The following is a 1141714-nucleotide window of genomic DNA, read 5'->3' as shown; positions in this document are numbered from 1 at the left end:
TTGGGCCATTCCAAAGGAAAGGAAAGAGACTAAAGGGACACCTTTTTTCTCACTTTGCTTTCTACATGGGTAACAGACCATCTTCAGCCTGCACTCCTCTGAAACTCTGCTTTTGCAGAAGGATATAGCCTTCTTACTAGACTTTTGCAAGCATGACACAATCTACCCAGCTCTTTTAGCAGTCATAGTAGGCAGGCCCATAGGCAATGATTCCACAAAATTAGAGAAGCAACTTCTGGGGGAACTATCTGAGGCAGCTATTGAGTGTCCAGGCCCTTCTTGTCCCCCTTATTTGGGCCCCCTCCAACTGTGCCATCAGCTCCTCCAGTTCCACCATCTCCAAAACTCTCCACCCTCCCAGCTTCGCTCTTAAACCTACAGGAAATGCCCAACGGAGGTGATGCCACTAGGATTCATGTTCCCTTCTCATCACAAATAAATGAAATATGCAAATAAAGGGAGACTTAAGCTGATTTTCTGACAACCCTGATAGGTATATAGAAGCTTTCTAAAATTTAACTCAGGTGTTTGACCTCTCATGGATGGATGTTATGCTGCTCCTAAGCCAAACCCTAACTGCAGCTGAAAAACAGCCAGCTCTGTAGGCAGCAGAGAGGTTTGGAGAGAAGAAATATGTCTCCTATAGTAAGCCAAAAAGGAAAAGAGAACATAGGCAAGGTGAAGAAATAGGGAAACCATTAATCCCAATAGGAAGAGAGGCAGTACCTCTTGACAACCCTGAATGGAACCCCAGTGACTTCACAGATGAATGGAAAAGGAAACACTTTTTAAAAAATTATTATACGTCAAGGTCTAGGGTACATGTGCACAACACACAGGTTTGATACATTGGTATACATGTGCCATGTTGGTTTGTTGCACCCATCAACTCGTCATTTACATTAGGTATTTCTCCTAATGCTATCCATCCCCCAGCCCCCCACCCCCTAACAGGCCCCAGTGTGTGATGTTCCCCACCCTGTGTCCAAGTGATCTCATTGTTCAATTCCCACCTATGAGTGAGAACATGCGGTGTTTGGTTTTCTGTCCTTGTGATAGTTTGCTAAGAATGATGGTTTCTAGCTTCATCCATGTCCCTGCAAAGGACATGAACTCATCCGGAAAAGGAAACATTTTTTAATGTGCATATTGGAGACCTATGAAGAACTAGGGCCAAACCTCTTAATTACACTAAACTATCTGTGATAGACCAAAAGCCAGATGTGAATTCTACATCCTTTATGGAAAGGCTGACAGAGGCACTAATAAAAATACCTCCTTATCCCCGATTCAGTCAAGAAACAGCTAATTGTAAAGGAAAAGTTTATTGCACAGGCAGCTCCCAATATTAGGAGGAAACTGCAGAAGCAGGCTATAGGGCCAGATAGCACCTTGGAAAACCTCCTAAGGGTAGCCACCTCAGTCTTTCATAAGAGAGACCAGGAGGAGGCCCAAGAGAAAGATAGAAAACACAAGAGAAGGATTGAGGCTCTAGTAACTGCTTTGTAGGCTTGCAAAGTCCAGGATCCCTGAGGTGCGTCCACTAGTTGCTACTAGTGTGGCAAGTCCGGGCACTTTAAGAAGGAGTGCCCAGGCAGCAAGAGGAAGCCACCTCAACTCTGTCCAGCCTGTGGCAGGACCACTGGAGATCAGACTGCCCCCAGAGATGGAGGTCACTGGGTTCAAAACCAGTCTCACAGATGGTCCAACAGGACTGATGCTCTCAGGGCTCAAACCCTTAGCTCCAGCACCTCAACCTGCTGTCACTGCACAGGAGCCCTGGGTAATTCTGGAAATTGAAGGAAGGAGGGTGGACTTCCTTCTGGACACTGGAGCCAGCCTCTCTCTTCTCTCTGATCCAGACCTCCCCTCTTCCCATAGCACAACCATAATGCACATCTCGGGAAAGGTTCTAACCTGAAATTTTTCTTAACCCCTTAGTTGTAGTTGGGGGGGACCCATTATTTACACATGCCTTCTTAATCATGCCAGAAAATCTCACTCCTTTATTAGGTAGAGATATTTTAGCTCGCATGGGGGCCAGCATCCTGCTAGCCCCAAGACACTCTTTGTCTCCCCCTGGTGGAAGTTAATATTAATCCAGAAGTATGGGCAACTCAAGGAAGAATAGGTCGAGCTATAACCGCTAGGCCAGTCCAGATCCATCTTAAGGATCACACTTCTTTTCCTAACCAGTCAATATCCCCTAAAGCCAGAGGCTAGGAAAGGGCTAGAAGCCATTATTAATAAGCTGAAGATGCAGGGCCTCCTCAACCCTGTAACAGCTTCTGCAACACCCCAATATTAGGAGTGCAAAAACCCAATGGGGAATGAAGACTAGTTCAGGACCTCCATCTCATTAATGAGGCCATAGTCTCAATTCATCTGGCGGTCTCTAATCCCTATACCTTGCTAACTCAAATACCTGAGGGAGCTAAATCGTTCACAGTCCTAGATCTAAAGGATGCCTTTTTCTGTATACTGTTACATCCTGACTCTCAATACTTGTTTTCCTTCAAATATCCCTCCAGCCAAACCACCCAGTTAACATGGATGGTGCTGCCTCAGGGATTTTGAGACAGTCCTCACTTGTTTGGACAGGCAGTGTCAAAGGACCTTTCCAAGTTTTCCCATCCTCAGGTCAGGGTCTTGCAATATATAGATGACATATTGGTCTGTGCCTCAGTTGAGGAAGCCTCTCAGGAAGGCACTGAAGCTCTTCTTAATTTCTTAGCCAACAGAGGATGTAAGGTTTCAAAATCTAAGGCCCAGTTTGGCCAAACCTCAGTGAAGTACCTGGGTTTAGTGTTGACAGAAGGGACCAGAAGACTAGGGGAAGAAAGGATTATTTCCTCCTTTCCCCTCCCTAAAACCCTCAAGCAACTAAGAGGATTTTGGGACATTATGGGATTTTGCAGACTATGGATACCTGGGTACGGCGAGATAGCACTTCCCTTATGTCACCTCATAACAGAAACTCAAGCAGCTAAAACTTATTTCCTAACCTGGGAACCTGAAGCTCAAAAGGCCTTTAACCAGTTAAAACAAGCCTTACTTAAGGCACCAGCCCTCAGCCTTCCCATAGGGAGGGCCTTCAATCTTTATGTATCAGAAAGGAAGGAAATGGCCTTGGGAGTTTTAACACAGGCCCAAGGACCAGCTCAACAGCCACTGAACTACCTGAGTAAGGAACTTATTTTGGTGGCTAAAGGATGGCCAGCATGCCTCCAAGCAGTTGTCACAGTGACCTGACTGGTACCAGAGGCCGCCAAATTGACCCTGGGAAATGGCTTAACTATTTAGGCCCCACATAATATAGCAAGATTGCTGTCTTCCAGGGAAAGCCTTTGGCTAACAGCCAGCCAGCTCCTTAAATATCAGGATTTGCTGTTAGAAGTGTCTACAATCCAATTGAAAACTTGTTCTTGCCTAAATCTGGCCACTTTCCTCCCTGAGAAAACTGAACATAACTGTGAACAAGTTATGGTACAGACGTATGAAGCCAGGGAGGATATCAGGCAAACTCCCCTAGAAAATCCAGACTGGACCCTCTTTATGGATGGAAATAACTTTGTAGAGCAAGGAGTTCATAAGGCAGGGTATGCAGTAGTCGCTCTGAATACCACCAGGAAATTAACAGCTTATTATCCTCAGTTTTTCTTCCACAAGAGATAGCAGTGATGCATTGTAAGGGACATCAGAAGGGAACAGCCAAAGGAAACAATCTAGCTGATCAGGCAGCCAAGTCAGCAGCAATGAAGCCTCAGGGTATCAACACACTTGAAGCCCCTCTAATCTGGGAAGGCTCCATAAGAGAAATTAAGCCTCAGCACTCCCCTGTAGAGATAGAATGGGCCATCTCTCGAGGGTACACTTTCCAGCCCTTAGGATGGCTACAGTCAGAGGAGGTTAAACTCCACTTGCCAGCCTCCAGCCTGTGGAAAGTCCTTAAAATCCTTCACCAAGCTTTTCACTTGATAAAGGATAAGTTTATCAGTGTGCCCAGAGATTGTTTTCAGAAGAGAACTTATTAAAAACAGTCAAATAGGTTGTTAATGCTTGTGAAGTCTGTCTTAAAAATAATCCCCTCAATAGGTGGCTCCTTCCTCCTCAAACCCAAAGTATGGGAAGCTATCCAGGGGAGGACTGTCAGGTAGACTTTACCCATATGCCAAAGATGAAGGGCATCCAATACCTCCAGGTATGGGTAGATGCTTTCACTAACTGGGTAGAAGCATTTCTATGCTGTACAGAAAAGGCCTCTGAGGTAATAAAAGTGTTAGTTAATGAAATAACTCCCCACTTTGTCCTACCAAAATACCTCAAAAGTGACAAAGGCCCCTCATTTAAGGCAGCCATCACACAGGGGGTTTCAAAGGCACTAGACGTACAATATCTTCTCCATTGTGCTTGGAGACCCCAGTCCTCAGGAAAGGTAGAGAAAACAAATGATGTTATCAAAAGACATCTCAGAAAACTAGCCCAAGAAACTCACCTTCCTTGGGTCACTCTTCTTCACATGGCTTTACTGTGGGTGAGAAATACCCTTTTAAAGTTAGGTCTAAGCCCTTTCAAAATGCTGTATGGACAGCTTTTCCTTACCAATGACTTTCTATTAGACCAGGAAACCTCTCAAATGGTTAAGCATGTAACCTCTCTGGCTCACTTCCAGTAGGAATTAATACAACTAGCAGAAGCCCAACCCCAAGAAATAAGACCACGTTTATTTAACCCAGGAGATCCGGTATTGGTGAAAGCTCTCCCTTCTTGCTCTCCTTTCCTAAGCCCAAGCTGGGAAGGACTCTACACTGTTCTTTCAACCCACTCGACAGTAAAAGCTACAGGTATGGATTCCTGGATAAATTACACTTGAGTCAAAGCTGAAAAGCTGGGACAGCTGGAAAGCCCCAGACAGCCCAGAGGAACGTCCTGGATGTCAATGCGAAGAAATAGGAGATCTTAAGCTGAAAATCATAAAAGATAAGTAAATGAGTAAGGGCTATGCATCCTACTCAGTCCCACTCCTACCTTCTCTATTTTTAGTCATTTCTACTTTTCCTCTCAAGATTTGCTGTCAGATATTAGAACTCCTGTTTGACCCTTAAAGGGAAATTCTATATCTTGGTGAGTAAAATTTTAAATGGAAATTATTTATTTTGCCACACTTGTAGGATTACTATATTCACTGTACTATTTGCATTAGGACTATTGCACAGGTGCCACTGTGGCACCTGCAAAGTGGAATTCTGGATGGAAAATTATAATTGCTGTAATATTCTGCCTAGTTATCATCTTTATAACAGGATTGATAATTACAGGAAAGATTTAGCCAAAGTTAACACTAAAATTACTCTGGCCACCCAATCCAATGCCACTTTTCCTGAAAGAAAAAAATGTTGCTTCTATATTAATGCTTCTGGTAAAGTACAGTGAAATCTGGTGGAGTCAAACCAGTATTACAACCCATCAAAATGACTAAGAGGTGTCAAACAAACTCTACTGTCATGGTTATGGCCTATAATACCCGCACTAATAGTGGTAATCCTTTTTTTTTTTGAGACAAAGTCTCACTCTGTCGTGCAGTGGTGTGATCTCAACTCACTGCAACCTCCACCTTATGGGTTCAAGTGATTCTCCTGCCTCAGCCTCCTGAGTAGCTGGGATTACAGGCGCCTGCCACCATGCCTGGCTAATTTTTGTATTGTTAGTAGAGACAGGGTTTTGCCATGTTCGCAGGCTGATCTTGAACTCCTGACCCCAGGTGATCTGCCCACCATGGTCTCCAAAAGTGCTGGGATTACGGGTGTGAGCCACCACGACTGGCCAAATAGTGGTAATTGTAATACTCATATTAAAACCCTATATTGAACATATATATATATATATATACTATACCTAATACTCATGTTCTTAATATGAGTATTACACCTAATACTCATATTCTTAATATGAGTATTACACCTAATACTCATATGAAAACCCTATATTGAACATATATATATACTATACCTAATACTCATATTCTTAATGTGAGTATTACACCTAATACTCATATTCAAACCCTATATTGAACATATACTTACAACAAGCCTTCTTGTAAAATTTATCTCTTCTCACCTAGAAGCTATTAAGCTTCAAACAGTGCTGTGATGAAACCATGCATGGACACATCATTCTTCTGAGGGTCCTTAGATTGACCCCAGGAGGAGCCTTAACTGCTGTTCCCCACACAATGCCCCTTTTCAGCAGGAAGTAGCCAGAAAGAGTCATCGTCCAACACCCCCTAATAGCAGTTAGGGTTACCACTCCTGAGGGGGGATTATGATACAGGATCTAGAAAGAAATTATTTAGGCAGATAGTAGGGACGACAGAGTCCTCAGCAGAATTTTCCTTTTAGCAAAAAAAGCAGCCTCAAAACCATTCCTTTTCTAACAAAGAGCAGCCTGAAAAATCAAGCTGCTGACATAGATAAGCAAGCTACTTATAATCTAAGACAAGCTGATAATCTAAGACATAGATTATCAAACTGGAAGCTTGCACAGGGGAATGCTGGCAGCTGTGCCAATAGAAGAGGGCTACCTGGGGGCCAGGTATATTCAACATGGAGGCTCCATCTTCCCTTTTCTTTGTCACCATGTGTACAGTAAAGAGGCAGGCAACGTGGTGCCGGCCAGGCAGAGAATCCATCTGCATAGTAAAAGATTAGGGTGGGGGTGGCCAGATTTTTGCACTTAATGCAAATGGCACACCTAGCCCTAACCAGATTTTCACACCTTATGCAAATGGCACACCTGGTCCAACCAATATTTTTTGCCCTATGTAAATCAGACACCACCTCCTCAAGCTCATCTATAAAACCCTTTGCATTTCGCTGTGGACCGGAAAACCCACTCGGGACCCCTCTCTGCAGGAGAGAGCTCTTCTCTTTCTTTCACCTATTAAAATTCTGCTCTGAACTTCACCTTTTGTGTATCTCTGTCCTAGTTTTCTGTGGCCATGAGACAACAAATCTTAGGTATTTACCCCAGACAATGATGCTGCTTTGAAAGGATGGTCTATCCAATAAATATGTTGGAACAATTGAATATTCATATTTTTTTTTAAAAACTTCACAGCATGCATAAACATCAACACCAAATGAACCACAGACCTAAAAGTAAAATCTAAAAGTATAATGGCATTTAGAAGAAAACATAGAATATCTTTGTGACCTTGGGTTAGTCAAAGATTCCTTAGATTCAAGGATCCATAAAAGAACATATTGATAAGGTGAACCACCAAAATCTAAAACTTACACTCTTCAAAAAACCAATATTGATGGGCACAGTGGCTCATGCCTGTTATCCCAGCACTTTGGTGCCAAAGTGGGCAGATACCTTAGGTCAAGAGTTTGAGACCAGCCTGGCCAACATGGCAAAACTCTGTCTCTACTGAAAATACAAAAACTAGCCAGGTGTGGTGGTGTGCACCTGTAGTCCCAGCTACTGGGGAGGCTGAGGCAGGAGAATCACTTGAACCCAGGAGGTGGAGGTTACAGCAAGCCAAGATTGTGCCACTGCACTCCAGCCTGAGTGAAAAAGTGAGACTCTGTCTAAAAAAAAACCCACAATATTAAGACAACAAAAATATAAGCCACAGACTGGGAGAAAATATTAATAAATTATATATCTAATAAGGAACTTGTATCTAGAATATATAAAAATTTCTCAAAACTCAATAAGAAGAAAACAACCCAATGAAGAAAAAAAAGAGACAAAGAATTTGAACGTGTATTCCACCACTGTTTGACATGCGGATACCAAATAAGCACAAGAAATGATTTTCAAAATCATTAGTTATTAGATAAACAGAAATTTAAACCACAATGAAATGCCACTATCCTCCTATTGGAATGGTTAAAATGTAAAAGATCAACCATACTAAATGTTGTTAAGTATACTCATATCATAGGGCTCCCCTAACAAATTTCCACAAACTAGGTGGCTTGAACAATGTAAATGTATAGTCTCACAGTACTGGAGGCCACACATTTGAGATCAAGATGTTGACAGGGTGGGTTCCTTCCGGGAGCCGTGAGGGAGAATCTGCGCCAGGCCTGTCTCCTAGCTTCTGGTGTTTTGCTGGCAGTCTTTGGCTCTCCTAGGCTTGTAGATGCCTACCCCAACCTCTGTCTTCATATTCACATGGTGTTCTCTTCGGCTGTATGTCTGTGCCTATGTCCAAATTTCCTCTTTTTATAAGGACACCAGGCATATTGGATTATGGCTCACCCTAATGACCTCATCTTAACTTGATCATCTGCAAAGACCGAATTTCTAAATAAGGTCACATTTACAGGTACTGGGGGTTAGGACTTCAGCATCTTTTGAGGGGACACAGTTCAGTCCATAACAGCAAGGATGTGGAGGAACTAGAACTCACACACTACAGGTGAGAATGTAAAATGTTAAAGTATAACTTCTGTATGATCCACTCATTCCACTTGCAGGTATTTACACAAGAAAAATAAAATGTCATGTCCATACAAGGATTTATACATGAATGTTCGTATCGGCTGTATGTGTAATAGGCCCAAATTGGAAACAACCCAAATATCCATCAACAGATGATGGGTAAACAAATTTTGGTACATTCATACCATGAACTACAACTCAGCAATACAAAAGATTGAACTACTGATGAGTGTAACATGGGTGTAACTCAAAATATGCTGAGTGAAAGAAGTCAGACCAAAAAAAAAAGGGAGTATGCACCGTATGATTTCACTTATATAAAATTCTGGAAATTGCAAACGAATCTATAGTGACAGAAAGCAGCTCAATAATTGACTGGGAGCTGGGGTGGGAAAGGGTACAACAGATGACTTACCAAAGAACACAGGAAGCTTGCAGGAATGGTAGGTGTGACCACTACCTCGATTATGGTAATACTTTCATGGGTGTAAAAGTATGTCAAAAACTCTCAGACTGTATATTTTAAATGTGTACAGTCCATTATTTGTCATTTATACCCCATTAAAGCTATAACAATGGGCTTATATAATTTTATAATTCACTGGATTCACTAGGAATATTAAAATTTTATGTAATCTATCAATTCTAGTATCAAAAGCTGAGGTTTCTGGCCCTATATTAATAACTTGCTTTTTTCTAGCATCAAATGTAAATGAAGCCATTATGCAGGAACAAAACTATATATTAATTGATAGACATAATGCACGAAAAAAATTAAGTTATAGTCATGGATTCCTGGTCACTTGTCCATCCACATCGTCCTCTTTTAAAAAATTTGCATGTGGCAACATTGTAATTCCTGTTTTAACCCAGAAAAAATGTTAAGCTAAGGAAAAACCATACAGCATGCCTCAAATGATTCTTAAGAGAGCTAAGCAATATAAAACAGGCTTGCCAATTTCTTAGTGCTCAATTCACTTAGCTTTGTAAATCTTCTTCTCAGAAAGCCACAATGAGCTTTAATAGTTAACCAGTTTTACTAGGAAAGTTAGGTGAAGACCTTTGTCCACAAGTTTCTTTTCACAGTCCCGTGATCATCTCATGCCAAATCCCTATTATCTCCACTACCCTGAGCTTTAGCATTTTGAATTGCCTAGAAATAAAGCTTGACAAAGTATCCAACCCTCCAAGCAAGCAAGGTAAGTATGACCATGCAGGCTCACTGTCCCTGATCCTTTAGGACCAGGCTCCTTCCCTCAGAGTGGCTGTGGCTGTACTTCTGGGGGACCTGCTTGTGCCAGGTGTTTGGCTCGCTTCATTTCTCATCTTACAATAACCTTGCAAGACAGGTTTTCATTGTCCTGCATATAGAGTAAGAAACAGCAAGATTATGTAATTTGACCCAGGTAACATAGCTAAGAAATAATGGAAGAAGGCGTTTTCATCCACCTATTCCAACCTGCTGTCTGTCTGACTCCTTTTTCTCCCCTTACCTCTTCCTTCCAGATGTGAATACATTCACAGACTCTGCTTCCGTTCATTGGTGGGTACTTTGGATGAAACCAAAAGATGCCAGACCTTATATTTTGTTATTTTTATTTATAAGGAACATTGGTAATTATAAAAGCTTTTATACACTTTTCTGAATCTTGACCAATATAGAATATTTAAATTCCTAGGAAATGATTAATAGATGTTAAATAAATATTAGTTTAACTCTCCAGCCTTTCCCCTTAAGTTCTAGGAAGGTTATAGAGTCCAAAGGATGTTAACTAGAGATGCAATGCCTGGGAAGACGCTTCAGTAGCTTTGGTTCCCAAACTGGGGTTCCCAGAGTCAGGCAGCAACATACTCCCACAACAGCCATATGTCTGCTGTGGCTTCCTGTGCCTTGCTCCCCATTCTGTTTGTAATTACAACACAGCCAGTTGGAAATTGTATTCTAAAACCAGCCTTCTCTCCCCCAACTGAGCAGCTTATTGTTGATTTCCCTTTCTTTCAATGTCCTGAGCATTACCTCCTGCCCTTTTCTATTCAGAACCCAGCATGGGTTCTGTGCACAGACCCAGCCCTTCTCCACTCTAGCTGCATATTAGAATCAATCACTTTAGGAGCTTTTCAAAAAATACTGTTGCCTAGTCCTACCCCAGACCAACTGAAGCAGAATCTCTGAGGGGCTGAGAGCCTGAGTAATGGCTGATTTTTAAAGCTCCCAGGTGACTCTGGCCACAGTGAGGGCTGAGCACTACTGGGCCTGCGTAGGTTTCAGAAACATATGCTGCAGGTGCACATTCTCTCCAGGGGGTTTGCCTCTTTCTTTTAACAATGCGTGCCCCTTTGCCTGCTTCCTCTGCATAGCCTCAACAAGGTTATATACAGGAAGCAGAAGGGAAGGCGTGAGCATGCAGAAATTAGGCTTAGCTCACTGACAGGGGAAGAAAGAGACCCTGTGCAAGCCCAATAAAGACAGAAGCTCAAATGGAACTTCAGAGTAAGTGAAACTTTCTTTCTGGCTAAGAACCACACACTGGGAAAGCCATTTATTGAATTAAATTGATATAAATTGCTGCTTACACTAAGGTGAACAGCTAGTTCATTAATTCACTACTGAAATTGGCCCATAGCCCAGTAAATTTTCACTTCTTTTCACCTCTTGGTACTCAAGCCTCTGTGGATGTTATTAGTTAAAATATCCTGGTTCTGCAAAATCGCAACATAAAACAATATTTTGAACACATCCAGAAGTGTTTAATAAGTAGCTGGGAGATAGCTGCTAAATATACATATTAAATAGGTTAGAAAACTCTTGTCTTATATAAACCAATGTTCTCTTTTATCTGTAGTACAGTTGCCTCTTAATGAAATAGCTTATTACATGTAGTTAATGAATAGCTCAGGATAGGGATTTAACAATGTGTCACTTAACTTCTTGCCTTGTCCTTATCAGTATCTAATGATTTTAAAAATACAAACTTCCTGGTGCAGCTGTTGTCGTATTATCTAACAACCCTAGCTACATTTCGCGAGCACTCATTATTTGCCAGGTTATGAGTGCTGTCCATGTATTACGTTATGGAGTGGATACTCTACTACCCTAATTTACACAAAAGAAACTGAGGCTGGGCAAAGTGCCATGACTTAGCATAGGTCCCAGAGAAGATTCCAATCTAGGCAGTATGACCTTTTAACCACTGCACTGTGAGCACAATGCATAAAGCCTGGCACATACCAACCTCTCAATAAATGGCAGCTATTAGGAAGGAAAAAGGACAATGTCATATGGCTTTTCTCTCCCCCTGGCAAGAAGACAAATAACTACTTATTCTTTATTTGCCTGCAGGATATTTTTATTTGTTTTAAGTAATAACAATTAATAATAAAAGCTACCTTTGTTGAGTATTTACTACGTGTCACTGTTCTAAGCACTTCTCAAATATTAATTCATTTATTCTCCAAAACAAGCTAATGAGATAGGCACTATTGTTGTTACTATTATTATTATTATCATTATTTTGAGACTGAGTTTCACTCTTGTTGCCCAAGCTGGAGTGCAATGGTGCAATCTCGGCTCACTGCAACCTCCGCCTCCCAGGTTCAAGTGATTCTCCTGCCTCAGCCTCCTGAGTAGCTGGGATTATAGGCACCCACCACCACACCCAGCTAATTACTGTATTTTTAGTAGAGACAGGATTTCACCATGTTGGCCAGGCTGGTCTCAAACTCCTGACCTCAGGTGATCCACCTGCCTCGGCCTTCCAAAGTCCTGGGATTGTAGGCGTGAGCCACCACGCCTAGCCAGCACTATCATTATTATTCCAATTTTGCAGATGAGGTAACTAAGGCACATGAAGGTCAAGCCCAAGTCACGCAACTGATGAGTGACAAAACCAGGATCTGAACCTGGCAGTCTGGCCCCAGAGCCCTCTCTGCCTGCCACCACCTGTCCATCTGTGGTCATGGAGCTGAGTCTAATGAGATTCCCACCAAGATCAACAACCTTTCCCTTGCCAATATCCTCAACTCTTTTGCATGTAACATCCTAATTAGGCAACATCAGCACGGAAGAAGCCCAGTGTCCACCTTCTTCCTGCCGACACCTGCGCTGCTGAATATTATTAAGAAAACACGTGAGTCATCATACATTTGTTGGTCCTGGACCGCATTTGGGCCCCTGGTGATTTCCAGATGTCCAATCTCCCCAGCAGCTCTCTCTGCTGTTTTTATTGAAGCCAGCCTCACCCACTCTCTCCAACTCCACCTCTCCCTTCATTCTCAGCTGATGAACTCCTCTGCCACTTCTCAGGGAAATTAGAAGCTAGCAGATGATAGAACCCTCAACTCTACCCACAGCTTACAGTCTTACCTCAGTCTACACTATTATTTCCTGCATTTCAACTATATGAGAGGTTCCACCTTCCTTTCTAAAGTGAATCCACTTAGTTTTGCTTCTGGAAACTTCAGTCTTCTCAAGGGCCTTACTCTATAAATTCTCTCAGAGTAAGCATTTTTGACTTGTCCCTCCCTAGTACAGTCTTTCCATCAGGGTTCAGACATGTTAAATCTCTCATCTAACAATGTAATAATGACAACAATAACAACAACATTCTATGCTCCCAGACAGTTTCTGACTTTGATACCCATATATGCAACTGCCCTGGGACTTTCTCCTTCCTTCCCAATCATATACCCACAGACTATATAGCCATTTCTTCTTCTCCCTGCAACTACAAACTGCTTGAAAGAGCTGTCTATCCTTGTCTCTGCTCCTAGTCATTCTCAAACCACCAATGTGTATCCTGTCTCCAACCCTTAAGAGCACTCTTCCAAAAGTCAGCATTTACCTCCCTCTCCCAAAATTCAGCACATGTGTCTATCCTTAAATCCTTTGACCTCACCAGAGCATATGAAGCTGTTTTCATTATCTCCTTGAAATACTCTCCCCAGCTTCCAGAACACCACACTTTCTACCTACCCTCTCCTGCCTCTCTAACTCCATCTCAGTGTGCTTCCCTAGCTGTCCTTATATGTTGTTATTCCCTATGATTCTTTCAGGTCTCTCCTCTTCCTTCTCAACCTATACTCCCTAGGCAATTGCACATGCTTCCATGGCTTTAATTATTAACCACAGATAACCCCCAAATCTATGCTCCCAGACTGTTTCTGACTTTGATACCCATAATATGCAACTGCCCTCTGGATATCTCCACCTGGATGTCCCATCAGACTTTCAGCATATCCCAAAGTGAAATCCTCCACCTTCTCCAAACCTGTTTCTCAGTGTATGAAGCAATTAGGTTGGCCATAAAATGGGAAATCATTCTTGACAACTTCCCCTCTTACTCCCCAACACACTCAGTCAAAACTACGTCTTGATGATCCTTCCTCTTAAATAACTCAAAATATATGTTCGGATTTCTTTACCTTCCACTGTCTCCTTCCTAGTCAAGACAACTGCCCTCTCTCTAGGCGCCTGCAGCAGCCTCCTAAGCCTTATGAATTACTCAACCCCATCCATTCTCTATGCTACAGCAGAAACATTCTTTCTAAAATGTAAAACAAATCTGGTCGCAATGAAACCACTTAATGACTTCTTCTTGGCTTTAGCATAAAGTTCTTAAAGCGATCTTGGACCTAGCACCAGCTTTTCTATTTAGTCTCAATGCTCCTAGAACCTCCCAACACAGTCCTCAACCTGTCTGCTACAAGAGTCTCTGAAGCACATTTTACGTGCACTCTCACCTCTATTCAGTCTGTCTGGAGTATTTGTGCGTTCCTTCTTGACTCAGCTAAGTCTCTGTCCATGCTAGCCCTTCATTCCCATTCCCAGGCAACCACTGATCTGTTTTTCTGTCACTACATATCAGTTTACATTTTCCAGAATTTTCTATAAATGCAGTCATAAAGCATATACTCTTATTTGTCTAGCTTCTTTCACTCAGCAGAATTATTTGGAGATACAGTCATGTTGCATGCATCAATAGTTCATTCCTTTGATGTACTTGACTTTGGACTCCTGGTCTATAAAACAGAGAGAATGAATTCCCATTGTTTTAAGCCACCCAGTTTGTGGTACTTTGTTATGGCAGCCCTAGAAAACAAATATAGTAGTTGTATGTTTATTGCTTTTTAAAATTTATTTTTATTGTATGTATTTAAGGTATACAACATAATGTTTTGACATATATATACACATAGTGAAATGATTAAAAGCCAAAAAATTAACACTTCCATCACCTTCCATAGTTGCCTTTATGTATGTGTACTAGTATCACCTAAAATCTACTCTTTTTGCAACTTTTCAGTATACAATACAATATCATTAGCTAGAATCCTCATGATATACATTAGATCTCCAGACTTACTCATCCTACATAACTGCAAATTTGTATCCTTGACTTTCTTCCATTTCCTCCCCCTGGTAACCACTGTTCTACTCTGTTCCTATTTATTCAACTTTATTTTTTAAGATTCTGCAAATAAATGAGATCATACAATATTTTTCTTTCTATCATCCTCCACTCTGCTCTGTACTCTGGGAAGCTGGCTTCTGTGGACTTCTTTGCCCACTGAATTCCAGCTGGGTTCTGCCAACGGGAAGAGGTCAGAAAGCAGGAGAAGACAGACAGGGTATTTACTGTCTTAGCTTCCTCCCCACCAGGCTTCAGTTGGTAGTAGTTGCTGTTCTCTTGTCCTAGCAGATGTCCTCTGTCCCAAGGGCACAGCTTTCATTAGGCCCCTGTAACTGCTCCCTGCCTCTGTGTTCCTTCAGGTCTACCTGTGGTAAAGACAGCTTCATTCTTGCCAGAAGCTGGGTGCTTCATCATCCTGTTTTGGTTCCCTTCATTCTGCCCATACATTTGTAAATAGTCCTGTGAAAGGGAAATATCTTGGGCCCCCAAAATCACTAAGCTAAAGGGAAAAGTCCCACTGGGAACTGCTTAGAGGAAGCCTACCTCCCATTCTATTCAAAGTCACCGCTCTGCTCACTGAGATAAATGTATATCTAATTGTCTCCTTTGGAGAGACTAATCAGAAACTCAAAAGAATGCACTCATTTGTCTCTTATCTACCTATGACCTGGAAGCCCCCTCCTCCACTTCGAGTTGTCCTGTCTTTACAGACCAAACGAATGTTCATCGTACATATGTTGATTGATGTCTCATGTCTCCCTAAAATGTATAAAACCAAACTGTGCTCTGAGCACTTTGGGCACATGTCACCAGGACATCCTGAGTCTGTGTCATGGGCATGCATCCTCAAACTTGGCAAAATAAACTTTCTAAATTAACTGAGACCTGTCATAAATTTTCAGTGTTCATATTTTGGTAACCATGAAGGGATTCTGAGTGGAGGTGTCCCTAACCTTTGACAAATCTCCTTTCAGTGCTTGGTACCAGCATGAGCTAACTTTATGGCTCAAACCAATAGGACAATTTATGGAAGTCTGGGAGCACCCCCTCCAGAGAATCCCTGATCTCCCAAAATTTGGTCAAGATCTTAAGTTTATTTTGCTGCAACTCCCTTTTTTTTTTTTTTTTTTTTCCTGGAGTTTTACTTGCTTCCAACAAGGAAGGCAAGTTTTTCTGCTTCCATGACAATGGAAGGCAGGTAACCCCTTCATGGAGTTTGAGCTCATTTCCAACAGGGAAGATAAGTTATTATTTTTTTTCCTGCTTCTAGGATGGTGGAGATACATTTTCAGCATGAGACACACCCTTAGGTAAGTAAACTGGGGTTTTGTCTTGGCAAAAGTTAACAACCAACTGGTCTTAATTTCTCTTTACTGTTAGAGCACTCAGTAATCACATAAGTTGTACAATGGTTTGTTTTGCTTAACTGTTTTTTTGGGGGGGTGGGTTGTTTGGTTCTGTTTTCATTGTTGGGTCTTTTTCCCACTGGGTTTGATCAACTCTATCTGACTTGATCAAATCCAATGAAAGTTCCAAATTATGGGGAACAAGGCTTCTGAAGTGGCTAAATTCCCACAAATATAAAAAAAGGTGGTGTGGTAGAGGGGAGAAAAATGATCAGCAAAGGGGAAAAAAAGAGGGAAGATTTTCGATTTTGACTACTAAGTGGCTTTACTTACATAACAAGACCACTTATTTGCTAGCCAGGCCAAACTGAAACAGCAATAGCGATACTCTGAAATTGCAGCAATTTGTTCTAGCTGAAATATGGTAATGGGACTTAAAAAGATTTTTTTTAAAGAAGCTCAATGGTTAAAAGTCAGCTTAATTGAAAGCTAACATCCAAGGTGTGTGTGTGTGTGTGTGTGCATATGTGTGTGTTTGTATTTAAAATGCCTTCACGTTTTTCTTCTTGTTTTTCTCCTAGGACTTTGTCTGTTTTTGAGCAAAAGTTTTTTCTTCTCAGTTGCCTGAATTCTGTTTTCTTCATTTACTTCTGTTGTCTCTCCTTTCTTTTGCACTCTCTGCTGTATGGGGGACCTAAAATAGTTTATAGCAGTGCGGGGCTCCATAAAGAAAATAGAGAAGGTAGCAGGCTCCCTTTACGGGAGAAACCTGTTTTGCCTTATGGAATCACAAGAATGAAAACAGACAAGTTTGTCTCAGCTCTTAAACTGCTTACTTTTGTATTGTGTTTCCTGTTTGTTTGTTTGTTTGTTTGGGTTGTTTTGTGTGTGTGTGTGTGTTTTGCCTAAAATAGTTGTTGCAGCAGAGGTTACTTTTGGTTTTTTAAGGAAGAGTGTGGTTTGTTTAGACACTTGGAAATGTCTTTATTTAAAAAAAAAATTTTTTTAAGTGCACTGTAAAAGCATCACATGGTCTAAACTCATAATAATTCTTCCTTTTTGGAGACCCAGGATTCACTGTGAGCTTTGCCCAGAGCTCAGAGATCCTGTTAAAAGATAGGTAGTCCCTATGTAGACAAAATTGGTCCTCTTATACAATCCTGTGATAGATTTCTATAATTTTTTGTCTGATTTGGCATCCATCTTTAATATCCCTCTAGGACCAACAGATATTTTCTCTCTGTACCTTATGACATAAATTTTGCTATTTGGTTTTCACCTGGGTTGTTTCCTTTAAATGCAAATTTAAGGCTATTTAGCTGACAACTGCCTAGGGCTATGAAACAGTTTATCTAGAATCTGAAAGTGTAAGATAGAAAAAAAAAGGTTTTTATGAATCCATAAGATGTATTTCTATCAGCATGCCTAATATGTCTTTGTATTTATTTGTTGTGTACACAATGTTTCACTACTGAAAATATATAAAAAACCTCTAATTAATTGGATTAAGAAAATAAAAGCACTTGAATCAAATACTTTATCAGGATAAAAGAAAAGACTAGTCAAATGCTTTTTCAAGCTTATGTAACTTAAGTAAAATCTTTAATAAGTTAGCTTTAAAATTATTGGTAAAGTATTGTTAGAAATGTCTTAAGAATTGCCAGCATACGTTTTTGTTTGCATTTATAAATCAGGCAATTTCATATTTTTCCCTGCCAAATACTATAAGTTGTCAAAAATTGGCATAGGGGTTATAAAACTATAAACCCAGCCCAAATCAGAAAGACCTTTGCTTGAGTAATCTTTAATAAGATATTGATATTGGTTTAATAAAAAATTCTACATCTTGAATTTAGTATGATTACCATATCTTCTAATCTTGTGGCTTTAGGTGGTCCATTCTACAGGCAGTAAGGTTTGTTTTGGGAAAGGACTGTCACAGTCTTTGTTTTAAAGCTAAACTATAAACTAAGTTCCTCCCAAAGTTAGTTTGACCTATGCCCAGGAATGAACAGAACAGTTTGGAGGTTAGAAGTAAGATGGAGTCAGTCAGGTCAAATCTTTTCCACTCTCTCAGTTACAATTTTGCAATGGTGGTTCTGTAACTTTAAATAATGACAATCACAGTTTTTGTAAATAATCTAAGTAAATGACAAAAAAATTATTAGGTAAATATAATAGGATAAATACTTGTAGACAAGCTCATCATAATTTAGAATCTAAAGTTATATCAAATTAAATCACATATATTTTATTATTTGGGTATTTTCCAATAAAAATATATTTGTAGGAAAACATTCAAAACAAATGTGTCCTTTAAAAAAAAAAGGTGAACAATTTTTATCTAATTCAAAGCTTATTTAAAGGTCATGTATAAAACAAGGTAAAAGGAACCAGGAAATAAAAGAGATGTACAGAAAGTTATTAAAATAAAGAGGGGTTTTTTTGTGAGAAAGTGTAAAGGGAAATAATTTCATATGAGAAAGAATCTCGTATGGTAAATTTAGTCCTAGAGTAAAATGACTAGTTGCTTAAGAAAGAGGGATGTTCAAAACAAACCAGAAAGTACAAGCATGTCATGAATGGTCTGTGTAAGTCACAATAAGAGGATTGATTTATTTATTTATTTATTTATTTATTTATTTATTTTTGGGTCTGTAGACTGTTTATTAAGGTGTGTTAAGGGGGCAGCCACTTCCCTCCGTGATTACAGCCCCCAGTGTGGGTGGACCTGTGTGGGTCCGTCTTGGGGTTCCCTCATTGAACATGCTGTCAAACCAGGACACTGGCTCCAGCTTGTGTTTCTGCTCTTGGCCATCGTCTGGGAGTGGACATGCAGGCTATGGGGGTGGGGGGCACTTAGAAGGAAAAAGGCCTAAAACTGGAATCTCTTGTCCCTGAGGCTGGCTCGGGTCTTTGTCTCTCTCCCAGTCCTTCCCTTTCCTCCCCCTGGCATGGTTGGTGTGGCTGGCTAGCTGCTAACAATGGCTTGGGTCTCAGGGCAACCCAGGTCCCCATGGTGCCTTTAAGCAGCAGGCTGGGCCAAGTTCTCAGCCAGGGTCTCAGGATCTGGGAGACAGGACAGCACAGGAACTGCCAAGCACAAGCCCCAAAAGGAGCCCACAGTGAGTGGGACCCATCCCAGGGAGGGGCGGGAAAAAGAGGCAGCAACCAGGCAGACTCCCAAATCTCTTTTATTGGGGGAAATGGGCCTCTTGGGGGTCCTCACTGCACAGCTTGTTCATTGGCACTGCTTCCCGAGTCCTGGGGCTTCATCACATCGGGCAGCTCTGGCGGGCTGGAAAACGGCTCGATGCACAGGGCCTCAAAGGTGTCATCTGCCCGGAAGGCCAGCCCCACTGTGGCTGGGGCCTGTGGCCGTGCTGTTTGACTGGTGAAGCCACACTCGCCCAGTGTCTTGCCATCATCCAAGAGTTGGTCATCCTTGTACAGCCGCTGCTCGTCAGGAGGCCGCTTGAGGATGCCCTCGACCATGCGCTTCAGTTTGAACACCGTGCTGGACTCCTTGGCGTCCATGAAGATGGTGGTCTTGTGGCGCCGGATCATGAGGAACACGTCCTGGGGGCGGCGGGCCGACGTGAGCACAAAGCCCGGGCCCCCCGCGCGTCCCAGCCGCCCCCCGCCGCCCCCGGCCCGGCCCGGCCGCCCCTCCCCGAGGATTTATTTTTTTAAAAACCAAAAACTTTTATATGATCAAGTTGTCATATTATTATTTAAGTTTTGGGTTGCTTAGGAAAAAAAACTGAGATTAAAATTTTTTAATTAAGGTTATTACATCCATCTATCTTTCATCTCTCCGTATGCACTTTTAACATACTTGTGACACTGAGTTACAGGGCTTTGACCCCTGGGTCTAAAAAGGACAACAACTCCTACTACATTTTAAACACTGACAGCAGTTAAAGCCCCATTTTCAGGCCCTGTAGGAGATGCCAATCAAAATAAACTGCATTCCTAAGACACAGGGCCAGAAATTAAAGCTATTTCAACTCAAGGCCCAGGAACTATCATGGAAAAGGTGGGCATGTGAGATTCTAAGGGCTGATTTTGAAAGATAAAATAAGTTCAGTTTCTCTAAAAAGTAATCATTAATGTTAAAGGCACAGTGATGCAAGACTAGCATATTGGCCCCTGTGTCAAATTAACAAGGTTTTCTTGAAGCATTAACTGACTCCTCAATAAAGGTTATAAAAGGCTTATGGAAGTTGTATCTTATGGTCAAGATTAAAATTTTATAGATCATTTATAAAATTTCAAAAAACAAATTTAATTGGCTTCATGCTGTTTTTATTAGAGCTTATTGTTTGGAACGTCAAGTCTCCTTTCTCAAAGAATGAAGGTTTTTGCCATTTTAAATCCTTGAGTTATCACTTTGGTTAAATGAATGATCTTATTTTGTGATATCAAGAGCTTTAAACCTTTGATATTTGATGAACTTTCCAAAATCAAATTATAAATTATGTCTTTTTCTAACCTAATCAATCCTTTAAGATATTAAGTTCCTTAAAGTTCAAAGATGACATAGTTTGGTTTGTCTGGTATAAATATTATACAGGAAACACTGTCAAAGATGAAATGGTGTTTGGTTTTCTTTAGGCTGTATTTATATAAATATATGGTATCTGTTCCAAAATCATGGGAACTCCTATAATTCTGATATGACTTACTGTACATTATCAGTAATACTTATAATTGTTATGTTAAATTATTGTGTGCCACAGATGTAACAAATTTCCTTGTCAATTGTGTCTTTGACCATGGCTGCCCTAAAATTTTTTGTCATCCACAGACAATTGTTGTCTTGTTTTGGTCCTCTTTAGGAGGTGGTTTTATAATCTGCTATAAAAGTCTAACAGGTGTTCTTAAATGCCGGTTTCTGATAACTTTGGAGATTGTGACATTAGAATAGAGGAAAAACTTTCAGGACTCTCATGGAGAGCTGAAATGTTCATGAAAATCAAGCAGAACAGGAGTTAACTATGTAAACTGAACTGATAGAAGACTAATCTTTTTGATTTTTGCTTTAAATGTTGCTGATCCTTTGTTCTGCTTTTTTCAGAGTCAAGGAAACTTTTCTTTTGAGCTATTGACAGCTTTAACAATTTAGTATACTCCTATGAACACAATTTGGAGCATATCTGTTTCCCTCTACCTGATTTCTCCAGAATTTGGAAACTATCTGTGAGTATTCTTAACTTATGGCAATACAGTTATTTGCATAACTGCAATAAGAATCTGTTTTCATTTTGCAACAGGACGCAATTGGAGACATTGGTTATTTTACCAAGGCTTTAATGGTGTGCTTTCCTTTAAGGAATCAAACTTGACTTACGGAGTCAATAAAAGCCCTTGGGGAAACTGGTCTCATACCTTCCCTGTACCGGGTTCCTGACCTGTGGTAAGTAAAGAATGTTACTTTCTGACAGGCCCGGGAGCTCCAAGTTTATCTTGGAACCTCAAGAGGAAAGGATCACCCAACTCATAGGTATTAGGTGGCACAAATTCACGGCTGGGCTCGGCTTTAAAAAAGTCTTATCTGAGATTCCTTCTATGGAATAAAGTCCCACCAAAGACAATTTAAAAGCCTATGTAAAAAAATAATTATTCTTGCTGCACAGTATGCAAATAATTAGGACAAGTATAATAAAGCAAATCAGTCCTACCATGATTTGTCTTTAAAAATGGGAAACTGGGCCGGGCGCGGTGGCTCACGCCTGTAATCCCAGCACTTTGGGAGGCCGAGGCGGGCGGATCACGAGGTCAGGAGATCGAGACCATCCTGGCTAACACGGTGAAACCCCGTCTCTACTAAAAATACAAAAAATTAGCCGGGCGTGGTAGCGGGCGCCTGTAGTCCCAGCTACTCGGGAGGCTGAGGCAGGAGAATGGCGTGAACCCGGGAGGCGGAGCTTGCAGTGAGCCGAGATCGCGCCACTGCACTCCAGCCTGGGCGACAGAGCGAGACTCCGTCTCAAAAAAAAAAAAAAAAGGGAAACTGGAGAGAGAAAAAGTATGTTTCAAAAACTGTAGTACACCTGTTGTTAGATTCTAGTCTTGTCTGATGTTTTTCAGTTTTATTATTTTCTACAGTTTGGACTGAATTCTAATTTTTTTTGGCTATAAGTTTTCAAAATAATGTTTTTAATTTTTTTTCCTTTTCCCCCCATTTTTCCTAATTTGGAGTCACTGAAAACAAAGCTGTGCTTTTGTAAAGCTCTGCAAACTGAAACTAGACAACTTGAACTTCAGAAGAAAATAACAGCAACCTATTTACATACATAAGCCACTTTCATACCTGCCTACGGATGTATGGACTTCAGAGTAATGTGGTCTACATTGATTTTCCAAAATGTTTCTTTTGTTTATTGTTGTTGTTCTCCCTTCCTCCCCCTATTTTCTCTTCATAGGACATGAGACTTCACAACCTTCTAAAAATGAGCTTTCCTAATAACTCAGGACCTACCTGTCTAGGAATAAATCATCCTAGCCATGAGATATCAGATAAAAGACTAAACCTGGAACCAGAGACTAATTTGCTCCAAACGATTTTTTTTTGAGACAGAGAATGCACCTATCATGCAGGCTGGAGTGCAGTGGCATGATCTCAGCTCACTGCAATCTCTGCCTCTCAGGTTCAAGCGATTCTCTTGCCTCGGCCTCCTGAGTAGCTAGGATTACAGGCGTGCACCACCACACCCAGCTAATTTTTGTATCTTTAGTAGAGACGAGGTTTCACCATGTTAGCTAGGTTGGTCTTGAACTCCTGACCTCAGGTGATTCACGTGCCTCAGGCTCCCTTAATGCTGTGATTACAGGTGTGAGCCACCATGCTCGGCCTTCAAAAGATTTTTCAAAAGAAAAGGGGGGAAATGCGAAAGAAAAATATCTTGGGCCCCCCAAATCATTAAGCTAAAGGGAAAAGTCAAACTGGGAACTGCTTATAGCAAACCTGCCTCCCATTCTATTCAAAGTCTTCTCACCAAGATAAACGCATATCTGATTGCCTGCTTTGGAGAGGCTAATCAGAAACTTGAAAGAATGCAACCACTTGTCACTTATCTACCTATGACCTGGAAGCCCCGCTCTCCACTTCAAGTTGTCCCGCCTTTCCAGACCAAACCAATGTTCATCATACATACATTGATTGATGTCTCATGTCTCCCTAAAATGTATAAAACCAAACTGTGCTCTGAACACCTTGGGCACAGGTCATCAGGACCTCCTGAGGCTGTGTCACGGGTGTGTGTCCTCAACCTTGGCAAAATAAACCTTCTAAATTAACTGAGGCCCATCTCAAATTTTGGGGGTTCACAGTCCCTTGGGTAAACATTCAACAAACCAGGACCTCACCCTTTCTTGCTGATACCCTGATTCATACAGTGCTCAGAAAGTTTTGTTAATTTTGACAAACCGCAACCTATACATTGAGTTTTAAATCCCATTTTCTTTACTGTCAATACCATTCAAAGTTTTAATATTTTTCTCAAGTTTCAAATCACTCCACACACTGTACAGTAAGTCTTCACTTAACACCACGGACAGGTTCTTGGAAACTGCAATTTTATGTGAAATGACATACAGCAGGTCCTCAAATAACATTATTTCCTTCACTGTGATTTCATTATGACATTGATGAGAAAAAGAAAATTGGTTTCATTATATGCCATTTTGCTTAAAATCATAGTCTCTAAGAACCTATAGATGACGTTAACTGAAGACTGACTTCATTTCTTTCAACCTCTTTCTTTTCCTCCCTCATTCCTTCGCTCATTCAGCAGAGACTGAGAGATGACTAAGTGCCAGGAAGTGTGCTGCCCTGGAACTCACATTCAGGTGAGAGATATAAATAATGAATTCCAACTCCAAAGGAGAAGGGAAGCAATGGGAAGCTGTACAAAGGCCAGCAGGCACTGAGCCCTCCCTGCTGTGTTCCCCAGCTGAAGTCCAGAGCCATAATTACCACTAGCACAGTGCTCTGTAGCATGGCTTCTGAGCTCTCCTTTGCTCTTGCTCTCTGCTCCTCACTCCCTCCCCACACACCCACAGCTCCCAGAGGTGAACTTTACAGTGTGTTAGCACTGTGCTAGCACTCTGCATACATTAGCTCATTTAATGCAACCACACAATGAAGCAAACATTATTATCTCCATTTTACACAGAAGGAAACTGAGGCTGGGGCAAACTAAGTGGTGTGCTGGTAAGTGGCAGAGCTGCCTCATTTAACCATGACCCTACACTGCCTCATGAACCTGAAACACACGTGAGCCCAGGATATGGGTGGTGGTCATTTTCTTGAAGGTTAAAAAGCCCTTTACCACAGATTTCCATTTCAAAGCTGCAGTGTTTCAGGAAGAGATTTTTTTAAAAAAAAGAAAAAGTAGCTCTTTTCTGAGCGTTCTAATGGTTGAATAGAAAATACGGGGTTGGTAGGCCAGGAAGCTGTCATCACCTCTCTTCATTATACTAATTGCTCTGAAGATGAAATAAGGTTTGTTTCTCCCTTCTTATCCTACTCACAGACCTAGCTCTGCTACTTCAGAATAGCATCTGCTATGGGTCAAGGGAGGCTTTTTCCCCCCTCATTATACAGAGACTAAAACAGGACCATAGCACGTGAATAACTCACCCTGGTCCACAGCCAGTGAGAGGTAGCCCAATGTCCCAGCAACTGTCCTCATTCGTCAGGGTGCCCCAGTGGTTGCCTTTATTTCAGCCAGGCATGCCTCACTCTCTCCCATACAAGCCGTTCTCACTCCAACCTTTGTATAATTTTTTTTTTCACAATTTCTTCCCATCCTAGAACAGCCTCTTCCTCCCAATACCCACCATACTATCTGAACATAGTTAGGCCTCTATGCTCACTCCAGCCTAGTCTCTCTCCCCTTTACTCTCACTGCCCTGGACCTCACCAGAGATTAGCATCAGTGTCCTGTTTTATGACCTAATTATGTCATGTGCATTGCACTTGCCTGCTGCAATACATGCCAGCCTGCTCGGGCAGGGCCAAATCTTCTATCATAATACTACGGGGATATTCCCATAGCAATGTAGTTCTGAGGCCATAGGAGAGACGGATACATAGTTTGTGGCTGAAGTCTGTGTAATCTACTAGGCTTAAAGCATCTCTTTTCTGCATGTTTTCAAGCAGGGATGCTGAATTCTACATGTAATGATATGTTATAGACTCTACACACATTGGAACCTCTCACATCCTCTCAACCCACCTCTTATTCCAGCCCCCTCTGCAGCCTGTTTCCCCCAGCTGTCCCCCACCCCCAACCCTCTGAGAAACAACCTGACAGCGCCTCACCTTTTGCCATGCTATGCACCCAGGGCTTCTAAGAGACAAGGTATGGGACCATGCCTGAAACTCACCACTGCTGTAGAACAGTGCAGAGGAGTTAATAACCCTAGGATCTCCCTTACCAACAGGGAAGGATAAAGTCCATGGATAAACGCTTGCCCCTTTTGTCCTCGACAGACAGTTCTGAGGCTCTCTGAGGTTCCTGCAGGACTGAGCACCTTTTGTTAAGGCCGTGGCCAAGGCGACCACTTTCCCTTCTTCCCCATTTGGCTCTGACCTTCAATCTTGCTCCCTGCTAGACATTTCCTTCCAGGCTCTGCTTTCTGCCCCTCCCCTCCCCCTGTCTTATGTTTTAATGACTAATGTCAAGGTCCCGCTGAGGAAAGGTCTTATATGAGCCTGTTCTCAGAATATTAAACGCTTCCAGTGTTCTGCTGGTTATTTGAAGGAGGACAGTTAGAATGACTACATTCTAGCCAGGGCTGTCCTACTTGCTAGAGAGTAACTTTTGCTGGATTAGGAAGTAACCTAGAGCAAAGCACTTCGACTTTCTGGGCAGGGTTTCTCAGCTGTAAAAATGGGATAATAGGGACCCCGGCTACTTTGCGGGGCTTGGGGGATCAAAGGAGTTGGAAAGAGGAGGTTATTTCAAAACCGAAGGAGCTGAATAGAAGAATCTTCGGGTTACTCTGGGGCAAGGAAGGTGGAGACCACGGCGTGGCCCCTCAGGTGTCTCCAGTGCTCCACAAGTCAAAGGAGTCCAGGGCCCTCCCAAAGCGCCTGCGTCGCGGAGCAGCTGGGTTCACTCTAGGCTGCCCGCTGCAAATCCGCGGTGTTTACCAGAATCCAGGTGGTTTGCAAACCCGGATGTCAGGCTCCTTGTCCCGGAGATTCTCAAATCGCTCACCCACAACTCCTCTTCGGCCTCCCCCAGAAAGGAGAGAGCAGGGCTGCAAGCTGGAGGAGCGGAGAGTGTGACCCGAGCAGCCTCACTCCGCCTGTCCCCACCCCAAAGGCAGGAATTTCTGGGATGGGCGGATGGCCCACCCCTCCTCCTCCTCCTTCCCCAAGCCGCAGTGGGTGGGGCGAGGAAAACCTCTGCGACTTTCCCGCATCCCAGCCCAGAGCCCCGAGTGTCGGTTCACTGTGGAGACAGCGGTGGCGGAGTGGGTCTCCAGGGCTCCGGGCTGGCAAGGCCCCCGGAGGGGTGGGGCGCGGAGGAGGCTACGGATCCGCTTCCGCGCGGCGGGGCCGGGTGCTTGGGACGCGGCTCCGGGCTCCCGGGACAAGGGGCTCCCGGCGAGCCCAGTGGTTAGCGATGCTGCTGTCGCCGTCGCTGCTGCTGCTGCTGCTGCTGCTGCTGCTGCTGGGGGCGCCGCGGGGCTGCGCCGAGGGTGTGGCGGCGGCGCTTACCCCCGAGCGGCTCCTGGAGTGGCAGGGTGAGTCTCCCAGGGTCGGGGACTGGATCGGTACGTTGGGGAGGGGGGTCGGGGTGGTCGAAGGAGAGGAAGAAGGGGCGAAGCTAGGGGCCAAGCTGGCGGGCAAGGGCGGCCGCGTTTGTAGGGGTTCGTGTGTCAGCAGTCCTGAGCATGGGGGGAGCGGGTGGTGTCCTGCAGCCTCTTGTCTAGGCCCAGCACCCCACTCGCGCGGCCCGGCACCCTCCTGGCTCCTGCGGGGGTCGGGCGGCGGGGGCGGGGGGGCTTGGTCTCGCAGGTAACTCCTCTCGGCTCTGGCGCCCGGAGCCAGCCCGGGATAGGAGTGTCGGAGAAGTTTCAAAACGGAAACTTTCTGAGAGCTGCTTATTTGGGACAGATAAATGATAGCAAAAAGATGGCTCAGTTCGTCCCCTTGCAAAGCAAGCGCTCAGGGTCTGCGTCGCCACCTGGAGAGTGACCCCCAAGCCAGGCCTCCCCAGTCCATCCCTTCCTTAAGGAAAACTTTTTTTGTTTGTTTGTTTTTTGAGACAGGGTCTTGCTCTGTCGCCCAGGCTGTAGTGTAATGGCGGGATCTTGGCTCACTGCAGCCTCCGCCTCCCGGCGTCAAGCGATCCTCCCACCTCAGCCTCCCGAGTAGCTGGGACCACAGGTGTGCGCCCGCACGCCCAGCAAAATTTTTTTATTTTTGGTGGAGACGGAGTTTCACCATGTTGCCCAGGCTGGTCTCGAACTCCTGGGCCCAAGTGATCCGCCCACCTCGGCCTCCCAAAGTTCTGGGATTACAGGCCTGACCCACCGCACCCCGCCTGAAAACATCAGGCCAGGTGAGGGAGAGAAGCCCCAGTGGCCCCATGAACTGCGTGATCTGAAGCCTTTATGCCTTAGTCTCTCTCAGTGGAAAAACGGGGTTCAATTCAGCAAACACTTATTGAGCACCTACTACACATGAGACTCAGAAGGTTGTGTAAAGAGAGGGAGGAGAGATTTCTGGCCTGCAGGGGCCCGCATTTGAGAATGGGCCACCTCAGGCAGAGAAGCCTGCGCCTAAGTGCAGAAGTCCATATATGCAAGTAGGAGGGGGACAGGAGGGAGTTAAATATGCCAGGAGGAGCCTCCAGACAGCCTCCATCCTCTCTGCCTTTGGAGATAAGTTTGGAGAGAAGGGGTAACACAAGATGTGATCAATATCTGCGTTCACATTTTTTCCTCCACAGTAGAATATGTCTACATTTTTGAGGTAGTCTTTTCTAGACTGTGTTTCCTAAGCTCCCTGGAGGCTTAATCAGGGGCAGGTAGAACAAGACCATTCTTATTCTAAAGTGACCAAAGTCAGAGATGCTCTTACCTTCTTGGTCAATTCAGAAAATTGCTCCTGTGGATGCACATCTGATCCTGTAGTATGTATGATTCCTTCCCACTAAGTTTACCATGCAGTGGTTATTCCTTTGCATTTTAAAATGTGGGTTTTGCCTGGACTAGGTGGTAGAACAGGGCAGCAGCCCACAGGACAGAAGTTGGACTGGGCCACACAGAGAGTATGTGCTGGTGATCCTCCGAGTGAAGGGCTAATCCCTTCTATATGTAGCAGAACCAAATACTGGCCTGAGACAAATTCTCGTCAGTGCCTTCTTTTTAGTAGTCAAGGGCACTCTGAAATTAGAGCCATCTGCTAGCCCTTGTACCTACTAGGTGCAATTTGCACATCTGAAAAGGTTGACATAGTTGGCATAGAGATTCTTCAGATATGAAAATGCTGCTGCTGATTTTCCAAGGAGCACGGAGGTTATGTACCATTCCTCGCACAGGCTCCCTCCCTGACTCTAGTCACCTGCATGAGTAGAATTTCAAGTGTAAGCTGGACAGGTTTGAAGTCAAGTTTTTACTGTCAATACAAAATGGAAAAACAAAATCTTAACATTGAAAAGAACCTGAGACATTGTCTACTCTAGCCCTCTATTCTTCAGATGTGGAAGTTGAGGTATGGCTACCATGTAGTTAGCCATGCTTTGGGGTGCCTCAGTTTACCGCTGTGTTCACTGTACCACATTGACTCACTTTAGCCACGATTGACATCCACAGAGCAACTGAGAGAAAAATGCACACTCATTTTCATTTCCAATCCACTAATAATGGCTATGTAATAATGCACAGCAGATTATACATACAGCATTTTTAATCTGAATTGTTTGATATGTATTATTTGTAGATCTGATATGTATTACAAGCATGCCAGCCTTGGGAGGCAGATGATGGATTGTACTGTGATGATTTTCCGATGATTTATCAATAATTCTTGATATGGTTTGGCTATGCCCCCACCCAAATCTCAACTTGAATTGTATCTCCCAGAATTCCCACATGTTGTGGGGAGGTAATTGAATTATGGGAGCCAATCTTTCCCATGCTATTCTCGTGATAGTGAATAAGTCTCACAACCTCTGATGGGTTTATTAGGGGTTTCTGCTTTTGCTTCTTCCTTATCTTTCTCTTGCCGCTGCCATGTAAGAAGTGTCTTTCGCCTCCCACCATGATTCTGAGGACTCCCCAGCCATGTTGAACTGTGAGTCCAACTAAACCTCTTTTTCTTCCCAGTCTTGGGTATGTCTTTTTCAGCAGTGTGAAAATGGACTAATACAATTCTGTATTCAAAAGTCAGTAGATACAGTATTATATAGTAGTTAAGTTCTCGGGCTTCAGAGCTAGACGATCTGAGTTCAAATCCTGACTATGCCATTTACCATCCGTGTGACCCTGGACAGGTATTTTGCCAGTTAGTAGCTCACTTTCCTCATCTGTAAAATGGAGCTAGTAATAGTACACATCTAAGTGTTGTCCTTTTGCTGCTCTCTCACCATGGCACCCTCTTCCTCTGGCCAATCCAGACATTTTGACAGGTTGACAGCCCCATAACAATTACTTACTACGGTGCACAGCACTGTACTTGGCAGGTCTGAAACTCATCTCCTCCTACCTCTAGTTCAGGCATCCCCAACCTCCAGACCACCTACCAGTTTGTGGCCTGTTAGGAACTGGGCCACACAACAGAAGGTGAGCAACAGTGAACAAAAGAGGCTTCATCTGTATTTACAGCTGCTCCCCTTCCCTCACATTACTGTCTGAGCTCCACCTCCTGTCAGACCAGTGGTGGCATTAGATTCTCAAAGGAGCATAAACCCTATTGTGAACTGTGCACGTGAGAGATCTAGGTTGCGAGCTCCTTATGATAATCTAATGCCTGATGATCTGTCACTGTCTCCCATCACCCCAGATGGGACCGTCTAGTTGCAGGAAAACAGACTCAGGGCTCCCACTGATTCTACATTATGGTGAGCTGTATAATTACTTCATTATATATTACAATGTAATAATAATAGAAGTAAAGTGCACAATAAATGTAATGCACTTGAGTCATCCCAAAACCATCCCCCACCCCACCATCCCATTGGCCTGTGGAAAATTTGTCTTCTGTGAAACCAGTGCCTGGGGCAGAAAAGGTGGGGGACCTTTGCTCTAGCTGGTTATTCCAAGGAGCCTGATTTTAGTTTGTTTTCCCTGATCAGAATCTGAGCCCTTCTTCTAGCAAGTGCTAAGACACACTAACTTCACTCACTCAAGTACTCCAGATACAAAGTGGACAGGGGGGAGAAAGAAGAAGGGGGTGGAGCATCCTGGTGAAAACTGGGCATAGTCATTGCTAAAGGAAATGATCAGGGGGCAAGTAAAAGGGTTTTGAAGCTTTGTTGAGGGTTGAAAAATGATGAATGTGAAATGGTCCCCCACTAATATATCGTAGGAGAGTTTCCTTCTGTAGTGCTCAGCTTCCCAGAGCAGGAGTGGAAAGAACCTAAGTCTGTGTCAGTGCCTGGGGCCACTCAGGGGAGGCTCTTCTAAATGACCAGTGATCAAAGGAGGTGAGGGTGCAGATGAGTGTGTGGTCAGTGTGCTTGCCATCAGGTCCTATCTGGGGAGAAGAAAGTGAAACAGGGTTGGGTGTACGGGGTGTCTCTCGACATGCTGCGCCGACGGAAAGAGGGGTAGGGGCTGATGGCCTCAGTTGTTCATTATCTGTCAGGCAATATGTGCTTTATCTACCGGTTTTAGTTGGGTTCATCCAAAAGCAATTCCTGAGACATGTTTTCCTTAGGGTGCAAGTAGTTTTTTTTTTTTTTGGAGGTGATTCTAGAAAGCATGGTAAGGGAGTGAGGACATGAGACCAGAGAGGGAAGAAAGCCACCATAGGCCACTGGGGCTCAGTTTCACAAAGGACCCTTTGAGGAACTGTATAGAACTCAGTGGACCCACCAACGGGCAGGAAGCTGAAGTATTTATCCACCAACTCCCGCCTCTTATTGACTAAGGTCACTCCTGGGGCATTCACCCCCTGGTGCTCCTGGTCTCTTCCAGGCAGAGAGCCACAGAAAGTCAGTGGGAGTGCACGAGGACTGTCTGCAGGTGAGTGAGCTCCAGGTTAGAGGGTGTGAGAAGGAAACCAACAGAATCTGCTACCCACCTCCAGATTGGGGAGGTAAAAACATGAGTAGGATGTGACACTGGCCCCAAGAGGCTGAGAGTCCAGGGACAGATACAGAAACATAAACAATTACAAAACAGTGAGAGAGGTCTTATGATAACCAGGGATGAGCAAAGTGCTGAAGGCATGCAGAGGAGGCACTGGCCTGGGGAGCTGGAGGCTCATAAAAAGACATTTGTTTTCCTAAAGGATAAGTGGGCAGTTACCATATAGGAAAAAGGAGACTGAGCATTCCTGGGAACATGTATTTCATGTGCAAAGGCACAGGATCACGTGTCAGGCAACAGTAAAAGTTCAGTGAGCTGAAAGTTCCCTTCTGAGCTCTTTTGGATTCAAGGAAAGAGGCCCACTGAAGGTCACTCAGGCAAACGTGGAGTTGGTTGTAATGGTCCCAGGATCTCAAGGGGGACCCAGGACAGGTTCTTCAGGGCAGCCAGGCCTCCTGGGAAACAGGCACTGGCCACTGACATGAAGCATTACTTTATCTGTTTCTCTCTGTCTCTGGGGCTCTATGGTGGTTCCTGCTTGGTTGTTCTTTCTGTTGACTGTTTCTTTGGCTTTGACTAGCAGGACTTTCCTCTGTAGCTCCCTTAGCTTCCTGGAAAGAGTCCCTTAATTTCCTAGGAGAGGGGTCTGGTTACATTCTTCACAGCATGCTAGCCAGTTCCTGTGCTCTGCCCTCAAGTCGAAGGCCTTCCCCTGGCTAATTGGCCATGGTAGAGGCAGGAGGTGGACACAGGGATGGATGCTGCTTCATCCAGGGCTGTGGATGGTATAGACCACCAGAGTAGGGTCCCAGGCAAAACAAGAAGCAGTGACATGTCTATAGTTGGAAGCATGAGAGAGATGAGGAAGAGTTTGGTTGGAGGCACCCTGCTTCTGGAAAAAGTCTGGCTGAGTGAATTGGGTACTGCTGAGAAGGGCCCTGTGGGTTTGCACAAAGGGGAACCAGATTGCATGTTTAAGTTTAGAAGTGCCATGTTCAGTCTGGGACTTGAAGAGGGTCTCCTGTCACCTTGAAGAGGGTAATTCTGGAGGGCAGCAAAGAAACCGTCTGGATAGTTAAAGCTGAGCTAAGTCAGTCCCAATAGGAAGATTGAGGAGCAGAAAGTTTGGGTTCAAGAAACAGGGTTTAAAAAGAGGAAAATATATATTTTAAAACAACAACAAAAGAAAACAGTTAGTGAAAGTTAGATGAGGGAAGATTGCAGAATAGGAGAGGTAGTGGTTATAGAGTGCAAAATCCAAGTTTTGGAGATGGACCTATTCTTGGTAGTGACCAGATCCAAGCTGTGTTTGTGGGAGTGGTCACCAAAGTGAAGAAGAGGCAAAAGAAGGTCCTCACAGCAGAGGAGGTCAGGGAGCCCAATGTCCAGAGCAAAGCTAAAGTCGAGTAGAGTTTGGGACTCTTTTGTCAGCAAGCCACAATAAGAAATACATTTTACATCACAACCCACAGCATATAGGTCTACATATGTATAACTGAAACAATGTTTCATTTTTTAAAAAATACCCTTACCTAATATGACATGCTGCTACATTTCCCCCTGTTCCATTCTGTTTCATTTTGTCTCGCTGGTCATAACACATTCAGTTGATTTCAAGACCATAAATGGGCCACAACCTGCAGTGGGGAAAGCATCGAGTCAGAGTGTTGGGTCATCTGTATGGAAGCTAAAGTGGCTTTGGGGTGTGGAGAATAGCGGGGAGTCTGCTGGTATCAAAGCCATGGTGAATGGGGGGAAGAGTGGTTCAGGGCAGAGGGCCCCAGTGGCGAGGAAGGGGGGTAGCTGCCACCTTCTGAAAGAGGGCGATGAGAGCCACTACCTGGAGGCGGCAGTGGGGAGAAGCTGTAGCCCTGAGATTTCCTGCATAGCCTCTGTTTCTAATACAAAGGTAAAAATGCCCCTCTACTGCTTCTAGTATTTTCTAACAGCTGGGGAGTCGTTACTCTTTGTTGTTTTATTTACATCGACACATTGTCTCCTCACCAAAACAGGTAGGCAACATTAATACATACCCTTCTTTTACAGATGAAGAAGGGTTAAGTAACTTGTGCCCACAGGAGCTTGCAGCATGGGGATTCGAACCAAGCACTCTGCACTAATGCAAAGGATCCCTGAATAGCCTTGTGACCCCATGGTATGGTTCATTCTGTATCCTGCTGCATGACAGAAGCATGCGATTTGGTTTCACAGCAGGAAGAATAGGAGGCCAGCCTCTTGTTCTCTGCAACTCCTCCTTTTCCAAACCCCTCCTTCCACATGTGGGAGTGATATTTTCCTAAAGCAGAAATGTGCAAAGCTACTGATTTATGTATTGTTCTAGGCAATTCTGATGTCCCTAGGCAATGAGCCATTCTACTAATCTGGAAACGGAATTTCAGTAAAAGCGTGATCGGATAGTGGTTTAGCTGCCCTTCCTGGCCCTGAATCATGCCAGCCTTCTTGACTCCATTTCTCCCATTTCTGTTTGTCATCCCTCGCATTTCTTCCCCTTCATACTTTTCTCATCCTACCTTCTCTGCCTGGCTCCTTTCCTGGCAAGCCTTTGTGAGTCAGCATAGATGTCCAGTTTTCCTGGTCCTATTTACTCTTTCTTGTTAAGCCTCTAACTCTTTTCCTATTGTTGGTTGTCACAGTAACTGATGCCACACAATGCAGGTTCCAAGCCCATCACAGGAAAGATGGGGCCACACAGATAGCTTAGTTGTCCCTGCAGCTCCCCTTCTTTGACCTAACAATCTGCTTATTTATATCAAGTTTTCTGAAGAAACGGTCCCCTTGTGTTGCCTCTTCTGAACTCAATCCTAATGCTGCAAATCCTCATGTAATCTATCAAAGTAATAGATTTAAGATATTTATAAACCCTTTCCTCCATTTTTTTTTTTAGAAATTATCCTTGAGAGCCTTTTGGAGATGTTCCAACACATAGCTAGGAGCATAAATTATATTTTGAATTGATCAAAGCAAAAAGAAATATTATTGTTCATAAAATAAACAAAAGAACACCATATAAACACTATATTAAGTCATTTAGGGAAAAACATTTTATAAAGCCACTCAAGAAAATTAGAAAATTATGATTAGAATATCTGTAACTTGGGTTCTGTGACACAGAGCTAAACAAGACAGAAAAGTCATAGCCACTTGGCTTTTTAATTTATGATACTTTTTAGACAACTACAGTTCCAAAGAAATATGGAAATAAAATAGTGTTACCACTTCTAGCTTTTGGTATTCTGCTCTTGAGAACTTTTCAATTATGAAAATATAAACAGGAAACTCAAAGTAATTATTTAAGTATACACATTTTTTCATTTTGCTGCTCTTTGGCACCATTCATATTCAAAGTTAAGATTGGCTTTTATTTTTATTAATATTTATAAAGTGATCATCATGACTGAGATAATCCCTATCAAGGCCTTGTGAGGCCAGCACTATTATTTTTTTCTTTTTATTATAAAATTTAAACTTTTTGTAAAGAAGGGGTCTTGCTATGTTGCCCAGGCTGGTCTCAAACTCCTGGTCTCTAGCTGTCCTCCAGCCCCGGCCTCCCAAAGTGCTGGGATTACAGGTGTGAACTACACACCCAGCCCCAGCATTACTATTAAACCCATTGTGCAGATGGGAAAACCAAGGCAGATACTCTTCTGGTTTTAAGCAGTTCTGCCCTGAAAGAAGTGCTCGGTAGTTTGCCAAGGTCTTTTTTACATAATGTTAATCTTGTTCAAATGCAAACAAGGAGAGCTTCATGGGGATGTAACCAGTGCAGTTGCACAGGGCCCTATACTCAGAAGGGCCTTCCTTCCACTTAGGGTTTAAAGCTCCATGGTTTGGGGTCTTGGGATTCATAATCATTTCTATCTTTGAATTTGTGTGCTGCGCGTGATGTCCAATGGAACAATGGAACTCGAGCCAGAGGTTTGGAGCCTCTGTTCAATTCTGCCTGGTGTCCCCTGTCTACCTCCCAGGATGGGTTCTCAGCTGCCTCCTCCCAACTCCTGCCCCACAATTGATGCTGCCTGCTGCACACAGTGGCAACCAGGTTGCATTGAAGTTGGGGGACTGGAGGCCTGGGCCCTGGGAGTGGATGCCTTGTAGCATTTCGGGGCAGTGCAAGGCAGTATTTGTCACCACTGGACTGATATCACTTCTGTGGGTTCTGCGAGGGCTGAGTGGGAACCTCTCACATATCCTCAATCCAGGTACTGTATTCTAAGCACGTTATAGCTCAGAGGTTGCAATCTCCTGTGGGCCTGAGGGAAAGGGACATTGACTTGACTTCCCCATGTCCAGCCAAAACCACGTATTTTCATTGCACCCTGGACCCTGCAAATGATGTAGACAGCCTGAATAAGAATGATAGGGATGGTTATGATCTGAATTGTTTCCCCCCCAACCAAATTCGTATAAAAATGAGACTTTACTTGGAGATAGGGTCTTCACAGAGGTAAACAAGTTAAAATGAGGCAGTTAGGGTAGCCCTAGTCTATTATGACTGGTATACTCATAAGAAGGGGAAACTTGGACACAGATATATGCATAGAGAGATGATGTGAAGGGACACAGGGAGAAGATGGTCCTCTAGGGGCCAAGGAGAGAATCCAGGAATCCATCCTTCCCTCATAGCCCTTGGAAGGAACCATCCCTGCCACACCTTGATCTCACGCTTCCAGCCTCCAGAATTATGAGAAAAGAAATTTCTGTCATTGAAGCCACTCAGTTTGTGGTATTTTGTTATGGCAACTCTAGTAGCAAACCGATACAGGGACTAACACTCTATCTACCACTAAAAGTTGTTTTTTTGTTTGTTTGTTTGTTTGTTTGTTTGTTTGTTTTTTAACATTTCTACCTTGCACTTTAGTAAATGATTTTTCTTTTAATGGGCATACTCCCAAGGCAGCTAAGATGGATAGCTCATTGTAAGCACTTTTGTTTTCAGTAATGCCATATCATTTCCGGAGTTGTTTTGGTTGATGATGGAGTTGTTTTCTGGTTTTGTTGGTTTTTGTGACCCAGTCTTTGAATCATTTCCCCCGGGCTTTAATATGCAGGCATTTCTGAGGGCATCTTAACAGTGTTCTGTCTTTTTGTCCTTGCCCTAACTTGCACTTTGTAATGAGGCGCCCTTTTGACTGAGGTGGTATATTTTCAACAGAGTCAATAAGATAATCACAGAGCTGTTGTGAATAATGATTTTTATACCAGCAATGTTTGTTAAGTACTTTCCAGTTAAATAAAGGCAAAACAATGGGAGAATAGACTAAAAGCTAAAAGGAAGAAAAATGTTTTCAACTCAGTTTTAAAATTCATTGGTAAGATACAGAGGTCTAGCAAAGAATCACGGAAGAGAGATTTTCTGCCAGGGTCAGCAACTGCTAAATGAGGACAGAGCAGGAGGACAGAGGAGGGAATGAGAATGGCCAGGGAGTGGCAAGGACAGTCTGAAAGGGTTAACCCCTCCTGGCACAGGGGTTGGTAACAGGCAATTTGAAGCCTCACAGAACTGCAGTCCGGTGGCACTGATTATGCTGGGTTTCATTTTTCCCACATGTGAGAAAGACTATTGTGTGCCTCATGAAACTTGGAGAGGCAATTTGGTGAGATTAGAGAGAAAATGGAAGAGAACATGTAAAAAGATTTAGCAAGAGCGGTCCACGGCCCTGTGGAGATGGTGATTATCTAGGTTCAGAAGCTGTAGGAGAATAAAGAAGGCTAAGAGTTAAGGACAATGCTAGGACAGGGAAAGAGAAGAAAGTTCTGAGACAGGACAAAGAGGTTTTTTAAAAAATGTACTTGGGTAACTTTTTAGTTGATTAATAGAAGGCAACTGACAGGAACTCAAAAGTTTCAGAATAAGAGACACATGAAAACTCAGATGATTTCAGATAAAATGCACATTTCCATGCAGAGAGAGGTAGGAAGGGCTGGCCCACTTTTCACTTTGTTCTGTGGATCTCTTCTTTGAAGAACCATGCACATGCTGCCTGCTGCAAGCATGAGAAATTCCTCACTTATTGCTTTGAAAGGTCATATTAAGAATCCAGATTTTCTGCATCACTCGGCCATGAATAGGACTTGATTCAGCAGCTTACAGTATTCCTTCCTGCTACAGAGTAATCTTAGGAACGTAATCAGCTCTGAATCCATTGTTCACTAGATGGAACAGATAAAGACAAACCCAAATTTGTGAAGCTGGAAAAGGTCAGTACATCTCAAGAGAGAAGCTGCTCACCTTCAGATTGGTTACAGAGGAGAGATGCCCTCCCCATTTCCTTCTGGACTGCATCCCTGCTGAAACCTAATAATGTCAGAACAGCAAGGAAATGGACAGAGTCAAGACAGGCTGCCGGGCAGGAAGGGCATGAGCCCAGCACTAGCTCTGTGGGTAGATGGAGCAGAAGCAATTTCAAACCTATGGACTGGGGTAGGAGATTGAAATTGGGTTGCAGCCTGCATGCTGTGGCTTTCTAATAGCTTGTCTTAAGCATTGCACTTGATGTGAACCATGCACTGGAACTTTTCCTTCCAGTTCCCTTAATGGAGCAGCACAGAGACTGACTTTATGTGTATAGTTGGATTAGGTGAACACCTTCATGGTGTAATTTATTGAATACCAGAAAGTCCTTTGTTTGCCTAAAATGCCACCATTAAAATTGTTGTTTTGTTGTTTCTTTAAAGTGTTTTTTGTTAAAAATGCGGAAACTTCACAAAGGCTTAACAGTACAAATCTTATCTTACTCACTTTAACACTTCAAACCTTCACTCAGCTAGTTCTAAGAGAAGAGCTGTCTAAAGCTAAAGGGAACACTAAAGGCAAGTAGAGGTGATCAGAAGGGGTGCAGATGGTCAAGTGCAGAGGCCTCAGGAGAAACTTCCTCTAGGTACCTCCAGTCTGCTGTTCACACAGACAGATCAAACTGTAATAATGGCCCCAGGCTTTAGACTCCAACCTCATGGCACCCCCTTTTGCTTATATCTCCTATGTCAAAATATATTTTGGCATTAGGGTATAATTTCTTTCTGTGCATTTCAGGGATTCCCAGGGAGAATGTGACTTCCTTGCAGGCAAACACTATGACATATATATCCTTCTGTCTGCAGGGTTCCTAAACCATGCCACATCAAGCAGTTGATAGATCTTTGTTGTCTGAAATTTCAAGTCACCTACTTCAAAATGTTTGGCAACAATCTATAGCAGTTTATTTTCTTCTAAGTTATAAATGAATGCATGTAAATAAAGCTACACCTGGACTGAATATAGTAGATAGATATAAAACTTCTAAGACAAAAATGGATTTGGAAAAAAAAAAATGAAAGAGTGGTTCAGTTAAATAATCTTTACAGTTCCATCCAGCTCTGAAGTTCACGGTTCAGGGTTTATGGGTGAAGTGAGTCTCCTCTGCCACACCCGTCTTCCTTCCAGCACTGCCCTGCTTTGTCCTCCCTAGAAAGTGGGCAAGTACATGTGTGTGCACACTCCCCGCTCAGAGTCTGGTGACACTGAGGGGTCTTGTCCACCTCACATGTGACATCAGTTGAAGAGCCAGTTCAGGGTCTTAAATTTGGGTTTATTTTCTTTCTCTTATTTGTTATCACTTGGTTTTTTAAATCTTTTAAAATAATTGTTTATTTTATTTTGTTTTAAGTTCTGGGATGCACGTGCAGGATGTGCAGGTTTGTTGCACAGGGAAATGTGTGCCATGGTGGTTTCCTGCACCTATCATCCCATCATCTAGGTATTAAGCCTGCATGCATTAGCTCTTTATCCTGATGCTTTCCCTTCCCCTGCCCCTGCCACAGGCCTCAGTGTGTGTTGTTTCCCTCCCTGTGTCCATGTGTTCTCATTGTTCACCTCCCACTTGTAAGTGTTATCACTTGTTTTTAAGAACTTATTTTATTTATTTGTTGTTTTTTGTTTGTTTGTTTTGAGACACAATCTCGCTCTGTCCCCCAGGCTGGAGTGCACTGGCACGATCTTGGCTCACTGCAGCCTCCACCTCCTGGGTTCAAGTGATTCTTGTGCCTCAGCTTCCCGAGTAGCTGGGAATACAGGCACGCACCACCACGCCCAGCTAATTTTTGTATTCTTAGTAGAGACCTCAAGTGATTCTCCTGCCTTAGCCTACCAGAGTGCTGGGATTACAGGTGTGAGCCACCATTAAGGGCTTATTTTAAATGCAATTATAATGTTTTCTTTGGAACTGATGGAACTCCCTTCTTTTCATTAGCTAGGCAAATTCCCATGATTCCAGAACAAATATATACAGTTTCAAAGAACAGATATTTAGGCAAATAATTTCTCTCTATCTCTAGCATCTTACCCAGTGTCTATGAAGTAGCTGGCATCCAATGAAAGCTAGTTGAATGAATGAATGTTCCATATGCAGTCATAAAGGTAATAACCTAAACTTCGGTTTAAAAGTTGATCAATGAAACATTCTCTTCCCACTCCTTAGAAGAGTACACGTTATCTTATGGGGCCAAAGAGTGGATCTGAAATGATCTCCTCCTAAAGGAACTCAGAAGTAGAAAGTAGAACCACTGTCTTCCATGGATTTTATTTAAAAAAAAAAAAAAAAGGATAGAAATTAGCTTATAAGTTTCTTCTAATAAATGAATCCATTTTCTCCTCCTAAACTTATAATTATGAAGGGAAGTATAATAACATTTTCCTGCAAAGAGATTTAGTAATTCTGGCAGTACTTCATTAATCACTTAATCAGTGTTCAAGCAGAACTGATGTCCTTGACATGTATAATCAATCTTGATTCCTCCCACATTTGATTTTCATCTTTTAAAAAATCCAACAACTATGCACACTAAGGATTGGTGGCTTATTTTCACATTATAGTTTTGTTAGAGACATTATGTGCATATAATAACAATCAGAATATTGATACCTATATTAAGTCTCCTCACAGTCTATTTGAAAGTAATTCTTTTCAGTGAATTTATGGAGATTAACAGTGCTAGGATCATATTCTATTATAACTTAATGGAAAAATGGGCTCAAGTCATTTTTTAACTTAGTATATTTGGAGGCAGCATGTTGATTATTATTGGTGAACCAGAGCTACTTGCCTATGGCACATTCTGAAGAACTTTTCTAAAGCTATTTCCTAAAGGCAGCTGGTGTGGAAATATAAGTAGCACCCCAAAATTAAGCAGCAATGGATTAGGTGTGTCTAATATGTTCTGCTTTGGAAAGGTATTTTTATGATTGCTGGTGTGACTACAGAAGTTCCAATTTCTGCCACTCTTTTTCTCTTAACATTTATTAATTTGGAAGTTTAAAAGCATTATTGGCCAGGCATGGTGGCTCACACCTGTAGTCCCAGCACTTTGGGAGGCCAAGGTGGGAGGATTGCTTGAGCCCAGGAGTTTGAGACCATCCTGGGCAATATATTGAGATCCTGTCTCTACCAAAAACAGACAAACAAACAATTAGCCAGGCATGGTGGTACACACCTGTAATCCCAGCTACTCAGGAGGCTGAGATGGGAGGATCAGTTGAGCCTGGGAGGCCGAGGCCTCAGTGAGCCATGACAGTGCCACTGCACTCCAGCCTGGGTGACAGAGCAAGACCTTGTTTCAAACTCACCGCCCCGCAGAATATTTATTCACCCCAAATGTTAGGTTTGTAATTTTCATGTCTATTTATTCACAGACCAGCCATTCCCGCATCTACACACTGCTTGTCAACACCATGTATTTTTCTCTTTCGTATTAAAAAACCTACAGTGTAGACTTTACAGGTGGGTAATGCAGAAAATCAACAGATGAAGGCTCTTAATTCATCATTGCACACATATTTGAACAAAGGAGGCAAATATTTTGTTATCTGGTTGTTTGGAGAGTATTTTTCCTCCATAAAAGATGATAGCGTGGTGTCTCAGGATTGTTTAAAACTAAAATGTCTGCACCCACTGTGTGCTGCAGAAACTGCAGTAAAAATAAGCTTTTGTGCTAACAGTGTAAGAAGAGAAGCCTTTGAGGGATGATGAGATTAGCACTCTGTAGGTTCAACCAGGTCTGCAGCTGGATCTATAGACCAAGAATCAGGAAGTCAGAGGAATAAAGTAATAATGATAGCTCCCATTTCCTAAGGCTTTTCATGGTAGTATGTGGTGTGCTTTTCATGGGTTACTCAATGGAATATCCTTAACATCCCTAAGAGGTCAGTACCATACATATTCCCAGTTCAAGGAGGAAAGATGAGGCTCACTGAGATGGAGCAATCTGCCCAAAGTTACACAGCGGGTCCGTGACAGCTCCACATGACTCCAGAGCTCTCAACCACTAGCCAGGTCGTCTACACACCTATCTGAGGTGTATAAACTGAGGCACAGTCAGTACGTTGCAGAGCTTGTAATACATTTGAACATATATATTAGGTAGAAGCTGAACTACAAAACCATTATAGTAAAATAATTATCCTTTAATGAAAAATTAATGAACTCTAGGTTAGCTAGAAAGTGGTTAGTAGGTTACAACAGAAATTAAGGTAAACATTCTACCCAGGCATGAAAAGGTGAAAAGGAGAGTTGGACAGAAGGTTAATTATCGGACTCCATATCACATTGACGAGAGGTGGATTTGATTTTGAATCACTGTTACTAATAACCATGCAGACAAGGCCCTCATTAGGAAAACAAATTTCCTGATCTAAATGAAATCTCCCTAAAACCATTCATTTTCCCCACCCCACCCCCTCTCTTTTGCTCTTATGTATGGTGATCAAAGCAATTCTCTGACAACTAATTCAACTCCTCAAATCTATGGCTATAGGTAAGGTCATCAACTATTAGATGAGGTATACCATTTATTAATACATTGACAATCTTTTTGAAACAGTATCTTAAGTGATTTTGGTTACTGTAAATCAGTTCTCCTCAGGCTGATTAACTTTGGAGAAACCAAAAGAACGTTTACCAGAATGAAGCATTGTTCCCTCGTGGATCCGTGAGGAGGCCGGTCCTGCACTGTCCCAAACCTCTCCAAAGCCTCTGCCTGTACCTGTTCTCCCCTCCATGACATGACCCGCCCTAAACCCCAGACATTGGAGGGAACCCTATCTTGTCCCTTCAGAGTTTTGAAGAATAGACAGGAAGTAAAATAGAAGAGGGGAACCTAGCTACTGGGAGAACAAAAGAGCACCTGGGCCTGACCAGACGTGAACTGAGGTGACTTAAGCAGCCAAAGGCTGAAGCAGCAGCCGCCGGTGTGTTTCATCAACAGCAAGCACTGCCTGAATTTCCACCATGTACCCAGCACACTCCATGCTTAGACCAAAGAAATGAGACTTGGTTTCCATCTTCAAAAAGCCTGTGAGAAAACAAGTTCATAACTGTTGAGTACTAGGTGCCTTCCAGGCCTGCAACTTGGGTTAAGTCAGGTAGCAGGCTGGCAGCTAACATGTATTCCCCAGCTGGGTCCCACAGCTTCTCCACGGGAAACTCACCCAAATCCCTCCTTCCATCTCCAGGGAGGAGAGCTTAGGGGCATATCACAAAACACCTGCTTTCTCCGCCTGTCCATGTGGCCTCTGGTTTCTGCCACCGTAATGGTGGTCCGTCACCTCTCGTGTTTCAAGGTGTGGTGCCATAGCTAGTGGCCTGGGCATCTACCTGCTTCTGCCTGGCCCACCCAGCAAGCCGTCTCCTACTAAGAGTCTATCCCCATAGCAAGAGGTCCCCACCTCCACCCTTGTACTCCTGAGAAACATTGTATTCTGACCAGTATTGAATCCCGTATCAGATCACAAAGCAGCATTTCACTGATAGCCTTTCGGTTTTCTATAGGAACTTGATGGTAGAGAGTTTCATTCAGTGGCTCTTGATTCAGCAGCTGTGTTCCTAACATTCAGGCACTTGTCTGAGAAAGACAGTGTTGTCATATCCATTGGCACCCAGTGTCCCTCCCCGGGAGCCCTGAGTATTATTACCAATCCCTCTCTCTAACCAATTGTGTGAGCACACCTTCTCTGTCAGTAACAGACCTGAGTGGATTGGCAGGTAACCCTTGTTCCCATATGGCCAATGAGGTCTTAGATCAGAGCTCTCCCATTAGCTCCAGTAAGACCTTTTATGCTTCCCAAGAAACTCCTCTGTTTTATGCAAATACAGCCCTTCAGGTGGACCCTGCCCAACAACTCCAGATCTGTGGGAAATGGCTGGCAACTGTCGCATATCGCACTTAGATATGCACACTGAGATCCTCATGACGCTAGTTAATTATATATGAAAATTTCATGCCACGTCTTTGATTTTTGTTTCAGATAAAGGAATATTTGTTATCCAAAGTGAGAGTCTCAAGAAATGCATTCAAGCAGGTAAATCGGTTCTGACCCTGGAGAACTGCAAGCAAGCAAACAAGCACATGCTGTGGAAATGGGTTTCAAACCATGGCCTCTTTAACATAGGAGGCAGCGGTTGCCTGGGCCTGAATTTCTCTGCCCCAGAGCAGCCGTTAAGCTTATATGAATGTGACTCCACCCTCGTTTCCTTACGGTGGCGCTGTAACAGGAAGATGATCACAGGCCCGCTGCAGTACTCTGTCCAGGTGGCGCATGACAACACAGTGGTGGCCTCACGGAAGTATTTTCATAAGTGGATTTCTTATGGGTCAGGTGGTGGAGACATTTGTGAATATCTACACAAAGGTAAAAATAATTTAAAGAAGCACTCAGGGAATGGTGTTTTTTGAAGGTTTGCCTATAGGTAAAGATTTGTAAAGCATTACGTGAAAGAAGTACACGAAGCCTGGACCCTCAAGGGACTTCTGCTAAATACATTTTAGTTGCTTCCTTGCTTATGGTAAAAGGGTTATGAGAGCCTCAGAATGGACATACTACATTCTGCTACAGAAGCAGAACTTCTCAGAATTTAAAGGTATTGGGAGGAAAAACATTTAACTGACTCTGGGAATCAATGGAAAGGAGCAGAAAGAATAAGCAGACAGGAGGGAGAGAGAAAAGGAAGGTGGAAGGAAAAGATCTTTGAAGACTTTTGTCATGACAAATATAATAACCTCTCCTCCCCTGCCGCCATTTCTCTTATTGTAAAAACTCATCCCCACCTATGGAGGTATGTGTCCAGGACACCTCCAATGCCGCCTGATGCTGGCTGGCATTCATGTGATTAATCATGTTGCAAGTCACTTGAAGAGAAATGACAGACTATTGTCAGGGGTTATTTGGTGTGTGCCAAGCATGGTTGGTGGGGAAGCATGGTTTAGAGGGGAATTTCATTTTCTATGGTTATTTTTGTCATTTCTAAACAGAAAAAAAAAGAAAGTTACATAGTTAAATTCTAAAATCTCAAACCTGTCCCTCAGCGTTTGTTTGGTAGCTCACTCTATCCATCCATCCATCCATCTATCCATCCATCCATCCATCCATCCATCCATTCATTCTGCATTTTTATACAGCACTGCTAACAAATCCACCCCACATTCATCAGGCACTGGACTAAGCACCTGGTTTACAAAGGTCCGCAGGACAGGCGGAGCCCCTCCCCTCGTGCTGCTCTGTAGAATTATGCTTTCACAAGAGCATATCCTCCTAAGAATTTTGTAGGGTCCTGGGAAGCAGAGCAAGGAACTCCTAAAGAAGAAATGATTAAAAAGAGACAGAGCCAAGGGCCAGGCATTTTCAGGACTCACAAAAATAAAGCAAGTGCTGCAAACCAGCACTCTGAATAATCTACAGTTCTGAAGAGGAACTTGATATTTTGCTTTATGTTAACTTTTTAGCCACATACCCACACTCATGGTGCATGCAGGGGAAGATTCTGGGGAACATATGCTTCGGAGTAGAAGGAAGGGGACTGAAAGAAAAGGGCATGTCCTGAAATACCTACGGTTCCTAAGTAGCCCTAACTGCTAAGGCTGGTGACTGGTGACATGTCATGAGCTCAGGTCAGCCCCTGCCAATTGTGGGAAAGAGGTGGGGCTCTCCACTGCTGGTCCTTTTGCCCCAGGACATACCATTGGCAGCCCCAGTTGAGTCACGAAAAGTTTTTGTTGATTCCTGATTAAGGCCAAGAATGGCCGACTATTGCAATACCTTGAGAAGGCAGCCAGCAGGCCACGTCTGCGTGGTCAACTTGCTCTAGACCGCTGAGAAGCCACCCAGCCAGCTGTCTCGCTTCACCCTCTCCCTATGTCAGCTGTTTGCCCCTTTGCAAACAGGGCATCAGTGGTTCTTTAAAAATGTAAATCTGATCCTGTCACTTTCCCATTCAAAACCTGCAAGAGACTTGCCCCCACCCTCAGGGTAGAGGCCAAAGCCCGCAGTATGGCAGGGAGACAGCTCTATGTGCACTGACACTCTAGTACGTCCCTGGCTCCCCTACCCAGAGGGCCTCCTTCCTCTTCTTCATTCACCCCCTCACCTGTTCTTGTCTCAGGTTCTTTTTACTTGCTGTTCCTTCTGCTGGATCACCTCTTTTCTAAAGACCTGCACTCTCAGGTCACCCAGTTCCTATTCAGAGAGGTCTTTCGCTGCCCATCCTGTCCAAAGTAGTGCCCTGCGCCCCTCCACCCCATCTCTCCCTCTCTCTCACTTTCTCTCTCTCTCTCCGTCTGTCTATCTCACACATACACACACACACACACACGCACACACACACCCCACTCTGTCTTCTCATCCTATTTACTTTTCATCATGGCACTGCTACCTGCAATGATACTGTATGTTTACTTGTATATTTGCTTTCTCTTTCTCTCTCCTTGATAGAATAGAAGTTCCACATAAAGGAACTTTTGCTGGTTTGTTCACTGTTGTATCCCCAGTACTGAGTACATTAAATGTTCAATAAATATTTATTGAATGAATAAATTAATAAATGCCTATGAATCTATTGAGCTTTAGATGCTAATGGCTGATGTATTTGGCGACTGGAAGGTATTATGAAGTTAAATCTCCATTAAAGTTTCTTTCTCATCCATCCATAAATATGAATGTTACTGTGACAGCTCACCATAGTAAGTAAACAAGTAGATAAATGCATAAGCAAACCATGTATCAGCACTTCCTCTGAGCCCAGCACTCGGTCTCACACCTCTACTGACAGGAGACAGTGAGGACCTGAGGGCTCACTCTGCTGTAGTGAGTATCTGCCCCTAAGAGGGTTTCAGTCCATAAAAAATGCTTTCGATATATAGCAGTTTCCAAAGATAAAGCTGACATCATACTTATCTGACTTTGTACATTTCTTTCTCCTAGATTTGCATACAATCAAAGGGAACACCCACGGGATGCCGTGTATGTTTCCCTTCCAGTATAACCATCAGTGGCATCATGAATGTACCCGTGAAGGTCGGGAAGATGACTTACTGTGGTGTGCCACGACAAGCCGTTATGAAAGAGATGAAAAGTGGGGATTTTGCCCTGATCCCAGTAAGAATAAATTTTGTCTTCTCTATATGTCATGAATGAATCGAAGATGATTAGAAAGTTATCTGTATCTAAACAAAAGCACTGGGATTGATATATTGAAGTCTGAATAAGAACCCTGATGCTATTAATACAGATTTTGATTGGGGTTTGTTTTTGCCTTGAAAAGACAATTCTAATATATATTCTTTTCGCCGTACATTCAAGAGATGTTAATTAGCCATTCTTCATTAAGCTCAGTGCATAATGATGTTTTAACCAGAATCAAATTATAAATACTCTGCGATCTCATTGATCCCAGCTTCTTGGTTGGATACTTCAAAACAAACCTGATTGCACATAAAGCCCAGTTAGCCTTTCAATCCACTATCTCTTATGAGCTGCTTTAATTTCTCCACATCCAGGCTGCTTGTCTCGCCCTTTGTCAAGCCCAGGCACCAGCTGGCCCCTTGATCTTTCTAAAATCGCAATTGCCCTCGTTATTTCTTGACAGTGGATTCTCATCTTGACTCCCTTTCCTACTATTTACCTTCTGGCTGTAACCTCATTTTTTTTTCTTTTCTTAACTTGATTTTCAAAGTTCAATGGCAGTGGCAGTGTTCTAACTTCTTTTTTTCAGTTAGTGCCTTATTATTTCATTTTATTTTTATTTAGCTAAAAAGGTTCCAGTTGTTCCCAAGTATTAGAGAATGTTTATATATGCCTCCTACTTTCTATATTCAATTTTCTTTTCCTTGGTTTCTGTGAGTCAGAGTACAGCTTTTACAGTCTTCATCTCCCATGCCTGCCTCCCCGCCACATATATAAAATGCAACAAATAAATTTGAAGCAAAAGCAAGTTGAAGAGATTAACCCCAAAGAATCTGACTTATAAAGTATCTGTAGAATTGTTTTCTAATCCAAGAGCTAGTATGGCTTAGCAAATAAGAAACAGTATAAGCTTTGAAATAATCACACAGGCCAAGATTGGAGTCCTGCTTCCTCCCAACAATGAAATTTTGGGAAGCTCTCTCCATCTATCTGAGTCTCAGTTTCCTCAGACATAAAATGTAGATAATAGCAGTACCTATTAGGATTATTGTGCAATTCAATTAGATGAGGCATTCAAGGCACTTTTCATAATATCTGGCACACAGTAAGTACTCACAATGGTTAACCATTGCAGCCAGAAGCAGCAGCAACAATAGCAGCAGCAGCATCAAACCCAATTTATATTTTCAGCATACACTTCTGAATCCATGATTTCTCCTCTCTGCTGTAAGTCAACAAGCACTAAGCTATGCATAGTGGTGAATGCCAAGAGTTTTAGGACTTAGGATCCTCCCTTTAAGGAACTTGGCATCTAGAGAGAAGACAGGTTTGCTGTATGCCAGAAAATGCAGGCTGTATTTGAGACAACACCCTAGAATCACCTGGGAGATAGTTTAAATGCATATCCTGGCCCATCTTCCAGAGATGCAGTGGGTGCAGTATGTAAAACTCAACCATCTGCATTTTTGAAAAGTGCCCCAGGTGACCCTGGTGCAGATAATTCATCATCAAGCAATAATATGGAGATAATTCTATGCAATATACATCTATATACAGGGATAATATCAATACATTTAACAGCCAATATGGTATGGGCTATTGGTCAATCGCAATGGAGACCTTTAGTGTGGGGGTTGGGAATTCCAGAGGCTCTCTGCTGATATTAACCCCTTAGCTGCTACAATGTGGGGGTGGGGTGCAGGGAAGCCTGGGTAGTGGGGGTAATAGAGAAGCTCAGAACAGTGGCTATTCACCAACCAGAATGAAAGCATTTTACTATTTTATAACTGTCAGATCACCAGCCTTCTCTATTTGAATCTAAATGTATGCATGTAGGTGTGTATGCATGTAATCTCTACACTCCTTGGACTCCTGAAACAGATGTCATATTATTTTTATTATTGTCATATTATTTGCATCATCTCTTCTCTTTCCTTTTCCATCCCCAATAAAGGTCATTATTAAAACCAAATAAATGAACCAATACTAATAAAGTTAACACATACTTCACATGGCTCTAATACTAGGGACTTAAAAAAAAAAAAAAAAACTACAATATTCTTCTTAAGGTTCTGAAACCTTAAGAAGTTTCCACTGGGAAACTTCCAATGACAGTTTCCCAGTGGAAGCCTGGGTTCAGTGGTGCTCCAGGCTTTTCATTCCCCAGACCATCTATTTGTTCAGCCTTCTATAGCTCAGAAGCTTCCTCTGCTTGACAGCCTGCCAGATTCCAGCCCTCCTGACCTTTACCACAACCAGCAGAGAGCATGTTTATTTGTTCAGTGCCAGTTTTCTTCCTTTCTTGTTACTTTTGGCTCCCGGTAGCCAATATAACTCAAAATGACGTGTCAGAGATTGAAACCTGAGCAAGCTGATAGCTCTTTCCATGGGGTCAACAAGTGGATAGGACAGAGAAGAGTGAGTGGAATAAAGTAAAGGTCTGTACTGCTGTATCTCATCCTTCTTATGTGGGAAATTTTTTTAAATATCTCAATGTAAAATGATGCTACATTTAAAAAAAAAAGTTGATTGTAAATGAGCAAAATTTAAATGTAGTATTCATAAACACACACAAATATACTAGCGGTGAAGGATGTAATAAAACACCTTCAGCAATAAGGATGACACACAGGAATCTCTCTGGGTTTGTTTAGAGGCAATTATGGGCCATTCTGGTCTCTCTTGGTTGTGTGCCTTACAGAGCTGCAGAATCACACTTAGTTAATTTGAGATATTTTTACGATACCAACCTGTGAAATGATATGATTGCCCTTGAACCTTATTTTTATATAATTCTGATCAGTTGCTCGAGTGATATAATAAAGCAGATTTAGGCTGGGCACAGTGGCTCACACCTGTAATCCCAGCACTTTGGGAGGCTGAAGCAGGCAGATCACTTGAGGTCAGGAGTTTGAGATCAGCATGGCCAACATGGTGAAATCCCATCTCTACTAAAAATACAAAATTAGCTGGGTGTGGTGGTGGGCACCTGTAATCCCAGCTACTTAGGAGGCTAAGGCAGAAGAATCGCTTGAACCCAGGAGGTAGAGGTTGCAGTGAGCCAAGATTGCGCCACTGCACTACAGCCTGGTGACAGAGCAAGACTCTGTCGCCGCCCGCCTGCCCCCGCCCTCCACAAAAAAGACAAACAAGCAGACTGATACAACAAAGGTATGGCTGCTCTCTCCTGAGCCTTCAACATGGATCGGCAATGCTATATGTTTCTGTCATGCAGTTCTCGCACCCCACAATGACCCTGCCAACCTCTCTATTCTCCTCTAACTTCTAACCCTACCTTCCAATCTCCTTTCTGATTCTCATTATTTGACCTCAGTTCCTACCTCATAATGGCAAAAAGATCCATCAGACAGACAGTTTGGCAACTTCCTGCTCTCTCACCTTTAAGCCTACCTGCATCTGTGCCCATCTTTATTTCCTCCCTTCTATGCGCGAGGATGATGTTCCTCCTCCTACATGGGCCAAGTCTCCCCACCTGGGCTCTGGAGCGCCCCATCCAACCTTCTCCAACCTGTATCTCAGTTGTTCTCAATGTGTGGTCCCCGTTCCAGCAGCATTGGAATTCCCTGGGAGCTTGCTAGAAACGCAAAGTAGCAGTCACACCCTAGACCATCATATCAGAAATTCTAGAAGTGCAGCCCAGCAATCTGTGTTTTAACAAACTTCTAGGTGATTCCAGTGCACACCCCTGGGTGCTTCTTTGCTGGGCCCTTTTCCTTAGCAGTTAGACCCGTGTGAGTCTTAAAATGACATCTTAAAAATACTGCAATTCTTTCATCCCTATTTCTGCCTCCTGAAAACACCTCTCTCTCTCATCCTCTAAATAGAATTCGCAAAAGAATTGTCTATACCTTCTTCAGGGCACTGTCTCCTCTTGACTTCTACAACAATGCATGCCTAACCTTGACCTCCATTTCCACAGACCATTCATCCATTTATTCATTTAACAAATATGTATTGAATACCTACTATGTGCCAGGGACTTCTCTGGCTCCTGGGGTTATAACCGTGAATGTGAAATGTGAAAGTCATAGTGCCTGCCCTGATGAAATTCACATTCAAGTATAATACCCAAATTAATACATAATTACAGTTTGTCATAAGTTCTACCTTAAGAAAATACAGTATTACAAGTGAGAAACCGAAGTTAAAATTGGGAGTCATGGAAGGTTTTCCTGAGGAAGTTGTATTTGAACTGTAGCCCAAGAGATGAGTAGAAGTTGTCAAAATGGAAAGTGGGGAAATGAGATATTCACACGGAGATGCATGATGCAGACATGTGCAAAGGAAGGGGAGAGGGAGTGGTCAGCATGGGATGCAGGCAATAAAGAGGGTATATGGTTTAAATAGAACTAAAAAATAATAATAAAACCAAGTAAAAGACAGCATGCTTTTGAGTCACCAGGCACACGCTCTAACAATTCCAAACAATGTCAGTGATAAAATACGCTTACCTGTCCAGGCTGACTGCTCCTCCACCCCCAGCCCTCAGCATGTCACTGGCCAGATATCTGAAGGTTTTGAGGGGGGAAAGAGGTTATTGCCATCTAAGAAAGACAATGTGGCAAGAGTACAGTGATTGAAGAAGAGAGAAACAAGACACTCTGAAAGGGCAGACAGAGTCCATGAGTGTCATAAAGGTAAGGACTTACCTAATTCTAAGTGCAAAAGAAAGCTATCAAAGGGTTTTAAGCAGGGGAGTGATGATTTTAAAAATATATATTTAAGAATTACTCTGGCTCTATTATACTGAATGGCTTGGAAGGGAGCAATAGGCAAATCCTGGAGACCAGGTAGAAGGCTAGAGCAATAGTCTGGGCCAGGAGTAGTGGTGGCTTCAGTTAGGTGGCAGCAAGGGGATTGGAAAAATGTGGGATGTATTGAAGATCTAACTTGTAGATAAACTGAACAGGACCTGGTTGTCAGGAGCTTAGCTGGGCTGGAGACAGCAGAGCTGTCAGGTGTTGGAGTAGCTGATTAAAGCAACAAGCCAAAAATGAAGGTGTTAAGCTGTTGATGACTCACTACAATGGTATAACAAAGAGACTAAAAGAAGAATTCGCCACCTCCCCCTGTTCCATTTTTCCCCAGGGAACAGCACAGCCATCGAGGGTCAGTGGATCAGCACAGATGTGGAGTTCAGCTCAGCTCACCATTGAGAGAACACTAAACAACAACAAAGGCTTTTCAGTTGTATAGATTCTGGGTTGGGGTAAGGTGAGGGGAAGAGCTAGGAGTTGAAAAGTACTGAGCACTGAATCAGGGTGGGGAAAAAGTGTCTTCAAGATTCCCCTCCTTCCCACTCCATCCCAGCCTCAGCAGAGGCACCTGAAGAGGACCTTGGCCCAAGGCCTCACATAGAAAGAGACCTAGGAATGGAAGGCACCTGCACCAGAAATGCAAATAACACAGAGCACGATGGGCTTGAGGGGCCTGAACCGTTAACTATGACTCTCTTTAGAAACTGCAGTGTGCCAGCTCAGCACCAAGTCTGGGGTAGGGGCAGCTTTCCCCCATGAGGCCTACCAGGTAAAGCCTTTGTAACTGCCTGTGGTCAGGCCTCAAGAATCACATATAGGTTTTTAACCAGGAGTAGGACTTCTCACTCCTAAGAACTTGGAGGCTAGGAGAAAAAGTGAGACATTAATTCAGACTCCATGTTTCTGACATGCATAGCTAAGTTTATGGAGATATACATTTGGAAAAGAAAATTAAATACTATTCAGGTTTGCACATGTTACATGTGAGTCAGTTATGTAGAGATGTGGACTAGGTAGGTAGATGTAATGGTCTCTATGTATTTGGAAGTTATAGGAAATGGACCCATGAGAACAGGTTAGATAGCCATGTGTAGAAAGAATGTATAGAATAGAAAGGAAGGGGGCTCAGGGCCAAGTCTTAAGGCCTCCAACATTTAATTTGAGTAGAGAAGAATAAATCAGCAAGGGAGACTGAAAGGGGGCAGCCAGGGAGGTATAAGGGTAGCTACGCATGGGAAGTCAAGAAGAGAGAGTAAATCAGCACGGAGAGGGAACTCAGCCTGCCAAGTGCTGATGAAGGGCCTTGTTTGATAAAGTCTCAAACTAACAGTTGCTGAATTTGGCAACACAGGGGTCATTGATGACCTTAAACAAGCTATACATTAATGGCTAGATTCAGTGGATGAGACTAAGTGGGAAATTAGAAGAGGATGAAACACTTCCCAAGTCATTCTACGTATGCACTTCACTTCATTAAAAAAGAGGTGTAGTTTAGGAGGGAAAAATCACCTATTTATAACACCATGAAAAAGATTCTGGTAATCTCTCATCACGTAATAGGAGACTCAAAGTTATATATGACACAATTGCTTCCCTGGAGCTCATAATTTAGCAAGAGAAGAGATGATATAAACACAATCAAAGATGTAAAGAATATAACAATAGGATTTTAGCCCTTAGATTAGAATTTTTCAAGAATAATAAACATACCTGAGACACCAGCCTTTGATTTTCAGAGTTCTCAAGCTGGGGTGACCCTTCAGAGTTGCCCCTTGTTGGGATACAGGGGCTAAGTATACCACTACATTGACCAGTCATGGTGTCAGCTGCCCTTGGGAAGGGAGAGTGAAAGGGCAAAGAGACTCTTCTGCCAAAGCAGTCCTTAGAGAGCAGCACATCACAGTGTCTACGACAACATTTTCATTCCATTTGTTACTTACAACTTACAAATGAGATTCCTGGAGGGACATGCAGCCTATCCTAGAGAAGCAGAGAAAGGACTTGTGTCTGCCAGTACAGAAGTACAAATTCTTATACAGGCTGAGTATCGCTTATCCAAAATTCTTGGGCCCAAAAGTGTTTTAGATTTCTGATTTTAGGATATTTGCATATACATAATAAGGTTTCTTGGGCACAGGACCCAAGTGTAAACACAGACTTCATTTATGTTTCATATATACATTATACCCATAGCCTGAAGGTAATTTTATACAATATTTAAAATAATTTTGTGCATGAAACAAAGTATTGACCAAAACCCATCACATGAGGTCAGGTGTCGAATTTTCTACTTGTGGTGTCATGTCAGCACTAAAAAAATTTTCACCATGTTGCACAGGCTGGTCTTGAACTCCTGGGCTCAAGCAATCCACCCGCCTCAGCTTCCCAAAGGGCTGGGATTACAGGCATGAGACACCATACCCGGCATCTTTCTTTCTCTTTTTGTAGTGATAGGGTCTTGCTTTGTTGACCAGGCTGGTCTCGAACTCCTGACTTCAAGTGATCCTCCCGCTTCAATTCAAAGTGCTAGAATTACAGGCATGAGCCACTGTGACTGTCCTAAATGATTCTTATGCATGCCAAAACTATGAACACACCCCCGCTCCCCCATCATGGTCTCAGCTGTCATGGTGGATGAGTATGGCTGAACTAGTGTCTCGTAACACGTGGTAGTATATTGTCCTTCTCAGGGAAGGCCTAGGATTTTAACTGAAAACAATCTTTAAGGATTCCATCTCAATGGGGAAATTTCAGCCACCTGGGCAAAATGGTTACTGAAAATTTCCCTTCTCTTTTTCCTTTCTTTCTTTTCCTTCCCTTCAGTGTTACTTGGTGATAGCCTTGTCTTCTGCCTTCCTTTAATCTTGGATCCTTCTATAAACACATGTATCAGTCAGGAAACTCTATAGACAACCTTAGATTTATATGTGATTTAAAACCTCTGGAATGTGTGTTGCAACCAGACATGAAAATAAATTTTCCACATTTCCCAAGGGGACCATCTAACTGCTATGAGGGAGGAAAAAAAAACAAACAAAAAAGATTTTATTGTCAAATAAGTTTGAAGTACACTAAATTAACAGTAAGCATGTTTCTTTACTACAAAACTTCTCAGAGCCTTGAATATGCTAATGTTCATTGTGAATTTCCCAGAGAACGCTATGTATGCATTGTGTCCAGATTTTCTTGGGGAGCCTCTTAAAGTTGTCTTACTTTGGGAATCACACTTTGGGAAAGGCCATCCTAGACTTCAGCTGGTTGTCTGTCAGTCATTTTCAGTCATGCTGCAGTATGGCTCACATTCTCTGTATTCTGACATTCTCTGTCTGAGTTTGGTTTCCGGTCATTATTGTGGCTACTTAGTTCACCTTGGAGTTTGATTTTAAATGTTAGCAAAAGCACCCAAACTCAGTCTTAATTTTCTGTTATTTCAAAAAAAAACTTCAGACTTCAGCTCCACATTTCATACTTTATTAAATTTCCTTTTGAGCACACTATGCAATCTTCGGCCAGTGTCTTACAAGTGGATCTTGCTTCTATTCCTCTTGGCTGAAAGAACTTTCTTAAACTATATGTCAGTGTTCCTGTGCTTGATGTTTATTTGAAAACTTGTGTTTACTATTGACTCATATTCCTACTGTATCCTTTTATTTTAGCATTTTGTATTTAGGGAGAAATGCCTTTGAAATAACATTTGTATCTACTAAAATGAACATTTAAAGTTACAAGTTTTCAATATAAAGTTCTAAATGACAAAAGAACTTAGATCTTATTTTCACAAATACTTTGCTTCTACTTCCTTCTCTTAAAATTGGTTCCTATTATTACTCTGGAAAGGATCATAGCTTCTTCATTGGTGATTTCTTACATTTCTTTAGGTAAATCATGAAAGAGTTTAACCATATCTTAGCAATGGAATAACAATGCAGATTTTATCATAAAGACCTAATCAAGAATAGATAAGGCACTGAAATTTTAGAGATTGCAAGATGGAATAATTCCATTGAGACTTACCTTAGAAATATGTTGCTGTATAGATAAAATAAGACTTGGTTGTTTTTAATGGCCATTGTTTCCAGCCTCTGCAGAAGTAGGTTGTGATACTATTTGGGAGAAGGACCTCAATTCACACATTTGCTACCAGTTCAACCTGCTTTCATCTCTCTCTTGGAGTGAGGCACATTCTTCATGCCAGATGCAAGGAGGTGCGCTGTTAAGTATTACAGATGAAACTGAAGAAAATTTCATAAGGGGTAAGTAGGTGGATGATGCACATTGATATTGATACAATAAAAGATGGTTGTTAACTGTTTTCACATATACAAAAATATATTCTGACAAAAAGTTCTTAAAAAATATTTTTCTTTCCTTAATATGGCCCAAAACTCTCACCCAAAATTTTTCCATGAGCCTTGAGTGATTCCATTTGGCATCCAGTGATGTCTTTCTTATTTTCTCCTCCTTGGAGAAGAGAATTTGAGGCCACAGCAAGGGACCCAGGAGAGCTGCAGTTCTAACAAGTGGATCAGGAAGATTTCTAAATTTAAGGGCTATTTTCTTGCTCTTCTGGAGATCTTAGCCATTCCATTTCCATTAATAAATCATTAAGCATTTTATTAATTAAACAAAATCTTACATATCTTTCACCATGTGCAGGTACATCATAGGCCTTCTGGTGGGTCCCAAAAACAAAACCTTAAAATTTAGTGGGAAAAGCAAAAGCACATATATGTTAACAGTATAGACAATAATATGTTAAAAGAATTGTGCCGATAAACTAAGACTTATGTTTCGCTCATTGCCTAAACTCTCCTCTTACTTCTTCTTTATAGATTAAATGTATTTGTATGTGTGTACATTCACCTCTTTAAAAACTTGTGGAAACATTAGAAAATATCACAAAATTAGTCACTTTCATTAACAGTTTTTGATGCCAGTTTTTTTCAAATTTTATTGCATATGTAGTCCATGTTTATTTTAGAATAATTTGTAAAATTCAGGTATATAGAAAGAAAAACCAATAAAAAAGTTCCCATAGTTCTGTAATCCAGACAACTGTGTTTCTCTGCAAAAACATATAAATGCATGTGTACATACACAGTATATATAAAAAATGGTATTATATAAAAACATGGCAGCAGCCAGGTGCAGTGGCTCACGCCAGTAATCCCAGCACTTTGGGAGGCCAAGGCAGGTGGATCAATTGAGGCCAAGAGTTCAAGACCAGCCTGGCCAACATGGCGAAATCCTCTCTCTACTAAAAATACAAAAATTTGCCGGACGTGGTGGCATGCACCCGTAGTCCCAGCTACTAAGGAGACTGAGGCAGGAGAATCACTTGAACCTGGGAGGTGGAGGATGCAGTGAGCCAAGATCATGCCATTGCACTCCAGCCTGGGTGGCAGAATGAGACTTCATATCAAAATACATAAATAAAAAATAAATAAAAACATGGCAGCTATTGCACAGTGATACAAGCAAGTGATTTAACCACCTGCTCAGGTTAGGAGCAGGGAGCCACCTGCCTGGGTTTGAATCCTGCCTCTACCACTTAAGTAGCAGGATTACTCAAGCAAGTGATTTAACCGCTCTGTGCCTCAATTTCCCCTTCTACCAAGTGGAAATAATAACAGTGCAAATTCCTGGTGTGGATTACATATTTTAATACAGGTGAAATCATAGAAAAGTGCCTGGCACACATAACAAACACTCAGTGTGTGTTAACCATTTAACAACAACTACGTACACAGTTTGGTAATCTGGTTATTTTATTTACCTGCATTTAATGAACATTTGCCCGTATCTGTAAATATAGATCTACATCATAATTTGTAATGGTTACATAGTAGTATAAGTTAGTGGTAATATATTAGAGATATTGATAAAACTACTTGTTTTGTTATGTATTTATTAGTTGATATTATAAACCATCCCTGCACAAACCTTTGTGCATACATCCCCAATTATTTCTCTATAAGTTTGCAGAAGTGGGTTCACTGGATGGAAAAGTAAGCGCACTTTAAAGCTTTTGTAAGTCGTTAATATCTTCCAGAAGGATTGTAAGAAATGAATGAGCAATGCGTGCCTGCCCTAAAAGTCAGAAATTATTATTGAATTTGATTTGAGTAAGTCATAGTGCAGGAAAACATCAATTTTCAAAATCATTTTAAGCCTGAAATGGTTTTTATATAAAAGTTTACATGCCATTTATGAATTACAATTATCTATCTTAACTGCCAGGATTTCTCATGAGAAGGTCTGGACTTATTCATCAAATTTGAATAACCATTTAAAAAAATAAGACATGTCAGGGACTTTGATTTAACTACCTCAGTTCTATAATTAGTCTTTGGGAATTGTTTGGAAAAACAGAAGTCTGTTCATAAAGACAGAAACCTGTTCCAACCAAGGTATTTTTTAATGATGAAAATAGTCTAATGTTTCTTGCTAATTCTGGTGAACATATACTATGGTACAAGGAATTATCTAAGCTGTCATGAATGCCGAGAAATATCCAAAGGAATTTAAATTTGAGTTTCTTATTACAGTATCGTGGGCCAGCTTAGTCCTAAAGGTAAATAGATGGTTTTTTGTGCCTTCAGACACAGATTATAAATTGCACAATGATTTTTTATCTGCATTATTAAAACAATTGCACAATGGGTATTCAAAAAAAATTCTAAGATAAGAATAATTAACGTTTTAATATTTTAACTAGATTTTAAAATATCACTTGGCACTTGCCTGGATGTGAAACGTGAAAATTTCTCCCTGCCCTGTCAATCCATTTCACTTCTTATCATCATAAGACCTGCTAAACGATTCAATCGAATGGTGCTATTGAAAGGAATAATCAAATGGACATTAGAAAGAGATTCCATATGAATGCCACAGAAACTTGGAAGGGTGAAACCCGTGTATAGTATGCTGTTTCTGTTTATTGATTTCTGGGAGTCTCAAAATTATAAAGCACCTTTTTCTCTTTTCTTAAATGGGTTAGGTTCTTTGAGTTTTTCACAATTGTATTGAAATATCTAGTCACTGAGGATGCTGCAGCCTTGTTATATGACTACAATGACCTTCACAACCTGGGTAATCATACAATCTATCATCCAAACTGAGATTCTTTTGATAGTAAAAGGGACTGTGATTAATAATTATTCTGGAAATACCAGCATGAACCATGAGTTTTCCAGGAAAATGGGGGCATACGGTCACCCTGTTTATAACCCTTATCCGTCAGGGTCTTAATCTTAGGCAGGACCCCTGCGTCTGACTAAAAATAAATTGGGCTCTGAATCAGGTGAATTGTAAGCGAACAATGCTCTCCTTTATAGATTAAACGAGTAAATGGCAACATTTCAAAGCATCACAAAATTGCCACTTTCATTATGTTTCTGACACTGGGTCTTGGTTTTTTTCCCCCCGAAATTTTGCTCCATAAGTAGTACCTATTTGTTCTGGAATAATGTTTAAAATTTAGGTGCACAAAAAGAAAAACTGAGGAAAAATTCCCATAATTCTATAATTTTGATAACTGTTTTTCTGCATGTCAATGCATGTTTTTATTCATAGTATCTATAACAAAAATGGTATTGCATTAAACTGCAAGTTGTAGTGGACTGGTTAAGAGGAGGGGCCACAGAGCCAGCCTGCCATTAAACTTCTCCCACCTCAAGCTGTGGAAGCAGCCTCCAGTTTGCACTGCACACAGCCTTAGGTCCCAACCTGCTAGGGATCCCCCGAGACACTCTGGTCCCTCCTGTTGAGCGGACATCTCCTGGTGGCTGTCACACTCTACACCCCTTCCTGATCTACTTCAGCACACCTTTTTACCTTTGAAGATGTGCCTCTGTTCACTTTCTGGGACTGACCCTGCACACCTCTTCCTCCACCCTATTAAACCTTTAAGTTCATGAGCTCACTCAAGTAAGATGGCCTCAAGTATGCAACCATGCACCCTTGTCTAGATTGACAACCCTGAAAGGCAACCTTTCTGGGTACTTGCATGAAGCATTCACAGTTGAAAAACAGCCGTCAGTGAGCCTGCTCTGTTTCTCAAGATGGTGGGAGCCTGCTTTATCACTCAGAAGCACCACGTGCATTCTGTGCACCTTTCCCGTCATTGAGTGGAATTAGTTTCTGACTCCATGATCCAGGAATAGGAGAACAAGAAAGATGTGTAACACTGGATTTTTTTTTGAAGCTCCATAATTTTCATTTCAGAGCACATGAGCAGTAAAACAGTGGAGGTGTGGATGGGCCTCAATCAGCTGGATGAACACGCTGGCTGGCAGTGGTCTGATGGAACGCCGCTCAACTATCTGAATTGGAGCCCAGGTACCCGCAGTGTTTTCTTTGCCTTCGTCACGTGGCATCATCTTGCAGCCTTACACAGCAGCATTTCCCATGCACATAGGACATGCTTTTTTGAGAGTAGTTTATAAACATTTTTTAGCCTGACTGAATTCCTTTAAGGCAAGCTTTTCCAAACCAGAAAATAGGGACCAGGAAGATAAGCTTTTTAGCCAAAGTTGCAGGAGGATTTGGGTGTAAGCCAAGATTCCAGTCTGCTGTTTTAAAAATAGCTACAAATTGCAAAATATCTCTCTACTTTAAGATAATAAAAGTGGGTCTTTTGGAATCTTTGGGAAATCATTTAATTGACATGCCTGGACTGTAACTGCAAAATCATAGATAACATCTTATAGGATATAACATCTTATAGGATTTACTATATATGACAAATAGAAACGCTGTCCCCCGATGCTGAAAACCACATTTCAATATATATTAAACTAACTGCTTTTGCTTCTAATATTAAAGACACTCATTGTATTTTCAGAGGTAAATTTTGAGCCATTTGTTGAAGATCACTGTGGAACATTTAGTTCATTTATGCCAAGTGCCTGGAGGAGTCGGGATTGTGAGTCCACCTTGCCATATATATGTAAAAAATATCTAAACCACATTGATCATGAAATAGTTGGTAAGTGTTTTTATTTTAAGTTGTTCTTAGGTGTTGTTTACTTGTCCTCTCAATATATGTAAATTTCTCTATTTTTTGCTAATAATTCGTAATGTAAACTTAGCTAAATCTAGTTTATATTTATATGAAAAGATGTGTAACTAGACAATATCTGTTATGTCAAAGGGACTGTGATTTTAACAAATGCATTTAGGTTTATACTAAAAACTGAAATAATCTGAGCATAGCAAACATTTTCTCTTTTAAAAAATTTGCACGCTTAGTCATTCTGTATTAGAGAAATAAGATACGTTTCTTTTTCTATTCTAGTTTTGAGTTTATTGTTCCCCTAGAAATTAAACATAATTTAGAAAACAATTTTATATAATTATTTACTTCATTGATTTTCTGCCACACTCTGAATCTCTTATTAGTAACACACCTTCCTCCCTGAAATTACATGCAGAACTTTTAGATGGAGTTAATACTTAAATAATATCTAATCACAATCTAGTACCAGAAGTCCAATTATTTCTGTTTTTCAGGTCTATAACCTCTTTTTAGTTTCTCTGAGAATTAATGTCTTAGCTCCAAATGTAGAGATAAAAGTATAACCATTTTTTAAAGAATCATTACAAAAATAATTAGAAAAAACTCTAGATTTAAAATAATAAGCTGAATTATCATTTTTAAATATTGTCTCTTAGAATTGGGTTTTAACTTTCATTTTCCTTTAAATAGCTAAGCCTAGAAGTTTTGTAGAATATGGGGTACAAGCTGGGGAAAGAAGAAGCATCTTGTCATTTTTTTATGTAGAGATTTTTCCATTATTTCAGGAATTTGCTGAAATTGCTACCACCTGTTATTGTCCTTTTCCCTCCCTCTCTTCCTTCTTTCATATTCCTTTCTCCGTTCCTTCTCTTTTCATTTTTTCTTTCTTTCTTTCTTATGCCATCTTGCATTCCCTCCTGCCACCCTTCTTTCCTTCTGTTATATTTATCCTTCTATCTGCTAATTGAGGTCAGAAGACCAGAAATGGAGTAGTTAAGTTAGCTTATTTGGATTATTTGCTTTGCTTCAAGTTCAACACATTCTTCTGTGGATTGATTGAAGTCTTGCTTTTGTGGCCCAGGCTGGAGTGCAATGGCACGATCTTGGCTCACTGCAACCTCCGCCTCCTGGGTTCAAGCAATTCTGCCTAAGCCTCTCGAGTAGCTGGGATTACAGGCGCCTGCCACCACGCCCAGCTAATTTTTGTATTTTTATAGAGACGGGGTTTCACCATGTTGGCCAGGCTGGTCTCGAATTCCTGACCTGAGGCAATCCGCCCACCTCAGCCTCCCAAAGTGCTGGGATTACGGCGTGAGCCACCACGCGCAGCCTAAAATTCCAAGTTCAAAAAGGATTTCATGAGTGCTTTTTTAGGCTGAAAACCATTGGGGTCAATGATATACAAAGTTCTGACACTCTTTGGCCATGATTCTAATTGCTGTCAGAGTCCTAGAAACAATTTTAAAAGAATGTTTTGTTTCCCAAATAGCAGTGAAATCATATTTAGTTTAACTAAATTCGTTCTTAATGGAGGCACCTCGTTGTGGTTAATAAAATAAGGTAAAAATGCCATCATCAGATTGGGGACAGTCTCGTGAGAAAGGAAAGCCAAAATAAGCATGTGCATCACCACTGCCCTCCAATGTCCAAAACATCATGGCACTGTGTTCCTGAAAGCCCCACCTGGGGTTCATATCAGCCCAGAGGAACATCGTGGACACTCAAGACTTATTTTCAAAGTGAAACCTATTTGTCATCCCCATTTTAAAGGAAGTCATCAGAGTTTTAGGCTCTTTTCAGCTGGGGATAAATATCTACCTCACCCACATACTATGTATAAAATCCTTGGAATACCATTTAAATTGTATTCCATAATACTTCTTTTAAATTTAAAAAGGTTTCAAAAATGAGCAGCTCTGTTAAATTTTATATCTAGCCCCAACACTCTGCTTTCATTGTATGTCCTCTGTCAAGTCTCTTTACTTCTTTGGTTTTGTTGTTGTTGTTTTACTTTTTTACTATTTTTTAAAATAAAATTGACTGTGTATGTTCAGAGTATACAACATGATGTCATAGGATACATATATAGATAGTAAAATGGTTATCTTAGTGAAACAAATTAACACATCCATCATCTTACTTAGTTACCCATTTCCCCCACTGTGACAAGAGCAACTATAATCTACTCATTTATCAAAAATCCTGAATACACTACATTAACTATAGTCCTCATGCTGTACAGTAGACCTTCAGACTTGTTCATCCTACATATCTGCTACTTGTATCCCTTTTCCTACCTCTGCTCATTTTCTCTTGTTGACTCCTAGTAACCTTTTATCCATTCAGCCATTCTGTGTTTTGATTAGATAATTTAATCCATTTGCATTCCGAGTAATTACTGATAGGTAAAGACTTACTACTGCCATTTTGTTCATTGTTCTCTGCTTGTTTTATAGATTCTTTGTTTCTTCCTTCCTCTCTTATTGTTTACCTTTGTGATTTGGTGATTTTTGTGTGTGTGTGGTGCTAAATTTCAATTCCTTTCTCTTTATCAGTTGTGTATCTGCTATAGTTTTGTTTTTTTTTTTTTTGCTTTATGGTTATCATGTGGCTTACATAAAACATAGTTATAATGGACTGTTTTACACTGATAACTGCTTAACTTTAGTTGCATACAATCACTCTAGATTTTTACCCTACCCTCAATAGTTAAAATTTTGATGTCGCTATTTACATCTTTTAATATCGTGCATTTCTTAATTTATTGTAGCTATAGTTATGTTTTACCATCTTGGTTATTTATTTATTTACTTATTTATTTATGCTTTAGAGACGGGGTCTTGCTCTGTTGCCCAGGCTGGAATATGGTGGCATGATCATAGCTTGACCTCCTGGGTTCAAGTCATCCTCCCACCTCAGCCTCCCAAAGTGCTGGGATTACAGCCATGAGCCACTGTGCCCAATCTATTTTTGACAATTTTGACTTTAGTCTTCATAGTAGAGATATAAATGATTTACAGACCACCATTACAGTATTTGAACATTCTGAATTTGGCTATATATTTACCTCCAAGGAAGAAGGGGTACTCTGGAGGTTTGGCTCCAGGGAACAGGGCACGGCTGTAATTTGGGAACCAGAACCAGTATGGTACAGTGGCAACTCAAGCTCTAGGGGATGAAGCACCAGGCAGTGGTGACTCCAGACCGTGGGATGGTGGGACACAGCAGTATCTCAGACTCTGCGAGGTCAGGTTCAGTAGCAGCAAGGACCCAGGAATGGTGGCATATACCTGTGGTTTGTTTCCTGGGGGGCAAGGAGCAGCAAAATGATGACTCCTCTCCCTAGGAAGGTGGGGTGCCTCAGCAGTTCAGGCTTTGTGGGACTAGTCCAGTTCCAGGAAAGCAGGGTACTACAGCTGTTTGTGTTGGAGGGCAGGATGTCCCAGCCTTGCCAATGCAGTTTCCCTTGGATGCAGGGTACCATATCAGCCAAGCCCTACAAGGCACAGCTGCTCAGCTCAGCCAAGGCACCCATTCCCCCATGAGATGGGGCTGCTTCAGCTTAGGTGCTGGGGGGTATGACTGCTTTGGGCAGCTAAAGCACTGTTTCCCCTGGATTTGGGAGCCACTTCAGCTCAGGTGCCAGGGGTGTGACTGTTCTGGGCAGCCAGGGTAGGGATTTCCTGGGAGGCAGAGTGCCACTTCAGCACACACACTGGGGAACATGACTGCTCTGGGAGGCCAAGGCACCATTTCTTTGGAGGCAGGGTGATAAGCCAGCTCAGGCTCTGAGGGGCACAGCACAGCAACAACCAGGAAGGGTAGATGGAGCAGCTTGTGGCAACTTGGCCACACCAGGTAGAGTGAGAGCCCCACAGCAGCTTGGCATGGGGATGGTGGGCCACGAGGTGGAAGTGGTGCAGTGTTTACAAAGACTCAAGGATGGAGGGGTGCTGTGGCTACTCACTACTGGAGCAGAATGTGACATTCTAGCAGTGGTTCTTTTTTCAACATTGTGCAGCGCAGTAGACCCATAGTCCACAGAGGGACAGGGTGCAGCATCAGGACTTTCTCTGAGGCAAGCATAGTCCTGTAGACTCCAGGCAGCCCCCTCAACTGGGCTTAGTGCCTGTGAGGGCTGCAGGGGTCCCCAGTGGCAAGAACTGTAGGTGACCCTGGAGGCTGCTAGGGTCCTCTTGCTCATCCTTTCCTTACAGAGAGAAGTCTCTCCTGGCTCTAAGCTGCTTATAACGGGGGTTGGGGGAGATGGTGGGGGTGGGGGCAGCAAGGGTTTCTGTGCTCCATGTTGTTTCTGCTACTCCCTTGATGTGCTCCAGCACTCTCCTTCAGCTGCCTTCGTGAAAGTGTAGTCATTTATTCATTGCTTTGGCTGTTCCTGTGGCAGGGACGAGATCCCAGGTGTTACCAGAAAGGGGTCCTGATCCAAACCCCAAGAAAGAATTGGAGGCGAATCCATAAAAGGAAAGCAAGTTTATTAGGAAAGTAAAGGAATAAAGAATGGCTACTCCATAGGCAGAGCAGCAGCTTGGGCTGCTCAGCTGATTACACTTACAGTTCTTTCTCGATTATATGCTAAACAAGGGGTAGATTATTCATGAGTTTTCTGGGAACGGGGTATACAATTTCCGGAACTGAGGGTTCCTCCCCCTTTTAGACCATGTAGGGTAACTTCCTGATGTTGCCATGGCTTGTAAACTGTCATGGCACTGGTGGGAGTGTCTTTTAGCATACTAATACATTATAATTAGCATATAATGAGCAGCGAGGATGACCAGAGATCACCTTCCTCACCGTCTTGGTTTTGATGGGTTTTGGCCAGCTTCTTTACTGCAGCTTGTTTTATTAGCAAGCTTTCTTGATGAGACTTTCTGTCTCATCCTGTAACTTAGAATGCCTGACCTCCTGGAAATGCAGCTCAGTAGGTCTCAGCCTTATTTTACCCAGCTCCTAAACAAGATGGAGTTGCTGTTGTTCAAAGGCCTCTGACACAGGTGTCTCTATCGGCCATCTTGCTGCCATCCCTCCTCTCCTTACTTCTTTGTACCTTCACTAGCTCATCCGGAAAATGAAATACTGAGGTTCATTTGATCCTAGATCTAAATCTAGATCATAGATTAGACCCTTCTCAACTCTGAAGATCTAGAATTCCATGATATATGTCATTTTGTATATTTCTGTTTTTCACATTTTTAAAGTAATCATATTAATGGCAATTTACATAAGCTGTAATAAGTAATGTTAAAATAATTGTGGAAAATGACATTGTTTTTTGTTGATTTAAAAAGAAAAAGATGCTTGGAAATATTATGCTACCCACTGTGAGCCTGGCTGGAATCCCTACAATCGTAATTGCTACAAACTTCAGAAAGAAGAAAAGACCTGGCATGAGGCTCTGCGTTCTTGTCAGGCTGATAACAGTGCATTAATAGACATAACCTCATTAGCAGAGGTGGAGTTTCTTGTAACCCTCCTTGGAGATGGTGAGTCCCAGCTGCCTTTGGTTTAAAAGGCATAAAATATAATGTAGTAACTACTTTTATTAGTGGAGTTGAAAAGAAATTTAAGCTATTTAAAAGTGGTTATTCATTGCACGTATATTTAAAGTTTCTAAATGTTATTCAGGAGTTCAAATTTATTGGATTTTTACAAAATACATGTTCAGAAACTTTGTAACATCTTCATATATGTCACATATATTAGATGATTTTTAACCTTTTTGTAAAGTAGGAAAGTTCATTTCCTAAAACTTCTAACGAAAAACCTAAACCTGTAATTTAGCTTTATGGCCACTAGATAGCAGTAGTGTGTTGTTAACATGTAATCCACATAATAAAGGGAACCCCTTAGGCAAATAATTAGATTTAAACAATTTTAGCCAGTGAACATGGGTAATTTATTTGGTGAGGTGATGTTCAGATTGTTCCCCATGTATAGGAATTTTAGGCTCCTGGCTTCCACACAGCCTGAGTCCATCCGAGTTGGCCTGCTCTTCACTGTGTCATGTATTTGACATAGACTTATGCTGAAAAATACTGAAATTATTTATTTCATTTTTCAGTTTTTAAAAATACAAAAAAAATGTCCAGGATCTCCTTTGATGACCTTTTCAATTGTTACATTTTAGTTTGGAGTAAAAACATGCATCCTTCTCTGTTATTTTTCCTAATCATTTGCATTTGGGATTAAAGAACCCTGTGGGCTGCTTATCTCAACAAGGGCACTTACACATCTCTTTCAGCCACATAGGGTCCTTTCCTACCTAGGCTGTCAAGTTTTAATTACTTTTCCAGCAACTCCATTTCAATGCCTTTAAGAGGTTTTGCTCCTTTTTTCCTATGGCAGAAAAAAGAAAAAGGAAAAAAATACTTTAAAAAATAGGTTTAAGAGGTACAAGTGAGTATTTCTTACATGCATATATTGCAGTGGTGAAGTCTGGCCTCTTAGTGGCCCCATCACCTAGATGGTGAACATTGTACCCAACAGGTGATTTTTCAACCCTCAGCCTCACCTCTGCTACCTTTTGGAATCTCCAGTGTTTATTATCCTGCTCTGTATCTCCATGTGTCCCCATTGTTTAGCTCCCACTTATAAGTGAGAACACGCAGTATTTGACATTCTGAGTTATTTCACTTAGCAGAATAGCCTCAAGTGCTACCTGTGTGCAAAAGATATGATTTCATTCTTTTCTATGGCTGAGTAGTATTCCATGGTGTGTGTATGTGTATATATATATATACCATATTTTCTTTATCCAACCCTCCTCTGATGGATACTTACATGATTCCATCTTTGCTATTGTGAATAATGCTGTGATAAACATATGAGTACAGGTGTCTTTTTGATATAATGATTTTTTTCCCTGTGGGTATATACCCAGTAGTGGGATTGCTGGATTGAAAGGTAGTTCTATTTTTAGTTCTTTGAGTAATCCCCGTACTGTTTTCCATAAATGTTGTACTAATTTACATTCCCACCAATAGTGTATAAGTGTTCCTTTTTTTGCATCCTCACCAACATCTGTTGGGAAAAAAAAAACTCCTATCTTTAAGCTAGACTATCATTAAAAGTTTGTTTGTTTCATGCCCTTTTCATATTCCAGTGGGCCTTCCTATTTTTCCTTTCTCTAGGCAGAAGCAAAACCAGATTTTTCAGATCTACTTAACATACATACATGGTTCTAGCAGAAACCAGAGCCCCAGGAATCCAACTTGCTTAGGCTTTGTTGTTGCATTGGCTTTAGCTCACATTCTGCCTCACTTATAAGGCCTATATCAAGCAGATCTGGATATTATGGGGAAGTCTTAGTCCATTTACTATTGATTATAGTAGAATACAAAGAAACTGAGTAATTTATAAGTAAAAGAAATTTATTTCCTACAGTTATGGAGGCTGGGAAGTTCAAGGTCAAAGGGCCACATCTGGAGAGGGTCTCCTTGCTGGTGGGGATTCTCTGCAGAGTCCCATGGTGGCACAGGGCATCACATGGAGAGGGGGCTGAGTATGCTATCTCAGCTCTCTCTTCCTCTTCTTATAAAGCCACCAGTACCATTCTCATGAGAACTAGTTAATCCATTAACCCATTAATCCATTCATCAGGGCAGAGCCTTCATGACCCACTCACCCCTTAGAGGCCTCCTTCTCAATACTACCACACTGGGGATTAAGTTTCAACCTGAATTTTGGAGGGGACAAACATTCAAACCATAGCAGGGAAGGGAAAATGTTTAAACAGACATTTTATACCAAGACTTAAACAGATTTCATCATGCAAAGAAATAAAGAAGAAATCACATGTGAAGTGGTATATTTTAGTAATAACTCCAGGGTGTTATCTCCTTTGCAAATAATAGGATCTCATAAGTAATTTACATTTATCTCTTACAGAAAATGCATCAGAAACATGGATTGGTTTGAGCAGCAATAAAATTCCAGTTTCCTTTGAATGGTCTAATGACTCTTCAGTCATCTTTACTAATTGGCACACACTTGAGCCCCACATTTTTCCAAATAGAAGCCAGCTGTGTGTCTCAGCAGAGCAGTCTGTAAGTTGATTCATTTGTTCAGTGCTCACTTTGCTGGTCTTGTACTGAAGGCCACCTGTGTTGGAGCTTTGGGCTGTGGCAGAGACCAAGACAGGTGCAGTCCCTGTTCCTCATGGGCCTTCCATGTTAGAGAGCAAACAAGTACACACAGAAAAAACATGGTAATTATAGTTGTAATGATTGCTCCAAGGAACTATGTGACATGATAGTGAAAAGCTTGGGTTGGGGCAGGACAGGACAGCCACAGAAAGCATTTCTGAAAAGTTAATATTTAAGCGTGGACTTAAAAAAAAGCTCTCAGAGAGAAGGGGGAAGAATATTCTAAGCAGAACATGCAGAGGGTAGCAAGTGCAAAGGCCCAAAGGCAGACCAAGACTTGCCATGTTGAATGATCAAAAAGGAGACCAGTGGTGAGGAGGTCGTAAGAGATGGGCAGTAGGAATTCTAAAATGCCAGGTTTCTAGACTGTGGTATAGGAACCAATAAAGTACTTCAAGGAAACAAAGGGCATGATCTGATTTACATTTTACAATTAACTGTGGCTGCTACACAGAGAATGGTTAGGAGAGGAATAAAATGGAAGCAGAAAAGCCAGTTTGGAGGCTACACCAGAGTTGACTTAGGGTAGTGACTGTGAAGAGAAGTGGACAGATCCAAGTGTGCTTTGGAGAACAGAAGGTGTTGCTAAGTTAGATGTGGGGGTGAGAGAGAGGTCGGCTTTTGGCTTGAGCAACCATGGTTTTGGTGGATGGTGGTGCCATTGACTGCTGTGAAGAAGATGAGGGGAAGAACTGAGGGATGGAAGATTACTCTGGAGAGTGATGGTTTTTAAGCTCCATTATGTTATTCACATAAAAGGATTTAAACAGTATGTGTAACCTCTTTGAAAATTGTGGATCAGTGGCAAATCTTGCTTTTTTTCCTCACGTGGATGGAGTGGTCCCAGTAGCCTGAACATCACATTCATCCCTATGTTCTAGTCTCTCATTTATCTAAAGCATCTGATTATACAGAATTAGCTTAATCCCAAGCCATTTGAACAGTTTATTATGCCTAAAACAGACTTAATCTCTTTGATCAAGATAGCTGCTGAATACACTGGCTGAGTTTTAGGGGGTTGTTGGGATTTGGTAGATGTCCTTGTTCTTCTAACCACCAGGATACTCTGTCAGGTTCTCCGAAGAGGCAGTTTATTAAATGTTACTGATGTGGCTTGACAAAGTAATTATGCCAGCAAAACAGGAAGCATTTCTAAGCACTTAACTTTTGTGACATGTTTCATGGTTTCATCTTTTAGTGCTAGCACAATTACAATTGTACAGTGCCGTAACAATTATACATGCTAAGGCAGTGTCTCTCAGCCCCATATAAAGGAGAAACAATACCTCTAAATGTCTGTCCTGGGTCTAGCTCTGCTGAAATCCACCACAATGTTTGTTTGTTTGTTTGTTTGTTTGTTTGTTTGTTTGTTTTTGAGACAGAGTCTCACTTTGTCACCCAGGCTGGAGTGCAGTGGTGCAATCTCAGCTTACTGCAACCTCTGCCTCCTGGATTCAAGAGATTCTCATGCCTCAGCCTCCCAAGTAGCTGGGATTATAGGCTTGCACCACCATGCCTGGCTAATTTTTGTATTTTTAGTAGACATGGGGTTTCATGTTGCCCATGCTGGTCTCAGACTCCTGGACTTTACCATCCTTGGCCTCCCAAAGTGTTGTGATTACTGGCATGGGCAACCGCGCCTGGCCCACCACAGTTTATTCTACAGTATCTGCTGATTTATTGGTTCATTAGTTTTGATATAATTTAGGTGATCATTTCTTATTGACAGGCATGGGTATGTTGCTCTGCAAGTTTACAGAACAGGAGCCAATACTTGGACAGAGATTTTTTTTTAAGAGATTGAGGATAGGTATTAATAGTATTGGATATGTCAGGACAATGCTGCCGTAAGTGTAATATTTTATGGCCCCTTTTCTGGAAGCTCAGAAGCTCCTTAAATAGTAGATGTGTAAAAATTAACATTTATTTCCATGGAGTAGAACTTAGTATGAATATAATTATTATAATTAACAAGTTCCCCAATCACAGTTGACACAAATTTGAATATGAGAGCCTAGGAAACAATTCATTTGTTCTTCCATTCATCTAACAGTTCTTAACTACAGTATGCCTGACACTATCCTGTAACTGGATTGTTTGCTGGAAGACTCCATGGGGGAGCGATGCAGGGCTCCCCTTACAGATGAAGGTATCAGCCCTGGACGTTGTATTTTTCTAAGGGTCATGGAAGGGCTCCACATTCCCCTAAAATTCTAGATGTGTGAAATACCACCTGGAATTTGAATTGTGTAACTTTAGCCTAAGGTTCTGATTTGTGTTATTAAAAAATCCTATGGGAGGATAAAATTTTAATATGTTAGCAGTTATTATATCATTATTAATGAAAGATCTGAGAGTAGCCTTCAATAGGATTAGAGAAAGACATGAAAGTATCTGCCTAGCATATAAAGAGGAGATGGGGTGGTGCTGTTCGAATTCCTGATGGAGGGATCATTGAAGGGTGAACATGAGTTTCAGCTATGCCAATATTACCTAGGGTGTTTCACGGTAGCTTCCAGGAATTTCCCCAGCATCAGGTAGAGACATGAAAGCAGCAAAGCATTTAATGTAACACTTAGAAGTGGTTGAAGAGAGGCGTCAGCACTCTCACTTGGTCAGGAGGATGGCTTCATCCCAGTGGTTCTCACAGTGTGACCCCCAGACCAGCAGCATTAACATCACCTGAAAACTTGTTAGGAATGCCAATTCTCAAGTCCCACCAGACCTACCAAATGAGACACTGGTCGTGCAGCCCAGTCATCTAGGTTTCAGTTAGCCCTCCAGGTGCTTCTGGAGCACACTCGAGATTGAGAACCATGGCTCTATCCCATCTTTTCATAGAAAAATTGAGAACAGCTTAATGGAAAGCCAGGCTGACCTTGGTATCAATCCTAGCTCCAATTTTTACTGACTCTAGGACCATGTAAAATGCTAACTCTAACCTTTAAAATGGGAATAATAATCCCTACCTCACTGGAACATTGAGATAATATATGAAAATCGCCCTGCATTAAGCCTAGCACATGGCAGCTATCAAGAAGCACCAGTTGTTAATAGTTGCTCCCTCTCTCCTGCCCACCCAGTTACAGATTGCACACCTTGGAACTCGTGCTGGAGAGAGGGGCCTTTCCCTAGACAAAGTGTCAACCCTTTCCGTGACAAAGCAGGGTGCCGCCTGAAACATTATCCCATGCGGGAGCACATTATTCATCATATTTTTTTTATAAGAATTGCTATTGCCCATCGGCATCAGCACAGAGTGTATTCATTCTCTTGTAACATTTTTCTCCGTAGGAGGGACACTGGAAAGTCAAAAATTGTGAAGAAAGACTTTTTTACATTTGTAAAAAAGCAGGCCATGTCCTCTCTGATGCTGAATCAGGATGTCAAGAGGTAAGTGCTGTTAACATTGCAATTTAGGTACAGGGACTTCATAGCTAGAATATCAATTCCACCATCAATTTGAAGTGAATTTCTCTATCTTTCTCCTCTCTCTCTCTCTCTCCTCTCTTTCATCTCTCTCTCTCTCCTCGCCCCCCCCCCCCCCGCCTCTTTCCTTTCCTCTTTTTTTTCCTGTCCTGAGAAACGTTGTCTTGCTATCTTCTACACAGGATTACTTTTCTTTTGAGATTAAAAATGTAAATGGTCCTGATACAGCATCTGTACAGTGACTATCCTGTGATGTGTGATGCCCTGTCTCACACTTGGTTTTCCTAGTCTTTCTTTCTTTTCTTTTTTTTTTTTTTTTTGAGACAGAGTCTTGCTTTGTCACCCAGGCTGGAGTGCAGTGGCGCAGTCTCAGCTCACTGCAACCTCCACCTCCCAGGCTCAAGCAATTCACATGCCTCAGCCTCCCGAGTAGCTGGGATTACAGGCGTGCGCCACTACGCCTGGCTAATTTTTGTATTTTTAGTAGAGACGGGATTTTGCCATGTTGGCCAGACTTGTCTCGAACTCCTGACCTCAAGTGATCTACTGCCTCGGCCTCCCAAAGTACCGGGATTACAGGCTTCAGCCACTGTGCCTGACCTATGGTTTTCCTAGTTTTCAAGTGAGATGTCATAAAACAATTGTGTTCCTCTGAGTCAGAGTGAACTATGCTTTATCAGTCTCAACAGTTTTCCAGACCTGGTCTTTATGCAACTATGCTTTAATTATTTTCTCTTCTAATCCAGTTATTTGTATTGCAATTGAACAATGACCCATCCCCTTAGAATCTTCATTTTATTCATTAATCAATGTGTAAACATGTGAACTTCATACTCTAGTTGGATAGTAGATGTGCCATAGCTGACATGTCACCATTTTATCTAATGATTATAATCTCTGAATTAGTTATAGCTGATCTCTGATTAATCTCTACCTGATATGAAATATTGAAGACGGGGCAGGGGCGAGGGTGGGGGGATTTGTCTTACTGTGGCTTTCTGGGAAACTCAATGTGTTTTATTTTTGTTGAAAGGACAATTAACTTTTTACACTGCAAATACAAAACTGATGTTCTATTCAAACTTTTGTTCATGGCTTCCCTTTTCCAGCCAGCATTACCAGTATTTAAAGTTTCTGAGTTCATAGCCAATTCTCTAGCTTTGTGAGGAAATTTCCAGTAATTTTATTATGCATCAGTCTATGAATATGGTTTTGAAAGTTTTCTCTTTTTTAGAAAGTTGCTTCAATGCAATTCTCTAAACAGTCTGCACTTGAAAAATCAATTTGTAAAATCAATCTTGATAATTTCAAAGCAAAAGAAGTGATTTGTTTTTCCTTCTGAGTCACTTTTTTGGGATTGGACAATATGAGCAATTCCTTCAGTTTTGTCACCACCATCCTTTCATTTAAAAATGAAATGGCACCTAGTGTACAAAGGGTTAACTGATATAATCAGTTATCCTTCCTGTATTCATTGTGTGGACAAAGCCTTGAAGTAACAAGTCTGTGTTTCTGATTATTCTATGCCAGATCTTTTTTTCCCTCCCTTTTCTTGAGCTGGTTCAGTTATTGGATTTTTTTGTTTGTTTGTTTTGCTAAGCAGCCTATGATCTAAAAACTGCTAATGAAGAAGAATACATTATCGGAAAGGTCAAATTGCCAGCCTCCCTCTCCCTGTCCTTCCAAGTACAGGAGCAGTCTAATATCCCTGCTCCTACCCTGGAGGGATGCATGAAGGAGCTGTATGGAGCTGTCAGTTACTCACAGAGAGAAGATTGGGAATAGAAGTGAAGGGGAGTGAGTTCAGAGCAGATCCTAGATGGCTGGATGTGGGAGCTCCTGTGCTTCCTACCTCAGTTAATGATATGTTTGAACTAACACAGCTGATCTCTAAATTAAGGTTTTCTTTAATTTACTGCAAGACCAACATCTTTTCCAAGAAATTTATGAGAAATCATTTTATAACTGATCAAAAGCTGGCAAGAATTGGCATAGCATAAAATGAAGAGTGTTTTAAAACTGGTGAATAAATTAAAATAGATAAAAATGATGTGATTTAATAATATTGGGGAAAAAAGAACTAAAATAGCTCAGTTTAAATATAGAGGACTAATGAATGTATGTCTTACCATACTGTGTGATTTCAGATGAGATCAGGCACGTTCAGGGTGGTGTGGCCATAGACTGTACTGCATGATTTCAAAGAAAGAGCCACCCTTCATTGTTCCCAGGGCTAAAACATAGACCTACATGTTTCTCATTTTTGTCTGAGTGCCAAAGCTTACTTTCTTCCCCTCCAAAAGGCCAGCCAGTTAATTTAGGAATAATCTTTACAAAAAAAAAAAAAGAAAGAAAAAGAAAAAATACATATATTGGCCATTCTCTATTTGGAAGCATTATGCTCCAAACAAGACCATCCTGGACTGTTCCAGAATTGGGTTTCAGGCCCAACTGATCCACTAGTTTGACTTTATCCAAGTCCCTAATCTCAATGAATCTCAGAGGGATAACATGAAATAATCAATATGAAAGTTGAAAAAAATCTCTAATATTATCTAGATACATATATTCTCTTTGTTCATGTTCTCTTTCCCCTCTGTTCAATTCTAAAATCTCTGTCTGCATTGTCCTTCTCTGATTCTCAGAACAGCTCCATAAATACTATTATTATCCTCATCGTATAGATGAAAAAACTATGATATTAAACAAGGTTGCACAGTAGTGGAGCCAGAATTCAAACCCATGCATCCTGACCCTAGAGCCAACACTTAATTTCTACCCTCCTGTCGGGGCCATTTATATGAAATTCTGTAAGTCAGAGAGAGAGAGAGAGACACACACACACACACACACACACACACACACACACACACACACACAGAGAGAGAGAGAGAGAAAGAGAGAGAGAGAAAGAGAGAGAGAGAGAAAGAGAGAGGTAGAGATCTTGAATGAATGCCCTTTATTTTCATTTACTTTTAAGGTTTTACGTTTTAAGTTAATTAAAAATTTTAGGTTTTAAGATAATAAATTAAATAAATGTAGAAGTGGGTGTAGTTAATGGCATTACCGGATAGAATAAATATAAAAATATCAAGACAAAAATTCAAGGAGTTTTAAAGGAGTAAGAGAAGAAAGTTATGTAGGTGGTAAAAGAGTATGCGAAAATATCTCTTGGTATTTAACTAAATGAGATTGTGTCCTTAATTTCCCTTTTATTCTTTTTAAGGGATGGGAGAGACATGGTGGATTCTGTTACAAAATTGACACAGTCCTTCGAAGCTTTGACCAAGCTTCCAGTGGTTATTACTGTCCTCCTGCACTTGTAACCATTACAAACAGGTAAATTAAACTTTTTTTAACAGAAACAAGACGGCTTTCACATGAGGACTCTTGGAATGATAAAATCTAGCTACAACCATAACTGTTCAAATCTAAATCGTGCTATACATCAAAGTACTAAATTATTTAAGTTATTTATTGAGATGAATTTAAATTATACTATGTTATTCCAGAATTGATTTTTGAGTAATAAATAATAAAATGTAAGGTGACCTTTACTATCCATAAAGATTTATTAATTATCCAGCTTTTCTAATATATTCAGATGTTTTTAGATTTTATCTTCTAACTGCTTATATGGGAAATGAAACACATTATTTATTTTTTATTCTATTTTTTTTCATTTTTTTGAGACAGAATCTTGCTCTGTTGCCCAGGCTGGAGCGCAGTGGTGCAGTCTCAGCTCACTGCAACCTCCACCTCCCAGGTTCAAGCAATTATCTTGCCTCAGCCCCATGAGTAGCTGGGATTACAGGCACCTGCCACCACGCCCTGGTAATTTTTGTATTTTTAGTAGAGACGGGGTTTCACCATGTTGGCCAGGCTGGTCTGAACTCCTGACCTCAAGTGATCCACCTGCCTCAGCCTCCCAAAGTGCCGGGATTACAGGTATGAGCCACCGCGCCCAGCCAAAACACATTATTTAACAAGTATTTTTTTGATGTAATGTATGTGAGTTGTATGGGGGTGTTTTTAGCAGAAAAGCTATAAAATGTGGAGGATATTCAAATCCTTCACCATCACTTCTTCCATCTATTTTATTTAGATTGAGACTTCTCTGTGCACATATGCCTTCCTGATGCTGGCACAAAGACTGTGCCCTTTTTACACTCCATACAATCTGCCCCATGGTACCGATGCATAATACCTGTAGGGGATAAAAATACCAAGAGCAAAGGTGACCTCATATCAGTATCGATGCCAGGAGGACAGTGGGGGCTGGAACACCTGGGAGACCCACTCCTCCTGGGGAAGACAGAAGCGGGGTAGAACTCCAGTGGTGCCACAGGAAACTACACCTGCAAAGCAAGTCACTTGCATATTTACCTGGGCCATTGCCTTTAAAAATATTCACTGAATACCAGCAAATAGGACAACTGGTTTTACCTAGAGACCCTTCCCATATAAGCCTAATTTGTAGAGGAATTCCTGTATGATTTCTCTGCTCCTCCCACAATGGAAGTCAACATCCAAAGCTGCCAGTATGTCCTTCCTCCTCTTACCCTCTTTCTTGCCTTCTTACCCAGCTTCTGTTCCAAACAATGCACGGGAATGCACACACACACACACAAACAGACACACGCACACACACACACACTCAAATGGATTGATAGCATTTGGCAGACTAAGTCACCTGGCGAAACATTTTACTTTCAGGAGATCCTCCCGTCGAAATATAGCACTACCTTTGATGTATCTCAGCATTGTTTTTAGTTCTACCTTTCTCCTCCCAGGTTTGGCTAACAGGCAGAAGAAAGCCTTTATCAATTTGTTAACTCACCCAAAAGGTTCCAAGAGCACCTTGGGTTGGAAGTCCCCTAGTCAGTGAGTCAACACTGGACTTTACAGGAGGCTGACCAATGAAGCTATATGCTCTTTTGTTAATTACAATTTAATTATGTTTTTTTACCAAAGAAAATAAGTCCAATTGTTTCACCTGTTTTTTATGTCTTATTCTTTATTTTTTTGTTTAATGTTCATTGAGTGCCTGTCACATACCTGGCACTGTGTTAATTATTTTTCATATGTTATCTGACCACACAAAAAATTAATAGCCAAGAGTTTATTAGAAAATTTTTTTGAATACCTGTTTTGTGAGAGTCCCCATATTAAACACTGACATGCTATCCACAAGAAATAAAAGGCATGCTATTATTGTCCAGTGCTTTCTGAAACCCAGCAGCTGAAGAGATCGAACATAGACACAAGAAATAAGTGAAGAAGGTAGAATAGCACAATAAATGGATAAACTCACAGTGACATTACAGATAACCCATAGTGCCACAGTGACCCTAGCTAAGGCAGAAATCTGTTAGAACAAATGCTTCATATTCCATGAACCCTTTGGGGACCTCATACAAATGACAGAAAGTATCTGGGAAAAAAAATCTGTTTCATTTTCCCCAAAACTGGATACAAGACTATGTTGTGAATACTTTCAATGTTTTCTCTGGTAAACTGTATTCAGTAGCCAGCGCTCATGCCTGGTCCATCTGTAAAGCAGAACTATGGCATAGAGAAGTTTGTTTTTATCCCAGTCTTGGCCTCCTACGCCTGTCCAGATTGCCCTGTGCTGGTGTGCTGCCTGGTCACCCGCCAAGCCCTGAGGGAGTACAGATGAGCAGGATGTGTCATCTGTCCAAGTCAGTTAACATATACTTATGCTACCCCCAAAACATGTCTACATTCAAAGCAGCAACTCCAACACAGGACTCATGAGTTGAAGAAAGAAAGGGCCAATGCTCTTGGTTTTTAATCATTCAGAGTCCATCAGGGAAGAAACAAGGGTCCACACTGTACTGCTTTTGATTCACCATACACGTTGGAATTTTTGCAAACAGCATCTTTTGTCTGAGAAGGTTGGGCAGTAGATGGAAAGTGTCTCAGATCCAGGAGTGTCCACTAGTGGCCATGGTAATCATTTTCTTCCATTACTGCTTTCCTGTTTAAGACACTCCTGTCACTCTTCAGTACCCAAGCTTGTAGTTGCTAATTGATTTTCCACTCTTCTGCACAATGGAATGACAGGTTTGATGGGCACAATTAGAACCACCTGCTACAAATTACTTATTTCTTTTGTGATCAGGCAACTGCTCCTGGTCTAAGACTTTTAACACTTTGTGGAATAGAGAGGGGAAGAAAAACAGATCCTTATTGTTGAGTAACAAATTTTTGTTTGCTTGCTGATTGTTACAAAATTTTTTCAGGCCTGGCCACTTTGCTTCCAGACAAAGCATGAATGCAAAAGTTGAGTTCCAAAATTATAATGGATAATTGGCTAAATCCATGTATGTCTAAATTTTGAATCAATCAGCCATAGAATATTGGTACAAAATAATCCAAATGGCATTCAATTTTGTGAATTTTGCCAAAAGTGAGAAATTCTGCAATATCTCATTTTCTCCTAAGTTTATTTTACTTTCATTTATTTTTGAGACAGTGTCTTACTCTGTTGCCCAGGCTGGAGTGTAGTGGTGCCTTCATGACTCACTGCAGCTTTGACCTCCTGGGCTCAAGTAATCCTCCTGCCTCAGCCCCCCAAGTAGATGGGACTACAGGCATGTACCACCATGCCTGGCTAATTTTTAAAAATTTTTTACAGAGACAGGTTCTTGCCATGTTGCCATGGCTGGTCTTGAACTCCTGGGCTCAAGCAATCCTCCTGCCTCGGCCTCTCAAAGTGCTGGGATTATAGGTGTGAGCCACTATACCCCTCCTAAGCTTAAATGTGCATTATTTTAAAGCATTTTTACAGCTCTACCGTTTTCCTGCAACTGTCATATCTCCCCAAAACACTTTTGCAGTTAATATTTTTTTTATTGTGGTAAAATATACGTAAAACACACATAAACATAAAATTCACCATGTTAGTCATTTTTAAGTGTGCAGTTCAGTGTCATTAACTGCATTCAGATTGTTGTTCACCCACTACCATCATCCATCTCCAGAACTTTTTTCATCTTCCCAAACTGAAACTCTGTACCCATTAAACAATAGCTGCCTATTCTCCCCTCCTCCCAGACCCTGGCAACTACTATTCTATTTTCTGTCTCTGTGAGTTTAACTACTCTACATGTCTCATATAAGTGGAATTATGTTTTTCTGTGTCTGGTTTATTTCATTTAGCATGTTGTAGTGTCAGAATTTCGTTTCTGGAAATTCTGTTTTAAGGCTAATTCATATTCCATTGTATGTATATACACATATTGTTTATCCATTCATCCATTAATGGACATTTGGGTTGCTCCCACCATTTGGTTATTGTGACTAATGCTACCATGAACATGAATGTACAAATACCCTTCGAGTCCCTGCTTTCAATTCTTTGGCATGTATGCCTATAAGTGAAATTGCTGGATCATATGATAATTTGATTTTAAATTTTTTGAGGAACCACTGTACTCTTTTCCATAATGGCTGCACCATTTTCCATTCCCACCAGTAGTGCATAAAGGTTCCAGTTTCTCCACATCCTAGCCAATGCTTACTATTATCTGGTTGTTTTGTTTTGATAATAGCCATCCTATTGGGTGTGCAGTGGTATTTCACTGTGGTTTTGATCTGCATTTCACTGGTGATTGATGATGTTGAACATCTTTTCACGTGCTTATTGGCTATCTGTGTATCTTCTTTGGAGAAATGTCTATTCAAGTCCTTTGTCCATTTTTTAATTGGGATGTTTGTCTTCTCTATTGTTTAGTTATAGGAATTTTTAATATATTCTGGATATTAATCCCTTATCTGATGTACAACTTGCAAATACTTTCTCCCATTTTGTGGGTTGCCTTTTCATTCTGTTGATAGTGTCCTTTGATGCGCAAAGTTTTTAATTTTTATAAAGTCTAATTTATTAATTTCTTATTCTGTTGCCTGTGCTTTTGGTATCATATACAAGAAATCATTGCCAAATACAATGTTATGAAGTCTTTTTCCTGTGTTTCCTTTTAAGAGTTTTATAGTTTTAGCTCTTATGTTTAGGTCTTTAATCTACTTTGAGTTCATTTTTGTGCATAGTATAAGGTAAGGGTCTAACTTCATTCTGTTGCAAGTGGTTGTCTAGTTTTCCCTACACAGTTTATTGAGAAGACTGTCCTTTCTGCACTGAAGTCTTGGCACCATTCTTGACAATCATTTGACATATATGCAAGGGTTTATTCCTAGTCTATTCCACTGGCCTATGTGTTAGTGTTTATGCTAGTACCACACTGGTTTTTTGTTTTGTTTTTGTTGTTTTTGAGACAGGGTCTCACTCTATCACCCAGGCTGGAGTACAGTGGTTCAGTCATAGCTCACTGCAGCCTTGACCTCCTGGGCTCAAGCCATCCTCCCGCCTCGACCTCCCGAGTAGCTGGGACTACAGGCATCTCACACCACCACCCACAGCAAATGTTTTTTATGTTTTGTAGTGACAGGATCTCACTATGTTTCCCAGGCTGGTGTTGAGCTCCTGGGCTCAAGCAAGCTGCCTGCCTCAGTCTCCCAAAGTGCTGAGATTACAGGCATGAGCCAATATGCCCAGCCCACACTGTCTTGATTACTGTAGCTTTGTAGTAAGTTTGGAAATCAAAAAGTGTCAGACCTCTAACTTGGTTTCTTTTCACGATTATATTGGCTATTCAGGGTTCCTTGAATTTCCATATGGATTTTAGGATGAACTTTTCTATTTTTGAAAAAGATATCATTGGGATTTTGATAGGGATTGCATTGAATGTATACATCACTTTAGGTAGTATGAGCATCTTAACAATATTAAGTCTTCCAAGGCATGAACACGGGATTTATTTCCATTTCTTTGTGCCTTCTTTAATTTCCTTCAGCACCATTTTGCAGTTTTCAGTATACAAGTCTTTCACCTTTCAGTATACAAGTTTTCAGTATACAAGTCTTTGTGTAGTTTATTCCCATGTATTTTGGGGGCACTATTGTAAGTGGAGTTATTTTCTTAACTTTCTTCTGGCCAAACTCCACATCGTTCTTCCTGTCAACGGCCTGCCGACATCTGCCAGTGCCTGTCGGTGTGCTCTTCCACCGGTGTGTTCCTCTGGATGTCCAGCCGCTTGTCTGTCTTCCGGCTAGGGTCTCGGGGGATTTTACAAGCACAGGATGGGGGTGTGGCAAGCCAGGGTGGTCTTGGGAAATGCAACATTTGGGCATGAAAACAGAAATGCTTGTCCTCACCTAGGTCTGGGGGCAGAGGCTGGGGGTGGAGCCCTAACCAGGGACCCCGCCCTTCTCCTCCCAGCACTTCCCTGACCCGGTATTACTACTCTGCCTCAGAGGAGATAGAGAAAAGCAGATCGTATATTATTGAGAGCATGAACCAACAGAAGTGTAAGGAAAATTACAACACCATGTAGGCAATATTTAGTCTTCTATACGTTCCTTTTGAAGCACATTTATATAAGGTTCTGCCAGTATGATCTGGATTAAAAAAAGAACTTTTCTTGTTTCAAATGTGTGCTATTTAGGTTATTAATAGAGTATCTGCAGAAAATATTTACTAAAGTATGACGAAAATCTATATCCCCTGCAAAGATGAGTACCATAAATATCTAAGATCTCTAAATGTTGCTAATAATATCTGTAAGGCACTTAAAATTTTTACTTTTTATTCTTTTCTCTTTTTATCTCCTATTTCCTTTGAGACTCTTCTATTCATAAATGACCTCATTGCTTTTGCTTCCCTTAGCAAGTTAAGGATGCACAGTAATGAAAAAAGCCACCAAAATTGAATGAAAAGGTCTAATTTGCTTTCTCCTTAGGTTTCCTGGGTAATGGCTTCAGCCTTTCCTTTTCCATTGACTCAGCAGGTCTTCCCAGAAGTCACCACTGTTTCAAATGTGCTTCTTCTAACTTTGTATGTTCTAAAAATAGCTTTCTCAAGATAGTTTCAACTTAGCTGAAAGGTTCAATGCTAGTTAAATTTTAATAGTCATGTTTTTCTTAGTAGGTGTGCATGTGGAAGCATGTATGTGAGTCTTCTATATTCTGCTTTTGATGCATTCATACTGGAAAGGGGGCACTGCCACCAATCATTGAACAGTAATTCATTCAGCTGTTTGGGAAGTATATTAGTGGATGTACGGCCTTAGATTAGTTCCTAGGCTTTCACATTTTTCTTCAGTGAACACGCAGATTTAAACACATTTGAATAAGCTGAGACCTACCTCTGCCAATGAACACACTGATTTGGGAGACATAAAATTGCTACTTTAATTTCTGTTTCTTTCTCACCAGGCAAGTGTGGTAGGTGGGTGTGTGTGAACTCTGTATTAGTAAATGCTCATTCAGAAAAGCATAATATCTTTCCTCCTCCCTCCTGCCCACCTTTACCCTGTGCATATTGTGGCATGGTGTGTGTGGTGTGTGGCCTAATTACAAAATAGGCCACATCGTACTCCAAGAAATGCATTGCTGGCCATGTGAACTTTACCACCTATGCTTTGAAACTGGAGCTGGACTCTCTATTCTGTGCAAGAATTAAGCCCCATATGCAAGAGTCAGATTCTGCTCACTCATATAGTTCTGGGAATTGCACTGACATTCGGCATTTATTAGTAATGTTCAGGGTCTTTGGGTGTTTTCCTGTTCCATGTTCTAAAGAATTAATGAGAAATGCTTAGTCTGGGGCCATTCTGTGCACTTCATTATGCTTTAATGACATTTTTTTATTGCCCAGAAACTTAATATAACCACTTCTTTTTTCCCCTTTTAAGGTTTGAACAGGCTTTTATTACCAGTTTGATCAGTAGTGTGGTAAAAATGAAGGACAGTTATTTTTGGATAGCTCTTCAGGACCAAAATGATACGGGAGAATACACTTGGAAGCCAGTAGGGCAGAAACCCGAGCCGGTGCAGTACACACACTGGAACGCACACCAGCCGCGTGAGTAGAGTGTGCTGCATCACCAACCCTCCCTCACCTCTGGTTCCTGTTTTCTTTACTCCAAATTCCTTCCACCCCTTGGTCCACCTCCTTTGATTCTTTCTTAATGTTTTCTTAATGCCTAAATCAATTACAAGGATCAACACAGGTTAACAGGGGGTGACATATGGCTGATCTTTGTTTTTATTTATTTTATTTATTTGTTTGTTTGTTTGTTTTGAGACGAGGTCTCGCTCTGTCACCCAGCCTGGAGTGCGGTGGTGCAATCTCGGTTCACTGCAGCCTTGACCTCCTGGGCTCAAGTGATTCTCCCACCTCAGCCTCCCCAGTAGCTGGGACCACAGGCATGCGCCACCACACCCAGCTAATTTTTGTATTTTCTGTAGAGACAGACTGATATTGAACTCCTGGGCTCAAGCAATCCTCCCACCTTGGCCTCCCAAAGTGCTGGGATTATAGACATGAGCCAAATTGCCTGGCCCAATGGTCATTTTTAAAAGTATAATCCGTATGAGTCATTTGACATGTTAAAGGTATAAATTCATCGCTCAAGACCACCACTGCCTTTATTAGCAGCAAGTCCAGTTTCTCCCTCCTAATGTCTTTCTCCCCACCTGCACCCCCCACTGTCTAAGAATCTCAAGCGCTTACTCAGTTCAGAATGGTCAGTTAAACTTCAAAGTACGGTGGATGGGCACATATGGGTACATCCAATCAGTTCACAGTCACTGCCTGGGGTACCTTAGCCAGGATTCCAGCGTTAACAGCTCTACTAGTTCATCCTCAGGTGTTCAGCTCTGAATCCCAAGGCATGAAACTGTGCCAGGTTGGTCAGTACCAGAGAAGCTGATGTCTTCCGCCACAGCCTACACTAGAACCAGTCTCTGTGGAACAAGCTTCAGGCCCTTGTATTAAGCTGAGGTTGACAGCCTAGACCCAACAGCCCCTCTACTTCAGGGTGAGTTCTTGCTTGCCTGTATCTCCATCAGGGCTGTGCCAGAGACAACAGCAAAGAGTTACCAAGTTTGTATCTAGAGGAAATGGCTTAGGGGCCCCAGGCTCTTCCCTCCCTGAAGGCCCGGAGCTCTTTATACAAATTGGTCTATTCCATCCTCAGAGCTCTATATACCAAGGTAAGGAAAGTGTTTGCTAAGCCACAGGGGGAGGTATATCTCCCCTTTAGTGTGGCCTCACACTAAAATATAAAAGTGGCCACACAAGCCTTGTTTCTCATAATTACAAAAGTCCAGTCCAAGGTGGTTTGCTAATCCCAACTCTAGACAGTGGTTGGCAAAGCTCCACCGATTTTTAAAATTCAACAATGAAATCATGAATATATTCTTACTATAGATAATGTGACCATATACCTCATTTGCCCAGAACAGTTCTAATTTATGTCTGGTGTCCCAGAGCAATTAACAGCAGGTATTTTTACTCCAAATTTTTCTGGCTTGGATGGTAAATTATGTAGATGCTCTAATTATAGAGAAGTGTGCTAAGTAAAATGTGGAAGTACTCCGTTACATCTTTCTCTTCACCTTCCCAACATCAATACATTTCCCTTTTCAGAAACAACCACTGTTAACTGTTTGGTATGATCCTGCTGGTGTTTGTCTATGCATTGCATTTAAATACATTTATGCATATGTACTTTTTAAATGGATATAAGGATTGCATGTTTCCGTTATTTGATTTTTTTCACTTAGCAATCTGTCTTGGAGAACTTTCCACATCAATATTTATTAGTCGACGTTTGAAACAGCTACGTAGAATTTCATAGTATGTAGGACTCATAATTTGCTTTGCCATGACCCTGTTGAAGGACATTGGGTGAAATTCATTTTCATTTCTGCTACAAAAGTGTTACAACAAATATCTCTATGTTAATGTCGCTGTGCATAACTATGAGCATGTTGGCCTAAAAGTGTACATCTTACTGAGGCATTATCAGTTTACAAGTTCATCTAACAAAATTTGAGAGTGGCAGCTTTCCCACATTTTTGTCAATACTGAATGTAACAACCTTTTACATTTTTGCCAATTTGATAGAATAAAAAAAGTTTTACTATTCTTTTAATTTCTACCTTTTCATTTAGTTATTTGAGCAATTTTTCATATTTGTTCTATACATTTTGTTTTGTTTTTCAACTACATGGTCACATAATTTGATCACTTTCTATTTTTATTTTGGACACTTTCTATTTTCTCATTACTTAGTGGAAATTTCATTATATTCTAAATATAAACTCTACATGTTTGCTATTTGCCTTTTAATTTTTCTATAGTATGTTTTGTCACACATAAATGTTAAACTTTTTGTAGTAAAAATGTTTATATTTTTCATTTTAGCTTTGTAGATTTTTATATTTTCTAAAGGCTTTGCTCAACCAAAGATTATATAAATATAACCTTATATTTTTATAGTTTGGCTTTTTAAATGTATAATTTTGATTGATCTGAGATTTTAAAAGTATGTTCTAGGAGATAGCTCATTTTAATTTTTCTAAATAGTAACCAATTTCAACACTATATAGTAAGTTCACCCTTTCATCTACTGATTCGAAATACCATAATAAACATAACCTACATTCTCATTTTCTGTTTCCCTGCCAATATGGCACTAACATAATTCAAGCAGTGTGGTATTGAAAAAGAAATAGAAAAAATAGAATCAATGTAGCTGAAAAGAGAGCAGTAATACAAGAATATAATTTCTATTATTCTTAGTTTTCTTGGAGCTCTTTTTTAAAATTATTAACAGATTTTAAATTTTACTCAACACTCTGAATCTACTAAGACAATCCTAAGGTTTTCTCCTTTACTCTCTTAATATGACAAATTGCTTTACAGTAGTAAACCAGCTTTGTACTGTTGGGTAAACTTAACTTAGTGATATGTATTTTAATACATCTCTGGATTTAGTTTGCTAGTACAAAGCTTCACCTACTATAATGTACATAAGAATATCCTGTAGATTTTGATGAAGTTAAAATTCTGATTCAGTAGATCTGGGATAAAGTCCAAGAATCCGCATTTTTTAAAAAGCTCCTAGGTGCTGTCTATGTTGCAGGTACACAAACTAACCTTTGAGTGGTAGGTTTATGATTTTAGCAACCTTTTTCCATAGGGAAAACTAGTCCACATTTCTTCATTTGTATACAGCTTTGGTTTCATGATTATGCTAAGTTTCATAGAATGAATTGGAGAGTGTTCACTTTTATTCTCTACAGAACTATATATACAGTAAACATTTATTAGAATTTGCCTTATGTTTTATATAGGAAATTTAAAAACCACTAATTCAATTTCTGTAATGCTTATAAGACTACTGAGGCTTCCTACTTCCTTCCAAGTGCTGCTTGAGTTGTATTTCACAAGATTTAGTAGAGTTTTATAATTTTTCAATTTAGAATACATTCCAATTTCCAATATGAATATGATTTCAACCCATAAATTATTTAGAAGATTTTTTTTAATTTCCCAAAATACAGGTGTTTCTAGTTCCTTTTGTTGTCAATACCTTATTTAATTGCACTGTGGTCAAGAAATACGGTTTGTTTGGTGCCTGTCCTTTCAAATACAAAGTTGGTATTATGGCCTTGCATGTGTTCTTTTTATATATATATATCCCATATGTACTTGAAAAGATTGTATATTCTGCTTTTGCTACCTGAAATGCTTCATCTATGTCAACAGATTATGTTAAATGTGTTGTTCAGATCATCTATAGCCTCAATATTTTTTGCCCACGTGATCAATCAATTATTGAGAGTGTTTGATACCTCCCACTATGATGGTAGATGTGTAAACTTCTCCCTGTAGTTCTGTCGAATTTTTGTATTACATACTTTTTAGGCTGTTTTATTAGGAACATACAAGTTTAGAATTGTGATATCCCACCTGTGGTGTCAAAATCGGTATAGTAGTATCCCAAGTGATCCTCTTGTTCTCTCAAAATTATTTTCTCCTTAGAGTTAATTTGTCCATGAATGTAGCTACAGTAACTTTTTAAAAATTAGTGTTGGCCTAGTACATTTTTAAAATTTTTTTTCTAACTTTGAATGTTTTTGTGTTCTTAGAGTTAATGTATCACTTATAAACAGCATATAACTAAATTTTTAAAACTCTATTCACACATTCTTTGTCCTTAACTGTACAGTTTGGTTTACTTATATTTTTTGTGATTATGTATAGAATTGGATTTATTTCTTCCATTTTATTATGTCCTTTCCATTTATCCTGCATTTTTTAGTCATGTTTTCTCTTCTTTCTTGCCATCTTTTGAATGTATCTTTTTCTTCTTTTCTCATTTCATTCTGTCCCCTTTACTTATCTGAAAATTGTATTATCTAAATCTATTTTTTATTTGTTACACTAGCTATTCAACATGCATTCTTAACAAAATCAACAATATCAAAGTTATTCATCTTTAAAAGGATTATAATTTGCTGTTGCTGTCTAGTTTTGAAAATTCTGAACTGCTTCATTTCTGTTAGCCATGATTTTGTTGTTGTTATCTTTGCAATGAATATTTGTTTAGATGTATTCATATACTAGTGTACCATTCCTTCTGTGATCTGGGACACCTTCAGTTTCATATCCTTTTCATTAGACTCCCGCAACCTGAAGATGGTTGGTTTTACACAACTCTGGAAATTTTTCAAGCATTATCTCTTCAAATACTGCCTCTCCCCATTCATTCTAATATTTCCTTTTATCATTCCAATTACTCAGCCTCTCCTCCATGTTTGTTAATATTTTTAAAATATTTTCTACCTCTGTGTCTCTCAAGGATGCATTTTAAATAAAGTCATGAATTATTTCAATTCATTGATTCTCTCTTCAGCCAGATCTAATTAAATTTTATTTTTTAGTTTTCAGTGTTAGATACTATATTTATTTCATTTCTAGAAAGTCTATTTCTGTTTTAAATTTGGTTTGTGGTTCTTTGTAGTCACTTGTTTCCTACTCATATTTTAAAGATTCTCTTTCATTTCCTTAAACATATCCCAGTTATTTTATATTTGGTTTCTAATAATCTCATACCTGAAGTTGTATGGCTCTGTTTCTGGATCTCATCTCTTTCACTTTGTGGGTTTTGCCTAGAACTACTGATTTTTCTTTGTACTTTATTTATGGGAGTTCTCTCACCCCCAGGTTGAAGTTGGGCTCCTCCAGTGAAAATTAGCATTTGTTTCCACCACTCAGTCTGAGGCACTGCCAACTAAGGACTGCTTTAAAAGCTCTGACTGAGGTTTTCTTGAACACATAGGTAGCATGAATTCGATGACTAACCTGCATGAAGTTTGGGTTGTGGTTATAAATTCTCTAGAAAGTTATTTCTTTTCTTATTATTCACTGCCAAGATTGACAGAGACAAGTTTCCTTAGAAACAGCTGAGTGAATATATTCTCATGTACGCTTACCAAAAGTGGCCATTTGGGATTCTATTTTATGCAGGTTTCTTCTGTTAGACTTTTCATTTTGTATATCTCTTAGGCTTCATCTCCTTTCCCTTAAAATCTCCATGCAACTATCAAAGCAGATGCTCAAGGTCTCCAGAATTGGAAAGAAACCTTTAGGGTAAATCCCACTAGGAAGGTAGTTTGGCTACCATGGTTCATACTTTTACTTCATTTGCAAGCTCTACAGATTTGTTTATTTTATGCCAGCTCAGCCATACATTTATAAAGATGTTTTCAAAATGTTTTATCCAGCATTTCAACTAGTTTGACCAAAAGAATCTTTAAGGGTACCTAATCTGCTGGTTATTTCTCATAGCACCATTTATTTTAACACATGAGATTTTAGGATAGAGAAGAGATAAACATATGTATTCAGTCTACTGCTCAATCTTTGAGATGTCTCCCTCTGTGTTTTTAAAAAATTTTTTCTTTCTATAACCCTATTGCATAATTAAAGCCATTCATTTAATGAACTTTTATAAGGCATTTGTATGACAAGGGACATTTAGAAATTATGTAATGTGCATGCCTTCATGTTGCTATAATCTGGGAGTGGTGATAGCAAATACAATAAATAACTCATATATAGATTCTTAGTCATTCCTGTTACTATAACAAAATATCACATATTGGGTAATTTATAAATAACAGAAATTTATTTCTCACAGTTCTAGAGGCTGGGAAGTCCAAGATTAAGGTGCTGGCAGATTCAGTGTCTGCTGAAGGCCTTCTTGCAGCGCCCTCACATGGTGGAAAGGCAAAAGAGCAAAACAAGACTAGTACACTCCCTCAGCCTCTTTTATAAAAGCACCAATCCCATTCATGAGGATGGAGCACTCATGACTTTATTACTTCCCAGAAGGCCCTGCCTCTTAATACTATCACATATGCATTTTGGAGGGATATATTACATTCAAACCATGGCAACAGGAAAATGTGTGGTGAGTGTTGTAAGAAGTATAAAATAAAGAACTCTAACAGTTAAGAAGGGAGGATTAATTCCCATTGAAGTTATCATAAAAGTTCAAGAGGAAGTGGCCTTTCACCTGGGATTGAAAATGTCTGAAATATAGTAGGATTTAGTGGTTAAAGAAGTAAAAAGAATTTTCTCAGCAGGAGGAAATATATGGGGCAACTTTGAGAAATTTTAGGAGCACTGTGTAATTAGAGATTAAGATACATGCAAAAGAGTTGTAAAAGATAAGGCCAGAGTAGGATATTGAAACTACAGCTTAATATTACAAGCTAAAGAGTTTTCACTTCTTCTCTAGGTATAGGAAGTCACTAGAGGTTTTGGATCGAAAAATATTAGGATCGGAAGTGTTCTTCATTGAGGGTATTAAGTAGGGTGATACAAACAGATATAAGAGACTGCACTGCAGGATAACATATGCATAAAGACCACCTACCCACTACTGAGTTGAACTAAAGTTCAAATTCCAGCTCTATGATCAGGGAAGTTATTTAATCTCTTCATATCTCAGTTTCCTCTTCTTTAAAATAAAGACAGTAATAGTATCTACCTCACAGGATTGTTGTGAGGATTAAAAGAAATATTACATAGTTGCTACTGCATTGTAAATACTTAATAAATATTAGACTTTCTTATTGCAGAGAAATAATTTGAAGGATTTTACCTAAAGCTACAGATAGTGACATTGCTAACCTATTAGGGTTCCTCACCCATACATTCTAAGATGCAGGACCTATTCTGTGCTGGACCAGCCACCAATGTGAGCACCCTGGGAAACCACAGAGTTTTAAAGGAAGGTATGATTGTGGCCTATACACATACATTTCCCCAACACTTATGAGCTAGTGTTAAATGTTTTTTAAAAAATTCCTTTAGACCTCCTGATATTAGAAAAACAAAAAAAGAGAGAGATCAAAGAAAGTCAGTTTACATTCTCTCTGTTAAATACATGGTTTAAAACCCTGTACTTTTGAAGACTTCCAGTTCCCAGACGAGCATATAAGAAGTTTAGAATTTACACCATCCTAATGAGTAAAGAGCTGAACAAACTGAAAAATCAACAACTCTTCTTAGATCCATCACAAGGCAAACCACTGCTGCCCCAAACTGGAGAAATAAAAAGATACAGAGAATCACAGCTTCCTGGATCAGAAACCCATGAGCAGAAATCTCCAGAGGAACCAGTGCTGGGAGAGGAACATCTGAACTGTCATTGATAAAACTGCTGGAGGCTCAACACAGACAACTCTAAGGGTTAAAAACTGTAGGGGACTCAGTCATAAGGGACCCCCACACTTTTGTGAGTTCTAGCTCCAGGTGATCTATCAGGTTATCACAGTGAAATATCAGAGAAAAATTGCCTAATGCTTCCAGCAGAGGGAGAGGAAAAATAACCATTTTGAAATATAGCAAAGCATTCTGTTCTTAACAAGGCCCCACCTCAGGAAAGGCTATTTTACCAGAGACTGCTACTGGAGTTTTATCAGAGCCTAACTTATCTGGAGGAAGGGAAATCTGCAACTCCAGCCAGCTCTATCCTTTCACGTGATGGAAAGGAAATACCCCGCTCCAGCTCTCTAGCCATCCTGTCCCACCAAGCAGGGAAAAATAACTGAGAAGCATTCACTGGTCAAGGGCGCAGTCCAGGAACACAGGCTCACCAAAAGGCTGAGACCTAATGGTAAAATTGTAGAACACTTCCCCTCCTCTCACACCTTACCATTCCATCACAAAGGCCCGTTTACTGCAGTTTCTTTTACCCAATATATTACATCCACTTTTCAACAAAAATATTACAAGACGTACTAAAAGGCAAGAAACACAGTTTGAAGAGACAGAACAAGCATCAGAGCCCATCAGCTATGACAGGAATGTTGAAATTACCAGACAAGCAATTCTTTTAAACTATGATTAATATGCTAAGGGCTTTAATGGAAAAAGTAGACAACATGCAAGAACAGCTGGATCCTGTAAGCAAAGAGGTGGAGAGTCTAAGAAAAAAACAAAAAGAAATGCTACAGATCAAAAACACCATAACAGAAATGGAGAATGCTTTTGCTGACCTTATAGTAGACTGGACACAGATGAGAAAAGAATCTCTGAGCTTGAGTATATGATAATAAAAACTTCCAAAACTGAAAAACAAAGATGAAAAAGACTGAAACAGAACAGAATATTCAAGAACTGTGGGACAACTTCAAACTGTGTAATGGGAATATCAGAAGGAAAAGAAAGAAATAAAGGAAAAGAAGCAATATTTGAAGCAATAATAACTGAGAATTTCCCCCACGTTAATATCAGACACCAAACCACAGATCCAGGAAACTCTGAGAACACCAACCAAGATGAACGCACGAAAAACTACACATAGACATATTGTATCCGAACTTCAGAAAATAAAAGATAAAGACGAAATCTTGAAAGAAGCCAGAGGGAAAAACACCTTATCTTTAGAGGAGCAAAGATTAGAATTATATCTGACTGCTCTTCAGAAGTCATCCAAGCAAGAAGAAAGTAGCATGAAATATTTAAAGTGTTAAGAGAAAAAAGCCCTCCAACCTAGGATTCTATACTCTGTGAAAGTATCCTTTAAAAATGAAGGAGAATTTTTATCAGATTTTATCTGATTTTTATCAAACAAAAATTCAGGAAATTTGTTGTTAGTAGACCTACCTTGCAAGAAATATTCAAAGAAGTTCTTCAGAGAGAAGGAAAATGATATAAAAGCTCAGATCTATATAAAGAAAGAAGGAGCATCAGAGAATAAATGAAGGTAAAATAAAAACTTCTATTTTTCTTAGTCTTAATTGATCCAACAAATAACAGTATGTTTAAAATAATAGCAGCAATATATTCAGACATAGGTGAGATAGATAGATAGATGACAGATAGATGATAGATTTGCTTTTATACAAGTGAAATGAGTGACAGGGATGACGCAAGGGATAAGAGGGACTTTGGGTGACTGTGATGTGTCCTTGTAGGTTCATCAGTGGTAATAAATGTACCACTGTGGTGTAGGATGTCTATAGTGAAGGAGATTGGAGGGCAGTGGTGTTAGAGGGGAACTCTCTGATTTTGCGCTCAATTTTGCTGTCAACCTAAAACTCTCTGTTACTAATTTTTAAAATTATACTTTTGAAAGATGCATGCAAAGTGAAATGAAGACAAATTAGATTTTTTGTGTATAAACATCAGCTTAGGAAATTTGTATGGAAACTGGTGACTTTCCATAGCTCCAAACAAGTAACATCACAATTTGCTCAACAGAACAACCTTGTTCTACAAATCTATGAATATTATTAAAATAAAGAGAGTAATAAACTTCCATGTCACACTATACTGCAAAAAAATAAAAGTTTAGGTATCATTTCTATATACTTTGGAATTTTGTTAGGAATGTCTGTAACTGTCAAAATAAATTAATACATTTTGAGTAGAGAAAATCTTTGGTTTTTAATATTAAGTTTCTTGGGGCATATTTAGATGTCGAAAATCTGGGATTGAAGCAGAGTTCCGTGTCATTCATAAGTTTCTGCTGTAATTTATTTGAGTGACACTACTCTTTTTCTCTTTTCCCTAAAGAAAAAATAATGCCATGATGTTCAGTTTGGCTGCTCAAGCTGATTGACGCTGAGTAAATTGTCTCTGAATAAGATGAAAATGTAAATCTTTTTGAAGAAAATAGCAATATAAAAGCTCCTGTGTTTCCCTTTTTCTTTTAAATTGCAGCTTGCAGAGACACTACCTAAATCACATTTTCTTTCCTGCCTGTCACAAAAGAATCCATTAGCTTGGTCCCCACATCAGAATCTTAATCCAGCAAAGACTAACTACATGAATTGACCACTGAACAGGAAGCCTACAGCTTTTTATAAACTCAGCCAGGACTCTGTCTTCATGTCATACCAGCAAAATATTCACCCACCCCACATCCCACACCACAGTCGTACATTTGCTACAATTGACGAACCTACATGAACACATCAGAACCACCCAAAGTCCCTCTCATCCCTCCTATCATTCCTGTCACGCATTTCACTAGCATAAAAGCAAATCAGAAGGGAATCACCTTTCCGCCATTTTTTTTTCAACTTAGTATTAAGTTTACCAAATAGTATTACCACCAGATGGTATCTACCAGTAGTAGAACCACTGTGGTACATCACCAAGCATCAGCAATTATCATTTCATGACCAATCTTCTTTCATCTGTATCCTCACCCCTTTCCCATATTTTTTCATAGCAAATCCTCAACATCATATTGTTTCATCCATAAACATTTCAGCATTATTTCCAAAAAATAAAGACTCCTTTTTAAAAGACATAATAATACAATTATCACCCCTTAAAGTAATTAACTATAATTGCCTATCATTATAAATCTTCAGTTAATGCTCAGATTTCTAAATGGCTCATAAATATTACATAATGTATTTTACAGTTAGTTTGAATCAAGATCCAAAGAAGGTTCACACATTGTAATTGGTTGATAGATCTCCTAAAGTCTGTTTTCATCTCTGTGTTTCCCGCCCCTCCCCAATTTCCACCCCTGCCTTTATTTGTTAATGCAAATGTGTTTTGTCTTATAAATTTTCCTACAGTCTGGGCTTTGTTGATTGTATTCACATCACATTGTTTAATGTGTTACTCTATTTTCTTTTTCATAAAATGGGCATTTTTATTTTTAAAAAGAATGAAAGGATTGATCAAATTCAGATTTTATTTTTTTTTTGAAAGATCATTTCCTAGGTAGTTGTGTGCTCTGTCTGGAGGCACATAATGTCCCATTTTTTTTCTCTTTTTGTGACATTAGCAGCCTTTGATGGTCAATTCTTAGATCCATTGACTCATTAGGGGTTTCTTCATTTATAGCTGGGATAGTCCTATAAAAAGCTAATTCCTTTTAATCAATTTTTGTTACCCCGTGGTACAATTTTTGTAGGAAACACAGAACAAACGCTTAGTTCTTTCCCTTTACTAGCTTTCAAAATGATTATTTTTGCATTAGCATCCTTCATCTGTGACCCATTAGAGGTGTTTTTCTTTTTTTAGCATTACTATGGAGTAAGGGTTTTAAACATATTTGATATGTTTTAGTCCGTTGCAATTATCCTTTTTAATGCTCAAATTGCCCCAGCCTTGTGATGGGAATCTCTTCAAGGAATATCTTCTGAATCCTTCTGATGTGATCCTAGTAGTCTTTGATAGTGTCCTTGCTATCTGGTATGACAAGATATAAATTTCTGCTGCAGACCTAGAAGCGTCCATTGCATCAAGGAACCCTGGTTTCTTTTGATGGGAAATGATATTATTTCAGCATCACAGTCTGGGCTTAAGGGTGCTTGTCGTTTGTGGTTTGTTGTTGTTTCTAGGCCATTTCAATGGACAGATCTAGGAAGTGTGTGTGTGTAAATTAAACACTTTTTGAGTTCAAATTCATATTTACAATTTGAATTCAGGACTACAAGGTTAATTAACCTATATTTTAACTGGATTTCCTTTCTTTCATGCCAAATTTCCCATTCTCAAAACACCAGAAAATCCTGTTATTTTTAGTAAAAAGCAACAACAAAGGGACTCTCTGACACTTGGTATTTCAAGAGAAATGAAATATTCAGGTGAAACAGGAAAAATGGTTTTCATCCATACTAATTATTGCCACTGATTAAATGGAAAGATGATAAATTAGCTTCTCATTCAAGGAGAAGCTAATGCTTAGAAACTAAAATGTACTTTGTACCCCTAGATTAAAGATTCAATATAAGTGGAGGTTGCTGTATGGTGAAAGAGAATAGATGAGTCTGTACTTGTTAAGACATTCGAAAACACTTTTCCAAGTTATATTAGAGGCTCATAGGTGTCTGTATTGAGAAAAATAAACACTTTCAATCACTCCTTTGCAGCCCTCCATAACTCAGGCTCTGTGAAAAATGTTTTGTTTCTAGACCTAGATACCCCTGGCGTGTTTCATTCGTATGGGATGACTCCGGGGCATGTTAAACCCAATTGTTCCAAACCCTTGGAAATCTGCAAGTGACAAAGAAAATAAGATCCCAGTAGAGTAAGTCAGGTTTATTTTCTTGAAAGTGCCCTGTAGTATAGTTTGAAGTCAGGTAGTGTGATGCCTCCAGCTTTGTTCTTAGGATTGACTTGGCGATGCAGGCTCTTTTTTGGTTCCATATGAACTTTACAGTAGTTTTTTCCAGTTCTGTGAAGAAAGGCATTGGTAGCTTGATGGGGATGGCATTGAATCTGTAAATTACCTTGGGCAGTATGGCCATTTTCACGATATTGATTCTTCCTACCCATGAGCATGGAATGTTCTTCCATTTGTTTGTATCCTCTTTTATTTCCTTGAGCAGTGGTTTGTAGTTCTCCTTGAAGAGGTCCTTCACATCCCTTGTAAGTTGGATTCCTAAGTATTTTATTATCTTTGAAGCAATTGTGAATGGGAGTTCACTCATGATTTGGCTCTCTGTTTGTCTGTTGGTGGTGTATAAGAATGCTTGTGATTTTTGTACATTGATTTTTTATCCTGAGACTTTGCTGAAGTTGCTTAGTGGGCGAAGGACATGAACAGACACTTCTCAAAAGAAGACATTTATGCAGCCAAAAAACACATGAAAAAATGCTCATCATCACTGGCCATCAGAGAAATGCAAATCAAAACCACAATGAGATACCATCTCACACAAGTTAGAATGGCAATCATTAAAAAGTCAGGAAACAACAGGTGCTGGAGAGGATGTGGAGAAATAGGAACACTTTTACACTGTTGGTGGGACTGTAAACTAGTTCAACCATTGTGGAAGTCAGTGTGGCGATTCCTCAGGGATCTAGAACTAGAAATACCATTTGACCCAGCCATCCCATTACTGGGTATATACCCAAAGAACTATAAATCATGCTGCTATAAAGACACATGCACACGTATGTTTATTGCGGCATTATTCACAATAGCAAAGACTTGGAACCAACCCAAATGTCCAACAATGATAGACTGGATTAAGAAAATGTGGCACATATACACCATGGAATACTATGCAGCCATAAAAATGATGAGTTCATGTCCTCTGTAGGGACATGGATGAAATTGGAAATCATCATTCTTAGTAAACTATCGCAAGAACAAAAAACCAAACACCGAATATTCTCACTCATACGTGGGAATTGAACAATGAGATCACATGGACACAGGAAGGGGAACATCACACACTAGGGCCTGTCATGGGGTGGGGGGAGGGGGGAGGGATAGCATTGGGAGATATACCTAATGCTAGATGACAAGTTAGTGGGTGCAGCGCACCAGCTTGGCACATGTATACATATGTAACTAACCTGCACAATGTGCACATGTACCCTAAAACTTAAAGTATAATAATAAAAGAAAGAAAAACTTAAAAAAAAAAAGAAAAAGAAAGTGCCCTGCACTTTCAGCCTGTCCCATCAGTAGACACTAGAGAGGCCAATCCATTTTAAGGCTCATCAGAGCTCTGAAACGAGCCACCATATAAATAAGGATAAACCCAGTCTCATTTCTGAGAGCCCTTAGAACATTTCCATATCTCCTCATAATCATATAAGTAACTGTCATGCAAAGTAAAAATGTGACAGTAGATCTTCAAGGAAATGCTGTGGCCACACATAGGAGAGAAACAGGATCAGAGGGATGCAAGAGAGCTCCATGGAACAGGAGCATAATTTTAGGGGAACTCATTCATTCGTTTATTCAACTGCTTATTGAATGCCCACCCACTCACTCTGTACCTTGATACTGTCTCACAGACCCAAATACATCTGGTTTCAAATCCTGGAGCAAGCCTACTACGTTTGTGGCCTTTGGCAAGTTACTAAGCCTCTGTGCCCTAATTTTTCCATCTGCACAATCAGGCACTAATGCCTGTCTCAAAGAGTTTCTGAAGTTAAATAGGGAAAAGACCATATAAATTGCCTAGCACAGTGCCTGTCTCACAGTAGACCCAAATAAATCTGGTTTCAAATCCTGGAGCAAGCCCACTACGTTTGTGGCCTTTGGCAAGTTACTAAGCCTCTGTGCCCTAATTTTTCCAACTGCATAATCAGGCACTAATGCCTGTCTCGAAGAGTTTCTGGAGTTAAATAGGGAAAAGACCATAGAAATTGCCTAGCACAGTGCCTGGCAGATACACAGCATTGCAGGAAACTTGCCTTGCCTACCCAAAGAGCTTCACTTTTCTCTGTTAGAGGAGAGAAGAAGGAGAGAGAGAGGGAAGGTGAGAGGGTAGAGGACTTGAGAGATGAGGATGTAAAGGGTTGTTGCAGGGAACCAGAAAATAAGCAGGCAGACTCAAGTGAAATAATTGTCTAGAGGCACTGAAAAGCCAGCACAAAAAGTTTTGGTCAATGGGTTTGTTTTTAGGTATTTGAACAGGGAGGTGGACAGTGGAGGTTTTCCCAGCTCACTTAATTTTGCATAGATAACTTGGTGAATCAGAATTTCTTAATTGACAGAAAGTCTCCCCATTCGTGTTTGCAGGAGAGAGTGAGTGGGGTGGGGGTAAGGCAGGTAAGGAGAATCTGTTAAAATGTGAGATTCACCTCTGAGAATAATCATTTTTCTTCTCCAGTGGGAAGTGAGTTATCAAATTTAAGAACAACTTCTCTGAAAGAAAATTCGCCTCTGCTCTTTCCCACACCCTTACCCTTATTATTTGGCTTTGCAAGCATCCCCACGATATAGGCTTATAAATTTAGTTTATCTCTCCCTTAGCCTGGTCTCCCTTTATTATACTGCTTTACTGCTTCTTTGGGGCTGAGACTCTTAAAATTTGGGTCAAATGTTCCATTAAGTTAACCACTTTAGAATACCAATAACACTTATGCAGCACTTTTCATCTTCATAGTGGTTCACAAACATCTCCTTCTTCACTAATGAAGATGAGTCGAATATCTTATAGCATCTAAAACCAAAGCTATTTAATCATTGTCTGATGTGGGAAAGTGAGACAAAATGCAAGACCAACAAAAAAGTATATTACATTTCAAACTTGCTGATTCAAACTTTTGAAAAATTCTTTGAACATGCAGGCAGAACTTATGCCACAAAACCCTAGTTTTTGTAGTGAAAATGGCCATAAGCATAATAGCAACATTGCAGGGGTATTTTTAGCTCTTCATATTTTATAGAGTGCTTTTCAATTCATTATTTCATTTGATCTTCATGAAAACCCATGAGAAGAAAAGGAATTATTATTCACATATTTTAGACAAGGCCTATTGTGATTAATTCACATCCTCAAGTTTCCAGTTACTAAAGATTTGTGCTGAGACTAGAACCCCAAACTTCACGCTCCAAGTCCGAAGTTCTTTCCATGAGGTTTCCTGCCTGTGCTGTGCAGTAACTGGAGGTTCCACTGGGGCCCCTCAAAGGACGGGGGAATGGAGCAGGATGTGTGTGTTCCCTTCTCTTTCAACTAGAGCAGCTCCACAAGTATATTGCATTTGGGGCTTCCACATGGATTTCTCCAGTTCAGTTTTATTGTACAGAGCATGCAGCATCTCTTGTACTGTTCATGATCCAGCTGGACTGTGAGCTGCATTCTGAAATTATTCAACAGGCCTGCAAAGCTCCATTAATGGCAGGGGCAGTTGCATACTATAATCTCTCCCCCTTGCCTGCCCACAACCTTGCATCTTTAACACCAGCTAGCTGTTCTGGGCCAGTAGAGCCATCCGATGGCCTTTGGATGCACCAACTCTTCCTTGACTTTCTTTTCTTCTATGTGAGACATAGCGTGTTTCCTCTTTTACCACTGGACATTTTTACCTTTGAGGGTCTCTGATTCATCACAGAGGCCCAGGGGGTTCTTCCAGATCAGAACCATCTTGCCATGGCGATGCTGGTGCCTAACACACTTGTGCAGCCAGCGCTGTTGAAGACACAAACACTCATACACTCATTCTTTAGCAAATTATTCCATTCCTAAAGAGATGCTCTATGTCTTCCTTTGTCTTCTTTCTTCTCCTTTGCACTCTTCATTTTCCCTCTCTTGTGTCTTTCCATGAGCATAAAACAATCAGAACATAGATGACAAGCACAATGCCAGGTACTCAGTATCTGAAAAAATTGAAGCCATTACTTCTGAAGGGAAATTAAGCAAGATAAATATCAAGTAGCAAGTGACGACATTTTTTAAAGAGCCTTCAGGTACAGAATCATCGCAAGTCGTCAGTCATCTATAATCACTCTCTTTTTACAAGCATGCCTTGAAAACTCATTTCTCCTTTTCATCCTTCAAAATTCAGCTCAATTGTCACTTCCTGCAAATGTTTTACTGACATCTCTGGACAGGCTCCATCACCCCTTCTGATGTCTCCTCCAGAACTTTGAACACACCTTTTACTGTAGCACTTTACACATTATATTTATTAGAATTGCTTATTTATGTGTCTGTGTCTTACACTAAAGTAAGAATTGGTTTTTGGTTTGCTTTGCTTCATCCTTTTTTTCAAGCAGTTAATATACAGCCTAGCTGAGCACATTGCGGATGTACAATTTTTTATTGTTGTTGATGAATGTGAATTTAGTTAACTAAATGATCACCCAGGATTCAAGAAAAAACAAGCTCATTCTTACTCATTTTAATTCTATTTTTGGAATAGAATTGCTTTCTACTGTTCTTCACTGAAATTTGAAGTGTATTTTTTTTTTTGCTGTCATATGAGTTGTATAGATTTTGCTGACAAACTTAAGAATCTTAATTTATAAATTGTTTCTGTGGAAAAATACATTTTACCTTCTAAAATGTTCAAGCATACACAAAGAAAAAAGTGGAGTTTTGTCCATAACTAGTATATCACATTTTCCAATATCTCACATATACTATGAAGGTGGGAGGGAAAATCTCAGTACTTTGCTTTTCATATAAAAGCCTCTCGCTCTCTCTAATTCTGTCTTCCTTTTCCCTGATGTCTGCCTTGTCCCTGCCCCCAGATCTTTACCTCATTTAGAGAATTCATCTCATTCTCTTCATTCTTCCAAGGTTTACAGTTTGGTTTTCTGTTGTATACTTTGTGGTCTACCTTGAATCTGTTATTCACATATTTTCCCCTGTTGAATCCAGTTGTTAGAGGATGAGCACTATGCACCTTTCATTGTTGATTTTTCACAATGGGATTTTGAAGTACAATATTGAAATATGGGGGATATTTTGGTTCCAGATAGGAATAGCTACTAGTTCCTCATCATTTGCCATCTGAGCACAAAGCAGACAAGGTCCAAATTTCAGCCTTCACACTCTCTTTTCTCTCTTTCCCATCTTGCATTCTTTTCTCCAGAGATGAAGAGAAATGACATAATCAGGTCAATAAGACATTCGTTTTCATCTTGATTGCTCTTGTCTGGGTGCTTAATTATGAGATGTCAATTATTCAACACTCTAAAGAGCAGTCTTCTGAGCACAAAACGTTTTAGTCATCTGGTATTAAAAATGCTTGTTTTCTGCTTTTAGGCTACAGTGGTGGCTGTGTTGCCATGCGAGGAAGGCATCCACTTGGTCGCTGGGAAGTGAAGCACTGTCGGCACTTTAAGGCAATGTCCTTGTGCAAGCAGCCAGTTGAAAATCAGGAAAAAGCAGAGTATGAAGAGAGATGGCCCTTTCACCCCTGCTATTTGGACTGGGAGTCAGAGCCTGGTCTGGCCAGTTGCTTCAAGGTGATACCAAGGTTACATGGACATTCTTAACAGGACCAACACTATTTTAATTTGATCCATGTATCCCAAATTCCTTTATTCCGGGGCCCTTTTTTTTTCCAGAACAGTGCCTGACAGACAGCAGGTGCTTAATCAACATTTGTTGCCTGTCTCTATCCTTTCAATCATATTCCAAATAATTTTTAAGTAAAAAAAATTGACACATCCTGGTGATATTGAAGGCTTCCTCATGAAGATTGATATCTGTTAAGCAGAAATACCATGCACAGGGCCAGGCACAGTGACTCACGCCTGTAATCCCAGCACTTTGGGAGGCCAAGGCAGGCAGATCACTTGAAGTCAGGAGTTCCAGACCAGCCTGGCCAACATGGTGAAATCCCATCTCTACTAAAAATACAAAAAGTAGCCAGGCATGGTGGCATGGACCTGTAGTCCCAGCTACTTAGGAGGCTGAGACAGGAGAATGGCTCGAACCCGGGAGGCAGAGGTTGCAGTGAGCCGAGACTGCGCCATAGCACTCCATCCTGGGTCACACAGCGAGTCTCTATATCAAAAAAAAAAAAAAAAAAGGAAAGAAAAGAAATAGCATGCGCTAATATTAATACCTGGAAGGAGGGCACCATGCTCTGGTTATCACTCCTGGGGGAGGACTCTAAACACCTAACCAGTTTCTGCGTAAGTTCCTAGCTCTGACAGGAGGTTTTGCACAAACTTGGCTGCCAGAGTATGAATCTGGTGAGACAGAATTCCCACACAACAAGATGGGCAAAGTAACTTTATTACAGGTTGAGTACTCCTTTTCTGAAATGCTTGGAACCAGAAGTGCTTTAGATTTCAGATTTTTTTTTTAATATTTGCATTGCACTTACCAGTTGAGCACCCCAAATCTGAAAATTCAAACTCCAAAATGCTCTAATGAGCATTTCCTTTGAGCATCTTGTCACCGCTCAAAAAGTTTTGGATTTTGGAGCATTTTGGAGTTTGGATTTTTGGATTTGGGATGCTCAACTTGTATTCACAGATAGGCAGCAAGAAGCAACCGAAGCCTAGGATCCATGGTGAGCCATTCCCCCAAGGCTCAGGAAAGCACCCCCAGGAAGATGGAATCTTGTCTGCACATGCCCCACTTTGCATGACAGCTGAGGGCTCCCCAAAGCGCTTCTCTCGGGGTTTTATATCCCAGGTGCCACCTGAATCACTGAGCAAAAGTATTACAAGACATCCTATTCTAGGAGGGATAAGGACAGTTCCTCCTTATCTCAGGACGTTGCACTCTTGGTACACTCTGCCTGAGAATTGCCAAGAAAAAGAGGAAGAGCTGGGTCAGCAAGGGTCATCTGGGGACCTGTCCTCCTGCAATATTGAGGCCCCAGTCAATATTGTTCATACACTAAGTGAAGGAGGTAGACACTCAGAGGGTGTTAAATGGTATAATTTCAAATTGTTTGTAAACCAACAAATAAAGTTTTTATTATTGAATGATACAATATTACTAATAAGGATAGCTTTTGCAGCTTGCCAGACACGTGAAGATCAAACAAATTAATGCGTACGGTTGATTTGTATGTGTATATATGTGTGTGTGTATGTATGTGTGTGTATATATAAGTGAAGACATTTCTATTTTTAAAATCAGCTTTAGATCCTACATTTAAATTAGTTCCTACAATCTTGTCAGAAACACATTTTTTGAAATATGATTTTTAAAAATGTTTGGTGGTTTTGTCTTGGTTTATTTTACAAATAGGGGTTCACTAAATCTTGGGAAAAAGTTCCCCAGCATCTCTGCACAGGCAGAGCAGAATGAAGACAGACTCTATCTCTGGAACTGTTGTAGCTTGTAGATGGCATGAAGCAGCTGTGAATGTGCTCGATTTAAATTGTACACATGTATAATCCTACATTACATTCATAGAATAATAGGCCCAAAAGTGGCCTCGCCCATTAATAAGTTAAACCTTAGAGATGAGTAAACTGGGGACTGTGAAATGTAGTAATTTGCCCAAGATCACGATTATTTATTGACAGAGTTGGAATAAATGCCTGGTTTAGGACTTCTGGTCTGGTGCCTTTTCTACTATATATCACCCTGATATGTCAACAAATGCATGGTGTGTGTGATAGGCATGGTGGTAGGATTTATGAGCTTATAGTGATTCGGGAAGAGGTTCCCAGAGGAGGCAAGTTTTGACATATAATTTAAAAGACGGAAAGGTTGTGCTGTGGTCCACAGGACTTGGAAAGCTATTCATTCTGGTCTCAGCAAGTAAGAGCCTGGTGAGGGCTGGCCACAGGGTGTACCTGTCTGGCATCAGAGGCTCAGGCTTAGTGCCAGGCAGTTAAAAATAAGAAGGGTAAGAGGACTGGGATTGCAAGCTCTGGGTCTTCAGTTCCTTTCCCCGATCTTAAATAAAGCCAACAGAAGACCTTCCATTCATCTGGCTTCTTCCTGCCACCATGAAGACAGCTGAGAAGCAGCAGAGATTTTAGGCACAGCTGAACCACTGCACTGCCAGTTCAACTAAGATCCAAAGACTCTAGAAATAGAGCTACCCTAGGTCCCAGGTCTAATTTCTCATTTCTTGCCCTGGGTCAGCCAGAGTAATGATCAATCTGCTAATTCTAATCTGTCAGAAGGCAATCTGGTGGGATGGAAGTTTATGGACTCTGGAAGCAAGGTATTGTAGGTCTAATTCTAGCTCTGCCAGTTTATAGCTGTGTGACCTAAAATTCTTAACCTCTCTTGGCCTGACTTTATTTATCTCTTGACAAATATTTACTGAGGGACAAGTACATGCCAGTCACAGAAGATTTAGGGTGAAAAAAAATTCTTCAAAAAGCTCATTTATAAAACTGAGTTTATTATATTCTCCTCAGAAATTTGTTATGAGGATAAAAGGAACTAATAGTTTTGTGATGACTAGGCACATTCTAATTCAGTAAATATTACTTCCTCCCACTAGATCAAGCTCTTTATAAATAATAATGATGATTATGTTAATATTACTGTTACTTTCTTGAACAGAGTTTAACAACCTGACTTTATCTATAACAATGTTAATTTATTTTCTTTTACTATACAGGTATTTCATAGTGAAAAAGTTCTGATGAAAAGAACATGGAGAGAAGCTGAAGCATTTTGCGAAGAATTTGGAGCTCATCTTGCAAGCTTTGCCCATATTGAGGAAGAGAATTTTGTGAATGAGCTCTTACATTCAAAATTTAATTGGTAAATACTTGTTAATTATGAAAAATTACAGTCAAATATTCTATCTCCCAGTAATGGCTTCTGAGGGGTGAGTATCCCAAGTAGTTGTTTAAAATTCCCATATTTGTATTATGCCCAAAGCCAAGAAAAATAAATATACATATAGTTTTATGTTTATCTTGTACCAGGTTCTCATTTCATAAAACAAAGAACAAAGTGACAATTGTTTAGATATTTGAAATCTTTTCTTTGTGCCTCAAGTCAGAACTGTAGAGCTTTCCTGCCAAACTCAGGAATTATCTACCCCAATGGTTTTCAAAGTGTTGTGGAAGGATCCCAAGAATCCTGGAACCCCAGGAGTATGAGAGGGCCACGTAGGCAGAGCTCCTAGTTCCTTCCACGCCTCACCAGAGCGGCTCCGACCAGCTCCACTGCTAATTATTTTGTATATAATTGGAGCCTATGTAAGATTTTGTTTGGAAAAAAAAAAAAAAAAAAGAGTCCCAGTAATTTTTTTTTAATTCCAACCCAACCTCCTAAGTTTTCATTTGAGGAAACAAGCTTTCCCTTATCTGTATCCATCTTGCAAGTTTACAGAACCTTGAATTCAGTGGAGTTAGAAACTCAAGCTTAAATTGTAAGAACTCTAAACAGTCTTGTGCTACCTCCCACCACATACCGTGGTCATCTGCTGTCTGCATAATTCCTTCCAGTTTCAGAATGCTTCTTATTTGGGAGAAAGCCCATTCCATTGCAGAAGGCTGGTTTCAAAGAGCAGTTTTCTAATAAGCCAGAAATCTGCCTCCCCTCAGTTTGAGCTAGAGCAAATACAGATCAAATCTACTCTATTTTCAAATATTTGAAGACAGTCATCTTGTCTCCTTCCTGTGAGCCCCCCACCCCCGACTTTGGCCTCTCACTTTGGAATGTTCTTGTCAGTCAGCCTGCATTGTGAGAGTATCTTCTGTGGAAGGGGCACAGTTACATGCATAGCTGGTTGGATAATTCAATAGACATGACAAACAAGATCCTGCCTCTGAGGATGTTGTGATCAGCACACCTCCATGACTCTGTATATTTATTTAATGAAAACAACCATAATAATAGGTACTCTGCTTCAAGCTCTGGAAATCTAGAGTCTCAATGAAACACTGGCCTGAATCCCAGAGAAAAGTCCTGTACTATTTTTTCAGGAAAATTCTGGCCTTTCCCACAAGTTTCCTTGTAGGACATTCCCATAAAAAGATTAACATGCAACATCTATCAAATTATTCATCTTCCACATCTACAGCAATGACCTTAAAGCTGGGAGTTTTTCACATCTCTCCATGTGAGTCTTGTGCAGCATTCTGCAGGGGAGGAAGGAGATTTTATGGTCAAATATGTTTGCAAAACAATGTACAATCTTGGAGATTTGCCATGTACATTAGCATCGTAAAGGGTTCTAGAAGGAAGCACTTTCTTTGACCACAATTCCCTTTTTTAAGAACACTTATTGACATCCCACAGAACTGCTAGTCCCTACGGGAAATGCTGACATGAGGCCATGACTCAGGAACCTGGCTGCTCATCACACTTGGTCGGGACACCTTTTAATACAGAGCTTTCTGGCCTCACACCAGAGCTGCTGAGTCAGACTCTCTGAGTCTGAAGAAAAGTTTAAGAAGCTTTCTGGCTAATTGGATTATCAGCCAGGTGTGAGGCCGCAAATCCAAGGGATAGGTGATAGTCTCCATTGTTCAAAGTTACATTTTGCTTCATTACTTTAGCTTCCTTTAAAACATATTTGCATATTCTGTCCTTGCATTTTAGTGAGGTTTGCCATATGACAACCACACACACACTGCTTCCCAGTTTGCTTTAAGATCAAATGTCACTGTCATTTCTGTTTATGTAAGTTCTCATGCTTGAAATGTCTAGCAGAATTTAGTCCCAAGCTAAATCATGGATCTTCAATATCTGATCACAAAAGTCATATAATATGAGCCAGGCACAGTGGGTCACAGCACTTCGGGACACCAAGGTGGGAGGAACACTTAAGGCCAGGAATTCAAGATCAGCCTAGGCAGCATAGTGAGACTCAGTTTCTACAAAAAAATTTTTCAAAATTAGCTGGGTGTGGTGGCCACACCTGTAGTCCCAGCAAAACCTAGTTCAAAGTTACAGTGAGGTATGATTGTGCCACTGCACTCCAGCCTGGGCAACAGAGCGAGAACCGTCTTTAAAGAAAATATTTAAAAATTCTTGACTGGGTGCAGTGACCCACGCCTGTAATCCCAGCACTTTGAGAGGCCAAGGCAGATTGCTTGAGCCCAGGAGTTAGAGAACAGCCTGGGCAACATGGTGAAACCCCATCTCTACCAAAAAATACAAAAAAATTAGCCAGGTCTAGTGGCACACATCTGTAGTCCCAGCTACTCAGGAGACTGAGGTGGGAGTATCAATTGAGCCTGGGAAGAGGAGGTTGCAGTGAGCCAAGATTGTGTGCTACTATACTCCAACCTGGGCGACAGTGTGACCCTGTCTCAAAAAAATTATCAATAACTGTGTATGTTTCAGTTTATTCCCAGACTACCAGAGAATTCAGTCAAATCTGATGCTTAATTATAGCAAACATACCAGATCTCATAGTTAGCAGGTATAGCAGGTATGCTGCTTTTCCTTCCTATGGCACTGCTTTTCTATTTCTATTTTCTTAATCAGACACACACACACACACACACACGTATGCACATACATGTGTGTTTATTAAATATTATACAATTTCAGGAAACTGATGAAGAGAAAGTAAATACCATTTCATCTCCCAGGAGCCAGTATATAGCAGGAAAGACATAGAACTCTGAATTCAGTGAGGAAAGAAAAAGGTCACAACACCGGGAGAGTGACATGGATTTTCAGCCTATGCCATTGAGATTAATGTGCTTGGCTTAAACTGAAGGTGGCCATTCTCACCTTCTCCCAGCCTTAAATGAAAGTATCATCATGACAATGACCAACCGGGCACCAGTGATCTCTTGGATTTCTAAGCTGAATTTGAATTTAATTTGTGAAATCCAGGCAGAGTAGCTGACATATCCGAGAAGGAATTCCTTGCTTCTCTGCACGAAGGAAAATAAAGTATCTGTCCTGACATCTGAATATTTTAAATCTTTGATTCTTCAAAATTATTCTCAGAAAATTATCTTAGTGAGATGGTTCATTGCACAGGTAGGCTTTATTACTCGATTTATTGAGTATTCTGTGGACACATTTGTACTCTGCCTCATAGAAGGGAAGGTGATTCTCTGTGGAGCTTCTCACCAAGTATAAACCAGTGGTGACAACTGAAGTTAATGAACCATGGATCAGGGTGACTGGCTTTAGAATTATTTATGTTGATATCTGAAAAAAACCCAAAACCTACTGTGTACCTTTTATTCAGTGAAGATGATGGTGGTTGACTTTCAGAGAATACATGAACGTTTAACAAAAGAACAACAAATCAAAGCATAGTAAAGTAGAATAAATAGTATAGTGAAGTAGCAAACACACAGTAAAGTAGTGAAAGGTCCTCTTGGCTAGAGATGTTCCAAAGTTTCTTACCAATTTTCTTTTCATGTGTTCTTGTCCTGACTGAAAGGCTTTGCTATTCCTCATGAGAAACTCATGTTCTCAATAAAAGCTGACTTTTACCCACCTGTATATCACCTGTGAGCAAACCACACAAACCAAGAGTAATAGAATGTGAGGCTTATTCTTCTCTCAGTTCATGTCACAGCACAGGGTTTTGCACATTTAAAATGTTCAATGCTTGTTGACTTGATCAATCCTGCCAGTAGCATCAGCTGTTTCCTGCATACATAAATATTTTAAAATATTTTTTTCTTTTATTATTATTATACTTTAAGTTTTAGGGTACATGTGCACAATATGCAGGTTAGTTACATGTGTATACATGTGCCATGCTGGTATTTTTTGAACCTTTCACATAATGCTGTAAATTTGATGGGAGAGGCAAACCTTTTGTTTCTTCTCTTCACAGGACAGAAGAAAGGCAGTTCTGGATTGGATTTAATAAAAGAAACCCACTGAATGCCGGCTCATGGGAGTGGTCTGATAGAACTCCTGTAAGTCTTTTCAAATTGGAGAAAAGGGATGGATTCAAAACAAGTGGGCCTGGGACCACTTGGTAAACCAACCAAGAGAACCTAGAAATGATGGCCAGAGCTCCCATGACAAAACTGCACCAGACCTTAGTACCAGGAGAATTATTTGGCAAGGTCCTGGGAAATCTTTGCTAGCCATATTGTTCTGAGGCCATTGTACAATTTCAGCCTGAAAAAGTATCAAAAACCTCCAAAAAGTACCCCCAAACCATCTCCCATATGAAGTCTCTCTGGCAGAGAAGCAGCTATTCTTTAAAATAACACAAGACTCCCTTTACCCTATACCTCCCTATCCTGCATATCACCTGATTATCTGAGTATGGGAACCTTGTCCATGACATAATGAAATGAAGATTATTTTGGAGAATGATTTTTCATTTATCTCACTCTGAAAGGACAGTAATGCAAGTTTTAGAAATATCACCTTCTAGAGCAAGTTATTCCAGAAGGAAAAAAAAAGTCTTGGTTTTCATTCATTCCCATACTTGCAAACCTCTATGAAGGACACAGAGAACTCACTATTGCATTTTTTTCCAGTTGCAAAGGGCAATTCTCACATTTTTCTCAAAATGACAGGGAAAAAACTGAAGTAGTATCCTAGATTGAAGTGGGATCCATCCTACGGCACATGAAAAATCACATTATTCACTTTCACCTGTGAAATGGGGAGACTCCTAAGAGCCTGCAGTGAGAATTTAATGCAACTGCTGTTTATTGAGTCCTTATACTGTTCCAAGCGCTGAGCTGAATGCACTCCTACATGATCTCATTTCATCCTTACAATAACTCAGTGCCATGGGTATTAGAATGATTAAGTGGCTTGCCTAAAATATATAGGAGAGCCAGGATTTGCACACAGGTTGTCTGACTCCAAAGTCACAATGTTATAATATCTCATGGTTGGCAAAATATCAGTAGCCAAACTTTGAAGTAGTAAAGAACAATAGAGAAAGCCCCGTACCAAGATGGTTTTCAAATTTATGTCAAGGAAGAGGTTTATAGAAAAGAGTAGGAAGAGATTTTAAAGGTCATTCAGCCCCACTAATCCATTTTTCTGATAAAGAAACCAAGGCTCAGAAAACAGAAAAGGCATAGCAGGGTCAACTTACTCCATAAATGGCAGCCACTACATGGGACAGCTGGGTGGTTCAAGTCAATGTAGCACTCGAAAAAGAAATGTGATACATAGAAGTTGAGAACACTTTCTTTTGTTTTAGTATAACAAACTCATTAGTAATAGGAGAGGAACAGACAATCTGGGTCAGAATAAATTAGATAAGGCCATGAAGCAGTGGCCGAGCTTCTCACTAATATCTGCTGGACAAAATGAATTCAAATCACACCATTTTCTGAACCTGAGGCTATATATATTTTAGATAGATGAATTATTACGTGACAGTGTACATGTTTGAGGAGGAATATAAAGGATTTTAAAACATCCTTTTTTTCCCCAAATTTTTACCCCAATTTTACTTGTGGTACATCCATTCTTCTGTGAGATAGTCATTAAATAATTGAGAAGGTTGATTCTTTAATACCCCCGTAATGTGAATTATATGAGTTATGTGATCACTCATGGAAAGTGACCTGATAGATTCCTGATTAAAGCTAGCTATAGCTTAGAATTTAGTTATTACAGACAAAAAACTTAGCATATGTTCAAAGTAATCAAAATCAAAGTTAATACCAAGATCTGGCACACCCTTGAGTCCCTAAGTTTACCCAGGATTCCAAGGCTAGAAAATTTTCCCAGTTAGAAAAATGTGCAAATTCAGACCAAAGCTTGCATTTGATTTGTTCCTTCTGGAGAAAGGAATAGCATACCTTTTTTTAATTTTTATTTTATTTATTTATTTTTTTTGAGACGGAGTCTTGCTCTGTCACCCAGGCTGGAGTGCAGTGGTGCGATTTCGGCTCACTGCAAGCTCTGCTTCCTGGGTTCACGCCATTCTCCCGAGTAGCTGGGACTACAGGTGCCCACCACCACAACCAGCTAATTTTTTGTTTTTGTATTTTTAGTAGAGGTGGGGTTTCACCGTGTTAGCCAGGATGGTCTCAATCTCCTGAGCTTGTGATCTGCCCACCTCGGCCTCCCAAAGTGCTGGGATTACAGGCATGAGCCACCGTGCCTGGCCTTTTGTTTTCTTGTTTTTGTTTTTGTTTTTTAAAAAGGCATCTTTAAGAAAAAAATGCTAAATATTGATTAGCTTGTTCTTCACAAATGTGAAACAACCTTCAACTAGAATGACATCCAGACATTTCTGAAGCTTCCTGGAGAAGCCTATAATGCTTATGTACAGGGATGCCCTTTTTGATCTTTTGAAACTTTGTGGGGGGATCATCATTAAGGAATAATGAACTTCATCTGCTGCAGGTTGTCTCTTCGTTTTTAGACAACAATTATTTTGGAGAAGATGCAAGAAACTGTGCTGTTTATAAGGCAAACAAAACATTGCTGCCCTTACACTGTGGTTCCAAACGTGAATGGATATGCAAAATCCCAAGAGGTAAAAATAGTAGTAAGATCTTTGCTATATGTTTGATTTCTAATAATCTCTAGTACTTTCCCAATTTAAACACCCCAAACCACAATATCAACAAATTGCATGATAAAACAAATTACACTACTTTAGCAAAAAATGTTTCTATAGGAAATGGGAAAAGGCGACACCAATGCAGGATGCCAAGTTAGTTCATTGGGAACTAAGGTAACCAGCTAATATTGCAGAATATTTATAGTGCAAGTATAGTCGGGGAAAAATGTCACTTTGACATTACAGAGCAAATGGAATTACTTGTACAATGAGTAAGTGGAAGCACCTGGGACAGTGTGTGGCACACAGTGGCCTCAGCAAGTGCTCATGTCCTTCCTTCTTTAATTAGAAGCCTCTCTGGAGCTTCCTCTTCAAGTGTGAGAACTCACCATATATTCCAAACAGCACAATGTACCTGTTTTAAAGTGATGTTTTAAAAGATGAAGGACAAAATAGTGTGTTTAGAGCTGAAGTAATTCACAGACAATGCACTTGAGAAGCAAGATCAGTCAAAGTGATTTGCTTTCACTTTGCAGATGTGAAACCCAAGATTCCGTTCTGGTACCAGTACGGTAAGAACGACTCTGGCAGCTCTTGAATTTCTAATTATTAATATATACCATATAAGTGCTATTATATACCATTAATGTGTTGTTACATTTCTCAAATCGAGCCTCTCTTTTCTTGTGTCAACCTAGAGCTAATTTGTTCAAATTAATAATTAATAAATGTAGTCATTTAATATGATTAAGGACTAGTATCATCAATCATTTTCATGACATGCGATTTTAGAATATGTACCTATCCCCGACCTTTTAATACTAGTGAAGGTATCTTGTAAGAGATAGACCAAAGAAAAAAAGCAAGTTATGTATCTATTTATGTGCATATGTGTCTGTGTGTGTGTGTTCAAATTCCTGTGTGTGTGTATACAATTATTTTTAATGTTGAGTGACCAAATCTCAAATTTGGGGTCAATCCTAGCATACCTATTTATCATTTCAGCATTATTTTCACTGTTTCTTTTTCTTTCAGATGTACCCTGGCTCTTTTATCAGGATGCAGAATACCTTTTTCATACCTTTGCCTCAGAATGGTTGAACTTTGAGTTTGTCTGTAGCTGGCTGCACAGTGATCTTCTCACAATTCATTCTGCACATGAGCAAGAATTCATCCACAGCAAAATAAAAGCGGTACTTGAACATAACTCACCATGAAAAATTCAGAGTTTAGCACCTTCTTTTGCCCTTGGGAGGGAGGGAGGGATAGTTTTTTCGATTTGACTTCGGATATTTATTTAAACTTCAGTAAAAGCCATAGATTTCAGTAAAGCCATAGATTTTTGAGAATTTTTTTTTCCTATTATAGAGATTAAGAGAAAATAATGGAGGTACAGGTTTACTGTATTGCTCAGTCATTTCCCTTCTCTTCATTCTTTGTTAGCAACAATGGTGAGCACGTCGAGATTGTTTCATGAGGTTCATTCGATCATTTAATCACCGGTAGAACTGGGGTTTTACTAGTGATTAAAAAAGACCCAAATTCCTATCTTCATGGAGTTTATATTCTCGTCTGGGAAGAAAGACCATAATCAATACGAGTAAATAGAATTATATAATATATTAGAAAAAATAAGTGGATAAATGCCACAGAGGAAAATTAAGCTCAAATGAGGGATGAGGAATACCTGGGGGGTGCCTGGCAGTTTTAAACTTTCAAATCTTACAAGAGTACATTATTTTTAAGTTTGTAAAGACTAATATACAGAAAATAGTAAGGAGTAGTTTTCTATTTCAACTTAAAGTAGAGAAAGGCTACTTAATTCCTTGCAGAACTAAGCTAGTAAGAAAGAAACATGCAAGACCTATTAAATAATAAAATAAACTGGCAAAGAATAGTGTACTTTTTCAGTGTGTTCCTTCAATAAGCATTCATTATCAAATATGTGCCAGGCACTGGGATATTTGTCAAAGATGCAAAAATGTATGAGATACAGTCTCTGTTTTTAAAAAGGCTAGATATATATACTTTAAAACATCATGTTGTATACAATAAATACATACAATTTTATTTGTCAATTTTTAAAACATAAATTTAAAAACTAAAGCTGGAAGTGATATGATGTAGTAAATAGAAAGGGCACAGAAAGTGCAAATTACAATGGGGGCACGAAGGCGGGAAATCCTCACTCCCCTTTCCCTTGGAAGCTTTGAAAGCAAGAAAAAGCCATTTTCTTTTCCTGTAATTTAATCATATTTCATGATCTTCAGGAATCCTTTCTAACTCTATCATCTTTTTATATCTCTGTAAGTTGACTATAAAATGAGGCCCTGTATTAAAGCATCCTAGGCTTGAGAAAGAAATGTCTTTCCTCACAGTTCATGGGGATTTACTGTCTCTGTATCTTGTCTGTTGCACATACAGCCCATGAGGTACAAGCAGGTCAGGACTCCTGCTACATTCTGATGAAGAAGCCGAGAAAAAGAGAAGTTAGATGACAATCACATGGTCCCACAGACACTCAGTTGCAGAACAACCACTAGATGTGGAATTTTCCCCATCAGAAATTTGTACACTATTTTGTCAACCTTCCACTCTTACGAATGGAACACTCAAGCCAAAACCATAATGTTCAATATGAGCATGTTCAATTCTATACCATGATGTCGGAAAATACACATTTCTTTAGCCAGACACCATACTCTTCACCTCAGAGGGCAATAACAAGAGACCAGATGAATGGCTGAAAACTAATCCATACGCATGCAAAGTATACAACCCAAAAAGAGCTGATATTTGGCTATACTTACCATAACTGTTTCAGGTACTATGATAAGTACTAAAATGTAATCTTCCCAAGAACCCCCTGTGGGAAGCCTATTATTAGTACATTTTTACAGGTGAGGAGGCTAAGACTTCAAAGAGGTTAAGCAACTTGGTTACACAGCAGCTAAGTGGTGGAATTTGGAAAGAAACCCAGGCCATCTTACTTATCCAGTCATTTAAAAACCCTACACGGTGCTGCCTGTGACAGTGGAACAGCAGTGTCAGGGCATGTAAGAGCACAACGTCTTCATTACATCAAACGCTAGTTCCAAAATCCTCCACAAAACATGGCTGCCAGCTTCGTCTCAGACATGAACAATGAAGGGCTTCTTTAATCTTTCCAACAGAGCTTAGCTCTGCTGGGAACTTCTGTAGATCTTCTGTCTTCACCTTTCCTCTTAATTCATCTCCTAATCTTTGGAAGTTGGGAAGCCAATGGGGATGGCGTAGATAATGCCTCCCATAGAAGGGAAGGGCGAAACCCCACAGGCTGAGCAGTTGGAGTCATCATAGCCACTGCCATGATCTAGTTGAGGATTCTGATCTCAAATCAGACAAACTTTATGGTGCCTTATATGGCAAAATTGTCACCTGGCCTATGACCATGTTGATGTAGAATGCCCCATCAGTTTCATGGGTAAGGTGCTAACTAATCTCCCCACTGTGCTACAAAAGAAAATTATGGGAAGGTATAGGATTTGAATACTGAGAACAGGGCCAGGGGACTGTCCTAGTCTTTTCAGGCTGCTATAACAAAACACTATAGACTACGCAGCTTACAAACAACAGAAAATTATTGCTCACAGTCCTGGAGGCTGGAAACTCAAGATCTAGGCATTGGCAGATTTGATGTCTGGTGAATGCCCACTTCCTGGTTCATATGTATCCTTACATAGTGGAAGAGGCAAAGGAGCTCTCCAAGGTCCCCTTTTAAGGGCACTAATCCCATTCATGAGACACCCCCACCCCCCACCCTCATGACCTTATCATCTGCCATCTGCCTTGTAATATATCACCTTGAGAGTTAGGATTTCAACAATGTAAATTTTAGGGGGACACAAACATTTAGTCTGTAGTGGGGTCCAAGGGGAAAGGATATCAAATTAGAAAGAAGAAAGCTGTTGCTTTCCAAAAAATTCTTATTTCTGCATAATTTGTGCCTACCTTGGGCACTTGTTGTTGGTGGTGGTGATAGTGGTGTTCACATTTTGTAAGAAAGAAACCCCATACCTAAGAACGTCCTGCTGGAATGGGTCAATCCAGAAGTTACTTCATTCCAGGATGAGGAGCAAGATGTGTAGAGGTGATTCCACTCACTTCTGTCTCACATTTATCTTATAAATGTAGGAAGAGTACAAATAAGTAATTAAATATTTTTAAAATTACGTATGTGCTTTGTGTAGCTTCCCTAAGAAGAGCAGTGATTAGAATTGTGAAAAACAAAAATAACAGTTAGTTGCAGTGTCAAAAAAATTAATTATGAACAAGCAAGCTAAATACAGTTTAAAAATCTGAAGCAAATAAAAATTTTAATAAAATGTTTCCATCTTGGAAAAAGAATGTCAATATTTTCTCTCCCACTCTTTGAGTAACAGAAGACCATAAAGCATGATTAGAGTGAATTTATTTTTTGAGCCATCTTGATAATCACATTAATGCTGAAAAAACGCTGCAAGCACTTTAGGAGTTGTTTGACACAAACTACTAGCTAATTAGTCTACTTATCTGACATTTTTACACTGTTATGCAGTATTGTCATTTTGAAACGGCAATTTACCATTATTATTAAATTTTTATTTCTAAATGCTTCTCAAAATACATATCAAATCTATTAGTCCTCCTCCAAAATATCATTTGTCATCCTTGATGGGAACATTTTAAAAGATGACAGGTTGTTCTTCCTTATATTGCTTTATGGATTAATGTAGTGACTGTCACTGTGGAGTTTTGTTTGTTTTTGGTAAATCCTGTTTCCATATGATGCTAACTATAATGGCTGTTTGTAAATACCAAAACATAGTTGATGTTATAAAATGCATGTTCATATGACATTTTTTAAGCCCTGAGCTTACTTCTCTATCACATTTCTTTATGCAAACACATGTTAATAAGTCTTCTATTGTTGTGGCCTTCTTAAGCTAAAATTTCAAACATCCATTTTCACATTGGATGTTCCATTCTGGGTATCTTCTAGCATCTCCTATGAAGTTCAGTTCTGTGCCATATCACAACAGGTTGTGATGTGCCATGTGGAGGTTACCACGCCATAATTGAGGTGGTAATAAATATGCCACTTAGGATGCAGCAGTTATAATTTCTCTTTAGAGGTCCTTAATTGGGGCAGTGAACAATCCAGGCCATGATTTCCAGTCCCGTGGCACATGAAACCTCTTTAGATTGAATGAAATTGTTGTGGTTCCCCCACTGAGTTCACAGCCAGTCTCAGTGGACCCATTCCAACGTCTGACAATGGGAATCTGAATTCAGCCTGTAAGAACATGTCCACGAAACAACACCTCAGGGATACAAAATTACAGTTGTTCCATCTTGCATTATTCTCAAATTGCTGATATGACAAATAGCCATGCTGTTTACAGAATAAAAATACCTGTTTATAAATTAGATTGTTAGAGGGCTATTGGGTTCTGTTGTATGGAGAGCTGAAATTCCTATGGAAAAATAATATATCTTAAAATTTCTTCTGAAGTCTTTACAGAAGAAATGAGAGTACAATTTAAATATATAATGCCTTCAAATTAACAGGATTTTAGCATATAAAAATTAACTTACAGTTCAGCACACAACACACACACACACACCCCCATTAAGTATACTGATTTACAGGTCTTAGAAAAACCCTTACTTCCTCTTCCTCTAATAGTTAAAGAGGGAATTTCAATTTCCTGGGTCATAAGTCAGTACATCTGCCCTAATGTGTGTGTGTGTGTATGTGTGTGTGCGTGCGCGCGCACACACGTGTGCACATGCATGCACATAGTGCTTTAATTTTATACTTTATTGTACTTAGGTCCAAGTGATTAATAGTGGTATAAAATTAGTAAAATGTAAAAGGATAATTTTCTTTTTGTTGTTGTTGTTCAAGTCTTCTATTTCCTTACTAATTTTTACTACCTTTATTCTGAACACTACAACATTACTAATACAATCTTAGATTAAGTCGTTTTTTTATTGGTGATAACTATATCACTCTGTTAACATAGAATTTATAATCTACTAAAATTCCAATTTTTTGTTATACAGTTTAATTTTATATTAAAAAGTACATATTTTGAAATGTGTCCATGTTGACACATATAAATCTGGTTCCTTTTTTTATTATTATACTTTAAGTTCTGGGATACATGTGCAGAACATGCAGGTTTGTTACATAGGTATACATATGCCATGGTAGTTTGCTGCACCCATCAACCTGTCATCTACGTTAGGTATTTCCGCTAATGCTATCCCTCCCCCAGCCCCCCACCCCCCGACAGGCCCCAGTGTGTGATGTTCCCCTCCCTGTGTCCATGTGTTCTCATTGTTCAGCTCCCACTTATGAGTGAGAACATGCGGTGTTTGGTTTTCTGTTCATGTGTTAGTTTGCTGAGAATGATGGTTTCCAGCTTCATCCATGTCCCTGCAAAGGACATGAACTCATCAAAAGGATAATTTTCTAGTTGTCAAACACTGGGCACTCTGTAGTATTCTTTTGTCCTATATTGTGTCTCTCTATTTGAATGGGAAGGAAAGCTTATACTGCTTAAAGCTTAACAATCAGACTAATACCTAAAATCAGTATCTTTATACTAATGATGCCTTGATACCTTGAATTGTTTTTCAAATACATGTGACATATGCAATGAATTATAAATCACTGAGAGGGTAAATAACTGAGAGGATGAGCCAATAATTTTTTGTCAGAAAATGAATTCATTTTCTAATATTACTTTTTAAAACCTTCTTAGAGAGTTAGAAACATTACTTTTCAAGTTGTATGAAACTAAAATTATTTTCCATGTTTGATTCCAGTTTTTCTTCGTAATGGGGGGAATATTTTAGAATAATGAAGTTTCAGGTTTTCTCAAGATGCTAGGCCTTAGTATATTCTTCCTTAGATAATTGGGTAAAATACTGAAGAATAGAAAGCTATTAGCAGCAACCCCATTACTCTTAATAGTGAAAAAGGAAAACAAGTAGAATAAATGCTGACTTTTTTTTCTTTCAATAGCTATCAAAGTATGGTGCAAGTTGGTGGATTGGACTTCAAGAAGAAAGAGCCAATGATGAATTTCGGTATGAACCTAGATTCATTTGCATTTAATTTTGTTTGACAGGTTTTATTTGCAGAATGATTAGATTCAATTTTAGTGATCAATTTGTTGAATACCCTTCAAACATTAACTTATAAATTTTGACTTCTCTAACCAAAGACATGAGTGTTTTTTAAAGAATATGCTTATGAAACCATCCCGACAATCTAGCCATAAACATATCCATCACCTCCAAAAGCTTTCTTTCCTGCTCTATTCATTTATTTATTTATTCACTAATTCATTCATTTTTGTGATGAGAACACTTAACATAAAATCTACCCTCTTAGCTGGTCGCGGTGGTTCACACCTGTAATCCCAGTACTTTGGGAGGCCAAGGAGGGCGGATCGCCTGAGGTCAGGAGTTCAAGACCAGCCTGGCCAACATGGAGAAACTCTCTCTCTACTAAAAATACAAAAATTAGCTGGGCGTGGTGGTGCGCACCTGTAGACCCAGCTACTTGTGGGGGCTAAGGTAGGAGAATCACTTGAACCCGTGAGGCAGAGGCTGCCGTGAGCCGAGATCATGCCACTGTACTCAGCCTGGGTGATAGAGAGAGACTCCATCTCAAAAAAAATCTACCCCCTTAGAAAAATTTTAAGTATATGATACAATATTGTTAACTATAGGTACTATGCTACATATGAGTATATTTTTTAAATTTAATAGAATATTATATCTTCAATCCCTACCTCAGAACTCTAAGAATGATGTTGGAGACTGGACATGCAGAATGAGAGAAGACCTTAACATTTTTAATCTTCCCACAGCTGGAGAGATGGAACACCAGTGATATACCAGAACTGGGACACAGGAAGAGAAAGAACTGTGAATAATCAGAGCCAGAGATGTGGCTTTATTTCTTCTATAACAGGTTATTTTACTTACCCATTTTTGGGTTTATAATACAAACTGATAATTTTCAGGAGGCTTAAAGTCTTTTCCTTGCATCATTTCCATGAGAAGTTTCTGTTTATTTCTCTTTTCAGTTGACGTGTTCAGTTTTGTCTGCCATAAGGCTTAAGGATGGCCATTTTTTTCTGTTCAATCCATGCATTCATGTTCTTGGAAATAATTTACATCTGAATAAGTCCTTCCTCATAAATCAAGACAGCACCAGAAATGGGCCCAGTGAAACTTTAAAGAAATATATGCCTGACAAATACTTTTTTCTGTGGTATTTCAATGGAAGCACTTTTTAAAAAAATCTGTTCCTATATCCAATTTATAATGGGCCAGAACTTTAACCTCTGTGAAATTTACTTCCATTTTCCTATTTAATAAATGTTTTGATTCAAGTCAGTATTCTTTTTTCTTTTACTACCTGTCATCAATTGCTGCTTGCTTTAGAATGGCAACTGTTTGCAAGTTGGATTTAGAAGCACATTTAGGTTGAAGATTGGTTTTTTAAATTCTCTTCATCAGTGCAGTGTAGTTAGGTTGATTGTCCACTCATTCCCCTTCTTTCTAACCAATAAAAGATAATGATACCCGTTACTCTAACAGATTCATAACTAACCTGTGCCCCAGGCCAGGAGAGGGATAAACACAGAAAATAATTTTGGGTGTGAGGGCCTCTGCAGAGAGTTAGGAAAGGAAAATCCGTGTGGTTAATCAGCCTGCTTTTACCAGCAGGTGTCACAACAGCCTACAGAAAGGACTGTTTTGAGAGTCTGGGAGAATAGCAGCTAATCTGCATTGAAAATAGCATTCCAGCCCTTCCTTCAAAATGCCAACATCTTTTGGGCTCATATTGCTGATCTAGAAAACTGAGCCTGCCCTTGCAATTGGCATGCATTCTGCCCTGTTCTGGAATTTATGACTTGGATGCCAATAAAATGCATTCTATAATCCTTATTCTGAAAATATAGCTCTTCTAAATTAAAAAAAAAAAAAAGCAGTTAGTTTGTCGGAGGCTAAGGATTTGAGGATATTTCTTACTGAAGACATGTCTATATGTGAGTCTGGTTTACTTAAGGATCAGTATTAAATGCTGTTTTCTTGGAAGTTCTTGAGTTAATTTTTCTAAATTATTATATTTTCTAAAGAATTATAAAGTAGAAATTATCTACTGTTTTAGAATCTTTTTCCCCTCTGTACATTGAAATTGAACATTTTAAAATGAAATTGTTACCCTACAAAGTATTCTTTTGCTACACAAGTCAAATATTCTTAAGATTTTAATCAGTTCTATGATTCAAATTGCAGTATTTATTTAGATTTTTTTAATTTGCAAAATTTTTACATTCTTAAATTAAAATTACTGAGTTGGCCTTGCCCAGTTAGCTGTTGTCCCTAGAGAAATCTAAGATCAGTAGTTTAGTTCAGTTTCTAGGTTTTAAAAAATAAATTATGAAAAACCGTAGCCTCATAAAAATAGTGATCAATAGAGAATGCCTTCAAAGAATCGCCATTGTTCCTAAGCCATTTCTAACCCATTTTCTCCTCCAGGACTCTGGGGTAGTGAAGAGTGTTCAGTTTCTATGCCTAGTATCTGTAAGCGAAAAAAGGTTTGGCTCATAGAGAAAAAGAAAGATACACCAAAACAACATGGAACGTGTCCCAAAGGATGGCTATATTTTAACTATAAGGTAAGCTTGTTTTTCAAAAGTTGCCTTTGTTTCTCTTTTGTAGACACTAATTTTGGAAAGTGTTCAAAAAGTGAAAGTGGCTTTTGAAAGCTGTGAGTTGTTCATAGGACCTGGAATTTTTTTGTCACAACTTTCAAGAAATTTGAGTTTTCCGTTTAGTAACAAATCTTTTGGAACAAAAGATTTTTGTCAAAAACAGCCTGGACACTGCCCCTCGTTTCTATACTCAGTTTTACTGTTGGCATAGTCATTTATTGTGCTGTATGAATGTTTCATTAGGTGTAACATATGTATGTATATGTATGTATGCATGTGTGTGTGCATATGCATGTGTGTGTGTGCTCATGTGCGTGCGTGTGTGTGCACGTGTATGTATGTGCCTGCATGCCTGTGTGTCTAGGTTCTGCTCCCAAATAAGCTGTAAATTTCAGAGGACCCAGACTCCATCTCCTACTCTTGTGTTTTCCCTGCCTGGAGCCGGCATAGAGCTCTGCCCACTAGTGAATTGAGGGACTAATAACTTAGCTTGGTCAATGTCATCTTAAGCCTCATAAAGCTGGTGCTTCCATGCAGATTTGAATTAAGAAAAAAAAAATTGCCAGTGGGGATATTTTAAACCAGATTTATTATTTCTGATGCTGCCTTCAATTAAGGCCTAGTCTCCCTCCACTCTTCATATTTTATAATAAAATAACTTTATAGGCCTTAGGTGGAAGTAATTAAAATGCATCCCAAATTATAATTGTTTAACTCTTAGAAAATTAAAAAACCCAAACTGTGTCATCATTTCATATGCTAATATGAAATTCCTCTTCAATTGTGGACAGCCAATTTTTAATCTAAGTGTTCAGTTATATTGGCAGGGCTTTCTCTCCTTTGTGATCTTCCTCCCATTGTTAATTTGAGAAATGAGGCCACTTGGATTTTTCACACATTCATTGAGTACCCACCAGACATTTGGCACTGACTTTTAAATTTTTTTAATATCTGGTAAATACACACAATATAGAATTCACCATTCTAGCCATTTTTGTTTACTGTTTACTAGTGTTAAGTATCACTCACACTGTCATTCAACAAATCTCCAGACCTTGAAACTGTACCCATTAAACGACTCCCTGTTCTTCCTACTCTGAACCCCTTGGCAACTGCTGTTCTACTTTCTGTGTCTTTGAAATTGACTACTTTAGATACCTCATGTAAGTGGAATCAGACAGTATTTGCCTTTTTGTGACTGGCTTATTTCAGTTAGCATAATGTCCTCAACGTTCACCCACACTGGCATGCGACAGGACTTCCTTTTGACGGTTGGACAATATTCCATTGTATGGATATACTACATTTTGTTTATCCAGTCATCCATTGGTGGACATTTGAGTTATGTCCCCTCTTAGCTAATTGATTGTATGTTTATTTCTTATATCACTGAATTTTAAAAATATATAGAATTACTATCCTCATTTTACATATGAGAAGACAGATGCTAACAAAATTGTGTGACTTTTCTGAAACTTCACAGTGAATACGCATCAGGCCAAGACGCACTTTTTGTTTTCTGACCCTGAGTCTGGTGGTCTTGCCCCTTTCCTATGCCTGCCACTTCACGTTGGCACTTAAGGACTGCCACTCCAGAAATGCAAATTAAAACAACAATGAGTGATTTGCCACTGCACAGCTACTAGAACGGCCCAAATCCAGAGCACTGACAACACTACATGCTGGCAAGGAGGCCGAACAACAGGAGCTCTCATTCACTCCTGGTGGGAATGCAGAATGGTATGGCCACTGTGGGAGACAGTTTGGCAGTTTCTTACAAAACTAAACATACTTTTACCATTTGATCCAGCAATCACACTCCTTGGTATTTACCCAAAGGAGTTGAAAACTTATGTATACGTAAAAACCTGTCCATGAATATTTATAACATCTTTATTCTTAATTGCCAAAACTTGGAAGCAATCAAGATGTCCCTAGTAGGTGAATAAATAAACTGGTACAACCACACAATGGAATATTACTCAGTACTAAAAAGAAATTAGCTATCAAGCCTTTAAAACACATGGAGGAAACTTAAATTCATATTACTAAGTGAAAGAAGCCAATCTGAAAAGCCTACAATACTGTATGATTCCAACTATATGACATTCTGGAAAAGACAAAACTAGAGAGACAGTAAAAAGATCAGTGGTTGCCAGGTGTTGCAGGGAGGGAAGGATGAAGTTGTGGAAGATTCTTAGGGCAGTGAAAATTCTCTGTATGATAGCACAATGGTGGATGCATGTCACTAGACATTTGTACAAACTCATAGAATGTACAACACAAAGAGTGAACCCTAATGTAAACTATGGACTTTGGGTGGTTATGATGTGTTAATGCAGGTTCATCGATTGTAACAGATGTACCATTCTGGGGTGATGGGGCATGTGATAATGGGGGAGGCTGTGTATGTGTGGATCAGGTGGGAAATCTCTGTACCTTCCTGGTTTTTTTTGAGATGGATTCTCAGTCTGTCACTCAGGCTGAAGTGCAGTGACATGATCTCCCCTCACTGCAACCTTTATCTCCCAGGTTCAAGTGATTCTCTTGCCTCAGCCTCCCAGGTAGCTGGGGTTACAGGTGCCTGCCACCACGCCCAACTAATTTTTGTATTTTTAGTAGAAACGGGGTTTCATCATGCCAGGCTGGTCTCAAACTCCTGACCTCAGGTGATCCGCCCGCCTTGGTCTCCCAAAGTTGTACCTTCCTCTTAACTTTGCTGTGAACCTAAAACTGCTCTTTAAAAAATGAAGTATTTAATAATTTTTTTTAAAAAAAAAAGGGTTGCCATGTCAGCTTAGCCCTATGACACAGTGAGCTCAGTGACACCATGAGATATTTTCTAGAATAGTGTAATTTACTCTAAAACTTTACTATAGTAATGAGGTACACTATTTTTTAATCATTGATACTTTCTGTATACTTCCTATTTTCTCAAACTATAAAATCTTTCTACCAGGTATAAATTATTTTCACATTTTAGTATGAGAAACTTGTAGCTAATATTCAATAAGACACTGAGTGTTACTAAGTCTTTTTTTTTTTTTTTTTTTTTTTTTTTTGAGACGGAGTCTTGCTCTGTCGCCCAGGCTGGAGTGCAGTGGCGCGATCTCGGCTCACTGCAAGCTCCGCCTCCCGGGTTCACGCCATTCTCCTGCCTCAGCCTCCCGAGTAGCTGGGACTACAGGCGCCCGCTACCACGCCCGGCTAATTTTTTGTATTTTTAGTAGAGACGGGGTTTCACCGTGTTAGCCAGGATGGTCTCGATCTCCTGACCTCGTGATCCGCCCGCCTCGGCCTCCCAAAGTGCTGGGATTACAGGCGTGAGCCACCGCGCCCGGCCTACTAAGTCTTTTATTAAAACCTTTGGCAATTAGTTTTTTAAAGCATCTTTATGGTCATAAATAATGTAACATAACATTTGCCATTTTAACCATTATTGAGTGTACAATTCAATGGCATTAATTACATGCACAATGTTATACAACCATCATCTCTATTTCCAAAACATTCTCACTATCCCAAACAGAAACTCTGTAACCATTAAGCACTAACTTCCTGTTCCCCATCCCCTGGTAACCTCTAATCTATTCTCTATCCCTGTGAATGTGCCTGTTCTAGATATTTCATATTAGCGAACTCATACAATATTCGTCCTTGTGTCTGGCCTATTCGCATGATGTTTTCAAGGTTCATTTGTGCTTTAGCATATATCAAAATTGCATTCCTTCTTGTGGCTGCATAATATTCCTGTGTGGCACGGGCATGTGTGTGTGTGTGTGAATATTGCATATTTTGTTTATTCATTCATCTGTTGATGCGCACTTGGGTTGTTTTCACCTTTTGACTATTGTGAATAATGCTTCAATGAACATTGGTGTGTAAGTCTCTGTTTGAGTCCCTATTTTCAATTCTTTTGAATGTATACCTACAAATAGAATTGCTGGGTCATATGGTAACTCAGTAGTTAGCTTTTTGAGGAACTGACAAATGTTCTTCCACAGCGACCAAACCATTTTACAATCCTGCTAGCCGTGTGTGAGGGTTTCAATTTCTCCACATCTTTGCCAACTCTGGCTATTATATAGCCATCCTAGAGCACGTTAGGTGTTATTTCATTGTGATTTCGATTTGCATTTCTCTATTATCTGATGAAGTTGAGCATCGTTTCATGTGCTTGTTAGCCATTTGTTTATCTTCTTTGGAAAAATGTCTATTAAAGTCCTTTGTCCATTTTTAAATTGGATCATTTGCCTTTTTATTGTTGAGTTATAGGAATTCCTTATATATTCTAAATATTAAACCCCATCCAATATATGATTTATAAATATTTTCTGTCATTCTGTAGGTTGTCTTTTAACTTTCTTGATAATGTCCTTTGATGCACAAAAGTTTTTAATTTTGATGAAACCCAGTTATCTACTTTTTGTTCCGTCACTTGTGCTTTTGGTATCATACTTAAGAATTCACTGCCAAATCCAAGGTAATAAAGATTTGCCCCTGTGTGTTCGTCTAAGAGCTTCATGGTTTTAGCGTTTATATTTAGGTTGTTGATCCATGTTGAATTCACTCCAGTATGTGACAATTAGTTTTTCACAACTGTTAGAACAAGTTTATCCTGGCATGGTCTCTAGGGAACAGGCATAAAGGAATGCCTAGCTAATCTCCAAATCACATTTCTGGTACAGATAGTGAACAACCCAAAAGCATGAATACAACTGTCCTAGTTACTAACTCATGCCTCCTCTCATGTGTAAAAGAGGATTTTTTTATATACTTTAAGTTCTGGGGTACATGTGTAGAACATGCAATTTTGTTACATAGATATACACGTGCCATGGTGGTTTGCTGCACCCATCAACCCGTCACCTACATTAGGTATTGCTCCTAATGTTATCCCTCCCCTAGGCCCCCAGTCCCCAACAGGCCCTGGTGTGTGATGTTCCCCTCCCTATGTCCATGTGTTCTCATTGTTAGCTCCCACTTATGAGTGAGAACATGTGGTGTTTGGTTTTCTGTTCCTGTGTTAGTTTGCTGAGAATGATGGTTTCCAGCTTCATCCATGTCCCTGCAAAGGACATGAACTCATCCTTTTTATGGCTGCATAGTATTCCATGGTGTTTATGTGCCACATTTTCTTTATCCAGTCTATCATTGATGGACATTTGGGTCGGTTCCAAGTCTTTGCTATTGTGAATAGTGCTGCAATAAACAAATGTGTGCATGTGTCTTTATAGCAGCATGATTTATAATCCTTTGGGTATATACCCAGTAATGGGATTGCTGGGTCAAATGGTATTTCTAGTTCTAGATCCTTGGGGAATCACCACACTGTGTTCCACAATGGTTTAACTAATTTACACTCCCACCAACAGTGTAAAGGTGTTCATATTTCTCCACATACTCTCCAGCATCTGTTGTTTCCTGACTTTTTAATGATCACCATTCTAACTGGCCTGACGTGGTATCTCATTGTGGTTTTGATTTGCATTTCTCTAATGACAAGTGATGATGAGTATTTTTTCATATTTCTGTTGACTGCATAATGTCTTCTTTTGAGAAGTGTCTGTTCATCTCCTTGGCCCACTTTTTGATGGGGTTGTTTGTTTTTTTCTTGTAAATTTGTTTAAGTTCTTTGTAGATTCTGGATATTAGACCTTTGTCAGATGGATAGATTGCAAAAATTTTCTCCCATTCTGTAGGTTGCCTGTTTATTCTGATGATAGTTTCTTTTGCTGTGCAGAAGCTCTTTAGTTTAATTAGATCCCATTTGTCTATTTTGGCTTTTGTTGCCATTGCTTTTGGTGTTTTAGGCATGAAGTCTTTGCTCATGTCTATGTCCTGAATGGTATTGCCCAGGTTTTGTTCTAGGATTAAAAGAGGATATTTTAAGGAAATTAATGACAAGTCAAATCCTTAGCATTTGATAAATAATTCTTAGAAACCTGGAATAGTTGTTTCTGGTTCAGCCTTTTGCTATTATCCTTCCCCCAAACTTGATTTTTACCCACACAGTTCAGCTCCATCCCATGTGTCCTCCTGTACACACGTAGAGAGTGTGTATCTATGGGAATGGTGGCAGTGATGGTGGAGCAGACCCAGGGCAAAAGAGCAAGTGAATGCTTCCCATGAAAGGAATAGAGAGGGGAATAAATATGTGCATGAGAATGGCGGGGAGGGGAGGCGCCTTCTGAAGCTAGCCCTGGGGCATGATTAAAACACCCTCATGTAGCTCAGAGTTATAAAAAAAAATTATTGATAACTAACAGCTAGATCAGTAGTTTTCAGCCCTGGTCAAATATTTAGAATCAGCAGGTGAGCTTTTTAAAAACATCACAGTGCAGGAGACGTCCTGAAGATTCTGATTTAGCTGATCTGCATGGGATCCAGGCATCCGTATTTTTTTAAAGCTCCCTCAGTTATTCTAATGTGTGGCCAATATTTACCCAGCAATTCAACAGTCATAGTTCCACAACTCTTTCTTCAAGGCATTAGGAGCATTTGATTACAAAGGATATCATCACAGCAGGCTTCATAAGTAGGTGGCAATTCACCTGGCACAATGTCAGAGTCACCATGCATGTCTCCCCACCCACAGTGCCTTCTCCTGCGCATTAATGCCTAAAATTCCACCACTGGAGTTTCTCTCCTTTGTCTCAACACTTTCCTTTATTTTTAAAAGGGAAATATTTTTGAGATTGCCTCATCTGTCATCAACATCTTGAAACAAGTAAGTTTATCAGATTATTAGAAAAACTGTTAATAGGAGAGTTGATAGCTGAGAGCGGTGGGATGGTTTTTCCCTATTAACAAATAAAGCTACAGAAGGAAAACTGGGAGATAACGATGATGGACCTTCTTTACTTCACAATTCTGAAATGAGTTCCAATATATTATGTCCCATTAAACTTTGCTTATTGTTTGTGAATTTCCTAGGACTAATTTTTATTGGTTATTTCTAAGGAAAAAAATCCCACTTTATTGGCAAATTAAGTGGGTTTTAAAAGCGGGTTTTAAAACTGAGATACACAGAAATTAAGCATCTTTTCTAATGTCTCATAAATAGTTTTCTCTGTGTTTGACAATGTAACAGAGGTTTGACCAGGGGTTTACCCAGGAAGAATGAGTCATCTAAGATACTTGTCCCAGCAGATCTGTGGGAGGAAGAAATTCTAAGTGTGTGTGTGTGATTAACTCTTGTGCTTCTACTTACATATTTTTATTCAAGACCTGGATTGAGTGGTAATGGCTGCTTTGCACCGTCTAGTTTGGGATTAGTCAATATTTGATTTTGTGCATAACATAGTTTTTTCTTAAAAATACTCTCACCTCTTTTTGGAATTTATTCAAATTGGAGCACTTCATTCATTCATTCATTTACTATCTCGATGTCGGGAATTCAGTGGTGAGGAAAAACAGACACAGCCCCTTCTCTTTTGGTGCTTACACACTAGAGGGAGAACAAACATTAGTAAATCGATCAGGAAAATGGCTGTGTAATTTAAAACTGTGGTGTACGTGATGAAGGAAAGCTATGTGGTTCTAGAAAAGTGTATAGCCAGAGGACCTGACTCAAGTGGTCAGAAAGGCAGGGAACATTAAAAATAGGGGGAGCTGCATGTGCTAAGGTCCTGCAGCAAGGTGGGAGTATGATATTTAAGAAACTAAAGGAAGCATAGAGAACTAGAGTGGCCAAAGGTGAGACAAAAGAAGTGGAAAGGGTGATACCGTGTTGGACTTCTGGCCTCTATCCTAAGAGCAGTGGGAAACCCTTGACGGGTTTAAAACTAAAGAAGGACGTGACCAGGACCAAATTTTAAAAAGTTACTCTAGATGTAGTGCCAAGGATATATGGAAGAAGGGCAAGGGTGAGAAAGGTAAGGGCAGTTAGGAAGCTATTGCTGTAGTGCAGGCAAGAGATTAGTAGGTTGGGCTAAGATAGTGGTGGCAGAGACCATGAGGCAGTGGGAATGGGGATGGGTGAGGGGGCTTTTTGGGAAATGAGATGTCCAAATGGTATGGCTGTTGGGGAGATGGAGTGGGAAGGTAAGGATGCCTCTGAGGTTTCAGGCTTATTGTATGTGTATAAGTGCATGCAGACCGTGCCATTCATTGTGAGTAGGAACACTGGGAAAGGACCAAGTTTGGAGGGAACTGAATTTCATTTTCAAATATTGAGCTAGAAATGATTTTGAGACAAAAAAGAATTTTATATTGAAAACCCATTTAGAATACAGTAGGACCCCATTAATTCATAGTAATAATCAGAGATGCATTAAACTTGATCACATTTTGCAAATTAGTAAGTAAACAATTTTAAATTAAGGATGCTGTACTTCATCTTGCTGCTTTGCCTTAATTATTAATGACACAATTTCGGAGTGTGTTAGTAAATATGTTATATTTTTAGAAACAATGAAGTCGTGGTAATGGCAGGCCACACTTCCGTAGTCAAGCTAGTAAATCCTGGCTGAGGCAAACATAGAGGAAGCAGAGGAAATGTTTTTCTGGAGAGATTTATTGAGCTAACTGAACCAATGAGGTTCATTGGTATTTATGAATGGTTCATTAGTGTAACTATCTGAACACAAGGTGAATTCACATTAAATGATAAGACTTCCCAATAATTAATATGTGCCAGTCTTTAGAATTTGTAATTAGAGGAAAGAGGCAAAATGAAAGGAAATAGATAAAAGGATAGTTGTTATAAAATTAAACTCCTTGAAAGCCAATTCAGTTTATTTGTGAAGCAAACAAGACAAAAAGGACCAGAAGAATTGAAAATGTATTTTCTCTCTTAGTTGGCAACTCAACCTCAAGCTAGTTCAGTGTTTCTGGTTTTTATCCTAAGAGTAGTGGAAAATTCCGGAAGGGTTTAAACTAAAGGGTGACATGATCAGGACTGAGTTTTAAAAAGAATTACCTTACACTATTGACATTTGGGGTCAGATAATTCTTTCTTTTGAAAGACTGACCTGACCTGTGCTTTGCAAATGGTTAGCAGCATCCTTGTCTCTACCCATTAGTTGCCAATAGCAATCCCCTCCCCAACTGTAACAGTGAAAAATATCTGCAGGCATTATCAAAATATACCCTGAGGGGCAAAATTGTCCTGTTGGAGAACCACTGAGCTAAATTTAGAATGACTGACAATGTCATTTGACAACCATTTTAGGGGCTTTTATTTTGCTTAATAAATGTTTACTAGGGGCCTTCTCTGGTGTGATGTTCAAAGAGGAGTAAGACTTAGTCTCTCTGCTTTTAAGGGGTGTATGATGGTGGGGAAGGGGTGGAGAACTGAAAAATTTGGAAATTAAAGAATGATGGGGAAAGATATTGTATTAGACCAGTCTTGCATTTCTATAAAGGAATACCTGAGACTGGGTAACTGATGAAGAAAATAGGTTTATTTTGACTTACAGTTCTGCAGGCTGTACAAGAAGCATGGTGCCGGCACCTGCTACTGGTGAGGGCCTCAGGGAGCTTACAATCATGGCAGAAGATAACAGGGAACCAGCATGTCACATGGCAAGAGCAAGCGCAAGAGGGTGAAGTGAGAGGAGGTTCCAGACTTTTAAACAATCAGATCTCGCATGAACTGAGAACTCATTGATCACCTAGGGGATGGTCCTAAGCCTTCAAGAGGGATCTGCCCCATGATCCAATCACCTCCCACCAGGCCTCACCTTCAACACTGGGAATTACATTTCAACATGAGAGTTGGAGGGAACAGACATCCAAACTATATCAGATATCATTTCAAAATAAGGTAGGAAAGGATGCTTTTTCAAGTGTAGGTTTCCACGCTAACCTAGAATTATCCTGTAGTGGCGAGATCTTAGGATCTGATCTATCAATGACTAGGGTTATCTGTGTTCATTGATGAGAGAATTGATTATGAGAGAAGAATCCCCAGCAAGTTCCAGATGAAACATCCGTTGCATAAAGTTTCTCCTGACCTCTCTGGAATTTTGCCTGATCCATTATAACCTTTCTCTTCTATCTTTTCCTCTCACCAAACTCCATCTGTTCCTACCAACATTCTTAAATTTCATCGAACTTTCGGGGAAAAACAAACAAACTTATCTTCAACCCTGCCTGTCCTGCCAAGTATGTATCATTCCATTTCTCATCCCATAAGAAAGAAACCTCTGTGGCAGGGAGCAGTGGCTCACACCTGTAATCCCAACTCTTTGGGAGGCCAAGGCAGATGGATCACAAGGTCAAGAGATCAAGACCATCCTGGCCAACATGGTGAAACCCCATCTCTACTAAAAATACAAAAATTAGCCAGGCATGGTGGTGCGCACCTGTAGTCCCAGTTACTCAGGAGGCTGAGGTAGGAGAATCACTTGAACCCAGGAGGCAGAGGTTGCAGTGAGCTGAGATCTCACCACTGCACTCCAGCCTGGGCAACAGAGCAAGACTCCATCTCAAAAAAAATTTAAAAAGAAAAGAAAAGAAACCTCTGCCATGATGCAGACATGATTCTCTCTTGCATAACACTCAACTTTTATTACCAAATTCCACAACCTTTTCTGTGTTCCCTCTAACATTGATGGCCAACCTTCCCCTTCATTTCTACTTCTTCCCAGGTTTCTTTGGTCATACCCTTGCTTTCTGTCCCACTGGGATCATTTATTTTTCTTCTCTGGCTCTTCCCAACAGACTTAGTGACCAAATGGCTGACTCAAGTATTTAGTGAATTTAAATACCTGATGTGTTTGACTCCCCATTATTTCTCTCTCACTTAAAGTAAGGAAGTGTGTTTGTAAATAAAATTGAACTAAGCTGTTCATTGCCACCCCCAGAATGTTTTTGTTTTTGTTTTTTTTTAGATTAAATGTGCCCATGTAAACTTTGCAATCAGAGTGGCTCCTTTTTAGGAAGAATACTACTTTTCATTGTGCTGAAGGCACTGTTCTGACATTTCACAAGACAAAACGCATCCCTGCTTCTGTTCCTGCCTGCTGCAAATGCAGGCAAGTCATTAACTCACCCTGAAAGCTGCTCCTCTTTGTTTTACTGTAACACCTTTGGAGGAGTTGAAAGAAAAATGAGTTCTTTCTGCCCAAGAAAATTATAAAGAATTTTCAAAGCTGATATTCAGTGTCTTTGGGAAATTTTTAATTCACTTAGAAAGATACAGAAATGAATGTTTTGTTTTGACATTTTTTGATAGTGCCTTCTGCTGAATATCCCCAAAGACCCAAGCAGTTGGAAGAACTGGACGCATGCTCAACATTTCTGTGCTGAAGAAGGGGGCACCCTGGTCGCCATTGAAAGTGAGGTGGAGCAAGGTAGAGTACTCAAGATCCAACCAGGCCAAGATAACCATTTTTATTCAAGTATTTATTAAAATATCCCCCCCACCTATACTAACATTCCCAAATCAACATTTAAAATACTGTGTTGCTGATGATACATGAGTTTTCAGTTTGACCCATAGGTTTTATTTCATGATATCTGTAAAAGTTAGTGTACTGCATTGCTTATAAACTGCTGGGTATTGGAGCCTTGTCTCTCACCAGTAGCAGTGGAAAGAATAAGGACATATTCATGGCCTATATTTCAAAATGGCTAAAAAGTATGATCTACATGTAATTGCATGGTATGATTTTTAGATCCCTTTACATTTACCTACATGCTTTTATTTGATATTTAATCAATTATATACTTTAGTTTAAATATAGCAGATAAATCCTCTTTTGTTTAGAAAGGTAATTAATGAACACTGGAAATTGTTTTGTTAATGATATGATGAAATCTCAGGTTATCCAGCTGATTTCTGTCAATTGAAACTAAAACAAAAGTGAAAGAAACTGCATTACCTTAACAAGGATAAAGTAACAAATTCCTATAAATGATTCATAATTATGTTTTGCTGGCATTTAAATATAATCATAGCTATAAATAGGATGCAGTGATTACCCAAATGCTTTCTGCAGTATTAAATTAGATAATGTATTCCTGTTTTTCAGCTTTCATTACTATGAATCTTTTTGACCAGACCACCAGTGTGTGGATAGGTTTACAAAATGATGATTATGAAACATGGCTAAATGGAAAGCCTGTGGTATATTCTAACTGGTCTCCATTTGATATAATAAATGTAAGTTTTAAGATTTATTTTTTGGAGATCACTTTGGCAAGATATTTTATTCAAGACTTGTTTACTAAAGCTTTTTTTATTTCCTATATTTTGTAGGTATAAATTTATATTAGTTTTTTATTAATATATTAATTTTTAATGTAATTGTATGTGTTCCATTAATATAATTACTTTACTCATCACAATAATTGTTTATTTTGTAGGTTATGAAATGACTTGTGAATAAGTTTATTAAATGCGAATAAAGGAATAATGGTGTCTTAATTTTAAAAATAATGTCAATAAAAATTTTAATGTTATAATAATGCTATATGTTATCATACTTTTGATAACGTGTATTATTTTAAAGATTCCAAGTCACAATACCACTGAAGTTCAGAAACACATTCCTCTCTGTGCCTTACTCTCAAGTAATCCTAATTTTCATTTCACTGGAAAATGGTATTTTGAAGACTGTGGAAAGGAAGGCTATGGGTTTGTTTGTGAAAAAATGCAAGGTAAGAAATATTTGGGTTTTTATTCCTTTCATTTCCAAAGTCCATCCTTCTCTTTCATGTTGGTTTTACACAGCTGTGTAGCTAAGTTTCCTGGCTAACAGTGTCAGGCACTTCTTCTTTGGCTTTACATAAGTTTAGTTATTTAATCTCCTCTACCCTAGGCTTATGCCCTTTAGTGGGATTCTAAGGACTGCCGAGGCCACTTGAGTGATGACCAAATTTATGTATCTATCTTAGTCATATTAAATGGCTTTACTGCTTCATTCTGGGATTATGTATCTGTTCAGGTAATTTTTAAAGGTCACTGAGAAAATGTTGGGAAAGAATCAGGGAAATAAACCAACTCATATTTGCTCCTTTTTTGGAACCCTGAAAATGGTCTCTGTGGCTAAATGTGGCATGCAGCAAGCTTCTAGATCTGATGGGCAGAACCCCCAAATGGTTTCTGTGTGAAATGCCAAAGCCACACTATTACAAATAGCCAACAGGGTCAATGAATAGTGTGAATGCACTATAACTGACCTTGAGTACTATAAATAAAAACAACAACAGCTCATGCTTTTACTGAATGCTGGGTATCCCTGTCCACACCACCCAAGAAAGCCATAGTTGGTGTCTAGAGCTGTATGGAACTCTGGGCAGCCTAGCATATATTTATATATTTATATATATATATATATATACATATATATATATACTTATTTGGAATAGGAATTTTACTTCTTAATGTGGCATACGTGTGAAGTCTCTAATGTTACTATCAACTCATCCTCAAAAAAGCAGTGCCAGAGAAGCTCCATTTCTGGTTCTCAGTTACCACTTAAACATTATAGTGGTCAGGAACTGAAAAAATGATACTAGATCTGTAACAGCAAGAGTAATATGGGTACAGCAGAGCCTTGTAGGGAAAGAAATAATATGAGCATGCCAGGTACTTACACACTTATGATGTACCTGACCCTGTGCCTTGAGTGTATGTGCGGTATGCCACAAAATCCTCAAGACAGTTCTATGAAGTAGGTAAAAGTCTCCCATTTTACAGATGAGGAACTTGAGGCTTAAAAACATAAGTCATACTTGCTAGGCACGGTGGCTCACGCCAGTAATCCTAGCCTTTGGGGGACCAAGGCGGGTGGATTGACTGAGCTCAGGAGTTCAAGACCAGCCTGAGCAACATGGTGAAACCCCGTCTCTACTAAAATACAAAAAATTAGCCGGGCGTGGTGGCAGGTGCCTGTAGTCCTAGTTACTAGGGAGGCTGAGGCATGAGAATCGCTTGAACCCGGGAGGCGGAGGTTGCAGTGAGCCGAGATCGCACCACTGCATTCCAGCCTGGGCTACAGAGTGAGACTCTGTCTCCAGGAAAACAAAACAAAACAAAACAAAAATAACACACTCAAGGTGTCTCAGTTAAACACAATGATTCTATTCCACTACCTTGATGTTGATTTATTCTTGGAATGTGCCCTCTGATCACTTTCTCTCTTTGGTATTTTTGGGACTAACAGTGTAGATTTTCCTTTAGAGATAGTACAGAATAGTGGTGATTGAGAGCATAGGCACTGGAGTGCCTACCACACATGGGTTCCCACCCTTCTTTGTAGATAAGCTTCAGTCAAGGTTACTTATCTTCTGTGATCATGATTTCTGCATCTGCAAAATGTGGTAATAGCCATCTCACACACTCTATGTATGTATAACACTTAGCATACTTCTAGCATATATTTAACAAACGATATAGTTTTTTCTATTATTTCCAGAAAGTATTGTTCAACTACACTAGTTATTGTAGCCAACAATAAATATTCAAGTTCTGCTCCTCTTCTCTGTTTGTCAGATACATATGTGCTTACATTGGGCTTGAGCCCAAAGTCTTTTATCTGCCAAAAAAATTAAGAAACTGAATAAGAAGAGACACAAGGGCAAAGCAAGACTCCCCAGTTTAGAACTTGGTTTCCAATAGATCTTTCTTTTTCAGGGCAATGGGTGGCAAAACCATGCTGCTCAAAATCACTTGTTTTGAAACTTAACGGAATCAATTACATACGGAGAAATTTATATATGTAAAAATACAGACATATAACTCAGTGGGGAAAAAACAGTCAAATTGGCATTTGGGTAACATATACAAAGAATGTCATTTAATGTTATGAATTGTTAGCATTTTAAAATAGCTACTTTGATATTATTTTGATTTTGTATGAATAACCATTACACTGGGCACGTAGGCTGGGCACAGACTAATAGCAAAGAATAAAAATATGATAAAAGTGTGATCCATCACAATTTACAGAAATTAAAGAGATTCATTTTACTTTGGTTTTTCCATATGTACAGCTGCTGTATTGAGGTAATGGTTTCAGATAAAGGTCAGTTTCCCACTTTGCCATTTTTACTGGGGGGAGTATGACCGGAGGAGGAGAGTGGAGCAAGAAGCAACATTCATAGGATGCTTTCTGTGTCTCCATACAATAGTGTGTGCCTTGTGTGGATATCTCGTTCAATTCCATCCACACCCCTCCAAGGGAGACCCTCATCATCTCTTGTAGACCATAAATTTGAGGTTTAGAAAGGTTAATTTGCCCAAGAGCTCTTAGCCAGTTAGGGCCAGGAATAGGATTAAGTCCCAGCCTCATGACCTATCCACACCTCACATGCTTCTTTCCAACACCAAATGTAGTAAAACCAGTACACAGAAATTCAAGTCACTTTGGATCAGAAGGTACAAAAACTCTTACCTTGTTTTTGTCCTTTAGGTTTTCTAAACCTTTAGTCTATCCTAGTACATAACATACAGAACATATGTTCTATACATATCCTAACATATGTTCTATACATATCCTAGTACATAACATATAGAACATATGTTCTATGTAAACAGAAAGGCAAATGCACATATTAGCGAGGAAACACGTGTTCATAAACACAGGCTTGGTTTTCACATGATCACAGCCACTCACAGATGCTCAAGCACCAATGCTTGACAACGTGTGGGAAAACCTTGCCTTTTAATTTATAAACTTTGACTCTGACAGGTGACATATTAATAGTAACTGTTTATAAGAACAGTGTGTATTTCTAAGAATTTATTAACTTTATTTTTCAAAAATTCCTTTTAGAATTTATACATGCAAACATTAAGCATAATAGTGACTATCAGTCTCAAAAGTGTAATCGAGTATTTTACCTGATAATATGCACCTGTAATATTAGGTTTGCAATGCAATATATGACTATGTAACATGTGCCTCTCTGCTATTAATAAGCATTAAGTTCTGCCACAGCAGTGTGGATTAAGCCAAGTGTAGTTAGTGGAGTGAAACCCACCTAAGAAGATCACCATCAGTTCCACCAAAAAGCAGTCAATTTGATATAGGATGGTCAAAACTGGGAAATCTTCTAGAAATGGTTCAATCTATGTTTATGTTTTTGAAAAACAATTCATTAAATTTCCTGAGTGTTCTCATTTTTTCGCATCACTTACACTTTCAGATAGTGTTTTTGTTTTGAAACAGTCAATTCCAGAAGAAAGCACTCTGATCAACATGGATCATAGTGACAAGGATCTATGCTAAGCTTTGCCTCTTCCTTTGTCATCCAGATGCTGCAAATGACTTTTGTTGCTGTTCTTGTTCTAGATACTTCTGGACATGGTGTAAATACATCTGATATGTATCCAATGCCCAATACCTTAGAATATGGAAACAGAACTTACAAAATAATTAATGCAAATATGACTTGGTATGCAGCAATAAAAACCTGCCTGATGCACAAAGCACAACTGGTCAGCATCACAGACCAGTATCACCAGTCCTTCCTCACTGTTGTCCTCAACCGGCTAGGATATGCCCACTGGATTGGACTGTTCACCACAGATGTAGGTATCCTAACTCCCTTGAGATATCCTTGAATAATTAAGTTTAGCATCTACCTCCTTCATGATCTGGCCACTGAAATTAGCACTGAAAAAAAGATCCCAAAAATAATAATAAATATAACACTTAAATAATTGGTTTATGCAATTACCTGACCAACCTTATGAACAGCCTATGACTACAAAATAAGAGTGCACACCTCTTTAGGGTAAACATCCACTTGCCTAATGTCTGGAAATTAATACCATTCAAAGGTTCTCTGAAAATTTCCAAGTACCCCGATACTGCCTTGCATGTGCACTGGAACACAGCTGAAACTCAAGCACTGCATTTGGGAATTTGCGGCATTTAATGAATCCCCAAGAAAAAACGAATCATGCTTCTTGTCTAGAAATGTGATTATTAATTAGTTTAGTACCCCTTGTAATTAAGCACTTGAGGTTTCATTTTCCTCTAGGGATGTGTTTTAGAGAATACGTTATTTTCGTTTTTTTAAATAAAATATTGTACACTCAAAGTAGTGAAAAGTAAACTAGTCTATCCTGACCCCTAGTTCTACTCCCTAATGTTAGTAATTGTGAACACTGTCTTGTGTGCCATCTAGAAATTTTCCATGTATACACATATATATTCATGTAATGGAAGAATATGTACATTGTTTTTCAAGCACAAATGAGATCCTATTCTACATGCTGTCTTTAAACTTGCTTTTTAATTTAATATATCTTTAACAACTTCACATGTCAGCACATAAAAATCTCATGAATTCTTTAGAACGCAGCATGTAAGGATATACCACAACTTATTAAACCATTCTCCTGTGAATAGACATTTGGGTTCTTCTCAGTTTTTCACAGTTATAAACAATGCACAACAAATATCCTTGTGTCAGTAGGATAATTTTTTAGAAGTAAAATTGCTGCGTACACTTAAAATTTTGACAAGTACTACCAAATTGCCCTCCAAGAGTTTGCACCAATTTACATGCCAACAACAGTATGTGATAATGTCTAGTTTTTTCACATCCTTGTCAACACCAGGTATTCTCAAAATTCTAATCCTTGCCAGTGGGAGAGATAAATGAATGATATTTCATGATTATTTATTGCATCATGTAGTACAGAATGTTTTAACTTTATGTAGTCAGTTTTGCTTTATAGCCTCTGGATTTTCTATGACTTGGAAAGGTTTTCCCCACACCAACAGTATAAAAAAATTTAACCAGGTTTTCTTTAACATGTTTATGTTTTCAATTTTATGTTTGAATATTTGATCAATCTGAAATGTATTTCACTGTAAAAGACAAGGTACTGGTCCAATTTCACGCCGATTGCTCACTAGAAAATCATTGTGGCAGGGAGCCAAGAATTCCTAAAAATCAAAAAAGATCTCATTTGTGGCAGATATTCCTGTTTGTCAAGCTGTATTCACAGATGTCCTAGCCCCTCTTTAAAAAGGTGTGCAGAAATAGCAATCGATATGGGAATTGTAGCATGCTCAGATAACACTGGGTGATGCTGCCAGCAGTCGTGGCAAGGAAATGACGGCTCAGTTTTCCTCCACAGAATGGTCTTAATTTTGACTGGTCTGATGGCACCAAATCTTCTTTCACTTTTTGGAAAGATGAGGAGTCCTCCCTCCTTGGTGACTGCGTTTTTGCCGACAGCAACGGACGCTGGCATAGCACAGCCTGCGAGTCATTTCTGCAAGGTGCCATTTGTCATGTGCCCCCTGGTAGGTTCAATTCTATTCAACTCAAAAATATACCTTATGTAACTACTGTATGCAAGACACTGTGCTAAGCAAAGGATATGAGGATGAGTATAGTAAGAAGTCTCTCTTCAAGAAGCCTCTGGTCTGGTTGGTGATGTAAAGAATAACAGAACTACAAAATGATATAAGAGAGGTAGCAAATGTTATGGGGGTTATCAAGAAAAAGAATGCATTGTATTCATTTGGAGAAAGGTAGAAAGGCTTCTTGAAGGACATGGCAGTGCAGATGGGCCTTGATAAATAGGTGGGTGTAGATGGGTAATAATGGGACATGGAAAGGCATTCTGAGGAGAAAAGCTGGATGAAAATGGGGAAGGAAGACAGGACGAGGCTTATGTAAGACAAAGCCGATGTTGGGATTTGCCTGAATGCAGGTTAGGCGTAAGGGAGGGGTGGGAAATTAGATGAGAAACATGGGCTTCAAGCATGTGTGGAGGACTTTGAGGATTCATGTTTAAATCAAAGATTGATAGGATTCCAGAGCTACAATAATGATGATGGTGATATTGTTTGGATATTTACTAGATATCTGGCTCTGCACTTTACATAATATCTCATTTACACTTAAAGTTCACCTGGCCTAACCCCTTTATTAAAAATGAAATGTAAACTCAGAGCATTAAATAGTTTCCTAAGTGTCTCACAGCTGTCCATCACCAGTACCAAGAGTAGAAATCAAGTTTCCTGCATAGAATTCACTAACACAAGCTGGCCTCCTTTTAAATCTCTCATTTAGTAAAAGTGCATGTATTTACTTACATTCTGGGTACTGTATCAAATAACATACAAATTATATATTTTTAGATCAAAACAATTCAGGATTAAATGTAAATGATAGCCACATATATCTTGGAAAAGCTAATTCTGCTTCTAAAACACCATAAAAGCTGTCCTTCCCTTTTTTCCTTTTTTTTTTTTTTTTTTTTTGTTAGCACTTGCCTTTTCTTGGAATCTTGTCCTTTCAGTAACAATGCATTTATTGAATGCTTAAGAAGTGTCAGGCTCTAACTCATTGAAACTTCTCAACTTGTAAGGAAGGTGGCTGTGTGGCTCACACCAGTAATCCCAGCACTTTGGGAGGCAGAAGCAGGAGGACCTCTTCAGGCCAGGAGTTTGAGACCAGCTTGGTTAACACAGTGAGACTCGTTAAAAAAAAAAAAAAAATTCAATTATCTGGGCTTGGTGGTACGTGCCTGTAGTCCTAGCTACTTGGGAGGCTGAGGCTGGAGGATCACTTGAGCCCAGGAGTTTGAGGCTGCAGTGAGCTGTGATTGTGCCACTGCACTTCAGCCTAGGTGACAGAGTGAGACTTTGTCTTTTAAAAAGTTTTTTGTAATTAAAAAAAATATTTTTAAAGGTTTTGTTGTTAGCTCTCTTTTATAGATAAAGAAACCAAGTGCAAGGTAACATGCCCATGGTCACGCAGCTAGTAAGTGGTGGAGCCGGGATCTCAGCATGGATGTGTCTAACTCTCATGCTTGCTCTCTGAAATAAAGTCCCCCTGGAGTTCCCTTATTTATTTTATGTTATGCTATGTTATGATACTTTATTGAATGCATTATTTTCTTTCACAGGTCTATTAGTGGGTAAGGACTTTTCAAATCTGTGATACACAGCACTGCATGAAATGCATACATTTGGAAATCTCTTTTACCAGCATCAGTCAGCTGCCACTCTCTCTGGGAGTCATAGCCCCTGCTTGTTCCAACCTTTAGGATGCTAATTGTAAACATGAAAGAGCCACCCTCACCCAGGCAGCACCCAAACTAAGCCTACAAAGCTGTGCCTTAACATATCTTGTTATGTTTAGGTAAAGATTATTTCTGTCAGAAATGCTATAAACTGGTCCTAGTTTTATAATCATTTACATGAAACCCAATCTTTCAGAGTATTACCATGAAAATCTTGTTACATATATTTATCTTGATCTTTTATAGAATGTAATGTAATATTTATCTCAATAAATAAACCCAGTCACCACCCTGAAATCATAACTGGCTTTTCTTCACAGAAACAAGACAATCTGAACACCCAGAGTTGTGCTCAGAAACATCTATTCCCTGGATAAAATTTAAAAGTAATTGCTACAGTTTTTCTACAGTCCTAGACAGTATGAGTTTTGAGGCTGCTCATGAATTTTGCAAAAAGAAAGGTAATTGTTTTTGTGATGGTAAAAATGCTTTCATGTGCTCCTTCTTGCCATTTCAGTAAACAATGTGGATTTCTTTATTCATCCCATTATTTAGTGACTTTAGGAGCAACAAAAACTAAACTATTGAAAAAATAAATACTATTGAAATTGCTTGTTTGGAGGACAGCTACTATATGAAACAATGTCCAGTGTAGAATTTGGAAACCTAAGATGATGTCTCAGCATACTGCACTTTCTGAAGAAAACGTTCCTTTTGCATGCATTTGCATTATGAATTTTGAATGTTCCCTAAAATTAATATTCTATGCCTTAACTTCTGACGTGCAAGCTTGTATCTTTTAAAAAATGTGGTTTTACTTTTTTAATTTAAAGTCTCTTCTTTATAATGGAAATTTTCACTTTTCAAAACCTGAGCTTTACAATTAATAGTATAGGAAACATTTTTTAAAGTATATTTATGTGTAAACACAAATATTCCTTTGCTACTTGTCTCTCTTATAGGTTCTAATCTTTTAACAATCAAGGATGAGGCTGAAAATGCATTTCTCCTAGAAGAGTTGTTTGCTTTTGGTTCTTCTGTCCAGATGGTTTGGTTGAATGCTCAATTTGATGGTAACAGTAAGTGATTTGGGTAGAGGAGAGGACATAAATAAATACATGGTTGTTAAAGCTGATGATAATGGCATCTGTGAGCCAGAAAACTCTCCTTGGATACGTTTTCTGAGAAAAAATAGCATGAAGCCTAAAGCCATTTCTTCCAAAAACAACATTGCAACCCTTTTCTTTACCCTTTTGTCTTTTAAAATAATCCCAGAACACCAAAAATAAAAACAAACAATAACATGTTTATCTTTACCCTTAGCAGGAAGATGCTTGGCTGGAACTTTGTGTTCACAGACTTAGTCATTGCATACCAAAACCATATTTACTGGAAAATATCCCAGGTTTCTAAATGTTATAAAAGCACAATAGAGTTATGGAAATGTTTCCATGATGAACTGTGCTGTTAGGATTCTTATTTGCTACTCATAAAAACCAGAGTTTGTAATAAAATGGAAGCATAGTATTCTTTTCTTTATGTAATTGATGGTTATTGAAAGGTACTTGTGAAGAAAATTATTTTAATTGGTATGGAGAGCTTGTTACAGTGGTGTACCAAGGTTGGGGGTGAGCCTACCCTTTCGAGGAGGAGTATTTTAATCACCAACATTGTTTAGAATTTCAAGCAGATGGTGATAATAAAAAGCAGACCAACTTTTAGTTAGCTATATTGTTAGTTTTAAATTATTTTCAGACAATACACTATTGCCCACACATGGGATGGACTCTCCTACCGCCCCTACCCCCTTGGTACATGGCTGGCTTGGTATTAAAGAAATTCACTGTAAAATCTTTTTAGAAAGTGAGCCATTTTGTAATGATGAAGATGTTAGGACTTCAAAGGATTTTTCTTTACTCGATTAGTTTTGTTTATCAAATGATTTCTTTAAATCGATTATATATATATATGGAATATTTCAAAATTCAAACTGTCACATTAAGAAACATGATAACCTAAATGACCTAAATAAGAACACTGTACCTAAAATAAAGAGGCAACTTTATTAATGCCTACCTTTTGATGTTGAGTACATCACTGTATTTACTGAGTTGAATGTATTAGTTCAAGAGTCTCATTAAATTCAGGGGCTGCCATCCCATTACTGGGTATATACCCAAAGGACTATAAATCATGCTGCTATAAAGACACATGCACACGTATGTTTATTGCGGCACTATTCACAATAGCAAAGACTTGGAACCAACCCAAATGTCCAACAATGATAGACTGGATTAAGAAAATGTGGCACATATACACCATGGAATACTATGCAGCCATAAAAAATGATGAGTTCATGTCCTTTGTAGGGACATGGATAAAATTGCAAATCATCATTCTCAGTAATTATCGCAAGAACAAAAAACCAAACACTGCATATTCTCACTCATAGGTGGGAATTGAACAATGAGAACACATGGACACAGGAAGGGGAACATCACACTCTGGGGACTGTTGGGGGGAGGGGGGAGGGATAGCATTGGGAGATATACCTAATGCTAGATGACGAGTTAGTGGGTGCAGCGCACCAGCATGTCACATGTATACATATGTAACTAACCTGCACATTGTGCACATGTACCCTAAAACTTAAAGTATAATAATAAAAAAAATAAATAAAAAAATAAAAAAATTCAGGGGCTGCTTTTTATGGTTAATTCCAGTCTTAGTATGTTTGATAACCATGCACATAATTCATAATGAGTCAGCAATTTTCTCACAGATGAAACCATAAAGTGGTTTGATGGAACTCCCACAGACCAGTCAAACTGGGGCATTCGGAAGTCAGACACAGACTACTTCAAGCCCCATCATTGTGTTGCCTTGAGGATCCCTGAAGGATTATGGCAGCTATCCCCGTGTCAAGAAAAAAAAGGCTTTATATGTAAAATGGAGGCAGGTAGGTAAAGTCAGAGAGTAATTCTTCATTTTGATTCTACCTTAACTAATGTTGACTGACTTCTTTAGCATTTAAAGGTTTTAAAATCCAAGTTGAGAGAGTATTCAGATAGATTCTGACATTATTGTTGTGTTCTGCACCAAACAAGTCAGAGAATAGTTCAGCTCCTTCTTTCTCTGATATGAGAAAAAAAATCATTATAAGTCAACTCAAAGACTATGATTTTTCTTGTGTCACCCAGGTTGATCACCTAATGGGCAAAAAATCATTTTCCCTCAAGCAAATAGAACTAGGAATGTAAACCAGCAACCTTCATTCTGGTGACTGCTACTCGGAATTTTTAAGGTTTATGTTTGGCCTCAGGAAATATAATCTAGGCTTATGTATATTTGCTGTAGACAAGAAGATGTGATTCCCTGTTGCAAGCATAATGTGTCATAAAAGTCACATTTTAACTTAATCATCAGTAACATACTTAGTGTTTAGTAATTTAAAAAAACAATAATTTTAGAAATCTAAGCTAGAAAATTCTAGTCACTGATGGTGGGAAAATGTCTATAATAATTACAGCAATTTCTAGATGTCAGTATTATAAAGGAGGGATTGCTGTGGCCTGGACTGCTAGAGAAGGCTTCAGACATGAGGTTTTAGGATCCCAAAGGATGAAGAGAATTATAGAAGCTGGAACAGAAGAGGAAAAGGCCCAGCCTGATTAAAGGCAGCAACTAAGAATGTGTTTCAATTAGAGCAAAGGGCTCACGTCAGGGGGTGATGGGAATAAAATTGGACGGTAATGTAGGATCCTTTCACAGAGAGTGCCAGGCTAAAGAGCTGAACTTTGTGGTGGAAGAGACAGACCCCCTATGTGCTCTGTAGACACCTGTGATGAAGTAGAATTCATGAGAATATGAAGAGAAACATTTGTAATTTGAGTGATTAAACTAGGAACGAAAGAGGAGGGGAGAAATAGGAAGAGAGAATCACCGGCCCTGTTGACTGATTTGAGCTGGGAATGAAGAAGAAAACACTGCAGGTGTGGGCACCAATGTTTGAAACCCCCACAGTGTGAGTCTCAACTCTGTGTGAGAGAAAAAAAAAAAAAAGAAAAACATGGCTAAGCCTGATAAATAATGTGCCCAAGTTATCACTAGCTTTTAAATATCAAGAACAAATCAGAAACACCTCATGTCTTACAGGACTTTAAAGTTTCCTATAATGCAGATGACACCTGTTTCATCCTTCGCAGCAGCTTTCCAAGGTAGTGGAGCAATTTAAATATCCCCATTTTACAGACGGGAAAAGTGCCTGTGCAAACTGAGGCTACATCGAGGACTACAGAGAAAACTCTAAGTTTTCTAAGTGCTCCTTCCATGCCGCCCACTGCTTCTATCCTGAGAACAAACACTCTTAACCGTCTTTCTTAAAGATGTATCTTTATGTTTAAAGTGATGGTTATCCCAAGTACACTATACAAATTATATGACTATATTCAATTATCACTTGTATTCTGAAAATTTGTGCATCTGATATGCATCAATTTAAAAGAAGTGTCTTCATAAAAACACAATAATACATATTTTCGACAGTTTAATGCAATGTTAAATGGCATTGTTTTTATATTAAAAGAACAAGTCTGGGCCAGGGGTGGTGGCTCACGCCTGTAATCCCAGCACTTTGGGAGGCAGAGGCAGCTGGATCACTTGAGGTCAGGAGTTCGAGACCAGCCTGGCCAACATGGCAAAACTCCATCTCTACTAAAAATACAAAAATTAGCCAGGTGTGGTGGCACACACCCGTAATCCCAGATACTAAGGAAGCTGAGGCAAGAGAATTGCTTGAACCCAGGGCAGAGGTTGCAGTGAGCCGAGATCACGCCATTGTACTCTGGCCCGGGCAACAGAGTGAGACTTCATCTCAAAAAAAAAAAAAAAAAAAAAAAAGAACAAGTCTGGTTTTTAAAAGTATGGTTTTGCTATTAGTAACAGTGTTGTGATTTTTTTCATGTCTATCAGAGTGAATGAGCATCAGTAGGACATCAAGGCAGTTCTTTTACTCACAAATCCATTTCTTCATCTTCCTCTGGTTCATTCTCTATACCTTTCTCTGGATCTTTACCTAGATCAAAAATAGAAGAGTTCACATTTTGATATAACATCTACTTAAAAGATGTGTTTTTACAGTAGAAAGTTTTAAAACAGAAACTCTCTAACTTTTTGGATGGAGAAGCTGTTGCTCATTCCCCAAGACCCATGAGATCACAAAGGTGAGAAGATGCTGATTTAAAAATCCTTACAAAGAGTCAGGCAGATTATCATTGCTGGACAAACTCCATATAAGATCCCAACAAAACTGTGAGTTCCTTGTATGCAGGGTTTATATTTTACTCTATGTTTATTGCAGCACAGTGCTGGGACTGAATAGAAACTTCTTGGCTTAAAAAAAAACAAGCAGGGTGTATGTTTGTGAGCACTAATAACGATGATTACAATAAATCAAAGGTCAGCAAACTTTTTCTGTAAAGGGCCAGCTAGTAAACATTTTAGGCTTTGGGAGCCATATGGTCTCTGTCACATGCCATTGTAGCAGGAAAGCAGCTGTAACAATACATCAATGAATGAGTGTGGCTAAGTTCCAGTAAAACATTTTTTATAAAAACAGGGTCATGGGCCATAGTTTGCTGATCCCTGAGTAAGTAATGACATATTTTTGCTGAATTAAAAGAAAAACCTCATTTTAATTTTTGTATTTGATTTTAGATATTCGCACTGCAGAGTCGCTGCCAGAAAAAGGTACGTTTGAAACCATACAGAACATTTTGATTTTTCTTAGAAATAATAAGATAGAAAGCAGCTGTATGACAGTATCTATATTACTTCATCACCACTGAAGTTTTTCTTTTTTAAAAAAAAATATCTTCTTTCAGGACCAAGTCACAGCATCATTCCTCTTGCGGTTGTACTGACACTGATAGTCATTGTGGCCATTTGCACACTTTCCTTCTGCATATACAAGCATAACGGTGGCTTCTTCAGGAGACTTGCAGGGTTTCGGAATCCTTACTATCCTGCAACCAACTTTAGTACAGTACATTTAGAAGAAAATATTCTCATTTCTGATCTTGAGAAAAGTGACCAATAATAATGAGGTCAGAGAATGCCACAGACACCAGGGTAAGTAAAGAAGACTAAACAGGAGTCTCATCTGTCTTTCCCTTTACAGCACAGATGCCATTAGAATGTGAATTGGGTCACTATTTTAATTATTCTTGAAGTGATTACTGGTTTTGAATTTTAACCAAATCAGATGGGTTTTGATTTATTCATTTCCCTAAACTGTGATCCATTCTTAAAAGGGGTAAATTATGCATTGGTTATTTTTCAGAAAGACAAGAATTATTAGAAGAAACTCCCTATTGAAAACTCTGAAATCAATGCGAATAATAGTTTTTGCGTTAATGTATCTCTACTAAAATTTGGGGGAATTTTAAAACTAATCTGGTATCTATTCAGACATTTACCTGCACTCGTACCATTAAGAAAGACAGAAAGAAGCAAAAAAAAATTAATCTTGTATATGAGAGGAAAAGGAAAGGGCTTCTGAGAGGATGCTTAGTTGTTTCTTTTGAATTCACTTTTAATAGCAGGATTTGGAAAATACTAATTTCTGTGCTTAAGGGTCACAGGTTCTGGGCTCTCAACTGATATTTAAGGTGACATTCATTTTTATTAGGTCTAACATCTCAAGCTAAAGGAGAAAGAAAAATACCTTCTTTTAAATGGCAAAGACCTTCATTAGCAGCACACTTTTATAAACAACCATATAGTTAAAATGTGGCCTTAAACTTTCAATTACTAAATGATGATTAAGTTGGATATTTTAAAATGTCTTATAGATAAGCTTAAAGTAATATATTGAAACTTTAACAGTTGTACTGTTAAAACTCATGGACTTTCTGAAAAACTAAATATATAAAATAATATGTAACACTCTTAACAACTGGAAGATATAAAATGTAACTTGGATTTAAAGGAGAAGAGCTAAAGATCTGAATTATAGTCTCATTAGAACCAGACAGATGTTGTTGAGAAGTACTAAATAAATTAGTAATCTAGATATCTTTATTATGTAAATGAGTTTAGGTGTTCTATTTAATAAACTATTTTCTGGGAACGATCTCCTTTTATATTAGTCTAGTTAGTGTAGATGGTAAATAATGATTATGATACTGTCTGTAAATAAAAAAGTACAGATTTTATTTTCCTTTATTAGTTCCTTATAAAGAAAACAGCTTCATAATCAATATCTAAAAATTTACTCATTACATAACTGTTTATTGAATTTTATCAAGAAAAAAGTGTACTGAGCATGGTGGCACGCACCTGTAGTCCCAGCTACTTAGGAGGCTGAGGGAAGAGGATCAACTGAGCCCAGAAGTTGAAGGCTGCAGTGAGCTATGGTTGCGCCACTGCACTCCTACCTGGGCAACTGAATGAGACCCCAACTCAAAAAAGTGCTGTTCTAGAAACAGAGGTACTAAGGTGAGCAACTTGGGGTAAGGGCTATCTTTTCATGCCACTTATTTTCTAATGAGGGAAAATTGACAGTAACTCAGTAAAGAAATGCATATGCATAAAATAGCAAGTGGTTATGAAAATGAAGTAAGGTTCCATGATAGAGAGAAACTGGGGGACTCTCAGGGCCTCCCTGAGAGTATGCATTTTAATTATTACAACCAACTGCCTCAAAACCAGTGGCCACTAGTCACAAGGGGGAGCTCTGAGAGAAAGTATGAATGAATTTCTAAGAGGCAAACCATCATCATTAGAAATACAATTTGAAGAGCATACCACTAAGAATGGAATCCTTGTGGCCTGCAACAGTTAATCCAGCTTCCAAAAGCAGCTCTTTGCTACTGTTATAATAATTTACACACTGGGACAGTCTACCTCCATAATTTTTTTAAGTATTGGGACTTCATTTTTTAAAAGATATTATATTATGTGGCAGTTGCATATTTATGACTCAAAAAATAATTGGCTTGAACTCACCAGATGGTATAAAAGCCCAATTTAACCATCTTTTGAGTGGAATTAAAGTTCTGTTCTTTTCAATGGACTTGGTAAAAACTGCTAATCAACCAGCCTTCCAGTCAAGGTATATAGTCACACATAATAATTTGACAAAATACACCATTAGGAAAGTGATTTTGCAGAAAGAAGCTGTATTGCTTGTCAGTGCTCCATACTTTGATGTTTAGTATTGAACAACATCTCCAGATAATCTGGACCCATGGACAGATCACACACTTCTTGCCATTACTGAATTTGCAGAAATAGTACTGAAGTATTCTGCTACATTTTTATATTTGCATTTTTTTTGAAACTCTTTTTCATTTTTTTTTTTTTTTGGAGATGGAGTCTTGCTCTGTTGCCAGGCAGGAGTACAGTGGCATGATCTCAGCTCACTGCAACCTTCGACTGCCTGGTTCGAGCAAGTTTCCTGCCTCAGCCTCCCGAGTAGCTGTGATTACAGGCACATGCCACCATGCCCAGCTAATTTTTGTATTTTTAGTAGAGACAGGGTTTCACCATGTTGTCCAGGATGGTCTCGATCTCCTGACCTCGTGATCCACCCGCCCCAGCCTCCCAAAGTGCTAAGATTACAGGCATGAGCCACCACACCTGGCCTCATCTGTATTTTTAATGTGAACTAGATTTTATAGCTATAATTCGAAAAGAAAAAAAAGTAGCAGGTAATGGCTATATTATACACTATTTGCGTGATGGTTATACCAGACTTTACCACTACATACTGTATTTATGTAACAAAATTACACTTGTACTCCTTACATTTATGCCAAAAAAGCGGCAGGATCACAAATTCACACATAGTTAATGTGCCCCTCCAACAGTCAATTATGTTCTATGACTAACCTGAGGATCTTTATAGACTCTGAGTAATGGAAATGCCTGGGTTTTTCCATTTAACAATATATTGGGCTCTTACAGTTACAACAGTCTTCTTTCGGGTTAAATATTTCTTCTCTTGAAGGGTCCACTCCTTATTAAAGATAAGATTAAACTGAATGTTTACTTAAACATTCAGTCTTTTGGAGTTTCTTTACTCTTCTCAAAATGGTGGTTGGATATATAAGAACTTGCTGTGTCCTGGTAGTGTTGAGGGGAGAAGGTGATAACTTACTGTGGATGTATGTTAGCTGGTGTCCACTGAGAATAGCTGTCTGGCCTCACTCCTGGGAATTCTGCTGGCATCTGCTGTGAAGTCTGCAGTTGCTTTAATCTGTAGTCTGTTCTCTTTGATTTGGCCTCATTCTGGCTGTCCCTGGTGCTGTCTTATCTCTTGAGAACTGGCTGTGTCTCCTGTTGAATTCCCTATCCGAACACTGCAGTTCTTGGCTACAAGGCAGTCACTTCACCCCTGCAGTGGTGAGATCCCATTAGCTACCATTAGCTACTCTTTTCGTCCAGAAAGGCGAAATGCCATAGCAAACAATCCCACAGTCTTGGTGGATTAACACAGCAAAGGTTTATTTCTCACCCACACCTGCATGGGCTGGCAAGAGGACTTTGCTCTGTTCAGTCATTCATGGGTCCATGCTTCTCCTATATAGCCAGCCCTCTGTCTCCTAAGGCCTGGAGTCCTCCATGGGCCTCCAATCTGTGGCTGACAGAGGATGTTGACTTGAGACCCATCTTTGATTCATTATGGAGCTTCCACAGGCTGTTGAAATCCTCTAAGTCAAAAGTCCTCAAACTGGGGACACATGCCTAAGGAATACAGGAGCATGGGTATTTAAGAAACTTAATTTCCAGAATCTTCATGTATATTTTTTCTTAAAACTGATTTACCTGAGAGCACCCCTGGTTCTTCTTTCCCACCTCTCTTTACACAGATGCCTTTCTCTACCTTTAAAAAGAAAAAGAAAAAGAAATGGCTTTCATTTCAGATCTTACTATGGGAAAATCCTCCATGGCTCCAAAGAAAAATATTCAAAGTATTGATGTCAGCGAAGCTTCTTTTAATAAAGAAATTGTAAACTCATTCTGTAGATCCTCACGTCTTTCTCTGTGTTAGGACATTTTTCTGTTAAAGTTGAAGCGATGACTTAGAAATGAGTTATTTTGCCCCATGTCGTATTCTGAATTAATATGTATTATACAGTGGAACAGCTGGAGTGCTACTTTCATTTGAAAATTTATATCATCTACTGCCTGACTATTGTCAGAGAACAAGCTGTAGAAAAAGTCTGGTGAAAGCAAAGTGAAGCATGTGTTGCCAAGAACCTAACATCTTATGTTATCCAGAAGAAAGTCCCAAGGCTTGATTTATCTTAGATTTCTATGTGAGTTGTGAGGATGAGTATTAACAAGTTTATTTGAACTGAAAAATGAATTCAGACCTTTTCTGAACTTTTTTTTATTTGGCTCATTGGTTTGACAACAAGGATTGACTTTACCCATTAAGTTTTATGATGAACATTTTGTATTAATTGAATGAACTAAATCTGCTGCTCTTGTGTTCTGATTAAAGCTTGTAATAGGATAAAGGCATTTTAATAGAAAAATAGTATTGACCGAACTATAATGAAGTGATATTTTACTTTTCCCAGGCTTCATTTGTATATCAGGTAAAGCAAGGTGCCTGTAAGTGAAAGAGTAACAGGCATAATGAACAGTTATTTGAAGAGTCTTAGTAAAGCCTTTTAATTTTACTTGTAGGAAATTGACATGAATCATTCTAATGACTGGGTAACAAATCACTTTGCAAGTAGGGTGTTTCCACTTCTATGCTTTAAAAAAAACTGAAGGAGAACATAATCAAGCAGTTGGTTGATATAGAAAATAATTTTTAATGTAGAATCACTGATTTTTTGGCACCTATGAGAAAGGAATTTAAGTAATAGAGGGATATTGTTATAACAAACCTTTTATTCCCATCTACTTATTTATATGAACAAAGTTTCTATGTTAAGATAAGTTAGAGTGTGCTGTGGAAACAAACCCTGTAATACTAGTGGTTAAAAACAAAACTCAGAAGTTAATTTATTGATCATGCAAAGCCTGCTATGGTCAGGACACTTGCCTCCAAGCAGTAACTCACAGATCCAGGCTGTGTCCTACCTCCAGAACATGGGGCTTCCAGTGCTGCTATGGCACTAGAGAACTGTTAAGTTCCCAGGTTTAGGAAGAAACACGTGGCACTTCCACTCGCGTGTCATTGGCTGGAACTACTCACATGACCTAACCTAACTGAAAGGAAGTCCAGGAAGTCCTCTGCTTTGTGTGCTCAGGAAAGAGAGGATAAGGGACTACAGACAGCACCAGCAATTGCTACCAGAGTTTCTCAACATGTATAGCTACAAAAAAAGAAGAGAGAGAACAGAATTGATGCTGAACCTTGATTTATACTAGCAGTTTTTAATACTAATTAATTTTTATCTATGATATATCCATTTCATTAACAGATCCATTTGCTATCATTTTAGTTTGACATATACTATCTTAATCTTTGTAACATATTTATTTTGTTCTGATCAATTGTATACTAACAATAATTGAAATGACAACTCAATATAGAAGAAAATGTGTAATACTTAGAGCCTATGTTCACAGGGACTTCTTAAAACATAATTTTAGGCTGGGCGCGGTGGCTCACGCGTGTAATCCCAGCAACTTTGGGAGGCCGAGGCGGGTGGATCACGAGGTGAGGAGATCGAGACCATCCTGGCTAACAAGGTGAAACCCCGTCTCTACTAAAAATACAAAAAAATTAGCTGTGTGTTGTGGCGGGTGCCTGTATTCCCAGCTACTCGGGAGGCTGAGGCAAGAGAATGGCATGAACCCGGAAGTCGGAGCTTACAGTGAGCCGAGATGGCGCCACTGCACTCCAGCCTGGGCGACAGAGCGAGACTCTCTCTCAAAAAAAAAAAAAAAAAAAAAAAAAAAAAAATTAATTTATATACATATTTTTACTGCAGGAAAATATGACAAGGTAATGAATAAAATATTTCACAAATTAAAGTATATCTCATTAGGATAAAATTCTGTGGGGGAGTTGGAATGGAAATACAAGATTGAAAGAAAGTAATATCTCTGACTGCTAAAGAGGTTATTTGTGTGTATTTCTATTTTTAAATAGATTATGATAGAATTCAAATTGTTGTAGTATCTCCAGTCAAAGGAACTTAGGCTTCTTGAGAAAGTGGTTGATTGCAGGTCTAAGGCAGGAAAATACAAGATGAAACTGGAATATCTTGTGATGGCAGAAAATAAGGAGGTGCTCACAAAAAGATGGCACATGTCCGAAGGCTACAGGAACCAACCTGAAGGAGCTCTCCAGTGGAAATGCTGGAACAATTTGAGCAAACAATAAAAAATTATAATATTGGATTATAACCCACACAATAAATATCTGTGTGTCCATACTGATGTAAACAATTGAATGAGTGAATGAATGAATGAAAAGAAGAAACAGTTCTTCTCCCCAGTAAATTCCAATTGATAAATGTAGAAGAAATGGGAGAAACAAAAATCACTATCAGGAAAACACAACAGTAATAATTGTTGGCAAGACCTACCAGTTGGTGCGAAAGTTAGTGGGTGAATGTTTGAGGAAAAACAGAATATTTGCATAACCTTAGAGTATTTTCCCCAAAATAATCACTAATTACAAAGGGAAAGTAATAACTTTACAGTAGAGAAACTTCTTTAATCAAGGGATCAAGGTTAACAGAAGCAGTAATAAGCCACATCAGCATCATGTACCCCCTGGTATGGCATTGAGAAAGGCACATGACTTCTTTGGTATCCTCCCCAAAATGCATAATCTCAATCATGAAAAAACATTAGACAAATCCAAGTTGAGGGACATTCCACAAGATAAATGATCACTTCAAAAGTGTCCTGGTCATGAAAGATAAGGAAAGATTGAGGAAATGTCAAGGATTGGAGGACAGTAAAGAGACATGACAACTACGTGCAAGTTGAAATCCTCAAATGGATCATGGAACAGAAAATGGTCATTATGGGAAAATGGGAAAGTAAAATAAAGTCTATGGTTTAATTAATAGTATTGTACCAGTATTAGTTTCTTTGTTTTGATGATTATACCATGGTTTTATGAGATGTACCATTAGAATAAGCTGAAGGAGGCTGTACAGGAACTCTCTGGACTAAGTTGGCAATTTTTCTGTAAACCTAAAATCATTTCAATATAAAAAGTTAACATTTTGCTATGATATTAGACACCACTGGATATATTAAAAGGGTGATAAGGCACTTTTATTTTTACATGTCGTTATTTATAATATTCTGAAAATTGCATCCTAATTATAAAAAATTTTGGCTGTCAACTTAGAAATTCGTGAAGCAATATGCCTTCTTTCACGATTCTTTTAACAATTTTGTATGCTAGCCAAAAAGTTTGAGGACCACTGCTATATGACATTTTTTCTCTCATGTCTCAGATGAGAAGCAGGGCAAAACCCTGTGTGTCTCCAACTTACCTAACACACCATCCACTGTAGGATTAGGACCCAGACACGTCTTGCTGCAGGCCATGCTCACTTCCATCTGCTCTCTTTTCCCTGCATTCTTCTTTCGTGTCACTTCCCTGTCTTGTCAGTACTTCTAATTCTCATAGTCCTGCTATCCCCTACAACCTCGTGCCTTAGTATTAATAGGGTACAGCAGGGAAAAACTCACTTAGTTTCCATTTTGTTCTTGGAGAAGAAAAATTTGGAGACATTTCCAAAATGGCATATACATCATAATTCTTATTGCCAACATTTATAAGAAACTTTGACTGTAGTGATTATCAAGATACATGCTTGGAATATTTATTCCCTCTTTCCCCACCTTTCAAAATAAGGATTTAGAACAGGAGTTGGCAGGGCCAAATCCAGCCTGCAGCCTATTTTGGAAATAAAGTTATTGGGATGCTGCCCTCCCCATTCACTCACATACTGTGCATGACTGCTTTCATGCTTCCATGACAGAGCTGAGTGGTTGCAACAGAGACCGAATGGCCTGCAAAGCCTAAAATATTTACTTTCTGGACCTTTACAGGAAGTTTGCCAACCCCTGATTTAGAAAGTGAAAACCTAAATGGGGAAGTCTTACATACTTTAACGTATCTTAGCAAGCACTGTTATGTTAACGTATATGGATAGCACTTAAAATATATCAATAAACAATTCTGATCAGTAAACATTTATTTAGAGCCTATTGTGGCCCAGAGAGTGTCCTGTGCTCAGAGGCTATAAATACCAATAACACCCCATCTCTCCCCTCATGGAACTCAGTCTCGGGGGAGAGGAATATGTAAATGATAAGTGCAATGCAATGTGACATAAATAATATCAAGAGGAAGAGAATCAGAAAAAAAAAGGAGAGGGGACTGGTTAATTCTGTCAGAAGTAGAGAAAGGCTTAACAAGATAAGTGATATGTATTAAATTGTAGGAAATGTTAGATAAACAGCTTTCTTTAGTATTTTTTGAGTTAGAAAGCAAGTTTTTAGCTTGGGGTCAGAATATTTTTAGAGAAAAAGTTTAAAATATGCCTAAATCTGAAATTCTGGATTTAAAAAAGTGAAAATCTGCATGTTCCTCTAATACCTAATGACGAATTCTAATTGCAGAAGGATGCCAATAACTAAAACCACAAAATGAACCCTATGTATACCGGTGACCTTCTTTACTCAGAATTAATTAACACAAGCACTTGTTTCTTGCAGAGCACTTTGCTGTAATTTAGAACAAATTAAGGGAAAAAATCATTCAAGTGCTGTTTTCTTCACACCATGAAGTAAGCATGATGGACCAAAGTTAACTCATTTAAAATATTATCATCCATTTCTTGTAATTATGAATAGCAATACCATCTTTTTTCTTCAAAAAAAAAAGACATCATGATCTATGCTATTTTCAACTTGTTTCCTGTGCTTCTATTAATGGAAATTGATTTTTCAAGATTAATGTAAAATGTGTTTCTGTTTCTCCCATTAAGTCTCTTATTTATATTAGATCCAATGTATATGTTCCTGGATATTTTTCAAATAAATATATTTTTAATATAATACAGCAAATTGCAAATTGTTAAAAGACCATTTGTAATGTTTTCTCCTGGCCCTCCCTAGCCCTGAAACTGTGGTTTTATTATTGTCTTCACACTGTTGTTTGTGAATTAACTTGAGCTCCTTGAGTTCCTACTTCTAAGAGATTATTTAAACTTTACTTTTTACCTTCTTAGTATACAGAGCTTGGTAGGAGCTGGAAACCCGACTCACAGATTTAGGAAACAGTGGGTTCTTGTCCCTGTGGACATCAGAACTTGGGGGAGGGAGAGATAGAGAACCAGAAGGCAGAACAAGGAAAACTCAAAGAAAGGAATGGGGAGGAATGGAAACGTAACAGGACATGTTGCCTCAGTGAGTCACCAAGGGCTTTGGAGTTCCTAGCCCAAAATGTGGTTCTGTGGAGGCTGAGGACAAACTTCAGGACAGAGCATGCCTTAATCGATGTGCTAAGCCACTGGCTCGGGCAGTCCTTAAGCAAGGGCTCCTCCGATCAGACAAGGAATTGTTTCCTTCCCTTTTACTCCAGATGACACCTAAAGGTGCAAAAGAAAACCATCTCTGCACACTACCAAACAGACAGTGCGTGAACGAAGCAGACCCTCCTGACCACAGGCAAGGACTGGAGAGCTTGGTGAAACTGGTGCTTAAGGTAGAAATTCCCTGCAATTGCTACTGCAACTTATACTAAACGCCCCAAGCGAAGTGAAGGGAGAAAAAAGAGATATTAAGCAAGAAGGCCCACTTGTTTATGCATTGCTTTAGAAGATAATCTGTAATTGCATATTAATAAGTAAAGTTAACGTTACACTTAAATAATAACCTATATTTGTTACTGCATTTGAATCACTCTTATCTGACTTAGTTGGTCAGGAAATCAAAAAAGTCAGTTAAAGGAAGGAATCATAAGAATTGTTTTAACATTAGTTTAAACATTTTATTTTCTATTAGAACACATAAATGTACATTTATCCACTAATCTTTTGGTGTAGGGACAATGTCATTCCTTTTAATATTCCTTCCTGTTGGTTTTATGCATAAAGCATATCTATAAGGTGTTGTTCACAATCTCTGGCTTTTCGTAAATGAAAATGAAACCCTGTCTCTGAAAAAAATACAAAAAAGTTAGTAGAGTGTGGTGGTGCATGCCTGTAGTACAGCTACTTGGGAGGCTGAGCCCGGGGAGACTGAGATTGCAGTGAGCTGTGATCGCACCACTGCACTCCAGCCTGGGCAACAGAGTGAGACCCTGTCTCAAAAATAAAGATAGCTGTAGAACAATTTGAGTGCAAGCCCTAAATGTGTATAATTTTCCTCAATATCTGTAGTTGTCTTGCTCAATAATAGCTCACTGCAATGTCAAACTCCTGGACTCTAGCAAGCTTTCTCCCTCAGCCTCCTGAGTAGCTGGGCCCGCAGGCACATACCACCATGCCCACCTTATTATTTAAAAAAACTTTTGTAGAGACGGGGTCTCGCTCTGTTGCCCAGGCTGGTCTCAAACTCCTGACCTCAAGTAGTCCTCCCTCCTCACCCTGTCAAAGTGCTAGGATTGTAGGCATGAACCATTGCACCTGGCCCTATTTTATGTTTTACAAACTGTATAATTACAATGTCTAGTACAATTGGCATTAACGGATTTCGGAACAAACACAACCAACTGGTGCTAAGCATATGAGGGAACCCATGGGTGGAGCAGCCTGGACCGCCTTATTTCACAGGTAGCTTGGCTGGTCCCACAGCACAGGTAAGTGGTAAGCTGCGGCTTCAGCTGTTCGTGTTTGAGACTTATTCCACGTACAGAAAGTTAGACTTTCCCTCAGAACTGAACTCTGGAATCCACACAGAATAGATCTGAGCATAAATAAGCAAGAAAGAAAGAGAATAGCTCCCCAGGCCACCTGTCAGATTGGAACTTGATTTAACTTGTCTGAAAAAGGAAATCACGGAGGTGCTGAGGAAGGAGTGGGAAGAGAAACAGTCCCCTATGGAAGCAGGCTCAGAGACAGGTGTCCTCAGCAGTTTTGGGAGAAGGGACTTGCACTTCCGAAGCCAAGGCTCCTAGGGATATGGCTAAATGATTTTAGGATTCCAAGGACATCCCTGTGATGAGGTGGATACATCATTAGGATCTGCTGTAAGCACAACTTCCTTCATTTCATTTCCATGTTCACCAAAAATCTCTAGCTAGGATTTAAGTCCTCCGTGTAGGCGTGTCTGGCACTGAGAGAAAGTCTGACTCCGACTTTGAGTATATTAGACCCCTAGGAGGATCTAATAATTTCCAAGGGGTTTGGGGGGAACAGGTGGTGTTTGGTTACATGAGTAAGTTTCTTAGTGGTGATTTCTGAGATTTTTGGTGCACCCATCATGCAAGCAGTGTACGCTGTAACCAATGTGTAGTCTTTTTTTTTTTTTTTGAGACGGAGTCTCGCTCTGTCTCCCAGGCTGGAGTGTAATGGCACAATCCCTGCTCACTGCAAGCTCTGCCTCCCGGGTTCATGCCATTCTCCTGCCTCAGCCTGCCAAGTAGCTGGGACTACAGGTGCGCGCCACCATGCCTGGCTAATTTTTTGTATTTTTAGTAGAGACGGGGTTTCACCGTGTTAGCCAGGATGGCCTCGATCTCCTGACCTCGTGATCCACCCGCCTTGGCCTCCCAAAGTGCTGGGATTACAGGCGTGAGCCACCGCGCCTGGCCACCAATGTGTAGTCTTTTATCCCTCATCTCTCTCCCACCCTTCCCCCTGAGTCCCCAAAGTCCATCATATCATTCTTATGCCTTTGGGTCCTCATAGCTTAGCTCCCACTTATGAGTGAGAACATACGACGTTTGGTTTTCCATTCCTGAGTGACTTCACTTAGAATAATTGTCTCCAATTCCATCCAGGTCACTGTGAATGCCATTATTTCATTCCTTTTTATGGCTGATTAGTATTCATATATATATACACACACACACACACACAAATATATAATACATATACATGCACATATATATACATATAGATATATACATATACATATACAATTTCTTTATCCACTCATTGATGACGGGCATTTGGGCTGGTCCCACATTTTTGCAATTGCGAATTGTGCTGCTATGAACATGCGTGTACAAGTTATCTTTTTTGTATAATGTCAACTTTTCCTCTGGGTAGACAGCCAGTAGTGGGATTGCTGGATCGAATGGTAGTTCTACCTTTAGTTCTTGAAGGAATCTCCACACTGTTTTCCATAGTGGTTGTACTAGTTTACATTCCCACCAGCAGTGTAAAAGTGTTCCCTTTTCACCACATCCACACCAACATCTATTTTTTTATATTTTTTTGGTTATGGCCATTCTTGCAGGAGTAAAGTGGTATCACATTATGGTTTCAATTTGCATTTCCCCTGATCATCAGTGATGTCGAGCATTTTTTCATATGTTTGTTGGCCATTTGTGTATCTTCTTTTGAAAATTGTGTATTCATGTCCTTAGTCCACTTTTTGGTGGGATTGTTTTTTCCTTGCTAATTTGTTTGAGTTCCATGTCGATTCTGGATGTTAGTCCTTTGTCAGATGTATATATTGTGAAGATTTTCTCCCACTCTGTAGGTTGTCTGTGTACTCTGCTGATTGTTTCTTTTGCTGTGCAGAAGCTCTTTAGTTTAATTAAGTCTTGTCTATTTATCTTTGTTTTTGTTGCATTTGCTTTTGGGTTCTTGGTCATGAAGTCTTTGCCTAAGCCAATGTCTAGAAGGGTTTTTCCAATGTTATCTTCTAGAATGTTTATGGTTTCAAGTCTTAGATGTAAGTCCTTGATTCATCTTGAGTTGATTTTTGTATAAGGTGAGAGATGAGGATCCAGTTTCATTCTTCTACATGTGGCTTGCCAATTATCCCTGAATCATTTGTTGAGTGGAGTGTCCTTTCCCCACTTTATGTTTTTGTTTGCTTTGTTGAAGATCAGTTGGCTGTAAGTATTTGGCTTTATTTCTGAGATCTCTATTCTGTTCCATTGGTCTATGTGACTATTTTTATACCAGTACCATGCTGTTTTGGTGACTATGGCCTTATAGTTTGAAGTCAGATAATGTGATGCTTCCAGATTTGTTCTTTTTGCTTAGTCTTGCTTTGGCTATGTGGGTTCTTTTTTGGTTCCATATGAATTTTAGGATTTTTTTTCTAGTTCTGTGAAGAATGATGGCAGTATTTTGATGGGAAATGCATTGAATTTGTAGATTGCTTTTGGCAGTATGGTCATTTTCACAATATTGATTCTACCTATCCATGAACATGGTATGTGTTCCCATTCGTTTGTGTCATGTATGCTTTCTTTCAGCAGTGTTTTAGAGCTTTCCTTGTAGAGGTCTTTCACCTCCTTGGTTAAGTATATTCCTAAACATTTTATTTCTCCTTGTAAATTAATAAACTGACATTGTGATGTCCTCCTCAGTCTCATGTATGATTTTGTTTGGGCAGTGGCAGCTCTGGAACATTGCTGTAGGAGGTGCATAGGTGTGGGCAGTCTCACCAGAAAGGGGGTCTAGACCTGAGGAACTTGTCATGGTGCAGTGATTCCACAACAGGGACACCAGGCTTTCTTAGATGGCAGAACAGTCATATATTGGCATTACGACATCTACCTCAGCTTTTGCAGGTGTTTAGTTGAGTAAGCCAAAGCATGGCATCCCCTGGTCCAGAAAAGAGTATGTTTCTGTGGCTTGAAACCGGGAACCAGGCCTGAGACATAATGGTCATCTTTAAGTTCCGGTCCATCTCCACACAGCCTTCCTTTTCTTTGAAGACAACTAGGCCACTTCTACCAGCTCTCATCTCTCTTATTACATGGTAGTATTTGAGAGATCACAAATCTGTTTTAAGCACAGTTTTACAGATGACAAAAGCAAGACTCAGAAATATTCTTTGATTTCACCAGTAATACATGGCTAATTTGTGGCAATACTTGAGAACTAATCTCATGATTCCCAGTTCTGATCTGGGTGTCTTGCAGTGTGACTGACCCCAGAACACTGCAAGAAAGGAGGAGGTTAAGAGGATTGTGGGTCATCGTAGACCAGGGATAATGAAAGAGTCTATGCTATCAGACCATAAAATCAGAGAAAGGGAAAGAGGCTTCTCACCTGACTCAGATACCTGGGAAGGTGAGATATAGTTGCATTTATGCAGTGGAACCCAAATAGGTCTGTGGAATAGAAAGAAACCCCAAGGAGAGTTCTGAAAGTGGGGAGTTAAAGGAAGGGAGTACAGAAGGGAGAATCAGGAACCCCAGAGGAGATATACAAAATGCCTGACAAACAATTAAATTCAAAGTTCCCCATTTGATTTTACTGATGGATCTTAGGAATGGCAAAATATCCCCCTACGGCCCTAGATAGTAGCAAGAAGTGGGTTGCTTCTGTTTTGCTCCATGTTTCTAGAGACTGATGCATTCTTATGAAAAGCTAGTGATTTGCATCCAACCTGATCAAAGATAGAAACAAACAGCCCTGCAAGTCACCTAATCACAGGTAAAAAGAGAACTTTAAAAGAGTCTTTTTTCAGTAGTAATAACTGGAAAGTAGAAAAAGGGAACTAGAAGATCATTGAGTTTAGATTCCAGTTGGTGACATGTATATCAAATATGAATGCAAAGTCTTTTAGCATCAGTTTTATTTACCCTTCCTCCCTCCCAGTCCTGTATGGATGCTGGCTATTCCTCCAAAGTCACACTCCACCCTTCTTTACCTTGCTCTGTGCCTCAGATGATGTCCCTTGGTGTCCTTGCCCTCTAGTTTTGTTTGGGTCCAGCCCAGTGTGGGGCTGGGAAAGGAGATTTGAAGATGGAAAGTAAGCAAGTTTGGACATTTGGGACCCCTTGGCTCCCTCCTTGCCTTGCTGGAACCTAGCACTGGCCACATTCCTCCACCGGGGACGCAGTGCTGGTCACCTGCTCCTCTCCATAGCTTCAGTGTTTTCCAGATCCAGGAACAGCAAACACACTGCCTCTTCAGGCCTGGGGTGGTGAAGGCTCCCTGCTCCATGGAGCTGGGTGGGGGGAAGGGGTAGTTCATCATCCCTTGTTACTTCCCTTAACCTTCTCACACCTTTATAAATACAGTAGTCCCTTTATTAAACTCTCTCCAGTGACCACTTCGAGTGAGCCACCCATTTCCTGGAGAGCCCCTACTTATACAGCAAGCTTGCAAACATGCCACATGCTTTTGATATTGGAATGGCTCACTATTTAGCCATCTTTTTTCCCCCAACTTTCCATTTCATTTTTGTGGGAAGCTTTTCCAACACAACAACATAAAATTCCAATTAAACACATGTTCAGCCCTACTAGACTCTGGGAGCAAGCATAGTAAATCATTCCCAAGTAAGCCATTCTTGATCTAAAATAAGAGTGGACACTAAAAAAAAGGTTATTATAAGCCCAAACTGCTAAATTATACTTTCATGACTGAACACAACTGTAATCCATATTATTATTTTAAATTACACTATAAAAAGCAGTCATTTATCGCCTTTCCAAAACACAGTGATAATATATTACCAAATTATCAAGGGTTCTTTATTAAATCTCTTGAATTTGATTTATAATACACGAGGTAGCTTATCCTTGAGAAAGATCTACTAAAAGGTATACTTAGTCTTAAAGCTAGTGAAATAAAATCTCCCTCTAATCAGCTGCCAGAAAGCTTCCGCTTCAGTGCTTTGTTGATACTGGTGTCAGCAGGACATTAAAAGCTTGAAGCTTTTTACGTTTGATCAAATACCAACATTATGCTGAAGCAGAAGTATTAATTCATAGAGTAAAGCTTCCAGAACCTCTCCGGCTCTCCATCCTTCCTCCCCCGACCAAAAAGGTCACATCAAATCAGGGGTTCAGGGACAAAACAGAGACGGGCATTTTGTCAGTGTTTCATGTACACAAAACCACTCTAGAACCCAAGGGAGAGACAAGCACTAAAATATACTTTTCTAAAAATGCCAATCACGTCTAAGAAAGGGGAAAGTAACTGTTGCTGAAAAATAAGAAGGTGACCTGGTTATTATTCTCATCTTATAATGAGAAATGGAGCACCAGAAAGGGTCAGGAATTTGCCCCAAATTTTCAGCTAGTGTTTGGGGAGCTGGGATCCTTGTCAATCGGATCATATTACTACAGTCCCTTCCTGAACAAAATCTCTCAACAAAGAAATAGGAAGCCTCCAAGATTAAAGAAAAAATCATTTTTTTCCACAACTTTTTTTTTTTTTTGCTTTGATTCCAGGCCTTCTAAAAGAAAGTTTTTATTATGCTGCCAAATTCACAAAAATTTCAAGGGAACAGATTGAATTTTAAGTGTGTCTCAGAAACCTGCAGGAAAGTGTCAACAATAAAAACAATGTTCTCAGAAGATTATTTATACATAAGAGCCCAAAATGTATTTATATTGACATCTACATAGTTGCTGTAAATGCTAATTTCAGTTATCTTTTACATGGCTTTCTCCCCCTTGTCAATACACACATACGCACACCTACAATGGAGAAGTAATGCAGACACTGTGCAACCTGTAAGATGCTTACCATTGCTGTAACACAATTAAGACATGCAAGATCCTAATTGATTATTTGTTTTTTTTTTTTTATAACTGACGTGGAAAATAAGAGTTAGCACCATTGTTTTTAACAGGTATACAGGTGAGAGGAGCTGGAAAATTCATTGCTGACATGGAGAAATACATGTGTATCGGGGAAAGGGGGCAGATATAAGAAGGATCATTTTGGTTTGTTTGAAAATCACATATCAAAGTGTTGAAGAAACAGAATTTATCCACATCGTATTGCCCAAGTCCTTATTGCCATAAATGTATTGGACAACATGGGGCACCACAGGAGTAATATGCCTCAGACCAGATAGGAAATGGAACATACCGTGACATACAACCAACTGTTATTCTTAACAAAATATAGGATCTAACCAAATTGTCCATACTGAGGTCTGGAACAGATTTTTCCTGGGAGCAAAAAAAAGAACATGACCCCAAATCCACTTCTCGTGTTTTTATTTTTGTTCGCACCGCCCCCCCCCCACCCAAGCCCCCAGAGTAAAAGAAAATTGTTTTCTAGGTAAATGGTCTTTCCTTAGCAGTACTTGCATGGCTTGGCATTTGGTGCCCAAAGCATTCAGCAATAGGTACCTTCTTTCAGTTTAAAGATTCTGGCTGGTCCATTATATAGAATTTCATTTTTATGAATCTTTGAAGACTATCATACTTGATATTTGACATTCATTTTGGCTGCTTTCATCTTTGAACACCTTTCCTGACATGAAGCTACTCCCCAGCCTCCTCGCAGCTCAGGAGCAGGCATGGGACATAGGCTCCACCAATGAGATCTGTATAAGAGAGACTTCGATTCAGAAGCAAATGACAATGTCCTAGGCTGAAGAGTAGTCCCTACAGATATCAGATCCTAATCCCTGGAATCCGAATGTTACCTTATGTGGCAAAGTCTTTGCAGATGGGATTCAGTTAAGGATGTTGAGATGAGGAAATCATCCTGCATTACCCAGGTGGGCCTCACATGCAATCACATGTATCCTTGAAAGAGGCAGTCAGAGGGAGATTCAACATGCATGCAGAGGAGGAGGTCATATAAAGATGGGCCAGAGAGGGATTTGAAGATGTTGGACCTGAAGATTCTGGTTATGCAGCCACAAGCCAAAGAATGCTGGTAGACCCCAGAAGCTGGAAAGGAAGAAACGAGTTCTCCTCCAGAACCTCCAGAGAGAGAGAGCACAGCCCTGCCAACACCTTGATTTCAACCCAATGATACCTGATTTTGGACTTCTGACCTCCAGAATTGTGAGAGAATAAATTTCTGTGGTTTCAGGCAACCAAGTTTGTGGTAATTTGTTACATACTGAAAACTAACACAAACATAAAGAAGTAGGCCCCGTACAGAATGCATTCTAACGAGGTTGGTGGCAGCCACATACAGCTTTCAGAAGCAGCAGTAGCAAAGTTTCCAGGACTGCTTTCTAGTTCACAGTGAGCTGCAGAGTCTATGTCCACAAGGTCTGGCCGTGGAGTGCTCCAGTATAATCTGTGCTTTGCTTTTGCTATGTTGTCTCTGACCCTCTCTACAATCCTGTGAGCTACTGAGTATATTTTCACAAATTACTTTTCTGCCTGAACTATAGAGCATTCCATTTTTTACAACTGAGAATGCTGGCTATAACAATAATTAAATTAGCATGATCTTCAACATGTTGGGCCATCCTCACCTATAGCAGATCATGTGTAGGGCATCTCCTTCTCCCAGATATTTATCCATGTGAAATCCAGTTAAACTAAAAAGTAAGCAAAACCATTTGGTGGAAAAGAAAAGGAGGTGATGTCAGAAGCATATTCAATTAAGATAAACTGGTCAAGTCACTGTATTCAACAAAAATAATGATGAATGAAGCCCAATCCCTGTGTTTGAGGAAGCTAAATGGGTACTGTAAACATTGTAGAATATTGTAAGTGAATACCACATTGTTCCTGCCCTGCTATCTTGCCCTGTGGTTTAATACTAGAGCATGCCTCACCTTAGGGCCTCACGACCCCAAGTATGTCCAGGGACCTGTGGCATCACTCAGGAACTTGTTAGAAATGTATTAGTAGACTCTCAGACCTTAACCGAGACTTATAAATCAGAATCTGCATTTTAACAGATGCTCAAGTGATTCATATGCATTTTAAAGGTTGGAAGGGTTGGAAGCTCTTTACAAGGTGACAAGGAAGAGGACGTTTTGGAGGAGATGGCACCTGAGTTGGGACTTGGGTTGAACTGAGAGAAAGACATCCCAGGTAAAGAAAATACCCTGAACATAGGCATGAAGGTGGGAAAGTATGGGACTTGATCAGGGATCATAAGGTGTTTTATGAAATTCTACATATAAGATAAATAAAGGGGAAATAGTTTAGGATTTGTTTGTGGAAGGTCAAGGTGGAGTTTCACTTTAGCCTGAGGCATTGAAGGTGTGTGGAGGGGCAGGTGGGAGGGTGACATGACTAGAACTGTGTTTTAGGAAAATTACACTGACCACATGTTGTCAAGTTGACTCAGAGGGACAGCTAGAAGGAGGCGCTCAGAAGATAGCATATTGCAGTTGTTAGGCAAGAACAAAGTAGTGACAGTACATGAGAAAAGAAGAATGTAAGGGTTACTGGGCAGGAAAACAAACAGAACTTGGTACTGTTTGTTTGGGGATGTAAAAGGCAGAGTAGATTTTAAAATTTAAAGTCTGGGTGTCCAGCAAGGAAGATAGAAATTTGGAGGAGAAGTAGGTGTATCAGCAAGATGAAAACTGGTGAGTATGAATTTTAGTCTTGTTGATTTTCATGCATCAGAGGTCAAGCATGGGAAGTGCATTGGAAATGTGAGATTAAACCAGCACTCAGGAGAGAGGTGGAACCTGGGAAAAGATTTGGGGGAAATTGGTGCAAAGGTGATAACTGATACCCAGGAAATAGATTAACTTTCTGGCTAAAAGAGTGTGGATGGCGGGAAAAAAGAGCCAGGAAAAGAACCACTGGGAATACTCTCATTTAGGAGAAGGAGGAAGAAAATGTGCCAGCCAGGGATCTTAGGAGCAAATCACAGAACACCCAACTCTGGCTCACCTAAGCTGAGACAGGATTTACTGATGGGATATGGTCTTGCTCACACAGAGCCAGAGCTGGAGAACCAGGCGCAGAAAACAAGAGGCAACCGAGTGAGGCAGGCAGCCCAGAACTGCTACAAGCCCACTCCGGCCACAGGAGCTTTTGGTGCGAATGCCACCACGATGCTGCCTGCAGGGGGAGCTCGCCATGGCTGATGCTGCACCCTCGGCCCTGAGACAGTGGGGCTTCCACCTCCAGAAGTGATTTCTGACTGTCCCAGGCTGAAGCCTCTGACTGACAGGGCGCAGGTCACATGCCGGCTTTCCAGCAGGGAAGGAGCGGAGGGGAGTGGGAGGGAAACGGCCCCTACTACCGTCCCCCGGGTCCTGCCTGCCTCCCCAGCTCTAACCCCGATGATTTTCCCAAACAGGCTAGGATGCGGAGGCCGAGCAGAAGAAATCGACCACTGTTCAATAAAGCAGTGAGGAAGGTAGGAGCCCCAAAATATCTGAGACAGGTCTCAATCAATTTAGAAAGTTTTTTTCGCCAAGGTTAAGGACGCATCTGTGACACAGCCTTCAGGAGAGCCTGATGACATGCCCAAGGTGGTCGGTGCACAACTTGTTTTGTACATTGTAGGGAGAGATAATACATCAATTAATACATGTAAGATTCACATTGGTTCTATCTGGAGGGAGGGACAACTCAAAGCAGGGTGGCGGGCCTTCCAGGTAGATTTAAAATTTTCCCGTTTGGCAATTGGTTGAAAGAGTTATTATTGGTAGAAAGAACTGTCTGGGAGCACGGAGAAGGAGGTGGTGGTGGAGGGAAGTGTTGGGAACAGACAGGGAAATGAGGACAAGCAAATCCTGGAGGGGCTCCTTTAATACAAGTTAATATTTAAAGGTGTTTATCATAAGCAAGTGTTACGCCCAAAACTGTGGGGTATTCAAACATGGGGAAGACAGGTCATGACTTCAATGAGCTGATGAGCTACCAGGCATCGGAGTAGATGACCTTTAATGTTCGTTCAACCTTAAATATGCTAGAACTTAATATTTTTAACGCAAATATCAATAAAAATCAAGTGAGGATTTAATAAGGTCAAATAATAAAAATTGCATTGGGAGTTCAGAGCAGGAGGCAGACACTTCCAGCTGGGAAGGTTTCAGGGAGGAAGCAGAATCTTAAAGGATAAGGAGACTTAGTGGGGACAATGAGCATTTGGAGGGTTTGCCAAAGAAAACAAAAGGTATAAAACTATGACACACACACACAGACACACACACATATACCAACAAGATGTCAGAGTAGACATTTATCAGTTGTGAGGCTTCCCAGCATCTGAATCTCTTGAGGTTCCCCATCTTATGAGTCACAGCTATGACTCTAAGAGCTGAAAGATCAGATGCTCACTTTCTCTGTCATCTTTAAGTCTAGGGCACAGGGGCACAGCTTGGCTTTCTCAATTAGGGACACTCAGGGGCCGGGCGCGGTGGCTCACGCCTGTAATCCCAGCACTTTGGGAGTCTGAGGTGGGTGGATCAAGAGGTCAGGAGTTTGAGACCAGCCTGGCCAACATGGTGAAACCTCATCTCCACCAAAAAATACAAAAATCAGCTAGGTGTGGTGGCGTGTACTTGTAATCCCAGCTTTTTTGGGAGGCTGAGGCAGGCGAATCGCTTGAACCCAGGAGGCGGAGGTTGCAGTGAGCTGAGATCACACCACTGCACTCCAGCCTGGGCAACAGAGTGAGACTCTGTCTTGAAAAAAAAAAGTAGGGACACTCAGCCTCTGCGTTCAACAGTGGCAGTTGCTTCCCTGGTTCTATGGCATGATTTTGCCTGTGTCCCACTTTCCCTAGATTCATTCTCACAGCCTGGTTTTCCACCATTTCCAGCAATTCTGCAAGCTATCTGAAATCCTTTCATTAAATTTCTTTTCTTTTTAAATTAGCTATATTTATTTTCTGTTTCTGGCAACTAAAAATACTGACTGATAGAAATGTGATCATCCTGACTGATGAATGTGACCATGGAAAAGCTCGTGATCCAGCTTAATTGAAAAATTGGGGGGATATATTAGCCAAAGTTATATTAGGGAAACAGCTCTCTAAATATGTCAAGTAAAACGTATTTAATATGGAAAACTAGAAGATTATACAGTCTGGAAGGTCCAAGGGAGCAAAGATCTGAGAAGCCACTGTTGCAATTCAAGAAATTTAGGGTTGTGTGGGTTGCAGAAACCACTACTGAGGATCTCAGCTCTGCAGCACCAAAGTGATTCTCAGGCACATGCCTGGAAATCTGAGGGAGGTCTTCCCAGATGTCTGCCATCTGCCAGTGCTCAACATGAGCTTGCCTCTAGCTGCAGCTGGAGAAAAATGGCTTCTCCTTTATTACCTTGCAAATCTCATACAAGTGTCCCTCATCAGTAGATTCTAAACTGAAACTCCACTGACAAAGGGAGTCTGGGAAATGTAACTTTCCAATTTCCAGTCCTGCCATAAAAGGAAGAGTTTAGAAGAATGGTCACTGGGAGAATGGGAGATAACTGTTCCCCTTCCAAGGTGTGGCGTGGGGTACATGCAAAAATGCCTGGATTCAACTCTCTTCTCTTCTTTAAGCTTCCTCACTCTCCTACTCCCACTACATCTGCCAAACCAGTAATTTCACTGAGACTTCCAGAACATCGATAACCCGATTTTCTCTAGTCCATCAGCTCCTTCCACCTTTCTTGCAATTTTCAACTCCCTTGCCTCCTTTTCTTCCAACAGTTGCTTCTCTATACTGCGAAAAATCCTAACATTGTTTCAATCCACCTGTTTGGTTCTTAGGTACAAGCTGGCAGGTATCATTGGGGGAAAAAATCCTACACCATGCAGATTGGTGTCATTAGTAGTTTATAGCTTCTAACCAGTCCCAAGTAAGCTACAGTTCTCATTCCCCACAACTACTGTTTCAAGCTTAGTAATACACCTATCAAGTCTGACTATCCTGTCTCCTCCCCAGCCTGCACACTCTCTAAGCAATGGCCTTGTCTCCTACTCCACAGGGAAAATAAGTAACCTACACTTGAACTTTTCCATGTGTTCCCTTCCTCCCCTGCACATAAAACCTACAAACTTCTCTGTACAGTCTCCAGTCTTACCACTTTCCTCCCTGTGTTGGAGGAGGCAGACTTCTCCTGCTTAAGGCTGAATTTCCCATCTGTGCTATAGATCATTGGCAATCTTCATATCAGTTATCACCTCTCTTGCAGAATTGCCTCAAATGCTGTCTCTTTCCTGCCTCAGTCCCTTCACTATATAACAATGCTCAATTCACACACATCTTTAAAAAAAGATGGGAGGAGGGAGTGAGGGGGAAGTTCCCTTAACTCTACATTTTCCCATTTCCCTGTCTTTCTGCTCTTATCCGTAGACAAGCTACCTGGCTTCCTGGCTACCCGGAAGAGTCGTTGTCTACACTCGGTCACTATTTCCACTAACCTCACACTGGGAGACCTTAGAGCATATTATTTAAGAGCTCAGTTTTTGAGATGGTCAACCTGGGTTCAAATTCTGCTAGGACCACTTACTTAGCTTTATGACCTAGTACAAGTCACTTAGACTTTGCAAGTCTCTGATTATTATCTTAAATTAGGGATAATCATAACTTCTCAGTGTTGTATGCAAAGTCCTAAGCACAGTGTCTGGAATGTAGTAAGTGTACATTCAATGTAACAAGTGTACATTCAGTGTAACCTGCTACTATTTATTCCTTGCACCTCTGCAACCTGGTTGCTCCTCTTCTACTGTTGACACTGCCCCCATCAAGGCCTCCAGTGATCTTCTAGTTGCTAAAACTTATTAATGTTTTTCCATTTTTTAAGACAATATTTTATTTAATTTCTTCAAGGTGTTACATACTGTTGACTCCTCCCTCTTAAAATACAGGCTTTTTTTTTTTTTTTTTTTTTGAGATGTAGTCTCGCTCTGTCACCCAGGCTGGAATGCAGTGGCATGATCTCGGCTCACTGCAACCTCTGCCTCTCGGATTCAAGCAAATCTACTGCCTCAGCCTCCTGAGTACCTGGGATTACAGGTGCCCACCAAAGTACCCAGCTAATTTTTGTATTTTTTTTTAGTAGAGACGGGGTTTCACCATGTCGGCCAGGCTGATCTCGAACTCCTGACCTCAAGTGATCTGCTTGCCTTGGCCTCCCAAAGTGCTGGGATTACAGGTGTGAGCCACCACGCCTGGCCTAAATCCAGTCCTTAAAGTGGAGCACAATAGATGATCCACTGGGGTGTGGGAAGAAAACATTACAATTTCTATTGATGGTAAGATATGCCATTATTTTACCTATCACCAAGAAGGAAAACACTTCTAATTAAATGACACAGCTTCCTTTTGTCATTTACAAGTTTAGTTAATATTTATTACAAGAATTCTTTTAGATGTATTTAAACTTATAAATTTATTTAAACTTACAAATAATGACACTATGATTCATTGTGATTAAGTTCATTTATGCGGAGATACAACATCATCACAATTCCCTTATGGACAGACAATAAAATTGGGAAAATAAGCATTTTACAGTAGAAAATATATATTTAGTTTATGTCTAACTTTGTAAGAAATTAAATTTTACTAATAGTTATTATATGGATTAAAAATATATATAATTTATAAGTATACATATATGGGATTTTCTCAAAAAAAATCTTTATTGATTGGGTATACAATTTAAAAGGTTTGGAGACCATTAAATCAATTAAGTCGGCCATTAAATCAATGGTCTCCAAACCTTTGAAACTGTAATACTCCTCATAGTTTCTTTCTCCACTCTGACGTTTTCTTCTTGGCTGCCTTCATGCCTCCTCTTCCTCTCTCTTTTCCTGACATGTTAGTATTCCCCAGATTCTTCATTGTTTAGACATTCCTAGAACTTTTATCTACTTTTTGTGCACTGATAATGCTCAAATCTCTGTCTCCAACACAGCTCTCTCCTGAGTTCCAGACTGAAGGGATTAGTGAATTTTTTCCATATTCATACAGTGTATATCTAAAATTCCTCGAATCTGAAAAATAAATTTATCCTCCCTTAAATCTTCCCCTCTTCCTGAGTCCTTCATCATAGCAAATGGCACCATCATTTACCAGTTGCCCACTTCAGAAGCATGGAATTTATTCTCCCAACAACCATTCATACTTCTGGATATTATACCTTCCAATAGCTCTAGAATATGTCACCTGCTCTCCTTCTCCTCTGGTACTGCTCTAATTTAGGCCTTGGCTGAAACAGAAAATAAGTTATAATAAAGGCCAATAGCTCCATCTACAATGAAAAATTAAAACGAAAAAATAATTTGCATCGTTAATTCATCATGCTAGAGTTACCAAGATAATCAAAATGGTCCAAAACAAAGACATCTGCTATGAGTGGGTATGTGCCAGGGCTCAACACAATATTGTTTTAAGCCCATAATTACCTGGGATGCTGAATTGATTGTTTTTATCCCATAATTTGGTGTCTAGTGACTTAAGTATCTGGCTGTTAGAGAAAATCCCATTACTGTTTGGCAAACTATTTCAGACTGGATTGATTAACCATGAAATGAATGCAAGAGATTTGCACAGTTTAAACATGCACTTAATAGTTTAAATATGAGATGACATTGACGGCTTTCCAAATAGTGCTGATACTCTAATAGAGCAATTCACTAACATATATCAGTATAATCCTTACATATTCTCATTAGTATCCCATTTTTTCTTTAATACTTCAAGAATTCTCTATTTTTAACTTGACAGTATTTCTAAATTCTTCATTCTGACACTTTTCATGGACAATAAACTATGGGAAATACAAGCTAAGCTACAATGATCATCAAGGGATTGCTGACTTTATTCTTCTCTTCCAATTTTTACAATGTAAATGGAGATAAGTGTAGTTGGATGGTGCAACAAAACCCAAGAGCACAATATACAATTTGAAGAGAAATGCAAGGAGTCTCAATTGTACATGGATTGATCATCATTAAAATGAGAAGTGTCTTTAGAATAATCGGGAGGGTCTTATTATACCTTAAATATCAGTCATATCTCTAATCTTTTCAATAGCAGCTTATTATAGTCTATATCCTAGTAAGATTTCTCTTGTCTCTTATCTCTGCTATATCCCATTGATACTGTCCTAGTTACCTTTCCCAATATCACCTCTTGCCTGGACTTTCCTATTAGCTCTTCCAGTCTTATCAACTTTAAAGGTATCCACAACTGTCAGAGTCTTTGTGTAATCTTTTTAAGTTTTACATCTGATTATATCTTTTTGGGTGGGGGAGGCCAAAACCCTTCAGTGATCTGCTGTGTACAGAGGATAAGGACCAAGCCCCCTAATGTTGCACATACAACCTTTCTTGACATGGCTCCACCTTACCATCCAGCATCACCTATGGATGCTACTGTACAGGCAGACCTTGCGCCACTGCTAGGTATCCATCCACTCACAGATCCCAAGAGCACTACACTGTGTCATATCTTCATGACACTACACATTCAGTTCTTGCAACTACCCCGTATGGCAACCTTCCCAAGTTCCCAGTGTCAATATGCTGCCCCATGGCCTTCCACTCTGGAAAATCTGCCATGGCATACTCCAGAAAAATTAGCCACTCCCTCCCTTAAGCTGTGACCCTGACTTCAATATGTCTCTGTTGTTGCACTAAATCCTACCAAATCATAAATGTTCCTTCATATGTCTCATTTTCCTTTAGCCTCAGAGCTACTTGAAGAGAGGGAGATATCTTGTCTATTTCTTATAGCTCCAATACTAACCTTAATAGCTAACAATAATAATAAATATCAGTTATTACATACTAGAACTATGTTTCAGGTGCTGATCTAAATGCTTCCTTCATTTAATTCTCACAATAACTTTATGAAGTGAATATTACTATTAGCCCCATTTTATATATAAGAAAAGCAAGGCATAGAGTAGGTGCTCAAAAATGTTAATGAATGTTATTGCTTTTTAAAAAAAATGTAATGTAGTCATATCATCATTACTCCTGGGAGCTCCCAGATACTATTACAACTGGAAGTTGAAATCTTGGTGCAGGTAAGGTGTATGCAATGACATGGATACAGCTACTTGGTTTTAGAAGGAGCTAGATTATCTGCCATGCTGAAGGTCCATGTATACCGGGCCTCAAGGTTAATTGTGTTGTTTTGTTTTTATTTTTGTTTTCACATGCTGTACTGACATTGTAAATCACTTTTCCCTTCCCCAATCTCATCTGGACCTGACCATTATCTACATGAATGGTTACATGAAGTCCTACTTATACATTTTCTTAAAATGTCAGACACATAAATGAAGTTACTAGGCCTGGGGAGAAAAAATGCTCACCTCAATATCACAAAGTGGGCAGTCCTTGCACTAATTTGATGTTTATCTACTTTAAATCCTGTCTCTGGCAAGTCACTACTAAGACAGATTTGAGGATTACTCTGGATTATAAAAACTAATTGTTCTGTGGAACCATAGTTTTGCAATTTTTAGCTGTATCATCATACATGAGCACATGAACTTAGATTGTTAACTGATATGGGTCATTTCCAGAAAACATTTGAATGAACATAATAAATGAGGAGTTGGGGGCTGGGTAAAAGGCCAGAAGTCGAAGTACTTATAGTACAAGCCTTGGCAGCAATTCACATAGTTTGTAGGCAACTGCCTACTACCCACCATGAAGCTGGCCCTTCCAGTGAGGTAGAGAAGTGTTACAAATGCCTTCAGTTTCTAGACTAATTCTACCGAGATATCAATAACTCATGTTGAAAAATCACAGTAGGTTGAGTTCAGTGATGATCTATACCTCACCTGACCTAGACAAGTAAGGAAGAAACAGAAGGAAGCAGAATAATAAAGCATTTGAACCCAAGGATTTGACCATCTGGTTCTTTGGGGGGAGTCATGCCTCCTGTCCTTACTTTATATTTAAGGCATTCTGTCATTACAAAAGGCAGTGATAGAGTAATGAAAGACCATTGCCCAAGGGGAATGAAAGAGTGCAGCTAAGTGAAACCAGGGCACACCCATGCACACACAACAGTACACTTTTGCTTCTATTCTTTTTAACTCCTTCAGCTTCTTCGTGCTCCTAGATGCTGCTGCTTTATTAATTCTTGCTAACTGTGTATCTCATACCCAGAATCCCTAAGAGAGAGGATTTGGTTAGTTCCAATAATCACGGTAGTCCCTGCTGAGCAACCTCTCATACTGGGCCTATAGAACCCAATGACAAGGCTCCATGCAGATTCCCTCTGATGGCTGTGCTCTTTGTGTACTTCCCTTCCGGTGTGTTTTTACTCCCAACAGTCAGCACGTGCAACTCTTTGTCAGAGGGCTGCCCTCAGACTGCGTGAGGCAGCTTTTTCTGCATGCAGAGACAGCAGACCGTGCCTGGGAATGCATGTCCCCCCAGGTTAAGCATTAGCCGATGATTGACAAGTATAGAAGTATAAATACCCCAGCTCCCTCAGCCCTGGTGGAATTGTCTATGATGTGACCCATGAGTCTCCAGATCCACTCCCTGCAGAATTGAGACAGTTACCTTCCACAGGGCTTTGCTTGATTCCACCCTTGTTTGTCTTACTTTTCTTTCCCGTTGCATGTTCCCCACTACCCTACTAGTTGTTTTCTGGGAATATGTCCTACCTCAAGAGTCCTGTGGCAACAAGACAAACTCCCTGGATTTTATTTGCAGATTTATTTTCACCAGGGCCTGTTTATACAAACCTTCATCCCAGTACCTGCTTCTGGGGAATCCCTCCATCTCAGAAAAGGCCTCGTTCATATTCTGCTAAGCCACTTAGAGATTGGCTTGTCTTTGAAGCAAGCACCCATCCCTCATCCAATCAGCTATGACGAGGGTTGAGGGCCATGTGGAACAGAGAATTGTAATATGTGCCTCATCAGGGGCTTTGAACATGGGTCATGCAACCTCTCAGAGTATAAGAAGCACAAGGCAAGAACCAGAGATCTCTCCAGATAATGCATTCATATGCATTTGGATAGTGTCTGCTGGGCTTTAGAATGGCAAAGTGATAACAAGTGCAGGCAACAATTGTGAACTGAGTACGTCAAATTAAAGAAACTAAAGTGCTCTCTGTATCCAATGTGGAAATGACAATGTGTCATTGTAATTTAAATATGAGATGAATTAAATATGAGACATATTTTGTCTCACAATATGAGACAAGAATATAAGAAACAAACGTGGGAGTATAACTTCAATAGGAAACACACACATACACACACACAAGCACACACGCACACACATAGAAAGGCTCCATAAGTCAGCCTTTCTCACTGAGAACAATGTGAGTTGAACCACACTTAAGAACCTTAATAATATATTCTTAGTTTTTCATTAACTCACAGGGGAAGTCTGAGCACCCATGGGACAGAAACCTATTACAGCTATTTACGTGGTAGACAGGGTATACTTTTATGTATGACTGTATTCTGTTTTTAATTTTTGAATTGTTAGGTATCTATCTTTCATACTACAAATTGCACAGAGTAATCTGGTAGGTGATTTATACATTACATTATTTCACTGTAAGAATAATAAAACACTAAAAAATCCTTTAAACCAAATAACTATTGAACTCACACATAGATGTCATCATATACTAACAATATTATAAAACAGGAGAACAATCGATGAAGTCACAAAATATACAAGGTGTCTTTGAAGGAATTGAGGATAGAAGGACCCATAAAGATTCTACCCAAATTCGCTTGTAGTGGCCTCATATAGCACAATGGTCCAAACCCTACTCCCCAAAAGGGAGAAGAAAAACCCAGTGTCATTTATGGAATAAACAAAAGTTTCCATTTTTATTCTTGAATGATCGTCCCTTGTTACTGAACGATATTCTTTTACTTGCATTAAAAGAATTGTGCCAGAGAGTAGAGAATAAAAACATAAGACTTGGTTCCAGCTCCCACGTGAATGACAAGCATCCACATAATTGTCAAACAAAGGAAAACCTGTCAGGCATCCTCATTCTAACTGATAGAATCAGGGTTGGCTTCATGGAAGAGGTCTATTTGAACTAGACTTCAGGGAACATATAATTTCCAAAAAGAAACAGTAGGGAGGCCGGGCACAGTGGCTCATGCCTGTAATCCCAGCACTTTGGGAAGCTGAGGCGGGTGGATCACATGAGGTCAGGAGTTCAAGACCAGCCTGACCAACATGGTGAAACCCTGTATCTAATAAAAACACAAAAATTAGCTGGGCGTGGTGGGCACCTGTAATCCCAGCTACTCAGGAGGCTGAGGCAGGAGAATCACTTGAACCCGGGAGGCGGAGGTTGCGGTGAGCCGAGATCACGCCACTGCACTCCAGCCTGGGCAACAAGAGCGAAACTCCATCTCAAACAAACAAACAAAAAACAAGAAGAGGAAGCAGCAGCAGTAGGGAATAGATGCTCTAAGGGCTTATTCCAGTGATTATCATTTTTCACTATCTCAGGTGAAAGTAACCCCTGCAAGTCTTAGCATCTTTTTCTTTCAGAGCTTTTCATTCATCTCTCTTTAAGAAGAGAAGCAGGAAGCCCGATTGGCTCTTTTTCTTACAAAAGAGAGCAATTATGTTATTTTTGGAAAGTCTCTCACAGCTATCTTATCTCCATTTCCACTGCAACCACTAAAATTCAGATTTCCATTATTGTTTCCCCAGACCTTTGCAAGAGTCCTGATCAATTTCTCTATCTCTTGTCTCCCATCAAATTGCTACCACTTTCAGACCAATATTATCAAAACAAGGCTCTCATTATGTCACTCTTTCCACTCAGAAACCTTTAGTGAGACCCAAACAACTGCCAAATCCGGTTCCCATCCCCTGTTTAGCATTCAGACAGGTGCCAAATAAGACCAGACTGAAGAAAGAGCAAGGCCAAGATCACAAAGAATGAAAGACCGGCATCATTAAGATGTTATCTTTCTCAAATTAGTTCTTAAACGCAGTTCCAATGAAAAGCCAAACAGGTTTTTCATGAAAGTTGGACACACTGATTCTAAAGTTCAGATAGAAGAGCAAAAGGGCAGGAATAGCCAAGGTAATTTTGAAGAGGAAAAACAAGTGAACTGTTTTGCTCTACCAGGAATTGAGCCTTATTCTAAAGGTATAATGTATAAAAATATTATGCTACTATTGGTGCAAAGATGAGGGGAATACATTTTAATGAAGCTATATACAGAGCCCAGATACTGTCCCATTAATTTATGGATGTGTATGTATGACAGAAGAAGCACTGTGAATCAATGTAGAAAGGATAACTTGGGATAATTAAACATTTAACAATTTCTATTTTTCATCATAAAGCCAAATGTACCCCAGGTGGATTAAAAATCTAAAGGTGTAAAGGAAAATGTTTTAATGTTTACAAGAAAATATAGGAGAATAATTTTATGATCTTCAAATAGGAAAGGAATTCTTAAACAAGGATAAAATGCATCATCATAAAGAAAAGATTTATACAGCTGAATAAATTAAAGCTTAAAATGTCTATACAATAAAAGATACCACAAAGAAAAAAGACAGGCCTCAAATTCGGATTGCTTGAGCCCAAGAGTTTCCTTGTCTATAAAGGGAGAGGACAGGGAGTGGACTAAGTGAATGAGTCTACCAATCTACTCCTTGTCCAGTCTCTGCTGTCACTGTTCGGTAGATATGCTAGTTGGGCATTTGCTTGTCTGAAATTCTTTCTAAAGTCAGTGGAGAAAATTCAGTTTATTCTAATAAGATGAGTTGCTCAATTTTTTGTTTTGCTTTTGTTTTTTAAGTGGTTGAATTATAACCTTATATTTGCCCTTTGAGGTCTACATCCATGACTACAGGCCTCAAGAGTTTACTTATGACCAGGAATAAATGCAGATCTTAATTGTTGTGGTGTAGTGAGAATTGTTTAAAATTTATTCTTTGACAAAGTCCTTATCTGGGCCTCCTGGGTCCTTCTTACTACACCTGGGACAATCTGTGGGCATCGTCATAATTGCAGTTTATATGAATCCCACACTGGTTCTCTTCGTGCCACAACTCCCCATGCGGTTGAATATGTTCCATGTGTTGTTTCTCTAGTCCACATCTAACTCAATTTTGGATGCTGTCTCAAGGTACAATTCTGTTGTATGTAAAATCAATATCATCAAGGTCCAATAAGGAGAACAAAACCCATGCTAGGTAGTTCAATTGAAGAAATCTAATATGGGGAAATAATGAGTTACAGAAGTGTTGGAAGAGCTAAAAATAAGTGCTTATGAGGCTACTCTGAAAGCAACGACTACAACAAGCTACTGACATCCATGGGGCCTGAGGACAGGGAAGGGATGTTATCAGTGCGGGAACCAGGGATACATTGTAGGAGCTAGAACGTTGGAGAACCCAAAAGGAGCTGGTAGCATGGCAGGGGTTGCCTGGTGGGAGTTGGAACACAAAGGCTGGGGCTTCCAGGCAGGAGCTAGAACCACAAAGAGGCACAGCCACTGCTTGGTCTTCTCCCAAAGCAGAGAGGAAAGAAATACCCTGGGTTCTACTCCTTCCAAATTCCTATCTCAGGCCATTGGCTGACCCTAACCAGAAGGAAACAGGCAAGAGGGGTCTGGGAAGTGCAAGCCACTTGGGATTCAAAGCAGAAAAGCGCAGGGAACAGATCGAAAAAACAGGCAAATAACCTGTACGAGAATGTGAAAAGGAAATACAAATAACCAATACACAGAGAAAAATATGTCCAACCTCATTAGCAATCAGGGTAATACAATTTTAAACCACTAAAAGATACCATTTTACACCCCACCAAAAATTTTACAATGCCAATGTTGATGAAAATGTTCAGCAGTGGGAATGCTTATGCACACCAATGGGAGTGTAAATCAGAAAGTTCATTGGCATTGTCCAGTAATTGTAACGCTACACATACCCTATGCTCCAGGAATTCCATTTCTAGGACCATATCCTCAGGAAACTCTAGCAATGTGCACCAAGAGACAGGTACAAAAACTTCACAGGAGCATTAAGAGCAGCAAATACAAGCTACCCAAATGGAAACTATCCAGCAGGAAACTACTCAAATGTCCCCCAACAAGAGAATGCATAAAGTATCCTTTATTCTTATAATGAAATGTTACATAAAAATGAATGAACTACAACTACACACACCAACACAGATGAATGTCACAGACAGAATTTAAAGCAAAAAGACAAGTGACAAAAAAAACCCAACCCTTGAAATGATTCATTTACATAAAATTCAAAAATATGTAAAATTATAGGTACTCTTTAAGGAATGAATCATATATGGGAAAATGGTAAAGAAACAGTGATGAATAATTCAGAGGAGAGGTTACCTCTATGTGGGAGTAAGGTGAATATGATCACAAGAGGCCAATAAGCACAGCTATCCTTTTTTGGGGTATGATTTATTTTATAATTAAAAAACATGACTTCAGAGATTCTAAAAGCTCCTTTTCCCCTCCTCCCTAATTGTGATTGGGAATAAAATATCACTAACACTCTCACACACTCATTCAAGTTCTATAGTTAGATTTCCATCATAGTGTCTTCACTTGTGGCTACTAACCTGGTCTAGGTATCAGTCTTCTCTGTGTTATCTTAGTTTCCACATTTATAAAATGAGGATTATAGGAGTACTTACTTTGTAGGATGATTCCTAAACAAGAGAGTACATGGGAAATGCTTAGCACATGGTCTGGCTTCCAGTGGGTGGCAGATGTTTGTAATTTGTTTACACCATTGTCTCAGCTTGTAGCATCCTCATTGCCTCTATCTACTGAATGCTTCTCATCCAAGGACATCCAGTTCAATGCCTGAAAACTGCTGCTCCCACCCAAGCCAATTTTCCCCTCTTTTAAATGTCTAGACCTTCCATTGCCTGCATCATTTATGAGGTATTACTATATATTTACTTATTCATTCATGCAGCAAATCATGTGCCAGGTACTAGGGACACAGAAGTGAATGAAGCAGGCATAGTCACTGTCTTCATGGAGCCTGCAGCCTGGTGAGGGAGATACACATTAAACAAATGAGCAAGCACAGAATGATCTACTCCAGCTGTGGTAAGTGCTATCAGGAAGAAGTGTGGGAAGCCTGGAGAACCTGTTATAGAGGAAGCTCACCTAGACTGTAGAGTCAAAAAAAAAAAAAATTTCTTTGAGAAAGTAACGTCCAAGGTGAGACCTGAAGGACACATTGCTTTTTATTGTCACCATTGACAATATTTACTGAGAATCTATAACCTAGGTGAAATAATCAGTGCACATGTCCCTGAAGAAAAAATCGTGGCAAGAGGTAATACATGTTAAATGCCAAGTGAAAGGAATGCACACTATTAGGTAGATATTTGGAAGAAGGTTAACCCCTTGATAGAAGTGTTTTACATAAAATGTCAGATCTAAACAGAAACTTCAAGAAAGGTTGGAACTAAGACAAAGGGAAAATGGCATTCTGGATATGCATATATGGGCAGATATAAGAAAAGGCAAGACAGGTTCAGACAGGTAGCTTGAACCAAAGAGTGACATATGAAGGGAGTAAAGAGAAAGGGTCAGATTAGGCCAGGCACGGTGGTTCACAACTGTAATTCCAGCACTTTTGGAGGCGGAGGCGGGCGGATCACCTGAGGTCAGGAGTTCGAGACCAGCCTGACCAACATGGAGAAACCCTGTTTCTACTAAAAATACAAAATTAGCCTGGCCGTGATGATGCATGCCCGTAATCCCAGCTACTCAGGAGGATGAGGCAGGAGAATCGTTTGAACCCAGGAGGCGGAGGTTGCGGTGAGCTGAGATCGCGCCATTGCACTCCAGCCTGGGCAACAAGAGTGAAACTCCATCTCAAAGAAAGAGAAAGGGTCAAATTGTAGAGGTACTTGCTTTTTGTCTTAGAGTTTCCTTTTTGTATCATGGGCTTCTCTGGGATTCTCATGAAAGCCTTGTACCCTTCCTCCTCCTCCTCAAAACATACTGCATTTATAAAGCTGCATAAAATTTCAGGGTTTCATAATTTCCCTTAAGTAGCATTTAGGAGCTCCTGCTATATGCAAATAGCACTGAAAGGATTTGAGTAGAAAAGTGGCATGTTCCAAACAGTGTTTAGAAGGATTCATTTGCCAGAGAGGATAATAACTGTTGGCAGTGAGGTCAATTGAGAAATTATTGCAATACAATGCAAGTAGGAGCTCATATGGCCCTAGGCTAAGGTGGTGGCCCTAGGAATCCATCCATTGATTAAACTAACATTTATTGAGAGCTTACTTTGGGACAGGCCCTGTGCCCAGTGTTGAGGATGTGATAATGAATATGGCAAGACCACTGCCCTCAAGGAGCTCCAAGCTGGGTAGGATCAGAAAGAAAGGCAGGCAGCCACAGAGGCAGAGGGGATCAGGTCAGTGGAAGATTCTCCTACTCAGAACTTCCCACCATCTGTGCCTTAGAATAAATTCAAGGCCCTTCACAAAACAGACACAACTCACCTTTCTGCTGTCATTTCCACTGGGGCCCCCACCACAACCACTTTGATCTCTCTCACAGACACACCCCCTGCAGGGCAGCTACCCTGGACTCTGGACTGTCTTCTGACTCTGCTTGCATTTTCTGGCCTCTGCCCTGTCACTGGTTTTCTCCCACCAGCTGTGCCTGCTCAAATTCCTACCCATTCTTTAAGACCCAGCTAAGATGTTGCCTTCCTTCAACGTTTGTCAGAGTTTCCCCATTCATTCTGCCCTGTGTCACTGAGTGTGCCTGTATTAGGGTTCTCTAGAGGGACAGGACTAACAGGATACATGTATATATGAAAGGGAGTTTATTAAGGAGTATTGACTCATATGATCACAAGGTGAAGTCCCACAATAGGCTGTCTGCAAGCTGAGGAACAAAGAAGCCAGTCCCAGTTCCAAAACCTCAGAAGTAGGGAAGCCAACAGTGAAGCTTTCAGTCTGTGGCCGAAGGCCAGAGATCCCCTGACAAACCACTTTTATAGGTCTAAGAGTCCAAAAGCTGAAGAACCTGGAGTCCGATGTTCGAGGGTAGGAAGCATCTAGCACGGGAGAAAGGTGAAGGCCAGGAGACTCAGCCAGTCAAGTTCTTCCAACTTCTGCCTGCTTTTATTCTAGCCATGCTGGCAGCTGATGAGATGGTGCCCACCCAGATTGAGGGCCCGTCCGCCTCTCCCAGTCCACTGTTAATCTCCTTGGCAACACCCTCACAGACACACCCAGGAACAATACTTTGCATTCGTTCATATCAATCAAGCTGACAATATTATCCATCACAGTGCCTCAGTCTCCCCAGTATTCAGGGGAGGGCAGAGATGTTGTCTTTTTGTCCTTCTGTTCCATGGCGTGCCCAGATCCTGTGATGGCAGGTGCTCACTATATCTATGGAACTGAAAGGCCAGACCCTGGGGAGAAGACAGAGCATGTTTGGGAGCCAACTGTGAAACCTTGGCAGTGGGAGTCAGGAAGAGCAACCTAGGTCTTTGCATCCTCATGCAACAAGGATGGAGGCCACCTCAAGTACACATTATGTGCTCAGCAAAGAGGGGATTTAAAAGTATAAAATATTCACATTTGAGCAACTTAGGTCATTAAGAATTTGGCCTCTTTATAATGATAGCAGTGTCCACAGGAAGAGAGTGAGTGGGACATGAAATTTCTAGTTCTGCATGCAGACTTCTACATTTCTACCAGCTAATTATTATTATCATTAAATTATTAAGCAAAGAGCTTACTCGCAAAGGTCAACTTTTTATAAAGCATAAGTCATCCTTGGAAGTGTCGTTTGGTCATTCTAGTAATTCTTGCTTTTAATTCTTTAACAACTGTGGGTAGAACTGCAGTGTACCATTATTCCACCTTTGTTTGCACTATCAAAATACCGCACTATCAAAATACCCAAGACGTTGCCAAGGACGACTGAATTCTTAGGCTTGGCCGCAGCCACCCACAGGGCAGGTGCTCACTTCCTCCTCCGGGGTAGAAGAGATCCTGGGTCCCTTTCCAGTCCAGGCTGGAATGGAGAAGTCGTCCCTGACCACAGTGCGCCAGGCAGAGGCCAAGGTTCTAAACTGATAGAACCCACCCACCAGGGCGGTGCCAAGTCCCAGTAAGGGCCGCATCTCCCCAGCTTGGCTGATGAAGAGGCGGGGACCGAACCCTCCAGTGCAGGAGCCTGTGCAGCCTGGCTCTCCCACCGACCCGCACGTACCTCTTCCTCGCGGGTCCTACCCCACGCAGGTATCTAGCGCCCCGCCCTGTTCATTTCCCACACCTGGCCCGCTCCGCCCCGGGGCCGAGGAGACGCACGTCTGATTGGCCGAGGGCGGCGGGGGCGGGGCCGGGGCGCCCCCAGAGGCCTAGACAGAGCTGCGGGCGGGGCAGGCCGCGCTCAGCAGGAGGGGCGGGAGCCGCGTGCGCCCGAGGACCCGGCCGGAAGGCTTGCGCCAGCTCAGGATGAGGACAGGCTGGGCGACCCCTCGCCGCCCGGCGGGGCTCCTCATGCTGCTCTTCTGGTTCTTCGATCTCGCGGAGCCCTCTGGCCGCGCAGGTAACCGCGGGCACGTCCGCCCCGCAGTCCGCTGGGTGCCTCGACGCCGCAGCTCTGTTGCCTTCCAGCCTGGGGCAGGTCACGGCTGCTTTGCTGTTGGGGCGGGGGGGCTCTAGAGCCGGAAGAGTGAGTCGCGGGGGAGGTCTGGCAGAGGAGGCGCCCCAGTGCCCTCGGGGGCCCGGAGTAGGGCGCGGTGGATGTGGGAGGACAGGGCCCTTCTGGTGCAGAGGGGACGCGGTGCACCGTAGAGTAGGCGCACGGAGGCTTTTTTGGCCGGGTGCCCTTCTCCGTCGTCGCCTCTCTTACAAAATGTTGCTGGAGTATGGAGTTCCCCATCTGCCCTCTTGCGTCCCGTCCCTCCCGTTCTCGCTTTTCCTTCGGCCCTTGGTCACCTTGGCCACAGGGCCAAGAGGAGCCTCCACCCACAGCGCCAAGGATTCCCCACGATTCCCGGATTTCACTGCGCCTACGGTGCGCATCAGGAAGGAAGTCAGGTTAAATAAACCATCTCCTCCGAAAGTGACCAAGACCAAGAGTCAGCTATGATGCCCTCACCCACTGCCTAGAGCAACAAACCTTTCTTCTCATTGGTTTATCAGCTCCAAATGACCCCGCTCCCCCAAGGCTGACAGCCTCACGCTGAAGGGCAGGTCGCCTGCTTGGGGACCTGCTGCCTCTTACTGCGGAAGCAGGACCAGAAACAGACAGCCTTCATTGATGTTCAGGGTAGTGCCAGCCCCACCCCACCACACCCCTTGGCAGCAACCGGTTGCTTTTACTTTCTCTTTTTGCCTGGGCGAGAGGTGTGCAGAGGACTGTGTTTCTTGGTTGGACTGCATCATGGGCACTCAGTGGGCCACCCTCCACCGGCCACTTCTGTTATCGTGCCTGTATGAGGAAGGAAAAGATTGTCCAGGCAGTTTGAAAAACATTAAATTGTTGGTGGCTCTTATTTTCTTTGCAGCTAAGCTAAGTTACCATCTGGTTTAGACTTCCTTCGGAGAGCGATGGGAAGAGATTTCTCAGAGTGTGAATGGCATCATCCTATCTACAGCAAGGACCTGGAAATGAACCCTGCTCTGAGTCACACTTCTCTATTCTCCTCTGACCCTGTGTGCTAGGAACTACCAAAAGAATCCTTTAAAATAAGATCCTTTATTGCCTTGATAATTTATTCTGCCTGCCCCACAATCCAAGGTGGAAAAGTTCACTGCAGCAACTAACTACAGTGAAAATGCACTAACTTTTCAATCACTAACCTCTTGGTTCCCATCGACATCTGCTTCAGTCCTGTTTTTATCTCCTTCACAAATTTCAAGATTTCCTTAATTCTTGCAATCTCTGCAATCACTGCCCTTTATCACTGACCCAAAGCGAAAAGCACCAGGTTTAACTCTGTTCCCCCTGTGCTATGTTCCCACAGGTTTTGTTATCCTGTATCCTTTCTTACTCCTAGCAGCTACTCTGATCGATTTTCTCTCACCCTCAGAGCAGACTTGTGGCCTTGTTTGGGGAAGCACTGGAATTTTGAACCCCCAGCCATTTGGGTCAATTGTTTGGCAAGAGTGTCCGCTTCATGATGCTGGTGATGGCATGCACCTCGTCACATGTGCACGGCTAGGCTTGTGCAGGTGGCCTCTATTACCCAAACACTGAAGGAGCACCTCTGTGTCCTTGGGGAGGTGCCAGGTGCTTAGTTTACATTTTTGCCTGCTTGGAGAGCTAACAGCTTGAAGGGACTCCTGAGGTTTTCACCAGCCAACACCACCCAATCGTGCGTGAAGACTTTCTGACTCCCTGGACATTGCCATGGACTCAACTGTCACTTCAGGACCTGTTTTTGAACTAAAAAACCTAGACTTCTGATTCTCTCTTGCTGCACCTACCTGTACATTCTGAACACATGGTAGAGACTCTACAAAATGCTTAATATGTGATCTATGGACGGTTCCCCTGAAATTATAAATGCTGCCATCTTCATCCTTCTTGTTTTCCCAAGCTATTTCCCTATCCATTTGTCTGTAGTTATAAATGTCAATATCCAGCTTCTCTTTGGAATGTGTGAAGCTTTTTGGTCTAGGGACCAAAGGCAGGAATTATTTAGTGATCAGACAATAAGAAAATATGAAAGAGATGATTTGCCTTTGATGGATGTAAAAATACTAAAAATTTATTTTCAATTTATGGTAATGCTACTTAGCCATTTTCTCTCAAACACCACTGGAGAATTTATATAAAATGAAGCATATACAAAATGCATCTAGGGGGTAATGAGGCTTCTCTTCATCAACTTCTGCCTTTTAGATTTGCCCCAATATTGTATTTGGAGGTAAATATTAAAACTCCATTGAGGACTGGTATAAAGTTGTAAAGTGAACAAAACCCAGTAGAAAGCTATTAATAAAGAATCTATTTTATAAAATAAGTTTTATAAAATAAAATCTACTCTGTAATTACCTTTTCAAAGTATATAGCTTATATGTCCTTCTGTACCAAATTTTGTAAATAAGGGATTATGTTCACGCTTTCTCAGTCCTCCTTCCAGCTCTTCAACCTACTATCCCAATAAGGGTCGTAAGACTGAGGCAGTTTCAACAGCTCCTGCTAAGGTTAAAGAAAGATACGGGGAAGCATCATGAAAGGATAGGACTCTCCCTATCTAATGTATGTTTATACATACCTTATATATGGAGGCTAATAAGTTTCCTTTAAGTATATCAATAATTAAGATCTGTACTAAGTGACCACTATAAGTGTCACATTGAAATTGCATACTTGGTTCAAACAAGGGATTAGTCTGAGAAAAACATCTATATTCAGAGGTGTAGCAGTTTGTTAGGAAGTTTGGCAGCTCCACTTTAACAGAGCTACTCCACACCTCTCCTGTAGTGTTTTAGTGTTTCAATCTCGGACTCCTAACTCCTGCTTTTTCCACTGTATAAAGAAATGTAGCTAATCCATTGGATTCTACAAAAATTTTGAAAAATCCAGAACTGCAAACTGCAAAGGAAGGCAAAGCTGCTGCTTCCCCAGTTCACCTGTTTGGGATCCAGCACACAAAGCAGAATGCCCGGGAAAGACAGCAGCAAGACTACAGGGCAGGAGAGGGGATGTTTCCAACAAGGGTGATGGGCACGTCTCCTGCAGGAGCAGACTTCTTTTTTCTTCTGTAATTTTTGATACTTTGGAATGCAAGATTTATTTTGGAGAGGCAAGAGAGAATACTTTGGAAAAGATGTAGATCAGAGATCTGAGTAGCTATTGAATTGTGGGAGAAGGCCATGAGAGAAAGTGTAAGTAGTAATCTTATAGCACATTTTCCTTTTTTGTTGACTGTCTTCCCAGCCTGTGTCCATCAAGTAGAAAATGGCAGAGGAATGTCAAAGAAGAAAGTGTGAGGGATGTGGCTGGGCACGGTATCTCATGCCTATAATCCCAGCATTTTGGGAGGCCGAAGTGAGTGGATCACCTGAGGTCAGGAGTTCGAGACCAGCTTGGCCAACATGGTGAAACCCCATCTCTACTAAAAATACAAAAATTACCCGGGTGTGGTGGCAGGCACCTGTAATCTCAGCTACTTGGGAGGCTGGGGCATGAGAATCACTTGAACCTAGGAGGCGGAGGTTGCAGTTAGCTGAGATTGTGCCACTGCACTCCAGCCTGGGCAACAGAGCAAGACTCCATCTCAGAAAAAAAAAGTGTGAAGGATGAAAGCTGCTATGGCAAACATCCTTAGCTGCAATCCTGTGGAATACTTCTAAAATTCAGATTTAGAATAACTTTAAGCTTTAAAGGATTGTTGTTGCTGTTGTTGTTTCTCTTGTTGTTGCTTCTGTTTTTTAAAACAAAACAAAAAAATCCTTCCAAAGTTCAAGCTGCAGTGAGACTTAATTTTATAGTTATTATTTACATGGTAAAATTCCCCTCAAGTCACCAGTCCCTGGTATGGGAATTTTTAACTCTGAAAGCCTTTGAATTATTACTAGGAAAATCATCTGGTGTTAGTGAAACCAGTGACTGTGAAGCTGGTATCAAAATGAAAGTGCCTTTTGGGAACCAAAATTTTACAGGTCTTTCTGCTGAACTCTGGTTCACTGACAGTGATTGCTTAAGCTTGTCTAAAATATTTCAGCTTTACTCTTATCAACATGATTTGTGCTGTAATTGTTTAAAATTTTCCTTTGTAAAATAACTAACCAAATTATCTGATTATAGTTTGTTGTAACAGATGTGAATCTTATTCCACAAACTCAGGTGTGCAAGAAACAATGCATTACTTTATTTTCAGAAAGCCAAATTAAATTTGATGCTGAGCTCCCATTCCACCAGGTTGCCAGAACTTCAATAATTGTCCTTACTGGGGTCTTTGCCAGCTCATGCAAAGTGCCAGGGGAACATTCAGGGAGGATTCTTCTTTAGTCATTGGATCCCGCTGGTTACCTCTGGGTTTTCCATTGTCCAAACCCACAGGATCTTGTATCTGGTGGCTCAAGACTCATCAGCCATCACTTTGGTAGTTCCTGGAGTTTGGGGTTCAGCCTTCTTAGGTGATCCACACTGTCAATCCCCCCAGGCTTTCCCCAGGCCCTGTCGCCTTCCTGAGGGTGCCACAAGCCTGTGTATGGCTGGATAGTAGCAGACGACTGTGATGAAACTGAGGACAATGAAACTGCCACAGTGGAGCTGGCCACAGGTTCTACCCTCAGAACCCAGACCTCTATTTCTTCTTGTTTCTGTACCCCACTGTTCTGCTGCTCCCTCAGAAATTTCCCCATTTCCTCTGAGATACCTCAATGAATTTAGGCCTCCAAAAAATATCTAGGGGGAAGTGGTCTTTAAGAAAATTGTCCTTAAGTTTTCCTTTTTAGTGGCCCCACTAACTTGCCCTAAGGCAGAGGAGCACAGAGGCCTCACTATGTACTTGGATCTGAAGAAAGGAACATATATATAGTGCACATGCTGTGTTAAGCATCGACTTTTCATGTAATAATTTACCCTGCCATAGTAGCTAACATGTAAGCAAGGCAGAATTATGGTCCCAACTAGACTTTCCATTGAGATGAAAACTAAAGAGCTCCTTTTATCTTATTAAATGAGAAGGGAAAAATCTTTCATGAAATAGCAACAACAAATATACATGCTACTCTACATGCTTTACATGGATTAGCTCCTTTCATGCTCACAACCATCATATGAAAACTGGAACACAGAGGTTAAATGATTTGCCCTGATCCTATGGCTAACAAGTAGCAGGAGCAAAATATGGACCCAGGTGGACTGGCTCCAGAGCCCGTGTTCTGACCCTACACACTGCACTGCCTCTCTGCTCACCACTGTCCCACCTTTTGTAGTCCCCTGCAGCTTAAAAAGAGTGGGAACAGACTGAGGATGGGAACAGTCCAGTAGTGCTCAGACTCTCCTCAGCAGGCAGGGAGCAAGGCACTTCAACCACATAATCTACAATCTGTCTGTCCCTTTGACTCAGCTAATGACCCCTTCACCATCGTCCATGGAAATACGGGCAAGTGCATCAAGCCAGTGTATGGCTGGATAGTAGCAGACGACTGTGATGAAACTGAGGACAAGTTATGGAAGTGGGTGTCCCAGCATCGGCTCTTTCATTTGCACTCCCAAAAGTGCCTTGGCCTCGATATTACCAAATCGGTAAATGAGCTGAGAATGTTCAGCTGTGACTCCAGTGCCATGCTGTGGTGGAAATGTGAGCACCACTCTCTGTACGGAGCTGCCCGGTACCGGCTGGCTCTGAAGGATGGACATGGCACAGCAATCTCAAACGCATCTGATGTCTGGAAGAAAGGAGGCTCAGAGGAAAGCCTTTGTGACCAGCCTTATCATGGTGAGTATTAGAGAGGGACTTTGACCGATTTGCTGTTGTGCTTGTCACATGTGGCATTAAACATGCACAATTTAGTAAAAATAGAGTCGTACATTAGTAAGGGCAGTGAGTAAGCTCTTCAGTTCCAGGCACTGTGCAGTTACTTTGAGCGACATTCTTACAAGTCCATGGTATTTGCCTCTACTTTGCAGGTAAGGCTAAGAGAGATTAAGTGCCTTGTCTGAGGTCACACAGCCATGTTGTGATAAACCTGGGATTTCATCAGATAGATATGTACTTCTTATGATGGTCTTCTAAACCCTAGAGGAAAGGAAACCCTAGAGGAAAGGAAACATTAGATTTGTACAGGCTAAAAGTCAAATGATCTAATAATGTTGATCTTATTCTAAGTTTTAAAAGAAGAAGAAAGGTCAGGCGTAGTGGTGCATGGCTGCGGTCCCAGCTTCTCGAGAGACTGAGGCAGCAGGATCACTTGAGCACACGGGAGTTCAAGGCTGTAGTGTGTAATGATCACGCCTGTGAATAGCCACTGCACTTCAGCCTGGGCAACATAGTGAGACCCCCATCCTTAAAAAAGAAAAGAAGGAGAAGGAGGAAAAATATTTTTTTTCTTGCCTACGGATTTTGAATAAAATGGGAAAATTTTGAGTGGATTTTATTTATTTTCATTTTTGCATGGCAACCAAATTTTGATGTTTATATTTATGATTCAGCATTTTAAGAGTGGAGTTTTTCAGTTGCTTCCAAAAATAAGTATATTAATATTGCCTTGCGGGGAGCGGACCATGGACTTAGCCCTGAGTCTAGGGACTGGATTGCAACTAATTTCTAAGTTAAAGAATGAGTAGATTTATTTTTTTTAACCATTAAATGTAATTAGGTATCTCCCAAGCAAATATTTTTCATTATGTTGCTCTAAATTACACCAAATGTCGATATGCATATAATTATGTCCTCTAAGTCCTATTATTTCCCCTTGCCTTTCTTTACAAATTTCCCTAGCTTTACGGTGGCTTTCTTCTTCTCTTAAAGATCATTTAAGCTAAATTTGGCCTCAAAGTCAGGATAGCAGCTTCGCTCCCATACTTTCCATTATCCATCTGCACAAGTTTTTCTTTCTAGCTTTCTATTTCCTAGTGAGGATGCAGGAATTATTCTGAGAATGTCAAGTTGTGTTGTGGAGAAATATTAGAGAATTAGAGATAGGGTTTTCCTTTTCATCAATCCCTGACCTTTGAATAGTTGACAGTCTGTTTCTGCGAGCCAGTTTCCTCCTAAAAGTAAAGCAGTTGCTTTCTGGATATGACTTAATGGCAAATTTAAATTCTGTGCCACAAAAGCCCTTCTCCAACTTGCCAACTAAGAGGAAACACAGAGCCAAACAAAATGCCTTTTAATTGGATTTAACTTGTTTCATTGTATTTGTCCAGGGATCAGAAAGGATAATTTTCTTGGCAGGGTTCTTTTAGTCTCCTGATGTAATTCTTTTGAGGGGCATAGTTGTAATCTTAAACTCCCTCAGTCCCCAGAGCGTCTTCATTTCAATATAACTGGTTTTCCTTTTTATCCTATGTATTTTATGTATGCATTTCTAATGTTCTTCTGAGACAGGGACTGTGGATTTCACCCAGCTGCCAAAGAGATCAGTAGCACAAAAAAGGTTAAGGATCTACCCAGGGGACCACCCAGAGAGAGCTAAGCAATGCCACCAGCATAACCCAAAGGCATGAAGTGTTTCTTGACCTTTTCAAATATAGTATTTGAAACACTAAAGCTTTTTTTTAAGCATATATAGTTGTGACTAGTCAAGGCATACCTCAAGTTTTAATTTGCACAGAAACCAGGGCCAAACTTGCCACCTCTTCTCTGTTTCTGTCTGGGTGACTGGTACCATCTAAGTTCTACATGTCAGAAATCAGCAAGTCACCTGAGAGGTTTCAGGCTTGCCTCTTCCACCACTCCAATATAATCAAATATGAAGTCCTGGCAATTCTACCCTTTTCAATTTATGCATATCCCTTCTTGTTCTTAGGTTAGGGACTGCTGTCTTAAGTTAGGGACTTTCTCTAGGACTCCGCTCTCAGACTCTCGATACTGATTGTTGTCCCCACCTTCTTATCTAGCAGTATATAAACAAAACATACAAGATACCCAAGTCCCAACCAAGTGAAATCCAAGGTTACCTGGTTTGTTACAGCAAAGCTAGGGCTTAAAACCAGTATTCCATTCCCCAAACATAGCTTCTTTCTTTCCCCCTTGGCTTTAGCAGTATAAACCAAGTTTTCACTTGCGATACAAGAACATTAATTTATCACTGTGCGTTGGGTTGCCTCTCACCCCAACTCCTATCCTGTGAGTCGTGTTCATCTCAGAGAAAACTGAAGTTGAATAAATTTTATGAGTGAACTGCTTTTGACTAGCACCCAGGTGTACATTAATATCATTAAGATACCTTGATCTCACTAGCACTTTTCAAATTTTGAATGTTTGGTGAATCACGCAGAGGAAATGGACTTTTTGTGGCAGGGTGGCTGCAGAACTATCAGAATTCTGGGCAACTCTTAGAAGCCTGCCAACAACCTCTTTATCCATTGAAACTATTTTGTCTCATGTTACTGATGACATTAATTTGCTAGTTTTCTGCATAATCACCTCATCTCACAAATTTGTAACTATTGCATAATAAAGCTGTTGTTTTAAGGATGCTATCACCATAAATTTGCACATTCAGAGACGATTCTTCCCAGGAAAGTCTGTCTTGCTAAGGAAGCCCATGGTGTGTAAGAGGCCAGCATCAGCAAAGAATGTGTGGGAACAAAATGCTTAGTGAATAGTTAGCGTAATTTAGCTGCTTCTGGTGTGGTGGTTGTATGCTTATCATTCTTCAAAGCATATATTGTGACTTAGAGAGCTTATTAATTGAAGCCCAGCTTTGAGCTATGAAATTTAACTTGAAACTTGAGAAGGCACCCACTGATGTCACAAGTTGTCCTTATAGGTCAAGAGTCTAATCAGAGAGAGCCCATTCTTATCCCTGTCACTTGCAGCTGAGTGCCTGAATGTATCACTTGACTACTCTGCAAAAATGGGGATTTCCCAGACAAGTATAATACTTCCCCTATGATCTCACAGGTTTATGTTAAAGAACAAATGACAGAAATGTATACCAAGGCACTTTGTATTCCAAAAATCAAAGGTTTTAGAAAAGAAAACTGATGGTTCTACAAGGAACAGTCTTTGTGTTCAGGGACTGTCCTCTTAGGTTTGTAATATGGGAAAAGAAATTGGTCATGAGCTATTGGGGGGTTTCGATGCGGTTAAACTGAAACATGGGTAATAAGCGAATCCTTATAAAATATAAGGTCAACACACTCTTTAACAGAAGTACCCTTTTGAAAACTGTTTCTATGACATAGCAAAACAAAACCAGTGATCTTTAAAAGACTATTTGCCAAGAAAAGCATCCAGATTATTATTACCTTTTGCTATAGTTCTGCTTAATACATTCTAAGCTGTTAAATGGCCTCACACTTTAGTTAGACGGACACTTGAGGAAAAGAAAGTAGAATCAAATACTGTCTTAAGCACACTTTTAAGCAAATCTGTGAGACATTTTGAGGAACCCTAATTGCCTGGTAAACGGTGATAAGATCTGATTACTATGATTTACCTAATGGCCATTATTTGATCTGTTAATGACTGAGGTTTTTAGCAAATTGTGGACCGAGGTTTTGGCAAATTGTGACAGAAAGAGATACAGGGATAGCTGTTCTATAAAAACACCTTTCCAAGAGAATTAGTATTGATATAAGTATCAAACACTCTTTCCAGCATTTCCAGGCATATTTGAGGTTGGAATCACTTTTCAGTTCCTCCCCATGTACCAGGGAAAATGATTGAAATAAAAGCTATGTCTACTACCTCACTGGCCCCCAGCCGGTCACATGACTGCCCCGTTGAAGCTGCTGCTTCTTTCACACCCCAAATTACCATGCCTTGTACCTTCCCAAGAATCTACTCAGAAATTCAGCAGCTCTTCCTTTTACTTCCTCAAAAACCACAGTCTCAATTCTACCTCCAGTCTCTGAACAATGGGACTATTTGTCCATCTTTCTAATGCCGCAGGTGGTTCCAAAGTCCACACCCACCCTCAGTGGTTCCAAGGTATTTTTCTGGCTCCAACACTTTCTAAAGAAAAGAAAATAGAGATAAATGTAACCTCAGCCAGGGCACCCTTTCTGGTGAAGTGCTCTGCGGCCCACAGCAGAGTTAGTAGACCCTCACCTGATCAAGCCAGGCTCTTTCAGCTCCTCATCACACCACAGTAAGTGAAGCTTCACATGGTTGATCACTGAACTCTATCCCCAGTTTGCAAAAGCAGAAACAGAGGCTACTAGAGGTTGGATAGCTAGCCCACAGGCAAACAGTGGGTTAGCAGGGAGCCAGCATTCATATCCAGACCTGACAGCACCCATGCTCTGAATTCCTACACTCGGATATTGTATTCTAAACAATGTTTCTTTTAAAAACAGTTTTAGAAATTAGCCAACTGACGCTGACTACCCAGTTTTTAACTCTCTTTTCCCCAACTTCCTCTCCAACCCAGAGATCTATACCAGAGATGGGAACTCTTATGGGAGACCTTGTGAATTTCCATTCTTAATTGATGGGACCTGGCATCATGATTGCATTCTTGATGAAGATCATAGTGGGCCATGGTGTGCCACCACCTTGAATTATGAATATGACCGAAAGTGGGGCATCTGCTTAAAGCCTGGTATGTATGGGCTGGTAAATTTTATGTGGAAAAGTAGTACATTTATATGAGGCAATAGGGAGAAGGAAGAGTTCAAAGTGACTCAAAAGTGACTGCAAAAATATTATCCCGGATAAGAAGTGTATGTTTGGAGGAGAAGAGAGAGGTAATGTGTAGCCATGAATTTGCCTTCAGAAGCAGGCCCGGAAGTGAACCAAGGCGGATGGTGTCATGGAGGAGGAGGAGGGAGTGTTCCATAGCACCCCAGGGAGAGGAAGTGTGGAAAAGGCATGCACAATTAGGAAATTGCTGCTGACCTTTAGTAGTTTCAGAAGACTAGAGGGGGTAGAAGCTGGGTTGTAGTGGAATGAAGCATGAACAGAAGGAAGTAAGCCTCGTAAGTTTCACGGAGCAGAAGAAGAGACAGTTGGCAAAGGACAAAATTGCAACAAATTTATGTAGTTACAATCTTATTTGGCTTTATTGCAATTCTAGAATCAGGCAACACCTCATTTCATAAAATAGACTACTGTAAGTGTTCCAGTTCGTTGAACAGAGGGGATTGGCTTTGTAGACAGAAAAAGGGCTGAAGAAAGCAAAAACAAAAACCGAAGAGTGGATTGGTCATTTCAACGTAACTTTCCTTGTAAGAGCAATAGAGAAATAATTGATTGGTCAACATCAGGTGACTTCAGGTTAAGCATTGAAACAGAGGGAACTTCATTATCAGGCCAATTAAAGATTGAAACTGGCCTGTTGGGGAAATTAGGCAGTTGTCTCTCTCTCCTGATTTCTCAAAAGACCAGATGACAACTCTGTTTCAGTTTGGTGATGTGGAACTTTGGCATGGGTGACTCCATTTTGATTTTTGAGTCCTAGATCAGGAGCTTAGTCCAAAACAGTGGCCTCCTATAATTTTTATTTAAAAAAGCAAAGAGTAGTTTAAGAAAGAGATCAGTTGAAAAACACTTTTAGAATGGTGAAATCTTAAGTATGTTTATGGCCTGAAGCAAAGAGCGGGAAAGAGAAGAGATAGATCTTCCTGGCTCAAAATTGGTGACACTGTTCCTTCCACCATTCCCGTGTGTTTGTCAGAGTGCTTGTTCTCGTTACTTTTTACCAGAAGCAAACTGTTCAGGATTTGCTAAAGAATTTGCTGTTCTTTAGAAAGACAGAGAGAGACCAAAGTAGCAATTACATCATTATCTGGCACATAACTGAGACACAGTTTCTCACCAATTAGGTGAGAGTTACAGGGGATCACGGTACCTGACATGTGATAGGTACTCACAAAATATTACTTAATGGACAATAGGTTGAAAGAATCTATAGCAAAGAGAAAGGAAAGAGCTCCAGACCTAAGTAATAATAGTTAATACTTAACAGGGCTCTGCCAGGTGTCAGATACTGTTTCAGGCTCTCAATATACATTAACTCATTGAATCCTCACAGCAACCCTGAAAGGTACCATACTTTATCCCCATTTTACAGATGATCACAGTGAGGCACAAGGGAGATATGTAACTTGCCTAAGATCACACAGCTAATAAATATCAGAACTAGAATTCAAACCCAGGAAGTCTGGCTATGAAGTCCTTGTCCCAAACAGCTACACTAGCCTGACTCATTGAGTAGCTAGCCAGGTGGTATTAGTAATGCTGATCCCTCCTTCGGGAACATGAGCTTCAGAATGCAGAGTTCTAAGCAACTTGGAGAGATTATACTGGGTTAAGACTTAAGATTTCAGGGTGCAACAGAATCACATGGAGAGTTTGTTAGAACACAGATATCTAGGGCCCAGAGATTCTGATTCAGTAGATTTTTGGTGGCCCCCCCAAATTTGGCAAGTTTCCAGGTAGTGCTGATAATGCTGGTCTGGGAACCACACTTGGAGGATTACATATCTAATTAGAGGCCCAGGCTTCTCAACACCTGTAACCTACCTACTAAAATAGAAAAAGCCAGTATTTTCTTCAGCTATAATTGATAATAAGCAGAGTTTGGTCAGCCAGGTATCAACTTCATTTAACTCTCCTTATCATTTGGATCAGAAATTTAGATGTGAAAGTTTGCTTAGAGGTAATCCAATGTAAACCCCTGTTTCTCAGGTGAGAGGCAGCAGGCCCAGATCAGTGAAATGACCTGTCGGGGTCAGACCACATTTTTGTGGAAACTAGTGAAGGATTCTTTATCCTCCTTCCCCACTGTACATATTTACCCCCACTGTACCTTGCTGCCTTGACAGGAATGTATCTTGGTGCCTTTAGCCTCCTGTGGGTGTTGTGTGTGTGCTGGGGCTTTGGGGGTGTGACACATACAGTGGTGTTAATGCATGCATATGCTTCCTAGAGTTACTTTTTATGGAAGAAGCAAGAGTAAGTTTCTCAAACCTGAGGGCTGCTAAATCATGGAGGTCATGTTGTATAGCAAACACACTGCCATCCCACTCCTGGAAGCTTCTGGATTTACAAGTGTAGGGCCTCAGTGGTAATAATGAACCTTTAGACAATGTGCTTTCAAATCCACTCTATTTTGTTTTTATCAAATGTCAGAATCTCTGTTGCTATTTATGCTATAGAAAAATGGCTGAAGCAGCAGGATGTGCCATCAGAGGATCAACAAGACCAGTGCCCTCATTATAGCTCTGTCACAGTCACCTCTAGGTCTTTGTTCCTGTCTGTGAAATAAGGACATTAGACAAGATGATCTCTAAAGGCCCTTCCAGCTTATAGGATCATGAGTATAACATCTGATATGTAACTGGCTATAGGAGGCCTTTTGGAAAGTCCCCCAGTTGGAGCCTGGGATGCACTTGACACAGCCTGCATTGGACTTCCCCTCTTGTGGGGAGTACACAGGAGGCTCTGAATATATTTTGAACCAGTTGTTTTGAAATTTTTATATCTCATTCAGGAAACAGCTTGCAGTTTCTTTGTCTGAAATTATGCATACTCTACAAACACATATGTATATATGTTTCTATGCACATATATACACACATATACATATATAATGCGTATGTAATGTGAATTACATATCATATATTCTTTATTAAAGTATTAAGGAGAAATTTGGACATAGTTTCCCAAATAAGGTAGTCACTTGGGCTCAATATCTTGGCCATTTAAGCAGCATGTCTGTGCACACACATACACATACAGTGGTTTCTATGCAGGCTGTGGGCAAACCCTCTGTCATCTGCCACTATGTTCAAATGAGCTTGTTTTCCATTAGCTCAGTGTTCACGACATGTGCACACTGAGACTCATATCTCAGGCAGAGGGCAGTCAGGGACATGGGCGAAAACACAGCATTGTAATTGATAGGGATAAAAGGAGAGTGGAAAATAAGAAAGAGTGGAAGCTTCAACCAGCCTGAGTCATTTGGTGTGTCATGATTCCAATTTTATTGTGATCAAAATATGGTCTAAATGAGTGATGGCAGTCTCCATTTGGGCATATCCTAAGAGTATGCAAATTGACTTGCAGTATTTCTAAGCATTCTAAGTAATAGAAAACATTATGTCCTTACTTTATGATCACTAACGTGTCTTTATCAACAGAAAACGGTTGTGAAGATAATTGGGAAAAGAACGAGCAGTTTGGAAGTTGCTACCAATTTAATACTCAGACGGCTCTTTCTTGGAAAGAAGCTTATGTTTCATGTCAGAATCAACAAGCTGATTTACTGAGCATCAACAGTGCTGCTGAATTAACTTACCTTAAAGGTAGATTTTATTTGCATGTGATAGAGCAAATTGGCTAAAATTGTAAAGGTACTTCTTCTTCTGTTTTCATATCCAGATGTGTTTCTTTGTATGTATCTTTTCTGACCTCTCTTGGGATTTAAACTTCTACACTGAAACCCATAAGCAAAAAAGTACTGAATGTAATCATATTTCACCATTGAGAAATGTATCTTGTGATGGAAACTAAAGAGAGATTGATGTTCAGAAAACAAGGTTGGGTAGCAAGATTAAACTGCTACCCTAATCCTAAATGAAAGGATTTTCAAAAAGCGAATAAACTCTTTGAACATTGAAAAATAGAGAATTAAAGGAAGGGAAGGAAGATGGTTAAGTTACACTAGATGGCCTCAGTAAACATCCTTACATTGAGTGAAAGGGTACAGTCCTCAGGGGCAAGGAGTGTTTTACTAAATCTTAAAGTGGATTTAATAACATGGACACAGAATGGGTAGGACTTTGTTTTGTTTTGTTTGGGGGATGGTAGTGGTAATTTTTAAATTTTTAATTATGAAAACTTAATAGATAAGAATAAATAAAAACTTTAAAAGACCATTTATCCTATCATAAGAATTTAAGGATCACCTTGTTAATTTCAATAACAAACCCTATTGGAACTTTGATTGGAATTGTATTGAATCATAGATTCATTAAAGAGGAATTGGCCGGGTGCGGTGGCTCACACCTGCAATGCCAGCACTTTAAAAGGTAAAGGCAGGAGGATTACTTGAAGCCAGGGGTTTGAAACCAGCCTGGGCAAAGTGAGACCACGTCTCTACAAAACAAAAAAATTTTTTTAATTGGCTGTTGGCATGTGCCTGTAGTCCCAGCTGCTCTGGAGACTGAGGTAGAAGGATTGCTTGAGCCTGGGAGATTGAAGCTGCAGAGAGCTATGATGGCATCACTGCACTCCAGCCTGAGTGATAGAGGAAGACCTTGTCTTAAAAAATAAATAAATAAAAGGTATTGCAGTTTCAATATTGTCTTCTCAACCATGAAAATGATATGCTTTTCTATTTATTTAGGACTTCTTTTATGTACTCAGTAAAATTCTATAACTCTTTCCATAGTCTTGTATATCTTTCAAAAGAAACTATATAAACAGAAATTTTAATATTATATTTAAAAATCAAGGAACCTAAGTTACTGAGTCCCTGATTAGTTATTCTTTGAATGAAAGACAAATAATTGTAATATATGATAATGATGATGTGCCAGACAGACTACTAAATGCTTTTTATACATTATCTCCTTTCATCCCATCTAACTACCTTATGAGGTGGACGTTATTGTTATCCTCATTTTGCAGATGAGGAATGCGAGGCTCAGAGAGGAAACATAACTTGTCCAAAGTCACCCACAAGTATTTAGCAGAGCCTAAATTTGAAGAGTCAGTTTGACTTGAAAACAAATTGTATCACACATATAAATGGATTCACCTTTTATAAGACTGTAAGTTCTTTGCAGGCAGAAATGGGTCTCATGGGTTGTTTTTCACTTTTGTACAAAGCTGTAAGCTTTATTGCTATATATTAAGCAAACATGTATTGTCTAAGTAATTCAGATACATTCTGTCACACTATTTTATAATAACTGGAAATATTTGATAAATGCTTACTGTAAGCAAGCCCTACTTTCTCCAGATAAATCCATTAATCATTACTACAACCTCATCAAACAAATGTTTTATCACTAGATAAGGAAATTGATCCTTAGAAATAATATACCCAACAGCATACAGCTAAGAAGTATCAGATTGGGATTTGAATATCAACATATAGAATTGCAGAACTCTATTTATGTGAAAGAGGGTCTCAATATGTTGCCCAGGCTAGTGTGCAGTGGATATTCACAGGTGTGATCAGAGCACACTATAGCCTCAAACTCTTGGGCTCAAGCGATCTTCCCACCTCAGTCTTCCAAGTAGCTAGGACTACAGGAGCACAGGATCATGCCCAGCTTTTTTGTTATACTACGTACCCCTCTTAGATATCTTTATCTCTTTTTATCATTAAAAGGCCACAGGTCTTTTGTCGCTCTTTTTGTTTACAGCTTTATTCAGACCTCCTTTCTTACTTGTAGCTTTACCCTTTTCCTGTATTGTTTGGCACTTGAATATTCAGATCTTTAGAATGAAAATCTGCCAAATAAGCCAAATGAGCTAGTGTTTGGCATTGGAGTTCTATTCCAGACCTCACTGAAGCCTCAGAAAAAATATTGTTGCGAATGAAAAGTGCCAATAAATTCAAGTTTCCTAGAATATTGACATTTGGAAACCGATGACTTCAGTGAAGGAGAAAAGTGCCAAAGTGTGACAATCAAATGTTGCACAATTCTTTATGCATCAGTTTTCTTTAATAACTCATGAAAGTAATGTAATATGGTAAAGGACCTTATTGTACCCTACTCCTGGCCGGACATGCCCCGTATTTAATACATATCATTAATTTTAGAAGTATATCTGTTTCTAATGTTTCAAATTCCTCTTCCAGTGTGAAAGCTTCTTAGGCATATCAATACGCCTAATTATGACTATTGGTTTCCCAAGACCCAAGAAAACTGTGTTTTAACCTCTAAAACTCTGCTTTCTATCTTTCTTTCTTTTTTCTTTTTCTTTTTTTTTTTTTTTTTTGTTGTTGTTGTTGAGACAGAGGCCTGCTCTGCCACCTAGGATGGAGTGCAGTGGCACAATCTCGGCTCACTGCAACCTCTGTCTCCTGGGTTCAAGCAATTCTTCTGCCTCAGCCTCCTGAGTAGCTGGGATTACAGGCACACGCCACCACACCTGGCTAATTTTTGTATTTTTAGTAGAGACAGGGTTTCACCATGTTGGCCAGGCTGGTCTCAAACTCTTGACTTCAGGTGATCCACCCGCCTTCTATCTTTCTTAATTGCTGATAGCATCTGGTCATCAAATAATAAATTTGAATGATCTATCTCCACTGTACCACGTGTGTGTGTGTGTGTGTGTGTGTGTGTGTGACTCTCACTCTCATTCTGTATCTCTAGTCTAAACAGGACCCTTTGGGCCCTAGAGCCATAAGCCACATATATATATGTTATATTATATATAACATATATATATACATATATATATATATATTCCATTGTCTATGAAACAGCTCCTATACATATTTCTGACCCAGTCCCAGAAAAACTTGATCATGTGGGGATCCATGTCTGTCTCCTTCTACTAGATTGAAATTCTCATGAGGGCAAGGACTTTGTCATTTCAGTTTTTATATCCCTAGAACCTGGCAAATAATATGTGTGCCTAATGAATTTAAATTGTCAGTCTAGAATACAGTCAGATCTTCTGAATCTAGAAGTACAATGGAAACTGCTTTTGATAACTCTTCTATATTAATAAAAGAGGATTAAAAATAGATAGTGAGACAGCTACTCTAAGAAGCTTCTGTCCTTACCTTAGATGAAAGGGAATTTGACAAGCTAATAGGAGAGCAGAACTGAATTAACTTATCAGCCTTTGGGTTTCTCAATAGTCTGAAGATTTTTGTCTATTAGCATTGCCTACCTTTGATGCATAAACAGCCCTCTACAGGGATTGCTGCCTTACAATCAAGGTCTGCAGATTTGTTTGTTATTAGTAGAATAAGTCTAATTTAGATAATAACTTAGGCAACTTTGTCACTTTTTAAAAATTTTTTAATTCTTACAGAAAAAGAAGGCATTGCTAAGATTTTCTGGATTGGTTTAAATCAGCTATACTCTGCTAGAGGCTGGGAATGGTCAGACCACAAACCATTAAACTTTCTCAACTGGGATCCAGGTAACTGCTCCTTCCCTACCCCCTCTGCACAGAACAAATCTTCAAAAAAGCAAAAGCTTCTCACTCACCAATAGCTTAGAAAAGTTTCACATCTTGGCAGCTCTTACTATGGTTACCTCTCAGAAGAATTTTTTCTTCCTAAACCATTCTTAATTGTGGTACTGTTATTGCCAAGCTGAATCACACCATGGACAACTGAGCATTTGAACCTCTAGACCTTTAGAACAACCCTACATTTTTATGTAAGAGCAAAATGAGCTCCACCACATGGCCCAGGAGCCATTCTATGTCCCTAAAGGACTTGGCATGTTTATAACTCACCCATGCTGTGTTTCATCTGCAGCTGAACTCTAATATGGAATTATCCGCTCGTTTTCAAACTCTTGGGGTCTCTCCCCACTATAGCACCCAAGTACTGACAATATAATGGTTGTATTTTATAATACAAATAAATACCTCAAAGAAAGTCTTTTAGGGAATAAAACAAGCAAAATGCCACTTAGCCAAAAAGCATTCTTCCCAAAGGAAGGATTAGACAACTTTGAAAAATAAAATCTTAGGCTTATGACAAATGTAGAACCTAAAGTTAACACTAATTTCAGTATAAAGCTGCCTGCACACATAATAGGAAAACTGAGTTAAGAGCAATAAAATTCAAATTAGCCACTTTAGTTAATTTAGTTTGCTAAATTTCCTTACCAGCAAATGAAGTAATACTTTTATTATTTCAGTAAATAGAATATTTAAAGATAATTTAATCTTTAACTCAAGGCCTTAATGGCATGACAATGATAAATTAATATTTTTATTTTATGGAGTAGCAGATTAAGAGCTACTAACCATAGAATATGGCCTGGAAGTCATTTGAGGAAAAAGTTTGGTTTTTGTTTTTAAAATTAACTACAACATATCATAATGTTTTCACTTTAGATTCTATATTTTAGAAGAAAGACATATTTAAGCACATAATTATTCATTGAGGCTTATATGTTTCAATTTAGTTAAGTTTTAACTATAATATGAGTTCCCATAAAAGCATAAAATTAGGAATACAAATTATTCTTTCTGACACCATCCTGGCCCTAACTTTCTCATTCTAATGCTTTGAAAAATGTTCCCTTTTAAGACAGGCCCAGTGCACCTACTATAGGTGGCTCCAGCTGTGCAAGAATGGATGTTGAGTCTGGTCTGTGGCAGAGCTTTTCCTGTGAAGCTCAGCTGCCCTATGTCTGCAGGAAACCATTAAATAATACAGTGGAGTTAACAGGTATCTTTCTCACATACTCATACAAATAGACAAATAGGTCTTAAAATCATAGTTTTGTGAAAACAAGTAAATCTTTTCCAACATCCGTTTCCACCTTTCCTTCTCCTGATACTGACAGTACAGAAAAGTACTTGATTTTTAACCCTGTGGTTAGATATTATCAACCATATATGAATAAAGCTTTATTTGAGGTAATGAAGAATATTAAATATAAATATGTATGCACCCAGAAGAAGGCAGAGATATTCGAGATAGGAAATATACTTCTGTTCGTGCGTGGCTCTTTTTTCTCCAGAGCAGTGGTTCTCCAGGGGTGGTCCCCAGACCAACAGCATCAGCATCACCTCTTCCTGTTAGAAATGCAAGCTCTCAGGACCCACCCCCGATTTGCTACATCAGAAACTACAGGATGGGGTCCAGCAATCTGTATTTTAAGAAACTTTCCAGGTGGTTCTGATGCGTATTCAAGTCTGAGAACCACTGCAGTTCATGCCTCCGTAATGAGGCAAAACCTATAGACACAGGAGTAAGCCCAGGCTTCTCTACCTTGTGCCCCACAGCACCCAGCCCTCTTCTATCCTTCTCTGTCAGGCAAGTCTTTGCATTGAAAAATCAAGTAAAAAAGGAGAGGTGCAGAGGGACAAAATGTGTACAATGAGGGGGTTTTTCCAGGGCGTTTGGGGAGGAAAGAGACACAAGAACAGCTGAAGTTTTTGAGGAGTGGAAGGGTGTGAGGAGTTTTTGAAAGAATGGAGAAGAGGAGTGTATTGACTGTCAAGCACAGGGCCTGATGTATACCTGGTATTTAATTACATCCTCACCAAATGAGAGAAACTAATACTCAAAGCTGGAGGGATGTATTCATCCGTTTTCATGCTACTGATAAAGACATACCCAAGACTGGGAAGAAAAAGAGGTTTAATGGACCTTACAATCTCATGTGGCTGGGGAGGTCTCACAATCATGGCCGAAGGCAAGGAGGAGCAAGTCACATCTTACATGAATGGTGGCAGGCAAAGAAAGAGAGCTTATGCAGGAAAGCTCCCCCTTATAAAACCGCCAGATCTCGTGAGACTTATTCGCTATCACGAGAACAGCAGGGAGAGACCTGCCCCCATGATTCAATTACCTTTCACCAGGTCCCTCCTATAACACATGGGAATTTAAGGTGAGATTTGGGTGAGGACACAGCCAAACCATGTCAAGGGGAAAGGATGATTTTTAAATGTCCTGCTTTAAGGAACTATGAGTGAAGGGAATAAAGCATCCAAATGTCTTGTCATCTAAAAAGGAGCATAGAGCAATTTTTAAGGAAAAACTAGATATAAAATAAAGAATCTGTGGGGATATTTTAAGATAATAGGGGAAATGAACATTTGTCTTCCAAGTTGATTCAAACCAAATTTAGTCCATACAACAAAAGGCATAATAGAAAAGCCAGCACAAATGAAAATAAACTAGAGCAATTGATGATAGATTAAGTAAATACCTTGCAGTAGCAATTATTAAATAAATCATGATGTTTCCACATGATTGAATAATATGCATTTACTAAAATAACTGTGCCAGCAGGAAAATACAAAGAACAAAACCAAATGATATGCCTACTTATCATTTTAATCTTGTAAAAATATGTATTCATTGAGACAAAGACTAGAATATGAAAATGATTGCATTAAGTTCCATTATGGGTGATATTTTTCCTCTGTTCCTTTATCATAATTATAAAATATAACAATAATACATGCTATTTCAGAATATTAAAGTTAATTGAGTTATCTCGCAAGTGTAAGAGGCTAGCTGAATCTGAATCACTTTATCCTTCAGTAAAAAAAACAAACTGTCCACATTTTTTTTTCTTTTTTTTTTTTAATTATACTTTAAGTTTTAGGGTACATGTGCACATTGTGCAGGTTAGTTACATATGTATACATGTGCCATGCTGGTGCGCTGCACCCACTAACTCGTCATCTAGCATTAGGTATATCTCCCAATGCTATCTCTCCCCCCTCCCCCTCCCCCCACCCCACAACAGTCCCCAGAGATGCTGTGTTTTCTTACAACAAATATTCCAAATGGTTCTAAATCAGTGAAGTCTGAGTAACCAACTCACTTTCTGGTTTTGTTAACGGGGATAGAAGTATTCTGTAGGGTTTCATACTTCATTCTTTTTTTCTAATCTGGAAAGATTAGACCTTCGATTGTGAGCTTTATCATGGTCAAAACAGAATCACTAATTCCATGAGGACCATCTGTCTAGCAGAGGGGAGGAAAGAAGTCCAGGGGTAACCTTTGCCCTCTCATCTCTTGGATGCGAAGTGTATAAATGTCTTATTCTGTCCCTTAAATCTCTGCCTGTCCTTTGTTCAACGGTGAGCGTTAATCTACATCCCCTTGCTAAGCTGGCCATACAAGAAAAGGAGGCTTGCCCTCTTATAATCTTCTCAAGGACAGAGACTGGAGGGAAACCTAACAAATTCCATATCCAGGAAAAGATTTGTCAGAAACTGACTTAAGGCACATCTTTCTACTGTCTACTTGGACTAAGGGCAATCTCTCCCTTGACTGTGTCCAAGCCCTTAATAGTCTGTGCTCAGCCATATAGCACATTGAAGCATGTTAAAGTCACATCATTTTCTGAATCCCAGAGGGAATTCCTATGATGCTATATATACCTCATTTATGTGGTAGGCACCACATGAATTCATGTCACCGTAGCATCTGACATCACGTCCCCAGTTTTCCAGGACTCTCATTATTCAAGAAAAAAGAATTTGCAATGTTATTGATTCAAAATAGATGTATCTTTACTGGAATATAAATAGCTGCTTTTCCCCCAGATGTCTGGACATACTCAGATACCCGCTGTGATGCAGGCTGGCTGCCAAATAATGGATTTTGCTATCTGCTGGTAAATGAAAGTAATTCCTGGGATAAGGCACATGCGAAATGCAAAGCCTTCAGTAGTGACCTAATCAGCATTCATTCTCTAGCAGATGTGGAGGTGGTTGTCACAAAACTCCATAATGAGGGTAAGTTTTTAAAAATACCCTATTTGAGAGGCTTAAGCCATTTTAAAGTATCCCTGGTTTTAGACTCTTGGTGGGAATGAAAAGCTTACAGTTTGATCCCACAGATCAGCCCTGTCAGATAGGATTGTCTCTGGTGATGGAACTGTTCTACAATTGGTCTAGTATGGTGGTCACTAGCAACATGCAGCTTCTGAGCAGTTGGCATGTAGCCAGGGCAACTGAGGAACTGAATTCTTACTTTTATTTCATCTTAATTAATTTAAGTGGCCGCATGTGCCTAGTGGCAACCAATTTGACAGTACTGCCATTGATTGATTTCCCTCTTCTCATGAGCTAAATTCTATTTAAGTTGCTCAAAAAACTTAAGTGATAATTACTTCACTTTTGTAATTATTTGAAAGCTAAAGACTGGTAAAGGAAAATATACTAGACGGACAGTATTATGATCTCTTCCTAGAATAGAACTCTTAGCTAGAATAGCTAAGAGTAGGTACCTACTCAGTGCCAGCCTGGTGCTCCTTGTTTCACTTGTGAAGGCAGCAGAGTCATACCAGGGCAGCAGTGGACAGTATTTCTATTCAAATTGGGATATGTATGATTGTATTTATAGAATTTCATTCACCCCACAAAGCAAAGTTTATCTACACCAGATATCAGGAACACCCAGCCTGCAGATGTTCTACCTGTGTACTTTATTTGCATAAGTTACTTGAAAAGCCTTCATTACCCAACCTGCCTGTCGTATCAACATATTAATAACCGAATTAAGAATACTACAAAGGCTCTTAAAACTCCATATCAGAATATAAAAATTTGTATAACAATGTACATATTACAGTATGTAATTGAGCAAAACCAAAGAAATAATACATTTTTCTTTTAGATATCAAAGAAGAAGTGTGGATAGGCCTTAAGAACATAAACATACCAACTTTATTTCAGTGGTCAGATGGTACTGAAGTTACTCTAACATATTGGGATGAGAATGAGCCAAATGTTCCCTACAATAAGACGCCCAACTGTGTTTCCTACTTAGGAGAGGTACGAAACCTCCTGTGGTTTCTTTATATTCTTACTGTTTTACCTAATGATAATATTAAGACTTCTTTGGTTGGGAAGTTTGCGTATAAGCTGGAAAAGAAAAGGTAAGAGCACTCTGGATCAGGGTACAGAGCCACGGACCATTACCTGTTGAGAATTGGGCCGCACAGCAGGAGGTGAGCGGCGGGTAAGCAAGCATTACTGCCTGAACTCCGCCTCCTGTCAGATCGGCAGCAGCATTAGATTCTCCTAGGAGGGTGAACCCTATTATGAACCGCACATGCAAGGGATCTAGGTTGCACTTCCCTGTGGAACAGTTTCATCCCAAAACTATCCTCTTCCCCACCCTCTGTGGAAAAAATTGTCTTCCTCAAAACTGGTCCCTGGTGCCAAAGGTTGGCAAAAAATAATCTAAAGTTTAGATTGTCTTTCTGGTAGCTACTTTAAAAAGGTAAATAAAAGCAATTACTAAATAAGCAACCCATATCCTATCTGAGAGCATCTTTTCTGGTCTCAAACAGATACAGAAAAGCCCTTTAGAACTCACATTCTTGTGCCGACTGATTCTAGCAACCTGCTTTCCCTCAGGACCAGGGCCTGCACCCACCTTTCTGCATCAGTGTGATATTCGGCAGATAGCCACAATTTAACCTGAAAAATCCCATCTTCCAAATTCATGTTCAGATTGTTTTATATCGATACTACTTTGAGAAGTAAAAAAATGGTTTTATTTAAAAACTAGGCCTAACATTTTTCAGAAACCACCTTACTCCTATAGAATGCTTAAACATTTTTTGAACATCTTTTACTTAATAATCCAAAATAGGCTGTGTCTTGAGCAGAAAAGATATATGTACCTCTACGTTTTGTTTGTATCACTTTCCTGTGGACCCCTAATTGGTTATGAAAGTGACTGTGTCACTCAGACGTCTAAAGAGACTTAAGTGGAAGCAATAAATATTATGTGTATTTAAAAGAAGTTTAGAAAGGTGTCACATTTTATGCTCTATTTAAAAGGATATCCAACATGTCTTTAGAAGAACATCAGAAATGGAAAAGTGTTCCCATGGGCACGAGTGAATTGATGGCATACCTAGACAGCATTCCAATGTTCAAAACTGACCCTTATCACAATCGACTTATTAAAATTTAATTCAAACAAAGCAAAGTGACGTAGTCAATTAAGCAAATTAATGTTAAGTAGCATATTTGAAAGAGAGAATTTTGAAGTCCAGATTGAAGTAGAGTTGAAAGAAACTTTTGACCTAGAATTCGTGGAGAATAGCTATTTTAGCCACCATCATCATTTTACACGTGAGGAAACCGAGAAAGGGAGGTTGATGATGTACCTAAAAGTTTCAAACTTTGGCTGTGCCATTCTAGTCTAGAAGACTAGAATGCTGGAACTGTGGGCTGAGTTCTTCTCTCTTCAACTTTTATACTAAGTGTCCTTTGATGGTTTTATTGCTACTCTTATAAGAAAATGAAATTTATCCACAATGTGACCTGGAGGTGATGCTGAGGTAACTGGCTGTGAGCCATCACTTTGCAGGCCTGTTGAGTAGCATTTTCTAGGAGTGTGTTCTCACATTTGATAATTCATTTATATTCATTTCTCTCTCTCTGTCTCTGTCATAGTTTTTGTGAATTCAGTTCTGAATATGCGGTAAATAATTTCCTTTCCAAGCAAATGTTTTTGTCTCCTTTCAAAGCTAGGTCAGTGGAAAGTCCAATCATGTGAGGAGAAACTAAAATATGTATGCAAGAGGAAGGGAGAAAAACTGAATGACGCAAGTTCTGATAAGATGTGTCCTCCAGAGGAGGTAGGTAAAATCCCTATGTAAATTTTCTCAAGCAGTATTACAACTTCTTGGTTAGAAATGGTAGCTGAGACTTAAATAATTCAGACTTATAAAATAGAGGAAACTACTAGCTTCTGTTCATTTAAGTTAGAACAAGCCAGAAGGCAGTGAGTCATAGCATATTGGCCTTCTTACAGAAGCAGAAACTTGAAAATTTCTATAAATATTTGTAGAATTACTATCCTCAAGGCTGATGTCTTTACTTCCCCCACTAATATCAATATTCAAAAATAATTCATCCAGTGAATATTATACTCTTATGATGAGCCAGCCACCCATATGAGAAGTAACCCATACCTTTTGTCTGACACAGGCCCACGGTCTTGTGGAGGTTATCTGTGAAATTGCATCCCACCCTCATCACATGTATGATTTCAATAGCCATGTCCTCAATTTCCACAAGTTCTAAGATGTTATCAATGTAGCAGAAACATGCTTGCCAGACGGGACACCATCAAGTCTGGAAAAGAGTTTGACAATATTTTTCCTCTGATTTAGGGCTGGAAGAGACATGGAGAAACCTGTTACAAGATTTATGAGGATGAGGTCCCTTTTGGAACAAACTGCAATCTGACTATCACTAGCAGGTGTGACCATCAGTAAACTTGTACTCATAAACTTTCAACTCTGAGTTCTTTTGCCAAACAGTCTTCCTAAGTAAAAGGTGCATCTTCAAATAGAGTCAATCATTGTGAAACACTTGCCAATTTGATTCTCCTTTTGTAGATTTGAGCAAGAATACCTAAATGATTTGATGAAAAAGTATGATAAATCTCTAAGAAAATACTTCTGGACTGGCCTGAGAGATGTAGATTCTCGTGGAGAGTATAACTGGGCAACTGTTGGTGGAAGAAGGCAGGCTGTAACCTTTTCCAACTGGAATTTTCTTGAGCCAGGTGAGTGTCTTAATCTTTGAAGTAGTAGTATACTGTGACTAGTGAAAGGCAGCACTCCTCCCAAAGATGTTCCTCACTTACTTTTGAAATGTGAGGGACATGATGATCTTCAGGATTGGAGTCTATCTATGGAACCATAAATAGAAGCAGTGGCTATGTCTTCCCTATTATGTCCGTGGGAATAATCCAATGAAAGAAATTCAAAAACTTAGTTCTCCCAAACCACCATCTAATGGCTCAGAGCTAGAAGCACCAGTGTGAGTTTTTAAAATCTTTTCCATGTAAATCTCAAATAGAATCTAGAAGCTCCCGTGTGAGGCTCTTTACATTTTCATCTCTCTGCTTCTTAACCTTTTTTCAAAACTGAATGTGTTTTCTTCCATTATTCTCAATGGGTAAGAATTATGGAGGCTATCTTGTATTATTTATTTTGTTTTTGTTTTTGTTTTTGTTTTTGTTTTGAGATGGGGTCTCACTCTGTTGCCCAGGCTGGAATGCAGTGGTGTGATCTCGGCTCACTGCAACCTCTGCCTCCCAGGTTCAAGTGATTCTTCTGCCTCAGCCTCCCAAGTAGCTGGGATTACAGGTGTGAGCCACTGTGCCTGGCTTCTTATTTATTTTGAAAGTTAGTTCCTCTTTCTCCAACCAGCCTAAAGCATTGACCATAATTTGCCATAGAATCAGAACACTTAAGCCGGAAAGGACCTCAGAAATACTTTTAGAGTTAAGAAAACAGAGACTTTAAAAGGTGATTTACTTGACAAAGATCATCTGGTTATTGAATTAATGAAATCCAGAGTTCCTGATTTTTAAGCCAGTGGCTTTGAATAAGACAGCAGTATAAAGCATTCTACTTTTCACCCTGTGAATTATTTATATTTTATTGTGTTAGTCTAATGTGATCATGAAGACTATTTTTTATAACACAGAGATTGGAAAATATGAACTTACAATTGAACATGTTATTTGAAATAGAAAATGCCCACAAAAGTTAGGACACATGGTCATCACCATCAACATGAGTGATGTTGCTAGTAACAAAGTCATCCTTTTATGTCTGAAAAAGATAGAGTATACAGATGTTGATCCTGGTTAAATCTCAGATTAGGAACACTCTAATGGATAAAGCACATAGATTTCTTTTTTCTTTTTTCTTTTTTTTTTTTTTTTTTTTTTTTTTTGAGATGGAGTTTCACTCTTCTTGCCCAGGCTGGAGTGCAATGGCACAATCTCGGCTCACTGTAACCTCTGCCTCCCATGTACAAACAATTCTCCTGCCTCAGCCTCCCGAGTAGCTGGGATTACAGGCACCTGCCACCACGCCCAGCTAATTTTTTTTGTATTTTTAGTAGAGACAGAGTTTCACCATTTTGGCCAGGCTGGTCTCGAACTCCTGACCTCAGGTAGACCTCAGATCTACCCACCTCAGCCTCCGAAAGTGCTGGGATTACAGGCGTGAGCCACCGTGCCTGGCCAGATTTGTTTTATAGACACTAAGAGTAAAGGTGACGTTCTTGATAACTAAGTCTTGGTGGTTGGAGAGGTGCTTGGGAAGTAGCTACCATGACTACTTCCTCCATTCTATGGCCAGAAAGGCTATGTGAAGCTCTCTTTACCATTATTGCACCCATCCTCAACCAACTTGGTCTATCATGGGCACACCATGGATAGGAGGACTGAACAGGGAAAAATAGCACACCCATTCAGGGTAGCAAGGCAATTATTTTTCCCAGTTTCTTATTCCTCTTGCTGTTTGTGTATATGAGACTATGTGTCTTCTCTGTTTGGTGGGATAGAAGTTGTCCTATTACTTTTCAGTATATGTAACTCTTCTTGTCTTCTACCTGCTTCAGGCAGTGTGGTGTAATGGAAAATGGAACATGACCTTTTGTCAGACAAATCTGGTTTCAACCCCAACTCTACCATTCACTAACTCTGACTGTGGGCAAGTTACTTAGTCTTCATTTACAAAATGGAACTGATAATTCAAACTACCTTTTAATACTGTTATGAATACATAAAATTATGACTGTCATAAAATTAACGGTAAACCAATGTATGTTACCACATACCTCCTTCTACCTTTATTGTACCAGCTTTTCCTTTGGATCAGAATCTGGGAGAGTTGTGTTTTGAGGTTAACTAAGTTGCTTAAAAACTGCTCAAAGTTTTTAAGCTAATTTGAACCACTATCCTAAGCAGCAATAGTATTTAGGGTACAGCTCTAGAAACAGACCACCTGGGCACAAATCCTGGGGCAACCACTTACTAATTCTATGACCTTGAACAAGTCACTTCATTCTCACTGTACCTCAAATTATGACAATAGAATCCCCTCTATAGGTTTGTTATGAGGATTAATCTTTTTCAAAAAGTACTTTACAAATAATAAACACCTGTCATTATTATTCTGAACAACATATTTCTTTCCTCTCTTTGTTCCATTTTTTTTTTTATTCTCTCTCCCCAACTTGGCTGAAGTAAAGAGTAGAAACACTAGAAAATGTTTGAACTTTAACGTTTTAATTTTTAATTGAGCTTTCCACTTCAATCCCAGCTTCCCCGGGCGGCTGCGTGGCTATGTCTACTGGAAAGTCTATTGGAAAGTGGGAGGTGAAGGACTGCAGAAGCTTCAAAGCACTTTCAATTTGCAAGAAAATGAGTGGGCCCCTTGAGCCTGAAGAAGCAGCCCCTAAGCCTGATGACCCCTGTCCTGAAGGCTGGCAGAGTTTCCCCGCAAGTCTTTCTTGTTATAAGGTAAAGTGACATTCTCATTCTATCCTTCAATGAAGTTATTTTTCCACTACCCTTGTTCATGTCCTTGTACAAATTATGCTCTTCTCCATAGTACTATGTAACCTAACTAAAGTGCTCTGGAGCACAGAGTCCTTGGCAGGGCATCGCTGAACCTCTGGTGTGAGGTGCCTCAGCCCCACACCCTGCACGTGTCCTACCTGAAAGGGCAGGCCCAAAGCCAGAAGTGGCTCCTCCCCGAGGTCTTTTTTTCCCAGTAAGTTGGTGTACTATATGCCATACTGCCACTATGCCTATGATCCTCATATTCCTCTAATTCTTGTTGTCAAATTAACAGCTCCAGCACTTCTAATAATGTAAAAAAAGTGTATATATTTACACTTTTACAAACATATATATATTTGTGTGTATATATACAAATATATATATTTATATATACAATATATATATTTATATATACAATGTATATTTTATAAATATATTTACTATATATATTTATAAATATATTTACAAAATATATATATTTATATATATTTACAAAATGTATATATTTATATATATTTACAAAATGTATGTATTTATAAATATTTACAAAATATATATATTTACAAAATATATATATTTATATATATTTACAAAATATATATACATATTTACAATATATATATTTATATATATTTACAAAATATATATATTTACTATATATATTTACTAAATATATATAATTTACTATATATAATTTACAAAATATATATTTATATATATTTACAATATATATTTACAAAATATATATATTTACAAAATATACATATTTATATATATTTACAATATATATACAAAATATATATATTTATATATTTACAAAATATATATATTTATATATTTACAAAATATATATATTCATATATATTTACAAAATATATATATATTTATATATATTTACAAAATATATATATTTATATATTTACAAAATATATATATTTACAAAATATATATATATTTACAAAATATATATATTTACAAAATATATATATATTTACAATATATATATTTACAAAATATATATATATTTACAAAATATATATATATTTACTATATATATTTACAAAATATATATATATTTACAATATATATATATTTACAAAATATATATATTTACAAAATATATATATTTACAAAATATATATATATTTACAAAATATATATATTTACAAAATATATATATATTTACAAAATATATATATTTACAAAATATATATATTTACAAAATATATATATTTACAAAAATATATATTTATATATATTTACAAAATATATATATTTATATATATTTACAAAATATATATATTTATATATATTTACAAAATATATATATTTATATATATTTACAAAATATATATATTTATATATATTTACAAAATATATATATTTATATATATTTACAAAATATATATATTTATATATATTTACAAAATATATATATTTATATATATTTACAAAATATATATATTTATATATATTTACAAAATATATATATTTATATATATTTACAAAATATATATATTTATATATATTTACAAAATATATATATTTATATATATTTACAAAATATATATATTTATATATATTTACAAAATATATATATTTATATATATTTACAAAATATATATATTTATATATATTTATATATATTTACAACATATATATATTTATATATATTTACAACATATATATATTTATATATATTTACAACATATATATATTTGTATATATTTATAAAATATATATATATTTGTATATATTTATAAAATATATATATATTTGTATATATTTACAAAATATATATAATTTGTAAATATTTACAAAATATATATATTTATATATTTACCATATATTTATATTTACAAAATACATATTTATATATATTTACAAAATACATATGCGTTTATATATTTACAAAATACATATGCATTTATATATATTTACAGAATACATATGCATTTATATATTTACAAAATACATATGCGTTTATATATATTTACAAAATACATATGCGTTTATATATATTTACAGAATACATATGCGTTTATATATATTTACAAAATACATATGCGTTTTTATATATTTACAAAATACATATGCGTTTATATATTTACAAAATACATATGCGTATATATATTTTCAAAATACATATGGATGTATATATTTTCACGAAATATATATGCGTGTATATATTTTCACGAAATATATATGCGTGTATATATTTTCACGAAATATATATGCGTGTATATATTTTCACGAAATATATATGCGTGTATATATTTTCACGAAATATATATGCGTGTATATATTTTCACGAAATATATATGTGTGTATATATTTTTACTATATGTATATATATTTACATATATATTTGGGTCTGCATCAGTCAGCTAGTTCCATATCAAACCACTAGATGCCACCCCAAAATTCGGTGGCTATGACAACAAACATTTAGCCTCACATTCTCACAGATCTTCAGGCCAGCTAGAGTTTGACTGATCTAGTTTGAGCTTGAATGGTGACCTCTGCTCCCAAATTCAGGTCAGCTGTGCTGGGCTCCAGCCCTTCCTTCTAGGGCTCAGGCTGAAAGGGCAACAGCTCACAGGGGTTTGTTGTTCTCATGGTATATCACTGGGGCCCAAGAAGGCAAGCCAACCATATAAGCACATTTCAGGCCTCTGCTCACTTTACCTTCACTAATATCCCATCAACACAGTAAGTCATATGGCCAAGCCCCATGCCAAGGTACAAAGAAGTATACTCCGCCCACCAGGGGGCTGTGGCAAGACCATCTAATTATATTACAAGGAACTGAAGAATTGGGACAAATATAATTCATCCTGTCATTGTGTCATCATCTCTTCTTCCTCCTCTATCTCCTCCTCCTCCTATTTTTCTTCTTTCTTCTTTCTTCTTTCTTTTTCTCCTTTCTTCTTCTTTTGAAACAGCCCAAGTTCCAGGTTTACTTTTGCCACATTCTGTCAATATTCACACACCAGTGCAGACTGCTCTTTGGTTGTTCCCCGTCAGAAAATAGTGCTATTTTTGTGTGGGTCACAGTGTCTTATATTCGAAATTTCTATTGTTAGCACATTTCTTTGCCAAAGGCTACTCCCAAAGCATTTATATGTATCCTTTACAGCCTTGCCTCCTGGTTCATTTTATCTTTCAAGGTCCTAGGAATACAGGAGAACGTGGATCTTGTTGGAATAGTTCCCCAGCCTGGCTGAGGAAGGCCATCCATCTGAACACAAGGACTGGCATCTGTGCTGGCCTTTAGTTGAACTGACACTTTCAGCAGGACCTGTCTGTGTCTTAGTATATGCGCATTTACCTATGCCTTCACTACACCTTTAAGAATTCATTTCAGGGGCCCACACATGTGACAGTAATTGACTTTAGCACTATGAAATACTTTATGATAATACCAGAAAACAAATTAATATTATATTTTGCTAAGGTATTCCATGCAGAAAGAATTGTAAGAAAGAGGAACTGGGAAGAAGCTGAACGATTCTGCCAAGCCCTTGGAGCACACCTTTCTAGCTTCAGCCATGTGGATGAAATAAAGGAATTTCTTCACTTTTTAATGGACCAGTTCAGGTAATACTTTTAGAATGAGAATTTCTATGCTGAATTTGATGTCCTCTAGATATTCAAAATCGACATGTTCTTACCCTCACTCCCTGTTGGAAAAAAAATGGATGTGTTTTATTATCTAAAAGGTCATTTGGTGCTTAGCAGTCATGGAACATTAAGCACTCTTAATGTGCAGACACTATGAGGAATCTAAAAATGAATGAGATGTATTCCCTACCCTTTGTTTAATAAAGTCCAACAGCAATGTATGGCAGAAAATCTAGAACATAGGCAAGGAAGGGCCTTGGGAATTCAGAGGAGGGAGGGAGTGTTTCTGGGAGTATAATCAGGAAAAATGTCATAAAGAAGGCTGATTCTTGGAAGGTAGGTATTATTTCAAAAGGCAAGATAGGAGAAGGAGAAGGAGCCAGAAAAAAAAACAGAACATAAGCAAAGGAACTAAGACCAGAATATACAGATATGGTCAAGGAGAAATGAGTCATACAAATTAGCTAGAAAATGGAATTTGGATATGAAATTGGAATGTCCTTGTTTGCCAGGGAAGGAGTTTGATCTTAAGTAATTAAACACAACCAAACAAAAAACAAAAACAAGGTGTGTTTGTGTGTATTTATATCTACACACACTCACATATACCTGCATATATACATATATACACAGAGGGGAAGGGGTTGGCCAGGCTGGTCTCCAACTTCTGACCTCAGGTGATCTGCCCACCTCAGCCTCCCAAAGTACTGGGATTACAGGCATTAGCCACCACACCCAGCCCATTATCAGTTTTGATTAAGTGCGAGTCTGCAAATTTGTTCAATAATAATAAAGTCCAATTCTCCACTTTTGAAAGAGACTTAAAACAAAGCTTGCCAATTAGTACTTATCCAGCTCTAAGACTATAATGTTCTTTTCCTGGGAGGAAGGGGCCACAAAATACTACAAAACTGTGAAATTCTAATAAAAATCCTTAAAAATTTAAAAATGTTTTAAATTTTTTAATTTTAAAAATTAAAGCAACTAGCAACATTTTCATTGTGCAACAGATAAAAGTTAGTGCTGAGTAGCTGGTGGCCTCCTGAAATGGGGCCTGACTCTCCAATTTGCCAGGTCTCTAATTTATTACTTCTTGACCCCACTTCACTTGCTTATGTTATGTGCTTGTCTTATATTTACTCAAATAGCAATTGAGTTAATAACCACAAGTCATGTGATCATCTTAATAGGTACTGAAAATGCATCGGGTAAAATCCACTATTCATTCCTGGTTTAATACATAAATATACACTTATATTTAGTAAATATAACTAATATGTAAATTCTTATTCGAATAGAAGAATAGCTCAAATTAATAGCCATATCACACTTAATGATGAAGCATTGTTAAGTGCATTTCCCTGAAAGTCAGAAAAAGGTAAGCATCCCTATATCATCACTATTGTTAATCTTGGTTTGAAATTCAACTCCTGCACATTAAGATAAAAACAATACTATAATGTGTAAATGTTTATATATATTAAGCAGAGGAAAAGATAAATTATCAAAGAGTAAAAAATATACTATTTACATTTAAAACTAGACTGCAAAAATACAGCAAAAAGGGTAATGGCTATTATATCTCTAGGAAGTAAGATTTTGAGTGATTTTTAAAGTCTTTTCTATGGGCTGGGTGTGGTGGCTTATGCCTGTAATCCCAGCACTTTGGGGGCCTGAGGTGAGAGGATTGCTTGAAACCAGGAGTTCGAGACCAGCCTGGGTAGCATAGGGAGACCCTATCTCTATTTAAAAAAAAAAAAAAGAATTAGCTGGGCATGGTGGCACACACCTGTAGTCCTAGTTACTCAGGAGGCTGAGTCAGGAGGATCACTTGAGCTCAGGAGTTCAAGGATACAGTGAGACAAGATAGTGCCACTGCACTCCAGCTTGAGCAACAGAGTGAGATGCTGTCTGTAAAAAATAAATGAATAAAATGTTTTCTTTGAAAATTTCCATATTTTCCAGATTTGCTTTTTGTTTTGTTTTTTGAGACAGAGTCTTGTTTTGTCACTCAAGCTGAGGTACAGTGGCGTGATTACAGCTCACTGCAGCCTCAACCTCCCAGACTCAGGTAATCCCCCCACTTCAGCCTCCCAAGTAGCTGGGACTACAATCACATGCCACCACACCCAGCTAATGTTTGTATTTTTTTGTAGAAATGGGTTTTTCCATGTTGCCCAGGCTGATCTCAGATTCCTGGGCTCAAGCGATTCACCTTCCTTGGCCTCCCAAGGTGCTGGGATCACAGATGTGAGCCACAGTGCCTGGCCCAGATTTGCTCTAATATAGCTTCTGCTGTGTTTTTCTCATTAGAGAATGTAGTTTCACTACAGTGTACTGGGAATCTAATGTAAAATACGATACCTGTGTTCCATAAATATTTATTTATTAAGCATCTATCATAGAATCTCAGGTATTCTAGACATCATTGTCCAGTGTTAGAAATTAATATACAAAATTTCACTGCAGACTGACCCAAGGTAATTTGTATATACTAAATACTAACTCTTGGGTTCTTTGTGAGGTGAGTGTTAGCTATTCCCTCAACCTTGAGAATAGATTATAACAAATACAAAATTCAGACCAAAATTTTCCACACATACAGACATTTGCTATGCAAACATTCATTGAAGCAGACACAAAACATTTTATACAACGTGTTTTGTAAGCTTGACAACATTCCAGCAATCTGTCCTTTTTGGTGTTTTAACTATCACCTTGCACAGATTTACTTGAAGCAGATGTGGCAGCGTTCTGTTCCCATTGTAGTGAGTATCAGGCCATCACAATCACCTGACCCAATGACTGGATGTGGGGTTGTTTAGAATCAAGCCCTACTAAGATACAGGCTGCGGCCTCGCAAGATTCTAATACACTCTTGAGAAGTGTGAGAGTTTCTCTAAATATTTTAGCTAATCCCTGCATCTCAAATAACTTATATTTCACCAGTGAGAGCCCAATCCTACCATCATGCTGATGAACAAGCTTCCGATTTCACTGACATTAACCCAGTTCTCACATTCATTCTGCTCATGACCAAAGCCTCCAGTGTGACTTTGGTGATCATGGAAGTCCTCATGGTGGCCACCTCTGGAGCATAGCCTTTCTTTTTCTTTTTTTTTTTTTATTATTATACTTTAAGTTCTAGGGTACATGTGCACAACATGCTGGTTTGTTACGTATGTATACATGTGCCATGTTGGTTTGCTACACCCATTAGCTCGTCATTTACATTAGGTATTTCTCCTAATGCTATCCCTCCCCCATCACTCCGCCCCACAACAGATCCCGGTGTGTGATGTTCCCCGCCCTGTGTCCAAGTGTTCTCATTGTTCAATTCCCACCTGTGAGTGAGAACATGCAGTGTTTGGTTTTCTGTCCTTGCGATAGTTTGCTCAGAATGATGGTTTCCAGCTTCATCCGTGTCCCTACAAAGGACATGAACTCATCCTTTTTTATGGCCGCATAGTATTCCACGGTGTATATGTGTGGGGCATGGCCTTTCAAATACACCACCAATACTTCCTGACATGTAAGTTTCAAGCAGGGCAACTTAATGGCCCTTAGATTTCAAGCTTGACACACACAATATCATACTATCCAGATAAAGTATTTTTAAGTAAAATGCTGACATAAGCTCTAGATTCGAAGCAAGCGGTTAGTAACTCTAACTGGAACGAGGAGCCATGGATAAGTACTAATGAATGAGGTTGTAGATATTTGTGAGAAACAATAAGTAGAAAACACTGGAATATCATATGTGATAGAAATGACCATTAAGAGCATCCATATACAGAACGAATTACACTAGGAAACAAAACATGAAAGGAAATTTTTATGATTTGTTTCTTTGTTTTGAATCACACTTGTTGAGCACTCCCTTCTTTAAAAAATTAATACAAGTTCATTATATAAAATTTGGAAAATATAAAAATGGGTAATGAAGCAAACGATCACCTCAAATCCTAGCTCCTGATTATAAACATAGTAAACCCTTAGTGTAAACCCTTTCCGTTTACTTACATCTCTACACATATAGCTTTTACAAAACCTATTTTCCATAGAATGTACTATGTTTAATTTTTTTCTAATCACAAAAGTAATGCACATTGAATTTAGAAAACAGAACAGCACAGAGAAAAAACAAATCTCCTTAATCCCTTCACTTACAGGAACTGTATTTTATTTGTACTCTGATCCTAACAGCTAACACAATGCCATGGTAAACAGACTGCTTTGTTTGCTTAATAACTTCTCCATAATAAAGAAATTGTTTGCCTGTGCTGTGCTTAGAGAACATATTCTAAAACCAAAATTGTAACCATGGCTTAAAGGAAAGAAGGAAGCAAACCCATTTATATTAGAAAATGATTCTAAAGCATACTCCTTGAATGCCTTGGCTTTTTATTGCAGGAATTGACCTTTCTTAGCAAGATATCCATTGCCCAAATTGTGTATTGCATGCCAAGGAGTTAAGTCAGATTACTGCTCTACCTCTCACAATCTAAGTTCCACATCTCTATTTGTATTTCAGTGAAAAGGATTCATGGTGCACCAAATCATTAAGGCTCTAAGATCTTTGCAACTCTTAATGGCAGCCCAACAGGGAAAGCCATTGTAGGGCAAAAATAGCCATAGGATTAGAGAAGAAAGCCTTGTTTGCAATGCCATTGCTGCTGTGTACACTACCCCCTGTGATGTGGCATGAATGGATTTAGACATAAATCTAAGGCTTTGTAGAATAAGCACCCTCATCAAATAGTATTTATTGGGGCTTATGGCTGAGATACTGTTTTCCTTAGCAACCAAATGCAGCAGGAAATTTGATTGAGAATAGGAATTTTAACACAATTACACATATTAACCTTTTACGCTATCTCTTCTTAACCCAATAGTTTTAAAACCATATACTTAGTGCTTGGAGTACCAGGAACTTATAAAGAGAGAGAGGGAATCTCAGTTTGACTTGATTCCCCAGTTATGATCAGGTGCAATTTTTTCCTTCACATTTTCTAAAATCAACATTGGAAGTGTGCAATGATTAATGTGATATCCAATTTCTTCTTCCCTTTATCTGCCTACAGCTAAACTAGGCCAAACCAGGAGTGAGTTACAATTGAGGAAATATTTTCCACTTCTGATCCCGCACAAAAAAAATACATACATGTCGCTATTATTTTCTGTATTTATGACATGCTAGTGAGTTCTTTAAAATGAAGCTGAAATCTGTAAATTTCTGTGTTCAAATGAAACTTTTTTCAATCTGTAAATTTCTGTGTTCAAATGAAACATTTCTGAAATACAGTTTCAGAAAGTAGTGGAGATTAGAAATTTTGGACAATCGAGCAAACTCTTTTCTCTAGGAAGCTGTCCTCTGAGGTGCAGCAAAGGAGCCAGAAATGGGCTTGAAAGCAGAGATGTTTCTAAGTGGAAGGAAGGGGAGCTATTAGCTGAGAGAAGACTGGGTAAGGGCTTGAGGAGCCTAGAAAGTTGAGGATGAACCTCTAAAAAGGCTGCCAGTGGGAGCCTCTACAATGCAGGTGACAAATGATCTTTGATCGTCTTCCTGGTTGTATTGTGGATTGTGTAAAGAAGATAAAATAGCTAATGCCTACTTTAGGGAAACACAAAATTCTACACGAATTCCCCAGGCCCAAATATATAATGTGCAAAGATTTGGGAGAAATGCAGTTATTTCCCCAAGTAAATATGAGGAAGAAAACTTAACTGCCTCTCTATTTTAGCCGTCTGGCTTTAATTGTGCTGTGTATGCCAATTGTCTAGACCCTGTGGTTTAGAAATCCAGCACTCGGGCAGTATGATACACTCGGTAGCCTGTAAGAGAGCTCCGATGAGCTGAAGGCATAAACTGCAAATTCCTCTTGTAGCTACTAAATTTAAACTGGATTTAATTGTCTCCACTGGATATATCTTAGGTCCACAAATTGGTGGATCTTTCTCTATGAAAGAAAACAATATAACATTAAAAACCAAAACAGGACAGTCCTCATTCATATTCCATTGCATTAAGTCCAAAAGCCTTGAGGTTGAAAGGATGAAAAAGTACTTACTGTTGTTAAAATATGAGGGAATGTTGAACAAAGGTAAGAAATAAAGAAAAGCAATTATTTATTAAAAAATAAGAAATCAGTTTAAAATTCTTTGTTTCAGCCTTTGATTCACTAGTACATTTTATTAAAATGCACTTATATTTCTCTGTAGACTTGTAGCTATATGTTCCATATATTCCATATATTCTGCTGAACTTGAGAGTATGCATTGTTTTTAGATTTGGAATCTACCCCTTCTCTAAAATGTATCTGTATTACACTTACAGGCATATTACATTTATATATATGTGTACACACATATGTACTGATCATACATACCATGCACCAACAAAAGGTTAAATTATGTGGAATATTATTGGTCGCCTAAAAGTGTAATAAATTTTAGAAAATATTTTCAAATGGAGTTAGAGGCAGAGAAAATTTTCTATGCTTATATTACATCTACTTATGCTGGATATTTATCCCTGGCCAGAGCATAAATGTATTTGAGGGGAAAGGATTACTTAGACATATGTTCCTGCCTCCATATTGCTTGTGTAGATAGTCTTCCTTGGAAGGCCTACCCTTCTTCCTCTTGGCCAATCTGAATACTGGCATTCAGATCATGACTAGAAAGAAATGTTAGCCATCCCTTGAAGAATATCTTTTGTCCTACCAACCTCACAAAGTCTTTCTTCATTTTCTGCAGTCCGCAGTGACCTCTCCTTTCTCTGAACTTTTGTGTCACCTAAAATGTATATAACTCATTTGATAGCTTTCATAAATGGTCTTTACTTTTTTGTTCATATATATCTTATCACATTTGAGGGTCGATGTAGGTCTTATACTTCTCTGTGTCATCATTGCACCTAGCTCAATGCCTTTTACATAAAAGTATAATACTTATAGGTGATAAGTATAATCACTTAAATTATTGCTTAATATATTTTTCTGGTATATTTCTTTGGCACATAGGCAATACTCAAATGCTTGTTTAAACTTAGTGGATAGTAGGAACTCAACTGTGTTTCAAATATTGTTTAACAAAAATTTAGCCAAATAGTTCTGCATTTTAAAGAAGAATATTTGATAGTGTTATAGACAAACACTTTAAAGAAATGCCATTGTTGCCTTTGACTGTATCTGAAAATATTGTTTAATATTCAAGCACTACAGTAAAAGTCTTGGAATAATTTCCATTTTTTTCCTCTTAAAATTCAAAGTAGAATGGTTTTTGCCTTTCATATGAAGAAAACAGCTTAATATGTAGTTTCAAAAGTATGGTACTTTTTCTGTAACTACCCCACATTAAGGGCTTAGTTTCATTTCAAAAGACTTCTTTATGTTGCTTGAAACTGTGCTTTTCAATTAGTGATGCACTTTAGACATGTGAGTGCTAAATATTTTTGCCAAGCATTGTCCTGTATTTTTAACACTTGCTTTTTACATAGTGGCCAGCATTGGCTGTGGATTGGTTTGAATAAAAGGAGCCCAGATTTACAAGGATCCTGGCAATGGAGTGATCGTACACCAGTAAGTTAAAACGTTATTGTTTTAGGTAGTATGGAAACACTGTTTGTTTCAATAACAAGTTGATTGTTAAATAATACATTGACACCTAAAATTTATATGGAACCACAAAAGACCCTGAATAGCCAAAGAAATCTTGAGCAAAAAGAATAAAGCTGGAGGCCATCACACTACCTGAGCTCGAAAATACACCTCAAAGCTATAGTAACCAAAACAGCATGGTACTGGCATAAAAACAGACACTTAGACCAACGGAACAGAATAGAGAGGCCAAAAATACATCCATATATTTATAGCCAACTGGTTTTCAACAAGGATACCAAGAGCACACAATGAGAAAAGGACAGTCTCTTCTATAAATGATAGTGGGAAAACTGGATTTCCACATGCAGAAAAATGAGATTAAACCCTTATCTCATACCATATACAAAAATCAGCTCCAGATGAATTAAAGCCCTAAATGGTAGGCCCCAAACTATGAAACTACTAGGAGAAAACACAGGAGGAAAGCTCCATGACATTGGTCTGGACAATGATTTTTTTGGATACGAACTCAAAAACACATACAACAAAAACCAAAATAGACAAATGGGATTACATCAGACTAAAAAGCTTCTGCACAATAAAGGAAACAATCAACAGAGTGAAGAGACAACCTACAGAATAAGAGAAAATATTTGCAAATTATACATCTGATTAAAGGTTAATATCCAAAATACAGTCGTACATCACTTAACAATGGGATACATTTTGAGAAATGCATTGTTAGTTAGGCAGTGTTTTTGTGCAAACATCATAGAACATACTTAAACAAACCTAGATGGTACAGCCTACTTCACACATAGGCTACACATCTAGGCTTTATATTGCTCCTAGACTACAAACCTGTTGAACATGTTACCGTACTGAATACTATAGGGATTTGTAACACAACGATAACATAGAAAAGGTACAGTAAAGATATAATCTCGTGGGAACACATCTTCAAGGGATGGCTAACATTTCTTTCTAGCCATGATCTGAATGCCAGTATTCACACTGGCCAAGAGGAGGAAGGATAGGCCTTCCAAGGAAGACTATCTACACAAGCATATGGAGGCAGGAACATACATGTAGGCCATCTGTGGTTGACTGAAAGGCCATTATGCAATGCATGACTGTAGATAAGGAACTCAAACAACTCAATAGCAAGAAAACAATCTGATTTTGAAATGGCCAAATGACTGAATAGACATTTCTCAAAAGAAGACATACAGATGGCCAACAGTCATAGGAAAAAATGCTCAACATCACTAATCATCAGGGAAATGCACATTAAAACCATAGTAAGTTATCACCTCCCACCTCTCAGAATGATTATTATAAAAAAGACAAAAGATACATGTTGGTAAGGATGTGGAGAAGAGGGAACTTTTGCACACTGTTGGTGGGAATGTAAATTAGTACAACCATTATTGAAAACACTATGAAGGTCCCTCAAAAAATTAAAAATAGAACTAACCACATGAACAGCAATCCCACTACTGGGCATATATTCAGAGGAAGTGAAATGAGAATGTTTAAGATACTCGGAGGGTGACTGCAGCACTATTCACAGTAGCCAAGATAGGAAATCAATCTAAGTGTCCATCAACAGATGAATGGATGAAGCAAGTATGGTACATGTACACAATGGAGTACTACTCAGCCATAAAAGGGAAGGAAATCCTGCCGTTTGTGACAACATGGGTGACCCTGGAGGACATTATGTTAAGTGAAAGAAGCCAGGCACAGAAAGACAAATGCCACGTGATATCACTGAGATGTGGAATTAAAAAAAAAAAAAAAAAAGGATCTCATAGAGCTAAAGAATAGAATGGTGGTTTCCAAGAGCTGGGGCAGATGAGGTGGGGGACTGGGGAGATGTTGGTCAAAGGATACAAAATTTCATTTAGTTAGGAAGAATAAGTTCAAGAGAGCTATTGTACAACAAGTTGGTTATAGTTAATATTTTATATTCTTGAAAAATGCTAAAAGTAGATGTTAAGTGTTCTCACCACAGAAATGATAACTGTGTGAGATAATGCATTTGTTAATTAGCTAAATTTAGTCAGTCCACAATGTATATATACTTCAAAACATCATGTTGTATATGATAAATGCATATACTTTTATCTGCCAATTTAAAAAATAAAATAAATACATTCACGTATCATACAACCATTAAAATTATGTGTCTTTATTGAAATGAAAATAGAGTCTCATATAGGCAGTAAGGAAAAGACAAGTTACAAGTCTTCTTTTTATTTTTAAAAACCCATATGTATAGTCTCTCTATATATAGTCAAAAAATAGTAAAGCTATAAATATAGTAGTCATCTTTGGGTAGTATGAGTGATTTTTTTCTTTTTGAAATGGGGTCTCACTCTGCCACCCAGGGTGAAGTGCAGTGCTGCGATCTCAACTCACTACAACCTTCACCTCCCAGGCTCAGGCGATCTTCCCACCTAGCCTCCCCAGTAGCTGAGACCACAGGTGCATGCCATCACGCCCGGCTAATTTTTTTTTTTTTTTTTTTTGAGACGTAGTCTCACTCTGTTGCCCAGGCTAGAGTGCAGTTGTGCAATCTCTGCTCACTGCAAGCTCCGCCTCCCGGGTTCACACCATTCTCCTGCCTCAGCCTCCTGAGTGGCTGGGACTTCAGGCATGTGCCACCACGCCCAACTAATTTTATAGTAGAGATGGGGTTTCACCATATTGGCCAGGGTGATCTCTAACTCCTGACCCTGTGATCCACCCGCCTCAGCCTCCCAAAGTGCTGGGATTACAGGTGTGAGCTACCGTGCCCTTCCACGCCCAGCTAATTCTTATATTTTTTTGTAGAGATAGGGTTTCACCATGTTGCCCAGGCTGGTCTCAAACTCCTGAGCTCAGGCAGTCTACCCATCTTAGCCTCCCAAAGTGCTGGAATTACAGGTGTGAGCCACCATATCTGGCCACAAGTGATTGTTTTCAAAGCTTTCTCTTTATACTGTTTATTTTCATTTTTATAGTAAGAAGCTTTTCTTTTTATTATCTAAATATGGAAGAGTTATACAAAAAATAAAATATCTTTTTCTGGGGGGACTAGGTGGGGATGACAGAGTCTCACTGTGTCACCCAGGCTAGAATACAGTGGTGCCGGTATGACTCACTGCAGCCTCAACCTCCTGGGTTCAATTGATCCTCATGTCTCAGCCTCTCAAGTACAGGCACATGCCACCACATCCAGCTAATTTTTGTATTTTTTGTAGAGATGGGGTTTCACCATGTTGCCCAGGCTGGTCTCGAACTCCTGGGCTCAAGCCATCTGCCAACCTTGGCCTCCCAAAGTGCTGGGATTACCAGCATGAGTCACTGTGCCTGGCCAAAAGTATCCTTATTGGAGGAAATTATTTGTTTGGAGAAACCTCTAGAAAATCCTTGCTATTATTCCACATTTATATTATAAGGATATATTAATGTAATAGTTATAGGAGCAAAATTATTCTCAGATATTCAATATTTACTCCAATTTTTGTCACCAAAAATTGGTGACTCCAATGTCACCTCCTTTTTTATTCTTTCTAAATGTAAAACTCCTTGAGTTTATTTTCAAATTGGAGCATATCTGAGATTAGTTAATCAAATAATGAGCATTTCAACACATGCAAAAAAAGAAAAAAGTATTTTGCAAACCTGATTCTCTATGACTCCAGCGGTGAACTTAATACACCATTAACCTCCACTTCTGAAACTGTGGCTTCCTTTGTTTGGAAACTTATGACATTATGACATTTGCTAAGTCCTCTCATGATTTAGCATCATGATATAAAAAAGAGATGAAAAAGTTTTCTTTCTGTGGCATATGAATGCACTTGAGTGATTAAGGCTGCCTAAATTACATCTAAATTGCAAATATTTATACATCAGTCTTAAATTCTCAAGCCTCTCTTGTCTTTTCAGGTGTCTACTATTATCATTCCAAATGAGTTTCAGCAGGATTATGACATCAGAGACTGTGCTGCTGTCAAGGTCAGTACAATGCTGGAAAATCTGCATATTTAAAACATAAATCCATCATCATATGCAGTCAAGTAACAGATCCATGGAGTGTCTTTGTATGTGAAGCATGATGTTAGATGCGGTGAGAGATAAGCACACCCATGGCCTGGCCCTCAGCAGCCTAACTTACACTTCATTTGAGAGGATAAAATTCATATTCAAGAAAACCTCTCTCATTACCACGCAGTAATAAGCTCCCAATGAGGGGGCTGAGGAAGGCTAATGAAATTCAGAGGAGAAAGTGAGTCCCATGGCCATTTCCCAGGAAGAGGTGGGACTTGAACTGGGACTTTAAGGATGGATAGAGTTTCTACAAATGGGATAGGGTAAGGTTTTTTCATGAGGGGATGGTATGAGAAAGTGGCATAAAATAAGGTGGAAGTGGAAGAGGGCAGTGGAGAACAGAATACAGATCAAGAAGTTTTCATTGGTGCTGTCCTTGATAACAGTATTAGGAAATCAGATTGATGCCACGTTAAGGAATTTCTACATTTCTTGATAGGCAACAGGGCATTTTTTAAAGTTTCTGAGTGGGGAGGGTCACATGAACTAAGGAGGGTATGAGGAAGATTCATCTTGAGACAGATGTCAAAATGCAACAGGTAAGATTGGAAGGCATAGAAGACCAGTGAGGCATCTTCCTTTGCAGAATGCATTCATGTATCCATTTCATAAACAGTCCAAGGAGTCAGTGAGGCACTGGGTGATAGAACAATGACAAGGTACAAAGCATAGCCATTGTCTTCACAAAACTAAAGTCTAGTAGGAAATAAAGACAAGTAAACAAGCAATTACAACACCACTGAGTAAAGACTATGACATGCAAAATACAAGTTTTATGCAAGAACAAGAATATTATGAAAGAATAATAAGGATGGTGATGGTGATGGTCCATGGTGGTGGTGATGATGATGATGGAGCAGCTAACACTGATTAACTCCTTTATGAGCCAGCCACTGTACTAGGCATGTCACATATGTCACATAGCACATAAGCAATCTTGTGAGGTAGGCACTGTTACTGTATTCATCTCACATGGAAATCTGAGCTGTGAGTAATTTACCCCAGCTTACATGGAGTAAATTTAAACTGAAAGAACTGAAATTTACACCCATGTGTGTCTGGGTCTGGTACTCTTAACCACTATGCTATATGACTAGGCATTTATAGAAATAGAAAGGGTATTGATTTATGAGAAAATTGTATGTTTTAGTTCAGATATTTTGAATCCAAGCTAGCTATAAGATGTATGCTATGGTAAGTTGAGATCAAGAGTCTTGAGTTGAAAGGAAAATGTATATTTTTAAAAAAAGGGCCAAGAAGTGAATTTGGAGGAACTACCAATATATAGAGTGAGAAAAGATGAAGATGGAGGAGACATCAGTTAATATCTTTGATTTGTAGTCCAAGAAAAAGATTCAACAAGGTGGATGACCAGAAATGTTACAGGAAGGCTGAGGGATATAAGAACTGACAAAACCACAGGAAAGCACTGTTTTCAAAGTACCTCTTCTAGTAATAAACTGTGTAGTACATGTCATTTTTATAGAATTCCCAATGTAACACAAGAAAAGGTGAAAACTTCAGAGAAGCTTATGGAATTTTTAGTAGTGTTGAGAACACTGGTACAATAAACTGTGTTCTAGGGAAATAGAGTTGCCAAGTATGGAGAGATTTGAAAATCTACCAAATAAATAAAGAGATACTAATGCAACCTGCATCAGGAACAAGCCCAGCCAGGGCAGTGTTCTGTAAGGAAAATCTTACCTCACCTGCCACAGAACCCCCAGAAACTTGGTCTTAAGAGAAAATAGTCTAAGAAGTGATGGATGTCTCTCCCAAGTACTGCCTTCCCCTATCCTTTTTATCCTACTTGCTGACTGGAATTTGTAATGAGCCATCCTGGACCATGTGGAGAAGGGCAAAATCCTAGAAATGGCATGGTAACACCAGAGAAGGAGCCTGAGCCGCTGAGGCTGGACTTCTATGTCACTTTCTGATCTAATTTGATCACAGCTTGGTGCTTGGATACCTCTGAAATAAATATTCTAACAAAAATTGTCAGGTGTGGGGGAGAAAATTTGCATTTTGGACATAAACATGACTTTACAACATATTTCCTTTGTTAGCCCCTTTGAAGGCTCTTGCTCAGGGTATTACTGTTTAAATATTCCATTAATTCATGTGTTCATTTATCGAACAAATATCTTAGGTGCTAGAGGTAAAATAGAGATCAAAGTCATATGGCTTTCAGTTTAGTGTTCCATAAGGGATGTATCAACTTCAAAATATTCTGCAATACTTTTCCTCTTATAGGTATTTCATAGGCCATGGCGAAGAGGCTGGCATTTCTATGATGATAGAGAATTTATTTATTTGAGGCCTTTTGCTTGTGATACAAAACTTGAATGGGTGTGCCAAATTCCAAAAGGTAAGTGGTAGTTATTCCTTTTCACAACCTTCTCATGTTAACATTGTGAATGCTTAGCTCAAAGTAGCTAGGGGAGCATTTTGATCTATAATTCTGATGTCTAAAAGCCTATGATGATGATGCAATTAATATGTGGAGCACCCCCTGCCTGACTCTGGCTTCTAATAGAAGGCTAGCTTATTGAAATTTGGTGATATCTTACTCTTTGATCATGGAAGAATTTGCATAGAAGATAAAATGTAAGGCTCATTCAGGGAGATTAGATTTTGGATGAAATATTATTTTAAGCAAAAGGAGAAATGCAGAATCATTTTAGTTTTTATTTTGATGCAAAATGAAAAAATAAAGATAATCTTGGGAAGAATAAGGCAGAAGTCAAGAAATAAAAATTTGGCAGGTCCCTGTAAAATTTAGAAGCAATTTTCAATGAACTATAAAACTGCTAATACTTTATATAAATTCAAATTTGAGAAGCCAGTTAGATTGATAGTATAGCCTTTGATAACAGAAGGGAGAGTGGGGAGAAATGTAGATACCATTTTACTTTACTTTTTCCAGGAAAACATGAAATATTAAGAAAAATGTTAAGACTTTAATTCTCAAATTATTATTATTATTTTTTAAGACAGTCTTGCTCAGTCTCCCAGGCTGGAGTGCAGTAGCACAATCTTGGCTCACTGCAGCCTCTGCCTCCCAGGTTCAAGTGATTCTCCTGCCTCAGCCGCTGGCGTAACTGGGACTACAGGCACCCACTACCACACCTAGCCAATTTTTGTATTTTTAGTAGAGTCAGGGTTTCACCATGTTGGCCAAGCTGGTCTCGAACTCCTGACCTCAGGTGATTGGCCCGCCTCAGCCTCCCAAAGTGCTAGAATTACAGGCATGAGCCACTGCACCCAGCCTCGAATTATTTTTAAGCAGAGATTGGCTGTATGAAATTAATTAGCAGAAAACCCATAGAAGGTTTTTAAATAAATCTCTGAACTGAATGTAAACAGATCATTGAAACTAAAGGTATATCCTCCTACAAGTTCTCAAAGAACCCAAAGTTCACATCATGGAACTGCCTATTAGAAGATTGTTATTCCTAAAATAGTTAAAAGAGCTTCAGATGTGACATCAGGTAGTAGCAAATCTCTTTCATAAAGGCAAACTGTCAAACCAGTTGTAAGGGAAAGACAGTTGTGTTGATGGGTTTTTCTAAAGGATAAATTATGCCTAAGTTATTCTTGATTATTTTATTAAACCCAAAAAAGGGACAAAGGAAAACCAGTTTGGATATCCTTTAAACAAGTGGAAAAGTAACTTGTATATAATTAATTCAGACAATGTCTCTGTTTTGAAGCGTTAATGTGAGCCTCCCATTACTCTCTGGCATTTGTTAGCATTCCACAGACAGTGTCATTGTTCCAACCAAAGTGCCCTCGATGGGAGCTGCTGCCCCCACCTCCTGTTTGAGCAGTGGAGCAGACCCCAGAGTTTAAACAAGGGCAACCTTAGAAATGGCAAATTAGCCACCACAGGAAATAGTATGAAGGGCATGTGGAGGTGTATATATATATATTTTTTAATATATATTTTTTAACAAGAGAGAAAGGAATTAACCCACTTAAAAATATAAATCAATTAATCGAACAAATCTAAATAATTCCACCTCCATTATCCCCATGCAGAAATAAAATAAAAAACTAAACTCGTGTTCTCAGCCTGTCCCAATCACTTGAAGAAATCAATGATTGCTTGCTCCAGGGTTTAAATGTTATGTTCACCCTTTTTTGACCGTACTGTACCTAACTTTCTGAGTTACGATGTGATGCATTCAGCTGGTTGGATATTTTCTTGGTTATTAGAGCAGCCTAAGTTTACTCAACTTGTATTCATCTGTATTTTCTGGTTTTCTTAAAGAAGTTTTCCTCTTATGTATCCTAAATCACCATGCCTCTTCTCTGGCTCTTGCCTTTTTATTACTTGGTTCTAATTAATCCTCTCTTCCCTAAAAGAGATATTTTGACAACCTGTAAATTTGAAGTTACCTCAACCACAGTGGATATTTGTACTTTTTAAATATTATTTTTTGAGAAAACGCTGTCAAAAATAAGGCTCATAAAAGTGTTTTTAGGAAAATTACCTATGATGCCATTACCCAGACACAGCAATTTTTATTGTATTTCTTGATACCTTGTACACACATACATGTTTGCAATCTTGTATAAAAAACACCTTGCATCCTACTTTTCTCACTAATTTAAAGATATTTAAAGGTTAGCCATAGCTTTCCCTCCCCCCCACACAAATAATCAGAAGTCTTTGACAAGATTACAGACAAGAAACTATGTACATTTTGAACTGACTTGCAACATTATTGTTGGAAATTATCCAATACGAATAGAACTGGCTCAGAGAGAGACTAAAGATGCTGGATATTCAGGCAGTCCTCTGAGTCAGGTCTTCTGATGCCTGCCTGAGGCTCACATGCCACACCAAAATTAAGACCAGCTATTTTACTCTGTAATTTCTAAGATTAAGCAAATGATGTCTTTGACTTGAAGCCAGTGTGATCTGTGGCCAGAATGAAAAGGGGGAGGAACGCAAATAGGCTCCCATGGGGAACTTCCCTATGCCTGGTCCTGTGCTGGCCACTTCCTCCAGGGCATCACATGTGACCTTCACTCTCTGTGAGTCAGGTGGCCATCTAGTTTTCATAGAGGAGAAAATCAAGGCTCAGAGAGGGTTAAGCAACTCATCCGAAATACCACGGCAGCAAAATGCATAAGGGCATTTGCACACTGACCCGCCCAGCTTCCAACCCGGAATTCTGTGTAGCATGCCATTATTTACTCCGTTTCCATCTGGGAATCCTGAGTCACTTTTAATTATTTTCCTCTCAGTTTTCTCTCATCTTCTCAAAAGGTTCAACACTGGAGCATTGTACATTGTTTCCAAGGATATCTTGGAAGACAATGAACTCTATCAACCTAAGTTTATAGAATAGTTAACTTGTTTCATTAGATGGAGAAGTGGTTCCTGAATAACTTCCCTTTTCAATGATCGTTATTTTGGTTCCTACTTCTTATGCTCCTGTGTAACACATACAATATCATTATTTACTTGTTTTTACTTTCTCATTCTTAGCTATATTTTATCTATCTTACTTCTTTTGTGACCTCTGTGACACAAGGTAAAAGACTGCTAGAAATACTTCATTAATATTTAACGTATCTGCCTTTTGGATTGCTCCTGAAGCAGGTTTAGCATCGGCCCCACAAAATACAACTAAAGTGATCAAAACGTGAAGTGGGTTGGCCAGAAATGGACAAGCCTCAACAATACTGCAAGTCCTTTTGAGCTACATTAAAGGCCCTACTTATAGTATACCCTGATCTGTCATGGAATACTAATGCCACTTGCTTTCTTCCTCATACAGGCCGTACTCCAAAAACACCAGACTGGTACAATCCAGGTGAGTTAAGAAAACTGAAATTTAACCAAAGCTGCTTTTACCTTGTCACTAATGCATTTAGTTAATTATTTAAGTGCCAGCTTCTTCTCTATACATCTTCAAGTGAGACAAAATTTCTCCAGGCAAGGAAGGTGAGTGACTGGTATGGGATGAGGTGATGAGGGTGGCTTTTTCCTTCCCTGTGAGTGCAGGGGAGTGGCAGAGTCACTGGCTCAGGAATCTCTTGTTCCTTGTAGTCAGTACTGCCCCAGCCAGAGAGGGCCAGTAATCTGAATTACTATTTATAGTTTTGAACATTAACTCATGCTTAGAGGACACAGTTTGCTTTGCATAGTCATAATTCTAATCTTTTTCTTCTTCTTTAGAGCGTGCTGGAATTCATGGACCTCCACTTATAATTGAAGGAAGTGAATATTGGTTTGTTGCTGATCTTCACCTAAACTATGAAGAAGCCGTCCTGTACTGTGCCAGCAATCACAGCTTTCTTGCGACTATAACATCTTTTGTGGGACTAAAAGCCATCAAAAACAAAATAGCAAATGTAATTTAAAAGAATATATTTTAAATATATTTCTTATTTTTGTATTTATTCCATTTAAAAATATTACAAAAATTTTGCCAAAATCTACAAAAGTTAAATTTTTCTTTAATGTAAAATCTGCCTCACAACATCCAAATTTGTTTCATGTTAGAAAAATTAAGTAGAATTGCTTATGTTTTAAAATATACAAGATTAATAATAAATGTCACTTTATAAGGTAAATATCAGTAGATAATATAGATCATTCTAATTTCCAGTTACATTTTTTACTAAAAGTCAACTTTATAGTTAACTTGAGTTTCTGTTTCTACTAATAAGTAACTTTGCAAAATAATTTTTGGGAAGAAAAATAATTTCTGTATTTTTAAATTTATAATCAATTGCAATAGGATACTGTATGCCCACTTAAAGTATTAGTCTAATTAATATATGCCCATAATTACAGCTACCATATTTCCTGAACCCACAATAGGATCTGTAAATATACTGAGAAATTTCAACTACTCTTTGGCAAAAGGTCCTAGTTTGTATAATTTTGAAATCTAAGTAAGGAATGTCTGGAAATTTTAGTGGTTAGTGATTATAGTAAGACAATGTATTTGAATCAAAACCCTCAAGAAAGCTCAGCACATATAAGGATGGATGTTTGGCTTGTTTTTCAGATATCTGGTGATGGACAGAAGTGGTGGATAAGAATTAGCGAGTGGCCAATAGATGATCATTTTACATAGTAGGTGACATCATTGATTCTACCTTTGTAAAGTTATCACTTAAAAGAAGCAGTTCCTTTTACTAAATGGATTTCTATTTATAAGTAGTTTGAATATTAATCCATAAACTGCCTAAATTAGAGAAACCAAGCCCTTTTGCATGTTAGCATCAAGAAAAAAGGGGTATAAGTAATGGTATTAACATTAAATTTAGAAATAAAATAACTTACAGTAAAAAGAAAAAAATGGAACACCTAATTACATTACGAGTTGTCAAATCTGTCATTTTCTTTTAGCTCACGATATCCATGGCACCGCTTTCCTGTGACATTTGGAGAGGAATGCTTGTACATGTCTGCCAAGACTTGGCTTATCGGTAAAGTTAATTCTAAATCCTTTAATGCTGATTATGTAATATGTGAAGTTCAGGTTCAGTTTCTAGCTTAATCTTGTTTTCCTTTTAATTATATGTTTGGTAATTTCATCGTATTCTGATTTATTATTAACAACAATAGCTCAAATTCCCAGTGCAAATAAAGGTACTTTTCACTGTGAATATTTTAACTTCCTTTATCCTAAAGCAGTTACTTAGTAATAAACTTACCACTTTCCTAACTGATAAGTGTCTAAGCAAATTTTCAAAGATAAGCAGGCAGCAGTTCTAAAATATAGTTTAAGTCACCTCCCCCTGATTATACTGCCCCTTCAACTCTCTTCCTACCTCCTGCCTTCACCCTGGGATGGTATGGTAGTCACACAAAATGTGTGCTATTTCATAGACAGTATTGGTATGCTGTAACCTACTGATAAAAATAATCTTAGAAGACAGAAATGGCTACAGAAGAAAGGGAATATATTTTAAGCATTTAGGAAAGATTGATTTCAAGAGCCTTTCTTTACTACTGGGTTGCTTCTAAAATGTGCTGACTTGGCCGGGCACGGTGGCTCACGCCTGTAATCCCAGCACTTTGGGAGACTGAGGCAGGCGAATCACTTGAGGCAAGGAGTTCGAGACCAGCCTGGCCAACGTGGTGAATCCCCGTCTCTACTAAAAATACAAAAATTAGCCAGGTGTGGCAGCATGCACCTGCAATCCCAGCTTCTTGGGAGGCTGAAGTATGAGAATCACTGGAATCTGGGAGGTGGAGGATGCAGTGAGCCAACATTGCACCACTGCACTCCAGCCCCGGGCAACAGAGCGAGACTCTGTCTCAAAAAAACAAAAAAACAAAAAAACAAAAAACACACAAAACAAAATAAAAATGTGCTGACTGAAAAATTCTCACCATAGTAATCCTGGCTTTTCATTTCTCAGACTTAGGTAAACCAACAGACTGTAGTACCAAGTTGCCCTTCATCTGTGAAAAATATAATGTTTCTTCGTTAGAGAAATACAGCCCAGATTCTGCAGCTAAAGTGCAATGTTCTGAGCAATGGATTCCTTTTCAGAATAAGGTAAAAAGAGAATTGCTACATTATGCAACAATGATTGCTTCCATGCTGGTTTTATAGCCTATGGCAGAATGGCAACCCATTAGTGACAACATCACCGAAATAGACTCTGCATGTTTCAGGATCCCACCTGGCCCCCTGTGTTGCCAGAAACCGTGGATGATATCAAGAATTAACTCTCAAGTTGGTCATGCCTACAGGTCTTTTAAAGTGCAGCATTTCTATTTTGTTGCTACTAACACTTAAATTGCTTAAGTTGATCTGTTGATGGATTGGGATGCATTGAATAATCAGGACTGTCTCTATGGCCTTATAGGAAACTGACTTAATTTCTGGCTTGTGTTTTCTTTTTCCCCTCAAGGAGAGCATCCAAGCAGCATCTGCCAATCAAATTAGACCAGCATTTCACAAACTACTTTTTGGGGACTACACATATGCTACAAACTGTTAATCATTGACCTTGCCTCCAAATGGGGGTTTTATGATTAAATAGGTTTGAGAAATGCTGCATTCTGTATCTGCCTCTTTGAGATGCATAATCCATGTTGGTATATGTATGTATTAGGAAATGCATTTGGCTTCTGAAAAGAGGTTGCTACAGTATGAGAAAAGATTTATTCTGTCACATTAAAGACATTTGAAGATAAGCAGGTTTGTGTGGAAACACCATGAAGTCTTCAAAATCAGGCTTCTTTTGGTTTTGCTCTGCCATCCTTAATATAAGGCTTCTGAGCTTAAATTCAGGGTGTTCTCTCTAGGGTCTTTTCTAGAAGTTACCCGATGAGTTTGTCCACATTGGGTAGCTTGGCTCATTGGCCACTCCAGTCTATAAGAAAGCTGAAAAAAAATTTTTTTTGTAAGATATTTCAAGGAACACAATTTGGGACATACCACTCTACACTAAAGTGATCATAATGTGAAAAAGGGAAAAAAGAGATGTGTCTGACAGCTGAAAGCATCTGTAGTAAAGCTAGGGGTACGTTTTAACTTTTTAAAATTAGGACAATCTTTTTAATTCCTCAAGGTAATAGTACTGTGTTAATTTGCATAGCTGATATAAATTTGAATTAAAATATCCTGCCAAGAAAGAGATGAATTTTTCAACAGTGTTTCTTGACATAAGGAGATGATGATTAAGGACACAGATTTTGAAATTAGGTGGAACAGAGTACAGATACTGACCTTACTATTGTGTGGCTATTTCACTTATGGATCAAGTTCTTTAATGTCCCTGTGCCTCAGTTTCTGTCTCCATTGTGAGAATTAAATGAGATAATACTACGCAAACTGCTTAACACATAGGAAGCACTCAATAAATGAGAGATCTTTAAATATATATTTAAAGATATAATATAAAATATATATATTTAAAGATCTAATATACAATATATATCTTATATATAAGATATAATATATATATTTATATATATATATATGAAAGTTTGAAGACCGCTCTTCAGTTGTTTCAATTGAGAAGGTAGCTTGAGCCTAGGAAGCTCAAGGTTACAGTGAGCTATGATTGCACCACTGCACTCCGGCCTGTGCAACAGAGAGAGACTCTGTCTCTTAAAAAATTAAATAATTAATGAGAGCATAAACTTGAATTCTTATGGTACTACATTGCAAATTACCATATCTCACTGACCGAAAATTAGCAGCCCTCTAAAAGATGAAGCATTTTACTTCCTATGTGAGCGTTCCTGTGTCTGGAATCTCATGCTTCACATATGTCTTTGTTTGCAGTGTTTTCTAAAGATCAAACCTGTGTCTCTCACATTTTCTCAAGCAAGCGATACCTGTCACTCCTATGGTGGCACCCTTCCTTCAGTGTTGAGCCAGATTGAACAAGGTACTGGAATTATTTGGGAAACATGTTTTATTCTGATCTGGGGCCAGGTTAGTTTTAGGAGGCTATGGGGAATTAACATACAAAAATTCTTATTAAACTTCTTTTGTTATGGAACAGATAAAAGACTATGTTGATAGTTAGATAAACAAAATATATTCATTGACATTTTTAATATATCTTTAATTTGAATAAATCAAATGCTTTTTAAAAATCTCTTTCTAACAGACTTTATTACATCCTTGCTTCCGGATATGGAAGCTACTTTATGGATTGGTTTGCGCTGGACTGCCTATGAAAAGATAAACAAATGGACGGATAACAGAGAGCTGACGTACAGTAACTTTCACCCATTATTGGTTAGTGGGAGGCTGAGAATACCAGAAAATGTAAGTTTTTTTAAAAACCAATACTCTTCATACCTCTGTGAAATACTTGAGTCTTTCATACATTTTTGGACTAAGCAAAACCCCACTGTATTATTCCATTTGTATGAAATGTCCAGAATAGGCACATCTAAGATAGTAAGTAGGTTAGTGATTGCTAGAGGCTACGGGGGATGGAAGGATTGAGAATAGTGCCTAAAGAGTATGGAGTTTCTTTTGGGGATGGCAAAAATGTTCTAAGATTTATGGGGTGATGGTTGTGTAACTCTGTGAATATACTAAAAACTATTGAATATGTACTTTAAATGAGCGAATTGTCTCATATATGAATTATAGCTCAGTAAAGCTGTTGCAAGAACAACAGGTGCCTCCCCAGCCTTCTGGTGGATGTACTGGTTTTTCACAGTAGCATCAGATTCCATAGCACTTATTTCATAACCATATAAAACCATCATGTAGTGAGTTGTAAATAGAAGCAAATACAGATGTTTTGCTTTACATTTTGGGACTTTGGGCTCTCAGCCTCAGTCTCCTGAGGCAAAAAGTACAAAATTGGTAACTGGTGATCATTTTTCCCCAAGAGCTAAATATAAGGAAGTCAGAGAAGGGAAGAAGGCATTATACTGACAGTAGTTATGCTGACACCACAGTATTACCGCCCACTGCTTCTGTTCTCTATACTTTCTGGATGCAGATTACCTTTTGCACAAAGGGCAAAGATTGAGAAATTAACATAAAAGTCTAATTCCAAAAGTATGTCTTAGACAGTAATCAACTGATATTCCTGACATAATGTTACTTTGCTCAAAGTTGATGTTGGTAGCAAGGGAAGTTCTCAATCGTGAGTAACTATGTACAACATAAATATCAAATTATTACTTGGTTATTATAGAAGATGTGGAAGTTAGAGTAAACGCAGCAATGAAAAATGTCAACCCTAATCTTAAGACAGTTTAAACTTTTAAGCATAATCTATAGTAAGAAATACATTTAAATCACCATCTAGTACATAGATATAGATATAATATTAATTGAAACAAAAGTTTCAAGAAACAATACTTACCCTTATAATTTATTCACTCTGATATGTTCGTTCTCTTCTATTTTGTTCCATTCTCCTGTCTTATCCTATCCTTTACTGTCCAATCCTACTCTCTCCTATTCTGTTCTATTTCATTATCACAAATACTTGCCAAAATCCACTTAAGTGATTTCATGATATACGAAATGAGTCTCAATCATATATGAGCCCTAGACTAGGGAATTACAATGAGTACTTGAGCATCTTTTCTTCTAGGGCTTTTCCATACATTGTTTTCTTGATGTAAGTGAGATCATAGTATATATACTATTACTCTGCTTTTCTCAGTTTGTATTATATCATAAGTAGTTTCTTCAGCCATTAAAAGATCTACTTGATAAGCATTTTAATGGTTGCTGGGGAACAGGTGGTGTTTGGTTACACGAGTAAAGTCTTTAATGGTGATTTGTGAGATTTTGGTGCACCCATCACCTGAGCAGTATACACTGCACTCAATTTGTAGTCTTTTATCCCTCACCCCCTTCCCATCCTTTCCTCCTAAGTCCCCCAAAGTTCATTGTGTCATTCTTATGCCTTTGCATCCTCATAGCTTAGCTCCCACTTATTAGTGAGAACATACGATGTTTGGTTTTCCATTACTGAGTTACTTCACTTAGAATAATAGTCTCCAATCTCATCCAGGTTGCTGTGAATGCCATTAATTCATTCCTTTTTATGGCTGAGTAGTATTCCTCCATCATATATATATATACATACATACATATATATACATATATATATACATACATACATATATATACATATATATACACACACATACACACACACACACCATATATAAATACACACCATATATATACCATATATATGGTGTGTGTGTGTGTGTGTGTGTGTGTGTGTATATATATATATATATATATATATACACACCATAATTTCTTCATCCATTCATTGACTGATTTGGGCATTTGGGTTGGTTCCACATTTTTATAATTGCGAATTGGATTGCACAATATTTCTTGATTGATATGCCATCATTTACCTAACCAGTGCTGGGTGTTAGGTTGTTTCCAGTTTTACACAATCATAAATAGTGCTGCAATGAACACCTTTGTGTATAATCTTAGCCTATATTTCACATTACCTGCAGAGAAATTTTGGAAGTCATGTAGCCAGATCAAAGGATATAGGTAATATAAAGCTCTGATTACCAACTTGCTTCCAGAAAGGTTTATGAATTTACATTCCTATTCACAGCATATTGTGATTGTCCTTCTATCCTCACCAGCATATTATTAATTTCCAACATATATCAAGCAGTTAAGATGTGCCAGGCACTCTGCTAATGTATCACATACATTATTTCATTTAATTTGCCCAATAGCTATGAAATAAAGATGTTACCCCTGCCCCACCTTAGAAATGTGAAGATGGAGTCAGTAACTTGCCAGAGATCATGCAGCCTATGCATGCAGAGTCACGGTTGACATCTGGTTCTGGGTGGGCATGGTGGCTCACGCCTGTAATCCCAGAGACTCTGGAGGCTGAGAGGGGGAGGCTTGCTTAAGCCCTGGGGTTCAAGTCTGTAGTGAGCCATGATTGCAACACTGCCCTCCCATGTGGGCAACAGAGCAAGACCCTGTCTCTAAAAAAAATTTTTTTTAATTAAAAAATGAGAAAAAAGGCTGGGCGTGGTGGCTCATGCCTGTAATCCTAGCACTTTAGGAGGCCAAGGTGGGCGGATTGCCTGAGCTCAGGAGTTCGAGACCAGCCTGGGCAACACAGTGAAACCCCGTCTCTACTAAGAAGTACAAAAAATTAACCGGGCATGGCAGTGTGGGCCTGTACTCCCAGCTATTCGGGAGGCTGAGGCAGGAGAATGGCTTGAACCTGGGAGGCGGAAGTTGCAGTGAGCTGAGATCGTGTCATTGCACTCCAGCCTGGGCGACAGAGTGAGACTCCGTCTCCAAAAATAATATAAAATAAGAGAGAAAAAAAAATTGCCTTTAAAGAGCACTTGGTTTTTAAAATTCTTCTTAATTTGGTAGTTTGATATCGTATTTTCATTGATCTTTCTCTGATTTCTAATGAAAACAAACTTCAATAAGTTAAATAATCATTCATAGTTCATCAAGTGGGAGTGTTCTTTTTCTTTGCAAATTTATCTATCAAACCCTTCATGTATTTCTTATTGATTTTATGACTTTGGAAATATCAAATATGCTGACCTTGTATTTCTTGTGTTTATTGCAAATACTTTCCTAAGTTTTCTTTAAGTCTGAATGCCAAAAATATTACAGAAATAAATTTTGACTATTTTTTAATATGTTCAAATCTGTATATTTCCTTTTTATTTTTCCTCTGTTGCTTTTAGGTTAGAAAGTCCATCATGTAAATTGTAAATATTAGTTAAATATATGTCCATATTTTCTTCTAGTTTTGTTTCATAGGTTGCCTTTTTTTTTTTTTTTTCTGACACAGGGTCTTACTCTGTCACCTAGGCTGGAGTGTGGTGGTACATTCATAACTTACTATAACCTGGCCTCAAGCAATCCGCCTGCCTGAGCCTTCCAAGTAGCTAGGACTGCAGGAGCGCACCACCATGCGCAGCTACATTTTCTAATTTTTTTGTAGAGACAGGGTCTCATTGTGTTGCCCAGGCTGGTCTGGAACCCCTGGCTTCAAGTGATCCTCCCACATGGTCCTTCCAAAGTGCTGGGATTACAAGCAGGAGTCACCACACCCAGCCTCTGTTTTTTTTGTGGTTTTTTTTCTACTTTCTGATAGCATGTTACATCCATGGTATATGATACATGTTGTCAGTGCATGCTTAATTATTTTCCCTAATCCTAGCCACTTGTTCTAGCATCATTTATTACATATACTTTCATTTGTTAAAAACAATATAGGCCTGGGCTAGCACTTTGGGAGGCTGAGGCAGGAGGATCACTTGAGCCCAGGAATTTGCGACCAGAGACCAGCCTGGGCAACACAGCAAAACCCTGTCTATGTTTAAAAAAAAAAAAAGAGAGAAAACAATACAGCAATATAGGATGCCTCTTTTATCATATATTAGGACTGCGTGTGTATGCATATATATGTGTATGTGTATATATATACTGTATTTTATAATATTTATATCAGTATGGTAGCTATTTAAAAATATTTCTCATATACATAATGTGTGTATGTGTGTATATAACATACAAATACAGTCAGCCCTTCATATCCATGGGTTTTGAATCTGGATTCGACCAACTGCAGGTGGCAAATATTTGAGAAAAAAAATTTTTTAACCTACATCCTCCTGTATACTTAAATCATCTCTAGATTACTTATAATAGCTAATACAATGTAAATGCTATGTAAATAGTTGTTATACTGTATTTTTTAGGGAATAATGACAAAAAAGTCTACATGTTCAGTACAGACAAAAAAATTTTTTTCTCAAATATTTTCCATCTGCAGTTGGTTGAATCCAGATTCAGAACCCACGGATATGAAGGGCTGACTGTATTGATATGTTATATACACACATACACATATTATATATATGAGAAATATTTTTAAAAAGCTACCATACTGATCTAAATATTATAATTTTACCATATTTTTAAAAACTATAATAGGATTAATTATACTTTATTACATGCCCTTAAAACATACTTTTAGATATTCTTGTCCATTTTTCCAGGAAAACTTTAGAATTATTAGTCATTTTTCATCCAAATAGTTAAAATTTTAAAACTCTTGATGAGAATTTGACTACATGTTAGGGAGAATTGACATCTTTCTATTAATCTTCCAATTCATGAATTTGATATATCTATTTATTCAACTCTTCCTTTAGATCACTCTGTGAAGTTTTATAGTTCCATCTCTTTCTCATTGTCATTAACAATGGCAACTTTAGCTATAAAAAGAATGGAATCATGTCCTTTGGAGCAACATGGATGGAGCTGGAGGCCATAATCCTAAGCAAATTAACACAGGAACCCAAAACCAAATACTGCATGTTCTAACGTACAAGTGGAGGTTAAACACTGAGCACAGGGGAGAGGGAGGGAGGGGGACCTGGGTTGAAAAACTACCTCTTGGGTACTGTGCTCACTACCTGGGTCCAACACACCCATTTAACAATCCTACACATGTGCCCCCATATCTAAAATAAAAGCTGAAATTTAAAAAAAAAAAAAGAATGACAACTTTAAAAAATTTTTCTTACTGATTTGTGGGGAAGCTATTGTTTGAATTTGTTATGGGTTTTTTTTTTCCCCATAGGCATCTGTCTCACTAAAAGCTCTTTCTCTCTGAGTTTTTCATTAGATTTTCTTGGGTTTCCTAAGTAGCTAATAATAATATACAAGCAACAGTGACCCTCGTTCCTATAGTTACCTCTCTCGTTTTCATTTCATGCCTCACCACATATGCTAGAATTTCCAGAATTTCCATGGCAAATACCAGGAGCAGTAGTAGCCACCATTGTAGACTTGATCTGGACCTCAACAGGTTGTTAAACATTATGTTGACTCTTGGTTTAAGATATAGCATTCTATAACTAGCTTGTTTAGAACTTTTAATCAGGAATAAGTACTGGGTTTTCTAAAACTTGTTCCCAGCATCTGTTAAGATTGGCATATAGTTTTTTTTTTTTTTTTTTTACCATTAGGCCTATTTGTACGTGGTATATATTAGTAGATATTGTATTAAACCATTTTACATTCTTGTTGTAAAATCTGGATGCTCAGAGTGGATTAATATTTTACTATTCTGCATTATATTTGTTAGAATTTTACTTGGGAATGTGTTCCTCTCTCTTCATAGAGTCAATTTCTTATGCTATATTGTCATATTTTTTTCTGATCATGTTAGCCTCATAAAATGACTGGGTAGTTTTCCATCTTTTCTGTGTTCTGAAATTCTGACTCAGCTTGGGGAATTCTCTTTCCCTGAAAGTTTGGGGGAACTACCTACAAAATGTTAGAACCCTTATCCAGGAGCATTTTTGCTTTTTAAAAAATTTTAATTATTCCTTATTTATAATTGACTCATAATCATTGTACCAATTTATCAGGTGCAGTGTGATGTTTCAATGCATGCATGTGTTGTATAAACAATCTGATCAGGGTAATTACCATATTCCTCACTTTAAACATTTATCTTTTCTTTGTAAAGATAACATTCAAAACCTTCTCTTCTATGTGTCTTGAAATATACACTACATTGTTCTTTGCAGAGATCATACTCTAATGATAAAGGAATTTGGTGCAGCAGTGAAGGGCCCAAGCTCTGGAGTCAGATTGCCTAGGTTTGAATTCCAGTTCAGCCATTTACTATGCCTTTGGAGGTTTACTTAACTTTTCTTAAGCCTCAATTTCTTATCTGCAAGCTCTAATTCTGTTGCATTACCTCATAAGGTCAATATAAGGATTATATAAGATAATTTATTTAAAGCTTTATCAATAGTACCTGACAGATAGTAAAAAAAAAAAAAAAATGGCCATTATTAATTTTCCATTTCCTTCAAAGTTATTGTTACATTTTGGTGTTTCCATTTTTCCTTATGACAATTATGCTAATTGGCATTTTTCAAGAAAGTTGTCTATTTAATTTAGATTTTCAAATGTATTGAAGTAAAGTTGCTTATGGTATTTTAAAAATCTCCATTATCTTTGCTAACATTTTTAGTTTGCATTATTTACATTTTTACAAAAACAGATGCATGTTATTGGTTTTGTCCACTCTCTTCTCCACCCTCTACTCCTATTGCTTGACCTGTGTTATAAATACTATTTCTACCTTTTTCTACCCCATTTTTCGTGGGGTTCTGTTTTTGTTCATTTTCCAATCTCCTATATTGAATTCAGTTCATATTTCCTTTAAAAAAAAGAGAATATATTTAATAATACACATTTGGCTCCACATAAAGTTTTACTCATACCAATTTTTTTGACATTTCTCATTTTATTCTTTCCTATAATTATTTTAGTTCATTTTTGGTTTACTATTTATTGAGTAGCATTTTTTTTTTGTCAGTATCTCCTGGTATAAACTTACTTTTCTTATTTTTCTAAGTGTGATATGTTTCAAACATACAGAAAATGATAGGGATAATATACTTGGAATAAATTTTCATATCTAATATTATTGATTGTGATTAGAAAATGAAATCTAGATACTTCTGTTTTAATATATGGAGATTTTTATAGTGACTAGTATAGGATCAGAGCTTTAAGGTATATTCTGTTATGTGGTACACAACTTGTTACAAAAAGTCTATAAAAATCTAATAAGTTGAATTAATAATCATTATGTTTTGCTTATATTGTAGTCGAGTGTTAAATATTGCTGGAGGTGTTTTATCTTATTTCTAATAGTGTATCTCTTTTAAAAATATGTTTATCAAGATTGCCACTATTTTGTTTTTTATAAGTTAATTGCCCTTTATCCATGCTTTGAAAGTTTTTAAAGATTTTCTAGGAAATGTCATGGTCAGGTCCTTCATGAAATTCTTTTATAGGGGGACAAATTCAATCTAGAATCTAAACTTTTCTTGCTAGGAGCTTCAGACCATTGTTACATGATTGCATGTATGTATTTGCCTTTTTGTTTAGTTTTTTGAGGAAGAGTCTCGCTACCACTGTGCCCTAATACTCAACCTCCAAAAATCACCGTTTACTGGGACGTGGAATTTTACATCCTGCAGTGAACGCCACTTTGTGTCTCTCTGTCAGAAATATTCAGGTAACAATTATTATCTAGATAACTATGGTACTTTATGCTATTACATATATATGTGTATATAGTCACTTTCTATAGGGAGGGAGGGGAACATAGGTTGAAAAATTACCTATTGGGTAGTATGCTTACCACCTGGGTCCAATACACCATGTAACAATCCTACACATGTACCCCCTGTATCTAAAATAAAAGCCGAAAAAATTTTTTAATACTATAAAAGAATTTATATTAATTTATAATCATATGGCTTAAAATTTCAGCATGGCTAAATCCATATTGGGTTAGTGAGTCAGAGTTTATCAAATGGAATGTGATTTTTTTTAAAGGATCATTGCCATAATTAATTAAATTAATTAATTGTATCTGATGGAATTTGTTAATAGTAGTTATCCCATTATAGTAATTGAATTTTGTTCTTTTTTCTACTCTGGCATTTTTCAGATTTTACATTTTATTATGGGAAAAGGAGAAAAAAAAGTTCATATTTTTAATTGAGTGCAGTATTAAGTCCACTAATAGTATTCACTGTTAAATTTAGCATTAACAAATAAACAAGTGGGGGTTTGAAACATTATAAACGGATCACTGTCTATGCCTTTCCATAATCCAAATAAAAGTAGAATGCATACTTAAAAGTAGGAATCATCCATATTTTGAAAAATATATTTAAAAAAAAGTATTACATTATTTTTCATTGATCACAATGTGTTTTTTACAAATGATCAAGAAAAAATTTTGTCATATAATGAGAACTGTAAGTAGATATCTCATGTGCTTTGGCAGAATTTTTTTTTGCTAAATTAATCTTTACCCATTTTTTCCATGTTTTTAACTAACTCCTTTATTAGCGAAGTACTATAAAGCAATAATTCAAATACCTCCTCTTGTGGATGGTTTCTTACATTTCTTCATGCTAGCTCTCCCAGGTGAAAACTTTGTAAGGGGATACTTAATACATTTATTTCCTTCAAACAAAAGAGGTATTTAGCACCGACATGACATGATAATGCAGGTTACATTTATTTGCAGATATTCTCTTCATAAATCAGAAAAATGAAACAGAATATTGTTCTGATTTTAGAAAACAAACGTTGCAGCTCACACATTTTACTTAAGGTATACAGCAAGACATACCTAATTCTCTCACCCAAAATCTAAAATAAATAGGCAAATAATATCTAAATTAGATTAGTATGGGGAGAAATGTGAAAAAAATGTCCCATAACTTGCAGAGTGTGGGGAAGGGTTTGTTGTTGTTGTTGTTTTCTTTTACATGCAGAAGTTAAAAGCAGACAGACATTGCAGAATGCTTCAGAAACTGTAAAGTATCTAAATAATCTGTACAAAATAATCCCAAAGACTCTGACTTGGCACAGTGCTAAAAGGGAGTGTCTGAAAAGTAACATGCAGCTGGTGAGCATCACGGACCCTTACCAGCAGGCATTCCTCAGTGTGCAGGCGCTCCTTCACAACTCTTCCTTATGGATCGGACTCTTCAGTCAAGATGTAAGTGTTCAGTCCCAACTGCCAGGACTGGGTGATGGAAAGCGACATTTTTTATTGTGCATAGCTTCTCTCACAGCAGACTAAAACAAACAGAAGACCTGAAAATCTTACTCCAGTAAATTTCGTGGAATATGTCGGGGTTTTTTAATTTTGTTTTGAGACAAAGTCTCACACTGTCACCCAGGCTGGAGTACAGTGGTGTGATCACACTTCACTGCAGCCTTGACCTCCCGGGCTCAAGCGATCCTCCCACCTCAGCCTCTTGAGTATCTGGGACTGCAGGTACACACCACCATACCTGGCTAATTTTTGTATTTTTTGTAAAGACGAGGTTTTGCCATATTGCCCAAGCTGGTCTCAAATGCCTAGACTCAAGCACTCTGCCCACCTTGGCCTCCCAAAGGTGCTGGGATTACCAGCATGAGCCATGGCACCTAGCAGCAATATGTGGTTTTTAGAGGCAATTATCTTTCCACTATTGAAAGATCTAGTACTTCATTGTTTAAATGAGGAAAAGGTTCTAGTGGAGATATATATATATTTGAGCACTTCTTTTTATTTATTCTAATCAAAGACGAGCTAGAATCTGGAGCTGCCATATCTCTTCAGCCAATGAAAAGATAAGGGAAGAATTTAAAAATCAGTTGTGTGGAAGCACTATGGATAGTGTTAAAGAGTCCTTTCCATCCCTTTCTCTTTTTTCTTTTTCTTTTTTTTTTTTTTGAGACAGGTTCTTGTTCTGTCACCCAGGCTGGAGTACAGTGGTGCAATCTCGGCTCACTGCAACCTCCACCTCCAAGGTTCAGGTGATTCTCATGCTTCAGCCTCCTCAGTAGCTGGGATTACAGGCATGCGCCAACACGCCCAGCTAATTTTTGTATTTTTAATAGAGATGGGGTTTCACCATGTTGGCAAGGCTGGTCTTGAATGCTTTACCTCAAGTGATCCGCCCGCCCCAGGCTCCCAAAGTGTTGGGATTAGAGGTGTGAGCCACCACAACCAGCTTCCATCCCTTTCAACATCAGCAGCACGGCTGGGCACCGTGGTGCACACCTGTAGTCCCATTTACTCTGGAGGCAAGAGGATAACTTGAGCCCAGGAGTTCAAATCCAGCCTGGACTACATAGCAAAACCCCAGTCTCTAGTTTAAGAAGAAAAAATTCAGCAAAGTAAAATTAAGCAACTCTGAAAAGGAGGTTGAATAGTGTTTTCCTCCATCTCAAGTGCTGATCCTAGATAGATGTCTCAGGCACTTCTCATTCATTTCAGAGCCCAACAAAGAATGCTAGTCTCCTACTAATTCGCATCACTAACCTCTGCACATGTAGCACAAACCGGAATCATTACACAGCTGAAGTTTTGGCTATAATTAAATAAGGGATTTTTAAATAAAGCTGTGGTATTCCTATTGGCATTATAGGCCACCTCTTTTCTCAGCCATGGTATATCCCAAAGTATACCAGGATGGGTCTAGGGATGCATGGAAAAAATGTGATTGAAGACTCAGAATTGAACTGAAGAATGGATGGAAAAACAAGAATTGTTATCAAAAGCTCAATTAAAAGTAGCATTTAGGAATAGCTTAAAGAATAGTCTGTCTGAGCCACGGGGTATTCTAAAGTTAACCCAGATCGGCCGGGCATGGTGGCTCATGCCTGTAATCCCAGCACTTTGGGAGGCCAAAGTGGGTGGATCACTTGAGGTCAGGAGTTTGTGACCAGCCTGGCCAACATGGTGAAACCCTGTCTCTACTAAAAATACAAAAATTAGCTGGGTATCATGGCGGGCGTCTGTAATCCCAGCTACTCAGAAGGCTGAGGCACAAGAATCACTTTAACCTGGGAGGTGGAGGTTGCAGTGAGCCGAGATTATACCACTGCATTCCAGCTTGGGCGACAGAGTGAGACTCCATCTCTTAATTAATTAATTAATTAATTTAATTTAATTAACCCAGAGCAAGCCAGGAGATGGGGAAGCTGCTTACTCAGTCCTCACAGTTTCAATTGTTTTATAGCATTGCATTTACTTGCTTTATCTTCAGCATTGGAAATTCTGTGAAACACTTTGTTGTGTCTGTTGCGAGGAAACAATAAGTGATTACATTTCCTAGTTTCAGTCACCCTAAATCTTTTGAGACAAAAACAGTATTGCAATGTAGAAAATTTGTCAGTAAATTAAAAGAACAAAATTAAAGTCACCTGTAATGCCAGTACCTAAAAATAAACATGATTCAATCAATATTTTGGTATGGATCTTTCAAGTTATTTTTCTAAGTGTACCTATTTATTTTTTAGACAGCTGGAGTCAGACTATTTTGTAACTCCCCTCCCCACTTAATGATTTGGGTCTTACTTCTTATCCTATTTTCAACCTTTACCTATGGTTCTCTTTTCCCTTTCACCCTTAATTTTAACATATTCTGTGTAGCTGTTTAACTATATATCCTAATAGCTGCCTTAATTCTTTGAAAATGACAGGATGTTAATAAACACTTTACATTGAAAGCAATGAGAAGATATTGAAAGATTTTAAACAGAGTAGTAGCAATATAAGACTTTACTTAAGTAGACACTGTGTGGAAGGCCGGGGAGGACACAAGCAGCTGGAGAGAGGGAGAGCAATTATTTTTCTATAAATTCATGCAGGAAATGCTGTTGGCCTTTACAGTGTCTGAGGAGAGGCAGCTCTGGGTTATGTGAAGTGCAGTGTGGCCATGCAGTGGGTCACTCAAGTACCCAGCTTGAAGAAATAAAAATACATAGAATTAAAGGAAGTCAAGAAGGCCTGGAAACATGAACACAGGCATCCCAAGTTAATGGTAGGACCGGGAGGACAGCAAGAATTGGGACATCTTAGTAAATGTCAGGGAGGAGCAAGGCGACCAAGTCCTCAGTGAATGTCATGGGGAGTTTGCAGTGATACAAGGGGAATAATCCTCAAAGGAAATAAAAGGAGATAAAAATATCCACTACTCCTTTGTCATAGTCCTGTGGTATCTGAGAATAGAATATCAAATAGTCTTCCCCTGTGGGTGGTGAAAGGAGATTTTTCCCTTGGAAAAGCCAGATTTATGTATTTATTTAAGATTCAGGGGGTACAAGTGCAGGATTGTTACAATACAGACGCTGTGGGATGCTGAGGCTTGGGCTTCAGTTGAACCTGTCACCCAAATAGTGAACACAGTACACAATAGGTAGTGTTTCAACCCTTGCTCCACTCCCTCCCCACTTTTGGAGTCCCCAGACACTATCATGCCCATCTTTACATCCATGTGTACCCAATATTTAGCTCCCACTTATATAAGTGAGAACATGTGGTATTTGGTTTTCTGTTCCTGCATTAATTTACTTAGGATAATGTCCTCCAGCTACATCCATGTTGCTGTAAAGGAGATGATTTTGTTCTTTTTTATGGCTGCACAGTATGCCATCGTGTATATGTGCTACATTTTCTTGATCCAATCCACTGCTGATGGACATCTAGATTGATTCCCTGTCTTTGCTGTTGTGAATAGTGCTACAGTAAACATATCAGCGCAGTTGTATTTTGGTAGAACGATTTGTTTTCCTCTGGGTATATACCCAGTAATGGGATTGCTGGGTTGAATGGTAATTCTATTTTTGTTTTTTGGGAAATCTCCAAACTACTTTCCGCAGGGGCTGAACTAATTTATAATCCCACCAACAATGTGTGAGCATTCCCTGGAAAAGCCAGAGTTAAATTAAGATCAATTAAGATCAAGAATTTAGTGAAAAGATATTTATAGTCTGCATATTTTGTATTCAGTAAAAAGATAAAAGGTGTGGGATGATTTATTTAGATGGAATGGAAATTCCAAAGGATCAGGGACAGGGTTAGGTGGGGAGTGCAGCAAAGGGGAAGAAATGCAGGGCAGTCTGAATGAGTGCAGGCAAAGTCGCATGGCCGAAGGGCCACACTGGAGGCCACAGTGGCTTAGGCCCTAACTGGGTTAGGTTAGGGGCTAGGATTACAGCTGGAACTCTGGTGATGAACATTTCAGAATGAAGCAGCGAGTGGTGTTGAGGCTTGACTGTGTTGCTGTTTATGGTTTACTAAGGAGACTGTGTGGATTCGTTCAATATTTCAAATAAACTAGTGATGTAGATTGTCTTGGGACTCAGGAAAGCTTAGCTCAGTGGGTCTGTTAGGCCAACACCAGGCCCACCAGTGGGTATGTAAGGTCTCTGGCAGCACCATGGGGAAGCTCAGACAGGCCTGTACCCCACAATCCATCTCCTGTACCTAGATGGGTGGTCAGGACCTTGTCAGAGTGTAAAGGCAGACGTTCACAGACCTCTAGCACACAACAGAATCTAGTGAATGAAGAAGCTTCTCTCCCCAACAACAAGTGTGAAAACAGCGATGTGAGAGCCACAGCGCCTGAGGAGTTCAGAGGAAGGGAACCATCAGCTCTCTGTGTGCCAGCTAGCCCCTGGGTTGCGGGCTTTACACATGTTATCCCATTAATTCCAGCCCCACGAAGTTAAGTGTCGCACTTAACTTGGTGGGGGATGGAAATTTGGAGAGATGGCACATGAAAGCTAGTAAGTGACTGAATCAGGATTCAAAACCATGTAGGTTTAGCTCCGTAGCCCATATTCTTTCCACTACGCCAGGTTGTCTCTGATCTAATCAGTACTTATAGTGATCCCCACCCCATTTTAGCTTTCTGATTTCTGATAACCAGTGGATCCAATTATGTGTGAGGCAGCGTAGCATAATGGTTAGGACATAGACTCTGGGGATCGACAGCCTGGCAGAAAGGCCCAGCACTGTGGTTTGTATTCTGTGGGACTTTGCACAAGTTACATACCTTTAGTTTCCTCATCTTTAAAATGGAGATAATAATAGTACCTCTCCTATATGGTTGTTACAAGGATTAAGTAAGCCAATATTTATAAAGCATTTAGAACAATGCTTGTTATGTAGTAAATGGTATGTAAATGTGTATTAAATATTAAAAAATTAAAAATCATTAGATTGACCATGGGAGTCAAAATAATACAAAGGGATAACATCAATATTGCCACTTGAAATGTATTTCTGCTCCTTACAGGATGAACTCAACTTTGGTTGGTCAGATGGGAAACATCTTCATTTTAGTCGCTGGGCTGAAACTAATGGGCAACTTGAAGACTGTGTAGTATTAGACACTGATGGATTCTGGAAAACAGTTGATTGCAATGACAATCAACCAGGTGCTATTTGCTACTATTCAGGAGGTATGTGAATTTCAGATCTTTTAATTCTTAAATTATTAACAGTCTCATAAGTGGTAAAATTTCTGAGGAGTGGTTTTATAAAATCTGGTTTTGGAATTGTGAAGAAATTATAGTCATGTCTTTTTACAGCAACATTTGTTGTGAAAATTTGTATTCAAGTAGAATTATATATTAAATATATTATTATTAATGGGTTATTTTAGGCATGTTTTATTTTTATGTCAGCTGACAATGGGGATTAACACTTAAAATCCCATTGTTACTCTACCTCTTTCTGCATATATTTATAGTTGTAGAAAGCTTACATTTGTGAGAATTCTTTTGTGATTCATAATATCACAACTAACAGGACTTTTATGAGTCTTAAGATTCACAGCAACCACCTCAAGCTAGCTTAAGACAAGGGGAAATTTAGGATCTGCAAAACGGGGATAGAGCTGAACCTATAACTGGAGATGAGTTGACAATTTCTAAATTTCACTTTGTAAATCCTTAGAGAAAATCTCATGAACTTAGCCTGAGTCAGGTGTGCAGTCTCTAGCCCAGTCAGAGGAAAGTGTTTTTACAACTGGCAAGGTCACATTTGTGGGTCTGTGGTAGAAAGAAGACACTGCTTCATGGACAAAGGGACTTATTGTGATCCAGGAGAGATACTGAGTGATCTCTGCCACATATTAAATCAGTTTAATGTATTTGAGTGGAATATGTTTATATTTGTATCTTTGTGAATGTATGGCCTTTTCATAAAATGGAAAAAGATCATAATCAGATACTGTAGATGTCAGATTTTAAATATTATTTTTGTTTGACTTGGTTAAAGCAATAACTTATTTAGAACATCAGTGTTTCATTTAAATGTTCCTTTAAAATTAATAGTATCAGTTGACAGAAACTTGAAAATAAATTCTCAGAGTTATAGTTAGGTGACTTTTAATAATGAATATGTTTGTACAGCATCTCTAGGGGTGGTCCCTTGTACTTGACATTTGGTAATGCAGGAAGACAGAAACTGCATTTAACCTAATAGCACCTCATTTTTTACATTCTTCCATGCCACAGCAGGGGTAAGAAAATTGTGTCAAGTAATTTCCTTCCTATAGAAAGCTGGCTTTTTGTGTGCTCTATCTGAGTATAAACAGAGACAGGCTTCACCAGGATATTACTTCTCGGCTTCCTGAATATTTCCTACAAATCAAGCCTAATGACTGCAAACAGGATTTAACATTTATATCTCAAATTAGAATTCTTACCATTAACTCTTTTTCTAGATAAGACTGAAAAAGAGGTCAAACCAGTTGACAGTGTTAAATGTCCATCTCCTGTTCTAAATACTCCGTGGATACCATTTCAGAACTGTTGCTACAATTTCATAATAACAAAGAATAGGCATATGGCAACAACACAGGATGAAGTTCATACTAAATGCCAGAAACTGAGTAAGTATTATATTAGTCCATTCTGACGTTGCTATAAGGACATACCCGAGGCTAGGTAATTTATAAAGAAAAAGAGGTTTAATGGCCTCACAGTTCCACATGGCTGGGGAGGCCTCACAATCATGGCAGAAGGCAAAGGAGAAGCAAAGACATGTTTACATGGCAGCAGGCAAGAGAGCATGTGCAGGGAAACTTCCCTTTGTAAAACCATCAGATCTCATAAGACTTACTATCACGAGAACAGCACGGGAAAAACCCACCCTCAAGATTCAATTACCTCCCACCAGGTCCCTCCCATGACACGTGGGGATTATGGGAGCTACAATTCAACATGGGATTTGGATGGGGAAACAGCCAAACCATATCAAATATATTATACTGTCATTACTTATTGTATTTTGCTAATTAAAAAAATATTTCCTGTGTTATAAACATTTCTAATTAGCACTAGTAACTAGATGTCAAAAATATTCATCTCCTAATATCTACATTATCAGTGACAAAGTATTAAAATTTGTGTTAGTTAAAATGGAAAGTATAGGCATAACTCCTTTCTTTACTCATCCATTCAAGAACTAGTCTATGTTTGTAAGGAAGGCAGGTTCTCCTTTAAAAGGAAAAGAAATGGGCTAGGCACATTGGCTCATGCCTGTAATCCTAGTTCTTTGGAAGGCTGAAGTGGGAGGATTGTTTGACACCAAGCATTCAAGACCAGCCTGGGCAACATAGTGAGACTTTCTCTCTGCAAAAAATTAGAAGCATGGTGGCACATGCCTGTAATTCTAGCTACTTGGGAGGCTAAGGAGGGAGGATCTTTGAACCCAAGAGGTTGAAGGTGCAGTGAGCTGTGATTGAACCACCTGCACTCCAGCCTGGATAACAGGTGACCCTATCTCCAAAAAAAAAAAAAAGGAAGGGGGAAAGAAATGACACACAAGAGAGCAGAGAACTGGACATTAAATCAAGCTAGGCTATGGGGAAGTGAAAATAAGTTAGTTGGAGCAGTCAAAAGCTTAGATACACCACAAAGCAGCAGCTAAGCTTAAAGAAGTGCACATTTCACATTTTCAGCTCTCAAGAGTCTTCAGATAATTCCTATGAGATCCACTAAGGATTTGTGACTTCCAAATGATGGAACTGTTGGAACCAATGGAACAATGAACTTAGTGAAAGTTGCTATAGAAAATATCAAACCAGTATTTCCCAAAGCATGCTCCGTATAACATCAGTCTTGAGAGATGTTCTGCAAAAAGTCCTTAGAATAAGGTTGAAAAAAATAACCAACAAAAAAGAAAAAGGTTGAGAAACACTAGACACCATAGCTTCCTGTTGGACATTAACAAATGTACATTAACATATGCCTTAAGAAATACTGGCATAAACTAGTTTAATTTTGTTTAAACCAATGTTTGCAAACTTTTTTTAAAATCCATGTAGATCTTTTCTGGAACTTCCTTGTTAATTTTGTGAGGAACACCCTTTGGGAAATATTAAGCCTTTTTAACCCTCATACTGAAAACTAAGGAAAAGGAAGATCTGTCGTATAGCCCAGCAGTCCCCAACCTTTTTGGCACTGACAGGGAGGGGTGGATGGTTTCAGGATGAAACTGTTCCACCTCAGATCATCAGACCTTAGTTAGATTCTCATAAGGAGTATGCAAGCTATATCCCTCGCATGCGTAGTTCACAAGAGGGTTTGCGCTCCTCTGTCAATCTAATGCCACAGTGCTCTAACAGGAGGCAGAGCTCAAGCGGTGATGCTCGCTTGCCTGCTGCTCACCTCCTGCTGTATGGCCCGGTTCCTAACAGGCCTGGTTCCTAACAGTACCAGTGTGTGGCCTGGGGGTTGGGAACCCCTGTTATAGTTCATCTAAGAGGTTCTAATTATTATAGTGTAATATTTGACAGTATATCATTACTATGGGTGGATTTATACCAACTGAAAATTACCTTTAAATAGGGGAAAGTGAAGTGAATCAATGTTTTAAATTCTCTACTCAGCTACTAGTTTTCTATTATACCATAAGACCAAATTTAACATCAAAACATTTGAAAACTCCTTAACCTATTAATTTTAGTACAATGGGATAATTTTATTTTACGTATCTTTCTAATTGTCCAATATTGTTTACATTTTGAAGTATATTAAACTGAGAACTAAAATGTTTTAAACTTATCAAATAAAAGTGTTCTAGATAAGTAATTGTTAAAATCATTTATTATTTTTTATTCAACAGATCCAAAATCACATATTCTGAGTATTCGAGATGAAAAGGAGAATAACTTTGTTCTTGAGCAACTGCTGTACTTCAATTATATGGCTTCATGGGTCATGTTAGGAATAACTTATGGAAGTAAGTTGTAAATCTGCCAACTTTCTCTATTTGTTTTTGTACTTCATTATAACATAATTATCAAGCCATAGTTCTTCAAAGTACATGTCTATCAATACGTGAAAGTGTAATTATGTCTTAGCATAACTTACATAAATACCAAGACAGTTTTTATGTCTCTGCTCTGCCTTTATCATCGAGTTTAAAGTTAAATGGCGGAAAATAATTTTCTGAATTAGTTTGTTCCCGCACTGCTAAAAAGAACTACCCAAACCTGGGTAATTTATGAAGAAAAGAGCTTTAATTAAGTCACGGTTCCACAGGCTTTACAGAAAGCATGGCTGGGCAGCCTCAGGAAACTTACAATCATGTCAGAGGCCAATGGGAAACAAGCAGGTTTTACTACGGTGGAGCAGGAGAGAGAGTGAAGGAGGAGGTGCTACACACTTTTGAACAACCAGAACTCATTAGAACTCACTCACTATCACGAGAACAGCAAGGGGGAAAATCACCTCCCACCAGGCCCCTCCTCCAAGACTGAAGATCATAATTCAACATGAGATTTGGATGAGGACACAGAGCCAAACCATATCAATTTTCTTTTTTCACTCTTTTATCTAGCAACTCAAGACTAACTAAAAATGATCACCATCCCATATAAATCTTCAATACTTACTTTATGTTTCCACTAACTATGTGAGATGAGCAAGAACAGAATCACTCTATTAGTGTTGCAGTTTTGGGTTTATAACCCTGGCTTAGTTTATACTGGCCCACATATGATAAGCATTAGAAAAATGAGACACATGGCCAGGTGTAGCATCCCACGCCTGTAATCCCAGTACTTTGGGAGGCCAAGGCAGGTGGATCACCAGAGGTCAGGAGTTCAAGACCAGCCTGGCCAACATGGTGAAACCCTGTCTCTACTAAAAATACAAAAATTAGCCAGGCATGGTGACGTGTGCCTAGCTACTTGGGAAGCTGAGGCAGGAGAATCACTTGAACCCGGGAGGCAGAGGTTGCGGTGAGCCAAGATCATGCCACTGCACTCCAGCCAGGGCAACAGAGACTCAAGACTCCATCTCAAAAAAAAAAAAAAAAGAATAGAAAAATGAGACACATGGTCTGACAATGGGCTCGAATATTTGGAATTTGGACTAAATACCACAAATCCAAAATATGATTGATAACAAATTTTTTTAAAACAGAGTCTAATATAGAGGAAACAAGGTCTTGTTTCTAAATGCTTCTGAGCATTTAGAAAGGTGCTCAGAAATGTCCTGAAAATCATAGACATTTTGGAATTAGGAAAACCTTTCCACGGCCATAGAGCATCAAAAGCATACATTTACTCTAAGGAGGGTTTGATAAGGGGCACAGGACAATGATAACCAGGGGTAGGGAAGGAAAAGAAGCTAAATTACTCAAATCTGCCTGTTTTAAAAATAGGCTTCTCCTTTGCTCTCTAACCCATCTGTTTCTTGGGGTTACCAATGTTTTCCTGAAATGTTTATGGTTGGCAGAGGGGTTAATGGAAATTAAACTATCAAGCAATAGATAAAGACTTGGTTTACCAGGTGAGGATAAGTTCATCATAGTAGGACTTAGTTGGCCCAGGCCTTTTCTCTGATGACACTTAACTACCCTTGAATTAAAATGGAGAAAAACTAGCTGGAAAATTCTGAGGCTTCACCTGAAAGTGACTGAGGAAACAATGGTCTTGTATTGAGCCATAGAGACCACACCCAGGACAGAGAGATTGAAATTGTACCCTTTGATATACTTTGTAGTTATATTATCAGAAACAACTGAAAATCTATTATAAATTCTGAAAAAGCATTTTTAGATCAGAAGACTCCCTTATTGTTTTACCTTCTTTCATAAAATGTTTGAGTAATAAAATTTCTATTAAAATATACAGGCATATGAGGGACATGTAGAAAGATATTTCAGGCAAATGGCACGTTTGATTTGAATCTCATTCTTACTGACTTAATTTACATCTGTAAGTTACTGTTTTGGGTTACTTTGATATACTTATAAAATATTTAATTTTTTGGCCCCTATACAAGGAATTCTGTTTTTAAAACAGTTTTGACTTTTCAATAGCAAGGCCATGAATAGAAATCACTGTAAGTCACTGTTTTTGGTTACGTTGATATACTTATAGAATATTTAATTGTATTTGGCACCTACCCAAAGAAGTTTGTTTTTTTAAACATTTTTTATTTTTCAATAGCAGGGCCATGAATAGAAATTACTATGAGAAGCCACAGTATGTCAACTGAGAGATACATTAAGCCAAGTGAAAAAAGTGACTTTTTCTTAAAACAACTTTAGAAATCTACCATTGCACATCATATTGGTCAGAAAATTGATAACTTTGAAGTTTGGGAGAAGGGAAGAGGAACTGGAAGGCATGAGATGATATAAAGCAGCAAACAAGAACCAAATCATGTGTGCAGTGCTTCTAATGTGTCATTGCTGCAGGCAGATGTTTAGGGGTCTTGCCTTGGGAGATGGTAATCAGTGAAGACCAGAAATAACCAGGACAACATTGGGTATGTGTAGGTAGTGATGGCATCAATCTTTATACCAATTTATAATTGTAATATGCCTAGCACCTTTTTTTAAAGCTTTATTGCAATCATCACTATCCCAAAAAGAAACACAATACCCACTAGCATTCCCTCCCTGTCTCCTAGTCCTCAGCAACCACTGATCTACTTTCTATCTCTACAGATTGCCTGAATTTAAAATTCTGGACATTTTACATAAATGAGATCATACCACGTGTGCTTTTTGCCTGTGACTGGCTTTTTCCATTAAGCATAAAGATTTTAAGGTTTATCCACATTGTAGCATGTATCAGTACATTATTCCTTTTTATGACTGAATAAAATTCCATTCTATGGATATAATACATTTTATTTATCCATGTATCAGTTGATGGACATTTAGGTAAAACAACCTAAATTTTAAACCAATTTTAATTATTATGTATAATACTTCTCTGAACATTCACGTACAAGTTTTTGCATGGACATATGTTTCCATTTCTCTTGGGTAAACCCCTGGGAATAGAATTGCTGCATCTTTTGTTTAACCCTTTGAAGAACTACCAGGTTGTTTTCCAAACCAGCTATACCATTTTCCATTCCCGGTATATGAGGGTACTGATTTCTCTGTATCGATGCCAACATTTGTGTGTTTTTCATTATAGCCATCTAAGTGAGTGTGAAATGATATCACACTGGGATTTTTATTTCATTTCCCTAATGGCTAATGATATTAAGCATCTTTTCATGTGCTTATTGAATATTTGTATATCACCTTTGGGGAAATCCCTATTCAGATTTTTTGCTCATGTTTTAAATTGAGTCTTTTTATTGTTGAGGGATAAGAATTCTTTATATATTCTGGATATAAATACTTTCCAGTATTTATATATAAATATATAAATAATTTCCAAATTATTTTAAAATTTATATAAAATATAAAATTTTATATTTCTGGATATAAATAATTTCCAAATATTTTCTCCCATGATTTTACTTATACCACAAAAGTGTTTTTCTTTTTTTTTCTTCTTTTTTTATTGTACTTTAAGTTCTGGGGTACATGTGTAGAACGTGCAGTTTAGTTACATAGGTATACACATGCCATGGTGGTTTGATGCACCCATCAACCCGTCACCTACGTTAGGTATTGCTCCTAATGTTATCCCTCCCCTAGCCCCCTACCCCCCGACAGGCCCAGTGTGTGATGTTCCACTCCCTGTGTCCATGTGTTCTCATTGTTCAACTCCCACTTATGAGTGAGAACATGCGGTGTTGGTTTTCTGTTCCTGTGTTAGTTTGCTGAGAATGATGGTTTCTAGCTTTATCCACGTCCCTGCAAAGGACATAAACTCATCCTTTTTTATGGCTGCATAGTATTCTATGGTATCTATGTGCCACATTTTCTTTATCCAGTTTATCATTGATGGACATTTGGGTTGGTTCCAAGTCTTTGCTATTGGAATAGTGCCACAATAAACATACGTGGGCATACGTCTTTATAGTGGAATGATTTGTAATCCTTTGAGTATATACCCAGTAATGGGATGGCTGGGTCAAATGATATTTCTAGTTCTAGATCCTTAAGGAATTGCCATACTGTCTTCCACAATGGTTGAACTAATTTACAGTCCCACCAACAGTGTAAAAGTGTTCCTATTTCTCCACATCCTCTCCAGCACCTGTTATTCCTGACTTTTTAATGATTGTCATTCTAACTGGCATGAGATGGTATCTCATTGTGGTTTTGATTTGCATTTCTCTAATGACGAGTGATGATGGGCATTTTTTCATGTGTCTGTTGGCTGCATAAATGTCTTCTCTTGAGAAGTGTCTGTTCATATCCTTTGCCCAATTTTGATGGGGTTGTTTGTTTTTTTCTTGTAAATTTGTTGAAGTTCCTTGTAGATTCTGGATATTAGCCCTTTGTCAGATGGATAGACTGCAAAAATTTTCTCTCATTTTGTATGTTGCCTGTTCACTCTGATGATAGTTTCTTTTGCTATGCAGAAGCTCTTTAGTTTAATTAGATCCCATTTGTCAATTTTGGCTTTTGTTGCCATTGCTTTTGGTGTTTTAGACATGAAGTCTTTGCCCATGCCTATGTCCTGGATGGTATTGCCCAGGTTTTTTTCTAGGATTTTTATGGTCATAGGTCTTACATTTAAGTCTTTGATCCATCTTGAGTTGATTTTTGTATAAGGTGTGAGGAAGGGGGGTCCAGTTTCAGTTTTCTGCATATGGCTAGCCAGTTTTCCCAACACCATTTATTAAATAGGGAATATTTTACCCAGTGCTTGTTTGTGTCAGATTTGTCAAAGATTAGATGGTTGTAGATGTGTGGTATTATTTCTGAGGCCTCTGTTCTGTTCCATTGGTCTATATCTCTGTTTTGGTACCAGTACCATGATGTTTTGGTTACTGTAGCCTCATAGTATAGTTTGAAGTCAGGTAGCATGATGCCTCCATCTTTGTTCTTCTTGTCCAGGATTGTCTTGGCTATCCCGGCTCTTTTTTGGTTCCATATGAAGTTTAAAGTAGTTTTTTCCAATTCTGTGAAGAAAGTCAGTGGTAGCTTCATGGGGATAGCATTGAATCTATAAATTACTTTGGGCAGTATGGCCATTTTCACGATATTGATTCTACCTATCCATGAGCATGGAATGTTCTTCCATTTGTTTGTGTCCTCTTTTATTTCCTTGAGCAGTGGTTTGTAGTTCTCCTTGAAGAGGTCCTTCACATCCCATGTAAGTTGTATTCCTAGGTATTTTATTCTCTTTGTAGCAGTTGTGAATGGGAGTTCATTCATGATTTGGCTCTCTATTTGTCTGTTATTGGTGTACAGGAATGCTTGTGATTTTTGCACATTGATTTTGTATCTTGAGACTTTGCTGAGGTTCCTTATCAGCTTAAGGAGAATTTGGGCTGAGGTGATGGGGTTTTCTAAATATACAATCATGTCATCTGCAAACAGAGACAATTTGACTTCCTCTCTTCCCATTTGAATGCCCTTCATTTCTTTCTCTTGCCAGATTGCCCTGGCCAGAACTTCCAATACTATGTTGAACAGGAGAGGTGAGAGAGGGCATCCTTATCTTGTGCCAGTTTTCAAAGGGAATGCTTCCAGTTTTTGCCCATTCAGTGTGATACTGGCTGTGGGTTTATCATGAATAGCTCTTATTATTTTGAGATACGTTCCATCAATACCTAGTTTATTGAGAGTTTTTAGCATGAAGGGGTGTTGAATTTTGTCAAAGGCCTTTTCTGCAACTATTGAGATAATCATGTAATTTTTGTCATTGGTTCTGTTTATGTGATGGATTATGTTTATTGATATGTGTATGTTGAACCAGCCTTTCATCCCAGGTATGAAGCCGACTTGATCCTGGTGGATAAACTTTTTGATGTGCTACTGGATTCGGTTTGCCAGTATTTTCTTGAGGATTTTTGCATCGATGTTCATCAGAGATATTGGCCTGAAATTTTCTTTTTTTGTTGTGTTTCTGCCAGGTTTTGGTATCAGGATGATGCTGGCCTCATAAAATGAGTTAAGGAGGAGTCCCTCTTTTTCTATTGTTTGGAATAGTTTCAGAAGGAATGGTACCAGCTCCTCTTTGTACCTCTGGTAGAATTCAGCTGTGAATCTGTCTGGTCCTGGACTTTTTTCGGTTGGTAGGCTATTAATTACTGCCTAAATTTCAGAACTTGTTATTGGTTTATTCAGGGATTCAGCTTCTTCCTGGTTTAGACTTGGGAGGGTGTATGTGTCCAGGAATTTATCCATTTCTTCTAGATTTTCTAGTTTATCTGCATAGAGGTGTTTATAGTATTCTCTGATGGTAGTTTGTATTTCTGTGGGATCAGTGGTGGTATCCCCTATATCATTTTTTATTGTGTCTATTTGATTCTTATCTCTTTTATTCTTTATTAGTCTGGCTAGTGGTCTATCTATTTGATTCATCTTTTCAAAAACCAGCTCCTGGATTCATTGATTTTTTGAAGGTTGTTTTTTTGTCTCTATCGCCTTCAGTTCTGCTCTGATGTTAGTTATTTCTTGTCTTCTGCTAGCTTTTGAATTTGTTTGCTGTTGCTTCTCTACTTCTTTTAACTTTGATGTTAGGGTGTTAATTTTAGATCTTTCCTGCTTTCTCTTGTGGGCATTTCGTGCTATAAATTTCCCCCTACACACTGCTTTAAATGTGTCCCAGAGGTTCTGGTATGTTGTGTCTTTGTTCTCATTGGTCTCAAAGAACATCTTTATTTCTGCCTTCATTTCGTTATGTACCCAGTAGTCATTCAGGAGCAGGTTGTTCAGTTTCCATGTAGTTGTGCGGTTTTGAGTGAGTTTCTTAATCCTGAGTTCTAATTTGATTGCACTGTGGTATGAGAGACTGTTATGATTTCCATTCTTTTGCTTTTGCTTAGGAGTGTTTTACTTTGAATTATGTGGTCAATTTTAGAATAAGTGTGATGAGGTGCTGAGAAGAATGTATATTCTATTGATTTGGGCTGGAGAGTTCTGTAGATGACTATTAGGTCCACTTGGTCCAGAGCTGAGTTCAAGTCCTGAATATCCTTGTTAATTTTCTGTCTTGTTGATCTGTCTAATATTGACAGTGGGGTGTTAAAGTCTCCCACTTTAACAGGAGCCTAAGTCTCTTTGTAGGTTTCTATGAACTTGCTTTGTGAATCTGGGTGCTCCTGTATTGGGTGCATATATGTTTTGGATAGTTAACTCTTCTTGCTGCGTTGATCCCTCTACCATTATGTAATGGCCTTCTTTGTCTCTTTTGATCTTTGTTAGTTTAAAGTCTGTTTTATCAGAGATTAGGATTGCAACTTCTGCTTTTTTGTTTTGTTTTGTTTTCCATTTGCTTGGTAAATATTCCTCCATCCCTTTATTTTGAGCCTATTTGTGTCTTTGCACATGAGATGGGTCTCCTGAACCCATCTCATCTGAACAGCACATTGATGGGTCTTGACTCTTTATCCAATTTGCCAGTCGTGTCTTTTAATTGGGGGCATTTAGCCCCTTTACATTTAAGGTTAATATTGTTATGTGTGAATTTGATCCTGTCATTATGATGCTAGCTGATTGTTTTGCCTGTTAGTTGATGCAGTTTCTTCATAGTGTGAATGTTCTTTACAGTTTGGTATGTTTTGCAGTGGCTGGTACCGGTTTTTCCTTTCCATGTTTAGTGCTTCCTTCAGGAGCTCTTGTAAGGCAGGCTTGGTGGTGACAAAATCTCTCAGCACTTGCCTGTCTGTCAAGGATTTTATTTCTCCTTTGCTTACGAAGCTTAGTTTGGCTGGATATGAAATTCTGGGTTGAAAATTCTTTTCTTTAGGAATGTTGAATATTGGCTCCCGCTCTCTTCTGGCTTGTAAAGTTTCTGCAGGGAGATCTACTATTAGTCTGATGGGCTTCCCTTTGTGGGTAACCTGACCTTTCTCTCTGGCTGTCCTTAACATTTTTTCCTTCATTTCAACCTTGGTAAATCTGATGATTATGTGTTTTGGGGTTGCTCCTCTCGAGGAGTATCTTTGGGTTGTTCTCTGTGTCTTCTGAATTTCAATGTTGGCCTGTCTTGCTAGGTAGGTGAAGTTATCCCAGATAATATCCTGAAGTGTGTTTTCCAACTTGGTTTCATTCTCCTCATCACTTTCAGGTACACCAGTCAAACGTAGATTTGGTCTTTTCACATAGTCCCATATTTCTTGGAGGCTTTGTTCATTCCTTTTTATTCTTTTTTCTTTAATCGTGTCTTCTCTCTTTATTTCATTAAGTTGATCTTCAATCCCTGATATCCTTTCTTCCGCTTGATCAATTCAGCTATTGATACTTGTGTATGCTTCACGAAGTTCTCATGCTGTGTTTTTCAGCTCCATCAGGTCACTAATGTTCTTCTCTACACTGGGTATTCTAGTTAGCAATTCCTCTAACCTTTTTTCAAGGTTCTTAGCTTCCTTGCATTAGGTTAGAACATGCCCCTTTAGCTCAGAGCAGTTTGTTATTACCCACCTTCTGAAGCCCACTTCTGTCAATTCATCAAACTCTTTCTCCATCCAGTTTTGTTCGCTAGCTGGTGAAGAGTTGTGATCCTTTGTAGGAGAAGTGTTCTGGTTTTTGGAATTTTCAGCCTTTTTGCACTGGTTTCTCCCCATCTTTGTGGATTTATCTACCTTTGGTCTTTGATGTTGGTGACCTTCAGATGGGGTCTTTGAGTGGACGTGCTATTCTTTTCTGTTTTTTAGTTTTCCTTCTAACAGGCCCCTCTGCTGCTGGTCTGCTGGAGTTTGCTGGATGTCTACCCGACTCTGTTTGCCTAGTTATCACCCACGGAGGCTGCAGAACAGCAAAGATTGCTGCCTGTTCTTTCCTCTGGAAGCTTCTTCCCAGATGGGCACCTGCCTGATGCCAGCCAGAGCTCTCCTGTATGAAATGTCTGTCAGCACCTACTGGGAGATGTCTCCCAGTCAGAATACATGGGGGTCAGAGACCCACTTGAGGAGGCAGTCTGACCTTTAGCAGAGCTCGAACACTGTGCTGGGAGGTCCGCTGCTCTCTTCAGAGCCATCAGGCAGGGATGTTTAACTCTGCTATAAGTCCCTGACTGCGACTGCTCCCCTTTTTTCAGAGATGCCCTGCCCAGAGAGGAGAAATAGGGCCATCTGGCCACAGCAACCTTGCTGAGCTGCAGTGGGCTCCACCCAGTTCAAACTTCCCAGCAGGTTTGTTTACACTGGGAGCATAAAACTGCCTACTCGAGCCTCAGCAATGGCGGATGCCACTCCCCCGACCAAGCTCTAGCATCCCAGGTCAATCTCAGACTGCTGCTATGCTGGCAGCGAGAATTTCAAGCCAGTAGATCTTAGTTTCCTGGGCTCCATAGGGGTGGGACCCACCTAGCCAGACCACTTGGCTCCTTGGCTTCAGCACCCCTTTCCAGGCGAGTGAACAGTTCTGTCTCACAGGCATTCCAGGCACCACTTGGGTATGGGGAAAAAAGAACTCCTGCAGCTAGTTTGGTGTCCGCCCAAATGGCTGCCCAGTTTTGTGCTTGAAACCCAGGGCCCTGGTGGGGTAGGCACCAGAGGGAATCTCCTCGTTTGCAGGTTGCGAAGACCCTGGGACAAGTGCAGTATCTGTGCCGGAGTTCCTCAGGCTCAGTCCCTCATGGCTTCCCTTGGATAGGGGAGAAAATTCCCCGACCCCTTGCACTTCACAGGTGAGGCGATGCCCCACCCTGCTTCAGCTCGCCCTCTGTGGGCTGCACCCACTGTCCAACCAGTCCCATTGAGATGAACCCGGTACCTCAGTTGGAAATGCAGAAATCACCTGCCTTCTGCATCAATCTTGCTTGGAGCTGCAGACTGGAGTTGCTCCTATTTGGCCATCTTTCCAGCAATCCATCACAAAAGTGTTTTTCTTTTGTCATTTGTGCATATGTAAGAAGGCTTTGCTTACCACAAGGTTATGAAGACTTACTCCTATGTTTTCTTTCTTTTTTTTTTTTTTTGAGACAGACTTTCGCTCTTGTCACCAAAGCTGAAGTGGTGCAGTGGCATGATCTCGGCTCACTGCTACCTCTGCCTCCTAGGTTCAAGCAGTTCTCCAGCCTCAGCCTTCTGAGTACCTGGTATTACAGACACCCGCCACCACGCCCAGCTAATTTTTGTATTTTTAGTAGAGATGGGGTTTTACCATGTTGGTCAGGCTGGTCCCGAACTCCTGACCTCAGGTGATCTGCCCACCTCAGCCTCCCAAAGTGCTGTGATTACAGGGGTGAGCCACCATGCCTGGCCTTCCATGTTTTCTTCTAAAGATTTTATAGCTGTAGCGCTTATATTTATGTCTGTGATCTACTTTAATTTTTGTGTGTGGTGAAAGAAAGGGGTCCAACTTCATTTTTTTTTTTTTACATGTGGATATCCAGTTTAGAAGACTATTCTTTCCACACTGAATTGTCTTGGCATCCTTCTTAAAAATCAATTGACCGGCCAGGCACGGTGGCTCATGCCTATAATCGCAGCAATTTGGGAGGCCAAGGCGGATGGATTACGAGGTCAGGAGTTCAAGACCTGCCTGGCCAAGAGGGTGAAACCCCATCTCTACTAAAATATACAAAAGTTAGCCAGCCGTGGTGGTGGGTACCTGTAATCCCTGCTACTTGGGAGGCTGAGGCAGAGAATTGCTTGAACCCAGGAGGTGGAGGTTGCAGTGAGCTGAGATCGTGCCACTGCACTCCAGCCTGGGTGACAGAGTGAGACTCTGTCTCAAAGAAAAAAAAAATTAATTGACCATAAGTATGCACAATTGTGAACAGTTTATGTCCAGAGAAGAGATTTCTGTGGTGACTTTTATAACTTATCAATCATGTTTTAAATAAATAAAATAGTTATGTTCATTTCCATGCAATTAAACGTATATGTAAGAGAAAATAATATTTTTTTATTTCAATAGGTTTTTGGGGAACAGGTGGTGGTTGGTTACATAGATAAGTTCTTTAGTGTTGACTTCTGAGATTTTGGTGCACCCATCACACGAGCAGTGTACACTGTACCTAGTGTGTAATCTTTTATCCCTCACCCCCTCCCACTCTTCCCCCCGAGTCCCCAGAGTCCATTGTATCATTTTTATGCCTTTGCATCCTCATAGCTCAGCTCCCACTTGGTAAGAACACACAATGTTTGGTTTTCCATTCCTGAGTTACTTCACTTAGAATAATGATCTCCATTTCCATTCAGGTTGCTGCGAATGCCATTATTTCATTCCTTTTTATGGCTGAGTAGTATTCCATGGTACATATATACCACATTACCACATTTTCTTTATTCAGTTGTTGATTGATGGGCATTTGGGCTGGTTCCATATTTTTGCTATTGTGAATTGTCCTGCTATAAACATGCATGTGCAAGTGTCTTTTTCATATAATGACTTCAAGAAAAGAATATTTGATGACAAAAATGAAATGTTATTACTGAAGGATGGTGGAATTATAGGTCAAAATTTATAGTTTGTATTTATATTCAAATTAAAAATGAGCATGATTTACTGTTATAATCAGAAAATATCTTAAAGGGTTATACATAATCATACAACCTTTTAGAAGGTTGGGAAAAGAGAAAATTAGTCAAGTTTGAAATCTTCACTGTATAAGTGTAATTCAAGTCTTGATTTAATCTCTAAGCATAGGAAAAAAATGTTTCTTCTCTAGATAATTCTCTTATGTGGTTTGATAAGACCCCACTGTCATATACACATTGGAGAGCAGGAAGACCAACTATAAAAAATGAGAAGTTTTTGGCTGGTTTAAGTACTGACGGCTTCTGGGATATTCAAACCTTTAAAGTTATTGAAGAAACACTTTATTTTCACCAGCACAGCATTCTTGCTTGTAAAATTGAAATGGGTAAGTATAGTAAAATATAGAGTTTTCTTTCACTCCAGGGAAAGAATATAAGGCTATTAGTTCCACCAGTGGGAATCATACAATCGAATGCTTCCTCTGTATTCAGTCCTGTGCAAGGTGTTACAGAGGTTATCGAGGAAGGAAAAGATACGGGCCCCACTGTCAAGGTTTTGACCCTAAGGAGTAAAATGTAGTTGTGGAGACAGCATTAAATTCCTTATCATTGTTTAATGTAAATTGGTCTTAGATTAATTGATACAGGCTTAAATTGTGGGGAAGTCAAAACCGATACATTGGAAAGGGGAATAACAACAAAAAAAGGAAAGGCTTCAAGAAGAGGTGAAACTTGGTTGGGGTTTGAAAAATGGATAGGGTTTATATAAATAAGAAAGTGTTTGGGGGACGAGTTTTAACATTCCGTGCAAAGTGAATGTCTCTCCACCTTGCTTAATCTTTAAATAAATCTATTTTTAAATATATGTTAGTTTTAATTTTTTCACAGCTTAAAAACTGTTAATTATTACCACTGTGCCCTAAAACTGTCATTACTCCCACTGTGCCCAAAGCTCCCTGCTCACTGGGAGCCCGTAAAGGTGGAGTGCTGGCTAGTTGGCTCACTTACAGCGCCGCAGTCACTTCCCAAGACCGTGTCCACCAGCAACCTCCAGGGATTCCTTATTCTAACCTACTTTGAGTGCATGTAAACTTTTGAGACATTTTAGAAACTTAGTCTCTATCCCCAATTTCTAGGCCTTCTCCCAGTTCCCTGTTTTTCCCCATTCTTGCTCAGCAAAGCATCTTTTTCTCAATCAAGCTGGTCTCTTCATTGTCCCAGGCACAGTGTATGCCCATCCTCATACTTGCACCTTTATGTTTTCCTTCTGCCAAGAAGTTTTCCAATTCCTTTCTTTCTTTATTTTTTTTACATCTTTAATAAACTTTTCATTTTAGGATAGCTTTAGAGTTACAGAAAAGTTGCAAAGATAGTACAGAGCATTCCCATCTACCCTACAATCAATTTCCCCTACTGTTGGCATATTACTTTAGTATGGTACATTTGTCACAACTAATAAACCAATATTTATCCATTATTATCTTTAACTAAAGTCCACACATTATTCAAATTTCTGTAGTTTTTATTTAACATACTTTTTCTTTTTAGGATCCCACCTTACCTTTAGTTCTCCTGCCTCCTTAAGCTCCTCTTGGCTGGGTGTTTTCTCAGACTTTTCTTATTTTTGCTGGCCTTGACAGTTTTGAGGAACACTGGTCATGTATTTGGTAGAACGTCCCTCAGTTTGGGTTGGCGTATGTTTTTCTCATGATTAAACTGGGGTTATAAGTTTTTGAGGGAAGACCAAAGATGTGAGGGAGCATTCTCACTTCACATGGACAGCATGTACTATTCATATGACTTATCACTGGCCACCTGGCCCAAGGTAGTGTTTGTTAGGTTCTCTGCTGCAAAGTTACCTCTTTTCCTCCTTTCCATACTGTCTTCTTTCCAAGGAAGTCACTATGTTGAGTCCACACTCAATAGGGTAGAAAGTTATCCTCCACCTTCCTATGAGGCGAGTATCTATATAAATTACTTGAAATTCTTCTGCACAGGATATTTGTCTATTTTCTCCAATTTTTATTTTATTTTATTATTTTATTTATTTATTTATTTATTTTGGAGATGGAGTCTTGCTCTGTCACCCAGGCTGGAGTGCAGTGGCACCATCTCAGCTCACTGCAACCTCTGCCTCCCGGGTTCCAGCGATTCTCCTGCCTCAGCCTCCCAAGTACCGGGATTACAGGCACGCCCCACCATGCCCAGCTAATTTTTTGTATTTTTGGTAGAGACGGGGTTTCACCATGTTGGCCAGGATGGTCTTGAACTCCTGACCTCAGGTGATCCCCCCGCCTTGGCCTCCCAAAATGCTGGGATTACAGGCGTGAGCCACTGCACCTGGCCCCAATTTTTAAATTTATTCAGTCATTTAATTATACCCTCATCATTGTAGTTTTTTTGTTATTTGTTTGTTTGTAGCACTTCCATACTTTCTCCTTACCTTCTTTTTATTCTTGATTTCCCCCAATCCTCTAGATCTAGTATAGGTTCATTGTTATTTATTTTATACTTTGGATTATAATCTAACATACTGCATTCTGTAATATTTTGCTTAAGTCTTTCCAGCTTTGGCCCTTGGGAGCTCTTTCACTTGGCTCCCATGTCCCTTGAAATAACCTCGTCATTGTGGCTTTGCTGTTTGTGCTTGTTTTAAGCACTTCCTTACTTTCTGGTTACCTTATTTCTTTTTAGTCTTAATTTCACCTAACCCTTGAGACCTGGTTTATCAAGTAGTCTTCCTGACTCTTCTCATTCAAATGAATCTCTACCAATTTCACATACCCTACTGGTTAACAGTTTTGCCATCATTTCAGCCATTGTTGTTTCTGTCTCCAACTAATATATGAGCTTCTTAAATGAAAGAAAATGTTTATGCCTTTTAAAATATCAATCAGAGAACTTTAAGAGCCTAAGATATGTGTCATACCAGTAAGAAAAATAAAATATACATTTGACCTCCCTTATTAATAAGAAACCCAGTTTTATTTAACTTTTGAAATGATTGCATGTTGTCTCATCCAAAAGATGTATTTGAAATAATTTACATTTTAATCACCAGTGCTTTTAATTCTTATAGTTGACTACAAAGAAGAATATAATACTACACTGCCACAGTTTATGCCATATGAAGATGGTATTTACAGTGTTATTCAAAAAAAGGTAACATGGTATGAAGCATTAAACATGTGTTCTCAAAGTGGAGGTCACTTGGCAAGCGTTCACAACCAAAATGGCCAGCTCTTTCTGGAAGATATTGTACAACGTGATGGATTTCCACTATGGGTTGGGCTCTCAAGTCATGATGTAAGTCTTGCTTCGTTTTCCAGAAACTTTTCAAATGTGTTATTTTGAGGGTTAGAAATTTGAGCGTAAAGTATTAACACAAAGTACAACATTAGATGAAGTACTGGGACTCCGCTTGCATAGCATGGTGCTTTCTTACCTTTTATAACACAGAACAAATAGAAAATTTTACTGTAGCATGCACTAGGACAAATGATCAGGCCATCCCAAGGGCCCAGTGGATGACTATCTCAACAACACCTCTATAGCCTATTTGGGACAGACAAATTGGAAAGCTGATAAAAATGAAATAGCATAGTATCAGAAAACCCTGAGTTTGAGTACCAGTAGCAGATCTTCCATTTATGTGCTGGGTGATCATTAACCTTTGCAACCTTATTTCCTCATGTAGAAAATCAGGGTAATAATAATTTCACTGAGATTTTAACACAAAAGTTTATACAAAGTACCATCTAAAATTCTCCACATGGTTAGGACTAATAAACGTATACCTTCTTCCCACTTTTCCTCTAGAAAATTATACTACTTAGGATTAATTCTGCTAGTAAAGACATCTGTGCCACTATTTGAATCATATTATTTAATCATTTATGTACTTACAATAGGGTCTTATGTACAAAAAATGGTTATCTATTGAGACTAGAGTTGTAGTTCTAATTTAAATAATCTTTAGAACAGAGTGGGGAAGATTTTTTTTTAAAAGCATGGCAAGTTAAGGTTATAAATTCAAGGAAAACTCAAAAATAGTCTTCCCATTTTGAGTTTCTTGGGAAGTGTTTCTCTTTTCTAGCTCCCTACTGCTTGGTGTCCTCTGTAGTGTGAAAAATGTAGCCAGAGACACAAAACACAAAACTATAAAACATAGAAAACAATATTCAGAACAATATGAAGGTTGGGATTGTAAATTTGTAATTATGACAAATGGAAGCCATTTGCATGTTGTTTAATTTCAAGTGTCACATAAACTCATCCTTCCAAAAAATCTGAAGACCAGGTGTAGTAACTCTGTCTGTAAGTTTAAAGTTCTCCATAAACTGTATCAGAGCAAATGTCCCAAATCAATGCATCAGAAGTAAATCAGACCTACAATAATAGTAGGTTCAGACCTACAATACTGTAAGCAAATAATTAATATTCCATTATAATATTTCTTAAAGTATGTATGTTATTCTTTGTATTCTTTTTGAAGTCAAACATCTGGATTCAGGTTATCTCTATTGTTCTTACAACAGGGAAGTGAATCAAGTTTTGAATGGTCTGATGGTAGTACATTTGACTATATCCCATGGAAAGGCCAAACATCTCCTGGAAATTGTGTTCTCTTGGATCCAAAAGGAACTTGGAAACATGAAAAATGCAACTCTGTTAAGGATGGTGCTATTTGTTATAAACCTACAAAATGTAAGACTTCAATTTCAGTAACAGTACATTTACGAAAATGTGACATCATTTATGCACATAATTAAAAGCTCAGTGGAATTTTTATTTAAAGATTTATTCACAAGGGCCGGGCGCAGTGGCTCGCGCCTGTAATCCCAGCACTTTGGGAGGCCGAGGCGTGCGGATCACGAGGTCAGGAGATGGAGATCATCCTGGCTAACAAGGTGAAACCCCTTCTCTACTAAAAATGCAAAAAAAAATAGCTGGGCGTGGTGGCGGGCGCCTGTAGTCCCAGCTACTCAGGAGGCTGAGGCGGGAGAATGGCGTGAACCCGGGAGGCGGAGCTTGCAGTGAGCCGAGATTGCGCCACTGCACTCCAGCCTGGGCGACAGAGCAAGACTCCGTCTCAAAAAAAAAAAAAAAAAAAGATGTATTCACAAATAATTTTTGTGAAAATAATTTTGATACTTTGTAAATGGAAACAAATACAGTATAAGCACTCAGGGAATTTGTTCCCAAAGACTTTCATTTGTTCTGTCACCAGGTAAATTCTACCCTAGAATTTGTGAATTCTGATTTCACTTAGCAATGTTTTTCAAAGGCTGAGATGCTTATTTCAAAAAAGGGTCCCACAACATATAAATTTGGAAAACACCTCATGTGATTTACCGTATTAAAGTTTCTAAGAGAGTTTCTTTTCTTTTCTTTTTTCTTTTCTTATCTTTTCTTTTCTTTTTTTTTTTTTTGACAGGGTTTCAGCTCTGTTGCCCAGACTGGAGTGCAGTGGCATGAACATGGCTCACTGCAGCCTTGACCTCCTGGGCTCAAGCAGTCCTCCCAACTCAGCCTCCTGAGTAGCTGGGACCACATGCACATGCCACCACACCCAGCTAATATTTAAAATATTTTGTAGAGTTAGGGTCTCACAATGCTGTTCAAGCTGGTCTTGAACTAGGATCCTAGGCTCAAACAATCCTCCTGTTTCAGCCTCCCAAAGTGCTGAGAGTATAGGTGTGAGCTACTACGCCTGGCCAAAGGTTCTAAGAGAGTTTCTGTAATAATGAAGTCTGTTTAACTTTGTGTAACCAAGCATTTTCCAAATTTATATGATCCTTAAAGTTTAAGGGAAGAGCCCCTTCCATTAGAGGCTGGACTTAGGGTCACCCCTGGTGGATAAAGCATGAACCTTGAGGAAGACCACAAAAAAACAAACTACCGGGGACTGCAGAGGCCTGCAGGACAGGCTGGGGGGGTGGTGGCATTGGTTTCCGAAGACTCTGGTTCTCAATGCTCACCATGTTTTCTGCTCTGAAGAATCTTGAACGGCAGATTCAACATTTGGTTGAACAGATTCAGGCCGAAGAAAATGTGAAAACTTTAGAGAAGCAGGTTAATAAAAGAAAGGGAGAATGATATAAAGAATGAGGAATCAAGGTACAATCAAGAACTGACTTCTCAGTTGTTAGGCACAGAAAACAAATGTAACTTTTTAGAAAAACAATTGGAATACATGAGAAATAAGGCATGCAGAAATAGAGAAACAGGCTTTATAGGATAGAGAATGATAAGATGGCCAGACATAAGTTCTGTGCTCTACCAGGTTGAATAGTGCCTCCTCCCCAAAGATTCCTGTCCAGTCAGAACCTTAGAATGTGACTTTACTGAGAAATAGTCTTTACAGATCTAGGTAGTTGAGATGAGGACATATTGGATAATGGTGGGCCCTAAATCCAATGACTAGTGTCCTTATAAGAGGGAGATACAGACACACAGAGGGAAAAAGTCCACGTGATGACAAAGGCTGAGATTGCAGTGACAGAGTGATAAACCAAGGATTGTCGGCAACCACCAGAAGATGAGAGGGAGGCACGAGACAGATTCTCCATTACAGCCTCCAATGAAAACCAATCCTAACACCCTCTTCAATTCAGACTTCTAGCCTCCAGAACTGTGAGAGCATACATTTCTGTTGTTTTAAGCCACCAATTTTGTGGAATTTATTATGGCAGCCCAAGGAAATGAATACAAGAGCTAACTTTAAAAACTGGATCTTCAAAAAAAAAAAAAAAAAACAGAGAATAACAGGCATTAGTGAAGATGTGGAGAAAATGGAACCCTTATGCACTGCTGGTAGGAATATAAAACAGTGTAACCACTGTGCAAAATGGTGTGGCAATTCTTCAAAAACATGTACATAAGATTACTATGTGATCCAGCACTTCAGGTATATACTGAAAACAATTGAAAGCAGGGATTCAAACAGGTGTTTGTACAACCATGTCATAGCAGCATAATTCATAATAGCCAAAAGATGAAAGCAACCCAAGTGTCCATGGATGGACAAATGGTTAAGAAGCCTTAAAAAGGAAGGAAATGCTGATGCATGCTGCAACACGGATGAACCCTGAAGACAGTATGCTAAGTGAAATAAGCCAGTCACAAAAAGACAAATACTCTATGATTCCATTTATATGAGGTAGTACCCAGAATTGTCAAATTCATAGAGACAGGAAGTAGAATGGCAGTTACCAGGGACTAGATGGAGGGGAATATGGGGAGTTATTGTTTAGTGGGTATAGAGTTTCAGTTTTGCAAGATAAAAAATTTTAGAGATGGATGGTGGTGATAGTTGTACAACAGAGTGAATTCATTTAGCACCACGGGACTGTACACTTAAAAATGATTAAGGCCAGATGTGGTGGTTCATGCTTGTAATCTCAGCACTTTGGGGAGCTGAGACAGGTGGGTGGCTTGAGCCCAGGAGTTCAAGACCAGCCTGGGCAACACAGTGTAAGACTCCATTTCTACAAAAACATGTAAAAATTAGCCGGACACAGTAGTACATGCCTGTAATCCCAGCTACTTGGGAAACTGAAGCAGGAGGATCTATTGCACCCAAGAGTTTGAGACTGCAGTGAGCTATGATTGCACTACTGCATTCCAACCTGGGTGACAGAATAAGACCCTGTCTCTAAAAACAAAACAAAACCAAAATGGTTAAGATGGTAAATTTTATGTTATGTGTTTTTTACCACAATTAAAAAAAATGGATCTTCTTGAACAGGAATATAACACACTTACCACGATGCAAGCCCTTACAGAAAAAAAAAAAAAAAAAAAAAAAAGAGCTGGAAGCAAAACTTCATGAAGAACAGGAAGAAAAAAAAATGTATGCAACCTAAGAGACCCCAGTTGCAGACTATACTAGAAACAAATAGACCAAAGATAAGGCAGTTCCTTATGTTGCCAGTGCAAGAAGTAATGTTAAAAAAAAAAGGTCAAACCATTCAGAAAAGTTCCCTATCCTAATGATGCCGTAATAATCAATGTTCAACAAGTTTTGCATTAACAATTGAGCCCAGTGCAACAATGAGTAATCAGCAATATACCTTTGCCCAACCAACTATTTTCATAAGGTGGTAAAAGCAAGAACTTACTAGTAACATTTCTTTTCAACAGCAGCATTGATGAGGAGTTGTGAGAAGTTTTATAGATTGTATAGATGAATTTGGCAAATGCATTTTGATCTGCAGCAGCTGGGAAACTTACCCAGGAGTCCAACTGCTGAACTGAAGACTTAGTACTCAAATTGGTGCGTTAGTGAGAAGAATGGAGGCAAAAGCCAATCAAATAACCGAAGTTCAAAAAGATCAAGTCTGGTTTCTAACAGAAGATAGAGAAGCAGCAGAAGGAACTAAGGGCCACTAAAGAGTCTCTTGATGATGAAAGAAACAGTAGCCGCCATTCCTCTCTAATCACAGAGACCACAAATAAGGACTCTGCCAAGTGGAGATTTGGAGAAAAAAACAGAAAAAGCCTTTACTTACTGAAGGACATAAAGATCATACAGAATGCATTACAAAGCAATAGTTTGGGTTGAGATTACTGACTGGTACCAGGTCAGATATTTGATTCAGATAAGCTGTACCTCACTAATACGACATTGACAATTTACTTTCCAGTTTTCATATGCTCTTCGGTTGGAATTAAAAACAGGTGTTAAAGGGCACAAGCTGCATTCCTCAGGCTGCTTCTGTTACTCAGCACAATTAAAAATCAATTTAAATGGAAACCAGGGGCATTTTTAAGAGCTAAGAAGCCACTCCTAGTCTTTTTTTGTTTGAGTGATGTTGCGGTGCTGATGTATTATGCTTTGTAAAACAAATTAGCTATTTTTTAAAAATAGTTCTTTTTATGACTAAGTAAAACTAGATTTATTTAGATTATCAAAATAAAAAGGAATCCAAGGAGCTAGGCGCTGTGGGGTCACGCCTGTAATCCCAGCACTTTGGGAGCCTGAGGCAGGCAAATCACTTGAGGTGAGGAGTTTGAAACCAGCCTGGCCAGCATGGTGAAACTTCGTCTCTACTAAAAAAAAAAATAAATAAACAAAAAAAGGAATCCAAAGAAAGAAATAATTTTAATTATTATTTCAGAGTACTTTCAGGTCTGCCTGGCCTGTCTTTACTTCTTTTTCTAGTCTGTGTTTCTCATTGTTTCTACTTTAGTCCAAATCAGTCTTAGAAAGCTAAGGCACTTTCCACTTCTATCACCTAGGTTTTTTAAACAGTATTCCAAAAAGTTAATTAAAATATGTATTTATAGAGTGTGGGCTGTGGCTTTCTCTGGTATGAGTTAAATGCTACTCAACCACAAACGCAACAGTTCCAATCAGGGACATTGAAGTAGATTTTGAAAGGCAGTCTTTTTTTTCCGTGCATTGTTACAACTGTGTCTAACATTTTTATAGCTAAAAAGCTGTCCCGTCTTACATATTCATCAAGATGTCCAGCAGCAAAAGAGAATGCGCCACGGTGGATCCAGTACAAGGGTCACTGTTACAAGTCTGATCAGGCACTGCACAGTTTTTCAGAGGCCAAAAAATTGTGTTCAAAACATGGTGAGTTAAAATTTGTTGATTTTCTTATGACTCAATAATTTTTAGAAATGTTTCTTAAGGATATAATTTGAAGCAATGATTGTATTTTTGAAAATATTTTTAAAGCACTTTCCATTTCTAATAGCGCTATAAACTAATTGCCCAGTGGTAGGGAAATGGTTAAGTATCTGATGACATAGGAACTCAATGAAATATTGGAATAGCCGTTAAAAACGCCTGTAATCCCAGCACTTTGGGAGGCCAAGGCGGGCAGATCATGAGGTCAAGAGATCAAGACCATCCTGGCCAACATGGTGAAACCCTATCTCTACTAAAAATACAAAAATTAGCTGGGTGTGGTCGCACACACCTGTAGTCCCAGCTACTCGGGAGGCTGAGGCAGGAGAATCGCTTGAACCCAGGAGGCGGAGGTTGCAGTGAGCTGAGATGGCACCACTGCACTCCAGCCTGGGTGACAGAGCAAGACTCCATCTCAAAAAAAAATTATCAATGTTAATAATAAGTACATGGAAAAGAATAAGTTGGAAGAAGTAGAATTTTAAAGTGGTGGCTGGGTGCGGTGGCTCACGCCTATAATCCCAGCACTTTGGGAGGCCGAGGTGGGAGGATCACTTGAGGTTAGTCATTCAAGACTAGCGTGACCAACATGGCGAGCCCTCGTCTCTACTAAAAATACAAAAATTAGCTGGGCGTGGTGGTGTGCACCTGTAATCCCAGCTACTCGGGAAGCTGAGGCAGGAGAATCACATGAACCAGGGAGGTGGAGGTTGCAGTGAGCCAAGACTGTGCCACTGCGCTCCAGCCTGGGTGACAGAGCAAGACTCCATCTCAAAAATAAATAAATAAATAAATAAAATAATAAAAATAATAATAAATGTAAAATAATAAAATAAAAGTGGCTAAGTGAGCTGCTAAGTAAAAATACTGACAAATGATTGGAAACGGTTTTACCTATAGCTAGATATGCTTAGAAAAAGGAATTAAGAGGTAAAATTTTTGTAAAGTTAGCTAAGTAGTAAATAAAAATTATAGTTGTTCCATTGCTTAGTTATTAATACATAAGCTTAGCCTCACCAGGGTAACAAATCAAAGTAGTATGGTTGTCCATCCGTTCTGCAATAGGATTGGCCACATCCTCTGACCACCATAAAGGGCAGTGCTTTTTGCCTGCAGATTTAGCTATTTTAGAAAGAGTAGCAATGATTGGCTCTTTCCCGTGACAAATTTGATCCATAGTCAAACTGTAAAATGACTTCTAGGGAAACTACCTAGAGTAGTTCAAAGACCAAAACTTGTTTACCTGCTTCCTTGGGTAGCAAATTAGCCAGGTAGATGGATGGCATTTATCTAATTTATTCTGATAACCATTGTGGAGACACTTGACTGATTGAAAAATCTTGTAGTTACCGGGAACTTTTGTGTGGGAACCATTCAGTTTTATACCTGTATACACATGATGGAAACTGCTGTAAGCTATATGTATGTTTTGAAAGTCATAAACCTTTTTCTCCTAAAGGAGAAAACAGAATGGTTTACTGTAAAACTAATATGTAGGTTAAACACTTAAGACTTGGAGGCATGAGGGTCTGGGTTCAAATCCCAGTTCCCACATATCCTAGCTAAGTGGCATTGGGAGGTTACCCAACTCTTTCTCTTTTCTCATCTGAACAGTGAGAGAGGTCTCAGGGGTAGGCAGTTCCAGGGCCAAAAAAATATTGCCAGATAAATATTTTGAAGAAACACAAAATTTCTTTATACGTGTTTGGAAGTAATTTTTTTGAAGTACTTATAAAATTTTGACCTAAATACCAGTTTTTAAAAACTGTCTCCGTGTAAGGCTTGAATTTATCAATGATCTTGTTAATAATATATGCATTTTTCAAATGGCTAGTTGAGAATAAACTACTTCTCTAGTTTCCATAAAGCTAATTGAGAATTTGTTTTCCTTCAACAGATCACTCTGCAACTATCGTTTCCATAAAAGATGAAGATGAGAATAAATTTGTGAGCAGACTGATGAGGGAAAATAATAACATTACCATGAGAGTTTGGCTTGGATTATCTCAACATTCTGTTGGTAAGTGAAATAATTGTATGTGTAGTGTGCAAAGAGAGTTCTAACTCATCCTAAATAACAAGTCATCCTTGCTAAAGAATGTTAAGTAGTGGCTAATTCAGATGCCTGTTCTGGATAAATAAGCTAGGTCGCTGGCTGTTCTGGATGGTTATAAATTTTGAATGAATCCATGAGTTAACTTAGCAATGACGGAAACCACTAATGACACAGAAAATCCTGTTTAATAAAGTGGAGTCTTTCTAGAGGCTTATTTCTGGGATCCTTGGATCAACATCAGGACATTTTCTTCTCCACAGCAATGTCTGTGTCCCCACAAGGAACCCATGCCTGCCATCTCTTAGAGTTCTAGTGCGTGTCACCGCATGGATTTGCAGCTTATAACTTCGTTATTCAGAAAGTTATCTTCTTGTTATTCTCTTCTCTCTAAGAATATTTTTACCATTGGTTAAAATTATGTCTTAATAGTAATCTTTAAAAACTGTCTTAGTGTTAGGTTGGTGCGAAAGTAACTGCAGTTTTTGCCATTACTTTTGCGCCAACCTATAAAATTGCAGATAATTGATTCAAAGAAAATTTGTGGAAGGATTTTTTAATAAGAAATAGTAGATACAGGGTTTAGGTGAACTTGGAATTGGTAGAAATAAGAGTACAAATATGACAGAAGATAAGGTTTTTCACATTTTATGCAAAGTTGAATTTTAAATTATTAAAATGTGAATTTAAAAATGTTAAGTACTTGTCAAAAAATAAAAGGATTCCAAGTTGTCCATCTAAATGAATCCTAAATCATGTTTACACTGTCACCACAAGGTGGTGCCACTTCAGCTGGAAAGCAAAAATGGAGTCCTGGTGGTGGTGTAGGAGAAAGGTGGGGATGGAGATTCCTGCACTCTTCCTCTTCCACCAGCATATCTTTAACGATATGACTTTTTACAATTAGAGTAGGGGAAGGATATGGGTCCTTAGAAATCTCTCCCTCACAAAATAAATGTGCAAGCATTCTGCACTTTAACGGAAACACCACATTCTCTATCTGTGTTGTCCAATAGAACTTTCTACAAAGACAGAAATGTTCTATATCTGCACTGTCCAATATAGTAGTCACTGGCCACATGTGGCTCTTGAGCACTTGAAATGTGACTAGTGCAACTGAAGAACTGATTTTATTTTTTTCATTTTTAATGCATTTTATTTTAACAAGTGGCTATCATATTGGACAGCACAGTTCTGATGAGTTACATGAACCCATGCTTGTAACTTACTAGTTTAGTGGCAGTAGACATAGTTGTATTTAATTTCTTTCTTCAGACCAGTCTTGGAGTTGGTTAGATGGATCAGAAGTGACATTTGTCAAATGGGAAAATAAAAGTAAGAGTGGTGATGGAAGATGTAGCATGTTGATAGCTTCAAATGAAACTTGGAAAAAAGTTGAATGTGAACATGGTTTTGGAAGAGTTCTCTGCAAAGTGCCTCTGGGTAAGTATGGAACCTGTCCTTAGAAGACTTTTTGCAGAACAGTCAGGAAATAAATGTACAATCCAATTATGTACAAAATTCTGTATTTAGTCTTGAAGTATTTAGTCCTTAAAGTATATCCAACTATCTTGATTAAGTCATAGAGATTTCCCCCTGAAAAATAGATTACAAGGGACGATAACTGCACAAGATGTCCAGGACTCCAGTATACATTTTATATAATTCCTTCCTAAGAAAAACAGAAGTTGCCAGGGTATTAGGGAAGTAATTTCTTTTAAAATGTTCTTGAGATGTATTTTATTCCATAGTTTGATTATATAAAAGCTTAAAGGTCTATTTCTGCAGTTAATTTGCTTCCTTTCTTCCTAATCCCATAAAACTCATGGTTAATTTTAAAACAATGCAAAACTGGATTTAGTTATTGAAAACATTCAGGGTATCTATAAAAAATCATAATTTGAACTTACATTTCATTATGAATTGATACATAAAATTACCATTAAAATGTTATATTAACTTCATTTCTGGAGAAAGAGCTCCAAATTTTTCACAGTAACATTTTTAAAGATCTTGCATAAAATTTTGCTTCTGGTATATAAATATTAAAGATAAAACCTCAATTCTAGGTAATCAGTATCCATGTATACACACACTGAGACAGTAAATAGAGTGTCTACTATATGCCATGCCCTGTTTTGCACACTGGGATGCACCTGAGAACAAGACAGATAAGGTACCTGTTCTTACAGAGATTACAATCTGGTGAAGAAAGATAAGTAAACAGGTCAATTTTTTAAAGAGAGGAAAATATCAAATAGTTATAAACTCTATGTGATGGAGACTCAGTGGATAGCTACTCTAGATTAGGAAACCAGGGAAGAAGCCTAGAAGCAGGAGACACTGAAGCTAAGATCTAAAAAATCAAGCCAAGCAAACTTCAAGGGAAAGGGCATAACAGACAGAGGTACCAGTTGGAGCAAAGAGCCTAAGGCAGAACAAGTTCGCTGAGTGCTCAGGGAAGAACTGAAAGGTAGGCAGGTGCTAGACATACAGAGCTTTGGAAGCAAGGCTTGAGTTCTGGTTTTATTCTGAGTGGAATGGAAAGCAAATGGAAGATTTGGGGGGTTGGGTGGGAGCAGAGTTAGGGTGTTGCAAATCAAAAGTTCTACGTTGGCCATTTTGAGTTATCCATAGAGGGACGAGATGTGTAGTGTGCATAGCAATGGTATTTAAAGTCATGGAACAGAGCGAATCCATCTGGGCAGCATGCAGATAAGGGTCTTGGAACAGCAGCTGCACTAAATGAACTCATCTGAGAGGCTTAAATCATTTTGAAGCAAATAACACTTTATTTAGCCCCAGGTAAGTCAAAAACAAAAATTTATAGCTTTTTAGCAATTTGCTATCAAAGTAGGATAATATACAGGTAGTGATGTTCCCAAATTGGTGTTAGGAAGGGGGAATGTGAGAATAATCATAGCGCATTAATGTATTTGGAAGAAAATTCCTATCGCAATGAAGAGGATTTGAATGAATAGGAAAACACTTAGATTTGAAAAGAAATCACTTAAGTGTTTCTTTTGATCTGATGATGAGTTTGAATTCTATGTTAGCGCTATGAAACAATCAGATTTATTATGTCTGTATACAGCTTACAGGTTTACATGTATGACACAACCCATAATGTATAAAATCAATAATGATCACTTTTGTATTCTCTCCTCCAACATCAAACCTTTTCCTGTTCCAGGCCCTGATTACACAGCAATAGCTATCATAGTTGCCACACTAAGTATCTTAGTTCTCATGGGCGGACTGATTTGGTTCCTCTTCCAAAGGCACCGTTTGCACCTGGCGGGTTTCTCATCAGTTCGATATGCACAAGGAGTGAATGAAGATGAGATTATGCTTCCTTCTTTCCATGACTAAATTCTTCTAAAAGTTTTCTAATTTGCACTAATGTGTTATGAGAAATTAGTCACTTAAAATGTCCCAGTGTCAGTATTTACTCTGCTCCAAAGTAGAACTCTTAAATACTTTTTCAGTTGTTTAGATCTTAGGCATGTGCTGGTATCCACAGTTAATTCCTTGCTAAATGCCATGTTTATCACCCTAATTAATAGAATGGAGGGGACTCCAAAGCTGGAACTGAAGTCCAAATTGTTTGTACAGTAATATGTTTAATGTTCATTTTCTCTGTATGAATGTGATTGGTAACTAGGATATGTATATTTTAATAGAATTTTTAACAAAACTTCTTAGAAAATTAAAATAGGCATATTACTAGGTGACATGTCTACTTTTTAATTTTTAAGAGCATCCGGCCAAATGCAAAATTAGTACCTCAAAGTAAAAATTGAACTGTAAACTCTATCAGCATTGTTTCAAAATAGTCATTTTTAGCACTGGGGAAAAATAAACAATAAGACATGCTTACTTTTTGATTTTTATTTTTTTGAGACTGAGTCTCTCTCTGTTGCCCAGGCTGGAGTACAATGGCATGATCTCGGCTCACTGCAAATCTCCGCCTCCCAGGTTCAAGCTATTCTCCTGCCTCAGCCTCCTGAGTAGCTGGGATTACAGGCACCTGCCACCATGCCCGGCTAATTTTTGTATTTTTAGTAGAGATGGGGTTTCACCATGTTGGCCAGGCTGGTCTCGAACTCGTGACTGCAGGTGATCCTCCTGCCTCGGCCTCCCAAAGTGCTGGGATTACAGGCATGAGCCACCGCGCCCGGCCTCTGCTTACTTTTTATACAGCAAAATGATTCCTCTTGGCAAGATGTTTCTTATATTATTCCAAAGTTATTTCATACCATTATTATGTAAATATGAAGAGTTTTTTTCTGTTTATAATTGTTTATAAAACAATGACTTTTAAAGATTTAGTGCTTAACATTTTCCCAAGTGTGGGAACATTATTTTTAGATTGAGTAGGTACCTTGTAGCAGTGTGCTTTGTATTTTCTGATGTATTACATGACTGTTTCTTTTGTAAAGAGAATCAACTAGGTATTTAAGACTGATAAATTTTACAATTTATATGCTTCACATAGCATGTCAACTTTTGACTAAGAATTTTGTTTTACTTTTTTAACATGTGTTAAACAGAGAAAGGGTCCATGAAGGAAAGTGTATGAGTTGCATTTGTAAAAATGAGACTTTTTCAGTGGAACTCTAAACCTTGTGATGACTACTAACAAATTTAAAATTATGAGTGATTAAGAAAACAGTGATTTGTGGTTATCACTTTAAGTTTTGACACCTAGATTATATTCTTAGTAATAGCATCCACTGGAAAAGGTGAAAATGTTTTATTCAGCATTTAACTTACATTTGTCCTTTAGAGTATTTTTGTATAAAATCCATAGATTTATTTTACATTTAGAGTATTTACACTATGATAAAGTTGTAAATAATTTTCTAAGACAGTTTTTATATAGTCTACAGTTGTCCTGATTTCTTATTGAATTTGTTAGACTAGTTCTCTTGTCCTATGATCTGTGTACAATTTTAGTCACTAAGACTTTCCTCCAAGAACTAAGCCAACTTGATGTGAAAAGCACAGCTGTATATAATGGTGATGTCATAATAAAGTTGTTTTATCTTTTAAGTAAAAGTAAAAGTGCTGGAGTTGATCCTTCTTGAAAAAAAATCTCTAGATTGGGTTTTTTATGTTAGGCATATAGTACAAGAAATAAATTGACCACCTATTGTAAAGCGAGGCATTTGCTAAGAGATTTTGTGTGCATTTTTTAGAGAATAAATAGGCAGGTAGTGGCTCACACCTGTAATCCCTCTTGACACTTTGGGAGGCCAAGGCAGGGGGATCATTTGAGCCCAGGAATTCAAGTTCAGCATGGGCAACAAAGCAAGACCCCATTTCTAAAAAAAATAAAATAATTAGCCAGGTGTGGTGGCACCCATGTTTAGTGCCAGCTACTCAAGAAGCCAAGGCAGGAGGATCCCATGAGCCCAGGAGTTTGAGGCTACAGTGAGCTATGAACGTGCCACTGAACTCCAGTCTGGGTGACAGAGCAAGACCCTGTTTTGAAAAACAAGTCGATATTGATCCAATTGCTGAATACTGGAAAGGCAAAGTCAGATAAAACTGGATTCTCGGAATTAGGAAACCAATGACCATCTTAGCCAATGCAAATGTGGCAGAGTAGTGAAGCCAGAATCCAGATGGAAGTGAGTTTAAAAGTGAAAGGGAAGGCCAGGTGTGGCACCTCACACCTGTAATCCCAGCACTTTGGGAATCCGAGGTGGGTGGATCACCTGAGGTCAGGAGTTTGAGACCAGCCTAGCCAAATGGTGAAACCCCATCTCTACTAAAAATACAAAAAAAAAATTAGCCCGGTGTGGTGGTGCATGCTTGTAATCCCAGCTACTTGGGAAGCTGAGGCGGGAGACTCTTGAACCCAGGAGGCAGAGGCTGCAGTGAGCTGAGATCGTACCATTGCATTCCAGCCTGGGTGACAGAGCAAGACTCTGTCTCAAAAAAAAAAAAATTGAAAGGGAAATTAGGAGATGAGGAACATGAGATTTCGAGAAGTATGATGGAGACAGAAAGGAAAGGGGCTGGGCCATAGCCAGAGGGGAAAGAAGGGTTGAAAAAGGGTTTTTTTCTAAAAGGGAGAGAAAGAGGTTCACAAGTTTAGAAGCTGAGATGAAAAAAACAAAAACAAAAACAAAAATAATGGACAGAGAGCAGTTGATGATGCAGTGGGGAGAGGGAATCATTAATGGAAGATCTTGGAGAAGATAAAATGAGGGGGGCAGTCCTAAGCAGAAAGAGGAACTGGTTTGGGTGGGCTGGGGAAGCATGCCTTCCTCTCTGAGGCCACAAGAGAAGAACTGCAGATAAGCATTTGAAGATGTTTGTCTATATGTAATGGCCCCTATTTTCTTGTGTACTAGAAGGCAAGGTCTGCTGAGAAAGATGGGTAGCAGATGGGGTCTTTTAAAAAGTTTTTTAATTTTTTAGAGACAGGGTCTGGCTCAGTTGCCCAGGCTGGAATGCAGTGGTGCAACTCTAGCTCACTGCAGTCTCGACCTCCAACATTAACTTTTTTTTTTCCTAGAGACAGGTGATTTCAATGTTACCTAGGCTGCTCTCAAACTCCTGGGCTCAAGTGATCCTCCCACTTCAGCCTCCCAAGTGTTGGGATTACAGGTGTGAGCCACCATACCCAGCCTGGGATCTTAGCTTGAAAAGAGTAATAAATTTGAAAGACTCAATGAGAGAAATAGGAGAGGACAGTGACTAAGGTAAAATCAAATACAAGGATTGCAGAAGAGGCATAGAGGGCCCAGATGAAATTAAAAGCCATATTGTTTATAGTGACAGCCATCGGGAGAACTGATTGATTTCCTCCACCTGTCCTCAGTTAACTTCAGTAAAGTTGAGGAAAAAGAGAGCACGGGCCAGGCGAGGTGGCTCATGCCTGTAATCCCAGCACTTTGGGAGGCCAAGGCGGGCAGATTACTTGAGGTCAGGAGTTCAAGACCAGCCTGGCCAACATGGCGAAACCCCACCTCTACTAAAAATAGAAAAAACTTAGCCAGGTGTGGTGACACGCACCTGTAATCCTAGCTACTCGGGAGGCTGAGGCAGGAGAATTGCTTGAACCCAGAAAGTGGAGGTTGAGGTGAGCTGAGATAGCGCCACTGCACTCTAGCCTGGGGGACAGAGTGAGACTCCGTCTAAAAAAAAAAAAGCCTGAAGAAGAAAGCGGAGACCACAGGTTCTGAGTTGGCCAGGTGAGCACACCAGAGGAACAGGGGGACAGAGGATGTGGTATTCCGGCTGGGTGGAGAAGGGAGAAATAAAAGGCTGAGAAAAATGCAGGCAAGGGACTGAAGTCTGGCATGAGCCAAAAGAGGATGTAAGTTGGAGACAGAGTGAAGGAAAATTAAGGGTATGAGGTGTAACTGGAGAGTAAATTGGAGAGCGAAATATAACAGTACCCACATACAGGCAATAAGTAGTCTATTTCATCAGATTAGCATCAAAAATGAGGCAGTCTGCACCAGAGTTAACAATAAAATAATATAATTTTCTTTAGTACAAATGACTTAAAATGACAGTGTTAAAATGGGTTTTGCCTTAATTAGATTGATTCATTAGGATGTCAATTCTATTGTAAATATAAAAATATTTGAAAAGTAGCTTAACACAAAGAAAACCACATTGATAAAATATACTTTGGTGCCTGAGGTGGGGGTGGAAGAGATAACTTTCACAATTACATGATTGCTTAGAACTGTTCATTTTACTTCTGTAGTTAGGAGGGCAAAAGAGTCCAGAATCAAGATGTGTCAATATTCCAATACAGAGTATCTTTGGAAGGATTCGCTCTGGTCTGGAGTTTGGTATATAATAAACCCAGTATTGGCAGCCTGAGAAGAAGAATGGAAGTAAATAAGTTGTTAAGTAAGACCTTAATACTTTGGCAAAGGGGCAGAACCTGGAATAGGTGGGAGAGTCCAGCAGAGGAGCTGGGCTCTGGTTCATTTGTTGGCATTCTCTGTGAGCCCACGGGGGAATCACATCCCTTCTTTGGGTCACTCAATTTCCTTACTAGTAAATGAAGATGACCCCTACCACTTCTAACACTCTATGACTCTCCTTATAGACCCCTTGGGTCAAATTTCCTTGGTGTAACCACTCTGGATTATCAGAAGTGTGGAAAGGGTTAGAAAGAGTTGGAAAGGGTATTTTATTTTTTTAAAAATAGACTAATTTTTGAGCAGTTTTAGATGTATACAAAAAATGTAGCAGAAGGTACAGAGCTCCCATGTGCCTCCTTACACATACCCCAGTTTCCCCAATTATTAACATCTTGCATTAGCAGGTACATTTGTTACAGTGGATGAGCCAATATTGACACATTATTAACTAAAGTCCATTGTCCACACTAGGGTTCATCTTCGTTTTGTGCATTCTATAGGTTTTGACACATGTATAGTGATACACATCTACCATTACAGTATCCTACAGAATAATTTCATGGCTCTAAAAATCCTCTGTGTTCCATCTATTCATCCCCTCCTTCTTCCCACCCCAACCCCTGGCAACCATTTATCTTTTTACTGTCTCCGTAGTTTTGCCTTGTCTAAAATGTCATATAGTTGGAATCATATAGTATGTAGTCTTTTCAGATTGGCTTCTTTCTCTTAGCAATACATATTTAAAGTTCTTCCATGTCTTTTTGTGGCTTGATAGCTCATTTAATTTTAGTACTGAGTAACATTTCATTGTTTGGATGTGCCATTGTTTATCCATTCACTTATTGAAGGACATCTTGTTTGCCTCTAGGTTCTGGCAATTATGAATAAAGCTGCTATCAACATTCATGTGCAGGTTTTTGTGTGTATGTAAGTTTTTAACTCATTTGGATAAATACCAAGGAGTTGTGATTGCTAGATGGTATGGTAAGAGTACGTTTAGTTTTGGAAGAAGCTTCCAAATTGTCTTCCAAAGTGGCTGTACCATTTTGCATTTGCACCAGCATTGAATGAGAGTTCTTTTTGCTCCACATCTTTGCCAGCATGTGGTCTTGTCAGTGTTTTTGGATTCTGGTATCTAATAGGTATGTAGTGGTATTTCATTTTTGTTTTCATATACAATTCAGCAATGACCTATGATGTTGAGCATCTTTTCATCTATTTGCCATTATATAACTTCTTTGATGACGTGTGTATTCAGATCATCTGACCATTTTTTTAACTGGGTCATTTGTTTTCACGTTGTTGAGTTTAGATTTGATTTTATAGAACTCTTTTGCCAATGACATGAGGCTTAAACAAGCACCCTTGCTTGACCCTGGCTAGTGTTGTCCAGAGGCCCTCATGGGTGAAGTATAATTGCACAGTTTATGCATATATTGTAGCAAACATAGCTTAAAGACTCTTCATCCAGGAGCTGGTAACAGAGAAAAGTTGTCTAAGAGACATAGTCCACTGAAAGGAGTCTTTGAAAAGGAGGATTCTGGCCAGTAGATCCAAAGAAGAAGGCTGGCAAATGCCACCTTAACCAACTGATCCAAGTTAACATCAGTGATGAGACATCGACATCTTGTCCTTCTCGAGCACGTACATCACTTCTGGGGAACTCTTTCCCAAGAAAGCGCAACCTGAATCCAATTAGGAGGAAATGTCAGACAAAATGAAACTGAGGGACATTCTACAAAACGACTGGCCAGTACTTTTTAAATGTGGCTTGATCGTGAAAGAAAAAGAATGACAGAGAACCGTCCTAGATTAAAGGGAGACTAAGGAGACACGACATCTCAATGCAATGTATGATCCTGGATTGAATCTTGGAACAGAAAAGGACCCTTAGAGGGGCAATTAATGAAATGTGGTAAGTGCTGTAGATTAGCTAATCGCATTATCCCAGTGCGAGTGCCCTGTGTTTGATCACTGCACTGGCGTTATATACCATGTCAATATTTAGAGAAGCTGGCTGAAGGGTTACGGAAATCTCTTGTGCTGTTTTTGCAACATTTTCGAAAGTCCTAAATTATTTCAATTCAAATGAAAAGTTTAAAAAACAAAAATTAGAAGTTCCAGAAGGCCGCGCGCCAGCCGCTCCTGCGGGACGGGACACCCGGGTCCTCCTGGTGGGAGCCCCCAGTGCCGTTCACGCTCCGCCCGGTGGGGGGATTAAACTCGCACGCGAGAAGCACCGCCCCCGCTCCCGCCCCGCCCCGCCCCGCCCCGCTCCTCTCCGGCCGCGCAGCCGCTGCCGCCCACCCGCACCCGCCGTCATGCTGCGGGCCGCGCTGCCCGCGCTCCTGCTGCCGTTGCTGGGCCTCGCCGCTGCTGCCGTCGCGGGTAAGCCCTTACGTAGTCCCTCGCCGGGACCGCGCGCGACCGCCTTCGCCCCCTTCCCAACGCACGCTCTTCGTCCCCGCGCACCCGAGGGCGGCCCGCAGACGCAACACCCGGCCGGACATCCCGCCCGGACATCCCGCCCTTCCCTGCACGCCCGTCCCCCGTGGGTCCTGGCTCCGGGTCACCTCTCACCCGCCTGCCCTCGGGGAGGGGAGGTGGCCGAGAATAAGGGAGGGCTCTGTCTTCCTCGGAGTCCACATCCTCACCGCAGACCCCACTCCGCGGGGAGGGAACCCCCAAATTAGGCCAGTTGGCCGGAGAACTGAGGGACTTGGAGTCGCACGACGGGCGCCGTTTCAGGGCAATTTCGGGCTGAAATGAGAAGCGGGGACGTTGGTGGCGATTTCCCCTGCTGGTGCGCGGCAGGAGTGGGGTTGCTGGGATGGGGGTGGGGGCCGGAGGAAGTAGGCCTTCTTTTGCAAGCAGCGCTGTTTGTCTAGTTGGTTGGTGTTCAAGTTGTTTAAACAGGAAAACAGTTCAGCCAAATAACCCCTGGATGGAAGAGGAACGGGAACAGGCGAAGCTTGGATTTCACTGAAATCAAGGAGTTTTAAAGTTCTAGTCTGCTGTTGTGCAAGTGACATCTGAAAAATCACACACGTGATCATTCATTTACAAAACGACTCGTGAGGAAAATGCACAATTCTATTGACTGTGGTCTTTATTTTTAAAAAATTTCCATACAAGCATGTCAAAAATATGTGGATGGGGAGACTCTGGAGAACACAGACTTCCAAAAACACCACTGACTGAATAATTCCAGGAATTAAAGAGCAAAATAAACAAGAACTAAATGAGTACTTGTGTGGGCTTAAATAAAGTACAAGAGATTTAAATAAAATGTAAGAGATTCCCCCCCACCCCTTGCCCCAAATTTCACTGCGTTTTTATAATAACTGCCTGCTCGAAGTCTACTGACAGGAATATTTCAATGGACCTCAGTGTTGGAGGCAGCAGCAGCTCAGAACTTGGATACAAACCCAAGGTTCCTTTCTTGAAAACTTTTGTGGACCTGCATTTATGACTGGTTGTGACATCTGCTGCCCATCAAAGGGGCAGAAACAAGATGTGCCCATGTTCACATTGTTCAGACTGGGAACATTAATTTTGTCTAAGACAAAGCTGGGCTGTCTCTGAACCCTCCTTCTGCACACCCTCATTTTGCGAGCCAGTAACATCTCAACTCTCATGTAAACCACCCTCTGCGAGGCTGTGCATTTGTACTTTAGGCTAGTCGAATTTTCTTGTCAGATTTTTCTTTCTTGTCAGACTTTTAAAGAAAATCAGTTTCTAGATTTTGGTATGTGTCTTCTTCAGTGAAGCTGTTTTGACCAGCAATAGAGGGCAAATTTCCCTTTGGAAATTTTTGTGCATTTCCTTTGATAAGTCCAGTGTGGATCAATAGGCTTTTCAAGAGCTTTAGAAAAGTGCATGATGAATAAATTAATGTTAATTAATCAGCTCCTCCCAGTCAGGAAGCTTTAAGGATTAATTTGGAAATGAGTGTGAGCTTTGACCTAGCTAGTTAACCAACTTATCTGCACTTCAGTAAAACAGAGATAATACTTACTCATGGGGCTATTGGGAGCATGAAGTGGGAACTCCACGTCTAGTCCCTGTTACAGGCGTGGTTCATCTTGGTTTCCTTCCCTTTATTCTCTTCATACAAAATGAAGGGTAATTGTTGCAACCAGAAAACGTATGAATACCACCTTATGTATATTGGATGTTTATGGTTACTGAACACATTCATATGTATGCTAATGTTATAGGGCTGAAAAACTAAGTGTGTTTTTCATAATACTTTACAAATCTCCCATCCAAGCAAGATCAGGGGTCATATTTGGCTTAGAACTAAGTCAAGAAAGAGTTTGTTGCTGAATACCAAGATCTTAATAGAAAAGCTCTTATGATGTTGCATAATAAATATGGGTATTGCATATAAATGTGATGTTGAAACGGAAATCATTGTTATTGTCTGTCATTCTGGAGGTTATTAGTGAAGTGATCTTAACCTTGTTCTTAGCTATTATTTTGAAAATCACAGTGGACAAAACATTCTTTAAATTCCTGAGTGAAAATCCATGGCATCGCTTTAAAAAGTTTTTCCGTAAGGGTGCTTAAGCACATAATAGATGATCAGTATGTATTTATTTGGTCAGTGGTTTCCTATGCCTGGCATGAGCTGAGTGAACAAGCATGTCCCGAGTAAGTCCTCATTCTGTGATCATCATGTGGATCAGAATCTAGGGATTTTGAATTGCCATGTCCTACAAGCCTTAGATGAGGTGCCTCTGCCTTCTTCCCTGATGTCATCTCTTACCACCCTTCCTGCCATTCACTCTGTGTATCCACAGAGTAAACAGTATCTGGGTACTCCAACACCTCTGGTCCTTCTGTGTACACCACCTTCCCCCAGTCCTTGGCATGGCTGCCCCCACCTCCACCATTCAGATCTCTGTTCATATGTCACCTTCTCCGAAGCCTCCCTGAACACCCACATTCTCCGTCACATGTCCATGTTTTATCTTTTCCAAGCCTTTCTGAATGCATCGTGTTTATTCATCTGTCTTGCTTGTTGCTTCTCTTACCAGGGGAAAGAAGCTCCATAACAGAGATTTTACCATCTTGTGGATTTTTGTTTTGTTTTGATTTGTGTCTCTGCACTTTATTCTAAGTTATAATAAAAGGATGAAAAAATTTAGGTGAGTTATTTAAAAAGTAGGTAGGATAAGTGGATTGCAATTTTTTTCAAATTATATTACCTCTGCTATGCACTCATTTCATAATGAATTCAAAGCCTTAAATCATCTTAATCTATTGCTGCCACCTTTTCTTTCTTTTTTTTTTTTTTCCGAGATGGAGTCTCACTCTGTCACCCAGGCTGGAGTGCGGTGGCGCAATCTCGGCTCACAGCAACCTCTACCTCCTGGGTTCAAGCAATTCTCCTGCCTCAGCCTCCCGAGTAGCTGGGATTACAGGCATGCGCCACCATGCCTGGCTAACTTTTGTATTTTTAGTAGAGATGGGGTTTCACCACGTTGGCCAGGCTGGTCTCAAACTCCTGGCCTCATGATCTGCCCACCTTGGCCTCCCAAAGTGCTGGGATTACAGGTGTGAGCCACCGTGCCCGGCCCGATGCCACCTTTTCTGACTCTTGTGTATGGCACAGTTATGTTTCAGGGGAAATTATCTCAGATTAAATATTAGAGTATTTTAAAATAAATTTTGAGCTGGGCGTGGTGGCTCACGCCTGTAATCCCAGCACTTTGGGAGGCCGAGGCGGGTGGATCAGGAGGTCAGGAGATCGAGACCATCCTGGCTAACACGGTGAAACCCCGTCTCTACTAAAAATACAAAAAATTAGCCAGGCGTGGTGGCAGGCACCTGTGGTCCCAGCTACTCAGGAGGCTGAGGCAGGAGAATGGCGTGAACCCAGGAGGCAGAGCTTGCAGTGAGCTGAGATCGCGCCACTGCACTCCAGCCCGGGCGACAGAGCGAGACTCAGTCTCAAAATAAATAAATGAATAAATAAATAAATAAATTAATTAATTAATTTTGAAATGTTAATGTTTATTTTTCTTCCAATGAAAAAGTGAAATTTCAATTAGGTATTATTTCAGGACTTCTTTTACTGTTGAGAATCTTTTAACAATTTGCTTATGTGTTGAAAACTAGTTTTGCAGCAAGGTTACTTTCCATAATTTTTATTGTGCATATCAAGTATTTCATTCCTTCTGTGGGTTATTTAGTGTTTTTTTTGTTTTGTTTTGTTTTGTTTTGTTTTGTTTTTTTGAGACAGGGCCTCACTCTGTCACCCAGGCTAGAGTGCAGTAGTGCAATCATGGCTCACTACAGCCTTGACCTGCTGGGCTCAAGTGATCCTCCCACCTCAGCCCCCTGAGTAGCTGGGACTACAGGTGCATGCCACCATGCCCTGCTAATTTTTTTTTTTTTTTTTTTTTTTGTAGAGGTGGGGTCTCACTTTGTTGCCCAGGCTAGTCCCAAACTCCTGAGCTCAAGTGATCCTCCTACCTCAGCCTTCCAAAGCTCTGGGATTACAGGTGTGAACTGCCACGCCTGGCCTATTTTAGATTTTGAGAGCAAATCTTGAGACCAAATCTTTAAAAAATAGACCAGTGATGCCCAAAGAGAAAGGTACAGATTAACAATGGCACACCCCTTCTATGAATATACATTATAACAGCCCTTCTGAAGAGGGAAGTGATGGGACAATATGGAGATGGATGTCTTGAAAGCTAGATTGGGAAGAGTGATATGGAGAGGGGATGGGGTGTCAGAGTGCCTCAATTTATTTGGGATTCAGAGAGATCTTGAAGCTCAGAGTACAGCCACAGAATCTCTGGATTAGTCAGGGACTTGGAACAGCCACTCCCTCCTCCATTATAAATGTAATAAATAGCCCCTCTTCTTCATCTGTCTGTGCCACAGTTGCCCTTGCGGAAGTTACGTGACTACAACTCATATCTTAATGGGAGAGGAGCAAAGGTCTTATTATTGACAATGAAAATGAAAAAGAAGTCTTTCCCTTTTCCTTTGTTAACTTTTAGAACAAGTATGTCCCAAGAATCACTTCCTCATGCTGTGCCTGTTTTTTTTTTTTTCTTTTTTTTAAAAAAAAGAGAGACAGAGAACTTATAAAGGAACAGAGAGTTCTATTAGATTTGACTGGTAATGCAAAATATTCCTGTGGATATGACATTATCTTCTTTTAGCACATGATAATTTTAGGCAGAGGATCTATATAGAAACTTTTGGAGTTATGCTAAGTACAGCTTTTAAAATATTCATGAGGCTCCTGAATTTCTGTACGTATTAAATTAAAGAATTATAAAATTATAAAATCCCTAAGAGTCATTTAAGTGCATTATTAATAACAACCTATCATTCAGGACTGCTGTGAAGAAATAAGAGTAATAGGCCCTTTGCAGAGAGCTTAGTGGGCAGGTTTTTAATTATATTAGGATTATAGCAAAGATACTTAGCGTTGAAGACGACTTAGTTTAGTCTTTTGTTCATGAGGTGCATGAACATCAACAATCTCCTCACAGGAGTTATCCAGCCTCTATTTGAGCACTGTTCTTCTCAAAGTAAAAATATATCTTTTGAGTAGTGCTTAAAACTTGTTTCTGGGGCACACACTCTGATCGGGGATCTATAGCATGAGAAAAGGGGTTCCATGTTGAATTAACTGGAGTTACTGCTAATGCTGAAGTGAGCCTAAGGAGAAGGCAGTTGAAAGTTTCGGGGAAGTGAGTCAACAGTCTGTTTTCTATTTTTCTATACATACCCTGTTTAAAAAAAATTTTTTTTGGTCTTGTCACATGCAGATGCTCCTCAACTTAGAATGGGGCTATATCCCAATAAACTTGTGAAGTCAAAAAATCGTAAGTTGTCCATTATTAAGTTCGGGACCATTTCTGTATTGCTAACTTAGTTATTCAGCAATGGTCTTTGAGTAGCTGGTTATCATTATCATCATCATAGTCATTCCCATACTGTGCAACACAGTAGCATTGTGTTTGCTCCTCCCTCTGTTTGCCTGAAATATCCATGTGACTTCTTTCCCTCCTATCTCTTCAGACACACACACACACACACACACACAGAGTTGGTTCTCTGTTTCTCTGGAGAACCCTAATACAATAACCAATAGGATAGTATGGAAATAAGACAGTGTGACAATCAAGGCTGGATTGTATGAAGCATTGCATGTCCACCTTTGCCCTCCTTTGAATCACTCACTCTGGGAGAAGCTACCTGCCATGTCATAAGGACCCTCAAGCACCCCTGTGTAGAAGTCCACGTGGTGAGGAACTGTGGTGTCCTGCCCACAGCCAGCACCAGCTCACCACCCATATGAGTGAGGCTTCTTGAAGCTGACCTTTCAGCTCCAGTTCAGTGTTTAGATGGCTGCAGCCCTAGCCAGCATCTTCACTGTAACTTCATGGAGACCCCAAGCCAGAATCACCCAGACAAGCAACTGCTTCAGAATTCCTGACCCAGAGAAACTGTATATAATAAGTGTTTCTTGTTTTAAGCTGCTAATTTTTTGCATAGCAATAGACCACAATACACCATCTAACATATTATTTTACGTATTTGTCTTCCTTTTGCATATCTGCGTCAACTAGAACATAAATTTCCAGGAGGGCAGGAATTTTTTTTCCTTTTTGTTCACTGTGGAATCTCAAGCACCTAGCACAATTTTTTAACAGCAACCCCCTCAGATAGGTACTGTTATTCCCATTATACAGATAAGGAAACTGGGACACAGTAAGGTTAAATAACATGTCCACGATTGTGTAGTCAGAGCCAGACTTTTCTCCACAGTCTAATGGGCTTAACCAGAGTCCTGTATTGACCCACTTCTATGCATCCCTTCCAGTGTTATGTTCAAGACAGAAGGATAGTTATTATTGAGAGTAGTTAGATCTCAGACATGGTCTCTGCTGTCGTGGCGTTAACAATCATTTGGGAAAACAGGATGCATATCAGATAGCCGCTATATAAAGCAGGATCTAATGAGTGCTATGTAAACGTGTATAGGCCACCAGAGGGTAACACATTTCCTTTTCCAAAGAAGAATGACTACCCATAGTTCTTATGATTTGTGCCATATTATTTTTAAAACCCTAGACACAACTAATTGGAATAAGGATAATTTCCTTAGTCAAAAGCTGGCTACTCTAGGCTAGGCATCAGCCCAATATGGGGCCTAGTATATGAACGCTAAGCCTATTTGACTGTTGAGATAGTATCCTCAGTTTTCTTATTGGCCACGTATCTGTACAATAAATCTATCATCTGGTAGCCTGAGCATGTCTTTAGTCCTTGTTGCCAGAAAAGGCCTCTCATGCATAATGCAGTTTAAAAGTCCTACAGATGTTCAAAGGAGTCACAGGTTAGAGGAAGATAAGGCTGAGACACTTCATGGAGAATTGACACATGAGCTGCCACTGAAATAAGAATATACCTTAATCAGTGTTTTAGAGATCATATCTTCAGATCGTTTTAATTTATAAAGTATAAGAACTACATGTTTTCACAGCATGCCAGGAGCAAAAGATGAAAAAAAGAACTATAAGTGCTTGACTTGAGTGTTGATTATATTTTTGTGGACTTATTAGACATATTTTATATAAATGGTGTTTCAAAAATTAATTCATTTTTATATATTGTCGAGTTATTTGTTATAAGTAGAAAACACTATCTGTAGTTTTGACTAGAAATAATACAAAAGTGCATTTCTGAACCTGTGGTTCAATAATTGCCAATGATTTATAAAAGTGTTTCAGGTGTCATTCAGTGTGGTAATGCAGTCTGTTTCCATTTCACTTTTTTAAAATTCCATAAGGTAAAAGAAAAAGAGCAATAAAAGGAACCAGAAGAAAGTAAAAAGGGAAAAAAGAAGAGAAAGAATAATCAAAGTTTGTAATTTAGAGCCTCTGCCCTTTTGACTTTCAGTTTGAGTTTTATTCTGGAAATGACTTCTGTGTCCTCTGTCATGTCTCTGGCAGCAGAGAGGGGAAGGAGGGAAGAAACCTGCCTTTTTATCCTAGTTCACTCATTCAATGAATATTTATGGAGACCTTACTAGGTACCTGTAACTGTGCTTTTTATCATATGCCCTCTGCCTGGATTTTTTTTTTCTTTTTCCTTTTATCCGTGGCAACTTCCTATTTATCCAGTGAGATGTAGCTTAAATATTGCCTACTTTTTGAAATGCTCACTTATTCTACAAAGTTATACTCTCCTTCTCCTACATCTCATAGCATTTTACCTATCCTACCTTCGGAATATCTGTTATGTCTGTCTGTCCGACTCTTCCATCAGACTGACCACTTCAAGTGTAGAAGACTTTTACTCTTTTTCTCATCACCCCTTAACACTAAGCATTATACCTGACACATAGGAGTTGCTCAGCAAATGTCTGATATGGATGATGGGTAGATGGGTGACCAATTGTTGACAACTTGTTGAAAAGTATAAAAGATGGAATTTTGCATCTGGCCATCATGGAGTAGGAGACTAACACTCCCATTAAGAACAACTAGAAAATCTAGATTAAATTCCATAAGAATCGTATTTGCTGGCATCAGAGAGCTGCTAAGGCAGTTTGCTGAGGTGAGCCCAACAGTCTGTGTATTACTTTTCTCCTTAGGAGAGCTGGTAAAATCTTAAATAGCTAAAAGCACAGCAGAGTTTTTGGCAATCTCATAGTGTTGAGGAAAGAAAAAACATGAGTCTTAACTCACCAAAGAGGAGGTGGCTCTAGTTAATATCCAGGCTTTCAACTGGCAATCCCTACGGATCAAAAGTCTACAAAGTCTAGAACACCTCTTCACATAGACTCAGTCCCTGCTGATCAGAATCCTTTCTAAAGGAAGATAACATCATTTAGAGTTACTACAATTTTTCATACACAGTGTTTGGCATTTGATAGAAAACTACCAGACAGAACAAAAAAAAAACAGGCTTAAGGGGGTGTGAGAGTGCAGGGTAGGAGAGTAGAGAACAGACTAATAACTGACCTAGAAATTAGAGTTTTCAGAAATGGACTTTAAAATAACTATGATAAGTTAAAGAATATAAATACTAAGACTGAGAATTTTAAAATATAATCAAATTGAAATTTTAAAAATATAATCAAGTTGAAATTCTATAACTGAAAAATCACTGACATTGTAAACTCAATAGATGGGGTTTAACAGCATGAAAAACTGAAGTAGGCTGGGCACAGTGACTCACGCCTGTAATCCCAGCACTTTGGGAGGCCAAGGTAGGAGGATTGCTTGAGACCAAGAGTTCAAGACCAGCCTGGGCAATATAGTGACACCCCTGTCTCTACAAAAAAAATCAAACAAATTAGCCATCCTGTCTACTCAGGAGGCTGAGGTGGGAGGATCACCTGAGCCCAGGAGTTCAAGGCTGCAATGAGCTATGACCATGCCATTGTACCCCAGCCTGGGTGACAGAGAGAGATCTTGTCTTAAAAAAAAAAAAAATTGGAGTTACCCTTACCCCAGTTAAGTTACAACTTAAGAGTGCATTAATAAACCAGGAAGAATGAGATTATATTATGGAGAGTATTAACAGTATTGAAAAGAGCAAAAGGATATACAGGACATGGTAAAAAGTCTAACACAGATGTAATTTTGGTCCCAGAAAGGGAAGAGAGAGAGAATGGAGCAAAAGTAGCATCTGAAATGATAATGGCCAAGAACTTTTCAAAAGTGACCAATTAAAATAAGCCACAGATTCAGAAAGTGCATTGAATTCTTAGCAGGATTTAAAAACACTAAAACAACAGCATACCACTGTAAAACTGCTAAAAACCAAAGACAAAGAAAATCTTGAAAGCAGCAAGAAGGGGGAAAAGCACATTACTGTCCAAAAAGCAACAGTGAGACTGACAGTTAACTTCTCAGTAGAAATGATGGAAGCCCAAGCAACAAAACTATAGTGATTCATTGCTTAATTAACAACAGGGATACATTTTGAGAAATGCAATTTTTCATTAGGCAATTTTGTCATTGTGCAAACATCGTAGAGTGTACTTACACAAACCTAGATGGCATTACTACTACACACCTAGGCCACGTGCTGGAGCCTATTGCTCTGCAGTAACTTGCGGAACCTGTATGGCATGTTGCTATACTGAATACTGTAGGCAATTGTAGCACAACGTAAGTATTTGTGTTTCTAAACATAGCAAAAGCACAGTAAAAATAATGGTATTATAACCTCATGGGAACCCTGCCATATATAGTCTATCATTGACCAAGATGTCATTATATGGTGCATGACTATGTACATCTTAAATGAAAGATAAGCTGCCATTCTACAATTCTGTATTTGCAAAGATAGCCATCAAACATGAAGACAGTATAAAGACCTTTTTTCTTTTTCTTTTTTTTTTTTTTTTTTGAGACGGAGTCTCACTCTGTTGTCAGGCTGGAGTGCAGTGGTGCAATCTTGGCTCACTGCAACCTCCGCCTCCTGGGTTCAAGTGATTCTCCTGCCTCAGCCTCCCCAATAGCTGGGATTACAGGCACCTGCCACCACACCCAGCTAATTTTTTGTATTTTTTAGTAGAGACAGGTTTTCACCATGTTGGCCAGGCTGGTCTCAAATTCCTGACCTCAGGTGATCCACCCACCTCGGTGCTGGGATTACAGGCGTGAGCCACTGTGCCTGGTGGAGACATTTATAGAGTATCAAGAACTGAGGGAGTTTCCAGTAGACCTGCACTTAAAGAAACACCAAAGAGATTTCTTTAGGCAAATGGAAAATTATCCCAGTCAGTAATACAGAAATGCGAGAAGGAATGAAGAGCAACAGAGAGGGTAAATATGTATTTAAATCTAAAAGAACACCGGCCAGGCAAAACAGTAATAAAACAATAAGATAAAGGAAAGGAAGTCAATGAAATTAAAATATTGTATGTTTCTAGGACTGCCTAGGAAGTGGTAAAAGTACTGATTTATTTGAGGTATTAATAAATCAAGGTCACATATAATTTTCAGGGTAGCTACTACAGAAAAAAATTAAAGAATATATAATTAACAAGCTAAAAGAAAAAGGATCAAATATAAAATGTTTAATACAAAAAAGACAATAAATGAGAAAAAAGGAACATAAAATAAGTAGGACAAATGAAAAACAAATATTAAGATGGTAGATATAAACTCCAATTCATCGTAACTACATTAAGTATTACTGGAAATACTTCAATTAAAAGACAAAGGTGATCAAGCTGGATTTTAAAAAAAACTACTTGCTGCTTGCAAGAATTATAACTACTTAGAAAAAGTGTTTGGCAGTATCTGTGAAAGCTGGGCACATGCATACTCGATGGCCCCAGCAATCTACTTCTACAAAGGTACTCACAAGAAGTATGCATAGAATGTTTAAAGCAGCATTACAATGGCCACAAACTAGAAACTACCCAAATATTCATCAACAGAAGAATGAATAAGTTCTTAGATAAGTCTTAAATAAAATGATTTTTAAAGTAACATTTATCAAAAGAAGCCAGACACAAAAGAGTACACAATGTATGATTCCATAACTATAAAGTTCAAAAACAGGCAAAACTAATCGATGGTGTTAGAAGTTAGGTTAGAGATGACCTTTGGAAGGGATGGTGAGCAAAAGGGGTTAATGTTCTGTTCCTCATTCCTCTGATAATTATATGGGTATGTTTACTTTATAAAAAATTCACCAAAAAATAAAAGAAAAAAGAAAAAAATTCACCAACCTGTATATTTATGACTTGTGCATTGCATGTATGTTTTATTTGAATAAAAAGTTTAGTTTTTAAAAAGTGTATCAGGAAAGGTATTAGAATTGGCAGCAAGGTCAATTCAGTTATATTTTAGTATGTAAGAAACTTGGCCGGGCGCAGTGGCTCATGCCTGTAATCCCAGCACTTTGGGAGGCCAAGGTGGCCCAATCACCAGAGGTCAGGAGTTCAAGACCAGCCTAACCAACATGGTGAAACCCTGTCTCTACTAAAAATACAAAAATTAGCTGGGTGTGGTGGCGGGAGCCTGTAATCCCAGCTATTGGGGAGGCTGAGGCAGGAGAATCACTTGAACCCAGGAGGCAGAGGTTGCATTGCGCTGAGATTGTGCCACTGCCCTCCAGCCTGGGCGACAGAGTGAGACTCTGTCTCAAAAAAAAAAAAAAAAAAAAAGAAAAAAAGAAAAAGACAAACTTAACATGCTTCAAGAAGGAAAGGTTGAACCCACAGGGAAAGGGAGTGTTTGAAGATGCTGAAGAGATGATAAATTAAGCTACTTAAGGACAAATAAGAGGATTCATTCATTCAGCTGAATATTTTAAGTCCCTATTATAATCCAAGAGCTATCTGAGGTGTTAGGAATCCAAAAATTAATAAGGCTTAGTCCCTATTTTTAGAGTGGGCACTGTCCAGGAGCAAAAGATGCTAATGATGATGTCTGTAAGAACTACATATTTTTAATACTTTCCTTGTACGAGACACTGTGCTGTGCAGGTTTGCAGTATCTTACCTGATATTTACAACAATCCAATGAGGTAGATGTTATCTCCCTTTTCCTGATGAAACACAGGAAATAATATAAGTTTTCCAAGGTCTCACCACCAAGATAAAAACATAAGTCTGTCTGACGTTAAAGCCGTGTTCCTGCTGGTACTTTACACTGCCATTGGATGGTGTGTGGTGAAATTACATGCAACAGTCACAATCAATTCTAGTGGGGATGTCTTGGAGAAGGTGGTATAGATGGCCTGAGCCTCAGAGGATGAGCAGACAGAGAATAATGTTTGATGGCCTGGAAGTGGATTTGAAGGAAGAAGAGTCTTTTCTCTGAATAAAGGCCAGATTTTCAAAGAAGGTGGCAGAAATGTATAATGAACCTGAGACGACTGAGTGCTGTTTCTCAGGGAAAGGATCTACCTGCTCCATATACAGACTTTCAACCAAGTGTCTTGTTTTCAGACCTTCCTCCTACAAAGCTGTCTGGCGTCTCCAATTCCTGACTCTGTTCTGGACTTCTTTGCTTTGTAAATGTTGGTATCATGTAATTTTATAGCCAGATTGTTTTAATGTTTCATAATGAACATTTTCCCAAAGCAAAGTGCTTGTTGCAAAACAACCGTATCTTTAAGCCAGCATTGTGGGAGAGTTCTAGATTCCTGCCAGAGTTAAACCCAACGTAGTCATATGTGTAATTCAAGTGCTCATAAAACAGCTGGAAGGAAAAAAAAACTTGGATGTAAAATAAATTATAGGTGGGGCACAGTGGCTCTCACCTGTAATCCCAGCACTTCGGAAGCCCAAGGTGGGAGAATTGCTGAGCCCAGGAGTTCCAGAGCAGCCTGGGCAACATAGCAAGACCTTGTCTCTACAAAAAAATTAAAAAATTAGCCGGGTGTAGTGTTGTGTACCTGTAATCCCAGCTACTCAGGAGGCGGAGGCACAAGAATCACTTGAGCCTGGGAGGCGGAGGTTGCAGTGAGCCAAGGTCATGCCACTGCACTCTAGCCTGGGTGACAGAGTAAGACTCTGTCTCAAAAAAAAAAAAAAAAAAAAAAAAAAAAAAAGTCTGTACGGATACAGGGAGCACACTGCTTCCTTTTAAAGGCAAGACCGCTATGTTGAACATTCCACTTCTGCTAAACCCTAATTATCCAGAAGTTATAAGACTGCGAAGCAATCTAGCTTGGTGGTCGTGTGCTCTGTGCTATATAAGAAGCTGAGGTCAGTACTGGGGACAACCAATGCTCTCTGCCATATTCTGAGCTTAGTAAACTTGAGAGTGTTGAATTAATTTAGATTAATGTAGCTGATTGGTAAATTCTGATCTTTGTGGTAGGGCTTGCTTCTACTTGTTTATATTAAAAAGGTAATGCAGAACTTAGGCCTGGCGTGGTGGCTCACACCTGTTATTCCAGCAGTTTAAGAGACCAAGGCGGGTGGATCGCTTGTGCTTAGGAGTTTGAGACCAGCCTGGGCAACGTGGCGAAACCTTGTCTCTACAAAAAATACAAAAATTAGCTGGGCATGGTGGCACATACCTGTAGTCCCAGCTACACGGAACGCTGAGGTGGGAGGATCCCTTGAGCCCAGGAGGCAGAGGCTGCAGTGAGCTGAGATCGCGCCACTGCACTCCAGCCAGGACGACAGTACAAGATCCTGTCTCAAAAAAAAAAAAAAAAAAAGCAGAACTTAAAACAAAATTGCTATATATTTATATAGATGAAATCACTAAGATTTTTACCTATATACAAACCTAACAGAATACGGAAGCTTACTGCTTTGTACTTCTTTATTCACTGGAATTAAGTAAAATTCTCTTTCCATTTTGGCCAGTGAAATCAACTCTTGCAGGGTTACTTTTGCTTTTAATACTAACCAATTAAATTCTAGAGCCTAGGCTTAAAAATGCAAATCTTTATAATAAAAAGAGACTAAGACAGAGGTGAAGGAGATGTCCCTTTAGAGCAGTAGAGGAAGAGTTATGGTTCTATTTCATTGAACTACCTCAAATAATCTACTTTGATGAGGTGTTAAATTAAGAACATTCATAAGAACATCAATCTTGTTTTCCTGTGCAATATGAAAACTTGTGTGAATATTATAGGCTAGCAACTTGTTTTTCTTTTCTCTGTTCTTGGAGGTATAATTTGAACAACAGGGCCTTGTAAAAGTCTTAAGACTTTTGAAATTGTTAAATACTGCAAAGATAACCTTCAAAGAGAAGTGTGTAATCCTGATTGGCTGTCTTCTAGATAGTTTGTTGCCTTGGTGATAACACTAATTTACATGTCTGAATTCCTAAACAACCTAAAAACTTGTATCTTTGCTCTGTAAAGTCAGAAGAGAATCATTGGCACATTTCTCTTTTCCCGTATGAATAATGGAGAGAAACAAATTCCTGTTACACTGGTTGATTTCTTATTTTAATAAAGATTTAACAAAGGAAATTGCCTTTGTATGTGTGTGAAAATTTAGTATCTAATATCCTTATCTTTGGGAATTCATGTAATTCTTTTTCTCAAGTTATTTAACAGTGTTCTTCTTTTTTCTACATAGACTGTCCTTCATCTACTTGGATTCAGTTCCAAGACAGTTGTTACATTTTTCTCCAAGAAGCCATCAAAGTAGAAAGCTTAGAGGATGTCAGAAATCAGTGTACTGACCATGGTAAAAGGCTTATTCTTTTGTTTGTTTTTTCACAAATTAGTGAACAGTGTTCATTAATTTCTTTAAAAATTGATTTTGTCACATCTGACTTTTAACTGGGTCCTGAGATTTAATGTACAACTTTTATTTGACAACACACAAGCTACAGGCAGTGGAATTGGGTATATATTTAATCCTGGAGTTGGAAGACAGTTGTTGGACAATATTGTCCAAAGCAGGGTCTATTTAACATGCATATCCTGTGCCAGGCACTGTGCTTAAGCACCTCATATACTTTACCTGGCTTTATCATAACAAACCTATCAAGTAGTGTATTATTATCATTTTATTGAGAGATGAAATTAACTTCAGTTATTTGTTCAAGCTTACACAGGAAATAATTGACAAAGCCAGGATTTTAACCCAAATCTGTTGGATTTTAGGCTTAGAGTTCTTAATCACTTAGTTATTCTGCCTGGAAAGTGCTGAAGTCAGATTACATAGGACCATGAAGTAAGACTGTAGTAAAGAAGAGTACATTAAGGAAAAATGATAAAAAGGCTATTTGCTAGACCATACACTCAGTGTTCTCTAGGAAATAGATTTATAACTTCACATTGTAAAATATTTGAAGTAAAAGTGTCTTTTTTTTTTTTTTTGAGACAGGGTCTTGCTGTGTCCCCCAGGCTTGAGTGCAGTGGCATGATCATAGCTCACTACAGCCTTGAACTCCTGGGTTCAAGTGATCCTCCCATGTCAGCCCCCTGAATAGACAGGACTACAGGCGTGCGCTAGCTATTTTATCTGTTTGTTTGTAGAGACAGGGTTTCACTATGTTGCCCAGGCTGGTCTGAAACTCTTGGCCTCAAGTGATCCTCTCTGTGAGCCACTGCATCCAGCCAAAAAAATGTCTTTTTTTTTTTTTTTTTTTTTTTTTTTTTTGAGATGGAGTCTCGCTCTGTCGCCTAGGTTGGAGTGCAGTGGCGTGATCTCGGCTCACTGCAAGCTGCGCCTCCCGGGTTCATGCCATTCTCCTGCCTCAGCCTCCCGAGTAGCTGGGATTACCAGCGCCCACCAATAGGCCCGGCTAATTTTTTGTGTTTTTAGTAGAGACGGGGTTTCACTGTTGGCCAGGATGGTCTCGATCTCCTGACCTTGTGATCAGGATCAAGTGATTCTCCTGCCTCAGCCTCCCGAGTAGCTGAGATTACAGGGGTGCATCACCACACCTGGCTAATTTTTTGTATTTTTTAGTAGAAACAAGGTTTCACCATGTTAACCAGGCTGGTGCCGAACTCCTGAGGTCAGGCAATCCACCTGCCTCAGCCTCCCAAAGTGCTGGGATTACAGGCGTGAGCCACCATGCCCAGCCTAAAGGTGCTTTTTATTACTGTTATATTCTTCAACAATAACATTTGGAAGAATGTATCAAATTGTACTAGGGATACCTTAATCAAAATCATATACATTTATTATAGAAGGAATAAATGTAAACACCAAAGTTATTAATCTTATTAAAGCGCCACATGGTACTTAATACATATATGTTGTTTCCCTTTGAAAAAGTCTTACATGAACATTGGCTCTGTGAAAACAGGACGAAATTTCCAACATGCCAATGTGGTTTTATTTCAAGGCAGTTGAAATAAAATAATAGCAATTTTGCTGGTCTTAGAATATTTTTAAAACAAGTTTTCCCCTGCAACTATTTTCTTTCCTTTCTTCCTTTTTCTTCTTCCTCTTTTCTTTCTTTCTCTCTCTTTTCATTTGTTCTTTCTTTCTTTCCCTTTTTTTTTTTTTTTTTAATGGAGTCTCAGTCTGTTGCCCAGGCTGGAGTGCAGTGGTGTGATCTCAGCTCATTGCAACCTCTACCTCCTGGGTTCAAGCAATTCTCCTGCCTCAGCCTCCTGAGTAGCTGGGATTACAGGTGGGTGCCACCAGACCCAACTAATTTTATTTTATTTTATTTTATTTTTGGTAGGGACAGGATTTCGTCATGTTGGCCAGGCTGGTCTCAAACTCCTGACCTCAGGTGATCCACCTGCCTCAGCCTCCCAAAGTGCTGGGATTACAGGCATGAGCCACCACGCCCAGCCCCTACAACTATTTTCCATCCCTTAAAAAAAATTATGTAAAGTATACTGAGACATAAACATAATTTCAATGACATAAATCATATTAGAGGCTGAGAGCCAAGACATGTCCCTGTAACCTTATTAGCTTGTATGAACTGTAAGATCAAAGTTTATTGTCCAGCTCTAATATATATAGAAAGTTAAGCAACTATTTATTATTTTTATGTACCTAGTGATTTTCACTGATTCTGGAATATGCTGACTTTTTTTCTCTTTAAAATAATTTCAGGAGCGGACATGATAAGCATACATAATGAAGAAGAAAATGCTTTTATACTGGATACTTTGAAAAAGCAATGGAAAGGCCCAGATGATATCCTACTAGGCATGTTTTATGACACAGATGGTAAGTGATATTTACCTCGTGGGACATGACTTTGTTGTTCTTTTTTTAATGTAGCAAAACTGATGGCTCTTCAATTCTCTGGTTCAAGTTGATGATTCCTGTGGCCTCCAGGTGTTAAATTTTCAGTGTGCACCTATGATCATACCACAGCTTGTATCTGCATAGCTCAATGAGTTACACAGATGAAAGCCACAGTTGATTCTTGTCTGGATTAAAATGTGGCTCTAAGGCTCAGTATTTTTGTAATATAGCATGATCATAAAGGTTAGTATTAGTGTCTGCAACTAATAGGCTAAGGATAGACTAAATTATCACGGTTCTATTATATAAACATTTATCATTACTGTAGACAAATATAAAGTACATATGTACAAATATAAAAGTACATATGTAAACATTTTCAAATGAAATGAAATTACTAAGGTTACTACTAATATTTAACTATTTTTCTTGACTTTTTTCCCATGAGAATATTATACATGTATATATTTTTGCGAAAATTGGATCATCTTCAGAAACCTCTTAAATCGACAGCTTTTGATGATTTGGCTGTACACAGGGTATATTCCTCCTTCTAATTTTAATCCTACAATCAGAAGTTTAGACCAGACATACCTTAGTAACTTTCCACCTTTAATCCTACACCCTTTTTGGCTTGAACACCTTTTAAAACTGTCATAATGTTGAAAATATTCCTTAATTGACAGATGCGAGTTTCAAGTGGTTTGATAATTCAAATATGACATTTGATAAGTGGACAGACCAAGATAATGATGAGGATTTAGTTGACACCTGTGCTTTTCTGCACATCAAGACAGGTGAATGGAAAAAAGGAAATTGTGAAGTTTCTTCTGTGGAAGGAACACTATGCAAAACAGCTAGTAAGTATGACCGAAGGTGTTTTTCCATTCTAGAAGGGGCAGAGAAAGTAGGACTGCTTTTAAAATAATTTTGAGATAAGTGTGCCTCAATAAATAGAATAAGGCTAGGCACAGTGGCTCATGCCTGCAATCCCAGCACTATGGTAAACTGAGGCACTGGATTGCTTGAGCGCAGGAGTTGAAGACCAGCTTGAGCAACATGGCGAAAACTCATCTCTACAAAAAATACAAAAATCAGCTGGGCATGGTGGCGTGCACCTGCGGTCCGAAATACATGGGAGCCTGAGGTGGGAGGATCAATTGAGCCTGGGAGGTTGAGGCTGCAGTAAGCCTGGGCAACAGAGCAACACTCTGTCTCAAAAAGAAAAAAAAAAAAAATAGAGGGAATAAGACTTCAGAATATATTAATAAGATGGTTTGCTCTTAAGTCTCTTGGAACTCAAATTGTAATTCTCTTACATTTAGGAGGTAAGGCCAGATCACATGAAATAGGCATACTTTTATTCTGTCTGCTTAGTGTTTGCAAGAGGTCAAAAATTTCTTGTTCAGAGGAATTATTATAATCTCTTTGCGTGTGATTTGAGTGAGAAGTGGTGAAGAGTAATCATGTATAATTCCAGAATTCTCGTGTTACTTTACAAGGAATTAGATTCTCCATAAGAACATCCTTTGTTTAGGCAAACAAAAACTACATCATAGTTTATAATTTATTTGGAATTAAAATGTTTTCTTCTGACCCGTCAGAAGTTTTTTTTTTTTTTTTTTTTTGCGATGGAGTCTCTCTCTGTCGCCCAGGCTGGAGTGCGGTGGCGCGATCTTGGCTCACTGCAACCTCTGCCTCCTGGCTTCAAGCGATTCTCCTGCCTCAGCCTCCCGAGTAGCTGGGACTACAGGCACCCGCCACCATGCCCGGTTAATTTTTGTATTTTTTAGTAGAGATGGGGTTTCACCATATTGGCCAGTCTGGTCTCGAACTCCTGACCTTGTGATCTGCCCACCTCGGCCTCCCAAAGTGTTAGGATTACAGACGTGAGCCACTGTGCCCGGCCCAGAAGGTTTTTTAATGAACAGAAATTATCCTGGCCCACAACAGTATTTTGATGTTATTTGTTAAAACACTACACAGTTTGTTATTCTAAGTTTTAGAAAGTAACTGTTTTCTCATTAAAGAAAATTAAATTTTCAAAATGTGGGCTGGGTACAGTGGCTCATGCTTGTAATCCCAGCACTTTTTGAGGCTGAGGCAGCCTGGGTCAACATAGCAAGACCACCATATCTCTACAAAAAAAGTTTTTAGTTTTTTTAATGTTTCAAAATATGAATTTAGGGTGCTTAAAACATGATATAAACAACCATTTCCCCATTTTGCATCCTCAGTATTTTCCCCTTCTACTTCAACTGTAAACCAAAACTCCACATCCTGCTTTGATTATTTCCTTTCTTTACATATGGAAGTATGTACATTTCTTTACTTGCTACAGCAGGATCCTTGACTACTGTTAGTTTTACAGTGATTATCAAAATGTTCGTCATAGTTTTATGGTAGCAGTATTCAACTTCAAATATTTGTTTTTTAAAAAATTGGTTCTTTTCAGGTTCTGCACCTCAGGGTGCCATTACATAAACAAAGTTTTTAATTAAACTATAACTTCAAAACATCAGAAATAGTGAGTACATCCATACTAAGATAGTTAGGGTCACAGTTGTTTAATTTTATGACATTTGTTTTCTAGACTCTCCAACCAGAATCCTCTTTTTTCCTTTACCTCATTATTGTCTTTTCCTCAAGATCCCGTATTCTTTTCCACCAACCAAGCTAATGCATGTTGTTAGCCCTCTACATCTTTCTTTAAAAACTAAGTTCAAAATAGACAACAGAGACAATTAATGAGGCAAAGAAATATGGATTTTAGGCTATGAATATATTGATATTAAGCTACTAATAAAAGGGTTTATTTTTAATGATTGTGAACATGTTTAAAGTCAATCCTATAATAAAGCATAATTAAATTCTAATTTTTATTTTCTTTTGTATTTTAGTCCCATACAAAAGGAAATATTTATCAGGTAAGTAATGATTTGGTCTTTAAAATTTTCCCACAATTAAAAATATATCAAAATTCTGGCATATTAAAATACATTACAGATCCCTTTTTAAAATTATGTAATATAAAGTAGAACAATTTTTATAAGAATGTAGAAAGGTCTCTTAGTAATAAGACTCAACATTTTAAATATATTCTACAATATGTAGTTTTGTCTGGCTTCTTTTACTCGGGAATTTTTTTTTAGATTCATCTGTGTTGTGCACATTCACTGAATTTTTTCCCTAAGAAGTGTCATAATACTTTATAAATATATCATATATTGTCCATTCTCTTGTTTATGGATATTTGGATCACTTCTAGTTTTAAACTAATTTGAATAGAACTGCCTATGAACATTCTCCCACATCTTCTTTTGGACCTATGTTCTCATTTTCTTTGAGTATATTCTAGAAAGTAGAAAGCTGGGTCATAGGGCAAGTATATATATGTTTAGATTTATTAGAAACCACCACATAATTTTTCAAAATGCTTGAATCATGTTACTACTGGCAGTGCATCCAAGTTCCATTTGCTCCATGTTCATCCCATGATGGTATTGTCAATTTCTTTATTTTTAGCCATTCAGATCAGGTGTGTAGTGATCTTCTTGTGGCTTTAATTTTCATTTACCTGATAATGATGTTGAGCACCTTTCAGATGATTATTTATTTGTATATCTTTTGTGAAAAGGCTTTTACCCATTTGCGGAGTGCAGTGGTGTGAGCCTGACTCACCGCAGTCTCGACCTCCTGGGCTCAAGCGATACTTCCACCTCAGCCTCCCAAGTAGCTGGGACTACAGGTGTGGGCCGCCATGCCCAGCTAACTTTTTTTGTACAGATGGAGTTTCACCATGTTACCCAGGCTAGTCTCAAACTCCTGGGTTCAAAGGATCCACCCGCCTCAGCCTCCCAAAGTGCTGAGATTACAGGCGTTGGGCTGCCATGCCCAGCCACCCATATTTTTTTTGAGCTGCCTATATTTTTGGTAGGAATTTTTAAAACAAATTTTGTTTCTTTAAATTTGTATATGGGCCGGGCTAAATAATACAAAACTTAGCCGGGCGCGGTGGCGGGTGCTTGTAATCCCGGCTACTTGGGAGGTTGAGGCAGGGAGAATTGCATGAATTTGGGAGGCGGAGGTTGCAGTGAGCCGAGATCACGCCACTGCCCTCCAGCCTCGGCGACAGAGTGACTCCATCTCAAAAAAAAAAAAAAAAATATTGGATGTGAGTCCTTTGCCAGTTTTCTACTTGGGGGTTACTACGATAGAACTACGACAGAGGAGGAGAAAAGAAGTGTTGGGTTTGTGTGTATACAGGAATTACATCCTCATTAATCTATAGGAAGAAGACAATAAATAACAAGCATTAGTGTGGATATGCAGCAATTGGAACTCTTGTGGTAGGAATGTAAAATGGTGCAGCCTCTGTGAAAAACAGTGTGGTGGTTCTTCAAAAAAAATTAAAAGAATTACCGTATGATCCAGCAATTCTGAGTATGTATCCCAAATAACTGAAAGCAAGGACTCTTTAATATCCATACACCCATCTGTTTGATATTTATTTGTGTATCTATGTTCATAGCATCATTTACCATAGCCAAAAGGTGGAAGCAACCCAAGTGTCCACTGATGAAGGGATAAACAAAATGCAATCTGCACATACAATTGAGTATCATTTAGCCTTAAAAGAGAAGAAAATTCTGACACGTGCTACAACATGCATAAACCTGAAGGACATTAGGCTAAACAAAATAAGCCAGGCACAGGCCGGGCGCAGTGGCTCACGCCTGTAATCCCAGCACTTTGGGAGACTGAGACCGGTGGACCACCTGAGGTCAGGAGTTTGAGACCAGCCTGGCCAACATGGCGAAATCCCGACTCTACTTAAAAAAAAAAAAAAAAAAAAAAAAAAAAAGTTGAAACCTAGAGGCAGAGGCTGCAGTGAGCCGGGAGCGCTCCACTGCACTCCAGCCTGGGCGAGACAGAGCAAGCCTCCATCTAAAACAAAACAAAACAAAACCACCACAAAAAAAAAAAAAAAGAAAAATAAGCCAGTCATAAAAGGCCAAATTCTGTATAATTCTTACCTACAGTATGAGGTACCTACAGTAGTCAACCTCACCCAGAAACTCTTTGCCAAGGGTTAGGTCAGGAAGAAATGGGAGTTCAATAGGTACAGTTTCCATTTTACAAAAATGAGTTGTTCTGTGAATGGATGGTGGTGATGTAGCACAACGAAGTGAATGTACTTAATGCTACTGCTCACCTAAGATGGTATCTGTTACATGTATTTCTTTAAATTACATTTTTAAAAAATCAAGTAGCGGAAGCATGTTATTTAGACATGGAGATAAATAGCTGAAGCAACAGAAGTAGTTAACTTTAAGGAATGGATGTTCAGGTGAGTAGTGGAGCAGGAGCACAGTATTTTCACTACGTATCTTCTAGAACTATGACTTTTAAGCTATGTAAATGTATTACTTTGGAAAAAATAAAGATACACATAAGTTGGAACATTTAGAAAAAAATAGGTCTGTGGCTTCAAAAACGAATAGTTGAAAGATCTGGCAACATATGGTCTTCAGACTACAAGAAAAGTAATCTCTGAATTCATTACATGTATGCATGTATATATGTGCATGTAAATCTGTATTAAATATGTGTATGTGATTTAGTGAGTAAACACTATGTGTCAGGCTTTCTCCTAAAGTTAGACATTGAAGACAAAGCAATGAACAAAACAAAACCTCTGCTCTCAAGCATACATTCTAGTGGGAAGGGTAAAACAAAAATATGTGAGATGGTGACATATCCTATAGGGAAAACAGGCAGATAAGGATGAATCCCAGTGCAAGAAGGGAGGTGTTGCACTTTATTTTTAGTACAGTGTCCAGGGAAGGCCTCATTTGATAAGGCCATGATTTTGCATAATGAAGACCTAACGTCAAAGTGAAAGCCTGTCATGTAGATAGGGATTAGGCTTAGTCTGACTTTAAGGAGTAACAGCAGAGAACATGGAGTTGAAGCAGCAAGGAAACAACCCAACAGTTAAGTGTAGCTGCCATCTTGGCAAACAGGGAATTCCCCTTCATACCAAGGGTAAGCTGGAAGACTCCCTTGGGAAGAATACTTTCAACAGAATTAAGGTGTCCATAGTCGGATGCACCTAGTGTGGCAAGCACACAGGAAAGGTCAAGTTAGTCCAAGCTGGGTTCAGCAAAGGTTACTGGAGAGGATGCAGGAGTTAAATCTTCAAGGATAAGTAGACATCAGGCAGGAGACAGAGGACAGGTTATCTGAGGTGACAAATCAGGACCAAGGTGAAGGGTTGAATTTTTGCTGTCACTTACTAAATGGACTTGGGCAAGTCATTTAAACCCTGTGCCTCAGAATTAAATACACAGTTGGCACTCTCACCTGAGGCTACAGCCCAACAAAATGTTTCATATAGTTTTTGAGGTGGCTTATGTATAGTTCGGGCCTCAGATGATCAGTGTTAGAACTAGAGCATTAAGGTAGCAGTCAGATAAATAGGAAACAGAAGAAAAATGTGTAGTCTTCACAATTTATAGAGAGGAAGTCTATAAATTTCCAGATTGGATGACTGGACAGTGGCTATTTATTTGCAGGAATTCAGGTTAGAAGAAATTTGGAAGTAGGGCTACACACACATATTTATCTATGGATTTACATAAAAGACTTGAATGGTTGAGATCAACCATGGAAAGCTTTGAGTCCACAAAGATGACTAGGAAGCAGTCGTCTGAAAAACAGGAGAGCAGTCAGGGAAGCCAAGTGAGTAGGAGATAACTTCAAGGCTGGACGGCTAACAATCTAGTTGCCTCAGGATGAACTAAAACATCCACGTGTTTAAGCATGTAGTCATAAAGAGATCATTGGTGACCTTTGCCACAGAAATTTCTGAAGAAATGTTGAGAAAATGGATTAAATGGGCTTAAGAAATGAAAAAGTGAGCTTGTTTCAGTGTTTGCTGTTTCCTCAAGTAAGGAACATTGTTAGGCTAAAAAGTATTTTTCCTAAATTTTGTTTCTTTAAAAAAAACAGGATTTCATGGTAAATAGCTATTATATGCTGTCAAGCAAGCAATGGACCTTTCCTTTAATTAATGAGGTAGATAATACATTTCCTAATGTAAAACTATCCTAACCTCCAGATATAAACTACACATTGTTTTAATACACTGCTTATCAGTTGCCTTGACAATTGACTTTGTCACACATTTTAGTAGTATGCAGCTAGCTAACTAAAACCCCTGGAGGCAACTCTGGCTAAAGGTCACTTGCAGAATGTGAAAAGCAGCATATATACTTACTGTGTCTCGCCCATCTTGGATACTGTCCAGTTCTTAGGATACCCGGTCTTTTAAAGCTATTATGATTGAGTCTGTAAATATTTCTCAATTACTATGATCTTTCAGACTTTTCTATATTACTATCATGTAATTCCTATTTAAAGTAGATGCTACCGATTATGAAGCCATTATTGTACAATCATTAGTACACTGAAATAAAGTGTGTTCACACTGGTAAAGTTGAGGTTCTACACTGAAAATGGACTATGTTAATTCTAATAAAACTAACTACGGGGCTGGGCACGGTGGCCCACACCTGTAATCCCAGCACTCTGGGAGGCCGAGGGGGGCAGATCACTTGAAGCCAGGGGTTTCGGACCAACCTGGGCAACATGGCAAAACTGTCTCTACTAAAAATACAAAAATTAGCTGGACATCATGGCGTGCGCCTGTCATCTCAGCTACCCGGGCTGACACATGAGAATCCCTGGCACCCAGAAGGCGGAGGTTGCCGTAGCCAAAAACTATGGAAGAACCCCATTTGAACTCAGTTTACAGAATTCTTGGCTTTTTTTCATTTTAATGTCTTTAATGATACCACCACCAAATCTACCCTCACACCTTACCAAATCTTTACTACCAAATTTTATTTCAGGATTAAAAAGATAATTCACTTGGGGCCTTTTCCTCACTCCTCCCCAAAAATCCTGTCAATATTTGAAAAGTATCAATGGCTCTCCCTCACTTTAACAAATAATTTGGCCAAATTTCTCTCACTAATCTTAAATTCTTCCAGGTCTCATTTTAACAAGCACCAGTTGAAATAATGGGTATTATGAATATATTTAATAATAAAAAATCTGTCAAAATAATTCTGAAAAATTTTCACATTCTTTAGAGTCGATTACTATACATAATACAAGTACCTGCCCAAAAGTATGTTCGTTCTCCTAAACCAAGTTATTTTCCTCAATTTATTAAACTGGATTCTTATAGAAAGATTACAAGGGTTTGAATAGGCAAGAACTGCAAAGTTGTGCATACTTACAGAAATTTAGGGAAACACACAAAGAATGAATGAATGCAAAGACACACAAAACCAGGTACTTTACTGCAGGTCTTGGTGTTTTTTTCAGTTAAACAAATCTTAAATCCCCAAAGCCAGGTGAACCATTAAACCTCAATAATGTAACACATTATCTAAATACTATAATTCCTAAAGGGAACAGTAGGTCTGAATTTGTAGTCTTAGATCAGAAAGTAAAGCGAAGGAAGACAAACTGGAGCATGGTATATACTTGCGTAATTTCCACTATGGGGTCTTCAGTAGAGTGGAGAAGTGCACAACTTCCTAGAAAATTTGAGTACTATTCTTCAGGCTAAGAAATATAAATCTTGTTAGTAACAACAAATGCGAAATTTTTGGTTTTCTCATCAGTGTGGGAAATTCTCAACACAGAGAAATGTTTACACAAAACTACAGTTGTGCTCATCAAAATATACTTGCAACTTGTGTACCCTAATTTCCCAAATACTCTTTTGTCTTTTCCTTTTCAGATAACCACATTTTAATATCAGCATTGGTGATTGCTAGCACGGTAATTTTGACAGTTTTGGGAGCAATCATTTGGTTCCTGTACAAAAAACATTCTGATTCTCGTTTCACCACAGTTTTTTCAACCGCACCCCAATCACCTTATAATGAAGACTGTGTTTTGGTAGTTGGAGAAGAAAATGAATATCCTGTTCAATTTGACTAAGTTAAGTTTTTGGTAATCTTGCACTAAGACATCAACAAAATGCCCTGGCAGAGATAACTTGGGAAAGATTTTAATATAAAACTTGACATTGGATATTAGAGCTTTAATGGTATTCCTTATTCCAGTAACATTTTTATGTACTCATCTGCTGTGAAAAGTCTTTAGGTTCATTAAAAAAACAGGTTTTAGAAATGATCTTAGATCTAATATAGTGATTTTAAGCATCCCGTCAAAGGCAGAATCTGTCACTTGAATGAAGGAAAGCTTAAAGCCCAAGAAGCAGATAAAAATAAAAGCCCAGCCTATTTGTCTTGCCTGCTGTATCTTCCCTATTTAGTTGACCCACTTTAGTTTATATGTTTATTAGTAAACATGAAATGGGGAATAAGTGATTTTAAGTACATCCCATACATTTAAATATCTTTGATAATTGTTATTTTTTTTGGCAGATAATTCCTCTAGAATGTGTATCTTTTTATGATTTAGATGAAGAAAATTTTACAACTTTTAACACCCCACACCAATTTTAGTTTCATTACTTTTACACACACCATTTTATCACAAATGACTCAAGTTTTAATGAATGTTTATAAATCATTTGAAACAAAATATGATCGCTGTGTCCAGGATGGCATAGAGAAAGCTGGCAATTAGGTTAACACTTACATATTATAGTGCCCCTTTAAGGATTTCTGTCTTGCCACCATACCTTTTGTACTTTCCCCTATACAAGATGTATCTCATTCTCCTCAAGCATTTATAAATTTTTCCTTCAATGACATGAAAACTGTGTAAGCAAAAACCGAAGAAAAACACTTAAGTACAACTGTAGTGACAGTGATCAAAGTTTTCAGTGCATTTATTGTACATTTTAAGAAAAAGGTGAAAATCATTTGGGGAGTAAAAAAATGAAAAAGCTGAAACGAGTAATTTTCCTCACCATCAATAAACCAAAAACAGGAAAGATAAAGAATGTATAAATTTCACGTAAATTAGTCACGTATCACTTATCAATGGGGATACGTTCTAAGAAATGCATAGTTAGGGAATCTTGTGTGAAAATCAGCTTGTATTTACACAAACCCAGATGGTAGAGCCTATTTTGTCCCAAACCTACACAGCATGTTACTGTGCTGAATACTGCAGACAATTGTAACACAATATTTGTGTATCTAAATATAGAAAAGGTACAGTAAAAATATGGTCTACTAAGGAAACACTGTTCTATATGTGGTCCATTACTGACTGAAGTATACTGTCTAGAAGTCTGAGGCTCAAAGAAAAGTAATCCCTCTTCTGAATCCACACCCCATCAATTATCTTACTTTCTTCTGGGGAGATATACTATCTCACTAGCTTGACTAATGGCAACAAAGTTCCAGCTTGTGTAGTCTCTTTTTATTGACCACATGAATCGAAAACACTCATCACAATTAATGGCACTATCATTAATGAGACATGAGTAACTAAAAAGTGACAGAAAACTATTAACAGTGCGGCTACATGGTACTGAAAATGCAGGCATTACACCAGCTGTTACACAAGCACAAGCATGCTCTGTAAGAGCTTTACATTTCTGAGATTTTGTATAGTGATTGAGATGTCTATTTTATTATGGATAGACTATTACTAATGTCAATATTGAACACTACCCTGGAATTCCTGCCTGGTTTTCCTACCCAAATTGTACCACTCCTTGAAGAACTACAGGCACAGTAAAAAAATATGGCGTATTATGTGAACTAAAAGAGTTCTAAAGGAGTTCTTAAAGGAGTGGTAGAATTTGGGTAGGAAAGTGATTAAGTCCAACTTAAAACCAACAGTCTCAAACGTCTACAACTACAATGTCCAATGTCCAATGAGCCACTAGCCACATGAGGCTATTTAAGTAAATTTAGTTTAAAATCCAGTTTTCGAATTACATTAGCCACATTGTCAAGTGTTCAAATCACAGGTGGTTAGTGGCTCCTGTACAGGGCAACATACATTATAGAACATTTTCATTATAGGAAGTTTTATTGGGCAGTGCTGCTCTTAAATCCTACCTTCCATTCAACTCCCATACAACTTTCTTTTGTACATTTTGATACTTTCTACCTAATGGCAGCTCTTCCAAAATAGCTGCTTTAAACTCTGATTTAACTTTCAATATTTGGTTTCATTTTTCAACAGGCCAAGAGGCCTCTGGTAATGAAGTGCTATATATATATATGACGGAGTCTCACTGTGCTGCCCAGGCTACAGTGCAGTGGCTCGATCTTGGCTCTCTCCAATCTCCGCCTTGCAGGTTTTCAAGCAATTCTCCTGCCTCAGCCTCCTTAGTAGCTGGGACCACAGACATCTGTCACCACACCCAGCTAACTTTTTGTATTTTTGGTAGAGACGGGGTTTCGCCATATTGACTGGGCTGGTCTCAAACTCCTGACCTCAAGTGATCCACCCACCTTGGTCTCCCAAAGTGCTGGGATTACATGCGTGAGCCACCACACTTGGCCTACATTTTTTCTTTATATACCAGAACATCTATAACAGGCACCTTATCTACTCATTAGTGAAGAGATAATTGGATTACACAGGCAGGCTTGTTTACTACATCCAGAATGTAGAAACTGCTTTCTTCAACATCTTGGTTCTAGCTAGTAATAACAATATAATTCTTTGGCAGATATTCAGAATAACATTTTAAACTACATTTTCTTAGAAAATTGCATTCTTGTAGTGAGCAGTGTATGGTCTCTTTTGTTCAGAATTTAAAACTGATAACCAATGAAAGCCTTTTCTCTTATTCCTCTACCATCATTTACATGATAATCTGAAGCTAATATGACAATATTTAAATACTAAGTGGTACTAGGGAACTACAAGAATACTGTAAAGCTTAAGCCATTGTTATCACTGTCATTTAGCATTTAATAACAAAACTGTACAGAATTATGTGCATACCAATGAATGTTTTGTACCATCTAGTTAAATTTTTTAAATAAAGTTTTATGGGTTAAGCAGAAGACAACTGTCATACTGAATTTTATTAAAAGTATATATACTTCAAATTCAAAGCATCCCTTAGGACCCACAGAATATATTAAAACTACCACCCTTAAATTTTATATTTTTGCTTTAAGATAGACAATGCAAAGGTAACTGGCAAGAGGTGAGCAAATGTTTTAGAACATTTATATTATTGCTTAAAATGAGATTTGAAATTGTAATAAAATTCTTGGTTATGAAGTCTGATGTCTTCTTTGAGCACCAGTTTAAAAGGAAACATTTCAAACAGTAAAATAAATCAGTGTGTACTTTATTTTGAGCCAATGTTTTACATAAGACCAACAAACTAAGTGTGGGCAAACTGTTCAATCACTTTTGAGAAATTACATGGTTCCTATTTAGGTTTGAAAAAGTAGTTTGTTGCCATAACATCAGACCTTAAGGTGTTTTAAAGTGTATCCTAAGGGTACTGACAGAAGAAAAATACAGTGTTATGGAAGTATACACAACTCATGACCACACAGTATAGATCCATTCGTGGTGAATAATGTTCATCTGTTCTCCAAAGGTAGATATTAAGTCATCAAATAAATGCTCAGAATTACCAAGGAACAGTTAAAAAGGACCAGGATCCAAACAGGTTATTTATATATTTATCTATAAAGAAGTGACAACACTAAAAAACACATTGAAAACCAGTGTTTTAAACTCTGAATGTGGGATTTAAAAATATTCCATTAACTTGAGATTGCAATAATTTTTTTAAACCAAATAGCATTTGACTGGCAAGTCTCATATAATTTACAGCTGTAATATTCCTAAAAGGAATATCTACATACTATAGCCTATCAAATATAATCTGCATTTTGCAAATCAATACAAAAATCTATCCATCATTTATACATTTTATATTTATATACTTTTTAAAAATTAGATTTTATTGCTAGGTGAATTTGGAATTCAAATTAAATTTGGAAACTTAATAATGCTCTTCTCATAACCTTCTCCCCATTCTTTTTTTAATTTTTAAACACTGGAAGCAAATGATTATCAAAATGAGACTGCAACTTAAGGCATTTTAAAAGAAAAAATAATTAGGTGCCATATAGCATTTTATTTCAAAAGTATATTTTGTCCCACTTTTCTCACTAGCAAGAGTAAAACACAAACCTTTTTTCATAAATATGACTACAGTAATCATAACACAAAAAAGGGTTGATAGGCATTGCTTAGATATTTAAAACAAGGGTAATACTTTCCCACTCACCTAAAAGAAAAAACCTTTTTGATTACCAGTTTATAAACATCGGATTTGCTATGTTAAAAAGTCCAGCAGAATTTTAATTCAGCAACACTTGAGAATGAATATATATATACAGGCATACATGTGTATGTATATATTCATTTTATATATAGTCAATGTATTTATTAGGCATTCCCCCACAAAAGTAATTTATATTTAATGGCCATTTTTAATAAACACTTGTGTTCACAGATCATCCATCTGTCTTATATGAAGTTAGGCAATATCAAATGTCCTGTTATGGTCTCCGTCTTCTTCGGAATCATCCTCTGAAGCTGTTGAAAGAAAACAGGATGATCAAGAATGATTTTAAGGGGGATAAGAATGGGAAGTGTAAATATGAAGCCAGAACAGCAATGACTTGTAAAAACAAAAATCCCAATTTAGTATATTGTTTGATCAAAATGATAAGTTGTATGACAGGGTTAGGGTGGTCTGACTGTGGGTGATACCCAACCACAATTCTCCCCGCCCCCACATCGTTTTGTAATGTTATATCAATTTTTATAAAAATGAAAATGCTTAAAAATGTGGTTCAAGAGCATCTTCTAAAATGTTTCTGAGATCAATCTGTGTTCATAGTAGCTAATGATATATAAACACTAGGAAAAAAGTCAACTTAAGGCAAGTGCTCTCACACACCTGAGTAAAATCTGGCTTATTACCGCTGCATGTTTGGTGCATCCGATGAGAATGAAAAGAAATGTACATAGAATAAGAGGTTATGGGTGTTCTTGCAATTTACATCAAAGCTATGTCTATACAATGCCAAGATAAAAGTTCATTTAGTAAGTCAAAAAAGCTTCATATAGACACAGCCTAAATTAAAATAATTGGATTCAGTAAAAACCTACTGTTGAGATTATTCCCCTGTCTCCACACTGTCAGAAACTTACCACTTTTGCAACATTTCTGACCTCAATTTATTCAAGTCACTAGTGGCTCAAGAGTTAAAAATAAAGCATCCTGGGTGTCTTTAGGAAAGACATAGTAAGTATAAAACTATGAATTCTATGAACTGCTTTGCACATGAAAGAAAATGCAAGCTCACTAAAATAAACATCTAACCAGCATCTTTCCCCCATTATAGGGCAAAACGGTTTAATGCCCTCTCTTTTTATATTTACATTGGACAAATTAAGAGCATCCAACAAATGGAATCAACCTAGGGCAAAGCACAGAAAAACTATGCAACACTAATAGATTTAAATCCATTTAATAAATGACAAAGCATATAACTAAGTCATGACTGATATAAACTCTACTGTTAAGTTTTATGCTCTATCACTGAGAAATACCAAACTAAAAAATTACAGCTTATTAAGGAACTTCTTGTGTTTTTCCATTTAACTCCACTCCACAGGAGAGGATAATTTAGTCAGAACCCATTTCAGAATGTACTAATACTCTGATATTTAGGGGTTAACTTGCAGCACCCTTGTCTTTCATGCTTATTTGAGTATGGACATATTTCACCTCCATCTTTTTCTTCCCACATGTTAGGAGCAGACAATACTATGTTTAAGAAACTAAATTTTAAACGAGAATGTTAGTTTTTTAAAATGGAGAAATCTGGGGAAAACATACACTGAAACAAATTACTATCATGACGTTGGACAAAGTATAAATTGTAATTTAAAAAAACAAAGAAGAGACCTTTGTATTAGGCCAACCTAAGGGATCTGAAAGAAGGTATAAAGGGAAAAAATTTTATACCAAGTGAATTCACACTGACTTTCTTTTCACATATCCTAATTAAAACTGTGAAAATGTTACCTGGTTTCATCTCAAAACCTTTAAAAACTTGAAAGTAGTATAGACTTAATGACAAAAATCTATGTTTTAGATTATCTAGAATTAAAAAGTTCCTATGAGGACTAAGTCCTTTTTAAACCTTACTTCAAAGGATGCTGAGCTTTCTCTAAAAGTAAAAATGTTATGCACACTATAGATAACACTCCAAATAGTCTGAAGATGAGTATAGAAGTATTCAACTGAAGAATACATATTTTAAAAAGACACTTTGGATAGTGTTTTGGAATGGGCAACAAAGGGTGAAAAAGTAAAATATGTAGGGGTTGGGTGGGGTAATCTTCAATTTCTAGAAACTATTCCAGAGCCACCAATACCTGTGCCCACATGGTATGAAGCACACTGGAAATTACAGGACATTAAGAAGAGGGTAGGCTGTACAGATGCCTGTAGAGATTTGAGAATTAAGTGCCTTCACTTATAATCCCAGCCAGAAATCCTGATGCTGGAATGTGATCTTAAGAGATTTGAGCTGTTGGCAGAGCTGGCTACCTATTAAAGGTCCATGAGGACCTACAAAAAGCCAAAAAAAACCCACCACCACCACCACCACCAACAAAAAACCCACAAAACAAAGCCCTTAATGGCTTCTGATATGGATTCAGAATTAGGACTCCTTGTCCCATATTTTCCTGGAATCATAGGTAAGCCCAGGAATAATCTCTTATGATCTAACAAACCTGAGTAACAGGTAAAATTTCTTACCAGAAACGAAACAAAACAAAATCCTAACAGATTAAGAAATGTTGGTTTGATTAGTAGTTAAGATTTATGCCTTTTTTATTATAAATCCTGAAATCAAGGTGATCAACAATAAATTTCTCTTTGGAAAAAAAAAAGTAAAATGCAGTTAAAATTACATGCTTCCATACCTTAAAATATGCTTAAAAAAAAAAACAAACTAATGTCAGTTTCCCAACCCATATTTCCCAAATCAATCATGTTGGTATTACTAAGCCTATAAATGAGCTCTAATTTGGCAGAACAGAGTATATACTTAGGTTTTGCTTTGGGTTTAATTTGCAAAAGTAAATTCAACAAGTCTGGGGAGGGGAAATTCCACCTACTTTCGAGATCTTCCATATGTGCCTGAAGAGTTCTTGCAAGGTTAATAAACTAGAAACAATGCAGAAAGAAATACAGTAGTTTAAATGTTGCAAATGGATCTAAAGAGAGAATCAGTATAGGAGATTCATTTCTACTTAAAAAGTCAAACATCAGTTTAAGCCTTTAAATAGGGGGTTTTCTCCCCCCAACATCAAAAATCACAAGCTTAATGGCATTAATTTTTAAATGTTTTATATAATCTTTATAATCATGTAGAAACCAGTTTTTTAAAATTGGGAGCAGATACAATAATTTTATCCAATGATATTGTCTTCTTATAAACACTTCAAAAAATTATGAAATGGAGGAAAAAAAACAAAAAACAAAAAACCACCCTTGTATTTGGACCCAAATAAATTCAGTTTCAGTGGGCACACACACACACACAAAAAAAACTCCCAAGAACCAATATTTTCCTACCTAAATTTGATAAAAGTATACAGTTCTATACATTAAAAAAAATCCTAATGACTTCCACTTTGGAGTATCATCCAAAATTCTGTAATTTTCCACTGTAAAACTTGTTAATATGAACTTTTAAAAACACATGAATTCAAAAGTTCTTACATGTTTTATATGGTTTATTCATCCTGAAGACTTAAGGTACCTTTTTAGAAATCATTTTACGGTATTAAGGTTTTAGGGGCTCACAATTTGTAAAGTACTTAGAAGTCAAGAGATCTTTGCTCAAATTCTGAATGCTCTTGATAGATAATATGAATGTTCTTCAATGGTAATTATCTGTTAACCAGCTCACTGGAATAATGTCCACATGATAAAATAAATAAAAATTTTTTACTAATTTAGAAGGAGTATTACATACATTGAATTGCAGTTATTTGATAATTTTCAAAATAAAAACATTACATGAACTCTACTACACTTTCATCACCGAAGTTAACATATAAGAAAGTTTGAAGGATATACTTATGAACACATTTCAAGACATGAAGTGTTCAGAATGCTACAATAATGGCAGATATATAGAGACCCTAGCCCTTGCTACACAAAATGGCCCAGACAGCAAAGCATAAAGTTTCCTCTGGTACACTGACACAAAGAGCATCATTTACTTATAAATACCTAACATACAGCTGGCCAAAATGTTGTATTATGGCTAACAGCACACACAGTAAACAACCAACTATTCCATATCTAAAATACTTTGTAATATGGACACTTAAAAATTAGTACACTGGTAATCTTTTGTAGAACAGTAACAAATAAATTGAAGTTAATTTCCCATACTCTTTGGCTTTTGGAGTTCAATTTCAGGTTTCTAAGTGATAATACTGAGGTTTTGTTTTAATAATAAAAAGCCCATTTTCCCTCGATGTTTCCAATTCTGTTTTTCAATGAAATACATTCCAATTACCTTTGAGAGCTAGAAAATTACTTCTTTCTCTAAAATAACTTTATGAGAAAATCAGGCTGCTTGTTATAGAAGACAGCAATTTCCATTAAATCTACGGTATCTTTATTTTTAAGAAACATTTAAAAAATAAAAGCTTCCCAAAGGAAATAAGATGTCAACATATGAAACAATCTGCTTTCCAAGGCACACACTTGCTGCATCATACCCTCCCTCTCCCCAACTTCATTATTACTTACTCGGACACGTGTGCTTGGTTCATTTGTATTTCCCATCATATCAGAAAAGCTTTGTTCGCACAAGTGCAATAACACCACTAGGTAGAGACCAGAGCTGATAAACTCATACTCAGCCTTCAACAGGGAAGCAAACAGGAGAAAAGAAAAATACAGAGAATGAAAAATTAGTAGAATTGAGATTGATACTCACAGTATACTGATAAACTAGAGGAAATGTATTCATATCCAGTTCCTAATAAGGGATACAATGCCATTTATTGAGGAAAAAAGACTATCCTTTATAATTTCATAAAATTTTACTTTTTATTCTCACATAGTCTTCTTTAGTGTAATGACTTTATATAAAAATGGAACTTTTAAATAATTTAATGGTGGAATGAATGCTTTGGTTTTCTATAAAGCTCATAGATTTAATTATACAAATGGCTATAGCTATATATATTTAGTTAAAAATTACATTTCATCTATAGCTATGCCAATATACTGCTGTAACTAAAATCTATTCTGACAGCTCAAGTGTTTTTCTGTGTAATATGATGAACATAAAGGCATAAATAAAAGAATGAATTAATAAAGGTAAGAGATTAATCATTCACACAAAAATTTGTAGTTGGTAAAAACAGTTCTTCAATTCAAAACTGTTCTGTTGTGTTAACCTAAAAGGAAGAAACTGAGACGAAATTTAACAGAGTTTATTTTAGTCAAGGTGCAGGACTGCTGCCAGGCTCCCACTTCCAAGCTGCCTTGGGGAGAGTGCTCCAGAGAACAAAAGAAAGGCTCAAATTTTTAAAGAAAAAAGGACAAATCAGGAAGGGAGAGATAACAAAAGTTGTTCATTCTGAATTCTCAACATTGGTTTACAGAAATAACGTTGGTTAGTGATTGGCTATACACTATTGAACTATAGGGTATATGACATTTTATAGCTACTTGGCACTAGTTAGTCTAGAGGCCCCAAAGCAAGTGGTGTATTTAGCTCAAGGGAGAGTGAGATGAGAATGCTGTTACATTTTAAATACCTCTCTGAACCTGACAATTTAAAGGGGCTCATATTCCTCAGATTAAAAGTTTCTCTTTTCCCCCCACAGTTGTTTTCAAGCCATGAATACAAATCATAAATATAGTATTATTAATAATCTAATCTGTCCTGTAATTTTTACAGTGAACTATTTACAAACTGAATTGGGCAACTGGTTCATCAGACGTTAAGAACTCTATGTTCTTAGTACCAACTTCAGCAAGTAACTGATTATCAGAGTCTACTGAGTATTCAAGAAATTTGAGGCCATGTGCGGTGGCTCACACCTATAATCCCAGCATTTTGGGAGGCTGGAGTGGGTGGATCACTTGAGGTCAGGAGTTCAAGAACAGCCTGGCCAACACGGTGAAACCCCATCTCTACTAAAAATACAAGAATTAGCTGGGTGTGGTGGCAGGAACCTGTAACACCAGCTACTTGGGAGGCTGAGGCAGGAGAATCGCTTGAACCCGGGAGGTGGAGGTTGCAGTTGGCCGAGATCATGCCATTGCACTCCAGCCTGGGTGACAAGAGTGAAACTCCGTCTCAAAAAAAAAAAGAAATGATTCACTTAATAATTATTGTTGCTTATTTTTAACTTGAAATAATATATCCAGAACATTTTTAAAAAATTTTAAACGGGGCCAGGCACGGTGGCTCACGCCTGTAATCCCAGCACTTTGGGAGGCTGAGGCAGGTGGCTCACCTGAGGTCAGGAGTTCAAGACCAGCCTGGCCAACATGGTGAAGCCCCGTCCCTACTAAAAATTCAAAAAATTAGCCTGGTGTGGAGGCGGGTGGCAATCCCACCTACTTGGGAGGCTGAGGCAAGAGAATCGCTTAAACTCAGGAGGCAGAGGTTGTCGTGAGCTGAGATTGCACCACTGCACTCCAGCCTGGGCAACAAGGAAGGCTCCATCTCAAAAAAAAAAAAAAAAATTAAATGGTTATCACCTTGCAAAAGATCAAGCCACTGGTTAATGTGGAAATAGACTTATTAAACTAATCACTTAAAATCAGTGTAGCTATCAGGCCACTAGAATCTATTATTCATACAGAACAAACAAGTTAAAACCAGAAAGTTTAATCAAGGCTGTCACTGTTTTTACAATGACTCCACCTAATATTTCCTAAAACTTCTAAAGAATATGGGTCATTAAAATGCTTAGAAAATAAAAACATTCCTGAGATCAAAAAGGAAAAGGCATGACAGAGCGAGACTCCATCTCAAAAAAACAAAAACAAAAACAAAAAAAAAAAAAAGGAAAAAACTGCCTTTGAGAGACAGGATGAAGCATCTCAGGAAGGAAGATGGCAGGAGAAACAAACCTTTTGAAAGCTACTCTCATTTTGAGAAGACAAGTTATGTATTTATATTTATCTCTCCATGATTCCACTTTTCCATGTTTCCCCTGGTTTTTAAATACCAATGCTCAGCCAGCTACAGAGAACTCCCTGGGGATTTAAAACATTTCATTGCTGAAAGTGATTTTTTTGGGACAACTAGTGCATCAGAGAATAAAACAACATAACTGGCATTAGAGTAGCACCTGTGCTACATTAACTACTTAATGTTTTCATTCTTTAGATCAGTGATTCTTTATCTGGATCCAAACAATTAGCTTCAAAGGATCTGGGAATCCCTTAGAGACAGAATTTGTGTCTATATATTTTATAAGAAGGGTACATAGTTTTAATCAGATTTTCAAAGGGTATCTATTATTCCCACATTTAAAAAAAAGTGGTTCAGAAAATATCATATATTAATGTATGATTCTATTTGTATGAAATATCCAGGATAAGTAAATCCATAAAACAACACAGACTGGTAGTTGCCAGGGGCTGAGAGCACAGAATGGGGAGCAACTGTTTAATGGGTAGAGGGTTTTCTTTTGGAGTGATGAAAATGTTTTGGAACTAAACAGAGATGGTGGCTGCACAAAATGGTTTTTATGTTTTGTAAATCTCATTCAATATAATAAAAGAGGGGAGGCCCATTATCCCTACATTTAAAAAGTGTTTTTGTTTTCTGTTTTGTAGAGACCGGGTCTTGCTATGTTGCTGAGGCTGGTCTCAAACTCCTGGCCTCAAACAGTCATCCCGTCTTAGCCTCCCAAAGTGCTAGGTATAAGTGTGAGCCATTGTAGTACCTGGCCAAAAAGTGTTTTTCAAGCACTTCATGCATTCCTTTTACAGCATATCTTTGTTTGTTTTTTTTAAACAAATATGCTAACCACACTTCAACAATTTGGCTCTAAAGTCACCCTTGTAATCTCCTTAAACACACATCTGCCCCACCTCCCGAATTTTCCTTCAGTAAAGAAAAAGGAGGAAATTATTGAGCTCTTCATTCTAACTGTATCATTTATGCATCTCAAAAAACTTACAGCTATGGGGAAATAAGGTTGGCATCCCTATTTTGGAACAACTTTCCTAAGCTTAAGGGAAAAATAAAAAAAAAAAGTATGAAATTCTAACACCTAATGCAGTAACAGAATTATGTTAAGAACATTATCACTGTTATTATTATTATTTTAATGCAAGGTTTCTGACCATGATTTAATCTTTTCTTCAAGAGCTGTCCTTGAAGCACAGAATAGACACTTACCAAATTAGGCAAAATATACTAACTTGTTCATTTGCATGAGCTCTATGTAGTTCATGAATATCAAAATCCTCCAGGTTAAGCTCCAACTTCTCTTTACATAGTTCACAGGTGGTTACAGCTTCTAATGAAGAACCTGGTAAAAATTAAATTACAAATAAAGCTTAGTTTTATAATGTCTTCATAAAACACTTTTCCTCGTTAAGTTTTAAGCTTAAAATAAATAAAACCTTAAAGGAAAGAAGAAGAAAAGGAAATATTACATTTCTGCAGTAAACCAGTAATGTCCCCTAATACAGCAGTCTATAATATCCAATGTGCACATCAGGTCCTGCCCTATGATAATAAGCCACCACCATTATTTAGATACCTTGGTTGTTTTCTTCCTCCCAGATACTCATACATCCTTGATCATGGGAAGCAGACAGAGGCAATGGAATGTCATCTGTACTTCCTACTTCCTCCTTAAGTACTTTGACGTGATGCCATGAAAACAATGTTTAGTGATGTAACATCTCAAACACCTAGTTACACACCCAAGCCAGTATCTTTGATGTGACAACACATACCTCACATACCTAAGACCTTTTGGAGTTTAAGGAATGTGTCTGCCTTACTTGCTAGAATGGGAAAAAAGGGACCCCACCCTTGTCCAAATAAAAACAGCTCCCTTCAGTCATAAAAGGAATTGGTCTTTATATATGCTGCAACATGAACTTTAAAAACATTATGCTAAATGAAATAAGACAGATACAAAAGGACAAATATTTTATGATTCTACTTACATAAAATATCTGGAATATGCAAATTCAGAGAGACAGAAAGTAGACCACAAGTTACTAGGGATTTGGCAGAGAAGGGAATAGGAAGTAAGGAGTTACTGCTTAATGGTTAGCGTTTCTGTCTGGAATGATAAACAATTTTGGAAATAGGAGTGATGGTTGCACAACACTGTGAATGGATCCAACTGTATACTTAAAAATGGTCAAAATGGCATATTTTATGTTATTTATCTACTTGTTTTTACCAAACCTTTTTTTAAAAAGAAAAAGAAAACTTCCATATTCATTCAACATTTGATTATTCCTAAGCTTTTTGGTTCCAATTTGGTAGGTAGTAGTCTTGTGTAATTAAACTTATAGGTTCTTTCTGCCTTTTCCTTTGTTTGTTTATATTTAGAGAGGGTTTCAAATGGGAAAATGGCCTTAAAATTAGGGTAGATAGGTTTAAATTCAATTCAACTAACATTTGTTGAGTGATTGTTAGGTGCAAGCAATTAATTAGAGGTTTTGGAGATTCAAAAAAGATTAAGTAGTAGGCCCTGCCTTCAAGGAGCTCATAAAACTCTAATAACTAGTGTTAGAATTTTTTAAGAGTAAAATTTGGCATAAGGTCCAAGACAGCAGTAACTTATGTACATTTTCTAGAAAACAGCTGAAAGTGAGTGCTAATCTGAAGAAGTATGCTGTCTCAAAATGGGCTGTAGTCAAATTACATTGAGTTTTCACTATATTTTGAGTATATGAATGAAACCAAGCGTCTTTTTGGAGTCTAGCATACATGAAAATGTAATATGGACCTTGGAGATAATTTACTACAGATTCTCTTATATCTTAGGGCTTCATTTTCTTCCTCTATGGAGTAAGAGCCTTATTAAGGTCATTCAAAAAGGCTACACTCAGCCGGGAGCAACCCATTTATTTCTACATGTTTTTTCTGGAGACAAGATCTCACTCTGCTGCCTAGCCTGGAGTGCAGTGGCATGATCATGGCTCGCTGCAGCCTCTAACTCATGGGCTCAAAGGATCCTCTCACCTTGTCCTGTTGGATTACAGGCGTGAGCCACCACAGCCAGCCTACTCCTGTATTTCTTAATCAGGGCTCTCTCCATTACACCCTGAATTGCATCTGCCTAAACTTGTACTAGACTTATTTTATTCATCTTTGTATATCCTGTAGACTTTAGCAATCCAAACATAGTAGCTTCTTAATAAATGCTTAAATAAATCTCTCACAGAATGAACCTTCTACCAGATGGGGTCTTTGTGCAGCTCTGAGAAATACTTCTCAGATGCCTATCAGGAAAGTTCAGTTGCTGAGACCTATACATTGAATTGGCCATATCTTGAAAAGCACTTATTATAACCTTATAAAACTAACTCCAGGCCAGGTATGGTGGCTCACGCCTGTAATCCCAGCACTTTGGGAGGCTGCCGAGGCAGGTGGATCACTTGAGGCAAGGAGTTCGAGATCAGCCTGGCCAACTTGAAAAAACTCCATCTCTACTAAAAATACAAAAAATTAGCCAGGGGTGGTGGTGTGCACCTATAATCACAGCTAACTTAGGAGGCTGAGGCAGGAGAATCACTAGAACTCGGGAGGCAGAGGTTGCAGTAAGCTGAGATTGTGCCACTGCACTCCAGCCTGGTGACAGAACAAGACTCCGTCTCAAAAAACAAAAACAAACTAACTCCCATTTAATTTAATCGCATACTTACCATGTGCCTGGTACAGTGGGAAACTATGAACAATAACTCTTTTGACATTCATTAACAACTTTATGAGGTATTATTCAATTTTACTCAAGATGGAACTGAGGCCCAACCCTAGTCCTACTTAAGAATCTTTAAGAGTGAATCTGAATCATCTGTTTTTTTTTTTTTTTTTTTTTTTTTTGAGACTGAGTGTCACTCTTGTCACCCAGGCTGGAGTGCAATGGGGTGATCTCGGCTCACTGCAAACTCCACCTCCTGGGTTCAAGTGATTCTCTTGCCTCAGCCTCCCGAGTAGCTGGGATTACAGGTGTGCGCCACCACACCCAGCTAATTTCTGTATTTTCAGTAGAGATGGGGTTTCACCATGTTGGCCAGGCTGGTCTTGAACTCCTGACCTCAGGTGCTCCACCTGCCTCAGCCTCCCAAAGTGCTGGGATTACAGGTGTGAGCCACCATGCCTGGCCCATCTGTATTTTTAAAAACTCCAGTGGGTGATTCTCATCAGCAGCCAGGGTTTAGAACCAATGTTAAGAAACATGCTCAAGACCCTATAGCTAGCTAAGTGTTCCAGTAAACATTCCAAATTGGGCTTGTCTAACTTCAAAAAGCCAATGTTCTTAAACAATAAACTGTATTATCTGTTTTCCTCCATATCCAGCACTAATAATTCAATTGTGTGTATCAGAAGTTGAGTCAAGTTGTTGTTGTTCATTTTGGTAATAGCTAACATTTCTGGGCCCTTAAGTGTCAAAATACTAAGCACTTTACATGTAATCTCTCATTTAGTCCTTCTAACACCTCAGGGCAGTGACTAACAAAACCTGTGAGTCACTGTAACACCATATAGCTCAGAGAAAAGGCAGTTCCAGGTGAGACAGCTTGTTCAGAGCCCTTGAGCTCAGACTAGCTTAGAAGAAAAGATACTGCTTTCTCCTCTTGTGCCCCCTAGGGGTCTACTGCTCACCACTTGACTACCACATTACTGGGAGCCTCAGGAATTTTCCCAGTATCCCCATAATCTCCAACTTGAACCCAACTCCTCCAACAGATTATGAAAATCAAAATCAGTGCCATCATACCTCACAACATAGTTGTCTATGTTACTATGCTATAATGATCAGATCTTCAATTTCACAATTATGTACATTTAAAATCTGATCTAATTTTCTACCTTACTAGTTGTTTCTATGTCCCCTGGTACTCGTGGTCTAATATCAGTAAATTCCTCTAACCACCAACCTTTCTTTTTTGAACTATCTCTTTACTTTCATGCCTGAACCACAGTGCCTCCTGACTAATGATACCTATATATATGCTTCTATAGCCATTTTATCCCCACAGTCCCTTGTAACTCAGGACCAAGAAGTGAGAGTAGTTGCCCACCCAACACACCCATTACTGTTTTCAAATCTTAATTCCCCCTTCATTCATTAATGACTTCAGCACCTGGCTCTCTACCCTTCTTTGCCAACTAAATCCTTGGTTGTTTCAACATCCAAGACCAGACCCACTGGATTATAACTTTCTCAATATCTTTGCTTCCAATATTACCCTTCCCCACCTTAGTCACCAACTCAGTTCATACCCTTGACCTCATCACAATTTGCTGCACTACCCCTAAATAGCCATTTTAAGCGTCCCCTCCTGTGTACCAATTCTTATTTTAGCCTACTTACGTCAATGTCAATAAAATCCAAAGATACTCTACCTCTTTCTCACTATACACTTCCTGAGGTCCTTACTTTCCTCCTGATTTTAATTTCTATGGTTGCCACAATTATGTCCTTATAGATACCCTTAACTCCCTTCATCATATTTGCCTGGCAAAAGACCCACCAGCATTGAACTCTAGTCCATAGCCATATCCCAAGCATCTGAAAACTGCTTTAAAAAAATTGTACATGTACCTCACTTTAAAATCACTTTTATAGACACTAATACAATCTGGAAATCCTACTACACATCCACATCCTTAAAATGTTATTTTCCTCACACCTCAAAACCTCCTAACCTGCCTCCTTATCAGCTAAAGACCTTACCTCTAAGAAAACAGATGCAATTAACACAGGGAGTCATAAATCTTCCCATCAAAGCAACAAACTGATCAACACCCATATCAACACTAGCCTTCTGAAGAGGAAATATCCTTTCTCCTATTATAGGACAACCACTCAACTTGTGCTTTGGACCCCATCTTCTTTCTCCTCTTTTCGTATTTTTTTTTCTGTTAGAAGTCTCAAAATAAAAACATGCCTTAAAATCCCCTACCTCAAAATAAAACAAAAACACTTCTTGTGATCCCATGTAACTCTAATTCCTGTTCCCTATCTCCAGTCTCCTTGGTAGTAAATTTGTTCAAAGTATCGAACCTATGTTGCTGTCTATCCTTTCTTACCTCCTTTTCTCTACTCAGTCTAATCTAATCAGGCTTAGGAACCCACCATTCCAGAGACTGAAACCACCAAGAACATCTATGCTATCAAATCCAATTATTCTTTCTTCTCATTTTACCTGAGCTCTCAGAAGTGCAGGGTTGATCACATATACCTTAAAGCAGTCTTCTTTTGGCTTGCACAACACATTTTCTTGGTTTTCTTCCTTCCTAAAGGCTGCTTTTTCAAATCTCCTCTGTTCTCACTAAACATCTGGGTATCCCAGGGCTCTGTCCTGGGCCTATTTCTTTGATATCTGCTCTTCCTCTAGCTGACCTTATTTAATACCAAAACCTCAAACATTATTACTCTCGTGTTCATAACTGAAACTAACTTTCAGTGTTTCTCCTGAAACGCCAGGCTTGTCTAGCTAACGGCCTACATGACATTTCCATATGGTTATCTAGTAAGTAGCTCAAATATAATGTCCAAAACAGAACACTTGGTTCCCTTTTCAGCTTCCTATTTCAGTAAAAGGAACTGCCATTCACTTAACTGCTCAAGGCAAAAATACGAGCTTCCCTAATTGTTCTTTCTCCTTCATTCCATCACATCCAATTTACTGAATTGGATGTCTTACAGAACCTACCTACAAAATATACCAGAATCTATCCATTCTATCATCACGATCACACTGCTACATGTTAATCATCACCAACTCTAGCAAGTGCTCTGATAATAGACTCCTGGTTCGTCTCCCTGTACTACTCTTGTCCCCCTAAAAATCCATTCTCCACAAAGCAACCAAATATAAATAAGATCATTTCATTCCCTTTCTCTTTAGTAGCTTCCCATCATATTTAAATCCAAGATTTGGGCCTTTAAAAGTCTTGCACGAACTAACTTCTGCTAATCTTTCTCATCTCAACTTTTTTTTTTTGAGATGGAGTCTCGCTCTGTTGCCCAGGCTGGAGTGCAGTGGCGCAATCTCGGCTCACTGCAAGCTCCGCCTCCTGGGTTCATGCCATTCTAGCTGGGACTACAGGCGCCCGCCACCAGGTTGGCTAATTTTTTTTTATTTTTAGTAGAGATGGGGTTTCACCGTGTTAGCCAGGATGGTCTCGATCTCCTGACCTCGTGATCCGCCCGTCTCGGCCTCCCAAAGTGCTGGGATTACAGGCATGAGCCACCGCGCCCGGCCTCTCATCACAACTTTATCTCCCCTCCCCGACTAAGACTAATTATACACCAGCCACACTATGCATAATTCAGCTCCTCAAATAGACCTAAGTTGATTCCCACCCTAAAGTCTTTGAACTTGCTGTTCCCTATGCTAGAGTGCTCTTCCCCTAATTATGGAATAGCTCAGCTCTCAATTTACATGTTCTCACCTCAAAAAGGCACTTCCTTAACACCCAATATCACTACAAGAAGCAGGTGCCTTGTCTTTTTACCATCCTATAACCAACATCTAGAACTACTGTGCCTGTCCATTACAGGCACTCAATGAACAAATAAATCCCCACAGTAGCCTATAATTGTAATTTGCCAAGTGACACAACAGCAACATTAGAAATAAATCTTTCTCAAGGACACACAGCTGGTAAATGGTGAGTCTATTTCCTTGATTCAAAAGGATCTTCCATGATTTAAGGGACACATTAGTGATCACAAATTACAGCTGTATTATACATGTATGAAGTAGTAAACAGTTTGGTAGGAAATGAAACATAAGACACATTACTAACAATTTACAAAGAAAGACTAATGCTCTTTAATGCTTCTGCTGAGACTTCAAAAATGATTAAGACACTTGTTAAAAGTCTAAATTCAACAATCTATAAATTATAAATTTGTTAACCAAACGCATACATACATGCATCTCTTAGAAAAATTGTGAAAACACAAAAGGGTAAATCTTACCAGAGTTAATTTTGGCCTGTAACCACTTTTTCATACAGTCTTGGTGGACATACTGCAAACTTCCTGTGCACTTGCATGGCTCTATCAGCAAATTAGATGATGATGCAGCTGCCATTTGACAAATTCTACATAAGTCACCTTCTTCTTCTTCTGAGTCCTCTAAAAGGAGGCTGGAAAAGAAGGCACATTTCCCAAAGCTATCATAACTCATCCTGGTTGGTTACTTCAGTCATACATAATCACAAGCTTTCTTTTTTGTTATTTCTACTCACACTGTCTCTGGGTGGAAAAAAGCAAACAGTAACAACAACAAAACAATAACAATTATATTCATCAGCAACCCTCTGATTGAAAATGAAAAACTCTCTCATTGAGAATAAAAATTGTAACAAGTATTTTAAAGGTAAGTAAAATAGGCTAACCTATCATTTATTTTCAAATGATTTAAGTAATTTTGTCATTGGCAAATGACAGTTTAAGATCTATATTTTTCTCAATGACTTTACAAGTACCCCTAAGAGATTTTAATTTCTGTAGTATTCCAGACTACTTCAAGTCCAACAGTATAAAGGTAAGATAAACTTATCACTTTTGCCCCTTGCCTCCCCTCAAATTTTAGGGCTATTTCCATGAATTAAACACATACTGGCTTGTAGATTCTCATTTACATGTTACCAGAACCATGTTTAAACTGATAAACTTTTGTATTACAGAAAAAAATTTGAAAGAATACTTTAAAATTCTCCATCTGCCCCCTCGGCGCAGCAATCTTATAAAAGATTCCATTAACCTACGTCCTCTATTTAACAGGCCATTGTGTACTGCTTAATATATAAATGCAGAGTAATAGTTTTATATAATAAGTAGTTGTTAAAATTCCTACTGCGTTAGTCTACTGTTGGCATGAAACAGGTATACAGTAAATTGGTAATACAGAATGCTGAACTGTTACTGAAATACAACCTGGAATACATGGATTCCTAAATGAACTTAGCAAAAGATTTGTGAAAAGAGATGGATATACAGCCGCTAGGAGACTTTCATGCCCTGGGTTAATCAGACATAACCTCAAGCATAAATTATTTTTAAAGATTGAAAACATGGTATTTACATTTTACCTTTAACTTTCTTCCCTTCCTGGTTTCAACTATTCACTTGGTGGATTCAATTTTTCTGTACCACTTTTAATTGTAGAATGTCTTAAAATCCTTAGGTATGAGGAAAGATGTAATACAGAAATACAAACATACACACACACTCTCTCTGGCAAAATAACCAAATGCTGCTTTTTAATTAAACAGATAGAGTGGTACTGGCTCAATCATTTCTCTCTGAAGATAACTAAAGTAACGCTTTGCTCTCTGCCTACACTACTGTACTTAAATTAATCTAATCTTAAGGGCTGAAAATATGTTACTACATCCCTTAGCAGACAGCAGATAGCCTGCAATTGGAGGAAGCTGCTATAATAAGCAAACATTAAAGCAAACACTACCAGGGTAGAGTAAATATCTTTCTACAAAAAAGGAAAAATAGCAAGTTTAAAAGCAGGAAAATAACAGCCACATGGTAAAATCTGTCCTATAAAATGAAAAATAGGAGTATGGTAGCCCAATGCCCAACATCTCAGAAAGTGTGCAGAGTTTCCTTTATCACCAGAGTTGGATTTGAAAGTATTTTCTTATTAAAGTACAAAAAAATCTAAAAATAACAGTAACAATTATGCTTCCCAACAATTCTATTAGGCCTTTGTGAAAAAGAAAAAAAAAAATCCCACAACATTAACTTTATATAAGTCTTTTCTTCCTCGAAGTGTATTTCAAATTAACTAATTTATCTCATTTTAATAACTATTTTAATACTAAGTAATTAGACTAGGATGACTAAATTAAGAGTCAGGCTGGGACTAAGATCTCTGGTTTTTTGTCTTTTCACTCTTAACAGTGATTTATAAGCAACCTTCAACTCTATAAAGATTTCTTTGTATAAAAAGATTCTATGCCCTGCATTTAAACTGTTTTTTTATTTTATTTTATTTTTTTTGAGACAGAGTCTTGCTCTGTCGCCTGGTTGGAGTGCAGTGGTGCAATCTCAGCTCACTGCAACCTCCACCTCCCAGGTTCAAGCAATTCTCCTGCCTCAGCCTCCTGAGTAGCTGCGACTACAGGTGCACGCCACCACACCCAGCTAAATTTTGTATTTTTAATAGAGACAGGGTTTCAGCATGTTAGCCAGGATGGTCTCAATCTCCTGACCTTGTGATCTGCCCACCTTGGCCTCCCAAAGTGCTGGGATTACAGCGTGAGCCACTGCGCCCGGCCTAAACTGGTATCTCTGTTAAATACTAATATCTAAAGAACTGGCTGGGCATGGTGGCTCATGCCTGTAATTTCAGCACTTTTGGAGGCTGAAGCATGAGGATCGCTTGAAGCCAGGAGTTTGAGACCAGCATGGGAAGCAAAGCGAGACCCTGTCTCTACAAAAAGTTTAAAGAAAGAGAATATTCAGTATATACTTGGACTTCAAACACAAAAATTATTTTGTGCATCAAATTTTATCTTGTGAATCAAAGTAAATTTTGTGCATCAAATTCCAAAAAAAGATTTGCAGTGAGAAATGTAAATAAATGGTTAATAAATCATCTTAATAAAGGCTAAGACAGATTTATTGGTAATCCATGGTCATCCAGTTCCTCTTACTAACCCCATTTAGCATTAGTCTACTAAGGAATTGGGTAAGACATTAAGGTTTTTGTCTTTGCGTGTATATGTATTCCAACCTGGTTAAAATAACCTTTACTTTCTGACACAATTCATAACCCCCCCCCCCAACCATTGCCTACCTTCAGTTATTAATTCTTATCTATTTACCTATGAATGAGACATCTTACTGGATGTAAAGGGATGAAATTTCCTGCTGGAAGCAGTGGCTCATGCCTGTAATCCCAGTACTTTGAGAGGTGGAGGCAGGTGGATCACTTGAGGTCAGGAGTTCGAGACCAGCCTGGCCAATGTGGTGAAACCCTGCCTCTACTAAAAATACAAAAATTAGCCAGGTATGGTGGCAGGCGCCTGTAATCCCAGCTACTTGGGAGGCTGAGGCAGGAGAATTGCTTGAACCAGGGAGGCAGAGGTTGCAATGAGCCAAGACTGTGCCACTGCACTCCAACCTGGGCAGCAGAGACTCCATCTCAAAAACAACAACAACAACAAAAAACAAAAACAAAACAACCCTTCAGATTTCAATTTTATAAGAAGCCAATTTTGAAATGAAGAGTTTTAGGCTAGGCACAGTGGCTCATGCCTGTAATCCCAGCACTTTGGGAGGCCGAGGTGGGTGGATCACCTAAGGTCAGGAGTTTGAGACCAGCCTGACCAACATGGTGAAACCCCGTCCCTACTAAAAATTCTAAAATTAGCCATGCGTGGTGGAGTGCACCTGTAGTCCCAGCTACTCGGGAGGCTGAAACAGGAGAAGTGCTTGAACCCGGAAGGCCGAGACTGCAGTGAGCCGAGATGGTGCCATTACACTCCAGCCTGGGTGACAGACTGAGACTCCGTCTCAAAAAAAAAAAAAAAAAAAAGAAAAAAAAGAAATGAAGAGTTCTTTCTCTATTTTTGATTTATAGGCTTAAGACAGGTATTCGAATTTACCTCTCTTTTATTTTCTGCAATCTTTCTGGATCTCTTGAAGGCGCACTTTTAGTTTTATCACTTTTACCATCAGCTGAATTCCAACCTGAAGGAATAATATCTACTGTGATCATGACATTGTCGGTCAAATTACTCCCAAGTGCTGGGGGGACTGCAAACCGGAATAAGGAACCAGGAAGAATCCCTGCTATTCCTGTATTTCTTCCACCTTGAGCCGAATCTGATGTAGAGCCACCTGTTGTGGCACTGCTTGATGCTGCAGATGCTTGTGGTCTGTTGGCAGCAGCTCCAAGAGGATCATTCTGTGCTTCAAGGTGAACCACTTCATTTGATTCTCTTCTAAAAATATGAGATCTAGATGATGTATCAGAGGTAGGTATCCTTGAAGATTCATCTCTTCCCTCACGCCTCCTTCTAGAGAACAAAGGTGTGCATCTATTTCTAAGTGAGGAAGATAACCATGGTCCTGTATTTCTACCTTCAGATTCTTGGTTAAAATTTTCTGAATCTGACTCAGAGCTATGATTGTGGCTAAGAGATGACAAACCCCATCTTCGCCTAAGAAATCGAAATCCCTGAGAAGCTTCAGATGCCCTATTATCGGGAACTTCAGAAGCTGATGGTACATTACTACGGGACTGTGAAGCTGTCAAGATTCTTGGAGAAACGTAAGAATTTTCAGAATTCAATGATCTTGTATTCAAGGAATCCTGACTAGATCTTCGTGAAAAAAAAGTAGATGACATGCTAGAAGCTATGCGTGACAGCAATCTCCTCGTTGTCCGCCTACCTTCATTGTCAGAAGATTCTTGAAATGGTCTTTGAGATGAAACAACCCTTTCTGAATTGCTTATGATTGGGGCTTCATCTCTACTTGAACTGTAAGAAAATCCAGGCTGCGTATTGCTTCGGGAAGATTCTGATTCTCTTGAAGAAAAATTTGATCTTAAAGAATTTCTGGAGTCCCTAGAACTTAGTATGGTCTGATGTTCAGAAGGCAATTGGTGGTTTGTGGATGATGTATTCAACTGTAAAGTGCTCATTGAGTTTTCTTTTGGTCTTGCTCCTTGTGAATATGAAGGAACTCTGTCTTGAACATCTATTTTTGAAAGGAAGATAACCAATTACATGAAATAATTTGAGCATTATTATTTGCATTTATTATGTTGAATGCCAAAACGAAGCACTGGATTCAAACTTAATACTGTTATATTGTAACTACAGAGTTTACTATTATTATAGAAAAAACATAAATGTATTTCTCTTTCTATTCCTACTGGTAAAATCCAGTACTGCTGTGTAAAGTCAACATTACAAATATATAAAAAAGAAATGTATTATGAGCTTATGAAAATTTTATTTGATAAAATTAAAACAGCTGAATTTATTGATCAGAAATTATTTGGTATGATACAATAATATCTAGTATTTAAATTGAGACGATTTTGAACAGGCCAAATAATACAATGTAAATGACTCTTAAAATGATTAAAAGCAAATCCATCCAAGGGAGACTGTTTTGGGGATTTTTTTTTACTCTGTGCAATAAATTAAAAAGCTGTTTTAAACCCTTGTAATTTTATGAAAAATCTTGCTAATAGCTAAAACTTTTTCCAATTTTTTTTTCTTTCAGGTTAACAGCTGTGGTTCTTATCCTATAGTTCCTAGCCAATATTTAGAATCACGTGTGTTATATTTGCTAAAATACTGGCTAGGAACTATGAATCAGAATAGGGCTATGACATCTGCACTTTTCAAAGGATTCCTTAACTGGTGGTTTAAATCTTCAAATGGGATGAGAAATACTATAGGATTCCTTTGCAAAGAAACTACCCATTAACCTGTGTAAGAGCTAAATTACTACTCTGCTGATATATGGAGCTTTATGAAAGGGTAAATGTTAGGAACTAAATCTGTTTCTATCCTGTACTTTTATACTCCAAAACCTAAAAGCTATTGATACTGTCTACTAAAGCTCTACCATCCAAAGCCAAGCAGATAAAATGTTTTCATTTGTCATAAATAAAGATTTCCCCCAGTAAGATAAATTAAAATAACCTAAACCTTTAAAAACAAAACATTATTTCCTACTATGTAAATCAAACTCCATTTCTGCCTACTATATTTGTCAACTTCAATTAGCACCTTTTTCTTCAGTAACTTAGTATGATAGTTTAAGGCTATGTACAATGATACAAAGTGTGGCTGTGTGCAGTGGCTCATACCTGTAATCTCAACACTTTGGGAGGCCGAGGCGGTTGGATCACCCGAGGTCAGGAGTTCAAGACCAGCCTGGCCAACATGGTGAAACCCAGTCTCTACTAAAAACACAAAATTAGCTGGGCATGGTGGCATATGCCTGTAACCCCAGCTACTTGAGAGGCTGACACAGGAGAATCGCTTGAACCCAGGAGGCGAAGGCTGCAGTGAGCTGACGTCGTGCCATTGCACTCCAGCCTGGGTAACAAGAGCAAAACTCCATCTCAGAACAAACAAACCAAAAACAAAGTGTGGGTCTTGAGGTCAATTTAATAAAACTAGAGGCACATCCATGTTATACTAAAGTAATTGCAAATTATGCCTTAAAATGGTGATTTCAACTTTCAGTTATTTCAGAAGTAGAAGAATAATCAGAAGTAGTTATTTATTAAACTACATCTGTTACAGGCAAATTCTATTTGAGGATATACGACTTAGTATGTTACTTTCTAACGGACATTCTTAAAAGGAAAAATGCAAGTTAAACAACGTAAAGGTAGATGGAATCTAGATACTCATATTCATCTACTGTATTTTAAATTATTTTTTAAGGTCAAAACAAGTACTAGAAAAAAATATTAAGGTATTCTGAAATCTTCATAAGACAAAATATACACTTTACTCCTTTGTACTGCTGTTTTAGTAACATGCATAAAGAGGAAAATGGAACATTATGAGAAGTTATACTTGATGTAATTTATACATACATGATGAAGTTGTGAAATCACCACTTCGGTGACTATAATCCATAAGATTACTAATAGAGGAATCTGTTCTTCTCTCCAAATCTCTCCTCTCTCTCATTAAGTCTGTTCCAAATGATCCAAGTACCATTGATGAAGATCTAGGAACTTGACTATGCCTCCAAGATGAATCTTAAAATAAATGAAGAAGTTTTATTTCAGAGAAAGCTTTCAAGGCTTTGGATGATGACGATCTTCAGTAATAGAGAGGAAAGTTAGTGTTATTTATTATTATTATTATTTTTTGAGACGGAGTCTCACTCTGTCACCCAGGCTGGAGGGTAGTGGCACGATCTCAGCTCACAGCAACCTCCACCTTCTGGGTTCAAGTGATTCTCCTGCCTCAGCCTCCTGAATATCTGGGACTACAAGGTGCGTGCCACCATGCCTGGCTAATTTTTGTATTTTTAGTGAAGATGGGGTTTCACCCTGTCGGCCAGGCTGGTCTCAAACTCCTGACCTCTAGTGATCCGCCCACCCCGGCCTCCCAAAGTGCTGGGATCACAGCACGAGCCACCACACCCGGCCTTACTGTTGTTTATTATGAGAATCCCCGGTTATATAGTTGTTATCAGAAACACAATTCAGTAAAACATAAAACTATTCACAAATGAACTAATCACTTATAAAATTATTTCCTACTTTAAACATATTCTTCTCTGCCTAACATTAAAATCTACCCCATACACAATGTCAATGTCTCAATCACTTCTCACAACATCTACCTATACATTATGTAAAACGATTACAGAACAAAAATGTAAATCTTGCCAAAGATGGAGAATTTCACAAAAAAAGTCAATGAAAGTGATGCTGGAGAACTGCCAGTATCAAAATCAAAGGCATCCGGAAAGGGAAGATGTGAACAACACAATTTCATCAGAATTATTTTTACTGCTACCACAGTTGCTTAATTTTTTATTCTAGAATTCTTAATTCTAAGAATCAAAGTATTGTTACAGTTATCGTAATTTTATTAGATATGATTTAAAAGTAAATTAAACATTAAGTCTCAAACCTCTTTCCTTCACTATTTACCTTGAAATTTTGATTCTTTCTTCCCTAATCCTAGTAGCCTTAATAATTCCTCTTTATTAAGAGAAATGGCCTAGAGTATTTATAACGTTTTCACATAGCAGAAGAGAACAAAAATATCTCTGGCACAGTGGTGTTTGTCTACAAAGTTATTAACAGTCTGCTCTTAGCTATCACAACATTCTTAATATCCTTCAGATAGGCACGTCTTTCCCATGGCATTCCAGCTTATCAAAATAGACAGGAACTGCTTACACTACTTCAACTGGTAATACACAAACATTTAAAGAATTTTACCTCCAATTGTGTCACCACAAGTTTTGGCTCCTCTTAAACACTGGCACTGGCTACCATTTCATTGGAAGAGGAGTATGAGTGAGACGGTAGCCTCCTGACCTTTCAACAAAAGATCTTTTCAACGTGTGTGAAAAATATGTGTCTCAGTACATAATACCAGGCATGAAGCTTTATGGATAGACCATCCAAATCCCAGAGTGGTTAGTATCTTGCCCAATGCCACTCATCTAGTTAGAGGACTAAAACTATGACTTTCTAATCCCTTGTATAGAACTCCTACTAAAATAACCACCATTTTTTTGTAACTCAAGAGTTTCTGTATTTGTTTTTTGTTTAAGAAACAGAGTCTTGCTCTGTCTACCAGGCTACAGTGCATTGGCATGATCATAGCTCACCATAACCTCAAACTCCTGGGACCAAGCGATCCTCCAGCCTCAGCCCCTCAAGTGGCTGGGGACTACAGGCATGCACCACCATGCCCAGCTAATTCTCTCTTTTTTTTTTTTTTTGGTAGAAACAGGGTCTCACTATGTTGTCTAGGCTGGCCTTAAACTCCTGGCCTCAAGCGATCATCCTGCCTTAGCCTCCGTATTTTCTGAAAATAAATATTATATACTACAATGTTTATCATTTATATAAGACATGCTTAAGCAATATTTTAAACATATCAGTAGATTTAGCTTTCCTTGTAACAATTACAAAATATAATAACCAAAAGAATACATACATTTACCAATTTGATTATCATAAAATACCGGCTATTCTAATTAAAATCTGCTAATGTCCTGTTTAGGATATCTATATCAATTTTACAAGAAAAATGCAGAAGAGTATCAGTTCTAGCATTAATTTAAAGTAAGATTTTGGAAATTCCACTACATTTCTGACCCACTGTCTGCATATAAAATCTACTTGCCTCATTCCAAAACTAAGAACAACTGTGTTACACCTGGAGAAAAACGGCTTAAAATACCTACAGAAACTCATTCTTACCTGATAATGTGTTTAAACCATTTCCAACATTTCTCCCAGCTGAGGTAGTACAGTTTGTACAGGAAAGTTTAGGTCTTTTTGAATCATGATCCCGTTGCTGGTTCTGCGATCTGGAGCGTGCTCCCTGAGTTATCTCAGATTCACTATACCATGCAGATTGAAATGGTGACGCAGATGCTGATGCTGACGTAGACTGTGAGTTCAAAAAAATTTTTTAAACAACAAAAGGCTGCATTCAGTACTAAATTTAACCCACAGTCCTCTAATAAATTCCCACAAGCATCAATTTTTCTACCACGTAGTTCTTTTTTTTTTTTGAGACTGAGTCTTGCTCTGTTGCCCAAGCTGGAGTGCAGTGGGGCAATCTTGGCTCACTGTAACCTTCGCCTCCAGGGTTCAAGCGATTCTCCTGCCTCAGCCTCCTGAGTAGCTGGCATTACAGGTGTGTGCCACCACGCCCGGCTAATTTTTGTATTTTTAGTAGAGACAGGGTTTCACCATGTTGGTCAGGCTGGTCTCAAACTCCTGACCTCATGATCTGCCTGCCTCGGCCGCTGGGATTACAGGCACGAGCCTCTGTGCCTGGCCTCCACCATGTAGTTCTTCTTTAGTCTTTGTTCCTTCTACCCACTTGTCCATTTACTATACACTATAATTGTACTTTGCTGGGCTCTCAATCTGATGTAGAGTAAGTCCTTTTTTTAACCGTATATAAATACTTGGTTATGAAACACTGAAGACCAAAAACTGTAATCATTTTTCCTAATATTTGTTTTTTTCTTTTTGAAAATGAAATCCTTGTTGTACTGGTTTAATATTTCAGTCTTTTCAGGAACCCTGTCCACCTCTTAGAGGTAGACAGAACACTAAGCTATAAAGAAACTGTGAATTACTCTACCATGAAAATCAGATTTTTCAACTAATAACAAATTTATTCTTGTTCTGATGCCTAGTCTCCAGAATACGGTCATACAACACTAGTAACAGTATGCTAAAAAAACAAACAAAAAAAATCCTAACATCAGAAATTTCTTCATCAGTGAATCAACAACTAAAACAAGTACATATTTTAAAACATGGCTCATGGTTTTCTCTTTTAACATATATGTACACAAAATAAAGCTTGTAAACAAGTATCACTGATAATGTACAAACTATTTTACTTCTCTCCAATTCTTTAATTTGTTAAGTTCACTCACTACAATGCATTAAAAAGGCAACAGTTTGTCTCCTTAAATATTTAGGTTTAATTGACAACATATTTCAACCACAATTATTGAAATTGTACTGTTCTTTTTACAAAAATGTTTCCATCATGGCAAAGTAATTATCTGGACACACACACACAGACAGGACACAGATAAACTAAGAAACATAGATTTGGCATATAATCTCTAAATGGCTCAGAGACAATAAGGACCTCTAAAATAAAAGTAATTTTTCAGGATATAAAAGAAAAATAATTTTTTAAAGCATGTTACCATGAGTTAAGTATGTGGTAAATAGTTTATTATGCTAAAGAACATTAAAATGAAACCAAATTCTTTTAAGTGTTCTTCTGTTTAACAAAAGAGTTAAAATGGAATGCATCATGGGCCATAATTTCAGTCTACATTCATCTAAAATTCACATGATAAACATGAGAACCCAAATAATGTAGTCCATCAAAGCTCTACAGTACAGGTAACAGATAAGTAAATAAATAATTACACTATAAATAAGTACTATAATAGTAAGTACAGTGAAAGTTTTACAGAAAGACCCTAACTATGTTTGAAGGACACAGGGGAAGAGTCAAAGAAGATGGTAACTGAAGTTCACGGGGTAGATGAATGAAAAAAGACATTACAAATAAACACCACAAAAAGACGTATAAACCATTTTACCATCAGATTTTTTTGTTGTTTTTTTTGAGACAGCATCTCACTCTGTTGCCCAGGCTGGAGTGCAGTGGCACAATCACAGCTCACTGCTGCCTTGATCCTCCCACCTCAGTCTCCAGAGTAGCTGGGACCACAGGCACATATCATCATGGCTAGGTAATTTTTATTTTGTAGAGACAGGGTCTCACCATGTTGCCTAGCTGGTCTTGAATTCCTGGGCTCAAACAATCCTCTGCCTTAGCATCTCAAAGTGCTAGGATTACAGGTGTGAGCCACCACATCTGGCCTGGCTTTCTTCTAAGACATTACTATTTATACTTTATTTTCTATTATACTTCAATTATTAATTTTTAAATTTATTTTTTATAGAGATGGGGTCCCACTATGTTGCCCAAGCTTGTTTTGAACTCCTGGGTTCAAGTGATCCTCCTGCCTCAGCCTCCCAAACAGCTGGGATTACAGGCATGAGGCATAGTACCCAGCCAATATGGTTCAATTATGAGAAACATATTGCATGCATTCAGGGGATGTATTAGTTCATGGTAACACTGGAAAAGAAACTTTGAAAATAAAGTAGAAGGTGTGAGGCTGAAAAGGTAGGAACGGGCTACATCAGGAATTCGCCCACCCTTTGCCTAGAGAATATTTTGTAAATTGATAATGGCATTTTTCAGCTTAGCACAAACTTAGTCTCACAAGCCTTCTGTACCTAATATTACAGACACCCAATCAATGAACTGGAGCTAGCACAAGAAATGAAATTAATTTGATATTTTAGAATCAAACCATTTCATATGCCATCATCATCAAGGTATCAGGGACCTTATCCTGCAGGCCAGTGGTTCTAAAACCTCTGGATTTCAGAGACCAAAATAAAAAAATGTTTTAATTTAAAATTGAGAAAGAACTGTCACTTTTGACCAGTAGGACATCTAAAATAGCAACTAATACCTAATCCTGTCCCCAATTTTAAAAAAGGCATAAAGGATATAATTCAGAATGAGCACTTTAAATTGAATACATTTGTACAAACTCCATAACTTGTCATTATTTTTCTCATTTTGCACAGACTGCATAAACTTACTGAATAGCACTTCTGCAAACATGATTTTGGGAACTAATGAAGGGGGGGATAAATCAGATCTACTACTATATAGAAAGACTTTTAGAGGCATGTGGAAGACGAAATAGATGAACAGAAAGAAAACCAATTAGGAAGCCATTAGAATATCAAGAAATAAGTCCCTATGAAGTAATGGGAACAGAGGGCAATTATAAAAGATAAAAATTCATCAGATTTAGGGACAATGTGAGAAATAGAGAAAAAAGTTTTTTGGTACTGTCTACTGGTGAAATAAATGACTATGCCATTCATTAAAAATACTGATTATAGGGGAGCAGATTTAGATAATGAATTTCATTTGATTCTTGAATGCTGAAGTGTCCAAAGACTTAAAGTGACACTCACTGTTCATTAAACAATTTTCATGACTCACGACACAACATGTAGATTATATGGCTATATCCAAGACAAAAAATGTTTGTTAATATCAGCATATAGATATACGTATCAGTATACATAATGTCAGTATATAGAAGGAATGTTTTGGTTAGTTTTGCTATTGGCTTGAGTTCAAAATCAAACCTTTTCCTGGTTCCTACAATCCAATTTTGTCCATATTTGTTCAAATATCCTCAGTCTGAACCAATTGGTTTTTTTCCCTCGGAATTCTTTGAACAATTAAATAAAGTGTCAGATTCATTTAACAATATATTATCTCTTCTGCTGTCCAGAACTATAGGCCAAATGAAATCAGGGAATAAGTCTGTCTTCAAAGTATACCACATTGGGCATGACGAATCCTTGAACAAGTAGTTTTGGGGTTGTTTTCACTTATAAACAATGCCGTTATGAACAACTGTAAATTTTTGTATGGATGTATGTTTTCAATACTCTTGGGTGTAACTGATAGATCATGTAGTAACTTGATGTTTGATATTTGGGGGAATTACTATTTTTCCAACTATAGGTTGATGCTAACAGCTGTGATGGCAGCAGCAGTTCATCTGGAGTGGCTGCCACAAAGACGCCGGCTGCAGCAGGGGAGGCGTGGCAGGGTCTGTGTGCTCCACAGAGTCAGCAACAGGTGGGAGCCCTGACCACTTCCAAGTTGGTGGGGTGGGAGCCCTGTGCTCCCTGACCCAGCTGTGGCTGTAGACTTGGGTATCCCGGTGCTCTCAGGGGCCTGAGAAGCCTCCCTTCCTGCCCCCGGCTCCTGCTCCGATTTTGGAGCAAAGTTTTGGCCAAGCTTGGGCACTGTCACGATCCAGGTGTGTATGCGCATGCTTGGGGCAGTGCCGACACACCAGCCCACTGCTACCTTGGCCCCCCTCTGGACTTTGGGCACCAACAAGCACAAAGGGAGGCCAAGGGGGAACTGAGGGTGGCTTGGCATGGGTCTGCAGGCATCCCTTGGCACAAACAGCCTGGGTGCCATGAACAGTAGCAGGAGGCAGACATGCTCCTGGGTGAAAAGGGGCAGGTCCCTAGTGAAACCCTACCTTTAAGCCTGGGATGGCCTGAAGCATGGAGGCTGGGCTGCCAGTTCCACGGACCGGAGTGAGAACTTATGGTGCTTATCCCAGGCCCACCCATTGCCTCCTATGGACCAATCAGCATGCACTTCCTCTTCTCTGAAGCCCATGAAAATCTGACTCAGCCAGATGTCAGGCTGACTTCCCTATGGACAGGAGCTACCCACTTCTGTCTGGTCTCCTCTCCACTGAAAGCTACACACTCGTTGGGATGACCTGCCTGTGGAAAGGAGCCACCCACTGTGGGTCTCCTGAGAGCTGTGCTACTGCTCAATAAAGCCCCTCTTCGCCTTGCTAACCCTCCAACTGTCTGTGTACCTCATTCTCTCTGGACGTGGGACAAGAACTCGGGACCCGCCAAATGGTTGGACTCGAAGAGCTGTAACACAAACAGTGCTGAAACACCCCTTCCTACCCCCCACTCACCATGCTGCCGGCGACAAGGAGAGAAGAGCTCTGACCCTTTGGGGAGTCCAGACCTAGGAGCTCCCTGAACCAGGGCTGTGACAACCTCTTTGGGGCTCTGTAGTTCCTTGTGTCTCCAAGGTTTTGGGTGCCACTGCGTTCCTCAGTGCCCACAGAAGCTGCTGCCTGTGGTACACCTGATCCATCCACAGCCTCATAGGGCACCAGTGCCTAGAGCTGCCTGCCCCACTGCACCCAGTGTGCCTGGCTGTAAACGGTGGCCGGACCCTGCGCTCACTTGCCCATGCACCCCCTGCCGATCCATGTCTGGCTCACCCTTGGCAGGCGTGGGATCCGAGCTGACAGCACGAGTCGAACAAAGCCTGCCAGTCCGAGTAGGCAGAACACACCCAGCAGGCCCGAGCAAAACCTGGGCAAAGGCACCACCAGCCACAGAGGCTTCTAGCTGGAAAAGCAACACTCCAAGTGCTGACAGCTGTACCATTTTACAGTCCCATCAACTATGTATGAAGGTTCCAATTTCTCCACCACTTACCAACACTGTGATTGTCCATCTTTTGTTTTAATTTTGAGACAGGGTCTCAGCTCTGTTGCCCAGGCTAGAATGCAGTGATGCAATCACAGGTGACTGTGGCCTTGACTTCCTGGGCCCAAGCAATCCTTCCACCTCAGCCTCCAGAGTAGCTGAGACTACAGGCATGCGACACCATGCACAGCTAATTTTTAAATTATTTCTTGGTAGAGAATGGGTCTCACTATGTTGCACAGGTCTCAAATTCCTGGGTTCAAGCAATCCTCCCAGATTTGGCCTCCCAACTCAGGCCTGGGATTACAGGCATGAGTCACTGTGCCCAGCCTATCCATCTTTTTTATTTTGGCTATGCTAGTGGTTGTTAAGTATCTCACTGTAGTTCTGACTTGCATTTCCCTAATGACTAATATTTTTTCATGTGCTTATCAGCCATTAATATATCTTTGGAAAAATGTTTATTAAAGTCCTTTGCCCATTTGAAATTGGGTTATATTTTTATTGTTGAGAGGTAAGAGTTCTTCATATATTCTGGATACAAGTCTCAGTATCCAGTAAGATATATGCTTTGTAAATATTTTCTCTCATTCTGTGGATTGTCTTTTCACTCTCTTGGTATCGATGCACACAAATTTTAATTTTTATGAAAACTAATCAATCTTTTTTTTTGCATTTCCTGCCTCCCGACTATGAGCACTCGCATGAAACTAGATGGAAGCAACTAAATTTACACTGGAGTTTAAAGAGGTTTCTTTCTTTTTCATTAACTTTCCAGTCTCTACCCAGACAGGTAACAGATTTGGCTCCCAGAGTAAATAGTTTTCATCAGTTATTTCCAATTCAAAAGGCTATCTGTGATATGGTGAATTGTATGGTATATGAATTATAACTCAATAAAATAAGGGAAGAGGTGGAAGGCTATCTAGCCCAACCAAAGTAGCTGAAATACTATATAGTGTATCTGAGAAATCATCAATAAGACAGCTTGGAGACTTAATAGCTATAGATACTCTATGCACAATGAAAAGAAAATAACTTTCCAAGACTTTATATAACTAGCAGGCATCCAATTTTCATTTTATTTCTTTTTACCTTCATAATAGTTATTCATACCACCTTTCCAACAAGAGGTTTACTGGAAGTATAGTCAATGAAATCATTTACTATTACTATTGTATAAGTCAATATTTGCTTTCAGAAAATTATTTCTAAGGTTTTAAAATATTTTCCCAACACAAATGCCCTTAAAACAATGCAATTAAAAAAATAAAAAACTTAAGGAGAAAATATTTGCAAATCATGTATCCAATAAGGAACTTGTATCTAGAATATATAAAGAACACTTACAACTGAGTAACAAGACAACTGTACTTTAAAATGAGCAAAGGAACTATTATAAATAGGCATTTCTGAAAAATGTACAGTAAATGGCCAATTAGCACATGAAAAGATGTGTAACATCATTAGTCATCAAGGAAATCCAAATCAAAACCACAATGAGATACATACCACTTCATACCCATTGGGATGGCTAGAATCAGAAAGTAAGATAAGTGCTGATGAGAATGTGGAGAGACTGGAATCTTCATACACACAAAAGGGAATGTAAAATGATCCAGCCAGTTTGAAAACAGTATGGCAGTTCCCCAAACGATTGAACACAGAGGTTATGCATGACTCGGCAATTCCATTCCCTTAAGAGACAGGGTCTCACTCTATGGCCCAAGCAGTAGTGAAGTGGTGCCATCATAGCTCACAGAAGCCTCAACCTTATGAGCTTAAGGGATCCTTCCACCTCAGCCTCCCAAAAAGTTAGGACTACAGGTGTGCACCACCATATCAGGTTAGTTTTGAAATTTTTTTAGAGATGGGCTATCACTATATTGCCTAGGCTGGTCTTGTACTCCTGGCCTTAAATACTCCTGCCGTTTTGTCTCCCAAAGTGCTGGGATTACAGGCATGAGCCAACATGCCTGGCTCCACTTAGTACATACCAAACACAAGTGAAAACACAAGTCCACACAGAAACTTGCATATGAATGTTTATAGCAGCATTATTCATAATAGTCAGAAGGTAGAAACAACCCAAATGTCCATCAGAAAATAAATGGATAAACAAAATATGGCATATCCATACAATGAAATAGTATTCAGCCACAAAAAAGAATAAAGTACTGACATATGCTACAATATAGATGAACACTGAAAATATGCTAAGTCAAAGAAGCTACTAACAAAAGACTACATAGTACCTGTTTCTACTCATGTATATGAAAATCCAAAATAGGGAAATGTACAGATATAAAGTAGATTAATGGTTGCTTTGCACTGGTAGGGGAAGAGGGACTAGAGGAGCAGTGCAGTGATAACCATAATGGTTGTGCAGCTCTGTGAATATACTGAAGACTACTGAACTTTAAATGGGCAAACTATATGGTATGTGAAATTACAACTTAATAAAGTCATTTCTTAAAAAAGAACTTTAAAGATACTTGCAAATTTACATCAATGTTATCCACTGGCAAATGATTAATCATTAAAAATCATGTAATGCACAGGAACAGAAACTAGCCCAGAATGATATTCTTTTCCTGGGCTCCTCATTTCCATGAGTTAATGACTTGACTGTGAAGTGAATAAATCCTGCTTTGAAAGACTTCCAGAACAACATTACCTTAGCCATGAGCAACAACTTAAGACTTTGAGCTCTCCCTTGTTTGAAATATTCATGTGATGGAGAGTACCCATCTCCACACCAATGCAGAAGAAACTCATGTCACTCCACTGTACACTTTAAGACCAAATTGACAAGCTGTGTTTCCTTGGAGGAATGGTAAATCTTTTTCTTTTTGAGACAGGGTCCTGTTCTGTCACCCAAGCTGGAGTGCAATTGCATGATCAAGGGTCATTGCAACCTCAACCTCCTGGGCTCAAGCAATCTTCCTGCCTCAGCCTCCTGAGTAGCTGGGACTAAGATGTGTGCTACCATGCCTGGCTAATTTTTTTTTTTTTTTTTTTAAGAGAGGGGTCCCACTATGTCACCCAGACTGGTCTCGAACTCCTGGCCACAAGTGACCCTCCCACCTTGGCCTCCCAAAGTGCTGAGATTAAAGGAGTGAGCCACCATGTCCAGTCTCTTTTTCTTATATGCAATACTCATTATAGAGCTAGTTGTGTTTTCCTGCAATTTTCTTGATACCCAAAATGAGAGCAAGTTTAACTTAAAAATGCTGCAGGGTTTATGCAATGCCTATCAATGTTACAATTCTGACCCACTCTCCATATTTATTACTCTCAGTATTCTATCTGTATATTTCCTTATCCTATTTTAAACTGTTTTCATTTTCTTGTTTAATTGTATATGCATCTATGTATTTATTTCCTTGAAAACTACACTTGCATAAGGTAGTTTTAAAAATTAATGACCACTGGTTGTACACTATGCAAAATATGCAATGGTACTGATCTCTATAGCAGTTATCTACAAACTAAAAAAAAAAGGTATCAATAACTTTAAAAAGCCCCTACAACCTTATAAAAAGCCTCCTTTTAAAATTATTTCATATTAAAAGTAATCAACCTCTCAACAAGGCAAAACAGTCAGAACAAACACTAAACAGATTAGTGCTTCCTTAAAGTTACAGAAAAATACACCAAAACAAAATTACATATCCACAAACAACCCCTTTTTAACAATATTTATAGAAATTAAATTTTCCTTTAAAAACATGTAAACTTTGCTTACTGTTACTAAAGACGTAAGATGATCATAGTTGCCAATCATTCAAATTGTGATAAAAATTTAAAGATGGGATAGCAGAAGTAACAGCAAGATTAGTAGCAGGTGAAGCGCAGCTTACAAATGGCTGAGAACTGAAAGATACTTAGGAAATCAACCGTTCGGAACTTAGAATCTACATTTTCCCAAAGAAACAATGCTATCCAGAATCTTGGATTCTTAAGCTCAAGTATATTACATAATAATCGTGTAAGTGAGAGAAACCACCTATATTTCTAGATTTCAGAACCTTATCGATGAACTGACACAAATATCCATCTTAACTAAAAACAGAAGTAAAACATGTTCTATAAAATGTCAAGCACTATATAAGGTGTTCCCATATTAAGTCTATAACATAACTGAAATTGATCATGTCCTACCCCCTGACCCTCTTTTCTCTGAAGCTTCAGATTTACCAAGTGCCTGAGATAATGGAAGTTTTATGTCTCCAAGAGTTGTGAGTTAAAAAGCCTCAACAATCTTTTTTTTTTTTTTTTTAAATGTTGCCTCTGGCCAGGTGCAGTAGCTCATGCCTGTAATCCCAGCACCTTTGGAGGGTGAGGCAGGAAGACTGCTTGATCTCCTAAGTTCAAGACTAGCCTGGTCAATACAGTGAGACTTCACATCTACAAAAAATTTAAAAATCAGTGCAGTGTGGTGTGCACACCTGTATTCTCAAGCTACTCAGGAGGCTGAGGTGGGAGGACTGCTTGAGCCCAGGAGGCAGAGGCTTCAGTGAGCTGAGATTGTGCTACTATACTCCAACCTGGGTGAGTGTGAGACCCTGTCTCAAAAACTAAATAATTTTAAAATGCTCCCTTTGACACTGAGTAATCTTAACAATGCTAAATAAAACTAAACATACTATACGTAATTTAATATTTGGATAACATTATACTATACCCTACAGATATTATCTTAAACCAATGTAAAGCCAGGAAATAATAATGGTAACAGTAAAAGTTAACAATTATAAATAATTATAAATAAATAAAAATAACAATTATAAATAATTATAATTAGTAACATCTGAACCCCTATACTATGTTCTAGGCACTGTTCCAAGTGCTTCACATGTATTCTTTCTTTCAATTAATCTTAACAATTAAGATGAACAATCTTGTTCATCTTACATCTCACATATAGATGTGGCTGTATGAAGAAACCGCTATCACTATCACCATTTTACAGAAGAAAAAACAGATAAATAAAATACGGGCCAGGCATGATGGCAGATGTCTGTAATCCCATCACTTTGGGAGGCTGAGGTGGGAGTACTGCTGGAGGCCAGGAGTTTGAATCCAGCCTGGGCAACACAGCAAGACCCCATCTCTATAAGAAAAAATTTTTTAAAAATTAGCCACGTGTGTGTGTGTGGCAGGGGGCTGCGCATCTGTAGTCCCAGCTACTCAGGAGGCTGAGGCAGGCGGATTGCTTGTGCCCAGAAAGTTGTGGCTGCGCCGAGTCATGATTGCTCAACTACACTACAAGCTGGGTGACAGAGCAGGACCCTGTCACTTAAAAAGTGTAACACTTTGTTCAAGAACACAGGAGTTTCAATTTCTAAATCAAAACTAAATAAGCAAAGCAGCCTAAAAATGGTTGACTTATGGTTGAAACTGCTCCCATACCATTAAAAAGAAAAAAGCGATTAAAAAACTGATTGTAAGCAACTTAAAGCAACTAAAAAGCATTTAGAAAATACCTAAAATTTATAAAAATAATTTATCTTAAGAATCAATAAAGATCTTAAAAATTCTACTTGGTTTTTGGATGTTTGCAAGTAATTTTTGAATTTTACTTGGGTACTTAAATACATGAAAATTCTGGAACAGAATGAAATCAACACTAATATGTTACTACAACCATCATTTAGGTGGGGTCATTTTGAAGTCATTAACATGACATTTAAATGGTGTTTTTGTTTTTTGTTTTTTTTGAGACAGAGTCTCGCTCTGTCGCCCAGGCTAGAGTGCAGTGGCGTGATCTTGATTCACTGCAAGCTCTGCCTCCAGGGTTCATGCCATTCTCCTGCCTCAGCCTCCCGAGTAGCTGGGACTACAGGTGCCCGCCACCACGCCCGGCTAATTTTTTGTAATTTTAGTGGAGACGGGGTTTCACTGTGTTAGCCAGGATGGTCTCGATCTCCTGATCTTGTGATCCACCTGCCTAAGCCTCCCAAAGTGCTGGGATTACAGGCGTGAGCCACCGTGCCCGGCTGAAATTTAAATGGTTTTTTTTAAAAAATGCTATTTGTTTAACATAATAAGAAATGGAATTTTTTTTTGAGACAGAGTTTCACTCTTATTGCCCAGGCTGGAGTGCAATGGCGCGATCTTGGCTCATGGCAACTTCAGTCTCCAGGATTCAAGTGATTCTCCTGCCTCAGCCTCCCGAGTAGCTAGGACTACAGGCATGCGCCACCACGCCCAGCTAATTTTGTCTTTTTAGTAGAGACGGGGTTTCTCCATGTTGGTTAGGCTGGTCTCAAACTCCCGAACTCAGGTGATCCACCTGCCTCGGCCTCCCAAAGTGCTGGGATTACAGGCGTGAGCCACCATGCCAGGCCAGAAATGAACTTTTTTGAATAATCTACAACATTAACAAGTTAGAAGAAACAGTTTGAAAATGGTCATATCTTAAGGAGAATGTCAATAAATTTACTAAATATATTCAGGATTTTAGCACCTACACTATTATAATAATTATTATAACAATTATAAAAAACATGCAACAGTAGCTAACATTTATATAGTATTTATCATATGCCAGGCACTATTATCATTTAACATAAAGCATTGTCATGTAACTATAACAACTGGATAAAGTAGGTGATACAAAAAGATGTCGGCCAGGTGCAGTGGCTCACACCTGTAATCCCAGCACTCTGGGAGGGAAGGTGGGCAGAATGGTTGAGCCCAGGAGTGTGAGACCTGCCTGGGCAACATAGCGAAACCCCATCTCTTCAAAAAAACACAAAAATTAGCTAGGCATGGTGGCACGTCCCTGCAGTCCTAGCTGCTGGAGGAGAGGCTGAGGTGAGAGGACCACTTGAGCCTGGGAGGTCTAGGCTGTAGTGAGCCGTGACTGCACCACTCACTCCAGCCTGGGTAACAGAGTGAGATCCTGTCTCAAAAAAAGAAACAAACAAACAATCAAAAACAATCACAACAGAAAAAGATGTCAATAGCTAGTAAGTCATGAAACATGACTCCTCTCTAGGCAGTACAGTCTGGTTTCAAAATTTGTGTTCCTCATTAATAAGCTATATATATTTTTAAAATTAGACAAAAATGAGTAGACAAAATTTTATGAAGACAATACAGGAAAACACAATTCCGTGCCCTTTATATGTCACCATGACATTTCTACAGAAGGCAAAATATATGATTCTACACATCTAGGAATCATAAACTTGTCTAGCAGCAGAAAATGTACAGTATCAATTGACATTTAAAATGAGACTAGGTTCTGCTGAGCTGGAGTTTAAAATAAAATAGAGACCAGGTAAACAGTTCATATAAAGTCAATTAAATGGGTAGTAGATATGAGCATTTTCGTTTTTTGTTTTGTTTTGTTTTTTACTTCAGTCTTGCTCTGAATATCTTAAAGAATGCTTACTACTGTGTAGGAACATTTTTATGAGACTTTGTCATATATCAGATCACATAACATATAAATATATAAATACTTAACACAAAGAAATTTTCAAAGGATTCTTTTAGATTACCTCAACATCAGACTTTTGCAAATCAAACATTAATTATAACATTCAGCCAAAAATGCAATGAGCTTAAATTTGCTACAATGATAAGCCATTTCAAAAGCCAAAGAACTAGCCAGGCATGGTGGGCGTGTGCCTATAATCTCAGCTACTCAGGAGAATGAGGTGGGAGAGTCATTTGAGCCAGAGTTTGAGACCAGTCTGGGCAACATAGCAAAACCCTGTTTCAAACAAAACAAAAAGCTTGTGGTCCTAACGAAAACTAGCTACATAAGAGTAGATGGACATACCAATACAAACTCATTACTCACCATAAAAATCAAATTTAAAAATTCATGTAAAAGACTTTTAGCACTTTCATAAAAAGATAACCTGTTAATTTAAAAATCATTCAACATTCAAAGCAAAATATTTAGAAGTTATAATCTCACAGAAAAACACTTAACATTTGTTATTTCACCACTGCTTTGTGTATATGCAGAGAAAAGTCAGATGAATCAGTGTGATCTTAGAGGAAAAGGAGGTACAGTTTTTGTTCCTCTGACAAAGCCATTCACATTGATTGACCAGTTTAGTTAAATTTATACTTATGTTTTTATGTACAAGGTTTTCCAAGTCTTTGGAAAGCATTTTTTTTTTTTGAGATGGAGTCTCACTCTGTCACCCAGGCTGGAGTGCAGTCTCATGATCTCAGCTCACTGCAACCTCCACCTCCTGGGTTCAAGCAATACTCCCTCTTCGGCCTCCCAAGTAGCTGGGATTACAGGTGTGTGCCACCATGTCCAGCTAATTTTTTTGTATTTTTAGTTGAGACGGGGTTTCGTCATGTTGGCCAGGCTGGTCTCGAACTCCTGACCTCAAATGATCTGCCAGTCTCAGCCTGCCAAAGTGCTGGGATTACAGGCGTGAGCCACCGTTCCCAGCCCAAAAGTATGATTTTATATGAGGTTACAATCTGTTATCCATAATTCTGAAGTCCAAAAAGTTTGAAAAATGTTATTCATTTTGCTACGTATATATTGGTTTTGATTACAGGACGCCTCAGATCCAGCTAACACATTTTTTAAATACCCCCAAAAGAGTGGCCCTAGGGATTTTGAAAAAGGCTGTATACATATATTCCAAATAAAAATGTTACCTGATATTCAGAATCCAATCTAAATGAAGAGTCTCTTGAGTGATAGGTATCATTTAAACTACTTCCTCTGCTTCCAGACATCATCCTAGCACTTAAGGAGCTGGAAGGTTGAACAGAAATTCTTCTTGGAATCCTTGAAGGTTTAGACTCCATTCTTAAAGATTTTTCTGTGAAATAAACATTTTCATTAATTGCCTTTGGGAAAATATGAAAGCCTTTAATGCTTAATCCTCCTTAATCATCAGCTCAAATAAAAAATTAACCATACAAATTAACCATATCTGACAAGGTAAATTGTGAAATGATCACCACTTCTCTTCCGCAAAGCAGAAGTTCATCAAAGGTTTCCTATCGTCCATAAAAGGAAGCAAACAAACATGGTAAAAGTGGAATGAAGAACTCTGAGGTCTGCTGTTTCCAAAATCTGGGCTCTTTTCCTTACTCAATTTTGTCTATTACATATTCTACATGAATTTGTCCTTGACTCTCTTGGTATTCTCTATTTTTAGTGTTCAATGCTCATACCTGTTGTACTATTTGCATACCCCTTAACACACTATGTTCTTACAAACCTTTATATGTGCCTGGAAACTCTATACATTCCCCACCCAATTCTTGGTCATCTGTTTAAACACAAGTACCTTTCTTCTCTGTATATGTTTCTACTTCATACATACTTTTGATACTACTATGCATTGTAATTTGTTTACCTTTCTATTTCCCCATCTCAACAATGAATTTTCTAGGTCAGAATCATTTAAAGTATTTTAAAATCACTGCCTGGGATACAATAGGTACTCAATAAACACAAGTAAGAATGAATGAACTTTCTTTTCATTTACCACTCATAGGATCTCTTAATTATAACAAAAATAATAGCAATAGCTGATATTTATTAAGTATTATATGCAAGGTCTGACAGTAAGGACCTTCTGATTATCTGTTAGTTCACTGACTCTCCAGACCAACCCTGTGAGACAGGTACTATATTATCTCCACTTCATAAATAAGAAAACAGGCACTGAGAGGTTAAGCAATTTGCACATGATCACACAGCTAATAAAGTGTTTCTCAAAATGTTTTCAAAGATTGTTTATGGTACTATTGGAAAGTAACATTTTAAGTAAAAAGGTCAATCTATAAAACTACACATACAGTATGATTCTATTTATGCAAATAAAATGAATAAAACTTCTAAGAAAAAAACAAAATGTTAAATTTATTTTGTGGAACTGAGTGCTTTCCACTTTATAGATTAATAATTTCCAAGTTTTCCTCACTAAACATTTCTAAACCCACGACGAAAGTAATGATTACCTATGCCTGATTATTAAATACGTATAAACGGAATCATACAATAAGTACTCTTTTGTGTCCAACTTCATTTGCTCAACACTATATTTGTGAGATTCATCTGTGTTGTTGCATGCAGTCTTCAGTTCACTCTAATTTCTTTACATAGCATTCCACCATATGGCACACAATTTATTTTCCCATTCTACCATGAAGGTACGCTAGATTGTTTCCATTTGGGAGTTGTAATAGTGCTACTATAAGCACATTACTACTATAATTTAAAAAGCTTTTTTTTTCTGAGACGGAGTCTCACTCTGTTGCCCAGGCTAGAGTGAAGTGGCACGATCTCGGCTCACTGGAAGCTCCACCTCCTGGGTTCACGCCATTGTCCCGCCTCAGCCTCCCAAGGAGCTGGGACTACAGGCACCCGCCACCACGCCCAGCTAATTTTTTTGTATTTTTAGTAGAGACGGGATTTCACCATGTTAACCAGGATGGTCTCGATCTCCTGACTTCGTGATCTGCCCGCCTCGGCCTCCCAAAGTGCTGGGATTACAGGCATGAGCCACCGTGCCCAGCCTTAAAAAGCTTTTAAAATATTCTGAGGCAAGGATTTACAAGGCCTCTGACTGTATCTCATATAAGTGGAATCATACAATATTTGTCTTTTCGTGATTGGCAAATTTATTTCCCTTACCCTAATGTTCTCAAAGTTCATCTATATTGTACCATATGCCAGAATTTCCTTCCTTTTTTAAGGCTGAATATTATTGTATTGTATGCATAGTTATGCATCACTCAAGAACAGGAATATATTCTAAGAAATGCGTCTTTAGGTGATTTCTTCACTGTGCAAAAATAATAGTGTACATACACAAACCTAGATGGTATAGTCTAATACCTGGATTATATAGTATAACCTATTGTTTCTAGGCAGCAAATCTTTACAGCATGTTCCTGTACTGAATACTGTAGACAAATGTAATTCAATGGTAAGTATTTATATAACTAAACAGAGAAAAGATACATTAAAAATAATTATAGTCAAATCATAGAGAAAGAAGATTGGTGGTTGGCAGGGGATGGGGAGTTGTTTAATGAGTATGAAATTTTGGTTTTACAAGATGAAAAGAATTATGGAGATAGATGATAGTGATGTTTGCACAACATTATGAATATATCCAATAATACTGAATTGTACACAAACATGGTTAAGATGGTAAAATTTTATGTTCTCTGTATTTTATCACAAAAAAATAACAACAGGTTGGGGGTAATGGTGCATGTGGCTGGAAAGCAAGTTGTTAAATTAAAACCTGTATCTGGCCGGGGGCGGTGGCTCACGCCTGTAATCCCAGCACTTTGGGAGGCTGAGGCAGGCGGATCATGAGGTCAGAAGATCAAGACCATCTTGGCTAACACAGTGAAACCCCGTCTCCACTAAAATTACAAAAAATTAGCCGGCCGTGGTAGCGGGCGCCTGTAGTCCCAGCTACTTAGGGGGCTGAGGCAGGAGAATGGCGTGAACCCGGGAGGCGGAGCTTGCAGTGAGCAGAGATGGTGCCACTGCACTCTGGCCTGGGTGCAAGAGCGAGACTCGGTATCAAAAAACAAAACAAAACAAAACAAAACAAAACCTGTATCTGGAGCAGTAGTAGAGCTTCAGATTCTTCCCCAGTTCCATTCCCCTAAAGGTAGGATATTTATTCTCTGGCAAATAAATCTTTCCTAGGTAACACTCTTGTGTCCCCACCACCCCCCATCTCCCACACACGACATGCAATAATCTCCACAGGAGTTTAGGCATGGGGTCAGTATAAGGAATAAAAGAAAATTTATATACTCAGTATTGAGACCCACAGACTCTTTCGTGGTCCTGTTTCTACAATGCTGTCAGGAGACTAAGGGATTCTACTCTTGGATCACCAAACACCCGTGATAAGATTTCTGAATGTCATCTGAAATGTTTCCACTTTAAAGGTTAGCCTTCCACTAGACCATTCTATCCTACAACAAAGGCTGCTAGTCACCAGGAGTTTCTCATCAGGATTTTTAATGCTTCCCTCTAACTGACAAACATCAAGGACTACCATGTAATCAAGGAAGGCCTCCAATATGAAAGAAGGACCAAAGTAAACAACAATAAAAACAAAACTTTAAGATGTTGCAGGGAGAGGAAAATTTGGGGGAAAGGGGCTTATTTCTATCCTCACAGGGATCAAATAACATTCATTCATTGGGAGAAAATTTTTGCAATCTACCCATCTGACAAAGAGCTAATATCCAGAATCTACAAAGAACTTAAATTCGTAAGAAAAAATCAAACAACCCTATAAGAAGTGGGTGAAGGATATGAACAGACACTTCTCAAAAGAAGACATTTATGCAGCCAACAGACACATGAAAAAATGCTCATCATCACTGGCCATCAGAGAAATGCAAATCAAAACCACAATGAGACACCATCTCACACCAGTTAGAATGGCGATCATTAAAAAGTCAGGAAACAACAGGTGCTGGAGAGGATGTGGAGAAACAGGAACACTTTTACATTGTTGGTGGGACTGTAAACTAGTTTAACCATTCTGGAAGACAGTGTGGCAATTCCTCAGGGATCTAGAACTAGAAATACCATTTGACCCAGCCATCCCATTACTGGGTATATACCCAAAGGATTATAAATCATGCTACTATAAAGACACATGCACAAGTATGTTTACTGTGGCACTACTCACAATAGCAAAGACTTGGAATCAACCCAAATGCCCATCAATGATAGACTGGATAAAGCAAACGTGGCACATATACACCATGGAATACTATGCAGCCATAAAAAAGGATGAGTTCATGTCCTTTGTAGGGACATAGATGAAGCTGGAAACCATCATTCTCAGCAAACTATCGCCAAGGACAGAAAACCAAACATGGCATGTTCTCACTCATGGGTGGGAACTGAACAGTGAGAACACTTGGACACAGGGCGGGGAACATCACACACTGGGGCCTGTTTTAGGGTAGGGGGAGGGGGAAGGATGGCATTAAGAGAAATATCTATTGCAAATGACGAGTTAATGGGTGCAGCACACCAACATGGCACATGTATACATATGTAACAAATCTGCACGTTGTGCACATGTACCCTAGAACTTAAAGTATAAAAAAAATTCATTCATAAAATAAGAACAGGATGTGTGAGAATACAAAGACAGCATTATAAAGAGCTTATGGAAATTCAAAATGCCATATACTTGTTAAAATGAGATATACTGAAATAAATTCAACATAAGGACTGGGAGTAAGTTGCAGAAACCTCCTGGAAAGCAGAACCAAAAGAAATAGCAAATGTAACATGAAAATAATTATCTAGAGAGTTATAATTTGACTGTGGTTACAGAAAAATATAGAGAAAATTACCAAATAAACTTTTCTAGAAACGAAGGACAGAACTCTCCAAATTGAAAGGGCTCAAGACTACATAAGAGCATCAAAGAAAAAAGACCAACACTAAGCACAATATACCATCTTGAAACTGCAGAAAACCAGAAGTAATGGGAAGATCCTATAAGTTACTAGAGTGGAAAAAATGGGTCACATACAAAGAGAACGTAATCAGAACAGCTTAACAGCAACAATAAAGTCTTAAGACAATGAAATAATGCTTATAATACTGAGAAAAATGTTTAGCCTTGAATACCAATCTAGCAAGTACATTTGAAGTGGAGAACAGAACATGTTTTCAGACATGCAAGGTCTCAACAAAACACAACGACCAAAAACACTACCAGAGGAAGCTAAATGAAGAGTATGTCCTAGAAAAATGGGAGTGTGAGGCAGGAAATAACAAGATATGAAACCCAGGAAGCAGCGATAAAGGGGAACTTAAGGGGGATGCTATGCAGAAAGCATGGCAAGCAAACAATTCGGACTGGAGCAGGACCTCAGGTAGCAGAAGTTCTAAGAAAAGAAAAAGCATCACATGGAAACTACATCTCATTGCCATGTGGTAGAGATGGTGGTACAACTTGAAAAAACTGTGTATATAGAAGAAAAGGCAATTTTAAAAATTAATTTTTTAACTTGGAAAAACTTAGCTGTTCATGAAAGGCATGATTGTTATTAGGTGAGCTCTTTAATATTTACATAGTCTTAATAATGTAAATATAGACTACTGAATCAATTTGCTACATATTGTGAGATGGAAGTGGGCAGTGGAAATAAGAATGGTAGGAAACAATGAAAAACCATGAAATAACAGTATAAGCACACTGTTTAGAAAAATGAAAGTATGTAAGTCCTAAAAGAAATAGCTAAATAGCAGAGGGGCACTGCCTTTGCAAAGTGGGACTAGAGATGGGGTAAAGGGTAAGGAAAAGGACTGCTCTTTTCCTTAGAAGCAGGATGACCATATTTCCCCACTTGCCCAGAACAGTCCCAGTTTATGTGCTGAAAAATTCTAATTTATGCTTATTATCCCAGAATAATTATTAATAGTACCTACGCTGTCTCTTAAACGTGGCCTCATTTGGATGATAAAGCATATGGTCACCTAACTTAGAAATCTTTTCTACCATCGGCTTTTTACAAACTATATACGTATTTGGTAAGTCCATACAAAATATTTCATTAAAAAGAGGTAAATTCTGAACTGGAAATTTTTTAAAGGCATTCATTAGAAGAAAGAATATTAATGGTTAAACAGTGACAATGCAAAAGCCCATGAACAACTTAACAAGTAGCAGATGTGGTATTTTATCAAGGCAGCTATGAAGACACTAAAGGGACTGTATTTGCAATCAGAGGATTTTTGGGAAACAAAATGCTTTTTAAAAGACATACGTCAATATTAAGTTCTATAACAACAATAATGTTTCCTAATAATACCTCTTATAGTTTACTCTGACTACATTTACACCCAGTTCTTACTTGCAGAACTAAACTAACCTAGTAGGAAATCTGCTTAAAACAAACCTCCTTGGGAGAAGGCAAAGAGGCAGAGTCCTTTGAGAGAGATAATTTGATATTGTATGAAACTATTTTTGGCAACTCCTCTACATAAATTGATTGAATTTTGACAATGTAGGTGTTACATGAAAACTTATGTAATTTGGTTGCGTAAGTTGTAGGTCAAAAGCACAAAATATAGTGAAAAACAAAAATGTGCAGTCCTTGAAAAACTTCTATCGAATCACTTAGAAGGTTCTAAGAGACATCTTTTCAAGTCCATTCATTTATTTAACCAAGTTTTTTGGATACTCATGCACTAAGCACAGTAATTAATACTCAACAAGCGAATGAGGTAGGGGGACAACACTAAACGTTCTGAGATGGTGCCTGTAAAGAAATTGTAGTCTAATATGGAACAAACTACACAAATAATCACATAACTTCAATAGTTCTAAGTGCTACAAACGAAAAGGTATAGGCTGGGCATGGTGGCTTACAGCTGTAATCTCTGCACTTTGGGAGGCCGAGGTGGATCACTTGAGGCCAGGAGTTCGAGACCAGCCTGGCCAACACAGTGAAACCCTCTCTCTACTATAAATACAAAAATTAGCCAGGTGTGGTGGCACGCGCCTGTGATCCCAGCTACTCAGGAGGCTGAGGCACAAGAATCACTTGAAGCCCGGGAGGTGGAGGTTGCAGTGAGCTAACACCGGGCCACTGCACACCAGCCTGGGCAACAGAGAAAGACTGTCTCAAAAACAAAAAAAAGAAAAAGAAAAAGGTATAAGCAAGAGCAGACTACTGGAAAGAGGCATTTGAAGCTTAATGTTTTAAACCAAGACTTAAAAACAAATAGCGCAAAAAAAGTTCACATGTACAATCTTTCCTCAATGGTCAATGAAATGGTCTTTTCCTTCTGTCACTATGTCATGCTTTTTAAAATTCAGATTTCATTTCAGAGCTGGACAGTTAGGCTATCTTCCTGTTTGGTGATAAGAAACTTATCACCAGGGCTGATTTTGTAGGTGTGGGCTCCAAGCTTCATTAAAAGTTTTGCAACTGACATCCTGAAATTCTATCTTTGAATTTGTGTTTTATAAGTGGAGTCAGATAGGGCAGTGAAGTATGCCTCACTGAAGTCCCAGTCATGACAGATCCACTAGAATTTTATCCTCATGTTCCTCATCAACAAGTCTATGACTGAGGAAGGGGAGGCACTGACAAGAGGCTACACGTTCTATTCTCCAGAACTGGTATTGAGTGTGTAAGGAATCTAATTAGCTACAAAACCATACACACACAGACAAAAATCGTACGATTGGTATTTGAGATTTTTCACTTATTGAACTTTTTGACTTCTGAGATGAAGTTTCTGGATGAAGATTCTCTGAAGCTGATAATGCAGCTGCTAGTTTACCTAATAAGACATACTTTTACTCTGTGAAGTATGCCTTCACCTTAAGGCATTTTAATAGTGGCTGACACAACAACAAGAGTAAAAAACCGGTATTCATACCAATTCAACAATTTATGTAGTCTGTCTATATCTCACAAACCTGTGGGCTTGCTTTAGCTATGAAAAAAGTGAACTGCTTTTTTAAATGAGTGACTCCATTCCTCCGGGCATCCTAAGAAACTCTGAAGATATCCAGGACATAAACAAGGTAAGGAATCTTAACAGGAATCCTCACAATAAGGTGGACTCCAAAAGACCACAACCTCAGATTAAGAGTTAAGGTATTAGGCCCAGCGTGGTGGCTCATGCCTGTAATACCAGCACCTTGGAAAGCCGAGGAGGGTGAATCACAAAGTCAGGAGTTCAAGACCAGCCCGGCCAACATGGCGAAACCGTCTCTACTAAAAATACAGAAAAAAAAAAAAAAAAAAGCTGTGTGTGGTGGCTCGCGCCTGTAATCTCAGCTAATCCGGAGACTAAGGCAGGAGAATTGCTTGAATCCGGGAGGCAGAGGTTGCAGAGAGCCGAGATCATGCCACTGTACCCCAGCCGGAGCAATAGAGCAAGACTCTGTCTTGAGGGGTTGGGGAAAGAGTTAAGCTATTAATAGTAGTAAACCAGCTCTTGTGCAGATTTGCAGCCCAGATTAATGTTGCCTGCTTGGTAAATGGAAGTTCAAATCCTGAATTTGGTTTAAGGTGGTCCCAATTTAGTAATCTACCAGGAACATGGCAGAAGCCAACATAAATCTTGCTAGAGGAATATACCTTCATGCTAACTTTCAAATTATTTCTACAAGTATTTTTTCAAGTATAACGAACAAGGGATAACTAAGTATACAGCAAAATAAGATACCACAAACAAGGTCTTTGAGACACAAGATGAGAGAAAAAAAATAGGGTAGCAAAAACACCAAATCAAGCATTTCAGGCAGATTATAAAACTATGCTTAGCGTGTTTGAATAAAGAGAAGCTTGAAAAATACAGGCAAGGAACAGGAAACTGCAAAAAGAGCACTTTTTAACAAATACACAATAGCCATAATATAAATACCACCATGAGGATGAGACACCCAAAATGGAAGACATTATGTAAGATAATTGGCCTAGACTCTTCAGAAATCCTCCATGGCTGGGTGCAGTGGCTCACGCCTGTAATCCCAGCACTTTGGGAGGCCGAGGCAGGAGGATCACGAGGTCATGAGTTCAAGACCAGGCTGGCCAACATGGTGAAACCCCATCTCTACTAAGAATACAAAAATTAGCGGGGCATGGTGTTGCGTGCCTGTAATCCTAGCTCCCTGGGAGGCTGAGGAAGGAGAATCGCTTGAATCCAGGAGGCGGAGGTTGCAGTGAGCCGAGATGGCACCACTGCACCCCAGCCTGGGCAACAGAGCAAGACTCCATCTTGGGGCTGGAGGGGGGAGGGCGGGACACTCCTCCAACATTCTTGGCCTCATACTAAGCGCTAGGCAGCGGCAGTTCACTACTGGAATACTCTGAAGGTAAATAAAGCAATAATAAAGGTCATATCCATCTCGACTACAGACAAAACAAAGTCAACCCACCATACTAATGCCCCGACAGAAGAATATGCCCATATCAATGCATAAATATCGTTTATCTCAGTCTCTAATCTGTTCTGTTTTTAGTTTAGCATTTAGTCAAAACTTGTATGATACACAAAAATGCAAGGAAAAAAAATCACCCCATTACCAAGAGATAAAATGGCAGAACCAGACCAAGACATGGCCCCAATGTCAACAAACAAGCAAACTGATGGGTTTAACAATAGACTAGGTAAAATTGAAAAACTGGGGAAGGAGGAAATAAGCTAGAAAAAAATCCCCTCAAACTAAATTAGTATTAGGATCATTACGGGAAGAGACATGGCTCCAAGGATGAGGACCCAAAGTCGTGGAAATGGATAAAAGTCAGATTCAATATATACTTCAAGTCAGAAAGGATTTACCTAATAACTGGGAAGGGAGGCAATTATAATACTGATGAAGAACATTTTACTGTTTTTCTTTCAGGGGACTGGGAGTGGGCGGGGTGGTGGTGGGGGGTGGTCAAGGAAGCACACCAAGATTAGTTGGTTTTGAAAAATGAGCTGTCTGGCTGGTTGTGGTGGCTTCCAGCACTTTGGGAGGCCAGGGCAGGATTGCTTGAGGCTAGGAGTTCAAGACCAGCCTGGGTAACATATTGACACCCCATCTCTACAAAAAATATTTTTAAAAAAGAATAAGCAGACCAGCCTGGCCAACACGATGAAACCCTGTCTTTACTAAAAATACAAAAAAAGATTTAGCCGGGCGGTAGTGGTGCACACCTGTAATCCCAGCTACTCGGAAACTGAGGTAGGAGAATTGCCTGAGCCTGGGGAGGTGAAGGTTGTGGTGAGCGGAGATCGCGCCACTGCATCAGAGTGAGACACTTTCTGAAAATAATAATAATAAGCAATTAGAAGTGCCCAGAAGGTCCAGGAGAACGCTGGAAATACAGTTTTGAAAACATAAGAGAGCAGTGTGGCTGACGGTATATTTTTCAGTTACATACACTGATTTATTTACTGTTTTCCAGATACATATGCTACCTCCTTGCCTTCTACTTGTACTGTACCTTCTATTTGGCACTCTTCCCACAAACTTATCTCTAGTAGAATTTGGGGTACTATGAAAAAGTAAATTGAAAAACTTCAGGCAGTTTAAGAAAACATTAGGAGGAAAGTAGTTCTACCAATTACCCTACTTATGATTAAAGCTTTCTCTGACCACAACCACAAGCTGCCTACCAGGTAGAGCTTGGATTTTTACTTTATCAAATTTGGAAAGCTGTGAACTCCTAAAAGCAGTACAATGTCCAAAAGTTTTTCTCTGATTCTGCTTATGAAGGTTTTTCTCAAGTATTATGTATCCCCTTCCATTATGCTACGGATCACTGTGTCCCATTATTACAATAATGGCCTTGATCAGGTATCTGTCAAGAGTCACACAGTAGTCATAAAATAACCAGTCTAACAAAAATGCCTCAGCCCTATTAACACATGCTACCTCCCACACCTAAAAGTCTTTTCCTGTATGTTAATGTATTAATAAATATGTATTTAATATATTAATAAAATTCATTTCCTATTTTTTTCCAAAATAGAAAACTGAGGCTAGGCTAGGCAGAAAATAAGTCAATCTTTGCCTAATTTTTGCACATCAGCCAATTTCTATTTGTAGAAATACACTAGCTAAGTGCAAGCTTCAAAGTCTGCCCCTCACTTGGTATGCTTGGGTATGACTCTAGGTATAATCTAATGCTTAATTTTCTCACCTACAAAATGGTGATAATGATAGTATCAACTTCACAGGTATATTGTGAGGTTTGCTGGCACACAGCATGTGTTCAGCAAATACTAGCTATTATTAACCAATACCATCAGCGTGAAGGTTTTCATATAAACAGCTCAGTAGAAATTTTGTTGGCTTTTTCATTATTTGAAATTTGTCTTTAACACATAGTAAAACATCTTTCAAAGTCATTCAGATTTACATACAGGATATTCACTTCAGGGTAAAGAAACCTATACAAGATTACTTATATTAAGTATATGCATTAAACAACTGGAAAGAAATAGCCATTTTTATTATTTTACTGTTATCTCGGGTGATGGTATTATTAATGTGTTTTTTCTTCTTTATACTTAGTTTTCAAAAAAATTCTTTAATGTACTTTGTTAATTGAGGGCAACAATTATTTGCCAGAGGAAAAGGCATTTTTAAAATAACTTGTATTACAGAAGTCCTAAGGAGAATAATTCCCTTTCTAATTTGCTGGTTTACAGCCTTAGTAGCTACATACCACAAAAATAACTCTAGTAAAGACTAAGTGAAAGATAAAGTTAAAATACTTCACAAAATGAAGTTCAGATTACCTGAGTATGACTTAAAGTTTTTATCATGAAAAATTTTAAACATACACAAAGGTACAGCCAATAATGAGCTTCCATGTACCAATCAAGTCTTCAACTATTATCCACATTCAACCTCCCTAACCTATTTTACCACCCACTCTATTATTTTAAAGCAATCCCAAGCATGACATCTTTGAGGCTACCTATTCTTATAGTGGTCTAAAGAACCTATGGTAAATTACAAAATATGGCTACAAATGTCCCCCATCCTAGTAATAGCCCCCTTTGTAATGCAACGTTGCTGCACTGCCTAGGATGAGGCAGTCTTACTTCCCCACCCCAGTCTTGTGTGACTAAGAGAATGGACTGTGACACTGTAAGATTTTCAAGGTTGTAAGAGGTCTTACAAGCTTCTCTTAGAATACTGTCCCAAGATTCCTGTGTCATAAATGATCACAAAGAGTAAGGCCTATATGTCCACCAACACTAGCTGCCAAACATGAGTGATGCCATCTCGGATCTCCCAGCCAGGGAAATCCTCCAGCTGAATGCTGGTACATGAGGAGTAAGCCCCGGGCAAAATCAGTAGAACTGCCCAACAGGCACCTAGAACTGTAAAAAACAGTAAACAGTTGTTTTAATCCACTAGGTCCCGAGGTGGTTTGTTATGCAGCCATAGAACAAAGATTCATTACTTATCCTTATTTTCTACTGTTACCATACCATTATCTTATGCCCGCAGTCTCTGAAAACTCTGATTTTAACTGAGTCTAACCTGGGAACTATCTTAAATATCCAGGGAAGATTACAGGTACTGAATTACTAAAAGTACACCACTACTATAGGATAAACTCATGGCACAAAGGCCAGAGCAATCACACAAAATACCAATGTAATCTATCATTTTTTTTTTTTGGAGACAGGGTCTCACTCTGCTGCCCAGGCCAGAGTGCAGTGGTACAATCACTGCAGCCTCGACCTCCTGGGTTCAAGTGAACCTCCCACCTCAGCCTCCTGAGTAGCCTGGACTACAGGCACGCACCACCATACCCAGCTAATTTTTGTATTTTTTTTTTAGTAGAGACGGGGTTTCATCATGTTGCCCAGGATGGTCTTGAACTCCTGAGCTCAAGCAATCTGCCTGTTTCGGCCTCCCAAAGCGCTGGGATTACAGGAGTGAGCCACCATGCCCAGCCCCAATGCAATATTTCAAGAGTCTTGCAGAAATACAAACGCGCAGTTACTATTTCATTATTTACATATACTTTGCATATCCTTTTCTTAAAAAAAAAAAATCTGCTTCTGGGGAAATTTTTTTTTTCCTTAGTGGGAAATCATAGTTAACATGGAGACATGGAAGCTAAGGGTGGGTCAATGAGGGAATCACTTTGAAAGTATACAACATTTTGGGCCTTAAAAAAAAGTCTCCCTTAACTAACTTCTAGCTGACAAATACTTAAAACACAAAAATATGACATGCCCAAATCTTAAAAAATTAGAAAAAAGCTTAACATCCCATGAGAAAATATGACTATGATGTTAAGTCTACACTACACCACTGTAAAAGGCAAACTGTTCTCCTTGAAATGAATTTAATCTCTAAGCATCAAGTTTCGATCTTAAGTAGAAACCATTTTAGGGTTCTTTCTACAAAGTATGAAACATCACACTAATGAACAATGATCATAATGGAAAGATAACTACTTTTAAGGTTCAAAACTTGCCTTCTTTTTAAGCTGTTGACAAAAATGGGTGTAGAGCAGCAGGTGATTTTAAAACCAGGTGTTCAACTTACCTAGTCTAACCGGTAGAGTCAAAGAAATATATTTGAGGGCAGGAAAAACCAGCTCTGACCATGTAAGTTCATGCCAGGGCAGAAAGCTGAAAATTAAGATTAATGAAAATTAAACCCCAGCATGCAGTGACTCACACTCAGGCCTGTAATCACAGCGCTTTGGGAGGCTGAGGTGGGAGGATTCCTTGAGCTAAGGAGTTGGAGACCAGCCTGGGAAACATGGTGAAACTGTCTCTATAAAAAAATATAAAAATTAGTCAGACATGGTGGCGCGCACCTGTAGTCCCAGCTACCCAGGAGGCTGAGGTGGGAGAACTGCTTGAGTCTGGGAGACTGGGGCTGCAGCAGCCTGGAAAACAGAGTGAGACCCTGTCACACACTCACACACACAAAATTATTACCCCCCCCACCTAAACTCTCAAATTATAATTTCATTCTCCCCAACTTCAGACTTTTTGGCTCATCCTATGATTAGCAAATACTGTATATTAAGATAAATTTTTTGACTGCAATTGAATTCTGCTTTGGTGAATTCAAGTAATCTTAGTAGGAACTTAAAATCCGATTCCTTTTAAATTGTAATCATTCTAATGTGATCAGTTGATTCACTTATTTAACAGTTAAAAGCTTCATTAGTTAATTTGTTGTTTAAAAGTAAAGTCTAATGCAACGCTGTGCATTTCATTCATGCATGTCCCACTGTTCTTTATTACTGGCACTTAATTATCTGTGGTAACAGAAGGATGTATCAGCAAAGATTATATAAAAATTATTTTTATTTTGTTAAGGAACACAATAGCTCTCCATTCCGCAGCATAGAGCACTAACTTTATTTTTATTTTTTTAGAGACAGGGTCTCACTCTGTGGTGCAGGCTGGAGTGCAGTGGAGCTCTATCATACCTCACTGCAGTCTCTGCAACTCGTGAGCTCAAATGATCGTCCTGCCTCAGCAGCCCAAGTAGCTAGTAGTAGCAGTGCGCACCACTACACCCGCACCACCATGCCCGTAGAGATGGGGTCTTTGTGGCCTGGCTGAACTCCCAGCCTTAAGCGATCCTCCCACCTTGGCCTCCCAAAGTGACGGGATTACAGGAGTGAGCCACCACACGCAGACACTAATTTTCTAGTACAGTACAGAAAGTCTTTTATGTCGGGCTCTAACTTACCATTCAATGTATGTTTCAGCTACAGGAACAAATCATGAATTCCTAAAACAAACCATAATACCATGACTTTGCAGTTTCTTTATCAAAGTCCTAGTGAGCCTTCACATCTTAGTTCAGGCAATAAATAAATAAATCCTGTAAAATTTCCAAGATTAAGCACCCCTCCCCTATGCTCCCACAGAACCACTGTACAGTCATATTAAGATAATAATAGTTGTTTATACATTAGTCTGATGACTAAACAGTGAGTTGTGGAGGGCAGATACCATGTCAAGCTCATTCTTGTAATGTGAAGCTCTCCATAATTTGTAATTTGACTACAACAAATTACAAATTATCTAAAAAAGTTTTAAGATATTTGACAGATTTTGCATTATAAAATTATTTTCCTACAATAAAATGTCAAAATGTAGACGATTCTTGAACATAGAGCAGATAAAAGAGTTGTGTAAGGTGGGTATGGAGCGGACTAAAAATTGGCTACATGAGAGTCATGGATGACTTTTGTGTCCAAGTTCGTTACCTGACACCTTCATGTAGAACATAACCTGGGCATCCTCGTGCTTTATCTGGGAAAATAGCCCTCTTCCAGGTGGCAGAAAAAAGAAATCATTTGTACTTGAATAAGTAGGAATTCTTAATTCAAGACACCTGACCCAGCATTAAACTTGGAAAAAAACCAAGACTAGTATTATGTCCCCCAGTGACTGCTTCACACACCACCTCAGCAAATTTAATCCTCTCTAGAAATTAACTGCCATGTTTCTGAGACAATCTCGTGAACTTAAATAACTATGGCAAAAATCAAGACTCAAACCCAGGTCTTCTGAGTCTGATGCTACTGCCTCATGCACCAGTCCTGTCTCCCAAAATGCTGTAGAGCTGTTAAATAAAAATATTATACTGACCTCATTTCTCAAACAAACTTTTTGCTACCTCAAGTAAAAGATCTAGTTACACTACGTGTGTGCCTTCTTAATAACTGTACACTATTGGATTTTTAAATCGAAAATTCATCTTTAATCCTACATCTTGGTTCTGGACAGAAAGGTGGAGATTTAAAATAACATGTAATCAGAAAAACAGCTAATCAATCCTACAAAATGGGGGAAAAAACCTCGCCAAATTCAGTTTTCACACATTTAACTAATAGTAACAAACAACTTCAGTCGTGACGAATTTATTACCCAGATAGAGACTTTCCCAATATATTTACTTTGGTACTTGAGAAAAAGTATTAAGTGCAGCATTTTGGGGTGAGGGGGTGGACACACTCATCTTCAATACGCAGTTTCACCAAAATGAGGGAGTTTCCTACTCCCGGCGCCTTCCATATTTTTACTTCTTAGGCCAACAGGTCCATTTTTAATACAATCACCTACTTCGAGTTGCAGAACCCACAATTCACCACAACACAAAAATAACTCTCAGGGCGTCACGATATTCAAAAACTGACGTTACCAATAAGACAATCTTGGCCGAATCTAAGGGGCTACCGAAGTCACTTCGACTCGAGGCCGGGCTGGCCGAGCCGGAGCCCTGCCCGCCTTTGCCCCGCGCTCACCGGCGAGCTCACGCGCGACACCCGCGGCCCGCAGGGCTCCGAAGACCCCCCGCCCCACGGCCCAAGAGGAGGCCGCCCCGCGCCAAAGGAGGGCTCAGGCCTCTTCCCGTCACCCGCCACACGTCCCTGAGGAAGACACACAATCTGTCCCCTGCACCCGCCACAAACTCCACCACCCGACAAAAGGCCCCTGGCAAGGGAGGCCTGCGCTGTGGCCCCTTGGCCCCGGTGGCCCCGGACCAAGCTTCTCCACCTCATCCTGAGAGGAAGCGGCCTCCGCGGCCCCAGGCCTCTTCGTTTCCTCCCCTCCCCCACTCGCGGCCTGGTCCCGAACTAGCTCCCAAGACGGAGAAGAACTAGCTCCGCAGCTCATTACCCCGGCTCCTGAGCCGGCACTGACCAGTGCGCGTCCCACTCGCAGCAACACGCACCGCCGCCTTTCTCCTTGGAGTTCTAGGCCCGTGACTGAGGAAATGCAGTCGGCAGCGAAGCACAATGGCGCCCGCCCCTCTCCCGGATCCGGCGCAGAACCAGCCACCACCGTTAAGTGCCCCTCCCTGCTACTCCTCCCCCCACTTCGCGGACTTCCTGGCTTCTCGCGAGAGTGGCGGCGCGGCGGGGACCGAGAGCTGCGGACGGGCTGGAGGTACCCCACCGCGGGGTGGTGCTCTGACTGCGGGAACCGTTGAAGAGCTGCCCCCGGGGAGTCAGCGAGGCGCCACTGGTAAGCGGCAGCGGCTGGCTGGCCGGCGTGCCGGCAGCTGGGCTGGCGAGTGTGCGGGCGCCGGGCGCTGGAGGCCCGGCCCGGGGTGGCGGTCCCCGCCCGTCTATAGTCTCTGAGCCAGCCCCTTCCCTCCCGGGCTCCGGGTCCCCGCCCACAGGCCCACCTGCAGGGCCCCGTGCTCGAAATAACGCCCAGCTGGTTGGCTTTTTTTTTTTTTTTTTTTTTTTTTTCTTTTTCTGGCTCTTGGTAAGTGGCGCAGTGAATGTTGAATTGAATCAAGCACTGCCTTTTCCGACCTACCCCTCCCCGCTTGCTTCCCTGCCCGCCCTGTGTGATCTAACTGCAAGCCCTTTCCCTTAAGAGTTGGAGCCTGTTTGTCCAACATTGTGATCATTTCCTTGTGGTAAGAATCTTGGTAAATGATGGTGATCATGTCTTTTAAAATCGTGATAGTAACCTTTAATAGCGTAGCCATCGATTTTGCAGTAAACAAATTCACCTATTTAGAAAGAGGGAGGAAAATTGTGAGGTGAATGGTCTGGTGAATATTAGATGAAACTTTCAAAGAACTGTAAATGTGGCAAACTAAGATGTAAATGAGTACTAATAAATAAAAGGGAGTAGGTTAGGGAAAAGCTACATCTAACTATGTGGAAATATTTAGATGATATGTTGATTTGGAATAATGAATCAAAAGTTTTTTAATGGAAAAGATCAGTTATTGAAACTTGGAAAAATACTGAAAGGCACTTGATTTTTTTTAATGACCTATTTTGTTAAGGTATTAAAAGCAATCCTTTGGATCCAAATAATTCCAATAAGTGAAACACAGTGTTTCTACGTGTTTGTCATTACATCGGAAGGGAATGGAGTATCAGTCACTATCATCCTTATTTTATTGTCTTGGGGACTAACAGACTGTACATGTTTCACTATGATAAATTCTAAAATACTATAAATTTTAAAGACTTAAAGGTATTTTAAGTTGGCATGTAAGTGCCAATCTAACTTTTAGGATATGAAATGAAAATAAGCATCTGGTATGGGATAAAGTGAACAGAGATTACTTTTGAGGAAATTAATTTGCCCTTTAAAGAAAAATAATTCTTTTCCAGCCTGTTCGAGTGCCCCTGCAGCATTGTGGTTATAGATACACGGATGTATACACCCTGAAGAACCAGACTATATGGCTTCAAATTCCACCCCTGCCTCTTACTACTTTTGTTATCTCAAGCAATTCCTTAACCTTGCTAAACCTAGGTTTCCTGTAAAACGGGGTTAATAACAGTACTCATGCCCTGTAGCGTTGTTTAGATGAGATAACGCGTCAGTTCCTGAAACAAGTAAGCATTCCGTAATTGTTAGCTATTACATTCCATGTCTAAACCACCAATAATATTGTTTCTTTCTGTGACTTAATATTACATAGGTCTCTTAGACATCTTCTCAAGATTATGCTAAGAGAAATGACTGCACCCTTTTCCTGAGCTATGGCAGTCAGACCTGGCAGTGGTAACTACTCTACAGAACTCCCAAACCTGGCAAGGATGCTGCAGATTTTGGCAGATTATGGCTTTGTCCCCACCCAGCACTGATGATATTATGAAGTGAGTATGACACCAATTTCCTATGCTAAACAGAGCTTCTAGTTTTTTATTGGTGCTAGTAAATAAAGACCACTGATGAATATGTTTTTATTATTTAAGAATGGTTCGTTGTGTTTCTTTTTAATGTACTCTCTGATTTTAGTATTCAGGTAATTATCATGAGTGATAAATAATTATTGAGATTTTGCTATGCTGCAGACATTTTGCAGCCGGGCACCGTGGCTCACGCCTGTAATCCCAGCACTTTGGGAGGCCAAGGTGGGTGGATCACGAGGTCAGGAGATCGAGACCATCCTGGCTAACACAGTGAAACCCTGTCTCTACTAAAAGTACAAAAAATTAGCCGGGCGTGGTGGCAGGCGCCTGTAGTCCCTGCTACTTGGGAGGCTGAGGCAGAAGAATCACTTGAACCCAGGAGGCAGAAGTTGAAGTGAGCCAAGATCATGCCACTGCACTCCAGCCTGGGCAACAGAGTGAAACTCCATCTCAAAAAAAAAAAAAAAGACATTTTGCTAGGAATTGTGGATGTGAATAGGTAAAACATGGTCATGGAAAATGACCATAGTTTCTTAACTAAAAATCGTCACAAAGTGATTTGACAGGCAAGTGTTTGAAGTCAAAACTGTTCCAGACAATCTAGACACCATGCTTGCCTTTTATCCACAGAGTTCCCCCACTTGACCTTCCCTTGCTACTTTTTATCCTTTATGAGTGACTCTGACATACCTTTCTGTATCTAAATATCTTTGTTCACCACTTGCCCTCACCACTCACCTTAGTTTTCATTTTTAAACTTGGCTTCTTCTCTAAGTTAGCATCTTATTGACTATTAACCAATTTTCCCCCTTTTAGTTTATAAACTTGTCTGTTATTTACCCATGGTCATTCAACCCTTTACTCTTATGTTTTGAGCATTTCTTCCACCTGATAGCTTAGAATGCTCTTTCAGATATTGAATTTCAAAGTTCTTGTTTTCCCCTCTTTTATTCATCCCACAACCTAATCTTCTAAAAAGCTTCTCTTTGGCAAGGGCAGTTGTAGAGATATCCTTTACTTTGCATAAATGGTGGGACATTGAAAAGATGTGGTTACATTTGCTTTTTGCAAATCATGTAATTTTTTGTTGATACATAATATTTGTATATATTTATGGGATACATGGGATATTTTGTTACATGCATAGAATGTGTAATGATCAAGTCAAGGTATTTAGGATAACCATCATCTAGAACATTTATGACTTCTGTGTTGGTAGTATTTCAAGTCTTCCCTTCTAGCTATTTTGAAATAATGCAATATGATGTTAACTATAGTCATTCTACTCTATTATCAAACATTAGAACTTACTCCTTTTATCCAACTTTATATTTGTACCCATTAACCATCCTCTTTTTGTCCCCACCCCCACCACACACATACCCTTCCCAGCCGCTGGTAACTATCATTCTACTGTCTGCCTGATTGAGAACAATTTTTTCAGGTGATCTGCCTGCCTCGGCCTCCCAGTGTGCTGGGATTACAGGCGTTAGCCACCGCGCCTGGCCAAGGATCCCTGCTTCTTTTTTTTTTTTCTTTTTTTATCCAGCCCAAAATGTCATGAGGACTCCTACTTCTAAGGGATATATTACTTAAAGGTCCATTGTTCTAAGTCTTTGATGTAAGGAATTCCTTTCATAACAAAAATAATAAACTCTCGATTTAGTGCCTTTATAAATTTTTATTTTCCCCACATCAAGTTTTATTTAAAGTTGCCATATTTAGTAAATGAACATCCAAAAAATTCTGTTGGTTGACTTCTACTGGATTAGCATCAAAAACTTTCAATTCCCCAAGCCAATATTTAAAAGGATATAGAGGCCAGATGTAGTTGCTGAAGCCTATAATCCCAGGACTTTGAGAGGCTGAGTCAGGAGGATGCTTGAGACCAGCGTGGGCAACAAAGCAAGGCCCCATCTCTACAAAAAAATTTTAAAAATTAGCCCTGTGCATTGGTGCATGCCTATAATCCCAGCTACTTGGGAGGCTGAGGCAGCAGGATTGCTTGAGCCCAGGAGGTTGAGGCTTGCAGTGAGCGGGGATCATGCCACTGCATTCAGGCCTGGGTGACAGACCCTATCTCAAAATAAATAAATAAATAAAAGGTTATTAAAACACGTAAAGAGAGTACCATCTTGAAACCCTCTCTGAGAAACCTCTCTTACATCTAAGCTTACAGGCTAGATCTCACTGCTTCTAGAAAGATCATTCCTGCTTTTAGTTGCTCTAGAATATCTGGCCTCACCAGGAATAATCCCCAATTTGTGGAACACTTGGAATTCAAACCTTGCACACTGCCTGAAATATATAGAATGCTTAAGAAAAGCAGATACATTTTATTCATGTTTTTAAGTACATGAGGCCTCATTCCATCTCCCAGGCTGGAGTACACGGTGGTACCATCATAGCTCACTGGAGCCTCAAGCTTCTAGGCTAAAGCTGTCCTCCTGCCTCAGCCTCCTGTGTGGCTGTGACTACAGGTGTGCCACCACAGTGTGGGGCTAGTTGTTTTTAAATTTTTTGCTGCCCAGGCTGGTCCCAAACTCCAAGCCTCAAGTGATCCTCCCTCCCCGGCCTCCCAAAGTACTGGAATTACAGGCATCAGCTACCACATCCAGTTAACAGCTATATTTTATTTTTTTTAATTTATTTATTTTGGAGACAGAGTCTCACTCTTGTCTCCCAGGCTGGAATGCAGTGGCTCAGTCTCAGCAAACTGCAACCTCCACCTCCCAGGTTCAAGTGATTCTTCTGCCTCAGCCTCCCGAGTAGCTCGGATTACAGGCGCCTGCCACCACTCCCAGCTAATTTTTTCTTTTTTTTGAGATGGAGTCTTGCTCTGTCGCCCAGGCTGGAGTGCAATGGTGTGATCTCCGCTAACTGCAACCTCCGCCTCCCAGGTTCAAGCGATTCTCCTTCCTCAGCCTCCTGAGTAGCTGGGATTACAGGCACGCACCACAATGCCCGGCTAATTTTTGTAATTTTTAGTAGAGATGGAGCTTTATCATGTTATTCAGGCCGGTCTTGAACTCCTGACCTTGTGATCCACCCGCCTCAGCCTCCCAAAGTGCTGGGATTACAGGTGTGAGCCACCACGCCCAGCCCCAATTTTTCTATTTTTAGTAGAGATGGGGTTTCACCATGTTGGCCAGGCTGCTCTCAAACTCCTGACCTAAGGTGATCCTCCCACCTTGGCCTCCCAGAGTGCTGGGATTACAGGCACCAGGCCAACAGCTATATTTTATTATTATTATTATTATTATTATTTTTAATAGAGATGAGTTCTCACTATGTTGCTCAGGGTGGCCTTGAACTCCTGGCCTCCCAGACCCTCCTGCCTTGGCCTCCCAAAGTGCTGTGATTATAGGTGTGATCCACAATGCCCAGCCCTATTTTTTATTATTGATAAAACTAGGAGTTGGAAAACTGTGGTACATGGGCCAAATGTAGCCCACTACCTGTTATTTTACATAATTTAGATTTAATTATGTATTTAATTTAAATATGTAATTTAGATTGTGTATTGTCTGTTGTTGTGCATTATATATTAGGGTTCTCCAGAGAAACAGAACCAGTAGTATACAATACATTATCTGTCTGTGAATATTTATTTTAAGGAATTAGCTCACGTAATTGTGGAAGCTGATAAGTTTGAAATTTGTAGGGCTGGAAACTAAGACCAGAGTTGATGCTGCATTCTTAAGGCAGAATTTCTTTTCTAGGAAACTTCAGTTTTTGCTCTTAAGGCTGACAGGATGAGGCCCATCAACATTATCAAGAGTAATCTCTTTAAAGTCAACAGATTGTAGATATTAACCACTTCTACAAAATACCTTCACAGCAGCCCAGATTAGTGCTACTTACATAACTGGGTACTCTAGCCTTGCCAAGCTGTCGTATAAAATTAACCATCACAGTTTAACTGCTTTCACCCTACAATGAGAACAGTTTAGTAGTTGTGACAGAGATGGTATGACTTAGAAATCCTAAAATATTTAGTACAGGAAGTTTGCTGACCTCTGGAGTAAACCATAAAACCAAATTGAACTAACAATCATTGTTCCTGTAATAGAGTTCAGCCAAGTGTGCACATGCGCGCGCGTGCGTGCACAAACACACACACACACACACGGAGGCACACACGAACTTCAGAATTATAATAATCGAGGACCATGCTTGGCCTCCATGACCATTTCAGACTACATTTTTTTTGAGATTGGAAGCAGAAGGGGATAAAGATATAAATTCCTTGAGCATTCCTTCTGCCAAGTTAGGCAGCATCCTGTTTTATCTTAAATTTTTTTTTGTGTCCACATTTGTGTACAATTTTATAAAAAGCTGTGTATGTGATTGTATCATACCTACTATTTTAGTGTAGTCCTTCTCTTTTCCGTTTTTCGCCTTTTCCTTGCCTTTTTCTTTTCCTTCTTAATTTGGCTCTTCTGCCTCTGTCTGCTACTCCACAAACATCCTTTGCAGCTCATGTTGACCGACTACTGTGTATCCTCCCACCTTACTTTCTGCATGGTCACACAATCATAAAAGAGTGTGTGTGTTTGTGTGTGTGTGTGTGTGTGTTATATATGTTTACAGAAATACTGGTATTGATGGAGTTTTTTAACCATTTAATTTATAAAATGAAATCAAATTTAAGCATGCATCTTCATCTAACTTTTTTCATTCTATAGTACCTTTTCTCTAAATCCCTATTGATGTTTAGTTGTTTAGCCTTTGCTTTTGGTTTGTAATAGATATTATCACTCTGCTGCTTTCACAGTGTTTTTTTCATTTCTATTGATTTTACATGTAGTATTTTTTGCCATAGATAGGTTTAGATGGTAAAATGTGTCAGTGATTTCTTTAATAAGTTCTAGGTTTCCAGTTTAGCTTAAAAAATCTTACTTATCCTTTGATATTATCAGGCAGTATCCTACATTTTCCAGATTGTGCTTAATTATTCTCAATTGATCTCTCACATCTTAAAAAATTTATCATTTTTGTATATGGAATAAGATAATAGGATCTAATTTTTTTGTCTTCTCAATAGATAGCCAGGTGTGCCAGTAGCATTCTAATTCTGTAATTAGAAAGACCAATTCTGTAATTAGAAAGACTAATTCTGTAATTAGAAAGACCACCTTTGTTATATATTGAATTTTTAAATTTATGCTGAATATATTTCTGGGTTTTCTATTCTGAAAACTAAACTATTCAGAACTATAAATGTTAAACTATTCAGAAAACAAAATATTGCTTACCTATCTTTTGAGTCTTTCTCATTTATTATTGTTATGTTTTTCTGTCACCTACTTGTTCAGTTATAAGAAGTGGTAACTACACTGGGCGTGGTGGCTCACACCTGTAATCCCAGCACTTTGAGAGGCTGAGGTGGGCAGACTACTTGAACCTAGGAGTTTGAGACCAGCCTGGGCAACATAGTGAGACCCCATCTCTACAAAAAAATACAAAAATTAGCCAGATGTTATGGCACACACCTGTAGTCAAAGCTACTTAGGGGGCTTAGGCAGGAGAATTGTTTGAGCTGAGGAGGCAGAGGTTTCTGTGAGCTGAGATTGCGCCACTGCACTCTAGCCTGGCATCCTGGGCAACAGAGCAAGACCCTGTCTCCAAAAAAAAAAAAAAAAAACCAAAAAAGGCCAGACGAGGCTGGGCGTAGTGGCTCGTAATCCCATCACTTTGGGAGGCCGAACTGGGCGGATCACGAGGTCAGGAGATCAAGACCATCCTGGCTAACACGGTGAAACCTCGTCTCTATTAAAAATACAAAAAATTAGCCGGGCGTGGTGGTGGGCACCTGTAGTCCCAGCTACTTGGGAGGCTGAGGCAGGAGAATGGCGAGAACTCAAAAAACAAAAAAACCCGAAATGCGGTGGCTCACGCCTGTAATCCTAACACGTTGGGAAGCCGAGGCGGGTGGACCACCTGAATTCAGGAGTTTGAGACCAGTCTGGCCAACATAGTGAAGCCCATCTCTACTAAAAATACAAAAATTAGATGGGCATGGTGGTGCACACCTGTAATCTCAGCTACTCAGGAGGCTGAGGCAGGAGAATCACTTGAACCCGGGAGGTGGAGGTCGCAGTGAGCTGAGATCGCACCATTGCACTCCAGCCTGGGCAACGAGCAAAACTCCGTCTCAAAAAAAAAAAGAAAAAGAAAAAGAAAGATAGAGAGGGAGGGAGGGAGGGAGGAAGGAAGGAAATGGTAACTCTGTGTCCTCCAGAATCACCCAATATACCTAACTGATTTTGCATTATGCAGTGCATGTTATACTACCAACATGCCTGGGAATGATGTTAACTTATTTTTTCCACTATTCCTGTTTCACTTTCTTAGCAGTTGGATAAAGCCATTGAATACATATACTCCAGTTATTTAAAAACACCTCATCTGTACTTTTGTATATCATAATAATACTTTAAAAGCTATATACATATGACATATGTACTACTTAACTAGTTTCTCAAATAACCGTATTTTTTATCCCAGAGTCCATTCTAAGTTTCTTACCATGGAGCTTTAGTGCTCTTGACAGCAAGCATGCCATTTATACCAAGGACAGTATAGAAGAAATCCTTCATATTTTTCTATTACATCATCATAAAATGGTATGGGAATGGTAACACACTTAAAATATTTATCTTATATTTATGTAAGTCTTAACTTTAGCATGGCACATAAGCATGTTGGTGGAAGTGGTTGATTGTTGTAGTTTGAATATTGTTATCTTTGAAGCTGAGACCTCTGTACTTTTCAAAAAAAATTTTTTTTTGAGACAGGGTCTTGTTCTGTTGCCCAGGCTGGAGTACAGTGGCACGATCACTGCTTACTCTAGCCTTGACCTCCTGGGCTCAAGAGATCCTATCACCTCAGCCTTCCAAGTAGCTGGGATTACTGGCTGACTTTTGTATTTTCTATAGTGACAGGGTTTCGCTATGTTGCCAAGGCTGGTCTTGACCTCCTGGGCTCAAGCAATCTGCTCACCTCAGCCTTCCAAAGTGCTGGGATTACAGGCGCAGGCCACCATGCCTGGCCCAAAATTGAATTTTAATTCAGTTTTTAAAGGATATTTAACTCAGCGCTTTTTTTGTTTGTTTGCCTGGGATTAATTTTGACTACATTTGTGGGAAAGCTTTTTTTGGGGGGGAGTAGAAGTGATTATTTCATTGTTTTAAAGTCCATTTATTAAGGTATTTTTTAAGCTTATGTTTATCACAAATAGTTACTTAAATGGAAAGCCTTGGCTGGGCGCAGTCGCTCACGCCTATAATCCCAGCATGTTGGGAGGCTGAGGTGGGCAGATTACCTGAGGTCAGGAGTTCAAGATCAGCCTGGCCAACATGGTAGAATCCTATCTCTGCTAAAAAAAAAAATAACAAAAATTAGCTGGGTGTGGTGGCAGGAGCCTATAATCCAAGCTACTTGGAAAGCTGAGGCAGGGAAAATTGCTTGAATCCAGGAGGCAGAGGTTGTAGTAAGTAGAGATTGCACCACTGCACTCCAGCCTGAGCAACAGAGCAAGACTCCATCTCAAAAAAAGAAAGAAAGTTTTTGTTTTTGTTTTTGTTTTGTTTGTTTTTGTTTGTTTGTTTTGAGACGGAGTCTTGCTCTGTAGCCCAGGCTGGAGTGCAGTGGTGCAATCTCGGCTCACTGCAAGCTCCACCTCCTGGGTTCATGGCATTCTCCTGCCTCAGCCTCCCTCCCGAGTAGCTGGGACTACGGGTGCCTGCCACCACGCCCAGCTAATTTTTTGTAGTTTTAGTAGAGACTGGGTTTCACTCTGTTAGCCAGGATGGTCTCGATCTCCTGACCTCATGATCTGCCCGCCTCGGCCTCCCAAAGTGCTGGGATTACAGGTGTGAGCCACCGCGCCTGGCCAAAAGAAAGTTTTAAACATGTTTTTGCGTATTGGGGGTCCTAAGATAGGAATGAAAATGTGAAAAACAATTTTAATGAATATTTGATTTCCTTGTAAGCCCTTTAACAGTTTTATAAACATAATGATATGACTGTTTTGCATTAGGCTTCACTTTCTTGTGTTAATAACCAAATGCTTTCCAGATCCATCTATTTTGTTATTACTGATAATAATACAAATTAGAGGACTACTAAAATAAAAATTTTTTTGTAAAGTTGTATGTCAAGACTTTAATGGGATGTATTAAGAATGAGTCATTAATTAAATAGTAGCATTAAAAATTAATTGGGCAGATGAAAATTTGTCTTTATAAAGTCTGGGCAAAGAGTTTTTAAGTTAAATTTTAATAATTCTTGATAATATCCAGAAATAAAAACTGCTAGTGTTTACTCTTGTCTGTGCTTAGAAGAAAGCTACATAGACATGATTAGCATTAATTCTGATTAAAAGAAAGAATGTATAGAAATAATTAAAAATATAACACTTTGCTTTTTAACCGACCAAAATGGGAGAAAAACAATTCTTAGACATTGAATAGAAGCTTTTACATCTTGCTTAGAAGATTTTTGGTTTTTGTTAGCAGAACCAAATGTGGAATTTAAACTTTGTCAGAACAAAATTGGCACAGATATGTAGTGAAAAAAATCTACACAAATTAAGGTAGGTGTGGATATAAAATATATTTAAGAATGGCCTGGCGCAGTGGTTCATGTCTATAATCCCAGCACTTTGGGAGGCTGAGACGGGCAATCACCTGAGGTCAGGAGTTCGAGACCAGCCTAGCCAACATGGTGAAACCCTTTCTCTACTAAAAATACAAAAATTAGCTGGGTGTGGTGATGTGCGCCTGTAGTCCTACCTGCTCAGGAGGCTAAGGCAGGAGAATCACTGGAACCTGGGAGGTGGAGGTTGCAGTGAGCCAAGATCATGCCACTGCACTCCATCCTGGGTGACAGAGCGAGACTCTGTTTCAAAAAATATATATAATATGTAATATATTATAAAATATATTGTATTATAAAAGTATAATATAATACAATATAAAATATAAAATATGTATTATAAAAATATATATTATATATACATATATAATTTAAGAAGAATAAAATATGAAGTCAAATTTTAAAACTACAAATACAACTATTAAAAAATACATTGTACATTTTTAATTAGTTGTAACAGAACATTTCCCTCTTTTCCCTGAATTTTTTTAAAGTTTGAATTTAGCATCCATCAATCCATACAGATGAGTAAGTTACCTGTATCTAAAAAAAAGGAATGATACAGATCCTCAATGCTTAAGAATGTGACTATATACTCCTATTAAAAATCAAGAAATACATTAGAGTAGCCTTCATTATTATTTACAGAAATTAATGAGAAGAAAAATAAAAAAAGAACAGATTATGTTTGTGTCTATAACTAAATTAACTTCGTTTTAAAATTCTCACTTGAAATTGTATGTATAAATTGTATTTTACAATAAATGTGTCTTCTAGCTTGGTGGTTTGTGACTCAGACACTAGAGACATTGAGGTTTCATTTATAGAATATATTAAAACTTTTTTATTTCCATTGATTAGAAATAAATTTTATTCTGTAGTTTTTATGAGAGACCAAGCATTCTTCTATTTAGTATAGTAAAACGAAGTTTTGTAATATTTTTCTTTAATGAAAAATGTGTTTGCCAATTAAATTTGCTCTAATGTTAAGCATGATTAAATCACGTATTTAATCTGTGTAACAACTGGGAATTTAATATAAATTTTATTTGAACATCTTTCTCTAATAAAAATTAGACATCACTTTATGAAATTGAGAAATTGTTTGTCTTACCCATTAGTGTAAAAAGATTCTGCTAAATGGAACTTAAGTTAGATAGAATTCATCTGCATGTCCCACATCTTTGGATTCAACCAACCACATATCAAAAAATATTCAAGGAAAAAAAACAAAAAGAAACAACAATACAGGGCAGGACGAGGTGGCTCACGCTTGTAATCCCAACACTTTGGGAGGCTGAGGCGGGCAGATCACGAGGTCAGGAGTTCGAGACCAGCCTGGCCAATATGGTGAAACCCTGTCTCTACAAAAAAATACAAAAATTAGCCAGGCGTGGTGGCGCGCACCTGTAGTCCCAGCTACTCGAGAGGCTGAGGCAGAAGAATCACTGGAACCCGGGAGGCGGAGGTTGCAGTGAGCCGAGATCGCACCACTGCACTCCTGCCTGGGCGATAGGGACAAAACTCTGTCTCAAAAACAAACAAACAAACAAAAGAATACAATTATAAAATATAATACAAATTAAGAAACAGTATAACAACTTTTACATAGCATTTACATTGTTTTAGATATTATAAGTAACCTAGAGATGATTTAAAGTATACAGGAGGATTATGTAGATCATATGCAAATAGTACACCTTTTTATATAGGGCACTTGAGCATTCATAGATTTTGATATCCGCTGGAGGTTGTGGAACTGATTCCCCCCTATAATAAGGGACAACTGTAATTGTTTTGTAAATTCTAAGTCTGCTATTAAATTCTAAGTCTGCTATTAGTGAAGTTCTATGGTCTGAATGTCCTCCAAAATTCATGAATAGTATTATAATACTACCAATATGATAGTTAAGAGCTGGAGCACTTGTGAGGTGATTAAGTCATAAGGGCAGAGCCTTCATGGATGGGATTAGGGCCCTTGAAAAAGGGCTTGAGGGGAGTGGGTTCACTGTCTTCTTTTCTGTCATGTTAAGAGACAACATTCCTCCTCTCTAGAGGAAGCAGCAACAAAGTGCCATCTTGAAAGCAGAGAGTAGCTCTCACCAGATACCAGTCCAGCTGGCATCTTGATGTTGGAGTTCCCAGACTCCAGAACATGGCAGATAAGCAGCATAGATAAAGTTCTAGGAGTTGTGAGTTGATAAAATTCATTGTAATTAAGAGTGAATAAAATATATTGTAGGTTTTGTGGATGTGGCTTTACAACTGGGCCCAGAAAAGGGTAGGATTCAGATGGGTAGAAAGAAGTAAGAAGCAACATTAGGAGTGACTGATTAATCAAAGTGCTGAGGCAAAATATTGAACAGCATTTTTCCACTGATTTATTGTAAGCTCTATGAAGAATGAACTTTGAAAAATCAGTTTGTTTCTAACCCCAGCTCTTTTTTTTTGTCCTCTAAGAGACAGGGTCTTGCTCTGTCACCTAGGCTGGAGTGCAGTGGTGTGATCAGAGTTCACTGCAACCTCAAACTCCTGGGCTCAAGTGATCCTCCTGACTCAGCTTCCCAAGTACCTAGGACTACAGGCCTGCACCACCACACTCAGCTCATTTTTTTAAAAAAGGTGGGGTCTCATTGTGTTGCCCAGGCTTGTCTCAAACTCCTGGCCTAAAGCAATCCTCTCATCTTGGCCTCCCTAAGTGTTGGGATTATAAGCTTGAGCCACTGTGCCTGACCCTGGAGCTTTTTAATAATAGTGTTGATGTGCTTGGAGCAACCTAAATATTGATTTTCTATACAATCCAAAAACTTCCAAGGAAAGTGTATCACAATTTTACAAGGGAGATTTTATGTTATCAGCCCCACTGAGGATACTGGGTATGTCTGCTACCACCCTATATTCCTTGCTCTGTTACCACATGCTACTTCTGGTATCCAGGATTACCAGAAGACAATCCTTGAAAGCTATAGGCACTCAATAAATGTTGAAATAATGAGCAGACACGTTGCTGTGGTTTTTTGTGTTTTAAATTGCTTAAAGAAGTTAAGTAGTAATTATCTGGTAGCAGTGCATATGTACTAATATGTTTTAGACAGAGTAAATATTGTCTTCTTGCTAAAGAAAATCTTCAGTTCAAGTTACTATTCAATTATGTAAGAAATATTTATAACTATTAGAAATTTTAAAATTATTATTGCTTTGGATAAAATTATAAAATGAATAGTCAGATTTTTAACTCCTAAGAAGTATTGAGAAAGAAAGCATTGATTTAGGGGATTATTAAAGTCAGCTCACTATTTTATAAAAATGTGATGAGAAGGGCTAAACATTCTTAATATATGAAGTAGCAATAGTCCATATTAAAATATTTTTATATTGAGGAGAAAAAGTAGGCAGTTTTCAATACTATATAATATATAGTACTTACTAGAAAGGGCTAAACATTCTCTTTTTCTTTGTTTTTTTTTTTTTGTGGGAGGGTGGGGGACACGGTCTTGCTCTGTTGCCTAGGCTGGAGTGCAGTGGTGCAGTCACAGCTCACTGCAGCCTCAAACTCCTGGGCTCAAGTCATCTGAGTAGCTGGGACCATAGGTGCACGCTACCATGCCCAGCTAATTTTTTATTTTTTGTAGAGCTGGGGTATTGCTATATTGCCCCGCTGGTCTCAAACTCAATGGACTCAAGCAATCCTCCCACCTCAGCATCCCAAAGTGTTGGGATTACAGGCATGAGCCACTATGCCTGGCCTAGTAAAATATTTTTATACTAAGTAGAGAGAGTAGATTCGTGGAAAACTCTTAAACTCATCAGGTACTGCAATGAAACTTCTACCATTGGTGATTAGCATACTAATATGTACTGGGCAAATTTATAATTGTTAGTAATTTGCAATGGAGTCTTTTCATTCCGATATTCAAAGTATTTTACAAACACTAAACCTTTCAAAATCTCTCTTATAATAGGTATTGTTAAATTAATTCCATATTTCATATGAAAAAACAAAAGCTGAGGGAGGCAAAGTTACTTACCTAAGACCACACAGTATTTAACTGATGGAACCTGAGTAGTTCCAAATTTCCGTTACTCAACTCTAACCCGCATATAAAATAAAATCAGTGTAATGCTAAGAAATACTATTGTACCTCCAAGAATAAACTTGACAATAAAAATATTGTCATGGCAGTTTAAAGAAATGTCTTTATTAAAATGAGGATTCCAAGGTAAAATCCTCTAAGTATAAACATATTTATATAAGATATTTATATTTAAGAAGATAGTAATTTCATTCAATATTTTGTTTTTAATATCATGATCATTAAGTTACATAGATTCTCTTCTGGTAAGCAAAGTGCAAAAAAAGCCAAAATTGTTATAGACTGTGATTCAAATACTCTTTCATATAGCCAGGGTGATAAACTACTTATTTATTGAACTTGACTGTTTAAATATAAAAATGATTGTCCTAATGGAGAAAGCCCCTAAACAAAAGCAAGTAGCTCCTTTTGCATAAAAGACTTTTACATTATTTTGGATTTTAGTGAACAGTGTTTTTTTCTATTGTAATTTCTGATTAGATATCACATTATTTATGAATTGTTTGTTATGGTAGGAGTATAGTATCTTTTGGAAGAATTTATCTTAGTATATATTAACCAATGAGTCAATTAAGATTAGCCAATTTCAATATTATCCTTAAGCAGTATTACCATTGTAATGCTAGAATAGACATATCCCAGACCATTAAAAACCTGACAATTCTTTATCCAAAAAAAACAAGCAGGCAAAATATTTACAAAACTATTAAAAGATTGGGGAGCTAAAGTAGTGGCAAATGCATTACTCTGAAAATCCTCACACATCCTCTGAAAACCAATAAAGATGAACAAATAAGACTACACATAACCAGGCTGGGCACAGTGACTCACACCTGTAATCCCAGCACTTTGGGAGGCTGAGGCGAGTGGATCACCTGAAGTCAGGAGTTCAAGACCAGCATGACCAATATGGTGAAATCCTGTCCCTACAAAAATACAACAATTAGCCGAGTGTGGTGGCACGCACCTGTAGTCGCAGCTACTTGGGAGGCTGAGGCATGGAGAGTCACTTGAACCCGGGAGGCGGAGGTTGCAGTGAGCCGAGATGGCGCCACTGCACTCCAGCCTGGGTGACAGAGCAAGACTCCGTCTCAAAACAAAACAAAACAAAAAAACACTGCACATAACCATATGTTAATGTTAGAATGCAGAGAATGTTCCAACTTCAAATTATCTGTAAGTAGAAAAATACATACTAAATCCTAGCCAGCCATTATTCATGCCTTTGTGCAAGCTGTGGTGGAAAGCAAGGGTGATCTGGGAAAAACTGCACAGGAGAAGAAAGAAGCTAGTGACAGGCTTAAGATACTGATCTAAAGACATTTCCAGAAGAATTTCCGCCTAAGAAATACTGATAGATCAGAAGAGACTACAGGGAAGGGACTTACAAGTGTATATGGGACTCAAAAAGGCAGTTTTGGAAAGGCACTCATTAGGGGAGAAGAGGGTAAAAAAGAAAGGGATAAATGCCCTCTGAAAACTAAACAGTTAAGAAAAATATAGAAGGGAAAAATTTAGGATCCTGCAAGACAGAAAAATATTTTTTTAATTGGAGGACAAATCTCACACTGCCTTGCCCCCAAATCCAACTAATAAAGAAACCATACTTTACTAAAAGCAGAAGTCATTTTTGAACTGGGAATCTTGTAAACTATTTCAAACAGCCAGTCCTGTTCACAGAAAAGAAGAAGTGACAGGACCTTTAACTATATATAAACAATTTTGAAAGAAAATAGAAAATGAAGGTAAAATAAAAAATAGGCAATGAGGTTCATTTGATGAAAATACCTATAACCCCCTCCTAAGAAACACAGGCATAAAGATAGATATATAGACCAGGTGTGGTGGCTCACACTTGTCATCCCAGCACTTTGGGAGGCTAAGGCTGGGGATCGCTTGAGGTCAAGAGTTCAAGACTAGTCTGACCAGCATGATGAAACCCTGTCTCTACTAAAACAAACGAAAGGACTCAGCCAGGCATGGTGGCATGCGTGTCTGTATTCCTAGCTACTCAGGAGGCTGTGGCAGGAGAATCACTTGAACCCAGGAGGCAGAGGTTGCAATGAGCCAAGATCACGCCACTGCACTCCAGCCTGGGCGACAGAGTGAGACTGCATCTCAAAAAAAATAAAAATAAAAAATAAAAAAAGATATATAGATCAATGGAATAGAACTGAGACTTTATAACTAGACCCTTATATTTATGGTCAATTCATTTTCTTCAAGAATGCCAAGATAATTCAATGGGGGAAGAAAAACCTCTCTAACAAATGATGCTGGGATAAATGGAAATTGACATGCAGAGAATGAAGTTGGACCCCTACCTCACACCATGCACAAAAATTCATTTAAAAATGGATTAAAGATCTAACTTTAAGTACTAAAACTATACAACTTGTAGAAAAAATTGTAATGTGAATATTACATGTAAGTATTCTTGACCTCACACTTACTAGTGGTTTTTTTTTTAGATATGACACCTTCAAGTATAAGCAACCAAAGAAAACTAGATAAATTGGACCTCATAAAGTAAAACAAAGAAAAACCTTTTGCTTCAAAGGATACCACTAAGCAAGCGAAAAGACAACACATAGAATGTGAGAAAAAGGTTGTAAACCCTATATATGACAAGGCACCTGTATCCAGAATAAAGAACCTCTTAAAACTCAACAATAAAAACACAAATAATCTAATTGTAAAATAGCTTACAATCATTATTGTAAAATTGGCAAAGGATTTAAATAGATATTTTTCTAAAGAAGATATAAAAATAGTCAATAAACGCATAAAAAATAGACAATAAATATATGCTCAGCCTCAGCAGTCATTAGGGAAATGTAAATCAAAACCACAAGGGAAGTATTTATTCACACACACTAGTATGGCTACAATAAAAAACCTAGACAGTAAAAAATGTTGATGAGGATGTAGAAAGTTGGTACCTTCATATATTGCTGTTAGGAATGTAAAATGGTACAGCTGTTTGGGAAAGCAGTTTAGCAGTCCTCAAAAGTTTAATTATAATTACCATATGACTCAGCAATATCATTACTAAGTATATACTCAGGAGGACTGAAAACACATGTCACACAAAACCCTATACACAAATGTTCATGTCATAGTAGTCAAAATGTGGAAACAACTGAAATGTGCAACAATGGATGAATGGATAAACAAAATGTGGTATATCCATCCAGTGGAATATTATTTAGCCTTAAAAAGGAATGAAGTTCTGCTGCATGCTGCAACATGGATGAACCTTGAAAACATTATCATTAGAGATGGAAACCAAACATAAAAGGTCACATTGTATTATTCCATTTATATCACTGTCCAGAATAGGCAAATCCATAGAGATACAAAACAGATAAGTGGTTCCCAGGTACTGGGAAAAGCAAGAGGTAGGAGTGACTGCTAATGAGTATAGGGTTTCTTTTTGAGGTGATGAAAATGTTCTGCAACTAGATAGTGGTGTTTGTTTTATGAACTTGTGAATATACTAAAAGCCACTGGATTATATATTTTATGTATTTGTTTGTTAGGACTGTCATAACAAATAATACTACAGGCTGGTGGCTGGAGCAACAGAAATGTATTTTCTCACCGTGTGGAGTCTAGAAGTCCACAGTCAAAATGTCTCAAGGGTTGTTTTCATTCTCAGGCCTCTTTTTTGGCTTGTAGATGGCTAACTTCCCTGTGGCCTCACATGGTCACCCCTTGGTCTGTGTGTTGTCTGTGTCCTAACCTCCTCTTATAAGGACACCAGTCATATTGAATTAGAGCCCACATATATGACATTTTACCTTACTTGTCTCTTTAAAGGTCCCATCTCCAAATTCAATCACATTCTAAGGTACTAGAGGTGTTAGGACTTCCACACGTGAATTTAGTTGGGGAGGGAGACACAACACTTGAAAACCTAGGGGTGAATTTTATGATATGTAAATTATACCTCAATTTTGAAAAATATAAGAACCTACTTTTCTTTCCAAATAAGTTTGAAAACTTAAATGAAAAAAGTAATTTTCAGCTGGGCACAGTAGTACACACCTGTCAGTCCCAGTTACTCAAGAGGCTGAGGAAGGAGGATTGCTTGAGACCAGGAGTTTAAGGCTGCATCTGTGAATAGTCACGGTACTCCAGCCTGGGCAACATAATGAGACCCCATCTCTTAAAAAAAAAAAAGATGGTCAGGTGCAATGACTCACACTTTGAGAGGTCGAGGTGTGAGGATCCCTTGAATCTAGGAGTTTAAGACCAGCCTGGACAACATAGTGAGACCCTGACTCTACAAAAAATAAAAACTTAGCCAGGTATGGTGGCACATGCCTATGGTCCCAGCTACTTGGGAGACTCAAATGGGAGGGTCGCTTGAGCCTTGGAGGTGGAGACTGCAGTGAGCCATGATCTCACCATTGCGCTTAGCCTGGGAGGCAGGGTGAGACCCTGTCTCAAAAAAAAAAAAAAAAAGTTTATTTTTAAGGCAAATATATTTCATCAAAATTGGCCACATTTGAGAAAGTTTAATTTCTGTAGAAGAAATAGAAAAGAATATCAAGGATCCACCTCATAAAAAAGCACCAGTCCCAGATGGTTTTATAGAGATAATCTGTGAAACACTCAAAGATATTCTCAATGCTCCATAAACTGGTGCTGAGCATTGAACGTGGATAATACCAATTCCTAAAGACAGCACAAAGAAGAAAAAAAATTACAAACCAATATCAATTGTATGTATTGATACCATTACTAAATAAAATATTAACAAACAAATTCCAATGTCATATATTAGGAAAATAAGCTGGGCATGGTGGCTTACACCTATAAACCCAGTGCTTTTGGAGGTCAACACAGGGGGATCACTTGAAGCCAGGAGTTCAAGACCAGTGAGACCCTATGTCTACAAAAAAATTTGAAAACTAACTGGCATGGTGGCACGTACCTGTAGTCCTAGCTACTTGGGAAGCTGAGAAAGGAGGATGGCTTGAGCCAAGGGGTTCAAGGCTGTGAGCTATTGTACTCGGTAGTACTACTGAGCTGTGGTACCATTGTGCTACAGCCTTGGTGACAGAATGAAACTCTGTCTCTAAAATAAAATAACATATTATGACCATATGGGATTTATAGTTGACCCTTGAGCAAAACAAGTTTGAACTGCACAGGTCCATTTATTTGTAGATTTTTTTTATTTTTTAATTTTTTATTTTAAAGAGACAGGCCTCACTATGTTGCCCAGACTGATCTTGAACTCCTGGCCTCAAGTGATCCTCCAGCCTCAGCCTCCTGAGTAACTGCGATTACAGGCGTGTGCCACCATGCCCAGATTCTGCAGACTTGTTTCAATAAATATATTGGAATATTTTCTGAAGATTTGTGACAATTTGAAAAAACTTGCAGATGAACCACATAGCCTAGCAATATTGAAAAAAATTAAGAAGCCAGGCACGGTGGCTCATGCCTGTAATCCCAGCGCTTTGGGAGGCTGAGGTGGACAGATCACCTGAGGTCAGGAGGTCAAGACCAGCCTGGCCAACATGGTGAAACCCCGTCTCTACTAAAAATACAAAAAATTAGCTGGCCATGGTACTGTGCGTGCCTGTACTCCCAGCTACTCGGGAGGCTGAGGCAGGAGAATCGCTTGAACCTGGGAGTCAGAGGTTACCGTGAGCTGAGATTGTGCCACTGCACTCTAGCCTGGGCAACAGAGTGAGACTCCATCTCAAAAAGAAAAAAAAAATTAAGAAAAAGTTAGGTATATCATGAATGCATGAAATACATGTAGGTACTAGTCTATTTTATCATTTGCTACCATAAAATATACACAAATCTGATATAAAAAGTTAAAGTTTGTCAAAACTCACACATATAAACATAGATCATACATGGCATCATTCACAGTGGAGAGAAATGTAAGCAAGCAGAATGATGCAGTATTAATAACTGCATAAAGTTAATTGTAGCACGTTGTACTGCTGTAGTAATTTTGCAGCTGCCTCCTATTGCTATTGTGGTGAGCTCAAGTGTTCATAGTATATGCTTAAAAGTCCTTATGATACTTATCATCTCCAGATGAGCAGTTCATCTCTTCAGTAAATGGCACTGTATCACAGTAAAAAGTGATCTTTTGCAATTCTCATGTATTCTTTATCCTGTTTAGTGTAATACCGTAAACCTTGAGTAACACTATAGGATCCATACCAAGCGCTACTACTGATGCTGGAGTTGCTACCAAGAAGCAGTGAAGTCATGACATTACAATAAAAAGTCGAATTGCTTGAGATGTACTATAGATTGAGGTGTGCAGCTGCAGATGCCTTTTTTCCATTTCAGACAGGCAATTCTGTAAACAATCTTGTAAACAGATGACATAAACTTACAGTATCAGTAAATACAGTACAGTACTGTAAATGTATTTTCTCTCCCTTATGATTTTCTTAATAACCTTTTCTCTAGCCTACTTTATTGTAAGAATACAGTATTGTATGTAACATAAAAAATATGTGTTAATTGACTATGTTATAGGTAAGGCTTCTGGTCAATAGTAGGCAATTATTAGTTAAGTTTTTGGGAAGTCAAAAGTTATGTGCAGATTTTCACCTGAGTGGGGAGTCAGCACCGCTGCCCCCACATTGTTCAAGGGTCAACTGTATTCCAAAAACACAAGATTGTTTCAATATTAGGCAATCCATTAATATACGATATTAATAAATATAGAGATAAATCATATAATTATCTCCGTAGATGCTGCAAAGACCTTTAACAAAAATCAACATCTTCTGATAAAAGCACTCAAGAAAATAGGAATTGATGGGTATTTTCTTAACATGATAAATATATATACACACCTTTGATGTATAGGTATATGTATATATACACACACACACCTTAAAGTCATCATCATAATGGAAAACACCAAGGACATTTTTACTAGTACCATCAGGAGCAAGGCAAGGATATCTAGTAATTACGCTATTATTCATCATATTAGTGGGAATATTAGCCAATACGGTTAAACAAGAGGAATCAGTAGAAGTACAACAGAACAGAAGAAATAAAACTATCTCTATTTGCAGATGATATGATAGTATATCTGGAAAACCCTAGAGCAGGGTTTAGCAAACTGAGAGCCAAATTTAGCCATATATACTTGGTTTTGTATTGCCTCTGTCATCTTTTGCACCACACCAGCAGAGTTGAACAGTTGTGATAGGAACTTTTTGGCACACAAAAATGAAATATTTACAGTCTGATGTTTTTACTGAAAAGATACAGTGTGCGGACTTCTGCACTAGAAAATCAATGGTAAAACTAACTCAAATAATAAATCAGTAACTAGTAGCCTATAAAATTGGCATTCAGAAATTAATATTTTATATATATATGTATCAATAACTACCAGTTAGAAAATAGAGTGGTAAGGGAAACCCCAATTAAATAACAATGAGGAAGATAAAATACTTAGGAATAAATGTAACCAGAAGTATGTAAAAGCTATTTGAGAAAAGCTTTAAAATACTTGTGAAAGACAATCTCAATAAAAATACCAACATGGCCTTTTGGCTCTATGAGCAGCACCACGGCAGTTGGCGAGAACGAGCGCCTTATGAAAGGTGGCAGAAGGGAGCCAAGACGAAAGTGGCTGATCTATTTTCTAAGAAAGATTGATATAATGTGAAAGCACCTGCTATATTCAATATAAGAAATGTTGGAAAGACGCTAGTCACCAGGATCCAAGGAACCAAAACTGCATCTGATGGCCTCAAGAGTCATGTGTTTGAAGTGAGTCTTGCTGATTTGCAGAATGATGAAGTTGCATTTAGAAAAATTCAAACTGATTACTGAAGACATTCAGGGCAAAAACTGCCCAACTTCCATGTCATGGATCTTACTTGTAACAAAATGTGTTCTATGGTCAAAAAATGGCAGACAATGATCGAAGCTCCTGTTGATGTCAAGACTACTGATAGTTACTTGCTTCATCTGTTCTGTGTTGACTTTACTAAAATACGCAACAATCAGATATGGATGACCTCTTATGCTCAGCACCAGCAATTCTGCCAAATCTGGAAGAAGATGATGGAAATCATGACCCAAGAGGTGCAGACAAATGACTTGAAAGAAGTGGTCAATAAATTGATTCCAGACAACATTGGAAAAGACATAGAAAAGTCTTGCCAATCTATTTATCGTCTCCATGATTTCTTTGTTAGAAAAGTAAAAATGCTGGCCGGGAACAGTGGCTCATGCCTCTAATCCCAGCACTTTGGGGCTGAGGTGGGCGGATAATTTGAGGTCAGGAGTTTGAGACCAGCCTGGCCAACATGGTGAAACCCCATCTCTACTAAAAATACAAAAAAATAAGCCGGGTGTGGTGGTGTGCACCTGTAATCCCAGCTACTCAGGAGGCTGAAGCAGGAGGATGACTTGAACCTGGGAGGCAGAGGTTGCAGTGAGCCGAGATCATGCCACTGCACTCTAGCCTGGGAGACAGAGTGAGACTCCATCTCAAAAAAAAGAAAAAAAAAAAAAAAAGGAAAGTAAAAATGCTGAAGAAGCCCAAGTTTGAATTGGGAAAACTCATGGAGCTTCATGGTGAAGGTAGTAGTACTGGAAAAGCCACTGGGGATGAGACAGGTGCTAAAGTTGAATGAGTTGATGGATATGAACCACCAGTCCAAGAATCTGTTTAAAGTTCAGACTTATAATAGTGGCAAATAAAAAGTCCTATTTGTGAGAAAAATACGTGCGCTTTTATGGAGCTAGACAAGTTGATGTAGAATAGAATTCTAGTCAGGAATTGTTTCAGGCAAAAATCATTAATGGATTTTATGGTATTTTGTGAAGAGTTGGTTACAAGGAGGATGTTTTTACATACTCAAAATATCTCCCCACAAGATACTAATCAAAAATGGAAAAAAAATTAGCAACTATACAATGGACATACATGACATATACCACCTTTACCAAGTTGTGAAAGTTAACACTAACAGTAGTGGGACCAATAGCATGCATCTCGACAGGATTCACAAGAGCACATCGCTTCTGCCGTATTACTGCAAAAATGCATAACCTGAACATAAACATGAAGAACAATCAGTAAAGCCCAAATTGAGGGACATTTCACAAAATAAATGGTTTGTACTTTTCAAAAATGTCAAGGTCATGAAAAACAAAGACTGAAGAATGCATTCCAGATCAAAGAAGTCCAAAGAGGTATGACAATTAAAAATAATGTATGACCCTCGATTGGATCATGGGTTAGAATGGAACCAATTTTTATTTTATATTACTCTTTTTTCATATTTTTGTTATAAAGTACATTAGTGAAACAATTGGTGAAATGTGATGGTCTGTATTGGATAGTATTTTATTAATGCTAACTTCCTTATTTTGATAAATGTACTTTTAACAGAAATATACATTGAAATATTCAGGAGTAAAAGGGAATGATGAAAAATATCTTTATAAAGGGAGTAGAAAGAGACTGATAAGTTAAATGTGGCAAAACGTTAAGTTTGGGGAATCTGAGTAACATGTATATGGAAATTCCTCGTAGTTTTTAAAAAATAAATGTCTGGGCTGGACCTGGTGTCTCATGCTTGTAGTCCCAGCATTTTGGGAAGCTGCTTGAGCTTAGGAGTTCAAGGCAAGCCTGGACAACATAGCAAGACCTCATCTCTACTAAAAATTAAAAAAAACTAGCTGGGTGTGGTGGCACATGCCTGTAGTCCCAGGTACTCGGAAGGCTGAGGCAGGAGGATTGCTTGAGTCAGGGAGATCAAGGTGGCAATGAACTAGGATCTCACACTGCCTTTCAGCCTGGGTGACAGATCAAGACTCTGCCTTAAAAAACAATAATAAAATAGAAAATAAACTTTTACTTTATAATAATTTAAGATATGTAAAAGTAGATAGAGGAAAAAATTTGTCCTGTACTCACAGCATTTCTGATACCAAATGTATCAATTTTCCACACCAAGAATTCTCCAGTTTACTGTGGACACCAATGCAATTCAATTTTATTCTGATGCTATCCACCTAGAGTTAGCATCAGACCCCACAGGCTAAGTAGGGCTTAGTCCCACAAGACTGCCTCAATTCCAGCTTCAGACACCAATCAAAATCTCAGTTCTCCAGTACTTCTGACTAACTTGACTACAAATTGGGAGTTCCCATAACCTCTGCCTCATGTTCAACGATTTATTATAATAGCTTACAGAACTCAGGGACACACTTTACTATTACCAGTTTATTATAAAGGATACAAATGCGCAAATAGATAAAGAGGCATATAGGGTGAGGTCTGGAAGGTTCTTGAGTACAGGAGCTTCTGTCTCCACGGAGCTTTGGACACATTCTGCCTCCTGGCATGTTAATGCATTCAACCTGGAACCTCTCTGAACCTGTTAGATTAAGGTTTTCATGAAGATTCCATTACAGAGACATGATTGATTAAATCATTGTCCATTGGTGATTGACTACAGTCTCCACCCTTTCTTCCCTCCCTCAGAGGTCTGGGGGAAGGATTGAATGTTGGAACCATCTGATCACATGGTTGGTTGCCCTGGCAACCAGCCTCTATCTTGAGGCTGTTCACCTTAGTAGCATAAATTCAGGTATGGTTGAAAGGAGCTTGCTATGAATAGCAAAACATTCTCCTCCACCTCATTGTTACTCAAGAAGCTTCCAGAGTTTTATAAAGTTTGTGCCAGGAATTGGAGACAAAAACCGAATACTCTATTTTCACAGTTGAAAAAGAAAAAAATAGTACAGCAAGTTATTATATAATACACCCTTCTCAGTTTCAGTTTCCTCTAGTGTTAATATTTTCAATTACTATGGTGCCTTTTTTTTTTTTTTTTTTGAGATGGAGTCTCGCTCTGTCACCCAGGCTGGAGCGTAGTGGCGCAATCTCGGCTCACTGCAAGCTCCGCCACCCGGGTTCACACCATTCTCCTGCCTCAGCCTCCCGAGGAGCTGGGACTACAGGCACCTGCCACCATGCCCAGCTAATTTTTTGTATTTTTAGTAGAGACAGGGTTTCACCATGTTAGCCAGGATGGTCTTTATCTCCTGACCTTGTGATCCGTCCGCCTTGGCCTCCCAAAGTGCTGGGATTACAGGTGTGAGCCACCACGCCTGGCCTACTGTGGTATATTTTTTTAAACTAAGAAACCAACATTAGCACATTACTGTTATCTAAACCCCAGACTATTTGGATTTCACCTGTTTTTCGGTTAATGTCTTTTTAAACTCCAGACTTCATTCAGATTTCACTTATTATTTTTTTAATATCCCTCTTCTGTTCAAGATCCAATTCAGGTTACTACATTGCATTTAGTTGCTACATCTCTCAAATCTCCTCTGGTCTGTGATAGTTTCTTAGTGTTGTTTTTCGTGACTCTGACAGTTTGAGGAGTATTGGTGAGACATTTGTAGGCTGTTTTTCCGTTTTGGTTTGCCTTATGTATTTCTCATGATTGGAGTGGGGTTATTTGTTTTTTGGAAATAATACCGCAGAGGTGAAGTACCCTTTCATTACATCATATCAGAGGGTAGATGCTATCAACATGATCTCTCTGGTGAGGTAAACCTTGATATCTTAGTTAAGGTAGTAATCTGCCATTTTCTCTCTCTCTCTCTTTTTAAAGTAGCTCTATAGCTCAAGCTGGAATGTAATGATGCTATCATAGCTCAATGTAGCCTTGAACTCCTGGGTTCAAGGGCTCCTCCTGCCTCAGCCTCCTGAGTAGCTGGGACTGCAGGCACATGCCACTACACTCAGCTAACTATTTTTAAATTTTTTGTAGAGACAAGGTCTTGCTATGTTTCCCAAGGTGGTCTTGAACTCCTGGCCTTCAGCGATCCTCCTGCCTCAGCCTCCCAAAGCATTGGGATTACAGGTGGGGGCCACCAGGGCCAATCTCTATTATTCTTTATTGTTAAATTCCAATTTTTCTTGTTCTTTTCTTTGGAAAGGAGTCACTAAGTCCAGCCCACTCTGAAAGGAAGGAGTTGAGGTCAGGGGGTGCAGTTGAGTTTCTCCTGGAGGGAGGAGTTTCTATATCTCTTACATATCCTGTAAGGAAGATTTCACTCTTATTTATTATTTATCATGTATTAATAACTGTATGGACTTATGTTTATTTTATTCCTTGCATTATAGTGTAATATGGCATTATGTATAGTGTAATAATGCCATTATTTATTTTGTCACTCAAATTATTCCAGCATTGGCCATGGGGAGTTCTCTGTGGTAGGCTTTTGTGGCCCTTTAACATGGCCCCATTCCTTTGTTTTTTGAGCATTACCTTGCTTTCTGGTACTACAAGATGCTTTTGCCTTTTCTTCTATTTTCTCTCATCCAGCCCTGTAATCAGCTATTTCTTCAAGGTTTCTTTATTCCTTTTATTAGAGAATGATATTTAGAAACCAAGATCTTGGCACTAGGTAGTTTGTACATGTTTTCTTTAAGTGTAAAATTATTGCAAAAAAAATTTTAAGAGCTGAATGTTGTAAGATGCACATCCCATTTGTAATTCTTAAGTGTTCTACCTTAGTTAAGCTTCAGTTACCAAATGTTAACTTATTTATAGATACTTCTTTCTAAATAAAAATTATATTTATACTTCACTTGGTATCTGGAAGTTGTTAATAAAATTACACTACAACCTCAGTGCAACATTTTTGTATATTTTATTTGTAGCTTTTTCCATAAGGTGGAAACACCTTGTCATGTTTTGTTCTTCTTATGAAAAGCATAGAGACCTATGATTAAATCCATAAAACTTTATATAATAAAACTAATCAGTAAGCAGTCTAGTTTAATATGCATACATAAAAAGGCATAGCAGGGGCATAAAGGAAGGAGTTCTGGACATTACCATGACTCTTTTATGCAAAGATACCTCCACCCACAAATTCCACTTTAGTGAGTAAGCATGATGAGGACAGCTTGGCCTGTTTGGCAGGAAATTCTGTGTATGAAAATATAGCATTTCTTACAGAAGGTTTTAAAAATACCTTTTTGATCTATGATATATAAGAAGGTTACTACTAAATCAAATTATTTTATTCTATATCATAGAATGCCATTGTAGAAAATAAATGATTTCTTCCAGAATATTAGAATGGATAAGGAATGTGTGCAAATAAAAGTATAGCTATGCTTTAACTTTTAGTGACACTTAAGAGTATGTTACCAAATAATGTAAAGGGGAATATGAGTAAAGACAGTTACAGTGTATGGTCTGATCCCTGTTTCCCAGCTACTCGGGAGACTGAGGTGGGAGGATCACTTGAGCCCAGGAGTTTGAGGCTGCAGTGGACCATGATTGCACCACTGCACTCCAGCCTTTACAAAGAGAAAAAGAGATAATTCATCCTATCATTGTGTAGACAATATTGTCCAACTAATTACTACTTCTTCCACTTTTTCTTTATTTAGTGGGTAACCACTAAATAATTAAGTTTTTATTTAGTCTGTCAAATAATTTAGTCTTTATTTAGTTTGTCAGTTTCTTAGAAAGCTAAACATGTACTTACTACACAACTCAGCAATCTCATTCCTAGGTTTTACTCAAGAGAAGTGAAAATTTTATGTTCACACAAAAAGCTGCACATCAGTGTTCATAGCAGCTTTATTCATGCTTGTCAAAAACCCTAAACAGCACAAATATTCGTCAGCTTTTGAATGGTTAAAGTGTGGTACATCCATGCAGTGGAATTATTCAGTAATACAAAAGAACAAACTACTGAAAATAGAACAACATGGATGAATCTCATGTGTATTATGCTAAGTGACGGAAGCCAGACTCAAAAGGCTCCTTACTGTAATGATTGCATTTATATGACATTCTGGAAAAGGTAAAAATAGGACAGGACTAACAGCAGTGGTTGCTAGCAGCTGGAGGACAGAGGGGTTGCCTACTGTGTAGGCTGAATCATGGCCTCCCAGAGATATCCACATTCGAATTTCTAGAACCTGAAAGTGTTACCTTATAAAGCAAAAAAGACTTTGTAGATATGACTGAAAATCTTGAGATGGGGCAGTTGTCTTGGATTATCTGAGTAAGCTCTAAATTTAATCACAAAGATACTTAAAGAGAAAAAAGAGTTAGTAGGGGAGAAGACATAGCACAGATTGCAGTAATGTAGCCAGGAACCAAGGAATACTGGTAGTCCCTGGAAGCTGAAAGGAACAAGAATCAGATATCTTCCCTGAAGCTTCTAGAAGGAACCAGCCCTGTTAACACCTTGATTTTAGCCTCATACAATTCATTTCACGCTTCTGACATGAGGAGCTATGTTTGTGTTATTTTAAGGAACCAAGTTTATGGCAATTTTTTATAGCAGCAACAAGAAAACTAACCCAACTACAAAGGGGCATAAGGGAATATTTTGGAGTGATGGAACTGTTCTATATTTTGGTTGTGGTGGTGGTTATGACTCTATGTGTTTAACTTATAGAACAATATGCTAAAAAGTGTGATTTTAGCCAAGCATGGTGGCACATGCCTGTAGTCCCACTTTCTCAGGAGGCTGAGGTAGAAGGATTGCTTGAGCCCAGGAGGTTTGAGACCAGTCTGAGAGTTTGAGACCAGCCTGGAGAGCATAGCAAGAACCCATCTCTAAATAAAATAGTGTGAACTTACTGTATGTTAGTTATACTATAATAAACCTGACTTAAAGAAATGTTTTGTTCAGAACGTATTTTCCCAAAGAAAAAAAATTAGACATTAGACATGCTGCTTGGTGTCTTGGACAGCCCAAGGAAAGTCTATACATTTGTCGAAAGTATAATACAGATGGCAACTCTATACAAGTACATAGAGCATAAATAATAATGCTCCATGGGGGAAATGCACTCTGAATTCTTATACAGTTAGCCAAAAATAACAAAGAGATTTAAAAAGAAAAAAAAAGGTGATGTAAGGGAAAGTCCGCTGGGAGGACTCCTAGAAAGGTGTGTGTGTTGGGGGGGGGAGGGGTGGTGGTTTATCTCTAAAACAGAGATGCTTGAGAAGAAATGGTGCTTTTTTTCATCTTCTGGAATAATTGCAAGAGAATGCAGTGTTTGGAACTCCTGCAGCCAAGAAGAAAACAGAGGAAATTGCAGAGAAGTTGAGCTGGTGTTCTATTATTGAGTTGATGAATTAGTCAACCCTGGAACTGTTCTGTCTTCTCGTTATATGAAATAATCAGCATTCTCTGCCCCCGCATCACCAACCAATGCCCCTACATAGTTGGCTGTGCTGTTTTGCATAGCCAAGAGCTTCTGTGCACAGTATCTTCTATTGTCTCCCCAGATTTACTTCAACATTCTCCATTCTGCACTCCATTCTGGATGGTTGAACAATATTAGTGGGCTCTCTTGCCTTCCAGTTCCAAATGTTTTGGCCAATAGAAAGAGCCTGAAGGCCAGGTTTGGTGGCTCACACCTGTAATCAGCACTTTGGGAAGCCCAGGCAGGAAGATCACTTGAGCCTGGGAGTTCAAGACCAGCCTGGACAATATAGTGAGATACTGTCTACAAAAAATACAAAAATTAGCTGGGCATGGTGGTGCATGCCTGTAGTCCCAGCCACTGGGGAGGCTGAAGTGGGAGGATTGTTTGACCCCGGAGATGGAGGCTACAGTGAGCCTCTGCAGTCCAGCCTGAGTGAGAGAGGGAGACTGTCTAAAAACAAAACAAAACAAAACAAAACAAAACAAAACAAAAAAGAGCCTGAGCAGGAAGCAAAGAAAACAGGAGGGAAGGAAGAGACTGAGGGGATATTTATTACCCTAGCCCCAGTCCTATAAGATTGCCATTGATGGGTTGACTACGTTCCTTTACTGAAAGTCACAGCTCCTCTCAAGGCAGCCCTCTCTTCACAGTTCTCTGCCATTTATACTAATCCTGAGATACTGCACTATTCTCTGTGGTTTCCTTAACGTGCTTTTTAATTCCTTCTGAAATAATCTTTTTTTAAATTTATTTTTTATTTTTGAGACGGAGTCTCTGTTGCCCAGGCAGGAGTGCAGTGGCATGATCTCAGCTCACTGCAACCTCCACCTCCTGGGTTCAAGTGATTCTCCTGCCTCAGCCTCCCGAGTAGCTGGGATTACAGGCACCCACCACTACACCTGGCTAATTTTTGTATTTTTAGTAGAGATGGGGTTTTACCATGTTAGTCAGGCTGGTCTCCTGACCTCAGGTGATCAGCCCACCTCGGCCTCCCAAAGTGCTGGGATTACAGGCGTGAGCCACCACACCCAGCCTGAAATAATCTTAATTTGGGTGTAACAACTGTTTAATTGCTGGAACCCTGACTGTATATTATCCAAACTGATAAAACTATCCTTCAATATTGTAATTCTCTCTTTCAATCTAGCAATTATCAGATCTGTTAAGGTTTTTATTTCAGTGGCTATATTTTTCTTGTCTAAGATGTTGATTTGTTTCTTTTTCCTTTTTTTTTTTTTGGTCAAACTGTGTCTGGTCTGTTTCTTTTTCATATCTATGTATTGTGTCATTTCTGCCTGATTTTGTTTTATAATTTATTATCCTCTTTTGATGAATTTGAATTCTTTATTTCTTTGAACATCTTAAACACTTAAACACTGACTTTTAAAATCTGTCAGACTTGTATAAAATTATTTTTTATAGTAAACTAGTGTTCTGATTATTAATTTTGATAGCTGTTTTGCCATAAGATTTTCTCTTATGGTAATTTTCTCTTATGATAAATTTTACCATAAGATTTTCTCTTATAGTAAAACATATGGTATTTCTCTTATGGTAAAACTTACAGTATTGGAATTTAGATTAGCAGGCTCATTTTATGTAGAAGGAAATTTTGAAGTTTTTTCCCCCCCCCCTTTCTCCTTTACTTCTTGATCTATACTCAGAAGTCTCTCCCTAGCAATTTTGAGGTTACCTCTACCCAAGTCTTGCCCCAGTCTACCAATAGGTTTTGTATCATCATTTCAGAGCTGTTACACTGTAATATATTTAGGGATACTGCTCATCCTGACAGGCATGATCATGAGGCTATATTTTTGTCTTCCTGTCTGCTGGGCCAATATAACTCCACAGAACTGGATCCCGGGCAATAGGTTGGTAGCACATTTTGTAGCCTTATTTTGCAATAGGGGGTAACAGCCCCTACTGCAAAGGACAGGAATAAGGATAAGGAATATATATAAGGAATATATATTATTCCTGTCCTGCAGCTACCTGTAGTTTCAAATAGTGAGCCTGTCTCTGATCCCTTATTATCACATACAGCATATTTAGTGAGCGTTACTCCACAGAGGCTGAATTTTCAGCTGCTGTCACTGCCTGCTTTTGGACTGGAGACTAACGTGCCCGGGGTAACAGCCCCATTCATTAATTTATATTACTCTTCAGTTTTTGGTCCACATGTTTGTTTTGACTTTGAACCTGATTGTACCTTTTGGTTTTCTACTTTAAAATTTTATTTGACATTTTAATCTGTTTTGGAATATAGGAAATAAATCCATGTATATACTTATTCTATCAGAATCTAACCGTGGTATCTAACAAATAGGTAGTATGAAGACATAAAAGCACAGACTTATTGTCAAGTAAGCACAAGACACAAAGCTCAAAGAATTAGCTTAATGCAATGGATAATAAAAAAGATTTTTCAATTTCTTAACAGGTTGTAATCTTCATCTTCTTTTCCTCTTTGTCCTTGCTTTGCTTTTTGTAAGATTATACTTTTTTCTCTTGTATACATTGGATTTTGTTCTGGTACTGATAGCTGTCCAGAACTACCCCAGCAGTTTTTCTTGCTCAGTCTTGTAAAACATCACACATTATTAACATAATAAGCCTAGGATTAAGAATGTTACAGAACATAATTTTTTCCTTAAAGGGAAAATAATTTCTATAGATTACAGTTTGTTGAGAATAATTTTGCCTAAGCCAGAGATACAAAATTCATCGCAATGGGAGCCCCAACTCTGATTATGTAGTAATTACTGCCTAGAACTGTGCATTGAGCATTGAGGCTGCATCAGCACTCTATAGCAAAGTGCACTTTGAATGATTTTTGATGTATGCCCTGGGCAGAGAAAGAGGTAATGGTGGCCCAAGTATTTGGCATTTCCTTCCTAGGTTTTTAAGTAAATTATTACATATCCTCATGCTTAAAAGAAGTTTAATTTTCCTATTTCACTTTTCTCATATATAAATATGAATAATTGTCTTCTTAATGCCAATTCCTGAATAGTGATGAAGTAATTTAGGCATTGAAAGCATTTATTTAAATTATTACTTTTTTGGAAGTTACATTTTCATATCACATTCTGTATAAAGGTCAAAATTAGGAAAGGCTTATAATGTTAAATCACCTACATTTAAAAATTATTCAACAGAAGAGAACCTAGTTGGCTATTTTATTCATAATCACCCAAAACAGAAAACAACCCACATGTTCTTCCATGGATGAATATATAAACAAACTCTGCTATTTTACTTTATACTATACCATTCTATATACTACCACATATAGTATATAATATACTATGGAATACTGCTCAGCAATAAAAAAGCATGTCACCTTTAACAGAGTCAGAAATAAAAAAGGAATGAACCCACATTCAACATCTTTTTTTTTTTTTTTTTGAGATGGAGTCTCACTCTGTCGCCCAGGCTGGAGTGCAGCAGAGCAATCTTGGCTCACTGCAAGCTCCGCCTCCCAGCTTCACGCCATTCTCCTGCCTCAGCCTCCCAAGTAGCTGGGACTACAGGCGCCCGCCACCACAGCAGCCTAATTTTTTGTAATTTTAGCAGAGACAGGGTTTCACCGTGTTAGCCAGGATGGTCTCGACCTCCTGACCTCGTGATCCGCCCGCCTCGGCCTCCCAAAGTGCTGGGATTACAGGCGTGAGCCACCGCGCCCGGCCCATTCAACATCTTGAGTAGTGAATCTCAAAGTCATGCAGCATAGAAACTATTCTCAAAAAGGTTGCCTTCTGTATCATGCCATTTATAAGCTATTCTTGACAAGACAAACCTATATTGTTAGAAAACAGATCAGTAGTTATCAGGGGTTAGGGATTGTGAAACTGCAAAAGTAATAGTACAAGGGATTTTGGAGGTGTGTGTGATAGAGGTGTTCTGTATCCTGATTGTGGTGGTAGTGACATAAATCTGTATATGTTTTTATGTTTACAGAACTATTTGCCTCACCCACCATCAGATCAGTTTCAGAATTTTAAATCAATTTTAGGAAAAAATGTAGAATAATAAGTTTATTTTTTTGACACAAGGTGGTCTCACTACCCCGGCTGTCCTCTAACTCCTGGACTCAAGCAGTCCTACCTACCTCAGCCTCTCTAGTAGCTGGGACTATAGGCATGCACCACTAGAATGGAAAATAGTACTTTTAGTACAGGTTGTAACTGTGCTGTGCTATGATATGAAGTAAAAGGGAAATTCTGGGGGTTAGAATAAAATGTCTAAGAAACTATATGCAAAGAATAAAGTATATTGCAATTAGGCACTTGGGATTGGTATTTAGTATTTTGTATTTGTATTTTGTAATGGAAAAAGTATAAAATATCTGTTATTGATACTGCTCTATTATGGTCGGGTTGAGGGAACTTGATCAAATAACTTAATTGCTCAAGTTATTAGGTTCTTTTTCAATGGAATGAGTTTGTACCCTGTGCTTCTCAAACTGAAATACTAGTAAACATTTTATTCCAGACTATGTTTGCATTAATAGAAAATGTTTTAAATTATTTAGCATTACGTAAAATAGATGCTCCAGAAAAATGCTCCTTATTTTTTTTAGTGGCTTCACATAGTCTCTGCCATTCCATTCCATTCTAATTGTAATAGCATGAGACTAGGTAACATAATAGTATTTCTCATAGCTGTAAAGTTTTGGTTTGTGTTAATTTTTGTCAGATAATTTTGTTTAAGTTTTCATCTTTAAGTATTTATTTTTTGAATACTATGCAGAACAGAAATTTAAGACCACTAGATGGGGATGTAAACAATATAGCATTTGTTTCTGGTGCTCTGAAGTAACTTGATGCAGCTTTAAGTTTAATTCCCAGAAAAGAGGGGAGAAAACAAAGAACAAATCCACTTGTTTTTACCTTCCTAAATGTTATAGTAATCTGGATTTGGGAAAATTAAGCTTCTGAACTAAGAATGAAGTCCTCTATGCTCAAATAGCATATTGTGAAACCCAAATATGAATGACTTTAGATGACTGTCTTTGAATGACTCTCCGTTGTTGCAATATGTGGCATTATTTGTTTTATAAGTGTATTTTGTCCTCACAGATGTTTAATGACAGATACAAAATTAGAAATAAAATGTAGCACTTAAGACACAGAGCAATTTTTTTCTCCTGGGTTTTTCTGTCCCCTTCTTTGATACTATAAAAAATAGTGAATGATAACTTGCCTCTTTTAAAACATACTGTAAAAACTTATATTAATTTCATGGCTTATTAATTATTTTATGTCTTCTACATATAATTAGAAAAAGCATAGTTACACAAAATATTGAGAATTTCTTTAAAACAAAGGTTTGAAACAAAATATCATTGTGTTGTATTCAGTCTTTTAAAGAGTTTAGAAAAAAATATTGGAAAAGGACGAGGCTTTTTGTTTTTGTAGACTTTTTCCTCTTTTTATCTTTAAAATGAAGGAAGCTGTGTATTCTCAGGAGTTCAAATTTTTTCTTGAGAATTTTTATCATATAACTATATATTTTATTACTTTTCAAGCAAATATATGTGTTTGTTGGTAACTATATAAGCTTTAATCTTTATCCATCATTATCACTGTTGAAGATTCCCTTTCAGCACAATACAGGACTTCTATCCAATAAGGGCTGACAATTTTATTTTAATTGACAACTCAATTTTTAAAAATTGTAATATATATATATATATAACAAAACTTCTATTTTAACCACTTTTAAAAATTATAACACTTATGTAACATAAATTTAACCATTTTAATCGTTTAAAGCCTACAACTCAGTGGCATTAAGTACATTCACACTATTGTGCAACCATCCACTGTTTCCAAAACTTTTTTATCACCACAAACAGAAACTCTGTAACCATTTAGCCATAACTCCCTATTGCACCCAGTCTCTGGTAACTTCTAATCTACTTTCTGTCTTTATGAATTTGCCTTGAATTACTCAACTTTAAAACAACTCTGTGTGTGTGTGTGTGTGTGTGTGTGTGTGTGTGTGTGTGTGTGCATGCATTTAGATACCACTGTGTTACCCATGCTGGACTTGGACGCCTGGGCTCAGGCAGTCCTCTCACCTCAGCCTCCCAAGTAGCTGGGACTACAGGCACCCATCACGTGCTCAGCTTAAAATGACTACATATTTTTAATTTTTCCACTTGAATGAGAAAATTTAATATGGTAAAGGTTTACTATTGTCATTTAGGAGAAATATAATGCCATGAATAGTGGTGTGTGCATATATACAAATAGCTGTGAAGTGTCACAAAGAACCAAGTCACTAATATAAGTAAGTTTACAAGATATCTTATTCAGAAAAGATAATTGAAGCCAGGCATGGTGGATCACACCTATAATCCTGGCAGTTTGGGAGGCCAAGGCGGGAGGATTGCTGGAGTTCAGGAGTTCAAGACCAGCCTGGGCAACATAGGAAGACCTCATCTGTACTAAAAAAAAAAAATTAGCCTAGGCCAGGCGTGGTGGCTCATGCCTGTAATCCCAGCACTTTGGGAGGCCGAGGCAGGTGGACCACGAGGTCGGGAGTTCAAGACCAGCCTGGCCAAGATGGTGAAACCTCATCATTACTAAAATACAAATATTAGCCGGGTGCGGTGGTAGGTGCCTGTAATCCCAGCTACTTGGGAGACTGAGGCAGGAGAATCACCTGAACCTGGGGGGTGGAGGTTGCAGTGAGCCTAGATCGCACCACTGCACTCCAGCCTGGGTGACAGTGAGACTCCGTCTCAAAAAAAAAAAAAGCCGAACGTAGGGGGTGCGCCTGTATTCCCAGTCACTTGGGAGGCTGAGGTGAGAGGATAGCTTAAGCCTGTGAGGTGGAGGTTGCAGTGAGCTAGGATCACACCACTGCACTCCAGCCTGGGTGACAGTGAGACCCGATTTAAAAAAAAAAGAAACAAAGGTAATTGAAACCTTTCACATAGAAAAGCTGGGATTTCGTTATATTCTCTAAAGAGATGATATATGGGGAAATATGAAAATAGGTAGATAATTATGAAATCAGTTGGGGAAATCTGGAGAATCATTTTCTGTACATTATTTTAGATAAAATTGTACCTTAATTATCTCCAAAAAATAATTGATCTGTTTTTTAGTATTTCTTCAGATTGTCTTTCTTTGGTTTCACAATTCTATAACTGGAGAGGTTTCCCTTTATAAAGCTCTACATACATTGCTATCATATTTTCACCTTAAACTTATTCCCTCATATCCTATCTTCACCAGAAATAGTGAATAGCTTCACTGATGTATACAAATTTTTCCTATCTATGATTCAGGAATCAGAGGATTTTTACAGTTAATGGGCTCATTTAACATTTGTTAAATTGTATTCTGTTGTGCGTTTTTTTTTTTAACTGAAGAAGTGTGATGTGTTGATAACTTTTAAAAAATTTTAATATTTTATTGCCTCTTTAATTTACTTATTATAATAGAGACAGTCTCAAATTCCTGGCCTCAAGTGATTCTCCCACCCAGGCTTCCCAAAGTGCTAGGATTACAAGTAAGAGCCTCTGTGCCAGCTTATAATAAGTCTTATTCCAGTCTAAAATGAGAGGATTCTGTCTTGTCCTCCCCAGTTCCATATTTGTGTGTTCCTTCTCTTCCAGTGAGGTACTCTGGCTCCCCAAGAGCGTTTTATATATTTACTCATTTGCTTAATGCTGCGACAAATACAAAATCATACAAAAATGCTGCTCCAATGTTATTACAAACAATAGACTTTTAAGGTAGAGCTCAAGAAATTTTTGCATTTCTCGTTATTTTCCAGTGAAAGGTATATACTTCAAATACTGTGTTCAGAAATTATTTGGATTAGTTATTTTCCTTGTTCTATATGGCTATGTTATTTATTCAGAAATCCTTACATTTATTTGTTTCTTCAGGTATTCAACTTCAGGTTTTCCCCGTTCTTTTTTTTTTTTTTTTTAAGACAGAGCTTCATTCTTGTCACCCAGGCTGGACTGCAATGGCACAATCTCAGCTCACTGCAACCTCTGCCTCCCAGGTTCAAGTGATTCTCCTGCCTCAGCCTCCCAAGTAGCTGGGATTACAGATGTGTGCCACCACACCCGGCTAATTTTTGTATTTTTTAGTAGAGATGCAGTTTCACCATGTTGGCCAGGCTGGTCTCCAACTAATAACATGAAGTGATCGGCCCACCTCAACCTCCCAAAGTGCTGGGAATGCAGGCATGAGCCACCGCGCCCAGCCTCCATTCTTTTTTCTTTTCTTTTCTTCTCTTCTCTTTTCTTTTCTTCTCTTTTCTTTTCTTCCCTTCCCTTCCTTTTCCTTTTCTTTCTTTCTTTTTTTTTTTTTTTCTGAGACAGAGTCTCACTTCGTTGCCCAGGCTGGAGTGCAATGGTGTGATCACAGCTTACTGCAGCCCTCACTTAGTGGGCTCAGGTGATCCTCCCATCTCAGACTCCCAAGTAACTGGGACTACAGGCACATGCCACCACACTCAGGTAGTTTTTGTAGAGACAAGGTTTCACTATGTTGCCCAGGCTGGTCTTGAACTCCTTGGCTCAAGCAATCTGCCCACCTCAGCCTTGCAAAGTGCTTGGGATTACAAGTATCAGCCACTGCATCTGACGTCCCTGTTCTTTTAAATTAAAAAAAAAAATTAATTATGTCATTTACTCTTAAATGTTCTTAAATAAAAACTATACAAAAATATGTAATCAATGAAATGTCATTCCTTCTTCTGTCCCTTCTACTCTTTCACTCATCTTCTTTAGATAACTAGTTTTTTTCATTTCTGGTTATCATTCCTCTACAGGATTTGTTTGTTTTGCTTTTTGGTTTTCATTCTGTGTGTGTGCGAAAATATGTATATCTTCACATATAATTATATATTCTTATTTCTTTCAGAAAATATAGCTACTCTACGTACTTTTTTATAGTTTTGATTTGTTTGATTTTTGGCTAATATATCCTGGATATATTTTTATCAGTTCATAGATATCTTCATTTTTTTTTTTACAGCTACATAATTTGTGATGTGCAGTCTGTGGGTGTCCATAGTTTAACCTACTAATGTAAGAGCATTTATGTGTTTTTCCTGTGTTTTGCAATTACAAATAATGCTACAATTCATCACCTTGTACATACGTATTTTTATGCATTTAGAGCTGTATATTCAGGGTAAATTCCAGAAATGGAATTGTTAAATCAAAGGATAAACACTTTTGTAGTTTTGTTTGACGTTGCCAAATTCTTCCCTATAGAGATTATAGCATTTTATATCCCACCAGCAATGGTTAAGTTCCTATTTCCTCACAGCCTCACCAACAGAGTAATTGTCAAACTTTAGAGTTTTTACTGGTCTAAAGGTGAGAAATGGTATCTTAGTGTAGTTTTAATTTGCATTTGCCTCATGAAAGTGAAGCTGAATGTATTTTCATATGTTTAAGAGCCAGTTCATATTATTTTTCTGAATCATCTGTTTAAATTTTTTTGCCTATTTTTCTATTGGGATTTTAGAGTTTTTAATTGGTTATCTAAGAGTTCTTTATATATTAGGAATATTAGCCTATTACCTGTAGTTTATGTTGCAAGTATTTCCTCCCTGCTTATCATTTGTCTTTGGACTTTACTTACGATGTTTTTTGCCATGCAGAAGTTTTTCATTTTTATGTAACAGATTTGTCAATATTTTCTTTCAATGAATCTAGAGTTTGAGTCATATATAAAAAGTCTTTCTCAATACCTAAGTTATAAGGAAATTAATATATGTTTTCTTTCACTCTTTGTATCATTTCATACTTTACATTTAGAACTTAGGTCTACTTGGGGTGTACGCATATGTTTGGTGTGCAGAATTGATCCAGATATATCATTTTCCAAATAGCTATCTAGTTATCTCAACATTATTTATCAAAAAGTGCATTTTTCCTCTAGTCTTCTGAGATAACCCCTTTATTGCATACTAAATTTCTAAATCTATACTTGTCAGTTTTTAGAATCTTATTCTTCCTCACTGGTCTTCTGTCTATTCAGGGGGAGGAGTCAGGAAGCCATAACACCTCCCTCTCTCCAAAAGAATAAAGTAGATGCTGCTTATACCTGGAAAAACCTTCACTCTGGTTAGCATCACTGGCAACTGTATTTCCATGAGGATTCTAAGGCCCCAGGATTCTGTACAGGATGTGTTGTTGTTTACTTTCTATTTTAATGAAAATTGCATAGTTTTATCTTCTTCTTTTTATCTTTCCAACTTGGGAGATTTATGGGAAAGAAAAAGACAATATTGGCCATTGTTGAACATTGTTTATGTGGGTGAGATCCCTTGGATTTAACAATTAAAACTTTACAATTTGTGTGTTTATGTGATTGACTGGTATAAATCAGCTAAAATAAAATCCTTAAGTACATTCACGGTTGTTAACACCGCTTCCTCTTCAACATTTTTGAAATGTGTACCATAAATCCTAATTGTCTCAATTGATTATAAGCAGGCTTATATTCTAAAGCAAAATTATTATTTTGTTGCAACTGGAAAACTATTCTCACGTCTTATACAAAAGTTTAGAATGTTTATATGGAAAATGAAATAGTAATGCCTAATATAAACTTTATACAAAAGTTTAGAATGTTTATATGGAAAATGAAATAATAATGCCTAATATAACATAACTATGTACACAAAGGAAAAAAGAAGCAAAATGTTTCTGGGATGAAAATGAGGTGAAGAATTTTCAAGTCATGCTAAAGTTTGACAACATGGTTGTATTCTTGAGCGGCTCCCAAGAGAACTATTCTAAGAGTTGTGGAACAATATTACATACAGTTAGGATTAGTTGTTTTATAAAGGAATTTGTTGATAGATTAAAAATTATATATCCATGAGAAGTGGCCATTAGAGGGAAAAACAACGTGCTATCCAAATCTGAAAGGCCATTAGCTTAAGCATCTCTAGTGTTTGGTCTTCATTGTATAAATATATCAGACTATTTACTAAGAATACATAAACTATTTCTGCTAGTTTGACTAATATACTGAGTATTCCTGAGCAGAAAGAGTTCGTATTCATTGACTGACCAGGCCTCTGAAAAGTTCAGCAGGATGGGGCAATTATTATTTTTTGTCTAATTGGTGAAATCGTCCCAATAAATAACTGTTGTACCTGATATGTTCTTTTATTTTTAAAATTGAGATATTTATATTTAAACTCATTTTAAAAACATTGCCTCTCTGGGTTCACTTTTAAAAGTATTTGAGGTAGTACCTTCTAGAAAGAATTAGTTATTTATGTCCCGTATAGCTACCAATTATTTTCTGTCTTAATATGTATCACCCTTGCATGCATTTTTTTTTTATTTGAAATGGTTCTTTGGGAGAACGAAAGTATTGCGAGGAGCTCCAGTGACCCAAATGAATTATAAAACATTAACCAGTAAGTCAGCAGTTCTGAACATCAACCTTGACAGCTTATGAGTGAAGATAGTAGGCAGTAAGGGAGGACCAGATTTAAAGGATCAATGTATTTGACCTGACAAAATCAAGGGATGAGGCATATTGAGGTGCAGTTTAAAACTGTGAGTACTATTCTTGGAAAAGCAGGCCTAGACACACTTATAAACTGAAACCTAAGATAAAGAAAAAATTATGAAAGCAGACAGAGAAAAGTTTGCTTTACATACCAAAGAACAATAATTTGAAGGCCAACATTTTTTCGTCAGGAAACATAGAGGCCAGAAGACAGTATAACGTCATCTTAAAACCTGAAACAATAAATCAGTCAGTCCAGAATTCTGTGTCCAGTGGAAGTATCCTTCAGAAATGATGGCAAAATTAAGACAATTTTACAAATGGGAAACTAAGAGAAATTTGTCTCCAGCAGACCTATACTACAAGAAATGATAATGGAAGTTCTTCAACTGAGCAAGAAATGATATTAACAGAAAACTTGGATCTTCGGGAGCAAATGAAGAACATCAGAAATGGTAAATATCTGGATAAAAATAAAAGACTATTATCCTCTTAAGTCCTTTAAAATGACCTTTGGGTATTTAAAACAAAATTATAACATTGGAGTTTTGGAGTTTTCAATGTATGCAGATGTAATACATATTTACATTGTTAATATACAATAGTGATTTTTACAACTACTATAAAATACATAAAACTATAACAACGTATGGTATGTGGCAAGGGGGCAGGTGATTAAAGGGACCTATATGCTTGCAAGGTGTATGTGTTTTACATGAAGAGAAGAGATATAGTGTTCTGCTTGAACTCTGAAAGATCAGAGATGTATATTGTGATCCTTACAGAAATTGCTAAAAATAAAATACAAAGAGGTACAGTTCATGAGCCAATAGAATTGTTAAAATGCAGTACTAAAGAGTATTTAAATTATCTTTCTAAAAAGTAGAAAAGAGGCTGGGCATGGTAGCTCACGCCTGTAATTCCAGCACTTTGGAAGGCCGAGGCGGGTGGATCACTTGAGGTCAGGAGTTTGAGACCAGCCTGGCCAACACGGTAAAAACCCATCTCTAGTAAATATACAAAAATTAGCCAGGCATGGTGGTGCATGCCTGTAGTCGCGGCTACTTGGGAGGCTGAGGCAGGAGAATCACTTGAACCCGGGAGGCGGAGGTTGCAGTGAGCCGAGGTCACACCACTGCACTCCAGCCTGGGCGACAGAGCAAGACTCGATCTCAAGAAAAAAAAGAGGAAAGAAAGAACAACAGGAACTACTGCAACAACACATAGAGACAATAGAGCCAAGTAATAAAATTATTAAATGAAATTCAGTGATAACAATAATCACATTAAATATTAAACGTCTAAATACTAAAATTTAAAGCTAGGTTGTTAGAGCAGATACAAAAGAAAGAACAAACTATACTTCCTACAAGAGATTTATCTTAGGCCTAAAAATACAAATATATTGAAAGTAAATGAATAGACAAAACTATACCAGGTAAACAGCATAAAAAGAAGAAACAGCTATATTAACATCAGATGAAATCGCTTTTAAGACTGAGGGTATTATCAGAGGTAAAGTGTGATATTTCATAACGAAAAAAGGCACAATCTGAGAAAACGTAATCACAAATGCCTGTGTAACAGCAACTTAAACATACATGAAGCAAAAATTGAGATCATGGTAGAAGATTTTAACACCCCCTTCTCAGTAATTGATAGATCAACTAAAAGAAAATCTATAAAGACATAGAAGATTTGAACCGATTTGATCTAATGGATACATTTGGAATACTATACCTAAATAACTGCCAAATACATATTTTTTTATGTTCACATGGTGTATTCTCAAAGAGAGACCATGTGATAGACAATAAAACAAAACAACAAACTTAAAAGGAATGAAATTATGCAGTTTGTTCTCTTACCACAACAGAATTAAAATTCAATGACAGTAAGATAGGAAAATACCAAATATTTTGAAACTTAACACCCCCCTAAATAAAAAATAGGACAAAGAAGAAATCAAAAAGGAAATTAGAAAATACTTTGAAGGGAATGATAATGAAAATACAACAGATCAAAACTTGAGGAATGTAGATAAAGCAGTGCTTACAGGGTGACATAACTTCAATTTCTTTCTTTCTTTCTTTCTTTTTTTTTTGAGACGGAGTCTCTTGCTGTGTTGCCCAGACTGGAATGAAGTGGCATGATCTCAGCTCACTGCAACCTCTGCCTCCCAGGTTCAAGCAATTCTCCTGCCTCAGCCTTCCGAGTAGCCTGAATCACAGGCATGCACCACCATGCCCGGCTAATTTTTGTATTTTAGTGGAGATGGGGTTTCGCCATGTTGCCCAGGCTGGTCTCAAATTCCTGATCTCAAGTGATCAGCCTGCCTCGGCCTCCCAAAGTGCTGGGATTACAGGCGTCAACCCATTTCAGTTTCTTAAATTAGAAAACAAAGCTCTAAAATTAATGACCTGAGATTTTAAGAAGCTAGACTAGGAAAAGCAAATTGAACCTAAACTAAGTAGAAGGAAGAAGGAATAAAGATAAGAACAGAAATCCACCACCCAAAAAACAGATGAGAGAAAACTGACAAAACCAATGTCTGATTATTTGAAAAGAAAAACAAAATAAACATGTACCTACCTACATGATTGAGATAAAAGAGAAAGCAGTAGACAAAATTAAACATGCATTCATGATATAAACTCAGTAAACCAGGAATGATAGGGAACTTCTTAACCTGAAAAGGAGTATATACTGGAAAACCCCCAATTAACATCATACATAGCAGTGAAAGATGGAATATATTACCCCAAGGATTAGAAACATGGAAAGAATGACCTCTTTCACCGTTTGTATTTAACATTGGAACAAATGCTCTAGACATTGCATTAGGGCAAAAGAATAACAGCAATAATGTGTATAAAGATCCTAAAGGACAAAGTAAACTGTCCCTCTGCAAAAGCAACTACTAGAACAAGTGAATGAATTAACAATGTTAAAGAATATAATATTAATATAAAATGAGTTGAATATTTTATATACTAGTAGCAAACAATTGGTATTTTTAAAAAATTTCATCAAAAGAAAAATAGGAATAAATATAACAAAATACATCTACAATCTCTACCTGTTCAACTACAAAACACTGATGAGAGAATTTTTAAATGACTGAATTTAATAGATATACCATGTTCATGAATTACAACACTCAAGATTGTTGACATGTTGCTTCTAATGAAATTGATTAATAAAACTAATATAATTTCAATTAAAATTTCAGTAGACCATTTTGAGAGAACATGAAAAGCTGATGGTAAAATCAATGTGAAAATGCATAAAAACAAGCAATAATAGACAATGCAGTTTTTAAAATGATAAAATTGGAGAACCTATCCAGATTTCAAGACTTCAAGTTATAATCATAACTATTTGTTATTGGCAAAATGAAAAGCCCGTGGACCAATGGAACAGAATCAAATCTTAAAATAGGCCTGGGACACACATATATAATTAACTGATTTTCACCAAGGATGCTAAGGTAATTTAGTGAGGGAATGGAGAGTCTTTTATTTATTTATTTATTTATTTTTGAGACAGAGTCACACTCTGTCACCCAGGCTGCAGTGCAGTGGCACAATCTTACCTCACTGCAACCTCCACCTCCTGGGTTCAAGCGATTCTCATGCCTCAGACTCCTGAGTAGCTTGAATTACAGGCATGTGCCACCATGCCTGGCTAATTTTTGCATTTTTAGTAGAGACAAGGTTTCACCATGTTGGCCAGGCTGGTCTCAAACTCCTGGCCTCAAGTGATCCACCTGCCTTGGCTTTCCAAAGTGCTGGGATTATGGGTGTTAGCCACCATGTCTGGCTGGAGAGTCCTTTCAATAAAATGTTGATATAATTGACTGCCAAAATGGGGGAGAAATTATTAATCCTATCTTATATTGAAGAAAAAAACTCAATTAACTATAAACTTAAATCTAAAGCCTCGCACTGTAAATCGCTGAGAAAAAAATTAAAAAAAAAACAGGAGAAAAATCTTTGCAATCTAGAAATGGGAAAATTATTCTTAGTTTTATTTTTTTTATTATACTTTAAGTTATGGGATACATATGCAGAACGTGCAGGTTTGTTACATAGGTATATATGTGCCATGGTGGTTTGCTGCACCCATCAACCCGTCATCTAGGTTTTAAGCCCCACTTGCATTAGGTATTTCTCCTAATGCTATCCTTCCCCTTGCCCCCCACCCCCAACAGGCCCTGGTGTGTGATGTTCCCCTCTCTGTGTCCATGTGTGTTTTGTTTTGTTTGGTTTGGTTTTTTTCAGATGGAGTCTTCGCTCTGTTGCCCAGGCTGGAGTGGAGTGGCCTGATCTTGGCTCACTGCAACCTCCGCCTCCTGAATTCAAGCAATTCTCCTGCCTCTGCCTCCTGAGTAGCTGGGATTACAGGCATGTGCCACCACACCCAACTAATTTTTGTGTTTTAGTAGAGACGGGGTTTTGTTGTGTTGGCCAGGCTGGTCTCGAACCCCTGACATCAAGTGATCCACCCACTTTGGCCTCCTAAATGCTGGGATTACCATGCCTGGCCTGTTCTTAGAATTTTAAAAGTATGAATCAGCTGGGCATGGTGGCACATGCCTGTAATCCCAGCACTTTGGAGGCTGAGGTCGCTGGATCACTTGAGCCCAGGAGTTTGAGACCAGCCTGGGCAACATGGTGAAACCCCATCTTTACAAAAAATACAAAAATTTAGCTAGGCATGGTGGTGTGCACCTGTAGTCCCAGCTACTTGGAAGGCTGAGGTTGGAAGATCACCTGAGTCAGTGAGGCAGAGATTGCAGTGAGCTAAAATTGGGCCATTGCACTCTAGCCTGGGTGACAGAGCGGGACCCTGTCTCAAAAAAAAAAAAAAAAAAGAATCATAAAAAAATATAATAAATTGGCCTTTTTTTAAAGATCAAAATTTAAAACTTTTGCTCTTTGAAAACACACTTAATAAAATGAAAATGCAGTGCATGCATGGAGGAACAATATTGTAAATATATATCAAAGGACTGGGACTTGCTTGCAGGATATTAACAGAACTTTTACAACTCACTAACAAGAAGAACATGACCCATTTAACAAATGAACAAAAGTTTTGCCTCGGTACATCATAAAAAGATACATGAATGTGAAAATAACCACATGAAAATATGCCCAACATCATTAGTCAACAGGGAAATGCAAATTAAAACCAAAGACACCCATTTCACACACATTACAATTGTTAAAACTAAAAAAGATGTCCATATGGGATGCTGTTTAGGATGTGCACCAACTAGAATTTGCAAACACTGATGGTGGACGTGTAAAATGGAATCCACCTTAGAAAATGGTTTGACAGTTTCTTAAAAGTTAGCAACAGGCAGCCGGGCCCGGTGGCTCACACCTGTAATCCCAGCATTTTTGGAGGCCAAGGCAAGCAGATCACGAGGTCAGGAGTTCAAGACCAGCCTGGCCAACATAGTGAAACCCCGTCTCTACCAAAAATACAAAAATTAGCCGATGTGGTGGCATGTGCCTGTAATACCAGCTGCTCAGGAGGCTGAGGCAGGAGAATCGCTTGAACCCAGTAGGCAGAGGTTGCAGTGAGCCAAAACCAGACCATGCCATTGCATTCCAGCCTGGGTGACAGAGTGTGACTCCATCTCAAAAAAGAAAAAAAAAAAAAAGAAAACATTAGCAACAGGCTGTGCATGGTGGCTTACACCTGTAATCCCAGCACTTTGGGAGGCCAAGGTGGGAGGATCACCTGAGGTCAGGAGTTTGAGACCAGCCTGACCAACATAGTGAAACTGCATCTCTACTAAAAACACAAAAAATTAGCTGGGCGTGGTGGCACACACCTGTAATCCCAGCTACTTGGGAGGCTGAGGCAGGAGAATTGCTTGAGCCTGGGAGGCGGAGGTTGCAGTGAGCTGAGATCATGCCACTGCACTCCAGCCTGGCCGACAGTGAGACTCTGTCTCAAAAAAAAAAAAAAAAAAGAAAAAGAAAAAAGAAAAAAAACAACAACAACAAAAGAAAATTAGATAAATTAGACTTTGCCAGTGTTAAAACTTTTGTCCTAGGGTCACCATCAAAAAGGTAAAAGACCACCAACAGAATGGGAGAAATATTTGCAAATCATACATTTAATAAGAAACTTGTATCTTGAATATATAAATACCACTTACAATTCAATAAAAAGCTCATTTTAAAAAATGGACAAAGAATCAAAATACATATTTATCTAAAGAAGGTATATAAATGGTTTATAAGCACATGAAATTATGTTCAACATCATTAGCCATCAGGGAAATGAAAATCAAAATGACAATAAGATACTAATTCACAACCACTAGGATGGCTGTTTAAAAACCAAAAGTAAGGGCTGGGCGCAGTGGCTCACTCCTGTAATCCCAGCACTTTGGGAGGCTGAGGCAGGTGGATCATTTGAGGTCAGGATTCAAAGCCAGCCTGGCCAACATGGTGAAACCCCATGTCTACTAAAAATACAAAAAAAAAAAAATTAGCCGGGCATGGTGGTGGGCACCTGTAATCTCAGCTACTCGGGAGGCTGAGGCAGGAGAATCACTTGAGCCCGGGAAGCAGAGATTGCAGTGAGCAGAGATCACGGCATTGCACTCCAGCCTGGGCGACAGCAAGACTTCATCTCAAAAACAAAACAAAGCAAAACAAACAAACAAAAGTAAAAAACAAGAATCAGTGAGAATGTGGAAATATTGGAACCTCTCATATGGTGCTGGCAGGTATGTAAAGTGGTTCAGCCACTGTGTGGAAAACAGTTTGGCAGTACATGAAAAAGCTAAGCATAGAAATACCATATAACCAAACAATTCTACATTTAGGTATATACCTTAAATAATTAAAAACAGATACCCAAACAAATACTTCTGCATGAATGTTTATAGTAGTACTATATACAATTGCCAAAAGGTGGAAAGAACTAAATGTCCATCAACAGATCAATAAGCAAATTGTGGTATAATCTATCCAATGGAATATTATTTTTGGCCAACAAAAAGGAATAGTGGTGCATGCTACAGTGCAGATGAGCCTTGATAACATGCCAAGTGAAAGCAACCAAATACACAAGGCCACATGTTGTATGATTCCATTTGTATGCAATATCCAGAATAGGTAAATCCAGAGACAGACAGTAGATTGGTGGTTGCCAGTGGCCAGGGGAAAGAGGAAATAAGGGAATACCTGTCTCATGGGCATGGGTTATTTTGGGTGGGGGGTGGTCAGGGAGTAATGAAAATGTATTGCAATTAGATAAGATTGTTGGCCAGGCACGGTGGCTTACTCCTGTAGTCCTAGCACTTTGGGAGGTGGAGACAGGAGTATCGCTTGAGCCCAAGAGTTCGAGACCAACCTTAGTAATATACTGAGACCTTGTCTCAATTAAAAAAAAAAAAAGATGATGGTTTTACAACATTGTGAATGTACTAAATGCCCCTGAATTGTTCCTTTTAAAATCGTTAATTTTATATTATGGGAATTTACACAATAAAACACACATACAAACATACACTCACACATTGAGATATCACTACACATCAAATAGATGAAATAAAACTTTTAAAACTGACTGCACTGGGTTTTGACATGGTTATAGAGGAATTAGAACCCTATGTGTGGGAATATAAAATTGTAAAACTACTTAGGAAAACAGTTTGGGGGCTTTAAAAAGCTTAAAAAGCTAAACAAAACCCAACCACATGATTCATTCACTCTTTTCTTGGGAATTTGCCCAAGAAAAAAAGAGGATATGGGCACACAGACTCTTGAACTAGAATATACCTAACAGCTTTATTTGTAATAGCCCCCAAATTGGAAACATCTGAAATGTCCACCAACAGGTTAATGAATAAAGAAACTGTAGTATATCCATACAATGGAATACTACTCAGCCATATAGAAAGATTAATTATTCACACATTACAATATGGCTGAAGCTCAAAGTAATTTTTCTAAGTGAAGCAACCCGCACAAAAAGGGAATACATACTATATGATTTCATTTATATAAAACTCTAAACAAAATAGACAAATCTCTATTGGCAAGAAATAGATTGTTAGTTGCCTGGGGACAGGAAGAAGGGGAGTAGGGAGGGAAAGAGGATTACAAAAGGGATGAAAAAACTTTTTGGAGTGATGGATATATTCACTAGGTTGATTATGGTACTGTTTCACAAGTATATTCATAAGTCAAAATTTATCAAATTGTACACTGTACATATGTGTATTTTGTATATCAATTATACTTTAATAATGCTATTTTTAAAATAAAAATATTAGTGGCCAGGCTCAGTGGCTCACGCCTGTAATCCTAGCACTTTGGGAGGCCGAGGTGGGTGGATTACTTGAGGTCAGGAATTCAAGACCAGCCTGACCAACATGGTAAAACCCCATGTCTGCTAAAAATATAAAAATTAGCTGGGCATGGAGGTGCACGACTAATCCCAGCTACTCAGGAGGCTGAGGCAGGAGAATTGTTTGAACATGGAAGGTGGAGGTTGCAGTGAGCTGAAATTGTGCCAGCCTGGGCAACAGAGTGAGACTCTGTCTCAAAAAATATATATATATTGATGAGGATGTGGAGTAATTGGAACCCTTGTACACTGCTTATGGGAGAGAAAAATGTGTAGTTGCTTTTCACAGTTTGGCAGTTCCTTAAAAAGTTAAACATAGAGTTACCATTAAATCCATCACATCTACAACTAGGTATATGCTCAAGAGAAATGAAAACATATGTCTACAGAAGAAGTCACAGATTAATGTTCATGCAGCATCATAATGGCCAAAAGATGGAAACAACCCAAATTCTTTTAAATGAAGAAAGGATAAACAAAATGTTATGTATCTATACAGTGGAATATTATTTATCTGTAAGAAGGAATGAAGTACTGATTCATGGTACAAGATGGTTGACTCTCCAAAACATTATGCTAAGTGAAATAAGCCAAAAATGAAAGGACAGATGTATAATTTCACTTATTTGTGATATATATGATACCTCATAGAGGCAAATTAATAGAGACAAAGTCGAATAGAGCTTACCAAATACTATGGGGAGAAATGAATGGGGAGTTATTGTTTAATGGGTATAGAGTTTCTGTTTGGCATGATGAAAAAGTTCTGGAAATGGAAAATTATGGTGGTTGCACAAAATTATGAATGTGCTTAATTCCACTGAATTGTACACTTCAAAATGGTTAAAATAGTAAATTGATGTTCTATTTATTTTACCTCAATGAAAAAGTAATACATGAAATTATGATACTTTAATGAATAGAGGACTTCCAGTTATGGTAAATGGAAATAGTTGATGACTTCTCTTCACAAAAAAATAAGTATAAAAGTGGATAAATTTGTCAGAAACAACAACTTCTGTGCACTGGAAATCAACCCAAAGCAGACAACACATTGAGAAACATTAATTCTTGAAAAACTGTTGCAGTTTTGGGTATGAATAGTGAGAGTCTGTGGCCTTCTTGTCTGGAGCTGTTCCTATACCCCTACGCCAGGGAACTTAGTGGACAAGAATGGTAGTTTTACCAGCTTTTGAGTGGTCATGGATACTATGACATTTGATGTCAGAGGAATACTCAGAAGTGGAGAATAAAAATGTGTGTCTTTGCCAGCTAAAATTGTCAAATTAGTTTTAAAGTGGTGGGGAAAACCCCCAGTTTTGTTAACCAAAAGTTAGTTCCACTTGGGAGACCTGGAAATGAGATCTGTATAGGGGCTCTCCACACATCCCTTGCTAACTAGCAAACTACACATGTTCAAAGAATACCCAAGAGCATCTGGCAAAAAGTAAAAAGACAAAGGACACTAAATATTTGGCTCAAACTTTTAGTAGGTTCTGCAACCCACACACAGATAATTGGCAAGTGGTAGAAATCTTACTGGCTCAAGATATTTGAGCACAACCTTGAGGCTGATTGAGCCACAACCGTTGGCTGACCCCTGAGTAATGTTGAAACAGGCAACTTCTAGGAAGCCAGATTACAAAATAATAGTAGGAATAAAGAAACGGAACAGAAACATTCACGGAAGAAATTATACAAATTCTCTACAATCTCTTCCAGAAAATAGAAACAAAGGGAATGCTTCCTAACACATTATGTCAAGCTGGAATTATTCTAGTACCCAAACTAGACTAGACAAAGACATTACAAGAAAGGGAAAGTACAGATCAAAATCTCTCATGAGTATAGGTGCAAAAATCTTCAGCTAAGGCCAGCCACAATGGCTAATACCTGTAATCCCAGCACTTTGGGAGGTCGAGGCGGGAGGATTGCTTGATCCCAGGAGTTCAAGACCAGCCCAGGCAACATAGGGAGACCCCATCTGTTCAATACAAATAAAATTTAGCTAGGTGCAGTGGTTCACGCCTGTAATCAGACCACTTTGGGAGGCCAAAGTGAGTGCATTGCCTAAGCTCAGGAGTTCAAGACCAGCCTGGGCAACATGGTAAAACTCCATCTCTACTAAAATACAAAGAATTATCCAGACTTCAGTGGTGCATGCCTGTAGTCCCAGCTACTTGGGAGGCTGAGGCACAAGAATCACTTGAACCTGGGAGGCAGAGGTTGCAGTGAGCTGAGATTGCACCACTGCACTCCATCCTGGGCAACAGAGCAAGACTCTGTCTCCAAAAAAGTATAAATAAAGAAAATAAAAATAAAATTTAGCTGGGCATGGTGGTACACGCTTGTGGTTCTGCATACTCATGAGGCCTAGGTGAGAGGATCTCTTGAACTCAGGAGATCAAGGTTGCAGTGAACCATGATTGTGCCACTGCACTCCAGTCTGGGTGACACAGCGAGACCCAGTCGCAGAAAAAATGTTTTTTTTCTACTGAATATTAGCAAATCAAATCCCACAGTGCACAAAAACAATTATATACCATGACCAACTGGTATTTATTCCAGTTATGCAAGGTTGGTTTAGCAAAGATCAATTAATGAAATTCATGACATCAACTGGCTAAAGAAATCATATGATCCTATCAATAGATGCATAAAAACAATTTGACAAAGTCCAACACCCATTTATGACAAAAATCTTTTTCAAACTGAGAATAGAAGGGAACTCCCTCAAGTTGATAAAAGACATCAACAGAGAAACTACCTCTGAAATACTTAATAGTGAGAGAATAGATGCTTTCCCACTAAGATCAGAAACAGGGCAGAGATGTCCACTTTCACCGCTCCCATTCGACGTCATACTGAAGTGCCTATTTAATTCAATAAGACAAGAAAAAGAAACAAAATGCCTGCAGATTTGGAAAGAAGAAATGAAACTGTCTTTGTTTGCAGATTTAAAGAATCAACCAAAAAATCTGGAACTAATAAATACTTGTATCAAAGCTGCACGATACGAAGTGAATATACAAAATCCAGTTGCTTTCTTGTATTCCAGCAATGAGCAATTTGAATTTGACATTAAAGAAACAATACCTTTTACATTACCACCAAACCCTAGAAGTACTTAGATATAAATCTGACAAAGTATGTACCAGAACTGTATGAGGAAAACTATAAAACTCTGACAAAAGAAATCAAAGATCTAAGTAAATTGTGAGATATTCCATGTACATGGATAGGAAGAGTCTATTATGTCAAGATGTCAGCACTTTCCAACTTGATTTATAGATTTAACAGAATCTCAATCAAAGTCATTGCCAATTATTTTTGGGACATCAACAAGCTGATTCTGAAGTTTATACGTAAAGACAAAAGATGCAGAAAAGCCAAGACGATATTGAAGAACAAGGTTAGAGGACGACACTCCCCAATTTCATGGCTTACTGTAAAGCTACAGTAATCAACACGGTGTGGTACTGATAAAAGAGAGAACAAATTGATACAGAACACAGAAATAGACCTACGCAAAGAATAGTCAATGGATCTTTGACAAAAGAGCAAAGGCAATTTAATGTAGAAAGGATAGTCCTTTCAATAAATGGTTCTGGAACTGGACATCTACATGCAAAAAAAAAAAGAATATAAACATAGGACTTACAGCTTCCAGAAAAATTAATTAAGCATGGATAGACCTAAATGTAAAACTGCAAAACTGTAAAACTCCTGGATGATAACACTGGAGAACGTCTAAGTGACCTAGAGTTTGCAGGGAATTTTTAGATACAATACCAAAAGCATATACTCCATAAAAGAAAAAAATTGGTAAGTTGTACAAGATTAAAATTTAAAACTTCTCTGCAAAGGACACCATTAAGAGAATGAAAAAACAAGCCACAGAGTGGGAGAAAATATTTGCAAAATACGTGTCTGATGACTGTTATTCAAACATGCAGAGTACTATTTAAATTCAAAAATAAGAAAACAGACAACCTGATTAAAAAATGAGCAAAGGATCTAAACATATAAAGAAAAGATACATATGGCAAATAAGCATATGAAAAGATGCTCAGCATCGTATGCCATTAGGGAATTGTTAATTAAAATGAGAGTGTTACATCCAGACAATGGAATATTATTCAGTACTAAAAAGAAATGACCTATTAAGAAATAAAAAGACATGGAGAAACCTTAAACACATATTGCCAAGTGAAAGAATCCAATCTGAAAAGGTTACATACTGTTTAATTCCAACTATATGACATTCTGCAAAAGGTAAATCTATGGAGACAATAAAAAGAGCAGTGGTCGTCAAGGGGTTCAGGGTGAAGTAGGGAGAGAGGGATAAATGGGTGTAACACATAATTTTTAGAATCGTGAAACTATCCTGTATGATACAATAATGGTAGATACATGTCATTATACATCTGTCAGAACTCATGCAAAGCAACAGAAAGCATACCCCCAATGTAATCTGTAACTTTAGTTAATAATGTGTCAGTATTGGCTCATCGGTTGTGGCCAGTGTACCACAGTAATTCAAGATATTAATAACTGGGGAAGAGATTTGAGGGTTTATATGGGAACTCTCTGTACTTGCAACTTATTTTTCTGTAAAACTACAATTGCTTTAAAAAGTATATTAATTTTTAAAAGAATAATCAGAGACATCAGTAGCTACACACTGCATGAGAGACAAATTCTGAACTTTAAGTCCAGGCAAGTTACTAAAAATAAATAAACAAAACTTTCAGGAAAATACAACAGAATTTAGAGTTGCTACATGCTCTCTAAAAGTCAAAACTACTAGATATGCAAAGATGAGACATGCTCTGGAAATAAAACAATCACTAGAAATTGAATCTGAGTGGGCCCAGATGTTAGATTTTGCAAAGGACCTCAACACAGCTATTAAAAATATGTTGAAAATTTTTAAAAACTTACATTCAAAGAAGTAATGGGAAACATAATAGCAGTGACTCAACATAAAGGGGGACTCTAAATAGATAAATAGAATCTATAGAAACGGAACCAAATAGAAATTCTAGAGCTTAAAAGTAAGATAACTGAAATGAAAAATTTGCTTGATGGACTTAGCAGCAAATTGAAACACTCAGTAAACTTGAAGATCATTAAAAATTACCCAATGAGATCATTAGAAATTATCCAATGCAATGTCAGGTAATCAGTATACATGTAATGGGCATCCCAGTATGAGGGTGAGGGGGGAGAAAAAATAATTGAAGAAATAATTAATGAACACCTCCCAGTTTTGGTAGAAACTTGAGATTCAAGAAGCTCAACAAATCCCATAAAGGAAAAACACTAAAGGACCACACCTGGAAACATTATCGTGAAAGTGCTGACAGCTAAAGTCAAAAAGAAACTCTTGAAAGAAGCAAGAAAAATCAGCTGTTTTCAGAAACAGTGATCTCCAGAAGACGATACAATGGCATATTTAAAGTCCTGGAGGTGGGTTTATGGAGGGAACTGACAACAAAGAATACTATATACCACAAAATTAGCCTTCAGAAATGAAGGTGAAATAAAAGATGTTTCCAAGAAAATAAAAACTGAGAGATTTTTGTATTTTTAGCAGAGACAGGGTTTTGCCATGTTTGCCAGGCTGGTCTCAAACTCCTGACCTCAGGTAATTCACCTGCCTCAGCCTCTTTCTTCACTTTTAATGTGACTATAGTGCATGTTTGTTTAAGTTATTTTGTTATTTTCCATTAGCCAATTCCTTACACTGTACTAATTGCCTTTGAATTCATGTTATCATTTTATTTTAATTCCTCTCTTTGACTTTCCTGTTGCATCTTCTTTGAAATAACCAAGCACATGAAAAATAAATGTTTATATTTTCCTCAGAGGAAACTATTTACAGAATATATGCTATTTTACATGTCTTTTTACCTTTTATCTCGGCTCACTATAGCTTCCGCCTCCCAGGCTCAAGCGATTCTCCTGCCTCAGCCTCCCAAGTTACAGGCATGCATCACCATGCCCAGCTAATTTTTGTATTTTTTTGTGGAGATGGGGTTTCACCATGTTGCCCAGGCTGGTCTTGAAGCCCTGAGCTCAAGTGATCCACCTCCCAAAGTGCAGGAATTACAGGTGTGAGCCACCATGCCCGGCCTGTAGTTTCTTTTCAAAACACTCTTCTTTTCTTTTCTTTCTTTTTTTGCTACATACTTAGTAAGTTCTTCCGGCATTTTTTTCAATAGAGAGCATTGAAGAAGAAAACTTATACTTCCTCACTTTCATATTAAACTGCTAGCAAATTGTGCTCTTAGTGCTACCTTAGAAGGCAGGTTTCTACCTCTCTCTGCAATACTTGTTGACATTTATCTTAAATGGATCTTGTTGGCCCTTCTTGGGGTTTTTTTGTCTTGGGTTCTCTGTCTAAATTAGTCAGATCTCAGTTCACAATGCTTTGATAATATGTGATATATTCAAGCCTATCTTTCCATCCTTTGTCTACTACCAACATATATATTTCAGCCCTGTGCTCCTGCTTCTTTATGTGTTACATGCTGGGAGTTATAAACTCTGTAGATATAACAAAGAAAAGAGGCTATGGTGGAATCTTTGGCAGGCTTCTCATTCTGGTTTCCTCAGAATATTACTCCATGCAGTTGGGAAACGGCTGTCTTTTTATTGATCAATATATTACAACATGTAATGAGAGTTGAGTTCTTTTCCTGCCTATGTTAGTCCAAGCTGCTCTTGTTGATAGAATATATTTCTGATTGCATTCCCACTATTATAACAGGAAAAATTCCACTAAGATTTTGGCTTATTGTTGTTTAAAGCTCCTGTACTATTTTTTGGGGGTTAACTTCCAAGTCTACTTAATGCTTTTTTATATTCCAGTGAATCTTTTAAATGTGGAAGAATTTGAGATTATCTAGTAGAATTTCCTATTTGATGAAGATATGGTACAGAGGTTAAATTAGTATTCTATAGGCTCAACCAAATGTTGTAAGATACAAGCACATTTTCTGATTACTAGTCCATTGCCCTTGCCATTGTTTCATGATAAATCTTTTATTATTTGAGTTTGTCAATAATTCCATTAGAAGGAACACTAATATAGAAGTCAGCATATCTAGATTTTAGTGACAACCATGTCAATAATTAGCTAAATGATTTTAGAAGTCACTGAACCTTATGTGTAATTACATCACGTATCATATAAGCCAGAAGATCGAGGTTTTCTTTAGGATCTTTTTCACTTGTAAAATTCAATTTCAAGTTGTTTTGATTTCTAGGGTGCCGAGCAAAGACTATCTCAAGTTTTGTTTAGAGGTACTAGGTAACACAAAACCTATAATATACGATTCTTTCCAACTCTTTGATATATTCTATTAAAAGAATTATAGAATATCTGGGTCAGCTGCATATGTGAGGTTGGGTATACATTTGAACAAATTCCAAAATACTTTAATAGAATAAATGTTGTAGAAATGATTTTTTAAAAAGAATAGTAATATCACGTGTTTATTGAATATTTGTTAGGTAAAATTCTTACAGAATTTTTAATAAAAAGGTGCTGTGGGAGGTTAATTAAAAAGGACACTTGGTGCCAGGTGTGGTGGCTCACGCCTATAATCCCAGCACTTTGGGAGGCCAAGGCGGGTGGATCACTTGAGGTCAGGAGTCAAGACTAGCCTGGCCAACATGGTGAAACCCTGTCTCTACCAAAAAGTATAAAAAATTAGCCAAGTATGGTGGCGTGTGCCTGTAATCCCAGTTACTTGGGAGGCTGAGGCAGGAGAATCACTTGAACCCAGGAGGAAGAGGTTGCAGTGAGTTGAGATGGCACCCCTGCACTCCAGCCTGTGTGACAGAGTGAGACTCCACCTCAAAAAAAAATAAAAATAAAAATAAAAAAGGACATTTGGGCCAGGCACAGTGGCTCATGCCTGTAATTCCAGCACTTTAGGAGGCCAAGATAGGAAAATTGCTTGAGCCTAGGAGTTTGAGACCAGCCTGGGCTACAGAGTGAGACCCCATCTCTACAAAAACCAAAAAAATTAGCCAGGCATGGTACCACACACCTGTAGTTCCAACTTCTTGGGAGGCCGAGGCAGGAGGATCACTTGACCCAGGAGGTTAGGGCTGTTAGTAAATCATGTTTATACCACTCAACAATGCATGAAGCCTTTGGGCAATAGAGCAAGATACTGTCTCAAAAAAAATACTTCTTGCATGCTCAACATCATTAATTATAGGGAAACGCAAATCAGAACCACAATGAGATGCCACTTTGTGCCCACTAGATTGGCTGTAATCAAAATGATAGACAGTGGCCAGGCGCGGTGGCTCACGCCTGTAATCTCAGCACTTTAGGAGGCCGAGGTGGGTGGATCACCTGAGGTTAGGAGTTTGAGACTAGCCTGGCCAACATGATGAAACCCTGTCTTTATTAAAAAATACAAAATTAGCCAGGTGTTGTGGCGCGCGCCTATAATCTCAGCTATATGGGAGGGTGAGGCAGGAGAATCACTTGAATCCGGGAGGTGGAGGTTGCAGTGAGCCAAGATCATGCCATTGCACTCCAGCCTGGGCAACAAGAGCAAAACTCCATCTCAAAAAAAAAAAAAAGAGAGTAACAAGTGATGGTAAAGATGGAGAGAAATCGGCATCCCTGTACATTGCGGGGGAGAAAGTAAAATTGTATAGCCAGTTTGGAAAGCAGTCTGTCAGTTCCTCAGAAAATTATAGTTATTATATGACTCAGCAATTTTACTTCTAGGTATATACCCAAAAGAGTGGAATAAATACATTTTCAAACAAAAACGTGTATATGAATGTTTATAGCAGTATTATTCATAATAGCTCAAAATTTGAAACAATTTATTCACTAATAGATGAATGGAAAAATAAAATGTGATCTATTCATATAATGAAATATTATTCAGCAATGAAGCAGAATGAGGTACCAATAAATGCTACAATATGGATCAACCCTGAAAACTTATGCTATGTGAAAGGAGCTAGTCACAAAAGACCACATATTTTATGGCTCCATTTGTATAAAATATGTGGAATAGGCAAAGTCCACATATTTTTCAGAAACTGGGGGAAGAGGGGAGTCAGTAGTGATGGGTAATGGGTGTGGGGTATCTTTTGTGGGTGATGAAAATCTGTAGTGATGGTTGTACAAATTTGTGACTAAAAAGCACTAAATTATATATTTCAAAGGGGTAAGTTTTATGGTAAATGAATTATATTTCAATAATGTTTTAAAACCTCAAAAAATTATATCTTCCTACCAATCCTGACATAGTTGACCCCGTGAATGTACTCTTGAAAACATAATAAATGAAAACCTACACTACTGCCAAAGATTAAGATTGGCAGAAAAGTGATTATGAGAATATACAAGGTTTTTTCACTAACACTAAGGAGAGAGCTGGGATGAGAAAAAACATAAATCACATACTTTTCCTCATAAAATAAAATCAGTTCTGGTCCTTGAAAAAGAGAGAAACTTTTTCTCCTACTATTAACTCCCCTTGATTGAAATGAGGTTTGTAATAATCAGAAGGCTCTATAGCCATCTCATTACTTGTTTTTAAGATGGCCATAATACTGTACCAACCCATTTCTATTTTTTTCTATATTCACAATGTAAGAGTAATGGTAAAATAAGTGCATTGCAATTCTTGGATATATGATTCCCCACATAAGTGAGGAAACAAAGTATCTTGATAACATTATGTGCTGGAGATTATAATCACAATGTTTTTTTAAGGAATTTTAAGGCTAGTTAATAAAAGGAATTTTTATCAATTAAAAATAAACGAATAGGATCTTATATTTCTAGATGAGATGGAGTAACTGGAAAAATTTAACCTGCTGCCTGAAATAATAGGAATATGTGAAACAAGTGGTTTTTAAGACATTGGGCATTGGGCAACAAAGGACATTGTTTGCTGAGAGACATTAATCAAACAAGGTTGGCCCTATTATGGTCTCAGCTTACTGCTGTGAGAGACTTTGCAGGCTCTGTCACACAAAAGAGGAACAGAGGTAAGCACTCAAAGACTCATGACTTGAGGAGACATTGATGATAGTCTGTAGAGACCAAGGTCACTAGATATCACAGGGTGCAGTACTGAAGTGGTGAGAGTCACTACAAGAACTCCAGAGATCTGCAGAAGATCCTTGTCATGTTTACAGTAGAGTACTAATCAGTGTATGAATATGAGGGAGCTACCCAAGGCTAGGAAAAGAACCACTGAAAAGGTTTAGAAGAGGGAAGAGTGTACGCAGTTCTCACAGGAATAGGAATAGTGCCTTTTGCCACCTACCAGACTAGAAAACCTCACTATTTATGGGGCATTGGGTACAATGTTTTAAAAGATCTTGCATCAATAGTGTGGAATCCTTAGCCCTAAACTTAAATGCTCCTGTGGTTCTGTCTGACATATCTTAAAAGCAAGACCTGAAAGGATTAAATCGTTTCCAATTTAACTACAACCCAGAAAAAAAGCCCAGGAATCTTTATAGTAATACAAACATGTTCAGCACCTCACAAGATAAAATTCACAATATATGACACCCAGTAAAAAAAAAACTAGCAGGCATGGAAACAAGCAAAAAAAAAAAAAAAAAAAAAAAGACTAAAATTGTAAAATTGATGGATAAGGATACCAAAACTTCTTATAAGTGTATTCTGTATGTAAGATAAAGCTGGAGAAAAGATCAAACATGTTAAGTAAAAAAATGAATAATATAGAAGAAATCCAAAACAAACTTCTGGTGCTGATAACTATAATGTCTGAGATGGAAAACACAAGAGATGGGATTAACTAGAGGACATATCTTGTAGAAGAAAAAGATTGGTGAATTTGAAGAAATTACAATAGAAAACATTCAAAGGAAGGCATAAAGAGAAGAATTAATTATTAAAAAATGAATAGAACAGCACTAAGCTGTGGGACACCTTCATAAATAACAGATGTGCATCACTTGTATTCAACTATAAATATAGCATAATATATTTGTAATGCGACCCCTTTAAGGAAGGGAAGGCAGAAAAAAATCATAGCTGAGTTTTTCCAAATTTGATGATAGCTTTAAACCCAGAAACTGAAGAAACTCAAACCAAAAACCAAGAAACATGAAGAAAACTACGTCAGTGTAGGTCACCATCAAATTGTTCACAAATAGTAATAAGAGAAAATCTTGAAAGCAGCTTGAGGAAAAAAAAGACATATGACCTACAGCAGGGATCCCCAACCCCTGGGCCATGGACTGGTACCAGTTGTGGTCTGTGACCTGTTAGGAACTGGGCCGCACAGCAGGAGGTGAGTGGTGGGCAAGAGAAGCTTCATCTGTATTTACAGCCACTCCCCAACACTCATACTACTGCCTGAGCTCCACCTCCTGTCAGATCAGTGGTAGCATTAGATTCTCACAGGAACACAAACCCTATTGTGAACTGTGTATGTGAGGGATCTAGGTTGTGCACTCCTTATGAGAATCTAATGCCTGATGATCTGTCAGTGTCTCCCATCACCCCCAGATGGGACCATCTAGTTGCAGGAAAACAAGCTCAGGGCTCCCCTCATTCTACATTATGGTGAGCTGTATAGGCCTTGTATCCAAAATGTATAAAGAACTTTCAAAACTCAATAATAAGAAAACATATAACACAGTTTTTAAAATGGCCAATGAGTTGAACAGACATTTCACCAAAAAATATAAAAGGGTGGCAAATAAACATATAAAAATGCTCAACATCATTAGTAATTAGAGAAATGCAAATTAATATCACAATCAGATAACACCACACACCTATTAGAATGACTAAAATTTAAAAAACAAACTACCCCCTCATTTTGGCTAGGGATGTGGGATATGTGGAGTACTTATTCACTGTTGGTGGGAATGTAAAATGTTATAGCCACTTTGGTAAACAGTTTGGCAGTTTTTTTAAAAAATTGAATACATACCTACCATATGATCCAGCTATTCCACTCCTTGGTATATACCCAGGAGATGTAATGACATAAGTCTGTGTAAAATTTCTTATATAAATGTTCATAGCAACATGATTTGTAATAGCTAAAAGGTAGAAAAAAATCTAAATATTAACCCAAGAGTAGGTAAATAAAACCTGATATCTGTATAATGAAATACAGTTTAGCAATAAAAGAGAACGAACAATTTAAACATGCAAACAATGAGTGAATCTGAAAATTATACTGAATGGAAGAAGCCAGACAAAAAAGAATACGTAGTATATGATCTTATTTATATGAACTTCCAAAAATGCAAAGTAATCTATTGTGATTGAAAGCAAATCAGTCATTGCCTGGGATCCATGGAGTTGGGTAACATGGAAGAGTGGGGGGAAGCACTATAAAGGAGCAAGAGGGGCTGAAGGCAGTGGCTCACACCTGTAATCCCAGCACTTTGGGAGGCTGAGGCAGGTGGATTAGTTGAGGTCAGGAGTTTGAGACCAGCCTAAGCAACATGCTGAAACCCCATCTCTACTAAAAATACAAAAATTAGCTGGGCATGGTGGCATGTGCGTGTAACCCCAGCTACTTGGGAGGCTGAGGCAGGAGAATCTCTTAAACCTGGGAAGTGGAGGTTGCAGTGAGCCAAGATCATGTTGCTGCATTCCAGCCTGGATGACAGAGTGAGACTCTTTCTCAAAAAATAAATAAATAAATAAATAAACAAACAAATAAATAGTGGGGGAGGGCAAGAGGAAACTTTGGAGGTAAAGGATATATCCATAATCTTTACTATGTTAAGGTTTCCACAAGTATATACATACGTGTGACAAAATGATCTAATTATGCATTTTAAATATGTGCAATTTGTTGTATGCAAATTACAATAAGTTCTCACTTTGCATGGTTCCAGTATGCAAAAATTTCAGTCAGCATACTTCAGTTAAATCTCATCCATCCCCTAGAAACCTTTAAATTTACCACAGAATATTTATTATGAATAATTGCATAAAGTAAAATGTTTGCTGCTAGCTCTTCAGTCCACAAATCATTATAAATAACAGATGCATGGCATGAGTGACCCATCACATTACTTTTTCAAAGTCATCTGGTGATGATTTTTTTATTTTATTGGTCGTTGTTCAGTTCATGCACAGACAGCAAAGCATGTAGTTGTGTTGTCTTCTAGTCTGTCAGTAATAAATCTACATGACATTTTACCAAAATGAATAATCAAGGGAATTGGCTAATTGTGATGGTTAATTTTATGTATCAATTAATCTGGGCCATGGGGTGCTCAGGTATTTGGTCAGTCATTATTCTCAGTGTGTCTCTGAGAGTGTTTTTATATGAAATGTACATTTGAATCAGTAGACTGAGTAAAGGAGAGTGTTCTCCCTAATGTGGATGTGAATCAGTTGAAGTCCTGAATAGAACAAAAACGTTGATCCTACTGTGAGTAAGAGGAAATGACTCCTGCCTAACTATTGAGCTGGGAGACTGGACTTTTCTTGCCTTCAGACTTGAACTGAAACATTGGCTCTTCTTGGGTCTTGAGTCTGCCAGCTTTCAGACTTAAACTATTGTCTCTCCTGGGTTTCCAATTTGCTGACTGTAGGTCTTGGGACTAATACATAATTGTATGGGTGAATTCCTTATAATAAATATCTTTATACATACATCCTTTTGGTTTTGTTTCTCTGGAGAATCCTGACTAATATAGATTTTGGATCCAAGGTGTGGGGTTCTCCTGTACAAATACCTAAAATGTGGAAATGACTTTGGGACTGGGTAAGTGTAGAGGCTGAAAGTTTTGAGATGCATCCTAGAAATATATATGTTTAATGAACGATTGTGGTGAGGGCTCAGAGGGAAAACAGCAGAGCAGGAGAGAAAGCATCTGTCTTTAAGAGAACACATAAATAATCATGAATAGAATGTTAGAATGGTAGAAATATGTATGTTAAAGGCCATTCTGGTAGGCTCTCAGATGTAAAAGAGGAACAGGTGGCAATCCTTGTTATAAAGGGGCAAAAATCTTGTTTGAATTATGTTCTAGTATTTTGCAGTAAGTAGAATTTTTAAGCCAGGGGTCCCCAACCCCTGGCTGCAGATTGGTATGAGTCCATGGCCTATTAGTGTTGCAGGAAGTCAGGGACCCCAAACAGAGGAACCAGCTGAAGCCATGGCAGAAGAACATAAATTGTGAAGATTTCATGGACATTTATTAGATCCCCAAATTAATACTTTTATAATTTCTTACGCCTGTCTTTACTGCAATCTCTGAACATAAATTGTGAAGATTTCATGGATACTTATCACTTCCCCAATTAATACCCTTGTGATTTCTTATGCCTGTCTTTATTTTAATCTCTTAATCCTGTCATCTCATAAGCTGAGAAGGATGTATATTGCCTCAGGACCCTGTGATGATTGCATTAACTGCACAAATTGTAGAGCATGTGTGTTTGAACAATATGAAATCTGGGCACCCTGAAAAAAGAACAGGATAACAGCAATGTTCAGGGAACAAGAGAGATAACCTTAAACTCTGACTGCCGGTGAGCCGGGCGGAACAGAGCCATATTTCTCTTCTTTCAAAAGCAAATGGGAGAAATATCACAGAATTCTTTTTCTCAGCAAGGAACATCCCTGAGAAAGAGAATGCGCCCCTGAGGGTGGGCCTCTAAAATGGCCCCCTTGGGTGTGGCCGTCTTCTATGGTCAAAACTGTAGGGATGAAATAAGCCCCAGTCTCCCATAGTGCTCCCAGGCTTATTAGGATGAGGAAATTCCCACCTAATAAATTTTGGTCAGACCCGTTGGTTGCTCTCAAACCTTGTCTCCTGGTAAGATGTTATCAATGACAATGGTGCCCAAAACTTCATTAGCAATTTTAAATTCAACCTGGTCCTGTGGTCCTGTGATCTTGCCCTGCCTCCATTTGCCTTGTGATATTCTATTACCTTGTGAAGTACATGATCTCTGTGACCCACACCCTATTCGTACACTCCCTCCCCTTTTGCAAATCCCTAATAAAAACTTGCTGGTTTTACAGCTCAGGGGGCATCATGGAACCTACCGACATGTGATGTCTCCCCCGGACACCCAGCTTTAAAATTTCTCTCTTTTGTACTCTGTCCCTTTATTTTTCAACCTGGCCGATGCTTAGAGAAAATAGAAAAGAACCTACGTGACTATCGGGGGCAGGTTCCCCGATAATTAGGAACTGGGCCACACAAGCAGGAGGTAAGCAGCAGTTGAGTGAGCATTACCACCTGATCTCCACCTCCTGTCAGATCAGCAGTGACATTAGATTCTCAGAGGAATGTGAACCCTATTGTGAGCAGTGCATGGGAGGGATCTAGGTTGCACACTCCTTATGAGAATCTAACTAATGCCTGATGATCTGAGGTGGAACAGTTTCATTCTGAAACCATGGCACCCTCCCACCTTGCTCCATCTGTGGGAAAATTGTCTTCCACGAAACTGGTCCCTGGTGCCGAAAAGGTTAGGGACCACTATTTTAAGCAATGAAATTGGGCATTTAGCAGAGGTGATTTAAAAAAAAAAACTTTTTTTAGAGACAGGGCTCTTTCTGTCGCCCAGCCTGGAGTACAATGGCACCATCATAGCTCACTGCAACCTTTACCTCCCAGGCCCAAGTGATCCTCACACCTCAGCCTCCTGAGTAGCTGAGACTATAGGCACATGCCACCATACCTCGCTAATTTTATTGTTTGTAGAGACAAGTTTTCACCATGTTGCCCAGGCTGGTCTCGAACTCCTGGGCTCAAGCAATCCACCTGCCTCGGGCTCTCAAAATGCTGGGATTACATGTGTGAGCCACTGTGCCTGGCCCAGAGGTGATTTTTAAAGCCAAGTATTGAAAATATAGCATAGGTCCTCCTTACTACTTATAGTAAAATATGAGAAGCAAGAAATGAAAAAGGAATTATTAAGGAAAAAGTTTTCAGAAGATGGAGATTGGGAAAATTCTTAGCCTATCCATACTGCACAAAACTTGTTCTGAAGAGAACACGAAGGGTGGTATGGCTGAAGAACCACTTGATAAAGAAATAGTGGGTGCGCCTCCTGGGTGTATTCGTCAATCTCAGCAGAAGCTAGGAATAGAAATGCAATTATAACAACAAAGACACTGCCAGTTTGAACTGAGGACAGAGAAAGACAAGACAGAATGAAGGAAGGCTTTCAGACTTCTTGAATTCTACCAGGCAGGAACGTAGAGCTGTTCAGCTGCAAATGTGCACTATTCTCAAGGAAAGGGAAGAATAACACCAAAGGTGATTCAGAAATCATGAGTGCTGCTACTACCAGCACTAGCCTAAGGGGCAAGACAGCTTCTTAGTTGGTTTCAGAGGGTAATGCCCTCACAGAGAGCCACAGGTGCATACAGGATCAGACCAAACAGCTGTTGGCATGATATTGCCATCCCAGTAGGCCTGGAAGGTGGGATATCAAGCCAAACACACTTATCTCCAGTCTTAAGATCTAGTGAAGTTTTTCTTACTAGGTTTTAGAGTTGCTAGGGACCTGCCATCATATTCTTCTTCCCTACTTCCCCCTTTTGGAATGGGAATGTCTATCCTATGCATAGCCCACCATTGTATTTTTGAAGCATATAGCTTGTCTGGTTTCACAAGTTCATAGCTGAAGAAGAATTTTTCCTCAAGATGAATAGTACCTTGAGTCTCACCCATATCTGATTTAGATGATACTTATTTAATCCTTTATTAGAGATGGGGTCTTGCTCTGTAGTGCAGTGGCATAATCATAGCTAACTGCAGTGTCTACCTCCTGGGGTCAAGAGATCCTCCCGTCTCATCCTCCATGTAGCTAGTAATACATGTGACAGCCACTTTACCCAGGTTAGATAATATTTAAATGAGACTTGGGCTTTAGATGTTTGAGTTGATGCTTGAATGAGTTAAGACTTTTTTTTTTTTTTTTTTTTTTTTTTTTTTTTTGTGATGGAGTTTCACTCTTGTTGCCCAGGCTGGAGTGCAATGACACATTCTCCACTCACTGCAACCTCTGCCTCCTGGGTTCAAGCGATTCTCCTGCTTCAGCCTCCTGAGTAGCTGGGATTACAGGTGCCCGCCACCACACCTGGCTAATTTTTTGTATTTTTAGTACAGACAGGATTTCACCATGTTGGCCTGGCTGGTCTTTAACTCCTAATCTCAGGTCATTCACCTACCTCGGACTCCCAAAGTGCTGGGATTACAGGCATGAGCCACCGCACCAGCCAAGTTAAGACTTTTAAGGCATGTATTTTGCATATGAGAAGGGTATGAATTACGGGGCACCAAGGATGGAATGTTGGGCTGAATATTTAGATCCTCTGAAAGTTCATATGTTGAAGCCCTAAACTTCAATGTGGCTGTTTTTGGAAATGGGGCCTGTAAGGGTAAGTGAGATTGTAAGAATGAGGCTTGATCTGATAGGATTAGTGTTTTTATAAGGAGAGATGATAGAGAGTTCACTTTCCCCCTATGCCATGTTAGGAAAGAGCAAGATGGTGGCTGCGTATAAGCCAAGAGAAGAGGCTTCAGAATGAAACCAATCTTACCATGACCTTGATCTTGGACTTAACCAGCTTTTAGAACTATAAGAAAAAAATTTTGTGGGTTAAACCACCAGTGTATTGTATTTTGTTGTGGCAACCCAAGCAGACAAATACACTCACAAAGATGAAAGTGAAGCAAACAAGTAAAATATGATAATGCCATTAGTGATATTCAAGTCTATCATAAATGGAGTTATAGAAAAAATGGCTGATTATGAAAATGTTGACATTGCTGTCATTCAAAAGATTCTAGATATTAAGTCAGGAACTTAGTATTGGTGAAGTTATCAACATAAATGAAGAAAGTGATTGTGAGGAGAAGTATTAAGATGTCCCAAGGAAAGTGATACAGCAAAAAAGTTTCAAGATAACTCATGAGATACTCGATAATATTGAAAACACAAAGGATAAAATGATGGAACGTGATCCATACTTAGAAAGGAGTATGAAATTCACCGAGGCTTAGAAAAGGTGAACATTCCCTACGTTAATTTATAGGAGAAGAAGGGAAGCACTGTTCATCCTACTCTTGATAGGATTTTTAACAAAGATAAAACATTTTAATTCTCTTTTTTAATGTTTTAAATTATTTCATACAAAATAAATATTAGTTGTAATCTTTTTTCATTTTTCTATAATTTATTCCTACATTAGGAAAGTTTTCCATGTTTTGCCAAAAATTAGTAAAAGTCACAGGACAATTATAATTTCCCCCATTAATTATTAAGAATGTTTTGGCTGGGCACGCTGGCTTACACCTGTAATCCCAGCACTTTGGGAGGCCGAGGCGGGTGGATCACTTGAGGGCCAGCAATTCAAGACCAGCCTGGCCAACATGATGAAACCCCATCTGCACTAAAAATACAAAAATTAGCTAGGTGTGGTGGCTGGCACCTATAATCACAGCTACTTGGGAGGCCGAGACAGGAGAATGACTTGAACCCAGGAGGCAGAGGTTGCAGTGAGCCAAGATGGTGCTGCTATTGCACTCCAGCCTAGGTGACAGAGCGAGACTTTGTTTCAAAAAAAAAAAGAAAAGAAAGAAAGAAAGGAAAAAGAAAATAGAAAACAATCAATCTATGGAAAACATACTGTAGAACAAGAGAAACATTCTCGTCAAAATTCAATGTATGTAACACTGAAAATTAAGTAGAAGAAAAATCCACATTTTCAATTTCTGCTATAGTTAAAGAGTAAGCTTGATCTTAATAGAACTTGAGCAGAAAATGCAAACTAAAATAGAAAAATTTCAGAATTAGATAAAAGGGAGTTGAATGATACAAGGAAAGATTCTAAGTAGATTAATGCTTCACTGGTAGAATTATTTATGTCTATATTAGAGGGAATATGTACCTAAATGTGCAAACATTGTGATACTGAGTTTACCTTGTGAGCAGAGGAGAAAAAAGGAAAAATATGAAAATAATATTATATTTGAGAGATAACTAAGGTATGTTTATAATTTCAAAATAAGAACAATGTTGGGATAACTGGCTAGCCATTATGCAGAAGATTGAAACTGGACCCCCTCCTTACACCATATACAAAAATCAACTCAAGATGGATTAAAGAATTAAATGTAAAACCCAAAACTAAAAACCCTGGAAAACAACCTAGGCAATACTATTCAGGAGATAGGCACAGGCTAAGATTTCATGACCAGACTCCAAAAGCAATTGCAACAAAAGCAAAAATTGACAAATGGCATTTAATTAAACTGAAGAGCTTCTGCATAGCAAAAGCAACTATCAACAGAGTAAACAGACTGCCTACAGAATGAGAGAACATTTTTGCCAACTATGCATCTGACAAGGTCTAATATGCAGCGTCTATAAGGAAATTAAACAAATTTACAAGAAAAGAAAACCCACTAAAAAGTGGGCAAAGGACATGAACAAACACTTTTCAAAAGAAGACATACATGTGGCCCAACAATCATGTGGAAAAAAGCTTAACATCACAGATAATTAGACAAATGCAAATCAAAACTGCAATGAGATACTAACACCAGTCAGACTGGCTATTATTAAAAAGTCAAAAAATAACAGATGCTGGTGAGGTTGTGGAGAAAAAGGAATGCTTTTACACTGTTAATGGGAGTGTAAATTAGTTCAACCATTGTGGAAGACAGTGTGGCTATAAATCATTTCTTCTAGATTTTCCAATGTATTGGCATATAGTTGCTCCTGGTAGACACTAATGATCCTTTGAATTTCTGCAATATCAGTTGTAATGTCTCCTTTTTCATCTCTGATTTTATTTATTTGGGTTTTTTTCTTTGTCTAAAGGTTTGTCAATTTTATTTTTTTCAAAAAACAATTTTTGTTTTGCTAATTTTTTGTTTTGTTTTCTTCATTTCTATTTCATTTATTTCTTCTCTGAGCTTTATTATTTCTTTTCTTCTACTAATCTTGGATTTGATTTGCTATTGCTTTTCTAGTTTTTTTTTTTTTAATGTTTCATCCTGTCTTATGATGCTGAGCTTTTCCAGTTCTTTAAGATGCATCATTAGGTTATTTATTTGAAGTTTTTCTTCTTTTTGATATAGGTACTTACAGTCATAAATTTCCTTCTTACTACTGCCTTCACTGTATTCCATAGGTTTTGATATGTTGTGTTTCATTATTTGTTTCAAGAAAGCTTTCAATTTCCTTCTTACTTTTTCATTGACACACTGGCCTTTCAAGAGCATATTGTTTAATTTTCATGTGTTTGCATAGTTTCCAAAATTCCTCTTGTTATTGAGTTCTGGTTTTATTCCATGTGGTTAGAGAATATATTTGATACTATTTCAGGTTTTTTTTTGAATGTTTTAAGATTTGTTTTGTGACCTAATTTATGGTCTATCCTTGAGAATGATTCATATGCCAAGAAGAAGAATGTATATTCTGCAGCTGTTGCATGAAATGTTCTGTAAATAGCTATGAGGCCCATTTTTTGTGTATAGCAGATTAAGTCTGATGTTTCTTTGTTGATCTTGTGTCTGGGAGATCTGTCCAATGCTGAAAGTGGGATTTTGAATTCACTATTATCGTATTGGACTCTATCTCTCTCTTTAGTTCTAATAATATTTGCTTTATATATCTGGCTGCTCCAGTGTTGAATATATATGTATTTAGAATTATTATATCCTTTGCTGAATGAACGTTTCTGATTATGTAATGAACTTCTGTATCTCTTCTTGTGGTTTTTGTTTTGAAATCTATTTTGTCTATCTAAATATAGCTATTCCTGCTTTTTTGGTTTCCATTGGCACCAAATGAATGTTTTTTTCCATCCCTTTATTTTCAGTCTATGTGTATCTTTATGGGTGAAGTGTGTTTCCTATAGGCAACAAATCACTGGATCTTATTTTTTTTAATCCATTCAGCTACTCTGTGTCTTTTGATTGGAGAGTTTAGTCTATTTACATTTAGTGTTATTATTGATAAGTAGGGACTAACTCCTGCCACTTTGCTACTTGTTTTCTGGTTTGTTTGTTTATTTGTTTTGTGGTCTTCTCCTCCTTCTCTCCTTCCTTCCTGTCTTCCTTTTAGTTTGATTTTTTTCTAGTGGTATGATTTAATTTCTTTTTATTTTTTGTGCATCCATTGTATGTTTTCTGATTTGACAGTACTGTGAAACTTGCAAATACTACCTTATAACCCACTATTTTAAACTGATGACGACTTAACACTGCTTGCATAAACAAATAAATATGAGAGAGAAAACTAATAAAAACAATATACTTTAAGTTCATCTCCCTGCTTTTTAACTTTTTGTGGTTTCTCCTTGTTTCACTGTAACTGTCTATGTCTAGCAATGTTCTTGTAGTTATTATTTTTGATTGTTTTATCATTTATTCTTTCTACTTAAGAGTAATTTACACACTACAATTACAGTGTTGTACTATCCTGGGTTTTTTTATGTGCTTACCATTACCAGTGTTTTTTAACTTCAGATGATTTCTTCTTGCTTATGAATGTCCTTTTCTTTCAGATTGAGGAAATCCCTTTAAGATTTCTTGTAGGACAGGTCTGGTCTTGATGAAAGCCCTCAGCTTTCGTCTGTCTGGGAACATCTTTGTCCTTCCTGATTTGAAGAATATTTTTGCTGGATATAGAATGCTAGGGTAAAAGTGGTTTTTGTTGTTGTTGTTGTTGCTTTGTGTGTGTGTGTGTGTGTGTGTTTTCCCAACACTTTAAATATGTTATGCTACTCTCTCCTGGCCTGTAAGTTTCCATTGAAAAGTGTGCTGCCAGACATATTGGAGCTCCATTGTATGCTGTTTATTTCTTTTATCTTGCTGCTTTTAGAATATTTTATTTATTCTTGACCTTTGGGAGTTTGATTACTAAATTTCTTGAGATAATCTTCTTTGGATTAAATCTGCTTGGTGTTCTGTAGCCTTCTTGTACTTGAATGTTGATGTCTTTAACTTTGGGAATTTCTTTATATCCCTTTGAATAAAGTTTCTACCCCTGTCTCTTTCTCTACCTCCTCTTTAAGGCCAGTAACTCTTAGATTTGCCCTTTTCACGCTATTTTCTAGATCTTGTAGGCATGCCTCATTGTATTTTTTTTTCTTTTGTCTCCTCTGACTTTGTATTTTTAAATAGCTTGTCTTCAAGCTCACTGTTTTTTTTCTGCTTAATCAAGTCTGCTATTAAAAAACTCTGATGCATTCTTCAGCATGTCAATTGCATTTTCAACTCTAGAATTTCTGCTTGATTCTTTTAAATTATTTCAATCTCTCTGTTAAACTTACCTGATAGAATTCTGAATGACTTATCTGTGTTATCTTGAATTCTTTGAAGCTTCCTCACAACAGCTATTCTGAATTCTTTGTCTGAAAGGTCATATATCTCTTTTTCTCCAGGATTGTTCCCTGGTGTCTTACTTAGTTCATTTGGTGAGGTGATGTTTTCCTGGATGATGCTGATGCTTATAGATGTTCATCAGTGTCTGGACATTGAAGAGTTAGGTATTTATTATAGTCTCCACAGTCTGGGCTTGTTTGTGCCTGTCGTTCTTGAGAAGTCTTTCTAGGTATTCAAAGGGACTTGGGCCCCAAGCCCAATAATGCTGTGGTTTTTGTGGACTCATGCCTAAGGTATCTCCTTGGTGGTCATGGATAAGAGCCAGAATTCTCTTGATTACCACGCAGAGACTTTTGTTCTTTTTTCTTACTTTCTTCCAGACAAACGGAGTCTCTCTCATTGTGTGCTAAGTCACCTGGAACTGGGGGTATGGTGATGCAAGCACCCTTCTAGCCACCACTACTGTTACTGCAGTGGGTCAGACCTGAAGCCAGCACAGCAATGGGCCTTGCCCAAGGACCTTTCCTTCAGGGTGGCAAGTTCCTCCAGGTCCCCGGCATATCCAGAGATGCTGTCTGGGAGCCAAGGATTGGAGTCAAAAACTTTAGAAATTTACAGCCAGGTGTGGTGGCTCACACATGTAATCCTAACAATTTGGGAGGCTGAGGTAGATGGATTGCTTGAGCTCACAAGTCCGAGACCAGTGTAGTCAACATGGTGAAACCCTGTCTCTACAGAAAAATACAAAAAAAATTACTCGGGCATGGTGGTGTGCACCTGTAGTCCCAGCTACTTGAGAGGCTGTGGTGGGAGGATTGCTTGAGTGTGGGAAGTTGAGGCTGCAGTGAGCTGTGATCGTGCCACTGCACTCCAGCCTAGGTGACAGAGGGTCTCGAAAAAAATAAAAATAAAAAGCCTTAGCAATTTACCTGATGTTTTATTTTACTATGGCTAAGCTAGCACTCAAACCACAATATAGAGGCCTTCCCCAGTGTTTCCTCTCCTTTCCACAGGCAGCGGAGCTTCTTCTTGTGGCCAGCACCACCAACAGTCCATGGCAGGTTCTGCCAGGCCACAGCTGATGTTCAGTTCAAGCCCAAAGACTCTTTTATCAGCTTATGGTGAATGCTGCCAGGCCTGGGACTCACACTCAGGACAGTGGGCTCCCCTCTGGAGCCCCTCCCAGGGCAGGTCCAGAAATTCTGTCCAAGAGCCTAGGCCTGGACTTAGGGACCCTTAGAGCCTGCTTGTTGCTCTACCCCACTGTGTACAAGCTGGTACCTAAGGTGCAAGACAAAGTCCCCTTTACTTTTTCCTCTACTTTTCTCAAACAGAAGGAGTCTTCCACCATAGCCACCACAGCTGGGATTGTGCTGGGTCCCACCTGAAGCCAGTACATCTCAGAGTCTGAGGCCCACTGTGTACTCCCCAGGTATTGCTGCTGGTTATTCAGGGCCCAAGGACTCTTTAGTCAGCAGGTGATGAATCTTCCCAGGACTAGGTCCTTCCCTTGAAGGTAGTGGATTCCCTTTTGGCCCAGGGTATGTCTAGAAATGTCATCTGGAAGCTAGTGCCTGGAGTGGGGGCCTCACAACTCTGCCCAGTGCCCTATCCTATTGTGATTGAGCTGGTTTCCAATATGCAAGACCAAGTCCTCTTTATTACTCTTAGCTCTCCTTAAGCAAAAGGAGGGAGGTCACTTTCATTGCTACAAGCTGGATTGCCTGGATTGGGAGAGGGATGGCATAAGCACTCCTATAGCCACCCCAACTAGTATCTTCCTAGGTCACATGCCACCATAGTTCCGTGGCTCTAAGCCCAGCCTAGCATTAGGATTTGCCTAGGAATTGCAGTCCTTGTGTCCTAGACTGTCTTTCAAGTTTACCTGGGACCCCAGAGCACTTCAGCCCACAGTGGTGAGGCTTGTCAAGAAACTCAAGTGCTGACCACCGCGATGAGTGATTTCCCTCTGCCTAGTTCTGATCCAAATGCTGTAGTCCAAAAGCCCCCTGCATGCATAGGTGCCAGCTGAGTCCAGCACAGGTTTATTCTCCACTATGACAGGGCATCACTGAGTTCAGTATAATTCTCCCAGGAGCTGCATTCTCCCTCCCCACAGTGGTGAGAGTTTCTCTCCATGCAACACAACTACTGTCAGGAGGTGGGAGCGGGGAGGCAGTGGCAATTGAAGACCATCTCTCCTGCCCTCCTCAATGCCTCTTTCAGGAATATGAAATTAAAGCCAGGTACTGTGATTGCTCACCTTACTTTTGGTTTTTGTGATGGTGATTTTCTGTGTGCAGATAGTAATTAAAATTTGGTGTTCCATTTGGGGGTCGAGCAGTGTAGGCTTCTATTCTGCCACCGTGCTCTGCCCCCCGTTATCCATGTTATGTTTTTTCTATTTGTTTTCTTTTGTTTGAGATGGAGTCTTGTTCTGTCACCTACGCTGGAGTGCAGTGGCATGAACATGGTTCACTGCTGCCTTGACCTCCCAGGCTTAAGCAATCCTCCCACTTCAGCCTCCCTAGTATCTGAGACTGCAGGCATGTGCTACCACACCTGGCTATTTTTTAAATTTTTTATAGAGACAGGGTCTCCCTATGTTGCCCAGGGACTTTTTGTTTTAAAGAGTAAGATACCTCTTGAGTATCAGCTTTGCCATTATGGACCATTATTATCTAAACAATGCTTTAGATATCTGCATGGTTTCAATTAAGCATGTTTTCAATTAGGAAAAAAGACTCCTGTTTAAAGCTGGTAGAAAGAAGCTACAGAAATGTCCTCCTATGATACCTAAAAATATGCACTATAACAATGTTAAAAAGAGGAAGGGAAGAGTAGCAGAACCAGACAAGAAAAAAAAAAGAAACAAATTATTCACCAGCAGCAACCAGAAATAACAAACAGGATAGAATTTCATCATACATTTCAAAAGATGATAGCCAAGGAAAGAAATAGAAAATTTCCTAAAGCATAGTGTGGCTCCCAGGACCACATGTGCTCCGAAAAAGCTGTGATCTTGAGACTCATCATTAATATACCTGAAATAGTAGAGGAATCGATTTATGGAGTTTTTGTTTTGGGTTTTGTTATTTTTTATTTTTTATTTTTTTTTTACATTTTTCTTTCTCTTACTCTGTGAAAGTAGAAACAGCTGCTGAGAAGAGATGACTAAAAGCTGAAAAGTGAAGAATTAACACTGATTTCTTGGCAGAAGCAGAAGCTTCAGGACTCCTAAATTGAGGGAATGATCTAAATTCCAAGGATTATCTCTCAGTGAGAACAAGGTATGTTCCCTTTCCTGAGTAGATAGGGCAAACCTCCCAGAAAATCTCAAACAGCTGAATCCCATTCCTCCACCCAAAGCTGCACATTAAAGTTGCCACAAAATTCCAGCTGACATGTCTTCTTTCTATTCCTAGACTTTAGCCATACTAAATTTCTCATGGTATGGCCATTTTTCTTTGCTATTTGAAAAAATCCTGTTTGTAGCACCTTGTAGCCATGTGACTTCTGCCACTTGTTTTGTTTCTCCAAAGATAATTCGCCTCTCTTTGGATTGTCTCTTCATTAAATATATGGAGGGAAAAAGAGAGAAGTTTTAAAAAGTAATTTTAAGTCATTCAGGCTAGGGATGTTTTAAAGTCATTGACTATCTTTTAAACAAAACTCAGTGACATTTTCAGTAAACATTACTGGTAAAACAGTAAACGCTTTCCAGAATAAGCAGAAAATAATGCTTTTTAGTATTTTTGTCTTCAAAGGTGGAGAAGAAACTAAAGCTAAGGAAGTTATCATTCAGTATTGCACTCCTCAGAGTAAAATCAGACATAAAACCACACAGTTGCTAAATTCATTAAACCAGCAGCGAAATAATATTTTGTCTATAGTGAAGGCAAAAATCAACTCGTCAAAATTCTTTATACACATGATACTTTTGGACAGTATAATATCAACAATATATAATATGAAAGCACAATTATTCTAACATGTGCATGCTAATGGATAATTACCATTACAGTTGGATGCAGATTTTCTATGGCAAGGGTATGAGCAAATCTTTGATCTACATGCGGTTCATGTAAGGGGGGAAGTGCTTGACAGCTTGTTCCTTTCATATTGAAAATCCATGCAAAAAGGGGATGAGATTTTTAAAAATTGGCTTGTGATTATTTTGTGAGTCAAAAAAGTTTTCTAAAAATGATGTGTTGAGATCAGTATTAACAGAGCAGCAGCTATAGAACAAGAAAGATCACCATTACGTTAAAGAAATTGCACTAGAATATTCTCACACTGTGCTATTCCTAGAACATAATTGTCTATAAATGTGAACTCTGATCTTGATTCTCTTATTAAAGGCAGTAGTGAAAATTGTACTCATTATTGAATTTTGGTCCTTGTGTATATATTTTTTAGAATACAGTGAAAATATGGCTGGGCACGGTGGCTCACACCTGTAATCCCAGCACTTTGGGAGCCCGAGGTGGGTAGATCACCTGAGGTCAGGAGTTCAAGACCAGCCTGGCCAACATGCCAAAACCTCATCTCTACTAAATATACAAAAATCAGCTGGATGTGGTGGTACGTTCTGGTAATTCCAGCTACTTGGGAGGCTGAGGCATGAGAATTGCTTGAACCTGGGTAGCAGAGTTGCAGTGAGCCGAGATCGTGCCACTGCACTCCAGCCTGGGTGACGGAGTGAGACTCTATCTTAAAAAAAAAAAAAAAGAATAAAATGAAAATAAATGGGCAGTGAATATAAAAACTCTGGTTTCCAACCTGAAACATACTGGCTGTCAAGAGAGAAGGTAGTCATGAATTTTTAAAATCAGATATGAGATAAAAACATTTCCCCATGACCCTAAAAAAGACCATTTTATTGATTTCAGGGAGCTTTCCCAAATGGCATGTGGTAGTACCATGAATAGCTTGAAACTGTCCTTCAGGGCTAAACTATTATGAATTTTAATGCTGAAGATAATATGTGAGGACAACCTATGATGCAAACATGGTTTAATCACTGTCAGGTGGCCTCTTTAACACACTGAGGATATGTATTCTCCTTCGCCTGTCTCTACCCAGAAAAAGTAGTCATTCCTTACTAAGTAAATTGTGTAATCATTTTATTTTGAATATTTATATTAGAGTAGTTATCACAATGTATCAGATACTTTGGGGTGTGAATGCCTCTCAGTTGGACTGTGCATTCTTCAAGGGCTAGCAGTTTTGCTCCGCCTCAACAGAGGTGTGCTGGTAACTCTTTTAAAAATAGACTTTCTGGGAGAGTGAGACCTTGTCTAAAAAAAAAAAAAAAGACTTTCTGGGAATAAAAATGTATGCTTATAAGTACATACCTAAGTTTATAAATTCTATTGATGTAACAGCGGTATCATACAATTCACAAATAATAATAAAATATGCAGTACTGTCTTGTAAAATTCATATAGCCAGTTGATTCTCACAGAATGCTCTAGTTGATTTTTACCCAACCCTTGTGTCTGTAGTCTTACTGGTAGCCAATCTATGGTTGCAATTGTTGAGCAAATGCAATTCTGACATGCATGTTTATTGATATTTTTGTTTAAACGAGTAAGAGGAACATAAAACAACAAAAGTATATGTTGGAACTTTACTTTTTCATCAGTGATGTGAACAACTTCTTGCTAGATTTTTAATAGTTTTGAAATATTGGAACCTCATTTCTTGTGATATTTACAGTGTATCACTTTAATTTGCACTATGTAAATTTTTTCTGTCTCTTTCTTAAGTTTATCAGCACCACATTAAATTATAGCCCACATTAAGTTATATATGAGGCGTAAACATTCCCACCATGGCTGATTTCAGGCTTCCAACATGACATCACTTATCACAGAGTTGGGAAGAGATGGACAGTAGCACACCACTACATAGGTGTTTCTTTGCCATAGTACAATAGAGATAAATAACCTCAAGTGCATACATAATAGTAGAGTAAGATGTGATGAGTTTTAAGGACTTGTTTTTAATAAATAAATTTAAATTTATTTTATGTTTGAAGATATTTATTTTTTGGTAATGACTATTTAATAACCAGCTTGCAAAATTCCTGAGAATTTAGCATTTGACTTTTATAAGCTGGGCAGAATCAGGCCCAGCACATTGATGCCCCTGTAGTGCTGTGCATAACCTACACAGCTTTGTGTGACTGGCTTGGGTGAACAGCAGTCTGTTAGTTAACTCAATCAATTTATTCTATTTGTTATTATGCCCTTGGATTTCATACAGGATTGTCATGGGAAAGATCATACAAATGATCTCTATGTACCTGATGTAAAATTACTTCAAAAACTTTCTGTTACTCCAATATTTTGTTAATTTTGTCTTAATGAATTGCTAAATTTCTGACTTACCAGATAAGGAGAATGGTAATTATATTCCCTCTTCATTTTGTCTGCATTGAAACTCACAGGTAGATTGTCTGAAGCTTACCTATAACTGTTAAAGGACAATGAGATCTTTAAATTTCTTCTTTTTAAAAATGAAATCTATGTTGAAATCTTGTGATATATATATGTACATATATATATACACATACATATATTGGACACATATATTTGCATGTACCATTTGAAATTTGGTTTCTTACCAACATTTGAAAGGAAATGTTGAGTAAATTCTTGATTTGTTACCTTTATTTACCAGTTTTCAAAATGAGTTGGTTCCCTAGCATCATTCAAAGGTGAACAAAAAGGTTTTTTTAGTATAATTATGAACTCATTTATTAAAATACACATTTGTTATGTTTCTATCCATTGCAGTTATTGTTAACATTCAAATTGTTTCATCTTCGGCCAATGGGAGCCACCTCATATTGGACCCTTCAAATTGGCTACCAAGTCCTTTTGACATGGCACCAATAATCTTTCATAATTTCCATGCTTACTGGTGTGACAGGGTATTCTAAGCTCATTTTTGAATATTTCTTGACCCAAATATGGAGTCAGCCATTGCTTCATGGAATTTTTTAGGGGTAGATGGTGTATAGAGACCATAATCTGTATACTGTGGGTATGTGCTGGTTGCTATACACTGGTCCCTGTTTCTAGGTATTTACAGTATGCAAGTAAGATGTATTTTTAAGTATAAAATATAAAATGAGTTCATTCTAATACATACATTTTAAATTCAGTATCACAGAGTTTTTATGCAATTCAAAAATTAATTTCCCAAAAACACCAACATATTCATTTTTTTCTTTTTATTTATTTATTCATTTATTTTTTGACAGGGTCTTGCTTTGTTGCCCAGGCTGGAATGCAGTGGCACAATCATGGCTCACTGTAGTTTTGACCTCCTGGGCTCAAGCAGTCCTCCCACCTCAACTTCCTGAGTACCTGGGACTACAGGTGTGTACCACCATGCCCGGGTAAATTTTAAAATTTTTTTGTAAAGTTGGGGTTTCACCACGTTGCCGAGGCTGGTCTCTAACTCCTGAGCTCAAGCAATCCTCCTACTTGGGCCTCTCAAAATGTTGGGACTACACACGTGAGCCACTGGGCCTGGCCATTTGCTTTTTCTCAGACTGTGCTTGCAACAGTGTTACAATAACACCACCAATAATAGCATAAGAATACGGTTAGTGATAATTTCAGTTGCTGTTTTGTCTTGTTGCTTTGAATACTATATACTGTTAAATTAGTGTGTTTTAGTTGTTGTGTTTTAAAGTCACTTGGAATAATTCTCTATGGTTATGCCACCAACTTCACATACAAGTAAGTTCATTTATTTATTTGGGTTTCACTTTTATGGGATTGTATTTTGTTTTTTTGGTTTTTCTGAGATGCAGTCTCACTCTCTTGCCCAGGCTAAAATGTAGTGGCATGGTCATAGCCCACTGCAGCCTTGAACTCCTGGGCTCAAGCAATCCTCCTGCCTTGGCTTCCCAAAGCACTGGGATTACAGATGCAAGCCAGTGCAACTGGCCTGCTTTTTAACTTTGTTTCTCTTTTATTATAATAATGTAAATGACTTTATATGGTTCCAAATTCACATCTACAATACAGGTTTTATGAGATACCCACATACTGTACTGTTCCTATTTTTACTACTCTGCTCCCTTCCTCCTTTTAGGTAACCATGTTTTTTTAAAGGTTTTAATTTATCCTTTCAGTTAAAAAATAGGTAAATATTTAGATGAATGGTGACATACCATACTACATTTTTCTCCAACTTGCTTTCTTCACTTAACGATAAATACTGGAATTCACTGTAAAGTGCTTCATACTGTATATGTCCCTCATACTTTTTAATTTTTATTTCTTTATATTTTATTTTTTATTATACTTTAAGTTCTGGGGTACATGTGCAGAATGTGCAGGTTTGTTACGTAGGTATACAAATGCCATGGTGGTTTACTGCATCCATTAACCCATCGTCTACATTAGGTATTTCTCCTAATGCTATCCCTCCCCTAGCCCCCTAGCCCCCAACAGGCCCCAGTGTGTGACGTTCCCCTCGCTGTGTCCATGTGTTCTCATTGTTCAGCTCCCACTTATGAGTGAGAACATGAGGTGTTTGGTTTTCTGTTCTTGTGTTAGTTTGCTGAGAATGATGGTTTCCAGCTTCATCCATGTGCTTGCAAAGGACATGAACTCATCCTTTTATATGGCCGCATAGTATTCCATGTTGTATATGTGCCACATTTTCTTTATCCAGTCTATCATTGATGGGCATTTGGGTCGGTTCCAAGTCTTTGCTATTGTGAATAGTGCTGCAATAAACATACGTGTGCATGTGTCTTTATAGTAGCATGATTTATAATCCTTTGGGTATATACCCACTAATGAGATTGCTGGGTCAAATAGTATTTCTAGTTCTAGATCCTTGAGGAATTGCCACACTGTCTTCCACAATGGTTGAACTAATTTACACTCCCACCAACAGTATAAAAGCATACCTATTTCTCTACATTCTCCCCAGCATCTGTTGTTTCCTGACATTTTAATGATTGCCATTCTAACTGGCATGAGATGGTAGCTCATTGTGGTTTTGATTTGCATTTCTCTAATGACCAGTGATGATGAGCTTTTTTTCATGTTTGTTTGCTGCATAAATGTCTTCTTTTGAGAAGTGCCTGTTCACATCCTGCACCCACCCCACTTTTTGATGGGGTTGTTTGTTTTTTCTTGTAAATTTGTTTAAGCTCTTTGTAGATTCTGGATATTAGCTCTTTGTCACATGGATAGATTGCAAAAATTTTCTCCCATTCTGTAGGTTTCCTGTTCACTCTGATGATAGTTTCTTTTGCTGTGCAGAAGCTCTTTAGTTTAATTAATCCCATTTGTCAATTTTGGCTTTTGTTGCCATTACTTCTGGTGTTTTATTCATGAAGTCTTAGCCCTTGCCTATGTCCTGAATGGTACTGCCTAGGTTTTCTTCTAGGGTTTTTATGGTTTTAGGTCTTACGTTTAAGTCTTTAATCCGTCTTGAGTTAATTTTTGTATAAGGTGTAAGGAAGTGGTCCAGTTTCAGTTTTCTGCATATGGCTAGCCAGTTTTCCCAACACCATTTATTAAATAGGGAATCCTTTCCCCATTGCTTCTTTTTCTCAGGTTTGTCAAAGATCACATGGTTGTAGATGTGTGGTGTTATTTCTCAGGTTTCTGTTCTGTTTCATTGGTCTATATATCTGTTTCGGTACCAGTACTGTGCTGTTTTGATTACTGTAGCCTTGTAGTATAGTTTGAAGTCAGGTAGCGTGACGCCTACAGCTTTGTTCTTTTTGCTTAGGATTGTCTTGGCCATGCGGGCTCATTTTTGGTTCCATATGAAATTTAAAGTAGTTTTTTCTAATTCTGTGAAGAAAGTCACTGGTAGCTTGATGGGGATAGCATTGAATGTATAAATTACTTTGGGCAGTATGGCCATTTTCACAATATTGACTCTTCCTATCCATGAGCATAGAATGTTTTTCCATTTGTTTGTGTCCTCTCTTACTTCCTTGAGCAGTGGTTTGTAGTTCTCCTTGAAGAGGTCCTTCACATCCCTTGTAAGTTGGATTCCTAGGTATTGTATTCTCTTTATAGCAGTTGTGAATGGGAGTTCACTCATGATTTGGCTCTCTGTTTCTCTATTATTGGTATGTAGGAATGCTTGTGATTTTTGCACTTTGATTTTGTATCCTCAGACTTTGCTAAAATTGCTTATCTGCTTAAGGAGATTTTGCGCTGAGACAATGGGGTTTTCTAAATACACAATCATGTCATCTGCAAACATTGACAATTTGACTTCCTGTTTTCCTATTTGAATACCCTTTATTTCTTTCTCTTGCCTGATTGCCCTGGCCAGGACTTCCAATACTATGTTGAACAGGAGAGGTGAGAGAGGGCATCCTTGTCTTGTGCTGGTTTTCAAAGGGAATGCTTCCAAATTTTGCCCGTTTAGTATGATATTTATTGTGGGTTTGTCTTAAATAGCTCTTATTATTTTGAGATATGCTTCATCAATACCTAGTTCATTGAGAGTTTTTAGCATGAAGGGGTTTTGAATTTTATCAAAGGCCTTTTCTGCATCTATTGAGATAATCATGTGGTTTTTGTCATTGATTCTGTTTATGTGATGGATTACGTTTATTGATTTGCATATGTTGAACCAGCCTTGCATCCCAGGGTTCAATCTGACTTGATCGTGGTGGATAAGCTTTTTGATGTGCTGCTGGATTTGGTTTGACAGTTTTTTATTGAGAATTTTCACGTTGATGTTCATCAAGGATATTGGCCTGAATTTTTTTTTTTTTTTTTTGGTGTGTCTGCCAGGTTTTGGTATCAGGATGATGCTCGCCTCATAAAAAGAGGGAGGATTCCCTCTTTTTCTATTGTTTGGAATAGTTTCAGAAGGAATGGTACCAACTGCTCTGTGTACCTCTGGTAGAAGAATTCAGCTGTGAATCCGTCTGGTCCTGGACTTTTTTTGTGTGGTAGGATATTAATTACTGTCTCAATTTCAAAACTTGTTATTGGTCTATTCAGGGATTCAACTTCTTCTTTGTTTAGACTTGGGACGGTGTATGTGTCTATGAAATTATCCATTTCTTCTAGATTTTCTAGTTTATTTGCGTAGAGGTGTTTATGGTGTTCTCTGATGGTAGTTTGTATGTCTATGGTATCAGTGGTGACATCCACTTCATCATTTTTTATTGCGTCCATTTGATTCTTCTCTCTTGTCTTCTTTATTAGTCTGGCAGGTGGTCTATCTCTTTTGTTGATCTTTTCAAAAAACCAGGTCCTGGATTCATTGATTTTTTGAAGGGTTTTTCATGTCTCTATCTCCTTTGGTTCTGTTCTGATCTTAGTTATTTCTTGTCTTCTGCTAGCTTTTGAATTTGTTTGATCTTGCGTCTCTAGTTCTTTTAATTGTGATGTTAGAGTGTCAATTTTAGATCTTTCCTCCTTTCTCTTGTGGGCATTTAGTGTTATAAATTTCCCTCTACACACTGCTTTAAATGTGTCCCAGAGATTCTGGGACGTTGTGTCTTTGTTCTCATTGGTTTCAAAGAATATCTTTATTTCTGCTTTAATGTTGTTATTTACCCAGTATTCATTCAGGTTGTTCAGTTTCCATGTAGTTGTGCAGTTTTGAGTGAGTTTCTTAATCCTGAGTTCTAATTTGATTGCACTATGGTCTGAGAGAGTGTTTGTTATGATTTCCATTCTTTTGCATTTGCTGAGGAGTGTTTTACGTCTTATGTGGTCAATTTTAGAATAAGTGTGATGTGGTGCTGAGAAGAATGTATATTCTGTTGATTTGGGGTGGAGAGTTATATAGGTGTTTATTAGATCCGCTTGGTCCAGAGCTGAGTTGAAGTCCTGAATATTCTTAACTTTTTGTCTTGTTGATCTGTGTAATATTGACAGTGGGGTGTTAAAGTCTCCCACTATTATTATGTGGGAGTCTAAGTCTCTTTGTAGGTCTCTAAGAACTTGCTTTATGAATCTGGGTGCTCATGTATTGGGTGCATATATATTTAGGATAGTTACCTCCTCTTGTTGCATTGATCCCTTTACTATTATGTAATGGCCTTCTTTGTCTCTTTTGATCTTTGTTAGTTTAAAGTCTGTTTTCTCAGAGACTAGAATTGCAACCTCTGCTTTTTTTTTTTTTTTTTGCTTTCCATTTGCTTGCTAAATATTCCTCCATCCCTTTATTTTGAGCCTGTGTGCATCTTTGCATGTGAGATGGGTCTCCTGAATACAGCACACCAATGGGTCTTGACTCTTTATCCATTTTGCCAGTCTGTGTCTTTTAGTTGGGGTATTTAGCCTGTTTATATTTAAGTTTAGTATTATGTGTGAATTTGATCCTGTCATTATGATGCTAGCTGGTTGTTTCGCCTGTTCGTTGATGCAGTTTCTTCATAGTGTCAATGACCTTTACAATTTGGTATGTTTTTGCAGTGGCTGGTAGTATTTGTTCCTTTCCATGTTTAGTGCTTCCTTCAGGAGCTCTTGTAAGGCAGGCCTGGTGGTGACAAAATCTCTCAGCATTTGCTTGTCAGTGAAGGATTTCATTTCTCCTTTGCTTTTGAAGCTTAGTGTGGCTATATATGAAATTCTGGGTTGAAAATTCTTTTCTTTAAGAATGTTGAATATTGGCCCCCACTCTCTTCTGGCTTGTAGGGTTTCTGCAGAGAGATCCACTCTTACTCTGATGGGCTTCCCTTTGTGGGTAACCCGACCTTTCTGTCTGGCTGCCCTTAACATTTTTTCCTTCATTTCAACCTTGGTAAATCTGATGATTGCGTGTCTTGGGGTTGCTCTTCTTGAGGAGTATCTTTGTGTTGTGCTCTGTGTTTCCTGAATTTGAATGTTGGCCTGTCTTGCTAGGTTGGGGAAGTTCTCCTGGATATCCTGAGGAGTGTTTTCCAACTTGGTTCTATTCTCTCTGTCATTTTCAGGCACACCAGTCAAATGTAGGTTTGGTCTTTTCACATAGTCCCATATTTCTTGGAGGCTTTGTTCATTCCTTTTCATTCTTTTTTCTCTAATCTTGTCTTCTCACTTTATTTTATTAAGTTGATATTCAATCTCTGATATCCTTTCTTCTGCTTGATCAATTCAGCTATTGATACTTGTGTATGCTTCACAAAGTTCTCGTGCTGTGTTTTTCAGTTCCATCAGATCATTTACGTTCTCTAAACTGGTTATTCTAGTTAGCAGTTCCTCTAACCTTTTTTCAAGATTCTTAGCTTCCTTGCATTGGGTTAGAACATGCTCCTTTAGCTCAGAGGAGTTTGTTATTACTCACCTTCTGAAGCCCACTTCTGTCAATTTGTCAAACTCATTCTCCATCCAGTTTTGTTCCCTTGCTGGTGAGGAGTTATGATCCTTTGGAGGAGAAGAGGCATTCTGGTCTTTGGAATTTTCAGCCTTTTTGGGCTGGTTTCTCCCCATCTTCATGGATTTATCTACCTTTGGTGCTGCATGTTGGTGACCTTTGGATGGGGTCTCTGAGTGGATGTCCTTTTTATTGATGTTGATGCTATTCCTTTCTGTTAGTTTTCCTTCCAACAGTCAGGCCCCTCTGCTGCAGGTCTGCTGGAGGTCCACTCCAGACTCTGTTTGCCTGGGTCTCACCAGTGGAGGCTGCAGAACAGCAAAGATTGCTGCCTGTTCCTCCCTCTGGAAGCTTCGTCCCAGAGGGGCACCTGCCAGAGGCCAGCCAGACCTCTCCTATATGAGGTATCTGTCAGCCCCTGCTGGGAGGTGTCTCCCCATCAGGAGGCACAGGGGTCAGGGACCCACTTGAGGAGGCAGTCTGACCCTTAGCAGAGCTTGAACACTGTGCTGGGATATCCGCTGCTGGCTTCAGAGCCATCAGGCAGGGACGTTTACTTCTGAAGCTGTGCCCACAGCCGTCCCTTCCCCCAGGTGCTGTGTCCCAGGGAGTTGGGGGTTATATCTATAAGCCCCTGACTGGGGCTGCTGCCTTCTTTTCAGAGATGCCCTGCCCAGAGAAGAGAAATCTAGAGAGGCAGTCTGGCCACAGAGGCCTTGCTGAGCTGTGGTGGGCTCCACCCAGTTCGAACCTCCCAGCAGCTTTGTTTACACTGTGAGGATAAAACTACCCACTCAAGCCTCATCAATGGCAGATGCCCCTCCCCCCACCAAGCTCAAGTGTCCCAGGTTGACTTCAGACTGCTGTGCTGGCACCAAGAATTTCAAGCCAGTGGATCTTAGATTGCTGGGCTCTGCCTCATGCCTTTTTAAAAACTGCATAGTACTCCACTGTGTGGATGTTCCATAATTAATTCAACCATTTCATTATGACAGATATTTGGATTATTTCCAGGCTTTTGCTATAAAGTGCTTCAAAGAATAACTTCCTGTATATATACCTATTTTCATATTTTTGTCAGTGTTGGTCAGATTTTTAGAAGTGAGATTTGCTAGCAAAAATAAAATAAACACATATGTAACTTTGTTACATACTGCCAAATTCTCCCTTGTTGGGGTTTTTCCATTTTGTACTCCAAAAAGAAGAGGAGGAAGAAAAAAAGAAAGAAACAAAAACTGCCCCTTTTTTCTATAGGAGCCTCACTCACTAGCAGCCTGTTTTGTAAAACTTGGACTTTTGGGAATCTGAAGGATGAGAAACAGTATCTCCGCAATTCTTCATGTGCATTTCTCTTACTAAGAGCAAGGTTACAAATGTTTTTATTTAAGGGGCATTTCTTCCCCTTAAATGCCCTTGGGCATTTCTTTTTTTGTGTGTGTGGTTTTTTGTTGTTTTTTTTTTTTCTGAGACAGGGTCTTGCATGTTGCCCAGGCTGTAATGCAGTGGTTAGTTATAGTGCACTACAACTTCAAACACCTAGGCTCAAGTGATCTTCTTAGGTTAACCTCCCAAGTACCTGCGACTACAGGTGTATACCACTGCACCCAGCTCACTCTCTCGTGCATGCTCTTGCTCTTTCTCTCTTTCCTTCCTTCCTTCCCTCCTTCCCTCCTCCCTCCTTCTTTCCTTTTATCTTTCTTTTTCTCTCCCTTCCTCTCCCTTCCTCTCCCTTCGTCTCCCTTCCCTTCCCTCTCCCCTCTCCCTCCCCTCTCCCTTCCCTCTCCCTTCCCTTCTCTTCCCTTCCCTCTTCCTTTCTTTTCTTTCTTCTTTCTTTCTTCTTTTCTTTCCTTTCCTGTTTCTCTCTTCCTTTCATTCTTCTTTTTTTTTTTTTTTTTGAGACAGGGTCTCACTCTGTCACCCTGGCTGGAGTCCAGTGGTTTGATCATGACTTACTGCAGCCTGGACCTCCCAGGCTTCGAATAGCTGGGACTACAGGGACACACCACCATGCCCCACTACTTTTTGTATTTTTTGTAGAGACAGTCTCATCATGTTGCCTAGGCTGGTCTTTAATTCTCTGCCTGCCTCAACCTCTCAAAGTGCTGGCATTACAGGCATGAGCCACTGTGCCTGGCCCCATTTCTTTTTCTGTAAAATGACTGCTTATCTCTCTAGTCATTTTGCTATCAGGTTGTTAGTCTTTTTCTTCTCTGTTTTTAGGCAGGCTTTACATATAAGTTTATTCAACTGTCTCATATAAGTTGCAAATATTTCTTTACAGTTTGTCATTTGTCTTTATAGTTTGCTTGTGGTGTTTTTGTTTTGGCTATAGAAAAGCTATTTTATGTAGTAAGATTTACCAATATTTCCCTTTATTGTATCTGGTTTTGACCATTGCTGGGAAAGTTTTCTTTAGGCTCTAATTATTGGGGAATCCTCCCATAATTTTTTTTAGTACTTGTATAGGTTCAGTTCTTCATGTTTAAATATCTGATCCTTTTCGGTTTTATTTTTGGAACAGATCCAAGTTTATCCTTTTCCTTACGAATACCCAGTTATTTGAATACCACTTTGGTTTTTGCCTTTTTTTTTTTTTTTTTTTTTTTTTGAGACAGTACTCACTCTGTTGCCCAGGCTGGAGTGCAGTGACACAATCATGACTTACTTCAGCCTTGACCTCTTGGACTCAAGCGATCCTTCTGCCTTGGCCTCCCTGGTAGCTAGGACTACATGCATGCACCACCATGCCTAGCTAGTTTTTTTTTTTTTTTTTTTGAGATGGAGTTTCACTCTTGTTGCCCAGGCTGGAGTGCAATGGCATGATCTCGGGTCACTGCAACCTCCGCCTCCCGGGTTCAAGCAATTCTCCTGCCTCAGCCTCCCATGTAGCTGGGATTACAGGCATGTGCCACCACGCTTGGCTAATTTTGTAATTTTTGGTAGAGATGGGGGTTTCTCCATGTTGTCAGGCTGGTCTCGAACTCCTGATCTCAGGTGATCCACCTGCCTCGGCCTCCCAAAGTGCTGGGATTACAGGCGTGAGCTACCATACCTGGCACCTAGCTAATTTTAATTTTTTTTGTAGAGACAAGATCTAGCTATGTTGCCCAGGCTGGTCCCAAGCTCAAACAGTCCTCCCGCCTTGGCCTCCCAAAGTGCTGGGATTACAGGCATGAACTACCATGTGTGGCCTTGAACACCAATTATCAAAAAGTCCATCTCTTCCTCACCGCTTTGAGATACAGCTTTTATCTATACTAAATTTCCATATGTACTTGGGTCAATTTCTCATTTTCCTATTATGTTTTATTGGTTTTTTATTCATGTGCCAGTGCCAACTATTAAGCTTTAAAGGTTTTATAATGCTTTAGTATCTGTTATGATTGTCCCCTCCACCCCTGGCAAAGCTCTCTTTTTCAAGATTTCCTGTGTTTTTCTTATTTCTTTTTCCACCTGAATTTTTTAACAAATTTGTGCTTACAGCCGTGTTCTTAATCAGGGATGTTTATCAGAAGCGTCTTTAGAGTTGAAGAAGAAAAGAAATACTTGACCCCCCACCCAGACATGGTGAATTCTGGACGTTGGGGACATTTGAATTCACATAGTGAATTCTGGACACTGGGGACAATTCTAGATATTTAAAACAATCTCTACAGTTGATTGTGATAATCCCATTTTTAAAAGAGGCCTATAAAGTGTCATAGCCAGGTTTTAATTCCAGACTACTTTATGATTTGTTTTCCCTTATGTATTCTGGCCCATAGTTAATGACTACAGCAACTACTGTAAGCCAGAAATTTCTCTAGTCCTCTTTCACTCCTTCCTCTTCCTTAATTCTATTTTCAGTTAGTCACCAAACTGAAATTTTACCTCAGAAATATCTGGCTGTAAATCTCCAATGCCACTGTCTCTACCATCATTCTTACGGACTGTTAAGCAATCTCTTAATACTACAGTCTATCATTTGCACTGCCTATACAGTTATTGTTCCCTCAAAACAAGGTCAATCATGCCACTCCTTTGCTAGCCTTTGTTGGCTCTTATGATAAATTCAACCACCTTACCATGGTACTTAGGCCTTTTACCGTCAGGTCCCAGCCTTCATCTTGGTCATGACATCCCTATCATTCCTTTATCTCTGTCCTTCCCCATACTGAATATTCCCGCATACAGAATTTCTCACTAGTGGATGGACACCAGATCTAGTATCTCTGCATATTTACACTTGCTGTTTCTTTCACTTAGAAGACCACCTCCCACCCCGAACTTCTTTGCCTGGTAAGCTCTCAGTGTTTGAGATGCGGTTCAAATAACATCTCTTTGATAAAGCCTTTTCTAGTCTCTCAGTGAGAATTAGTTGCCTCATCCTCTTTATTCTCACAAAACTTTATTATTTGTATCTTTATAATGTGATTTATATGAGTCTCTAATCTCCCAGGCATTTCACACTTTCCACATCAACCAGAATGTGAGCTTTTCATGTTTTTCCAGCCTCTAGCATAGCGCGTAGCATATAGCAAGCACTCAAATGTTTGTTCAATGAATGAAAACAAATAAAGCTTCATTAGGCTGTAATGATTGAAACAGAAATAAGATATAACAGTGGCCAGCTTGTTATACTGTTGAGATCTCTCGTTTTTCTTTGTAGTCAGCCTTCCTAGACTTCATTCTCTGTACATAGCAATTTCTTACTCTTTGAGGAACCATCTACAATACCCATAGTAGTAAGTTAGATAGCCATCCAACTCTATATCTACCTATTTAAGAAGTTCTGTCTTTGTCGTAAAAACAGATGCTGCTTTACAGAAGAAAGTGCAACAATTTAGTCCATATTGGTGGCGTAGTCTGTGGGATAGGTAAATAGGTATAGAATTTCAGAGTTAATTATTCACTAAAATTGGAAAAGATCTGCTTGATCATTAAATTCTATCACAATTATGTACATGATGAAGCACTAATACAGATGATGATCTTGGGTAGAAGACGAAGTCCTGTTGGGAGTTAAATTATTTTATAACTATAGCAACTATTTTATCTGAAGTTTTCCCCCTCAACTGTATGATTATGTTATAATCTCTGAAATGATCAAGTATGATAACATGAAAAAGGGAAGGAATCATATTTTTAAAATAATTTAAGCACAATTTCTTAGTAAGAAGGTATCAAATACTTGGAGTAATCCAGTTTAAAATTTCTAGGAAATCATTTTTTTTAAGAAGAATCAGTTTTAAAATACAGATTAAATTGAATAATTTTAATTTGTATATCTGAATTACCAAATAACATTAAATAATTTTAAATATATATTTTAATATAAAATTAGTTTTTATTATTGAGTTTTATTGAAATAGAGAAATATATTTATGAATTTGAGATACCTATGTCAGTCTTTCATTTAGCAACTATTTTGTTAATTATTGATTTCCATATAACTTCACCATTGGGAATGTCACATATTTCCTGAAGTATATAACCAGCCCTTCATAATAAAAATATATTTTAAAATGTTTTTAGAAGACATTAAAATCAAGGTTTTCACTGTCACCCCTTTTCTCCTTTTTTCCAACCTTTTGATGATGATAAGATGTATTTTGTTATAAGTTACTTCCTTGTACAATCAAGTAAAAGACAACTTTGGGTTGTATGTGGCTCCAGCTTGAAATTGCATATACATATTCTTATAAAAATTTTTGAATTATGATTCTAAAATTACTCAGGGGAATGATTGGAGTTTTTATATAGTAGTTAATCACTTTCATTACATATATTCTGTTTTTTCTGTAGATTAGACATATTTCCACAATTTAAATTAATGAATTTTATTACTTTAAATTATTTTTTTTCACAGGTTTCTTTTCTAAAATCCAGGCAATGTAAATTACATATCATTATGAAACCATTGTTTGGGAAACCAGTGTGGCATCTGCAATCCCAATATTTCAAAATATTATTGGAACCAAAAATTGAACCATGCTTTGCAGTATATTGTTTGAAGTATTTAAGCAAAGGATGTATTCTTAATTATTCGAGTTACAGTGTGCCACTTAACTTTATTTCAAGTGAGGTATATTTTGGGAGAATTCTTTATGAAAATCAAGATAACTTGAATCTAGCACTTTTTCCTTATCTTTTCAAAATTAAATATTTTCAACAGTAATGCTAATGATTAGGTAAAGTGTCAGTAATAGATTGTTAAAATATTAATATTCAATACTTTACACATAGAAATATCAGTGTATTCCATTTTTTAGTTCCACATACTTAAAAATATTATTTATTTAATGACCACCATTATAGAACAATGCATTAACTTTTTTGTATGTGACTTGAGATAGAAGTCTTAGATACTAAGTGCATTCATACTTATATTTTAATCTATATTTTTCTTCTGGAACATTATTAGTAAATTTTGAGATTATAGAACTGTTGACCCAGTCATACATGTACAGAGCTTGGCCTCCGAGTTAATTAAATATGAGTTAATAATATATTATAAGGAAATTATTGTCCTTATTACAGTTATTAGGTAGTTACTCAAATTATAGCTTGAAAGGAATGCAGAGCATGGAAAACTCAGGATTAAATTATGCATTTGAACCTTAGGCCAGTTTTTACTGTAGAGACAGTTTGCTGCTAAAAGAGAAATTGTATGTCATTGAAATTAAATGCTTTTCTGGGGATGGAAGATTCCAGTTTTTAATGAAATTACTGAGTGTGGTGTAGTGAAATGATTAAAATCTGTATTCCGGGAATGTGGCAGGGAAAAAAAAATCAATAAGTGCTAGCACAGCTTTGCTGCTCAATGTGAATCCTGAGAATGAAATAAACTACTACAAAAATAATAATTAAAAACATATCAGCACATTAATTTATTTAGCATCAGTCTCCTGAGACATCATCTTCACTAATTTTTAGCATACATTTTACTCTGTAATGAGCAGCCTTCTTTTCAGATATCCCTATTAGACAGGCAGTATTTCTGCCCTTCCCCCAGTGCTCCTGCATTGCAATCATTGTACTTGCACTTATTATGTTACAAATGACCGAGGTAAGGCTGACATTCTCAGTGCATGCAAAAAGACCGAGTCTGCCAAGCTTTTTTTTTTCCTAATGAAGCAGCTTTGTGAAATCTCCCCATGTGTTAATACTAATGAAGATCCTCCAGCACAATTAAAATCACAGCCAGTGGCTGAAGAGGAAACATAAAACAATAGCATCTTTTAAGATACATTTATCCACATATGTATAAAATATACATAGATGATCAAATTATTCTCCGATAGCTTAATTTTTACTTACTCTTCATCCTGAAAATTAAATTATGCAATTTTTAATTATATGAACTTTCAGACTTTCTTGTGTTCTGGAGGGAAAAAACGGTACCTCAACGAACTTCTAAAAAAAAAAAAACGTATCTTCTTGGCTAATAAAGTGTTATCAAGATTAAGGCTTTTAAAAAAATTGTTTTTAGGAATCTATAGGATGGGGTGCGGTAGGGAATGGGGCCTGTTGTATCTTTAGTTTAACTTGATTGGTTGCAGGATTTGGGAATTGGGGTTGGGGGAGTGGAAGGGTAAAAAGAAAGTTGGAAGAGATTCTGGGGGTAGACCATAGCATATGACTGCATTTGTAGTTTAAAGGAGCAAAGGGCTACCAGTCTTACTCATAACTTGATTTTTAAAAAGTGTTCAGTGCCTACAATTTGCTATGCTTTTTTTCTAATCTCTCAGAAACTGGAAAAAAAGCTATCGAGATTACCTTTTACAGTGTGTGCATATAACTTTAAAACGACTATTTTAACGTCTTTTATTTAAATTTTATTTTAACTTAGTGCATAAACATTACAGCCAGTTTAACTTGTCCGTGGAAAGGCAGTAGAATTTTACCCCGGGACCGTCTTGCATACTGCTTTTTTTGAGTTTTAACATCCGCAAAATCTTGGCATATTAATTTAGTTGGGTTGTAGAATTCTGAGTTTAGGAACAAAAAAAGTTTAGGTGGAGATGGTTGACCTATGCTCCCTACTCTGTAGCTTTTGTTTTTTTAAAAACTAAGTTTTAAATCCCGTTTTCTGTCCTGTCTTCTTTAAAAGCCAAACAAAACATTTTAAGTTTCTTAACTTTTTCCTGGGACAAGGAACGGTGCAAACTCAAAGCTACAGTATTCTTGGAAAGAAGCAGCAACCCCCTCCCTTGGCTCCTTTAGGAGCTGATAGGTCATTTATTATTGGAACTGAAATGGTATAAACAATTCTCTCTCTTTTTTTCCCTTGTTAACAGCAACTTTCATTGTTAGAGAGAGGAGAGAGAGAGAAGCCTTGTTGGTTGACGTCACTTGGTTCATGAAGCCTTCGCCTAGAAGTGAAGCTGCTGAACAAACCTTGAGAAGAATCATCTCCTGCTTCAATCTGCTGCTGGATAGGAACTAATCAGAGAGAGAGAGGCGGAAGACGGAGAAGGAGGGAGTCGAAGGCTTTCCCGATCACAAATCTCACCTCCACTACAACTCTCTTTATACTTTTCTTGCAGAAATAATAATAGAAATCAGGAGGTGGTGGGGTTTCCAAAAATCTTAACCTTCAACCATCTGGGGAAAAGGCAAAAATCCCATCTACCGCAACTCTCAGTTCGAGAGTAAAGGTGAGTTTAAAATCCTCGGGCGTGAGGGGTGCGGGTGAGGATGTAAATTCCCAGTGTTACAAAGCCGGTGGAAACAGCAGCGGAGAAGCTGCGCTCGGGCAAGCGAGGGACTCCGGAGTTGCTGCGTGGAGGCGCTCGCCCCGCCGCCCTCTCGCCCTCCGCCGCTGTTTATCCTCGCCGGTCGGTGCGGCTCTTTGTTGTGGTGGCCGGAAGGCTGGGGTGGTTCTCGGGGTCCCGAGTGGAGTTTGGGGGAGGAGGACACGGAGATGTGCCGTCCTGGGTGGGAGGTGGGGGGTGCGGCCTCAGGAGAACGTAAACTTTATTCCTAGAAGCCGGTGCGGGACTTCGCTGGAGTAGGGCCGCGGGTTGTGCTCCCGGCCGGGCAGGCGCTGCCGCCGCGAGTCCGCCGCCTTTGTGCCGGCCGCCCTGGCTTCGCGTCTCCTTCCTCTTCCCCTTCGGCTTCCAGCGCTCAGGTCGCCGCCAACAGTTTTGCTTCTTAAAAAACAACCTCTGTCAGCGTTGCGATGGCCGTTCCTACCCCGGAATATCCGCTGCTCCCCCACTCCCTGCCGGGGTAGTTTGTGGATCACCCCCCACCCCCGTCCGCCTCCTGCTGCCCTTTTTTGCCTCCGCCCCCTCTTCCCTATCGGACTGACGAGCTGCGTCTGCCACCCCCACTCCCCGGCTTGGGCCTCTAGCTCTCCCGTGTGTAGCTGGAGGCTCTGAGTTTACTGAAGATGAGCGGGGGTGGGGGTGGGGCAGGTGGGATTGGGAAAAGATCTGGATACCTGGGAAGGTCTATGTCAGCACGCAGAAGGTTTGAGGAGCATTGCTTCTCATACAGTAAGGTCTGTGCCTTGGTCTCATGTTTTAGCAGTTCTTCCCCGGGAACGACCGCCAGCTCCCAACTCCTCTGCTTCCCTCTTTTAATCTTCTTGTCGCTACCCCTCCCCCCCGCCCCCGTTCTCTTTCGCGGCTCCCTCCCCTTTAAGTAGTTTCACGAACCCCAGAATTGGGATTTGGGAAGGGGAAGGAAGTGTTTGAAGAGTCAGAGCTGGCTCTGTTGTTTGGGAGATTTTCTCTTCTTTTCTTTCTCCCTCTGTATTTATCTTTTGTCTGTTGCTTCCTTATAAAGAGGGAAGCAGCTGCAGTCCTTGGCCGAGTTGTTGAAATTTATCCCTTTGTGTATATTACAATATCCTCCATTTTTTTTCCTGCCCTCTAAACAACAAGCGTTTCGCCATCTTGGGCAATTTTATTCCCAAGTCTCTCTCTTTTTTATTTTTGAGGAAAGGAAAGAAGTATTAGGAAGTGTGTCTGGATAAGGCTCAAAGTTTAGGGAATGTTCAGGGGGCCCAGTGACGTCATGTAAACTTTACGGAGAAATTTTCCCAAGAGTAAATTTTTTGCTTAATTTTTCTCCTGTTTTATAGGATTGTGTAACTTACAGGTTACTAATAAGTTGTGTGGCTTATTTTTGTGTTTTGCTCTCAAAATGAGTATACGAAGTCTGCGTATTGTATGTTTTGGTAACAGGTGGAAGATTATGTGCAAAAAATGGTAAAAAACTTGTGCGTCATTTGTTATTTATCTGGTTTTTGTGTACTTTTTTTTAATTTAAAGGTTTCAACTGTTATCTGTAGTCAGTATATTACCTTTCTTATTTGCTCCACTCTCCCTTATGGATTTTTTGAAAATTAGCTTGGTTAATATTTATGTATGGTTATTTTAGATTATCTGGCTCCCGGTTTATAATAAAATGTTCTGGGGTTTTCTTTTTCTATTATTTATTTACATTTTGAAAAGAAATGACTATGGAAAATACCTTAAGATAATGGATACTTTAAAATTTAGTAGCAGATACTAAGTCAAACAATTGTTGAGTATTTAAGAGGCAGAATTGATTTTAAAAGTTATTTTATAATCGCTAGCTATAAACTCTTTGTCAGCCATTATGAACAGATAAACAAAAACTAGCACTGTTTTAATTTGCTTGTCTAACATAGTTTTTCGCCTCACAAAAGTTGGTTTGGTCACATGACCAAACTTAATGATACACTGACTAGTATATAAATAAGAGGCACTGTATATTGAATGGGAAAGTGGAATTCTGTCTCCTGTAGTCATTTTCAGTCAGCATATTTACATCTCTTCTAACAAGGACATGAAACTGTCTGTATTTAATTTGCATTCTCTTTGTCTTCTGGGTTGAGGGAAAAACACTGACTACAATTAACTTAAAAAAAGCTAATAGAAACAATTCTGAATACATTGAAAAGGTTTGTCTAACACACAGAAATTTATGTTCTATATGGTACGTTTTTATTTCTGTAGCAGTCTTCTTTGGTGTTATCTATTTATCCAGGAATTTGCTTCATGTAATATGCTATATAGAAAGCTTGACTGAGTTGAATGTCTGCCATTTATGTGAATTGTAGGTAGGTGAAAAATGTTTAAATAGTTAAAAGCACATAGAACAGATGGTTCTAAATTATACATGCAACAAAGGACTAGAAGATTTGGCAGATTATAAATGGCAAGCAACAGAGGATAAGCAGTTTAAGAAAATGGTAGTTAAGTACATTTGATGTCTCACACCTATTGTAAACACTGTACATATTATTGTCACTCTGCTGCATAATCAGTAATTTGGACAACATTAAGACACTCGTATGGTTCAGATAGAAAAAAGTAATTTTTACAAGTATTTGAAACAAGTGGTTGAATTTAAAATTATTTTAAGCCTACGATGATGATGAAGAGTCTTTTTTTTTTTTTTTTAGGAAATCAGATTGTATGCTTTAAAAATACAAAGTTATTTATGAGAACTTAATATTGTGTTCTTATAATGGTTGGAGAGAAACAGGAATGGGTACATATTTTAAAATCCAGATAATAGTAGCTTCACTGTTCTCACATGTTAAACTAGTGCCGAATTGTAGTACCATTTACTCTTACAAACACTAATGAAAAAATACTTCTAAACTCTTCAGTCTTGGAAATGCATTTATTGGAATACTGCTGGCATCATTTATGAAATACTTATTAAATGAAGGAAGGATATATTTTAGTTTTAATTTTTGAGTTTTGTACATAACATTATGATAGTGATTTTACTTGAATATTGTTTATTTACAATTTTTAGAATAGATGGATTCTTATGCAGTTTTTTTCTTTCTAGAACAGTCTCTGAGTAATTATATTTAGCATTTTCAAAAAATTGGGAATAGCTTAAAGTATTCAACTTGGTAGAAATTTGTTTTTATTTTTTATAAGCCATTCATTTAAAATGCACATAAGACTGTAATGGAAACCTTAGAATTTTAATTCTGTTGCCCTTTCTCCCATTTCTTTGTTTGCATGTTTATTATAGAACTGCAGTGTAAAGGAGCAGATGTTTTGCCAAACATCCTGATGTGTTGCTTTTTCTTATGGGAGTGCATAACTGTTCCTTCTGATGCATCAACTTGACAGCTGGTTGATTTCATGGAGCTGCTAAGAAGCCATTAGTGGTGTCATTGAATTGAAACAGAACAGTCATTCCCAGCTTGAACTGCAATTGTTAATGTCTTTGTTGCTACTTTTGTGTTACTATACAAGATGTAGGATATCACAGTTGCATGAAAGTTCAGGATTTCTGTCTTATCTCCTTGAATTAGTGAAAGTATATTTTGGAACTTGATTACTTTTAGGTTTAAAGGTTTCTCAGAGAAGGGATCTTAAGTTGTAGTTTCTGAGTAGAACTACCAAAAGAAGAAATGTGATTTAGCACAAATTAATATGGTGATTTTGACCCTTAAGAGGAATTATGTCATCAAGTTTTAGTGATTATTAATATATTTGATTGCCTGGGGGATTAATTAAGTTACCTAGTTAGGTATTTTAAGAGTTTTTTTGGTTACATAAAATTAAGTATTTTGTACCATGAAGTTTTAAAAATACTGTTGCCTTATTTAATAAATGTTAATCCATTTGGCTGTTTCTTTAAACTTTTGTTCTAGGAAGTAATCAGGAAAGAAAAGAAATAATTATTGGGGAAAGAGGCAGTTTTGTATTTAATTTTTCTTTATAATGAGGCTAAAATGTTATTTAAAAATTCATACAAACTATGATCTAAAATAACTTACTAGTAGACATTTAATGATTTTTAAAAATTGAAATTATATTTTTATTGTTATAACTTTTATTGATAGTTTCAGCTATCATACTAAAATGTGTCATACTAAATATGTGATACTAAAATGGTGTCATACTAAATATGTGATACTAAAATGGTGTCATCCCATTGGTGCCTACATATATTCTACTTTTTCTAATTATTTGCATGGTGTTTTTTGGTGGTAGAGGAAATGGGAGGGAGAAAAGAGGAAGAATGAAAAGTGATAATCCCAACACAGAAAAATCCATTAAAAAATTCATGTAAATAAGATTTGAGGATATAATATAGTTTATTTATTACTATGTTAAGAGAATTTTTCTAGTCCCAATATTTATTGACTTTTAATTTGTAGGTCTTTAGGTGTATTAGGCATTTAAATAATTCTTCAAAGAGCATAAAATTTGTAACACTTAAAATAATTTGCCATTACAAAAATAAATACTTAAAATATGAAATTGATTAGAATATATAATTTGCTCAAAACTTCCTCTACACTATAAATTTTTAACACTTATGCCATTGATTCCAGAATTATGATTTCCTGAAATCAAAGTTTATAGGGACCCTTTCCTTTTAAATAGGTTGTACATTACTGACTAAAGCTAAGATTTATATTCAGACATTATGCTTTCTCAACCCTTTTTACATAGTAGCCATACAACTCCTTAAAAAGAAAATCATTCTGTTACCTTTGACTATGACTCAATATTTAAGAAATGTATTTACTCATAACATATTTTTGTTGAGGTAGATATTCATATAAATCAAATTAAGGAACATTGAATTGTGTATGAAATGTGAACTTTTTTTTAAAGGACTCCTGATGCTTTGTTTATTTTTAGAGATAATATAGTCTTAATTGTACTACACATAAACATCCTGTAGTTTAAGTAGGAATTTTCAGGCATCAGATTTCTTAAAGGAAGGTAATTCTCAATAGAAAGGTCATTTTAAAAGTTCAAACTTTGATTTACAGTTTTTTCTGTTGACCGTATTAAGTATGAAATTATGGGTAATAAATATATTTAATTCATTTTCAACTGCATATTGAGTTATAAAATATTGGCCACATGTTTATTGAAAACAGGAAAAGTAAATGAATATATATGACTTTTAAATGTATTTTGAGTGCTATTTGATTTGTGGCAGTCATAATAGAGTTTGAAATATAAAATATTTAAAAGTATGGATATTTACAGTTAAACATTGAGTTTTTAACCTTAATAGGGTTTTATAAGAATATGAGGTGAAAATATAGTTTTTATTCCACATACTTAAATTTTTACTATATAAGGTAAGAGTATTTCAATTTGTTTTAAAAGATAACGCTTTAAAAATAGTTTTTATAATTTATAAAATTCAACTTGTACTTTGGCTTTTGAATGCCTTTCATTCAAATAAAAACTATTGCATATTGGGGATAATAATAATGATGGCAACATAGATAAGAACCTTTACTAATTTTGTGTTGTGCACATGTGTGCATGGTATATAAGAAAAAGGAGCATTTGGTTTGAAGATAATTCTTGGATTAGTACTTCAGCTATGTGTAGACATAATTGGGTGTTTTTTCCTGTTTTCTCCTCTTAACACTTTTCCACAAACATGCACTCATTAATCAAAGACGGTGCACTCCTGCTGAGGGCAGAGAGGTTCATCAAATTGGCAGTCAGTTTGGTGTAAAGAACGGTGTACTGAAGCTCTTAACTCGCTAGGACATAAATAAATCTAAGGTCTTTGTATGCAAACCCTAGAGGTTAATACTGTATAATTCAGTGTCCTGTCTTTGTTTTTATGATTGATGTTTTTAAATGTTTCAAGCTTGGTGAAAGTCTTCTAGTAGGTCAGGTCTGACAATCTGATTGGCTGTAGTAAGAAAGCATTAGGTTGTCAGAAGGACTTTGAGTATGCTGCAGAGATTTTGATTTTTTTTCCTACGAGATCATTGTCATATTGCCTGAGCTGTTATAGGAATGTACCAATGATTGACATTGCCTGCTGTGATAATGGACCTAGTGCATGAAATGCCAATAGTTCGGTCCTATTTGTTCAGAAGCTTACTGCTATTTGTATCCTTAACAGAGCTAACATGTAGAACAAGCAAAACTACTGGGATTTCTCTGTAGAAATAGTGCTGGGATTTGGCTTTAACATGAATTGGTTGCATATTCATAATTTAAGAACAGCTGGTTACAGCAAGCACATAGTCATTTGCAAGCTATTATAAACCATTCCACTCACATGGAGCCTGTGCTTGGTGATTTTTTTTTTTTTTTTTTTTTTTTATTGATCTACCTGCATTTAAAATCTGGTCACTGCTGCTACAGAAGCTCTTTATTTTAGCTGTGTTTGCAACACAGAACAGGTTCAATTTTAAATATTTAATTTAAACTTAATGCTGAATAAAATGAAGAAGCTTTGAAGGAAACAAGTGTAAAAGGTCATGTCTTACCTGTCATATAGTTATTCACGGCCAGAATCAACCAAACAAACCTAGATTATACAACTATTGTAATTTTTGGAATATGTGTTTTATGATTTTGTCCATAGATCAATAACAGAATTATCCTGGATTTGAAAATATTGCTAATAATATTTTACTAGTTATACATAGTTTTGGGAAACAACATTAACAGTAGATTGTGATTAATTAGTCTAAAACAATGTCATCTAATATGTAGAAAAGTAGTATAATACTTTTAGCTTATGAGTGGTGGTGTAAAGCAAGATAGAAGGGAAAATTGGCATGACTTTATAACTGGATTGGAATAATGCTAATCCTAAAACTATAGAGTTACTCTACTTTTTTAGAAGAAATCTAATAAGGAGTCTCTTTTGCTTTTTGAGTCACTTCTGGAATATTAAGCACAGGTATGCTCTTACAGTATTTAGGTGGTATTGGTAAGTTAGGCCAGCTATAATAGTTTCCTGCATGTTGTCAGTAATAAGTGTAAGGAAAGAGGAGAACACCTTTGTATCTCAAGCTTTTAGTGAGAAGGGTGGGAGGAGAAAATGTTAAATGCTATTTCAGCTCTCCTTTTAGGAATCACAGGGAGCTGTGCTTTGATTTGTGTATATTAAAATAAGTGAATACCTGAGTGATTTACAATGATGCGTTTCCACACATGGTGTTAGGCTCACATGTGCATGTATGTTTTTGTCCCCACACTAGATGATGAAGTAGCTCTCAGCACTTCAAGGTTGAGTACCAGTCCTAAGAGTGCATTTTACTCTTTCTTGGCTTCACAAATGTCTGGATAGGTTTGTAATATAACAGAATATATGGCCAAATTTAATCCAGCTGATAGTAGGCTGTACTTTTTTTTAAACAATAAATCCAAAGGTTATTAAAGGATGATGCATTGTGTTTTAGTTTTGAGTTGCATAGGATCATAACTATAATTAGTTAACTTTCCATTATTTGAGATTATATCAGGCATTTTGTAAATTATTTTATGTCTTCTTCACTCCCTTTTGACTATTGTCCTTTCATTTATTTCTCTGCTCTTTAGCATCTCATCACAGAATAAAGGAAGGAAAATTCAAACAAATCTGGTTTTCCCTGCCTTCCCCACTTCTTTTTTGACTAAAATGCAGGTTTGGGATTTTATTTGTCTGCCTTTTCTGGTTCTCATTACATAATTATATTTAGAAAAGAAGAAGGGTGAGTTAATGGACTGAATTTTTATTTTTACTTTTTATTTTTTTGGAGACAGGGTCTCACTCTGTTGTCCAGGCTGGAGTGCAGTGGCACGATCCCAGTTTACTGCAGCCTCAACCTCCTGAGCTCAGGGGATCCCCACCGCCTCAGTCCGCCAAGTAGCTGGGACTACAGGCTTACGCCGCCATGCCTGGCTAATTTTTGTATTTTTGTAGAGACGGGGTTTTAGCATGTTTCCCAGGTTACTCTTGAACTCCTGGACTCAAACAATCTGCGCACCTTGGCCTCTCAAAGTGCTGGGATTACAGGCATGAGCCACCACTTCTGGCTTGACTGAATTTTTCTATACTGTATTAGTAACCCAGCAAAACAAAAAATTTAGACGTTGTTTGAAAAAGTAAAGTGACTCAGTGACATCCACCACAGAATTGCACATATTTGATACATTTGTATTATTCTAGTATTAATAATAGGAAAAGGAGGAGGCATCTACCTTCATTCTTTAAGCTTTTATTGAATGCTATCTCCAAGCATGCTCTGGGAGAGCTATGGATAACAATTTATGGAAGTTCATAGTAGGAGAGAGATGGCTTCTCATTGGAATAATTAGAAAAGGCCCTTCGGTTTAGGTAGCATTGAATTAGATCAAGAACAATTAAATTTTGAATATTCACAGATCAGGAAGAAAAGATCCAAGAAAAGAAGGACTGCATAAGCCTATTATAGAACAAATATAGAGCTAGAGCTCTATATTAGAGCCAGTCCATTTGACATCTGGGATGGTTCTGCCTTTTCAAGGTCACCCCAACCCATACCTCTTCCACTAGAAGGAAAAGAAAATGTCATGGGATCCTTCCTTTCCTCCATTGCTTTCAAAATCGACTGCTTGGCTTTTTCTGGAGAAGATGGGTTAATCAGTTTCAATCCTCCATTTCAATGATAGGCTTATTTGTGAAGGCTGGGTTAAAACTGACAAAACTACCCTTTCTGGTTAGAGGTATTCAAATCTTCTGTTTTGAGATTAACCAGAACCCCTCCCTTTTCCTTGGTTCTTTTCCTATGCTTTTGTGAACAGTTTTTCTGGAAATCTAATGCATGATCCCCCCTGCTAAGAACATTGAGTAGAGAGCAGAGGGTGATATATGTGTATCCCTTTTCTCCATGATGATGGCTCTGGCTCAAAAAACACTTTTACTTCTTTTAGTTCCTTCGGATGAATGCAGAAGACAAGCAGACTGCTGGACTGCCAGTAACGGGCATATCCATAAGGACAAAAAGGAGGGCCAGGCGTGGTGGCTCATGCCTGTAATCCCAGCACTTTGGGAGGCCGAGACAGGCAGATCACTTGAGGCCAGGAGTTTGAGACCAGCTTGGTCAACATGGTGAAACCCTGTCTCTACTAAAAATATAAAAATTATTTTTTTTGAGGCGGAGGTTGCAGTGAGCTGAGATAGTACCACTGCACTCCAGCTTGGGTGACAGAGTGAGACTCCGTCTCAAAAAAAAAAAAAAAAAAAATAGAAATCCCACTAAAAAAGAGTATGAAAAAGGAAAGATTTAAAAAATTTTCAAAACACAAATGTACGAAAGATCTTTTACATAATGTCTTGGCCAAGGACAATAAATTTTAGTAGTTAGTCTTTTCCTAACTTCATTATTACTACATCATAATAATAATGAAATTTATTATTGCATATTAATGAAATGTTTTATTTGCAGTATTGTGATGAACATTTACTTGCAAGAGATTTGTCATAAGAAAACCTTAAAACTTTTATGTAACCATTTTTTATCTTGTACAAGGATAAGTTTTGAGGTAAATTAAAGATGGAAAACAGTGGAAATAAAAGGTTATCTAGTGTCTAAGTTTAGTTCAAAGCCATACTTACTATCTTTTCTGGTTTCTATGATGACATGGTTGTTGAAACATTCTTCTGATCTTTGGGTAATGTATTACTGTTAACATAAACCATTGTGATGACATAGGAAGCACCAAAACCTATCTTCAACATTTGAAGAAATCAGGAGCCGTGTATAAGTCACAAAATGACCTTTTCTTCGTTTCTGGGTTGTTAGTGCAGCATGCTGAGAAAAACAGGCTCTGCAAGACAACATTAACTGACAGAGTTGTGGGTCAAATCTCTTTATTTTAAAAGAGGGGTTACTTTGGAGCCAAAGTTAAGTGTTCTTAGGGTTTGGGCAGAAACAACAAAAAAGGAGACAATTTTAAATAAGGTTTCTAAATGCAGTCAGAGTGGAGCATTGTTATGTAATCAAGTCCTTTTGGAACATATCAAGATTTTGTCCATAGTAGTGTAAGTATTTTAACATTAAATTTCTGTGCCTTGTCATTAATATTTTCTGCAGCTTGTTGGGAAAATAACTCTTATCTGTAATCATGCCTTGGGGATTTGAAGTAAAAAGTTGAAGGGTTAGGGAAGGGCAGTGTGAATAGTAAACACTTGGTCCAGGAAGAGAACATGTAATAACTTTAGACAGTTAGATAAAAGCTCTCTTTGCCCTTCCCGCTGCAGGAAGCCTGTTTGTAGGTACACTTGCCAAAACTCACAAAAGAGAAGAATTGTTTTAAAGAACGTGAAAATGTTTTCGTACTGTATGTGAAATGGGAAGGTAGGAATAAGGCATGCCTGGGAAGAAAAGCTAAATTGAATGTGACCAGAAGTTTACTGTTTTTAAATTTTTATTATTATTAATTTTTTAGAGACAGGGTCTTGCTCTGTTGCCCAGACTGGACTGAACTGGGCACAAGAGATCCTCCCATCTTAGCCTCCTGAGCAGCTGGGACTACAGGCATGCACCACTGGGCCCAGCTGTTTTTTTTTAATAATGAAGTGTTCTATGACATAGTACCTTGAATTTGACCTTTTGCATTTTAATATGAGCCACCTTTTGTGAAATAGATTATTTTTGCAAATATGTTATTTGTTCCAAGTAGCATTTAATATATTGCAGGTACCAACTAAATTAATTACATGTACATGGGTAAAAATACATGTTTATTTCTATATTTATAATCTCAGCACTTTAAAAGTGAGCTAAAAATAATCCTACAGCTACCCATGGAAATAAATAAAAATCACTTATCAAGCCAGGCGCAGTGCCTCACACCTGTAATCCCAGCACTTTGGGAGGCCCAAAATGGGAGGATCACTTGAGGCTAGGAGTTCAAGATCAGCCTGGTCAACATAGCAAGATCTTGGTCTCTACACAAAATTAAAAAAAAAAAAAATCAGCTGGGTGTGGTGGCATGCACCCGTAGTCCTGGCTACTTGGGAGGCTGAAGTGGAAGGATTGCTCGAACCCAGGAGCTCAAGGCTGCAATGAGCTATTATTGCACTCCAGCCTGTGTAACAGAGTGAGATCCTGTCTCTGTCTCTCTCTCTTTCTCTCTCCTGTGCATGCACACACTCCAGCCTGGGTAACAGAGTGTGATCCTGTCTCTCTCTCTCTCCTAGCGTGCGCGCGCACACACACACACACACACACAAAATATGTTAACTTTTCAGTTCTTTAGATTTAACAATAGTTTTCCTACTTTTAAGCTGAAAAATGCCCTCCTCACCAAACTTTTTATAGTTATTTCTCATATTTTTAATTTTTTGACATTTAATGATTCTGCATTCCTTTCTGCTAGTAAAACTGTCCTTTTATGCCTATGTTAAGGCCCAACTTCCCATCAACATTTATCTATACCATATTTTCATGTGATATTGTATTCTCTAAAATTTCTATTATAAGGAATGTTGAGCTAGATAACTAAAGGTCAATTTTTTAAAGCATTGTCATGTTTTGGTTGTAATTTTGTTTCAACCTCTTGTGACAGGAATCTTTTGAAAAAATACTAATTTTATTAAATATATTGAGAGTATTCAAACTATGCTTCTTTGATAAGGCAGGCTTATCATACTGGTAAGTAATTCTATTACATTTTAGATGCCTAAATTAAAACTATTTGAGTATCAAAATATTGTACTCTACAAATATGTACAATTATTATGTGTCAATTAAAAATAGCTGGGCATGATGATTCACACCTGTAATCCCAGCTACTCGGGAGGCTGAGGTGGGAACATCGCTGGAGGCCAGGAGTGTGAGACCAGCCAGAGCAACATAGTAAGACTCCTACCTCTAAAAATAAAATAAAATATAAAATACATGTATAAGAAAGGGAAAAAAACTATTTGAGAATATAACTTGGAATTAAAAAAAATAAATTCCCATATCATATTTGTGTCATTTGCCTGTTTATGTTAAAAGGGTATATGCAGCTGTACAACTTGCCAGTTACTTATTCCTTCTTACAGTTAATCATATTCATTGTCCTTTGACTTTTCTTCTTTAAAATTAAAAGTGTATTTCTTCACTATAAAATATTAATAAAAGTTTTTAAAAATACAGAAAAGCATTAAGATAAAAATTTCAAATGTTCAAAATTCTATTATTCACAGGCTACTATATGCATTATTAGTTTGTTTTATGTTGAAATGAAATATTTACTGAAATGAAGGTGTTCATTAATGAAACAGCAGGTTAGTGTCATGAACCTATTCCTGCAAAAGATGAAAATGACAGGAGTGGCCATAGAGTGAAATGCGTCTGTGGTATTACCTAAGAAAGAACTAAAATAATCCACTGGATTAAGTGACAAGGACATTAGTGACCTTGGCATTAATAGTTTCAGTGGAGTGGTTTGGATTAAAGCTATAGAAATGGAAACATGTTTAAATAGTTTTGGGGTTTTGTTTTGTTTTTTTTTTTTGTAAGGAGGAGGAAAAGAAATTTGGTAGTTTCTGGGAAGGAAATATAGGAAGATGATTTTTTTTAACAGGGTGAATGAAGATACAGGGGCAGAGGATATAATTCAGAGATTCTGTAAGAAATGGGAAGAAATGGGTTCCAGATCCATGTTAGACTGATTATCACGAACTAGAACGAGAGATACTCTTTCATTGTAACTAGAGGGAAAGAAAAAATGTGGGAATGCATAGTGGTGAAATTGGAGCTTGAGGAAAGAAATTTCAGAGAGTCCTAGTTCCAAATATTAGCATTTCTTCTAACAGAAATGCCTCCTTACGGCATTTTAAATAAAACAAGTTTTAATTTCCATTTTTAAAATGTATGTATTTTTACAAAGTAGCTGTTATGTAGTTTTTGCATTCTCCGTTGTTTATTAGCTCTTAATTATTTGGATTATATCATGAGCATTTTCTCTTGTCATTAAGTATTTTAAAAGACTGCATAATTTATCCAATCTTAGGGCATTTAAGTTTTTTGTTTTTGTTTTTGTTTTTTTGAGACGGAATCTCGCTCTGTTGCCTAGGCTGGAGTGCAGTGGTGCGATCTCGGCTCATTGCAACCTCCGCCTGCTGGTTTCAAGCACTTCCCCTGCCTCAGCCTCCCAAGTAGCTGGGACTAGTGGCACATGCCACCATGCCCGGCTAATTTTTGTATTTTTATTAGACATTGGGTTTCACTATATTGACCTGGCTGGTCTTGAACTCCTGGCCTGAAGCAGTCCACCCTCCTCAGCCTTCCAAAGTGTTGGGATTATAGGTGTGAGCCACAATGCCTAGCCTCACTTTATGTTATTATATGATGGGATGAAATATCATCAAACATCCCTCAGCTTTTTTTATTCTAAGTTATTTCTGTAGGATTCATTCTTAGAGCTTGAATTGCTGGGTCAAAGAATATGAATATTTTATGGTATTCTGGAAAATATTAACTGGTTTGTATATGTGGCAAAGAGAGCCTTGATTTGTAGTGTCTTTTGCTTGTGTAAAAACTGCCACCATGGCCTGTTTCAATCCTACAACTTAATGCCATTGAACAAAGTTGAGAAATGTAGTTGTACAATCATTGTATAGTATTTTCATCATAACCATACTATAGATGTAAATAACTTCCTACAGCATAAATAATAAAATGCAAAATAATTAGGAAGTAATGTTTTGAGTGTTTATTACCCTATTATAATTTATTGACTGTAAGTTTATATAATTTAATTAATAATGATTGTTTTTAACAACTAGATTTCAAGAATTCCCAAGAATTATCAGTTGACTCTTGTGAGCCACTATGAGCAAGCTCTAGCATACCAATGCTAGGTTATCTATTTTAGTTCTCCTTTTCCTCCTTTCCTCTTCCTGTTTCTCACTCCCATTTCTGATATGTATGGTGGAATTTTTTTACCCCTAGACTGTTGTTTCCAATATAGCGAGAAATATGGGTATAGAAGACCAGTGTATCATTTTTTTCATTTATGGCTCCTAGGTTTATCTTGCTTTAAACTGAAATCTTCATGCATGGTGGAGTCTAAGTGAAAGAAGTGAAGTTTAGATTCCCAACTTATTTTTCTTCCAGAAGACTCCAGTTTTCCCCAAAACATCCTACCGACTGTTGATTGAATTACTCTTATTGTTTTTAATAATTTTTCAGTTGATTTTCTAGGGTTTTCTAGATATATAATCATATACAAACAAAGATAATTTTGCCACCTTTAGTATTTGTAACTTTATTGTATAAAGAATGAAATTAAGCTGACTACTATTTGCAATGTATTGGTAACATTGGGCACTCTTATCTTTTCCTGACTTTGGAAATGATTCTAGTACTTAAACTTTTTTTATGATATTACCTTTTGATTTGTTATATGTATTTTTAAAGATCATGTTAAGCAAGCATGCATCTATTTCTATCTTTTTTTTTATTTTGAGACAGAGTTTCGCTCCTGTTGCCTAGGCTGGAGTACAATGGCACAATCTCGGCTCACTGCAACCTCTGCCTCCCAGGTTCAAGTGATTCTCCTGCCTCAGCCTCCCGAGTAGCTGGAATTACAGGCACCTGCCATCACACCTGCCTAATTTTTGTATTTTTAGTAGAGGCAGGGTTTCTCCATGTTGGCCAGGCTGGTCTTGAACTCCTGACCTTGTGATCCACCTGCCTCGGCCTCCCGAAGTGCTGGGATTACAGGCGTGAGCCACCGCACCCAGCCTTTTTTTTTTTTTCTTTTGAGACAGGGTATCACTCTGTCACTCATTCTGGAGTGCAGTGGCACATTCTAGGCTCACTGCAGCCTTGACCTCCCAGGTGCAAGTGATTCTTTAAACTTTTTAAAAATCGGGAAAGGAAGTTGAATTTTATTAAATGCTTGGGAAACTGGTAATGCTTGTTTACCTCAGTGGTGTTGAAGGGGTTTTTTTGGTTCCTTGTTTTATGATTTGTGCTACAGGTATAGATGTTGATCATTTTAAACATTTGGAATAAGGGGCAAGAAGAGCTAGGCAACAGGAAGTATAGTTTACATATATTTTTTCCTAGAACTTTTTCTCTGAGTCTCTTGAGATCTTTGCTGTTGTTCTATATGTGAGGGTGGAACTTCGATTTTAGCAGTTTCCCTGCTTTAGGGAGAACTTGGCACACCTGAAGATGTGAGTGGGAGGAGGGAGAGAATGACTCTCTGTAATCCTGTGGATTATGAGTTTTGTGTGATGAGTCAGAGCTTTTGTCTGCTTAGTCAGATTTGATCCTCACCTTCAAAGCTGTCTCCTCAACTCTAATGAAAGGTTGAGAAAAATAAAAACGATGAGGCCAAAAAAGTAGCTCGATTATTTTCTGCTCTGCAAACATGTGTCCCAAGATCTGTGATTCCCCCCACTTCTCTTTATAGGCCCCCCATGATTCTAAACGGCAACTATGAAAGTTATGGGTTAGGACATTTCTGAATATTCCCTTACTTACTAAATTGTGAACCTTGCCCTCTTAGGGCATATGCATATAGAATCAGTCTTATTAAAATAGTACTGGTATTTTCCCTGGTTCCCACACTAATTTTGGTCCTTTTTGTCCTGTTTGGTGGATTTCGGGACAAGATCATGTGAATGTATGTTATTCAGATTTTAAAGGCTCTTTTCACATATCCACAAAAATCCCCCTCAGAAGAATTAGTATCATTTTGTATACTCTTGCAATTGGAAGTTGAGAATATTTTTTCATTTTTTTTAACAGTGGGAATATTATTATTTTAATTTGTATATTCTTGATTTTTATGGATAATCATATATTCCTAAATTTGTTAGGGAATTATATTTGTTTCTGAATTGTTTGGCAGGAATGGTTCTGGTAAGATTTTGTAGCAATGTGATCATACAATAATTATCTTAAAGATTTTTCCTGATCACCCCCAAAAGGCTGGTCTCATGAGGTATGGCTTATTTACATAGGTGTGCAAAAATATTAACTACACAGGCTTCCTTGAGTTAACTTGCGTGTATCCTTGAGCCTATGCACTATGTACAACTACTAAAGCTACAAAATTAACTTTCGAACTTTTTCTAAGGAATCTGAGCTAGGACATTTAAAAATTACTGATATTTCCTCTCCTCAGGCTAGAAAGCAAGCCTGGGACATTCTACGAGATTTTACCTACTATAGTACCCCCAATTATCCCTCAGATTTCTTTCTTTCTTTCTTTTTCTTTTTCTTTTTTTTTGAGAAGGAGTCTCGCTCTGTCGCCCAGGCTGGAGTGCAGTGGCACGATCTGAGCTCACTGCAAACTCCACCTCCCGGGTTCACGCCATTCTCCTGCCTCAGCTTCCCGAGTAGCTGGGACTACAGGCTTCCGCTACCACGCCCGGCTAATTTTTTGTATTTTTAGTAGAGATGGGGTTTCACCGTGTTAGCCAGGATGGCCTCGATCTCCTAACCTCGTGATCCGCCTGCCTCAGCCTCACAAACTGCTGGGATTACAGGCGTGAGCCACCATGCCAGGCCCCAGATTTCTTTTTTTCTTTTTCCTTTTTTTTTTTGAGACCGTTTCCCTCTTGTTGCCCAGGCTGGAGTGCAATGGCACAATGTCGGCCCACAGCAACCTCCACCTCCCAGGTTCAAGCGATTCTCCTGCCTCAGCCTCCTGAGTAGCTGGGATCACAGGCATGCACCACCACACCTGGCTAAATTTGTCTTTTTAGTAGAGACGGGGTTTCTCCATGTTGGTCAGGCTGGTCTCAAACTCCCAGCCTCAGGTAATCCGCCTGCCTCAGCCTTCCAAAGTGCTGGGATTACAGGCTTGAGCCACCGCGCTCGGCAGTCCCTCAGATTTCTTAAGTTTGTGTGGCCTGCCAGAAAGTGATCTTCCTTATCACCTAAAAGGCTGAGTCCCTGTAAGACAGGGACCAGGCTAGTTTTCCAGGGAGGGCTCGTAAAGTCAACATTAGTTCCTTAAAAGTAACTTGTACCTGTTTAAGTAAGCATCGTTCTCAAATATGACACTCTAGGTAAAACGTCAGTTGCTCAATAAGTTGAGTAGCTGGGATTACAGGCGTGTGCCCCCAAGCCCAGGTAATTTTTGTATTTTTAGTAGAGATGGGGTTTTGCCATGTTGGCCAGGCTGGTCCTCAAGTGACCCTCCCTCCCTGGCCTCCCAAAGTGCTAGAATTACAGGCATGAGCCACCACACCCAGTTAACAGCTATATTTTATGTATGTATGTATGTATGTATGTATGTATTTATGAGACAGTTTCACTCTTGCCACCACACCCAGTTAACAGCTATATTTTATTTATTTATTTACTTATTTTTGTGACAGAGTCTCACTCTTGTCTCCCTGGCTGGAATGCAGTGGCTCAATCTTGGCACACTGCAACCTCTGCCTCCCGGGTTCAAGCAACTCCTTCAGCCTCCCGAGTAGCTGGGATTACAGGTGCCTGGCTAATTTTTGTATTTTTAGTAGAGACAGGGCTTCACCATGTTGGCCAGGCTGGTCTGTTTGGCCGGGCTGGTCTCAAACTCCTGACCTTGTAATCTACCCACCTGGGCTTCCCAAAGTGTTGGGATTACAGGTGTGAGCCACCACACCTGCCTGTAATTATTTCTTGAGTTTTTGATCAGTATTTCCCCCAAGAGTGAAATTATAATGGACAGTAAAGACATTGACACATTCCCAGGGATTTCTCATAAAACATAAGTTTTCTGAAATATTTGTACTAATAACGTGTTATCTATATAATCTTAACTTAGGAAAAGCTAAATATCTCTTTTGATTTGACACCGTTCCCATGCAATTCTTATGAGAGTAACATATCAAGTAAACCCAATTCTTTCCAGCAGCTCTTTTTTTATGAGGTGAAAGAATAAGTCAGCCAGGCGTAGTGGCTCACGCCTGTAGTCCTAGCACTTTGGGAGGCTGAGGTGGGTGGATCACAAGATCAGGAGTTCAAGACCAGCCCGGCCAATATGGTGAAACCCTGTCTCTACTAAAAATACAAAAAAGAGCTGGGCGTGGTGGCAGGCGCCTGTAGTACCAGCTACTCGGGAGGCTGAGGCAGGAGAATCGCTTGAACCCGGGAGGCAGAGATTGCAGTGAGCAGAGATCGTGCCACTGCATCCAGCCTAGGTGACAGAGCGAGACTCCGTCTCAGAAAAAAAAAAAAAAAAGAATAGGTCTATATGGTCTTATTGAGGCACTCTGGGAAATCTCAAAGATAGTTTAGTGTATTTAGTGTATTGTGAAAGTTTTATTTTTCTGTATTTAGGATGTGATTGGGGGAATGCAAATAGAGAGTTTTTAGGATATTTGGGGTTTGATTGAGATAGAGTCGTGGCTGCCTGAGAAACAAGCTTTGGTTACTTATTTAATCAAAGTAACAATAAACATACACAGAGAAGGGAAAACCTGGCTGGAGGAGGTGGCTCACTCCTGTAATCCCATCACTTTGGGAGGCCAAGGCGGGCAGATAACCTGAGGGTGTGGTGGCACATGCCTGAAATCCCAGCTACTTGGGATGCTGAGGCAGGGAATCGCTTGAACCTGGAAGGCGAAGGTCGCAGTGAGCTGACATCGCGTCACTGCACTCCAGCCTGGGCAACGGAGCAAGACTCCACCAAAAAAAATTTTTAAAAAGGTAAGACCTTACCTGTTTCATACCTGAGGAGGAAGCTATTCATTTTTGTTTCTTTAGATGATCAAGGACATAATGAACTCAACATAAGCACAGAAAATTATTCTGTTAGGATACAGAATTTCTGCTATTTAGGCACTTTACACAGAAGGTATAGAATAGCCTTTCACATTGAAGATGAAGGAATTAACTAGTATTCTAAGGAAGCAAGTCCATCAATGTTGAGTGAAATTTTCTAAACTTTAAAATGTTTCGAACATTTTAAATACTCAAATTTGCAAGAAAAAAACAATCCCATCAAAAAGTGGGCTAAGGACATGAGTAGACAATTCTCAAAAGAAGATATACAAGTGGCCAACAAACATGAAAAAATGCTCAACATCACTATTGATCAGGGAAATGCAAATCAAAACCACAATGCAATACCACCTTACTCATGCAAGAATGGCCATAATCAAAAAGCCAAAAAATAATAGATGTTGGCATGGATGCGGTGAACAGTGAACACTTCTACACTGTTGGTAGGAATGTAAACTAGTACAACCACTATGGAAAACAGTGTGGAGATTCCTTAAAGAACTAAAAGTAGAACAACCATTTGATCCAGCAATCCCACTTCTGAGTATCTGCCCAGAGGAAAAGAAGTCATTATATGAAAAAGATATGAATTAATGGCATTTGCAGCAACTTGGATAAGATTGGAGACTATTATTCTAAGTGAAGTAACCCAGGAATGGAAAACCAAACATCATATGTTCTCACTCATAAGTGGGAGCTAAGTTATGATACGAGGATGCAAAGGCATAAGAATGACACAGTGGACTTTGGGGATTCAGGGGGAAAGGGTAGGAAGTGGGGCTGAGGGATAAAAGATTACAAATTGTATGCAGTGTATACTGCTCAGGTGTTGGGTGCACCAAAATCTCACAGATCACCACTCATGTAAACAAACCTCACCTGTTCCCCAATGCCCTATGGAAATAAAAAATTAAAAAATAGAAAAAAATAAATAAATGGAGAAAAAACAAAAATAAAATGTTTGGTAGCTTCTTTTCTATGTTAGCTGTTACAAATCAAGACAAATTTACTTTCTAGGTTAGGCCCTTCATTGTCTTTTATATTCTTGAACAAACTTTAGGGCCGTGCTTCTAACAGGATCTATGGTGTCACACATATTTTTATAAAAATACTAAAATTTGCTAAAATGCAATATATTAATCATTGTTGTCTTTTTTTTTTTTAATTATACTTTAAGTTTTAGGGTACATGTGCACATTGTGCAGGTTAGTTACATATGTATACGTGTGCCATGCTGGTGCGCTGCACCCACTAACTCGTCATCTAGCATTAGGTATATCTCCCAATGCTATCCCTCCCCCCTCCCCCCTCCCCACACAGTCCCCAGAGTGTGATATTCCCCTTCCTGTGTCCATGTGATCTCATTGTTCAGTTCCCACCTATGAGTGAGAATATGCGGTGTTTGGTTTTTTGTTCTTGCGATAGTTTACTGAGAATGATGGTTTCCAGTTTCATCCATGTCCCTACAAAGGACATGAACTCATCATTTTTTATGGCTGCATAGTATTCCATGGTGTATATGTGCCACATTTTCTTAATCCAGTCTATCATTGTTGGACATTTGGGTTGGTTCCAAGTCTTTGCTATTGTGAATAATGCCACAATAAACATACGTGTGCATGTGTCTTTATAGCAGCATGATTTATAGTCCTTTGGGTATATACCCAGTAATGGGATGGCTGGGTCAAATGGTATTTCTAGTTCTAGATCCCTGAGGAATCGCCACACTGACTTCCACAATGGTTGAACTACTTTACAGTCCCACCAACAGTGTAAAAGTGTTCCTATTTCTCCACATCCTCTCCAGCACCTGTTGTTTCCTGACTTTTTAATGATTGCCATTCTGACTGGTGTGAGATGATATCTCATAGTGGTTTTGATTTGCATTTCTCTGATGGCCAGTGATGATGAGCATTTTTTCATGTGTTTTTTGGCTGCATAAATGTCTTCTTTTGAGAAGTGTCTGTTCATGTCCCTCGCCCACTTTTTGATGGGGTTGTTTGTTTTTTTCTTGTAAATTTGTTTGAGTTCATTGTAGATTCTGGATATTAGCCCTTTGTCCGATGAGTAGGATGCGAAAATTTTCTCCCATGTTGTAGGTTGCCTGTTCACTCTGATGGTAGTTTCTTTTGCTGTGCAGAAGCTCTTTAGTTTAATTAGATCCCATTTGTCAATTTTGGCTTTTGTTGCCATTGCTTTTGGTGTTTTGGACATGAAGTCCTTGCCCACGCCTATGTCCTGAATGGTAATGCCTAGGTTTTCTTCTAGGGTTTTTATGGTTTTAGGTCTAACGTTTAAATCTTTAATCCATCTTGAATTGATTTTTGTATAAGGTGTAAGGAAGGGATCCAGTTTCAGCTTTCTACATATGGCTAGCCAGTTTTCCCAGCACCATTTATTAAATAGGGAATCCTTTCCCCATTGCTTGTTTTTCTCAGGTTTGTCAAAGATCAGATAGTTGTAGGTAAGTGGCGTTATTTCTGAGGGCTCTGTTCTGTTCCATTGATCTATATCTCTGTTTTGGTACCAGTACCATGCTGTTTTAGTTACTGTAGCCTTGTCGTATAGTTTGAAGTCAGGTAGTGTGATGCCTCCAGCTTTGTTCTTTTGGCTTAGGATTGACTTGGCGATGCGGGCTCTTTTTTGGTTCCATATGAAGTTTAAAGTAGTTTTTTCCAATTCTGTGAAGAAAGTCATTGGTAGCTTGATGGGGATGGCATTGAATCTGTAAATTGCCTTGGGCAGTATGGCCATTTTCACAATATTGATTCTTCCTACCCATGAGCATTCATTGTTGTCTTCAAATGAAACAGTAAATAAGCGCTTAAAATATTTCTGAGTCTTAATTTCCAATATGGTAAACATCAAGACTTACAACCTATGTACAATGAAAACTCTTTTGGAGTCTTTAACAAGTCCTAAGAGTGTAAAGAGGCCAGGAGACCAAAATGCACAAGAATCCGTTCTTTAGGACAATACTACTCCTTTTCCTTTAAAATAAATGCACGTACCGAGCTGTGATTCCGTGTCATTGTAGCTCCTGGTATAGTCTGTTAAAAGAAAGACTTCAGCCAAATTTATTTAAGTGTTTAATTGAGCAAAGAACAATTCACGAATCAAGCAGCCTCCCAAGCCAGAGTAAGCTCAGAGACTCCAGCGTAGCCAAGTGGTGGAAGAAGATTTATGGACAGAAAAAGGAAGTGACATACAGAAAACGTAAGTGAGGTACAGAAATAGCTGGATTGGTTACAGCTTGGTATTTGCCTTAGTTAAATACAGTTGGAACAGTTGGCCACATTTGATATGCCAAAACTGGGTGACTGGCACAAGAGTGGGCTGTGGACTGTTAGTACCTCCGCTTGTTAGATATAGTTCAGAATGTACAGAGAAACCTCTAGGCTGAATTTAAAATATGTAAAGAGACAGCTTTAGGCTAAACTTACATAACAGATTTCAATGAATCATATTAATTGTAACTTTTAGTTGAAGTGACTAATTTCTGTTTTACAGAGAAAAGTTGGAGGTGAATAATTGAGAACTGTGTCATATACCAGCATTTTAGCAGACTAGTAGAATTCATGAGCACACACAACGCCACTTTTTACAGCACGCATACCTCTTTTTCGCCTCTTAAAGTGGCAAAAATTGACATTTCCACTAACATGACCTAAAACAGCTTGTCATTAGTATATAAAAACAAGAAACAAAAGTGTATGTTTAGCCTGTAATCCCAGCACTTTGGGAGGCCGAGGTGGGCAGATCACCTGAGGTCAGGAGTTTGAGACCAGCCTGACCAACATGGAGAAACCCCATCTCTACTAAAAATACAAAATTAGCCAGGTGTGGTGGTGCATGCCTGTGATCCCAGCTACTCAGGAGGATGAGGCAGGAGAATCGCTTGAACCCAGGAGGCGGAGGTTGCGGTGAGCCGAGGTCATGCCATTGTACTCCAGCCTGGGCAACAAGAGCAAAACTCCGTTTAAAAAAAACGGATGCATAGTTTAAAAGGATGTTTAAAAGGATGCATAGTAATCAATGTTTCAGTATTTTGCTTAGAAGTTATTATGCATTGAATAATTATTTAATATCAGTCCAAGGTTTTAGGCTACCTAAAGATTTGAAAATTATCTTCAAGCTGCCATGCTGCAAAATATACTTACTGTTGAAATAAAAATTTGTTGGGCCATGCCCGGTGGCTTGGGCCTGTAATCCCAGCACTTTGGGAGGCTAAGGCAGGCAAACAGCTTGAGCTTAGGAGTTTGAGACCAGCCTGGGCAACATGGTGAAGCCCTGTCTCTACAAAAACTACAAAAAATTCACTGGGTATGTTGGCACGCGCCTGTAGTCCCAGCCACTTGGGAGACTGAGCTGGGAGGATCCCTGGAGCCTGTGAGGCGGAGGCTGCAGCAAGCCATAATCACGCCACTGCACTCCATCCTGGGCAACAAAGCAAGATTACATGTCAAGAAAAAAAAAAAAATAATGACTCAATTTACTTGAACATGGGAATTTATCTGTTTCATGTTGTAAACTTTAAGGATTAATGCTAGCTTGTCCGATTGGTTAAAGCCATAAGTTTTTAAAATTAGAATTTATTAAATTAGTCCCATTTGCCAAAGATTTACCTTTCTTTTGTAAACTTGGGTTCTTAAGATTAAAAACTAAAATACTTAGTTTTTCTAATTACTTTTTTTTTGAGACGGAGTCTCGCTCTGTTGCCCAGGCTGGAGCGCGGTGCGGCGATCTCAGCTCACTGCAAGCTCCGCCTCCCGGGTTCATGCCATTCTCCTGCCTTAGCCTCCGGAATAGCTGGGACTACAGGCTCCCGCTACCACGCCTGGCTAATTTTTTTGTATTTTTAGTATAGACGGGGTTTCACCGTGTTAGCCAGGATGGTCTCGATCCCCTGACCACAAGGTAGGCCGCCTGCCTCGGCCTTCCAAAGTGCTGGGATTACAGGCGTGAGCCACCGCGCCCGGCCTACTTTTTGTTTTTTAATGCACATGCAGAATATTAGAAGTTCAGTGTTTTTATTGTCTGAGAATTTAGTTCAAAGAGAATTGAAAGGCCTGGAAATGGATAGTGGTGGAGGTTGCACAGTGTTGTGAATGAACTTAATGCCAGCTAATTGTACACTTAAAAATGGTTAAAGTATGTGCCCGATCTCTAATTTCTAAAGCAAAGCAGGGACAGGCCCGGTTAGTACTTGGATAGGAGAATGTAGGCTTTTTAAAAAACTGGCAAAAATGGCAAATTTTATATTACAGTAGTCCCTGCCTTGTCCCTGAGGAGATACGTTCCAAGACACTCAGTGGATGCTGCCTAACCCCCAGTGGATGACTATGTTTTGTCAATCTAATAGCTAGACAACTATTAGGTGACTAACAGGCAGGTAGCGTTTATAGAGTGGATATGCTGGACAAAGGGATGATTTGTGTCCCAGGCAGGATTGAGGGGGAAGGCATGAAATTTCATCATGCCACTCAAAATGGCACACAATTTAAAACTTGTGAATTGTTGATTCCTAAAATTTTCTTTTTAATATTTTTGGACGTTGGCCAACTGCTCGTAACTGAAGCCTCACAGTGAAAATGTGGATAAGTGGGGACTACTGGTATGTGTATTTTACCACAAAAAACAACCCCCAAAACAAAAAGGATAGTGAAAGGGACGGATAACTTGGTATGATGCCCTAGATAGGACATAATTTTTTTTTCCCTTTGTTAAAGTCTTCCATAATTTTTCCTCGCAGGAACATTATCCTAAGAGGGGTAAGATTTCAACTGATGGAATACATAGAAGTACATTCCAGATTCTACAAAGATAAAATACAGAGATTTGGTCAAAGTTTGCATGATCACTGAGGAAAATAATGATAGATTTAAAGGTGGAAATATAGATTTTGGACATACTCTTTGTTCTCTGATGATACAGATTAGCATATCATATGTTTTATTAAGTGAACATGTATTTTCTTTTTATTACTTTAGTTTTCATATGGAGTTAGGGGCTTAAATTTTTGTTTCCCTTAGCAGTAGAGTAAGCCCATTTGGCATGAGTTTTGGCCAAACTGCATCACAAATCTTAAGGCTTTGCTTCATCATTTATTTGCCAAGTATCTTCTCCCGGCAAGGAACTCAGTGTTGGGGTAAGAGGGAATAAAGAGATGAATAAGATACTTTATCAATTTATCTATTTCTGTTTAGCAAATATTTCAAAACTTAACAGGGTAAAACATATTTGTTATTGGAGTTTCTGTAGTTCAGGAATCTCTTAGTGGCTTAGTTAGGTGTTTTGGCTTAAGATCTCTCAAGAGGTGGCTGTCACGCTGTCAGTTGGGGCAGCAGTCATTGCAAGGCTCAACTGGGGCTAGAAGATCTGCTTCCAAGCTCATATAGTTCTTGGCATGCCTTTTTTCCTTGTCCCTGTTCTGTTGGTGGGAGGACATAGTTCTTGATCACATGGTCATTTCCATGGTGCTGTGTCTGACATGGCAGCTTCCTTCCACCAAAGTGAGTGGGTGAGAGTTGAGAGAGAGACAGAGTCTCTTTTTAGAATGAGAATGTTGTGAAAGAGGAAAGAAGATAATTTGAACATAGAGCAACTTGAAAAAGAACAAGCAGTTTAAAAGATCTATTAAAGTCATGATATTGGGCCAGGTGCGTTGGCTCACGCCTGTAATCCCAGCACTGGGAAGCTGAGGCAGGAGAATGGCTTGAGCCTAGGAGTTCAAGACCAGCCTGGGCAGTATAGCAAGACCCTGTCTCTAAAAATAAATAAATAAATAATTAAAATTCATGATACTGAATATTTACAGACTTAACATGATCCCAGAATTACTTAGTAAATCTACAGAAGAAACTTCTATTCCAGACACGCTGTATGTAATTTATTGATATGCAGTATATCTGTATGAAAGATTCATATTAACAGATGGGTTTATTTCTTTTTTTTTTCTTTTTTTGTTTTGTTTTTTTGTTTGTTTGAGACAGGTCTCACTCTGTTGTCCAGGTGGAGTTTGGTGGTGCACCCATGACTCACTGCAGCCTCAACCTCCCAGGCTCAACAGATCTTCACGCCTCAACCTCTTGAGTAGCTGGGAATACAGGCACCCACCATCATGCCTGGCTAATTTTAAAAATTTTTATAGAGATAGCGTCTTGCCTTGCTGCCCAGCCTCGTCTCGAGCTTGAATGTAGCTGCTTTGCTTAGCTTAAAGGGCCATGTTAGAATCAATTATTTTAAAGAAAGAGTTTAAAGTAAATTCCTAACTAGGATCACAAAATATGATAGAATATTTTTTAAAAAGCATTACTTAAAGTACCGTGATTTTTGCTGGAAAATGAATCTGGACATTTGGTGATTTCTGGTTTTTGTTTTTTGAGTTTTGGGCCACCCATCGTAGGAGTGGAATCAAATTTCTAGAAAAGTTATCAGTAAAATTTAAATATGTTTTCATGAAAACAATCAAGGAAAAAATACTGGAATGGCAAGGTCCTTCCTCCCTTTGAGTATTTTTAAGGTTGTATGAACTGCAATTTCCTTCTTTTTATATTTTAGATTATTTTCTTAAAATTAAATTACTGTATATGCCATTCAATACTTTGACTTTCACCACTTAGCTGCTATCTTAAAGTGTTCCTTCTGTTTTCCTTATCCTACATTTGTTGCCATAGAAACAGAAGTAGACTGGGGAACTGGCAAGAAACCCAGCAACTGAAATGAATGAGATAACTCTTCACCTGTAGTTGCCATGTCCCATTACAACTCCTGTTTTAATGGAAGTAAGTGTGTAATGGAAGCCTGTTGATCAGAAAAAAAAGTCTGGAACTTAATTTTCATTTGCTTCAGAGTTGTTCATTTGCCTAGAAAGCTTTTAGGAAAGAGCTTTTTTAATAGTTGGAAAAGAACTGTTCATTTCTGTGTAATGGTTATACTTTTAAATGTTTATAATGTGATTTTTATTCATAGGTAGTAACATCTACAAAAGTTTTAGGCAATGAGATTTGATATTATTTCATGTCAGCCCACTGTGGACAAAATGTTTTCACAGATACTACTTAAGTGAACCTAGAAAGAGACGTAGATCTTATACTCTGATAAGAATGCTTTAAAATACTATTAAATGTAAGCATATTTAATGTTATATGTTTATCAACTCAAGAAATGTTTAAAAAATAAAAATTTTAAATGTAAAAATGATCTTTAAAGGCTAGTTAGAAGCCTTTTAAAAGTGCTGTTTTACACTTTTTATTTTCCTCTTGAAACGTAAATAAATCTGATAAAGTCCAGATTGTAAATAGAAGAACTACTAGAGATTGCTAAAAATTTGCTTCTTTCCATTCTACCGTGCCCACCCCCATTTTTGCAATTAGGGAATAGCACACCTTTTTGGAATTATTTTGCTTTAGGACCCTGAGTTAAAGCATCTTTTCACTGATTGTTGCCTTAAAATTTTTTAATTCTTATATCCAATCTATTTATTTATTTATTTATTTATTTATTTTGAGTCGGAGTTTTGTTCTTTCTCCCAGGCTGGAGTGAAGTGGCACGATCTTGGCTCACTGCAACCTCCACCCCCCGGGTTCAAGCAATTCTCCTACCTCAGCCTCTCTAGTAGCTGAGATTATAGGCGCCCACGACCATGCCTGGCGAATTTTTTGTATTTTTAGTAGAGACGGGGTTTCACCATGCTGGCCAGGCTGGCCTTGAACTCTTGACCTCAGGTGATCCACCCACCTTGGCCTCCCAAAGTGCTAGGATTACAGGCGTGAGCCACTGCACCTGGCCTATTTTTGAGGCATTTTTACTTTTTTTTTTTTTTTTTTGAGTGGAAGATTAACAATAGACAGTTCTTGCTGGGTTTTTGTTTTGTTTTGTTTTGTTTTTTGAGATGGAGTCTTGCTCTTGTTGCCCAGGCTGGAGTACAGTGGCATGATCTTGGCTCACTGCAGCCTATGCCTCCCAGGTTCAAGCGATTCTCCTGCCTTAGCCTCCCAAGTAGCTGGGATTACAGGTGCCTGCCAGCATGCCTGGCTAATTTTTGTATTTGTAGTAGAGATGGGGTTTCACCACATTGGCCAGGCTGGTCTCAAACTCCTGATCTCAAATGGTCTGCCTGCCTCGGCCTGCCAAAGTGCTGGGATCACAGGCGTGAACCATCAGGCCCGGCCTTGCTGGGTATGCTTAAATCTGGTTGACTTAAAGGTTTGGGAAATTCTTCTTAGACTACATTATTTTAGACTCCTGTCTTATATATTGATGGTGTTAGAACTATTTTGTGTTTCCAATCAGTAAAAATGTTTTGGAGCATGGATCACCAGTATATGTATATTTGTTTATGGATTATATACATTTACTAATATTCTAGTATTTTATGTCAGATATACACTAATAAATATAAATGAAATAGGATGAGATAAAGATTATATAAACAGTGTCTTAAGATATTTTGCTAATTGTGAATGCTTTATATTCTTATTAGCCAGTTTCTCAAAGTGAATTAGAAACTAAGGCGATTGTTAACAATAATAAATACTGTAACTCAAATAGTTTCTTCTTAAATTTATAGTTTTTTTTTGGCTGAGATCATCATTTTTTCCTCACAGTGTGGCTGATAACTAGCAGCAAAAGCATCAGCTTTGGCACTTTGTGTTATTTCTTGTGATTCTGTTAACTAGTATTATGTTTAATCTGTGTTTTTTTTGGAAGGAATCTTTTTAAAGCCCCCTCATTTTTTATGAAAGTTGGCTTAGAATGGTATAATTTATAAATCTACTTCATTGTAGACCCATAAATTATGATTCTGAGCAGTGTGAGTAAGGATACCACTGTGAGCTCCTCTACAATGTGGAATTCACACTCTTCCTGCCAGGTAGCTTGCCATAAAAAGCCTAATATTCAATCCTATGAGTGGCAGCAGTCTTCATCCATGTGTTAAATATTAGTAGTTAGCAAATTTTTCTCGTTCTCTTAATAAAAGTTAGATTCTTTATGATTTCTTCCCACATTTTAAAAGATCATCTTGAATATCCTACTTTTGAAGAAATTAGTTTGTTTAATTCTGGCATCTGCATGTAGACTTTAGATGCCATATTTTCTTTCTCGTCCTTACTGCTTCAGCCTGCCTTTAGTCTTTTTGCTTATGTATATCTCCCTAAGGTAGAGTGGCTGACTATATAAAATGTGTTCCCAGTATTTGAGGAAATAATTTCATACTACAATTTTAATTTTACTTACATTTTGTTTTTCTTTTAGAGATGCATGGTGAGTATTCTCTATGGAATATATGATTTATTTGTAAATAAAGTCAAAAAGAGCCACAAAGCTAAGCAGTGGTTCTCACCTCAGAGGCTGCTTATTCACCTAGGGAGCATTTTCAATGTGTTGTATGTTTTGGTTTGTCATAATGACTAAACCGAGCTATTGACATTGAGTCTGCAGGGCCAGCAGTGCTAAACATCTGCAAAGTTTGGGATGGACCCTCCCCAGTGAAGAATTGTCTTCACTGGGGAAATAATGGACTATGGTCATATTTAAGAGGGTGTGTGTGTGTGTGTGTGTGTGTGTGTGTGTGTGTGTGTAGATCTTACTCTGTTGCCTAGGCTGGAGTGCAGTGACCAATCATAGCCCACTGCAGCCTCCAACTCCTGGGCTCAAGTGATTCTCTCACCTTGACCTCCCAAAGTGTTGAGATTACAGGCATGAACCACTACACCCAGCCTATTTTGGAGTTATTGTTGATTGAGATGATTCACCATTAATTCATAAATATATCTTATATTGTAGATTAAAATGAAGGCTCATTTAAATATGGTTATATAATGGTAAGGTGTTGTCACATTTTGTTTCATTTGGCAAGCAGGGGTTTTTTTTTTTTCTTTTGATCCAGGGTCTTGGTCTGTCACCCAGGCTGAAGTGCAGTGGTATAATCGCTGAAGTGCAGTGGTACAATCGTAGCTCACTGCAGCCTCAAACTCTAGACTCAAGCTATCCTTCTGCCTTAGCCTCCCGAGTAGCTGGGACTACAGACACATGCCACCGTGTTCGGCTAATTTGTGTAATTTTTAGTAGAGACCAGGTCTCCACTATGTTGCCCAGGCTGATCTTAACACTCCAGGGCTCAAGCGGTACGCTCACACTGGCCTCCCAAAGTGTTGGTATTACAGGCATTACCCACTGCTCCTGGCCTTTTTTTGTTATTTTTTGTTTTTGCTCTTGATATATTGTATACAATTCATTGCAGCATTGAGCAACTACTATTGGTAATTCATTTTGCTAGGTGCTGGAACTACAGAGATGAATAACGCGGTTACTTTTCTTTCTGTTCGCAGACTAGTAGGGGAAAACAGTCATGTAAATAATTACTATATAGTATGATAAGTACATCCGGAGAATTAGATTTAATGTAAAAGGTAGCTCTGAGAGGGGTAAGGTTTTAGGGAGAATTTCACCAGATTGTTAAACTTTGAGGGCAAGGACTGCATCTTAAGAGTTACATATTTACAACACAGCACTGGGCCTTAAACTTGGTAATTTAGTCAGTAAATAATAGCTGGTTAAAAAGTTTAGATTTCAGTGAATTTTTGATGAGTGAATTGAAGTATGTCCAGACGTAAAAAGTGGGAAAGGACAGGCAGGCTTAAAGTTCAGATATTGCAGGAAGTGCTAGCAAATAACATTGGAAGGTGAGGTTTAGATAGGCAATTAAGAAAGTTGCCTCGAGCATGGTGGCTCATGCCTGTAATCCCAGCACTTTGGGAGGCTGAGGTGGGCGGATCACGAGGTCAGGAGATCGAGACCGTCCTGGCTAACACGGTGAAACCCCATTTCTACTAAAAATACAAAAAAAATTAGCCAGGCGTGGTGGCAGGCGCCTGTAGTCCCAGCTACTCAGGAGGCTGAGGCAGGAGAATGGCGTGAACCCGGGAGGTGGAGCTTGCAGTGAGCCGAGATTGCGCCACTGCACTCCAGCCTGGGCTACAGAGCGATACTCCGTCTCCAAAAAAAAAAAAAAAAAGTTGCAGGTGATAGGATATTATTAAAGCTTTTTCCCCCCATTTTTACATTAAGTTGTTAAAAAGGGGAAGAGACATGATTAGGTTTAGTGAGGTTTAGGTTTTAGGAAGGTATGTCTATTGGCATTCTGTAAGATGTACTTGAGGGAGGAGAGAAATGTTATTTCTTAGGTAGTGAACTCTTCAGACTTGTAAGATCTTGTAGGATCAAACTGTAAGTGGAAGATCTAAATTTTAGCTTTTATACATCAATTTATTTTTTAGTTTTAGAGTTTATATTATGCAAGCCTAAGTATATTCTATATGGAATAATTTTAATTTTTCAATATGTTTTTAGTTATTCTTTAGTTTTTTAAAAATGTTTTATATTATTTTTAAGTAGGGACAGGATCTCATTTTGTTGCTCAGGTTGTTCTTGAACTCCTAGTCTCAAGCAGTCCTCCTGCCTCAGCCTCCCAAAGTGCTAGGATTTAAGTCTTTTAATGTTCAAGATAAATAATTCATTTATATCAGTATATACAGAACAAAGGTAATAATTATTGGTCTTCCTTAAATTCTTTTTTCTTCAGTAAGAAGCTTAGAAGCCTGAAGTTGATAAACTGGTTCAACTGAAAATTGGTAACACTTTTAAGGTAGCTTGGTAGCAAGGTTAGTAGTAATTTATAAGAAAAATTCTGAATTCTGTGTAGATGATTTATTTATTTTTGTTCGGCAGGTTTGTATATATAGCCTAGCACTTTCCCTACAAAAAATCAAAACAAAACTGTTTGGGTCACAAAATAAAACAGATATTTTCAAGGGTTAAGTAATAACTTTTAGTCTTGAGATCCTCGCAAATTCTTTTTTGCTGTGTCAGATGTAAAAAATTATAATTGTAATATAATTACCACAATGTATAGATTATCAATAAATTAATAGTAAATAGCAACGGGTTCTTAGGTTTAACGTGAAATTTTAAAGTTAAAGTTGATGTTGTAAAATAATTAGTGTAAAAACAATAATCTACTTCTAAGCACATATAAAATGACTGACTTGTACATTCAGATTCTGAGTATGAGATCTGCCTTACTCATACTTAAAGTTTCTGAGTTAGCAATGTAAAGGTGACTTTTGCCAAAAATTTGGCATAAGTAGACATGTAAAGAAAAAAGTCATTTATTTAAGCCAATAAAGTTGAAAAGATTAGCTTTAAGTAAGCATTTAGGCAGCAAGCAGGTCACAGCTGACAAGCCTTCTAATAAGAGGAAACTGAAAAACTTGAAAGCAGTCTGGCTGGCGCCATTTAGCATAGGGACAAAGTCCTAGTCATTGAATGAAGGCATCACTATATTACAGTTATAAAACTAACACGTAGGAAATACCTAACTGATTTTATTAAATAATTCTGGGTATCAGAAATAGACAATTAAGGAGAAAGTAGAAGTCTGTTAACCATTATATTTAGAATATTTCTAGTATGAATACTTAACATATTTTAAAATGGCTTTTAACCATTATTTGCAAAATGTACAGCAACAGACTTCTTATCCAATCCAGTTGGATTTGATAGCTATTAATTTAATCAAAAAGGTCAAAACAGGAAATCATAAAAAATACATATGCATATAAATGTAAACATTTAATACAGTTTTCACATTCATTTGCCATATTTTTTTATGTGTCTGTTGAGGGCCAGACAATATTTTATCTGTGAAGATGGATCCCCTAATTGTAAATCATTGTGTTTTTTGCAACTATATCCCTAAAATAGAAGTTTCCTATCACATTCTTTGAAGTGGAGCAAGCCACTTTACTCTTACAGCCAATTGTCTTCTTGGCTTCTTGGCTTCTCTACCTGCACACTGACGAAGCATCTTAAATTTAACATGTTCAGTGTCAAAAGTTTGACTTTACCACTCCAAGTCTATCCCTGTAACAGTCTTCCCCATCTTAGTGACAACTCATTCTTACTGCACATACCAAGAAAACGCTATTTTATTAGTCTGCTCTTGCACTGTTTTAAAGAAATACTTGAGACTGGGTAATTTATAGGAAAAGAGGTTTAAGTGGCTTATGGTTCTGCAGGCTGTACAGGAAGTATAGTGGCATCTGCTTCTGGGGAGGTTTCAGGAAGCTCCCAATCATGACAGCAGGCGAAGGGGGAGAAGGCACATCACGTGGTGAAAAGCAGGAGCAAGCGAGAGAGGGCCAGGTGCTATACACTTTTAAATGACTAGATGTCCCAAGAACTCACTATTGCAAGAACAATACCAAGGGTATGGTTCTAAGCCATTCATGAGAAGTCCACCCCTATGATCCAATCACCTCCCACCAGGCTCCACTTTTAATACTGGAGATTACATTTCAGCATGAGATTTGGTGAGGACACAGATCTAAACCATGTCCTGTCATCCTTGACTCCTTTCTTGTGTACATTCTTGACTCTTCTTTTCTGTATCTTAACTCCTCTCATATCCCATTTATAAGGCGTCAACAAATTGTGTTGACTCTACTTTGAAAATATATTCGAATTCTCACCACTTTTCATCACTTTCACTGTTCTGTGGCCCAGGTTACAATCATTTCTTGGATATTTGTAGTAGCCTTCTAAATGGCTTCTGCTCCTATCAACATAGCAACCAAAGTGATCCTCTTAAAACCTAAATCAGGCTGGGCACAGTGGCTCACGCCTGTAATCCCAGCACTTTGGGAGGCCGAGTGGGGAGGATCATGAGGTCAAGAGATGGAGACCATCTTGGCCAACATGGTGAAACTGCATCTCTGCTAAAAATACAAAAATTAGCCCGCTGTGGTGGCGCATGCTTGTAGTCCCAGCTACTCGGGAGGCTAAGGCAGGAGAATCGCTTGAACCTGGGACATGGAGGATGCAGTGAGTCGAGATCGTGCTGCTGCATTCCAGCCTGGCAATAAAGCAAGACTCCGTCTCAAAAAAAAAAAAAAACTCTAATCAGATTACATCCCTCCTGTGTTCACACCCCACCATGACTTTACAATGATCTTACAGTGCAAGAGTCTTTACAAGACCCTACACTACATGATCTTCCTCGCAGCATTTTACCTCTCTCCTATTTCTTAATACACTTCTTCTTCTTCACTCTGGGCCAGCTACACTAACCTTCTTGTTGTTTCTTGTATACTTATCAGACACATTCTTCCCTCAAGCTATTTGTATTTGCTGTTCCTTCAAATAACCTTATGGCTTGTTCTTAACATCCTTCAAACCATTGCTCAGATGTACACTTCCACATGACTCTTTACCTTAACACTAACAAAAATAAACCGTCTGCCCTGTACTCTCTCTTTTTCTGCTTTATTTCCACCCCATATACTTAATGGCCTTCAAATATGCTATAAATGTTTTTTTATTTATATTTTTGTTATCTGTCTCTCCCCATGAAGAAGGCAAGAATTTTTTTTTCTTTTTGTTCACAAATGAGTAGCATCTAGACAATATCTGGTACACAGTAGGCACTACATACGTTTTTATGGAATGAATGAATGCCATTGTACTATAATAATTGATTTACTTATGTTTGTTCCACTTGACTGTAAGCTTCTTGATTGGCAAGTGCTGTGACTCCTGCAGTCTGTTTCATAAGTGGTAAACATACATGACTTGCATGATGTTTGCTCAATTTATGAAAGAATATATTTCATAGCTGGATATGGTGGCTCACACCTGTAATCCCAGCACTTTGGGAGGCTGAGGCAGGCAGATCACCTGAGCTCAGGAGCTCTAGATCAGCCTGGCCAACATGGCGAAACCCTGTCTCTACTAAAAATACAAAAATTAGCTGGGTGTGGTGGCTGGCACCTGTAATCCCAGCTACTTGGGAGGCTTAGGCAGAAGAATCACTTGAACCTGGGAGGCAGAGGTTGCAGTGAGCTGAGATTGTGCCATTGTACTCCAGCCTGGGCAACAAGAGTGAGACTCCGTCTCAACAAAAAAAAAAAAAAAGAAAAGAAAAAAGAATATATTTCATATTTTTTACAGGTAAAATAACACAAATATGCATTGGAATTTTTTTTACTTATATGTATAAGTATTTTGTATTGCTATGTATTCTACATAATTATACACATTATTTTTTGTTGAGTTAGCTTTCAAAATCCTTATAAAACTGTAGACAATTCATAAACAAAATAGGCAAATTGAAAAATTCTCTTGGGTTGATATTTAGTCATTTACTTAACTATTGATTATTATAAGCATTTAAGTGTTCCCAGTGTATATTTTTATAGGTAACGCTTCAGTGAATATCTTAGGAAGTCTTTAATTCAGTAACCTGGAGATACATTGTGTTAGAAGAAATGTGTTAAATTTCATATTTATAAAAGAGCCAATAGATTTTTGTTGTGAAAAGATTTATTTTAAATAATATGAACATCCAGGCCCAGTGGCTTACACCTGTAATCCCAGCACTTTGGGAGGCTGAGGTGGGCTGATCACTGGAGTCCAGGAGTTCAAGACCAGCCTGGGCAACATAGTGGGACCCCATCTCTTAAAAAAATACAAAAATTATTTAGACGTTGTAGTGCTGGCCTGCTGTCCCAGCTACTCTGGAGGCTGAGCTTGAACCTGGGAGGCTGAAGCTGCAGTGAGCCGTGATCGCACACTGCACTCCAGCCTGAGCTACAGAGTCTCAAAAAAAAAGTATGTGAACTTACCCAGTGGATTTATGTTTTCTGGTGGCTACTTATTTGTATTATAAAACGATATATTCTTACTGGAGAAACTCAAATCTGTCCATTCATAAAGTAAATATATTCCCTTTGGCCCTGCTGATTGCAATTTCCAGAATTACTTTAAAATGGTTTGCTGTACATTCTTTCAGACCTTTTTAATATGCACATGAATATATATACTTATTTTTAAAAATCTAAATATGCATTCTGCAGTTTGATTATATATTCTACCTATGTCACAGAAGTCTGCCATGTGAATATATATAAATACGTTTTCTTTAAAAGGATTATACAGTGATGTGTAAGCATTTTTTTTATTATACTTTAAGTTCTAGGGTACATGTGCACAACGTGCAGGTTTGTTACATATGTACACATGTGCCATGTTAGTGTGCTGCACCCATTAACTTGTAATTTACATTAGGTATATCTCCTAATGCTATCCCTCCCCCCTCCCCCCACCCCACGACAGGCCCTAGTGTGTGATGTTCCTGACTCTGTGTCCAAGTGTTCTCATTGTTCAATTCGTACCTATGAGTGAGAACATGCGGTGTTTGGTTTTCTGTCCTTGTGATAGTTTGCTCAGAATGATGGTTTCCAGCTTCATCCATATCCCTACAAAGGACATGAACTCATCCTTTTTTATGGCTGCATAGTATTCTATGGTGTATATGTGCCACATTTTCTTTATCCAGTCTATCATTGATGGACATTTGGGTTGTTTCCAACTCTTTGCTATTGCGAATAGTGCCGCAATAAACATACGTGTGCATGTGTCTTTATAGCAGCATGATTTATAATCCTTTGGGTGTATACCCAGTAATGGGACAGCTGGGTGAAATGGTATTTCTAGTTCTAGATCCTTGAGGAATCACCACACTGTCTTCCACAATGGTTGAACTAGTTTACAGTCCCACCAACAGTGTAAAAGTGTTCCTATTTCTCCACATCCTCTCCAGCACCTGTTGTTTCCTGACTTTTTAATGATCGCCATTCTAACTGGCATGAGATGGTATCTCATTGTGGTTTTGATTTGCATTTCTCTGATGGCCAGTGGTGATGAGCATTTTTTCATGTGTCTGTTGGCTGCATAAATGTCTTCTTTTGAGAAGTGTCTGTTCGTATCCTTTGTCCACTTTTTGACGTGGTTGTTTGATTTTTTTTTTCTTGTAAATTTGTTTAAGTTCTTTGTAGATTCTGGATATTAGCCCTTTGTCAGATGGGTAGATCGTAAAAATTTTCTCCCATTCTGTAGGTTGCCTTTTCACTCTGATGGTAGTTTCTTTTGCTGTGCAGAAGCTCTTTAGTTTAATTAGATCCCATTTGTCAATTTTGGCTTTTGTTGCCATTGCTTTTGGTGTTTTAGTCATGAAGTCTTTGCCCATGCCTATGTCCTGAATGGTATTGTCTAGGTTTTCTTCTAGGATTTTTATGATTTTAGGTCTGACATTTAAGTCTTTAATCCATCTTGAATTAATTTTTGTATAAGGTGTGAGGAAGGGATCTAGTTTCAGCTTTCTACATATGGCTAGCCAGTTTTCCCAACACCATTTATTAAATAGGGAATCCTTTCCCCATTTCTTGTTTTTGTCAGGTTTGTCAAAGATCAGATGGTTGTAGATGTGTAGTATTATTTCCGAGGCCTCTGTTATGTTCCATTGGTCTCTATGTCTGTTTTGGTTACTGTAGCCATGCTGTTTTGGTTACTGTAGCCTTGCAGTATAGTTTGAAGTCAGATAGTGTGATGCCTCCAGCTTTGTTCTTTTGGCTTAGGATTGTCTTGGCAATGCGAGCTCTTTTTTGGTTCCATATGAACTTTAAAGTAGTTTTTTCCAGTTCTCTGAAGAAAGTCATTGGTAGCTTGATGGGGATGGTATTGAATCTATAAATTACCTTGGGCAGTATGGCCATTTTCACGATATTGGTTCTTCCTATCCATGAGCATGGAATGTTCTTCTATTTGTTTGTGTCATCCTTTATTTTGTTGAGCCGTGGTTTGTAGTTCTCCTTGAAGAGGTCCTTCACATCCCTTGTAAGTTGGATTCCTAGGTATTTTATTCTCTTTGAAGCAATTGTGAATGGGAGTTCACTCATGATTTGGCTGTTTCTCTATTATTGGTATATAGGAATGCTTGTGATTTTTGCACATTGATTTTGTATCCTGAGACTTTGCTGAAGTTGCTTATCAGCTTAAGGAGATTTTGGGCTGAGACGATGGGGTTTTCTAAATATACAATCATGTCATCTGCAAACAGGGACAATTTGACTTCCTCTTTTCCTTATTGAATACCCTTTATTTCTTTCTCCTGCCTGATTGCCCTGGCCAGAACTTCCAACACTATGTTGAATAGGAGTGGTGAGAGAGGGCATCCCTGCCTTGTGCGAGTTTTCAAAGGGAATGCTTCCAGTTTTTGCCCATTCAGTATGATATTGGCTGTGGGTTTGTCATAAATATCTCCCATCAATACCTAGTTTATTGAGAGGTTTTAGCATGAAGGGCTGTTAAATTTTGTTGAAGGCCTTTTCTGCATCTATTGAGATAATCATGTGGTTTTTGTCTTTGGTTCTGTTTATATGGTGGATTACATTTATTGATTTGTGTATGTTGAACCAGCCTTGCATCCCAGGGATGAAGCCAACGTGATCATGTTGGATAAGCTTTTGCTGCTGGATTCGGTTTGCCAGTATTTTATTGAGGATTTTTGCATCAATGTTCATCAGGGATATTGGTCTAAAATTCTCTCTTTTTTTTTTGTATCTGTGCCAGGCTTTGGTATCAGGATGATGTTGGCATTAAAATGAGTTAGGGAGGATTCCCTCTTTTTCTATTGATTGGAATAGTTTCAGAAGGAATGGTACCAGCTCCTCTTTGTACCTCTGGTAGAATTCGGTTGTGAATCCGTCTGGTCCTGGACTTGTTTTCGTTGGTAGGCTATTAATTATTGCCTCAATTTCAGAGCTTGTTATTGATCTATTCAGGGATTCATCTTCTTCCTGATTTAGTCTTGGGAGGGTGTATGTGTCCAGGAATTTATCCATTTCTTCTAGATTTTCTTGTTTATTTGCGTAGAGGTGTTTATAGTATTCTCTGATGGTAGTTTGTATTTCTGTGGGATCGGTCGTGATACCTCCTTTGTCATTTTTTATTGCGTCTATTTGATTCTTCTCTCTTTTCTTCTTTATTAGTCTTGCTAGCGATCTATCAGTTTAGTTGAGGTTTTCAAAAAACCAGCTGCTGGATTCATTGATTTTTTGAAGGGTTTTTTTGTGTCTCTGTCTCCTTCAGTTCTGCTCTGATCTTAGTTATTTGTTGTCTTCTGCTAGCTTTTGAATTTGTTTGCTGTTGCTTATGTAGTTCTTTTAATTGTGACGTTAGGGTGTCAATTTTAGATCTTTCCTGCTTTCTCATGGGCATTTAGTGCTATAAATTTCCCTCTACACACTGCTTTAAATGTGTCCCAGAGGTGGTGGTATGTTGTGTCTTTGTTCTCATTGGTTTCAAAGAACATCTTTATTTCTGCCTTCATTTTGTTATGTACCCAGTCGTCATTGAGGAGCAGGTTGTTCGGTTTCCATGTAGTTAAGCGGTTTTGAGTGAGTTTCTTAATCCTGATTCCTAGTTTGATTGCACTGTGGTCCTAGAGACAGTTGTTAAAATTTCTGTTCTTTTACATTTGCTGAGGAGTGCTTTACTTCCAACTGTGTGGTCAATTTTGGAATAAGTGCGATGTGTTGCTGAGAAGAATGTATATTCTGTTGATTTGGGGTGGAGAGTTCTGTAGATGTCTATTAGGTCTGCTTGGTGCAGAGCTGAGTTCAATTCCTGGATATCCTTGTTAACTTTTTGTCTCATTGATCTGTCTAATGTAAGCATTTTAAAATCATTCCTTTGTTGAGGGACATTTTGTTTGTCTCTCATTTTGGGAAACATTGGGTTATACAGAAGTATTTTCTGTTCTGCATTATGGATCTCCAAAAAGGGCAAAGGGTGTGCACAATTTTCTGAACTTATTTTACCATAGAACTTTTCTTTTTTTTATGAACTGTGAATTTTTCAAAGAGTGTATTGTGTCACTGATCCTCCATTAAAAGTATTTGAAGCTCTTGTCAGTCTTCTTGTTTTACTTATAAAATTAAGAGTTAGTAGAAAATTGAAACCACAGTCTGTTTCTTGACTCTGTTGTTCAGTGTTGTTCTTTTTGCTTTGAATTTTTGTCTTCATTTAGTACTCTTTCCTGAATTCAAATAAGAAAGCTAAGCACTAGAGTTTTTATAAGGGAAAAGAACAGTTTTCATGTGTTCATACTAGGGAAAGTTAAAGTTTCTATGTCTTTAGGTTTTTCTTTTTGTCAGCAGGTGATATCTTGGTAGGTAATTAATGACAAGTGAAAACAAGTGAGGTTTCAGACAATTTGATGTAGCTTTCTTTAAATTACTTAAGTCCTCTAACATAAATGAACCAGTTCTTTTCTCATGTTGAATAATTCTTTTAATTACTTTAAGAATAGCTTGAAAAGCAGTATTATAAGTTTCAGTGTGTTTAGTAAGTTTCTTAGCTATTTCTTTAGCCTTTCTCCTTCTCATTAAGGTACCTACTTTTATTTCTTGTGGTGTATAAAAGGACTTTGGTCAATCTAAACTGAAGCAGATATGTTTTAAGATAGAGATATTCTTGAGTCTTGTCACATAATTGTTATTATTTTTCATCTTTCCCTAGGCTGTCATGTTTCTCTAATCTTAGGGCACATTTAAAGTATTTTTCCTCCCTAACTGAACATTTGCTTGGATCAAGCAAATCATTTTGTGTAGTAAAAACAATCATTGGACCAAGAACTGATGTCCTCTTAGTTCTTTGTTTTTCAAATTTATTTAAAGAAATCAAAATAGTTTTTTTTCTGATTATAAAGGTAATGCATACTTACAGAAAGTGTAACTAATGCAGAAAGAATTTTTTAAAGACAGTTAAATCACTTAAAATTCTACTATTTGGAGCTAACCTCTTTAACGTGGTAAATGCTCTTCCGTATAAATCTACACACACATTTATAAAAATAAGGTCATACTCTACTGGTTTGTAATTTTCCTTTTTAATCAATAATATGTTTTGGAACATGTTATTTTTTAAGTAAATTTGTTTTAGAGATAGGATCTCACTCTGTCACCTAGGATGGAGTGCAGTGGTGCCATCATGGCTCACTGCAGCGTTGACCCCCTGGGTTCAAGTGATCCTCCTGCCTCAGCCTTCCGAGTAGCTGGGACTAGAGGCATACGCCACTGCACCCAACTAATTTTTAAATTTTTTTGGAAAAATGAGGGTCTCACTCTGTTGCCTAGGCTGCTCTTGAACTCCTGGGCTCAAGTAGTCTTCCAACCTTGTTCTCCCAAAGAGCTGAGAATAGAGGTGTGAGCCACCGTGCCTGGCCACACTTTCCTTTTTTTTTTTTTTTTTTTTTTGAGACACAGTCTCACTCTGTAGCCCAGGCTGGAGTGCAGTGGCGTGATCTCGGCTCACCGCAACCTCTGCCTCCTGGGTTCAAGTGATTCTCCTGCCTCAGCCTCCCAAATAGCTGGGACTACAGGCATTCGCCACCATGCCCGGCTAATTTTTTGTATTTTTAGTTGAGACGGGGTTTCACCATGTTAGCCAGGCTGGTCTCGAACTCCCGACCTCGTGATCCACCTGCCTCAGCCTCCCAAAGTCCTGGGATTACAGGTGTGAGCCACCGTGCCCGGCCAAAACTTTTATACTTGTTACTGAACTGCCTTTCAGAGTGGTGGTATCAATTTACACTCACTCTATAACTACCAATTCTGGGTTTTTTTTTTTTTTAAACCTTTGATAATCTGATTGGTGCATAATAATAACTCAAATTTGTTCAAATTTGCATTTCTCTGCAAGATTTAGTTTATTTTCATGTATTGGTCACCTTTATTTCTTTCTTATTTATTTGTTCGTTTTTATTTTTTGTAAAGACGGGGTCTCACTTTGTTGACCAGACTGATCTCTTTTATTTTTTTCTGTAAATTATCTGTCAACATCTTTTGACCACATTGATGTTATGCTGTTAGAGCTTTCCATATATTTATTTGTGTAATCCTCACAAGAATTCTTTTAGGTGGGTATATTTGTTCTACTTACAGTTGAGGAAACTGAGATGTGACTCAGTAACTTGCCCAAGATTACATAGCTAGTGTATAGTAAATCTAGCAATCAAATTCAGATTTCCCTTACTGATTCTTAGTAAGAGCAGCTAGGTTTAGTTGACCTTTTAAATAACATTGTGGAGCTAATTTATATTCTTAGTAATGTTGTGAAGCTGTTTGTTTCTCAGAAATTATTTAAGTTTCTAAATCTTAAAGGAAAGATATTTTACTAATGTATGTGAATTTTGGTCCTAGCATTTTAGGCTGCTGTTTGTAGAATTGAGCTTTCTGTCCTCCAAACTTCATGTAGTCTAAAATGAATGAAGGAAAACATATAGATTCTTAGATTTTCTAAGAATGTATTTTTGGAGATTTCATATTCAATCATGTTAAAATTTTTATCTTTTGAAAATCATATTCTTGAGTACATACTAGTATCACTTCAAGAGTTTTATAATCATGTTAATGGAGTACATATAATCATGCTTTTTGTGGATTTTGACCTATTATTCCAATTTCTAGTCTGCCAACATTGTTTTGACTCTTCAAATTTTAGAAGTGAGTGATCTAGGGTCTCCATTCCTCACTTTACAGGTTAGGAATCTTAGAGAGGTTCAATAATTAAGTAGTGGCAAATACTGTGGTCCAACCTTAAAAGCAGTTGTAATTTCATTTGGATCATTTGGGTGTTGACTTGTTTGGAGGCAAAGGTTTGTTAAGCCTTCTCAACTTAATGAATTCCTCCATTTACCTTTATATCCCTAATGTTATAATTCTGTATAACTCTCTGTCTAGAAGATGGTAAGCCCTTGATACATGCCTGTTGAATTGACTTCACTTCTATTTTTTATCCAGTATATTTTAACCTCTTTCGGGCTATCTACTCTCCCTTTCTGCATGGTTTTTTTTCTTTGGGAAGCAGAGTGTTGCTCTGTCGCCCAGGCTGGAGTAACCCTGGTATGAATGAGGGAAGGTCCAAAAGGGTCTTGAGCATAGAAGCATAGGACTCCCTGTGGAGTCACTCTCCATTTCCTGTTCCCCCAACTCCCATTACCCACTATCCTACTTTCTCTCTCTATGGATTTGCCTAGGCTGGACATTGCATGTAAGTGGAATTATACAATATATGGTTTTTTGTGACTGGCTTCTGTCATGTAACATAATGCTTTCCAAGTTCATCCTTGTTGCAGCATGTATTACAACTTCATTTTATTTTCTTTTTTCTTTCTTTTCTTTTTTTTTGAGATGGAGTCTTGCTGTGTTACCCAGGCTGGAATGCAGTGGTAGGATCTCGGCTGACTGCAGCCTCCGCCTCCTGGATTCAAGCGATTCTCCTGCCTCAGCTTCCTGAGTAGCTGGGATTACAGGCGCATGCCACCATGCCCAGCTAATTTTTGTATTTTTAATAGAGATGGGGTTAGGCTGATCTTGAACTTTTGACCTCGTGATCCACCTGCCTCAGCTTCCCAAAGTGCCGGGATTACAGGCGTGAGCCACCGCGCCCAGCCTTCATTTCATTTTCTTACCAAATAATATTTCATTGTATGAGTGTGTCATATTTTGTTTATCCATTTATTATTTGATGAACACTTGAATAATTATGAATAATGCTGCTGTGAACATTCATGTACAAAACCTACATACATGTAGGTTTTTTTATGGACATATGTTTGTAGTTCTCTTGTGTATATAACTAGGAATGGAATTGCTGGGTGACATAACTCTGTTTAACTTATTGAGAAACTGCCAAAATGTTTTCTAAAGTGGCTGCAATGTTTTGCAATCCCACTGGCATTGTGTAAGGGTTCCAGTTTCCCCACATGCTTACAAACACTTATTAGGTTTTTTTTGTTTTGTTTTGTTTGTTTGTTTGTTTTTTAGCCATTCTAGTGAGTGTGAAGTGCCATCTCATTGTGGTTTTGATTTGCATTTCTCTGATGACTAATGATATTGAGCATCTTTTCTTATGCTTATTGGCCATTTGTGTATCTTCATTTGATAAAATATCTATTCAAACCCTTTGCCCATTTTAAAATTGTGCTGTGTGTGTGTGTGTGTGTGTGTGTGTATGTGTGTGTGTGTCTGTCAGTCTCTCCATCTGTCAGGGTCTGGGTCTCACTGTGTCATCCTGGGTAGAGTGCAGTGGCACATCATGGCTCACTGTAGGCTCAACCTCCCAGGCTCTAGGGATCCTCCCCCTCAGCCACCCGAGTAGCTGGGACTATGGGCACATGCCAACACACCCAGCCAATTTTTATATTTTTTTGTAGATAAGAGATTTTGCCATGTTGCCCAGGCTGGTCTTGAACTCTTGGGCTCAAGCGATCTACCTACCTTGTCCTCCCAAAGTGCTAGGATTATGGATGTGAGCCACCTGTGCCTGGCTGTGTTGTTTTTAATTATTGAGTAGTTATAAGAGTTTTTTAAAAATATATTTTGGATACAACTGTCTTCAGATATATGATATACAAATATTTTCTTCCATTCTGTAGGTTGTCTTTTCACTTTCTTAATAGTGTCCTTTGAAGGACAAAAGTCCATGTTATCTATTTTTCCTTTGATTGCTTGTGCTTTTGATGCCATATCTAAGTAAACATTGCCTAATCCAAGGTCAAGAATATTTACGCCTTTATTTTCTTCCAGGAATTTTACATTTTTACCTCTTACGTTTGGGTCATTGATTCATTCTTAGTTCCTTTTTGTGTATGGTGTGAGGTAGGGGTCCAGTTTCCTTCTTTTACATGTGGATATTCAGTTGTTCCAGCACCTTTTGTTGAAAAGATATTCTTTCCCCATTGAATTGTTTTGGCACCCTTGTCAAATATCATTTGACTGTACATGTAAGCAAGGGTTTGTTTCTTGAATCTCAATTCTATTCTGTTGATGTAAAGGTCTAGCATTAAGCCATGCTACTCTGCTTTGATTACTATAGCTTTGTAGTAAATTGAAATCAGAAAGTGTGAGCCTTCCAACTTTATTCTTCCTTTTCAAGATTATTTTGGCAATTCTGGCCAAAATAATCCAAAATTTAACTTTTCATGCTATTTTATCTGAAATTACTTTCTTCAAGGTCACTTATAATCTTTGGCCCAATTCAGTTATACCCCACCCCTAATTTTTTAGTCCTTTTTCAGTTTTCTAGAAAACTATCTCCTTTCCCACTTTCTGGTCCTCTTTTTGATATTTTGCCCTCATAATATTTCTTTTTATTTTCCAGCAGGTAGTGAGCACTTCTCATCTTCTAAGCACCCTGTTAATCTCTGGAAAAGAAAATTCCAATTAAACACAATCCTCATTCTCATGTTGCTTAGGATAAATAATATTAAGAGAGAGGCAGGTACATTCATGCTAATCTCTCTGTTTCATAAAGGAGAATCTGATTTTTGTTTTTGTTTTGGTTTTGGTAATGGATGTTGGCTTAAGTGTTTTTAAACTTGAAAATAATAGTTTAAAAGCGTGTACTTATGTTAAAATAATTGTAAAATATAAAAGCAAGCACTATCTATATGGAAAAATTCAATACAAATGAATTGCAAGAACAGCAAAAATCTAGCTCTAAAAAGTGTTACAAACATGCCTATGCATAATAATAATAAAATATATGAGTAGTTTAATATATCTTCTATTTATTGTTCACTTTCACTCATTTATTGATTTATCCAAAATAAATGTATTGAGTATTGTGTGTGCTTTTCCAAAAACAAATTCTCCAATTATTCAGCACCAACTTTGTCTCAACAATTTAATTCCATTCTGACAGTAACTGTTCAAAGTTATTGTAGACCCCACAGTTTAAGGTCTCAGTCCCATAATACTGTCCCCACTTCAGATGCCAGCCACCAATAGGGTCTCTCAGTTACTCACAGTTCTGACAGACTGAAACTAATCAGAGGTTCCCACAACCCCCTTCAGTTTCAGTTATTTGCTAGAATGACTCATTGAGCTCAGGAAAGTGCTATACTTATCAGTTTATTATAACAGATAACAAATGAGCATCCAGTTGGTAAGGTATATAAGGCAATGTGTAATAGGATCCTGAGCATAGGAGCCTCTGTCCCCTTGGAGTCAGGGTGTGCTACCCTCTCAGCACATGGATCTGTTTACCAACTTGGAAACTCTACAAATCCCATAATTTAGTGGTTTTTATGGGGGTTTAATTACATAGGCATGCTTGATGAAAACTGGTGCTGTGGTTTGAATGTCCCTTCCAAAAATCATGTTGAAACTTGATGTTGCCATTGTAACAGTATTAAGAGGTGCAGCCTTGAAGATGTGATTAGGCCACAAGGGCTCCACCCTTATGAAGGGATTAATGCACTTACCTGGGAAGTGGGTTTGTTATCTTGGGAGTAGGCTCCTGATCAAGAGATGGATTTGACAGATATCCTCTCTTTATCTCGGGCACTCCCTTGCCCTTCCATCCTGTTATGATGGAGCATGGAGGCCGTCACAAGATGCCATTGCCATGCTCTTGGACTTCCCAGCCTCCAGAACTGTGAGCAAAATAAACTGCTATTATTTATAAACTACCCATTCTGTGCCATTCTGTTATAGCAGCAGAATAGGGACTAAGACAATTGTCCATTAGCAATTGAACTCAGTGTTCAGCCCCTTTCCCCTCTCTGGATGTCAGGGAGTAGGACTGAAAGCTCTAACTCCCTAATCATGTGGTTGGTTTTTCTGCAGAGCAGACCCATGATGATGCTGTCTAGCTCTCCCCACCCCATAAATCATCTGTTTAGCATAAGAGACAGTAAATTCCAGGGTTTTTAGGTTCTGTACCAGTAACTAGGGGTAAAGATCAAATATTTATTACTACACCACAGCATCTACTATATATTATAGAGAAGAAAAAAAATCTTTCTTTCTACACATCCTAGATTCATGGCTAAGCTTCCCGCACATGCTGTTTCTCAGATTTCTTTAGCTTAAAATATTCAGTATGTCACAGTGTCATGTTTTTTGGGAGAGCATTTCCTGAACCCCATCAGTATCAGACATAATCCTGGCTTTTATGAAATTTGAAGACAGAAAACAAATTGATAAAAAGAAAATCCTGGCTGAGCGTGGTGGCTCATGCCTATAATCCCAGCACTTTGGTAGGCCGAGGCGGGCCATTCACTTGCAGTCAGGAGTTCAAGACCAGCCTGGTCAACATGGCAAAACTTCGTCTCTATTAAAAATACAAAAATTAGCCAGGCATGGTGGCAGGCACCTGTTACCCCAGCTACTTGGGAGTCTGAGGCAGGAAAATCTCTTGAACCCAGGAGGAGGAGGTTGCAGTGAGCTGAGATGGTGCCACTGCACTCCAGCCTGGGCAGCAGAGTGAGTCTCCATCTCAAAAAAACAAAAAAAGAAAATGCTAACAATAGGGGATAAATTATTCAATGATAAAGATATGCACAGCATCTTATGGAATATTAGGATTACCACACTTATCCAACCTGCAGGGAGTGCGATGAAGCACAACTAGAGTTGGAAGGGAGAGGTCAGAGGTTAAAAAGTATTTCTGGAGAAGGTTGCTTTTTGCTTGACAAGTGGAAATAAGACAGAGACAGAGAAAGGGTGAAAAATGTGCTGGGATATAAATGGCAGGAAAGGGTCAGTCAAGGTGAGGTCACTATCGTCTCAGGGTGATATATAGGAAAGATTTTCTAATTGAGTATTACTTACATTTTTTATATCCTGTCTTCTTCTATATTGTGAAATCCCATTAAGAATACTGTAAGGAGGCCGGGCGCAGTGGCTCACGCCTGTAATCCCAGCACTTTGGGAGGCCGAGGCGGGCGGATCACGAGGTCAGGAGTTCGAGACCAGCCTGGCCAACAGTGAAACCTCGTCTCTACTAAAAATACAAAAATTAGCCAGGCATGGTGGCCTGCGCCTGTAGTCCCAACTACTCGGGAGGCTGAGGCAAGAGAATCTCTTGAACCCAGGAGGTGGAGATTGCAGTGAGCTGAAATTGCGCCACTGCACTCCAGCCTGGGCCACAGAGCGAGACTCTGTCTCAAAAAAAAAACAAAAAACAAAAAAAAAAATTCTATTTTCTAAAGTGAAATTGGTTTCTAAGTAAGAACATTCTAAGTTTTAAGTTTTAAACCATAGATAAGAATCTTTATTCTCCTTACACTGGTATTGTACCTCAGAGGATGGTGAGGCATAGATAATATATACAACTTAGTTTAACACATGTATATTGAAAATGTACTATGTATTAGAGACTGTGCACAGACTTACTTCATCATGGATTTTTTTTTGTATTTTAATCTATTGACCTGGCTTACTTGAATTAAGGTAGACAACAATAAAAATGATCTCACAGGTGAATCAACTGCTGAAAATGACCTAATTTTCATTTATGTACTTTTTTTTTTTATGAGACAGGCTCTTGCTCTGTCACCCAGGCTGGAGTGCACTGGGGTGGTCATAGCTCACTGCTGTCTCAAACTCCTGGGCTCAAGCATTCCTATCACCTCAGCCTCCTAAGGTGCTGGGATTACAGGTGTGTGCTACCGCATCTGGGTACATTTTTGAAACACTATGACAAGAAAAAAGTTAGAAAAGTGAAATCATTTTTGAATTTTGAATCTAAAAAGTACATTTTTAAAGTTTAAATATCTTTTATTATATGTTACTTTGTAAAATCCTAAATCTACCAACTTTTAAAAAAATGCAAATATTATATTTGTATCTTTTTATACTTTTTCTGCTTAATATTAGAAAACTTGCTGGGGAGTTGGGTAATTATAGAAGTTTAGCATTAAATTTGTTTCTTATTTTTATTAAAAATTTTTTGCCTGTCTTGCCTAGATATAAGAAAAGGAAGAACAGAATCTGCACGTGTTGCAAAAGTTGATATTCTTTGAATTGCTCCCCAAACAGTCATTGTTTCATCTTGAATAGCTCATGTCATAATTTTTTCAGAGACTGTGGGTAGCCATTCTCTTTGATTAATTCTATCTTTTATGCTTGTTTAATTCACTAGCAGTTTGAGAACAATAATCTATTTTTCATTTAAATCTTTTTTGGTTGTTTTGAGAACAACGCTGAGTGGTGTAAATATGTAATGCTTATGTTTCATTTATAATAGAGATATATGTTGAAATTGTAAGTCAAGGCATAATTTGTTATGGAATGGATCACATCTATTAACTGTTATTTAGTAAATGCTGCCAGTGCATCAATAAGTAGAAAAAAAAGATCGTTTCAAGTAATCTAGTGTCACGAAAACCCTAATGAGGGAAAACTTGTAAATAGTATAATAAAACTCATGTACTAAGATAGTAGTGAATTAAAATTTATGCCTAATCAAATTTAGATATTCAGGTGATTAAGTTTGACAACTTTTCATGACCTTGTCCTCTTCTCCCAGTATTATTGTTGTAAATTCAGCTCTTAAGAATCACAATTAGGAAACTCAGAAGTGTTATTTTCACTTTAGCTACTAATTGAATCTGATTAATTAGTTTGAGCATATATCAGTATCTTCTATTCCCATACCTTTAAAGAAACATATTGCCCGTTCAGTCCAGAGTAATTCAGGCACTATCAATCCAGGCAACCATCTTAGCTAACACTGTTGAAAGAGAATAAAACTAGTATTACTTTTAAAGTTCCAAAATAAAAGAGCTTTTTTTTTTAACTTTTCAGTCTGCATGAACTCCTTTCTCATGAATGAGAACTTAAGAACTCATTTAAATAATTTATAGTTAAATTACATATAAATACAAATTTAATCATTTTCAGCAGTTGATTCATCTGATAATTTTTTTGTTGCGTGCCTTAATCCAGTCATGATGAAAAAATTACATGCTTTTTCTTTTTCAAGCTATAATCTATTGATTTTCATAGTTTTTGTTGAAAGGCTGCATGCTGCTTTAATATCTACCTTTTTCTGATTATTTGACAATTTCAAGTTTTTGTTGAATGTTAACAATATGATTTTCTATGGACATCAGCTGTTCATTAGCTAGGCAATACATCTGATGGGTGAGGAGGAAGAGAATTCACCAGAGACAGACCAAGGAATGGAGAGTGACTGCTTAATTGATATGATGTTTCTTTTGGGAATGATAAAATGTTCCGGAATTAGATAGTGGTTATGGTTCCACAACATTGTGAATGTACTAAAACCACTGAATTGTGCACTTTCCAGAGATTAAAATGGTGAGTTTTATCTCAAAAAAATTTATTGTGATTTCTATGTTTATTTATTTTTAGTTTTTTGAGATGGAATCTCACTCTTTCCCCAGGCTGGAGTGCAGTGGCACAATCTTGGCTCGCGGCAACCTCTGCCTCCCAGGTTCAAGCGATTCTCCTGCCTCAGCCTCCCGAGTAGCTGGGACTACAGGTGTGTGCCACCATGCCCAGCTAATTTTTGTATTTTTAGTAGAGATGGGGTTTCACCATGTTGGTCAGGATGGTCTCGATCTCTTGACCTCGTGATCTGCCTGCTGCAGCCTCCCGAAGTGCTGTGATTACAGGCGTGAGCCACCACGCCCAGCCTGATTTTTAAATTGTAATATTTTAGGGAGGAATACCTGAAACACGTGGAATACTGCTACTCTGGATATTGCAAACTCATCCTGGAATTAAAATAATGTGCAACATTCTCACACCCTCTTATTTTAGCTAAAATGCCCAAGCAATATGCCATTGACGAACTCTGAAAGATGTTAAAGAAATAGTCCTACAAAACACATTGAATTTATTGCTGGAGTATCTTTGACAATTCAGTAGAATGATTTACCTCAGGTCTCAGTAACAAAAACTGTGCTTCTTTCAAGAAAATGATTTATTTTTACCTTATGAATACTGTAAGTGATATAAACAAATAAAAGCTGTATATGACAGCCATTTCTTCTCTGCACTGATGAACAGGAAACTAAAAGCCATGTATTTATAGGTTCCCCCCCAGTAACAAAGGTTACAGGGTCTTGTTGAATGAATTTTTTTCTTTTTTTCTTTGAGCCTGTTGCCCAGGCTGGAGTGCAGTAGTGTGATCTCGGCTCACTGCAACCTCTGCTTCCCGGGTTCAAGCGATTCTCCTGCGTCAGCCTCCTGAGTAGCTGGGACTACAGGTGCACACCACCATGCCTGGCTAATTTTTGTATTTTTAGTAGAAACAAGGTCTCATCATGTTGGCCAGGATGGTCTGAAACTCCTGACCTCAGGTGATCACTCGCCTCAGCTTCCCAAAGTGCTGGGATTATAGGTGTGAGCCACCACGCCCGGCCCCTGAATGCATTTTTAATTCTACCCTTATTCTTAACCTCATCTTATTTTTCTTTCTCCATTTCCTTAGTTTGCATTTAACCTGTATATTATGTACCTTAGTATATAACCTCTCACATCTTATTTTAGAACAGTAAAGGATATAAAATTACAAAAGGTGTAAAAGGATCTTATAATTAGAGTGGGAAAAGTTAAAAATGCAAATGTGTGTTTGAGTAACTTATCTATATTAATTTACACAAATATGTAATTAGTAGTCTTTATAACTTTCAAATTCTTAACTTTTTTAAGGAGGCAAGAGAGCAAGTGGCAAATAGTTAAATAAGCAAAGGGAAGGGAACTCTGGAGATGATGAAAATTTATGTAAATGATTGATATGTGAATGGCCTCCTGTTGTAAGGTGATGAATTATAGAATTCAGGGATACTGAAAATTCAAAAACGGAAATGGGTCAATACTGCAAAGGGAGAAGGGGAAGCGCAGTGGAAATGTTTTCTTAAATTGTTGGCTTTGCTTTTTGTCTAAGATCTAAATCAGTCTAAATCTAACTCTGATTAATCAAATCAAAGGCTGTACATGACGTTTTTACACTATGCAACTGCATGTTTATAGCTTAGAAGGACATTGCTGTCACATCATAAGATATGTCAACATTGCCAGGCGCGGTGGGTCACACCTGTAATCCCAGCACTTTGGGAGGCTGAGGCGGGTGGATTACCTGAGGTCAGGAGTTCGAAACCAGCCTGACCAACATGGAGAAACCCCATCTCTACTAAAAATACAAAATTAGCCAGACGTGGTGGTGCATGCCTGTAATCTCAACTACTAGGGAGGCTGAGGCAGGAGAATTGCTTGAACCTGGGAGGCAGAGGTTGCTGTGAGCCCAGATCGAGCCATTGCACTCCAGCCTGGGCAACAAGAGCGAAACTCCTTCTGAAAAACAAAGAAGTCAACATTGCTTTATGTAATATTTTTAACATGGCAGCCTATTACCAAATAGTATTGTTTCTAAATGATTTTTTAATTATCTATTTGTTGTATTTCCCTTCATGATTTTCAATATAGTTTCCATATAATCCTTCAATTAGTTTCATGTCTTATATTTATTACCTTTGTATTTCCAGCAGCAAGGACAGATACAAGCTTTCTTTCTTTTTCTTTTTCTTTTTTTCCTTTTTTTTTTTTTTTTTTTGAGATGGGAGTCTCACTCTGTTGCCCAGGCTGGAATGCAGTGGCACAATCTCAGCTTGCTGCAAACTCACCCTCCCAGATTCAAGCGATTCTCTTGCCTCAGCCTCCGAAGTAGCTGGGACTACGGGCGCGCGCAACAACACCTGGCTAATTTTTGTATTTTTTGTAAAGATAGGGTTTCACCATATTGGTCAGGCTGGTCTTGAACTGCTGACCTCATGATCCCCCCCACTTGGCTTCCCAAAGTGCTGGGATTACAGGTGTGAGCCACCACGCCTGGCCTTAAGCATTTATTAGATGCTTAGTAATCACTGATTTTGCTTCTGCAGTTTTTGCCATCATTTTTTCTCTCTCTAGATCATCTCATCAGCGTATGTGTTATACTGTCTCCCATTTTAATACAAAAATAACTTTGAAGACTCTACTCCCCCTCTAGGTATAGTACCATTTCTTTACCACCCTTCAGAGCAATACTCTGTCAGAGTCGTCCATATATGCTGCTTTCATATCCTCATCTCACTTTCTCTGCTTTTTACTGTATTCATTCTTTTGTCCTTACCACTTCACTGACAACATTCTTGTCACGGACAGCAGTGAAATTTGTCTTGAGGCCGGCATGGTGGCTCACACCTGTAATCCCAGCACTTTGGGAGGCCAAGGCAGGCGGATCATCTGAGGTCAGGAGTTCGAGACCAGCCTGGCCAACATGGTGAAACCCTGTCTCTACTAAAATTACAAAAATTAGCTGATTGTGGTGGCGCACACCTCTAATCCCAGCTACTCGGGAGGCTGAGGTGGGAGAATCACTTGAACCCATGAGGTGAAGGTTGCAGTGATCCAAGATCGTACCACTTCACTCCAGCCTGGGTGACACAGTGAGACTCTGCCTCAAAAAATAATTTATCTTGCTAAATCCAGTGGTCATTTCTCAGTCCTCATGTTGTTTTCCCGGCAGCATTTGTCACAGTTTGTCATGTTGTCTTTCCTGAAACTCTTTACTTGAGTACTTAACTTTGTCAAGATCACACTCTTGGTTCCTTACTACTATTACCACTACCACCAACAGCAATCCTATTCCTATTCCATTGTTCTTTATCTCAAAATTTGGCAATGTCATTTACCCAGTTGATCTGACCAAAACCTTGGAATCATCCTTAATTATTCTGTTTTTTTTCTTGTTTAGTCATCAGCAATCAGATATCAAAAATAATCACTTTTTTCACCACCAATATGGCTACCATGATAGTCTTCTTATTTCTACCTGAGTTACTACAGTTGCTCAACTGGCCACTGTGTTTTGATTCTCCTTTCTCTCCCATATCCCCAAGATCATTCCATATACAGTGGCTAGAGTGTTGTTGTTTTTTAAAATCAAATCACATCATTCACTTAGTCATAACATCCCATATGGCTTTCAGCACATGTAGAATAACATCTAGAGTATTTACTGTTGCTTTCCAGGCCCTCTGTGGTCTCTGCCTTGCTCTCCTACCCCCTATCTTACTCTGCACTAGCCCTGGGCATTCTTGTCATTTTTTGAAAACACCAGGCCTTCTCAACTCAGGGCCTTGGCACTTCTGTTCTATCTGGAGTGTTCCTTTTTACTTCATTCTCAGGGTAATTATCTTCTCAGAGATACCTCCTTGCCGTCATTTCATCTCTTTACCCTTCAGTGTAGTACTTATCACTATAAGAAGGATAGTTGGCAAAAATGATTTTGTAGGTCTCTACTGCTAAAATGTAAATTCTATGAAGCGGAGACTTTGTCTTGTTCAGTGCTATACTCCCAGGTCTAACACAGTACCTGCCACATAGAAATCATTTGATAAATATTTACTGAATGAACAAAAGAATTATTCGATTCATGTCTTAATGAGTGAATCAGAGAATGTTAAAATTGGCTTGTGATTCATATTCTGATTTTCACACTTGTGATTTTATTGTGGTAAAATATACATAACATTAAATTTACCATTTTAGCCATTTTAAAGTGTATTCAGTGGCATTAAGTATATTCATTCATATTGTTGTACAACCATTACTTTTTTTCATCTTCCAAATCCGAAACTCTGTACCCATTAAATAAGAACTTCCACTCCTCCTTCCCCTAGTCCCTGGCAATTATCATTTTACTTTCTGTCTCTCTGAATTTGACTATTCTGGGTACCACATATGTGTAGAATCATATTGTATTTGTCCTTTTGTGACTGGCTTATTTTACTTAGCATATAATGTCTTTAAGGTTCGTCCACGTTGTTGCTGTTAAATATTTTTAAGTGGCATTTTTTCACCAAGTACTATAAATTAATTGTATGTATGCCTTACACTCCTCTTTCATCTGTGACCCTCAAAAAATGTTATAAACATAATTAACTAAACTTCACAATATCCCTTGTGAAGTCGATAATTATGGTATTGCAAACTGAAGAAATACTGATAGATTGCCTAAGGTACATAATGAATATATGCCAAAATTCTGAGTAAGGACCAGGATTATGTAGTCCCTGTTGAAAACATTAGACCAAATTTTTTGTTTGTGATGAAATTATTCTATGTTCTAGGAAAAACCAAGAGCAGTAATCATTTAATTTTTCTAAATATTCATAGCAATGTTCTTTGAATAAAAACAGTAAAATACAAATTTTCTGAAACTTTGTATTTATTAGTAATGATAACTTTAGTTATTTGACCTAACTAAATATTTCTTTGACCGCTGTATTATTAGATTGCATGCTTATTTTTCCAGTCTTCACAGCCATAGTCTGAAATTGATTTTTGAAGGTGTGGGTTGGAATAGCATCATGTCTGTTCTTCAGCTATGGTGCTTGAAAACTTTATGAAACTGTTACCTTATGTTTGTCTTGATTGCTGGCTTATTTGAGTGATTTTTTTTTTAAAAAAGCAATCTTGCGAGGGTCAAATTATCTGTCAATTTGGCATTTGTGGACAGGACCAAAATGGACTCTAATTTTGGTATAAAAAACTAAAAATTTCTATAATCAGGCAATGTGCTTTAACTTAATTCCTAAAGGTTCAACCCAAAGCTCACTGTGGGTTGCTACAATTTGAATTGAATTCCCTAAAAACTTGTAGTTAGATAAATAAACGTATATATAACTAAAACAACACATAATTTTTCTCAAATGAAACTTCATTGTATTACTTCACCCAAGTGATTGGTTCACTTTTGGATATTGTGTATATACATTAACCTCAAGAATGTTTCAATAGCAGTTGGCAGTGCTACTACCTCCTTCCTCTACTGGAAGCCCATTTATGGCTCTAAAATGGAAACTTAAGAGGGAATGAGTAAAGATGTTGCGAAGTGCTAACCAGTGTTGAAAGAATAGAGTGGTAAAGTGTGGAAAAACAGGCAGCTTATGTGTGTGTGTGTTTTTTTAATTTACCAAGTCTAATAGCCAGTTATGCTTTGTTTCCATGGTTTTTTATCACAAGCAAAACAATGAAGTTGTCATCTCAGGTCTTGCTAAACTTCATGTAATAAGGCTTTTGTTAGCTGTCTGAAAATTTTGTGATTCAACCTATGGGAATTATACCTTTTTTTAGAGAAGTTTCAGTCACACAGAACAATAAAGACAAGTGATGCAAATGAAGAATGTAATGCATTTTGATGGAATGCCAGTTTTTCCAGAAAGGATGGTGTAATTATTGATACCTCTTAGTAATTTATGGAAATGTAAATTTAGTTTTAGTCATAATAGTACATGAGAAAAAGTAAAGCAATTCTGCCCAGCTGACCAAAGTAAAGCAAATTGCAGCTTTTAAATACCAAGCCATAATGATGCAATCTGAAGAGGTTTAAAACTCAGTTCTCCAAAATCCAAGATTCGTTTCCTAAGCTCTATTATACATTAAAGATTCTATGGTAAAATAAACCTGTTTCCCCAAACATAAACTTGAAAGACATTTGAAGATATAAGAATTCCTCTCCTCCCAATTTGGAGCAGTTTTATTGAAATGTACATATCCTACCAAATAGAATTGAGGTTTTCTTTTTCCAATTATAAAAAATGGAGAAAATAATTTTTCAAATATTTAGGAACACCATTTACAGTTCAGTCCAGCTATGGTTTCTGAAATACATAGTAGTACCATCTGATATGGTAGCCATAAGCCACATGTGGCTATTTACATTTGAGTAATTAAAACTAAATAATATTTAAAAGTTGGTTCCTTAGTAACACCAGCCATATTACAAGTGCTCAGTAACCACATTTGGTTATAGGCTACTGTCTTAGTCTATTTTGTGTTGCTATAAAGGAATACTTAAAGCTGTGTAGTTTATAAAGAAAAGAGGTTTATTAAGCTAACAGTTCTGCAGGCTGTACAAGAGGCATGGTGCTGTCATCAGCTCAGCTTCTGGTGAGGGCTGCATCAAAATATGGTGGAGAAGGTCAAAGGGGAAGCTGGCATGGGTGAGAGGGACCAAACCCAAAGGTGTCTTGGCTTTATAACAACTCATTCTCACAGGAACTAATCCATTCCCTAGAGAACCAATCAAGTCTTTGAGCAAGAACTCACTCATTACTACCAGAACAGCACCAGGCCATTCATGAGGGATCCACCCCCATGACCCAAACACCCTACCTTATGTCCCACTTTCCTGCAATATCACACTGGGGATAAAATTTCAACATGAGATTTGGTGGGTACAAACAAACCATATCCAAATCATAGCAGGTATATATTGGACAGCATAGACACTGAACATTCCCATCATTGCAGAAAGTTCTGTTGCACAACACTGGATAGATCACATTGTCACCAGTTTCCCAGTATATAGTTTTCTATTATTTTCAAGTATCCTCCCCTCCTGCCAAAAAAGTATTGCTTATATCCTAAGTCTGTGATTTTTTTTCCATACTGAATAATAATCTTCAAATTTAAGAAGTCAGTATTTGAAATGATTAGCAAGTTAGGGTTTTAGCCGGGTGCGGTGGCTCATGCCTGTAATCTCAGCACTTTGGGAGGCCAAGGCGGGTGGATCATGAGGTCAGGAGTTCGAGACCAGCTTTGGCCAAGATGGTGAAATCCCGTCTCTACTAAAAGTACAAAAATTAGCTGGGCGTGGTGGTGGGCGCCTGTAGTCCTAGCTACTCAGGAGGCTGAGGCAGAGATTGCACCACTGCACTCTAGCCTGGGTGACAGAGCAAGACTCTTTCTCAAAAAAAAAAAAAGTTGTTTTATAAACCTTAAAAATAAATGCCAAAATATGTACAGTTGACACTTTAAAAAGAGAATGACAGTCCTTAACTTCTCCATGTCCATGGTCCATAATCCAAGATAACAACACTGATACAGTCTACAAATAACACATGACTTGTGAGATTATTTTTCACATGTAAATTTTGAAAATAATTTTTTTATTGTATAACCATACCTTGAAAAGAGCATAGAGCACACACAAAATCAAACTGATATATAAATGAATGATTAAATATTTTGTGATGATTACAGACAAATTTCAGGATTAATCAGCATTACTTCTGTGTTAAGATTGAGCAAAGTGAGAAAAAGCAGATAGGTATTCTATTCATTTATTTCATTGACTCTTTTTATTGAAGTAGGTATGGATAAATATCTTTAGTTTGTAGGTATGTAGTATAGTCAAGGAAAGGTTAAGACATGAGTATGTTAAAATTGAGTACATAAAGACTTTGTTTTGGGGCAGATCATGAGGAAAAATAAAGATAGTACGTGCTGATTGCTGAAAACATACTCATAGGATTGCATATCATGACTTAAAATTCTTTTCCCACATTGGTAGGTAGGTAACATTTGTAGATGTTTTCTGGGGGTTAATATTATTGAGATTTTTGTCTGTGCATATTTACTAAAACAGTGACTTGTAGAGAAATAGCATATAACCAATACATTAGTTGAATTATGTTTTCATAAAATGTAACATTACTTTTTATATGTGTAATTTGAATACGTTTCTTAGCTTTGAAATGATTTGAAAGAATTACCTTTTGCTTGTAAAAGCCACTTAGGATTTTTATGAGCAGCTTTAAGATTAGTCTGGCTTTATCCTCTAGTGTCATTTTAATTTCACATATTTTTTTCCTCATGCAATTGCAAGTACCTAGTAAGTCATGTATAAAAATTGCTACCGTGAGGAAGGAATGCCTTTACTAGTTTTTTATCCTATGAGCTTTAGTGCTTTAAGTAAACTGTATATTTTTAACTGTAGATCTATCCTTAACTTATAATTTTTCCAAAAAATCAAAAGTAAAATGGAATTTATCTTTTATTCAGATATGCATAGTTAGAATGTGACTATTTACAATAGTTTTAATACCTGTTTTGTATCACAGGGTTTTATAGAAGTAGTTTTTTCCTTCACAAGACTTCTTGTATTGACTCTGTTACCATCAAAAGACTATTTTTGCATTCATTAAAGTTGAGAGCTTAATGTTAGGCAAGTAGGTCCTTGAAAGCAGTTTTTTGGATACAGAGAGAGTAATGTGTTTTATCTCCGTGGCCACCTTCTTTTTTTTTTTAGACAGGGTTACTCCTTCACCCAAGATAGAGTGCAGTAGTACGATCAGAGCTCACTGCAGCCTTGACCTCCTTGGGCTCAGGTGATCCTCCTACCTCAGCCTCATGAGTTGCTGGGCGGGACTACAGGCGTGTGCCACCATGTCTTGCCAATTTTTCTATTTTTTGTAGAGATAGGGTTTCACCATGTTGCCCAGGCTGGTTTTGAACTCATGGGCTCAAGCAATCTGCTTGCCTCAGCCTCCCAAAGTGCTGGGATTACAGGCGTGAACCACCCACGCCTGGCCTATGTAGCTACCTTCTGATCTAATTTGGTATGATGGGGTAGAGAAGGTTAGTTTAGAGAGAATGTTTCCTGTCTTATCTTCTTTTACCCATCTTAACACTTTTACCCCTCTAAAACTGTTCAACATGTTTTCCTCTTTGGAAATCTTTCTTCATGTGCCTTTATTCATTGTATTTTCTATGTCTCTACTTCTTGAACTTAAACAAAACAAAAAACCCTGCAATTCCACTTCTCTTATTTCCCATGGGCCCTACTTATAGGTCTCTGCCAAATTATGCTGGCTGTTCTGTTTTTTTCTTCATATTCCCTTGGTGAACTTGCCCACAGTCTTGGCTTGAACTCTACTTTTATGTAACTGATTTTCAAATCTTGAACTCTTCTAAATTTCTACCTGCTGGAGCCGGGCACAGTGGCTCACGCCTGTAATCCCAGCACTTTGGGAGGCCGAGGTAGGCGGATCACCTGAGGTCAGGAGTTCAAGACCAGCCTGACCAACATGGAGAAACCCCGTCTCTTCTAAAAATACAAAAAAAAATTAGCCAGGCATGGTGGTGCATGCCTGTAATCCCAGCTACTCGGAAGGCTGAGGCGGGAGAATTGCTTGAACCTGGGAGGTGGAGGTTGCGGTGAGCTGAGATCGCACCATTGCACTCCAGCCTGGGCAACAAGAGCAAAATTCCATCTCAAAAAATAAATAAATAAATAAATTTCTACCTGCTGGTGGGAAGCGTCTTCATTTGAATGGCCTATGGTGACACTGGCCTGTCCTATTGTTCTAAACAAAAGTCACCCCACCCTGCCACTTCAGATTTCTTTCATTATGTGAGTGAGAATCTTTGAAGTAATCTTTCACTCTTTTGCTATCCTTGTTCCTAATACTTAGTTTAGCATGAAGCCTTCTGGTTTCACCATTTAAGATTTGGGTTTCCCATTCCCTCTGCATTTCCTCTTCACTATCCAGACCCTCATTATCGTACACCTTTAATTCACTACCCCTGCTTTCCCATCACCCCCTGCCTTGCTTTTCTTTTTAAGCTTCCCAAATGCTTCTTGCAGTGACTTAAAAACATATACCAAGTTGTTATGGCATATTTTCTTTAAATAGATAGTAATTCTTGAAGAGTTTTTATTTAAACTTTCTTTTGGATCCTTTGTAGCTCTTGACATAATGCTGGATGCAGTAGGAACTTGATAAATACTTGTTCACTCATTCATTCAGCAGCTAATTAGCTATTGGGTTCCAGGTACTAAACTTGTGCTCCAGTGATCTTCCTTCATGGAGTTAAAGCTAACAGCAGCCTCTGGTGGTAAAGGAAGGCCTCTCTAAGGAAGTGGTGTTTGTTATGAGACCCGATTGAAGTGAGAAAACCAGTGCTATGAAGATATGGAGAACAATTGCTCCAGGCAGAGGGAAGAGCAAGTGTCAAGGCCCTGAAGTGGAACAAATTTGATATGTTTGGGGATTATCAAAAGGGTGATTGTGATTGGAACGTGGTAGAAGCAGGAAATGCAGTCAGGGCACCAGGTAACAGAGGGCCTAAGAGGTCATGATAATAAGTATTGTGGGTTTTATTCTAAGAGCTGCTAAAGCCATTGTACAGTTTTGAGTAAGGGAATGATGTGATCTGATTAACTTGCTTTAAGAACAGAGGTAGGTACTTGAGACCGGGAGTTTGAGACCAGCCTGGGCAACATGGTGACACCCCGTATCTCAAAAAAAAAAAAAAAATTAATTAGCCAGGTGTAGTGACACACACCTGTAGTCCCCAGCTACTCAGGAGGCTGAGGCAGGGAAAAAAAAAAAAGAATAGAAGTAGGGAGGCTATAATGGTAATATAGGAGAGCCAGTAATCATGAAGTAGTAAGGTAAAATTAAGGATAGAGTGACGAAGAGTAGTTGGTAGGACGGACTAGGTGAAAGGTCTGAGGTAAAAGAGAAACCAGGAAAAATTCAGTTCTTTGTGCTTAGACAAGTCATGTATCATTTCTAAATTCTGTTTTCCTGGAGTCTACAATAAGGAATATCTCTTTCCTGCCCCTTTGAAGGAATCGTTATGAGGATCTGATAAAATAATACATGAAAGCCCATTATGAACCTTAAAATGCCATAACCATGTGTTACTTTTTGATACTAAACATTTAAGGGCTCATCTCAAATTAGACCTTGTTAATAAAGAAATTTCCAGGCTAGGTCCGGTGGCTCATGCCTGTAATCCCAGCACTTTGGGAGGTCAAAGTAGGTGGATCACTTGAGGCCAGGAGTTTGAGAACAGGCTGGCCAACATAGCGAAACACTGTCTCTACAAAAAATACAAAAAATTAGCTGGGTGTGGTGGTGCACACTTGTAGTCCCATCTGCACAGGAGGCTGAGGCACAAAAATCGCTTGAACACAAGAGGCAGAGGTTGCAGTGAGCCACGATCGCGCTGCTGCACTCCAGCCTGGGTGAGAGTGAGACCCTGTCTCGAAAAAACAACAAAAAATTCCAAAAATTAAGATTTCACAGGGATAAACTTGAAGCCATTTATAGTTTAGGAAATAGTTTTTTCCTCTTCTAAATTCTTCCCAGTGATATTTTCAATCTTTTGATAATTTTGTCACTATTCATAAATATTAGCATGTAGTAATGTTTCCAGTATTAAGTAGATGACATTTTGGTTCTAATCTGTACTGATAATCATAGACAGAAAAGTATTTATAAATAATACCTAATTGTCTTCAGTTTGTGATGTATTTAAGACATTGTTTTTCTCTTCTGAGTACTTAATTTGAAGACAAATAAAACTTGTAACCCAAATGTCCTACAGCTTGTTTTTAAATATGTTATGTTCACCCTAGGGTGTTGGTGATTATAAACAAAAACATGATCTGCCATACTATAATAAATAATGATCTATAAATAAACTCCAGTCCTTTTATGCTTATTTTTGTCATACTGATTATATGGACCCTGATACCGTAGGTTAATTTCAATATGACTTAACAGCATCAAGAAAGACACAAATTTTAAACAAACTTTTTAGTTTCTGAAATTTCTTAAGTATGCTTCAGCTGATTGCAAATTCTTGTTTTCCTATTGCAGGTTTCCCAACAGTGATGTCACAAGATTGACCACATTGATCACAGTAAGACCAAAATGATAGTTAAGCTTTTAAGGAAGTTTGGTTTTCCCTGAGAATGAGAATTGACTTAGAAAACATATATAATTTGAAATTATTATTTCTTTTGCTAGCCAGTTGAATGTTAACATTTTAAATGAATCATATCTTATACTTCTAGCTAGTTATTTAAATACTTTTAAAATATTACTTTAAAGGATTTAAAAAACATTTAAAATGAAAATTACTTTTAATTTACAACTGAAATTATAGGCCTAAATATACTAAATTATTTCAGTGTGAGTTAAATTCTGAACGTCATCTTTTTTGAGTTTTTATTTTTACCAGAAAATGACAGAAAGGTTAAGGTGATTCCACATTAGGAAATATATATAAAAGTAAATTACTTGAGATTGTAATGAATTATTAAGGAAAGATTATGAAAATGTAGCCTTGGTAGGCTGGGCGCGGTGGCTCACGCCTGTAATCCCAGCACTTTGGGAGGCCGAGGTGGGTGGATCGCCTGAGGTCAGGAGTTCGAGACTAGCCTGGCCAACATGGTAAAACCCCGTCTCTACTAAAAATACAAAAATAGCTGGGCATGGTGGCACACACCTGTAATCCCAGCTACTCGGGAGGCTGAAGCAGGAGAATCACTTGAACCCGGGAGGTGGAGGTTGCAGTGAGCTGAGATTGTGCCACTGCCCTCCAACCTGGGCAATAGAGAGACTCCATCTCTAAAAAAAAAAAAAAAAAAATACACACACACACACACACACACACACACCACATACACCACATACCACATATATATAGCCTTGGTAGAGTTTTTAGGCATCTTGCTTAAATTTTTTATTGATATTTATAGGATTTGTAGAGTCTTCCAGATATGGAGAGTTTTTTGATAAAAGGATGGTTCTCTTAAGTAACTGATACTTTTTAATTTTATTTTGTGTTAATTTCTGTTGTGTGTAAGGACATATATTACCTAAAGAAAAACTTTTCCAGGGCCTTTATCCACATTAGAAAATTCTAAGTGATAAAATCTGAATTACAATCATGAACTTTATATCATTTTTGAAAAATTCTCTTAAATAACAGATAAATAAATTTCTACTAAATTATTTACTCCATGATCCTGCTTCTTCAACTGTTTTAACTCATTAAATCCAGAAGCATTAATTATTAGAAGTATAAATTCACATATCAATAATGTTTGTATTTATGTTCAATCTTTTTTATTTGAAAACTGGTTCATTTGTTAAGTTTAACATTTTGCAGAGACTAGAGAGAAATTTTATTTATTTTTAAAGGCTTTATCATCATAATTTTGTCTACTAATGCTTATAGCATATTTTATTCATTTTCCTGAGGCAGCATTTTAGCTTTCTTTGATTTGTAGCTCTTTCCTTGTTTATTTTTTCTTAATTAGAACTTTATTGCCTTAACTGAATATTTTATAATAAAATATTGACATATTTCTATAGAAACCTTCTGTTTAGCATCTAGTGCTTTACAATCAAGGAAGTTAACATTAGCATTAAATGAAACCTTTTTTAAAATTTAAAAATGCTGACTCCCACAGCTTATTTTTATTTAAAATTTTTTTTCCCACAGTTTATTTTTAGGGTAACATTAAGAGAGTAATTAATTGCAACTGATCTAAATCCAAGAATTTCAGGAAGAGAGATGATATTTAATATTATTAAATGTTAAATATCAGTTAAAGAGTAAGAAGTGTTCATTTGAGAGGTTCATAAGTGACTGATATTAGAAACCTTAAGTTTGTTATGACACTGTTGTGAGGCTTTTGCTGGCCCTTTGAGTTAAGAAAAGAGGGTAGATTTCAACATTGATTCAGGTTCAGAGTGCTAGTGAGAGAGTAGTTCAAATATATGTTTACCATGTGGCTGGAATAAAATGAGGCCAGGAAAGGGCTGATTTATCCAAAGGAAGTAGAGAGGTCAGGAGACTAGTCATAGATACATAAACTGGTATAATGAGATGACATAGTAAGAACTAAAGGTAAAATGTTATGGTTAGAGAGGGAGATTATATTATGGGTTGTTTCAGAGCTCAAGTGTAGTAGCTATTTATATATTATGTAATATATACTTTATATATGTTTTAATCAAAATTTTCAGAAGTCAGGAGAATTGCTGTTTTTTTATTTGTGTCACAATCCATATAAATGTCAAAACCTTTTAACTGATCTCCCTTCTTCCTGGCCATTATCAATTCCACTGAAACTTGTACACAACTCCCAGTTTGATCTGATTAAAGCATTGCTCGGTTCCTTTTATTTCTCTACTTGAAAACGTTTGGTGGCTTCTCATTTCCTATGTGATCAAATCCAGACCTTCTAACTTGGTATTTAAGATCCTTCCTCAGTTTGTCTTCAGCATATTTTCTTTTCTTTCTTTCTTTTCTTTTCTTTCTTTTTTTTTTTTTTTGAGACAGAGTCTCACTCTGTTGCCCAGGCTGGAGTGCAGTGGTGCAATCTTGGCTCACTGCAGCCTCTGCCTCCTGGATTCAGGTGATTCTCCTGCCTCAGCCTTCCAAGTAGCTGGGATTACAAGCAGGTGCCACCAGGCCCAGCTAATTTTTGTATTTTTAGTGGAGACAGGGTTTTATCATGTTGGCCAAGCTGGCCTCGAACTCCTGACCTCAAGTGATCTACCCGCCTTGGCCTCTCAAAGTGCAGGGATTATAGGAGTGAACAACTGTGCCCAGGCTGTCTTCAGCATATTTTCTATTATTCAAGAATAAGAACTGTACACTCTACCTAATGTGGACTACATTCCCTACCTTGGATACACGTTTTGGCTCCACACTTACATTCATGCTATTCCCTTTACCTAGAATATTGTTTTTCTTTTCACACTTAAAAAAATTTCTTCTGGTGAAATCAAACTGTCTCTCTAATACCATATCCACATATAATCATCTCCCTGAGGTTTTCCCTAATCATCCTTGTTCTCTGTTCCTAATAATTTGGTAATGCTTAATTTTTATTACTCCAGGGTTACTGATAACATAATTGTATTTAGGGTACTTATTTTAATACACATCTTCTTACTATACTCAGCAAATGTTTGTTGGCAATCATAATAAACCAGAAAGTGCTAAATCAATTAGTATCTTTAGTGTTCTTATATTAAAATTGAAATAAGGATATTAATACATTAATATAATTTAACCACAGGAAGCAGGGTGGATAGAAAAGAGCTTAGATTTTAGAACCTTATAGAGTTCAAGTACTAACGTCACTGTGTACTAGCGATGTGACTTCTAGCAAGTCAGCCTCTTTGTGCCTCAGTATCTTCACCTATAAAACGATGCATTATTTGAATTTAAAAGGATTATGAAATTTAAATTCAATTTTTATTAGCTTTCCTCCCTCTTCCTGATAGAATTTTATGGCTTACTCCTTTACAGATAACACCAATGGGCGTGAAATCTACTATAAAGTTCAGTGATATATCCTAAACATTCAAATTTACCTTACTTACAAATTGTGGCCATTTTGTCTGTTTTAATAAATAGATTTCTACATTATGTATACTAGTGATGACTTTATTGACTTTCAGCAAGTTTCAGCAAGGAGGCCAATTGGACCTATTAATATAATGTTATTTTATTTGAGGAAAAGGGAGTCAGACAACTAGAATGGCAACATCTTAAAAAACCAAAATGAACTATAGAGTAGTTTAGAGTACTCTGCATTCCCCTTAGGTAATGGGCGAGAAAACCAAGGTCTAGAGAGTTTGTGGGAAAGTAGTGCACATAATAGTTAAGGACATGGACTTGGGGTTAGAAAAACCTTTGTTTTAGTTTGTGTTCTGCTACTTCTGTAGCTGATGTGATCATGAGTCAGTTTCTTAGTCTAAGACCCAATTTTTTCTTTTCTAGAGTAGGGATAGTATTATTATGTCTGGAATATTAAATGAAACATTGCTCATAAAGCACTTAGCACAAAAGATGGCACATACTACATTTTTCTTACCCTCATCATACTCATCAATATCTGTAAAGTTACTTGTCTAAAATTACATGATTTGAGAACTTGGACTAACCTGACTTTGCTTTATCCTGTTAGAATTTTTACTGTTCTGTTTCGTGATCAGTTCTTTCTTGATTAAAGATGTCTAAATAGCATTTATAGAAAGTATAATAAAATAATTCAGAGGTTATTTGCTTAAATCTCCCTTAATCCTCTGTCTTCTCTGAGCGTATTTTTGCAGTTGCATTTACATGCAGTCTTGTTTATATGTAATTTCATTATTATAGTGGCTATATTTTATCTTCAGATATTCTTATTTAATATTTTACTGTATATTTAATAATCTGTCCTAAGGCAACTTTATTTATTTATTTATTTTTTGAGTCTGAGTCTCACTGTCACCCAGGCTGGAGTGCAGTGGTGTAGTCTTGGCCCACTGCCAGGTCCACCTCCCGGGTTCACACCATTCTCCTGCCTCAGCCTCCTGAGTAGGTGGGACTACAGTTTCCCGCCACCATGCCCAGCTAATTTTTTGTATTTTTAGTAGAGACGGGGTTTCACCATGTTAGCCAGGATGGTTTCGATCTCCTGACTTTGTGATCTGCCCACCTCGGCCTCCCAAAGTGCTGGGATTACAGGCATGAGCCACCGTGCCCGGCCGGCAACCTTTTAAATAAAGTGGCTTTTTCTGTTTTTATTAAAATTTCTTGGCTGGGCACAGTGGCTCTCACTCCTGTAATACCAGCACTTTGGGAGCCCAACAGGGGGGATTGCTTGAGCCCTGGAGTTAAAGACCAACCTGGGCAATATAGTGAGACTTTGTCTCTACAAAATAATAAACAAAATCAGCTAGGCATGGTGGCTCAAGCCTGTAGTTCCAGCTACTCGGGAAGCTGAGGTGGGAGGATTGCTTGAGTCCAGGAGTTCAAGGCTGCAGTAAGCCAAGATTGTACCATTGTACTCCAGCCTAGGCTACAGAGGAAGACCTTGCCTCAAAAAAATTTTTTTTTCCATTTTTCTCTTTGGTAATTTTATTATGAATATTACTTAAATTTTGTAGAGATACATCTCTCCCAATAGTAATACTTAATAATTGAGATGTAGAAGGAATTGCTGTATAACTTTATAGTGTACATACTGTCAGAAATACTGGTGTTAGCTAGTAAATTTAAAATGTCAGGTACCTACCACAGAGAAGATATAACCAAGTATGGCAATGATTGATAGTTGTCCCTAATACTGGTTTTCCCCCTCTTCTAATTTTTTTTCTGGTATATCACTACCTAGAATAAAAACATCATTTCCCCAGTCTCCCTTGCAGCTAGGTATAGTAATCTGACTAAATTTTGGCAAGAGATATATAGGCAGAAGTAGTGTGTGCAACTTTCAGGATGTATACTTAAAGGAATGGGTGCACATCCTCTTTTTCGCCCCTTCCTCCTTGCTGGCTGAATTGTGAGCATAATTGGACTGTGAGTGGAAACCCTATACTGAGAATGGGTAAAGCAGCAGTAAGAAAGAAAATCCTTACTAACATGATGTTACACTGTCCCTACTGGCCTGCCTATCCCTGGACTTCTTTGACATGACAGAGATAAAATTCTGTATTGTATGAGCCATTCACTTTTGGGCTTTCTGTCACTCCTGGCCAAAACTAATCCTGATACACCAAGCTAGCTTGACGAAGAATGTTTATGCCATTGTGGCCGGATGCGGTGGCTCACGCCTTTTTTAATCCCAGCACTTTGGGAGGCTGAGGTGGGTGGATCAGGCAGAGGTGGGCAGATCACTTGTCTGGAGTTTTGAGACCAGCTTGGCCAACATGGCAAAACCCCATCTCTATTAAAAATACAAAAATTCGCCAGGCGTGGTGGCACATGCCTGTAGTTCCAGCTACTCGGGAGGCTGAGGCAGGAGAATTGCTTGAACTCGGGAGGCGGAGGTTGCAGTGAGCTGAGATTGCACCACTGCACTCCAGCCTGGGCTACACAGCAAGACTCTGTATCAAAAAAAAAAAAAAAAAAAAAAAAAAAAAAAAGAAAGAAAAAAGTTTATGCCAGTGTGAAAATGTCTTTTTTTTTTTTTTAAACATCTCACTTGTTTTATTTGAACTCTACTATCTCCATGGTTTAAGTCAAGCTTGTCCAACCTGTGGCCTGTGGGCCACATGCAGCCCAGGACAGCTATCAGTGCATCCTAACACAAATTTGGAAACTTTATCAAAACATTATGAGATTTTTTGTGTGATTTTTGTTTTTTAGCTCATCAGCTATCGTTAGTGTTACTGTATTTTATGTGTGGTTCAACACAATCCCTCTTCATCCAGTGTAGCCCAGGGAAGCCAAAAGATGAGACAGCCCTGGAAGTTTTAGGAGAACAATGCAAAGGGAAATGATTCATTCTGTCTAGCACAGGGGATCAAGAAACGTTTGCAGAGGAGTGAGACACGTGGTCTAGACTTTGAAGTATAATATAGAAGAGAATCTAGAAAGAGGAAATAGGCATATAGACTTGAAAGAACATATGTTCAGAGACATGTAAATGTTTTAGTTTTAGTTGTTTGTTTGTTTGTTTGTTTTTGAGACAGAATCTCGCTCTGTTGCCCAGGCTGGAGTGCAGTGGTGCAATCTCGGCTCACTGCAGCCTCCGCCTCCCAGGTTCAAGCAGTTCTCCTGCCTCAGCCTCCTGAGTAGCTGGGGTTTCAGGCACATGCCACCATGCCTGGCTAATTTTTGTATTGTTAGTAGAGATGAGGTTTCGCCATGTTGCTTAGGCTGGTCTCGAACTCTTGACCTCAACTAATCTGCCTGCCTCGGCCTCCCTTAAGTGCTGGGATTACAGGCATGAGCCACCGCGCCCGGCCTTAGTATAATGTTGTTGAAATATAACATTTGAGGAAGTAAATGAGCCTAATGGTCAGCTCTTATAGGAATTTATAAACTAAAAACTTTGGTAAGTGCTAGATACCTAGTGATGAGTTATTTTAATGTAAATTTAATATTATTTATTGCTTTTCCATTAAATTTTAGTGGGGTTTTTTTTGGTTATGTTTTTATTTTTAGAAACAGGGTCTTGCTCAGTCACCCAGGCTGGACTACAGTGGCACAATCATAGCTCACTGGAACCTCAAACTCCTGGCCTCAAGCAATCCTTCCACCTAGGCCTCCCAAAGCATGGAAGTTACAGGTGTGAGCCACTGTACTTGACTATCATTAAATATTTTTAATAAATATATTTTGATACATGTGTTGAGGAATGAAGAACAAAGCTAATATTTATTTATCCACTGATTTTTTAAGATGCTAGGTACTTATTTGAACCTTTAACAATTTTAAAAGATATATAATTACATTTTACAGATGCCCAAACTGAGACTTGGAAAGGTCAAATATCTTTCCTAGTGTGTTGTGATAGTTAAGTCATTATCTGAAAAGTGCAAAAAATAGTCATTTCCAGAACAAGTTTACTATGTACTATCTGACCTTTATTTTTCACTTTTCTAATACCAAAAGTAGAGTTATAGTCAATTTTAAAATATCTTTAGTAAAATATAATAACAGTGATAAAACTGGAAGTGAAAATCTTTTTAAGAATTTCCATATTTTATAGCAAGTGACAAATCTAAAGGTGTTAAAATTTTAAAATGTAGTACAGTGACGTTATAAAATACGTCCTAAACATTTTGTTTTCTAGAGTCTGAATATTTTGAACAGTATCTTCAAAATTAGTATGTAGCAGCCATTTCAGTTACTTCATGTAAATCTATTTCCCATTGCTATTCCTAAATGTATATTTGGAGGAAAGAAACCCTCTCTTTACCTCTACTGCATTTTCTCAGAAGTTGTACTGTTTTAACATTTAACAATTAATGGAGCTAAAAGCATGCATGATGTTCTCTGTATGAGTGGCTGCATATATAAATAACACCATGCTGCACAGATATAAGTTTAGCTTCTTTTGAACAAGTCAAAATGTGTAATGTTACACAATCCCTTGATTTAAAGATAGATTCTGATTTATCAGAAAATTCTAAATGAGCTACTGTTTAATAAATCTGTCTTAAAAAAAGAAACTTTTACAGATCTAGGAATAATTATGGAAACATCAGAGAATATAAAATAAAAACCAGTTTTCTGCTGTGGTTTGATGTTTTCTTATTGTAATCAGCAGTGTCTAGCATATAGACTAGGTAAATATTTCCTGAATTAAGGTGACTTGAAATTTAATCTGGCTGGTAAATTGTTTTCTTCCACTCACACTTTGTAGAACACCAATGCACACTTCTGCTGTGAGATATAAGAAATGTTAGTCAGGGAGTGGATAAAATATAACTGTAGTCTGCAGAAACTAGAGATGAGAAAACGGGTGTTGTACACTGAGTTATGGGTTTATGATATTTGACCTCTTTGTTCTTTTTATATAAATATACACAGAAAAAACCATGGAGGAGAAAGAATTTTGACAAAAATGGAAAATTTTTTTTGTTGTGTAGCATCAAAAGTTTGCAAGTCATGAATGTTAAAGAAGTTTAACTAATACAAATATTCCTGAAGCTGTCCTTATGTGAATGCATTTTTAAATGCATTTTTAAAACATTACATCAATAGCTACATTTGCATCAGAATGTAAGATAGTATGTGTAAACTTTACAACATGCAAAGTATGCTGTTTGTTTTGCAAATAACACATCTAATGCTTGCAATTTTATTCTCTGATTTTCTTTCTCCTCAAAAGAAACCCCTCAACTTTTGTTCATAAAATTTACGATTTTTGTCTCCTCACTCCCCTTACCACTGAATATTTCCTGTGTGTCTTTTTTTCTAAACTCTAGTAGCTTTATATTTTCAGTGTCATCTTTATGGAAAGGAAATTTCAGAAAACGTAGACACTTGGCACTAAACTCAAATGTCACAGTTCATTTCAAATGTTACCTCCTCCATAAAACCTTTGGATCCTTTTCAGTTGGAATTAATCTCCCTATCATTTCTGCCTTTCAGATTTGTTATTTCTGTTATGGCAATTTACTTCAACACAGGGGTACATGGACCTGAGTGTGCAAATATATTCTCCACAGGGAGAAAGAGGGCTAAAATTTCAATGTTAATATAAAATAAATCAGTATGAGCATATTCTTAGATCATGTGGTATGCCATGCCTACCTTACAACCAGTTACTACCATGTATTTTCAGGGCTATGATTATGTTTAATTATGTTAGTCTAATGAGAAAAGAACAAAAATAGATTTAATATTGTAAATGGTTCACTTGTATTAAGTGAAAGCCTGATGACATCAGAGTGAACTAAAAGTTTTGCAGTCATTTGAGTAGAAACAAATGATATTAAACCATTTAGGGCATACTAGATGTATTAGTCCATTTTCATGCTGCTGATTACCCGAGACTGGGCAATTTACAAAAGAAAGAGGTTTATTGGACTTACAGTTTCACGTGGCTGGGGAGACCTCAGAATCATGGTGAAGGAATCACATCTCACATGGATGGTGGCAGGCAGAGAGAGAAAGCTTGTGCAAGGAAACTCCCGTCTTTAAAACCATCAGATATCATGAGACTCATTCACTATCACAAGAACATCGCACGAAGGACCCGCCCCCATAATTCAGTCACCTCCCACTGGGTTCCTCCCATGACGTGGGAATTGTGTGAGGTACAATTCAAGATGAGATTTGGACAGGGACACAGCCAAACCATATCACTAGACTATAGGCATGTCAAACCAAAATGTAACTGAAAAATAATGGAGAAATAGCAGTCAGTACCATTTTTATGTTGACTATAATGATTCATTTTCACAAAAACATTGTATGATACTAACTTGAAATGTGTTATTCATAGCTTTTATGTGCATATTTGGAAATTGTTTTGGTATTGTATTTGAAATAAGATCTGGAAGCAAGAGGAATAGTTTATCCTTATCCGTAGTTGTATTTTTCTATATTTCAGTAACAATATAATAAGTCAGTCGGTGGAGGGTGTTTCACAAAACCTTTTTTCTGTCTTCATAAGGGGTTTATACATAGGTTAAGTTTCAGAAACGTTACAGAGTCCTTAGATCCTTACGTGATGATTATGTGTTCAGTTGTTTTACCTATTAGACTGTAAACTCCTTATAATCTAGTAAAGGCACAGATTATATTTTATTCATCCTTGCAGTTTCATTAGAGTCTGTCTCAGTACTTTTTCCTAGTAGTGACCCAGTAAATATCTATGCAACAAACTTGGCTTTGCTGGTGTGCAAAGTGTAATATAAGGAAAATTAGTGACATTTTTTGCCTTTTAGTGTGTAACTGGAATGTATAGTATAGAAAACAGAGAGATAGTATATATTTTAACAACTTGAAATTCATAGGTGTTAGTAGATTCCTCTTTTTGAAATTAAATATCTCCTAGGATTTTGATCACTTACAGTGTTGTATGCACTACCTTAATTAGATAATCAGTTTTTGTCTTTTTCTTAGCTGAGATCTGTAGAGTGGCGACAGAGAATGAATGATTTCCTGGCAGGGTAGAACTGAGCAAGGAGATGTAACCAGAGTGCTTCAGGGAACAAGACATTGCATCATTGCAAAAATGTAGTTTTTTATATTAGAGCAGATTGAGAACACTGGTTCATCAGGGAAGTGGAGAGGCAGGAGAAGGGACTGGGAAGTGATATGGGAAGGTACTAAAGATAACGTCTTCCACCTTTGGGCTATTGCCTAAAGTTACAGTGCCTAGACAACATTCCTTTTAACTTCAGTGGAAATAAAACTGGCATAAATTAAAATCCTCTCGAATAATATAGCAAGTACATTTTACTTTTCAGATTCTGTTACGATAGCTTTTTGTATAATGTTGCCACAGCAGAATTCAGCTGTCTTGCTAACTTTTTCAGTGTTTTATTTCCTACTTAAATTGAATTACCTATTCCTGAATTTCAAAGCCATTTAAATGTAGCCTTGTCCCTATCTACATAAATTAATTTCCCTCTGTTTTCCAACACACATTCTTTTATAGTCAAAGCACTCCTTTAGCCACAAATATACTGACGATTTTGTCGGAATGTTTTTTTCCACGTATTTCCTTTTCTCGAAGTGCCACTACCTCTCCTTACCCAATGCCAATCCATTCTTCAAAGAGGTCTTGTAGTCTTTAGTGATAAATGTGACCTTCATTAAGTTCCCTTTCCGCCCAACGTTTGATCTTTATCTGTAGCTCCCCAGACCTCTCTTTTAAATTGCAGAACCTCCATTTGCAGCTCTCTATATAGGATTGGTACCTGGTTATCCCACAGACATGTAATTCAACCTGTTCAGACTTGAACTCATTTTCTTCTAATTTTCCAGAAACCTTCTCCTCTTTATATATTCCCTGTATTAGTCAATGATATCAACATCTACTTAGCCGCTCAAGGTAGAAATATTAGTTATCTTCAGCTTCTTCACAAATTCACATCTAAGCTGGTATCAAATCCTATTGATTCTCTATATGCATTGTAACAATAAGAGCTAATGTTAGTGGAGTGCTCACTGTGCGCCAGGTACTAATCTAAACATTTGACCTGTAGTAAATTAATCCTCTTAACTCTAAGAGTTAGACACCATTATTATCACTGTTTTACATAAGAAAGAAATTATGTACTTGCTAACAAAAGTATGTACCTCCCCTATGAGGCTGTCCAGCCAAAGGAAAAAAAAAAAACTAAATATGATCAAGCCTAATTTACAGGAAATAAAAAGGAGAGAAGGACATGTTAAATTACACCAGGGGGACAGAGTCAGGAAAATCCAGACTGTGGAAAACTCTAAAAGGAAAAGGACCTGGTTTCTTTAGCTAAAAATAATAAGGAAGGAAAAAGAAAAGATTGGCTAGAGCATTTAGAGATTAAAAGAGACTTGAGTCATATCAGCCAGATCCAATATATGGATTTTATTTGAGTGCAGATTCAAACAAACAGGCAATTTAAAAATATAAGACGAAGAAATGTGTACATCGACTGAGTGTTTGATATGAAAGAATTGTTGGCCAGGCGCGGTGGCGCATGCCTGTAATCCCAGCACTTTGGGAGGCCAAGGCAGGTGGATGAGGTCAAGGGATCAAGACCAGCCTGGCCAACATGGCAAAACCTCGTCTCTACTAAAAATACAAAAATTAGCTGGGTGTGGTGGCGTGTGCCTGTAGTTGCAGCTACTCAGGAGGCTAAGGCAGGAGAATCACTTGAACCCAGGAGGCAGAGGTTGCAATGAGCCTTGATCACACCACTGCACTCCAGCCTGGCAAAAGAGCGAGACTCCATCTCAAAAAAAAAAAAAAAAAAAAAAAAAAAAAAAGAATTGTTAAGATTTTAGGTATGATAATAATGTGGGGCTATTTGTTTATATAAAAAGCATAAGTCCATACCACAAAAGGATAAGCATCTCAGAGGCAAAGCTTGAGAGAGAAAAAAAAAGTATATTCATTATCACTTATTTTACTCAGTGTCTCTGATAATAAAGGATTTGCTAAAGGAGGTGATAGAACATTTAGCCTAATAGCATTATCATACCTAAAATAAATTTTTATTATTTTACCAATTCATACTTCTGCAAACAAAAAGATTATTATTGTATCATACCTCCTCAATAGTCAGTGTTTGTTTCACAGAAATATGGGAAATTCAAGGAAATAAGAACTAAAATTTTTAGAACCTCTATAAAATGATAATGATAATAATAAGTAATAGTCAACATTTCAGTGATTAATATGTGCCAGGCACCCTGTCATGAGTTTATAGCTTTAATTTATTTCATCCTCCGAACAACTTTGTGAGGGGGAGGTATCATTATTATTCTTACTTTACAGGTGGGAAAACTGAGCTGTGGGGAAGTTAAGGAATTTTCCCAGAGTTACATGGCAATCAGTGAAGTTTAGGATTCAAACCCAGGCATTTGACATGGAGCCTGTGTCTTTATTGTTATGCTGCACTTCTTCTCTTTTTACTATGATACTAGGTGCTTTTAATATTAATCTTATTTATTTCATTTTCCTGGGAAGGTCTTAATTTCTGTTTTATTTTCAAAATATAGTTTTGCTGGATGTATTATAGAATTCTTGGTTAATAGTTCTTTGGATTTTTTTTTTTTTCTTTTTTTTTTTTTATTATACTTTAAGTTTTAGGGTACATGTGCACATTGTGCAGGTTAGTTACATATGTATACATGTGCCATGCTGGTGCGCTGCACCCACTAACTCGTCATCTAGCATTAGGTATATCTCCCAATGCTATCCCTCCCCCCTCCCCCCTCCCCCCTCCCCACCACAGTCCCCAGAGTGTGATATTCCCCTTCCTGTGTCCATGTGATCTCATTGTTCAATTCCCACCTATGAGTGAGAATATGCGGTGTTTGGTTTTTTGTTCTTGCGATAGTTTACTGAGAATGATGGTTTCCAATTTCATCCATGTCCCTACAAAGGATATGAACTCATCATTTTTTATGCCTGCATAGTATTCCATGGTGTATATGTGCCACATTTTCTTAATCCAGTCTATCATTGTTGGACATTTGGGTTGGTTCCAAGTCTTTGCTATTGTGAATAATGCCGCAATAAACATACGTGTGCATGTGTCTTTATAGCAGCATGATTTATAGTCCTTTGGGTATATACCCAGTAATGGGATGGCTGGGTCAAATGGTATTTCTAGTTCTAGATCCCTGAGGAATCGCCACACTGACTTCCACAATGGTTGAACTAGTTTACAGTCCCACCAACAGTGTAAAAGTGTTCCTATTTCTCCACATCCTCTCCAGCACCTGTTGTTTCCTGACTTTTGAATGATTGCCATTCTAACTGGTGTGAGATGATATCTCATAGTGGTTTTGATTTGCATTTCTCTGATGGCCAGTGATGATGAGCATTTTTTCATGTGTTTTTTGGCTGCATAAATGTCTTCTTTTGAGAAGTGCCTGTTCATGTCCTTCGCCCACTTTTTGATGGGGTTGTTTGTTTTTTTCTTGTAAATTTGTTTGAGTTCACTGTAGATTCTGGATATTAGCCCTTTGTCCGATGAGTAGGTTGCGAAAATTTTCTCCCATGTTGTAGGTTGCCTATTCACTCTGATGGTAGTTTCTTTTGCTGTGCAGAAGCTTTTTAGTTTAATTAGATCCCATTTGTCAATTTTGGCTTTTGTTACCATTGCTTTTGGTGTTTTGGACATGAAGTCCTTGCCCACGCCTATGTCCTGAATGGTAATGCCTAGGTTTTCTTCTAGGGTTTTTATGGTTTTAGGTCTAACGTTTAAATCTTTAATCCATCTTGAATTGATTTTTGTATAAGGTGTAAGGAAGGGATCCAGTTTCAGCTTTCTACATATGGCTAGCCAGTTTTCCCAGCACCATTTATTAAATAGGGAATCCTTTCCCCATTGCTTGTTTTTCTCAGGTTTGTCAAAGATCAGATAGTTGTAGGTAAGCGGCGTTATTTCTGAGGGCTCTGTTCTGTTCCATTGATCTATATCTCTGTTTTGGTACCAGTACCATGCTGTTTTGGTTACTGTAGCCTTGTAGTATAGTTTGAAGTCAGGTAGTGTGATGCCTCCAGCTTTGTTCTTTTGGCTTCGGATTGACTTGGTGATGCGGGCTCTCTTTTGGTTCCATATGAACTTTAAAGTAGTTTTTTCCAATTCTGTGAAGAAAGTCATTGGTAGCTTGATGGGGATGGCATTGAATCTGTAAATTACCTTGGGCAGTATGGCCATTTGCACGATATTGATTCTTCCTACCCATGAGCAAGGAATGTCCTTCCATTTGTTTGTATCCTCTTTTATTTCCTTGAGCAGTGGTTTGTAGTTCTCCTTGAAGAGGTGCTTCACATCCCTTGTAAGTTGGATTCCTAGGTATTTTATTCTCTTTGAAGCGATTGTGAATGGGAGTTCACTCATGATTTGGCCCTCTGTTTGTCTGTTGTTGGTGTATAAGAATGCTTGTGATTTTTGTACATTGATTTTGTATCCTGAGACTTTGCTGAAGTTGCTTATCAGCTTAAGGAGATTTTGGGCTGAGACGATGGGGTTTTCTAGATAAACAATCATGTCGTCTGCAAACAGGGACAATTTGACTTCCTCTTTTCCTAATTGAATACCCTTTATTTCCTTCTCCTGCCTGATTGCCCTGGCCAGAACTTCCAACACTATGTTGAATAGGAGCGGTGAGAGAGGGCATCCCTGTCTTGTGCCAGTTTTCAAAGGGAATGCTTCCAGTTTTTGCCCATTCAGTATGATATTGGCTGTGGGTTTGTCATAGATAGCTCTTATTATTTTGAAATATGTCCCATCAATACCTAATTTATTGAGAGTTTTTAGCATGAAGGGTTGTTGAATTTTGTCAAAGGCTTTTTCTGCATCTATTGAGATAATCATGTGGTTTTTGTCTTTGGCTCTGTTTATATGCTGGATTACATTTATTGATTTGCATATGTTGAACCAGCCTTGCATCCCAGGGATGAAGCCCACTTGATCATGGTGGATAAGCTTTTTGATGTGCTGCTGGATTCGGTTTGCCAGTATTTTATTGAGGATTTTTGCATCAATGTTCATCAAGGATATTGGTCTAAAATTCTCTTTTTTGGTTGTGTCTCTGCCAGGCTTTGGTATCAGAATGATGCTGGCCTCATAAAATGAGTTAGGGAGGATTCCCTCTTTTTCTATTGATTGGAATAGTTTCAGAAGGAATGGTACCAGTTCCTCCTTGTACCTCTGGTAGAATTCGGCTGTGAATCCATCTGGTCCTGGACTCTTTTTGGTTGGTAAACTATTGATTATTGCCACAATTTCAGCTCCTGTTATTGGTCTATTCAGAGATTCAACTTCTTCCTGGTTTAGTCTTGGGAGAGTGTATGTGTCGAGGAATGTATCCATTTCTTCTAGATTTTCTAGTTTATTTGCGTAGAGGTGTTTGTAGTATTCTCTGATGGTAGTTTGTATTTCTGTGGGATCGGTGGTGATATCCCCTTTATCATTTTTTATTGCGTCTATTTGATTCTTCTCTCTTTTTTTCTTTATTAGTCTTGCTAGCGGTCTATCAATTTTGTTGATCCTTTCAAAAAACCAGCTCCTGGATTCATTAATTTTTTGAAGGGTTTTTTGTGTCTCTATTTCCTTCAGTTCTGCTCTGATTTTAGTTATTTCTTGCCTTCTGCTAGCTTTTGAATGTGTTTGCTCTTGCTTTTCTAGTTCTTTTAATTGTGATGTTAGGGTGTCAATTTTGGATCTTTCCTGCTTTCTCTTGTGGGCATTTAGTGCTATAAATTTCCCTCTGCACACTGCTTTGAATGCGTCCCAGAGATTCTGGTATGTTGTATCTTTGTTCTCGTTGGTTTCAAAGAACATCTTTATTTCTGCCTTCATTTCGTTATGTACCCAGCAGTCATTCAGGAGCAGGTTGTTCAGTTTCCATGTAGTTGAGCGGCTTTGAGTGAGATTCTTAATCCTGAGTTCTAGTTTGATTGCACTGTGGTCTGAGAGATAGTTTGTTATAATTTCTGTTCTTTTACATTTGCTGAGGAGAGCTTTACTTCCAAGTATGTGGTCAATTTTGGAATAGGTGTGGTGTGGTGCTGAAAAAAATGTATATTCTGTTGATTTGGGGTGGAGAGTTCTGTAGATGTCTATTAGGTCCGCTTGGTGCAGAGCTGAGTTCAATTCCTGGGTATCCCTGTTGACTTTCTGTCTCGTTGATCTGTCTAATGTTGACAGTGGGGTGTTAAAGTCTCCCATTATTAATGTGTGGGAGTCTAAGTCTCTTTGTAGGTCACTCAGGACTTGCTTTATGAATCTGGGTGCTCCTGTATTGGGTGCATAAATATTTAGGATAGTTAGCTCCTCTTGTTGAATTGATCCCTTTACCATTATGTAATGGCCTTCTTTGTCTCTTTTGATCTTTGTTGGTTTAAAGTCTGTTTTATCAGAGACTAGGATTGCAACCCCTGCCTTTTTTTTTTTCCATTTGCTTGGTAGATCTTCCTCCATCCTTTTATTTTGAGCCTATGTGTGTCTCTGCACGTGAGATGGGTTTCCTGAATACAGCACACTGATGGGTCTTGACTCTTTATCCAACTTGCCAGTCTGTGTCTTTTAATTGGAGAATTTAGTCCATTTACATTTAAAGTTAATATTGTTATGTGTGAATTTGATCCTGTCATTATGATGTTAGCTGGTGATTTTGCTCGTTAGTTGATGCAGTTTCTTCCTAGTCTTGATGGTCTTTACATTTTGGCATGATTTTGCAGTGGCTGGTACCGGTTGTTCCTTTCCATGTTTAGCGCTTCCTTCAGGAGCTCTTTTAGGGCAGGCCTGGTGGTGACAAAATCGGTCAGCATTTGCTTGTCTGTAAAGTATTTTATTTCTCCTTCACTTATGAAGCTTAGTTTGGCTGGATATGAAATTCTGGGTTGAAAATTCTTTTCTTTAAGAATGTTGAATATTGGCCCCCACTCTCTTCTGGCTTGTAGGGTTTCTGCCGAGAGATCCGCTGTTAGTCTGATGGGCTTCCCTTTGAGGGTAACCCGACGTTTCTGTCTGGCTGCCCTTAACATTTTTTCCTTCATTTCAACTTTGGTGAATCTGACAATTATGTGTCTTGGAGTTGCTCTTCTCGAGGAGTATCTTTGTGGCGTTCTCTGTATTTCCTGAATCTGAACGTTGGCCTGCCTTGCTAGATTGGGGAAGTTCTCCTGGATAATATCCTGCAGAGTGTTTTCCAACTTGGTTTCATTCTCCGCATCACTTTCAGGTACACCAATCAGACGTAGATTTGGTCTTTTCACATAGTCCCATATTTCTTGGAGGCTTTGCTCATTTCTTTTTATTCTTTTTTCTCTAGACTTCCCTTCTCGCTTAGTTTCATTCATTTCATCTTCCATTGCTGATACCCTTTCTTCCAGTTGATCGCATCAGCTCCTGAGGCTTCTGCATTCTTCACGTAGTTCTCGAGCCTTGGTTTTCAGCTCCATCAGCTCCTTTAAGCACTTCTCTGTATTGGTTATTCTAGTTATACATTCTTCTAAATTTTTTTCAAAGTTTTCAACTTCTTTTCCTTTGGTTTGAATGTCCTCCCGTAGCTCAGAGTAATTTGATCGTCTGAAGCCTTCTTCTCTCAGCTCGTCAAAATCATTCTCCATCCAGCTTTGTTCCGTTGCTGGTGAGGAACTGCGTTCCTTTGGAGGAGGAGAGGCGCTCTGCATTTTAGAGTTTCCAGTTTTTCTGTTCTGTTTTTTCCCCATCTTTGTGGTTTTATCTACTTTTGGTCTTTGATGATGGTGATGTACAGATGGGTTTTCGGTGTGGATGTCCTTTCTGTTTGTTAGTTTTCCTTCTAACAGAGAGGACCCTCAGCTGCAGGTCTGTTGGAGTACCCTGCCGTGTGAGGTGTCAGTGTGCCCCTGCTGGGGGGTGCCTCCCAGTTAGGCTGCTCGGGGGTCAGGGGTCAGGGACCCACTTGAGGAGGCAGTCTGCCCGTTCTCAGATCTCCAGCTGCGTGCTGGGAGAACCACTGCTCTCTTCAAAGCTGTCAGACAGGGACATTTAAGTCTGCAGAGGTTACTGCTGTCTTTTTGTTTGTCTGTGCCCTGCCCCCAGAGGTGGAGCCTACAGAGGCAGGCAGGCCTCCTTGAGCTGTGGTGGGCTCCACCCAGTTCGAGCTTCCCGGCTGCTTTGTTTACCTAAGCAAGCCTGGGCAATGGCGGGCGCCCCTCCCCCAGCCTCGCTGCCGCCTTGCAGTTTGATCTCAGACTGCTGTGCTAGCAATCAGCGAGATTCCGAGGGCGTAGGACCCTCCGAGCCAGGTGTGGGATATAGTCTCGTGGTGCGCCGTTTTTTAAGCCGGTCTGAAACGCGCAATATTCGGGTGGGAGTGACCCGAGTTTTCCAGGTGCGTCCGTCACCCCTTTCTTTGACTCGGAAAGGGAACTCCCTGACCCCTTGCGCTTCCCAGGTGAGGCAATGCCTCGCCCTGCTTCGGCTCGCGCACGGTGCGCGCACCCACTGGCCTGCGCCCACTGTCTGGCACTCCCTAGTGAGATGAACCCGGTACCTCAGATGGAAATGCAGAAATCACCGTCTTCTGCGTCGCTCACGCTGGGAGCTGTAGACCGGAGCTGTTCCTATTCGGCCATCTTGGCTCCTCGTCCTGGATTTTTTTATTTTTAAGCACTTCAGATTTGTTTTTCTACTGCCTTCTTGCCTTTATGCTTTCAGATGACAAATCAGCTGTTAATCTTACTCATACTTCTTTATTTTTATTTTTATTTTTAGAGACAGGATCTTACTCTGTTGCCCGGGCTGGATTGCAGTGGTATGATCATAGCTCATGGCAGCCATGAACTCCTGGGTTCAAGCAATCCTCCCACCTCAGCCTCCTGAATAGCTAGGACTACAGGCATGTACCGGCACACCTGGCTTATTAATCTTATTGAAGATTCCTTGTACATAAGAACATAACAAGTTGCCTTTCTCTTGCTGCCTTCAAGATTTTCTCTGTGGCTTTCAATAGCTGATTATAATGTGTCTTTGTGTGGATCTCTTTGAATTTATCCTACTTGAAGTTCATTTAGCTTGTGGATATGGATATGTAGATTCATGTCTTTCTTCAAATTTGGGAAGTTTCCATCCACTATTTTTTCAAACATTGTTTCTACTCCTTTCTCTCTGTCTTCTCCTTTTGGCATATCCATAATGCATATTGGTCCACTTAATGGTGTCTTACAGGTTCCATAGGCTCTGTTCACTTTTGTTCATTCTGTTTTCTTCCTGTTCCTTAGACTGAATAATCTCAGTTGACCTATCTTCAAGTTTACTGGTTCTTTTCTTCTGCCTACTCATATCTGCTGTTAATCCCTCTAGTGAATTTTTCATTTTAGCTATCATAACTTTTAGCTCTGTAATTTCTATTTGGTTCCTTTTTAAAATTTCTGTTTCTTTATTGATATTCTCATTTTGTTCATACATTGTTTTCCTGGTTTCCTTTCATTCTTTTGTCTATGGGTTTCCTTTTGCTCTTTGAGCATATTTTAGATAGGGAATTTGTTGCTAGTAAACCTGCCTACAAGAAATGCCCTAATGGGAGATCTTCAGGCTGAAATGAAAGGAACCTGGACAGTAACTTAAAGGCATATGAAGAAAAAAAGAACTCCAGGAAAGGTTACTACTCAGATAAATAGGAAGGGAACATAGCACTTTGAAGGAAAGAACTAAAAGCCAGTATGACTGGAGTACAGAGAGCAAGGATTGCGGTTTGAGATAAGCAACCAGAAAATACAGGACATAGTAGACTATAATGAGAACTTCTGTTTGTTTAATAACAAGGACTTTTGGCTGGCCGCAGTGGCTCACACCTGTAACCACAGCACTTTGGGAGGCTGAGGTGGGCGGATCGCCTGAGGTCAGGAGTTTGAGACCAGCCTGGCCAACATGGTGAAACCCCGTCTCTACTAAAAATACAAAAAATTAGCCAGGGATGGTGGTGGGCATCTGAAATCCCAGCTACTCTGGAGTCTGAGGCAGGAGAATCACTTGACACAAGAGACAGAGGTTGCAGTGAGCTGAGATCATGCCACTACACTCCAGCCTGGGCAACAGAGCGAGACTCCATCTCAAAACAATAATAATAATAATAATAATAATAATAATAATAATAATAATAATAAGGGCTTTTGTTTGTTTACCCTAGAGCAATGGGAAATGTTTGAAGTATGTTTAAATTATCAACAACCCGATTTTAATTGAGGCTTATAGAAGTTAAATAACTCTCTCAAGGTCATACAGTGATTAAGCAGTAAAACAAAGGTCATAATCCAGGAATGTTTGGATCTAACATCTGTATCACCCCATTTCTTAGAAATACAAATCTAGGAAATGTGTAAAAAATTTAAAGGCTGAAGTTTCTGTGACCTGACGTTATTATTATTTCAGCAGATGAATGCCTACTATGTTGAGAGATGTGATTTTACCCTTTGCAAATGTAGTCACATTTACATTAATTTTGTTAGCTCTGCTTGTGACTTGTTGCTTCTCAGTAAACAGGTGAACCACAGTTTTCAACAGTGAACATTAGAATAAAGATACATTTGATCTATTCTTACGATTTCTTCTACTTTTCAGTTCCTGCTCTCTAAGGGAGAACTAACAATGAAGGTACTTATATACCAGATAGTTTCCAAGTATCGTTTTGTCTTAGACTTAGTGAAATTAAGTAACTGCTCCTAGTTGACATAACTAGTACTGGTTGTAACTAAGATTCAAATTCATATTTCACTAACTGAAGACCATGCTGTTTTTACTACAATACTCTCAAAGGATATAAAACTAACTTGTGTTCAAGAGACCTTAGTATGGATATTTAGAAATAGAAAACATCATCTTCAGTGCATACTTGCTAGTTGATTGAATGACAGAAACAGGATTATGAAATAAAAGAATTCTAGAATCAGCTAGTGTGTGCCCTGAGGTGATCTTATGAGACGCATTCTTCAACCCACTTATATACTGCCAATCTCTCTGATTTAATTATCTTTATTTTTGTGTACCTCAGTTGTAGTATTGATATTCAGTAAGGAAAGAGACATGAAGAAAGCTATCAGATGGAAAGTGGTTTGGTCTCAAAGATTCTGCCTGACAGCACATTCCTAGGTAGGAATTTTTAGCCATTTATTCATTTAGTCATTATATTGTATGCTTCACATACTGTCACTCATTCACTCATTTATTCATTCTACAAATAATTTATGGAGTGCTGCTTGTGTGTTTCCACTGTCTAGATATTGGGGTTACTGTGGTCAATAAGATGAAGTTTCTTCTGTCATTAAGTTTACTTTCTACTGGAGAGAAGTAAACAAATATATAAGTAAAATATTCTCAATTATTGATAAGAGCTCCAAACAGGGATGGAGGAAGGAAAATGTGATAGCATATACAGGTAGTCAGGTAGAATTGAGGGCAACATACATATAACAGTCAGGGAAGGTCTCCCTGATGAGGTAACACTTGTGTTGAGAAATGAATCACCAGAAAGAGCCAGGTGTCGTGTTGTGAAAATCAGAGGTTATAGTGATCACAGTGCCAGTGAGGCTGGAATGTAGTGAGCTGTGGGAATAAAGGTAGGCAGATATCATTTTAAAAAAAAGTTTAAGCTTCTTTCTAATGTGAAGAGAAGCCACTGGAAGATGTTTCATTTGATTTTAGTTTTTTAAATTAAATACAGACAGGGTCTCAGTATGTTGCTGAGGCTGGTCTTGAACTCCTGGGCTCAAGCAGTCCTCTTATCTCAGCCTTTGACTCCAAGTGCTGGGATTACAGGCATGAGCCACCGTGGCTAGCCTGGGAGATTTTTTTGGTTGGTTGATTTTAATAATCCCTCCACCACCATGTTTAATTTGAGACTGTTTCATATTCAGCTTTTCTCCTAGTGGAGATTTTTATGGAGGACACTAGTACATAAATGGTATTAAAGCATTATTATAAATTCTTTATGCTGTGTATGAATTTATATTTTTGGTTGCATTCTTCTGTGTTGCCCCTAAATTATTTGCCCTTGCTGGCATATTTAAGAAACTTCCATTATCTTGAAGAGAAATTCATGGTTATGATTTATTCCTTGATTTAATAAGCATTATGTTCTTTTTGAGTTACTTACTAAATTTATAAAAGTAGAAAATGCACTGTTCTTCTTTTCTTCATTAGGAGCTTATCTTCTACTGGAGAGACAGACACATAAACTGGTCATTATAGCTGTGGTAGATGGCACAGTAGAGGTGTATGTTTAATGTTTTTTGACTATAGAAAGCATGATATGATCCTTATGGGTGGGAAAGGCCACATCAAAAATATTCACTCTGTGGAGATTTCCGCCCCCTGCGTTTTGAAGCAGAGTATAGGTATCACTATTTGAACAGTGATGCTGATGCTGCAAAAAATATGTGAAAACAGTTTATGTTTTCCAACTTTATAGGAAAATAAAGTAGTATCTGTCTTAAGACACATGAAAAAGTTGAATTCTCTTGGAAGTAGAGAGTGAAAAAGCGTTATGTTGCATTTTGTTACTGTTGTCCTCTTCCCCTTCCTTTTTCCCTCATCCCTTTTCTTTTGTATTTGTAAGTTTACATAAGGTGAGAAGATAAAATGTTAAAAGTTTTGAAGGCAGGCTTCATAGCAAATTTTGCCACTATGTTTTTTGAGTATTGGGCCGTATGATTATAAACAAAGGAATTGATTTATCTCTGATCATGTGATAATGTCCTCTGTTGGTCCTCAACTGGGTGCCTAGATCTTTCCCCAATTCAAAACCCTAGGTATAGATATACAATGCTTTTTTGCCATAATATTAAGCAGACACTTTCATAAGTAAGACACACCAGAGTGGTACATGAGAATGCCTGTACAACTGGAATGGGCAACATGACCATAGAGAAAATGATGTGATTTTTAAGTGTGTTTGCCAAGAAGCAGGAGGAAGGCTCTTAGAAAGTTAAATCTAGGCAGATTCCTAAAATGAAAATGCAGTTACAAATAAATGCAGAGTACCACATGCAAGGATTAAATCAAAAAAGACTGTGGTGTTGTGCAAATATTTCATATATACAGTGAGTATTAAAAGAAATGATAAAAACAGCAGACATAGCAGAATTTCAAGTGAAGATCAGAAGCCTTTCTATAAAATTGACCTTTAAAGTTAATTGCACATACAGGAGTTCGAGTCCAGCCTGGGCAACATGGTGAAAGCCCTGTTTCTACTAAAAATACAAAAATTAGCCAGACATGGTGGTGCGTACCTGTAGTCTCAGCAACCAGAGAGGCTGAGGTGGGAGGATCCCTTGAACCCAGGAGACAGAGGTTGCGGTGAGCCAAGATCGGGCCACTGCACTGCAGCCTGAGCAACAGAGTGAGACTCCTCCCAAACAAACAAACAAACAAAAAAGTTAATTGCACATAGTATTTACTCATGAAACCAGCCTCTTCCTACAGAAGACAATTTCTAACATAGAAAGGATTTCATGAGACTGAGGAAGAGGACAATAGGCTCCTAAAAAAGATGGTAGATTAACATACACACTTACTTCAGCTAACTGTTGAAGCCCCATTAATTATATAGGAAAAAAAAAATTTTCAAAAAGGCATAAGCAAAGAAACAGGAGAAGAGGCCGGGCGCGGTGGCTCACGCCTGTAATCCCAGCACTTTGGGAGGCCGAGGCGGGCGGATCACGAGGTCAGGAGATCGAGACCATCCTGGCTAACACGGTGAAACCCCGTCTCTACTAAAAATACAAAAAATTAGCCGGGCGTGGTAGCGGGCGCCTGTAGTCCCAGCTACTCGGGAGGCTGAGGCAGGAGAATGGCGTGAACCCGGGAGGCGGAGCTTGCAGTGAGCCGAGATCGCGCCACTGCACTCCAGCCTGGGCGACAGAGCGAGACTCCGTCTCAAAAAAAAAAAAAAAAAGAAAGAAACAGGAGAAGAATGAATACCAACAAAATTCTGGAAGCTGGAGAGCAATAGATAAATAGTAACTGATTTATCAGATTGAGAGAACCGAATAACTGAATTATCAGATGACAGTGAAGAAAGCCTAGAAAAAACAGTTTACACATTTGAAACTCCGAAAGGCTCAGCAATTAGCAGTTCTGTGTATCTCTAGAATGGGCAGGAGGGAAGAAGAAGGTTATAGTTATAGGTACAGGCGAAGCTCTGCATATAAAAACTATATGAAAATGGGAAATGTTTATTAAACATTCATTAAACATACAAAGTCTGTTCAATTAGTTAGATTCCTCAGTCTCCTCCACTTAACACAGACAGGTAACAGTGCCTCATTTATCCCTTTATCCAGAAGAAGACTGAAAGTCAGACCTTTGGGGATGTACAGTTCAATCACATTGGTGTACGGTCATCACCACCATCCATCTCCAGAATTCTTTTCATCTTTCAAAACTAAAAGTCTATGCACATTAAACAATAATGCCTCATGACCACTTTCCCCTGGCCCTTGGTGACCCACCATTTTACTTCCTGTCTCTATGATTTTGACTACTGTAAGTACCTCGTATATGTGAGATCATACAGTATTTGTCTTTTTGTTACTGGATTGTTTCACTTAGTATCATGTCCTTGAAGTTTCATGCATGTTGTAGCATGTGCCAGAATGTCCTTTCGTTTTAAGGCTGAATGATACTCCTGTGTGTGTGTGTATACCATATTTTATTTACTCATTCATCTGTGGATGGACTCTTGGGTTGCTTTTGCCTCTTCACTATCGTGATATCGACATTTTAAAGTGATATTTTTATTTTGTTTATTAAACATAGATTAAATTTTGCTGTACCACATGTAAATATTAAAGATTGCTTTCATTTGCTGATGTTTGAAGTTCTTTCAATGTCAACAAATAAACTGGTTTGTTTTTGTAATTTTTGTCGTAATTCAGAAAACAGATAATTGTATCCACTTTGGTTATTATATAAAAGTAATTATCATTACTTTTTTTCTTAACATTGGTTTTTGAAATAAAAAAGACATCTTGATGTGCCATGTAAAAACTTTGAGCAGATACACGCAACTGAAGAATTTAGCGAAGATTTTCTTCCTTCATTGGCTTTCATTTTCTTATTAGTTCACCTCATGCTTCTATTCTTTCAACAAATTTTAAAATGCAAAAAATTCAGAACCATCATGGTAGCTATCTCCATGTGACACAGGGATTGAACACTCTGATCTGATTGCCACTCACTAACACACATGGTATGCATTTAAATTTCTCAGCCTGTTCTTTCTGGGTTACTGAGAAATACTCTTATTTTATTTATTATTAGAAATACAAATTTAAATACGCTATTATTTCATTAAAAATATGAACACTTAGAAAATTTTCCATTTAAAGTATTTGATTGTGGCTGATCTGAGAGCCCTGGTGTTTACACCTAATTGTTCACAACCAGTGACAGATTTCTTTGTTTTTTTCCTCCACTCCCACTACTTTGCTTGACTAGCCTTAAAAAAAGTAAATAAATAAAAATCAATCAATCAATAAATATTTGATTGTGAGCTCCTTGTGGACAAAACTACCTTATTCACATATGTCTCTTCAGTGTTGGAACTTAACCCCTCAAACTTGTTTACAATAAATATTCACTGGACTAAACGGGTTTTTAATGTATATTTGTAGTTAGTTGCTCATGTGTTCAGCAAATCTGTACATAATTTCACACATACTGTGGATCAGTTACTTTCTATTAATTATTCTTTTCTAATGTGCCATTTAAAAATAAAGCATTAATGTATGAGAACTTGGGGACCAATTACCAAATCACTACAGCAGCAATAAATCACAAACCTTTGCCACACAGATATGGTTAGCACTGGCTAAAGATTCAGACAGACAATTGCAGAAGTGACCTGGTAGCTGCAGACCATTTTCTAACATGGATTTTGCTTTGAGGAGTGGAAAAAGAATTGATTTTATTTAGTAAATGTGAATAATGAAGAGAGAATATTAATGTCTTTAAAGACAGCTGGGGTTCATTATTATCTGAAGTTGTATTTTTATAGGTAACACTCAGAACATTTCTAATTAATTTTGTTTGTCTTATTTTAAGTACTATACTGTGATCATCTTTACATACTGATAATGAGCTTTTAAAGCAAAATAGAGAAAGTTTATTGAGTCATAATATTCTTCAAATAAAATAAAGGTGTATTTTTCTTTTCTTTTTGAGACAGAGTCTCACTGTTCTGTCACCCAGGCTGAAGTGCAATGGCGCAATCTTGGCTCATTGCAACCTCCACCTGCCGAGTTCAAGCAGTTCTTTTGCCTCAGACTCCCCAGTAGCTGGGATTATAGGCACATGCCACCATGCCCAGCTAATTTTTGCATTTTTAGTGGAGACGGGGTTTCACCGTATTGACCAGGCTGGTCTTGAACTCCTGACCTCAAGTGATCCGCCCACCTCAGTCTCCCACAGTGCTGGAATCACAGGCGTGAGCCACCGCGCCCAGCCAGGTGTATTTTTCATAAGCAAGAAGTCATCTTGGAGATCAAAGTCCATGAGTATATAGAAATATTTTTCCCAAAGAGCAAAAATTTGCCTCACTGGAACATATGTAGCACTTGCCAATTTAATTATATCTTTAGTTGTGTATATGTTAATAGTAAGTACTGAAAAATTAAGAGTAATAAGCTCTGGTATATGATTTTAATTATTTATTATTGGCATACTTATTTTAATGGAAGAAATAAGACAAGTTTCTAGAAGTTAACTTTTCCCTTTTTTACGTTTGTTAAATTTACTTCCCTATAAAAATTGTTTATTAATTTAGAACTTATGTTTGGAGGCCAGGTGTGGTGGCTCACACCTGTAAGCCCAGCACTTTGGGAGGCCGAGGCAGGTGGATCACCTGAAGTCAGGAATTCGAGACCAACCTGGCTAGCATGGTGAAACCCCTTATCTACTAAAAATACAAAAATTAGCTGGGTGCAGAGGTGCACGCCTGTAGTCCCAGCTACGCGGGAGGCTGAAGCAGAAGAATTGCTTGAACCTGAGAGGTGGGCGCCACTGCCCTCCAGCCTGGCGACAGAGCGAGACTCCGTCTCAGAAAAAAAAAAAAGAAGAAATTATGTTTGGAGTACAAATTATTTCAGAATACAATGTCACAGGAGGCATAATGATGTTTTGGTCAAGGACAGACTGTATATATGACAGTTGTCCCATAAGATTATAATACCATAATTTTACTTTTTCTTTTCTATATTTAGATATGTTTACCTATACAAATACTTTTCATATTCACATTTCAGGCCTATTTCTATTAGAAACACCATTGTGTTACAGTTGCCTACAGTATTCCATACAGTATCATGCTGTACAGGTTTGTAGCCTAGAAATAACAGGCTATACAATATAACCTAGGTATGTAGTAGTCTTTACCATCTAGGTTCGTGTAAGTACACTCTGTGATGTTCATACAACAAAATCACCTAACAACACGTTTCTCAGAACATATACCTGTGGATAAGTGATGCATGACTGTAAATTCTGTTTAGTAAATAAAATTGTTTTACTCTCTTTGCTTTACACATCCCTTCAGAAACACACTTTGTAAGTCCTCCATGTATTTGGAATCATAACATAGGAATAGATACAAGGTTTTTACTTGAAATTATGAGGAATCATTGTGCAAAAAATAGTATGAAATATTTATAGAATTTTAATTTGATTACGGCCTCTCGTTAAAGGAAAACTTACAATATTTATTCTGTTAACCACAGTTTTCAGATTACAGTTCAGTTTTAGCTTTCGTTAGAAATGTTAAGTAATGATTTTCTTAGTATGTGGCTTAGTCTACATTAAAAGTCCATTTTTGTTTCACATACATTCATTTTTATCTCACCAATAAAGTTATGATATGCTTAAACATGGAAACTGTATATCTTTTGGTTTACTCTTAGTTGCTCATAAAGGATATTTAATGAATGACTAGCTAATGGCTGAAGCAGGATCAGAAATGCCGGGTTAATTCTGAAATCTCTGATTCTGCTTTTAGTTTTGTGGCAGTTGTGTTATTAGTTATACTTGTTTGGTGAAAATCTTTCTTCTTCTTTTTTGTTTATAAAGTACTTTGTACTTTTCAGCCTTTCATATGTGTAAAAAATGTTAAATCTTAAATCAGTCAAGATTAAGAAGGGATTTTGAAAGATTGCCTGCTTCTACAACTTGAAGTTTGTGGGGAAATTAAGATAATGTGTTATATATAAAGCTGAAAATAATGATGAAAATGATCATAAGTTTAGCACTTTCATTTTGGAAAACCAAACCTCAGAGTGACTTGATCTATATTGCACAGCTAGTTTATGGTGAGACTCTGGTATTGGTGTCGAATTCCTAGTCCAGTGTTCTTTTTCTGAAAATTAAGTGACTTTCTTCAATCCTCTTCAATGTATTCTATTCTTCTTTCCGTATTGTTTTAGAAAAAGGATTATGTATCAGGCCTATTACTGTTAATGGTATCACCATTTCCCACAACAAGATAACAACTCTTGATACCACTTTAGATTGCTGTTTTCTCTGGCTTCAAATAATCAAAACTTAAAAGTGCCTGTGATCTATCTTCAATATCTTTTGCATCCTTTGTTTTCCTTTCACTCCCACCACCACCCTATCAGGTCATGCTTAGATTGCCATATTAATTTACTTTCTAGTTTCTCTGTCTCCAGTATCATGTCTCCTATTCTTACTTTTTGTGGATAACAATGCCACATAAACACATCTGAAGTCATGATTTTGTTTTTCACACCTTTGTTTATGGTATTTCCTTTTTCTGGGAGATACTTTTTCTGTCTCTCCATGTATATTTTAATGTTGCACATTCTTGGAGACTCAACTAAAATCTCATTTCCTTCTCTGTACTGGCCATGTCTACCTAAAACGAGTGTGACTTGTAAAATCTGGGGCCAGGTAGCATGTGTAATCATTTGACATCTTGACACAGAATCCTTTTATCAGAGAGTGCTAGAGCAGAAAAAGACCTTAGATACCACTTATAATGGTCACTTAACTACAGGTGAGTTAGTGGTTTTCCTGGAGTTAAATGATTAACATAAGTACTTAGAGATTTCAGGGCAGAGATGCAAGTAAACTTAAGTCCCTAACTTCTAATTCCAAAATTCCTTCTTATGTAACACACTTCCTATCACTGTCCAGTGCATTGTCTTTTTAGATGCTTGTTCATGAGTGCATTTATTATTTCCGCAGTTTGAGGCCATGAGTCTTGTTTTAAACTTTTTTGTTCTCCCCGTAATATTTTGCACATAATAGGCCTTAATTCATTTTTTATTTATTTGGTAGAGAACATTTACTTTCAGATAAAAGTGTAAGACTTTATTTTCATTTGTACGGATATTATAGCCAAGGATTTTACTGCTTTTGTTTAAAAGGATGGAAGAAGTGTTTTTAATAGTTCTTGGTAGTTAGCATTCTACAAAATATAATTGAAAAATTCTCTGGTTTTATTTTATTACTATGTAAATGGGTTTCACTTGTTTAAAATGTTAAAAAACATTGATTAGAGTACAAAACTAGAAATGTTATCAATATTTCTTCATTGTTTTAGTGTTTTCAATTTCTAAGGAAATAAAATATTTTATAAAAAATAATTTTGTGGCAGATTGTTAAATGGAAATATAATGTACTTCTGTTGTCTTAGTTTTTAAGCCATTGAAAAGTATGTCAAACTAAAGTCATTTTAGGTTTTAAAGTTTTAGGAATATATTTGATTTCAGGTACATAAAGCAAAAGGAATTATAGGAAAGTATATGTAAGTGTATAGATAATTGAATATATACACTTTAAAATTCTTTTGCAAGTCAGCATGAATAAAAATGGTACTTTACAGAGCAGCTTAAATACCTCTCAGGTGAATAAAGCATGGGCTTCATGCTTGTAGTTGGGGATATATGTATCATCTGCTGTAGATGTATTACAAAGGTGATGTCAAGGTGAAAGCAGGCTTGCAGAATGGTTGGAAATCATTGATATTCTGACTTGGAGGCTGTAAATGGCTCGGTGGCAGATGGAGTCTTTGTCAAGGAAGAAAAATGGCAGCTTTGGAGCACATAGATGTTTTGCTAGCAGCTCAGCATATAGGCTGTGACCTTCTAGTATTCAGGAGTCTTTTCCATGGTCTAATAAATTGTTATCAGCTTTTATTCACCTAAAGTAGATAAATAGTTGTCATCACATTTCAGTACAAATTGAGGTGTTTCATTATAAAGAAACATAAATATATTTTATTGTCTACTTTTTAAAGAAATAAGCTTTTAAGAGAATGTGCATTTCTTGTATCAGAAATATTTCTCAGTTGGTTTGCAAAAGTAAAAACATCTCATAGATGTTTTTCAATCAAAAAAATTGATCGAAAAAAAATTTTTTTAGAATCACAGAATATTAAAGCCTAACAGTGTGCTAAAAACCCTGGACCAGTCCACTCATTTTCCAGATGAAGAAAGTAAGGGTCAGAGAGTGTGACTTAACTAAGACTACTTAGCTAGTTTATGACTCTTAAATTATGACTTGTTATAAAATATCTTTAGTTATAGGTAAAACTCTCTTTAAATAAAACATAATACCCACAGAATACACCTAATTATTCATGACAGATGCATAATGATAATAATAATTTCAGAGACTTTTATTTATTTTTCAATTGCAGGTATTTTTACTGGAAGGAATTCAGAATTTTCATTTTAATTTGCTTTTTGTTTGTTTGTTTGTTTGTTTTGAGACGGAGTCTCTGTTGCCCAGGCTAGAGTGCAGTGGCGCATTCTTGGCTCACTGCAGCCTTTGCCTCCTGGGTTTAAGTGATTCTCCTGCCTCAGCCTCCTGAGTAGCTGGGATTACAGGCATGCGGCACCATGCCTGGGTAATTTTTGTATTTTTAGTAGAGACAGGGTTTCATCATGTTGGCCAGGCTGGTCTCAAACTCCTGATCTCAAGTGATCCACCCACCTTGGCCTCCCAAAGTGCTAGAATTAAGGTGTGAGCCACTGCACTCGGCCTTACTTTGCTATTAATATATTGCTATATAGAAAAATTTTGATGAATGGAGAGTTTATATCTGGATTATAAAGTTATATATGCATAACTCTGTTGTTATTCCTCAATAAATATTTTATATGAAGCAGAACCAATTAAAGTATATATCTTGTGTTAACTTATTTGGGTATTTTTTAAAGTCCTTTCTTGTAGAAATATTGCATTTTATATTAAAATATTTAAGGGTTTTATAGATTATTTATAGATATACTGAGATATTTTGAAAAATTGCTGCATTTATCAGTGAGCATTTCTTTCCGTTTTAAGGGGAATATATGTCACTATGAGAGTATTATGTGAAATATGTTCAGCTGGACAGTTGATCTATACTGAAGAGTAATAAGTCATGGTTAAAATTAAAAGTAGAGGCATTACACACCTAAAACCTATGAAAGCACTTAACAATTGCAAAAGTTATAGAAAGAAATCACTGTACATCACAAAAGAAAGTGACTCTGTTTTAGAGGGTGAAGGTTACTACTTTCAATATTATAGGTAGTCCTTTGCAGGCCAGTGTCTAAGGAAGTGCTAAAGAGAAATTTAAGAAGTTATACTAAAATGACTGTGCATTTTCTAAAGATATAATTATGTAGCAATTTTAGATTTGTTTTTGATGAAGAGAAAAGTTTGAAAAGTTAGAGTTGAAAGCTTCCAAAATCCTCACTTTTTTTAATGGATAAAACTGGTCAGATATTTCATATTGAATGTGGACATGAAAAATATGAAAAACAAAATCATAAGTGAAAATACTGTTTTTATCAATGAATATGTTGATATGTAGGTATTTTACCTATTATCTACTTTAATATAAAATAAATACAATCAGAGGTTATATGATGATCACTAAATTCTTCAACAACTATTAAGTGCCTAGTTACTTGCATGTGCTAAGGATAAGGTACTAAACAACAGCGACTCTGCACTCATGGAGCTTTTCATTCTATTGGTGAAAGAGATAAATAAGTTATATGTAGTATATTAGATGGCAACTAACACTTAGGAGAAAGGTAAAGCAAATTAAGAGTCATGAGTATGAATTAGCCAGGGGTATGAATTAGTATTTGTTACAGATTGGCTACTGAAGACCTCTCCAATAAGATGACAGTTTTGCAGAGATCTTAAGGAAGTGAGGGAGTTGAGCCATGTAGATACCTGGGTGAGAACTGTTCCAAAGAAAACAGTAAATGCCACGATACTGAGAGAGATTGTGCTTAGCATATTCCAAGAATAATAGGGAAATCAGGATGGCTAGAGTTGTGTGAGCAATGAGAGAGAGTTACAAAGGAAGCCAGAGAGATTTCACATAAATGAACATTTAAGCATATAAGTCTTTTTTTTTTTTTAAAGAGAAGATTGAAGCTTAACCAAAGCCCACATTGTTGCCAAACCAGTGGTACCCAAAGTAGTTTTGGTAGAGCGTTGGTTGTATGGAGTATTTCATGAAAAAAGGTTCCATGGTCAAGTAAGTTTGGAAGACATAGGATTAATGTTAAAAGGTTTTGTTTTATTTATTTTTTATGTATATTTTTATTTTTTTTATTTATTATACTTTAAGTTCTAGGGTACATGTGCACAACGTGCAGGTTTGTTACATATGTATACGTGTGCCATGTTGGTGTGCTGCACCCATTAACTCGTCATTTACATTAGGTATATCTCCTAATGCTATCCCTCCCCCCACCCCCACCCCCCCACGACAGGCCCTGGTGTGTGATGTTCCCCTTCCTGTATCCAAAGGGTTTTGTTTTATTTAACAACTTTTTCTGAGCCTTTTAAAATGTGTTAATGTGTTTTGTGAACCTCCAACTTATTTGACCCTTCCTTCAAAGAACATCTTATGGGACTAGTGTTTTTCATGCTTTGGTAAGTGCTGTATTAGACAATCCTACAGGTTAACTAGAGGTTAATAAAAGGATTTTCTACAATCAATTGCTGTTTCATAACTTCTCTACTATTCTTTTTTTTTTTTTTTTTTTGAGACGGAGTTTCGCTCGTCACCCAGGCTGGAGTACAGTGGCGCGAGCTTGGCTTACTGCAACCTCCGCCTCCCAGGTTCAAGTGATTCTCCTGCCTCAGCCTACTAAGTAGCTGGGATTACAGGCACTCACCACCACACCTGGCTAATTTTTCTATTTTTAGTAGAAACGGGGTTTCACCATGTTGGCCAGGCTGGTCTCAAACTCTTGACCTCAGGTGATCCAACCGCCTTGGCCTCCCAAAGTGCTGGGATTATAGGCATGAGCCACTGCATCTGGCCTTCTCTACTGTTCTAGGCCTGTTTTTAACAAAGACTACATTTCTTTTTTTCCCCCTAAATATTTCTCAAATCCGTCTTTCCTTCTCTGTTCATGATGCTTAAATCTTAATGTAGATTTGCATCATGTCTCACCTGGGCTGTCACAGTAACCCCCTAACTAGTGTCTCTGTCCCTAGTCTTGCTGTGTCCAAGTTCATCATCCTCTCAGTGATGATATAATTGACATCACAAATCAAACTAGGTTATTTACCTACTTAAACTCCTTATTAGCTTCCAACCACTACAGAATACAATTTAATCTCATTTACAGGGTATATGAAATCTTCCACAGCCTGTCTCCTGCTTACATCTAAAAGTAATGCCTCAATCTCCCATACTTAGTCTCCAAATGTTAAATGATTTATACTTCCTTAAAGCAAGAGGTGTGTATATAGTCCTTTTGCCTTTACTGAGTGCTGTTATCCCTTCCTGACATAGCCTTCCCCCGTGGGAAGGCTTCCAAGTTTAGAGCAAATGTAGTCTACAGAAACACTCTCAAGCTCTTCCTGGGTAAGTCAGGTGCACTCATGTATAACTCTTATCAAAACACTGAAAATAGTGAAAAAAATATATATTTGTGTTTTTTCTGCTGTGTGTATCTGATACTGATACTTTGTAACTGTGCTAAGTGCCTACTACTTTAAGTAGTATCCACTTTAAGTGGATACCCAGTAAATGTTGAAATTAACTAGACTAAGTAGTTGAAGTCCTGATGAAAAGATTGTTCAGTTCTTCTTCTCCTGTAGCTCAGAACCTGTTTGGATCATACATTTAAATGTAGAAATATAAAGCTTTTAGAAGAAAACATAGGTGAAAACCTACAAGACAAAACTTGGTGAAGAGTTTCTCCATGTGATGCAAAAACATGATCCATAGAAGAAAGAAATCTGTAAATTGGACTTTATCAAAATTAAAAACATTTGCTTTGCAAAATGCCCTGTTAAGATGATGAAAAAACAAACTACATACTGGGAGGAAATACTTGAAAACTGCTTATCTGACAAAGGACTCTTATCTAGGATATATAAAAACTAAAAACTCAATAGTAAAAAGGCAAACAGTCCAATTAGAAAATGGGCAAAATATTTCGCCAAAATTCATTTCGCCAAAAAGGATATACGGATGTCAGCTGAACACATGAAAAGATGTTCAGCGTCACTAGCCGTCAGAGAAATTGAAAAATGACATATTACCACACACCTATTAGAACAGTTGAACTCTTGCTTGAACCCAGGAGTTTAAGACCAGCCTGCACAACACAGCAAGACCCTGTCTATAAAAATTAAAATTAAAAATAACGACAATATGAATTGCTGGCAAAGATATGAAGAAATCAGACTCTCATACATTACCAGTGGGAATGTAAAATGGTACAACCACTCTGAAAAATAGTTTGCAGTTTCAAAAAAAAAAAGGAAGAAACACACACTTACTATATAAGCTAGTGAGCAGAGATTCCACTGCACTCCAGCATGGGTGATAGAATGAGACCCTGTCTCAAAAGCAAAAAAACAAAAAACTATTAGGTTTTTTTCCTTCTACCTCCCTACCCATATCTGAGAAATGAAGTGTTTCACCTCCTTACTAAACCTAAAACTTCATGCTTTTTTATTTTTATTCACTTCTGCCTTCTCTAGAGGCTTGTTTCATGATCTGCCAAAAGACATTCATTTTTCTCCCTCATGACTGGTTTATTTCATTGTTATCCAAAGGATTGTCCTGGCATGAAATAAAGTGATAAACAGAAGTGCAAACAAAACCTTAAACCTTCACTTCCCTCAAGTGTTTGTGTTAGCATATTAAAGATATATATCTATGTTAATATAAGTAGCTCTATGTCATTCATTTTAACTACCATATAGTATTTCATTATAAAAACATACCGTGATATTTTTATTTATTCATTTTCCAATATTTCCAGGGTTTTACTCTACAAATAGAACTGCAATTTACATTCGTATACATGACTTTTTAATGTGCATGTATGGGAACTTTTCTGGGTGAGATATCTAGAATTACTGTATTACGGTCTACATGCTGCTTTGACTTTACTATATGTTGCCTAATTTCTTTCTATATAATTGTACCAGTTTATGTGACCAATGCATAAAAGATTTCTGCTCTACTTTTTTGGCATTTGCTTAATTTTTGTATTCCCACTTTCTGCATATAAAGGCTGCTTTGAAGTCCAATAAATTTTACTTCTACAATACAATTTTTAAATTTCTTTCTCTACTTTAACCAGCTAAGAAGTAAAAAAAAAATTATCCCTACTTCTATATATGAATAACTTTTATATTTATCCATCCCCTCATTTGTCACTCTTCTGCCACACCTTAGTACAAAACCTCACTTTTGCCTAAATTATCTCAGGAGACCAATTATTGCAATATCCTTATTGTAAACTTCTTCCTGCTTCAATTCATCCTCCTTAAAGCTGCTAGATCAATATTTCTAAGCAGGTAGTTTACCATTGTTTGCAGCATTAAAATCGAACACTTAGTGTGGTATTTAAGGTCATCTCCAATAAGGTCTTAAAGTACGTTTTCAGCCAAATAAATATGTCTCCCACTATTTTTTACATATGTCCTTTGTACTAGCCAGACTATATTACTTTACTGATTGATTGAGTCATTCAAACAGTATATACATAACAAGCTCTTATGCTGCCCAGGTACAGGTTGAGTATTCCTTATCTGAAATGGTTGGGTCTAGAAGCTTTTGGGATTTCAGATTTTTTCAGACTTTGGAATATTTCCATATATATAATGAGATATCTTGGGGAGGGGAGATACCCAGGTCTAAACACTGAATTTATTAGTTTCATCTATACCTTATACACATAAACTGAAGGCAATTATATATGATATTTTAAATAATGTGCAACACGTCACATAAGGTCAGGTATGGAATTTTTTACTTGTGGCATCATGTTGATGCTCAAAAAGTTTCAGATCTTGGAGCTTTTCAAATTCTGGATATTCAACCTGTATATTAACTCTTGTGTGTTATAGGTGCTACTGCTATAAAAGGAACAACTCATGATTCCTGTTATTAGGGAGCTTGGAAGCCACCTTAGCTATTCTCAGAATATATCCAGTGCTTTTCAGCTTTTCATCCTTAGCTTATGTTGTCCTTCCCCTTGGGATGCCTCTTTTCCTAGTTCCTCCACCTACCCACTTTTGTTATTCAAATTCCTACACTACTTTCTAAAACCTACTTCAGATGTCATTTTTTCGTAAACCTTTTTTCTGACATCCTCAGTTAATTTTGCTCTCAGAGTACTTTATTTATACCACTCTTATGGTATAAATGGTAGTATGTTCCGTGTATTTATCTTTATTTTAGAGACAGGGTCTCTCTATATTGCTCTGGCTGGTCTGGAACTCCTGGGCTCAAGAACTCCTCCTGCCTCAGTCTCCTGAGTAGCTGGGACTACCATGTATTTATTTTATTCTTCCAAGATGATAAATAGAGTACTTTGTCCATTCATCTATATTACTAGCATTTAACATAATGCCTTGTAAATGATAGGCCTACTACTAATTAAAATAATTTAATTAAAGATAACCTTAGTTACTTCTAACTTCGCCAATTGGATTTATTTAGGAAAATATCAATTTTACTTACAAACAATTTATGTAATTTTAATCCAGTGTTCTTAGTTTAAAATACTACAGAATAAACTTGAGGACTTGCTTTGATAAATAGTGAACTTTGTGATTAGTGTAACAACTTTTCCACTTGTTTTTAGACTTTTAAGTAATCCCCTTTTCTCAAGTCAGAGTGTCCCCTGCAGAACCATGTGAATTGGTTCTATTGAAATATCTTGGCAGCTGCTAGGTATCTCCTCTACCCCAAAAAGCAGCTCTTTATTTTCTGCTATTCTGGGTTTGTTTGTTTGTTGTTTTGTTTTTGAGATGGGGTTGCGCTCTGTTGCCCAGGCTCGAGTGTAGTGACATGATCACAGCTCACTGCAGCCTTGACTTCCCAGCTCAAGCGATCCTCCCACCTTAGCCTGCTGAGTAGCTGTGACAACAGGCATGCACCACCATGCCTGGCTAATTTTATTTTATTTATTTTTTTAATACCTGGCTAATTTTTAAAAATTTTTGTAGAGATGGGGTCTTGCTGTGTTGCCCAGGCTGGTCACAAACTCCTGGCGTCAATGTATCCTCCCACGTTGGTCTCCCAAGAGTTGGGATTACAGGTGTGAGCCTGTAACCTCAGTGTGAGCACATACTGGGCTTCTTCACATATTTTATTTGAAGAAAGGCCTCCTCTGCTGAATCAATTTAAAATTTTGCTGAGTGTTTTCTTGTTTTTTATATGTATTTTTTTCCAATAGTTTATAGAAACATTATTTCTGCCCTCTTATTCCTCATATTACCACAAATTTTAAATCAGTAGTCCATATGAATGAGACTTAGATGAATAAGCAAAAGATAGGCCGTGGACTTTGGGCACAACAAATAAATTATTCTCTGAGTATTCTGTCTCTTAATATGGATTTTTTGAGGGGTTGTTATTATATCAGAAATTATTGAAATTGGTGTATAAATTGTTAGGTACTAGATCAGGGCTTCCTAAACTTTAATGTACAGAATATTCTGAGTAAGTCTAGTCTGGGGCCTGAGTTTCTGCATTTCTGTTTCTTTTTCTTTTTTTTTGAGACGGAGTCTCACTCTGTCACCCAGGCTGGGGTGCAGTGGCACAGTTCACTGCAACCTCTGCCTCCCGGGTTCAACCAGTTCTTCCACCTCAGCCTCCCGAGCAGCTGGGACTACAGGCATGCGCCACCATGCCCGGCTAATTTTTGTACTTTTAGTAGAGACGGGGTTTCACTATGTTGGCCAGGCTGGTCTCGAACTCCTGATCTTGTGATCTGCCCGCCTCGACCTCCCAAAGTGCTGGGATTACAAGCGTGAGCCACTGCGCCCAGCCTTGTTTCTTTTTTTTTTTTTTAGAGACAGGGTCTTGCTCTGTCACCCAGGCTAGAGTGCAGTGGCACAGTCATAGCTCACTGTAACTTCGAACTCCTGGGCTGAAGTGATCTTCCCACCTGAATGTCCTGAGTTGCTAAGACTACAGGTACGTGCCAACATACCTGGCTAATTTTTAATATTTTTTGTAGAGACCAGGTCTCACTATTACCCAGGCTGGCCTAGAACTCCTGGCCTCAAGTGATTCTCCCATCTCAGCCTCCTGAGTAGCTGGGACTACAGGCACATGCGACCACATCTGGCTAATTATTTTATTTTTTTGTAGAGATGGGGTCTCGTTGTGTTGCCTGGGCTAGTGTTGAACTCCTGGCCTCAAGTGATCCTCCTGCCTTGGCTTCCCAAAAATGTTGGGATCACAGGTGTGAGCCACCATACCTGGCCAAGATTCTGCATTTTTAACAAATAATTTCCATGTTGCTGGTCTGTGGACTATACTTGGAGTAGCAATGAGCTAGATGACTTTCCAAACCCTATCACCATGTTTTAGGATTTTTTTTTGTAGTAGTAAAAGTAGGCTTTTGGTATTGCACAGATACTCATTTAAAGTGTCTGTTTCTCTACAGTCTAATGTATATTTTGACATTTTAATAGAAATTTTTGGATTTTTAAAGGAAAATCTCTTGTGTTTAGATTGATCGTTCTGTGGTTGTTGGTTTGTTGCTTCAAGTCATTCTTCAAAGTTTTAAAAATAGCCTTGACAATTATTAGACGTCAGTGACAACTTTCAGAGTTTACATTTAATAAGGAACGTCTAATTGTTTACTTATTTCCGACAGAATTGTAGTTGATACTGCCTTTGGTTATTTTTGCAGGGTATTGTTTGAGGTTAGACATTAACGTAGTATAAAATATAACAGGAAACTTAATCTTCTGTTTGACTCTGGATGTTTTAGTTGGTATAAGTACTGCTTTTTGTTGTTGTTGTTGTTAAAGCTGTTATTATTATGAATTAGTAGCAATTGTATACCAGAGATTAGCCTGTTAATTTTATCTGTAGCACAGGTCAATTGAAAACCTAATTTGTGTAAATGGATAGCCAATAGCACAGATAGCTCTTTAGTTAAATATCCTATACTCAAAAGGATATAAATTGATTCTGGAGGTACATTAATACTTATTTTTTCTTTAAGATACATCACATTAAATACTTTCATAGTCTTGTGCTTTTATTGAAGATTGTAACTAAATCATAAATCTTTAAGAAAATTCCCAGTATTACTTATTTTTGAAAATATTAATTGGTAATCAACATTTGCAGACCAGGATAGTAAAACATTTTGAGGGAAAAGTATTATTTTATTTTAAAAACTTGAGAATAATTTTCATTTTAATGATTATATTAGCCCTACATTATTTCATTTAATAATTATCAGTAGTCAAAATTGTCGAGGAAATTATAGTATTACAAAAGTGACTTTAAAATGTATTTATTATTTTCTTATTTCTTATTAAATAAGTAAGCACTCGCCTTGCAATTAAAGTTTTCACATAGAATTTATGTGAAATATTGATAAAAAATTTTTTGGACCTGAGATCCAACAATTCTCTATAGAAATAAACCTCCTTTGTTTCTTCTGGTAGCATCCATTGATTTCTTTTTTCTGAAGGTACACTAATAGTGCTGATAGAAGCAGAACAATTGGAATTTACATTAAAAATAAATGTGATGAATAAAAAGCAATACATTGTAATATAGAGTTGATTTTGCTTCACCCATAAGTTCTAAAATCTAAAGGACAAAAATACTGAAAAGGTCGAGAAAAAAATGAAAGTAAGAACAAACGATTCAAAAAGAAAATGACACTGAGGTCTTGGTTTAATACATATGTATTTCAGGTTGATGGTTGATTTCATTAGCAAATCTCATTGTTATGCAATGTCTGTTCTTCTGCAGCAAAATGAATATTGTATTCTCACAGCCTCTGTGTGTATCTATTATGTTGCAATAAATGAAAATATACACATCTGTATCTGTCTTTGGCTTACTCTTTCCATTTTGTTTTTAAGGAAAAGAAAGAAAATTGAATAATATTCTTTTGTTGTTAAATTTGTTCAAAAGCCATTTCAATTTATATTATGGATATGTTTCCTACTTTTGTTCTTTGAAGTAAACAATTATAAGATGGTTAATAATGTAACCATGATAATTATCCTATAACTTTTTTAATGAACAGAATGAATCTTGATTGATTTAAGTCGATAATATGAGATACTTCAGTGTATGTTTTCTAACATATTTTTAAATATTAGGAGTGGTTTTCCTTATTGCAGGAAAGTATGGTAAGGGAGTGTATATATTATGCCAAATCTAAAGACTACTACCTTTTACAATAGCAGAATTATATATTGAGATTAATAAGGTTTGAATTTTTATAAAATAGGAAGTTCAGAAATAAATTTTAGTGGCTACACATTGGAAGAATTCTTTGAATGGTAATAAAGTAATAAGCTTCATAAATTTTATGTTATGAGTTCAAATATGAATCAAACTGTATTGGATGAAAATTGTCATTTAATCTTCGTCATTTTGAGGTTTGACACTAGCTTACAAAATAGATTTGGTTTTTGGTAGTGTTCTCAAAAGTTGTCTCACAATTGAAATTATTTTGACAAGCTTGAAAACAGAAAAGCCCAAGGTTTGATTAAATATGGGTTGATTGTATACCATGCAGAAATCACCTGTATGGTAAAAATTTGCCTTCTGGTTCAATTGATGCAATCATAATAAATATCCTAGTTATGTTGAACAAACATGAGCTGTTATAAATATATACAGCAGTTTATTAATGCATTATAGTAAGTTTATTTGTATTTAGAGTATTTGCTACATGTTGAGCATTTTGTTATTCATGGTGGGTAATATAAAAGAAGGAATTTCAAGATCTAGTAAGGAGAATCCCCAAATAATTATATAGTAATATATAGCTAAATTATGTAGAGAAAGCTTTTATGGGCCCTTCAAGTAGAGTCTGAGAGAGAGCCATCCTGAAAGTGATGAGACCTAAACTGATAATGAGGTAGGAGAAGAGATATGAAACAACATAAGCATAATCTGGGAGGCAGGAGGACATAAATTTAGGAACTTTGGGAGGCAGAGAGCAGACCAACCCAGTAGTAAGGAAGATATGATTTGCTACAACCTGTTTACCTGACATGAAAACCAGAATGCATCATTGTTACATTTTATTAGTGTTCAGGCTGGATATTATACCATGGTAGCATGTCGTTTGACATCACTGGTAGATCTTGTTTTTTCTTGTATAATAAAATAAGAGATAGGACATTTCCTTTGTATCAGTTTTGCTGTCTTTCCTCTGCACCAGTAACAAAAAGTAAATGTTCTAAAAGTATGCAAATATGAATCTAAATTGATGCAAACTGAATGTGAAGACAGAGTCACATTTATCTACTACGGTTAGAAATACCAAACTGGGGAGGATTAAACATCATCATAGATTGGACTCCCAGCTGTTGTAATGGGCAGGATCATGGAAGGAAGATCACCAACGAAAAGAGGAACTCATTTCAGTTAAAAAGAAAGGTCCCTTGGCCAGGCGTGGTGGCTCACGCCTGTAATCCCAGCACTTTGGGAGGCCAAGGAGGGCAGATCACGAGGTCAGGAGATCGAGACCATCCTGGCTAACACAGTGAAGCCCCGTCTCTACTAAAAATACAAAAAGAAATTAGCCGGGCGTGGTGGCGGGTACCTGTAGTCTCAGCTACTGGGGAGGCTGAGGCAGGAGAATGGCGTGAACCCAGGAGGCGGAGCTTGCAGTGAGCCAAGATCGCACCGCTGCACTGCAGCCTGGGCGACAGAGCGAGACTCCGTCTCAAAAAAAAAAAAAAAAGAAGAAAGGTCCCTTATAATTGTCTGGACCTACCTACCAATGTTTTATCTTTTGCCTGATCTGGAACCCTGGTTATCTCATTTTATGTGATCTTATGCTCTCATCTAGCATAAGAACCTGACTTTAGAAAATAGAATATGAAGTTGGAATTTGAAAATGGAATTTAACATGATTCTGGAAATTGTTAGTGTATGTTTAAAGATCCAGATAAGAATTGCACACTTCCTAGCAAGATGGCTTATTTTGGGGAATCTTTCCTTATGTTATCACTCTGGCTTGCACTGAGGAAATGTTAAAAGAAACTTTTATGTGAAATTTGTTATTTTAATTGCTGTAAAGATTCTATTGAGAAAACTGTTGTATGCTCCAGTGTTGCATTTTTGAAAATTATTTTTAAAACTTCTCTCAATTCTAAGTCCTAGAGAATGCTTTGGAGCTTGTTTGTAAATTACATCTTACAGAGAATGAGAATTTTGTAATTTGATCTTGTTTCCCACTTTGATTGCTAAGGAGCTGAACCACCCACATCATAGACTTGTGCAAGACCTTACGATAGGTGTTTCTTTGTTCCAGCTTTACCTTGTGTTTTCATCTTTCTCATGTCCTCTTATTTTCCCTTTTATTCATATTAGTTTTAAAGACGGCATTCTGTTCTTCTACTCATAGTTTTGTAAGTCATCTTAAATTATGTTGGAATAAGATGGGATATAAATAATTATGTAACACCTATTTATTGTAGCAGAAGGCAAGCAAGTAAAAAGTAGGAAACTTTCTTCCTCCTCTTGTCTCTCCCTCTGCCTTCCCACCTCATTTTGCACATAGTTCTTAATATGGACGACTGAGCTCTGTGGTTTCTTGGACTTTCCAGAGTACAGGGGAATTCACTCTGAAGCTTTTTGTCTGTATAGCACTACCAGGTCCAGTTAAAGAATGCCTGAGAGGGTAAGTAGGGCTGAAATATACCCAAGAGAAGGAAAAGATATATTTTTCTCATTTGTCAGCTCTGAGGGCAAGTCTTTTTCCAACTGGTTTTTGTTCCTTACCTTTTAACTGAATTGTAAACTCATAATATCAAAAGTTACTGCCTCTTGATAAAAACCACCTTCAATGAAACCAAATATCAAATTTATTTGCTGTACCTCTTTATGTTTTCATTTCATCGTGCTCTAAATTTGACACATTATAGGAAACTAAGATGGTCATAAATCATTGAAACAATTGAAATAATAATTTTCTGATTTAAAATTTTGTTTTGTTTTGGTGTATGAATTACATACTCAAAGCTACTTATGTGGTAGGAATTACATCTCAAATTTTCTATAAAGGAAATAAGAACTGTGTTTTGCATTCCATGTGACTACTATGGTTTTTAAATTATTTAATGTTAATGTGACCAAGAAATTCAGCTGGAAATGTTAACTTCGTAGTTGTAGTTTTTTGAAAACTTGCTATTTCATGTGTCATTGTAGTGAAGGTGGTGATTAGTGATGTTAGCAACTTGCATTAATGTGGCTCAATACCGAATACATACTCCTTGAAATGACATATTACGTATATGTAATGAGACCTGTTCTGAGATTCTATACTCTTGGCACAGTCTTCTCTCCTGGGTGTTCTTTTTGTTATTTATTATCATTCTGTTTTGTTCTATTTCAGTGCATTAGAACTTTATTTTGCAAAATGAATAAATACAAACCTAATTTAAGTAGTATAATTTTAATATCTTAACATGATTATATTGTTGTAAAGGGCTCTTAAGAGCTTTTTGCATTAAAATTAAATCTTACTTGTTCTAAATAGTTAGGATATTGATGCATGGCCTTAGTAAATATAGAATTTTAAAGATAAATGCAAATTTTATGAATTTACAGAATTATCTAGATTTTTTTAAGTAGTAAATTAGTTTATCATTTTGATGGAGTTGGGTTTTTTGTTTGTTTGATACCCATGGCTAATTTAAATCTTCCCTCATCAAACTACACTAAAAATTTCAGAGAGTGAAAAAACAGCAATTTGGGGGGAAAAAAAAAACTATGGACAAAGAAACTTAGTTTTCAAGCTAACAGTGTTTTTAAAAAATGCTCACAGGTTAAATATTTTGTTTTGTTTTCTTTTTGATATATGAGTTTAAAATGATGTAGAGAAAAGTTTCAAATTATGTAAACTTTCTGATCATAGGAATTTTTTTTTCAAAGACTGCCACATAAATTATAAAGCAGTCTTATTTTGCAGGAAGTTGTCCAAATAAAAAAATAGACTTATGCTTTGACCACAAAACAATTAATTTTGGTCTTTTATTATAACTTAGAAATTTATTTTGTGTACTTTGTTGTAGCAGCTGAAATTTAAAGACTTTTCTTTATTTTTAGCAGGTTTTTGAGCAGTTATTCTTATTTGTTAGCATTGCTTTGTTTTTATAGTTTATCTGCCAGAAGTGATTTTTGAAACCTGCTTTTAAACAGTGCCAGTTTTCAAGCATTCCTATCATGTGAGTTTATGTGAGGAGTAAACCCTTCTTTAAAAAGGAAGAAAGACCTCTTCTCTTTATTGTCTGTTTGACATTAATAAAATTAAGAAAAGAACGATTACTTGAGACATCAACCTTACCTGGCTTAGTTTTATCACGTGAGCATTCACGTTTGCTGGTGATCTAAGTGCTCCACCTGCCTTTCAGTTTGTTTACCAGGAAATCAAGATGTGTAAACTGCAGGAAGTACTATTTGACCCTCTCCGACAGTATCTCATTACAATAATTGCTAATCTCTGAATAAGACAGCCATGTTTTGTGAGTAACTGAGAGAGAGAGAGGTTGTGTTAGGTAGATTTTAGGTGTTTCAACAAATAGAGCATTGTAAATGCTTACTTGGATTATGTTTTCATGATAGCTTTTGATAAAAGACATATGCTGACCCTTGGGGTCAGCAAAGCTAGGACACAATAGTAGGTATTCTTTCATGCCTTTTAACTGAAAAATATCACGGCTTGTTGTTTTGGAGTGCTGTCACTGCTCTGAATCGAAAGGATAATGGCTACTTCCTGATTAAAACCACTCTCCACAGTAAGCTGTTAATGTTATACTCTATGTCTTTTTCTCCTGTAAATGCAAGGGTATTTGGTGTTTTCTTTACTTTTTAACATTGTTTTTTCATAGATAGATCTCTTATAAATATATCCTGAAGTTAAAGTTTACAATTAGAGTAGAAACTACTGTTTAAGTTTGGAGGATTTTTTAAAATGAAAAAGTATTTCTGTTTGGTATCTTAAATCCAACCAACTCATACACATACTGTAGGTTTTGGTTAAAGAAATTAGCTTTATTAAATAAAGACATTGAAATGATAAATGATATTAAGCTGCCACTTTCTTGCCACTCTAAACAAAATTTTAAAAATAACTTATGTAGTAAAAAGATTATTTTTTTCAGAGACTTTGGATAAACTCTAATTTTATCTTGATTTAATAAGTTTCATAATTCTATTTACATATTCTCAAAATATCTCAATTTTAATTATGAAATTAACTTATTCTTAAATTAGCAAAGAGATCCTTATGATATAAAAACAATGTTAAGTATTCAGAATATAAGAAGGGAATAATGAGCTTCTTAGTTTTAATCCTAAATCTGGCCGTCACTCCATCTGTGGTCTTGGGACAATCATTTAAACTGCTTACCTCAGTTGTCTTGTCTACTGTCTCTGTGAGTGCTTAAGTAAAATGTGTATGTTTGTTTATTTCTTTATAGTGTTACAAACTACAAAGGAAATGAATTTCACAAGTATTTTATAAAATGGAGAACTGACTCTGCACATAGGAAAACATTTGCAGTAACAATAGACAGATAAATAAAATTTATGGCTTTAAAAGAAACACCATTACATTGGCTTTTTAATTTGGAACAGAACTCTTAGTTTTGCTCAATCTTTAATATAATATTACCAAAGGAATATACATAGGAATATACATGTTGTTGGATACACGACTAAAATGGGAAGTAGAAAGCTTAAAGGTGATTTAGTAAAGAGTGACAAATATACTTAAAATTATTTAACTTTTTCTCGAAAGTCTTATTTCTGGAAGTAAAATTGTTCAGAGTAGAGGGAAGAATGTATGTATGTATGTATTATGGACATATAAGTGTAGGTGATCTATGTAGTAAGATGTTTAATTTTTAAACTGTAGTATTAGGTATGTTGATTATATAAAAAGAAAACATAAGATTATGAAAAATCAAAAGTAGTTACTGAAGAATGTTATAGAACCTAACATCTAGGAATGTTAAAAAATGGGATAATGTAAATAGACTCCTTCTTTTGTTGAAAGAATTAAGGTAGTTTCTTTCACATAATGCTTATCAGGGTTTTTTAGGTAACTCAGTAATTTTTGATATAAATTACTGGCATATTCTGAGGAGATTCTAAAGGTTAAGTTTGTGAGTATTCTAGCTTAGTCAAGTTATCAAAGTAAAAGTTATAATAGTGCCTCTATTTTAATTTATAATAAGTAATTTATGTCATTTATTGAATACTTACTATATGCAAACCTCTGGGCTAATTCTTTTGTCATTTACTATTCATGATAATCACATGAGGTGGAGGTACCATTATTACTTCCATTTTTATCAATGAGAAAATAAATTGTAGAAAATTTAAATAATTTGATTAAGGTCCTTAGCCAGTAAATACCAGAGCCAGACTGAAAACACTAACACAATTCAGAATCCAGAACAGTCTCCAGTGTCATACCCTTAACCATTGTGTTTATATTTTGGAGATAGTAAAGGTGCTTACACACTTGATTTGGATGGTTTTATTTTTTTCATTAATTTATCAAATATTATGGAATGCCTAAGTATCAGGCACTTTAAGGAATTACAGGCAATAGCATTATAAAGCAATACAAAATCCCTTGTCTCAAGGAGCCTGCAGTCTAGTGGAAGAGGCAGAAAATTAATAGGCTGTTAACAGTACAATGTGATAACTGATAAAATATAGGTCAGTACCGAATGCTAAAGGTGACGCAAAGGAGAGATATCCAATGTATTGTTTTATTTCCATATTTAATTTGCATATTTTTGTGGTGTTCTAGGTACATGGGAAATATCAGCAAATGAAACTTTCAAAGGTCTCTGCTTTTGTGGCACATGTAGTAGGAGTGGAGATTAATAATAATAAATAAACTGCATAGCATTTTAGAAGATGACAAATGTTATGAAGTAAAGAAAAAGGAGCAGGATGTGAAGGTTAGGTGATGATGGGATTCAGGGGCTGAGGAAGGATTCACAAAAAAGATGATGTTGAGGAAAGATTAAGGAAGTTAGCTATGTGGATACCTTTGGAAAGTCTTCCAGGCAGAGGGCATGAGGCAGGAGCATGACTGGTTTACTCAGGGAAATGAATGGTTGTCATTGTGAGTACGGGTATGGAGAGAGAGAGTAAGAGGAGGTATTGTCAAAGGAAATGAGTGAGTGGGTTATTCATGTAGGGCCTTAGTGGGGACTTTGAGGAGCCACTCCAGGGCTTTCGGTATTTTTTAAAAGGATCACTCCAGCTGCTATGTTTAGAATAGACTATATGTAAGGAGTCATGGACCACCAGTTAGAAGGTTCTTAGAGTAATCTAAATGAGAGAAGGTAGTGGCCTAGTAGCAGTTAAATTCTGGATGTTTTTGAGGTACAACCAAAAAGATTTCTGGATGGGCTGGATGTGAGATACAAGGAAAGAGGAGAAAAGATGATTTTAAGGGTTTTGGCAGCTGGAAGGATGGTGTTGCCATCACCTGTGACATAGGGAAGAATTTCAGGTGGAGAAGGTTTGGGGTGAGGATGAAGAATCAGGACTTTGACTTTGGATGTGGTAGACCAAAATGTTCATTAGATATGCAAGTGGAGATGTGAGAAGGCTTTACAGAGTGGGTACAACCCAAATTGAGACTGAAGAATGAATTGGACTTACCTAGTCAAACAGGTAGTTTATAGTGAAATTTGAGAGCATTTGCTACATACTTGAATGAATCTTGGCATTATCTACTTTACATATTTACTAATGAAAGTAACAGCTAAACATCTAATAAGTAAAAACATTTAAAAAGTAATAAAAATATTTCTAAGAACAAAATTATTCTGGGTAGTCAAGTTTTAAGAGTATTTCATTGACTGCTGTTTTCATGAATTGTACTATCTGCTTTTACATATGTTGATTCTCACTTTAGTACTGTAACGTAAATAGTATTTCTGCTTTACATTTGGAGAAACTGAGTACGAGGGAGATTAATATTCCCTAAGGTCATTGATAGATTAGGTGATAGGCCTGGATTCAAATCCAGGTCTTTAGATTCCATTGATCATGCTCCTTATTTTAAAAATGTATGATGTTAAAATTAAAAATTTTTTAGACTTCTGTTTGAGGTCACAAGGAGTTGTCTTTTTTAAATGTTAGTTATCATTCTGTAGTGTAACACAGTGATACCCTTGGGACATAAGGTTTTTAGATTCTTGATCAAGGAGTCAAACCATTTGTTGTTGTTCTTTGAATAACTACAGAGCTTTCAGTATAGTTACCTATTAGAGACACTCCCTCTACTCCTGGTTCCCATCCCTGTGTATAGTGCTTAATAAGTGCTTAGAAAATTACAGCTGCTATTATCATCATCTTTTTGTTTGTACTATACTGTGACCTTGGGAATGAACCCAAGCTTGTTGGAATCATGTGTAAATTATAAAACTTCAAAGATTAAGGGCACAAAGACATTCTAAATAATGAAGAATGAGTTTTAATCTACACATTTTATCAGCTTAGAGACCATCTTTATTTCTTTTCCTTTTTTGGCTGTTTTTTAGGCAAGTGAATTTGCTAAATAGCTATGTTTCTTACTGGAAAACCAGTAATCTCTAAGATGCCGCTGGGTATTTTCATTGTAAAAGTGAACGTAAGTTGTTCAACTTCAGTAGGGAATAAAAATATGGTTTTTCTTTGAAACATACTTACTTTTGAGGTGACAATGCCATATTTTAAAAACTTAAACCTTTTGCCTTCTGGATCGAAATAGAAGTTATTTCATGTGAGTTAATACTGTTTACATTTATGATGTTTTTAAAGATACTTAAGAGCAAGTCATTCAGACAAACTGCAAGAAAGAAATATTTTTACAAAGCCATGTCAAACATACAGAAATACCAGTTTTTTTAAAAACCTGTTGTAGATTAAAATAGGATATGAGTCTAAATGATCATTTTAAGTATATACTAAGGGAATAGGTAGAAACTTTACATTGTCTATATATTTCTGTTCTATAAATACATGACTTTACACTAAGTCTGCTGTTTTGATACATTTCTCAAAATTTTGTGCTATTTTTTCAAAGGAACAAAAAAGATGTGTTCATTCTTCCTATACCTTTCTCTAAAGTTTTCCTTTTATTATCATGACTTAAAGAGTTCTTTAGGTATAACTTATTTTATGGTCACTGTAATCATTAAACAGATTATTTAAGTAAACAAAAATGTTGTTTGACCCCTACAACATTCTTTATTTTAACTAAGTTATCTATGTAATTTCATATTTTAATTAATTCCACTTATGATTAAAATTATATTTCCTGAGCATTTCTACTTAGTCATAAAAATAGTAGTGTATGTGTTAAATGTTTGTGTATCACTTAGTTTTAAAATTTGTTTTATTTGGACAATGTCTTTGATTCAGTTGGGGAAAAAGAAATGACTGGTTGATCAGAAAAAAATTTCTGTTCAAAGTATTTTATTATTGCCTATTTTTAAATAATTATACTGAACTAAATCTGTTATATCCTTTATAAATTGCAATGTCCAGAGAGGCTGGGCGCGACACCTCACGCCTGTAGTCCCAGCACTTTGGGTGGCCAAGGCAGGTGGATCACCTAAGTTCAGGAGTTCGAGACCAGCCTTGCCAACATGATGAAACCCCATCTCTACTAAAAATACAAAAAAATTAGCCAGGTGTGGTGTTGGGTGCCTGTAATCCCAGCTACTTGGGAGGCTGAGTCAGGAGAATCACTTGAACCCAGGAGGCAGAGGTTGCAGTGAGCTGAGATCACGCCATTGCACTCCAGCCTGGGTGACAAGAGCAAAACTCCATCTCAAAAAAGGAAGAAAGAAAGAAATGTCCAGAGAATGAGTATTCTGATTAATTTTTTCTGGAATAGTTTGCCTTAACATTATTAAAATTTGATGTATTTGTGCAAGTATAAAATTGAATATTTTTTGATGATTTGAAGACATAGAGGGCTACTGTGTCCTGATTTGACAATCTGCGCTATTACTAATCTAGTTTGGTAAATAAAGTATAAACAAATACTAAATGAGTCTTGATTTGATAATTTGAGCAACCAGTCTAGTTTTACAAGCAAAGCGTAATCAAATATTAAATGTGTTACAGTAATTAAAAAACACCAGAGATGTCAAAAGGAGCATAAGATTAATTGCTTAATGAGTGATATGTAAGTAAAATATTATGAGTTGACAGTAAGAGAGGGGTCATTGGAATGACCAGGGAAGCTCCTTTAAGGAAAAGGAACTAGAACAGTATCTTCAAGCACTGAAGAAGGACTTCAAACATTAATTTTTACAAATAGCTTTTTTGAGATATAATTCACATACCATACAGTTCACCCATTTAAAGTATATAGTTTAATGGATTTTGGTATATTACATTTTTTTACATTGCAGTAAAATATCTATAACATAAAATTTGTCATTTTAACCATTTTTATCTACACAATCCAGTGGTCTTAATTACATTCACAGCGCTGTACAACCATCATTAGTCTATTTCCAAAATTTTTCCATCATCCCAAACAGAAACTCTGTAACCATTAAGTAATAATAACTCCTGGTCAGATGCAGTGGCTCATGCCTGAATCCCAGCACTTTGGAAGGCTGAGACGGGGTCTCAAGGATCACTTGAGACCAGGAGTTCAAGGCCAGCCTGGGCAATGTAGTGAGACCTCTGCTCTACAAAAATAAAATAAAATAGCTGGGCATGGTGGCACACGCCTGTGGTCCCAGCTACTCAGGCCTCGAGCACAGGAGGTTGAGGCTGCAGTAAACTGTGATCGCACCACTGCACTCCAGCCTGGGTGACAGAATGAGACCCTGTCTCAAAAAAAATTTTTAAATAAAAAAAAGCTGTAACTTCCCATTTCCCTCACCATCCCCCATCTCCTAGTAACCTCTAATCTACTTTCCATCTCTGCAAATTTTCCTCTTCTACATATTTTTCATAAGTGGAATCATACAATATTTGTCCTTTTTTGGGTTGGGCTTATCTCACTTTAGAGTTTTCAGGGTTCATCTATGTTATAGCATGTAGCACAACTTCATTTCCTTTTATAGTTCCATTTCATAGATATATGTATATGTGTACATATATACATACAAATGTACATTTATACATACACACTAGTATGTATATATGTACATATATACACAGTTGCTCATATATACATGTACATATATACATATATTTGTGTATACATATCCATATATTTGCACATATATACAAATGTACATATATACATATGTTTGTACATATATGCAAATACATATTAAATATGTATATATGTATATCACATTTGTTTATTCATTCATCTTTTGAGGGATATAGGTGTACAAGTATGTTTTCAAGTCCCTGTTTTCAATTCATGTAGTAATTTTACATTAACTTTTTGGAGGAACCACAAAACTGTTTCCAGATAGCTGAATCAAGCATTGATTTTATTCTGTTACACTGTATAGTGAATGTAAAAGATTAGGCTGAATGAATACTGGCTTCAGCACATACAGGGTATTTTTCTTAAAAGAGAGAAAAAAAGCCATATGTGTTATGTGTGAAAACATATGTATGTGTAAATAGCCACCTCTTAAAGTGAATTTTTAAAAAATAATTAAGCCTTCTGGTTGTATGTAACCCCAGTTTTGTAATATTTTCTAGAAGTGGTCGTTGAGTTTGAATTTCTTAGTCCCTAGGAACAATGTTATAAAAGGATGTTTCCACAAGTAATTAGAATTAAAAGTGTATTTCTGCCCATTTTTAAGATATCTATTAGTTGCCTTTTTTGCATTATAATATAAAATCACTGAATTATATCTGACTGGAAAGTGTTTCCAATATATTCTTTTTAGTCAATTTATTTTCTTTGATATATGTTAATATTTTATATTTTATAAGTGAGAGAGAGGACTATAATGATTTCATTCAGCATTTTTGAGATCACTCTTACAAGTATAAATTCTGGAATTCAATATGGATTAGGAGAACAATGTTTACCTATCTTTTCATGGATCAGTGAGGGACCACTAAGCCAAAAGGCAGGGATTATTTCACTGGCTTGATAAGGTTATAAGAGTGAGGAAATGGGGAGCAATATTAAAATAGGGAAACTTTGACCTAATTACAAGTTTCCCTAAGAGGGATATATAATATCACAAACCCACAAACAGTAATGAATTACCACTTGTGGATTCAATAAGGAAATAAATGGTAATAACAGATACAATGGGTCATCCTGATGAGAATATTATTTAGGACATCGGAGAGTAATTTCTGGAAATAAAAGGAAAACTAATTGGAAGTTTTCTTTAAATTTCTGGTCAGGGGGTATACATGAGAGTATGTAATGCATAGGGAGATTGAAATAGCCAGCAATTTTGAAGAAACTGACATGGATAGCTCATGGAATTTTTTTTTTCTTTTGGCAAACCTCTGAGGCAATTTGCCTTAATATGAATTTGAATCTTAAGTAGGAACTGGGAATGAGATTATAGGGTGTTTAAATCATTAACAAAAGTTAGACTTGGAGAAATCTTTTGGGAAATAAGTTTCCACTTGGTTAAAAGCAAAATTTCAATAATCTATAGAGCATATAATTGTAACAAACTGAATACTCTGAATAACTTACTGAATACAAATTCAATAATTAGATAAGTAGTTTAAATGTTGTTAGTTTGACTTTGCTGATCTGGCAAGAAAGTAAGAAGTCACTGTGACTAAAAATTAAGTGAAATAGAAAATTTAAAGAGGATAAGAAAATGTCAAAGCCAACTTCCATTTCAAGGAACGTGCTGAACTTGTGATGGAAGTTCTATTTATGAGGCTGTATAATAGCCCATATTTGAAATCAGATAGATAGGCCAGGCGTTGTGGCTCACATCTGTGATCACAACACTTTGGGAGGCCAAGGCGGGTAGATTGCTTGAGGCCAGGAGTTCGAGACCAGCCTGGCCAACATGACGAAACCCCATCTCTGCTAAAAATACAAAAATTAGCTGGGCATGGTGGCGCATGACTGTAATCCCAGCTAATCGGGAAACTGAGGCACAAGAATCACTTGAACCGGGAGGTGGAGGTTGTGGCAAGCTGAGATCATGCCACTTGCACTCCAGCCTGGGCGACAGAGAGAGACTCTAAATAAATAAATAAGTAACTTATGTAGTGCTGTTATTTTTATTTCAAAACGTCTCTACCACCATTTTGAAACAACATGATCTCTTTTGAACCTCCCTTTTTAAAACGTGTAAGTTCCTTCTTTTTAAAAGTAATCATACCTTTAGTATAACTCTTACCCACTTTGTCCCTTCTCATTTTCTTAATTTAAAGTTTTTTGGTTATTCAATTTAGATTACTTCTCATGGTAGGAAGATTATAATGAATCCTAGATCTAATTTGATTCCTAATGTTTTAGTGCATTGATTGAAAAATACATCTAATTTTCCGAAGTCATATTAATCCCTTATACACAAGCAGACACACATTCAAAAACCCTTAATACCTTAGAACTTTCTGGACCTCTAGTATATGTGAAATTCAAATGAAATTTTTTTAGGGAGACCACTGCTTTTCTCTTCAAAGAAACACCTTTCCAACTCTTAGTTTTCACCCAAAACTTGGAATTAATATTCTTTCTAGATATAATTGTTTAGATTTTTTGTTTAACCTCCTCACTCTCGTAGTTGTTTGAAGCCTAACTTTCATTACTAAATCAGCTGTTGATCTGTTGCCTAATAAACTTTTTCTGGAGCCTATTTCTTCAAGTTTTGTACTTCTCTTTAATGTATCAGGCTATATTTTACACAGGAAACCTCAAGTTTTTTGTTCTCAAAACCATTTAGCTCTTCTTTGCAGCCATCTAATCTCTCTTTGACGACCATCTAAGCATTTTTCAGAAGGCCTTGATTTGTAATTATACCAGACTTTATTTTGGGGCCCCATGAATCTAAAACTTTTATAATTATAGTTTAGATAACTTAGTAGAAGTACCATTACTTTTATTTTGACCTGCTCCACAAAGTATTGCACCTGACACTGAACAAGAGATTTGTGTGTGAGTAATGGATTATTCATCAGTCCCACCAGTAGTGCCAGTTTTCAGACTCTGACCTCTTTGGATAGTTTATCTTGCTTGTTAGATTCTCTTGCTTGAATTACTCTTTCTCTTTTCCTTTTTCTTATCCTCCTTTCACTCTAGGACACAAATTACTGAGGGTGGAAAAGAACTCAGTACTCTCTATTATTTGTTTGTGATCCCAAAAGGAAAGTTTTCAGGGTTAAAAACTGAGAGGAGAAAAGACATTGTGGTAATGGTGTTTCCCTTGTTGGTCCTGTATTCTTATAGATAACACAGTTTCTGAAACGCAGGCTTTCTTTTCTAAGCTTTTCTAAGCTGTGCCTGAAGTATTCGTAGTAATCTTCCTGAAAGTTTGGAGTTTTTCTGGACTGGGCCGATCTGGTTCTTTGTGGAGTTACTGCCCAAGTACCAGGAGATATTCCTCCATCTAAGCAGCTAATAGAAGTCTACATCAACCCTGTCTGGAAGCTTTTCTATTTCCTAATAAGTATCTGTATGTTCAAATCTGCTTGTTAATCATTCCTTAGACATGATGTTGAAATGGAACTTTGTGGATATTCATTTATCCTAGTGTAATACAGCATCTTACAGCTCAGATCTCCTGGATAGCTGGGTCAGTAGGTTCCATTGCTAGGTCCAGTTTCCCTCCTGTCATCCTGGCTCGCTCTGGATATAGGTGAGGTAGAGCCTCAAGAAGCAATAGACCATGGTAAGGATTACCTAGCAAGGGATTCATGGGTAGAGAGCCTTACCCAGGTAGTCACATGTCCTTGTAGAAATTTTTTCGGAGGGGTGGAGGTCCTGCTACCACCTTTCCGTATGCCTACTCTAGTTATAGTAAACTTGCCAGCCAGCCCTTGTAAGAGATTTTTGGGAGGGGCAGAAGACTCTTGGAAAGGAGAGATCCGTGTTTCAGATTCTCTGTCATTGTTGACAGGAGGATAGCTGGGAGTTCTCACAACTGTCCTTGTTACCTCTCATCCTGAGTGCTCATCTGGACACCGGGTAGATAGTTTATAATGTATTATACGCTTAGCTTGCCAATGTGTAACTATTCAGAGCCTCAGTTAGCAGTAAAGCCAATTATTTTTCAAGTCTTTCATTGTCAGTTTCAGGTTTTAGAAGCTGCCTTATACACATACCTGCTGTTACTTGTATGAATTGTTCTCCTTTTATTTTCCTACTTGGCTTTTGGGGCTTAAGATGATGATGAATTCTATATTCTTGCCACCTTCTTATGGGACCTTTTCATCCAAGCTATCTGTATATTTTTCCCATTCTTTATATTAGCAGATATTTTCCCATTCCCTTATATTAGCAGATATTTTCTTTCTTTTTAAATTTTTGTTTGTTTTAGTGAGTCTTATAGCATCTTTAATATTAAGTACTGGGCCAACAAGACAGTGAATGTTAGTTATTATTTTCATTTGAACTTCAAAATTGACATAATCTGGCAATAGTGAAGCTTATAAAAGCTCTATGGCAGTGATTCTTAACCTTGGAATCTTCTGGAGGGCTTCCCAACCTGTTAATGCTTACATCCCCACCCCCAGAGATTCTGATATAATTGATCTGGAGATGGGCCTTGTCACAGATTTATATATATTTAAGATCCCCCATGTGTTTCTAATATGCAGCCAGGCTTGTGAATCATTACATTCAAGGAATTGTATGGTAAACTTGTTTATGAAGTAAAAAATTCATTTTACACTCAGAAAATACTTGAAAAACTACGAGATGACACCCTGCTGGAATTCTCTTCTATGAAATTACATATACTTCTTTGCTTCACTGTTTTCTAAATTAAGATTTTTATTGGTCAAGTTTTCTCTAAGTATATGACCACCTCCATTTACAATGAGCTTATTACTTTTATCTGAAGATATTGCATAAGTCATTTTCATAATATTATTCTTTGTCCATCAAGATTAAAATCAGTTGAGCATGATTATATTATAAATATGTAGCTTTATAAATTAAGTTCTATCATCTAAGGCAGATTGTGAAAGATAATTGCTCTCTGCACCTTTGTTTAAAATATAGCTTATATATACAGATTGAACTAGAGAACCAAATAAGTTCATGTAGAACTTTGATAGCTAAAGGAATGTTCTGGACTTGTGTTTTTATGTATTTGTATATAGTATTGCATATTTATATAAAAATTATCTTACGGTTTAAGCTGAGTAGAACCCTATTTGCCTTTTATGAGATTCCAATATATGTCTTAAGAGAGAAGGATGTTCAATATGGGACTGATAAACCAAATGTGACTGGATTAATCCCAAGGTATTGATGTGTTTTTAGTAAAATAAAATTAGCTTACACAAATAAACTAGTGGTGCCTAACTCCCTGCCTTTAGTGAATTTGAGAAGTTTGATATAAATATGGAAAAGCAGAGTTTATTGGCACAAATAGATTTCTTGGTTGGCAAGTTAAATTTTAAGGTTCAATCTGGACAGAGTGCTGTGCCTGTAGTCTCAACTACGCAGGAAGCTGAGGCAGGAGGATTGCTGGAGGCCAGGAGTTAGAGGCTGAAGTGCACTAGGGTCTGCCTGTGAATATCCACTGCATTTGGGCCTGGGCAACATGGTAAGACCCTCATCTCTTAAAAAAAATTTTTTAAGGTTTCAACACTTCATTAAAATTAAGAGGCCATTGGGAGATATACCTAATGCTAGATGACAAGTTAGTGGGTGCAGCACACCAGCATGGCACATGTATACATATGTAACTAACCTGCACATTGTGCACATGTACCCTGAAACTTAAAGTATAATAATAATAAATTTAAAAAATAAAATAAAGAAGTATTACAAAAAAAAATTAAGAGGCCTAAGTGCCAACATGCATCTCTTATCAGAAGAATTTGTATAATATTCTTTGCAAGTCATGTTTATTTAATGTTAGGATAAATATACTAATCAACATTAATGCTTTTGCCTTACTAAGTTTACAGTATATTCAGAAAACATTAAAGCAAAATATAGACGTTTGGCATATTTTATTCAATTCACTACTTTGTGGGAACTTTTGAAGAGATTTTCTGATTTGCCAGAAGAAGCCAGATATCGGCCGGGCGCGGTGGCTCACACCTGTAATCCCAGCACTTTGGGAGGCTGAGGCAGGTGGATTACCTGAGGTCAGGAGTTTGAGACCAGCCTGGCCAAAGTGGTGAAACCCTGTCTCTACTAAAAATACAAAAAATTAGCCGGGCGTGGTGGGAGGCACCTGTAATTCCAGCTACTTGGGAGGCTGAGGCAGGAGAATTGCTTGAACCCGGGAGGGGGAGGTTGCAGTGAGCTGAGATCACACCATTGCACTCCAGCCTGGGCAACAAGAGTGAAACTCCATCTCAAAAATAAATAAATAAATAAAAAAGAAGAAGGCAGATAAAAAATAAAAAATTGTTATATAGTACAATGTTATAAGTGACTTAATTAGGGAATACACAAGATTAACAAGAAAGGACCTAAGACTTCCTTGTGAGTCGGAACAGTTCCTTAGAAGTTACACATGAGCTGAGACCTAGAGTATATGTAGGAGTAAGGCAGAGAATAAGGGCAGGGCATTTGAGGGAGAACAAACATCATGCACTAAAAACATAGCACGGATGCAGGAGGAGACAGTGGTGTATTTGGGAATGGCAAGAAGTTGTTTAGTCACCTAATGTATGAGTAGAGAGTGGAAAAGGAGACCAAAGAAACCAGAGGCTTATTAAGTAGACCTTGTTATGCCTAGCAGAAGACCTGGGATTTTATCATACAGGTGATATAGAGACACTGAAAGATTTTAAGTAGGGGAGTGGTGGGATCAGATTTTTATATTAAAAAGATTACTGCTTTAAAAAAAACAGGATTACTCTTGGTAGAAACAGTATTGAAGGAAAGAGAAGCAGAGACCTCTTGGAAGGCTACTGCATTATTTCCAATAAGAACTGATTCAGGATTGTATTAAGATGATGGTGGGAATAGAGAGAAGATATATATACTTTTAATATTGGATAAACTTGTTAGTCCCCAAACTGAATTAATATAGCTTTACCAAGTTTTTAAAAAGTATATGTAATGTGGAGGTGCAAGATTACTAAATGGACGAGCACCTGAGAGAGTTTGGTAAGAGTATGTGACTTGATTTTCTGTCTCAGCATATCATTCATTATAGCACATGAAAAATCATATTAGAGACATTCTACATTTGGTCTTGGATATAGAGTCTAGAATCAAGAATATTGAATTTAAAATTCCCATAGAGAATTCATTAAGTCAAATGGCATTCTGTCATTGAGTACCATTGAGAGATGCAGATATTCTTTTATTTTGGAGACGGTCTTGCTCTATTGCCTAGGCTGGAGTACAGTGTCACGATCACAGCTAACTGCAGCCTCAGTCTCCCAGGCTCAGGCAGTCCTCTTGTCTCAGCCTCCCAAGAATCTGGGACCACAAGCACGTGCCACCATGCTTGGCTAATTTTTTTTTTTTTTCCTTTTTGAGAGACGGAGTCTTGCCATGTTGCCCAGGCTGGTCTTGAATTCCTGAGCTCAAGGGATCCTCTCACCTAGGCCTCCTAAAGTGCTGGGACTGCAGGTGTAAATTACCTTGCCAGCCTTTTTTTTTTAATAGCTTTATGGAGATATAATTCATATATCATACAATTTGTCCATTTAAAGTATACAATTCAGTTTTTAGTGTATTCACAGAGTTGTGCAACCATCACCACAATCAATTAAAACATTTCATAATCCCCCAAAGAGACCCAATATCCGTTAGTAGTCACTCTTCATTTTCCCCCAACCTACCCATAGTTCTATATTTTCTGTCTCTACAGAGTATCCTTTTCTGGATGTTTCATTTAAACGGAATCATGTAACCCATGGTCATTTGTGACTGGCTTCTTTTACTTAGCTCAGTGTTTTCAAGGTTCTTCCATGTTGCGTCATGTATCACTTTATTCCTTTTTATTGTTGAATAATATTTCATTGTATGGATATACCACATTTATTCATTCATCAGTTGATAGCCATTTGGGTTATTTGCTTTGGGGCTATTATGAACAATAGCTATGAACATTCAGGTACCAGTTTTGTATAGACATGTATTTTCATTTCTTTAGGTTATATGTCCAAGAATAGGAGTAGAATTCTACCTAAGAGTTGAATTGCTGGGTCATACAGTAACTCTTAATGTTTAGCCTTTTGAGGAACTCGGATATTCTTAACTTTTCAACATTTGAAGTAGAATATTTAGATGATCATTTAAAGTACAGACAGTTTTGTGGTTAAATTAGGTATATATGGTTTTATCATAAGACTACATTAATTTTAGTAATCAGAAAACTATGTTTATAAAGGATACTTTAAAAAGTGTAAAATCATGGTAATGGTCATTTTTAGAATAATTTTATTACTGAGTTTGTACTTTGTTTTACTTTGTAGAAATACTAAAAAATTTTTGGCTCATAGTTATATTCATGATATCACTGTGTTTAACCATTGAATGTTTTCACACACAAACGCACACACACAGTGTGTGTGTATGTGTACAGCATATGAATTTGACACAGTATCTCACTCCGTCACCCAGGCTGGAGTGCATGGCATGATCACAGCCCACTGCAGCCTCAACCTCCCTGGGCTCAGGTGATCATCCCCCATCAGCCTCCTGAGTAGCTGGGACTATAGGTGCAAGCCACCATGCTCAGCTACTTTATATATATATATATAAATATATATATATAATATGTATATAAAAAATATATATTATATATAATATATATATTATATATAAATATATATATAAAATATATAATATATATAATATATAATATATAAATATATATAAAATATATAATATATAAATATAATATATATAATATATTATATATATAAAATATATAAATATAAAATATATAATATATTATATATAAAATATATATTATATATAAAATATATATTATATATGGAAATATAATATATATTATATATATATAAAATATATATTATATATAGAAATATAATATATTTTATATATATATATATATTTTTAAACAGAGCTGGGGTTTCACCGTGTTGCCCAGGCTGATCTTGAACTCCTGGGCTCAAGCAGTCCGCCTGCCTCAGCCTCCCAAAGTTCTGGGATTATAGGCATTAGCTATCGTGCCCAGCCATTTTCTTTCCTTTTCTTTTTTCTTTTTTTTTTTTGAGACAGAGTCTTGCTCTGTCACCCAGGCTGGAGTGCAGTGGCGCAATCTCAGCTCACTGCAACCTCTGCCTCCTGGGTTCAAGCGATTCTCCTGACTCAGCCTCCCAAGTAGCTGGGATTACAGGCATGCACCACCACACCCAGCTAATTTTTGTACTTTTAGTAAAGACTGGGTGAAACCCAGTCTGCCAGGCTGGTCTCGAATTCCTGACTTCAGGTGATCTGCATGCCTTGTCCTCCCAAAGTGTTGGGATTACAGGCATGAACCACCGCACCTGGCCTCCCAGCTGTTTTCATATTTTAATGCAGGTGATATTAAGACATGTTTAGGATGTATACTTAGGGCCTTGTACTATGAAGGAATTTATTTTCTCTGAACATTGTCACAGAGGGTCTTCATTCTTCCATATAAAAACTAGGAATATTATAATAAAGAGAAGGCCAATACAATAAGCAAAAAGAACAAAGCTGAAGGCATCACTTCAAAGAGAACATCACGGGAGGCTCCCCAACTTCAAACTATACTACAAGGCTACAGTAACCAAAACAGCATGGTGCAGGTATAAGAACAAACACAGAGATCAATAGAACAGAATAGAGAACTCAGAAATAAGATCACACACCTACAATCATCTGATCTTCAAGAAACCTGACAAAAACAAGCAATGGGAAAAGGACTCCCTATTTAATAGAGGGTGCTCGGAGAGCTGGCTAGCCATATGCAGAAAACTGAAACTGGATCCACTTCTTACACCATATACAAAAATTAACTCAAGATGGATTAAAGACTTAAATGTAAAACCCAAAACTATAAAAACCCTAGAAGAAAATCTAGGTAGTACCATTCAGGACATAGGCATGGGCAAAGATTTTATGATGAAAATGCCAAAAGCAGTTGCAACAAAAGCAAATACTGATAAATGGGACCTAATTAAACCAAAGAGCTTCTGCACAGTAAAAGAAACTATCATCAGAGTGAACAGACAGCCTACAAAATGGGAGAAAACTTTGTAATCTATCCAACTGACAAGGGTCTAATATCCAGAGTCTACAAGGAACTTAAACAAATTTATAAGAAACAAACAACCCCATTAAAAAGTGGGCAAAGGACATGAACAGACACTTCTCAAAAGAAGACATACATGTGGCCAACAAACATGAAAAAAAGCTCAACATCACTGATCATTAGAGAAATGCTGATCAAAACCACAACGAGATACCATCTCACACCAGTCAGAATGGCTATTATTAAAAAGTCAAAAACAACAGATGCTGGTGAGGTTGCAGGGGAAAAGGAATGCTTTTACACTGTGGATGGGAGTGTAAATTAGTTCAACCATGTGGAAGACAGTATGGCGATTCCTCAAAGATCTAGAAGCTGAAATACCATTTGACCCAGCAATCCCATAACTGGGTGTATACCCATAGGAATATAAATCATTCTAGTATAAAGATACATACACGTGTATGTTCATTGCAGCACTATTCAGAATTGCAGAGATATGGACTCAGCTTTAATGCCCATCAATGATAGACTGGATAAAGAAAATGTGGTACATACACCATGGAATACTATGCAGCCATAAAAGGAATGAGATCATGTCCTTTGCAGGGACATGGATGGAGTTCGAAGCCATTACCCCGAGCATTCTAACACAAGAACAGAAAATCAAACATGGCATGTTTTCACGTGTAAGTGGAACTGAATAATGAGAACATGTGGACACAAGGAGGAGATATACACACACTGGTGCATGTCGGAGTGGCGGGGACGGGGGTGAGAGAGAGCATCAGGAAGAATAGCTAATGGATGTTGGGCTTAATACCTAGGTGATGGATGGGTTGATCTGTGCAGCAGACCACCATGGCACGTGTTTACCTATATAACAAACCTGCACATCCTGTACATGTACCCCTGAACTTAAAAGTAGAAGAAAATAATAATAATAAAGAGAGGGTGTAGCATTCCTCATGTTAGGTATTTTTGTTATGTATTTGGCCAGGAGAATACAGAAAGAAAATATTTTCTCCAACTTAAGATACATGGGTAGAAAAACAGCTTAATAAAAGTCAACGTTATTTATGTTAATATTTGGGTATTGCCAATACAGTAAGTACAGTAAGACATGGACAAGTGTATGCAATTCAGAAAATAATAAAAATTATGAGGGAAATGGATGAGGCATAATTGAAACAATAAGTTAATACATAATTTGACCAAATGGTATACTTAAGAGAATGGTAGGGGGAATTATAATAATAACTTTCTGTGTATATTTGGAGATTATTAATGTCAAAAGGAGAAAACTTGGTCCCTAGATTACTGAAAAATGCACTGTTATAGTCTGAACAAAATTAATTTTGTGTATAATGAAGGTTATAAAATTACATATTAACTTCTCAGGGAAAAGCAGTTTTACTATTTTAGTTATCTAAGAACTAAAATAAAAATGTCACTGTTATCTAAAACAAAATTTCAAATTATACTATTATCTAAACTAAGGTAAAGATGGCATTTTTGAAAGCTAGATTGACAGGGGATCGCCTAATATACTCTTGAACACCTCTTTAGGTTTACCTGTGAACTAAATCGGCTTGGAATTGAAAATTATCTTGACATTTCAACATGTTTGCTTACATTTAACTTATAAAATAAATAATGTTGACTTTTATTGAGCTTTTTTTTACCCTTATATCATAAGTTTAAAGAAAATATTTTCTTCTTTGTATTCTCCTGGCCAAACACGTAAGAACAAGATACCTAGCAGGAAGTGTACTAGGCCCTCTCTTTATAACTCTTTGAAGTAAGCATAATTAGTTTCATTGTACTGATTCAGCAACCAAAGCTCAACAGACATACTAGTTGTGTGCTGAATAATACAGTGTATTCATAAAACAAATACAGAGCTGTAAAAAAGTCGTGTAATTAGCAGCTTCCTGGGTAGAAGCTAAAGTGCTCCATAATTCAAAGATGGGAAGTTGGGACCCAAGATTAGTCACATCCAGCTTATGGATAAAGGAACACTAGGGCGTATATTTAAAGGAGTATATTGTTTGGATTATTGGAAGTGAAAACCAGAATATGTCTCAGTGGTGTAAGTAGCATGAGTGAACATGAGAAAAGACAAGCATCATATTTGTTAGGAAGTTTTCTACTAGGCTCTTTCGTTGGCAGGGAACAGTAACAGAAGAGTATCTTCTCTCTCTCTCAAGGCCACTCAGCTTCTCTGTACATTTACTCTTCCATTATTTTTTTCCAACCCACTTTTTTAAACTTGTATACTTAGGCCCCCAGCCTTAAGGATCTCTTAATCTCAGCAACCACTTTCCCTGTTTCTATCATTGAAAATGTTTATATCAGAAAGAATCTGATTAGAGTATAGAATCTTTTAGAGACCACTGACACATAGATTTCTGGCCAACTCTTGTCTCCTTGGGTTATATCTGTTTCAGACAGCTTTGACCACAGGAATGGGACCATGTGGCCCACTGTTAAGAGACAAGGATTTCCTCAACATCAGGAAGTCCTATCTGCTGAATTAGGCAGTCTGTAAAGAGGAAGCCTGAGTCAAGCACAGGGAAAGCATAATGAGTCATGGATCTTCCTACTTCCTGGATGGAGGTGGAGGGTGGAACTTTTATGAAAACTGTCATCATTTAAAAATTACATCAAGGCAAAAGGTCTTTTTTCTTCCTGGTAGTTCATGAGTGAAACTGCCTGTCTCCAAAATCTTTGTGTTTGCATCTCCTTTGTACCCCTCTCACTACTCCGAATTTAGTGAAGTGAGCACATACATTTCTGTTTATCAGAAAAATAAAAAAATTATAGTAATTGAGATTTATGTTGAATTATGGAGATAACAGTATTAAATGAAAAGAAATTTAGAGAAAATTGAGTAGTGAGAATTATTAAATGATGAACTTTTATAAGGTAAGGACTATGATTTTATCTTTATTTTCTAACGACTAAACCAGCATAGAGATTTGTAGTTAATGCTCAAAAATAGTTGTTAAATAAATAATACACCACCTATTTCAACACAAGAGGCAAAAAAGGAATAAATCCTTAATGTGTAACAATTTTTTCTTGAATTTTTATCAGAATTCTCAAAATTCTCTTCTTTAACTATGGTAGCATTTAAAATTTTTTTTTTTTTTTTTTTTTTTTTTTTTTGAGACAGAGTTTCACTCTTGTTGCCCAGGCTGGAGTGCAATGGCACGATCTTGGCTCACCGCAACATCCACCTCCCAGGTTCAAGTGATTCTCCTGCCTCAGCCTTCCTGAGTAGTTGGGATTACAGTCATGCCTCACCATGCCCGGCTAATTTTGTGTTTTTAGTAGAGATGGAGTTTCTCCATGTTGGTCAGGCTGGTCTCGAACTCCCGACCTCAGGTGATCCGCCCGCCTTGGCCTCCAAAGTGCTGGGATTAAGGCATGAGCCACCGTGGCCGGCTTTTTTTTTTTTTTTTTTTCCCGCAGAGTCTCACTCTGTTGCTCAGGCTGGAGTGCAGTGGTGCAATCGGCTCTCCCACGTTCAAGCCATTCTGGTAGCATTAATTTGTTTTTTTTTTTTTTTAGATGGAGTCTTGCTCTATCACCAGGCTGGAGAGTGCAGTGGTGCAATCTTGGCTTACTGCAACCTCTGCCTCCTGGGTTCAAGGGATTCCTCTGCCTCAGCCTCCTGAGTAGCTGGGACTACAGGCATGTGCCATCATGCCTGGCTAGTTTTTTGTATTTTTTAGTAGAGATGGGGTTTCACCATGTTGGCCAGGCTAGTCTCGATCTCCTGACCTCGTGATCTGCCCACCTTGACCTCCCAAAGTGCTGGGATTACAGGCGTGAGCCACCGTGCTCAGCCTAATTTTTTAAAAAGTATTTCTTCTGGCTGGGCGCAGTGGCTCATGCCTGTAATCCCAGCACTTTGGGAGGCCGAGGCAGGCAGATCATGAGGTCAGGAGATCGAGACCATCCTGGCTAACACGTGAAACCCCATCTCTACTAAAATACAAAAAAAAAAAATTAGCTGGGCGGGATGTTGCATGCCTGTAGTCCCAGGTCCTTGGGAGGCTGAGGCAGGAGAATGGTGAGAACCCGGGAGGCAGAGCTTCCAGTGAGCCGAATGACCCGCTGCACTGCAGCCTGGGCAACAGAGCGAGACTCTGTCTCAAAAAAAAAAAAAGTATTTCTTCTTCGATTAAAATGTATATATAGTTTTAGATACTCATATCTGTTTCTCCTATTTTACTCCAATACTACCATGTGGTCTTTGTAGATACTAAAATTTATAAGTAAAGATGAATCATAAATTTGATAATTAACAAATAATTAAAATTATATAATGTCCTATATATTATAAAAACTATTCTAAATCTATAACTAGTATTGGATTCTAAGATGGCAATCTATTTTCAGAAGCATTTTCTTTTTTCATATTAAATGTTTTTATATTTTTTGGAGCATGAGAAAATGCATAACTTTTAATATAGATATCCCTAATTATTAACAAAATTAAGAATAAATATAATATCTTCCAACTGCATATCTTACTTATTTTCTTAATTTGTTTGCTCATCTACGCATATGGCCCCTGAAAAGGCCACCTCATTTCCTAAATTTATATAATACCATCTTCTAATACCTAGTACCCAGGTACTATCACTTAGCTCAATTTCTTACTAGTAAGAATCTGTTTAACTCAGCATTGATTAGGTCCACTATTGCTCCAACCTACTAGAGTATAAACCCTTGAGGTAGAGTATTTGACCTAATTGACTTATTCATTATATCCTGAGCGCCTAGCATGCTTCATGGTGTGGCAAATGCTTTCTGAAAGGTTGAACATCAGATGTTTTCATAAATGGTTAAAGTTTGTATAATTATCACTTAGAGCATCTGGGTGAAATAACTTTGATGTATCTTTAATTAGTTGAGTATATAGAATAAAAGACTAGTATTTAGGTGGCATTCCAAGTGCCCAGCCAAATTAAATACTCCATATTTCTTTGTCATAGACTGGAAGGTTAAGAGTATATGCCACTGAGCCCTAGAGGAATTCTTAGAATTTTGTACAGCTGCTCTCATCAGTGAATTGTGTACAGAAAGCCTGAATTCTGCTAGTGTAGTAGTAGTAGTATGTGCATGTATATGTGAGTGTGTATGTTTATATAAATGTATTTATATATATAAATAGTAGTTTATATATGCATATAGTAGTAATCATTTTAATATAGCAGCTAGTATGATTAGGGATTGTAAAATCCTTCTGTGCTTCCCTGTAGAAACCATACATTACTGGGAAACCAAATATATATGTGTTTTTCAAATATCTCTGAGAGTGACCCAGAATATTTCATTTTTTTATGATTCTACTATGTGGATTTCATGACCTTGAATGGGTTATGACCCAAAGTTTTAAAAATATTGCTGTAACTGGGACTAAAGAGTTCAGTCAATAGAAATGACTTAAAATTTTAGAGTTGGTAGCCAGCATTACCTGTATATTATTTATGTTTGCTTTGCCTACCTAGTAATAGGCCCTTCTGGAATTCTAATGCAAGTGCTAGTATAAAAGGGCAGTGGAATACCTCGGCTTTAGTGTATAAAAGGGCAGTGGAATACCTAGGCTTTAGTTTCTTATCAGCTCTTGAAGACCCTCCCTGTACGGAGAGTGTCATCAGCATCAGTGGAAGGGCAAAGGGAAACCCATGCACACATAACCTGTTTCTGCTTTTTTTCTGTTCAATTCTTTTTAACTAATACATTGAGCACTTATATCAGGTATATGTTTATGGCCTCTTCTGCCAGTAAAAACTGGACCTACAATATTGCAAATAGAACAAAATTCTTCCAATTTGTGCTAGGGATATTTCAGTGGAAACATTTGAGAAGTAATGAAAGATGTAATGAGAGTTATTTCAGGGTATCTTCTGAGTGAATAGTTTAAGCTTTTAAGTGAATACTTTATAAATAAGCTAAACTCCACCTCAAGTAATCTACCACTGATTTTAATGAAATTCCAACATTTTAGTAATGGTAAGTATACCCTGTGAAGAAAACATGGTAACATGATATTAGTTTAAGTTTCTTCATAGAGCTAACTGCTGATTTGTATCTAATACTGCACATCCATCTTTCTGAAGAAAACTTTAATAAGGTAGTATCTGCCCTAAAGCTGCCAACTCATGTTTTAACAGTTTTAATAGTCGAGTTACTCAGTATGAAACAGGCTTCCTCACTAAGTGAGAGGATTTCAGGTCTGAGGGAAGAATATTATCATTTAGATAGACACTGTGCCATAAAACTTTCTATAATGATGTGATAGCTGTTGAGCACTTAAAATATGGCTAGTGTGACTTTTAAATTTTATTTAATTTTAATTAATTTAAATGTAATTTTCTGCATGTGGTTAATGGCTGTCCTATTGGACAGTGCACTTTTAGATATTACTTTTGATACATTGATTTTGGGTTCATCCGAATTGCTTGCTGTATGGTTGAATGCTGTCCTTAAAAATTGCAATGAAATGTAATGAGTGGACCTGATTTTGTGTCTAGTTGAAGGTATAACCACACAAAAGAACTGTTTAAAGTGACTTTTAGATATTTTAGTTTTACTAGTTGACTGTATTTTGAGGATCAAAAGAACTGTGTTTTCAGTAATTGTATTATTATGTTAGTGTTGGTGCCGAAAGTGTCAAGAACAGAGGTTGTTGGCACATTAACTGAGATTTTTGACATGTTAAAAGCAAGGACTACAAATGTAAAAACAGATAACAACAAAAATACTATAATTCTGAGTTTGAATTGAAAGTGTTGATAATGACTTCTGTCATTGAAGTATGAAATACAATTATTTTTAATCAATTATTTTCTTTGAATTTTAAAATCTGTGATAATTTTGAAACAGACTTGATAAAATACTAGCTCCAATATCCAGATTTTATAACTTAATAGTTACAGTGTTGCTGTTTTTCTTGTCATATTTTTGTTTTAAAATATGAAGTATTAATTTAAGGCACATAAATAATGAAGACACATTTTCATTTATTCAACAAACATTCAATAAGCAACTGTTTTAAGCAAAGTATTCCTCTAAGGCTCTGGGAAATGTAAGATACTAAAAACATGATTTCTACTCCCATAAGCTTACTAATTCTTAGGCAAATATATGCAAGTTCATAGTTGTAATACAGGATAAAATATGGTAAGTGCAGTGAAAGAGACAGGGATAAAATACTTTATTATGGATTTAGAACTTTGACTTCTCCAAATTGTCAGCAGTCAACAGTGCTAAGGGTTTGGGATATCTGACTTTCAGCTTAGGTAATTTATGGGTATCCTTGTCAGGGGTGTCATTCATGGTGTCACTTTGACCTGGGGTTTAAAGCGTAGGGAGGATTTGATACGCAATTATGGGGCAAGGGATGAAGAACATGTTAAGGAGAGGGATGCAGTTGGAATTAAGGATTTGGGAAAGTATGGTGCAAGAACCAGGTGATGGTGACTAATTAAGTTTGATTGGAAATACAGAGAAAGTAAGTTTTGAGAAGTAAGTAAGCCTATAAGGTCAAGCCTAAGGAGTTTCAGTATAATTTTGTTGTTAATACGAATGGGAGAATAGATATGTGCTACCACATGACTTTTGTCAATGAATTGGTTCATGGGGAAAGGAATGAATTAGATGACAGTTCAGGTCAGAGAAATGAAAAGAAGAATTAGGATAGTAATAATGACTATCTTCAGCAACAGTTGGCTATAATAGTTAATTATTAATAGAAGAATTTTGACTTCTGTTATAGCCTATGGGAAGTTTTAAAGTAATATGATTGCTAAAAATTTGAATATCAGTTTAGAGCTCTAAAATGCTTTAACCTTTAACAGAAGACTTTTAATACTCATCAATTAGAGAGTTAATTTTCTCCCAAACACTAGTATTATTATATACCTCCTTTCTAGCAGATAGGCACGTGTTAAACTAGCAATCATTAGTTTAGAAACCATTAAACATCAGAAGTGCACATTACTTAAATTGGGAATGTTTGAAATTACCTTTTAAATCTATAAGCAATTTGGTTGTTGCATATTTCTAAGCCTTGTTATTGATATCAATAGCCAACTAAAGGAGGGAGGACATACATTAGTGAGTATTGATAGGACTAGAATAAATTTTTGTGAGCCTGCTTTAAAAATTTTGTTTTAAGGTTAATATGACCCTCAGACATATTAAACAGGTAAAATTTATATAAACTTAATAGTAGCTATAAAATAGACTCCTGCAAACTTCTGGGTTTTTGCAGATCTTTATAACAGGTTCTGAAAAAGCTGTTTTTGGGGGAAGTTTTCATGCATTCTAGACAAGACCAGTAATGTCAGAAAGCATGTTATAGGTGCATTTTGTTGTCAATCTTGCCTACGTTAATGGAGACCTCTGAGAAAAATGGAAGCTGACCAGGGATGCATGCTGGAGCTCCAGAGGTTTGCAATGTGCTAACCAAAGCACAGTGTGTGTTAAATGTTAATTTCTTTATGTGTCTATAGCGTTTATATCCCCTTTAAAACCTTCAAGTTACTAGCTTGAGCAACATAGGGAGATCCCATCTCTTCAAAAATAAAAATTAAAAAAAAATAGCCAGGTGTGCTGGCATGAGCCTGTGGTCTCCTAGCTACTCAGGAGGCTCAGGTGGGAGGACTGCTTGAGCATGGAAGATCGAGGCTGCAGTCAGTAAGCTGTGATCACGCCACTGCACTCCAGGCTGGGAGACAGAGTGAGACCATGTCTCAAAGCAAACAAACAAACAAACAAAAAAACTCTAAAACCCAAAACGTCAAGGTTTACTTTTGATATTATCAATCTGGAAAGAGTTAACGTGAAATGTTAATATGAAACCATAATACTGAGATTTGGTTTAGGTTAGATGGGTCATACCCATGCTAGTAAACTTCTAGGAGGTCGCGTAGATTCTATTGCTATTTTGGACTTCTGCATTATAAAATTTTGTTTAAAATAATTGGACCATTTTTTAAAGCTTGGATTGAAAAGTGTAACAAGGGGAGATTTGACTATCTTACATGTTTCATCTATATATTTCATATCTGTTTGATGTATGGTTTCTCAATTAAGAATTATTAATTATAAGTAAATTTAGTATTTACAAAAAGAATTAAAGCATGATTTTGCTATGTATTCTTTTAGACGCTAGCATTTATGAAATTTTGTCATAAATGTAGGGAAAAATTAACATTATAAGAAGTTAGTTTTTGACATTGACTAAGAAAGAATAGGTGAAAACCAATATAATGTAATTCCAAGTTTCAGCTTACTTTCAAGGAATAAATTGATGAAAGCTGTATAGTTGAAAATTGTCCATTTTGTTCATTTCTGTCTAGATTTCTTTTTCTAACTTTTTTGAGACAGGGTCTCACTCTCACCCTGGCTGGAGTGCAGTGGTGTAGCCAAACCTCATTGCAGCCTAAAACTCCTGGGCTTAAGCAGTCCTCCTGCCTCAGCCTCCCAAATAGCTAGGACTACAGATAGGTGCCTGTAGTCCATACTGGCTGGCTAATTTTTTTTTAAAATTTAGTAGGGATGGGTTCTTCTAATTTGCCTAGGCTGGTCTCTAGCACCTGGCCTGAAGTGATCCTCCCACCAGACCTCCCAAAGTGCTGAGATTATAGGCATGAGCCATCACACCTGGCATTTCAGTCTAGATTTCAATTTCTTTTGGGGTTTTTCCGGTTTGGGGTTTGCTCATCTTCTTGAATCTTTAGGTTTTTATGTCTTTAACCAAAAATGAAAAGTTTTTAGCCACCACCTCTTCAAATAATTTTTCAACTCTACACCATTTTTCCTCCCCTAAGATTCTGTTGACATGAATCTCAGACATTTTGTTATCGTCTCACAGGTCCCTGGGTCAGTTTTAACTGTTTTTCGATGCTTATTTTGTCTGTTGTTCAGACTGGATAATTTCTATTGATCTACCTTTGAGTTCATTGGCTCTTTTTTTTTATCATCTTCATTTTGCTATTGAGTCCATTCAGTGAGTTTTTTATTCAGATTACTGTTGTCAGTTCTAAAGTTTCTATTAGTTTTCTTTATGTCTTCTATTTCATTGCTGTTTTTCCATTTCTATCAAGTATGTTCTTGATAACCTGAATAATCAGCGACTCAGTGGTGTAACATATTGGACATCAGGAAATACCTATCCATGGATAGTATGCTGTCTCTTCATTATTAGGGGAAAAGCATAAATGAGAGGAAATAGGCTTTATGAGTTAATCTAGAATCTTGCTTTTTGGTTAGTGAATAGGCCAGTAACACTGATAGGTTGGTTCTCAAAATACATGTGGCTTTTTAATGTAAAATTATTTCTTTTTAGTGTTACTGAAATTTTGTGACTCTAGGTTAATGGTACCTGGAAATGAAGCTCCAGAGTTTGTGACTAATTCACTTCTTTTGGACCATCCTGGAGAAATGACTATTAATCAGCTTCCTAAAGTATCATCAAGGATAGATTTTACCTCTGTAAAATAGCTCATTTCATTGTTGATCACCTTGTGATCAGTAGTTTTTCCTATGCTAAATATAAATTTTAAGGTTAGTTATTCCCCCTAAAAAAAACAGAAAATGGGTGTGTTTCATTTTTGTGTAATATTTTTTAATGTGGAAAATTGAAATAGACTGAAACATATAAAAAACAAATGAAAAGTATAAAAACAAATTAAACTCATTTATAATTTCACCATTCTGAGAACCATCGTTAACATTTTGCTGTATTTCTTTTTTTTGTTCTTTTTTATTTTCAAATGTTGTGGGTACATGGCATATATTATGGGATACATGAGATATTTTGATGCAGGCATACAATGCATTATAATCACATCAGGGTAAATGGGATATCCATCACCTGAAGTGTTTATCCTTTCTTTGTGTTAAAAGCAATCCAATTATTGGTGGGTGCGGTAGCTAACACCTGTAATCCCAGCACTTTGGGAGGCCGAGGCGGGTGGATCACTTAAGGTCAGGAGTTCAAGACCAGCCTGGGCAACATGGTGAAATCCTGTGTCTATTAAAAATACAAAAATTAGCCAGGAGTAATGGCAGGCACCTGTAGTCCCAGCTACTTGGGAGGCTGAAGCGGAAGAATTACTGGAACCCAGGAGGTGGAGATTGCAGTAGCCGAGATTGCACTGCTATACTCCAGCCTGAGCAACAGAGTGAGACTCTGTCTAAAAAATTAAAAAATAATAATAAAAAATCCAATTCTTTGTGTTAAAAAAAAATCCAATTGGGCTGTGGCCTGTAATCCTGATCGTTTTGTGATTAACTTTCCAGGTGTCCTTTGAGCTTCTTGTATTTGGATGTCTCGATCTCTAGCGAGGCCAGGGAAGTTTTTCTTGATTATTCTTTCAAATAAGTTTTCCAAACTTAGATTTTTCCTCTTTCTCAGGAACACTATTATTCTTATCTTTGGTCATTTAACATAATCCCAGACTCCTCAGAAGCTTTGTTCATTTTTTTAAATTCTTTTTTTTTTTCTTTATCTGATTGGATTAATTTGAAAGCCTTGTCTTCAAGCTCTGAAGTTCTTTCTTCTGGTTGTTTGCTTCTCTTGTTGAAACTTGGAAAGGGAATAGTGGATAGATAACAAAATAAATCACTTAAAACCTCCCCAAGTAGGTGATTGACTCAACAGGTCAGAGTCTAGATGTTTAGGATGCAGAACTAGGAATATGATCACCATGAGGAAATAAGATTTAAGATACCGTGGGCAGTGGTTTGAAATTAGAAATTAAAGACCAGGGAACAGTGAAAGCGCCTCCTACTTGAAGGTGAGAACTCAGACTCTGACATCACAGTGAGTAGGATTAGAAAGATACCCATGTTATTAAGAAATGGAATGAGAACTGATATTCATTAAACCAATGGTTTACCACCTATTTAAAAAAGCACTGGGACCTTTTCTTTAAACAAAATCTCACATAGAATCACAATGTACAAAACATACAAAAGAAGATCCTTGACACAAGTAGTTGGTATGTGGGCCAGAGCTAGAGCCTCTATTTCAAGGTTACTGGGAGTAGGTTCCCTGCTTCCTAAGACTTAAAGGTAGCATAAGACTCTGGAGCATTTTGAAAGGTAATTTCTAGCAATAACAAACCTTTAGAAATCTTTCTCTTTTTGTTGACTTAACTGTCATTAATACAATCACATGGTAAAACATTCAAGCAGAAAAAATATGTGGTGAAAAATAATTATCCCATCCTAGAATCCAGTTTCCCCATTGCCTAGAAGTAAATACAGTTACAAATTTCTTACATGTTTTTCTAGAAATAGTCTATGAGCATACAAGTATATGAATATATCTTCCTCTTATTTTTCTTTATCACAAATGAGATCTTGCTATTTATAGTCTCCCCCACCTTGCTCTTTATATTTAACATATTAGCTAGTATAGGTCTACCTCTTTCTTTTTGAACACCTGCATAGTAATCTAGTAAAGATTTTTAAAATCTAATTTAACAATTCTTTATTGATGGAAATGTGTTTTTAAAAGTCTTTTGCCATTATAGTGGTGTAATAAATATCCTTTATGTATACATTTACCAATGTGTTTGAGTATATTTCTAGGATATATATTCCTTTGAAGACTTTTGAGTAGGAAAGTGGTAATACTAAAAAGACAAACCTAATGTGAGGGTGACCAGCACAAAAGAAAAAAAAAAAGAAGAAGAAAAAGAAAAGCCCACATTTTTTGCACGGTATTCACAACCTGTTATCCCCACTTTGTTCTTTAAGAGGTATATTGTTCCTGTTATGTGGTTCTGCATCTTTCCTATTAAAAGGGACTTTTTATTTTAGTTCATCAGACATGTAGTACTTAGACTTTGCTTCCTGGGCTTCTGAGTATACATGGATATTTTATATAGAGTAATATGATTTCTGTTTGATTCTCTGTTTTATTTTTTCATCTCATGCATTGGTTTCAGTTGCTTTCCAGAACTATCTTAAATATTCTAATTAAAATTTTAACTGTGTTTCTTAGTTAAGCAAAGTTTTAGGTCTTTTGCTTGTTCTTTGGAGCCCCTTGGATTTGTAGATGAAAGGATCAGCTAACCATACACCATCTCTCTCTTTATCTTTCTAACCTTTGTTTCCTTGTTAGACATTTCTAAGTCTAGTTAGTATTTAAATTCACAGACTATACCTACAATTTAGTTGATACAGAGATATTAAATCTTTCTTAACTCTTATTATCTTTTATATCTTTTTCATAAGTCTTAGGATAACGTCTTCCCCACAGATAGCTCATTGCAAAGGAATATTTAATCCTTTGGATGGAAAGGGATACTCTCTGAATAGATTATTTGCTGAGCAATATGAAAACCACTGCTTTTACCCTTGGATAATTTCTCACCATCAGGTCTCTTGAGATAGAAGTACAGCAAGAGTAAATCTTTAAAAGATTTAACAGAAATCTATAATTTAACATGATACACATTTGGAGATAGAATCAAGACTGCCAATGAAAAGAATGATAAGGACAAAATTGAATTAAATTGTTAAATATTTCAATGCAGTATTAATTTTGTGTGTGTTTTTTGTTGGTTTTGGGGGTCAGTTGTTTTTTAACCACCAATTTTGTAAAACTCTGATAGAAACTTGAGAGCTGGTTTAATTCAATCTCATAATTTTTTAGGTAAGGAAACTAGTATTTAGGGGAGTCTGAAACTTGCTGAATATCACAGGTTAACACACAGAACACCTGGTTGCCAGCCAGTTCTGTTTGAGGATGTAATAAATTGTTTGTTTATAGTGGTAAAACGTGTCAAATGACAAAAAAAGCAATTCATTTTACATATCCACATTTTAAACCACTGTATACCATACTTAATTCTTTGAAATTCTGTTTCAGAAAATGTAGGTAAATAAAAATTTTGTGAATAGAATCTTTTTCCTATGAACATATTATTTTCAAAGAATAATTTTGTCTGCTGTCTGATAAGGTATTTTGGCCGCATCCCCTATTTCTGAATGTCCTTTAACAGAAAATTTTTCATTTGTTGCCTGGTTTTTGTTTCTGTTTTGCTATTTAATATCTTGAAGTTTTATATGTTCAAATGTTCAGTTGCCTGGAAGTTGTCTAAACAAATAATTATATGTAAACCTTTCTCAGAATTTTTAGAAAATATTGAACTTGTATAATAAAACTCTACTCTTAGTGGTTCTGATAAACCAAAAGAAGTAGCATAGTGGCTACCTCCTGATATTCTTCCTAATTATCATATTTCTCTGAGGTTACATTATAAAGGAAAAGTAAGGACTCACTGAATCTGCTGTGTTTTGAACTCCCACAGATAACTTTTGCTACTGTTAGTACAAATAAAATCATTCCTTAAAAAAAGTCCTTTCAGGAAAAATATCTAAGTCTTTTTATTTGTAATTTCTGCATCTTTAATCTGTGGCTATACTTTTTTTTTTATTACCTTGCTTTTCTTGACAGTATATGGCAACACTAAAGTATCAGTGCACCTGAAACACAGGGAACTAATCATGTTTACATATCTCAGGCAACATGTCTTGGTCTCCCTGTTAGCACCTGTTCAGGTTTACACCTACCAGCTGTCAGTGTTCATGAACTCTATGATTACACAAAACAGGAATACTTGAGATACATAAACTTGAACAATATTATCATTAACAACTGATCATTGAATCCTTTTATAGTACATAAAATCATCATGCAGGGAAGAAGTTGTGGTCTGTCATTTTCATAGATTTGGATTTTTATTTGCGCTCAGAATTGTTATAGATAAATGTCATTTTAGTAAAATACAGCAAATGTATGTTACCCAGTATGAGTGAGCATTGTGATGTGTGTTAATTGCATGTGATACATTATCAGTGTTTAAACATTTGGATAAAATGTGAAATATTAGACTCTTAGAAGGATGCTGACACAAAAGATGTTGAGTATAATTTTATCACTTATTACAGTAGCTTTGGGTCATCAAAATCAGCTTGACTCATCTTACTATTATAGTTATATAGAATTACTATTAAAGTTTTAGCTAGTTGAATTTCAAATAATACCCTTTTTGATATTTTAGATCAGAGTTTTTCATCCATAGCAACACTAACAACTTAGTTTGGATAATTCTGTAGGGGGAAGACTGTTCTTCTTGTCCATTTTAGGGTATTTAACAGCATCCCTGGCCTCTATCTCCACTCAATGCCATTAGCACTCTTCCAGTTGTGACAACCAAAAATGTCACCCATATGTTCCCTGGTGGGGGAGATGGTGTGTCAGAAAACCAAAATCACTGCTTTAGGCTACAGGAAACATCTATAATGTATCAAATCGTTTGTAGTCCCTTCATCTTTTGCACATATTTCTCCCATGGTTCACAACATTTTTTTTTTTTTTACTATAGTGTTTTGCGTTAATTTGTGGTTATAGTCGTCTTTTAACTAGTTAACCTTCTTTTTTCTTTTCTTCTCATTTTTTTGTTTTGGTTTTGGTTTTGTTTGAGACGGAGTCTCACTCTGTTGCCCAGAATGGAGTACAGTGGTGCAACCTTGGCTCACTGCAATATCCACCTCTTGAGTTCCAGCAATTCTCCTGCCTCAGCCTCCCGAGTAGCTGGGATTACAGGCACCCACTACCGCGTGGGTCTTGCTAATTTTTGTATTTTTAGTAGAGACAGGGTTTCACCATGTTGGCCAGGCTGGTCTCGAACTCCTGAACTCAAGTGATCTGCCCACCTCGGCCTCCCAAAGCTCTGGAATTACAGGCGTGAGCCACCGCGCCCAGCCTAGTTAAATTTTGAAATAAGGCATCCCAGCACTTTGGGAGGCGAAGACAGGCAGATAGTTTGAACTCAAGAGTTCAAGACCAGCCTGGGCAACATGGCAAAAACCTGTCTCTAACAAAAAATAGAAAAACTTAGCCAAGCATGGTGACAGGTACCTGTAGTCTCAGTTATTTGGGAGGCTGAGGTGGGAGGATCACTGGAGCCCAGGAGGTTGAGGCTGCAGTGAGCCATGATCACAACACTGCACTCCAGCCTGGGTGACAGAGAGAGACCTTGTTCTCAAAAAAAATGACCAAGTTATACATTAGAAACTATAATCTCTTGAATGGCCTTAAGTTAAAAGATGTACCTACTAGATATTCTTCCATTGTTGAATTATAGACGGGAGGTCATGTTATTATACTCCATTTGTTGTGATCTTGTGATATCTAGGCTGGTTTTGAACACAAAGAATGGGTTAGTTCGTGATCATTTGGAACCCAAGATGAAAGGAGTATTCTTAACACAAAGGGTCAGAACGAGAGGCCGTTATAGGAGCGTAGGTGTCAGATGTGGATGCTCTGGCCCTAACAGAAATCTAGGAATAGATGGTTCTTGGATACCTGAACTGTTTTTATTTTAATGAATATATTTTTCTAAAAAGATATGAATAAATGAGTTTCTGCAGATTTTTATGTACTATGCTTGAATTATAAATAATAACTCATGATAACATATTTTGTCAACAAAATGAATGTATTAATTTTTCATCTGTATTTGTATTATAGATGAAAAATCAGCTTATTTGGAAAATTTTAAGATAACGTACCTTACCACATTGATATCTGTACAATTATGAGACATTTATTTTAAATTCTTAGCACGTAATCTATCTGGCTAAAAATATAATGCCATGGTAAGGATATACATAATCTATAAATAGTATAACTCTTAAATATTCACTTTAACATGAATAATTTAGAATACCTTGAGGTTTCTTTTCTTGCCACATATACACATGGGTAATTATATACATAGATGCTCACTCATTAAAAACAATAGCTAACAAGTATTAAATGCTAGGTACTCTGCCCTTTACATGCATTATCTCATTTAATCCTCCCAACTACATCTTCTTCAAATCACTCATGAGGAAATTGAGAACTGAGAGAAATTACATAATTTTTACAAAATCACAACTAATAAACTTCAGGCACAGTGTTTGAACCCAGATAATGTTTATTAGCAAATATCTCAGTGACACAATGTAGTCTGTTCTTCATTCCTTCAAGGTTTAGTTTTTTATACTCTTTAACTTCAATGCATATGTATTTTTTTTTTTTAGTGCTTACTATATGGAAGACTTTGTGGGGTTTATTTTTGTTTGTTTTTTTACTTTTTATTTTGAAATAATTTTAGACCTAAAAATAAAAAACAGAGTTCACATATATTTTTCATCCAGCTTCCCCTAATGTTAATAAGTTGTATAACCAGAGTGCAATTATCAAAATTATAAACATCAGGAAATTAACATTGATAGAATACTATTAACTAAACTACAGACCTTATATGATTTTCACTAGTTTTGCCATTAATATCCTTTTCTTGTTCTAAAATCCAACTTAGGATCCCACATCACATTTAGTTGTGGGATCCTAGGTCTCACACTAAGGAATTCCTAGTCTCCTTAGTCTCCAACCTATGGCAATTCCACAGTCTTTTTTTTTTTCTTTCTTTCATGACCATGACACTTTTGATGAATACCAGTCAGTTATTTTGTATATGGTTTTTCAATTTGGGTTTGTGTGGTTTCTCATGGTTCAGCTGAGTTTGTGTAGTTTTGGGAAGAATACCACAGAAGTGATGGACTCTTCTGGGGCATCAGAAAATACATGATGTTGATATTTTGTTATAGGTAATGTTGTTTCTCCACTGTGAAACTATTCTTTTCATCTTTTCATTTAATTGATATTTTGGAGGAGATACTTTGAGACTATGCAAATATCCTGTTTCTCCTCAAATTTTGACCCACTGCTTTTAGTAACCTTTGGTGCATATTATTTTATTTTGTTTTTATTATTTTTATATATTTTTTTATTATACTTTAAGTTCTAGGGTACATGTGCACAACATGCAGGTTTGTTACATATCTATACCTGTTCTTTGACTAGTTCTTACGATATGGTAAGCCAATGATTGTTTTGTGGATTTTTCACAGTTATACAATTTCACAATTACAAAGGCATTGCCTTCTCACCTTTTAACTATCAAGTTGATGGCCAGGATTTCTTGTGCTTTAGAGGGGATGATAGTAAATAAAACTGAAAGAATAATATTTAACTTAAAAAGAAGACTTAAAACTAAACCTTGTAAATTCAGGCATAAGACAATCTTCATTCTAGAGTGCAAAGGCTAGAGTGGATTTGTTAAATTTCTATAAAATGACAAAAAAAGGGTATGTGTAAGATGAACTTGCAGTAGTTGACCCAATTTTTGGTTATTAGAACTAAGAAAAGCCTATTAAAAACAACAACTACTTAAGACCAGTATGAGAGAATTAGTACTTTACATGCAAGAAGACTACTCAGCCAGCTAATAAATCTTAGGCTAAAAATACCTAGTATAAATATAGTTGAAATAAAATAATACATGAATAATGTCTATAATAGAGCTTCTAAGGAAAATAGTTACATAAGCATATGTTTTTAAGAAGTTAAGCCCCTTCTTACTTAAATGAGCAAAAAGAACCAGATATAGAAGAAAAAAAAATTACACCTTTACTGAAACTAAAAAAGGCCCCAGCCTTATACTGCTAGCTCTAGTTCTACTCTCATTGCCAGTTTTAAATTTTATTTTTAAGCAGTACTGTAGCAAACAACGTTGTATATATCACTTTACCTAATGATACTTTATCTGTGAGTGTGTGTGTGTGTGCACGCGCACACATATTTGTGCATGTGCGTTTATTTAAATAATTATTCAGATTAATTCTTCAGGGAAAGTAATATCCATTAAGCAGTATGTATACAAGACTACTTCTTTTGCCTTCTTGATTTTCCTTACTTTAGTCCTGAATCAGGTTTTATCAACAATAAGAAATACCTATACTTCATAGCATATTATCCTATAAAAAGTTAATGACTATTTTATATTGATCTCTTATATGCCAAGTACTCAGCTAAAGTGCTTATCTTATTATGTCACCAAATTACTTCTGCTGTGGAGTACAAAGGCAAATTTTTTTAAATCCCTTCCATTATTTTTTTTACATAGTATATTTACGTAGCAAATAGAATTCTTGAAGACAATGAGGTTACCAGCTATAAAGAAAAAATAGCTTTTTCCTAAACTCTCTTCTAGGTAAAGAGTCCATATTTTTTGTATTTAGTGAAATTAGACTTGGTAAAAATAATTTTTATGGGCCTTACCATCAGACAGCCACATGTCTCAGAGTTCATTAGTTACTGTTGCTGACCCAAAACCTACTCTTTAAACATTAGTTGCATGCAGCCATCAGTAGCAACTATGCCTTTCCCATGATGAATGCTGATAAAGAGAAATACAAATTCTGTAAGAATATGGACAGACTCATCATAGCAGTACTGTCATTTATGGAAGTGATTTACAGCAATACTAGAATATGAAGAGAAGTTTTTGAATTCTATATGATTAGAAAGCTAATACTAGAATATGAAGAGAAGTTTTTGAATTCTATATGATTAGAAAGCTCATTGAAATGGTCTTTCTAATGATGTTGCATGTCAATTTAAGATTACCTTCCCCATATATATCTATCTTATGAGAAAAATTATCTACATACTTTATGGATTCAATCAACAATTAGGCAAACACTAGCCTTGCATTATTTTAATTAGTCAATTTTTTAAATGAAATCCAACTTTTTTTTTAGTAAAGATACAGTTCTTCTGTGAGTTGCCTGTAGAATTCAATACAGAAATCTTTCTGTAGTTAGATTATTTAAATGGTGAGAGTTTTCATGTGGCTGATCATAAATTCATTTATAGGCAAGCAGTATCTTTTTTCTTATTGTAGATCGTGTTCTCTTTAAAGCATCTGTGAATTTAATGACTTTCTTGCTTGATTGTGGGATCAGTGCATGCATAGAGTATTAAAATGAATATAAAATGCCCATTATATTCCAAATTTTTAATATCAGCATTAGTTATTGCAATAAAACCAATGCAAGGCTACAACCATAAAGCCCAACAAATTAATAAAGATGATTAGAAGTGCTTTTGTCATTTTAAATGGGTCACAACTAAGGCCATTTTGAAATCATGGTTTAAACTTGCCTCAAGTTAAACTCTGAAATGTATTTGCCTGTTTTGAGGGGTATGGGGGGGATTCCCAGGCCAGATTCTTGGACACTTAAGAGCTACAAGTATATTGCTATCTGTATTTAGAAGATAAGAGTGCAGACCATTCAAACGTGGTGGTGTTTTTTTTTAATTATTCATTAAGGTAACATAGGAATTCTGTTGCAAGTGAACCGATGTGAGGTAATTTGGGATGAATAAGACGAATATAACATGTTAATTTATGGTTGTGGCAATACACATTTTGTGTGAAATTACTATATTCAAACCACTATTAATTTGGGGGGTATAAGAAAACTCAAGAGGATTTGGTATACTTAAACTTATTCCATAAGTTGGTATTTTAAATTATATTGTTTTTATCTACTCCATATTTTCTCTTTCCAAAGAACATGTATTTAGAAATTTATTTTATATTTTTAAAAGTATACAAAAAGTTTAACTATGTTGAATTCTTTTGAAAAAATTTTTTATCTGATACTGAGAATTAACATTTTCCCCTCTCATAGATATGGAGTCTGGAGAACGGTTACCATCCTCAGCAGCCTCCTCTACTACACCAACTTCATCTTCGACACCTTCTGTGGCTTCAGTAGTTTCAAAAGGTGGCCTTTCCACTGGAGTTGCTTCACTTAGCTCTACAATCAACCCATGTGGTGAATACCCTTTTTAAACTCAATTTTAGAATGCCATTCTTTTAATAATTTGCATAATATTTTATTGAGCACTGAATAAAATGTTCTCATGACTTGCATTGACCTGTTGAATAAAGGCTAGGTGAAACACCTAGTCTTTTTGCTTTTTCAGGATTTTACACTGGGATAGCACTGGTTATTCTGTACTTCCTAGGAATTGTCTTTGAGAGTTAAATCTTGATATCTTAATTTGTTTTATCATTTTAATTAATAAATTAATGAAGTCTTTTAAAACAATAGGCCCAAGAGGGAAAGATATAGAAGGAAGTCCTTGGTAGACACTTTGCCCTAGATTTCCTTCCAGTATTTGAAATGACCTTGTAAGCTCCAGCTACTCCAGTTCACAGATGTATACTAAGGCAGATCATTTACTTGATGGAAAATATTTTTAAAGTTTAGAGCATAACAAGTTTCTTAAACATGAATAAAATTTGGCTGAGCACGGTGGCTCACCCTGTAATCCCAGCACTTTGGGAGGCTGAGGTCAGGAGTTCGAGACCAGCCTGACTAACATGGGGAAACCTCATCTCTACTAAAAATACAAAATTAGCCAGGCATGGTGGCGCATGCTTGTAATCCTGGCTACTCAGGAGGCTAAGGCAGGAGAATCGCTTGAACCCGGGAGATGGAGATTGCAGTGAACCGAGATTGCGCCATTGCATTCCAGCCTGGGCAACAAGAGCGAAACTAAGGAGAGCTTTATTTCAAACGTGAAAATATCCTCAATTTTGTTTAATTAGGTAGAAGATATCTTTAAGCACCTCCCAAAATCACTCTTGATTCTTTTACAAAGGTGTGGTAGAATACATTCCTTTTATTAAATACCTAAAGTTAATTAACTCATTTATTTATCGGTAGGAAACATTTTAACTTTAACTATTTCTTATCTTATACATTATTTCATGTTTATAAGCAGTAAACTAAATGATGTTTTTCTTATTCAGAATTAAAATGGAAACTTTTGCATAAATGTGATGCATAAATATGTAATATTTGCTTACAAAATACCTTAGCAAATTGTCAAATAAATGTTTTCATTTATTTTTGTTTTTCCAATCAATGGAATGACGAAAAGGATGTCATTCTGTCATTATATTATGATCAAACCATTTTCTAATATATTCTTAGGGATTACAAAATAACTAAAATAGCACTATATGTGTGTGTATGTGTGTATATATGTGTATATATATATATATATATATACACATACATTTTTTTTTTAATTTTTTTATTTTTTTGAGACAGAGTCTCACACTGTCACCCAGGCAGGAGTGCAGTGGCACAATCTTGGCTCACTGCAAGCTCCACCACCTGGGTTCACGCCATTCTTGTGCCTCAGCCTCCCGAGTAGCTGGGACCGTAGGTGCCCACCACCACACCTAGCCAAATTTTTGTATTTTTAGTAGAGACGGGGTTTCACCGTGTTAGCCGGGATGGTCTTGATGTCCTGACCTCATGATCCGCCCTCCTCGGCCTCCTAAAGTGCTGGGATTACAGGCGTGAGCCACCGCGCCCAGCCGCACTATATATTTTTTAAAAATCAATATAACTTCTCCACCTTGTGTACAGTCTTCATCAAGTAATTAACAAGTTTGTTCACATTTCCCTTATATGCAAAATGATGGCTGGACTGTAAGTGTCCAAGCCTCTGATGATATACTGTGCTCAAAAATAGCGATGCTATGATTGACTTTTTACCTTAGATAACTTTGTGTAAATGATTGCACACAGTTGTACTTGTGTAGTTATATTTTCCTGTTTTTTGTAACTCTTCTTTCTCTTTCCCTTGTTGTGAGCTTTCAGTGTATTCTAATCTGCTGTCTTATTTATTTCTGAATTAGTCTTTAACATACATAGTATTCCTAAAGAAATGTCTTTTCTTGTTTGAAGGCTTCAATAGCATCCTTGAGTACAGATTCTGAGTTTTCTGAACACTTTTTTCTCACTTGGTTTTCTGAATTAGTGACATTGGAATTTGCTTGCAGTTCTCATGAGTCATATGTTGGGCACTAATTTTTGTTTGTTAGTGGATGGTTGGAAGCTGCAGAAGGGATGGAGTATGCCGAGTTGCTGAATAACATTAGAAACCTTGTCTAGAAAGGGATGCGTTTTTTTAATCATTATTTGCTACTAGTAAAAAAGAGTATAGAGTATTTATATTGAGATGCTTACATTGAATGAAAGTATAATTCCATTTATCCAGAAATGTGTCATTTATTAACACATATTTTTAGTACCTAAAACATGAGTTTTTTTCATTTTGTAGGTAAAATAATTTTTTTTTAACTTTCACATGTCCATGTTTAAAATAAAGCCTTTTACAGCAGCCCCAGTCAGGGGCTTACAGATAAAACTCCCATACTCCTGGGACAGAGCACCTGGGGGAATGTGCGGCTGTGGGCATAGCTTCAAAAGACTTAAACATTCCTGCCTGCCAGCTCTGAAGAGAGTGGCAGATCTCCCAGCACAGCGCTCAAGCTTTGCTAAGGGACAGATTACCTCCTCAAGTGGGTCCCTGACCCCCGTGTGTCCTGACTGGGAGGCACCTCCTAGCGGCAGTGACAGACACCTCAAGCAGGAGAGCTCCGGCTGGCATCTGGCAGGTGCCTCTCTGGGACAAAGCTTCCAGAGGAAGGAACAGGCAGCAATCTTTGCTGTTCTGCAGCCTCCACTGATGATACCTAGGAAAACAGGGTCTTGAGTGGACCTCCAGCAGACCTGTAGCAGAGGGGCCTGTTAGAAGGAAAACTAACAAACAGAAAGGAATAGCATCAATATCAACAAAAAGGATGTCTACACAGAAACGCCATCCAAAGGTCAACAACATCAAAGACCAAAGGTAGATAAATCCACAAAGATGAGGAAAAACCAGCGCAAAAGGGCTGAAAATTCCAAAAACCAGAACACCTCTTCTCCTACAAAGGATCACATCTCCTATCCAGCAAGATAACAAAACTGGATGAAGAATGAGTTTGACGAATTGACAGAAGTAGACTTCAGAAGGTGGGTAATAACAAACTCCTCCGAGCTAAAGGAGCATGTTCTAAACCAATGCGATGAAGCTAAGAACCTTGAAAAAAGGTTAGAGGAATTGCTAACTAGAATAACCAGATTAGAGAAGAACATAAATGACCTGATGGAGCTGAAAAACACAGCATGAGAACTGTGTGAAACATACACAAGTATCAATAGCCGAATCAATCAAGCAGACGAAAGGATATCAGAGATTGAACCAACATAATGAAATAAAGCATGAAGACAAGATTAGAGAAAAAACAATGAAAGGACAGAACAAAGCCTCCAAGAAATATAGGACTATGTGAAAAGACCAAACCTATGTTTGATTGGTGTACCTGAAAGTGACAAGGAGAATGGAACCAAGTTGGAAAACACTCTTCAGGATATTACCCGGGAGAATTTCCCCAAGCTAGCAAGACAGGCCAACATTCAAATTCAGGAAATACAGAGAACACAAAGATACTCTTCAAGAAAAGCAACCCCAAGACACAGAATCGTCAGATTCACCAAGGTTGAAATGAAAGAAAAAATGTTAAGGGCAGCCAGAGAGAAAGGTCGGGTTACCCACAAAGGGAACCCCATCAGACTAACAGCAGATCTCTCTGCAGAAACCCTACAAGCCAGAAGAGAGTGGGGGCCAATATTCAACATTCTTAAAGAAAAGAATTTTCAATCCAGAATTTCATACCCCGCCAAACTGAGCTTCAACAGCGAAGGAGAAATAAATCTTTTACAGACAAGCAAATATTAAGAGATTGTGTTACCACCAGTCCTGCCTTACAAGAGCTCCTGAAGGAAGCAGTAAACATGGAAAAGAATAACCAGTACCAGCCACTGCAAAAACACACCAAATTGTAAAGACCATCAATACTATGAAGAAACTGCACCAACTAACAGACAAAATAACCAACTAGCATCATAATGACAGGATGAAATTCACACATAACAATATTAACCTTAAATGTAAATGGGCTAAATGCCCCAATTAAAGGACACAGACTGGCAAATTGGATAAAGAGTCAAGACCCATGGATGTGCTGTATTCAGGAGCCCCATCTCATGGGCAAAGACACACATAGACTCAAAATAAAAGGATGGAGGAATATTTACCAAGCAAATGGAAAGCAAAAAAAGCAGGGGTTGCAATCCTGCTCTCTGATAAAACAGACTTTAAACCAACAAAGATCAAAGGAGACAAAAAATGGCATTACATAATGGTAAAGGGATCAATGCAAAAAGAAGAGCTAACTATCCTAAATATATATGCATCCAATACAGGCGCACCCAGATTTATAAAGCAAGTTCTTAGAGACCTACAAAGAGAATTAGACTCCCACACAGTAACAGTGGATGACTTAAACTCCCCACTTCCAATATTAGATCACCAAAACAGAAAATTAACAAGGATATTCAGGACTTGAACTCAGCTGTGGACCAAGCAGACCTAATACACATCTATAGAACTCTCCACCCCAAATCAACAGAATATAGAGTCTTCTTAGCACCACGTCTCACTTATTCTAAAGCTGACCACATAATTGGAAATAAAACACTCCTCAGCAAGTGCAAAAGAACAGAAATCATAACAAACAGTCTCTCAGACCACAGTGCAATCAAATTAGAACTCAGGATTAAGAAACTCACTCAAAACCACACAACTGCATGGAAACTGAATAACCTGGTCCTGAATGACTACCGGGTAAATAACGAAATGAAGGCAGAAATAAAGATGTTCCTTGAAACCAATGAGAACAAAGATACAATGTACCAGAATCTCTGGGACACAGCTAAAGCAGTGTTTAGAGGGAAATTTATAGCACTAAATGCCCACAAAAGAAAGCGGGAAAGATCTAAAATCAACACCCTAACATCACAATTAAAAGAACTAGAGAAGCAAGAGCAAACAAATTCAAAAGCTCTCAGAAGACAAGAAATAACTAAAATCAGAATAGAACTGAAGGAGATAGAGAGACAAAAAACCCCTCAAAAAATCAATGAATCCAGGAGCTGGTTTTTTGAAAAGATCAACAAAATAGACTGCTAGCCAGACTAATAAAAAATAGAGAGAAGAATCAAATAGATGCAATAAAAATGATAAAGTGGATATCACCACCGATCCCACAGAAATACAAACTACCATCAGAGAGTACTATAAACACCTCTATGCAAATAAACTAGAAATCTAAAAGAAATGGATAAATTCCTGGACACATACACCCTCCCAAGACAAAACCAGGAAGAAGTCGAATCCCTGAATAGACCAATAACAAGTTCTGAAACTGAGGCAGTAACTAGTAGTCTACCAACCAAATGAAGCCCAAGACCAGACGGATTCACAGCCAAATTCTACCAGAGGTACAAAGAGGAGCCAGTAACTAATAGTCTACCAACCAAACGAAGCCCAGGACCAGATAGATTCACAGCCGAATTCTACCAGAGGTACAAAGAGGAGCTGGTACCATTCCTTCTGAAACTATTCCAAACAATAGAAAAAGAGGGAATTCTCCCTAACTCATTTTATGAGGCCAGCATCATCCTGATACCAAAACCTGGCAGAGACACAACAAAAAAAGAAAATTTCAGGCCAATATCCCTAATGAACATTGATGCAGAAATCCTCAATAAAATACTGGCAAATCAAATCCAGCAGCACATCAAAAAGCTTATCCACCACGATCAAGTCAGCTTCATCCCTGGGATGCAAGGCTGGTTCAACATACACAAATCAATAAACGTAATCCATCACATAAACAGAAACAATGACAAAATCCACACGATTATTTCAATAGATGCAGAAAAGGCCTGCGATAAAATTCAACACCCCTTCATGCTAAAACCTCTCAATAAACTAGGTATTGATGGAACCTATCTCCAAATAATAAGAGCTATTTATTACAGACCCACAGCCAATATCATACTGAATGGGCTAAAGCTGGAAGCATTCCCTTTGAAAACCGGCACAAGACAAAGATGCCCTCTCTCACCACTCCTATTCAAAATAGTATTGGAAGTTCTGGCCAGGGCCATCAGGCAAGAGAAAGAAATAAAGGGTATTCCAATAGAGGAAAGAGGAATAGAAAATTTCCAGTAGAAAAGAGGAAATCAAATTGTCTCTGTTTGCAGATGACATGATTGTATATATCATCTCAGCCCAAAATCTCCTTAAGCTGATAAGCATCTTCAGCAAAGTCTCAGGATACAAAATCAATGTGCAAAAATCACAAGCATTTTTATACAGCAATAATAGACAAACAGCCAAATCATGAGTAAATTCCCATTCACAATTGTTACAAAGAAAATAAAATACCTAGGAATACAACTTTCCAAGGGATGTGAAGGACCTCTTCAAGGAGAACTATAACCACTGCTCGAGGAAATAAGAGAGGACACAAACAAATGGAAAAACATTCCATGCTCACTAAAAAGAAGTTGAAACAAATCTTGAATGAACCAATTATCTACCCATTTGAACTCATCTGATTATAGCTCCTCTGCCATATCTCCCCAGCTCTGTATTGTAATAAACTTTTCTGATACATGTGTATGAACTTTATTCCCATTTCAACAGCCCATTTCTTTAAAATCTATTTCAGTAGTGCATCTAGTAGCTTATGTATATTTATTACAAATCTCCTTTGAAATCCTGTTCTATGTAAGAATATAAATTAAGCCAAATAGAATAAATGCTCAACTCAAAGTGATATGGCTCTTAACTTTCACAGACAATAGCAAATATCTATTGGTTTTTTATTAAAGATTATAAAGGACTTTTTCAGTACTTCATTTCTTCTGTACTTTATCATTAATTCTTCTTTATCTACTGGATCATGTTCATCAGTATAAAAGCATGCTCTTAGTATCACCCATCCTAAAAAAAGCAGTATGTACAAAACACCTTCTTTTTAGGGGGAGCCAGGGGGAGACAGAGTCTCACTTTGTCTGGCTGGAGTGCAGTGGTGTGATCACAGCTCACTGCAGTCTCAACCTTCGAGGCTCAGGCAATCCCCCAACCTCAGCCTCCTTAGTAGCTGGGACTACAGGCAAGCACAGCTAATTTTTAAAATTTTTTTTTGTAGAGACTCACTCTGTTGTCCAGACTGGTCTCAAACTCCTGGGCTAAAGCGATCCTCTTGCTTCAGCCTCCCAAAGTGTTGGGATTACAGATGTGAGCCACTGCGCCTGGCTCCCAAACCATTTTTATATCCCAATACTCTTCTGGCTATTGCCCGGTTTTCTGCCAGAATGTTCACAGCCCAACTTCTGAAAGGAGATAGTTACATATGCTTTCTTCTTGTCTTTCACACACATCCCAACTCACAGCAGTGTCATCTTTCTAGCCTCATCTCATTCAACCTCAGCAGAATTTGACATAGCTGACCACTCTCTTCTTCTTGAAAATCTTTCCTTTTAGCTTCCATTATACTACTCATAGTTTTTCTCTAAATTTTTTTATACAACTCCTTCTTAAGTTTTTTTTTTTCCCCCAGATTCCTGTACTCATAAATCAAGGCTTGCATTTTCCAAGCCTTGATTCTGAGGCCTGTTATTTCTTGTCTTTTTGTTTAAATACACCTATAGGAAGACTCTGCCCAGACTTTCTCTCTGAGCTCCTGAACATATACATTTTACATAGAGGTTTTATAGGCATCTCAAACTTAACAAATTTAACACATCCAAAAAACAAACTTTTGGTTTTCTCCCAAAACCTGTTTCCTTCACATTCTCTATCATTAAATGATACCACAATCATCCAGTAGCTTAGCCATAAATATAGTGATCTCTGGATTTATCTATTTCTCTTTCACCCTCACATCTAAAGTCTGTTGATTCTACCTTCAAAATAAAGCTTGAGTCTGTACACTTCTTTCTGTCTCTGCTACCACTGCCCTAGTCTGCACTAAAATCTCTCATCTATATCATTGCAGTTCTTTCTAACTGGCTCTCCACTTCTATGCTTGCCCTGCTTTTATCTGTTCCTCTCAGAACAGAGTGAAGCTGCACATGCAAACCCTCCTACTTTTAGTTTCTTTATTTTGGTGTGATTTATGTACAATATAATTCACCATTTTAAATGTATACTTTAATGAATTTTGACAAATGTATATATTCATGTAACCTCCAGGCTGTAGGACAATTTTATTACTCCAGGAAGTTGCCTTGTATCTTTTTGAAGTTAAATTCCTCCCTCCATCCCTGCCCTGGCAATTACTGAGACAGTTCCCTTCTATTCGTTCTTTGCTGAGAGTTTTTTATTATGAATTGGTATTAAATATTGTCACATGCATTTTCTGCACTTATTGAAATGATTATATGGCTTTTTCCTTTTAACTTGCTATTTTGGCAAATTACGTTGATTAATTCTTTTATAGTTAAGCCAATCTTCCATTTCAAGGATTAATCCCACTTGGTTATGATGGGTTACCCTTTCAGAATAGTGTTGGTCATGCAGGAAGCAAGTATAGAAATAAAGCACTGTTGAATTTGATTTGCTAAAATTTTCTTAAGGAATTTTGCACCTGTATTCATGAGGGTTATTGGTCTATAGTTTTCTTGCAGTTGATTTGTTGGAAATGAGTGGTTAAGATTCCTGCCTCTCTTGTGTTTTTCAAAGAATATATAATGATATTATTTTTTCTCTAAATGTTTGGTAGAATTCACTGGTGAAACATCTGGGCCTGGAGAGTTTTGGTTGTTTGTTTGTTTAAGTTGTTGTTGTTGTTGTAAGATACTAAATCATGAATTCACCTTTTAAAATGTAGGTATAGGCCGGGCATGGTGGCTCATGCCTGTAATCCCAGCACTTTGGGAGGCCGAGGCAGGCAGGTCACTTGAGGTCAGGAGTTCGAGACCTGCCTCGCCAACATGATGAAACCGCGTCTCTACTAAAAATATATATAAAAAATTAGCCAGGCATGGTGGCAGGCACCTGTAATCCCAGCTACTTGAGAGGCTGAGGCAGGGGAATCGCTTGAACCTGGGAGGCAGAGGTTGCATTGAGCCGAGATTGTACCACCGCACTCCAGCCTGGGTGACAGAGTGAGACTCGGTCTCAAAAATAAATAAATAAATAAAATAAGTAAAAAATGTAGGTATAGAATAATTCAGGATATCTTTTTCTCTTTGAATGAGCTTTGGTTGGTGTCTTTCATGGAATTCGTTCATTTCGTCTACATCATTAAATGTATGGGCCCAAAGTTGTTCCAGATATTACCTCGTTCTTTTAATGTCTGTATGATTGGTAGAGAGATTTTTTCTTTCATCGTTGATATACATAACTTATGTCTTTTCTTTTTAGTGACTAGAGGTTTTTCAACTTTACAGATTTTTTTAAGAACAAGCTTTTGGTTTCATTGAATTTTCTCAATTTTCTGGTTTTTTTTCTCTCATTAATTATTTCCTTCTGTTTTTCTATGGGTATGATTTTCTCTTTTTCCCTACTTTTTTTTTTTTTTTTTTTTTGAGACAGAGTTTTGAACTAACGCCTGGGCTGAGTGCAATGGCTCAATCTCAGCTCACTGCAACCTCTGCCTCCCGTGTTCAAGCAATTCTCCTGCCTCAGCCTCCCAAGTAGATGTGATTACAGGCACCCGCCACCACACCTAGCTAATTTTTTTATATTTTTATTTTTAGTAGAGACGGGGTTTCACTGTGTTGGCCATGCTGGTCTTGAACTCCTGAACTTGTGAACCACCCGCCTCGGCCTCCCAAAGTGTTGGGATTACAGGCGTGAGCCACCGCACAAGGCCTTTTCCTACTTTCTAGAGGGAAGCTTAGATCGTTTATCTAGCACTTTTGTCCTTTGCTTATATATGTATTTAATGCTATGAATTTCCCTTGTAATTACTGCTGTAGCTGCAGCACATAAGTTTTATGTGTCATTTTCTTACCATTCCAGTAAAAATATTTTCTATTTTCCTTTGTTAATTCTTCTTTGGCTGATGGGTAGTTTGGAAGTCATTAACATTTAGTTTTTAAAATCAATATCCATTTTAGTTTTACTGTGGTTAGAAAATGTACTGATAATATTTGTGCTATGATTCTTTTGGCTTCCCACTTCTGCTTTTTCGTGCTAAACTCCTCTGGGTCTCCTCTGTACCTGTGAAAATTCTTGATTGGCAAAGTATTTAGGCAGAGATGGATCTCCTTTCCTCTGTGTTTCTTTTTTGGGTTTTGTTTTTGTTGTTGTTGTTGTTGTTGTTTTTCTTCTAAGATTACCCCCTAATTTTCAGTTGCTCTGCCAGCTTTGGGCTCAGTGCTGTGACACTTCGTACTTCCTGCCGCCTGAGATAATCATGATGAGGGAGTGCACTTAGTAAATAAATACATCAAACCCAGCAGATCTGCTATATACAGCTCTGCTTTTCAAGAGTAGATTTATCTTCATTCTCTGCCAGCTAGTTTGTGCTGACCCTGGAGTCCTTTTTCATTCATGCACAGTATACTTGCAGCTAGGCATTTGGATAGTTTAAATTGAATTTGGGTCTCATACTTTCTGTGGTTTGCTCACTACCAAGATTTCCCCTTTGCATTTTGAGATGCTGCCTTAGCTCTGAATTCTGACCTCTTGCACCTTTAGTTGATAAGCCTGCTGTTTTTTATTTGACCATCATCTGTAGTTATAACTATGTGATTTAGGCAGCAGACCAGAAAGCTACAAAGTCATACTTTTTACTTCTTGTTAACCATTGGTCCAGACTAAACTCTCCTCTGCCATTCTTCTGCTTTTGGATGCTTTCCAGTATCTTCAGGGGTTTTTTTTAAGCCCAATTTTAGTAATTATTCTCTGTGGAGGATTTGTACGACCACCTCACTCCTCCACCATTACCAGCAGTTGTCTCCGACCCCAAAATAAATCACTTAATTTAAAAAAATTTTTTCCTAAGACACTACAGATGTGTGGCATGTGACCCAGCCTAGCCAATCCAAATATCATCTTTCCTAGACAAGAATGATTGGTTAAGGAATGGACACAACATAAGTCAATTAATCAAAGCAAAGAGATTCCATTCTGGGATTTTTTTTGGTGCTGGGGGAGGAAAAATACCTCCCCTTGCACTGGCCCCCGCAGCTTCCTGCTCCAGAAACCTGGGGGGGGAAAGGCCCGTCTGAGGGAGGCAGAACCAGAAGAGGAGAGATAAATTAGGTCTTAGTAAACCTTCAGTCTAGCTTCTTCATCTCTACAATGAGCCTTTTCCAAAAGCTTTTGAGTTTTGTGAGTCATTAGATTAACTTTTTCACCTAGCCATATCGAGCTGGATATTTTGTACTTTCAACTTAATTTTTACATAAGGCTGCACATCCTCCATGACCTAATCCTGCCTGCCTTCTCAAATTTATCTGGCACTGTTCTCATTCTGACCCCTTATCTTTCAGCCTCCCTGACCTTTTACTTCTTAGATACAAAACATTCTTTCCCAACTCAGAATTTCAAATACGCTGTCCCTCTGTCTGGAAAATCTTCATAAAGCTGATTCTTCCTCATGCTTTGTCTCAGGTTAGATATCCTGAGATATTATAATAATTAATTTGATGTGTCCCCTTGACTGGCTCGTGGGTACTCAGGTAAAACATTATTTCTGGGTGTGTCTGTAAGGGTGTTTAGCAATTGAATCAGTGGAGTGAGTAGAGCACATTGTCCTCCCCAGTGTAGGTGGGCATCATCTAATCCATTGAGGACCTGCAGAGAAGAAAAGAAATGGAGGAAGAGGGGAGTAGTTCTCTTTGCCTGACTGATTGATCTAGGACATCAGTCTTCTTCCGTGTCTGGGACTTACACCATCAGCCCTTCGGTTCTCAGAATTATACCACCAGCTTTCCTGGGTCAGCCTCCATAATCTCGATTCCTTATAATAAATCATATATAATAAATTAGTGTATCCTGTTGGTTCTGTTTTGTGAAGAATCTTGACTAATACAGACCTTAATTAGACCTCTAATTATAGTCTCTAGGTAATTGCTGCAGCTATAACTTCCTCCATAGCACTATTCACAATTTAGAATTGGACATTTGGTGTTGTTTTACTTATTTGTCAATTCTTCTGCATTTAAAGGGCAAGGACTTTATCTGTTTTACCAATATGTATCCAGTCAGTGCCTGACACAAAATATATAATAATAAGAAACAATTATTGAAGAAAGGAAGGGAAGGAGAGATGAATTTACAGGACTAAGACTTAAAACTTAAATGATAATTAACTCTGATTAATAAGTTTTCTGAGCTGTGCTGTGCATTGCTCTGGTAATAATCAAGTGACTATGCAGATTTTAGTTGGGGATGGGCATCATAAGCTACAGGATAAGGAATTTAAAAGATCAGTTGAGATTACTGAAGAGGCAATGTATGAAAAACAAACCTGAAAGTCAAAATTATGGTTTAACTAGAACTTAAGAGACAGCCAAGACTTAAGTTTATACTTAGTAGAGAATCATCAGGGAATGAGATAGGCCTGCTCTTCATGGTTTGTGGATAAAGCCAAAGTTTCTTTGAGTATTTATGTTATACTCTGAACTATTACAGCATGATTTTCTCTTTTAGTTGATGTGTTAATGTTGTAGGCGTCTATACATCCTAAATAAAGTCTCTTGAATTTTTTTTTTTTTTTGAGACAGGGTCTCACTCTGTTGTCCAGGCTGGAGTGCAGTGGTGCAATCTCAGCTCACTGCAACCTCTGCCTCCTGGGTTCAAGTGATTCTCACACCTCAGCCTCCCAAGAAGTTGGGTACATGCCACCATGCCTGAATAATTTTTGTATTTTTGGTAGAGACAGGGTTTCACCATGTTGGCCAGGTTGGTCTCAAGCTCCTGACCTCAAGTGATCTGCCCACCTCGGCCTCCCAAAATACTGGGATTACAGGCATGAGCCATCGCGCCTGTTCAGGCTGTTGAATTTTCAACTGTCTAGCCTTTTTTGCAGTGGGGTTTATTTAATGAAAGGTTTGATCACAAGTATTTTCAGAATATTATTTTTCTTCGCTTTTTAGTAGAACTTTGTAGTTTTAATTTGGGATTTTAGTAGTAGGTTACTTGAGAAAGTTAATATGTTCAAGTCAATTAAGTTCTCTTAAAAATAAAGCAAATACTATAGGTTAAATTGTATCCTCCCCCTCAAAAGACATAGGTTAAAATCCTAACCCCTTAATACTTCAGAATGTGACCTTACTTAGATATAGATACCTTACAGAGCTAATCAAATTAAAATGAGATCATTAGGTTGGGCCTTAATCCAATACATATCCAGTATTTTTATCAAAGGAGAAATGTAGACACAGAGACATGCACAGCAGGAAGCACATGTGAAGACACAGGAAGCATACCCAAGGTTATAAGAAACTAGGAGACAAGCATGGAACCCATGTTTCCTAGTGCCTTCAGAAGGAACATGGCCTTGTTGACACCTTGATTTCAGACTTCTAACCTCCAGAACTATCAGACAATAAATTTCTGTTGTTCTAAGTCACACAGTTGTGGTACTTTGTTATGGCAGCTCTAGCAAACTAATACACCCAGTCTATACTTTCAAAGCTGATTGTAATAATTTATGTTCATTATGGGAAAACTAAGACTTTCTTATGTATTGAAACATAAGTAGAACAAGATTTAGGTTAAGGTAAGTAAAGTAAAACAAGAATTATATTACTTTTAGTTTTTTCTGTTTCCTTACTAGAAGTACAGCTATATTTGAATATAGAAACGTATATAAAATATTCCGTATTTTTAGCATTTTAATCTATGAACTCTAATTATTTTCATTAGATCCAACAAAAATTATCACAGAAGAGGAACTGTCCTTATCTTTTAAGAATAGTCATTTGCCTGAGTATTGGTGCATCATTTCTTGAACAAAGCTTATTCGGCATGTTTGATGTTATTAAATGGCAGCTTTTCTTCCCAAAGCTACCGCGGCTCCCAGTGACTTGTTTTCTAATAAAAATGCCTTTTGAAGAGAAAATGGTAGTTTTACAGTGGCGAGTCCTGGCAGATACCAGCTTAACCAAGTGATCGAAGTTAATGTCACCAGAACTACATAGCAACATTATGGGCCCTAGATAAATTGCTCTGAGAAGGGCACATTGACCATCTTTTCTAATAATGCATCACCTCTTCTAATCATGAGAACACATCAAACAAACTCAACCAGAGGGACATTTTACAAAATACCTCTGACCAGTACACTTCAGTGTATTAAAGTCATAACAAAAAAGACTGAGGAAATAACACGACTGTACAAAACTAGGGAGACACAACACCTAAATGTAATATGAGATCCTGGATTGGATCTTGGGACAGAGAAGTGACATTGGTGGGAAAACTAATTAAATCTGAATAAATTCTTTATTTTAATTAGTTAATCAAGGTTAATTTCTTAGTTTGGAAAGTTGTTCTTTAGTCATGTAAGATGATAACATAAGGAGAAGTAAGGTTGGGTAGACAGTATATAGGAACTCTGTGTACTATTTTTGCAACTCTTGTGAGTCAAAATAATCTCAAAATAACTACTTAAAAATAAAAATAGGCTGGGCGCAGTGGCTCACACTTGTAATCCCAGCACTTTGGGAGGCTGAGGTGGGCAGATCACAAAGTCAGGAGTTTGAGACCGAACTGGCCAACATGGTGAAACCCCATCTCTACTAAAAAATACAAAAATTAGCTGGGCGTGGTGGTGGGCGCCTGTAATCCCAACTACTCAGGAGGCTGAGGCAGGAGAATTGTTTGAAACTGGGAGGTGGAAGTTGCAGTGAGCGGAGATCGCACCATTACACTCCAGCCTGGGCAACAGGGCAAGACTCTGTCTCAAAAAATAATAATAATAATAAAACCCAATCTGAATAGACTTTTCTCAAGAAACATATAAGTGGCCAGCAGATATATGAAAAAATGCTCAACATCACTAATCATTAGGGAGATGCAAATTAAAATCACAATGAGATATCATCTCACACCTCTCAGATTGGCTTTTCTCAAATAGACAAAAGACAAGTATTGGCAAGGATGTGGAGAAAAGGGAATGCTTGTACACTCTTAATGGGGATGTAAATTAGTACAGCCTTTATAGAAAATAGTATGGAGGTTCCTCAAAAAACTAAAAATAGAATTACCATATAATCCAGCCATCCTGTTTGTGGGATTTACCCAAAGGACTTGTAAACAGTTTGTCTAAGAGATGTCTGCACTCCCGTGTTCATTGCAGAACAATTAACAACAGACACGTTAAGGAATCGTCTTTTTTAAGTGTCAAAATATAAATGTTGAGAACAGCCCAAGATGGCCAACTTCAATGATTGTGTGTTGGATAAGGAGAAGGTATGCATAGCTGCTAAATTCATCACTCATGCACCCACAGGAGAATTTAATGAAGTATTCAGTGATATTCGGCTACTATGTAATAATGACAGTCTCCTCAGGGAAAGGGCAGCACGTGCATTTGCCCATTATAACATGGATCAGTTCACACCCGTGAAGATGGAAGGATGTGAAGATCAGGTCATAATTACAGAGCATGGGGGACCTGGGTAATAGCAGAGTTTTAGATCCAAGAAACAAAATTTCCTTTACATTTGATCACGTATAGAAAAAAGCAAGTGACCCCCAGCCAGAACAAGTAGATGGAGGTCTGAAGTCTTGGAGAGAATCCTGTGACAGTGCTTTAAGAGCCTATGTGAAAGACCATTATTCCAACGGATTCTGTACTGTTTATGCTAAAAACTATCGATGGGCAACAGACTATTATTGCATGTATTGAAAGCCATGAGTGTCAGCCTAAAAACTTCTGGAATGGTCGTTGGAGATCAGAGTGGAAGTTTACCATCACACCACCTACAGCCCAGGTGGTTGGAGTGCTTAAGATTCAGGTTCACTATTACGAAGATGGCAGTGTTCAGTTGGTTAGTCATAAAGATGTACAGGATTCGCTAACTGTTTCGAATGACGCACAAACTGCCAAGGAGTTTATTAAAATCATAGAGAATGCAGAAAATGAATATCAGACAGCAATTAGTGAAAACTGTCAAACAATGTCAGATACCACATTCAAGGTCTTGCGCCGGCAGCTTCCGGTTACCCGCACCAAAATTGACTGGAACAAGATTACTCAGCTACAACATTAGCAAAGAAATGCAGAATGCCTACAGGCTGAATGTAGGATTCTTCAGTATGTGGAAAGACAAGAATTCAACATGTGGTCATATGATAAATAAGTGATTTATAAACAAGAGTGATATTTTGCTAGAGCTTTCAAAGTTAACCAGTTTTCTAACCTCATGGAATACTGTTGAACCTATAGCATTGTCTGATTCTTTTGTGTTCTCTGCTTTGTAATTTTCTGTTATTGCTATATCCAAGTGTAAGTCTTTTTTTTTAAAATTCTGCCACATTTAATGTTGGAGAGAGAGATCTATCCTAGAGACATTTTACTGTTTAAAAAAGTTTCCTAGCCATGAAGCGCTGCTACTGATTTAGACAAGGTATTATGGTCATTACTTTCTACCCCTATCCTTCCAAGCACTTCTGATACTGCAGTGGTTTTTACTGATCCACCAGCACCTAAAGAGGCTGTACTACAGTCTATAGCTAAGTGGAAGGCACATTCATCCTTCTCCCTCTGACTGCTTTGATCATCATTTATTGCATCTCAGAACTGTAATTTTCCAAAGTTTGGATTGGGACTTTTCAGGTCCTTTTTGGAGGGCAAAGGAAGTGTCAGCTTCTCTGGGGAACTTGTTTTTAAATCCAAAGACTTGAACCACATTCCCTGCACTTGAACACGTTTGCTTTCATCCCTTCTCTCATTGTCTCCTTCCCATCTTAGTACCATTGTAGTTATAGACATTTGCATTTTTAGAAGAGTTTTAGCCATTTATTTTTTTAAACAGTCAAGAACTGCTGACATACTGTGGATATAGACTATAAAACTTGAAAAATGCAGATGTTGAAGGAATAATAGGTATCTTGTGCTTTAATACTTTATGGCAGGATTGTACTATAAGCAAATGAATTAAACAGCTATGTAAATCATAAACAAAAACTGAAAATGAACCAAAATGAAAAGGATAACTTCCAGGCAGTATCTTTCTATTGTAACCTGTTATTTAAGGAAATACTAACGATTTCTTCTAAATAGGATGTAAAACTTATTTCAGATTACTCTTCCTCAGTCCTGCCTGCCAAGAACTCAAGTGTAACTGTGATAAAATAACCTGTCCCAGGTATATTGGCAGGTATGTGTGTAATCTCAGAATACACAGGTGACATAGATATAATATAACAACTGGTAATGGTGGATTCATTTACATTGCTTACAGTTCTATGACCAGGCCTTAAGGGAAGGTCAGTTTTAAAAAAAAACAAGTAATGTCTTCCTGCCTATCTCCAGATACATGTAAAAAAAAAAACGTGTTTGTGCTTCAGTTCTGTTTTTGCTCAGTAATATAGTCAAGGAACAGTTTGTTTCCAAGTACCCATTGAGCTGTGTATGCATTTTTGTTTATTTCAAATAAAATATATTTGTATTATTTGTCATCCATACTATCCATCCATACCACACTATCTTCTGTATGAGATAGTCTAATAGAAATATACCTGTTTTGTTCTAAAAATATATATAAAGGTTAACTGGCTCAAAGCATTTTTAGAATACAAGAGTGAAATGAGAATTACTTGGAGAGAAATGTTTTGTCACCAGTAACTGTAGACTTCTTTCTGTTCTTAATCAAAGTTCAAGTTTACAGAATTTGGACATTTTGAGTTCAGAAATATTTAAACATTAATATACTTAAGAATTTTAATATGTGAGCCAGTAATTTGAATATTGCTTTGATTTACAGTAATTTTGATGATGTTCATTTTGCTATTACACTGTTATTACTGATATTAATTAAAGTCCTCATAACAACTTTATTTGAATATACCACCATTTTTAATGAATAGCCATACTTTGCAAGATGTACATTAGAGCCTGATTTTTGATGTTGCAAATTTATGCTTACCATTTTGAACAACTGGAGACAAAATTTGAAGACATGATATAACAATTTTGTGTAGCATTGAAAGATTAAAAGACACTTTTAGCACACAGAAAAACATGAAGTTATGTCATGGTAAGCAATTTTCTTGACTTTTAAAAAGATTGAGTGCTTTAACATACTTAGTTCTTACAATTATTTTGTTTTATTTGCTTTCTGGACTTTTCCTTAGTGATGGGAGATTTTGTTCACTGGTAGTTTAGAGTCAAGGCATTAGTTCAGTACAATTTCATTCTGATAGGGGGAAAACCTTGTTGAATTATTCTTTAATATTAATAAAGGCATTTGTAGTTACCATGCCTTGTTACTGACACACACCAGCATTTGTGTACTGATTTTAATCACTTTTATATGTAGTGATTTGATTTGGCTAGTAGAATTTGAAAAGCTTTGCTGAAAAATGTTCAGCTCATTGTAATTTGAGAACATAGGCATTGCAGATGTGTATTAATTTTTATTATGTAAAATGTATACAGTTACCTATCTTAAAATAGAAACTAAAATAATATTTACATTAATAATATTGAAACTATGTTTGAATGTTAATATCTGCAAAAAATTGTGGTCTTCTAAAAATATTGTTTTATGGTATAATTCATCAGCTTGCAAATGTTTTCTCTGAGCAGAACTCAAAAGTTTTCATCAAGACAGGTTTTGAGAGCAATACATCTGTTGATATTAAGTATATTAATGTAAGAAACATTTGCTTTTCTAAAAGTGAAACATTCTACTATCCAGGTAATTTTGTTTTGTACTTATAAGGTTAATAGAGCCTATTTGACTTGAGCTGTATTTCATTTTGTGAAAGTATCTTTCTGCTTTTTTATTAATACTGAATATGCTTTGTTTTAAATGTAATTATAGGATTGACTGAGCCATCATCAGTCTATGATCAAAATTTTCCTAGTGAACAGTAGTTTGAAATGTTAAGATAGTTGAAGACTAAAGGCATTGTCCTGGCAATGGAGCCAAGGGTGTAAACAAAACAGCAATCCCTGCTGTATAAAAAGATTAAAGCCACAAAGTGACATCATTCTAAATACCTAGTGAGCTTTTACTAACCTTGTGAGTGACTTTTGCAATTGGAGCAAAGTGACATGTTATATTTTAATCATTTAAAGAATAATTTCCGGTTATTCTAGCCTTTTAAAAGAAGAGTGAAACAAAGAATTGAAAACTACTGTTTTGGAGATGCCTATAGCAGGTATTATGAAGTGTTGCCTCTGCCAACTGATAACAGTTTGCTTTGTGCAATGTTTTGTAAACAGTAAAAATGGTTAAGAAATGGCTGTTTCCTTCATAACTTTTATACCCTAGTAATGGTATGATAAAGGACAAATTGCCAATAATCTATCATGAACAATGAAAAGAGGCCCCAAATATAACTGTCTGGAGATTCAGGAATACTTCTTGAGCAATAGGTTTTTGAAATAGTTAGTAAAGAATATAATTATAAAGGGTAGAAATCAAAGAGCATATTATATAGGCTTTGGAGGTTCTCAAGTGGAAGAAATAATGTGACCAAAAATACAGCAGTGAGAAACAATTTATTAAATTCTTATTGTGTTTCAGATTATTGGAAATCCTGAGCTAAATAAGATGCAGTTTTTGCCTCAAAGATCTAAAATCCTGGCTTATAATTCATTTGCATAGAGGTGATAGTTTAAACAGTATAAGCATGTGAAATACTGAAGGAGAAAGCATAAGAGAAGGAAAGAGATAGCTGGACAAAATCTTTAGGAATGTTTTACATTTAGGGGGAAAAAAGCAAAAGAAAATCCAATAAAGGAGATAGTATTATTGAAAGATGTATAGTTAAGAAGAGGATCAAGAGGGTTCCACGACCTAGATCTTAAGGATGATAATGGGTTTTGAAAAGAAAGGACCAGGCCAGGCGCGGTGGCTCACACCTGTAATCCCAGCACTTTGGGAGGCTGAGGCGGGCAGATCATGAGGTTAGGAGATCAAGACCATCCTGGCTAACACAGTGAAACCCCGTCTCTACTAAAAATACAAAAAATTAGCCGGGCATGGTGGTGGGTGCCTGTAGTCCCAGCTACTTGGGAGGCTGAGGCAGGAGAATGGCGTGAACCCGGAAGGCGGAGGTTGCAGTGAGCCGAGATCGCACCACTGCCCTCCAGCCTGAGCAATAGAGCGAGACTCCGTCTCAAAAAAAAAAAGAAAAAAGAAAGAATAGAAAAGAAAGGACCAGGCACAGTGGCTCACGCCTGTAATCCCAGCACTTTGGGAGACTGAGGCAGGCAGATCATGAGGTCAGTAGTTTGAGACCAGCCTGGCCAACGTGGTGAAACCCTGTCTCTACTGAAAATACAAAAAAAATAGCTGGACGTAGTGGCACACAGCTGAAATCCCAGCTACTCAGGAGGCTGAGGCAGGAGAATCATTCGAACCCGGGAGGCAGAGGTTGCAGTGAGCTGAGATTGTGCCACTGCACTCCAGCCTGGGTGGCTGGAGACTCCATGTCAAAAAAATAATAATATGAAAGAGGCAGTCAGGAATGCCAGACTTATATAAGAGGTTGAGAATGAAAACAATAAAGATTAGAGGGATCTAGGAATTATGAAAACTTTCCTTTTACAGACCAAGTGGAAGGGAGGCTTGGGGCTTGGCACAAATGTTGAAAGATTCTGAGAAGTGAGGAGGAAGCAGACATAGCAGGTATAGGACGTTTCCTTTAAGGTTAACACAGGAGAGGTATTGATGTATTGAGAGGGAAAGAGACAGACAGGGTAAAGGAGTGGCGCTGGGAGGGGCTGGAGGTCGTGCTGAGAAATAAGGGAATGGAAATGTGAAAATTGTGGTTCAAGGGTGAAACTTTAAGAGTTTAAGATCCTGGAGGTGGTAGGATTTTGTGTGATCAAATCCAACATGTGACCTAAATGGAATCAAGGAGGAATAAAGGGCCAGTGTTAATGTTAACAAATTAGGACCAGGGGTTGAGGAAATAAGGCAAAGGAATCTAGGAACCATAACTGCAAGTTTGCCTAAAGACTCACGACAGCTTTTTGTTCTGATTGAAAGCCTTTGGAATGAGTCCCATGGATAGGCCTCTTCTGCTTTAAATGAGTAGTAAATTAATTCATTAAAAACATTTATTTTATGTCCGTTATGTACTAGACACTGTTTTAGGTGTTTGGGTTGTATTACTGAGTCCTGTATATGACAGTACCAATTTGTAATACTGAAATATTAACAAACTTGTTTTATACATTATGGTATAAAAATAGTCTTGCACTGTTTAAATTATGCTCAAAACATGAGTTCCTTGAGGTCAGAGATTGTCTTACTCATCCTTGTAGGCCAGTTACTTAAGCATAGCACCTGATGTTTAATAGGTATGTTCATGAAATGTTTGAATTACTGAAACTGTTAAATAACAGAATAATTCTGTAAGATTTTTACATGGAATTACTATCTGTGTTTTGTAAAAGGTGGAAGAAAAACAGTATTAAAATTATATATATGGCATTACAGAACTTTTTAATGAAAAAGATTACTTTTTTAAAAATATCACTGAGTTCTAAATTCTTGCTATAAAGGCAAAATATAGTAAAATTGTGAAATGTATTCTTAAATTATTTCCCTTCTCTAGTATAACCTTTCCCACATGAAACAGGAAGTCTTTCACGTGGGTATTTTTTTAGGGCATGGTATTACTACAATCATGATAAGTGATCTTAGTATACTTTACTAAATATAGACGTGAATCTTTTTCTCACCAGCAAGGAATGGACCTGTAAGACTCAGTCGTCACTAAGGATGCTTTCCATGCTTTAACTATTTTAACCAAGAATTTTAGAAGAAAGAATTAGGAAGTAGAGTTGAAGTAGCCTTGATCTGAACTCCCATCTCTGCATTCTTGCCAGGCATAGATGTCATTCTTGTGTACAGATCTATATTTTTTTCATTTGAATCTGTGATGTATACAGCTCATTTTGCTGAAATTTTCTACTCAGTTGCTTCCACATGTCATTCCTTTTAGAGTTAAAAAAGAACTTTTTGTTGTCAAATTATGTATCATTGGTTCTTAATTGTTGCCACAAGAGTGATAACTTCATTTACTTATTGCTTATGTTTTCTGCTTGTGAGACTACAAAGTTTAGCTTGTTTGCTTCTTCCCAATAATGAAATTAATGCTGTAACTATGCATCTAAGAATGCTGCTTACTACCAATTATGTATTACTTATTATTTATTACTACCAATTATTTATTACTTACTACCAATTATTACCAATTAGTTATTACAACTAATTGTAATTACAGTTAGTTATTGCAGAAGTGTTTCTATCAGTTTCTAATCCTTGATAATTTCAATTATTCTGGATTTTTGTAATATTTAATATAGCTTTTGTAATTTTGAGGTTACTTCCCTCAAATTTCTTTGTATTAAATCACAACTACATACATGTAATTGATATAATTTAGGAATTGTTATTTGTAAAACATAAATTACAGATGACCCCAAATTCTCCAAAACTGCAATGTTCAGTTCAACTTGATTACCACACAAATTGATGGAGAAAGAAAAGAACTGATCATAGTATGTTTATAAATAAAACATTTAACAACATTTGAGTCAGGAAGTTGAATTGACTGGTGAGAACCAGAGATTTTATATGTAATAACAAATGAAAGTAAAAACTGGTTTTTACAGTTACAAGCTCATTTTTTTGAGAAACTAGCTGGGTTTCTGAGAATTTGCCAAAAAAAAAAAAAAAACCACAATATTTCTGGTAACCTATCACTGGTCTTAAAGATAATGACATTTGGGTAGCTTTTTTGGCAGTAGCATACTCTGTTTTATTTTGACTCATCTTCAGTGCTATTGCAGTCCACTCTGATAAAACAGAAGAACCAATTCAACAAAAACAATGATTAGCTGATTTAGAAGAGACACCCAAGTTTATGCCCTTTCCTTGTCCTCTTACCTCACAGTTTCCTTGTGGGCCTTCCTTGTAAAGATACTTTGAGGATCTTCCCTGTGAGATCTAGTTACTGCTTTGTTGTAGTGGAGCACTATCCTGAATCAGAACTTTTTCCTTATATAGCCTGATACAAAACATACTTAATGCAATTTATTTAAATCTTATTTTTAAAAGTCATTCAGATCTTCTTGTTTCAGTAAAGAATATAGCATTATTTTAATAAAGAATATAGGTTTTATATCAGACTTTAGAGGGTACACTGACCGTTTTTTAGGACTTTCCCTTGGTTTTCAGGGAGCAAGAAAGCAAAGAGAAGAGATTTGGTTGATAACTAAATAATAATAAGTATACTATTTTTAACTTACATTTGTAAATTTCAAACATACTATGTTAAAACTAATTAAATTGCAGTGCACAGTCAGGACTGATATAATATAAACAAGAGATAATAAGGAAGCTTTATTCTAATATTAACACAGAGCACAATACTGTTCACACAGTAAATTCTTAAGATAACCTAGAGTATTCTCTTTTCACAGTAGCAAGACAGGGTACCTTAATTATTTCCTGGAAGTAAAGGGAAGATTTCCAAGTATTAGAAAAGTTTTCTGCCAAATTGCTACAAAGTATGAAAAATAAGTCATGTTTTTATCATATAACATTCCAACCTGGAGTTACAACACTTATCTTTAAAAATAGAATTAAAATGTCAGACTCATTTGAATTGAACATTGTCTTACTCAGAGAAAGCTAAAAATGATTTTTATATTGGTAACCACTTGTGAACACATTTAGAAATATCTTTGTAAGTTTATTAAGTACTTATGTTGTCTTGTGCATTGTTTTATTAGACTAGAATATATTCCCTTTTTGGTATCAAGGTACTCTTCTCACCTAAGAAGTATAGTCATACACTGCATAATGACATTTTGGTCAATGCCTGACCACATATATGACAGTAGCCCCCTAAGATTATGATGCCATATTTTTACTGTACCTTTCTTAGGTTGACATATGTCTAGATATACAAATATTTACCACTGTGTTACAACTGCCTGAAGTATTCAGTTCAGTAACATCCTGAACAGGTTTGTAGCCTAGGAGCAATAGGCTGTATCCTATAGCCTAGGTGTGTGGTAGACTGTACCACCTAGGTTGTGTAAGTACACTGTACAATGTTTGCATGATGACAGAATCACCTAACAATGCATTTCTTAGAATGCATCCCCATCATTAAACAACTCATGACTGTGTTAGAGAACAGAGCTTCAACTCTGGCATGTTGAAACTGGGATGGCCTTGCTTAGAGTGTATAATAATTTGAGTATTGACCTGGTGACAGATCCTGGACTTATTTCAGTGGCTTTCAACCTTAGATTAATAGGATGTTTTTTATTTCCCTTCTTATGAGTAAAATATATTGAAAATATATTAATGTATATATATTAACAGAAAATTGGCCTCACTTCCTCAGGTCAGACAATTTTAATTAGTGAAAATTATTTACTTAAAACATTGGTTCTCAAATCTCAAATTCAAAGTAAGTTAATTTATGCCATTCATTTTAATGATTTTTAGCATGCCTTCATGTTTCTAGAAACATTTTATAGGGTTTGAAGAGTAGAAAATGCAGCAGGAAAAGGGTAAAATAAAAATGTAATAGGTAAATTATTATAAATTTTAACTATAAACACTGAAATCAGATAAGTCTCATCTGTTTTTTATAGTACAACTTTAAGTGTGTTTTTTTCCCTCCCAGGACATTTATTCAGAACAGCTGGGGATCAACCGTTTAACCTGTCCACAGTGTCGAGTGCCTTCCCAATGGTCAGCCACCCAGTCTTTGGTCTACATTCAGCCAGCTCAGGGCATTCAGAATTTGGTGGTTTGGGGACACTTGGTACACCCACAGCCTTAGCCGCACATCCCCAACTAGCATCTTTTCCAGGTAAACATCTGTTACAAACAGTGTTCAAGGGAAGGAGGAAAGCTTGAGAATGTTCAAGCAATAATTTGTCTATTGAACAAAAGGGATAGTATATGCCTGGTATATTTAAAACTTTGGTGCAAGAATTGGCTTAATCCTATTTATCATGTGCAAAAAATTAAACACCCTAAGTGTGTTAGGTGGCAGAGCAGTTAATTAGATATCCAGGTATGTAACTAGAGAAATAGGTGTCTGTCATAGGAGAGAGTAATTCAGGCAAGTTTTTCTCATGTTTTTTGTTGAAGTATAATATACAGAAAAGTATACATAGTGTAAATGTAGAGTTGAATGAATTTTTCTCAGCCTTATTTGATTTTTAAAAAAATTATTTAGTGTGAAACTAAAGTTCAGGTTTTATGAGTATTTTTACACTCCTATTTCAAGGTCTTACTTTTCTTCACTGTAAGGAAAATGAGCTAGACTCTTAAATTTCTTTATTTTTCTGTTTTTTGTTTGTTTTGTTTTGTTTTGTTTTCTGAAACGAAATCTTGCTCTGTTGCCCAGGCTAGAGCACAGTGGTGCAATCTCAGCTCACTGCAACCTCCGCCTTCTAGGTTCAAGCAATTCTCCTGTCTCAGCCTCCCGAGTAGCTGGGATTACAGCCACGCACCATCATGTCTGGCTAATTTTTGTATTTTTAGTAGAGACGGGGTTTCGCCATGTTGGCCAGGCTGGTCTTGAACTCCTGACCTCAAGTGATCCACCCACCTCGGCCTCGCAGAGTGCTGGAATTACAGGTGTGAGCCACTGTGCCCAGCCTATTTTTCTGTATTTTATCAAAACAACTAGAGAGTTGTACCACTTACATGGAAGAAGACCAGTATTATCCAAAATTCTATAGATAATGAGGATTTAGTAGTTCAGTAAGACATCAGTTAATTAAAACTTTAGACAAACATGCTTCAATTTGTTATATTATCTTGAAAGCCTAAATTTGTATGTATTTTCTATAGATTAATTTGGCTTTAATAAATTTTAGTGAGGTCTGCATGTTTCAGTGTATGTAAGATAATTTAAAACGTTATAATTCTAGAGACACATAGGCCTGAATTTAAATCTGGCTTTGTTAGTTCATAGCTGTGTGACCTTGAACAAATTATCTGACCTCTTAGCCTCAGTTTTCTCATCTGAAAAATGAGAATCATAATAATAGTATCTGACTTAGAGGGTTCTTGTGAGGATTAAAGGAGTTAAGTCATATGTAGTGCTGAGTACAGTATCTGGTGCACATAATTAGTCCATAATTGGTAACTATCATTATTATTTTATTTTGCCCACTTTAATGGTTAATAATTTATCAAATCCTTCCTTAAAAGGAAAGAAGTGTTTTTAAAACTACGTGTAGAAAGGACAGATGGTTAAATGTGTGTTTCAAGTACTGTTTCCTGAGTCATATTACTTCTTTAATTCAGTTGTCTGGGAAGCAGTGATGCTAAGGAGGAGTAATGTGAGTGGACAGTTAAAGAAGTCTTAAACCAAGTTTTAACATTTCCTTCAAAAATATTAACAGGAATTTATTCAGTTTCTAGCATGGTTGTTTAGCAAGATGAGCATTCCACAGATATTTACTGAAATACAAGATTGCTGAATAAATATCAAAATAGATAAAAACAATATAGATAGTGATATCTTAAATATTTTTATTGTTTTATCATGCTTTATTACACTGTTGCTTTTGAACATTTCTAAGCCACAATGTAAATACTATATTATTAAAATCAAATGTCTTTTGTACTAGAATGATGGTTAACACATTTAAAAAATTACTCATCTGGAGTTCAATAATGTTGATACTTCTACTATATAGAAAAAAATTTGATAGCTCCCCCAGCCAAAATAAAGTATTCACTATTCATTTAAGGTACAAAATTCTTTGGGCATCTACTATGCTCTGCACACAAGGCCAGAAACAGAAGAATAAACATAGTATATTATATGTTGCTTACAGTTTTTAGGAGATAGATGAACAGACAATTACAAGACAGAGTCTTTAGTGATAAAAGTATGCCTAGATGAGCATACTTTTTGCCAAATGGGCAGAGACTATGCCTAGTTTTCAAAGATTCATTTTGTTTAATTTGCAGATTTCCTACAGTAACTTAAATATAAATTTTCTATAATTGGCTTTATTCAGAAGGGTAACCAAATTGCCAGACTTTTAAATCGCCCAGTAAATAAATGAGGACACAACAGGAAGATATTACTAGGAGTTTTTAATGAGGAATAATTTATTTTTATATTTTATGCACTTTCTAAAGTATTATGCATTTCAGATTAAATCAATAAATGTAAATTTATTTAATGGGTATTAGCATAATAAAATTATTTCCATTTTATATTGAAATAGTATTTCATGATAATTTAAAAAATATTTGTACTTTTTTGTAGTTAATTTTCATATTAAATTACCATGAATTTTTGCGAAGTATTTTTGGCTCTATCAAGTATGAACGATTTTTAAATTCTGCTAAATCTTCTAGGTTCAAATTGAGATCTGTTATGTCCTCTGAAATATTATTAATAGAATCTTTGAGTTAAATATGTCAAATATTGGCTGGCCATGGTGCCTCGTGCCTATAATCCCAGCATTTTGGGAGGCCGAGGCAGGCAGATCACTTGAGGCCTCACCAACATAGCCAAACCTCATCTCTACCAAAACTACAAAAATTAGCCAGGCATGGTGGTGCATGCCTGTAATCCCAGCTACCCTGGAGGCTGAGGCAAGAGAATCACTTGAATCCGGGAGATGGAGGTTGCAGTGAGCCCCTATCAGGCCACTGCACTCCAGCCTGGGCGACAGAGCACAATTCTGTCTAAAAAAAAAAAAAAAAAAAAAAAAAAAAAAGAGTTAAATGTTGCTACTATGCTGTTCTTTCTTTTGAATATACTTAGAAATTTACCATATGCTGATTTATGTAATCCTTATTTTGTATTTTTCATTTTGTCAACAAGCTGGTTTGTGACTAAATTTTGTTTATTTTCCTAAATTTAGAAGACAAACTTGTCACTTAACAAAAATTATTTCCTATGAAATAGTATCAGACATTTGTAAAGTTTATCGTCAGAAGCTCTACCATTCACATCTTTTTATTTAACTGATCTTATTGTTTTGTATTTTCTTCTGTGGTGTCAGGTTATTTAAAACACACATTTTCCCATTGTTTTCTCTAATCTCTACTGTGTGCTGCTTTACTTTTTTTTTTTTTTTTTCTTTGAGAGAGTTTCACTCCGTCACCCAGGCTGTGGAATGCAGTGGTGCGATCTCAGCTCACTGCAACCTCCATTTCCCAGGCTCAAGTGGTTCTTGTGCCTCAGCCTCCCGAGTAGTGAGGATTACAGAACGATACCACCACACCAGCTATGTGCTTATTTACCATTGACATTCTCCAATACTTTTTAAAATTTTTTTCTGAGTTTGATTATGTCTAAAATATTTGAGTCTTATTACACTTTGATTACCTTAGCAATTTTTTGGTTATTTACAAAGTCTATGAATTCCACTTTAATTACAGACTCTGTGTTAAATTATATAAATATCTTTGGGAAACCTCAGTCCCTCCCTGCTTTTTAAAATTTTTTATAGCAACAGGGTCTCTCTCTGTTGCCCAAGGCTGATCTCAAATTCCTGGCCTCAAGTGAACCTTTCACCTCAGCCTCCCAAAGCTCTGGGATTACAAGTGTGAACCACTGTGCCTGGTCCTCAGTACAGTAACTTTTTATCAGCTAGGTAGAACTTAGCTTTCAAACCTATAAATAACAAGATTGTGACTGTGCTGATACAAGCCCAAAACACATACTTTTTCTTCCTATCTAAATGTACATCTTTCATCTAAACAGTGGATAAATGATCAATGCTTTTGTGTAGTTATTCTTGGTTCAGTTCCCATTGTTCAGGCATGGCTGAATATACATTGGTGTCATTTTACTAGTAATGCCTTCCTGCAGTGCAGAAGAATAGCTTTTGCAGTTTTCTACTTATACTGTTTTTTAGACCTTTGAGACTGGCAGCTACCATGAAAATTTCACTTTTCTTTTAAACCCGATTTTGCCATTAGATAATGAAGGTGCATACCGTTTTACATTCTATTCTTAATGAAGGATATTCCTAGAAAAGTTTTTAATATTATATAATACAATAGACTGACAATTTTGAGTTTCTCCCATACTGTATTGTTGTGGGGTTTTTTCCTCTAATGTTCTTATGGTTGCCACAGTCAATGAAAAATACCCCATATCTTTTGGAAGATTGGTCTGAAAGATAATAACTGATTTGGTAATCTAGCAGACTAGCCAGTTGGAGAAGATTGTTTTTGAGATTTTAGGTGGGTCAATATAAGATTACTTCATCCTTCCTTGAAAAATGTATAAAATTTGGCTTATTTCCTTTTCTAAAACTTTAAGAGACACTATTTAAGTATTTACCTTTTATTGAATGATTTTCTACCACTGGTCATTTTATGTCAATAAAACAATCATTGTTATCTGTAATTAATGAGTGGAAGTAAAAACAAAATTCAGGCTTTCATCATTAACTTTAAGGGGAGAGGCTTTATAAATCTTTAATATTTTAATGTGAAATTACTTGTTTTTGAAATCTCCTTTGAGAACTTATTTTTTAGAACATAAAAAGGCCTACTGATTTTGCTATATTTATGGTTATCTTTAAGTATAGAAGTTTTCTTCCATAAATGTACTTGAGATATAGTGGATTACAGTAGTCTTATATTATTATTTAGACTAACTGATTTATCAGAGCCAGATTTATATTGTATGTAATTTGAGGAAAGTCTTAACATAGGTTGTAGATGTAAACTTAAATTCTAAGGGTTTGAAACAGATGAGAAAAGTTATGGGATAAGTCATCAAAGAGTGAAATACTTCTTTTATATTCCAAGTTTTCACTTTCATTTTTTAAACTATGGACTACCTTTGTCCTTTACAAGCTTGAACTCTACAAAGCTGCCAAGTGAAGATCCTTAGATACTGGCCTAATGAGAAGAGTGATAAGTGTACAAGTTCTACTGTTTAGAATTAGGAAAATGATCAGAAGTATGAGTAATTCAGTTTTGTTCCAAGATGAAACTTGAAATTTTTTTAAATAAAACATAGAAAGCCATTGTGACATTAACTGGAAAGTTAATTTATATATTTTTGTTTGGTTGGTTTGTTTGGTTTTGAGGTGCAGAATGGTGGCGAACAACTGATGCTCATACTCGTACAGGAGCAACCTTCTTTCCACCATTACTGGGAATTCCACCACTATTTGCTCCCCCAGCCCAGAATCATGATTCTTCTTCATTCCATTCAAGGACTTCGGGAAAAAGTAATCGAAATGGTCCCGAAAAAGGTATCCACGTTAACATAAGTGAAGTACTATAAATCTTCCATTCTAATATTATTTTCATAATGTTCAGGTTTAATACCTTTTTTTGTTTTTTGTTTTTGTTTGTTTGTTTGTTTGTTTTAATAGAGACAAGGTCTCACTCTTTTGCCCAGGCTGAAGTACAGTTGTGTGATCATAGCTTACTGTAGCCTCGTCCTCCTGGGCTCAAGCAATCCTCCTGCCTCAGCCTCCCAAGGACTACAGTCATGTACCACTATGCCCAGCTACGTGTTTAAATTTTATTTTTATTTTTTGTAGCAACAGGGTCTTTGTGTTTCCAGCGGTCTCAAACTTCTGGCCACCTTCTGGCCTCAAGCAATACTCACACCTCAGCCTCCAAAAGCGCTGGGATCACAAGCGTAGGCCACCACACCCGGCCTTAATAACAGTTTTATAGTGTTATGCTAGACCTTTTCACATTTTCTTGCTTAATTCTTAAAATAATTCTTTGAGATTAGAAGTATTTTAATTTTACAGCCAAGGTCAAATAAGTTGTTCAAGAAAATACTACTTACGTATGGATGTGGCCTAGTCAGGATTTTAGCCCAATTCTACTGTTTTTTCCTCTGTATTTCATTACCTCCCTCTATGTAACCCAATATAGTGTGTTACTTCTTCTGTAATTAAGTATTAACTTCATTAAAACTAATAACCTAGTACTTTTTTTAAATGATCACTAATATTTCTGCAATTAATAACTTTTTAGAATATAATTTGAAAATTATAACAACATTTTAGATGATTTACTATCTTTCTTTTCACTGAAGTGTTTTACAAAGTTCTCTAATGTGTTTTACAATTAAAACACAAAGTTTTGCATTTCATTATCTTTCTAAACATTTTGTTTAATTGAGGTGAAATTCACTTAACATAATATTAACCATCTTAAAGTGAATAATTTAGTGGTATTTAATGCATTTGCAGTGTTGTACAACCACCACCTCTATCTCGTTCTGAAACATTTTTATCACTGCAAAAGGAAACTTTGTACCCATTAAGCAGTTGCCTCCCATTCCCCTCTCTCTCAGCCCTGGAAACCATCAGTTTTCACTTTGTCCCTGTAGGTTTACCTGCTCTGAATATTTCATGTAGATGGAATCATACAACATGACCTTTTCTGTCTTCTTTCACTTATCATATTTTCAAGTTCATCCAACTGTACATATATCTGTACTTCATTTTTAAATGATGCAATAATATTCCATTGTATAAACATGTTTATTTTTATTTTCAAGGTGTAAATGGCTCAATAAATGGAAGTAATACATCATCTGTAATTGGTATCAACACATCTGTACTATCCACTACTGCTTCAAGTTCCATGGGACAAACTAAAAGTACAAGCTCAGGTGGAGGAAATCGAAAATGTAATCAGGAACAAAGCAAAAACCAGCCTTTGGATGCTAGAGTTGACAAAATCAAAGATAAGGTAAGTTGTACTTGGAAGGACTAATATATAACAGATCTATATATAAGATGAGCATTCTGAAGGTCAAATCAACAGAATCTATGGTTTAATTTCTTATGAATTACCAACTTTTATTTTTATAGATACGTGATTTATGGTGTCAGTACCAGTATAAATAATACAAATAGTAATAATAGATAAAATGTATTGAGAATTTACTGCATATCAGCTCTGCTCTAATTGCTTTTCATATAACTTTTAACTCTTCCCTGTATCCGAAATGAAGTAGCTACTGTTATTACCAATGGAGGAGCAAAGCACCAAAATAATTAGCCACTAAGTGACTGAGCCAGGATTTGAAAGCAAGTGGGTTAACTCCTGTGCATTAGAAAAGAGTGAATAAGAAAACCTTTTATTATGGAAACTTTCAAATATACAAAGTAGACAGAATGATCATTTGTACCTATTATTCAGCTTCAACAGTTGTCGCATCATGGCCAGTTTTATTTCATGTATATCCCCAACTTTGCAAGTTATCAATTTATTGCCTCTCAGCTCTCAATCACTCTTTTCTTTGCCACTTCTTGCAGTGTTAGTCCTTGTTAGTAGAAGGTCCTGGAAGAACACTGGAAGAAGATGTTACTTCTTTTTCTTCTTCTTTCTTCTTTTTTCTTTCTTCTTCTCCTTTGACAGAGTCTGGCTCTGTTGCACTGGCTGGAGTGTAGTGGCAGAATCTCAGCTCACTGCAACTTCCACCTCCCGGGCTTAAGTTATCCTCCCACCTTAGCTTCCCTAGAAGCTGGGACTACAGGTGCATGCTACCACACCGAGGTAATTTTTACATTTTTTGCAGAGATGGGATCTCACTATGTTGCCAAGGCTGGTCTTGAACACCTGAGCTCAAGGGATCCACTGCCTCAGCCTCCCAAAGTGCTGGGATTGCAGGCATGAACCACCACATGTGGCTGGGACTTCTTTTTCTGGTTCTAGTGTTTTCTTCTTTTTCTTACGCTGTGGCTGCCAATGGGTGGCTTGCTTGCTGGCTGACAGCTTCTCTACTGGTGGTATCCAGGAGATCCAGTGGTGGTCAGGAGACCCAGTAGTATACACTGTCTAGTGAGTTTCATTGGCATCTCAGCAGGCAGTTTACTAGCAAGTTTTGGAAAGTAGGTGGCTTTCAAACTAATTTTACTGCCACTGTAGCTGACAGGTTCCCAGCCATGTTTTTCTGGTATCTTAGCAAGCAGTGTTTTGTGTGTGTCAGCCTTGACTGTGATACCTCATTGAGTTTCTCTGCCATCCAGTGGGCAATAGCCACATCCTCTCCCACAAAGTCTGAAACTTAGCCTTGGGTGAATGAAGGGGTTGGGAGAAAAAGTCCCTTTTCAAAGGTTATCTTTATTTCATTACTCTACCTTAGCCCTACAAAAAGTACATATTCCCTACATCTCCTTTTCCTGTATTATTCAGAGGTCACTTTATCCCTCTTAGTAGTTAATCTTCTGTTATTAATCAATAATTCTTTATGTTAAATTTTTCCTGTTCAGATTGTTAATGCGATTTCTTCCTCCTGAGTAGATCTTGTTGGCTCTATCATTGGTTCCAGGAGTAGGGTGGGTATGCAGCTTGCAGGTGGTAAATTCACTTCTACATTCTGATCACTCTGCACTTTTAGATTCCCTCTTCCACATTATGCCAGAAGCTGTGACATCTCAATTTTATAAAATGTAGGTCATCATTGAGTCCAGGTTTCATTTATCTAACTAAGTAAGCTGAGAAGCCTCTAACTATATGATCTAGAATATTATGTATTAGAACACTCTTATCAGTGGATTTAGTCTGCTCCAATTTTTAATTTCTTCTTGAGTGAGAGGTCCCAGTTAAAGCCTTGTCATCAACTGCAAACATTTGGGAAACAAAGATAAGAGTTGTGTCTTCTCTTCTGTGTTTTATAAGAACTGCTTTCAGGGCCTGGTTTTCCAGTGGAAGAGAGTCAAAAGTTTGTGATCCTACACACATGATGTTCTTCACCATCTCAGCTGTAATATTGTGACAGGAAGCTTCTAATACATCACAACAAGAATAGCAAGATATGGGTAGTCACTGACTGCACATGACATTGATCCAAACTTTAAATCTGAACTACTGCCTCTCATACACCAATTTTTAATCCTAAGAACTACTTTGTCAAACTTTTCTTTATCCTTTTTCAAGACAGCATCAAGCTCCATATATTTTCTGGAACAAATGAAACAGAACTGAACAAATACATTTATTTTCGTTTGCTGAGCATATTTCATAGATATATTTCCTCTAAATCTTTAAATTTCCTTCTCAATAGAAAACATTTTCCAGAGTATAACATGCTTATATGAAGACTTGGGGGAAGGCCATCTGGTAATGCTAAGAAGCTTGATGGTACCCATCATAAAAATGCAAAAGTACTGTACATAGGCCCCAAGACAACCATTTTCTTTCCCTTTCAACCCACACCACTGAGCACTGAAGCAAACATGATAAAAGATTCTTAATTGTTTCCTCCCAGGGACACAGGTATCAGTGTCATACTCTCCACCTGTTGTTCTGTACCTGCTCTTGGCTCTTCTCCCATAGGATTTGTTTCAATGGCAGTCTCATTAGTGTAAGCACTAAGGTCCTATCTCTGAGCTACTGCCAGTTTCTCTGATGCCAGACACTGACTGAAACCATCCATTTCTGATTCCCATATTATTTTGAACCAAATCCCAGACATCATATCATTGGATGCATTTTTATATGTGCTTCCAAAAGTTAAATGCCCATGCTTTTAACCCTTATGCTATCCTACCTCTTAAGAAGTAGTGCTAAAATCAAGTAAAATCTCTGTTGCCTCTACAATGTGTAAGGCATTGTACAAGATCTTGGAGGCATGAATATGACACAGTTCCTGTACTTAGTTCTAATGAGGAATCTACATTGACATTCCTAAACAGAATCAGTGCTGTCATACCAAAAACTGTTACTAGGAGAACATACTGAAAACTCGAAGAGGCACCTCTTTCTACCCAGTTTTAGAGATAGATTCTGAGGTACCATAGTAGTGTCTAAGGCAACTAAGCAGAAATAACATTATAGAGAGATTGTCTATTCAAGTGAGGCATACTAGAACTTACGATTTCAAAAGAACAGCACTTTCAGATGATATGTGGTTCAGCATGGGTTTGTGGGAGTGGGTTGCTCAAGTAAAATGGAGATAAAGGGCACTGGAACTAAAGAAGAAAATCCTATACTTTTTCACCCAGTATTTCTTCAGTTTTCAAAACTTTTTTAAAAAGTTGCTTCATTCATTCTTTTCACATGTAGTTTGAAAAAAAAGTTCAGCTAATTTTGATACCTCCCATGGGAGGTGGGGTACTTATCTCAGCCATTCTCATTGAAAGTCATTGATTAAGTCCAATCCCCTCATATAGTCTGCATATACATTTAGAATAAATATTGATATTTTAATTAAATAATTAAACTAAGACTAAAATATACAGCCTGTTAAGAAAAGAATAAAACAATTCAAGGTTGAATGAGTTTTTTCCCAACTGTCGTACAAGTTATTCTTACCACAACAACCAAAATAGCCTTTAAAAACATATCTGATTTTTTATGGTTTGAAAGTATCACATGTTAGGGAATAGTAAATGATACTGCCACTGTGGAAAACAGTATGGCAGTTCCTCAAAAAATTAAAAATTGAATTACCATGTGATTCTGCAATTCTACTTCTGGGTATATACCACCCAAAATTGAAAGCAGCGTCTCAAAGAGGTATCTGTATACCCATACTCATAGCAGCATTGTTCACAATGGCTGAAATGTAGACACAACCAAAGTGTCTATCAACAGATAACTGGATAAGCAAAATATGTGGGGAGGCACATGTGTACACATACATACATGTTAATATTATCCAGCTTTAAAAAGGAAGGAAATTCTGATATTTGCTACAACATGGATGAACCTTGAGGACATTATTATACAAAGTGAAGTAAACCAGATGCAAAAGGACAAATACTGTACTGTATGATTCCACTTATTTGAGGTACTTAGACTCATCAGAATTATAGACCGAAGTAGAATGATTGTTGCCAGTGGCTAGCATGGAAGGAGGGATGGGAAGTTAGTGTTTAATAGGTATAGAATTTCAGTTTTATAGGATGGATAGCACTGATGTTTGCACAACATTATGAATGTATTTAATATCACTGAACCATACACTTTAAAATGGTTAAGATAGTAAATTTTATGTTATGTGTATTTTACCACAATAAAAAAATGAGGGGGAAGTATACATCAAATGTCATCACTCCCTCCACTAGTGTTCTATCCCAGTGGGAATAAAGTCCTTGCCATGACTTATAAGAGCTGTGTGATCCGACCTCCACCAGTTCATCCATGCTTATTTCCTATCACTGTCTCCCTGGTTCACTATGCTCTAACTGGTCTGCTGACCTTTTCATTTTTGAACACACTCAACCCACTTCTAGCTGGTGGCTTTTTCCTTTGCTGTTTCCTGTCTTGAAAGGCTCTTCTCTTATGTCCTTGGGTGATTGGCTCTTGCTCTCCCTTAGGTCTCAGCTCAGAAATGTCTTACCTGATGACTACATGTAAAGCAAAACCCCACCCCACTCCCCACCACACATTGTCTATCCAGTTATTCTGTTTTACTTATGGTATTTATCACTCAAAATATTTATTTAAATTGTTTGTTGATTCTCTTCTTCTAGTTCTCACTAGACAGAGCTGGTGTCTGTTTCTCACACCCTTGTATCCCCAGAGACTTGAGCAACTATGCCTGGTACATCATAGCCTTGAATATGTATTTGTTTTGTTACTAAAAGAAGTAAATATACAGTGAAATGAAGGTTCAAGGATAAGGTTCTGAAAAGTTTTCCCAGATTGGATGGGGGAAAATTAATAAGCTGTTCTTTGATCACTTTTTGATAAACCTAAGAAGACTAACTTTTAAAATGTTTTAGCTTATAGTCCCAACTAGTTGAAGGCTGAGGCAGGAGAATCGCTTGAGCCCAGGAGTTCAAGGCTGCAGTGAGCTATGAAAGCACCATTGCACTCCAGCGTAGGTGACAAAGTGAGACCCTGACTCATTTAAAAAAAATGTTTTAAATTAAAAAAATTTGTAAGTAATAAAACATTTTAAATGAGAGAAAAGAGACTTACTAGCTAATTATTTGTGGAAATGACACATATATACTCTAATGAAACTGGTGATACAAACCCATCTTTTCCCTATTTCTCTAATACTCACACTTGTCTTCTCATTTCTGTTTGTTTTAATGAGTACTAAATGTGTTACCTTATAAAAATAGAACTCTTTACACATGGCCAAAGTATGCTCGGCAGAGACTCCCTGCATCAGAATCACATTAAGTGCCCTGTCTAGAAGTGGGACTCAGGAATGTTATGCACCCTAAAGCTTCAGAACCAGTACCTCTGGATGACTGTTCCTGGGGAGTATAGTCCCCATTTCTCATGCCATCTTTAAATAAAAAGCTACACACTTATTCCTTGGGCATTTAAATAGGAGTTAATTTTTCTCTGCTAAATCACTGTAGCTCTCTTATTTCTTTTCTTTGTTATCCCTTACTAAAACAAAAATGTTAATTTCAGTTTAGGTACCTTATGATTTTCGTGGTCTTGCTATACATGCTTAGAAAACTACAACAGATTTTGGTTGCAAAGAAGTAGCTGTTTCTTTGACAAATAAATGGTAGTCTTAATATTAATATATTATTATTTTCCTTTAATCTCTACCTTGTGATCTTTCTCATTTTGTGGGTACCCATACAATTCCAATTCAGTTTCTCGTTCCTGTCTGCCCTACTTTGAGGGAAGAAAACTCAAGAAATGATGGGAACTATTAGTCTGCTTATTGAAGTGTGTATCTTTGAAAGAGGCCTTCTTGTAACTAGTTTGGAGCAGTTAAAGCAGAGTCATTGCAAAGCCAGATGTGGTGGCTCACACCTGTAATCCCGGCACTTTGGGAGGCCGAGGCAGGTGCATCATGAGGTTAGGAGTTCAAGACCAGCCTGGCCAAGATGGGGAAACCCCGTCTCTACTAAAAATACAAAAATTAGCGTGGTGGCAGGCGCCTGTAATCCCAGCTACTCAGGAGACTGAGGCAGAGAATTGCTTGAACCTGGGAGGCAGAGGTTGCAGTGAGCTGAGGTCGTGCCACTGTACTCCAGCCTGGGCGACAGAGCGAGACTGTCTCCAAAAAAAAAAAAAAACAGAGCCATTGCAAACGGAATATAATGGCGGGAGTGACTCTCCTCACTCATATGAATGTTACCTGAATCAATGTTCAGAAGACACAATAAAAAGACTACAGATTGCAATCTGTAACCGTGGCTTCAATTTGGCTCACTGTTGTGGAGATATATTACTGTATTTCATTCCCCAATCCCAAGTAGTCATAAAAGGATGTATTTCTGTTAAGATCATAACTTTTGTAATTTATTGTTATTTTTTCTATATTTTGTTCTTTATCAGCAAATGCCATTAAAATGTTCCTAGATTGTACTTAATCTTGTGGCTCCATCATTTCAATGTTTCTCCTTTTCAGTCTTTCTATTGGTGAAATTTTAACTTTCCCATTGTTAAATAATTATAAATATTTTCAATAATCTACATGACAGAGCTTGTACTTTTTATTGAGGAGTTCTTTTATAAGTTAATTGATTGGTTTGTTAATTTGTTATAATTCATCTCATGATTTTTCCTCTTTTTATCCACTACTATTATGTTTTCTTGAACACAAAACTTCACTTTTATGTGACCTAATACCACTTTCTACCAGCTTTGGATTTTATTTTTCTTGCAGAGTCTTAAATGTTCCAAAAATAAATCTCTCTCGTCATATTTATCTACCTTATCTTCTACCTTTTTTTTAATATTTTCTGAAATGAAACATAAACAGTTAAATTCCTTGACCCTAACTAAAGCAGCCCCATAGGTCTTTTGCTACCCTACTTTATCTTCTCTACAGCACTTATTATTATATGGAATAATTTGCTTTTATATTAAGCATTTGTGTACCCTCCCCTATCACCAGCACTAGTAAGTTTCTTGAAGGCAAGGACTCAGTCTTGGACATACCCAGAAAGGTGTGTGTGGCATGTTATAGGTAAATGTTTGGCTACTGACTCACTGTCTGCAAAAAGAAAGAAGACTAAAGCTAAATGTGTAACTTTTGATGTATGTATCATAGTTGGAGTTATTTTGTGAACTGATCTTTTTAATCTGTCATACATTTTGAAGAATAACAGCCATATGAGTACATCTACACATATGCTATATTGATATTTTCAATATTCTACATGACAGAGCTTGCACTTTTCATTGAGGAGTTCTGTCATGTAAGTTAAGTTGATCAGTTTGTTAAATAATTATCCTTACAATATGTGACTTTTTCCTACAATGACATTTGGAGATTGAAAATATCATTTGAAAATTAAAAAGAGTACACCTTTTATTGAAACTTGAATGTTTTCCAAAAATAAAGTCTTGCCAACTACCTTGTCGTTATCCAGAAACCAAGGAAGAAAGCAATGGAAAGTTCTAGCAACAGTGATAGTGATTCAGGCACATCATCAGACACCTCAAGTGAAGGCATTAGTAGTAGTGATTCAGATGATCTAGAAGAAGATGAAGAAGAAGAAGATCAAAGTATTGAAGAAAGTGAAGATGATGATTCTGATTCAGAGAGTGAAGCACAACATAAAAGTAACAACCAGGTATAATTTTTTTCATGGACAGTATCCAAACATTATTCATATTTAGGAATTAACTGGTTTATCTTGACTCTCAAAGTCTGTAGTTTTAAAGTTAATCATTACTTTGAGTTCATACTTTTGCCCAAGAAAGAAGATGAAGAAATATTTTTAAAGGGACATACGGTATTTCTTTTACGAATTTTTAGATTTTTAGATATTATCATAAGGCATTAAGAACACTTTTAAAGTACCCGTTTTTATCTCCAGGTTTTACTGCTTGATAGTCTTTGTCTTAATAGATGTTAGGAACTTACCTTTTCATTTTTATATCTAGGTGCTATTACATGGTATTTCAGACCCAAAAGCAGATGGACAGAAAGCAACTGAAAAAGCCCAGGAAAAAAGAATACACCAGCCATTACCTCTTGCGTCTGAATCCCAGACTCACTCATTCCAATCCCAGCAGAAGCAGCCTCAGGTTTTGTCACAGCAGCTTCCATTTATTTTCCAAAGCTCTCAGGCAAAGGAGGAATCTGTGAACAAACACACCAGTGTAATACAGTCTACGGGATTGGTGTCCAATGTGAAACCTTTATCTTTGGTAAATCAAGCCAAAAAGGAAACTTACATGAAACTCATAGTTCCTTCTCCTGATGTTCTTAAAGCAGGGAATAAAAATACCTCTGAAGAATCTAGTTCATTGACCAGTGAATTGAGATCCAAACGGGTGAGTTACAAATTATTTATAAAAGAATTTTACTATTAGAGAAAGATAGAGCTTCTATATTGTCTTACAATACACAAGTTTAAGTTAAATTCTACCTTCATTTTTATACTTTCTTAGTCTCCAGGAATAGAATATGTACATCAGAAAACTAAATTTCTCTGATTTTATATTCATATATGTATCTGTTGAATGTATTTTTGGCAATGCAATCATGTCATTCCAGCTCCCCTGCAACCCATCCCTAAGGTAAGTCCCCACACCCAAGATCTAAGGATTTAGAAATAAGGGGATAAATATGTTTGAGTAAGACAAGCTTCACAATTACTTGGGTTTAAAATTAATGTCCTTTTTTTCCTAATACCAATTTTTTTTTTTTTTTTTTTTTGAGGCAGGGTCTCAATCTGTTGCCCAGGCTGGAGTGCGGTGGCTCAATCTCAGCTCACTGCAACCTCCACCTCCCGGATCCAAGTGATCCTGCTGCCTCAGACTTCCTAGTAGCTGGGACTACTGGCATGCGTCACGACACCAGGCTAATTTTTGTATATTTAGTAAAGATGGGGTTTCACCATGTTGGCCAGACTGGTCTCAAATTCCTGACCTCAAGTGATCTGCCCGCCTCGGCCTCCCAAAATGCTGGGATTACAGGCATGAGCCACTACATCCGGCCAAATATATTCTTTTTCAAAGAAGTGAACTCAAGTAATTTACCTCTGTAGTCCTAGAATGTATACATTTTAAGTGTAAAAACCCTTCATAAAGAATCACTTTTCTGGCCAGACATGGTGGTTCACACCTGTAATCCTAGCACTTTGGGAGCCAAGGCAGGAGGACTGTTTGAGCCCAGGAGTTTGAGACCAACCTCTGCAACATAGTGAGACCCTGTCTCTACCGAAAAAAAAAAAAAATTTTTTTCCTTTGTCATTCTTAATGGATTATATGAAATATAACTTCTACTTACACAAACACTGGAAACACTCCAGAGAATTTTCTCATCTTTGTTTTTCTTGCTGTTGATTTTACTACATAGACTAAATTCATATGTCCAGCAAAAAATTCTAATAATTAAATGATTATTGCTTTTTATTCTAGAATCAGCCTAGAGTAGGAAACCATTATGTTTGAACACAATATTACAAATATTATCTTTAGGCGACTTAATTAGATATCACTTGTAGGGCATCTACTGTTTGCCAGCCATTGTTTTAATTGCTGAACATATGTTAACTTATTGGTAATAATATCTATGAGTGCTACTAATATTATCCTCATTTACAGATGATAAAATTAGACATTCACATTAGACTCAACTCTAAATGGTACTACCTTCTCTTTGTCAGTACCTATTATTGAGGTAGAGGTACCTACCTGCATCCCTCATTAGTTCATTATTTTCTTAAAGGTTATTTAATCATTGAATCCTTCAGTACCCTTACACTGAAGAAAATGTAACTTAAATCCATATAGATTGATTGAATACATAGACCAGGAGTAGAATTTTGTAGATCTTATGTCAGCTTTCTTTTATCAACTTTTTTTTCTTTGTCTTTTTCTTTTTTTTGAGACAGAGTCTCGCTCTGTTGCCCAGGCTGGAGTGCAGTGGCAAGATCTCCGCTCACTGCAAGCTCCACCTCCTGGGTTCACGCCATTCTCCCGCCTCAGCCTCCCGAGTAGCTGGGACTACAGGCGCCCGCCACCATGCCCAGCTAATTTTTTTGTATTTTTAGTAGAGATGTGGTTTCACCATGTTGGCCAGGCTAGTCACAAACTCCTGACCTCAAGTGATCTGCCTGCCTCGGCCTCCCAAAGTGCTGGGATTACAGGCGTGAGCCACCACACCTGGCCCCAAATGGATATCTTAAAGCAGCAAGAGATTTGCTACTATACAGGTCTCAATTTTCTCTCCATCTCCTTTTTACACATCACTCCTGATTTTAAAAATGATAATATGTGTACTATAAAAGAGTAATTGGGATAAAATATAGAAATCTTTGGCTATTTTTAAAAACTTATTGGTGTCAATATATGGGAAGTGATTCTTCAGAATTACAGTGAGGAACAGTTGCAGAAAATTAAAATACAATACTAAAGGGACTTTTGTTTTCATGGCCCTTTAGACCTATATATTTAGAAGGAAAACTTACTACCTATAAAAAAAGATTACAAAATTATTACATGACATAATTATGTTCTAACAGACGAAAACACACTAATTTTTCTGCTGAAAATTTGAATCTTGTATATTAAAGTATTTTATGTAAGAATTTTGCTATAAAATTACATTGAAATGGTACATCTAACTAGCATAATTTTCTAGAATTTACTGAATAATTACTAATTAAGCACTTTCTCTTTGTAAGGTATTGCCTTAGGTACAAATATTTTGTGACAGTTTTTATTTACAAAGAATTATCTTAACAATTTTCTAAACTAATACAGTATAGATGTTAAATAAGATAAAAAGTTTACATTGCTTACTGCTTGTTAGTACTGCTGCTTTAAAATATTTAATAAGTATTTCAGGCTGAGTGCGGTGGCTCTCGCCTATAATCCCAGTACTTTGGGAGGCCAAGGGCAGGTGGATCACCTGAGGTCAGGAGTTCGAGGCCAGCCTGGCCAACATGGTGAAACCCCTTCTCTACTAAAAATACAAAAAAAGGCTGGGCGTGGTGGCTCACGCCTGTAATCCCAGCACTTTGGGAGGCCAAGGCAGGCGAATCACAAGGTCAAGAGATCGAGACCATCCTGGCCAGCATAGTGAAACCCCATCTTTACTAAAAATATAAATATTAGCTGGGCATGGTGGGGTGTGCCTGTAGTCGCAGCTACTCAGGAGGTTGAGGCAGGAGAATCGTTTGAGCCCAGGAGGTGGAGGTTGCAGTGAGCCAAGATCGCGCCACTGCACTCCAGCCTGGCAACAGAGTGAGACTCTGTCTCAAAAAAAAAACAAAAACATTAGCCAGGTATGGTGGCACGTGCCCATAGTCTCAGCTACTCGGGAATCTGAGGCAGGCTTGAACCCAGGAGGTGGGGGTTGCTGCGAGCCAAGATCGTGCCACTGCACTCCAGCCTGGGTGACAGAGTGCAAAAAATAATAATAATAAAATATTTATAAGTGTTTTATATAACATTCCATCAGCATTTACACTTGTGAAATCTCCATCACAAATCTTTGCTGATTTTAGTGTTAGGAGCCCAGGTCTGATGCTGACAACACTGCTGATTTTAATTTCAAGGCAATCATTTTCAATGCAGAATTTTACCTTAGATTAAGAAATTCAACTCCTTCTGTTAACTCAAAGGATTTTAATAATTCTGCTGCTGTAATATTTTAATTATAGTAGCTTAATAAAATTCATGATTGTATTGTTTTCAAGGGGATTCTAATAGTTAAATAAGTTTTTGTTTATAGACATAAATTTTATGGCTTAATAGTTTATAATCTTTTCCAAGAAAATTGTATTTTTCTAAATTGTTTACTCGGGAATGTTACTGTGCAAAGGCACACTAAAGTAGATCCCACAGAATGTTGAATGTCCATTTCCACCAGCTTAGTATCTTAAATCTTTGCTTCAAAGAAGTTCTTGCTCAGGAAGTTATTCATTCAGCAACATAAAATTGTTTTTTGAGTACATATCAAGCACAGGGTTCTGAGCAATGTCTCAGGAAGACCATAAAGGTGAATAAATGAGTGTTTCTACCCTGAGGAATTTATCAAAGATGTTATCTCCTTAGAGGTTTAAGTCATATAGGCATATTCTATGTATACTAAAGGTGGTATGGCGTAAGAGTACATATAGTCACCAACTTAGAATTGTTTGACTTGGCCGGGCGCAGTGGCTCACGCCTGTAATCCCAGCACTTTGGGAGGCCAAGGCAGGCGGATCACGAGGTCAAGAGATCGAGACTATCCTGGCCAACATGGTGCAACCCTGTCTCCACTAAAAATACAAAAATTAGCTGGGCATGGTGGTGCATGCCTGTAGTCCCAGCTACTTGGGAGGCTGAGGTAGGAGAATCACTTGAACCCAGGAGGCAGAGGTTGCAGTGAGCCGAGATCGCGCCACTGCACTCCAGCCTGGTGACAGAGCAAGACTCCATCTCAAAAATAATAATAATAATAATAATTCTTTGACTTATGATCTTTCAACTTCACAATGGCGCGAATGCTATACACATTCAGTAGAAATTGGTACAATAGTCCCTTGATGCTGAGCAGCAGCAGTGAGCCGCAGCTCCTGGTCAGCCGCATGATAACAAGGGCAGACAACCGATACTCTACAGTTTACTGTGTTGATAGGTTATTTTGCTCAACTTTAGGCTAATGTAAGTGTTTTCAGTACATTTAAGGTAGTTTAGACTAAGCTATGATGTTTGGTAGGTTAGGTGTATTGTATCTATTTTTGACTTAATGATATTTTCAACTTTCGATGAGTTTATGGGGAAGTCACCCCATGGCAAGCTGAGGAGCATCTATATAAAGAGGTAAAGGAGCTCAAAGGAAAGAGGCAAAGAATGCTTCTGGCTGGGAAATTTGGAAAGCTTCTTGGTTTGGATCTTGAAGAATAAACAGTATTTTGTCAGCTTGAAATTTCTAAGAGGAGGCTATTTCATGCAAAGAAAATGGTTTTAAGTTTGGATTATTGTGAAAATGGAAGCAACGGTAAAGAGGGGAGGCTAGTCAAAAGGCATATAATTTTTAATGGGGAAAAACTAAATAAATTTTAATAAATTACAGCCAAAATGTAGCAACCAACTAGTCATAGCTGTTGCTACTTTTACAGCATTTGTATATCATGATTTAAATTTATATATGATATAATAGCTATAATTTGTTTTCAGATATTGAAAACAAATAAAAGCAATCTTTGTTTTGTGGTACATTTTGTTGTGTTTTTTAACTTATGTTTCAACAGGAACAATATAAACAGGCATTCCCATCACAGTTAAAGAAACAAGAGTCATCGAAGAGCCTGAAGAAGGTTATTGCAGCTTTGTCAAATCCAAAAGCAACCTCTAGTTCACCAGCACATCCAAAACAAACATTAGAAAACAACCACCCAAATCCATTCTTGACAAATGCACTTTTAGGTAATCACCAACCAAATGGAGTTATTCAAAGTGTCATTCAAGAAGCTCCTCTAGCACTTACTACCAAAACTAAAATGCAGAGCAAGATTAATGAAAACATTGCTGCTGCAAGTAGCACCCCTTTTTCCTCACCTGTAAATTTGAGTACAAGTGGGAGAAGAACCCCTGGCAATCAGACACCTGTAATGCCCTCTGCCTCTCCCATCCTGCATAGTCAAGGGAAGGAAAAAGCAGTTAGCAATAATGTAAACCCAGTAAAAACACAGCATCACTCCCATCCTGCAAAATCTTTAGTGGAACAATTCAGAGGAACGGATTCAGACATTCCCAGTAGTAAAGATTCTGAAGATTCAAATGAGGATGAAGAGGAAGATGATGAGGAAGAAGATGAGGAAGATGATGAAGATGATGAATCTGATGACAGCCAATCAGGTTATTTTCATTTTAAAATTTAAAGTATTTCTCTAAATGCTATGTGACCCAAACATTTTAAAGGGTTTCTTAATTCAGACTTAAAATCAGTGTCATTTACTATGTTTCACACAACTTTGTGCATTTCTATAATGAGCTCGTAAAATACAGGAGTAATTGATACTGGAAATCCTAAGTCAGATTCTCAGCTTGTTATTCATTTGACATTAAACAAATAATCACTTTAGGGTGAATACAAATGATGCATAAATTAAGACATAATTTCATCAACTTGCTTAATTTTTATTTCATTCAGGACCACTCTTTTTTCATTTCTTCTGCTACTTGTTAAAATGCATCACCAGCTGTTTTGAACACAGATAAAATTATAGTCATAGTCATTCAGAAAGTACCAAAAACCTAAATCTCTATGAATGTTCATCAATAACAGAAAATTTGTTAAATAACATATAGAGGACTCTCTGATTTAATTTTGAGTCACTTTTTTTTTCTTTTTGCTGGGTCTAGGGTTAACTTCTTTGCATTTTTATTTTCCTTCCCTCTCCTCATTCCACAGAAGATTGAAAACATAAAATACAAGAGAGCTGAAATTGCGAATACAAAAATGAAATACATATTATAAATGTTTGTGGATTTGTTACTGGTCAACTACAGATTCAACTAATTTTTTTTAGCAGCTAATATGAATAGGAAAATATACTCAGCTGTACAATTTAAAGTGTCTGTAAGTTAAAAACAAACTTCGTGCTCAGGGTAAAACCACTCTTCCTGGGGTTTCCATAAAACAACTTTGTATGATAGATCATAAATATCAATATTCATAACTTTCAAAACTAACTTTTATAATGAATTTCAATATAGGCAAATGGTATAACACAAACCAGAATTCCACAGAAGCTATTGTACCGTGAACTATGAGGAAACAGTCTAAGTATCACTCCTATGTTTATCAAGTTTAATCTAGTAATAGATTTTACATATGTAGAGGAATGGATGCATCATACATAGAACTACGTAGCTAGAACAAACTTAAATTATTGAATTATCCTACTATAATTATTTCTGTAAGCCTGGTTTTTTGAGAGGCCTGAAAAGCCTGATGAAGTCTTGTATGTAAATAGAAAAACTGCAGCCAAAAGACCAAGAATCTCCTGTTGAAAATTGTCTTCTTTTACTCCAAAGCCCAAATGGAAGTATGCTGGTAGTTCCAGATTTCTCTTTCTCATATTTGACTTACTGTACTTCATAAGCCATTGGAATCTGTTCATTTGAACAGTCAATTTAATCCCCTCTTTTACTTTAGTTTCTCTGTTAAATAAAAAATTATTTTGATGCCATTAAGCAGAACTCATCATGTGAATAGTGTCACATGAGAACTGTTTAAAGTGTTGAGTAAAACTTACACTTAAAAAATTTTTTTTGAAGATTGATAGCCTAAATACACTGTTCTCAAATAGCTTATAACATTTACTCTGTAGGAAAATTGCTCATTTGAGTTCTCATTCACAGGTGCTGGTTCCTGAGCTAGTCCATTTAGATACAAACTGCAAATTATTGGTGATTATCTAGTTATAATATACAAATGCTTCTTTTACTTCCCAGAATCAGATAGTAATTCAGAATCAGATACAGAAGGATCAGAAGAAGAAGATGATGATGATAAAGACCAAGATGAATCAGATAGTGATACTGAAGGAGAGAAAACTTCAATGAAACTGAATAAAACAACTTCCTCTGTCAAAAGCCCTTCCATGAGTCTCACAGGTCACTCAACACCTCGTAACCTCCACATAGCAAAAGCCCCAGGCTCTGCTCCTGCTGCCTTATGTTCTGAATCCCAGTCACCTGCTTTTCTTGGTACATCTTCCACACTTACTTCAAGCCCACACTCTGGTACCTACACTTTATTTTTATTATTCTAAAGTAGAAGTCAAACCATAGCAAGAATTTTTATTGATAAGAGTGTTCTGGAGATGATCTCACTGGAATCAAGATTAAAGTTAGATTTTAGGTTGGCTAAGGAAGGTGAGCCTGTATTTTCAAAGGATATGACTCATTACCTGGTCTTTTTTTTCCCCCCGAGTTTCCAGTTTAAGGATCTGATTGATGATAGTTCCTTTGGTTTTGAACCTTTCTGCTTTTGTGTTCAGTTTGTGCTTCTAGAATATAGAATTTAATTGACAGTTGGACTTTTTTGTACAGTTGACCCTTGAACAACGCAGGATTTAGGGGCACTGGCCCCACACACAATCGAAAATCTACATCTAACTTTTGGCCCCTCAAAAACTTAACTGTTAGCCTACTATTGACCAGAAGCCTTACTGATAACATGAATAGTCAATTAACGTATGTTGTATGTGTTATATACTGTATTCTTACAATAAAGAGAAAAGAAAAATTTTAGTAAGAAAATCATAAGCAAGAGGAAATATATTGACTCTTCATTACCTGGAAGTGGATCATTATAAAGATCTTCATTCTCATCTTCATGTTGAACAGGCTGAGGAGGAGAAGGATTGGTCTTGCTGTTTCATGGGTGGCGGAGGCAGAGGAAAATCTGAATATAAGTGGACTCACACAGTTCAAACCCATATTGTTCAAGGGCCAACTGTACTTTATAAAAAAGCTCACTTGGTTACTTAAGATGCTATCTGCCCAATATATAGCCAGTGTCTTTTCTATTAGAGAGTAGCATTCTTATTCCATTAACATGCCATGTCCTTTTTTTTCCCATTTGACTTTTTATAAATTCCTAGAGGTCTTCATTAAACATTTCTACACTTAATATTCCACAACTACTCTCAGTTCTCATTCAATGTCTAAGAAAATATAGATGTATATAGTAAAATATTTTGTTGTTTTACTTATTTCACTCTCCTCTTGTCAGTTTCTAGCTTTACTTTCATTTACCACATACCAATATGATAGCCTACTAATTTTAGATGAACTTATTTGTGTTCGTGAAACTTGATCTCGGTCTTAGAAAATTTTTACATAAAATCATAATCCTGTTCCTTGGTGGTTTAGGTTAATTAAAAGACCTGGTAGTGTTTTTGACTATGGATTTATATGGACATAGAAATTAAATCGTCTTTAGATATATGAGCCAGCTGTTGAAATTTTTCAGCATCCAAAAACTCCTATTTTCAAAGTCAACAGTTTAAATAGATTTTCTGAAACCTCTGTTTCTCTCCTGCTTCTCTAGCCATTTCTTTAATAATAAAATGAGAGGAAAGGTGTATATTTTTACCTTGGATTGTATTTTCTTTAGAGAGAAAAACTAGTTATCCTGTCATTCAGACCCAAAAGAAGAAAAAAGCCCCCTGCCTTATACAGTGTTTTATTGAAAACCATCTAAAAATAATGTATAAATTACAGAAATACACTAAATCCAAGTTATTAACATATACTTTTTTAAAGAAAAGTTTCTAAACTATCAACATTATTATTTATATTAATGAATGTTTTATATTAACCAATTGAATTTTTTTAAAGGCACTTCCAAAAGAAGAAGAGTAACAGATGAACGTGAACTGCGTATTCCATTGGAATATGGGTATGCAAAATAAGGTTTTCCTTTTTCTTTTTCCCCCATATATTTATGCATGTTTGATGTATACTTGATTTCTCATTCTCTACAATTAATAGAAGAAGTACATAGCTGCATAGTATTTATTAGAGCAGAAGAGCCAGAGCAAAGGGCAAGGAATTTGGTATATCAGAAAACTGAAATTAATCCTGTTTCCTGGAGGTATGGCAGAGCTGGGGTGGGATGATACAGCCAAGTAGGAACATGACTGAAAAAGAACCAAGAGCAAATCAGATGGCAAAGGGCAGGAGTACATGAGACTGTGAGAAGTTTTTGTGAAGATAGAATTAAAGGACAGTAAAAGCCACTTTGGTCAAAATTGAGGGACTCAACCAGAGTTTGGCTAAAATGGTTTAAGTAGAAATGACAGCTTTTAGACTGGATGTACGTGAACCCCAAGCAGCAGAGAGCCAGGTTTACTTTACTCCTCCCTTAAAGCTTTTCAGATGTAAAAAATCAGTACACATTAACATGTTACTGAAATGTCAGAGTACCCAAAGTAATCAAGTATGATTTCTAAAAATTTTGATGGAGTTTAATATATAAATTGAATAATTAATTTTCTAGTTGAATTAGCTAAAAATCTAAATAATTTTGATAGTTAATATATTTGGGTTGTTTGAGGAGTTTATTTTTGTTTTCATTTTTTATGTTTTCTAGAGAACATGTATACTTTAACTTATTTTTAATTTTTAAAAGCTTTCTTTAAATTAAGTATGTCATAACCTTCATTTCTGTTATGTGTAGCTGGCAGAGAGAGACAAGAATAAGAAACTTTGGAGGGCGCCTTCAAGGAGAAGTAGCATATTATGCTCCATGTGGAAAGAAACTTAGGCAGTACCCTGAAGTAATAAAGGTACATACTTTTCACCAAATAATGTACATTTGGTGCCTATTAAGCATGATCATGTACAAAAAAAAAGTGTACTCCTTTCTCAGATAAAGTTCCTTGATACTAAATATTCTCATGTATGGGACTATTGTACTTAACCTAAATTGATCTCCTATAAATTTAGAGCCCCTTGATAGAATATGCAAAACATTAGTGTCCTGAAGCTAGCTATACATCAAAGCTGGGTTGTAATTATTAAACCTGAAGTGGAAAAATATGTGATTTTTTCAGTATCTCAGCAGAAATGGAATAATGGATATCTCAAGGGACAATTTCAGCTTCAGTGCAAAAATAAGAGTGGGTGACTTCTATGAAGCCAGAGATGGACCGCAGGTATCCACTTTTTAAAAAGTATAGTCTTTGAACCAAAAAGTAGTACCATAACCTAAATGAAGTAAATTTCACTACACTCTGGAGCATTGCCTTTCTTTAATTAGTTCATATGGCTATACATATAACTTTGTGGTAAGCACTCATTAAGGCCTCAATTAACTATGTTTCAGTAACAAGGAGCTTTGACATAATAGGTATCTTTTTCATATTTAAGTAAATTTTTTCTGTTTATTAATTCAACCAATAACTTTACAGTTTATATAGGTATAAAAGCATCTGCATCTTCATACGAAATATAGGAAAACATTAGTTTCCTCAAAAGTACAGCTAGTTTTAAAAACTAATTTGAATATGAAGACCCTATTATTATAAGTCAGTCCAAAAGAGGATATGTATGCCCTAGTGTTTTGGAAGAATCTTGTCCATTTGATTATGCCACGCTATATGATGCATTTTCACAAGTTTGATAAGTTTTTTTTTGTCGTTTCTTAAAATTAGGTGAATGAAATTTCTGGTTTTTGCAGAAATTCAGTTTTTACATTAAGTGGTACACATTTCTGAACATATCACCACAGCTCCCTTTGAGCTTACAGTGTTAAGTACACATCCTCACCAGTCAGCAAAAAGAACCCACCAAGGAGATCTCATTTCCTGTATGTTTTCTTTAATGCTTTCCCTTTGTTCCTTAGTTGTATTCAGCTGCATGTGCTTATTATTCCCTTTAGCTGCATTGAAAGGGGTCCCAGTTAAGGAGTGATGAGACCTAGATTCTTGTTAATCCGTGAAATACTCTTGTAATTCTGAACAATAACAAAATAATGCCCCCTTTTCCCTCCACTTTGTTATCTGCCAAATAGAAACGATTATAATTACACTTCTTGTCTCATAGGATTATGGCAAGATTAAAATGAGATCATATGCATAAAAATGTTTCAAAAGGCTAAAATGCTCAGCCAGCTGAAGTTGATATTTTCCTTCTTCATTGAACCTCTCTCTCTTCTGTCCCATTATAATGCATAGAAAAATTTTTTGGCAATTAATATTTTCTTTGTGAATAGGGAGCTTTTCTATCCTATCTTACCCTTTAATTTTATAATTTTGAAATGGAAAAGGTCTCCCTCATTCTGTAAGAGGTTTATTTTGAGTTTGGAAGCTTAAAGGAATTTTTTAAGGTCACACACAAGGCTGAGACATAACTAGAACTCAAGGTTTCTGAAAAAGTAATCTTTTGCATACATCATGTAACCTATTTTCTATTGTAGTCCATGACTTTTAAAGAAAGAAGTTATGTCCAGATCTACCTGTCTCTTTATTGGTAGTTCTAAAATGTCAAAATGGGTTTATCTGAGATTTATAGAAATATATGGAAATATATTCTAGGGTTTTCTATTTTTTTAAAAACTAAAGATTTTGACTTAGACTAAATCTGTCACCAGATTCTTAGAATTTTAGTGAACCACAGTGTTACACATTCTATATACACGATATCAGTTTTAAAGTCATAAAACATATTAGAAACTTTAATCGTTTTAAAAGTCTTTGTTTCATGTTGTCAGATTCTTACTTGTATTATTTATGCCAAAGATGTCTTTGTGATTTTAAGTTCACTAGATTTTTGTTCGGAGAGGAAAGCTAATTGCTATTTAGCATATAAAGGATTTTTAGTTTTATATCGGTGATAATTAGACCTAATCTATAAAGCCTCATTACACAGAGTAGAATGTTCCTTGACATGCATTCACTTTTTATTAAATATAATCAGTGTTTTCCAAATGCATACTGTCTTGTTGAGATCAATTCCAATCAAGGAAATAGGATGAATTACTAAAGCCAAATATGTTAAGCTGCCAACATTTCAGCAGAATGCTAGGGGAAAACATTCGTAATTTTGAGAGCATTTCTTTTAGCTAAAACCAAAATTAGTACACAGGAATTCAGGATACTTTTAGAAAACAACAATTAAAGGTAAGTCATCCAAAAAAGTGTTCTAGTTAATTAATTAGAGACGCATATAGTTATAAAACCATGTACATTTTTATATACTAGATTATGTGATTAATAGGTTTAAGCATATGGTTAACTGGAAAGGTATATCATTATATAAGAATGTTCTCTGAAAACCAAGATTATATATTTTTGTTATAGTAATTATGATGTGAAATAATTTTGATCACCCTAAATTTTGTAGAAGATGTAAAATATAGTGTGACACAAAGCTACTGCTACCATGCAGTGATGATCATACGTATTTACAATATATCTGCTTTTATGCAAATTGTGTAAGTGGTTTGATGATGAAACATGTTTAAAAAACTGGATATTAAAAGACTAGAAGGAAATGTGTCAAAACTAATGATGGATGTAATGGTGATAACAATGGATTTTTTTTGCTTTCTACATTTTTTGCATGTTGTCTCTTTTCTAAAATTTGCTTGTTTTATGTATATAATGTGAAAAACAAGCCGGGCATTGTGGCTCACGCCTGTAACCCCAGCACTTTGGGAGGCTGAGGCAGGCGGATCACTTGAGCTCCAGAGTTCAAGACCAGCCTAGCCAACATGGCAAAACCCGTTCTCTACTAAAAATACAAAAATTAGCTGGGCATGGTGGTGGGCACCTGTAGTCCAGCTACTCAGGAGGCTGAGGCAGGGAGAATTGCTTGAACCTGGGAGGTGGAGGTTGCAGTGAGCCGAGATCAGGTCACTGCACTCCAGCCTGGGCGACAGAGTGAGACTCCATCTAAAAAAAACAACAACAGAAAAACAATTTCCTGTCTTTTAAAACTAAATACCCCTATTCTTTGTAATTCAATAAAACTGAGAATTCATAGTTTTCCAAATGCATGGAGATTGTACAAAATGATCTTAAATGTTGCCACTACAGTTTTCCAAGCTTCGTGTATCTATTGTGATGTTTGATAGCAAATGAAATGCTGTATTTGTGGATTCATTAGTACAGTCAGCCCTCCATATCTGTGTTTTCTGCATTTGCGGATTGAAGCAATTGTGGATTGAAAATTCTCAGGAAAAAAAAATGTATCTGTAGTCAACATGTACAGACATTTTTCCTTGTCATTATTCTCTAAACAATATGATGTAACAACTATTTGCATAAAATTTACATTGTGTTTACTATTATAAGTAATCTGGTGATGATTTAAAGTATATAGGAGTATAGGTATAGGTTATATGCCAATACTGTGTTATTTTTATTCAGGGACTTGAATATCTGCAGATACTGGTATTCATAGAGGGAGGTCCTGGATACTAAGGGACAGCTCTATTCTTAATCACTGTCCTATTAAAACGTTTTCCTGGGAAGTATATTTTTTTCATCATTTTTTAATCTTAAAACATATCCCAAAACCCCCAACGTTAGTTCTATATGTTCTAATTTTACTTAACACATTACAAAAATTGCATCAGCAGAATTCCAGTTCTCCATATATTATATATAAAATTTAGGAGATAATACTTTCTGCTAGAAGATAATACCTGCATTGCAGAATTCTGGGTTTTTCTCTAGTTTATTGAGATAATGATTTATTCCTTCCAGTAGTATAATTTACATAAAAGGCCATTCATCTCAACATTAAATACTAAAGAAGTAAAAAAGCTAATTGAAAACAAAAACAAGTCCCCTCACCCCCAAAGTCTATACAGCAACCTGTGATAAATCTGAAAGAGAAGCAACAGCCCATCAATATTTTATTTCAGAAAAGATAAAATCTTTAATTTGTCTTATGTTTAAGATTTTCTTTGTTGCTAATATTATTTTTAAAGAAAAAAAGCCCATAATTGAAAAAACTTTTTTCTTTAAAAAGTAATGTTATTGTGGCTTATTTACATGCAATAAAATGAAATCGTTTTTAAGCATGTAGTTTGATGCTTTTTTTAGGGACACAGTGCTTTATTTATTTTTCTCTCAACTTTTATTGTAGGCTCAGGGGTACGTGTACAGGTTTGCTAAGCGGGCAAGCTGTGCATCACTGAGGTTCAGTGTGCAAATGATCCTGGAGCACAATACCTGATTGGTAGTTTTTCAACCTTCAGCCCCACCCCCCGCCACCACTCTCCCTGCTCAAGTAGTCTCCAGTGTCTACTGTTCACATCTTTGTGTTTGTGGATATTCAATGTTTAGCTCTCGCTTGTGAGAACATGTGATATTTAGTTTTCTGTTCCTGCATTATCTCACTTAGGTGATGGCTTCCATATGCATCCATGTTGTTATAAAGGATAAGATATCGTTCTTTCTATGGCTGCATAGTATTCCTGGGTGTATATATACCATTTTCTTTATTCAGTCCACTGTTGATGGGCATATAGGTTGATTCCATGTCTTTGCTATTGTGAATAGTGCTGCAATGAACATGTGAGGGCATGTGTCTTTTTGGTAGAACAATTTATTTTCCTTTGGGTATATACCCAGTAGTGGGATTGCTGGGTCTAATGGTAGTTCTGTTTTAAGTTCTTTGAGGAATCTCCACATTGCCTTTCCACAGTGGCTAAACTAATTGACATTCCTACTAGCAGTGTATAAAGTGTTCCCTTTTCTTTGCAACTTTGCCAACAACTATTGTTTTTTGGCATTTTAATAATAGCCATTCTTTTTTTTGTTTGTTCGTTTGTTTGTTTTTTTAGATAGAGTCTTGCTCTGTCACCCAGGCTGGAGTGCAGTGGTGCCATCTCGGCTCACTGCAAGCCCCGCCTCCCAGGTTCACACCATTCTCCTGCCTCAGCCTCCTGAGTAGCTGGGACTACAGACGCCTGCCACCGCGCCCAGCTAATTTTTTTGTGTTTTTAGTAGAGACGGGGTTTCACCGTGTTAGCCAGGATGGTCTCAATCTCCTGACCTCATGATCTGCCTGCCTTGGCCTCCCAAAGTGCTGAGATTACAGGTGTGAGCCACCGCACCCGGCCAACAATAGCCATTCTGACTAGTGTCAGAATGAGATAGTATTTCATTGTGGTTTTGATTTGCATTTCTTTAATGATTAAGGGTGTTGAGCATTTCTGTGTATATTTGTTGGCTCCATGTATCTTTTTTTCAGGAGTGTTTGTTCATGTCCATTTTTTAATGGGGTTATTTTTTGTTTGTTGAATTAAGTTTCTTATAGAGTCTAGATATTGCACCTTTGTCAGATATATAGTTTGTGAATATTTGCTCCCATTCTGTAGGTTGTCTGTGATAGTTTCTTTTGCTGTACAGAAGCTCTAGTTTAATTAGGTCTCACTTGTCAATTTTTATTTTTTTGGCAGTTGCTTTTAGGGACTTAGTAATAAATTCTTTGCCAAGGCTGATGTTCAGAATGGTATTTCCTAGGTTTGTTCCTAGGAATTTTAAGTCTTTAATCCATGTAGAGTTAATTTTTGTATATGGTGAAAGGAAGAGGTCCAGTTTCAGTATTCTGCATATGTCTAGCCAGTTATCCCAGCACTATTTATTGAATAGGGGATTTCTTTCTCCATTGCTTGTTATTGTTGACTTTGTCAAAAATCAGGTGGTCATGGGTGTGCAGTCTTATTTCTGAGTTCTCTGTCCTGTTCCATTGGTCTGTGTGTCTGTTTTTGTACCAGTACCATGCTGTTTTGGTTACTGTAGCCTTGTAGTATAGTTGGAAGTCAGGTAAGTGTGATGCCTCCAGCTATGTTCTTTTAGCTTAGATTGCTTTGGCAATTTAGGCTCTTTAGGTTTCATATGAATTTTAGAATAGTTTTTTCTGATTCAGTGAAAAATTACGTTGATGGTTTGATAGGAATAAGCATTGAATCTGTAAATTACTTTGGGCAATATGGCCATTTTGACAATATTGATTCTTCCTATCCATGAGCATGGAACTTTTTCCATTTCTTTGTGTCTTCTCTGATTGCTTTCAGCAGTGTTTTGTAATTTTTGTTGTAGAGATCTTTCACCTCCTTGGATAGCTATATTCCTAGGTATTTTATTCTTTTTGTGGCTATTATTGTAAATGAGATTGCGTTGTCGATTTGGCTCTCAGCTTGGATGCTATTGGCGTATAGAAATGTTATTGATTTTTGTATATTGATTTTGTATCATCAAACTTTACTGAACTCGTTTATCAGTCCTAGAAGCCTTTTGTGAAAGTCTTTAGGGTTTTCTAGGTATAGAATCATTTTGTCTCTTAAGACAGATAGTTTGATTTCCTCTCTTCCTATTTGGATGCCTTTTATTTTTTCTTGTTGAATACCATGGATATTTTGCTTAATCATTTTTTGATTCAAGATATTTCTGGGCTTAAGATATGATTATATATGTATTTGTTAATATTAACAGCAAGCAATTGTTGAAAATATTAACTAACTTTTGTATAGTACAATAAGATGAGAGGTGTGTGAGCTTATATTTATTAAAATTTAGGTAAATTTATCATTTACTGAAGGACAACAATGTAATTATTACCTTTAGAAAAGGAGATGCCCTTAATTCAAGAAAATAGGATTACAAACGAAACGGGGATAAAAGGCCCAGCACAGTGGCTCATACCTGTAATCCCAACACTTTGGGAGGCCAAGACAGGAGGAATGCTTAAGTCTGGGAGTTCAAGACTAGCCTGAGCAATGTATCAAGACTCCATCTCCACAAAAAATAAAAATATTACCTGGGCATGGTGCTGCATGCCTGTAGTCCCACCTCCCTGGGAGGCTGAGGTGGAAGGACTGCTTTAGCCCACGAGTTTGAGACTACAGAGAACTATGATCATGCCATTGTACTCCAGCCTAGGTGACAGATTGAGACCCTGTCTCTAATTAAAAAAAAAAAAAAATGGAAAGAAAGAAATAGGGAATAAGATACACTTAATATATCCATTATCAGTTTTATTTATTTTGGTCCACAGATGTAGTGAGGAATTTGTAGCATCGGCTACTTTTCAGCATACTGATAGTTTTCAAACACTTCTTACCAGCTTCTGTAAAAATCTTGATTTTAGAGAAGTGATAGACTTCATGGAACAAAACAATTGTAATACTCTATATAAGCCTATGCTGTACTGGCTGGCTACCTTTTAATGAATTTCTGTTAGCAGTTTAAGAAACACCTTTGAAGATGGTGTAAGGTAAATAAATTTCCTACAGATTTCTGTTTCATCACATTATAAAAAAATTGTTGAATAAAATGGCATTGTTTTTATTTTACTTTGTGTTTGATTGCCAGAATAAAAGAAGATAAGGTTGAGCTAGACATATTTTGGTAATAAAATAGCATTATTTTTATTTACCTAACTATAACACTAAGATAAGAGGTATTTACATATTTCTTAGGAATAGAGGAAGGCATCAAAATAAACTGTTAATAACGTATTATTTTGAAATATATGATGATCTACCTTGAAAAGCATTTTTTGTGAATTGTAGAAAGCTATACATCTAAGCATGAAGACCTTAAGTTTATTTTTTTCAACCAGGAGGTTTAGAACCATTAGAGTATGAAATGTCTACTGTTACCAGGCCCAAAAAAAGCATAAAATTGAAAGATGCAAAGAAGAAGCAAGTTTAAAATGACTCCGAAAATGTTGCTTTTTTTCTTCGAGATGTTGCATTTAGAAAAAAGTACAGTGTTTCTTCTTTTTAATGCACAAGCCATAAAAAGTAAAATGTCTACAGTTCTTAATGAAAAGAGCCTTTTTTTCTGAGTCATTTAATCAGCAAATATGTGTGGCAAATACTTAATGTGCCAGGCAGTTTTTTCTGTAAGTAGATGTCCCCTAAAGGCATTTTCCCATAGAGCAAATTGTGAACACAACTTTCAGTACAGAAATGAAGTTGAAAGCCTGAATTTGAAGAAAAACTAATGTTCATAGAGAAACTGAAGAATACAAAAAAATGATTGTTGGTTTAGAGAAGCTTATTCTCTGAGGAAGATAAAACAGTTGGCACAATGCTGCCCAGCTAAAAATTAGGGTTTTGTTAATAAGGAGTAAGAGGAGGCTTCACAGTAAGGTAGGCAACACACAGTTTCTGGCACAATTATAATGCTGGTAATTATTTCGAATTAAGTGAATAACAAAAGATTGGAAGTCAACAACCAGAGTTCTAATTCAGCTCTGCTGTTAACTGTCACACCTAATGCAACATAGCCGTGGGCACGAATGGACACTGAGAACATGAAAGATCAGTACCAGAAATCTATAAGTCCGGAAATTTATGTCACTAATCTACCAGGTAGGATTTTTGCGGCTAGGCAAGGCCTATACTAGGAGGACAACTGTATGAATCCAAGGATATAGAAGGAGGAGATATTGAAAGTCGTTGACTATTAGAGGATGACATACTTTGAGTAAGTAGAAAGCATAGTCAGCATTGTGGAAACAGTTGTATCAAACCACATCTTTCTCACTTGTTTTTAATAGATGACACCTTTTCTCACGGTTCTTACTCTTTCACATCTTTAAAGTGCTATGTAGTGTATGGTATAATAAGCTATATGACTAGTGTGACTTAAGAATATCTGTCATAAAGTTTATAATCTATCACCCTTTCACTGCCTACCTCTGGCACTATTAAGTAGCTAGAAATAGACATAATACTAAATTGAAAAGGCGTAAGGAAATCCAACAAAATTTTGATTTTTTTCTCATGATGTTAATTTTTTCATGTGAATTGTCAAATTTCATCGCGAATATCTGATACCCTTTCTTTGCTCATTCCCAAAGAATTTTTTTAGTTCTAGAAGGGTAATTTCGTATCTTACATTACTTACACTGAAGCTAACTTAATTCTCTCATCTGTAATGTAAATGCATATAAGAGGTCTTTAAGATCAATTTGCTTTTAGGTGTCACATTCTAAAAGTTTCATATAAACAAATTGGGAAGTAAAGGATTCTGAAAGTACAATTTCAGAAGGAAAGGTAGTAAAAAATTAACTTTGTTTACTTATGCTATGGTTAAATTTACTGAAAATTATTTAACCAGAAATCAATTTGGTAAATGATCAATCCACCAAATGACTAATAGGCCTTAAATTGTCAAACCAATTGCCTTAATCCAGATTTAAAACATACCCCACAAATATTTTACTACCAGAGGCAAGGACTGGGATAGATACAGGTCTCAGTCCAGAAAAATATGAGAAGAGCAAAGTCCTTCCATTCACTTACATAACATTGAGCATTCAAGAAGGACAGTACTAGGCATCTCAAATGTTAACTTGGGAAGCTGGGCATCTAGTGGCGCAGGACTGTAAATCCATGTGAAATTGCTGCATCCCAGTCTTGGTGATACTAAAACTTTAAAAATAGTCATCAATAACTTAGCAAATAAATCATTCAGCTAATCAGCTTTTGGTGGACTGGTATACTGTATTTACATAATTATATACTGCTTTTCCCAAAAAAAAAAAATCAGCTTACAAGTATTTAAAAAATGGGAGCAACAAAAGAAAAAGTCAAGCCAGGATGAGTAAAATTGAATCAGGAATAAGACTTGAGAACACATCCCATTAAGACCTAAACATGTGGCTGCTAAACCACATATTTACTCTAGCTTTCGGTGAAACGTGGGAAACCCAGTTAATTAGGCAATTTACTGTCTATAAGATAAGGTGAAAACAAACCAGTCCCTCATGAAGGGTTCACCTATCCTTTGGAGTCATTTATTTATGAAGACTATATAACAGAAATGTTGAAATAGGAAGATCATATTGAAAATAAATTTCATGATCTCTTTTGAATTTCTGAATACAGAAAATATTTAAGAACTCACTAAAAAGAAATATTTTCTTTCTTTAAAAGTCTGTTTATAAGTCATAAAAAAGTTGAGCAATAAATTTGTTTTCCAGTTTTCTCAAATATTTCTGCATCCTTATTTGTTCAGTAAGAAAACATCATTGCCACTTATTTCCCTTTTCCATGTTCTTTAGAGACTACTCCAAACCTTAACTGCCTTTCTGGTCTACATTCAGGCTTTCCTCCTTCACATCCAGGCGGTGTTCAATTTCAGCCAGTTCTCTCTCCCAAAAGACTAATGTACTATTCATCTCTCTTTCTAGCTCTAATTCCTGTGCTCTAATCCAGGCCATCATAATTTTTATATGGACAGTTGAGACAACTTTCTCTCCCAAGCTCTAAACTCTTTTTCTAATGCGTTACTGAGGGTGTGGTCCTAGGGTCACCTGCCTTAGAATTGACTGAGTCTGAGGTCCTTGTTAAAAATGTGGTCCTTTAGGGAAAAGGTCTCTCTCTAGCTGACTTTTAGATAATGTTATGCCTTGCTCAGAGTAAAGGTGCCTCAACAAATATTTAAGTAGTGAAAACTTCATTTTTATAATATATTACAGCTTTACAGTGTACTTTCACTTATTTCATTACCTTATTTACCTGGATTATTCAGTCTTCTGAAATAAAACATAAACCCTTTTCTTTTTTTTCCTTCTTTCTCTTTGTAGTATTTATAGAAGTGAAGGTATTATTCACTAAGAATACAAATTAGCAACTCTCGAAAGCAGAATTAGAATAATATAGTTAACATAATCTTGTCCAGGCTTGGTGGCGCACGCATGTAATCCAAACACTTTGGGAGGCCAAGGCGGGTGGATCACCTGAGGTCAGGAGTTCAAGACCAGCCTGGCCAACATGGCGAAACCCTGTCTGTACTAAAAATACAAAAATTAGCCGGGTATGGTGGCAAGCGCCTATAATCCCAGCTACTTGGGAGGCTGAGGCAGGAGAATCACTTGAACTCAAGAGGCAGAGGTTGCAGTGAGCTGAGACTGCACCACTACACTACAGCTTAGGCCACAGAGTGAGACTTCAGCTCAAAAAAAAAAAACCTAATCTTTTGCTATCTCCATCTTGTTGATCATCTTTTCTTATCCATATTTTAAAAATCTTAGTCAACAAAAATTATTTTCAGCAAATATTTACTATTTTAAGTCTTAGAAATCAAGAAAAAAGAATTAAATTCTTTTGATATATAATTTCTGATAGATAAAAAGCCAATGGCATGTGAATCAAATGATATAAATTGTATTTGCTTTTCCTGAGGAAAAATTTATTGAGAAAAATACTACTTGTTCTCACCCACAATTATTTTGGCTCTTCAATGAATTAAAGCTGTTGTATAAGTTTCAGATTTTCCTAATGATTCTTTTCTCATTTTCTAAAATCTAAGAGCCAGAAGACATTATACGTAATCCAGTATATGCAATCCCTTTAGAAAGTATTTACTTTTTAAATGCCAAGGGCAAAAATGTGAATGATATGGTCACTATATTTGTCTGCGAAGTTCTAGGCACCAACATATTTTGTTCCTCTTTTGACACAGGTGTATTTTCCTAGCTGAATAAAAACGTAACTATGTAAAAATTAGATAAGAAAAGTTGACAGAACTCTTAAAATTTTGGCCAAAAATTGATTTTGTTATTAATAAGATACTTTAAAAACCGAATGCAGATTTGTTTACAGACTTTTAGTAGTCACTCTTCTCTTCCAAGTATCATGAATGTTACCTTTATATTTTACAAGTTATATGATACATGCTGCCTTGGTGCTTAAGAACATAATAAAAAAATGAAAACCTAAACTAATCAAAAGCTTCCCATGCTGGTGAACATAACCTGACATAAAACTATGCTGATATCTTCCTTTTTAGTGGCTTATGGCCTAAAAATACACTTTGTACAACTATTGTTCCTATTGACTTTATTTGGAATCTCAGCAAAAAATTTTCATTTTCCTCAGAATTAAATTTTAAAATTATCTTTAAGATAAGAATTACTGAAAGGAGTTAGTATAGATGTTATTTTTAGCATATATATATATATGAACATATGCATTAGTTTTTTTCTGACGATCTTTTCTTGACATAATCTTGGCTGTGCTTTCATGGCTAAATGTTATGATCTGTCACTTATCAAGTATAAGAACATCTTTATAACATCAAGTACCCATAGTGGTCAGGAGCACAGGTTTTAGAGTGAGACAGTCATGGGTTTGAATCACAGTCTGTTCTTTGCTGTCTATTCAACCTCACTCAGCCTGAATTTCCTCAATTGTAAAGACAATAAAACCCACCATATGAGATAGAAATGTTGTGAAGATTAAAGTGTATAGTCTATTCAAAGTATCTGGAACAAAGCACAATACTTAGAATGTGGGATGTAGCTATTATCCATAATCACGTACAATTTAGTGCCCAATAACTGCGATATTCATAGACTTCTTGCCCCAGGTTAGGCAAATCATGTTATAACGTAAAACTCAAGAACTTTGGGTTATTTTTGGTTGCACAGTTTCTTCTAGTGACTCAACCAAAATTTCTACTTTGAGGATATTTTTAGAGAAAAACACGTTTTAAAAATTTCCTTAACCTTCATACTGAAGGAATTAACTCTTAAAAAGAAATAATAAGACAATTATTTTTAAAAGATGTCTCCTATATCTGAACATATTATTTTGGACTATAAGGTAATATAATAGTGTATTTGTTTTGATTGACACATGCAGGATACATGTATTTATGTGCTAAGCAGTATTTTTTTTTTTTTTTTTGAGACGGAGTCTTGTTCTGTCTCCCAGGCTGGAGTGCAGTGGCGCAATCTTGGCTCACTGCAACCTCCACCCCCTGGGTTCAAGCAATTCTTCTGCCTCAGCCTCCCAAGTAGCTGGGACTACAGGTGCACACCACCACGCCCGGCTAATTTTTGTATTTTTAGTAGAGACGGGGTTTCACTGTATTGGCCAGGCTGGTCTTGAACTCCTGACCTTTTGATCTGCCCGCCTTAGCCTCCCAAAGTGCTGGTGTTATAGGCATGAGCCACTGAGCCCGGCCGCAGATACACTAGCATTGTGTTGGCATGTGCCTCCACTAGGAGGCTTATGATGAGAAATCTCAAATATATACAGAAATAGATGGACTGATAATATAGACCTTGTACCCATCATAAGTTTTAGGAATTATCATTTTGACCAATACTGTTTTACATATACCCTCATCTACTTCTCCCTTCCAAAATTTGTTGAAGGAATGGTTCCATTTGTGTCTCTAAAAGGTAAGGACTCATAACCACAGTACCACTATTATACTTTTAATATATAATTTCTTTTTAATTTTTTTCATTTTTGTGAGTACATAATAGGCATATATATATATATGGGGTACATGAGAATTTTTTTTTTTTTTTTTGAGATGGAGTCTCGCTCTGTCACCCAGGCTGGAGTACAGTGGTTCCATCTCGGCTCACTGCAACCTCCGCCTCCCGAGTTCAAGCCATTCTCCTGTCTCACCCTCCCAAGTAGCTAGCACTACAGGCACCCGCCACCATGCCCAGCTAATTTTTGTGTTTTTAGTAGAGACGGGGTTTCACCATGTTGGCCTGGCTGGTCTCAAACTCCTGACCTCAGGAGATCCACCCGCCTCAGCCTCCCAACATGCTGAGATTACAGGCGTGGGCCACCGCGCCCGACCACATGAGATATTTTGATACAGGCATACAGTGCAAAATAATAACATCAGAGTAAATGGGGTATTCATCACCTCAAGCATTTATCCTTTCTTTGTGTTACAAACAATCCAGTTATACTCTTTTAGGTTTTTTTAAATGTATGATAAATTATTGTTGATTGTAGTCACCATGTTGTGCTATCAAATACTAGATCTTATTTATTTTACCCACATATTTTTTATAACTATTAACCATCTTCACTCCCTTGCCCCTCTCCTCTCACTATCCTTCCCAGCCTCTGGTAACTATCATTCTGCTCTCTATCTCCGTTGAGTTCAATTGTTTTAATTTTTGGCTCCCACAAATAAGTGAGAACATGCAAAACTTACCTTTCTGGGCCTGGCTTATTTCACTTAACGTGATATTCTCTAGTTCCATCCATGATGTTGTTGCAAATGAAAGGATCTCATTTTTCTTTATGGCTGAATAAGTACTCCATTGTGTAGTGTATATTTACCACATTTTCTTTATCCATCTGACATATGGGTTGCCTCTAAATCTTGGCTATTGTGAACAGTGCTGCAGCAAACACGGGAGTGCAGATACCTCTTCAATATATTCATTTCCTTTCTTTTAGATATATACAGAGCGGTGGAATTGCTGAATTATATGGTAGCTCTATTTTTAGTTTTTTGAGCAACCTCCGAACTGTTCTCCATAGTGGTTGTACTTATTTACATTGATACGTTCTTGATATCATCAACTCTCAGTCATTGCTCAGATTTTCAGTTGTCTCTTTATTGTTCAAATTTTCTTAACAGTTTGTCTATTTATTTATTTATTCATTTATTTATTTATTTATTTAGAGATGAAGTCTCGCTCTTATCCTGCAGGCTGGAGTGCAATGGTGCGATCTCGGCTCACTGCAACCTCCACCTCCCTGGTTCAAACCATTCTCCTGCCTCATCCTCCCGAGTAGCTGGGATTACAGGTGCCTGTCACCACACCCAGCTAATTTTTGTATTTTTAGTAGAGACGGGGTTTCACCATGTTGGCCAGGCTGGTCTCGAACTCCTGACCTCAGGTGATCTGCCTGCCTCGGCCTCCCAAAGTGCTGGGATTACAGGTCGTGAGCCACTGTCCCCGGCCAGTCCGCGCCCAGCCAGTTTGTCTATTTAAATAAGTATCCAAGTAAGGTCCACAAATTGGGCTTGTTTGATACATATTTTAAGGTTCATTTAAACTTCCTACAGTTTTCTTACTTCTTGCAACATTTGTTGAAGAAACTAGGTCATTTATAGAATTTCCCACAGAATGGATTTTGCCGTATAGTTTAACTTATACTTCCGTGTTTCTTTAAAGTTATTGTAATTAAATCTAGAGGCTTGATCAAATCCAGGTTTGATTTTTGTGTGTGTGTGAGGGGCAGTACTATTTTATAGGTGATTGTATGAGCCTCCATCAGGAGGCTGATATCTGTCTAGTTGTGTCTCTTTTTGATGATAGGCAACCATTCAAGTTCAATTCTTCAATTCACTAATTTATTAGGTATTGCAGAATCCTGATATTCTAACTCTTTCTGTCTTAATTTGTTAGCTGTAATATTTATAAAGAGAAACTTTCATGTATTATTTGGGTAGCTTAGTGTTTTGGTTTAACTGATAACCCATAAGAGCAATCTATAGTGGCATCATTGTACAACTAATATTTTTAAATATCTGCTAACTCGATGGTCATTATAGTTCAGAAATGGTGATTAAGATTTATATCTCTATGTTTATAGATACAGATACAGATCTATATATTTAATTAAAGCTTAAGTCATTAAAGTAAGAATATTAAAGCTATGCCAAAGGCCATGAATAATTATACATCTAAGTTTAATTTAAAAATGAAATTCCTAAAGCTTATACCAATGTTATAAATTCCAAAATATATGTGATTTTTAGCTAGAATTTTCTGACATATTGATCTCTTGTGTTTATTTTGTTTGTAATATATTATTTCTATAAAATGTTAATTAAAAGGGAATGCAGTGGTGTCTTTTGAAAGAAGAGGATGTCATTCCTCGTATCAGGGCAATGGAAGGTCGTAGAGGAAGACCACCAAATCCAGATAGACAACGAGCAAGAGAGGAATCCAGGATGAGACGTCGGAAAGGTCGACCTCCAAATGTTGGCAATGCTGAATTCCTAGATAACGCAGATGCAAAGTTGCTAAGAAAACTGCAAGCTCAAGGTAAGAAACATAATGTGTCTGACACTAATAATCATATTAAAAAGTATACTAAAAGTGTTTCTAATATTTTTGACTTAGGATTGACACTGCTCTCAATTTTTAAACAGTAAATATTTGTGTTAGAATAAAGTGAAAAAATAAGGAGTCCCGCTGGTAACTGGAGTTCTTTGATTAGGTAATCTTTCAAGAACCATTACTCATAAACACATCCTATCCTGTGTATTTAGAATTACAAAGGTGGGTGTTAAGCTTTTAAGGCTTGCACAGAAAGGGAATCAACCAGCACTTGGCACATGCCTTAAGGTCGTGCCAACCTTCTGGAAATTCTCATTTTAACAGCTCCCGATTCCTTGAGGTGGTACATGGGAATAACTCCAAAATATGTGGATCTGTGGAGTAAATTTTCAGTCAGAGAACTCCAATTACTGGTAAGTAACCCCAGTCTTTTAGTTCGGGTTCTCCTGTAGTCCAGATATAGTATATATATTTTCAGAATAACAAATTAATACATTAAAATCAAAAAGTACTTTAAGATAACCAGAAATTATCATTTATCAAGCTCAAAGTGCTGATAATAACCTAAACTGTATTAATGATTTGACATTATACATAAAATGTCAACATGAAAGTCCCATGCTATGTATGGCAAAGAGAAGGCTGAGTAAAATAGAACAGTTTGGCTTTGCAGTTTGAGTTACTAGTTACAAATGTGAAGCCGCTTAAGACTGTCTGAATATATCAACATATGTGTAGATACCTTATATTTGCAAGGCATATATATAAAGATATGTAACAATGTAAAATAAAGGTTTAATAATGAAAATTGACTTAAAAATCTAACAGAATTTTACTACTTCTCATGGGTTTTTTATTATCCCTATAAATAAGCAAAATGTGGAGGAAATGTATAAAAGACTTAATTCTATTCATTGTAAACACCATCATAATATTGACTTCTCTGTTGCTGCTTTGTTTTTTATTATAAAACAAATATCTATGACAAAACTCATAGAATAGAATGCTTTAAAGACACATGTAATCTTAATGCTTTGGGATGCCAAGGTGGGAGGATTGTTTGAGGCCAGGAATTTAAGACCAGCCTGGGCAATGAAGCAAGACCCCATCTCTACAAATAAAATTTTAAAATTAGCCAGGTGTGGTGGCACACTCCTCTAATCTTAGCTATTGTGGAGGCTGATGTGGGAGGATCCTCTGAGCCCAGGAATTCAAGGTTACAGTGAGCTATGATCATGCCACTGCACTTCAGCCTGGCTGACAGAGTGAGACCCTGTCTCTAAAGAAATAAATAAAAGACATTCTCATTGTTATCAGTGGAATAATTAATCTTTCCAGAAATATGTACACACATACACACACGCAACCACTCACATATACATATATATCCTTTTTGATTTTTAAAATAAATGGACTTGAGTCAATCTCTTTTTGATGACTGCTTAAGCTACTTCCAGATCTTCACTATCATACAATTATAATAAATATATATTACACTTTTCTAAGCATATATTATACAAATCTAAACATATTACACAAATCATTTTCAAGTTTTTATGGATAGCGGCAAATATTGTCTCCAGTTCATACTTTGACTAATAGCTTGTTAACTGCCTAGCAGTTATCATATAAATTTTTTATCTTAGTATGTGTATTAGTCTATTCTCACACTGCTATAAAGTTATGACCCGAGACTGGGTAATTTATAAAGGAAGAAGTTTAATTGACTCACAGTTTCGCATGGCTGGGGAGGCCTCAGGGAACTTACACTCATGGTGGAAGGGGAAGCAGCCACCTTCTTCACAAGGCACCCAGAAGAGAGAGAGAGCAAGGGAATCCACCACTTAGAAAACTAGCAGATCTCATGAGAACTCACTTAGTATCATGAGAACAGCATGGGGGGAAACCCCCTCATGATCCAATCCCCACCCACCAGGTCCCTCCTTTGACACGTGGGGATTACAGTTTGAGATGAGATTTGGGTGCGAACACAGAGCCAAACCATATCAGTATGGTAGTCAGATTTTTTAATTTTATTTGGCTTCTTATAAGACTTTCATCCCAAAGAGTTACTAGTGAAGGTTAAAAAGTCAATAAATTAACAGGCATAGATGGGTTTTAAAAACTGATATTGTCGAGGAGGAGGAGCCAAGATGGCCGAATAGGAACAGCTCCGGTCTACAGCTCCCAGCGTGAGCGACGCAGAAGACGGGTGATTTCTGCATTTCCATCTGAGGTACCGGGTTCATCTCACTAGGGAGTGCCAGACAGTGGGCGCAGGCCAGTGGGTGCGCGTACCGTGCGCGAGCCGAAGCAGGGCGAGGCATTGCCTCACCTGGGAAGCGCAACGGGTCAGGGAGTTCCCTTTCCGAGTCAAAGAAAGGGGTGACGGACGCACCTGGAAAACTCGGGTCACTCCCACCCGAATATTGCGCGTTTCAGACCGGCTTAAAAAACGGCGCACCACGAGACTATATCCCACACCTGGCTCGGAGGGTCCTACGCCCTCGGAATCTCGCTGATTGCTAGCACAGCAGTCTGAGATCAAACTGCAAGGCGGCAGCGAGGCTGGGGGAGGGGCGCCCGCCATTGCCCAGGCTTGCTTAGGTAAACAAAGCAGCCAGGAAGCTCGAACTGGGTGGAGCCCACCACAGCTCAAGGAGGCCTGCCTGCCTCTGTAGGCTCCACCTCTGGGGGCAGGGCACAGACAAACAAAAAGACAGCAGTAACCTCTGCAGACTTAAATGTCGCTGTCTGACAGCTTTGAAGAGAGCAGTGGTTCTCCCAGCACGCAGCTGGAGATCTGAGAACGGGCAGACTGCCTCCTCAAGTGGGTCCCTAACCCCTGACCCCCGAGCAGCCTAACTGGGAGGCACCCCCCAGCAGGGGCACACTGACACCTCACACGGCAGGGTATTCCAACAGACCTGCAGCTGAGGGTCCTGTCTGTTAGAAGGAAAACTAACAAACAGAAAGGACATCCACACCGAAAACCCATCTGTACATCACCATCATCAAAGACCAAAAGTAGATAAAACCACAAAGATGGGGAGAAAACAGAACAGAAAAACAGGAAACTCTAAAATGCAGAGCGCCTCTCCTCCTCCAAAGGAACGCAGTTCCTCACCAGCAACGGAACAAAGCTGGATGGAGAATGATTTTGACGAGCTGAGAGAAGAAGGCTTCAGACGATCAAATTACTCTGAGCTACGGGAGGACATTCAAACCAAAGGCAAAGAAGTTGAAAACTTTGAAAAAAATTTAGAAGAATGTATAACTAGAATAACCAATACAGAGAAGTGCTTAAAGGAGCTGATGGAGCTGAAAACCAAGGCTCGAGAACTACGTGAAGAATGCAGAAGCCTCAGGAGCCGATGCGATCAACTGGAAGAAAGGGTATCAGCAATGGAAGATGAAATGAATGAAACGAAGCGAGAAGGGAAGTCTAGAGAAAAAAGAATAAAAAGAAATGAGCAAAGCCTCCAAGAAATATGGGACTATGTGAAAAGACCAAATCTACGTCTGATTGGTGTACCTGAAAGTGATGCGGAGAATGAAACCAAGTTGGAAAACACTCTGCAGGATATTATCCAGGAGAACTTCCCCAATCTAGCAAGGCAGGCCAACGTTCAGATTCAGGAAATACAGAGAACGCCACAAAGATACTCCTCGAGAAGAGCAACTCCAAGACACATAATTGTCAGATTCACCAAAGTTGAAATGAAGGAAAAAATGTTAAGGGCAGCCAGACAGAAAGGTCGGGTTACCCTCAAAGGGAAGCCCATCAGACTAACAGCGGATCTCTCGGCAGAAACCCTACAAGCCAGAAGAGAGTGGGGGCCAATATTCAACATTCTTAAAGAAAAGAATTTTCAACCCAGAATTTCATATCCAGCCAAACTAAGCTTCATAAGTGAAGGAGAAATAAAATACTTTACAGACAAGCAAATGCTGACCGATTTTGTCACCACCAGGCCTGCCCTAAAAGAGCTCCTGAAGGAAGCGCTAAATATGGAAAGGAACAACCGGTACCAGCCGCTGCAAAATCATGCCAAAATGTAAAGACCATCAAGACTAGGAAGAAACTGCATCAACTAACGAGCAAAATCACCAGCTAACATCATAATGACAGGATCAAATTCACACATAACAATATTAACTTTAAATGTAAATGGACTAAATTCTCCAATTAAAAGACACAGACTGGCAAGTTGGATAAAGAGTCAAGACCCATCAGTGTGCTGTATTCAGGAAACCCATCTCACGTACAGAGACACACATAGGCTCAAAATAAAAGGATGGAGGAAGATCTACCAAGCCAATGGAAAACAAAAAAAGGCAGGGGTTGCAATCCTAGTCTCTGATAAAACAGACTTTAAACCAACAAAGATCAAAAGAGACAAAGAAGGCCATTACATAATGGTAAAGGGATCAATTCAACAAGAGGAGCTAACTATCCTAAATATTTATGCACCCAATACAGGAGCACCCAGATTCATAAAGCAAGTCCTGAGTGACCTACAAAGAGACTTAGGCTCCCACACATTAATAATGGGAGACTTTAACACCCCACTGTCAACATTAGACAGATCAACGAGACAGAAAGTCAACAAGGATACCCAGGAATTGAACTCAGCTCTGCACCAAGCGGACCTAATAGACATCTACAGAACTCTCCACCCCAAATCAACAGAATATACATTTTTTTCAGCACCACACCACACCTATTCCAAAATTGACCACATAGTTGGAAGTAAAGCTCTCCTCAGCAAATGTAAAAGAACAGAAATTATAACAAACTATCTCTCAGACCACAGTGCAATCAAACTAGAACTCAGGATTAAGAATCTCACTCAAAGCCGCTCAACTACATGGAAACTGAACAACCTGCTCCTGAATGACTGCTGGGTACATAACGAAATGAAGGCAGAAATAAAGATGTTCTTTGAAACCAACGAGAACAAAGACACAACATACCAGAATCTCTGGGACGCATTCAAAGCAGTGTGCAGAGGGAAATTTATAGCACTAAATGCCCACAAGAGAAAGCAGGAAAGATCCAAAATTGACACCCTAACATCACAATTAAAAGAACTAGAAAAGCAAGAGCAAACACATTCAAAAGCTAGCAGAAGGCAAGAAATAACTAAAATCAGAGCAGAACTGAAGGAAATAGAGACACAAAAAACCCTTCAAAAAATTAATGAATCCAGGAGCTGGTTTTTTGAAAGGATCAACAAAATTGATAGACCACTAGCAAGACTAATAAAGAAAAAAAGAGAGAAGAATCAAATAGACGCAATAAAAAATGATAAAGGGGATATCACCACCGATCCCACAGAAATACAAACTACCATCAGAGAATACTACAAACACCTCTACGCAAATAAACTAGAAAATCTAGAAGAAATGGATACATTCCTCGACACATACACTCTCCCAAGACTAAACCAGGAAGAAGTTGAATCTCTGAATAGACCAATAACAGGAGCTGAAATTGTGGCAATAATCAATAGTTTACCAACCAAAAAGAGTCCAGGACCAGATGGATTCACAGCCGAATTCTACCAGAGGTACAAGGAGGAACTGGTACCATTCCTTCTGAAACTATTCCAATCAATAGAAAAAGAGGGAATCCTCCCTAACTCATTTTATGAGGCCAGCATCATTCTGATACCAAAGCCTGGCAGAGACACAACCAAAAAAGAGAATTTTAGACCAATATCCTTGATGAACATTGATGCAAAAATCCTCAATAAAATACTGGCAAACCGAATCCAGCAGCACATCAAAAAGCTTATCCACCATGATCAAGTGGGCTTCATCCCTGGGATGCAAGGCTGGTTCAACATACGCAAATCAATAAATGTAATCCAGCATATAAACAGAGCCAAAGACAAAAACCACATGATTATCTCAATAGATGCAGAAAAAGCCTTTGACAAAATTCAACAACCCTTCATGCTAAAAACTCTCAATAAATTAGGTATTGATGGGAGGTATTTCAAAATAATAAGAGCTATCTATGACAAACCCACAGCCAATATCATACTGAATGGGCAAAAACTGGAAGCATTCCCTTTGAAAACTGGCACAAGACAGGGATGCCCTCTCTCACCGCTCCTATTCAACATAGTGTTGGAAGTTCTGGCCAGGGCAATCAGGCAGGAGAAGGAAATAAAGGGTATTCAATTAGGAAAAGAGGAAGTCAAATTGTCCCTGTTTGCAGACGACATGATTGTTTATCTAGAAAACCCCATCGTCTCAGCCCAAAATCTCCTTAAGCTGATAAGCAACTTCAGCAAAGTCTCAGGATACAAAATCAATGTACAAAAATCACAAGCATTCTTATACACCAACAACAGACAAACAGAGAGCCAAATCATGAGTGAACTCCCATTCACAATTGCTTCAAAGAGAATAAAATACCTAGGAATCCAACTTACAAGGGATGTGAAGCACCTCTTCAAGGAGAACTACAAACCACTGCTCAAGGAAATAAAAGAGGATACAAACAAATGGAAGAACATTCCTTGCTCATGGGTAGGAAGAATCAATATCGTGAAAATGGCCATACTGCCCAAGGTAATTTACAGATTCAATGCCATCCCCATCAAGCTACCAATGACTTTCTTCACAGAATTGGAAAAAACTACTTCAAAGTTCATATGGAACCAAAAGAGAGCCCGCATCGCCAAGTCAATCCTAAGCCAAAAGAACAAAGCTGGAGGCATCACACTACCTGACTTCAAACTATACTACAAGGCTACAGTAACCAAAACAGCATGGTACTGGTACCAAAACAGAAATATAGATCAATGGAACAGAACAGAGCCCTCAGAAATAACGCCGCTTACCTACAACTATCTGATCTTTGACAAACCTGAGAAAAACAAGCAATGGGGAAAGGATTCCCTATTTAATAAATGGTGCTGGGAAAACTGGCTAGCCATATGTAGAAAGCTGAAACTGGATCCCTTCCTTACACCTTATACAAAAATCAATTCAAGATGGATTAAAGATTTAAACGTTAGACCTAAAACCATAAAAACCCTAGAAGAAAACCTAGGCATTACCATTCAGGACATAGGCGTGGGCAAGGACTTCATGTCCAAAACACCAAAAGCAATGGCAACAAAAGACAAAATTGACAAATGGGATCTAATTAAACTAAAGAGCTTCTGCACAGCAAAAGAAACTACCATCAGAGTGAATAGGCAACCTACAACATGGGAGAAAATTTTCGCAACCTACTCATCTGACAAAGGGCTAATATCCAGAATCTACAGTGAACTCAAACAAATTTACAAGAAAAAAACAAACAACCCCATCAAAAAGTGGGCGAAGGACATGAACAGGCACTTCTCAAAAGAAGACATTTATGCAGCCAAAAAACACATGAAAAAATGCTCATCATCACTGGCCATCAGAGAAATGCAAATCAAAACCACTATGAGATATCATCTCACCCCAGTTAGAATGGCAATCATTAAAAAGTCAGGAAACAACAGGTGCTGGAGAGGATGTGGAGAAATAGGAACACTTTTACACTGTTGGTGGGACTGTAAACTAGTTCAACCATTGTGGAAGTCAGTGTGGCGATTCCTCAGGGATCTAGAACTAGAAATACCATTTGACCCAGCCATCCCATTACTGGGTATATACCCAAATGACTATAAATCATGCTGCTATAAAGACACATGCACACGTATGTTTATTGCGGCATTATTCACAATAGCAAAGACTTGGAACCAACCCAAATGTCCAACAATGATAGACTGGATTAAGAAAATGTGGCACATATACACCATGGAATACTATGCAGCCATAAAAAATGATGAGTTCATATCCTTTGTAGGGACATGGATGAAATTGGAAACCATCATTCTCAGTAAACTATCGCAAGAACAAAAAACCAAACACCGCATATTCTCACTCATAGGTGGGAATTGAACAATGAGATCACATGGACACAGGAAGGGGAATATCATACTCTGGGGACTGTGGTGGGGAGGGGGGAGGGGGGAGGGATAGCATTGGGAGATATACCTAATGCTAGATGACGAGTTAGTGGGTGCAGCGCACCAGCATGGCACATGTATACATATGTAACTAACCTGCACAATGTGCACATGTACCCTAAAACTTAAAGTATAATAAAAAATAAAAAAATAAAAATAAAAAAAAAAAAAAAAAAAAAAAAACTGATATTGTCAGTAAGCTATTGACCCTTCTGAATAATGTTTAATGCTGGGGAATGTGGACATTGTTTGCATAAAATAAGAAAGTTTGAAATTAACTGATAATCAAAACATGGGATCTTCATGGATATTTGGCGTATCTAATTATCATTAGAAGTTAGAATCTAAAATAGCAAATTTAAATTTAGAAAATTAACTATATTTTTGTTGTAACAAAGTAGAAGTTAATTATTCAACTTTTACCGAATGTTTATTCTCCTTCCAGATTTCAAATTGATTTGTATTCAATTACATAGTTTACCCTTGTTATAATACATTGGATTGCATTTTGCAAGTTCTGTTACCTTTGACCTTATTGTATATTACATGTACTCTTTCTCAACATGTATATAAAGATTATTTAACAGTAAGTAAATAATCTATTAATATTTACAAGTGTATGGAGTATTGTTTGCATTTTTTCCTGTGAAGAAAAGAAAGTAAAAATGAAGCAGTTTATCACCTTTTTCATTTCTAAAAGCCTTCTTTGGTAACACTTTGGGGGGTTATCTGAGAGGATTCTAGAAGAAGTTTTTGTTGTATATTATTATCCTTCTATGACCAACTAGACTGAAAAACCAGACTTAATTTGAAGAAAGTTTCAGAATAGTGAGATAAATGTGAGTTTTGAATGTACATCCAAACGTTGTGAAATGAGAACTCTAATTTCTCAGAATATAGGTAAAAATCTGACAAAGTTTGAATATGATAAAGACTTTCATTCTATATAAATAAACCTGCTTGTTGATTGACTGATACTATTAATATCTCAAATTTTCCAAAATATGAAGTAGCACCTATTCATTTCATATGCGATTGAAACTGAGATGCCTATAAGTAATCTATACCATGCACCGTTATTTTAAGATGTACACTAAGAAAGAAAAGAGCTGCCAGTTATCAGTTACATTCTGACCTTAGAGATGTCAAAATGTTTAAAAATGCATCTTAGGATCAAAGAAATGAGTTATATCCAAAATATCTCTAATTCTATCTGAAAATAAACTTCATCTTTGAAATTAAAGCAGACAGTTTCTTAAGCCACAAAAGATACTTTCCAAATTAGTATTTCAAAAGGTAATTATAATATATTCACCAACCAAAAAAAAAACAAATAATGAGAAGATACTGGAAGTAATTTATTTCTACAGCTTGGGTGAACTTTTCTAGGTATCTAACTCATTCTCTCTCCTCTGTATTCTCTTTTTTTATTCTTCTTTTTTTTTTATTTTTATTTTGAGATAGAGTTTCACTCTTGTCGCCCAGGCTGAAGTGCAATGGCGCGATCTCAGCTCACTGCAACCTCTGCCTCCTGCGTTCAGCGATTCTCCTGCCTCAGCCTCCTGAGCAGCTGGGATTACAGGCACCCACCACAACGCCCGGCTAATTTTTGCTATTTTTAGTAGAGTTGGGTTTTCACCATGTTGGCCAGGGTGGCCTCGAACTCCTGACCTCAGGTGATCCATCTGTCTTGGCCTCCCAAAGTGCTGGGATTACAGACGTGAGCTGCTGCGCCCGGGCTTTTTCTTTTTTTCACATCATCTTCTTTTCCAACTGCCCATAATGTAAAATTTAATCTATGTAAATTTTTAATGATTAGTTAAAATTTTATATTTCTTGCTAAAGTAAAAAGATGTGAGTTGAACTTTTAATTTTTTTTGGCCCAAATATTTGTTTAAATTACTGGCCAGACACAGTGGCTTATACCTGTGTAATCCTAGCACTTTGGGAGGCCAAGGTGAGAGGATTGCTTGAAGCCAGGAGTTCAATACCAGCCCGGGAAATAAAGCAAGACCACAAAAAGAAATTTTTAAAAAATTAGCTGGGTAAAGTGGTGCACTCCTATAGTCCTGGTTATTCAGGAGGCTGAGGGGAGAGGATCACTTGAGCCCAGGAGTTGGAGGCTACAGCAAGCTATGATCATACCACTTCACCTGGGTCACAGAATAAGACCTTGTCTCAAACAAATAAACAAAAATTACTGTGTACTTGTGTAGGGCTTGAAATTGATTGATACGCTCATACACAAACATGGTTCTATATATATTATAGAATTTTCTTATTAAAAGTTAAACTTATATTAGAGAATATCAGTTTAGCTTGCAGCAAAAGATCGTACTTATGCCATATTTTCTAGGAAACATTTTTATCAGCACATCTTTACATTTCAAGACAGAGTCAGGCCTCTATTGTAGAATTCAAAACTTTCCATTCTTAATGTTAAAGAAATATTTATCTGGCATTATTATAGATGAGAATAATATTCTTCACCCATATTATTATCAGAGGTTGCTGACCCTGAAGGTCAGTTTATAGGTTTTTATGTCCTAGAGTATTTAGTGAACAGGAGATCTTTTTTGTGTGACCCAGAAATTTTTGATGATGCCTGTAACCTCCTAATATTGAAAATGGTTGGGACATTGGAGATAATACTTTATCATCATCTTCCATTTTATTTTTCATTAACACTTCCAGTTTACTAGATGAAATTCGACTTTTTTCATCTCTTCTCCTTTTTAAAAGTCTCAGTGATAGAAAACTGGCCATAGTGACCAACTTCACTTCAGCTGTTATGAGGACATATGGTTACGTTCTTAGCTAAAATCTTAAGGCATTTAAACTTTGCTTAAAGATTTTTAGAAATAGTGGCATATAGACTGTGGAGTCAGAAAGTCCTGGGGTTTCTTTGGGGGTTTTTTTGAGACAGAGTCTCACTGGAGTGCAGTGGTGCAATCTCAGCTCACTGCAACCTCTTCCTCCCGGGATCAAGCAGTTCTTCTGCTTCAACCTCCCAAGTAACTGGGATGACAGGTGCCCACCACCACGCCTGGCTAATTTTTGTATTTTTAGTAGGGGTGGGGGCTTCATATTGTTGGCCAGGCTGGTCTGGAAGTCCTGACCTCAAGTGATCCACCTACCTCAGCCTCCCAAAGTGCTGGGATTACAGGCATGAGCCACTGTGCCCAGCCAGTCGTGGGTTTTTTTCTTGGCTATGCTATTTAACCTCTAGGAGCCTTAGTTATTTTGTGTGTAAGCGGGGCAATCATGTTGATCTTATTAAGTAGCTGTGAACATTAAACAAGGTGGTGTAAATTTAACACAACAGGCCGGGCACGCTGGCTCAAGCCTGTAATCCCAGCACTTTGGGAGGCCGAGACGGGTGAATCACGAGGTCAGGAGATGGAGACCATCCTGGCTAACACGGTGAAACCCCGTCTCTACTAAAAATATAAAAAATTAGCTGGGTGTGGTGACGGGTGCCTGTAGTCCCAGCTGCTCGGGAGGCTGAGGCAGGAGAATGGCGTAAACCTGGGAGGTGGAGCTTGCAGTGAGCCGACATCACGCCACTGCACTCCAGCCTGGGCAACAGAGCAAGACTCCGTTTCAAAAAAAAAGAAAAGAAAGGAAAAGAAAAATTTTACAATAGTGCCTGCGATCAATAAATGGTGGAAATTTTTAGAGCTCAAGTGATTCACGTGTTAGCAATTATGTTCCTTGTCAATGAACATAATTTAGGTTTCTTTGTTCAGTGGCTACAAAATTTAAACAATGTATAATACAAAGTGATGCTTTCTAAAATGATTATATGAGTAATATTATATACCACCTTTAGAGTTAGAAGTATTCAGACCAAGTTTGCCAGCAGAAGAAAGCAAGGATATTACATGGTTTCTGTGTCTGTTACACCCTTTGCCACAGTAATGCTTGGTAACAACCACCAAACCTTAGTAGCATACAACACTGTCTTAATCACTTGTGCACATGGAATCAGCTGGAAATTAGCTAAGCAGCTTTGCTTATCTTCGCTGGGCTTGTTCACATTTGTGGGGTCAACTGCTACCTGTGTCCCAATCTCCCAATAGCCTAGCCCCCAAATCATATCTTCAGTCTTGGGCAAAGCACAAGAACAAAAGCAGAAAGAATACAACTAAACTTTCAAGCTCTGTTTTCATCACAACTGCTAACCTCCTCTTAACCATGGAAAATCACATGGTTGAGTTCAGAATCAAGGGACGGGAAAATATATTCCACCTCTTGATGGGAATTGCTCCAAAGTCACATTACAAATGTCATGGATAAAAGGAGAAATGAAGAATTGGGGACATTAACTTTGTTCATCTACCCTAGTTTCATACATGTATCCTTGAAGATTATAAGAACTAGGTTGTCTTTAAAAGTCATTGAAATTCTGCTTTCTTTTTATTTAGGAGATTTAGTCCCTCTCCTTCATAAATGAAAATATCACTGGATTCAGGAACTTAACCATTATAGCTAATTGAAATACTAAGTTTGGGTGGGAGGGGACTTTGTATTTGTTTTAATTGAGAGTCTTTCTTTTTTTTATATGTTAAGACTGAAGCTACATTACAAGTCTTAAAATATTAGCAGCTATTTTCCCACTAAGTGGGGTTTACTTGAAATGTGAAAAAAATGTACTTAAATAAGGCTCTCTGATAAAGATTAAAAGAAACCTCATTTTTATGTAGTCCTAGATATGGGATCATATTTGATCAAATAATTTGATTATTTCCATTGGAATGAACATTCAGTTTCCGTTGGAATGAACATGACGTTGTCTACCACACCACTCTTCTACTTGGTATCTGTCTGACCTTAGGCAATTTTCTTAAATATTATATCCTCGGCTGGGAGTGGTGGCTCACACCTGTAATCCCAGCACTTTGGGAGGCCGAGGTGGGCAGATCATGAGGTCAGGAGATGGAGACCATCCTGGTCAACATGGTGAAACCCCATCTCTACTAAAAATACAAAAATTAGCTGGGTGTGGTGGCGCACGCCTGTAATCCCAGCTACTTGGGAGGCTGAGGCAGGAGAATCACTTGAACCTGGGAGGCGGAGATTGCAGTGAGCCACGATTGCATCACTGCACTCCAGCCTGACAACAGAGTGAGACTTCATCTCAAAAAAAAAAAAAAAAATTATATCCTTTATGATGATACCATTTTCACACAGTTATTGTTTTTGGTTAGTAGTTACACAAAGTTGTTAATATTCTTTGAAATTTTGTGTTTTTCAGAAATAGCCAGGCAAGCAGCACAAATAAAGCTTTTGAGAAAACTTCAAAAGCAGGAACAAGCTCGGGTTGCTAAAGAAGCCAAAAAACAACAAGGTGAGTGATTTAAATGTAACATAAACTCGAAGAGTCAGTACTGGGGAATTCATAAGAGTTTTCTTTTCTTCATTCCCTTTTTGATGATATCTATCCTTTGGTTTCATGTAGCAATAATGGCTGCTGAGGAGAAGCGGAAGCAAAAAGAACAGATAAAGATTATGAAACAGCAGGTATGTGTATACATTGGAAGTGACTTTTAAAATATGGGACTTATTTTGAGGATTTGTTAGTAATGTACATTATTTTTGATTTCTTAAATAACTATATTTCACATTAATATTTGTGTCTTATTTAGAAAGTTGCTATCTTCTATTAATTAAAATTTTACCTTTTTAATAAAGTCTTCTACTTCCAAGTGTTTAAAGAAATGATTACCAAACAGTAAATTTGTGTAAGTACTTTAATATCCTGGTAGACTTTGTGTAAGTTGATATCTTGAACAATTTTCAGAATTTTTAAATTAATGTATCAGTCAATGAAGTATATTGCTCGAATGTTCAAATTTTAATAAAAGCTTGTTTTTCTTAAACATGTAAAATATTAGTAGAAAATTAAATTCAAGTTATACAAAATAAGATTTGCCTTCATTGCTTCTTAATGCTTTCAGGATTACTTAAAAGTTGCCACTGCAAAAAAAAAAAAAAAAGATGACAGCATTATTTTAGCAAATCCAGAGTTCTCTGTCTTGTATCTACAATATTTCTCCCCATGTGATTTTCAAAATTAAGTTTAGGAAAGAGAAGTAATTTTTAAATTTTCATAGGTAAAAATTAAGTGAGAAGGTATTCAGCTTCATTTAAGATGAGAATGTGTAAACTACTCTCCCATCTCCTCATATTCATGGTAACATTAAAGCAGAAAGGAACTGGGGAGAGAGCACTATTCTTTTAAAAATATTAGGAAGCATGTAGTTATTTCTGAGAATGAAATGAAATCAATTATGTTACTATATAAATACCTGCTAAATAAATGGCTTGGGTTGGATTTGATGTGGTTATCTCCAAGGTTTCTTCCAGTATTAACTAAAGCAATATGACTAGAGAAGTTGATATAGAGTTGGGATTTAGGATTTAAGTTTGTAGTCAGTCAGCCTACAGTTAAATATGGGCTCTGCTACTTAATAATTTTGTGACCTTAGATGAATGGCTTAACCCTTAAGTCTTTATTTCTTCCATCATAAAAGAAGTTAACTGCAATATCTGAATAAATGACATAATGAACATAAAGTGCCTACTGCAGTGACTGGCAACAAAACACATGCTCAACTTTTTAAAGATAAATATAAAACATCCAACTACACAGTATACTCTTTTACCACCATAATTTAAAGTAGCAGTTGTGAACTTGAATTCCATGCTTAGTTTGTTAATTGTGACTGCTAGACATTGTAAGATTGACTTGAAATAGGCTAGTGAATGCATTCGTTAAAATATATTTACTAAAGAGTATATATGAAAAAATAAGTTCATATTTCATTTTTAAGTGAAATACTGTTATTTCTGTTATACTTTTATTGAAAAAGTTTTATAGCTTATTCTATTTACTAATGGCTGGAGACTCATTAGATCCCATCAGTACTTTTAATTCAGCTTTATGATCCTAAAGTCTTACAGTAGCTACAACCTAAATCCACATGGTCTTTGCTACTCATTGAAAAAGCATTGAGCTCCAAAGTTTCCAGCAATATTAATGCAAATGAACTGGTTTTAATATTTATCAAGATATTTATCTGAGGCCAATCTCAGAATACCATCTCATTTATTTGATTCAACAAAGTGAATCAAAGTATAGAGTAATTCTACTCATACTCTCTGTTATATAGGGTCTATTTTAAAGTCAGCATTTGATCTAGAATAAAATAGTACATGTGTTTTCATCCTTTGGATTATTTTTTCCACCTAGTAGACCAAAAATATCACCAGATAGTCCTTAAGACAGTTTTCTGGAAGATTTCAGAAACATTATTACAAAGCAGGAGGCACACAGGCACTGGGATCTGACAAGGACTCTATATTTACTAAGTATTGGACTTTAGACAAAATATTTACTTTCTGAGAACCTCAGTTTTCTCGTATGTAAAAAGAAGATAATTTAAGCTTCTATGATTTTTTAATGATTGACAAGATATTAAATGTAAAGTGACCGGCTCAGTGACTAAGTACTCAACATTACAAAGTTAACCTGTATTATAATAATTTACCATGTTTATCTGCATGCTAATGATAACACTACCAAATATATATGGATATATATAAAAGTCACTTGAATACTTAAGATAAAGCTTTAGACTGTGTACGTAAGCCCCAAGATTCCCTGCCTGTCTGTGCATAAGAGAACAACAAGTGACTTTTGCTGACTTGAAAACATAGCACCTTATACAAGAGCAGAAAAGTCAGATCAAGAGTATACTTTTCTCAGATATCAAGTTCTAATTCAAATAAATACTTCAAATATGGATCAATCTTTTCTAAGATTTGGAAATTACACAAAAGATACACTTTGGGGTTTTGGGTTTTGTTTTTCATTTTGTTTTTTGTTTTGTTTTGTTTTTTGTTTGTTTGTTTTTTAGACAGAGTCTCCCTCTGTTGCCCAGGCTGGAATTCAGTGGCACGATCTCTGCTCACTGCAGCCTCCGCCTCCTGGGTTCCAGCAATTCTCCTGCCTCAGCCTCCCAGGTAGCTGGGATTATAGGCATGCACCACCACACCCAGCTAATTTTTTGCATTTTTAGTAGAGATGGGGTTTCACCACCTAGCACTGTTTGTTTCTTGAACTCCTGACCTCAGGTGATCTGCCCGCCTCGGCCTCCCAGAGTGCTAGGATTACAAGTGTGAGCCACAGTGCCTGGCCCACTTTGGGGTTTTTATTTTTGACAGCCTACAATTAATATTCAGTACCATGATGAGATCACCAAAATCGAAGAATGTGATCAGTCTTGTAAAATCAAAACAGTAATTCCCAAAATTTCATCATCCTGCAGTAGAATCCTGCAGGGAATCAATAACATCAGTGTACATTAAAAAAATTAAAATGCATATTAATGTATAGCTTCAATAGGTACAACTAGCATCTGGAGATGGGAGCAGGCATTGTGAAATACAGGTGTTGGCGCTGGAAATTCTAGGATAAGTACAATTTTCAAGTAGGAAACTTTGAATTTTCTTTTTTAACTTGTATTTATTCTCATCAATGCCAATTTGGGACTTTTGAATGGATTAAGGAACATGAAATTGCTAAGAATGTGTTTATAGAATATGAGATAATTTTTTAAGTTAAAATGTAAATTTTTATCAAAATTTATATGATCACTAAGTTATAAAACATATCCAATAACCAGTTCATTAAATTTAGATAATGTGTACCCCAATTATGTCCTACAAATAATTCCCTGGAATGTTAAATTGTAATTAATTAATTTTAAAATAATGTTACAGGTTATTTCTGAAATGGGCTAATTGTAATTAAAAGCAATGTTATATTATCATGCTATTCAACATGTGAAATAAATTTTAGAATGGAAATTATTGTTAATAATAATGTTACAATTGTGTCACTATATACTTTTTAAAGCATTTTATTTAATTGTGACAAATGAGAAAGGGCAAACACCTCTCACTATTTTATAGAAGAATAGTTATTATTTGCTCAAGACCATTCAATAAATGACTGTAATCCAGAACTGGCTGTATGTTTTCTGACTGCTGATACATGATTTTTCTGCTACTCAGTCCTATATTATTTCAAGTTAAGTATTATTTGTAACTGCAAATATCTATAAAGATCTTCAGGCTATATAGTTTAATCAGCTTGGTTCACTGAGTTTCTGTTTATTTAGCATTTGCATTTTACAAATTACTGTGAGAAACCTTATCAAATCATATTAATTTCAGACATGAAAATATATATGGTTTTATGCTAAATAATGAAATTTTTATGTCCATCCTTTGGTAATTTTGTACTTTTTTTTTTTTTTTTTGAGACGGAGTCTCGCTCTGTCACCCAGGCTGGAGTGCAGTAGTGCACCTTGGCTGACTGCAAGCTCCACCTCCTGGGTTCACGCCATTCTCCTGCCTCAGCCTCCCGAGTAGTTGGGACTACAGGCGCCTGCCACCAAGCCCTGCTAATTTTTTTTAATATTTTTAGTAGAGACGAGGTTTCACTGTGTTAGCCAGGATGGTCTCGATCTCCTGACCTTGTGATCCGCCCACCTTGGCCTCCCAAAGTGCTGGGATTACAGGTGTGAGCCACCGCGCCTGACCTGTACTTATATTTTTAATTATTTGATTCCACTCAAATACTCTTTACTCAGATAGTTTATTTTATTATCTCAAGTTATCATAACTTTTCCTACAGGAAAAAATTAAGAGAATACAGCAAATCAGAATGGAAAAAGAACTTCGAGCTCAGCAAATTCTAGAGGTAGAAGTCTTAAATTTAATATAATTAAAGTAATTTAGCCATATATTTTTAAGTCTGCAAAAATATTTTGCGTGCATGTTTTCTCACACAAATTAATATGTTTGTCAGATATTCTCTTTAAACATTCTGCATAGAATAAAACTTTATCTGAGCCTTATTTAGCAAGCTAATCTAATCCCAACAGTAAAGATATACAAAATGAGGCAAAAGAAACAGGAAAACTTCTGAGCAGTCAGTGGAGTTGTCATAAAGTTCATGCACTAAAATGTTTTACTTTTATAAAAGTAAACAACAAAAGAAAAATCATTAGGGCTTATTGTCTGATATTTACTTTTAGTTTAGAAACAAATGTTTACAGAAGTAAGATTTCAAAAGTAAAAGTAAATTTTAAATGTGCAAAGTTTTATCAGATTGTTTTTCTGGTTTCTAGCATATCCCTCTTCCCTGCAAGGCTAATTAGAATAGAGATAGAGGACATCTGTTGGCAACAGCAAAAGTAATAGGCAAAAGACAGCAAGGAAAAAATACAGGAAAACTTCAGCTAGCATATATAGGAACTGAAAAGCCTAGCAACAGCCTGTAATCTTTTATTTGAATAGCAAGCAATTTTCAAAACCTTAATAGCCCAAAGGCATTACTCTTTGGAGCTGTGCAGTATAACTGATGTTGAAAATAATTGCCCTGAGTCATCAAGAAAATGCCAAATTACGTTTAGTGTACTGTGTCTAAGCAGGCATGTCTCAAAATTATTTCCATCTAAAAGAGTGAAAATAAACTTTTCATGTTTAAATTTATTACAACTTCTCCACCATTCTGGAAACTGCTGCTTTATACAACAGTTTATTCCCTGAGGGCTCCGGATAGCTGAGGTTTTCTCTGTTACAGTTTTATTCCTTCTAGAAACACACACATTTTTTCTTACCCATTTCAAATTAATTTTAAAAACCAGAAATTGAAAATGTTTTTATTTTAAAGTAAACTGACAGTAACTACTAGTTATGAAACTTCTACACAGTTAATGATTTTAAGATTATGAAGCTTATGTTTGATAAATAGCATGGTCTCAATAGATTGTGCCTCATGAAAGATGAGATTACAAGTTTTCATTCTATTAAAAAAAAAAACACTTGAACTTAACCACACTATACAGAGATGGGGAAAATCAGACTTAATATGCTTCACTTAATAGACATAAACCAATAATGAATTTCTTTATCTCAAATTTTCAAGTATTAAAAATAAATTTTAAATAAAGTTAACAGGTTCATTCTCAAATATTACTAATTCTTGAAATAATTTTTATTTATTAAAATCTATTCTGTTTTCTAAATGTTTTACAGTGATTATGTTTTACTTTTAAAATCAGAAAAACAATAAGTGACATAAAATCACTTTTCTGTGATTAAATTTTAAGGTAAAAGAACATAAACCCTCAATTATTTCAGACTTTTAACAAAGCTTGAAGAAGAAAAGCTGTCATATTCTTATGACTCTAAGAAATTTTTGTATATTCTAATGCTATTCTATAAATTAGAAACAAAATTATTATGTTAAACATAATGTTAACTGGGGGGAAATCTGTAATTGTCTACATATGTGTTACATACTGTTTCGTACCTTGTGAGACATGTAGCTTCATTTCAAGTCTGACATTATTTGCAAGTTGTAGTGGTGCTGTTGCATGACTTTGAGACCTGTTTTGCATGCACAGGCTAAAAAGAAAAAGAAGGAAGAAGCGGCAAATGCCAAATTATTGGAGGCCGAGAAACGAATAAAGGTTAGTTTAGATGAGAATCAGAGTTTTTATTTTTGAAAAATAAAAACTATATGTTATACTGGCATCAGTTATATGAAAAAATAGCTTTCTTCAAAATGACTATCTGAAAATATGTTTAGCAGATACTACATGTGTATAGTGTATGTTTTTATTTGTATGTATATTGTATGTGTATTTTTATTTTATTATGCAGGGTTTTTTGTAATGCTTTGAGCTGTTTAGGAGACATCAAATCAGAAATGCAAATTGTTGCTTAATACCTGTATGTAGTTTTGCTAGATAAGAATGACCCCCCCCAAAACTGTTTTGTGTGTTATTTATGTTTATGTTTATGTTTAGGCATAGACTAGATATGGTATAGGTATGTTTATATTTGAGTCTCAATCTGATTCTCCCCTTTATAACTTTTTCTTTGTTAATATTCAGCAACTGTTTTATCTATTAAAAATGAAAAGCCTACAGAAACAAAAGCCAAACTGCATCAACTGTTATTTACCAATAATAAAATTAGCTGCTTTTAATTATTTTAACTTCAAGTATTTGGGGGTGTTTTGTTCTGATTTCCTGGCGTGGGGTATAGGAGAGTTGTCCCCTTCCTCCCCTCCCCCACCCTGCCGTCCACCAGTAACTGAATACTGAAAGGGCGTAGCTGGGTGAGCCTACTGGTACTGGAAACAGCCACCACAGTTATACTTTGTAAAGCCAGGGAACTGTTTATTTTTTCTACATAGACTCTCTTACTTTATTTTTTAAATTTCTACCTTTTCATGTCTGCCGTTAATATTAATTTCATCCATATTTTAACTTTATAGAAATACTGAGATTGGTGACATTCCTAGAATGGTTTGCCTTAAGCCCCATCCCCTTGGAATGGTGCCCTGAATTATAGGTGGACATGAAAATTTCACACTGATTGCCTAGTTTTTGTCACTTTAATTCATACGTAGTGTATAGAAATGAAAAAAAAGATATTAATTATAGAGTATATTTGAGAGTTTATATTCAGAATGGAGAGAGTTCTAATCAGCTAGATTTGAGGGTTGCACCATAACGTATTAAACTGATTTAAAAATACATGTGTGGGTTATATCTGATAGGCTCTGACCATCTAGCTAGTTAGTTCAATGAATGTGCCATTGAAGTGTGCAGTTAGGTCCGTCATTTGTTAAATTTTAAGTTAAATTGACTACTGAAGAAAGATCCTTGCTACCATATTTACCATATTATATGATTTCTATGTAAATATTTGTTAGGTAGAAGCATACAAAATCGAATTGACATTTTATAAATAAAAAATAATTGAATATTGGCCATTTCATATGGTTCAACCTAATGAAAAACTATAGAATCTCAGAAAAGGAACTTTTAATACTTTTAACATGTTCTAAATCTTCTCTAAAAATCACATATTAAAAGTTTCTTATTTTTAAGGAAAAAGAAATGAGAAGACAACAAGCTGTTCTTCTGAAACATCAGGTCTGTATATGTATAGTTATACAGTTGTTGAATGTACATTTTATAATATTGCTTAAACCTATTTGGGGGAAAATCTTCAAAATATTTTCTTTAAAATTTCTGATATAATTTCTGCTTAAGTTTTTCCTTCAACCTACAGTTTATTGCCTTGCTTTGGTATTGGTGTCTTTTGGGGGGGTTAAAAAATTGGTTTTATGACTCTGTGATTTCTGTTTCATAATGTTGTGCCAACTCTTTCTACCAGGAGTTGGAGAGGCATAGACTAGATATGGTATGGGTATGTTTATTTTTGTACATCTAACACCGCATTGTGATTTGGTTGTGATATGGTTGTCATAGCAATGCATAAAGTGTAGCACTGGCTGCTGTCATATTACATACTGCTGCATGGCTTTACAGCACAGTGCATTGCATACATCTGCTTGTCTGTCTATAAAGAAGTATGATGCATCTCCAAGATTTTACATTGAATTGTACAAGCCTTAAATAAGGCTGCTCTCTAAAAATTTACATTACTGATGTCACAAAGAAAGTTGGATCACTATACAATTAGATATAATTATGACCCGTATTCTCCCATCATTCTAGATGCAAAACTGCCATTGAATACAGTGGGAATTTTGAGTTTGTTTGATGAGAGAATATGAAATATATTCTGGTTTCATAGACAAATTTTAGAAATAATTTTAGAAATATCCCTTTGGAGAAACCAAATATGCTTAAACAAAAAAAATTGATGAGATATTATAAATAAGTGATTTTTTTATTTTAAAAGTAAAGTGAGAATGTCAAATTAAACTAGTGCTTACCTTATTTTCATACTGTGCCTTTAAGATTCCACCTGTGAGCCCATGGTGCAGCTTTTGTGGCTTTAAATAGTGTATCAGGTGGCAGACATCAGTAAATAGGAATATCCCATTTCATTGGTGGTGTATGTGAAACAAGACTAGTTTAACTAAATTGGTATAAAAGCCTTAAAAAAACTCTAATTTATTGGTGGCTTATTGGATTTGCAAAATGATTTTGTACTGAAAATAACCAACTCTAAAATCATGAAGTTAAAGTGACTATAAATCAATTTCTTCCTGATCTAAAATTTTAAGAACAACACAACCGTTAGTTTAATTGGCCATAGTATTTGTGGTTTTTCTAATAGCAGATGTAAGGTAACTGACCTGTTCCAGCCAACCATTATGCTTTTTGTTCTGCCAGCTTTTGAAGGAGCATCACAACTGACCATAAGTAAATCTTGTATGCTTCTGTTTACACTGTCTCCATGTTCATTGCTTTACCTTTTTGCTTTTGATTGTTGTATTTGCTTTCTAAACCTGAACTAAAACATGCACAGACTGGCCATTCTTGTCTTATATTTAGTATTTACTGTGACTTGTCTATAAATGCTAAACATGCTATACTGAGTTTTTGTTTTGTTTTTGTTTTTGTTTTTTCATTGGAAAATCAAACTGTTAATTGTGGCTGAGTTATTTTCCACATTTTATCTGGCCTAATAGGAACGAGAGCGAAGGCGACAACACATGATGCTTATGAAAGCTATGGAAGCTCGTAAAAAAGCAGAAGTAAGTGTATGTTTCTAGAAAAATATTACCTTATAAAGTAATACTTTTTCCTAAAGCATTGGCTCTTCTAAATATAAATTTTTCAGAATATAGGTTTGTTGTGATTTACTGGTTTTCATATGCAAACCAAAAGTTTTGAGATAGCAACTGAGTGTTAGAACATAAAAGAATGTAGGAAGAGTTCCAATGTATGTGTTAGTTTTCCTGGCTAAGATTTTAATTGTCTTTTTTTAGTGTAGTAAATAACATTGGTTTAGATAAAAGTAGCTATTTATTACACCAGAGTTTCACAAAACTAGTATTACAGCATGCCTAGACAAATCCTGTATGTCCTAATTCAAACACAAATCATTCCGACCATGGATTTCTGCCCTAAGAATTATTCTTTAGCATTCTCTATGTAAAATTAGGCCTAAGTACTTTTCTTAAAATAACTTTTAACAAATAATTCAGAATAAGAAAATTATTGCAGTACATCAGAATGAGCTTATTTGGAGGTTAATAGAAATCACTTAAAGGTTGAAATAGATATATGTTACAAAGGAATAACATTCTGTATTGAAACTGTTGAATAGAGTCATTATAACTGGGGCTTTGGAGGTTGAAAGACACAGATTCCCCTGCTGGTTCTGCCACCAATTTGCTTTACATTTTCAAGCCATTTCTTTAAAATTGAGATGATACCTACCTCCTAGGTATGGGATTTTTGAGTGAGATAAGCATTTAATAAGTGAGAATTAATGAAAATGACACTGTTTGATCTAGAAGCTGGGAGGCTGTATTTCAGTATTTTGGTTTCAGCTCTAGCTTAAATTAGCAATATAGGTTTCTGATGCGTAGAGAAAATAGGTGTATTGTTTTGAAACCTGTGCAGAGTAGCCAGATTATCTGAATTTGAATTCTGGTTTCATTACTTTCCAGCTATATGACCTTGGGCATGTTATTTAACTTCTCTGTGATTCATTTCATCTATAAAATGAAGATAATACTGAATTCTGTTTTGTAGGGCTGAAGAGATGAGTAAATGGATATGTGTCTCTGTGTATGTAAAGTTCTTGGAACAGTGCCTGGCACCACATAGTACTTAACCGTTGATACTACGTATGTGTAGAATGGGCCTAGCAAGATGCATCCCAGGTTGCGAACTACTGACATAGATTACCTCTTAGCATAGACTTAACATAGCATGTAACATATATTACAGCAATCACTTTCTGTGACTTTTCCTAAAGGTTATGGAAGTTTTACTCCAACACTTTTCCTGCTATCTTTTTTTCCCTAACCTTTTGATTACCCAGGCCTATTGACACCCTCTATACCTAACATAATAATAGAATCTATACATCTGTGCGTGGAATTGTAACCATAATCTCTGAAAAATGACAGTCAGGGAAAGAGAGAGGTAACGTATTCCAGGAATTGGCATGGCTGCTCTCTATTCGCTTATGGAAACAGTACAGTGAAGGGAAGAGTAAGGAAGGGGACTAATTAAAAGCCTGAACACTGAACCTAATTCTCTCATTCTGGAGAGATGGAAATGGAGGGAGCAATTAGTAGCTCAGGGAAAAGACCTAGAAAATCCCTCAGGAGACAAGTTCTTCCCTACCAATCATGGGTTTTGTTTTGTTTTTTTTTTTTAATCAGAAGGAATAAAAAGAACCAGGGCTTGCCATTCTGGTTTTTCTTGGCAGGGAGGAAAGCTAACTAAAATAACCCAGAACGTTATCTTCAGGCATACTAGGCTTCATTAGAAGAGAAGATCCAGTAAAATAGTAAGAATGAGATCATCTGAGATGGGGAATGCCCAGGTGAAAGAGGCACCCCAAAGGCCTCAGAGACATGAAACTTCCCGCTGGTTTTTCATATTTGCCCACTAGGGCCTGGGGAGAGTGGGGGAAGCTGCTGCAGAGAGGTGAAGGAGATCTGGGTTGAGTGGAGGGTGGTAGCCACAGGATAAATACAGCTGATTAAAATTAGATATTCTAAGAATCCATCAAAGCCCAAGAGCACCTCTCAAGAGGAAAAGGATATACTCTTGACTAAATAGAGTGAGTCCGCTACAGTTCTTCCAATAAAACTGAGAGATACCAGAAACCTGGTATAGCTCTCCCTCTCCTACCTACCTTTGTCCTAAGCAAAAAGAAACAGAAGTAGAATACAGAATACTCATGGGCAAATCTGAATTACTTATAAGTCTAAAAACAGGTAGCAGATAAAGGGAGAAGAGCTGAAGGAAAATTAACCCACCTATATTGGAGCAATACAAGTTATTAATAGGGCTGGACATATTAAGCATAAATACTTTGAAAAGAAATGGCAAGGCAACTGTGTTAAAATATTAAACCAAAATAAAGCCAATAAGTGCATATGTACATAAAGTAATGACTTAAATCCTAATAGCTGAAAGAGCGAGCCTGGTTTCTCTGTTCTCATTATTGCTTTCCTCAGCACTCCCTATGCATTCTCTACAGAGCAGCCAAAGTGATCTTTTCAAAAAGTAAACCAGATCATATCCTGACACTATCCAGGGGCCTCTCATTGCAATTACGATAAAATTCAGACTCCTCACCATGGCATTTTCCCACTGACCTCTGCCTCTCACTCCAGTTTTACTTCATACAATTTGTCCCTTATGCACTATATTCTGGTCATTTTTGTCTTGTTATTATTCCTCAATGAACGGTCTGTACTATTGCTGTTTTTCCACCAAATATTCACATGGTTCCTATTTGTTGTTCAGTCATCGGTCAAATGTTAACTTTTCAAAAAAGCCTTCCCAGCAGGAGAATCACTTGAACCTGAGAGGCGGAGGTTGCAGTGAGCCGAGATTGCGCCATTGCGCTTCAGCCTGGGCAACAACAGCAAAACTCCGTCTCCAAAAAAAAAAAAAAAAGGCCTTCCCAGAACACCTAATTTTGCTTTTCCTTACACCCCACCCCATTCGCTCATCTTATTGTTTATGGGCTAGTTCTTCCCAGAATATAAGATCTGTGAGGACAGGACTCTTGTCTGTCTGTGCCATTGTATTGCCAGTGCCTCAATTAGAACCAAGTAAATAGGAGGTGCCTAGAAAATTGTAAATGAATGAATGGATAGGATAAAATTAAAGTTATTGTGGCAGAACTAAAAAATCAAATTAAGTACAAAACAATCATTAAATTTTGAGTATATTATTATGTTTTCTATGCAGTTCTCTTTGTATGATAGTAAAATATTTTAATTTTATTTTACTCTAGATGGTGTTCTTTTGTTATAGTCAAATACTCAAGGAACTATTATTTAACAATGCAATAACATATGCCACAAATAATCCTCAATCAGAATGTTTCAGATAATCTCGTAGGTAAAATTGAGTTCTTAAAATGTTATTGGCTGGGTGTGGTGGCTCACCCCTGTAATCCCAGCACTTTGGGAGGCCAAGGCAGGAGGATCACCTGAGGTCGGGAGTTCAAGACCAGCCTGACAGGGTAGTGAAACCCCGTCTCTACTAAAAAATACACACAAAACAAATTAGCCGGGCCCGGTGACACACACCTGTAATCCAAGCTACTCGGGAGATTGAGGCAGGAGAATTGCTTGACCCTGGGAGGCGGAGGTTGCCATGAGCAGAGATCATACCACTGCACTCCAGCCTGGGTGACAGAGTGAGACTCCGTCTAAAAAAAATGTTACCATCTGATAACCATAGACCCATGAACAGGACTCATGGACTGGGTAATTTTATCAGTCATTTTGATTTTGAATTATGTTCCTCTAATGCAGGGGTCCCCTGGGCCTCAGACCAGTACCTCCACCTGAGCCAGATGCCGGAGCCCTACCTCCTGCCAGATCAGGGGCAGGATCAGATTCTCATAGAAGCGTGAACCCTATTGTGAACTGCACATGCGAGGGATCTAGGTTGTACACTCCTAATGAGAATCTGAGTGTGGAACGATGATGATCTGAGGTGGAACAGTTTCATCCTGAAACCATCCCCCCACCATCCCACCCCTGTGTCTGTGGAAAAATTGTCTTCCATGAAACTGGTCCCTGGTACCAAAAAGGTTGGGGACCACTGCTCTAATGAATGGTGCCCATAGATCTGTGATCAACTGTTAATTTCTCAAACTACTAATGTGTGCCCAAGATTAAATTAGATACTGTGGGAAAAACAAAAAGAATATTCAAGATGCAGTAGTCATATCAGAGAGATAAAACTGAACAGTGTAAGTGATTAAGCAATAAAAGGCCTATTTTTAGCGATGATCAAAACTTTCACCCAGTCTTTTACATAAACCTCAGTATTAACAAACCTCGGTATTAACAAAGCATTCCTATATGTACTTGCCCATTTCCTCATTATTACTTAACATGCACAAGATGTAACTCGTGGAATGTCAATAATGGGCACCTTGTGGCTGCATATTCTGCCACCCGTTACCTCCTGATAGCCCAAATCTGTACTAATTTTCTGTTATTACCTATTTAAAGAATAAACTTTATTATAAAATGAAGGCCAAATGATACTTAGGCAAGAACAGTTCAAAATTCTGAATTGGCTTGTGCATAACCCTGATTATAAAAGTTAATACCTTTGAATCTTTAATTATTCTATTGTAAAGAAAGAAAACTAGGATTAAAATGAAAATGTTATGAATAGTGTTTAATGAGTAATGAAGTTTAAAAAACAAATTGCTTTCACCATGTTGATTAAAAATCTCCTATATTACCTGAAATTATTCCAAGAGACTCCCCACACCTATCAAAGTAAGGAGGTAACAAAAACACCACTTGTGTGATTCTTTGTGTACACTACAATGATCTTTTGGATTTAGTACTACTTCGATATATTTTTCACTAAAAAACTCTCAAATTTCTATTGGTTTTCTAGTTGTGAAATCTAATTTTTATAGTTTTTCCGTTATATAAATTTATAATTAGTAAAAAAAATTCTCAGATTTATATAAATTATCTCATTATTATTATATTAATATTAAAGGGCCATTAGTGTATCATCATAGTTCATAAATATTTTCATAATGTAAGAAATAATCTTTAGCCTCGTGAATACAAAAAGCTTATTTTCTAATATAATTTAATATGAAATACATCTGCTTTCATTATTACTAATCCCTAGAAACAAGGTTGGTTTAAGCAACATGAGAAAGTAACATTTAACTCAAAATCTTTGGTTTCCATTATGAAAACTTCAAACTATACCAGTCACAAATTTATTATCAATTTACTCATATTAACTGAATAATCAACCATAGTAATTTTAACACAGTCTTCTGCATGTCTCCCCAAGGATCAATAAACTGCAAAAGGTTGTTAAACGTGCATCTATCACAGAATGACTGTGTCCGCACTTTAGGAGAGAAAGCCATGAAATAGAAGAAAGTTTCAGGTTTCAGAAGTCATATAATAAACAATTAGAAAGCAGAAAAAAAAATGCATAATATTCCTAATGATTCAAGTAATAAAGAATATTTCATAATTATATATTTACACCAGTCATTATTTAGTAAAAAAATAAGCAGAACTGCACATGTAGACAGTTTTTAAGCAAACACACTTTTTGGTTGACAAAATAGTAAATATACTTAAACAATACTTATGCAAATGTAATTTATTTCAATTTTAAAATTAAATTGCCTTTATAAACAAATGTTAAATTATTTTATATAAACACTTTAACATTTAGCACCATAGGAAAGATAAAAAATTTTTTTTAATTAAATTAAAAAAAATTCAGGGGCCAGGCATGGTGGTTCACACCTGTAATCCCAGCACTTTGGGAGGCCTAGGTGGGCAGATTGCCTGAGCTCAGGAGTTCAAGACCAGCCTGGGCAACATGGTGAAACCCCATCTCTACTAAAATACAAAAAATTAGCGTGGCGGCGTGCACCTGTAGTCCCTACTTGTGCACTTGGGAGGCTGAGGCAGGAGAATTGCTTGAACCTGGGAGGCGGAGGTTGCAGTGAGCCGAGATTGCGCCACTGCACTCCAGCGTGGGTGACGGAGTAAGACTCTGTCTAAAAAAAAAAAAAAATTCGGTGGAATGTTAAATGTTATGTAAAAAAGTAGACTTTGGAAAGCATTGTTTTTTATACTTATTAAAATCTCTAACTCAAGAATTGTTAACAATGTCAATTTTAATTTAGGAGACATTTACGTAATAGTAGCTATCCTATATAATATTTAAAGACAGTTTATCTAAAGTAAGTACAGAATAATCAGAATATGTAAGGAGCTCAAACAACTCAATAGGAAAAAATCTGATAATCCAAGTTAAAAGTGGGCAAAAGATCTGAGTAGACTTCTCTCAACACATACAAATGGCAAGGAGGTATATGAAAAGGTGCTCAACATCATTGATCATCAAGAAATGCATATGAAAACTATAATGAGACATCATCTCACCCTAGTGAAAGTGGCTTTTATACAGAAGACAGGCAATGATGAATACCGGCAAGGATGTGGAGAAAAAGAGAACCTTCATATACTGTTGGTGGGACTGTAAATAAAAAGCACAGCCACTATGGAAAACAGTATGGAGGTTCCTCAGAAAACTAAAAATGGAACTACCGTATGATCCAGCAATCCCACTCATAGGTATATACCCAAAAGAAAGGAAATGAGTATATCAAAAAGATAACCTATACTCCCATGTTTATTGTAGCACTGTTCACAACAGCCAAGATTTGGAAGCAACCTGTGTCCATCAACAGTTGAATGGATAAAGAAAATGTGGTACATATACACAATGGAGTACTATTCGGCCAAAAAAAAAAAAAAAAAGAATGAGATCCTGTCATTTTCAACAACACGGATGGACCTAGAGGTCATTATGTTAAGTAGAAGAAGCCAGGCAGGGAAAAACAAAATTCACATATTCTCACTTATTTGTGGGAGCTAAAAATTAAAACAATGAATGTAGCTGGGCACGGTGGCTCATGCCTGTATTCCCAGCACTTTGGGAGGCCAAGGTGGGTGAATCATGAGGTCAGCAGTTCAAGACCAGCCTGGCCAAGATGGTGAAAACCCATCTCTAGTAAAAAATACGAAAATTAGCTGGGCGCGGTGGCGGGCTTCTGTAGCCCCAGCTACTTGGGAGGCTGAGGCAGGAGAATCGCTTGAACCCAAGAGGAGGAGGTTACAGTGAGCCAAGATCACGCCACTGCACTCCAGCCTGGGCAACAGAGCAAGACTCCATCTCAAAAACAAACAAACAATGAAGGCAGGAATATAGAGAGTAGAATGATGGTTACCAGAGGCTGGGAAGGGTAGTGGAGTGTGGAGGGGAAGTGAGAATGGTTAATGGGTACAAGAATATATTAGATAGAATGAATAAGATCTAGTATTTGATAGCACAAGGTGATTACAGTCAATAGTGATTCATTGTATATTTTAAAATAACTAAAAGAGTATAATTGGAATGTTTGTAACACAAAGAAATGATAAATGCTCAAGGTGATGGGAAAAAATACAAATAAGTACAGAATTTTTTATGTAATACTTTTGTAAGAACATGATAAGTGGAAAGTTTTATTCTTTTTAAGTATTTTATGCCTATAAAGTATAAGAAGTATCTTTAGGGTTTCTGGAATCATGTGCTTCATAATTTTTTCCTTTAAGTTAATTTTTATAGTATATAAATATAAAATTGAAATGTAAAAATAATAGGCCCTATTAAAAAAATTACCTGAAATACAGTCAATATTGGCCCATAAAGCAGTGTCTTATTTGTTCTTTACATCTGTCATCTATAAGTGGCTTGTGTTATTAATCTTATTTACACTTTTATTCTTCCTGTACCCTGAGGTAAACCTGTGTCTCTTAAATTATATTTTTGTCTTTTAAATTTGAGTACAGATTGCTGTCAAATGAAATGTATTCTTCTAATTATGCCCAGAACAAACACCTGAGAGACCCGGTAGAATCATCAAATGCAAAAACCATAAGTCTCTGTGCAACATGATCTCTTCAAAATGGCCTGTTTTGCAATCTATAAGTTGTAAACTTCACACTAATGGATCATTCTACTACATTTATTGTTTGGGTTTTTAACTTAAATAATTCTAAAATAGAATAAATTTATTCATACATTTGTTATTGTGCTATTGACTTGTGGAAATCCTTTGATTTATGTTTTGGAGTCCCTAAAATAATCTTTTCATGTAAGTAAAAAATTGATTTTTAAATTTTCACCCTATGTGAAACCAGACTGTTTAGGATAATCTAAATTTAATGCATTTGCTATCAACAGATGTTTCAACTTTGAAATGAAATTTTAACTGACTTCTTAACTAAGATATTAGTAAGATTTTGATACAAAAAGATCCCATTATATAATATTTCTTCTAAGAATATATAATTAGGATGATAAAAAAGATATTTTGTTATAAACGACTTACAATCCAAGAGCCCATATTTATTTCAAGAATTTCTGTATCTGGAAAACTGAGTGGGGATAGAGGGAAAAAGGAAAAAAAATTAGGATGATGTATGCTGCTTTGCTTGTTATTATTATGATTATTATTATTATTATTATTATTATTTTGAGACAGAGTTTCTATCTTTGTTGACCAGGCTGGAGTGCAGTGGCACAATCTCGGCTCACTGCAACCTCCGCCTCCCAGGTTCAAGCCATTCTCCTGTCTCAGCCTCCCAAGCAGCTGGGATTACAGGTGCCCGAGACCACGCCCAGCTAATTTTTCTATTTTTAGTAGAGACAGGATTTCACCATGTTGGCCAGGCTGGTCTCAAACTCCTGACCTCAGATGATCCACCCACCTCGGCCTCCCAAAGTGCTGGGATTACAGGTGTGAGCCACCGAACCCAGCGCCTATAATTATTTGTAGTTAATCTAAAATCTAGAGCTACATTTTGTAGTCATTGGTAGACAGTCTAAGTTATTGTCCTGCGGTTTCACCAATATTAACATAAAATATGTTTTACCTTTCTTTTCATGTTAGGATAGGTTTAATATGTCTTATCTCTGGCAAATCAGAGGTCTGTTATGAACTGACCTTGGAAAATCACAAAATTCCATTGTAAAATCCTATTATTTGGCAGAGCAACAAAATATAATATTATAGAAATTAGATATAGGTTCATAATACGGCAGCTTACTTTGTCAAGAAAAGGCTAAGGTAAAAAGTAGGTAAATAGATTGCTCTTCCGAGCATTATACTAAGTCTAGGAGCAAGGGTACTATACAAATTTACATGCCTTCATTTTTGGCCTAAAGTAGCACTGCCACTTTAAACTTTAGCTTTTGGCAAAATTATTAGATAATAAATCTGTTTAATTTTTATAGGAGGGGTATCTATTTGCAAGTGTATCAAATCACAATACATGCTATATGGCTAAGAAATTAATAATGTTGAAGTAGATGTGAAAATATACTTTAGATAATTTTTAAATTTCTAAATGTAATCTAAATATTCTTAATAAATGTATTTAATTCCACTTTTGGATTACAGGTTTATAAATACTCTTAACTGAAAATGGAAGATAGCAATTATGTTTGCCCACAGAGTAAAATATCAAAAGTGAAGAAGAAATTGCCTATTGAATTCGTTTAATAACCAGTTCAAAATGTTACCTTAATTTTAGTTTGTGTCATTTGAAGAATTAATCATTCAGCAAATTTATAAATGCTCAAATAATTTTTATATGCCATGGCATACCGCATGTATCTATTACAGTCATATCACTACTGTAGTCAGAAGTAAGAACAATACTTAGACTATGGAGACCAGTGGGAGAGGAAAGTTGGACTGATACAGGCTCAAGATTCAAAGAGAAAGATAAACTCATTAAAAACTTTCTCCAGGTGTCCAGGGGGGAAATTGAATAGGTCCATGAAGAAACAGGTGAATAAGTTAGTTCCTCTGCCCTCTAGAAGAGGCTTATACTTGAGTGAGAGAGATCAACTTTAAACAAATAATTGCTACACAGTGCGACAAATGCTATAATAAGTTATATGGAAAACAAGAAGTACTACCATGTCTGAAGTAGTTGTGGGAACGATAAAAAAAAAAAAACAGGCTTTATACAGACTTCTTGTGAAGGAGGAGGAACTAGGCATTCTAGACAGTAGGTATGGCATATACAGAGGTACAGTATTGTGACTAAACAAGACCTGGGGGTGGGGGTACAAAGAGGGTATTAGCCATTTTAACCTCGTGTACATGCCCGTCTTGGCTTTGTTGTTTCTTCATCATCATTAATCATCCAAGCAGTAACTTCAAAGGGGCTACGCTGTCTTCTCCACACAGGTGTGTCATACAGTGTGGCTGGAACATGAGAAATCCACTGTGAATTGTGAGATGTGAGACTAGCACTTGTGTGGGGCTAGATTGTGACTGGCTTTATATGCCATTATAAATATTAGTTGGTGGTTGAGGGGCCCTTGGAAGCTCTGGCTCTTTGAGAGTTAACTTGTACCATAACCACAGAATTTGTATTAGTTCTATACAATTCATGCTGAATTGAGAGACTCCACATTTCCATTAAAGTATGCCTAATAGTAGACAGTAATAAATGCTTGTCTTTAACTGATAAAGGTCACACCGATTTCTATAATTTTTTGGAAATCTCCATTTTATCATAAATATCGATATGACTTTTGCATTCTATTCCATATTTTACTTTTTCAAGTGGAAAAAAGTATTGCATGTCACCAGCTAAAATTGATAACTGCAAGAATATAATCCATATTTATCTTATGGCATTCAGTGCACTCTATCTAGCTTGTTGTCCATGTGTCTATTGAGTATGTATGTACCTCCAGGATTGCTGCCAGTGGGAAGTTGGCACAGTGAAAAGAGCATCAGTGTCACATGGGTTTTCTCTCTTTTTAAGAAGTAATAGCAACCATTTTTAACAACTTTAGTAACTAGTAGTCTCAATTATGATGTTTATAATTGCTGTTATGGACATCATTAATAGATCTGGATTAGCTCTATGTAAAGCCATGTGTCACTTAACGATGACAATACATTCTGAGAAGTGTGTCATTAATCAGTTTCATTATTGTGCAGACATCATAGAGTGACATGCCCAAACCTTAGATGGTAGATAGACTGCTACACATCTGGGCTATATGGCATAGACACTGTAGTACATGCAATTCTTTAGTGACAAACATCACGTGGCATAGGAGTGCAGCAGAAAATTTTACAGTATCTACTTTCAAATCAGTAAGAGATATTTAATATGCTTTTTTCTATTAGTGATGCTAATTCATTACTCTGGTGAGGAACCAAAAACTTAAATCTTCCCTTCTTTGGAAAGTTCTTAGAGCAACAGTTCATGGGTTTAAGAATCGAAATTTCAGTTCTAGGGGAAAAAAGTTATTCTACCGGTGACTCTGCTGCCCTTTTGTAAGGGCTAGTAATAATAGTACTTCAGGCTATTAACTAATAATTTGATTTGAAAATCAAACCCTCAGAAACTGCTTTTTGGTTTATAATTGGTAAAATTAATTATAGAACTTTGCTGGTGTCAACAATCTTATAAGCTCCCTTATAGTTTGTCCTCCCAGAATGTCTGCATGAATCAGTAACCCAGAAATCCAGAGGCAGTATAAAAATGAACAGTAACTTGTGCATGTCATATAAAAAGGCCCTTAGGATCTGGCCTCTGGCTATCATAATATTCAGCAACTATTCAACTTGCAGCCTACACTCCAGTCTTGAAACTGCTAGCAATTTTTCAAACACACTGTACTTTCTCTACTCTCTGATCCCATGTTCTTCTCCACTCTTCTCTTTCTCCCTCTTGGCCATTCCCTCCAGCAGCAGTCAGGGTGCTTACTTACAAGTGATAATCGAAATGGAGATGATTAGAATATGGGCAAAAATAGTAATATAGTACAGAAAGCAATGACTGCTGTGTTAAAATCAGAGTTAAGAGCTATGAAACATAATAGAAATTGGTAGTGTTTAATTAGGATTTAAATATGCAAGATGGGAAAAATGAACATCTTGATTGGAGTGAACCAGTATAAGCAGCTGAGGAAATAAATGTTCATCAGGAATAGAAAATTCTAAACCTACACAGAAAAAAATATGAGAGGTAAGATTGGAAAAGAAGAGTCTGGAATTCAAAAGTAAGGAGTTGGACCTTATTTTGATAGAAAATCGAAAGACTTTTAATCAAGGAAGAGATATAATCAGCCTTACAAAAGTAAACCAATTAGCAATGTGTGGCACGTGTGTGGTAGTAGGTTAGAACTGACTGATGATTCTACTGTTATTTCTCCCCTAAATAAATGAGAGCTATATTTGAGATATGATGAAAAAGTAACGATAATGGTATTATAGAAAATCACTTGCTCCAACAAAGTCATTCCCTACAACAGAGAGACAAGTCAGTTATTTCCATGTTGTTGCCATTACCAAAACATTTTTAATGCTTTTGACATTGCCTTCACAACTGATTTTACATTCTCTTAAGTGTTGTTTATGGTGGTGAATAATATTTTTCTTTCCTCACAGGTGCTGTCTTAAGACTAGCTAATTCACTTTGAAAGAACTACTTTTGCAAATTCAAACATGTTACTTCCACTTTCCTGCTGTAAATCATTTGCTTGCTGGAGCCACACTAAAATTTGTGCTAATAACTTTATTTAATAAGATATGTAGTTGCCCATGTTCATTTTATGTACCTGCTTGTATTAATAAGTATTTTATTCTTATAACTTGGCAAATGATTGAACAAATTTTGAATAACAAAATAGTCTAGGTCAAATCTAATATTGATATTAAATATATACAGTCATAAGATTATTTTGAAAATTAGAGAGTAAGATTAATGAAAAGCAAAATAATTCAATGTTGCTACATAATTCTAAGTTTATTCCAACATATATAATGATTAAGAAGAATATGTGTACATGATTTTCTTTTTAAGGAAAAAGAACGGTTGAAGCAAGAAAAACGTGATGAGAAAAGATTAAATAAAGAGCGTAAACTAGAGCAGCGAAGATTAGAATTAGAAATGGCAAAGGAACTAAAGAAGCCTAATGAAGACATGTGCTTAGCAGACCAAAAGGTAATTTATACGTCATGTACACCATTTCATTCATAAGTTTAATTTTTCCAGTTTTCTTACCTGATTTCTTTGCCAGAGCTGCTATTGTGAAAGCCTTTCATTTTTAACTATAGCAGTGAATTTCCAACTCTAGGTCAATTTGCCTTTCCTAGATAGCTAGAAGTAAACCTCTCTGGAGCTCTTGTGCTGGTAATGGCAGTTTTTTTGTTTGTTTGTTTGGTTGGTTGGTTGGTTGGTTGGTTGGTTGGTTGTTTTCAGACAGGGTCTTACTCTGTCATTTAGGCTGGAGGGAGGGCAGTGGCAGGATTATAGCTCACTGAAGCCTCAACTTCTCGTTCCCAGGCTCAAGTGGTCCTCTCACCTCAGTCTTCTGAGTTGCTGGGACCACAGGCGCTTGCCACCATGCCTGGCTAGTTTTTTGGGTTTTTGTTATTTTAATTTTTTGTAGCTGCAGACTCTTATGTTGTCCAGGCTGGTCTTGAACTCCTGGGCTCAAGTGATACAGCCACCTCAGCCTCCCAAAGTTCTGGGATTCCAGGCACAGAAAAATCTTAACTCCTCCCCACATCCCTATGGATATTTAAATAAATTAGGATTTATAATCTGTGACCTCCTTCAGTGCTTTAGGTGGCAAACCTTTGTTGAACATGTTTACTACCTGCTAGGACTGTGCTAAGCACTTATTTGAATTTTCTCATTTAATCCTCAATACAATCCTGTGGAGTTAGTATTTCTTCCCATTTATACATGAGAAAACTGAGACACAAAGAGGTTAAGGAACTTGCCCAAGATTACACAACTAATAAATGGCGATTTGGATTCAAACTCCAGTTTGTTAAACTCCAGAGCCTATACTGTTTATCATCCTGAAAGCCAAGAAACTGTGTCCAACCAAAGCACCTCATATGTGTTTTGTCTTCCATAGTGCTTCACAGACATGTAATGTTGCTGAAATACATAAAAGTATAAATTTAGAAACATTGCTGTAATCTTGGCAACCAGCATAATTTCATATACTTTTGAGTAAAAATCAATGATGTTTTGACTATAGTTAAGAAGATGGTACTTCTAGAAAAATATCAATAATGTATTTCATCTCTATATTATTATACTTAATTAGTAGGATATGTATTTACTTATATGCAATATTCAAATGATTTGCAAATAATGATTATCTCTTGATTTATATAAGCTCTTTTTTATTTTATTTTATTATTATTATACTTTAAGTTTTAGGGTACATGTGCACAATGTGCAGGTTAGTTACATATGTATACATGTGCCCTGCTGGTGTGCTGCACCCATTAACTGGATTATGTAAGCTCTTTTCTAAAGTGCTTAAAGAAAACTTTTAGTACTCTAGAATGGATTGAACTATATTAATATTCTATTTATTTACTTAGCATAAATGCTTCTAAATAAAAATGAGAGTATACTTACTAGTTTTAGTCATTTGGATGTTTAAATTTTCCTAAGCAGAGAATGGGTATATAAATTAGTTAACACATTTAATAAGCTCATAGTGATCAAGCTTTTTAAATCCTAAGTGAGCTTCATTTTCTTGTATCTTTTATTTTCATTTAAATTCATATGTACTATATCAAATATGTAAGTCCATTTTAAGCCATATTTTTATTAGCTCAGCTTTGTTACATAAATTTTTAGAATTACATAGAAATGTATATGTTTCATGTGGTTCAAGAAAAAGGGAGAATGAGAATTAACTGGTTTTCAAGAAGAATATAAAATATTTGTATGAGATGAGCTATTATCTATAGTTTTGTGTTTCCACACAGTATTAACAGAAAAAGTCTTCAATTGGTTACCTCAATAAATGCAGGGTGGAGAAATATTTTTGAACAAGGACCAATTCAGATAAATAGAAATATTTATGTCACTTTTTTTCCAATTAAAATTTAAAGTACTTTTTTAGGCTCTCATTAACAGGCAAAATGTTTTTAATTCAGATTACCTATTTATTGAAATTTTAAAATGTTGATGACAACTGGTACTGCAATTAAGTCATTAAAATGTTAATATGTGAGCATATTTGAGAAATAGCAACAGAGATAGCTAATTTTAATACTGAAGCTAATACTTGCCTAAATACAGGGAAACCTAAAGACCTTTAGTTGCATTATAACTGGGTTTATGTACAGGGTCATGGATTCTAGTTATGTGGACCTAGTTATTTATCTGCATTCATTAGCCATAGATGGTACCACTTTCTCCAACCATAGAGCCCACAGATGCATGCTGTTCGTTTCTAAGCTACAAAAAAAGTGTGATTTTTTAAATGTCATCATCATTAGAAGAAATTGGTACACATGCCCCTATAAGTATGTCCATGGTAAAGTACTTTTGAAATGTTTATATTTTATTTAATTTTTGCTCCAGTTATATAATCCATGTTTTGTTAATATGGATATGTCAGTTGATTGAATATGCAAGTTGATTAAAATTAATGTCTCTTTTGCAAAGATCTAAGTTCATAATTGAGTTCAACCAAAATTTATTAATGGTTGCTTACTTGTATGAAGATACTTCAAGACACTATGCTTAGTTCCACAGGGGTTACAGAAATGCCCCCAGAGAATTTAGCATCCCAAAGGAAGCTACTGGTACAATACAAGAGGGGAAAAAAGGTAGCAGCTTATTTTACTTTAGAAGATATGAAATCATGGCTTTTAAAAAATTAAGTTATTTTTATTTTATTTGTATTTCATTTTATTTTCAGCCTTTGCCAGAGTTGCCTCGTATTCCAGGACTTGTTCTCTCTGGAAGTACATTTTCAGACTGTCTCATGGTGGTGCAGTTCTTACGAAACTTTGGTAAAGTTTTGGGCTTTGATGTGAATATTGATGTTCCAAACCTGAGTGTTCTTCAAGAGGGATTGCTAAATATAGGGGACAGCATGGGTGAAGTACAAGACTTGCTTGTGAGGCTCCTCTCAGCTGCTGTATGTGATCCAGGTCTAATAACAGGATACAAGGTAAAAAAAAAAACAAAATATAAAATGTTTTAAATTTGTACTGTCAGTGCATTGGTAGATAGCTTTAGCATATTAGCAGATTATATAGATTGATCTAATTTTTCCACATAATGTCTCACAAAGTTAACTGTAGATTTGTGTCAGGTTACACTTCATACAAAGAAAACCTGGTTATAAAGCTTAAGGAATGTAGACCATTCTCAAGTTATTCTTTTTTCCTCTAGCTGTAGGCAAAGACCAAGGTGATTTAAGGAAATCCTTAAGCGATATTCATCAACAACAGAATTCATAATTCATAAGGCAACTAGAACTTGTATGTGCCTTCTGATATTATACCTTGTTCTCTCTCAATCACTGTGAATAACTGAAGCTAATCAAGGCACCTACAGACCAGCACGTTAAGACCCTGTGCTGCTCAGTGGATCCTCAATAAGTTCACGTTTATCTTAATTCCAAATACAGTATACATTCCAGGGAGCTTTGCTCTAGATAATATTGTGGAGAGAGAACCTCCCAGATGCACCTGTTTTTCTTCTATCTCCCTCAGTGTTTCCCTATTTATTATCCCCAGCCAGTAAAACCTATAACACTTTAAAGGTAGAAAACAATACTGGTTTTTAACCTCCGCACTCTGTCATTCCTGATAAAATATCCAGATGAAACTTGGGGAAAGGTTGGTGTCGCTTTTATAGTCATGGAAGACTTGATAGGTAATTTAAAACTTCTGCTACCCATGAATTTGCATATTCTTCTCCCTGCCTGACTTGGAACCAAGGATTTGAAGCGGGGAAAGAAAGATACAAATACTTGAATATTTGTCTGTCTTCTATTGACTATTTTTGTGTCTCTTTCATTTAAAAAAAAGTGAATAAAGCTCTTGTCAGTAGTATCTAAATCAAATAATATGAGGATTTTTAATCTTATTGTTTTTATGGTATAAATGGTTGTGAGTAATACTGATAAAAATGCCAAACTTTTATAGGCTAAAACAGCTCTTGGAGAACATTTGCTGAATGTTGGTGTGAATCGAGACAATGTTTCCGAGATTTTACAGATATTTATGGAAGCCCACTGTGGACAAACTGAGCTTACTGAAAGTCTGAAGACCAAAGCTTTTCAGGCTCACACTCCAGCACAGAAAGCTTCAGTCCTGGCTTTCCTGATCAATGAACTGGCATGCAGCAAGAGTGTGGTCAGGTGAGCATATGCCCAGGCTTTTCCGTGATTTTTCCATTTTGAATTTTTCTAATCAAAAAGTAATACAAATTGATTATAGAAAATTGGAAAGTTACAGACTAGCACAAAGAAGAAAATTAAAATTGTACTTATCTCAGTATTTAGAGATGGCCACTAATAATATTTTCATGTATTTCTTTGTAGTGTATTGAAAAAAAATTTGGATTATACTGTGTGTCTGTAATACGTGGTCTTTGTCACCTGTTTTGTTTAATAATTTTGTTAATTCTTTATACATAACTTTTTTTATATTTTTAGTTGCTATGGTACCAGAATGTGGTACCACCACAAGAATACGGAATTTTTTTTTTCCTTCATGTCTTTTAAGGACAGATGACTACCTGATTTTGCTTAGTAGCCATTCACAGAATTACGTAGCCACTTTTTATTTTGTTGTATGCTAATAGAACCATAGAGTATTTATTTATCAGTGTATTAATTTATACTTTTTTAAAGCATTTGATCCTATTTAAAAGTCAAGAGTTCTCACTCTAGTACTTGTTACTAGTAAAATACTAATACCAACATGTACTCTAGTATTCAGGATTTCTGAACAAATTCATGTTCATCTTGTCCTTGTTATTCATTATTTTACAGATTTTTAACAACTTTTAGTCCTTTACCCTTCTAGAAAAAGGATCAATCCAAATATTCGGGGTCATGCATTTCTACCAGTGTAGAAATTTTAAGTTTTCTGTACCTATCTTAGTTATGATATTGTATTAATGTAATTTTTTGTTTGTTTCTGCTATTCACTGACAGTCATTCTAAAAAATATAATAATATTCACGTCTTACAATTTTATGAAAGAATAATTTCATTTAAGCATGAGCATGGTAACAAATAGTAATGCTAAGTGGCACTTATTCAAAACACATACACCCAAATTCAATGTAAATGGTACACTATGGTTTTTGCCTTAGAAGGGAAAAAGCACCCCTATTTGACTTTACTGGTAAAGTAAAACAGAATGGTAAAGAATATCATAATATTCTTAGTTACTGTTTGGTTGTTTATATATATACACTTAGTGTATATGCATATGTATGTATGTGCACTTATGTAAATATCCATGTGTGTTCTGGTATCCTGCTTTGATTTTGGAAATTATCACATCTTAAATACCTGCAACAAAACTTGGAATATTGTCTTTCTAAGGCAATTGATGCATAGTTTCTTTCTTGGTTTAAGATAGAAACCACAGTGAATTTTCTAATACTAATGTTGTATCCATTGAAGAAGTTATCACTTTTCAACATCTGTGTATACATATATAAACACATACATATATGAAAGTGTATATGCATGAGGTCAGTTGTATCATTTTTACTTATTCAAAAATGCATTAATTTACGTATCAAGTTTATTGCATATCAAATTAATGCATTGCATAAATTGATTAATTTACACTTTTTAATAAATTCTTGCATTGGCAGTGAAATCGACAAGAACATTGATTATATGTCAAACTTGAGGAGAGATAAATGGGTGGTAGAAGGTAAACTCCGCAAGTAAGTCCTGTTTTATTAAAGTTAATATACTGTTTTCTTTTTCTACAAATTCCCAGTAAAGCATATGAATTGCAAAGATAGAATTTAAACTTTTATTGTCTAAAGAAAAGATAATGCTCAATTTAGATGGGATATAAAATTAATAAAACTCGGGCAGAATTTGCAATGGACAAAAGATATAATGAGATTCATTGAGCTTATATTCTTCATACTTAGAAGAAAGTCATTTTCTCTTTTTTCTTTTAAACAAGTCAAGCAATTACATTTTCTAAGATTGTGGTTGCTATTAAGTTGCTTTTATCACAAATAGAATGTTTGGAACTGTAACTTTTTTTCTTAATTGCTTTCTAATTAAAATTTGCTTTTACGGAATCTAGCTAAACTTATTCAACATTAAAACTTAATTATCTTCCTGCCAGAAAATATCAGGCAGAAATTACTCCTATGTTAAGAGGTTAGTTTCTTTGTAGTAATTTGAATTGAAATTTATTCAGTCAGTTAGTATGGGATCAGAAATTATTACTCAGCCGTTGTTAGAATTCTTCTTTTCAACTTTCATCATTTTTTTTAATGAGTCAAATTCCAAAGAGATATCTAGAATAACTCTTGAAAGTGAATGCATCCTGTAATTTATGGAAACATTTCTTAAGTTTCCTAATTCTAATTTTTTTTAACATTGGTATATCGCTTAACACGAAAGAAATGCCATAAGGTATTTTTGCATAGAACTCATGTTTTGCTCTTTTAAAAGTGTATTGAGAAGTCTTTTTTTCCTTGTCATCACTTTTCATAATATTTAAAGGCTCAGAATCATTCATGCTAAGAAAACAGGCAAAAGAGACACTTCAGGTGGCATTGATCTGGGAGAAGAGCAACATCCCTTGGGCACACCCACTCCAGGACGCAAGCGAAGAAGGAAGGGAGGAGACAGTGACTATGACGATGATGATGACGATGACAGTGATGACCAAGGGGATGAAGATGATGAGGATGAAGAAGATAAAGAAGACAAAAAAGGAAAAAAGACTGATATCTGTGAAGATGAGGTAATGAAATTTAGGTTGATTTTAAGACAACTAGAACTGCATAACATTTTTAAAAACAGAATTTGGAGTCAGATGGATTTGGATTTGAATTCAGTTTTGACATTTACTTGCCTCAGTTTCCTCATCTGAAAAACAAATATTACAATCTGTATCCCATAAAGATTTTTGTGATGGTTATGTAAATATCTCGTAGAATATCTATACATAAAAGACACTAAGACTGAATAAAAGAAGTTTTTTTAATATAATTTCTTGAGAATTCTCCAAAGAGATATGCAGATTTTTAATTTCAGGTATTTTGTTTCATTCTGTTAACATACTGTGTTACATTTGTACAGCGCTTCATGCCTTTAAAAGTGTTGTCAGGTTTAGTGAAAATAATGTATTCCTCAAACACCAATTACTATTTCTCTAGTTCTAGGTATTTTTAATCAAAGACGAATAAGGCACTGAAAGTCCCATCTCAGTTTACAGTCTCACTGAGAAGGATTTGCAAAAAGAAAACATAATGTGTTAACTGCTTTGAGAGGGGTATTGACAATGTGCTAGGCAGATACAACTTAAGAGCATTTAGACTTCCTGAGTAATAAACTCCCACAAAGAGTTTCTGGACCCATCAGCTCAGGCTATAAGCTGAGCTGAACATTAACCTGGGTAAAGGTCTAGGGAAGAGTGTCCAGGCAGAGAGAAATGCATGACCAAGGGCACAGAAGCAGGAAACCACAATGTGCTTTAAGGGGATTGCAGGTGCTTCAGTGTTACTGGAGTCTCATACGCAACAATGATGAACTAGGATCTTTTGCTTTTTCAGTGGCAGGAAGCCACTGAAGGGTTATAATCAGAGAATGGCATGGTCAGCATTAATTTTTAAGTTACTCACTCTGGCAGCTGTGAGAAAGACACAAAAGGTGGGGCAACATCAGAAGTGCAGAGATCAGTCAGGAGATACTGCAATGGTTTAGATGAGTTGTGAGGGGTAGAAACTAGAGCAATGGTAGTTGGGATGAGGGAGGAAATGATTTAATAAATATTTAGGAGGAAGAATGGGCAGGACTTGAAGATGGAAGGTAGACTATGTAGGTTGTTAGAGTGGTAGGATTGATTTCCAGCAGTCTGGTTTGGAAGACTTCATGCTATTGTTGCCATTAACTAAAATAGGGAAATCAGGAACAGAGTAAGTAGATAATTGGGGGCAGGGGGAGGTAAAGGAACAGATAATTGAAGACAGGAAATGATTATTTTTGGACTTGCTGAGTTTGAGGTACCCATGTATAAGAGCTCAGCAGTCAGTTAGATTTAGGAATCTGAGGCCTGAAGAAGAGTTTGCTCTTAGAAATATAGATCTGGGTGTTACTATCATGTAGATGATAATTTAAAATCATGAGGTAATAAGATTGCAGAGGGGGATTGGTTTAGTGAATAGAGTAGTGGACTGAGGTTGGAACCTCAGGGAACATCAGTATTTAATAGGAGCCCACAAGGCTCCTTGTTCAAGAAGCAAGAGCAGAGAGGTTAGAGATTTCTGTGAGTTGGGGGTCCCCAAGACCACCTTCAGGTTCAGTGATTCACTAGGATGATTCACAGAACTCGGCATATACTTGTGCTTATAGCAATGAATTACTACAGTAAAAGGAAACAAAGCAAAATCAGCAAAGAGTATATGGGCAAAGTCCAGAGGAAACCAGATACAAGCTTCCAAGAATCATCTCCCAGCAGAGTCACACAGGACAGGCTTAATTCACTCAACAACATACATGAAATGTTATCTACCAGGGAAGCTCATTAGAGACTCAGTGTCCAGGTTTTTACTGGGGGCTGGTACCTGTAGGTACCCTCTGCATAGCATGTGCCAAAATATCAGATTCCCTGAAGAAAAGCAGGTATTCAGCATAATCCACATTGTTAGCGCAAATAGTTCAGGTCCATATTAAGAGCTCATCTTAACCCTCCCAAAATCCAAGTTCCCATATGCCAGGCCAAGGACCAACCTTGTAAGAAGGCCTTCCAGAGGATACCAATCAGGCCTGCTATGTTAAGTCTTTTCTACACATGTAATAATAACAGTAATCAAGAAAATCAAACATTGCAAAAAGGAGAGTGATAAACAGTGTTAAAGCAGTGTGATATGGACCAAAAATGTTGATTGAATTTGGCAACATAGAGGTCATTGGTAACCAGTGTCAACACAGTTTTATTAGAGGGATGAGCACACCTACCAGGCTGTAATTGATTGATTACAATAGAAAGTGAGAAAATGAAGATGACTATTTCAAGCATTGTGCCTCAGAAGACAGGGAGTTCCTAGAGCAGGAGAAGGAGCCAAGGATTTTACAGATGTTAAAGACGAGATGATTTTTGATGGAAAGGAAAGAGTCAATAAAATGAGAGAAGGGGATTTAAGATAAAAGAAATTTTTAAAAGCACTGTGGTATAAGGTTCTAAAGATTTTGGAGGGGCTTCAATCAAGGTGAAGGAGCTACCTTTGAAGAGTAGGTCAAAGGGAAGAAGGCAAGGTCATAGAGGGATGTGTGTGTGTGTATGTATATGAGTTTAGGGAAAGCTACCATAAGTCATGAAAATGGACACGTATAAAAGATTGAAGTTCACCTTTTATCAGAAAAGAATGCTAGATAGGGCTGTGGAATTGAACTCAAAAAACAACATGCAGCTAACTATTTCTTCTGCCCTCAATGCTAAGAGCTCTTAGCTAAGGAAGTCTAGAAAGAACTCTTTTCCCTTATTGCATCAACTCAGTAATGCTGGAGAAATAAAGAAAGCTTAGAGAGATGAATTTATCAATGGAATGTGAAAGAAAGCTGAGAGATGAATTTATCGATGGAATGTGTGAAAATAATATCTAGTTGGAACCAATGATAATCAAATTTATGAATGAATGTAGAATTTATAATATGCTACATAATTCTCTTTCTTAAGTAAAAATATCATGAGTACAAAATGTTGTCATAAATTCTCCATTTCCAATGTTGTATTTTAAATCAGAATGGTAAAATTTATTAGAATGAACTTTTCTTTTTTGTTAATTTTGGTAAAACATTTAACGTAAGATTCACCCTCTTAATAAATGTTTAAGTGTACAGTATACACTGTTGGTAACTATGGGCATGAGGTTGTACAACAGCTTTCTAGAACTTACTCATCTTGCATAACTGAAACTTCACACCCATTGAATAGTAACTCCCCAATTTCCCTGTCCTCCCAGCCCCTGGCAACCACCATTCTACTCTCTGGTTCTATGAGTTTGACTGTTTTAGATACCTCGTATAATTGGAATCATATAGAATTTGGCCTTCTGTGACTGGTTTATTTCACTTTGCATAATGTCTTCAAGGTTCACCCATGTTGTTACTTATGGCAGGATTTTTTTAAGGCTGAATAATATTCACTGTATATATATATCACATTTTGTTTATTCATCCATCCATCAGTGGACACTTGGGTTGCTTTCACCATTTGGCTGTTGTGAATAACATTGCAATGAACATGACAGCACAAATACTTCAATATCCTGATTTCAGTTCTTTTGAATAAATACCCAGAAGTGGGATTGCAGGATCAGATAGTTCTATTCTTAATTTTTTGAGGAGCCTTTATACTGTTTTCCATAGTGGTTACACTATTTTACAATCCCACACTCCCAACAGTGTATGAGAGTTCCAGTTTCTCCATATCCTTGCCAACACTCCTGTCTGTCTCTTTCTTTCTCTTTCTTTTTGAGAGTAACTACCCTAACAGGTGTGAGATGATATCTCCTTGTGATTTTGATTTTACATTTCCCTGATTAGTGATGTTGGACATCTTTTCACATACCTGTTGGCCATTTGTATGTCTTCACTTCAAAAATGTCTATTCAGGTTCTTTGCCATTTTTAAAATCTGGTTATCTGATTTTTGCTATTGAGTTGTAAGAGTTACTTATATATTTTAGATATTAACCCCTTATCAAATATATGATTTGCAAATGTTTTCTCCTGTCCTGTAGGTTCTCTTTTCAGTCTGTTGTTTCCTTTGCCATGAATAAGCACTTTAATTTGATATAGTGCCACTTGTCTGTTTTTGCTTTTATTCCCTGTGTTTTTCATGTCATATTCAAGAACTCATTGTAATGAATTTAACTTTACTGCTTTTAAGAGTACCAATCTGAAAATGAGACTACATTGAGATTCCTTGCAGAAATAATTTATTTCATAATATTATACTTTTGAAACTACTGAATTATGTACATTCATCTGTGACAAATAATATGAAGGGTATATAATTTGAGTATCAGAAGTGTAATTACCCAAACAAAAGATAACATTTATAAGCAATCTGCTTCATTTGGCAAGTGGAGCTGTTTCCATAGCAGGAATTAAGCCTTTCTGACCAAAATTAATCACCTTTTCATAGAATTAGTAGCCTCTTTTAGCACTTCACATTATAAATTGTTTTAAAGTGTTAACTCATAAGTTCAATAACTTGGACAACTATGTACTGGGATTTTAGTTTATTCCCCTGTATAGTTATCTTACTAAACTAGAATTTATTTACAGAAATTATTTGTTTCACTTGGTTTCTTTTTTAACAGAGAACTAACAAACCATACATTTTATTCTTTACACATAGACTATTTGAAAATCATTATTAAAGTTTTAAAGGAGATGTGTCATTTAAGGTAGTATTTCACTTCTTTTTTTTTTTTTTTTTTTCTGGAGACAGAGTCTCGCTCTGTCACCCAGGCTGGAGTGCAGGGGCACCATCTCAGCTCACTGCAACCTCCGCCTCCTGGTTCAAGCGATTCTCCTGCCTCAGCCTCCCGAGTAGCTGGGATTACAGGTGCCTGCCACCACGCCCAGCTAATTTTTGTATTTTTAGTAGAGACAGGGTTTCACCATGTTGGCCAGGCTGGTCTCGATCTCTTGACCTCGTGATCCGCCCTCCTCGGCCTCCTGAAGTGCTGGGATTACAGGCGTGAGCCACTGCACCCAGCCATATTTCACTTTTTTATGAGTGTTGAATTATAGAGTTAAATAGATTTTAGGATTTCACTGGCAAAGGTAGATCCTTGTTAGTAATGTGAGAAAACAATTTCAAAATTTTGTAAAGTGATAAATATTAGGACCTAAGAAGTCAAATTAACATTTCATGTTAAATGATTTGAATTATTCTTTATAATAAAGAACTGGCAGACACATCAATTTCCTATGTAAGTAAAATTTTGACTACTTAATGAAATTGATAAGTTAGGCACATTAGTTCTCAAAAAATAGATTTGGCCTCTCAGTTAAGTTTTAAGTAGAGTATTGGTAGTTACCTTCCTTAAAGGATTGACTTTTCCTGTAAGGCAGGGAGGTTTTTTTATTGAGACCCATAGGATCCCTTTCGATTAGGAGATACTGCCCTTGACTAGATCATAGCCCCTTTATCTCAAAGAGAATTCCCTCTTCTCCTCACTCTTCATTCCTTCATTCCGTAGAGTTGTGTTGAGACCTATGGGAGTTTAACCTCACAAGTTGGCCTGTGAGAGGTTCTGTGGACAATTAAACTCTGACATATAGGGACATATAATGATGCTGTTTTTTGGTTGGGGAACTGTGACTGGGATAGATTCTGTGTTCTTAGTTGTTGTTGCTGCTACTACCTTTCTGTCTGTTCTTCCAAGGTTTTTTTAATGTCTGAAAATTTTAAGTACGATTAGCCAAAACTCCTTTAAATAAAACTTTAGGAGACATTTTATTTCTTTTTGCATCATAGGAAGAGTCTTAAAAATTGCAGTTAGAATATTTCGCTGATACATGGCATTTTCAAATATTTGATATCTATTTTGAATATTTATTGATTGAACTGTATTTTTGCATGAACAGATTATCAGACATTTGTCCTGCTGATCAGAAGATCATTTTAGAATCTATATATAAATATTCACATAAAAGTCAAGATTTAAGAGTTGTTGAGCTAGTTATCTTTTAAGTTTTCTTTTAATTCCAAATAGAATTCACGTTACTGTTAGCACAAATAATGTGCCTAAATACCTTTGTAACTTGGTTCCCTAAGTTTGGGTAAGGAGTGGATGAATGAGAGATAATGGTACAACTATGGGAGTCTTTTTTTCACTTTTTTTTTCATTGGGTGTAGCCATACTGGTCAGAAATATATATTTGTGTGTGGTTGGTGACAGTGTGGCTTTTTATAAATGCTTATAGGAAGTAAACATCAAAAACAAGTTGTTATTTTTCTTTAATCTGGGCTGTACCGGCATCTTCTTATTAAAGTAGGAACACTGTTGGTTACTTTCAGATCTGTTCTTACTTAGTCCTCACAAAACCTTCATGTAGTAGGTAACATTATCACCAAATTTACAGATGAATAGACTTACAAAGGTTAAGTAATTTGCCTATGTCTAGTAGTGCAGATAAGATCCAAAGAAACCCCCGTACCTTCTGTTCATGCTTTCCCTCTAAAACCTACAATTTGGAGATAGTTCTTCTGTTGTCATTTTCTGGAATGACAAATTTCACACAATTACTTACAAACCTTCTATTTATGAAATTAGGACTATGCATGTTAGGAATTATTTTTATTCTAAAAACTCAATGTGTTCAAGTATATCAAGTATATAGTATAACTAATCTTCTTCCCTTCAAAAATAACTCCTTCAGGGCCGGGCGCGGTGGCTCACGCCTGTAATCCCAGCACTTTGGGAGGCCGAGGCGGGCGGATCACGAGGTCAGGAGATGGAGACCATCTTGGCTAACACGGTGAAACCCCGTCTCTACTAAAAATACAAAAAATTAGCCGGGCGAGGTTGGCGGGCGCCTGTAGTCCCAGCTACTCGGGAGGCTGAGGCAGGAGAATGGCGTAAACCCCGGGGGGCGGAGCCTGCAGTGAGCGGAGATCGCGCCACTGCACTCCAGCCTGGGCGACAGAGCGAGACTCCGTCTCAAAAAAAAAAAAAAAAACTCCTTCAGTTGATAGTATCAGTATTTTTCCAGTCTCCTAGATTTAAAACCTTAACATCATAATTTATTTATTCCATCATCTCCCTTGCCCCTCTGTGCCACATATTCATGAGCAGGCAAGACTTAACAGCTCTATAACTATGTGATATCTCTTACATCCATTTGCTTTTTTCCATCTTTATTTCTTTTATGCTAGTAAGAACCATATCCCTCCTTCTCTAATCTGTTAGCTACTTTTACCAATTTTAATCCTTTCTCTGCCCCACGCCATCTTACAACTATGGCCAGAACAACCTTTGGAAAGCATAGTTCTGATATTTAACCCGCCCTCAAAGGATCATTTTGTTAATTGCCAAGCATTTACAGCTCTTCAAAATCTAGCCTTAAACTCATCTTGCCTCATCTCCTACCTTACCTCTTTATGCACCTCTCATGTCAAGACATGTCAGACTCTTTTCTCTGCTGGATGCATTTCTAACCATTCTTTAGTAGCTAATTAAAACATGACTTCTTCATAAAGCCTCCCTTGGTATACATTTCCACTAAAAGTAGTCTTACTCTGCCTTGAACTTCACAGGTTTTAATCACTACCTCTCTTTGAGACCCTTATACTTTCCTGCTTTGGGGGGGTTTATTGTGTGTGTGTGGTTTGCTATGTTTTGTTTTGTTTCTTCTGGGGATAGGGTCTGCAGGCTGGAGTGCAGTGGCATGATCATAGCTCACTGCAGCCTTGAACTTCTGGGCTTAACCAATCCTCCTGTGTCAGCCTCCCAAGTAGCTGGGACTGCAGGAACAAGCCACTAAGCTAATTTTATTTTTTGTAGATACTGGGTCTGACTATGATGTCCAGGCTGGTCTCAAATTCCTGGCCTCAAATGATCCTCCCACCTCAGCATCCTAAAGTGCTGGGATTACAGACATGAGCTACCATACCTAGGTTTTTGTGTTTTTTTTAAACATAATGTTTTATATATCTCTCTACCAGATTATTAGTTTATAGAAAAGAACTGAGTCTTAATACCTTTCCACAGTGCCTCTTCTAGTACTTCGCATATAGGAGACTTTCATTAAATATTTACTGATTGAATAAATAAATCTTAAAACAGATAAATGACACTGTATTTTCTTATGTATAGGATGAAGGTGACCAAGCAGCAAGTGTTGAAGAGCTGGAAAAACAGATTGAAAAACTGAGTAAAGTAAGCACTTTTCTGATTAACATTTAACTTCTTCACAGTGTTTTAGAAATCTACATTGTAAGGTGATTAGTTTTTCTGACTGCTAAGCAAAAACAGGCTTTTGGTGAGTAATTAAAAATGAAGATTCTGAATAGCATTTTTGTCAGAAAAAAAAATAAGATGAGGAACACTAGAAACATTCTTACAATTGAGCTTTACAAGCTTAATGCCAAGGTTAAAAGCCTGCCTCTTAAAACGTGATACTGAACTTAATCAGAGCCTAGAAAGAAAATATTCTATACTCTTCAGCTCTTCATATAAATACAAAATGTCAATTAAGGCATAGTTTTATTTCTTGGAATTAATTACTAAAAAATTCAGTTGAATTTCATAGTAACAGTTTCAGCATCTTTGGTTTTATTTTACATTTGTATATTTGTGGGTTTTATTTTCATTGGATTTGTAAACTGTGGATGTATTTACATACTTCTTGTTAAAAATTCCATTTCAGAAGTGGTTTACGCCTGTAATCCCAGCACTTTGGGAGGCTGAGGTGAGAGGATCGTTTGAGCCCAGGAGTTTGAGAAAAGCCTGGACAACATGGCGAGACCCTGTCTCTAAAAAAAAAAAAAAAAAACTAAGAAAAACTGAATTTCATAGCATTAGTGAAATTTAAGATGAGCTTTTTATAAGAACAAAAATGAGTTTTCAAAGGTATTACGAGATGCCTGTGTATGGTATTAATATTAGATTCTTCACAGACCTATCCCAAAACTTAATTATATGTTGTCTAGGTTTACAACATGAGTGTAAACATAGGCAAATACAGGTTTAGCCAATTACATATATATTATTTGTGTTTTGTTTTGCTTTGCTTTTTGAAACAGAGTCTTGCTCTGGCACCTAGGCTGGAGTGCAATGGCGTGGTCACTGCAGCCTTGACACCTCCCAGGCTCAAGCGATCCTCCCACCTCAGCCTCCCTGGTGGTGGAACTACAGGCACGTGCCACCGTGCCCAGCTGATTTTTCATATTTTTTGTAGAGATGGGGTCTCACTATGTTGCCAAGGCTGGTCTCTAATTCCTGGGTTCAAATGACCCACCCATCTCAGCCTCCCAGAGTGCTGGGATTACAGGCATGAGCCACTGTGCCTGGCCATATTATATGTATTATTTGTTATATACTGTAAACAATAGAATTGAATTGAACCAGTTTGCTTTGGCTCCATAAAATACTTGATCCCATTGTTTATTATCAAGTAAAAGGATAAGTTTTATTTTATCAGGTAGCTTATCCTTTTACTCCATGGCAACAAAAATAATTATCCTTAAAATGATTTCTATCTTTATAAATGTTACTGAAATTGAAGTCAGGCATGAATATTTAGACCTTTTGCTCTTTTCCCAGTAGTGAAATTTATGTGCTTAAAGGTATAATAAGTATAAAGTTACATATATATTAATTTTTAAAGCATTTAACATCCCAAACCTAATTATATGTACCATTTTTTTAACAGCAACAGAGTCAGTACAGAAGGAAGCTCTTTGATGCGTCTCACTCATTGCGTTCAGTGATGTTTGGCCAAGATCGTTACAGACGCCGGTACTGGATTCTTCCCCAATGTGGGGGGATTTTTGTAGAAGGCATGGAGAGTGGTGAAGGTAAGAACTCATAATCCGATACAAATTGTTAACTAAGAAACTATATATTTTAAAACTCTGTTACTTCTTCAATATATTTTGTATTCCCATAATCAATGTTTGGTAAACATGTAAAACCTTAATTCTCATTCCTTTTGCACTCATAATGCCCCTTCACTGATACACACTTCCTCCTAGCCCTTGATATTTCTTTTGCTACTCTTTCTGACATCAGACATAAGCTGTTCTTTCTTTCTTTGGTGGACAGAGACTTGTATTTCCATCTATATTACCTTTTATAGCTGCTGCTCCATTTCTCTTTCTTCCCATTGTCAAACTTCCCAATAAGTGGTTTATTCTTTTACAATAAGCATACATCCTGACAGTAACCCCCTGCAGGTAACTTGCTTAAATCTAAGATCTTCATCATAATCCTCATTCCTTTTCAAATCTTGTTAATGTTTGAAATTTGTGATCACTTCCTTCTCCTTCAGACTTCTTCCTTTTTTGAATTTTGTGTTACCACAAATTCATGATATTCTACCTTTAGATTTCTTTCGCTGGCTCCATTTCTGTTACATTAACTAGCAGAGTGCATTGTGCATTTATGTGCTCAGTAAACCTCGAATTTAACTTTTCAGAGCTCCATGTCTGGACATTTTCAAATGCCAAATTCTGATGGGGACAAAAGTGTTATGTTAGTGCTTATATATTTTAGAATAGCTATTGACTGATGTTGGTACATGGAAGCAAAAATGTTCTTACATTCTGAAAATCTGTAAGCACTAACATTAACACTTTTGTCCCCATCAGACATGGAAGATAAAACACATTTTTGAATGCCTGCTATGTGCTAGACATTTCTAGGCACTGTAGGAGACACAAAGCTGTATAAAATGGAATCCATGTCATGTTTATAGTCCACTGGGGAGAGAAGACTGGCTAATCATATAGATGACTCTAATAGAAAATATAAATAAAGCAGTTGCTTTTAAGGGTTTTGTTTTTAGTAATGGGATCACTTTTTTTTTTAAATGAAAATGTTATGCAGAATCTCAATATCTAACAAAAATGAATTGTTCTGATTGATCTACTTGGGATAATTTTCTAGCTTATACAAATAGACCTCTGTTCTGTATACTTGCTTTCCAATTCAGGAGTGATCCCAGAGGCATCTCTAATAATGTTAGGATTCTGCACTAAAGAGTAAGTTCAGAACCTATGAAAGTGAAGTGCCTAGAGGGATCAAAGCTGAGAAACATTATGTACCTTACTTAACATTTTGTCATAATGTTTGGTACAGATGGCCATCTCTGCCACTAGACTGTGAGCTCTTGGAGAACAGAGACTAATTTTGGCAGGGGAATTACACTAAAATAGATAACCTGGGAGCAAAGTACGCATTGGATTGGAAGAAGTAGTAAAGAAACTGACTGTGGAACCGTTACAGTAACCCAGCTAAGAAGTAGGGAGGCCATAACCTCAGGAGCAAACAGGGATAAAAGGAAGACAGAAAGAAGGATCTTGAAGGTTGAATTGCTGTAAGAAATTATTGAGTATAATGTAGGAAAGTGGAAATTAGAGATAAATTTAATGGCTTAATTCCCAATAGAAAAATTATGGGCCAGACATGGTGGCTCACACCTTTAATTCCAGCACTTTGGGAGGCCAAGGCAGACAGATCACTTGAGGCCAGGAGCTTGAGACCAGCCTGGGCAACATGGCAAAGCCCCGTCTCTAGCAAAAAGTACAAAAATTAGCCAGATGCAGTGACACGTGCCTATAGTCCCAGCTACTCTGGAGGCTGAGGCACAAGAATCGCTTGAACCCAGGAAACAGAGGTTGCAATGAGCCAAGAGTGCACCACTGCACTCCAGCCTGGGTGGCAGAGCGGGCCCTGTCTCAAAAATAAATAAATACATACATATATACACACATAACAAAAATTATGATACTTTGGCCGAGCGCGGTGTCTCACACCTGTAATCCCAGCACTTTGTGAGGTCAACGCGGGCAGATTACCTGAGGTCAGGAGTTCGTGACGAGCCTGACCAACATGGAGAAACCCCATCTCTACTAAAAAGACAAAAAAATTAGCTGGGTGTGGTGGCGCATGCCAGTAATCCCAGCTACTCAGGAGGCTGAGGCAGGAGAATCGCTTGAAGCCAGGAGGCAAGCAGAGGTTGCAGTGAGCCGAGATCGTGCCATTGCACTTCAGCCTGGGCAACAGGAGTGAAGATCTGTCTTTAAATAAATAAATAAATGAATGATACTTTAAAATGAATTAGAGCAGTCAATAGGAGGGGTTGTTTGAAATGAAATTAAGTCAAAGTTTTAGTATAGGATCTAATTTAAAATGACAAAATTATGGGTCATTTAGAAGTACAGAGCCTGGGCCGGGTGCGGTGGCTCACACCTATAATCCCAGCACTTTGGGAGGCGGAGACGGGCGGATCACGAGGTCAGGAGATCAAGACCATCCTGGTTAACATGGTGAAACCCTGTCTCTACTAAAAATACAAAAAACATTAGCCGGGCGTGGTGGTGGGTGCCTCTAGTCCCAGCTACTCGGGAGGCTGAGGCAGGAGAATGGCGTGAACCCGGGAGGCGGAGCTTGTAGTGAGCCGAGATTGTGCCACTGGGCAAGAGAGCGAGACTCCGTCTCAAAAAAAAAAAAAAAAAGGTAGTACAGTGCCTAGGAGACTTAAGAGCAGTTTTTTTTAAATAAATATATATTTTTATTATACTTTAAGTTCTAGGGTACATGTGCACAACATGCAGATTTGTTACATATGTATACATGTGCCATGTTGGTGTGCTGCACCCATTAACTCATCATTTACATTAGGTATATCTCCTAATGCTATCCCTCCCCTCTCCCACCACCCCACGACAGGCCCCGGTGTGTGATGTTCCCCTTCCTATGTCCAGGTGTTCTCATTGTTCAATTCCCACCTATGAGTGAGAACATGCAGTGTTTGGTTTTTTGTCCTTGCAATAGTTTGCTGAGAATGATGGTTTCCAGCTTCATCCATGTCCCTACAAAGGACATGAACTCATCCTTTTCTATGGCTGCATAGTATTCCATGGTGTATATGTGCCATGTTTTCTTAATCCTGTCTATCATTGTTGGACATTTGGGTTGAAATACCATTTGACCCAGCCATCCCATTACTGGGTATATACCCAAAGGAATATAAATCATGCTGCTATAAAGACACATGCACACGTATGTTTATTGCAGCACTACTCAAAATAGCAAAGACTTGGAACCAACCCAAATGTCCAACAAAGATTTTTTTTTTAATGCCTACGTGAGTGGCTTTTTAACCTTATGAATCACCTGAAAAGCTTAAGAAAATGATCAGTCTGAGCCCTACCCCAGACCAGTTAAATATTCAATATGTTTAAGAGCCACATTCTTCTTAGTCACTTGGGCATGTAAACTTGAAGTATCTAGGACATCAACTTTCCTTCAAAATACCTGAAATCAGTCTCTTTGCAACACTACTGAAATCAGTTCTTTATCATTGTATACCTGGATTATTACACCTGTCCTCAACTTCTCTATATACAATTCCCTCCTTCCATCACATTCTGTCATCATATCATGTCTCTACTCTGAAACCTTAAATGACCTCTATAACCTGTAACATGATGTAGTTAAATATGTACTTAGCCTGGCATTCAAGACTGTATACAATTCTGACCCCAAGCTATCTTTATGCTGTTCTGTTAATGAGAATTCACCTAGTCCAGTCTACTCACTGAACACATGTGTATTCCTCCCCTTGCATCTTTGCCAAATCTTGTTTATTATAATAATAATCTGCTTTTCTTCTACCATCGAAATTTCACCCATCCTTCTTGATCCAGCTCAAATCCTAAGCTTTTCCACAAACTTCCCAGCTTATTTAAGTGGACCTTTTAATAAACATGAAATTGAACTCCCAGAAAAGCAGATAATTAATTAGACCATTATTTTAGCACATTAATATATATACTATTTCCTTATTTAAATCTTATAATCTTCATCTGTGCTTTTAATTTTCCATAGTGTTGGAAGGATAGTACTTTATATATCACAGGCACACTTAAAATACTTTAAGATTTAAATAAGTAAATAAATAAGTTAATGTCTTTATAAGGTTTTATAAGAATAGCTTATAGGAGACAGTTTTTTTTTTTTAGGCCTCTCAGATTATCATTGATTGAATTTACATATTAGACCTCCATTTCCATCCAGGCTCTTCTACATAACCTCTCTGGATGCTGATTTCTCTTTCTGCAAAAAAATATTAATAAGCTGTATATGAATTCTTCGATTGTTACAAGGATCATGTCAGATAATGGATCTAAAAGAACTGCAAAGTGATATATAAATAGCAGTTGTACTTTATACTCTTATTTGTGGTCATTGCAGAGCAGGGGGAAGTAGAGATAATTTTTCACTTTATTTTCTTCTGAAGTTTTTTATTATTTCATTAATAGACATATTAATAGACATTAATGAAATAATAAGGGAATATACGTCTGCTATATTCTATGTGCTAAGAACTTATAAATAATAGGTATGGATTCCTTCTCTTTATCTTACAGCTAATTAAAATGAGGAAAAAACTCAGATGATTTATTCATCAAGTGTTTATTTGCACCTGTATTGTGCCTTGTACTAAGTGCTGTGGAGATGCAAAAGAAGACCAGGTGCACTGGTTCATGCCTGTAATCCTAGCACTTTGGGAGGCTGAGGCAGGAGGACTGCTTGAGCCCAGGAGTTCACAACGAGCCTGGGCAACGTAGCAAGACCTTGTCTCTACTAAGATCATATATATATGGCCGACTGTGGTGTGCACCTGTAATCTCAGTTACTCAGGAGGCTGACATAGGGGGATCACTTGAGCAAAACAAGATGCAAAAGAATCAGTTAACCTGTCCCTATCCACAAAAAGCTCACAATCTAATTGGAAATATATAGCACATATGAAGACAAAGAGAACATACAAGTGTATAATATGAGCAAGTAGTGTGTCTGACAGGCAAGGCTGATAAAGATCAGTAAGTGTCAAACTAGTAGAAACTACTGTAAATAAATGGGTGCTGAAAGTTAATTCAACATTAACAATATACATTATTATCATCATCTTATTTATTACTTTTTTTTTTTGAAACAGATTCTCACTCTATCTCCCAGGCTGGAGTGCAGCGGTGCGATCTTGGCTCACTGCAAGCTCCACCTCCCATGTTCACGCCATTCTCCTGCCTCAGCCTCCCAAGTAGCTGGGACTACAGGCGTCCGCCACCATGCCTGGCTAATTTTTTTGTATTTTTTTAGTAGAGATGGGGTTTCACTGTGTTAGCCAGGATGGTCTCGATCTCCTGACCTCATGATCCGCCCACCTCGGCCTCCCAAAGTGCTGGGATTACAGGCGTGAGCCACTGTGCCCAGCTGCTTATTTATTACTTTTTAAAAGTTCCTTAAAATATAATGTGTTCTTAATAAAGAAAGGTTAGATTTAACATTAAATGTACAAGTTTTTAAAAAATTCTTATAATAACATTAACATCAATTAATATTATGGGGAGAATATATCAGACATTGGATTGCCTTCACAGAAAAATATTAATTAAATTAAATTCATGTTGTACAAGAGGCAAGGTAATATATACCACAAGCATTACACACAGTGCTAATAACAATAATGTTTATTGGTGATGATAACTTCAGATAAGTAACAGAGCACTCAGGGGATCTCTGAGCCCCTACAGTGGTTCCACAGGGGTGTGCCTTGTCCAGTTGGAGACTGGACAAGAAACAAGATCACTCAAAGAGAAGGCTCTGCCTTCATACCACTATATATTTCGAGGTTAGTCCAAGTCCTTCATTATTCTAAGAAACAACATATATCTCAAAGGACCTCTGGGCCTAGGAACAACACTAGGGAGTATGCATTACAAAGGACCAGGGTCTACAAACCAAGGACTTTGAGAACAGCAGCTAAAGACCCTACTGTTCCTCTGCACATCAGCTTGGTGGCTAAGCAGGTTTGCTGATGGGTCTTGGGAACAAGAGAAGGAAGAGAGCCCCCATGGCCATTTAGCTAAGACTGAGAGTTTATTCCTTCTCAGTCCACCCCCTGACCCTTGGTGTGGCTCACTAGATATATGTGTCCCCATCTGGAATAGAAAGCAATTAGATTTTAAATGGTGCCTTCAGTGTTTGTTGACAGTGCTGAAAGAGTCATATAGCCAGAGAAATTCTGAAACAAACAATATACCACAGCATTAGGAGATACAGAGCTCCCATGAGCAATCTGGCTGCATATCCAACAAAAAGTCCAAAGCTATGCAATTCTCTAATATTACTCACGTCAAGGAAGCAATACTAATTTCAGTGATATGATCCCAGGCTTTCTCAATGGCAGCGTTTCCCATGATAGCAATTGCTGGTCATATCCTCAGCTTCATAGGTGACTATTCAAGGCAAGAGCCCTTGTACAAAGTAATGAAAGCTTGTATCCTCGACACCTGCAGATAGGCTCTAATGCTAGCCCTGGAGACCACAGCTGGAAAAGTGACCAGTGTTAGATTTTGAGTCACTATTAAAGGTCTCATAGTACTTCCAAAATGTGCAGTGTTATTTACAGGTGGGAGGCAGGGAAAGCATGCCTTTCACATAACATGACAGGTTCCACTGGATTACAGAGGTTTAATGCTAAATTTTATATCCACTTGGCATTTATGTTTTTCCGGGGTTAACACACTGTCGGCATGCTATTAGACTCAACTGCAGGTCTGAAGTGGAAGTATTTGGTTGAGAGTTTTATGCTGCTTTGGGGTTCTCCTAATGTGGGACATGGATCCACTGGGAGCCGAGATGTAAGAGTAGGTGTTTTCTGCACCTGAGAAGTTGAGTAGAGTTTTACACAGCATGACTAGTAAGGGAAGAGTTAATGGAGGGCCAGGGCAAATGAGAACTCTGGTTAATACCAGGTAGGAGTAATTCCCATGGTGTTATCTGGGAGTAGAATTTCCAGAAGGTCCTCCACAGTTGAGTATGTTAAGCATAACAAATCCCACATTGTGATAGCTTTGCACTGTCATTGTGTGGGATTGCTGCAGAGGATTATTTGGTACAGTCTGTTAATATCTGCAAGAAAGGTTAAGAGAGAGTTATTCATGCTCCAACCACACTTTCACTTTTTTTGGTCAGGCACGTTTATGCCCAAGCACAGTCCATCATTATCTTCAAGGACAACCTATGTGGTCTGTTCTTTCTTTCTGCAACAGTAAGTTCCACATGAAAGCAGGAGTTGCACTTTCCCACCAGAGAAACTCTGTGGATAGAATATACTATATGGGTATAGAGACTGCAGCAAAATCTCCCACTTGCAGAATAAGCATACAACAGAAATTTAGAATGTTTGGAATAAAGAGAGAATCAAAATTGCCCTTCTGTAGGTGTAGCTAGCAGTGTCATCAGGAAGTCAGGAGAGCATCCAAGTTTGTATCCATCCATTTGTCTGTAATATGAACACAGAAACCTCCCAGCCACCTGTTGAAATTATAACAGGTACAACAAAAGGAAATAACTATTGAGGTGTAAAAACTCAGGTCTTGGCATACCAAGTAGATTCTTCGTCTGTTTCTGCTTTTTGACTCCCAGGTGCCAAGGAACTTCACCAAAGTGGAGGGACCTTTATGAGTATAAACAGCAGAGGTCACCCGGACCAGACAATCTTATAGAAGTCATTGTTAAAGGGATGGGTACAGCTGTCTTTCAGAATGCTATTCCAGCATTCTATACTGCCCGTGGTTAAGAACGAGCCTAGAACAGCCACTCAGTACCATGTTGGCAATACCATTCTACATGATCCCATTGTAGAATGCCAGCAGCTGTGAAAGCACTTTCATTGCTTAATTGTGTCATATCTAGAAACCCCAATATATAATAATATACCTAAGTCTTGATAATATGTATGTTATCTGCAAATGCAGGAGACACAGTAACCCCAAAGGTGTATACCATTCATTAGCTAGAGGAGATCAAACACCCAAAAACTAACACATGCCATCAGAGTCTCTGCCTGAGACCAGTCATAGATCACTTGCAGTACTAGTGTCAAACAGAGTTAGGCAAACGGGGTTGTTAAATTATGAAATGGTGTTGTGCAGTACCCCTGCCTGAGTCTGTTCTTGTATAAGAAATGCAACCTGTTTCACCTCTAGGTGTGCAACACTGTCACACAACATCTGCCGACCTTGTAAGTATAGTGTCACACAACATCTGCCAACCTTGTAAGTATAGGTGGGTTTTGGCAACATAGCTGGCCAACAGTTATAGAAGCTACTAACAGAAGTCACAAAAAATGTCTAACTAAGGGCTAGGCATGGTGGCTTATACCTGTAATCCCAGCACTTTGGGAAGCTGAGGTGGGAGGATTAGTTGAGCCCAGGAATTCAAGATCAGCCTGGGTAACATGGTGGAACCCCATCTCTACAGAAAAATTAGCCAGGTATACTTCCAGCTACTTAGGAGTTTAAGGTGGGAGAATCAATTAAGCACAGGAGTTCGAGGCTGCAGTGAGCCACAATCGCATCACAGCACTTCAGCCTTGGGGACAGAGCAAGACCCTGTCTCGAAAAGAAAAAAAGTCCAACTGACATGTGGACTTAATTACCCCACCCTGATAAAGAAACAACTAGAATTCACGCAAAAGGTCCAAAAGCCGTTGCAGTGATTGTAATTCTAATCTTTCAGCCATAGGTAACATGGACTCCAAACCCCAGTTGAGGAACTTGTTTACCAGAGCTCTTTTGCAGTCTGGAGCTATGATACTTGGTCCTCCATTTCTAGCAAACCCATAAATATTGGAGGCTCTTCTCTTTTCCAGCATAATCATCTGGGGTACATGGTTAGTGATCCCTTGGAAGAGAGTAAAGGGGACTGAGCCCACCTGTATTTCTCCTTGAGTTTGAAAGGGCTCAGATTAGGAACAAAGAAGCTTGGCTTCTAGAGTTGACTCAAACTCATAAAGTGGAGCTGATGACTAGGAGGATTCCCACCAGCAATGCCACTTCCAGAGTCAAGACAATGCAGAGTATCTCCCTGTCTCTATGTCCTTTAGATCTTATCAGTTTGTGTGGATGAAGCTCAATAGCCCTCGTCCTCCCCAGGGACCTTCACCTAATCTTCTGGTGACTCCACCTCTGCCAATAATTACTCAAGTCTGTAAACTATTCAGTATCATGTTTCATCTCACATGTCCCTTTTCCACAGTCTCAGTGGGTCTTTTAACTTTTTGAATAGGACTACATTCCCACACTCAAGAATTAGGCCGTCTCTCAATTTCTGTCTTATCATTCCTTCTGTTTATGAGCAATATCACATTTATTGGTGTGAGGGAGATTGCCTGAGTTCAGCCTATCGGTCTACTCCTTCTTTTGTTCCTTCTTTCTTTATATTTTGGGCAGAAACCTGTGCATCTCATGAGACCCTGTCTCTTTCCATTTCCGCCTCTGCTGTGGGGCTTGTATGACCTAAAAAGAACTATTTCATGTCCAACATTGCCTCCCAGATGAAGGAATAAGTCAAAGCCGTTGTCCACTTAGGAGGACCTGCTCTGATTCGGTCATCCAACATTCTCTGCACCAAGAGCATGTTGTCAGGGATTCTCTACTCAAACCCTGGATTTTCTTACAGTTACGCTAACACAGCCAGTTGTCTCAGAGTGTGTCAGAGTAACTACACTATCTGTGGATCTAGTCCATTTCACATTCAAGTGTCAGGAAAATCACCCCAATGGTAATACGTATTACCCATGCTACCAAGCATCCAGTTTAGAAGCAGGGTTACAACATCAGCCCCAGTATTATTAGTCAACCCAGACTGCTCATTGTTTAACCAGGTCATGTGTTTCCTTTTACTCAGCTTCCCTTAACAACACTGTTGTCTCCTAACCATGCAAATTAGCAGGCCAAGCCTCTACTATCCCTACAGTAGTGGACCTAGTAAGAGTCTTGCTCTTGCTCTGTATAATGCTGGATCTCCTCCTGCTGGTGTTCTCACTCAGGCTCCTGTACACCGTGCCTCACAGTAACTGGCTTCACATACAGCAGGACCAGTTGCCTCATATTACAGATAAACAGTGGGAATTTGCCCCACCTTCCCTTCTAGAGAGACTACCACACCCTTTCTAGTGCACCCTACCAATTTGTACTCCTGAAAATCTCTAAGCTGATAAGGAGAAGAGATAGAACTTAATTTCAAGCCACTGGAAACCCTCTTTACCACTTGAGGGCTTCTGCCATTCTCAGGCGTAGCTACTGAGACCATCCTAACTGCCAAGTGAATTACCACTGTCCCCAGGAGAAATTCTTTGACCCATGGGTTCTCCTCTTTCAGAAAGCCATGACATCGGGACTTTGTTGGGCACCAACTGTAGTACAAGATGGTTACACAAACCACTAACACACATGGTGCTAATAGCAGCAAAGTTTGTTAGTGAGAGTAACCTACAAGCAAAGAAGTAACCGTGCACAGGATTCCCAGCCTCCATAATGATTCCACAGGACTTGGACATGCAACAAGAGCACTCCAAGAGACGAAACACTGTACCCCACACCTTGCCCTGTATGCATTAGTGTGAGAAAGAGTAGAAAGCACTTAATTTCTGAGTAATGATAAACATTATCAAGGGACCTTGGGGTTTAGAAACAGTGCTAGGACATATGCATATCAAGGGTCAAAGTCTACATAGGGAGGACGCTGAGAACAGTGTTGACCTCAGCTGAAGGCCTTCTGACCTTCTGCTGCCTCTCAGGGAAGTGGGAAAGAAGAAAGCCCCTATGGCCTTCCAGCCAAAACCAAGGATTTTTTTTCCAGTCCAGTTTACTGTTTTTTTTTAATTTGTTTGTTTTTTGTTTTGTTTTCTTTTGTTTCATTGTACTTTAAGTTCTGAGATACAAGTGCAGAACATACAGGTTTGTTACATAGGTATTCACTTGCCATGGTGGTTTGCTGCACCCATCAACCCGTCATCTACATTAGGTATTTCTCCTAGTGCTATCCCTCCCCCAGACCCTCACCCCCCCGACAGGCCCCAGTGTGTGTTGTTCCCCTCCCTATGTCCATGTGTTCTCATTGTTCAACGCCCACTTATGAGTGAGAACTTGTGGTGTTTGGTTTTCTGTTCCTGTGTTAGTTTGCTAAGAATGATGGTTTCCAGCTTCATCCATGTCCCTGCAAAGGACATGAACTCATCCTTTTTTATGGCTGCATAGTATTCCATGGTGTATATGTGCCACATTTTCTTTATCTAGTCTATCATTGATGGGCATTTGAGTTGGTTCCAAGTCTTTGCTATTGTGAACAGTGCTGCAATAAACATACATGTGCATGTGTCTTTATAGTAGAATGATATATAATCCTTTGGATATATACCCAGTAATGGGATTGATTGCTGGGTCAAATTGTATTTCTGGTTGTAGATCCTTGAGGAATCACCACACTGTCTTCCACAATGGTTGAACTAATGTACACTACCACCAACAGTGTAAAAGCGTTCCTGTTTCTCCACAGCCTCGCCAGCATCTGTTGTTTCCTGACTTTTTAATGATCGCCATTCTAACTGGCATGAGATGGTATCTCATTGTGGTTTTGATTTGCATTTCTCTAATGACCCATGATGATGAGCTTTTTTTCATATGTTTGTTGGCTGCATCAATGTCTTCTTTTGAGAAGTGTCTATTCATATCCTTCACCCACTTTTTGATGGGGTTGTTTATTTTTTCTTGTAAATTTGTTTAAGTTCTTTGTAGATTCTGGATACTAGCGCTTTGTCAGATGGCTAGATTGCAAAAATCTTCTCCCATTCTGTAGGTTGTCTGTTCACTCTGATGATAGTTTCTTTTGCTGTGCAGAAGTTCTTTAGTTTAATTAGATCCCATTTGTCAATTTTGGCTTTTGTTGCCATTGCTTTTAGTGTTTTAGTTACCAAGTCCTTGCCCATGCCTATGTCCTGAATGGTATTGCCTAGGTTTTGTTCTAGGGTTTTTATGGTTTTAGGTCTGACGTTTAAGTCTTCAATCCATCTTGAGTTAATTTTCGTGTAAGGTGTAAGGAAGGGGTCCAGTTTCCGTTTTCTGCATATGACTAGCCAGTTTTCCCAACACCATTTATTAAACAGGGAATCCTTTCCCCATTGCTTGTTTTTCTCAGGTTTGTCAAAGATCACATGGTTGTAGATGTGTGGCATTATTTCTGAGGCCTCTGTTCTGTTCCACTGGTCTATATATCTGTTTTGGTACCAGTACCATACTGTTTTAGTTACTGTAGCCTTGTAGCATAGTTTGAAGTCAGGTAGTGTGATGCCTCCAGCTTTGTTCTTTCTGCTTAGGGTTGTCTTGGCTATATGGGACCTTTTTTTGGTTCCATATGAAATTTAAAGTAGTTTTTTTCTAATTCTGTGAAGAAAGTCAGTGGTAGCTTGATGGGGACAGCATTGAATCTATAAATTACTTTGGGCAATATGGCCATTTTCACAATATTGATTCTTCCTATCCATGAGCATGGAATGTTTTTCATTTGTTTGTGTCCTCTCTTATTTCCTTGAGCAGTGGTTTATAGTTCTCCTTGAAGAGGTTGTTCACATCCCTTATAAGTTGGATTCCTAGGTATTTTATTTTCTTTGTAGCAATTGTGAATGGGAGTTCACTCATGATTTGGCTCTCTGTTTGTCTATTATTGGTGGATAGGAATGCTTGTGATTTTTGCACATTGATTTTGTATCCTGAGACTTTGCTGAAATAACTTACCAGCTTAAGGAGATTTTGGGCTGAGACGATGGGATTTTCTAAATATACAATCATGTCATCTGCAAACAGAGACAATTTGACTTCCTCTCTTCCTATTTGAATGACCTTTATTTCATTCTTTTACCTGATTGCCCCGGCCAGAACTTCCAATACTATGTTGAATAGGAGTGGTAAGAAAGGGCATCCTTGTCTTGTGCCAGTATTCAAAGGGAATGCTTCCAGCTTTTGCCCATTCTGTATGATATTGGCCGTGGGTTTGTCATAAACAGCTCTTATTATTTTGAGATACGTCCCATCAATACCTAGTTTATTGGGAGTTTTTAGCATGAAGGGCTGTTGAATTTTGTCAAAGGCCTTTTCTGCATATATTGAGAGAATCATGTGGGTTTTGTTGTTGGTCCTGTTTATGTGATGGATTACATTTATTGATTTCCATATGTTGAAACAGCCTTGCACCCCAGTGATGAAGCCAACTTGATCATGGCAGATAAGCTTTTTGATATGCTGCTGGATTCAGTTTGCCAGTATTTTATTGAGAATTTTCGCATCGATGTTCATCAGGGATATTGGCCTGAAATTTTCTTTTTTTGTGTTTCTGCCAGGTTTTGGTATCAGGTATTGACACTGGCCTTACAAAATGAGTTAGGAAGGAGTCCCTCCTTTTCTATTGTTTGGAATAGTTTCAAAAGGAATGGTAGCAGCTCGCTTTTGTACCTCTGGTAGAATTCGGCTGTGAATCTGTCTGGTCCTGAGCTTTTTTTGGCTGGTAGGCTATTAATTATTGCCTCAGTTTCAGAACTTGTTATTGGTCTATTCAGGGATTGGACTTCTTCCTGATTTAGTCTTAGGAGGGTGTGTGTGTCCCGGAATTTATCCATTTCTTCCAGATTTTTAGTTTATTTGCGTAGAGGTGTTTCTAGTATTCTCTGATGGTAGTTTGTATTTCTGTGGGATCAGTGGTGATATCCACTTTATCATGTTTTATTGTGTCTATTTGATTCTTCTCTCTTTTCTCCTTTATTAGTGTGGCTACCAGTCTGTCTATTTTGTTGATCTTTTCAAAAAACCAGCTCCTGGATTCATTGATTTTTTGAAGGGCCTTTTGTGTCTCTGTCTCCTTTAGTTCTGCTCTGATCTTAGTTATTTCTTGTCTTCTGCTAGCTTTTGAATGTGTTTGCTCTTGCCTCTCAGTTCTTTTAATTGTGATGTTAGGGTGTCGATTTTAGATATTTCCTGCTTTCTGTTGCGGGCATTTAGTGCTATAAATTTCTCTCTAAATCTCTGGCTGTGTCCCAGAGATTCTGGTACGTTGTGTCTTTGTTCTCATTGGTTTCAAAGAACTTATTTATTTCTGCCTTCATTTCGTTATTTACCCAGTAGTCATTCAGGAGCAGGTTGTTCAGTTTCCATGTAGTTGTGTGGTTTTGAGTGAGTTTCTTAACCCTGAGTTCTAATTTGATTGCACTGTGGTCTCAGAGACTGCTGGTTATTATTTCCATTCTTTTGCATTTGCTGAGGAGTGTTTTACTTCCAATTATGTGGTCAATTTTGGAATAAGTGCGATGTGGTGCTGAGAAGAATGTATATTCTGTTGATTTGGGGTGGAGAGTTCTGTAGATGTCTATTAGGTCCTCTTGGTCCAGAGCTGATTCAAATCCTGAATGTTCTTGTTACCTTTCTGTCTCGTTGATCTCTCTGACATTGACAGTGGGGTGTTAAAGTCTCCAACTATTATTGTGTGGGAGTCTAAGTTTCTTTGTAGATATCTAAGGACTTGCTTTATGAATCTGGGTTCTGCTGTATTGGGTGCATACATATTTAGGATAGTTAGCTCTTCTTGTTGTGTTGATCCCTTTACCATTATGTAATGCCTTTCTTTGTCTCTTTTGATCTTTGTTGGCTTAAAGTCTGTTTTATCAGAGACTAGGATTGCAACCCCTTCTGTTTTTGCTTTCCATTTTCTTGGTAAATATTCCTCCATCCCTTTGTTTTGAGCCTATGTGTGTCTTTGCATGTGAGATGCATCTCCTGAATACAGCACAGCAAAGGGTCTTGACTCTTTATCCAATTTGCCAGTCTGTGTCTTTTAATTGGGGCATTTAGCCTGTTTACATTTAAGGTTAATATTGTTATGTGTGAATTTGATCCTGTCATTATGATGCTAGCTGGTTATTTTGCCCAATAGTTGATGCAGTTTCTTCATAGTGTCGATGGTCTACAATTTGGCATGTTTTTGCAGTGGCTGGTACCGGTATTTCCTTTCTATGTTTAGTGCTTCCTTCAGGAGCTCTTGTAAGGCAGGCCTGGTGGTGACAAAATCTCTCAGCATTTGCCTGTCTGTAAGGGATTTTATTTCTCCTTCGCTTATGAAGCTGAGTTTGGCTGGAGACGAAATTCTGGGTTGAAAATTCGTTTCTTTAAGAATGTTGAATATTGGCCCCAACTCTCTTCTGGCTTGTAAGGTTTCTGCAGAGAGATCTACTGTTAGTCTGATGGGTTTCCCTTTGTAGGTAACCTGACCTTTCTCTCTGGCTGTCCTTAACATTTTTTCCTTCATTTCAACCTTGGTGAATCTGACGATTGTGTGTCTTGGGGTTGCTCTTCTCAAGGAGTATCTTTGTGGCGTTCTCTGTATTTTTTAATGTTGGCCTGTCTTGCTAGGTTGGAGAAGTTCTCCTGGATAATATCCTGACGTATATTTGCCAGCTTAGTTCCATTCTCCCCATCATTTTCAGGTACACTAATCAAACATAGGTTTGGTCTTTTCACATAGTCCCATATTTCTTGGAAGCTTTGTTCATTTCTTTTCATTCTTTTTTCTCTAATCTTGTCTTCACGCTTTATTTCATTAAGTTGATATTCAATCATTGATATCCTTTCTTCTGCTTGATTCGGCTGTTGATACTTGTGTGTGCTTTCTGAAGTTCTCGTGCTGTGTTTTTCAGCTCCATCAGGTCATTTATGTCCTTCTGTAAACTGGTTATTCTAGTTAGCAATTCCTCTAACCTTTTTTCAAGGTTCTTAGCTTCATCGCATTGGGTTAGAACATGCTCCTTTAGCTCAGAGGAGTTTGTTATTACCCACCTTCTGAAGCCTACTTCTGTCAATTCGTCAAACTCATTCTGCATCCAGTTTTGTTCCCTTGCTGGCAAGGAGTTGTGATCCTTTGGAGGAGAAGAGGCATTCTGGTTTTGGGAATTTTTAGCCTTTTTGCGTTCGTTTTTCCTCATGTTCGTGGATTTATCTACCTTTGGTCTTTGATGTTGGTCAGCTTCGGATGGAGTTTCTGTGTGGATGTCCTTTATGTTGATGTTGATGCTATTCCTTTCTGTTTGTTAGTTTTCCTTCTAACAGGCCCCTCTGCTGCAGGTCTGCTGGAGTTTGCTGGAGGTCCACTCCAGACCCTTGTTTGCCTGTTATCACCAGCGGAGGCTGCAGAACAGCAAAGATTGCTGCCTGTTCCTTCCTCTGGAACCTTCGTCCCACAGGGGCACCCACCAGATGCCAGCCAGAGCTCTACCATATGAGGTGTCTGTCGACCCCTGCTGGGAGGTGTCTCCCAGTCAGGAGGCACGGGGGTCAGGGACTCAACTGAGGAGGCAGTCTGTCCCTTAGCAGAGCTTGAGTACTGTGCTGGGAGATCTGCTGCTCTCTTCAGAGCCAGCAGGCAGGAACGTTTAAGTCTGCTGAAGCTGTGCCCACAGCTGCATCTTCCCCCAGGGAGATGGGAGTTTGATCTATAAGCCCCTGACTGGGGCTGCCGTCTTTCTTTAAGAGATGCCCTGTCCAGAGAGGAGAAATCTAGAGAGGCAATCTGGCTACAGCGGCTTTGCTGAGCTACAGAGGGCTCCGCCCAGTTTGAACTTCCTGGCAGCTTTATTTACACTGTGAGGGGAAAACGGCCTACCCAAGCCTCTGTAATGGTGGACACCCCTTCCCACACCCAAGCTCAAGCATCCCACGTCGACTTCAGACTGCTGTGCTTGCAGTGAGAATTTCAAGCCAGTGGATCTTAGCTTGCTAGGCTCTGTGAGGGTGGGATCCACCGAGCTAGACCACTTGGCTTCCTGGCTTCAGCCCCCTTTCCAGGGGAGTGAATGGTTCTGTCTCGCTGGCAGTCCAGGCACCACTGGGGTATGAAAAAAAACTCTTGCAGCTAGCTCAGTGTCTGCCCAAATGGCCACCCAGTTTTGTGCTTGAAACCCAGGACCCTGGTGGCATAGGCACCGGAGGCAATCTCCTGGTCTGTGGGTTACAAAGACCGTGGGAAAAGCGTAGTATCTGGGCCAGGGTGCACCATTCTTCACAGCACAGCCCCTCATGGCTTCCCTTGGCTAGGAGAGGGAGTTCCCGGACCCCTTGCACTTCCTGGGTGAGGCAATGCCCCACCCTACTTCGGCCGCCTTCTGTGTGCTGCACCCACTGTCTAATCAGTCCCGATGAGATGAGCCAAGTACCTCAGTTGGAAATGCAGAAATCACCCACCTTCTGTGTTGATCTCGCTGGGAGCTGCAGACCGGAACTGTTCCTATTCAGCCATCTTGCCTGGAAGAAGTTCACTGTTTTTTTTAAAGCCATTTGGGATATGTTAGATTATAGATAATTTATTCAGTATTGGATGGAAACTGAAACAAGTTTATTGTTAATTATACTGTGATATGAATACTATTCTTCCATTTTGTATTAGGATATGGTTACAGCATTAAGTGTGCAAGTATACAATGTAATTGCTACCATGGAAATGTGAAAATCTTTCATTAAGGGTAATGGTTTTATGTTATCATCTTAAAATTTTCTGGATCAGCCTGGAAAGGAACAATCCTAAATAGACATAATAAGAATCTGCTTCCTTTAGTCTCTTCCACAATAATCTCAAGATGCTTCCTAGCATCTTCCTTCCACGATCTTCAAGATGCTTCCTAGGAGCTGGTTTGTGGTAACACTGTCAACTGAAGATGGGAAAGCTCTGCGAGTACTCCTAAGGTTTAGCCATACTGAGTGGGTAGGGGCGCTTGAACCCTAGGAAGGGGCCATTTGTGATTGAACCTCTCTTCAACCTGTACTCTATATTTACATTTCTTGCTTTTTCTTTTTCACTTAGAGTTTAGTAAAAACTCTCTGAAAGTTTTAGCTTGCTTCAGTCCAACTAAGGGGAGCCAAAGGAAAGATGTTTCACTGGAACCAAGAATGATTGACCCCCAGAATCCCGTGAGAACAATTAAGTGAACTAACAGGGGTCAGAGTGATTCTGGTAAAACTCAAGAAGACATAGCTTCTTTCCAGTAGCAAACTTTGCTACTTTTAGCATTCATTTAAATTAGGAAATGATATTTTGTCATTGTGTACTGCAGTTGCTGCCAGGGTAGTTAATTAAGTGAAGAGTACTTCCAATTTTCTCTCTTACTTGCCTTCCTCTTCTTTCTTCTGCTTTGAAGATGGTTATCTATAGTCATTGACACATGTCAAAGAAGTAAGGACTAGAAAGACCAGGGGATTATATGAGATAAAAGATAGAAAACTATTTAAAATTAAAGAATCTCTTTACACTAAATATCCCATATATATTTTCAAATGATTAAAAGTAATTTTACAGCCAGAGGCGGTGGCTCACACCTGTAATCCCAGCACTTTGGGAGGCTGAGGCAGGTGGATCACCTGAGGTCATGAGTTCGAGACCAGCCTGACCACCATGGTAAAACCCCATCTCTACTGAAAATACAGAAATTAGCCAGTCATGGTGGCACGTGCCTCTAGTCTCAGCTACTTGGGAGACTGAGGCAGGAGAATCAGTTGAACCTGGGAGGTGGAGGTTGCCGTGAACAGAGATTATGCCACTGCACTGTACCTGGGTGACAGAGTAAGACTCCATCTCAAAAATATATATATATTTTTTTTTTTTTAATTAGAGGTTTAACTGTTAGGATTAAGCAATTTGAATGTAAAAGTCAAAGATAGCCATGACTTTTGAAATTACCATCAGCTCAATATTAGATACAAATAAGTCATCTTCTAGTCTCAAACTCGTAAAAATAGGCGTGTTTCTTATTTGTTTTAGAATATATGACAGCAATTTTTGAAATTTTTTTAGTTCTCAGAATACAAATATTAATACTCCACTACTAACTAATACATTATCTAAAGTTAAAAGGATTGGAACACACAGGTATATGAGGAAAATATTTGTGACTATTTTCACATGTCCCTAACTGGAGGTAAAAGTATATGTCTTGTTTTTTTTTCTTCTTTGCATGCCTGCTAACTTTGATTGGATGCCAGATATTGTGAATTTTACCTTGTTGGGTGCTGGATATTTTTAAGTTCCTGTATTCTTGACCTTTGTTTAACCAAGGCACAGTTAAGTTACATCCTTGGAAAAGTTCGATCCTTTCAAGTCTTGCATTTAAACTTTGTCAGGCAGAACTAGAACAGTGCTCATTCTAGGACTGATTATCCCCTGCTCCTAAAGCAAGATCCTTCTGAGTACTCTACCCAATGCCTATGAATCTTGAGGTTTCCCACTCTGGTGGGTAGGAACGGGAACTATTCCCAGCCTGTGTGAGCACCTGGCACTTTCCCCTCTAATCCTTTAAGGTACTTTTTTCAGCAAGCCTCACACATATGTGCTGATCAGTATTCAGCTAAATACTCGAGGGGTTCCTCTGCAGATCACTGGAGTTCTCTGTGCAACTCTCTCCCTTCCAGAATATTCTCCTGAGCACTCTAGCCACTTTTGTCTCCCTGAGCTTTCAGTTGCATCTTCTCATCTTAGGGAGTTTGCCAGGCTCCACCTGGATTACTCCTCCTTATTGCTGTATCCTAGAAGCTATCCCAAGGCAGTAAGCTGGGGCAATCACAAGACTCACTGAGTTTGTTTTTCAACTTTGTTATTTGATGTTCAGTTTCCTGCAAACTGTTGTTTCATGTATTTTATCTGTTTCTGGTTGTTTCATACAAGAAGGTAATCTAGTCCCTGTTACTCTATATTGGTCAGAAGTATAAATCTGATGTATAGGGATTTAATTTCAACTAGAAACTAATTTGAAGAGAAGGATATGAGGGCTATGTCAAACATTAATAAAGGACTGGTTGGATAAATTATGATATACCTATATAACAAAATTGTGCAGCTGATCACAAAAATGAACTACAGATGAACTACAGTTACATGTTTTGGAAAGTTCTCTAAGGAATACTGTTAGTGAAAGAATTAAATTCATCCTTTTATTTCGTTATCAAGGAATATTTATTGAGCACCTTCTTTTATTTTCTTTAGAGACAGGATCTCACTATGTTGCCCATGCTGGACTCAAACTCCTGGGCTCAAGCGATCCTTCCACCTCAGCCTCCCAAGTAGCTGGGACTACAGGTGCATGCCACTGTGCCTGGTTTACTGAGCCACTGTTTTGTAGTGGCCACCATGCTAAGCATTTGGAATCCAATAATAGCAAGATACAGACATTGACCGGGCACAGTGGCTCATGCCTGTAATCCCAAAGCTCATGCCTGTAATCTGCAGGTGGATGGCTTGAGCTCAGAAGTTTGAGACTAGCCTGGCAACATAGTGAAACCTCGTCTCTACAAAAAATACAAAAATTACTTGGACATGGTGGTGTGCACCTGTAGTCCCAGCTAATTGGGAGGCTGAGTTGGGAGAATCACTTGAGCTTGGTAGGTCGAGGTTGCAGTAAGCCCTAATCACACCACTGCACTCCAGCCTGGGTGACAGAGTGAGACCCTATCTAAGAAAAAAAAAAAAAAAAGATATAGACATTGCTCTGCCTTTAAACAGAGCTTGTTGATTTAAATTCTAGTACGTGGAAGGGAAGGTAATCGAAAATAAACAAACATCATGATTAATATTAAATTCTGTAAAGGAAATATATAGAATGACATTCTAAGATGAATGGGGGGTCCTAATTTTAGATAAGGTGATCAGAGAAAATCTCCGTAAGGAAATAACGTTTATTATCTGAGACATGAAGGATAAGGAGCCAGTCAACAAAACAGTATCCCATGCAGAGGGAAGAACAAGATCAAAGGCTCTGAGAAGGGCAAGAACTTAGCATGTTCAAGAAGCTGAAAATAGAAAGTGAGAAGAGGAGCAGAGTTATCAAGGACAAGAGTGGTGCAGAGGTGGTGGAAGTTTTCAGGAACCAGATTATAGAATGTTGTAGGCCTTGGTTAGGAGTTTGGTTTTTATTCTAAGCCGCAGAAAAGTGAATAGTAGTATTCCATTTATGTAATAATGCAAAATGGTAGTCATAGATAACGTATATACTATTTCTGGGAAGGTGTATTGATGTAATTAACCATGGCTACCCCTGAAGTGTAGAAATAGAGATTGAAGGAATAGGTAGAAAGGCCTTTACTTTATACCCTTCATGACTGAATATTTTAACTTGTGAGCATATTACTTTTCAAATTGAATAAAGTAGTGGATTTGTGTTTTTAAAATAGTTCTTATAAATTATTTTTAAAACAATGAGCAAAAATATGAACCAGAAATTTACAAAAGAGAAATACCAATAAACCTATGAAAAGATATTCAGCCTTACTAATGACCAGAAATAATGCAATCTAGATTTTCACCTCAAATATTGGCAAAGACAAAAAATACTGACAGCATCCAGTTTCATTGAGGGTGTAGGCACACAGATGCTCTCAGTTACTTTAATATGAGTATATATTCATCCAGACTTTTTAGAGGACAGTTTGACAGTATATTTCAAAAACTCTGAAAAGTACACATCTTAGTTTTTTTTTTAGGAATTTATTTTAAGGAAGTAAATCGGGAGAACAAGTCTAAAAATACAGATAAAAGGTCATTATTTACAGCATTGTTTATAATAGTGAATAATTGGGACCTATTATATATCAGTAGAAAATTATTTAAGTTATGATATAGTTCATTCTGTTGCCATTAAAATTTATGATGAAGTTATATGTTTATCGACATGTCAAGGTGTTTACAGGGTATTATTCAATAAAACCCTCTAGCAGTTTAGAATATTATGTATGTAGTAGAATTTCTTTCCTTAAGTATGTGGATTTAAGTGTGTATGTATCACATACAGAACTCCTAGAAGTTTAATACAAAAATATTAAGGATAATTTTTGCTGTGTAGTACGGCTTGTAATATTTTTTTGTACTTTTAATATTTTTGGATTTTAATTTTTTATTATTATTATTATACTTTAAGTTTTAGGGTACATGTGCACAATGTGCAGGTTAGTTACATATGTATATGTGTGCCATGCTGGTGCGCTGCACCCACTAACTCGTCATCTAGCATTAGGTAGATCTCCCAATGTTATCCCTCCCCCCTCCCCCCACTGGATTTTAATTTTTTATAACAAATATATGTTAATGCCGGCTGGGAGTGGTGGCTCATGCCTGTTATCCCTGCACTTTGGGAGGCCAAGGCAGGTGGATTGCCTGACCTCAGAGATTCGAGACCAGCCTGGCTAACATGGTGAAACCCTGTTTCTACTAAAAATACAAAAAAATTAGCCAGGCATGGTGGTGCACCTTTGTAATCTCATTTACTCAGGAGGCTGAAGCAGGAGAATCGCTTGAACCCAGGAGGCAGAGGTTGCAGTGAGCTGAATTCACGCCATTGCACTCCAGCCTGGCGGAAGAGTGAGACTCCGTCCATCTCAAAATAAAATGTAAACAAACCAACAAACAAAATATATATATATATGTTAATTTTCCAGTGAGTGAAAGCTATAATCTATAAAAAAGGAAAATATAGGGAGTATTAGGTAATATAGAAAAGTTTAAGTATTTATGCATATAATTTGATAAAGAGTAATGAAATTTAATTACAGTATTGGTTTGATCTGGAGTAACTGATGTTCATAATGCTTTTTGATTTTGTAGGACTAGAAGAAATTGCAAAAGAAAGAGAAAAACTGAAAAAGGCAGAAAGTGTCCAGATCAAAGAAGAAATGTTTGAGACTTCTGGGGACAGTTTAAATTGTTCAAATACAGATCACTGTGAACAAAAGGAAGATCTTAAAGAAAAAGATAACACAAATCTATTCCTTCAGAAACCTGGCTCTTTTTCCAAATTAAGCAAGCTTTTGGAAGTAGCTAAGATGCCTCCTGAGTCAGAGGTTATGACCCCCAAACCAAATGCTGGTGCAAATGGGTGCACGTTGTCTTATCAGAACAGTGGAAAACATTCACTGGGCAGCGTTCAGTCAACAGCAACGCAAAGCAATGTGGAAAAGGCAGACTCTAATAATCTGTTTAATACTGGTTCAAGTGGTCCAGGGAAGTTCTACAGTCCTCTCCCCAATGACCAGTTACTAAAAACACTGACTGAAAAGAATAGACAATGGTTTAGTCTTTTGCCACGAACACCCTGTGATGACACTTCACTTACTCATGCCGATATGTCAACTGCTTCTTTGGTGACTCCTCAGTCTCAGCCACCATCTAAGTCACCTTCACCTACCCCAGCTCCTCTTGGATCTTCTGCTCAGAATCCTGTTGGCTTAAATCCATTTGTTTTATCACCTCTTCAGGTTAGTACTGCTAACTGTAACTCATTTTTATATTGCTTTATGTAATCTTTGACCCCATGGAGATTTTTGCTCAAGGGGGCTCACTCAGATAGTTAAAATATTCCTGCTACAGTTTGAAAACTAAAACAAGTCAGAATTTCTGTCACCAAGGTTCATTAGAACTACTGATTTCTAGCCTTTGTCTAAGTCTTCTTTAATTACTTTTTAACTTATTACTGTAACGGTATATCCGAAAGGAAAATTACTTTGGGAAACAAATAAGAACATGGAATTTAACATTTTTGTTGCTAATCTATTTCATTTTCCTGTAATTGTAATAAATGAAAGAATATTTTTTGGAATTTGATAAATAATTTCATATTCCAAACATTTTTCCTAACTTCTTAGAGTAATCTACTTTTCATTAATAAATGTTTTCTTTTTGCAGGTGAAAGGTGGAGTATCTATGATGGGACTTCAGTTTTGTGGATGGCCCACTGGTGTGGTTACTTCTAATATTCCATTTACATCATCTGTACCTAGTCTAGGATCGGGGTTAGGGTTATCAGAAGGAAATGGTAATTCATTCTTGACTTCCAATGTTGCTTCAAGTAAAAGTGAATCTCCAGTACCACAGAATGAAAAGGCCACTTCAGCTCAACCTGCAGCTGTTGAAGTAGCAAAACCAGTAGATTTTCCTAGTCCAAAACCTATTCCAGAAGGTAGGTACATTGAGATGGTTTACAGCCACTTACTCAATTTCAATATTATGGATTCCTATATTATAACTGAATATTTGATGGTTCTATATATAGTTAATAAATCTTTTTATTTCCATGGTGTCATTTCCTATTCAAAATATTTGTAAAAGTTCTACTTATTTATCTTGACTTAGAAATGCAGTTTGGTTGGTGGAGAATTATTGACCCGGAGGACCTAAAAGCTTTGCTCAAAGTGCTGCATCTCAGAGGAATAAGAGAAAAGGCATTACAAAAACAAATTCAGAAACATTTGGATTATATTACTCAAGCCTGCCTCAAGAATAAGGATGGTGTGTACCTAAAAGAGATTTCAGCTTTCTTTCTTGCTTAGTTATGAGAATTAATTATTCTAAAGCATATTTTAGTACAGTCTATTGGTCCTTCATATTCATGGGTTCCACATCTATGGATTCAACCAATCGCAGATCAAACAGTCAAAGAAAGATGGGTGCATCTGTACTGAACGTATACAGGCTTTTTTTTCTTATCATTCTTCCCTAAATAATATATAGTATAACAACTATTTCCATAGCATCTACATTGTCTTAGGTACTATAAGTAACCTAGAAATAACTTGAAGCATATGGGAGGATGTACATAGATTACATGCAAATAGTACACCTTTTTTTTTTTTTTTTTTTTTTTTTTTGTGAGAGAGTCTTGCTGTGTCACCTAGGCTGGAGAATGGTGGTGCAGTCATAGTTGACTGCATTCTCAAAGTCCTAGGCTCAAGCAATCTTCCTGCCTCAGCCTTCTGAGTAGCTGGGACTACAGGCACATGCCCCCACACCCAGCTAGTTTTTTAAATTTTTTGTAGAGACAGGGCCTCACTATGTTGCCCAGGCTGGTCTCGAACTCCTGGCCTCAAGTGATCCTCTGACCTCAGCTTCCCAAAGTGCTAAGATTATGGGCATGAGCCACCACTCCTGGCCAACACCATTTTATATAAGGGATGTGAACATCTCTAGGCTTTGGTATTCGTCGGGGCAGAGGGGGTCCTAGAACCAGTCCCCCACAGATATCAAGAGAGAAATGATATCTTAATGCACTACTATTTTTTTCTGTTTTACTCAACAAACTATTTACATTTTTTAAGTTGGTGTTACTGTCTTGTAATTTTTTACACCCGTAGCATATTGTTTTGTGTTTCTTAGCGTGTTTCTACTTTTAAGAGTAAGCTGCCTGTACGTACACAAGTGCATTTGTGTATGTCAAGTTAGATGTACGTGGGTCTCCTAGAATTTTATTCACTTTCTGGAAGAAGTCTCTGTGGGGAAAAGCTTAATAAGTGGATTTTTAAATTAATTTCTTTTTAAATGTAGTTGCTATTATTGAACTGAATGAAAATGAAGAAAACCAAGTAACTCGAGATATTGTGGAGAACTGGTCAGTAGAAGAACAAGCAATGGAAATGGATTTGAGTGTCCTTCAACAGGTAGAAGATCTAGAAAGGAGAGTTGCATCAGCAAGTTTGCAAGTGAAGGTAAAATCGACTTGGAATAAAATATGTTTTTAGGATAATGGAAGATAACTAATGTTTATTACATGCCTAATATATGCTAGTTAATGTGCTAAATGTTTTTATTTTGTCTCATTTAATTCTGAAAACAATCCTGGATTAATTTGCCCCATCTGTTAAGGAACCAGGCTCAGAGTAAGTAATGTGCCAATGGTCATATAGTAAGTGCCTAAATGTGCATTTAAATCAAGTCTGACTCCAGAGCCCATGTTCTTTTTAGTAATCTTGCTACCTCCTTAATGGTATTCAGAGGTATTATTTCTGGTGCACAGTTCTTTACTACCAGCAGAATTCCAGTTTCACTGAGATGAATGTGATGATCTAGTACAAATATTATCAAACTCCTATTGTAGTGTTTCATATAGGGCCATGAACTTCCTTACATACAAGCCTTGTTATATGTCAGACTTTTATACTATATAGTTTAATTTGGAGACCAATATAGATATATCCAAATATATGTTATAGACCATTATGATATACTGACACATGCACACATACCCTACATATATATATATAAAGTTTTTGTTTACTGATTTATTCATTCATTCCCTCATCTATCTCCTGGGTATTATCATGTTACAGGTAATGATCAGAACTGGTTTCCAGTGGACAAACAAAAGGAAAGCTTTACCCTTGTGCAAGAATTTTTGGTTTTGTAAAGAGGGGTATAAAGGTCTCCTTAAAAGCATGAAAGGTTTAGAACCTGCTAAGGTTCTGTTTTGGTTTGGGGGTTTTTTGTTTTTTTGTTTTTCGTTTTTTGTTTTTGAGATGGAGTCTCACGCTGTCGCCCAGGCTGGAGTACGGTGGCGTGATCTTGGCTTACTGCAACCTCCACCTCCAGGTTCAAGTGATTGTCCTGCCTCAGGCTTCCAAAGTACAAGCCGTGATGCCCCACTAATTTTTGTATTTTTAGTAGAGATGGGGTTTTGCTACGTTGGCCAGGCTGGTCTCAAACTCCTGACCTCAAGTGATCCACTCACTTTGGCCTCCCAAAATGCTGGGATTACAGGCATGAGCCACTGTGCCTGGCTAGAATCTGCTAAGGTACTAAAGGTTTAGAAACCTTAATCTCCATGTAATTTGATTTGAAATGCCTTGCTTTATTCAGAATGAGAAATTTATGGCATAATGCTATCCTATTTAATAATTGAGATTTTGCTTCATAATTAGTTTAACATAGGCATTTGGACACTTTTGAGGATCTCAAAAAATGTAGTTTTCCAGAGCTAATAAAATATCCCTTTCTTGTGACAAACATAATTACCAACCTTGGGAAGCAAAAATTTATTATTGAAACTATTGTGCTAGTAAACTATGTCTCCTTCTCCAGGTTCTATAATACAGTATAAAAGTGCCTCGTGTATTGTCATCTTTCTGGCATCTTCAACAGATGAACCCTTTCACACTATTTTATTTTCTGGAGAAATGAAAATTATTCCATTTAGTGCTAGAATTTTTTAATGTGTTTTTGGATCGCTTATGTTACACATTTCACTGCCTTCTTAAATTGAAAATAAAAAGCCTGATTTAACTTCTCATGGTGGCACAGAATCATCAGTATGAAGATCAATTATCAGACAATAATTCCCTCAGGAAATGAGAAGAGGTTTTGCACCTAACCTAAATGATCCTAGTGTGCTTTGGTTTTAAAACTGCTACATCTACTTTCTATAGTCTGTGGTTGTCCTCTCAGTTTGTCAGTTGATACTACTTGCTGGTTTAAATTTGATTGGTTCCATAAGCCCTATTTTCCTCCAGCTTTTTCCCAACTCATTTGCCAATTCTAGTTGACTGTTGGTTGGGAAAGTATATCATCAGCCTTTTAAAAAATATGTGTAAAGTCCGAGTGTGGGCCTGAAACATTTTCCTGGTGACATACTCAGATTTTGGTCCTTTGACCTTTATCACATTGCTGACTGCTTAAATGTTCTTGGCTGTGTTATCAGTAGCTAAGATAAGTAGAATTTGCTTCATAAATTGTTTTAAATTCATAAATAATAATGTACAGTATCATGGAGTACATGGTGATGTTTTGGTACATTTAATGTATAGTGATCAGATCAGAGTAATTAGCATATTCATTATCTCAAACATTTACCATTTTTTTCTGTTAAGAATAATATCCTCCTTTAGCTACTTGAAACAATATATATTATTAACTATAGTCATCGTACAGTGGTATAGAGCACGAGAACTTATTTCTCCTACCTACCAATAATTTTGTATTCTTTTTTTTTTTTTTTTGAGACCAAGTTTCGCTTTTGTTGCCCAGGCTTGAGTATAGTGGCGTGATCTCAGCTCACAGCAACCTCCACCTCCCAGGTTCAAGCAATTCTCCTGCCTCAGCCTTCCTGAGTAGCTGGGATTACAGGCATGCCCCACCAAGCCCAGCTAATTTCTGTATTTTTAGTAGAGACAGGGTTTCTCCATGTTGGTCAGGCTGGTCTCAAACTCCCGACCTCAGATCATCTGCCCACCTCGGCCTCCGAAAGTGCTGGGATTACAGGTGTGAGCCACTGCGCCCAGCCAGTAATTTTGTATTCTTTAACAAATCTCTCTTTATCCCTCCCTGCCCCCACTTTTCCCAGCCTATAGTATATCCTCTGGTCTACTTTTTACTTCTATGAGATCAGTTTTTTTTCAAGCTTCCACATGAATGAGAACATGCAGTGTTTAACTTTGTGTGCCTGGCTTACTTCACTTAAAGTAATGTCCTCCAGTTCCATCCATGTTGCCTCTAATGACAGGATATTTCGTTCTTTTTATGGTTGTATAGCATTCTGTTGTGTATGCATGCCACATTTTCTTTATCCATTTATCTGTTGTTGAATACCTGGATTCATTCTGTATTTTGGCTATTGTGTATAGTGCCGCAGTAAACATCGGGATGCAGATGTCTTTTCTTTTCTTTTTTTTTTTTTTTTTGAGACGGAGTTTCACTCTTGTTGCCCAGGCTGGAGTTCAATGGCGCCATCTCAGCTCACCGCAACCTCCACCTCCCAGGTTCAAGCAACTCTCCTGCCTCAGCCTCCTGAGTAGCTGGGATTACAGGCATGCACCACCACGCCTGGCTAATTTTGTATTTTTAGTAGAGACGGGGTTTCTCCATGTTGAGGCTGGTCTCGAACTCCTGACCTCAGGTGATCCACCCGCCTCAGCCTCCCAAAGTGCTGGGATTACAGGCATGAGCCACCACACCCGGCCAGATGTCTTTTCAATACGACAATTTTCTTTTCCTTTGGATAAATTCCCAGTAGTAGGATTGCTGGATCATATGATAGCTCTATTTGTAGTTTCTTGAGGAACCTACATACTGTTCTTCATAGTGGCTGTACTAGTTTACATTCCCACCAACAGTATGTAAGAGTTCCCTTTTCTATGCATTCTTACCAGCATCTCATTTTTGTTCTTTTCTTTTTTTTTTTTTTTTTTTTTTGAGATGGAGTCTTGTTCTGTCGCCCAGGCTCTGCAGTGCAGTGGCGTGATCTTGGCTCACTGCAAGCTCCACCTCCCGGGTTCCCGCCATTCTGCTGCCTCAGTCTCCCGAGTAGCTGAGACTACAGGCGCCCACCACCACACCCAGCTAATTTTTTGTATTTTTAGTAGAGATGGGGTTTCATCATGTTAGCCAGGACGGTCTTGATCTCCTGACCTCGTGATCTGCCCGCCTCAGCCTCCCAAAGTGCTGGGATTACAGATGTGAGCCATGGCGCCCGGCCGTTTTTTTTCTTTTTGATAATAGCCATTCTAACTGGGGTGAGATAATATCTCATTGTGGCTTTGATTTGCATTTCTCTGATGAGTGGTGATGTTCAGCATTTTTTCATATATTTGTTGGCCATGTATATGTCTTCTTTTGAGAAATGTCTGTTCAGATTATTTGCCCATTTTTAATCAGATTGTTTGGTTTTTTGCTGTTGAGATGTTTGAGTTCCTTGTATATCCTGGTATTAATCTCCTTTCAGATGTATTATTTGCAAATATTTTATCCCATTTTGAGGATTTTCTTTTCACTCTGTTGACTTTTTCTTTTGCTGTACAGAAGTTTTTTCATTTGATGTAGTTGCATTTATTTTTGCTTCTGTTACCTGTGCTTTTGAAGTTTTATATATAAAATATTTTCCCAGACCAATGTCCTGTTTCTTCTGTAGTTTTATCATTTGGGGTCTTACATTAAGTCTTTGATCTATTTTGAGTTATTTTTGTATAGGATAAGAGGTGGGGGTCTAGTTTAATTCCTCTGCATATGGATATCCAGTTTTCCTGGCACCATTTATTGAAGAGTCTATTCTTTTCACAATGAGCGTTCTTGGCAGCTTTGTTAAAAAGCAGTTGATTGTAGAGGTGTGGATTAATTTCTGGGTTTTCTATTCTATCCCATTGGTTTATGTGTCAGTTTTTATGCCTATACCATGCTGTTCTGATTACTACAGCTTTGTAGTTTATTTTGAAGTCTTAGTAGTCTGATACCTCCAGCTTTGTTCTTGTTACTCAGGATTGCTTTAGCTATTCAGTCTTTTGTAATTCCACACAAAGTTTAATATTTTTTCTTTATTTCTGTGAAGAATGTCATTAGTGTTTTGATAGGGATTGTATTGAATCTGTAGATCGCATTGGGTAGTATTATCATCTTAACAATATTGATTCTTCTGATCCATAAGCATGATTGTATCCTCTCATCCTCTTCAGTTTTTTTTCATCAGTGTTTTATAGTTTTCCTTGTAGAGGTCTTTCACTTCTTTGGTTAAATTTACTCCTAGAATTGGATTTTTGTTTTTGTTTTTGCTTGTTTGTTTGGTAGCTATTGTAAATGGGATTGCCTTCTTGATTTCTTTTTTAGTGAATTCATTGTTCATGTATCAAAATGCTGCTGAGGCCAGACACAGTGGCTCATGCCTGTAATCCCAGAACTTTGGGAGGCCAAGGTGAGAGGATCACTTGAGCTCAGGAGTTTGAGACCAGCCTGGGGAACATGGCAAAACCCCATCTCTACAAAAAATACAAAAATTAGGTGGGCGTAGTGACACATGCCTATAGTCCCAGCTACTTGGGAGGCTGAGGTGGGAGAATGGCTTGAGCCCAAGAAGTGAAGTTGCCTTGGCTATTTGGGCTCTCTTTTGGTTCTATATGAACTTTTCAATAGTTTTTTCTAGTTCAAAGAAGAATTTCATTGGTAGTTTTATAGGAATAGCATTGAATCTGTAAATTGCTTTGGGCAGTATGGCCATTTTAATGATATTTAGTCTTTCTATCTATGAGCATGGGATTTTTTCCATCTGTATCATCTTTGATTTCTTTGAGCAGTGTGATGCAATTTCCATGTAGAGATCTTTCACCTCCCTGGTTGGCTGCATTCCTAGGTATTTTATTGTTAGGAAAAGTAACTTTTTGTTTTGTTGATCTTTTGTATTTTTGTCTCAATTTGGTTTATTTCTGCTCTGATCTTTATTGTTTGTTTCTTTCCTTCTACTAATTTGGGGTTTGATTTGTTCTTGCATTTCCAGTTACTTGAAGGGCATTGCTAGATTGTTTACTTGAAATATTTCTACTTTATTGATGTAGGCATTTATTGCTATAAACTTGCTTCTTAATACTGCCTTTGCTGTGTCCCATACATTTTGGAATGTTGTGTTTCTGTTTTCATTCATTTCAAGGAATTTTTAAATTTCATTCTTAATTTCTTCTTTTACGCAGTGGTTGTTCAGGACCCTGTTGTTTACATTTCATGTATTTGTATGGTTTTAAATGTTCCTCTTGTTACTGATTTATAGTTTATTTCCATGTAGTCAGAGAAGATACTTGATATGATTTCAAATTTTTAAAATTTTTTGAGATTTCAGTTCTAACATATGGTCAGTCCTGGCATATGTTCCATGTGCTGATGAAAATAATGTGTATTCTGCAGCTGGTGGATGAAATGTTCTGTACGTGTCCATTTGGTCTATGGTGCAGATTAAATTTGATGTTACTTTGTTGATTTTCTGTCTAGAAAATCTGTCCAATGCTGACAGTGGGATGTTGAAATCCCCAGCCATTATCATATTAGGATCTACCTCTACATTTGGATCTAATAATATTTGCTTTATGTATTGAGTGCTCTGGTATTGAGTGCATATATATTTACAATTATTGTATTCTCTTGTTGAATTGATCCCTTTATTATATAATTGTCCTTCTTTGTCTCTTTTTACAGCTTTTAACTTGAAGTTTGTTTGTTTGTTTTTTTTATCTGACATAAGTATAACTATTCCTCTTCACTTTTGGTTTTCATTTGCATGGGCTATTTCTATCCATCCATTCACTTTCAGTCTACATATGTCTTTACAGGTGAGGGGAGTTTCTTATAGGCAGCATATAGTTGGGCCTTGTTTTTTTAATCCAGCCAGTCTATGTCTTTTAAATGGGAAATTTAATTCATTTACATTCAAGATTACTATTTATAGGTGAGTGCTTACTCCTGCCATTTTATTGATTGCTTTTCTCTTGTTTTGTATAATCCTTTGTTCCTTACTTCCTTGATTATTATTTATTTTTGTGGCTGGGTGTTTTTCCATAAGGATACAGTTTATCATCAGGCTTTTTAAAATTATGTGTGTAATAATTTCCTTTCTCCTTTGTGTATTAGCTTTCCCAGTGAGTTTTATAGTTTCATATTTTCATGATGGTGGTTATCATCTTTTTACTTTCAGATATAGGAGTCCTTGAGCATTTCTTGCATGTTTAGCCTAGTGGTGATAAATTCCTTCAGTTTCCCTCAGTCTGTAAAAGATTCTTTTTCTCCTTCATTTCTGAAGGCTAGCTTTGCTGGGTATAATATTCTTGGCTGGCAGGGTTTTTTTTTTCTCTCACTACTTTGAATATATCATCCCATTCTCTCCTGGCCTACAAGGTTTCTGCTGAGAAATCCAATGTTAGTCTAATGGAGATTTCCTTATATGTGACTTGACACTGTTAATGCTTTCAGAATTCTTTGTCTTTTGACTTCTTACAGGGTGACTATAATATGCCTCAAAGAGGACCTGTTTGGGTTGAATTTCTTGGGATTCTTCAAACTTCCTGTACCTGAATTTTCCTCTTTCTCCCAGGATGTGGAAAGTTTTCTACTATTATTTCATTAAATTTTTTTTCCTCACCTTTCCCTTCTCTTCACCTTCTGTAACACCCACAGGAATATTTGTTTGCTTAATGGTGTCCCATAAATCCTATAGGCTTTTTCCTTCTTTTTTCCTTTTTCTTTGTTTTCCTTTCTTTCTTTCCCCCCACCCCTTGGTCTGCCTGTGTTACTTCAAAAGACCTGTCTTCAGAAATTCTTTCTTCCCCTTGGTCTAGTCTGTCTTTTTGATCTAGTCTTGTATTTTTTACTTTATTCATTGAATTATTTAGCTCTAGAACTTCTGTTTGGTTCTTTTTTATATCTGTCTCTGTTGATTTTCTCATTCAAATCATGAATTGTTTTCCAGATTTTGTCTAATTGTCTTTATGTATTCTCCTATTTCTTCTGTCAAACCATATATTTGTACCCATTAGTCAATTTCTCTTACTCTCACTCTCTCCCTACCCTTCTCAGCCTCTGGTAACCACCAATCTACTCTCTACATTCTAGAGTAGAGTGGCTTTTATAGTTCTCACATATGAGTGAGAACATATAATAATTTGTCTTTCTGTATCTGGCTTATTTCACCCAGGATAATGTCCTCCAGTCCATCCATTTTGCTGCAAATAACAGGATTTCATTCTTCTTTATGACTGAATAATATTCCATCCTATAAATATACTGCATTTTCTTTATCCATTCATCTGTTGATGGGCATTTAGGTTGATTCCATATTTTAGCTATTGTGAATATTGCTGCAGTAAATATAGGAGTACAAATATCTCTTCCATATATTGATTTTCTTTCTTTTCTATGTATACCCACTAATGGAATTGCTAGATCGTATGGTAGTTCTATTTTCAGATTTTTGAGGAACTTTCACACTGTTTTTCATAGTGGATAAGTTGGTTGTCTATCTTGATCTCACTTTTTTCAGTGTAGAAACTGTGAGTTAGGGGGAAGTTTTCTGTGTGCTTGGTTCCTGGCAGAATGAGGGTAGAGAAGCATCGTGGATATGGAAGTCCAGTTCTCTTACCATCTGCTCAGAGTTTTTTCACTTCTCTCTTGCCACGGGAACTATCTCATCCTCATGTTTGAATTTTGGGATGTTGCTGGTGATCGTCTCAGTGCCGTATATTTATTTTGGGTTTTCTGAGTGGTTGGCAGCAGGGACGGGGGGGCATTGGAGGCAGGAACTGAAGCCAGCTTGTATCTGTGACACCATTTTAGAGTCCATCCTTCCTTTCTAAATATAAATATTCTACTGAGTTAAAGGGGAAGAATTTATCCTAGTATATAAGATAAAATAATTATATCTGAAGAGATGTTTAAGTTTATTCCATTTTTCATTTAATATGCATTTATTAAATACCTATTGCATCTCAGGCAGTGGACACCAAAAAATTGGATAAAGTGTAGTTCCTACCATAAGAAAGCTTGTCATATAATAGGGAGATCAGACATATACATATATGCAGAATCTAGTAGCTGATTGTTGAGAACAGAGTAATGTATGAATTTAGAAGAAGAATACTGACTTCTGGCAGAGATATGGAAGATTTCATTTAGAAGTTGAAATGGAACTTAAGAAAATGAGTATGGTTTGGACAATTGGAGACCAGGCAATATCATCCCAGGAAGTGGGAACAGCATGAGCAGAGCACGAGGATTGGAAAGCTTATCCCATGTTTGTGGAAGAGCAAATTATAGAATTTGACTGCAACATAAGATGTGTGAATGGGAACATGAAAAGGGATAGATTGAGGTACTTCAATGCCATGATGAACATTTCCTAAAGAATAGGAAATCTTTGAAGGATTCTGAGCTACAGGATCATTGATTGTTCAGTCAACATACATGTATTGAGTGCCCATTATTTGCCTGCACTGTACTGGAGATAAATGAGTAAAAGCAGACATAGTCCCTGCTCTCATGGAATTTAGAAGTAGAAAAATATTCATCGAATAATTACACTACTATAAAATTACATTTATGACAAGGCTAAGGAGCATGGTCCTATGAGAACCTGTCAGAGAGGGACTTAGCTCCTGAAAGAGGTCAGGAAAGGATTCCTATCAGGATCCTTTCATGTTAAAGTGAATCTTAACATGAGACCTACGAAATGAGTGGCGTTAACTAGGTGAAGAGGAGCAAAAGAAAAGCAATACAGATAAAGGTAATAGCATATTTGAAGCCCCTGCAGTCAAAGGAAAAATGGTGAGCACAGAAGGACCTGTACAGAAGAATAATGGAAGGAATGAAAACAGAAAGGAAGAGCAAAGGCTCAGAGGCCACCCAGAGATTTCCATTTAAGTGATCCCATGAAACTGATAAGCATTTTGGTCTAAAATCCTTCAAAATATTTTGCTGATTGTTCTTATACCTTTTATAATATCAAAAGTTTATAAATTTTATTTTTCAAACTTTTCTTACAACTATTTCTTTTCATTTTTTTCTTCTTATTTCCACCTAGTTTTAGGAAACACAAGGTAAAATCTTTTAGTAACAATCCTTGAGATCTGCCAGTATCCAATGCTGTATTTTAAGTAAAGGTAATTCACCCACCTAGCATTTTAAGAGGAAACCATAATAACACTATTCTCTTGATATATAGGGTTGGATGTGTCCAGAGCCTGCATCAGAAAGGGAGGACTTGGTATATTTTGAACATAAATCATTTACTAAATTGTGCAAGGAGCATGATGGAGAATTTACTGGCGAAGACGAAAGCAGTGCACATGCACTAGAACGGAAGAGTGACAACCCCCTAGATATAGCTGTAACCAGGCTGGCTGATTTGGAGCGGAACATTGAAAGAAGGTATCTGAAGAGCCCCTTAAGTACCACCATTCAGATCAAACTGGATAATGTGGGCACAGTTACTGTCCCTGCTCCTGCACCATCCGTTAGTGGTGATGGTGACGGGTAGGTTATTGAGATTAACTTGAAAAATTATTGTGCTTCTTTGCTAATTGGAGCCTATTTTCTATTGCCTGTTATCTATGTATCTTCTTGTATGTCTGTGATCCATACGGATCATGCTATTTGCATGGTGCTTTGTAAAAACTTTTTTTTTTGTTATGTGCGTTGATAATCCTGCAAAGTGATCTTACATCTACCTGGTTGTGACTAAGCTTTGAGGCACGTAGCCACAGTCTGTGCACTACATCAAATTTAGTTGCTTAAACCTTATACTTATTGGCTGTTACATGTTTTTGTCATTGCTTGGCTTTCAGTGTGATGATTGTTTCACATTCCGTAATCGTAAGTGTGGACATGACCTACTTAATTTTTCTATATTTCAATGCAGAATTGAAGAGGATATTGCTCCAGGGCTCAGGGTATGGAGAAGGGCATTATCAGAAGCTCGCAGTGCTGCACAGGTAGCTCTGTGCATTCAGCAATTACAGAAATCAATAGCATGGGAAAAATCAATTATGAAAGTTGTAAGTGTTTTTATTTAAGAAATATTATAACTAATTTACTTTGTCCTGTTTCTTCCAACCTCCAGATCTTTCTTAATTATACATTACCTATTGTCATAATAATGTATGCTATACTTGAGAGTTTTTCTAATTCTAAAAGATTTTTGATACTTTCCTCCTTACTGAAGGAACCTTTCAAATGTGTTATCTTTTATTTTTTAAAATCTTGCTTCTGCCTCCTTTGAATATCGTTTATAACTCTAACTGAAGTTGTCTCCCACATTCCGTCAGCACAATAGTTATTAATCTAAATCTTGAAGGCCGTTTCACTGTAGTAAACAGTTCCATTGCTAACATTACCTGCTATATTACTGCGTTGCTAAAATGTCTTTTTCTATCAGTTTTCATTTTTTAATTCTAAGAAGCACTTAGATAAGTAAATACAAGATAAGCAGAGAACTCTTAGTTTATGTGCTTATATCATGTATTTGGCATCAGATGTGGTTGACATGAACAGTAGATCCTTTAGTCTTTCTTCTACTAATTAAAATTGGTTTTCCACCTTCTTTCTACAACCCCAATTAGTTTATCATTTAGTTTATCACAAAAATCTCTATTTTGTATCAGGCACCAAAATGGTGTGTGTTCAAAATACAGAGCTATAATTCATGTTTTCCAGAGAAATATTTACTTTAAATCATGTACAAGTGTCCCTCTTGCCTCTTTTATATTATCATATATAGAATTATCTATTATATGTAGTCTTTTATGAATTACTTTAACATTTGCTTTTTTGTTTGTTTTTTGAGACAGAGTCTCGCTCACCCAGGCTGGAGTGCAGTGGCACAATCTTGGCTCACTGCAACCTCCGCCTCCTGGGTTCAGGTGATTCTCCTGCATCAGCCTCCTGAGTAACTGGGATTACAGGCACCCACCACCATACCCGGCTAATTTTTGTATTTTTAGAAGAGATGGGGTTTCACTATGTTGGCAAAGCAAGTCTCAAACTCTTGACCTCAGGTGATCCGCCCACCTCAGCCTCCCAGAGTGCTAGGATTACAGGCGTGAGCCACCGTGCCTGGCTACCATTTACTTTGAATTACAGACTAGCTTTAAAATTTAAACATTTGAGATTCTTTTCATGAATGGTTAAAGGTGAAATTCCTTTACTTAAAATGGTTGTTTCCCTGAAGAAAAGAATTGATTCTTAAATAACTTAGCATTCTTTCTTTCATTTTTACCTTTATGCTTAGACTACTCAAGGCCTTATTAATTCCACACAAATAAATTACGTTTCTTCTATGGTTTTTCACTGCTTCCTAAAACATCTATGAATCTGCAGTTTCATAATGTGCTGGAATACAGGGTCTTTCTCAATTCAGATTGGAATTTACTATAATTTTTTTTTTTTTTTTTTTTTTTTTTGAGACAGAGTCTCTGTTGCCCAGGCTGGAGTGCAGTAGCAGAATCTCAGCTCACTACAACCTCAATCTCCTGGGTTCAAGCAGTTCTCCTGCCCTCAGCCTCCCGAGTAGCTGGGATTACAGGCGTGCACCACCATGCCCAGCTAAATTTTGTATTTTCAGTAAAGACAGTGTTTCACCATGTTGGCCAGGCTGGTCTCGAACTCCTGAACTCAAATGATCCGCCTGCCTTGGCCTCCCAAAGTGCTGGGATTACAAGCATGAGCCACCGCACCTGGCACAGAATTTACTATAAATTTTAAGGCACTGTTCGATTCATTTAATAGTGTTTTTACCAGGTACAAATATTTTTTCCTTCTAAAAATTATTATTAAAACCAGCTTGAATGTCACCTTAGACAAATATATTTGGTGAGATCTAGGCAATAATGATTTTTTAAAAAAAGAGAGAGAAACTGAGACTGATTTCTTGCCAGTTATGGTGGTGCATGCTGATAGTCCCAGCTACTCCAGAGGCCAAGGCAGGATCATTTGAGCCCAAGAGTTCGAGGCTGTAGTGTGCTATGATTACACTTGAGAACAGCCACTGCACTATAGCCTGGGCAACATAATGAGACCTTGTCTGTAAATAAAATTGAAAAAAAAAGATTAAGTCCTAGATCAAAATGAAATTTGTATTTATATTTTTCTCATCTACACCAAAGCAGTCATCATGATGTGTTCAGTTTTATTATAAACTTATACACATAAACCTAAAACTTGTATCAAAACCTGCCTTTATATTGATATATTTAAATTCTGCAATCTATAGCTTTATTTCCATTTTTGCAAATTCATTAACCTTTCTCTTGTTCTTCATCTACTCTTATTAATCATATAACTCCATCTCTCACAATCTTCATTTCCTTTTTAAAATGCTTAATAATACATTTCTTGCTATGAAACTACCTTGAAAAGAAGGCAGTGTTTCATATTCAAAAATTAAGAAGCACTTTATAACCTTTAGAGACATAACAGTGCCTATAGTAATCCTCATAGTAAGTCCTGACAAAATATTAAAGTGCTCGATATCTTTAGAAATACCCTTTTGGACAAAGACCAAGGTTATCAAGAAAAAGAGGGAGTTGTCATAATTTGCCTCTAGATAATTCTCTACCCACAGTATGCTTTATGTTGTTAAACAGTAGGCAGCATCCACTATTTCTTACTGTAGTAGCAGAGGAATTAAAACCAAATAATAATATATTTACTGTAACATATTGTGAGCTATTCCTATAATTTTTCAAAATTGTTATGAGTTTGATATCTGTCACCCTTTCTTTAAAAGTATCAGGAAATAATTTTATTTTTAAATCCTAAGTGTGAGATGTAAGACAGATCTTGTAGCATTTATAGTTGCCTAGTAGAGAAAACAATGAGTATTTACTTATGTTCATGAATCTGATTTTTAAATTGTGTTGTTACAGGGATATACATATAACCTTGCAATTGTTATTTCTCAGTGAATACTTTTACAATAGAAGTTTTAACGATGTAACTCAAATATGGAGAAACAACACCATCTTAAGGTATTCAGTGATGGTGATGTTAGGAAAGGTCAAAAAATAGATACTGAGTATTGGAATGTTAAACTGCTGCTTTTGCCCTTGGTAACCACGCCAATGTTAATATGAAATATATAGTATATACATTTGATAAACATTTGTTAACTTGAATAGTGTGTCTGCTGTTTTGATAAGATTCTACAACTGTCATTGGTATACATACTAAGTTATAAGAAGACCATTTTAGACTTTCCCAGACTAAGATATAATGTTGCATTGAAAATTAAAGTAAGTTTGAACAGTTAAGCTATTTTGTTTTTAAGAGCGTATAAATACCTAACTTTAAAGTAGTTTAAATGATTTCTGGTTAAATGTTTTCATTTTTAAAAATATGGACTGCAGGACTTTTTTTTGTGACTGGAGTATGAACTAGATGTCAAAAAACAGTGTTAATGCTTACTGTCTTTTAAAGCCATCTTGGAAGTTTTTACTTGTCTAACTTTTCTTCTTTCCTTTGTAAAACTTACTGTACAGAATATGTGTACATGGAAAAAGTCTTCTTTTTGCAGATTTAAAGTCTTTAATTATATTAGAAAATTTTCAGTAGAAAACAACTAGTTTTATTTTTAATTCTAAAAAAATAAATAATGACCTCTTAACTTCTTACATGTATTGTATCTTTTTTCCTTAGAAACCATTTTGTAGGATCCATTTTCTGCACTTGTGACACATGTTTGATTTGGGTTGATTTTCAAAGTTTCCTGGTTTGAACACATTTTCCAATCTATCACAATATATAGATGAATTAGTCAAAAATCTAGGGTTATCTTTTTATTATACATAATTATGATACTAATACAAGTTTTCTAATTTTGATTTTAAAAAATACTCTAACTCTTATTTCTTTCTCAGGATATCATGAGGATGCTAAGATAAGCAAAAGATGAAGCACATTAAACAAATAAAACACCATGTATTAAAGCTATTCATTGCTTTATGTGCTCTAATGTCATGTTAATTATTTCATATGTTAATGTGTACATGCTTCTGAAGTGTGTGCAAGGCATTCTGCCTCTAGCTTTGTTCTTTGCAGTGTACTTGAAATGTGCATTTACCCCAATAGAACTGCTCACCCGTCATGTGGTCCAAATCTGTGTAACGAAAGATACATAGATGTGTATGGCTACTGTATATTTGTAAGCAAGCGGAATGTTCATTACTAATATAAATTAGGAATTATGGTGTGTTTAACATCCCAATAACTATTATTCATGGCAGAGCGTTAATTTTAAATGATTTTTCATGTATTATAGTACTGCCAAATCTGTCGAAAGGGAGATAATGAAGAACTGCTTCTTCTTTGTGATGGCTGTGACAAAGGCTGTCATACCTACTGCCATAGACCCAAGATTACAACAATCCCAGATGGAGACTGGTTTTGTCCAGCTTGCATTGCTAAGGTAAGACCAATCTAAAACTAAACTTTTCATTTTATTTTATCTTTTTATTATGTTTTTAATACATGGTCTCAGTTGTCCAGGCTGGAGTGCAGTGGTATGATCATAGCCCACTACAGCCTAAAACTCCTGGGCTCAAGCTATCCTCTGGCCTCAATCTCTTGAGTAGCTGAGACTACAGGTGTGCACTGCACCCAGCTAATTTTTTTTTTTTTTTTGAGAGAGAGATAGGGTCTTGCTATGTTGCCTGCAGTGGTCTCATCCCTGGCCTCAAGCAATCTTCCTACCTCAGCCTGCCAAGTCACTGGAATTACAAATGCAAGCCACTGCACCTGGCTCCAAACAACTTTTTAATTACTAGATCAAAATGCAGAATTTTATGGTGTTTATTTTTGAAGGCAGACTCTAGGTATTCCCTACCTCAGTTACTTTCTCCCATGTTTAATCTCTTAACCTAATTATTAACAGTAAGCTAATTGTTAACAATCTCTTAACCTAATTTTTAACTACCGCCTCTCCATAAACTCACTTCAAACATCCATCTGTCCACCTCCTTTCTTCCCTTCCAGTTCACTCCCTGTAGCACTTCAACTCCAACAATCCTTGGATCTCACCAGGACTTTCGGTTTGTCTTAAGACTTTTCACTGTTGCTCTCCCACTTCATGTCCTCTCTTTCCTCCTATTCTGTCTTATGTGTCATTATCCCATTATCCCAATCATTGCTTCCACCATTAGGTCCTTTGCCTGCCCCTGCCCTTGGTAAAACCGTTATTCTGGTTAATACAATTCTCTGATTTCTCTAGCACCTATACCTTTGTATCTGAATATAGCTGTGTAATACTCAGCCTTTAAATTCAAGGCTTTAAGGCCTGGGTATGTTGGCTCACACCTGTAATTCAAGCACTTTGGGAGGCCGAGGCGAGCAGATCACTTGAGGCCAGGAGAGCAAGACCAGCCTGGCCAACATGGCAAAACCCCATCTCTACTAAAAATACAAAATTTTAGCCAGGCAAAAATTAGCGGTGGCACATGCCTGTAGTCCCAACTATTTGGGGGGCTCAGGCAGGAGAACTGCTTGAACCTCAGAGGTGGAGGTTGCACTGAACCCAGATCATGCCACTGCACTCCAGCCTGAGTGACAGAGTGAGACTCCATCTCTAAATTAATAAATAAATAAATAAGGTGTTAGAGGCCTTTAATGATGTCAATAATTTATCTCTAGCTCTGCCTCCTCCATCTTCATTCTCAACTTATTGTCATTCAACTGAGAAAATGGAAGTCATTGGAAGAAAATATCACATCTTGTCAGCACATCTGCTGTCCTTCTGCATCCGGGCTCACATACCTTACCTTCTCTGCTGTTGACATGAACTCCTAACTAAGCGATTTTTCCCACTTGTGCCTCAGATCCCATCCATTCTTACCTCCTTGGGAATATTATTCCAGCAGTTCTCCCTTCTCCTGCATCACCAATTTCTCCTTCTCCACTGGGTTCCTCTCTTTAGCCTACTGATGTGCTGCTATCTCTCCCATCTTAAGAAAACTAAACAAAAACCCTCTTCTATCCTCACTTCTCCCTTGATCCAGTTCCTCCATTTTTTCCTTCCATTTACAGAAAAACACTTGGAAAATTTTTTGTTCTGGTTCTATCTAATATCTCTCCTCTGGTTCACTCTTTGTTTTTTAAGACAGAATCTTGATCTGTTGCCTTGGCTGGAATGCAGTGACACTATCACGGTTTATTGCAGTCTTGAGTCCCCCAGGTTCAAGTTATCCTCTCACCTCAGCCTCCCAAGCAGCAGGGACTACAGGCCTGTGCCACTATGCCTGGCTATTTTTTTTTTAATTTTTGTAGAGATGGGTTCTTGCTATGTGCCCAGGCTGGTCTCAAACTCCTGGGCTCAGCTGATCCTCGCACTACAGCCTCCGAAGTCTGGGATTACAGGTGTGAGACACCACACTTGGCCCTGATTCACTCTTGAACTCACTATAGATTTTCACCTCCACAGCTTCTCCAAAAGTGCTCTTATCGTGACCACAAACAGCATTCACATTTCTCACTCCAGTGATCAGTGCCTATGTCATCTGACCTATTACATTTGATAGAACTGAACGCTCTCTCCTCTTTGAAACATTGATTTTCACTTGACTTCTAGGATACCATACTCTCCTGGTTTTCTTTCCAGTCTTTGCTTCTTCTCAAATCTTCATCGATTTCTCCCCACCTTCCTGATCTGTAAACATGGGAGTGCTTTTTTTGCCTCGAGGTTATCATTTGTAAAATGGGATAGTATCTGCTTTGTGGGAATTTGTGAAGATCAAATAAGGTCATAAATGTGAAAGTTTTTATAACTTTATAGTTCTGTGAAATGTTTATTTTAGTACTTTATATTTTAGACTATATTTCACAAGATAGCAAGTGGTCTTACATGGCATCATATTCACTAATAGTCATTTTTTGATTATTTTGATTATTCTCATTGATCATTTTTGTCATACATAGTTAAATATTACTTAACAGCAGTCTTCACTGATGTACATAAAATTATCTTATAACTTCATAACTTAAGTTATAGAAAGTTTCTCTAATACTCTATGAATTACTAACAGATTAGTGTTTTTGGTCTTGGGAGTATCACCTGGTAGGTCATTGGACATTTGTTTTCAATAAATTTTCTTAAATTAGTATCCTAGCTATCTACCATTCAAGCAGTAAACTTGGAGACATAAGATCTGTAATCTCATTCAAGCCCTTCTATGTGAGTACAGCTTTCTAAGCTTCTGCTTTTTTTGTTTTTTAAATGTAGTGAACTAGATATTTCTTACAACAGTAAAACTCTAAACATTGATTTTGATATATAATGAAGAGTTAAGGTTTTTAAAGTATCTTTCAATTTAATTCATAGTTATTTAAAAATATTTATACTATACATACATCTTGCTCTCAAGTGGCTTTTTCTGCATACATTATCCTGATTAACTGTTTTTACTCTGCATGTATGTGTGTGTGTATGTATGTATATATGTGATCACAGGATCACAGAATTGAAAAGATGTGTATGTGTTTGTGTGTGTGTGCATATATATACAACATAGCTATACCCCAGTATCTGCAAATCTGCAAGAGATTAGCTCCAGGATCCACCATGGATACCAGAGTCACAGATGCTCAAGTTCCTTATATAAAATGGAATATTATTTGCATATAACCTACACACATCCTCCTGTATACTTTAAGTCATCTCTAGATTATTTATAATACCCAATAAAACTATGCAATAAATACCCAATAAATGCTATGCAAATAGTTGTTAGACTATATTGTTTTTTATTTATTATTTTTTAATTGTTATTTTGTTATGAGGGGGTTGGATTTTTTTGCTTTATATTTTCTTTTTTTTTTTTTCCTATTAAGACAGAGTCTCACTCTGTTGCCCAGGCTGGAGTGCAGTGGCACGATCTTGGCTCACTGCTGCAACCTCCACCTCCCGGGTTCAAGCGATTCTCCTGCCTCAGCCTCCTGAGTAGCTGAGATTACAGGCGTGCTCCACAATGCCTGGTTAACTTTTGTATTTTTAGTAGAGATGGGGTTTCGCCATGTTGGCCAAGCTGGTCTCGAACTCCTAACCTCAAGTTATCTGCCTGCCTCGGCCTCCCAAAGTGCTGGGATTACAGGCATGAGCCACTGTGCCCGGCCTTTGTTTTATATTTTCCATCTGCAGCTGGTTGAATCCACAGATGTAGAACCTGCAGATATGGAGGGCCAATTATATGAATATACACTCTTAGATACACACACACATACACACACAAACTCACATATTAGACATTTCAAACTTCAGTGCCTACAAAAGCCAAGTAAATGACATGAAAGAGTTCATTGGACCCCTCATGGGCACTGTGGCAAACAGGGGAGTCACGGCCCTATTTAAATTTAATAGTCAAAGCTCAACTCCACCCAATTGTTGCCATGTAGGAATGTGGGCCCCATGTTCCAGAACCCACTAATATTTCAAGGGAAGTCAAGACTATGGATTTTTATGTCCTCCCAAATATTAAATATTGGAAACAAATTCAGAATTTTTACAAGCATTATATGAACCAAATACATTCTGTGGCCTGTTTGGAGCCTGTGAGCCACCAGTTCGTGACTTCTATCAATATATAAACTAGAAAGATATGTACCATTGTTCATGAAATCTGATAAGTTTTGCTTAAGACCCACTAAGTTCCTCTTTGAATTTGTACTCTAGCCAAGAAAAGGTGATGGGGGTTGGGGGGATGCCCTGCCCAAGAGCAAAGTAATCAGGTAACAGAGTAACTTGATAAAAGTTTGCTTTTAAAGTATGTGTAGGTGCACTATCTAATGAGATCATCAGCTGACACACATCATTTTTTGTCTTTAAAAAATCACAAGTTTTTTGATTCTGTGATTTCAATTTCATACTTTCTTTTTTTTAGTTTGTTTTTTGTTTTGAGGCTGAGTCTCATTCCATCACCCAGGCTGGAGTGCAGTGGTGTGATCTCAGCTCACTGCAACCTCCACCTCCTAGGTTCAAGTGATTCTTGTGCCTCAACCTCCTAAGTAGCTGAGATTACAGGTGTGCACCACCACACCCAGCCAATTTTTGTATTTTTCGTAGAGACGGGGTTTCACCATGTTGGCCAAGCTGGTCTCAAACTCCTGACCTCAGGCGATCCGCCCCCATTGGGCCTCCCAAAGCGCTGGGATTACAGGCGTGAGTTACCGCGCCTGGCCCAATTTCATATTTTCTTATTGTGAATATTAATTTGTTAGAAAATTATCCCAAATAATATTTTAGTTCAAATAGAAACTAAATGTTTTGGCCCACTATTCATAATTCCAGCTCTGTTTTAAGTAACACAGCTATTTAATCTAACTTGTCATTAAATGGACTTTTTCCTCATTATATTAAGTTCTCCTTTTTAATGATTTTAGAGATTCAGAATAAAAGTTCAGTGTAATATAAAAACCCAAAATAATCAGATTTTAATGAATATAAATAACTAAATGGAGAAGAGACTAAATAAAACATATTAATTATTTCAGTTAGTGACAGGGGTTGTGATTCTTTGATATGATATGGTGAAAGTGTTGGATTTATGGTTTGCCTTATTTAGTCAATTAAAATATCTCCTTAACTATACTTTAACCTGCCAATAAAGAAACAAATAATTTTAACTGCTTAAGAGCGTTTTTAAGTAATGTACTGGCAGGGGTCATGAAATCCTCAAAGACAATGCTATGAAATACTCCAAAGGACTGTTTTTCAGCCAATTTTAAGAATACAACCAACTTTATTAGCCAGGCATGGTGGCTCACACTCGTAGCCCCAGCTACTCGGGTGGCTGATATGGGAGGATGTCTTGAGCCCGGGAGGTTGAGGCTGCAGTAAGCCATGATTGTACCACTGCACTCCCAGCCTGGGCAACAGAGCGAGACTGCCTCAAAAAAAAAAAAAAAAAAAAGATTGCAGCCAACTTTAAATTATTGCTACACTGATTATGTGACTTTGCAGTCTAGGATTTCTTAACAATCTGGTTAAGGGAATAGTAGTTTTCTAAAAGTGTTCGGTGTGTACCACATATTTGGAAAATAAAAATAAAAGCCATACGTTGCCGGAAGTTTACGTATCTTTCTTTCATGATCTATTATATTTATTATAACATTTAACTCTCAAAAGGCAGATTTTTTTTTTTCTCTATGAATACAGGGTGGGGCACCCTTCTTGTTGCATCAGTGTGCTGCCTGCAATTTGTAGTTATATTGCATAAGACCATGTTGAGAGTTCTTTTTTGCATGTAATTCTAGAGCTAGAATGACTTTAGCAAGTATGTGGCTTGTCATCCTTATTTTTTAAGTGAGAAAACAGGGCCTCACAAATATTTTTGCTTAAAGTTAGTAGCAGAGCCATAGCTGGAATTCATATCCTTCGATTCCAAGTATAATGTCCTTTATGTCATTTCTTTCTATGTTGTTTTTCTCAAAAACAGACATCTTTTTGCCCCATCTTTCACCACTGCTTTGTTCACACCTGGGAACCACAAGTTTGTGGAACTCTCTTCTTATTGCAAATACCTGTTATCTTTTATCCAGGAAAAAAAATCAAATCAATTTCTAGTAGATTTGATCACTTGGACTTCTCTATTTGACACTTCCTTAGCTCTTTTTCATTTTTTGGCCTGGCTTTTTATTACCTCTTCAACTTTCTTATTAACAATCTCTATATTTTCATTTATATTCATCTTTGTTCCTAATTCTGTTGTGCTCCAAAAGAGAATTCTTTTGTATCTTTAAACTCATTCAAGTAGTGACCTAGACTGAAAGAATACTACAGACACCTTCTGTAGATGAATTACCATGAGATTAGCATCTTCAAGTTTTAAGAATTCTTAAGATGAATAGACTTTTCATGTTTTATTAGATTTTATCCTTATATTATGAGAGGAAAAAATACACAGATCTTTCTTAAGAATAATAGTTATCAACATTCTAGATCAGAGTTATTCTTTTTACTTATTTGTCCTGTCAGACTTTCATAATTTAAAATAATAGGTCTGTAGACAGTCACTTTCTTACACCTCATTTACTTTTTTTTTAAATTAAAGGCAAGTGGTCAAACTCTAAAAATCAAAAAACTTCATGTCAAAGGAAAAAAGACTAATGAGTCAAAGAAAGGCAAGAAGGTAACTTTAACAGGAGATACTGAAGATGAAGACTCTGCATCTACAAGTAGTTCACTAAAAAGAGGAAACAAAGACCTCAAGAAAAGAAAAATGGAGGAAAACACTTCTATTAACTTGTCAAAACAAGAAAGTTTTACTTCAGTTAAGAAACCTAAAAGAGATGACTCCAAGGACCTAGCTCTTTGCAGGTATTATTTCCGTTTTCATGCACTGTATATTTATAATGTCCCATTTTATTTGTTTAGAAACCTTTTACCATATTAAAGCTTTATTTCTGATAATTTATGTAAATAAAAAAATGTAAAGCATAAATGTTAAGAAAATATATAAGTAAAAGTATAGTAAATGTATTCCTTTATCTTCTTTTAATGTTAATTTGCATTGAGTTTTTATTTGAAAGATTATAATTGGGCCTGGCACAGTGGCTCACACCTGAAATCCCAGCACTTTGAGAGGTCAAGACAGGTGGGTCACCTGAGGTCAGGAGTTCAAGACCAGCCTGGCCAACATGGTGAAACCCTGTCTCTACTAAAAATACAAAAATTAGCTGGGTATAGTGGCGTGCACCCATAATCCCAGCTACTCGAGGGGCTGAGGCAGGAGAATCACTTGAACCCGGGAGGCAGGGGTTGTAGTGAGCCGAGATGGTGCCACTGTGCTCCAGTCTGGGAGATAGAGCAAGACCCTATCTCATATATATATATATATATATATATATATAAAATATGTATAATAACTGAAAGCTTTTTTAATTAAAAAATAAGACAGTTGTAAAGTATGGATACTGATTTCAAACATTATTTTCTTTAGTATGATTCTGACTGAAATGGAAACTCATGAGGATGCATGGCCTTTTCTACTTCCTGTAAACTTGAAACTTGTTCCTGGTTATAAGAAAGTTATTAAGAAGCCTATGGATTTTTCCACAATTAGAGAGAAACTAAGTGGTGGACAGTAAGTAAATCATTTCAGTTCACTAAATATTTATTGAATACCTGATATATGCTAGGCATATTTTTAGTGAGCCAAAGATATTTTAATTAACAGCAAGATATAGGCCCTGCCTTTGAGGCAGGTGTGTGTGTGTGTGTGTGTGTGTGTGTGTGTGTGTGTGTGTGTATTTGGTTAGAGTAGAATAGTATAGAAGAGAAACCAACTAAAATTATTTAAGAAATTAAAAACCCGTGTAATAAACCTGCTTTTGACATTGAAAGAGCACCACAAACCCAAGCTGAAGGTAAGGAAAAGTATCAGGAGAGCCTCCCAAAGTAAGTAACATATAAGCCGGAATTTGTATTTTGCATCCATGGAGTATCAACCACACGTCATATGGATTTAACAAAAATTGACTCAAATATTGTTAGATTATCACAATGTAGAAATAGAAGATCTTTGGAAGCTTTACATATTAAGAGCTTTAATGTGAGTTATTGGAGAATACCAAAATTCCATTTATTAAATGCGGGAGAGAAAGCTTATTTGCTCTTCTCTACCATATTCTCTTTGCAATCCTATTCCAAGAATAAAGTTACTTACTTTGGGAGGCTTTCCTGATACTCATACAATATATATTTTAATTACATTGTTATTATCCAGTATATTATTTAGTTCTTCCTATACACTCTTTTGGTGAAAATAACTGTTCTCTATGATTTATATTCAATTTAGAAGAGTTAAATAGAACTTATAATGATCAGCATCCCTCACATATATCAACTGATTTACTAGATTGACCAAATGACGAATTTATTTCTTTGGAGGATGAAATAACAGCCGTCCAAAGGTTTATGTCTGTTTTGTTTTATTATTTTTTAATTACAGAAGGGACCTGCCTAAATTAAGGAAGCATTTAAATGATTGATTGGTACTGATTGGTTCCAATATGCAAACACTGTTACCTAGATATGGACTAGTTCTTTTGTTTGTTCTTTTTTTTTTTTTTGAGAGAGTTTCAGTTTTGTTGCCCAAGCTGGAGTGCAGTGGTGCATCTTGGCCCACTGCAACCTCCGCCTCCCGGGTTCAAGTGATTCTCCTGCCTCAGCCTCCCAAGTAGCTGGGATTACAGGTGCACGCCACCATGCCTGGCTAATTTTTTGTATTTTTAGTATAAACAGGGTTTCACCATGTTAGCCAGGCTGGTCTCGAACTCCTGACCTCAGGTGATCCGCCCACCTCCACCTCCTAAAGTGCTGGGATTACAGGCGTGAGCCACCTCACCCAGCCGGTTTTGTCTGTTCTATCAAAATAGTTGTCTAGGTAGATGGCACAATGAAATTTATAACTAACATGGCCAAGAAAAAGAATTACACATGAAGACTTTACTAGTATTTAAATTAACTCTTGATTTTAACTTCCATGATCTTCCAATTCCTGGACAAAAGATTAACGTAAACCTCAAAATTCCTAAAACAAATAGGCTTAGAAATATATATAACAAAAAAATGCTACAAAATCACATGGGCCAGGCAAGGTAGCTCACGCCTGTAATCCCAGCACTTTGGGAGGTGGAGGCAGATGGATCACTTAAAGTCAGGAGTTCAAGACCAGCCTGGCCAATATGGTGAAATCTCATCTCTACTAAAAGTACAAAAATTAGCTGGGCATGGTGGTGTATGCCTGTAGTCCCAGCTACTCAGGGATGAGGCACAAGAATCACTTGAAACTGGAGGTGCAGGTTGCAGTGAGTTACCTCACCACTGCACTCCAGCCTGGGCAACAGAGTGAGACTGTCTCAAAAAAAAAAAAAAAAAGCTACAAAATCAGAGCTCCTTTGAAAAATGAGTCCCAGTGAATGGAGGAAGTCACAGGGGAAGAGAAAGAGAAAGGAAACAGTCTGTGTATTCCCGTTTGTGATGCCAGGTGTGTGGGAAGCAAAATTTCAGTGGATTCAAGCTCCTCGAACTCTCCACTTTGAGTTGTTTGATTAAACCCAAATTAATGAGTTGGAACCAAAACTCACAAACCATATTTCAAATTTTTAAACTAGAAATTTTTAGAATAGAGGGAGGGGCGGGCCTACTTACATGAATTTTTCTGAGTTCCATTAGCTGCCCCATCCCATAAAGGAAGGACACACATATGAGTTGTATACTTTTTTCACCTAGAATCTCACCTAGAATTCTCTCCTGGACTCCACTCTCCCTAATGTTAATCATTAACCTTTTCTTAGGGTAAGGAACAAAGGCAGAAGTAGTTCTCAAATCAACTTTAAAATATTTTGTAAAAATCATTCCCACACAGATTGTATGATTCCATTTAGATGAAGTATCTAGAATAGATAAATCCATAGAGACAGATAGAAGATTGGTGGTTGCCAGGTACTGGGAAGAGGGAGGAATGGGGAATAACTGTTTAATGAGTATGATGTTTCCTTTCAGGGTGATGACAGTGTTTTAGAGGTGATGATAATACAGTGTTGTGACTTAAATGCCACTGAACCGTCCACCTTAATATGGTTAATTTTATGTGAATTTCTTAACCTCAATAAAAATAAGCAAATAATTCCTAGGAAAATGGATGAGGTTACATAAGGGCTGACTTAACTCTGTGAGCACATTACACATAGAGAAATATTTCTTTCATTATCACACAGAAGAAGCGAGTGAAAGGTCATACAAGATATTTCACCGAAGAAATAGAATTCCACTTTGACAAGATCTCACAGCATCAGTGCCTCATAGGGTATTTCTCTTTTTTTAATTTTTATTTTAATTTTTGCAGGTACACAGTAGGTGTATATATTTATGGACTACATGAGATACAGGCATGCAATGCATAATAATCACATCATGGAAAACTGGGTATTCATCACCTCAAGCATTTATCCTTTGTGTTACAGATAATCCACTTCTACTCTTGCTTATTTTAAAGTGTACAGTTAAACTATGATTGACTATAGTCTCCTTGTTGTGCTGTCACATACTAGGTCTTATTCATTCCTTCTATTTTTTTGTACCCATTAACTATCCCCACCTCCCCACTGCAGTTCCCAGCCTCTGGTAACCATCCTTCTACTCTGTTTCCATGAGCTCAATTGTTTTGATTTTTAGATCCCACAAATAAGTGAGAACACGTGATGTTTGTGTTTCTGTGCCTGGCTTATTTCACTTAATATAATGACCTCCAGTTTGATCCACGTTGTTTCAAATGACAAAATCTCATTCTTTTTTTATGGCTGAATGGTGCGCCATTGTGTTTAAGTACCATGTTTTCTTTATCCATTCGTCTGTTGATGGACACTTAGATTGCTTCCAAACCTTGGCTATTGTGAACAGTGCTGCACCAAACATAGGAGTGCAAATATCTCTTTCATATACTGATGTCCTTTCTTTTGGGTATATACTCAGCTGTGGGATTGCTGGATCACATGGTAGCTCTGTTTTTAGTTTTTTTGAGGAACCTACAAACTGTTCTCCATAGTGGTTGTACTAATTTACACTCATGAGATATTTTTAATGGTTACATTATTTTAGTATACAGATTGTCATAGGTTAGAATTAACTTAAAATTTGCATTTCTAAAAGCTATCTTTTAAAATGTATTGAACTGGCTTGAGTTGGTTTGAAATGACCATTCCCTTCTTACTAATAAGCTTATGCAGATTCATTCACCTTTCTTTTCTCTTTTCTGTTTTTCTACAGAGAAAGAGAATTGGGCTTATCCCGCCAGAAAAGCACAGAAGCCACAGTGCTTCTTGTTGAAAGACAGACCCTCATAATGTTACCTCTAGTAGAAAGATAGCATATGCTTGTTTTGCTTGTTTGGGTTCATCATACTCTATTCCTTGGGCAGAAGAGCACATATGAAGAGAAGAGAAATAGGAAATGGGGAAGACAACGCAGAGCACCATATCTTGGGGTGTATATAAAAGCTACAGGACAAGTGTAATTTTTATCATTGCATGGGGAGCATTGACATAATTTCTACTGCAGCTGAGCATTTTTTAATATGGATAATAGGATTCTGCAAGTGATACATTTGGTCAGAGAACTTAATAAACTAGTCAAGTGGGATAGGTCCTGTGACAGAATTGTGTGATACAGGTCAAACAGGAGTTGGGTTATGGGGAAAATGCCAGTTGAAATATGTTTTGATCTTTGGAGAAACCTATTTTTTCATTTAACCTGTTCTTTAAATCCAGTATGTTCCAGAACATACAAAAATGTTTAAATGTTCCATTTGTAAGAGGATATCATATATTTTATATCAATTTAAATGCAGTTATCCTAATCATTTTTCTTTCATTTTTACCCTTTATTAACTCTTCATTTGTTTACAAAACAAATCCACTCTATGAATGCAATCTCTAATTATGTGTTTTCTTTCAGGTATCCAAACCTTGAAACCTTTGCTCTAGATGTCAGGCTTGTTTTTGACAACTGTGAAACATTTAATGAAGATGATTCTGATATAGGCAGAGCTGGCCACAATATGAGGAAGTATTTTGAAAAAAAATGGACAGATACTTTCAAAGTGAGCTGAAGTTATAATAATCTCTTTATTTTTTTCCTTCTAAACAAGGACAAATGAGACCAGCAATGTGAACTGTATTTACATAAACGTGCAAGGCACATACATAATGACTTTCTTTTTCCTTAAGTATAAAAAAAAAGTATCAGAAGAATGATACCATTTTTAAAGGCTTCATTCCTACAACAACCAAGGCCCTCGGTTATTGGTTTGTGTGATTTATCAGCTAATTTAGGTAGAACAGGGAAGCACACCCAAAGAATTTTCAAAGGAAAGGGTGTTATAGTGCAATAGCAATTAAAATATATCAAATCGCACTGAATACTCAACACCAGAGCTCTAATGTGGGAAATGGTTCTCCTTTCCCTCTCAATAAATATCTATTTTTCATTTTTTTACTTTGTAGTTTATTTTTTAGTGAATGTATTTAATTTTATGAATTATTTATGATTAAACCACATCCAGAATCTTCGTTTTCTGTGAAAAGGAAGAACTAGAAAATTGCTTTAAATCTTGAAAATACAACAAGGAATGTTTTAAAATATAAAACAAAGCCAAGTTAAACTGTTTACACTGATGTGCTATAAAAGCACCAAAAAGAAACTTTACTGTAGAGTTACAAGTACATTTATATATATATGTTGCTGCATCACTTGTGTAGTTAAATTGTATTTCAAAACAGTGAAAAAATTGACATGTATATACTGTTCATTCTTGTTTATATTAAGTCTTGTTTTAAATATGTATTATGTGTATATATTGTTTGCAGACATTATTGTTCATGCCTTAGAGGATTGTAGCATTTTATTTTCATCTGAAGGTAATGATAGCTATACAGTCTGTACAGTAATTATCCTCTACCAACACTGTGGCGTCTCCTTAATCTTGGTAGTGCCTGCCTTTGAAACAGGGTGTAGGGGATATTAGTTTTCCATTTTTCTATTTTGTTATATAATTTTAAGCCACCAGGGCCTAAATTAAAGTATAATCATTTGTATCCATGTGGAATAAAATTGTGACAATTTCCTACGCACACAGTATTTTTTCATAGAAACATTTCCCTCCCATTTGCCTTGCCTCAGAAATAAATTTAAAAGACGTTTGTAACCACTGTGTTTTATCTACTGTGTGTTGTGGTGGCCTGTTGGAGGCAAATAGATCAGATTTTTTTTGTACCTATGTAAGAGTACTTGAAGTTTTATTTAAAATAAAATGTTGTGGAAAAGGTAGCATTCTTTTTTTAGGAGTGTTATTTTTCACTATGTGTGGCACGGATACAATAAAAGACTTTTACAAACTAATTTTTTAGTTTTTCTTAATGTACCTGAAAATATATTCTTTTTTAAAAGCCAGTTAATTTAAATTTGATTTTTACAGAGACCTGTAGGAGGAACAGTGTGTAGAGTGTGGTTCAAAGAGCACTGGGCTGGGTGGAAGAGGGTGAGTTTAAGTCAGGTGGACAAACTTCTGTAGCCTGTAAGCCTCTCTGGTCTGTGAACTTCTCCGAACCTCGTCTTCTTTCTTATTTCACATTTTCAAGATGAAAATATTAGAATACATTAGATCTTGTTCTGGTCTGAAAAATGCCTCTATGGGTAGCCAAATAACTCAGTTGTCAAGAAGAAAAACGGATATATAAATTAGTCTAATAAGACATGTATTTCTCCAAGAATTCAAGAAATGCAATTTGCTGCCCTGCTGGGCTCCGCCAGACTCCAGAGAATCATTGGCGTACAAGACAGGCCTTGCTTTCATGGAGCTTATAACCCCTTGAAGTGGGCCTTAGATAATGTCCACTGCTTTTTATCATGAAGAGAGAATATAGAAATGTTTTGCAAAAAATTTTTTTAACTTCACAAAGCTTCAAAGCCACAGAGTATTTTCAGTATCTCTAGGTTCTTTGTGAAGACTTATATGAAAAATCAGCTGTTACTATGTAAATATGTCAGTTTCTGTTAACCAGATATTGCAGTGATGCCTTAAAGGGGCTGGTGCTTAAGCAAAAATGCTTTGTAGAGCAGGGAAGAAGGCAGCACTGTGAATAAAAGTGTCTGGTTTTTGTGTTTCTAGAACTGCCTGATGCTCCATGGGGATTCTTCATGATGATTTTTTTTTGCCTTAGAGATTATATATGCTTATGTTAATTTATATTAGATGGTATATAAGGGGCTTGATAATAACATGTCTGGTGCCTCAGGGGCTCATAAATAAGAAAGTACTTAAACACACACACAAAATGTTTTGAGAGTGATAATTTTAAAAATAAATAGGAAAAAAAGGAAGGCTTGGTAAACACTGGCTACTTCGGACTGGTGTCTTCATTGTTGTTACTCAGCAGAGGTAGCTGTTAAACACTGAGTGGGCATGAGCCCACAAGGGCTGCGGTTGGAGCACATGACAGTGGTTACTATACATACGTGGATCACTTGTTATGTAAGTGATTCATGCACTCCCAGTGCCCTTGGTTGGGCTTATTCTCAATAAAACCAGTATCATTGTTCTCCTCAAATTAAAAAAAAAAAGATTATCCTAACTCTCTCTGCTGTCACATAATTGCAAGTATATACAACATATTTTCCTTAAGATAAATTAGGCTTTCACCTGAACCTTCCTCATTTTAGTCCTAAAATCTGTAAATTATTAAGAAACTGGCCTACTTTCAAGTTTAGATTTAGATTATCACTCAAGTGGTGACCAACCAAGGATAACCAAACAATCCACTACTGTTGAACACAGAAAATAATCATCAGTTTGAAACAGTATGCAGACAGTAAATTAATATTGGAGTCGTTAACCACAGTGAAAATTAAACAGGTGAAGATGTGTCTATAGGTACACCTAAAACCCAAAAGAAGTAAATTAACCATAAATGCAAGGTGATCTTTTTCTTGTTCCAACTCCAAAATAAAATTTGTCACAAGCACCAGTTTTAATCTGAATTATGAAGGATCTAATCTGTCTTTAGTACCTTAATGTACCCCTCCATGCTCCTTCTCTTTTCCAGCCCCTCAATCCCCATATTCTTTAAGGAAATTCAAAATTCTGTCCCTTTAGCTTTCTCCCTTTAAACACATCCTCAACAAGGAAATCTGCTATCAGACATTTACTCCTAATTGTACATTTAATTTATGAGCTTCCTCTTTCAAGGTTATTTGCTTTTCAAATATCTCCATTTGAGAAATGAAAGAGGTTTGTGTCTTGCTAAAAGAATTTTATTTCAACAAGGAGAATAAAGGAGGGATTTTATTTTATTTTATTTTATTTTATTTTGAGACAGAGTATTGCTCGGTCACCCAGGCTGGAGTGCAGTGGTGTGATCACAGCTCACTGCAACCTCCGCCTCATGGGTTCAAGTGATTCTTGTGCCTCAGCCTCCTGAGTAGTTGGGACTACAAGCACGTGCCACCACACCTGGCTGATTTCTGTATTTTCAGTAGAGATGGGGGTTTCACTATATTGGCCAGGCTGTTCTCAAACTCAGATGATCTGCCTGCCTCAGCCTCCCAAAGTGCTGGGATTACAGACATAAGCCACTAAAATGTTCTTTTCTCTCTTTTTGTTTTTTAAGATGGAGTCTTGCTCTGTCACCCAGGCTGGAGTGCAGTGGTGCAATCTCGGCTCACTGCAAGCTCTGCCTCCTGGGTTCACGCCATTCTCCTGCCTCAGCCTCCCAAGTAGCTGGGACTACAGGCGGCCTCCACCACGCCCGGCTAATTTTTGTATTTTTAGTAGAGACGGGGTTTCACCGTGTTAGCCAGGATGGTCTCGATCTCCTGACCTCGTGATCCGCCCCCGTGGCCTCCCGAAGTGCTGGGATTACAGGCGTGAGCCACCGCGCCCAGCCAAGCCACTAAAATTGTCTTTCTACCGGGATGTGACTTTAAAAAATAGGGAAATGAATAGAATCTTATCTGCTGGGAATCTTGCTTCAACAAGATCTCTTAGACTTGCTTTGGCCTCATTACAACTCTACAAAAAAAGGAATTTTTTTTAAACCTCAAATAATTGAGGTAATTAATTTCTTCAATTCATGGCACACTCTTTACATTATTCTTGCAAAGCCCCTCTGTGTTACTTTTTTTGTTTTATTCTTCAGTTCATCTCCACTTTCCCCCATATACAACCACTTAAAATATGCCTTTCCAGTCGACTACTTATGTATTTATTTAGCAATATGTTTCTTTATATAATATGAAAAATACGTATGTACACACAGTGGTTTTTAGACATATCAGTTGTATTATGCTATAAATCTTATTGTTTTTAAATTTTGTTTCTGTTTCTTTTGAGTTGAAAAAATGTGTAACTCTAGTTCATTGGTTTTGATTGCTATAAGGTATTCCATCAGAGGCATACACAACATTTTACTTACAAATTTCTCTAGAAATGAAAACCTAGGTTGCCTGCAACTCATTGTCACTGCAAATAATACTGCAGTGATTTTTTTAATACATGGACTTGTGTATGGAATCCAGTTTCCAAGGTATCCCCAAGTGACCCTTGTCTTCTAGTATTCATGCCCATGTATAATCCCTTTCCACATTGTGTCGGGGTTAATCTTTGTGACCAACCTAATATGGCATAGTGATAGCTTTGTGAATTCCCAGACTAAGTCATAAAATAACACTGCTGCTTCCGCCTTGTTCTCTTGGATTACTTGTTCTCGGCAAAACCAGCCACTATGTTATGAGGATGCTTTAGCAGCCCAGCCCTATGGAGCAGCCAACAGCTACCACCAGCTTACCAGCCCTGTGACTGAGGCATCTTAGAAGTGGACCCTTCAGCCCAAGTTAAACATTCAGATGACCGGAGCCCCAGCCAACATCTCGACTGAAACTTCATAAGCAACCCTGAGCCAGAACTATCCAGCTAAGCCACTCCTGATTTCTTGACCCACAAAAACTATGAGATAATAAATGTTTATTGTTGGTTTAAACCACTCCGTTTTGAGTAATTTGTTATCCGTCAATAGATAACTAATATCCTGAGGTAAGAGTTTCTCTTGGATCTACACAGGGGAGTATGCCCCAGTTGTTAGGTCTGTACTTGTTTAACTTGCCGTGATATTGCCATGCTACTCTCCAGACGACTGCACCAGTTTAGCCTCCTACCATCAATGGAAGAGGGCTCTTTCTCCCTACTGCCCAACCAGTGCTCAATATTTGGATTATTTTTTCCTAACAACTTATTACAGATTTTGAATTTTGAAAAGTATCAAGCATTTATTATTATTATTATACTTTAAGTTCTGAGATACATGTGCAGAATGTACAAGTTTGTTCCATTGGTATACACATGCCATGGTGGTTTGCTGCACCCATCAACCCGTCATCTACATTAGGTATTCCTCCTAATGCTATCCCTCCCCTAGCCTCCAATCCCCCCACAGGCACCGGTGTGTGATGTTCCCCTCCCTATGTCTGTGTGTTCTCATTGTTCAGCTCCCACTTATGAGTGAGAACGTGCAGTGTTTGGTTTTCTGTTCCTGTGTTAGTTTGCTGAGAATGATGGTTTCCAGCTTCATCCATGTCCCTGCAAAGGACATGAACTCATCCTTTTTTATGGCCGCATAGTATTCCATGGTGTATATGTGCCACATTTTCTTTGTCCACTCTATCATTGATGGGCATTTGAATTGGTTCCAAGTCTTTCCTATTGTGAACAGTGCTGCAATAAACATACGTGTGTATGTGTCTTTATAGTAGAATGATTTATAATCCTTTGGGTATATACCCAGTAATGGGATTGCTGGGTCAAATAGTATTTCTGGTTCTAGATCCTTGAGGAATCACCACACTGTCTTCCACAATGATTGAACAAACTTACACTCCCACCAACAGTGTAAAAGCATTCCTATTTCTCCACGTCCTCTCCAGCATCTGTTATTTCCTTTTTAATGATCGCTATTCTAAGTGGCGTGAGATGGTGTCTCATTGGGCTTTTGATTTGCATTTCTCTAATGACCCGTGATGATGAGCTTTTTTTCATGCCTGTTGGCTGCATCAGTGTCTTCTCTTGAGAATTGTCTGTTCATATCCTTTACCCACTTTTTGATGGGGTTATTTTTTTCTTGTAAATTAGTTTAAGTTCTTTGTAGATTCAGGATACTAGCGCTTTGTCAGATGGCTAGATTGCAAAAATCTTCTCCCATTCTGTAGGTTGCCTGTTCACTCTGATGATAGTTTCTTTTGCTGTGCACAAGCTCTTTAGTTTAATTAGGTCCTATTTGTCAATTTTGGCTTTTGCTGCCATTGCTTTTGGTGTTTTAGTCGTGAAGTCTTTGCCCATGCCTATGTCCTGAATGGTATTGCCTAGGTTTTGTTCTAGGGTTTTTGTCGTTTTAGGTCTTACGTTTAAGTCTTTAATCCATCTTGAGTTAATTTTTGTATAAGGTGTAAGTTTCAGTTTTCTGCATATGGCTAGCCAGTTTTCCCAACACCATTTATTAAATAGGGAATCCTTTCCCTGTTGCTTGTTTTTCTCAGGTTTGTCAAAGATGAGATGGTTGTAGATGTGTGGCATTATTTCTGAGGCCTCTGTTCTGTTCCATTGGTCTATATATCTGTTTTGGTACCAGCACCATGCTGTTTTGGTTACTGTAGCCTCGTAGTATAGTTTGAAGTCAGGTAGTGTGATGCCTCTAGCTTTGTTCTTTTTGCTTAGGATTGTGTTGGCTATACAGGCTCTTTTTTAGTTCCATATGAAATTTAAAGTAGTTTTTTCTAATTCTGTGAAGAAAGTCAATGGTAGCTTGATGGGGATAGCATTGAATCTATAAATTACTTTGGGCAGTATGGCCATTTTCACAGTATTGATTCTTCCTATCCATGAGCATGGAATGTTTTTCCATTTGTTTGTGTCCTCTCTTGTTTCCTTGAGCAGTATCAAGCATTTTTTTCTAGTCACATGAACAGCTTTAATTTTCATTTACCTTTTTGTAGTTTTTATCTTATGTAGACATAGCTTAACCCTATCTGCTTTCTAGACTGTAGAAATGGCCCCAAATTTTACTTTCAGCAAGTGATATTCAGGAGATGAAACATTCGCATTTGCTGTGGTTACTTGGAAAGACTGATGGTGCTAAAGGAAAAGCTCAGATAGGTATACAGAAGTTCCTAGAAAATAGAGTTTTGGGTAAGACTGGGGCTAACAGATTTATGAGTTACTGTAGCAAAAGAAGTATTTGTAGGTGTGCTGGATAGGCAGTTGGCTAAATCCAAGGTGAAAGGAAAAAGCTCATTGGGTTCTTCTGGACCTTCACGGAAAGAATTTTGCACCTTAGCATTTAAGTCCATGGAAAGGCAGTGGCAAAATTACTATGTGATGTCAATTTGTAGTTTCTCTTCCTTAGCCATACACATGAAGATTAGCTGGGTTGTTCTCATTAGATGCCTAAAGAAAAATGCATTATGGGAATACCATAAATTGTGCGTAGTTCATTCTTTAAATGTTTTTTTAAATTTAAAACCTTTTTTGGCCAGGTGCAGTGGCTCACGCCTGTAATTCCAGCACTTTGGGAGGCCAAGGTGGGCAGGTCACCTGAGGCCAGGAGTTCCAGACCAGCCTGGCCAACATGGCAAAACCCCGTCTCTACTAAAAAATACAAAACTTAGCCAGGCATGGTAGTGCACACCTGTAGTCCCAGCTACTGGGGAGGCTGAGGCAGGAGAATCACTTGAACACAGGAGACTGTTGTTGCAGTGAGCTGAAATTGTGCCACTGCACTCCAGCCTGGGCAACAGAGTGAGGCTCTGTCCCAAATAAATAAATAAAATAAAACCTTTCTTAAAAATTAAGTATTAAGCTGGACTTGAAAGAATATCCTTATTACCTCTGAACAGACTCCTCGTTATGTCCCTTAGTAAAAATAGCCCTAATAATCATGGTAGTGGCTATCAAAAGAATGTGGTTGAATTTTGAAGAGAAATTCGTTAGTGAATGAAAAAGAGAAATAAGGCTTATTCCCATTTGGGAATAGATATTGGGTGGAGGTAAAAGGAAAGCTCAGTGACTTTAGTAGGCCATTAAAAATGAGTGAGGCATTCACATGACACAGATTTGCATGGAGACAGTAAAAGGCCTGGAGAGGCTATAGACTTATTCTAATCATGTTTCTAATCTCCAGATATTTTCACAGCTTTTTCAAGATTGCATTCAGCATTCGTGATGCACTTTCCTATCTTCATTGTGCCAAGTCTCAATTCTTTTGAATACAGAAGTGACTTTTTTGAAACAAAGACAGATTCTACCCAGCCATTAAAACTTATGTAAATCTATGTAAATATTAGTAAATTAAGTTGAAAGGCTGGCTATAGTATAGAACATAGAGTATTTCTGTAAAATATATTGTACTTAGCATGGAGAAAATTCTGAAGGGGATGTATGTATGTATTTAAATGTTAGCTTTTTCCTCTAGTTGGTAGAATTTGGAAAGACTAATGTCATCTTCCTTATCTGTATATAATATCTCTGCAGCAAATGTACATTGTTTGCTTTTTAAACATTTAAAAAATCTTTTACAACCAAGGAGGGTCAATTTAGCTAGTAGATATAACTGGTTAATTTACTAAAAAATGTCATTTAAGGATTAAAATTGATATAACATTACATAATGATTGAGATGCAGGTTAACTTCACATATAAGATCTAACTTAAGTTAGTTTTTTATTGTATAGATATTTTGTATGTAAAATATCTATATAATAAATAGACACTTCAGTTGCCTATTCAGTAGCAGTCTTGTCTATCTTCACTCCTTCCTTCCAGTCTTTTTAGATGCTGGTTGGCCATATGATTCCAGGGGTGAATCTTTGTTAGTAAGCCAACCATAGTAATTCCATTCCTCTTGCGAGTGATTGCTTAATGAAGGCATGTGATAGAATTCTAGGTAGTGACGAGAGCAAATCTGCTGGGAGACTTCTGGAGAAGTGTCCTGTGGAGAACTTGTGCCCCAAAGAGACATATTCTCTTGTCTTTGGAGATGGTTGTCAGAGGCCATGATGCTTGGAGCTTCTGCAGCCATTATATAACTGCAGAGAGAAGATAAAAGTAACTGAGGAAAGGGGTGAGGATGGGAGGGGGAAAGAAAGGACTTGGGTAATAACATGAGCCATCAAATTAACCTTGGAACCACCACTACATCTGAACATTTTGCTAGGTGAGGTAATAAATTTATTGTGCAAGCCATTTGATTTGAGTCTTTTCTTTCGGATGGAAGTATCTTGATATAGCCAGGGCTACTGCTTCATAGTTATTCAGGCTACATGCTGTACAACTCAAGCGTGCTTCATTTATGTAGATTAGGGTACAGCTTATTTTACAGATAAGAAAACTAATAACCAATACTGCTAATACTCATTGCCACCCAGCTTGGTAAACTTGAGTTAGGACTTAAACATTTGTTTTTGGCCTTCAAAAACAGCATTCCTCAGAACATGCTATGACTGATTTTCTTGATGACCTTAAATATTTGTTGAATGCATTTTTCCACAAAATATTCCAAAACTGATTTGAGCACTGATAGCATTACAGAATAATATCTAGATGTTTATTTTCATTTTATTTATTTATTTATTTATTTATTTATTTATTTGAGATAAGGTCTTGCTCTGTTGCCCAGGCTGGAGTGTACTGATGCAACCATGGCTCACTGCAGCCTCAACCTCCTGGACTCAAGCAATCTTCCCCTCAGCCTCCTGAGTAGCTGGGACCACAGGCCCATGCCACCACACCTAGCTATTTTTTTTTTAAGAGATGGGGTCTTGCCATGTTGCCCAGGCTAGTCTCGAACTCCTGGGCTCAAGCAATCCTCCCACTTCGGCCTCCCAAAGTAGCAAGATTATAGGCGTGAGCAATTGCGCCCAGCCAGGATGTTTATTCTTAAAATATTAATGCATACTAGTTTATTTAGAAACAGTTACATTGCTTTGGAATGAAAATATAAAAAGAAGAATGAAAGCTAACTTTGCTTCTGTACATGAGGAAGAAACTAGGTCTAACTTTAAGCCTCCTACTTTAATCAATCAGGCAACTGGAGAAAATATATGAAATAAATGTGTTCAGACATTAGATTATAGGCAGTACAAGACTCTAATTCCTAAAATAAGTGTAACAAATGAAGCTGGCCTTGTGTTTTCCCTGGCTTCTTCTGAAGGCACTTTCTGGACTTTAGCAGAGGAGATATATTCTAAATAGAGCACAGAAATCACACTGAGTTGAGGAGACAGAGGTCAAAGTCTAGGAAGGCTGAGGTTGCTGGTGTTTCCAGGTTATAATACCAGAGAACAGAGGGCTACACAGAAACAGCTCCAGAAATCAAGTCTGCCCTGAGACACTTGATAAATACTAACCTGCACATCAATAGGGTGAAACTCTCTAAGGCCATGCAAAGAATGACCAGGGATCTGTAAGTCAAACAATCCCCAAAGCTCACACAGGGCTGGGAGACATTTGAGTTCTGACCAGCCCAAGTAGAGAAACTTCATAGAACTTTCAAGAAATTGAGTAGAGACACCAAGAGTCATACCTTAAGAGTAGGACTAAATTAGCCCTAGAGAAAAGGCTACTATACTCCTGCCCTAATGAAGTTTAAAAACAAGCCTCAAAAGGATCAAAATGATCTGCAAGTAACTTAACAGGCTACTAGAACAAAGTCCAATACTCTTTGGAGAAGACAACACAATTCAGCGCTCAACAAGTAAAATTTAATATGTTTACCATTCAATCAAAAATTACTATACCTAGACATGAAATGAAGGAAAACATGACCCATAACCAGGAAAAAAATCACTCAAGAGAAACAGACCCAGAAATGACAACGATGATGGAACTAAGAGGAAAGGACTTTAAAATAGATATTATAAATATGTTGAAGGAAAAATGAGTATGATGAAGAGAGAATGAAATATATCAAAAACAAACAGAAGCCCTGGGGATTTTTTCTTAAGTACAATATACAAAAAGAAAATATATTATGATCAAGTGGGATTTATCACAAGAGTACAAGTTTAGTTTAACTCTTGAAAAACATCATAGTAATAGAACATTAGAAAATTTACCATATTAACAATACAGGAAGAAAGCCACTTATCTCAATAGATGCAGATAAAGCATTTGAAATTTACCATTTCATGTTTAAAATTCTAAGCAAATTAAGACTAGAAGAGAATCTCCTCAATTTGATGAAGGGCATTATGAAAAACCTATACATGGCATCGCTTCTATTTGGTCTTTGACCATTAGTCCATTAGACTAATGGACTTTGACCATTCTAAGACTGGGAACAAGGCAAGGATATTCATTTTTACCACATATCTTCTACATTGCACTGAAAGTATTAGCCTTTACAGTAACAAAGAAGAAATAAAAAGCACTCAAAATATAAAGGAAGAGGCAAAATTGTCTTGATTTGCAGATGACATGATTATTTATATACACAATCCCAAGGAGACTACAGAAAGGTGATCAAAACTAATAAGTGAATTTAGCCAGGTCACAAGACCCAAGAAAAAAATGCTTAAGTTAGATTTCATCAAAATTAAAAACGTATGCTCTTCAAAACAATATTTTTTATAAAGAAAAGAGACTACTGACTGGGAGAAAACACAGAATTGGCAATACACCTGTTTTTGAAAGGTTTGTATCAAAAATATGTTAAAAACCCTTATAAAATATAACTCCACAAAAGAAGATATACAAATGGACAGTAAGCACACACAAATGTGTTTAATTTTATTAATATCAAATAAATGGGAGTTTTTTAAAAAGCATAATGAGATACAACTATACACTCACTACAATGGCTAAAACTAAAAAGGCTAAAAATAAATACCACTTGTTGGCAATGATGTAGAGGAATTTGGAACTCTCATGCAGTACTGTTGGAAATGGAAAATGGTATGACCACTTGGGAAAATTGTTCAAGTTTCTTATAAACTCAAAGATACACTTTCCATACTAATTCCACTTCTATGTATTAATCAAGAAAAATGGAAACATGTTTAGACAGGGACTTGAACATAAATGTTAATAACACTTTTATTCATAATAGCCAGAATTTGGGGGAAAAAACTGTTCATTAACAAATGAATAAACAAATTTTACTATGTCTGTACAATAGAACATTAGTCAGCAATAAAAAGTAATAAACTACTAATATGCCAACAAGTTTGAATCTCAAAAACATAATGAACAAAAAAGCCAGACATAAAAGACTATGCACCATATGATTCCATTTCTATGAAATTCAAGAAAAGGCAAACTAATCTACAGTGAAAAAATGCAGATCAGTGGTTGCCTACAGCCAGGGGTGGAAAAAGATTGATTGCAAAGTGTCATGGGAATTTTTTGTGTGATGGAATTATTCTACTATTTAAATGATGTTAAAATTCAACATACTGTGCAGTTTAAATAGTTGCATTTTATTTTACATAAATTATATTTTAATATAGTCCATTTCTTCAGAGACCTGAAGATTTGGTATCTGGATGTGTTACATCCTGAATTTTATTGTTTTATCCATCATTTTTATTTATCAGCACTTTATAGCATAGGATGTGGTCACCACTACAGGCTAGATTTTCATGGTAGTTCATCTTTCAATGTTGATTTTTTTCCATGTGGAACTGGTGCTATGGTGGCGTAAAATACGTTTAAGCCCTCTAGACAATTTGAGAGTCATATGAAAGACAAGTGGAAAGAAACTGTCTTTTGAAAAATGGGGCACTTCAGCTTTGAATGTAGCAGGCTGATGCCTTATCTGAACCAAGAATAAAAATTATGTCCCTTATTCATCTTTATACAGTTTCAAATATTACTTCCATGACTATTTCTCAATGTTTTTAACATTAAGTACGGTTGGGCACTGTGGCTCACGCCTGTAATCCCAACACTTTTGGAGGCCAAGGTGGGTGGATCACAAGGTCAGAAAATTGAGACCATCCTGGCCAACATGGTGAAACCCTGTCTCTACTAAAAATACAAAAATTAGCCAGGTGTGGTGGTGCATGCCTGTAATCCCAGCTACTCAGGAGGCTGAGGCAGGAGAAACACTTGAACTCAGGAGGCAGAGGTTGCAGTGAGCAGAGATCACGCCACTGCACTCCAGCCTGGTGACAGAGTGAGACTCTGTCTCAAAAACAAACAGGCAAACATTAAGTACATCTATCGTACAACAATTGTTGTTGTTGTTATTGTAATTGTTCTTGTATTTCCATGATGCCATGCCTAAAATGTTATATTTACCAAATAATGGCATTAAAATAATTATCGCTTATGCGATATCATGACAGGTGCATGTACCATTCATTTGCAGCTATTTGGAACATTGAAAGTAGCACTAAAACACTAATATTTTATTCAGAGACGTGAAAAGGCTGGAAAATCTCAGCTTTACTTATCATTGATGATTCCTATATCAATTCATACACAGATGGCCCCTGATTTACAATGCTTGACTTATAATTTTCCAACTTTACCATGTTGCAAAAGCAATATGCATTCAGTAGAAATCATGTCTCAGTAAAGTATTCAAATAAATTACATGAGCTATTCAACAATTCACTATAAAATAAGTTTTGTGTTAGATGATTTTGGCCAACTGTAGGCTAATGTAAGTGTTCTGAGCACATTTAGGGTAGGCTAGGTTAAGCTATGCTATTCAGTAAGTGTATTAAATGCATTTTTGACTTAGGATATTTTAACTTACAATGGGTTTTTTGGGAAATAACCCCATCATAAATTGAGGAACAACTGTACTCCTTTTCCTTCTTCTGACCTCAAACTCTTATCTTTAATCCCCTACCAGGACATACCACAGGTAACGCAAACTCAACACATCTAAAATTGAGTTCATAATCTTCCTACTTTCTGATTTGCTCTTTCCTCTGCATTCCATACCTCGGTTAACAGGATTAACACATATCTAGCCACCCAAGGTTAGAAACCTCAGAGTTCCTCTGGACTTCTCATTTTACTTCCCCTCTCCACAATATCCTGTTGAGACTTCCTCTAAAATTCCTATAGTGTGAATTCATTTGCAAATTTCCATTCCCACCGATACTATACTAATTTAGCACTCACCATTTGCCAGGTACCAATATCTCACTTTTTCTAGTTGCCTCTTTTTTCTTTTAAAAAATTGTGATATAGGCCAGGCGCAGTGGCTCATGCCTGTAATCCCAGCACTTTGGGAGGTCGAGGCGGGCAGTTCACCTGATGTCAGGGGTTCAAGACCAGCCTGGCCAACATGGCAAAACCCCGTTGCCACTAAAAATACAAAAATTAGCCAGGCGTGGTGGTGGGTATCTGTAACCCCAACCACTTGGGAGGCTGAGGCAGGAGACTCTTTTGAACCTGGGAGGCCGAGGTTGCAGTGAGCCAAGATCGTGCCATTGCATTCTGCACTCCAGCCTGGGTGACAGAGCGAGACTCTGTCTCAAAAAAAAAAAAAAAAAAAAATCACTTTTCAGCCTTTTGGCTAAGATCAAGTGTAAAAAATTGTGATACAATACACATAACATAAAATTTATCATCTTAATCATTTTTAAGTGTACAGTTCACTGGTGATTAGTGTGTTCACATTGTTGTACAACCACAACCACCATCCATCCCCAGAATTCTTTTCATCTTGCAAACCTGAAACTCACTATTTTATTGAGGATTTTTGCATCTATATTCATCAGGGATATTGGCCTGAAGTTTTCTTTTTTTTGTTCTATCTCTGCCAGGTTTTTGTATTAGGATGATGCTGGCCTCATAAAACGAGTTAGGGAGGAGTCCCTCCTTTTCAATTGACTGGAATCGTTCCCGTAGAAATGGTACCAGCTCTCCTTTGTACCTCTGGTATAATTCAGCTGTAAATTCGTCTGGTCCTGGGCTTTTTTTGGTTCATAAGCTAAATACCGCCTCAATTTCAGAACTTGTTATTGGTTTATTCAGGGATTCAATTTCTTCCTGATTCAGTCTTGGGAGGGTGTATGTGTCCAGGAATTTATCCATTTCTTCTAGATTTTCTAGTTTATGTGCATAGATGTATTTGTAGTATTCTCTAATGCTTGTTTGGATTTCTGTAGGGTCAGTGTTCATTTCTCCCTTATCGTTTCTGATTGTGTCTATTAGATTTTTCTCTCTTTTCTTCATTAGTCTAGCTAGCAGTCTACTAATTTTTTCAAAAAACCAGCTCCTGGATCTGTTGATTTTTTGAAAAGGTTTCCATGTCTTTATCTCCTTTGGTTCTGCTCTGATCTTGGTTATTTCCTGTCTTCTGCTAGCTTTGGGGTTTGTTTGCTCTTGGTTCTTTAGTTCTTTTAGTTGTGATGTTAGGTTGTTGTTTTGAGGTCTTTCTAGCTTAAATTTCCCTCTTGACACTGCTTCAGCTGCATCCCAGAGATTCTGGTACACCGTCTTATTGTTCTCGTTGGTTTCAAAGAACTTCTTGATTTCTGCCTTAATTTCATTATTTACCCAGGAGTCATTCAGGAACAGGTTGTTCAATTTCCATGTAGTGTGTGGTTTTGAGTGAGTTTATTAGTCTTGAGTTTTAATGGGATCGCACTGTGGTCTGGGAGACTGTTAGGATTTCAGTTCTTCTGCATTTGATGAGGAGTGTTTTACTTCCTATATTGTGATCACTTTTAGAGTAAGTGCCATGTGGTGATGAGAAGAATATATATTTTCTGTTGTTTTTGGGTGGAGAGCTCTGTAGATATCTATCAGGCCTGCTTGATCCAGAACTGAGTTCAGGTCCTGAATATCTTTGTTAATTTTCTGTCTTGATGATCTAATGTTGTCAGTGAGGTGTTAACATCTACAATTATCATTATGTAGGAGTCTATGTCTCTTTGTAGGCCTCTAAGAACTTGCTTTATGAATCTGGGTGCTCTTGTATTGGGTGCATATATATTTACAATAGTTAGCTCTTCTTATTGAATTGAATCCTTTACCATTACATAATGCCCTTCTTTGTCTTTTTTAATCTTTGTGGATTTAAAGTCTGTTTTGTCAGAAACTAGGATTGTGACCTCTGCTTTTTTCTGTTTTCCATGTGCTTGGTAAATTTTCCTCCATCCCTTTATTTTGAGCCTACATGTGTCTTTACACGTGAGATAGGTCTCTTGAAGACAGCATACCAATTGGTGTTGACTCTACTCATCTTGTCATTCTGTGTCTTTTAATTGGGGTCATTTAGCCCATTTTCATTTAAGGTTAATATTATTATGTGTGAATTTGATCCTGTCATGATGATGCTAGCTGGTTATTTTGCAGACTTGTTATGTGGTTGCTTCATAGTGTCACTGGTCTGTGTATTTCAGCCCTTCAGGACATAGGCACAGGCAAAGATATCATGACCAGAATGCCAAAGATAATTGCAACAAAAGCAAAAATTGACAAATGGGATCTAATTAAATGAAAGAGCTTCTGCATAGCAAAAAAAAAAAAAAAAAAAAAAAAAGAACCACTATCATCAGAATAAAAAGACAACCTACAGAATGGGAGAAAATTTTTGCAATCTATCTATCTGACAAAGGCCTAATATTCAGAGTCTAAAAAGAACTTAAACATATTTACAAGAATGAGACAATCGCATTAAAAAATGGGCAAAAGGACGAGTGTGGTGGCTCATGCCTGTAATCTCAGCACTTTGGGAGGCAGAGGCGGGCAGATCACCTGAGGTCAGGAGTTCAAGACCAGCCTGGCCAATATGGTGAAACCCTGTCTCTATTAAAAATACAAAAATTACCCAGGCATGGTGGCGTGTGCCTGTAATCCCCACTACTCGGGAGGCTGAGGCAGGAGAATTGCTTGAACCCAGGGAAAAAGGAACACTTTTACGCTGTTGGTGGGAGTGTAAATTAGTTCAACCATTGTGGAAGACAGTGTGGTGATTCCTCAAAGACATAGAAGCAGAAATACGATTTGACCCAGTAATCTCATTACTGTATATATACCCAAAGGAATATAAATTATTCTATTATAAAGATACATGCACACGTATGTTCACTGCAGCACTATTCACAATAGCAGAGACATGGAATCAACCCAAATGCCCATCAATGATTGACTGAATAAAGAAAATGTGGTACATATCCACTATGGAATACTATGCAGCCATAAAAAGGAACAAGATCCTGTTCTTTGCAGGGACAGGGATGGAGCTGGAAGCTGTTATCCTTAGCAAACTAACAAAGGAACAGAAAATCAAATACCAAATGTTCTCACTTATAAGTCAAAGCTGATCGATGAGAACACATGGGAACATGAGGGGAACAACACTCACTGGGGCCTGTCAGCGGGGTGGAGCCGATGGGAGAGCATCAGGAAGAATAGCTAATGGATGCTGGGCCTAACACCTAGGTGATGGGTTGATCTATGCAGCAAACCACCATGGCACACGTTTACCTATATAACAAACCTGCACATCCTGCACATGTACCAAGAACTTAAAATAAAAGTTGAAGAAAAAAAAATACAATGTGGAGGCAAATACTGAGAATGCCCATCTGAGACCCTTAAGCAGTAGCTCTCCAGACTAGCTGGAGTATTATGTGAAGAAAGATACAGTTATGTTATACACCCAAATCAAATAACCAACTTTCCTTGCTCAAATTCCTCACTCAGCAAGAACGTTTGTTTCTATTCAGTTGGCTTTCCATGTAGCTCACCTTCAGGGAGAGATTGCAGCAGACAAGTTCATATGGCAGAAAGCTCTTATTAAAATTAATGTACAGCATAGTGACTATAGTTAATGATACTATATTATGTACTTGAAATTTGATGAGAGAGTAGATCTTAAACGTTCTCACCACACCCACCCACCCACCCACACACACCCATACACACACACACCCATACACACACACACATACACACACACGGTAACAATGTGAGGTGATGGATATGTTAATTAACTTGATTATGGTAATCATTTCACAATGTATACATATAACAAAACAGTACTTTGTATATCTTAATATATGTAATTTTGATTTGTTAAAAAAAAATCCTGAAACTCTATACTCGTTAAATAATAACTCACCATTCTCCCTTTCTCCAAGTCCCTGGAAATAACCATTCTACTTTCTGTCTATGAATTTGACTACTCTAGGTACCTCATATAAGTGAAAGTACACAGTATTTGCCAACAAAATGGACAAAGTTTTAGCTAGACTGAGAAAAACAAGACACAAATTACTGAAGTCAGGAATGACAGAGAGTACATTACTACTGACCTTACAAAAGTAAATAAAAAGGAGTATAACTGAATACTATGATCAAGTGAATCCCAACAAATTAGATGACTTAGGTGTAAATGGACAAATTCTTAGAAGACACAACGTACTGCAAGTCAATCAAGGAGATAAAGTGACTAGAACTATAACAAGGAAACAGACTGAATTAATGAGAATTTTAAAAAGTTTTCACAAAGAAAAGCCCAGACCCAAATGGCTTCACCACTGAATTCTGCCAAACATTTAGAGAAGAACTAATACCAATTCTTCATGAATGATTCCAAAATATTTGGAGAAAGGATTACTTCCCAACTCATTTTATGAGGCCAGTTTTATCCTAAAACAAAAATCAAATGACATCACAAGAGAAGAAAACTAGAGGCCAATATCTCTCATGAGATTATAGTTGCAAAAATCCTCAGCAAAATATTAGCAAACTAAATCCATCAACATATAAAAATAATTATATGCCATAACCAAGTAGGATTTATTCTAGGAATAAAAGATTGATTTAATGTCCAAATAATTAATGTAATATACTATGTCAATAGAATAAAAACAAAAACCCCATGATCATCTCAATAGGTGCAGAAAAAAATCTTTTAATAAAATCTTACACCTTTTGTGATAAAATACTCAACAAAGTAAGATAGAAGAGAACTTCCCCGACCAGATGAAGGATATTGACAAAACACCCACAGCTAACATCAGACTTAATAATGAAACACTCAATGCTTTCCCCTTAATATAAGCAAGAAATAAACAAGTCACATACTTCTAGTCAACATTGCACTGGAGGATCTAGCCAGGACAATTAGGCAAGAAAAAGAAATAAAAGGCATCCAGACTGGGAAAAAAGAGTAAAACTAACTATCTCTATTTTACAGTGGATATATTCCTATACAGAGAAAATCCTAATAAATACACACACAAAAAAACTATTATAACTAAAAAACAGGTTCAGCAAGTTTGCAGGATATAAGCTAATAGACAAAAATCAATTGTATTTCTGTATACAGCAGGTCTTTGAATAACGTCAGTTCCTTCTACATTGTTTCATTATAAGAATGAGAAAAAAAAATTGATTCCACCGGATCCCCTGTCCTGTTTGGAGTTAGCACGTTCTCCCTTTGTCGTGTGGGTTTTTTCCAGGTATTCTGTTTTCTCCCACCTCCCAAAGATGTGCACATTAGGTTAAATGGTGTGTCTGAATTGCCTCAGTCTGAGTGTGGGTGGTGTGTGTGAGTGCATCTGGCGATGGAATGTTGTCCTGTCCAGGGCTGGTTCCTGCCTCAAGCCCTGAACTGCTGAGATAGACTCTGGCCACCTGTGGCCCTGAACTGGAATCAGCAGGTAAATAATTACCTTACTTGTTTTTTAGTAATCTGTCTTAAATGTATGGATAGCTCACATTTATTTCAATGTTTAATATTATTACAAGTGTTTTGGTCTTTATTTAGAAGTTTGGTGATGTTTTTGTGACCAGAAATATGCTGCAGGAATTTAATTCTTGTTTCTATCAACTAACCTATGGTAAAGTTAGTTTCATTATACATCATTTCACTTAAAGCTGCAATTTCCAAGTATGTATCCGTGATGTTAAGTGAGGACTTACTGTGTTAGCAATGAAAAAGTCTGAAAATGAAATTAATAAAATAATTCCATTGGTAATATCATCAAAAAGAACAAAATACTTAGAAATAAATGTAACAAATGAAGTATAAAACTTGTGCCATAAAAACTATAAAACACTGTGGAAAGAAATGAAATAAAACCTAAATAAATGGAAAGACAAGCCATTTTTACAGTTGAAAGACTTAATATTGTTAAGATGACAATAATCCCCAAGTTGATCTACAGATTTAACACAATCTCTATTAAAATCTCAGATAGCTTTTGTGTGTGTGTGGAAATTGACAAGCTGTTTCTAAAATTCACAAGGAAAGGCAAGGGCCCAAGAATAGCCACAACAATCTTGAAAGAGAACACTTTCATGAAAGTTGGAGGATCACATGTGCCGATTTGAAAACTTACTAAAAACTACAGTAACCAACACAGTGTGGCAGTGCATAAGGATAGACATATAAACCAATGAAACAGAATTGAGAGTCCAAAAATAAATCCTTATCTTTATGTCCAATTGATTTGAAAATGGTGCCAAGACAATTCAACGGGAGAAACAGCCTTTTTAACAAATGGTGCTAAGATAACTGGATACCTACATGCAAAATAATAAAGTTGGATTTCTCCTTTAACCACACATAAAAATTAAGTCCAAATGGATCACAGACTTACATGTCAGAGCCAAAACTATAAAACTTTTTTTTTTGAGACAGAGTCTTGCTCTGTTGCCCAGGCTAGAATGCAGTGGCTTGATCTTGGCTCACTGCAACCTCCACCTCCTGGGTTCAAGCCATTCTCCTGCCTCAGCCCCCTGAGTAGCTGGGATTACAGGCGCCTGCCTCTTCGCCCGGCTAATTTTTGTATTTTTAGTAGAGACTGGGTTTCACCATCTTGGCCAGGCTGGTATCGAACTCCTGACCTTGTGATCCACCCTCAGCCTCCCAAAGTGCTGGGATTATAGGCATGAGCCACTGCGCCTGGCCTAAAAACTCTTAGAAGGATGCATAGGAGTAAATCTTTGTAACTGTGGGTTAGGCAAATTCTCCCTATATACTATATAAAATCCGTAAGTGACAAAAGAACAAAATAGAAAAATTGGACTTCATGAGATACCTCTTTAGAATCATTAAGATGGCTATAATAAAAGAGACAGAAAATATTAAGTATTGGTGAGGTTGTGGAGAGATTGGAACTCTCATACATTGCTTGTGGGATTGTGAAATAGTGTAACTGTTTTGGAAAACAGTTTGACAATTCCTCAAAATGTTAAGCAATTACTTTATAACCCAGAAATTCTACACCTAGGTATATGCTTGAGAAAATTGAAAACATCTGTCAACCAAAAACTTATACACAAATTTCATAGCAGCATTATTCATAACAGCTAAAAACTGGAAACTCAAATTCCATCAACTGATGAATGAATAAAATAAATGTGCCATATATATATATATATACACACACTGGAATATTACTTGGCAAATATGCCATAATATGGGCAAACCTTGGAAATCCTATGATAAATGAAAGAGCCACTCACAAAGGATTATATATTATTCCATTTACATAAAATGACCAGAATAGGAAAAGCTGTGAGAATGGAAAGTAGATTAGTGTTTGATCGGGTTTGTTGGTAGAGTTGGGTGGATCAGGTAGTAACTGCTAATAGGTATAGGGTTACTTTTTGTAGTTATAAAAAATATTCTAAACTTAGATTGCAGTGATGGTTGCACAATTCTGTGAATATACTAAAAGCCATTGAAATCTATACTTTAAATGGATGAATTGTATGGCATATACATTATATGTCAATGTTACTCGCGTCCGTGTGAAGAGACCACCAAACAGGCTTTGTGTGAGCAATAAAGTTTTTTAATCACTTGAGTGCAGGTGGACTGAGTCCAAAAAAGGAGTCAGCAAAGGGAAATAGGGGTGGGGCAGTATAGGATTTGGGTAGGTAGTGGAAAACTAGAGTTAAAGGGGGTTGTTCTCTTGTGGGCAGGGGTGGGGGTCACAAGGTGCTCGGTGGGGAACTCCTGAGATTCACTGTCCAGGAGAAGGAATGTCACAAGGTCAATTGATCAGTTAGGGTGGGGTGGGAACAAATCACAATGGTGGAATGTCATCAGTTAAGGCAGGAACTGACTATTTCACTTCTTTTGTGGTTCTTCAATTGCTTCGGGCCATCTGGATGTATACGTTCAGGTCACAGGGGTTATGATGGCTTAGCTTGGGCTCAGAGGCCTAAAGTCAATTAAGCTGTTAAAAAAAGTCGTCTCACTGACTCACTGTTGAATTTCAAGGTGATACAATTATTGTAGGTGTGGACACAAATATTGCCTATTCCCTAAAGAACATGCCTGAGAAATTGGAAGGCATAAGAAAGATGAAGTATATTAAATATGACCCAGGCATGCAGCGGCTAACGCCTGTAATCCCAGCAACTAGTGAGGCTGAGGTGGGAAGATCACTTGAGGCAAGGAGTTTGAAACCAGCCTGGGTGACAAAGCAAGGTCCCATCTCTACAAAAACTAAAAATATTTGCCCAGCACAGTGGTGCATGCCTATAGTCCCAGCTACTTGGGAAGCTGAGGCAGAAGGATGGCTTGAGCCCGGGAGTTGGAGGCTGCAGCGAGCTATGATTGCACCACAGCACCCCAGCCTGGGTGACAGCCAGACCCTATCTCCTAAAAACAAACAAACAAATGAACAACAACAACAACAAAAACAAACAAAAAAACAGGCAAAACAAAAAAAGTCCAGGCCTATTATATATTGGTCTCATAGGAGACTCTTTCTTGGGTATGATTATCCTAGATAGGTAAAGGTGGACAAGATTCATTTGAACCACAAATGCTTTGTCAGTACCAAAATGGAATCACTTATGTCAAACCCTAACAAAATGGAGCTGGAAGGTTGTAAAGGAGGTACGGTCATTCACACATAGTCCTGTAACAGGAACTGTCACAAAGGACTTTCCCAACTGGAATTTCCAGCTAAGCCACTTCTATGATGGCACTCTTCTAGCAATAGCCGGTACCACTAATGAACAAATGCCACCATCTGTAATAAGCCCCTGTAGCCCAGGGTGTTGTTTCAATACAGTTTAGTGGATTTCTCCTTTTTTATTTTTTTAGAGACAGGGTCCTGCTCTGTCACCTAGGTTGCAGTACAGTGGTGATCTTAGCTCACTGCAGCCTCAAACTCCTGGGCTTGAGCCTCAGCCACCCTAATAGCTGGGATTACAAGGCATAAACCACCATGCCTGGCTGATTTCTTCTTTTGCCTCTAAAACTTCCTGTTGCCCCAACCCCCTCTGACGCATCTGTGGTCGCCAATGCATTCATATTGTGGATTGCAAGCCCTTGCCATTCTCCAACAACTTCTTTGTTTCTTTCTTGGTCTCTCTGTGGCTCAGTTTGGGTTGACATTGCTTTTGGCAGTTCTAGTAACGCTAATTTCATAACCATCACCATGGAAGACTCCATAAGACAAAATCTATATGTATCAAAAAAACAAAATATTTTTTCTTTGGAAAAATAATTGGATTTAACTTAAATTCCTTTGACTTTTTATGCCTTTGGACTTTAATTTTCAAGGAGATTTAAACTTAGGTCTTTAATTTTATTTTATGAATTTCATAACAGGAAGCAGTTAGAGTCATATTTTAGTCATTTTGTTGCTGGAATATTTTAATTTAGTTACTTAATCTCATTGCAGAGCCTCTCATGAACAAATCTGGACACTATGGCGGCACATAGTCTACAATGGGAATAAGATTAGGGAATAATTATTCAGTTTGGGGTACAGAATGACCCCATAATTGATTTAATTAATACACCGATCTGGCCTATGTCAGAGCTTTATGGGGGCAAAAATTAATATTGACCTCTGTTGACTAAAAATGATCCACAAAAAAACAGTAGTTGGTATTAAGGGAGTAACTTAGTGAAAGTTAGGAGCAAGACAATCCAGGAGTGTGGGACCTTCCCACAATACCCTCAGGGGATGGCTGCAACCTTGGCTGGCCTTCCTCAGTGGTTCAGTGAAGAGAAGAACAAGCTGCAGGAAGCTGGGGTTGGAAGAACGTGCACTCCTGGGTTCGATTTCCCCATGATGGGACCTCCAGCAGTGTGGTACTCTTGGTCCTTCCATACTTTACTCATGCCTCCCCTCTGTGGTAGGTGGGTTAAGGTAAGAGAATGAGCTTGTATAGCTCAGTGCCCCCTCCCATCTCTTTGGCCTGCCTATAGGAGCATGTATTCTGGTTGATGTGGGCTGTGCTGCAAGCCTGGCAGCAAAACCTGTCCTATGGATGGAAGCTTCCAGTTTTTCTGCACTTACTGGGTGGGCAAATCAGTTTAATTCTGGGGTTCAGAATCAAGAAGCCCATTGTGGCAAACACCTCGCCCACGTCACCAGCTTAGACTTTTTCAATATTAAATGTTTTGATCTCTGTTGTCTCTGTATTCTTCAATTGGCATGGAATTCAGATGGGAAAAACAGATCTGTTGGCTTCTTCAAACTCTATGTGTAGATGTAGCACATCAATTGATAGTATATTATAGAGCCAGGAAGATTCTTTCACAAATGAGATAACCATTGGTCTCGGTCTTGAAGATTATTTAGATTGTAATATTCAAAAAAGATAGAAAAGTCACTACAGAGAAAGGGACACACATTCATGGTGTTAGCAGCGGCAAATCCACAGAATGTGCAGCAACTTGATTCTTAGCTCCTTAGAGGAAAGAATTCATCTGAGGGACATAAGGCAGAGTGAGAGACCAAGGCAAGTTTTTGAGCAGGAATGAAAGTTTATTAAAAAGTATTAGACAGGTTGGGCGCAGTGGCTCACACCCATAAGCCCAGCACTTTGGGAGGCTGAGGCAGGCAGATCACTTGAGGTCAGGAGTTTGAGACCAGCCTGGACAGCATGGTGAAACCCTGTCTCTATAAAAAAAAATACAAAAATCAGCCAGGCATGGTGGCGTGCGCTTGTAGTCCCAGCTACTCAGGAGACTGAGGTGGGAGGATTGCTTGAGTCCAGGAGGTCGAGGCTGCAGTGAGCTGTGATCACGCCATTGCACTCTAGCATGGACAACAGAGTGAGACCCTGCTTCAGAAAAAATAAAATGCAAATAAAATGAAAAGAAAGTAACCAAATTATATTTCTCTATAGTAGTTTTCAAATTTTGGACAAATAACTATAACTAACAAGTTTGAGTTTAATCCATTTTAAGCAAAGAGATATTGTGTTGGCATATTTCTATTCGTAATTCACTGAAGTGATAAGGAAATTCTAAACAATGCAAAGTTCAGCCTTTAATTACTACACTTCTATCTCTCTGGCAGTTATCTAGCTGCAAAAGCAGGTACCTCAAAACTTAGTGGTTTAAAATAACAATCTGCAACTTGGACGGGGCTTGACAGGAAGGCTCATCTCTGCTTCACATGACATCAGCTTTGGTGTCTCCACTGAGAGTTGGCGACCCCTCTCCAAGAGGGGTCACTCACAGGCACTGGTTATTGTCTGGGAGCTCAGCCTGGATTGAGAGATAGGAACTTCATTCCTCTCCATGTGGGTCTCTTCATGTAGCCCAGGCTTCCTCACTGCACGGTGGCTGGCTGCTGAGGGAAAGTGACTCAAGGACCGTATTGCCTCTTAAGACCCAGGCTTGGAAGTTATACAGTGTTGTCTATCACGTGTGTCAGTCTAATGACACACAAATTAAGGGGAAGGGACATAACCCCCACCTCTTGAGGGTGAGTGGCAAAGTTTTGGAAGAGCATGTGGGATGGGATATATTGTTGTAGTTATTTTTGAAAAATACAATTTGCTACATCAGGTATGACATTTTATTACATTCTTTAAAATGTGACAATTGTCCTTCCCTTTTTAAGTTACAAACAAAAAGTAAAACTAAAGAAGTATCGTGATTTTCTTTAGGCAAAAATCAGTCAACTAGTTTGAAAGTCATTAGTGAAAATATGGAGAAATATTAATTCCAGATAATCAGGTTAAAATGGAGACCTAGCATTATTTGGCCAATTAATTGACAGAATGTTACAAGATGCCAAAGACTGGTAGCATCAAATACTGTATTCCAGACTATAATAGGCAGTAAACTGGAAACATAATCTGTAATTCTGTAAATTGAATTATTGTTGAATGAATTAATTTTTCCATATCTGTAATATTTTTACCTTATGTAATAAAAACCATAAATCTGGAAACAAAAGTATTTTTTTCAGAAATGCATTAACATCTTGAATTCTCTTGAAGAACATTAATAATAGTATCTGAAAATAAAGAATTTGAGAAAATGAGACAATAAGAAAATGAAAAAATGTAAACTGCAATTTAAAATTTCATAAACAAAAGCTGGGCACGGAGTGGCTCATGCCTGTAATCCCAGCACTTTGGTGGGGGGGCCAAGGGGGGAGGATTGCTTGGGCCCAGGAGTTGAGACCAGCCTCAGCAACATAGTGAGACCCTGTCTCTATACAGATCAAAATCAAAAAATGAGCTGGGGTTTGTGTTGCACGCCTGTAGTCTCAGCTACTCAGGAGGCTGAAGTGGGAGGATCGCTTGAGCCCAGGAATTGGAAAACAAAACAAAAACAAAACCAACAAAACAAAATAAAAATTTCATAAGCAAAAAATATTTCTTGTACCATAAAGGCAGAAAAAGGCACAGTGAGAATTGCAAAAAAATTTTTTAGTGTGTACCAAATACCAAGTTTCATACATGTCATTACATTTCTTTCTGGTATTCTTACTTCCAGCCATATGCATATTTTCTGCTGTCAGGCAGTTCTCACTGTGCCCAATATACACCATCTCATCCCAACCCTCTGTTTTGTTGTTAGGCAGCCCCTGGATCTTTCTTTTCTCCTGTATGGAATTCCAGTTGTTTCTAAAGAACTCTGCTAATTCTTACTACTGGGTTGGCACACAGGGACTCTGAATGGTTTAATGAAAAGATGGCCAGTTCGAAGGTGTAAATTTTACATAGTGGCAAAGGATAAAGCAAATTAAGAGAACATTTTATGATGCAGAAGTTATCTTGCTCCCAGGCAGAGTTGCAGCTTTCCAGATCCCCAGAGTTCTCTACAAGGAGGTGGCACTGTGGCTCATACCAGATGTGGAGAGTTGATGGTTGCATCAGATATGAGATAATCTCTGGGCAATCTGCCAGGATGTTTTTAAAAACGTCTTCTGCAGTGTAATATACACATAGAAAAAGGCAAATTTCATGCGTTCAGCTTGATATCGTTTCATAAACTAAACACCTCAAGGGAGTTTTTATACCTTGAGCTCTACCTTGTCCAACTGTTCTGGAAACTCTGACATTGGGTTTGCCTGCAAAGGAAAACAACCTCAATACATGCCTGAGTATTTACTGTGAAACTGGGTATTTCCAAAGCTCATCCCTCAGCCGGCCTAGACTTCAGGTCTATTTAGCACACATTCTTATGCCCACCTTTTCCAACTTCACAGGCGCCTCTCATCTCTCCATTAAGCTCTTGTTTACTCAGGACCACATATTTTAGTAATTGGTGGCTCACTCATTGCTTCACATCTATTCGGTTCCCATTGCCACTGTATTTTGACAACATGTATTGCTTACTATTTAATTGAAAAGTTGGGGAGGGATAGCATTAGGAGATATACCTAATGCTAAATGACAAGTTAATGGGTGCAGCACACCAACATGGCACATGTATACATATGTAACAAACCTGCACGTTGTGCACATGTACCCTAAAACTTAAAGTATAATAATAATAAAATTTAAAAAAAAAAAAGAAAAGTTGGTTTTTCTGGTTGGCCGCAGTGGCTCACCCCTGTAATCCCAGCACTTTGGGAGGCAGAGGCGGGTGGATCATGAGGTCAGGAATTCGAGACCATCCTGGCTAACATGGTGAAACCCCATCTCTATCAAAAATAAAAAAATTAGCCGGGCATGGTGGCTGGCACCTGCAGTCCCAGCTACTCGGGAGGCTGAGACAGGACAATGGCGTGAACCCAGGGGTGGAGCTTGCAGTGAGCCGAGATCGCACCAGTGCACTCCAGCCTGGGCGACAGAGCTTGCTCCGTCTCAAAAACAAAAAAAAGAAAAGGTGGTTTTTCTTTAAATACATCACTTAAAATTGTTTTCTATATTCTTCAGGTAGCATTATTTTAAGGAGCAGAACAAGAAATTAATGACAAAATGGGATTTTTATCCTTAAATAAGATTTTCCTTTTTTTGGAGACACAGTCTCACTCTGTTGCCAAGGTTCGAGTGCAGTGGCTCGATCTCGGCTCACTGCAACCTCTGCCTCCCGGGTTCAAGAAATTCTCCTGCCTCAGCCTCCTGAGTAGTGGGTATTATAGGTGTGCACCACCACGCCTGGCTAATTTTTGTATTTTTAGTAGAGACGGGGTTTCACCACGTTGGCCAGGCTGGTCTTGAACTCCTGACCTCAAATGATCTGCCCACCTTGGCCTCCCAAAGTGCTGTCATTACAGGTGTGAGCCACCGCACCCAGCCTTAAATAAGATTTTCACAGCTACACAATTAGGGTGAGGAATGCATAAAACATTCAAATCTTTAATATTCTGAATCAAAGGTCTAACTACTTTGGGAGATGTTAACTAAAATATCTTGCCAATATACTATAGAAACAGAATTTATAAAGATACATTTATAAGAATTTATAGATTTGTAGAGTGAACTGGTACAGGACAGAGTGTTAAAGTGGTTAGATCTTTGGAGACCAGCCTCAATGAGGCTTCTATCTTTGAAACTGCCTGTCTCTGTAGGACAGGCAAAGCTGACTATACTGGACATGAGGTCATGGTGCTAAACTACTGGCAGGTGTAGTCACGGGCTTCTTTTATATATTTTACTTAAAGAATATTATAACCAATTTGGCTTATCAAATTAGTGTAGATAGAGGCTGAGGCGGGTGGATAACTTGAGGTCAGGAGTTCGAGACCAGCCTGGCCAACATGGTGAAACCCTGTTTCTACTAAAAATGCAAAAAGTCAGCCGGGCACGGTGGCGAGCGCCTGTAATCCCAGCTACTTGGGAGTCTGAGGCACGAGAATCACTTGAACCCGGGAGGTGGAGGTTGCAATGAGCCAAGATCGTGCCACTGCATTCTAGCCTGGGCGACAGAGCAAGACTCCATCTCACAAACAAACAAAAAAACCCACACACAAATTAGTGTAGATAAAAAAGGTATCCCTCAAGTTGGACAAGAAAGTGGAGAGACAAACACAACTACATATTGCTGAGAGTGTAAACTGTACAACCTCTCTGAAGAGCAGTATGGTAATACTTATTAAAACTGTCTACACCTTTATGCCCAGTGATTCCATTTCCTTTTTTTTTTCTTTTGTGAGACAAAGTCTCACTCTATCCCCCAGACTGGAAGTGGAATGGGGTGATCTCTGCCCACTGCAACCTCAGCCTCCTGGGTTCAAGAGATTCTCCTGTCTCAGCCTCCTGAGTAGCTGGGATTACAGGTGCGTGCCGCCATGCCCGGCTAATTTTTTTCTATTTTCAGTAGAGATGGGGTTTCACCATGTTGGCCAGGCTGGTCTAGAACTCCTGACCTCAGGTGATCCACCCAGCTTGGCCTCCCAAAATGCTGGGATTACAGGCGTGAGCCACCGCACCTGGCCTCCATTTCAATTTTTATCCTAAGTACATATTCATAAATATGGAAAAAGATTTATGTACATAACGTGGTAATATATTGAGGCTAAAAGAAAAAGATTTAGGTACAAAGATATTTAATCCAGCATTATTTACACTGAGATCAAAAATGTTGAAACCATCCAGCAACAGGGAAAATGTTAAATAATTTATGGTATGTTTACATGTAGACCATTATGTAGAAAAAAAAGCTAATGAAATTTTTAGACATGGGAACAGCTCATGACACAAGTTTGTTTAAAAAGGCAGTTTCCAGGACTTTTTGTAAAATTAGTTTTTTCTGAAAGACTGAGAGAAAATGTTATCTCTGAGTGGGTTATCTCTGAGGGGTGTAATTATTGACTATTTATTTTCCTGTTGATATATTCTGTGTTTCCTACAGAGAGCTCTATTATTTATACAATCAAAAACTTGTTTTTAGAAAAATACTGTTTTGGCAATACTTTGGAATGGAATTTGGTGTTCAAAGTCTCAATCATGATGCACTCCGCTGATTTTAAAAAATTAACAAGAACTCACAAAATCCTAATTTTGATCTTCCCTTTCCCCTTAGTCTTTTTCATTGCAAATAGTTTCCCACGGTCTCAACTTCATCTTTAAATGTGAGCATTTTAGGTCATTACTCTTCAAATGTAACTTTGGTCTCCACAGGCTGATATATTTTTAATGTTTCCTCATGGATTAAAAATAAAAGCTCTCTGTATCTTTGATTTTCATCTGAACATAGTCCCACACTATGTTGCGCATTTAGTTAACAAGTGGTAACTTGCTCAGGAACTTTTTTTTTTCTGGATAATTTTTATCTCAAAAAGCACTGGCAGAGCCACTTTGTAGTCAATGACACGTGGAAACCAGTCTACCATGAGCCACTGGGACGCACTGGGAAAGGCTGAAGAAAAGGCGCCCGGGGTTCCAGTGAGCTCAGGATACCCACCCAACGGCAGGGCTGGGGCCCGGGGCAGGCAGCCTGCCCGGGAGAGACCCCTAGGGGAACCCGAATGAGGAGGCGAGGGCAGAAGACGCCAAGTCACGGACCGCCCAGGGTGGCCGAAATAGAGAAGGCCAATCTGGGAGACCGGCCTCGGAGTACACAGTGCAGGGTGGAGAACTGGAGAAAGAGGTAAAAACTTTCAGCAGGGATGGCCGAACATTCCACGCGACGCCCCTTTAAAACGACGTTTCAGGCGATCACTAGGCCTTGCGACCGCAGCTTTAGCAAAACAGAAAGATTTGCGACGGAAGTCCCTTTCCAAGCCTGAAATCGCCTTGACCCTAGGAGCCAGAAGCTGGGGAGGAACTCGCAGTCCGGGCGGAAGAGCGCGCATGCGCCGCCTCAGGGGCCGGTCCCGGGGGCGGGGCCTGTTCCCTCCGCCCTGGGTCTCCACAGGCTTTCGCGGGGCGGGGCCTACTCCCTCCGCTCTGGGTCACTGCGGGCGTTCGGGGGCGGGGCCTGTTCCCTCTGCTCTGGGTCTCCGCAGGCGCCCGCCCCGCCAGCCTCACCTGCGCGGCACGTGACCCGCACCGCCCGTGGGCACCTTGAAGGCGGATCCCGCGCGCCCCCGCTCCTGCAGGTGAGAGCGGCCGCGCCCGCGGGCCGGCTCAGCGGCAGTGGCGGCAGGTGGGGAAGCGCGGCTGGGCCTGCTCGCGCGGGGCGTCTGAGCCCTCCATTTCCCGGTTCTAACCGCGCAGCAGGGCCCAACCGGGACCTTGAGTGCGGCGAGGCGTGGTTCGTGCACCCTTGGCCCGGGGCTAGGGCGGGCGTGTCGGCGTCGGGTGGAAGGAAGCCCCTTGCGGGTGAGCTCCCTGCCTCCCAGGCCTCCCTCTTGCCTGGGGTCGCTCAGTCCACAGAGGCCCGGCCGCTCTTAGAGTGGGGCACATTCCTGGTCTTTCGTGTGTGGGGGGTGTAAGTGGCGGACTTTATTTTGGGAGCGCTGGACACCTTTCGGGTTTGCTTTGAATGAGATGGGATCCATGTGTTTACGCTGGCCAGCTGACCTGGTGTGCCCGGGAATTTACTGTTCGCGTGACAGCCGAGGCCCGAGGGAACGCCCACACCGCCCCCCCCCCCACCCCAAGGCAGGTCCTGGGTAGGCCTGAGAGCTTTTTCAAAACAAACTGTTCAGCTGACGGTGGCCTCGGTGCTTCCCACTGAATGCCCTGGAACTGCAAAGGGAGCTGAGTGCGGCAGAGGGCTGGGAGCCGGAGTTTGTTTGGAAAATCACCTGTGCGCACTTGCACAGCTGGGATTTGCGAGCTCTCCAGAAAGCACCACCTGGTCTTGATTGTTTTCAAGACAGCAGTACAGGGATAGTCTACCAGAAATTTTCGTGTTTGGTTTTTAGGCTTTATTGGAGTTTATGCTCGAAGAAAAGAAGCTGAACTTATCCTAAAAGGATAAGATGAAGATAGGGAAAGGCATGCTCCTTATGCCTTAATATTTGTTTGATTGATTGATGGGGTCCTGCTCTGTTGCCCAGGCTAGAGTGCAGTGGTGCAATCACAGCTCACCGCCGGCGTCACCTCCGGGGCTCAAGTGATGCTCCCGCCTCAGCTTCTCAAGTAGCTGGGACTACAGGTGCTCGCCACCACACCCAGCTAATTATTTTTATTTTTAGAGAGATGGGGTCTTGCCTTGTTGCCCAGACTGGTCTTAAACTCCTGGGCTCAAGTGTTCCACCCATCTCGGCCTCCCAAAATGCTGGGACTACAGGTGTGCACCATCGCGCCCAGACTTTTTTTTTTTCCTTTGGTAGAGGTGTTTCCATAAATAAGACTAGGACAAAGGATTATCAATTTTACAAGTCAAGGTTATACCTGCCCCTTTCAGAGCTGATTCTGCCTCACTTGACACCAGTTTTCCACCGTCAGTTATGTTTCTGTGTGTGTATATATATTTAGTCTTGGTAGATTTTCTAATTTCATATTACATATGGATTATTTAAAGGCTGGAACTCAGTTGGGCTCGAACAAAATAAATATTCAACATATATTTATTTAAGTACATTAGGTGCCTGACAGTTTTACATGGTGTGGATACAGAAATGAGCAAGATGGCAAAGTACCTACTCCTTTGGGATTTACATCCTAGTCGGAGGAGACAATTTAACAAATATCCGATGCTGGTGGTAATTGTGGTAATTGCTGAGAATATAGGGTGATGTGCTAGCCTAGGGAGTGGCTACTTTAAATAGGGAAACCGTCTCTGAGGAGAGACACTGAAATTGAGATCTAAATGACAAATAGGATCCCAAGAGCAGAGGCAAGAACATTTCAGCTTGAGAAAACCGCTTTATGGAGACGGAAGACTATTTGGCCAAGGAGGCTGGAAAGAAGAGAGGGACAGTGGCCAGAGTTGAGATCTGAGAAGTGGGCAGGCGGGAATTATATAGGATTTTGATTACATAAGACTGTATAGGATTTTGTTTGCCATGATGAGGAGTTTGATTTTATTCTAAATTTGTAAATTTGTTCTTGAGCGTGGTCTGGCTAAGTTCATTTTTTGACACTTTCTTAGGTTTTCTTTTCTTGGTTTCCTTGATTCATTCAGAGGTGGTTCCTCACCTCAAGTCTTTTGTATAATTTTACTATTTATCAGACAGGATGACAAACCATGATAGGACAGCTTTCCACATGGTCACTTATTAATAAATTTTCAATGAGACTTCTGTTGTTTTTTTTTAAGAGCAAATCCTACAGTTTGATTTTAAAGGCGGAGCAGATAGCCTTGGCTCCATCCTGTGAAGGGAACAGCTAAGATAGTTTATTAGAATAGAAAATACTTTTTGAGTTGAGATGAGCAGATCTGGAGTGAGGTATTTTTGAGAACTCCTTATGAGAAAGGCTTCAAAGGTGAAATAAACACCTTAGGTTTTGAAAGCTCAACATCAAATCAGTTTGAAGTTATTTGACAAGGTTCTTTTTGAGGAGTTGTGGAAATTTATTGGTATGACAATGGTGGTTGTGAGAATCAGAGGTTATAGTCTTACAGATTTTTTTTTTCCTCCAAATTGTTCTTATCCCAGGTAACAGGTTGTCCTTTAAAACAGAGCTCCCTTGGCCGGGTACGGTGGCTCACGCTGGTTATCCCAGCACTTTGGGAGGCCGAGGTGGGCGGATCACTTGAGGCCAGGAGTTCAAGACCTGGCCAACATGGGGAAACCCGGTCTCTACTAAAAATACAAAAAATTAGCCGGGCGTGGTGGGACATGCCTGTAATCCCAGCTACTTGGGAGGCTGAGGTGGGAGAATCACTTGAACCCGCGAGGCGGGAGTTGCAGTGACCTGAGAACATGCCACTGCACTCAAGCTTGGATGACAGAGGGAGATCCTGTCTCAACAAAACAAAACAAAAACAAAACATAGATCCCCAACCCCCAGGGCTGAGGACTGGTACCCATCGTGGCCTGTTAGGAACTGGGCTGCACAGCAGGAGGTGAGGGCATGAGTGAGCTCCACCTCTTGTCAGATCAGCTGCAGTGTTAGATTTTTTTTCTTTTTTTTTTTTTTTTTGAGATGGAGTTTCGCTCTGTCACCCAAGCCGGAGTGCAGTGGCACGATATCAGCTCACTGCAACCTCCTCCTCCCTTCAAGGGATTCTTCTGTCTCAGCCTCCCAAGTAGCTGAAACTACAGGCATGTGCCACCACACCCAGCTAATTTTTGTAGCTGGGGCTCCAGGCATCCACAAACCCTATTATGAACTGCGCCTGCGAGGGATCGAGGGTGTGCTGCTTATGAATCTAATGCCGGATGATCTGAGGTGGAACTGTTTCATCCTGAAACCATCCCCCACACCCCAGTCCAGGGAATAATTGTCTTCCATGAAACTGGTCCCTGCTGCCGAAAAGGTGGGGACCACTGCTTTAAAATGTTGATGTAGAAGCTTTCATTGAGCAAATTAAAACATTTTGGCCCTTTTATATAGACTCAAATTGCATGTATCTGATTCCTAGAATAAATAATCTTTATCTGCTTAAAAATTTCAGGCTGTTTTACTTCAAATAAAGAACATGGTGAAACTGATTCACACATTAGCTGATCATGGTGACGATGTCAACTGCTGTGCCTTCTCCTTTTCCCTCTTGGCTACTTGCTCCTTGGACAAAACAATTCGCCTGTACTCGTTACGTGACTTTACTGAACTGCCACATTCTCCATTGAAGTTTCATACCTATGCTGTCCACTGCTGCTGTTTCTCCCCTTCAGGACATATTTTGGCATCGTGTTCAACAGATGGTACCACTGTCCTATGGAATACTGAAAATGGACAGATGCTGGCAGTGATGGAACAGCCTAGTGGCAGCCCTGTGAGGGTTTGCCAGTTTTCCCCAGACTCCACGTGTTTGGCATCAGGGGCAGCTGATGGAACTGTGGTTTTGTGGAATGCACAGTCATACAAATTATATAGGTATGGATATTTAAATCCTTCCTGTTTTAATCCTGTTGACTAGGTGTACTTAAAAAAAAACTGAAAGCAAAATATTTTGATACTCTGCACAGTCTAAGTGATGTAGAAAAAAAGAAAAATATTTTGATGACCCTAGGAAGCCAATAGTTTTCAGGTAGCACAAGGAAAAATATTTTAACTGGGCTGGGTGCGGTGGCTCACGCGTGTAATCCCAGCACTTTGGGAGGCCAAGGCAGGTGGATCACGAGGTCAGGAGATCGAGACCATCCTGGCTAACATGGTGAAACCCCGTCTACTAAAAATACAAAAAATTAGGTGGCGGGCGCCTGTAGTCCCAGCTACTTGGGAGGCTGAGGCGGGAGAATGACGTGAACCCAGGGAGGGGGAGCTTGCAGTGAGCCGAGATCACACCACTGTACTCCAGCCTGGGTGACACAGCGAGACTCCGTCTCAAAAAAAAAAAAAAATTTTTTTTTAACTGGCCTTCTAAAGGTCAAAAACCCAGAGAGATGTTTAGTATGATTCTTATAGTAGATTTGCTTAGCGCCAATCTTAAAATTAAGAGTTAATCTTGTTAGACTTTTATGGTTTTTTTTTTTTTTTTAATTGTAAGAGTTAAAGCAGTATTTTGAAGGTTCAGTAATTTTAGGCTTTATTTTTGTCACTTGTGGTTTAAGTGTTTTCTTTCTTTTTTGAGACAGAGTTTCACTCTTGTTGCCCAGGCTGGAGTGCAGTGGTGGGATCTCAGTTCACTGAAACCTCCGCCTCCCGGGTTCAAGCGATTCTCCTGCCTCGGCCTCCCGAGTTGTTGGGATTACAGACTCCTGCCACCACGCCCAGCGAGTTTTTTGTATTTTTAGTAGAGACCGGGTTTCACCATGTTGGCCAGGCTGGTCTTGAACTCCTGACCTCATGTGATCCACCCGCTTCGGCTGGCTTCCCAAAGGGCTGGGATTACAGGTATGAGCCACTGCGCCTGGCCCAAGTGTTTTCAATAATAAAGTAATAGTATGTAAAGCTCAGCTAAGAGATGCAGTTATTTCTGTGACTGCAATTCTTGCTGGATGAATGACCAAGCCCAGAAGAAGGAACCTCATGCCTGGTGTGGTGGTGATGTGTTATTTATCATTTCTTAAAAACTCACCTGAAAAACTCTTTTGGAAAAAACCAATTAATTTACATTGGTAATATTGTATTGCAATTTAACAACATTAAAACTATTCACATTTATTTATATTGTGGCAAAATATACATAACAGAAGTTATCATTTTTATTAGCTAGGCGTGGTGGCGTGTGCCTGTAGTCCTCGCTACTCCAGAGGCTGAGGTGAGAGGATCGCCTGAACCCAGGTGTTTGAGGCTGCAGTGTGCTAGGATTGCACTACTGTACCCCAGCCTGAGTGACTGAGTGACCCTGTCTCAAAAAAAAAGTTAAAATTTTCACGCTAACACTTTTAGATGACATTAAGTACATTAGAAACCATGCGCTTTTAAGTAATTACCAATTAAAAGAGCCTAGTGTACCTCCCCCTCCTTCTGTCTCCCAACATCTTTCAGAGCACAAATGCCAGTTGGTCAACAACTATTGCTCATTTTAGCTTAGGTCTTTGGGTTGAAGAGGGTGACATGTTTTAAGTGGTGTTAATAAACACTTATGCCAAATATCTTTTTTATATGCATGAAATCCAGCTGTCAACTAGGAATCTTACTTATCCAATGACGACTTCTGGCTCTATAGCATAACTATCCCTAAACTATGTAATTAATTATATATAAATGATAGATACCCTGCTGGATGGGACAGTGTGTTAATTGTTGGGTTTTTAACAGCTTATTTTTCCTAATTGAGCAAATACTAATACTTCAGCACCGTGCCTCCCTGTCTTCCTAACGTAATTTTAACTTGCCCACAGCATTTTCCTTTCATAAATAATTTATATTTGAAGACCTCGCCATTGCTTCTGGGTAATTTTTAATACAGACGTTGAAAGTACCTTTGACTCCAATAACATATTTTCCAATAAAAATAGTTTTATCTTACCTTTTTTAAAAAATATGGCTGTAGTTGATGTTGCTTGTCATTGCTTTTCTGGTTAAGTTTTACAGATTTTAATGTGTTTATACTGATTTGCCCTGTGGAAAAATATGAAGATATGTGGACTTTGGTTTGTAATTTAGGCTTGAACATACCAGTTAAAATGTTTAAGGGAGGATATTTAAATCCTCCCTTGCTTTTAGACAGTATATCTCAGTTCATAGCATATAAATGATATTTTATTTCTGTAGGCATCAGTTGTCCTTTCTCTCTAGTTCTGTGATAGCCATTTATTCTCTTTTCACTGTATCAAGCTGCTGTTAGAGACTGTGGTATAAAGTAAAGGATACTCTGAAATGAAAACCCACTTTTTGCTTTTATTTCAGATGTGGTAGTGTTAAAGATGGCTCCTTGGCGGCATGTGCATTTTCTCCTAATGGAAGCTTCTTTGTCACTGGCTCCTCATGTGGTGATTTAACAGTGTGGGATGATAAAATGAGGTGTCTGCATAGTGAAAAAGCACATGATCTTGGAATTACCTGCTGCGATTTTTCTTCACAGCCAGTTTCTGGTTGGTTATTTTATTCTTTTAAGCACTAGAAATTCCTATTTGTAATTTGTGCTGTATATGACTTTTCATTCTTTTATTCTTTTTTATGTTATCATTAGTAGAGTGAGGAGCCCTCTTAATTTATTCCTGTAAAGGGATTATCCTTCTCTCTTTTTTGACCAAAAATGAAATCATGAAAAAATATATGAGAAAATTGCATTCTTTTTTTTTGGTCTTGGAGTTTCCTGCAAGAAAATTACATTCTTTATTATATGCAGGGGGTGGCTCAAATTGGTACAACAGATTCAGATTCCTTGGATATGGCAATTTAGAGGACCTAACCCTATTGATACAATTGCAATTAAAAGAACACTATATTGATATTCAAGTAGAAATGTAAACTTTAAAAATTGGAAATAGAAGCTGTGTTTTCCATTTACTAATTTAATCTTCGAAAAGCTAAATTTATAAAATGTTTGCCAACACAATTAGTTTTTTAGAAATAAACAGAACTCCTGAATGTAGTCTCTTGGTTTTAAATAGGTACAGTGATTTGGAAAGTTCTTTCTTTAGAGTTTTCATTTTCCGTGTTAGTGGATGGGAGTTCTGTAGCTTTTGTCCCCCTGCAGTCTTGTTACCAGACCAGTGCTATCCATAACAACGTAATGCAAGCCACTTAGGAAAATTTAAAATGTAGTAGTAGATGAAATTAATTAATAATATATCCTGATATATCTATAATGTAGTTTCAATAATTGATAATAAAAATTATTAATAAGATTTTATCTTTCGTACTAAGTCTTTGAAATCTGGTATGTATATTACAGATAGTACATTTCAATTTGGACTAGCTGCATTTCAAGTCTTTGATACCCACATATGGCCAGTCACTGCCCTATTGGACAAAACAGGTCCAAAGAGTAGACAGAAAGGTTTTGGTATTTCCCCCCTTTTCAAGCCCATCAGTGGCTTGTTAAGATATGATTAAGATCTCAAATCCCAAAAGCAAAACATGTTCTGCTTCCCCCTAATCTCAAATTGCTCTTGGCCTCATGCATTTTTTGCCACATTGACTTTCTTTAATTCCTGGAATGTTTCTAAGATTTTTCCAAGGGTTTTACGTGCAGACCCTTTACCTGGTTTGCTGTTAATATCCTTTAGAATTTGGCTGAAAATCACTAAAGATAAGTCTCTCCTGATCTTAACCCCTGCATTAAATCTGTATAATTTTGATATAGTCTTTTTTTTGCATGCTTTATTTTTCTGTTACAGTACTAAGTATCACAATTTTTAATTCTATATTTATATGGATAATATTTAATGGTGTTTTTCCTATTAGCTTGTAAGCTCCAGGCAGGCAGGGCCTGGGTCTCCTTTCTTCATCGTGCCTGATACAGAATAGGCCTTGAAATGTAGATTGATGAGTAAGATTCCTTTTAATGATTTGCTGAAATAATAGATTTTCTTTTCATAAACCCATTCTTATGTTAAACTCCCTCCCTAATTTAATTAAGGCAGTTATTCTTTTAGTATATTGTTCTGTGATATTTTACGGTAATTACGAACAGCTTGTAACAAGCCATTGCTTCCATTTCTGTGGGACCTTCTCTACATCTTGTAGGCACTCAATGAATCTGGTGAATTATATAAGTGTGGAGAGATCTAGGTTCCTTTTTTGGTTCTAAATGATCTGAAGATAGATTTCCAATGAAAATACCATTATATTAGTTAATATTAGAATAAAAATAAGGGCTTTTTTGTCCTGCATTTAGAGAGATTGGGAGCTTATGGGGTCAGGAAAGGCTCACTAAACCAGGCAGAGAATTCTAGGTGAGATTCTGAAATGATACCCGCATCCCCACCCTGCCTTTAGAACATATTATACACTTCTCTCGGTATAATAATCTTTGTGCCTTCTTTAGTTCCTTTAGTGTTGCTGTTGAAATATATCTTAACCTTATGAGTAAATTCTCTGAAACAAATTGATACATGCTTTAAAGTGATTATTGTAGGAATTTGTGGGAACAACTGTGTTTATTTAGAAGACAAAGTATATAATTTCAATTTATTTAATTTCGTATTTGTTATTATCTGTAAATACTTATGACATATTGACTCATCTTGTGACATTTTGCTGAAATAAGGAAAAATAATCCTGTTTGCACCTGAGAGTAAATGATCATTTCTCTCCAGTTTTTAAATGATAAAGTGTAGGTTAGGTTATTATAATTTAAATATTTTTCCTGAAGAAAAGTATGTTTCTAAATATTATATTTAGATACTGAACATAAGCACATTTTAACCTGTGTAATTTTCCATTGTCTTAGCTGAATTTTCACTCCTTAGAGAACTTCAGAATTAACTTCAAAGGATCTATTTAGTTAAGAAACAAATAGCGTTGCTAATTAGGTCTAATACAGAAATATTTTGCTCTCAGCCATTTATTGAATAAAATGTTTTGTCTTAAAAAGACAGTGATTATCAGGAATTGCTTGTATCCCTCAAGATCTCTCTTAGAAAGGATATATTTTGGGTAAATCTATGCTACAGAAAGAAACAAAAATGCTATTGAAATATGGAAGTCCCATGGAGTTAAAAAAGCTTTCAGTGAAATGGAATTTAATTTGTTGTTCGTTAGTAAAGTGTTTGTACTTTCAAAGAGGCAGAGTCCATAGAAAAAATGTACATGCCCAGGTGTACACGTTTGTTAAATTTTATATACTGAAAATTTGTTAAGCCAGAGTGCAATCTTAAGATGGATATTAGATTTCTGTTTTGGTGACAGGGTCTTGCTCCGTCATCCAGGCTAGAGTGCAGTGGTGTGATCATAGCTCACTGCAGCCTCAAACTCCTGGGCTCAAGGAGATCCCCTGCCTCGGCCTCCTAAGTAGCTACAACTACAGATGTGTGCCACCACACCCGGCTAATTTAAAAAAATTTTTTGTAGAGACAGGGTCTTACCATCTTTCCTAGCCTGGTCTCAAACTCCTGGTGTCAGCCTCTCAAAGTGCTGGGATTACAGACTTCAGCCACCATGCCCAGCCTCAATTTCTTAATTGTGCTTTACTGCATATGAGTGCCAAAACTTACTTGATGAAACTACTTGTGATATTAGGTGCAACTTGTATAAAATTGCATTGATGATGTCAATATTTACATTATCCAAAATTGTTTAGGAACTTAATCTAGTAGATATATAATGATACACTAAAATTAAGTAAGTGTAAAGTAGTAGTGCTTCTGGGACACCATATAACTGATTACTTTCCCAAAATAATATAATATTTTCAACCAAATGGAGTGAATTGATGTTATTTTTGATTTCTATAATTCCAGCCTTTGGCTTGATTAAATCAGATGGAAAAAAATTCCCATTACTATTCCATGTGAACTATAGATCAGGCTTTAAAGAAATTGATATGACCTTAGGCCAGTGCAGTGGCTCACGTCTGTAATCCCAGCACTTTGGGAGGCCGAGGCAGGCGGATTGCAAGGTCAGGAGTTCAAGACCAGCCTGGCCAATATGGTGAAACCCCGTCTCTACTAAAAACACAGAAATTAGCCGGGTGTGGTGGCACATGCCTGTAATCTCAGCTACTTGGGAGGCTGAGGCAGGAGAATTGCTTGAACCTGGGAGGTGGAGGTTGCGGTGAGCTGCCAAGATCGCACCACTGCACTCCAGCCTGGGCATCAGAGCGAGACTCCATCTCAAAAAAAAAAAAGGAAGAAATTGCTATGACCTTAAAAAAAGGTTAGGAATGATTAAACATTTAACACTCTCAAAGTAACTGACTTTTCTTCCTGATTTTTCCTATCAGTGCTAGCCTCATAGACTCTCAAATTGAGTTAGAGGAGGATGCTCTATTGAGTGGCTCAGTATTGGTCCTTGCAGCCTTGAGTTCTATTCTTTGAGGAAGGAAAATGAAAGGTATTTTTTTGTAGCAACTTGAGGACTAATAATCCCACATAGTACCTTGTTTAAAAGAAATTCTTTAATCAGCATTTTGTTAAATGATATAAGTTAACTAATAACTTGTGAACATGGTTTAAATGAGTAGAATTAATAGATCTTAGTATAAGAAATGGGAATTTTTGGGAGGTTTCAGTGTTTTACAAATTCTCTGTATTTATCTTTAATAAATTTTAGATGGAGAACAAGGTCTTCAGTTTTTTCGACTGGCATCATGTGGTCAGGATTGCCAAGTCAAAATTTGGATTGTTTCTTTTACCCATATCTTAGGTATGTATGCCAAATAGTGCTTCTCTAAAATTATTTGTGGTCTGGATAAAATTTCTATTTAATCTTTTTACTTAAGGTACCCTGAGTATCTAAAAGTAAGTATTAAAATATGGTTTAAGAAACTTTTAGTCAAAATAATACACATGATTTAAAAATCAGACGCTCATTGCTGATCATGACCTCACCCATTCTACTGCCATGCACATTTCTGCTCACCAGAGGTGACCACTTTGCACTTGATTTCAACTCCTTTGTGGTTTTCACAGTTTCTGTAAACATTGTTTATACCACTACATTTTTTTATTTATTCACTGTAGGTACTGCTTTTTGTTAGTGTGTGGGTCTTTTCCCATCCATTGTACTATTCCATCAGGTGACCCTTTCAGTCAGGAAGCTTATTTTGTACAGTTTTGGAATAAACTATTCCGTTATGTTATTTCTTTAATTCATCTCTCTTTTTACAACTTCCATTAATTGAATGTTGGGCCTCCTGAATTGATTCTCTTTTTTTATCCCCCACATTTCTCTCTCTTTTCTTGTACTTTAGGGGAAAATTTCTCTGCTTTTTCTCTTAACCTTTTTTTGAATGTTTTATCACATTAATCATATTTTCAGATTCTAAAAGCTCACCATCTTCTTTGTTTTCTTTTCATAGTGTCCTTTATAAATGTAAGATCTCAAAACTCTCAGGATGTCATTTAGGAGTTTTTGCTTTAAGTTCCCTTCTGTTTTCTGATCTTTGTTTGCAGTTGAGTCCCCTTTTTGCTCAGTACTCTGTTTGCATTTAAGAATTAGACAATGTTCAGAAACTCTGTGCACAGAAGTGGTTCATTATTGCTGGCTTCCCTCTAGGATGAGGAGGTGGGTAGTTGGCCCTTCTGGGTGAAGGACTGGGGACTTAGGGAGTAGACACTCTGTCACCCTAGAGCTTCCCAGGCAGTTGTATTTTTTGAGAGGTTTCGCCAGGGATAAATGCTTGGCTTTTGTGCAGCATACTAAGGGTGAAGTTGGGGAGAGATTGGAGGTAGACACTGAATGGTCTGTATACAGTCAGTCAGTTCATTTTTCTCTTTTCAGGTCTATGTCTGTGTCATTCTAATTTTCCTTTTTCCTGGCTATTGATATTCTGGAACCTTGAGGTATTTTCTTCCTACCCTCTCCATCTCCTCTCTCAGGTCTTGCCCTGGCTAATTTTTAAATTTTTTATAGAGACAGTGTCTCAGTTTGTTTCTCAGGATGGTCTTGAACTCCGGGCCTCCCCGGAGTTCAAATGATCCTCCCACCTTGGCCTCTCAAAATGCTGGGATTACAGGCGTGAGCCACTGCGCTTGGCCAGTCTTGGGGTGTTTTCTAGGGCAGAATAACTTTCTTGGCTGTACCCCTGTCTCTTTGTATGCTGGGCTGTTATTCTTTTATACTTCTTCATTACTTAATGTGCTTTCTGCTTCCCCAAAGTTGATTCAGTTTCTGGTTTGCTGATGCCCCCTTCCCACTCTCTTTACCAGTGTACATTTCTGTTTTTATTAATTCCTTCCTTGACATTTTCATGGGGAATCTGAAATTTTGTGGTCATCTTGATTGATTCAGGAGCCTCAGAATATTATTATTTGTTACCTAGTAAGCTTCAGTTAAATGACAAACTGTATTTTTGTTGTTCATAATTATCCTAGTTTATAGTGTATAGAGAAGAACCTTTTATCGGGAAATAAATATGTTCCTTTAGTAATTGTTCAAAAGTAAAGCCTTTCATATGTTTACTGGAAAATATGTTGACACTGACTTTTTAACAAAAACATACATGACAGTTTATAAACGTGCAGTTAAAACCTTTTCATAAGGCTGGGCGTGGTGGCTCACACCTGTAATCCCAGCACTTTGGGAGGCTGAGGCAGGCGGATCACTTGAGGTCAGGAGTTCGATACCAGCCTGGCCAACATGGTGAAACCCTGTCTTGACAAAAATACAAAAATTAGCCAGGTGTGGTAGTGCACACCTGTAGTCCCAGCTTCTTGGGAGCCTGAGTCAGGAGAATCACTTGAACCCAGGAGGCGGAGGTTGCAGTGAGCCGAGACTGTACCACCGCACTCCAGCCTGGGTGACAGAAGGAGATGCTCTCAAAAAAAAAAATAATAAAAACAAAATCTTTTCATAAAGCATTTATCATCATTTGTACCTTATTATTTGCTTATTTGTAGGGAGGAGTAGAGAGACATATGGGTCTTATACTTGAGGACATAACCTATTATTGTTGTATTGAAGTTTTATAGTCTTAATTTGGTGTGCAACTTAATATGTTTGCTTTGTTTGATTAATCATGCCTATTTATTGCTCTGTTCCCAGTTAGAATTAAAGCCTTTTGAAGTTTATCATTGTATTTCTAGCACTTAGCATGGTGTCTTTAGTGTGTGTCTCTGCTCTCCCAGATAAAAATATATATTTTTTCCTGTTTTGAGCTTGAAACTTTTACTTACTCTGATGACCTTTTTCTTTAAATGCTTGTTATCCTCACTAAAAGACATTTAACACTTCAAAAAAGGTTTTATTGTGTCTGATGTAGTTATAAATTTCCCTCGTGTATTTCCTTTTCCATCTTTCCCAACCCCTGCCAATTTCTTTTTATTTTTATAGGTTGTCACCAAAATATATTGAATTCCCTCAGTATACTTTTAAAGTAGTTGTGAGTTTATATTTAGTAATTCTAAAAGCATGAAAAGTATTTTATACCTTTTTATACTTTGTAGGAGTGTTATATTTTATAAAGATAATATTGGAATTACAAGATGTGTAAATTACCATTGATTATTTACAGGATGAGAAAGTATTTTTTTACAGGATGAGAAAATATTTTTAAGTGCCAGATTTAAAAAATTATAAGCATTTTTTTAAGTCTTTTGGGCAATTGGCATATTTTGTTTTTATCAGACACTAAAATTGTGGTATAGTTTAAAAGTTAAAAATTTTGGTAGTTATGAAATTACCCCATCTAGCCTTTGTTGAACTGCTTTTTAAAATCCATTACTGAGCTTTTGAAATGTGAGACACAGTAACAAACACAAGAAGCCATGTTTGCTCCTTTCTGCTTGCCAGCATAATTTGACAAATCCCCCGACTCTGTGACAACGTGCAGCTCTCTGGAGGAATGCCTTGAAGACAAAACAGAGGAGAGCACAGAGTCCCCCATGTCTCTTCCCTGAGTCACTACATTCCTTAAAAGATAAATGAGCCCAGCCTTGCCTTTTCTTACCTGAGATAACGTCCAGTGGGGTTAGTGATCATGTTTCTGCAATCCGTAACCGAATGCACTTTAGAAATCTATAACCAGATGTACTCTTAAACCCAGACCTTGAGGTGATTCTGCTTTAATGTAACTTCTGTTTGACGTGATTTTGCACATACTAAACCTCTACCACCTGTATGTACGCAGCGGGCTGAAACGCTGCTTGGGAGTGGTCTCACAGATTGCCCTGTAGCTCCCAGGCCATAGGCCTTAGTCTATAGTCCTCAGTAAGACTTCTGAGTAAAGCTACTTCAATTCTTTAAAAACTTGACTTTATTCTTTAGTCAACAGAAACCAGTTAATCACACTGCATCCCAATTAGTTCCTTATAGATATCTGAGCTGCATGAGGATTTTTAATTTTTGTGTCCTTTAGGCACTCAAAGATTATTTGTTAAATAAATAAGTGAAATGGTGTTGACTTAAAAATCAATTCTAAGCATGGTCAGCTTTCTAATCTCTGTTACCTTGTTATTTGCAGGTTTTGAATTAAAATATAAAAGTACACTGAGTGGGCACTGTGCTCCTGTTCTGGCTTGTGCTTTTTCCCATGATGGGCAGATGCTAGTCTCAGGGTAAGCTAGTTGGTTTAATTTTCCTAAACCATTTTTATATGAAATCAAACAGACACACGGAAAAGTACATGAAACCTCAAAGAATAGCTTGATGAGCCACACAAAGGTCAAGAAATAGAACATTGCTGGTTCTGCCCCAGAAGCCCTCCCCTTCCAAGTGCCCCTTTTTGGTGACAACATGTTAGATCATATGCACTACTGCTGTTTTCTTTAAAACTGACCTAAAACAAATTATGCAATATGAATTATTTTGTCAGGCTTCCTGTACCCAACATTACACTTGTGACATTAATTCATATTATTGCCCGGAGCTGTGGCCCTTTGATTTTCATTGCTGTGTAATATTCCATGGCATGGATACATTATAATATATATAATAGTTCATTTTAATGTAAATGGTTATATGATTGTTTCTGGTTTGAGAGCATTACAATAATAATTCTATGAATATATTGTATGTCCTGGTGTACATGTTCATGGATTTCTGTAAGATAAGTACATAGGAATGGCCTTGCTGAGTCATAGAATATGTGCATTTTCAACTTTGGCAGATAACAACAGTTTCCAAGTGGCTGAACAATTAATACTTCTATAGCGGTGTTGTTTTGTATCCTAGCCTGTACTTGGTATTGTGAGTGTTTAAAATTTTAGCCGTTCTGATGAGTGTGTAGTGTTGCCTTACTATGGTTTTAATTTGCGTTTCCCCAGAACAAAGTGGTTGGAACCTTTTCAGAAGTTTATTAGCCATATGTATTTTCTCTCGTATGAAGTGCCCGTTCATGCCTCCGGCTCATTTTTTTCTCTAGGTTATCTTTTTCTTACTGATTTGTTGTTATATATGTGTGTGTGTGTGTGTGTATTTTTATATTTGAGCCATTTGTTGCTAGTTGCAAATATATTTTCCCAGCCTCTAGATTTGCCTTTTCACAGTTTATAATTTTAGTGTAGTCAGCTTCTTTATGTTCTGAGGTCATGAAGATATTTTCCTATATTCTAAGACCTTCATTGTTTTGCCTTTCACACTTAATGTGTATGATGTGCAATAGGAATCCCATTTTATTCCTTTCTACGTGAATATCCAGTTGTCCTAGTACTACGTATTGAAAAGACCACTTTTCTCCTCCATTTTGTTGTACTCCCTTGTCAGAAATCACTGACAATATATTTGTGAGTCTGTTTCTTAACTACTGTTTCTGCTACTTTGTTCTGTTTCTGTCCTTGCTCTAATATCATTCTGTCTCTCCCAGGCTTTATATTTTGTCTATTCCTAGCTATTGACATTTTCATGTAAATTTTAGAATCAACTTGTTAAATTGCCCCAATTCCTGTCTCCACAGACACAAACCTGTTTGGGTTTTAATTAGGATTATATAGAGTCTGATGAATTTGGGGAGAATTGACATCTTTATGATATTGGTCTTGTAATCTGAGAATGTTGCATATTTCTTCATTTATTTATCTTTGAATTTCAATAATTGTCTTCTGTGTAGAAGTTCTCATCTTTTATTAGCCTTCTTTCTAGGCACTTGTTGTTAGTATATAAAAGATGTGGCCAATATAAGGAAATATATAATGGAAATAAATTGGACTTACCTAGGAAATTTCTTATTTTGGATTATATGTATATGAAATCAGATCATTTGTGGATAATGATGGTTTTGTTCCTTCCTTTCTAATCCTTATATCTTTGGTATCTTCTGTGCCTTACTGAACTGTTGATACTACCAGGATAATAAAAGTGGCAATAACAGGCCTTGTCTGATTCCTCACTGCAGAGGGAAAGCTTTCATTATTCAATATGATCATTGTAGGTTTTGGGGAGATAAGCTTTATTCTTCTATTCCTTTTAGTTTGTAAGAGTTTTGTTGTTATTTTTTTCATCATGCAAGGGTATTGTATTTCATCAGATGATTTTTCCTACATCTTTGAGATGATACAATTTTTCTCTGTTACTCTGTTAGTGGAGTGAATTACAAGATTTTTAAATGTTAAACCAACCTTGCTTTGTTGGAACAAACAAATTTTAGGGTATATTATTGTTGTGTATTGCTATAGAAAAGTTAGTTTCATTCTAACTGTTGTTCCTTTGGATGTAATTCATGTGTTTTTCTCTGGCTGCTCATGAAATTTTCTGTTTTGAGGTTTTTGCACATCCACTTTGTATCTACATATGAGTTTCCTATTTAGTTTGCTTGGAATTCATTGAACTTCTTAAATCCTTGGAATGATATTGGGCAGGGCGTGGTGGTTCATGCCTGTAATCCCAGCACTTTGGGAGGCAGAGGCAGGCCTATCACTTGAGCTCAGGAGTTCAAGACCAGCCTGGCTAACATGGTGAAACCTCATCTCTACTAAAAATACAAAAATTAGCCAGGCATGATGGTGGGCACCTGTAATTTCAGCTACTCAGGAGGCTGAGGCAGGAGAGTTGCTTGAACCCAAGAGGTGGAGGTTGCAGTGAGCTGAGATCACACCACTGCACTCCAGCCTGGGTGACAGAGCAAGACTCCATCTCAAAAAAAAAAAAAAAAAAAAAAAAAAAATCTGTGGAAAGATATTTTACCACTTTTGGAAAATTCTTATTTATTATCTCTTCAAATATTGCCTCTGTTCCTTTCTTTCTGTCCTCTAATTCTGGGATTCCAATTAAAGGCACATTACACCTCACTGTAAACTTTATTCTCTCTTTTGTATTTATGCTTCTGTTTTTTTTTTTGTTTGTTTGTTTGTTTTTTCCTGTTTCCTGTGCTTCATTCTGGATGGTTTTCCCTTTCCTTTCTTCAGCTAATATATTAAACTGGTCCATTGAATTCTTAATTTTGCTTATTTTATTTTTTGGTCCTAGAATTCCTATTTGGCAATTTTTTTCAGTGGTGTCACTTTTTATGATTTCCAGTTCTGTGTTGAAATTGTCAACCTTGGCTTTTATTTTTCAAAGCTTTATTCTGTTAGGCAATGGGCTGGAACATCGTTGCATGATTCAATTACTTTATACTCTTTTCCTTTTGAATACTTTTGTATATTTTCTCCTTGCCATTAGATTTTCTAAAACTTTCCTGTCTGATCTCACAGGTCATAGCATTCTGACCCACATTTATGGCTCTTCATAGCAGCTTTTATTCCAGCTAAGATATTTAGGCTCCTAACCTCCATTTAGAATGTCTGGACTAAGGCTGATGGTTCTTTTTTTCCATATGCTCCAATTCTTGCCAAACAGCCAAATTACTAGTTATGTTGTTGTCATTATTGTAGATGTGGCTGTTTGATCTCTCAAGATGAAGATTATTCATCATCAAAAAGTATTTATAGTAATTGTCTTTTGACCTAGAATTTAAATCATTGGAAAGTTTAAACAAATAAAGTTGAACTCTGTCTGCTGTGTTAGGGGACAGGTTAGCTGGCAGAATGATTATGTGCCCAGCTCTCTGCCAGTTGGAGTAGGGCATAGAAAAGGAAGTATAAGACAGTGTTTGTGCTCTTGAAGACATTTTAAGTCCCCTCTTTTCTATTTAGTAGTTGATGTTCATAGTGATGAACTAATAACACTGCAAGACCCTGACATGTACTTATCCTCTGAGTCATGGAGGAAGTGTTAAGTGATACTCAGTATTGTTTTAAGTTCATTTTATAGCGGTATAATTCTTTGCCAGTTTGTATATATGTGTGTCTTAGTTAACAGTATTTATGGAAATGTGTCTTTCCCAATCATTCTGGATAAATGGAAGTTTACATTATCAAGTGCTTTTGGGTATATGGTGTTGCTCAAGGTCACATTCAAATATTTTTCTGAATATTTCTAGTTTATTTGGACAAATATACAGGCAAATGAATGAGAAATGTAAATTAATAAACTTAATAAACATTTAGTTTTTAGAAGAATTGACAGGCATATTTAAATCATACTTAGTAGATAAAAATAGGTCAATTAGTTAATGATAGATTCTATTTGTGACTAAAAGTCAATGATAAGATAGAATGAATATGTATGGGAAAGAGGGAGACTGAAAAAGAGTGAGTAGGATAAAAGGAGGCTGTGTGTGAATATAAGTGGCTAGAGATGAAAAGTGAATGGACAGCAGAATGTGGTTGTAGGTCAGAATTGTGTACTAAGGGCTGGGTGTGGAGCTCATGCCTGTTATTCCAACACTTTGAGAGGTCAAAGCAGAAGGATCACTTGAGGCCAGGAGTTTGAGACCAGCCCGGACAACACAGTGAGACCCAGTCCCTACAAAAAAAAATTAAAGAAATTAGCTGGGCATAGGGGTGTGTGCCTGTAGTCTTAGCTACTTGGGAGGCTGAGGCAGGAGAATCCCCTGAGCCCAGGAGTTTGAGGCTGCAGCAACCTATGATCATGCCACTGCACTCCAGCCTGGGCAACAAAGTCAGAACTTGTCTCTTTAAAAAAAAAGAAGAAAGAAAAAAGAGGTGTACTAATGAAGGTGTGTACGGCATAGATAGGGGTGGCCTTGGAAAAGGCAGTATAGAATTTCTATGCAGATATGGGAAGATTGAGGAACAGAGCATTCCAGGAGGCAGGAAATTCTTGAGTAGATCAAAATGTATAATAAACATTCAAATAAATAAGGAGAAATGAGGCCAGAAAAACAGATTGTAGAGATAACAGAGAACCTAGGATGGACCGGGCATGGTGGCTCATGCCTGTAATCCCACCACTTTGGGAGGCTGAGGCAGGAGGATCACTTGCGCCCAGGAGTTTGAGACCAGTCTGGGCAACATAGGAAGACCTGGTCTCTACAAACAATAAAAAGTTAGCCAAGCATGGTGGCTTGCACCTGTGGTCCTAGCTCCTCAGGAGGCTGAGGTGGGAGGATCACTTGAGCCTAGGCAGTGGAGGCTGCAGTGAGCCACAATCGTGCCACTAAACTCCAGCCTAGGCAACAGAGTGAAACCCTGACTCAAAACAAAAAACAACAAAAAAACCCCTGAGAACCTAGGATGGTGTTAGAACTTGTTCAAACCTTATATATTAAATTTAGGAGAACTTCTGAAACTTGTAAAGCAATTCTAACATGCAAAGCCTAGCTATAGGAGACTAGTGTCTAGAGATGAATATAAGTGGCTAGAAATGAAAAGTGAGTGGACAACAGAATGCGGTTATAGGTCAGAATAGAGAAGTGAAGAATTGAATCATGATTTAGGTCAGTGGTTCTTATACTTTTTGGTCTTAAGATTCCTTGACATTCTTAAAAGTAAGATTCCTTGGCCGGGCGTGGTGGCTCACGCCTGTAATCCCAGCACTTTGGGAGGCCGAGGCGGGCGGATCATGAGGTCAGGAGATCAAGACCATCCTGGCTAACATGGTGAAACCCCATCTGTACTAAAAATACAAAAAATTAGCCGGGCGTTGTGGCGGGCGCCTATAGTCCCAGCTACTCGGGAGGCTGAGGCAGGAGAATGGCGTGAACCCGGGAGGCGGAGCTTGCGGTGAGTCCAGATCGTGCCACCGCACTCCAGCCTGGGCGACAGAGCAAGACTCTGTCTCAAAAAAAAAGTAAGATTCCTTGACACTCTTAAAAGTTATTACCCTAAAGAGCTTTCGCTTATATGGGTTACATCTATCACTATTTATAATACTAGAAAATACAATCGAGAATATTCTGAAATATTTTAAATTCATTTAAAAGCAATAGATTATTGCATATTAGCTTTTTGAGGAAAAAATAGTGAAAAGAGTGGCATTGTTCTACATTTTTGAAGATCTTTTCAATGTCTGGCATAGCAGAAGACAGCTGGATTTTCACATCTGCTTCACATATTCCACCAGCCCTCAGAGCTGTGATGGCATTACAGGTCCTGTAGCAAAATACGCAAGAGGTTTTTCCCTTGGTCTTTCTCCACTTCTGTCCCCTAATAACTTTGCTCCAGCCCCTTAGCAGAATTTGTCTTTTGTTCCACCCTACTTCTCTTGATCTAGCCAGATACAACAAACATTATATATATCAGCCGCTGTTAAAACAGGAAGAGTCAGTCTTTTTTTTGGGACAGGGTCTCCTCTGTCACCCAGGCTGGAGTGTGATGGCACTATCATGGCTTACTGCAGCCCTGACCTCCTGGCCTCAAGTGATCCTCCCACCTCAGCCTCCTGAGTAGCTGGGACTACACTTGCAGGCCACCATGCTTGGCTAATTTTTGTATTTTTTGTAGAGTCAGGGATCTCATTCCTGGGCTCAAGTGATCCTCCCACCTTGGCCTCCCAAAGTGTTGGGATTATAGGCATGAGTCACCACACCTAGCCGGGTCAGTCTTTGTAATTCAAATAAAGTCTGCCTGTTTCCAGAAGGTCTCAGAGTTTAGGATTCCTTGGAAATGAGTTTTTAAAATGCCCACAGTTGTGTGTGAGACACAGAAAGGAAGAAAAGAGAGTGAGTGTGTGTGTGTGTGTGGTGTGTGTGTTTGCTTTAGAGATAAGGCCTCACTCCATTACCCAGGCTGGAGTGGCTCACTGGAGCCTTGACTTCCTGGGCTCAAAGAGTCATCCCACTTCAGCCTCTCAAGTAGCTGGAACTATAGGTGTGTGCAACCAGGCCCAGTCAGTTAGGAGTTGTTTTTTGTTGTTGTTGTTGTTGTTGTTGTTTTATTTATTTTTTTTTTGAGATGGAGTTTCGCTCTTGTTACCCAGTCTGGACTGCAATGGCGCGATCTCAGCTCACTGCAACCTCTGCCTTCCAGGTTCAAGTGATTCTCCTGCGTCAGCCTCCCAAGTAGCTGGGATTACAGGCGCCCGCGACCATGCCTGGCTAATTTTTGTATTTTTAGTAGAGACAGGGTTTCACCATGTTGGCCAGGCTGGTCTCGAACTCCTGACCTCAGGTGATCCGCCTACCTCAGCCTCCCAAAGTGCTGTGATTAGAAGTGTGAGCCACTGCGCCTGGCCCTTTTCCTTTTCTTGAGTTGAAAACCAATGAGAGGGCAATATGGGACTGGGTAACATGACTTTTGATCGGCAACCCACTTGCCCACCTGCTTTTGGGCAGCATGGACCACTGCAGTCTTCCCCTGCCAGTGCAGATCAGAAAAAAGAGAAAATCCAGAAGGGGCTCAGCTCCATGGCCCAGCGCTTGCCCCACACTCTCCAGTTATCTGTCATTTTCCGCTAGGCATGAGAGGGAGGAAAGAGGCCAAGAATCTTACCCCAGAAGGGGTGGGAAATAGGTTTCTCCTCTCCCCAACAAGACAGTTGTTTATATTTTATCTATTTTGTAAGTAAATGATAGAGTTTATTGTCACGAGTTAGGAGTGCTTTCATGAACAGCCCCCTCTTGCTCAGCGATGACTAGCTGAAGAAGGCTTCACGTTATCTTTCCCAAAATGCAAATCATGTTTTTTCTCTACAATATTGCTAATAGTCCTGTTGAACAAGTAAGTTTATTTAGTAACTGAAAAGGACACGTTGCCATCTGTGTATCACGGAGGGTTATCAGATGCTAGATTGCTTGAAAGTAGATGTCTTCTGAGAGCTTTAGTGAAATTTGAATAGCCACACCATCACTTTTCAAGTTTTTAGGCTGAAATCATCAGAGTATGTGCCTGTGTTGAATCAATTTTGATACATTGGGGGAAGATATTTTAGCAAGCATAATATTAAAAAACATGGGTTTTAGAATTACACAGAACTGGGTTTTAACCCCAGCCTTGCCACTTAACTAGCTGCAGGACCTTGAACAAGTTCTGGTTCCGTGTCTTCTCCCAGCTTCATGTTCTGACTATAAAATGGAGAATGTAATAGCACTTTCCTCATAACATTGTTATGAAGATTAAGAAAATGCAGATAAAGCATTTATTATGTTTGGGACATCACTGCTCAATACATATATATTAAATAGTACATAAAATAATAGATATAATTTATGTAATCCAGAACACCAATTATATAACGTATTTTACCCCATTTTTCTGAATTGAGCTATTAGCCATTTAAGCAGCATTACAGAACAGCTCTTTGAAACTTATTTTCATTCAGGAAGAGTTGTCGAGGACTCGGTTTATGTTTCATAGCATCCTCCTCTAAAGGCCTTGGGGAAAGTGGTCCTGTCAGGTCTCAGTCTGAGGGCTTCATGTCCTTTTTCCCCAAGCATTGGGTTTGTGTTTCTATTTTACATTGCATAACTGGTCATATTTCCTTTTTGCATTGCTACTGAAGAAGCTCAGAATCAAACTTGCAACCTTTCTTTGGCAAAGTGGACTGGACCTATGACACGTGTTTTTGATATTAATCTATATTAATCTTCACCTTCATTCTCTCCCCTCACCTCATTCTTACGTTCTCTTCCCCTTCAGGTTCTTCACGTAACTTTTGTTTTTGCTCTATCTTTGTAAGAGACTGCAAATCCTTTCTAAATGAGAAGAAACATAAATACATTTAAAATTAAAATACTGAAGTGTAAAATCTTTAAATGTTAGCAACATACTTGGGCTCAGGAAATAATTGCTAGTGATTGTATTTGATTAGTTTTTTGGCCATTGTACAAAGTTAGTTTTGAGATGGGTCACTGCGATGTCACGGATCTCGAGGAGTCTGTGATTACACCACGTCCATGTCAAGCACATAGCTATGTGTTGTTGATGTTGTCCAGTAGCTGTCTAGATATAATTGATGGGTTTCTCTTGTATTCTTGAGTGAGCAGAGCTGAGGTTTTAGAGCACCACAAAACTGTAGGAATGGAGTATCAAAAGGTTGAATACCTGCCTCATGAGGAAACTGGGGGAAAGATGACAGGGCAGATTGTGGCAGAATGTATGTACTGAAAATTTGGGGGACGAACTATAGCAGGAAGAAAATACATAACCAGGGACACCAAACAGTTGGATTTTTTGTTTAGTGGTTGTTGATTTGGCTTCAATTTAGGGAATATTTTGAGGGTTTTTATTGCTTCAGTAGTTTCAAACTATTTTGTGTCTGTGTAAGTTGGCTTTTATTCTCCTGATCTCTCAAACTCAAATCTCAAAATATTGAAAACTTCTGTTATTTTTCCCTAACCCTAATTTATCTTCCTCAAAATCTAATGAATTATCAAATCCTATTGCATCTTCCTTGGAATCATCATTAGTTAAACTAAAGGCAATAGGAAGTGAGTTTAAAATCCTTTCTTCCAGAGCCTGCAGGTCTGTTCATGTGTTTATAATTTTCGTTTTTTTTTTTTTTTTTTCATGGATTCAGTGGTCTCCTACTGGTTTATTCATGTTTGGCCTTGCGCTTCTCAAATTCCTTTTTATACCTCATCAGCAAGTGAACTTATTCCACTGCCCTCATGGCTAGCTGTGGCCTGTGAAATCGTCCAGATTCCTTGGGCAGACACTCAGGGTGCTTTGTATTTTTGTTCGGGGCTGTGTTTTCAGCCTTACTGCTTGCCGTTCCCATATGTGGACTCTTGCTTGTCGCACTGATTTCTGTCTTCCCAATCCAATGCTCATAGAGATCACTAAGGATAATCCTGCTTATTAAGTGATGAGTTGGTTTGAATTGTCTCTGGTGGTAGTCTAGGAAAGTGGGATTTCTTTTTAATTTTGGGGTTTTGTTTTTGATTTGTGGTACCAATGAGGATTTTATTTGAGACAGTGTAATGGGGACCAGATGAGAGAACCATTTTCTTTGTAAGCTTAGCATGGCTGGGCTCTAGCCAGCTCCAGATGAAATTTTGGCTAATTATCCCTTTAGAAAAGTCAGGCTTAAGCAGAACTGGGCTCTAGGTCAATTAACCAAAAGCCAGTTCACCCAATGACCAGTTCATTTATTTAATATATATATATATATATATATATATATATATATATATATGAGTTTCAGTTGACCAGTTTTCCTTTCATCTCATCATATAATCTTGAAAAGTAATATTTAACATGCTTCTGACCCCCAGCCATGTAGCTATAGCTGGAGACCTGGTTTCCTTAGCTGTTATGAAAGTATTTTTGTGTGTGTGTGGATACTTTTTCAAATTGATGTCCCTGTGAGGGGACAAGCATGGGAAGTTATACTCTGCCATCTTGCTGACATCACTCTTTAGTTGTGTGTGTGTTTTAAGGATGCTCAAAATAGCAGAATTTGGCCTAAGAATTTCAGATATTTCACAAATAAGAACTTGTACCTTGAAGAACTTAGGACTAAATAAAAGTGTCTGTAAATTATGTCCATCATATACATACTCACGTAGTGTTAGCTCTCAATACTATTTCTCACTGTATTTTGGATGCAGTTTAACATTGAAAGCTATAATTCTTTTTGCATCTGGAATGCATTACAGTTGTCCGTTGGTATCTGCAGGGGATTGGGTCCAGGACTGCTACCTTGGATACCAAAACCTGTGGATGCTCAAGTCCCTTATATAAAATGGTGTGTGTGATATTTGCATGTAACCTACACACATTATCCATATACTTTAAATCATCTCTAGATTACTTATAATACCTAATACAATGTACGGGCTATGTAAATAGTTTTGCAGTATTTTTATTTGTATTAGTTTTTGTTATTTTTTTCCTATTTCAATTTATTATGTTTTTCTTGAATATTTTGATTCATGGTTGAATTCACAGATAGGAAACCTGTGGATATGGAGGGCTGACAGTATATGCTTCCCAAGTTCTTGTGTTTCATTTTATATCTTTGAACTTTTAAAGTATAATTTCTATTTTGAACTTATGACAAAGATTCTGTAGTCAGTATCCATCATCAACATTGGAGGGTCTACTGAACAAGGAATTTTAAGCTAATAGGTGTGAATCCTGTGGTCAGACTGTGATCAGCTCCCTTAATAAGTACAAATATTAATGTTCTGCAGAGTGTGGTACCACTTGTATTGCAGATGTTTTTTCACCTTGTAGTGTATATTGTTCTGGCATAAAAGCCTGTTTCCAAGGGGGGTAGAAATGCCAGATAGAGGCATATTTATCCATTGTTTTAAATTACTCATTTTGTTATAATGTTGTATTTTTGTGTGTGTGATGTTCTTTTTCTTTGCTAGCATAACCCCAGATGTCTGCTTTTAATTTTTATACCATTACAAGGAATCATGTAGTCAACATCAAGTTTAGAATTATAATTTTCAAAAATGGATCATAATCAAAACATATATACATTGATTAGCATTTAAGGCACGCCTTATCAATGGTAAAGAATAGTGCTATCTGAAACAAAACTAAGTAGCAAATAATAGCTTTTCCTTGTGGTTTTTCCCATTCAGTTACTAACTTGTTATAGAGTCGTGTTTTATTTATATATCAGAGATGCTTGTTCTGTTCATGGTCATGTAGCGTAAATAGTATATACTATTGTTTTAATAAAGCTTATAATTTTCTAAATTTTATATATGGCATGTTGTTTTTTTTGAGATAGAGTCTCACTTTGCCACCCAGGCTGGAGTACAGTGGCATGATCTTGGCTCATTGTAACCTCCACCTCCCAGGTTCAGGCCATCCTCTTGCCTCAGCTTACCAAGGAGATGGGATTACAGGTGTACGCCACCATGCCCGGATAATTTTTTTCTGTATTTTTAGTAGACATGGGTTTCACCATGTTGGCCAGGCTGGTCTCAAACTCCTGACCTCATGATCCGCTCGAATCAGCCTCCCAAAGTGCTGGGATTACAGGCGTGAGCCACTGCGCCTGGCCACGTGTAGTTTTTTGAATTAAAGTTTTCATGCATATGAACAAAAGGATTGCATTCTAAATGTATGTTAATATCTGTCTTTTCTAGAAAAGTTACTAAAATTACTTAAAAATACTAATTACATAAATGCTGTACTTTGTTTTTATAGAACTTTTCACCTATAATTTATTTTCTTTTAAGGTCAGTGGATAAGTCTGTCATAGTATATGATACTGTAAGTATTTAAAAATCTTGTGGTGATCTATGAAAGTTATGTTTGTTAGACTACTGAACTTCAAGTTAGGCCTGGTAGAAAAAGTATATATTTTTTCTGTTTAGTATGACTAAGAACATAAATATTTTCACAAATGCTAAAATAGTTATGCAAGTAAGATATTGGTTCTGCAACAAGCCCTTAAATATTTCAGTAATGATTTTAAGATGGATAGATTTTAAATGTGATCATAAACTATACATATTTAAAGAGCACCAGTGTTCAAAACATCACATACAATCAATTATTAAACTTTTACACCAGGCTTCCATAATAGCAAAGGATGAATGTTTACCCTAGGGTTTTTGGTGAATATGGTTGAAAGTGACCTACCATTCTTAGAGTCCTAGCTGGATTTAGAGAGAGGCATAAGAAAGGATAGGTTATCATGGACTTGGAAAATGGGAGTTTTTTACTGATCCATGTGTGGGTAAAGACCAAGTTGTGGCCGGGTGCAGTGGCTCACACCTGTAATCCCAGCATGTCAGGAGGCTGAAGCAGGCAGATGGCTTGAGTCCAGGAGTTTAAGACCAGCCTGGCCAACATGGTGAAACCTCATCTCTACCAAAAATACAAAAACTTAGCTGACCGTGGTGGCGCGTCCCTGTAGTCCCAGCTACTTGGGAGTCTGAGGCAAGAGGATGGCTTGAACCCCAGAGGTGGAGGTTGCAGTGAGCCGAGATTGTGCCACTGCACTCCAGCCTGGGCAACAGAGTGAGACCCTGTCTCAAAAATAAAGTAGTTGAAAAAAATATTGTCCAAAAGAAGAAAATGTTGAGTGGAGCCTCCTAATGCTGTAGCTATGCCAGCAAATAAATGGAGATATAAGTAAGTAATCAAAGGGTAGCGAGTTAAGCAAGTGATGTAAGCTAGTCTTCCACACAGAAGTTCGAGTCACTGAGTGTTCTGGCAGGAAATGGGAAAGAATACTCAAGCTAGGTGAGGTAAATCTTTAATATTTCTCATGAACGTTTCATGAGATTTTACATTCTCAAAAACAATTATAACACTAAATTGTCTCTGTAAAATATGTATGAGTCCCACTTAAATACACCTAAAATGTTAGATGGACACCTTAGTGTACTCTAAGGGACTAATTTATTTATTTGTTTTTTTGAGACAGACTCTTGCTCCTTTGCCCAGGCCGTAGTGCAGTGGTGCGATCTTGGCTCACTGCAACCTCTGCCTCCCGGGTTCAAGCAATTCTCCTGCCTTAGCCTCCCAAGTAGCTGGGACTACAGGCACGTGCCACCATGCCAGCTAATATTTTATATTTTTAATAGGGATGGGGTTTCACCGTGTTGGCCAGGCTGGTCTCAAACTCCTGAGCTCAAGTGATCCACCTGCCTCGGCCTCCCGACGTGCTGGGATTATAGGTGTGAGCCACTGCACCCGGCCAAGGGACTAATTTCTACTCACTGGTCCTGCAATGTATACAAGTCAAATGCCATAGTCAAAAATATGAATTATTTCAGATAATAGATGTTTAGGTTACTATTAGTAGGTTCAAACAGATGAGCAAATGCCAAGGGTCTACTGTACTAAAAATTTCTAAGGAGGTGGCTAGCAGACAATAATGCCGATAATTGACATAAAGTGAAGTAAGTACCTGAGAATGCTGTTACAGATGCTGTTTCTGCTATTCATTGAGTAAAGTTTCAACTTATGTTAGTTACTAATAAATATTAATATATCCACTTAGTATACAACCCATTTATGTCAAATGAGTCTTCATCAGTAACTTTACTCTTACTTGAGTAAATTTAAAGCTGTTTTTATTGTTTTTCAGAATACTGAGAATATACTTCACACATTGACTCAGCACACCAGGTCTGAACTTAACCTCACTTTGTATTAATATAATTTAAAAATTAGTCAGAAGATACATAATAGTTGTTTTTATTAACTAGGTATGTCACAACTTGTGCTTTTGCACCTAATACCCTTTTACTTGCTACTGGTTCAATGGACAAAACAGTGAACATCTGGCAATTTGACCTGGAAACACTTTGCCAAGGTTAGTAAGGACATCATTTTTCACTCATTTCAACCCCACTCACCATTAGGGTCAGAAAGTTAGTAAATCGGGCTGGGCACCGTGGCTCACACCTGTAATCCCAGCACTTTGGGAGGCCAAGGTGGGTGTATCACTTGAGGTCAGAAGTTCGAGACCAGCCTGGCCAACATGGTGAAACCCTGTCTCTACTAAAAATACAAAAAAGTAGCTCAGCGTGATGGTGCATGCTTATAATCCCCGCTACTCGGGAGGCTGAGGCAGGAGAATCGCTTGAACCTGGGAGGCGGAGGTTACAGTGACCTGAGATCGTGCCATTGCTCTCCAGCCTGGGCGACAAGAGTGAAACTCCATCTCAAAAAAAAAAAAAAAGTTAGTAAATCATTTGACAGGTTATTCACATTGCTTTTATCAATATAAAGTATACATCCAAATTTAATGTCATTTAAAAATAGTTTGGCCTGGCATGGTGGCTCACACTTATAATCCCAGCACTTTGGGAGGCTGAGGTGGATGGATTGCGTGAGCCCAGGAGTCTGAGATTAGCTTGGGCAACATGGTGAAACCCCATCTCTACAAAAAAGACAAAAATTAGCCACACATGGGGGTGTGCACTTGTGGCCCCAGCTACTTGGGATGCTGAGGTGGGAAGGATCACCTGAGCCCAGGAGGTCATGAGGCTGCAGTGAGCTGAGAACACACCACTGTACTTCAGCCTGGGCAAGGGAGTGAGAACTCATCTCTAAAATAATAATAATTTTAGAGAAGCCAGTGTTGAAGTGGCTGGGCTGTGTTAAAGCTGTTGGTAAATGCTTTCAGTGCACATTCATGTGTCCCACTCCTCCCATGGTTTGTAAGTTATTTGTTTATACTCCATACTAATTTTTCAGGTAAATATAACCTCAGGACAAAATCGAAATTATCGTTGTATTTTGTTGGTTTTATTTTGGCATCAAGCGACATTGGCACATAATTTAGGAGTTTTATTTTTATCACTGTCAGAATTATCTAAATATTGGTGCTGATATGCAGATGATGGAGCAAATAGAATACCTTTGCTGGTATGAATTTTATATAATAAAAAATTGTTTTCCTGATGTGAAAAAGAAAATGATCCAAAAGCAAGTTAAAGTGGTAAAACAATTTTTTTTTTTTTTTGAGACTGGTCTCCCTATGTTACTTAGGCCGGTCTTGAACCCCTGACTTCAAGTGATCCTCCTGCCTCAGCCACTTGAGAAGCTAGGATTATAGGCATGAGCCACTGTACCTAGCTATAAAACACAGATTTAAGGAAATTTCATTTACTTTTAATTCAAAGTGAGAATGTTTATAAAGGAAATACTTTTTTGTTATCTCACTTACCTGTTTGTTTATTTTAAGCAAGGAGCACAGAACATCAGCTGAAGCAATTTACCGAAGATTGGTCAGAGGAGGATGTCTCAACATGGCTTTGTGCACAAGATTTAAAAGATCTTGTTGGTATTTTCAAGATGAATAACATCGATGGAAAAGAACTGTTGAATCTTACAAAAGAAAGTCTGGCTGATGATTTGAAAATTGGTAAGCTTAGTGAAAGATAGGCAATCTTCAAAACAACTTTTACCAAATTACTCTGCAGTTGGATTTTGTTGCATTAATGGTTTCTTCTTAATGTTCTGGCACTACACTAATGACCCATCTTCTTGATTATGGCCATCCTAGCAGTTGTGAAGTGGAATTTCATTATGGTTTTGATTTTCATTTACCTAATGACATGCATCTTTCATGTGCTTATTTGCCATTTATATATCTTCTTTGGAGAAATGTCTGTTCAGATCCATTGCCCATTTTTAAACTGGGTTGTCTTTTTATTGTTGACTTTGTAAGAGTTGTTTATGTATTCTGGGTACTAGATCTTTACCAAAAACAAGTTTTGATATCATGCTCTAATAAACATAATTGCCAGACACTATTACTAATATGCTATAGTAAAATTTTAGTTAACCAGAAAGCTCAGGAAATAAGATATTCATGTTGAGATTTATTACTAATGAAGAGTGAAATAACTAAAAATCTTTGTTATAGAAAACCATTTTAAAGTATAGTATTATAAGTATTTTACTTTCCTTACATAGTAAACATAGTACGTGAGCCTATTTAAATCTCTTGGAAGCCTATGGCCTTTTAAGGAGTTAACAGAATGATTTTGTGAAAACACATAAGTGGTTTTGTACTATACTCAGGCTATACTTGAGTACAGTCACTTTTCTTTATTTAATTTAATTTAATTTATTTTATTTATTTATTTTTGAGATGGAGTCTCGCTCTGTCACCCAGGCCGGTGTGCAGTGGCGTGATCTCGGTTCACTGCAAGCTCCGCCTCCCAGGTTCACACCATTCTTCTGCCTCAGCCTCCCGAGTAGCTGGGACTACAGGCGCCTGCCACCATGCCTGGCTAATTTTTTATAGTTTTAGTAAAGACAGGGTTTCACCATGTTAGCCAGGATGGTCTTGATCTCCTGACCTTGTGATCCGCCTGCCTCAGCCTCCCAAAGTGCTGGGATTACAGACCTGAGCCACCGTGCCTGGCCAAGTACAGTCACTTTTCTATCTCTTTTTGTGTGGGGGTGGCAGGGTGGGGGAAGAGATAGGAGGGTCTCACTCTGTTGCCCAGGCTGGAGTGCAGTGGTGCGGTCACAGCTCACTACAGCCTCGACCTCCCAGGCTCAAGTGGTCTTCCTGTCTCAGCCTCCCAAGTAATTGGGACCACATGCACATGCTACCACGCCCAGCTTATTTTTACAAATTTTTGTAGAGATGAGGTCTCTCTATTGCCCAGGCTGGTCTTAAACTGCTGGGGTCAAGCAGTCCTCCAGCCTTGGCCTCCCAAAGTGTTGGGATTATGGGCATGAGCCACTGCACCCAGCATCTCTCTGTAATAAAATATTTCCTTTCAACTTCCTCTTTCTTCTGAGAGTAGGTAATAGAGTAGGGGCTTTGTTTTTAAAAAAAACTCACAAATTTAGCATCTTAATTTCTTGTTAATCTCTCACAATCTTAAGGGTACCTTATCAAGTAGAATTACTTTACAATATGAAATAATTTCAGATTCAACAAAGGATGTTTGAAAACATAAGAAAAGCATATAGAAACAATAGAAATACAATTCTATTTTTATAACTAGGTAAATCAGGCATTCTAGTTTTTTGTTTGAGACAGGGTCTCCCTCTGTTGCCCAGGCTGGAGTCCTCTGGCATGGTCATGCCTCACTGCAGCTTCAACCTCCTAGGCTCAAGTGATCCTCCTGCCTCGGCCTCGTGAGTAGCTGGAACCACAGGCATGTGTCACCATGCCTGGCTAATTTTTAAAATTATTTGTAGAGATGAGGTCTCACTACTTTGCCCAGGCTGGTCTCAAACTCCTGACCTTAAGTGACCCTCCCAGCTCGGCCTCCCAATGTGCTAGGATTACAGGCATGAGCCACTGCGCCTGGCCAAGAATAAGACATTCTTGTAGGATTCAATTAATGATCAATTAATGATTCAATTAGTTTTTGAAGGATGAGTCTCAGGTTTAGCAGTAGTAATCATTTTACTTCAAAGTTCAGTGAAATGGGTTTTGGAAGTGTCAGGCCCAAGCCAAAATTGAAATACAGTTTAAACAAGTTCTGTGATGGTCTAATAGGTGAATTTGAAAAACCATTAAGAATGGAGACAAAAATGTTGCACATTCTCTAGTAAATAAGGACTCTTAGGCTTGTGTTTAAGATATGGAGATCTAGCAAACTCAACAAATTAGAATAAAGTAGTAAAAATTGACTGTAACATTTATTTTTTATGTCATTCTAATGTATTTTAAGGTTTTTGCAAACTTCATTATAAAGGATCAAGTGGCTAACTTTAATCTTCTATAAATGGTATTGTAAGCTACAATGAATTTCTTTTGGTCCTGAATTTTCAGAAAAATAGACCTCAAAATAGTAAATTGCACTAATAGAGAATTAAATTTGGTCTAGAAACAAATATGTTGAGGTGAACCAATGAGTATATATGCTATTGAATTTTGCTTTTTTAATGCATATCTGTTTTACCTGCGTTTGCCTTTGTGATATAACTGTTTAAAACAGCTGCCATGTCAATGTGAATAAATCTGAGTTTAACATTCAGCAAATGGAGGAAGTTGATTAATTGTACAGTAAAGTACATTGGAGGGTTTGAGACCAAAGTCGTATATCTATTATGTTTGACATTTAAATTATTTTTAAGGAATTGAGCAGTTTATCAAATCTTTTTTCAATGGGTCTTTTGTAAATACACAATAAATGAAATTTCTGCAGACTTGAGTATGTTTGACTTTGGAGCTTTACCCAAGGATAATGGTCATTTTCTAGGATTGTGTTAATGGAAGCCTAGGGTACAATAGACGTACAGCTTTAGTTAGGAAATAATTCCTTATATCTAGAACTATATTTGGATAAGGAATGTCCGGACAGAGTACAGGTTCAAGAGATCCTTGATGTTGAGAGGGATATGTCTTAAGACATTTGCTATGAATTTGTGACTACTACTATAACATTTAATATCTCATTCAAAAGGCATAAAGTGTGAAAGGTTAAGAGTAGGAAAGTCACTTTTAGATGTGATATTACGCAACGAGTTGAGTCTACTACTAACTAGCCACACAGCTTCCATCTAGCTACTCATTGACCTCAGTTTATATCTAGGCCTTGGGAATGCGGCAGATTGCTACGTATCTTGGAGTTTGGAATTGCTATAGAAGATAAAATGATAGAAACTTAAAATGACAAATGCTAAAGAACTATTGTATATCATGTTGGTATTTATGAAATTCAGATAATTATCAACCATAGATGCCTAATTGGGAACGAGATTTTTTTCAAAGGGTTCACTCTTCCATTTGCTCTTCTTTCCAAGAAATCATAAAAGCACATAAGACATTTTTATCATTTTCTAATTTAAAATTAAAACTAGTAATTTAAATACATCACTTGTCTTAGTATCGTCGGGTTTTCAAAGTTTCATGTTTCGGTTCTTATTAATTCGTTACGTAGATTTCACTTGTTGCCTATGTAACTGCATTTATTGTTAAGTAATTGAACATTTACAGTTTTTTTGTTGTTGTTTATATGTGATTAAAGTGAAATAGGCTGTTCAAATCTAGTTACTGTGCAATGACCCCCTGTTGAAAGGGCATAACCCTCCCTGGTCAGCTGCTGTCTGAAGTTGGCCCACTCTCCCTTCCAGTGCTTACTTGTTGGACATGCTGGGGTCTCATTTGCTCAGGCCCATCAGATGTCCTGTTGCTTTCTTCTACACAGATGCCAACCACAGGTCTTTATGGCTGTTACTGGCTTGTCCTCACTCACGTATATTGTAGGGTTCATGAAGATATCTTGCTACCTTGTTTTGTTGGAAATGTCCATGCAATTTGAGTTTATCTGGTTGCTGTTTTTTCAGAGAAATTTAAAAACTATACTGCTTCTATCCTGTTCTTCATACCCTCTTAAAAATTCCTCATGTATCTATAGCTGTGTTTTCCATCCTTAATATAGGTTTCGTGTCTTCTCTTGATCATTCTATGTAGAAATTTGATTTTTTAAATTAAAAAATATATTTTTAAAAAGCAGATTTTTAGCTTTCTTCGTAAGAAACCAGCATTTGGTTCTGTTGTTCTCTGTCAGGGTAGGGGAGAGGTGAGTCAGTGACCAGCTTGGTGGTCTGTGCTTGTTCAATTCCAGGCTCTCGTGCTGTCTTGGTAACTGGCCTCCAGCTGGGGCTGCTGTGGCATCGGTACTTACAGCACAAAGTTGGGAGAGTAAAGGGCACACGTAGGAAGGTCTCTGTCTCATTCATGTACCCACATCTCTGCTCTATGCTGTCATTTCCCAGCTCTCACTCCGGAACCCCGTTACCTTCTGTTTCGTCAGAGGTTTTTGGGGTTGAGTTTTTATATCTGTTAGTTTAGTTTTGTATATTTGATGGTTATTAGTGTCTAGATTCCATCAAACTCTCAGTGATGTAGCATTTCCAGAGTTGGGTGATTTTAACTTGTCATCAAGATGTCTTTTCAGGATTATAGTCAGTAATAGCCAGATATTGCCCAATACTGGTACCGAGGGTTTACTAGCCCTTAGCTGGTAAGGGTCCTTTCTTTCTCAGCAATTAAGTGTATAAGACTTATTCTTAACTCCCAATCACAAAAGGAGATGTTTGGTTCCGGTAGAGCTCTGGGGATATGGTTTAGTAAACGCTTCCCTGAGGGCAAGATGATCTGACTTCATTTCTAAATGACGTTAGGATTGGAGAAGGATAATGCCCAATTTAACCTTCTCTGGGGAATTTTGAATTAGGCCTTCTGTGTTCTCTGTTATAAATATTAGAAGCATTGTAAGTATTAGCACACATGTAGAATATTTTTGACAGGAAAATATACTTTTTAAAGAATATTAGTTGCTCCTATATTTTTTTCTTTTTCTTAATTTTTTTTTGAGACAAGAGTCTCACTCTGTTGCCCAGGCTGGAGTGCAGTGGCATGAACATGGCTCACTGTAGCCTCTACCTCTTGGGCTCTGTAGATTCTCCTGCCTCAGCCTCCTGAGGAGCTGGGACTACAGGTATGCACCAACATGCCCAGCTAATTTTTAAAATTTTTTTTGTAGAGAAAGAGTCTTGCTATGTTGCCCAGGCTGGTCTCAAACTCCTGGTCTTAAGCAGTGCTCCCACATTGGCCTCTCAAGTGCTGAGATTATAGGCATGAGCCACTACACCCAGCCTCCTTTTCTTATTATGTTATATAATTATCTCTTTAAATGAGATGTCTACTGTCTTATTGCAAACGTGTTCTGGAAACATTTATGACAGTTTTTGAAGCCATGTCTCTACCGAGGTGGAAGATTTTTAGGAAGCATACCCCAGTCACGACAGATTTTCTACCATCTCATCCTCTAATACCCCACTTCAGCAAATCTTGATCTTATTTAAGCCTTTATTCTATTAATCTTATGTACCTCTTATCTATCTCTACTCTTATTTTCCACCTTACTTAGCTTAGAATACATGATCCATCATTATAACTCCTCGTAAGCCTTCCACTGTATTTGCCTGGCAAAATAAAAACACAGCTCAGCTAACCCTTGGAAAACACAGCGTTGTGAATGGGACATTCTGGGAAGAGGTGGACTCAATAAACTGTCATGACCATTCTCTGATTTGTTACATTCAAGGCTGGCTGTGGTGATCAGCTAACACTGTGCTGCATTTTAGAGGTACTTCCCTAACTAAGCACTTTTGAGTACTTTGTGTTGAAATAGCTTTCTCTTGAAACTGGATGGTGATTTCATAAAGAATTTGAGGGAATCTTTTTGAGTTATAAATATTTTTGCGAAATCATATTCAACATGTAAAGAAATCATTGATTTGTTTGTGACACTTTAAAAAAAATTGTTTTAAAAATCCTCAGTTTGGTCTCAGCATATCCCATTGGAAGGAAGTCAGAGGAAAGCAGCCCTTCGGTGGCAGGAAGCTGCTAGGGTAACTTGCCACATTCACATGAATGTGGGCAATGAGCCCTGACTGACTCAAACGGTTTATTACTCGTGACACAGCAGACACTTGCACTTCAGGTTCTGATTGTTTCCCCTTCCCCTCTTTTTTTTTTTTTTTGAGGCAGAGTCTCACTGTGTCGCCCAGGCTGGAATGCAGTGGCGCCATCTCAGCTCACTGCAACCTCCGCCTCCTGGGTTCAAGTGAAGTTCCTGCCTCAGCCTCCCGAGTAGCTGGGATTACAGGCATGTGCCACCACATCCAGCTATTTTTTTTCTTTCTTTTTTTTTTTTTTTTTGTATTTTTAATAGAGATGGGGTTTTGCCATGTTGGCCAGGCTGGTCTTGAAATTCTGACCTCAAGTGATCCACCTGCCTCATCCTCCCAAAGTGCTGGGGTTACAGGCATGAGCCACTGTACCCAGCCTCCCCTTTCCCTCTTAAGTTTCATGGTGGTGGTTTATGTTTATGTCACAGCTGAGGAGCCCTGAGCTTGGGAAACCCCCAGTCTTATGAGGGGGCTAAGCAAATAGCCCCCAAGAGGCAAGACATTATAGTGGTCAGGAAACATCTGCCCTCCCACAGGGAGGGACGCACTATCTCTAGCTTCCAAGGATGTTTTCAGACATCCTCAAGAAGACTGTCTGAAACACAGGGTGTCCTAAGACATGTATAAACCTCATGGAGCATTACCTCCCAACAGAAAGAAAGTTGGTTTGGCTTTTTCTAGTAACTGTAAGGCATTCTGAAATCTAATTCTTCTACCCACTTCAACCTAAAGTAGAACTGTCAACTAGTTCTAAAAGTGTAAACAGCCAATAATTCTAAAATTCCTAAAATTCATTAGACTTTCTAAAACTAAAAATCTTTTAAAGTTAAGAATAAAAACAAGTGAAACTGTTTATGGTTTGGACAAACAGATGAGCTTTATTTGTGATTGTGTTTCTTACAAGAATCAGCAAATATATCCAATTTCATTAAGTTTAAAAATATCGTAACATGGCATTTTTACGTTTTGAACTCAAACATATTTAAAAATGATTTTTAGGAAATTTTTTGTTGTGTAAGTAACCAGTAATGAGCCTTTTCTGATTTTGTAGAGTATATTAGTGTCTGGCAACCTGAAATTCTTGAACTTTCAGAATCTATTTAAAATGAGCTATTAGCTGCTGATATATTTTAACCAACAGTATTCTATACAACAGAGATTTGTTAAGGAATTTATAAAGAAAACAATAGTTCATGCGGTAAAACAGTATGTCAGAAGATTTCTGGTGGTAGTAGATAAAATCTCTATTTGTGGCTGGCTGTGGTGGCTCACACCTGTAATCCCAACACTTTGAGAGGATGAGGCAGTAGGATCACTTGAACCCAGGAATTTGAGACCAGCGTGGGCAATATAGTGAAACCTTATCTCTACAGAAAATATATAAATTAATTGGGCATGGTGCCATGTGCCTGTAGTCCCAGCTACTCAGGAGGCTGAGGTGGGAGGATCACTTGAGCCCAGGAGGTCAAGGCTGCAATGAGTGGTGATCGTTTTGCCACTGCACTCCAGCCTGGGCAAAAGAGTGAGCCCCTGTCTCAAAATCAACCCCAACAACAAACTCTATTTGTGAATAAGGATTACTGGTAGTATCCTAGTAGTAAGGATTACTAGTAGTTATCCAGCCCTAACAGTAATTTCTTTTCAGAATCTCTAGGACTGCGTAGTAAAGTGCTGAGGAAAATTGAAGAGCTCAGGACCAAGGTTAAATCCCTTTCTTCAGGAATTCCTGATGAATTTATATGTCCAATAACTAGAGAACTTATGAAAGATCCGGTCATCGCATCAGGTATGTGTGATGCTATACTAAGTTGCAGGGGATGTTTTGTGCTAAATGAATAAAAAGTTTAGACAGTTCTCAGAAGTTTGCTTAAATGTGAAGAATTTTAAGTAGTTTTTTCGTAAACTAATTAAACCTTGGGTGAACAAATGAATATTGTATATTTCATAATGAAATTGGACAGAGTAGTTGTGGAGTTGACACAAAAGGATTAAGTTTTACTTAAACTTGTGAAATGTGTATTTAGTTGCTAGGATGTAAAGATAAAATACTATTTTTTAAAGACAGATTGTTGAGATCTCTTGTGTTTGTCTATCATGAATTTAAACAATCTTCTACAAAGAATTTAATTATAAAGTTGTATCATTCCATATTTCTAAGTGTTGTTAACAGACCTACATACTTTATTATACATAGTTGTAATCAGTGAATCCAAATTTTATATATATATATATATATATATATATATTTAATTTTGGCCTACAGCTTCCTTATATGTTTCTGAATATTGGCTTAGTCTATGTTGACTTTGTCTGGAGTTTTCACTTTGAATAGCTTTATCCCATTGTGGCTGTATGATACATTGTGTTGGACTTTTCTGTTAGTTGGTGTGTATGTGCTTGCAAATCTTTACACTGTAAATGGCATTATGCTGACAACTTGGCACATTTCTGTTTTTACCATTTCTTAGGGTTATTTACGTGGGTTATATGTTGCAAAGCAGAATTAGTCAATTTGAGGATGTTTTATGAATGTGAAAACAGTTTGACACATTTTGTTAGATGTGTTATTTTCTAGGAAAAAAAAACAGTTTAGAGTGCTGCCAGTAATATATCTAATTGTACCTGGTTTTCCAGTTTTGTGATCATTGTATTTTATAACTCCATTTACTTTTGCCAGCTTAATAGTTGTTTTGAAACTATAGTCCTTACTTTGCTAGGGAGGCAATGAATTTTTTTTACATGGTAGTTTACTATTTACATATATTTGAGTATAAAACATCTATTCATCTTCTCTGATAATTAGCTGATGGACTTACTTTGTATATGCTGTCCACCGTCCACATTAGTGGAACTAATTATGTAGTGTCTTATCGTTATGAGTTCATCTGTATTAGGTACTTAAAGCTGTACCTGCATATAATAAACACTCAATAAAAGTCAATTAGCTATTTTTATTTCAGGCTATGAAATTTGCTGTGAGTATAGCAGTGGCTGCACATTTTTTGACTGGTTTATCAGGACTCTTGTTTGCAGTTGATTTATTAAAAGTGAATCTTAGGAAAACCTGGCAGCAAAGAGTGTAATAGGGTTCTGTCTCAACTTATTGAGAGGCTTCTGAATATTCACTCTGATGTTCAGTGTGCTTTTTTGCTACAAAAAAAAAAACCACACGTGACCATAGACAGGTCTCAAATTTTAGTTTCATCCATGAGGCAGATACCAATCCAACATTTCCTTCTGGCTGCAACTCTTTTGAGTCTGGCTGCTTTTTCTCAGCTTTCCAGATTGATCTAGCTTGTAGTATCAGTAATTTATATTTATTGCTGAGTAATGTTTCCTTGCATAGATATGCCATAATATGTTTATCCATTAACCTGTCAGTGGACTTTCAGGTCTTTTCTATTTTGTGGCTATTATGACTGAAGCTGCTGTAACATTTATGTACAGATCTTTGTCTGGACATTTCTCATTTCTCTTGGTTAAATATATAGGAGTGAAATTACTGGGTTGTACGATAAGCGAATGTTTAAAGGGACTACCAAAATGTTTCTCAAAGTGATTGTATCATTGTAATTTCCTAGCTGAGTCTTCCAGTTTCTCCACATCCTCTCCAGCACTTGGTATTGCTAGTCTTTTAAATTTTGCCATTTTAGTGGATATGAAGTGGTATCTCATTGTGCTTTTTTTTTTTTTTTGAGACGGACTCTTGCTCTGTCGCCCAGGCTGGAGTGCAGTGGTGTGATCTCTGCTCACTGCAAGCTCCGCCTCCCGGGTTCACACCGTTCTCCTGCGTCAGCCTCCTGAGTAGCTGGGACTACAGGCACCTGCCACCACGCCCGGCTAATTTCTTGTATTTTTAATAGAGACGGGGTTTCACAGTGTTAGCCAGGATGGTCTCGATCTCCTGACCTCGTGATCCACCTGCCTTGGGCTGCGAAAGTGCTGGGATTACAGGCGTGAGCCACTGTACCCGGCCTCTCATTGTGTTTTTAATTTGCATTTCCCTCTTGACTAATGATGTTGAGCATCTTTTTGTGAGCTTATTTATCCAGTCATATATCTTTTCTGTAATTTATATCTTCAAGTCTTTTCCCCATTTCATGTTGGATTATCTTACTGTGTTGTGAGTTCTTTAGATGCAAGTCTTTTGTAAGGTAATGTATTGCACATATTTTCTCTTGGTCTGTAGCCTGCCTCATCAGTTTCATAATGATGTCTCTTATAGAGACAACGTTTTTAATTTTGATGAAATCTTATTTTTCACTTTCATACTTTTTGAGTTCTAAGAAATCTGCCTACCCCAAGGTTTCAGAGATCTTTTATCCTTTTTTCTTCTAGACAATTTAAGGTTTTAAATTTTAGGTTTAGGTCTAGGACTTACATACATTTTTGTATATGGCTTTCCTAAATGAATATCCAGTTGTTCCAGCATCACTTATTGAGAAATCATTCTATTAATGAATTACCTGGCATGTTTGTTGAAATCATCCATTTCTAGACTTTGTATGATGTTTGATTGATTTTTATGTCTATCTGGGGGCCGTAACCACAGTGCTTCGATTACTGTAGCTTTATAGTCTTTTTTTTTTTTTTGAGACAGAGTCTTGCTCTGTTGCCCACGCTGGAGTGCAGTGGCTCCATCTCGGCTTACTGCAACCTCCGCCTCCCGGGTTCACGTGATTCTCATGCCTCAGCCTCCCAAGTAGCTGGGATTACAGGTGTGTAACACCATGCCTGGCTAATTTTTTTTTATTATTTTTAGTAGAGATGGGGTTTCGCCACGTTGGTCAGGCTGGTCTTGAACTGCTGGCCTCAGGGGGTCTGTCCTCCTTTGGCTTTCCAAAGTGCTGGTATTACAAGCATGAGCCACGGTGTCCAGCTGCTTTATAGTAAGTCTTGAAGTCAGATAGTGAAAATCACATGACTTAGTTCTTTTACTGTTTTGATTATTCTTGCTCCTTTTGCATTTCCACATAGATCTTAGAAACACTTTCTCAGTTTCCTTGCCCGGATTTTCACTGGGATGGTGTTTAATCTATAGATTAGTTTGGAGTTGAACTGCTCTAATCCATGAACATGTTATCACTTTGCATTGCATTTGCTTAGGTCTTCTTTTCCGTTATAGGTTTTGCACATTTTGTCAAAATTATCTTTAGGTAGCTTATTTTAAAAAAATGTTTAAATTTTTACTTTTTAGAGATGAGGTCTCATTCTGTTGCCCAGGCTGGCATGCAGTGGCACAATCTTAACTCACTGCAGTTTCGACCTCCTGGGCTCAAGCAATCCTTCTGCCTGCCAAGTAGCTGGAACCACAAACACCTACTACCATGCCCGGCTAACTTTAAAAAATTTTTATTTTTGTAGAGATGGGGTCTCTCTGTTGCCCAGGCTGGTCCTGAACTTCTGGCTTCAAGCCATCCTCCTGCTTTGTCCTCCCAAAGTGCTGAGATAAGACGTGTGAGCCACTGAGCCTGGCCAGTAGCTCATATTTTTATAACTGTACAATTTGAGCAAATAGAAATACAATGTTATATATTGACTTTGTGACCTTGCTACATTGAGTAGTAAAGTCATCCTTCAGTAACCAACTCCCTCAACACAAAAGTCTGTGGATGCTCTACACACCACACGTCCTGTCCCCTTTCAAATCATCTCTAGCTTACTTATGCGCCCAATACAATGTAAGTGCTTTGTAAATAGCTGTTATACTGTATTGGCTTTTTTTTTTTTTATCAGCAGTTAGTTGAATCAGTGGATGCAGACCCCTTAGATATGTAGGGCTGTTAGTAGCTTTTTAATAGAAGCTTAATAGACTTTCTTCATACATGAGTGTGTCATCTAAGTAATTTCTTTCTTTCCAATTTGTATGAATCCTTTTTTTCTTTTCATGTTATTTTGGGTCAGAATTTCCAGTACAATGTTGAAAAGAAGTGGTGTGTAGACATTCTTACCTTCACCTGCACTTAGAGGGAAAGCATTCAACTTTCACCATTAAGTATGATAATTAGCTCCCCTTATCAAGTTAGTTCCCTTCTATCTCCAGTTTGCTGAGAATTTTTAGGCTATTGACATATTTTTTTTCTCCTTTAGACTATAATAGGATAGATTACTTTATTAGTTTGCTATTGGATCATAACGTGTCTCTCTCTTGGGTCTGGCTTCTTAAACATGTTTGTGAGATTCATTTATATTGTTGCACAAAGCAGTTTAATTTTCATTTCTGTATAGAAGTCCATTGTGTGCATATAATTCATTCTGTTGACGGGCATTGTTGGCTGTTATAAATAGTGCTGCCATGAACCTTTCTGTACATGTTTTTGGTTAACATATGTATGCATTTCTGTTAGCTATATTCCTAGGAGAAGGTATACATAAACAGCATTCCAGAGTGGTTAAATCACTTTCTATGCCCACCAGCAGTGTATAGGAATTCTAATTGCTTCACAGCCTTACTTTTTCCTATTGTCTATGTCTTTGATTTTAACCTTTCTGGTACCACACATTTATTTTTAAATTTTATTATTTTTAATTGATGCTGTTATAAGAAACAATAGAGACATATACCTTGTGCACTTCCCAGCTTTCCCCACTGGTAACATTTTTCAAAATGATACTATTATATCACAACCAGGATATTGACATTGCTAGAACCCACAGATCTTAGATTTCCCCAGTTTTACTTGTACTTATCTGTGTGTGTGAAGCTCTACACAGTCTTATCCTGTCTAGAGGTTTGTGATTACCTTACTACAGTTGAGACAGAGCACTTCCAAATTATAACTGGACCCATGATCTCCCTACTGCCTTCCGACCCCAGCCCCTGGAAACCACTAATTTGTCCTCCATTTCAAAAATGGTATATCAGTGGAATCATGTAGTAAAACAGCTTTCAAGTGGCTTTTTTTTCTTAGCGTAATCCCTGTAGACTTACCACTCATTTATTTTTAACCTTCCTGTGTTACTTTGTTTTATAGGTGTTCCTATGGGAAACATACAGTTGAATTTTTTTAAAAAACCCAATCCTAATCATTAATAGCAGAATTGAACCAATTTCTTTCTATTGATTGATACATGTGTGGAGAAATTCCTGCCAGCATATAATTCTAATTTCTCTTCTACTTTCCTTTTCCCACCTACATTTTTCTGAATATTCAGAATACATCTTTTTTCAGTTTTTCCTTATGTATATTTTTATATCTATTGGACTAATTGCCTCAGAAAAATTTTCAGGACCTGTTTGTATTTCAGCATTCTTATACCTCATTTTTATTCATTCTTTTAAATTATGAAAGTAATACGGGCTTAGTGAAAAACAGACAAGCGATTTTAAAAATGGGGGCTCTTCTGTATTCTCATGTAGCAATGATACGGTTTAGGTGTATCCTTCTAGATATTTTTCCATCCATTTATAGTGTCCTATAACAAATGAGTTATGATGCATACTTTTATTTATTTATTTTTGAGAGGGAGTTTCGCTCTTGTTGCCCAGACTGGAGTGCAATGGCACAATCTTGGCTCACTGCAACCTCTGCCTCCTCAGTTCAAGCGATTCTCCTGCCTCAGCCTCCTGAGTAGCTGGGATTACAGGCATGTGCCACCACACCCAGCTAATTTTTTGTATTTTTAGTAGAGATGGGGTTTCACCTTGTTAGCCAGGATGGTCTCGATCTCCCAACCTCAGGTGATCTGCCTGCCTCCCAAAATGCTGGGATTACAGGTGTGAGCCACCTCACCCAGCCTGATGCATATTTTTAAAAAGTTGCTTTTGGCCGGGCGCGGTGGCTCACGCCTGTAATCCCAGCACTTTGGGAGGCCGAGGCGGGCAGATCATGAGGTCAGGAGAGCGAGACCATCCTGGCTAACACGGTAAAACCCCGTCTCTACTAAAAATATATTTAAAAAAAAATTAGCTGGGTGTGGTGGCGTGTGCCTGTAGTCCCAGCTGCTTGGGAGGCTGAGGCAGGAGAATGGCATCAATCCAGGAGGCAGAGCTTGCAGTGAGCCGAGATCGTGCCACTGCACTCCAGCCTGGGCAACAGAGCGAGACTCCATCTCTAAATAAATAAATAAAAGTTGCTTTTGTTTATCAACAGTGTATCAGAGAGAACACCATTTGTCAGTATATTTGGAAGTACATGCTTCATTCTTATCTGCAGGATAGCATTTCCTGGTATGGATGTTACTGAAATTAACTCTTACTCTGTTTATAGGCATCCTTCTCCATTTTTTTTGCCAGCTTACCACAAGTGACTCTATAGAAAACATCCAGCTACTTGGGAGGCTGAGGCAGGAGAATTGCTTGAACCCGGAAGGCAGAGGTTGCAGTGAGCCGAGATCATGCCACTGCACTCTAGCCCTGGCGACAATGCAAGACTCTATCTCAAAAAAAAAAAAGAAAAAAGAAAACATCCCCAGTCATGTATTTACAGGTATATTTGTATACATTCCTAATACTGATAGGCACTGCTGTACATTTTTAGTTATGTCCAATCTTTAAAAAAATTTGGCTTGGTCATTTTTGCCAATTTAGCTGTCAAGATAATTTTTGTTTTGAGACAGAGTCTCACTGTGTCACCCAGGCTGGAATGCAGTGACGTGATCTCAGTTCACTGAGACCTCTACCTCCTGGGTTTAAGCGATTCTCCTGCCTCAGGCTCCCTAGTAGCTAGGATTATGGGCACGTGCCACCATGTCTGGCTCATTTTTGTATTTTTAGTAGAGACAGGGTTTTGCCACGTTGGCCAGGCTGGTCTTGAACTCCTGACCTCAAGTGATGTGCCCAGCCAAGATAAATTTTAGAATCATCTTATGTTACAACACAAAGTGGTATTTTGGTTAGAATTACAGAAAACCTAAAAACTAAATGTTAACTGGGGCTAAAGAGTAGAAATGCCTGCCCTGCACTGGTAGGTGTTCCAGCTAGATTATTTCTTTCAGGTCTATTCTGAACATATAAAAACCTCCTAAACCTGATCTGCCCACTCTGCTTTTTCTCTAGAGCCTTCACCGTGTTGGGTTATACTTGGTTATACTCTGACTTCAGGTATGCTTTTCAGTTGCAGTTCAAGTATACTGTCTAATTTCTATTTGTCTTCATAGACTTTTCTCTTTCATGCCCTTCACTAGTTCTGGAAATGTTTCAGCCATTCTCATCCCCTGCAGCGTCTCTCTTAAGCCTTTCTAGGTGTTTTTCTTGGACCTGCCTACCAGTTGTCTTTCCTCCAGTTGTCTAACTGCTATTTACCTGTCCAATGAGATTTTTTTTAAATTTCAGTTACTATAGTTGTCCTTTCTGGAAGTCCCATGTACAGGGAGAGTAAGAGCATTGTCTGTGGAGCCACACTGCTTGGGTTTAAATCCCAGGTCAGTTGCTCCCTACCTGTGTGACCCTGGAAAGTTATTCAGGCCATGCCTCAGTTTCCTCATTTGTAAAATAGGAATGCTAACAATATCTTACATCATAAGGTTGTTGTGCAGATTAAAGAAGTTAATATAGGTAATGGTGCCCTGGAATGGTCTAATGATATGCTATTTGGCAATAAGCACTTCAAAAGACGGTCAGTGTCATTAATGCCAAACAAAACCATGTCATACCTGTTAAGATGGCTAGAATCAAAAAGTAGGAAAATACGTGTTGGCAAGGATGTGCAGAAAATGGAACCTTCATGTGTGGTTGCTGTTGAAAACAGTCTGGAAGCTCTTCAGAAAGTTATTACAATTCCACTCCTAAGTCTATAGGCAGGAGGATTGAAAACACATAATCATACAAAAAGTTGTACAGGCATAGCAGCATTATTAGTAGCCCAAAGGTGGAAACAACCCAGATGTCCATCAACAAGTGAATGCATGAAATGTTGTATAGCCTTACAAGAGAATATCGAGCCATAAAAATGCACAAATATGTAGAGGATGGACCTTGGAAAAATTATGGTAAGTAAGTGCAAGAAGCCCTATACCAAAGGCTGCATAGTGTATGATTCCCATTATATGAAATGCCCAAAACAGGCAAATCCATAGAGACAAAGTCAGTTAGAGGCGGCCACAGGCTGCGGGGGCAGTGACTGCTAATGGGTATGGGATTGATGGAGTGATACACAACTCTGAAATATACCAAGAACCAAAAATGGGTGCATTTTATGGTGTGAAATATATCTCAAAAAGAGCAAAAGGCAGTCACAGGTAACAGTTTCTGCAGAAAGCATGTTTCCTTCTCTAGGACGGAGGAAACAGAAGTTTAGTTTCTCAGAACCTCAGTCTCTCAGGGCCAGAACTCAGGCCCCCAAGGTGGGGGAGCTACACAGCTGGTACTAATTTGTAAGTAGGCAAAAGTAACACAGAGGTGAAACAACCAAAACAATCCAGATCTGGGGTTTCACCATGTCGCCCAGGCTGGTCTTAAACTCCAGGGCTCAAGTGATCCACTTGCCTTGGCCTCCCAAGTGCTGAGATTATAGGCATGAGCCACTGAGCCTAGCCGACTTTCTTATATGATAAAAAGTACATATACCTTGGCACAGAAGCCAGTGGAAGCATTCCCATTACAGTCAGGGATATAAAGGATGCTCTCTCTCAGCTATTGTTTTAGAAATATTAGCCACCCCTTGCCCCCCCCCCCCCAAAAAAAACTTGAAAGGGAAAAACCCTTTCTATATAACTGTATATGTAGAAAGCCCAAAAGAATAGAAAATCTATAAACAATGTGAATTTCGTAAAGTAGCAAGTTAAGTAAGATTCAGTGAACCAAAGCACTTAAAAGTTATAACTGAATAGTTAAGTTACAGTAACAAAAACTAGAACAAATGAGACCTAAACTTGGCTGGGTGCAGTGTAATCCATGTCTGTAAACCCAGCACTTTGGGAAGCCAAGGTGTTCTAGACCAGCCTGGGCAACATAATGAGACCCCCTTCTCTACAAAAAATTTTAAAAAATTAGCCAGGTGTTGTGGTGTATGCCTGTAGTCCCAGCTACTTGGGAGGATGAGGTGAGAGGATTGCTTGAGCCTGGGAGGTCGAGGCTGCAGTGAGCTACCGTCATGTCACTGGACTCTAGCCTGGGTGACAGAGTGAGACCCTATCTTAGAAAAAAACCACACACACCAAAACCCCAAACTTAAGAAATAGGTAAAACTTTCAACCCTACATAAAAACAAAAACATCCCTGTGAAAGTATAATGGCAGGTGGAGCATGCTGAGGGGTAGGAAGACTCAGTGGCTGCGGGATATCAGCTTTCTCCATTTCATAGGGTTGACATGATCCTGATAAAACTTTTTACCGAGAGATACACAAGGTGATTCTTCACGTGGAACCTAATAAACAAGAACAGCAAAAGTAACCTAGAAAAAAACAATGAGGAAGGTTGCTAGTCCTATGAGATGTTACATGTCGAGAACCTCCATAAGTGAATGTGTAGTGTTGGCCCAGGAATAGAACAATGGAAAAGTTTAAAATCCAGAAATCGATCCATGTGCATTTGGAAATTTAGTGATTGATAAAGATAGCATTTAAAATCAGTGGTAAAAATTACTTCTAACAAGTGGTATTTTGACAATAAGATCACCCTGTGGAAAAGGATAAAATTGGATCCATCTTGCATAGTGTACATTTAAATTCCAAATGAATCAGAAACCCAGACATAAAAAGGGAAACCTGCAGAGCGCAGCAGCTTGTACCTGGAGTCCCAGCTATTCCGGAAGCTGATGTAAGGAGGGTCACTTGAGCCCAGGAGCTTGAGACCAGCAGGACCCCATCTCTTCAAAGACTTAAAGTCCTAAAGACAATGTAAGTAAATTCCTTGATAGAATTGGGAAAACTTCGCTCTCTGGGAATCAAGGGAGAAATTGATGAAGTGTTGATATTCCATATATATGAAATCTTAAGGACAACCTAGTAGAAAAATGGGCAAAAAATATGAATAGCTCACAGGAAAAAGAAAAGCAAATGGCTCAAACATATGAACAAAAGATTCTCCAGCTGATATATTGTACCATTGCTTACCTAGAGACTGGCAAAAATCCAGGAGTTTGACAACATATACTGTTGGTTAGGCTGTAGGGGAAAAAGGCATTCTCATAAACATTGCTAGCAGGAATGAAAAACGTAGAATTCCTATGGAAGGAAGTTGGCACTATCTAGCGAGATTATATATGCTGCTTTAGCAATCCTACTTCTGAAATCTCCCCAAAAGTGACACATGCATAAGACTTCATTGTAGCACTATTTGTATTTTGTGTGTGTATGGTTTTCTTGGGGTTTCCTTGGTACAGCACTATTTGTAAAAGGCAAAGATTCATTGCAGCACTATTTGTATTTTGTGTGTGTATGGTTTTCTTGGGGTTTCCTTGGTACAGCACTATTTGTAAAAGGCAAAGATTGGAAACCACCCAGATGTCCTTACATCTTACATCCTTACAGTGGAGTACTGTGGGGAAAATAAACACACCAAGGTGCAAAATAGTGTTGCTAGTATGCTAGCTTTTATGTAGAATGTATATGTACTGTGTGCACATATACATATTTGAAAATGGATTACACATGGTTACTTATATGGGAAGGGTGGGTAACAAGGATTGGACAGGGTTAGATTAGACCCCTCTGAAGGTACCTTGTTTTATAGTTGTAACTTTTTTTTTTTTTTGAGATGGAGTCTTGCTCTGTCACCCAGGCTGGAGTGCAGTGGTGCGATCTCAGCTCACTGCAACCTCTGTCTCCCGGGCTCAAGTGATTCTCCTGCCTCAGCCTCCTGAGTAGCTGGAATTACAGGCACCTGCCACCATGCCCAGCTAATTTGTGTATTTTTAGTAGAGGTAGGGTTTTGCCATGTTGGCCAGGCTGGTCTCAAACAAACACCTGACCTCAAGTGGATCCACCCGCCTTGGCCTCCCAGAGTGCTGGGATCACAGGTGAAAGCCACCACGACCAGCCTATAGTTTTAACTTTGAAACCAAGTAAGTGTTGTTTTCAGACACAGTATTTTGGGACCACTGTAGTGAATCTACCTTGATGACAGAAAGAACCATAAAGTAATCTTAAAATTTCTTTCAGTTTTATGTTAGTAAATATACTGGCATTATTTTGAAACAGTGATATGTACTGTAGATTAAATGAGTAAATGAAATCAGGAACCAAGATTTTCAGCTTGAGAAAGAGCTACAAGTATAAAAATGAAAGTAGTGAAGCAAAAGTCCAATCTTTACATGTATAAAGGCAAATAATTTTGCAAGAATATGGTTTTAAAAAAACCTTAGTGGCCGGGCATGGTGGCTCATGCCTGTAATCCCAGCACTTCGGGAGGCCAAGGTGGGTGGATCACCTGAGGTCAGGAGTTCCAGACCAGACTGGCCAACATAGTGAAACTCTACTAAAAATACAAAACATTAGCTGGATGTGGTACCAGGTGCCTGTGATCCCAGCTACTTGGGAGGTGGAGCTTGCAGTGAGCCAAGATCTCGCCAGTGTACTCCAGCCTGGGCAACAGTGTGAGACTTGGTCTCAAAACAAACAAACAAACAAAAAAACCTAAGTCCCTTCACTGTCAAATCCTTAGGGGAGTAAATTCTGTCATCTCTGGGTACCTGTTTTCCTGACTTTTCAAGGTGTTGGAAAGTTTGGCTGAATCATAAGGCTCTTTTCAACAGCTCTGATGGGCAGTTTATCCTCACTCCCACTCTACCCAGCTCTGTTCCTTTCTTCTCTTCCACTGTGTCTGAATTTGACAGGGTCCCGGTCTCAGTGGTACTGTTCAAAGTGTTTATAATGTTACTCTTCTGGGCAATTTTTGCTTCATACATCTCCATCCAATCAATGCATTTCAGGTGTTGTGGCAGAGAGATTTTTGGGGGTGCTGGTACAAGCAAGACAGGAATAACCCTTAAGTCACAATAAAGGCCTCTGCAAGGAGTTTTTACATTCACTTCATTTTAGAAATCCTCATTTCCCTTTCCTACATCATGTAATTTGTGTGATTTTTTTTTTTAGATGGCTATTCATATGAAAAGGAAGCAATGGAAAATTGGATCAGCAAAAAGAAACGTACAAGTCCCATGACAAATCTTGTTCTTCCTTCAGCGGTACTTACACCAAATAGGACTCTGAAAATGGCCATCAATAGATGGCTGGAGACACACCAAAAGTAAAATTGTTGATATTGTATTATTTATATTTTCAGTGATCTCATTTGAATGATTTATAGGTAAATACTAATCAGACATTATTAAAAGCAAAACAGGAAAAAGGTAAACTTCTTAAATTTAGTTACCTATAAAAATTGTCAATTTTCATTCTTTAAAAACACATGGACTTACTATAAAAGCCTTTTTGTACTAGTGAAAAGAATCTTCAGCTATATAGAAATAAAGTTATACTTTAAATTGCAGTGTCCTAAGTTTTTTAAATTCCTCTTACTATCAATCATTCCCAACAGTGCCCACATTTATTCTTGTTAGATGTAGGTCATCTCTCTTTATAACTAAAGGTTGGACTACTCTAGAATAACAGATGTTTACATTCTAGGTAATAGCCATTCATTCAATAACTCTTTGGAGGCCTTTTAAAGAGAATTTGTAGCAAAATGGTTGTAGATTGTTTATGATTAAATTGAGAAAAATCACTTCAGATGTTGAAGCAATTTTTTTGGATTTTAAATTTGCAGGATAATGATTTTTTTCTTATTTTCCAAACTTAGGTACAAGTTAGATGAAATAAATTCTGAGTAAGTCAAGTTGACTTTGCTGAAATATATAACGTGACAAACTCTAGCCTCCCTTCAGAATGAAGAATTATTAAATGTTCTCACATATAATTCTAAGCTGGAGTAACTATACAAAGGCATTTTTACACAATAGCCTGATATGTTCACTCCAGAAAAAAACTTCAGGTTCAGGAAGTAAAGGTGGTGCTAACTTCTTGCCTGTCCAAAGTTGTTACTAGAATGGAAGCCATCCGCGGGAAGCTTGTTAGAACTGCATTGTCAGCGCAGGCTGAGCCTCTGGGACTGCACCCTTCTTTGCACTATTACCTCCAGTTGCTGAAGAACTGTTCAGGAACGTTGAAACTTGGAAATAAAAAGGGAAAAGCAATGTAAATATAGGAAAAGGCTGACTACGCATTTTATGAACTCATAGCTAATATGCTGCATGTTCACAGAAAGGCAGCAAGCCTTGCTAACATGGAAATCTCCAAACATTTCTTTATAATAATTCTTTCTTTGTAAACCTTTTTAACTTAATGTATTGCTAAACTTTGTTAACCTTTACGACATAACTAGGATTCATAATCAGTGGTTCCAGAAAACTTTTTTATTAATATGACGTGCTTCTCACATTCTTACTATTGAGGATTAGAAAGGCTAGAAGCATGTTCTAGGTGTTTTTCTGTTGTATTCTTTTCTTGTAGGGTCTCGCTCTGTCACCCGGGCTGGAGTGCAATGGCACGATCTTGGCTCACTGCAGCCTCTGCCTCCTGGGTTCAGTCAATTCTCCTGCCTCACTCCCAGGTAGCTGTGATTACAGGTGCGTGCCACCACACCCAGCTACTTTTTTAATTTTTAGTAGAGAGAGGGTTTCACCATGTCGGTTAGGCTGGCTCAAACTCCTGAGCTCATGATCCACCTGCCTTGCCCTCCCAAGATGCTGGGATTACAGGCGTGAGCCACCAGGCCCGGCCGTTTTTCTGTTGTATTCTTTAAATAAAGTATGCTAATAATTTCAACAGAACACTTTTTAAACTTAAAAGAACTTACCATTGGTCCAACTGTCTCTGTTTTGATTGATAGACATTTTCCGATGGAGGTTAGCTGTTTTTTAAATAAAAATGAAATCATTCAAAGTCATTGCTAGAAAATGCAAAAAGGCTTTTTTTTTTTTTTTTTTTTTTTTGAGACGGAGTCTCGCTCTGTCACCCAGGCTGGAGTGTAGTGGCGTGATCTGGGCTCACTGCAAGCTCCGCCTCCCAGGTTCACGCCATTCTCCTGCCTCAGCCTCCCGAGTAGCTGGGACTGCAGGTGCCCGCCACCACACCCAGCTAATTTTTTGTATTTTTAGTAGAGACGGGGTGGGTTTCACCGTGTGTTAGCCAGGAGGGTCTCGATCTCCTGACCTCGTGATCTGCCCACCTTGGCCTCCCAAAGTGCTGGGATTACAGGCGTGAGCCACCACGCCTGGCCAAAAAGGCATTTTTTTGAAGAAGTGTTAAGGTATTTTGCTTTTCTTTTTTTTTTTTTTTTTTTGAGACTTGCGCTGGAGTGCAGTGGTGCAATCTCGGCTCACTGCAACCTCTGCCTCCCAGGTTCAAGTGATTCTCCTGCCTCAGCCTCCTGAGTAGCTGGGACTACAAGTGTACACCACCATGCCCAGCTAATTTTTTATTTTCAGTAGAGACGGGGTTTCACCATGTTGGCCAGGATGGTCTCTATCTATCTCCTGACCTCGTGATCCACCCGCCTTGGCCTCCCAAAGTGCTGGGATTACAGGCGTGAGCCACCACGCCCAGCCAGTATTTTGCATTCTTATACTTTACCAGGCTAGTTTCTTGTAAAACAAAACTGCTGAAAACTAAGATGCCAGTAATTTACCTAATTGACACATCTCTTCTTGTATAAAACATAAACCAAAGCCAAACAACTGTCTTCCACACAAGCAAACCAAAACCATCAGTAAGAGGGGACACGAAACAGCCCCCATGCTGGGCGCTCCAGACCCCACTGTTTGTTAGTTCAGGGCAATGTGGAGCAGCAACACCTGCCCACCACCCAGTCCTGTCAGGACTGACCATTAGCTTTCTAAGGATGTATCACCTCTTCCTGGCTGGGCCAAGTACCTTACTTATCTTTACTAAGTATATATCAAAATCATAATGAACAATAAATTATGAGAATATTCTTATTAGCTCCTTTACAGGAAAAATCATCTAATGACAAGAATTATGTATTAGGCGATACGTTCCTTCCCATCCCGTTTTTGTTTTTAACCTTCCATTAAATATAAAGCTCTAAAGGACTGAAACTACTTAGCCTTGCTAGCAAGAGCAGTGACCAAATAACCTGAGGTATTATGATGTTTAAGATTCCAAGAATTTTATCACAATACAACACAGTTTAATGTTCTCTCTCATATTACTTTGAAATATGTAGGCATAAAGACAAACATACTTTTAACTGAAAGATAATACAAATGTGTTAAAGAACAAACTGTCATAACAGTGTTCAGTGTATTGCCAAAGTGTTTGAGAATTACAGTAGTAAAGATGTCCCGTTGCCAGTAAAAACAGACACCAAGATGTCTTGAAACAGATAGATAGGAAGTATATATTGCTTTCCTGCATGCTTTCTTTCTATTTGAGGCAAAAAGACTAAATTTGGCCCTTGAGTATTGTGGAATTTCTAGCAGCTGTCACCCTTATTCTGAAATTATAAAACGAAATTAAATATGCATTTTGTAGTGTTAATATAAAATATGCTTTTCACTATTCCCTCTAGGGTAACAAAGATTAAAAGCAACAGAGATAGCTGTCATCAGGCTGTTCTCTACTTATCCATTGACTCATTTAGTGCAAAACACATTCTATTAATAGTCTTTATTCCATATGGAAAAGTACAGTAGTTGTGCAGAAACAAAACTAACAAAGGAGTAAGACTTTCACAAATATTAAAGAAAATAAATAAGCCATAGTAGTTACAGCAAAACTCATGGAAAGCCTATAAAAATGATAAAGCTGTTCATACAAAGTACAATTGTACACACAGGAACAAACGTTGAAGAATGACATCAGAGGTTCCTATTTGTACAAAACCATAATGATGTTCACAGGAACTTCATTACAACAATTCACTTTAAAACATTCTACAAATATATAACTTCCTTCTCCTCAATTTTAGAAAATAAATTTCACATCCCAACATATAAAACAGATACACTCCTACTTCTCTCAAATTAGCATTTTAACATCTTCCAATAACACACCATTTTCATATAAAAATACCTTTAAACCAAGGTTCATTCCTGTACCTTATCTTTACAAATGAATAATACATCAGAGCTTGGACTTAAGTAGCACCTCAAAGGTGTTCATATAAATGAGATAAAGTGCTGTTACTGGTATACTGTTAACATGCCATAATAATATATCATTCAGTGCAATAACCAGCATCGATGAAGCTTACAGAGAACATGCAAATCATGACTGGGGTTTTCTTTTTTGTTTTTAGATTAACTACATTGAAATAGTTCTATTTACAAGTCTGAATAAAACTGGGCTATTTAATATATACAACATGTGACTATAAAGTACTAATTGTACAACAAAACAAAAGTAACAACCAGTCTTACCTTTAGTATCTGAATTAAATATTGTCCTTAGAGGAGCTTGGAAGGATTGTTCCCGGAGCACTACCATTGTTAAAAGCAGTTTGGAAACCAGGTGAGAGCTAATTTATAAGCGCCACTAAGAATGCTGGTCTTAGTATTTTAGCTTGAATCCACTTGACCACCAATCATGACTCCAAATGGCTTATACTGTTTCCAAATATCAAAAACACCTTCAAGCACAAATATAGGTTCCAAAAAAAGGTGCTATAAAAATATATGAATAAGAACCAGAACACAGAAATAAGTGTTTAATCCCTTTATAGGAACTGCTATGAAGGGAATACTTAGGTGTTCTCATATTCTGCTTAAAAAAAATGGCTGCATTTACAGTCACACTTATATTTAGCTAGAACTCACTCAGAACTTAATTTTTATGTATATATAAAATGGGATTTGACTCAATGGAACTGTAACTGTAAAATTCCATCGTTTCCAGAATACATCACTTGGATGTACATCACTTGGTCATGAGTTAAACCTGTCACTCTTGAACAATAGACATATTTATTCTCTAAGTAAGTTCTGTGATTCTACCATATAGCAAAGGCAAGGAGGAAAGTGGCAAAAGCCTAACAATTTCATAAGTGAGAGTCATTAATGTCTTCTGGGCTGTCTTAAAATTTTAAGTTGATATAATTTTCAATTCTGTTTAGCATTCTTATTTATGGTGATTTCTAGCTATTAAAGAAGTTTTATCCCACATTTTAGATATATCAATGGCATCAGATCCACCCCAAAGAAAAAAAATGGCTAAAAAATAATTTTTATGATGAAAAAAACTATTTAATTTACCACCAGGAGTCAACACACGTTTCCAAATTCCACAAATGGGGCTTTCTTAAGGTTCACACATTTGACTCTATAAATGATCGCTTTGGTTTGGCTGCAGTGAGGTGGCTCCTGTGGGCTTCATTACTAATATGAGGCTGCTGTTTGGAGATACTTTCCTGGTACAGATGAGAAACAGTCTTAGTTATCCTGTTCTCTTGAGAGTGAACTGGAATTTGGCACTTGCTTTCTTCTAGCTCCTTCACTTGTGCCCCATTGTGGACACTTGCACTCAGGGTAGAAACAGAACAGGTTTTGGCTTGGTGATTATATCCTCCCACTTGCATGAGAGAGGGCTTCTCAGTGTTAGCAGACTGCAGGCCAGCTGCAGAAGACGTGTTTGTCAGCAGCCCCTCTGGCGCCGGACAGTGCCAGGTGCGGCTTGGAGGATTGCTCTGCTGTTGGAACCTCGCAGTCTTATCCATGATGCCCATGAACGGCGTGTTGCGGGGTCTGTGCTCAGCTGTACCGCTCTGAACGTGGGTTACAACCTTGTCTTTAATTCGAGTATCTGGTCCTTGGACCTTGAAGCCATCTGAAAAACTGCTGCTCGAAGTCAAACTACTGGTTGAACTTGACATCTTTATGCTGCTGGATGGAGAACCAGAAGAGCCTGAGCTGGTGAGGGAAGCTGGGTGTCGCAGGTCGCTGCAGGTCGCCAGCCCACCTTGGTTTGGAGGGGCTGCGTCCACAGCCACGGAGGAATGAGACAGAAGCCTCTCTGTGGTTTTCGTCTTACTTGGTAAAGGGTGTGCAGGGCCATTCTCACCGCACTGCAGGCGGACATTCTGGCTGGGGCCCAGCCGATCCCCAAAGTGGCCACAACCAGCTCTTGTAGTGAAAGTACCTGTTCCCTCTAAATGCTGGGTTCTGCTCCCAGCAGGAGCGGCAGCGATTCTCCCTGGCATGGGACTTGGAGGAGGGTTCTGAGAAGAGATCTGAACTTTCATACTGCCATTTCTCACTGCCGACTGGCCAGAGCCCAGGTGCTGGCTGGTTTTCACGATCTGGGCCTGCTTGGAGGGCTGCAGGACCAGCCCTGGCTGGGCCACAGGCTCTCTCAGGGACTTGCCGATTCCTGCCCTGCTCTGTGGCGATACTGGCCTTCCTTTGGACTGTAACCCTTCTTGAAGGTTTCGGATGTATGAGGAAGGGACAGATGAGGATGGCTGGGACCTGGGAGTTGGGGAAACAGATTCTTCCTGGGGAGAAGTTTCTTCCTCTTCAGTCTCCTCAGAGTGAAAGTGGTCACTTAAGCCAGGGGTTGGGGTGTCCTCTTCGTTCTCGGAGTCGTTGGGTGGGGCTGGTAGCGGGCCCTGCTGTTTTTGCTGTTGACTCCTCTGGAGTTGTTTGCACTCCTCTTCTACGCGGGCCAGAAGCCTCTTGATTTCCTGATTGGTGGGACAGAGTTTCACAGCCTCTTGCAGGTCAGCCAGAGCTGCCACGAATTGCCTTTGTAGGAAAATGTAAGGTAACATTACAAACCACACACGAACATGCTCAGAGTGTAACTGTTCATAAAAGAGCTGTGCTCAAAGGAAAGAGCAAGTGAGTTTTGAACACTTACGGTGGTGGCCAGGACCCACTTAACCAGCCCAGAGTAACTCAGCTAAGTGGCAGTGCTGAATTCTAACCTAGATGGGTGTGACTCTAGAGCCCTGCTCTCCATAAAGACCACTGGGCTGGGAATAGGGAGAAGCATGAATCAGTGGGCGCCAGAATCTTTTTAATATTGTTACCATCCCGTGGTAACACTGTGCCCACCTCTCAGTCAACAGGCTTATATCACTCTTCCCCACCTCTGAACTTCCTAATGTCCCTAGTTGGCAGTTTCCTTGAAATATGGACTAAACTAGGTAGGAAGTTCATGTTGCAGTAAGTTTCACATGGGGGGAGGGGTGGGAAGGAATAATTATTGAGACGTCAGGAGAAAATAGAAGTTTACTCATCACTGATAATGTCCACTACTACGCCTCTTGGAAGCAGGTAGTAATACTAATTCAGTACTAAAAAGGATGAGGCACCTGAGCAACACTTCTGCAGCAAAATCTCCCCAAATTCAACAGGCAGGTTTGATCCCACAAGAAAAAAAGCTCTAGACACAAAGATAACCACAGACGGTACCTGCTATTTCTCTTCGCTCTTGCTCTGGCATAAAAGGCTTCATAGGACTTGGGCTTCAATTCGAGAGCCTTGGAAGCAAATTCCTCTGCCATGCCAAAGTCCTGGTGTCGACAAGAAATACAGGAGTCAGAAGCAGCCTGGACACACGATTGTGGGAAGCCCGTCTAGTTTTGTTCTAAAGGGTAGCAGCGCTCTGAGGCACAGCCAGAGAAGGAGGAAGGGAAAGTTCCGTTTTCTATCTTGTTTTAAAGTGAGGAGATAATGATGGTTGATTAATATCATTAGGAGAAGAATCCACTATGAAAACAGTGGTAGTAACAGTGCCCCAAGAAGGCCAGATGGTGGAACCTCACAGCCCGGTGGAGGGGCAGCCTCAGAGAGGAGCGCAGACACTGCATCTATTCCGGCAGCAGGGCACAGAAGCAGGCAGCTCAACAGACTGGGGCAGGAGGACACAGTTAAAAAAAGGTAGGAAGTACTACTGAAACAGATCTATTAGTTACAAATCGACTATGAGTTCCCCACGACCAGTTACAAATTAGTTACTGGCAGACCCTCTGAGCAAACCTAACACAGAAGGCAGGCCCACCACAATAGGCTTGGGTTGGACTCTCCTGAATCCGGGGACGGCAGTGCCGGCAGCAACAGTGTTGGGAAGCTGCAGAGGAGCAGACTGCATTTGCTTCTCATTACTGAGGCCAAGGAAATGAAACCCAAGTGCATTCCTTCAACATCATACGAGGAGCGTAGCACCCGTGACCAAACGATAGTCACGGATAGGAGCTGTTTCCCACATGCCAGGTTCATGTAAATGTGCAAGCAAATTGGACAGGAGGGCCCAGGATCTGGTCTGGAGAAGGGCTGGCCTTCACCGCTGAAGAAGGGCTCTGTTGCTGGAAGACTGGGTTGGAATAAAGGGGCACAGCTTACATTTGTTTTTCTTCGGCATCGCGACAAATTGAGATAGAGGGAAACCCTTAATTCATTGAAGGGTCTCATGTCCTCTCCGAATCCTTCTCGAGGAAACTTTCTTAAGGCATACTGGTACCTCTGGGCTGCCTCTTTCATTTTCCCTTTCTAGGATTCAAAAATCACAAACATTTGTCCTTTTTCAGAGGTTCTAAAATGAATAACTCCCACACCCGGAACACTGTGGAGAGTTTACTCCCCCCTGCAAACCCATGACAGAACATTGAAAGCATCCAAACAAGTGTCAAGGTGGGAGCTAGTTCACTAACTGGGCTGGCACATGAGGGCTTCACTGTCCTCACATGCACCCGCATCCTGTGGTTACACAGTGAGAAAGAAGCTGGTTTTACAATAAGGTGTCTGTAAACTGCTAGATTGATAATTACCAAACTTAATGAATCAGATTACCTTCTGGTATGTATTTTTGAAAATTATTTCAAGAATGATCTCAAATCTATTTGAATGCTAAGTGTAATAGAAATCAGATGAAAAACTGATCCTATTCCTAGGACAAGTAGCATCTTGTAGATAAACCTAGAGAGCTTGCTGCAGAATAATAATTTTTCTTCTAAGAGGAACTAAAACATGGGCTTTAAAAATCAGAACAGCACCACACATCATTTTCAAAGCTAAAAAAATCCATTTGCTCAGTCAGTCCCATTGCACAGCAGGTATGAAGCCTGTTGAAAATGGCTTCCTATTTCTGACATAATTGCCTACCAATCCATATTAAAAGCACTTCAAAGCCACAACAATACACACTCTCAACTCAATTTCAAGCTGATTCCAAGCCAGGAACCCTGCTGGGTCATGCTATATTGCCTATTTATTTGTTACTATTTTAAAAAATGAGAAGGAAAAAAATCTACAACATATCAAATACAGCTGCCTAACAGTAAAAAGGATTAAAATGGTCATAATCTAGTTTTTCCCCTATAATCTTTTAATTCTGTCTAATCGCAGAGCTGCAAAGAATTGTGACCTATGCAAATGGCCTGCATATCTATCTAAACCAGGGGTTGGCAAACTATAGCTTGGATACTAAGTCTGGCCAGCCACCTATGTTTACAAATAAAGTTTTATTGGGACACAGCTGTGTTCATTCACTCTGTGCTATCTGTGCCCTCACATCAGAACTGGGGAGTTGTGACAGAGGCCACACAGTCTGCAAAGCCTAAAACATTTACTGTCTGGCCCTTTACAAAAAAAGTTTGCTGACCTCTGACCTAAACTGATGTCTTATTTGGAAAAATTTAAAGTGAAGTTTATTGATCTGAAAATCATATTTCCATTTCCAAGGGAAAATGGAAAAAATTAATTCAGTCTTCTGAGTAACTGAGGTATTACTTGACTGTATTAAGTAAAAATCTCTAAAAACACTTTCAAATTCTAGAAATTAATAGATATTAAAAATTAGATAGGAAAGGCTTAGGAGACAGAATAACCCTTTTCTTCTAGAAATGTCTGCTGGGTGTTCCTCTCCCATGTCTCATGACTGTGCCTCAGCATGGTGTTCTGAACTCAGAATGTGAAGGGCTGAGGAACCTTCTCTATGACGTTCAGTTGACCTAGAGGTGACTCAGCTTCACGCCATGGCTTCAGACCGGAAGTCACCACTACAACCTCAAGGATTAGCTCAGAAATAATGGCTCTCAGACACAAAGAGAGGTGCTTTCTACCTTTAAGATTCTGCCGGAAAGATATTAAGCCAACAACGGGCATGAGGCCAGGTCAGCACCTCTTGGCACTTTTTTTTTTTTCTTTTGAGACTGAGTCTCACTCTGTTGCTGAGGCTGGAGTGCAGTGGTGCAATCTCAGCTCACTGCAACCTCTGCCTCCCAGATTCAAGCAATTCTCCTGCCTCAGCCTCCCGAGTAGCTGGGATTACAGGCACCTGGCTAATTTTTGTATTTTTAGTAAAGATGGGGTTTTGCCATATTGGCCAGGTTGGTCTGGAATTCCTGGCCTCAAGTGATCTGCCCACCTCGGCCTCCAAAAGTGCTGGAGTTACAGGCGTGAGCCACCCCACCCAGCCACTTTTTGCACTTCTATTACATGGAGTCTGTGCAGTAGCACAGCTGTAGCCATTATATACCCAATTAAGAGGGTGCTCCGAGGCAGTTTCAATGGCAAAGAAAAGGGCGGAACCACTTACTTTGTACATCACATTTCCTTCCTCCATTAATTTCTGTAAAAGTATAATCAAGATATCAGGTTTGGAAGTGGCCATCGCCCAAGCAGCATTTCCTGCAAAACAAACACGCATTCAGAGGCACTTCAGAGGCCCTGCGGAAAGGATCCCAATTCCTCCGTGGCCCCACAGCTGGAGGTCAGCACCAGCAGGAGCCCAGCTGCAAGGACCACAGCACGATGAGGGAGGGAGCAGGACGCCGGCGAGGCTGTTGCTAATCCTTTCCCACTGACCTGGGCACTCAAATCTGTCCTTGTTATTTTACTGAAAAAAGTAATGAGAAACGAAGGCATCCGAGCAGCGAACACTCATTCCTCCCTTCCGGGTGGGATGTGGGGAAAATTAATTAAATGAGGCCTCAGCATAACCTCCTCAGTTCCTGCAGCGGCCACCGTGCAGGCATGTGTTCTCAGCACGCAGTCCCTGTGCTGTGTCATCTGCTGTACTCCGAGATGTCATGGCTTCTCTCTCCTACCCTACAGCTCGGCCACAACCTCTCTAACCCCTGCCTGAGCTCTCGGGACACTGTGGGAGGAGTGCTGAAGAGCACAGCCCTGGAGCCAGCTGCTAGGTCCCCACGGCGAGTACCACAAGGCAGTACCACAAGGAAGCCATTTAGCTGCTCGGTGCCTTGGTTTCCTCATCTGTAAAATCATGGGATTGTCACTGAGACTTTCAGGGCTGTGGTAGGGATTAAGGCAGAGGGCGAAACTGCTTGGATAGTTCCTGGCACTATTCACTGCTTGACAGTATTAGTGAATAGCATTTTCATCACAGTGCCCTACCCAGAGCTGCTCCTGACCAAGGGCTCCATACATCAAACCAAAATAGTGACCCTCCCCACATCTGGAATGGTGTGTTTGTGTCAAAGCCAGCCACGTGGAAAGGGCTTTCCCTACTCAGGGTCCCCCACACAATCCTCAAGTATCGTCCTAGTTTGTCTCCATGAAATCATACTACTACTTCTTCACAGAAACTTGCTGTGGTGGCCATTTCCCCACACAGCTGACTGGTGGCTCCAGAACAGTGGCTCAGCCTCCGCTGCTGCTCAGAGTCACCTGGGGGAGCTTCCAGCAGCACCACCCGGCCCCACCCCACAGCAAGAGGCTGTGGTTCCTCTCTGGCGTGGTTCCTGGCCACTGATACCACTCCAGACTGTCCTTCAACACCAGCCTCTGCTTTCCACACCCTTCCCGCAGAAACACCGTGAGCTACTTACACATTGTGTATAATGGTGATTAAGTGAGACTGAGACAGAGATCTGCAAACATCTGACATCTTACTTCCTAACCTGGGAGCAGGTCACTCTCTGTGCTGTCTAGGCTTCTACAGTCGGGAGCTCACCCCTCCTCCTGCTCAATGGAGGCAGTGCTCACTGACCTAACTTGGCTCCCTTTCTGAGTAGCGCCACCACTACAGATGTGTTCCGGCAGCCGATGGCTCTGTCCAAGGGCCGCATCCCGCTGTGGTCCACATGCTCGATCACGGCTCCCTTCTCCACCAGGTACAGCACCTGCAGGGACAGCAGAAGCCTAAGCAGCAGCTGGGAACAGGAGTTCAGGGGTGCACACGGATTTAGGGGTGGGCAGTCTTAGCTTCACTCTGATTTTAGATGCCTCTGCCTATTAAGGATCCTAGACTAGAAATAAAGTGGACACGAAACAGAGAAGAGGAGCTGCAATCCACAGCTAGAACCTTCACTGCTGAAGAGATTTTGCTGTCAGGGATGAGGAAAGCAGGGGACACGCTACCACAGGTGGGTGTGTGCACACATGCGTGATCTGTCTCTGTCTCACACCACTTCCCAGGCCACAGAGACGGGACATAGTCACCTTTGCATCTCCAATGAAGTAGGCAGCAGACTTCTGCAATGAGCTCTAACAAATGAGCAGGCCACAGCAGTGGTGACTTTAGAAATGCTCAGACCCACACAACCTGTGCACGGCAGACTGTTAAGATTGGCAGCTTGGGACCGGATGGACCCGAGTATAATCCACTTCAAAGAGATGTGAAGGAAATTGGGAGAGTAAAGATGGCAAGTTTGATACCACGGTACAAAGACTGATTTGATGTGATATAATAGCTGTCAGTTGAACCAAACTGGAAACAAGAGGAAGAAACACTGTGGCCACTAAAATTTCTCCATTTACTGGAGCCATTTTAGCCTGTAGCCATTTTTTAGCCTGTGGCTATTTTAGATTTTCATGTGAATCTAAAAATATATGCTTCCTATCATCCACCCCACTATTCAAAATGACAGTAACTAGAGGGATTATCTACATAAAGAACTACAACCCAACTACAAAAACCAAATAACCTCATCTTTAGAATGGGCAAAGGACTGGAATAGATTTCTACAAAAATGATCAACAAGTGCTCAACAAGCATATGAGAAGATGTTCAACTTATACCCATTATGATGGCTACGATTAAAAAAAAAAAAGCTACTATTAAAAAAGCACCTCAGACATGCAGGGCCATGGCTTCCACTGCCAGGTCTGCAAGCACCTGTCTGTCCAGCTAGTCCTTCCACAAGTACTGGCTGGGCGTGATGGCTCACGCCTGTAATCCCAGCACTTTGGGAGGCCGAGGCAGGCAATCACCTGAGGTCAGGAGTTCAAGACCAGCCTGGCCAACATAGTGAAAACCCTATCTCTACTAAAAATACAAAAATAAGCTGAGTGTGGTGGTGGGCACCTGTAATCCCAGCTACTCAGGAGGCTGAGGCAGGAGAATCGCTTGAACCAAGGAGGCGGAGGTTGCAGTGAGTTGAAATTCTACCACTGCACTTCGGCCTGGGTGACAGAGCGGGACTCCATCTCAAAAACACAAAAACAAAAAACAAGTATTGGTGACGATGTGGAACAATTGTGGAGCCCTTATGCACTGTGCTATGAATGTAAAATGGTGCAGCAGCTGTGGAAAAAAAGTAGGGCAGTTCCTCAAAAAATTAAAAATACAATCACTATATGAGCCAGAAATTCTGCTTCTGGATATATACCCCAAAGAACTGAAAACAGGATCTTGAATAAATACTTGGACACCCACATTCATTGCAACATTATTCACAATAGCAAAAAACATAGAAGCAACCTAAGTGTCCACTGACAGATGACAGGATAAACGAGATGTGGTATATACGTACAATGGAGCAATATTCATCCTTACAAAGGAAGGAAATGCTATTCTAACACACGCTACAACATGGGTGAACCTGGAGGACATTATGCTATGTGAAATAAGCCAGTCACAACGAGACAAATACTATATGATTCTACTTACATGAGATATCTAAAGGGGTAAAAAACTCACAAAGTAGAGTGGTGGCTGTGATGGGCTGGGGGAGATGGAGAGTTGTTTAACAAATACAGTTTCACCTTTGCAAGATGAAAAGTTCTGGATACTGGTTGTACAACAATGTGAATATACTTAAACTACTGAACTCTATATGTTTAGAAATGATTAAGGGTAAATTTTATGCTATGTGTTTTTGCCACGATATTAAAAAAATGATGTTGGAATGCTAAGCTCCTTCACTCTTCTCTAATTTTGATAAACTACACAATGTGGGAAGGTAGCTGAAAAATAAGTGTAGACATGTGAGATTTAGTTGAGTATGTTTTTGAAAACTGACATGAAGTAGAGTTTACAAGGTACTGAAGTTTATACCATTGAACTCTGACAGCGCTGCCTTCTAAAAGCACCAAGGCACAGAGGTACAGGGCCATGGCTTCCACTGCCAGGTTTGCAAGCATCTGTCTCTCCAGCTAGTCCTTCCATTAGATGTATTGAATTATTGGAAACTGGTAACTCTCATGTAGCTGACTATTTCTCTGGCACCTGCTGGGTGCCTGGGACATGGAGCCTGATAAAATCAGTTTCTGCCCTGAAAGACATTTCACAGTTCTCAGTTTATCAAGGTTTTATTCCCTCAAACCTCGATTAGACATGGGCATTTGGCAAAGAGATAAAGATAGTGCCCAAAGCTTTCCATATTATTTTTAGGCAATGCCATATCACTTTAAAAACAACCAGTATATGTACATGATGAAATACTATGCAGGCTTTAAAATAAGGAAATCCTGTCATTAGCCACAACATGGATGAAGCTGAAGGACATTATGGCTAAGTGAAATAAGCCAGGCACGGAAAGACAGCATGATCTCACTTATATGTGGAATCTAAACAAGTTGAACTCACAACAGAAGCAGAGAATAGAAAGAGGCTGGGAGACAGGGGGACCTGGGGAAAGGGTAGGCACCGGTCAAAGGGTATGAAGATTCAGTTAGACAGGAGGAGTAACTTCTGGTATCTACTGCACAGTACTGCAACTAGAATTAATAACTTTTATTTATTATTTTTTTGAGACTGAGTCTCACTCTGTTGCCCAGGCTGGAGTGCAATGGTATGATCTTGGCTCACTGCAGCCTCCACCTCCCGGGTTCAAGTGATTCTCGTGCCTCACCCTTCTGAGTAGCTGGGATTACAGGCACCCGCCACCACGCCCGGCTAATTTTTGTATTTTTAGTAGATACTAAAATAGTATCTACTAGTTTGCTTGATCTTGAACTCCTGACCTCAAGTTCGCTTGATCTCGAACTCCTGACCTCAAGTGATCTGCCCATCTTGGCCTCCCAAAGTGCCGGGATTACAGGCATGAGCCACCGCACCCGGCCAGTAATGTATTGTTTATTTCAAAATAGCTAAAAGAGATCTCAAATGCTCTCACCAAAAAGAAATACTATTTGGGTGATGGATACATGAATTAGCCTGATTTGATCATTCCACAATGTGTACAAGTATCAAAACATCACTGTACCCCATAAATATACACAATCATTTGTCAATTAAAAATAAAACTTTGTCCGGGCATGGTGGCTCATGCCTGTAATCCTACCATTTTCAGAAGCCAAGGTGGGGAGATCACTTGAGCCCAGGAGTTCGAGACCAGCCTGGGCAACATGGTGAAAAACCGTGTCTCTAAAAATTAGCCAGGTACGGTGGTGCATGCCTGTATTCCCAGCTACTCAGGGGGCTGAGGTGGGAGGACCTCTTGAGACCAGGAGAACAAGGCTGCAGTCATCACACCACTGCACTCCAGCCTGGGCAACAGAGCAAGACTGTGTCTCAAAAATTAATAATAAGCCAGGTGCAGGGGCTTACGCCTGTAATCCCAGCACTTTGGGAGGCTGAGGCAGGCGGATCATGAGGTCAGGAGTTCAAGACCAGCCTGGCCAACATGGTGAAACCCTGTCTCTACTAAAAATACAAAAATTAGGCATGGTGGTGCATGCCTGTAATCCCAGCTACTCAGGAGGCTGAGGCAGGAGAACTGCTTGAACCCAGGAGGCGGAAGTTGCAGTGAGCCGAGATCGCACCACTGCACTCCAGCCTGGGCAACAGAGCAAGACTCCATCTCGGGGAAAAAAAATTAATAAATTAAAAACAAAACAACTTAAAAAAAAAAAGCAACCAGGTAGTCATTTGATTAGTCACTTACCATATATAAAAGTAGTTTCTAAATGATCTATGCAAAAGTTTTATTTATATGGATGACTGAGAAAATCACATATGCACATGTGTATGCATATTCACGTATGTGTCTGTTGTATGTGCTATTTGCAAGCAGGTATTTTTAAGCTTTTAAGAGTCGACTAAAATCTTAAGTCCTGGAATAGATTGCATGTCACAGAATTAGAGAAAAATGAAAGATCCCTGACAAGACACACACACACACACACACACACACACACACACACACACACATACACACACACACTCTGATGACACTGAGACACAACCTCATGCAGGCCCTGGATTGAGCTGTTCACTTCCTGGGGTTTCTTTCCAATGCAGGTGGAGGTGGGGAACACCTGCTGGTACTCACAATCTCGGCATCGCCATAGAAGGCAGCCAGGTCCAAGGGTGTGCGGCCATTCTTGTCTGTCTGGTCTATTGCAGCTCCTTCTTCAACCAGATACTGGACCACTGCCCTGTGACCTTTCAGACAAGCCCAGCTTAATGCTGACAGACCCTCTTTGTCTAGAGAAGAAAGGGCTGCACCTGAAAGGAAAGCCCATTCACAGAACATGAACATTATGAGATGACAAAGCCAGAAAGCAAATCATTTCACACCTGCGGAACACCTGGCCTGAACCAAGTGTCAGTCAAGCACTGTGAAGGGTGACACTGGCCGGATGGGCTGGCAGAATGGTCATCGCTGCTGAAGAGGAATACCAGGCATGTGGCTGTGTTGCCTATTCTCTCTACTGTTTATTAGAAAATTTCCATTAACAGAAAACTTAGAATTTGAATCAGAAAGCACTGAATGGGTCTGCTAAAGTTCTCTCTGTGTCCATCCAAAAGAAACCTTTGAGGGCATCACGCTGCTACCTTTTGAAAGGAGGAATTCCACGGTGCTCAAGTGCCCTTCACAAGCAGCCACCATGAGGGGCGTCCGGCCTTGCTTGTCACTTAGGTTCACATCACAGCCGCGTTCCAACAGCAGTCTAACAATCTGGAAGAGACATTTGGAATTACCATCCTCCTGCTGCCTTTTCCACCACACCTGCTATACCCAGACAGGTTTCTCAACCTTTAAAAATAGTCAAATGACTTTCTTTCAAAAATCTGTAAGTTGTGTGAACCATGGGGCCTGGAAAATCTTTCCACTGTATTCCTTTGAACAGAACCTTTTCCAAAATATGTACTCTTTTTAACATGCCCACTTCATTGCTGTTATCAACTAAATATACACATACCAGACAGAAATGGTAATTTGGGGGAGGAGGGATGCCAATCACTATCTACAAGGACAAGACAGCCACAGGGGCGTGGGAGAATGAAGCATAACTAAGAGGGGTGAGCAGCGGTCATGGGGTCCCCCACGGGCACTGAAACTAAGTACCTACAGCTGAGTGCAGGGCATGAGTGGGTCGCAGAAAGAAGCTCGCCCACCACACACCCAAGCCATGGGCTTTCCTAAGATGCAGCATTGGCGGATGGCATGCCCTTCGGGGAAGGCAACTTTTAGCAAAGCACCTTGAGGAGATTCTCAGCCCTAGAAATATGCCTTTCAACCATGCATAGTCATAAGTTTGGGGAGAAAAAACCCTAGAAAACCAGACAGGGGTATCCCATCACCACCATCCCAGCAGGAACTGCTTCACCCGTAGCTTAGCCCATTTTTCCCCAACACATCACCTGTTACATGGCCGCAGCAACAGGAGGCAACACAATCCCACTGCCTTCTTGCTCGTTTATCCACTAACAAATGCTTTCCAAAATTCCCCGTGACTTAGGACACAGCAGGGCCAGGAAAGGATTAGCCAGATGATCAAGGTGAAGCAGTGAGGGTGACAGGAACAGATGGTACAAACCAAGCTCTTAGGAATGGAAAGGGGAGAAGAATCCTGCCAGGAAGCACTCACAGCTCCTACCAAGGGAGCCAGCAGGCATCAGCAGAGACGCGATTCCATGACCAAAACTTTGGTCTAGAAAATTCTTCTTTGTAATGGTCATAACATCCTTTGCATCCGTAGTGTATGTGTAACTTGGTGCTAGGTGTAGGGTAGGTATGTGGTCACTGTTTACGAAATGAAGGAACAAGGATTCCCTGCTCCCTTGAATGAACCACAACAATACATCATTTCATAGTAAAAAACAAAACAAAACAAAAACCAAAAACAAACAAAAAACCCAGCCTGAATCAGTGCTGGACCAGAGAGAAACATTTTCTTTTCCAAAGAGCACAAAAGAACTGCTCTTCTTCCAAGTATGTTGGACAAATGCGTCACCAAACTACAACAGCACATATGTTAAAGCAAGTCTCCTGTTAACACGATGAATCCACCCACTCCACTTCCCTCCACAGCTGAAGGCAGTGGCTGTGTCTCTGACCTGGCTAGCTCAGCCTTGAGCAGCCTTGCTCCCCAGCCTATGTGGCCAACTGTGTTATCTTGTCAAATGTGGCTCTATCAAGTAGTCCTGATGGCACAGCAGAAGCCGAGGATGGGGAACAGACAGGCTCAGGGGAGCTGCATTGTGTTCTCAGGGGAGCCAGGCAATAGTGAACTCCATCCCCACTCATTGCTTCTGAAGCATTCAGGGGCCCCCTGGGTACCTGCCAATGCCCCTGGCGTGCTGCACAAAACAAAGGTGGAACCCCTCTCCTGTTTGTCCGCGACACAGCAGCTCCATGCCCCAGCAGCAGCTCACAGACCTCCAGCTTCCCTCTTCCTGCGGCGGCAGTCAGGGCTAAAGGAAAGTCACATGGAGGGGAATCTATTAGCGTGTGGTGGAGCACAGATAGCCAGAAATTCTTTAACAGTTCTCTCCCCCAGTGGGAGATGGGGTCTATATGTCCTCCCCCTTTGAACCTGCGGGGGCTCTGTGACAGCTTTGACCAACAGAACACAGCAGAACCAATTCTGTGTGCATGTCAAGGCCCAGGTCCTAAGAGATGGGCTGCTTGCACTTCCTTGAACACTCTTTCTCGGAGCCTGGATGCCATGCTGAGAGGAAGCCCAAGCAGTCCTGTGGTGAGAACCACAGAGAGAAGAACTGAGGCCTGGGCATGGCTGCCAGTTCCAGATGGGCTCCCAGCAGACAGCCAGCACCAGCCAGCCAGCCACATGCATGTCCCATCTGGAAGGGGATCCACCAGCCTGGGTCAAGCTGCCCCAGCTAAAGCCATGTGAGCAGAGGTGAGCCATCCCCACCATGCCTGGCCCAAACTGTAGATTCAGAGGTGGCTAAGTTTTGTTTTTGTTTTTCTCAGGAAGAGATAACCAGAATACAGTGCAATGCAAACACAGGTTGGTATTATTGTCTAGTTTGGCCTCTTACCCTAAAATCATAAAATTTCATTCAACAAGAATAATCACTGAGGCAGTCTAGAGTGCATGTCACTCCCCCCTTGTTAAAGAATCTCTTTAACAAGTCAAGATTCAGGGTTAAGAAAGTCAAGAAAGAAAAGAAGATCCAACTGCAGAGGGCCCGAGTGAACACGCTGGCCCAGAGGCAGTGAGCTGCCCACTGTCGTGGTGGTGCTGCGGGAAGTCAGCTAAGGATGAAAGAAAAATGGCATGCAAGGAGAAAGGACAACGAGGCGGGGTACTCACGACACCCTCCCGTCAGCCTGGGCATCCCCACTCCCCGATTCTTAATTTGGGGGTAATAAGCAGGGGGTGTAGTTCGAAGAGTTGCTTCTGCTCATCGCAAGAATCATTGTCTAGAGAGGAGGACGGAGGAGGTGGCAGAAACAACCCCAGGCCAGGATGATCAGCTCTTTGGTGGGACCAGAGGCCAGGAAAAGGCTGAGTGGCGAGGGATGGCTGTTCCTCTGGAGGGAGGAAGGAGATGGAGCACAGCACCCTGGCTCTATTCCCAGCAAGTGCCTGGGACGGCTCTGTTTCTAAATACAGCCTCGAACCTATATATTTCCAGTTTCCAGAATAGGGAAGTCTTCTTACAAGTCAGTCAGGCAGACAGACCTCTCAGGCTGAAAATGGGGCAACACAAGAACAGGCCTTCAAAAGGTGTGGTCCCCATGCCAGGGAGCCTATGAAGAGCACCAAGCCCCATTAGTAAACAGGCTCACTAATGAGAGATGGATGCGGAACAACAGGAAAGCTTGCACCCTGCTAGCAGAAAGGTGCATGGTGGCTGCTCTGGAAAACAGGCTGATGCTACGAGTAAGTTGAAGACAGGTGTATCTCCCCCACCCAGCAACCCACTTGCAGAGATGCACCCTCCAGGCACTCTCAGGGTGCACCAGAAACACAAGCAAAAATGCTCACCGCACCCCGGGCTGCAAACAGTCCAAACAACCATCATCATCATTAGCAAGCTTCAAGAAAGTGGCACAGTCAATCAGCAGAACACTACATGTCTACAAAAATAAACACCACGCAGCTAAACACGACTGACCAAGTCAGTCTCACAAACTTAACAAGGATTGAAAGAAACCAAACCCAAAAGAAAACACACAGAGGATTTTGTTCATACATAGTTCAAAAGCAGAGTGCCACGACAGCCATCTCGGGAGAGGGTCACCTGTGGGCTTCCGATTAGCAAGGGCGAGACCTGGTTTGTCTCCTGTGCACCTTCTGAGCTCGGGTCTCAGAGCTAAGCCCCGGGAGCCAAGGGCTCAGTGATGCTGGTGTCTGCATGCACCCCTTGGTCTGCCTGTCTTCTTTGACACCCCTCAGAGCAGCTAACAGATGCCTGCTTCCTCTGGTGCCTACAATAATGCCCAGGGAAGCTGGGAGTCTGTTGCTGATTTGTGACCTCCTCTGGTCACACCAGTCAGCATGGCCATGGTTTAACCTCCAGGAGCCACATACACAAAAGGCAAACCTGATATCTCACTGCAAGAAACTAGCTCTCCTACTGAACAGTCTCTACCGACTGTCCTTAGGGCCATGGTGCAGTGTGGCTGGCAACCTCACCTCTTCACATGTCACAGAGAGGTAGCCACATGTCTCCCATGGATCACCTGAGCTCTGCGTTCTATCTGGGGCCTCGTCACCGGAAAGTGAGGGAGTAAGCGTGGGCAGCAGGCAGTCCTGGTCTTGTGGACCTAAGAATGTAAGGGTTAGGTCCAGGATGACCATGGGGAAAGCATCCCCTTCTCCATCCTTCCAGAAGGGTAAGGCAGCTCTCACTTTGCTTCTGGTCCTCAGTCAGTGTGGACCTCAGCAGTGAGGGGACTTTCTTCAGTGGCCTCATCACAGACCAGCCCCTCATAAGAGTTTACATGGCAGCCCAGGGAGCTCAGGGCCAGTCTGTAGGCCTGGCTGATTCCGAATGTTCCACGCCCTATTCCTCACCACCCAGATGATGGCCTGTTTCTTTTCAGAAAGGAGGCCACCACACTTCTCCAGAAAAATGCATTTAAAGGGCTCTGTCCTGTTGGATGTCCTCAAGCCTCTTGATCTATGTTTGCAGCAGACAGCACTAAAGCGGTGGTGGACCAGAGGAGGTAACAAGTCAGGAGCTGATTCCCAGCTCCCCAGGCCTTATCTGAACACCAGAGGGAGCAGGCATCTGCCAGCTGTCAAGATGCTCTGACACCTGATGCTACAATATTTTTCCAAGAGGCATAACAACTTCAGTTCTCTGTGGTAGAACAGTCCTTCACATGCACTGGGACACAGTCCCTTGCAGCTCTCCAAGGAGGTAGCTGGTAAGCCGAGCCAAGGTCCTCATGAGAAGTCAGTGCTGGTACCAACATGTGTGTTCAGTGAGTCACCCTAGTGGAGGGCACAGGGGGCCTGTGCACCATGGTTCTCAGCAGGTGAGAGACTGCTCAGCTCTGGAGTCCCAAGGTCCAGGATGTAACACAGGACAAGACACCTGAAGATATGATCTAGTCCCAGTTGCTATGTGTGACCTTGGCAAATCCTCAAGGTCTGTGAGCTTCAATTTTCCCCTGCAGAAAGCTAAAGAGTTGAGCCTGACCAGAGTTATGAAGAAGCCAAAGTTTCCGCAAATGCTTAGTCCAAATTTCATTTTTTAAATGCAACTTATTTAAAAATTTGTAACAAACACAATACCCACCCCCCACCCAACCACCACAACATTTGCTGTTACTAAATTCCCCCTTTTTTTTTTTTGAGACAGGATCTTGCTCTGTTGCCCAGGCTGGAGTGCAGTGGTGCAATCTTGGCTCACTGCAACCTCCACCTCCCAGGTTCAGGGATTCTCCTGCCTCAGCCTCCCGAGTAGCCGGGATTACAGGCACGAGCCCCCAAGCCCGGCTGATTTTTATATTTTTAGTAGAGATGGGGTTTCACCATGTTGGCCAGGCTGGTCTCAAACTCCTGACCTCAGGTGATCTGCCCACCTTGGCCTCCCAAAGTGCTGGGATTACAGGTGCGAGCCACTGTGCCTGGCCGCTGTTACTAAATTCTAATACCTTGGGGCCCAGCGCATTACCATGGGTGCCCAGAATAACTTATCACTGGGCAGTCTCATAATAGTGCTTTTCCTGTCATCTTTCTAGTCAGATAATTTCTTAGAACTACAGGAAGAGCCGTTCTTAACAACAATTGCCATCTGCATCACTGATCTGGATGACGAAGTGGATTCTTTCAAGACAGTGCAACCAGAACAAAATATTGAAGGGCAGGGATGCTACAGCTGATCTGGACTGCAGGTACCACTCATATTTGTGTTATGCAAACAGGCCCATTGCCCTTACTGAGCAGACATTTAAACTTCATCTCAGTGTGTCGGTATGTAAAACTGACACAAATACCATTAGCAGAATGGTATTTATGTCAGTTTTACATACCGACGCACTGAGAGAGGTGGGGGGGTTCCCATACCTAAAATGTTTGGAAACAAGGGTCCAATGTGATCCTATCTATACTCTGAGAATCTACACAAACCAGTTCTGGTCCCTGCTGTCCCAGGAATTCCCGCTGTAGTCTCTTCCTGCCACGATGATAACGTTAATGATTCCTACTAACGTAAGGCTTGGGGTACTTTTATATTGTGAGAGACCAGAATATGCCACCCCAAAATATGCCTTTTCGCATAAAGATTTTGAGTTGATTATTTTGAGAGACTGCAGACACAGGAGATATCCCAAAAACAGATAAGTTATCCTCTTGTAAGACAAAATTCATGGGTGTCTTCCTTTCTATACCAAGAAGAGAAGGATGACTACATCACTAGAGATTGCTATCAGTGGAGAATCTGGCTCTCAAACCTTACCTTTGTTAACTGCTTTTCTTGGGTACCTCCCCATAACTGGCCTTCCCCAAACCATTTATCTTTGTTTCAGGGAAATTTTTTTTTTTTTTTTTTTTTTTTTTTTTTTTTTTTGAGACGGTGTCTCGCCCTGTCACCCAGGCTGGAGTGCAGTAGCACAATCTCGGCTCACTGCAACCTCCGCCTCCTGGGTTCATGCCATTTTCCTGCCTCAGCCTCCTGGGTAGCTAGGATTACAGCGTGCGCCACCACGCCTGGCTAATTTTTGTATTTTTAGTAGAGACAGGGTTTCACCATGTTGGCCAGGATGGTCTCCAACTCTTGACCTCGTGGATCTGCCTGCCTTGGCCTTCCAAAGTGCTGGGATTACAGGCGTGAGCCACCGTGCCCAGCCGGGATGATGGTTTTTAAGCCTAAAATCTAAGCCACCTCTTGGACACTGACTCATTTCTCTGGGTATCTCCCATGGATACAACACAAGATATACCTACTATTCAACTTCTGTTTGTGTTAATCTGTCTTTCGTTGCTGCAGTCTGTCCCAAGAACTGTGAAGGGTAGGGATGAAGTGATTTCTTCCTCTCCTACAATATACATTTTCTGGTTTGATTTGATCGTGACCCTGAACACGCGTGATTCTTAAGCTAGAAGATCTGGGTATTGAACCACTACCTGGATCTGCTGCTGCTCTGCCATTTTCCTCTAGGCAAGGAACAACTCCCTCTTCCTCCTCTCCCTGGTTGACCAGAAGAAGGAATGAATCAAAACAAAGACGCATGGGCTCCATGCAGAGGCAGGGCCTTTGCATGACGCCATGCAAAGGAATAAACACAGGACTCTTCCATTTGATGAGATCTGAAGCAGCCAATCCACCACAGCATTCTGCTCTTTTATTTGGTAAACAAGCTTCATCTACATTATAAACGGGGCCTTTAAATCAGGATTTCTGTTAAAGCTGCTACTGAATTTTTGCAACAGCAGCAAATCAGAAATGACAGTCCAGCACTAAAAATAGGGACCTCTGTTTCACAGGGGCGTCAGAGAAACCACAAGTTGGAGCAACTGACAAGGGGCGAGTGCGCCACCCCGGGCATGGCAACTGGGTTGGACCCTGTCCTCCTTTTCCTTCACAACCCTTGCTATGTATTTGGTGACTCCCTCTTGAGGCAACTAAAAACCTGTAAGCACAGGCAGACTTTGCTCAGGCTTAAAACAGATCACGTTCTACACACAAATTCCTGACAAGGCTCTCGTTTACAAATGATGCAGACAGACAACAAGATCTGTGTTTTCCTTTTTCTAAGCAGATTGAGTATTCTGGGGCCATCACGGCAAACTCCTGAGGCTCTGCCATTTTCAGGGGATCTCAAGTTTTAGCAGCCACAGGGACTTACACAAGAGAGACTGAAGAATAGCCACCCACATGCTTAAGCAAACAGAACCATGGCTAAATTATGCTCAGGAATTCCAGCTATTCTGCTGCAAAGGCGGACCTCTGGTGCTGCCCACCAGGCTCCAGTGAGGGTTAATGCACCCCACCTGACCCGAAGGAAAAGAGGGCAGGGGAGGGCAGGAGAAGAGAATGCCTTGCTATGGGCAGTACCTTGCCTTCTGGGCAATGAAATACAAAGATGGAGAAAAAAAGACTTGGTATGAAATGGGAGCTCAAAAATCAACGTGAACAGATGGCACTTTTTAGGACTCAAATTGGACACAATTTCTTCTAGTTGTAACATCCTTAACAAGATGGCATTTGTGAATTAGATTCCCATGAAAGCACATATTTTCTGACGATCTGAATAATTTCACCTCAGCAACACTGTCCTGTCTTGAGAAGGCAAGTAGGTTTGTAATGGCAGACGTTCATTTTAAGAACAACCTGACTGGCCAGGTGCAGTGGCTCATGCCTGTAATCCCAGCACTTTGGGAGGCTGTGGCGGGCAAGTCACCTGAGGTCAGGAGTTCAAGACCAGCCTGGCCAACATGGTGAAACCCTGCCTCTACTAAAAATACAAAAATTAGCCAGGAGTGGTGGCACGCGCCTATAATCCCAGCTACTCGGGAGGCTGAGCAAGAGAATCGCTTGAACCTGGGAGGCGGAGGTTGCAGTGAGCTGAGATTGTGCCATTGTACTCCAGCCTGGGCGACAGAGCAAGACTCCATCTTAAAAAAAAAAAATTAAAAGATCGGGCATGGTGGCTCATGCCTGTAATCCCAGCACTTTGGGAGGCCGAGGCGTGCAGATCAGATCACGAGGTCAAGAGATGGAGACCATTCTGGCCAACATGGTGAAACCCTGTCTCTATTAAAAGTACAAAAATTAGCTGGGCGTGATGACACATTCCTGTAATCCCAGCTACTCGGGAAAGCTGAGGCAGGAGAATCACTTGAACCCGGGAGGCAGAGCTTGCAGTGAGCCGAGATCTCGCCACTGCACTCCAGCCTGGTGAAAGAGCAAGACACCATCTCAAAAAAAAAAAACAAAAAACAAACAAACAAACAAAACCTGACAACAATCTGAACGTATTGGAAACAGCAGTGAGAGAGCTTTTTGCACCATAAAATGGATGGTTTGCAGGAATCTCTTATATATTAAAGTTCTCTGGGAAAAGATTTGATTTGCAAAAACTCAATTGTCAACTTGCCGGGGACACAGTCATTCCACAAACAGGGCTATTCCTAAAATTTTAAAGCAGATCTGTCACTCAAATTCACAGGATGTGCTGCCCAGGCTCAGGATCGCTTGGCTTACAGATCACAACAATGGGTCTGTATTCCCACCCACATTTGCTTTTGGACCCAACTTGGGGGCTTGGAGAGAAGGGCAGCAGGGTCAGCGCACACAGAAGCAGCTTCCCGCTGGCAGACTATGACCTTTTCATGCATTACCCACGGACGTATGAAAACCATTCTGCAAACTGGAACTGAGTACCTCCAGAGAACAGCTTGTACCTGCAGAACCCACTTCCTGCTAGCTGAGAGGGCACTGCGGGCAGGGCAGGGCAGGGCGGCTGGGCTCTGCTTGTATGCTTATATTCACATGTGCAATTTACTTGCTTGTATTCACGTGTGCAATTTACTTCCTATTATCCTGGCCTCTCCCATATTTTAAAAAATGAGTGGAAAATGAAAAAAATGAGTGTCAACATTGATTGAAAGCAGCAGGGTCCTCATAAATGTCATCTAATTGTGGCCAAGGTGAGAACTGTGAGATGCGGTGAAGGCAGTGATGCTTGACCCTCAGCGGCAGGCCCGATGGCCACACCCTGCTCAACTGTAAAGGCAGAGAACACCAGGAAAGAGTGTTCCTGACACACTGCACATTTCTCAGCTACTTTATCTCAATGGTAAAATGTAATGAGGGATTTTAGGATTTTTTCTTTTTTTTAAACTCTGGGAATGACTGCCCACCCTGCCTTGGTAACTGACTCTAAGTGGCTATATGGCGGCTGACCGGTCAGGCTCGCTTTGCTGCCACTGGGAGCTCGGCCGTCACACTGAGGGCCTCAGGGAAGCTGGCCCCCACATTCCCTGGCTGAAAGCAGCAACCTTTCCCCAAAAGGCCAGGCAATGTGCCTTGCCTCCCTGCCCCACCTTCTAGAAATAGGACTAAGATTTACAGAAGCCAAATTTCATAGCTTCACTGTGTTCTTTGTTAGGCATTTCCTCCCGTCTCTGAGCGAGGGGAAGGCTTCTATTAGAAAGAAGAACATACTTTCCAAGAGCTATAAATTTTTCACCTCTACAAAGACGAGGCAGTTATCTAACCTAATCCTCAACAATTTAAAGGATAAAATGAAAGGTAATCAAGATGGCTCTTCCAGAAAACTGTACTTGCACTGGGAGACAAACACCCCAAGCCTTGGGGTCTGGGACAAGCCTCCAACACTGCCAGCCTCAACTGAAGCTTCTGCAGGCTGGGGCGCTGCTGCTCAGAGACCTCACAAATGGAAGCCAGCACTGCCCAGGTACAGTCACATGCTGTGTGATGATGTTTCAGTCAGCGACAGACTGCGTATACAATAGCACAGTGGTCTCATAAGATGATAATACCATATTTTTATACCTTCTCTATGTTTAGACATGTTTAGACACACAAGTATTTACCTTTGTGTTATAGCTGCCTACAGTATTCAGTACAGCAATATGCTGTACAGGCTTGGAGCCTGGGAGCAATAGGCTGTGCCATCCAGGCTTGTGTAAGTACACTGGAGGATGTTCACGCAATGACCAAATCGCCTAAGGATGCATCTCTCAGAACTATCTCATGCACGAATTTAAAAAGTTGTGGTTTTGAACACCTTCCTTATTGTTTCCCATTTGGCAAAACTCTCCCAGGAGGGCCATATCTCCCAATGGCCATGATGGGGCCTGCAGAAGCAGCCTGGCTGGAGCCAAGTATGGGGATTCTGTGTTATAAGGCAACAGGCATCAACAAAGCATCATGGAAAAATGTGGCTCCCTCTGCCGACAGACATGACCCCATTTTCACCGAGCTATCTAACAGAGGTGAATACAGGGCAGAATCCAAATCTGGGTAACCAGAACACTCCTGACCATGTTACAAATTCTACTGTAAAAACACTGTCAGCCTGTATGTGCATTCAAGATTAAACAGGAACCTCAAATTGCCAACTTCTTTTAAAAAATAAAATGTGTAACTGCACCTGTAAACAAGACTTCATGTGTGTGATCAAAATTCCTTTCTTTTCCATCCTTCACTTATGACTCCATCTTCCAAAGTAATTGCAAAATTGAAGATTCCATCACTTATACATCCACTTATTCAACTGACAAATGTATAGCATACATTAACATATTATATTAATAATATTAATCAACTTATCACAACCCTGACAATACATAGCATTGTATCAACACGTATCAACTGCTGAGAGCTGCACAAAATACCCTGGGTGGATTCTCATTTAATCTTGTTAAGAACCTTTTGAACCAGGTGTCATGATGATGCCCATGTTACTGAGGTGAAATAACTGAGTCACAGGGGTTATATCATCTGCCCCAAATCACAAAGGGAATCAGTGTCAGTATCAGAAATTTAACCCAAGCAACTGAATGGACCTGAAGTCATGCTCTTGATTAAAACAGGAAGATGCTATTGGATTTAAATAACATACCATGCCATTTGTAAAGGGCTGCCTACACGATGCTCTTGGTCCTCCATATTCATAAATTCAGTGAACACAATCAACTTCTATGAGGCAAGCACTACTCTTAGTTCTCTGTTACAGATGAGGAAAATAAGCCTCAGAAATTAAACCACTTACTTAAGGTCCCACAGCTAGAGGGAGTGTGGCTAAGTCTGAGTTTTTTTTTTTTTTTTTTTGAGACAAGTGTTGCTCAGTCGCCCAGGCTGGAGTACAGTGGCACGATCTCGGCTCACTGCAACCTCTGACTCCTGGGTTCAAGGAATTCCCTGACTCAGCCTCCTGAGTAGCTGAGATTACAGGTACCCGCCACCACACCTGGCTAGTTTTTGTATTTTTAGTAGAGACGGGGTTTCACCATGTTGGCCAGACTGGTCTTGAACTCCTGACCTCGTGATCCACCCGCCTCAGTCTCCCAAAGTGCTGGGATTACAGGCGTGAGCCACTGGACCTGGCCAGTCTGAGTTCTTAGCTCCTACAATGCTGCCTCCAGGAAGTCACCTTTAAAAATATCTAAAGCATCCAACAGCCTTCTATGAGAGTTGTTTAGAATGAAAGTACCAGAAAGTGCTTCTCTTTTTCTGAGGAACTGCTGCGATTTCTCCCATGGACAATAAAAATGGTTTACAAGGATTGTGTTCCCCTCTAATTCTGGCCACATGGCATTCCACAGCCACAGTAGTAGCTCAATTTAGTATGCCATGGCACGAATGTTTGAGCGGTTCCTCATGTCCTATTCCTGACTTAGTGTTTTAAAGTTCTTATCTGCATCATTTCAAGTAAGTCTCTTCAAATCCTTTGAGGAATAATGTGTGTGCTATAAATAATGTAACCTCAATTTAAAAATAATTTCCTAAAAGATCAACAACATAAGCCATCTTTCATACAGACTTTGTTCTTCTAAGAATCCATGAGAAGACCGGACCTTTGGACAGCTGTCACTTCTAAAGTGTGCTGAGAATGTTCGCATGTGGAAGGCTGGGTTACACACCAAGTTATTTAAAGCAGGCATAAGGTTCTCTCTCTCCTCTCGGTAAGGGCTAAGCTTGTGCTGAGGACTTCGTTACATGCCAGGACACCACATGAGGTCTCAGTGTAAAAAGGGGGCATTTCCACAAAAGCATTTTACACAACCTCACATCTGGCCCCCAAAACACAGAAAGAATCCAAATATCATTTCAAGAAGAAACAAGGATGATTTTTCTGTGGGAGTGTAATCCTTCCCAAAATATGAATGAATACATTTTTCTGTTGAAGGCAGAAGTATTTTTTATTAAATACTCAGGAATCACTCACTAGAAAAATGGACTCTGTACAGCAAGAACAGCTTGATGAAGGTGGTCAAGGGGCTAATTTGTTCGTGCTTGAGACACCACCCTGGGTTTCTACCTGCTCACTGCTGGCCACTCAGCCTGCCCTACAGGGCGGGGACATGCTGACCTGACCCCTCTGCCTTCTTCGCAGAGAGGAGTGGTCTCCGGAACCCACCCACATCAGGGGCAAAACCCAGGGGTCTGTGAGACCAGGAGGATAGGGTATGGACAAACCCAGCCCCCTCAGTTCTGATCCCCTATCTGCCTCCACTGTTTGGGGGACCCCCATACACATCCTCCTCCATCCAGAGCCCTGTTACCCCTTCCATGTTGGTAACCCCACTTTGTCCCTCCCCTTACAGGGCACAGGGTCACCCCACCCCATCTCCTTTCAGGATCCTGGGTGGTCCCTCCCACGCACCCTTGAGGGTACTGGCTTACTCCCCATCGTGTTGCTTTGCCGAGGATAGTTCTGACTGTCAGCAGTCTGGACTTCCATGCCCACTAATCTTACTGAACCTTCTTAGAACAAACACTTGCAGAGGAAGGAATGCCTTGATAAAAAATTTCCAAAACCAGTACTGGTGAGATGCTCAGGACCTCTGAAAAATCCAGTATCTTCAGTGTACGACAGCAAGTCACAGTTTTCTCTACAGCATCCTCCATGTGCGTTCCATGTAACACATATTCTCCACATGCCCCAACAAGCCATGGGCAAACGCTTTCCTTCCAATCTCTCACCTGAAATTCTGTCCTGAGATGTGCATGCATCACCTAATGAGGTGGATACTTCCTGAGAAAGGCCACACATCATCAATGACAGGGATGCATCCTGAGAAATGAGTCGTTAGGTGATTGTATCATTGTGCTAACACCACATAGTGGACTTACACAAACTTCGATGGTGTAGCCTACTACATGCCTAGACTATATGGTACAGCCTTTTGCTCCTAAACTGCTAACCTGTACAGCCTGTTACTGTAGTGGATACTGTAGGCAGCTGTAACACGGTGGTACTTGTGTAACAAAACATAGAAAAAGTAGCAACATAGAAAAAATAAAGACACAGTATTGTATGAGAACACCTTCTCACATGCAGTCCATCGCTGACAGAAACATCATTATGTGGGGGATGGCTGTATATGTGACTGCAAGGCTCAATCCAGTAGGCCTGACATTTATTTTACATTCTTACCAAAGAACAGCCCCTTCTCTCTCCAAAATGCCTAAGGTAAATTCAAATGAAGAACGGGTCATTTTTACACCAACAGTAATTAGGCATCCAGCTCCCTGTGTTCTGGGGCAGCCTTGGATGTGGGAAGCCCACCGTCCACGCCTGGGGCCTCCCTGTGACTGAAGCCAAAAGAGCCACAAAAGGGGAAAGGAAAGCAGTCCCATGGAAACAAGAGGGAAACGAAAATCATCAAAGTGTCAAATACAACAGGACCCAGCTTCGCAGCCCAATTTGGAAACAGGTGTGAGGACCCCACCCCCAAGAGGGGCCTGGAAACACCCACCCCAGCTGCAGGGCACTGCCTGAGGCTCAAGATCCAGAGGGAGCCAGGTTCTGTCCAAAATTCCATCCAGAATTAGTGAACAGTAAACTACGGTGAGCACACATGCCAAGTGGAATTGCTTCAACGCGCTACACAAAGGGAGGCCTACGATGCAGCTAAATAGCCCATTCAATTCACAGCGGAGAAAATCTGGCCCATCTTAGGAACAGAGGCAAATAGTAGCTTTGGCAATAAAAATTATTTACCTGACTAAACTCCTTTAGAAAGTATTCAACAATTAAAATATTACTGACTTAACATAAAAACACTTCACATGAAGTATTTCAGTCACACTTTTAACCAACTCCAATAGGGCATCCCCTTCCAGAAATTAGGGAAGCGTAGCCCTGGGGAGCCGCCAGCGTCCTGTGCATGAAGCATGGGGCTCTGGGTGTGCTGGCGACCTTCTTTCAAACAGAAGGACCTCTGAGGAGGTGACCATGACAGGGCAGGACGACTGCCAGAGACCAGCATGAGGACACAGCACACCCAGGCTGCAGAGAGGGAGATGTTATGGACACAGATGGGGCTATGCCCACACCATGCTTGGCTATTAGCTGTATTCCCAAAGACCCAAACCAGCAGCCCACCATGCCCTCAGCACAGATGCCCCACCGAGGACTTGGGGAGAGGATCTGAGCCATCTTGGAGTCCAGCAGAGCATGGTCTGAGCTAGGACACCAAGAAATCAGGACACTGGGTCTTTATGAGTGACCAGGCCCCTTACTGCTCCCCCTCCAACCACAGGTATTTCTCCCAAATTATTCTGCAAGTGAACATCTCCCTCACTAAAAATATGACTTTGTTTCATTTAAATCCACTTGTCCACTTGGTCAATACCTATATGACAAGGACCAGGCTATACCTGCACTGTCCAATTTGGTGGCCACCTGTCACATGTAATTTAGATAAATTAAGATGAGATTTTAAACTATTGTTCCTCAGTTGCACAAGTCACATTTCAAGTACTCAATAGCCACATGTGGCTAGTAGCTACCATGCTGGACAAAACAGACACCACTTCCATTATTACGGAAAGTTCTATTGGGCAGCACTAGAATGGACGGTTGCCATACACAATGGTGTGGACAAGAGACAGGGAAATTTCTGCCTTCACAAAGCCCATGACTGGCTGGGTGTGGTGGCTCATGCCTGTAATCCCAGCACTTTGGGAGGCTGAGTCAGGAGGACTGCTTGAGCCCAGGGGTTTGAGACCAGCCTAGGCAACATGGCGAATCCCCATGTTTTGCATCTCTACAAAAAAAATACAAAAATTAGCCAGGTGTGGTGGCTCATGCCTGTAGTCCTAGCTACTCAGGAGCCCAAGGTGGGAGGAGCACCTGAGTGTGGGGAGGCAGATGCTGCAGTGAACTGTGATTGTGCCACTGCACTCCAACATGGGTGACAGAGTGAGACCCTGTTTCAAAAAACAAACCCCAAAAAGCTCACAATTTGGGAAAAGCAGCCTCCTATCAAATAAGCCACATCAAATAAGCCTATCAAGGCTGGGCGTGGTGGCTCACGCCTGTAATCCCACCACTCTGGGAGGCCGAGGTGGGTGGATCATGAGGTCAGGAGATGGAGACCATCCTGGCCAATACAGTGAAACCCCATCTCTACTAAAAATACAAAAATTAGCTTGGCGTGGTGGTGCATGCCTGTAATCCCAGCTACTCGGGAGGCTGAGGCAGGAGAAGCCCTTGAACTAGGGAGTTGGAGGTTGCAGTGAGCCAAGATTGCACCACAGCACTCTGGCCTGGTGACACAGTGAGACTCCATCTCAAAAAAAAAAAAAAAAAAAAGCCTATCGAATAAGATGTACTGATGGTAAGTGCTACGAAGGGAACTGGAGAGTGAGCCAAGGGAGTGGAGAGGGTTAAGGCTCTGATACCAGACAGGACCATCTGCCTGAATGGCAAGTGCTGGAGCAGAAGGGCCTCTGTTCTCTTCTATTCAGAGCAAGGTTCTAACCAGAAGCCCACAAGCAGGCTCACACACTTGAGTGTGGCCTGGAACTTGCAAACACAGTCCTTCTGCCAATCCACAGCAGCATGAGGTCACCAGCTAAGCATCTCTGGTCATTTCGGCTTGGGCTGATTCACAGCAAACACTGACATGGAGATAGTAACTCAGTGTAGCCAGAACTTTCTGGGAGGCAGCATGGAGTTGTCACAGCTGTGGAATGCCTGAAACAGATGCCATAAGCATCTGGTGGGTTCTCACCATGTTTCAGGCTGCCGAGAAACTACGGAACAGACACTGACCGAGTCTGTGAATATCACCGAGCCAAGAGCCTTGGCATCCTGAGGGTGGTACTGTTAGATGCAGGCATTCATCATCTGCTCTGAGCTTTCTTCTGATGAATGGATCATACTACTTATTCTTCACTAGAGCCTTTTGTTTGAGGGTGGGGAGGATGCATGGGGAGAGGGAGAGCTTGAGAGCTACTGGAATGACAGAACTGAGTTCTGAATGGCTGGTCCCTAAACATTGGACAGACAAAAACCAAATGGTCCTGGATGCTGGTGAAAACAGAAACTTAAACAAGTTAAGCCCTCTGCTCTCCAAAACCAGTAGAGACAGTCTGCAAGTTTTCTAAAGGCTGTGGGTTGATTGCAATAAACCCCTAAACTAAATACTGTTCCCATTTTTTATGAACGTCTTAAAATTCTATTGTACATTTTCTTGTCTCCTTCAACCTAACACAGGAGCCACCTACTTCTGTGATGACATTCATTGACTCAGGGTCACCAGCAGTCAGATGTGCAGGGCTCTGAGGGTGGAGGGCTGCTGCTGTGCCCAGTGCCACCACACTGACGGCCTGAGTGAGGGGGACCTCCACAGGGCTGCTGTTCCCTGGCTGGTGGCCGTCATTCTTAACCAAGAACCCACTGCTTCCAATCAGCAACAGGCACGACAACCACACTTCTGCCATGTGGAACAGATTCACTGAATTGCAAGGCTCTCCTAGCAGAAAACTGGAGGAAGAATTTGTGCGTGAATTTAGCTCCTGTGCCACTGGCTCTGGCAATGGCAGAGAAGAGATGGGCAGGTAGCTGTCCTCCTAACGGGGGTATCCCTGCAGGAAAACCACAGGCTGTTCAAAGGCAGGCAGGTGAGTCAAAACAGACGAGGAAGCTCTGCCTTGTCACCTCATCAGCTAGCATTTTAAAGCCAAGCTGTTCACAGCTAAATCTATGCTGGACAGACTTGTGTAAACATACTTAAGGTTTCAAAATAAATAATGAACTGTTATCCCCACAAAGCTTCCAGTTTTTCTGCCACCTTCCCACATCCCAGATAAGTATTACTCTTGGGATCCTATCCTTGTGCTGTGGCTAGGGACAGATACAGTCCATCCTAGAGTGTTTTGGACACAAAACACCATTGACTACACCCAGCAATGAGGACCAAACGAGAACAGGATGCAAAACCACTACTTTCCCTTCTGTGGGTCCCCATAGCAACGAGCAACAATGCACACAGCAGTACAGCCACACAGGCTGGGGAATCCCGGGGCCCATGGCTTGAAGTTGAGCCTTGGTGAGAACCAGGACTGTGAGCAGACCCATTCACTCTCAAGGCCTTCAGTTCTCTGTACGATGCCTCATCTGCCTTCATTCCCACATTTAGGGTCGGTAACAGACCCCACGTGGCCAAATCCCAAAACACGGGATGTCACATTCCAGAGCATGCAGTATACATTTGTGTAAAGACCTATATTTGCAGATGTTCTCTCAGCTGAAACCACCTGCAAGATTTCAGGGTATTCCTCTGACAAATGCAGGCCTGGAAAGTAGGAAGGTTTGGGGCAGTAGACGATAGTGGTTGTCTTTGAAGGGGCACAAGAGAAAGGTACCAGACAGAAAAATGCAGAGAAGGCAAGGTGGATTTTGTTGACATGCAGTCCACAGAAAGCCACTGTGGCTAAGCCTGAAAAAAAGCACTTAGCTTGCCTCTTGTTGGTTTAAATTTTAACAAACGTCTCAAGTAAACTCTTGCCTGATGAAATTCACCCTGATGCCTGGTGAGGAAGAGTGTGAACTGCTTCCCAGGTTGCAAAGTGGTCTGGAGGTTACTCATGAGGCTTTGGAAGGGAGGGGCCAAGTTACTGTTTACCTTTTCATTAAGACCCGAGGGACAACTACAAGGAGATGAATTCTGCCAACAGCTGAGAGCTTGGAAGTGGGTCTTTCCCCAGTGGAGTCTCTGACGAGAACACAGCCCCAGCCAATACCCAATTAGGAGCCTGGTAAGATCCTGAAGTAGAGAATCCAGCCAAACTGTGCCAAGAATTCTGATCTAGATAAAGACTGGTGGGAAGTCTGTTGTTTCTCATGTGTGTCTTTAGCCATCAACTGATGGGCAGATTCTCAAGCAGGATGATAATGCAATTCAGGACTGGTCATTGAGAGAAGAGCGCTCAAACAAAGCCTTCAAAGTCAGCCCTTCTCTGGAATTTTCTTCCAAATAAAAAAGCATCTTGAATATTAAAATGTTAGAAATTCTCACTTGAGCTAAATGTGTGATGTCATGGCTGCTAGACCTGATGTCCATCGTCTTCATGGGTACCTCTCACTGTGTGTCACTCTATGTCAGGCTTTCTAGACAGCTCTGCAGGGAGCTAGGAGTAACCTGAAATGACTTGGGATGCTTGTTAAGAAAATCAAATCCTGGGCTTTCCCCCTAGTGAATCAGAATGTCTAAGCCCAAGTGCCCCAGGAGGCTCTTATCACTAGGCAATGAAAGAACAGGGGTTTGGACCTTTTGGCTGTCAGCAGTCATGCTCTTATCCACTCAGCAACACTGCTGCCCACCACATCATTTGGAATGTGATGGAAACTTTTCTTTCACCAAATTATAGAGCAGCCTATACTGTTTAAAAGGGAAGGGGAAGGACTCCATAAACAATTAGGCAATATTTCAATCCACATACTTTTACCCGTAGACATAATCCAACTCCGCTGGAATTCTGTACTTTCTCTGCGCCTGGGAGCACACCCAGCTCCTTCTTTGGACCCACAAAGGGGATGGAACAAACAGCTGTGAGGCTCTGAAGGACAGGCCTGCACTCCTGCCAGAAGGTGAAGCTCTGTGGCTTTCCCCTAGGGTGAGCTATCTAATAAGCTCTTCACACCACCATTTGGCTTATTAGGAAATAATTTAGAAGCATTTGGAAACAAATCTGTGCAAGAAAAATGGAAATCATATATACCAGGTACACACACAGAAACATAACCTGGAAATTCATTTTAAATACTCATGCTGACATCTATTTAAAAACAACTTGTAATTTAAAGTCTTAGATTTCTAACACTAATCCAGTCAAGTGGAAAACTAGAAAGCAGCATTACTTTTAGTCTCACAAGTAACCAACTCAAATCTTCACCAGGATGTGCTCAGCCCAGGCTTCTCACTGTAAAGACCAATGGAAATGACCCGATAGCTTGCATTCGTATGGTAATGTGAGTAAACCCCACGAGGCTGAGTTTTACCCTCATTCTGTACAGGGCAGGGCAGGCCACTGCCTTCTGTGCTGAGCCGCCTTTGATTCGTGTGACGATGGGGACAGAAGTTCATGCCTGGCTCGCCATGCACAGGTCACAGGATCACATTGGTTAGATGTGTGAGATTTGGCAAATCAGAAAACAACACCTTACTTAGGTACTTCCATCTGACATTCATCAGATGTACCGTAACTGCTAGTCTAATTCAAAATAATCAGTTAATAGGATTGCTTTAAAAAATAAAATCTTACGCTTCCAGCAAAGTTTTGCTACTCATGTAGAAAGTTCAAGGAGCTCTAAACTTCAAATGCTTGTGATAAAATAAAAACAGGACTACATATATCAGTCATTCTTAAGACAATTAGGCCAAAATAGGGCTAAAACATCAAGCAAGCTGCCCCAGACTACAAGCAGTGGCATTATAATTACCTGTTTCTCCCCACAATGTGTCGGTGCCATTGACTTCTACTTCATGTTCCTTCTCCATCCCCAGCAAGCACTGGACCACCTGTCAGAAGTGGCAAGGTGATTTAATGAGTTCTCTTAGCAAGAGGTGCTTATTATAGCCCATGTATCAAAGGAGACAGTGTGTTGTTTTTTAACCATTATCTCACACTGCCCAAGGAGAGAAAAATATAATGAAAACTGTTTTCAAGCATAATTTCATATGCTATTCACACTTTCAGTTGGAGAAGAATTAAAAAAAAATCTCAGTGAATTTCAGCAATATGGTTCAGGATTACTAGGTACTCAGAATTCTAATGAATTCCAACATGACCCAAATATGCCAGCCTAATCAACAAAGGACATGGCAGATCACACAAAGTGCAGTTTCTGCATAAATCACAAGATAGTGAATCAGTTTTTCACAAGGAAGGAAAACAAAGCGATATACGTTTTTGCAAATTTTTACAAAGTATTGTTCAAATACATTTTCTGCTGGTAGCATTATTCTTTTTCCCTTATGGGACTCTTCCTGTCAAAGGGCGGGTCAAGTCACAGGTATGGAGGCAGGAAGCCTGGCTTGCAGGGAGACAAGGCATCTGTGCCCTGGACCTGAGCCGGCGTTCACCCTGAGCAACAGCAGCGAGCAACGGGAGAACACGACAAAGCCACCTTCCAGTCTCCTAGCCCACACCCTTTGTGGTAGGCTGAATAATGGCCCCCAAAGATGTCTACATCCCAATCTTCAAAGCCTGTGAATGTGACCTTACAGGGCAAGAAGGAATTGCAGATGTGATTATGAATGTTGAAATGGGGCGATTATCTCAAATTATCAAGGTCCATATCTGATACACACCTGATCTAATCAATCACAACCATCCTCTTAAGAGGGACAGGAGGAGTCCAGGTCAGAGGACAGAGGAAATGAGATGACAGAGGCTAAGGTGAAAGTAAGGCACTTTGGAGATGGAGGAAGGGGCCATGAGCTAAAAAATACAGGTGGCTTCAAGAATTGAGAAAAAGCAAGGAGACAGGTTCTCCCCTAGAGACTTCAGAAGGAAGGCTGACCTCCCAATAGTGTGATTTTAGACTTCTGACCATCGGAATTCTAAGAGTAAGTGTGTGCTGCTTTAAGCCACTAAGGTTGCATCTATTTGTGATAATGGCATTAGGAAACTAACATACCCTCCAAGTCTTATGGTGAACAAACCCTGCTTTTTTCACCCTACTGGCTGTGCTGAGGTGATTTTCGCTCAGCATTTCCTCCCAACCAGCTTTAAAACAAGGGGGTTAGCATGGATTAAGACCAAGGTCATTCCTAGGCATTCATGGTCCTCCCAATGATGACTTTTCACACTTAAAAAAAGGAAAACATCTACATTTTCATATGTGTGTTTAACAGTATCTCTCTCTGTGTGTGTGTGTGTGTGTGTGTGTGTGTGTGTTTAATGTTTAAACCAGAAATTAGCCAGCCACTATTTTATGCTTGTGTGTGTGTCCGCCCATGAGTTTTGAATGCCAAAGTCAGCCAGCCAGCTTCGCACTCGAATTTACTAAAGTCATTTTAGAAAAAGAATCTTACCAAATACTGGCACCTCTAATTGCTTGAAGATAATTCAGAGTAAGAAATACACAGGAGGAAGCGAGCAAAACATTATTAAATTCACAGATAAAGAAAGCCAAGACACACAAGTCAGGAGGTGACAATTAAATCTTCAAACTGAGGAATACCAACATCTGTCAGAAATAAATGCTCTATTTAACTACTGCATGGAGTTTTCATTCAGTAGAGGAGCTGTAAATGACAAGCATTCTTGTGTGCTATCAAAGCATTAAAGCTCTATTTTTAAAAATCCTTCAAATACTCAGGAACGATTTTAGAATCAGGATTCTATGTGATTATTTTTAAATGAACACAAGGACAGAAGAAATGAATCAAAGGGGAAAAAATTTAAAACAGCAGGTCTAGAGGGCAGAGCAGGGAAGGAGGAGAGACATGAGGAAGAGCTGAGAGTGAATGTCATCAAAAGGCTTCCCATAGAAAAATAAGCCTGCCTGTCCCCATCACGTGTGCATAGGAGTGTGCACTGTCACTCACGGGAAGGATGTGGTGCCCATAGAAGACCTTCTACTGCAGGTGGTCAATGCCAAATGCTAGTTCTTGGCATCCTCCTTCTTTCGGTCCTTCGGTGTGTCAACTGACTTGCTGGGCTACAGCTTCTTGTTTCCCAGGAGGGAAACCCCTGCCCCACTCACCGAGCTGTGGCCCATGCTGGCCGCCGCGGTCAGCGCCTGCTGCAGGGCGTGGCTCTTCCTCAGGGCGCCTGGCTGGGGAGGACCCGGCGACCACTCACAAGTCAGCAGGTACTGGAGAATGTCACCGTGGCCCCGTAGGGCACTGTGGACAAGCGCACACTGGCCCTTCTTATCCAAGTGGTCCACCTGGGGGCAGGAGTAGGGGAAGGTTACGGCTGAGCATTACTTTGCCTCTGAGCATGCAGATGCACCACCTAGCTGTGTGCAAACCCCACTCCCTGTAAGCATACATGGGGTTCACAGTCCAACTTGTCTTTCTGGAGAACATGGAACCTTAGTCTGGATTACTTCCAGATGGTAATGAATGTACCATTCCAGGCCTCAGGTTCCCTTTGCAAGATTCAGGGTCACAAAACACCCTCCTTACTCCCATGTCCCTGCAGCAAACTACACAAAGCTCCTAACTCTCTTGTGAGCATGTGTGGAGACACAGACCAAAACCTCGGACAAAGCCCTGTATTTCCCAACATTGGTTGCTTGGGTGGGGCATTCTAAGTCTGCTGTGACAAGCTATAATTTGAAGGAGTAGAGCCACTCTCTGGTCACTGAGCCAGGGGATCCAAAGAAAGAGAGGGATGTGGAAAAACAGCTGAGTGTGGAAGGGCAGGAAAGGAGTCCAAGTGGCATCTGATTGGGAAGGAGGTCTCATGTAGGCCGGTGGCCTGGGCATGCTGGCAAGTAAAGGGGGGGCGGCCACAAAGTCAGGGCAGGCCAGCTAGGCAGAAAAAGTGAGTGAGTGCCACACACCTCCTCCTCAATGCCCCAAAGCAGCGGCAGCCCTTCATGCCCTGTCTAAACCCCAGAGTACTGGGCCTGGGAGCAGAGCCCAGGGCCTAGCCTTGCATGCCTGCCAACTCTGGGGACGCCCTGTACCCTCATTCAGAGGCTTTGCCAGAGCCCCCTGACATAGCACTCAGCCTCCTACTCCAGAGCTTTCAGCTGTGATGGGGGGAGGCCTGCTGGCCTCAGAATAAAGTGTAAAGCCCAGCTGCCATCCGTAAATGGAGGTGCGGTGATGTGCAGCAGTAACATACCCACCCCAAAGGCTTAGCCACACATTTCCTTCTCCATGAACTGAAGTTTATGTATGTCCCAAATGTTGGATTTGAGAGAAAAAAATAAATCTCCCACAGCTGTTATAAGCCTAATTTTTTTGAACTTTAAATATCCTAATTAAAAGACAAAAGATAATTAGCAGTTTATCTCTACTGTTATTCAAAAGGCACATTTCCCAAAAAAATGCTTCCAGTAAACCTAGCATTTACTGTGAGCTCGATATTATTCTCATTCACCCTATTAAAGCTGACAGCTCCTGGCCAGACGTGGTGGCTCATACCTATAATCCCAACAGTTTGGGAGGCCAAGGCAGGCAGATCATGTGAGGTCAGGAGTTCAAGACCAGCCTGGCCAACGTGGTGAAACCCCATCTGTACTAAAAATACAAAAATTAACCAGGCACAGTGGCATGTGCCTGTAGTCCCAGCTACTTGGAGGCTGAAGCAGGAGAATCACTTAAACCTGGGAGGTGGAGGTTGCAGTGAGCCAAGATCATGCCTCTGCACTCCAGACTGAGTGACAGGGTGAGACTGTCAAAACAGAAAAAAAAGTTGATGGCTCTAGAGTAACTTGTATAACAATACATACTTACTTCATATATAACTGAATGCTTACTCAACAGCCCTGTGGTAGGGAGTGCTGTTATGCCCATTTTACAGATAAGAAGCCTGAAGTCATATATAGGCTCAATAACTTGCCCAATACCCTAGAGCTGGCAAGTGGAAAGATGAAGATTCCAGGCAATCTAGTTCCTGGAGCTCAGGCACATGGCTTCTTCATGAGTTCATGGAACTCATCCTACTGTTTTAAAAGGACATAAAATGGGATAAGAAGAAGAGAGGGGAAAAAAGCAAACATTTAAAATATTTTAAACCAATTTTGGTGCTTTCTAGATCGATACTTGCAGGCTTTTTAAAGGCTGGCCCTCCTCATGCGGCTAGGAGCCACGGTCTCCCTGGAATTCTGCCTTCCGCTGGACAACATTAAGCAGAGTTGCTGTGTATGAGCAAAACACACCTCTCTGAGGCTGCCACATTACAAAGTGACCAATCCCTGGAGCCCGACCCTTTCTGTGTATGCTGTGGTTTCAGAGACAAGAGAATCTGGCCCAGCAAATAACAATTCTAGCAATGAGATGAAGCCATTTCCCTGCCCCAGCCCCAAAAGAGCAGGCTGCCGCTTACTCTCGCTCCCTTCTTGGTCAGCAGACACACCAGCTTCATGTGGCCAGCAGCTGCTGCATAACAGAGGGCAGTCATGCCGTTCTCTGACGTTCCGTCCAGGCAGGCACCAAATTCCAGGAGCAGAGTGACAACTTCCTCGTGGCCAAGGTGAGACTGGACGCACAGGATTGGGGCATTATTTAACACTTCTGTCCTGTAGTTCACGTTGGCCCCTCCCAAAATCAGGAGACGGCTCACCTGTTGGACAAGGCCCCCCAACAAGATTGTCACATGTATGTCATCTAAACATTTCTGGAAATGGGCAGTATCCTCAATTTTCGGTATCATTTTAATCCAGTGGTTCTCAAACTTGAATGTGCACCAGTATCACCTGGGAATATATTAACAATGCACATTCTCATTGGTGGGAATGTAAAATAGTGTAGCTTACTGGGAAACAGTAAGATGGTTCCTCAAAATATTAAAAATAGAACTACTGCCCCAGGCACGTGACTGTAATCCCAGCTACTCAGGAAGCTGAGGTGGGAGGATTGCTTGGGGCCAGGAGTTTGAGGCTGTAGTGCACTATGATCATGCCTGTGAACAGCCTGCTGCACTCTAGCCTGGGCAACACAGCAAGGCCCTGATGTGAAAATTAAAAAAAAAAAAAAAATTTTAATTAAAAATGTCAGTAGAGGCCAGGTGCGGTGGCTCACGCCTGTAATTCCAGCACTTTGAGAGGCCATGGCGGGTGGATCACGAGGTCAAGAGATCGAGACCATCTGGCCAACATGGTGAAACCCCGTCTCTACTAAAAATACAAAAATTAGCCGGGCGTGGTGGTGTGTGCCTGTATCTCAGCTACTTGGGAGGCTGAGGCAGGAGAATCGCTTGAACCCGGGAGGTGGAGGTTGCAGTGAGCTGAGATTGCACCACTGCACTCCAGCCTGGCGACAGAGTGAGACTCAGTCTCAAAAACAAAAACAAAACAACAAAAAATAACAATAGAACGGCCATGTGATCAGTCATCCCACTTCTGGGTACATATTCAAAAGAATTGAAAGCAGGATCTCAAAGACATATTTGTACCCTCATGTTAATTGCAGCATTATTCACAACAGCCAACAGGTAGATGCAACCTCAGTGTTCATCAGTGGATGGATGAAGAAAATGTGGTACATATACATACAATGGATTATTCCTGCTTAAAAAGGGAGAAAATCCTGCCATATGTGACAACATGGGTAAACCTCGGGGAAGTGAAATAAGTGAAGCAAGCCAGACGCAAAAGAACAAATACTGTGTGAAACTACTTATGAGATATATACAGTAGTCAAATTCACAGACAGTAGAATGAAGGTTTCTGGGCCTGGGCACAGGGGAAATGAGAGTTGTTGCTTAAGGGATATAGAGTTTTGATTTTGCAACATGAAAAGTACTGGACATCTATCGCACAACAATGTGAATATTGTTAACACTACTGAATTGCAGACTTAAAAATGGTTAAGATGGTAAATTTCCTTTTATGTGTTTCTTAACCATAATTAAAAATAAAAACTAAACAAATAGCCAGGCAAGGTGGCTCATGCCTGTAATCCCACCACTTTGGGAGGCTGAGGCGGGCGGATCACCTGCAGTTAGGAGTTCGAGACCAGCCTGAACAACAGGGTGAAAACCCCGTGTCTACTAAAAATACAAAAGTTAGCCAGCGTGGTGGCGCACGCCTGTAATCCCAGCTACTCAGGAGACTGATGCAGGAGAATCGCTTGAACGCAGGAGGTGGAGGCTGCAGTGAGCCGAGATTACGTCACTGCACTCCAGCCTGGGGGACAGAGCAAGACTCCGTCTCAAAAGCAAAACAAAAACAAAAACAAAAAAAACCTAAACAACTGCAAATTCTTGGGCCCCACCCCCTGATTTCTGGTTCATTATATCTGGGTGGTACATTTTTAATAAGTTCCTCGTTGATATTGACACTCTTGGTTTGGGGAACCACACTTTGAAAAATCACTGTTTAACCTCAACAAAACCAGGAAATTCATTTTCATTCATATTACTTCATTTCCTGGTAATGAAGTAATAATTGTGGCTGGGTGCAGTGGCTCACAACTGTAATCCCAGTATGTTAGGAGGCTGAGGAGGGAGGACTGCTTGAGCCCAGGAGTTTGAGACCAACATGGGCAACATGGCAAGACCCCGTCTCTATAAAAAATTTTTTAAAAAAGAAAAAAATAGTCATGGTGTTAATAGTGAGATAAGGCCAAAAGTAAATACAAATGCTTTATAGAGATGTGTTCCTAAAAGAAACAGAAAATATGGAAATGTCCACATGTGCCAGGATTGTCCGCAGCATAACACTGCTAGAAAATAATGTGCTGCTTCCACTAATTACTATATCCCCCACTTAGTAATCTCCCTGGATCTAGGTATTAGGAAAAGCTTTTTATCTACAGGTTTTAAAATAAAATTACTGAACATACGCAAATTTTAGGTATATTAATATTTTTTCTTTCAGATCTTCAGATCATTAGATACAAATGATGCTCCTTTAACAGCTATTAAGATGCCCAGTGTGTTTCTTTCAATGGCTTACTTCAATGGTCCTGACCCACATCAATCACTGCCCCTGCCAAAGCCTGGCAGGTCCTCCACCTGCCCACTAAATGTGAAAACCACAGAGACTATCATTTATTGACTAGAGACACATGGGGATCATTAAAAGATACAGAGAGATAACAAGGCATAAAAAATTCATGGTATTTCAGTGATACATGTCCACAAGAGTAGCTGACAAACAGAATATTTACAAACAAATGGGTCTGGAAAATTATACTACCAAGTAGTGAAACCATAACTCACAATGGCATAGTGACAGGTTAGAACCCCAGGTGTCAAATTTGAAGATGTCTTGGCTGCTGAAGCTTGAACCTCTGTGATACAGGCCTCCAGCTTCCTCTCTGATCTTCTCTGCAGAATCCTTCCCTCACTGCAGCCACCTTGGACCCAACACGTGCTGTGACAATGCCAAGCAGGGCCAGCCTCATGGTCTTTACCCACTTTTAGTTCCCTGACTGGAATGCTCATTCCATAAATATAATCACTTCCTGCAGGGCTCTGCTCCAGTGCCAGGACATGGGGGAGAGGGTACCCTGTGCACCCAGGCCCTCTCTATCCCTCAGCATGCTCTGTTTTCCTGCTTAGTCCACTGCACCAGACACTGGTTCTACGATACAGAAGTTCACAGAGAAGAAAGGCAAACAGAGCCCCTCCATGGATGGGGATGACCCACACATCGGTTTCTTCACACTGCTGGGACTGCCATCTATATTTAAGGAAGAACAGGCCATGTGCAAGTGACAAGGAGCCAGCCAACCACCTGACCACCACCCTGCTGTCTACACCATCAGAGAGACCACTGTCTAGCCAGATCCAGGTGAACACCAACCCAGCCTCTAGGGTCTCGCTGTCAACTTGCACTTGTGGAGGAATGGATGAGAGATCAGAAAGGGTGTCCAGTCCTAACACTGCTGTTTCATGGGCAACTTCAGGCAAATGACTTAATTAATCCCCACCAAGCCTGCTCTACAGATCTATATAGGCTTGCTTTTTAAAAATGCCACTAGACTCTGATCTAATTCAAAAGCATTTTAAGACTGCATTATGCTACAACATTAATAAAGGTGTGGCTGGGCATGGTGGCTCACGCCTGTAATCCCAACACTTTGGGAGGCCGAGGTGGGTGGATCACCTGCGGTCAGGAGTTTGAGACCAGCCTGGCCAATATGGTGAAACTGAGTCTCTACTAAAAATACAAAAATTAGCTGGCTGCGGTGGCACACGCCTGTAATCCCGGCTACTCGGGAGGCTGAGGCAGGAGAATCACTTGAACCCAGGAGGCGGAGGTTGCAGTGAGCCAAGATCACGCCACTGCACTCCAGCCTGGGCAACAAGAGCAAAACTCCATCTCAAAATAATAATAATAAATAAAAATAAAAATAAAATAATAAAAGTGTTTTTAAAATCCCTTTGAGTAACAGCGTGGACAGAATCAGATTATGCTGAAGAAATAGGATTTTATTAAGGCCAATGAAACCAGTCCTCAGCAAAAGGAGTAGAGAAGATACACATCTGGAAATACACGCAATGCCACCAAGGGGCACACCAGACTCTGCTAGCCACAGGATGGGCAGGATCATTTGTAAATTCCCTGGATAATTTTGCCAGCCAGTTACAATCTGTCCTCCCCCATCAACCCCATACCTTCTTGAGATCCATGGGCCTAAAAAATGAAGGATTAAGTGGTGTGAGTTCTCAGCCAGCCCCCAAACTAACCTACTGTGTGATTTTCAGAAAATTCCTCAACCTCTCTGTGCTTTAGGTGCCACCTAAGAAAACAGCAGCATGCCATCCCATTCTATCTAACAGGTACTCTTTTGCTAATAATGGTGGAAGGTATACTTGGAGTACCATGATGAATCCCTTACAAAAGTTTACCTGGAAGGCATGTGCTCAGGGCAGAGGTTTCCTAAAGATGTCATCAATTCACACTTCCTCTGCTTCTGGGAATAACATTTTCCTTTGTCGGTGTAATGCTGTAGGTATTTTTACCACTTAACCCTCCATCACCTTCCCCTAAATTATGGTTCTTAACCTTGATGCACGCTGAAACCACCTGGGAGCTTGAAAGTTTCCAATACCCTGGCCCCACTCTTGGAGATTCTGACTTAACTGGGGCTGGGGCTGTGGTGCCCAGAGCTCCCAGGTGATTTTAGCTGGCAGCCAGGGCTGTAAACACATCAAGTGATAAAGGCACCTGCAGAGCAAGGGCTTGCGGAGTGTCAGGCGCCCTTCCAGCTGTGTGATTTTGGAAAGTATCAACTGCCCTAAACCTCAGTTTTCTCATCTAAAAAAATGAGGATAAAAGTTTCACTTCACTTGGTGGTTGTAAAGATTAAAAATCAATGTGTAAAAAAAAAAGTGTATGTATATATATGTGCATTAAGCATTTAGCACAGCACTCAGCATCTGTACATGTTAAATAAACGTTAATCGATGTTATAATCAACCTTTCATGGAGTCTTCAGAAACGACAAGAACTCAGGTCCCTGACCTCTGGAAGGCACAGGAGGGAGCTCTGCCCTCCTGTCCACATCACCCTGCATGCCCAGCCTGGGCTGTTCACCAGCACAGAGCAGCAGGGACACCTCATGCCGAGATGAGGGCAGAGGTAAGTCACCTGCAACCATCACATCCTCAAGGTCGGCAGCTCCTATTAACAAGCACCAACTGGCACATCCAAAACTTCCCAGGTGCCTACAGCAGAGCCACTGTTTCCAGAGATGAGGCAAAGCACTAACAACAATTCATGTAAACATAATAAATGCCAAGTATGTTCCCAGTAACTTTAACATCTCAGTAAGGTTTCTCATCACTTGAGAGACAGCCTCTTTTGTGTCTCCACTTTATAGGTGAGAAAGCCAAGGCTCAGAGGGAGTAAGGCAGAGCTGAGCGCTAAGCACAAAGCTAATGACGGTCACAGAGCAGCCAGGTGGCAGAGCAGCAGTCTTGGCTGAGACGGCACTGTGCTGAAGGAACCTGTTTAAATGATTCATCCTATAGATTTTCCCCCAACGATATGGAAATTTTCCGACCATGATCACAGAAGCCCTCCTTGGACAACACTCAGAAGTGGTGGTATCTCTCAACTTCTGGATTTAATGAAAACAGGAAAACAGGAAGGGAGATGGGGATATGCGAGGCAATACGATCATGAGGACCAGAAGAGGCTTGGCCAGGGTGGCCATAGGGCAGCATCAGCATTCCCACTAAGTACACTGGAAGCTCACACAAGCACAATTGTTTTTAAATGTGTCCTTCCTGACTATGATGTAGGATATGACTGGATCTCCCGGCCAAGGGAAGTTGGGCCAAAGGCCTCACCTAGCTCCTGTTCTCCTCTCCTTTCTGTTGTCAGCTGAGAAAAGAACTGCAACCTAAATCCTCCTGAGGCCACAGCTTGCGGCTGGCCACCAGTCCTATGAGATGGTACAACAAAACCACTGGCTGGATTGGACTCCAGTGGGCCAGCGGGGCCCAGGCTGGCCCCATCCTGGCCTGGCCACAGGAGACAACATGGTTAGAGACTGCTGGCATGCCCCTGCAACTAAAATCCATCTACCAAGTAATCATCCCAGAGCAAGTCACTTTAATTTACCAAAGTGGCAAACTGCAATTATTGTTCAAAATGACATTCATTCCTGTATGACAACATTTAATACACTCTAAAAAAAGTTCCTTAATTGCATGCATAATTTAAAATTACTGTAATTTGTTCAAGATCCTGTGAAAACCTTTTTCCCCCCTTGAAAGATAAAAGAAACAGAAGGATAATGAAAAGACTTAAGATTCTATAACCACATTATAGAAATAATTTCGGAGATGGTGTAGATGTAGGTGACACTGGAGTTTTACAAAACAAAGTAAAAATGATTAACTCTTAAAATCGCACATACGTTAAAGAGCAAAGTTTATAATCTCAGGAGGGCCATGCTCATTACACTATTATGCAGTACCTTTAAATTTACTGTCTTAAAAACTTGTACTCAACAGATGTTTCCCATTTACTTATTTCCATATTAAAATAAATTCTATGCCCAGAAATTCATTAACATATGAAAACATATTGCCATTTTTATTCTCATCTTTCTTATGATTATAGAATTTTATTAGTTATGGAGAAGCCGAGAGATACACTCTTAGCTGAAATGAAAGATGAAACAATGTGAGTGATTCGGGGGGAAGACCTTGCTCCCTAAACTGACCCAGGGCTTCCACAGGCAGCCGGGTACATCAGGGCCTGAAGCTGAAAGGCCTGGACACTGTCTCTGTGGCCTTAACAGGCTGCTTGGCCTCTGTGTGCTTCAGATTCCCAGGCTACATGAAATCAGGAAGAAAAATCTACCTTAAAAAGCTGAGTGGAACATCATGACATGAAAGCCACTGACCAAGAAGTGAAGAAGCTCTTGGCTCCACAGAAGGCCATGCTGATACCCTTTCCATAGGCAGAAATATGTATACATGAAACCTCGATGATTGTTTTTCTGTGTACTTATCTCTATGCATCACCCATCCATGCTTAATTTCCCATGAACTCTAAAGAGATGGCCCAGATTAGTAACGCAGGACACTTAAAAAATCCGTTTTCCCTAGAAATCTCTCTGATCTTTGATTTCTTTTGTAAAGTGCTTCCTTATCACATCTGCTGTGAAACAGTCACCACATGTGCTCAGAGCAGCCCCGACCACCCACATCTTCCTGCCAAAGAAAAGCTAAACTTCTGGAAGAACAAGTAATACAGCACCCAAGCCCGTGTGATCAGGGAAGCACATCTTTAGAAGCTCCTCTGCGTCCTCTCACCACCACCCAGGGCAGGGGGAAACAGGGCTGTTGGAGGAACGGCCAGCAGCCGGCCAGGGCTGGGTCTCCGGCTCTCTGTGCAGAAGGTTGCTCACCTTCACGTTGGGAGTATAGAGATTCCTGAGAGAGGCCAGGGCGGCGGACAGCCCCTCGGTGCTGTAGCCGATCCACAGGGCTTGGAGATGGCTTGAAGAAATTCCCGTCTTCTTACTGAGGCCCTGGAAACAATCAGAGACAGATCTTGGAAACAATCAGAGACAGATCTGCCTGAGCATCTCCTTCCCACCTGCAGGGTCACTCTGAAAGTGGGTCTGCCGCAGAGGGTGCAGATACCTGCAGAAGGCACGGGGTCACACACAAAGAATGCCTGGACATGCGAGCTTTCACTACCTGAAACCAAGGGTCAAGGAACCAGCCTGCCTTCACTAGGTTAACTTTGTGCCTTGGGAGACAGATGGCAGATGAGAGTTTCTCTTTGAGTCAGAGTCTTGCTGTGTCGCCCAGGCTGGAAGTGCAGTGGTGCAATCTCAACTCACTTCAACTTCCACCTCCCAGGCTCAAGTGATTCTCATCCCTCAGCCTCTCAAGTACCTGGGATTACAGATACATGCCACCACTCCCAGCTAATTTTTGTATTTTTAGTAGAGACAAGGTTTTACCATGTTGGAAGTAAATTAGAGGAAGAATAAATGACAGAATTAGAATATCACCATCTGAGCCCTGCAAGGTGGAGCGTGCCTATAGTCCCAGTTACTTGGGAGGCTGAGGCGGGAGGATGGCTTGAGTCCAGTAAGCTATGATCGCACCACTGCTCTCCAGCCTGGGCAAACACAGTCAGAAAGTCCAGGTGGTATAAAATCACACAGGTCAAGAAACTCAGGTTCTTGAACAAATCAATAATAAGGAAACAAAAAGTAATGAACAAAGTGGAACCTTTAGATAAAAAGAAACTTATCAGAGATTTAAAGGTGGAAAGAAGTAAAACTTAAGCACAGCACTCTGATATACACTTGAGCAATCAACTATAGCAAAATGCAAGGAAATGCCCAGGCTGAGTCAGAACAGCGGTTACTTTTGGAGAGGGGAGGCAGGAGGAGGTTGCATCTGGGCTGAGGTGCATGGAGCGTTTCTTGGATGGCTGACAGAGCTGTCTAAAATCTCCAAAGCAAAACCTCAAAATGACAACAAAGAAACCCTTCCCCAAGTTGGTGTGCATCTCACCTTGAAAATGTGCGCCTTCAGGATGTGGTGGCCAAGCTCCATGGTCTGCTGGCGGTTCAACTTGCCCTCCTGACGCGAGAACATGAATGCCAAGAGCGCGTGCCCATTCCTAGGGGAAGGAATACAAAGGCTCACAGCAGAAGAGCCCATTCCACCACACCGCAGACCCCCCCTCAATTCACCGCCCATTGCCTTAGTCACTGATTTATGCCCGTGACAAAGATGTAAACTCCGGGAGGCTAAGGGTCTCATCTGAGTCATAATGCCTAGCAAAGTGCTGAGCACTTGGTGAACACTCAAATGTGTTTCTGGAATGCATGCATGAATAGACACAGAGCGCAGAACCATCCCTGGGCCTAGCCTTCAGGTCCCCTCAGGATCACCACCACTAGGGGTAGACAAAGGACAAGGTCTCATGTGGGAAGGAGAGAAAAGCCAGGCCGTGCTAGGTGACAGCTCATGATCAAGAAAGCAGAGAATTCTAGGCTTGGATGGCACACAAGTCCTTGTGGTGAGAAGAAGGCTAAGGCATCTAAGTGGGTTTGCTGTGGCTGGCACATGGTGGACATCCAGCCAACAGCACCCATTTCCCTTTTGTGAAGGTACCATCCTGCCTATTTTCCTGCCCATTTCCCTTTTGTGAAAGGGCCATCCTGCCCATTTGCCCTCCATGTCCATAGGACTCACTCTGTCTTCCTGTGGATCCCATGCCTTTGAGCCAATTAGTTTCTAAATGACACACAGAGTTGCTTATTCCAATAGGAGTGACTTCTATGCAATGTAAATTACTTTCATTTCTATCATCCTGTCAACTTTGAGCTGTTTGGTTGGGGAAGAGCAGGTAGTTGTGGAGGGAGGAAAAGATAAACATTATATATGTTTTAAAACGCATCCTCCTAGTAGTTGCTAATCTAGATGATTAAAAGCATGCATTATTTAAACTGCATTTGTCTTTCCAGGTGCATGCCTGCTTCTCAAATAGGTTATAAACCGTGTTACAGATGAGGAAATCAAGGCAGATGGAGGCCAAGGAATCAGTTTTTATACTACAGGGGAGGGCATGACGTTTAAGGCCACACTGCCCACTGAGTCTCGTCCATTGTCTTGTAATGGCCTGAAGTTTTCCCACGAGCACATGCCCTGTCATTCCCTGAACACCTTCCATGTCCCAGATCTTGAGCCTGGGATTCCCCTCCTCCCTTATTCCCATGGAAACCGCTGTCAGCATCTCTCTAGTGCTCTAGGCCCCCAAGGCCTCCCCAGGTCCTACCCATGGGCTGATCCCAGGATTCATTCTGGCCCAGTTCATGTCAGTTGGGAGCCACTCTCCCAACCACAGGCTAAGTCCTCCTAAGTCTCCCAGTTGGCTGAGCTCTGTGGCCAGGCCAACCGTGTCCATCACAAAGACACACTAACTATCACTTTACAGGGTGATGACCACACACCCCTTGGTGGCCGGGCCTAAAGTTTCCAGTGCTCCCAGCTGAGCACAGGGCATCCCACCTCTCTGAGGAGACAACTCCCCATGCCACTGCTCCCCACCTATACTCCTGCATACCCTGCTCATCGTTCCTCCCTGCCCTCCTGTTCTTGAGACCAAGCAATCCCCTTCTAAGACAATCTGCATTCATGATTCTGTTAATTTCCAAAGCTTCCAGGTATCAAGCTCTTACTCTATGCCAGATGCAGAAACCTAATTGAATTATCTCATTTACCTGCACAATCCTGTGACTAAGTACTATGACCCCCATATGCTTACATGAAGAAACAGAGGCCTGAACAGGTTAAGCGACTTGTGCAAGACCACATGGCTAGATGACAGAGCAGAGATTTGAACTAAAGTTGGTCAGACAGGAGAGCCTGTGCTCTTAACCTGCGGAGCTTGAGTCCTCCATTCATTCACAGCTACACCTTATCACTGGCACCACGTCTGACGGGGGGATTCTATGGGGGAACAATGCAAGGTGCTTCCATTGAGAAGCTCTAAGCAATGGGAGGGGACACGCAAACGATATGCAAGTCAGTTAACTGGGTGCTGTGAACAGATTCCATGGGAACAAAGAGGAGACAACCTGCCCCGTCACTCAGGCCCCGGTCCCTCCTCCTTACATTCCCAATTTCTCCTTCTTTATGGATCTTTCTCCACACTATCTCTCAGTGATGTTTCTGACAATGTTCCAATCTCCTGTGTTATTAAAAAACAAACAAACAAACAAAACCACCCGCCCCCTAAGCCCTTCCACCTCCCATCCCAAGACGCTGGCTCCCTCCTCTCTCTCCTCTCAACCCAACAGGCGGAGTCTCCTAAGGATCCAGGACCCTCCTCCCTCACTGAAAATCCAATGGCTTCCTCTTAACCGTCATTTCCCTTCACCTCTTGGCAACACTTACATCCGTAAGGTCCCTCCCTGAAACCCTCCTCCACGCCCTGGAAGCCCAGTGCTATCTTTTCTCTAATGACATGAGCTTCCTCACCGAGTCATGCCAGACACCTCTCCATCAGTGATGCTAGATCTTCAACTGTCAGCTTCTCCTCCAACCTGCCGACCCGCCCTGGCGCTGGAACCTGTCTGCCTGGGACAGACGGCTATCTTGCAATCTCAACTGCTGAAAACTAAAACCAGCTCTGTCCCTGCAAAGCCTGCCACATACCACCTGCCTTTCTTACCCTTCCCAAGAGCAATGCCACACCTAGTTTCTGGCTCTTCTTCCTCTAGCTAAGCCACAACAGCTACCTCATGTCAGCAAGGCCCGTCTCTAACCCCAGTCCCCCCAAGTCCCCACTCCTGACTGCTATAGTAGGCCCTATACACTCTGTGCCCTGCACACTCCTTCTGCCAGCTCTTTCCTCTCCTCTGTTCCATGAAAAAAGGTCAAGTCAAACTAGATTTGCTGTTGCAGAACACGGCCTGCTCATTCTGATGCGACGTCTTCAATAGCTCCTCCTGTCTGCAACAGCCTTGTTCTACCTACTAATACCTATTAACTCCTCGAGTTAACAGAGAACAGAGCTAATAGGGGACTGTTCCAGATGAGACTGCCTGTGCAACCCCAAAAAACTGATGGATCTTAAAAATGGTCATCAGTGGCTTCTAGTGCCTACAGAGACATGACAATGTCATGCGCCTCCTGAGAGAGGTACTCACCACCACCTACTAAGTGTCCTTGTTTAAAAATATAGAATCTGAACAAGCCTCTAAACTTCACTACCAATTTATAGGAAATAGGGGTGAGAGGAACACATGAAAAAACATGAGGACACAAAATTCAGATGATGGGAAACTATACAGGATGAACTACCCAGCTGCCCTTTTTAAACAAATAAATTTTGAGGAAAAAGAAAAAAAGATGAGGAGAGAAACTATAGATTAAGAGAGATAATCGAATGCATTTTATGGACTTTTTGGATCCTGATGTGAACATACTAAAAAATAGAAATTTGAGCATGGCTAAATGTTTAAGATTATTAAGAATTTGCATTAATATTTTAGGTGCAGTAATAGCGTGGTTAAGTATGAAAATATCTCTAAGATGAATATTCAGTTATTTAAAGTAAAATGCCATGTTTACAATTTAACATACTTCAACAAAAAAAAGGAAACAGATGTAGCAAATATTGCAAAATGTAAATATGTTTAAGTCTAGGTGATGTGAATGAAAACTCTTTCTTTTTTTTTTTTTTTTTTTTTGAGACAGTTTTGTTCTTGTTGCCCAGGCTGGAGTGTAGTGGCACGATCTCGACTCACTGCAACCTTCGCCTCCTGGGTTCAAGCGATTCTCCTACCTCAGCCTCCCAAGCAGCTGGGATTACAGGTGCTTGCCACCACACCCGGCTAATTTTTCTTTTTTTTGTATTTTTAGTAGAGACTGGGTTCACCATGTTGGCCAGGCTGGTCTCGAACCCCTGACCTCAGGTGATCCACCCATCTCTGCCTCCCAAAGTGCTAGGATTACGCACGTAAGCCACCGCACCCGGCCAGACTCAAACTATTCTTTATCTTCATAATTCTATTTCTGGAATGCTAACCTAGGGCATAATCAAAACTAAGAGAGAAGAAAGGAAAGAAGAGAGGTAGTACATCGTCTTAAGATCTGATTTAATAGCTACCAGCACTCAGTGAGAAGACACTCATTTTTTATAGATAAGGAAGGAAGGCATGGAGAATTAAAATATATTTCATGCAGAGAAAAATATACAAGAATCAATGGAGGATTTGAATCCAGACCTGCAAGGCACCAAGACATGACAGGTTGTTCTGTTTGTAAGTAATTTAGAAACAACTTAAAAATCCAACGAGGGGGCCGGGCGCGGTGGCTCACGCCTGTAATCCCAGCACTTTGGGAGGCCGAGGCGGGCGGATCACAAGGTCAGGAGATCGAGACCATCCTGGCTAACACGGTGAAACCCCGTCTCTACTAAAAATACAAAAAATTAGCCGGATGAGGTGGCGGGCGCCTGTAGTCCCAGCTACGCGGGAAGGCTGAGGCAGGAGAATGGTGTGAACCCCAGGGGGCGGAGCCTGCAGTGAGCTGAGATCACACCACTGCACTCTAGCCTGGGCGACAGTGAGACTCCGTCTGAAAAAAACAAAAAAAAACAAAAAAATCCAACGAGGGTATAGTGAAGTACATAATAATTTGCCTCCTAGGAGTTTTGCACAACCATGAAAAATGAAAATGACACTTTTCTAAGACTTCTAACAGCTTAGTAAGGTGCCCGTGATGTGTTAAGCAAAAACCCAGACAAGAATTCCAAGAGAAAAAGAAGATTGGTATATCATTTAAAATGCTACAGAAAGAGGCAGAAATAAAAAATGAACTGTCTTTGTCTGAGGGTTGAAATTTTCTGCTTTTATAATTAGGGCAAAAATACGACAACTGGGAGTTGGGGAAGAAATGCTACCATTTTTCGAGGCCCAACCCACCATCACCATGTTTTAAAATCACCTCCCCAGGCCCCTTTACTTACGCTGGGAGCTTCTCCCTCTCGTGAGGTCCGCATGAAGTGTGCCTCCCTCTCGCATATCACTTCCTGCCTCCCCTGCCCTGTGTGGGAAGCCCTGAGAGCAGGGTCCTTGTCCCAAGAATTGGTGTCTGCCACAGTACTTTGCACATAACTGCATATAACAAAAACTGTTGCTGAACTGAATCCAGTAGCTTCCTTCCAACATTGTTCTATATCCTCTCAATTGAATGAAGCTCAAATACTACAGGTGTCTTGGGAAAATGGCAACAACTTGCACCACCCAGGAGTGGGTGCTTCCTTAAATTCTGCACCCTTGGTACCTCTCTTGCCTCCACCTAGTCCAGGTCCTGCCCCAGGGGATGTCCCCATGCCTGCTTTTAAGAACACAGTGGCATTCAGGAGCCCACAGGCATCCACCCTAGCTCTGACCTAGGCTACATAACCTCAATGCCCACCAATACCCAAAATGAAGCGAAGCTTAATGAAGACTACAGTCCAGCCACTTTAGCCTCCAACCCAGTAACAACCTACACTCCTGATGGAGTCTTTCAATTTGTTTTTATGTCTCTACAAACTCAGCTATAGTCAATCTTCCTAGAAAATGACTGGACTTTCCCTAGAAAGTAATCTGACTTGGCTAGAAATGTCACAGCACATGTTTCACCTAGCTATTATGGTCTGGCTAAATAACCTGGATGTTAGTTTATTGCCCCAAACCAGGTTCAAAAGATAACAACAAACCTTCAGCCAGTGTTACTGAAGAAAATAATAACAGCCCCAACATGAACAGCAGCCAGGCCTATCAGGTGGATGTTCAGTCAATATTCACAGGGAGGAAAGTGGCTGTGAGGCTCCCAGGGCTCACCAATGCTTGTTCACCTCTTCATTTCTGGATCCCAGCATCTGGTCAAATGCCTAAGGGGTCAGCTGAGCAGCTAGCCAGCCCTGTTACTACAGCAGGGGGCAATTCTGGCTCACAGATAGCAGAAGCCACTCGAGACAGCAGACACACAGGCCAAAGCCAGGGCCAAGTGGAAGTTGGGGGCTTGCCATATACATATCTGAAAGCATCTGCATCCTCAAACTTTCTGACCTCTCACACTGTTACCAAGCCACACAGCAGACAGGCTTCCTTCCCCATCCCACTGTGATAACAGCGGCCCAGGCAGCAAGGAGAACTGCATCCCAGCCTGGTCCAGTCCACCACACAGAGCTCATCGACAAAGGGTGAAGGGTGTGGAGCGGGGAGGCTAGATTGGATCATGGTGCTCCCTCTGGGCTCACAGATATACCTGATCCCTGGGACAAGTCACTCCATGTTCAAGGGGTGGCAGGGGAGTAGAGGTGCTGAGGACCCATGACAGTCTGCAGACACACAGGGAACACCCTCTAGAGAAGCCCCCTGTTCCCAGGGGCTGATCTCACACATTCCCATGCATGACCCTGCAGAAGCTGGGTGGGGGAGGAGACGGGGCTCCATGAGAGAATGGACAGTAAGGAAGGACCACACAGGCACCACCCAGCTTCTCTTTTATCCACATGTACCATCCATAAGGGAGTCCTAGCAATTAGAAGGCAGCTTCTGTATAGAGAATTCCCCATTGCCCATCCTTCTGCCAAAAAGGAAGAAAAATAATAAAACAAAGCAGTAACACTGAATTAGTCATTCTGGATTGCCCTTCCATTGAGACACGTGCATCACATTTAAATCCCTTCCCCAACTGCACACGAGATTCCCTGCAAAGAGCTGAAAGAAAGCGCCTGCTGTACCTGGGCTCACACAGGAAGGCCGTGTTTTCCCCGTCTGCTCTCCAAACAAGCCACTCCCTGAAGGACGGGTGGCAGAACATGCGGGTTTTGTCTCGCCTCTTAATGAGGAAGCAGGAGAGGGCGTCCATCCTCTGCTGAAAGTCTTCCCATCCCTGCTCCCCCTGGATGTGGCCAGCATTAATAGCCTGAAAGATCTGCTCGTCTGTCATGGGGTGGAGGGATGCGAGGGCCACGTTGAGAATCGGAAGTGCCCTCTCAAAGGCGGACTGGGTCATGAACTTCATGTTGCACTGAAGCAAATAGAGCTCAGAGAGAGACACGGGCACCACCTTGTAGCTGGCACTCTTAATGACTAAGTGGCCCCTCTGGAAAAGGTCCAGGGTGAGCTTGAGGTACAGGTAGGAGCCGAGGCTCCGCAGCACCAGGTGGCTGCTCACTTTTCCAATGAGTGTGGCATCGGCCTTGCCGTTCAGGGAGATGTTGCTGAGGATGTCCTGGCTGCTGTGCACCCTGTGCTGGACATAGGCGTGCAGGTCACTGTGGATGTCTTTGTTGTCTGGGAAGTCATCTAAGGAAAGCTTGACAAATGGCAGCGCACTTATGATTTCCTGGGGGAGAAAACAAAAACCCACAGTGTCACTCTAAAGAGATTCCTTTTTTATTTTAGCAGCATTTTAAACCAGATTCACTAGTTTTGTTTCAAGGAGGATTTTCATGGATTACAGGGACTCATTGTTTTGTATTAAAACATGTAATAGGATAAGGTGAAGATAAAAAGCTTATGTGAAAGAAATCCTGATGGGAGATGGAATCAGTAAGTGCTATCCTGAGGCCCTCATCCAAGGACCCTGAGCCTAGCGAGCAGAGTAAGAGCCCTGTGCAGACAGCGGCAACGAGGCCAGGGCCAGTAAGGGCAGTGAGACTCTGCAGGTGACCTGATACCCATAATCCTTACACTGTGAAACTGCTTATATAACAAGGACAAACACCAACCAACACTGCACATCTAAGAACACGGCCAGACACCAAGATAAAAGACATCCTTCTTTATGCAGCAAACACTGGGGCTGTGTAACCCAATCAGGAAATCTGAGTCTACCCCTGGGCTGTGTCTCAACGACAGCGCATCTTAACAAAGCTGCCTACTTTGGTATAGCACGTTATTTTATTAATTGCTTTTTTAAAGTAAACTTTTAAATTGAAGTCTAACAATGAACATATGATTTGTGTACAAATGACAATTGCACAGTGTCACTAATTTTCACTAAGTCAAATATACCTATGTAACCAGCACCCAGAAACAAAACATCCTCAGCTCCCAGAAGCCTCATGTGCCCTTCCCATCTCTTCCCCATTCCAAAGATTAAGCACATCTGACACCTAAAAGCAAAGAAGAGTTTTGCCTTTTTAAAAAGACTTCCCACTATTGTTTCTGAAGTATTTAAATGCACGTGCTCATTTAATATAACAATATAGATAAAGAGGGCAGAATACAATTATTGCCATTTTACATGGATGCTATCTGAAGCTCTGAAAACTTACACAGCTGGGAAGAAGAACGTAAGATTCCTGGTTCCTATGATCTACTGATGGACAAATTGTGCTTACTATGTAAAAAATGACTGAAAAATATAGAAACTGAATGTCCAAAAAACACGCATCAAGTTCAACTGAGGTCTAATTTCAGTTTTTATAATGAAAAAATTCCAAATGCTGTTTTTAAATAAATATCATAAAAGGGCAAAAATCAAAACCTAATGTCTAAAAGTCTTCACTGAAAAAGGATAGGTACAGAAGGAGTCAATGGTTAAGATACAATTTCAGGGTTTAAGTGAGGAAGAAGATGGAGGAGAAAAAAAAATCACCCTACCCCTCGCTGCAAATGTTACCTCACGCTTAAGTTTTGTGAAAAAATAGACCTCTGGGAATAGGCCTTAAAAATGTTTCACCTTCAGCCAGGCACAGTGGCTCATGCCTGTAATCCCAGCACTTTGGGAGGCCAAGGTGGGTGGATCACCTGAGGTCAGGAGTTGGAGACCAGCCTGGCCAACATGGTGAAAATCCGTCTCTACTAAAAATACAAAAATTAGCTGGGCACGGTGGCAGATGCCTGTAATCCCAGCTACTCCGGAGGCCGAGGCAGGAGAATCACTGGAACCGGGGAGGCGGAGGCTGCATTGAGCTGAGATCATGCCACTGCACTCCATCCTGGGTGACAGAACGAGACTCGATCTCAAAAAAAAAAAAAAAAAAAAAATCTTTCACCTTCATTTTTCCCTTCAGAAAAACACAAAGCCCCACAGTAAACCCTTGCAAATAACTACCAGCAGGAGTAGCTTTAAACTCTGGCAGGCCTCTTGACCCCACACACTCCATGACGGTAACCAGGGCTAGATGCCACCATTTGAAAAGTGAACGTGCAATTCGATGCCAACAGGAAACTTACCTGACATCTTGATAAATATACCTGGGGCTAAAAAGGTCAGAGTTTCACCCATGTCCGGCTCTCTGGACTAGTTTTTCAAATTCTTAACATAGTTTCCAATTCAAGCAGCTGAATGGTTTACAACAGTTTTACGTTATTAACATTTATCACTGTAAAATTGGAATGGGGACTTGGAGAAAGATTTGAGAATTCTTTGTTACCTGAAAATTTGCTCTTACAGTCACAATCAACTTCAACCAGGCAGGAAATTTAGAAATAATTTTGGTAATAAATGAAGAAAGCGTATCTCCATAATCAGGTTTATGAAACTCAGCTTCATTTAAGCCATCTATCAAAATAATGTATTCTTCTTCAGGAATTTTCTGCTCTACAGGATAAAATAATTTTTTCAAATTAAGAAATTATACATTTCTCTAAGACAGCAACACCCAGTGTATTTTAGTGCCCAGTTTAGTGTTAGAAACTAAAAAGGTTTACATATGGCACAAGAAACAGTTTTCACAGAAGCATATTTTCTATTAAATTTATAATGGAAACTGGAGCACAGAGCCAAAAGAAAACCAATTCTCACAAAACAAACATATTGCATGACACACGTTAGCAGAATCTCACTCGTGTATGTAACACAGTTAGCTCTTCATAAACCATTGTCATTGCGGTGGGCTACACAAAGATAATGAACACATACAGAGGCCCAATCCGGAAAGGTCACTAGGTCCCCCCATGAGAGCTCCCCAGTGGATTCCAGGGAAGGGAAACTGACCCCCTCGCTGCCCCCAGCCCAGGGCAAACTGCCCTGGCCAAGCCATACAACCAACACAGCGTGAGAGCTCCACGCTACCGACTCCTCCAACAGGGCTCTTCTCTGCGAGCCTGAATCTGGTTTTCTATTTATTAGTGCTGATTTTCTGCCCAGGCAATAGAGAAGAAATGATGACATATCTGTTTTCTATCCCTCTAGCACCTTCCAGCAGAGGTGCCATGTGGGCAAGTAAACAAGCTCAAAAGGTGAGGAGTCCAGGGCAGAGAGGATGGGAAACTGAAGGGCCCATCAGGTCACTGATGTCCATTACCTTGTCGGGGACAAAAAATTAAAATGGAAACCTTTAGAAGTCACTTTAAGGTTTCAATTCAACTGAGCAGAGGCCCTGACAAATATATATGCTGGAAAATTCCTCCAAATAATCCACTTATTCCCTCAGATACTTAGGAGTGCAAAATACGCAACAGTCTTCTGTGGTGCAAGTCACCTAAACAGCCCACACTTACAAGCTGACTACTTTGGAACTGCTCAGTCATCACATTCATTCTTATCAGGGTGCTTCTTTTAACACTATACCATAGGGGTGGTGTAGGAGCGACCTCATGGGGCTGGTTCTGAGAAAGAGGAGTGGATGGGCACGGAGGCTTCGACATCCTCTCCATGCTCCACCTCACTTCTACCCCAGCCCGGCTGACCACCTGCCTTCTGGGGACCACCTGTGTCTGCTGTACCACTACTGAGATGGGGCTGTGGGTAGCTGCTGCGAAGTACCATTTCTCAGGTTTGTGAGTGGCTCCAGCACTCCCCTCTTGAAAGCTGCCACCGGGTCCTGCACACAGGATCGGAGGCTCAGCATGCTCTGTAGTTGGGGCTCCTTTATCAGAAGGTCTCTGTAGGCGGCCAGCTGATGGGACCGGCAGAGCAAAGCTGCGATGCTGTGCACAAACTCGGGCACCAGGCAAGTGTACGTGTTGTCAGCCTGGCAGTAGTGGTAGGCCACCACCTAGGGGGAAGCAGAACCGTCAGCATCACCTCACCCTCTTCACACAGCTCCTTCTGCAATCTCAAACAGGAACACAACTCTGCCCATTCGCTGGTAACAAGATACATAGCATCTATTCCCCAAGACTGGGTCATTTGTTAGCATAATTGTTCCATTTATTCCTTCCTTCACTTATGTGGTTTGCAGACCTTTAACTGCATCCACAAAGCCATCTTGATTAGCATAAAAATCAGCACAAGTTATTCTCTTATTTTTGTATTTAATATAAACAAACAGCATTCATAAAACCTAAAACCTACCCTGGCTTAGAGCAGCTCCAAGCCATCCTAATATTCTCAACATCAAAAAGTGCCATCTTCACTAGGTTTCTGTTCTCAAGAGCAACGGCACCTCTTTAGGAAACCCTTTTGCTGATCCCAAAAGGCAGATGATAAACCCAGTGGCTGTGAGACCGGGGCTGTAGAGTCACAGCAGCTCCTTCTCCTGGTCAGGAGGGTCAAGACCTTGGCCCCTCCCCACACCCACACTGCATCAAGGGACACTGTGGAGGAGTTCTACAGGGGCGCTGTCTGAAGAATGAAACCTGAAATCACCAAATCTCTGCCCATCGTGTGGAGAGATAAGTTGGAGTTGAGAGGGAGCTGCCCAGGTACTGAGAGGAAAAGGAATGGTCCCTGTTCTAAGGGACCTGCAGTGTCAGCAGGCTGTTTGTGAGAGGGACCCCACGAAAGGGCCAGACACTGAAGTGTTGGGAATGGGAGGCGTGCTATAGATAGAAGAAAAATCCAATACTTTTCCAAAGGAGGATGATAGGAGAAACACAAGTAGAAGGTAAGGAAGGAAAAGAAGAGAAAAACACTCGTGCCAAGAGCTACCTGTTTTTTGGGAGTATCTGCCTTGCTGCTGTCCCACTGGGTGCGGCAAGCGCCTGCAGGAAGTAGGACAAGAACCACTAGCCACAGTTCATCACTGAGGGCACCAGACACTGAGGTTAGATGCCTTGCCAACCTGACACAGATAGTCAGGGATGTGGGATTAGATACCAAGTCTGCAGACTCTTTAAAAGGCAAGTGGCAAAAGTAAATGTGCAACAGCTTTTCTCTGGCCAACCTGGAGTTGCCATGAGACTTTTGGTTTAGATTAAATTTATCATCAACAGAGGAAAGCTGGCTGCTCTCCAACTCTCACCTGGACAGAAATTAGCAGGGATACATGTGAGGATCCTGTAAGCTTGTGCAAACCATCATGAGATGTCCAGTACCACAGTCTCACATGGCATTTGACAAAAACAGCTTGGCAACCCAACAGTGGGTCATGAAATCTATTTATTTATTTATTTTTTATTTTTTTGAGATGAAGTCTTGCTCTGTCACCCAGGTTGGAGTGCAGTTGCACAATCTTGGCTCACTGCAGCCTCCGCCTCCTGAGTTCAAGTGATTCTCCCGCCTCAGCCTCCCGAGTAGCTGGGATTACAGGTGCCTGGCACCATGCCTGGCTAATTTTTGTATTTTTAGTAGAGACGAGGTTTCAATATGTTGGCCAGGCTGGTCTCCAACTCCTGACCACTGGAGTGATCCGTACGCCTCGGCCTCCCAAAGTGCTGGGATTACAAGCATGAGCCGCCAGACCCGGCCTTGAAATCAATTTAGAGCCACAATTTTTTTAAAAATAAACTTAGGAACACTAGAGTGTATTATAGGATATAAGAATAAACATAGTTCTAAAATGCTTTAGTTATGTGGGTGATTATGTGTGAGTGATCTCTAGTGTAAGATGTATCTCTTATGTGGGTCACAGTCAATGGAGTTTGAAAATCACCATAAGCAGGGATGGCTTTGAAGCCTGCACTACATCACTCATCTCAAATCACCCACTCATGACCAGAGGACTGTTCTGAACCAGTGGTCAGAACCATCAGGGGTGATGGCGCCAAGAGCAGTCATCATCCGGAAAGCAGAAGGGACGGGGATCTGATGCAGGGCAGGATTCGGTTCAGCTCCCCTCACCAACCTCCCCACAGGGCCTCCTCACAAGGTGTCCCCATGGCTGCTGGCTCCAGCAGCTCTCCAGCTCCACCGACTCACACCACTGCTGCCCAGGGAAACTTAAGTAGCTCACTAGGAGCAAGGGATGTAACTGCTTTAATGCAGGAGTGTGGTTGGTGAGCCAGTGATGGGTGCTAAGCAGAAGAAAAACTTCAGAAAGACCTTGATGATCACAAATTTAAGAAGGGAAAGTTAGCCAAGGAAGGCTCTATTACAACTTCACGAGAAACCTCTGTCAGAAAGCCGAGGAAACCAAAGGCCTCAGACAACAGAGTGCAGGGGAAGAGGTCTGGGTCAAGTCAAAAGCTCCCAATTTCCTGCTCACATACCAAATTAAGAAGAGCACATGCAGATAAGCATGGATTTGTGGCGAGTGCACATGCTACCTTCTGCTGCCTTGAGGAACTCTTTCAATCCATTGTTTAAGATGGATCAGGTCCACTGCCAATGTCTTAAAACAGATACTTACTGTCATTCACACTTTTACTTGGAGAACTTTATCACTATTTCATTAAAAGCTATACTTTATCATTAAGCAGTTGTCTCTGTTTTAAGCTTCCTTTTCCAATCTACTTCTCAGAAACCAAACTAGCAAATCTCTCTATGTGGAAGGCTCCCATAAAACAAGAAAGATTACCTTAGAAGCAAGATATTTCACTGCATCCTCTCTTGGTCTCTGGTTTTCAGCACTGATAGACCCAGGAGGTGTTTTAGCTGTGCTGGAAGCACTTGTGGAAGAACTCGGTGAAAGCAACGGAGTGAAATGAAGATCCTGAGTGGGGTCAGAGGCTGCAGAGAAAGACCCATTTCATTATGTACATCACAGTAGGAGCAGGGTGTGGTATTGAATATATTTCTTGATTCGTGCCAGGGCATATTTTAATAAGCAAGGAGTGAACATGGTCCGAAATTCAGAGGTCCACACGAGAGCACAGGTTCCCATCTCCATCTGTCTGCCACCCAACTGGTTCCCCTCCCTGGAGAACAGCCATCAGTGTACTGTTTCCAGTTTCCTCTATTAAATTTTTTTTTTCTTTTTCTTTTCTTTTTTTTTTTTTTTAAGGCGGAGTCTCACTCTGTGGCCCAGGCTAGAGTACAGTGGTGCCATCTCGGCTCACTGCAACCTCGACCTCCTGGGTTCAGGTGATTCTCCTGCCTCAGCCTCCCAAGTAGCTGGGATTACAGGCACCCGCCACCACACCCAGCTAATTTTTGTATTTTCAGTAGAGACGGGGTTTTACCATGTTGGTCAGGCTGGTCTCAATCTCCTGACCTTAGGTGATCTGCCCATCTTGGCCTCCCAAAGTGCTGGGATTACAGGCATGAGGGCAGTGGCACAATCCCAGCTCACTGCAGCCTTGATTTACTGGGCTCAAGCGATCCTCCCACCTCAGCCTCCTGAGTAGCTGGGACAAAAGGCGGGCACCACTATGACTGGCTAATTTTTTGTAGAGACGAGGTCTCCCTATGTTGTCCAAGCTGGTCTCAAACTCCTGGGCTCAAGTGATCCTCCCACCTCGGCCTTCCAAAGTGTTGGTATTACAGATGTGAGCCACTGCGCCTGACCTATTAAATTCTTTTGTGTCTTAAAAATCTCGCATGATTCACTTGTTCACCATGTTTAGAGTGGGTTTATTGCATATGAAATAAACAGTAAACAGTCAAACATTTGGCTACTCTATCCTATGTCTTCATAATTTTGGAAAATCCAATACAGAAGACGAAGGCTACGCCAAACAGGGTGCAAAAGAACTCCACATTAGAGTCCATCTGAGCTTGTTCTGCCAGGAGCCCAACCCCTTGCTCTTAGGGCCCCAAATTCTCCAGGACACTTGATCAGGCCTCACTGGCCCATCTCTGCCTGTATCTAAAGGAAGAGGGGGTTACAGTTCAGGAGGACATCAGGGAACACTGGCCTCACCCCAGCTTACAGCTGAATACACATCATGATGGAGAGACATATTGAAACAGTTCACTTCACACATGATGGCAAACCTGATATAGTAGCTGCAACAACTTGAGGAAAATTGGTATTTTATGTCTATGTGAACAGCAATTTCCTCCATCTATCTTATGTTAATAAACTAGACAAGTAATTAAACATGCACGTACTTTTAGGTGATGAACCCGGGCTGTTGGAAGCAATCTGCCTCATGCGGCTTCCGTGGCAGCTCAGGGCCACCAACTTGGAAATGATTGCCGTCTTCCCAAATCCCACATTGCCAACCACCACCGCGCCTCTGTTTTCTGCCAGTTCTGTGTTCCTCAAGTTTTCTTCTATCTGGTGAAAGAGCCAATCCCTTCCCACAAACACAGAGTCTGTTGTTATGCTTGGTACTTCAAACAACAAGGGTTTCAACAAAATGTCTTGTGGCTTGTAGGGAGCAAATCGTGCTTCAAAAGAAGAAAAAAAAATTTTAGAAAAATGTCATAATTTTATGAACTAAGAAACTCAAATATCATTGCTTGTGTGTTACATTAAATCCTTAGCTTTACCCCCACTAGGATCTGTCTGTAAGCATTTCCAATCTCGTTCTATTAATACTTCTGTAATACCTCAATTACCATACCCTATTGGACCTATTGGACCAATAGGAAACTAGAGCGTCCTATTGAAATTACTGTCTAGTCTTGTCATGGCTTTGAATTATTCTCAGGACTCAAGGCAGACACACAGAGGATTAGAGCAAGCCATGTGAGGGGCCAAATCATGTCTCATTGGTTCATGTGGAACTGCATTTAAGACGTGCTTCTTCCCTGCTGTATGAATAAAACAGAAACATGTTTTCCCTAGAAATAGGGCTCTGCTCTCATCCAGGTGTGATGACTCTTTGCCTGTACAGTGAGGCTGCTGTGTACCTCACACAACTGTGTTACAGGTAGACAGAGAACATGGCCAATACAGTCCAAGGGTTTTTTTTTTTTTTTTGAGATAGTTTCACTCTTGTTGCCCAGGCTGGAGTGCAATGGCACGATCTCAGCTCACTGCAACCTCCGCCTCTTGGGTTCAAGCAATTCTCCTACCTCAGCCTCCCAAGTAGCTGTGATTACAGGTACCTGCCACCATGCCCAGCTAATTTTTATATTTTTAACAGAGATAAGGTTTCACCACATTGGCCAGGCTGGTCTCAAACTCCTGACCTCAGGTGATCCACCCGCCTCGGCCTCTCAAAGTGCTGGGATTACAGGCATGAGCCACCGCGCCTGGCCTAGTCCAAGAATTGAAACAAAGCTTATACTTTATTAGTAATAAACACCTAATGAGTGTTAAACTACCCCTCACTTCAAAACTACCCCTCACTTCAAAATAACTTACTGCAGAATTACTTTTTCAATTCCAGAAGCAAGTCAATCACATATTTTAAAGGAAGAAGCCCCAAACCGTTGAGGATGACCTCTTAGCACACCTCACAGATATGCTTTTAGCGCAAACACACTTTCCATCATGTTATAAACACAGTTGGCTTCAATGCTGGTTATCACAGACTTTCAAAGTTACTGACTGAGTTAGTCATAACCATTATTGCAGCTGATGCCAGGATAAATACCTTTAACTTCCTGTGCCCTACCTCCGGCCGTATTGTGCCATGGTAATCTAATTGACGTCCGTAGAGGAGCATTTCTCTGCCCGTCTAAATAACTCAGATCTTCCAATTTGGTTGAGCTTGTTGCTGTAATATTAAACTGAAGTTTAGTATCTTCAAAGGTGACTTTAAATTTCATACCTAAGTGACTATAACTTATAAATCACTAAGCAATTCAGTTCAGGCTTTCAACAAAATTCACTTAAACGTCATTTTTATATTGTTTGCCCCAGTTTATTTTTCTGGCAGTATCATTAGTTGAAAAGTGGTAAAAACCAAATGCTTCTTTTTCTTAAAGTTACGTTGACTGAGTTGCCAGAATTCTCCATTATTCCTGGAAAGAGACAGAATTCACCATAAAGTGTTTGATGAGGAAATCTGACAATCATGTGGCACACAGCAAAGCTTCAGTACTTAACACCACAAGCAGGTGGCATGCTGCTAGATTCTTCTCTGCAGCTCTGGGGAGCTTTCTGCTGTTTGGAATTCCAAACTTATTAATTAAATGGGCAGATTCTATGTGTACAATTCCACAGCACCGAGAACACTAAAAGTTGGCTCAGTAGTAATAGTATAATCATATTCCTAAGCTTCAAATATATGTGTAGACTTATATACACATTCTATATCATACCGCATTTTTTGGTGTTTTTTATTATAAAAATAAGTTATGTTTACCTCTGACCAAGTCAGTAAGACTCATATCACCTAAGTATTTGTTATAAAGCATTAAAGAGCAGGGTGCAGTGGCTCACGCCTGTAATCACAGGACTTTGGGAGGCTGGGGTGGGTGGATCGCTTGAGGTCAGGAGTTCAAGACCAGCCTGGCCAACATGGTGAAACCCCATTTCTACTAAAATACAAAAAAAATTAGCTGGGCATGGAGGCGGGTCTCTGAAATCCCAGCTACTTGGGAGGCTAAGGCAGGAGAATCGCTTAAACCCGGGAGGCAGAGGTTGCAGTGAGCCAGGATCGTGCCACTACACTCCAGCCTGGGTGACAGAGCAAAACTCTGTCTCAAAAAAAAAAAAAAAAAAAAAAAATTAAAGATCTATTCAAACATTCATACGAGTTAGATTACAAAAACAACTACCGCAAAATAATTTTGCTAATTCTCAAGAAATCTTAGAAGCAAGTAGATAGTACACGTTTTTGCCTTTTAAAAACCCCTCCTGTTATTACATTGAGGAAAATCTAAAATTAACCTAATTTGGTTTATGGGTTAAGCCCAACATGAAGTACTGTTGATCTTAGTCAGATTATTATCTTTCAGGACAAGAAAATATACAGTGACTTGAGGGCAAATGAGAGCCTAGAGGGAGACATAGTGCCTGGGTAAAGCCTTCTTAGCACTGGGGACATCTTCAGTGGGACCAAGGTGCAGGGCACAGAAGTCGAGTTGGGCCATCTGTCTTCTGAAAACCCTCTGGCTGCCCAACAGGCTCTGACCCAGCATCCAGCTGCTGACCAGTGCCATCCGTCCTACCTGCACCCTTCCTATTTCCCCCTACTAAGATCTCAGTCCTTCTCTTCCTCACTATCCATATCATCCTCTCTTATTCCTTCATTCAACAGCCACCTGGGTGGCTCCAGGCCTGACTGTGTTGGCATATCCCCTCTCGCTGCATCCTCCAAAGGGCAATCCAACACGTGCCCTGCCTACTCATCCTCCCAGCGAGCAAGAAACACCTGAAACCTTGACTTCACGACAGCATGCACCTATGCCTCTGTATCCTCCTGGTGCATATCCACAGTGTATACACATTTAAGTGAATATTCTATGCACTTTGCCAGCTACCACACAAATCTTTCCCATTAGAAAGACTCAGCTAATTACTTGTTGGGGATTTTAAATGGATCGAATGTACGGTAATCCAAGGACAGCGTCTAGCTTCTCTCTAGGCCCTTCATAAGTAGGGTGTATAAAATCTCCCGGAGGGCTAACAGGACTACACTGTCTTCCCCAAACCTTCTTACCTCCCTACAGTAACACAGCTTGGAACATTTTCTAGGCTCCTGCCTGAGCACTGAGACCCTTCTCCTCACATGCCTCATGGTGAATGCACCCACCAAGGCACAGGTAGAAGGGGCAGGCAGCCATATTCATAACCCGTAATTCATTTCAGAGCCAGAACAGTCATGAACATCTGACATAATGTTGCAGCCCTAGAGAATAAAAAGATGCTTTAGAGCCTCAAAAGTGTTGCCTATTTCCCTTCTTCCCCTGACTCCTTAGAACAGTTTATAAATTTATAACAACTGAAAGGATTAAAAATATGTGACCATAAAAGACATTCCAAATAAAGGATTGCAAAAATGCCCTAGATTGTATCTAAACAGGTACAGGAGATGTTAAGATTCCACAGGCCTGTTTTCAGATTCCCAGTCACTAGAGCTTCGGCACCAAAATCTGCAACAGAGCAGCCTCAGCACTTCCACAGCTCTTGGCTGATTCTCAATTTCAAATACGATTAAGCCAAGCTGAAAGCTGCAGCAGGGCCCTAAGCCACCACCTGCCAGCTATCTCAGTTTTCTGAGGCATTTTCGAAGCCACCAATAGAGGTGCCAGTGAATAGGGCAGGGAGATTTCAGTGGCTTAGCTATGTGCCCAGGTGCTCCCCACCCTCTGAGCAGGTAACTTGGGCCACTCTGCCCTCTCAGGCATGCCTACAGTAGATTCTCAGTTGTTACCTATGCAAAAGTCAGACTCACATTCAGTATTTACCCATAAACGCTTTCAAAATCCTAGACACTACTCAGGGCCCCAAAAACCCAAAGGTAAAGCAATAATTTCATGCTATAATAAACCCACTGCTAGAATCTCTACAGCGAAATTAATTATATACTTGTTGTGCACACACACACACACCATATCTAACATCTGGATAAGAAGCACATTTCAAGATGTGGAGGAAAGTCCGTTTTTTGGTGAGGGTGGGCTTGGTGGGGCAAGGCAGAGGGAGACATCTCTAAGCTGAACAAAGAGGAACATTTGCTAAAGTTGTGGTCTAACCTATGGAAAGTCCATGCCAATAAGTCCAGGGCAATGACCAGTTTTAGGAAAACTGTATAGCAATCATGCTTGTTTCCTGGAAAATTAAACACAGTGTTCTATAATCCACTCAGAAAGTATTTTGAAAGGAAAAAAATAGTAAAAAATAGAACCCATTACCCAACTTCTTTGATTTAAAACATACCTTTAAAGGCTTCTAGGTCTGTTTTTAATAAAGGAAAGAGGTGTCCATGTCATGCATTTTGATGTGATATATAGTTGTCCAAACCAATCCCACTCTAATAAATATCTTTACAAAGAAAATCTGTATAGTGAAATAATCTTTAAACCTAGCCAACTTATTTTTATAATCTTTGTCAAAAAATAAAAATAAAAAAAACCTGTCACTGTACTACATGGTTAACAGACAATTCCATTCTCTGTAGCAAGCTCAGTAAAGGACCTTAGGAAGAACTTCTGCACCCAATCCCCTAGGGGCCAGCCCCATGAGGAGGCTGTGAACAGAGGTCTGGCATCACCCTTCCTTTACCTGCCAATCCTCATATGCCAAAACACCTTTCCCACCAAAAGGCAATTTGTTTACCTGGATCATAACATGCAAATACTTCTAAGAGATTTCTGTATACAGTCCTTCACATATTATTCTGATTCTTCTAACACTGAGTGTTCTCTGCTGCCCTGTTTGTAGCAGCCTGCCTTCTAATCACTAAATAGTGCTGCATAGAGTCTATACAACCTGAATCTTACTCTTCAATGGTACTTGAAAAATCTTGCCATTTCCTCTTAACTGAGGTTCAACTTCAGGGGCAGGAAGGGAGGCAATGAAGAATCTACCAGACTCCTAGCTTGTTAACAGATATCATGAAATAGGCCTTTGCTCACGTCCTTTCAAAATATGCATTTAGTTTAAAAAACACGTAGCACACAAGAAATGAGCAAACCCATTAGGCCAGGTAGACTTTGCTCAAATCTAGAGGTGAAACCCTCCCATTCCACAGGAGGTCTAGCTCAAGGGCACACGCAGAAGCTAATGAATGCGCACAGCAGAAATCAGAAAGCTCTGCTCTATAATCACGGCAGCCTCCTGGAAAAGCTCAGCTCACACCCACTGTCACTTCACATGGCAGGAGACCCATAAAGAACATCGAGCAGAAAACAACCCCAAATGGGATGCTTTTAACACTGTTAAAATTAACACAGTCATGTTTCCTAATTTTAAAACAGCTTGACTAAATTGAGCACAAGTTCACTATTTTTGTTGAAGTCAATAAAGTGATCAAGTTCTGGGATAATACAAATGACCCATTCATCATAACTAGGTAAATACGGTCTAAAGCGCCTTGGGTGCCACATACTCTGTTAAAGTGGTGGGACAGTGGTGGGAGGACAGGAAAGCTTGTGGAAGGACTATCAGTCAACTCGTATAATGTTCTCTAGTATTTCTCTCCAGCAGACATGCCAAATCCCTCTTCTGGAACAAGGCCATTTCACTTCCTTTGAAAGTGAATTAGAGTTGTGCCTCAGAACTTTTCCATTAGGGTCACTTATTTATCAGCTACTTCAGAGTCCCATTGTAAAAGAACACCCAACAACCACCAGAGTGACCCACCGCATCCTGAAAGCATAGTATAAATCACAGAGAAATTCTCTGACGTAGGAGCGGAGAATCTGGGTCCCTGCACTAGTAGAAGAGAAATGTTAAGTGCTACACTGATAACTAAGAATGACTGTAACAAGTTCCTCTTCTAAACTCAGCACAGGGCATGGAGTTGAGAAACTAGAAACCTTAAAAACAGGCCCCACAGCTCAGATGCAGAGAGCTCCTTTCCCCACCCACCTGGAGCTATAGTCATCCTTCACTATGCACTGGAGATCACTTCCAGGGCCCCCTGAGGATACCGAAATCCTCAGATGCTCAAGTTCCTACTATAAAATGGTGTAATATTTGCACATAACCTACAAACATCCTCCTATATATTTTAAATAATCTCTAGATTACTTATAATACCTAATACAATGTAAATAGTTGTGAGACTGTATTTTTAAATTCTTATTATTTTTTATCGATTTTTTTCCTTGGGTATTTCTGCTCCATGGCTGGATGAATCCATAGATGTAGAACTATAGATACAGGGGACTGACTGTATTCTCCTTGCTTGACACACACCTGGCGACCAGTCTGACTATTGACAGTTGCCAGCCTTTGTGCTTTCTTCTTTGTTCCAGCTGCTGCATCTCGGTAAAGCATGTCTATCTCGAATATTTTCATTTCCTTGATTGAGAGCTCCTACTTCCACTGCTTACATTTTAAGCCGTGAGCTCCATTTTAACTAAATTGTACAGAAATTCGGCCCTCTTGCCTGTACAATCGGCCTCAATTAGACGAAAATAAGTTTGTAAGTTTGGTAAGAAGATCCTCGAGCTGATATTAACAAACTCACTCAACAATTCCCATTTACCAGGAGGTAATAAACAGTAATGAATTTTCTAAGGCTTAAAACAACAAAAACCGAGAGGAGAGTTTTTATACTTTCTTCTCTTACATACAAAGAGCCCGACAGTCCAAATAATCGATTTAAAGAATTCCAGAGCAGAAGGATCACTTAAAGACCATTAAGTACAGCCTTAATGTGTTTACAGATTAGTAAACTGAGGCTTAGAAAAGGTAAGTGCCTGACCCACGGCCACGAAGCTGGCTTGTATCTGGAGTGCCTTCCCATGTGAAGACAGTGAACACTGGGCACCTTGGTCTCCCTGAGATAATCCTTCCAGGGAAAGGTGTGGCCTTACCTGCAACTGAGTTGGGCCGTGGCATTATTAGTGAGCTGGAGCCCTGAGAATAAGGGACTGGACCATCTCCAGCTGAGGATTCTGCTTTGGGCAGCGTGCTCTCTGCTGACCCGGTGGTCTCCTCTTCTGCCACTGGGGAGCAGTTATCTGCCCTGCGGTCATGAAGCACTCCCTTCTGAACCCCTAATCTTAGGCTTCCATCTTTATTCCATTCCAAACTGGAGCCACTCCGGTCATCATTTTCGGATGAACTTGTAATTGTGGCTGAAATGAAAGACCAAAATACTTTGAAGGAGGCCAGGCACAGCTGGGGCTGAAGAGTTAAAACATGTACACTGCCCTCCCCAGGATCAATGGAAAGTTTTCCAGTCCACACAGATTTTTATCAAAGTATGTTCCATACAATGTATTTTGGTAAATTAGAAGAATGTGGCTTACCAGGGGAAATAAGCTGCTAAATCACTCTACAGAGAAGAGGAGCGAGGGAGAAACTCTGATAGGAAGATAATGAAAAAAATTGTCTAAAAAGTATCAGAGTTAAGAGTAAAATTATGTAACTTGGAGATAATGTATCCTCTTTTTAACAAAGATTACTCACAAAAGAATTCATGTCTCATTAAATTCCTTTGAACCTTTAAATATACTTTCCAAATTAATAACATTTGCTGGGGGTGGGGGAGCGGGAACAAACAACAGAATGGTTAATGCAGAAACGGTGCAGGAGAAAATCTTTAGAAACAAAAATACAATTATAAAGTCAAACAGAGAATTTGACCCTTAAAGCTTATAACATCTATTCAAGATGATCCAGAGAGACTGACTTATTATTTCCTCAGCAACACGAAATGGAAAACCTTCCCATATCCAGCGCAGGTGAAGCACCAGCAGGAGAAGGTATACTATGACTGCAGAATTCACATTTAATCTCCAAGAAAGAAAACCAGCACAGAAAAAAGGTACAAAAAACCTTTTGTAAACATCTTGGCAAAAGAGCAGAAAGAACATGGTCAAAGAGCGAAACAATACTCACCCTACATAGCTTCTACAAAGAGTCACTTTAAATTTAAAGATGCTGAGCCATACGGGATCCCCTTGCAACCACAGGTCATCATCACCTGGGCCACTCACACCGCCCCACTGTTAGAACTAACGCTGGCTGCGTCCTTGAGAACAGGGGCCATGTCCACCGATGCCTCTTTCCCTATCTGGATTCCAGTCACCTAGGCCCTCAACTCCAAGCCTGTTAAATGGGAGTGCACAGGGCCAAAGTGCATTCAGAACCCAGCTCCTGGATCAGGCTGCTTTAGCCACACACCAAGATGATACACACTGTATCAGAAGGCTGGTAAATTAGCTCAGGGTCAGTTATTTAGGATCAAAGGGTCTGAAGGGTTTAGCTTTGTTTATATTCTTTACGGTTTAGAAGTAAAGACAAAACTATTTCCTTGCAGTGGCCACAGGACATCCTGTCACAATTCTGACTGTCTTTACTCCTCCTGCTGCTGCAGCCTGGACTTATCACCCTCTCTGGTTGCCTATTTTAAAAAATCCCACATAAATGCTGAAGCCTTCCCTAGAGTATCCATGGCTACCTTTTCCTTTTCTGAAAAGCACAGCACAGCACATAGTAAGTGCTCAATAAATGCTTGCTAATTGAATCAATGAGCAAATGAATAAACTTCAATTCCATTTGTGGTCAGAGACACTACACTTAATCTCACTTACCAGAGTTCAGGATCTGATTTTGGGTGCCCATCGTTATGATTCCCAGCATTTGCCAGTGTTCCATCAGCAGTATTAAACCATACCTCCACCTCTTTGGAATCAATCACAGCCTTCCTTGTGTTTTTAAATAGACCATTTATATGAACATAGGCATAGCAAGTATGACTCTTTCCATCATAAAAATGCCAATGGTGGTGTTGACAGCAGAAGCTAGCATTTACTGAAGGTTTGCTATATGCTAGAAGTGTGCTAATGTTTTTCAGGAGTGGTCTAATTTATTGATAAGATTATTGCTTATTAATGGTAATCCTGTTAATAAGCTTGAAGCATAAAAATGTGGGCCATCCCATAACACAGATTGTGGTGTTACAAACCTTCACATTTAAATCCAGCATTTGCCACTCAAAATGCTTTTCTCAGACATATTGTAATAAGTTAGGTTCACAGGCTACTCCAACATCCAAGTGACAGGAAGAGTTCCAGGCTAGGGAGATAGGGGATTTGTTTGGTTTTATTTTTGTGGCTGTTACATTGCAGAGCACGTATTTGTAAACTGAAAAATTAAACCAAAAGTCAAAGTGCTCTCCCTAAGTGCCAAGCACTTCTGAATCAAACCCCAAAGATCTGAGTCCTAACTAGGACCTCAAGCAGGGGAAATAAGGACTTAGCTCACTTCCTGTTACAAGTGACAGCACTGTAATCAGGACCTCAGGGACCCATGGAGCAGCTGAGGACGGCTGGGAAGGCCAGGTCAGAGCTCCTGATGGCAGGACAGGTGGAAGGTGTGGCTCTCACTGGCAGGCATGTGCCCTACACTGTGCCCAGCATCTCGTGGAGGGGGAGAGGGGGCGGAGGGGCAACACTCAGGTCCTGGCAGGGAGAGGAAGGAAAAGGGGTGGGGGAGGAAGGGCTCAGCTGCAGGAGCAGTCACTGCGAAGAGAAGTCCCAGATGGGGTAACCATTTAGAAATGAACATATTGTAAGGTCAGTGTTTATATGAAGGAGACTAGTGAGGAAGAAGAGGCAGCCCTTCTGCTGCCCTCACAAAGTTCCTGTGAGAGAGGCATTCCACGGTCCACATGTCCCAGGGTTCTCAGAGGCAGGGAGGCTGGAAAATCTGAAGCCACTCCATTGACACTCCTTCCTGGGATTCAATATCAGATGTAGCCTACACAGGTGGAAGCCCAGACACTCTCATCTTGGCTCAGCTCCATCTGAGCCCTGAGGCAGATCCAGCTGAGCAGATGAAGGCCAAATCAGTCTGGCTTCCCTGCATAACCTAAGAACAACACCAAACATGGCAGCCCCGGAGTCCCCAAGAAGAGAAAGCTGGTTCTTCCAATAAACGACATCTTTCTTTCTTCCAACCTTACAGAAATTCAAACTCCTAATCAGGTTAACCCAGTCAATCACTCTCAAGAATGCTTGTGGGTACACGTACACATCAAGGGCAGCATCTTAACTGTGATGACTTAAAAAAAAAAAAAATCTCTAAAAAGTGCTATTTGACATTTCCCAGAGACTGGCTAATGTTTATAGTTGCCTTAATAATTTAAAAATCCTAGCATTTTGTTCTTTGGACTAGTATAGATGGCAGCTTTTGTCAATTACAGCTTGCTATCATCACCCAAACTGGGTCTCAGCCACCCTCGTGACACAGAGCATTCTGAAACTGAGCGACTTATCAGGCCTTAAATTTTATAAGGCTGTGAGGTTAGGCTGTGCCTCACAATTTAGTGTTACATTCCGTTTAGTCTCAAGGACAGTGTCTTATCTTCCTTTGTACTAGTGTACAGGGGTAGAATACTTCCAAAACACTTTTTTTTTTGAATAATATGGGATTTCACTATGCTGCCCAGGCTGGTCTCAAACTCCTGGCCTCAATCAGTCCTCCTGCATCAGCCTCCCAAGTAGCTGGGACTATAGGCACACATCATTGCACCTGGCTCACTTTCTTAATATAACAGGGCGTATACCTGATCACATCCCATGAGAGGAGGCAGATAGGCTGAGAACCATCAACCCCACCTTATAGAGATAAAAGGCTCCAGAGAACCTGATCTCTCTCTCTCTCTCTCACACACACACACACACACACGTATGTGTATGCACAATTAGTGGTATAGCTAATACCAATTCTTCTGATTATACATACAGCGTATTTTTAAAACACCATTTGCTTGCATGGTGCTCATTACATAAAAGGAGTTAATTATCTGTGGCTAAAAGTTCATGAAGTCTGCCTTGTTAAAAAGTCATCCACTCAGTCATCAAATACTTTGCTCTGCAAGGCTCTGAAATACGACTGCACTCTTTCTTCACCTTCCCAAAGTTTTTTTTTTTTTTTTTTTTTTGAGACAGGGTCTCACTCTCTTGCCCAGGCTGGAGTGCAGTGGTGCTATCTCGGCTCACTGCAGCCTCGAACTTCCAAGGCTCAAGCGATCCTCCCACCTCAGCCCCCTAAGTAGCTGGGACTACAGGTACCACACCTTGCTAATTTTTTATATTTTTGTAGAGACAGGGTGTCACCATGTTGCCCACACTGGTCTCGAACTCCTGAGCTCAAGCAATCCACCCACCTTGGCCTCCTAAAGTGCTAGGATCCAACTTTACCCCTTGCCTTCTGAAGGTGCTATGTTGAATGGACACTTAAAATAGAATCAGCAAAAGAAAAATAAAATCAGTGTCGGTCCAGGGCCCTATAGGTAGTTTGGTGGGATCCAAATCAAGTTATAGGCTTAAATGAACATCAAGAAGAAAGCTAACTGTAACCTGACTACAGCATTAGCCCAGAATTGTTCAGGAACTAAGGACCAGAGATACCAAACATATGCCACAAACAATTCATCAGAACCTTCTCTTTGAGCTACAGAGAAGACAAGGGTGAAAAGAGCAAGGGGCTTGCTGCAACCTTGGCTTCTCCCCTCTAGGGGGTCCACAAGGAGGTATGCGTCTCCAGACCCGGTACCATTTTGGGCAATGGACATTTTTGTCTTTATAAACACCACCCTCCACATGTGTTTTCTCTCTTTCCACTAGCTATCAGGAAACTTAGGAGTAAAGCTTTCTGCCCACTTATAAGAAGAATACAGTCTTATGAATGTGACTCCTCAATGCATCTTTTCTCTTGCCCTATTTCATACTTTCCCCAACTCATACCTTCATGGAAAAGGAAAAATCTTGGTTTTTTCCTTTGAAAATGCTCTGTTTTGAGCATTTCAAATTCACTGGTGAGGAATTAAGTAATGATCCTTAAGAAATCACAACAGTGGCTAAGATGAATATTGGAATACTGTTTACTATATGCCAGGCTTCATTCTAAGTTCTTTTTGCACTTCAACTCACTGACTCTCATTAACAGCCCTATGGACAGGAAAGCCCCAGAATGCCCTAAGTCCCACTCTATCCTAGAATGGGGCTCTACATGGTTTTTTTTTGTTTCGAGACAGGGTCTCGCTCTGTTGCCCAGGCTGGAGTACAGTGGTGCAATGACAGCTCACTGCAGCCTCGACCTCACGGGCTCAAATGATCTTTCCACCTCAGCCTCCTGAGTAGCTGGGACCACAGGCATGCACCACCAGCACCCCTGGCTCATTTTTAAATTTTTTTGTAGAAACAAAATCTCCCTATGTTGCCCAGGCTGGTTTTGAACTAATGGGCTCAAGCGATCCTCCCACCTCAGCCTCACATGGTGATGGGATAACAGGCGTGACCCACCATGCCCGGCCTCTCTACACTGCTCTGATCATACCATACTATTAAGACAAGACTTGGCGTACATCCCAAATACATGTACTATAAATTATGTACATATACTATTATAATAGAAAATACGCATTTTGAGAGGACTCTCTGAAGAGAGTGATTTGTCCTTCCCTGGGTTGCAGAGAAAATTAGACATAAGGGCATATGTCAAGTGCCTCAGGCATCATGAATGCTCAGGAATGTTTTCCTCCCCACACAACTGAAGAAAAATAAAGTAGCACTTAAAAAGCAAACATTTTTTAACCTCTGTATTTAGCTTAGTGGTTGACAGGAAGAATTTAAAGTTAAAACACTGGACCAATGAATTAAGGATCAAACAAGAAAGGAACATAATGGCCGCTCATAAAAGTGGATGAAAGGAAGAAGTGAATAGAAAAGGAAAAGCCCACTACTGTAGCGAGACTGCCTCCTGTGACTAAGAACTTTCCAAATTAGGTTTCACTGCTGCAGAGGAAGTCCGATCAGGAAAAGATCAGAGACAAGTCAAGGCAACGAGCGCAGAAGTCTGTAGGCCTCTTGGCTGACAGGTGGCGTCCCTCTCTTGTGCACCCACACCTCACACCCAGCAGGCATTCAAGCCACCAGGCCACATTTTGGATTTTCCCAAGTGTGTAAGGGAAAGCCTGCACCATGAAACCGGCCTGACTTAAACCTTTCTGGCCAGAAATGCCAGACTGTACTTTTATTTCCACCCCTACCTAGGCCCGGCCACCTGCAAACTAACCAACCACAGAGAACAAAGTCCCTGGTTCACCTGCGGCCACAGCTTTTAACCTGAGGGGTCTAGTGAAGGCACTTAAGCCACCTTGCCTGGAATGCCAACAGAATGTCCCAGGTGGGACCCCCGCCCCAACCCTGCACGGTAACCTTCAGCTTCAGGAGACTTCTGGCTTCTCCTTCTGCAACTGCCCAGCCCCATCCAATGCGCCACAGGGCCCGGCTCCCTCTCTGGCCTTGCTCTGGGAGCCCCGTATGCTGGCTTGTGACAGCCAGATCTCTGTACGAAATTTCTAGCTCAGTGCTCACCTGTGTTGCGCAAGGCATGCTCTGCTATGACATGCAGCAAGGCCAGGGGCCCGAGCCGCACATTCCCAGCCACATTCATCAGGCTCTTCAACTAAGGAAACACCTAAAGGAATGGCTGGGAGCAGGTGGTGCTGCGCAGGGAGGATGGGACCCACCACACTGCCCAACTGAGAAGAAGTCTCCAGAGACAAGTCTAAGGACTTAAATAACATGACATTTTCCAGAAAAAGCACAGTGTTTTGGTAAAGCCTCACATAACCTGTGCACAGACACTGGAGCTTCTCACACAGTCTAATGACCCTTTTCCAGACTTTGGAAAAGAGTTCGATTAGTGGTATCATTATGCACCCACAGCATACATCTTCCGTCAGAGGTATCAATCACTGTCATGTCTTAAATTCTTCTCAGTAATTCACAACTTGCTCAGACTCTCCACAGAATAGAAGACCATTTTGTAGTCCCACAAGTGGACAAGTTTTGACAATAGATGCTGTGCCTTATCTTTATTGTCCCAGTACTGAACATGCTTGCTCCTGGTACACAGTAGGCGCCAATAAATGCTTGCTACACCAATAGAACAGCCTGAAGAATCCAACTACAGTCTGAATAAAAGTACAGCAGGCTCTTTGCTGACTCAAATCATTGCCAAGAATTTCTTTCCCACATTAAGCATATTACCAAATTATATACATAAAGAAAAATTCTTCTCTTCACCCAAGAGATTTAAAAAAAAAGGCTTCTATAATTAAGGATGATTTTAAAAATTGCAGGCAATGTAGCAAAATGAATATTAACCCAGACTTGAAACAGTCTAAATAGTTATTACCAAATCAATTTCAAAGCATTTCAATTTAGTAGTGAGCAGGGCGATACAGGTGGCAACAAAGCAGTATTAGCATAAAATCAAAAGGGCAGGATTTACAACAAGTCAAAAAGGAAAATAAAGTACAATTAATTCATCTTTGTGTGCCTCTGCATCTGATTATCTCCCTTGGGGCACAAAGTCCAGGAAATAAAAGGTCTAAAGCTACCTCTGGAATCACTTTCATTTTATAAGCCTAGCAGGAGGTAGGAGAGAGTCAAAGGAAGATAAAAGTCAGCCCATGATAATTTTTAAAAAAATATCCTAAGCAACTAGGCAGAAAAATAAATATTATCAAACTCTAGCAAGATACTCTAGCAGGATACTAACCAGGTGTCTAATATTTTACTGCAAGCTACTTCTGCAGAAGTGTTTCTACGAAGGTATTCCCCTGTCTAAATGCATACCTGCCTCTCTGCTTCAAACTGAGCAAGAAGAAAACAAATGTAAGCATGAGGAAAGCAAAGGAAAGGCATTCAGAAGAGCTTGAATTCTGAGCACTTAATCACCCAGAAAGCCACCTAGCCAGGTGGAATGTGGCGGCTCATGCCTGCCAGCTCAGGTGCTGAGAGCTGGGCAGGTAGATGACACACCTGCTCTGTGTGGCAGACACACCCAGCTGGGGAGAGGCAGCCACTGTTCCCTCAGGGTCCCCTCCCTTCATGGAACTGTCCTAGCACTGTTTCTCCAAAGGAGGCCGATTCAGGACACTACAAAAATACTCCGGAGATTACACATCTCAACAGGTAAAGAAAAGCAGATTAAAAAGACGAATGGAGAGAGTGACTGACTTAACGGCCCCTCCCTCAGCCAGAATAAGTCCTTCCCCTCTGCACATCTATCATTAATGGATAGGAAGGATTTCTTTTTATTTTGATAGGAAAGCTGGGTTTTCTTCGTTTCTTCTCATCCAGGCTCTATCCTCTTTCTTCCTAAATGCAGAAATAGCCTATTTTCTTGAAACTAATATACACACTTAAAATTTTATCACGATATGTACATAAACACAAATTAAATTTATCTCAAAGCACTTTAAAACACATTTTCAGTGATGCTTTGTTTGAAAATCAGATTGGTTTTCACACATTCTAATGAAAACATACTTTATATTTCTTTCTAAACTGGGATTAATACAGCTTACAGTTTCCATTTGTAACAGTTGGAAGCAAGACAAAGGAATGTCACTAAGAAAAAATGTTTTCTCAGACAAGGAGGAAACACCTTTAAAAGCATACTCTGTAAAGTTTTTCTTTTCACAGTAAGTAACTGAAAGCTATTTTATGGTGATTGGGTACAGTTGGGTTTCACCTTGAGAAGATTTTCACATTGCAAATTTGAAAATCAGACACCAACTTGTAGGTAATGCCAATGATTTTAACATGTAAAGAGTAAAGAAGTTCACTTAAAAAAATAAAAAAGATAATCATAGGGAATTCAGTTAATCCCACTCAGCTTAGACAGTATTTCTACATGACAGAATTATTATACTTCTAAAGACATTTATGTCAGAAGAACTTGGACCTCCTGAAAGAGGATAAAGCGGGACTCCCCTCTGGATAACATAATACAGTTGAAACAAGGGGCAGGAGGGGTTTACTAAGCCCTGGCCTCCAGAGAGGAAGACTGGAGGCGGCCCAGTAAATTCTTGTACTGGTTACTAGCCTGCCCTTTCTCCTCCTAAGCAGTGGAAACAGAACACAGGCAGGGCACCCTGTGGCAGTCCTGATGAAAACACATACTTTATATTTCTTTCTAAACTGGGTGCCTGGGCATGTGGGAACACAAGCTTCCTGTCCCTGCATCTGCTGGACAAAAATATTTAGATTAAATATAACCAACATGATGCGAATCAGCTTAAAGAGTAAAGAAAGGTCCAGGAATTTTAAAGGATGGTTTAGCACTGTCGGAAATTTCCCCAAACTGCTCTGAATAAACCATGTGAATACTGTACGTGGAACCCTGCTTTGAGCCCACAGCTGCCCAAAGCTTGCAAGGCCTCGGCAGCTGTGTGCACTTTGTAACAGTCCACCCCCAAAGCCTCTGCCATTCCAAACCCAGCTCTACTGGCTGACAAATATTAAACTACTTAAAATGGAAAATTAAATGGAAAGCCTCTTCCTGCCTTCTCCAGGCCCTATGTAATTGGGAGCATGGGTCCTCACCAGCCTGTTTTACAAGCCACTGTTAGGTCTTCCAAAGCAGGAAGCCAAGGTATCTCATCTTCATCTCCGCCCAACTAGGGTCATGGTGCTCTTGAATACTTTACTCTGTGAAACACTTACAATGCCCAAAAGCTGCCATTCCCAGGCTACACCTTATAAAAACAGGCATGCTCTTCAGATGGAAAAGGCACACCCCTACTCCAGCAATCACAGAACCACAACTGAGTCATAGATAACCTGCTCTGTGAAGAGGCAGTGGAACCTGCACACCCTGTATTGATTTAAAAGGAAGCTCTTCCCCTTTCTGTCCCCACCACTCCTGCCTCTTCAAAGACCTGTGGCTACAGTCTGCCTGGAGAGGAAATTCTTGTGTCTTTTCCTTCTCCTCCCTACCACACCTCCAGCGTGTCCCTTGGCAACAGGTTCTAATTCTGCATGTCACGGAAGGAGAGAGAACAGAGGAACGCTGTCAACAGCAGTGCCTCCCTCTCATCCCTCTACAGCCCTTGCAACCTGCAGGAAAACACAGTGGGAGGCATGGTCTCCAGAGCTGAGGTCTTCTGGATGAGAGGGACTTACCAGCCACTTCCTAATTCCTTCTGCTTTCACCTACAGTTGCCACTTTTCATGCTCAGCCGAGTTATGGGAACATGTTGGCTTGAGCAGAGGAAAAACACAGCTTCAATGTCATGAAATGTGCTACTCTGTCATCATGGCAGAGGTTACAACACAGACATTGAAAGGTTTGACAAAGCCCATGTGGAATGGGGATCCTGCATAGCTTCTTTATAAACTGAACGTTCCCTCTCCCGATGCAACTCGACACTGGCAACACTTCTCTTTCCTTAATTTCTCATTTCCAGCACCATGCTAGGAACCTAGTAGATAGCTGGATTAATGAGACCCCTGTTTATATCTGGAGAGAAAATTAAATAACAAAACAAGAACAAATACACTGAAGGGGAATATTGAGACACTATGGGGAACATGTAAGAGGGGTCTAATCAGTCAGCTACTGGGTAGGGCTGTATGAGATTAAGTATTAAGAACCACCTGCAGTTTAACCTTTCATTGACAACACAAAAAACCAAACCAGCACCATTTCTTTCCTCTGCTTAGAATACCTTAAAAATTGTGGCACTGTATCTCAATGAGAGAGAAAGAGAAATAAACGAATGGGTGGCTCTCAGTTATTAAAAGTTTGGGCCGGGCACAGCGGCTCATGCCTGTAATCACAGTACTTTGGGAGGCCAAGGTGGGAGGAATTCTTGAGGCCACAAATTTGAGACCAGCCTGGGTAACACAGTGAAATACGTTAAAATTTTTTTTAATGAGCTAAGTGTGGTGGCACATGCCTGTAGTCCCAACTACCCGGGAACCTGAGGTGGGAGGATTGCATTAGCCCAGAAGTTTGGCTGCAGTGAGCTACAATTGCACCACTGCACTCCAGCCTGGGCAACAGAGCAAAACCCTGTCTCAAGAAAAGTTTGTAACTGTCAAAGCAAAAAAAAAAAAAAAAAAAAAATTTGGTTATAATCAAAGGCATGTAATGCCAATGGCCAGGATGTTCAAAAGAAAAAGCCTGTCAAAACAGTGCTGCAGTGGCCACATCCTTGAAGATAAACTATCTGCAGGAGACAAAATTTCAGAAGAATCGAGAATACTGTGAAGAAAGTCATCTGCTTATCTCAGAATAAATACCAAAGATCCATCTATGGTGGACAGCTCAGAAGAGATAGGGCATAAGAACAGAAGTAACGCTAGGAAAAATTAGCTGAACTAGACTAAACAGCAGCTGGGGAAGCAGGGTAAGATGAGAATGGGGAATTAGCAGAACAAGCTCACTGGAAGGCCTTCAAGCTGAGTGAAAAGAATATAAATTTGCTACACAAAACTCAGCCCACCATTTATATGAAATGTTCAGAATAAGCTACAGAGACAGAAAGATTAATAGATTCCTGGTTGACTAGGACTGGGGAGCTTGGAGTAGGAAATAGAGTGTGCCTTCTAATGGTCACAAGGTTTCTTTTGGGGATAATGAAAATGTTCTAAAATCAGATAGTGGTGATAGTTGCACAACTTTTAAAATATACTAAAAACCATCAAATGGTTCAAATGAGTGAATACTATGGTATGTGAATTTCATCTTAATAAAGAATGAAGGTAAAATAAAACAAAAATCCATTAAAGATTCTGATTCAATTGAAAATTATGGCAAGAAGCCACCTTCCTTAAGCTGAGGGGCCCCTCTAGAAGCTATAGTGAGGTCTACACCAAAGAGCCCATAACCCAATCCCAGGAATCTCACAGACCTTCTGGGGCAATCTCCAAAGTGAAAACTGGATGAACCTGCTGCCTGGTTTTCCAAATTACACTTGAAATAAACTGCAGGTGACTAAAGAAAATAAGGAGCTCAAAGGTCGTTCATTCCATTTGATTACATATTAATGTGGAAGTGGCACTCAGTCCACAATAAAGCATAAACTATCCCTCAAAGACACGTGCATAACTCAGCAAAAGGGGAGTTAAATCTTTCAGAAGAGCTCTGCGTGAAACTGCAATATAATCTTGGAACAGAGGAAGGTCTGAACAATCCCCTCCAGGGGTCCCACCCATCTGTTACCTGAAAGGCACCAAGCTGGAGACCTGAGTCACACAGACACTGGAGCCCAGCTGCAGAAACATAAATGCAGTCTGTCTGGGATGGCATATAAAAATAAAGACTCTTAAATTCCATGGATGATTCTAATACAAACCTGGGACTGAAAACTACTGGATTAATCAAAATCCTTAATGATCTAGAAAAAGAAAGTGTGCAAAAAGGTAAATTCAATGTTGCTCAAGTCACCGGGCAAATCGGCCTAAGAGTCCGGACTGGAACCCAAGTCTCCTGACTCTTAGGCTTCAGGACAACCACACTTATTACGTGGGTGTAGGGGCTCAGGGAGGTCATCCTTAGAAAATTCTGGCCTCAAAACGCAGTCAGATCCCATGATAAGAAACCCTAGAAAACATACGCCTGAGCTATCATCAGGAAAATAAGTGACCTTGAGATTGGGATAAGACGACGTCTTAATATGCAGGAATTTCATTGCTCTGCTGTGTGCCCCAGTGGGACCTGATGCCCAACAAATGGAACTGAATATAGAAGAGCAATGATTTTTGCTTCACAGGCCAGATCTGATCTGGAATTCCTTTTTTTTTTTTTTTAACAAATGAGCTGACTGTTACAAAGTAAACATCAAGGAATGTAAAAGCCAATGCTCCACTCTCTCAGCTATACATGGAGTCAGTGCTGCCTGCAAAGAACAGAGCAGGCGCTGGCAGACTGACCTTCACAGACCACGCTAAAACCCTCTGAGGAAGTGCCTGGTGAATGCTCTGGTTGATGAGCTTCGAGCCATTATGTTACCGAGCAGTGTGCTTCTTACCTATAATTCCACTGTCCTTGCTTTCCAGGGTGGAACTAGGGCTGCTAATGGTCTCACAGGGACTTTTGTTGGCTGCCGTCTTGCTGACACAGCTATTCAAGGTTGAGCAGGGGCTATCGGTGCTAGGAGATGCGGTGCTGCTTGTTAGTGTGGAGCAAGGACTGATGCCTTGACTCAGAGCTGTGCACTGCAAGACGAATGGAAGGAGGAGTTAGCACGGCTTACACAGGATGCTTCGACACATGCTTTTGTTTTTGTGCTAAAACAATAAAACTAAGAACAGGAAAACGGAAGTTTTAAAAAAAAAATCTAAAGAGATATGTGTGTATAGATATGGATTAATGGAGCTTTATCTATATAAATGTATATGTGGTCTTCCAAATTTTGAGAAAGCAGTATCTTTGCTCTGTTCCCCTCCTTTGTGATTTTCCTTTTTATTAAAAGGTCAGTCTTAGCAATAATTTAGTGAGGATGCACATTTGTACAACAGAAATGGCAAACAGGCAGACTTCCTTTCATTTGAAGTCTGCAGAAGACAAATGGGTTATTTGACCTCTGTACGGAAAACCTGGGAACTCTGTTTTTGTAATGTTTCACGAACACTGCAACCTGATTCAATTCCTCAAGATTTATGGGCTCTGCAATCAGGGGAAGGAGACTGGTGACCACTGCAGTCTCAATCAATGCATGACACCCTCCCTTGCAGTGTAGAGACCTTCACCAGGGTAGAAGCTCCATCCTGCATTGCTATTCAGATGCATACATCACATCTGGGAGGTGGCAGGGTGCATGCTGCTGCTCCCTTGGAGGGCAAGTGCTTTCCTGATAGATGGACCATTTGATCTCATCTTATTTTGTCTCTGCCTCATCTCCTATAAATCTTTTCCTCACCCCACTGACCCTCCAAAATCTCAACAGCTAAAAAAGCACAGGAAAGCGTATACCAAAGCAACCAGATGAGAAGAACGGTGCTATAAAGGTAAAAGTACTGGTAGCACTATGAAGGCATTCTTTTAGCCTCTTTAATTCATGTAGCCATTATTCTCTGGGTGGTGACTAGAAGGTTAATGTGGACATTTTCTTACATTCTGCTTCTTTCTGCTTTTCCCCACCTCCCCACTGCAAAAACCCAGAACCAAACTGTTGAAATAAATTTCAATACACAACAGCCCAGAACTCATTTAACTGAACAATGGCTTCCCTGCTCAAGGAAAGGGAGAAGATGGTTATTGCTTCGTTCATCCTCTGAAGAGGTATGCAATGTAGTGTCTTCCTCGGGCATTACCATGGTTTCATTTTTGTCTTCAATGGTTATGTGTGTGGCACTTGGGATCCCTTCTCCCAGTAAAAATCCCAGCCTTGTCAACAGTTCTTGAGCTGCCGGCGAACAGCTCGGTTCATTATCGGCCTTTGCTTCTGGAACAAAGAAAGAAAACAATGAAGATGCCCCTCTGGGGAATTTCAGTATCGCATCTGGATGAGTTCACACTACAGCTGCTTTGTCTGGTGATTTTGTGTGTTTCTATAAAATGCGCACAAAGCTGGACAATGCAGCCTGTCCTCTAGCAATACATTCTAATTAAGGGACTGTGACAGGTTAAGGAAACAGTAAAACAAAAACTCCAAGTGCAAAGGGTGAGTGAGAAGAGCCCAGTGTTATCTGACGGCAATTCCTAATTCCGAGTCATGTGAAAACGGGTACTTCAGACATCAGCTTGGGTAAGAAAAGGGCCTATCTTTCATGTTACCCTCACAGAGTGCCGGGTGTCCAATGCCCACAGGAGGCTGAAATGAAGTAAAACCCTAGTGGCATGCTGGTAGAGACCCAGGCTATTTAGGTGTTGGAGTAAAACTGAAATCCAAGCTCTCATTAAATAAGCCAGGGGAACGACGTGGAAAATTTGGTGGAAAACTTCCTGTGCACATCCCACAGTAGTGAAAGTCAAAACCAGGATTTCGACTTGACGGTCAATCGTGAAGAATCCAAGTTGAAACAAAAATTTTAAATCACAGTGAAACTTGTCCCAAGAGACAGGACCCAGTACCACTGTTGCCCATGCAAAGATGTAGAAAAATCAAGCTGTATTCTCAGAATGCTGCACAGCAATGCTGGGAAAGCCCACCTTTTCTTGGGTTCTCCCTGAGGTTGGTCATCTGGTTTTTTTGTACTTAAGAGAATTTTATGGGTGGATTTGACTTAAATGTTGAGCTGTAGTTTAACCCTGTACCCAAAAAGCCCAAAGGCACTTAATTATGGCCAATAAATAAAACGATATTCACATCCTTCTAACACTTCTCTCACCTTCTAAAATCGGCATCCATCAGGGGATGAAAAATTTACAAAGCAAGCTGCTTACAAAGTTGTAACTTAACAATAAGTAACCTATGACATAGTCACTCAACATTTTGCTCTTTTTTATTAATTGTCTAGGTAACTGGACTCATATGAACCTATTTTGCTTAGATGTGAAAATCTGCAGATAATGGGTAAAGGTTTTAGGAAAAATAAAATGAGGAAACAACACAGTGATGTTGCCATTGAGCTACAACAGCACCAACAAAGATCAATGCTCACTTCGCCTTTTGTAAGGAACCACAAAAATCAAAATAAGCAGAGCTTTTGCAAAGGCCATTTGGTTTATTGTCACTCACATATCAGTTTTGCAAGTCATGCACCCAGGATGGCAGCTACAAGGGAAACTACGCTGGCAGCATCTTCAAGAAAGGAAAAGCTTCCCACCCCTTGCTTACTGGTAAAAGCTCCTAATGTTTGGAGTAGGAAGAATGGTTTGCCAGCTTGGATGTTTTTTAGCTGCTCTGGAAAACTGCAGGGGTAAGGAAACCAAGGCTTGACTATTCTGGGTTAAAAGAGCCCTGATGCTTCTGGACCATGTGAGCCAAACATGAAGGGGCAGTGGCCCCAAGCCAACACAGGGAAAAGGAGCCACCCCAGGGCGGGTCGACCGCATGCCAAAGCCGCTCTACAGGAGGTCCCTTCCTACCTCAAAGCACATTTTGATTCTCAAGGTAGCTGGGCGTTTGGGAAAGGAGGGCGGGAACCAAACCAGATCAGCAGACAGAGGCACACCCAAGGGGTGAGGCCCTCAGAACAGGATGGCACCGCCCTCCCTCCGCCTCTGCCCCGGGCCCAGGCAGGGCAGCTACTTTATCTCAGGTGGCAGCTGGGCTGGAGGGAGGGAACAGGACGCAGATGGAAAGGGAAGAAGTGGGTGAGGGGGCAGATCTCCGCAGTTTCTCCACTCCACACCCTGCTTCCCTTTCGAAACAATCTCCACACTGCTCCCGATTGTGATTATGCCCCAGAATGTCTAGCTTCTGGTTCAACCTGAAACACTCTGTGTAGAGAGCCAGAAACGACTCCCATTTGGCAGCTGCCGTGGAGGCAGAGAGAGCAGCTGCAGGAGCTTGGCTCCACAGAATTCACCTCGACAACAAACAGGGCCATGCCTGCGGCTCACTTGGGACTGGCAGGAGGACCCTGATCCTATGTAGGTCCTATGTGCAGCAGGGGGACCGCAACACCCCAGCACAGTGGCTGCTGCCTCCACACTGTGTCTGCAAACAGATACTCCAGGATCTCAAGTGTTTCATTTTTTTTTTTTTAATCCAAAAACAACGTACCATCCAACCCATTTCAGATAAATTGGGGAGCAGTGGCGATTCCAGCTTTAATGGTTGAGTTGAAAAGGGACACCTAGGCCAGGTGCGGTGGCTCACGCCTGTAATCCCAGCACTTTGGGAGGCCGAGGCGGGTGGATCATCTGAGGTCAGAAGTTTGAGAGCAGCCTGGCCAACATGGTGAAACCCCATCTCTATTAAAAATACAAAAATTAGCTGGGCGTAGTGGCAGATGCCTGTAATCCCAGCTACTCGGGAGGCTGAGGCAGGGGAATCACTTGAATCCGGGAGGCAGAGGTTGCAGTGAGCCGAGATTGTGCCACTGAACTCCAGCCTTGGCAACAGAGCAAGATTCTGTCTCCAAAAAAAAAAAAAAAAAAAAAAAGGAAAAGGGACACCCAAATTCATGATCAACTGTTCCCTTAACTGCACAACCTGGACTTTGCTGCTACCCAAGTTCTAAACCCTTACCCGGGGTTGGGATGAATGGACAGACGTTATTTTATTTACTTCATGTTTATATCCATTAAGGCACTGCAACTGTATTCTTCCAAAGGCTTCCCACCTGTCTTTTCATATTATTCTGTCTTCTAAAGTGTCATCCCAGTGATCATCCCCTTAAAAAGTCCCCTTCAGTCTGAATTCCTTAATCCAATGAAGCTGTCTGAATCTCTCCCTTCCCTAATGCACAGAGCCCTCTCTCACTGAACTTCTCACTCTGGCAGAAGGACCGCCTGGGAGAAGTGTCACTGAGCCATCTTGGGAGTGATGAGTTGCTTAGGAACTCACATGGACACGCTGTGAAATGGAAATACATGTCTACTTGCATAGCTGTTCACTGAATACTGAGATCTGAACAGCCAGATGGTTTTAAGCTAGTTACTACAAAAGCACCTCCAAGTCAAATTCAAACAGACCACTCTAAATAGCAAGTCTATTTTCATTCATGTAGTTAATATTAAATTGCTGATCAATAATGGGTGTACATTACCCAATACCAGTGGGATGAGGGCTGGAGAGAAGACTTCACTTTTCATTTCACAGATTTAAATATCTGACGACTGTATGACGGCTATATTTGGAGATGAGAGAATGCCCTAGGAATCCATTAGGCAAGTGGAGAACAATACTCCCCCCAGCAGCACATTCATGGAACCCTCAGTATTACATAGCGTGAAAGGCTGACTGCATGGAGAAAGGTAAAGGGAAGTTCTTGAATCACTTCTGACTGCCTCTATTCAGCTACTCACCACCTTGTGGACCACATACGGGGGCACAAATGCTAAGGAGCAGTCCACAAACTGACCAGCTCCCAACTGCCATCATAACTTTAAACCATCAGTGCCCTCTACAATCATCTTCTCATCTTCCGCCACTGTCTGGGAAGCCAGGGTGTTCTCAGTGCTAACCACCATCTAGACCCTTTTGGGTACTGAACCTCTCTCAACTGCACTTTCTTAGTGAGGGAAGTGGCCATACCCACCTCCTACAGGTTGTGAGGCTCAAAACCAATGTGTGTGAGAAACAGCTTATAAACCACAAGATGCTATAGAATTGGTCATTCTCTCTACCAACTTTAACACCAAGAGCCCACACTTCCTTGCGATTATTTTCTGGTTTCACAAGTTCATATCTATTTTCAAGTGCGCTTGTATGTCTTACGTAACTTTCTGTTCATAATTTTTCTGCCTCAAATAGGTTTTTGTAAACTCACTATTCCATGACAACAAACCCCCTCCTTTTTCTGCTTACCAAACCATCCCAATTTGGCCTGCACCTTACTGCTTTCATTTTCCATTCCAATCATTCTCTCTTGTTTAAAGCCAGGGGAGGAGTGCAGGTTCCTAGTGATCACCAAGTATCATCACTCCAGAGAAAAGTCTTTCCTCCATTCTCGTCCTCCTCAGACTCTAAAGAACACTGAGTACTGCTGACGACATTCGTCAGTTCACTATCATGTGACCTATCACCATGTGACCTCGAAGTTGACTTAATACCAAGTGTCCAAGATAGCACTTGTGAATCTAGTCTGCTAAATGAGACAGGCCCTTGGTTTGACATTAATCCTCTGCCTCTATCTATCCATGACCTGCTTCTCACTTATCCTCTTGCCTTCCATGACTCCTACTTACAAGTATTTTCCCTGTTTCTGTCTGCTCCTTTTCAGCCATTACCATTCCCTCCCTCCTTAGAGTTCCAAAAACAGTATTTAAAAAGGAACATTGGCCGGATGCGGTGGCTCACACCTGTAATCCCAGCACTTTGGGAGGCCGAGGCAGATGGATCACCTGAGTGATCAGATGTTCGAGTGGATCAGGAGTTCGAGAGCAGCCTGGCCAACATGGTGAAACCCTGTCTCTACTAAAAATACAAAAAAACTAACTGGGCATGGTAGCACGTGCCTGTAATCCCAGCTACTCCAGAGGTTGAGGCAGGAGAATCACCTGAACCCAGGAGGCGGAGGTCACAGTGAGCCAATATTGTGCCACTGCACTCCAGCCTGAGAGACAGAGCAAGACTCCATCTCAGAAAAATAAAAATAAAAAGGAACATCCATCCATGGACCTGCTCTGTTTCTGTCAATAATTTGTTGTTTCTGGTCTGCAATACCAAAACATAGTTATCATGCAGGTTACCTTCAAAATTTTCATGTCATCCACCCCATATTGAAATTATCACCAAACTTACTATTTCTCCATTCAAAATGCCTCCTGAATTAGCCTTTTCTTCTTCAGTCATCCATCACTCAACTTAAAGTCTTCATCCTCTTAAGTCTAGAGGACTATCAGAGTTTGGATCAATTTTCTAATCTCTATTTTTATTTTCTCCCTCTTTTCCTTCCTCTAGAGCCAGTAGGTTCTTAAGCTTTTTGGTCTCAGAATTCACTCTTAAAAACTGAGGACTGCAGGCTTAGGAGGGTTATGTCTATTGACATTTATCATACTAGATATTAAAACTAAGAATTTTTAAACTGTATGTTAGTTCATTTTAATGTTATAAAACTTCATGTTAACAATTAATATTTTAATTAAAAAACTAATTTTTAACTTATGGGTACATAGGTAAAAAGCTGTACTTTTGATTTTAAAGATTAGTTAAGAAGAATGGCATTGTTTTTACAATTTTACAAACTTTAATGTGCAATTAAATAGAGGACAGCTGGATTTGCATAACTTCTTCTGCATTCAATCTGTGGGGATCAGTTCTTTTGGTTGAAGCATGTGAAGAACTGCAGCCTCAGACAGATACATAATTGGGAAAGACAGGAGTCTTTTTAGTTAATTATAGATATTCTTCTCTGATACCCAGCCAAAACTTGACAATCAGCAATTTCCCCCCCTTTTTTTTTTTTTTTTTTTTTTGAGACAGGGTCTCGCTATGTTACTCAGGCTGGTTATGAACTCCTGGGGCTCAAGCAATCCTCCTGCCTCAGCCTCCCCAAGTGCTGGAAACAGCAATTTCTTAAAGGTAAGTTCCACTGTTGACTCAATCTGCATCGATGAATTTTTTGTACTGTTACAGTAAGATCCAATGGTCTGTTTTATACTGTAAATGGATCTTTTACCCATGTAAGACTGTGTAACATTATGCATTGGGTCATTTGGAAAATAATGGTTTTACAGATTTTGCAAATGTTGACAAATGTTATCACATAATATCAAAACATCACATTACGAGAGATCTCAATTGAAAAGTCTTGGGAAACCATCAAGCTCAATGTGACAGGTGTAAAATTTCCCAAAAAACCTAATTTTCATTTGAAATGTCAAGTTTTATTATGGGCAACTAATCCTGTCAGAGTTGGTTTTTTGTTTTTTTTTGTTTTTTTTTTGTTTTGTTTTTTGTTTTTTGTTTTTTTGAGACAGAGTCTCGCTCTGTGGCCCAGGCTGGAGTGCAGTGGTGCAATCTTGGCTCACAGCAACCTCCAACTCCTGGGTTCAAGCAATTCTCCTGCCTCAGCCTCCCGAGTAGCTGGGATTACAGGTGCCCACCACCATGCCCAGTTAGTTTTGTATTTTTAGTAGAGACAGGGTTTCACCATGTTGGCCAGGCTGGTCTCAAACTCCTGACCTCAGGCAATCCGCCCGCCTTGGCCTCCCAAAGTGCTAGGATTACAGGTGTCAGCCACCGCGCCTGGCCTTTTTTTTTTTCAATTGAAGTGCCAGGCTAATTTCATTCCTGTTGAAGAAAAAGTGTGCCAAATACCTACTTCAGAATAACCATGGGTTGTCAGTCATTCTTTCAAATAAAAACAATATTCCATTTTAAAAGTAGCGAGTTCAGCTTGCAATTCAATCATACAAGTGCTCTGCCTCAAGAAAACCATCAGACTTCCGAGCATGCAGAAGGGCTTTACTCAGACTTCCCACTTCATCACACAGAATATTAAAAAGATGGGTCTCCAAGGGTCAAGATTTAATAACATTACTTTTAGTGCTTCATCAAGGACATTCTTCAGTGAATTATTTGTGAAGCCAGCACTTGGCAGTGAAGAACATCAGGACTACCAGTGTAGCCAGTGCCTTGACATATACTAAGGTATCAGAAGTTTTACCGACAATTGCTTTTGCAGCATCAGTGCAAATGTCAACAAAGGGAAATGTAAATACCTTCTCCGTATTATTACAAAAGGGTTTTGTACTATTATAAAGAGTTTTGACATCACAAACCCCTGAAAGTGTCTTGGGGACTAGAAGTCCACAGCCTACACTGTCAGAACCTCTGAATTAAGTCTACAACTGTGTTAAATAAAAACCACAGCTGCACACATCTCTCATCCTAGTAACTGATCTCCCATCTTTATCTGTTTAATTTGGGGGTAAAAGAGGGCTCTCTATTCTCACCAATTCCATTTCCTTATCACATACCTATAACTTCAACTCACAGACCTTCACAAGTCTCCTGAAACAGCCCTGTTAAGCACATTAATTTTTCTTTTTCCTTTTTTGTAGTACACATTCTCTTTTGATTTTCCTGTAGATCTACGGCCTTGAAGCACTCTGTCCTGCAAGGTGTAAAGTGGCAATTGTTGTAAGAGACACACAGAGGGAAAAATCCATGATTACCAGAATACTGTGGTCTTGTGTGGTCTTTTCCTGTCCCTCTTGCTGGTGCTCCTTGCACCTTAGTCCCAGCTCACAAATGAAATACCAGTTTCTCAGCCCTCTTTTGTCAACGACCTGTTTCCCTACTGTAACTTGCCTAGTCTCATAGCATTACTTCCAAGCAAATGGCTGACCAGTTTATATCCTGAGCTCTTTCTTGATACCCAGTTTGATTTTCCAACTGGTGGCTGGACACTTGCGAAGATGTTCCACCAGCACTTTGAAGTCTACATGCCTGAAACTGAACTCAAACCAAAACACAGTCCCTGCTCCTCCAGTGTCCCTTAATGTGGTCTCAAAGGCGTGAAGTTGTTGTCTCTGTCTTTTTCAGTTCCCAGGTCCTTGCAATTCCTCAAGAATCTCCCATTCACCACCTCTTCTTCACTGAACCTGAACTAATTTGAGACTTTATCCTCTCACTTAATTACTAAAACAATTTTTTAATCATTCTTAACCGTAGTCTCTTTCCAGTCCCACTCCATCCTACTCTGTTGCCACGTACTATAGTCTGAATGTCTGTGTCTCAGAATGGGATTAGTGACCTTATAAATGAGGGAGCTTGTTTGTTCCTTCTACTACATGAGGTTACAGCAAAAAGATGGCTGTCTATGAACCAGCAAGTAGGCCTTTGCCAGACCCCAAATCTGCAGACTACCTTGATCTTGGACTTTCCATCCTGCACAAATCTAAGAAATAAATTACTGTTGTTTATAAACCACTCAGTTTATGGTATTTTTGTTATAGCAGCCTGAACTAAGACAACAGGTAAATCTTAAGGCATAGCTACAATTAAGTCTTTCCATGCTCAGAATCTCCATCTGCTGGCCAAGCATAGTGGTTCGCACTTGTAATCCTGGCACTTTGGGAGGCCAAGGCGGGTGGGTCACCTGAGGTCAGGAGTTTGAGACCAGCTTGGCTAACATGGCAAAACTCTGTCTCTACTAAAAATACACAAATTAGCCGGGTGTGGCGGCGGGTGCCTGTAATCCCAGCTACTTGGGAGGCTGAGGCAAAAGAATCGCTTGAACCCAGGAGGCGGAGGTTGCAGTGAGCCGAGACTGTGCCACTGCACTCCAGTCTGGGCAACAAGAATGAAGCTCCATCTCAAAAAAAAAAAAAAAAAAAAAAAGAGAATCTCCATCTGCTGAACTCCTAGTTCATCACACAGCTTGGATTAGTCATTACTTCCTCCTTTATTACAGTCACGCTATATACAGGTCTCTAATCTCCTGCCAGACTCTAAGGCTCCATAAAGACAGGACCTATGCTTGATAACCCATCTCAAATAGCATTTAGCATAGTGGTTTTTCACAGCATAGAAACTGAATACTTATTCAAGGAAATGCAGAATGAATGGATACTCTACTTCCAAGAGTCTCTCTTCTGTGCACACATACCAGGTATGCCCCTTTTCTATACTTCCATCAAATAAAACCTCATTCAACCATTGGTTGAATGTTGCACTGCCATTCTAAGAAGCTGAAAATTAAAGCAGGATCGAGGTTACCTCTTGGGAAAGAAAGGGTTTTAAGAAATAAAACATGACTATGCATTTTTTTCAATCACATTCTTTTTTTCACTTTTTTTTTTTTTTTGAGACAGGGTCTCACTCTGTCTCCCAGGCTGCAGTGTAATGGTGTGATCATGGCTCACTGCAGCTTCCACCTCCCTGGCTAAAGAATCCTCCCACCTCAGCATCCTGAGTAGCTGGGACCAGAGAGGTGCACTGCTATATCTGGCTAATTTTTTGACTTTTTGTTGATATGAGGCCTTGCTACATTGTCCAGGCTGGTATCAAACTCCTAGGCTCAAGCAATCCTCCTGCCTTGGCCTCCCAAAGTGCTGGGATTATAAGGGCGAGCCACCACACCCAGCCCCTTTATGCTTTATACCTCTTTAATCCTCTATACCTGTTTGACCATCTAAAATGGTAATAAAAAACATAAGGTGTCAAAATATTTACTTAAGCATATAACTAAAGACCCTCTCCTCCCAGAAGATAGTTTCACATTGAATTATTCTGCTCTTTCATATGTGTTAGCTTTATTTGCTTAGTCAGACTGCCAGGAAAAAAGTTTCGTCACTGACTGACATGAAGATATCATTTAAAAAAAGTTTCATCACATTTTGAGATTGATCTTCACAGAGCAATGACTTATGAGACTAAAAACTTTTTAGCCCCTCCTCAAAACTTGCCCTAGTAGCTAGAAATATATTAATGCAAACCTAAATAAATTATGGTTACCCCTAAATCAAAGAAATAAAGCGTGGATCCTGTATAATAATCATCTCTAATTTATCTGAAGGTCTTTTTTCCCTTAACGCAGATATTGTTTGTGGGTAAATGAGCTTTCCCCTAAACGATAATGTTGATTTAGCAATAGGAAGCTTACTCATTAAGAACTTATTCTATCTGACACACAGCTTATTAGGACCATTTGACATGAAAATGGGCTTTGTATTTTGTTTGATGATTATATTAAGTCATCCGTTTTTCCTAGAGTAGAAAATGCTGTGTTTCAAATATATTTAAACATACTAAGATAGAATGTTTTTTCCTAAAGATGTTTCCAGGTGAGTGCAAACTCCTTCCTTTCCTTCCTTTCTTTTTTAAAGAGACAAGGTCTCACTATGCTGCTCAGGCTGTTCTCAAACTCCCAGTCTCAAGCAATCCTCCCACCTCGGCCCCCTGAATCACTGGAATTACAGGTGTGAGCTACAGTGCCCAGCTTGCAAGCTTTAAGAAACAAGTTATTTGCTTACAAAAAAAAAATTCATCTTCTTACATCATCGAACCCACACTTCCCAGAAGGCTAAAACGTGCATCACACATAAATGCAATTACTTATAAATAAGCAAATTCAAAATGTTCTTTGGTTTGTTTTCCTTTGATTTAAAATCCAAACAGAGAGCTAAGAATCAAGAGTTGATGGAGCTACATGACCAAAGCAAAAGTGAGGCAGGAAAGTATTTCGAGCATTTAGGAATAACCTGCTATTTCACGAGTCCATGGGAAATTTCAAAAGCACTTCACAAAGAGCTGTTTTCAGTGGAGTCTGTTAGTCTGGTGAATACTGGCATGCTATTATTGACAGCACCCAGAAAAGCGTCTTAGAAACTTAAACAAGAATGTCCAAAGGAAATATAGATAACAGAAGACCACGTTTTAAAGTAAAGCTTAAGTGATGATGCTGATATTAAACCCTAAAAATGAGGGTTTGCCCATCATGTATCTGTACACACCTGGGTTAACACTCAAACTCAATTAGTTTTAGTTGGCTCTATCATTTCCTTTGGGTTCAGTGATCTGGATAAAATTTACACTTTGACAGGGCAGACTTAATTAACCCCATTGAAATTTAAGGGACTCCATGGGGATTACAAAACATACCATTCTATACTAATTGTCCTGTTCGACTTTGTTAGGCAGCCACCTCTCCTCATCAACCAAGAGAAAGCTCACCCTGCTGCGGCATCCACCAACATCATGGCTATCTTCAGGCAAGACCATGCACCCACAGACGTGAACTACACCTGCTCCCGAGACACTTAACAAAAATGAAAACATACCCTGCTTCTTAATTTCAGGCGAAACCGAAATGTCTGGTCCTGTATTTGTAGCCCATAGATCTCATAACTTTGGTCCCCATGGAGACTAAAGATGCCGAATCAGAAAGCTCAGGTCTCACGAGTGAGCACACATGCAAACTTCAGGCTACTCCGCAAGACCAATTGCTGCATTTGAAATTTAGCTCAGCCCACAGCCAAGCATAAGAACACTTCCATTCGTCAAGAAAGGTGGCCAATTCTGCTTTGAGCAAGGGAGAAAAGTTAACAATAGGAACTATTTATAACCTTTCATTGCCTAATAAAAATCCAAATTTTCTACCCCCACTCCCACACCAGGAGGAGGAGGTCCCAATCCCTGTACACAACCTTAACGATACTCCCAGCCAGGGAGGAAGAGGTTACATAATGAGCCTAGGCCAGCCAAAATGCCAGGGGCATAATTGACCAGGGCTACAAAGGCTTTGGTGGGTGGGGAAGAAGGGAAGAGGTAGGTAGCAGGCTTAATCTGAGCCAGGCAGACAGCTTAGACATTTGATGACTGATATTCACTACAGAGAGAGAGATTTTACTTTCCTTTCAGGACACCGAGGAGAGAGAGAACAGACTGCCTGCCCACGTGAACGCACAATCAAGAGAGGCCTCATGTACCAGCAGTTGGCTATCCTAACCAGACACCACAGTGGAATCTCCACCTTCACCAGCAACATTCGGTGTGCACAAATCCTCAGCTCAAAACTTCTTCCCTCAACCACACAATGAGTGCCTGGACAGAAAGGAAAAGGGTGGCATTTCTCATGCCAAGACACCTGCAATAGCACCTCTTGCCTGCCCAGAGTGCCCAGTGCCTGGCCCCATCTTTTCCCCATGTCCCAAACTCCCCTTCCCTTCCCAGTTTTCAGCTTTTGCTGATCCTTCCTCACAGCTCATTTTTAGCTGTATTTTTACCACCACTCCAGTATATTGTCTTCCCATGTCCTACTTATTACCCACTCCCTGCCATACAGCATCAGCAACACAAAAGGCACACACAGGTTAGGACATAAAGGGTGTGTATCTCCCACCACCCACAATTAGGCAGAGGAAGGTGCCAGATATGCCAAAGTAAAAATATGGTTGAGTTCTCTTTCAGCATTGCTACATAAACTTTTGTCCACACTGAGGATAAAGCAAGCCCCTTTACATACAGCAAGATTCCTAGTCCCATGTTTCTGCAGAAAAACAGGGTGGAAATTCAAAACACCCAAATTAAAGGCAAGAGAGATGTGAGTTGGGGACTCCCCAGAAAGGAACAAACAGGAAAATTCTTGAATTGATTTTTTAAAATAAACAACTATGAATATATCTGTTAAACGCTGCAAATTTGTAATGTCACACATATTTCCAGGTATAAAATATATATACATATAAAATGTCTTTAAAAATATTTCCATCAATTTGTTTTTTTTTTTTTTTTGCTCCTACTTCAACAGCCCCTAAAGAAAAACTTCAGATGTTAAAAAAAGCAGCCTTCAAAAGACATCAAATGCTTTTTTTAAAGCTAGCAATTACATGCTTTGTCCAGTTAAGGTTTCAGCTTTTCAGCCAAAGCCTGTTGTTGAATTTTCTCAAGCAGTAGAATATTAAAAACAAAACAAAATCTTGGAAGCAATCTATTGGGTGACGCTTCCTATCCTCCAAGATCTGGTAGGTCAAAATTCAGAGGAAATAGGACTCAATCCTTAAATAATGCATATGTACCCACTTAACTATTTATACGCCAGGTATACAATTTCCAAGAATTTCCGTTAGCCAAACAGATCTCTGTAACTGCTGGAGGGGAAAATACCTCCCAAATACATTCTCAGCAAAGCAGTACTGCAAGGACACTCAAGTTTCATTCAGAAATGAAGTGTCATTGTATAAAATCTTTGGTAGAGGGGGAAGGAAATCACTGAAAACATTCTTACCATGCTCATCAGGCTCTGTTGGCTTGGATACTTCTCTGAATGGCATTATAACTGCATCTCCAGGCACTCTGGGGCTTTCCACATACTTGGGCTTCCTGACGGGACCTGTAGTGGGAAAGATCTGAGTGTGGCTAATTTTTTCCAGATGAAAACAAAGCCTTGGAATGTACAGTGTGTGTCCTTACCAGGACCCAAATATGCCTAGAGGAAGAGCCAGTGCCTTCCCCTCCCTTAAACACGCGCGCACACACACACACACACACACACACAATTTCAGTACAGACGAGGGAACGTCCAGTCTGGCCTGCCAAAGAAGAAAAGAGTAAGCTCAGATTTGAGAATGTAAACCCTAACAAAAACAAAAGCTGCTCTCTTGCTGTGAAGTCGCTACAGCTGTCTTCACTGGTCAAGTGGGTGATTTTGACATGTTCAAACCTGGACTGCTTTGTGATGAAGGGTTTGATTTTCCTCTAACTAGGACAAGGATGGGACAAAGATGATTTGGTAGCTTGGTATCTCTAAAGTCAGGGGGCAAGGATTACAAACAGCCGGCCTGTAACAGCAACACAGTCTGCGCACCAGCCACAAGAACGCAGGCATCTTATCTGGCTGGTGACGCACAGTAACTGTGCGGGGCACAGCAGCCAGCAAGCGGGTCAGACATAGGAGAGACCAACAGGCTTATCTCCTACCTCCTGTTCCCACAGCCCCTGCTTATTATCAGAAAATCCGGAATTCTTCGTAAGACTGGACGGAACCCTCACATACAATGATGCAGCCGTTTTGGAAAACAGTTTGGCAGTCGTTCAAAAGGTTAAGTGCAGAGTTACTACATGGTCCTGCAGTTCTACTCCTATGGGAATATATGTTCACACAAAAACTTGTACACAAATGCTCATAGTAACGCCATTTGTACTAGCTAAAGGTATGTCAAATGACAACAACAAAATGTTCTTTGCCCACACAATGGAATATTATTGGGCAGTAGAAAGGAATGAAGTATCGATTCATGCTACAACATGGATGAAGCTTGAAAACATTCTGCTAAGTGAAAGAAGCCAGTCACAAAGGATCTACATGATTCCATTCATATGTCATGCCCAGAATAGCCAAATCTTTCAGAAAGTATAAATGGTTGCCAGGGGCTGGGGGTTATGCAGGCTATGCAGGCCTGTGGGGTAATGGTAAGGGATATGTGACTTCTTTCTAGGGTGACCAGATGTTCTAAAATTAGGTTGTAGGGATGGTTGTACAACTCTATGAATATATTTAAAATTAGTCTATTGTATGCTTTAAATGGGTGAACTGTATGGATGTGTATTATACCTAAACAAAACTGCTTAAAAAAAATTAAAAGGCTAGGCGCGGTGGCTCACACCTGTAATTCTTGCACTTAGGCCAACACAGAAGGATCACTTGAGCCCAGGAGTTTGAGACAAGCCTGGGCAACACAGTGAAGACCTGGTCTCTATACAAAAATAATAACAAAGAGGCCAGGCACGGTGGCTCATGCCTGTAATCCCAGCACATTGGGAGGCCGAGGCGGGTGGATCATGAGGTCAGGAGTTCGAGACCAGCCTGGCCAAGATGGTGAAACCCCATCTCAACTAAAAAAAATACAAAAATTAGCCAGGCGCGGTAGTGGGTGCCTGTAATCTCAGCTACTCAGGAGGCTGAGGCAGGAGAATCGCTTGAACCCAGGAGGTGGAGTCTGCAGTGAGCTGAGATCACGCCACTGCACTCTAGCCTGGGCGACAGAGCAAGACTCCGTCTCAAAAAATAAATAAATAAAAATAAACAAAGTTAGCTGGGTGCAGTGATGTGTGCCTGAAGTCCAAGCTACTCAGGAGGCTGAGGTGGGAGGATCACTTGAGCCCAGGAGGTAAAGGTTGCAGTGAGCCAAGATCACACCACTGCATTCTAGCCTGGGCGACAGGGTGAAACCCTGTCTGAAAAATAAAGAAAATACTGCCTATTCTGTTACATTTTGGTCCAAAATCACTTCCTTGATTCTAGTGTTCCTTGGTTGCCTTAAAGTGGCTTTTAGCAAGACCACAAAGATAGGAAACATTTTACATCAGTAAGAGAAGGGGTAGTAGAAGACATGCAGGCAGCAATCTACAACTATCCCCTCTTCTTAGCCCTGGGCCATAGCCCTGACAGTCCCAGCGGCCCAGTTCCACCACTGTGTCATGATGGGGTGATGCAGATAGACCATCCTTCTGTCTCAAACGTTTTCTGCATCTAAGAAATTCTGTTCAAAAGATGGTTTATGGTGAGAGATGCTGCCATCTAAAGGCATACTACAAAAGCATTTATACTACTATAAAAATAATCCAATTCCTAGCCAGCTACATGGGTGTACTACATCTTAAACTAGACTGTTATCAAATAAGCTAATAATACTTTACAAATAAGGATGGTATTTCAAACTTCAGGAACCATCATTTTTAAATGATTCATGTAGTATTTAATCACTTGGCGGTCTTCATAATTTAACCCTGTCATAAAGGGAACTTTTACAAAGATTAAAATAGAATGATTACAGGGGACACATAATTGCAATCTAAGTGCGGGATGTAGGCTATTCAACAGTATCCAGACTTTATCTACAACATATATATATATATCCACACATAAATATGCGTAGGGAAAAAGACTTGTGGGGGTTTGGGGGTGGAGCTAAACTATTTGCTGTGTAAGAGACATAAACTAGAAAGAAGGGCCTGAATAGGACAGATACAAATGGAATCAATTAGCTGGGTGTGATGGCATTTGCCTGTAGTCCCAGCTACTCAGGAGGCTGAGGTAGGAGGGTCTTGTGAGCCCAGGAGTTGGAGGCTACAGTAAGCCGTGATTGCACCACTGCGCTCCAGCCAAGGTGACAGAGCAAGACCCTGTCTCAGACAAAAAAGAGAGAAAAATAAAGGAACCAGAACAAAAACAAGAACCCATATACACTTTTGGTTTGCCACCTACTCTCTAAGGTAAAATGAACTGCTGACATATTTTCCCTTCATCTGCCCTCGTCCATTTGAAGGACCTGGGGAGGTAAAGCTCTTTGTTATTATTGCCTGATAATTTGCCCAATGAGCAGGCATGGCCACTGCTCAAGAAGTGCCTGTATTTCTGCTCCCCTTAACTCTTCAGGGTACAGTAACAGCAAATCTAAAGAGATCTATTTCCAAGCTCCAATCTACCTACCCAAGAGAGTCTTCAAAACTATTCTCTAATAGTAAGCACTTTCTTAAAATGTGGGCTATTTCATTAATGTATGATGGTTATTGTAAATGTCTGGATCCTGGAACCCAGTATCACCCAGAGCCTTCAGAAAGCATCCACATGCCTGCCTGTTTAACTGTCTTAGAACGGTTCTATTCAGATCCAACCCCTAACTCATAGACTCAACCCTGAGGAGCCAGGATACTCAACGCAGGGACTCATGAGTTGGGCAGACCTAGGTTCAAATACTGTACCCAGGCCTGGCACAGTGGTTCATGCCTGTAATCCCAGCACTTTGGGAGGCCGAGGTGGGTGGATTGCCTCATGAGTTCCAGACCAGCCTGGGTAACATAGTGAAACCCCATCTCTACTTAAAAAAAAAAAAAAAAAAAAAAATTAGCTGGGCGTGGTGGCATGTGCCTGTAGTCCCAGCTACTTTGGAGGCTGAAGTACGAGAATCACTTGAACCCAGGAGACGGAGGTTGCAGTGAGCTGAGATCACACCACTGCACTCCAGCCTGGGCAATAGAGTGAGACTCTGTCTCAAACAAAACAAAAGAAAAACAAAACAAAACAAAACAAAACTGTACCCCTCCCTCCTCATGTCCCCTAACTCAGGCCTTACTATGTCCCAGACCCTAAAGGTGAGCAAATGAACCTCTTGCTACAAGGGGAAAATCCACGCACAAAGACCAGGCCCACCTGGTTCCCAGGCACACGAAATCACAGTAATGTCACATACGAAAGGAGACCTAGAATATAACAAAGTAAGTAAAACATATATTCAGTGGTCACACAAGGCAAAGCACGCACATATATTAATTCACTCATTCCTAATAACTCTGGGAGAAAAGTACAATTTCCCTCATTTTTAGGTCAGGAAACTGAGGTTCAAATAAGTTGTTCTTACCTGAACTCGGCCCACACATGACAAAGCAGGAAGGAATTCACACCCTGGTCTATGCAGTTTTGAAGCCCATGCACTGAATCACCATTGAGCACTTATACAACTATCAAATCTGGATTAAATATGCAATTCTAGAAAAAGCCCAGGCACTGGGAACTTCCACCACCCAGTCATCAACATCCATGGACGCTGGCTGCAGAGGCAGCAAATCGTTTATGCATCCTACTTGTCTCTGATCTTCCCTTTTACTAGAGGAAATATTAAGTGAATATAAACAACTGTTCTCCTGCATGATCCTTGTATTTAAATTGCTTTTCACAAACAGCTGAACATAAAGTGCTGTAAAACAAGATAAATTTATAGCCATAGGTTTTATTGTCCCCCACAATCACTCATTAGAGAATTTGTGCATACTTTGCATTAAGCAGAGCAGATGATACGTGTTTGCCTCCACTCCCTCTCAAAACACCATTAAAGTTGTAGCAAAAAGATTAAAGAAAGACCAGTGGGGAAAGGAGAAAGAGCCACTGGCCAGAAACCAAGCCTCTGAAGGTAGGAAACAGATTGCCAAGGAGCAGTGGAGCAGGTGGAGCAGAAAGGTTAGTGTTGGGTGGGGGCAGGGGAAGGGGCGGGGGAGGGGGGGGAGTGATGAGGGCTCAGCCCGGGCCAGAGCCTCGGTGACAGCAGGCCCATCGGAAGGCAGGGGCGCGGGTGACATCCAGTAGTGTGGCTGGTTGAAAACTACTGAAGGAAAAGTGAGACCCCCCAATCCCAGAAATTTCTTAAGCCTGGAGCATCCCTTCCCCTCCCTCATCCTGGAGGCCAAGTTTATTCTCTGGAAAGGCTCAATTCTAAGACCATGGAGAGAGATTCAAGAGCTAAACTCATGAGTGCTGTTTTCTTTTCGTGTTTTTTTTTAAACTTGTAACTGCTAAGGAAAAAGTAGATCAAGAAATATTCTACATGCAGACTGATGGGCCAGAGACGTATCTCCCACCCCCAGCCCCCAGCTATGAGATCTGACAGCCAAGCTTATAGGCCACGGCAGGAAGAGATGGGAGGATTCCTCTCTGGGGAAGCTCATCAAGAGAAGAAGGCCTAAAGATAATCATAGTTGGGGATCCCCCTACCCCAAGAAAGGTAGATCCCTGACCATCATGCTGCAGCACAGCTTGCCCTCAACGTACCCCTTTCAATCAGCTTTTAGCACCTTATATACAAATAAGGAGCCAAGGACCACCAGGCAGGTGAGGAAAGACCTACCCTGAAAGACAGCAACTGACACAGATTAAGAAAGGAACTCTGAGTTGGGCACGGTGGTGCACGCCTGTAGTCCCAGCTACTTGGGAGGACTGCCTAAGCCCAGGAGTTCGAGGCTGCAATGAGCTATGATTGTGCCAACCCTGTCTCTTTAAAAAAATAAACTAAGGAATGAGAGAAAAGAAGAAACGCCCTATAGAAAGAAAAGCAATACTGCTTCTATTACACAAAAGGATACTGGGACAAGGGACACCTGGAGCCCATGATGTGGGCAGCTAAGCAGGCTGCGGCTACAGAACAACTGCAGGCCACACAGTCAGGAGCCATCACAGTCACCAAGCGCCAATCACACATGACCACCTATTAAACCACAATGAAACTAATCGCTGTGCCATCTATACGGAACACTCCCCCACATAAAGCAGCCACAGTCCTTATCAACAGAGATCCAGACTGAAAAATCCATCTCCCCAAGCCCTCACTCAGGGAAAACTACTGCCCAGCACCTTCCCCTCACAACTTTTTGTTTAAAACAAAATATTCAAGCATAAGCTACTTTTAACTTCCCCCTTTTACTTAAACCAAGTGTTACAAGGTTAATCCCCCCAAATTAACCAGAATGTAATACTACATAATAATTACCCAGAAAGCATGATATTCCAGCTACTGGGTATGTTTTAACGCAGGAGGCTCTTAAAAACAAAACAAGACTTGTCTGTGGATAAAAACATAAAATAAACAACAACAACAACAACGAGAACAAGGAAAGACCGCCTGGTATTAGCTGACAACCAGCTCCTCTAGGAGCTGGCATGTCTCCAGGGCTGGGCTCCCAGTCCCCCGCCGCCCCCGGTACTGGTATCCTGCTGCTGCCGCTTTTCCAGCTGTAACGTGCACAGGCTTCAAATGTAGATTCTGATGTTCAAGGTGTGGGCTGGGACCACAGATGACACTTTGGTAGCACGAACGGGGTCTCTAGGGAAGACCGCTGTTTACCACCCACTCCAGTCAGGTTCAAGTGAAGTGCAGTGGCTGTGAGTGGAGCACCAACGTGTTCAGTTTACAAGATTTAAGATAAATGGGCATTATCCTCCATCATAAATTAAAGCTACTTCATCTGAACTCTAGATCCTTCTCCTCATTCCAATTTCCCCAGGCCACTGCCCCTCCCCTCACAATCTCCACTATGTGATACACGAGAAGGTGGATCTCAAAGTTATAAAGGACCCTTAAAATTAAAAACAACAAAGTGCCAAAAGTAAGTTACACAGCCATAAACCCAAAGATATCAAGTATGCAGCTTGCAAAAGAAAAAAAAAACAACAAAACAAAACCCAAGCACCTGTCAGCTTCTTTAACTCTGTAGCAGGGCCTGTGTCAGTCTGGAAGGATGTGGCCAGAACCCTCCCTTAATTACTCCACTCTGCAGCCCAGAAGGTACAGCACTCTCCCCATTCAGAATTCTGCCTTTACATAAATCTCCAAATAGACTTTCCCAGCGGCCAGTTTTCCTGCTTTTTGACATTTTAATCACACAGCTGACTATTTTGCTGCTTAGAAACTGCCACATAAGGAGTATTTTTTAAAAGGGATGGTAGAAATAAACCAAACCCAGCTTTATCTTGAGGCAGTGAAAGGGAGAAGGGCAGGGATTACCTTTCATTTCTGAGTGTTTCGGTTAAAGATAATTATATATTTATATGAAAGCAATATTTGGGACACAGAACACCTGAGGCTACTTATTGCATTTAAAGTGGATCTTACATTTTTCATGATATCTGGAGGCTGTGAAAAGTGACACTGTATGTTATCAATCATTTTAGGGATTTTTTTGCATCCTGAACTTTCACAGTAAAGGTTCCTGCCAATTTTATCTGATCTAGGTTTTCATTCTACAGTGGGAAATTTCACAAGATGAGGAAAATAAAGAGATGAGTAAGAGAATATTTTGGGGGCAGGGGGAACCTTTATCACTAAGGCAAATTGCACTAAATAGCCAATTCCTAATGGCAAACCGTGGTAAACTACCAGATAAGTCTTGGATTTTAAGGAGCAAGACATCCAGACAGAGCTTCTAAAGTTTGACCCCTCTTCCTCTAGTACCCACACCACACCCCTGCCCCCGCAACAAAAGAGTGCTTGGTCAGGGAGGAGAATGAGGTGGCATGCAATTAGGGACTGAAAAAAGATGATGACTTGGCCTACCCAAGCCTGTAGGATAAAGGGAGTCTTTATAACAGGAACATGGGCTGGCTCCCTGTGCTTTTGTCTCCTGCCTGAGTTGAGGCACGGCTGGGGGGACAGAAGGCACCGCCCAAAGACACCATCTTACAGGGTAAGAGCCTCTTGGGAAGATTCACCCTGGGGGAAGGAGACAGAAAATGAACTGACCAAGCTGGAAAACCTTGGCCAAAGAGGAGGGCAATTTCAAACACAGCCTGGCATCCATCCCTTGGATATCTCCCATGAAAGGCAGAAGGGGATTAAGTAACTAAACTGCTGACAGCTCTCCTCCAGGGAATGACAAAACGCAGCACCAGGCCCCCCACAACTCCCGGGATACAGGGTATGGATGAAGGACAAGGCACCTGGAAACAGAAGTGCACCAGCTGTCCCAGCAGACACCCTCTGGGTACTTCCAGAAGCATTCAGGAACTCTTTTACAAGGGCCTGGGGCCTTGTATGAAAAGGTAGTGGCAAAAGATCAGTGTGATTTGAGTTACTACTACTGGGACCTCATCCTAATCCAAAGACAAGTGAGATCTAGGGAAATTCAGACTGCAATTCTACGGAAGAAAAAAACAGAAGACAAAAAAGTGTGTCACCTGCTGATAGTGAAGAGAACACAAAAGTCACCTAACACCACTCTTAATAAGCCTCCTTTTATTTATTTCAAATACCTTGTTTGCGAAGATCCACTGGGAAAGGGCAGACAGCCTTTATCCATTGGTGCAACGCCTAAGACATTGTGAGGATGTAAATGTTCACAATCTAGTAGGAAAACAGTATATCAAACTGGAGCCATGCTCCTTTTTTCCAAATTGTATCTTAAGTTCCAGGATACATGTGCAAAATGTGCAGGTTTGTTACATAGGTAAACATGGCAATGGTGGTTTGCTGCACCTATCACAACCCATCACCTAGGTATTAAGCCCCACATACATTAGCTACTTATCCTGATGCTCTCCCTCCCCCTGTGCCCTGACGGGCCCCAGTATGTGTTGTTCTTCTCCATGTGTTCTCATTACTTCATCCATGTCCCTGCAAAGGACATGATCTTGTTCCTTTTTGTGGCTGCATAGTATTCTATGGTGTATATGTACTACACTTCCTTTAGTTTATCACTGATGGGCATTTGGGTTGATTCCACATCTTTACTATTGTGAATAGTGCCACAATAAACATACGTGTGCACGTCTTTACAGAAAGATTTGTGTTCTTTTGGGTATATACCTCGTAATGGGATTGCTAGGTCAAATGGTATTTCTGGTTCTAGATCCTTGAGGAATCGCCACACTGTCTTCCATGATAGTTCAACTAATTTACATTCCCAGGAACAGTGTAAAAGAGGTTCTGTTTCTCCACAGCCTCACCAGCATCTGTTTCTTGGCTTTTTAATAACCGCCATTCCGACTGACATGAGATGGTATCTCATTGTGGTTCTGATTTGCATTTCTCAAATGATCAGTGATGTTGAGCTTTTTTTCTTATGTTTGTTGGCCACGTAAATGTCTTCTTTTCAGAATTGTCTGTTCATGTCCTTCGCCCACTTTTTGATGGGATTTTTTTGTAGCCATGCTCCTTTCAATAAGGTATCATTAAAATAAATGTTAACACTTTCAAGTCCCAGTTTGTAGTCTACATGTTTATAGCATCATGAGTACAATAAGCTCCTAGTACAACAAAGTAACTTGAGTAACATTTCCGCTTTCTTCCAGTGCAATTTGTCATGCTGTTCTCACACTGTACTAAAATTGTTATATATGAAAGCATGGAAATGCATTAATTCATTTTATTCACTCAACAAATATCTGTGACACATCCACTGCATACCAGGCACAAGGGTGAGAACCACAGACATGACTGAACTCTCTCGATGCTCTCGGTTAAGATGGCAAGAGTCTACTATATCATTTGAATTTTATTTCAAAACACTTCAACATAAGCTGGGATATGTCCAGTGGCTGTAAGCCAACTGCCTAAAGGCAATGAGTTGTCTTAATCTGGAAGACAGGCTCCAAGAGTAGTTAACCAGCTTTTAATCAAAAAGCCACACTCAAGAGACACTACTGCAAGCCAGTCTGCTAGCTATCCTTATCACCAACCAACAGCAGGTTATGTTAACTAGTATATTTTGGGCCAGAAATGGGCTTTCACATTGGTTAAATTACTGATTTTGTTAATTAGTATTACAGCTGTTGGAACATTTTCAGTGGTGAAATTGATGATATTTGAGGTAAGGGAGTTGACTGGAAATGTCAGAAACACTCTGCCTGTGTGTGACCCAAATATAAAAATCTAGCAGGCCAGATTGTAATAAGCCTCAGAAATGTAAGGCTCAAGGTTAAGAATGGTGCCCTAGGTTTGATAAGTAAATGGCCCCAGGTCCAGCTGCTGATTCCCAGGAATTGTTAAGTCCCTGATGTAAAATGGCAGGAAAACCTGAATTCTGCCTTTGGTGGGCCAAATTCTAAAGATATCATTCCAAGATCCCATCCCCTCATTACTGAATCAAACACAATCTGGGTACGACCATGTAGGGACTCTGCAGATGGAATTAAGAATACTAATTAGATGACCTTCAAATAGATTATCCTGGATTATCTGGGTAAGCTTGCTGTAATCACACAGACCCTCGAAAGCAGAAGTGAGAAAAGGCAGGAGGAAGGGTCAGACACTAAAGTGTGAGAAGGAAGCCACCTTTCTGGCATTGAAGATGAAGGAAGGGAACCACAAACAGGAATGCAGGCAGCCTCTAAAGTTGAGAAGAATCCTCAGCTGACAGCCAGTAAAGAAATGGGGACCTAGGCCAGGCTCAACAGCTCACGCCTGTAATCCCAGCACTTTTCGAGACCGAGGTGGGTGGATCACCTGAGGTCAGGAGTTCGAGACCAGCCTGACCAACATGGTGAAACCCCATCTCTACTAAAAATACAAAAATTAGCTGGGAGTGGTAGGCACCTGTATTCCCAGCTACTCAGGAGGCTGAGGCAGGAGAATTGCTTGAACCCGGGAGTCGGAGGTTGCAGTGAGCTGAGATCACGCCACTGCACTCCAGCCTGGGCAACAGAGTGAGACTCTGTCAAAAAAGGAAGGAAGGAAGGGAGGGAGGGAGGGAGGGAGGAAGGAAGGAATGGGGACCTCAGTCCTACAGTCACATGGAACTGAATTCTGCCCTCCTGAATGAGCCTGGAAGTGGTTCATCCCCTGAGCCTTAACAGAACACCACCCTGCTACCGTCTTGATTTTGGCCTAAGGAAACCTAGAGAAGAGAGCCAGATGTGCCTGGACTTCTGTCCTAAAGAACTGTGAGATAATAGATTTAAGATAAGCTTGTAGTAATTTCTCAGGGCAGCAATAAAACACTGACACAATGTCTATGAAACACTGTCTCATGTGCTACAGGTAAACACCAAATGCAAGCTGCTGTCAGAGCAGACTCCTGAAAAGGACAAAGCTGGAGCCTCACCAGGCGTATAAAGCAGGTTGTGTGGCTGTGCTGTGACAGCCTACTAATAAATCTGTATGGGCAGAACTCCACCTAAGCCTTATTTTCATTCATGCCTGGTTGTGAGCTCACAAGGAGGAAATCTCTAGCTCTTACTTCCTCTGACTTTTGGTAGTAATTATAATGTGCCATAAAGAATCTAATACCAGCTGGGCATGGTGGCTCACGCCTGAAATCCCAGCACTTTGTGAGGCTGAGGTGGGAGGATCACTTGAGCCCAGGAGTTCAGGACCAGCCTGGGAAACATGGTGAAACTCCATCTCTACAAAAAAAAACAAAAATTAGCTGGGCATGGTGGTGCATGCCTGTACTTGGTGAGGAGGGCGGGGGGTGGGGAGAGCTGAGGCGGGAGGATCACACAAGTCGAGGCTGCAGTGAGTCATGCTCATGCTACTGTACTCCAGTCTGGGTGACAAAATGAGGCCCTGTCTCTGGAAAAAAAAAAAAAAAAATGCAGCTGATTTCCTTAGCTTTGTAGGAATGGTTAAGAAAATAGCTACAAACAATTGAACCACCACAAACTTTGATTTAAAGATATCCCTGGAAGAAAGATCGATCTTCCTAGAATGGCTAATTTCAGAGTTTGTCTAAGGAACTCAGGAAGTAGGCCTTAAGCCACAGGGCTCTTCTGTTGTTTGCACAAGGAGGAAATGAGCCCTCCACTGCATGAAGTAACTGACTCCAAAAGGAAGGCAGGATCCTTGAGAATTTTCTTTCCCTGTGGGTTCAGACCAGCCCCTGGACCAACAGCAACAGCATCACCTGCGAACTTGTTAGACATGCAAATTCTCAGCCCCTCCCCAGACCACAGAGTGATTCCGATGCCCCACTCAGGCTTGTTTTTTGTTTTTGAGACAAAATCTCGTTCCGTCGCCCAGGATGGAGTGCAGTGGTGCGATCTCAGCTCACTGCAACCTCTGCCTCCCAGGTTCAAGTGATTCTTATGCCTCAGCCTCCTACAGACAGGCACCACCACACCCGGCTAATTTTTGTATTTTTAGTAGAGACAGGGTTTCACTATGTTGGCCAGGCTGGTCTCGAACACCAGACCTCAAATGATCCGCCCGCCTCAGCTTCCCAAAGTGCTGGGATTATAGGTGTGAGCCACCTCACCTGGCCTCCCACTCAAGTTTGAAACCCACTGGCACGGCCCGTCTGGAGTAGCTATGCAAGACCTTGCCCACAGCCCAAGAAAGCTCAAAATTCAAGTATGAAGACAAAACAGTATGATGTTAAATGACTTGGGAAAAACAGCAGCGGGAGGGAGGAAGGCAGCGATTGAGCTGTACCTGAGGCTGGGGGCACGAGGGGGGACTGGCGTCACTGAATGGGACCACAGAGGTGGGAGGCAGGGGGTTTTACTCTTTGCATTTCCTAAACGAAGTAACAGCAGTTGGAGGAAGAGAACGTTGTCTCTGTTTAGCTTCTTTACAGTGTTTAGCACAGAGCTATGTACTCAGGTGGGGCATAAATATGTATTTCAATAAGAAAAAGTTTATTTCTGCTTTTTAAGTAAATTATACTCATTTGCTATAAATTAGTAACTTCTAAGAAATCCTGTAATTTGGGAATGTCTTCTCCAATATTTACTCAGTACAGTGGCTACCACAGAATTCCATTTCGTTTCTGTCAGGGCAGGAGATTCAGAAGTAAGGGGAGGAATGTGAGAAGGGAGGTATGGGGAGGTGTTGGAGGGGTTGAGGTGGGGTGAGGGAAGCGTGAGTCCCAGCCCAGTCCCTTGAAAGGTTCCACTGATTAGAAGGTGCTCCACGACCCCTCCCTAACCAGCCAGGAGAGGGTGAAGGCAGAGCAGTCCTATGTCTTACTCAATAGCACTCTCTCTTTCCATCCTCCACAGTGACCAGGTCAAGACTATCCCAGCCTTCTCCAACAAATCTAATACACGCACATACACACTCCACCCTTCGCCCTATACAGAAAAAAATCACCATCGGAAGGGAGCACCTGAAGGAAATTCTTCAGCCCCATCCTCACACCTACCTGCTCTGGCATGCATCTGCATACATCCACACACAGCGAATCCTCTACCTGCACTCATGGGCCAAGATCAGGGTGCAGAGATCAAGGGCAAGAACAGGGAACAGAGATGCAGAACGCAATTGTCTCTAGAGAAATACCTGTAAGCACTGTTGCTCTTAATAGGATTTATGAGTTTAATCAGATTAGGTCCAAAGATTAGCTATGGATCATAGTTTCAACCTGACTAGGTTGCACTGAGACCATTAAAAGGGCCAGCTTGGACAATGAGCTACCACTGCACACCTTTTAGGATGGCTAAAACTTAAAAAAAATATAAAAACTGCTGGTGAAGATGCAAAGTAACTGAAACCCTCATACTGTTGGTGAAAATGCAAAATGGTAGAACCACTTTGGAAAACAGTATTACTCTGCAAAAAAAAAAAAAAAGAAAAAAAAAGAAAAAGAATTGATACCCACTACAACATGAATGAATCAACTGCATTAGGCTAAGCGAAAGAAGCCAGACTCAAAAGGTTATACACAATTCTCAACACGACATCTGAAAAGGCAAAACTATAGGTTTGGAGGACAGTTCAGGGGTTGTCAGGAGTTGGGTGTTGACGACAAAGGAGCAGCATGAGGGAATATTTTGGGGTGAAAGAACTGGTATCTTTGTGGTAGTTACACAACTGTGCATTTGACAGTCACAGATCTGTACAATGAGAAAAAAAAGTTCATTTTTGCTCTATGTTAATTTAAAAAAACACATTAAAATTTTTTTTTAGTTAGAAAAGAAGGTCTGGCCACTTCAATGATAATAGTGATACCCAGTTATAGGAAGTCCCCAAGTCTCAAATCCTGGGTAAACATCTCTGACCCATGTATAGACAGCAACAGCTAAAGGCCAGCCCCAGCATCTATCATCTCCTTCCACCTCTGTAAGAAAGCCCTAATTTTTCACTATTTTAAAAAATAGGCCAGGAACAGTGGCTCACACCTGTAATTCCAGCATTTTGGAAGACCAAGGCGGGCAGATGGCTTGAGCCCAGGAGTTCCAGACCAGCCTGGGTAATATGGTGAAACCCTGTCTCTACAGAAAATACAAAAATTAGGTGGGTATGGTGGCGTGTGCCTGTAGTCCCATGTACTTGGGAGGCTGAGGTGGGAGGATCACTTCAACCTGGGAGGTTAAGGCTGCAGTGAGCCGTGATCCTGCCACTGCACTCCAGCCTGGGCAACAGAACGAGAGCATCTCTCAAAAATAAATAAATAAAAAGTTTCAAACACTTGGAAAGGGACAAAAGAGATAACAGGGTGTACCTTCAGTGGGCCTGGATGTTGCTTATGTAAAGCAGACCCTCCAACAGTATCTTTCCATAGCTGTGTACACTCTTGACTTTCTATTGACTAGTTTACAGGTCTGTAAATTGCAGAAAACTTGGCAGTGCAAATGATTCCTGTCCCTAGCAATGTTTGTCCATACCAATTCTCTGGCAGACAATATAAATCTCTATAACCCAAATTCCTAAACCATTAACATCTTTTTGGATTCCCTAATTAATGAATTATGCTATTGCCTTTCTTGTAACTGCTGGGCATAGTGGCTCACAATCCTAGCACTTTGGGAGGCCAAGGCAGGTGGATCACCAGAGGTCAGGAGTTTGAGACATGGCCAACATGGCGAAACCCCGTCTCCACTAAAAATACAAAAATTAGCCAGGCATCGTGGTGGGCACCTGTAACCCCAGCTACTCAGGAGGTTGAGGCAGAAGAATCACTTGAACCCAGGAGGCAGAGGTTGCAGTAAGCGAAGATTGCACCACTGCACTCCAGCCTGGGCGATAACGGTGAGAGTCCGTCTCAAACAACAATAATAGCGGAGAAAATTATGCTTTAGCACCCTAGTGCAATTAAGTGCATAAATAATTGCATTTCCCAGCCTCCTTGGCAGCTAGGTCCACAGAACCAATGAGAGGTGAGCCAGCATCGGGTAGGATTTCAAGGAAGACTGTTTACAAAGATGAGCCAGCTGGGAGAAACCCCATTTTGCTCTTCTCTTTCCTTCTTCTGGCAGGACATGTGGACATGCTAGCTAGTACTCCAGCAAACATGTTATTAGACCATCAGGTTACCTTGTGTTAGGAAGGTGTGGTAAACTGATAATGGTTCCCAAAGACATACTCCCTGGAACCTATGGTATTTGCTACTTGATTTGGAAAAATCATCTGTGTAGATGTGACTAAGTTAAGGATCCTGAGATGAGGGGCTTATCTAGGTGGGCCTCAACTGCCATAAGTAAAAGAGAAAGGAGAGGCCAGACACGGTGGCTCATGCCTGTAATCTCAGCACTTTGGGAGGCAGAGGCAGGAGGATCGCTTAAGTTCAGGAGTTCAAGACCAGCTTAGGCAACATGGTGAAACCCCATCTCTACAAAAAAATACAAAAATTAGTTGTGGTGTGTGCCTGTAGTCCCAGCTACTTGGGAGGCTGAGGTAGGAGGATCGCTTGAGCTTGGGAGGTTGAGGCTGCAGTGAGTGATGATCCATTGTGCCACCACACCCTATCCTGAAATACATAATTTTTAGCTTTAAGTGAAATTCATTCTAAAAATAATTAAAATTTTTTTAAACACAAGATTGACACATTGAATTTTAAGGCTTGTGGGAAGCCATATTTAAAATTTTTAACCATAATGCACTGAATAGCAATGCAAAATTCATATCATTTGTACATAAAATGCTTCTCTCAACATCAAAAGGCTCAAAATAGTCCCTCCACCATATAAAGTCAATCTCTCCCTTTCAGAATACTTAATGGAAGTTCAAGATTCTAAAAAAAATAAAAAATAAAAAAAAAATAAAACCACTCCCTCAAGTCCAAGTCCACCATTGTCTACTCCCTATCCCACAGTGCCCACTCTGCTGGTAAGGACTGCCATCTCATTTCTGTTACCCTCTGAATTCTAGAACCTTCCACATGCTACCACAGTCGTCCTTTCCCCACAGCACATACACTATTGTCACCCATGTCCTTGTCCATGTCCCCCAGCAGACTCAACTCCTGGGTGTCTCTGGCATCTCTGGCATCTGTACAAAGATGCTATCTCTGAAGTCAGGAGTAGCCCACAATCCTGTTGCACATGGTCAGAAGGCTGGCATGTCAGACCACACGCAAGGGGCCTCTAACAATCCCACAACAGGCTGCACCTGAGACTGAAAGAAAAGGCAGTATGAAGGCTGGGCTTGCGAGCAAGAGGCACTGTCCTCCTCTGACCTCATTGTTGATGAGCTCACACTGGCAAGCACATGCTTTCCATTATCTGAAACACCTCTTCCCTCTTGCAAACATCAAGCGCAGCAGCAAAGCCATATTTGGGGGCTCAGCCATTATCTGTTTAGAGTCTAAAAAGGACAAATTGCACTCACAGATTGCATAGGTAACCCGTGACATCAGTGAGAGGGGCCAGATAAGCCACGACCGCAGCTCACCTCCTAAGAGTGCCTGCTGCCGTCCCCTGCAGCAACCCAGGCCATCGTGACCTCTCAGCTACCGCATCTGACTTCCTATCAGTGTTCAGCATTCAGGACAAAACAGAGAACAGGGTTTCCACATTAAACATGCTACAGCTCAGGTTGATGTAGAATTTTTATTGGTTAAAGCAACTACAGTCACTGCTTACCTTACTCTAAAACAGGTGATCAAGATTTTACATTAAAGTTAGAATTCCTGAATATACAATGATTTATTACAACAGAGTGGCTGCTTCTTGATTTTTTTTAAAACCAACTGAAACTGATCTCCATCTTAGCACCTGCTAACAGTCAATCAGGTCAACCACAGGTCATATTAAACCATCTTCCCAACTCCCCCACCTCCACTGGTTCTGAAGAGTGGGTGTAAACAATGGGTTAAACAATCCAGGATGCAGACAGCTGTTAATCATAACTGGTTCCACATTCCCACACATTACAGTGGACTTCAGTAGACTCCCTGGCTACTTCCTACATAGGCTCAAACCTCTTAGGCATGTGTACAAAAACATCTGAAGACATTTGGGGGCAAAGAAGAATGAATATTAAAATAACTGCCCAATCTGCCTATACCAAAGAAAAATATGACAGAGGCTTGGGGTTATAACCTATTCTACTTCTACGCCTCAGCTATTGAACAATTTTGAACAATCAGAGACAAAAAGGCTTACCAGAAAATACATGATTAACAGTATGTCAAACAAAGTAACTACAGAGATTTTTTACTTTAAGGTGTCTGCTGTTTGTGTACCCAGTCATGTACAAAGGCAAAGTTAGAAGGTAGCTTCTCTTTTTCTTTAAGAGTTTAAAGTGTTTCTTCTTTTCTAAAGTACTTTAGCTACTCGAACAGCATGCAGACAGGGTAAGAATCACAGAACCTGGCCGAATACACCGCTCATTCAGCATCAACCACAAGGTGGCGCTGCTTCAATGCTGATTCAGAGGCACAGCCCTGCTAGAGACGTTTCTCCACCATCAAGGCTACATTTGCTTGTGTCCTTTCCAGGCCGGCCAAAAATGCTTTCTCCTTAAGGTTTCAGGTAATACACATATATTGAGAAAGTAAACCACTGAGGCACAGCAACTCCCTACCCCCATCTTAGGACAGACTCTGACTGCACCTGAGAGGACTTATCTCAGCCTCCCTTAGTTAACAAGGCAACAAAGTGGGGCAGAAAGGCTTGCATACTCCTGAATTACACCAAAGTACAACACTGGGAGTTCATCTTCCCGGGAATCCATACTGATGAAAATAAATGGGAAACAAGACAAATCTCCTATGCAGAAAAATTCCAAACAATTTACATAGATCCTCCACTCTCATGGTGGTGGTGTACACCACCATACCCCTAAGTGTGGGCTGCACACAGCGGCTTCCTGCCTTCTGGAGAGTACAGCGCACTCCACATACAGCATCTATGCAAGCATACAAATGCGTTCATGTTAATATATGGAAGGGGGAGGGAAGGAAACGAATAACTTCACCTCGGAGCAACCTGGCACCCACTACCTTGGCCAGGTGATCGAAGTCAAGACAGTGATAAGCCAGGTAGCTACTGTGTACATCAAAAGATGGGAGCAGAAGGCACTTCACTTCTGTGGTTTCTGCCCCAAAACCTGTAACTCCAGTCTAATCATGAGAAAAACACCAGTAGAGAAAAACACCAGTAGAGAAAAACTCCAGTACAGAAAAACTCCAGTACAGAAAAACTCCAGTAGAGGGGCAACCTGCAAAACACCAGCCCAGCACTCCCCAAAACTGCCAAGGTCATCAAAACAAGGAAAGTCTGAGCAACCACCACAGCCAAGAAGAGTCTAAGACCTGACAACTAAATGCAATATGGTGTCCTCTCGGATACTGGAATAGAAAAAGGACATTGGGTATAAGCTTTAAAAAAAAAAAAAAAAAAAAAAAGGAATAGGCCGGGCACGGTGGCTCATGCCTGTAATCCCAGCACTTTGGGAGGCCGAGGCAGGCGGGTCACGAGGTCAGGAGATTGAGACCATCCTGGCCAACACGGTGAAACCCCGTCTCTATTAAAAAATACAAAAAATTAGCCGGGCATGGTGGCGGGCACCTGTAGTCACAGCTACTCGGGAGGCTGAGGCAGGAGAATGGCGTGAACCCAGGAGGCGGAGCTTGCAGTGAGCCGAGATTGCGCCACTGCACTCCAGCCTGGGCAACAGAGCAAGACCCCATCTCAAAAAAAAAAGGAATAAAGTACAGACTTTAGTAGGTATCAATATCAGTTCATTAACTCTGACAAGTGTGTCATACTAATGTCCTATGTTAATAAGAGGAGACTTGGTATGGAGTGCACGGGAACTCTGCATTCTTTGCAACTTCTCTATAAATCTAACGCTATTCTGAATTTAAATTTTATTAAAAATAGAAGTTCACCCAAGCTTTAATGGTAACTAAGAGGTCTCGTCACATACAGGAGAGTCCTTTTACTTTCTATGTTGTATTTAGGTTGTGTTCCTGACAGTCCTTTCACCCTCAGCATAGAGGAGGGTAAAGCAGCAAACACTGCTTCACTGAAGGTCATGTGAAGGATATGGTGGAAAGGCAGAGTGTGAGGGCTCCTGTGCCATCTGCACCTTTCGAGAGTGATCGAAGGCCACTATTCCGGGTGGCAATGAAGTAAAGTGAAAATGACCCAGGCTTTGGAATTAGACTGAGGTTCAAATCCCAACTGGTTATCAACGAGCAGTCTAACCTTCAGCAAAGTTATAACTAAGCTCTTGGGGCGCTCCATCAACTCACTCTAAGTGGGGTTCATACCTAAGCTGCAGGCTTGAAAATGTTCATGCAGTGTCTAGCACATGGTTGAATAAATGCTAAGTTTCCATTTCTCCTTTCCTTTCCTGAGACAAAAGTTAACATTGGCCAACTACAGCCCAGGGGCCAAATTGGACCACTGAGTGTTTTTATACATAAAATATCACTGGAACACAGCCATGACCACTCATTTATGTATTGTCTAAGGCTGCTCTGTACTACGATGGCAGAGTTACATAGTCGCAACAGGGACTGTGTGGCCCTCAAAGCCTGAGATATTTACTATCTGGCCCTTGACAGAAAAAGTTTGCCTATTCTGCTCAAAGGTCATCAATTGCCATATTTCCAAAAGCTAACAGGTCCTTTGTTTTTGTTGTTGTTGTTGTTGTTGTTTTCTTTTTTTTTTTGAGACTGAGTCTTGCTCTGTCACCCAGGCTGTAATACAGTGGTACAATCTCGGCTAACTGCAACATCTGCCTCCTGGGTTCAAGCGATTCTCCTGCTTCAGCCTCCTGAGTAGCTGGGATTACAGGCACCTGCCACCACACCCAGCTAATTTTTTTGTATTTTTAGTAGAGACGGGGTTTCACCATGTTGGTCAGGCTGTTCTCAAACTCCTGAGCTGATGATCTGTCCGCCTCGGCCTCCCAAAGTGCTGGGATTACAAGTGTGAGCCACCGCGCCCAGCCACTAACAGGTACTTTTCATTCCTTATCATACTTGACCTTCACAGCCTCTGCGTCAGATGCCCTGTTTCAAAATCCTCTTTTCTCTCTTGAGGCCAGCAACCTTAGCTCAGGCTCTGCACTCAACTCCTTGGTGCTCTTCACAAACATGGCTTCGTGGAGCACTCAAAGTTCAAGATAGGCAAAGTCAAACCACTCCACACTGTAGTTAATTCACCAGCACCTACACCTGTGGTAGGGCGGAAACAGCATTACTTGGAATCCCAGGACCAACGAGGGCTGACATTCTACCTTTCAGAACCTTAGAATTCCTACCCAAAACACAGGAATAATGCCCACCTTGGAAATACTATGAAAATTAAACTGGGGAGAAAAACAAAGTCATGAGGCACAACAGAATATTTTGAATCTTGACCTATCAAGAAAACCAAGCTGGAGCTCAGCAAGCTTCCCAGTGGCATGCAAATAATGAGTTAAGGGTATGCCAGGATATGGATTCTCTCAGCTCTCCGGACCGTTGGGCAGAGTCTGGGGCAGTGCCTGAGGGACAGTTCATTGATCCCATTTGCTGTACAAAAATCTCCTATATGTGCCATGAGATTAAAAGGACTAGGAAGCCCCTGCCTTGAGTACTTTCCTTCTGCACTTTCTTCCTTCCCTAATTCTCATGTACAAACAGGTCACCACAACCTAAAGATTCTTTTTCCTAAAACTTTTTCAAAGCAACCTCCACCACACTGCACATTCCCCTGCAGAGTTAAGCCACTATACTGCATTTGACTCAAGGAGTCCCAGTCTCAACCCCAAGGAGGCCTGTGTGAAACAGTTACCGTCCTAGAAACCAAATCTATTTATTTCATCCCTCTTCTGCTTAACTCTGTCATAGGACATCACTGCCAAAATAAAACGCCTGGCTCCTCCAATGACACACACACACGGACACACATACATACACACACACACACCCTCACCAGCTTCCGAAAGGAGAGTCTCGCTCTTCTCCGTGAGGTCACAACACTTTGTAGACACCTCAATGTCTTCACTGTTGTCATCTCTTGCCAAACTGGGAGGTCCCCAGAGCTTAGAGCCAAGTATTTATTTACCTTTATATCCACCACATCTCTAGTCCAGAGCCCAACACATGGCTGGTGCTCAATAAACTGGTATAAAACAAATGTTTATGGAAGCTCATGAAATCACTGCGTGAAAGACTGAATAACTCAGAGTGCCTCTGAGGCCATTTGTAAAAATAAAGATCACCACCAAAAGTCATCATATCCACCCATACAATGTCCTCCTTACAATGAAAGGGATCCTGGAACAGGCTCTCACCAAAACAAGTCCAGGAGAACTGGGGGAGTAAGAGCTCTTGAGATGACCACAGAATAAAATGAACTTTATTTTAAAGCCCAAAGGGCACACAAACTAATAATTTCCAGGTTGAAAGGAAGAAACAGGAAAAGTATACCATAAAAATAATAAAAGAGTGTCAAAATGCAAATAAAAATGGGATTCTCTTAAGCAGTCTGATATATGTTTCTTGCTCATTTCAGGGGAAACATGTTGAACTCAACAGGTTTATTTTTTCCTTTCTGGGTGTCACACACTACTCTACTAGCAACACTGTCAGTAAGTCAAGATTTCATCCTACAGTTAAGATGTTTCCCCCCACCTTAAAAGCACCTGCTTGCCTGTTAAAATACCACAAACTATAAGAAAAAATTAAGTGTACAGTAAAACCTAAAACCAAGTAAATATTAGTAAATATTACATCCTCAGAAACTAATGGATAGCTCCTTGACCTGGCCACTGATATCATTTCTTCCTGACAATCTTATGGGACTCAGGTGGCCCCTGCAAGGCATCTCTTTACAGCCAGGCCACATCTGTCCTCCCCTCAGGAGGACAGTTGGGTGCTTGGTTGGCTCCCTACCTTCAGTCCCCATAATCTTTGGTATCAGCTCGTTGACTTGTGAACTGCTTTTCACACTCCTCTAAAACTTGGTTCCTTGTGCTCTCACTGATCTTTATCACTTTTAATAAAAGCTACAATAGGACTAAGAATAAATAAGCATAAAGCATTTGGCTGGAAGCAACACACACTTCAGGAAATGAAAACCAATTAAGTATCTGGCAAGACCCTTCCCACAGAAGCTGTAGATGGGTCAGCTCATCCACAGAGCCGTGCCCACAATTCAAAAACTCAGATCCCAATGATGAATAATTTGGTTTTCATGGTTTCAACAATATTTGCTAACCCAAGTCCAAATGTCAGCAATTAGATTTTTTTGTTCAAAAAATTTTTAAGAGATTGGAGTCTCACTATGCTGCCCATGCTTATCACAAACTCCTTGGCTCAAGTTATACTCCAGCCTCTGCTTCCCCAGTAATCGGGATTACAAGTGCACTGCTGTGCCTGGCAAGCAATTAGATTTCAAGAGTCCTCCACTGAAGGAGTGGTGCCTTCTCTATTCTCCAGGTGAGAGAAACAGACTAAAGGCAAAAGAGGATGATACAGGAGAGAGGACAATAAAAGGCAGAAGGGGCGATTTACCCCAATCTCAGATGTCAGGACCAGTTTGATGGAACATGGCAAGGGCAGCATTCTTCCAACATATTCTAGGAGCCAGGCACTTTACATTCCTTCCAATCCTCTCAAAGACCCATATGGTAGATAGGTTATTCTCCTTTCTCAATGAGGAAACCAACTATTAGAGACATTAATTTAGTACTCTTCTAAGGAAACAGAGCCACTAAGAACAAGGACTTGGGATTGAACCCAGGTCTGTCTGTCCTCCTACAATACAACATCCTGGGTAGAATTTTTCTGTTTAGGAGGCAGTAAAAGGGACAATATACTAAAATCATCTAATGCAGCTAAGATTTGCTTAAACTTCTCATGCCCATAATCCCAGCACTTTGGGAGGCCAAGGAGGGAAGATTGCTCAAGTCCAGGAGTTCAAGACCAGCCTGGGCAATATGGCTGAAGGCAACAGGGTGAGGCAGAGAAAACCCTTCTCTACAAAAAATACAAAAATTAGCCACGCGTAGTGACACATGCTTGTAGTCCCAGCTACTTGGGAGGCTGAGGTGGGAGGATCGATTAAGCCCAGGAGGAAGAGGTTGCAATGAGCCGAGATTCCCCAGCCTGGGTGACACAGCAAGACCCTGTCTCAAAAAAATTTTTTTAAAAAATGCCATAAGTTTAAAAAGAAAAAAATCTGCTTAAACTTCACAACCTTAAAAAAAAAAAATACTGGCTGGGTGTGGTGGCTTACACCTGTAATCCCAGCCGTTTGGGAGGCCAAGGCGGGGTGATAGCTTGAGGCTAGGAGTTTGAGAGCAGCCTGGCAACACAGCAGAACCCTATCTCTATAAAAATGCAAGATAAAAAAATTACCCGGCCATGGTGGCATGTGCCTGTAGTCCTAGCTACTCAGGAGACCCAGGTGGGAGGACTGCTTACGCCCAGGAGCCCAGGAGTTCAAGGATGCAGTGAGCTGCGATTGTGCCATTGCACTCCAGCTGAGCGACAAAGCAAGAACCTGTCTCTTAGGAAAAGGAGAAGAAAAAAAAAAAAAAAAAAAGGCTGGGTGCAGTGGCTCACGCCTGTAATCTCAGCACTTTGTGAGGCCGAGGCGTGCAGATCACCTGAGGTCAGGAGTTTGACACCAGCCTGGGCAACATGGTGAAATCCTGTCTCTCCTAAAAATACGAAAATTAGCTGCATGTGGTGGAATCTGCCCATAGTCCCAGCTACTTGGGAGGGTGAAGCAGGAGAATCACTTGCACCTGTGAGGGGGAGGGTGCAGTGAGCCAAGCAAGATGAGATCACACCACGGCACTCCAGCCTGGGCAGCAGAGTGAGACTCTGTCTCAAAAACAAAACAAAAACAAAAAACAAACCAACAAAAAAACCCCAAAAAACTTACTGAGAATATTTTGCATGCCTACATTCAAATTTTAATGTACATATGAGTGCATACACATTCATTCAACTCTGAGTGCACATATCTGCTCTAATAGCAACTGTATAACTGAAAAAAGTGAATTATTTTGTAAAAGTAAAATACTTTCAAGAAAAGAAATCCCTACTGAATTTTCACTGAAGAGCTGTAGTCCACAATCTCTTTCTGACTGACACAACAGGAGATTCTAGTTTGTACGTCTCACTTCAAGACATACAATTTCTGTATCAAATGTTAACACTAGACTCTACAAGGCGTACAATGGGCATATATTTTTCTGTGATTACCAAAGACCTTCAATATCCAAGTGTTACATCCAAAGTCCTGGTGAAACATCAAACAAACTTCAAACAGCCCAAGATAGAAGCCTCCATAATACTCGCTGTGTTCTCAGAGGACGCCTCCATCTGGCATCATGGTGCAGTTGTGACCAGGGCACAATGACCTCACTTGCATTCCACTGTGTGCACTCTAAAAGGAGGAGGCAGCACTGCCAACTGTGGCGCAGACTCATCTGCTGGTCCCTCAGCCCGTCTCAGCCCCACGTGCCCCTCCTATACGGGATTCTGGTGTACCAGGTATGTGTTTCTGGTACAGTGTAATCCTGAGTACAAGCTATCTACTTCATCTGGTGCTCGTCCAAATAAACAACAATCTGTTTAAATGGCAGAACAACGGCTGTGCCATCAAGAGACAGCATGTCTGCAGATGGCATTTAAGTCATCTGAGGGATGTTCAAGGGTAACCTGACACAAAGGCTTCTGCCTCAAGTGCTGACTTTATCACTTACCTGTGTAAGGAGCACCTGTGTTTCTCTGCTGTGTTGCACAGCTTTGAACAGTATGTAGCTATGTGCTCAGCTTCAACCGGAGTTTTGTTCTCATTGCTTGGAGAGCAAACCTGGACCACCTTGCAGCATTTATACTCTCCATCAGCTTCATGAATCAGAGGCTCTCATTTCCATAGTGTGCACATGGCAGCTTCACAAATTACCCAGGCAGGGCACCACCAGGCATCCTGCCTTTTTGCTTTACCTGTGTTTCTCTTTTCTGCCAAGAACCATTGCTTTCTTAGACCTTTATACTCACATCACCAGTTCTAAGAGCTGGCTTTCTGTATAGGGTAATTCTACATACATAACATTTTAATCACTTCACACAAATCATGTGCAAACCAGGAGAAGATGAATAATCCAAGAAGCTGGCAGCAGGGCTAGAAGTGGAACCCACTGCGTTCCACTTTCATGTCCTATTCCCAGGGAACAAAGCCCCGAAGGAGGGCTGTGCTGCATGTCAAGACGACACATGCTTGCCAGAAAACACAGACCTGAGGGTGGAATCCCACTGGAGGGCATTTGACTGAGGATAAACAATCAAGGGGACAGATACCATGGGAATCCATTCATGGCGACCAAGTCACATGAGGGAAGCTGAAGGTGGGCTCCAGGGAAGACGGTGACATGGAAATTGCAACCACCACGACCCTACACTTTACAGTCTACATCTCGTTTAAATTTCACTTGTCCTGTGTCTTAGTTCAGGCTGCTACTTTTCACATACCACAGAAGGCTGGGTGCCATGGCACACACCTGTAATCCCAGCACTTTGGGAGGCTGAGGCGGAAGGATTGCTTTAGCCCAGGAGTTCAAGACCAGCCTGTGCAACATGGTGAGACCTCATCTTTTTCAAAAAATTTAAAGAAACAAAACAAAACATAGATTGGGTGGCTTAAACAACAATTTATTTCTCAGTTTGGAGGCTGGGAAGTCCCAGATCAAGGAACCAGCAGAACCAGTGTCTGAGGACAGTGCCTACTCACTGAACAGCAGTGCCTCCTTATCTGCAGAGGATATATACCAAGGCCTCCAGTGGAAACTGAGGATAGTACTGAACCCTGTATACACACTATGCTTTTTCCTATACATACATCCTTCGCTTGCACTAAATGGCTTTGTGTCACTCATTTCAGGGGACCTCTCTTGCAGAATTTTCTACATAGTCTCAACGCTTTCTCTTGGCAACATGTTGCCAACAAATGGAACTCATTTTCTGTTCTTGTCTTCAACCCATAAATGGAATGCTTTTTTCATCTTAACTAAGAATTTATCACACACAGTGGCGGTAACTTATGCAGTTTGAGATATGACAGCAAAACTACCATGAATTTCTTTTTCCTTTGTCATAATTTCATGGAAGATTCATTCTTACTATAGATCTTAGCAACCTCAGCATGCAATGTTTTTTCTTTATTAAGTCAAGAACTTTTGCCTTTCCACTTAAAGGAAGCACTTTACAGCTTCTCCTTGGCATTTCCAAATTGCCAGTGTCACTACTCTTATGCTTTGGGGCCACAGTTAAGTAAAATAAGGTTGACTTGAACACATGCGGTGTGATACTGTGACAGTCAGCCTGACAACTGAGAGGGCTACTGAGTGATTAACAGGAGGGTAGCGTGTGCAGCACATGGACACTGGGCCAAGGGAAGATTCCTGTCCTGGGCTGGAAAGAGCTGGATTTCAGCATGCTACTCAGAATGGCATGCAATTTATGACTTATCAATTATTTCAAGAATTTCTCATGTAATATTTTTGAACCACAGTTGACTGCAGGTAACTGAAACCACAGATAAGGAAGAACTACCGTATCCTCACATGGCTAACAGAAAGAGCTCTAGTACCTTCCTCTTCTTATATAAGGGCATTAATCCCATCATGGAGGTTCCACCCTCCTGATTTCAAAACTTAATCACCTCCCAAAGGCCCCATCTCTTCATAGCATCCTAATTAGAGGTTACAGTTTCAACATCAATTTTGGGGGGACATAAACATGCAGTCCATAACATCTTAGAAGCCCCATTATTACCCCATGTTTCAGAGGAAGAAACACCTATGGCCTGCTCAAGCCTACAGAGCTGGGACATGAATCCAGCTGCGTCCACCTGCCCATGACTGGGGCAGACAGACACACTCATGACTGGGGCAGACAGAGACAGCCTGCATCTGTCAGGACCCTTCACGTCTCATTAGCTGAACTGCAGTCTCACCAGTTCTGGATTTAGGGTGGTGAATTCACTCTCCTAGCCTCTTCAAAAGGTCAGCTCATTAGCTGTACTCAGGACCTGTGACCAATAAAGAGGACTTTGTTGGTGGTGGAAGTAACAAGAAAATCACATCTCCTTTGAAGAGTGTTTCCTAAATTATACTTCTCAGAGCCCTTGTCCAGAAAAGGGGCTCCCTGCATGGCACAGTTAACTATCTCGATAGGCCCCCACCCCAGGCAAGGCTTTCTGGTTTCAGTGCTCCAGACCCTAATAATGATGTTTTTCCCAAAGGTACCAGTTTCCCTTTTGTAAGGCACTCTGGTTCCCACTGGGCTCTCCCTTCTAGAAATCACCACTCTGTGTTCATCTTAGTTTCCCACCTCCACTTGGCACAACCCTGGCTGCCCCTCTGCCTGGAGGCAGCCAGCCACCCCTGCCAACAGACGCAGACGCACGCGCAGTCCTGTCACAGCAAACCTGATGAGTCGAGCTGGAATATCAGGTTTTCTTTCCTGTTTATTTCTGCTTTACACTAGTGCTCATTAGCACTAGATATAATCACCTGCATGGGCTCCTGTGACTTCTGTTTCTCTGTAAATCAGAAATGATGAAAAAGATCTCCACCACCAAGGCCCCGGCCCTCATCTATTTTCTCTGAGGTGAAAACATTCATTTCTGAGCATGGCACTGGGTTTGTTCCAGCCGCCATCTGACACCACCACAGGGTGCAGCTGACACTGCTGTAAAGTGTGACTGGATAAAACCCAGTCATCATTAACTGCAGGCGGCGGGAAATGGGCAGCAAAAATGCCAAAGCGTGAAAATGGGAGAGAGACAGGAGTGGAGGAAAGCAAGGCTGAGCGGCTACTGACAAACCCAGTTGAAGACACACTCCCTTTTGCTCAGCGCCTGGACAGAAAAGCCCTAAGAGGGAGGCTGGACCTAAAGCATCACTTTTCTCTGGATATGGGGAAAGGTACATTCCCAGCTTTCTAAATGTAAAGGACTGTTACATTTAAAATTGCCTATGCGTCCATTAGTATTTTCAACCAATCACATGGAACTGATGGGCATGGAAATACTAAAATCCTATTGGTTTTAACAGTTACTTACCTATGCTCCATCACCAGGATAAAGGAAGTGATGGGATTCTGAAGATACGATTGGATCCCGTTTTCAGTGCTCCCAAGGGGGAATGACAAGATGTCAACAAAGACAAGACAGCAGTCCTTACAGAGAATGTCACAGAATGTCAGGGCAGAGACGCGAAATAAAGGGTTATGCAGAGCAAAAAGGAGACACAGTGCTACAGATGCTCGGAGCAAAAGGATATTACTTCTCACCTAGAGAAAAGGAGAGGCACAGAGAAAGGCTGGACCAAGCAAGAGATGCAAGCCATACCCACGGTCAACTCCTAAGGAGAAGGTTCTGACCTAGGCATAGGAATTTCCAGAGGATGAGCAATGGGGAAAGAGGAACAATAGGGCTGGGTGAAGGCACAACAATGATTTGGTCAAGAGAAGACAATTCAGTGGGGAAAGAACAGTCTTTTCAGTAAATGGTGCCAGGACAACTGGTATCCACGTGAAAGAGAATGAAGTTGGTCCCTACTTCACATCACACAAGAAAATGAACTCAAAATGGATCACAGGACTAAATGTAAGAGTCAAAACTGTTAGGGGAAAACAGGGATATGTATCTTTATGACCTTGGATTAGGCAATGGTTACTAGGACATGACATCAAAAAGACAGACTAATAATAAATAAATTTAAAACCTTGTAAAAATTTAGAACTGCTGTACTTGAAACACTGTAAGCGGCTGGGCATGGTGGCTCACGCCTGTAATCCCAGCACTTTGGAAAGCTGAGGCAGGTGGATCACCTGATGTCTGGAGTTCGAGACCAGCCTGGCAAACATGGTGAAATGCCCTCTCTACTAAAAATACAAAATTAGCTGGGCATGGTGGCACATGCATTTAGTCCCAGCTACTCAGGAGGCTGAGACAGGAGAATCGCTTGAACCCAGGAGGTGGAAGCTGCAATGAGCCGAGATAGCACCATTGCACACCAGCCTGGGCGAGACAGAGCGAGACTCCGTCTCAAAAACAAACAAACAAACAAACAAACAAACAAACAAAAAACAAAAAAACCACCAATAAAATCAAAGTAAAAAAGACAATCCTCAGAATGGAAGAAAATACTTGTAAATCATTTATCTCATAAGGAACCTGTATTCAGAATATAAAAACAATTTTCACAACTTAATAAACCTACAATGAGATATCAGTTCACATTCTCTAGAATGGCTATAATAAAAAAGACAATACAAGCATTGGCAAGGATATGAAGCAATTGGAAACCTCATACTCAGCTGGTAGTGATATAAAATAGTACAGCCACTTAAAAAATAATTTGGCGGCACCTTAAGAAGGTTTTACGGAACTACCATATGATTCAACAATTTCACTAGGTATATACCCAAGGGAAAAATATATGTCCATATAAAAATGCAGACACAAAAGCTGATTGCAGCTTTATATATAATAAATAGCCAATGCGGAAACAACGAAATACCCACCAATGGAAGACTGGATAAACAAAACGAGTGGCATGTAGGAGTACTTCATTCTATTTTATTACCAAACAATATTTTACTGAATGCAGTACTGATACATGCCACAACATGGATGAACCTAGACAACACGATGCTCCATAAAAGAAGCCAGTCACAAAATACCACATATTATGATTCCATTTTAATGGAATGACCAGAATAAGCAAATCAAGAGACATAAAGTAGACTCGTGGTTACTAGGGGCTAGGAAGTAGGGAGTGAAGAGTAAGGGCAGGGAGGAATGTGAAATGACTAGTAACGGGTATGGGGTTTTTGCTTTGGTTTCTTTGAGGAGGAGATAACAATGTTCTAAAATTAAGACTGTGGGGATGGTTGCACAACCCTGTGAAAATGCTACAAAAAGAACATCGAACTGTAAACTTTAAATGGGTGAATTATGTGGTATGTAAATTATATCTCAATAAAGCTGTTTTTTAAAAAAATGCAATGGAATAAATCACAATGGAAAAATACATAAATTTGACTGGAGAAAATGAAAAACTTCTGTGAGTCATAAAACACTGTAACCTAATTAGATGGAAAACGAACCAGAAACAGTTTTTTTTTTTTAAACATACATGACTGATACCCTTAAAACAATGAAGCTGTGCTAAATCAATAAGAAACACATATTGTCCTAGTAGAATAAAGGACAACTATCACAAAGAATTTCCAAAAGAAAAAGCTACCAATGGCCATTAAGAATATAATAATTCATCTACAATGTTAAACAAGTAAGTTTTGGCCCAGTAAACTCACTTTCATAGTCTGATAAAAATATCAGAGATGCCTTTAAATCTTAATATACAAGAATGTTATTTTTTAGCAGAAAACGGGGGACCTTTTACCTGTCCAATGCTGGGGGAATGGGCAAATGTGTTACTGTTGGTTACGTACTATAGAAACAAAGCAGGAGCGACCATCAAAAGTGGTTGTCTTTTGGGGGGTATAGAGGGACTCAATACTTTCATTATTTTGTACTTCTTTTTGTAATTCCACTGCTGGGAACCTGCTACCCCAAGGAGATATCAGAGATGTTTGTAAATATCACTGGACAAAAGTATTCCTGTTGGAAGTTCTAAAGATGGGTTGTACAACAACGTGAGTGTAATTACCACTGAACTGTACACTTAAATGGTTAAGATGGTCAATTTTGTTATATGTATTTCACCATAATTAAAAATATTCACACCAGGAATAGCGAAAACAAATTATAACATGCTAAAAATTTTTTTAAAAAGTAAGTATCTGGCCGGGCGAGGTGGCTCATGCCTGTAATCCCAGCACTCTGGGAGGCCGAGGTGGGCGGATCATGGGATCAGGAGATCAAGACCATCCTGGCTAACACGGTGAAACCCCGTCTCTACTAAAAATACAAAAAATTAGCCAGGCGTGGTGGTGGGTGCCTGTAGTCCCAGCTACTCGGAAGGCTGAAGCAGGAGAATGGCGTGAACCTGGGAGGCAGAGCTTGCAGTGAGCCCAGATCACACCACTGCACTCCAGCCTGGGCAATAGAGCGAGACTCCATCTCAGAAAAAAAAAAAAAAAAAAGCAAATATCCAACAATCAGAAATGTTTAAAAATCAATTATAAGATACTGAAACAATGGACAACAAATATCAAACTCTTCAAGTAAACTGGAAATTGCTCATGATAAAATATTAAGCAAGAGCTGGGTGCAGTGGCTCATGCCTGTAATCCCAGCACTTTGGGAGGCCAAGTTGGGAGAATCACTTGAGGCCAGGAGTTCAAGACCAAACTAGGCAACATGGCAAAAACCTCATCTCTAGGAAAAAAAAGAAAAAAGCAAAGCATTAAATTAGCTGGGCATGGTGGTGCATGCCTGTGGTCCCAGCTACTTGAGGCTGAGGTGGAAGGATCGCTTGAGCCCAGGAGGTTGAGGCTACAGTGAGCCTTGATAGCACCACTGCACTCCAGCCTGGGTGACACAGCAAGACCTTGTCTCAAAACAAATATATACACATATATTTGTCCTCATGAAAAAGCAATTATATGAGATAATCACATATTCTTTATCAGTAATTCTCAAACTTTGTTACATATTAGAATCACCGAGGAAGCCTTTTTAAAAATCCCAATGTCCAGACCATACTTCATATGCATTTAATCTGAGTCTCTGAACGTAGGAGCTGGGCATCATCAGTACCCTTTAAAATTCCTGGTCTGACTCCAGAGTATAGCCAAATTGTATACAGGTGAACCAGGACTCACTGGCAGGGGAATAAATGGACTTGAAGTAGAGCAAATGCATGCACACTGGTTCTATGTATGAACACATGTTCAAGTACAACAGAAAATCTGTGTGTCACGTTCACAGCTGGGCACGCAGTAAGGAGGCCATCATATAACAAGTTTCCAGGAGGAAACAAAGAATGCTCTCCTATTCACCTCAGCAGGAGGAACTATCCTTTCTGAAGGTTAGATGTCAACTGTGGTCCCAACCACTCAGCAGTGGAAGCAAGGACTAGAACCAGCTGGCTCTACAAGGAGAAATGGGGCTGTGCATGTCCTGTGTTATTCTTCACCCTCCAAGAAGCAGCCTCATGGATCCATGTGAGGCTTTAAGCCCATGCCCTCCTCCTGCCCACACCTTCTATGAAATCAGAACACACTCACATTATTTACAGCTCACATGCCAACAACGTACAGGCAGAACATCGGCACAGGCTGGCTGACATAAGAGAAGACGCTGGGAACAGCATGGAGGATCAGGGTCTACCAATAACTTGTATGAATTTTGGACAAGTTCCCTAATGACCAAGGGGTCTTTGCTTGCACATCTGCAAAGAGGCCTGGACAGGATGTGCTCTGGAGGCCTCTCCAACTCCAACATGCCTGTGAACCTCCATGATCTCTAGGATCCGCACCAGGCGGCTGAAACTGGGAGCCAGCTGAATGTTTTTCTGACCATGAACTTGATCTGACTCAGCTGTCATAATTCCCGACACAGTCTCATGCAAAGAAAGAAAATGAAAATTGCCTGAGAAGTGCAGACAGAAGGGAAGTTCTAAAGAAGGCAGCTACAGAATGACGTCTCAGCCTCTTAAAATTGTCAGTAGTCCACAGTTAGGCCGCACAAAGCACCATCCATTTAAGCTGTTCCCAGAAGATGTGAATTTCAAAAAGCAGCCACTCAAAGATTGCTGGGGGGAATATGAAATCAATACAGCCTTTCTGGAAAGGAAGTGGGCACTATGTATCAAGACTCTTTATAAATGCAGGCCATTTAGTTCAATAATTCCACTGCTGGGAACCTGCTACCCCAAGGAGATATCAGAGATGTTTGTAAATATCACTGGACAAAAGTATTCCTGTTGGAAGTTCTAAAGATGGGTTGTACAACAACGTGAGTGTAATTACCACTGAACTGTACACTTAAATGGTTAAGATGGTCAATTTTGTTATATGTATTTCACCATAATTAAAAATATTCACACCAGGAATAGCAAAAACATTATAACATGCTAAAAATTTTTTTAAAAAGTAAGTATCTGGCCGGGCGGGGTGGCTCATGCCTGTAATCCCAGCACTCTGGGAGGCCGAGGTGGGCGGATCATGGGATCAGGAGATCGAGACCATCCTGGCTAACACGGTGAAACCCCGTCTCTACTAAAAATACAAAAAATTAGCCAGGCGTGGTGGTGGGCGCCTGTAGTCCCAGCTACTCAGAAGGCTGAAGCAGGAGAATGGCGTGAACCTGGGAGGCGGAGCTTGCAGTGAGCCCAGATCACACCACTGCACTCCAGCCTGGGCAATAGAGCGAGACTCCATCTCAAAAAAAAAAAAAAAAAAAAAGCAAATATCCAACAATCAGGAATGTTTAAAAATCAATTATAAAATACTGAAACAATGGACAACAAATATCAAGCTCTTCAAGTAAACTGGAAATTGCTCGTGATAAAATATTAAGCAAGAGCTGGGTGCAGTGGCTCATGCCTGTAATCCCAGCACTTTGGGAGGCCAAGTTGGGAGAATCACTTGAGGCCAGGAGTTCAAGACCAAACTAGGCAACATGGCGAAAATCTCTTCTCTAGGAAAAAAAAGAAAAAAGCAAAGCATTAAATTAGCTGGGCATGGTGGTGCATGCCTGTAGTCCCAGCTACTTGAGGCTGAGGTGGAAGGATCGCTTGAGCCCAGGAGGTTGAGGCTACAGTGAGCCTTGATAGCACCACTGCACTCCAGCCTGGGTGACACAGCAAGACCTTGTCTCAAAACAAATAAAAAAAACTTAAGTGACACAAGCAGCACACAAGAGGGTTACATAATGTGGTCTCAGGTTTAGGTGGAGCAGATTTTTTTCAAAAGACTAGAAGAAAAGATGTTCACAGTAGTTCTTTCTCGATGGGATTTCCAGATTTTCTACAAGAAATACTTGCGGGTTGGGGGAGGGAGTGCCTTCGCAGACATTAACTCATGGTCCAAGAATCAAAGAGACAATATGGCTTCTACTCCACAGCCTGTCAATTTAGCGGTTTTTCCCTTAACAAAACAGGCAGAGAAGTTTTCAAAACTGCTACATCAGCTATGTCCACTGTGAGACAGAACTGGAACTGGAATCGGCAGAAGCGGAAGTGGCCGGCACTCTCCAGTGTCTCCATACAAGGAGTAGGGCAGTATCGCCCACTTGTCACCATCTGCTGTCTTACTCCATCACAGCATTTCAAAGGGTTGCTTCTCATTCATGCATGATGTTTTGATTGTTTGATAATGGGCCCAGAGTGATCTGGGAAAATAAATGCAGATACTTTATAAAGTATCTAATGATATTACTAATAAATCACAGGAAATGAGCTTTTCTCTTCTCTGGAAAACAGCAGCACACATTACAAATATTGATGAATTCTTAATCCAAAAAGACTTGCAACTGCCACAGAACTACTTTAATGGATGCTGGTCCTTGTTTTCATTAACAGAAAATATATTTACCATTAAAAACAAAAGTTTTGAAACAATACTCAGAAAACAATCTTCTAACAATGAAAAAAAAACCAAATAAATGGAGGAAGGTGGCAGAAGAGTAAATAAAAATAATAACCTCAATATGAGTGGAAAGTAAGAAACTCAATCATGTAACATGCAGGGTCACATTATTGCAAGGTTAATTAAATTATCTCTGGCCCACAGTTCCCAAGATCCAGGAAGTAATCATCAATTGTATTAACATACATATTTTTATTAATACAGGCTGTGTTGTTCAGAGTGTCTTCTTACAGGGGTTTGTAGTATTTGATCCTTGCAAGAATAATTGTTCCAGTCCCTAACAGTTTCTGGATTAGCATCAATTAGTGAAGAGTTTCTATACAAACAACTGAAACAAGTTTGGTTTTTTTGTTTTTGTTTTTTAACCTTGAACAAGAGAGGAATTGGCAGGGGTGGGGGGCATCTTACAAATCAGAACAGAAGTCATCAAGGTAGTTTCGGAGCACATGTCTGAATGATGGCACGACCCTGGAGCATGACCCACTGTGGGGCCGGCGTGGAAGGAGAGGAGGGGAGTGGCTCCATACCTCTGGGTGCTGCAGACACACTGTATTGACTCTATCATTAGCAGCAACAGTGCTAGCTTTTAAAATAGATGAGTCTTTTTAAATCCAGTACACATTCACAACCATATGTCAGTTTTTTTTTATTATTATTATTAAAACCAGGCAGGTAGAACATTAGAGCTCTGGATACTTTTACCAACAATATGGTTTAAGCAGAAATCTGTGTTAGACACTGAAAAAAAATACTGTTCATCATTTGATGTATTGAGTCACTGCCATTTTTAAACAGCATCTCTGCCCTAAACTTTTCCAATTAAAATTACCAAGATAATGAAGCCAAATTACCACTGTGAGACACTAATTTGCTGTACAAATTTGGGCAGTGAACAAGCACTGCTCCGTTAGAGATGTATCTGCTTAGTTTATTTAATTATCATTTGGACCAAAAACATCTAATAGAGAGAACATCCCAAATCCATCAGAAGCTTGTATGTTTCAGAACTACTAACCTTCTATTCTAAGGCCTTGCAAAGAATTTAGCAAAAATAAATTTCATTCCTATGGAGAAAAACTTGAGGATATTTTCTTGAAAAAAGACAAAAACTAATGTGGTCCACACACATATAAGGAGACACGGCTTCATCAGGGATTCTTCTGCCTCCATGCCTGTAACCTCCATGAAACCTTTTCTGGGTAGCCACACTCTCCAGGCTTGCCATGCCATTCAATCCCACCTAAAGTCCCACTAAAACACTGAATTTGTGAATAAAATTATATCTGACATGCAGTCTTCCCTGAAGTCTCTCAGGTTTTCCCCAGTCCTAAGGCCCAAGCAACATTAATTCATTTGCAGTAGCACAGACTATAGGTAGGCAAATTGTACAAAAGGTCAAATCTCTGCACTTGGCATTACCTTCAACAGAGATCCCTTAAAAATATCGATAGTTTCTGAATTATCTCTATTATCTATTATATAGAGATGAGGTATAAGACATCTTGTTTGTCCTCAAGCATCAGACAGAGGAAGCACATAATGTTTTTAAGAAGAAAAAACTACTCAGTGATACTTTTTAAAGCATAGTAGGGCAGACTTTATTCAGGACCATCTTAACACATATAGGGACCAATGCAGTAGGATTTTGCAGTTAGGGAAAGAGTTGATTGAGCTCAACTCCAAATACCGCATGGGGAAGTGGGAATTTATAGCCAAGGAACAGGGTAGGTAGGTATCGGTGCATGAAAAATTACTAAGAGGCAACATCAGGGGTAGGAAGGCAATTCTTGTTAAAGACAGGTCAGGGTGACCAGACGTCACCTGGAAGATGGTGGAGGATGAGGAATCTAATCAGATTTGGGTGGGGGTGGGGAGGCGTTCTTGCTAAACTTAGTAGCATGCTTCTTAGCTAAACCTGGATTTTACAAGAAAATGTGTGTGCACACACACACACAGACCTAGGAGAAAGTTCAGGAGCATGACTACAGTGTAGCCAACCAAAGTTTTTTTGTTTTGTTTTGTTTTGTTTTGTTTTTGGTCAATATACACACTAATTCAGGGGAAAAGGACAAATGACGTACCTGATAATAAAGAAAAAGTAAAACACTGTGCATACTTTTTGGGAAGAGTAATTCCAATCAGGATAACCCAGTATGACAGGCAGTGTGGGAACTATGATTTGAAGGAAGAGAAGAAATGTGACAAAGAGATACAGCAGTGAGGGAGGGCAAAGAAGGAAGGACGGACATTCCAGGAACTTCCCCAAATACTGATAAACAGGTCAAATTCCTTGGCACAGGAAATTACTTCATACCAAAAAGGTTCCTGAGTTCCAGCTAATTAATGGATTGTAAACAATGTTGTCCTAAACCAGAAAATTCTGCAACAATAAAAGATTTTGGACACTCACCAATTCATAGCACCATTTCTAACATTCAGAGCCTTTAAGGATGCCCTCCTAATTTTACCCGCACATAAACCTCAAAGATCTACTAAATGAGTCAGCATATGTGATCTCAAGTAATACAAATATTACCACGAAATCAGAGAAACAGATACCATTTCACAGCCCTAGGCACATTTTTGATAGATTCTGAATATGTTTACATGTAATTGAGAAGAATCCTTACACTGGCATATGATCAACTGGGCCCCAAATTATCCTGCCTTTTGTAAACACTCCGCAAACCTTAAAAAAAAAGAATCCAAGAATTTTTAAAACTCAAGGTATCAGCATTTTAGAAAGGCTTTCCTCACATGTGAATCATAAACTCTCAAAGTTCTGTTTTGTTTTTTTTGGGTAATGTTAAGTGTAAAACACATTGATAGAGGGAAGCCAAAATACTTCCAAAGTATAATAGGAATAATCCAAAGTCTGTTTCCCCCACCCCCCTTTACAAGTCTGAGTTTTCACAAACAAACTTTATAGCTGTTCAAATGCTAGATGATGTAATCAAATGAAATACATCAGTATATACTAGGTAGTAATAAATAGACTATCGTCAGATGACATTTGCCTACATCCATAACCTTTAAACACACCACGTATGAGTTTGGATTACAGTCATGTGTCACTTAATGATGAGGATACATGCTAAGACAGGCGTCATTAGGTGATTTTGTCATTGTGCGAACATCCTCAAGTGTACTTCACAAATCAAGGTGGCATAGCCTACTATATACCTAGGCTATATGGCATAGCCTATTGCTCCTAGGCTACAAACCTGTACAGCACGTTACTATACTGAATGCAGTAGGCAACTATTAATGTAGTGGCAAGTATCTGCGTATCTAAACATAGAAAAGGTACAGTAAAAACACAGTATTATAACCTCCTGGGACCACCATCATACATGCAGTTTGTCATTGATCAAAAGAAACATCATTAGTCGGTGCCATAACTGTATAGTGCTCCTTAATTCATCAGCAAGAAAACAACAAAATTGCTGGTTAACATCAGTACTGATAACAAAATCTTAAATCTTTATAAAAATCTAGTCTGGTAGTCCAAACAGGATGAATCTATTAAAACCATACTTTTTCCTTAAATTAAAAAAAAAAAAAAGATTTATTTCTTCTAGAAGATACTGCAACAAAGAAAAAACATTGTCCCAGAAGATTTCTCATGGGCACTAGTTTTGCTTATTTTCAATGCAGGTACTACATATACAACCAAGGCAGCTCCTTCATTGCCTGTTTACCTGGGGATTTTTTGTTCACTCTTGATTGCACCAAGTGAGACTGTCGAGGCAGCAAAGGTGAGGAAGGCAGAGACATCGAGACACCTTTGGCCAAGCTCACCCTATAGGTGTCCTCTGCTGCGGGAAGACTGCTCACAGGAGAGTTAGCACTGTGGTCAAGGGGCAGGACTGGAGAAGTCTCTGGACCAAAGTCACTTCCTAGAGTAGAGAGAGAATACTTAGGTTAAACCATCCATTCATTATAAGCTGATGCAAATTTAATTCCTATAAACTATATTCTCAGAATATAATTCCCACATATCAGATGTGTGTATTGAATTTTTTTAAATGACTTTTCCCCCACTACTCTTGAAACTTTTTACCCTGTGAGGGAAAACTCAAGCATCAGTGAACTCTGCTCCATGTGCCTTTCTGCACTATCCTAACTGATCTGGTTTCAATCCCTAACAAAGGATCCAGGAAGCCACTGATCTGGGATTAGATCAAGGTCAAGTATGAATGATCCACAAGAAGCTTTGATCTCAGAAAAGGAAAAGGAGAGGGCTTACTAGCCTTACATGAGTATCAGTAAAACAGATTCAGATACCAACCCTTCCAGAACTCCCAGGCCTCCACTGCTCCTCTCTAATAAGAAAAGTCTAAGTGAGAGTGTAGTCTACATCCACATTCCTCCCCAGCACCATCCCTTGGCTCTCATCCCATCTACTCAACACTCCCCATGACACAGGGCCACCCTCCTAAAACTCAAACAGCCCCAAACCAGTCATGGGACTGGAAACATTGCTCACTTATTAGGCAGCTTCCGCTTGACACTCTGCCCCTAAACAAGCTTGGGAACAAACAAGCTTACTATTAGGAAATTAAACATTGTTAAATATGGTAAACCCCAAATTTCTCCTCAAAAAAACCAGTATGTCAGTATGTTCAGCTCTTATTCTTTGATTCTCCATTTTAAAGTTTAACTTCCTGGTTCTCTTTGGCTTCTCGCTTCTAGTTTCAGTCAACAACTTTCCCGCCAATCCTAATTAGTAGTTCACGTCTGTTCCCTGGTTACCTGCTCCGTCCTGACTCATCCCGGTCACCTGCTCTGACCTAAGTCACCTTTAGTTACCTGTTCCTCACCGTCCTTCCCACCAAACTACTTACCCTGCCATTCTGGCTCATACCCCTGCCCTCTTTAAAACAGTCAATCAGAATTAGCTTAGACTGTGTGGTCCAACCCTAGCCAATAGGGGAACAACACAGCAGCAGGGGCTACCTGCGTCAGGAATAAGAACTCCTGCCCCTCCCCTGTCCAGGTGTGCTCTCGCCATTGTTCCATCTGTGATGAGCACCCTTTCTGCAGAAAGTAAAAACTGCCTTGCTGAGATAATTAAATTTATGTTTGAGTGCTATTTCTTTGTGGCACCAGGGAACAAGCATTTCTAACAACATTCTAGGGTAGGCAGAACCTTAAGAAGCAGAAAGGATGTAATCACAATGTTAAAAAATATATACAAGAAAGAGTATCTTGGCTGGAACTAGTCTCCCCCCCCCAAAAAAAATACAGCCAGTCCTCATGTATTCAGATAACACATTTTCCTCTGACTGCTTCTCCCCACCAATCACCTTCCCCGCTCCTTAGTATGTACTAAGATGGAACTGAGGATGTGCAGGGAAAGAATGTAAATCATTACCTGCTTCTTAAAAAGCATCTTCAAACTCTAAGTCACAGAGAGCAGAATTTGAAAGATGTATAAACTTTCCCACAAGCACACCAGTCTCTATGACAAAAGCTATCCAACCAGTCCTTGCCACGCCTTCCTGGCTCCAAAAACAAACCAAAAAAACCACACATACACACACACAATCAAAGACCAGATTTTAAAAAAAGAAACAATGAAAGCTGCCTAGCTAGGCAGGAACTAAATTCTGCAGATTTTTGTGTACAAGGCTCAAAGGGGATACAAACCAGACCATCAAGTTTCAAGTGGTATCACTGTGCTTGTTTTTTGTGTTAGGAGTGAAGAGGAAGTAGAGTCACCCCCTCCATATAGGACATATGCCTTATATGAGACATATAGGACAGGTACATGCCTTTTTTTTTTTTTTTTTTTTTTTTGAGACAGTCTTGCTGTGTTGCCCAGGCTGGAGTGCAGTGGCACGATCTCGACTCACTGCAACATCCGCCTCCTGGGTTCAAGCGATTCTCCTGCTTCAGCCTCCTGAGTAGCTGGGATTACAGGCGCCTGCCACCACACCCGGCTAATCTTTGTATTTTTAGTAGAGACAGGGTTTCACCATGTTGGTCAGGCTGGTCTTGAACTTCTGACCTCGTGATCTGCCTGCCTTGGCCCCCAAAGTGCTGGGATTACAGGCATGAGCCACAGCGCCTGGCCAGCACATGCCTTACTTTTAAAGGGAACTCACAGCAGAGCAGTGAACAGAAAAGCCCCACAATGGGCATGTCAGCAAAGTCAGATAATTTTAGTCTCTCCTGGGTTATCTATGCATGGACGGTTTTTATAAACCTGGGAAACTAAAGATTTATCACTCACTGCCCAAATGACTGGCATTTGAAGAAACAAGACAGATCAGAAAACTCACTAGGGCTGGGTGCAGTGGCTCATGCCCATAATCCCAACATTTTGGGAGGCCGAAGCAAGCGAATCACGAGGTCAGGAGTTCGAGACCAGCCTGGCCAACACAGTGAAACCCCGTCTCTACTAAAAATACAAAAAAAATAGCTGGGCATGGTGGTGGGCACCGGTAATCCCAGCTACTTGGGAGGCTGAGGCAGGAGTATCACTTGAACCCAGGAAGCAGAGGTTGCAGTGAGCCGAGATCACACCACTGCACTCTAGCTCGGGCAACAGTGCGAGACTCCATCTCAAAAAAAAACAAAAAACAAACAAAAAAAAAAACACCTCTCACTGGCGTTACAAAAATAAGGACATTCATGCAAATGCCCAGGACAAAGTTCTGTCCTCAAGGGAGAGAAGCAGACAGGAGTTAGAGGCCTTTCCTCCTAGAGGCTGTGTGGACAGCAGTGGCCCCCAGGCTGGCCCCCACCACCCACACACACACACAAGCTTCATCCACCTTCTTTTGCTAGCCAGCACTGTAAGATACCATTGTCACCAATCCCCAGAACCACAGGGGCCAGTCTTATAGCACTGTGCATGAGTCTGGAATCTTTGAGAAACCACCTAGAGGCTTTCAGCCAGGTCACGAGTTTCCCCAGCTGCTTTCCCTTCAACTGTCTGGCGAGGAAACAGATCTTAAGGCAGAGCTAGGCTGCACCATGATGCCAGCTCGCAGTGGAGCTGGATGCCCTCTGACCCGACAAACTTGTAAAAGCTGAGGGATAGTTGTTTTTTCATCACCACCTCACTCTCACACTGAGAATGCAAGCAGGTGCTGTGCCTACAAGAACCACATCACGTCACCTAATTCATGGGTGTACAGGCAAGAATCACCAAGAGACAGATCAGAACTTGGAAAGCACTGAGGCCACAGCCCCAGAACATTACATACAAAAGACGTGTGGGGGACCTTGAAGAGGTGACACTGGTTTTCCATGTGGTTTGAAGAGAGCTACATTGCCCTGTGGCTGTTCTCACATAGCCTAAATCACAGACCCAGCTAGTCAAATGGCTGTGGGATGGCCTGACAGGCCACAAAGGCACTGTCTCCCCTACTCACACATGAGTATTACTGACCTATACAAAAACAAATAAAAACCCAGATTTCAAGTCCTTTAATTTGCATGAGGACACAAAAGAAGGGAGAAATACATGTACCACCACCAGAAATAAACAGCATTGAGAAAAGGTTTATTTTCTTAAATACTTATAATTCTCCAACATGACACAAGAGAAATTAGGCATTGAAGGGAAAAAGAATTAAAAAGTTTCCTAATTATAAATTCTGCCCATAAACTTTGTTTATAACAAGCAAAGCAAATATTTTCATTAACTGCAAATGTGGTGCGGATGAGTTTCCAAAGCATGCTGTAAGCATGAGGACCTTCAGCCTTTGGAGCAGCTGGGCTCCAGCACTATGATTTTATGCAGGCTGCAATAAAACGAGGCTTAAGAGAAGAGGGAGGGGGAGGGGGGTTTCCATTTCAAGTTTACTTTACCATCTCACTATAATCACTCTCAAACATGTTGTTCTGTTTGGTTTGTTTTTCAGAGGCAATGAAAGATCTCTAACTTCCAGTATCCTTTCATTAGAAAGGCACAAAGTAGGGAGAGAAGTTTTATGTATGAACAGGAAGCACAAAGCTGGGTGGATCTAGCACTCTGGAGCCAGGAGCTTTAACTGTACAAGGGCAAGGGGAATACGGTCAAACAAAGAAAGCATCACGATGATGCCAGGGGCAGAAAGTGAAAATCTCTTAGGGGCATCCACGTGAACAATACAATATTGGTTCTGGGCAACAAGACACCAGAGATTCTCCAGTAGATGTAACATTCCTCAGCAGAAGCTTAAAGACATTTAAGAGGAATTAAAGATGTTTCACTGCAACAACCAGCACAGCTGGCATATTTCTTAACCCTTGAATAGATACTGTTTTCTTTTAACTATGACCTATTTTATTCCCCACCTTGATTAAGTGATGGGAAGCACATTTCAATCACCCTTCCTGTTACTGCAGGCAGAAATGCCAGGTAGGACGATGCAGCCTCTCCAGGGTATGAAAACTATGTTATCAATGACTAGTAATTCACCTCCTCCAGCTTCACTGGCAGGTGTTTCCATTGGAACATTTACACACCACAGACAGTCCCACCTACCCCAAAATGCTTTCCATCGCACAGCATCAAATGCAATCACACTGTCTCAGATGGGAGACTGGGGCCTGGAAGGTAACCCTGAGGAACAGGGATCACAGCTACAACCTCCCCACAACCGGTCAGCTCAGGCTCTAACATTCTCACCACTTCACACGTTTAAGAGCTTTAATTTGGGGAAAAAGATAGAGATCCCCAAAACAGACACATTTTTAATGAGTATTTTAAATACATAAGGAGTCAGCACACTTTGCTACAAAGGGTATGACAGTAAATATTTCAGGCTTTGCAGGTTACATATAGCCTCTGTCACTCATACACACACACTCCTTTGCTTCTTTTAAAATCATCAATTCCCTTAAGTCCAAAAATAAAAGTCCAGAAAGGGCAAGGGGACACACAGACATCTATAAGAACCTCTCTGTTCGTAATAAATAAAAATATATACACATACAAGTAAGTCAAAGTCATAGTTTGCAAAGATAACAAAATTATCAAAGGGAATAAAGCCATCCAATAAGGCGTTTTAAATTGGCAGAAATGGCTTTTGATAACAGTTCTTTATTTTAAAATGTTTTTACCATTACAGGCTGTGAAAAGGGATTTCAATTCATAATGGAAGAAAATGTCAATCTGGGAGATGAATGTTTAAAGGCAGCTATGCAGAATGGCAACATCCAACATCACAGATTAAAGTACATAGAGTGCAGCATTAGAGACAGCTTTAAAAAATGAGGGCAACGAAGGCAAGGAGATGAAAGTAAAAGCATATTTCAGGAAGGGAAGGCCTGAGAAAGGCAAGGGTGCACTTAGACACTCAGGTAAATAGGTCTGCAGAGGCAGGAAATAAGATTTCCATTTATTGTGCCACTGAAGTGGCTGAGGTGGGGTGGGGCGATAGAAGCTTAAAATAGAAAAAGAAAGATGTTCTGTTTATCCAGCTCCAGAAAACGGAACTTGTGCAATGCATTTAACTAGGGCATTAAATGTGTTAGGGCACCTTTTGTGCAGTCCCCGCCTTACAGTGCACTAATGTTTCTTAAAGGTTGTATAACCACATAACTCTACATACACATACATACACACACACACACACACACACACACACACACACACACCTATATTTACAGAAAACTGAAAGATTTCTTCCACAAGATCCAGTATCATTTTTGGACCCTTCAGAAGACTACAACTAAAAGCACTTGAAGCCATTTTATGTCTTATAGAATCTCCTAATATTCAGGCAGAACATTTTGAAAATAAATGCATCCAAGAAAACAATTTTCAAAAACTTTATTCAGACAATCATGATTAATTCTCAAACAATACCACTAAGAGGCAAGAAAGCAGCTAACCCCTAGGGTACAAGAAACCTAGCCAACAGGACAGCATATCCTTGTCTTCAAAAATCCACCCAGTGGGATCTAAATAGAGATCAGTAAATACTGTCCACATGGTTTTATTCTTAACACTCAATGGTTATAGAACCAAACGTACAAATGTGCCTTATCCTGAAACAGATGAGTAAACAGACTGGCATTTCCTCTCTAATTGTCAAAGTTTTCCTTTTAAGACATATCAGCATGCAAGAGTTTCTGTGCTTTAAAAATAAATGACCTCAGAAAAACTCCCACCCCCAAACTCCCAGAGGGGTGCAATTTAAAATAAATGCTCTTTTTTTTTTTTAGATGTATTAGGTGCCAGGACAGGGTTCTGGGTGCTTTATACATATATTATTTAAACTTAATCTTCACAGCCACGCCACAAATTAGGCATTGCCATTAGCCCCCTTTTCAGATGAAGAAACTGAGGCACAGAAAGGATCAAGTATCTTGCCCAAGGCCACTCTGGCATATATCAGAGCTGAGTCTGAACCCAGGCAGCGGGATCCAGAGTCCACTGTCTCAGTATTGCTCCCCTTGGAGAAGGCTACTGAGAGAGGCTTTCAACATTATGTCATTTTGCATACTTAAGAAGGAAAACCAAAAATAGTATATGTAGGTCTACGCACAGTACTGGGCCACCACAGAGGGGAAAAAAAAAAAACAAAAAAACACCCTGTTCCCTCGTCTATTTTCACTTTTCATGCCGGCTGGTTAATTAGCTCCACAGCACTCCTGCAGCACTCCTTTTGGGAGGTACCCAGGCCCAGTGATCATTAATCTTCTCTCAGTCACACCTCATGCTGTCACCATACAAGCGAAGTGGATCCAGGATAGGTGTTTAGTCATCAAGCACCCTAGTTTCCTCTCCTCTCCGTGGGTACTGGACATTTATTAACTCTTGCAGCATTTGGGCCTGCTGCTTCTGCAGCACAGTGGCGCTGGCTCTGGTCATTCTGCCTGGCCCAATGAAGGGTGAAGTCGCGAGCTAGCTGTGGTGGAAGGCAACCTGGCAGGATTCACCGTCAATCTGCATGGAATTTGGGATTCTACATTTCCTTGCCAGCACAGACTTGTCCAGGTCCACCAGTCCTGTGGAACACACTGCAGCTTGAATTCCATGGCTCTGCCAGGACTACTGATGCTACACCTGATTAGAGCAGCAGTTCCCAACACCCTCCACACAGAGGGACCCCCGATCCCTGCCGAGCGAGGCTGTTTTAACTGGTTGGGAAAATGGCACAGGTGATGGTCCTTAAAGCTTACCAAGTGATTTTACTGTGCAGCCAGGACTGAGAGCCACAGAAGCAAGAAGGTGGTCAAAAAGATCTGGAATGCTTATGCCACTTCCCAAGACAAAGAGGTCGGGAGAAAAGGAACTACAAGGCCTACTGTACTAAGTAATGCAGATGATTAAAATAAAAGTTTCCATTCCAAATGTACATTCCTTGAGGGTATATATATGTGTATCTACATATGTATGTATGCACACACATTATGTTTACATCTATACAAACATGGACACTTGTACATGCATGGAGGGTCTCGAGAAGGATACACATCGAACCAGTAGCAGTGGCTGCCTCTGGGAATGGGAACTGATCAACTGAAGCATGGGTGTTAAGATACACACGTTTAGATGGTTTATATTTTTTCCTATGTGCACATTTCCTGTAAATATTTAAATGTACATTCCCGAGGATTGAGCCATGTGTCAATTTTAAGATCTTTAGGATAAATGGGCCACCTACTAAGGCCTAACTTGGCAAGTGGGTGAAATGAAGCTCTATTCCACAAAGCATGTGCTCGAAGTGACATGTGTGTAGGCACTGCTTGGAGGCAAGCTTGTTTGCAGCTGACTACAGTGGACACGGGCATGACAGGAAGAAGAGTGCCAGTGCCCTGCTCTGAAGGTTGGATGCCAGCAGTGCTGAGCCTGCCACACTCCTGTCATTGATGGGCTCTGGGTCAGCTGGCATTTCTTCTCTTCCCACCCTTCTGTTTCTCTTCCAGGTCCTGGTCATCTCTGCTGTTGGTGGTTGGGTGTGGGCACACTTGCAGATGCCTGCTCACATGGGACATGGATAATCCAAAGCACTAGGAAAACATCCAGTCTGCCAGGGAGGAAAGAGGGAAAGAGAGACATGAGGGTTGGAGTGTAATGGGAGGACAGGGAAGAAAACAGATGCTAAAAAGGAAGGAAATGAGGCAGGACAGGACCAAGGAATTGAGAAGTAAAGAGAAAAGGGGGAACAGCCACTCAAGGAGCAGGGAGGGGTGGAGGTGGGGTGCAGGCGATAAACACATGAATTCCTGTTTCTTTTTAAAACTGCATCTGGCTAGCAGTCCTGGCAAGGCTTCTCCCAATACCCTAGTAAAATATCTAACTACAAAGTAAGAAAACTCACAAGTGCAAAAAAACCATACTAAAAGGAAGAGACTGCCAGAAAAGGAAAGAATTTCCAGTAATTTTAAAGATGACAAAAGAGGATCCTTTGTTGTTGCAATAAACAATTGGTGGCCTAACCACACTCCAGTCTATAAAACATCAGAGCCCAGCCCACCGTGGAGGGGGGAGGATAGCAAACCCCTGACCCTGGAGTCGGCCTTTGTATCTCCACCCTGTGCCCACCAGCAGGAACAACAGCTCCAGATCAGTAAAACCTGGCTGATTGCATCTTTTCTCTTTTGATAAGCCTCCCCCAACCACACCCAAAATAATCAATGACAGGACTGAGAAAACATAGCTTATTAGTGAAAGGAAAGAGAACATCTGCTTGAACACTCAAAGACGACTGAGAACAAAATTCTGTGAACCGCTTGGTACCATCAATAGAATATAAGATGGCCTGGCCTCCAGACCCTTCATAGAGTGTTTCTTTCCTGATGACAATCCATACCGGGGGTGTCTAATCTTTTGGCTTCCTTGGGCCACATTGGAAGAAGAATTGTCTTGGGCCACACGTAAAATACACTAATGATAGCTGATGAGTTTTTTTAAAAAGTCACAAAAAAAGTCTCATAATGTTTTAAGAAAGTTTACAAATTTTTGTTGGGCCGCATTCAAAGCCGTCCTGGGCCTCATGTGGCCCACAGGCCGTGGGTTGGACAAGCTTGAGCTATACTACAGACTAAGGCATTCTATACTATATATCTACACTATAGACTATTAAAGATAAGGAAAGAAAAGCAGGAAATTTAAAAAGCATGATCCACATTTCAGGTAGTCAAGGAAAACTGATACTATAGAAAACTTAGTCCATGATAAAGAGAATAAGCTCGGGAAGGTTTCCCCAAGAAGCAGAGGGAAGGAGCTAAAATTTTAACAATGTGAGAAAATATTATAGATATGGGAAACAAAAACCTTTCTGAGAAGAAATAAGGACAAGATAAAGTAATTTTTCTAAAAACCTAAGAAAAATTATCACAGGCTTCCAGGTAAGCATTAAAAAGGTGTTTTACTAGGATACAAACAAAACCTCGGAGCCTCTGAAAGGCACCAGAGCCCGACTGCACTCAGAACTCTTGTGTTAGTTTCCTGGGGCTGCTGTAACAAAGTTCCATAAATAGGGTGGCCTAAACAACAGAAGTTTACTTTCTCACATTTCTGGAGGCTCCAAGTCCAACATCAAGGTATCAGGCAAGGCCATGATCTCTCTGAAGGCTCTCGGGGAGAATCTAGTTCATGCCTTTCTCTTCCTTTCTGGTGTGGTCAGCAATCCTTGACATTCCTTGGATTATAGATTCATGCCTCAAATCTCTGCCTATGTCATCACATCACATTCTCCCTCTGTGTCTGTGTCTCCTAAGGACAACAGTCATACTAGATTAGGACCCACCCTAACCTAGCGTGACTTCATCTGAACTTCCTGACATCTGCAACGAGCAAATTTCCAAACAGGATCACTTTAACAGGTATCAAGGGTTGAGACTTCAATGTACCTTTTTGGTGAACACAATTTCACCCACAACCCTTGTCCCCTCCCGTCCAACACCGAAAGCCTGAAATAAAAAAAGCAACATTGGCCAGCTGTGGTGGCTCACACCTGTAATCCCAACCCTGTGGGAGGCAAAGGTAGGAGGACCGCTTGAGCCCAGGAGGTTGAGGCTGAAGTGAACTGTGATTGTGCCACTGTACAGCAGCCTGGGCAACAAAAGGAGACCCTGTGTCAAAAAAAAACAAAAACAAAACAAACAAACAACAAACAACAATGACAAAAAAAAAAAAAAAACCCAGAAAAACAAAAAAAGCAACATCTACAAAACTTGAGGGAGAAAAAAAGCACGGCCAAATCTTCTAAAACTGCACCAGGCTATTATACATGATATCAACCAGAAAACATTCTCAGATACTCAAAAGCTCAGAAAATGTACAACCCATTTATCCTTCTGAAAGAAACAAGTTCCTTCAGAGAAAAAACAGAATCCACTACTCAACAGTGGGGACATTATGGTTTTTAAAAAATATAAGAAACTGTATAAACCAATCCTGGCCTTCCAGCACTTCACTCAACTGCCCCTCTTCCACAGCCTTCTCTTTCAGGAAACGGGCTTTTTGAACCACATCCTTCACCCCACAGTGCAGAAAGAATCTCTTACTTTATCTGGAGACCCTTAAAGCAATAACTGATGCTGCCTGCCAGAACTCGCTAACAATAGCTTACATTTTTCACGATTGGGACGCTGGGCAAGGAAAGCTCTCTTTACCCCCACCCACCCCTCTAAACAAGCAGAGTAGCACGGAACACCACAATGACTGTTTTCATTGCCAAGGAACTCAAATTAAAAAAAAAAAAATCAGTTTACCATATGAACATTTTCAAAAACATGTAGAAAAAACATTTAAGCTAGTATACACAATCTTTTATAATGGAAAAATAAGTAAGATACATGACCCAAAAGTTCGAAGGCAGTCAGTAAGATGAAGGTGGTTATTTTGAAGGGAGTGGAAGTATGAACGGTTTTTTCCCCTTCCTTTTACATTTTCAGTTTGACATATATTCTGACATGTTTTATAAAATAAAATATACTTTATTTTCCAGTGAACATTTATTTGAAACTCAAATTTGTATCCATCTCCCTTTATTTCCAGAGGTTCCCCTGCAAGCTGCCACATTGGACACCTGCCAAGTTCTTGAGGCTCCTGCTGTCATGAGTCCTCTTCCAGGAAGGTCTCACTTTTCCCCTATTCAGGCACCTCAAGCTATGCCCACTGTTGTTGCTCAATCTGCCTGCCACACACTTGCCCTTGTCCATGTAGCTCCAACTGACCATATCCAGATCTCTCTAATGTCAGATGGTCTTTCCTATTGATTGTTCTCACAATGAAGTTCTGGATCAGCTTCACCCTACAGACACTGCAGGGTCCAAGATCTAGTGCCTCACCCTAGGTGCTTCAAAGCACTTAAAAGGAGCCTCACTGCCCCAGCTATCTGCAATCTCAACCAGTTAATGCTTTAACATTAAACTTTCTCAAAAAAAAAAAAAAATCCAAATACACCCTCTTAATTTATAATAACAGAGAACTCCACATTTTTTTCACAGCACTTTCTTGAAGGTGACATGAGAAATGACAACAGTAGTGGACCACCATGCTGCACCTGTCACGTCTATGTTAATAGTGCCCCCGGAGCTGTGCAATGAGGCCATCCCAGGGACAACAACTAACCACAGGATACCCCACTGCTAAAGCCATTCTCCATCCCAATTACTCACCAAGCCCTGAGATTACTGCCAGAGGCCACTTATCCTCGAACTTCACATACTGTTTCATTCCTGAGTAACATGACAGGATTTACATTGAGTACTGTTTTACCTATGTGTGTATGCCTGATAGAGTTTGAACATCTGCCCCTTTGAAATTTCATGTGGAAATGTAATCCGCACTAGATGGGGCCTAGTGAGAGGTGTTGGGTCATGGGGGTGGATCCTTCATGAATGGCTCGGTGCCCTCCCAGCAGTAATGAGTGAGTTCTCACTCTATTAGTTCACTAGAGATCTGATTATTAAAAAGAGCCTGGCACCTCCTCCCTTGCCATGTGACATGCCTGCTCCCCTTGGCTTTCTACCAGGAATAAAGGCTTCCTGAGGCCTCACCAAAGCAGATGCTGGCACTACAGCCTGCAGAACTGTGAGACAAAATAACCCCCCTTTCTTTATAAATTACCCAGCCTCAGGTATTCCTTTATAGCAATGCAAAATGGACTAACACAATGCCCATTGTGTATATCGGCCCTAATAATGATGATCAAGCTGGCAGTTCTTAAGCCCTTCCTTTGTGTGCCAGACATCTTGCTAAGCACTTTACATCTATATATCAAGTCCATTTTGAGTTGCTATAAAAGAATACCTGAGACTAGGCAATTAATAAAGAAAAGAGAGTTCTTTAGCTCATCGTTCTGCAGGCTGAGAAGTACAAGGGCAAGGCCATGGCTTCCCCATGCATCACAACACGGCAGAGACAGTCAAACGGGAAGTGGACACAAGCAAAGAGGGGAAAAGCTGAGAAGTATCCTGGCTTTGTTACAACCCACTCTCTCTGGAACTAATCCATTCCCATGAGGACTCACCCAGTCTTCCCAGAGCAAGAACTCTGACTTGTTGCAGGAGAACAGCACCAAGCCATTCATGAGGTTTTGGTGAGAACAAACCATAGCAATACATTAACTTGAATACACTAATTATTCACCCCATTCCATTTAAAATGACACTGTCATTGCCCCCTTGCTGCAGATGAGGAAATCAAGGCTTGGAGGAGGGCTAAGTTGCCTAGGATCCCCTACCCTGAAAGTGGCAGATCCGGAATTGAACCCAGGCAGTTTGACTCCAGAGTCAGAACTCTTAACCACAGTACCACACTGGACTGTCCCAGATAGCATATTCCCTAACCAAGGTGTATACTGAGCATGGAGCATTGCTTGGTGCTAAAGAAAGTCTGACTTAGCCCCAGATAATTTAGCAAGTCATGTTTCCCTGAGTGATAATTGTCAGGAACATTCTGTCATGTTGGACATGCTGACATTTTGGGGGTGGAAAAATAAGTGGAAGGGAAAAAGACTTTTAGAACAATACTCTAAGCAGTACACCACCCCCTCACTAACTACTCAAATCCAAACTCTGGCAGTCCCGTCAGCAAAGCTGTCTGCCAAAAGGCCTCCTTACAAGAGAAGGGAGAGAATAAAAGGGAGCTGCTACCATTTATCTTACTTCAACTCCTTACAAGGAAAATGGGATCATTTTGGGGGAAAAAATGCCTCAAAGTTTCTAGGCAGTATTTAAAGTTTCTTCCCCACAAAAACATGTTCAAAAATACTACCAACTTAGCTCACATTCTAGAAAAAAGCAGACTAAATCTGCCGTGTACATGTGGCTATATAACAAGGTCTTTCCCAGGCCTGTATTGGGGGGGAGCTAGGAGTGACGAAGAAAATGAAATGACCGAATTTTTTTTTTTTTTGAGATGGAGTCTTGCTCTGTCACCCAGGCTGGAGTGCAGTGGCACGATCTCGGCTCACTGCACCCTCCACCTCCCAGGTTCAAGCCATTCCCCTGCCTCAGCCTTCTGAGTAGCTGGGATTACAGGCATTCACCACCACCCCCCGCTAATTTTTGTATTTTTAGTGGAGAGGGGGTTTCGCCATGTTGGCCAGGATGGTCTCGAACTCCTGACCTCATGATCCGCCCGCCTCGGCCTCCCAAAGCGTTTGGATTACAGGCGTAAGCCACCATGCCCAGCTGATGACTGCATTTTTCTATATCTTATTTGTATGCATCTTGTATATTTTGTTTACTTTATCCCTATTCCACCATCAGCACCAAAACAAAAAAAAAAAAATTCACTGCTCAGTTTTCCAAACAGCAGTCTCAATGACATGTCTCGTAAAATATCTTAGCAACAATGTCAATATTGTCTGACTACAGCTAACCATATTAACATTCCATTCTAATCATGAATTCTCAAATATAAAATGGAATGTGAATTACTTACTTCATTCATTTTTTGAGTGTTACTCTGGGAAAAGAGCCCTCTAACAATTCTATAAATTGGCATGTAAATTAAGCATGAAAATTACGTTCAATAGCTATTACTTTTTGTGTATCTAACTTGCAAGTATCAGTATGAAAATAAGCAAATGTTGACAAGGAAATCAACATAAGTATAAGAACCAAACAAAATACACTGACAAATTACTTTGATCAAATACTCTTCCTTTGTTATTTCTCTAATGGAACCCTTTCACTCATCTGCTTGTATATTTGTATTCCAAGTTTATCTTTACAGTAACTGCCAAAAACAGAGTTTACTAGATAATGAGGGATCTTCTAAGAGTTTTTAAAGTCACATACAACATGGCTGGTGGGGGCAGGCCCTGTGGAGACACAGGAACAAACAGCATACCAGTGACTCCCAAACATGGCTAACCATTCAAAAATCGTTATTTAAAAAAAAAAAAATAGGCCAGGTATGGTGGCTCATGCCTGTAATCCCAGCACTTTGGGAGGCCAAGGCAGGCAGATCACTTGAGGCCAGGAGTTCAAGACCAGCCTGGCGGTCTTGAACCAACATGGTGAAACCCCATCCCTACTAAAAATACAAAAATTAGCTGGACATATGGTGGGTGCCTGTAGTCCCAGCTACTCAGGAAGATGAAGCAGGAGAATCACTTGAACCCAGGTGGTGGAGGTTGCAGTGAGCTGAGATTGTGCCAATGCACTCCAGCCTGGGAGACAAAGCAAGACTCTGTCTTAAATAAATAAAGAATAAAAATATAAATAAAAATAGATGCTTGGACCCCAACACTAAATTCGGTAGGTCTTAAGGGAATTTGAGTCACAAGGGCCTAGGTGAACCAGCCAGGTTTAGGAATCACTGCACTACACAATTACAGTAGAGCCCATTCTTGTAAAGCCAAAGGTGAACACTGACTCTTTGAATGTGCATGCATCTTTGAAGACACACAGGTTTCTGGTTTTAGGTCCCTGCATTCAGGCCTCATATCCCTGCCCCCTTCTGTCTCCTAGTGAACACATATCCCCCAAGCCGGTTTACAGCAACGGTCCCTACAGCACTCTGCTACGGACATGCCTATTACCATGGCTTTTTCCCCCATCTGCTCCAGATGGAAAGGCGAGGGTCATGTTTGCCACACAGACAAGTGAGCTAGGAAACAAAAATATCCTAGATGCCACCACTTACCAAAGTCAAAAGGAGAGTGTAAAGGAGCAGAAAAGCAAGCCAAAATGGTATAGAAATTACCTAAATTATAATAAAAGCAAACATTTGTAAGATGCTTACTGTGGTTCAGGCACTGTTCTAAGCACCGTCTTTTTTTTTTTTTTTTTAACAAGTTTAAAACCTGTATTTTAAATACAATTTACAAAATACTTAATCTGCTGACTCAGGAGCCCTCGGTACAGGGTTGGGTGGCAGTGGGCAGCTGCCTGCTACACCAGCAGAGCAAGACTGCAGGGGTGTGGCCCTCTCTCCCATGCCCTTCTGTTCAGACACCCAAGGGGCCTGTGTGCACCCCTGGGATCACACGACCAGAAAACAGGACCCCAGAGGTTTCTTTAGTCTCTGTTTACTAGGGAGGCTGAGTATAGCCCTGCTGGCCCATCTCTGAGCAGGGCACCCCCAGATGGGGCAGAGCAGGGTATGGCTTGGCTGGGCAGGGCAGGGCTGGGCAGCAGGTGGGCTCTGGAAGGGTCTGATGGTAGCATATAGGGTGTTGCCTCCTGCCTGCAGGTGGGGAGCACCCTGATCGAGTGGGCTGAGAAGGGCTGGTCACTGGACCTGGATCCCCCAGCTCCTTTGGTTATAGGCTAACATCAGAGAAGTGGCTCTTGGGAAGTGGTTAGCTGGAAGGTCTGAGGCCTGGCCCATGGGGCCAGGGAGGAGCTGGGGGAAGGGGACAGTACCGTGAAGGCAGATAAAGGGGCAGCAGCCTCAGGTTTCTGCCCCACCCCTCCAATCTCTCTAGGGTTTTCCAAGCCAAAGCCTTTCACTTACTTTAAAATACAAAAGGAAAAAAAAGCATATAAGCAAAGTTACAGACAACTATACTCCCATACACAAAATCCAAACTGTTTTCTCATCTCCCATCAATTTCTCCCCAACACAATACAGTTGCCCGTTTTCTTTTTTAAACTTTTTCCTGCCACATCTCCATTTGGGAAGCTATGACTGCTGGTGGTGACATGCACACAGAGGGTAGACCCCATCTTCGGCCAGAGGGAGGTAGGAGCACCAGTCCCTGCCACATTCTCAATCCACAGACACCCACAGCCAGCCTTTACTTTGGCCCTACTAGACGGCAGTGGGGCAAGAACAGGTGGTCCCAGTGGCTAAGCAGCCAGCATTTCTGGCCTTCCCACCTAGACTATCTCTGTACCCTTCTCTAATTGAAAGGACAGTCTCACTTTGGGCCAGAAACCACCATTACATGAGGGATGGACACTATACATTTTGAATGTGGACACTTGGTTATGACAGTGCAACTATAAAGATAGCCAATTTTCTTCCTTGTCTTCTCCTGAAGATAATCCTCCCTCTTATTGACTGAAGCTCTGGTTCCAGCTCTGCTCACGGGCAATGCCTGGCTTTATACAGTTATAAGGCCATGCTATGGACCAGCTGCTGGCTCGACAGCTGGCCCTTCCTCCTGAGAGGAGGATGTGGTGGGACATGGCTTGCTGGGCCTGGCCTACCATTCCCACAGGGAGCCCGAGGTGGAGTGAGCCTGTGAAAATTAGCTTGCCACCTTGGCACCATAAGCTGCTCTAATCACAATACCATACCAACCAACCACTCCAAAACCTACCTGCTGGTCAGGAGTTGGGAGGCCGTCTGGCTGGCTGAGGGATAGGGCACAGTGCCACGGAAGGCATCAGAAACCCAAGAGGAGCCGGGCTGTACATAGAGCTGCTCTGGGCAGCTGCACTCTTAGCCTCTTCCACCTCAAGGAGCCAAAGCAAATCTCAGGCTGCAGGGGCAGAGGAGGAACTGTCTTCATTCCAGGCCCTTGCTCTGGAAAAAGGGGTGATGCGTAGCCTAGGCCTATGGGGAACCAGTCTGTCATCAATCTTTGCAAAGCTATTCTTTTTCCAACTTTATTCAGAATGCTCTGCCTTCAAGGTACAGATTTTACATAGGAAATATACCAGGTATAGTTACTGAGCTGGGGTCATCAATAGAGATGGAGCACCACAGACTCTTAAGAGTTCTAGCCATGCTAGAGTGGGAAGATCTATCCACCTTCTGATCGTACGAGGCAGAAGCCTCCAGGTCCTAGAGCCAGGCTTTCTCCTGGTTTTCCCTGTACTGATGGCAAATACTGAACAAGTCTCACATCCTTTACTTCTAAGCCCAGAAATGCAGTCTCACTCCCTGACACTCTCTGCTCTCTTCTAGAAGCAGTAAGCCTGACTGGTAGGGAAACCACCCTGAGGGGTATGGGAAGGGGAAGTCTGTTCACTTTCCCTGTCTCCCAAAATACAAGAGGTGGGGTAACAGCCTCCCCAGGCTCTCCGAGCCTACAGAGCTAGCCCAGTCTCCAGGCAAGGCCCAGATGCCCTGGGACTTAGCTCAGGGAGGGAGGTATAGGCATGGGGTGCCCATTTGTCCCGGGGGTTGCAGAGCCCTGCTCCTTTTCTGGGTGGCAGTAGGAACACAGAAGCTAAGGTCACCAAAATCCTATGTTTTTAGGGAATCTCCCAGAAACATTTTCAAGTAGACTACCAAACTACCCTTTCTCATTTAAAAATTTGTTAAACTTCTAAAACCCCTCCCATGCACTTCTTATAAATTAGATATTTGTCTAAACAAACAAAAATAGGGGCAAAAGGATATTTTCAAAGGAAACTTACTTTTTACATGATGAAGACATGCACTTGGGGGTGGGTAGGTGTGAGTTCTCATTTGTGTTTTGAAATCCCAAATTAATAAGCATGATAAACTGTTATTGCGGGCACTGGCTTTACCCTAAGTGGCACTGTCTGAGTCCGTGATGGGTTCCCTCAACCTTCCACTAACTCCGCCCACCCTTTCCCTTTCTATTGATTTGGGACAGCCCTTGTCAACAAAGCACTGTAATTTATTTAATCTTCACAATGGAGAGGACATAGATACTGTTATTATCCCCATTGTATAGATGCAGGTGAACCCAAGCAGCCTGGCTGCTATACTGCCCAAAACATAGGCTTTGGAGACAAACTAGGTTCAAACCATGGCTCTGACACTCAGTAACTATGTAGTCTTAAGCTAGTACTTTGACCTCTATTAATAAGCTATTGATGATGTTACTGTTTATAAACATGCAGCACACTGTCTGAAACACAGCAAACACTCAAAAAAAAAAAAAAAAAAGACACACACACTTTTCAGCCAAGTGAGGTTGCTCACACCTGTAATCCCAGTTACTAGGGATGCTAAGGCAGGAGGATCGCTTGAGTTCGGGAATTCAAGATCAGCCTGGACAATACAGTGAGACCCCATCTCTTTAAAAAACAACAACTTCTCATAGTGCTATCATATTTTCTCCAAAAGATTCACTTTTTGCTGAACTGAGATTCACCTTCTGGTTTCTAATATCTTGAGCATTATCTCATCCCTCCCCCAAACATTTAAGTACCAAAAACCCCCAATATAAATTTAAATATCTCTACAAATATATTTTATTGTTCCTTGCTTAATGGGCATTTCCCAAAAGCAGGTATACCATAGGTTTAAAAAAATACAAAAACAAAACAACCCTATATCTTCAACACTATCATGCCTGAAGTTTTTTAAAAAAATATTTAACCCTCATAATTACTTAATGATACAGAGCAATACTAACTTCATTTTGTAGGCAAGAAAACAGGTTCAGAAAAAATTATTCAAAGAAAACTGTAGGCATATTCAAACAGACTCTTACGTTACTTAAGTTTTTTGAAACCAAACCAGCAGAGTTATTCACCCTTAAGATACTGCTTCCAGAAATCAGAAGGATTAGAGGTACTGTTGGAGGAGTCCAATAACCATGGTAACAATTTAATGGATGGAGGGGGAAAAAATCCTCCAGAATCTCTAATCTTCAGAATCTTGGAGCTAAGGATGTAGCTCTAAGAGGTTTAATCAGATTAGTAGAATCAAAACTCACAGACAAAGCAGGGAAATAAAGAGAGCTGACCTCCATGAAATATTGCTTTGTAACCTCTTAGTTTTCAACAGTAAATTTACAGAACTGATACAAAATCCTTCACTTAATCCTATAAAAAATAAAGGATGACTTACATATATCTTTTCAGGCTTTATAATTCAAAATTAAACAAGACACACATTTGCCTTGCTTAGAACTTTAGCTAGTAAGCTATCAGATGATTAACCACTTACCAAAATATTAAAACAGCTATTGAACCCAAGACAAAAATAGGTAAACAAACAGGTAGGAGAGAGTAAGAAATTTAGATTTTAATTTTTGACAAATACTGACATAACATATACTATATGCCAAGCATGGGCTTGAGCCCTTTATAAATAGTAATTCATTTAATCCTCACAAGTGAATCACAGGGCACAGAAAGGTTAAGTAATTTGCCCAAGTTCACACAGCTGATAAACTGTGGAGCCAGGATACAAACCCAGGAAGTATGGTTTCAAATAGCCCATAAACATATAAAAATGTGTTTGAGTTCATTCTAAAGAACTGCATAATTAAAAACAGACACAATTTTTGCCTCTCATGCTGGCAAAGATGAAATAGTTTGATCATAACCTAAGGATTTGAATAAACAAGTATTCTCTTATATTACTGGTGGAATTGTAAACTTACCACCTTTCAAAGGGACAATTTGACAAAACCTAGAAAAGTTTTAAATGAACAAACCTGTTACCCAACAGAATTTCTTACAACTATTCTTATGAAAGCACAGGCAGTTATGTACAAGGAGATTCACTCTAGAACTGACTTGTAATAAAAACAAAAAAATATAACTTAAGTGTCCATCAACAGAAGAATGAGATAAATTGTAACTACCCAATGCAACACTGAGCTACTTTTTAGAAGGCTATATATCGATATGTGCCAATACGAAAAAAATGTATAAAATGCAATCATCATAGTAGTTTACAGAATAAGATGTATTATAAAGTCCATGTGGGGTTTCTTAAGGATCGATATATGTATTGATATGTGTCCATATGCACATACATATATGCACAGAAGCACAGAAAATATCTTGAACGATCATCTAAGAAATTGTTAACATTAATTGCCTTTGGGGAGCGAAAAGAGAAGCAGAGAAGAAATAGGAATAGTGTCTGTTTTAATACCATCATATAGGTTTTGTTTTTATAATTGTGTACACTATTACATTTATGGAGTTTGAATGGCTTTACGAAAACAAGTGATTTTAGAATAGGATGGAATTAGGACAGTCTCAAGGATACCAAGCAAAACTTTGCTTTAAAATATTGAGACCCCACCTCTACAAAAAATTTAAAAGTTAGCCAGGTGTAGAGCTGCACGCCTGTAGCGCAGCAACTAGGGAGCCTGAGGTGGGAGGACTGCGTAATCCAGAAGTTGGAGGCTACAGTGAGCTATGATCGCACCACTGCACTTTAGCCTGGGTGACAAAGCAAGACCCTGTCTACTCAGTGATTCAGTCTAGATCAAGACCATGTAAGAATCTCACAAATAATCCTTCTAGGAAAAGAAAAAAAAATCTAAAGGAAAAAAAAAAAAACAAAATGAACATCCCTGAAGGAAGAAATTATAAAGAAAATTTTCTATCTTCTATCTCAGGGATAGAGATATAGAGATATAACATAGAGATATGTTTTCCTTTATGTTTACTCAGTGTGAGATAATAAAGGAAGCCAGCCGGAGACATAGTATAAACCACTAACGTACAAACACTACACTCTGAGTCCATCTTTGCTTTAACTAGCTATACGACTTAGGGTAGTTGCTCAATGCCTCTTTTTCCAGGTCTTCCTCAAGCAAGAAATTGAACTCAATTTCTAAGATCCTCCTAGATCTAAAACTTCAAAATGTCATTACTTTATCATAGTTTAAAAAAGAATCTCTACACATAATAATCTAAGAACATGCAGCCATGGATAAAAGTTTGCACTTATGATTATAGCAATTTGTTAAGGAAATGTTGCTGGAACTATCCCCATCTACTGTTGGGAACTTACCAGGACTCAGGCTTCCAGCACATCTGGGTAGAGGAGGAACTTTGACATCTTTGGCTGTGCACAAAGACAGAATGTTATCAAGTACTGTGGATGGCTTGATGACTCAATGGGGTTGCTTTTATGCTTTTATTTTGGTTTCTTTATAAATTCTTGAATGTAAGCCAATCAGACTAGTGGATCTCTAGCCTCAGCACAAACATGAAATGTTAACAACGCAGAGAAACTTTTACCTATAGAACATAGGCAGTTTCACCATCAGCGACTTCAGTAAAAATTCCCCAAGAAGCTTTCTGGATAAGTCATATAGAAAATTTGCATTACTATACACAACAGCCACATTAGGAAAAGGGAAGAACAAAACTAATAAGCCCCTCACAATCCCAACAGAAAAAAACAAGTACAAGAGCATGAAAAAGACAATCATTGAAGAAGAAATGTAACAGAGCAATAAATACTGGAAGAGGTCTACCAGTCTCAAAGAAATGCTAATTAAAAACAATGAAGTGCAAGTTTTAACCTATAAAAGTGACAAAGATTACTAAAACCCACAAATACCCCCTAGTAATAGGAATTGTGCAAGCAGGCACATTCACATACTGCTTATACAGGTGGCAACCAACATGAGCTTTCTAGAAAACAATTTGGCAAGAGGCACTAACAGCTTATAAAAAGTTCATTTCCTTTCCCTATTAACTCCATGCTTGAAAACATATTCTAAAATAAAATTCATACCAAGGTATGTATTTTCCAGAGGGTTTTTTAAATGAAACAAAATGGGCCCAAATAAAACCATGGTACATTGGTACAATAAAATCTTAGGCATTTTTTTATACAAAAAAATGACATTGTATTTAAAACAGATAAAGCAAAAAATATAGAATATCTTGGGTTATTTGCTTGTAAGTATTATGAGTGTTTTCTATTTTCTTTTTTTTGTGGAGACAGGGTCTTACTACTCTGTCACTTGGGCTGGAGTGTGATGGTGTGATCACAGCTCACTGCAACCTCGACTTTCCAGGCTCAAGCAATCCTCCCATGTCAGCCTCCTAAGTAGCTGAGACTATAGGCATGTTCCACAACACCTGGCCAGTTTTTTTTTTTTTTTTTTTTTTTTTTTTTAATAGGCAAGGTCTCACTATGTTGCTCAGGCTGGTCTTGAACGCCTAGGCTCAAGCAATCCTCCCGCCTCAGCCTCCCAAAGTGTTGGGATTACAGGCATGAACCACTGGGCCCAGCGTATTTTTCGAATTTTGTACATTGAGTATATAAATATTAGGCATGGATTCAAATACTGATATTCTCATTTTTACTTCTCTAGTAGTTTAAAGAAAATCTTAAGTGTAATAAACATTCTAATTGATTGACTTTTTTTCTTCCTTAGTACATAAAATAATGGTGTTTCATGGCCAATTCTCCAGGGTATCGTGTTTATAATAACAACATTAAAGTGCTATAGATGAATTGTGTTCCCCAAATTCCTATGTTGAAGCTCTAACTCCCAATGTGAGAGTATTTGGGAGATGGGGCCTTTGGGAGACAATTAGGTTGGATGAGGTCAGATTAGATGGTTGGGTTACGTGAGCACATGATGAGATTAGCGCTCTTATAAGAAGAGATACCAGAAAACTTGCTATCCCTGTCTCTACCATGTGAGAACACAGGGAGAGGGCAACCCCTACAAGCACCCAACCATGCTGGCACCCTCATCTCAGACTTTCAAGCCTGCAGCATGGTGAGGGGAAATAAGTTTCTATTGTTAAAGCCACCCAGTCAATGGTGCTTTGTTACGGCAGCTCAAGCAGACTAAGACAACACAAAGATGTACTATCAAAAATCAAAATATTTTTAACATCTCGTACTTGGAAAGAAGCTTTCTAGATAAGTCATATAGAAAATTTGCTTAGTGGGGAGTGAAGAGCAAGCCCTCACAAAGAAACAATGCATTAACATAAATTCCTTAATTTTGTTAAGTGAAATAAAAACACAATCATCAGGAAGACCCTGTGTGCAGGTGGCTCTCTTCCATCCTTAACCTGGAGTCTACCTCCAGGCTCTTAGCCTCTGCTATCAGCCAGTTTCGTGATCTACAAAAACCCAGACAAGATCTCAAACCACTACAGCCACCTCCATGCATGTCTCACATCAGAGACATCATTCCTGATGACATCCCAGGGCATAAAGATCATCACCATGTACCAAATCTAGCAGTTGAAGGCTCCAAACTACCTTAAAAATGGGCAACTCCCTGACAAACTTTAAGAGTGTGAAGAATTAAAACCAGCTGCTCAGTTGCTCGTTTTACCTTTACCCACTGCACTGTGGTCACCAGAACATAGGACAAGAACAATGGTATTTTCATGGCTGATGAGTTATAACTAGCCTGCCCCTAAAAGGACAGAGGGGAGTGGGAGAGAGAAGACACACAGATGCTGCTTTCTAACTCTGATTCTGGATGTGAATAAGGTTTCTCAATTTGATGCTGATCCAGAGCTAGGGCTACACAGCTGGTCACCTGATGTCCACCCTCATTAACTGCAAGACAACTGGTTGGTGAACACACCATCCCCTTAAGACTCTTATGAGGAATACTCAGTTTGGATCACCAGCCACGAAATAAAAGTCAATCTACTTCAGAATCCTTTGTAGCCCATCTCCCCACTCAGGAACTACACTTGCCAGTAGATTATAGGAAATCAACTTTTTTACTTTCCTGTAGGAATTCCTAGAATTCCCCTTCTAGGAAGTGCAAATAGAAAACATGGAAAAGCAAAGATGAAACTTTTTATGGGAATTAAGTTACATATACATGGAACTTTCTGAAAACTAAGTCTGTACAAAATAAGACCTTTGTGTTTTACAGAGGAGTTTTAATAAAAATTTGTGAAATAAAATTAGATTTGATAATTTAAAAATGAACTCGGAATTGCTCATTTGCCTACTACTGATCTAGCCTCCTATGGCATTTATACATACACATACAAAAAGCAGCTCAAGTAAAGAAGCATTGTTTGAGAGTTTTATCACATGCTTTATGATGATTCAGATAGGTGGTGCCTTGCTGGAGATCTTATGCCACAAAAAGGTCTTATTAGTCCAGGGTGACTGACTTCCCTTTCCTCTGGGGTCCAGAGCTTTCTCCAAGTATGCCCCCCACCAGGAAAACAGGCAGTTCAGCATGAAACCAGCTTGGGCCTTACATGTAGGTGCCTAATGATAAAACGGTAGATATCTGTTCCCTACTTCCCCTAACTCTTTCATCCTTTATATTTCCCTAAAACACATGGAAAAGCTATGAAGAGGTTGGGGGACAAGGGCCCTCCATATATGAAGACCTTCATTCACAAAGGATGTGTTGAGATAACATTTTATAAACTGTACTTAGAAATCTATTCTCGAAACTGCTTGCCAACTCCCGAAATCCCTTTAAGCAAGGAGAAAAGCCTTTCAGTTTAACTTCATAAAGAGAAAACCATAAAATGCAAGTACTTCATAGAGGTTAAAAGGTAAAATACATTATTTTGAAAGCATAAACCACCACAGGGCAGACAAATGACTCAGAGCTTCCCCAGTTTTGTTATAGGGGAAAGGCTGAAGCTGGGAGAAGAGCCTTTAGTATCCAGAGGAGATGCCAGAATATTTGGGAATAGGAAGTCATGGAAAGAAGCTTCTAGAACATCACTCTTCATCTGAGATCAGTCCTGTCTTCTCCATAACAGAAAAGGAATAAGAAGTTTTTTTTTTTTAAATTATTATACTTTAAGTTTTAGGGTACATGTGCACAACGTGCAGGTTAGTTACATATGTATACATGTGCCGTGTTGGTGTGCTGCACCCATTAACTCATCCTTTAACATTAGGTATATCTTTTATTTATATATTTTTAAGGGTTTTGTTAGTTCTTTAAGGTATCACACAGTTTTCTCAAGAAAGAAAAGATGTACTGGATATCTAGCAGAGGCCAAATGTCAAGCTAAAACACTTTTGCAGAAAGCTATTCGTCGTATTCAACCCTGACAATACAACTATAAGGTAGTTTAATCAAGGTTAAGAAAATCTGTCCAAATTCAAGTTAAATAGGAGGTGATCGAGCAGGGATGTGAGTCTGTGTCCTCTAATTTCAAAGTCCATGCTTTTTCTTGACTTTGTGACATACATGAGGGACAACAAAGAAAATCTGATGAAGGAACCTATCAAACCAGAGGGAACAACCAGCATTCCTGCTCCTATTAAAAATCAGGCTGGGCGCAGTGGCTCACACCTGTAATCCCAGCACTCTGGGAGGCTGAGGTGGGCAGATCACCTGAGGTTAGGATTTTGAGACCAGCCTGGCCAACATGGCAAAACCCCACCTCTACTGAAAATACGAATATTAGCTGGGTGTGGTGGCACATGCCTGTAATCCCAGGTACTTGGGAGGCTTGGGCAGGAAAATCGCTTGAACCTAGGAGGCTGAGGTTGCAATGATCCAAGATGGCACCCACTGCACTCCAGCCCAGGCAACAGAGCCGAGACTTCGTCTCAAAAAACAAAAAACAAAACAAAAAAACACAGAAGTCCCATTCTATGTTTAAATCATGTTCTAACATTTTGCAGAATTTGTTTAAATGCCCCAGTAAAGAAAAATACAATATCTTTATACTGAATTATTTCTGCTTGTTTTGTTGCTTGGGAAACACTTTTGGAGAATGTTAACAAGAAGATACCAAATATCCATAGCTCAGCAAGAGAGTCACTGCTCTAAATTCCTAAATAGTCCACAACCACAGAAAACGGGCAGTGGCAGCACAGAATAATCAAAAGCAGCTTCGTATTTTCTACATAAAACAAAGCATCATTTGTATTGAGGCATGTTTAGAAGGTACCACTGAAAGCCAGGCTGCAGCCTGGAATGGCTTAAAATACCAACTTTAACAATCACATCAATGGCTTTTAAACTTTAGAGGCAAACAGCTTCCTTCTACTTGAAATTCAAAGTGAAGAATTAGATGCAAAGCTAATAGATTAATTCAGTACACACACAGGCTTAGAGACTATCCAATGCCTTAATTAACATCATTACAAGTGTATTTAGCCAACCACCTGGGTTTTAATGAGAGAAAGGTAAAGGTCAAAAAAAAATTTTTTTTAACAAGTTGCTTTAAACTAAGCCCCCCTACTGGGGAAAAATAAAAAAGCACAAATAATTTAACTACAAATAAAAGACTTAATATAAACAGTTATTATTTTGGCACATTAAGGAACTATTCCTTAATCAGTCTATATTTTTTCTGTATTTTAATTGAGGCAGTACTGCAATTAAAAGTTCACTGAACTTTGCTGTTCTGCCTCAGCTTGAACCTACTTCCTCACCAATACTGAACAACTAGGAGAATTACAGCAGGCAAAACACTACAGATTGAAGACTGGTGGAAGGCAGAAGGGACAGAAGTAGACAGGGACCAGCCTTCTCTAGAGAGCAAGAGGCCTTGACCACCTAATGCTTCCAGAGTAAGGACAAAATCTCCAGGGTTTAAAGAAAGAACAGAAACACTACCAACTGTGAGCTTTAATTACATCATAGATGTTAGATCAAATTATGTTTCATTTCTTGGAGACCAGTAGAAAAAAAAATATTAGCTGAGCCATTTACTCGCTATGTGGTAGTAACAGCTACCATAATGAGCTGCAATTAGATATCTGTGCTTCCTTAGTTTTTGAAGGGGAGGGAACCTGCCCAATGTCTATGACTGAAGAATCCTCCACAATGCATATGGTGGTGGATAGTAAAGTCCATCTTGTACAAATCTTAGCCAAGAAGTCCAAACACACTCTTCCGGGCTCTCTCATGTAGCTAGATCCGAGGCAGGTGAACCAGGTTCGGCCATTTATATGCACCTGCCTCACATTTTCAAATTGTCCTTGATTTTCCTTTAAGCACTTTCTCTTCCAGATGGATTTTTGAATCAATTTTGTAGTGTTTTAAAAAAACACACAGGATTTTTAGAGCCATGAAACTACTCTGTGATACAACAATGGTAGATATGTCATTACACATTTGTTCAAACCCACAGAATACACAATATCAAGAGTGAACCTGATGTAAACTATGGACTTTGGGTGATAATAATGTGTCAACGTAGGTTCATCAGTTGTAACAAATGCACAACTCTGGTGGAAAATGTTGATAATGGTGGAAGCTATGCATGTGTGGGGGAAAATCTCTGAACCTTCCTCCCAATTTTGGCTGTGAACCTAAAACCACTCAAAAAAAAAAAAAAAGCCTTCTTTAAAAATTGGGAATTTCATTAGGGATTAAATGGAATGTCTACATAATTATGGAGGAGCTAGATGGTTTAAAATAATGAATCAGCTTATTCAGAAAAACAGTATTTCCTTCTACTTATTCAGGTCTTCCTTTAAGTCCTTCAATAAAGTTTTATTTTCTTTAATGTGAGGCTTGCATAGCCAGTCACAGTGGTTCACACTTGTAATACCAGCACTTTGGGAGGCCAAAGTGGGTGCATTGTGTAGGCCCAGGAGTTTGAAACCAGCCTGGGCAACATGGCGGAAACCCCATCTCTATTTAAAAAAACAACAACAGCAACAAAACCCCACAAAAATTAGCCAGGCATGGTAGCGTGGTGGCTACTCAGGAGACTGAGGTGGGAGAATTACTTGAGCCTGAGAGGTCAAGGATGCAGTGAGCCGAGATCACGCCACTGCACTCCAGCCCGGGTGACTCAGCAAAACCCTGTCTCAAAAAAAAAAAAAAAAGCTTGCACATATTTCTTCTTAGGTTGATAAAGTTTTTGTTCTAATGTAAAATGGGAATTTTTTTCCTATTCATTTTCCAAACAGTGTTGCTGTACAGAAAGATACTAACTTCCAGTGTGGCTCTTATATCTACTGTAAACTCCTACTAGGTCCAGATTTAATATCACAATACTCTTAAGAGTCTAGTAATTATTTAATTTTTAAAACTAAGTAACTGTTTAATAGTAGTAATATGAATGTTTTCTGATAGTAAAGGTCACTTAAAATTAAGAAACATGTGGTAAAGGTTGTAGGCCTCTCTGGAGAGCTTCAAAAATAAACACAGCACCTCGTTTGCTTATTTTAGATCAAGGTCCTAACATAAAGCAGGGAGAGGAAAAAAAATAAGATGCCCTCATCTGGCCTTCTCCCTGTATTATGGTTTAATACTGATTTTTGCTCCCTTAGGCCAAACTCAAGGTCAAGAAAAATACAGTGCTCATTTGCACTGATGGAACAGCAGGAACAAGGTGAATATGCTTTCTAAAAAAACATGGTAAAGTTTTAAAAATTACATTCTCCACCGTGCCTCTATTGCCTTCTGAAAACACTTTTTGCCCAGCTATAAGCATTTCCTAGGTAAAAATGCATAATCACAAAAAAGAGAGGAATTCTGCTATTTTGAGTTTACTCAATGATTTTCAATAGTTTAAGTTTCACTGTACATAATATTGCAAATATCCGCTGGGCGCAGTGGCTCATATTTGTAATCCTAGCACTTTGCGAGGCCGAGGCGAGTGGATCACTTGAGGTCAGGAGTTCAAGACCAGCCTGGCCAACATGGTGAAACCCCCATGTCTACCAAAAATACAAAAATTAGCCAGGCGTGGTGGCACGGGCCTATAATCCCAACTACTCGGGAGGCTGAGGCAGGAGAATTGCTTGAACCCAGGAGGCGGAGGTTGCAGTGAGTGGAGATGGTGCACAACTGCACTCCAGCCTGGGTAACAGAGTCTGTCTGTCTCAAAAGACACAGGCTGTCTCAAAAGAATAAGAACCAACAAACATAATATTGCAAATATCCTTATATACATATAGTTTGAATTCAATACCTGCTAAAGTTTTACCTATAGATATAGGTGATAACTTTTTTTTAGGGATAAATGAGGGAATAACAACTGTTCAACGCTTCTGAAAAATATTTGGTTTCCATTGAAGGATACTAAGTTTATCTCAGTTACTGCATTTTTCCAAATTCTCAAAATAGGTTTAACATAAAAGTGTAGTAAAAGATTGCCTGCAAAAACAACCTATAAAGGACATGAAAAGCTGAACTCAAGTTTTTAGACATGTCTCCTAAATTTCTATAATTATGAGTTCAAGTACATGGGAATGAATTTTCTTATGTCTTTGCAACAAAGACTGGTTTTAATTGGAAACAGTACAGCAAAATTTTTCCATATTGCAGGAGATATTACCTAAGTTTCAGAGCAGTCTTGGTAGACTAGCCAGCTTTAATTTATAGAAAATCTTAGCTATGATTTACTTATATAATGAGGACTGGCATGGACTCAACATATGAGTGGTCAAATTCCAAGTATTTCCCCCAACAATCCTGTGATATAACTTCATCAGGATTTAAAATTCCATCTGCTTTGTTGCTAGCCTAATACAACCAGGTTCTAGTTAAGAGCAAAAAGGCACATACCATGCAGATGTTTTATGGGAAACGTTCCCATTGGTCTTTCAAGTTGGTTTGTATTAGTGAAAAAGCCATAGTGTGGAAATTATTATGAAGAAATGATTCAGAAAAAGCAATAGTTGCTTTTAAAGACCAAAGGGAGAAATAAACCCAAAATCACACGCTCTGAAACTGGAAAAGTTTCAAATGCAAATTATGTTCCTGTCTGGTGTGTCTGAAAGGCATGGGTGCTGAAGATTATTAATATATTGCTATTTCTTCTAAGTATGGCACTGGTCAAAGAGGATGGTAGGCCTGTTTTGAAGAACTGTTACCGACTGGTGAGTTTAGGCTTGGGGACCCTGGTCCTGAGAAAAATAACCCACTGGTTGGCAGTTCCACCCCAACAGACAGCTTAGGAGGTAACTTTATGCTGGAAATTACAAAGGCTTCTAAAGAAGCAAATAAAGTTCCCATGATTGGTGACAGATGAGCCAAAACTGAAAAAGTTTTTTGTTGTTATTATTTTTAAACAGCTTTCAGAAAACTAACAAGAAAGACATTTTGGCCTTGACCCAGCAGAGGGTGAATGTCCCCCTGGATGGAAATTCTGTGAACGAAATTTCTCCAGAGTAACAATTCTAATTAATTATTCAAAGCCAGGGGTTGATTTTCTAAGGTTAACTATGGTCTCCTGTTTAGGTCATTAAAAACTGGTTTCTCCTTTTCTTTGGTGTCTGCTCACCCAGGCATTGATGAGAAGCTTTAACAGCAGCCTTGCAATAAAGGCTCTACTTTTAAGGTGAGTTTGTCATTCTGCAGACTTGGTTTAAGGGATAATTGGCAAGAAAAATAAATTTTGTCTAGGTTCTATATAACCAAAAACGTTAGAAATCCACTTATTCTCTTATATAAGTATGGAAACAACAGACATTATTATCACAAGGCACTGCAAGATCTTTTGAATTAAAGAGTTAACCATAATTTTATGATGCTTTAGTAATAAGCATACTTCTTAAAACAGAAATTAAAACTGAAACGTTATTTGACATAGTAACTCAGAAAACCAGTCATTCTCCAAGGAGATTGGATTAACACGGGTTTACAGAGTGAAATGTAACATTTCAGGCAAGTCAATTCATGCTAACATATTTTTATTGTGCAATACAGGTAGACAATATATAGTTTCTCTAGCGAGAGAAAAATGGTGTACCAGTGAGTATTCACCAAAATAATCCTAGAATAGGTTAGCACAAGGAATGTAATGCTATTAAAGTCACAGTGACAATATGCACCAGAACTCTACAAACAAGAATGAAATTCAAGCCAAATTAAGTAGTTCTCACTATAATGAAAACAAGCAGTCTGGCATTAAGTGGGGCTCCACCTGTTAGGAGTAAAATTTGATACTCCAAACGATGAGGACCAGTCAGCCAGCAGTTGGTCAAACATATAAAATGTAATCATGTGGGAAAGGGAATGGGATTTCTAGAAACCAAATTCCTGAACACACCTGCTATCCCTCAATGTCTTTAACTTTGACTCCCTCCAGATCTGAATGACCTATTAAAATTATGAACCTTTAAAGTTTCTGGGAAAGGATTTGGTTATAACCCAAACTCAATTCTCAAAGTCACTTCTCATAATAAAGTTCAAAATTATGTTTCCTGTCCTTTTTCTTTTTTAAGAGACAGGGTCTGGCTCTGTTGCCCAGGCTGGAGTACAGTGGCATTATCATAGCTCACTGCAGCCTTGAACTCCTGGGCTCAAGAGATCCTCCTGCCAGAGCCTCCCAAGTAGCTAGGATTTACAGGTATGTGCCACCATACCCAGATAATTTTTTAAAATTTTTTTGTAGAGGAAAGTGTCTCTTTATGTTGCCCAGGCTGGTCCTGGAACTCCTAGCCTCAAGCAATCCTCCTGCCTTGGCCTCTCAAAATGCTGGGATTATAGGTGTGGGTCACCATGTCTGGCCTATTTCATTTCTCATAGCCTCCAGCACACTGTTTGTTCGAACCCAGGTAACCCTCTCTGACCCACTCCCAAAGCAACAAATCCATCCGGCCTGGGGTGAGGAGCAGCTTGCTGCCCGCTGTCCATGGCTGAGCTGCTCATTCTTGCACACATACCTGCTTCCTTCTTGCCTCCCTTTCCTCCCTCTCGGCTCTTCTTCAGCACAGCCTTTAACATTTTCAACACTTGTTTCTAAGGAGAAAAGAAACAGAGAGAAGAGGAATTAAACATTGAAAGTTGGAATATAACTTGTGTCTTGACAAAAGAGGTAACTTGTGTTCAAACAAACAGACCGCTTAATATTAAGGTACCCTAAGCCTTACATTAATTTTCTTTGAATAAACTATGGTGGGAAACTAAATGCTGAAGACACAAGGAATGTTCTATAACTTTTAATGAAGTGCTCAGAAGTTCACTGTTGTTAGAAAAGCTAAAAAAAAAAAAAAAAAAACAAAACAATAGTGCATTCTCAGCATTCCACATCTAATTAAGGTTATGAGGCTAAACCTGGGTACAGTACTGCAAGATATTTGGCACAGTTTCCCAATCCCAGTTCATCAAAAGGCGGCACTAGAACATGGAATCAAAAAGATAATGAAAGAAGCTACATGGTTAAAGGCAATGTTTTACAGGTGTTACTAATTATATTATCACAAGGAAAACATTTTGGAAGGTTATGAAATGAGGCATATCTTATAAACATTTGCAAATAAATACAGTGGGAACACATTTTAACCCTGATCAGAGAACCCAATTAAACAGCACACACTACAGTGGGTTTTTACTATATATAGGAAGTTATAACTTTGGGGTGGGGAAGGGAAGTAAGTAGAACAGGCCTGTGGCACTATGGCCAGATCCTTTAAAGAAAAGGCTGTATCTTTAAGCAGGGTTGTACTGAGCTTGTAAAAACACCACAGTGGCCCAGGTCTAAGATGAAACATGAAACCATCTCTACAGCAAGAGACAGACAAAAGGACCATTATTTCATCATGAAGCCAGTCTCCTTTAAGCTCTCTCTCCCCACTGCTAACTCAGATGAGATGGCTGAACAACCCCAGATGGTAACCAATCTTAGTGGGTTGTGTTACCATCACACCTTTATTAATGCACTAAGGGAAGCAGAAGGCAAGCAGGTCTCTATTGAACAGGCAAGAAAAGGGGTGGGGAGGGGAGGAATGAGGATGGGGAAGGGAGCAGAGGAAGGGAGGCAAGGAGGGAGAAACTCCTATGTAGGAGGGCTCCCACATCTGCCTAGTTAGCACAAATGCCTCAAATGGCCTCAGTGTAACACACCACACACCACCTCTCAGCCCCCAGAGTAAGCAGAAGTTTTGTGGCACCCGTTGAGAAGGGTAAGGAATCCCAGTGTGTTGCCATTCATAGAATCACACAACATAAAAAGGCAGGGTGACCTTTCTTATCATTTGGTCCAAGCCTGTATTTGTTTTCCCAAGCCTTTTGTTTTACTGATGAAGAAACAGAGACCCAGGGAGGCTGGCTTGCCAGGGGTCACGAAGCTAATTAACAGCAGGGCCAGAATCCAAATCTGCAGCAGCCCAGCAGGACCACCTTCCTCCCCTCCACCAGGCTGGTCTCTCCTCACAGATCAATGAAAGCTTTGGGCAACAACAATCAAACAAAACTGAGTGATACTAGAAAGATACTATCTTAGGCAGAATTTGGAAAAAGCCATACTGAAGGTTATCGGAGTAAAATCATCTTACACACAAGTTTTACATACTGAAGGGGCATGGCTTAGAGCCTAATTCTGTTTTTGAAAATGCTGCTTGAATAAACCCTGGTGAAAAAATTTAGGTTTCACCTAAAGGGCAAACACTAAAGTTGGAAGGCAGCAATAGTTTCCATATGGAACCGATGGAAAACACAAACTTCTCTTAACAAGCACACTTCAGAGAAACAATGAAAAACACTGTAGTATAAAAAAATGGTAGTAAAAGTTAATAATAAATAGATAGGTAAACACAGACATATTCTTCAACCAACCAACTTTGGGGTTTATAATTTAGCAAAAACTACCTAAAAAATAAGAGAAAAATACTGACAGAGCCATGCCACCAAAGCTCATGCAAGGTCCCTTGCACCAAGCCTTGGTGAACTCTTCCAGAGCCGTGTGTTTACCTGGATCATTGACCAAGCTCAGGCCCCACCACATCTATGAGCTGCTCCTGATTAATCACCCAGGTCATCACCAGTTGGCAGTACACCTACCATGCCACTCAGAATAGGCATCACACGGGGCAAGGACTAGGTGACACTGACTTTGGTATCTCATCCCAGACACCCTGTTTTCCTATTTTGGGGCACCCAGCTATTTTCAGGATAGACATACCTTCCACATCAGTGGTCTTAAGTGAAAGAGGCTATCAAATATCTGCTGTAATATTTCTTCCAGTTCCTGTTTTCCTCCATAAATAGCAACTCAAGGGAAATAGCTTAAATTTTATATTCTTAAAAAAGCTATTCAAACTGCGACCTGGAGCAACTTTAACTGATTATACCTGAGTGCAAAAATAAGGAACCATCCTCCCCTCCCCCAGACTGGAAAGGAAAAAAGTAAGTCTTCCCAGCAAGTTAAATTCTGAAACTAACACAGATCAGAGTGGAGCTATACAAAGTCACCTGGAAGTTTCAGTCGTCTCTGGCCTTAAACCCATAACTGGAACTTAACAGTCACCAATGGACATACAGGCTATGCCCACTGAAAGGGGGATGGTCACAAATAGCATTTATAGGAATAGACCCTAGGGGCCAATAATGACAGTACACTCCAGAGAAGACTATCTGGTATCTGCACACTTATAAACACATACCCCTATATCCAATTCTGGAAATGGACACATTGGGCTGTTGGAGCTAGGTGCTGTCACACATTGGCATGATACAACTACTTCTTGTTCTGGTTCTGTTCACACGGAGAGACACCTCGTAATTTGGCTCCTTTCTTAGTCTGCAAATAGTAGGGAGAGAGTGTGCTGGTCCAGTTCACACAACTGTCTGGCTTGCTGACAGACAATTCTGAGAATAAATTAACAAATCGGGACTCCAGCTTTAAACAGAAGCTCTCATGAGCTTTGCTTTATTAAAGGGAGTCACTTTGCCCAGTCCCATCCATTTAAGACATGGAGAATATTGAGTTTCTGAGGACCAAAGAGAAGGCAGTGGTAAATTCCTCAATGGAAATGGCACCTTGAAGCCCACCTGTGTAGGCAGCCAGGAGGCTCTCCTCTTCTGCATCATCACACTTCCCTTCCAGTAGCAACTTCAACTACTGTCATTTTTCCCCTAAAAGGGTGAACACTGAGCTGTCATGCACTTGAACCAAATAGAAATGATGCAAACCAGCCTTTCTGACACAGTAATTCAGACTCAGCAGATTAAATGACAAGCCCAACATACTGTATGGTAAGGAAGTACTTATGGATAAGTATCATAGGATAAAACATAAGAAATAATGTTCTTTTTTACTATATGTGTATGTGTGTGGTTTTTGTTTTGTTTTTTGTTTGTTTGTTTTGAGAAGGAGTCTCACTTTATTGCCCAGGCTGGAATGCAGTGGCACAATCTCAGCTCACTGCAACCTCCACCTCCTGGGTTCAAGCAATTTTCTTGCCTCAGCCTCCTGAGTAGCTGTGATTTCAGGCACCCACCACCACACCCAGCTAATTTTTGTATTTTTAGTAGAGATGGGGTTTCACCATGTTGGCCAGGCTGGTCTCAAACTCCTGACCTCAGGTGATCTGCCTGCCTTGGCCTCCCAAAGTGCTGGGATTACAGGTGTGAACCACCGCACCCGGCCTACTTTATATTATAGACCAAAGGCACAGGTATAACTCAAATACTGACCAAACAGTCCCTGAAGTTCTGCCCCATAAAACCTTAGCCTCTATGACAGCAAGTAGAACAAAGGTACTGTTGAACTCAAATACTTAAGAATAAGTCTTTGAAAATGTGAAGAACGTCAGATGTCATTTCTTTCCATTATATATTTTTGAGGAAGAGAGTGTAGGGGAGAAAAGGTATCTTTTTCCTCACCCATGGCAAAGTTCATGGCTGACACCCCTATAACAAAAAGACAGATTAACAAGAGAAAGGCATAACAAATTTATTCAACCAAAGTTTTGCATGACACAGGAGCCTTCAGAAATGAGGATCCAGAGACTTAGGAAACTTGAATTTTTACGCTTAAGTACAATGAAGAATGGACAGCCACGTAGAAGCATGATTGAACAAAAAGGGAATGAGGCCTAATAATTGGAGTGGGGGCCCTTAGCAAGGCCTGCTTGTCCAGATTCTTCTTGTCCTCTGGGTACAGGGCAGGACCTCTCTGGAATGAGAGTCTTATAACTCACTGTCAGGTGAGATAGGTCAGAGAATTCCTTGATGACCATGCTTCAGGGGAGAAAAGCAAGGGGAGGTCAGAGGGACCTCCTTTCTTCTGCAGTTTCTCTTATATGCCAAGGTGCCATATTGGGGGGTATCCTGTCCTGAGCCCCAACAAAAGGAAAGACCAGCCTCTTTGTTATTACAACTAAAAGTTACTACAACTAAAACTGACTAATAGAAGTAAATTTCCTGTAACGTTCATTGAGGAGAAAAGGTGAATAGGTAACATTACTCTGAGAGGGCCAATGGCCTGAAGTCACCTAAATTTCTACTATCATTCAACATGTAAGTTTTCCAAATGTCACAGATTCTTCTTTTAAGCCCCCCAGAAGTTAAATAGACTATCAAAAGCTTACTTTTACTTCTGGTATTTCTCCTTCAGCACACCAAGTCTTTGGGGACAGGCACAACCTCTCTACATTATGTATTCGAATTCTGCACAGCATGTTGAGTTGGCATATAAAATATAACAAAAAACACCCTAGACAAAATAGTAAGATGATTCCAAAACAAGACAAAATCTATTTCAGTCTGTAATCACAGTGGCAATATCAGAACCATGACCACCTTGTCTGAGATCATAGAAGAGTACTGGCAGTAAAACGTTTCTCTTCTGGAGTGCCATACTGCCTATTTACACAATTTCAAGCGGAATCTGGGAGCTGAGGGCAGAGACTATGTTTATTCTTTAACAGATACAAACAGAAGCCAGAACACAGGCTTCGCACCCACCCTGTTCTCAGTATTTGTTGACAGGCTGCAATGAATACAGATGTAAGATTTCCTCCAAATCAAGCAATTAAAAAACATTTATAGCAGTTTATAATTGACAAAGAATATTCCTATATATTCACACTTGCAAGGAATGCAAGAAAATTCAGTTAAATCCATGTGACATCAGACAATGAGATATTAGGGAGGAAAATGCTGCATTTAGCAATGTCTCTTCATATCCACATCTGAATTAACCTTAAAACCTCAGTCCAGTTACCCCAAATACCTAAACACACATACTCTGTGCACGCTCTAATGAAGAGGCTTCTCCTATCAAACTATCCACCTGGCCTCAAAGCAAAATTCTCTGAAGATGCTGCGTTTGTCAAAAATAATAAAGCCAGAGTAGCAACATTTACAAGTGAAACACTGTAAACTAAGGTACATTTAATTAAGACATTTTTCTTCTTTGCTTCAAAGAAGCATCAAAAACATCCTCAGTGTTAGAAGCTTGAAAAGTTCTTAAAACCTAGTTAGTCTGACTCACGTAACTAACAGTCATGCCTTCTGTATAACACCTTTAGAACTGTTCTTCATATTAGCAACAAGAAAGTAGTGGTGGTAGCAGGGAGTCTGAAGCAGCCCACAAAATAAATAATACAGACTAAAGCAAATAAGAAAAAACAAAGCGTAAGAGACCAAAAAAAAAAACAAAAACCACAAACACACACACACAAAGAGGTCTGCTAGATGGTACACTGGCTGTTATCTAGAAACTCATGGAAAACCCTGTACACAGAAATTTCCTGAAAGCAAGAGCCATGTCTCATCACTCCTAGGAGATCCTAGGAGGCTGGGAAAAACCAGCCCTTGATGAGTTTTTGACATTCCAAGATTTCTCTCACACTTTCCCCCACTTTAGTAGAGAAATCCTAGGAATTGACAGAGACCTTGCCAATATGACTGGAAACAACTAACGGAACTTCTCCAGGATCCAGATGCTTCATCCAGAAAAGTGTGTCAGGGTGCGGGGGATGGCTAGAACAACTCGTAAATAATTGTGACAAGTAAATAATTGGCCTTTGGTTCTTCTTTTTTTTATATATTTGGCTTTTTTTTAGAGAGAGTGTCTTACTCTGTTGCCCAGGCTGGAATGCAATGGCACCATGACAGTGACAGTTCACTGCAGTCTTGTCTTCTCAGGCTCAGGCTATCTTCCCATCTCAGCCTCCAGAGTAGCTGGGACTACAGGCATGTACCACCAAGACCAGCTGCTTATTTTTTCATAGAGATGGAGGTCTCATTAGGTTGCCCAGGCTGGTCTCTAAACTCCTGGGCTCAAGTAATTCTCTTACTTCAGCCTCCCAAAGCACAGGGATTATAGGCATGAGGTACAGCACCTAGTCTGGTTTTTCTTAATTTGCATAGCTGGAAAATATGACATTAAACTATAATTTATTCTCTAAGACACATAGATCCAGTCATTTATTCTTTATTCAACAACCCATTCTACAAACTGAACCTCTATTCTACTATTCTATTCTTTATACTTTTGTCCTAAGCAAAAACACTTCAGATTTAAGTATGAGTTATTAAAAAGCATAGTAAATTTACAGTCACAAGTAATATGAATTTAAAAGAGTTCTGGGCATGAAATTGGAAATCAAATGCTTAAGTTCTGATACACCAAAATTAAGTGGAAACTACTGTGGTGAAATCACCTTCCACCTATATTTAAAATATTCTGTACATTCATATAGGTTGTTTCAGGAAGAGTTTCTACCAAAACAAACAAACAAACAAACAAACAAAACACCTTACCTTAGCCAGTATTTCAAGTTACTAGAAAATTAGTATTTTGATAAGTACTTGGCAGAAAGAAAATTTCACTTTTGGAGGAGAAGATAAAGAAGTTGCTTCCTTCTAAGTACAAGAGCCATCTTCATATACCTGTAAAGGGATTTGTTCAATCCAAATTCTAACACCATCTCTTCCATAAAGCCTTCTCAGGCCACAATCGTCAAAAGATATGTTTTCTCTAATTCTACATCCTGCCTTGTTCTAATATGATGATAGATCAAAATTATGGTGAAAAATGTTGAACTCCACAAATCCCCCATGGCATCTAGCAATGTACCTTACACACAACAAACACTAAAAAAAAAGTCTTTAAATGAGTGGCAGGGTTATTATGGAAGGGAAATCAAAATCAACGGCAATTCTCCTCCAACAAGGAGTTTGGACTAATAATTTAAGAATTCTGGTACCAAGTACTAATTCCCAACTTTATGGTCAAAATAATTTGGTGTATACATGAAGAAGTGCACATTTAACATAGTAAGATCTGTTCAAATATCAGGCTTTCAGAAGCACTGGCTGCAGGTAGGTTTTATTTGGGTATTTCAAATAGGCACACAGAAGGGATAAGTGCAAAGACAGTAGCCAAAAATCTGAAATCAACACACTCTCCTTCAAAAAAAGGAAGGGTTCAGAAAGGGCAGCATTTCCAGCAATAATCATGATGTCTCCCAGGCCAATGGCTACTGTGCAAGGCAGAGCTCAGTCTTGCAGAGAGCTCCTGCTCACTTACAGGCAGGAGTTCCCTGTCTTCATTTCCCTGTCACCTGAGTGCTCCCTAGCTGAGACTTACCTCCCTACCACAGCAGCAAAACACGGCTAACTAGAAGACAAAACTCCAATATTGTCACTAGTACTGTACATCATCCAGGTATTTACATAGATATTTAGATATATTAGAGAAAGCAAAAGAATTTCATAAGCCCACCCACTTCAAAACACACCACAGAATCACCTCATCTTAGAAGCCTTCTTCATCTTATTTTAATTGTTTATACACCTGCTTCCTTCACCAGGCTTTGGGCCTCTGAATGGTCAGACCCTGCCTTGCTCCCCACCCCAGCAAAGTATTTGTTTTCCAATTTCAACATCAATGAATGGTTGTGGAGAAACATAATTTTAATCTATAATTTTCAAAGGGAATTATTGTACCTAAAAACAGACTGTTATCCTTTAATAACTTTAAGTAAAATTAATATCCTTCTACAGGCTATGAGCAATGGAGAAACTTGCCCTGGCTCTCCTGGACCAGCAAGTGGCAGAAATTGGGTTACAACCTAATTTTCCAATTAAGGAATGAGTGTTGGGTTAGCAATTGGAGGTTTTCATTCGACATACATTTGTACGTTGCTACCCTGTGCCAAACAACAAGGGACACAAAGGCAAGTACAATCTGATAGAGGAGGAAGACAACATGTGGCCAAACATGAGCAGGAAGCTAAAAACATTCATGCCTCCATTTTGTCTACAAGGTAAAAACAAGGTAAGAGGTGCAGTGAAGGTTCAGGATAGCCCTGTAGATGAGAGGAAGGCAAGTAAGAGATTAAAAGGACAGCTGGCTGGGCATGGTGGCTCACGCCTGTAATCCCAGCACTTTGGGAGGATCATTTGAGCCCAGGCCTTTGAGACCAGCCTGGGCAACAGAAGGAGATTCTCAGAAAAACCAAAAACAATAAAACGGACAGCTGAACAGCTCTGATCATCCAAACTAGGCTGCAGACCAGGCCATAACACCCGATTATGAAACTGTTCCTATCCTCAAAGGCTCACAAGTAGCATCATCATATCGTGCAACTCATCTATGGTTCTGGGTTAGTGGAATATTTGCGGGCTGGCACAGACCATTTGCCTGCTCCTGTAGTTCACAGATATGTCCTATGAGGAGAAATGGTACACATGCCAGGAAACTCCTGACTATGACTGAAGCCAATGGCTGGATGTGATATTCAAGCTAGACCTGGACTTTCCTAATCTGCCCAACTTCATGGACGGGAAGAACAAGGTCACCCAGAGCAATGCCATCTTGTGCTACACTGCTGGCAGGCACATGTGTGGTAAGACTGAAAAGATTGAAGTGGACATTTTAGAGAACCAAGCAACCAGTTTCTGCAAACAACTGATACAGCGCTGTTACAACTCTGACCATGAAAAACTGAAACCTGGCCAGGCGCAGTGGCTCACACCTGTAATCCCAGCACTTTGGGAGGCTTCTCTTTTCTCGTGGATCACAAGTTCAGGGGATCAAGACCATCCTGGCTAATACGGCGAAACACTGTCTCTACTAAAAATACAAAAAGTTAGCTGGGCGTGGTGGCGGGCGCCTGTAGTCTCAGCTACTCAGGAGGCTGAGGCAGGAGAATAGCTTGAACCCGGGAGGCAGAGGTTGCAGTGAGCCGAGATCGCACCATTGCACTCCAGCCTGGGCGACAGAGCAAGACTCCATCTCAAAAAAAAAAAATAAATAAAATAAATAAAAACCAACCCTGAAACCTCAGTACTTGGAACAGCTACCTGAACAACTGAAACAATTCTCCATATTCCTGGGAGAAATTCTCATGGTTTGCAGGGGAAAGCTCACCTTTGTGGATTTTCCCATCTATGACGTCCTGGATCAGAAGTGCATGTTTGAGCCCAAGTGCCTGGATGAGTTCCCACATCTTAAGGCTTTCATGTGCCGTTGAGGCTTTGGAGAAAATTGCTGCCTACATGCAGTCTGACTGCTTCTTGAAGATGCCTATCAACAACAAGATGGCCCAGTGGGGCAACAAGCTTTTATGCTGAGCTAGAGGCAGACTTGCACTGCTAGTTTTGTTTCATCCCGTCCCTAGGGGGCCTCCACTCTTTTTTGTTCTTTTAAATAAACAGCACTTGGGCTAAAATAAATAAATAAATAAATAAGCTATGCTGTGCAATTCCCTTCTCTGACGCTCAGCCCCAAGAACCATCCAGGGATGGTCCAGAGAATGCAGGATCTGATCAATGATCAGGAGTTCACAGTGCAGGGGCCAGTACAGGAGTGCTCAGAGTGGTGTGCTGTGAAATCAAGGCTGGTCAGGAAGGGAATGAAGCCCTGAGAGGTAGCTAGGATAGCCAGAGAGAAAAAGTATGGTGTCTCAAAGAGATCAAAGAACAAACAGAGTCGGAATAAATGAATGAGGAAGTTGAAAGAGTCTGGTTCTTTTTAAAGAATTTTTAAATTTTGGATGTGGAACAATTCCAGACAATGATAAAGCCCACAGGATTAGTAAAGGCAAATCTGTGATGTGAACCCAGGCCTGACTTGAAAGCTCAGGCACTGAATAGCTGCCTCCAAAGTCCTCAATGAACTGAGGGTAGGGGGAATAGGGAGGTGATCAGGACAGCACAGAATACACGCCTCAAAGAAAGGGAGGCTTTGCATGAGGATGAAAGTGTAGCAGTTATGGATACCAGCATCACCTCAGGGACCCAGTAGCCATGCAGCTAAAAAGCTCCTGGAGAACCACCTAGGGTTTGAGTATGAACCACAGTCTGATCGTGGTCTCCTCCTCTCACATAACTCAGTAGAAGGCGTGGCTAGGGCCATAGAGTCTTCCCTTGTGTAAGGTTTAGGGCAACCGGAAACCCAAGTCCCAATCCTCCTTATGACAGTTAGCTCCACAACAACCACACTCAGAATTACATTCTCTTTTCCTTTCTCCTTCCTGTTGTTTCCCACTTGTGTCATACAACAGAGCTACAATCCCCAACTTACACTGCCCACCTTTCTGATGTGCAATCGCAACTCCCAGAATACAGGTAGAGGCATTATGTATACAAAGTGATTCTGGACAAGTTGTTATTTCACCAAGAATACTGTTCCCTTTCCTGCTGGACTGGATAATTTCAGGTCTCTTCCACCTGTAGGCATTATAATTTTTAAGGGGGAAACTTTCTTGTTCCTAAGACCACTGTAAGCACAGTACATAATAAACCATCATCACAGATGAAAAAGGAACCCCTCAGAGGAGGCCACTGTATGCGTGATAAGCTTTTACTACGAAAAGAGACCTTGAGGACATTTTCAAAAAGTGTTAAAAGGCACTCAATCAATGCCAGCTGAATGAAATTTGGTATTATAAACCTAAGGAAATTAAAATTTTTAAATTGCACTGGATCTGGCCTCAAAGTGAAGGGTCAGACAGCCTCAAAGATGCCTGTGAAAGGCAGCTATTCATCACAGAATGATCTCTTGCTTATGTAGCTGACAGATGGATCTTTCACTTAATGCCCAGAATATAAGACATCAAAAACACTCCTCCACTTGCTGAACAAGGTTATAACCTCCCCAGGCCCTAATTTCATTAGGATTGGAGTTCTCAATACCCACGCAGGGTTTTAAAACTCCACCAGGTGATTCTAATGTGCAGCCAGCAACCCTTATTTACCACTATCCATATGCCTGGCCCTGTTCTAAGCACTTACCATGCATATACTCATTAAATCCTCACAACCACCGTCTGAGGAAGGTACTGTTAATCTCCATTCCACAAAGGCACAGACAAGCTAGTGACTTGCCCAGGGTCACACAACTCAGTGTGCATCCAGGCAGTCTTGATCCCCAGCCTGACCATGCAGTCAGTCTACCAGGCCTCCTTTCAGTTGAAAAGAAGAGAGACCAGCCCCCAGGGAGTGGTGAGAGTCAAAGGCAAAGCTGCTCAACAGGTGGAAAAGATAAATTGGCTTTGGCCAAACATACACACGGCTCACACACACTTCACTCCTAGAGCAGCATCCCATGCTGCAAATCTATCCTGAAAAAAACAAAAACACCTGCCTCCACTGAGAGACATCTACAGTACAGTCCCTCGAGTTATCAGTTATTTCAAACTACAGTGCTGTCCATGTGTGACCTGGAGGCACCATGCAACAGAACACATGCCAAAATGAGCAAGCTCTTGAGTTCATTAGCCCACAGGGGGAGAACCCTGGGAGGTGGGCTACAATGCCAATATGGAGGATTTGGGGAGACAGACACCTTTGTGTCATACAAACAATGCTGCCCCTATTCCTAACACTTACCCAGAAGTTAGCAACTATGGTATTCATGAAAAACCCGGAAAACTGCCTCATTTCTTGTGAATAAATTGTATAAAGCTTGTTACACAGTGACAGGATGCAGTGAGAAATGGCCTGATGATCTCAATGTCTTTCTCTGGGCAATTTTATACAGTCTAATAAATTTAGTGAGGTTTTAACCTTGGATATCAAGTTCTAAATTAAACCAAGATATGCCTGCAGTGATACTGCAGTGGAGAGCTGAATCAAATTCATACAAGCCACACAGCATCATCTCTTCCCATAGCTAAAGCAATGACATCAGCATATGCATCACTGCGCTCTCCTCTGGAATTTGTAAAGGAAACCATTCTTGGCCATAAACATTTGGTTGCAGTAAGCAGTCTCACAGAAGCCTGTGAGAAAGGGCATATGGGCAAGGACAATAGCTTTATTTTTTTCTCTTTTTTTTTTTCCCTTAAGCTCTGTTGGACTTGAAGGCTTAATTTTTTAATTAACTCCAACAGCCCCAAAAGGGGAATACCAGAGCTCCAGATGATAAAAGTCACAGACAAGTCATGCTAGAAAACAAAGGCCAACTATGTTAAGACTTAAAAAAAAAAAAATTCAGGTTTAATGTTAACAAATCTAGTCTCAAATGAGGATGAGAAAGACACAAGGGTGCCATATCCAAGGCATGAATCTGTAACCTTTTAAGTTCCATGGATGGCTTCAGCAATCTGTACCCTCAGAGTGTTTTTGAATGATTTTTAAGTAGACAGTCTTATTACAAAGAAAACTAATTATATTGAAACACAGATAGCAAAATGTTCAAAAAGCAAACCTGATACACTAAAGTATGCTTAACGCATAAATAAGACACAGCAGCAGGTTTTATAACTACTGCAGTTTTTAAAGCAGCAATGGGCATAAATGTATTTTAAACTATTTCCACAATATGATACAAAAATCAGTTAATTTCCATGTGACAAAGTTACATGTCCTGTTGATCTTACATGGTTGGTTGCCCACTTTCATGATTGAAGCAATGGCTATATTTTGGCTAGAGGTTAGTGAAAATACAGTTGAGTTTTTCTCCACCCATTCAAGTTCACAGATCCCTTGTCTTAGTCCATTTTGTACTTTTGTCACAGAATATCATGGAGACGGTAATTTATAAACAATAGAAGTTTGTTTATAAACTTCTATTTGGCTCACAGTTCTGGAAGCTGGGAAGTCCAAGATCGAGGGGCCCACTTCTGGGGAGTGCCTTCTTACTGCATCATCCCATAAAATTCAGAAAATTAAACAGTAACTTACTGATTGGCACACATTAGCAGGAGCGAGTATGTCACATACACGCCACTGCTAGCAATTAAAGGCAAGTCCCATGATTCATTTTCAGAATAGTCTGTAAAAGCCCTATTTATCAAGAATGTCCATCACCACCAAATTACTATCTACAAAAACCAGGCCTGGCATGACAGGAGAAAGACTCCAGATATTTACTGTGACAGACAATGTACAAAAACAAAATGCCACATTTCATATTTGAGACAGGTGTTTTTAATACACGCTGTTGGTTGTATTGTTTTCTTGGTGCTCTCCTCACTCTTTTTGAAAGTATTTGTGCTCTGGAAACTGCAGTGTTTCAGTTAACTGGATCAGGCTTCCTAATGAATGTGGTACCCAAGGCTTGGCCTCTCCCACCCCCACTGCCTCATACAGTCACAGGCCATTCCCCAGCTGTATGCCCTAAATCAGGGGATGCCCATAGGAAGATAAATATAATTCAGAGTCCAAAATACACGGACTTAAACTGAGCCATTGCCAATTTCTCATGGATCCTGGGTAACCGAGATGGTTTTTGTTTTCATGGTTAGGAACAGCTGCAAGAGCGCAATACTCTTTCTAGACTAATAAAATAACCTAAGTCTGGCTCAGTATTTCAGCTGTGGCAGCAGCCAAACTTCCCAGAATGGTGCAAGCCTCGTGCAGTTCTGGAAGAGCTGGGGTGGTAGTTCTGAACTAAACTGAAGGCATCCAAACCCAACCCAACAGCAAACACACACACACACACACACACACACACACACACACACACACCACTTCAACTAAATTTTGAATTAGAGCTAATTCCTATGGGTGGATATGACATGTTATTTGTAGGGGTCCCATAAAACTAATCAAACCTATGAAGTTTAAGCCTTATACTTGAAGGTATGTTACGTGCCATGTATGAACATCAGATGTTTTTCCTCTAAAACCCAGTGAAAGATTCAATTAAAGCTCTTAGTAACTCTGCAGTGAAACCTTTGATCACTGATTCTGTCATCACTTCTCTTAGTATGAAACATCTCAGACCTAAAGAACAAAAATCACTATTGTGACGCAGCACAGAAAACACATGCACACATACATACACACAGCTTTCTTTTCTTGGGGAGGAATAGGGAGTTGCAGAAGCTACTTTTTCCACAATGAGAACATTCTTTATACACTCTTGTACATGTAGCCGAGTTACCAAGTTATTTCCTAAATGTAAGTGTGTGGTCCAAATGTCTCCCACTAAGGAAAAACAGCCCAATTAGAACCCAGTGGAAAACAAGACACATGTTTCTTGAATGGCTTTGAATTAGAGACAGTGGATGTAAAATTGTTCTAGATATAATGAAGATGTTGCACAGATGTACTAAGTTTTCATGGTCTCAGCAAAACATCTTCCTGGTACAGCAAAATATGTCAGTCTGCAACAAAGCTGGATATAAAATAATTTTTAAAATATCTGATTCTTGTTTTTATGCAGTAAAACTTCTCAAGCCAACTCTCTTTTGCCTTCTCACAAACCTAACAAAGCCCATATTTCAATGTACTGATAATTCACTAAAAACTATAAAACTGCATTCATCTCCAATTGACATCACTTTTTATAATCCTCATATCATAAATCAATACAAATGGAAGATTTATCGATACAAATGGAAGACCTTTACTTCACAAATCCAGCAACCAACCACAAAAGCAATGGCAGAGGTAGAGAAACTTATTTCACAGACAACCTCCTGTTTAGTCCTCACAACTACCAGGTGGGAACTATAATTATCCTCTTTTGACAGATAAGGAAATTGAGACTTAGAGAATCTCAGCAGCCTGCTCTAGGTCACACCTTAGCTCTTAACACCTCATTCCACTTCTTCCTTTGCAAGAAAAACATGCACTAAAACCATGCCTTGGCACCCTAAGCCTTGGATTTCCAGATAAAATGACATTCAAGAACAAGTCTCTGTTACACAGCATGGGGCCTAAAGATAAATGGCAAAACTGCAACGCTGTTCTGATAACCTGGTTTAATTTAAAACTATATCACAGGCTGGGTGTGGTGGCTCACACCTGTAATCAACACTTTGGGAGGCCAAGGTAGGAGGATCACTTGAGTCCAGGAGTGTGAGTCTTTGTTTCTACAAAAAGAAATTTTTTTTAATTAGCTGGGAGTGGTGGCACATGCCTGTAGTCACAGTACTTTGCGGGGCTGAGGTGGGCTCATTTGAGCCCAGGTGTTCGAGGCTGCAATGAGCTCTAATCATGCCATTGCACTTGAGCCTAGATAACAGAGTTAGGCTCTTAAACAAAAAAAATTATGTCACTATGTATTCCTAAGCATTTTCACTTACTCTTCTGAAAGAGAAACAAATGCTGCACTCCCAAGCACCCAATCCCATATCAGTCTATTCTTGGCTCTCTTTCTCTGTGCTATCATCCTTGGAAAAATGACCAGAATACCCACTTCAACTGCTGCCTGTATGCAGGCAAGTCACAAATCTGTTTCTCCATTCTTTATCTGTGCTACAGTTACACGACTTTATTTCCAACTTGCCGTCATCAGCCCTGGCTCACATACCCCAACATGTCCAAAACTAAACCCATCTTCCTCTCCCCACTTCCAAAACCCACTCACTAGTCTGGGTCCAGGTTCCTGCTGATAAAGCACCATCCTTTTTAGTTCATGAGACTCAAAGCCCCTCCTCTTTCTCATGGCCTCCCTTCCTTGTCTGGTAAACAGCCAAACAGGTCTCCGTCTCACCAGTCCTGACTCCCCTCCATTCGCTTCCACCATTCTGGGGAGGTCCTCACTATCTCTTGGGTGGACTTCAGGCTGAAACCTGTAACGTTAGGCCAGTTAAGTGCATCAGAGTTACCTGGGGGACTTGTTAAGAGGCAGGCTCCTGGACCCCACCCTCGACGGTTCTTTAGGTCTGGGGTACAGCTACCCTGCTGATGATGAAGCAGTCCCTCATGGTCCACACTCCCAGGAACCACTGTTATTATACACTCTCCTCCCTCCCTTTCTACAACACTTACATAAATTCTTCTTGAATCTTAACATAAACCAATGTAACCCTTGTAAAATCTGAACATTTAGGTCTCTGATAACTAAGTTTGGATGGTAATGGCTACCAACTGCCAAGGACCTACTGTGAGTCACAGTCTGTCAAGTTCAGTCAAAACAACTGCAAAATACACAGCACTGCCCCTAAATTTACAGGACAATTTTATAAGAAACCAAGACTTTGAAAATTAAACAATTTCTAAATTCCACAATAATAGATTGAGTTTATCTATGTATTAAAAGGGCCCTCTCCTTAGACACACTCTAAAAACCAAATATGATGGAAGAGGGAGACCTATGAAGAAAAAGGAGCATTTCCTTTTCAGAACAGGGCAAAAGGAGGGACCTATGAGGAAACAAAATATAAAACGGCCAGGTCTCAATTTACAGTTCATTGTGGTACAGCACAAAAGTCCATCCATGCTCCCAAGAGCAATTTAACAGAATAAAGAGGGCCAATTGTGGTGGCTCATGCCTGTAATCCCAGCACTTTGGGAGGCCAAGGTGGGAGAATGGCTTGAGGCCAAGAGTTCAAGACCAGCCTGGGCAACATAGCAAGAGCCCATCTCTACAAAAAGCTTCAGTAGACTCTGCTTTCGTTCACCCGCCTACACCCAAAAAGGTTCTGTATGATTTTTGTAGATCATATCCTTACCTGTTCTAAACTAGTTTTACTAAGGACTAACAAAATTTAGGTCTATATGTGCTATAAACAAGGTCGTTTCTTGCCTTTTCTGCCTGTGCAAGAATGATCAGCATCAACATCAGAAATCCAGGAAAATTTCTATGTTCACATTGTCGTTTATTAAAAAAGAGGGCTCATGTAAGCCAGCAAATGATCAATTCCCACAATTGAACACAACTTTTCAAAAATGCCCTGAATTTAGAAGCACTTTCCTGTACGGCATTCCATTTCCTCCTCATAAAAACCCTCTGAGGGCGAGCAGCATGATCCTACTGTCCTTGTCTCAGGCCACCCAGCTAATAGACAGTTCACGGAAGAGCCAGGGCTGGTATCCAGACGAAGCCACAGACAACATGGACCATCAAGAGTCATGTCTTTACCACTAATTATAAGAAAAAATATACGTTAACAGATTCAAATATGAACAAGACCAGTTACTGCCCCCCAAAGCCAATCTACTTGCCAGATATCTACAACAGTGCTGTGGCATTATAGAAACAACTCAAAACAAGGTGGCATGATACCAAAGGCAAAGGTGTTGGGGTCAGGTCAACCAACACCAGCCCATGTGGTCTAAACCCCAACTATACTGTGCTTTCCTTGCCCTGTGCCCCTGGGCCTGGACACAAGCTCTCTGACCCTAGATTCCTCACTTGTAACAGAGATGACATCCCTCAGAATAGCTGTGAAAAAAAATCAGAAATAAAACATGACAAGTTTGTAGGACTATACCTAGCATGAAATATATATTATAGAAATGGTCACTAATGTGTTGTATTATTACACTTGTTTATATAGGCCCAGTGATGAGTTTTAAACATTTATAATTAAATGTTAGTGGTGTGAAGTCCCAAAATTTGAGACAGGTCTCAATTTAGAAAGTTTATTCTGCCAAGGTTGAGGATGCATGCCCTTCAGACAGCCTCAGGAGGTCCTGATGACATGTGCCCAAAGTGGTCAGAGCACAGCTTGGTTTTATACATTTTAGGGAAACATGAGACATCAATCAATATATGTAAAATGAACATTGGTTCGGTCTGGAAAGGCAGGACAACTGGAAATGGGGAGGTGGCTTCCAGGTCACAGGTGGGAGACCAACTGTTGCATTCTTTTGAGTTTCTGATTAGCCTTTCCAAAGGAGGCAATGAGATATGCATTTATCTCAGTGAGCAGAGGGATGGCTTTGAATAGAATCAGAGGCAGGTTTGCCCTAAGTAGTTCCCAGCTTGAATTTTCTTTTAGCTTTAGCGATTTGGGGGCCCAAGATATTTTTCTTTCACGGTGGAATGACTTAAGTTTGCCTTTTCCTTCTTTATTTAGGAAATTAAGATAAAATGTAATCAGCAATTTTAAAATGGGGCTGAGGGAGGGCTGAAGGATGAATCACAAATTTCTGGCTTGAGTGACAGGGTAGAAAGTAGTGCCAATGACCAAAATGGGAAAAGCAGACAAGCGTGGGGTGAGTGGTTTGGAGTGGGGAGCAGGAAGCAGGCAATAACTGGGGGGGAAATGAGTTCAGTTTGGATATCCTGATTTAAAAGTACCTATGAGTCATCCAAGCAGAAATGTCCAAAAGATTGTCTAAGAGGAGGATGAATTCAGAGAGACCTGGGGGGTCCATGAAGTGTGGATGGTGGCTGAAGCCACAGAATTATTGAGGTCTCCCCCATAAAGGCTGAGCAGACTAAAAGAAAACCACCAAGGATGAACCAGGAACATAAGGGCAGATACAGCAGGACCTAAGAGGAAATTAAAGAAGCAAAAACAAAGCAGTCGAGTATGGTGCAAAGGGGCGGGGCACCATGGTTCATGCCTGTAATCCCAGCATTTTGGGGAGGCCGAGGCAAGTGGGTCACTAGAACTCAGAAGTTTGAGACCAGCCTGGGTAACATGGTGAAAACCCGTCTCCACAAAAAATACAAAAAAAATTAGCCAGGCCTGGTGCCTCACGCCTGTACTCCTAGCTATTTGAGGGTCTGAGGTGGGAGGATCGCTTGAGCCCAAGGAGGCAGAGGTTGCAATGAGCTGAGATTGTGCCGCTGCACTCTAGCCTGGGTGACAAAGCTAGACCCTGCCTCAAAAAAAAAAAAAAAAGTAAAGAAAAGAAAAGAATGGTACATAGGAACCCAGAAGAGAAAGCTTTGATGAGGAATGATCAGCAGAATCAAATACTACGGGAAAAGTCATGTCAAGGACTAACAAGTGACAACAGGCTTCAATGATCAGAGGCCATTTGGGACGTCGACAAGGGCAGTTTCTATTGAGGCCAAGGAAACCAGGAGACAGGCCATCTGTAGGGTCAGTCCCTCCTAAATTGTAAAATTCTTTAACTTCAAAACTGAAACTCACCCTTCTCCCTCAATCCCACCAAATTAATAAAATATCAAATAGCAATGTGTTGCAAGGTTTTCTTTCACAGAAAAGGAATTTGCAAAAGAGAGACGCAGTCTAAAACCACAAAACCATTTAACATGATTTTTGCTATTAAGTTCCTATCTATTTTCTAAAGTTGGTCCCAGGGAAGGAGAAAAATTAGTGAATTCTCTGCCAAACAAAAACTGAAGGGGGAAAAAAAACCCCACAACTTTCTAAATAAATTTCCTTTCTGATAAATCTCTATGGGCAATACACTTAAATTGCTATTTCAATGTTACTTTGAGAAACGTGTTACCACAGGAAGAAAGGCTTGGTTTCAATACGCAAATCTATTGTAAAATTCCATTTAAGCAGATTTCCACCTGTATTTCTCAGTAAGCCTAAACTCTGGTTGAATTTAGTAAATTCCTCTTCCATGTCATTTTTCTTGTTCTTTGTCATGTTAGAATCATAGAAAATGCTATCGCATGCAATTTTAAGTGAAAATTATAAAATAGTTTTACGATATGAATTATGGCACAAGGGAATGTTTGGGTTGGCAGTGTCAACTGGTTAAACAGGTCAGTGGAATTCAAAAAAGTTCCCCTAAACATCGGCTCAGGCTAAGAAAGAGGTTTTTAAGTTTACTCCCCATACAAATATTTTTCAAAAGTTACATATCTCAAATATTAATGACTATTATAGAATTGTCATTAATATAAAGCAAAAAAATTTGAAGATCTGAGGCTTCTGAAATACAGTCCTCCAAAAATACTACTCACTCTTTGTATGCATCACTGAATTTAAGCAGACAATTTCTTCAGATCTTCTGGTAACTAATTTTATGTATCCTTTAAACTCTTTATCATATGTGGCTATCTTAATTTTATTTATTTATGAGACAGTCTTGCTCTGTCACCCAGGCTGTTGTGCAGTGGTGCAATCTCGGCTCACTGCAACCTCTGCCTCCCGAGTTCAAGCAATTCTCATGCCTCAGCCTCCCGAGTAGCTGGGACTACAGGCATGTGCCACCATGCCCGGCTAATTTTTTTGTATTTTTAGTACAGACAGGGTTTCGCCATGTTGCCCAGGCTGGTCTTAAACTCCTGAGCTCAGGCAATCTGCTCACCTCAGCCTCTGAAAGTGCTAGGATTACAGGCATGAGCCACTGCGCCCGGCCCATATGTGGCTATCTTACTTCATGATATACACTATCACCTCTTGTGGAACTTTAAAACAACAACAACAACACAGCAGGGACTCCTCCTCCCCCTAATTCTAGTTCAGCACTCCTCAAGTGAGTCCCAGTATCCTAATTTTTAAAGCTTCACAGGAATTGTGATATGTACTCTGCTGCCCTGCCCCTGTGGAGAAGCTCCGCCTTTTGGCAGGATCACCCAAAGTTCTGGGGAGCAACATGGCCACTGCATTCCTCATGGATAGCAGGGTGTGGCAGGAGAACTGAATGCAGAAAATGAAATCCTGCTGGCAAGTCACACAAAACAGATGGCAGAGTACATGGGCACATCTCATAGACATTTCAAGAACTCACAGCAATTTGGAAGCTCCTTTTATCTTGACCCCCATCCCCTTGGGGCAGTATTCCAACACCCATGGAGAAGGGAGCCGGGTGTCTCCAATGCCCCCAGTCAGCCATTTGGTCCTGGATGTCTTGGGGACTCCTGCTTGCTGCCTCCACTGTGCACAGCTAGGCATAAATAGCCAGTCTTCCAAGCTGTGCTCACTTAAGATGGGATTGGAGGCACCATTCTCAGCCAGGTCTCTTTCTTAAAAGAGGGAGTATCTGAGTCCTACTAGATGCTAGGCATTGGAGACAGAATGCAAATAAAAAGATGACTAGAACAAAGATCATATACATTAGGAGCCTCCAGCCTCGCCAAACCTCTTGAAATAGTTTTAAGACAGGGTTTCATGCTGTCACCCAGGCTGGAGTACAGTGGCGCCATCAGAGCTCACTGCAGCCTCAATCTCCTGGGCTCAAGCGATCCTCCCACCTCAGCCTCCCGAGTAGCTGGGACTACAGGTGCATGCCACCATAACCCAGCCATTTTTGTTTTGTTCTGTTTGGTTTGGTAGAGATGAGGTCTCGCTGCGTTGCCCAGGCTGGTCTCAAGTGATCCTCCCACCTCAACCTCCCAAAGTGCTGGGATTACAGGCGAGAGCCATTGTTCCTGGCATTAAAATAGGTATTTCTGTTTCATAACTTACATATAAGACTACAATACAGGGAGATCTCAGCACACGGTTAGCAAGTTTCCCCAAGTTCCTAAAGCCACACAACTAGAAAATCCTCCTTGAAACCCAGGGGAAGAAGAGGGATGACAACTCAGAGTAAGTTAACAGGACAGTCTGTAGAACGGGCATGAGGCAGAACCTATGCCAGCTTTAACTGACATGACCCCAAAAAGCCAATCTATGAAGAGCATTTGAGGTAAGGCAACCTGTAAATGTTTCCTTATTTGTCTTCCAGGAGCGATAAGGAGCCTTGTCATTAAACTTTAAGAAGTTTTTCACGGGGAATAAGGAGTAGAAGAATGAAAATGATACGGATTAGACAGCCAGTCTGACTTTATTAAAAATGTGAAAATTTTATCAGTTATACTTCTGACAACTGTACTTAAACTGTAAACAAAGATACTAAGCCATTCAATCAACATATATTAAATGTTTTCAATGGAAAAGTACTGTGCTAGACACCATAAAAAAGGGATCCAAAATTCTAAAATGGGCACAAGTCAATAAAATTAGGAAAGCTTCAGAAGAGTGCACTAAAGCACGCATGTTATTAGTAAGAGTGCTTTAACACAGTAAGATAATGATTTACTTTAAGTTTCTTCGAAGAAATCTGATTTACTTTCAAAGCCCTCAAAATTTACCAAGAATAGCATACCTTGAATACCTGGCCTGTCAAAGCATGGATTCCCTATAAGCACATCCCTGGTCTCAACTCTCCTCACCCCACATGCCACTTGCTTGCAACAGAGAGTGGTTGTCTCCCTCACTTAGGGATGCCCATAAGTTCCTCCCGACAAGATGACCATAGAAAGCTGGCAAAAGAACTGGAAAAAAGAAAACCCATCAGCACTCTTCCCTATGAGACGAGAGGCACAGAGTTTATAAACACCAGCTCTGACCTCCCCAAAAATCCCAAAGCAGCAGTAATGGAGAAAAAGACATCACATGGACATACTGTCAAGCCCAGTAAAAGCAGAGTGACCGGGGGTTGGCAAAACCAAGAGAATCCATTCCTTCCTCAGATGCTCACTATCTAAGCTGAGTCAGGACATCAACCAAGAAGCACCTGCTCTTAAGCAAGGTACTAGATGCATCCGGTTTACCACCACTATCTCAGGTTTTCTGTTTATGTGATGCTAATAGGTTTACAGCCCAGTCCACAACGAAATGTTTTAAAGGTTTAAGATAACATGCCAAGAACCTCTCTCAAACCCTTAGCATGCTGAAGTCCTCCTAAGCACCTCCTTCCCCTATCTCCTGCCTCACCGCTCAGGAGTCCCAGGTTTCTACAAAATTCACCATTCCCAAACACACCACTCAACTTCACACCTTTGCTCTTTCTCTTCCCTCAACCTGAAACCCCCTCTCTCTCTGGAAATTAGTCATCCTCCAGGTACAGCTCAAATATCACCTGCATGCCCACGCCACCCCCCACGGAATCTTGCCAGCCCTTTCTCTGTGCTCAGAACACCCGGTTGGCCTCTGAGTTGCAGCACTGGCTTCGTTCTGCCTGAGCTCCCCTCCTACCAGTCTCTCCAGGGCTGGTCTTCCCTGGCATCATCCACCACCCTCCCGCTCTCACTCTCATCACAAGCAGAAGCAGATGCTCCATGCACGCTTGCTCATTGAAAGATTCCAACAAGGAGCTCCTGTGACTGACCCAGAGCCTATCTCCCTGGGAAGTGTCCTTTTCACCGCTACACGTCCTGGAGAACATTCGTTTTCAAGGGTGCTCTCCATGTTCAAACACACCACCAACTAGACTCCTGCCCAAGTCAATCCTGCCGGGCTTCACTGCCAGAAAGAACGGGATCATGTGCAGTCACGTTTGGGCCAAAAAAACCACCTTGGCAGGGCACCAGGGTGCTAACAGGTTTGTGCGTACCGAGGCTGGGTGGAGGCCTCTCCTCCTCCTAAGTCTGTTTAATGAGGAGCTCCAGAAGACCTGCTGCCTTCCCCACCAGGACTTCAAAGATGAGAACGGAGAATAGGAGGTTTCTCTGGAAGGAAACCAGGGAGTAATACAGGGGATGGGTTCAGCCTTTCCCTGACTTCAGGGTCAGCTGAGATCTCATTTGAGCCAAGCACAGAGGAGAACCCTACATGAACCAGGTGGTCACCCCCATGTCAAATGCCTAATGTTTCCTCAAAAAAAGTCTCAACTCGAACATGGGGTAGGGTTCCAAGATGGCTGAATAGGAACAGCTCCAGTCTTCAGCCCGCAGCGTGACTGACACAGAAGACAGGTGATTTCTGCATTTCCAACTGAGGTGCCTGGTTCATCTCAACTGGGACTGGGTGGACAGTGGATGCAGCCCACAGAGGGCAAGCCAAAGCAGGGCAGGGCATCACCTCACCCAGGAAGTACAAGGGGTCGGGGAATTCCCTTTCCTAGCCAAGGGAAGCCGTGGCAGACTGTACCTGGAAAATCGGGACACTACCACCCTAACACTGCACTTTTCCAACTGTCTTAGCAAACGGCACACCAGGAGATTATATCCTGCACCTGGCTCAGCGGGTCCCGCTCCCACAGAGCCTTGCTCACTGCTAGCACAGCAGTCCGAGATCGAGCTGCAAGGTGGCAGCCTAGCTGGGGGAGGGGCATCCACCATTGCTGAGGCTTGAGTAGGTAAACAAAGCAGCCGGGAAGCTCGAACTGCGTGGAGTCCACCGCAGCTCAAGGAGGCCTGCCTGCCTCTGTAGACTCCTCCTCTGGGGGAAGGGCACAGCTGAACAAAAGGCAGCAGAAACTTCTGCAGACTTAAACGTCCCTGTCTGACAGCTCTGAAGAGAGCAGTGGTTCTCCCAGTACAGTGTTTGAGCTCTGAGAATGGACAGATTGCCTCCTCAAGTGGGTCCCTGACCCCCATGTAGCCTTACTGGCAGACACCTCCCAGTAGGGGCCAACTGACACCTCATACAGCTGGGTGCTCCTCTGAGATGAAGCTTCCAGAAGAAGGATCAGGCAGCAATATTTGCTGTTCTGCAATATTTGCTGTTCTGCAATATTTGCTGTTCTGCAGCCTCCGCTGGTGATACCCAGGCAAACAGGGTCTGTAGTGAACCTCCAGCAAACTCCAACAGACCTGCAGCTGAGGGACCTGACTCTTAGAAGGAAAACTAAAAAACAGAAAGGAATAGCATCAACATCAACAAAAAGGACATCCACACCAAAACCCCATCTGTAGGTCACCATCATCAAAGACCGAAGGTAGATAAACCACAAAGATGGTGAGAAACCAGAGCAGAAAAGCTGAAAATTCTAAAAACCAGAACGCCTCTTCTCCTCCAAAGGAACGCAGCTCCTTACCAGAAATGGAAAAAAGCTGGACGGAGAATGACTTTGACTAGTTGACAGAAGTAGGCTTCAGAAAGTCAGTAATAACAAATTTCTCCAAGCTAAAGGAGGATGTTCAAACCCATTGCAAGGAAGCTAAAAACCTTCAAAAAAGATTAGACGAATGGCTAACTAGAATAACCAGCATAGAGAAGACCTTAAATGACCTGATGGAGCTGAAAATCATGGCACGAGAACTACATGACGCATGCACAAGCTTCAGTACCCAATTTGATCAAGTGGAAGAAAGGGAATCAGTGATTGAAGATCAAATGAATGAAATGAAGCGAGAAGAGAAGTTTAGAGAAAGAAGAGTAAAAAGAAACGAACAAAGCCTCCAAGAAATATGGGACTATGTGAAAAGACCAAATCTACATTTGATTGGTATACCTGAAAGTGATGGGGACAATGTAACCAAGCTGAAAAACACTCTTCAGGATATTATCCAGGAGAACTTCCCCAACCAAGCAAGGCACGCCAACATTCAAATTCAGGAAATACAGAGAACACCACAAAGATACTCCTTGAGAAGAGCAACCCCCAGGCTCAAAATAAAGGGATGGGGAAAGATCTACCAAGCAAATGGAAAGCAAAAAAAAGCAGGGGTTGCAATCCTAGTCTCTGATAAAACAGACTTTAAACCAACAGAGATCAAAAGAGACAAAGAAGGCCATTACATAATGGTAAAGGGATCAATACAACAAGAAGAGCTAACTATCCTAAATATATATGCACCCAATGCAGGAGCACCCAGATTCATAAAGCAAGTCCTTAGAGACCTACAAAGAGACTTAGACTCCCACACAATAATAATGGGAGACTTTAACACCCCACTGTCAATATTAGACAGAACAATGAGATAGAAGGTTAACAAGGATAGCCAGGACTTGAACTCAGCTCTGCACCAAGTGGACCTAATAGACATCTACAGAACTCTCCACCCCAAATCAACAGAATATACATTCTTCTCAGCACCACATCACACTTATTCCAAAATTGACCACATAGCCGGAAATAAAGCACTCCTCAGCAAATGTAAAAGAACAGAAATCACAACAAACCGTCTCTCAGACCATAGTGCAATCAAATTAGAACTCAGGACTAAGAAACTCACTCAAAACTGCACAACTACATGGAAACTGAACAACCTGCTCCTGAATGAGTACCGGGTAAATAACGAATGAAGGCAGAAATAAAGACGTTTTTTGAAACCAATGAGAACAAAGACACAACGTACCAGAGTCTCTGGGACACATTTAGAGCAGTGTGTAGAGGGAAATTTATAGCACTAAATGCCCACAGGAGAAAGCAGGAAAGATCTAAAATTGACACCCTAACATCACAATTAAAAGAACTAGAGTAGCAAGAGCAAACACATTCAAAAGCTAGCAGAAGGCAAGAAATAACTAAGATCAGAGCAGAACTGAAGGAGATAGAGACATAAAAAACCCTTCAAAAAAAAAATAATAATGAATCCAGGAGCTGTTTTTTGAAAAGATCAATGAAATTGATAGACCGCTAGCAAGACTAATAAAGAAGAGAAGAATCAAACAGATGCAATAAAAAATGATAAAGGGGATATCACCAATGATCCCACAGAAATACAAACTACAATCAGAGAATACTATAAACACCTCTATGCAAATAAACTAGAAAATCTAGAAGAAATGGGTAAGTTCCTGGACGCACACACTCTCCCAAGACTAAACCAGGAAGAAGTTGAGTCCCTGAATAGACCAATAACAGACTATGAAATTGAGGCAATAATTAATAGCCTACCAATCAAAAAAAGTTCAGGACCAGACGGATTCACAGCCAAATTCTACCAGAGGTACAAAGAGGAGCTGGTACCATTCCTTCTGAAACTAATTCCAATCAATAGAAAAAGAGGGAATCTTCCCTAACTCATTTTATGAGGCCAGCATCATCCTGATACCAAAGCTGGGCAGAGACACAACAAAAAGAGAATTTTAGACCAATATCCCTGATGAACATCGATGCAAAAATCCTCAATGAAATACTGGCAAACTGAATCCAGCAGCACATCAAAAAGCTTATCCACCAAGATCAAGTGGGCTTCATCCCTGGGATGAAAGGCTGGTTCAACATACACAAATCAATAAATGTAATCCATCACATAAACAGAACCAAAGACAAAAACCACATGATTATCTCAATAGATGCAGAAAGGTCTTCAACAAAATTCAACAGCCCTTCATGCTAAAAACTCTCAATAAATTAGGTATTGATGGGACATATCTCAAAATAATAAGAGCTATTTATGACAAACTCACAGCCAATATCATACTGAATGGGCAAACACTGGAAGCATTCCCTTTGAAAACTCGCACAAGACAGGGATGCCCTCTCTCACCACTCCTATTCAAGTGTTGGAAGTTCTGGCCAGGGCAATCAGACAAGATAAAGAAATAAAGGGTATTTGATTAGGAAAAGAGGAAGTCAAATTGTCCCTGTTTGCAGATGACATGAGTGTATATTTAGAAAACCCCATCATCTCAGCCCAAAATCTCCTTAAGCTGATAAGCAACTTCAGCAAAGTTTCAGGATACAAAATCAATGGGCAAAAATCACAAGCATTCCTATACGCCAATAACAGACACAGAGAGCCAAATCATGAGTGAACTCCCATTCACAATTGCTACAAAGAGAATAAAATACCTAGGAATACAACTTACAAGGGATGTGAAGGACTTCTTCAAGGAGAACTACAAACCACTGTTCAATGAAATAAAAGAGGACACAAACAAATGGAAGAACATTCCATGCTCATGGATAGGAAGAATCAATATTGTGAAAATGGCCATACTGCCCAAGGTAATTTATAGATTCAATGCCATCTCCATCAAGCTACCAATGACTTTCTTCACAGAATTGGAAAAAACTCCCTTAAAGTCCATATGGAACTAAAAAAGAGCCTCCATTGCCAAGGCAATCCTAAGCAAAAAGAACAAAGCTGGAGGAATCATGCTACCCGACTTCAAACTATACTACAAGGCTACAGTAACCAAAACAGCATGGTACTGGTACCAAAACAGAGAGATAGACCAATGGAACAGAACAGAGGCCTCAGAAATAACATCACACATCTACAACCATCTGATCTTTGACAAACCTGACAAAAACAAGGAACACGGAAAGGATTCCCTATCTGATAAATGGTGCTGGGAAAACTGGCTAGCCATATGTAGAAAGCTGAAACTGGATTCCTTCCTTATACCTATACAAAAATTAATTCAAGATGGATTAAAGACTTAAATGTTAGACCTAAAACCATCAAAGCCCTAGAAGAAAACCTAGGCAATACCATTCAGGACATAGGCACGGGCAAAGACTTCATGACTAAAACAATTTTGGCAACAAAAGCCAAAATTGACAAATGGGATCTAATTAAACTAAAGAGCTTCTGCACAGCAAAAGAAACTACCATCAGAGTGAAAAGGCAACCTACAGAATGGGAGAAAATTTTTGCAATCTACCCATCTGACAAAGAGCTAATACCCAGAATCTACAAAGAACTTAAGCAAATTTTCAAGAAAAAATCAAACAACCCCATCAAAAAGTGGGCAAAGGAAATGAACAGACACTTCTCAAAAGAAGACATTTATGCAGCCAACAGACACATGAAAAAATGCTCATCATCCACTGGTCATCAGAGAAATGCAAATCAAAACCACAATGAGATACCATCTCACACCAGTTAGAATGGCGATCATTAAAAAGTCAGGAAACAACAGGTGCTGGAGAGGATGTGGAGAAACAGGAACACTTTTACACTGTTGGTGGGATTGTAAACTAGTTCAACCATTGTGGAAGACAGTGTGGTGATTCCTCAAGGATCTAGAACTAGAAATACCATTTGACCCAGCCATCCCATTACTGGGTATATACTCAAAGGATTATAAATCATTCTACTATAAAGACACATGCACATGTATGTTTATTGTGGAACTATTCACAATAGCAAAGACTTGGAACCAACCCAAATGTCCATCAATAATAGACTGGATTAAGAAAATGTGCCACATATACACCATGGAATACTATGCAGCCATAAAAAAGGATGAGTTCATGTCCTTTGTAGGAACATGGATGAAGCTGGAAACTATCATTCTCAGCAAACTATCACAAGGACAGAAAACCAAACACTGCATGTTCTCACTCATAGGCGGGAATTGAACAATGAAAACATTTGGACACAGGGCGGGAAACATCACACACGAGGGCCTGTCATGGGGTGGGAGGATGGGGGAGGGATAGCATTAGGAGAGATACCTAATGTAAATGATGACTTAATGGGTGCAGCAAACCAACATGGCACATGTATACATATGTAAGAAACCTGCACATTGTGCACACGTACCCTAGAACTTAAAGTATAATAATAATTTTTTACAAAAAGCCTCAACTCACGTTCAGCGACAGCTTGCAAATGCTGCAAGAGCTTCTAAGCACCCTAGGTTTTTCCTACATAAGGTTGATGACCTCACTGGCATAGTATCTAAGCATTCACTGCAGGACAGCACCACCTGGTGAACAGTCGTAGCTCAAATACCTGAGGTTTCCCAGGACAGGCTCATAAAAGGGAGAGGGCCCTGGCAGCCAGGAAGGGAATCGTCTCCCAGCTGCTGCATGTCCTTCAGCCAAGTCTCCTTTCATAAAGCACACCTCAGCAGAAAAGGGAGACTCCTCATCTGTCCTAACCACAACCGACAGACAAGTATAAAAGAATACCCATCATAGCCCACAGCACGCCCACTCTCACAGCATGTCCGCTCTCAGACCCTCTGTCCAGAGGACCCACAGATGCGTGTGCACCCTTAAAATTAAATCTAACAGGTCATGTACACATAGACATGCACTTTCTCTTTGGCCTCTTCTCCATCTACAGCAACCCATTTATAAAACTTCTGTAAGGGCAGCAGGGGAAAAGTCCTTTCTGAGTTTAAAGCTACAAAGGCACCACTATAAATTACAGAGTCGCAGAGATCTCAAGGAAGGCAGCTTCCTGAGAGGAGGAAGACTGTCCCTCCAGCCTGTTTTTGTGGTGATGAGATCACAGAGTTTAGATTCTGTATTTGGTCCTACATGGGTTTTAAGGGCCTTCTTTAGTAATTACAGAAAGGAAAAAGGAAGGTCAATGAGACCAGAGAAACTGAGTGGTGTTTGAGAGGTTACTTATAACTACAGCGAGATCACCTATCAGACGCAGAAAAGAAACTATGCCTTGAGATTTTTGTTGCTGTTCTTCAGAATCAATTTTAGATTAGCAAAAAAATTATGAACTTTTACTGTTTTGGCATTCCTGTGTTCAAAGGCCTTCTTCAATGCACAACCCAGCATTTGGGCCCATGATAGTTTTGAAAAAATGAGCATTACACCACGAAATATTCTCATGTAAAAGATGACAAAATATACTTATTGTGGGAATTTTTCTGAAACCTAAAACGCAGGAGGTTAGAGACTAGCTGAATGAGAATTTCAAATGCCCATCAATAGCTTTTTCTTTTCAGATCTAATTTCCCACTGACTCCTTCAAAAAAAAAATTCATAGAGAATTATTACAGTTTACCTTGTGGTCATCACTTTCTTGCAAGGATGAACAGACACACTTCAAATTTGTTTATCCAATAGAAGTATTCATCAAAAAAAATTTTTTTTCTCCCAAGTACCCTTCTAAAGCCTAGCACTGGGCCTCCTCAGACCACAAGACAAAGGCTACTGTATGTGTTCACGGACCAAAGCATGTCTCCATCGATTCCATGTGACGGTCCAAATCCTCCAGCTGTAAAGGGTTCTGCAGCATTGAACACTGCTTTGACTACAATGTGAGGCCCAGAGAGGCTAAACAACGTGACAAAGACCACTCAGGCAAAGCCAGCGTCGGTGAGTTCGTGAGGACGTTCAAGTCACACTCAACCACAGCACAGTGGAAACAATACCACAGAAATCCTAAAGCAAATAAAAGAAAGCTCTTCTTTCATGTTGAATGCTGCTACTTAATAGAAAGCAAGCTTACATAACAGAGGAAGATGGGAGGAGGAGAACTTCATGGGGATCTGTCCTACATTTGGGGCTTGAGTAGCAAAAGGCATTAAAACATACCAATTTCCATCCCAAATCTTTCAGCTTCCATTTCCATGAGACAGGTGTCCTGCTAGTACTGTTACACCTATCAACCGCCCTGAGGTGGTTTTCCATCCCATGGCCCATGAGAATCTCCTAGGTAGCTTTAAAAATTCTGAGGCCTAGAAGAAGTGAAACGGGATCTCTGGGAATAGGGCCCACTGGCGCTTTTCAAACCCACCAGTTGATTTTAATGTGTAGCCAGGATTGAGAGTCACTACACCTGACCAACTCCCAGCTGTTTCTTTTGTCCTCCTGATGGGGTCAGGTGGGAAATATTTATGCCTCAAAAACAGGGGAGAGAGGGAAAAGCAAATGGACCAGGGAAGAGAGCTGAAGAAAGTTGGAGTGAATAACGATTTGTAGGTGATGATCGCTGGAGTGGGTGCAAGGTGTGGCCCAAGAGAGAAGGCAGGAGGAGGGACAGATTAGGCCATTCACTAAGTGAGCCCTGCATGGCATCTGCATTGAGTCCGGCTGCTTTGGCAGGTAGAGGCAGGGCCAAGAGGCAGCAATTCAAAGCTCATCTGTAAAGAATATTTCCATTAAGTGTTAACTATATGAGAAGTGATATGATGGTTTTCAGATGTGAGGAATTTACTGCACCACTGTATTTGCCACTATGATTTCACCTGTTCTTCTAATAGTCCTGATAGGGTTTTTGTTTTTGTTTTTTTACTGAGGATCCATATTTTCTTGCTCACCAAGTTTGACAAAGCACAACGCATTCAAGGATAACTACTTAGAGCCACAGTGCCTGAAGAACAGAGCTTTCCTTGGTATAAAACCAGCTGGCGCACATGCAGGTTGAATGTGACCTTGATTTCATGAGCATCATGATGTTTTCAGATGTGACAGAGGCTGGATAAGAAAGAACCTGGGGTGAAGCCTGCGGGAACACCAGCTCCATCTGAGGTGCTAACCCTATTGTCACTCCCATGTCCCGTCATTCTTAGGGATACCTGCTTGCTACCTGCTCTTCTGTAATAGAGGGACAACCACCAGGCTGTTGAGTCTGGATGGCTTCCCCAATTTCTGTCTCTCATGGGAAGGAAATTCATCTGCTTTGCCTTACCCATCCTTTACCAATGTTTCCCAAAGTGTATCCCATCTGTACTAGAGCAACCTGAGCTGCTCCTGGGCACTTCCCCTCTCCCGCAGCCCATGGGCAATCACACCTGGAGCCCAAGAGACTGCATTTTCATCAACCACACAACTCAACAGTCTGTGAAGCGGTCATACATTTACGATTCTTCCTTTGAAATGAGTTCCTCAGTTGTGCTGCTACATCTGTCCCTAACCTCTGCCACTTCCTAACTGGTGATTCACAAATTCATCCATGGCCACTTACTTGAATCCCACTTGGATCCCACCCTCCCGACACCAAGCCCCTGACTTAAATCACTCTTCTCTGAACTCACACAAGATGCAAAACCACTACTTTTAATCGGGAGTTTGAGGTCTATTTGTTCTCTCTCCCAACCACAGACTAGGCTTCTTGATGACAGGGTCCATGACATCCCACTGAACCTTTTGCAGGGCTCAGTATATTTAGGCTGTACAAACAGTGGCTGATGGACCGGCCAAGGCTTGCTCAGCCCTGGGTCTTCCTCCATTCAGCTTCTTCTCATTTTCCCTGAGAAAACTTTCATTCTTTCCATAACAAAATTGATTCAGGCAAGAGTAGGAGGAAAAAAGGGGGAGGCCTATCAAAGACAGAAGTCATATGCTGCAACCTCAACTTATCCAGAAAACACCAAGAACCAAGATGCAAATAAGTCTTCAAAGCTGCCAAAATCTGAGGCTCAGTTCATGCACAATGCAGAAGCGAACCTCCTAACCCCCACACCAACCCCCAACACCTCTTCACAGGCTCTCCCTCAGAGCCCTCCCACTGTCTTTCAGATTCAATTCTAACAGGAGAGAATATATGGTTTCCCAGACTGTTGTAAGTTAAGAGAATGGAGGGACAGTGTTAGATCTGGGCACAATGACAGCCCTGAGAAGCTGCGACTGACAGGAGAGAATCTGTAAAATTCGAAACAGTAGATTACAGGCTGTTATATTTTAACAGCCTTTCAATCCCCAAATGCATGCAAGGACACCAAAAAAAAGCATTTTAAAGCAGCACAATTCTTGGCTCTGAAAGGTGACCCTGGGCACCAAGAAAAGGTTACTTTGCTCACAGTGTGTCTCTGCCACTATATCCAGGAGAGATATCCACATGGCTAACCTCAGTCCACAAGATCCAAATGTCCTCAAAAATAGGAATGGGGACTGTATCCAACTGCAATGTGCTGTCTCTGTGTGGTCTCTAACACCAACGGAAACCAGGACAGGCTTTCTCAAAAGCACTGCCATTCTGATCTGGAATATTCCATCTGAGTACTCTCCCATTCATTATTCTCATCCATCTTTTCTTATGGTATCTGTGAGTAAAGCTCCTCACCAGATTATAAACTTCTTTGAGCAGATGGACTATGCCTTTGTATTAATGACACGCCCCCTATCTCCTCCTAAGTCACCAATGAAGCCTTCTGAATCTTTGCCAGTTCAATCTGCCCAGATACCCCAGGGCCATATGACCTTAGGGAAGAAGGTATTTGAATGAGAGTGTTTTTAAACAGCCTAAGCCTTTCTGTAGTCTCTAAAGGTATTAAGTTTTCAACTTTCTTAAAGATGATAAAATTGGTTTAAATGTTAGGATTCTGTGATCAATAAGGCAAGCTTCAGTTGACTTTGGAATCTAATCTGTATGACATACAGAGCCAAGGAATAAATTCTGTACTGTTATGCATGCCCATGTGAACCACAGAGGCTAGGGTGAGTTTTCCCTTGCTCTAAAGCAACCTCACCTCACGTATCTTTAATCATTCATCTACTCAGAATGGATTATTGGGTGACTTCATATTTATTTCTTTTTTCCAAAGCTCAGCTTTCTGATTTATATATTTATTTCTCGATAAGTAATAGCACTCAAAAGCACCAATTTGCTTCAGGCTTGGTAAAGAGTACTTTCATGAATTTAACTGACAGTTCTGTAATATAGGGTTATAATTTACACTTGGGAAAAATTGAGGAATTTGTTTTGTCTAAATTGAATTTAAAACTACATCCACTTCCAGATTCACATAAGTAATTCTCAGTTTTCAAGCTCATGATTGAATATGTACCTTACACCCTAAGACCCATTCACTTGCAAGCAGGCTGAAATGACCTACCAGGACACTAAAAACCTCTCTATTTAGGTCTAGGCTGTCAGGACATCCAGGCCTGGCCTGTTGTTTTCAGTGTCCATGGCCCTTCCTTCCCCACAGCTGAAGCCTCTTAACCCTTGCCCCCACACTCCCCTTGCTGGCTTAACCCAGCGGGAATTTCTAAGATAGAGATTTAAATAGCTCTGGCTAAGTTGCTCTTGCTGCTTAACAGGCAGGCCCTGACCTTGTATCCAGTAACTTGGCTTTCTTGCTCCTGCATTCCACAGGCCTAAATCACCCTCTAGCTCAGTTCTGATAAGGAGCCTGAGACCCTCTCTGGATAATCTGCTGCTAACTCCTCAGGGGCTGAGGAGCTGCCTTGCTCTTGGCAATCTTCCAGGGGACTGGAGGTCACTCTGACTCCATATGGCCAGAGAAGGTCTGGGGACATGGGTGCCTGTGTCAGGCTACTCATATACCCTGAGCCACCAGCCCTGAAGACCTCAGCCCTTTCCTCCTGACACCTGGACTCCCTCCCAGCTGCAGTGGCTGGATCTGCTGCCCCCAACTCTAAGATGGGGGTTCCAAGCCCAGTGCCTCGGGACGCATTAGGAAATGACTCATCACAAAAAGCTGAGGGTCCTCTGGCCAGAACACAAGTCATGAGATCTTGATCTTAGCTGTCAAAAAATGTCAAAAACAAAACCCCAACAACAAACTGAGAAAACAGGATCTCTCTTTTCCTGGAGAATTCAACACCCCTATGTTGGCTTTGAGTATGCTGAAGCCACTGAATCCTCTTTTACTAGTTCTAAGGCGAAAACTGAGGAAAATCAGAGAAATGGCTACAACTGTGTCTTCTCTGAATAGAGGAGAATCAGAGAGCTTCTTATCAACCACTTCAAAGCTAACATCCATGGTTATTGAAATTACAACTATGAAATAACTTCTGTCCTAGGAAATCAAGTCATCTTCTAAAAGAAAGATAAATGTGTATGTGCATTTTAATCAATATACTTTAAAAATCCAGACAAAACCCCTAGCTGGTTAAAGTGTACTACACTTTAGAATAACATAAAAAACAGCAACCTTCATTTTCTGGTCAAAGATTATTTTTGTAATACCTAGTAATTTCTACAAAATTCTAGCATTTTTTGCTTTCTACCACCATTCCATAGAAAGACATTCCCCCCTTGGCTTTATATCTTTGCTTTTTGATCTTGTTAACAATCCAGAAAATTCCAACCTTGCAATTTTTTTTTTCACCCCGGGAAGGAATAACACACAGTCACTTAAAAACCAAAAGCAGTGTCAACACTTCTCAATGACACAGCTGCTGTGAGTGACCAGTGAATAAAAGGGTTTTTGTGGGGAAATGTTGACTTCTCTCCAAAATAATTCTCAGTGTTATTGAAGACATGATCAAAAATAGTAGAGGCTGGGTACAGTGGCTCACACCTATAATCCCAGCACTTTGGGAGGTCAAAGCAGGAGGACTGCTTGAGAACAGGAGTTCAAGACCAGCCTGGACAAGATGGCAAGACCCCATATCACTATGTTAAAAATACAGGCATGGTGGCACATACGTGTAGACCTAGCTACTTGGGAAGCTGAGGCAGGAGGATCACTTGAGACTAGGAGTTCAAAACTAGCCTGGGCAACACAGACCTCACCTCTACACAAAATTTTTAAAATTAACTGGGTGTGGTGGCAAGCACCTATAGTCTTAGCTACTCAGGAGACTGACGTGGGAGGACTGCTTGAGCCCAGGACTCCAAGATTATAGTGAACTATGATTGTGCCACTGCACTCCAGCCTGGTTGACAGAGCAAGACTGTCTCTAAAAAATAATTATAAGGCATTAGTTAAGCAAGAAATACTAAGTACTTATGATAAACCACAGTGAAAATACTCAAACTATATGGACACTTGGTTTCAAAAGAGGGTGCCTAGACAGGAAAGAACCCACTCTGTATGCCATGCATTACATGGAACAATGCACATGTTCCATATTACAAACCTTTACTTAAAAAGTGAGGCATACGATCCAACAATCTCATTTCTGGGTATTTATCCAAAAGAACTGAAGTCAGGATCCCAAAGAGCTATTTTCACTCCCATGTTCATTGCAGCATTATTCACAATAACCAAAGTGTAGAAGCATCCTAAATATTCACTAACAGATGAATGGATAAACAAAATGTGATATATACACATAATGGATTATTCCGCCATAAAAAAAGGAAATCCTGATACATGCTACAACATGAATGAAACTTGAAGACATTACACAAGAGAAATAAAACAGTCACAGGAGGACAAACAGCACACGATTCCACTCTTATGAGGTATATAAAGTAGTCAAACTCGGCTAGGCACTGTGGCTCACACCTGTAATCCCAACACTTTGGGAGGCTGACTTGGGAGGACCACTTGAGGCCAGGAGTTCAAGACCAGCCTGGGCAACATAGCAAGATCCTCATCTCTATAAAAAAATCTACAAATTAGCTGTGTATAGCAGCACATGCCTATAGTCTCAGCTGCTTGAGAGGATCACTTGAGCACAGGAGTTTGAACTTACAGTGAGCTACAATCAAGCCACTGCATCTAGACTGGGCAACAGAGTGAGAGACCCTATCTCAACAATAATAATCATAATTAATTAATTAATAATCAAACTCATAGAAGCAGAGCAGAATGGTGAATGCCAGGAGCTTGGGGAGAGAGGAAAATGGAGAATTGTTCAAAGAATATAAAGTTTCAGTCACAGAGGATGAAATACTTCTAGAAATCTGCTGTATAACATTGTGTTTATAAGTTAACAACACTGTACACTTAAAATTTTGTTAGGAGTTAGATCTCATGTGTTTTGTTTTGTAACCACAATTTTTTAAAATATGAGGATACAAACTCAAGGATTCAGATTACATTAGCTTCAAAGTTCTTGTCCTTTCTACTGTTTCATTTTGTCTACACACAAGAGAAGTATAAACAGTAAAGAATAGGCCCGACATGATGGCTCACACCTGTAATCCCAGCACTTTGGGAGGCCAAGGCGGGCGAATCACTTGAGGTCAGAAGTTCGAGACCAGCTTGGCCAACGTGGTGAAACCCCGTCTCTACTAAAAACACAAAAATTAGCCAAGTGTGGTGGTGTGTGCCTATAATCCCAGCTACTTGGGATGCTAAGGCAGGAGAATCCCTGGAATCTAGGAGGTAGAGGTTGCAGTGAGGTGAGATTGCACCATTGCACTCCAGCCTAGGCAACAAGAGTGAGACTCCATATCAAGAAAAAAAAAAGCAATTAGCATATACTATGGTTTGAATGTGTCCCCCAACTTTCATGTGTTGGCAACGTAATCCCCAAATTCATATGTGGAGTGGAGGTGAGGCCTTTGGGAGGAAATAAGGATGAGATGAGGTCATCGGGATGGGGCTCCCATGATAGTACTGGCGGCTTGAAAAAAGAGGAGAGACTTGAGCTGACATGCACACTCTTGCCCTCTCGCTGTGTGATACCTTCTACCACGTTATGAAGCAGGAAGAAGACCCTCATTTGAAGCTAAGCAGATGCCAGCACCATGCTCCTGGACTTCACAGCCTCCAGAACTGTGAGAAATAATTTTCCCTTTTTTATAAATTATGCAGAAGGTGGCATTCAGTTATAGCAAGAGACGGACTAAGACCGAAAATTGGTACCAAGAATGGGGTCATTGCTATAACAGATAGCTGAAAATGTGGAAGTGGCTTTGAAACTGGGCAATGAGTAGAGGTTGGAAGGGTTTGAGGGAGCAAGCTAGAAAAAGCCTGTAATTGCTATAAGTGGAGCATTAGGGGAGATTCTGATGAGGGTTCAGAAGACGAGAGCTAGGGAAAAGTCTGAATCTTCTTCAAGATTTGCTTAAGTGGTGGTGGCCAAAATGTTGGTAGAAATTTGAACAATAAAGGCCATTCCGACAAGGTCTCAGACGGAAATGAGGAACAAAGTACTGGAAACTAGAGTAAAGGCCATCCTTGTCACAAAGTAGCAACAAGCTTGGCTAAATTGTGTCCATGTCCTAGGTCTTTGTGAAATGCAGAGCTTGAGGGCAATAAACTAAAATATCTGGCAGAAGAAATATTTAAGCAGCAAAGCATTCAGGATATTGCATGGTTACTTTTGACCACATTCAGTGATATGTGAGAGCAAAGAAATGACTTAAAGACAAAATGTATAATTAAAAGGAAAACAGAATGGGAAGACTTCAAAACTCTGCAGCCTGGCCACATAAAGAGTGAAAAAGACGCTTCCCTCAGCAGCACATATACTAAAACTGGACTGATACAGAGAAGATTAGCATGGTCCCTGCACAAGGATAACACGCAAATTCATGAAGCATTCCATGTTTAAAAAAAAAAAAAGAGTGCAAAAGTGTGTTCAGGAGAGGAAACCATCATTTGTTAAGGAGATTACTATTGATAGATGAAATTATCAAGAGAATAGGAAAAAGACCCCTGCCATTTCAGAGATCTTTGAGGCTGTCCCTCCCATCCCTGGCCCAGAGCTCTAGAAGGGCGGAATGGTTTCAGAAGGACCCAGGCACCCTTCATGGGGTTGCTGCCCAGGGCCGCCTTGGGTCTCTGCTTTCTGCATCCCAGTGCAGCACTCCTCAGCCACCCCAGCTGTGGCTCAAGCGACCCCAAGTGCAGCTCAACCCAGCACTCCAGAAGGTACAAGCAGCAGGGACTAGCAGCATGTACCAGGCTCAGGATACTCTGAGCCACCTTAGGACTCTATAAAGAGTCCCTACCAGCAAGAAGGCTCTCCCAGATGCAGCCTCAAGACACTGGACTTCATAGTCTCCAAAACTGTAAGAAATAAATTTTCTTTATAAATTGCTGAGTCTCAGGTATTCAGTTATAGCAATGGAAAACAGCACATAATTAAAGGCTAGAGTGCAGGGTAGGAGAAATGGAGAGGAACAGGAAGCCAAAGAAGCTGAGGTCATCGAGGAAAGCCTCAAAAAAAAAGGGCAACATAGGTCCAACACTGAAGGATCAGCTGAGGTCATCGAGGAAAGCCTCAAAAAAAAAGGGCAACATAGGTCCAACCCTGAAGGATCAGCTGAGGCTGCAGGGACTGCTACAAGCATCTGAGTAAGGACACTGAGCTGGTCCACGCCAAGAAGGCATGCTAGGCAACAGCTTTTAAAGGCTGAGGAGGACATGAACTAAACACTAGAAGCTAAAAACTGAAGCAAGGCCAGACACAGTGGCTCACATCTGTAATCCCAGCACTTTGGGAAGCCAAGACAGGAGGACTGCTTGAGGCCAGGTGTTCAAGACTATGCTGGGCAACAACAGCAACACCCTATCTCTACAAAAAATTTAAAAATTAGCCAGGAATTGTGGGTACCCCTGTAGTCCTAGCCATTGGGAAGCTGAGGCAAGATGATCGCTTGAGCCCAGGACTGGAGGCTTCAGTGAGCTATGATCATGCCACTGCGCTCCAGCCTGGGCGATAGAGTGAGACCCTGTCTCTACAAAAAATAAAAATAGCAAAAAAACACTGAAGCAAAATCAAAGGAATTGGTCGGAGTTCCCTAAGCCATTTATAATCTAGCTCTCAGAATTTGAATGTTCACTGAATCCCTGAAAAGGCCTTCCTATATGACAAACAAGCAATCAAGAAAGTTTTAAGGCACAGCCATCCATTGGGGCCAACCTGATTAGTTAAATGATCAGAAATAAGACCAGATAAATTGTATACCATTTCAAAGAAATAAATAAAAATATGGTATTATAGTAAAGCCCCATGTATCCAACATCCCTGAAAAACTTACTGTGCTAAAAAAAAGGAATCCCTTAGATACTGAAACCTGTGTTAACAGGAAAAATCTATGTATGGACTAGGTATTGACGAGTATTAGGGAATTATCCTCATTTTGTTTTGTGTTAATGTCATGGGGGGATCTTTACTGAGTTATAGATACATACTATTTACAAAGGGAATTACATAGTGTCTGGGATTTGCTTTAAATTGCTGGGGATAAAATATAGGTCAAAGGTTCCAAGGTTGCAGTTATGCAGAATGAGTAAGTCTAGAGATCTAATGTACAATATGAAGGCTATAGTTAATAACATTGTATTGCTTAGTGGTACTTTGTTAAGAGAGTAGGTTTTAGGTACTCTTACCACAAGAAAAGAAAGAAAAGAAAAGAAAAGGAAAAAAGGAAGGAAGGAGAAGGAAGGAGAAAAGAAAGAAAGAAAGAAGAGAAGGAAAAAGAAAGAAAGAGAAAGAGAGAGAAAGAAAGAAAAAGAAAGCAAGAAAGGAAGGTAACTATATGAGATAATGGGAATGTTAATTTTCTTGACCATAGTTATCACTTCACTATGTATATGTGTATCAATAAGTACAGTCATAGGTGGCTTAATGATGGGGATAGAGGATGGAAGGTGGGGGATTCAGCATCAGCATTGCTGTGCGAATATAACAGAGTGTACTTACACAAATCCACAAGCCTGGGCTATATGCTAGAGCCTATTGCTCCTAGGCTACAAACCAGAACAGCATGTTACTGTCCTGAATATTGTAGGCAAATGTAGCACAATGGGAAGTACTTGTGTTATCTAAACATATCTAAACATAGAAAAGGCACAGTAAAAATATAATCTAAATATGATCTAAAAGATTTTTTTTTTTTTTTGAGATGAAGTCTTATTCTGTCACCCAGGCTGGAGTGCAGTGGTGCAATCTTGGCTCACTACAGCCTCTGCCTCCCAGATTCAAGCGATTCTCCTGACTCAGCCTCCTGAGTAGCTGGGGTTACAGACACATGCCACCATGCCCAGCTAATTTTTATATTTTTAGTAGAGACGGGGTTTCACCATATTGGCCAGGCTGGTGTTGAACTCCTGATCTCAAGTGATCCGCCGGCCTCAGCCTCCCAAAGTGCCGGGATTATAGGCATGAGCCACTGCGCCCATGCCTATAGGATTTTTTAAACAGTGCGGCATAGAGTACCTACCACAAATGGAGTTTGCAGGACTGCAAGTTGCTCTGGGTGGGTCAGTGAGTGACTGTAAAGGCCTGGGACATTACCGTACAATACTGTAGACTTTATGAACACTGTACACTTAGGCTACACTAAATATATTTTAAAAATAAGGTAACTGCACTATAACATTATAATGGCTACCATGTCACTAGGCAATAGGGATTTTCCAGTTCCTATTATAATCTTACGGGACTGCCATTGCATATACATGCCATGTTGTGGCACATGACTATATACAAAAACATCATGTTTAGACCTTAAATATATACAATAAAAAATAAACTGCTCCAACCACAAAAAAGCAATGTAGGGTTACTGAAACACGACTGACAAAGTGTTAATATTTGTGAAGCTGGTTGGTAGATACATGATGGTTTGTTATATGCCTCATTACTTGTATATTTTTGACAATTTTTTTTTTTTGAGATGGAGTCTTACTCTGTCACCCAGGCTGGAGTGCAGTGGCAAGATCTTGGCTCATTGCAACTTCCACCTCCTGGGTTCAAGTGATTCTCCTGCCTCAGCCTCTCGAGTAGCTGGGACTACAGGCATGTGCCATAATACCCAGTTAATTTTTTGTATTTTTAGTAGAGATGGAGTTTCACCATGTTGGTCAGGCTGGTCTCAAACTCCTGACCTCAGGTGATCCACCCACCTCGGCCTCGCAAAGTGCTGGGATTACAGGCGTGAGCCACTGCACTTGGCCTTATTTTTGACAATTTCTATAATGACTTTTAAAAGCCATGGGTGGCCAGGGGCCATGGCACATGCCTGTAATTCCAGCACTTTGGGAAGCCGAGGTGGGAGGATTGCTTGAGCTCAGGAGTTTGAGAACAGCCTGGGCAGAATGGCAAGATCCTGTCTCTTCCAAAAATACAAAAAAGTACCCAGGCGTGGTTGTATGTGCCTGTGGTCCCAGCTACTCAGGAAGCTGATGGGAAGATCACTTGAGCTGGGAGGGTGGAGGTTGCAGTGAGCCAAGATCGTACCACTGCACTCCAGCCTGGGTGACAGAGCGAGACTCTGCCTCAAAAAAAAAGAAAGAAAAAAAAAGGCCATGGGTTACCCATTTGGTATAAACTTTTCTCTAAAATTTGTCAGATTCTGTCCACTTTACATACACAGATCTCTCTCTTTCTAGAATGAGAGAGAATTCTACCTAGAATGTCCTTTTATTCCACCTGGACAACTCCTAGTCACTCCCCAAGACCACACACAAAAAAAGCAATGTAGGGTTACTGAAATAAGACTGACAAAGTGTTGATATTTGTGACTTCCTTTCACTTGGAAGCAGAAGTCTCAATTTTCCCTATGCTCCCACTATATGCCACTCATCCCATTATGTAATCCTTAGTATACTATCTTATATTTATATATGAAACCATGTGCCCTCTTAGGCTGTGAACAAGGAAGGGACCCTAATTTGTTTATCATCACACACCCAGCACCTGGTATAGTATGCACCTGATGAATATTTGGGTCATGAACAAGACCTAGCCCAAAGTCATCAAAAACCCAGTTGTTGTCCTGCCAAGAGATCTTAGGAAGGTCTGTCGAGCTACATAGCCTGTGTGCTTCCCAAGCTGATGACCTTACCCAGTCAGGAATGCCAGCTTCTCCAGGCCACCTCCACTTCTATTTTTTATGTTATTTTTCAAAAACAGGGTCTTGCTCTATTGCCCAGGCTGGAGTGCAGTGGTGTGATCTCAGCTCACTGCAACCTTCACCTCCTGGGTTCAAGCGATTCTCCTGCCTCAGCCTCCCGAGGACTACAGGCATGCGCCACCATGCCCAGCTAATTTTTGTATTTTTAGTAGAGATGGGGTTTCACCATGTTAGCCAGGCTGGTCTCAAACTCCTGACCTGAAGCAATCGCCCACCTCAGCTTCCCAAAGTGCTGGGATTACAGGCGTGAACCACTGTGCCTTGCCCCACCTCCACTTCTAATTTCCAGCTTGTCATTTCTTATGAATAGAACCCTGGAACAAACATCCTGAATTCAAGTGGTCTCCAGATCAAAAACAAGAGGTCCTGGGCACACACTTAGGAAAAAGGTGCATACACGCTGGTGTGTACCCCATACATGTATCACATATTCTGAACTGCTCAGAGGGCTTCCCTGCTTAACTCCCAAGTTGCAACTGTGAATGGGATAACAAGAGTGATAGTTGAGAAAGAGTGGCATTCTGGCCACTCCTCTGATAAGTAGTGTCACCTCCAGAGTGACATTACTCCATCAGCCTTCAACAGCGTGCAATGATAAAAACATGAATACCACCAAAGGTTGTTGGGAACGAGTAAAGTTATGTATACCAGGATTTCAAAGCAACTTCTAAGTAGCAGAGCTCTTTTTTTCCACAGTTCTGAAACACTGAAAAAGACATTGATCTCTCCATTAATTTATCTTGAAAATTTTTCAGCTGTCTTAATTTAAGACAGGCTTTAAGGTTTTTAATTTTTTAAATGGGACTTTACATGTCCCTGAGATTTCTCCATTCTTCCTCAAACTTGGCCTTACGACCTATATAGCAGACTCTAGTCCTTAATTACATGCCAGTCTATACTATTTATACTTCTCTTGCATGTGGACAGTATAGTAAAGCAGAAAAGACTGAAAGTTTGAGAAAAAAATTTAACCAAAGTTCAGCAATTCATTTAATTTTAATTTCAGTTGTATTCTGTTAAATTTAAATTAAGTTACTATTTTATTTTAAAATGTCTACAGCAAATTTCTGAATGCAAAATTACTTTTTCTTTCTTTCTTTCTTTCTTTTTTAAAGAGATAGGGTCTCGTTACATTGCCCAGGTTGGAGTGCAATGGCTATTCACAGACATGATCCTAACTCACTACCACCTCAAATCCCTGAGCTCAAGCTCTACTGCTACTCCTGCCTCAGCCTCCTGAGTAGCTAGGACTACAGGCGCATGCCACCTTGCCCAGCTACTTCCCTATTTTTAATAAGTTCTACCAGAAGCTTAGATTACTTTGGTTATCTTTTTAAAAGAAAAGCCCAAATGATTTTCAGTTGAATGAGAGAAGGATACAAACCCTGCCCTCCCCACTAGAAACTGATCTTAAAACCACTGATGTCTACCTACCAAATTAAGAGGACAAAAGTCAAGGAGATGAATGTGATGATTACTATACCATTATGTGTAAACTACCCATTAAAAAAAAAGTTAAAAATTCTCCTTACATTCTCATTTACTGTATTATCTATAAGATGATCAGATCATTTGGTTTAGGGTTCTGTTCTAATGAAGTACGGTCTTTTCTTGGCCACAGGTAACTGTTAACTCCAGGCATCTCACAGAGGCAAAAAGGCAATCCAAATCCACACCAGTACTAGCAAACCACTTCGAATACCCTGGTAATGACTGGTAGCTCAGAAGATGTATATGAGTGACACATTATATTACAGTTTAACCCTACCTTTCCACAGATGATGGAAAGATAAAAGTAGAAGCACCATGGTATCTAAAAAGACACAACTGGACCCGAGGCCAGGAAAAAAAAAAAAGAGACTGACTGCCCCACACCACAGGTGTGTCCAAGAAGGTTGTCTATATAACTCAACAGATGTGTGTGTCCAGAGGGTTCTGGCTGTACCACACAACAGATGTATGACCTTGGACTCTTAAATTTTCTTAAAGTCTCTTAAATTCATTGCCCCTGAGCAGCTTCATAGGCAAAGCCAGTACATTGTATTAGATATGTTCAAGCCTTTCTGAATCTAAATTCAGTTCAAATTCACAAATTCTTAGTTGACTTCACACTAAAAAAATAAGGCATGTAAAACTCTTCACACAGTGGCTACCATGCAGTAAGTATGTCATAAATGCTGTGCTGTGGCTGTTATTGAAAAAAAAGAAGTTTAGGTTTGTATGTGTTACACACAGCATATATTTAAATTTCTTTGGTGGGACTTTTTCTGAAGGAAAAAAAAAATCACTTTAAAGTCCTATTCTAAGGCCAGGTGCAGTGGCTCACACCTATAATCACACCTGTAATCCCAGCACTTCGGGAGGCCAAGGCAGGTGGATTACTTGAGGCCAGGAGTTCAAGACCAGCCTGGCCAACATGGCGAAACCCTGTCTCTATGAAAAATACAAAAATTGGCTGGGTGTGGTGGCATGTGCCTGTAATCCCACCTACTCAGGAGGCTGAGGCAGGAGACTTGAACCCGGGAGGCAGAGGTTGCAGTGAGCTGAGATCGTGCCACTGCACTCCAGCCTAGCCGATAGAACGAGACTCCATCTCAAAAATAAAAATAAAAAATAAAGTCCTATTCTAGTCAGAATTGTTAATTCAAAGGAGTCCGTAATGAAACAATAAATTACGAAGTTCTACATGAAAAGATACAATCCTCTCAAAATCGACTAGTTTTATTTTGTGTTAAATTAGATTTTCTGTGAACTCTTGGCAGCGCTTGGAAAGAAGTCATGAGTGCTTTCAAGACTTTTGCTCAGCATGCATTTACTGACCATTGCTATATGAAAGCTGCAGCTGCACCCCTGAAATCCCAACACTTCGGGAGGCTGAAGCCAGGAGTTTGGGACCAGCCTGGCCAACATGTCGAAACCCCGTCTCTATCAAAAAATACAAAACTCAGCCAGGCATAGTGGCACGCACCTGTAGTCCCAGCTACTTTGTGAGCAGAGATCATGCCACTGCACTCCAGCCTGGGTGACAGAGCAAGACTCTGCCTCAAAAAAAAAAAAACAAAAAACAGAAAGAAAGCAAGCTGCAGTTAGGGAAGCAAAGATCATCAAGACCCTGCCTCCAGGTCCAAACAAGTGGACGACTGCCCAGAAGTACCAACTGCTGAGGGGTCTGGATAAGAAAAAGATTGTCCTGAAACCTCTAGAGCAAAGGTCTGAAGGTAGTGGGCCACAGATATTGTGTGGCCCACATGCTTTGTTTTTGTCTTTAACTGAATTAGGTTGCCAACACTTAGAAAGCAGGAGGTTACACATAAATAAGGATTTCTAGTTTCTCTTGAAAATTTGCAAGTGCCAGCAGTATCATGCCTGTATTCCCACTCAGCAACTACCGGTGCAGAATCTCTATTCCCATCACTCCTAACACGGGCTGAAGATCGCTGGCTGCTTCCTTCAGCTCACTGCGTGGCTGCTGGGCTGCAGTTTCCCTCCCCCAGTAAGGTGCTCGAAGGAGCTTGGGCTCTGGAGCAGACTGCTGACCTGCAATCCCGGCTCTGCTGCACACCAGCCATGTCTGTATCTTAAGCAAGGAATTCATCTCTCTGGGCCTCAGTTTCCCATCTGCAAAACTAGGGTATTATTAATGGTATCTACCTCACAGAGCTAGCATGAGTGTCAATGTGTTATTATCTGCAAAGTGCTCAGAGCTGTGCCTGATACAGGAAATAAATGCTCTATAAATATTAGATGTTACTACCTTCATGCCCGAGAAGGCATAAGAGTTTCAAATTTCTGTCCTTGAGTTTTATTCTTTCTTTTATTTTTTGTCCTCAAGTTTTAATATTCTGAAGTCATCTACTAAATTACTTTATGATCAAAAAGAAAATGGCACATAGTAGAAGCTATACAGATACAACTTAAGAATTACTAGAGCCGAGAAAAGGAGATGTGATGATGGAAACAGAGGTCAGAGTGACGTGGGGCCATGAACCAAGGAACACAGGTGGCCTCTAGAAGCTGCAAAAGAAAATTCTGAATGCACGGAAGATATTTGTGCTTATTGAACGGCATGACAAGAGACGCTGAAGAATCATAATGATACACCTTTGTGCAGCTCCCAACCTGCACAAAACAGCTGCACTCCAACAACCAAACGGCATTGCATTTGTGTCCACTTCATGGCATTCCTGCCCTCACAGTAAAATCACATTCAGTACAGCCGCCTGCCTTGGCCTCCCTAAGTGCCGAGATTGCAGCCTCTGCCTGGCAGCCACCCCGTCTGGGAAGTGAGGAGCGTCTCCGCCTGACTGCCCATCGTCTGGGATGTGAGGAGCCCCTCTGCCTGGCTGCCCAGTCTGGAAAGTGAGGAGCGTCTCTGCCCGGCCGCCATCCCATCTAGGAAGTGAGGAGCGCCTCTTCCCGGCCGCCATCACATCTGGGAAGTGAGGAGCGTCTCTGCCCGGCCGCCCATCATCTGAGATGTGGGGAGCACCTCTGCCCTGCCGCCCCGTCCAGGATGTGAGGAGTGTCTCTGCCCGGCCGCCCTGTCTGAGAAGTGAGGAGACCCTCTGCCTGGCAACCGCCCCGTCTGAGAAGTGAGGAGCCCCTCCGCCCGGCAGCCACCCCGTCTGAGAAGTGAGGAGCGTCCTCCCTCCTCGTCTGGGAGGGAGGTGGGGGGATCAGCCCCCCGCCCGGCCAGCCGCCCCGTCCGGGAGGCGAGGGGTGCCTCTGCCCGGCCGCCCCTACTGGGAAGTGAGGAGCCCCTCTGCCCGGCCAGCCGCCCCGTCCGGGAGGGAGGTGGGGGGGTCAGCCCCCCGCCCGGCCAGCCGCCCCGTCCGGGAGGGAGGTGGGGGGATCAGCCCCCCGCCTGGCCAGCCGCCTCATCCGGGAGGGAGGTGGGGGGATCAGCCCCCTGCCCGGCCAGCCGCCCTGTCCAGGAGGTGGGGGGGGCGCCTCTGCCCGGCCGCCCCTACTGGGAAGTGAGGAGCCCCTCTGCCCGGCCAGCCGCCCCGTCCGGGAGGGAGGTGGGGGGTCAGCCCCCCGCCCGGCCAGCCGCCCCGTCCGGGAGGGAGGTGGGGGGGTCAGCCCCCCGCCCGGCCAGCCGCCCCGTCCGGGAGGGAGGTGGGGGGGTCAGCCCCCCGCCCGGCCAGCCGCCCCATCCGGGAGGGAGGTGGGGGGATCAGCCCCCCGCCTGGCCAGCCGCCCTGTCCGGGAGGTGAGGGGCGCCTCTGCCCGGCCACCCCTACCGGGAAGTGAGGAGCCCCTCTGCCCGGCCTGCCGCCCCCTCCGGGAGGGAGGTGGGGGGGTCAGCCCCCCGCCGGGCCAGCCGCCCCGTCGGGGAAGTGAGGGGCGCCTCTGCCCGGCCGCCCCTACTGGGAAGTGAGGAGCCCCTCTGCCCGGCCAGCCGCCCTGTCCAGGAGGGAGGTGGGGGGTCAGCCCCCCGCCCGGCCAGCCGCCCTGTCCGGGAGGGAGGTGGGGGGGGTCAGCCCCCCGCCCGGCCAGCCACCCCGTCCGGGAGGTGAGGGGCGCCTCTGCCCGGCCGCCCCTACTGGGAAGTGAGGAGCTCCTCTGCCCGGCCACCACCCCATCTGGGAGGTGTACTCAACAGCTCATTGAGAACGGGCCATGAAGACAATGGCGGTTTTGTGGAATAGAAAGGGGGGAAAGGTGGGGAAAAGATTGAGAAATCGGATGGTTGCTGTGTCTGTGTAGAAAGAGGTAGACATGGGAGACTTTTCATTTTGTTCTGTACTAAGAAAAATTCTTCTGCCTTGGGATCCTGTTGATCTGTGACCTTACCCCCAACCCTGTGCTCTCTGAAACATGTGCTGTATCCACTCAGGGTTGAATGGATTAAGGGCGGTGCAAGATGTGCTTTGTTAAACAGATGCTTGAAGGCAGCATGTTCGTTAAGAGTCATCACCACTCCTTAATCTCAAGTACCCAGGGACACAAACACTGCGGAAGGCCGCAGGGTCCTCTGCCTAGGAAAACCAGAGAACTTTGTTCACTTGTTTATCTGCTGACCTTCCCTCCACTATTGTCCTGTGACCCTGCCAAATCCCCCTCTGCGAGAAACACCCAAGAATGATCAATAAAAAAGAAAAAAAAAAAAAAAAAAAAAAAGAATTACTAGAGCCATCAGACACAAAGGGACGAATATGCGATTCTACTGCACGCAATACCTAGGATACACAAATTCATAAAGACAAAGTAGAATAGAGGTTAGAGGGGCTGAGGGAAGGAGAAATGGAAAGTTATTGTTTAATGGGTACAGAATTTCTCTTTGCGGTGATAAAAAAGTTCTGGAGATGGATGGTGGTAATGGCTACACAACAATGTGAATGTACTTAATGCCATTGAACCGTACACTTACATTTTGGACTAAAATGTAAATTCTATGTTACATATATTTTACTACAGTTTTTTAAAAAAAGAATTACTGTAGCCTGCATAATTTTGTCTGCTACTGTTTGCTAGAATTATACTGTTAATAATCCCAAAAACCCCCAATGCACTATAAGTTCATGTTCTCAAAGGCCACATATGGCACATCCCATAATGGTTGGGAAGCGCAGTATTAACTATTTTAACAGCTGTGCAGCAGAACAGTGGGCTTCCTTTTCGATCTCGAAGCCTTGTGGGAATGCATCTGTAGCAAATACAGTATGAGGCCAGTGGGATAGGCTTTTAATACCTGTCTAGAGCAGTTGGGCTGTGCTTCCTTCATAATAAAATGCTCCAAACAGACTCCTCATTCTCTCTTTTCTCTCAACCAGTATTAAAAATGGAAGCCTTCCTGCCAAGCACTATGTAACTGGCTGCCTTTGAACTGTGGGATGCTGCACAACACTGACGAGGTTTGATTCACGTCTGTTCTATAACAGTATTCAAAACGCACACATACACTAAGAGTTCCACCAGGCTATAAATCAACACACATAGGAGAACATCCCAATCAGGGTACTATTTTTACATTTCTACATGCTGCCACTTTCTAAGGCATCTTTCTTTCTTTTTTATTTATTTTACTTTAAGTTCTGGGATACATGTGCAGAATATGCAGGTTTGTTACATAGGTATACATGGGCCATGGTGGTTTGCTGCACCTATTAACCCGTCATCTAGGTTTGAAGTCCCGCGTGCATTAGGTATTTGTCCTAATGCTCTCCTTCCCCTTTCTTTCATATATATATATATATATTTGTTGTTGTTGCTGTTACCCAGACTGCTCATCTGCAAGGCATCTCTCTTTCATTAAAAAAATATGTGAAATATAAGCAAATTTAAAGTTACTTTGAAAACTGCAATTAACCTGAGACACACACACAAAACAGGTATATCCAGTCTGCATTCACAGTCTTCCAAACTCAGAACCACTGCAAATACTTATTTCCTAACATTTACAGGGCCATCCCCTGTGAGTTTACAATCTTGAGTCAGGCAGAAGACACCTAGCTCTAAGGAGAAACTCCACTGCATTTGGGAATTTCTTAAATAAACTGATGCCTTTTTGGCACAAATGCTGTTTGGCATAAAAGGTTCCTTAAAATACTATTGGTAATTCAAAGTGAGAGAATATAATATCTTTTATCTTATAAATATTACATTCTGAGTACCAACCCAAACTCAAGAACTAGCTGGCAGCTTGATTTCCACCGTTGCCTAACAGTTAAGGTCCCAACTCCCCAGGTGGCTGTATGTCCCATATAATAAACCCTCAAATACTGATCATTTTCCCCTGTTAGGGCGCCAAAGAAGTGTTCCAAAAAGACTAAAAGGGAAAAGATCATAGGTAAGGTATGCAGTTTATACCTCTTTAAAAACAATGTGTACATCAAATAGCAATTACTTTTATACTCCTAGGATCAAACAGGGCGGAGATAAATTTTTTAAAAATCACTGAAAAACAGCCTCAAGCAAAACTGTCACCACCTAAGAAAAATATTTCAATCCATAAACCAGCAATGGAAGGAAATATAAGATGAGGAGTAGATATTTCTTTGACTAGAAAATTTGGCCAAGCTAGGCTGGGTGCAGTGGCTCACACCTGTAATCCCAGCACTTTGGGAGGCCAAGGCGGGCAGATCACGAGGTCAGGAGATCAAGACCATCCTGGCTAACACAGTGAAACCCTGTCTCTACTAAAAATACAAAAAATTAGCCAGGCGTGGTGGGGGGCACCTGTAGTCCCAGCTACTTGGGAGGCTGAGGCAGGAAAATGGCATGAACCCGGGAGGCAGAGCATGCAGTGAGCCAAGATCACACCATTGCACTCCACCCTGGGCGACAGAGCGAGACTCCATCTCAAAAAAAAAAAAAATTTTTTTTTGACCAAGCTGCATATAAACTAAAAAACAAATACTTATTAAACAGGGCAGAGGAAGGTACTGAATTAGGAGACAGAAAGAGACTGTGACCCCAGATCTTTGCTGTTAGGGTTGAATTGTGTGTCCCCAAAATTCATGTCAAAGTCTAATATGGTTTGGCTCTGTGTCCCCACCCAAATCTCACCTTGAATTGTACTCCCATAATTCCCACGTGTTGTGGGAGAGACTCAGTGGGAGATAATTGAATCATGGGGGTCGTTCCCCCATACTGTTCTTGTGGTAGTGAATAAGTCTCATGAGATCTGATTGTTTTATTAGGGGTTTCTGCTTTTGCATCTTCCTCATTCTCTCTTTGCCTGCTGCAATCCATATAAGATGGGACTTGTTCCTTCTTACCTTCCGCCATGATTGTGAGAGTTCCTCAGTCACATGGAAAAGTCCAATTAAATCTCATTCTTTTGTAAACTGCTCAGTCTCGGGTATGTCTTTATCAGCAGTGTGAAAATGGACTAATTCAGTAAATTGGTACCAGGAGTGGGGTGCTACTGAAAAGGTACCCAAAAATGTGGAAGCGGCTTTGGAACTGGGTAACATACAGAGGCTGGAACAGTTTGAAGGGCTCAGAAGAAGACAGAAAAATGTGGGAAAGTTTGGAACTCCCTAGAGACTTGTTGAATGGCTTTGACCAAAATACACTGATAATGATATGGACAATGAAATCCAGGCTGGCATGGACTCAGATGGAGATGAAGAACTCATCAGGAACTGGAGCAAAGGTGACTCCTGTTATGTTTCAGCAAAGAGACTGGCAGCATTTTGCCCCTGCCCTAGAGATTTGTGGAACTCTGAACTTGAAAGAGATGATTTAGGGTATCTGACAGAAAAAATTTCTAAGCAGCAAAGCATTCAAAAGGTTACCTGGGTGCTATTAAAGGCATCCAGTTTTATAAGGGAAGCAGAGCATCTAAGTTCAGAAAATTTGCAGCCTGACAATGCAATAGAAAAGAAAATTCTATTTTCTGAGGAGAAATCCAAGCCAGCTGTAGAAATTTGCGTAAGTAATGAAGAGCCAATGTTAATCCCCAAGACAATGGGGAAAATGTCTCCAGTGCATATCAGAGGTCTTCATGGCAGCCCCTCCCATCACAGGCCCAGAGGCCTAGGAGGAAAAAGTGGTTTTGTAGGTTGGGCCAAGGGTTTTCATGCTGTGGGCAGCCTAGGGAGTTGTTGCCCTGTGTCCAAGCTACTCCAGCCATGAATGAAAGGGGCCAACGTAGAGCTTGGACTGTGGCCTCAGAGGGTATAAGCCCCAAGCCTTGGCAGCTTCCACATGGTGTTAAGCCTGCCAGTGCACAGAAGTCAAGAACTGAGGTTTGAGAATCTCTGCCTAGATTTCAGAAGATGCACGGGAATGCCTGGATGCCCTGGCAGAAGTTTGCTGTAGGGGTAGGCCCCTCATGGAGAACCTCTGCTACAGCAGTGTGGAAAGGAAATGTGGGGTCAGAGCCCCCACACAAAGTCCCTAAGGGGGCACCACCTAGTAGAGCTGTGAGAAGAGGGCCATCATCCTCCAGACCCCAGAATTGTAGATCCACTAACAGCTTGCACTGTGCGCATGGAAAATCCACAGACACTCATGCCAGCCTGTGAATGCAGCCAGGAAGGAGGCTGTACCCTGCAAAGCCATAGGGGTGGAGCTGCCCAAGACCACGGAAACCCAACTCTTGCATCAGTATGACCTGGATGTGAGACATGGAGACAAAGGAGATCAGTTTGGAGCTTTAAGATTTGGATTTCAGTCTTGCATGGGCCCTGTAGCCTCTTGGTTTTGGCCAATTTCTCCCATTTGGAATGGTTGTATTTGCCCAATGTCAGTACCCCCTTTGTATCTAAGAAATAACTAGCTTGCTTTTGATTTTATAGGCTCATAGGTGGAAGGGACTTGCCTTGTCTCACATAAGACTTTGGACTATGGACTTCTGAGTTAATGCTGAAATGAGTTAAGACTGTGGGGGACTATTGGGAAGGCAATGATTGGTTTGAAATGTGAGGACATGAGCTTTGGAGGGGCTGGTGGTGGAATGATATGGTTTGGCTCTGTGTCCCCACCCAAATCTCATCTTGAATTGTACTCCCATAATTCCCACATGTTGTGGGAGGGACCCAGTGGGAGATAACTGAATCATGGGGGGCAGTTTCCCCCATACTGTTCTCATGGTACTGAGTAAGTCTCACAAAATCTTATCATTTTATTAGGGGTTTCCACTTTTGTGTCTTCCTCATTCTCTGCCATTCACATAAGACGTGACTTGCTTCTCCTTGCCTTCTGCCATGATTGTGAGGCTTCCCCAGCCATGTGGAACTGTAAGCCCAATTAAACCTCTTTCTTTTGTAAATTGCCCAGTCTCAGGTATGTCTTTATCAGCAGTGTGAAAATGGACTAATACAAAGTTTTAACACCCAATACCTCAGAATGTGACCTTATTTAGAGATAGATTCTTTATACAGAGGTAATCAAGTTAAAATGAAGTCATTAGGGTGGGCCCTAATCCAATTTAACTGGTGTCTTTTTAAAAAGGAGAAATTTGGACATAGGCACAGACAGAAGATGGCATGAAGAGATACAGGGAGAAGATGGCCCTCTACAAGTCAAGGAGCGAGGCCCAGGACAGATCCCTCCCGGAGCCTAGGAAAGAACCAGCTCTGCCAACAGCTTGATCTGGGACTTCCAGCCTCTGTATAACTCTGAGACAATACATTTCTGTTATTCAAGCCATCTACTTTCTGGTACCTGGTTATAGCCACCCTAGCAACTAATACAGCTGCTTACCAATTATGTGACCTCAGACAACACAACCCAGTCCTCGGGTGCCTCTCCTATCAGGAGGACACAAGACAATATTCTGCAAATCTCCTGCAAATCTACAACTGGGGATATGGACTGTCAGTACTGTGTCAGGCACATTGGGGTTACGGGAGAAATCTAAAACTCTCTCTACCCTCTCCTGCAAAGATCTTACCCCCTAGCCAGCATGGGGAACTCATAATGCATTGTGAAATTATCACACTGCTATACATCAGGTATAAGCATGTATAATACAAAAATATCAAACTCTGTGCTTATCAGTCAACAATAACAACAAATGCATAGCCAATTTTTAAGATAGGACTCGTTCCCAGGACAGATGGCAGGCCTATTATAAATACTCTCATGTTCTGTGAAGTTTGAGTACATCAGGATGTGTGATCCTCTGTGTCTCACCCTCTCGAGACACAATTTGACTGCAGGAATATGACGTAACTGTCCTGGTTAGTGCACCAAACATAATACAATATGCCTTCAATATGTCAGCCTGTTTCATCCTCCCTAAATACATAATTGATTTTCAACATTTTATGCTCCAATTATTGCCCAAAAGCAGATTGGGGCAAGTTCATATTTCAAATGCTCCTTGCTTAAAAGTACAAAAAGAATGACCAGAACAATTAATGAATTGTCTTCAATTTTTCTTGGAAGAGAGTCATTTGTTTATGACCTTCTCCAATTTCTCCATCACACACATACATCCCCCTAATATATCAAAAAGAATACAGAATTTATATATCCTGGCTAAAAAATAGAGCTACATAAATACCATGCAAAACTACCAACAAGAAGAGAAGAATTTTTCTTTATTTGGAACACCAAAAGAGTAGCCTCCTACATCCCCCCACAGAAACAGAATTAGGAACAATGTCAAACAAAAATTAAAAGCTCAAAATTCCCTTTTTTAAAAAAAGTAGAGCTTTATATTTAGGTCATTTTATTTTTAACCACAGCCTCCTAAATGACCTGAATATCCCAACATCCACTCTAAGTGACAAGTTTTGTAATTCCTCTGAATAATTTAGTTGGGCAAATTTGTTTTACTCCTTGTTAAATAAAAATGTTACTTCAGAAATTGACAAGTCAGTTACCCACAGAAATTTTCAGTCTCAGTATCTTCCATTCCTATTAGGAAAAAACTGTGTGAGGGAAAGCACAACTTTAAAACTGGGTCTCTTGTGTGGCAGAGACTTCAACCGCCACAATAGAGAGGGGCAGTTTCTGTTTACATGAAGTCTTCCATCTATCCACCATCTCAAAAAAAAAAATAGAGTGCCAAGGTATTTTAAGGTTCCAGAGGCACGTGTTTGAATTTGGGTTCTGAAAGACATTGCTATCGGCACAATCATGTACAGGGACTTTCTTAGAGCACGGAGTGAATACATGCCAGAATATTTTACTTTGACTTCTACTAAAATAGAAACAGCAGCAGCACTGGCCTCAGCAACAAGGTTAGGGTTTTTTGTTGTTGTTTGTTTTTAATCCAATTTCACTTTTAGAAAAGCTGGTATCTCAAGTAAAAGAAAATAATTTATTCTGAATGATGCTGGCTTTAGGAAACACAGAGCATTTATGATTGGGGTCCAGGGGTGGGATGGGTGTGCCTGGTTCCTGTTTCCTTCTATGAGGACAGCACCCCTCTAGCTTACCATCTGGGCTCCTCTTCTGGCCTGTCACTAGCCCCCTTCCTAGAAGCTCTAGTGACTTTCCTAACCCAGGAAGTTTAGGAATAGAGACTGGGGATGGGTCCCAGCCCTTCCCTCCTCCTTCTTCTTGGGGACTGAGCTGCTCTCTGGAAGCAGAGGTTTAAGTCTGGTCAGCCTTCTGGCCCCACATGGGAAGCCTTGATGGCCCAACACTGCCAGGAAGCAGGAGGGCAGGCTGTCTCTACTGTGGAATTCAGGAGTGGGATGTACACTTTTGGCACATATAAAAATCATTTTTTTAAAAATGTAAGTCAAAGTCTCTGATATTAGTTCTATCATCTTAAAAAGGTGCAATTTGACCAGGCATGGTGGTGTGCACTTGTGGTCCCAATTACTCAGGAGGCTAAGGAGGGAAGATGGCTTGAGGCCAGGACCTTGAGGATGCAGTGAGCTATGATCCTGCTACCGTACTCCAGCTTGGGCAACAGAGTGAGACCTTGTCTTGGCAAAAAAAAAAAAAAAAAAAAAAAAAAAATTAAGGTGTAATTTGAATTCCACATGTTTTCTTTCTCCTTGTCTCTCAGAACTGGTTCAGAATTCAGACAGGGAAAACTGACCTACCATTTATTGCCTGCCCTCATCAGATCCAAAGAATCCAAACACTGAGTGTTTCCTCTTTGAGGAGTAGATTTGAGATCTTACTATCTTTAAAAAAGGTTTTTGTTTTGTTTTGTTTTGTTTTTACTTCCAAGTAATCTGTGAGAAAACAGAAAGAAAGAGAAAAACCAGAACAATTCTAATACCCAAAACAATGACTTTTTTCATTTCATTTAAACCTTACAATGACTCACTGATATCATTATTACAGCCATTGGTCAATGTATTCCACCTCAAGCACTAACTAGTAGTACTTAAATGAACTTGTCCATGTTACTCACTCTCATCTGTAAAATGGGGATGGTGATATCCTAAACTCATAGGTGTGATTTATAGAGTGAATGAATAATGCAGGATTAAAGCAACTATTGTATGTAAAGCCCCAGAACACTCATGGGGATAGTATTAAATAACATCACCTTCCATCCTCAGCTCTTCACAACGGACTCATTCAACCCCAGCTTGGGCGACAAAGCAAGACCCTGTCTCAAAACAAAAACCAAAAGAAAGAAAAAAACCAAAATGGACAGATTCAGAAGCAGAATGGTCTTTAGGAGATTATTCCAATAAACCTTTCCTTCATTTTTAGATAAGAAATTAAGATCCAGTGTGAATGAGTGATCTGTCTAAGGTCATTCAGAGAAAAAATTTTAAAGACTTTCATTAAAAAAAAAAAAAGCCTTTCATTCATTTCTATAAGCACATAGTTCTGAATGTAGTCTCCTGTCCACATCCTTGAAATAGGATTTGGCAGATTAGAATCTGTAAACTAGAGCCACGTGTCAGTATTAAATCTTTCTTTACTGTACAAACAATGTGAGGCAGACCCCAGGGTTTGCCAGCATGCCTGCCACAGCCAGGCCCTCCCCCGACACGCCCACGGCCTCCACTTCAAGAGTGAGGAGGGCATGTTTGCATTCTCCTAATGAGTAATGCATCTAGAATCAGCACAACTTTTCCCTGATTCACTCTTTTAGTGAGGCTACTTTTCTCAAGGACTCCTAGCAACCCCAAATTCTTATTTTATCAGTTTCTTATTTTATTCCTGTCACTTCTAAGTATTTGCCAACTATCATTTTCTCAGTTTTCCCCCATCTAAGCCACAAATGCAACTAATTAGTTATGAAAGTGACTAAGTCTTTTTTATGTAAAATTAAGGATAAGAATCTTACTACTAATGTTCTCTGAATGATAGCATAACTATCATTTAAGAAAACTCCAGGGCTGAATACTGCCAGACTAGCTCCCTACATAGCTCATCTTTCAAGGAAGTTACTGAGGAATGAAAGGCATGCACCAGTGGTCCATATTTGCTATTTCCTCTGGTTCTTTAATATCTGCCCACCTATTTCCAGATCTTTTCTCTCTTGTTGTGAAATCTTTCTGCTGGAAATACTCCAATAACACTTAAATATTTTAATTGTTAATTCACAGAATGCCATCATTGCTGAAATGTTGTCAATTTCTATCTTCTTTCCAGTACTAGGTACACAGATTTTTTTTTTAATTTGTAAATTATTGCTAACTTTTTGAGAGGGTACAGTGGGATATGTTGATACATGTATACAATGTATAGTGATCAAATCAGGATAATTAACATGTATCACCTCAAACATTTATCATTTCTTTGTGTTGGGGACATTCAAAATCCACTCTTCTAGCTATCTGAAAATATACAATGAATTCCGGTTAATTATCATCACCTGAGATTGCTGTAGGACACTAGGACTTATTCCCCCTATCTAGCTGTGATTTTGTATCTGTTAACCAACCTCTAGCTAGCTCCATCCCTCCTCCAGAACTTCCCAGCCTCTAGTAACCACTATTCTACTCTCTACTTCCATGAGATCAACGTTTTTAGTTTTCACATATGAGTGAGACCATGCGGTATTTATCTTTCTGTGCCTGGCTTATTTCACTTGACATAGTGTCCTCCAACCTCATCCATGTTACCTCAAATGACAGAATGTCTTTTTTATGGCTAAATAGTATTCCATTGTATATTACATTCTATTCATCTGCTGATGGACACTTAAGTTGATTCCATATCTTGACTACTGCGAACAGGGCTGCAATAAACATGGGAATGCAGATATGTCTTCAACATACTGATTTCCTCTCCTTGGGATATATACTCAGTAGTGGGGTTGGTAGACCATATGGTAGCTGTGTTTTTAGCTTTTTTGAGGCACCTTCACCTGTTTTCAATTATTTTTATTTTTTTATGGGCTCACATCTAATTAAAGTACATAGTTTTAAACACTCTCAAGTGAAAATGAAGCTTTGGGCAATCTATAATTTATTTTCCAACCTGCTCTTAGTTATTCAAGAAAGGATAGTTTTAATTCTAAATGTCTGAAATTGCTGCCTTCTTCAGTAGTTAAGCCCAGTTCCCAAGATCAATAGGAAACTAAGAATGATCAGCTTACCCCAACCATCATCCCAAATAAATTTAAATTCATATTCATTACCATTTGTTGGTCTAGGTGGTTACTGATGTTGCAAGGCCAATGAATTCTACCCTGGGAGTCCTACTACAGGACTCTCCCCAGTTGAGCAGAGGGTAGTTTAATAGATCAACCGAATACTTTGTCTCCAAGATGTATTCAATTAAAGAATTTATCCCTGAATTTTGTACTAAGACATACTAAAACCAAAAGCCAAAACATCATATTAAACATGAAATTATTTGATATATGCAGTAAAAGAGAATTGAAAGCATTATTTCCAAATCAATCACACCACATACATTCAGACAACTATGAGTCTAGCATATCAAGAAAAACTCCTCTCATGGTCTCGCACTTTGCTTTACATTTGTTTTTCCAGTAAGATTCGACGTTTTGGGTATGCACACCAAAAGGCAACAGGAAGTGAACGTTGAATCATTATGGTTAACCTGAGCATGCTGGAAACCAAGGAAAGGCTGAATGTTATTTTATGCAGCCCATGAATAGCAGCAAACCTATGCCTGCAAAGTAGGCAGCAAAGTTTGGGCAGAACTGTCACCAACAATTTCCAAATAATCAACAGCTCGTTGATGGCTTACACCAAAAGCCCATATTTCCCTCAATAGGGCACAGCTGTGATACTTGATTTTATGGCTACAGGACTCATCAATTTGCAAGTAATGACCTGGACTACCAAGCTGTATCAGATGCAGTTCAAAGTAACGCTTGCATAGTTTGCAACAGCAATTGTATAACAGATATTAATCACAGCATAAGCTGAAATTCCAGTAACAATAGTTGCTACTTTCTCTTGAAATAAAAATTTTCTCAAAAATAAAACCACTCAAAAAATTTGATTTTGATCCACAGGGGCAAATTTTTCAATTGATCCAGTTTAACTTGATAATCTCTCTTCAAGTGATATTTTAGGTCCAGAAACACGTAAAGGATTGACAATCTTAGAAAATGTTAATTTGTGAAGAAACTAAGATTAATGTACCAGCAAATATTCCACAATGAGGGTGAGCGCCCCACTTTAGGCTCTGCACCTGCCCTGTCACAGTTTTCGGCCACCTCCACCCTGGTCTGTTTGGGGGCCCTTGAGCCAAGTCACCTCCTCACTACTCAGCTATCTATCCCACAGCTCTTGTCCGTATTAAGTCCAGGGATTTCATCTCCTCTCCACTTCTTCACTTCTGAAAGATTAACCTGGCCTCCTTACCATTCCGTTCAGGAATACAGTTACGCATCACTTATCAACGAGGATACGTTCTGAGAAATGTGTCAGGAGATTTTGCCGTATGTACATCACAGAGTGTACTTACACAAATCTAGATGGGACAGCCTACTATATACCTAGGCTCTGTGGTAGAGACTATTGCTCCTAGGATACAAAACCATACAGCATGCTACTGTAGTGAATACTGTAGGCAACTGTAAAACAATAGTAAGTACTTATACATCTAAACATAGAAAGGGGACAGTAAAAACACAGTATATGGCCAGGTGCGGTGGCTCATGCCTGCAATCCCAGCACTTTGGGAGGCCAAGGAGGGCAGATCACCTGAGGTCAGGAGTTCAAGACCAGCCTGACCAACATGGAAAAACCCTGTCTCTATTAAAGATACAAAATTAGTTGGATGTGGTGGCACAAGCCTGTAATCCCAGCTACTAGGGAGGCTGAGGCAGAAGAATCGCTTGAACCAGGGAGGCGGTGGTTGCGGTGAGCCGAGATCGCACCATTGCAATGTAGCCTGGGCAACAAGAGCAAAACTCTGTCTCAAAAAAAAAAAAACAGTATTAAAGATAAAAAACAGTACACCCGTATAGGGCAGCTCCAATATAAACTTATGGGACCACCATTGTATATGTGGTCTGTCATTGACCTAAACCTTATATGGTGCATGACTGTTGTTGAAATACCTTTCAAATTTAAAAGCAATTTTGCATACCTGTGTAAGAACTATATTTTTCCCCTATTCCAGAGTGCACAGCATTATTATTGTCAGTTATGAGGAAATGATTTAGAAATTCTAATGGGACACTTTAATCCTTAGGAGTTTGTGATACCTCACCAATATTTTTAGACAGATGGCCAGGGATAGCTTTCTGGTTTACTCTCCAAACATCCTATATTCAATCTGTCTAACAATATACCTTTCTGTCAATATCTCATCTACATATAACTCCAAAGAAATAATAAACTCTCCTTCAAAAAATGCTGTGGGTCTCCTCTTCTAGATTACTCTTTCTAAACCAGATGTCTTAAAAGAGAGTAAAAGATGATCTCTAGGGGTATAGAAAGAAAATACTGAAATTTGTAGTCATGTTTACTTGTCTCATTATTTGTTGTTCTATATTTTATAATGGAAATAGCTTTAGTAAACAATGTGTAATTATAAATTTACAAATGTTGCAGGTATGAGCAAAAAGTATTTTACTTAAAGGACTGTAAAGTGAAAAATGTTTAAAGACTACTGTACCAAACAATAACACTTTCTCCTAATATACTTTTCTTGGTCCTGTGTGGATAATTCCTACTAAAAGTTTGTATTCTAGTTGTTTGGTTTATAAAATATTTTGTATTAATGTAGTGTTCAGATTGTAATGTGACATTCTTTTTTTTTTTTTTTTTTTTTGAGACTAAGTCTCACTCTGTCACCCAGGCTGGAGTGCAGCAGCACCATCTCGGCTCACTGCAACCTCCGCCTCCCAGTTTCAAGCGATCTTCTGCCTCAGCCTCCGGAGTAGCTGGGACTACAGGTGTGCACCACCACTCCTGGCTAATTTTTGTATTTTTAGTAGAGACGGGGGTTTTACCATGTTAGCCAGGGCCAGTCTCGAACTCCTGGACTCAAGCAATCCGTGGGCCTCGGCCTCCCAAGGTGTTGGGATTACAGGTGTAAGTCACTGCGCCCGGCCATAACATTCTAATTACTAAAAATCAGACCTCATTTGGCCTTCCTGTTGTATCTTGAATTACATTTTCTTATTCAGGTCTAGTCTTAAAGACATCTCCATAGTTTAAAAAAAATTTTTTTGGCCTTTACTTAAAAATTGAAACCAAGTAAGCCATCAAATATCCTAAAAAATAAATGACATTCAAGGACAATTTTCTTTTTTTTTTCAATTTTGTTTTTGTAGTGGTCTCAGAATAGACCAGGCAAATTTTCAAACATGTATAGCACTTACATGGTACAGACTGTTCTAAGTTCTTTCTCATTTGATCCTCATAACAAAAATTATAAAATTATATCATAAAATTATATTTATTTTTAATAAAATGAATTATAAAAACTAGCATTAATAGATACAGAAATTTTACTTTTTTTTGAGACAGGGCTTACTCTTTCACCCAGGTTGGAGTGCAGTGGTGTGATCTCAGCTCACTGCAATCTCCGCCTCCTGGGCTCAGGTGATCCTCCCACCTCAGCCTCAGTAGCTTGCACTATAGGCGCAAGCCACCATGTCCAGCTAATTTTTGTATTTTTTGTAGAGATGGGGTTTCGCCATGTTGCCCAGGCTGCTCTCAAACTCCAGAGGTCAAGCAATCCACCTGCCTCAGCCTCCCAAAGTGCGGGGATTATAGGCATAAGCCACCACACCTGGCCTTTAGTTTTATTCAAGCCTCCTCTAAAACCATGGTCAATATTGTTGGGAACAGGCCCCCAAATCTGACCATAAACTGGCCCCAAAACTGACCATAAACAAAATCTCTGCAGCACTGTAACGTGTGTGATGGCCATGACACCCACGCTGAAGGTTGTGGGTTTACCAGAATGAGGGCAAGGAACAATTGGCCCACCCAGGGCAGAAAACCACTTAAAGCTGTTCCTGAACCACAAACAATAGCATGAGTGATCTGTGCCTTAAGGACATGTTCCTGCTGCAGATAACTAGCCAGACCCATCCCTTTGTTTCGGCCCATCGCTTTATTTCTCGTAAGAAATGCATTTAGTTAATCTATAATCTATAGAAACAATGCTTATCACTGGCTTGCTGTCAATAAATATGTGGGTAAATCACTGTTCAGGGCTCTCAGCTCTGAAGGCTGTGAGACCCCTGATTTCCCACTCCACACCCTATATTTGTGTGTGTGTGTGTCTGTCTGTCTTTAATTCCTCTAGCACCCCGGGTTAGGGTCTCCACAACTGAGCTGGTATCGGCAAATATTGTTTTTTTTGTTTGTTTGTTTGTTTTGTAAAGTTTTTTTTATTTCTACTGGGGAGGGAGGAGGATAAATAGAACTGTTTTCCAATTTGCTCTCCACTATATACACACATACCCACACACATACATAAACATACATACACCAAAAATACCCCAAACAAAAAACAAAAAAACCAGGAATTAAAAACCAAAACACCCTCAAACTGCACCAATACTTCATATTTTGACCAAAAAAAAATTCTGGGAGGAAGTGCAAAATGCAAAATCAAATGACTGAAAAATGCTGAACAAACAGCATTATTAATATAGAAAATATTTATATTACTGAACTAGTAACAGGTGATGTTCTCTGTGTCTGTAAAACTTTGGAACCACATAGCTGATTTGTTCAATCTAGTCCATGCCAGCTTCCAAAAACCAAACTTTTAGTTAGCTTCATTCTTTGATGCCTCATCAAAATTTTCTACAAGATCTGGAACATCATCATCTTCTTCATCAATATCTTCTGGTTTTGGTGCTTTACTGTCCAAGACTTGCCGTGGGAACTGTTCAGCTAACTTCCTAAGGCTTGTTAAACTGTCAGCACCAAGCTGACTTAATATTCCAGGAAGCATTTCTGTGATTGGTTTGGCTTCTGCATGACCAGTAATTGCAAAGGTATTAGCAGAAAGGGAAGCTTGGACTTTGGGATTGTTGAAATGAATAACTGTCCCATCATCTTAAATCATGTTCACCTCTTCAATACCAGCTATATTATTCACAGCCAGTTTTTTTTAGAGAACTCTGAAGCTTTTTGTCATCAGCTGTGGCTGTTCTATGTACCACCTTCTTCTTTCTGCGAGCTGTACCCTTGCCCCCCATCTGGACCTGAGCCTGAAGTTTGGCTAACTTTTCTTGATTCATGCTGTTGGTAAATCTGAAGCAGGGAGGGTCCTCCAACACCAGCACGCGGCAAGAGCAAGATGGCTGCCTCAGGCGAGACAGAGAAAGACGACAACTGCCGCAGCCGCGGCTGGAGCAGATCCACGTGATACAGCTGACCCCGCCTCTCCCTCTCCGGGGCAGCCTATCCCGGGAGCGCACATCTGAACTCCAACCCAAATATTGTTAATGAAGAGCTTCTGAAGGGAAAACATTATTTTCTGTGACTTCCACTTTATGCCTCTACCAGTTGTTAAGGAATCCAACCCATTAACTGTGTAGCCTCGGGCAGGCAATTTAACCTCTCTGTGCTTTAGAATCCTAATCTGCATGAAGTTCCTTTATTAGAGTGCCTAGTAAAAGCCAGGCACTGTTTCTGGCTGAGGGATATGGCAGTGAATAAAAGACACAATCCTGTTCCTAAGCATCCTGTTAGGTAATTCCAAGAAAGCACAGAAGGTAACTAGTCATTATAAGGTTAGCCATTACTATTTCCCAAAACAAAGGGCTACTTCGCTACTTCTCTTAACATTACCTTAGTCCTGTTTTGATTTTAAGGCAAATTCTACCTAGCTCCTGTTTCTTAGCTGGTGAAAAGGGGCAGAAAAGGAGACAGTAAAACGATCAATCTGAATTTGGCACCAGTGAGCACATATACCCGCTACCTTTCCTTGAAATAAACTATGAAAAGCTCCACAGATCCAGTCAGCTACAGGGGTTAAAAACCTATCACAGCCAGGAACAAAGTTCTGCAAACGACTTTTGATGGATAGCATCCCGCAGCACTCTGGATCCTCCTAGCACTTTCCAGCGATGCTGATGAAGGTCTATTTACACCTGGAGGTTACAGCTGACATACTGCTGCATGTCTGATAGCTGCAAGATTCAGCTGCAGTGCAACTTAATCCCTCATGATGTCACTTCCAGGCTGCCCTTATAGGACCTGCCATGAGACATCTTTTTATTTATTCAAAATTATTATATAATCACAGAACCACGCTCTCCATGGTCACCTCTATTACACAGAAAGCACTGCTCAGGCAGCCTGCTTTTAGCACAGATTGTAGAACCACCAGCAAGACAGTAAAAGAATCCTGCTGAATCTAAAGTAAACACAGGAAGGTAACAGAAACTCTCGAGAGCACATTTCCCTCCTCAGCAGCTCACAAACGCCTCACTAAACCCAAATATCTGAGACAAACCCACATCTGCACCCAGAGGATCACAAATACCACTGGCCACGCCTTAGAAGTTACAGGTTACAACCTCAAAATCTCTGTGAAGGAGTCAGATAAAATTTATTTCCTCATGTATGCATTTCATACCATTCTGCTAAAAACAAAGAAAATCTGTGGCAAAATATTTGCAGTTTGCTGATCATCTACAAAGCCAGGTAATTGGTCATGATTTACCCTCACCCTTGGCATTTGGTCTGTCAGCATTAGAAAGATATTCAGTCCTCCTCACTGCCACCCCCTCCCTACGTTCATGCACCTAAATTCACGATCAGCTTGCTGACTTCAGGCTCAATGGGCAGCCTGGGTCCCCTCGGGCAGGCCAGCAGGAAGAAAGGGCATTTAGGAGGAAGATGAGAAGAGGCACCCAGGCTGAACTCATGTCCACACTGTCCATACCGCCAGCCCCTCCGGCCGCAGGTCCCAGTCTGGGAAGAATCCTCTGCTGACAAGACTTTCTTTGGATCACACTGGCACACCCCACGCTGGGCTCTCCCACTTCTCCGTAACCTCCAGCCCCTTTCTGAGAACAAGTTGGTGTCACTTGGACTTTTTGCCAGTTCCATGACAGCACATGCCCAGTCTGGACACTGGAGGATGGTCCTGTCCATCTGACTTCTCATTCCTTTGGTCTAGCTGCTCCTCTATCCCCAACCCTCCTCTTTTCACCCAGCATTTCCCTATCCCAGGTCCTCCCTCCATCAACAACCCCCTCTCCCTTCCCCCACAGCCTCTGGAAACTTCTGTCCACTGTTCAATTCCCTAACAATTACAAGCAAGGGCTTTGGAGTGTGAGGATCTGGTTGAGCCCAGCCCCTACCATTTCTGGATGTATGACCTTGGGCAAGTTGCCTAATCTGGTTAAACCTGAGATTCCTCATCTGTACAGCAGAGTTTACCTCATCTCTGAAAGTGAGGATTAAATGAAAATACACATAAAGCACTTAACAAAATCCCCAGCACACATTCAAATATTTAATAAGTGACAATTTTGAACCAGGAAAGGGTTTCATAAATGGTAGTGATTATTACTCCCTCCCTCCACCACGTTTTTATTTTTCATTGTGATAAAATAGACATAAAATTTACCGTTTTAACCATTTTTAAGTATATAGTTCAGTAGCACTAAGCACGTCCTTCTGCAACCATCAGCACCATCCACCTATACAAGTTTTTTGTCTTCCCCAACTGAAACTCTGTACTCATTAAACACTAGCTCCCCTATCTCTGCTTTTGACAGGGCTTCTCTCCCCTGGAGGCGCTGGCTCACCAGTGGCTCTGGGCAGGTGGAAAGACTGGACGTTCTACAGGCCATCTCTCTTCTAACCTCATGTAAAGATTCATCCCTCTTTGAGTCACTACTCACAGTCATACCACACTCTACCCCAATCCTCAGCCATCACCTACCTGTTTTTGATAACTTCACATGCACCAGGAAAAGGGGGCAGGGGGCCTTAGTTCACAATTTTCTCTTCCACTCTTTCTCCTGAGAGACGTTCCTGCCCAGTAGTCAGCTCCTAAAGGAACAAGAGCAGAGGAGACAACATGGGTTAGAAGCTCCGCTCCACCATTTATTAACTCCATGACCCTGAGCAATTACTTCACCTCTCTGGGCCTCAGCTGCCTCACCTGTAAATGGCAATAAATAAGAGTACCTATTTGTGGGGCTGGGTTGAATGAATAGTCCAAAGCACTTAGGGCAGTGTCCAGCGCAGGGTCAGTGATGGCAGATGTTCTCATTATGCCTACACTTAAGCTCTGATCCCTGGCTCTTGACTCTGGCCAGCCATTTCCAGGGTCACACCTCAGTCAGAAGCCGTATTTCCATACTCTTGCTTCATGACCACAGCCTCCTATCCTTCCGGCTCGCACACCCCCTCCCTCCTGAGGTCCTTGCTCTCGGATGTCCCTTGAGTATGTCCCCTTCTTCATTCCCACAGTCTGGACTCCACCACCAATCACCCCCTTGCCAGCACCCTCAATTTTCTGCAACCCTCCTCTTTAGCCAAACCCAAGGGAACTAATAACACAACTCAGCTTGTCCTCACCTACACCCTGGGCCCGAAAGACCACAGAAATCGCATCACTGTGCAGAAAGACGCCACTGCACTTGAATTCTCTGATCCAAAAGACCCTGAATATTCTAAAAGGCCCTCCTCCCACTCCCTGCAACCACTGTTTCAAACTTTTGTCATTCTCCTCCATCCTACTCTAGCAAATGCCCTTTCTTCCCATTTTACTCAGGTAACAGAAGCCGGCAGGCTTGACGTGCTAACACCCCAGCTTCCCGCCCCGGTGCCTCGCCTACCCACTTACCCACATGCACCTGCCTCGGCTTTTCCTCTTCACTCCTGTTCCAAGCCAACCTTCTTCACAGCTCCCTGCCGCACCCCACGCTCCATCCACTTACCCACACACACCAGCCGGTTCACCTTTCATCCTTGGCTAGGGTGGTCCCCCCTACCCCAACCCAACTCCCACCTCACCTGGCTACTCCCTTGAGACGCAGCTCAAGAATCACCTCCTGCTGGGCATGGAGGCCCATGCCTGTAATCCTAGTGATTTCGGAGGCTGAGGGAGGATCGCTTGAACCCAGGAGTTAGAGACCAGCCTGGGCAACACAGTGAGATTCCATCTCAAGAAAGGAAAATTACCTCCTCCTTGAACCCCCTGCCCCAGCTTCTCTAACACTCCACTCATACCTATGTAAACTTTACTTCGCTATTTTTTGATTGTCTCCCTGAGAACAGAGGCTATATTGTCCATTGCGAATCAAAGTGCCAGTAAGTGTTGAATAAATAAAAGGATGAGTACAGTGGACCCACTTTCTGTTCTGAAATGTTTCACCAATTAAGACTCATCATCAGCCACTTACATATGATGTCGGACATTTTCTCCCTCGATCTAGACCGAGAAGCATCCCCTTTCCTTGCCCTTCCAGAACAAATATCCCTTTGATGAAAGAAAAAAACCAGAAACAAAACCACTACTTCCTCCTCAACAAAAACAGAAGGCCCAAAATAGCAAGGCAGTTTATGAAAAACATCCAGCTGACACTGGCTTAGGTAGGGATCAATGCAGTTGTCCCAGCTGAAGAGGAGAAAGGGAAGTTTACCTTGGATGGCTATTTGAGGGAGGCAATAATATTCACATGCTAACCAAGAAAGTTGATCAAAATAATAAACCTCCCTTGCTATTTATAAAGCAAGGGAGGAAAAGGAAATGGGTAACTCCATGGAAATTTCCTTCCTTTGTCTAGTTTTGCTTCTGGTATATGGCTACCACACTAATTTCTCGATACCAATTTAGGACTATTTAATTTATAGGAAGTCATTTTGAAGGGCCCCAGGGAGCTGCAGATGGTACCTCGGGGGCCCATCTGTTTAAGGATGAAAGCTTAGTGCACACCATTACCTCACTCTGACCTCCTCGGAAACTTCCTATCTGACAAAATCTAGATGTTTGCTCTGTCAACAAGATATTTGTGCTTGTCCCCAGCCTCAGGCTTTGGTTCCTGATTAGTTTTAAAATCATTATGCACCCCAACTGAATAGGGCTACTGTTAGCAGCTGTAAGGTCTTCTTCTGGGCAAATCCCCAAGTCTGTGGCCTTCAGGGAGTGATTTCTGTCCTTTCTGCATAATTGAACTCTCCTGATTGATGATTGTGAGCTGATCAGTGTTCCTACCCCTTCCTGAGCTAAACCCTCTCTTCCCGCTCTATTTATTTTCCCAAGAGATCAGAGGGGAGGGGGGAATGGCATGGTGAGGCAGGCCTTTGGCTCTCCCCAAATAAATGCTCAGGCACTCTACATTATTACAACTTTAGTAGCTCAGTTCTGTCCCAGAGCAGACTCACCATCCCTTCTCGCCATCCTTAAAGCCGCCCTTGTGCCAGGAAACAGCTGCTATTTTCTGGATCTTCACAGATCCCATGATGCCCCAGCACCCACAAGTACAGATCCACGTCAGTCCAGTGGGTCACCCAATCACACACATCTGTGCTCACCTCGGAGCATGCCTACATCACCTACATCCTCTCCAATTTCCCACACGCCTCGAGGCTCAACAGGGCACAATCACATAGCGTCAACTGTGCTGTGGCTGGTAGGTGCTGCACAACAACCTTGGCAGAGAATGTAGAAATTACATTTTAAACAAATTTTTGTTGGGGGTAGGGGCTGGGGATCACATGTACTGATGTTTGCAATTTACTTTGAAATACTTTTTGAAATAAGATGGTGTGATGGGTAGATATGTAATAAAGCCCAGATTGCATGATCTTAATTATAGAATCTAGGTGGGGGGTATGTCAGTATTCACTGTACATTTCTTTTAACTTTTTTCTTTTTTTTTTTTGAGACAGGGTCTCACTCTGTCCCCCAGGCTGGAGTGCAGTGGCACAATCATGACTCACTGGAACCTCGATGTGCCCACCTCAGCCTCCCAAGTAGCTGGAACTACAGGCGCACACCACCACACCCAGCTAAGTTTTAAATTTTATTTTTCGTAGAGATGGGGTCTCGCTACATTGCACAGGTTGGTCTCAAACTCCTGGCCTCAAGCAATTCTCCCAAAGTGAAACTTTTCTTCATGTTTGAACATGGTTTACTGCTGGTTGTGTTAAACTTTGATTACTTGGTCAAGGTAGTGCTGGCAGGTTTCTCCACTGTAAATTTACTTTTTCCCCACCTTTCCATACTCTGTCTCTTAGAAGTGAGTCACTAAATTCAGTCCACACTCAAGGTGTAGGGAGGACTAAGGCCTAGCTAGTGAAGGGGGAGGTATCTGCAAACATTACTCGAAATTCTTCTATAAGGAAGATGTCTCTTCTCCCAGTACACAGTTATGTGCAGGTATATTTATTTTATATCTTGGACTACAATGCAGTACATCATATTATTTATTTTGTTGCTCAAATTATTCCAGCTTTGGCTATTAGGAGCTCTTTGAGGTTGGCTGGTATGGCCTTCAGACATGCCCATGTCCTTTGTTCGTGAGCACTTCCTTATTTTCTGACAATGCAAGATGTCCCAGACCTATAATTATCCATTTCTTCAAGGAGTCCTGGTTACTGTGATTAGAGAATGGAATTTAGGAACCAAGATACTGGGGTGTTATTGCTTCTAAGCTCTTTCAGTGAACAGATCTAGGAAATACATGTGTGTCCTAATCCATGAATACACACTAAAATATAATTATTTCTGTATCTATGTCAAGCTAAACCTAAGTTCACATTGAGGTTTCTGACTTTAATACAGTCCCACAAAGTTCGTTCTAGCTTTCCTTCCTTGCATACCTTTGACTTTCCTCTCCAGCTGTGGGAAATTTGGCTCTCTCCATCCACCACCCCTTCACTATTTGTTTAACCCTTGTACATATATAAAACAATGTTGGAACTGTCAACCTGTGTCCCATGAGAAACTTTACCCACTAGAGTACAGCGTTTATGCAGTTCTTTTTGTAGTTTTTATAGATTATAGTCAAAACACCATTTTCCAAAGCTACCCAGGTCCATGTCTTTCTGTCCCCACTCTCTTCAGTGACCATGTCATGCAACTGTAAAGCAGGTGGATTCTTTTCCCACAGTCTGTAAAGCAGGTAGATTTTTTTTTTTTTTGCCACAGTCTGCATCTCAGTGCCCCACTCCCAACACCCCACACATGGAGAGGTATGAACAGCTGCTGGTTGACGTTTTATAAATTTGCATACATTAAAGTTCTTTCATGCCTATTTTATCTAAATAATTAAAGTCTATTTACTTAAGTAGCTGACATCCCTTCCTATTGGTATACACATTGTTTTATCCTTAGTACTACAATACTTATGTCTACGTGTATCCCTGACACCTAGCTCAGTTCTGGACCACGAAGTAAATTACTCAGATACTAATAAGATGAACATATTCCACAAATTTATTGAAAGAAACTACTATGTTTAGTAATTCAACACAGTTAACTGCTGGAAGTCATTCAATAAAACTAGAACAATGTTCACTGCAGTGTTATTTAAAATTCAGTAATAAGTAAATAGTTGAAAAAATTATGTTACACCTACAGGCTGGAAAATGAATTACATGCAATCACTAGAAATCATTTCTAGAAGAATGCATATTGATATAATACACACTGTGTGTGTACAAAAATATCAAGTTATACAGCAAAAAGTATGGCATTTATTTAACATATGTCTGTGAAAAGAAAAACACTTAAGGAAGGCATATACCAAGTTTTGTTTTTGTTTTGAGACAGGCTGTCACTGTCACCCAGGCTGGAGTACAGTGGTGAGATCTCGGCTCACTGCAGCCTCAACCTCCTAGGCTCAAGTGATCCTTCCACCTCAGCCTCACGAGTGGCTGGTACTACAGGCACATGCCACCACACCCAGCTATCAAATAATTTTAGTATTTTTTGCAGACTTGGGGGGTCTTACTATGTTGCCCAGGCTGGTCTCGAACTCCTGGGCTCAAACAGTCCTCCCACCTTGGCCTCCCAAAGTGCTGGGATTTTAGGTGTGGGTCACCATGTCCAGCCATCAAGTTATTTTTAAATTACTTTTTTCATTTCTTTCTAAAAGTAACAGACAGAAGACTGCTGCGTGGAAAACCTTACAGAGAATTCTTCCAAGACAGAGTGTTGGATCTGACAAAGAAGAAACAGAATCAGTTGCTGTGGACCAGGCAGAGTGCACCCACGGCTGAGCCAGGCCAGAGATGCACAGGGCACGGCAGGCTGGCTGGTGGATGCCCTCGGGTCGGCTGTAATCCGAGATGAGCATCAAAAAGGCCAAGGCAGTAGGTAAGGCAGTGGGTGTCAGTGCTAATATGTTTAATACAGACAGAAGGGTGGAATTGAGAGCTGTCTGGGGAAGCATCCTGAGAAACGTAGGGTTTAAAGAACAGGAAAGATTTAAATAGAGGCAGGGAGGAGGAAGGGAGGCAAAATGAATGGGGACAGGTATAAGACTGCCCCTCTGTCTGGAAGGTTTCTCATTATCCCACTCTGTAAAAACCCAGGGGAGATCTTAAGCAATGACAGCCATGGGGAGCCTCAGTTTGAAGTTTCCAAGAGTCCCACCCTCGGGTAATGTGCTACAGGGAGGGAAAGGATTGCGTAATGGGATCTGGTTAGCCTCTAGCACCAGATAACCGCAAGTGGCTGATAACAGGAGCCTAGCTCAGGGTTTTCAAAGATTAACGTTTTCACATTGGAATTTACACTCCACTGGTATAAAAAGTGCCTTTTACCAGAGAATAACACAAACACATGGTAACCATCCATTACACAGAAAGTTCAATGGCAATATAATAACCAACTCTCAGTTTCTAGCAATTTTCAATACACAAAACTGAGCGCCCCCTCAGCCAGCCACCTTCAAGACTAGATCACATATGTAAATACAGAAAGAGCTACAGGACAACCTTATGCAAACACAGGGACTCCCCAGCTCACTGTAACAGGTGGGGGAGAATTAGTATTTGCTGAACACTTAACTAGACAAGGCATAGGTATCTTACACCCATTATCTCCTTTAATCCTCAAAACAAACAAGGCAAAGATCAGCCCCATAAATGGCTAGTTTGGAAATGGCAAAAATTTAAATTTATACTCAGCTCTGTCCAGCTCAAAGCCTTCCATGTTTCCACTTTGGAGTGATGTTTCAACAAACTCAAAACAGGCTTAAATACACCTTTAGTATCACTGGTTTAAAAAGAAGAAATCAGATCAGTTCTTTCTCCAAACCGTAGTTATTTTGTGAGATAATTCATACATGATGTCAAGATTGCAACTTTAAAACCTAAAGCATATTCTCAAATCTGAATGCAGTAAAGTTAACCATTTATGACTTGGCAAAATAGTATTACAATAACCACAAATAAATCAACTTGATTACAAAGTTTTAAAAAGTTACAAATCAAAAATAACCTTTTGCAACATGAAGATCTCAAATTGAGACACGAACATCTAGATTTGATTCTTTTCATTCTCAATGACAACTAATCTACTTTGTACTCTTAAAATATATCACCCTAGGCAGGTGTGGTGGCTTACATCTGTAATCCCAGCACTTGGGGAAGCCAAGGGAGAAGGATGGCTTGAGCCTAAGCACTGTAGACCAGCCTAGGCAAGTAGACATCCCATATCTACAAAAAATAAATAAAAGATTAGCAGGGTTTGGTAGCACTCGCCTGTAGTCCTAGCTACTCAGGAGGCTGAAGCTGGAAAATTGCTTGAGCCCAGGAGTTGGAGGCTGCAGTGAGCTATGCACCACTGCACTACAGCCTGGGCAACAGTGCAAGACCTTGTCTCTAAAAAATATAAAGAAAAAATAGTAAAATAAAATAGATCACTCTATTCCTATATATCCCTTCTCTGCTCCTACGTACCACCTCTCACCCCCAAAAGAGATTCTTGCTTCTATGGTTAATTGCAAAACAATTCTATCATTCAGAAACCACGAAATAAAAAAGATTAGGATCCGTTGATAGTTATAATCTCCATTACCCTGAGATAGAAATCCCCCCCTGGAAAGTGAAAATCAGATATGTGTAGTGCACTAGAGATACTAGGGCACTAGTGCATGGTCCAAACAATGAGAAAGGTTTTTCATATTAAAATGATTTAAATTTTTAAGTACTCTTTAAATGACCAGAGTGATAGTGTCAAATGAACACTGTAGGTATTGGCCAAACCTCAGAACATACATTCATACAGAAGGCATTCAAATGCTATTTGTTATGGAATAAAGGCAATTCAGGACAAAAGGTAATGTCTTCTCTTCAGACAAACCAGGAGATGACTTTAGAAATTAACTTTTTAAAAATTTAACAAGAAAATTTAAGGGTTGAAAGTTCGAGGAAGAGAAAGTTCAGGGGAGAGAATTCAGGACAAAAGGTAATGTCTTCTCTTGAGACAAACCAGAAGATGGCTTTAGAAATTAACTTTTACAATTTTTAACAAAAAAATTTAAGAGTTGAAAGTTCAAGGGAGAGAAAGCCGACCCCCATGTTTTATTTCTTAAGAACAGAGGATTTCCCATTCCCACTGCTTCACTTGACTAGCCCTAAAAAAATTAAAAAATAAACGCGGGCACGGTGTTTCACGCCAGATCACTTGAGCACACAAGTTCAAAACCAGCCTGGGCAACATGGTGAAACCCTGTCTCTACAAAAAATACAAAAATTAGCCAGGTGTGGTGGCATGCATCTATAATCTCAGCAACTCAGGAGGCTGAGGTGGAAGGATCGCTTGAGCCTAGGAGGCTCAAGTAAGCCGATCGCGCCATTGCACTCCTGCCTGACAGAACGAGATCCTACCTCCAAAACAAACAAAACAGAACAAAAAACAAAACAAAACACTGCCAAGTGCTTTGCTGGGGTTAGGAGAACTGAACCGAAGTTTGAGTTCACCCACTTCCACATAGCTGCTGTGTGACCGTTTAATCTGACTCCTTTCCTTGGCTGAAAACTGCTCATATTTACCTACACCTTAAAACGCTGTTATAAAGCCCAGAAGGAACATCTATTCCTTCAGACATACTTGCTAAATATTTTCTCTCTGCCCTGATTCTAATGACAAAGAGGTCATACCAGCCCCAAGAGTCTAGGAAGAGATGAGCATGAAGGCAGTAAACTAACGCGGCTGTGATAGAGAACACATGAGTAAAGGTGCAAGTGAAGCACAGTGAAGTAATCACAATGTTCCACAAAACAGCAGCTATTTAAAAAGCTAAGGAGGAGAACCACACAACACCTGGGGAAATGCATGAAATATATTACACAGTCCGGGAGCGGTGGCTCATGCCTGTAATCCCAGCACTTTGGGAAGCCGAGGCGGGCGGATCACGAGGTCAGGAGATCAAGACCATCCTGGCTAACACGGTGAAACCCTGTCTCTACTAAAAATACAAAAAAAAAAAAAAAAAAAAAAAAAAAATTAGCTGGGCATGGTGGTGGGTGCCTGTAGTCCCAGCTACTCAGGAGGCTGAGGCAGGAGAATGGCATGAACCCTGGAGGCAGAACTTGTAGTGAGCCAAGATCGCGCCACTACACTCCAGCCTGGGCGACAGGGCGAGACTCCGTCTCCAAAAAAAAAAAAAAAAAAGAAAAAAGAAATATATTACACAGAAAAGCCTATAAGTACATGTATACCTTAGCTACAGCTATACATTTTTAAGGCATAGGCAAAGAACAGAAGGGAAGGAAGGAAGAGAATAAAATCATGGCTGCTGCACTTAAACACTTTCTTTTTTTTTTTTTTTTGAGACAGGGTATCAGTCTGTTGCCCAGGATGGAGTGCAGTGGTGTGATCACAGCTCACTGCAGCCTCTACCTCCCTGGGCTCAAGCGATCCACCCACCTCAGCCTCCGGAGTAGATGAGATTGCAGGTGCACGCCACTATGCCCATCTAATTTTTGTATTTTTTCTAGAGATGAGGTCTCACCTGTGTTGCCCAGGCTGGTCTCAAACTCCTGGGTTCAAGCGATCTGCCTGTCTCAGCCTCCCAAAGTGCTGGGATTACAGACATGAGCCACCACACCCAGCCTAAACGTGTATTACTCTTTTCTCTCGCTTTCCAAACTTTACATAACATCACTTAACATTTATAATTCTTAAAATATTTTAATTGATGTGAGAGCACAGATGGAAGAGTGATTAATTTTGACTGAAATAATGTATGCGAATGGTGAAAACTCTAAAAACCCCCATGAATGAATGCTGTTATTGTCAGAGCATGAAATAATCTAGCATTATGCATAATACTATGACACTGTAGTAGCACAGGTTATTTTTATGTTCTGCCACTTGGTTTCCAGCTCACCTGAAAATGTATAGTGTTAGTCATTTCTTTACAATATTTTCTTTCTTTCTTTCTTTTTTGAGACAGAGTCTCACTCTGTCGCCCAGGCTGGAGTGCAGTGGTGCGATATCAGCTCACTGCAAGCTCTGCCTCCCAGGTTCACGCCATTCTCCCGCCTCAGCCTCCCGGGACTACAGGCGCCCGCCACCACGCCTGGCTAATTTTTTTGTATTTTTAGTAGAGATGGGGTTTCATCATGTTAGCCAGGATGGTCTCGATCTCCTGACCTCGTGATCCACCCACCTCAGCCTCCCAAAGTGCTGGGATTACAGACGTGAGCCACCCTCCCCAGCCTCTTATATATACTTCTAAAGATACTCTATGCATATATATTTTTTGTTAAATAATATTCTTGGAAAATTTTCCTTAAGAGCACACATAAACCTACCTCATTCTTTTAACATCTGCATTCCACTCTATCGTATGGATGTACCAAAATTTACTTAATCAGACCGTGCACTGTAAAAATGCATGAGTATGTTATTAACACTATTTATATATTATTTTTCCTTGTACTTTTATTTTCTTTCCTAGCAAATTCTACATCTTCCTATCAAAACAGGAAATTTACATGTAAGTATTATTAATCAGTAACAGTGTATTTTAATCCCTAAACTACCTCTGATCTCTAGCCCTGCTGTTTTTTCTACTTTTTTTTGTTTTTTTTTTTGACACAGGATCTGGCTCTGTCACCCAGGTTGGAGTGCAGTGGCGCAATCTCAGCTCACCACAACCTCCACCTCCCTGGCTCAAGCAATCCTCCCAGGCTCAAGCAATCCTCCCACCTCAGTCTCCTCACTAGCTGGGACTAGAGCCGCCCGCCACCATGCCCATATAATTTTTGTATTTTTTGTAGAGACGAGGGTTTGCCATGTTGCCCAGGCTGTTCTCAAACTCCTGAGCTCAAGCAATGCGCCCACCCTGGCCTCCCAAAGAGCTGGGATTACAGGTGTGAGCCACAGCACTCAGCCCATAACCCTGAATTCTTCAGCAAGGTACACAAGGCCCACCAGCAAGTTCACACTCACCAGGCTCTCTAGGCTCATTTCCTAGGAATTCCTACTTCACACTATTCCATCCAGCCAACCCCCAACTGCATGTAGTCCTCCTAAATACTCCATCCATTGCTCATGCTGTTGCTTTGGCTACAACCCATCCCACCTTGCTTGCTTAAGTGAATTCTTACTCAATCACTCAAGACAGGGCTTAGGCATAACCTCCTCCCAGAAGGCTCTCCCAACCCTCCAGGCAGAGGAAATGCTCCTGTGCTCTGCTCCAGCCTCAACCTGGGTCTTGGCACTTAACCTCCTCAGGATGAATTCATGTGTCAGCCTAGCCCATTAGATTTTAAGTTCCTCCAGGATAGAAACCACATCTTATTCATCAAACTGCCTACAGTTTGATACAATTTAGTTCCTGCTGAATCAAACAAGAAGGGAACTTCTGAACATCTATTATGTGCTAGGAGCTACTCTAAAAGTACTGTACAAACATTATTTCTCACCTTGTAAAATGATCCCCATTTTGGCCGGGTGCTGTGGCTCATGCCTGTAATCCCAGCACTTTGGGAGGCCGAGGCGGGCAGATCACGAGGTCAGGAGTTCAAGACCAGCCTGGCCAACATAGTGAAACCCCATCTCTACTAAAAATACAAAAAATTAGCCAGGCGTGGTGGCAGGGGCCTGTAACCCCAGCTACTCAGGAGGCTGAGGCAGGAGAATCGCTTGAACCCGGGAGGTGGAGGCTGCAGTGAACCGAGATTGTATCACTGCACACCAGCCCCTGTGACAGTGCGAGAATCCGTCTCCAAAAAAAAAAAAAAAAAAATCCCCATTTTACAGATGAAGAAACTAAGGCCGTGAAGAAATTTATCCAAGGGCATTAGAGGAGGGCTGGAATTTGAAACCAAGTCTACTTTACTCCAGAATCACTGATCTTTCCATTACGCTGTTCTGATGCATGTTTTGATGCTGAAAGCTAAGTCAAACATGCAGTCCCAAGGGACTTGACATCTTCATAATTATTATGGATACTCTAAGGGCACGATAGTCTCCCAAAAAGTCAGTCAAAAGCAATCTAAAATGTAGAACCAAACTGGCTGAAAACAAAAAAGATTCTTTTTTTTTTTTTTTTTTTTTGAGACTGAGTCTTGCTCTGTTGCCTAAGCTGGAATGCAGTGGCACAATCATAGCTCAGTGCAGCCTCGATCTTGCAGGCTCAAGTGATTCTCCCACCTCAGCCTTCCAAGTGGCTGGGACTATAGGCATGAGCCACCACGTTTAGCTGATTTTTTTTTTAAAACTTTTAGTAGAGATGAGGTCTCACTACGTTGCCAGGCTGCTCTCAAACTCCTGAGCTCAAGCAATCCTCCCACCTCAGCCTCCCACAGTGCTGGGACTGCAGGCGTGAGCCACTGTGCCTGGCCTGAATTGCTAAACTTAAATGCCTGTTCCCAAATCATGGTGGAGCCAGGTGAGATCCCAAAGTACTGAAATTATAGGCATGAGCGACCTTGCCCAGCACCCCCCAAAAAAAGTATTATAAACAAGCAAATTCTGCCAACAGCATCCACAAATCTGCATTTAGCATCCTCAGGGGGTATCTTTGAGGGGCCATTCAAAATGAACTAGACGTGCAGTCTCAGCAGCTGCAATAGTGAGGCTTATTTCCCCCAGTGTGCTCTCCCTGTGAACACTGTCAGTTATGGTCCACATTTCTCTCCCCACCCTGCAACTCCACAGTCCCCATACCACTCATTAAAACTGACCTTTGGACCAGGACCCCTAAAGGATCTACAAAATGACCAATTTTGGTCAGATACAGTCGCCCCAGGAAATGCCTATTAGGAAGCCGATAGTGAGAGTGGGCAAGGAGTGGGTGAGGAGGGCAGCACCGCAGGAGGTGGCAGGGGTCCAGTCGACCTGCCATGAGACCTGGGGCAGCATGGGTCCAGTCAGCCTGCCATGAGACCTGGGGGTAGGTACAGAGCCTCACCTGCAAAAACCCCATGAGGTAGGAAGAAAGAATGCCTGCTCTCTCTTAAGGCCTTCAAGAGGGCTGAATTAGACTAGCACTTAGCACAGAGCCTGGCATAGAGTGGGGGCTCAATTGGCTCCTGTTAAGTGACTGAGTAAACCAACCAGTGAGCAAGCCAACTTTCTCCTGTGTCCTCCCCAACACGATGGGGACACTAAGGAAAAGAAGCTGGGAGCTGGGAAGCCCTGTCATTGCAACAGGAAGTAGTAACGGCATTTAGCAAAGGTGGAGGAGAAAATAAAGGAAGATGCTCCTCTCTCCCACACATTGGAAAAATGAACTAATCAGCAGCAAGCAGTTAATGAACCCAAATCTTGCTCCCAGGAGAGAAAGTAAAAATTATCCCAAGGGTAACAAGATACCAACAAAAAAGACACACAAGCTGAAAACAAAACGAAAACACTTTTTCTTTTTTTTTTTTTTTTTGAGACAGGGTCTTGCCTGTCACCCAGGCTGGAGTACAGTGGCCTGATCTCGGCTCACTGCAACCTCCACCTCCCGGGGTTCAAGCAAGTCTCTCGGCCTCAGCCTCCTGAGTAGCTGGGATTACAGGCGCCCACCACCACGCCCGGCTAATTTTTGTACTTTTTAGTAGAGACGGGGGTTTCACCATGTTGGCCAGGCTGGTCTTGAACTCCTGACCTCAGGTGATCTGCCCACCACAGCCTCCCAAAGTGCTGGGATTACACTTGTGAGCCACCACGCCCGGCCACTTTTTCTTGATAACCATCAACCACAACCACACAAAAATCCCCTCCAACTGTGGAGGAAAATTAGAGTAAGGTAGGTAATGTAAAGCAATGCACACGGTCAACCCTAAATACACTCTCTAGCTGAATAAGTAGGCACTTAATGTGTGCTGAATGAACCAGGCAGGTGCCCAGCCTTCACCTTCCCGCCCAAGATTCAGAGTGGCACTAGCTCAAGTCCAGGTGTTCTGACTTTATCCACTCCATTCCCAAAACTACCTTCCCACATTCCAAATTCACAGAAAACAGCTCAGGGAGGCTGTGTAACCTGTCCAGGGTCATAGTGGGGCAAAGGGACTAAACTGGGACCTTATCCCAGTCTGTCTGGCTTCAAAGCTTCTACTCCTGAGAAAAAGACATGCATGACAGAGGGGAAGGGGAACCTAGGCTGGTTAGGACTAATTATAAGCAAATGGTCTAATGAATGAGTGATCAGGTTTACAACCCAGATTTCAAGGAATTGAGTACTTTTTTTGAGACAGGGTCTCGCTCTGTTGTACAGGCTGGAGTGCAGTGGCGTGATCATAGCTCACTGTAGCCTTGACCTTCTGGGCTCAAGCGATCCTCCTACCCCAGCCACCCAAGTAGCTGGAACTACAGGTGTGCACCACCACAGCCGGCTAATTTTTGTATTTTTTGTAGAGATGGGGTTTTGCCATGTTGCCCAGGCTGGTCTTGAACTCCTAAGCTCAAGTGATCCACCCACCTCAGCCTCCCAAACTGCTGGGATCACAGGCATGAGCCACCATACCCAGCCTTCAGTGACTCTTTTTTTTTTTTTGGAGATGAGTCTTGCTCTGTCACCCAGGCTGGAGTGCAGTGGCGCAATCTCGGCTCACTGCAGCCTCCGACTCTTGGGTTCAAGCGATTCTCCTGCCTCAGCCTCCTGAGTAACTAGTATCACAGGCACCCACAATGACACCTGACCAATTTTTGTATTTTTTTTTTTTTTTTTAAGTAGAGACAGGGTTTCCCCAGGTTGGCAAACCAAGAACCTCAGGCTATCACTCCTCACTCTCCACGTCCCAGGTTCCCTCCTCCAGCCTCTTTTTAATACATGAGAAAAGTACTCAGAATCAAGCTTCACTAGAAATCTCTTGCCAAAGGTCCACTTAAAACAACAGAACAAACCTAATTTTGAGGACTTGTTACTTTTGAGTGTTAATCCAAAAAACTAAAAAGCATCATTGGCAGAATTAAGTATGAATGTACACAGGTTCCTAAAAACAAGCAATTTTCTCAGATGTTGCTTTTTACCAGAGATCAACATCCTATTCTTTGAGGAGTTATCAAAAGCTCCCTGAAGGAAGTGAAATTACAAGACAGCCTAGGCCATTGGGAAAGCCAAACATTTCTCAAATGTGAGAACCTGTCTCACTCTCAACCCAGGAGCTTGACATGAGTGCAGATCCCCAAAACCCACCACAGGCCTACTGAAGCACCTCCTGGGGGCAGGGCCTGGAAATCTGCATTCCAAATTAAGTGCCCCAGATGATGCTTAGGCATTAACCATGCCCTCCTACAAATTCTAAGTCCATGCCTACCTGGAGGTATATCATTAGCTTAAAAGAGTTTCCACAGGAATGCCAAATTTCCAACCACCGACTGGGCATTTCCAACTGGGTATCCCAGATGGCCCCCGAACTCTGCCCCTCCCCTCCTGAGAGAGTGCTGTTACAGTATTGTTCATCATCCATACCTTGTTGCCACACCTGGAAACTCTCTACCTTCAGTAAGCTGCTAAGTATTCCTTTTCATCCCAGTCCAAAAATCATACACCATGTGCACTCCTTCTTCATGTTCTCATTCCGTCTTGTTAAGTGAAATTGATAGGGAGCCACTGATTTGGACTGAGCTCTTGCACTAGAATCCAACAGACCAACCCAAATGGAGTCATTCATGCAAAAGTTTCACGTCACCAAACCAAAACCTAAGCTGTTTACTTGTAAGATCGGACCCTCCAAGCAAACAGGAGAGAAATGATAGTCAAATCTCCAAACAGGCCAGTTTTCAAAAAGCACAAGATTCACGACAACCAATCAAAGGGGGCCCAGTCAGCTGGGTGCGGTCGCTCATGCTTATAATCGCAGCACTTTGAGAGGCCAAGGCAGGCAGATCGCAAGGTCAGCAGTTTCAGACCAGCCTGGCCATGTGGTGAAACCCAGTCTCTACTAAAAATACAAAAATTAGCTGGGTGTGGTGGCACATGCCTGTAATCCCAGCTACTTGGGAGGCTGAGGCAGGAGAATTGCTTGAACCCGGGAGGTGGAGGCTGTAGTGAACCGAGATCACGCCACTGCACTCCAGCCTGGGCAACAAAGCGAGACTCCGTCTTGGAAGAAAAGGGAAAAAAAAGGCGGGCCCAGTCAACCAGAGCTGGCAAAAATAAGGAAATCCCCTCTGCTTTAACCCACACAAGGAAAGTAACCTGAAGTAATAATCTGAGGTTAACCAGTCCACCTTTGGCACTATGCAATCTCTGTGCTCCTGCTCAAGCTGCCTTACAAAACCCGCTGTTCAGCCATGCCCTGCAGAGCGCCTGCCTATTTTGTAGTCTGGGTGCTGCCCAGTTCATGGACCCCTAAAAAACAACAATTAGATCTTTAAAGCTTCATTTATTGAAATTTTGTTCTTTGACATCTTGTTCTAAAAACCATGGTGGCACAGGACAGTAAACCCAAGTTCAATCCTGGCTGAACTAGGTTACTTTGAGCCTGCTTCCTTTTCTGCAAAATGAGGATGACAACAGCACCCTATGAAAAGTTTTTCTGTGAAGATTACATGAGCTAATGCACCTTCACCTTAAGTGCACACTCAAAGGTATTCAACTGGCATTAGTTCTCTTCCTCCCACTAACTCAGGCCTCAAACATCATCTCTCACCTGACCTACTTCAAAAGCCTCCTAACAGAGAGCTCTGCAGCCCATCTGTCCCCAGGCCAGTCTCTCCTCCACACCACCGCTGCCAAAGCTTTTCTCCAACACACAGATCTGATTACATCATCTCCCTGCTGAAAAACCTTTGACAGCTATCACTTGCTTACAGGATCAAGTCCACACTTCTTAGCCTGGCATGCAAGGCCTTTGCAATCTGGCTCTCTTCTCCCTGCCACTGTACCCAAATGCCAAGCACCGTCTGTTCTAGTAACAATACCCCAAACACGACTTGTGTTTTCATGCCTCCCAGCCTCTGCTTCTTGCGCTCCTTTTCTCTAGAAAGCCTCTCACCCTCTTTCCCACCTGGCAAAGTCACCTTCACCTCCTCCCCCTCCTCCCTGAAGCTTTCCCCAGCCACTGTCAACTCCTCCTCCTCCCCCTACTCCTCCTCCTCCTGCACTCCCTAACACCTTGCAGTGGTACTGTGTGTGCACTTGTCTCCTCAGATTGAGACACAGCACTGGGCCTGAAACCCTGAAGGGCACAATGACCAGCTCTCAAGAAACATTTTGTGGAAAAATGAATACAAGACCTCCACCACCCGCTGACAAATGAAAACGGTTTCTAATTTGTCAAATAGTTACCACCTTCATGGTAACTTTTTATCTTTAAAAAACTCATAAGGAAATTCTATTTGTTGAGTTGGCTAACACCACTCTTATGAAGGAAGCAAAAAAGCCTTGTGAAGAAGGTAAAGTCTCTTTACATTTTCCACTGGCTTAGGTCTCAATCACTGTCCTAGAAATGGCATCTCTTTTTTCCAGATGGAAGGGGGAACTAACACCCTTTGATTCCTCCTGGCTTAACTTTTGGTATGTAGAGTTGGGACAGTTAAAAGGGTCCTTTTTGTTGAAGCAAAACATTTCAGAAAGGAAGAGATTAAACAAAACTTTGTAATGGTAGAGGAAAAGTGTAAAAAGCTCAAGTACCACTTGACTTGAAGTCTGTAGGGAATCAAGTTCATTCTGAGAGAACAGGCACTATCTGGGAAGGAGCAGTGTGAGTCCTTGCCTGGCTGAGATCTTTTCTTGTCCAAGCCAGATTCAAAGCCAAATGTCCCAAGACTTGGAAACAGCTGATGACAGAAGACAACACTTTTTGGTTTACCCATAAATGGCAAGAATGCAAGGACCATAGATATCCAGGCATTCTCCAAACTGTTCCTCCACTTCTGTTCAAAACTTAGGATATATTAATTCCACCTTTGCGTGCATCTTTAATAGGCACAAAGGCAATAAGGTGAATCCCCATTTCTCCACTGTGAGGATCTTGAATGAAGCACTGACCATCCTCTTCTCTAGAAAAGCCTGCTCTCCTGTCGGTAATATTTATTTCATAAATGAATATGCATGTATGACTTGAGCACAGTACCATAGACTTATTCCACCTAAATAAAGTGTATTGTTCTAAACCATACTCAAGCAAAACATTACAAAAGTCTGAGGAGCTTCACATGTTGTCAGTCTCAGTAAAAAAACTGATTTTTTAAATACTGATTTTCATAAAAACCAGAGTTTGTTAGCAATATTTTTGTGCCAATAATAAAATACCACTTTTTTGTTGTTTGTTTGGTGTTTTTTTTTTTTTTTTTTTTTTTTTTTGGAGACGGAGTCTTGCTCTGTCTCCAAGGCTGGAGTGCAGTGGCGCGATCTCGGCTCATTGCAAGCTCCGCCTCCCGGGTTCACGCCATTCTCCTGCCTCAGCCTCCCGAGTAGCTGGGACTACAGGCGCCCGCCACCATGCCCGGCTAATTTTTCGTATTTTTAGTAGAGACGGGGTTTCACTGTGTTGGCCAAGATGGTCTCGATCTCCTGACCTCGTGATCCAACCCACCTCGGCCTCCCAAAGTGCTGGGATTACAGGCGTGAGCCACCGCGCCTGGCTAAAATACCACTTTTGACTCTTACTCCTTCTCCTCTATAAATCACCATCTAAAACTGTCCTACTTGTTAGCTCAAAACATTTCATATAGGCATATAATTGTTTTAATATAAGCAACCAACTCCCATACAGATTATCTCGAAATCAAGAACTTATCTCGACTTCTGTAACAAGTACCTCAAAATTCACAATTTTTAAAACACTCAGAACAATTAAGAACTTCAATTTAACAACTGATCCAGAATGCTGAATAAAATATGGTAAGGACTGGATGTGGTGGTTCAGCCTATAATCCCCACACTTTGGGAGGTCAAGGCAGGAAGACTGCTTGAGCCCAGGCATTCGAGACCAGCCTGGGCGACATAGCAGATCCTATCTCTACAGAAAAAAAAAAATTAAAAAATAAAAAAATTAGTCAGGCATGATGGTGCACACCTGTGGTCCCAGCTCTTGGGGAGGCTAAGGCAGGAGCATCATTTGAGCCCAGGAGGTTGAAGCTGCAGTGAGCCAAGACTGTGCCACTGCACTTCAGCCTGGGCAACAGAGCAAAACCCTGTCTCAAAAACTAAATAAACAAATAAAGTAAAACAGAATAAAATAAAATATGGTAAGAGGAGGAGAAGGTGGAAGATGATCTGGTTTTGGTAGCTCTGATCCATGCACGGTGCTAAGCCTTTCATACAGGGCTTCGCCTTTGGCCTTGGCATAACCTCTATGAAACAGGAATTATTGTCCCCATTCTACAGACATAGAAACAGGTCAAGTAAATTGCCAGAGCCAAACACAAAACCAAAGTCTATCTGGTTTCAAAGATCATCCTTTTTACCATATCCTATATGTTTGTGTTTTTTTAAAGAGGGGAGAAAAAAGGAGTGTATATGTATATTTTTAATGGACTAAATATAGTTACAAAGTACCTACTCTGTCCAAGTCACCTTATTATTCACAACAGGCAAATTTTAATGCAGAAAATAGTGTCCCTGCTGGTTAAAGGATTAAATATAAGAATGCGCTGGGAGCTGCTTATGACAGCTACCATTCATCATGCAAAGCTTCTTTATATATACTAAGCTATTCTTCATTAAGATTCACAAAATCCTTTAACTTTTCCCAGACATACAACTAGCACTTGGAAGGATATCAAGGGAAAAAAAAATGTAAATAGCAAATTAAGTTAGCAAAGTTAGCTATGATAGGAACTTTTATTTGCTTGTCTGGGTTTCTAAGACAATGTACATAGAAAATTATCACCCTGAGGGTGTCCTTGAATTTATGGCTGTATTTTAGATTAGCATAAGCATTTATCAGGAAAATATTCTGTTAAAAATTTATCAAGCAGAGGTAGAAAGAATGCACATTCCTAAATGTGCTTTAAAAATAAGTGTCTATGGAGTATTATTTTACCATCACAACTCAGATACTTGTCATTCTGAATAAAATTCAACCACCAAAAACGTTTAACACCCAGGCCACTTTACCCAAGAGACACATGGTTTATAGTCTCAAGATATACTGAAAACATATCCTTTTAACCATGCCAACTATTCAGAGTACCTTTCCAAACACACCTGGAATCAATTCAACTTGCATCCCTTTGATATACTAATAAACCTAATTTTTAAACTCTAAGCTGTTACTTCTTTATATATATATATATATTTTAAAGCTATATATTAATTGCTAAACTTTTTAAAGATAGGGTCTCACTCTGTCACCCAGGCTGGAGTGCAGTGGTTCAATCATAGCTTGCAGCAGCTTTAATCATCTCCCAGGCTCAAGCAATCCTCCCGCCTCAGGCTCCCTAGTGGCAAGGACTACATACAGGCTTGAACCACCATACCCAGATGATTTTTTTTTCACTTTCAATAGAGATAAGGTCTCACCGTGTTGCCCAGGGTCCCGAACTCCTGAGTTCAAGCAATCCTCCTGCCTCCACCTCCACCTCCCAAAGTGCCAGGATTACAGGTGTGTCTGACTCACCATGCTGCTCTGAATTGCTAAACTTAAATGTCTGTTCTCAAATCATAGAGGGGGTCGGGAGTGCAGAGGGGAACCTTAGTCTAGGACCTATTTTTGCCAAAAATATTTTACTTGACTCTAATCTTGCTTTTAGACCTAGCCTCCAGTTTATAGGAAATACAGGAAACAATGGGACAAGGTAAACACCACCACAGGAAACAAATTCAGAATATGGGACAACCCAGAAAAGTCAGGAATGGGAGGGAGGGAGGTAATGAGATATTATTTTTCTACATTTAAAAAGACGAAAGAGACAAACAACAACAACAGCCCACAGTGCAATGTGAACCTTGATTGAATCTTGGTTTCCAAAAAACAAAAATGGTGACAAATGCTATTTAAGGGAGAATTTTTTTTTTTTTTGAGATGGAGTCTTGCTCTGTTGCCCAGGCTGGAGTGCAGTGGCACGATCTCGGCTCACTGCAAGCTCCGTCTTCTGGGTTCACGCCATTCTCCTGCCTCAGCCTCCTGAGTAGCTGGGACTACAGGCGCCCGCCACCATGCCCGGCTATTTTTTGTATTTTTAGTAGAGACGGGGTTTCACCGTGTTAGCCAGGATGGTCTGAATCTCCTGACCTCGTGATCTGCCCACTTCGGCCTCCCAAAGTGCTGGGATTACAGGTGTGAGCCACCGCGCCCAGCCCAAATTAGATAATATTTTTACATTATTGTTAATTGTATTAAAAGTGATAATGGGGTGGTGATTTTTTTAAGTCCTAAGTTAGAAATGCATAGCAAAGTTAGGCAAAATTACATGATGTCTGAGATTTGATTTTTAAGTATTTCAACAAATTAGATAACCCAACAAACATTGTTCTCTGGCCAAAAGATGTTCTGGAAAAAAAAGAAAAGTTTCTACAATTCAATGTGTTTGGAAAACACTGACTACTCTATTTCCCTTCCAGGATATTTATAATGAACACTAGATCTAAGGGTGCTCAAAAGTCCTGTAGTTAAAAACAAAAATACCTGGTTTACTTTGGTTAACCCAGATTTTCCCACTTACTTGACCACAGGACTTTTTCCCCTGCGTAACACCTGTTAACTTCCTAAGACTCAGTTTCCCCCAGAATGCATTTTGGGAATTCTTGCTTTACTTAAATAAATCCTAAGAAAAATAAGGCCCTCTTAAGTTACATGGATGATTCAACAACCCCTGAATAAGAATTTCACAATTGCATCTATTTGCAATTTAGGAGCCACTCACTGTTTTGATGTCTTTTGCATCTATAAATATGTTTACTCTTTAACATGTTTTGATTTATAAGTCAGACTCTTTCTACAGTATGAAATCCCACTGCAAAAGTTCTTTGAAATGGAATTAACTTTAATTTATTCAAACCCATTGCCTTGGAAATCTACAATGAAACAAATTTCAAATTGTCAAACCATACCTACTTTTTACTTTCAAAACTACCTTAAGATATTTCAAAGCTCTCCCTAACCCTTTCCAAAGACTCATGAAAATAAATTACTGGATTTACAGTAGCCAAGAACAACAACAACAAAAAACCTTGAAATCAAAGCTCTTTTGAGTCTTTCAGTTGGTACTTAGGGTTTCCAGGACCAGAAATAAAAGCCCCACAGATTCCCATCTTTATGAAAACGGTAAGTTTTTTTTTTCTTTTTTCTTTTTTTTGAGATAAGGACTTGCTCTGTCGCCAAGGCTAGAGTGCAGTGCTGTAATCACAGCTAACTGCAGCCTCAACCTCCCAGGCTCAAGCAACCCTCCCACCTCAGTCTCCCACGTAGCTGAGACCACAGGCATGGTACCACCATGCCTGGCTAATTTTTTAAAAAAAATTTTGTAGAGACAGAGACTTCCTATGTTGCCCAGGATGGTCTGAAATTCCTTGGCTCAAGAGATCCTCCTACCTCAGCCTCCCAAAGTACTAGAATTATAGGCATGAGCAACCACACTCAGCTAAGTGGTCCTATGCTTATAAACAGATCCTTTGGGAAAACTGAACTGGATCCCAAAAGAGATTCACCTTAATCATGAATTCTACTTACTCCACAGGTGAAAGTTTCACAGCAAGATTTTAAGTAATATCTGCAGTTCATCTGAAAAAAATTATATCATATTCCATTTAAGAACCCCAACACTTAAAAACTCATTACACTTAAAAACTCATTGGAAATGCCCTTAAAAATGGCCAACAAAGAAATCTGAGCTAGAAGTCTCTGATGCAAGAAAACAACCAAATTTGATGTTCCCTTGCCTCTAAGGAGGCAATTTATAATGTTCAAAACACTTTATATACATTCTGTCATTTGACCCTCAAAACCCTGGAGACATGTCTGTCTTCCATCAGGGGAGCATATATCTAACATAGCTCAACTTGAAAGCCTACAACTTGTGAACTCTCAACTATCTTTGCATAGAGGGAATACTGACATAGATAACTCTATTCAGCTAAGCACTACAGAGCCCATCACCTCCCATCTCCCAATGGGGATGCTCAGGCCAGATCCTACCCCGGGGAGTTATCGCCCATGATTTTGCTTTGTGGTAGTTGCAGACAGCTCACTATCTGCAGGCATTTAGATCTTCATACATCTCATCCACCAGGCCTTTCCTGTTACTCCACAAGGACTCTCCCTTGAACTCACTGCATCTGTTAGGATTGTCTTTAATGTTTTTGCACTATCATCCTATGGAACCTCCCATTTCACCTGTGTCAGTGTTCCCACGTGAAAGAACATGGCACTGTAAATAACATGCATGAGGGCACACAAACCAGCCAGGAAATAAAAATTTTCCAGGTCTGAATCCTGGGTCCTGCTGTCTTGGTTCTGTGAGCTCCCTGCCCTCAATCTCCTTTCATGTACATGGAGCTCCCTGCCTTCCTAAGGCTGCCAGAAGGCTGGAGGCGAGACCCACCCCAGAGTAACAAGTCCAGAGTGATGTTTAACAACTGTGGATTCTCTGTCTCCCTTTCTCCCAAAGGAGAAACAGATTGTTTTCTTTTTAAATGAGAAAGGTAAGACAGGACCCCCACCATCAAAAAGCCTACAACCCATCTGCAAAGCCAATAGGCGAACAACTTAATAATAAAAAGCAAACAGAGAAAGACATTATAATGAATGTACAATGTACTAGGGAGACTAAAAGGAAAGAAAAACTGAAATGTGGAAGCGGGGGTAAATCAGAAAAAAATGTTCATAAGAAAGCAATATTTATTTAAGCTAGCCCTTGAAAGTCAAAATTTCAGTGGTGGTGGTAGGGTGAGGGAAGAGGCAAAATTGAAACAAAGTATCAGGGACGGGCAGGAGTTCAGTGGTACTAGCAGAGACAAGGAGAGGACAGCTGGGCCTGCAAAGAAGTTAGGGTCCAGATCACAGAGATTCTTGAAAGCTAAGAATAAAACAGGGACAGCTACTACTCTTATCTGTCCTTATATCAGGTATGATGCTTTCAGCTGCAAGTAACAAAAATACCTAACTCTAAGTGACTTAAATTGTGGTATCAAAGCTTTTTTGATCACGCAGGACTATCAGTAAAAAAAAAAAAAAATTAGCCAGGCACGGTGGCTCATGCCTGTAATCCCAGCACTTTGGGAGGCCGAGGCGGGCAGATCACTTGAGCTCAGGAGTTTGAGACCAGCCTGGCCAACATGGTGAAACCCCATGTCTACGAAAAATACAAAAATTAGCCAGGTGTGGTGGTGCACACCTGTAATCCCAGCTATTCAGGAGGCTGAGGCAGGACAATCACTCCAACCCAGGAGGCAGAGGCTATGGTGAGCTGAGACAGCACCACTGCACTCCAACCTGGGCAACAGAGAAAGTTTCCATCTCAAAAAAAAAATTTTTTTTTAATTAAGCCAGGTGTGATGGTGCACACCTGTAGTCCCAGATACTTGGGAGTCTGAGGTGACAGGATCACTTGAGCCCAGGAGTTGGAGGCTGCAGTGAACTATCATCACACCACTGTACTCCAGCTTGGGCAACAGAGCAAGACTCACCTCTAAAAAAATAAAAAGTAAAAAATTTTAAAAACGTATTGAAGCTCAGGAATTTCAGGGGAAAAAATTTATAACATATATACTAACATATTATAAATTGTATTAATTTATGTGTAATTAAAACTAGTTATGAATGGTATGTATATACATACATGAATGTAGTATATACATTATACAACATTTAAAACTTTTAAAGGATGGGAGTCAAACAGTATTTTTAAGTTCATTTTTATTAATAATACAAATCCAAACATAATTTTGTTGTTGTTGTTGTTGTTTTTCAAGATGGAGTCTCATTCTGCCGCCGAGGCTAGAGTTCAGTGGCACAATCTTGGCTCACGGCAACCTCCACCTCCCAGGTTCAAGTGATTCTCCTGCCTCAGCCTCTCGAGTAGCTGAGATTACAGGTGTACACTACCACACCTGGCTAATTTTTGTATTTTTAGTAGAGACAGGGTTTCACCATGTTGGCCAGGCTGGTCTTAAACTCCTGACCTCAGGTGATCTGCCCACCTCGGCCTCCCAAAGTGCTGGGATTACAGGCATGAGTCACCGCGCTCAGCCCATACATAATTTTTGAGCCACCTTCTTGTCAAATTTGTTTTAAAAGTCATGTTCTAAACTCATAAGAACATTTTCTTGTTCCTTTATACTTATATCATTATCATTACACTTTCTTTGCAAGAATCTTTTTAAACCACTCGCCCATTTTCTGGGGGTCAGTTTAGTTAAAACCAGATAATCTAGCCATAAATGTATTTAGATGGATAGAGTTCACCAAAGGCAAGAATAAGAATGAGGGTACCACTGTCAATTCCACCAGGTTGTAAAAGGCCCAGTCTTCCCTCAGGCAACCTCATATAATGTAAGTTGATAAAAGACTATCAGATATACCAACCAGTGTCAACTCATACATTAAATATTTTAAAAGCTTAATTTTTTCTAACATTCTTGAATATTTTCTTCCCTCCCATATTGGATGATCTAGCACACTCCACTCTGGGGACCACTGATCTTAAACAATAATGAGGCTGGGCAGAGTGGCTCACACCTGTAATCCCAGCACTTTGGGAGGCCAAGGTGGGAGGATCACTTGAGCCCAGGAGTTCGGGACCAGCCTGGGCAACATGGGGAAACCCCATCACTACAAAAAATACAAAAATTAGCTGGGTGTGGTGGTGCACACCTGTAGTCCCAGCTATTTGGGAGGCTGAGGTGGGAGGATCATTTGAGCCCAGGAGGCAGAGGCTACAGTGAGCCATGATCATGCCACTGCAGTCCAGCCTGGGTGACAGAGTGAGACCCTAGCTTAAAAAAAAAAAAAAAAGATAAGAAAGAAACAATAATGAAAATGTTTTTTCTCACAGAAGTTCTGAGTCACAGTGGTTCTAGGGCTGGCTAATCAGCAGCTAAAATAAGTCATTGTGGGCTGGGGATGGTGGTTCACTCTGTAATCCAGCACTTTGGGAAACTGAGGTGGAAGGACTGCTTGAGGCCAGGAGTTCGAGACGAGCCTGGGCAACATGGTGAGACCCTGTCTCTACCCGCCCGCCTCCTACACCCCCGACACCGACAAAAAAAAAAAAAAGTAATTGTGGTCTTAGGCACCTTTAGTCTGCACTCGGTGCTACTTGTTCTCTTGTGCTGACAACCTTATGCTTCAAATATGCCAGGACCTAACAGGCGTCACATACATATTCATTAATGAGTCACTGGCAAAAGGTATGGCATTACTGAAATTGATGGCTTAATCAAAATTCACTCCCTTGGGCAGGGGACGCATCCACCTTACCCTTAAGTACATGGCCAGTGGAAAACTAATCAAAAGCAGGATTATAGTAGTAAGCACAGTCACCCCCTCCACACCCAACCCTCCATATCTCAGGTTCCATGGCCACAGATTCAACAAACCTAGGTTAGAAAATATTCAAAAAATATTCTAGTAACTGACCACTGGAAAAAAGATAACAATACAATAAACACAATAAAATACAATAAATACAATAAAAATATAAATTTTAAAACAATACAGAATAACAACTATTTATCTAGCATTTACATTATATTAGGTATTATAAATAATCTAGAGATGATTTAAAGTATGAAGGAGGACTGGGGGGTTGGCTCATGCCTGTAATCCCAGCACTTTGAGAGGCCAAGGCAGGAGGATCACTTGAACCAAGAGTTGAGACCAGCCTGGTTTGGTCTCATAGTAAGACCCTGTCTCTACAAAAAAAAAAAAAAAAAAAAAATACAAAAATTAGCTGGGTGTGGTGGTGTGCACCTGTACTCCCAGCTACTTAGGAGGCTGAGGTGGAAGGATTGCTTGAGTCCAGGAGGTTGAGGATGCAGTGAGCCATGATCACACCAGTGCAGTCCAGCCTGGGCAACAAATGGAAACCCTTTCTCAAAATAAAATACAAAGGAGGCCAGGCAAGGTGGCTCACGCCTGTAATCCCAGCACTTTGGGAGGCTGAGGCAGGTGGATCACCTGAGGTCAGGAGTTCAAGACCAGCCTGGCCAACATGGTGAAACCCCATCTTTACTAAAAACACAAAAATTAGCCAGGCGTGGTGGCACATGCCTGTAATCCCAGCTACTCGGGAGGCTGAGGCAGGAGAATCACTTGAACCCGGGAGGCAAAGGATGCAGTAGCCGAGATTGTACCACTGTGCTCCAGCCTGGGTGACAGAGTGAGACTCTGTCTCGAAACTAATAATAAAATTTAAAAAAATATATATATGAGGGTATGCATAAGCTATATGCAAATAATACATGATTTTTAATAAGGGACTTAAGCATTTGAGGATTTTAGTATCCGTAGGAATCCTGGAACCAATCTTCCATAGGTATCAAGGATGGTTATAATGTTGTAAACTATTGCAGCAATGGCCCTCAATGAATCATGTAACCACCACGGCACCAGTGAGCCTAGGCACAGGGAACCTGGCCCCCATTTCTGAATCCCAAGCAAATAAACAGTTGTTGTTAAGCCACAAGAAGCAAGGAGGACCAGAACACAGAATGCTGTTGTATGGTGACCATCCCTGCCATAGTATTCCACGTATGTAGGACAACAGGGGAAGAAAGAACCAAACTGTTTCATCCACAGACTTTTTAAATTCAAACATGTAGTTCAGAGTCAGCCGGCACTCAATAAACATTAATAATTAATGTTACTTATCCCAAGTAATTTAGAACAAAGCATGGCAGAGAGAGGGGAGTGTAATGGGTTATATGGGAATAATGACCAACTCTTACATTTTTAGCAGTAATTCAATACCCCCTCATGTCTGTATACATAGCAATTCAGAGTCCCACAGAATGTGGACAAGTCCACTGCCCTCAAGACTACAGGGGTGTACATCACAACAACATTAAGAATCTTCATATCCTTTGGTATGTTGTTATGATCAGCAATACCACTTGTGGAAATGTACACTGCCCTGGCTAGCTCTTTTGTTGATCCAGCTCCCTCCCTCTTCCATTAACAATAACCCTCTTCTTTGCGGGATACTTTGTCTCCCCACAGCCCCATTTTATGGGTCTAACCGTAACTCTCCTTTGGCTGGCATCAAGCCAATTCGGGTTCCCTCCAGGGCTTTCCCAAATTGGAACTAACATCAAAAAGGCCAATTCTGGATATGAGGCTTGAGAGCTATAATACCAGTAGCCGTATACGTATGATCTTTTTCATATTTCTTCAAAAGCTCATGCAACAGAAGATCCCATTTTTGCATGAGTATACATGTATGAAAAGGTCACAGCTGAGTGCTTCTGAGAGACTTCCCTACTCTCCACCCCCATCTCCTACCCAAAGAGGTAATAAGCCACTGTTCATGACTGGCACGTAACCCTAGGTGTGCTGAGGTGGGGCAGGGAAGAGGTTGAGTCACTGTGGCTCTGGGCTATGTGAACTGAACATGATGGGTTCGCATCTGTCTACCTCTGCAACTGGAAGGTTTTCCCTAATAAATTCCCTCATGTTAGTGAAAAAATCTGTGCTAAAATCCAGGAACTATGTCATCCCTCTGCAACACTTTTGTCCTTGACATTCTGTCTATGGAACTCTTCTTTCTAGGACATTCTCCTTGATCACACCCACCTGCAGGGGAACCTAAAGACAACACCGACCCTAGAAGGGCAAGTTCCATCAGCAACACAGCTAAACCAAACCAGGAGAACTCCTTTCACTCTCCACAAGATAATGTCCTCTGAAAGCCTTCTTCATCAAAGTCCTCTATCATTCCAAATCCATGCTCCTGATAATATTATTAAAAACCAAGAATCATTCTTCTCCTTTGCTGCTCTTGTGCCCTCCTGGTACAAAGTGTCCCAACTTCTCTGGCAAATAGCGCTTCATAATGTTCTCTTCTCTTGCTCGTGGAAATGGCGGCAATTTCAGATATACTACACCTCTTTCCCAGCCAATGAGCACTGATACATCTTCTTATTGAGGTTTAAACCCCATCGCTTAATATTTTGAAAAAACATTCCTCTGAGAATAAGTTTAAAAAGCTGAAGATGGACAAGCTGCTCAGACATAAAAGAGCCTACAGCTTAACACATAATTGCATTTTAGAACCTGTTAAAGAAAATCAATACCAGCCTCCAGATGAGTGTCAAGCTGCAGTGAGTGCTGCTAACTAGGCAAGCGGGACAAAGCACAAACATTTAGAGACACAGCAAAAATGGGTCACCTGCAACCTACTACCTCTTTACCATCAACCCAACAGCATAAGGGAAGGATGTATTTAGCATGGAAAGTGCTGCAAAATCAGACTTATCCAGCCATCAGTAGGAACAGTCCAAGAATGATGACACCAAAAAAAGGAATACTCACCCAGGCTTTGCAATTAGGCTGAGAGATACCAAGATCAAAGGCAAATGATATGTTCATTTTTTTATTTTTAAAAAGAGGTACAGATTTGAGAAGTGATTTCCTTAAGAATGCTGTCTGGGTTACTAGTCCGGATTATAAATCACATTACACCCTGAAGCCTACTTAATAAAAAAGAAGTTGAAAATAAACAAATGATTAGTTTGAAGCATGTGACTTTCTGAAACTCTCTTGAGGAGAAAGTTTTATTACCATTATTGGTGAACTGTTTTTAATCCCTGACATCAAAGCATAGATGTTAACCCTGGGGTTCTGAAATCAAAATAACTCATATATAACCCTAAAAATGTATTGTGAGAAATTGCCACATATTAACTTTAGTCTGTTTGGCAGGTTTGAATAAACAGAAGAGAAGAGACTAGGGAGAATCAGAAGACTCTGGTTCAAGTTCAACTCAACTATTTATAGATGATACAGGTCTAATTTAACTTTCTAGGCCTTGGTTTATTCAAATAAAGGGTTAGGGATAAAATATGTAAATCAAGCCCTTATAAACCCCATAGCAGTGTTCTAACATTACAGCACTGGCTCCAGAATTCCTACATTTCTCAAACTTTTGGAGAGTCACAGAACTTTAGGGATGCAAGGTAATCCCATTTTAGGGATGAAAAAAATGAGAAAACCAAGACCCAGAAAGGCTTAAGAGTTCTTTGTACAGTGAACACTTTCGTAACCTGGAGAGAAAGGGGGCAGGGAGAGGTTCTGGTTTTTCCACCACTGAAATATGCATTTAAGAGACAGTTGAAAACCAAACTATTTTAAACACTAAAACAAATCCTCCCCACAAATATATAAACACTCTTCTTTATTTTGCTTCTGTAAATGTATTCCTGTAACACAAACTATTTATCATAAAGATAAAAATAAAGCCATTTCTTTTTCTATGAGACTCTCAACCCTACTCTCAACCCAACTGAGACAAAATCTTTACAATTAGGTTAGAAATGTCTAATGGAAACATCGACATAAAGTTAACCTCCAGCTATGCTGGCAGGAGTCATTATAATATGGATTATAGTTCCACTGGCTCAGGGATGCTGGTTTTAATGTTCCCAGAGAAATAAAGAATTAATCAGCAACTCAGAAGAGAACGTTGCCTAAAAATGGACGATTTAATCCAGACAACTCCATTGTCTCTAAAATTATGCCCTCAATCACCCAGTGTCAAAACCTACTATGGCACCAAATAAATTGTGTGTGGTTAAAGAGACAAAATGTTCTTTTTTCTACAGGCTGTTATGGGAAGCAGAAAAAGGCTGACTATGAATCAGTTATATCTTAGATCAAGGATGGATATAAATTATAATAATTTGGGTATTCTGGTGGTTAAACCAAGAAAGCAGGAAAACCATTGCTTCCAAGTTCCAGCAACACTTCAAACCAAAAGGCTTGGTGCCAAAAAGTTAAGTTTGGGGCACCACATGTGCAAGACAGGGTCATAAAAACTCACCTTAAATTTATTTGTGGACTTTTCCTGCTTCCACTAAAATCGATGACACTATTTCCCATCTCTTATTGTCAAATCACAACAGTCCGGAAGCCTGAACCAAGTTAACTTGGCAGGTAACAGGAACAACCCTAGGAGGAAGTCCTGAAGGTTATCAGATACCATACTTCCTTTACTGCCACATACTTTTCATTTCAGAACCACCAGGATATATTTATGATGCTTTTTGACTAACACTCACCAAGCATTCTGGCTGACACAAACTGCAGAAACCGGCATACTCTAGGGAAGGTCCCTTGTGAGGTCTTTAAGTAGCTTAGATGAGTAAAACACTCAGACTACTTCTATAATGAAGTAGTCTCAGCCGCTCATAAATTCTTTCATTCCCAGCAATCAAGAAGTAGCTGTTAAAATCCTGGAATCTTCCTAGTAGCAGATCTGAAATACCTCCAGGCTGACCCAGGAAGCTTCACAACTGCTTTCCTCTCCTTCCCCTCCCCTGCCTCAGGAGTGCCAGCCTGGCAGGAATAAAGATGACCAAGGAAGGAAAAAAGAGGGTAGCGGATCTGGTGAAAGCAGAGACGCAGACTCCCTTCATTTCCACTACAGAGAAATACCAGCCCTCTGTGCCAACTAACCAGGTTTCTCCTTTCCTCTCCCACCCCCACCCCTCCAAACACGCATTAACTTCTGCAGTCTGGTGTGTCTGGCATTTCCAGAGCGAGCGATCTCAACAATCTTGAGCCCTTTCCTCAAAGATTCTGAACCAGGAACTTCCTTTCCGCGCCAGCCAGAGTTTGCGGTCCAACCCACGTTAAGACTCAGCTTCCATTTACCTTGTAACCTGTACGGACGACGCTGCTTCTGGGGTCAAGTTCAAGATGAAGGTTCCCTCCTCACCTCCCAAGTTAACTCCAGCAGGGAACAACGCCACTGAGAACGGTCCCAACACTGGAGGCACGGGGATCTGGAGCTGGCAGGAGGGGGCTGGGAGAAGGCCGTTGCCGAGCCTGACGTCCTCCGCCCCTTGGCCGCAGCGCCGCGTTTCTACCTGGCCAACGCCACATTTCCTCCCGGAGCTTTACACAATAAGTCCAGTAAGTTTTGAGAACACCGGTCCAGGGACCTTTCTGTCTGCAAACACACCACACAATGCCTAGAGCTTCCTTCCCAGCCAGGCGTTCCGGAAAGCCGCCGCGCCAAAGCCGGGAGCCCCGCACACCCACAGCGCTGCGCGCCCGCACCCCAAAGTCCTCCAGGAAGCCAGTGCCCTGATATCGTCCCCCGAAAATGACCACTCTGCATCCAAGAACAAGTGGGCTCACAATCTTGACAATTACCGCTCTTCTCAGCGCCCCACCCCTAAAGAAAAACCCCCAACGTCTAATCCTAACTCACCCCCACCCCCAATAAAGGAGTGTGGATATGCTAATCGCAGTGTTCTTGGAAGCAAAGCAATAGACTTTCAGCTCAGACTGGGGCAATACGATGCCCCCGGCTTAAGTTCTCTCGGCAACTTCGCGACCCGCGCACCCCAACACTCCGGGGGGCGCCCAGGACCCCGCGGTGCCAGGCGCGCCTCCCCCCGCCTCCCCCGCGCCAGGTACCAGGCGTAGCCCAGGCCCTTGCCAAGCCCGAGGGCTACAGAGAAGGCGGGAAAGGGGGCGAGCGGGCGCGCCGGGTGGGGGTGGTCCCAGAACTCGAGCGTGCCCCAAGCGTTCCCGGTTCCCACCACCCCGGTTCCAGGGGAGGCCGGCTCGGTCCGGCGCGGGGGAACCGCGCAAGCAAGGTGCGGACTCCCCAAAGCCGCCGAGAGACCAAGGCCCGGGGCGCCCAACATGTCTGTGCCTATTCCCGGAAAGCTCCCGGGTGTGCCCGGCGGAGGAGGGGGCGCTCCAGAAACTTTCCCACACGCCTTTCCCTTCTCCCATCACCCTCTCCACCCCGGGTCCCTCTCGACCTCTCCGCACACTGGCAGCTGGCCATGCCCGGGGCGCTCGCAGGCCCGCGGCGGAGCCCGGGCTGCGGGAGTTACCTGCCGGGAAAGTTTCCAGCTCCTCAGCGCGGTTCCCCACACCCAGGGCCGGGCCTCGGGGCGAGGCCAGCTCGGCGCTCCGCGGCTGCCTCTCCTCCGGCTCCCGAGGCGGCCGCCCCTCCAGCAGCTGCCACAGCAAAGCCTCCGCTACGGCCCGTCCCCCCGCCTTGCTCGGCCCACACCGGGGCCTCATTGGCAGCGCGAATCCCCGCCCTTGCGCGTGTTCCCGAAGGCACCTTCCTCTCGCGCGCCCGCCCCGGCCGCGCCTCCCGCGCCCCTCCCCGCCCCGGGCTGCGGCGGATCCAGGGACCGGCTGGAGCGCGGAGCGCGAACTTTCCGCGGGGCTTGGGCGCGAGGTCCCCTTGTCCCGCCTGTCGGCGCCAGGTCCGGGCCTGAGGCACCCTACCGTCCCTCTGGGCACCGGGTCCCCCGGGCTGCGCCTAGGCCCCTCTGGGACCAAAATGAGATGGGCCATAGTCTTTTTTACAGCCTCTTCAAAATCAATAAAGCGACCCGGCCTTCCCTCCTCGCTGCTTTTTTACCACAGCCGAGGAGGACATATGGGAGCAATTAACCGAGCTGGAGTTTCCGTGGACGCTTTAGAGTGGCTTGTGCGGCTTTCTTGGATTTTCTCTGCCTCACTTAACTACACACAAACACAAACACACTTTCTGGGGCCAGAATCAGCTAAATGAGCTGGAAGGTCTAAGAAGGCATCTCGCTGGCTGCGTCTTTTTATTTCCCAAAAGGAATGGGGGACGTTCTGGGGCCGGTGATTTCCCGGGCGTCCCTGGGGCCGCGGGTCTGGAGCCTCCTGCGACCGCTCCGGGCTGGCCCGTGCTGTCTGCGCTACATTCACAGAGGGCCAGCGTCGTGCTTCTGTCGGAAGGAGGTGGGAGGGACGGAGGGGAGAGAACACACAAAGATGCTATTATTTTGTCGGTTGGTGGCAGTAAATTAAACTCCTGAGTTCCCAAAATGTTTTGTTGTTCTCCAGCAGAGCAAAAACCAGGATAGGGACTAGGGATTCGGGTGTCCTGGGTTCTCCAAGATCCTCCCAGGAATCCCAGGCAGCCAAATTGGCCTAAGGGACTCTGCTCACTTAATACCCGAAGCTCTCTAAGACAGCCTTCGTTGATCTAGTTGACCAAGGAAGGATCAACTAGAACTGCCGCTGCCTTGTGTGGCCAGCGGGAACTGTGCACGGGTCACCCCATTGGTGTGTCTGGAGCAGAAAATAGAGAAGTTGCTGTAAACCGATTTATTGGTAACCCCTAACCTTGCTGTGGCAAACCCGCCTTAAAATACGATTGTGTTTTAAACAAGTTTCCTCATAAAAACTTCAACCTCACGCAGAGCTTCCCTATATAAAGACACCAGCAGGAGGGGTGTCCATATTTAAAGTTCTTATGAAAAGGGACAGGAAGCAAAATGCCACACAATCTCTTTTCATAAATTAAAAAGACTGAAATGGACTGGATTTTTCACCCGTAGTTTCAAAGGCCTGATTACTGCTGTGTTGATATTTGAGCAGTAAACACATCAGCGGCCTTGAAGTATTCCCGAAACAAGGCAGGATAGAATATTGAAAATAAAAATACAAACTTAAACCAGAAAACTATTGACTTCTTTCTCCATCTGAAATGTTTCATTGCTGAAAAATATGGTAATGTTTTATTTAATTTATCTTGAAACGAAATCTTTCAACAGACAAAAAAGCCAGACAGCAACCTTAATGATAAAAGAATGATGCAAACAAAAGACAAAAATTCCAAGCAGTCTAACTAATCTGAAATATTAAAATATAAGAGAAACAATCCTAAGAAAATAGACTGGTAAGATTTCCTGCTCCAGACTTCTTTATAATGGGAGAAAGGTATAATGGATGAAATTTATCATTTGTACCACATTTTTCTGGTTTTGGCTCTTCTCAGCTGTATTTCCAAATTTTTGATGAAATTGCTTAGTTAAATAGGGCTTTGAAGGCAGTGCAATTTTTTTCCCTCTACTCTCAAAGCTCCTTAAGTAGCAAGTAGAAAATCACATAAATATGTTCATTACTGACATCATCTTTAAATTATTTTTAGTTGAAAAAGTTTTGTCTTTATAGTTTCAGAAGTCACAGTCACTAAAGAAGTAACTTCATCACTGCCTAGTTAGGAGTATTTAACATTCTAAACAGGCATACAGCTAGCAATCTGAAATGTGCACACAGAAAGGCCCTGTCTCCCCTTCTTCCTGTAGTGTTTATATAATCCAAACTACATATGTTATTATGCACAATCTGATCTCCAGCTTTAAACAGCTGACATTACATACGCTATGTTGTACTAAGAACATCAAAGAAGCTCTCTTAAGCTGTGGGTGAAAATAGTACGTTTATAAAAGACAAGGCCAAAAAGAGTAAAAAAAAAAAAATGAAAATTCATGGGTGAGTCAAACAGGGGGCTTCCATTAAGATCCGTTTCATAAGAAAAAAATGTGAACATTTTCTAAATATCTTAATAAGTGATGTATTAGCTGAGCACATATTAAAAAATGAATTTTAATTTTTTTAAAATCTGCTTTTCCCTTAAAAAATAAAAGCGTTTTTAGTTAGTTGTTAGTTGATGGTTTGTTTGAATTTTTAGGAAAAGGAAAGCAAGAATCATCTCTTGCTTTTCTGAGGATATCTCTGCTTATCCCATCTACTTTAAGAAGCTCATTCATTACATTTCTGTTGATACCAGTTAGGAGAAAAAAAGAGAAATATAGATCACGTGAATAGTCTATGCTGCACACATTCCCTAAACAGACATACAAAATACTGGATTCCATTTTTAAATTTTCTGTCAGTTTGCCAGCAATGTAGCTTTTCTCAGCAGAGTGAAAGAAAACAGCAAATAATAAACTGGTCATTTTACTATACAATTTACTGCCCAGGGGAATAGGCTGAGGAAAGCGTGAGAAAAGAATGTGCCTTGTGAGTGTTAGAATGCTTTTTTTTCCTGCTTGGATTCGTAAGTACTTCTATTTTAAATCAAGTCTAAGTTGGGATCATGGCCAGTGTTTATTATGGTATGTGTAGTATAGAATACATAGTGAGAAGTGAAATGTTTAAAACACTGTAGTTAATTACATCCAAAAACTGTAACAGGGCTAAAAAAATTTTTAAGTCAATTTTTAAGGCAAAATTTAAGGAAATCTAGACTCGAAATAATTCAGCACACAAACACTTCTTCTTTGGGGCATCTTTTAATGTTTACAAAATCCATTCTCCTTTGGTCCATTCATTCTTCCTCTCCCTTTTAACATTTTGGGGAAGAAAATAATTTTTATTAAAGACATTGAAAATAATAAAATAAATTGGGTGTAGTTAGAAATCAGGTGGGAAAAGCAATGAAATTACATACCCCTACACCACAGTCCCAGCGTGTGTAACGATCCATGGCCATACACGGATGCCAACACCATGGTCAGCTGCAAGCTAATGGCAGACATTCATCCAGGAATATAGAAAGCCGTAGCTGTGCACAGTTAGCCAGACAGTTAAAGTTAAGGAGTCATGGGACATATAAACCCCTCCACAGGTCTAACACATGGCCTGCCAACATTATAGAAACTCATCCAATATGGGTGAGGCAGTGAATTGTTTAAACCGATATGTAATCCACTGAGAGAAGAAACAGAGAGATAGAGTCAGAGGTTCACATTTCCTTATAAGAATATGAGAATAAATAAAGTCCTGGGAGAACCTGCTTTAAGACGGCATGCCATCTGAGTAGTATTTTAAATATAAATTTAGATTTAGATTTAGAAATCTACATTTATAAATTTAGATTCAGATTTTAAATATAGACTTCCATTAATCTTCTGATAGTGAAATACCCTATAGGGGGAAACAGGAAATTCCCTTGTTCAGGAAAGGTAAGGTAAGGCAATCAGATAGTAACCCCTCTGAGAAATGTCATTGAGTCTGGCTAAGACAGTTTAAAAAGAAATGTGTTCTTAACTTTGAGTATAACAGATGCATTTTAATGTTCTCCACCTTCCCTCTTTTCAGCAAGTTGTGCTAGAAAAGGCACTGGAAATGGAGTCATAATATCTAAATGCCAATTCTGACTGGTACTTACTGTTTGTGGTGACTGGCAATTCGTTTAGCCTTTTTGAGCCCCAGGTTCCTAATCTATGAAAAAAGGAGAATGGTATAGGATCCCAGCCTCACAGATGTGTTGGGAAGATTAAATTTTAAAAAGGTTGAAAACAATTAATTAGAAAATGCTCTACCAAAGTTAGTTTTTATTTAGTAGACAGTTAGATGTTTTCCTCTCCCTGTTACCTGGGGCCACTTTGGCTTGAATAACAACCTAAAGGTTTGATCAGAGCAGTCCAGAATG

General features: G+C 39.2%; 8 protein-coding genes, 1 non-coding gene and 4 pseudogenes across 158 annotated transcripts; 9 read left to right on the top strand and 4 right to left on the bottom strand.

Annotated features, from left to right (window-relative positions):
- Positions 1-19386: 19386 nt before the first annotated feature.
- Positions 19387-19789, bottom strand: LOC739191 (elongin-B-like). The gene has a single exon (XM_016949539.2). It carries the CDS (start codon positions 19775-19777, stop codon positions 19436-19438), a length of 342 nt encoding a protein of 113 aa, XP_016805028.2. The 5' UTR covers positions 19778-19789; the 3' UTR covers positions 19387-19435.
- Positions 19790-26395: 6606 nt separating this feature from the next.
- On the top strand, positions 26396-166034 carry PLA2R1 (phospholipase A2 receptor 1). 10 transcript variants are annotated; one of them, XR_008546609.1, is made up of 32 exons: positions 26396-26974; positions 43785-44168; positions 46734-46907; positions 55792-55965; positions 59939-60052; positions 60558-60701; positions 66038-66232; positions 68637-68794; positions 72188-72286; positions 75549-75661; positions 83098-83267; positions 101198-101400; positions 104484-104629; positions 108633-108717; positions 111131-111263; positions 111827-111862; positions 112326-112483; positions 118345-118409; positions 119198-119301; positions 120879-121018; positions 132237-132354; positions 133036-133166; positions 133516-133663; positions 137302-137540; positions 139104-139272; positions 141323-141463; positions 141965-142081; positions 143785-143961; positions 146718-146750; positions 146885-147131; positions 148310-148499; positions 163722-166034. XR_008546609.1 is itself a non-coding variant. In XM_054679060.2 (31 exons), the coding sequence occupies exons 1-30, from the start codon at positions 26566-26568 to the stop codon at positions 147097-147099; spliced, it is 4692 nt and encodes a 1563-aa protein (XP_054535035.1). In that variant the 5' UTR covers positions 26396-26565; the 3' UTR covers positions 147100-147131; positions 163722-166033. The 10 variants fall into 10 exon arrangements, 7 of the variants coding, with proteins under 7 accessions (XP_054535035.1, XP_054535036.1, XP_054535034.1 ...); XR_008546608.1 differs by lacking the exon at positions 163722-166034 and adding an exon at positions 156586-163714; XR_008546607.1 differs by lacking the exon at positions 163722-166034 and adding an exon at positions 150875-156059.
- Positions 166035-184091: 18057 nt separating this feature from the next.
- LY75 (lymphocyte antigen 75) lies at positions 184092-286097 on the top strand. Of its 2 annotated transcripts, XR_010150113.1 has the most exons (36): positions 184109-184311; positions 189797-190168; positions 194775-194945; positions 198487-198651; positions 202349-202459; positions 203586-203726; positions 206567-206758; positions 207642-207799; positions 209512-209622; positions 210160-210248; positions 210388-210557; positions 213115-213314; positions 216814-216956; positions 224482-224563; positions 228524-228592; positions 230939-231053; positions 234478-234513; positions 234879-235054; positions 235717-235784; positions 236061-236140; positions 237080-237219; positions 238960-239065; positions 239291-239451; positions 247105-247234; positions 248511-248737; positions 253815-253980; positions 255249-255416; positions 257654-257770; positions 259989-260310; positions 269526-269720; positions 272414-272640; positions 273873-274041; positions 278771-278920; positions 280875-280997; positions 282306-282473; positions 284224-286097. XR_010150113.1 is itself a non-coding variant. In XM_515851.8 (35 exons), the coding sequence occupies exons 1-35, from the start codon at positions 184218-184220 to the stop codon at positions 284400-284402; spliced, it is 5169 nt and encodes a 1722-aa protein (XP_515851.4). In that variant the 5' UTR covers positions 184092-184217; the 3' UTR covers positions 284403-286097. The 2 variants fall into 2 exon arrangements, 1 of the variants encoding a protein (XP_515851.4); XM_515851.8 differs by lacking the exon at positions 259989-260310 and having other exon boundaries at positions 184092-184311.
- Positions 286098-291178: 5081 nt separating this feature from the next.
- On the top strand, positions 291179-320596 carry CD302 (CD302 molecule). 2 transcript variants are annotated; one of them, XM_009443542.5, is made up of 6 exons: positions 291179-291316; positions 305982-306092; positions 308436-308552; positions 309260-309433; positions 311474-311500; positions 317392-320596. In XM_009443542.5, exons 1-6 carry the CDS (start codon positions 291250-291252, stop codon positions 317592-317594), a joined length of 699 nt encoding a protein of 232 aa, XP_009441817.1. In that variant the 5' UTR covers positions 291179-291249; the 3' UTR covers positions 317595-320596. The 2 variants fall into 2 exon arrangements, with proteins under 2 accessions (XP_009441817.1, XP_009441818.1); XM_009443543.5 differs by lacking the exon at positions 305982-306092 and having other exon boundaries at positions 291187-291316.
- Positions 320597-320876: 280 nt separating this feature from the next.
- MARCHF7 (membrane associated ring-CH-type finger 7) lies at positions 320877-376725 on the bottom strand. 50 transcript variants are annotated; one of them, XM_009443470.5, is made up of 12 exons: positions 376437-376725; positions 374442-374483; positions 373275-373360; positions 359884-360050; positions 345808-346000; positions 343447-343614; positions 340481-341579; positions 336828-336997; positions 330064-330173; positions 326416-326529; positions 324765-324813; positions 320877-322160 (listed from the first exon to the last, which is right to left on the bottom strand). In XM_009443470.5, exons 4-12 carry the CDS (start codon positions 360034-360036, stop codon positions 322102-322104), a joined length of 2115 nt encoding a protein of 704 aa, XP_009441745.1. In that variant the 5' UTR covers positions 360037-360050; positions 373275-373360; positions 374442-374483; positions 376437-376725; the 3' UTR covers positions 320877-322101.
- BAZ2B (bromodomain adjacent to zinc finger domain 2B) lies at positions 376606-791849 on the top strand. 50 transcript variants are annotated; one of them, XM_063790180.1, is made up of 43 exons: positions 376624-376729; positions 378159-378336; positions 418225-418327; positions 451768-451909; positions 470216-470575; positions 532556-532598; positions 615536-615682; positions 640467-640655; positions 645880-646041; positions 647313-647506; positions 655063-655266; positions 655580-655972; positions 660886-661492; positions 663095-663385; positions 664988-665048; positions 665829-665937; positions 666205-666306; positions 681733-681943; positions 695237-695329; positions 695441-695502; positions 699686-699751; positions 701463-701528; positions 702960-703004; positions 703249-703275; positions 704516-704581; positions 717485-717625; positions 720363-720617; positions 721600-721814; positions 723290-723364; positions 724167-724410; positions 732502-732564; positions 734060-734204; positions 756880-757529; positions 757957-758230; positions 758404-758559; positions 759592-759752; positions 769499-769809; positions 770195-770330; positions 774590-774736; positions 781365-781630; positions 782253-782396; positions 786770-786914; positions 791588-791849. In XM_063790180.1, the coding sequence occupies exons 7-43, from the start codon at positions 615538-615540 to the stop codon at positions 791678-791680; spliced, it is 6714 nt and encodes a 2237-aa protein (XP_063646250.1). In that variant the 5' UTR covers positions 376624-376729; positions 378159-378336; positions 418225-418327; positions 451768-451909; positions 470216-470575; positions 532556-532598; positions 615536-615537; the 3' UTR covers positions 791681-791849. The 50 variants fall into 50 exon arrangements, with proteins under 50 accessions (NP_001415093.1, XP_063646250.1, XP_063646244.1 ...); XM_063790174.1 differs by having other exon boundaries at positions 703249-703281; XM_063790167.1 differs by having other exon boundaries at positions 645874-646041; positions 703249-703281.
- LOC129143273 (small ribosomal subunit protein eS1-like) lies at positions 398611-399899 on the top strand (annotated as a pseudogene).
- On the top strand, positions 630992-633334 carry CAPZA1P2 (CAPZA1 pseudogene 2; annotated as a pseudogene).
- A 25454-nt stretch (positions 791850-817303) lies between the features above and the next one.
- Positions 817304-868399, top strand: WDSUB1 (WD repeat, sterile alpha motif and U-box domain containing 1). Of its 19 annotated transcripts, none has more exons than XM_016949883.4 (12): positions 817511-817590; positions 821455-821876; positions 824298-824482; positions 828609-828701; positions 832459-832552; positions 844357-844390; positions 846219-846259; positions 846340-846446; positions 847824-848003; positions 855678-855818; positions 863031-863075; positions 868008-868399. In XM_016949883.4, the coding sequence occupies exons 2-12, from the start codon at positions 821479-821481 to the stop codon at positions 868163-868165; spliced, it is 1476 nt and encodes a 491-aa protein (XP_016805372.1). In that variant the 5' UTR covers positions 817511-817590; positions 821455-821478; the 3' UTR covers positions 868166-868399. The 19 variants fall into 19 exon arrangements, with proteins under 19 accessions (XP_016805373.1, XP_054535873.1, XP_016805372.1 ...); XM_016949881.3 differs by lacking the exon at positions 817511-817590 and adding an exon at positions 817847-818041; XM_016949888.4 differs by lacking the exon at positions 817511-817590 and adding an exon at positions 817897-818041 and having other exon boundaries at positions 821675-821876.
- A 1390-nt stretch (positions 868400-869789) lies between these two features.
- On the bottom strand, positions 869790-1137521 carry TANC1 (tetratricopeptide repeat, ankyrin repeat and coiled-coil containing 1). Of its 23 annotated transcripts, XR_010150111.1 has the most exons (29): positions 1137339-1137521; positions 1104917-1105026; positions 1038297-1038372; positions 1027755-1027808; positions 1006414-1006611; positions 967995-968099; positions 955020-955150; positions 953735-953921; positions 940764-941027; positions 934925-935047; positions 933489-933770; positions 932014-932165; positions 929100-929331; positions 927766-927932; positions 925120-925727; positions 918384-918492; positions 917258-917380; positions 909768-910004; positions 907468-907653; positions 905197-905275; positions 886627-886760; positions 884898-885021; positions 884392-884567; positions 879885-880017; positions 878469-878560; positions 876275-876421; positions 875345-875445; positions 872354-874672; positions 869790-869823 (listed from the first exon to the last, which is right to left on the bottom strand). XR_010150111.1 is itself a non-coding variant. In XM_063791238.1 (28 exons), exons 3-28 carry the CDS (start codon positions 1038355-1038357, stop codon positions 873238-873240), a joined length of 5640 nt encoding a protein of 1879 aa, XP_063647308.1. In that variant the 5' UTR covers positions 1038358-1038372; positions 1104917-1105026; positions 1137339-1137521; the 3' UTR covers positions 871587-873237. The 23 variants fall into 23 exon arrangements, 22 of the variants coding, with proteins under 22 accessions (XP_063647308.1, XP_063647311.1, XP_063647310.1 ...); XM_063791238.1 differs by lacking the exon at positions 869790-869823 and having other exon boundaries at positions 871587-874672; XM_063791241.1 differs by lacking the exon at positions 869790-869823 and having other exon boundaries at positions 871587-874672; positions 934946-935047.
- LOC104005229 (glutathione S-transferase Mu 3-like) lies at positions 1043147-1047939 on the top strand (annotated as a pseudogene).
- On the top strand, positions 1076819-1076925 carry LOC112208427 (U6 spliceosomal RNA). Its single transcript, XR_002942912.1, has one exon. It is a non-coding gene; the product is annotated as a U6 spliceosomal RNA (small nuclear RNA).
- Positions 1101684-1102453, bottom strand: LOC134808050 (transcription factor BTF3 homolog 4-like; annotated as a pseudogene).
- Positions 1137522-1141714: the final 4193 nt, after the last annotated feature.

The sequence above is a fragment of the Pan troglodytes genome, chromosome 13, assembly GCF_028858775.2.
Source record: "Pan troglodytes isolate AG18354 chromosome 13, NHGRI_mPanTro3-v2.0_pri, whole genome shotgun sequence".
NCBI lineage: Eukaryota > Metazoa > Chordata > Mammalia > Primates > Hominidae > Pan > Pan troglodytes.
Note: the sequence above shows the minus strand (reverse complement) of the source record. Positions and strands in the feature narration are given on the sequence as shown.

Excerpts from the sequence above, each read along its gene's own strand:
- LOC739191 (XM_016949539.2), bottom strand. The coding sequence starts at position 19,777 with ATGATCCGGCGCCACAAGACCACCATCTTCATGGACGCCAAGGAGTCC.
- PLA2R1 (XM_054679060.2), top strand. The coding sequence starts at position 26,566 with ATGGGCGGATGGCCCACCCCTCCTCCTCCTCCTTCCCCAAGCCGCAGT. Across the intron at positions 55,966-59,938 it reads TGAAGAAAATTTCATAAGGG|AGCACATGAGCAGTAAAACA; the intron begins GTAAGTAGGTGG and ends TTTTCATTTCAG. Across the intron at positions 121,019-132,236 it reads GGCTATATTTTAACTATAAG|TGCCTTCTGCTGAATATCCC; the intron begins GTAAGCTTGTTT and ends ATTTTTTGATAG.
- LY75 (XM_515851.8), top strand. The coding sequence starts at position 184,218 with ATGAGGACAGGCTGGGCGACCCCTCGCCGCCCGGCGGGGCTCCTCATG. Across the intron at positions 237,220-238,959 it reads GGATTCCTTTTCAGAATAAG|TGTTTTCTAAAGATCAAACC; the intron begins GTAAAAAGAGAA and ends CTTTGTTTGCAG. Across the intron at positions 269,721-272,413 it reads TGCTTGTAAAATTGAAATGG|TTGACTACAAAGAAGAATAT; the intron begins GTAAGTATAGTA and ends TAATTCTTATAG.
- CD302 (XM_009443542.5), top strand. The coding sequence starts at position 291,250 with ATGCTGCGGGCCGCGCTGCCCGCGCTCCTGCTGCCGTTGCTGGGCCTC. Across the intron at positions 306,093-308,435 it reads AAATCAGTGTACTGACCATG|GAGCGGACATGATAAGCATA; the intron begins GTAAAAGGCTTA and ends AAATAATTTCAG. Across the intron at positions 311,501-317,391 it reads CAAAAGGAAATATTTATCAG|ATAACCACATTTTAATATCA; the intron begins GTAAGTAATGAT and ends TTTCCTTTTCAG.
- MARCHF7 (XM_009443470.5), bottom strand. The coding sequence starts at position 360,036 with ATGGAGTCTAAACCTTCAAGGATTCCAAGAAGAATTTCTGTTCAACCT. Across the intron at positions 346,001-359,883 it reads GATTGGATTCTGAATATCAG|TCTACGTCAGCATCAGCATC; the intron begins GTAACATTTTTA and ends TTGAACTCACAG. Across the intron at positions 341,580-343,446 it reads TGATTTCACAACTTCATCAT|ATGTTCAAGACAGAGTTCCT; the intron begins GTATGTATAAAT and ends TTTCAAAAATAG.
- BAZ2B (XM_063790168.1), top strand. The coding sequence starts at position 615,538 with ATGGAGTCTGGAGAACGGTTACCATCCTCAGCAGCCTCCTCTACTACA. Across the intron at positions 732,565-734,059 it reads AGATTGAAAAACTGAGTAAA|CAACAGAGTCAGTACAGAAG; the intron begins GTAAGCACTTTT and ends TTTTTTTAACAG. Across the intron at positions 781,631-782,252 it reads AAGGACCTAGCTCTTTGCAG|TATGATTCTGACTGAAATGG; the intron begins GTATTATTTCCG and ends TATTTTCTTTAG.
- WDSUB1 (XM_016949883.4), top strand. The coding sequence starts at position 821,479 with ATGGTGAAACTGATTCACACATTAGCTGATCATGGTGACGATGTCAAC. Across the intron at positions 832,553-844,356 it reads GGGCAGATGCTAGTCTCAGG|GTCAGTGGATAAGTCTGTCA; the intron begins GTAAGCTAGTTG and ends TTTTCTTTTAAG. Across the intron at positions 863,076-868,007 it reads TGGTTATACTCTGACTTCAG|ATGGCTATTCATATGAAAAG; the intron begins GTATGCTTTTCA and ends TTTTTTTTTTAG.
- TANC1 (XM_063791238.1), bottom strand. The coding sequence starts at position 1,038,357 with ATGTTAAAGGCTGTGCTGAAGAAGAGCCGAGAGGGAGGAAAGGGAGGC. Across the intron at positions 929,332-932,013 it reads TGAAATATCTTGCTTCTAAG|GTGGTGGCCTACCACTACTG; the intron begins GTAATCTTTCTT and ends GCTTCCCCCTAG. Across the intron at positions 875,446-876,274 it reads GATGCCGAAGAAAAACAAAT|GACTTTGGCATGGCAGAGGA; the intron begins GTAAGCTGTGCC and ends TGTCGACACCAG.